At 41.4% G+C, this 1,118,581-nt stretch overlaps 5 protein-coding genes and 2 long non-coding RNA genes across 19 annotated transcripts; 2 read left to right on the top strand and 5 right to left on the bottom strand.

Annotated features, from left to right (window-relative positions):
• Positions 1-13,960: 13,960 nt before the first annotated feature.
• On the bottom strand, positions 13,961-137,565 carry LOC140730291 (fasciculation and elongation protein zeta-2-like). Of its 5 annotated transcripts, none has more exons than XM_073050504.1 (10): positions 137,122-137,565; positions 81,297-81,405; positions 56,708-56,824; positions 55,444-55,588; positions 41,694-41,962; positions 34,675-34,755; positions 29,701-29,776; positions 23,948-24,013; positions 20,047-20,097; positions 13,961-16,047 (listed from the first exon to the last, which is right to left on the bottom strand). In XM_073050504.1, the coding sequence occupies exons 1-9, from the start codon at positions 137,559-137,561 to the stop codon at positions 20,084-20,086; spliced, it is 1,317 nt and encodes a 438-aa protein (XP_072906605.1). In that variant the 5' UTR covers positions 137,562-137,565; the 3' UTR covers positions 13,961-16,047; positions 20,047-20,083. The 5 variants fall into 5 exon arrangements, with proteins under 5 accessions (XP_072906605.1, XP_072906604.1, XP_072906602.1 ...); XM_073050503.1 differs by having other exon boundaries at positions 20,083-20,097; XM_073050501.1 differs by lacking the exon at positions 20,047-20,097.
• Positions 137,566-139,659: 2,094 nt separating this feature from the next.
• On the top strand, positions 139,660-145,049 carry LOC140729971 (uncharacterized). Its single transcript, XR_012099447.1, has 3 exons — positions 139,660-139,771; positions 140,114-140,233; positions 144,563-145,049. It is a non-coding gene; the product is annotated as an uncharacterized lncRNA (long non-coding RNA).
• Positions 145,050-204,076: 59,027 nt separating this feature from the next.
• sult6b1 (sulfotransferase family, cytosolic, 6b, member 1) lies at positions 204,077-232,131 on the bottom strand. Its single transcript, XM_073050500.1, has 7 exons — positions 231,745-232,131; positions 226,693-226,817; positions 222,000-222,089; positions 216,668-216,794; positions 214,205-214,299; positions 213,386-213,542; positions 204,077-206,292 (listed from the first exon to the last, which is right to left on the bottom strand). Exons 1-7 carry the CDS (start codon positions 231,974-231,976, stop codon positions 206,162-206,164), a joined length of 957 nt encoding a protein of 318 aa, XP_072906601.1. The 5' UTR covers positions 231,977-232,131; the 3' UTR covers positions 204,077-206,161.
• Positions 232,132-287,871: 55,740 nt separating this feature from the next.
• LOC140730289 (inactive phospholipase D5-like) lies at positions 287,872-456,054 on the bottom strand. Its single transcript, XM_073050499.1, has 10 exons — positions 455,741-456,054; positions 430,645-430,787; positions 415,767-415,950; positions 414,341-414,455; positions 395,838-395,965; positions 380,977-381,174; positions 375,373-375,512; positions 348,045-348,210; positions 327,771-327,867; positions 287,872-292,040 (listed from the first exon to the last, which is right to left on the bottom strand). The coding sequence occupies exons 1-10, from the start codon at positions 455,936-455,938 to the stop codon at positions 291,814-291,816; spliced, it is 1,596 nt and encodes a 531-aa protein (XP_072906600.1). The 5' UTR covers positions 455,939-456,054; the 3' UTR covers positions 287,872-291,813.
• A 56,494-nt stretch (positions 456,055-512,548) lies between these two features.
• On the bottom strand, positions 512,549-699,757 carry cep170aa (centrosomal protein 170Aa). Of its 8 annotated transcripts, none has more exons than XM_073050490.1 (20): positions 699,627-699,757; positions 649,961-650,104; positions 649,419-649,451; positions 646,604-646,693; positions 633,497-633,575; positions 632,782-632,840; positions 632,525-632,660; positions 624,427-624,588; positions 619,295-619,768; positions 608,505-609,160; positions 591,128-591,283; positions 577,280-577,388; positions 570,576-572,477; positions 569,957-570,197; positions 563,882-564,071; positions 561,229-561,393; positions 559,249-559,337; positions 543,444-543,537; positions 525,489-525,540; positions 512,549-516,081 (listed from the first exon to the last, which is right to left on the bottom strand). In XM_073050490.1, exons 2-20 carry the CDS (start codon positions 650,063-650,065, stop codon positions 515,876-515,878), a joined length of 4,998 nt encoding a protein of 1,665 aa, XP_072906591.1. In that variant the 5' UTR covers positions 650,066-650,104; positions 699,627-699,757; the 3' UTR covers positions 512,549-515,875. The 8 variants fall into 8 exon arrangements, with proteins under 8 accessions (XP_072906591.1, XP_072906594.1, XP_072906593.1 ...); XM_073050493.1 differs by having other exon boundaries at positions 563,912-564,071; XM_073050492.1 differs by having other exon boundaries at positions 569,957-570,185.
• A 292-nt stretch (positions 699,758-700,049) lies between these two features.
• On the top strand, positions 700,050-1,115,809 carry sdccag8 (SHH signaling and ciliogenesis regulator sdccag8). Of its 2 annotated transcripts, none has more exons than XM_073050489.1 (18): positions 700,050-700,257; positions 711,659-711,841; positions 714,967-715,049; positions 732,487-732,597; positions 747,746-747,871; positions 754,109-754,273; positions 755,001-755,065; positions 768,239-768,427; positions 785,659-785,797; positions 790,515-790,667; positions 800,060-800,194; positions 836,465-836,581; positions 921,842-921,984; positions 953,085-953,212; positions 977,386-977,494; positions 1,032,645-1,032,776; positions 1,099,140-1,099,284; positions 1,114,950-1,115,809. In XM_073050489.1, exons 1-18 carry the CDS (start codon positions 700,194-700,196, stop codon positions 1,114,965-1,114,967), a joined length of 2,205 nt encoding a protein of 734 aa, XP_072906590.1. In that variant the 5' UTR covers positions 700,050-700,193; the 3' UTR covers positions 1,114,968-1,115,809. The 2 variants fall into 2 exon arrangements, with proteins under 2 accessions (XP_072906590.1, XP_072906589.1); XM_073050488.1 differs by having other exon boundaries at positions 711,641-711,841.
• Positions 888,823-901,888, bottom strand: LOC140730287 (uncharacterized). Its single transcript, XR_012099556.1, has 3 exons — positions 901,779-901,888; positions 893,410-893,498; positions 888,823-888,970 (listed from the first exon to the last, which is right to left on the bottom strand). It is a non-coding gene; the product is annotated as an uncharacterized lncRNA (long non-coding RNA).
• Positions 1,115,810-1,118,581: the final 2,772 nt, after the last annotated feature.

Below are 1,118,581 nucleotides of genomic sequence, written 5' to 3'. Positions count from 1 at the left end.
CCATTAATCTGTCAGTTACTTACTCCTTTATTTATATTTACTCATTAATTTTTTCTGATTGGAATCACACTTGGAATAGAAACATAGAAAACTTGCAGCACAATACAGGCCCTTCGGCCCATGATGCTGTGCCGAACATGTACTTTCTTAGAAATTACCAAGGGTTACCTATAGCTCTCTATTTTTCTAAGCTCCATGTACCTATCCAGGACTCTCTTAAAAGACCCTATCGTATTCGCCTCCCCCACCATTGCCGGCAGCTCATTCCACACACTCACCACTCTCTGCATAAAAAACTTACCCCTGACATCTCCTCTGTACCTAGTTACAAGCACCTTAAAAATATGCCCTCTCATGCTAGCCATTTTAGCCCTAGGAAAAAGCCTCTGAGCATCCACACGATCAATGCCCCTCATCATCTTGAACACTTCTATCAGGTCACCTCTCATCCTCCTTCGCTCCAAGGAGAAAAGGCCGAGTTCACTCAACCTATTCTCATAAGGCATGCTCCCCAATCCAGGCAACATTCTTGTAAATCTCTTGTGCAACCTTTCTATGGCTTCCACATCCTTCCTGTAGTGAGGCGACCAGAACTGAACACAGTACTCCAAGTGGGGTCTGCCCTATATAGCTGCAACATTACCTCTCAGCTCCTAAACTCAATCCCACGATTGATGAGGGCCAATGCACCGTATGCTTTCTTAACCACAGAGTCAACCTGTACAGCAGCTTTGAGTGTCCTATGGACTCAGACCTCAAGATCCCTCTGATCCACCACACTGCCAAGAGTCTTACCATTAATACTATATTCTGCCATCATATTTGACCTACCAAAATGAACCACCTCACAGTTATCTGGGTTGAACTCCATCTGCCACTTCTCAGCCTGGTTTTGCATCCTATCAATGTCCCGCTGTAACCTTTGACAGCCCTCGACACTATCCACAACACCCCCAACCTTTGTGTCATCAGCAAATTTACTAACCCACCCCTCCACTTGCTCATCCAGGTCATTCATAAAAATCATGAAGAATATGACCTGTCTACAGCCACTCTTTGCCTTCTATGAGCAAGACAATTCTGGATCCACAAAGTAATGTCCCCTTGGATCCCATGCCACCTTACTTTCTCAATAAGCCTTGCGTGGGGTACCTTATCAAATGCCTTACAGAATTCCACATACACTATATCTACTACTCTAGTAGTACATCAATGCGTTTAGTCATATCCTTTCAATCAGGCTTGTAAGGCACGACCTGCCTTTCACAAAGCCATGCTGACTATTCCTAATCACATTATGCCTCTCCAAATGTTCATAAATCCTGCCTCTCAGGATCTTCTCCATCAACTTGCCAACCACTGAAGTAAGACTCACTGGTTATCATTTCCTGGGCTATCTCTACTCCCTTTCTTGAATAAGGGAACAACATCCGCAACCTTCCCATCCTCCGGAACCTCTCCTGTTGCCACTGATGAAACAAAGATCATCACCAGAGGTTCAGCAACCTCTTCCCTTGCCTCCCACAGTCGCCTGGAGATGTTGTGGTCCATGTAGGGACCAATGACATGGGTAGGATGAGTGAGGGGGTCCTGCGTAGGGAGTTAGGTGCGAAGCTGAAGAGCAGGAATTCCAGGGTAACAATCTCAGGATTGCTACCTGTGCCACGTGCGAGTGAGGCAAGGAACAGGAGGATTATACAGATTAATACGTGGCTGAGAGGATGGTGCAGGAGGGAGGGCTTCAGGTTTGTAGATAATTGGGCCTTGTTCCAGGGAAGGTGGGATCTGTTCCGAAGGGACGGTTTACACCTGAACTGGAGCGGTACTAACATTCTTGCAGGGAAGTTTGCTAGTGCTTCTGGGGGGGGGGATTTAAACTAAATTTGCAGGGGGCAGAGATCCAGAATGTGAGAGAGGATAGCGAGATGAAGAATAAAGGACAGGTGGGACTACACGGTTCCGGAATATTAAGTGTGTAGTAGAGGAAGGTGGGGCGGAACAAGTGATAAGGAGGATTCATGTACAGAGGGATGGTCTGACGGAACATGGAGTTAAATGTGTTGAAAGAATAAGTAAATTTAGGAAGGACAACAAAATTCTAGGGGCGTATAGCCCGATGGGAGTTCGAGGAGCTGGGTTAAGCACAATAGGCAGCGATTCAAACAGAGAGGAGAAATGGGTTAAAAATTCTATATCTGAATGCACGAAGTGACAGAAATAAGGCGGATGAGCTTGAAGCCCAGGTGCGAATGGGTAACTATGATGTTGTTGGGATAACGGAGACATGGCTGCAGGGAGATCAGACCTGGGAAATGAATGTACAAGGGTATACGTGCTATCGTAGGGACAGAAATGTGGGCGGGGGGGGTGGGGTGGCCCTGTTGGTGAGGAATGAGATTCAGTCCTTTGCAAGGGGGGACATAGGGTCAGGAGAAGTAGAGTCTGTGTGGATAGAACTGAGGAACAGTAAGGGCAAAAGGACCCAAATGGGTGTTGTCTACAGGCCACCAAACAGCAGCATGGATATTGGGTGCAAGTTGAATAGGGAGTTAACATTGGCATGTGGCAAAGGTAATGTCGCAGTAGTTATGGGGGATTTCAACATGCAGGTGAACTGGGAGAATCAGGTTGGTGCTGGACCACAGGATAGGGAGTTTGTAGAGTGCCTACGGGATGCATTCTTGGAACAGCTTGTACGAGAGCCGACCAGGGACAAGACTATTCTGGATTTAGTGTTATGTAATGAACAGGATTTGATAAGCGACCTCGCAGTAAAGGAGCCATTAGGAGGTAGTGATCACAATATGATAAGCTTTTATCTGCAATTTGAGAAGGATAAGGGCAGCTCGGAGGTGTCAGTGTTGCAGATGAACAGGGGAAACTATGGAGCCATGAGGGAGGAGCTGGCCAAAGTTGACTGGACGGATAGCCTAGCAGAAAAGACAGTGGAACAGCAATGGCAGGTATTCTTAGGAATAATGCACGAGGTGCAAAATCAGTTCATCCCCCAGAGAAGGAAGGATTCAAAGTGGGAAAAGGGGCCACAGTGGTTGACAAAGGAAGTCAGAGATTGCATAGCATTAAAAAAAAGGAAATATGACAGAGCTAAGGTGAGTGGGAGGACAGATGATTGGGAAGTTTTTAAGGAACAACAGAACTTAACTAAAAAGACAATACGGGGAGAAAAAATGAGGTACGAACGCAAGCTAGCCAGGAATATGAAGGAAGATAGCAAAAGCTTTTTTAGGTATGTGAAGAGAAAGAAAATAGTTAAGAACGATGTTGGGCCCTTGAAGAATGAATTGGGTGAAATTGTTATGGGAAACAGAGAAATGGCAGAAGAATTTAATGAGTACTTTAGATCTGTTTTCACTAAGGAAGACACAAGCAATCTCCCAGATGTATGGATGGGCCAAGGACATAGGGTGACAGAGGAAATGAAACAGATTGACATTCGGAAGGAAATGGTGATGAGAAGACTGATGGGACTGAAGGCTGACAAATCCCCAGGTCCAGATGGTCTGCACCCTAGGGTACTAAAGGAGGTGGCCCTGAAAATTGCAGATGCATTGGTAATCATTTTCCAATGTTCCTTAGATTCAGGATCAGTTCCTGAGGATTGGAGAATGGCTAATGTTATCCCACTTTTTAAGAAAGGAGGGAGGGAGAAAACAGAGAACTGTCGACCTGTCAGCCTGACATCGGTGGTGGGAAAGATGCTAGAGTCCATTATTAAGGATGAAATAGTGGCATATCTAGATAGCGGTGATAGGATTGGGCCGAGCCAGCATGGATTTACCAAGGATAAATCATGCTTGACTAATCTGTTGGAGTTTTTCGAGGATGTAACCAGGAAGTTAGACAGGGGAGATCCAGTGGATGTAGTGTACCTCGATTTTCAGAAGGCATTTGATAAGGTCCCACATAGGAGATTGGTGGGTAAAATCAAAGCTCAGGGCGTCGGGGGGAAGGCATTGACATGGATAGAAAACTGGTTGGCAGATAGAAAGCAAAGGGTAACGGTGAATGAGTGTTTCTCGGAATGGCAGGTGGTGACTAGTGGGGTGCCACAGGGCTCGGTATTGGGATCACAGCTGTTTACCATTTACATTAACGATTTGGATGAAGGCATAGAAAATAACATCAGCAAATTTGCTGATGATACTAAGCTGGGTGGCAGTGTGACATGTGATGAGGATGTTAGGAGAATTCAGGGTGACTTGGATAGGCTGAGTGAGTGGGCAGATACTTGGCAGATGGCGTTTAATGTGAATAAGTGAGGTTATCCACTTTGGGAGTAAGAACAGGAAGGCAGATTATTATCTGAACGGTGTAGAGTTGGATAAGGGAGAAATTCAAAGAGATCTCGGAGTCCTTGTTCATCAGTCACTGAAGGTGAATGAGCAAGTGCAGCAGGCAGTGAAGAAGGCTAATGAAATGTTGGCCTTTATTACAAAGGGAATTGAGTACAAGAGCAAGGAAATCCTCTTGCATTTGTACAGAGCCCTGGTGAGACCACACCTGGAGTATTGTGTACAGTTTTAGTCTCCAGGGTTAAGGAAGGACATCCTGGCTGTAGAGGAAGTAGATTCACGAGGTTAATTCCTGGGATGTCTGGACTGTCTTACGCAGAGAGGTTAGAGAGACTGGGCTTGTACACGCTGGAATTAAGGAGATTGAGAGGGGATCTGATTGAAACATATAAGATTATTAAGGGATTGGACAAGATAGAGGCAGGAAATATGTTCCAGATGTTGGGAGAGTCCAGTACCAGAGGGCATGGTTTGAGAATAAGGGGTAGGTCATTTAGGACAGAGTTAAGGAAAACCTTCTTCTCCCAGAGAGTTGTGGGGGTCTGGAATGCACTGCCTCGGAAGGTAGTGGAGGCCAATTCTCTGGATGCTTCCAAGAAGGAGCTAGATAGGTATCTTATGGATAGGGGAATCAAGGGATATGGGGACAAGGCAGGAACTGGGTATTGATAGGAATTGATCAGCCATGATCTCAAAATGGCGATGCAGGCTCGAAGGGCCAAATGGTCTACTTCTGCACCTATTGTCTATTAATAGTCTACCTTATCCAGTCCCGGTGACTTATCCAACTTGATGCTTTCCAAAAGCTTCAGCTAATGCTCAAGCTTTTCAGTCCACTGTAAGTCATCCCTACAATCACCAAGATTCTTTTCCATAGTGAATACTGAAGCAAAGTATTCATTAAGTGTCTCTGCTATCTCCTCTGATTCCATACACACTTTTCCACTGTCACGCTTGATTGGTCCCATTCTCTCACATCTTATCCTCTTGCTCTTCACATACTTGTACAATGCCTTGGGGTTTTCCTAAATCCTGTCCACTAAGGCCTTCTCATGGCCCCTTCTAGCTCTTTCATTCTTAAGCTCCTTCCTACTAGCCTTATAATCTTCTGGATCTCTATCATTACCTAGTTATTTGAACCTATCGTAAGCTCTTCTTTTCTTAACATTTGTGAGTGAATGATTAGAATGAGTGTTAGCTGAGGCAGCACCCACTGAGTTTGAGCTTGCTAACCCCAGGAAGAGTAGAAGAGAATTGAAGCACTCTAATCAATCTTCTTACTAAAGCTGAATGCTCGAGTGTTCTGGGATGCAGCTTAAATCAGAGTACATTTTATAAATTACTTGAATGAGGAAGTGGAAGAGTGAACTTACAAATGGCATGGAGTTGTGGATAGCGTAGAAGGAGACTTTGACAGTGATGCGGAGATGGGCTGACAAATGGGAGATAGAATTCAATCTAGAAAAGTGAAAAGTAATTCACTTTGGAAGTTTGAACTTGAAAGCAGAATATAGAATGGCAGGATTCTTGACAGAGTTGAGGAACAGAGGGACCTTGTGGGCCATGTTCATAGATCCCCCAAAGTTGAAACCAAAATTGATAGGGTATTTAAAAAGGTGTACGGTGTGTTGACCTTCATTAGTTGGGGGATTGAGTTTCACAGCTTTTAGGCAATGTTAAAGCTCTTTAAAAGTCTGGTTAGACAACCCTTGGAATAGTGTTTGGTTCAGGTCAATTTATAGGACATACATCAGTACAGCACAAGAACAGGCCCTTTAGCCCACTATGTTGTGCCAAACCAATTAAATTATTAATGAAATGGTTAACTAATATCTTCTCCCTATACAATGTCCATAACCTTACATTTTCCTCACATTCATGAGCTTATCTAAGCATATCTTAGAAGTCTCTAATATTTCTGCCTCTACTACCAACCCAGGCAGTGCATTCCAGACACCCACCACTCTCTGTGTAAAAGGAACTTGCCCCTCACAGCCCTTTTGAAATTACCCCCTCACCTTAAATGAATAGCCTCTGGTATTAGACATCTCTACCCTGGTAAAAACATATTGTCTGTTTACTCTATCTATGCCTCTCATTACTGTGGAGTAAAGGGAATTACAGAGGCATGAGATGACGGCAGAGCAGCAATGGCTGGAATTTCCGGAAGCAATCGGAAGGCGCAGGATATATACATCCTAAAGAGGAAGAAGTATTCTAAAGGCAAGATGACACAACCGTGGCTAACAAGAGAAGTCAAAGCCAACATAAAAGCCAAAGAGGGTATATAATAGAGCAAAAATCAGTGGGAAGTTAGAGGATTGGGAGGCTTTTAAAAACCAACAGAAGACAACTAAAAAGTCATTAAGGTAAAGATGGATATGAAAATAAACTAGCCAATATACTAAAGAGAATACCAAAAGTTTCTTCAGATACAAAGTGTGAAAGAGAGGCAAGAGGGGATATTGGACTGCTGGAAAATGATGCTGAAAAGGTAGTAATGGGGGGGGGGGGGATAACAAAATGGCAGACAAACTGAATAAGTATCAGTCTTCTCAGTGGAAGATACTCACAGTATAATAGAAGTTCCAGGTGTCGGGGGACATGAAGTGTGTGAAGTTAGCATAACTAGAGAGAAGGTATAAACTCCAGAGTACTGAAAGAGGTGGCTGAAGAGATTGTGGAGGCACTCGTAATGATCTTTCAAGAATCACTAGTTTCTGGAATGGTTCCAGAAGACTGGAAAATTGCAAATGTCACTCCATTCTTCAAGAAGGGAGAGAGGCAGAAGATAGGAAACTACGGGACAGTTATTCTGACCTCAATGGTTGTGAAGATGTTGGAGTCGATTGTTAAGGATGAGATCTCAGGATACTTGGAGGAACATGATAAAATAGGCTATAGTCAGCATAGTTTACTCAAGGGAAAATTTTGCCTGACAAATCCATTGAAAATCTTTGAAGAAATAACAAGCAGGATAGACAAAGGAAAAATGGTTGAATGTGTTTACTTAGATTTTCAGTAGGCCTTTGACAACGTGCAACACATGAGGCTGCTTAACAAGCTATGAGCCCATGGTGTTACAGGAAAGATTCTAGCATGGATAAAGCAGTGGCTGATTGGCAGGAGGCAAAGAAGGGGAATAAAAGGAGCTTTTTCTGGCTTGATGTTGGTTCCACAGGGGTCTGTGTTGGGATCAATTCTTTTCACATTATATGTCAATGATTAGGATGATGGAATTGATGGCTTTGTTGCAAAGTTTGCAGATAATACAAAAATAAGTGGAAGGGCAGGTAGCTTTAAGGAAGTAGAGCCGCTACAGAAGGACTTGGACAGAGTGAGAGAATGGGCAAAGAAATGGCAGATGGGATACGGTGTTGGGAAGTGCACTTTGGTATAAGAAATGAAAGGGTTGACTATTTTCTAAATGGAGAGAAAGTACAAAAAATTGAGGTGCAAAGGGACTTGGGAGTTCTTGGGCAGGATTGTATAAGGTTAGTTTGCAGGTTGAGTCTATGGTAAGGAAGGAAACTGCAATGTTATCATTCATTTCAAGAGGACAAGAATATAAAAACAAGGATGTAATGTTCAGACTTCATAAAGCACTGTTCAGGCCTCACTTGGAGTACTGTGAGCAGATATGAACCCCTTGGAAAGGATGTGCTGAAAATGGAGAGGGTGCAGAGGTTCATGAAATTGATTCCAGAATAAAATGGCTTGTCATATGAAGAGAATTTGATAATTTGAGCCTGTATTTACTAGAATTCAGAAGAATAAGGGGTGACCACATTGACCACAGTGGATGTAGAGCGCATGTTTCCTATGGTGAGAAAGTGTAAGACCAGAGGTCACAACCTCACAATAGAGGTAATATATATTTAAGGCTGAGGGTGATAGACTCAGCCTATGGTCAGGGTATGAAGGCACGAAATTGGGGCTGAGAGGAAAATTGGATCAGCCATGATGAAATGGCAGAGTAGATTTGATGGTCCAGATGGCCTAAGTCTGCTCCTATATCTTATGGTCTTATAATCTTATAAACCACCTATTGGATCTCCCCTCAGCCTCCATTGCTTCAGAGAAAACAACCTAAGCTTGTCCAGTCTATTATAGTACGTGTCCTCTAATTCAGGCAGCATCCTGGTAAACCTCTTCTGTATTCTTACCAATGCCTCAACATCCTCCTTATAAGGCAGCAAACAGAAATATACGTAATACTCCAGATGCAGTCTAACTAGAGTTTTATAAAGCTGTAACATAATGTCCTGACTTTTGAATTCAATACCTTGACTAATTAAGGCAAGCATATCATATGCCTTCTTAGACACCCTATCAACCTGCATAGCCTCTTTCAGGGAGCTATGAACTTGGACCCCAAGATCCCTCTGCTCAACAACACTTAAGGATTTTGCCTTTAATAGTGCACTGCCTCTACATTTGACCTACCAAGATACAACACTTCACTTGTGGCCGTGTTAAACTCCATCTGCCCTTATCTGCATCTGATCTACATTCTGCAGTATACTTTGTTGGTTGGCTATGTTATCCAGAACACCATCAATCTTCTTATCATCTGCAAACTTACTAACCCACTCATCTACATTTTCAACCAGGTCATTTATATACATGACAAACAGCAGGGGTCCCATTACAGATCACTGCAGAACAACACTAATCTCAAATGTCCAGCTAGAACAAGTTCCTTTGACCTGTGTTTTCTATGGGCAAGTGGCCAATTCACCATGGATCCCATGCATCTTCTGGATGAGACTCCCATGAGGGACTTTTGTCAAATGCCTTACAAATGTAAACAACATCCATGTCTCTACTCTCATCAATCACCCTCATCATCTCTTCAGAAAACTCAATCTAGTAAGAAACGACTTGCCCCAAACAAAGCTATGCTGACTCTCCCCAAAGGTTTTCCAAAAGCTCACAAATCCTATCCCTAAGAATTCTCCTCAGTAATTTCCCTACCACTGATGTGAGCCTCATTGGTCTATCCAGGATTATCCCTCATTATCAGAAGGATGTAGAAGCTTTAGAGAGGGTGCAGAAGAGATTTACCAGAATGCTAGCTGGATTAGAGAACATATCTTGAGGCCAGGTTGAGTAAACTAGGGTTTTTCTCTTTGGAGAGGAGGAGATGGGAGGTGAAGCATAGAGTGACAGCCAGAGGTAGGCTTTTTTTGTACAGAGCGTGGTAGGTGCATAGAGGCTTAAATAATAGAGACATTTAAGAGATGCTGAGATCAGAATCAGTTTTCCTATCACTGGCATATGTCATGAAATTTGTTTTGTGGCAGCAGTACGTTGTAAACGTAATAAAAATTATAAATTGCAATAAAAAAAGAAAATTAAATTAAATAAGTAGTGCTAAAAGAGAAAAAAAATATTGAAGTAGCCTTCATGTGTTCATTGTCCATTCAGAAATTTGATGGCAGAAGGGGAAGAAGCTGTTTCTTGAGTGTGTGTCTTTAGGCTCCTGTACCTCCTTCTTGATGGTAACAATGAGAAGAGAGGTACATAGATGAAAGAAAAATCCATCTGCCACTTCTTTGCCCAGTCTCCCAATTAGTCCTAGTCCTTCTGTAGACTCCCTGATTCATCAACACTATCTGTCCCTCCACCTATCTTCACATCACCTACAAGCTTAGCCACAAAGCCATCAATTTGTCATCCAATCATTGACATATAAGATGAAGAGGTCCCAACACTGACCTTTGCGGAACACAACTAGTCACCACCAGCTAACTAGTAAAGACTTCTTTTGACTCTTTGCCTCCTGCCTGTCAGTCAATCTTCAATCCATGCTAGTATCTTTCCTGTAATACCATGGGCTCTTATCTTATTAAGCAGCCTCATATGCAGCACCTTATCAAATGCCTTCTGAAAATCCAAGTAAACAACTTCTGCTGACTCTCCTTTGTCTACCCTGCCTATTACTTCCTCAAAGAACTCTATCAGATTTGTCAGGCAAGATTTCTCCTCAAGGAAACCATGCTGACTATATTATGTACCTCCAAGTACTCTGAAATTTCATTCTTAATAGTGGACTCCAGCATCTTTCCAGCTACTGAAGTCAGGCTAACTGGCCTTTAATTTCCTTTCTTTTGCCTCCTTCCCTTCTTAAAAAGTGGAGTGCCATTTGCAATTTCCACACCCCCCCCCCCCCCCCCCCCAAAGCATTCCAGAATCTTGTGAGTTTTGAAAGATCATTACTAATGTCACCACAACCTCTTCAGTTACCTCTTTTAGAACCCTGGGATGTAGTCCATTTGGTCCAGGTGACTTATCTATCTTCTGCTGTTTCAGTTTCCCAAGCACCTTCAGCTTAGTAACAGTGATTACATTCACTTCTGCCCTAACACTCCCAAATTTCTGGCAAAATGCTAGTGTCATCCATAGTGAAACCTGACACAAAATCCTTTGGTATTTTCCAGCTGTTCAACATCATTTTGTAGCATAGGACTCCTTGTATCAATGCCACCACCAATTTTAATGTCATCTGCAACAATATATTTCTGAATTTAATAATTAGTAATGAGTTGAAGGACTGCAATAGGTATTTCCAAGATATTAAGTAATGTTTATATGACTTGCTAATAAAATGTACTAAGATTTATCCGTACTCAAATCATCATCTGGGAGATGATTTTGGGACATTGGGTGACATGCATATTGCTGTTCAACATAACTTAGTCTTTTCATTTCTTCTTCCAACTAAGTGTCTCTTGCTGGGATTTATCTAATAATGGGTAATTAATGGCTGAAGGTTGTCTAATACACATCTCTGCATAAAACTGGTTATTTCTAGTCTTTTTTGTTCAGAGATTGGTAATGATCCATTCCCAAATTAAAATATGAAAATGGATTGCACCCACCCTTTTATTAAACGTAGGCATTTAATGAACTGACCTACATTAAATCAAAACAACAGTAGGCTATCTAGCTCTTCAAGCTCACTTCACTATTTATCAAGATTCTACTACCTCAACACCATTTCTCTGCTCGATCCTAAATCACATATTAGCCATTAGTTCTAACTCATTGTCTGAACCTCTACAGCTCCCAGGGTGTTGAATTCATTAACCTCTGCGTGAAGGAGTTTCACATCACAATCCTACTTGGTTTACCTCTTACTCTTATAAGAAAAAGTGCCCTAGTCCCAGACTTCTCAGCCAGAGGAAACAACCTCCCTGCACCCAACCCATCACACTGTTATGAGTTTTGCAAGTTTCAATGTACCATGTTTTCTCATTCTTCTACGCTCTAGAAATTGCAGACTCAGTCTCATCTCCACCCAAATGGCAAATCTACCAATGCTGGAACCAGACCAGTGAATCACTGCTGCATTTCCTCTTTGAAAAGTGCACCACTTTCTAGGTAATACTGCCAAAAAATGTACACAATGCTTCATACAGTGTCTAACTAAACACCTTGTATAATTGTAGTAAGACAGCTTCACTCCTGTACCTACATTGAGGAGTGTTTAAGATGAACACAGCATCAGTTTAACCATTTTTTGCAGTGAGGCAATGAACAAAAGAACAAATTGACAGCAGCAGGTTAAAGAATGAAGCCCTACCAGCTGACAAATAGTGACATGACAGACTGCATCAAACTAAACACTGGAAGAGCTCAATGGGTAAGGTGGTATCTGTGGAGGGAAATGGACAGTTAACAACATTTCCCTCCATAGATGCAGTCTGACCTGCTGAATTCCTCCAGTATTTTGTTTAATACTGAGTAGTATCCTCTAAGGATACATAAGCTTACTCAGTCTTGTTGCTGGTGCCATGGTAAAGTGATCACTGTCCTCTGAAATGGCTTCGCAGTTAGGGATGCACAATAAATGCCAGCCACGTCAAAACTGCATGACTAGATGAAAAGTTCACAAAGCGTGCACTGAGCACCTTTTCGCTATATCTTATAACAAACAACAATTAACTCAGAGTGGATCAATTACAAGCAGGCTTATTTGACCAGCAGTGCACAAGAGCTGCTGATAGCTTCAAAAAAAAAACAGACAGCATAGTCACACCTATCTCCACATGTACAGCTACTGAATGTCAGTTCAAGCACAGGGTGCATTATGTTCGACTGCTTAATCAGTGTACTTGGTATTCTTCCAGTAACCAAAACCACTTGTCTGCAGTTTATTCAGGACTCAAGTTTCATCGGCATAATGTTGCATGAACACTATTAGCAAAGCACTTTGGTACAATACCGGTTCCATTTTGTTACAGTTGAAAATTCCACATTTGAAATCTGAATTTCTCCTCCAAACCCTGTAAGTGATAATCAAATAAGAACTTCAAAGCACATTAATAGAGAGGGTATAAAAAGTGTATGAAAACTAGGTCTGTAAAGAGTGGAAATACTGATTAGCTGTGATTTACCTGAACTGGTTTGAGAATCACAATAACTTCCTGTTGTTCCTGGCTTCATACTGGTTCTAAACTTGAGAACCATGTCAAAACTGTAGATGCCGGAAATCCAGAGTAACACACACAAAATGCTGGAGCAACTCAGCAGGTCAGGCAGCATCTATGGAAATGAACAAACAGTTGACTTTTCAGGCTGAGACACTTTATCAGGATCATGCTGATCCTTCTCTCAGAGAAGTATCATTTGTCATAGTGGAGAGACTTGAGTTCCTGAGCTCGATGCAATCTGGATTTTAGCTTCTGTTAGGGTCACCAATGGTATAATGGTATAAGGCATCGGTTAGAGTACACTTGGGGTACTCTGAGCAGTTTTTTGCCACTTAGCTAAGAAAAGATGTATTGACATTGGAGAGGGTCCTAAGGAGATTCACAAGAATGATTCCAGGAATGAAAGGGTAAACATATATGGAGAAATTGATAGTTCTGGGCTTGATAAAATCGCTGGAGTTTAGAAGGAACTTACTGAATATTGAAAAGCCGAAATAGTGTGAATATGGAGAGGTTGTTTCCTATAGTGGGGAGTCAAGGAACAGAGGGCACAGCCTCAGAATAGAGGGACATCCATTTTGAACAGAGATGAGGAAATTCTTTAGCCAGAGAATGGTAAATTTGTGGAATTCACTGCCACAGATGGCTGTGGAGGCCAAGTCATTGAGTATACTTAAAGCGAAGGTTGATAGGTTCTTGATTTATCAGGGAGAAGGTTACTAGGAGAAAGCAAGAGAATGGGGTTGTGAAGGATAATAAATCAGCCATGATGGAATGGTGGAGCAACTTCAAAGGGCCAAATTGCCCATTTCTGCTCCAATGTCTTATGGTCTTAAGGTGGTACAGTTAAGGGGGGGGGGGGTAGGGAGGAGGGGTTTCAAAGAGTAGTCTATCATGAATTCAATAGTGGAACTGGTGGAAGATGACACATTGTAATGGCATTGAAAGCAGAGGAAGGCTGCAGCTGTGATGTGTCCCCAGTCATCTTGCATGCCATTCCACTGGATCCTGATCTCAATCTATCAAGTACTGTGTGATGGCAACCCGTGCATCAGCCTCCCCACATTAAACAAAGTCACGCACAGGCATGCTCCATTAAGGGAATAACTGCTTGGCAGGAACATCATAGACGACATGAGTAATCGCAATACTGCATCAGAGACATTTCTTGCTATCTGTATTTATAAAATACACTAAAGTACGCATACAAAATGTGTAAATCGAGTTTTTATTTGTTCTCAAATGGTTCCATTATGAAATAAAATTACTGCCACAAACTTTACCAACTGTCAAAGATATAGGATAAACAAATTAAAACTATCACCACTTAAAAAGACCAATGTGCTACATTAAAATTAGAAAAAAATTCTCATGTTACAGACAGTTATTTCCCAGCTAATAAAACAATACTAAGTCACAAGAGTATTACTACAACACTAATGTGTACACACAGGCATGCTTGGTTCAACAGAATCTGCAGATACTGTTAGAAGGCGCCATGTTTCAGCATAGTTCCAAAAATTGCTCATGCAACCATAATGACGTGCATTTGCCAGTTCTGCCTCCTGTGCTTCATTCCATGTCCATCCATTTCTGTAAATCTGGTGATGGTACAGTGCCATGATGTGGCTCTTCACTGCATGCAGCAGCTAGTTCACTGAAGCTTTTAGCCAAAAATGTTAGCAACTGTACCAATATGTTCTCATCACAAAACTGCTGCATGCAGTGGAGTTCAATATAGTTGAATTGGTTTACCCCTCATGTTTGGAGATTTTAGTACTGCTTTTGTTGATAATCTTGGCATTAAGAGACAAGAAGGACAAATGAAACATTAAAATTATCTCTATTGTATCTCAAATGAATTCTCGGTACATACTCAGTTTACAAACATGATCAGCATGCTGCCGTTAATTTATACATGGGCTAAGCACCTACACAATAATATTCTCCTATGTCCACCATTAAGAAATATATAATTTAACTAGACTGCTAATAATGAACCTATTAACATTGATTGCACATGATTAGCATAAACCAGAAAAGTACATTAAATTAATTGAGACACAGAATAAGTACAAAACATTCTACAATACAGCCCATTGTACAGAATCCTGCTCATTGGGCCCAGTTTATACTGATTAGTATCCTGATGAAGTCAACATTATTTTGCAAATTCAGTCAACTTCCTTTTTCTGGACAAAAGTGATCTTGATGCTGCATATTAATACTCAATTGAATTTAAGACTCAGTCTTGATCCTTCAGCTTTCAGTTTACACTCATTGAAGTAATCATGTCTTCACCTCAAATAAAAATTATCTTTCAAAGTGATCCATGGGGAGATTTTCTTTTTCCATTAGAAAATAACATAAATACACGTGAATTTTGAAAAGAACAGACAGGAAGACCAGTCCATTTCAGTTTATGCAGAACAATGCCAGAAATTCTTTAATAAACATTGGCATTTTTCAATCTAACAAGTTATGAGATGGAAGAAGCAATGTTGTTGGCAGACTAACTCTTCCATTATTACCAACAAATGCCTCATTATTAAATCTAAACACTATGGGAGAATATTCAGAAACAGATCACACAAATTTACAGAATTCTTTTTGATTTATAATCAAATGCAACACAATGATTTATATTTTCAAACCTTGCACTCATTTAACACCCCAAAAAAGTGAGCATTGTATTAAAGGAGACACAATCTCAGGGGTGGGGGTGGGGGGAAGATGTCTCAGTGGTGCAGTTAAACCATTTGTTCCCTTTTTAAAAAGTAGCAGAATTGGAATAAATAATAGAGGTACAGATTTGCTGCTTATGGATTGGTTAAAACTCAAGCCTATTTACATCCACTGTTTCTTGAACAGTTTCATTAATGATAAAAAGTTAACTTCTGGATTCTGCACATTGTAAAAATAGATATTACACTGCTAATACAATACTCGTTTAAAAGTGTACAGGCATTCTTTTGTTCTATGCTCTAATAAAAACAGCAGTTGGGGCACGGTGCTAATATTTGTACCTGCAACTAGCTTGCCTAACACTGTTTGTTAAATGGGTAAAGAGGTTTGGTGGGGTGGGAATGTGGAAATCTTCTCTCATTGAACTACTTCTCCATGGACAAGTTAGATAAAATGAAGAAAAGCTAAGCAAAATGCTCAAGAAGGGAGATTAGTTCACAAGAACCTCTGGGTAAAAAAACGTATTTCCTTCTTCACAGGAGCTAGCAGAATGAGATCTTGAAGCCTGTCCGATGTGAAGGCGAGTTGCTGGTTTTAAGTTGGGCAGAGCACTGCAAAAAGAATAAAAACATATTGATAACATATTTGTAAAATCAGAAAATTATATAACAATGATTCATCTTGGAAAAGGAATGGTGCTGGAAATGAAGTGGAGGAGATGTGCATACACTGGAAAAAAAGCTAAAGGAAATGGGAAACATTTTCAGCCATTCTGTTGGTATTGTTCATTTAAAAGACCAACAAGGAACACACTGAGTACAGTTTCCTTGTTCAACATTCTAGTGTCAATCTGGGCAGGTAAATGGGTAGTGCATGCATAAGAACAACACAAAAAAAAACACACCGCAATATGAAAGTATTAAAGCCCATAATGAATTCCTTAATCCATTAGCTGCAAAAAAGATCGTCATTCAACTGAAATTAATGCAAAAAAAAAGACTTCTTTTATATCCTGGGACCTTGAAATAAACGCTGGTGCCAGAACACAATATTGTCTGTCTCTGAATTTGAAAGTTAACCCCATAGTTTGCAAATGTGCACACACTGTCTTGATTCAATAGAAGACTAAATGGATGAAGCTAATGGATGATTGATTTCTATAAATGTTTAAACTTAATTTATTTCGTCTGACATAAGTGGACCCTCATTATGTTGCTGGCGAAGTAGATGGGTTTGATGATACATAAAAGAGCTTCAGATACCTGGAACCCCAAGTATTTGTCCTTTTCTTTATGCCATAAAGATTTTGACTTCCAGATGGTGTACGGTCTGTGAAAATGACAGTTGTTCTTTGAGGAACAGCCGTCATCCTCACACATCCTCCTTACATAAAGTGAATGTTTTGGTTCTGCCTCGACTGGAGCGAGCACATTTTTGAGAAATTATGAAAATTATACACTATTTATAAATATACAGAAAAACCATTTAGTGTTTATAGTCATAGAACCCTACAGCACAGAAACAGGTTCTTTGGCTCACCTAGTCCATGCTGAACCATTAACCTGCCTAGTCCTATCAGCCCGCACCTGGACTATTGCCCTCCATACGTCTCCCGTCCTCGTACCTATCCAAATATCTCTTAAATGTTGAAATTACCCCCATATCTACCACTTGAGCTGGCAGCTCGTTATTCACTCTCACCACCCAATGAGGGGGGAAATTCTCTCTCATGTTCCCCTTAAACATTTCACCTTTTACCCTCCACCCATGATCTAGTTCTAGTCCCTCCCAACCTCAGTGAAAAAAGCCTGCTTGCATTTACCCTATCTATACCCCTCATTATTTTATGTACCTCTGTCAAATCTCTCTTAATCTTCTACAGTCTAGGGAATAAAGTCCTCTTCAAACTTTCCCTATAACTCAGGTCCTCAAGTCCTGGCAACATTTTCTCTGCGCTCTTTCAATCTTATTTATATCTTTCCTATAGGTAAGTGACCAAAACTGGACACAATTTTGTTTTGGATCCAAAGATGATCTTACATTTCCCTATAGAGATCTCAGTTTTTTACTGATTTACATTGGAACTTTCTGCTTCTATTGACACAGCTTACTAGTCTTTTAATCATGAAATTCATCTTAGATACTTTGTTTCTTGAACACTTGGGATCTCATAAGTGCATGAACATGGACTGAAAACAGGGTGTCATGGTTATGTAGCAGTTATACAGTACCAGTGATCAGCGATTGGGGTTCAATTCCTGGCACTGTCTGTAAGGAGTTTATATGTTCTTCCTATGACTGCGTGAGTTTCCTCTGGGCGATCCAGCTTCCTCCCACATTCCAAAGATGTGGAGTTGTGGACATGCTATGTTGGCTCTCTAAGTGTACACTCTAAGTGTAGTGACACAAGCGGGCTGCCCAGCACAATCCTCGCTGAACTGATTTGAAGCAATAAAATCAAGTAAAATCTCTGTTGCGATATTTCAACATAGTACATATGACAATGAAGCTAATTTTTAATCACACAGAAGACAGAGTTGGAATGGATATCTCCTTTTAAGGCAGGAAGGATGCCCCAAGGATCAGTTCTTAACCCTCAGATTTTTACTATTTAAATATAAGATAACCCAAATTTCCCAATGACACTAAAGTTGGTCTCAGCAACAGAATATACAGTAAGTGGGCAATAGCTTGGCAAATGAAGTTTAATGTGGGAACATGAGACCATGCACTTCACTCAGAGAAATCTAAAGGTAGATTATTGCCTAAATGGAGAAAAATTACATATATTTGGAGTACTGAGGGATATAGCTGTTCATGTACATGAATCATGAAAAGTTAGCAAGGACTTAAGATGACAAATAGCATATTGGCCTGTATTGAAGGAGTTAGGAGTTTACAAATAGTGAAGTATCATTATGAGAAAAGTCCAGAATCTGAAATGTTAACTGCTTCCTTTTCCAGTGACATCACCCGTCTTGCTGAGTGTTCCCAGCATTTTTTTTTATTTCAAGTGTCTGTCACCTGCAGCTGTTGATTTTGATTTTTACAATTGTACAGAGTAGTGTTGGTGAGGCCACACTTAATACTGCTGCAGATTTGGTCCCCTTTTTTAAGGGAGCATTTAGTATTGGAGGTAACCTAAAACAAATTCAGTAGGCTAATTTGTAGGACAGGATCACTGTCCTATCACAAACATCTAATTTTTATTCTTTGGAGTTCAGAAGAATGCGGGGGAGGTTGCTTGACAGGATAAATGTTGAAATACTTCAACTAGTGGTAAGTTTTGAACAATGGGACATATGTAATTACAAAGGGATGGTCACTGAAAACTGAATTTCTCCTTGTAGAGGGTGGTGGATCTTTGTACTTCTCTACTCCAGGGAGTTGTTTTGGCTGGATTATTTGGAATATTTAAAGAGGAGATTGATGTATTTTTGAAAGATCAAGGAATTGATGGCTATAAGGAGAGGAGTTAAGGACTCAGCAATCAGCCATTTTTCATATTGAACGTGGAAGGCTTGTAGGGGCCAAGTGGTTTACACAATTATATTTTCTTGTAGAAAGAATGTGGCCCAGATATTGGAGAACAACACCTAAAGAAACATGTCTATTATTTATTCACTGGTGAAAGAGTAGGTTTTAAATATCTACTTCTGTTTTTCACAACAGCTATTTCTATCTTCACCAGGAAAGAATCCCATCCCTGAAAAGTTCTGTAAAGGAACAGATACAAGGTATAGGTTGTGATGCTTGTCTTTAAACATCTGTAATTATACACCTATAAAGGAATTACCCCTTGAATTACTAATCTCCATCACCCTCCCAACTGTCCAATGAAGATTTAATGCTGGAAAGCCTCAAACAGGAAGCAGATCGTTCAACAAATGTCCTTTGATTTCCTTAAATGTACAAATATATTTGAGATCTTAAAATTTATTTTAAAAAGCACAGATCCTTAAAATGCCATATTTGTGCTAATACCTGAAACAGAATTAGAAAACTATTTTAGATTCCAGCCTTTGTGATTTACATTTGGCTGTAATTTCTTTAATTAACTAGTCTTAAACATCATTAGGAATTTCCAATTATCACTGCATTTTTTTTCAAATTAGCGGGTATGTTTACATGAAAATGAGGAAACACTTTTCACAAAGATTAGGGGGATTATCACAGCTCTAATTGATTGCATTCCCAGTTCTCATTTCATACCAGTCAAACATCAATAAAGATCTATGTCCCATCCATGCATGCAGGAGAAATAGGGAGATACATTTCATGTGAAGAAAAGAAAATCAGATGATCATTAACATGCACGTGATTTCAGATTGTAATGAACATCACTCCACCAGCAGTATTTCAATTAAATTAATCTATTAACAAACCAAATTTTTTAAAATAATATACATTATATGAAACAAATGGACTGGTTAAAAGGCAGTTAATTAGTTTTTAGGGTTTTGGTGACGAGACAGACATGCATGAACCCCTTTATTAAACAAACCACCACGTAATCAACCATGATTTCAGAAACCAGTGAACCTTTAAGGAGTGAAAATACTAAATGCTAGGAACTGCACAAATATACAAGTACTGATTACAACAAATACCCATTTCCATCTGGGGTGCAGATAGTATGCACAAACCTCAGTCAATCCAGCCTTTATACGAATGGTAGCACAACAAAAAAGCAAAACAAAGTCAGAGAGGAAAGGAAAGAAAATTTAGATTTAAATTTAATAGGAACAAAAATCAAAAAACAACATAAAGAGAAATCCTGAGGCAAATTCAGTGGAAAAAAATTGCAATCCACTGTTATTAAACTGGTTTGGGTGAACTAAGACAAGTTTTATTAGTATCATATAGCATCTTTCCATTTACAAATGGTACACTATTAAGATCAAGGGTCTTAATTCTAAATCAGAAACAAAAGGCAAAACTTGGCCCTCTATATTCCACGATGGCACGAAACTACTGCAATGTAACAGGAAGCCTATGTGCATAGAGTGGAATAAAGCCATAATGAATCTCTCATCTCTCTGCCGGTATACCATCTAATTGTTAAATTGACCTGGGCAGCTGGAGAGTCCAACGTGCTGAGAACACTAATATCCAAATTGTCACCACATTGGATTAACTCTATTTTTACTTTAATAGTGCAATTGGTTCACCCACTAAAAGCCATTGCAATCCTCCGTACCAAATAGTTGAGGCACATAACAACATTTAAAGGGAAGTTGGACAGATGCATTAATTGGGAAGGTTTAAAGCAATATGAGCAAATGGGACTAGCTTAGATGAGAACCTCGTTAGCATAGACCAGTTGGGCCAAAGAGCCTGTTTCAATGCTGTGCAGCTTTAAGGCTTATGACAAAGATTTAATATTTAATTAGGTCATACAACATGTAACATATGATTTCACTTTTGCAACTTATGGGCTTCAAATAATTCAATGCAATCTGTTCCTGGGTGAAGAGGAGGCTAGGACCTAATTGCTGGACACAGTGAGAAGATGTCCCTACTTAGACAAAGGCTTCTATCTGATATTGTGAACACTGGTTAGAGTCCTTGCAGTCTGTCACCATAACCCATGCTCTGCCTTCACTTTTGGATGCAGGCTGCTGTGGAGGAAAGACCAGGCTTACACAAAGAGCTTGAACCTCCAGAAACTCAGAGAGAATACAGTTTGGGTGCAGTTTGCTTGACGTGTGACTATGTAGAATGCAAGTGGAAATACAAGAATAACATGGCCCTAACATTTCAAAAACTTCTAAAATTTTCATGAAAATTACTAATCCTTTTTGTAGTTCCTCATCTTATTTGATAAGGAATTCTCTATTACAAATAATAATATCCCAAACAATCATCACCCTATCCACCCAAACGTGGGGTACAAATGTCCAGATATTTAACCAGTAATATGTCACTCATTCAGTACTAAATTTCACATTCCTAAATATTCACTGCAATGAAGGTGGAATAAACTCTTTGTCTACAGGGCACAGTTAATAATAAGATGTATTTATCTTCCTGCTCTGCTCTTCTTATGGTTATTTTTCCTTTGTCATCTTCACTGACAAATATCTCATGTTTAGAATCAGTCTGCAATAAAAAAGCTGCAATAAAAACTTACAATAATAGATTTGCTGGTAGGCAAATCAGCACTAGACTCATTTTTTTTGTTGGAGGATTTATGAACATTTGGATAGGCATTATATGATTAGGAATAGTTAGCATGGCTTTGTCAAATGCAAGTTATGCCTTATGAACCTGATTGAATTTTTTGAAGATGTGACTAAAAACATTGATGAAGTTAGAGCAGTGGATGTACTGTATATAGATTTTAGCAAGGCATTTGATAAGATACCCCATGCAAGGCATGGGATCCAAGTAAGGAGGCATGGGATCCAAGAGGACCTTGCTTTGTGGATCCAGAATTAGCTTGGCCAGAGAAGGAAAAGAGTGGTTGTAGATTGGTCATATTCTGCATGGAGGTTGGTGACCAGTGGTGTGCCTCGTAGATCTGTTCTGGGACCCCTTCTCTTTGTGATGTTTATAAATGACCTGGATGAGGAAGTGGAGGGATGGGTTAGTAAATTTGCTGATGACACAAAGGTTGGGGGTGTTGTGGATAGTGTGGTGGGGTGTCAGAGGTTACAGTGGGACATCGATAGGATGTAAAACAGGGCTGAGAAGTGGCAGACGGAGTTCAACCCAGGTAAGCATGAGGTGGTTCATTTTGATAAGTGAAATATGATGGCAGAATACAGTATTAATGGTAAGACTCTTGGCAGTGTGGAAGATTACAGGGATCTTGGGGTCCGAGTCCACAGGACACTCAAAGCTGCTACGCAGGTTGACTGTGTGGTTAAGAAGGCATGCAGTGTATTGGCCTTCATCAACTGTGGGATTGAGTTCAAGAGCCAAGAGGTAATGTTACAGCTATATAGGACCCTGGTCAGACCCCACTTGGAGTACTCTGCTCAGTTCTGGTCACCTCACTACAGGAAGGATGTGGAAACTATAGAGGAGATTTACAAGGATGTTGCCTGGATTGGGGAGCTTGCCTTATGAGAATAGGCTGAGTGAACTCGGCCTTTTCTCCTTGGAGCAATGAAGGATGAGGGGTGACCTGATAACGGTGTATAAGATGATAAGAGGCATTGATCGTGTGGATAGTCAAAGGCTTTTTCCCAAGGCTGAAATGGCTAACACGAGAGGGCACAATTTTAAGGTGCTTGGAAGTAGGTAGAGAGGAAATGTCAGGGGTAAGTTTTTGTTACACAGAGAATGGTGAGTGTGTGGAATGGGCTGACGACCTCGGTTGTGGAGGCGGATACCACAGGGTCTTTTAAGAGACTCTTGCATAGGTATGTGGAGCTCAGAAAAATAGAGGGCTATGGGTAACCTTCGGTAATTTCTAAAGTAAGTACATGCTTGGCACAGCTTTGTAGGCCGAAGGGCCTGCATTGTGCTGTAAATTTTCTATGTTTCTATGACTAGTAACATGCTACATTGCTTCCACAAGGCATGTGGAATGCAAGGATAGGATTTGTGTTTGAAGCACTGTCATCAACATGGATATTCTGCAGTTATCTACCGTAAGACTTAAAATGTCTTGCATTGGAGTGGAGCCATTAACATTAGGGGTTCATAGTTTGAACGATGTAGTCTAGGGGGTTTAATTTTGATATGTACTTCTATGGTAACACAGAACTCTGGCAACTTGCTTGCTTTTGGGAATAGCTGCCAGGAGAAGTGAGACAAAGAACCTGTAATATTTACTATATCTCATGCGCTCAGGATGCACACAGTTTCTGCAAAAGAGGAAAAAAATCTTTGTTTTGCCTCATTACATATAGATTTTTGAACACTGATATTCAGAGTAAAATTCGTTCACTATATTGATCAGTTCTGTTAGGAAAAGAAAAACCTTCTTTATTGAAGCCATTTAAGCTGCTAAGCTACATAACTATTCTAGAAGAAAATTATGACCAGTTTAATTTTGTGTAATAACCTTAGCTACAGATATCTGAAACTGGCAGGGACTGAGGAGACATTTATCACAAAGGCTGAGTGAACTGAAATCCAGTTCTACGTGTGACATGCAGGATCCTACAACATGTTCATTGCTGGTTTTGTCAATGTTGCTTCTACAAAGAATCAACTACTTCTCACACTGGAAATAGAATCTACTCTATGCTGCCCAAGAAATTCAGAAAAATCTATATAACTTCTACCTGCAATTAGAAATTAATGCAATAGTCTGTGATGATAATAGAATTTATAGTGCTGAAATCTTATTAATACGCAGGGATATCAATATGGGCAAGCACTGAATAAAACTAGTTTGCAACAACTACACTTCAAACATAAGTTCAGTTGAAGTAAATTAGAAGACACTGAAATAATATTTCATACTGAAGCCAATATGAAAGTATGGATCAGCACAGGTCAGCAGCTGTCAGTCAAACCCATCAGCGAAAGATGCAGAAGGAAATTTGCACTTACCTTTAAGAATGTAATCTGTTAACAAGGTTGGCACTCTTTCACTATCTTCCTTCATTGCCTGGAGAACTAAAAGTGAATGCCAATTAGATTTTCAAAATTCATTTAATACTGAAGCATAAAACTGAAATTATCTGCAGTCTTTAAAAAAAAGAGGACTATGAAGCACAAGTACCTATAGAAATTAGTTTTGAACTTGGGAAAACTATTCGTAATCTACCAAGCTGTCAGTAGATTCATATTTAGCATTTGTATATTTTTTTTTAAGACTGAAGGTTGTAAAGATGGATTCTAAATTCATTGTGGGTGGTTTTGCAAACCTTAAGGTAATAACTTGATAATCATTTTACACTTCATTCCATTCCAGTTTTTTTTTGCATTCCAAAGGGAAAACAAAATCAGACAGGGTGAAAAGTACCATGACTTTCCACTGGAGTCTCCTGTGTTTAAATCTAATGGAAAAGTCATTGGTTTCTACTTACAGATTTCAATAATAATAACGCCTAAGATGATGGAGGAAATTACAAAACTGTGCTACTGAGTATAGGACAAGCAAATAGGTTAGTTAAGGGTGTGGCTAAAGGGATAATGCTGGAAGAAGGGCTTTGAATTTCCATATCACTGGATCTACATTATTGCAGACAGCTTTACAAGTGCTCTTGGGGAGGATTGTAATGTAAGGCTAAATTGCATCTATCTTAATGCAAGGAGGCTGACAAGCAAAGCAGATGAAGAGTGTTGATCAGCACCTGAGAATATGATCTTGTTGCTATAACAGGGATATAGACAAAAGTAGAACTCAATATTTTGTGGCATGGAATTCTCAAGTGTGCAGAGGAAGTTGGGTAAAGAAAAGGAGGTTGCATTGCAATACTCATTAAAGAGGATGTTAGTGTAGTAACAATTTATCCAAGAACCCTCTTTAAATAAACCTTTAAGGGTAGAGAACAAAAAAGGGGTGTTCAGCAAGAAGCAGAGAATCAGATACGAGGACAAATTATTGACATATGAAAGAGCAATAGTTATAGTAGTTGGAGATTTCAGCTTCCCAACATATACTGGATTTACTTTAGTGTGAAAGGTACAGAAAGGGATGGAATTTTTCAAGTGCATCAACAAGAGAATTTTGAGCCAGTCTGTAGAAAACCTGACTAAAAATGGAAAAGTACTAGGGAATTCAGCTCTGCAAGTGGTTGAAGTGTCAGTGAGGGACCATTTGGAATAGTTCTTGTGGGAAGGTCTAGATCTGACAGAGGAATCATTCAAAAGTGAAATAATGAGGGTTCAGGGCCAAAGCGTTCCCATAAGAGTGAAAGGCAAAGACAAAGTCCAGAGAACTCAGATGTTAAGATAAAGGGGACTGGATAAAGAGAAAAACAAAAAAAAAATGGCAAAAATAGAGAACAGAGTAGGAGAACAAAAAATGTTGAGTACCACCTAAAAGAATTAGAAGGGCAAAGAGAGGGCATAAAATATCACCAGCATACATGATTAAAGAAAATCTCAACACATTTTATAAGTACATTAAGGCAAGAGAGTCAGTAACCAGGGAAAGAGTAAGGGGCACATGGATCGAAGTGGCAATCTGTGCACGGATCCAGCGGATGGAGGTGAAGTCTGAGAAGTGTACTTCTCATCTATATTAACAAAGGAGAAGGAGGACATTGTAATTGGGGGTATTCTTCAAGGGTGATAGTGAGAATCTAGAACATAGAAAGGAGTCATTAGACTTCCATACTTACATAAAAGGTAGAAAACTGTAATAGTAACACAGTTACAGGGACTTGGTTATATCTCAGGTGGCTATGTGAGATAAGGGAGGAGATTGCTGGAGCACCGACAGAAATGTTTAAATCTTTTCTTGGTCACAGATGAGGTGTCATTTTACAAAGCGTTTCCAAATCCAACTGACCTTATGACTCTTTGAAATATTACATAAAAATATGTTGAAAACTCCTGCAACTAGAATTAAAAACCAAAATATCTGGAAACAGCACACCAGGCAACATCTGTGGAGACAGAAATGAAATTAACTTTCAGGTCCATGAATTCTCTTCTGAGATCGAGGTAAAATATTTTAACTTTCTTTCTCTCCCCACAGATGCTGACTTACCTGCTGTGCATTTCTGTTTGCCAATTTCACAAGGCTTTATCCCATGCCATAATGCTGCCAGATGTATGTGTAATGTCATAGGTTATGTAATACTCAAAGCACAAGTACAAAGTAAATTTATCAAAGTACATATATATCACCATATACAACCCTGAAATTCATTTTCTTCAGGGCATACACAGTAAATTTAAGAAACAAAAGAAATAATAACAAATAAGCAATAAATCGAGAACATGAGATGAAGAGTCCTTGAAAGTGAGTCCATAAATTGTGGGAACAGTTCAGGGATGTGGCAAGTGAAGATGAATGAAGTTATCCCATCTGGTTCAAGAGCCTGATGGTTGAGGGGCAAACTGTTCCTCAACCTGATGGCGAGAATCCTGAGGCTTCTGTACCTTCTTCCTGATGGCAGCAGCAAGAAGAGAGCATGGTTTGGATTGTGGGCTCCTTGATGATAGATGCTGCTTTCCTGTGACAGCACTCCTTGTAGGTATGCTCAGTGTAGGAAGGGCTTCACCTGTGATGGGCTGAGCTGAATCCACTACCTCTACAATTTTCCATTTAAGGGCATTTCTGTTTCTATACTAGGTCACGACGTAACCACAAATAAGAATCAGGTTTAACATCACCGGCATATGTCATGAAGTTTATTGTTATGCAGCAGCAGTACATGGCAATACATAATTAAAAAACTGTAAATTACAGTAAATACTAAAAGTTAAATTAAGTAGTGCAAAAAGAGAAAAATTAATTAGTGAGGTAGTGTTCATGGGTTCAATGTTGAATCAGAAATCTGATGACAGAGGGAAAGAAACTACCCCAGAATCACTGAGTCTGGGCCTTCAGGCTCCTGAAACTCCTCCTTGATGGTAGCAATGAGAACAGGGCATGTCTTTGGTGATGGGTGTCCTTAATGATGGTTGCCTTACTTTTGAGGCATCGCCCCTTGAAGATGTCTTGGATGCTGTAGAGGCTAGAGCCCATGATGGAGCTGACCAAGTTCACAACTTTCTACAGCTTATTTCAATCCTCTGCATTAGCCCACCTCCCACCAGACATGATAGCAATGCTCTCCTTGGTACATCTGTAGAAATTTGCAAGTGCCTTTGGTGACATACCAAATCTCCTCAAACTCTTAATGAAATATAGCTGCTGTGGTGCCTTCTTTCTAACTGTATTGATATGTTGGGCCCAGGATAGATCCTCAGAGATGTTGACACCCAGAAACTTGAAACTGCTCACCCTTTCCACTTACAATAACTCGATGAGGACTGGTCATTGAGGGATTAATCAATATACCAGTATACTTTCCACCTCACTTCTATAGAAGTTTTTCAAAGTTTTTGGTGTTATAACATGATTCAATATTTGGCCAAATATGACGTTGAAGCTGTGCACCTGTGCTGATGGAGATTGTGGAGATGTTACCAATCTGAACTGACTGGTGTCTGCATGTGAGGAAATTGAGGATCCAGTTGCACAAGGAGGTATTGAGGCCAAGATCTTGAAGCTTATTGATCAGTTTGAGGTTATTGAGTGCCGAGCAATAGTCGATGAAGAGCATTCTAATGTATGCATCTTCGCTGTTCAGATGTTCCAGTGTTGAGTGAAGAGCCAATAAAATAGCACCTGCTGTGGGCCTGTTGTGAAGGTAGGCAAATTGGAATCGATCCAGGTTGCTTCTCAGGCAGGAGCTAATATGTTTCATCACCAACCTCTCAAAGTTCTTCATCACAGAGGATGTAAGTGCTACTGAACTGAGGAGATTATCTGTTATTTTAAGAGTTATTACTGATTTAACTAAATGCATTTTAACACAATGCAGTAACTAAGCAATAAATATACAATAGACCACTATAATGAGTATAAAATATTCTGGTTATTCAGGGTAACCTCAAAATAACACAGATGTCAGAGGACAAATTCAACACCCACAATATAAGTTGTACTAACATTTACCTAATTTTGGAACCCTTCTTTCTCCTGTATGTCAGCGCTATTTCCATAACGTGGCTCTATACAGATAGCTCAGTGCCCTTATCAATGTTAAAGTGCTTAAAAACCAAGTGCATTCACTGTTTCAACAGATTTCCATGACTTCAACCCCCCTTTTCTCCACTCAATCCTTTCCCAGAATCTATTGTCTCTTCCTTTGTATTAACAAAGGCCTGTCACATTCTTCTGGGAATATGCAGAAAACACTGTAGTAATAAAATCCAACATAATTATAGAAAGGTGCACACCAACTTTCACCAGATGTCATCTACAGACATTGACGTGAAGTAGTATGGGTCCCCAGATACAGTTCTATGTGAATTTCTTAGGCATTTGGGTACAGTACTGTACAAAAGCTACAACTGGTGAAGCACCCAGGGAACAAATTTTGTATGCGCAGTCTCTCCCATCTCAGTCACCGAAACTTGTAGGTCCTCCAGAGTTGATATAGGTCTCTTGGTGGCCTCCCTCGCTAGTCCCCTTCTTGCACCGTCACGCAGTTTTTGAGGACGGCCTGCTCTAGACAGATTTACAGCTGTGCCACATTCTTTCCATTCCTTGATGATCGACTTAACTGTACTGCAAGGGATATTCAGTTACTTGGACATTTTCTTGTACCCATCTCCTGACGTGGTTTTCAATAACCTTTACGTGAGGTTGCTTGGAGTGTTCTTTGTCTTCATGGTGTAGTTTTTGCTAGGAAACTGATTCACCAGTAGTTGGACCTTTCAGATACAGGTGTATTTTTACTACAATCAATTGAAACACCTTAACTGTACCTGGTGATCTCCATTTAATTATGAATTATGTGACTTCTAAAATCAATCGACTGCCCCTGTAATGATTTGGTGTGTCATATTAAAGGGGGTGAAATCTTATGCAATCAATTATTTTGTGCTTATATTTGTAATTAATTTAGATCACCTTATAAAGATCTGTTTTCACTTTGACATGAAAGAGTCTTTTTCTGTTGATCAGTGTCAAAAACAGCCAAATTAAATCCACTGTGATTCAGAGTTGTAAAACAATAAGACATGAAAACTTCCCGGGGGGGGGGGGGGGGTGTTGAATACTTTTTATAGGCACTGTATATATAGTTAGATTGCCTAAATACTGTATATTGGTTAAAATAAGGTGGTGGTTGAGAAACAGAAATAAGTGTGCTTAGCTTTATAGTAGCTCCGTCGTATTAAGTGTTATTTGGTAACTGGAAAGACATAATATACAGTACTGTGAAAAACTCTGAGGCACCCAGCTATATATATGTGGCTAACTCTTGTAAATTACTGTATGAATTCTCATGATTCTACACCGGCCAACATTAAACAATCCATTTGCCATGATTTTGCTTAGTTTATTCCATTATTCCTCTTTGTAAATCTAATGCATTCTAATAAAGCTAGAAAACCTAATGCGATAATGATTAGCAGACTAGACTTTGTCCTCTACTTCGCAATGAAATAAAACATATCCAGAAGAATGCAATATTATATCTCTTCCAGTGTATTGAAACTGCAATGTAACAAGTTTGTTATATTGAGGTTGTAGTGTTATTCACTAGAAATGACTGAAGAAATCTTCCTCAATGCTTTAAAAGTTAAATCTAGCCTTAGGATGAACTCCATTTTTAAAAATGATCTTTACTCACTTTTTGTTAAAATTTGAAGATCTTCTACAGATGGGGGTCCAGCCTTCTTCTCATAAGGAATGACTGTGGTCAAATACTGTTACAAAAGAGAAAAAAATAATGATCTGTTAATTTGTTAATGCAAGTGACAGATTTACACCAGCTATCTGTACATCTCCACTGGCTGCAGGCTAAAACCAATGGAAGGAAAGAATGGAGGATGGGGTCAAGTCCAATTTTTTGCACCATTACATGCTTTTTTATTTACATGCTAAAAACAGTCAATGTCCATCAATAAGCCACACAAATAACTAATATATATCATAATTACCACTCAAGCTGAAAGCAAAGCAAAAGACAGACAATATTCTTAGAAGATGTATTCCTATACATTGCACATCATAGAAAATATGGGAGAGATTTAAATGGAACACAGAAAATAAAGAATGAGATGGTTGAGAAAGTTTTGTGAAATTTATAGTACTTCAGAGGAATATATGAAACTATGCTTCAAGTTCCTAAATGTTGAAAATTGAGTCATCAAGCGACCTTCTATATTGATATGCCAATCAGAACTGAGTTGCAGTCAGTGATTTAGTTCTGTGTAATATGGGGGGGGGGGGGGGAGGGGGGGAGGGGAGGCAGGAAACAAACTAAAGTCAGTTCATATATGACTATCAGTTGTCACTTCTGTCTTATATCTAGGATAGGAATACACTATCTTGATGTATAATGTAAATCCATAGTCTGCATTCCTGTAAACTCTAGTTAGGCCACATTTGGAGTACGCCTCAGTATAGGAAGGATGTGGAAGCATTGGAAAGGGTACAGAGGAGATTTACCAGGATGCTGCCTGGTTTAGAGAGTATGGATTATGATCAGAGATTAAGGGAGCTAGGGCTTTACTTTTTGGAGAGAAGGAGGATAAGAAGAGACATGATAGAGGTGTACAAGATATTAAGAGGAATAGACAGAGTGGACAGCCAGCGCCTCTTCCCCAGGGCACCACTGCTCAGTACAAGAGGACATGGCTTTAAGGTAAGGGGAGGGAAGTTCAAGGGGGATATTAGAGGAAAGTTTTTCACTCAAAGTGGTTGGTGCGTGGAATGCACTGCCTGAGTCAGTGGTGGAGGCAGATACACTAGTGAAGTTTAAGAGACTACTAGACAGGTATATGGAGGAATTTAAGGTGGAGGGTTATATGGGAGGCAGGGTTTGAGGGTTGGCACAACATTGTGGGCTGAAGAGCCTGTAATGTGCTGTACTATTCTATGTTCTATATAACCACCCATATGGGTTCTATCATCCTGCTACTAACATTTAGGAAAATAGAATAGTTAGACTCTGACGCAATTGTACTTTACCTATACATGGAAAACTGAAGAAAGGACCTCATTAACTACAGCATCATAAAGATGATTTCATTTCTAATCAAGAACAAATGATTCACTGCAGGGGATCTAAATGTCTCTTAAAGAAGATCAAGAATTCCTCATGAATCTTGCAACAAAACATGTGTAGATAGGAATTACTTCTTTCATAGGTCCATTGTCATGTTCTTTCAAACAGCAAACCACCTCATCCTTATTGAGTAGTACAAATAATGACCGATCTAAAAAGGTCACATTACAAGGTTATCTGATAGCTAGGCTTATACTCCTTTGACTATAGAGGTTTTATAGGTGTTCTTTTCAAAATGATTAAAGGCTTTTATTTTCTCAATTTGAAGAAATTACCTTCTCAAATGCAAATTCAGTAATTTTGTAAACTTATATTTTACCTTTTCCCTTATAGATTTACCAAAGTCCACATCAAAAATGGAATGCAAAACCAGAATACTAGAATCCTTATGGTATACAGGAGTCAACCATGTGCCCAATTAGGTCCATGCTAATTTATTTAGACTAATCTTTTTCACTAAAACCAAGAAATAATATTCCTTCCAGTTACACTTAACTCTCATCTGAATGCCTTTCGCAACTACAATAGAATCATACATCATGAAAACAGATCATTTGGCTCAACTTATCCATGCCGAGTACTAGTATTCCACTTTAACCCCATTGTCCTATACTTGGTCCAGAACCCTCTGTACCCAAGTAATTCAAGAGCTCAAGACACTACCTAAATTCTGTCAGTGACCCAGTATCAACCACTCTCTCAGCCAATGCATTCCAGTTACTTACTTCTCTTTGGGTGAATAAAGCACCCTCATAGTCCCTCTCACTCATAAGACCGAGCAGAATTATGCCATTTCACCCATTGAGTCTGTTCCACCGTACGATCATAGCTGATTTATTATTTACACTCAACCTCATTTGCTTGTCTTTTTCCTGCAACTTCTGACACCCTTATCGATCAAGGAACTATCAACCTCATTTTTAAATATACCTGCTCAGTTGGCCCACAGCATCTGTGGCAACAAATTCCACAGGTTTACAACACTCTGGCATAAGAAATTCTTCTTCATCTCTGTTCTAAAGAGCTGTCCTTTTATTTCAAGAAAATGTCCTATGATTCTAGACTCCTCCACGATAGGAAGCATCCTCTTCAGATCCACTCTAACAAGGCCTTTCACAATATTCAGTAAAATTTTAATGAGATTCTACCCTCGCCTCCCCCCCAGCCCAACTTCATCCTTCTAAACTCCTCTTGGCCAACCCACATCATCATTAAGCCTCTCCCTCAGAACTTTTTCCTGCATCTTTCCAACCTTTGATGTTAGACTTACAGGTTTACAGACTCCAAGCTTTTCCCTACTGCCTTTCTTAAAAAGGGGGATGGTGCCTGTTAGTCTCCAGTTTGTTATTATCTCACTTGTGTTTAGTGAGGAATTAAAACTTTTAGAGTTCATTTAATCTCTTGGAGGAAAAAACCTTTGGAGGAATATAGAAGTTATTCTTTGCTCTAGATTCCAGCATCTGCAGTCTCATGTCCCCATCAATCTCTTCCCTTGCCTCCCAAAGCAACCTTGGAGTTCTCCTTTATCTTAAGCCTATGTCCTCTAGTTTTAACTACTTGTTTTATGGGGAAGTCATTTACTTTATAATTGATTGAATCTCCACTCTGGCACCCTTAGGACCTGACTGGTGCTGAACTATGGAACATGCCAAACTACAGAAATTGTCCAAATCCTCTTCCTCTGAACAGGAGAACTATTCCTTTAAGAACAGACATTCTCCAGGTCATATAAGAGTCTAAGTAGGAAAAGCTGAGATTGCAAAAGTTGCAATGGAAGGCAAATTAGACACAGATTAGTATCGACCTTAGCTAATCTTAGTTAGAAAGTTAATGAGGAAATTATGTTCCCTGCACCGAATTGTTGATACAGATAATGGATAGCTGGCAGCCCACATACCAGAGCCTGTCATCCTGAGAAGGATTTTGTTTATTCCTTTGTTGCTTTCTGTGCAATAACAGTTCCATTCTAAATCAGCACATTAAGACCAATTTCAAATATCTAAACCTGTCCCCATCCTGTACATAGACATTAAATCTATTAACCATTTTCGCTAGAAAGTCAGTGGTTGATGGATTAAGATTAGAGTCCATTATTTCCCATGCCTGAGCTTATGCTGTTATTCTACATGGATCCCACACTGACACAATGTATAACTCAATGAACGTATGCTGACCAATTTTATCTAAACATATTACTGAATTAATGTCTCTGTCCCAATGATCCTAAACTTTAAAAATACCATAAGGCTAAAGGTACAGTCACAATATCATACTGGTAATTCTTGTGGTACAGAGGTTTGTTTGGTGCTGCATTCTTACTTAATCTGTATTTCAATTTTCTAAGCCATTCTTTGTGCCATCTGTACATGCACAAAGAAATGCAAGTTAAAAAAATGGTTTATCCATTTACCTTTATTCGCAAATTCTACAAGTACAAATTTTATTCCTCATCTCAAATTTCTGGGTAGCAATTTGTGAATTCTGAAAGGGCTAACGCTTATAGCCAGAAAGCAATGCAGGAGATAGCTGTACTAATTTTGTTGATAATGGTTCTGTCTTCAGATACTCTTCATTGTTCTTGAAATTTGCCATCTTTACCCTGTTTGCTCATCTCCAACCTCTCTTAAATACGATATACATAGCCCCCTAAATTTAAGTTAATTCTAGCTGGAACTCCTTGCTCAAATCCTGCCAATCAGGCTTCAGGTGCAGATACAGAATTGAAGTGGTTCTGATCAAAGTCAGCAGTAACATTCTATTACGACAAGTCATGATTTTGAGAATTTGCCCTAATGTGTATGGAAGTTCATGGGGTTGGTAAATTCAAATGGAATGTTTACTGAACAATAATGCAAATTACTGAAGCCCAGGACTCTGGCCTTTTGTCCTATTTGTTCTGCAGTTTGGTAATTATACTCTTCTAGATTAAGATCGAAGGCCATGAATCACAATTAGGCCTAAATGCTCTTTCATAATTATGTAGAGAATATACTGCCCAAGGATTGTTGAATTTTTTGCCTATAGGTGGCACCATTTCATAGAAATGTGACAACCAGCCTGCAATGTTGATAAAGCAATTCATAGAGCCTATTTGTTTCAATGCCCATAAAGAAATTTATAAGATCAATACATGAAAATGCTGATTAATTATCCTAAACAATTCCTTCTTAGTATATAAATGCTTGAGCTTAGTTCCTTATACATTACCAATAAATTGCTGGTTGCTATTAAAGATTAGCTTTATTTGTCACATGAACATTATCACTAGAACTTGAATTCATCAAAGGAAAGGACCAGCAATTACTAAAGCAAAACAGCATGAGAATGCCCATGTGTAAAAGACTGCCTTGCATCAATATTGATGTCACTTAACTTAGAAAAAATGAAACTTTTCTCTTTTTCTACTAAATTTATGGTGCAAATCAGACAGTTTCATTAGTTTAATTTAAAAAGTACACATCCACCCAGTACACGATCACAAATGATGCGCACTGCAACCACATGAAGAAGTGACTGGAAGGGAATATAAGGCACCTGTTTCTCACCACCTGAGCTTCCAAATGTCTGGCGAAAGCCATTCTGAATGACATTTGAGAGTCCCTCCATGCTGAAACGCTGAAGCAGGAGAAAGCAGAAAAAGGACAGAGAGAGAAAAAGCATATGAAAATTACAGGCTCACAACTGACAGCACACAGTGGGGATGAGAGCAAGAAAATGCTAGACAAAGTCCAACCATAAAACATAGCTGTTACACACATTTAAAATGTCACTGTCAGTCTTTCAAAAATAGTAATTAGTACGAGGTGTCAGTTTCACTAAATTTCATGCATTTGCACTTGCAGTTCTTTAACAGAGGAGCTTTTCTAATTGTGTAGAGATAAAATCTAAGATAGTGCCATAACACTTGATGATACAATAAAAATGAATGGATCACAGCTTATTAATACATGTATTGCATCCTACTAGACTGTCCCTTTTGTTCAATCAACTTTTCTCCTTTTCTCTGAACCTAAAAATATTGTTTCGGCTGAACACCTCGATTTTAATGAAAAGTTAACAAATGAAAACATTACCTTTGTTTCTCTCTTAAATGAGTACTTCCATCATCTTTGTTTTCTTTCATAACTTTGGAATTATCCATCTAACTAAATGAAGTTAATACATAAAACAACTAATATGGACAGGACATATTGATTGTATTGGGCTAACTATTTTAAACATTCAAGTAATCAGTAATTTTATCAAAATTCATGTCTAACAAATTCCAAATTATCTTAAGTATTATTTTTTCCAAATTCTACCTTGGATATTTTAGAGCTGCAAACAAGAATTTGAAAGATTAAGCAGAAGAGCTTGACAAAAAAAGACTGGTAGAAATGAAATAGACTGAAACTTGCTTCCAGTTAACACAGAAAATAATTTAATGATTTTAAGATCAAACAGACATTGCAAGGAATATTTCATGGAATTTACTGGCCTCTTAACTACCATTTCTTCAGAAATGTTTCAACATATAACAAACCATCACAGTATCTTACACTAGTGTTTTGATGTTGAATTGTGCCCTTCAAATATAATGCCATCAAAGTGAGTTTGTACAGCTGAAATTGCTTGCCGAGGCTCTGGGAAAACTAATCACAGTCAGAAAGATCCAATAAAAAAGTGCTGGTCTGTGAGTTTAACTCTAAATAACTGACATCAGATGCACTATATTTGTCATTTTTGAGGATGTATTATGGCTTGACAATGCTTTAAGATGGATAAAAGCAAAGTTGCATTTATCGCCATGAGGAAACTCTGGCAGTCCTTTGTCTCAAATAACTGGCAAGGTTAGTTTTAGAGCATGCAACCAGGCACTTCAGCCCTACTCATCCATGCCAACCAAGGTGCCTTCCCGAGCCAGTCCCAAATGCCAGCACTGTCTCTTCTCAATTTTCCTCTAAATTTTGTCAATCCAGTCTCTCCTCATTATTCAAGCCTTCCAATCCCAAGAAAATCCTTATGAATCTTTCCTGCATCCTTTCTAGCTTAATCTTATCCTTCCTATAGTATGGCGACTAGAACTGCACATTATAATACAGCTGCAGTCTCACTAACGTATTAAACAGTTATGACTTCCTATTTGTGGTATTCAGTGCCCCAACTAATGGTTTGCCTTCCTTACCACCTTGTGTAAATGTGTCACAACTTTCAGAGAACTATGTGTTTGTACCCCTAGTTCTCTGCGTTCTGCAACACCCCCCAGGGCCCTGTCATTCACTGTGTGTGCTCTGCCCTGGTTTAACTTCCCAAAATGAATTACTTTGCACTTAAATCTGAGCTCAATTCCATTCACCATTTCTTGGCCTATTTTCTCAGTTGATCTAGATTCTGTTGCAAACTTTTGATCCCACCCACATTCTCATCCATATTATTAATATAAATGACAAACTAAAATAAATAAATAAGATAAAACTAAAATAAAATAAATGATTAATATAATGCCAACACAGATGCCTTGTGCAGGAAGGCACAGAGTCGACTGTACTTCCTAAGAAGGTTGGCGTCATTCAATGTCTGTAGTGAGATGCTGAAGATGTTCTATAGGTCAGTTGTGGAGAGCGCCCTCTTCTTTGTAGTGGCGTGTTGGGGAGGAAGCATTAAGAAGAGGGACGCCTCACGTCTTAATAAGCTGGTAAGGAAGGCGGGCTCTGTCGTGGGCAAAGTACTGGTGAGTTTAACATCGGTAGCTGAGCGAAGGGCGCTGAGTAGGCTACGGTCAATTATGGATAACTCTGAACATCCTCTACATAGCACCATCCAGAGACAGAGAAGCAGTTTCAGCGACAGGTTACTATCGATGCAATGCTCCTCAGACAGGATGAAGAGGTCAATACTCCCCAATGCCATTAGGCTTTACAATTCTACCGCCAGGACTTAAGAACTTTTTAAAAGCTATTATTAATGCTTTTTGAGATAGTGATTTAGATGCATATCATATTTTTTACTGAGTTAAGTATTGTATGTAATTAGTTTTGCTACAACAAGTGGATGGGACATTGGAAAAAAAGTTGAATTTCCCCATGGGGATGAATAAAGTATCTATCTATCTATCTATCTAACTACAGGGACCAACAGTATCAAACAATGATTAGATAGCAAACTCTAATTCACAAAAAAGGAAAAATAGTGATGCATGTTAGGGTCATGTAGGATAAAAAAATAAAAGGAGATAACAACAATTTTGATCTCACCTCAGCAGTAGTTTTATTATTTCTGTACACATCAAAATATTTTGTGTATTTAAAGTTAAACTCACACATATAAACGAAGGATTTGTAAATCACTTATAATGACAGGATCGTACACCTTGTTCTTAGTGCTGGAAAACACTGGAGAGGAAGTCATGTATCAAAGCTATTGCTAGATACACACAAAATGCTGGAGGAACTCAGCAGGCAGGCATCTAAACAGGGGAATAAACAGTTGAGGTTTCAGGCCGAGACTCTTCCTTCCTCAGGACTGAAAAGAAGCCGCCAGGAGAGGGGGAAGGTAAGTGGGTGAGGAGGCAGGAGAAAAGAGAAGCTGCAAGGTGATAGGTAGAAACAGTACAGGGCTGGAGAAGGAATCTGATAGGAGACAGTGGACCATGGAAAATAGGGAAGGAGGAGGGCACCAGAGGGACATGAAAGACAAGAGAAGGGGCAGAATAGGGAATGAAAGTGAGGCTGGGGAGCATCATCTCTAGCACCCGGACAATCAGTACCGGTGCCCCCCCCAGGGTTGTGTGCTCTCCCCACTGCTCTTCTCCCTTTACACTAATGACTGCACCTCACAGGATCCATCTGTTAAACTCCTGAAGTTTGCAGACAACACAATTGTCATTGGCCTTATCTGAGACGGTGATGAGTCTGCATACAGACGGGAGGATGAACGGCTGGCCCTCTGGTGTGGTCAGAACAATCTGGAGCTATATACGCTCAAGACTGTGGAGATGACAGTGGACTTCAGGAGGAGCTCCCCAATACTCCCCCCCAGTCACTATTCTCAACAGTATTGTGTCTGCTGTGGAGACCTTCAGATTTCTGGGTGTCACAATCTTCCAGGACCTGAAGTGGACACCCAACTTGGACACTCTTATCAAAAAGGCTCAGCAGAGATTGTATTTCCTACGTCAACTCAGGAAGTACAACCTGCCTCAGGAGCTACTGATTCAATTCTATTCAGGACTAATCCAGTCTGTTCTCTGTTCGTCCATCACTGTCTGGTTTGGACCAGCTACCAAACAAGACAAGGATAGACTCCAAAGAACCATCAGGGCTGCGGAAAGGATTATTGGTGCGAAGCTGCCCTCAATCCAGGACTTATATGCATCTAGAGTCAGGAAGCGAGCAAGCAGCATTATTGTAGACCCATCACACCCTGGACATCACCTGTTCCAACTCCTTCCTTCTGGTAGGCGCTTTAGATCACTGTATGCCAGGACAAATAGGTACAAGAACAGTTTCTTTCCGTATGCTATCAGTCTTATGAACACTTGAATTTTAGTTTATTATAAATCAAGTCCACCTATACATTCAATGAGGTGGACCTCATTGTATAGAGTTTATGATTATTTGCACTATTGTTTTGTTTGCTTTTAATTCTGTACAGAGAGAGCTCAGGGAAACCAGCATCAGATTCCCTGTATGTGTCCTCATACTTGGTTATAATAAAGGATTCTGATTCTGAAACGAAAAAGAGGAGAGGGAGGGGAGAAATTAATGGAAATTAGAGAGAAATCGATGTTCATGCCTTTAGGTTGGAGGCTACCCAGATGGAATGTGAGATTTTGCTCCTCCAACACAGTATTGGGTCCCACACTGCCAGATTCGGGAGCACTTATTGCCTTGCAGCCATCAGCCTCCTGGATTGGCTCCATTCGCCTCAGCCACTGAACTGACTTTGCAGTCCATTGACTCACTTATGGGGACTCTGTAGCTTATACTCTATGTGTTATTTGTTTACATTTTTTTTAAACTATTTGAATGATTTGTCCTCTTTTGTATATTGGATGTCTGGTAGTCTTTGGTGTGTGTGTGGTTTTTTTGTGGATTCTATTGTGTTTCTTTGTTTTGTGGATGCCTATAAGAAGATGAATCTAAGAGTTGTATTGAAGTTTGAACCTGAGAGTGGCCTCATCGTGGCAATACAGAAGGCCATGACCAATATGTCAATTACAATTGGTGACAGGAATTAAAATGGTTGGCCACAAAGAAATTCTGCTTGTTGCAATGGGAGCAAAGGTGCTGGACAGAACCATCCCCCAATCTACTTCAAGTCTCAGTGATGTAGAGGAGGCCACACTGGGAGCACCAGCTACAGTAGTTGACCACAGCAGACTCGCTGGGGTCATGCTGCCTTACTTGGAAAGACTGTTTGGGGCCCTGAATGGTGGTCAGCAAAGTTGTTATTGTCTTCTTTAAACATTTTTTTTATGATTGAAAGCCTGCTGGATATTAAGAACTTAAAGTACTGCAGGACCACATCATCAATGAGTTGCTCACTGTCAGGAAAAATGAAGGAGCTGGAGTTGGTGCAGATCATGATGCTGCCTGCTACAGAGAAGCATTGGTGCCTCAAGGAGATGCGTAGTCAAACAGTGAGTAATTATGTCTTAGTCACTTTCCTTGTGATTGCAAGACTTTGTTGGAGATCAGTGGTATAGAATGCTGCACCTCCAATTCATTGGTTTATTGACGAATGGCAAGGGAGCTGCACGGTCTCGGTTATAGTAAGGACTAAGCCTCACTCTGCGGTGTCGCCTGTTTGCAGCCATTCAGGGTAAGTGTTGGAGTCAGACACTCCATCGGAGTCTGATATCCATGATGGAGTCAGTGTTGCCCCCGGCATTCATTCAGCCCTCAGTATTTGACTGCAGACTGCTGAAACATTCATGAACTCAGGGACTTGGACTATTTTTTTGTGCGTCTGCATTTTACCACCATCTTATATGTGCTTGCTATCTTATATGTGCTAAATGTGCTTTTTGCTGCATATGATTGTTGGTACTGTGTCTTGCACCTTAGCCCTGGAATAGTGCTGTTTCATTTGGCTGTAATCATGGGTGTTCATGTATGATTGATTGACAACTGAACAACAATTTAACTTGAGCTAGATGTGAGATATCACAAAGCAAAAAAAAATTTTTTCTTGAAGTTGAAATTTCAATTAAATTTATTGCCAGGAAGTGCAATCATTTAGACCTGCTGGCCTTGGTCAAATTAATTTTGTCAGTTCTCATGGGCTGAATGGCCTACTTCTGCTCTATTTATGTCAAACCAGACAGGAGCATCTACATGGGGGCAATATCTATCAAGGAATGTAGATAATAGAATTCTAACTGTAAAATATAAACTTAAAAGATCTCTCTGGTAAGTAGTGTAGCTGCAAGGCATAATTACAAATCAATTTAGAAACATTTTCACATAAAAGGTAGGAAAGAACTACAAGCTAATCTGTCTAACCCTTACTTTGATGTAGGGATGTAGTGATGTTCTCATGTACAGGTCTACTGTTATGAAATTCTCTCTCCTCCTTCAAAACAAACCTTGCAGTTTCTCCAGCATGTTCCTTTGACATGTTAATCTACTGAATTTGCTCAATAGGAGAAAATTGTATATGGGCACTGGTTTCCTTTCTTAGTCTTCAATTAAGTTGTAACAAAAGGCCTGTATAAATTCTGTAATGTTAATCTATATAATAACAGAGGAAAGTCCACCACAAGAAAATGAGATTTTATAATCAGACTTTAAATGATTCAGGATGAATAACCCTATTCATAGTCAACTTCATTATCATGCAGTGTTAACAGGGAAAATTCCACACAATTTGGCATGACACCCACTAGAAACAGTCGGTATTCCCTGAATGATCAAAAAAAAATCATTTGATTCAAGTTCTGGTCCTGGAAATAACTTTAATCTCTTTAAATGTCAGCCTAGCATTCTCAAAACATTAAAGGTAATTCATCTGATGTCGCAAATCATATTATGTGGGAACTGGACATTCTAAAAAATATTTGTGTTGCAGCACTAAATAGAAGCTGAAATAATGAGAGTACTGGATAAAAGCAACATCAAAAAATGCTCAGTTATATTTCTATCCCCTGTTCTCATTATTAATCTGTTGGAGGCAATGTCTGAAAGTGCATCTCTGACAGCCTCCAGTCAACTAATAGGACAGCTCAAAGTCCCCTGTGACTAGATCAGTTTTACAGCCATGAAATTTTAAATTACTGCATTTCCCCCTGCCCCTCCCCCATTCTCATCTCAAGCGACAGTCCAGATCTTTCGCCGCAGAATACTCTTCTATTACATGCTACAGTAAAGCAATGCTTCCTCATAATGCTGACTGATGAAACAGCATCCCTTTATAATTTTGTCCCTCAATAACATTTTTCCACAAATTGAATACGGATGCTTCAATACTCTGAAAAATAGTGTGTTGGCTTAATATTTTGCATAAGATAATCACAAATTCATCACAGATTATGCCAGAAGATTTGCTCCTCTGCTGGTCCAGCCATGACTCACCGTTCCTGGCATGTGACCTTTCTCTTGCTTTCCATTTTGTGGGCTTCCGTTCTTCTGTTTCTTCTTTTTCTTCATGGTTTCCCTGTGCTCTTTCTGTTTGTTTTGAACCTCAATGAGTATGGAAATGAAGCTGTTTTTCACCTCTTTTTCAAACTCCAGCTCATCACGTAAAGCTAGCTGCTGAATCAGCTCCTCTGAATAGTCTTTGATTGCACTCTCAATCTCCTCCAAAAGCTCATTTAATTCAGCCATAGGCAATCGCTTCACACCTGAAATAAAATGTTGAATACAACAGCTGAGAGGCTAAACTGAATGCACGATAAACAAGAATTTGGTGGCAGTTCATGGAATCAAATATTTAATAATTTGTGCATCACCAAATGACAAAAAATAAGCATCTGGATAATCACATCTTTTTTTGAGCAATGCATATTTGCAGACACAAATAAAAACAAGGAAAAGGTTACAAACTTTAATCTAAATATCAATTCCATTACCTCACAACATACTGATACATTGGACAATTTTTTTCAGAAGCGTTGCTTCCTCATTTTCTTTTGTTTATGATAGACTGCTTGAAGATGAACACAAATATAATTTGACTACTTGTATCACATAAATTTGGAGAAACAACAAATTAACTTTTATTGAATCTAATGTGTTTAATTGCATAGTGATGCTGATGCTTTGCAATAGTTCAACTAAGTCAAAAATATTCTGTTAATGATTTTCATTTGCACTCAGTTTCTGATGCTTCTCGCTTAAGTGTCCAACAATAATTCACCAGCATTGATGGATTCCAGTTGCCCTGGTATCTCTTCTCCATGACCACAATGTCCTGGTGAAACCTTTCACCATGCTCATCACTAACAGCACCAAGATTTGCAGGTAAGAAGTCTAAATGGGAATGCAGAAAATGAATCTTTAGTGACATGTTGCATTTCATGGTTTTATATGCTTGAAGCATGCTTTCAACCAGCTGCATGCAGTTTGGTGCCCTGTAGGTGCCGAGAAAAATTTCAACAACTTCTTTGAATGCCTTCCATGTGATTTTCTCCAGTCCCACTAGAAATTCATCAAATTGTCTGTCATTGATTACCTGTTTGATTTGTGGACCAACAAAAATGCTTTCCTTAATTTTGGCATCAGTTATTCTAGGAAGTATAGAACCATAGAACATTACAGCACAGAAAAAGGCCTTTTGGCCCTTTTTGGCTGTGCCGAACCATTTTTTTGCCTACTCCCACTGATTATGTATCTGTACTCCCAGATCCCTCTGCTCTACTGTCCTACCATTTACTTTGTATGTTCTACCTTGGTTTGACCTTCTGAAGTACAATACCTCACACTTGTCCACATTAAACTCCATCTGCCATTTTTCAGCCCATTCCTCCAACTGGTCCAAATCCCTCTGCAAGTTTTGAAAACCTTCCTCATTGTCCACTACACCTCCAATCTTTGTATCATCAGCAAATTTGCTGATCCAATTTGCCACATTATCATCCAGATCATTGATATAGATGACAAATAACAATGGACCCAGCACTGATCCCTGTGGCACACCACAAGTCACAGGCCTCCACTCAGAGTAGCAATCCTCCACTACCACTCTCTGGCTTCTTCCATTGTGCCAATGTCTAATCCAATTTACTACCTCTCCATGTATACTTAGTGACTGAATCTTCCTAACTAACCTCCCATGTGAGACCTTGTCAAAGGCCTTACTGAAGTCCATGTATACAACATCCACTGCCTTCCCTTCAACCACTTTCCTGGTAACTTCCTCGAAAAACTCTAATAGATTGGTTAAACATGACCTACCAAGCACAAAGCCATGCTGACTGTTTCTAATAAGTCCCTGTCTATCCAAATACTTGTAGATCCTATCTCTTAGTACTCCTTCCAATAATTGACCTACTACCAATGTCAAATTTACCAGCCTATAATTTCCCGGCTTACTTTTTGAGCCTTTTTTAAACAACGGAACTACATGAGCTATCCTCCAGTCCTCCAGCATCTGACCCGTGGTTATCGACATTTTAAATAATCCTGCCAGGGCCCCTGCAATTTCAACACTAGTCTCCTTCAAGGTCCAAGGAAATACCCTGTCAGGTCTTGGGGATTTATCTACTCTGATTTGCCTCAAGACAGCAAGCACCTCCTCCTCTTTAATCTGTATAAGTTCCATGACCTCCCTACTCGCTTGCCTTGTTTCCATAGACTCCATTTCAGTTTCCTTAGTAAATGCAGATGGAAAAACCCCATTTAATATCGCTCCCATTTCTTTTGGTTCCATACATAACCGACCACTTTGATCTTCAAGAGGACCAATTTTATCCCTTACTATCCTTTTGCTCTTAACATACCTGTAGAAGCTCTTAGGATTATCCTTCACCCTGACTGCTAAAGCAACCTCATGTCTTCTTTTAGCCCTCCTGATTTCCTTCTACACTCCTCAGTGTCCTACCATTTACCTGGTATACATGGTTTACTTATTTTCTTACTCTTTTTATACTCCTCAAGCATCTTATTTCCTCCCTGTTGCCTATACATGTTATACATCTCTCTCTTCTTCTTTATCAGAGTTCCAATATCCCTAGAGAACCAAGATTCCTTATTCTTATTCATTTTGCCTTTAATCCTGACAGGAACATACAAACTCTGCACTCTCAAAATTTCTCCTTTGAAGGCCTCCCACTTACCAATCACATCCTTGCAAGAGAACAACCTGTCCCAATTTACGCTTTTTAGATCCTTTCTCATTTCTTCAAATTTGGCCTTTTTCCAGTTCAGAACTTCAACCCGAGGACCAGATCTGTCTTTATCCATGATCAAGTTGAAACTAATGGTGTTACGATCACTGGAACCTAAGTGTTCCCCTACACACACTTCCATCACCTGCCCTAACTCATTTCCTAATAGGAGATCTAATATTCCATCCTCCCTAGTTGGTACATCTATATATTGATTTAGAAAACTTTCCTGAACACATTTCACAAACTCTAACCCATCTAGACCTTTAACAGTATGGGAGTCCCAACCAATGTGTGGAAAATTAAAAACCCCTACTATCACAAATTTCTGTCTCCTGCAGTTGTCTGTTACCTCTCTGCAGATTTGCTCCTCCAATTCTCGCTGACTATTGGGTGGTCTATTATACAACCCTATTAATGTGGTCATACCTCTCCTGTTTCTCAGCTCCTCCCATATGGCCTCAGTAGACAAGCCCTCTAATCTGTCCTGCCAAAGCACTGCTGTAATATTTTCCCTGACTAGCAAAGTCACCCCCCCCCCCCCACCCTTCATCCCTCTGCCTCTATCATGTCTGAAGCATTGGAACCCTGGAACATTGAGCTGCCAGTCCTGCCCCTCCTGTAGCCAAGTTTCAGTAATGGCTATGATGTCATAATTCCATGTGTCAATCCAGGCCCTCAGCTCATCTGCCTTTCTCACATTGAAATATACACACCTCAGAAGATTATTACCACCACACACAGCCTTACTATTTGTGACTTTGCATGAACTACTAACATAATTTATTTTTACCCCCGTTCCACTATCTACTCTGGCACTCTGGTTCCCATCCCACTGCAAATCTAGTTTAAACCCTCCCCAATAACACTAGCAAACCTCCCTGCAAGTATATTGGTTCCCTTGTAGTTCAGGTGTAACCCGTCTCTCTTGTACAGGTCCCACCTGCCCCAGAAGAGGTCCCAATGATTTAGAAATCTGAAACCCAGCCCCCTACACCAGTTTCTCAGCCACGTGTTCATCTGCCAGAGCATCCTACTCTTACCCTCACTGGCACGTGGTACAGGCAGCAATCCAGACATTACTACCCTCGAGGTCCTGATTTTCAACTTCCTACCAAGCTCTCTGTACTCACTCTTCAGGACCTCCTGACTCTTTCTACCTATGTCATTGGTACCGATGTGTACCATGACATCTGGCTGATCACCCTCCCACCTCAGAATGCTGTGCACACGACCAGAGACATCCCTGACCCTGGCACCCAGGAGGCAACAAACCATCCGGGAGTCTCTGTCACGACCACAGAATCTGCTATCTGTACCTGACTATGGAGTTCCCTATCACTACCGCTCTGCTCTTCTTCCTCCCTCCCTTCTGCACTGCAGAACCAGACTCAGTGCCGGAGATCCGGCTGCCACAGCTTATCCCAGGTAAGCCATCCCCCCAACAATATCCAAATCGGTATACCTGTTTTGGAGGGGAATGGCCACAGGGGAACCCTGCACTACCTGCCCTTTCCCCTTCCCTCACCTGACGGTAACCCAATTACCTGTGCCCTGTTCCTTAGGTGTCACTACCTCCCGGAAGCTACTATCTATAAACTGCTCAGTCTCCTGAATGATCTGGAGGTCATCTAGCTCCTGCTCCAGCTCGCTAACGCAGTCTGTTAGGAGCTGCAGCTGGATGCACTTCTTGCAGGTATCGTTGTCAGGGACACCGGAGGTCTCCCTGACTTCCCACATCCTGCAAGAGGAGCATTCCAACATCCTACCTGGCATATTCTCTAGTCTGAACAAAAAAAAAGAAAAATAGAAACTTACCAGAACCTACCCTCGCCTCTGCCTGTTTCTCGCCGAAGCCTGACTGAGCCAAAGCCGTCCCACTCCGACTCAGTCCACTCCAACAATGGCCGCTGTATATGGTGGTCTTTCTTTTAAACTTTGGCACACTACGTCACGCGCCTGCGCAGTCTAGCCTCTTTTCCCTGAGCTGTTAAAGAAAAACGACCTTCTCTCCGCAATGCCTTCAGTCTTCCACTCTCAGCCTCTTGCTTCGATTGAAATCTACCTCAAATCTTGCATCTACCTCAAATATCAAAATCCTTCTTAGAATTTTTTGTGCCTGGTGATAGCAAATTCCATCCTTACAGTCCTGAACCCAATAATTAATACTAAAACCTGTCCTGCCATGCAGCAGCCACGCCGCCTAAGCATGTCCAAGCATGCCTGGACAAGATAGGAAACTTTCCAGCTTACATTGTAGGCAACATTTTAATTGACTTGAATTATGAATTGAAATAATAAACATAAGTTTATTTTTTTTAAATGGTGCATGATAGGGAAATTTCATGGTGATTTTCATGATCAGTAGCCCAAAATTCATAAGATACACCTAAAGGTATTCAGGAAGCCAAATCTTTGTTGTCCAGTGTAATCTAAGAACAAATATGATTCTCAATTAACTGGCTAGCCACAAATCAAAATGTACAGCAGAATGAGAAAAGTTCACTCATTCATTTGACCAGTGATGGACATTTCATTGGATTTTGCATTCGGCAAGCACACAGGAACATTTATGTGATTTAAAAATTAAATAAAATGGCATTTGCCCTCAGAGTGCACAAATAATTCCACAACACAAATCGCACTCCTTTTGAACAAAATGCACATCCTTTATTTCCCTGTGCAGCATTTTTATTCATTTCTTTTCATCTACAAAACAGAAGATGTATGCCTTTCACATCTCTGCCTGACTACTGAAAACTGTAGTTCAAGGATGCCAACCACCACTCTATAATTTAATAAGTATAACTGAGAGTACCCTTTCTTTATCTGAGGCACAATTAAATAGTAGTGTTTTACATAGATTTTCAAAATGTCAAGCAAAATCCCTTCTCACTTCCTTTCTAAAAAGTTAACCATTGAATACAATAATTTGCATTGTATTTTAAACAATATTTGTGTTGACCCTATTTCACAATATTTACTAAGATCCGCGGGAATGAACACCTTTAATATTATCCATGTATTATTTGGCTGGATGTAGGTGATGGAACCAGGAATCAGAGATTTTTGGTAACTTTGCTGCTCCTGTAACACCGAAGGGAGCTCATGAGTAACTCATCCCAATGAATATCTGATTATAATAATATTTATCTTTTATTTAACAAGTGGTGACGAAAGATGCCTGATTTGCTTCAGACTAACAGATTGGATGGCATCTGCCTGGGAAATGATTCAAAATATTTGGTCAAACTTACCTAATAAGGAGCTATAACAGAGAGCAGCAGATACAATAATCCTGGAGTCCTGGGCCAAAATTACCCTTCTTGCCCATGACACAATGTTCTGAATAAAATTCACCAAACTTCAAAAATAATTCATCATGGAAAGGCTGAGACATGTGGTACCACCCTACAGAAATGCCTTCTAAAATCAAACTAGACTTTGTATTGCATTCTTCCAGGGCAAATCTTCTGCTGTGATTAATACACAAGAATGTGAAATTCACTTGCAAATTGTGCAAATGTGTCAGGAAACCACTACTCACATTCACTAATATGCTGTGAAAAGCAGCAGCAATACATGGTGACATTTTATACTTAGATAATAAAATTTTCTTTGAACTTTGAAACAACAACTGCTTCCCAAGTGTCAGGTATGGAAAAGAGCAGATTGGTATATACATTCTAAAGCCACCAAGCACCAAATCATAGCTTTGCATAAGCTGCAAATTATGCTCAAACTTTGCAAATTTAAGGAACAGCCATGTGATAGCTATGAACAAAAACAAAGCAGTTCTTTTACAAAGCAAACACGAGGAAATCTGCAGATGCTGGAAATTCAAGCAACACACACAAAATGCTAGTGGAACGCAGCAGGCCAGGCAGCATCTATAGGGAGAAGCACTGCTGACGTTTCGGGCCGAGACCCTTCGTCTGACGATAGATGCTGCCTGGCCTGCTGTGTTCTACCAGCATTTTGTGTGTGTTGCAGTTCTTTTACATTTGGCAGTACTAGAATACTTTTTCTTGGACAAGAGAATATTTTTTTCAGATACTTAATGAATACTTTGCTTCAGTATTCACTACGGAAAAGGATCATGGCGATTGTAGGGATGACTTGCAGCCAACTGAAAAACTTGAACATGTAGATATCAAGGAAGAGGATATGCTGGAGCTTTTGGAAAGCATCAAGTTGGTTAAGTCACTGGGACCGGATGGGATGTACCCCTGGCTGCTGTGGGAAGTGAGGGAGGAGATTGCTGAGCATCTGGCGATGATCTTTGCATCATCAATGAGGACGGGAGAGGTTCCGGAGGATTGGAGGGTCGCAAATATTGTTCCATTATTCAAGAAAGGGGGTAGAGATAGCCCAGGAAATTATAGGCCAGTGAGTCTTACTTCAGTGGTTGGTAAGTTGATGGAGAAGATCCTGGGCGGCAGGATTTATGAACATTTGCAGAGGGATAATATGATTAGGAATAGTCAGCATGGCTTTGTCATAGGCAGGGCATGCCTTACGAGCCTGACTGATTTTTTTTGAGGATGTGACTAAATACATTGAAGAAGGTAGAGCCGTAGATGTAGTGTATATGGATTTCAGCAAGGCATTTGATAAGGTACCCCATGCAAGGTTTATTGAGAAAGTAAGGAGGCATGGGATCTAAAGGGACATTGTTTTGTGGATCCAGAACTGGCTTGCCCACAGAAGGCAAAGAGTGGTTGTAGACGGGTCATATTCTGCCTGGAGATTGGTGACCAGTGGTGTGTCTCAGGGATCTGTTCTGGGACCCCTACTCTTTGTGATTTTTATAAATGACCTGGATGAGGAAGTGGAAGGATGGGTTAGTAAATTTGTTGATGGCACAAAGGTTGGGGGTGTTGTGGATAGTGTGGAGGGCTGTCAGAGGTTACAGTGAGACATTGATAGGATGCAAAACTGGACTGAGAAATGACAGATGGAAGTTCAACCCAGATAAGTGTGAGGTGGTTCATTTTGGTGGGTCAAATATGATGGCAGAATATAGTATTAATGGTAAGACTCTTGGCAGTGTGGAGGATCAGAGGGATCTTGGAGTCCGAGGCCATAGGGTTCTCAAAGCTGCTGCGCAGGTTGACTCTGATTAAGAAGGGCATACGGTGCATTGGCCTTCATCAACCGTGGGATTGAGTTTAAGAGCCGAGAGGTAATGTTGCAGCTACAAAGGACCCTGGTCAGATCCCACTTGGAGTACTGTGCTCAATTCTGGTTGCCTCACTACAGGAAGGACGTGGAATTCATATAAAGGGTGCAGAGGAGATCTACAAGGATGTTGCCTGGATTGGGGAGCATGCCTTATGAGAATAGGTTGAGTGAAGTCGGCCTTTTCTCCTTAGAGCAACGGAGGATGAAAGGTGACCTGACAGAGGTGTACAAGATGATGAGAGGTATTGATAATGTGGATAGTCAGAGGCATTTTCCCAGGGCTGAAATGGCTGGCATGCGAGGGCATAGTTTTAAGGTGCTTGAGATTAGGTACAGAGGAGATGTCAGGGGTAAGTTTTTTTTGTGTTTTTTTTTTACACAGAGTGGTGAGTCCATGGAATGAGCTGCCGGCGGCGGTGGTGGAGGTGGAAACGATAGGGTCTTTTAAGAGACTCCTGGATAGGTATATGAAGCTTAGAAAAATAGAGGGCTATGGGTAAGCGTTGGTAATCTCTAAGGTAAGGACATGTTCGACACAGCTTTGAGGGCCGAAGGGCCTGTATTATGCTGTAGGTTTCCTATGTTTCTATGACAACATAACACCCTGTATATGCACTTGAAATTAAAGCTAAAGCCAGTCTCCAACTACTAACAACATTTTATACAGGATTACAGTTGTAACTGGGTCCATTCCAATGCAACTGTATCTGGCTTCCTTCTGAGGAGAGCTATTAAACACTGTGTGGTGTGCTTAAAGAACATTTGAATGCATTTCATGCAACAATAAAATCCTATGATCTTTTGAAAGGATCTGGAGCCATGTGCTTCATGATGATAAGTATTGCATCTAGTGAAATCCCCACATAATTTAAATGTGAAGATTAATTATTATTTTTGCTTTTATTAGCTTGCCTCATAGAAGAAGCAAATGCTGGTGACAAGCCAGTTAACCATTGGTGATTTAGAAAACCATATGTCATTCTCCAGAAGATGAACAAAATATTCAAAGCTCCATAACAATGATTCTGAAATTCCTGGAATACTATTCAGGAATATTTTATGGGATTTCAGGAAGATATCTACAAACATTCAGCAAATGATCTAAAATTTGAAAGACAAAAATTTTAGAAAAATTAATTGTTTAAAAGCATTTGAATCTATTGAAACCCTCTGTTGGGATCCATGAAATTTAGAACATCTAAATATCTGGGGAAAAAAGAACTTAAAATACTTCAATTTTATATATACCTTGCTTTATCCAGGTATCATATTCCATCATATTCCATTTGCATCAAAACCTTTAACAGCTGCTTAGTTCATTTTGTGTGGAGCGGCATCTTACAGCAGAAATTCAAATTTATAAATTCAGTTCCCTCATTTTGGCACCAAGCTCATAAACTCAATCTCAAGTAGGTCAATAAATCTGTCTCTAGCAGCAAGGAGCTGTTTAAGTATTGCAAATGCGAGAAGCCAGTCAACTATCCAAACTAAACTAGCATCAAAAGGAAACGTCCAAATATCCAATGGAATTCCACTTGAAGCCATCATTCCTCCACACCTGACCTATAAGAGTGGCATTTGCAACTTTTGAACTTAAAACAAAACGATTCTGCTCAGTTTAAAAATATTGTAAATTTTTCTTCAAATTTCTAATAATGAAAATCAAACTAATGGGGAAAAGAGAACCACAGAACAAAACTTGCATAACTATAGTGGTAAGGAGGTTGCATGTATTAAATTCTGCTTAAAGTAAATAGCAATGCAAACACAGCCACTCGCCTACTGGCAATAATGGTGGCGGGCAAGCAGGGTTTAGTTTCACTGGAGTTATAGCAGAAGAATAAGAGGCATGAATGATTTCTGTAAGGATTCTACTGACCATCTTTCAGTTTTGCCGGTTACATCTAGGTCGCCCATCAATGCAAATCTCTTCAATTTGCTGCAGGTTCCTACCTATAACTCCTTGTGTTGTACATGTGTACAAGACGATTGCAAATAATAGAGACCACCTTAACTATCCATCCAAGTTAGTTTGAAAATCCTCTCACTGTACTATCTAGTTATTTCTTCAACACTAGGCAAAATATAAATCATTTGTTGGAAGGCAGTATTAGTTCTAAATTGTCCTATTAACTTGAACTGTATTCCTTTATTCAATTCCTACAACTGAATTTAAAGTAGTATTCCTTATTACATTCTCTCTTTTCCTTGGCTATTGTATATATCATGCCTGGCTTCAGAAATCTTTCTTCATTAATCAGCTCATTTATGAAAAGGAATTTGTTCCCCAAGTCTTCTCCCAATTACAGTACAGGTTTAAATTTTTCCCCTCAGTTTTGGTGGTCAGAGCTGGGCACAACAGATAGGGGGGTGATCCAACCAGAGCACAGTACATTTTGAGGTGAATGGAGTCAACAGAGTGCATCTACTCCTGGACTGGCTAGCTGTCCTATCATAAGGCAGGTGGTCATCAGGCCAGCTCTTAGCTAACCACTTCAACTGCTTTACCAATTATCTTCCAGTTATTAATCATGAGTGTGAACATTTATCATTTACAATGCTCAGATCTATTCTCAACTCTTTACATGATGAAATAGGTTATGCTGGCCCACACCAGGATTTGATTATCTTCCAAAATCATAAGAGAAACACAAATTACATTTACACAGAGATCCAATGAAATGCCTCAGCCACTTCTTTTTTAACTTTCATCAGTGTCAGTATTGCCAAGTTCCCTGTAATCATTAATGCAAGTCTCTATTCACCAGAATCTCAAAGGACCAGCTGTGCCATACAACAGATTCAAGCACAGGAGAGAAGCCAGGTATTCTGTGAAGCAATCATTAAAGCAGGTGGTGTATTTACTGTCATGTTGCACATAAAAAGGTGCAGGTTACAATAGAATTTCTAAATTAGACTAGAGACTACAGCTTCCATTTCTTTGCTTTGTGTCTCAGTAGTAAATACACGACCTGCTTTTACAGAATTGGTTTATCTTGGCATTTGTGGTAGACTAATTCAAAGACCAATGGCAGCAGCATCTTTCAGCTAGGTAATAATAAATGCATATATGACTATTGCTTTAAATCAATTACTATGTATGGTTTCTGCAATAAAAGCTAATCTGAAACTTACTTCTGATGAAAATAAGATAATTACCTTATAGCCTCTTAAAGAGTAACCTCAACATTCTTCAGAAATAATTAAAAACTCTCTTTATCTGAGACGGTTCAAATGGATATTACTAAATCCCAATGAATAAATCTTTTCTAAATCTGGTACAGCAAAAGACCAGGCACATTCTGACATCAAAGCTTAAATAAAATGTTCAGTTTATTCTGTACTGATTCTTTATTGAATTCAGCACACTAATCTTACTCGCATATGCTCCGGAAATAAAGGACAGACATGAGAAGCATGTGATGCTATCCAGGTCTTCCTTCAGGAGATTTTCAAAATCTGACAACCTGAATGAGTTACAATCAAGGACAGTTTAGCATTTAAAAAGGTTGAAAAAGGTTGGTAAATTACAATGCACATGTTTATGCGTTTTAAGTGACTAAAACTTCATAATTAATTGAGATTGCTCAATGGTGATTTTGAAAAAGTTATTTTTTAAATCACCAGTGGTTTCCGGTTAATTGGGCCATCGGCTATTCGGGGCAACCATTTATTTGGGACAACTCTTAAAAGAACTGAAACAAAAACAAGAAAACAGCCAAGACTCCCTTTGTTTATTTGGGATGCTATCCCATTTAACTGGGGCAGGAGACTGATGCCAAACACTGTCCAACTAGCTTCATTCACAGGCACTTGCATACCTGTTAGACACCACTCTGTGCTTTGAGCAATCAGTTCTTAAAATAGTGTCAGTTGCGTGTGTTTGTGTTCAGAAAGCACTGATTTTTGTCACTGACAGTTGGCGAGAAAGAAGCATTATGGCAATTTGGAACTGTTTTGCTCATCACAGTTTCAAGCAGTCAGGCTCAGACATGCTGAAACATCCAGGAGTAACAATGAAACAATTTCACCACTTCAAGTTAAGAATTATGAGGAATTTGAAGGTATTGACAATCATCTTGAATGTTACACTTAAAATGAAGATTTGGAGGATGCAATCATCTTAAGTGGTGTATTAAGGCAGTCCATTATACCATAAAATATAGGAGCAGATAAAAGCTATTTGGCCCATCAAGTCTACTCCACCATTTCATAATGATTGATCCATTTCCCTCTAAGTTCCAATATCTCCTGCCCTCTCCCCAAATATCTTCATGCCCTGACCAATCAGTAATCGATCAACCTCTGCCTTAAACATACCCAACAATGACGACCACCACAGCCACTTGTGGCAACGAATTCCATAGATTCATCACTCTATGCCTAAAGAAATTCCTCATCTTCATTCTAAATGTACGTCTCTCTATTCTGAGGCTATGTCCTCTGGTCTCAGGCTCCCCCACACTGGAACCATTCTCTCTACATCCACTCTACTGAGGTCTTTCAACATCTGATAGAAGACTTTTCAACATTCATAGGTGTTTGTAAATGAACAAAATCAGTGCAGTCAATCAAAAGAACACAGTAGATGAATTCTTCCGTCACTATTAGGAACTAATAGTTTTATAGTACAGTAGAAGCGTTGATAGTATTCTAATTTGTTCTATATTTCATTTAAATACATAAATTGTTATTCAGCTAAACTATAGTTTGTCTTTTTTTTATACCTTTTAACCATTTTCATGAAACGTCAGCTAATTGGGGTAGCCACTTAAATGGGCCGAAACATACTTAACTAGAATCTACTGAATTGGCAAACTGAGGTAAGATTTTGATTTCATTGTATAGACTCAAGGATTTCATCTTGCATTCTGAAAACCATACTGATCCAATTCCATTATTTACTATTAAAGCCAATGATTTTACAAGAATGAATAAATTACAACTAACAAATTTATTTTTGCTGTGAGAAAGCAGGAAAATATAAGAAAAAAAAACACAGCATTGTTCTTGTACATCCTTCAATGGCAAAGGAGAAGGTTACTTCCTTTGATAAAATGTTTCTAACTGGACAGGCAGTTAGGAATGCGTCTGTGGATAGTACTACAAAATAAAAGAAAAATTTCTAACACTGCTATTGCGTGTTTAATTCATCTTGAGTGCATAATTCCTGGTTATTTTATGCAGAGCATGGGTACATTAAAGAATAAAAAGTAAATGAATATAGGAATACAGCAATAAAGACAATTAAAGTTTGACTTATTATCCACAGCATGGGACTCAGCCATTAGTATCCTGGGACTGCATCACTCTGAGAACAGTTAGAAATATCAAGATCATAACCAGAATAAGCAGTCAGATTTAAACTCTACCGTGACACAAAGAAACCACTATAATATCTATTTACTTCCTGAACCTTTATCAGGTCACCCCTTCACCTAATCTGGCAGATGTAAATTGGAAGGGATAATATTTCCATATTTTTATCATTCATAATGTTTGGGTTTTTTTCAAGCTGCTATTTCACACACAACTTCCGTCTGCAACACACACCAAATGCTGGAAGAACTCAACAGGTCAGGCAGCATCTTTGGAAAAGAGTAAGTGGCTGACATTTTGGGCTGAGACCCTTCATCAGGGGTTCAGAGACTTCTTATTCCAGTCAGCCTCTCATCACCAAGAATAAAAATACCTTTTGCAACATTGCAAACACGTTGTCTTATTACAAAACTGAAAATATTACTTAGATTTTCTTTTGAGAATAACCATCCGTACAACCCAACTTTAATTATTGGAATGCATAGATTGCTTACGTTCTTCATAACTGTTGCTGGTGTTAGATCTCTTGAGTGTTTGAATTTCCTGGGAAAGTATGGAAAGTCTGTCAGACTGAGTGGGTGTATCATCTTCTTCAGGATCAGGAGATTCTTGCATCATCTCTTCTATTTCCTCAATTACCTTGTAAAGTAGAAGGAGGTATGTTTAAAGTTGCCAGTATTATTATTATTATAATATAATTTTCTACACTGTTGATAGATGCCAGTGTTGCAATTATACTGGAGCAGCTTGACTAGAGGAGCAGCTAATTCCAGAGTTGAGATCTTCAGTTATTCATTTGGGGTGTTGTCAGATCCCATAATCTTGACTGCATCCACTGCTCTCAGCAGTTTTCTGATAGCATATAGTGAATCAAATTAGTAAAAGACAGAATAATATGATGGTGAAGATATCAGGAAGAAGCTATGTCCTTCAAATCCCAGCCAGGTAACAAGCCACATTTAGTGACAGACACTGAAGACCTCACCCTGAGTACACTGTATACTTTATTACTTTCAGTCTTTCTTCCAGCCATTGTTCAATATGAAGAAGCGCTGATTCATCAGTTCAGGGAGCGCAACAAGTAATAAGGAGAAGTTACTTTAGTCAAAGGGTGGTAATCTGTGAAATATGTTGCCACAAGAGGCTGTGAAGGCCAAGTTATTGGGTGTATTTAAGGCAGAGATAGATAGGTTCTTGATTAGCCAAAAGGTATGGGGAGAAGGCAGTGGATTGGGGATGACTAGAAGAATTGGATCTGCCAATGATTGAATGGCAGAGCAGACTCGACAGGTCGAATGGCCTACTTCTGCTCCTATACCTTATGGTCTTATACTGCAATGCCCATGTTTGATTGAAAGCCATAATACTTTGTGAGATCTGAAATCAATGTTGAGGTCTCCAAGGTGATACTCCCTCAAGTTGGCATACCACTATGCCAGCACCTCTGGTGGATCTACTGAACTGTGCACTCCTGAATTATGTCAAAAGAATCTGGCACATGGTCTGTATAGGATGATTCTATATCAATCTGTTGCTTCACTTCTCTGTGAAGCAGCTCTTTCAACTGAGATGCTAGTTCCAGATATTTGACAAGAGAACTTTACAAAATTAGCTGGGCTGGAATCAGCACTTGTGCAAATTTGGTGTCAAGATCAATGCCTGTAGCTTGTCTAATTTTATTCCCTGCTTGTTTAAATGTTCAATGGATTAAAATAAAATTCATAGCTTTAGTGACTCATTGAAACTGAGTGAATTCACCTGTTCAGCTGTGAAGAGTGGTTCATCATTTATACAGGAGACAATAATGGAATGCATGTCTAGCTGATCCCGTAGTTCCTCATCATCAGAAAGATCAAGGTTAAGGTTATCGTTCATCTAGAAAAACAAAATAAAATCAATGTCATTGGCTTCCAGTATTACCCTCTTGAACAACACTAATGTGATCAACCATTAGCTTCACTGGCATGACATTCTACAAGACCACGCATGACTAATTCATTTTGAGAAATTATGCTTTTTCTAAACAGTGCTACAAGTGTTAACGCAGATACCTTTCCAGTTCCGACACAGTGGCAAAAACACAATTCTTAAATTCTTGCACTACAAGTAAAAGTGCACCTTTATTCACCTTAGGGTATGGTACAATAAATTCAGGTTATCACTTAAAATTGTATGAAAGGATACCTCAATACCTATCCACACATCTTTACTAAAATGCTGATGTTACTTGCTAATAAGATGTTCTTTACTATTAGTGCCTCTGTGCAGGTTAAGAATTTTTTTTAAAAAGTGAATGTGAAATTACAAGTATTCCTCCATATCACTTATAACAGCAATCGCAAATTCTCCATCTGTTCGCTACATTTCTGTAGCTAGTAATCATCTCAGTCATACTCTCATTTTTGTTCCCATGCCAAATACATCCTCATCCCTCACTCTTTTCAACTCAGTCCATATCCTCCAGTAATTTTCACTTCATCAACACGTAGCCTTTCATAGCATTTTTTTTTTGCAAGCTGAACCCCACCACCATTTGGTATCTCCTAGTTTTACTATTCCAGTCTCTTCCAATGGCTTCCTGCCAATCAATTCCTATAAACTTAACCTCAACCAAAATACTGTTCCCATATTGTAACTTATGTAAAACCTATTCATCTGCTATCGTGCTTGCTGAGCTATCCTGGCTTCCTGTTTTAAAATTCTAATCAATTTCAAAATCTCAATTCTGTTTTCAAATCAGCTCATGATGCTGTTCCTCACTCACTGTTACTTCCTCCAGTCCTTAAACTAATCCAAGATTTTTCCATTCCCCCACTCTGACATCTTCTAGATTCTCTTTATTATTAAGTGGCTTTTACTTCAGCATAAACCTCAGATCCTCTCCTCTCTTTCACTCCACAAACCTGAGTCTTCTATCAAAATATTCCTTAAAGCCTAGAAGTCTGATCAACTATGTAAACTCTTCAAAACACAGCTCAACTAGTCTTAAGTTTGAAATTAAAATCAGGCTTATGAATCATCTTGGGTCACTTTGTTTTGTCAAATAACTGCAAGTCATTCTAAATAGAGAAAAATTAATGAAAAGCATTATCTTACCATTTTATGCACATCAGCTTTTCCATAAGATTAACAAGGCATTTTCAAATTCTCTATATAACTTAAAATTCAGAGATATGGAACTTTCAAATATTTCCTACTTCAGAATAATGATCCTACATTTATGTTCTCCTTTGCTTACTTTATCTCAAGTAGTTACTTTATCTTTTTATCTCAATATACAGATTGTATGAGTGATGACCATCCTAATAATCCTCTAAGCAGGAATACAGGGAATAAAAATCTACAAATGGGATATCAAATTGGTATACTGTATCTCAGTCAGATGACAAGATTTTATTGAGCAGGCATGACACATTGTTTGTCTTGCATTTAAACCAATGATATGCATTAAGAATGTTAACAATGTGCCTCAAATTCACGTATTGGTAGCACAGTAGAACCTCACCAAAGAGGTGCCCTCCTTCGCAACCATCCAACACCCCACCCTGCCCTATCTGTGTTTCCTACACTAGCCTCTTTGGTTAGCACAGAACCCAGAGAACAGGAGCAGAAGATGTTCTCAATTCTAAGATCCAACATGAAGGAGAAAAATAAGGTATTGATTTTTCAGAACACCTTCAGGAAGTTTTAAAAAAGCCTGATCTCAAAAGTGGCAATATCACCATTGCAACTACTGTTTTTACCATTCAATTACGTCATGGCAGACCTACATCCAAAGTCTAACTCACTTTTCCTTATATATACTTAACGACCAATTTATTACGTCCTCCTATACCTAATAGTGGTCACTGAGTGTATGCTCGTTGTCTTCTGCTGCTGTAGCCCATTTACTTCAAGGTTTGACGTGTTGAGTGTTCAGAGATCTTCTTCTGCACACCACTGTTGTAACATGTGATTATTTGAATTACTGTCACCTTCCAGTCAGCTTGAATCAGTCTGGCCATTCTCCTCTAACCTCTCTTATTAACAAGGAATTTTCGCCTCTAGAACTGCCACTCACAGGATGTATTTTGTTATTTACACTATTCTCTGTAAACTGAAAATCCATGAAAATCCCAGGAGGTCAGCTATATCTGAATTTAAGAAATTTTGATTTTGCAAACCATCCCGTTTGGCACCAACAACCATTCATTTAGATCACATTTTTCCCCCGTTCTTATGTTTGGTCTGAACAAGAACTGAACCTCCTGACCATGTCTGCATCCTTTTATGCATTAACGTGGTGTACCAAATAAAGTGACCACAAATGTATATGTTGGCTGGTTTGCTGAATGTTTTCAACATTCTGTTTTTATTGCATTTCAGAAATATTGTCTGAGTCTGCAATTCAGTCCTAATTTTTTTTTTAACTCACCTCCAATTTAGGTAGGACTTTACTCTTACCTAAAAATTTATTCCTTACTGATACTAAGAAACGTTCTACATAGTATGACAGCATTGCTTTTGTATTCAAAATTCAATATGAATGGAAAGGATTTCCAGACATGTCTTTTAATTCAAAAATGAATTGCCAGTAGATGATCTTTCTGATAGTTATTTACTCCTATTTATTGCATCTTTGTTTTCTGTTCAACAAATCTGCTGAGCATGCTTCCAACCTCACAAGCCTGCTATTGTGTGATCCTGTTTGGATGGCTTTTGAGGATCAAAGCATATTTCATCCACTGGTTTCCCCAAATAATACTCATTACATTTCCAAAAGAAGCTTGATTTTCTTTCATAAACCCATGCCAATTGAGCCTATTTATATGACAGTGCAGCACAGTCATTACATGCTGTGTCATATAATGCAGTCAATCATTTTCTTGACCATGATTGTTCTCGGCAAATTTTTCCACATAAGTGGTTTGCCACTGCCTTCTTCTGGGAGTGCTTTTACAAGTCAGGTGACCCCAGCCATTATCAATATGCTTTAGAGATTGTCTGCCTGGCGTCAGTGGTTGCATAACCAGGACTTGTGATATGCACCAGCTGGTCATATGACCATCCATCACCTGGTCCCATGGCTTCACATGACCCTAACTGGTACAGCCAAGCAGATGCTACACCATGCCCAAGGGTGACCTGCATGCTAGCAGAGGGAAGGAGCGCCTTATACCTCCTTTGGTAGAGATGTAATAAATCTGATTCTGATTAAGCTTCCTTTTACTTTGGTAAAGCCACCCAGGTTCAACCTTGACCTGTGGTACTGTCTCTATGCATTTGCTGGCCCCCTATGTGACCCTGAGTTTCCAAGAGAAGCTTCAGTTTCATTTCTCTCCTTCCTATCCCAATTAGCAGTGTGACATTCCAATCTGCTGTTACGGCTTCACAATTTTGGAAGATCATTACTTATGCATGTTATCTGTCTTTGCATGCCACGAAGCCAAGGACTTGTCCAGATTTCCCCTCCTTAACTGTCTTTGTTCTTTTTAGAGACAAAACACATTTGGGTATTAAAGGATGGATGGCTTCAGATTTTACCACACTGAGACTGGCTGTGGGAGAAGAAATAGGTATACAGGAGGAACACTTTGCACCTGAACAAATTGGGATCAATGCTCCTATTGAAATGATTTAAACCAATCTGAGAGAAGAAATAGAATTTAAAAAAAATAGAAGAAAGAACAGGGACCAAGACAGAATCAAAAGTAGCAAAAAGAGTTATGGAAATGATGAGGAAATGATAAGAGAAATAAAACGAGAAGGGTGAATGACCATATTAATTAAGGATAATATTACTGCTCTAAATTCAGTATCACATTAGCAGGTATTTATTCTAGCTCAGAGAAATTTCAGTATGGTGATTATTCATACACTACACTGAGAGAAAAACACAAGAAACAAAATAATGAAGGAACAAGGCAAGAAGAAATTACTGTGAAAAGCATTCAGACCCTGGAACATGCTCATTTACCTGATTTTAACCTCATAGGCAGCAGCAGCTAGCAATAATTAGCTAATCACAAAGATACAGCTCTGAAGTAAATTATACACTTAGCGAAAGAGATGCTAGGGTGTGTAAAATAGCCCAAAATCTGTTATTTCAGGAACTGTGATGCAGTTTAAAGCACTGAATGGCAAAAGAAGGTTCAATGTGGTATCAATAATATGGAAGAGTAGCTGCAGTATTGACAGTGGTGATAAACACAGAATCAACGCATGGAGAATTTTACATTATTAATATGCATTTTGATGGAAGCCACTACATAAGGATCAAGTAATAACTGGAATGCTAGCAAGAAAGCAAAATTAATTTCTAACATTTAGCTATTACATATAACTACCTGAAATGAGTAGGTGAAACATGTGCTAGGTGCTGAAAAGATAGAAGTTAAATCATATTATGTTGGAAATGAGTAAAGGGAAGCTTAATCAGAATCAGATTTATTACCACTTACTTATTTGACTTAAAATATGTTGTTTTACTACAGCAAATGGAGTTAGGTCACAGGTCAGCCACAGAAATGGCCTGGGAGGAGCTGGGTTAAATGGCCTTTTACTATATTTGAGAACCTCTCCAAGGAGCTTAGCAAGAAGAGTTGACAGTTCCAAACTCTAGGAGTCCCTGTGAAGTGCCGCAAGGATCTGTCCTGGGACCCCTGCTATTTGTGATTTTTATAAATGACCTGGATGTAGAGGCGGAAGGATGTGTGAGTAAGTTTGCGGATGACACGAAAATTGGAGGAGTTGTGGATGGAGCTGTAGGTGGTCGAAGGTTACAAGAGGATATAGACAGGCTGCAGAGTTGGGCAGAAAAAATGACAGATGGAGTTCAATCCAGACAAGTGTGAGGTGATGCATTTTGGAAGGACAAATCAGAAGACTGAGTACAGGATTAATGGTTAATTACTTAAGAGTGTGGATGAACAAAAGGACCTTGGGGTTCAAATCCATACATCCCTCAAGGTCGCTGCACAGGTTGATAGGGTAGTTAAGAAGGCCTATGGGATGCTAGGCTTCATTAACAGGGGGATTGAGTTCAAGAGTAGAGAGGTCATATTGCAACTCTACAAATCTCTGGTGAGACCACACTTAAGAGTATTGTGTTCAATTCTGGTCACCTCATTATAGGAAGGATGTGGAAGCTATGGAGAGGGTGCAGAGGATATTTACCAGGATGTTGCCTGGATTGGAGAACAAGTCATATGAAGCAAGGTTAGCAGAGCTGGGACTTTTCTCTTTGGAGCGTAGAAGAATGAGAGGGGACTTGATAGAGGTCTACAAGATTATGAGAGGCATAGATAGAGTGGGTAGTCAGTACCTGTTTCCCAGGGCACCAATAGCAAACACCAGAGGCCACATCTACAATATTAAGAGAGGGAAGTTTAGGGGAGACATCAGGGGTAAGTTTTTTTTCCACAGAGAGTTGTGAGTGCCTGGAATGACTTGCCAGGGATGGTGATGGAGGCTAAAACATTAGGGGTATTTAAGAGCCTCTTGGACAGGCACATGGATGAAAGAAAAATGGAAGATTATGGGGTAGTGTGGGTTTAGTACTTTTTTTTAAAGGATTATATGGGTTGGCACAATGTGGAGGGCTGAAGGGCCTGTACTGTGCTGTAGTATTCTATGGTTCTATAGTTCTAAATACTGAACTAATATCCAGTTGATATCCAAGTCCAAAAAGATTAGTTACTTATCCTCTCCCCTTATGTCTAGCCAGTTCTCCCACGTCAGTGTGAAGACCTACGCTCATAAAAGGGGTATTGGTTGCAAACCACCTAGGGAATGAAGAAACATCATATCCAGAGGCATAGGACATATAAATGCAAAGGATTACCGGTAAGTACTGAATTGCACATGATCAAAGTAATTCATGGGAACATACAGTAAACTGCTTTTTAGGAGGTCTGAGAAGGCTTTGGCTCCCCTTGAATATTAAAGAATTTCTGAGTTTGACTCTCTTGAACTTTAATATTGGAAAAGTGACTGCTACACTTCAAAAGTAGAGCAGTTAATTGACAACAAAGTGATACAGAATATTCTGAGGATGTGTAAATTTCGGAATGTTTTCTAAATTGTTGTTTTTTTAATAACTTCAGTCACTGGCATTAATAAATCTTGATATCCAGCTGCTCCATCGTTGAAGGAAATAAACTGAGTAGCGCTTCCATCTCGATTTCTATGGAAGCAATGTTGACTTTTATCATTCATACTTCATAACTTCAATAAAATTGAAGAACTGAAAAATGCTCCTACAATAAAAAAAAATGCTGGAAATACTGAACAGCTTCTGTGCAAAAATGCCTTGATATTACTTTTCAGAAATACTAATAAAAGATCAACAACTTCAAACATTAACAACTTCTCTCTTCACAGATGCTCTTGATTGCTGAGTACTTCTGTAATTTGTTTTTATTTGAGATTTCCAGCATCTGACACCTTGGGTCTTTTGAAAAACTGCTGTAGTTTCTTTTCAAAGATCATCTGGTTGAAATAGAATATGGTTGACAGTCCTTTCTGCCCGCAATGCCTGTGCTGAGCATGTTGCCAAATTAAACTAATCCCATATACCTGCACACAGTCAAGATCCATCCATTCCCAGCCTGTCTATCTCTCAAACATTGCTACTGTATCTGCTTCTACCCCCTCCCTTGGCACGGTGTAACACAACTTGCATAGTAAATCTCTTTTAACTTTACCCCCTTGCACATGACAGCTATGCCGTTGCATATGTGACATTTCCATCCTGGAAAATCTTTGACTATCTAACCGCTCTATGCCTCTCATAATCTAATATCCTTCTGTCAAGTTGATCCTCAGCCTCCAACACGGCAGATAAAGCAAATCCAAGTTTGTCACGTCTCTCCTTACAGCTCATACTCTCGAATCCAGGCAACACCCTGGTGAATCTCTTCTGCATCCTGTCCACATATTTCCTGTAACACGGAGACCAAAAATAACACAATTTATTTCCAAACAAAAGTAAAACATCAAGTATCCTAGCAGAAAGAAATCACCAATTCTTCAATTCAGATACAGATAATCTGATACCTTTCTATATCCAGCCTTTTGAAACAAGTCAAATGTGTTTATCTAGGGATAGATTCATAATTAAACAATAAACATTGCAAGAAATACAATTTTTAAAAAAGTTCTGCACTTTCCTATAGAAATAGAGGGGATTTAAATTTAAGTTAAAACAATGAAAATTCTAGCACTAGGCTGTATTACTTGCGTTACTGACCAATCTCTCTGACTGTCCTATAATGCTAAGAATCAAGGCTGTGCTCCTGACATACACATCATTTAAAATTCAAACAGAATGTATCCTGTTGACCTGCTAACAATTTGACAGCTCAGTGTATTAGCATTCCCAGGGGCAGGTGGCAGGACTATGTATGGCAACAGATCCCTTGACAGTACATGGTCAGTAATCTTGTAATCACTTGTCTTCCACTTTCACAAGCCATATGTTTCATGCTTTCTCTCCCTTGCATATTCTGCCATAAATGTGCATTAATTCACTAGGTCTTGCAAACTCTTTATCCTTTTATCTAATACTGACTTCACTTATTAATCATCACCTGGCTGCTAACTAATCACAGGTTGTAAATGTTATGTGGATATAACCTTGCTGAGCAACTACAGTACATTTTGCTGGAGGAACACAGCAGGTCAGACAGCATCTACAGAAAAAAAGAGTATACAGTCGACGATTCGGGACCCTTCATCTCATTTTTACAATTGTTGCCTTGCCTGCTGGGTTCCTCCAACATTTCACATGTGCTGCTTGGAATTTTCTTGTGTGTGTATAGTACATTTTGTGGATGGCATGAACTGCATTTTCATTGGATGAGAGTGCATGCATCGTGTAGACTGCTTTTGTTGAGGAATCATTTAACTATTTCTATTTGAACACACTGACCATCTAATATTGGGTCATAAATAAAGTTTAGCACATTGCTGGCCAAATATCATCCTGTTTTATTTAGCTATCTACACAATTCATTAATTCAGTGAAAATGTTCACTTGCCCATGTGTTTCAATACATGAAATTCATTGCTAGCCTTCTGCTTTTCAGCTTTTACTTTTTCCTTACATATGTGAAATTACTTGAGAACAACTTACTCAAATCAATATTGTTTACGTAGTTACTAAGTTTCCAAATGTCACCGAAACTGGGGGTGCAACAGACAATAAAGAGGCTATGTAAATTTACAACAAGTTCTAGACCAACTTCAGAAGTGGGCCAGACAATGCCAAATGGAATTGAAATCGGCTAAGTGCCAGATGTTACATTTTGGCAAATTAAACCATGGGAGGACTTGCATAGTAAAAGGGAGGGCTTAGAAAAGAGGGACATAGGGATACAGGTGTACATTTCACTGAAGTAAAGACAAAGGTAGACATGGTGGTAAAGAAGGCATTTTGTACACTTGCCTTCATTAGTTTAGACTTCACGTTTCAGCTGTTAAGGTGTTGCTTTGGCTGCACTTGGAATACTGAATGCAGTTCTGCTCAACTAGGTATAGAAAGGATGTCATTAAGCTGGAAAGGTGCAGAAGATTCACGATGATGTTACTGGGATCGAAGAGCCTGAGCTACAAGGACAGATTGTTTAGGCTGGGATTTTTTTTTAAAAATTCTGCACTGTAAGAGGCAAGTAGTAAACTTACCAAGGTTTACAAAATCATGAGGGGTACAGGTAAGATGAAAGCTCACAGTCCTCTTCTCCCCCAGAATAGGGAAGTCTAAAACTTCCGGTCAAGATGGCACTAGTGGACAATGACTCCTTGAGCAACATCCTTCAGATAGTCAATAATTTCACATTTTCAACATCTACTTATTCATTTTATTTTAGTTATGTTTATGAAACTGTTCGGAGCCTGTGACTTACAGGTTAGAATATTGCAGGAGAGGAGTGCAAGCACAAGCTGCCTTGAGCAGAAGCTCGAGACAGGGCACGTGGCCATGACTGACTCAATTTCTCGCCGATTAAAGTGTTGAGCAAGATTGAAACATTCAGTTGAATGTGAAGAGACTGAGCAATCAATCAGTCTTTACAGAAGGCCACACTGCTGTATTCGGCAGACACACTTTATGGGAGACCATACTGCTGTGTTCGGCGGTCACTCTGTGCGGAAGGCCTCACCGCTGTGTCGATGCTGATGGAAGCTGTTATCGAAATTCTGAGAATGATGTGATTATTGGTGGGATCTGTAGTTCATATTGGTCTCCTTCAGTTTTCTTTCTTGTTGCAGATTGCTGGCGGTTGGGTAGTTGCCATTTTCCAGTAGGCAATATAAGACCATAAGCAAAATTTGGCCCATTTGGCCAATCGAGTCTGCTCTGCCATTTCATCACGGCTTATCCAAATTTTCCTCTCAGCCCCAATCTCCTGCGTTCTCCCCATATGCCTTCATGCCCTGACCGATCAAGTATCTATCAACCTCTGCCTTAAATATACATAAAGTCTTGGCCTCCACAGCCACCTGTGGCAAGGAATTCCACAGATTTACCACTGACTAAAGAAATTCCTCCTCATTTCCATTCTAAAAGGAAGTCCCTCTATTCTGAATGTGGCCTTTGGTCCTAGACTCTCCCACCATAGGAAACATCCTTTCCACATCTACTCCGTCAAGGTCTTTCACCATTCTATTGGTTTCAATGAGGTCACCCCTCATTCTTCTGAATTCTAGTGAATACAAGCCCAGAGCCATCAAATGCACTTCATATGACAAACCATTCAACCCTTGAAACATTTTCAACCTCCTTTGACCCTCTTCAGTTTCAGTACATCCTTTCTAAGGGGCCCAAACCTGCTCACAATACTCCAAGTGATGCCTCACCAGTGCTTTGTAAAGTTTCAACATTACTTCCTTGCTTTTAAATTCTAGTCATCTTGAAAAGAATGCTAACATCACATTTGCCTTCCTCACCACATACTCAACCTGCAAATTAATTTTTAGGGAATCCTGCACAAGGACTCCCAAGTCCCTTTGCGCATCTAATTTTTGAATTTTTTCACCATTTAGAAAATAGTCAACCCTTTCATTTCTTCTATCAAAGTATATGACCATACACTTCGCAGGACTGTATTCCATCAGTCTTTTATTTGTCCATTCTCCTAATCTAAGTCCTTCCTTAGCTTGTCTAGTTCCTCAAAACTACCTGTCCGTCCCCCTATCTTCATATTCTCTGCAAACTTTGCAAAAAGCCATCAATTCCGTCATTCAAATCACTGACACATAACATAAAAAGAATCAGTCCCAACACAGACTCCCTCTGCAACACCAACAGTTACCAGTAGCCAGCCAGAAAAAGCTCCCTTTATTCCTACTCTTTCCCTCCTGCCAATCAGACACTGTTTTATCCACGCTGGAGTCTTTCCTGCAATAACACAGGCTCATTGCTTGTAAAGCAGCCTCAATGTGTGGCACCTCGTCAAAGACCTTCTGAAAATCCAAGTACAGAACATCAACCAATTCTTTATTTCTCCAAAGAATTCCAACAGATGTCAGACATTTTCACTTGAAGAAACCATGCTGACTATTGCCTACTTTATCACGTGCCTCCAAGTACCCTGAGACCTCATCCTTAGTAATCAACTCCAACATCTTCACAACCACTGGGGTCAGACTAACTGTCCTATAGTTTCCTTTCTTCTACCTCTCTCCCTTCTTGAAGAATGGAGTGACATTTGCAATTTTCCAGTATTCTGGAACCATTCCAGAATCTAGTGATTCTGAAAAGATCATTACTAATGCCTCTATGTTCTCTTCAGCCACCTCTTTCAGAACTCTGGTGTGTACACCATCTGGTCCAGTTGACTTATCTACATTCAGACCTTTCAGTTTCCCAAGAACTTTCTCTCTAGTAATGGTAACTTCATACATCTCCAGCATATTGCTAGTGCTTTCCACAGTGAAAACTGATGCAAAATACTTATTCAGTTCATCTGCCATTTTGTTGTTCCCCCATTACTACCTCTCCAGCAGCGTTTTTCAGCGGTCCAATGTCCACTCTTGCCTCTCTTTTATACTTTATGTATCTGAAGAAACTTTTGGTATCCTCTTTAATAATATTGGTTACCCTACTTTCGTATTCCATTTTTACCTTCTTAATGTCTATTTTTAGTTGCCTTCTGTTGGTTTTTAAAAACTTCCCTATCCTCCAACTACACCACTAATCTTTGCTCTATTATCTTTGGCTTTTACGCCGGATTTGACTTCTCTTGTTAATTGTGTCACCATTGTGTCATCTTTTGTTTCGAATACTTCTTCCTCTTTTTTTTTGGGGGGGGGGGGGGTGCGTGTGTGTGTGTGTGTGTGTGTGTGTGTGTGTGTGTGTGTGTGTGTGTGTGTGTGTGTGTGTGTGTGTGTGTGTGTGTGTGTGTGTGTGTGTGTGTGTGTGTATATCTCTCTCTCTATCCTGTGCCTTTCGCATTGTTTCCAGGAATTCCAGCCATTGCTGCTCTGCCATCATCCTTGCCAGTGTTCTTTTCCAATTAATTCTGGCCAACTCCTCTCATGTCTCTAATTCCCTTTTACTCCACTGTAATGCTGATACATCTGATCACTTGCCCCAAGGGTTCTTTTACCTTAAGCTCTTTAATCAGCTCTGGTTCATTGAACAACACTCAGTCAAGAGCAGCTGATTCCCTAGTGGGCTCAACTATGAGCTGTTCTAAAAATCTGTCAAGTAAGCACTCTAGAAATTCCCCCTGCTGTAATCCAGCAACATCACTTTCCCAATCTATCTGCATATTGAAGTTCCCCATGACAATTATAATACTGCCCTTTTGGCATGCATTTTCTATCTCCCATTGTAATTTGTTAGATACTTAGTTTTCTGTGTGAGGGAGGGGTTGGGGATTTGGGATTTGATGTTCTTGGTGTTTTTCCATGTGGATGATATGTTATATTTTCATACATGAGAAAAGGGGTTGGGGGTTTGGTGTTATTGTTGACATATTCCAGGGGCTGGGGGGGAATGTTCATTTTTTTGTGCGAGGGAAGGGGTTGGGTGTTTGGGGTTTGCAAGTTTTTGTTTCTTTTTCTTTTAAGAGACTCTTAGATAGGTATATGGAGCTTAGAAAAATAGAGGGCTGTGCGGTAGGGAATTTCTAGGCAGTTTCTAGAGTAGGTTACTTGGTCAGCACAACATTGTGGGCCTAGAGGGCCTGTAATGTGCTGCGGATTTCTATGTTTCTATGTTTTTCATGTGGGGGATGGGTTGATGTCTTTGATATCAACAACTCCATAGTTTTTCTTTGTTTCATGGCTATCTGGAGAAGACAAAACTCAGTCATATTCTGCATATATCGATAATAAAATGAACCTTTGAACTAAAGGCATAAAGATTTCAAAGGGATCTAAGGAACAACCTTTTCAAAAGTCAGTGGTGGACTTTTGGAATAAGTTGCCAGAGGAAGTGGTAAAGGCAAATACAATTACAGTATAATGTTTAAAAGATACTCAGGCAGGTACTTAGTTTGGAAAATTTCAGAGGAAAATTAACAAAATAAATGGAACTAACTTAAGTGGACAATTTGATTTGCAAGCACGAGATGGGCTCAAGGGCCTGCTTCTATACTGTACCTCTGAGTAATAATAAAAAAACATAATTAGAAAAACTGAGACTTAACATTTTTTGAAATAACAAGCTTTTTAGGAGGCAAGGCCATCAGTAATTGCCCTCAAAAAGGTGGAAGAATTGCTGCAGTCCATCTGCTGAGGTTACTCCTTCAACACTGACAGTAATGAGCTCCTGGACTTGATAATAAGGAATGGTAAACAACAACAGATTCTGCAGATGGTGGAAATCTTGAGAAACACACACAATGTTGGAGGAACTGAGCAGATCCGGCAGTATGTAAAGAAGGGAATAAACAGTTGACATTTCAGACTTAGACCCTTCCTTAAGACTGGAAAGGAAGGGGGCAGAATAGTCTTATTTTTCTCGGTCAGGCTGATCCTGCAAGTTGTAGTGTAGCCATGAATCTTCTTGGTGGTAGAAGTCACTGGTTTGCAAGATGCATGTAGGGCAAATACACAAATAACAGAGCAGTTTTCAGACAATACATAATGCAGCCGCTGAAATAAATTAGTGTTTAGCATTGTGGATAGAGCACAAATCAGATGAACTGCTTAATCAGAAATGATATCAAGCTTCAAGTGTTGTTGGTGCTACTTACAGCAAAATTGAGGGTATTCCATCACACTTCAAACACATGTTCCCTGACATAAATTCATACTGATTCTGAAAAATATTATTTTCTAAGTGTCCTCCAGCATTTTCCCTTTCTCACATTTCCTACATTCCAAACTGTAAAATGTTGTAAGATACCCACCAATGCATCCACTATTTCTTCAGTTTTCAAAATCTTGGGATGTGTGCCGCCTTCATAATTTGCAATTGCATCAATATGTTGACACCCAGGAGCTTGAAGCTGCTCACTCTATCCACTGCAGGCCCCTCAAAGGGGATCAGTGTGTTCTCTTGACTTCCCTTTCCTGATGTCCACAATCAGTGCCTTGGTCTTACTAACATCGAGTGCAAGGTTGTTATTGCAACAGCACTCAACCAAGCAAACTTTCTCACTTCTGTATGCCTCCTCATTACCATCGATATTCTACCAACACTGTATCACAAGCAAATTTACAGATGGCGTATGCGCTGTGCCTAACCACACAGTCACAGGTGCAAAGAGTAGCACAGCTAGCTATGCACACATATTTGAGGTGCGCTGGAGTCGATAAAGTAAACCACACTTGTTGAAAGGACCATTGTATACTACTGATTTTCAAGGACCTGCATCTTGGCTCCAAATATTGGCTATTTATTCCTTTCCTTAGATGCTGCTCAACTTGCTGAGTTCCTCAGGACTCTGAGCTGCCCAAAATATGTTCCCTCTCTTCATTGGGGCAGTTGGAACTTTCATTAATTTCCAAATTAAATTAAACCCTTTGTTGCAGCAAAGATTTATCAAGTGAACATTTGTTAACCAGCTGAGATTTGCACTACAGAAAGCTCTCACTCCACTGCTAAAATCCTTGAGGAGTCCAATATCAGAGCACAATCATGTACAGTCAAAAGTTCATAACTAACTGTTTTACATAGAAGTTAGTGGAAATTTCAGGCCATTCATTTACAGATTTATCAGAGAGGTCTCAGAACACAGAGGCAGCTTATTGGGCAAGACCTCAAACATTAAATTCTGAACAAAAAAGGGAATCTGGAGAGTTCAACTGATTTGCTTTCATTTCTACAACAGGAGGTTTTAGACGGTGCATCATGAAGGATTTTAGAAATGAAATAATCCACTCTTTGCCAAGTGATTCCTCCTCATGGGACAATTCTTTAAATAGTTATTTCTCGAGAACCAGGGCTGCAATGCAGAATTTCTACAACATAAAGTGCCAGGCTTTAACCAAACACAAAGAAATACACCATTCACTTAAATTAGTAGGAAAGCATAGATGCAACTACCGTAGATTCCGGACTACAAAGCGCACCTGATTAAAAGCCGCTGGCTCTAATTTTAGAAATAAAATCTATTTTATAAATGTACAGGCCGCACCGGATTTTAGGCCGCACCGAATTTCTGGCGGAACGGATTTTCGGCGCACTGGATTTCCGGCGGACCGGATTTTCGGCGGACCGGATTTCCGGCGGACCGGATTTTCGGCCGCTTGTAATATGAGATATTTACACAGAAAGATATTACACGTGTTGGGCTTCAAATTCTGCCCTGTGTTCGTTTTGGAAGAGAGACAACCAACACCGGATTACAGTGCAGCGTGGCTTTATTGCAGAACGCGTTTTGCCTTCCCCTTACATTCTGCTCTTATTTATACTCCTTTTTCCCCCAAACCAAACCCTCGCTACACATATTTGGTAAGGCTAAACTTTGTTATACCTACCGGTATTTGGTAACATCGGACACTTGTGTCCTTATTGGCCCGATACCATTCACATACGAGTTTTACTGTTTTTTTGTTTACTGAATCGCTAGCAGTTTCGGTGCAGCGGAATCCTCAGTTTCGCTCCCTCCCTCCCTTGTACTGCTGTCTAATATCATGTGAGCCATTCCTGACCTGAAGCGGCAGTCCCAAATTAAATCTCCACCGTCTCACCATCGATTCATGTATGCCAAGATTACGCGCAGCAGCTCGATTTCCTTGTTCAACCGCCAGATTGATTGCCTTTAACTTAAAAGCTGCATCATACGCTTTTCTTCGAGTGTTTTCCATGTTGATGAAGGTGAGTACAAATGGCTGATTTACAATAATTTGTGAAGTGCGCTTGATTTATCGTACAATTTCATTGGACCTCTGTGAACTACTCATCAATTTTATTGGTCTACTGTTACGAGGCAAAATGTTTTGGCGGCATGGGAAAAAACCTTATATTAGCCGCACCTTATTATAAGCCGCTATGTTCAATGCTGTTCAAAGCATGGGAAAAAAGTAGCGGCTTATAATCCGACATCTACGGTACTGTCAAAATAATTTTATTAAACCAAGAACAATAACAATGCTGTAACTTGTTATATATAGATTTTATTACACAAATGCTGACTGATATTTCGACACTTTAATTGCAGAATTCTGAGTACACTGTTGTACCACCAAGTTTATTGACACCAGTGGAAACGTAGGTAATAGGGAGAAGCATCCTTTCCAAATTTGATTTACAAAATTTTTATCACAGGCAGAAAAAAGAAACCATCCTTCTGGTTCATTAATGCCAAGCTTTATATTTCCAATTGTAAACGATAGTTTGGGAAAGGAAAATGGGAGAATGCTCATTAGTACGGAGCTTGAACACAAAAAAAATTTCAGAAAATATCAGAAATGACTGCATCCTTTGAGGGAAAGATAAATATTTGGAGTTATTCAGATGAAAGTGAGAAATTACTAGCACACAAGAGCCAAAGGAGCAAGCAGCAAGACAAACAGCAATTAAGCTGTAAACTTCTGAATCTAATCAATAAAATCATCAATGCAGTATTCCAGCTTGATAAAATGAGTTGATACCATAGAAGAAATCAAAGATATATTTACATTTCAAAAACAACACTGCAGGTGCTGATAGTCGGAAGCTATAAGTGCATAGACACAAGAGCTGGGTCTGTCATTGATTAAGATCATGACTGATCATTTATTTCAGAGCTATTTTCTGGCATTTGAGACTGCAGACACTGGAATCAGCAACAAGTTGCTGGAGGAATTCAACAGGTCAAGCAGCATCTGTGGAGAAAAAGCATGGTCGATGGTTCAGGTCAAGACGCAGCATCAAGATTCTAGGTAATGTAGGTTGAAGGAGGTGGAGCTTAGAGAAAGAGGATGGTGAGTGATAGATGAAAGAGAAAAGGATTTAAAAAAAGCAGATGGAGCCAAATGGGGAAAGTTAAGTGTGGAGAGATGGTGGGTCAATGGAACAAGAGAGTAAAAGACCAGAATGGGAGAGTCCAAATTGAAGGGGAATGTGGCAGATGCAAAAAGTAGTCACAGTGGGGAATGAAGAAGAACCAAATCCTTGCCAAAGAAATAGGCAGAGGCAGAACCCCAAATCACACTATTCACTTGATATCCCTCAGCTTCTTTGAATGAACACAATGACAGAATCTCCGCAGACTCCAGGAGAAACACTTCCAAAGTTTCACCTCTGAAAGAATTTTCCCTACTCAGTTCTAAATGACTTACCCCATGTTCTTAATCTGTACCCTCAGGTTTTGGATCTTTCAAGAGGGTGAACCTTGCAAGATGTCAGGCCCTGACGGTGTACCTGGTAGGGCTCTGAAAACCTGCGCCAACTAACTGGCGGGAGGGTTCAAAGACATCTTCAATCTCTCACTGCTGTAGCCAGAGGTTTCCATCTGCTTCAAATGGGTGATAATCATAACAGTGCCCAAAAACAGAAGGGTGAGCTGCTTCGATGCTTTGAGAGGATGGTTATGGCTAGAATCAAATCCTGCCTAAGCAAGACCTGGACCTACTGCAATTTGCTTATCACCACAAGAGGTATACAGCAGATACAAACTCACTGGCTCTCACACTGGCCTTGGATCACCTGGAAAATAGTACTACCCATGTCAGGCTACTGTTTATTGATTACAGCTTGGCATTCAACAAAATCATACCCTCAGTTCTAGTCAAAAAGCTCCAAAACCTCAGCCTCTACACCTCCCTCTGCAACTGGATCATTGACTTCCTCACCAGGAGACCACAGTCTGTGTTGATCACAAATAACATCTCTTCAATGATAGATAGATAGATAGATAGATAGATACTTTATTCATCCCCATGGGGAAATTCAACATTTTTTCCAATGTCCCATACACTTATTGTAGCAAAACTAATTACATACAATACTTAACTCAGTAAAAATATGATATGCATCTAAAATCACCCTCTCAAAAAGCATTAATAATAGCTTTTAAAAAGTTCTTAAGTAGTTTACTTAATCAACACTGTCACACCTTAAGAATATGTGCCTAGCCACTGCTCTACTCCTTCTACACCATGACTGTGTGACTAACACAGCTCAAATGACATGTATAAATTTGCTGATAACACAGCTTCTGTTGACAGAATTTCAGATAGTGACGAGGAGGCTTACAGGAGTGAGAAACTTCAACTGGTTGAGTGGTTTTGCAACAACAATTTTGCACTAGACGTCAGTAAGACCAAGGAAATGATTGTGGACTTAAAGGGGAAGTTAGGAAAACACACATCAGTTCTCATCGAGGGATCAAAAGTGGAAAGGGTGAGCAGTTTTGTTCCTGGGAGTTAGATCTCTGAAGATCTATCCTGGCCAACAACAAAGATGGCACAACAGCGGCTATATTTCATTAAGAGTTTGAAGAGACTTGATATGTCAACGTCACTCAGAATTTCTACAGATGTACCATGGTTCTAACTGATTACATCTTCTCGTTGAGAAGAGAACATCGAGGTAGTGATACAGGAACCTGAAGACACACAAACATTTCAGGAATAGCTTTGTTCCCTCCGTCACCAGATTTCTGAATGGCCAATGAACTCATGAACACTACCTCACTTCTCCCCTTCTCTTTTTGCACAATTTAATATATTATATATATTTCTGATAGATTCCTCAGTCATGGGAAATGTATTCTTTACACTGAATCTCTCACCACTAGTAATTTTATACATTTCCATGAGATTGTTTCGCATACTTCTAAACCCCGCATATGGCAAACCCACCACCCTGGAAACAGTCCAGCAAACTTTTGCTGTACTCCCTCAATGGCAAATTCCCCAGTCAGGAAGCAGCTGTGAAGAGGAAATGAGGGTTAATAATTTATTTTGAGGACTCTTCTTAGACAAAAAACAAATATGGTTTTTACATTTACTTAGTACTTTTCAAATCTGTCAGGACATACTAAAGCAGGAGTTCCCAACCTTTTTTTTTAATGCCATGGAGCCTTATCATTAACCAAGGGGTCCATGGACCACAAGTTGGGAACCCATGTCTAAAGATTTACAGTCAATTTTTTTTTGAAGATTGGGCACTTTAATTTGCAGAGTTAAACTGCGGGCGCTTTTACATTAAAATTAATTAATTTGCTCAATAAATGTTCCAAGGAGATCAGTTGAGGTATAAATATTAGCCAAGACACTGCAGGATCTTTTATACTCCACCTTTATAGATGAAATGGCAATTTTTTGTACATGCTTCTTTTAAGTGCAAAATATTCATTAATTACCATGTGTCCGCCTCTGCAGTGGGAAGATGAAGGCATACTTGGTTACCTCTGCAGAACACTCTTGGTCCCTGTGCAATTTAGCTGCTATGTTTCTCCCATCACATCAGTGAATAGAGCTCAAAAGTACTTCACTAACTGGAAGCTGGCTTGGGATATCCTGAATAACATCTGAAAGGTTCTATGTAAGCTTAAGTTTCACTTTCCTGCCAGAATTTTCTTTTATTAATACTAGAGGATAAGCCATTCCTACCACAAACAAGAGAAAATCTGCAGATACAGGAAATCCAAGCAATACACACAAAATGCTGGAAGAACTCAGCAGGTCAGGCAGCACCCATGGAAAAGAGTAAACAGGCAACACTTCAGGCTGAGACCATTCATCAGGACTAGGCTTGCTGAGTTCTTCCAAGATTTTGTGTGTGTTGCTACGCCATTCCTACCTAGTTTTATTCAGCTTCTCCACATTTTGGCACATGCTCATCAGAAGTTCCAAAATGAAACCAAGGTATGTTTAATAATTTTGCTGATGTAAGCAGGCAAAAAGATGCAGTACCAATTAGACCTTTGTGGCATCAGTAAACAACTGCTTACTCTGCATCACTGCTCGTTTCCACAAGCCTTGAATATCAGATAAAAGCATATCACTTGAGAATCAATGAGTGCACATGCTGTTTCATCCAATTTCATGTTCAGGTCACATTTTTGCTGAGTTGCTTTTTCTGGAACTCAGTAAGTACCAAGCTGTCCATTTTACTGGGCTTCTTCAGCTTCAGAAATTTGCTAGTCTAATAAGCCATTAATATTCAATTGTTTTCTGAAGCCATTTCTTAATCAAACCAACCTTGGTTGAAAATACCATGTAATATGTGTTTGCATCTATATTTTTTGCAGCTTGAACAGCTTTGTTTGTTCTTAAATCTATACAACAGTAATGTTTCACACATGTCCATACTACTGGAATAAAGGCATATGATGTTAACTTGAGAAACTATTACATCAATGTCAATCCCTAATTATCTAAATTTTCAGATGAACAGAATTCAATGTAAAAGCACCCACAGTTCTACTCTGTGGACAGTGCAATTTTTACCAATTACTTACTGAAAAATACTCTTTTTCTGGGAAATTAAATTCTCAATAGTTGTTTATTTTTCTGGGCTTGATTGGGGTATTTTTTAAAGCTATTGACTAATGTTTAGTGCATGATATTACAATTACTTTAAGTCTATTTGCCCCACAGATCTTCAACTCCCAGCTTTTTTTAAAGTTACTGTTAAATTGGCAAATTAGTTTATTACTGTCACGTGCACCAAGATACAGCAAAGGTCACAAAGAGGAAGAATGAGGTTGGGAATCTACTTTGGACTGCACCCTAGCACAAATACAGGGAGAAGACAGAAGAAAGGTGTTGAGAGAGAAAATAAATCAGCCATGAACAAATAGAAGAGCAGAATTGATGGGCCAAATGGGCAAATTCTGCTCCTATGGTCAAGTTTTCCCACTGTTCTCTCCACTTCTCCGCAACTTAGCACACGTGTTTTCACATTTTTCCAGTTCTGTGGAAGGGTTCTTGATCTCAAGCATTGACTCAGTTTCTATCCCTATGGCCACTGATTGACTTACTATGCTTCACTATAGTTCTCATTGGGTAGACAGCATCACTGCTGGATGTTTGATTATTTGTAGCAAGTATTGCTTGGAGTATCTGGTCCAGATTACCTATGGTGCTATCATTATTCCCAGCCAGTAGAAAAGAATGGCTTTATTTGTTACATGTACATCAAAAATATACAGTGAACTGCAGCGTTTGGGTCAAAACAAATCAGTACGGATTGGGCTGGGTGCAGCTCACAAGCATCACCCCACTTTGGTCACCAATGAAGCATCCCCACAACTTACTAACTCTAGCCATACGTTTTTAGAATGTGGGAGTAAACCGGAGTACCTGAAGGAAACCCAGACAGCCATGGGAAGAATGTACAAACTCCTTACAGACAGCGGCGGGAATCAAACCTCAACCAGTGAACACTGATGCTGCAAAGCGATTACCCAAACACATTACTGTGCTGCCCTATCAAAATGATGAACCAAGTCCTGAAAAATCATTGCTCAGGAAGACTGCTGTTTTTGTCATTGGAGACTCACAAGGTGAATAAGCCAAGATACATGACACAAAGCAATACCTACAAAACGCTAGAGGAACTCAGCAGATCAAGCTGCAACTATGGAAAAGAGTAAATAGTCAACGTTTCTGTCCTGATGAAGGGTGTCTGCCTGAAATGTTGACTGTACTCTTTTTCCATAGATGCTGCCCTGCCTGCCGAGTTCCTCCAGCATTTTGAATCTATTGCTTTGATTTCCAGCACCTGCAGATTTTCTCTCATTTGTGACTCTAATACATAGCACAAACACATCTTTAAGACTACTTGTCTGCTGAATGTCTCTTCATTTGATGTCTGGGGATTGTTTGAACTATTCTCAACTGTTTTATCATGGTCCACACATTTGTTGACACCATATAATGGTTAATCACAAAAAATCCCAGGAGAAAAAAAAAGAGGCAAAAGAATTCAAAACATAAAAGCCAAAAAGGATGAAAAACATACTGCATATACACTTCTTAACAGCTATAGAATTGTTAAGTCTTTCTTTAGTTACTGATTCCCAACTCAATAACAAACACTCAAGTTCATACATCACCTCAAATGCAGAAAGTCCTTAAATGGTTAATCAAAACAAAAAAATTATATTTGAATCACATATTATGGCAGGTGAGACATCAACACAAGGAGTAAATAAGGAGTACCACACGGCAGGCTTATTCAGAAAGTCAGAAGGTATGGGATCCAGGGAAGATTAGCCAGGTGGATTCAGAATTGGCTTGCCTGCAGAAAGCAGAGGGTCGTGATAGAGGGAGTAGATTCAGATTGGAGAGTTGTGACTAGTGGTGTCCCACGAGGATTGGTTCTGGGACCTCAACTTTTCGTGATTTTTATTAACGACCTGGATGTGGGGGGTAGAAGGGTGGGTTGGCAAGTTTGCAGACGACACAAAGGTTGGTGGTGTTGTAGATAGTGTAGAGGATTGTCAAAGATTGCAGAGAGACATTGATAGGATGCAGAAGTGGGCTGAGAAGTGGCAGATGGAGTTCAACCTGGAGAAGTGTGAGGTGGTACACTTTGGAAGGACAAACTCCAAGGCAGAGTATAGAGTAAATAGAGTGGACAGCCAGTGCCTCTTCCCCAGGGCAACACTGTTCAATACAAGAGGACATGGCTTTAAGGTAAGGGGTGGAAAGTTCAAGGGGGATATAACCATATAACAATTACAACACAGAAACAGGCCATCTCAGCCCTTCTAGTCCATGCTGAACGCTTACTCTCACCTAGTCCCAGTGACCCGCACTCAGCCCATAACCCTCCATTCCTTTCCTGTCCATATACCTATCCAATTTTTTTTTTTAAATGACAATACCGAACCTGCCTCTACCACTTCTACTGGAAGCTCATTCCACACAGCTACCACTCTGAGTAAAGAAGTTCCCCCTCATGTTACCCCTAAACTTCAGCCCCTAACTCTCAACTCATGTCCTCTTGTTTGAATCTCCCCTACTCTTAATGGAAAAAGCCTATAAAAACCTACTTCATTATCCACACCACCACCTATGTTAGTGTCATCTGCATACTTACTAATCCAATTTACCACCGAATCATCAAGATTATTAATGTATATGACAAACAACATTGGACCCAGTACAGATCCCTGAGGCACACCACTAGTCACCGGCCTCCAACCTGACAAACAGTTATCCACCACTACTCTCTGGCATCTCCCATCCAGCCACTGTTGAATCCACTTTACTACTTCAATATTAATACCTAATGATTGAACTTTCCTAACTAACCTTCCGTGTGGAACCTTGTCAAAGGCCTTACTGAAGTCCGTATAGACAACATCCACTGCTTTACCCTCGTCAACTTTCCTCATAACCTCTTCAAAAAATTCAATAAGATTTGTCAAACATGACCTTCCACGCACATATTAGAGGAAGGTTTTTTAACTCAGAGACTGGTTGGTGCGTGGAATGCACTGCCTGAGTCAGTGGTAGAGGCAGATATACTGGTGAAATTTAAGAGACTACTAGACAGGTATATGGAGGAATTTAAGGTGGGGGGGGGGTTATATGGGAGGCAGGGTTTAAAGGTCGGCACAACATTGTGGGCCAAAGAGCCTGTACTGTGCTGTACTGGTCTATGTTCTAAAGCAAATGAGGAAAGATAGAGGCCCAAGAAGAGTTAATAATTCCAACAAATTTAGACACACACAAAATGCTGGTGGAACACAGCAGGTCAGGTAGCATCTACAGGGAGAAGCGCTGTCGATGTTTCGGGCTGAGACCCTTCGTCAGGAGGAAGGGTCTCAGCCTGAAACGTTGACAGCGCTTCTCCCTATAGATGCTGCCTGACCTGCTGCGTTCCACCAGCATTTTGTGTGGGTTGCTTGAACTTCCAGCATGTGCAGATTTCCTCGTGTTTGAAATTTAGACACAGTCAACAAACACGCAGCAATTAAAACTAGAATTGATCAAGTCATTGGAACCGGAGAGCAGAAATCTGAGAGTTGTATGGCCAGAGAGGATTCTGAAATGTGGGGTTATGGAGGTGTGAGAAGGTAAAATTGAGATGATGCTCGACAGCAGCCAAGGTGGATTATAAAGTATAAAAGTTGATGGACACATGCAGCTTGGTGGGTATCAGGATATGGGCAGCAATGTTTTGAAAAGTTAAAATTTTATGAAACTTAGAATATAGGAGGCCAGCCAGCACAGTGTTGGAATGCTGAGTTTCAGCGATAACACTCAGAAACAAATGAGCTGAAGCTGGATGCACATCAATGACACTGTGCGTGAGAATAGGTGGGCTTTCTGTAGTGTATTTTTCCTGTAGTGACAGAGTTTAAGATTAGAGGGCTCAGTCTCAGAATAGAGGGATGTCCATTTAGTGATGAGGAGGAATTTAATTAGCCAGAGAGCAGAGTATCTGTGAAATACATTGCTACAGACGGCTGTGGAAGCCAAGTCACTGGATATATTTAAAGCAAAGTTGATAGGTTCTTGATTAGTAAGGGTGCCAAAGGCTACAAGGAGAAGACAGGAGAATGGGGTTAAGATGGATAATAAATCAGGCATGATGGAATGGCAGAAGAGACTCAATGGGCTAAGTGGCCTAATTTGCCATCCATGTTTTATGGTTTAAAAATATTGTCAAAGTACAACCAGATGCTATCAGTGTCAACCTGGACAATAAATGCACACTATGTTTTTAAATGTTATGAAGATACAGGTGAATAGGTAGGAGCCGGCAATAGCTCATCTGATGTGGACAGGAAGTGAAGCTATAATAACATTCATTAACACTGACTGGATAGATATGAATAGAATCCCACCCAGAGGAAGAACTGTGAAATGGCAGTGAGGGATTACCAATGGTATTAAAACTGCAAACTGATTAAGCAAAAGGGGGAAGATGAAAAAAGTCAAAATAAACCAGGGGCGGATTCTGTAAATTATCAACCAAAATCTGCAAACATGCTCATGCTGAGATTCAAAATGACAAAACACTCACCACCTTTTCTGACAGATTCAGTGTTGGCAGGTGCAAAGCACGGGTATGGGATGTCTTCCAGTCCACAGCCATTACATTACCATAGTTATCAGTCAATGCATTCCAAATCCTAGAAAGAAAACAGGTGCATGAATGGAACATCAATGAAGAACAATACGGATGCAATCTGCCAGAAATTCAACTTTGTTTTAAATGCCTTTTAACTCGTAATTCAATGCAACAATGTTTCCAAAAATCTTATGATATAAACGTACGCTTCAAATGACTTTTCATAATTCTCCAATTTGCATACAATTTTGGAATTTAGATAAAATAGGTTTAAGAATAAACAAAAAAGAAACCAGGTAATCAGTACAGCTCAAAAAGACCAGAGAGATTCTGTCTGCAGGACAATTTACAATTCATTAAGGAACAGTAATCTGATAAACCCAGCCAAGGATAACAGATCTAAAACTATGTATTCTGAAGCCTTGTGGCTCAAATCCACAAAAACAATGAAAAAGGGTACAGTAAACAGGTCAATAAAAGCTAGACTGCACAGATGGGCACCCAAGTGTTGATGACCCATACCAGTGTACACTGAGGAGAAACCGAACACTTGCACTGTTGTCAAATATGAAGTCATTTTCAAAGTTCAACATTTGAGTCATAGAATACTACAACACAGAAATCGGGCCTTCTGTCCATCTAGTCTGTGCCAAACCTTTCATCTGCCTAGTCCCATCAACCTGCACATTTACCTATCCAAACCTCTTAAATGTTGAAGTCCACCCCGTATACACCAGTTGTGCTGACAGCTTGTCCCACACTCCCAACACCCTTGAATGAAGAAGTTCCCCTTCACATTCCCCTTAAACATGTAATACCTTGGTTAAGGTTTCTACTGCTATTCTATAGGTATTTCATTTTAGTAGTTTTCTGCAAAAGCAGTGTCCTGCTGGTAGAATGTTTTGGTTTCAGCTAGAGATAAGACACCGTGTTGTTCAACTTATGAATGTTGTGTCAACCAATCAGGATGGTGGGATCGGGAGAAAATTCCAGAAAGAGTGGGGCAGAGATTTCTGTGACTGTCTTTCGTCCAGTTTGGGGTCTTTTGGCTGGAGCTACAGAGCGGAAAAGGAAGGAAGGATGCTGCACAATGCTGTTGGAAGGAGAGTCTCTGTTGCTTTGTGCAGATGATTGGCTCCAAGCAGGAAGGGCCAATACTCCTGAGGGAGAAACTGTTTGAAATGGACTTCGAGGGAAGCTTGAAATGTGGCGTGTGTTTTCACGCTGACCGTGGGTTCAGCGTACGAGTAAAAGTCAACTCCAGTATGAACTTCAACAGCACAATGGACTGGTTTAACTGTAATGGACCCTCATTTTATTTTCTTTCCTATTAACTATTTGATAAAGCTAAAATTTGTACATATTTGTATGTACAAATTTGTATGGCGTTTAACACCATCGTCCCTCATACCCTCTGCTCCAAATTGTCTCACCTTACTGTGCCACCTGACCTCTGCGATTGGATTTACAGCTTCCTGACCAACAGAAGTCAGCAGGTAAGGATGGGACAGATCACCTCGGATATTCGAATCACCAACACCGGTGCCCCCCAGGGGTGTGTCCTCTCTCCACTACTGTTCTCCCTCTACACCAATGACTGCACCTCCTCCAACCCCTATGTGAAGCTTTTGAAGTTTTCAGACGACACTACCGTCATCTGACTCATCCAGAATAGTGATGAGTTTGCATATCGACAGCAGGTGGACCAACTGGCGCTCTGGTGCAGTCAGAACAATCTGGAGCTGAACACGCTCAAGACAAAGGAGATGATAGTGGATTTCAGGAGACATCCCCCCGCTATGTCTCCCCTCACAGTCCTCAGCAGTCCTGTGTCCACCATGGAGAACTTCAGGTTCCTGGGAACCACCATCTCTCAGGATCTGAAGTGGGAGCAGAACATCAGCTCCATCCTGAAGAAGGCCCAGCAGCGGATGTATTTCCTGCGGCTCTTGAGGAAATACGGTCTGCCTCAGGAATTGCTGCTGCAGTTCTACACTGCAGTCATTGAGTCTGTCCTGTGCACCTCCATCATTGTGTGGTTTGGAGCCGCCACCAAGCAGGATAGAACCAGACGCAGCGCACAGTGAGGACTGCCGAGCGCATCATTGGAGCCTCCCTGCCCTCTATTGTGGACCTGTACTCTTCCAGGTTGAAGAAGAGGGCAGGGAACATCATAAAGGACTCCTCCCATCCTGCGCACGGACTGTTTGATCTGCTTCCGTCTGGTAGGCGCTTCAGATCCCTCCAGACTAAGACTAATAGGCACTGGAGAAGTTTTTTCCCTACTGCGGTCACTTTGCTGAACAGTTAACTGCCGGTTAACTGTCGGCTAACTATTACTTGGATTGCACTACCTGTATGTATAATCTATATTTTCATTTATATTTATCATTATTATTGCTATGAGCAGAGAGACAACATCTGCCGGAAGTAAATTCCTTGTATGTGCATAGGTACTTGGCGATTAAAGTTTGATTCTGATTCTGATATACTTTCTTTATAATTTTATGCAGTGTATTATCTATTATTTCTTGTCGACCAACAATTGAGTAGGGCAGCATTTACACAGCATTTGCTCAAATCAAGATTTTTTTTAAATAGGAACAAGCCGATGTTCCTGTTTGGTTGAACCCCAAATCACACCGACTCTAGATGTTTATTATTTATGAAAGATGGCTTCTCACCACTGAGTCACAAGGCTGTTAGCAGAGCTAGCTAATGAACTAAGTTTGTATACGAGCCAAGTGAAGAAGAATATGAGGCTTGGGTGAAGCAGACACCTCAGTTAATGGATGATTGGCAGTGTTCAGATAATATGAAGAAACAGAAAACTGTGTTCAGAGCTGCTTTTCGGAAGATGCAAGTTCCTCCTAAGCAGGATGACGAATAGAAACATGAAACTAAGCAGTACACCCAGACCAAACCTGTCATGTTACATTCTGGAGAAGTATCTAGACCATATATGTCAAACTCAAGGCCCGCGGGCCAAATCCGGCCCGCGGTGGAATTATCTTTGGCCCGCGAGATAATATCTAATTACTATTAAAGCTGGCCCCAGTAATCGAAGCGCCTATGGCGTATGATATGGCTAATGCTGAGTTTATTCAGGTACCAGGTTTTCAGGGTTTTTAGTGTTTATTCGGCAGTCTTCTTCATAAGAAACTGAATTTGTAAAGTGAAACACTTTGTAGTTATAGCAGAGACTGAGACACATGAGAGCAGGCTGAAAAAATGGAGGCAATGAAAGCTGCGTTCGCACGCGTCCGACTGATCCGGCCCGCATGAAGCTGCATTTTGCTCAATCCGGCCCGTGACCTAAAATGAGTTTGACACCCCTGATCTAGACTGATAGGATTCTGCAAATTTGCCGGAATGCCCAACACCTCAACCAGCCAAGTGGATGCTCCTGATGATCAGGAAGAGGAGTGACACTTAGCTGCAGGAGTGCTGGTGAGATCTGTACTGCACAAATCTTCCGCAGTCTACGCAAACAGGTTGACAGTGATTGTCAGGAACACCTCAGGAAGAGAAGTTACCCTCAGACATGGGATGCTGATAGCCCCTCTTTTTCTTTTGATGGTAGTGGCTAGTTTTCCAGAGGCACTAGACGAGAAACAGTCTCCTGGATCAAGGAAGTTGACCTTGAAGTCATTCAACTTTGGTGACTGATACCCGAGGAATGGAAAAGGAGATTAACTGAGAAAATGTTGGAAAGCGGAGATGTCTTTTCTACTGATGAGTCTGATGTTGGTTGCTCCAAGAGTACTTGCCACACTATTAGAGTCACTTTAAGCCTTCACACTTAACAAGTACACGCTTGCCAGAAAACAACCTATCCCAATCCACACTTGCGAGATCCCTTCTGATGCCATCAAAATTGGCCATTTTCCAATTCAGAATCTCAACCTGAATTCAATTCAGAATCCTTTTCCGTAATTGCTTTGAAACTAATGGCATTATTCCTACTGCTGTCTGTAAGGAATTTGAATGTCCTCCTTGCGACTGCGTGGACTTCTTCACCGTGCTCTCATTTCCTCCCCCAGTCCAAAGGCGTACCGGTTGGTAGGTTAATTGGTCATTGTAAATTATCCCAGGATTAGGCTACGTTGAATGAGGATTGCTGGGTGATGGGACTCGAAGGGTCTATTCCTTGCTGCACCTTAATAAATAAAATAAATGATTATGAAGTGCAAAATGCTTCCCTCCACAAACTTCTGTCACCCGCTCTGTCTCAATCCCTAATATAAAACCTAGTATCGCATTCTCTCTAGTTGGGACTTCTAAGGAAACTTTCCTGAACAAAATTAAACTCTTTCTCATCCAACCCTTTTACAGTATGTAGAAAGTTAAAATCACCTAGATGGATAGATAGACACTTCATTGATCTTAAAGGAAATTACAGTGTCACTGTAGCATTATAAGTGCACAGATATACAAATATTAGAAGGCAAGTAAGAAATAAAAATAAGCTACCACAAACAGTCTAGCAGGAGGGGGTTATCACCTCCCTGCTGTAGGTTGACTTATTATTGAGCCTAATGGCCGAGGGTAAGAATGACCTCATATAGCGCTTTTTGGAGCAGCTCAAGTTGTCTTAGTCTATTACTAAAAGTGTTCCTCTGTTCGACCAAGGTGGCATGCAGAGGGTGAGAAACATTGTCCAGAATTGCCAGGATTTACTATCACAACAGTCTGATCTCTCTACAAATTTGTTCCTCTTAATCCCTGTTGGTGGTCTGTAATACAGCCCCGTTAAAGTGGTCATACCTTCCAGTTCCACCCATTATGCCTCACTAGACAAGTTCTCCAGTCTATCCTGATGGAGCACTGCCGTGACATTTTCCGACTAGTAACCCTCCTCTTTTAATCCTTCCAGCTCTGTCGCCTCTAAAACAACGGAACCCTGGAATATTGACCTACCAGTCCGGCCCCTCCTGCAACTAAGTCACAATAATGGCTGTAATGTCATAATTCCACAAATTCTTCCATGCCTTAAACTCATTCACGTTTTCTTGAATTGAAATATATGCAGCTCAGAACATTAATCACCATGATCAAATTTTCAATTCCTGACTTTGTAAGTAGGCTAATAACATCTTTCTCCACAACCATTCTACCATCTGTTCTGGTTCCCACCCCTCCTTCAACTCTAGTTTAATGCCTGCCCCCACCCCCGTGCAACACAGTAGGGGTGCTTGATGGATGCTGCTTTCCTGCGACAGCACTCCATGTAGAGGTAGTCAATGTTAAGTTTTCATCTGTTCTATCAACAGCATTGTTCACTGACTTTGAGCAGCTCCTTGACTAACAGTTTAAATCTCAAATTATGCAAGTGGAGTGTACCAAGATCTAGAGACAGGGATGGAAGACAGCAACTAGGGCACAGCTAATTTCAGGGTCCAGGCAGGCAAGATGAAGGACAGATCAAAATGCAGCTGGGAATAGATATGGCTGTACCTAGAGAAGGTGGGAATTTAAGGGCCGAAAATTAATGGGTCTGTGCAAGAATATCTGAGGGCATGACTGAGGGAGGAGGCAGAAAAATGAGTGAATATGTTCAGGGACAGGGAGGACTGAATCTAAAGTGGTGGGTGAGAGGAATAAAAAGAGGGAGGGCAATGGGCAAGGGCACCTGTGCCAAAGGCCAATCAAGAACTTCTGAAGTGTAACTATTTTAAAGCAGTCGATTTGAGCTCAGCAAGATCCCACAAACAGCAATGGATGAAATGATTAGATAATCTGCTTTAAAAAATAAATACTGTACTTTCAAGTGAGCGATGATACAACCAATAACACAATATGATCATACTTACTGGCATATTTTACATAGAGATACATGCATTTATTTTGATTTCCTATTCAGAGCATTCTTTTAGTACCATACTTAATGACATTACACAAGCCACAATCTAATGGACCGCAGAATTAAACAAATGCTCTCATTTGGAGACTATCACTGAGCCAAAATTCACCCCATCTTTAACTGGTCGTTAGTCTTCCCCACTGCCACCTGCTCTCCCCAGGAAATTGACCAAAGATAATAAGAAAGAAAAGACTGGATGTGAAAGGCCATTGATTGAATAGACTGAGACCTGCAGGTAATCTGTGGCTTCAATGAATGAGGGACTTGCTGGTAAAACTTTAAAACAATAGTAAGGGATGAATGAATAGAGCAAAGGCTGGAAAAAAAGCCAAGTGCTTGTAAGCATTCCCTAAGGCAATAGGTACTTGATATGTCCAGAAAATGACAGTACAACATGAATGAATTAATTGCTTCAATTGGAAATGCACTCATGGGACTTTCACTACATTGAAGATACTTACACTCAAAAAGAACCATTTATATACTGCCTTCTTCACCAAGATTAACAAAACCTTAAGGACATGCTGTGAAACTTCGATGATTAGCAGTTTCCTAGCAATTTTCAACATAGAACATACAAAATTAAGTGGTTGCATAAAGGATAGCTGAACAATTGGCTGCAACTGGTAGCAAGAACTCATGACTCATCTGCATGACTAGTTAAATTTTTATCAATATATAGCTTAAAGCTGTCCAACCAAATGGTGTTAAGGGTACTTAAATTGCTTGATTTTGCAATGGGTACTTAAATTTGCAATTTGCTTAGGACATAAATATGTTCAACAAAGAAACTGGTCTTTTGGCCTAGTTTTATTGATTTGCCTAACAATCCAAACTAATCCTATCTGCCTGCACATGATCTATATCCTTCCATTCCCTGGCAGTTCATGTGCCTTTCTAAATCTGTCTTAAATGTCAAATAAACTCTTCTCGGGCTACCAGTCAGGTTCGGTACTGATTTTAACTAATGTTTCAATGACAAATTCTACCATCTTCATCACAGAATATGCTCATGCACGTCCAGTCCCATGGTATATATACCCCCATCGTTCGTCCTTCCTGATAGGTTAGTCCTCAACCAAACAGGTTTCCACTCTCCCACGTTGTTTACAATTGAATTCCATTTCTCACTTGGAGCAAAACCTTCGTCTTTGTTAAAATTCTCCTCTTCTAGTTTTACTTCAATGGCTTCCTTCCTTCATCAGGCAGTCCCAAAAAATATTGACACCTGGTGAAGGAAGGAAGGTACTGAAATAAAACAATGTTTTGTGCCATCAAAGTCAATGTTATGGCCATTGCGAATGCAGTGTTCTGCTGGCACCATTTTTTCCACATAACCCAAACCAATACACTTCCCGTGCACCTTGATGCACCATCCGCTCCATCTGGCTGATATAGGCCACTCAGCATTTACAGGGAATCCTGTGAACAGCAGATCTGACATCAAAACGTCAGCTAAAATCAATACCTGTATCGGGCTGGTAGCCCGAGAAGAGTTTATTTGCCATATACGTCAGAAAGCACAAGATTCTTTTTCGTGTCTTAAATGGCATTATTCTATCTGCTTCCTTTACTAACCCCGGCAATATGAAACAAAACTTTTCTCAAATACCTCCTTTAAGCTCCCTCTCCCATCTTAAAGCTATGCCCTCGAGTATTTGACATATTCAGCCTGGGAAAAAGATACACTATCTACCCTATCTATATCTCTCATACATATTTCTATCAGGTCTCCCCTCAGCCTCCGACACTCCAAAGAATCAAACCAAATTTGTTCCCCCCTCAAATTACTACTCTAATCAAGGCAGTATTCTGGTGAAACTCTTCTGCACCCTCTCCAAAGCCTCCATATTCTCGCAATGTGGTGACCAACAAGGAACATTGTACTGCAAATGTGGTCTATCCAAGGCTTTATACAACAGTATTATTTCTTGACTTTTATACTGAACACCCCAACTGATAAAAGCAAGCATATTGTATGCTGTTTTTAAACCACTCTATGCACTTGACATTGTACTTTCAGGAAGCTATTAACTTGCACCCTAAGATTCAACATACTTTAACTTAGTATAATACACATACAAAATGCTCGAGGAACTAAGCAGGTCAGGAAGTAACCAAAGAAAGGAATAAACAGTTGACATCTCAAGCTGAGACCCTCCATTAGGACCGGAAAGAAAGGAGGAAAGAAGCCAGAATAAAGAGGTGAGCTGAGGCGAAGGAGTACAAGTTGGCACGCGATAGATGAAACAAGGTGAGGGGGAAGATGGGTGGGTGGAGGAGGAGGGTGAATTAAGAAGCTGATAGATGACAGTAGGAAGAGGTGAGTGTTTAGATCAGAGTCAACTTCTAATGATGATGTTTAAATTGAATGCTCTTGTGTTCTTCATTTCATTGGTCCAGGGTTTGTACCAAAGCTTTGATGGGCTGTGCAAAGTAAAATACAAAACTGGTGGAAATTTTATTGACAAATAAGTGTGCTTGATAGAATAACATACATTATTTTGCTTACTTCATATGAGTATGAATAATTGAAGACAGTTGTTCGCTGTTGGACTTCGTGTATTTTGTTGGTTTGTATCAAAAGTATCACAGACTGCATGATCTCAGGGCTAAGAGGGAAAAAGATCAGCCATGGTGAAATGGTGGAGCAGACTCAATGGGCCAAATGGCCTAATCCTGCTCCTGTATCTTAAAGTAGAGGGCTGAAGTAAAAGGAATCTGATAGCAGAGGAGAGTGAACCACAGGAGAAAGGGAAGTGTTTAATTTAGTTTACTTATATCCCTAGAATGAAAGGCCATTGACCAATTTTTCATCAGGTATAACTTCATGATAAAAGTAAAACCTTGCCTGGTTGTTTGTGTTTCATGGAAAGTACAGACCTAAACAGCATTTTCTCTTCAGATATTTATATACATTCATTCTGGTCAGGCCTACTGTGAGTTGTCAATTGTGAGTACTTAACCTGTAAAGGTTATTTTGGGAATGACTAAAATGAACAATTATAAGTGGAAGCATGAGTTACCCATTTCTTTAGCCTGCAATTTGAGTTAATTAGCACTTAGCATGATTCAAATGTGCCTGAATAGAATAAGTAAAACCATTTCCACCGACAGCAACATAGGAACTGTCACCACAAAACGTTACAGCAAGAGAGGAATCCACACACTTTGGGGCATCGGCTGCTGGGTGCAATGTTGCTTAAAAGTTCTACTCAGAAGAGTCAGCTAAGGAACTCAGTCAGACAGCATTGGGAAATGAATGAGTTTAGCACACTAACTGCATGCACAATCAGCAGGCTTGATAAAAGCTTGTAGGTCATGGTTAGGGGATAAAAGAATCTGCTTCAGATTTTGCAGTCTCTTAACAAACTGAAATCCATGCCCATCAAGTTAAAGTAACTGTCCAATTACATCTGGCACCCTTACAGCCCACTATAATGTTGTTGTCTTAGAGATGTAGCAACAATTTCACCAAGTTGACAGTTGCCCCTCCTGAGAAAAGGAGATAAAAGTAGCATATTTTTAAATCGGAATATTTTACATACTCATTATTCTAGAAAGCTCACCAGCTTTAGAATTCACAACCCATTACATTTTCCCTCCCAAGGACCTCAGCTGTGCAATATGATTTCCACCTCCTGCCCTCGCCTCACTTGTAACAAGGCAATAAAAGATAAATCTTCACCACTGAACCAGTAAAGCAAGTCTAGTACTTAAAATTCAATGTTTTACTTTATAAATAGGAACTGCAAACTGAAGCATTATGTGCTATTACACATAAATCTGTGGAGAATATAAAATTCTGAAACTTTTTGGGACAACCATTATAAATGACAACATAGTTTCAGATCTGCTATGTAATGAAACATAACTTATAAGTTCTATTTCACTTTACGCTTAAACACAATTGTAATAATCATAACAACATCACACACATTACAATTTATCCTTTCATCTTGTTAGGTATGTGGGTTATGACCAAAGAAAAGAAGTGGCTGGTGTTGCTTAGCACTTTAGTGCATCAAAAATCAAACTTTAAAAAAATTACTGAAAATAGCAAAAAGAAAACTGTCAATATTTACAAAAATATATCTACCAGAAAACAAAATAATAGTTCAGTACTTATACTTGGCCAGTGTGAACTGCTGGCAGTCCCAATCTCTTCTCTCCCACTGAGAGCAATGAATCCCTTTACTAGGCACTAGGACATACCATCTTTGTTAAGTTTATTTGTTAACCAAAAGTTAACTTAAAGCTACACACAAATAAGGATACAATGCACCCCACAGTATCACAAAATAAGCAGAAGTATCTACCATAAAATGCAGTATACAAACAACATATACAGTCCGCCCTCCTTATCCGCGGGGGATTAGTTCCGGGACCCCCCGCGGATATCAAAAAATGCAGATGCTCAAGTCCCTTATTTAAGCTGTCTCAGTGCGGGTGGACTTTAGGACCCACCGCACGCAGCTGCTGCTGAATCCGCAGTGTTTCTGTTACGTTGACGGAAAACAATCACAATTGAAAATGAAGTGGAAATAATAAAGTGATCGGAAAGAGGTGAAACGCATTGGAAAAGCGTTAGACTACAGTCGGTCAAAGATCGGAACAATTTTAAAGGATAAAGTGAGAATAATGGAGCATGTGAAAGGCCCTGCCCCGATGAAAGCTACAATTATTACTAAGCAACGCAGTGGTTTAATTATTGGAATACATACATTTCTTAAGTGTTTTATATATATATAGAAAGGTAAAATATATACTATATACTAAGACAAACGTTTGACTAACTGACGCTAAATAATACCAGATGTACCTGTTCCGACTTATGTACAAATCTGACTTAAAGACGGACTCAGGAATGGAACTCGCTCGTAACCCAGGGACTGTCTGTACTTTAGGTCATCTCTAGATTACATATAATACCTAATACAATGTAAATAGTTGTTATACTGTATTTAGGGAATAATGACAAGAAAAAAAGTCTACGCACTCAAACAACGAGTGCTGAAGAGAGAACTTCCGGGTTTTCCCAATCTGCGGTTGGTTGAATCCCCACATGTGGAACCAGCGGATAAGGAGGGCCGACTGTACGCATTTACACATCCCCATTACTAAAGAAATCTCATGTATGGTGGGAAAGGCACCTTAAAAGCCAAACTCTTTAGGACCTGAGGACCCATTATCAGAGTGTACCGGGCGGGGTGGGGGAGGTGGGTACTTTTAAGTGCGTACACTCAGTGCAACAACAGCAGAATGACAAGGCATTGTGTATCTACTGAGCACTCTCCATCATACATCTGCAGAGAAATCTGATCTCATCTCCCCATCATTCAGAGAAAGGAGAAAGATCTGTAAACTGGATAAGCACAAAAATGTTTCAGATACTTAAAAACATTATGAAATCAACATGTAAACTTGACTCTTCTACTGAGAGCCTCCTGTTGCTTGGCAGACATACCGCACGAGGTACATGAACAGCACAATGGTCAGCATGATGAACCTTATGCCCAACGACAGGACCTGGGTTAAGTAATAGCGGGTGAAGTCTGCCTCAATGATGCTCCTCAGGCCAGTCAGCACATTTAAGACTATGACCTGAAGAACAGGTGCCCGAGTTATTTTAGACTGTGAGAGTAGGATCTATATGAAAGAGAAGATTGTAGGTAAACAAACCAAGCTCCCTGACATATCTACCTCTGGTCAACGAGACTTAGGCAACTTGATCTTTCTTCAGGCACTCGGAAGATGATTATAAACTGGCAGCTGCCATCAAAGATGAGGTCTTCCTTCGAATCGTGAACAAGGAATTTAGCAAAGACAAGTAAAACATTTGGGTAAATAGCAGAGTAGGCCTTCAGTCACAAGTTGAGAAGGAAACCAGAAATGACAGATCATTACTTGAAGTTTATGGAGATCCTCTTCAGGAAAAATCATGCTGAGTTAGCACCTCCACCAGATCCCCTCAAAGAACATTGCTACTTGCCCAACTTTGGTGTTTACCACCCCTAGAAACCTGCATAAATACAAGTTTTATTTAATTCAAAGGCATATCACTGAACAGTGTGCTTTTGCAGAGTCCAGACCTCAACAACAGACTGCTTGGGGTCCTAATGTGCTTCAGAACAGAGTCCGTCTGTTACATACACGCAACCCTGTAAAAGTATCAGCAGCAATAGAACACACCTGGAGTCTGGTTTTGCTGTTAACAAAACACTGTTTTATTAGTAACTACGTCATATAGTAAGTTAAACCAGGTAAATCAAAAGTTAATGGTGTTATGCATATATAGGGGTAAATATATAAATCCCCAAACTTCTTCAAGCTTAGGTGGCAAGTGATACAGTCTTACGATGGTGTGTAAGAAAGTTCTGTTCAGTTCAATCCATGGAATTTGAAGTGAGAGAGATATTTGTAATCCAAGTAAACAAGTGTCATCAATCCCCCTCGATGTCCTCCAAATCTTCACACGAAATATCACTAAAAGTAGCTTATCACAAAGGGGACCATCTTCAAGGGAACCACCACCCAGACAAGGGTCCACACACCGGTAGATTCCACAAGGTTACCCCCAATCACACACAACGTGATAGCCACTAATCCAGTTGCACGACATACGAAATAACTCCAACAGTGATTTGCCACAGGGGTGCCTTTCCTCAGTGAACTACCACACCCAGACAAAGAATAAACACACACATGGTATTCACAAAGGTTTTCCCCTCAAAGAACCCACTCCTGTGGATTAACTATGTGACAATCACACTTTCATATCCGAATGGAAACAAACTCACCCTCACGAGCTACTTGGAGAGAGTGTCCAAACAGTGATCTCTGTCACTAGGTTTCTTCTGTTTCAAACCTTCCTTTCCTCTCCTCTCCCCTCTTTGCAAACTTCTTCTAGTTGCAGCACTTGTGAGAGTCATTTATCAATTCACTGGATCGATCTCAACTCACCTCTTTTGAGCAACTGAAAGCTTCCATTGACCGAATCCATCTTGACTCTGTGTCCTTGTATATTCAAAACAAGCCGCGAGAAACCATAAACATTCATTGTCCATCAAATAACTCCACCTCTCTCACCATAGTAACCAAGCAACTTTGTAATCAGTAGAAATCCAACAGTGTCTAAAAGCCAGTCTCATTCTTTCGGCATTTTAAAGTGACAGAAAAAATGAACCCTAGGGGTATATAACATGTTGCAGTGATGGCAGACATCGAACAAATGTTCCACAGCTTTCTAGTGAGAGGATCATCGAGACCTGTGGTTTCATGACCAGCAAATGGATGAGATTCTGGAGTAGCACATGATAGTTCACATGTTTGGTACCTGTCCCTTACCAGTTTTGGCAATCTATAGATTAAGAGAACAACTACTGGAAGGAGAGAAGGAATTTGAGACTGGGGCACAGAAGTACCTGAAGGCAACAGATGTTGCTGGCTAAAGTGAAGTTGGATTCATCCTGGGCAAGGCCAACCTCACTTCAGAGGTAACTCACCCAACTGTCATTTTGGGTACCCATCACCTCTCTGTTCATTAGACATTACCATGAGCAAATGGGTCAGTGAGGTCGACGTTTTTGAAGTGAAAGCAGTTAAAGGCAGTGTAATAAGACTGCTTTCAAAACCAGTCTTTGAGACTGTCTTTCTTTTGCTAAAGACTAATGAGCTAATCATTTGACTTTTTATTTCCTATGGCTGCCAGATGGGGAATGTTCTGGTCTCTAGAGGCTTAGTTCATTTCATATAAATATTACTTCCTGCACACAAGCTGTTTTTTCAAAAATATTATTTCCTGCGCAAGCTAATTTAGATTTCAGTTTGAAGCACATGGTGGAAAGATATCCATCTCCAACCCACCTGTATTTCAAAGTTCAAAGTAAATTTATTATCAAAGTACATTTATGTCACCACATACAACTGAGATTCATTTTCTTGCAGGCACACTCAATAAATCCATAGAATAATAACTATAACAAAATCAAAGAAAGACCACAACAACTTGGGCATTCAACCAATGTGCAAAGGACAACATTCTGTGCAAACACAGTAACAAAAGAAATGAAATAATAATAAAGAAATAAGCAAAAAGTATTGAGAACATGAGATGACTCGTCCTTAGAAGTGAGTCCATAAGGTACAGGAACATCTCAATGATGGCAAGTGAAGTTATCCCCTGGTGACAAGTCCTGAGGCCCCTGTACCTTTTCACTGATAGCAGCAGTGAGAAGACAGCATATCATGGGTGGTAATGGGGGTGGGGGTCCCTGATATTTGCCCTTGAAACAGTAATATCTGAGAGTCTTAAGTTCGATTAATCAGTCAATATTTAGTGGACATATTTTGAAGGAAGCATTATCACTTGTCATTATTAAGATATCATTGCACCAAGAGTTTACTCTTGGTTACACAGCACAAATACGGAGTGCTGCATGTATTACCCTGGTTAACATCGATTGTGAGAATAATCAACAGTACTAGTATAATCAGGTGTGCAGCAATTCTATATTAAATTTAATACGATTTTATTTAACTCACCACAAAGCTTTGTATACTTGCACTACAAGGGCAGTAGAAAGATATCAGTAGCAGATTGCCTGGTGGGGTAAGATTTGAGCAGGATTAAGGAGTTAAAAATATATTTTTTGGGAGACAATAACATATTCAAGAACTCTGAAGAAAGGGAAGTCAGGTGATGTAGAGAATTTAAAGACAGAAAGTGTGAAGTTTATTTGTAAATCGAGTGTGAGAGCAAGACAGTACCAAGAGATAAAACCTAATAATATTGATTTATATAGGCCAGGAAGGATGCTGGGTGGAAATGGAATTTAGTCAGATTGGGATAACAACAGCATGAGGCAAGTATCTCTCAAAATTTAGAAGATCACTTATTTTCTCTCTCTTTTTTTTTTACACAAATCCTTTACGAATATGTTTACATGCAAAATAATATGCCAAATCTGATATCTCATATAATCTTTTACATCTCTAACAGGTCAGCTCTCATCCTCCTTTGCTCAAGCAAGCTCACTCAACCAATCCTCATAAGGCATGGTTTCTAATCCAAACAGCATCTTGGTAAATCTCCTCTGCACCATCTCTGAAGTTTCCACATCCTTCCTATAATGAGACGAGCAGATCTGAACACAATATTTCAAATGTGGTCTAATTGTGGTTTTATAGCGCTGCAACAGTTACCTTGCGGCTCTTAAAATCAATCCCACGTAATGAAGGCCAACACACCATACGCCTTCTTAACAAGCTTATAAAATTGCAAGGCAACTTCAAGGGATCTACAGATGTGGATCCCCAAGATCCCTCTACTTCTCTACTCCAAGAATCCTGCCATTAACCCTGTAATCTGCCTTCAAATTTGACCTTCCAAAAGTGAATCAGTTCCCGCTTTTCTAGGTTGAACTCCATTTGCCACCACAGACCAGCTCTGTATCCTTCTAGACAATCCCCAATACCACCAATCTTTGAGTTATCTGCAACTTACTACCCACTCTTTCACTTAATCATCCAACTCATTTATAAAAAAAAAATTACAAACAGATCCTAGAACAGATCCCTGCAGAACACCACTGGTCACCACCCTCCAGGCAGAATGCACTCCATCTACAACCACCCTCTGCCTTCTTTGGGCAAGCCAATTCTGAATCTGCACAGCTTGGATCACATGCCTCCAGACTTTTTGAAAGACATGGGACACCTTATCAAATACCTTGCTAAAATTTAAATACATCCATTGTTCTACCTTCATCTGTGTGTTTTATTACATCCTCAGAATTCAAACAATCTTGTGAGGTTTGACTTGTCCCTCACAAAGCCATGCTGACTATCCCTAATCAAACAATGCTTCTCCGAATGCCCGTGAACCCTGACTCAAAGAATCCTCTCCAATAGTTTGTCTGCACTAAAGTAAGACTTGCAAGTCTATAATATCCAGGGTTATCCCTAATTCCTTTCTTGAAAGAAGGAATAATATTTCAAAGGTTCATTTGTTATCCAAGTATACAACTCTGAAATTGTTCTTCGACAGATAGCCACAAAACCAAGAAAGAAAAGAATTGCAGCACAGTCATTAACCCCCAAATCCCTCAGCCCCACACAAAAAAAACAAAAATGAAACAGGCACATCGACCCCCCCCCAAATCCCCCTTCCCCCCGCAAAAGATAAGAAAGATCAGGTTAGAAACACAATACAAAAAAACTATAAAACTGAAAAACGTCTACAATCCAAGTCTACATCCAAACTGCAGAAAACCTGGACAACATTCTCTCTCTCCATAGCTGAGTGATCTCACCAGCGATAAAAAGGCAGTCTTCCCTATCTGGCAACAGAGCGATCCCCCAATGATAAGGTAGCAAGCAGCCAGCATTTCAATCTCTCTCATTGCTTTAATTGGCAAAATGGAGTCGAACGTTGGCTCGCAGCCTTCTTGTGACAAGGTTCCTGCACACTGCCTCTCTCTCCAGGAATCCCCTCAGAATGCACAATGCTAAAACACCCAAATGACTCCAAACTGCAAATCCCAGGCTCCAACAGTTCCAGAATCACATTCAAGATGAAGAACAAATGTAAAAGACATAAAAATGAAACATCTGGTTTCATGATCTATCCAGAAGATGTTGACCGAAGGAGCACTGCATGCAGGCACCATCTTGACTGGAAGTTTGCCACCCTCCAATCATCTGGGACTATTTCTGTGGCCAGTCAGAATGCAAAAATTAAAGACACAGCAATCTCTTTCCTTACTTCCTATAGTAACCCAAGATATATCCTGTCCAATCCCAGGGACTTAACTATCCTAACGTTTTTCAAAATGTTCCAGCACATTCTCCATCTTAACGATGAGATGTTCTAGCATATCAGCCTGTTTACAATATCCTCACAAATGTCAAGGTTCCTCTAACTGGTGGATGCTGAAGCAAAGTATTCATTAAATACCTCCCCCCACCCTCCTCCGACTCCAGGCACATATCCTTTTCTATCCTTAATTCACAAGAATTTAACTTCACTCACAAAAGCAATTTAAAAGCCAAGCATTTTAAAAAGTATGCATGAAATAAACAGAAAAATGGTTGAGAATTGGAATAGAAAGCACTGTTGAAAAAAACAGTTCAGGTGCAAAGGATTAGATTTCAATGGTAAACATCTTTAATACCCTGATTCCAAATTCAGCATAAATGGATAGAAATATGATTTAACCTTGAAGAGGTCTATTTCTTAAAACTTAAATTTTCAATAAAAAAAGCTTATTAGACTGAATAGAAAAATATACAGAATACCTCAACATCATATGCCCTGGGCAAAGTGGTATTTATAGATGAAAGTCAAATCAATGACAGGCAATCTGCTAAAAAAGCAAATTGCTATAGGGCAGAATTCTTGCATGATTCGTTTTTGCTTCAAAATTTTTATAAGTGGGAAGAACATTTTTTACCCTTGAAACCATTCTGCAAGGAGGCCCCATTTTCCTTAAAAATTAACCTGCAGGAAGTGGAATAAAATTATCTAAATTTATATTCAGAAATCAAAATTATCTACATGTTAATTATTTTCAGGCAGATGTCAGAATCACTCATTGCAGTGCTACTGCTTTTGGCAATAAATGCTGAAAGTAATTAGGAAAATTAGTGCCAAAGATTTAAGTATTTTACTAAAACACGAGGTTAAAAAGCAAATTTAATAATATTTTATATAACTAAATTAAACAAGCTTTATATCATGTTGGGGTAAAACACAACACTAATACTAGAAACAAAGAAAATAGTTTAATGAAAATTCCTCAGCCTAAAACAGCAGGTCTGATCCTCTTTCCACAAATACAATCTGATTTCTGATTTTTCCGGCAGTTTGTTTTCATTGTAATATGGATTGAAGTTTGAAGGTAACTTTAAGAATAACAAGTCCTCTTAAAACCTAACTACTGAAATTTCAGTGGTTATCTATTTTAAAATTCATTTAAATCTATTATAAAACTGTAGATAAATTCTTGCTATACAGGACAGAATTGGAAAAGCACAAAAGATTCATGATTGTTAAATGTTATTTCTGGTAAACAAGTATAAAGGAGAACAAAATAATTGTTATTCCAAAGATTCAAAGTACATTTATCAAAGTATGTATGCAGTACAACCCTGAGATACGTCTTCCCACAGATGGCCACAAAACAAAGAAAACAGCACCCCCACGCACAAAACAAATAATGTAAATGGCAGAATAAAACAAGCGAAAAACACCAACCCACAAAGTCATTGAAAGTCAAGGACTGAAAGAACTGAAATGTTCAGTTCAGCTCAGTTCCAGTCAACCTAGCGCTGTGTTGTTCGTCAACAGTAGATCGCCTTGATCAAAATCGCACAAAAAAGCAATAAACAGGTGCAACCAGGACAAACCTTGGTTGTTTTCTCTGTCAAGCCAGATGCTACGGAGAGATCTGATAGAGGTTTATTACATTATGAGAGGCATAGAGAGAGTAGACAGACAATACCTTTTTCCCCAGGGTTGAAGTGTCCAAATCAAGAGGGCATGCATTTAAGGTGAGGAAGGGTATTCATGGGAGCTGTGTTTTTGTTTTAAAACGCAGAAAGGTGGGTGTCTGGAATGCACTGCCTTAGGTGGTCATTCAAGAAGTTCTTAAATTGGCACAGGAATGGCATAAAAGGATAGGGATATTGTGTGGATAGAAAGGATAAATATAGTGGCCATTTAGTTACCAATCTAATAAGTTTGGCACATCATTGTGGGCTGAAGGACCTGTTCCTGTGCTGTACTGGTCTATGCTCTATCTGCTAATAAAACACTTTTTTTTGCCATCGATGTGCAAACAAATTTGGAATTGCATGTGCTAGCTTGTAGAAAATATATCTGATGATGACAATGACAGAACCAAATGTATTGACTGTAACTAGAAACGTACAGGTTGTAAACATGTTTGGTATCTATGATTAACTACACTGAATAATTTATTCAATCTATTTTGATGGACTCTTTCACAAGGAGAGCAATCACATTTGTACAACTAACCAAATGAACATGCAAGATGAACAAGAACCCAAAGAACAAATTGAAAAGCAGCAAGAACCAGACAGCTCAGAACTGGCACAAGACAAACCACATTCAAAATAACGTCCTCACCTGCATTCAAAATGACAAGTGGAAAGCAAATTTAAAAAATACTTGCAGAAAATAGTAGCCAAAACTAATACTTACTCTCAAATACATCCCATTTTTGTGCTTTATTCTTAAATGAATATTAATACAGTATTAAGAACAGAAATAGCATTTCTTTTTGCACTACAATGTTTGCCTTATTCTGCTGTATTGTTAAATAGAGAACTACTGAAACTGAGGACACTAATCAGGTGTAATCAACAATCTGTTGAAAGAACTCAGCAGATCGAGTAGCATCTGAGGGAGGAAAGAAACTGTCAATATTTGGATTGAAGCACTATCCTGCTGAGTTCTTTCAGCAGATTGTTTGTTGTGCCAGATTCCAGTATCTAGTCTCACGTCTCTCATCAAGTAAGCCGTGGTTTTCTTGATTTCATCTGATTTGATAACATGAGGTCTAGAGAATATCTGAGGCACAAGAACCTATGGTATCACAGGAAAGATACTAGAATCGATAGAGCATTGGCTGATTGCTAGGAGAGCATCCAGTAAGTACATACATTTCTCACACATGTATGTTTACACACACACAAATATGGCCTTGTCATTTTGCTCTGTCATTTATTAAGAAAAGTCATGCCCCAGCCTTTAGTGTTGACTACAGTCATGAAACACCTAACCAATGTGACCATGGTCACTGGAAGTCTGAGCCACTGGCAGAACTCAATAGTGAGTCAGATGACCACAAATATTTGATGTAAGTGAAGTGTGCTGGAGAAACTACCCGTTGACATGATTCTGGGGATGTTGCACAAGTTAACGAAGAAGGGAAATACCAATCACATCTACTTGTTACTTCAGGAGCAGATAGTGCTGTTTCTTATTTTGCCACGCATTCATGATAAAACCAAAGCAATGGCTGGGTTACAAACACAAACAAGAAACATTCTGCAGATGCTGGATATCCAAGCAACACACAAACTGCTGGAGGAACTTAGCAAGCCAGACAACATCTATGAAAAACAGTACATTTGACATTTTGGCGGAGACCCTTCATCAGGTCTGGAGAAAGAAAAAAAGATGTGGAGTCAGATTAAGAAGGTGAGGGGGGAGGGGAAGAAGCACAAGGTGATAGGTGGAACTGGGGGGCAGGGATGAAGTAAAGAGCTGGGAAGTTGATTGGTGAAAGACAGCAGGTTGAAGAAGGGGGAATCTGATAAGAGAGGACAGAAGGCCCCTCCACCCAACTTTCGGCTTTTGCAACTCACTTGTCTGTTCATCCCTCTAAGCTGATCTCCCTCCTGGCACTAATCCTGGCAAGTAGAACAAGTGCTACACTTGCCCCTATACCACCTCCCTCACTACCATTCAGGGTTCCAAACAGTCCTCCCAGCTGAGGCGATACTTCACCTGTGAATCTGTCGGGGTCATCTACTGTATCCAGTGCAGTGTCGTGTATATTGGCAAGACCTGATGTAGATTGGGAGACCAGTTCACCAAACAACAATGCTCCATCTGCCAGAAAAAGCCAGATCTCGCAGTAGCCACTCATTTTAATTCCAGTTCCCATTCCGACAAGTCAGTCCATCACCTCACTACTGTTGCAATAAGGTCACACTGAGAAGGAGCAACACCTTATATTCCATCTGGGTAGCCTCCAACCTGATGCCACAAAGATCGATTTCACAAACTTCCAGTAAGGCCCCTCCTTTACCATTCCCCATCCCCTTTTCCCCCTCACCTGCCGGTGACTAGCGATGTTCTACAGGGGTCAGTGTTGGGATCGATTTTTTTAAAAGTTGTATGTCAATGATTTGAAATGACGGCTTTGTGAGCAGGTTTGTGGATGAAACAAAGACAGGTGGAGGGGCAGGTAGTGTTGAGGAAGCAGAAAGACTGCAGAAGGATTTATATTAGGAAAATGGGCAAATGGAATACAGTGTCAGGAAGTGTATGGTCATCCACTTTGGAAGGAAGAATAAAAGCATAGACTATTTTTAAACAGGGAAACAATTCAAAAATCCAAGGTGCAAAGGGACTTGGGAGTCCTCATGCAGGATTCCATAAAGGTTAAGGGAATTGGTGGTGAGTCAGGCTGAGTCAGTGGTGAGGAAGGCAAATCCAATATTACCATTCATTTCAAGAGGACTAGAATATTAAAGCAAGGATGTAATGCTGAGTCTTTATAAAGCACTGGCCTCACTTAGAGTATTACGAGAAGTTTTGGACCTCTTATTTAAGAAAGTATGTACTGACATTAGAGAAGGTTCACAAGAATGATTGGGAATGAAAGGCTTAATGTATGAGTGATTGGTGGCTCCAGGCATTTACCTGTTGGATCCAAGAAGAATGAGGTGGGGGGGGGGGGGAGGGATCCCATTGAAACCTATCGAAAGTTCAAAGGCCTAGATAGAGTAGAAGTGGAGAGAATGTTTCCTATGATGGGGCAGTGTTGAACTAAAGGGCACAGCCTCAGAATAGAAGGGCATCATTTAGAACAGAGATGAGGAAGAATTTCTTTAGCCAGAGGGTGGCTAAATCTCTGGAAATCGTTGCCACAGATGTCTGTAGAGGCCAGGTCATTGGGTGTATTTAAGGTAGAGGTTGATAGGTTCTTGTTAGTTAGGGCATGAAGGGATATGGGGAGTAGGCAGGAGTGTGAGGTTGAGAGGAAATAGATCAGCCTTGATGAAATGATGGGGAAGACACAATGGGCCCAATAGCCCAATTCTGCTCCAATATCTTATGGTCTGATTTCCCTTCAAAGACCAGTGGGATTTATTTAAAGTTGAAGAAGGGGCAGTTGGTGAAATTATTTATTATGTGAGACTGTATTAGTATTCACAATTGAGATATGTCCTGGACATCCCTGAAGAGAATCAGAGAGTACAGAGGAGGTTGATTCCGGGAATGAAGGGTTGACATATGAGGAGCGTCTGGTAGCTTTGGGTTTGTACTTACTGGAATTTAGAAGAAAGTGTGGGATTCTCAATTGAAACCTACTGAAAGGACCAGTTGAAAAGACTAGATAGGGTGGATGTGGAGAGGAAGTTTCCTATGGTGGGTACATCCAGAACCGGAAGGCACAGCCTCAAAATTGATGGGTGACCCTTCAGGACAGAGGTAAGGAGGAATTTTTTTTTTTAGCCAGAGAGCAGTGAGTCTGTGGAATGCTCTGCCACAGACTGTGGTGGAGGCCAAGTCTGTGGGTATATTTAAGGCAGAAGTTGATCCTGATTGGTCAGGGCATCAAAGAATATGGCAAGAAGGCAGGTGTATGGGATTGGATGGATTCCGGGATCAGCCATGATGGAATGGCGGAGCAGACTCGATGGGTTGAATGACCTAATTCTGCTCCTATGTCTTATGGTCTAAGAGGAATGGCTCAAATGGATGATTATGAATCCAGTGCAAATATCAATGCCACATAGTACATCAAGTCCAGATAGTACATCAAATTTTATACCAGCTTTTTAATAGATTGGTACAATAATGGCTTACCAGATAATTTCAGAGTATAGTTAAGAATCAAAGTTGCTTCAAGTTCAAGATTCACAGAGTGATTTCTCATTCTAAATGTCATTACTGAGTCAAATGTTCATAACAATACCATAGTAATGCACTAGAAACAAAATGAAAACTAATGTTGGAATCCTACAGCACCAAATATTTTCCCTCTCTTTCATGTTCTCATTCACGTACTTACCTTTCCTGCTCACAAAATATGAAATGAACAAACCTTCCAACAACTTGTTGCACCCAATACCACTATCATTTGTACCTTTGTTTCTTTTAGCCTCCATCTACCAACAAATCTTCTTTTTGTCCTGTCCTCTGCCAACCCTATCTTTTAATCATCTTTGTTTTCAAACTATTACTGCCAAAGCTGCTGAATACTATACCACTTTTCATTTTATTGCTGTTTCTAAGTTTCACATTACCCGCTGTTGCAATCACTGAAACAGTGAGACCAATTGACAGCATTTACACTCATATTGGATTATTGGCAAAATAAAATTTGCTTTCTTAATCTAGTATCATGCTTGGTATTTTTTTCGTTTATTTGAGGACAAGCAAAAAAAATCTTGATTGTGGAAAAGGAAGAACATGAACAAACAAGGCTGTTGTTCCATATTAAAATTAGTTGTTTATCACTTTACTCTGTCAGACTATTTGTTACATTATCTCACATCAGTCAACTATAAAACTGTTGTTCCAACTGGGCACAATCCAATATGGTACCAGGATTCTGCTGCTCCACTACAAGGAAATGGAATACATTGCTTTTATTTTTTGATTCTCATGATGAAAAGCTGGTCAGCTTAATCCAAAGTAAGGATTTTCTGAAAGCAAGTGAGAAAATAAACCATAAACTTCACTTTTATATTATTTCTTATTATAGCTCAGTTACAGGAAAGGAAATTTTAATTTTAATTGTAAATCCTTAAATCTATAAAGTAAATTCTGATATGCAGCAATGTGACTACAATATATATAGCTTAAGTAAAATGCTGCAAAATCTGTCAATGGATGAATAGTTTTCTTGGATGTATAATTTTGATTAAAACCTCAGTTAAGTCTCTTCACCATAACCAAAGAGCTGATTATGGACTAGGGGAGGAAGAAACCAGAGGTCCATGAGAAAATCCTCATTAAGGAATTGGAGGTGGTGAGGTCATAACTTTAATTTCCTTGGTGTAATCCTGGTTTTAGGTCAGATCTTCAAATCAGACATGCGTCCTGGGACCAGCACGAAAGTGAGCAAATGCTATCACAGAAGGCAATACAACACCTCTACATTCTCAACTATTTGCATTGATTCAGCATATTACCCAATTTTTTGACAAACTTCTATAGATACAGAGTGGAGAGCATCCTAACTAGTTGCATAGTGGCCTGCTGTAGAAACACCAATACCTAAAACAGAGAAGCCTCCAAAAAGTTGTGAATACAGCCAGCCCATCACAGGCAAAGACCTTCCCACCACTGTGAACATTTATACGGAGCATACCACAAAAAAGCAGCATCCAATATAAAGGACCCCCATCTCCTCGCTACTACCATCAGACAGGAGGTACAGAAGCCTTAGTTCCCATACCAGCAGGTTCAGGAACAGTTATTATCCTACAACCATCAGGCTCCTGAGCCAGCGTGAATAACTTCACTCACAACTTTGAACTGATTCTACACACTACAGTCTTATTTTCAAGGACTCCACAACTCCTATTTACAGTATTATTTTTATTTGCACATTTTGTCACTTTTGCACATTGGTTGTTTGTCAGTTTTTATGTAGTTTTTCATAAATTATTTTGTATTTCTTTATTTTTCTCTAAATGCCTGCAAAAATCAAGGCAACATAAAAGGGTCAATTTAGCATGTCAATACTTTAAGCTTTGGAAATGGGCAAACCCTTTAAACAAAAGTTACATTGATTGTTGACGGCATAGATAGTCTCAATGTAAGATCAGAAAAAAAGAATTCCTTCCACTTGACACTTGTAGGGACAGAAGTAGTAAATGCAATAAACGTGAAAGAAGGTCATTTAGTATGCCAGTTCATTGTTTACCAATTGTAAATCCATTGGCTCCATTTCCCATCAACTCCATTTCCAGCACAAATGGATGCACTTACCACAGGTAGATTGTAAGGAAAAATAAGGTTTCCTTGTCATGTTGTTCTGTATGTCTTGCTGATCTCCTGACAGCTATATCCAAGACTTTATCTGCTTACTCATTGATACGGCACTAAACTAGTCTTGATGGCGACATTGAAGTCTACACTCAGAGTCCATTTTGTGATCTTGTTCAGTTCAGTGCTTCTTCGTGTTTGGCCTCATCATGGCAGTAGAGGAGGCCATGTATGGACATATCCGAATGGGAACGTGAAGGAGAGTTGAAATGGGTGGCAACCGGGACATCCCGGCTGGAGCATAAAACTACTTCTCCTCCTCCTTTTAAATATACTTCTACTACTAATCTGTGTGTGATTGAAGCCTGTAATTTACATTTTGATAATGTGTTTTTGAACTGACTATGGGATCTGGCAGTTTTAACATCTCCGAGGGAATTTGGTGTAGTTGAGAGCAAGGTTGAGAATGGAGAGTGCAGCCTAATGGCAGAGCGTGAACCCATGAGTGGCTCTAATACGCGCCAATGAAAGCGTTAAGCAAATTTGAAATCAACAAGGACGAGAGCGGAAGGCAAGCATTAGTGTTGTGTGCCTGTATTTGCCTCGTCTCCCTCTCCTTCACTGCAGCCAGAGAAACAGGAGTCTTGGGCACGGTTGATCAGCATGGCCCGTGGATTGGACACACTTTTAGAGGATTAAGCAATTCATGTTACATGTGTTTCTGGTTAAGGACTCTGCGGTTTGATATTATGATTCTGTGTATTATTTGCTCGACTTTTGCTGTTTGCGTGACTTGTTCCTTTTTTTGTGCATTGGGGGTTTGATGTTTTCTTTGTACAGGTTCCATGGTTACCTGCCAGAAGATGAATCACAGGGCTGTATTCAGTGTACAAACTTTTGAATCAGATGTGTTGACACTTCATGGGGTAGGGACTCAATAAGGATTCCATGGGCTACGCCATCCCACCTATCTGCTACTGTGGTAGTCAGAGGGCTAAAACAGCCACAGAAAATAGAAAAGACTTCCTTACATATTTGCATATACATCGATGGTTGATCATTTGTGAAGTTCTCTGAAAACATTAAGAAAATAAGGAAATTTATTCAAAGGAGTGAATCTTTAATATTGAATAATCATAATATTCTGTATCAGGAATTGTTTAAAACATTGATGGCAATTTAGACTTTAGGAAATAAATATAATATATGCAAGGTGCCGATATTTATATAGTAACGTTTTCATTGAAAAAAGGGCAATTATACCTTTCACCAGTTGCCAATGGTTTTTCTCTCTAATTCAATTGTGGACATATCACAATGTCACCACCTCCAGTAGAATGACACGTACACACACAGGTATATTGCAGTAAGTATGAATATGCCAATGGGACAACTCTCCTAACTTAGATGCTACATATAAAATTTCTTTTCTTAAGCCTCTTGACTTTCTGCAACATTTTTATCAATTCTACCAAACACCATTTTGGTTGGTTTTTGATACAGTCTATGACATTTGTCATAAAATTTCCATTTGCCATTCCACTTTAGCCTCTATTTCCTTTGTCTTCATGGGAGCAGAAGCTCATAATATGGACTCATTATTATCATTACTCATTAGTTAACCACTAATTACTCATTAATATTAGAGACCTCATGGTAAAATCTGGAACCTATTATGTTTTACTTAATCATTCTATCAACATGGGGATCACTAGCAACGCCAGAAGTTGCTGCCCATTCCTAATTGCCCTCAATCTGAAGAGGGCTTATCAATCAAACACACAGTAAACCATGATTGATAAATTTCTTTCCCTAAAGGACTGATGAACAAGAAAGGTTTTTACAGTACTGTACAAAAGTCTTGGGCACATATACAATGGCATGCAAAAGTTTGGGCACCCCTGGTCAAAATTTCTGTTACTGTGAATAGCTAAGTGAGTAAAAGATGACCTAATTTCCAAAAGGCATAAAGATGACACATTACTTTAATATTTTAAGCAAGATTACTTTTTTTATTTCCATCTTTTATGGATAAAAGGAAAAGGGCCCAAAGCAAAAGTTTGGGCACCCTGCATGGTCAGTACTTAGTAACACCCCCTTTGGCAAGTATCACAGCTTGTAAACGCTTTCTGTAGCCAGCTAAGAGTCTTTCAATTCTTGTTTGGGGGATTTTCGCCCTTCTTCCTTGCAAAAGGCTTCTAGTTCTGTGTGATTCTTGGACCATCTTGCATACACTGCTCTTTTGAAGTCTATCCACAGATTTTCGATGATGTTTAGGTCAGGGGACTGAGGGCCATGGCAAAACTTTCAGTTTGCACCTCTTGAGGTAGTCCATTGTGGATTTTGAGGTGTGTTTAGGACCATTATCCTGTTGTAAAAGTCATCCTCGTTTCAACTTTAGCTTTTTTTTTTAAACAGATGGTATGATGTCTGCTTCCAGAATTTGCTGGTATTTAATTGAATTCATTCTTCCATCTAACAGTGAAATGTTCCCCGTGCCACTGGCTACAACACAAGCCCAAAGCATGATCGATCCACCCCCTTGCTTAATAGTAGGAGAGGTGTTCTTTTCATGAAATTCTGCACACTTTTTTCTCCAAACATACCTTTGCTCATTATGGCCAAAAAGTTCTATTTTAACTTCATCAGTCCACAGGGCTTGTTTAGATGTTCCTTTGCAAACTTCTGACACTGAATTTTGTGGTGAGGACGCAGGGAAGGTTTTCTTCTGATGACTCTTCCATGAAAGTGATATTTGTGCAGGTGTCACTGCACAGTAAAACAGTGCACCAGCACTCCAGAGTCTGTTAAATCTTCCTGAAGGTCTTTTGTAGTCAAAAAGGGGTTGTGATTTGCCTTTCTAGCAATCCTACGAGCAGTTCTCTCGGAAAGTTTTCTTGGTCTTCCAGACCTCAACTTGACCTCCACCGTTCCTGTTAACTGCCATTTCTTAATTACATTACGAACTGAGGAAACGGCTACCTGAAAATGCTTTGCTATCTTCTTATAGCCTTCTCCTGCTTTGTGGGCATCATTTATTTTAATTTTCAGAGTGCTAGGCAGCTGCTTAGAGGAGCCAATGGCTGCTGATTGTTGGGACAAGGTTTGAGGAGTCAGGGTACTTATAAAGCTTTAAAATTTGCATCACCTGGCTTTTCCTAATGGTGACTGTGAACAAGCCATTGCCCTAACAAGCTAATTAAGGTCTGAGACCCTGGTAAAAGTTATCGGAGAGCTCAAATCTCTTGGGGTGCCCGAACTTTTGCATGGAGCTCCTTTCCTTTTTCCCCCCCCACTCTAAAATTGTACAAAACATAAATAATACACTAATCTTGCTTAAAATATTGAAAAGAATGTTTCATCTTTACCTTTATGACTTTTGTAGATCAGTTCATCTTCTACTCACTTAACTATTTACAGTAACAGAAATTTTGACCAGAGGTGTCCAAACTTTTGCATGGCACTGCATATTACTCTGTACTGCTGCCACAATAAAAACAAATTTCATGACATATGTGAGTGATGATAAACCCAATTCTGGTAAGGGTCTTTATTGTGGACCAAGAGTGGGAGGGGGCAGGAAGAGGTGAATCATGGCTGGAAAAAAGGAAAGGGAGTGGGAAGCACCAGAGAGACATTCTGTAATGATCAATAAACCAATTGTTTAGAATCAAATCACTTTGTTTGGTGTCTCAGGGGCTGAGTGTGACGGCATCTGCATCACCCACACCCCTGGCACACCTTCTCTGTCACCTGTCCCACACCCCCTTCTGTGGTGCTCCACCGTCACCATTCTGATAGAGAGCACTTGGGTACCTAAGTCTTTTGCACAGTACTGTACAGTCACCTTCCTTATCCACGAGGGATTGGTTCCAGGACCCCTCGCGGATACCAAAAAACACGGATGCTCAAGTCCCTTATTTAACCTGTCTCAGTGCAGTGGTCTTTAGGACCCGGCAGAGCTCTGAATCCGCAGTGTTTCTGTTCATGAAAATAATCATGATTGAAAATAAAGTGATCGGAAAGAGGTGAAAAACCATCAGTCATTGGAAAAGTGTTAGGCTACAGTCGGTCAACGATCGGAGCAATTTTAAAGTATAAAGTAAAAAAAGGCCCTGTCCCTATGAAAGCCACAATTATTACTAAGCAACGCAGTGATTTAATTATTGAAGTACATATGTTTCTTAAGTGTTTTATATGCATAGAAAGGTAAAGTATATATTCTATACTAAGACAAACATTTGACTAACTGATGCTAAATACCCCATGTACCTGTTCTGACTTACTTAGTAAGAGAACTTCCGGTTCTTTTCGATCCCGATCCACAATAACCTATGCAATCCTCCCATATACATTAAATCATCTCTAGATTATTTATAATACCTAATACAATGTAAATACTATGTTAATTGTTGTTATACTGCATTGTTTAGGGAATAATGACATGAAAAAAGGTCTATACATGCTCAAACAACAAGTGCTGGAAGAGCACTTCCAGGTTTTCTTGATTCATGGTTGGTTGAATTTGCGCATGTGGAACTCGCAGATAAGGAGGGCCAACTGTATTTGTCAACATGGTGCAGAGAGTGAGTTTATGAATCTAATGAGAGCAAAGGGTGTTGGGAATGATAGTGTGTGTGTGTGTGTGTGAGAGTGAGTGAGTGAGTGAGTGAGTGAGAGAGAGAGAGAGAGAGAGAGAGAAAGAGAGAGAGAGAGAGAGAGAGATGAGCGGGACGGGGCGGAGAGGGGAGGGCAGAAGAGAATAAAGTTAGTATTTTCTGAACCTTAAATTTGAGAATGCTCATCTTTGAAGAGGAACATGTAGGGAATACTATAGTACTCACTATTCCTGCATCAGACTAAACTTTCTGCCCTTTCTGTCGAGAGATTTCAGACAAAAGCTCTTTCAAAGGAATGGAGCTATGAAGTAAATTGAACAATGGTCCAGCACATTCTTGGCTTGAATATGAGATCCTAAAATGGACCACTGCTCGACCTTCTCACTTGTGTGAAATTGGTTCAATCTCCAACTTACACCTTCAATAAATATTATCAGCTTTATATGAATGTCAACATAGACCATATATCTTCTAAATTAACAACCACAGTACCTTGATGAAGATTAGCCCAACTTCGCTTCAAGTATTACAGAATTCAACCATTTTTCAATGTTTTCCATCTATTTTACCAATAGCTTTGAAGGCTTATCTTACATGCAGAAAAAAAGTTATAATATAGATACAGAAAAATTCAACCAACAGTCACTTTTTACTTTGACTTGAAAAAGCCTTTCTAGCTTATACAAAGACAATTCTGTGCCAAGATTAATAACTAAATGACTTATGGTCAATACATCTAGATTCAGCGACTATTTTGAAATTGCAATTAAGATGACATACTTGCCTAAATTATATCAATTTTAAGTGGAGAACAAAAGGAATGGAGATTTTTTTTCATTTTCAATCTTTTTTTATTGATTTTCCAGAAGAAAAAATTACAAATCAGAGAAGTTTTAACAAACACATAATACAAAAGACGAATAAACAGCAAAAAAAAGTGCATACTGTCCAAGTCAATTAAGTATAATGTTATGCTGTTGTATATAATATATAAACAAGAAACCACATCTCCTCTTGACAAACCGTAAAAAAAAGATTGGAAATTTTATTGTATAAGAAAAAACCCCACTAAACTAGCCTAAAACAAAAAAAGAAAGATTGGGCAGTCCATTTGAGGATAAAATTAGGAAAAAAAGAAAGAAAACATCCTTCCAGTCACCTCCAAACCTTCATGGATAAAGAAAAATTTTTCCTTATAAAAAATAAAAATTAAAAGTCTTAGATTTATCCAAAATGGTTGAATTTTAAAACAAGACCAAGTAGAATGTAAAAAAGTACCAATTTCTTGATTACATCGAAAACATTGGTCAGACATATTTGAATTTAATCTATTTATTTTCTGTGGTGTTATATATAATTGATGTAAAAAATTATATTGTATTAATCTAAGTCGAACATTTATTGTATTTCTCATACTATCAGAACATAATCTTGACCAGTTTTTTCCATCAATTTTAACATTCAAATCAGATTCCCATTTTTGTCTTGATTTATGAATTCCTGATTTAATTGTTTTTGAATCAAATTATACATACAAGATGTAATTTTTCTAATTTTTCCTTTTTGAATTAATATTTCTATTTCACTAGGTTTTGGCATCAACATTGTCTGTCCCAGCTTTTCTCGTAAATAAGCCTATTAAATTTATCCATTTTGGATAAATCTAAGACTTTTATTGGAACAAATTACTGGAGTACAACTCCCACATAGTCCAGTATTATTTTTATTAGGAGACATTGAAGGGACAATACCGAAACTTAAATTGAATAAGTATCAGAAAAAATTTATAAAAATTGCATTGGCAGTAGCCAAAAAAGTTATCGCAGTTACTTGGAAATCTGATTTATATTTAACTATGGATTGTTGGAATAATGAAATACATAGTTGTATTCCACTTGAAAAAATTACATACAATCTAAGAAATGAATATGATATATTTTTGAAAATTTGGCTCCCATACTTACAAACGATAGGATTAAATACATAGGTCCTTTGAAGATAAAATTATAAAGTAATTGGGGAAAGTAAAAATAAATATTAAAATTATTTTGAACTCCATGGAGCATGTGGGGATCCTCTGATATCCAGGCAATCTTTCTCTTCTTTTTTTTCTTTCTTTAGATAAGGGTTAAGGGGGGGAGGGTTAAGGGGAGGGGGGAGGGTTAATATTATTTTTCTCACTATTTTATCATCACTTTTATTCTTTGTAATTTTCTAAAATTTAATAAATAAAAATAAAAATTAAAAAAAGTTAAATCATATGAAAATATTGAATAAAGGGTCACCAGACTTGCTCAAAATTAAAAGATGTGTCAAATGTCCAGCTTCTAATTTTCTCCAAACTTAAACAGGACATAATGAAGGAGAGCCAGTTAAAAACAGTAGGTAGATTAGAATCTTTCCAGTATAACAAGATAACTCTCCTAGCCAGTAAAGTTGAAAGGCTATCACATGTTGAGCGGAAGCAGAAACTCTACCTGTTTCCTCTGGAATAATCCCAAAAAATTGCCATGAGTGAACTGGGTTGTAAATCCACACCTATAACTTTTGATAATATTCTAAACACATCCCTCCAAAAATCATTTAACTTTACACAGGACCAAAACATATGAGTTAGAGTAGCCACTTCTGTGTTGCTGCTGCCCTGCTCTGTGGGGTGAGAAGCTGACAGTGATGCAGGTGGATGCTTCCCTGGTGTCATGGATTATTGATTACCTGACTGGCAGACCACAGTACGTGCACTTGCAGCACTGTTTGTCAGACAAAGTGGTCAGCAGCACTGGGGCTCCACAGGGGACTGTCCTGTCTCCCTTTCTCTTCACCATCTACACCTCTGACTTAAACTACTGCACAGAGTCTTGCCATCTTCAGAAGTTTTCTGATGACTCTGCCATAGTTGGATGCATCAGCAAGGGAGATGAGGCTGAGTACAGGGCTACGGTGGGAAACTTTGTCACATATTGCGAGCAGACTCATCTGCAGCTTAATGTGAAAAAGACTAAGGAGCTGGTGGTGGACCTGAGGAGGGCTAAGGCACCGGTGACCCCTGTTTCCATCCAAGGGGTCAGTGTGGACATGGTGGAGGATTACAAATACCTGGGGATACGAACTGACAATAAACTGGACTGGTCAAAGAACACTGAGGCTGTCTACAAGAAGGGTCAGAGCCGTCTCTATTTCCTGAAGAGACTGAGGTCCTTTAACATCTGCCAGACGATGCTGAAGATGTTCTACGAGTCTGTGGTGGCCAGTGCTATCATGTTTGCTGTTGTGTGCTGGGGCAGCAGACTGAGGGTAGCAGACACCAATAGAATCAACAAACTCATTTGTAAGGCCAGTGATGTTGTTGGGGTGGAACTGGACTCTCTGACTGTGGTGTCTGAAAAGAGGATGCTGTCCAAGTTGCATGCCATCTTGGACAATGACTCCCATCCACTCCATAATGTACTGGTTAAGCACAGGAGTACATTCAGCCAGAGACTCATTCCACCGAGATGTAACACTGAGAGTAGTAGGAAGTCATTCCTGCCTGTGGCCATCAAACTTTACAACTCCTCCCTCGGAGTGTCAGACACCCTGAGCCAATAGGCTGGTCCTGGACTTATTTCCACGGCATGATTAACTTATTATTATTTATGGTTTTATATTGCTATATTTCTATACTATTCTTGGTTGGTGCTGCTGTAACGAAACCCAATTTCCCCCGAGATCAATAAAGTATGTCTGTCTGTCTGTCGCATCTGTCACAAATAGGGCTTATATTAGAAAAAATGTGCTAATTTATCTTTTAACATATGGGCCCAGTGTACTATCTTAAACTGAATTAAGGAATGATGTGCAGATAGATGAATTATTAACTAGATAATAAATTTTACTCCATTGATCATCTGGAAGTGAATGCTGAAGTTCTATTTCCCAAGTACGTTTAACCTTATCATTAGGCGTCATATGTACATTCATTAACTGTTTATAAATAATAGCTATTAATCATTTTTGAAATGGTTTAAGCTGAAAAATAGCATAAAGCAAATTTGATGGGAAGCCAAGGGATAATTTGGTAAAAAAAAATCACGTAAAAAATTCCTAACTTGTAAATATCTTTAAAAATGTGTACTAGATATATCATATTTATCCATTAACTGTGAAAAAGACATTAAACAATCTTCTAAAAACAAATTTTAAAAAGCTTTTATTCCCTTAGTTTTCCATGTTAAAAAAGCCTTATCCAGAGGGTTTCGGCCCGAAACGTCGTCACTACCTCCTCCCATAGATGCTGTCTGGCCTGCTGAGTTCTACCAGCATTTTGTGTTTTTATTTATTTCCAGTATCTGCAGATTCACTCATGTTGCCTTATCCAGAGTTGATGGTTTAAAGAAAAAGTTAGAATAGATATTTTTTTTAAATGAGAAAGAAGGGGAGTGGTTTAACATAGTAAGGCTTGTAAGTATTGATTCCAAAATGAGGAAGTTTTATCTTTTGTGTACCAATATTTTAGATCTAAATGGTTTTAAGAAAATTGGAATGTTTGACTTTCGTGCCAAGAGACAATCTAGTATAATTTCCAGAAACCACTGATCAAAGGTAGTTTCCAACTACATCATCAAATAAGCTCAAAATACAGAGATTCTAATTATTCAAATTATTTTGACTTTGCCTTTTCTTATTTAAAATCAGAGTGTACACACAGTTACTTGGAGAGACATGCTGTAATCTAAACTCAGCATTTTTAATCTCACCAGAGCCATGATTATACATATTACATACATTGATAACTTGCTGCACAGGTACATATTAACAGTAATGCTTTAGAATGTAAAAGATTATTGACAAATCTGCCCATCATCAGCAACCTTACTACCATTCCAAATCAAATAATGCCAAATGCTATTATAGGAGGTATGAGATGGAAATGGAAAAGAAAATGAGAGGGGCAAGTAAGCTGAGAGAAAGAAATAAATGGATGGCTAGGCCAAAAGATAAGGTTAGGCAAATTAAGATACAAAGAGCAAGAAAATAATGCCTTGTGCATTAATGCAAGCAATTAGAATAGAGTCGCTTCCATAGCACAGTGGCATTCCCTCTTTAAAACTCAGTAGAACTGGCACTATGCAACAAAAACACCATTTACAAGGGAGAAAGAGTGGGGGTAAAATTACAAGCACCAAAATAGGAAGCTACTTTCTAAGATGACCACTTGGCAATTGAAAGATTGTATTAACATCAAAGTTAAAAACAACAGTGAACAAAGAGGTCTTTTTCTCATTAATCTACATGTTTACAGAATTGTAAAGGACATCATGCTAATAAAAAAAACAGCCCTTCAGTATGGTTTTAGATATTCTGTATAATACACAGCATGAATATTAATTTACATCAGTTACATCTTGACAGGCATCTTCTGAGCCCAAAGGCTTCATAATCCCTTCACAGCAGCCTTGTCTTTCTCATGGGAAATGGGGTCTAATCACATTTGAGAAAAAAACTCGTTTATTTTAGTGAATAACAGGCATCTATCTCTCACATAAAATCATGCAGCAGTGCAGACTTGAGAGGAAAATACTCAACAGGAAAATTACACATTCACAGCAGTTCAAGTGAGGAATACAAAACAGATCATGATTGACAAAGTAGCAGAAAATGTACCTTGCTTTTAACGTCAGAAAAAGAAACTGTCTTTTTTGTCTGCTAGAGAGCCATGTGACATGGAAAAAATCCACAATGAATTTTAGGAACAAATTTTGTACTATTTAAAACACATAGATGCATGGAGATGGCAAATTTTTTAAATACAATCACTGAGAACAAAAGATTATTTCTAAGATCTTAGTGAAAATGGCATCATTTAGCATTAACGGGACAGAATGCCAATGCACAACTCAAAGTCCACATGTATAATGAAAGTGAAAATGTTCACTTTGGATACAAGCTTAAACAGTGATACAGTCCTACAAATACTCTCTGCAAAGATGGAAAAAATAAAAGCTGATTGGTGATCCTTTATAAACATTTCAAACAAAGAAGGGAATCCTTTCAGGAAAGGAGATGGATCAGAACCACAAACAAGAGAAAAATCCGCAGATGCTGGAAATCCGAGCAACACACACAAAATGCTGGAGGAATTCAGCAGGCCAAACAGCATCTACGGAAAAAAGGACAATTGACATTTGAAGCCAAAACCCTTTGCAGATGGATCAGAATCAATCATTTTATTGCCAGTATAGACACACATCACAATTGATTGTGGTTCAGTGCCAAGCATACAACACAGGACATTACCATAACAGACAACACAATAGCAACCAACAATTTATAAGACAATAGTGAAAACAGCCTTGAGCAATCAACAATTCAAATGTGCAAGAATCAATCATCAAACTTAAATGTAAACATATGAAAAGATAAAATAATTCTCAACAGAACAAGGAGAGTAGGAAAGACCACTTAATGGATGGATGAATAGCAGGAAATTCCCAAAGTAAAATATTATTTTATGTTATATTTGCACAAGTACAAATGTGAATAGACCTCATTTTCCAATTCAAGAAAGAACAATTACATAAATTATCACCAGTCTTCCCTTGTATTATGTACACAAATAATTTTCCTAAACTTTGATAACAATTTGTGTATCAACTAACAGAGCTATTTTCACATGGATTATGTCCCAACTCATCCATCCAAAGCTCTCATTTTCTTTGCCACTAGTGCAGTGCATTTGCTATGAGTATCATCTACAACATATACTGTAATCACCTCTTGATCTGGCTTTGTAATTGACTGGAATGCAGTAACTCAAAAAAATGTCTCATCTCTAATCACATTCTTAGCAATTACAAAGATAGTAAGTGCTAAGTTTGCAATTCACATAGAGGTGACTTGGAGTGGTGGGAGTGTGGTTGTGTGCAGAGAAGAGGCACAGGGGAAGAGAGAAAAAAGAGAATGAAGATTCACTTTATTTAACATTCACATGAATACCGAAATATACAATGAAATGCATCATTGGAGTGAATGACAACACTACCTGAGGATATGATGGCAGCAGCCCACAAGTACCGCCATGCTTTCAGCTCAAACGTAACATGCCCACAACTTACTAACCCTAACCCATACATCTTTGGAATGTAGGAGGAAAATGTAGCACCCCCCCAGAAACCCATGAAGAGAGATGGAGAACATACAAACTTCTTATTGACATTGGTGGGAACTGAATCCTGATTGCTCATCTATAAACTGTTGTGTTAACTGCCAGTTACCATGCCACCCCAAGTAAATTGGAAGGAGCTGCTGGCAGGGATGTCAGCAGAGCAGCAATAGAAACATAGCAAACCTACACCACAATACAGACCCTTCAGCCCACAATGCTGTACCAAACATGTACTTACTTAGAAATTACCTAAAGTTACCCATAGCCCTCTATTTTCCTACATGTACCTATCCATGAATCTCTTAAAAGATTCTATCGTATCCGCTTCCACCACTATCGCTGGCAGCCTATTCTGCGCACTCACCACACTCTGCATAAAAATTTACCCCTGACATTTCCTCTGTACCTACTTCCAAGCACCTTAAAACTGTGCCCTCTCATGTTAGCCATTTCCCCTCTCAACCCTAATCTCCTGTCTTTTCCCCATATCCCTTTATCCGCTGACTAATCAAAAAATCTATCAACCTCTGCGTTATCCATACATAAAGACTTGGCTTCCACAGCCGCCCGTGGCAGCAAATTCTGCAGATTCAACACCATCTCTGTTCTGAGGCAGTCTACTCTGGTCTTAACTCTCCCACCATAGGAAACATCCTCTCCACATCCACTCTATCGAGGCCTTTCAACATTCAATAGGTTTCAATTAGGTCACCTCATTCTTCTGAATCCTAATGAATACAAGCCCAGAGCCATCAAATGTTCTTCATAGCCATTCAATCCATGATAAGAGGCCCAAAACTGTATTCCAAATATTCCAGCTAAGGCCTCACTAGTGCTTTATGAAGCCTCAACATTACATCCTTGCTTTTACATTCTCATCCTCTCAACAAGGATAGGAAAGGTGTAGAGCAGAAGTTCCCAACCTCTCTTATGTCATGGAGCAATACCATTAACTGAGGGAATCCCTGGTTTAGAGGGATATGGGCCAAGGTAGGTAAATGTGAGTAACGTCAATGGTCAGCACGGACCTATTGGTCCATAGGGCTTGTTTCCATACTCTGTGACTGTGATGCCCACATTCTTGTGAACAAAATCCAAAATGCCGAAGTGCACTCACCCACATCCCCAGCTCTGGACAGATCCTCCGACACTGTTTCCAGTTTTGTCAGCAAACACCTTTGAAAACCTGAGCAATGGCATGCATTTCAGGGAAAAATGAGGAAGGTGCAGGACATGTGTATTCCAAAAATGAAGAAATACTCAAATGATAAAATAGTACAACCATGGCTGACAAGGGAAGTCAAAGCTATTGTAAAACAAAAGATATACAACAAAGCAAAAATTAGTGGGAAGATAGAGGGTTGGGAAGTTTTTAAAAACCTACAGACAGCAACTAATAAGATCATTAGAAGGCAAAAGATGAAATATGAAAGCCAGCTTGCAAATAATATCAAAGTGGATAGTACATGTTTTGAAGTACCCGGTATGTTAAAAATAAAAGAGAAATGAGAGTGGATATAGGACCACTAGAAAATGAGGCAGGAAAAACAATAACAGGGACAAGGAGATGGCTGATGAACTAAATGAGTATTTTGCGTCAGTCTTCACTGTGGAAGACACTAGCAGTATGCCTGATGTTGTAGTGTGTGAAGGAAGAGAAGTGGGTGCAGTTACTGTTACAAGAGAGAAGGTGCTCAAAAAGGTACACAAGTCACCCGGACCAGAGGAACTGCACCCTAGGGTTCTGAAAGAGGTAGCGTTAGAGACTGTGGTGGCATTAGAAATGATTTTTCAAAAATCATTGGACTCAGGCATGATGCCAGAGGACTGGAAAATTGCAAATGTTACTCCATTCTTTAAGAAAGGAGGAAAGCAGCAAAAAGGAAATTATAGACCAGTTAGCCTGACCTCAGTGGTTGGGAAGATGTGAGAGTCAATTGGTAAGGATGAGTTGATGGAGTACTTGGTGACACAGGACAAGATAGTACAAAGTCAGCATGGTTTCCTTCAGGGAAAACCCTGCCTGACAAACCTGTTGGAATTCTTTGAGATTACAAGTAGAATAGATAAAGGGGATGTAGTGGATGTCAAAGGTCTTTAAACAAGGTGCTACACATGAGGCTGCATACCAAGTTAAGAGCCCATGGTTATTACAGGAAAGTTACTAACATGGTTAGAGCATCGGCTGATTGGAAGGAGGCAATGAGTGGGAATAAAAGGATCCTTTTCTGGTTTGTTGCCAGTGACTACTGGTGTTCCATGGGGGTCGGTGTTGGGACCACTTCTTTTTATACTGTATATAAATGATTTAGATGATGGAATAGATGGCTTTGTTACCAAGTTTGCAAATGATACAAAGATTGATGGAGGGGTTAACTTGCTGGTTGAGTTGGTGGTGAGGAAGACAAATGCCATGTTAGAATTCATTTCAAGAGGTCTAGAATACAAGAGCAAGGATGTGATGCTGAGACTTTATAAGGCACTGGTGAGGCCTCACCTTAAGTACTGTAACAGTTTTAGGCCTCTCATCTTAGAAGAGATGTGCTGGCATTGAAGAGTGTCCAGAAGAGGTTCACAAAGATGATTCCGGGAATGAGAGGGTTACTATATAAGGAACGTTTGATGGCTCTGGGTCTGTACTCACTGTAATTCATAAGGATGAGGGGGAATCTCATTGAAACCTTTCAAATGTTGAAAGGCCCAGACAGAGTAGATGTGGAAAGGATGTTTCCCATGATGGGAGAGTCTAGGTCAAGAGGACACAACCTTAGGATAGAGGGCGCCCTTTCAAAACAGAGATGTGGAGAAATTTCTTTAGGCAAATGGTGGTGAATTTGTGGTATTTGTTACCATATGCAGCTGTGGAGGCCAGGTCATTGGGTGTTTTTAAGACAGAGGTTGATAGGCTCTTGATTGGATATGGCATCAAAGGTTACGGGGAGAAGGCTGGGAACTGGGGTTGAGGAGAAGATAGAGAAAAAAAAATCAGCCATGATTGAATGGCAGAGCAGACTCGATGGACCAAATGGCTTAATTCTGTTCTTATGTCTTATATATGAAAGAGGAGGATACCTCTATGGTCACTGCAATTGGATATATCTCCTTTTCTTAAAGGAGTGAAAATTGCAGCTTCTGAGATCCCCAGTATGTCCCCCTCTTCACATGCGGCAGATGTGAGATAATTCAGAAAATTTGTGTTGGAAGTTCCTCTCCAGCAAGTTTTGAAACTTTAGTAGGGACTTACTCAGAGATGGAGTTGATGCCAGCCAGTTCAAAGATATGGTCACAGTTCAGAAGTTCTTCCAAATAGAGTTGACTGCCACTTCACAGCTCTCAGACAGATTTGACAATACTGAGGTATCAAAGAATGTGGTGGTATCAGCAAGTTGCACCCCCCATATGTTATTTGGCTCATGGGTTTTCTGTTGTACCTTTTTCTTCAGATACTTTTAAAGCTGTTGCTTTACCCAAGAGGTTTAATGCCTTTTGCTCATTATTCCCGTCAGGAGGGAGTACTGTAAAACCACTGTAGGAAATATTCAGGAAGTTCATTTAAAAATTATAAAAGCAAATCGATCGGGTTCCACTCCAAAAAGACACAAACAATGGCTGTGTAGCCCCTTCATCATAAATGAGATGCAAGTTGCGATGAAGGATCACCAATCTGGGATATTAAACATTTCTCTTTGTGGAAGTATTAGAAGTATTTCCTGGTTTTATAAATAAACAAATGAATTATATCTATTTCACAAAAACTCTGGTTTGTGATATAGCTCAGCAAACAGATATAATTAACACCTCGGAATTCTCAATGGAAAATACTAGAGCAATTATTTCATGCCCCAAAGGCAAGTTTGATTAGTAGCAACAATGTGTAGTAACAAACTCAGTGTCATTAAGAAAGATACTACCACTGTTGTCCCCAGTCACTACAATCTGGTTTTGGACTAGGAATTACTTAACAAAACAATTTTTGAATTAAAAATTCTCTACTGAAATACTTTCCTTTTCTGAAACACTTTCATTCAAATACAGAGATGTAACAGTCTGCAGCTTCTGGAATCTGGAGTAAAAAGAAAGTGCTGGAGGAACTCAGCAAATTGATTAGCATCAGTCAGCTGTGGGAGAGTGGGAATGATGTTTTTGATGCAGGTTCTCAATTTAGACCATCAACAATTCCTCCCGCACACCCCCTTCCCCAATGTTCTTTGACCCACTGAGTTCTACTAGTAATTTGACTTTTATTTAGATTTTATCGTAGCAGATATATAAATCTCCATAAAAATCCTCCACTGTCAACTAATCAGGACAGAATTTGATGCCTTAAAACCCAACAAACAGCATGACCAGAATATCTGTTCCCCCAACCAATGGTGAGCACTGCCCTCTTAAGAATGCTTATACCAAAATAAAACTTGCTTTTAATACTCCTTTTATGGTTTTCTCCAAAACCAGGAGGGAGACAAAATCGTAGAACCCTGCTATAACAAACTAAGCAGTTTAAATACCCACATAGATAAGAAGCAAACAAAACAAAATTACTGTCAAGGAACAATATTTTGCAGATAGGAATTCCAGTGTTGGATAATCGATATTTACAACCTCTCCAATACCACTTCTTTAAATATTAAATGAGCGAAGACAAAGCATGGAAACTGGGATTTAAAATGCCATTCTCCAATTTTCAGAAAGTTACATATATTTGTATCCCAATTCCTATATACCTACAACAATGTAACAATATCAGTGGGAAACAAAGTTATAGAAAAGTTCAATATTATTTATATGTTTTAGTTTGCATGTGTTTATAGTTACATTGCATTGAGCTGCTAACCTACACTTCTAGATAAATATTTACATATTCAAAAGGAAAAATAATGTTGTGTTCATCACTTGCCAAAGCCATCTGATGTAGTATATGCATCAGACTTGTTGCCATCATCTCAATGGAGAATGCACTGAAGTGAAAACAAATATATCAGTTTCACGTAAACAGAAATACTAAATTGCAATAGCAACAAAGCAATTCCAAGAATTTATAAAGCCATCTTAGTTAAAATACCAAATGAAGCTACCCTGTTGCAGTGTTTATGAAGTCAGTAACAAGCTTAGCCAAGCATACATTTTCTATGCACTGCAAATTTACAGGTATGTGACTCAAACTGACATCTGTTACCTGATAATAAAGGGGAAAATCAAGTTTACCACAAAAATATTCAGGTGTTTTCTTAAATTTATGGGATGTATGCCGGAAAGGCCAGCATTTATTGGAAATTCTTAATCACTCAAGATTATTGTGATAAGACACCTTCTCAAAATGGTGATGATATGCATGGTTTTATGGATAAAGGATCATTTTGACCCAGGTACTGTACAATAAAGGAGTGGAAATGTAATTACAATGAGGAATGGTGTTCAACATGAAGGAGAATCTGCAGCAATCTGGTAGATGGAGCTTAGAAAAATAGAGGGACACGGGTAACCCAACGTAATATCTAAAGTTATGTACATGTTCGGCACAGCATTGTGGGTTGAAGGGCCTGTATTGTGCTGTAGTTTTTCTGTGATACTGCCAGAGTAGTTCAGGCAAGTAAATGAATTAGGTAATAGATATAGTTCAGGCCGACGCCATGGTGTGCAATGACAGATGAACTAAATGCTGGTGGTGAACACGATACCAATCCAATAAATTGCATTGCCCTGGGTAGTGTTGAAGTGATTGAGTGAAACTGAAGTTTCATTCACCAGGCAGGTGGGAAATATTCAATCACACTGCTTTTATTTGATGCAAAGACTTTATAGAGTCAGGAAGCCAGTCATTCATGCAAGATAGATACTCAGATCTCGTGAATACTGATTCAAATATGTCGTTAATGGTGATCTCAAGATGTTTACGGCAGAGAACTTGGAGACATTAAAGGATATTAAAGTCCAGAACGAGGGGTCACTATTTAAGGATAAAGGGGAAGCCTTTTAGGACTGAGATGAGGAAAAACTTCTTCACACAGAGTGGTGAATCTGTGGAATTCTCTGCCACAGGAAACAGTTGAGGCCGGTTCATTGGCTATATTTAAGAGGAAGTTAGATATGGCCCTTGTGGCTAAAGGGATCGGGGGTATGGAGAGAAAGCAGGTACAGGGTTCTGAGTTGGATGATCAGCCATGATCATACTGAATGGCGGTGCAGGCTCGAAGGGCCGAATGGCCTACTCCTGCACCTATTTTCTATGTTTCTATATTAATAAATAGTTGCTCTTGACATTCCATTAACTATTATAGTTCCCCAGACTGGTATATCATGCTGCATTTTATGCCAGTGTCCATTAAGGACATTGAATCACCATGTGTTCCTCAGACTTAAATTATTTTTTAAAACACATGAGGACTTTATGTCATGCATAAATCTGGCAATAAATGCATTCTGCTGAATGGAATGCAGATCTTTCAAACTTAATGCAGGCAACAAATTTTTTTAAATGACCTAAAAGAATGCATGAGTACAGAACAAGAGTACACAAAAGAACAAAGAACAAAACAGAAAAGAACAAAGGGTTCAAAGGCACAAGCATCGAAGAGGCTGACAGAAAAAGCACATGAGTGTGCATTCAGGCCAACCTATGACTCATATTTGAAAAAAAGCACTAATTTTATAGGTGAGCATGGCAGCTAAAATGTACACAATAAAAACATGCTTATATACCTTGGAAAGTTAAATGGTAAACATATTTCAGATAAATAAAATATGTCAACAACTCAGGATATATAAGGGTAGATGAACAACAACTTAATCAAAGAGGAAGAGGGTGATACAGTAGCAAAGCTGTTAGTGCAACTGCTTTATAATGCCAGCATTCGTCGATCAGGGTTTGATTCCCACCACTGTCTGCAAGGGGATTGTACATTCCCCCCATGACTGCATGTGTTTCCTCCCATGTTTCAAAGACTTACAATTAGGGTTAGTGAGTTGGCACTGGAACTGTGGTGATTCTTGTGGACTACCTCCAGCACATCTTTGACACAAACAACGCATTTCACTGTATCTTTCAATATACATGACAAAGCAGCTAATCTAAGATTTTGTATCTTTGAAAAGCAGAGAAAAGATTTTGGAAGTCTATGTTAGTATAGTATTTGTACCACTAAGGATCTGCTTCCTGTTGCAAATACGTCATGCTCTCAGCTCCTTTATCAGTCCAGATCATCCTTCCTTGTAAATGAAGGGAAAGAGATAAAAAGGTTAAAAAAAAACACATTAAAGAAAACTGAAAAGTGCTGAAGCATTATTATAATACCTGATAAAAACAAAAATTGATAGCCAATTACAAACAAAACCAAATCATAAAGCATCTTGAAAATTATCTATTGATATGATGCAAGTATGGAAATCAGTTCCATAAACAGAACTATCTCACTGGTTAATTAGCTGCACAATGAGTGAACGCCTAAAAGTTCCTGCAACCATTCATATAAAATTCTAAAACCTCCAATAACATGATCAACAAACCAACAGATCGGCATCTGCTTTCTGCTCAATACTCATGTGCGGCACTACAAAAAAAATGTAATAAATTCCTTTTGAAGTAAATTCCACTTCACTTAGTAGGAGCTAACTTCTTTTTCAATACAACTGAAAGCAATCAAACACAAAAGACCAAGAAGGTTCAGATTAAAATACAAAAGCTCCCAAATAGAAGTTGCAAAACGTTCCATGATAAATGCCGCCATCCCATTGCTGGAATAGATTAACTAATATAATCTGGCATGTTTCCACAAACCCTACATCTTTACAGCATGAATCACACTGTCTCTAAGTTATGAAAGAAATTACATTAAATAATGAAAATTTCATCTTTTGGTTAATATTGAAAAGATTTCAGTAGGAAAACAAGAGAAAAATATTTTGTATCCATGGCATTTCCAAATTATTTTAACATACTTTATAGAAAAACAAGATTTTGAAACTGAACTAGTCTTCAAAAGCTCTATCCATTTCTGCCAAATGAATTCCACTTTACAATAAAATCTTGAGAATGTAGTGGTCCAAAACCAGTTTCAATGTACCTGATCAGCCATAAGCAAAAATGATTTTAACTAGATTAACCACTGCATGACAGTAATAAGCTCTCCAGGATATTGATGGGTCAAGACTTAGCAACAGTATTACTACTGAATGTCAAGGATATGCGTTAGAGAAGTTCATTTTGTGGCATACCTATGCTTTGGCTCTGTCTTGTTCAGGCACGACCTGCTACATATGCTGTAGAGCTACCAATGGAATGAACTGTACAATCAGTGTTTATTATAGATGAAGCAGCTGTGAATGGCTTCCAACATGCTGCCATGAAAAATTCCTGCAGTAATGGCCTGGAGCCAGGATGACTAACTTCTGACAATGACAAGCGTCTTCCTTTCCAATCATTAGAGCATTTTCCTTTTGAAACCCACTGACTTTGGTTTACCAGGATGCCTTGATATATAGTCAGTCACAACCTAACACACTTACTCTCATTTGATCTCGAGTACTGGTAAATTGAATTCTTTGGTCTATGTTTGGACCAAAATTGCCATGACTTCTGCAGCCATGAAGATCTGTCAAAAGCCAAACTGGACATCAATTATTAGTGAATAGGTGCTACTTGATTGCACTCCCACTTGACCAATGATTAACAGTACACTGCAAATGAGCTGTAATTAGCCAGTTAAAATTTGACCTGCTTTCTATGAACAGAACATACGTAGGCAATTTTCTCCATCGGTCAGCCAGATGCCAGTGCTTTAACTGTACTGGAACAGCCTGCGTCGAGGTGTAACTAATTCCAGAATCTGTTAACATTGCTGTTAGCCGAAATGCATTGCTAAATATAAATTGTTAAATTTCCAGAGAGGTAAAGTTTGGAATTTTCTTCCACTTTTTCTAACTTTATTTTTGGTTAGCTGACTTGTACAATTGGGGAAAATAAAACTGTTTCAAACCATGAAGCAGTATTTGTCCAGTAACTCAGCCACATTCTTAAGCAAGGTTCACAAAACAAAACAATTTCACATAGTTAGTAACTCAATCCGACATGGGTTATCTAGTAGGAATTATGGCTAAAGTTTATTGCTGTGAATAGGGAATAGTGTCCTTCAGCAATATCAAGCTTACAATAATCACACTTACCGTAGATTCCGGATTATAAGCCGCTACTTTTTTCCCACGCTTTGAACAGCTTTGAACACTGCGGCCTTTACTACGGTGCGGCTAATGCATGGTTTTTTTTCATGCCGCCAAAAACATTTTGCCTCGTAACAGTAGACCAATAAAATTGATGAGTAGTTCACAGAGGTCCAATGAAATTGTACGATAAATCAAGCGCACTTTCACAATTACATTATTGTAAATCAGTCATTTGTACTCACCCTCATCAACATGGAAAACACTCGAAGAAAAGCAGTGTGCTGCCTTTATGGCAGTTATTTAGTTTATAATATTTTCGCTTAGTAATTCATTTGTTAGTATTTTCTAGTTAAAGTTAGAAGTGTTTTAAGTATATTTGTTTTCTGTACTACATCCCGGGATGTTATGACGTCACATCCGGTTTCGCCGCGTCTTGTGGGAAAATACCGGTTTGCGATAAACGGAAAGGAGGGGGCGAGCGCATTAGACCCGCTGCAAACATATGATGCAGCTTTTAAGTTAAAGGCGATCAATAACTTTTCCTGGTAGGCTGCAGTATATATTTTTTTACCAGTCGTTAGGAGATATTGGAATGTTGTTCGTGCACTGTTCAGTAAAAAAGTATACGCAACGTAATTTGTGTGTTACCGATACGTATGTATATTTAAAAGTAGCCGTGTTACAGGCACGGTTCGAAAAAAAGCATTTGCAATATGTATTTGTTTATGTTACCATACGGATTTAATTAAAAGTTAAAAAATCCTCACGTGTAATATCTTTCTGTGTAAATATCTCATATTACAATGTGGGACACTTGCGGCTTAAAATCCGGTGCGGCTTGTACAAGTACAAAATTGATTTTCTTTCTAAAATTAGAGCCTGCGGCTTTTAATCAGGTGCGCCCTGTAGTCCGGAATCTACAGTACTTTAACCTCCATGCACCGAAGACGAACAATGGGTGAGAAAAATGTTAAAGAATACCTCATTTTGCATCCCTGCAAAGGAAAACAAGATGCTGGGAATCCGATATATAAAAAACACAAAAAGCTGATTCTATTGCAAAAGAAGAGAATAGTTTTTCTTGTACATAAATTCATCAGTCAAGATGAATAAGGCAACTGCTAGGCAAGATGCATAGCAAACCAACTGCTTTTCTTTAAATGTAACACAAGCTTTGTTCATTTCAAACAATAAAATAGCCTATTAAATCCATAAGCATGACCCTTTCACTTCAGCTCTGAGAAGTTTGTCGTTTAACAGTAATTTTCTTGACAAAGCTACAAGAGGAGACTATTTACTGTTCACTATTCACTGCAACTTCCTGAAGAGGAATGTTGCAAAACCACTGATTTATAGATTATGACAAGTAAGGCAACATTTCCCATGTCACACAGTCATACCTCATTGGAATGAAACACATTACCAATTGAACTGAAAAAAAAAAATCAGGAAACAAAATTCATAGAATATTAACTTGAAATATTGTGTATGGAATGAGATTTTTTAGTATTTTTCTAGTTTAATCAGTTTATATTGACCTTTTCCTTTTTTCTCTCTCTCTCCAAATGGGATTAACACTTCAAGATTACAAGCAGGCAGAATTATGACAGATATTTCAAAAGTGAACAGATTTAGCCATCAAGATGGTGCAAGAAGGAGCCAGTGCATGTAATAGATTCCCTGCTTTACTTGATATGCACATTGATGGTGGTAACACATTCTGTAACAGCAGTTTTCACTCAGCATCAGTAAAACTAAGGAACTGATTATTGAAAGGGAAGAAGGGTGAACATCCACCAGTCTGTAGAACATTGGTGGATTTGCAGTGAAGAGTGAAAGAAGTTCTAAAGTCTTTGACCGGTCATTTCATATGTTAAGAAAGGTATGCAAGCATTTGTTTTCTTAAAGAGGTTTGGCATGTCACCAATCACTCCAATTAACTTCTATAGATGTACAGTTGAAAGTATCCTGCTTGGTTGCATCATGGTCTGGTACAGCAATCTGAATGCACAGAAATGCAAGAAGCTGCAGTGAGTAGTAGACTCAGCCTAACACATCATGGAACATCCCTCCCTGCAATAATCTATGTATCTACATGAGGTACTGCCTCAATAAGAGCCTCCATCAATAAACCCCACTATTTAGCCACACCACCTTTTTGGATCTACCATTAGCAGGAGATAAAGAACACTGAATCCAACACGAATACACTTAATAGTACTGACTGCCGTTCAATTGTTCAATTCTTGTACTAACCAGCGCAACACTAATCACGACCTCAGTAACAGCAACACTATGATCACTTTGCATTACAATAATCTCTATTCTAATTATGTTTTTCATGCAAATATTGCACCTTTAATCCTAATAAGGACCCCTATCACCTTGGGCATGCCCTCTTCTCATTGCTACTGTCTCATTGCTAAGAAGCCTGAGAGCACACATCAGCGATTCAGGAATAGCTTCTTTCCCTCTGCCGTATGATTCCTAAATGGACATTGAACCTATGAACACTATCTTTTTTTAAAATAGTATTCCTGTTTTGCACTTTTCAATCTATTTAATATACATATATACTTACTGTAATTGATTTACTTATTTTTCCTTCTATATCATCAAGCATTGGATTGTACTGCTGCTAAGTTAACAAATTTCACGACACATGTCAGTGATAATAAACCTGATTCTGAATCTACATGCCTGTGTAAACACTATATTTGAGTTAGAATGGTCAGTTACTTTGAGCAATCCTGCAACCAATGATGTTCCACAGTAGCTGCTATCCTTGTCTTTCTTGGCAGGTGTTGTCAGAATAGCCTAGGCAAAGAACTGAATTTCTTTTTTTGTAGCTGGTAAAACAGTAAAGGTTTAAAGCAATTGATGGGGTACTAATCCAGCCATCTACTTTCTCTAGTTGATCCTGAGCTACAAAAGTATGATTGGGGCTGCATTCATCCAAACCACTGGAAAGCATGCCAAGTAAAGTTTAAGAGGGAAGTCATGCTAAAGTAGTCATAGCATGCCAACATCAAATCTATTCTTCAATTTTAGAAAATTAAACAAAAAAGTCTTGGGATCAGAAAGCAAGCATCTTCTACTGTATAATCATTCGAATGGGGTTCTACAAGTCCACTTTGGCAATGAGTAAATCATCACAGCACCAGCTCCTATTCATACAGTTTACAAGCCTACTTTCAGAAAAATAATTCTGGATATTAATGATCTCCTTCTATAAGGTCCATCTTCTCCCTGCCATACTTTATCTGCGAGAAGAGGGTGACAGCTCATTAACTTCCATGACTGCAAGGCAATAAGGGATGCCAATACATGTAGGATATACTAACACTGCACTAAGTGGCACTTCATTTACAGAAAGTCATTAACTTCTTCCACTTTCGTGTTGTTGATGCCAGGATTTCACACTTTTCTGCAGAGGGCCGTCCATTAAGAATAGAGATGAGGAGGAATTTCTTTAGCAAGAGGGTAACAAATCTGTGAAATTCATCGCCACAGACAGCTGTGAAGCCTAGTTATTGGGATATTTGAAGCCGAGGTTAGTAAGTTCTTGAGAAGTCAGTGTCAAAGGTTACGGGGAGAAGGCAGGAGAATGGGGTTGAGAAAGATGACAAATGATCCATGATAGAATGGCGAAGAAGACTCAATGGATTGAATGGCCTAATCCTGCTCCTATGTCTTATGGTCTTAAAATTGTTGTGGAGGAAGTTCTGCATTTAGGGCACTGCAAAAACAAAATTTATTGCATTCTTTCATCAAGTAAATATTTATCAACAAGCATAAATTACAAGCTTCCCCCCTTCACCATTCCCTCATCCCCTTTTCCCCCCTCACCTCATCTCTTGCCTGCCTATTGCCTCCCTCTGGTGCTCCTTCCCCTTTTCTTTCTTCCATGGCCTCCTGACCTATTAGATTCCCCCTTCCCCAACCCAGCATCTCTCTCACCAATCAACTTCTCAACTCTTTACTTCACCCCTCCCCCTTCCAGTTTCACATATCACCTTATGTTTCTGCTTCCCCTCCCCCACCTTCTAACTGACTCATCTTTCTCCCCCCTCCAGTCCTGAAGAGCCTCAGCCCTAAATGTTGACTGTCCTCTTTTCCATAGATGGTGCCTAGCCTGCTGAGTTCCTCCAGCATTTTGCGTGTATTGCCTAAATTATAAGCCTCAATCCATAAGCATAAATTTTAAAAAGTTCTATTAGAATTAAGGTAAAAAGTAATAAATACCATAAAATCAGTCAATAAGACTTAAATGTATTATGGTGCATGTAGCATAAAGACAGTACCTTCCAAGGGACTGTCAAAGGAGCATACAGATGTGCCTGATTTTCATCAAAAAGATGGATCATCAGAAAAAAAAGTGGAGAGAAAAAAAAGACTTTGGCATAAACTACAAGATTTTCTTATTTAAATAAGATCAAGTTTGATTTAAATTTGATCAAGTTTAAATCAAAACTTTAAAGTACAACCAAGTTTAGACTTGTTTATGATTACAACACACCACAATAGTACAGGTACATTGGTTATAAACAAAGTAATCTGTCAAATATATAAAAATACTTAAAAATAATAGCCACAGTCTTTTCTTCGAAGTCTCACTCTCTAAATGAGATCTATAGCATTGCCTCTCAAGAACAGCAAATTAATGACCACATAGTCTATTTTACTAGATTGAATTATAATTCTCGTGTACCAAAATACAGTGGAAAAACTTTGTTTTGCAAGGTTATCTATACAGATCATTCCTCACATCAATACATTCAGGACATACAATTGAAAAATAATTCAGAAAATAGTGCTAGTTACAGAGAAGATGTGGTGCAGGAAAACAATATGGTAGAAGAACATGATAAGGTAGATTGTGGGGTCAAGTGTCTACCTTATCGTATGGAGGTCCTTTAAATAGTCTTAACCATGGGGTAGAAGCTATCCTTGAGCCTAGTGGTACGTGCTTTCTGGATATTGCATTGTCTGTTTAACAGAAGAGAGAATATCTAGGATGCGATAGGTTTTTAATTACATCAGCTACTTCACTGATACAGTGAAAAGAAATAGTCTAGACATTAGAGATAATTCAGTCTTCCTTCAAATTCTGCCAGAGGGCCTTACATAGCAACTAAACAGCTTGGTTTACTGTCATTTGCAAGAATGCCCCGTGCCAGTGGAACACCTTAGTACTGGTCTTCTATCTTGGACTCATTGCCAGAGATTAAAAAAAAGAAAAGCTCCTATAGAAGAACTGAGATAAGAAAACCACAGAAAAGCATCAGTATTTGCGGCATTTATGTCACAAAAAGCAATCATAAGAACCAGATGCCAGGTTAAATTCAGCTGTTGCAGTATTGCTGCATCCTGAGCTTCTAGCTCCAAGCATATAACCTTGATAGCACCTAAATATTATAGGATTTCATAAATCATTTCACCTCCAAGGTATTGGATAAATTTAATAAAAACAGATCTAATAAAAATCATTACTGCAGCCTGCGAAAGCAATCCTTCAAACCTTCCCTAGTTGTGATTTAGTACATACTTTTGATAATTGTGATCCTAGTCCTTTGTTTCTGAAATTTGGACTACCTAGGCAGGCACAATCTTCAAAATATACATGAATAAACAATGCTAGTGGCTTTTCCTAGCCAACAACCCCAGCATTGCAAAGCTACTTATACAAAACTGACTCTGTCAGGCAAGCAATTACATTCACATGTCCAACAGGGTATGACACTTTCTTTTCTCCCCATCCTATACAGTAGAAGATACAAAAGACTGAAAGCATGTGCCACCAGGTGCAATGGCAGATTCTATCCTGCTGTTCTAAGACCACTGAATGATTCCCGAGTACGGTAGGAATATTGACTTCACATTCTACCTTTTTATGACCTTGCACCTTACTATCAACCTGCACTGCACTTTCTCTGTACCTGTAACACTTTATCTGCACTACATTCTTGAGTTCCTCTGTACTACATCAATGTAATAAATTCATCTGCAAGATGAATTCTTCATGGTACCTCGGTGTACGTGACAATAATAGACCAATATACCATTTACCAAGAGCAGACTCTTAAAAATCAAGCTCAATGTTGTGTGAAATTACCAAGTGGCCAGAGGGAATGATTTTAATGTTCTCAAAGCCAACATCCTGATTTCCTCCTGGAAATCCCTTGCCTATGACAGCACAAAGTGAAGGAGCACTGAACACAGAATGGCAGTGCACAAGCAGGCCCTTCAGCCCACAACATCTGTGCCAAACATACCAATTTAAACTAATCCATCTGCCTGAACATGGTCTACATCTGTTCTTTCCTTGTCCTATTTATATGCCTTTCTAAATGCCTCTTGAATGTTGTAATGGTATCTGCTTCCATCACCTGCAAGTTCCAGGCTCCTACCACTCTTCTTGTCTCACACATCTTAAAACTTTCCTCAAACCTGTGCCCACTAGTATTTAACAATTTCACCATGGGACAAAGACTACTGAGCTTATCCATGCCTCTCATAATTTTATATATTTCTAATAGGTCCCTCCTGTAGCTGATCTGTTCCAGAGAAAACAATTCAAGTTTTTCGAACCTCTCCTAGTAGTTAATACTCTCTAGTTTAATCAAAATCCTAGTAAACCTCTTCTGAACCTCTCCAAAGTCTCCTGTAATGCAGCAACCAGAACTGCACACAATACTCCAAATGTGGTTTAAAGATGACTTGCCAATTTTTAAACTTAATTTAAACCATTCTCCTAATCCATCCAAGTCCGTCTGCAAACTCACTGCTCCTCAACACTGCCTGTCCTTCCATCTATCTTTGTACTGTCTACAAACCTGGCCAACAAGCCGTCAATTCTGCCATTCAGATCATTAACATATAATGTGAAAAGTAGAAGAGCGAACACTGACACCACGGAATTCTATTCACCGGCAGCCAACCAGAAAAGGTCTCATTTATTCCCACTCTTTGACTTCTGCCAATCATCCTACCCAGTGATGCCATTTTCATGATCCCTCTGTCTGTCAGTGCTCTCATGGACCCTACCACTTACTATATGCTTTCCTCTTATTTGACTCCTAAATGCAACACCTAACACTTTTTAAGCTTAAACTCTGACACTTCTCTGCTCATATTTTTAACTGATTGACAGCTTGATATCGGCTGACAATCTCCATCATTATCCACAAATCCATCAATTTTTGCGCCATCTGCAAACTTGCTCATCAGCGCACAATCGTCTTAGTCCAATCATTTTATATAATCACAAAGGACTCTGTGTCCTTTTGGACTGGATATGTGGAATGCTCTGCCCCAGAAGGCAGTGGAGGTCAAGTCTCTGGATGCATTCAAGAGAGAGTTAGATAGAGCTCTTATAGATAGCAAGGTCAAGGGATATGGGGAGAGGGCAGGAACGGGGTACTGATTGTGTATGATCAGCCATGATCACAGTGAATGGTAGTGCTGGCTAGAAGGGCCGAATGGCCTACTCCTGCACCTACTGTCTATTGTCTATTGACTCAACAATGATCACAGCAGAACACTACCGTCACAGACCTCCAGTCAACCACTACCGCATCTTCTATCACCAAACCAATTCTGAATCAAATCTACTCTCTCCATGGATCCTATAATCTTCTTAACCTTCTGGATCAACCTATTATGACAGACCCTCTTGATTGCTTTACTCAAGTCAATGCAGACAACTTCCAGGAAAATCTGCTTCATTCCACAGAACAAAAAGCTGCAGCTTGCTAATAATAATCCTAATATTTAGCACAAGATTATGGCGGTGCCTCAAGATGACAGCATCCATCACTGAGGACCCACAATATCCGGGACATGTCCTCTTCTCATTATCACCATCAGGAAGGAGGTACAGAAGCCTGAAGACACACACTCAGCTATTCAGCTTCCTCTCCTCCACAAGATTTCTGAATATCGTGAACGCTACTCATTATTCCTTTTTCTTTGCACTATATTCATTATAGTAATTTTATGATTTTGCACTGTACTACTGCTGCAAAACAACATACAAGTCCATGATAATAATCTACCATCAGAAGCAAAATCAAGTTTAACAGTTAATCGATCCAAAGACGCTGTTTGACTTGCACAGTATTTCAGCATTTTTTCTTTTTATTTCTCATTATATTGTGTGTAAATGGCCTTCAAACCCTTGAGACAGAGGGTTGTGCAGGGCTCAAACACTAATGAACATTAAGCAGAGTCAAAACAGGAATAAATGTGTTGTACTTGGAAAAGTGTAGAGGCAACTTACACTATGGCTTGAAACTCAGTCTAACACCCAATCTCCATCTCTGACCTTATAAACTAGCCACCATATTAAAAATACAGATTAGTAAAAGATTTCAAGATCATACAGATGTTGTTCATACTTCTGGAATGGTGAATGGAACAAAAAGCTAGAAATCTAAAACCAGAAATTACCTGAAATAATTCAGTTCTGATGAAAAGTTATTGAACTGAAATTTTACCTCTGCTTCTTATTGTCGTGGTGATGTATGACTTGCCAGATATTTCCAACATTTTGTTTTACTTGGCTAAGAAAATACAACCTGGTCTAAATGTGCTAGCCATCTACCCAAGTGGCCCCTGTGCTACACCAAGACTGTGGCTCTATAAGAAGCTAAACATACATTTATCTTCTGCACTGAATTTCAAAACACTGCAAGTGACATTGGTATACTAAATAAACCTAATTCATGATTTGCAAACTTTCATGATACCCTTCTACAATGTTAATGTAATTAGAATCATAATACTTCCAAGTATTGCTTGCAATATACAATCTGGGATCATTGGATTTTACTCAGCAGCTTCCAAAATAACCTACACAACATACAGCTCAACGCATTCAGCTTTGTTTACATGATGGTCATTTGCCCAACGTTTAATAAAATTTAGTAACAATATTTTCATTTTAAAATATCATATTGCAATTTGCTACGCAGAGATCTCAGCATAACAAAAAAGAACTTTCATCCAAGATTGCAGATTTACTGTTTAGTACTCAGGGTACCATCTTTGAAAAGAGCAACACTAGGTCTGTGAGTATATACGACAGTCTGTTATAATTAGACAACTCAGAATTTTAGCTATCTGCTGCCAAAATATGAAATATCCAAGATGGGGTGGCATGATAGTGTAGTGGTTAACACAACACTTAACAGTACCAGTGACCCGGGGTTAATTCCGCCGGTACATGTAAGGAGTTTGTACATTCTCCCTGTAACTGTATGGATTTCCTCCAGGTGCTCCAGTTTCCTCCCACAGTCCAAAGACCTACCGGATGGTAGGTGAATTGGTCTTTGTAAATTGTCCCTTGATTAGGCTAGGGGTAAATCAAGGGATTGCTGGATAGCACAGCTCGAAGGGCCGAATGGGCCTAGTCCTCGCTGTGTTTCAATAAGTAAACAAAAAAAAAGACATCTCATTAACTGCAGACAGTGCATGCAGCTTACCTAAAGACATATCACTTTGTAACAAGTACAAATAAAACAGTTAGCTCTTAAGCAGGGCAGCCCAGTGGCAGAACTCGTAGAGCTAAGGCTTCAAGTGCTGTCAGTGTGCACATTCTCCCTGACTGTGTGGGCTTCCCCTTTGATGCACCGGTTTCCCCTATATCCCAAAGACGTTCGGGTTGGTGAGTTAAATGACCACTTTAAATTACCCTTGATGCGTACCTGAGCAGCAGAATATGTGCGTCTATAAGAATGTGTGGAAAATGTTAAAAATGCCACTAAAACAGGATTAGTACAAGTGGGTGGTTGATGCAGACCCAGCGGGCCAAAGGGCCTTTTTCCTGTGCTGTGTCACGTCGTGCAAGCCTTTTATCGAGTATGGTCAATATTCAAAACCCAGCGAATAGCTTTGTGTTACATATATAAAAAAAGTTTTGTTACGATGGTGTGTATGCATCAAGGAAAATCAGCAGACCCTGGCAGAACGCGAATTGCAACAAAGTAGGAAAGGGCACTCACTGCAATTCTCGCAGCACCTGGAAAAGAGCTGCAGAGGGGGGAAACGGACCCGCAAGCACAAAGCGTTGTTTCAATGGGAAGTGACTAGCGACCACACATGTGGAAAGGACAAAGTTTGCATCAATTCAGATTCACTGGGTGGATGCAACAGCGGGTCCACCGAGACTGTTCCCCGCCCACCAACACTCGCATACCAGGACACGACCCCTTGGCAACCCACGGCCCCAAACTCACTCGTCGTCTCTCATGATGTTCTCCTCGGAAATAGGCTTGACCGGTGCAATGTTCTCCGTGTTGGTGTTGTAGTTCCGGAAACACACGGTTAGCTTCTCGTCGAAGTCATTGACCAGGTCCTCCATCGACTTGAAGCTGACGATCTCGCCGGAGAAGTTGTCGAGCTCGGAGAAATCTTCCAGGCTTTGCTCCAGCGTCCCGGTGCCGCCAGCCGGGGCCGCGACGCCGTTGGAGTTGACCTGGTCCAGTTTGAAACTACCCGAGGGCGCCTTGAACTCGTAGAAATCCTGCCAGTCCTCGTCGAACTGCGCCAAGGGAGCCGCCATGGCCGCGGCACTCGGACCGCCCGACCGTCTGTCCCCCCGCCCCCGCCAGCGCGCACTCGCCAACTGACAGCGGCAGCCGCGAGCGTGACGTTGCCTCCCAGTACTGTACGCCATGACCTCACACGAAACGGGCGGGCGCGAGCGAGGGCAGGACGCGCGTTAACCAAGTGCCCGGGGCGTGTCCACGTGACCACCACGCAGATGCCAACGGTGGAAACCCGGGGCGCGAGCCGGAGCTGCCGGATCGTGGACGCGCTGGAACATTCGGCCCCTCCAAAACGCCCCGCCCTTTGCTAACCTGAAACGTTAACCCTGTTTCTTCCTGCACCAAACTCTCTCTGCAGTTATAAAGGAATACTCTTCCCCTCCGCCTGCGCTACTATTTGATTTTTTTTTATTATTTGTACTTCTTATTGTAATCTGTGGTTTTAATTATTATGTATTGCAATGTACTGTTGCAGCAAAAACAACATGTTCCAGTGATATTAAAACCTGATTCTGATTCCGATTCCATTGCAGGCATTTTGGCTAAAAGAATTCATGCTGACAATGCTTTTCCAATTAACTAGTCCCAATTTCCTGCGTTTAATTACTCTGGTATTCAATGTCAGTCATTATTGCGACTGAGCATTAAGGTTATGATTAGGGACTGAATAGAGTGGGTCTGTTTTCCCTAGAGAAGAGGAGGATGATGGGGTGACAGTATTATATAAAACTATGAGAAGGAAACATCGGGCCAATGATAAGGATGTAGTGGTGTCTAAAATAAGAGGACATTGGTATATAGTGAACGGTAGGAAATGTAGACTGATCGGAGAGGGAAATTTTTCAGCAGGGTAATGGTGGGTTCTGGAATGCACTGCCTAAGAGAACGGTGGAGCCAGTGACTCTCAGAATTTTTAAACAGCATCAAGATGAGCACTTGAATTACAAAGGTATACAAGGCCACAGACCAAATGCAAGTAAATGGTACAAGCATAAATGGTCAGCATGGATGTAGTGGGCCGAAGGGCCTGTTTCTGTCTTTTATGACCATGAATCAGAGTCAAGCCTACACCTCAAGCCCACCTTCTTGACTGATTCCCATATCCTCCAATTCACTTCGTGTTTCACAATTTCAACAGCGGAAGACAAAGCATCCACAGACCTCTAAACTAGAGAGTTTATGATCATCTGTAATTATAGCAAAAGATTTCTCAACTCAGTTGTAACTGGCTGGAACTTTGTTCTGAGACCAGCTGATGCTTCCCCAGCAGCAGAAACATCGTCACACCAGCTAACTTAGCAGTCCATCACAAATCCTTCCTCGCGTCCGATTTTTCTAAGCTGTAGTGTTTTTATCAAACATGGAAGATGGAACAGTACAGCACGGTATAGGCCATTTGACCCATGATGTTGTGCTAACTTTTTACCCTACTCCAAGATTAATCTAACACTTCCCTCCTACATTGCCCTCCATTTTTCTTTCGCTAGCAGAGGGAAGGAGGGTCTTACACCTTCTTTGCTGGAGGCATCTCTCCACCCTGCCACCCATAAGACCCAAGAGCAGAATTAGGCCATCAGCCCATTGAGTCTGCGCTGCCATTTCATCACGGCTGACCCATTTCTATCTCAACCCTTTTCTCCTGCCTTCTCCCCGCAAGCTTCTATGCCCTGACTTATCAAGAACCTATCAACATTAAATACACCCATTGACCTGGCCTCCACAGCCACTTGTGACAATGAATTCGACAGATTCACCATTTCCACCACTACCTGTAGCAGTGCCTTCCATACTCTTATCACTCTCTGACATCTTCCCCTAAGCATTCCGTCAATCATCTTAAAACATCAACTATTTCCTTGGCAAGTAATCCCTTTTTGATCAATTGTCTTTACACTGTTATAAATCTCATGTATCTGTACTGCACTAATTCCAAAGTAAATATATCTTCCTTTATAAATAAAACATCTTCCAAGACCCTTTCCAAGATGGCGGCACGACGCAGCTTGCAGCGGCCACTCCGGAGCTGATTATCTATTATTTGTGAAGTGCGGTACCATGCACAATCATAATCGATTGAAAACGGACGTGGGAGCACGGAGGAACATCGGGAAATCTCCAGGAAGACCTTCTTCGTTGCTGCTGCTGCTGCTGTGAGGTCCGGGACTCTGCTGGGAAGAACAGGGCCCCAGTCCTCGGGGTCGCATTGGTGATGGCCATTGGCTGGGCCGTCTTAATATGCTCGGCAGAGGATGGTGCTCGGAGAAGCTGTGCTAGAGGGGATGGTCGTCGGCTCGGAGGTTCGACGGACTCGGAGTCCGCTGTGGTCAGGTCGCTTTCGGTGTGTGCTGCGTCTGCGAGGCTGGGTTCGACGGAGCTTTCATTGTGTGCTGCGTCTGCGAGGCTGAGTCGGGCGGCGCCGTGGAAGTCCATAGCGGGGGTATTCTCTTCTGCCGCCGGCATGGGATGGCGAGTCTGTCGGGACCCTGGGGACTTGTGGAAACTGTGTGGTGATTTCTTTTGAACTTATAGTCCTTTAACATCTTTGGACTATTTTTACTGTGCCCATAGTCTGTTTTTTTTTAATCAATTATGCTATTGTTTGCACTGTTGTAACTATATGTTGTAACTATGGTTTTGTGCAGCTTTAGGTTTTGGTCTTGTTTGTCTGGTGGGTTTGGAGCTCCTTTCCGGGAAACGCGCTAAGACGGTAGCGACAGTTGTGGAGAGCGCCCTCTTCTTTGTGGTGGCGTGTTGGGGAGGCAGCATTAAGAAGAGGGACGCCTCACGTCTTAATAAGCTGGTAAGGAAGGCGGGCTCTGTCGTGGGCAAAGTACTGGAGAGTTTAACATCGGTAGCTGAGCGAAGGGCGCTGAGTAGGCTACGGTCAATTATGGAAAACTCTGATCATCCTCTACATAGCACCATCCAGAGACAGAGAAGCAGTTTCAGCGACAGGTTACTATCGATGCAATGCTCCTCAGACAGGATGAAGAGGTCAATACTCCCCAATGCCATTAGGCTTTACAATTCAACCGCCAGGACTTAAGAACTTTTTAAAAGCTATTATTAATGCTTTTTGAGATAGTGATTTAGATGCATATCATATTTTTTTTACTGAGTTAAGTATTGTATGTTATTAGTTTTGCTACAACAAGTGTATGGGACATTGGAAAAAAGTTGAATTTCCCCATGGGGATGAATAAAGTATCTATCTATCTATCTATCTATCTATCTATCTATCAATACGCAGCAGCCTCTCCGGACTCTGGATTGGGGATTGCCAAACGTTACGTGGATTTTCTGGTGTAGTCTGTTTTGTCATATGCTTTTGTGATATCATTCTGGAGGAACGTTGTCTCATTTTTTAACTGCATTGCATTTGTGGTTTCTAAATGACAATAAACTGAATCTTCACTGCTGGACTGGGGAAGCAGGTCAGACAGCATCTGTGTTTAGGTCCATGACTTTTCAACTTCATTAGCATCACACAACATAGTCATGTTTGCAAACAAGCAACCATCTATACTAATTATGTTTACCAGCACCTGGTCTGTAACCTACATCTTGGTGATTCAAATGTCCATCTTGGTACTTGTGTCAATGGTGTGGAGTGTCTGATCCCCACCACTCAGCCGGTGCATTCCAAATTCCAACCATTCCCTGGGTGGATGGAAATACTTCTCTGAACCCCACTAAATCTCTTAACATCATCCGGAAGCGAAAACCTCTGTTATGAGGTAAGGTCTATCAATATCCCTCATAATTTAGTATACCAGTTTCTCATCTTCACTCCCCCACCCCCAACACTTTGTGCAAAAAAACCTTGCCTATTCAGAGTTTCCTCTTAACTGAAAGGCTCCATCCCAGGTAATATCTAAGTGAATCTGCTCTGCATGGACTTTGTCCGCACTTCTCCCTGTCTCAGTAAAGTAGATATGAAAGCCTGAAAATACGTACCACCAACTCAAGGAGAGCTTCTAGACCATTGTCATAAGACTATTCAATGGTTCCCTAGTACAGTACATGCATTGGCACGTGGCCAAGTGGATAAGGCGTTGGTCTAGTGATCTGAAGGTCGCTAGTTCGAGCCTTGGCTGAGGCTACGTGTGTGTCCCTGAGCAAGGCACTTAACCACACATTGCTCTGCGACGACACCGAGGCCAAACCGGTGTATGGGCCCTATTACCCATCGGTGGCGTGGAGAGGGGAGTCTTGCAGCTTGATGGTCTTCGAGACTAATGGAGGCCTGCTGCAGTACGGTAATATCTTGCCCTCATTATGGCTCTGTGTCTTATTGACTCCTCCCAGCCAGGTCATGACCTCTTCTCATTGATCCCATCAGGAAGGAAGCACAGTAGCCTGAAGGCACGCACGCAACGATTCAGTAACAGCTTCTTTCCATCTTATTTCTGAATGGATATTGAACCCATGACCACTACCTCACTACCTTTATATTTCCTTTGTTTTTGCTCAACTTATTTAACTGTTTAATATATATTTATATACTAACTGTAATATACTAACTGTTGCCGCAAAGTTAGCAAATTTCATTACATATGCTGGTGATATTAAACCTGGTTCTGATTCTGATTGTCTGCACTGCACTTTCTCTGTAACTGTAACACTTTATTCTGCATTCTGTCATTGTTTTCCCTTACGCTACCTCAAAGCACAGCTGTGATAAATTTATTTGTGCGAATAGCACACAAAACGGAACTTTTTTACTGTATCTCAGTACTTGAGACAATAACAACCAATTTGTCTATTGAGGACCACTACTTTTCCTGAAATATATTAACAAAGGAACTTGATAACTTTTATTTCCAGTGGGATAGTATTGGAAATCTGGAACAATGAAGATAAATATAGTGATTTAATGCAGATAATAATTTTAGTTTTCAAACTGTATCAAACCTATAAGTTTTGAAGGCAGTGGTAAATATATATCTGAGCACAACCTAATGAGAGCCAATCCAAACCCAACCCAATCTCCCTTATTGTTTTTTCCATACCTGACCCAACCATTCCCCAAAATGCAACAATTTAAAAAACTTACTATTGATCTGTTTAAAGCTGGAACACAAAATATTGATCAAAAATAGGGGACACGTGGTAATACCAAGTCAACCAAATTGGTTTAGGCAAACTGTAGCATAGCTTGACCTTACCCAACCAAGAATTTAGTGGCAATACACACAAAATGCCAGAGTAATTCAGCAGGCCAGGCAGCATCTCTGGAAAAAGAGTAAACAGTCAAGGTTTTGGGCTGAGACCCTTCATCAAGACCAGAGAGAAAGAGAAGTCTGTGTAAGAAGGTGGCGAAGGGGAGGAAGAAGTACAAGGTGGTGGGTGATTGGTGAAACTGAGCGGGGGGGATGGGTGAAGGAAAGAGTTAGGAAGTTGATTGGTGAAAGAGATAAAGGGCTGAAGAAGGGGTAATCTGATAGGAGAAGACAAAAGACCCTGGACTAAAGGAGAGGGAAGGTGAGGGCAAAGATTTAAGGTGAATGGCAAAGGAAAGATAAGTATGGGTAGCTGCATTGTTCATGTGGAGTGGATACGTGGACATGAAGAATTCTATCTGTTTTAGTACAGATACCCAAGTTTGAACGGGGAGAATAATCAGAATTAGGCCACTTAACTTTTCACATGGCTATTTAATAAAATCATGGCTAACCTGATGGCAACCTTAATTCTGCATTTCTGTCTACCCATGCCATTGCTTATCAAGAACTTATTTACCTCAGACTCAAGCATTCAAAACTCAGCTTCCATCTCCTTTTGAGAAAGAGTCATGGAATTTGTTGAAAAAAACTCATCCTTGTCTATATTTTAACTGTGCCACTACAATACTAGATTCTCCCACTATAGGAAACATCCTTTCCACATCCACCCTATGAAGACTCCTCAGGATCTTAAATGTTTTAAATAAATCCTCTTTCATTCTTCTGAACTCCGGTGTTTACAAGACTAAACCTTAGCTCATTTGACAAGCTATCTATTCTGGGCATTAACCTAATAAACTTCCCTGACATGCTTCCAATGCATGAGAACCTTTTCATAAATAAAGAGAGCAGCATTGTACATAGACCTTCAGATGTGTTCTCACTAACATCCTATAAAACTGAGCCATAACCTCTCTTCTCTTGCATTTATAACTTACCCTTCCAACTTTTGTATTCATATACCTGAAAGAAATAGTGCAAAAGTGTATATATATATGTACTTAATTGTCCAAAACAGTAGCAAAATAAAAATTTAAAGTTCATGTTGTTGCAATTACCAGAATAACCTGTTCTCCTCTATGCAACACCCCTGAGGGAGTGCTTCAAAGAATCTGAAAGGACAGAACATTGTACAACCATCAGTAAAAATCCCCATTTATGGTTCTGTCAAATGGAAGAATCATAGAGACCTACAGCACAGAAACAGATGTGTCAGCCCACCAAATGCAGCCATCCATTTTACACGCACTAGAAGACAATTACTACCCTAACCCACATTAACAACCCTCATCATCACAAGATCACTCACTATCAATGAAACTCTTGAAACAAGGACTGTCGAACAACAAATGTGCAAAAGACAAATGGTTCCAATACAAAGAAAAAACATATTAATACTCATCATCATCATTGTGTTGGGTGTCATATGACATAGGCGATCATGGACTCATGACCATGTACGTTCTTGGCAAGTTCTTCTACAGAAATGGTTTGCCATTGTCTACTTCTGAGTGCCAGCCGTTATCAGCACTCTTCAGAGATTGTCTGCCTGGTGTCAGTGGCTGCATAAGTAGGATTTGTGATATGCACCAGTTGCTCATACGACCATCCACCTGCCCCCATGGCTTCACGCAACCATGATCAGGGTGGAGGGGGTGGATGCTAAGTAGGGGGTACACCTTGCCCAAGGATGACTGCAGGCTAATGGAGGGAAGGAGTGTCTTACATCTCTTTTGGTAGAGCCGTATCTCCACCCTGCTACACAGAGTAATAGTAATAATAGATCTTAAAAGGCGGAGCAAAGTCAAGATGGAGCTAAACAGTGACTCTTTTGCTTGCTTCTTTGGAAACAGTTCTATTTCTAACTTTGACACCTCTTCCCGCCCCCCCCCCCACTTTTCCAGGTTCTTTTGAAGATCCTGATCTGGAGTTACACTCTGACTTTGGTTCTCTGTGGGAATGAGACCCGCTCTCAGGGCCTCAAGAGCGGCCGCTTTTTGATTTCCCAAGTACGCAGCCTAGAAGACGAGTGTGCTTTCAGAGTTCCGGGATTCTGGGGCTCTGGGGATGTGCTGATTCCAGGCCGTGGGAGAACATGGGTCATCAGGCTAGCTGCCGGGGGTTGTGTGTCCGGAGAGCTGCCCGTTTTTGCTGCTGACCCTCCAGGCGCAGAGCTCGGAAAAAGCGACGAGACAGACTTTTAACATCATAAATCAGTGAGTTGCTTGTTTTGTCTCCCCTCTCGCTGTGAAACGGGGACACCTCTTTTTCCCTTATTAGGGAAAGAGAGAGCCTGTGGTATGTCAAATTACCGGGTGAACAAGCAGTCTTTGGGGTACTGCAGTGTACGTCTTCATTGATGTTTTGCTGCACACTTGAGTGCTCGGTGGAGGGTGCTGATGCTTTTTTGCTGGTGGGGGTGGGGGGGTCATTACCTTGTGCTGCTGCTTGTCTGTGGGAGGGGGAGTTGGGGGGGCTTTGGGGTTCTAGTGTTTTAACTGCATTCATTCTTTGGGGTACTCCTCTGCTTTCGTGGATGTCTGCAAAGAAAAAGAATTTCAGGATGTATACTGTGTACATTTCTCTGACATTAAATGTACCTATTGAAATTTATTGAAATAAATTACACTGAGAACATGAGTTGTAGAGTCCTTGAAAGTGAATCCATTGATTGTGGAATCAGTGTTGAGTCGAGTGAAATTACACCTGATTGTTGATAACTGTTCCTGACCCAGTGATGTGGGACGAAGGCTCCTGTACCTCCTTCCCGATTGCTGAGATGGTGGGTGTCCTTGATGGGGACAATGGTTGCATTGATAGAATATTCCGGGAAACAAATAAAATAGCAGATTCTGGAATCCGAAACAGAAAATAGCAGCTTCTGTGGGAAGTGAAACCAGTTACCGTCTCAGGTCAGGGTTGCCGTCTCAGAACCGGGGAAAGTAGAAGGTTTCTAGTTTTCAAATCAGAGCTGGTGGAGCGAGTTGGGTGTAAGACAAAAGACCACATGGAAAGCATTTTTTTTTGCTTTTGTCGTAGAACGTGGTCGCAATCCTGTTTCACGTTTCCACATTTATCCCAGCTATTCCTCAGGATGTGAAAACAGTTCTAGTCGCATACGACTACTTTATTTTTACCCAAACAGGTCATGTAAGATTAAATCGTGTTTTGCTTTACTGTCTATTAAAACTAATTTGCAATTATGTCAATCTTGCAGCACAATTTTAGCAGGGGCTCAGGTGAACGGAACTGTTTTGATTTCTAATTCAATAATTATTGACAAAGGCAGTCCTATTTGGTCAAACAGAGCAAGCAGTAATGTTAAAAGTGCTCAACACAACACTGTCTTGCCAGTGATTTTAATAGTTTTTCTTTCTGTATTTTCTGACAAGGATTTACTTAGCATTTTTGGATATGCATGTGAGTGTAAAATAAGGAACAAAGATTTAAATGTGAGGAAGAGAAATTGGACAAGGGGGAGACCTCCTGAGTTAGCCAAATAGCTACTATGTGAAATAAATGAACCAATATTTTTCCTTGGATCTAAGTCTCATATTATATTACTGTAATAAAGACACACACTGGGAAGAAAAGATAAGAAAATGGATTTCAATATAACTCAAATTTAAAGTGATGAACAGTTTTCAAAATGCAGCAAAGGATATTGGCTTTATAAACCAGACATAAGTGCACATGGCTGTCAGGGTGGAGATATATCTCTACCAAAGGAGAAGTAAGGCACTCCGTCCCTACACTGGCTTGCAGATCACCCTTGGGCAAGATGTAGTCAAACAACAACACACACAAAATGCTGGTGGAACACAGCAGGCCAGGCAGCATCTATAGGAGAAGCACTGTCGACGTTTCGGGCCGAGACCCTTGGTCAGGACGCCGACAGTGCTTCTCCTGTAGATGCTGCCTGGCCTGCTGCATTCCACCAGCATTTTGTGTGTGTTGTTGTTTGAATTTCCAGCATCTGCAGATTTCCTCGTGTTTGCAAGATGTAGTACCTGCTTTGCTTGCTCCCCCCACCCCCCTACCTGATCATGGTCATGTGAAGCCACAGGAGCAGGTGGTGGATGGTCATACAAGCAGCTGGTGCATATCACATTCCTGGTGATGCAACCACTGATGCCAGGCAGACAATATCTGAAGAGTATTGATAATGACTGGGGTCACCCATCTTGTAAAGACACTGCCCAGAATAAGGCAATGGCAAACCACTTCTGTAGAATAATTTGTCAAGAACAATCATGGCCAAGGGACCATGATTACCTACAGTACACAACACATAATGAATGAATGATGGTGATTTACAACATTAGGCAGGTTCACTTGGCCATTTTACCTGTGCCATCTCTTCGATAGTGCCGTTCAATAAGTTCTGTATCTCTGCATGCCCCGTGCGCCACAGAAAACATATCTCATCCTTGTAAAGGGTCCACCTCCACTTCACATCAGACACTGCTCAAAAGAAGGCAATGGCAAACTATTTCTGTAGAAAAATTTGCCAAGAATAATCAGTCATATAGACAATGAGCACCCACGTCATACAACACAGCACATAATGATGATGATGATGGAGTGCGTAATCTTATTTCAGAAACCTTAAACCTGTTACAAAAGTGATCACTGAAGATTGCACTGTGGGTCTCTGTCATAAAGCTGCAGATTCAAAACCAGTTCCAAAGAAACAAAATGAAGACCAACACTAAAATGCTGGAAGTGCTGTCTTTTGGATTATAGGCTAAACTCAGATCTTGTTCTGTGGTCTCAGGTGAGGAAGAGCAGGAGAACCATTCCGGAAGCTCTTGGTCAGTATTATACCCACCCATCCATGCTAAAACAGATTATATAGTCGCTATCGTTATAGTCATCACACTGCGGTTTGTGAGTAGTAATCCATAAATATCTGCAAAAGTGATCATATTTCAGAAGTTCAGCTGTAAGCTGGTATGGACCATCCATTGGTGTTGGTACTGGATTATTAATGGAACTGGTTTTTTATTGTCATGTGTACCAAGATACAATGAAAAGCTTGTCTTGCAAATTGTTTATTTGGATCAAATCATTAGAAAGAGCATTGAGCTGGAATAAGGTCAAACAATAACAATGCAGAACAAAGTGTAAGAGCTACTGAAAAATTGCAGGGCAGGTAGATGATAAAGTGCAAGATCATAACAAGCTAGACTGTCAGGCTAGCAGTCTATCTTCTAGTACAAGAGGTCCATTCAAGAGACTGATATCAATTGGATGGCAGCTGTCATTATACCTGGTGATACATGCTTTTAGGCTTTAGTATCTTCTGTTAGGTGGAAAAGGGGAATGTTCGGTCAATGTATTAGTGAGCTTACTTGCATGTCATCAACATGGTTGGACCAGGACAGACTTTGGCCGATGTTCACACCTAGGTGCCTGAAGTTCGCAATTTTCTCAATCTCAACACTGGATGTAGATCGGAGCATATGATTCACTTCCCTTTATGAAGTCAATGACCTGCTCTTCTGTTGGCATTGAGCTGTTGTCATGTCTCTATCTCCTTCCAGTACTCCAACACACCATTATTTGAGATGCGGTCCATCTTGTAGCTAGAGAAACAGGATGATATAATGTATAAATTCATGATTTTGTTTATAAAGGGTTATTCACCGATGCCCTGCTTAGTATACCTGCAGAGCACTGATTCACTGTAGTGTTTTTGGTCTTGGAGTTAGAACACTTTCAAGCACACATAGTGTGGATTTTTTTAAAAAGGTATCTACTTGGGCTGTGCACTGTGGTCCTGGGACCTGGAGTGAACCCCTGCTTCTACAATGAAACAGTGTTCTCATCACCACTTGACTCGTTATGGAGTGAAGCTCCAAGGCATTGTGCAGAGGCTCTCTGAGAGGGATGGGGTGAGCCATGATTTGGAGTTCCAGGCTGTACCGTGTCTGGCACAGTGAGTACAGTCATCGCTGAGGACTGGCAGGAATGACAAACTGCCCATCCCGTCTCACCATCGCTGTTGTTCATGTGCACTCTCACAAAGCATACGCTGCTGGCCTGTATAGGGTAATGAAAGATTTTCTTGCCAGAGCTTTTGCGCACCATCCATATGTGATTTGCTTAGTCAAGTTTCACTTCTTCCCACTCGCAAATTCTCCAGCAACTTTTGCATCACGACAATACTTGCAGGTAACACCCATTTCTGTATTGCACATAAATATTTCTTGTAGCTGCACCTTCCTGACGTCATGAGCTCCCGGAGTAGCAGTTTCTACTGTTTCATTAAGCCATTCCGCTTAATTAAGCAGTTCTTTTGTGCTTCACACCCTTTGCTTCTTTGTAATTTGACGTAGTGAATCAATAATTTCTTCAATTAAAACTGTATAAATAAGCCAGTTCTAAAATCTGCAGACAAATCATCACCAACTCCACATTGCCAACACTGTCTGCATCAGAAACCAGAAAAGGAAATGTGATTGTGAAATATATTTAACATGGCAACGGGGTAGAGGGTGACAAGCTTTAGTGCGCTGTTTAAATGCATTTGTGCGCTGGTAGCAAAAGATGTGTGCGCGCGCACGTGCACACACCTTAGAGGGAACATTGGTGGGTGGAGGTGTTGATCAGCCTTACTGCCTGGGGAAAGTAACCACTGGTGGTCCTGGCATGGATGCTACATAACCTCCTCCATGATGGGAGTGGACAAACTATGAGCAGGGTGGGGTGGATCCTTAATGATGTTACTGGCCCTCTCTGGCACCTTTTAAAGATGTATAAAAATATATAAAAGTAAGTTTGAAGATGTCTTTCTGGCAGCAGCCACCACTGAGCCTGCTGTCATAGAGAACACTAAGGGCAGAGAGGTCTTGCAGTCAGACTAAGAGAGGGAGGTGGGTACAGTTGCATTCAGCAAGTGCTGATGAGAGAGACCATAGGATCCAGGGGTCTGTCAATAAATGGAACAACTGTAGCTAGTTCCCATCCAGGGTGCGGCTCTATATCACAGCACTAAACTGCTTGCCCCAGCTCTCCCGCCACAGGTAGTCCTTACACACTCCATCGATGGCTCACTCCATGCCAAGCCATGCAGTACCAAGGCCTGAGGCCTCAGCCAAATTACTGGCATAATGGAGAGCCGGGCAGGATTTGCAGCTGGCTCCCAACACAGCTAGGTGGTGGGGGAGGGGTTGGAGATACGTCTCTATTAAAGGAGGTGTAAAGCCCTTCTTCCATCCGCTAGCCTGCAGGTCAACCTTGCGCAAGGTGTAGCACCAGCTTAGCCCCCGATCAGGGTCATGTTACGTCATGGGAGCAGGTGATGGATGAGCAGCTGGTGTTTATCACAAGTCCTGGTTTTGTGACTGCAGACGCCAGGCAGACAATCTCTCAAGAGTATTGATAATAGCTGGGGTCACCTATCTTATAATAGACAATAGACAGTAGGTGCAGGAGTAGGCCATTCAGCCCTTCTAGCCAGCACCGCCATTCACTGTGATCATGGCTGATCATAAACAATCAGTACCCCGTTCCTGCCCTCTCCCCATATCCCTTGACCTCGCTATCTATAAGAGCTCTATCTAACTCTCTCTTGAATGCATCCAGAGACATTGCCCAGAAGAAGGCAATGGCAAACCACTTCTGTAGATAAGTTTGCTGAGAACAATCATGGTCATGAGACCATGATTGCCCACGTCGTAGGACATAACCCAAATGATGATGCTCCCGATGCAGCAGCATCAGTAAGCAGTCCTCTCTATGGGTTCTCCTGAGGATGTGGAGAGTGTTTTGTGTGGAAGTCCTTTTTTGGTAGTCATGTTCCCTGGTCAATGCAGGATCAAATGGGTTGGAGCCACTGGCGAAAGGAAGTACTTTCCACAAAGAGTTGCTCTTTTCTTCCTGCTGTTGCTAGGGGCCCACAGTGTGGCTTCTGCGTTTCAGCAGAAAACTCCCAGATGACACAGCTTCAGCATAGGAGACGTCCCTTCAGAACAGAGGTGGAGAGGGTGGTGAATTTGTGGAATTCATTGCCACTGGCCGCTGTGGCCCCAACTCATTGGGTAAATTTAAAGCAGAAGTTGCAAGGTTCTTGATTGGAAAGCATGTCAAAGGTTATGGGTGAGAAGGCAGGAGAATGAGGTTGAGAGGGATAATAAATCAGCCATGATGGAATGGAGGAGCAGACATAATGAATCGAATAGCCTAAGTTTACTCCAATGTCTTGTAATGAATCCATTAGTTTGGAAATGCATCTTGAGCATTACCAAAGTACACCCATTATTGTATGAGAAGCACAAAAGATGCTTTAGCTATAAGGTGCTGACAAAGGCTCTTCGACCAGTAACATTAACTTTATTTCACCTCCCACAGATGTGACCTGACCTGCTGAGTGTTTCCAGCATTTTCTGTGTCCCTTTAAATTTTAGATTTCATGCTATCTGCTGTCTTTTATCATTGAGGATTTATGAAGTGCAATCATTTAGGTCTTTAGGATATACTTTTTAAAGTGTCGGGCACATTCCGTCCTTTGGAGAAACTTGATGGATTAAATGCAGAGCAATACTTGCAGAGCTGGATTCCTTCGAATAATTGACAAGCATGATTATGCCCGAGTGCATTATGGTGTCACCAGTTTATCTACTACACTGTAGGTCACACAAAGTGTGACCTCCAGAATAGTTATTTAAGTCACTATGAAATATATGAAGTATATAGTTACCTAAGCCTATTGTCTAGCTCCATTTGAGCTGGACAAATAATTTAAGAAGAATTCAGGTCCTTGTGATTGATATCTCCTCACTGAGGTGAATGTGTCAAGCCGCAGTTTATGGCAACAGTGGAAATGTTATGAATAGATTGATTACTTTGTGATAAGCAACAGCTCGCTATCTTATAAAAAATATTTTTCATGGATTTATCATCAAGGAAAAGATACTATCTTTTCCCTGAGATATAAAGATGTACCAACAACAAGCCAAAGAATCAGGCATCAGGGCAGTTGATTAATAGCTTGTTGAAAGGATAAATATTAAATAACATCTTGAGGAGGGAGCAGTGGAGAGTTGATGTAATTTATGAATGATATTCCAGACTGCAGCAATAAAGACATCAAATTATAGGAATCTACACTTCTGTGCAAAAGTCTTACACACATATACAGAATATAACTAGGATGCCCAAGACTGTGCTATATTTGTCAATGTGGAACGGAGAGCAAGTTTGTAAATCCGGTGAGAGCAAAAGATGTTGGGGATGGCGAAGTGATTCACCGTGGGAGCGTTTTGGGACAGGTGGCAGAAAAAGAGTGCCTAGAGTGGGTGGAAGGGGTGTTCTGGCACGTGGATTAGGGACACCCATCCTGAAACACCAGGCGAGCTCAGTTAATTCCAAACAATTGGTTTAATGATCATTACAGAATGTTTCCCTGCTGCTTCCCATTTCCTCCCCTCTCCCTTCCCCTTTGCCCAATGATGATTCCCTCTCCCTAGCCCCTTCCCACTCTCAGTCCATAATAGAGACCCATTTCAGAATCAGGTTTATCATTACTCACGTCATTAATCTTGTTTTTTTTTGCGGCAGCAGTACAGAGCAACACATAAAATTACTACAGTACTGTGCAAAAGTCTTTATATAGGTTTATATATGTGCCTAAGACTGTAGGGAAAGGCAGTCAATATTTGAAAGAAGATGGGACCTTGCATTGTTATTGCAGTTACACTAATTTGAAGATTGGAATTTGACAGTGGAGTAGTAACATTCATGAAGCAGTCTTATCTATATACAATCAGTGACCACATTACTTCCTGTATCTAATAAAGTGGCCACTGAGTTCATGTTATAATCTTCCGCTGCTGTAGACCGTCCACTTCAAGGTTCGAAGTGTTGCACATTCAGAGATGTCCTTCTGCGCACCACTGTTGAAACGTGTGGCTATTCGAGTTGTGTTATTGTTTCAGCTTGTTCCTGCCCCACTGAACTCATATCAGCATACCTCAATTCTGTTTTCTCCCACCTGCCTACATCCTACATCCATGACGCTTCACACCCTCTGGATCTTTTCATTGATTTCAAGTTCCGTGGCTCCCATCATCTTATCTTCACCGTGAATGTCCAGTCCCGATACATCTCCATCCCCTACCAGGAAGGCCTCAGAGCTCTCCATTTCCTCCTGGACCCCAGACCCAACCAGTTCCCTTCCACCACCGCTCTCCTCCGTATAGCGGAACTTGTCCTCGCCCTAAATAATTTCTCCTCTGGCTCCTCCCACTTCCTTCAAACAAAAGGTATAGCCATGGGCACTCGTATGGGTCCCAGCTATGCTTGCCTTTTTGTTGGCTGTGTGGAACAGTCTATGTTCCAAGTCTACACTGGTATCCGTCCCCCACTTTTCCTACACTACATCAACGACTCCACTGGTGCTGCTTCCTGCACCCATGCGGAGCACATGGACTTCATCAACTTTGCCTCCAACTTCCAACCTGCCCTCAAATTTACCTGGTCCATTTCCGACACCTCCCTCCCCTTTCGTGATCTCACTCTCTGTCTCTGGAGACAGCTTATCTACTGATGTCTATTATAAAGCCACAGACTCTCACAGCGACCTGGACTAGACCCCTTCCCACCCTGTTACTTGTAAAAACACAATCCCCTTCTCTCAATTCCTCTGTCTCCACCACATTTGCTCTCAGGATGAAGCTTTTCATTCCAGAATGAAGGAGATGTCCTCCTTTTTCAAAGAGAGCGGCTTCCCTTCCTCCACCATCAATGCTACCCTCAAATGCATCTCTTCCATTTCACACACATCCACTTTTACCCCATCCTCCCACCACCCTACCAGGATAGGGTTCCTCTTGTCCTCACCTACCATCCCACCAGCCTTCGTGTCCAGCACATAATTTTCCATAACTTCCACCATCTCCAACGGGATCCCACCACCAAGCACATCTTTCCAACTTCCCCCTACACGACTCCTTTGTCCATTTGTCCTTCTCCACTGATCTCCCCCCCCCCCCCCCCGGCACTTACCCTTGCAAGCGGAACAAATGCTGCAACTGCTCCGACACCTCCTCTCTCATTACCATTCAGGACCCCAAACAGTCCTTCCCGGTGAGGCAATATGTCACCTGTGAGTCTGTTGGAGTCACATACTGTGTCTGGTGCTCCTGGTGTGGCCTCCTGTACGTCACTGAGACCCGACGTAGATTGGGAGACCACTTCACCAAACACCTATGCTTCATCTGCCAGAAGAAGCAGGATCTCCCAGTGACCACCCATTTTAATTCCACTTCCTACTTGCATACAGATGTCAATCCATGGCTTCCTCTACTATCGTGATGAGGCCACAATCAGGTTGGAGGAACAACACCTTTTGTTCCGTCTGGGTAGCCTCCAACCTGACAGTATGAACATTGATTTCTCGAATTTCTGGTAATGCCTCACCCCCTCCTTCATCAGTCCCCATCCCCTTTCCCTCTCTACCTTGCCTCCCCATCACCTCTCTCTGGAGCTCCTTCCATCCCCCCCCCCCCCCACACTTTCTTTTCCCACAGCTTTCTGTTCTCTCCTATCAGACTCCCGTTTCTCCAGCCCTGCATCTCTTTCACCAATCAACTTCCCAGCTCTTTACTTCATCCCTCCTCCTCCTGGTTTCACCTATCACCTTGTGTTTCTCTCTCCCCTCCCTCCACCTTTTAAATCTACTCATCTTTTTTTCTCCAGTCCCGCCGAAGGGTCTCGGCCTGAAACATCGACTGTACATTCTTCCGTAGATGCTGCCTGGCCTGCTGAGTTCCTCCAGTGTTTTGTGTGTTTTGCTTGGATTTCCAGCATCTGCAGATTTTCTCTTGTTTGTGACTGACACCTTCCTGTCAGTTTCAGCCAGTCTGGCCTCAATTTCCTTTGATCTCTCCCATTAACAAGATGTATTTGCCCACAGAACTGCTGCTCACTGGATGTATCTTGTTGCCCGCACCACTCTCTGTAAACTCTGGAGACTGTTGTGTGTGAAAATCCCAGGAGGTCACTTTGGGACACTCAAACCAACAATCATTCCATGGCTATAATCACTTAGATCACATTTCTGCCCCTATCTGATGTTTGGTGTGAACAACTGAACCTCTCGACCATGTCTGCATGTATTTATGTATTAAGTGGCTGCCACATGACTGGCTGATTAGATATTTGCATTAACAAGCAGGTGTGCAGGTGCAGCTAATAAAATGGCCACTGAGTGCTCAGTAAAGCATGTGTTGAACTAGACCATTGTTTGTTAATCAGATGTGCCAGTTAACCCATTATTACCCAGGCACCTGATCAACACTACCCCCATTTGTAGCCCAATTTCCCCTTCTGAAGTGCCGGTTACTGGAGCACGTAATTTAATGAAATACCAGACCACCAATCATTGCATAATTTTGCCTCTGAATACCTTTACACCTCTAACTCAAGGGATTATTTGGAGGAGTGAGATTCATTGGAAAACTCTTAGTCCTCTAAAACTAGATGATGGACAAACAACCTGCTTTGATAATGGGTCAAAAGATAGAAGGAAAGTGGCTTCTTTAATATGAGCCCAAAAACAAGACAAAAAGACTCTTATTCCTTCTTCTTCTGGTTTCTATCCCCTTTCCTGATGAAGGGTCTCAGCCCAAACCATCGGCTGTTTATACCCTTCCATAGATGCCGCCTGACTTGAGGTTGTGCTGCACTGTATGCGGTGTTGCTCAGGATTCCCAGCATCTGAAGGATCTCTCGTGTTTATGGACCATTCCTATATTTTTCCATTATGTGAGGAAAAATTGTTGAGGCTACTGATGAAAATGCTAACAGGCAGAATTATAGAAGTAGAAATGTTTTGTGAAGAGTACACTTATCCTGTCTCCAACAGTGTTCTTCAAATTGACGTAAAAAATAAAATTACAAGCTCCCACAAAATTTCTTTTTCTTTTCCAAATTGATTGAGGTGCAGAGCTTCAATTTTATGTCTTTATTTTACTTTTCCACCCTAAATAACTTCCTCTTTAAATTGCAAATGTTAGTAATCCTTTTCCTGAATGACACCTGGTAGTCCCAGGGTTATAGAAATCTCAGACATATTTATGTGCTTCATCATCCTCACAATACCACATCGTGATATTGATTTTCTCCATTGTCTCAATGCAAATTGTGAATGGAAATTAATAAGGAAAAGAAATAGTAACCCACATTGATATCAGTGGAGTTTTTTTTATACCCTTTGTAAAATCGCCTACCCTTTCTTCAGATTAGTTTCCATTTTACATCCTAATCCTCCCCCTCCCCAAGCACAGGAAGCAGTGATGGGATTTATTTTACTGTTTTATGTACTTGCGTTCCCTATTTATTGTTCTGGATTGATTATGTTGTTGTGCTCACCTCATTTTGCAATATTGCTTGAGAAAAATGATGAACCTCCTCCATTTGTGCACCTTCCCCTAACTCTCACCTCTCTCTTACAATCCTCACATATTTATCTTTTAGTCTCCCGGCTGTGATGCTTTTTAACAGCAGTCACATTCTGAGACGCCCCTCAGAAATCACAGGACATCTTCCACGTTTGCTTTAGCCCGCAGTAACCAGCTCTGCTCTCTGCAGGTTTGCAGGAAAAGCCGAGGTCACAGATGTAGCTGTAATTCACTTGGCTGGTCTTAAGCTTCCTTACTGGTTAAGGAAAGATCGAGAAAATAAAATAAGCTCCCTCAATCTGCAAAACATTAAATGTGTTATAGATACGCTCATGTTACAACGATGACATTTTGCATGGATTAGGAGTTAACAAGGGATTCATAAATAATGTGTTCTACTCTGGAAAAATGGTACGTGAAAGGCGGTTGAAGTGAATGGCTGGTGTGTTGGTTACACAGCCTGTGTTTGCTCTGACTGTTCATTGCCCTGTCTCTTATAAAGACGACATACATTACTGTGTCAGACTGTCAACATTGCTTCATACACACTGTGCGTAGGAACCTGTGAGTCGGCTGCATGCCAGATACATTACTGAACTGCAAGAGATCCTCATGCGAGTTCATCTCTTATGTTATTAGGATCACAACCTCATTCATATTCACTGAATCATTTCCCCTGAATGTAGCAATCAATTAACCCTTTTTCTAATGTATTGTCCCGTGAGCACCTCACGCTCCCACTAAAGACCCTGAGGTTATTAAAAAATTATAATTTTGTTAGCTGACAATCAGAACATCTATTCCTCTTGAAGTGTGTCTTTTGGAATTTTCCTGCGCCTCAACCTGAGATTGCTTATGAAATTGTGCTGCCGTGGATGGATGGTTATTATTCTCCATGTTGAAGCTCAGAGACTGCCGGCAATTGCGCGCAAAATCACCAGATTCATGAATAGAGGAAATGCAAATTTAATTTTCCCAAAAATGCAGTTGTTGGACAAAATCGGTTAAATTAGCATAGAAAGTGAATTTTACATTGCACGACGTGTTAGATTATACATGTTTATGGGTCTAACAATGATCCCACTTGACAAGTGGGATCAGGATTATACAGTTTTATAGAATTTAAAGTAAGCCTGACAAGTAACAGTATCTCATTGCTTTTCTATTTCATGCCAGAAATTCAAAAACATGCAAAAGGCATATTTTAATTTTCTTATTTAAAGCAAGTGGAAACACACATACTGTACATATACGAATCGCTTCACAAATATATTCTGACTCTCTCTCTCACACACACATTCTCTCTCTCTCTCTCCCTCTTACACACATTTGCACTCATACAAGCACATTCACACACACATTCTCTCTCTCTCTCTCACACACACACACACACACACACACACACACACACACACACACACACACACACACACACACACACACACACACACACACACACACACACTTTCTCAGACAAATGCAAATATATTGACACACCTCTTTCTCCCTCTCGCACACATACCTATACGGAAACAGGTAGACAAACACACACACACACACACACACACAGACACTCACACAAATGTAATGTGCAATTCCTTGCTTCCGCCTCTCTCCTATCTCTGCTCACCAGCTCTCTGCAGGAGACAAAGATGGCAGCTAGTCTCTGGCAGACTGTATTTTGGCAAAATGGGGCTACAGTAAACTGAAGGTGGTAAATATGTTGCCCTCATTGGGATTTCTGATGCAGGCTTTAAGAAAGTTAGGGAATTGTTAATTCAGGCAGCATCTATGGAAGAGAATAAACAGTCAACATTTCGGGCTGAGACCCTTCATCCACATGGAAATTTGACTGTTTATTCTTTTCCTTAGATGCTGCCTGGCCTGCTAAGTTCTCCAGCATTTTGTGTGTGTTGCTTGGATTTCCAGCACTGCAGATTTCCTGTCATTGTTAATCCATCCTATTTGCACATACGATCCCCATGTCATCCTCAGATTTAGAGTTATCAATCACATGTACATTCAAGCTTACAGTGAAACATTAACAACCAACACAACTGCGGATGTGCTGGTGCAAGGCCACAAGTACCTCACAGTCTGCGGTGTCACAAAAATACCAGCAAGACAAGCCCCTTTCCTCTCTTGACCAATAGTAGGAAGGCTGGCGGCTGGCATCGGGTGCCAATCAGTTTATTGCTGCAGATTCTGGAGCTCTCCTACCTGGATTTAACCTGTCATCTCCACAGCACGATCAGTCAGCACTATCGGAAGGCAGCATTATGTATGCAAGATGATAGTGTGTGAGTGTGTTACACTATGACTCCATATCCAATTGGACTGACTACTCTGTCACTAATTTCAGTCATATTGGTTCTGCCATAAAACATATTTGGTGCTGACGTATTTCAGATTTGGATTTATTTACTTATCACATGTATATTGAGAAATACAGTGAAATGAGTCATTTGCATTAACAACCATCACAACCTGAGGGCATGTGGGGGCAGCCCACAAGTGTCACCATGCATTCATTATAACATGCTCACCATGTCCAGCAGAACAACACAGAACACAACAAAACAATAACAGCAAGACAAGCTGCTTTCCCCCCCCCACCCCCCACTCACCCACACACACAAACAATCCTCTAACTCCAGAAGAGTCTTCCAGGCCTCCGGTCGCCGGTCGCCGGTCGCCGGTCTCCGGTCTCCAGGTCTCCAGGTCTCCAGGTCTCAGGTCTCAGGTCTCAGGTCTCAGGTCTCAGGTCTCAGGTCTCAGGTCTCAGGTCTCAGGTCTCAGGTCTCCGGTCTCCGGTCTCCGGTCTCCGGTCTCCGGTCTCCGGTCTCCGGTCTCCGGTCTCCAGGTCTCCAGGTCTCCAGGTCTCCAGGTCTCCAGGTCTCAGGTCTCCGGTCTCCGGTCTCCGGTCTCCGGTCTCCGGTCTCCAGGTCTCCGGTCTCCAGTCTCCAGTCTCCAGGTCTCCGGTCTCCGGTCTCCGGTCTCCGGTCTCCAGTCTCCAGGCCTCCGGTCTCCGGTCTCCAGTCTCCAGTCTCCAGGTCTCCAGGTCTCCAGGTCTCCAGTCTCCAGTCTCCAGTCTCCAGGTCTCCGGTCTCCGGTCTCCGGTCTCCAGTCTCCAGTCTCCAGTCTCCAGTCTCCAGTCTCCAGGTCTCCGGTCTCCGGTCTCCGGTCTCCAGTCTCCAGGCCTCCGGTCTCCGGTCTCCGGTCTCCGGTCTCCAGTCTGCAGTCTGCAGTCTCCAGGTCTCCAGGTCTCCAGGTCTCCGGTCTCCGGTCTCCGGTCTGCAGTCTCCAGTCTCCAGTCTCCAGTCTCCAGTCTCCAGGTCTCCAGGTCTCCGGTCTCCGGTCTCCAGTCTCCAGTCTCCAGTCTCCAGTCTCCAGGTCTCCAGGTCTCCAGGTCTCCAGGTCTCCGGTCTCCGGTCTCCAGTCTCCAGGTCTCCAGGTCTCCAGGTCTCCAGTCTCCAGTCTCCAGTCTCCAGGCCTCCGGTCTCCGGTCTCCGGTCTCCAGTCTGCAGTCTGCAGTCTGCAGTCTCCAGTCTCCAGGTCTCCAGGTCTCCAGGTCTCCGGTCTCCGGTCTCCGGTCTCCGGTCTCCAGGTCTCCGGTCTCCAGTCTCCAGTCTCCAGGTCTCCAGGTCTCCAGTCTCCAGGTCTCCAGTCTCCAGTCTCCAGTCTCCAGTCTCCAGGTCTCCAGGTCTCCGGTCTCCAGTCTCCAGGTCTCCGGTCTCCGGTCTCCAGTCTCCAGGCCTCCGGTCTCCGGTCTCCGGTCTCCGCTCTCCAGTCTGCAGTCTCCAGTCTCCAGGTCTCCAGGTCTCCAGTCTCCAGGTCTCCGGTCTCCGGTCTGCAGTCTCCAGTCTCCAGTCTCCAGTCTCCAGTCTCCAGGTCTCCGGTCTCCGGTCTCCAGTCTCCAGTCTCCAGGCCTCCAGTCTGCAGTCTCCGGTCTCCGGTCTGCAGTCTGCAGTCTCCAGTCTCCAGGTCTCCAGGTCTCCAGTCTCCAGGTCTCCGGTCTCCGGTCTCCGGTCTCCGGTCTGCAGTCTCCAGTCTCCAGTCTCCAGTCTCCAGTCTCCAGGTCTCCGGTCTCCGGTCTCCAGTCTCCAGTCTCCAGGCCTCCAGTCTGCAGTCTCCGGTCTCCGGTCTCCAGTCTGCGGTCTCCAGTCTGCAGTCTGCAGTCTGCAGTCTCCAGTCTCCAGTCTCCAGGTCTCCAGGTCTCCAGGTCTCCGGTCTCCGGTCTCCAGGTCTCCAGGTCTCCAGGTCTCCGGTCTGCAGACTCCAGTCTCCAGTCTCCAGTCTCCAGGACTCCAGGTCTCCGGTCTCCAGTCTCCAGTCTCCAGGTCTCCAGGTCTCCAGTCTCCAGGTCTCCGGTCTCCGGTCTCCGGTCTCCAGTCTCCAGTCTCCAGGCCTCCAGTCTGCAGTCTCCGGTCTCCGGTCTCCAGTCTGCAGTCTGCAGTCTCCAGTCTCCAGGTCTCCAGTCTCCAGGTCTCCAGGTCTCCAGGTCTCCGGTCTCTGGTCTCCGGTCTCCAGTCTACAGTCTCCAGTCTCCAGGTCTCCAGGTCTCCTGGTCTCCGGTCTCTGGTCTCCAGGTCTCCAGGTCTCCGGTCTGCAGACTCCAGTCTCCAGTCTCCAGTCTCCAGTCTCCAGGACTCCAGGTCTCCGGTCTCCAGTCTCCGGTCTCCAGTCTCCAGTCTCCAGTTTCCAGTCTCCAGTCTCCGGTCTCCAGTCTCCAGTCTCCGGTCTGCGGTCTCCGGTCTCCAGTCTCCGGGATTCAGGCACTGGGCTTCTGGACTTCTGGATTTCCAATCAAACTTATCTACAATATTTAACTCCTTATTAGCCCATGACAGGACTCTGAAGCTCAGGCATGAACTCCAGGCTCGGCGACTCACCAGCTCTTGTGCCTCCTGTTTGCATGGACATCTGATTTAAGATGGCGCTGGTGAAGCATGGTGTTGACTTGCTGGTAGCAAACAAAACTAAAAATTACAGTATTGATCACAATTTTTTTTCAAAGTTGATCACTGTAATCAATAGCCTGTGTTACGTACCCTGTAACTGGGTTAACAAGCCAGCAGAAATGGACTGATACGTTGGAGTCTGGTGGTACCGTAACTAAAGGCGTTTATTAGTAAACTAAGTAATACAGTATCAAAAATGCAAATATACAGATAAAATAGGTTAGCAATGATATATATATATATATTTATACAGAATTGTGGAAATAAGAATCAAAAACCAAGCTCTATCAAAGTCTTGGGCTAGATGAAAAGTCTTAAGATAATGCAGAGTTCAGTTCAGTTCAGTTTGGGTTGAGGTAGTTGCTGTTGTGACGTTAGAGAGTGAGAGAGAGAGAGAGAGAGAGAGAGAGAGAGTGAGCGAGATGTGAGCAGCTGCAGCAGGCAAACCTTCTGTGGTCTTCTTGTTCCGTTGTACTGTTGTGGTCATTCGGTTATGACCCCTCCGTTCTCGGCTAGACCGTTCTTCCATGGTGGGCTCATCACTCTGGCATGAGTGGACACACACACACAAGCCCCCACCGGTCCTGCTGTCACACTGTGAGCCTTGTGACCGATCTCCCGATTCAGTCCTCCAAGCCCCCACCTTCCTGTGGGTGCACAACACTCTTGCAGTGTCTCGTGGCATGTCTGTGGGTGTCTCCGCAGACCCGTCTTTTATCCCCACTGACGGGGTATCAGCCATCCATCAACTCCATGTCCATCAAACTGACCACTCCCTGCTGTCTCCACAGGAATGTTAATGAGCAAAGAAGTGTCCTTGTAGCAAAAGGTAAATAATCAGTGAAGAAGCCACAATACTAAATTATCTCTCTCTCTCTCATCTGTATCAGATGCCTCTCCCTCTGTTCTCCATCTCTCTCTCTCTCATTAGCAGCATAGTTCACGGGGGGGGGGGGGGGTCAACTCTGGACCCCAGCTCCATCTGGTTCTCTCATCACACATAACACCTGTAACTTCCCTTTTGGGGTTGAGCGTTTGAACCGCCTGAGCAACCTGGCATTTTTGCAGTGTGAAGTGAAGTCTTGAAGTTGCAGGACGATTCTGGTGTGGCGTGTCCAGGCCGAGTCAAAGCAGCAGGGTACAGGTCTGAGGGCGGTGAATAAACCTGTTACCCGGTTCGGACATGGCCCAAGTGCGGAGTGAAAGACACTGAAACAGGTTGATAATTCACAGACTTTAATGGGAATGGTGCAAAGGGAAAAGAAAACAATAAATGCTAGGCCAAAGCAGGGCTGTTAACTAAAACTCTCAAATGGAAAACCAAGCCAACACTGCAGCTAAAAAGAACAACTAAAAATAAAACAAATACCGCTAGTCTTTAGTCTTTAATCTCTTACTATCTTTCCTTTCAGTTGGTCCTGACGAAGGGTCTCGGCCCGAAATGTCGACAGTGCTTCTCCCTATAGATGCTGCCTGGCCTGCTGTGTTCCACCAGCATTTTGTGTGTGTTGACCGCTAGTCTTTATAGTCAGTTGACTCGATAGTCCAATTTCTCAGGCAAGGCAGAATGCAAATAGGCAGCGAAGCGTTGCTGTGTCCTAGTCTCGACAAGCACTGTGACAGAATGAATGGAGTTAAATACTATCACTATGAAATAATAATTACCTGACACGTGTATATTCACGAGCACAATTGATGAATCTGCTGCGCTGCCAAATCTGTGGTTGTGACAAAGCCACTGTTTGGCCGTTGCTGGATCAGACTTTGAGGAGGTTTGCTGTGGCAGAAATGAGGCGAAGTGAGCAGAGACAAGGCAGAATTGAGACAGTGGCAGGGCTCAGGTCTGAGAGAGTGAGGACGACCCCAGCTTTGGCTGATTTGAGTGCCAGGCCAGATTGAAAAGGTCAGGGTGTCTGAGCCGGAGGTGAAGGCCAGAATGGTGTTCAGCTCACATTAACTCATCCCTGCACTGGACTGAGGTTGTGGCCAGCAACTAAATGGCTCCTGAATCGGCTGCAGTGATGATTGGCTTCGTGACTGTGGACTCCAGCTCTGAACGTTATTTGCTTTTATTGCTTGCATGACTTGGTTTTTTCTGCACTTTGGTTGTTTGATGGTCTTTTTTTAATGGGTTCCATTGGGTTTTTTTGTTTTGTGGCTGCCTGTAAGAAAACAAATCTCAAAGCTGAGTAGAGTATACATACTTTGATAATAAATGTACTTTGAACTTTGAAATCTGATCCTGGGACCCGCTGACCTGGGACACCCCAACACCATGGATGACCTTCACCACCTGCCTATTACCCTGAACTGGTAGATGTTCTAGAACAGGGGTTCCCAACCTGGGGTTGGTGAACCCCTTGGTTAATGGTCGGGGTCAATGGCATAAGAAAGGTTGGGAGCCGCTGACCTAGACGATAGTTTCTATCATATTCATTCTGCTTACTTCCTTAATCATCTTGTGCTGAGTTAGATCAAAGGCTAAGCGAAGTGCAACCTTGGTTGACACAACCTGTGTTTATCATTTTAACATCCGTGTCTGTATTATTCCGAGGAACCTGTGCCAGTATGCCGCCAAGAGAAGTACATTTTCCCTGCAACATCGCAGCAACACAAAGTGCTGGAGGAACTCAGCAGGTCAGGCGGCATCTGTGAAGGGAAGTAAAGAGTCGACATTACAGGCCGAGATACTTCATTTGCCTGGCGTGCTGTGCAAGGAACTGGAAGATCATAAACGGGATCTCACCTGAGCTATGAGTACTACGCCAGGGTTTTCACACCATTGTGTTCCAGACTTCTCAAAATGAAGGCTGCCTTTCTTTAATGTTTTAAGTTATGTCCATCTGCTCCGATGGGAAAATATGAACAAGTCTCTGATGTGGACCTTCGGAGAGTGATGGATACAGTCAAATTGCATTAGGCGTGCACAAAGTTATATTTTGAACTCACAGATGCTGGAAATCTTGAGCAACGCAGACAAAATACTAACAGGTCAGGGAGCTGAACTATTTATTTTTAAATAGTTTTTATTATTTTTATTTAAAATTTATTTTTAAATTTTAAAATGCCTGTTTATTTTGCCTCTACAGATGTTGCCTGACCTGCTGTGTTCCTCCAGCAATCTGTATTAGTTGGTCTATATTTTGATCTCCTCCTCCAGTGCTAACCACAGGAACGTCCATTTTGAATGTTTCAATTTAAATTATACAAGCGCCCAAGAGTAATGAAAGTAGCGAGTGTGAACATTGGTTGCTGAGTACCATCGAGTCTCCGTCGACTCGTGGCTGGCGTAGTTGTTCATAGGGTTTTCGTGGCAAGATACGGAAGTAGCAATTTCTTCCGCGCAGATACTGCTGCCTAGGATTCGAACTCAGGACCCCCCATCTGTAAGTCCAGTGCTGATGCCACTACACCGTCGGCTGGCCCGCACACAAGTAATAATATTGACAAGCCACACTCCAAACTCAGTTGGTGATGGGGAGGAACATGTGTGCTGAAACTCAGAAAATAAAAGATGAACAGCACATCAGAGGGCACTGTACCATTATGTTCATTTGTGCTGCGTCATACCATGATGAAACTTCCCATATAGAAATTCCAGTGTTCATTTTATTCTGCCCTGTGCTCCAGACTTCGTCATTTCAATAAATATTCAATGCAAATTGTGTTTACATGCATCTATGGTATTTGTGTTCTTCCCCAAATTTCAGCAGCATAAGCTGTTCAAAAGAATAATTTAACTGAGTGAGGTTGCAAATGATACTTTTTAATTGTATTGTTATTCAATGGCGATTGATTTGCTTCCATGACCATCAGGTTATTTCTTGTTGCAATTTACATACAAAGAAAGCATGAAGCGGCTATACATCATTAGGAGTTGAGGAGATTTGGTATGTTACCAAAGATGCTCGCAAACTTCTACAGGTGTATTGTGGAGAACATTCTAACTGGCTACGTCACTGTCTGGTATCGGGGCGTAGTGGGAAACACAGCACAGGATCAAAATACGTTTCAGGAATACGTAGTCAGTTCCATCATGGGCACTAGCCTCCCCTGCATCCATCTTCAAGGAGTGATGTCTCAAAGAGGCAGCATCTATCATTAAGGACCCCATCACCCAAGACATGCCCTCTTCTCATTGCTACCATTAAGGAGGAGGTGCAGTATCCTGAAGGCCCACACTCAGTGTTTCAGAAAAAGCTTCTACCCCTCTGCTACTAGATTTCAGAATGGACACTGAACCAATGAACTCTACCTCACTACTTTTTAATTTCTATTTTGGCACTACTTATTTAATTTAACTTCAACCTGTCTGGGAAATGAAGGAGGTACAGTTGAGGGTCAATGGTAGAGGAAGGGAAACACTATTCTTTGAAGAAAAAGGACAACTCTGATGTTCTGGAATAGAAAGCCTCATCCTGAGAACAGATGTGGTGGAAACTGAAGAACTGAGAGAAGGGAATAACATTTTTATAAGTGACAGGATGGGAAGAGGTATAATCAAGGTAACTGTGAGAGTCCATAGATTATTTGTCTGTAAGAGAATGGTTTTGTACACAAGTTAATTTTACAATGACAAAGATCAACTGGTGCGACTGTACATACAACATTTGATCACTGGTGCGACTGTAGATATAGTATATGCATACAACCTTTTGTCACTGGGGCAATTGTACATACAGTATGTAATACAACCTTTGGTCACTGGTGTGACTGTATGTACGGTATGTGTGCAACACCTACTGATTTATTTACCATTTATGTTACCCACAGGCCCTCAATAGCCACACAATGCTAGAGGCAGCATTTTCACACTTCCAAGTGTCAATGTTCTTACTTCGTATTCCATCTGGGTAGACTGTAACCTAATGTTTCTGTTGAGAAACTCATCAGTTTCTCTTGTTGTTGTTCAGTCGTTAAGTCGATCCCGACTCTTTGTGACCTCATGGGCCGTAGGGTCCATAGGGTTTTCATGGCAAGATATGGAAGTACAAACGTTTGTAGACTGCCAGGCCTTTCTTCCGCGCAGATACTGCTGCTGCCCAGGTTGGGACCCAGCTGGGTTTGGACTCAGGGCCATCTGCCTTGAAGTCCAGTGTTGATGCCACTACATCACCAGCCAGCCTGGTAATTTCTTCCCCCTCCTTTCTTCTCTCTTCATCCTTTCCCCCTCTGGTTCCCCTCCTCTTTCCCTTTCTTCTATGGTCCACTGTTCTGTCCTATTAGAGTGCTTATTCTTCAGCCCTTTACCCCTTTCACCTATCCCCTCTCAGCTTCTTAACCACCTCAGATTCAATTATTTATCACACGTACATTGAGGCTACGTCCACACTGGACCGGATAATTTTGAAAACGTCGGTTTCGCGTGAAAACGATAGGTGTCCACACTATGCATTTTAAAAAATGTCTCTGTCCACATTGAAATGGAGATTTCGGCGAATCTCCTCCTACTGCGCATGCGCAGGACACATCTACCAAAAACAAGCGACATGTCTGGTGTTGAATCTCGCTGTGAAAATGCATGTTTGTGTAGATACAGACCAGAAAAACTTAAAACGATGGGCAGCTGTTGGCTTTCGCACAGGAGAACTTAAAAGTTAAAAAAACAAATACTGGAGCATACGGAGGCAACCGACAGGGAGTTCACGGACAGATTGACCCGGCTGATGATGAACATTGAAAAACTGACTAACTCTGTTGCATTAATAAAGCACCTTGTTAAATGTATGAAACATGTCTGCATCAGTGTTACCTTGTATTTCCATACAATGTTACATTAGGCTGTTACACATCTGTTGTCAGAGAAGTACCTGCATAAACAGGTAAATCACCTTCATATGAGCAAGGACAGAAAACAGGGCAAAGTGAGTATACGTATTTATTCAGTAAGTTATGGGTCAAAGTATCTGGTGAGTACATTTCTAACTCTTCTGGCTTCAGTCTCGTTGCCGTCTGTTCTGAAATTGTTAGGTTGCGTTCAAGAAAACAATGAAATAGCACGCTGCCGTCTGACAGCGTTTTCAGAAGTCTCCGGTTACCCCATCCACATTGATCCAGCCAATCTGGCGTTTTCAAAAATACACACTTTGGAGAGCGTTTCTGAAAAGCTCCGGTTTAGGGGGACAAAAACGCCATTTCAGTGTGGACAAAGGGTAAAAACGAAGAGAAAAAGCTTCGGTTACGGATTTATCCGGTGTAGTGTGGACGTAGCCTGAAACTTACAGTGAAATGCGTCACTTGCACTAACAACGAACAAAATCTAGTGATATGATGGGGCAGCCTGAAAGTGTCACCACACATTCTGGCAGCAACATAGCAAGCTCAAGGTACTCACTCCCCACTCATCTGGTGTCCCTATTACCTGCCAACTTGTGCTCCTTTCTCCCCCCCGCCCACCTTCTTTTTCTGGCTTCAGGCTCCTTCCATTTCAGTCCTGATGAAGAGTCTGGGTCCGAAACGTTGACAGTTTATTCCCCTTCCTAAATGCGGCCTGGCCTGCTGAGTTTCTTCAGCGTTTATGAGCGTTGCTCAAGATTTCCTGCATCTGCAGAATCTCTTGCGGTAGCATTTACAGGAAATCTTTAGCCTTATGATGGTAGAGCTGGTGTGTGATGTATTGTGGATTATCATAGTCATAATTTGTTTATCCCACTGTGCCTGTATAAAGCTGGGGATATTGTTTCTGTCAATAGTGGTTAGCTATCTTTTAATATTTTAAACTCTACAGGAGAAAGCTAGTTAAGTATCTTAATTCACCACACACATTAAATTAAATATCTTAATTCACCAAGAAACGTTGACTGTTTATTTCCCTCCATAGGTACACCTGAATTGCTGAGCCCTTCCAACATATTGTCAAGATTTCCAGCAGAATCTCTTGTGATTAAATACCTTAATTATTAAGGTCATGTAAATTTCTTGTGGCCTGCATCACAGATAGAGTGCCGGCTAATTTCTAAGCCGTATGTTGTCCTGGCTTAGATGCCCCAGGTTAACCTGTGAATATCCTTATGATATCGGATGGGGAAAAAATAGCAAACAGAAAAATAGTCTCAGAATACAAGGGCATTCCTTCAGAAAAGAGATGAAGAGGAGTTTCTTCAGGCAGAGGGTGGTTTATCTGTGGAATTGATCCTCACAGAAGGCTGTGGAGGCCAGGTCACTGGTATATTTAAGATGGAGGTTGGTATGTTCTCGATTAGTCATGGTGTCAAGGAGCGATGTTTCAGTAAGGCAACACCCATTATTAAGGACCTCCAGCACCCAGGGCATGCCCTTTTCTCACTGTTACCATCAGGTAGGAGGTATTGAAGCCTGAAGGCACACACTCAGCGATTCCAAAATGAACACTGAACCCGTGAACACTTTTTAAATATACAGTCGGCCCTCCTTATCCGCAAGGGATTGGTTCTGGAACCTCCCGCGGATACCAAAAAACACGGATGCTCAAGGCCCTTATATAAAATGGCGTAGTATTTGCATATAACCTACGCACATCCTCCCATATACTTTAAATCATCTCTAGATTACTTATAACACCTAATACAATGTAAATGCTATGTAAATAGTTGTTACACTGTCTGGTTTAGGGAATATTGGCAAGAATAAAAACTGTACATGTTCCTCTTGCTCACAACAGAAGCAGCGAACAAACGAGATGAAATATGATCAAACAATGAGTAAAACTTTTAATACCTGTACAGTAGTTGTTACACTGTCTTTTTTAGGGAATAAGGACGCTTTGGAGGAGGCTCAATAATACTAAAGTCAGGAACTGTGGAGGTTTTAATTATCATTATTTCTGTTTTTGCACAATTTTTAATCTATTCGATATAAATATACTGTAACCTATTTATTTATTTATTTATTTGCTTGTTTTCTTCGATATTATGTATTGCATTGAGTTGCAGCTGCTGGGTTGACAAATTTCACGACACATACTGGTGATAATAAACCTGATTCTGATTCTTACAGGGAGAAGGCAGGAGAGTGGAGTTGGGAGGGAAGTTTAGCTTCATCAAGGGCACTAACCTCCCCACCATCGAGGACATCTTCAAGGAGCGGTGCCTCAGAAAGGCGGCATCCATCATTAAGGACCCCCATCACCCACGACATGCCCTCTTCTCATTGCTACCATCTGGAAGGAAGTCCAGGAGCCGTAAAACATGCACTCAATGATTCAGGAGCAGCTTCTTCCCTTCTGCCATCAGATATCTGAATGGACATTGAACCCATGAACTCTACTTCACCACTTTTCTTTTGCATTACTTATTTCAGTGAACTTTTTAATATAACTGAAAATCACGGTTTTTATTATGTATTGCAGCGTATTGCTGCTGCATAATAACAAAATTCACGACATGTGCTGGTGATATTAAACCTGATTCTGAAATCTGCCATGATGGAATAGTGGAGCAGACTCAATGGGCTGAATGGCCTGATACCGTTCCCATGTCTCATATTCCGTCGACAATATTGTTGCTGGATTTGGCACTTTAGTAGCTCATTCACTGAATTAATGACAGGATTGTGGTTCGGCTGAAGGAAGCCTGAGGTATTATTGGTCACATGGTAGCCAAATACCCATGAGGCGAGGGAATGATGCTAAGGTGGCCATGCCTGGTTCCACATCAGCTTCTCTGCCCTTCACCCATAGTAGAAGCAGAACTTGCCTTGATCTCTTCTTTGTGAAATGGCAGATGGCCTCTTCCTCTTCCGCTACCAGTATAGCTCTGCAGACAAGCTCCCCGCTGTTTGCTCCTGGCTCAACTCCCATTACCAATATCTGTCCATAGAGCAACACTTCTGAACAAATTATCAGCTCATTGTCACATTACTGTTGGTGGGACTTGGCTGGAGGGCAAATTGGGTGCTGGATTTCCCACATTATGTCAGTGGCTGAACTTTTACAAACAAGAGAAAATCTGCAGATGCTGGAAATCAAAGTAATACACACAAAATGCTGGAGGAACTCAGCAGGCCAGGCAGCATCTGTGGAAAAGAGTAAACAGTTAACATTCATCAGGACTTTCCACATTGGCTGCATCCAATAGCAATGCAGCAGCCTGGTAGCATGAAGATGATTGGGTGATTCGCCTGTCAGTCAAGCAAGATCACACTTCTCTAAGTTACTGAGACCAGTATTTGCATATCATTTATAGAAACACAGAAACATAGAAAATAGGTGCAGGAGTAGGCCATTCGGCCCTTCGAGCCTGCACCGCCATTCAGTATGATCATGGCTGATCATCCAACTCAAAACCCTGTACCTGCTTTCTCTCCATACCCCCTGATCCCTTTAGCCACAAGGGCCATATCTAACTTCCTCTTAAATATAGCCAATGAACCGGCCTCAACTGTTTCCTGTGGCAGAGAATTCCACAGATTCACCACTCTCTGTGTGAAGAAGTTTTTCCTCATCTCGGTCCTAAAAGGCTTCCCCTTTATCCTTAAAATGTGACCCCTCGTTCTGGACTTCCCCAACATCGGAAACAATCTTCCTGCATCTAGCCTGTCCAATCCCTTTAGAATTTTATACGTTTTAATAAGATCCCCCCTCAATCTTCTAAATTCCAGTGAGTATAAGCCTAGTCGATCCAGTCTTTCTTCATATGAAAGTCCTGCCATCCCAGGAATCAATCTGGTGAACCTTCTTTATACTCCCTCTATGGCAAGAATGTCTTTCCTCAGATTAGGGGACCAAAAGTACACACAATACTCTAGGTGCGGTCTCACCAAGGCCTTGTACAACTGCAGTAGAACCTCCCTGCTCCTGTACTCAAATCCTTTTGCTATGAATGCCAACATACCATTTGCCTTTTTCACCGCCTGCTGTACCTGCATCTGTATCTATAACTATAACTTACTATCTGTAAGTTATCTGTAACTATTGCATTTTTTTTCTGGAGAAGTAATTTGTTGTATTGGGAAATTCTGTTATACTTTCTATTTCCTTCAGTTTCTAAACTGACATCGGCTTCTGTGTAACATCGGCACGGTAGCATAATAATTATGGCGGGGGGGGTTCAATTCCTGGCACCAGTTGAATGGAATGTGTACATTCTCCACGTGACTGCGTGTGTTTCCCGAGTACTCCAATTTCCTCCCACGTGCCAAACACATACAGTTAGGGTTAGGGTGGGCATGCTTTGTCGATGTCCCATAGCAACACTTGTGTGCTGCCCAGCACAGTCCTTCAACAAAGAAAATCTGCAGATGCTGGAAATCCGAGCAATACACACAAAATGCTGGAGGAACTCAGCAGGCCAGGCAGCGTCGATGGAAAAGAGTGCAGGAGAGAACCTACTCCTCGGCTTTTTCTCTCCAGCTCTGCTGAAAGATCTCGGCCCAAAACGTCAGCTGTACACTTTTCCGTAGGTGCTGCCTGGCCTGTTGAGTTCCTCCAGCATTGTGAGTGTGTTGCTCAGCACAATCCTTGCTGATTTGATTTGCATTTCACGTTATGCTTCAATGTACATGTGACAAATAAAGCTAATACTGTATTTAACCTGAAACACCCCAGTTTCCTTGGCTGTGTCAGTCTCAGGAAGGCACTCTCAAGTCCTGCCAAACTTGTGAGATTGAGACGGCTCGTCCCACCTCAAACCCCAGTTTGTGTGGATGCTGTGTAATTTTCTACCCCGTTACAAATTAGTGCCATGAAATATCAGACAGTACACTGAATACAATTAAAGGAATTATATTTATGAATCTTAACTGAAGGGTTGGTAAAGAATAACAAAAAGAAAAGGGCCCATCTAACTAAACAGTCAAATAGGCACAAGTTGGAGCTCATCTTGAACTTCTCTGTCACTCTTGCGCCTGGCCCTCAGTCAACGTGAAACCACACACCATCTTCTGAACGTCTCTCGCAATCCATCTCGAACAAACAGGTCTCCCACTGGATCGTATGCTACGACCAGCTCTCCCCAGTGTCTTCTCTCTCCATCTCCCGCCGAACACAAGCCCAAGACCAATCTCATTGTCCCTCACCAAGAAAACCTCCCGCTAATTGGATGGCACACATTCCTCATCATCTCTTATCTTCAACAACAACCCAACAGGCTGAGAGCAGAGCAGGTAGCTCCTACAGAAATACATACAGCATAACAGTAAAAATATGAACCAGGGCATTACAAACCTTTAACCTTTAACTTTATTTGCTGTATAATAATGTTTGTTGGAGGTAGCACGAGTGAATCTGCAGATGCTGGAAATAAATAAAAACACAAAATGCTGGCAGAACTCAGCAGGCCAGACAGCATCTATGGGAGGAGGTAGTGACAACGTTACTAAAGGGTAGGAGGTAGAAACGGGAAGTGCGGGGTGTGGGAACTATATGTTCCTTTAGAAATGTTGTCACTACCTCCTTCCATAGATGCTGTCTGGTCTGCTGAGTTCTGCCAGCATTTTGTGTTTTTGTTGGAGGTAGGCTGTCTATCTACAGTCAATCATGTTCAAGTTCAGTTTATTGTCATTCAACGGCCAAGCAAAACTATGTTCCTCCTGACCAAGGTGCACAATACAGTGCGTATAACTCACACACATAACACTACGAGACAGGATGCAAGCCGATGCTCGACACCATTTTGCTTCCATTATTTGTCAATTAAAGCGATGAGGGAGATTGAAACGAGGGGAACATGGAAAGCGAGCACCAACTACCTGCCTTTTATTTGCTGGTGGGATCACTCTTGTAACCCAGATTAATTAAACCCAAAGGTGTAATGTTAGAAAGCTCCACCAGTGGAGAGATGAAAATGAGGGGAAAAAGAGCCGTGCCAGAACAAGACGTGGCTGACACAGACGTGGACAAACGACAGAAATGCAGCAAACTGTAGAAACTAACTAAAGATATGAACTGTGAAAAGTGGAATTAGTAGTTAGCATCTAATTACTGGAAATCCTCAGGGTGAGACCCTGGAGCAGAGACGATAGTGATAAAAGATCTATTGCAGCTATGGCTATAACAAGCGGCAGTTGTAACGAGGCAATATCGGCAGAGATGAGGGTCTAAGATCGCACCGGGTAACCGGGAATTAGTTCTGTTAAATCATACCAAAAGATTTTGTGAGTTAAAACACTTCTACTGTTCCAACTGTGTGAAATAGTGTTGTAACTGAGAAACGTTTGGAAATGACAGTGTGATATTGAGTTATTTTGAAATAGAAAATAGGAAGTGTATAAGAATTTACGGATTGTAATCCTGTTGGATACAGGTCAGTTTTTTTTGTCTATGTTTTGTGAATCAGCTTTTCATGGATGACCAACTATTTCATCCAACAAACCAAGAAATAAGATGGCGAGCCACCCAAGATTGAAGAACCAGCGCAGGAACAAAATGTTCAATAACAAAGAGGATTTACAAACGTTTGTAGTACGGTTGGATCTATAAGTTTATTTCTGATTCGAAGGATCTGAATTTGATTTTCTGCATGAACTGCTCATTTTTGCAAAGACTTGGATAAGTTACTGAATGAGATATGCTTCATTTAAAAGTTGTGATGTTGGAGAATTTGTCGTGAAAATTGTTAAGCTGCATACATATACTTTTTGGATTGTTGACATACTGACCTGGAACTGAAACTGAAGTTAACCATAATACTTAAGAATAGGAATTCGGTTAATTTTCTAACTCACTGGGGATAAATAGAAAGGCAATTGGTAGTTTGTAAACCTTTAAATAAGGAATAACACTAGAATTAGTTAGAAAAATTGGAGTGATAGAGGTTATTCTAATGAATCTCACTGACTCTAACTAAAAAGGAATTCTAGCTTGCATTTGATATCTGAAATTCGGAACCTAAAACAATGTTGGAATTTTGAAATGTTCTTACTCATGTAAATATTTTGTATATATTGTTATTTTTTTTAATAAACAAACTTACCTCCAGAAGTGTGTGTTTTCTATTCTGGAGCTTCTGTTGGCCTTCTAGCACCTAGTGTAGTACTATGTAAGTAGGTTTTGTCATAATAAGGGCAGCGTCCAGTCACGCGAGATAAGACAAGCACTACACAGGCACCACACTCTGCTGCTGGAGAAGGAGCCTGTGAGGCCTATTGCTCTGCCCAGAGGGAAGGCCTCTATGTTCAAGTGGTATCTCTCTCTCAAAGTTCAAACTTCAACGTATAATTAATCATCAAAGTACGTATGCGTTATACAACCTTGAGATTCGTCTCCTAACAGGCAGCCACGAAACAAAGACACCCAAAAAAGAAGCTGTATGTATATAAATAAAAGGAGACTCTCTAACACTCAAAGTGCAAAGAATAAAAACCACATCTTGCCCATAAAAAAAAACAAAAGAATAAAATAACTCATAAAGACCGTTGAACACCCAATGTGCAATGAAAAAATATATAATCCAAACAGTAACTGCAAGCAAATAGTGTTTCTGAACTGAAATCCACAAGAAAGTCCAATAGTTTAGTGTAGAGCCAAGTAAACGTTGTGGAGCACCTTGCCTTGAGCCCCTGAACCCTAACCTTTTCAATCGAGTCTGGCGTTTAACTCTCGGTCTGAACATTGTGTTCTGCCTCTTTGAGCAGCAATCTGAACTGCCCATAACTCGCCTCGGGCCTCAACACCCTGAACTCTTCAATCCGGCCCAGCGCTTAAATCTCCATCCGAACAACAGGTTCTGCTGCTTGGAAACGCTTGAGTTTTCCACTTCGATTCGGCCCGGAAATCTCTGTCCGCAGATCGTGCTCAGTCGCGTTGATACTCTTTCGATGATGTCAAAGGATGCTACCAACCTTCTGCATTTCTGGACTGGATTATGGATTCTGAACTTTTTCAGCCTTATGGTTTTTATATTCTGTGTTTTTGCCCATTCTTTCTTGTTCTTTTCTGCAGGGGAGGGAGGTTTGGGAGTTGCTGTTCTTGTTGTGCTTTAGTTCGTATTTTGTGCGGGAGAGGGGGATTCAGGGGCTAATGTTGTCGTGTTTCATGCGGGGGGGATCGAGGTTCTTGTTGCATTCTGAGCAAAGGAAGGGGTGTTGGAGGGTTGATGATTGTGTTGCCGTTCCTTTTTTTATCTGCGGGAGAGGGTGGGTTTGCTGTTTCTCTTTCAACTGACTTGCATGGTTTTCTTTGTTTCATGGCTACCTGGAAGAGAAGATTCTCAGAGTTATATACTGCTTACGTACTTTGAGAATAAATGAAACTTTGAACCTTTGAACATAAAGTAATATTATGTATAAAAGTAATATACACATAAAGTAACAAATAATAAGGTGCATTTACGACGCAGTATAAATAAAAATAATTATTTTTATTTACGCCACTGACGCTTCATGAGTGATGCGGCTTGAGCGGAGGCAGAGCGTTCAGTAATCTCACAGCCTGGGGCAGGAAGCTGTTCTCCATCTTGTCCTAATGCCACCGTACCTCCTGACTGATGGTAGGGGGTCAATCAGTGCATGAGGCTCTTTGTTGGTGACACAGCATGAGTGCTCAGGTGCTTCTTGGCTCTTTTTGGCAGGCGGCATTCAGCGTGGGAGGTCATTCCTTGGTGATGCAGCGTGAGGCTGAGAAAGAGCTTGGGTGCTTCTTGCGACACACACAGAGTGCTGGAGGAACTCAGCAGGCCGGGCAGCATCTGTGGAAAAGAATAAACAGTTGACATTTCAGGCTGAGATCCTTCATCGGGACTGGAAAGGAAAGGGAGAAAGAGTAGGAAGGTGGGGGGAGGGGAGAAAGAGTAGGAAGGTGGGGGGAGGGGAGAAAGAGTAGGAAGGTGGGGGGAGGGGAGAAAGAGTAGGAAGGTGGGGGGGGGGGGTAATAGGTGAAACCGGGAAAGGGGGAGGATGTGAATAAAGAGCTGGGAATTTGATTGGTGAAAGAAATAAAGGCTGGAGAAGGGAGAATCTGATAGGAGAGGACAGAAGACCATGGAAGAAAGGGAGGGGGGAGGAGCGCCAGAGGGAGGTGATGGGCGGGTAAGGAGATAAGGTGAGAGAGGTGAAAATGGAAATGGGGAAGGGCAATTATCGAATGCTTGAGAAATCTATGATCGTGCCGTCAGTTTGGACGGAATATGAGGTGTTGCTCCTCCAACCTGAGTGTGGCCTCATCCTGGCAGTAGAGGAGGCCATGGACTGGCATGTCAGAATGGAATGGGAAATAGGATTGAAATGGGTGGCCACAGGAGATCCCACTTTTTGTGGCGAACAGAGCGAAGCTGCTTGGTGAAGTGGTCTCCTAACCTTTACTGCCAGGATGCGGCCACACCCTAGATCATTGAGATATCCTCTGGGGAAGGTATGGCCTGTACAAGAAGGATGGATTAAATCTGAACGTGAGGGGGACCAATACCCTTCATGAGAGCTGCTGTGGAGGGGTTAAATGAATTTGACAGGGGGGTGGGAACTGGAGTGATGGGGCAGTTGGTTTACAAGTAGATGCAGTGTGCAGTGAGACTGTGAGGTAGGACAGGCAGATGATGGGGCAAAATTGCAGTCAGTGGGATGGGTTAAAGTGTTGCAGTGGGTTAAAATCAAAAAGAGTGGACTGAAGTTGTTATATTTGAATGGACGCAGTATATGGAATATGGTAGATGATTCTGTAGTGCAGTCAGAGGTCGGCAGGTATGATGTTGTGGGAAACTCTGAGTCGTGGCTGAAAGAAGACCATAGTTGGGAGCTTAACATGCAAGTATACACACTGTATTGAAAGGACAGGCAGGTAGGCAGAGGGGGTGGGGTGGCTCTGTTGGTAAAAAATGAAATCCAACATGACATAGGATTAGAAGATGTAGAACCTTTGTGGATAGAGCTAAGAAACTGCATGGGTAAAAATACCCTGATTGGAGATATATTCAGGCATCTGCACAGTCCTGAGGATGTGGGATACAAATTACAATGGGGATAACAAAAAACATGTCAAAAGGGCAATGTTGCAATAGTCCTGGGAGATTTCAATATGCAGGTAGATTGGAAAAATCAGGTTGGCTCTGGATTGCAAGAGAGGGAATTTGTAGAATGCCATAAAGATGGCTTTTCAGAGCAGCTTGAGGTTGAGCCCACTAGGGGAAAGGCTATTCTGGATTGGCTGTTGTGTAATGAACAATTTGATTAGGGAGCTTAAGGTAAAGGAACCCTTAGGAGACGGTGATCATTATATGATAGAATTCCCTCTGCAGTTTGAAAAGGAGAAGTTAAAATCAGATGTATCAGTACTACAATGTGTAAAGGGAATTGCAGAGACATCAGAAAGTTCAAAATTGATTGTAAGGGGTACATTAGGAGGGATGATGGAAATACAGCAATGGCTGGTGTTTCTGGGAAAGTTTGAAAGACACGGGAAAGATACATCCCAAAGATGAAGAAGTGTTCTAAAGGGAGGATGAAGCAGCTGTGGCTGACAAGGGAAGCCAAACGCAGCAGAAAAGCTAAAGAGAGAAATATAATAGTGCAAAAATTAGTGGAAGGGAGAGAATTGGGAAGCTTTTAAAAACTAACAGAGGCAAGTTTAAAAAGCCATAGAAAAGCTTGCCAACAATATAAAAGAGGATACAAATATTTTTTCAGATATATAAAGAGTAAAAGAGAGACAAGAGTGAATATTGGACCTCCGGAAAATGACGCTGGAGAAGTAGTAATGGGAGACAAAGAAATGACAGAGAAATTGAATGAGTGTTTTGCGTCAGATTTCATTCTGGAAGGCACGAGCAGAATGCCAGTAATGCAAGAGTGTCAGGGGGCAATAGTGAACCTAGTTGCACCTTCTCAGAAGAAGGTACTTGGGGAAGTTGAAATGTCTGGAAGTAGATTAAGTCACCTAGCCCAGATGGACTACACTCAGGGTTCTGAAAGAGGAGGGCAGAAGAGACTGAGGAAGCATTACTAATGATCTTTCAAGTACCACTAGATTTTAGAATAGTTCCTAAGGATTTGAAAATTGCAAATGTCACTCCACTCTAAGATGGGAGGGAGGTAGAGAAAAGGATATTATAGGCCAGTTAGCCTGACTTCAGGGGTTGGAAAGATGTTGGAGCCTATTATTAAGGATGAGGATTTGGAGTACTTCGAGGCATATGATGAAGTAAAAAAAAGGGAAATCTTGCCTGACAAATCTCTTGGAATTCTTTAAGAAAGTAACAGGCAGAATAGACAAAGCTGAGTCAGTGTACGTTGTTTTTTAACTTGGATTTTCAAAAGACTTCTGATAAGGTGCCATTCATGAGGCTGATTAACAAGACAAGAGCCCGTGGTATTACAGAAAAGATACTAACATGGATAGAAGACTGGCTGACTGGCAGGAGGCAATGAGTTGGAATAAAGAGGGCTAGTGGCTTGTGGTATGCCACAAGGATCAGTATTGTGACCACTTCTTTTCGCATAATATGTCAATGAATTGGATAGAACATAGAACATAGAATCTGCAGCACATTACAGGCCCTTCAGCTCACAATGTTGTGCCGACCATGTAACCTACTCTAGAAACTGCCCAGAATTTCTCCACTGCATTTGCCCCCTATTTTTCTAACCTCATGTACCAATCTAAGAATCCCTTAAAAGACCCCATTGTATCCACCTCCACCACCTTCACTGTCGGTACATTCCGTGCACCCACCACTCTCTGTGTAAAGAACTTACCTCTGACATTTTCCCTGTACCTACTTCCAAGCACTTTAAAACTATGCCCCCTCATGTTAGCCATTTCAGCCCTGGCAAAAAGCCTCTGATTATCCACACGATCCATGCCCCTCATCATCTTATACACCTGGTGAAGGAATTGATGGCTTTGTGGCCAGGTTGGCAGACAATACGAAGATAGGTGGAGGGGCAGGTAGTGTTTAGGAAGCAGGCTGCCTGCAGAAGGACTTAGACAGATCGGGGGAATGGGCAAAGAGTGGCAGATGGAGTATGGTTTAGGGAGTTGCATGGTTATGCACTTTGCCAGGAGAAATATACGTGTGGACTATTTTCTAACAGGAGAACATGCAAAAATCAGAGGTGGAAAGGTACTTAGGAGTCCTCATGTAGGATTCCCTAAAAGGTTAACCGGTAGATTGAGTCGGTGGTAAGGAAGGCAAATGCAATGTTACAGGATTCATTTTGAGAGGACTGGAATACAAAAACAAGGATGAGATGCTGAGGCTTTATAAGGCATTTGTCAGACCACACTTGGAGTGTCGTGAGCAGTTTTGGTCCCTTATCTAAGAAATGCTGGCATTGGAGAGGGTCCGGAAGAAGCTGACGAGAATGATCCCAGGAATGAAAAGTTAACATATGAGGAGTGTTTGATGGCTCTGGGCCTGTACTCTCTGGAGTTTAGAAGAATGGTGGTGGGGGAGGGGGGAGGGATTCTGATTCATCGCAAACTATTGAATATTGAAAGGCATAGATAAAGTGGATGAGGAGAGGGTGCCTTCTACAACGGGCAAGTCTAGGATCAGAGAGATTCCATCAGAATTGAGGGATGTCCATTTAGAACAGAGATGAGGAAACATTTCTTTAGCCAGTGGGCAGTGAATCTGTGGAATTCATTGCTACAGATGGCCGTGCAGGCAAAGTCATTGGGTATATTTAAGGCACAGACAAGAGAATATCTGCAGATGCGGGAAATCCGAGCAACACACACAAAATGCTGGAGGAACTCAGCAGGCCAGACAGCACCTATGGAAAATAATAGTCGACATTTCGGGCCAAGACCCTTCATCTGGACTGGAGAAAAAACACAGAGGAATAGATTTAAAAGGTGGGGGAAGGGGAGAGAGAAACACAAGGTGATAGGTGAAACCTGGAGGGGGAGGAATGAAGTCAAGAGCTAAGAAGTTGATTGGTGTAAGAGACAGAAGGCCATGGAAGAAAGAAAAGGAGGGAGGAGCACCAGAGGGAGGTGGTGGGCGGGCAAGGAGATAAGGTGAGAGAGGGAAAAGGGCTTGGGAAGTGGTGAAGGATGGGGTGGTGGGGGGGCATTGAGAAACTGATGTTCATGCATGAGGGTTGGAGGCTACCCAGATGGAATATAAGGTGTTGTTCCTCCAACCTAAGTGTGGCCTATCCCGACAGTGGAGGAGGCCATGGATGGGAATGGGAAATGCGATTAAAATGTGTGGTCATTGGGAGATCCCGCTTTTTCTGGCAGACGGAGCATACGTGCTCAGCGAGGTAGTCTCCCAATCTACGTCAGGTCTCACCAATATCCAGGAGGCCACAATGACAGCACCAGACCTAATCTATGACCCCAACAGACTCACAGGTGAAGTGTTGCCTCACCTGGAAGGACTGTATAGGACCCTGAATGGTAGTGAGGGAGGAGGTATAGGGGCGGGTGTAACACTTGTTCTGCTTGCATGGATAAGTGCCAGGAGGGAGATCAGTGGGGAGGGATGAATGGATAAGGGAGTTGTGTAGGGAGCGATCCCTGCGGAAAGCAGGAAGTGGGGTGGTGGGGAGGGAAAGATGTGCTTGGTGGTGGGATCCTGGGATCCCGTAGGAGATGACGGAAGTTTCAGAGAATTATGTGCTGGACGTGGAGGCTGTTGGGGTTTGTAGGTGAGGATAAGAGGAACCCTATCCCTGGAAGCGTGGAGGGAGGATAGGGTAAGAGCAGACGAGTGTGAAATGGAAGAGATGCGGTTGAGGGCGGCATTGATGGTGGAGGAAGGGAAGCCCCTTTCTTGGAAAAAGGAGGACATCTCCTTTGTTCTGGAATGAAAAGCCTCATCCTGAGAGCAGATGTTGCGGAGGCAGAGGAATTGAGAGAAGGGGATGGCGTTTTTACAAGTAGCAGGGTGGGAAGAGGTACAGTCCAGGTAGCATTGAGAGTCCATGGGTTTATAACAGACATCAGTGGATGAGCTGTGTCCGGAGATGGGGGCAGTGATATCGAGAAAGAGGAGGGAGGTGAGAGAAATGGACCAGGTAAATTTGAGGGCAGGGTTGAAGTTGGAGGCAAAGTGGATGAAGTCAACATGCTCAGCATGGGTGCAGGAAGCAGCACCAATGCAGTCATTGACGTAGCGTGGGAAAAGTGCAGGATAGTCACCAGTGCAGGCTTGGAACATAGACTGTTCTACGCAGTCGACAAACAAGCAGGCATAGTGGGACCCATGCGAGTGCCCAGGGCTACACCTTTTGTTTGAAGGAAATGGGAGGAGCCAGAGGAGAAATTATTTAGAGTGAGATCAAGTTCCGCTAGAAGGAGAAGAGCAGTGGTGGAGGGGAACTGCTTGGGTCTGGTGTCCAGAAAGAAACAGAGAGCTTTGAGGCCTTCCTGGTGGGGAATGAAGGTGTATAGGAACTGGACATTCATAGTAAAAATAAGATGATGGGGGCCAGGGAACTTGAAATCATTGAAAAGTTCCAGAGCATGTGAGGTACCACAGATGTAGGTAGGAAGGGACTGAACTAGGTGGGATAAAACTGAGTCGCAGTATGTTCAGATTCAGATTCAGTTTATTGTCATTTAGAAACCACAAATGCAATGCAGTTAAAAAATGAGACAACGTTCCTCCAGAATGATATCACAAAAGCATATGACAAAACAGACTACACCAGAAAATCCATGTAACGTTTGGCAATCCCCAATCCAGAGTCCGGAGAGGCTGCTGCGTATTAATATCGCGCTACCGTCTTAGCGCGTTCCCTGGAAAGGAGCTCCAAATCCACGAGACAAACAAGACCAAAAACTAAAGCTACAAGACCTGCACAAAACCACATAGTTACAACATTTAGTTACAACAGTGCAAACAATAGCATAATTGATAAAAAAAAACAGACCATGGGCACAGTAAAAATAGTCCAAAGATGTTAAAGGACTATAAGTTCAAAAGAAATCACCACACAGTTTCCACAAGTCCCCAGGGTCCCGACGGACTCGCCATCCCACGCCGGCGGCAGTAGGGAATACCTCCGCTATGGACTTCCACGGCGCCGCCCGACTCAGCCTCGCAGAAGCAGCACACAACGAAAGCTCCGTCGAACCCAGCTTCGCAGACGCAGCACACACCAAAAGCAACCTGACCGCAGCGGACTCCGAGTCTGTCGAACCTCCGAGCCAACGACCATCCCCTCCGGCACAGCTTCTCCGAGCACCATCCTCTGCCGAGCGTATTAAGATGGCTCCGCTAACGGCCATCAGCAACGCGACCCCGAGAACTGGGGGCCTGTTCTTCCCAGCAGAGTCCCGGACCTCACAGCAGCAGCAGCAACGAAGAAGGTCTTCCTGGAGACTTCCTGATGTTCCTCCTTGCTCCCACGTCCGTTTTCAATCGATTATGATTGCGCACAACACCACGCTTCACAAATAACAGATAATCAGCTCCGGAGTGGCCGCTGCAAGCTGTGTCGCGCCGCCATCTTGGATCATACATGAGTTCAGTGGGGTAGAAACAAGCTGTCTAAATGGGTCTACCTGGACAAGCGGGTTTGTAGATCTTGGGTAGGAGGTAGAAACAGGAGGATTATATTTAATGTGGAGTTTGATAGGTTCTTGAATAACCAGGGCATCAAAGGTTATGGGGAGAAGGCAGGACAATGACATTGAGAGGGATAATAAATCAGCCATGATGGAACGGTGGAGTAGACTCGGTGGGCTAAATGGCCTAATTCTGCTCCTATGTCTTATGGTCTAGAACTGAACTGAATCTGCTACCATGGATATGCTGCAATGTCATTAAAAACTGAGTCTGAAACATGTAGTTAGTTCAGATCCATTTATTTACTTCTCACATGTACATTGAAACATGCTGTGAAATGCGTCATCTCTGTTAACAACCAACACAATGTAAGGACATGCTGGCAGAAGCCCACAAGTGCCATCAAACATTCTCGCACCAACATAGCATGCACACAATGTTCAGTAGAGTAACAGCAATGACAGCAGCAAGTCGAGCCCCTTTCCTAACCTGCCACTCACCCACTCACACACCTAGACAGACACAGGCTCTCCCTAGGCCTCCAAACTCCCAGTCCCTGACGTTCTTTGGAGACTGAAATTTGTTGACTGTACTTTGCCCATGAGTGCCTCCAGACCCACAAATGTGGTTGAAAGTTGATTCTTAATTGTATTTTGCCATGCTAGTCAATCATCTGAAGGTACGGTTAGTGACTGACGACACATGCAGGCCTCGTCAACAACACCAGCTTGTCATGAGCGAATGGAGCACTAAATGGCCTAGGAGAGTAGCTGTAAGTAGATCACCAAAATGTCATGGTGATATAAGGAAAATTGTTCAGAAGTCTTGATTGCAGCCCACTGAAAAAGAATCGGAAAGCACCCAAGCCCTTTTTAAACCTCAAGCTGCATCACCAAGAACCAGCTCTCGTGTTGATTGCAGACTGCCGTAAAAGCAGTTTTCTAAGTGCTGCACTCAAATTCAATCTCATACTTCCGCATTAATAACCCAGGCCTTTTAAAATTACCCACTAGGCTACCAGCTCCCCTTAGACTGCCACTGCTCCTTATGAAAGTCTTTAATTGGCTTGGCGAATTGCTGCAAAAATGAGCCCATCTGTGAACCGCAAAGAACCTAAATGATGGGTAAAGAGTATTTCATAAACGGTATTTTTAACGCTATTAAATTACTTGCCCGAGTCATAATGACCTTGTGTTAGATTCATTTACCCTTATATTTCACTCTAAAGATTTAGCCACATTTTACAGTACACATTTTACATCAATCAGCAAAACAGATTATAATGCCATACTGAGGAATGAAGCCAAGCTTAGCATGATTATATTTCTATTGCAGGAGATGTTCTAATATTCTTAGTGTCGTATTAAACCAACAGCATGAATCACTTTGCAAAGCTCGTTTAATTGAAGAATAGACCCAGAAGACTGGTAAACAGTGAACTTTATTTCAAACTATTTAAAAGATTGATTCTGGGGCAAATTGTTCCACTAGCTAGGCATCTAATGTGTGAGAAAATACTGGTACCCTTTACAAACAAAATAATTCATATATATCTGATAAAATGGCAAATGATGCATTCAAAACAGCATGGAAGTATTAACTGTAAGACGATCAGTAATTTATTGTTATTCTTTGGGAGTATTGAGAATCCATAAATAAATGTGATATTCTGGAGGAAGCTGCCTACGTCTGAATAATCTCTCTCTCTCTCGCTTGATGCTGCTGGAGGATGGTGTCAGAGTTCTTGAGTCTTGGGGGAGGTTCAATCGACATGGTTTGTGGACTGGACTCTGTAGTTCACGTTATGGTGTGTTTCCGACTTCTGGACACTGTTTTGTGCGATTTTGATCGGGACAGTTTAGCACCACAGCCTGGATGAACTGAACTGAATATGCCTGGACTTTATCAATGTCTTTGTGACTTGGTCTTTTGTATTCAGTGTTTCTTGCTCGTTCTTTTTCTTGCCGTTTCTGCGATCTGTTCTTTGCGTGTTGGGGTTTGGATGTTTTTCTTTAAATGACTTCCATGGTTTTCTTTGTTTCGTGGCCATCTGTGGGAAGGCAAATCTCAGGGTTGTATACTGCATGCGTACTTCGATAATAAATGCCATTTGAATCTTGCAAAATGAGCTGAGTGATGAAACGTTCTCTACTGGCCTGGATGAGTGATGCTCCAACTGCACTCAAGAAGCCAAAGACTATGTAAGGCAGAGCAGCCCATTTGACAGCTTCCCTGAAAATGTCTTACCTCTGCTACCAGCACAACAGCCTCAGTGCTTGACTCACCCGGGCTGATCTGTCAACACCTGACAAACTACCGATGAGAAGGGTAAAAGCCTTGCACACGACAGCGCGTGACAAACAAGAGAACACAGGAGCTCAGCAGGTCAGGCAGCATCTGTAGAGGAAAATAGACAGGCATTGATAGAAGTCGAGGCCTTCACCACATTCATCTTTCAAGATTCAAGATTGCTTATCGTCATTTTTCTGCACACGAGTGTAAAGGAGAATAAAATGATTACTACTCCAGATCCGGTGCTGCATTAAAAACATAATAAGCATTAAAAAAGTAAAAGAAAATACACAATAAATGTAAAAATCTGTTTAATTCATTGCTACAGACAGCTATGGAGGCCAAGTAATTAGGTATATTTAAAGCAGAGGTTGATAGGTTATTGATTAGTATTGATAAAAGATTGCAAGGGGGAAGGCAGGAGAATGGGGTTGAGAGTGATAATAAATCAGACGTGATGGAGTGGCAGAGCAGACTTGATGGGCACAATGGCATAATTCTTTTCCTATATCTTATGGTCTAAAAGTAATCCTATAAAACACAATGTACAAGTAACTGTTATTGCAGTTCGGTAGGACCAACCAGGGTAAGTTTTACAGAGTGAATGGCAGGGCACTGAGGATAGCTGTGGGACAAGGGGATCTGGGAATTTAGGTCCGTAATTCATTGAAAGTGGTGTCACAGTAGGTAGGGTTGTACAGAAAGCTTTTTAGCACATTGGTCTTCATAAATCGAAGTACAGGAGATGGGCTGTTTTGTTGAAGTTGTATAAGATGTTGGTGAGGCTAATTTGAAGTATTGTGTGCTGTTTTGGTCACTACCCTATGGGAAGGATGTAAACAAGGCTGGAAGAGTACAGAGAAAATTTACAAGGATGTTACGGGTACTGGAGGACCTGAGTTATAAGGATAGATTGAATGTGCTAGGTCTTCATTACTTGGAACATACAAGATTGAGAGGAGATTTGATAGGGGTATGCAAAATTATGTGGGGTATAGATAGGGTAAACGTAAGCAGGCTTTTTCCACTGAGGTTGGGTGGAACTACAACTGGAGGTCATGGGTTAAGTGTGAAAGGTGAAAAGGTTTCAGAGGAACATGACGGGAAACTTCTTCACTCAGAAGGTCATGAGAGTGTGGATTGACCTGCCAGTGGCATTGATGCATGCAAGCTCAATTTCAATTTAAGATAGGACAGGTACATGGATGCACGGGTATGGAGGCCCAGTGCAGGTCGATGGGAGTAGGCAGTTTAATAGGTTCAGCATGAGTGAGATGGGCTGAAGGGCCTGTTTCTGTGCTGTATTTATTTATGAATTTTTATTTATATTTATTTATTTATGTATGAATTTATATGCAGGTTTCCCTTGAAGTTGCACACATTCTTATTGGTAACTGCATCATCGTTCCATTGTCAGTGGGTCTAAATCCAGTAACTCCCTCTTTCATTGTGGGACTATATTCACAAGATGATCTCCAGAGGTTCAAAGTGATGATTCACCAATACCTTCTCAAAGGCAATAATTGTTGCCCTTGCTCTCGACACCTATACCATGAGCGAGGAGGTGGAAGCCATCTTGGGACGGCCCTCGTTCTCCACCTTGCTGTGGCTGCGGTTTCTCATTTGAGAAGTTGCCCACAATATTTAGAGAGCGGCTGTCTGGGGACAGCAGCCTCACCTCAGCTGGTGACCCTCATGTGGCTAGACAGCATGTCTTTCGAGGGCAGCTTGAGCGAGCTGGTGCTTCTCTCTTTGGAGCGAAGGGGAGTAAGACTTGACGGAGGTGTATAAGACGATAACAGCAATAAATCGAGTGGACAGCCCGAGCCTTTTTCCCCCAGGGTGGCAATAGTTAATACAAGAGGGCATAATTTTAGGGTGATTGGAGGAAAGTGGAGCGAGGATATTGGAGATAGCTTTTTTATTTTACACAGAATGTAGTTGGTGTGAGGAATGCACTGCTAAGGTGGTGATAAAGGAAGGTAAATTAGGGACATTTGAGAAATACGTAGATAGGCACATGGATGATAGAAAAGTGGAGGGCTACGTGGGAGTGAAAGATTAGATTGATCCTAACAGTAGGTTAAAACAAGTTCATTTTCACGTTTGTTGTCACCTGACTGTGCGCATATACAACCAAGTGAAAGGACATTCCTCCGGACCCACAAAACATAGAACATATAAAACAAAATATTACCACAAATAAGTTGATAAAATACAATGTAGCGTGCAGCACAGGTAAGTAGTACAGCGAACAGCTCGCTGCCCGAGCGATGAGTCCTCGGCAGTGGCAGAATATTCACTAGTCTCACAGCATTGAGGGAGAACCTGTTACCCAGTCTGGCAGTCCTAGTCCTGATGCTCCTGAACCTCCTTCCTGTCAGCAGTGATCAAAGAGGTTGTGGGATGGGTGGCCGGGATCCTCAACAATGCTTCCGGCCCTCGTGTGTGGGGCTGCTCTCTGTTTATGGTACCGATTTTCAAGTTTAAATTTAGTGTTATGATGAGCATTCAGTCCGTGATGACAGACGAGAAAAGCTCGTTTATCTCGACTGACGCCTTTGTTGCAACAAACATAAGGAGAGACAGGGCTCTATGACCCGGAGAGAGAACCCACTCAGTCACATACAGACGGGGAAGGTGAATATCACACATCCCGGTTACAGTCAGGGTGACCCACAAACACGCAGGTGAATAACTGTATAACCCAAGCTAAAACGCAACAATAAATGAACTTGATCTTCCCACGAATGCATTTGAAAACAAGAACAGTAAATAATGCAGGCCACTAGGAATGCTGGGCTGTTGACCACGTGATGCACCATCTGTGGGAGGAGCCACGGTCAGTGGGAGGGGCCACAGGAGCAGTCAGTGGTGGGGGGGGGGGGGGGGTGTCCAGACAGGTATATGTAGTTCACCACACTGCCCCCACCTGAAGGGTCAGTCATCCCCTGCAACCCCAGAGTCCACGGCCAAGTCCAAAACTCCCGGTAGCGGTCCAGGCCGCCGCTGGTGCGCTGTGGGGTGCCTGCAGCCTCCCCCGCCATGGGAGGCACTGTTTGGTGAGGCAAGAGGCAGGGCACCCCGAGAATCACTTCCTTCCTTCAGCCCCGCTGGGTGGGTGGCGGCTGAGGGATGAGATGGTGCCAGCCAGTCTCGGTGCAACTCGACTGCCTTCCGCCGCTCAGGCAACCGCACCCAGTATACCACATTGGAGGTGCGGACCATCAACTCTCCCGGCCCCTTCCAGCGGCTTCCCAACCTGGGGGATGGTCCCTGCTTCGGGGCGGGACAGTAGACCCGTACTGGGGTCCCCACCATGTTCTGCTGCATTACGCTGGTGGCCTGGCCCCTCCTTGGACGTGCAAGTGCACGAACAGCTCCACGTCCTGCCTGCACCCAGGCCAGTGGAAGCCCTTGCCAAGCTCGCCCAACATCTCTGTGACCCCGAAACGGCCGCTCCCTCCCATCAGCCCGTACACCGACCGCATTACCGTGGCGTGGAGCCCCTGAAGGGCCCCCAGCTGCAGGAGATGTCTGTCACCGTCAGAACAGCGACCTGTCGCACACCTCCAGCTTTCCCCATCTCCGGATCCAGGGCGGAGACCTCTGCCCACTCCGGCCAGCGTGGGACCGCTCACCTGCCCGCGGCGTAGCTGCTGGTCCACGGTGGGGAGGTCTGCCTCGCAGCCGGCTGCCACCACCGCTGCTTGCCCCTGGTTCTGCTGCGTTGTGTCAGGCTGCTGCTCTGTAGCGAGCCGTTGTGTGTCAGGCTGCTGCTCTGTAGCGAGCCGTTGTGTGTCTGGTGGCTGCCGAGCCCGGCTGGTCCGCTCCCTGGAGCTGCCCAGCTGGAGAGCCGTGGGTCAGAGCCGAGGTAGAGTGTTGGCCCCAACACACCCACACGGGCCCTCCAGTGGGTCAGAGGGCCCAGCCCAGTGATGCAGGACTCCTAGATGTCGGCGAGCCGCATCTCATGCTCCGCTGTGTTTCTCCGCACTGCGATGCGCAGCCTCCTCTTCCCTCTCATCGCCTCACACTCCAGTGACCGTAGCCAGCTGGACCACCATCGTTGTTTACCCAGGCAGGGATGCTGGTCCGTGTTGGGGAGGACACTGGGATGGATGATGGTGATGGTTGACCCTGTGTCCACCAACGCCCGGCATCTGACGCCCTCCACCACGCAGTCTTGCTCTTCACCCAAACGGCACACCCGGAGAGGCGACGATGGAGGGATTCTGCTGGAGGTCTCGGGTGGCACTGCCCGCTCGGTGTTTCCCAGTGCTTCAGCTGGGCTGTGGCGTGGTGTTGGTGTGGGGCAGTCCCGGGCCACATGGCCTGTCTTGCCACACCAGTAGCAGAGATCGTTCCACAGCACGCAGTGGGACCGGAGCAGTGCTGGTCGGACCCGCCTCACCGGCTCCACCTCTGTCTCGGTGACACAAGCCTGGGATCGCTGCACGCGGGGTGACGCTGGGATGGCCTGGGGAGCTGAAATTGCTTCTGCCCTCTCTGCCACAATTCCATGTTAAAGTTAAAGTCAGTCCCGAACCTTATTGGCTCATCAGGCCACTGCTTATGCCGGTTTCCGTGGCGTGAAGCGACTGAGAGTACGAGACTCCCCCCCGGATAGGACGCCGGTCTATCGCGAGCCGGTACCCATTTTCAGCTGGGTGGACTGGAGTAATGTGTGGTTAAGTGCCTTGCTCAAGGACACAACACGCTGCCTCGGCTGGGGCTGGAACTCACGACCTTCAGATCGCTAGTTCAACACCTTAACCACTTGGCCATACGCCACACAATACCCTGCCTTGGGTGCAAATGCATGGAAGTTAGCTTTTAAAAGAGGCACCATGGTATATTACAAACATGGCAAACATAAATTTGATATAATGCTGAGATACGTCCTAGGATGTCCTGGGACTCGTCATCAGTGATGTATCCTGGGGTCTTCAGGTGTTTCTGGTCTTTCCACATCAGACACCTTCACCCAGAGTTGATCAGGCCCCGGCAGCACTGCTCCACGGGTCAAACCCTTGCACAGCAGCCTCCATGATGGTCCTGTTGGCTCCTCTCTTCACAGCCCCGAAATGCCACGGAGAGAGGGGTTCTGCAGAGCGAGCAGCCAGATGAAACCTCTACACCCCACCTCTAAAGGCTGGCATTGTGCCCTCCAGCCTGTATCTGGGCACTGCTCCTCCAGCTCTTGGTTTTGGCTTCCTTATGCTAAAACATACACGATTCAGATGACCGAATAAACTGGAAAAAGCATAACAACACGAGTGAAAGCTGAGAGGGAAAAGAAGTGTAGTCCTTGCTGATGTTAGGGTTTTCCCAGAACCTGATGGCAGTGAGGAGGAAACTGCTGCTGGAGCTTGCGGTGTGGGTCTCCGGTTTCTCGTATCTCCTGTCTGATGGCAGCATCGTCCTACTGCTGCTCCTACCACCATTGGCACCTTGATCCTCACCCCTTCATGTTCGAATTCCATCGGGGAGAAACTAAACCAATGCATACACGGTTTCTTATTAACATGCATCATTGCTAAATTGGATCACCTGGACAATGCAAATACCCATGTCAGGATGCTGTTTATTGATTATAGCTCAGCATTTAGCAGCATAATTCCTACAGTCCCGATTGGAAAGCTACAGAACCTAGGCCTCTGTATCCCCTCTTGCAACTGGATCCTCAGTTTCCTCACCAGGAGACCACAATCTGTGCAGATTGGAAATAACACCTCCACCTTGCTGACAATCAACACTGACACACCACACAAATGTGTGCTTAGCCCACTGCTCTACTCTCTCTACACACAGGGCTCAAATTCCATCCATAAATTTACTGATGATAACAACCATTGTCGGCAGAATTTTAGATGGTTATGAAAGGGCGTACAGTTACTTGAGTGGTGCCACAGCAACAACCTTGCACTCAATGTCAGTAAGACCAAAGAGATGGTTGTGGACTTCAGGAAGGGTAAGACGAGGGAATACAGACCAACCCTCATCGAGGGATCAGAAGTGCAGAGAGTGAGCAATCCCAAGTCCCTGGGTGTCAATATCTCTGAGGACCTAACCCTTGCGTAACATATCGATGGAGCTCTAATGAAGGCATAACAGTGTCTATATTTCATTAGCAGTTTGAGGAGATTTGGTTTGTCACCTAAAATGCTCACAAATTTCTACAGATGTACCACGGAGAGCATTCTAACTGGCTGCCTCACCCTCTGGGGGTGGGGGGGGGGGGGAGGTGTGGGGTGGTTGTGGGAGCCAGCTGCAGAGCTGCAGAGAGTTGTAAAATTAGTCAGCTCCATCATGGGCACTAGCCTTTGCAGAATCCAGGACATCTTCGAGGAGCGGTGCCTCAAAAAGAAAGCATCCAGCATTAAGGACTCACATCACCCAGGACATGCCCTCTTGTCATTGTTATCATCAGGAAGGAGGTACAGAATCCTGAAGGTAAACACTCAACAATTCAGGAACAGCTTCTTCCCCTCTGCAACCGATTTCTGAATGGACATTGAACCCATGAACACTACCTTACTACTTTTTTATTTCTATTTCTGAACTAATTTATCTCTTTAATATATACATACTTACTGTAACTCATTTTTTCCTATTATTATTATTATTATTATTATTATTATTATTGCATTGTACTGCTGCCACAAAATTAACAAATCTAACAACATATACCGGTGATATTAAATCTGTTTCTAATACAGATTCTGAAGGGAGCAAAGAAACAAAATGGAAAATAAAGTTAATGGTCTACATATTCCCTTTGTTCCTTGGCATGCATCTTTTCAAGAGGAGGATATCTGTCTCATTAGGAATCAACAGCATCTTTCTGGGGTACCAGCTGAAGTAACAAAGACCAGGTGGACAATATGCAAGTCAGATCTGGTGGCAAACTGAGTTTGCACACGGCTGAAGATGCCCAAAGACCTGCTGCAGCCAGCAAAACAATCCCAGAGGTTCATATGTATGGGGGTCCACAAGTTGAGAGTTTGTAAGGTCAGGTGCATCTGCTGATGGAACTTGAAACTGTAGTGGGAAAGAAAGTACAGGAAGTTGACTAGCTGGAACGTACAGGAGATTGACTAGCTGGAACGTACAGGAGGTTGACTAGCTGGAACGTACAAGAGATTGACTAGCTGGAACATACAGGAAGTTGACTAGCTGGAACATACAGGAGGTTGACTAGCTGGAACGTACAGGAGATTGACTAGCTGGAACGTACAGGAGGTTGACTAGCTGGAACGTACGGGAGGTTGACTAGCTGGAACGTACGGGAGATTGACTAGCTGGAACGTACGGGAGGTCGACTAGCTGGAACGTACGGGAGATCGACTAGCTGGAACGTACGGGAGATCGACTAGCTGGAACGTACGGGAGGTCGACTAGCTGGAACGTACGGGAGGTCGACTAGCTGGAACGTACAGGAGATGGACTAGCTGGAACGTACGGGAGGTCGACTAGCTGGAACGTACAGGAGGTCGACTAGCTGGAACGTACAGGAGATTGACTAGCTGGAACGTACAGGAGATTGACTAGCTGGAACGTACCGGAGGTTGACTAGCTGGAACGTACGGGAGATTGACTAGCTGGAGCGTACGGGAGATTGACTAGCTGGAGCGTACGGGAGATTGACTAGCTGGAACGTACGGGAGATTGACTAGCTGGAACGTACGGGAGATTGACTAGCTGGAACGTACAGGAGATTGACTAGCTGGAACGTACGGGAGGTTGACTAGCTGGAACGTACGGGAGATTGACTAGCTGGAACGTACAGGAGATTGACTAGCTGGAACGTACAGGAGGTTGACTAGCTGGAACGTACAGGAGATTGACTAGCTGGAACGTACAGGAGGTTGACTAGCTGGAACGTACAGGAGATTGACTAGCTGGAACGTACGGGAGATTGACTAGCTGGAACGTACAGGAGGTTGACTAGCTGGAACATGGGTGAAGATATTGTTGTACCTCCATTCATTTTCTGATCCTTAGGGTTCTTCTGGGATTCAGGAATGACGAGTCGTTTTAATTCTAAGATTTCAATTATTTTCATGTACAAACAAACAAATAAAGAGTTGAGAAACAATGTGGAGAGGAGAATGGATACAAAGATAGGAAAGAAGCCATGATGGCGCCTCTAAAAAATCTATTAATTTTATAATAAGATAAAGGAAAATTCCTTACATAGGAATGAACTAGTTAATGGGCTACATCATTATAAAACTTACATCATGTGGGTAACGGTCTAATACTTAGCCAATGAAAAATGCAAAAGGTGAAAAACCGTTAGTTTAGTTGCTATACCGCTTTCTGCCAGTGAGTGGGGATGAACCACCAAATACTGTGTAAAATACAGTATGCAAGGTTGTTAACAAGGTCAAATCTTATAAAAATAATATCTGTAACCCTCAGGTTTGGCTAGTGGCTTAATCTAGTGGAAGACAACCGCTGGCCCGGCCAAACCTGAGAAATTCTGATTGAGTGGATGCTGTGTGATGTGTCCCCTGTTACAAATCAGTACCACAAAATAACAAACAGTACTCAATATGAAATTAAATGATTGAGCTTTATCATTCTTAACTTGACGATAGGGTTAGTAAAGAAAACAAAAAGAAAAGGGGCCCATTCTCATGAAACAGCCTAATGCACAACGTTGGAGCTCACAGTTTTCCCGTCCGTTCGTTCTTCATCGATATTCTCCCAAGGAGTCAACTCCCGACCCCATTCCAAGTCCATTCTGTCCTGCAGTCTACGACTACCCCGTTCTGGCATCTTCTCTCTCATGTTCTATCGAACAAAGGCCCGTGAAACCTTCGCTCTCAGGCATATAAGAAAGAAAAACAGTCCACTCATTGGACAGCGCACATTCGAAAGCCCATGTTATCTCTAGACATAACCCAAACACTGCGCTGCAGAGAAACCATTACATTAGCAGGGAAACCTTTCCCAGGTCATTACGCTCTCCCCCCACCGAATTTAGTCATGTCCTCATGACTTTGAGATAATTTGCCAACCCTTCCTGCGAAACACAAAGTCCAATCCAGGTGTAAAAGGCAGTGACCTAGCTCACCAAAATAGTAGAGGTCACACTCTGTTCCCTTGGTGCTACATAGGCCTGCCTATCCGGTGGTCTCCTAATTTTCTGAGACCTCCGTTCCTCTTGACCTAACTGTTCAGGTTTTGACACTATTGGGGATACTTCTGGTCTACCTGGCGAGGGCTCCCCCGGCCTATCACTCATGCCCACCTGCAACTCGCTCCCCTCTGTCCTGTAGCCAAGCCCCGTTTCATCCCTCGCAGGGTCCTGCTGCAACCAGCTGTTGTCCAGAGATAGCCCCCCCCAATTTCACTTGACTCAATGGGAGAAGGGCCCGGGAGTCTCTTCCTCAATCAATGGGGAGTTAGCAAAAGGCAGCATATACCACACGTCCAGGTCCTCATCCTCCAAATCAGCATCCTTCTCAGGGATGGGGGCCGGTTTAACCTCTCCTGCTGTTGGCCCTGCGGTCGCCCTGCATTTCCGCAGAGTCCTCTTACTAGGTGTAGGCTCCAGGTTGGGCTCTGGGTCCACCTGCACCACTAGTCTCAGAGGCAGCAGGTGGTTCCGATGGAGAATCTTGACAGGTCCATTCCCATCCTCTGGTTTCACCCAGAAAACGGGTAGGTTTGGCATCTGACTCTTAACTCCACAGGGCGTAGTTGCCCAGTGGTCAGCCAACTTATGTTTCCCAGGTAGCCCCAAATTCCTTGAGGATTCGATCTCCCGGTAGGAGTTGGGAGAACCTCACCTTTTGATAATACCTCCTCTTATTCCCTTGATTCTGCCTGGTAGCCACTACCCCAACTAATTCATTGGCCCTTTTCAGCTCTCTTCTCATATCAGACACATACTTCAGATAAGTCTTCGGTGGTAAGTCACCCTCGTGACCCTCGTCTGTCCCAAAACAAAGGTCAATGGGCAACCTCGCCTCACACCCAAACATCAGATAGAACATAGAAAACCTACAGCACAATACAGGCCCTTCGGCCCACAAAGCTGTGCCAAACATGTCCCTACCTTAGAACTACCTAGGCTTACCCATAGCGCTCTATTTTTCTAAGCTCCATGTACCTATCCAGGAGCCTCTTAGTATGGCAAGTACCCGATAGCTTCATTTCGGGTACAGTTGTAACTGTGGACCAGATGTCCAATATGTTGACTCCATCTGCTCTTCTTGCTGAGCTCTAGGGTTCCGAGCATGTCTAGCGAGGTCCAATTAAACCTCTCGGGCTGGGGATCACCCTGTGGTTACTAGGGCATGGTCCTCGACTTCTCCACTCCAAGTATGATCAGTAACTCATGGATGAGTCTGCTCTCGAAATCCAGTTCCTGATCACTATGTATCCACCTGGGAAGGCCATAATAAGTGAAATACTTCTCTCATAACACTTTGGCCACCGTGGACGCCCTCTGGTCCTTGGTAGGGAAAGCCTGAGCATATCTGGTGAAGTGGTCCGTGATGACTAGGACATTCGCCGTGTTGCTGGCATCGGGTTCTGTGGACAGGAAGTCCATACACACCGGGTCCAGGGGCCCTGCACTCTGCAAGTGGGACAAAGGAGCTGCCTGCACAGGCAGTGTCTTCCACCGTGTGCAGCGAATGCACGACTTGCAGTATTCTTCGACCTCTGACTTCATCCGGGGCCAGTAAAACCAATCTCTGAGCAATCCACAGGTCTTGTCCACCCCCAAATGTCCAGAATCATCATGAAGTGATTTCAACGCAGTCTTCCTATACTTCTCTTGCAGAACCAGCTGGGGATGACGTGACCTGGTTTAAGATCTGGTTCTTCAACTCCAACTGTGGCCATTCTCGCAGTAATGGAGGCACTGATGCAAGTTTCATCTTCTCCACCTGAGCCCGTGTCTCCCTTTTCGACCGCTGACCAAATGATACCGATGCCCGGGTCATCTTGCCGAGCAGCTGCCACTTCCCCCGAGCTCAATTCCGGCAGCTGGTTTGTCTTCAGAGCAGTCAGGTTACAGTACACTTGGGGAATGGCGTCATCAGAAGCCCCCAATTGATCCACCTCTCGCTCCTGCCCCTCCTTTTCCTCTGCCTTCACGGTGATGGCAAACTGACACATGGCCTTTACCCCCAGGGCAGGAACACTCTCCCGACTCCTCATCCCTGTCCAGTCCCTCATGTACCTGTCGGGATAAAACATCGGCATCAATGTTCCAGCTCCCCAGCCGGTACTTCAGGCTGAAATCACAGGCAGACAACACCACTTACCACCGATGGCCTGCGGCATCCAGTTTTGTTGAGGTCAGGGTATAAGTTAGGGGGCTGTTGTCTGTCCTCACCTCAGGCTTGGCCCTGAGGTAGTGTCTCAGCTTATCCACCACCGCCCATTTCAATGCCAGCAATTCCAACTTGTGCGTGGGATAGCTTTTCTCGGAGGGCGACAGACTCCAGCTGACAAACGCAGCAGGTCTCAACCTGGTGCTCTGACCTCGATACAGGACACCCCCTAAACCCTCTCAGCTGGCAGTACATACGGTCCACAAAACCCAGCACAGGTGCCTATGTAAGCAGCTCCTTCAGCGACTGAAAGGATTCCTCACATTTTGCACCCCACCTCGGTCACCCGGATAGTGTGACGTGTGTTCTTGGAACAACCCGCATCAAACTCGTCAGTGTAAAAGACACCTTCCAGCTTCAACATCTTATCCTCCAACCTCCTCTTCTGACCTGCAGGAACCGGGGAGTCCCTGAAGTGGAATGACTCAGCGGGGAGCTTTCCCCCCTTTTCCAATAGCTTCTCCCCAGCTTGTGTCACAGGGGCACTAGACATTACTGTAACTGGGAACAGATGCACCAGGGGCATCCCCCACTTGAGGGTGACCTCCCTCTCCGTAGTGTTCCTGACGATCACTGCCATCCAGCTCACCTGTACAACCGAGGGCTCCTACAGCTCAGGACCCCAGCGGGAAATCCCAACTTCCCCTCGTGGTCTTCCGGGAGCGTCCACTAGGAGGGCCTCGCCCTCAGGCATTCCTGGAAATTTTGGGGCTCCCCATCGGTTTCACTGCTTCCCCGGGCCGTAACACCCAATGCAGCCATGCGCTTCCTCAAAAGCAGCTCGAAACACCGAGTGCACGGACAGTGTCCCCAGAAAGCTCACGCCAGCCTTCTCCTTGCAGGCCCCCATGAGCCTCCTCACAGGAGGGGTGTTGGTCCCCACCAGGATTGAAACGCTACCCTTCTCAACGGGGTCTGGACAAAGCAGCATTAATGTATCAGGGACCTCAGCCACTCCCACGTCGGCCTCCGAGAACTCCAGCTTCACTGACAAATAACCGTCGTATGGATGATCACCAGCACTAAGACCCCAGATCTCCAGTGCACTGAATGGTGTCAGTGTTAAATGTGTCAGACACCGGTTGTAAAACGAACAGTACAACAACATGACCTGCGGCCAGGTATTGAGTATGGCTTTAGCATAAATACCCTCTATCCATAGTGACACACCTGGGCATGATCCACTAAGCCTTCAGAAATAGGGCCTATGGCTTTCGGGAGTTCCCCGGTATATTGCTGGGAATGTGTTCCCCCAGAGACACCAGGCCATTCCCTCACTGGGTCTCCTCTAAGTTTTCCAAATTACCCTCTTTGCATAGGTACCTGGGGGCTCACTCCCCTAGCATGACACCGGCTGCTAGCAGCCCTCCGCATTGTTCGTCCCCTTGGGGGTCACACTCGCCGATAACAGCCCACACATCTCAGTTCTCAACTCTGCCACAATCTCCTCTACTGCTCCCCGGGGCAGGCTATCTGTGGTCACTTCACCGCAGGGGACCCCTGCTGAGGACCGTACCCCGCTGACAGAGCCCACCCACGCCTCTGACGCGTTCTCCTGTTCCCGTACCTCTCTGATCAGCTCAACAAAAGAGAGAGGCGTGTCTCCTTTTAAGTAATGAAAAGAGCAGGCTGTTGGAAGTCATCCACAGGAAGGGACAGGTCAATTCCAGGTGTGTATAATATCAGAACGGTTTTGTACTCTTTTATATTCAGGAACAATTATTACCCTACAACCATCCGATTCCTGAACTGGCGCGGATAACTGAACTCTGAACTCATTCCACAATTACTTTCGAGAATTCTACAACTCGTGTTCTCAGTATTATTTATTTATATTTGGTCAATTTGTCTTCTTTTGCACATTGGTTCTTTACCCGTCTGTACTGATGCACAGTTTATCATGAGTTCTACTCTCTATCTTTACACCTGCAAGAAACTGGATCTCAAGGTGGTGTGTGGTGACATGCATGTACTTAGATTACAAACTTACTTTGACTCTCAGCCTCTTTCTACTTTTGATAGGGGTCCAAAGCGAAATGTGAGCATTCATCTCCTACTTAAACACTTTGCACTGGTTCCAATAAAGAAGGCAGCTACAGCCAGCAAAGCTGTGTGGAGAGCAATTATCCCGGACTTAACATGCCTTCAGAGCAAGTGTTTCAACGTTTTTATGTACATGTGACAAATGAAGCTAAGCTCTCTCTCTCTATCTCTGACTATTGGAACAGAAGGAACCCATAAACCCCAGGTCTGATGGATTTTTAAAGTAAATTTGCACAGATTTCAGATATGCCCCCATAACCCGAACAGTGGATCACTCCTCTGAGCTCAGCACATTAGGATCCTGAGGCAGTGTGTTGGCAGCTGAGAATGAATGTGAAAAATGCTCAAGGGATCACTATTGAAAATGGAAATTGGAAATGAGAAAAAAAACGATGTTTTCTTGGGAACTTTTCTTCACACGAATGAAAGGCAGACGAAGGGCTACGTAGGAGGGAAAGGTTAGATTGAGTTTTGAGGTTGAAAGGTCGCCACAACATTGTGAGCCAAAGGGTCTGTATTACGACCATAAGATATAGGAGCAGAATTAGGCCATTTGGCCCATCGAGTCTGCTTCAACAATTCATCATGGCTGATCCATTTTTCTCTCAGCTCCAATCTCCTGCCTTCTCCCCGTATCCCTTCATGCCCTGAGTAATCAGCAATCTATCAACCTCTGCTTAAATATACCCAGTGACTTGGCCTGCACAGCCGCCTGTGGCAATGTATCGTGCTGTTCTATGTTCACTAGAAGAGAGGGAGTAAAGATGCAGGAATCTGGATGGAAAGTTGTGCTTGTTTGAATTCACTATAGGTATTCAGTTCTTAGATGGGCCGAACATCACGGACTGTCTCATAGCACAAAAAGGAAATCACCGACGTTGACATTTCTCTTGTGTGTCGGATGACAGCCAATCAGAACTTGGTTGCCGCTTCATTCACATCTGTAATGGCGTCTTCCCAAAGCTTATCACAGCAGTTCACTGAAAGCATGAGGAAAAGATGAGAGTGTCGTCGAGAGTTAAAATGGATCTCCGTGGCTGGAGAAGGATTAAAGCAGACTGTAGACACAAGAGAATCTGCAGGTGCTGCGAGTCCTGAGCAACACACACAAAATGCAGGAGGAACTCAGCAGGCCAGGCAGCCTGGAAAGCTCTGTAATAGATTGTGCAGCAATGATTATACCCTTCCTGAGAACATACGATAAATATTTGAAAAAGACATCTAGTGTGATGAGTGAGCCACTCAACATGGTTTGATGCGTGGTCATGTAAAGTTTTGCAGTCCTAATTCTATTATCAATACAATGTGATGTGATTCTCCGTATATATCTTAAGGTATTTATTCCTTAGACAAATGTGGTTTGTTTGGCCATTAAATATCATAGTATTATGAATAAACATGCCACCATCACAAACCAGGATAACAAAGTAACCCTGGAGCCACATGGACAAGCCAGAGTGATTTTAAACGGCGTTCCCGTTCATACCAAAGTTCAGCTCAGACACTTGGTAGGTCTCTCTCGCTCTTAGAAGTAAAAGTAGTTGAATGAAGAGTTAAAATTGGCATGTCGCAAAGGTAATGATACAGTTGTCATGGGGGATTTCAACATGCAGGTAGACTGGGAGAATCAGAATGGTACTGGACCCCAAGAACGTGAGTTTGTGGAATGCCTCCGAGATGGATTCTTAGAACAGCTTGTACTGGAGCCTACCAGGGAGAAGGCAATTCTAGATTTAGTGTTGTGCAATGAACCGGATTTGATCAGGGACCTCGAGGTAAAGGAACCATTAGGAGGTAGTGACCATAATATGATATGTTTTAACCTACAATTTGAGAAGGAGAAGGGAAAATCAGATGTGTCAGTATTACAGTTGAACAAAGGGAACTATGGAGCTATGAGGGAGGAGTTGGTCAAAGTTCAATGGAACAATACCCTAGCAGGGAAGACAGTGGAACAACAATGGCAGGTACTTCTGGGAATAATGCAGAAGGTGCAGGATCGGTTCATTCCAAAGAGGAAGAAAGATCCTAAGGGGAGTAAGGGGCGGCCGTGGCTGATGAGGGAAGTAAAGGGCAGTATAAAAATAAAAGAGAAGTATAACATAGCAAAGAAGAGCGGGAAACCGGAGGACTGGGAAACTTTTAAAGAGCTACAGAAGATAACAAAAAAGGCAATACGCCAAGAAAAAATGAGATACAAAGATAAACTAGCCAAGAATATAAAGGAGGATAGTAAAAGCTTCTTTAGGTATGTGAATAGCAAAAAAAATAGTTAAAACTAAAATTGGGCCATTGAAGACAGAAACGGGTGAATTTCCTTGGGGAACGAGGTAATGGCAGATGAATTGAACAGGTACTTTGGATCTGTCTTCACTAGGGAAGACACAATCTCCCAGATGTAATAGTGGCCAAAGGATCTAGGGTAAAGGATGAACTGAAGGAAATTTACATTAGGCAAGAAACGGTGTTGGATAGACTGCTGAGTTTGAAGGCTGATAAGTCTGATGGTCTGCATCCCAGAGTACTTAAAGAGGTGGCTCTAGAAATCGTGGATGCATTGGTAATCATTTTCCAATGTTCTATAGATTCAGGAACAGTTCCTGCTGATTGGAGGGTGGCTAATGTTGTCCCACTTTTCAAGAAAGGAGGGAGAGAGAAAACAGGGAATTATAGACCGGTTAGCCTGACGTCAGTGGTGGGAAAGATGCTGGAGTCAATTATAAAAGAGGAAAGTACGACACGTTTGGATAGCAGTAGAAGGGTCAGTCCGAGTCAGCATGGATTTATGAAGGGAAAATCATGCTTGACTAATCTTCTGGAGTTTTTTGAGGATGTAACTATGAAAATGGACAAGGGAGAGCCAGCGGATGTAGTGTACCTGGACTTCCAGAAAGTTTTTGATAAAGTCCCACATAGGAGATTAGTGGGCAAAATTAGGGGACATGATATTGGGGACAGAGTACTGACATGGATTGAAAATTGGCTGGCTGACAAGAAACAAAGAGTAGGGATTAACGGGTCCCTTTTGGAATGGCATGCTGTGACCAGTGGGGTACCGCAAGGTTTGGTGCTGAGACCACAGCTGTTTACAATATACATTAATGATTTAGATGAAGGGATTAAAAGTAACATTAGCAAATTTGCCGATGACACAAAGCTGGGTGGCAGTGTGAAATGTCAGGAGGATGTTATGAGAATGCAGGGTGACTTGGACAGGTTGGGTGAGTGGGCAAATGTATGGCAGATGCAGTTTAATGTGGATAAATGTGAGGTTATCCACTTTGGTGGCAAGAACAGGAAGGCAGATTACTATCTAAATGGAGTCAAGTTAGGAAAAAGGGAAGTACAAAGAGATCTAGGTGTTCTTGTACATCAGTCAATGAAAGCAAGCTTGCAGGTACAGCAGGCAGTGAAGAAAGCTAATGGCATGCTGGCCTTTATAACAAGAGGAATTGAGTCTTGGAGTAAAGAGGTCCTTCTGCAGCTGTACAGGGCCCTGGTGAGACCCCACCTGGAGTATTGTGTGCAGCTTTAGTCTCTAAATTTGAGGAAGGACATTCTTGCTACTGAGGGAGTGCAGCGAAGGTTCACAAGGTTAATTCCCAGAATGGCAGGACTGTCATATGTTGAAAGATTGGAGCGACTGGGCTTGTATACACTGGAATTTAGAAGGATGAGAGGGGATCTGATTGAAACATATAAGATTAAGGGATTGGACACGCTGGAGGCAGGAAGCATGTTCCCGCTGATGGGTGAGTCCAGAACTAGAGGCCACAGTTTAAGAATAAGGGGTAGGCCATTTAGAACAAAGATGTGGAAAAACTTTTTCACCCAGAGAGTGATATGTGGAATGCTCTGCCCCAGAAGGCAGTGGAGGCCAAGTCTCTGGATGCATTCAAGAGAGAGTTAGATAGCGGGGTCAAGGGATATGGGGAGAGGGCAGGAACGGGGTACTGATTGTGTATGATCAGCCATGATCACAGTGAATGGTGGTGCTGGCTAGAAGGGCCGAATGGCCTACTCCTGCACCTACTGTCTATTGTCTATAGTTCCAGATATGTTCCATTCTGCCAGGAGTCTACAGTATGATCTCATCCAACCTTATTAAAGAATATTGTAATAACGTTTCACAAACAAGAGAAAATCTGCAGGTGCTGGAAATCCAAGTAACACACACAAAATGCTGGAGGAAGTCAGCAGGTCAGGCAGCATCTATGGAAGGTAATAAGCAGTTGACATTTCGGGCAGAGACTCTTCATTGGGACTGATGATATAACAATTACAGTGTTGGTGCATTTATTTATATATTGAGATAGAACGTGAATAAAGGCCTTTCCTGCCCTTTAAGCCACACCGCACAGCAATCTCTCTAATTTAACCCTAGCCTAGTCATGAGACAATTTACAATGACCAATTAACCTACCCCCTGGTACGTCTTTGGACTATCGGAGGAAACCAGAGCACCACAGAGAGAATGTACCAAATCTGTACAGGCAGCGACGGGAAGGAGTCTACTAACTTTGGGCAATGGATAGTGTAAATTCTTTATAGAAGGACAAATACTGACCACATCTCACAATATGTTCTCAGCTGGCGAGGATATAAAGTGAGCAATGTGCAAATATTGTGAACCATGTTCCTAGTCCTTAATCTTCCAGATCATCAGCCAGTGGGTAGGCATAATGGTCACTTCTGGAAAACCAAAAGTATCTACAGACATTGGAAACCTGAAATTAAAATGGGAAATGCTGAAAACTCACAGCAGATCAGGCAGCATCTGTGGGGAGAGAAACAGGTAACATTTCAACTCAGAGACTCTCTGCCATATAGGGGGGGAGAAGAGAAGCAAACAATGTTTGATGCCAATAGAGTTCTATGTTCTCATGAGTTTTTAGGTGAAGGGAAGGATGGATAGAACAAAGGGAGTATCTCAAATCAATGTACTGAGTTCAGGAGATGGGATGTTATGTTGAGGTTCTATAAGACATTGGTGAGGCCTAATTTGGAGTATTGTGTGCAGCTTTGGTCACCTATCTACAAGAAAGATGCAAACAAGGTTGAAAGGGTGCAGAGAAAATTTACAAAGATGTTGCCAGGTCTGGGAGACCTGAGTTATAAGGAAAGATTGAATGGGTTAGGACTGCATTCTTTAGAATGTAGATTGAGAGAGTTGACAGAGGTGTACAGAATTATGAGAGGTATAGATAGGGTAAATGCAAGCAGGCTTTTCCCACTGAGGCTGGGTGGTTCTACAACCAGAGGTCATGGGTTAAGGGCAAAAGATGAGAAGTTGAAGGGGAACATGAGGACAAACTTCTTCACTCAGAGGGTTGAGAGAGTGTGGAATGAGCTGCCAGCACAAGTGCTCCACGCAATCCCGCTTTGAACATCTGAGAGAAGGGTATGGTCCCGGCGCAGGTCGATGGGAGTGGGCAGTTTGAAAGGTTTCAGCATGGACTAGATGGGATGGAGAGACTGTTTCTATGCTGCACTTCTCGATGACTCCCTGAAAGGGTGCAGCCTGAGCTGGAAGCACGTAATGTTCCTTTACAAGTGTGAAGTTGCTGATTTTGGGCGTGTAGGATATGCCTGTCAGGCCAGTTGGGATGACCCTCTCCTTTAGCTGAACCTGCCCCGTGTCGGTTCCCAGTATCTTCGGTTCTAGTTCAGCTCTTCTACAAGTAGCTGTCCAACAGCTGATAGAGGCAGACTGCGGCATAAGTCAGCTACACGGCTTGGATTTCTCATCGATACAATCTATTTGCAATTGCAACTGCATTTTCATCACACCAGGTGCAAATAATTTCAATGAACAGCAGAGTGGCTGCAACTAATGAGATCTGTTCCTCTTAAGATTTAGATCAATTGGCATTCTTGGAGCAGTGCAAGTAATCTATCTCCATCGTTTTTAAGTCAATTTGACAGAAATACACAAATATATTTGATTCAGTACTCTATCTTAAGCAAGTGATAAGCAGCCACATCAAATTCTTCCCTTCACTTTTATTTCTTTAAAAGCTTCACAGGAGTCAAATCCATTCAACCACATTAAACCCACTTTAAACACAAGCAATTTTTCTACAAAGTAAAATTCACGTGATGAAAGCCCTGAATTTGCTATTGTCGCCTCTGAGACTGCAGGAAAATGGTAAGGATTTGGGCAGCCTTTTAATTTTTGAGGGGAACTCCCTGCAAATCACCCACACAGCTCTACATAAGAAGACGCATTTGCAGATATGTGCATCACAGTTTGTCCTCTTCCCTTTTTAGGCTAATGGCTCCACCCAGTGGACAAAGGTAGAATCCCATCTTTAACAGTCTCGCCCAGCAATTACAGAGTTTTCTCCTTTCAAATGCTGCTACTTAATTAATTTGTTACTCCCCATATGAATGGAATATAGCTCCATTAGTAGTTCCTGCTAACAAGTTGGGGTGGCATGGTAGCATAGTGGTTAGCACAACGCTTTACAGTACCAGCGACCAGGGTTCAATTCCCACTGCTGCCTGTAAGGAGCTTGTACATTCTCCCCGTGACTGTGTGCATTTCCTCCGGGTGCTCCAGTTCCCTCCCACTGACCAAAGGCGTACCAGTTGGTAGGTTAATTAGTCATTGATAATTGTATCATGGTTAGGCTAGGGATAAATCGAAGGAATACTGGGCAGGTAGGTTTGAAGGCCAATTCCACGCAGTTTCTCAGCAAATGAGAGTAACTTCCCAACAAACATCTAGACACAGCACTCACAGATACACCTTCAACAACTATAAACTGATGGCAAAGTACATTTTGCATTTAAACAAATCGACATCGGGGGGCAACTCATAACAAAATCACAAAACCAAAAGCACAACACACTCCAAATAATTCATTTTATTTTTTATAGTCTTTCTATAATTTTAAAAGTTTCCAGAGAGAATATCAAGAATTCAAATTGATTGAAGTTAACAAAAATGTCTAGGTTAAGAGAGGGGGTAAAATTCTGGTATCTTGTGGCTACAGCAAAATGTTGTTTGGAAATTATACCCTAATGGCCACAGTATCAATAGGAAATGTACATATGATATATTTGCCCATTAACTTGATCAATGAGTACTCTATCAATCTGCTCTTATCATTTGCAAGGTGATGTCTACATTCATACTCTCCAACTCCTCCTCCTTAAGTAGATGAGTATATGTTTTCATTGCACATCCTTATTTTGCATTGTTACTTTCTCATGCACATTTTGTATTTTTTTCATATCTCAATACTTACTTTTTAAAGTATATACTTCTGACTGAGCAACCTTGCAACAACAGTTTCCTTGGGGACAAATGAAGTTTTATCTTACCTTAGGACTGTCATTATGTTTGAATTTTTTTGGATTTTCTTTCAGAGCTAACAGAAAAGGTTTTAAGGATATGTTGATCCATTCTCAGCTGCGCACAATTTTTATAAAATTTAAAGTACAAACACTATTTTTTGCTACCCCAGAACTACAAATTTCATGACGTATGACAGTGATAATAAACTTGATTCTGATTTCCTTCTTTACTCCTGCTTATTCAACAAAAGACCCAAAAGAGAGGACAGATAATCTCCACCTAACATCCATGATAGTGACAACTGCCTTGCCTTTTTGGGTGTAGATGACAACAAATCTCACTGCAATGACCTGCAGTTGTCCTTGTCTAGGGCACAGCTGCAGAGTGTCTGGGATACAGCGATATCACAGTGCACTTCAGGCAGCATTCACCCATTGTGATGAATTGCAGGAGATTTTGAATTTGACTTGTTTCTGACAAGGAGGAACAGAAAGGTCTGAATGATTGCTACAGCATTAAATGTTGGGGGTAGGGAGGGTTAATAGAGGCAAGGAGAAACTATGCTTAACATTACAGACATGGAATTGAAAAGTCATAGGCAGCTTGGCTCCGCACCCAGAATATCAAGCTGCCTTTTCCCGGCGGATCATACCGTTCTTTCCATTTTTTAAGCTGTGGGCTTCAAGCCAGAGGATTCTGAGCACACAGGTCTAAATGATTTGTTCTTTAAAAATATTAGTCTTAATTTATCATAGTTTTTGTTGCCTTCTTCATGCCTTACAGTACAGGTCATATTTCAGTCTTGCTCCCAGCTTGGTGCCTGCTAAACAACCTTCAAACTTGGCATCCACCTCTTGACTTTGTTCTTTGGTGAAAAGGCTTCTCCAGTCACCAACCACACCTGAATTAAAAAACACACACATATATAAGTATATTGCCATGTACAGCCAAATAATTAGAATTATTGACTGGTTCCCACAGAACAGAGTAAACGGGTGGGCATCGATAAAGAGGGTGGCGTTTTTACCCCAATGTGCACAATGGGAAAAAATTCCATTGCTTTGAACAATGTCCAGCCCTGTTTCAATTCTCTAAACACCTTCATCATCACTTCTGTTCCATACATTCTTCTTCAAATAGTTATCATTCTTTACGAAAGTGGTTCCTCTGAAATGTATTAAAAAGGGACTTGGACAGACGTGGATGGAAATGGTTTAGAGCAGGGTCCATGGACACCTTGGTTAATGACAGGGGTCCATGGCATAAAGAGGTTATGAACCCCTGGTTTAGAGAGATATGGGTCCAACACGGTAAACAAGTTGAGCTCAGGTGGCAACTTAGGTCTGTTTCCATGACGAATTAGTCTATTGTTCTTTGTCACAAAAGCAAAAGAGAGGGTATAGCAAAAAGTATTTGGAAATCGCAGGATTGGGAAGCTTTTAAAAAGCCATAAGGGGAGAAAAGTTGAAATAAGAAGGTAAGCTAGCCAATAATATAAAAGAGGATAACTAAAGGTTTTCAGATATATAAAGGGTAGAATCAAGGCAAGAGTGGATATTAAACTACTGGAAGATGAGTGTCAAAGAAATGGCAGACAAACTTAGAAAGTATTTTGCAGCAGTCTTCATTGTGGAAGACACAGGCAGTGTGCTAGAAATTCGAGAGTGGTGGGGGCAGAAGTGAGTTTAGCTGTTGTTACGAAGGAGAAAGTGCTTGGGAGGCTGAGAAGTGTGAAGGTAGATAAGTCACATGGACCGGATGGACTACACCCCAGTGTTCTGAAAGAGGAAGCTGAAGATATTGTGGAGGCAGAAGCAGTGATCTTTCGAGAATCGCTAGATTAGGGAATAGTTCCAGAAGACTGGAACATTGGAAATGTCACTCGAAGAGAGGCAAAAGAAAGGATGTTATAGGCTAGTTAGTCTGACGTCAGTGGTGGGAAGATGTTGGAGTCTATTGTCAGGGTGAAGTTACAGGGTACTTGGAAGCACATGATGAAATAGGCCAAAGTCAGTATGGTTTCCTTAAGGGAAAATCTTGCCTGACAAATCTGTTGGAATTCTTTGAAGAAATAACAAGCAGGATAGACAAATGAGAATCGGTTGATGTTGTGCACTTGGATTTTCAGAACGCCTTTAACAAGATGCCACATGAGGCTGCTCAATGAGATGAGAATTGATGATAAGGCAAGAAAGATACTAGCATAGATAGAAGTTTGACTGACTAGGAGGAGGCAAAGCGTTGTAATAAAGGAAGCCTAATCTGGGTGGATGCCAAACATTCCACATGGGTTGGTATTGGGACTGCTTCTTTTCACATCATTTATGTTCGCATGACGTAGGTTCATGATTTGGATGACAGAATCGATGGCTTTGTGGGTAATTTTCCAGATGATATGAAGATATGTGGAGGGACAGGCAGCGCTAAGGAAGCAGGGATTTGGCAGAAGGCCTTAGACAGATTGGGAGAATTGGTAAAGAAGAGGCAGATGGAAAATAGTGCAAGGAAGTGTATGGTCATGCACTTTGGTAAAAGGAATGAAGGCACAGACTATTTTCTAAACAAAGAGAAAATTCAAAAATCAGAGGTCCACACACACACCAGGGATCAGCGGTGGAAAGGGTGAGCATTTTCAACATCTCTGTGAAGATCTATGCTGGGCCCAACATATCGATGCAATTACAAAGACGACACACCAGTGGCTTGATTTCATTGTGAGTTTGAGGAGACTAGATATGTCACCAAAGACTCTCGCAAGTTTCTTTGTAAAACAATAAAGGGTGCCGTGGAGGTAAACGACGAGAGCAGGAGCAAAATGAGGTAGAGTCCATCTGATAGTCATTTCTGAGACGGGGAGTTTAGATTTAAAAGAGTAGAAAAATTGTAGTAGAAGTAGTGAGTGGGTCTGCAAGGAGCTGGTTGCGTGGGACACAAGGCTCCTGCACCTCCCGCCCGGCGGTAGTAGTGAGAAGAGAAGTCCAGTCGAATGCAGGCAAATGTCACTGAACATCTGTTAGCTCTCCACTCTCATCCTCGATGATTTTAATCTAGCTCAATACTTTAATCAGCGTGGAGCAACGGATCCGACCACAGGTTCATTCTCCACTATCAGGCCTTGACGTGCAGTCTGCCACCAGCAGTGGGCACTCTGGTTGTACCTGTACTCTCGAGAGTCTAGTTGCTGAATCTTCCAGGAGATCACAAAAGTGCCAGATCATTTAGTCAGTTTGGAAGTTCGTCCTTAAAAGGGAAATTACAGGCTGCAGACTTCAGCGATTGCAGTTCAGAAGTTTATCTACTAGAGTACCTAGTGGTTTTAGGAGTCGTCTGCAAAATGTCTCTGTTGCCTTCTTGCAAGAACCTATCAACCCCGGCTTTAAATATACCCAATGACGGCCTCCACAGCTGTCTGTGGCAATGAATTCCACAGATTCACTACCCTCTGACTAAAAAAATTCCTTCTCATCTTTGTTCTAAAGGGATGTCCCTCTATTCTAAGGCTGTGCCCTTTGGGCCTAGGCTCTCCCTCTACAGGAAACGTCTTTTCCACGTCCACTCTATATAGGCCTTTCAACTTTCTGAATTATACACTTGTCACATTAGTGTTTCTTCATGGACTGCTTCAGTTTGCACAACCATTCTGTTCTGTTCTGTGTTTGTCTCCATATGTATTGTATTGGTTATTATTATGTGATGCTGTTTACTTTGTGAGATTCATGCTAGCATGGAACTTCATTATGTCCCACTGTACCTGACAATAAACTAAGCTGACCTGGTTTGAAATTATTTAGGAATTCTATTTCCACTAACTTTTGAGGAACAGAGTGGCTCTCAGAGAGAAAAAAAAAATCTGCCTCAGCTCGCCATATTTTCAAACAGTGACCCTTAACTGTAGGTTCTCCCACAACAGGATGCAACCTCTCTACAACCAAGGCACATCAATGGCATTTTGTTAAACTGCTTCCCAACTTCACTCTGAATGACTCAGCCCTTATTTCAACACTAAATCCCTCCTTTAACTTTACTCTTGCACCACTTCTCACTCTGACCATACGCCATTTAAACACAGAAAATGGAAGACATCCCTCAACATCGGTGGAGAGAGAATTTTGATCAGTATTGATCAGTTTCTCTCTGCTTGGCTGCTATTTCTTTCAATTTGGCCTGTCAAATGTTATGAAGCTTCAACCATCTGACATTCTGTCTAACTGTGTTTTACTCTAAAGTAAATGTAAATGAGATCAGGTTACATGTTAAGCAGGTCACAGATTGATGCTACCCTCAGTGACCAATTTCAATCCAAAGAGAAAGACTCACACAGAGTTGACAAAAATATTGAGGTCTGTGTGGTAAATGTCATGCAATGATATCAAATGAAATTTATAGTTAAAGACCACAAGGCATAGGAGCAAAATCATGCCATTCGGCCCATTAAGTCTGCTCTGCCATTCCATCATGGCTAATCTATTATCCTTCCCGACCCCATTCTCCTGCATTCTCCTCATAACCTTTGATACCCTTACTAATCAAGAACATATCAACCTCCTTTTGAAAATGTACTTTGGCCTCCACAGCTGTCCATGGCAATGAATTCCAAAGATCCAATACCCTCTGGTTAAAGAAATTGCTCCTCATCTCTGTCCTAAAGGGACATTCTTGTATTGTGAGGCTGTGCCTCTGATCCCAGACTCAGCACCATCCTCTCCACATCCACTCTATCTAGCCCTTTCAACAGTCAATAGGTTTCAATGAGATCCCCACCCCCTGTTCTTCTAAACCCCAACGAGTGCAGGCCCTTTCACTCCTGAAAGTGTTCTCATGAACTTCCTCTGGACTCAGCCAAAGGAGGTTGTAGAATTTTTAGAGCATAAAAGGGGACCCTCATCCCATCGATTTAGTGTTGGATGGCTGTGGACTAAATCAGTCAAGTCCCATACACCTTCCCTTTCCACAGCACCTTGAAAAGTATTCTCCTTCAAGGCCTTCCCCGATTCCATTTTGAAAGTTTTCAATGACCCAGGCACCTTCACTGGCAGAGAGCACAGAGAATCAGCCAATATAGGCACTGATTCGCAATTCCAGTGACCTCTGGCACTGCCTGAGTGAAGCTTAAATGATCACCCTGTGACCAAACGGTTTTTCAACTTCCCCCCCCAATATGAAAAAATAGTGTTCACGTTGGAAGGGCAATTGGTCCTAGTGTGTAAATGAATAATAGAAGCTGGGATTTGCCGATAAAGATAAAAGATAAAGATTAGCTTTATTTGCCACAGGTACATTGAAACAAACATATAGTAAAACTTGTCACTTGGACGTCATTCAAGAACACCCCATTAGAACAGAGAAGAGGAGGAATTTCTTTAGCCAGAGGGTACTGAATCTGTGGAATTCATTGCCACAGAGGCCTGCAGAGACCAAGTCATTGGATATATTTAAAGCAAAGGTTGATAGCCTCTTGATTAGTAAGGGAAAAGGGGATGGGGAATGGTGAAGCATAGGGAAGGGGGGGGGGGTACTTTACCAGAAATTCGAGAATTTGATGTCCATGCCATCTGGTTGGAGGCTACCCAGAAGGAATAAAAGGTGCAGGGGCAGCTGTAGCACTTGTTCCACTTACAAGGATAAGAGCCAGGAGGGAGATCGGTGGGGAGGGATGAATGGACATGGGAGTCGCACCCTTGCGGAAAGCAGAAAGGGGGGGGAGGGAGAGATGTGCTTGGTGATGGGATCCCATTGCAGTTGGTGGAAGTTGCAGGGGATTATGTGCTGACTTGGAGGCTGGTGGGGTAGTAGGTGAAGACAAGAGGAACCCTATCCCTAGTAGGGTGGTGGGAGGAATGGGGTAAGAACAGATGTGCGTGAAATGGAAGAGATGCGGTTGAGGGCAGTGTTGATGGCGGAGGAAGGGAAGACCCTTTCTTTGAAGGAGGAGGACATCCCAGGGTAAGGATTTTCATTCCAAAACAAAGGAGATGTCCTCCTTCTTCAAAGAAAAGGGCTTCCCTTCCTCCACCATCAAGTAGAATTCAGAAGGATGAGAGGTGACCTTATTGAAACCTATCAAATGATGAAAGGCCTTGATAGAATGGATATGGGCAGGATGTTTCCTATGGTGGGAGAGTCTATGACCAGAGGACACAGCTTCAGAATAGAGAGGAATCCTTTTAGAACGGAGATGAGGAGAAATTTCTTTAGCCAGAGAGTGGTGAATCTGTGGAATTCTTTGTTGCAGACAGTTGTGGAGGCCAAGTCTTTATGTATATTTAAGGCAGAGTTTGATAATTAGTCAGGGCATGAAGGGATACGGGGAGAAGGTAGGAAAGTGGGGCTGACAAGAGAAATGGATCAGCCATGATGAAATGGCGGAGCAAACTCAATGGGCCAAACGGCCTAAATCTTCTTCTAACAACACACACAAAATGCTGGTGGAACACAGCAGGCCAGGCAGCATCTATAAGGAGAAGCACCATTGATGTTTCGGGCCGAGACCCTTCGTCAGGACTAACTGAAAGGAAAGATACTAAGGGATTTGAAAGTAGTGGGGGTAGGGGGAAATGCAAAATAAATCTATAAATCCATCTATAAATCTTCTTCTATATCTTATCATCTTAATCCAAGCCTAATCAGGGGACAACTTACAATGACCAATTAACCTGTCAACCGGTACATCTTTGGACTGTGGGAGGAAGCAGAGCTCCCAGAGGAAACCCACGTGGTCACAGGGGAACGTACAAACTCCTTAGAGGCAGCGGCAGGAATTCAACCAGGGCCGCCTGTTCTGTAAAGCATTGTGTTAACCACTACAGCGCCGCCCCATTTGACATGGATTAAATATAGGATAATATAGGATTATAATATAGGATAATTAGGATAATATAGGATAATAATATAGGATTAAATACACTTTTCTAATTGGAATTTGGTTAGTTGGAAGGGCATCATACAGTGCGACACTCCCTCACTTGGCCTGCTAGTGACTTTTTGTTTGTCTTCAAGCAGTCACTACATGGTGCCTTGGGGTAAACATTAACTGGATGCAGTTTAAAGTACGACAGTTACAGATAACTTGCAGTGCAGACTAACAATAAGCCGCACGACACCTCATTTCCTTCCAAACTTTGCTCAAAGAAGAACAACCCCCCCCATCCAACCAAGAGTCTGAGTTTCAGAGACTGGACAAGACCGAGGTTGGAGACAGAGGCCACTTCTGGCAGATCCTGATTACGCAGGCTCCAGAAACACGAAACACGAAGACTGAATTTCTGTCAAGTCATGCTCTGATGAGTCTCGCTGCTGATCTTGCGCAATGTGTGTTTTTTTTCCTGTGTTACTACATTTCCTGAAGCCAGTCAATAAGTCAGATTTAGCACGAGATGTTATACAAGAATTTAGATCAAATAAAGCCATTTCTGGCCAGGGTGGCGTAACGGAGTATGGAGGTCAATTCTGGCACTGTTCTGTATGGCGTCTCTGTACGTCCTCCCCGTGGAATGCGTGTGTTTTCCCCAAGTGCTCAGGTTTCCTCCCACAGTCCGAAGCCATTCTGGTTCGGCGAATAAACTCTTCTCAGGCTCCCAGCTGGGTACAGGTATCAATTTTAACCGATGTTTCAATTGCAAACTCTGCCATCTTTATCAGGGATAATGCCTGGGCATGTCTCATCCGATGGGATATGCACCCACTGGGCATTCCTGGGCATCACCCCAATGACGATGGCAGAGTTTGGTATCGAAACGTCGATTTATTCATCGTATACGCCGGGAAAGCACTAGATCCTTTTTCACGTTCTGGGTAGGTTAGTTGGTCACTGTAAATTGCCCCGTGATTAGGTTAATTGAGGTTGTGTGGTGTAGCTCGAAGGGTCGTAAGGGACTACCTTGCACAGCAACACTTAGTAAACAAGCAGACAAACAAATAAATAAAGAGCGTTTGGCAACGAATCCCAGGAGAACGGCTGAACTGCTTCCTGTGCCACTATATCTGATTTTACCTACCCTTGCGGAAAAAGGCGCTGCCAAGGGTAAAGTGGGTTTTCTGTGAGTTGTCTTTCATGGCTTGGAAGCTGCCCTTGTCAGCAATGTTATGAATCTGTTCTTCACTCAGTGAGAAGCCGTAGAACTCTGCTATCTTCCGCACTCCCCCTGGCAGGTCCTAGAAAGTTGGGGGGGGGGGGGGGAGGAGGAGAAAGAGGTAAACAAAAACACTTTAATAAATCTGTCAAACAGCAGAATGAAATAGAACTTTGATACAACAGAGGGGCGTCTACTTTGATAGGGTTTTCTCTCCGATCTCTGGGCCTCCCTCCGGTCCTCCAGTTTCTTCCCACACTCCACAGATCTCCAAATTGCTAGGTTAGCCTTCTGCTTCTCAATCCCATCACCTCTACCGGGGTACAGGCTGCCGACAGCAGAGTCCTCTGCCTGGGGCCAATGGACGGTCGATTGGCCCTGTGACTTCCAGTTCGGTTAGTCGGCCATTGGAAATGGCCCCCAGCGTGCCGGTGAGTGGTAGAATCTGGGGGCAGTTGATGAATTTGGGGGAAGAATTATTTTTAAAGAATGGGACATTGTGGGATTGGTGTAACTGGGCGATTGATGGTGAACACGGTGAACCATTTGAGCAGCATCCATTTGCATTGCTTCCTTGTAGAAGCAAGTGCCTATGGTTATCTAGTTAGATAGCTTGTGAACATAGGGCTTGACAGGGACACAGTGGGTATCAGGGAAAGAATTGGCAAATGTTGTGAAATTTGTTGTTTTGTGGCAGCAGGACTATGCAATACATGAATTACAGTAGGAGTAAGACTCCCGTACCTCCTTCAGCTCTTCATATGTGACGACCATCACATTTTCATCGTCAATGTGCTTCTCCCAGATGAGTGCGTAATCAAAGTAAGATCCCCAGGCCACTGGTTCAGAAAAGTGTCACAGAGAGAAACATTAACCGTTTTATGGATTTTCCATGACTTTTGGGTCACATTTCCTTCATTTGCAGAAGAGGCACAGGACAGCACCAGAGGCACCGTCACCCCCCCCCCCCCCCCCATTTTTGTTCCATCTCTTGTTTCCCTTTTTCCGGTCTCTTTTGTCTTCCTCCATCTGTCAGTCACCTGCCAGTCACCCAACTTCCATCCCTGCTTCCCCTCCCTGGCACTACCTGTTTGTCACCTCAGTCCACAGATCAGCCAACTCCTTTCTTGCTGCTCCCCGTCCATGAGACACAAGACCAGAAGACATAGAAGAAGTTTCGTCATCTGTCCCATTGAGCCTGCTCTGCCATTCCATCACACCTGATTTATTATCCCTTTTAACCTCATCCCCCTCGCCTTCTCCCTGTAACCCTTACTAATCAAGAACCCTACAACCTTCGCTTTAAATATATCTAGTGACTTGGTTTCCACAGACAGCTGTGGCAAAGAGTTCCACAGTTTCACTCCGTCTGGCTAAAGAAATTCCTTCTCACCGCTCTTCTAAATGGACGTCCCTCTATTCTGAGGCTGTGTCCTCTGGTCTCAGACACCTTCACACCAGGAAACATCCTCTCCACATCCACTCTGTTGGAGCCTTTCAATACTTGATAGAAGGGAGAAGGCGGGAGTGTGGAGCTGAGGGGGTTGGTAAATCAGCCATGAGGGAAAGGTGGAGCAGACTCGATGGGGCAAAGGGCCTAGTTCAATACTATGTGTTAGGTTCTAATAGCAACATCGGATAGGGTGCAGGTATTGAAGAACCTAAAACAGTGTCCTCTCCATGCGAGGAAGTGGTGCAGGTTATACGAAAATGCAGGATTAAAACTGAGGTAGTTAGGAGATGTAATTTGTTTGAGGTTGCATTTCTCAGCAAAGTAGATGGAATGATCTGCATTCCTGCCAATAGTTAGCATTACTGCACAGCCAGAAAGCCAGAATAAAAGGGGAATTTCAAGTCAAGTCAAGTCACTTTTATTGTCATTTCGACCATAACTGCTGGTACAGTGCATAGTAAAAATGAGACAACGTTTTTCAAGACCATGGTTTACATGACACAGTACAAAAAACTAGACTGAACTACGTAATAAAATAAACAACATAGAGAAAGCTACACTAGACTACAGACCTACACTGGACTGCATAAAGTGCACAAAAACAGTGCAGGCATTACAATAAACAATAAATAATTTGGATTCCATCAGGAAATAAAAGGCAGTTAATAACATGGGATCTTCTCAGAGAATTTCCTGCAATAGGATGGCCTCTGTTGCTTTGCTGTTCAGGTGCATGCACTTCCCAAGAAACAAATGATTTACATATATAACACTTTTCACATCACTCCAAAACACTTTGAAAATCCTGTGATATAAAAAAAGTACAGCAGCCAATTTGTCCAAAGCAATAAGTTATATGATTCTGACCAGATCATTGGCTTTAGTAATATTAATGGAAGAATGAAGTGTCTTAAATCTCACAACCTTCTGACAGAGAGGCGGAGGCAGAGGGAAGATCTGATGGAGGCTTGTAACAGTTTGACAGGCTGACAGTATCTTTTACCGCAGGGTTGAGATATCTAATACTGGAGGGCAGGCACTTAAGCTAAAAAGGGGTAATTTCAAAGATGGGTGGGGCAAGTTCTTTTTACACACAAAGTGGTGGTAGATACAGAAACATTAGGGACTTGTAAGGCCAGTTAGATAGGCACAGGAATGTGAGGGAAATGTAATGATATGGACATTGTGTAGGTAGAAGGGATTAGTTCAGTTGGCCATTTGATTACTAATTTAATTGGTTTGGCACAACATCGTGAGCCAAAGGCTGTTTCTGTGCTGCACTGCTCTATGAGGGGGAATGACTAGGGGACTCCAGATGAGGAGTTTCCAAACTGGGGTCCACAGACCCACTGAAACATAGAAAACCTACAGCACAATATAGGCCCTTCGGCCCACAAAGCTGGGCCAAACATGTCCTTACCTTAGGAATTACCTAGGGCTACCCACAGCCCCCTATTTTTCTGAGCTCCATGTACCTGTCCAGGAATCTCTTAAAAGACCCTATCGTATCCACCTCCACCCCTGTCACTGGCAGCCCATTCCACGCACTCACCACTCTCTGTGTAAAAAACCCCTCGGATAATGGTAGGGGTCCATGGCATAAAAAAGGTCAGGAACCCCTGCTCCATATATTTGAAAATTTGCCATTGGACATCAATGTTTTGCATTTACACCATAAGCCAATGTTGGTATTAAAACACAATAGAGCCCCATGCATTTGGTTAAAATTGACTAGAAGCTACTGAGACACGTACCTTCACCAGTCATGAACTTCTTGAAGAACTCATCCCAGGACGTAGGGGAAGGCAATAAAGGGTTTTTCTGACAGAAGTGATAATAGGAAACAGCGGTATCCTTGGGATTGCGAAACACCACCAGCATCTACGGAGAAGCCATGAGTATTTCACATTTTTCTCCAACGCCAGGCAGATCAATAAGAACAGAGCAATATACTCACAGCGGCCACTTTATTAGGTTTGCGGCCTCCTGCTGCTGTAGCCCATCCACTTCAAGGTTTGACGTGTGCTCAGAGATGCTCTTCTGCACACCACTTTGTAACACAGGGTTATGTGAGGTACATTCGCTTTCCTGGAACCAGTCTCGTCACTTCTCTCTGACCTCTCTCATTAACGAGGTGTTTCTGCCCACATGTCTGCTGCTCACTGGATGCTAACCATGTTTCTTTGCAACGTTACCTGTAAACTCCAGAGTGTGAAAATCCTAGCAGCAAGGTGCTGAGATACTTAAACCACCCTGTCCGGCACGGACAACCCACGGTCAGAGTCACTTAGATCACATTTCTTCCCCGTTCCTACGTTTGGTCCGAACCTCTTGACCTTGTCTGCATGCTTTCATGCACTGAGCTGCTGCCACACGATTGACTGATTAGATATTTGCATCAATGAGCAGGCGTAGAGGTGTACCTAATAAAGTGGCCACCGCATCTACATTGCCCTCCCAATCCCTTCAGCATGGCTGGCAGACCCAATTCCAACCAGCACCGAGTTCTATAAAGCTTGTCTCGCAGAGTGTTCCTACAGGTCACTTCATTTCACAGTGCATTGAGGTGGAACAAGGTCAAACAGTAGTAATGCAGAATGAAGTGTAACAGCTACTGAGGAAGTGCAGTGCAGTTAGCATTAACAGTGGTTCAGTGCCTGTGATCAGTGACCGGGACTCAATTCTGTCACTGTCTGAAGGAAGTCTGTATGGTATCCCCATGGTCATGTGGGACTCCCGTCCAGGTGTATGGGTCAGTCAGTTAATTGGTCACATGGGCACAATTAGGTGGCGTGCAGGTTCATTGTGGCTGAACTGCACTGCCCCTCTAAAATTAACAAAAATTAAAAGTGTGGAGCAGATAGGCCTCAAGGTAGATTATGAGGTCAAGGGTCTGCTTTATCATACTGGGGAACTGTTCAAAAAATTGTAGGGCGATGTTTGTTTACTTGTTTAGAGATAGGCCCTCCAAGCTGCACTGCCCAGCAGCCCCCAACAACTCCGATTTAACCCTGACCTAATCACCGGACCATTTGCAATGACCAAGCCGGGACTGTGAGAGGTAACCAGAGTACTTGGACAAAGCCCACGCACTCCACAGGCAGGACGTGTGGAAACTCCTTACAGAATGGCGGCAGAATTGAACGCTGAACTCCGGCGCCCCGGTCTGTAATAGTGTCTCACTAACCGCCGCGCAGCCAATTTACTGTTGTGCAATTATTCCAGATAAACGTCCTCAGCGATCCATGGGGCAAGTTCACTCTTCTTCTTAATTGTTCCCTACCACCAGGCTCTGCCCGCTCCGGCAGAGGGGAATCTCATGCAGCCTGCCCCGTCATACGAGCATAAGAAACAGGAGTAGGAGTCCGCCATCTGTCCTGTCCAGCCTACTCCATCATTCAATAAGATCATGGCTGATCTGACCATGGACACATCTCCGTCACTATACGATGCCACCTTTGGAATGGGCAGCAGATTCCAGGCAAGTCAATATGACTCGATACAAGTCAGGTTCACCTGCGGTGGAGAGTTTAAGAACGAGGCTCGAGTTACTCAGCTGTCTCGAATTTAAATGAATGAATCTTGGATCAGGAGTGGAGAGAGATAGAAAGGAAAATAGGAGAGGGAGTGCAGTGATCAGAAGTCTGAGAATTTGACGTCCATGCCACCACGCTGGAGAACATGAGGTGCAAATTACACTTACCCACGACCTGGTAGTGGAGGAGGGCGTAGTCAGACATGTCACTGCAGGAAGTGGAATCGAAATGGGTGGCCACCAGGAGGTGCTGGCATGGCAGAGGAAATGAATGTACTCTGTGAAGCAGTCCCCCTAATCAGTGTCCAGTCTCACCGACGTAGAGGCAGCCACACCGGGGGCACTAATGCAATAAGGATTCACGTGTGAAGGAATGCCTCACCTGACAGGGCTGTTTAGGCCACTGGATAGTGATGAGGGAGGAGGTCAAGAGGCAGCTACAATACTTTGCAGATGGGGGCGAGTACCTGGGGATTTGGGGGGGGGGTGTCGGTGGAGAAGAGTGACAGAGTCACAGAAGGAATGATCCCTGCTGGGGGGGGAGGGGGGGAGGAAGATATGCATCTCTCCATTTGCCCATCATCCATCCACTCCCCCCACTGATTCCCCTCCCTCCATTTATTCCATGTGCCACCATCCTCTCTAATCAAATTCCATCAACTTTAGTCCTTTGCCACTTCCAGTTATCTCCTCCTGGTTTTTGACATCATTCCTCCTCTCATTGGCCCCTCACCTCCCTCACCCAGAGATACCTATTACCTGTTGGCTCTTGCTCAATACCCCCTCCCTCTCCACCTATTTGTACTGGATATCTCCCTTCTTTCTTTCCAGTCCAGGTGAATTCCATAAGACCATGGCAGATATAGGCCATTTGGCCCATCACATCTGCTCTGCCATTTCATCATAGCTGATCCAATTTTATTCTCAGCCCCAGTCTCCTGCCTTCTCTCCGTATCCCCTCATGCCCTGACCAATCAAGAATCTATCAACTTCTGCCTTAAATATACATAAAGACTCGGCCTCTACAGCTGCCTGTGGCAAAGAATTCCACAGATTTTCCACTCTCTGGCTAAAGAAATCCCTCCTCACTCTAAAAGGATGCCCCTCTATTCTGAGGCTGTGTCCTCTGGTCTTAGACTTCCCCCACCATAGGAAGAATCCTCTCCACATCCACTCTATCAAGGCCTTTCACCATTCAATAGATTTCAATGAGGTCATCCCTCATTCTTTCGAACTCCAGTGAATACAGGAATTCAAATGCCATCAAATGCTCTTCATATGACTGGAAGAGTTCAATCCTGGAATCATTTTCACCTCCTTTGAACTTTCTCCAGTTTCAGCATATCCTTTCCAAGATAAAGGACCCAAAGCTGCTCACAATGCTCCAAGACTCTCAATCTGAAACATCAACTGTGCATTTCCCTCCTTAAATGCTGCCCGACCTGCTGATTTCCTCAAGTGTGTTGCTCCAGATTCCAGCAGTGTCTTGTGTCTCAAGATGAAGGGTCAGCAGCCCAGGACTGAGATAGGAAGAAATCCTTTCTCACCTAGAAGTTGGTTGGAGAAACTGGAATTCCAAGAGGACTGTGAAGACTTACTGAAGACGGAGATCAATAGACTTATGGCTCTAAAGGGAATACGGGGCTGCTACACAAATGTGGAACTGAGGTAAAAGGTCATCCTTTCTCTTGCTGAACATGACCGGAAGCTTCTTCACTCAGAGGGCAGTGAGAGCGTGGAACGAGCGGCCAGTGAAAGTGGTAGAAGCGATGTTGATTTCAACATTTAAGAGAAGCAGTTTAGGTAGATGGGTGGTAGGGGAATGGACGGCCATGGTCCTGATGCAAGTCGATGTGATTAAGCAGTTGAAATGGTTTTGCACAGACTAGATGGACCGAAGGGCCAGTTTCTGTGCCATGGTTTTCTATGACTCTATGAACTCCTTTTCTTCAACACTAACAATTCTGCTTCCACTTAATTTAGCTCATCATTTCAGTTTTAAACATTAGCACAACGCCTCTAACACATGATACTTTTATTTGTCGCTGGTTTTTTTGTTCCCTCATTTCACAGTGAAGCTGTATTCAAGATTCAAGATTGTTTATTGTCATTCTGCAGCACATGAGTGTAAAGGAGAAGGAAATGATTGTTACTCTGGATCCAATGCAGCATAAAAAAAACAACATACAAGTAACTGTTGAGTGTGCCCCTATATGGACAAGATTGCACATAAGGGTGCAGGTGTATCTGAACTTAAGATGACTGACAGAAAATGATAAGGTGACAAAATATCTCTTGACTCTTCTAAGTAGCAGCAGATTGCATCCTCTTCGGAGTTTCAGTCTGCTTTTCACAACATGGGCCCAGGCACCGATAAGGCAGGTTCTCAACAATGTGTCACCATTTATATAGGTTAGATTTTACACAACATACTTCTAGTAATAAACCTTAACCTTTTATTAACCTGTTTTAACATACCCACCCTACATTAAGAACATGTTGACTTAAAACACTTTAAACCCCTGTGCTTCTTTCCCCAGCATTGAGCTAATTAGCATTATGTAGAAATCCAAATCGTTGATGTACTTGAGTCCGGATGGTGCTCAGAGCAGTAACCCATGCTTACTAGTACTGAAAATTTCTTTTCTGCTTTCTTTACTAAAGAACAATAGTTTCTTATTAATTTGCTGCAAGAATCTCCTATGTTGTAGTTTGTCAAAGACTTTCCTCAGGCTCATTCACTGAATTTCCTAATTACCTTGTCCTTTAACAAATAACGTTCATCAAAAGTAATTGGCTCTTTTGAAATCCACACAATCTACTTCTTACTCATGCACCTTTCAAAATTGGTGCAATTTTCTGTCTTATTTAATGACTATAAGTTTCCCCTAACACAATTACTGAGAAAACTAGCTTGCAATTATTCAGTTTAGTTATGTCCTCATTTTTGAAAATGAGTGTTACCTTGTCTCAACTCCAATTGTCTGACATGCATTTGCTCTTAATAGTACAACCTCTGGGCTCCACTAATTGGAACTGTATGATTCTAATCTCTTACGAAAAGTACCTTAATGCTAAATTCTGATTTCTTGTCTTGCAGCTTCACTGGAAGGTGGTGAATTGTGAACAGTATTTTGAACTGCTAAAGAATACTGGTCAGTGCAAATTGTTCAAGACATGCATCAATCTGGGGAGCTGCTGATAGTGTAAATCCTGGGACCTCATTCCATTTTTCCTGAAATATTTACTTCATTTGGCTCCGTTCATCCAAAATGCTCTTTCTGTCCATTGTAAACACCTCCTTCTCCCACTCCACCTCTTTCATCCACTTCAAAATTTTACCCCTCATCAAATGTTTGAAGTGTGAAACAGAGAATAAGTTCTCCAAAGTCCCTGAAAACATGCCATCCAGTTTTATTTTCTTTCTGTTTGTGGTTTTCCATTCCCAGCATAAAGACCTGGTCAAACAAGTCCTTTTAAGTTTAGTTTCAGAGATCTGCCTTTTGCTTAATTGTATGTTCTCACATGTTGTTATTGAGTAGTAACCTTACCTTTGTTTTCTTCTCAATTATAGATGCTGGTAGATTTTCATAATGGAAATGTGTTCCATAAAACCGTGGTGATTGCCAGGTTTTCATCAGCTGAAATAAACAACCAAAGAGAGAGAATAACACATGAAGGGCATTTGGATGTGAAAGAAAGTCAGATTCAAGATTGTCTAATGGCATTTGCAGTACACAAGTCTAGAGGAGAACTAAGTAATTGTTACTTTGGATCTGATGCAGCACAAATAAAAACTCTACCAAAAAAAAACATAATAATTAAAGATACACAATAAATATAAATACATAAGATAGCTAACATACACAGATTTATTATATGTCCATAAAGTGATACTAGGTGCAGAGGTGGCTGTGCATAGTGTGACTCTGACAGACACTATAAAGTAGTGGTGGTGGTGATCCACCTTACCGCGTGGGGAAAGTATCTGTTTTTGAGGTTTGGTGGTGGCGGGGTATGGAGGGGTGAATTAGTGGGAGAACGTGTTGATCCACCTTACCGCGTGGGGAAAGTATCTGTTTTTGAGGTTTGGTGGTGGTGGATGCTGCATAACCTCCTCCCTGATGGGAGTGGGACAAACAGGGTGGGTGGGATCCTTCGTGATGTTACTGGCCCTTTCCCAACATCTTTCTGTAGGTATGTCCTTGATGGTGGTTAGGCTGGTGCCGGTGATGTGTTGGGCAGTTTTGACTGCCCATCGTAGAGACTCCCTGGCTGCTGCAGTGCAGTTTCCGCACCACGCAGTGATACAGCATGCCACCCTTTATAACATTTCACCCTCTGCAGAGTACATCAACACAAAGCATTCTTCTTTCATGGGCCACCTAATTCTTAAAGAAAACATTGTAAATAAGGCCAGCCCAAAGAGCAAAATGTAAATCCTACAGAAGCTCTAATAACTTCTTTCCAACAAGCAATGCTTGGACCACTCTACCATTGTGATTACTGGGACATCCGAGGAACATTGGGACATTGTGATTACTGGGACATCCGAGGAACATTGGGACACTGTGATTACTGGGACATCCGAGGAACATTGGGACATTGGGACATCTGAGGAACATTGGGACATTGTGATTACTGGGACATCCGAGGAACATTGGGACATTGTGATTACTGGGACATCCGAGGAACATTGGGACATTGGGATATTGTGATTACTGGGACATCCGAGGAACATTGGGACATTGTGATTACTGGGACATCCGAGGAACATTGGGACATTGTGATTACTGGGACATCCGAGGAACATTGGGACATTGAGACATCCGAGGAACATTGGGACATTGTGATTACTGGGACATCCGAGGAACATTGGGACATTGGGACATCCGAGGAACATTGGGACATTGGGAGATCCGAGGAACATTGGGACATTGTGATTACTAGGACATCCGAGGAACATTGGGACATTGGGACATCCGAGGAACATTGGGACATTGTGATTACTGGGACATCCGAGGAACATTGGGACATTGGGACATCCGAGGAAGCTATGCTGCATTTTGAGAAAGGTCAGAAGGAGCTCGACATCAGAAGTGACCTTGGCAAAGCATACAAGATATGCAGTTGCACACAGAAGATAAATGCAGAAGATCTCAGTTTCAAATTGGACAGCAACACTAGCGGACACATACACACTCAGAAATAAGCACAGGGGATATTATGACAAGCGTGTTATCCTGACAAACTGTCCAAGGCAAGCCTTTAGAGATAAAAACTAAATATCACACAGATGCAGCTAGACAAAGTAATTCTGTGCCGCAAGGGTTGGCTCTTCTTCACAAGCAGAGAAACTTCAGGAGGTCCAGGGGAAGCATTTAAAAGTTAACTATTCCTATAAAAATCACCAAATATAAATCCTGGGAAAGTTCAACATTTATTATATGCCCAAAAATCTTGCAATTTACTCTCAAAATATAATATAGAAGGTCCATACCTTCTATAAAATAAGAGGTTCTGAAATAATCCATTAATCAGTAACTTGTCACGCAAGGAAGATGGATTCAAGTCTTAATTATTAACTTGGTTATATAACTGCCCCTGTTTCCGTGGGGTCAAATACCTGTTGTTTAAGAGTATGATAGCAGCCAATAGGTTACAGGTGACATTAAGGGACCTTTGCCCTCATTACTAATACTTGCAAGTCATGTTACTGCCTCTAGATTATACACAGTTCAAAGAAATTGGAATTAATTTACGCGATAAGGGATGGAAGTGATTATCTGTTCTCAACAGCTTGGAATAGTACACCTCAAAAGGACATAGATGCCCAAGTAACAAATAGTCAACGTATTAAAAATCTTTATTTTTTTAATATATCTTGTATTTTGAAAATATCTGCACAATTTCATAGAGCACGCCACAGCCAATGAGGTGTTGTTAGTGTTGTAATGTAGGATATTCACATAGGTAGGGGAGTACTCGAGATAAGCAGGACATCCTACTTAAATAAATCCAAGAAACACTTCTGATGCCCTTTGGAGTTGGTTATTTAGACTCAACGTCGTGCGCAGATTAAGCCCAAATCCAGATTTCCACGAATCACAGCACAAAGGAAAATGTCAAACTCAATTTGAAGGATGTGAACGGCAGATTAGTTTTCTTTGCAAAATCAAAATGTACAGTAAAATACATTGTTTGTGTCAACAGCTAGAGTCCAACCAAGTACTGGGGGCAGCCCAGACATGTCTGGCACCAGCATAGCATGGCCACAATTTACTAACCCTAACGCTTTGGAATGTGGGAGGAAACTGGAGCACCCGGAGGAAACACGCCTGGTTGAGAACAGGAATTGATCCCAGCACCAAGGAAAAGTCACAGAGAAGCCTGACCCATCCTTTGCCAAAACACTTAAAAAAAAAACCAAATCCTCATCACCAACTCTGAATGCAAATGCTCTGTAAATTATGCAAATTTGCAATCATAGATTAATTTTAAAGAAATCTTAAAGAAATGAGATGCATTCCTAAAGTGCAACAGTCACAGTTATAACACCCCGAGATCCGCGATGTTATATTGCTTTGTGAAGGCAATATCCTAGAGTTTCTGTTTGAGGCAAGGATTAGTAGTAACCTTTTTCACCAATGCACTAATTGTTTTCAGCTGATAGATATACACACACACAAAATGTTGCAGGAATTCAGCAGGTCAGGCAGGATCTATGGAAATTAATAAACAGTGGATGTTTTGGGCCAAAACCCTTCTTCAGGACTAAGGAGGAAGGGGGAAGATGCCAGAATAAAAAGGTGGGGGGAGGGGAGAGAGAGGCTAGCTGGAAGGTGATAGGTGAAGCCAGGTGAGTGGGAAAGGTCAAGCGCTGGAGAAGAAAGAATTGGATAGGAGAGGAGAGTGGACCGTAGGAGAAAGGGAAGGAGGAGGGAACCCGGGGGAAGTAACAGACGGTGAGAAGAGGTAAAAGGTGAGAGTGGGGATTAGAAGTAGTGGGAGTGGGGTGGAGTTTGCTTACCGGAAAGGGAAACTGATATTTATGGCATCAGGTTGGAGGGTATCCAGATGGAATATAAGGTGTTGCTTCTCATTTTGAGAAGAAATCAGAGGTATCAGGGATTTAATAGGGTATGAGTGGCCTAGCAGCATAATGCTTTACTGTGCCAGTGACTGAAACTGTAATTTCCCGCCAGTTTTTAAGGAGTTTATATGCTTTCTCCGTGACCCCATGGGTTTCCTCCCACATTCCAAAGACACATGGGTTAGGGTTAGTGAGTTAGAATAGAACATAATCGAACTTGCTCAAGACAACGAGATTGCGGTGTTACTCCAGAACATGCAAAACAAATATTTACAATTCCTGTGGTATGGCGTAATTATTTTAAAAAAATCTCACATTTACATGCAGCAAGTGACTTTGACAGTCCGTAACACCCAACGGCCATTGGCAAGCCGGGTGTAGCATTATTCAGCTGCACATCAGCCCTTGGGAAGAACCTGTTTTTCAGTCCTACTGTCTCGGCTAAGGTGTTTCTGAATCTCCTACCAGATGTCAGGAGGTTGAACAGACCGTGTCCGGGATGAGACGGGTCTTCAATGATATCACGAGCGCGCCATAGACATCGAGAGTTGCAGATTGTCTCCAGGTCTGGTGGCTGAGTCCCAGTGATGTGCTGAGCCATCCTAATCACCCATTGGTGTGCTATGCTATGTGGCTGCTGGAAGCATGGCGCCACTCGTGGGCTGCCCCCAACACATTCTCAGACGGCGTGGGTCATTGACACAAACAATGCATTCCACTCTATGTTTCAATACACATGCGACAAATAAAGCTAATCTCTCTTTAATGTGCAATGGTGAACTGCTCCCGAAGCAGGAGAGGACATGGTAGGTAACGTGTAGCTCGGAACACAGGGTATGTGACTATCACACACACACACCAAACACCACCTGGCAAATATGGTTTCTCAGCTGATGCTCATCCAGTCCAGACTCCCCATGGGAAGGTTGTCCTCTATGACCTGAGCAATGAGGCAGAGCAGCTAAACCTGTACTCTGACAATCCCCACAAGACATTTTAAAAAGGTTTCACTGAATTCATGGCACAAAGCTGATTTGCCAGATCTACCCTGCCTGCTTGTTCTTACCTACGCTCTCCCCAGAGCAGTCCTGCATGATGGATGCTGAACCCATGACCTCCAATACCCTGAAGAAAAGGACTCGTGAACCTACCTGGTGTTTATCAGCGTTTGCAAATTCCAGTATCACGATGTCGGGTCTACTTTCGTTCCCTTCGTCAGGTTTATTCTGCACGGCAGAGGCGATACCACGAAAGAGCTGATGTACCCAATTAAATCCTGCAGCACACAGTTTCAGGTAAATGATTATAGAACCAGTTACGTGTAATAGTGCAACTGGATCCCAGGTACAGGAACAAATGTTCTGCCCTGATGCAATTCTGAAAACACACACACACACACGTTCTGTGTCAAAAGTCTCAAGCACGTGTAAATCAAGTCAATATTTGGCGAGATCACCCTTTGCCTTTAAAACTGCATTGATTCTCTGACGTGCACTGTCATGCAGTTTTATAAGAAAATCGGCTAGTAGGTTGTTCCAAGCATCTGAGAACTTCCTACAGTTCTTCTGCAGACTTTGGCTATCTCCCTTGTTTCTGTCTCTCCAAGTAATATCAGCAGCTTTGATGATGTTGCGATCAGGGCTCTGTGGAGGCTATATCATCTGAAACCATATAAAAATCTCGGTGCCCAAGATACTAGCACAGAACTGCACATATATGAACACGTATATACACAGACAGATACAAATGCGCACACACACACACAAGAACACAACACATACATACAGTATGTGAACACATACACTCACAAGCACAGATGTACACTGACAGTAAATGAAACGAGTTGCTTTTCTGGTAACTTTAGCTCCTGGTGTATGTTCATTCCCACCTTCCTTGGAGAACAGAAACACTCAATATTATATTGCACTCCAATGGATCGGTCTGGCTCTCCCTACTTTTTGCACTTCACCTTCTAGAACCTGCAACCTTACCCCAGTCCAGCCCACTTGCCCCCCTACGCTAACTTACCCAAACCCATTCCAGAATCCTGAAATAAAACACAGAATATAGATTATTACAGCACTGAAACAGGCCTTTCAATCCACAATATCTCTGCCAACCATGATGCCCACTTATAGTGCACATCTGCCTGAACGTGTTTGGATTTATATTTGGAATAAGCGGGTGGGGGGGGCAAGTTCAGTTAGAACAATGAAGTACAGAATAAGTAATATTTATTTATCTATCTATCAAGAGACAACACAGAATAGGCTCTTCTGGCTCTTCGAGCTGCACCACCCAGCAACCCCCGATTTAACCCTAGTCTAATCACGGGACAATTTACAATGACCAATTAATCTAGCAACCGGTATGTCTTCGGACTGTGGGAGGAAACTAAAGTGGTCACGGAGAGAATGTACAAATTTCTTTCAGACAGTGGCAGGAATTGAACCCTGGTCACTGGTAATGTAAAGTGTTGTGTTAACCACTATGCTACTGTGCTGATTATGTACTCTACGGGCAAATTACCAACCCTTCGCCTCCAGGCATCCAGCAATCCTGCAGGTGAAATGTACTGTGCAGAAAGGATGTATCCCTTTCTGAGGACAGATGAACCGAGGGTTATGGTCATCGAATATGGGTTGGGACTGAGATGTGGAGAAACTTCTTCACTCAGGGGTTCAAGAATCACTGGAATTCTTCAGCTGGATCTACAGCTGAATTCATTCCAAGCAGAGATCAGTGGGTTTCTGGATATTATGTGAATCTCAGGGAGACGTCAAGAAAAGGGAGTGGATATAGACCAGCCATGACATTGATGAATGGTGCAGCACACCCAAAGACCCAGAAGGGTGCCCCACATTCCTAATTCTGTGAGCTGCCACACGTATATTTACAAGGAGCGTTGCTGCAAGAAAACAGCATCCATCATCAAAGACCTCCACGATTCATGTCCTCTTCTCACTTCTACCAAAGGGCAGGAGGTACAGGTGCCTTGGGCCCCTCACCACCAGGTTCAGGAACAGTTATTACCCTACAAATTTCAGGCTCCTGAACCAGCATGGATATCTACATTCACCACAACACTGGACTAATTCTACGACCTACAGGCTCACTCTCAAGGACTCTTTACAATTCATGTTCTCAGTATTACTTTTATTTTGCACTGTTTGTCTTCTTTTATATGTTGTCTTTTTTAAGATTTTGACTGCTTATGTATAGTTTTTGTAAATTCTATTTTATTTTCAGTAAATGCCAGTAAATGCCTGCAAGAAAATGACTCTCCAGGTAGTATATGGCAAAATATACGTACATTCTTTGATGATAAATTTTCTTTGAAACATAGGAAACCTACAGCACCATACAGGCCAGGCAGCATCTATAGGGAGAAGCGCTGTTGACGAAGGGTCTCGGCCCGAAACGTCGACAGCGCTTCTCCCTGTAGATGCTGCCTGGCCTGCGGCGTTCCACCAGCATTTTGTGTGTGTTGCTTGAATTTCCAGCATCTGCAGATTTCCTCGTGTGAGCACCATACAGGCCCTTCAGCCCATGATGCCATGCTGAACATGTACTTACTTCGGAAATTGCAAACAACATCTGCACCATCAGTCCTGTCCACGAGCTCTCAGCCTATCTTCACCAGTGGTGTCACGATTCACTCCCCCATTACAGCCGCTCGCTGAGATCAGAGAGGGACGGATTGGGAAAAGCCTGCACACCTCAGGCTAGGGAAGGGGTTGACCATGCCAGATCCCAGCTTGTGGTTTTTTTTTTAAACCAATAACGTAAATTGCAGGGCTCTCCTTGGGAAGTCGAAGCTGAGGAAGGCAGACTCTGATTGGGTCAAAGGGTGTGGAAGCCAGGTAGAGGAAGAACATTCAATACCAAGTTGTCTTGCTCAAGGAAACCGAGATACAACTGTTTAGAAATTATGTATTTGGCGCATCACAATTTCAAATATGCTTTAGCACTGGAATACCAGGATATTGTAATGCTGGAAACACTCAGCAGGTCAGAGAAATAGAGTTACTATTTCAGCCAGAGACTTAGGGGTTTTAACCTGACACATTAATTCTGTTAACACACACAAAATGCTGGTGGAACACAGCAGGCCAGGCAGCATCTATAGGAGAAACACTGTCGACGTTTCGGGCCAAGACCCTTTGTCAGGACTAACTGAAGGGAAAGATACTAAGAGATTTGAAAGTAGTGGGGGGGAAGGGGAAATACGAAATGATAGGAGAAGACCGGAGGGGGTGGGATGAAGCTAAGAGCTAGAAAGGTGATTGGCGAAAGTGATACAGAGCTGGAGAAGGGAAAGGATCATGGCACGGGAGGCCTCAGGAGAAAGAAAGGGGGAGGGGGGAGCACCAGAGGGAGATGGAGAACAGGCAGAGTAATGGGCAGAAAGAGAGAAAAAAAACCAAACAATTAAATATGTCAGGGAAGGGGTAAGAAGGGGAGGAGGGGCATTAACGGAAGTTAGAGAAGTCAATGTTCATGCCATCAGGTTGGAGGCTACCCAGCCGGTATACAAGGTGTTGTTCCTCCAACCTGAGTGTGGCTTCATCTTGATAGTAGAGGAGGCCATGGATAGACATATCAGAATGGGAATGGGACGTGGAATTAAAACATTAATTCTGTTTCTCTCCCCACAGTTGCTGCCTTACCTGCTGAGTAGTGTTTCCAGCATTTTCTGGCTTTATTTCAGGTTTCTAGCACCTAGATTTTCTAAGATCAACCAGGTATTGGTACTGCAGCAATTGTAAACATTAAATTAAAAGACAGAGACAGAGTTGAGCAACAGCAAAAAAAAATTAACAGCCATGCAAAATGAAACCATCCAAAATATCTAAAAATAACAAAACTTTTGGAAGAATTCAGCAGGTCATACAACGTCTGTTTCAGATTGACACCCTTCAATCAGGGGTTGGGGACCTGGGAACCACGGACCCCTGGGTTAATGGTAGAAGTCCATGACATAAATAAAAGCTGGGAACCCCTGCTTCAACTGGACGCTGATAGAAGGGATCCAGCTAAAAGGTCTGGGCCAGATACGTTGACTGTCCATCTCTCTCCGCAGATCATAAGCGCAAGAAATTCTGCAGATGCTGGAAATCCAAGTAACACGCACAAAATGCTGGAGGAATTCACAGGTCAGGCAGCATCTGCGGAGGGGACCTGATGAAGAGGGTCTCAGCCTGAAGAGTCGGCTGTTTACACTTTTCCATTGATGCTGCCTGGCTTGCCGAGTTTCTCCAGCATTTTGTTTGTGCCCACCCGTAGAGCTGCCAGACCACCCCCCCCCGTCGAGTTCCCTCACAGTATGATATTCTGCTCCAACAGGAGTCTGAAGTCCACTGTACAGAAACACTTATTAACAAACCAGAGCAAACCTGCAGATGCTGGAAATAAGCAACACATAAAACGCTGGAGGAACTCAGCACGCCAGGCAGCATCTATGGAAAAGAGTACAGCTGGCGTTTCGGGCCGAGACCCTTCATCAGGACTGGAGAAAAAAAAATGAGGAGTTAAAAGGTGGAGGAGGGGAGGGAGAAATACAAGGTGATAGGTGAAAACAGGAGGGGGCAGGGTTGAAAATTAAGAACATAAGAAATAGGAGCGGGAACATAGAATATGTACACAATGCTGGAAGAACTCAGCAGGTCAGGCAGCATCCGTGAGAAAAGAGTAGCCAACGTTTCGGGCCGAGACCCTTCATCAGGAATGCAGGAATATGTTGTCTGGCCTTTTGAACCTGCTCCCTGTTCAATAAGGTCATGGCTGATCTGGCCATGGACTCATCTCCACCTACCTGCCTTGTCCCTATAACTCATAATACTGCCACTATTCAAAATCCATCCAACCTTGCTCTAAATATATTTACTGAGGTGGCCTCCACTGCTTCAATTCCTCCTCATCTCCGTCCTAAATCTACTCCCCCGAATCTTGAGGCTATGCCCCCTCCTGCCAATAAACCCGTCGCTATTCATTTTCTCCCATTATTTATTTTGGTAAGTTCATGCCTTTTCACCGACTTGCTGTCCCAAAACATTAACTTTCAGGTCATCCAAGTCAGTGAAGATACATAGCCGATTCGGACTTTCCAAAAGAGTTCTGCTGCGGACCAGAAACACAGGCGCATTGCTGTTGACAGTAACTAACTTAAGTTGAAACTGAGTTCAGCTATAGCTACTTCTCACCGCATTTGGGATAGGAAACGATGCACATATCTTCAGGACGAGCTTCGAACTTCGGGAACTGCTCCAGGTTGTGCTCGGTGCACAGCACGGTGGGGTAGAGCAGCCCGTTGTGACGGTGTAGCATCTCCTCCGGCTTCAACTCGCTTGCCCTCTTCATCAAGTCGTGAAACCTGCCCTCGGGGGTTTTGGGTTGACCCGCCGCAGCGGTCTCTGCCGCCTGCTCGCTCGCCATTTCCACACCCTGACACGAACCGGCGAGCGGGCTCTTTATAGCCGGCCGGCGAGAGGGGAGGGCAGTACAGCCGCACGCTAGTTCCTGCCCACAGGCGTTGCAACAGCAAATTCCCGCTCCATCCGACTGTCTCCGGCTCGGTTTCCCAATCCGAATATCTGACGTGTCAGCCGCGCCTCAACATCGAGGGTTTCCGTTCCTTTCCAAATCCCTGATCATCAAAAGCAGACCTTGACGTTACCGTGAACAACCGAGCGAAAGAGTTGTCGAGCTATCGAGAAGCTAGAGGTTCATAAGACCATAAGAGATAGGAACAGAAATAGGCTATTCAGCCCATCGAGTCTGCTCTGCCATTCCATCATGGATGATCCCGGATCCCACTCCACCCCATACACCTGCCTTCTCGCCAAATCCTTTTTTTTTAAAAAAAATTTTTATTAGTTTTTCAAAACATTTTACAAAATTAAAAACCCCAAATCCCAATGAGGAGCATTAATACAGAGCAAGGTTAAGCATACAATAACAATATGCTACACAGGAAGAGAATTTAACAGAAAAGCACCTAAATTAAAGACAAGTGAGCTTAGTGTCCTCCCCAAACCCCACAACACAAGAAAAAAACAACAACAACTCCAGACCCAACCACCACACAGTATAAAGAGTATAAGTCCGGACAGTCAAACTCCCAGACTGTAAATACACTTAGCAACAGAGGATAATAATGCCTACTACCAGGAAAAAAAAAAGAAAAAAAAACCCTAGTCAAGAGAAAGGTTATGAAAGTACTCGATAAAAGGCCCCCAGATCTTATGGAACTTTAAATCCGAATTGAGAACTGAATAATGAATTTTTTCGAGGTCCAAGCAGGCCATAATGTCATTAAGCCATTGTGCATGAGTGGGCGGGGCAACATCTCTCCATCTAAGGAGGATCAAGCGTCTCGCCAGGAGAGAGGCAAAGGATAGTATTCGGCATTTGGTCGGACCCAGACATAAATCTGTCTCACTCCAAAAACCGAACAGAGCAATTAAGGGGTTAGGTTCTAGGTGCTGATTCAGAATACCCGATAATGTAGTGAAGACATCTTTCCAGAATTTCTCCAAACTAGGACAGAGCCAGTACATATGGATGAGAGAGGCCACGCCCCTCTTGCATTTATCACAAAGCGGACTAATGCCAGGGTAGAATCGAGATAGTTTAGATTTAGACATATGGGCTCTATGAACAATCTTAAACTGTAAGAGACAATGGCGAGCACAAAGAGAGGTTGAGTTAACCGATTTGAGAACTGAGTCCCAGCTCTCCTCAGATAAGGAGATATTTAAATCCTGCTCCCAGGCCATTTTAATTTTATCCACAGGGGCTCGTCGTAAGGCTGCTTGTTTATCTTGGATAATTGAAATTAAACCTTTACCTAGTGGATTAATGGAGAGAAATAGGTCCATAGCATTTTTCGCAGGCATTTCAGGAAAGTTAGGAATTAAAGGAGCAGTAAAGTGTCGGATTTGGAGATATCTGAAAAAGTGAGCATTAGGCAGGTTGAACTTAACAGAGAGCTGTTGAAAAGAAGCGAAGCGGTTATCAATGAAGAGATCTTCAAAATGTCTAATGCCCTTCCTGTACCAAACATGGAATGCTGAATCGAACGTGGTAGGTAAAAAAAGGTGATTATGTGCGACAGGGCTAGAAATGGAAAACCCCTGGAAACCATAGCATTTCCTGAACTGAGCCCATATACGCAAAGTGTGTCTAACCAGAGGATTAGCTATTGATCTGGGCAGACTGCTAGGGAGTGCAGAGCCAAGAAGTGCAGATATAGATAATTCTTTAGTGGAGCTCAACTCCATTGCCACCCAGTTAGGGCACTCAGGTTGACCATGGAAGAAAGACCAGAAGGCAGCACAACGTATATTAGCTGCCCAGTAATATAAGCGAAAGTTAGGTAAAGCCATGCCACCCTCTTTTTTAGATTTTTGGAGGTGGATTTTATTAATTCTAGAGCGCTTATTCTGCCACAGATATGACAGAATAATAGAGTCTAAGGAATCAAAAAAAGATTTAGGAATAAAAATTGGGATAGATTGAAATAAGTATAAGAATTTGGGGAGAACATACATTTTGACAACATTGATATGACCTACCAAGGACATAGATAGAGGTGACCATTGTACCAGACTCTGTTTTGTAGCATATGAAAGATTGACAAAGTTTTCACGAAAGAGATCTTTAAACTTCCTTGTGACTGTAATTCCAAGATAAGTAAATTGATTATGGACTACTTTAAAAGGGAGATCTCGAAATATTAGTTCTTGTGCTTCTTTATTAATTGGGAAAAGTTCACTCTTATGTAAGTTGAGTTTATAGCCAGAGATCTGGCTAAACTGGTCAAGAAGTGAAAACATTAGAGGTAAGGATGTAGACGGATATGAGAGAAAGAGTAGTAAGTCATCAGCATAGAGAGAGACTTTATGTTCAACACCCCCTCTCCAAATCCCGGTCAGTTCAGGACATTTTCGAAATGCTATCGCCAGAGGTTCTATAGCCAAATCAAAGAGAAAGGGACTTAAGGGGCATCCCTGACGGGTGCCACGTTTGAGATTGAATACTTGGGATTTCTGAAAGTTAGTTAGAACAGAAGCAGTAGGACACAGGTACAGCAATTGGATCCAAGAGATGAAACTTCGGCCGAGGTCAAATTTTTCTAAGAGTGCAAAAAGGTAGTTCCACTCTATACGATCAAATGCTTTCTCCGCATCAAGGGAGATAACACATTCTGGAGTCCCAGTTGGAACTGAGTATAAAATATTAAATAGACGCCGAATGTTAAAAAAAGGGAGACGGTTTTTAATAAAGCCTGTTTGGTCATCAGAGATAATGGAGGGAATAATGGTTTCTAATCTATGAGCCAACACTTTAGCCAAGATCTTTACATCAACATTGAGCAGAGAGATCGGCCTGTACGAGGAACACTCTGTTGGGTCTTTGCCCTTTTTTAAAAGAAGAATAATAGATGCCTCATTGAAAGAGGGTGGCAATTTGCCGTAGTTAAACGAATCAGATAATACTGAAAGTAACTGAGGAGAATGATTTATAAAATTCCACAGGGAACCCATCAGGTCCAGGAGATTTCCCTGAGGACAGTGCAGAAATTGCAAAAGATATTTCTTCTAGTGATATAGGCGCATTAAGTTTGGCTTTGAAATCAGATGAAAGTGAGGGGATATTCAGATTCTGTAAAAATTGATCCACAGAGATATTGTCATTCAGGGATTCAGAGGAATAAAGCCGAGAATAAAAATTTTTAAATGCATCATTAATTTCTAAATGATCTGATGTAAAGTCTCCGTTCTCCTTCCGGATCTTTGTAATATGTTGTTTGGCTTTAGAACGCCTCAGCTGATTGGCTAGGAATTTACCAGACTTATCCCCATGAATGTAAAAGCGGCTCTTGCTTTCGAGAAGTTGGCGTTCGACAGGTTGAGTGGACAGAAGGTTAAATTTAGTTTGGAGTTCAACGCGCTTCTTGTATAATTCAGGGTTCTTAGTTTGGGCATATAATTGATCCACATCTTTAATCTGGTTAATGAGGTCTTCTCGATCTGCACGGGATCTTCTATTGAGATTTGCTGTGTAAGAGATTATTTGACCTCTCAAATATGCTTTCATGGCATCCCAGACAATCTGGGATGGCACTTCAGGTGATGTACTAGTGTTAAAATAGAAGGTTATCTGGTCTTTAATAAATTTTACGAAATCATCATCCGATAATAAAGTTGAATCGAACCGCCAGTGTTTGTTCCTCTGAGGGAGACCGGGAAAGTTCAGAGAGAGGGTAATTGGGGCATGGTCAGAAATCAGTATACTCTGATAGTCACAAGTGTGGGCAAATGGGATAAGTTGGTTATCGAGTAGGAAATAGTCAATTCTAGTGAAGGTATGGTGAACATGTGAGAAAAAGGAATAATCTCTCTCCGTAGGATGGAGGAAACGCCATATATCAGAGATACCAAAATTAGAGAGAAACGACTGAATAGCTAAGGCAGATTTGGTAGGTGATCTGGTAACAGAGGACGATCGGTCCAGTTTAGGATCCAACCAACAGTTAAAGTCACCACCCAATATAAGAGAGTATGAGTTTAAGTCTGGTAGTGAGGAAAAAAACCGTTCAAAAAAGTTAACATCATCAAAGTTGGGGGAATACAGGTTTGCTAGTGCAACTTTAGTGTTATATAGTTTACCAGAAACAATAATAAAACGGCCATTTGTGTCCGATATTTTATTATGGAGTTCAAAAGGAATATTTGAGTTAATAAGAATGGAGACTCCCCTAGCTTTAGCAGCAAAGGATGAATGAAAATGCTGACCCGCCCACTTGGACAGAAGCCGGGAGTTATCGAAACAACGAATATGAGTTTCTTGGAGGAAAGCAATGTCAGCTTTGAGTTGTTTAATATGTGAGAATACCTTCCTCCTTTTAACAGGGTGGTTCAGTCCCTTTACATTCCAGCTCACAAATTTAAGTGCACTAGCCATGCCAAATCCTTTAATGCCCTGACCGATCAGGCAGCGTCTGCATATTTCCTCGTGTTTGCTATAAATCTGTGTATTCATTCCTAATGGCCACCGATGGAGGAATTCATGGCTGAGGTGTTCTTTTTATTGATTGTAAATGAACAAAATCAGCACTGGCACCTAGTGTAGATAGTGCCTTCATACAATGCTTTTGATGGTTGCAACTTCCAAATCATCCTTTTCATTGTAATGTTCAAGATGACTGTTGATACTGTGGTGAACTACATATACCTGTCTGGACACGCCCCCCACTGACTGCTCCTGTGGCTCCTCCCACAGACCCCGGTATAAAGGCGATTGGAGCCTGAGCCCTGGCCTCAGTCTCCAGGATGTAGTGTGGTGGTCACTTGCTGCTTGTTCTTTCTTCCAGCCAATAAAAGCCTATATCACGCCTCATGTCTCTGAGAGTTATTGATGGTGCATCAGATACCTTCAAATTCTTCACAGTTCCTAACTTGTTGAAGTAGTGAAATCGTACCATGTTCACTATCAGCCATTTCTGGCATCTCCAGGTCTGAATGCTTGCAACCGTAGTGAGCAAAACATTTTTGAATTTATTACTCGTCAACGACTGGTGACAAAAATCCCTGCTGTTTGAACACAAACACGCAAGTGAAACTATTTAAAAACTGTTGGCTCAAAGTGAACAGCCGCTCAACTGACGCTAGTTAGAACCTGTTCGGCAGCATTCTCCTGCCCCAACTAAGTGGCAGTGTCCCAAATAAACAAAGGGAATCCCGGCTATTTGATCGATCTGGTTTTGTTCTTTAAGAACAATCTAACCCTCCCCTCCCACTGACCTCCACATGGCCCTCCATTTCTCTGTCATCCCTGTGCCTATCTAAAAGTCTCTTACATGCCCTTAATGCATCTGCCTCGACCACCACCCCTGGCTCTGCATCCCACATGTTTACCACTTTCTGTGTGAAAAAAAGCAACCTCTGATATGCCCCTATACTTTCCACCCAACACCTTAAAGTTATAACAACAACACACACAAAATGCTGGTGGAACACAGCAGGCCAGGCAGCATCTATAGGGAGAAGCGCTGTCGTCATTTCAGGCCAAGACCCTTCGTCAGGACACTTCGTCGGGGCACTGACGAAGGGTCTTGGCCTGAAATGACGACAGTGCTTCTCCCTATAGATGCTGCCTGGCCTGCTGCATTCCACCAGCATTTTGTGTGTGTTGTTGTTTGAATTTTCAGCATCTGCAGATGTCCTCATGTTTGCACCTTAAAGTTATGCTCACTTGCATTTCTGCCTTTGGGAAAAGTTTCCGGCTATCCACTTGATCAATACCTCCACCATCTTGTTCACTTCTATCAAGCCACATCCTATCTTTCTCTCAAAGGGAAAAGCCCTAGCTCACTCGACCTGTCATAAGACCTGCTTCCTAATGTTGGCAAAATCATGGTAAGTTTCCTCTGCACTCTCTTTAAATATTCCACATCCTTCCTATAATGAGGTTACCAGAACTGAACACAATACTCTGTGGTCTAACCAGAGTTTTATAGAGCTGCAACTTTACCTCGTGGCTCCTGAATTCAATCTCCCGACTAATGAGGGCCAACACATCATGTGCCCTCTTGACCGTCAACTTGCACACCTGCAACCCCCACTCCCACAAGTGGAGCCTTAACTTCCTGAGCAACAGACCAAAATCAGTATGGATGGGCAGCAACGGCTCCACTCTGTACACAGCACGGCAGTGCAGCGGTTAATGCAATGCTTTACAGGTCCAGCGATCAGCAATCAGAGTTCAATTCTCACCGCTATCTGTAAGGAGTTTTGCACGTTCTCCCTGTGACCATGTGGGTTTTCCCAGGGTGCTCCAGTTCCCTCCACATTCTAAAAAGATATACAGGTTAGGGTTGTTAGGACGTGGACATGCTATATTGGCGGTGGAAGTATGCTGACTCTTGCAGGCTGCCCCCAGTACATCCTCAAACTGTGCTGGTCATTGACGCAAATGGCGCATTGAACGTTTCGATTAAGCAACCTGTGAGCACATCTACATGAAACTCTGTTGTAGGAAAGCAGCATCCATCATCAAAGATCCTCACCGTCCAGGCCACGCTCTTTTCTTGCCACCATCAGGTGGAAGGTACAAGTGCCTCTGGACTCGCACCACCAGCTTCAAGAGCAGTTACTATCTCTCGACCATCTGGCTCTTGAGCATAAGGGGATACCTAGACTCATCTGTTGAGATGTTCCCACAACCAGTGATCTCACTTTAAGGACTTTTTACCTTGCTACTTCATACTCTTGTAATTTATTGCTCTTTATTTATTTTTGCATTTGCAAGATTTGTTGCCTTCTACACTCTTGTTCTTTTGTTGATCCTATTTACAGTCACTATTCTATAGATTTGCTGAGTATACTCGCAGGGAGAAGAATCTCAGAGCTGTAAGTGGTGACATGTAGGCATTCAGATTTAAAAAATTACTTTGAATAAAGCTAATTTTCTCTGATTATCCTCCGCACTGTTCACAAAAAAATCTGTACATAAACATGAATCGTACCCACATTTTATAAGAAAGAGCACAATTAGAAGTTATCATTAAAGAAGAAATAGCGAGGCATCTGGAAAGAAATGGATCCATCAAGCAGACGCGGCATGGATTCAGCAAAGGCAGGTCCTGTTTACAAACTTACTGGAGTTCTTTGAGGATATAACAAGCACAATGGATAGAGGGGAACCGATGGATGTCATTTACTTGAATTTCCAGAAGGTGTTCGATAAGGTGCCACATAAAAGACTTATCCATAAGAAAATGATGATAGAGTTTGGGGTGATGTATTAGAATGGATAGAGAATTGGTTAACTGATAGAAAGTAGAGAGTTGGGATACATGGGTGTTACTTTGGTTGATAACCATTAGTGAACGGTGCTGCAACTGTTCACAATATCCATTAATAATCTAGATGAGGCGACCAAGTATCTAAGTTTGCTGATGATACTAAATTGAGTGGAAAAGTAAATTTTGCAGAAGATATGGAGAGCCTGCCGAGAGATATAGATAGGTTAAGTGAGTGGGCAAGGGTCTGGCAGATGGAGTACAATGCTGGTAAATGTGAGGTCATCCACTTTGGAATGAAAAATGAAAGAACAGATTATTATTCAAATGGTAAAAAATTGCATTGGAAAGAAAAAAGTTATGTGATCGCTGTGCGTGGGAACATCGTCATTTTTGCATTACATCGTCAACTGAAAACAGAACTAGACAGAATGGAAAGGCTAGGAGTCATATAAAAAACAATGAACCAACTGAATGGGTCAATTCGCTTGTCATTGTTGATAAGAAAAATGGAAAACTGAGGATTTGTTTAGATTCAAGAGATTTGAATCAGGCCATTAAAAGAGAGCATTTCAAATTGCCCGCTCGTGAAGAAATTAGTCATTGTTTGCTAGTGTAAAGTATTTTAGTAAATTAGATACATCCTCTGGATTCTGGCAACTCAAATTTGATGAACCGAGTTCAAAATTGTGTACCTTTAACATTTAACATTTAATTTAACATTCCTTTTGGAATTGCATCAGCTCCTGAAGTGTACCATAAAACCATTCACATCCTATATGAGCACATTGAGGGCGTAGATACATTCATGGATGATATTATTATTTGGGGATCAACTAAACAAGATCATGGCGCCAGACTCGGACAAGTCTTTGAGGCAACACGCAAGGCTAACTTGAAGTTGAATAAAGACAAATGTCAGCTAGGAGTGACTGAACTTACATTTGTGGGTGATATCATCAGCAAAGAGGGTATGTGTCCTGATCCACTGAAGGTTTTTGCTATTGAGAACATGCCAAGACCGCAATGTAAAAAGGATGTTCAGAGGTTTATGGGAATGGTTAACTATATGGGAAAATTTATACCCAATCTCTCGGAACAGCTTGTTCCATTGAGCAGCTAACAGAAAAGAGAAATGAATGGAGCTGGAACCAGGAACAGGAGAAGGCATGGCAAAATCTCAAGAAAGTTCTCACAAAAGAACCTGTGTTGAAATTTTATGATGCTGAGAGACCCATCAAAATCTCATGTGATGCATCTCAAGTGGGCTTAGGGGCAGTATTACTCCAAAAAACATGATCCGGAATGGCCACCAGTGGCATATACATCTCGTTCATTATCCGATCCAGAAACAAGGTATGTCCAAATTGAAAAAGAATTGCTCAGCATTATGTTTGCTTGCGAGAAATTTCATCAGTTTGTGTCCGGGCAATCTATTGGTGTTGAAACTGATCATAAGCCATTGATTGCATTGTTTAACAAACCTTGAAGCAAGAAGTTGGAGCTGTTGCGTCTTGAGACAGAGAAGGACAGACTTCTCAATCAAGTATTACAAATGGTGTTGGATGGATGGCCAGATAATAGGCATGACTGTACCTCAGTAGTACGAGATTATTAGAACCACAGATCAGAACTGTCTGTCGTGGATGGGATATTGTACAAAGGTAGTAGAATTGTTATACCTAAAAGTCTCTGTAAAGAAATGTTTGATAAAATTCATAAAGGCCACCTAGGTATTGAAAAATGTAAGTGAAGGGCAGAGGAAGTGATGTTTTGGCCCAGGATGAGATTGCAGAATTTATACCTTCTTGTCAAATGTGCCTTAAATACCAAGCTAGCAACCCTAAGGAGCCACTGCATCCACATCCGAATCCTCACAGACCTTATCAGAAGGTAGGCATTGATCTTTTTATAACTAACAACAAAGACTATCTATCAACAACAGATTACTACTCATTGTATCCTGAAGTGTGTTGTCTGGGCAGAATGACTGCAGAAATGTAATTACATGCATGAAATCAGTTTTTCAAGACAGGCTGTACCTGATGAAGTTTTCACAGACAATGGTCCACAATTCAGTAGGGCTTTGTTCATACAACATCTAGTCCAGTTTTCCATCAGTCTAATGGATTAGTTGAGAAATCGGTAGGAATTGTCAAGAAACTGATGCACAAAGCAAAAGATAGTGGAAGTGATTTTTATAAAGCCTTGTTAGCCTATCGCAGTATTCCACTTGAATGTGGATTTTCGCCTGCTCAGCTCTTGATGGGACGATGCTTGAGGTCTAATCTGCTAGTGGATGAGAGCCTTCTGAGAACAGAGAAAGATGAACAAATGAAAAGATGGAAAGATGAACACAAAGCAAAGCAGAAAATATACTTCAATAGATGTTCTCGTCCAGTACCTGAACTGCATCAGGGAGTTGAAGTAAGAATACAAGACAAAGTGAACACATGGACACAGAAAGCTACAGCACTTGAAGTATTACAACCTAGATCATACATTGTCCAAACAGAGGAGGGAGCAGTGGTAAGAAGAAATCGCAAAGACTTTAAGAAAGAGCCAACTTCAAAGATTCAGTTAACGGATGCAGACGAGACAAAACATGTAAATAATAACAAGGAAACACAAGATCTGTGTGTACCACTTAAGAGGTCTACTCATGTTCGTAAACCCACAGAGAGACTGATAGAGACTTGTTGAATTATGTACTTGCTTTAATTAACATTGTTAACTGTTTTTCTTTTTAAGGAAAAGAAGATGTGGTGATATCACGTGCAATGATGATTGGACAGAGCACTGAGCATGCACCAGATTGCTAGAATGTTCCAGCATGTAGCTGGGTTAAGACGTGTTTGTTTATTACTGTAAATAAAAGTTCTCTAATTCTTCCAGAATATGATTCTTCATTGTTAACCCACAGTACATTTAAACAGAAGTAACATAACAGCATCCATGGAAGTGAATAAAGAGTCAATGTCTCAGGTATGGGCCTTTAGTCCTCTCCATAAATGCTGACAGACCATTGAGTTTCTCCAGCATTTTGGTGCAAAGCCCTTATTTATTCCTGATGGATGCATGTAGTGATTAGTAGTTAGAGATTTTAGCTCTGGAAAAGCATTATTCTGGTACAATAAATGTGCTGTGTGAAGTAGGGTGCTAACACTGTATCCAGTAATGCTGAAGCACATCCTGGAACCGAGCTAGCTCATCCTCAGTGGCTGACCTACAGTGTGTGCAAATGACATTTGTGCTTGTGTGCATTCAGAGGCAGACGTCCAAGTCACTACCAGCTCTTTCACCCAAGCGTATGAGAGGGCGAGTCTAACACTCAACATACACAAGACAAAGGTCCTCAACTAAACCTCTTAACGGCACCATGCTGCTTACCAATGATAAAGGTTTGTAGCAAGATCTGGGACCATTCTTCCACATCTTTTGGAATCACCTCTCAATCTATTCTGAGCTCAATCACGGGAAGAGATCATAAGGTGGACAGGCAAAAAAAAATACCTGAGAGAGGTGTACAAAATTATGAGGAGTTTAGATAAGGGTAAAAGCAAGCAGGCTTTTTCCACTGAGGTTGGGTTAGACTACAACCAGAGGTCATGGGTTAAAGGTGACACGTGAAAAGTTTAGGGAGAACACGAGGGTAAATTTCTTCACTCAGAGGGTCATGAGAGTGTGGAACGAGCTGACAGTAGAAGTGGTGCAGGCGAGCTTGATTCCAATGTTTATTGAAGTTTGGATAGGTACATTGATAGTAAGGGTATGGAAGGCCATGGTCCTGCTGCAGGTCGATGGAAGGCAGTGTGGACTAGATGGGCCAAAGAGCCTGCTTCTCTGCTGTACTTCCCTATGACTGACTCTAGATGCTCAAGCTTGTAACATACTGTATGTGAATAAGTTTGATGTGGATGTATGAGGCATGATCAATAAGTTCAATATCAATGTATTGGTGAAGCAGCTGATAAATGGCTGGAGTTTAATTCAGATTATTGTGAGGTAATGTATTTCAGAACCATTAATAAAGCTAAGACAGACACAATGAACGGTAAGGTTGGGGAACACTGGTAAACAGAGGGACCTTACTTTACAAGTCCAAAGATCCTTGAACTTGACAGCTGAGGTAGATGTGGTGTTAATCCACTGCAGCCATGTGCTGATCCAATGAGTGGTCTGTGTGAAGATCCAACACAGTCTGCTGATCCATCAATGTAATGTGCTAGCATAATAAATCTGCAAACCCTTTGATGCACCATCAATAACTCACTCTGAGACGTAAGAAACGAGGTATCGGCTTTTATTGACTGGAAGAATGAACAACACTACATCCTGGAGAATGAGCCGGGCATCAGGCCTCAATCGCCTTTATACAGGGGTCTGTGGGAGGAGCCACAGAAGTAGTCAGCAGGGGTCTGTGGGAGGAGGCACAGGAGCAGTCCAGACAGGTATATGTAGTTCACCACACCCTTTTAAGTGGTTTCCCAAATCAGAAGCCGTAGATGAGCCAGGAGATTCACAGATTGCTGAGTACTAGTTCAAGACCAGTGATCCAGAGCTGTACAAGAATTCGGGGTACGACCTATGGGATGTCATTGTGAGAGCAAAAAGGAAATTCTGTGTGAAATTAGAGACACAATCTTCCATGAGGAGATTGAGGGGATTTAATATGCCACCAAAGACGCATGCAAATTTCTATAGATGTGTGGTGGATAGTATTCTGACTGGTTGCATCACAGCCTTATAAAGAGAGGCTTCAATGCACAGGATGACAGGAGGCTGCAGAGGGTTGTAGATTCAGCCAGTTGTCTCCAGGGCACAACCCTTCCTACTGTTGAGAACATCTTCAAACGGTGGTGCCACAAGAAGGTGGCATCCATCACTAAGATCCTCACCATCTAGGATATGCCCTCTTCTCATTACTACCATCAGGGAGGAGGTACAACCCCCACTCAGTGATTCAGAAACATCTTTTTCCCCTTTGCCATGAAGTTTTCGGATGGTCTTCAACGCAGTGGGCTAGCATAACACATCTGCAAACATTGACATTGCAAATTTCTTGAATCCATGAGCACTGTTATTGCTTATTTTGTAATTTAAAATAATTTCATGTCTTTCCATTGTACTGCTGCCACAAAATGACAAATTTCACGATGTACAAGTTGGTGATAATGAACCTGAGCACCACACACACATGCACACAATGCTGGAGGAACACAACAGATCAGGCAGCATTTATGCAAGGAAATACACCATCAATGGTTCTACCCCTTCCTTTCCAATCCCGATGAAAGGTCTCAGCCTGACACATTGACTGTGGATTCCTCTCCATAGATGCTCCAAAAATGAAATCAAATCCTTAGAAAGAGGTGACATAGGATCAGAAGACATAGAATCCTTGTGATAGGGTGAAGAAACTGCAAGGGTAAAAGCACCCTGATGGCAGTTATATACAGGCCTTTGAACAATAGCTGGGATCTGGGCTACAGATTACAATGGAAAAATGCATGCCAAAAAGGCAATGTTACGACCGTCACGGGTGATTTCAATATGCAGGTAGACTGGCAAAATCAGGTGGGTGCTGGATCCTAAAAGAGAGAATTAGTAGAGTGCCTACAAGGTGGCTTTTTAGAGCAGCTTGTAGCTGAGCCCACTAGGGGAATCAGATATTCTGGATTGGGTATTGTGTAACGAACTGAAACTAATTAGAGAGCTTAAGGTAAAAGAACCCTCAGGGAAAAGTGATCATAATATGATCGAATTCACGCTGCAATTTGAGAAAGGGAAGCCAAAGTCAGATGTATCAGCATTACAGTGGAGTAAGGGGAATTACAGAGGAGCTGGCCAAAGTTGATTGGACACTAGCAAGAATGACAGTAGAACAGCAATGGCTGGAGCTTCTGGGAATAATTCAGAAGGTGCAGAAGTAGTATTCTAAAGGCAGTATGATGCAACCATGGCTGACAAGGGAAGTCAAAGCCAATATAAAAGCAAAAGTGAGGGCAAGATTCAAAGATTCAAAATTCGAGATTTGAATACATTTATTATCAATGTATGTAGATAGTATACAATCCCGAGGTTCGTTTTTCCCCATAGACAACCACAATTCAAAGAAAATCAAAGAAATCTATAGAAACCATTCAAAGAAAAAACTTCTTACCCCCACGCACAAAAAAAACTTGAACAAATGGTAACCAAAAAAAAAGCCAAACACACCAAATAAAAATGCAAAATCAAAAGATTATTTCAGCTCTGTTCACTACGTGCAGGCTGGCACAATGGAAATCACCCAAAATAGCAAAACACAAAGTGACCAGAAACCAAAAACTCATCTAATGTGAACTACAGAGTAATCCACAAACTGCATCGAATAAACCTTGCCCAAGACCCAGAAAGCTGGCATCATCCTTTGACAGCAACGAGGGACAATGACTATCTGTATGCAGAGACCTTCCTTAAGGAGCAGTGAGCAAGAGGGAGAGAGGAAGAGAGATCATCACACACACAGACACCTCTTCTGGCAGCAGCAGGCAAGAGGCTGATAGGTGGCTCTGAATTCGCCACCACATTCGCCTTGATGATTTCAGTCTTCCTCTCAGCTCTAATCAGCAAGATTGGTGAGAACTGGACGATCATGGGCTCGCACCCCATCTCCAAGCTTCTTTCTTTGAGGCTGCACATTTCACTCAAAGCCTCGTGGAACCCTCTCAGAGACAGCAAAGTGCCAGATCACTCAATCGGCCCAGAAGCACACCAGCAAAATGAAGATCACAGGCTCCAGCAGTAGCAGAACCACATTTGAAAGAAAAATAAGGTGTAAAAGAAGCGAAAGAAGTAGTTTCATGAACCGTCTGGGGATGTTGCCCTTGGCGTTGTTGTTCACTGGTTCCATCTTCTTCTGAAAGAAGTCAAAGCCAACATAAAAGCCAAAGAGAGAGCATATAATAAAGCAAAAATTAGTGGGAAGTTAGAGGATTAGGGAACTTTAAAAAACCAACAGAAGGCAACTAAAAAGCCTTGGGGTGGGAAGTTGAAATATAAAGTTAAGCTAGTCATTAATATCAAAGAGAATATCAAACATTTTATTCAGATTTATAAAGAGTAAAAGAGAGGTGAGAAAAGATATTTGCCATGGGGTGGGCGCTGAAGGCAGACCCAAATGCAAGACGCAGACACTGAAATACTGGGAACTGGACTGGAGTAGAGTTAGGGATGGGACAGGACACAGACTAGGAGCTGGGACAGGAACACAGACTTGGGCTAGGACTTTGACTAGGAAAGTGAGACCAGGACAAGGAACTGGGAACTAGGAGCCTGGGCTTGGACTCTGAGCTATAGGCTGGACAAGGACCCAGAGCCTGGGTCTTGACTCAGGCTTGGACCCCGGAATTAGATGAGGACATGACAAGGCTAGGGTTCTTCGAGGCACTCCTGGGCAGGACGAGGCACTCTTAGAGCACAGGGCCGGGCCCCTTCCTTGGATGCCAGGCCGGGATGACTGCTGAGGTAAACCGTCAAGGAAACTGTCAGGGATTCAGATAGGGAGGGGAAGGGAACAGTCCTGCCTCACGGTAACGGCAAAGACAGCCTGACTTACCCAACAGAGTCAAGGACAGGAAGGGACAGATCCAACCGCAGGGGTAACGGCAAGGACAGCCTGACTTACCCCACGGAGGTGGGGGCAGGAAGGGAGCTCAATCCGGGGTGGCTCCAAGTTTTGGGGTGGCCAGCAACCTTGGCTGACTACGGAAACAGCCGAATCCACATCAGCTCAGAATGGCAGATGGCCACTCAGCTGGCCCCGGAAAGGGCCGAATCCACACCCCGATGACTGCTCCAACTAGAGACAACAAGGCTCCATGAAGCGGTGGTCCTCCAACCAGCCCTAGAGATCACGAAGGGCTGCTCTAGCCTTCCACCAGCAGGTTGCTCCAAGGGAATACTGACGAGACAAACCAACCCCCACACTCAACCCCAGGGCCACTTATATTCCCAGCCTCGAGATGAGCATCAGGTGCCTATGATTAAACCCAACTGAGGCAAGGAACAGCCGGAAGACACGGAGTCCGGAACCCAGGACTGGACCGTGAACCAGAATGCGGATTTCAAGGACTGGATCACGACAATATTAGATCGCTGTAAAATGATGCTAGAGAGACAGTAATGGAAACAAGGAAATGGCGGATGAACTGAAAAAGTATTTTGCATTGGTCTTCACTGTGGAGGACTGTGGAGCGGTATGCTAAGAATTCAAAAGGGTCAGGGGGCAGAAGTGAGTGTCGTTGCTTTTACAAGGAAGAAGGTGCTTTGGAAGCTGAAAGGTCTGAAGTTAGATTAGCCACCTGGAGCAGATGAAATACACCCCAGGGTTCTGAAATAGGTAGCTGAAGAGAGTGAGGAGGCATTAGTAATGATCTTTAAAGAACTGCTAGGTTCTGGAATGATTCTGGAGGAATGGAAAATTGCAAAATGTCATTCCACTCTTCGAGAAGGGAGGGAGGCAGAAGAAAGGAAACTATAGGCTAGTTAGTCTGACCTCGGTGGTTGGAAAGTTGTTGGAGTTGGTTGTTAAGGACGTGGTTTCAGGGTACTTGGAGGCACATGATAAAATAGATCCAAGTCAGCATTCTTTAAGGGAAGATCTTGCCTGACAAATCTGTTAGGATTCTTTGAAGAACTAACAAGCAGGATAGACAAAGGAGAATCAGTGGAAATTGTGTACTTGGATTTTCAGAAGTCCTTTGACAAGGTTCCGCACATGAGGCTGCTTTACAAGATAAGTTCCCATGATATTACAGGTAAGATTCTAACATGGATAGAAGATTGGCTTACTGGCAGGAAGCAAAGAGTGGGAATAAAGTGAGCCTTTTCTGATTGGCTGCCAATGATAATTGGTGTTCTGCAGTGTTCGGTGTTGAGAATACTTCTTTCCATGTTGTATGTCAGTGATTTGGATGAAGGGATTGATGGTTTTGTGGCTAACACTACCTGCACCTCCACCTATTGTTTATGACAGTATGAAGATAGGTGGAGGTGCAGGTAGTGTTGAGGAAAAGAGGGAAGCTGCACATGTACTTGGACAGATTAGGAGAATGAACAAGAAAGTGGCAGATGGAATACAGTGTTGGGAAGTGTATGGTCATACACTTTGGCAGAAGGGATAAAAGCATAGACTATTTTCTAAACAGGGAGGAAATTCAAAAATCCGAGTTGGAAAAGGACTTGGGAGTCCTTGTGTAGGATTCCTTAAAGGTTAACTTGCAGGTTGAGTTGGTTGGTGGCAAGGAAGGCAAATGTAATTTTAGCATTCATTTCTAGAGGACTAGCATATAAAAGGAAGGCTGTAATACTGAGGTTTAGTAAGGTATTCATGAGGTCTCATGAATACCTTACCATCTGTTCACAATACCATCTGTATTGTGAACAGATTTGAGCTCTTTAGTTAAGACAGAATGTGCTGACATTGGAAAGGATGCAAAGGAATTCCATGAGAATGAAAGGCTTATTGTACGAGGAACATTTGTTGGTTCTGAGCGTTTATTCACTGGAATTCGGAAGAATAAGGGGGGGTGAATCTTATTGAAACCTACCAAACGTTGAAATGCCAAGACAGAGTGGATGTGGAGAGGATGTTTCCTATGGTGGAGGAGTCTAGGATCAGAAGACCTCAGAATAGAGAGGTCCATTTAGAATGGAGGTATGGAGGAATTTCTTTATCCAATGGGTGATAAATCTGGAATTTGTTGCTGCAGATGGGTGTGGAGGCCAGTTTATTGAGTGTATTTAAGGCAGAGATCGTTAAGTTCTTGATTAGTCAAGAAATCGAAGGTTACGCAGAGAAGGCAGGATATTGGGGCTGAGAGGGAAATGGATCAATTTTGATAAAGTGGCAGAGCAGATGCGATGGGCGGAATGGCATAATTCTGTTCCTATGTCTTATGCTGCCTGACATGCTGTGTTTCTCTGGCGTTTTGTGTGTGTTGCTCTGGATTTCCAGCATCTGCAAAATCTCCTGTTTTGTTGATAATAAACCTAACCCTGGTACTGATTCGAAGTGGTGTAGTAATGCAGTCATTAAACCATGCAAAACTGCATGTATGAAATAATTCAGAATGCCATTTAAAATATAGAGCCTGTGATATGCAAAAATAAGCTGGCTGGTGGTGTAGCAGCATCCACACCGGACTTCGAGGCAAGTGGTCCCAGGTTCGAATCCGGCCAGCTCCTTGCACGCTTTCCATCCATGCTGAGTTGAGCAGCGAGCTAGCAACTCGGCCTCCTAATAAACAGATAAACGCTAAAGAAACGGCAGGGATGCTGCCCAATAAGGCACGGAGAGGAATAACAACAATATTCAAAATATCTTAATCAGGCTCTGAAATCAGGATGGAAAATATAACAAGCCTGATGTAAGAAAGCTCTGACATCGCACAGAAATTGTGGCAAGTAAGTAGTTGTCACTGGCGGTATGGACTCAGTACCTGAAGTTAATAAGTTTTTTGCAGTTCACAAATTACTGGCAGCAAAGATAGTTCATGTTCTCTAAGTATATGGTGAAAAATGCCATTTATCCGTTTTACAGTGATAAAGATTTGCAGCAAAGCAATCCAGATCCAGATAGTAACAAGGTAATTCAGCCAGATCTCCTTTGTTCCCTCTCCAAGTGTCTGACACCAGTGCCCTTTCCCCAACTAAATGAAGCCATAAACGATAAGGGACTTCTGTTTTTCAGATGGCGATAAAAACCTGAAGAGATAACAATACTCTCCTATTCTGACCCGCGTTCCTGTCTCAAACAGCCCCACTAAAGCGAGGTGAAGTGTTCGTGCATTCCGTGACTTTTGCCGAATTTTGCAGGTGCAGCTATGTGCTTGTCAAACAAATGTCACCACCCTTCATCAAAACCAGTTCATCGCGTGCAAAGCTGAATTTTAGAGATCTGATAAGGAAGGCCACGCAATCTGAGTCCTTGGCAATACAGATAAAATACTGGAGGAACTCAGCAGGGCAGCCAGCACTTATGGAACTAAATAAACAGTCGACATTTTGAGGTGGCAACCTTCTTCAGGAGTGTAAAGGGAGGGGGAAGACACCAGAATAAAATGGTGGGGGAGGGGAAGGAGGATAGCTAGATGGTGAAAGGTGAAGCCCAATGGATAGGAAAGATAAAGGGTTGGAGAACAAGGAATCTGATAGGGGAGAAGAATGGACCATGGGAATGAGGAGGGTACGCAGGGGAATGAAGATAGGCTGGTGAGAAGAGGTAAGAGGCCAAAGTGGGGAATAGAAGAAGAGGGGAGGAGCAGGGAAAACATTTTTTACCAGAAGGAGAAATCAATATTCATGCCATCGGTTTGGAGACTACCCAGATGGAATATAAGGTGTTGCTCCTCCACCTTGAGGGTGGCCCCATCTTGGCACAAGAGGAGACCATGAACCAACATGTTGGAATGGGAATGGGAATCAAAATTAAAACCTTTGGCCACCAAGAGTTGCTGCTTTTGGCAGATGAAGCAGAGGTGCTCAAAAAAGCGGTCACCCAATTTACAATCGATCTTACCAACGTAGAGGAGGCCGCATTTGGGAGCACCGGACACGATAGTCGGCCCCAGCAGATTCGCAGGTGAAGTGTTACCCTCACCTGGAAGGGCTGTTTGGGGCACTGAATGGAGTTGAGGGAGGGAGGTGGATGAGCAATGGTAGCAATTTGGCTGCTTGCAGGGATAAATGCCGGGAGGGAGATGAGTAGAGAAGGACAAATGGACAGAAGGAGCAATCCCTGTGGAAAGTGGAGAGGAGGGGGAGGTAAAGATATGTTTGGTGGTAGATCAGAGTCCTTCCTTCAAGCTACACAAATTGTAGGGCAACATTTTTTGTTATTATGAGAAATGGATTGAGGGTTAAGGATATCCTCTGCCCGTTGGTCTGGATGGCCATTCCAAACATTGAGCACATCTACATGAAATGCAGAATCCATTATCAGGGATCACCACCACCACCACTCTTCTGCTGCCGTTGGGTAGAAGCCACAAATGCCTCAGGACTCGCATCACCAGGTTCGAGAACAATTACTATCCTACAATCATCAGGCTCTTGAACAAAAGGGGATAACTGCCCTTGAGATGTTCCCACAACTAACTGATCTCACTTTAAGGAGTCTTTATCTCATTATCTCATGTTCTCGTTATTTATTGCTATTTATTTATATTTGCAATTGCTCAGTTTGTTGTCTTCTGCACTCTGGTTGATCTTTCATTGATCCTGTTATTGTTACTATTCTATAGATTTACTGAGTATGCCCGCAGGAAAATGTATCTCAGGGTTGTATATGGTGAACATAGAACAGTACAGCACAGTACAGGCCCTTTGGCCCACAATGTTGTGCCAACCCTTAAACCCTGCCTCCCGTATAACCCCCACCTTAAATTCCTCCATATATATTCCTCCAAAGTGACATATATGTACTTTGATAATAAATTTTTCTTTGACTTTGGCATGGTAGCGAAGTGGTTAGCACAATCATTTTACAGCATCAACGATCTTCGATCGGCGGTCAATTCCTGGCCTGTCTGTAAGGTTGTGGTACATTCTCCCAATGACTGCATGGGTTTACTCCAGGTGCTTTGGTTTCCTCCCACTGTCCAAAGACATATGGGTTAGGGTTTTGGTGAACCCTGGGCACTGGAAGCAGGGTGACACTTGCCCCCAGCACATCCTTGGGCTGTGTGGGTTGTCACTTCACCGTCTGCTTCAATGTTTCGACGTACACGTGACAAATAAAGCTAATCTTTACAATGCCCGCAGCTCACGACCAGGACTCAACCCCAATGGCAGCCTCAGTCACCATATCTCTTTTAATACATAATCTGGAAGGACTCAGAGGGTACCTACAAAGGACAACACATGCATATGGGCATGGCTCAGACATGCTGAAGGAGGCTCCAGACAGAAAATCAACTGTAGCGTGGGTGCCTGCTCCATTAAAGAGAATCGATGAGCCTGGAAAACAGAATGTCAGCTAAGGTTTGTTGGGTCTCATGCTGCCAGCAGTAGCTCTGAACACGGTTGTGAAGAGGGGTGTGGGGAAGATCATGCCATGATTGACTAGGCATTTGGACTGACTTAACAGGGCAAACGCTTTCCACCGGCAGCAGGGCTGTTAACCGGGAGGAGAAAGAACCTGAGGGGAGATGATGCAACACAACTCAACCTGATGGTCTTTCCTTGATTCTGTTATGGTTATTATTCTATTATAGATTTATTGAGTATGCTTGCAAGGAAATTAATCTCATGGTTGTATAGTGACATATATGTACCTTGATAATAAATTTATTTTGGAATTTGAATCTATCTTGCTCCTGTACACCTCATCACCATCTGAAATTCTGCCAACAATAGTCATGTCCTTTGAGCTGTGCCTAGCCACACAATCATGGGTGTAGGGAGAGAAGAGCAGTGGGCTAAGCATGCATCCTTAAGGTGTCCCAGTGTTGATTATCAGCGAGGTGGAGATGTTATATCCCGTCCACACAGACTGTGGTCTCCCGGTGAGGAAGTCAAGGATCCAATTGCAGAGGGAGGTACAGAGGCCCAGGGTTTTGGAACTGGTTGATTAGAACTGAGAGTATGATTGTGTTGAACAGCAGTCTGAAGTAGGTACTACTAATGTCCAGGTGATCCAAGGCCTGGTGGAGAGCCAGTGAGTTTGCATCCACTATGGACCTATTGTATGATAGACAAATTGCAGCGGCTCCAGGTCCTTGCTTAAGCAGGAGTTGATTCTAGCCATGATAAACCTCTCAATGCACTTCATCACAGTAGATGTGAGTGCCATTTGGGCGATAGTTGTTGAGGCAGCTCACTCTATTTTTCTTGGTCGGGTAGGGTCAGTCCTTTCAAACTGAGAGGCATTTAAATCTGCTTGTTCAGCCAGTGGCTTGCTCCAGACCTTTGCCTGAGAGAGTTGTGAAGTCTGGATTATTAGGGGAATATAAAGAGGAAGCAGATACCAGAAATGTCTTTGAAAGATCCGGAAGCCGAGTGTTGTGGAGACATGGCATGGAACAGTTCTAGGCCTCCACACAAAACCTATTGGTTCAACGGTTCAAAAAGGTTCAAAGGCTCGTTTATTATCGAAGTAGGTATGCAGTATGGAGGTCGTTTTCCTTTTTTTCGTGGCTATCTGAAGAAGACAAATCTCAGAATTGTATACTGCATACTTCTCAGAGACCTGACACAGAACAGTTCATGAGGCCTAGAGCAAACCCTATTAAATAGCAGGGCAGGCTTGAGGGACTGATTGTCCTACTTCTGCTGTTGAATAAAGTGAAACATGAGAATAGGATTGTTGGTGCAATGTGGGGCAAATGTTTGCTTCTAGTGTTCTTAATCCTGAAGCAATTCAAAACAGTATTTACACTGGATCTGTCACAAGGCTGTCCAGTTTACCCTGATAGAAAGCATCAATTATCACTCTCCCCTTTCTCCAGCCAAGATATTGATCGTTGCCAGTGTTAGGTTTCATGGATTCTGGCTGCTTCCCAGGACCTTGTGGTGCTGTTGATACTCGGAAGGGTTGAATAAACTGAATTATTGAACTCAAGTCATTGGTGCTCCCTAGCTGATGATGCCAAGACCAGTAGCAGGAATCAAAATCCATTACATGAAACATGATCTCACTATTATTGTAATCTGCTGCCAAATTATTTCATAAGTATTTTATTTCTAATGCTAGAACAACTCAAGAAGTGCTACAAGAACTCTGCAGGCCAGGCAGCATCTATGGAGGGAAATGTACAGGTGTACCTAATAAAGTGGTCACCATGTGTATCGAATACATTTGTTATAAGGGTCAACATTTCAGGTTGAGACCCTTCAATAGGACGTTGTCACATTGTTAAATACCCCTGATGGAAGGTCTGGATTTGAAGGTCTTAATGTAAATATCTAATCAGCCAATCATGTGGCAGCAACTCAATGCATAAAAGCATGCAGACATGGTCAAGAGGTTCAGTTGTTGTTCAGAACAAATATCAGAATGGAGAACAACTATGGAATGATTGTTGGTGCCAGATGGAGTGATTTGAGTTTCTCCAAAGCTGCTGATCTCCTTGAATTTCATGCAAATAGTCTCTAGAGTTTGCAGGGATTGGTGTGAAGAACAAAAAAATCCAGCAAGCAGCAGTCCTGTGGGTGAAAATGCCTTGTTAATGAGAGAGGTCAGAGGAGAACAGCCAGACCGGTTCAAGCTGGCTGGAAGGTGACAGTAACTCAAATGACCATGAGTTACAACAGGGCTGTGTAGAAGAGCATCACTGAATGAGAGTGGGCAGTTTAAATCAATGGGAGTTGATAGTTTAAGTGGTTTGATGCAGACTTGATGGGCCTCCTGCACCTAATAAAATGGTCACTGAGTGTATGTGATGTAAATTGCAACAGCAGTACAGAGCAAGTCATAAAAATCACTATATTTTACAAGAATAAATAAATACTGCTGAAGACAAATAATGAGGGATTGTTCATGGGTTGACAGTTGGTCTGAGGAACCAAAACTATGAAATCCAGTGGAATTTAAAGGAGCCATCTACGAGGAGTGTGTCACCTCACTGTGCCTTCCCATTGTCCACCTCCTGCCCCAGAGCCTCCAGCTCCCATAATGACCTCATCAGCCACCTCAGCGGCTGCAGAACTTGAATGGATGCAAGTCTTCCTCAGTCTTGAGGGACAGATAAGCATTGAGATCTTACACCTCTGAGACACAACAAACTTGTTATCCCTTCTCATGGAGGCAACAACTGAAGCAGCCGTACTAATGTTTTTAGATGAAGAATGTTGAGGAAGGATTCTGTCTGTAGGTCTGTTTTGTGTCTGTTTTCTGGTCACTGAACCAGTTTAGGAAGAACAAAGAGTAGAAAATAAGTACCTGCGAGCCTGCTTCAATGACCTGGTGAGCTATGTTGGCTGGAGTCAGGGCTTTACACTTTGTGTCTTGGCAGGGTCACCCATGCCAAACAGGTCAAGTGGTCAAAGCCAAACTAATACTGGTCTTGAGGTTCAAGGGCTAACAACTCTGACTGATAACAAAACTGTTACATTGAAGATTCCTTCTACATCTGAGTGTGACAGTATTCCCGAGTTTCCACCTGGGACTTGCATGACTGACAGTAGTGAAAATCAAGAGGAAACTACTGACACGATGAAGGAAGCCCTGAACACCTCCAGAGATGGAGGCCATTCATTGCTGCCCTAAACGCCATATATATACATCATAAATAGCAGAGGTCCCAGTACAGATCCCTGTGGAACACCACTAATCACAGACCTCCAGCTGGAATAAGTCCCTTCAACCACTATCCTCCGTCTTCTGTGGGCAAGTTCTGAAACCAAATGGCCAACTCACCATGGATCCCATGCATCTTAATCTTCTGGATGAGCCTCCCACGGGGGACCTTGTCAAATGCCTTACTAAAATCCATGTAACCAACTTCGATAGCTCTACCTCATCAGTCACCCTGGTCACCTTGTTAGTAAGCTCAATAAAGTTAGTAAGATATGACTTGCTCCACTCAAAGTCATGCCGGTTCTACCTAATATCACTAAGAATTCTCTTCAGGAACATCCCTACTACTGACATGAGACTCACTGAAATATAGTTTTCATAGCTTTTTTAAAAAAAATCCCTGGCCCCTTTCTTGAATAATGGAACAATATTAGCTGCTCACCAGTTCTCTGGGACCTCACCCGTGGCTAGAGAGAACAGAAAATTATTGGTCAAGGCCCCAGAATGCTCTCCTCTTGCCTCTTTCAAAAAATATGAGGTATATTCCATCAAGGCCTGAGGACCTATCCACCTTAATGCTCTTCAGGAGAGCCAGCACTACCACTTTTTTTACTTTGAAATTCCCTAGCAATTAATATGCTCTGCACTGGTCTCCCCGCCCTCCATATCCTTCTCCTTGTTAAATACTGATGTAAAGTACTCATTAAAGACCTCGCCCAGATCTTCCACCTCCAAACAAATGTTCCGCCCTTTACTGTTGAGTGGCCCTACCCTTTCGCTAGTTAACCTCTTGCTCTTGATGTATGGATAGAATGCCTTGGGATTCTCTTTACTCCTACTTGCCGAGGCCTTTCTATGGCCCCTCCTGGCTTTCCTAATTCACTTCTGTTGTGATGGAAAATAACTGGTTCTTTGAGTATCAACAGTAGAAGCCTGGACACACACAGTTTTAATAATAAGGAATTTATTTACACAGGGAAGTCGGGTCAACACAAGCAACTACAATATTCTAACAAAAAACGCTTAGGGTTAACACGTGTGGGGAAGGTCGGGTCGGCTGTACGATACACAGAAAGTGGTGTGGGGACAGGGTACAGTTACACATACAAAGAACAAGGGAAAAGCACTATGACAGCTATCCCCCTTGACCTTGGATAGCTGCGGCTCCCTTACCAGGACAAACGATAGACCTTCCCAAACATAAATCAATGCACTTACCTTCAATGAGGTGGGCTGTAAGAGAGACCGAGCCAGGCACGTCTCACCTTTTATAGGATGGGGCTGGGCGAGATAATCCAATTAAGGTGACCAATAATTTAGGTGTGCATTGATTAGCTGGGAGGGACCAAATGTTGATTGGCGTGTGGTGTGTCCTCTGACCAGCCAGGTGGCAGTGCGTCTGTCACGTGGCCGGTATCTCTGGAAACACCTTCTTAAGTTCTTTTCTGGCTTTCTCAAGGACTCTGTTTGGCTCTTTCTTCCTAAGCCTTACATTCAGCCAGAGACTCATTCCACCGAGATGCAACACTGAGCGTCATAGGAAGTCATTCCTGCCTGTGGCCATCAAACTTTACAACTCCTCCCTCGGAGTGTCAGACACCCTGAGCCAATAGGCTGGTCCTGGACTTATTTCCACTTGGCATAATTTACTTATTATTATTTAATTATTTATGGTTTTATATTGCTATATTTCTTCACTATTCTTGGTTGGTGCGGCTGTAATGAAACCCAATTTCCCTCGGGATCAATAAAGTATGTCTGTCTGTCTGTCATACTTTCCCTTTTTCTTCTTGACCAAGTTCATCACCTCTCTCAACCTCCAAGGTTCTCTTACCTTGCCAACCTTGTCCTTCCTTCTGGCCAAAACATACCTGTCCCGTACTCTGTGCAGTTGGTCTTTAAACACCCTCCACGTGTTGGATGTGGACTTGCACAAAAACAAGTATTCGCAATGAACTCTGCCATGTTCCTGTCTAATGCCCTCGTAATTTGCCCGACTCCAATTTAAAAACTCTCCAACAAGGACCATTCCTATCCTTATCTATAGGTGCCTTAAAACTCAATGAGTCGTGGTCACTGTTCTTTAACTGCTCATCCACTGAAAGGTCAATTACCTGGCCAGACTCATTATCCAACTCCAGGTCCAGTACGGCCCCTCCTGTTGTTGGACTGTCTACATGTTGATTTAAGAAATCCTACTGGAAGCACTTAACAAATTTTGCCCATTCTAAACCTCTTGCACTAAGAAACTCCCAGTTTATATAAGGGAAATTCAAGTCCCAAATGACAACAACCCTATTGTTTCTGCAACTTTCTTAAACCTACCTGCATATCTGTTCCTCATTGTCCCAATGGCTATTGGGGGCTTGGCAGTACAATCTCATCAAAGTGATTACACCCTTCCTATTTCTGAGTTCTATCTGCATAGACTCAGTGGATGAGCTCTCCATTACATCCCCTCTGAGTTCAGCTGTGATAACGTCCCAGACTAGTAGTGTATTCCCCCCACCACTGCTCTTACCCTCCCTACCTTTTCTGTAATATCAATATCAAGCACCCATTCATGTTCTTCTCTCAACTAGGTCTCAGTAATAGCCACAACATCATAGTTCCATGTACTAATCCATGTTCTAAGCTCATTGCTTTTACATAATACTCCTAGCATTAAAATACGCACACTTCTAACTATCCATCCCATCATATCTATTACTTTGCTCCTGTCTGCTTTTACTGGCCCCGACATTTACTTTATTCTCTATCCCTCCACTCTGTGACCTGGTGCTCTGATCCCATCCCCCTGCCAAACTTGTTTAAACCTTCCCGAGTAGCATTCGCAAACCTCTCAGCCAGGATACTGGTTCCCCTCCGGTCACGTGCAGCCTATCCCTCTCGTACAGGTCACCCTTGCTTCAGAGGAGCCCAACTCTGAAACCCAGCCTCTTGCATCACTCTGTCAGCTGCTCATTCACCTGTACAATCATCCCATTCCTGTCCCGACCTGCACACAACACTCAAAGAGATTACCACCTTGGCAGCCCTTCTCTTCAGCTTCTTTCCTAGCCCCCTATACTTACCGTGCAGGACCTTGTCCCCCTTTCTACCCGTCATTGGTGTTAATGTGCACCACAGCTTCTGGCTGCTCGCCCTCCCCCTTGAGAATCTTCTGCAGCCACTCAGACATCCTGAACCAGGCACACACCATCATCCCTTCTCTTTCACAGCCACAGAACCTAACGTCCGCTCCCCCCACCCCCAATTTTTGAGCCGCATATCTCTATCATTCTGCCTGACTTTACTCTTCCCTGTTGAGCCTTGGAACCGGCCACAGTGCCCACTGGCCTGGCTGCTGCTGCTGTACCCTGATAAGGTCATCCCCACCAGCAGCATGTTGCCGAGGGGGAATGGCCACAGTGCAGCCCTTCCTTCTCCTGGGTGTCACCCATCTACTGTCTGAAACCTGCACTCTGGGTGTGACCACCTCAATAAAAGTCTCATCTGTGAGGTTTTCAGCTTCCTGGATAATCCTGAGTACATCCAGCCCCATCCAGTTCCTTGACCTCGTCAGTGAGAAGCTGAGGTCTGGTGAACTTCCTGCAGATGTAGTTATCAGGGGGATCACTAGGTACCCTGAAACCCCACTACCATCCTGCCTACACTGAATTAAGGACTAAAGACTACAGGCAACAAGAAAAAGCTTACTAGCTCCTACCTTATGCCTTTCCTCTGAAACCTTTGTGTTTCACACTCACCAAAGTCACAAAGTCAACAGGAGGGGCCATACTGGACCTGGAGTTGGATAATGAGTCTGGCCAGGTAATTCAGCCTCTTCATGCTGAGCTTGCTGCACTGTTGGCTCTGATTTCTCAAGCCTATGTTCTACAATCAAAATAAATGACTCAGAAGCATCCTTAGTCTCCGCCTGTCGTTGCTGAAGCCTGTTGATCATAAGCCTCCCACTCTAACCCTGACCCACTCCAAGAATAGTCACTCCCACAATGGCTGCTCCGCTTACACCTGGCTTCTTTTTATTGCTTACCTACTTACTGCCCATTATACCTAGTGGCGTGTAAGGCAACAACGAAGGTCCTCCATCCTGTTTGATCTGGGCCAGCTTCTGAATGGTACCTCCGGTGTAGTTCGGGGTCTTCAGCTCTCCCTCTACGCCAGGTATTCTTGGGTCTTCCTCTTTTCCTCTTTCCTTCTGGTGTCCAATGGAGGGCTATATGTGGCACGTTATCAGGTTCCCTTCTAAGCACATGCCCGATCCAACTCCATCGCCTCATGAGGATGGTTTCAATGCTCTCTTGATGGCATCGAGCCAGTAGTTCGTCATTTGAGATGATGTTTGGCCAGAATATTCTTAAGACACTTCTCAGGCTCTTTGTGTGGAAGACTGACAGCTTAGTGAGGTCACTTCCTGTTGTTCTCCAGCATTCTGATCCATAGAGGAGGGTAGAAAGAACACAGCTCTGATACAATTTTAGCTTGGTCCTGATGTTGTATTGTTGGGACCTCCTTACGTTGCTGAGCATTCTGAGGGCATTTCTGGCCTTGCTTAGATGGTTCCTGATGTCGTTGCCTGCTCCTCCATCACGTCTGACAGTGCTGCCCAGGTAGATGAACTCCTCTGATGTAGAAAGGTCCTCTCCATTCACTTGGATTGTTGAGGTGTTTGAGATGTTCAAAGTCATCACCTCCATTTTCTTCAGACTGATCTTCAGGCCAATCTGCTGAGCAAAATCACTGAGGCGGGATGTTTTCTCTTGCACGTGCTGCCGAGTGTGGGAGACCAGAACCAGGTCTTCAGCAAAGTCGAGGTCTTCCAATGCTGAGAAGAGGGTCCATCGTATGACTCGTCTGATCTTTTTATTGGTTTAAATAAAACTCACTCCCAATGAGCCCTGTTTTTTAAACAGCCCCCGCTTTCAACGATCTCACTCTCTCACTCGCTCCTAATGAGTCTTTATTTATTTATTTTATGTATTTTATTTTATTGAGATACAGCATGGAATAGACCTTTCTGACCCCTTGAGTCATGCTGCCCATCAATCCCCTGATTTAATCCAAGTCTAATCACGGGATAATTTATATTGACCAATTAACCTACCAACCAGTAGGTATTTGGACTGTGGGAGGAAACCAGAGCACCTGGAGGAAATCTTAAGCAAGGAACACAAAATGCTGGAGGAACTCAGCAAGCATGAAATGTGGAATAAACAGTTGAGTCCTGATGAAGGGTCTTAGCCCGAAGCATCGACTGATTATCCCCCCTATAGATGCTATCTGATTTGCTGAGTTCCTTCTGCACTTTGTGTGCGTAACTAAAAATTAAGCTTGAAATAGGCATGGTGAGCCAGGAAAATGGAGGTGTCACTGCCCTTGTGACATAAATATTTTTCCAGCACATATGTTTGGCAAATCTGTTCCCCCACGTGATTTGCCAAGAGCTCTTACTAGTAATGATGTTGAATGTGGAGTAATTCGATACATTACAACATCAGCAGGAAGGGCTCTTTGAAATAAGGCCCAGCATTGCGTAATTTTACAGTGAGAGGTTATGCTAAGTCAGCTCAGGGTGCGTGAATAAGGACACGGCCAGGATCTACAAGGACTGATACTTGCCTTGAGGCTGGGAGGGGTTCCTGGCAGTCTAGTTCACTGCCTCTCTATTAAGTCCATGAAGATGACATCTGTGGTTCAGTGTGAGGCAGGCAAGTTCCTTTCCTGATCCTCACTCCCGTGATTGTGCTGACACTCCCTGGCAGTACTGAGGAGCGAAATGTTGTGGGAAATCCTGTTAGAATGAAGTCCACATACATGCAAGGATCGGATGATAGCTATTTCTTTTACAGTAGATAAATATTGCATCATAAATATTTTAAAATTTTAGTTTCAAGGTACATTATAGTTTCAGGCCCAATGATTCTGCAACTCCCATTTACAACTATGTGACCAATTAACCCCAATTTCCTTTCTGTGTAAGTCTAGGGAATTCAGCTTCCAGCCCCGCCAAATTCGTGAAATTGAGGCATGCTTGATCCCACCCCAAACCCCGGTTTGTGTGGATGCTGTGTCATTTGCTACCCTGTTACAAATTAATGCCACAAAATAACAGACAGTACACTGAATACGATTAAAGGAATTATATTTATGAATCTTAACTGAAGGGTTGGTAAAGAATAACAAAAAGAAAAGGGCCCATTCTAATTAAACAGTCAAATGTGCACAAGTTGGAGATCATCTTGAACTTCTCTGTCACTCTCGCGCTGGGCCCTCGGTCAACGTGAAACCGCACACCATCTTCTGAACGTCTCTCGCAATCCATCTCGAACAAACGGGTCTCCCACTGGATCGTATGCTACGACCGGTTCTCCCCAGTGTCTTCTCTCTCCATCTCCCGCCGAACACTAGCCCAAGACCAATCTCATTGTCCCTCACCAAGAAAACCTCCCGCTAATTGGATGGCACACATTCCTCATCATCTCTTATCTTCAACAACAACCCAAACAGGCTGATAGCAGAACAGGCAGCTCTTACAGAACTGCTAAAGGAAATACCTACAGCATAACAGCAAAGATGTGAACCAGGGCATTACATAACCAACTAACCCTTACGCCTTTGGAATGTGGGAGCAAACTGGAGCCCCCAGAGGAAATCCATGCAGTTACAGAGAGAATGTACAGACTCCTTACAGATAGTGGGAATTGAACCCAGGTCTCCGGTGCTGTAGCAGCAGTACACTAACTCCTATGTTACCATGCACCCCTTTTGCAGTCCATATGTTGGATCAGTTTGTAATGTAAACATTATCAGAAAAGTTGCCTACTTATTTTCATATTGCTCTCTGTGGGGGCGGGGGGGGGTGGCGGCAGTTGTTGTGGGAGAAATTGGGTGAGACTAGAACCAGAGGTCATGGGTTAAGGGTGAAAGTAAAATAAAAATCACAGTAAATGTATTATCAGAGTACATATATGTCACCTTATGCAACCTCAGAGATTCATATTTTTTGCAGGCATACACAGTAATTCCAAGAAACACATTGAAAGACCGCACCAACTGGGCCTTCAACCAGTGTGCGAAAGTCAACAAACTGTGCAAATACAAATAATAATAAATAAATAAGCGATAAATACCGAGAACATGAGATCAAGAGTCCTTGAAAGTGAGTCCATAGTTTGTGAGAAAAGTTCAGTAATGGGGCGAGAGAAATTATTCCCACTGGTTTAAGATCCCGATGCTTGAGGGGCAGCAACTGTTTCTGAACCTGGTGCTGCGAGTCCTGAGACTCCTGTACTTACTTCCTGATGGCAACAGCGAGAAGGGAGTATGTCCTGGTGGTGGAGTCCTTGATGATGGATGCTGCTTTCCTGTGACAGCGCTCCATGTAGACGTGCTCAGTGGTGGGGAGGTCTTTACCTGTGATGAACTGGGCCATATCCACTAATTTTTGAGGGATTTTCCATTCAATACCAGGCCGTGATGCAACCAGTCAATATACTCTCTATCATGTATCTGTAGATGTTTGTCAAAGTTTTAGATGACATGCCAAATCTTCACAAACTTCTAAGGAAGGAGAGGCACTGTTATGCTTTCTTCATAAGGCATTAATGTGCTGAACCCAAGACCAATCCTCTGAAATGACAATACTGAGGAATTAAAGTTTCAGACCCTCTCCACCTCTGATTTCCCAATGAGGACTGGCTCATGGTCGTCCAGTTTCCTCCTCCTGAAGTCAATAATCAGCTCCTTGGTCTTACTGATATTATTCAAGGGGGACACCAGGGGGAACTTCATCACTCAGAGGGTTGTGAGTGTGGCCCGAGCTGCCAGCATAAGAGGAGGATGCTGGTTTGATTTCAACATTTAAGAGACAGTTGGACAGGTACATGGATGGGAGGGGTATGGAGGGCTTTGGCCCATGTGCAGGTTGTTAGGACAAGACAGCTTAATAGTTGGGCATGGGCTAGATGGGATGAGGGGCTTATTTCTGTGCTGTAGTGTCTATGACTCTATAAATTTGCTCAGAATCAGACCTATCATTCTCATTTGATGTGAAATATGTTCTTTAATGGCAGCAGTACAGTTGAAAGAGAGGGAATTTACAGAATGTCTACGAGATAGTTTTTTGGAGAAGCTTGTGGTTGAGCCCAATAGGGGTACTGCAGATTCTGGATTAGGTGTTATGGAATGACCCAGATTTGATTAGGAACCCTTAGGAGACTGTGATCATAATATGATAGAATTCACCCTGAATTTTGAAAATGGCAAAGATAAAATCAAATGTACCAGTATTACAGTGGAGCAAAGGGAGTTATAGAGGCATGAGGGAGGATCTGGCCAAAGTTGATGAGAAGGGGACATTAGCAGGAACAAAGGCAGAACTGCAGAGACTGGAGTTTGTGGAGGAATTCGGATAGTGCAAGAAAGGTACATCCTAAAGATGAAGGAATATTCTAAAGGGAGGATGAAGCAACTGGCTGGCAAGAGAGGTCAAAGACAGCATAAAACCTAAAGAGAGGGCACGTAATATAGCAAAAATTAGTGGGAAGGTAGAAGATTAGGAAGCTTTTAAAAACTAACAGAAGGCAACTAGAAAAGTCATAGAGAGAAAAGATGAAATATGAAGGAAAGTCAGCCAATAATATAAAAGAGAGTACAAAAAGTTTTTTCAGATATACAGTATAAAGACTAAAAGAAAGGTATAAAGACTAAAAGAAAGATAAGAGTAGGATATCAGACTGCAGGAAAACAACAGTGGGGATAGTAATGGGGGACAAGGAAAAGGCAGGTGAACTTATTAAGTATTTTGCATGCCTTCATTGTGGAAGACACTAGCAGTACGCCAGAAATCCAAGAGTGTCAGGAAGCAGAAGCGAGTGTTGTTGCTATTACTAGAGATAAGGTGCTTGGGAAGCTGAAAAGTCTGAAGACATATAGGTCACCAGGACCAGACGGACTACACCCCAGGGTTCTGAAGGAGGTGACTGAAGAGATTCTGGAGACATTAGTAATGATCTTTCAAGAATTACTAGACTCTGGAATAGTTCCTGAGGAATGGAAAATTGCACGTCTTACTCCGCTCTTTAAGACGAGAGGCAGGCAGAAGAAAGGAAATTATAGGCCAGTTAGCTTGATCTTCATGGTTGGAAAGATGTTGGGATCTATTATCAAGGATGAGATTTCAGGGTACTTGGAGACACAAGATAAAATAAGTCCAAGTCAGCATAGTTTTCCAAAGGGAAAATCTTGCCTGACTAATCTGTTACAATTCTGAGAAGATATGGGCAGGATAGACAAAGGAGGGTAGTGGATATTATTTATTTGGATGTTCAGAAGGCCTTTTATAAGGTGTCATGCATGAGGCTGCTTAACAAGATCAGAGCCTATGGTATTACAGGAAAGATTCTAGTATAGATGGAAGATTGGCTGACTGGCAGGAGGCAAAGAGGTGGAATAAAAATTGTCTTTTCTGGCAAGCTGCCAGTGACTATTGATGTTCCACAGGATCTGTCAATGATTTGGGTGAAGGAATTAATGGCTTTGTGGCCAAGTTTGCGGACAATATGAAGATAGGTGGAAGGGCAGGAAGTGCTGAGGCAGCAGGGTGCCTGCAGAAAGACTTAGACAGTTTGGGGGAACAGTCAAAGAAGTGGCAGATGGAATAGAGCGTAGGGAAGCGCATGGTCACACACTTTCGTAAAAGGAATAAAGATACGGATTATTTTCTAAATGGGGAGAAAAACTTAAAAAAAAACCCAGAGGTGCAGAGGAACTTGGGAGCCCTTGTGCAGGATTTCTTAAAAGTTAACTTGCATGTTGAGTTGATGGTAAGGAAAGGCAAATGTGATGTTAGCATTCATTCTCAGAGGAATAGAATATAAGGACAAGGAGGTAATAATGCTGAGGCTTTAAAAGGCATAGGTCAAACCACGCTTGGAGTACTGTAAGCAGTTTTGGGCACCTTGTCTAAAGAAAACATTGCTGGCACATGAGGAGCATTTGATGGCTCTGGGCCAGTATTTGATGGAGTTTAAAAGAATGCAACTTATTGAATATTGAAAGGTCTGGATAAAGTGGATGTGGAGAGGGTGTTACCTTTAGCGGGGGAATCTAGGATGGAGGACAAGTGTCAGAATTGAGGGATGTCCGTTTAGAACAGAGATGAGGAATAATTTCTTGAAGCGGGTGGTAAATCTGTGGAATTCATTGCAACAGACAGCTGGTGGGGATACTTGGGGTGGAGTTTGATAGGTTCTTGATTAATTTTGGTATCAAAGGTTACAGGGAGAAGGCAGGAGAATGGGTTTTAAAAGGGATAATAGGTCAACCATGATGGAAGAGCAGAACAGCCTCAATGGGCTAGATGGACTAGTTCTGCTTCAATATCTTATGGTCTTGTGGAAGACATCAAATGACTGTGAATTACAAGATACTGCAAATAAATAGTGTCCATAAAAAGCAATACCGAGGTAGTGTTCATGGGTTGGTGAGTCATTCAGGAATCTGATGATGGAAGGGATGATACAGTTTTTGATTCATTGAGTGTGAGTCTTCAGGCTCCTGTAACTTCTTCCTGACAGTAGTGATGAGAAGAGTGCAAGTCCAAAGCACAAGTATTTCCTCCACAGAAATAACTACCTTTTTAACATTTCCTCAGTGACTTAGAGCAGGTTGGAATTCCCCTAGGCTGGGAAAAATGTTAAAGACTTTTTTTTTATGAAGCACAGACAGCCCTTCCTTGTTTTGTACAAGTGTTCCACTCACGATTTTTAAAGAGAAGAGTTTCTGCAGATGCTGGAAATCCAGAATGACATACACAAAATGCTGGAGGAACTCAAAAGGCCAGGCAGCATCTACAGGAAGGACATTTTGGCCGAGACCCTTCATTAGGACACATGATTCTTATACTATGTTATGGGCTCTGAACGCCCAGGACCAGAAACCAAAGAGCAAAACACCATAGCTGCTAGAAAAGTGAAATTAAAGGAAAGTCACAGCGGCAAGTACCCAGCAGATCAGAGAGGATGGTTCTCCTGCAAGGACCTTGACTCTGTTTCTCTCTTCACATATGCTGCTTGACCTGATAACTGCTTTGAGAATTTGGAGATGCAAGAGATTTTGCAGATGCTGCAAATCTGGAGCAACACCAAAAATGCTAGAGGTACTCAGCAAGTCAGGCAGCATCTGTGGAGATAAATAGAGAGTCAATATTTCAGATCAAGATATAAAATATTGACAGTCCAGCTGCCTCTATTGATGCTACCTGAGCTATTGAGATCCTCCAATATTTTGTGTGTTACTTTGCGGCATCTTCCGTTCTTTTAAATTTCAGAACTAGTAATTCTTGCCACCAGGGTGTAGTGGATGGAGATACAAGAGACTGAAGATGCTGGAATCTGGATCAACACACATGAAAGTTCTCCACCTGAAAAGTCAACCGTCCATTTCCCTCCATAGATGCTGCCTGACATGCTGAGTTCTTCCAAGTTTTTTTATGTTGTTGTATTGGATGGAATTTTATGTATTAATAGCGGAACATCATGGAAGTAAAAAGAATTGGGAATTGTAGGATAAAGCCCACTTATTTATCTCTCACTATGACAATCATCAAAGCAAAATACTGCAGATGTTGGAATCAGAAAAGTAACAGGAAATGCTGGGAATACTCAGATGCTGTGGAGGGAGAAACAGTGTTTCAGTCAAGAAAACCTTTCATCATAATTGGTGCAAGGACATCAACCTCAATTAGTTAACTCTGCCACCCAATCATGTTTGACATCAATACATTTTCCTCCCTCACCACAGAAACGTCAAATTCTCAGTTGTTGCAGAAACCTCTGAACTGTATGTCCTCAAATGATCCAGGTGCATCTGGAGAAGTGAGTTCTAAAGGTCACTACATTCTGAGGCTCTCTGCATGAGTGAAAGAGAACGAGTCAGTGACAGAGATGTGACATTACAGCCAGTGTTTGAAGACAGCATTATTTTTAATTCGTGGAATGTAGACATTTCCTGCAATGCTGGTCTATCCCTCCTCATTGTCCCCAAAGTAAGGAACTGATACGAACTGATGACATTGTTCAAAGTTCAAAGGTCAGAGCAAATTATCACAGTGCATATATATCATCATCTACAACCCTAAGATTCATTTCTTGTGGGGATACTCAATAAGTCCAATAACCATTAACAGAATCAATGAAAGGCCACATCAACTGTGCGTACAACCAGCTTGCTAAAGACAATGAACTGTGCAAATACAAAAATAAATAAATAAATTAATAATGATAATAATAATAATAATAATAATAATAATAATAATAATAATAATAATAATAATAATAATAATAAAAAATAAGCAAAAAGTATCAAGAACATAGGATGAAGGTTCCTTGAAAGTGAGTCCACAGGTTGAGGGAACATTTCAGTGATGGGGCAAGTTAACTTCAATGAAGTTCTCCCCTCTGGTTCAAGAGCCTGATGGTTGAGGGGTATTATCTGTTTGTGTACTTTTTCCCTGATGGCAATGGTGAGGAGAGGGCATGATCAAGTGGTGGGGGCCCCCTATGGTGAATGCTGCTTCCCTGCAACAACGCTCCATGTGCTCAATGGTGGGGAGGGCTTGACCCGTGACGGACTGGGCCTATATCCACTACTCACTGTAGGATTCTCCATTCAAGGGCATTGGTGCTTCCACACCAGGCCGTGATGCAGCCAGTGACTGGTGGATTAAAATCATACAAAGTCCTGATTTTCTACTAATTCCCTGCAATAGAGGTGAAGTGGTTATCTAATGGTTTATCTTCCCATATAATATTAACCACCCAATCTAATTGTTTGTGTAATCAAACCACTTTGACTAAACCCGTAAAGTAAATATGGGAAGGATATTTTACTTCATGTGTTACTTCACTATCACTTCATCACCCTTTCTGAAAGTGACAACACGAGTGAATAAAGTGACAAAGAATGTGTATGGTATGTTTGTCTTTGTGGCATTGAGTATAAAGATTGGTTAGTCATGCTGCGGCTGTGTGTGACTTGGGCAGGCCACATTTTGGATATTGTGTACAGTCCTGGTTTGCCTCATCACAGGCTTTAATGCTTAAGAGGCATTTGGGCAGACACATAAACAGGCAGGGAATGGAGGGATATAGTTCAAAGTTCAAAGTAAATTTATTATCAAAGTACGTGTCTGTCACCATATACTTCCCTGAGATTTATTTTCTTGTGGGCATTCAGTCAGAGCATGTGCAGTTAGAATATGTGTAGACAGATGGGATTAGCTACTTTGGCATATTGGCTAGTGCAGACATGATGGGCTGAAGGGCCTCTTCCTGTGCTGTACTTGCCAAAAGCACGTGAGGTTGAGAGTAACCAGGTCAGAGACAGGATGTGCAGTCCCTGGTTTGCAGACTGTGCTCTCCGAACTCTCAAGCTTCCCTCTCCCCACTCTGCAGCCACCCCACATTCTCCCCAATCTCTTCCCTACTATTCCTCCAAGCTCCACGGATTCCTCTCCTGCACAGCCCCCGAATTGCCCAGACTGCCCTCAAACTCCCAGGTTCAGTGTCTCTCCTGCAACTTCCTCAGACTTTCTGGGCCCTCTCTCCCACATTCCTCCTCAAAGTTTTTGAACCCTCTTCACATGCCCTCCAACAACTCTCTGGGCTCGTTCTCCCTCACTCCCTCAATACTTCTCGAGTGCTCTCTCCCTGAGCTCTTTCACTCTTTCACCCCTAACCCAAAGCTCAAGTCAAGTCATCAACTTTATTGTCATTTAACTATATACATGTATATAATTTGTATAATCATATAATGCATATAGAAACAAGACAAAGTTTCTCCGAACCAGGGTGTAAAGCACAGTAGCACACACAACACATATAGCACACGATAACCTTTGAAGGTAAGGATAATATCTATGGATAAATCACACATAAATAACCAACTGAAGTGCATCAATATTAAATACTGTAAGGTACAGAAGAGATTAGCCAGTGACACTTAGAATACAATGTGGCAGGGAGCTCAGCAGTCTAATGGCCTTGGGGAAGAAACTGTTTCTCATTCTAACCATTCTTGTTTTTTACATTGTCATCTCCTGCCTGATGGTGGAAAGTCAAAGAGGATACTGGATGGGTGAGTGAGATCCTTAAAAATATTAAGGGCCCTGTGTATGCACCGTTCTGATAAACGTCCCCTATGATCCTCTCAGTCATTCTTGCAGTCCTTTGTAGGGACTTCTGGTCCGATGCTTGGCTGGTCCCATACCAGATGGAGATGCATCTTGTCTGGACGCTCTCAGTGGTGCTACTGTAAAATGCAGTTAAGATGGGGACTCCCAGAGTCTCTCACTCTGTCTCTGCCTGTCTTTCTCTCCAACTCTCTTTGGGTACCTCTCCAGTGCTTGTTCCAGTCTGCTGAGGCCAGTCCTTCTGTCTGCAACCCTTGGGCCCCACATTACTGACCCTTGCCTGTGCCATTTTGGCAGCCCACCCTCAGGACTCCCACTTTGCAAACCAGTGTATCAGTGACACTGATGGGTTTTTACAAACTTAAACTTCTGTGGTGTTTATCAGTGATTCCACACTTCACCGAGTTTAAATTCCCCAGCTGCCTTGATGGTATTCAAACTCCTGTCTGTCCCCAGAACAATGGTACTAAATGCTAATTGGCAGCGTAATAAGTGAACCACTATGTTATCATAACTCCCCTGGCTGTGAGTCAGCGAATGACTCAGTTCGTGGCTGATTCAGTGAGAGTGAATGAAATGGTGCCTGTGAATCGGAGTGAATGAATTTGAGTGTTTGTCTGTATGAGTTAGTGTAAGTGAGTGCTGAACGAGATACCCGCCGTCACCGTTCAAAAACTTTCTGCTTTCCCTCTGGACAGCTGCTGAAATCATTTGCGATGCCATCAGTCACCTGACTTACTCACGAGCAGAGCACATTGGACAACACGTCACTCCTCGAGAAAACTCACTGAGTAGAAGAGTGGACGGGGGGCAAAGCAGACTATCAATCTGTTATCGCCCGTAAAGGGCTGAAGTAAATGATATTCAAAGGTCTGCAAATGCTGGAAATATAAAATAAACACATACACAAAAAGCTGGAAAGAGTCAGCAAGTCAGGCAGTATCTGCGTAAAGAAAAACAGTTAACGTCTTAGGACAAAGACTCTTTATCAGAATAGTTCTGAAGTGTCTTCAATGTGAAAAGTTAACTGTCACAGACAACAGAAAATCTGCCAATGCTGTAAATCCAAGTAAAACACACAGATTGCTGGAGGAACTCAGCAGGCCAGGCAGCACCTATGGTAAAGAGTAAACAGCCAATCTTTTAGGCCAAGACCCTTCATGAGGACTTTTCACAGATGTTACCAGCCTTTTAAATTTTTAAAAATTTGTGCTCTCAAAGTAGCTAGCAGAGCACCTCAAAGACTGAATATTTCTTTTGGTTTCTCCATCTTCCTTACCAACAGAAACTACATCAATTTCCCTCGTGTTATGCGCACACCTTTCCCCCAGCAATGTTGGTTGAACAATAGACACTGCTGAGTCCTCCCTGAATTTGGCCACTAGGTGGCGGAATACTCCCTCACTGCGGAAAAATGTTAACCCTCTCACTCTCAAATCCTGTCCATGCCCACACAGACACACACACACACACACACACGCACACACACACGCACACACACACACACACACACACACACACACACACACACACACACACACGCACACAGATATATGTATGCACACAAATGCTTACATACATACATACACTTGCACAAACACATGCACTCAAATGGTCACAATACACACACACATGCGTGACATATGAACACACAAACACAAATGCACACACATACAGTACCTATAAAAACTATTCACCACCCCCCCCCCCAGAAGTTTTCATGTTTTATTGTTTTACAACATTGAATCATGGTGGATTTAATTTGCCTTTTTTTGACACTGATCAACAGAAAAAGACTCTTTTGCATCAAAGTGAAAACAGATCTCTACAAAGTGATGTAAATGAATTACAAATATAAAACACAAAATAATTGATTGCATAAATATTCACCCCCTTCAAGTCAGTAGTAGATGCGCCTTTGGCAGCAATTACAGCCTGGGTCTGTCAGCTTTGCATGTCTGGTCACTGTGATTCAATGTTGTAAAACAATAGAACATGAAATCTCCCAAGTGGGGCTGAATACTTTTTATAGGCACTGTATACACACACACGTGCACACACAGGCACACAGTCAGGAGGTGAGAATAAAGGATGTCAGAGTGCGCTCAAGAAAGAAATGAAGAGAGTAAAAAGGGGTCATGAGATCTCCCTGTAACGGGGAATTATAAGAGATACTTCGAAAAGTGATTGATAAGTTAGTGGTCTAAGGTAGAAGGAGTCAATTTTAGAAAACTAGCACATTTATTTTTCAACATAGTCCCCTCCTACATTTATACACTTAGTTCAGCAGTTGTGGAGCAAATGGATCTTGGACCTCCAGAAAGTGTCCACAGATGGGTGATTGATAAGTTCGTGGCCTAAGGTCATCTTCTACCTTAGGCCACAAACTTATCAATCACCCCTGATGAGTTAACTTCAAACTTTCTGCATAATCACTCAAAGAGTTGAACTGCATGTGCATGTAACGAGAGCTGTATAACTCATCTCCTTCTACCTTAGGCCACAAACTTATTAATCACCCCTGCTGTGGACACTTACTGGAGGAGGTCCAAGATCCATATGCTCCACGACCGCTGGACTAAGTGTGTAAATGCAGGAGGGGACTATGTTGAAAAATAAATGTGCTAGGTTTTCTGAAGTTGACGCCTTAGGCCACGAACTTATCAATCACCCCTCGTATGCATACAGTGTTAAGAGCAAGAGGATGACTCGAAAGAGAGGAGGATTCCATAAGGATCAGTTTGGTAATCTGTATGCAGAGCCACGACAGATAGGAAAGGTCTTAAATGAATACTTCTTGTCTGTTTTTACTGTGGAGAAAGTGACGGAAGCTAGTGAGATCACGGGTGGGAACTACGATATTCTGAGGCATATCAATGTTATGAAACAGGAGGTGTTGACAACCTTGAATTGCATAAATGTGGATAACCGCCCAGGGCCTGATCAGATGTCCCATCCTGGGGATTTATCCACATTTATGTACTTCAAAATTTGTGGGAAGTGAGGGAGCAGATTTTTGGGAACCCTGGCAAGGACTTTTTGTTCTTGTTACCACAGGTGAGGGACTGGAAGACTGGAGGATAGATAATGGTGTACTTTTATCTGAGAAAGGCTGCTTGGACAAACCAGGTAACTACAGGCTGCTGAGCCTTGCATCAGTGGAGAGAAAGTTACTGTAAGGGATTCTGAGGGACAAGATCTTTTTGTGTTTGGAACAGCAAAGACTAATTAGGGATAGTCAACATGGTTTTGTATGTGGGACATTATGTCTCATAAACTTGATTGATGAGCAGGATTAATGAGGGCAGGCCGATGGATGGCGGCTACAAAAAGTGGTGGATATGGCCCAGTACGTCATCGGAAAAGTCCTCCGCAATATTGAGCACAACTACAAAGAGCGCTGCCACAAGAAAGCAGAACTGTCATCGAGGATCTCCACCATACAGGCCATGCTCTCTTCTCGCTGCTGCCATTGGGGAGGAGGTGTAGGAGTCTTAGGTCCCATCAAGCTCCCTCCAACCATCAGGCTTCTGAACCAGTGTGGACAACTTCACTCACCACAACATTGAAATGATCACGGAACATAACCTATGGACTGACTTTCAAGGATTCTACAACTCATGTTTTTATCTATTTATCTGATTAATTAATTAATTTATTATTGAAGTGTTTTTTTCTCAGCTCATGCTGGGGTACGGGCATAGCCAAGCACACTCATTCCTCAATTGCTAGGAGCTTTTGGACTATTCTTGTGGCTTTCTGGAGAATTACATAGATGTTGCTGTGTAGCCCTAATTTTTTAATACTGTTGTGTAGTGACTTTGGGAAGATACCAGTTGTATATATTACCATTGGACAATGTATACCCTGTTCCAAGGTCTTTCAGTTTTGACTTTTAATTCAGCATATTTCTGGCATTTTTCACTTACTGACTTATTGTTTGCAATGGCTATATCTATCAAGTAAGTTGTTCTTGCTAGTTTATCCAGTATTATCATATCTGGATGGTTACTATGGATTGTCCTATTGTATTTATAGTAAGGTATAGTTTCTTTCATGAGTCTGTATTTTAAAGCAAGATTTTGGTGAATGATGTTTGCCACTAGTTTGTGCCCGTGTGAGTAATCAGATTGAGTTAAACTGCTGCAGGATCCTGTAATGTGTTGGATTGTTTCTGGTTTCTCTTGGCATTTTCTGCATTTATCGTCTTGAATTTGTCTTTTATTATGTATTTTTGATACATTTTTGTGAAAACCACCTGGTCCTGTATTGCCACATGGAACCCTTCTGCCTCTGTGAAGAGGTCTCCAACTCTGAGCCAGGCGTTCAACACTTTCTTATCGACCTCTAGTCTGATCAGATCATGGGGATGTGTTCCATAGAAGGCTGTGAAAAGAATAATGATAATTTTTTTTTGTACTTATATGCAGTTTCCCTTCTTTTGCACATTGGTTGCTTGTCAGCTTTTGGGTGGATTCTGTTGTATTTTTTTGTTCTACTGCTTATGCATGCAAGGAAATTAACCTCAGGGTAGTATTTGGTGACATATATGTAGTTTGATAATATATTTACTTTGAACTTCAAACATGGATTTTGGCAAGGCCTTTGACAATGTCTTGCGTGGCAGGATGGTCCAGAAGATTAGGATACATGGAATCCAGGGTGAAAGAGCAAATTGGATAAAAAATGGGCTTGGTAATAGAAAGCAAAGGGTGGTGGTGGAGCACGGTCCTTCAGACCAGAGATTAGAGATAGCCAGATGCGTACCACAGTGATTGGTGCTGGAGTCCATTGGTTGTTATACATATTCGTGATGTGGAAGGGAATGTAGGTAGAATGATTAGTAAATCTGCAGATGAGACCAAAATTGCTGGTAGAGTGCACGGCGAAGATCGCTCTATGTCACAGAGCTCTGTGCAGCAAAAGAAGTGAAAAGCCACCAACAAAATAGAGTTGGCCATTATAAAAGTTAGCGTCACTCAAAAACAGTTCTTCAGGAGGTCAAAGAAGACCATGAAGAGAGAGCTTTCCCTGGGGCTGTAGGTCCAAATAGACAAGGCTGGTGTACTGCGGTTCAGTTGTAAAATGAGGCAGAGACAGTCAAAATGGACACCGGGGCAGATGTTACAGATGTCTTCCCCTTATCCAGTTATAACTAGAATGAATGGACCTACTGATTAGTGTGTGGGCATCGTTCCTGTTCCTAAGCCAGATGGCACAGTGAGGATCTGTGTTGATCCAACAAAATACAGTGAGGTGGGAGAAGTTTATTCTGCTCTCTACTGAGCATATAGTAGAGCAAATTTCTGCAAAGGTTCAGAATGAGGCTTATGTGATACTGTTAGACATTGAATACACCCCTGGCAAACCTTTCACATCATCAGATATTCTGTCAAGGATGCTACGCAGAAGTGAGGGGACAGAAGCTGACTCCACCCTCCTAGGAAACACCAATATCTACCTTGCTCAGGTATGGGAATGCTTTCCAGCACCACAATGTAAACTGGATGAAATTCATGCTGAGTTGAAAAAGGACCAAATGTGCAGCAAGGTCATGTAATACCGTGAGCATGGACGGGCAGCTGTTCCAAAAGAAGCTCACGAACTCAGTCCTTACTGGACACACTCACCATTCTTGATGGGTTGCTGCTAAAGGGCTCCAGGCTTCTTATTCCTGCTTCCATGCATGCTAAAATCATCAGTCAAACCTACCGAGGACGCCAAGGCAGAGAAAAATGTCTTAAGAGCAAGACAATCCATGTGTTGGCCTGGTCTGAGCACACAGCTGGGAGATTATGTAAAGCAATGGAGAAAACGGCACAAAAATCATGCTGAGCCTCCCTGTCCCGCAGAATTCCCAGACTTCCCATGGCAAATCGAAGGCACAGACGCTTCTGAGCTGAAAAGAGACAAGTATCTTCTCACTGTGGATTACTACTCACAGAATGTTGAGATGTCCAAGCTGTCCTCCACATCTTTGGCAGCAGTTACACAGCACCTGTGTACAGCTGTATTCACTCACCGTGGAATACCAGAAACACTTGTGCCAGGCAATGGGCCACAATTCAGCTGCTCAGAATGCAAAACCTTTGCTAAGAACTGTGAGTTCAAAAATCGGACAAGCTGTCCAACACAGAAGGATGCCATTTGGCCCATTGAGTCTGTACCAATATTCCCATCCCCTTTATTTTTCCCTATAACACAATCTCTTCTCACATGTCGATCAGCTGCATTCTGAAACTCGGATGCGAGAGGAAACAAGAGCACTCAGTGGGAACTCGTGCAGTTACAAGCCTTTCTGCTTACCTAGACTGTGTTGACCTGGTCGTCTGTATAGTACCATCTACCTGCACCTGGACCATTGCCCTCCGTACCTCTCCCATCCATGTACCTGTCCAAACTTCTCTCAAATGCTACGATTGAACCCGTACCCAGCACTTCCACTGGCAGGTCATTCCACACTCACACCACCCTCCTTGGGGTCCATATGAAGCACCTCGACTTGAACCGCAGACGGTCCTGAAAGTCATAGAACACTACAGCATAGATACAAGCTCTTCAGCCAATCTAGTTTATGCCAAACCATTAATCTGCCTAGTCCCATCGACCTGCACCTAAACCGTACCCTTCCCGTCCACGTACCTATCCAACAAGTGCTGAAATCAACCACTACTTATTTTGCCAGCTCATTCAACACTCACACCACTCTCTGAGTGAAGAAGTTGCCCCTCAGATACCCTGTAAGTATTTCACATTTCACTCTAAACCTATGATCTCCAGTTGTGGTCTCACCCAATCTGAGGGGAGAAAGCCCACAAGCCTAACTATACCCCTAATAATCTTGTATGCCTCAACCTCCACTCATTCTCCTGAGCTCCAGTTAGCATTAAAGTCCCTATCTATTCAACCTTCACTCATAACTCAAGTCCTCAAGTACCGGCAACATCTGTATAAATTTTTTCTGCACTCTTTCAAGGTTATTGATGCTTTTCATGCAGGTAGTGTTCAGAGCTGGATGCTGTACTGCAGTGTCTTAATCAGCTTCAGCCCTTTACCTTTCCCACCCATCACCTTCCAGCTAGTGCTCTTCCCACACCCTCCACCCTACATTTTTATTCCAGTATCTTATTCCTTCCTTTCCAGTCCTGATGAAGTGTCTTGGCAGAAAACGTTGACTGTTGATTTCCCTCCACAGAGGCTACCTGACTTGCTGAGTTCCTCCAGCATTTTGTGCGCGTTGCTCTGGATTTCCAGCATCCATAGACTCTCTTGTGTTTATGGTCCTGTACTCAGTGGTCTAGTTTATGAAGGCCAATGTGCCAAAAGATCTTTTTACGACCTTATCTACCTTTGAGGCCACGTTCAAGGAATTAGGGATGTGTATTCCCAGGTCCATTTGTTCTACTGCACTTTTCAGTGTAAGTTCTACCCTGGTTTGTCCTCCCAAATGCTGCTGGCTTGAAACAGGCACCTGGTTATGTGTTATTTGTATTGCCGACAGTAGCTTTGTGTGTAATGCGATGCGATGCCGCATATACTGAGCATAGTGCAAGAGTTGAAACCTATGCTTGGGTCCAGAGAAGTCAGCAGTACAGTTACTCACTGAAGCATCACACAAACATTTCTTTCTTTTCAATGAAGCAAAAGCAAGCAGAGGGTTTTACCAGATGTTGTTGCTCAGATCGTGAGTCGTGCCTAAGCAGGGTGATTATTTAATAATAAAAGATAGAATCTAAATGTAATTGTGAATGCCTGTGATTTACAGTGAAGCCAAGATTGACAGATGCAAACACATAATAAGCTGAGATGGACTTGGTCCTATTACCCATACTCTCAAAAGACAAATAAGTACAACAATACAGTTTATTCAGGAATGGCATCTTGGCAAGCTCTTCAACCTTTGATGCCACTGCAGAGAAGACAGTCGTGCCCTCGCCCCAGTCTCAACATGCACATTTACTTGGCTAAATCCGGGCTCGAAAAACTGAGTGACCATTCTTTCTCAGGACAACACAAAAAAGGGCACCAGAGAGGCAAGATTTTCGCAAAGTTAGCACGAGGTATATGGAAGGAACTTCCAGCAGCTGAGGCGGGTCGTAGAGGCAAGTACGACTATAACACTTAAAAGTTGTTTGGACAGGTAAATAGACAGGAGAGACTTAGAAGGAACTGGGACAAATATTGACATAGAAAAGTACTTTGGTCAGTATGGACAATTTGGGATGAAGGTCCTGTTTCTGTACAGTACAACTCTATGAATCTATGCTGCATGGACAAATTGTTATACAGCAAATCTGTACATGTAACTTTAGTCATTTTTTGTAGATCTTGAAGCCACTTATGGCTTCATGAAAAACTAGTGTTCAGAATCAGAACCAGGTTTAATATCACCGGCATATGTCATGAAATTTTTTATCTTTGCAGCAGCAGTACAATGCAATACATAATAATAGGAAAAAACATGAATTACAGTAGGTAAATATATATTAAAATAGTTAAGTTAAATAAATAGTGCAAAATTGGAAATAAAATGTAGTGAGGTAGTGTTCAAGAATTCAATATCTTTTTAGAAATCGGATGCAGATGAGAAGAAGCCATTCCTGAATCATTGAGTGTGTGTCTTCAGGCTTCTGTACCTCCTTCTGGATGGTAGCAATGGGAACAAGTCATGACCTGGATGAAATGTTATTTAATAGCTCAAACAGTAAATAAAACAGTTTCACTTTATGCTGCAGCAAATGAAGGAATCTGTTGTGTCTGAGGGTGTGAGTGTGACGTAAGAACGGCGAACTATTCTGTGAAAGAAAATAAGGATAAACAGACTTTCCTCTTGTTGACGCTGACACAAAAGTTTTCTCTACCAGTTTTTCCTCTGGTTGGAGTGTACCTGTTCTTTCAACCACAGCCTAGTGGCCATAGTTAGTCACAGACTCATGCCACACCGATACAAATCCATTGACCATCAAGAACTCATTTACACTAACCCCTTTATTAAATTCTCCCCAGACTCTGCCACCCCTCCACCCCTTCCACCAGCGGCTATTTACAGTGGCCAATTCACCACCACAGTCCTTGGATATGGGATCAGGCCTGCCTTTACTGAGTGTTGGCTCCTGAGGGAAATTGTTTGCATTGTCCAGAGCTTTGCCACGAGCCTCTATCGTCAGAGAGGTGCAGTGTTGCTCATTGTGTGCCACAGGAGTTGGTGCTGGGGTCCTTTATTACTTGTCAAACACAAAAACTAGGCCATTCAACCCATGGAGTCCGCTCCACCATTTCATCATGGCTGATCCCAGATCTCATTCAACCCCATACACCTGCCCTCTCACCAGATCCTTTGATGTCCCAACCAAACTGGTTTCTTTCAACTTTCTGCTTTAAATTTACCCAGGAACTTGGACTCCTATGCGGTCTATGGCAGAGCATACCACAAATTCACCACTCTTTGGGTAAAAAAAAATCCTCCTTACCTCTGTTCTAAAAGGTCACTCCTCAATTTTGAGGCTGTGCCCTCTAGTTCTGAACACCCCCACCAGAGGGAGCATCTTCTCCACATCCATCCTGTCCAGTTTTTCTGACGTTCAGTAGGTTTCAATGAGATTCCTACACATTCTTCTGAATTCCAGTAAGTACAGGACCAAAGCTGCCAAATGCTTCTCATTCATATGTTAACCCCTTCATCCTCGTGAACCTCCTCAGGACCTTCTCCAATGACAGCACATCTTTTCTGAGATAAGGGGGCCAAAACTGTTGACAATACTCCAAGTGTGGCTTGACTAGTGTCTTATAAAGCTTCAACAATATTTCCTTATGTTTATATTTTATTCCCCTTGAATTAAATGCCAACAGTGCATTTGCCTTCTTTACTACAGACTCAACCTGTAGGTTAACCTGGGAGTCTTGCACGAAGACTCCTACGTCCCTTTGCAGCTCTGCTGTTTGAATTTTCTCTCCATTTAGATAACAGTCTGCACTATTGTTCCTTTGACCAAAATGCAATATCATATATTTCCCTACACTGTATTCCATCTGCCACTTTTCTCCCCATTCTTCCTATTTGTCTAAGTCTTGCTGCAATCGCATTGCTTCCTCAGCACTACCTACCCCTCCACTTATCTTCGTATTATCCACAAACTTTACCATGAAGCCATCAATTGTCATAAGGGGGCCTTGAGAGCAGACCTAAATGCAAGACACAGACACTTAAGTACTAGGAACAGGACAAGGTTTATCAAGAAAGCAAGGGGAGTCAGGAAGACACGAGCTGGACAGTGACACACAGGCCCTGGACGAGACTAGGATTCAGGGCCAGGGCTAGGACTAAGGCTAGGAAAGTGGGACCAGGACAAGGAACTTGGAACTAGGGGCCTGGGCTAGGACTCCAAGCCAGAGACTGGACCCGAAACCTGGGTCTTGACTCGGGCTCGGACCCCGGATCTAGGCCAGGACAAGACGTGGCTACAGGACCGGACGTGGAACTCCTGCACAGGATGAGGCACATGGACAGGATGAGAACACAAAGCCGTAGCTTGGACAGGACGAGGTTCTTGGAGGTGGGCTTGGACTGGACAAGAGACTCCAGCACAGGACAAAGCTCTTGGACTAAGCTTAGTTAGGCTCTTGGGTACAGGGCCGGGACCCTTTCTTAGACACAGGGCTGGGATGACTGCCCAGGATGCTTGCTGAGGTAAACTGCTGAGGATTCGGATGGGGACAATCCAGCACAGGATGAGGTATCTCCAGCACCGGGCTGGGCGAGGCCCCAGAACTGGATGAGGACACGAAGCTCAGACTTGGACAGGGAAGACAGTACTCCAGAACAGAGCCTGGACAAGGACCTGGAACCTAGGTCTTGGTTGGAACTAGGAATCTGGGTCTTGACTCAGAACTAGAACCCAGGTCTAGGCTAGGACAAGATGTGGCTACAGGTCGTGGCGTGACTACAGGACAGGACGAGATACATGGACAGGACAAGAACACGAAGCCTTGACTAGGTCTTGGGAGATTGGAAACACAGAGCCTTGGTTTGGGCAGGACGCAGGACTCCTGGGCAGGCCAGGCTCCTGGCGTAGGTTGCAGACAAAGGTTTCAGGCAGAAAGGGAAGGGAAGCTTGAAGCTGAATCCTGAAGCTATTTATGGAGCCAGCCCAAAACAAGAACCAGGTGCCTCAATTAAGGCACCCAATGGAACCAGGGAAAACAGAAAAACCAGGAATAAGGATCGATGGACCGGATCGTGAACCGGAATGCGGATTTTACGGACCAGACCATGACATCAATTCCATTATCTAAATCAATGACAATGTGAAAAATAGTGGTCCTAATACCGACTTATGAGGAACACCACTAGTCACTGGCACCCACCAGAAAAGGCTCCTTTTATTCCCATTCGCTGCCTCCTGCCTGTCAGCCATTCTGCTATCCATACCTGTAACTTTCCAGTAGTGCCATAGGAGTTTATCTCATTAAGCAGCCTCATTTGTGGCACCTAATCAAACGCCTTCTGAAAATCCAAGTAAATGAGATCCACTGCCTCTGTTTTGTCCACCCTGCTTGTTACTTTAACTCTAACAGATTTATCGGGCAGGATTTCTCTTTACAGAAGCCATGCTGACTTGACTTAATTTATCATTAGTCTCCAAGTACCTTGAAAGCTCATCCTTAATAATAGACTTCAACACTTTCCCAATCACTGAGGTTAGGTTAATGGGCCTATAATTTCCTTTCTTTTGCCTTCCTCTCTTCTTAAAGACTGGGGTGACATTTGCAATCTTCCAGCCTTCTGGAACCATGCCAGAATCAAGTGATTCTTGAAAGATCATGACCAATGCATCCATTATCTCTTCAGCAACCTCTTTCGGGATGCTGGTATATAGTCCATCTAGTCCAGATGACTTATCCAGCATAAGACCTTTCAGTTTGCCTAGCACTTTTTCCTTTGTAATAGCAATGGCATTCATTCCTGCTCCCTGACACTCACAGATCTCTAGAACACTCTAGAGTTTTCCACAGTGAAGACAGATGCAAAGTATCCATTAAGTTCATCTGCCATTTCTTGTCCCCTATCACTACTTCATCAGCATCATTTCCCAGTGGCCCAATATCAACTCTCACCTCCCTTTTACTCTTCATATAACTGAAAAAAATTTTGGTATCCTGCTGTATATTATTGGCTAGTCTGCCCTCATATTTCATCTTTTCTCTTCTTATAGCTTTTTTAGTTGCCTTTTGTTGGATTTTAAAAGCTTCTCAATCATCCAACTTCCCATTTACTTTTGCTACCTGATATGCCCTTTCCTTGGCTTTTATGCAGTCCTTAACTTCCTTTGTCAGCCACGGTTGCCTACCCCTGCCATGTGAGAACTTCTTCCTCTGTGGGACATATCTATCCTGTGCCTTGTGAACTATTCCCAGAGACTTCTGCCATCTCTGTTCTGCTGTCATCCCGCCAGTATCCTCCTCCAATCCACCTGGGTAAGCTCCTCTCTCATGCTTCTGTAATTCTTTTTATTCTATTGCAATACTGAATGTGTGGGGGTGGTCACCTACCAGAAGATCAAGAAATCCATGTTCACACCATCAGGTTGGAGGCTACCCAGGCAGAATATAAGGTGTTTCTCCTCCAGACCGAGTGTGGCCTCATTGTGGCAGTAGAGGAGGCCATGGACTAACATGTTGGAAAGTGAGTGGAAAGTAGAATTGAAATGGGTGGCTTCTGGGAGATTCCACTTTTCCTGGCAGACGGATTGTAGGTGCTCAGAGGTGTCCCAATCTGCATCGGGTCTCACTGATATACAGGAGGTGACATCGGGAGCTCCAGATCCAAGTGCTCTAATCTCCCTGATTATAATTGTCATCTGTTTTACCTGACACCTGTGCAGGCTGACAAGGACATATCCGCAGGTCTCTATTTTTACCATGGGATAAGAAGCAAATAGCTATACTTGATGTGACCAAGAGTTTATGAAACATGGCAGGCCAGCAGAGAGGTCAAAGCCAAAAGGACATCAAACTGAAAGTTTAACTCTGGAGGCACAAAGCGCTGAAATCTGCAGGAGTCTGAAATTTTAACTTTTGCTTCCGTCCCCACAGATGCTGCCAGATTTTCTGAACATTTCTAACATTTGCGGTTTCTGCCAGGTATACAGCATCTGCAGAACTTTGCTTTGATAAAGAGCCACAAACCCTTTTGGAACTCTTGATGGAGATTGTTTGCTCTGAAAAAGATCCAAATAAGGTCAAAAGTTTGAAATATTTAAAGGGAACATGAGGGGGATCTTCTCCACTCGGAGAGTGGTGAGAGTGTGGAACGAGCTGCCAGTGGGAACGATGGATATGCGTTTGATTTCAACATAGTACATGGATGAGGGGTATAGAGGGCTATGGGACTAGGCAGAATAATAGTTTGCCATGGACTATATGGGCCAAAGGGCCTCTCTATCTGCTGCAGTGTTCTATAACTCTATGACTTTAAAACGTACTGAGCCTATCCTTGTCAAGAGGAGGAGGTTCTGCTTTTGGAGGTCAGCTTGCCATTGTGATTTCTGTTCTGCATTCCTGTTCAGAAGTGATTGTAGGCTTGTCACATTTCATTACAGCACCATCCAACAGTTACTCACAGTTATTTCTTTTCAATTTTCTTTTAATTATTCTCATTAACACATGCTTTTAAGCATAAACATGTAACATCTGCAACAGTCCAACATACCATATGACAGAGTATTCCACCTTAATCCCAGCAATGAGGGTATAAACCATTACTTTCATGGACTCCAGCGATCTGCAGAACATTGAGTACGTACAATGAGATTCATTATGAGCACTTATTCTGCAGGTCAAATGTCCGATTTTCATTGCTGTGCCCCTGGCAGCCATGCCTTCAGACCCTAAGCACTGGAGCTCTCTCCTTTAAGACTCTTTTTAATGACCAAGGCTATGGTGCCCTGTCATTATATTGCTTTATATGTCTGGGTTATCAATGTTTCTTGCAACACTCCCATGAATGCATTGGAGTCTTTTACTATGTTAAAGGTAATATTTAAATACAAAGTCGATATTGTTTCACTGTGAGGTATTTTGCTGAGTGCATAAGTAACCCTACATACGTATTTTTCCGTGTTGAATAGGTTGGAATTCATACCACTGTTCATTGGATATAACTGCCATACCCTGTGAATACACAACTAGCAATACATGCAGCAAGTGCAGCTCCCCATTCAGCCCTGCACTGAAGTATCATGCAGTATTCTCATGCAGTGAATTTTGGTAACTAGAGACCTGATTTAGACATTGTATATGAATTTTAAATGAGTTCTGCTTTTAGAGTTACTCAACTTGGCTAACAGTAAAGAATTGGTAAACTATATTCATAAATTGATTTTTGCTTCTACAGTGTTAATCAGATTTGTCTGGTTTATTGTATTGTCTGCATTGACCAATAAAGAGTAATCTAAATTGTAGGTACAATAGTGACAATCTATAATAGTACAGTAAGATTGCTTTTATCTGATTGGTTATATCCTCTGGAGAAAAGCAAAATGTAGTGCTGGAGACATCTGTCCTGGAGCCCTTTACAGAGACTTTTAAGATAATTGAATAAAGTACAGACTGACTTGGGTAGTTCCTCCTCTGTGTGCTTGATAGTATTGGATAAGCCATCCATTATACACCCTGCCCAATTTTGCCTGGCTTTGACATCAATAGGAAAGAAGAGCTATGGAGTATTAACTGCAACAACACTTTGATATTGACAGAATTAGTTGAGGCATGTTGCATTGATACTTTAAGGAAAAGTTAGATATGTAAAGGTAAAGTTATTGGGGGTGGGGGTGGGGAAGTAAGAACAGGAGCAAATTCTGATTGGCCAGTTTCTGTTCTGTAATCCTATCTCATACTTACAAGTACAGTGAATCAGATCATCTGGATAGCCATTTTCAAATACTGTTTTTTTGTCAATGGCTTTATATTTGTCTCTACTTATCTGGAACACACTTGTTATTATGATCCGTGTGATCACAGAGAGGAATTCATAATGAGCACTCGCCCTAATACCAGCAGTCCAAGAGTCACCAAATTTTTTAATGCAATGGCCTAATACCATTAAGCAAGGCATCTGTGGACTCCAGGTTGGGAACCCCAGCAGCAATCTGACCCAAAACATGGATAGGATAATTAACCAAAGTCTATCTCTTTCAATGATCAACATCTAATGGACTCACAGCACTAACAAGAATGCTGATTGACACTAGAGATCAAATAGACAGGCTAAAGGAGGCAATGTTTTTGGGGAGAGTGCAAATAGTGCATCCAGTGGTACTTAATGGGTCTGTTCAAATGCTGAATGTAAATACTGTTTTTAATCATTACGATTTTTCTAGAACAACAGAAACAAACCTCAAATGCATCAAAGCTGAAATTGTAAGAGAAAATGCAAAGACTGCTGGGCAAGCTATGCAGACGGTGGACACAGTGGTTGTCATCTTCTAAAATTCCATGGATGCAACAGCTATCACCATAGGCTGGAACATGTAATCTTATTACTTAATAACAGGCAACAAACAATAGGGAACTAGAAACCAGTTAGCCCAATGTCAGTGGTAGAAAATATGCCGGAGTCTATTATTAAGGAAGTTGCAGCAGGTGTTTTGGAATATAAAAACCATAAGAAATAGGAGCAGGAGTTGGCCTCTGGCTCATCGAGTCTGCTCCACCATTCAATAAGATCATGGCTGATCTGGCCGTGGACTAAGCTATACCTATTTGCTTTAATTAAGGCTTAAACATAACACATAATTCCCCGCTATGCAAAAATCTAGCTAATTGTGCCTGAAATACATTTAATAAGACAGCCTCAACTGCTTCCCTGAGCTGAGAATTCCACAGATACTCTGGGAAAAGCAATTTCTCCTCATCTCCGCCCTATTCCCCCAAGTCTTCAGATAACTTGAGATAATAAGAATGGGCAGGGTCACCATGAATCACATTGAAATTTCTCTTGGGAGCTTTTTGAGATTGTAGATAAGGAGGGGGGACAGATTAATGGGGTGTACTTGTACTTTTAGGAGGCTGATATCAAATGGTGTTTAAGGTCCTGTTAAACAAAGTTAGGAATATGTTATGGGAGTCATATACTGGGGCAGGTGAGGACGCTTTCATAAAGAAAGACAAAATAAACGGGCCTTTTTTGGGAGACTGTTAGTGGTGGATTGTGATAGGTAAATGGTACTAGAATCTGAGATTTTCTCACAATATACATCAATAGCTTTGATGAGGGGACCAAGCATGATGCATTCAAGTTTTCTGGTGATACTAAGATTAGTGGCAGAGTGGCTTGTGAAGAATTTGCAGAAAGCACCATGATGAAAATGGGAGAAGTTCATTCTCAACCCCCTGTACTGTAGTAGTTGTGCATGACATTCTGGTTTCAAAATTAGATTCCACTGACTTATCTGGAAACTAATTTTTAGCTGGAGTGTAACACACAGTCACTATCACATAATGTGATTAGTTCAATCAATGGAAGATCCAAAAATTTTTTTACTGGTTATGCAGTTTTCGACTTGGGATGGTCGTGGCAGAGTTCAGGAGGTCATCTTCAACTTATGGACGCTGAGGGAAGAGGGTGGTAAGAAATTGTCAGAAATTGTCTCAGAGTTGAAATTGGTCCATATGTTGTTCTAGAGAATGAGACCCCAAGTGTGGCAACTGGGATCAATATCACAGTCTAAGGCCACCTGCAATATACAGGATCCGTGAAGAGCATTCTAACCAGTTGCATCACCATCTGGTATGGAGGGGCCACTGCACAGGATTGGAAAAAGCTGCAGAGGGTTGTGAACTCAACCAGTTCCATCATGGGCACTAGCTTCCCCTGAATTGAGGACATCTTCAAAAGATGATGCCTCAAAAAAGCAGCTTCCATCATTAAGAACCCCTATCACCCAGGGTATAGACTTTTCTCATTGCTACCACCAGGGAGGAGGTACAGGAGCCTGAAGACATACACTCAGCATTTTAGGCACAGCTTCCTCCCCTCCACTATTGGATTTCTGAATGGGCAGTGAACCCATGAACACTGCTTCGCTATGTCTTGCTCTCTCTGCACTACTTAATGTTTTAATATATTTCTTATACTATATTTTATGCATTGCACTGTACTGCTGCCACGGAACAACAAATTTCACAACATATGTCAGTGATAATAAATCTGATTCTGACCCCATATCATGTTGGGTAACCTCTCAGGCTTTCTTGGAGATTGTCTAATGTAGGTGTTAGTGTCTTGAACAGGTTACGCTGGGACTAGAGTGGGTTTAGGGCCCCCATTGGGAAATTGACCGACACGGCTCTGGTTTCCAGGACTAGCTTAAAATGCGGACAGAAACAGAAGCTGTTGACATTGCCAGATGATTGGAACACTGATTGAATTTTCTGGGGAGCTAAGGAGAAACATTTTTTTCCTCAGGCATGGAATTCATCACATAAGGACCATGAAAACAGAGTTGGTGTTCATGGAATTGGATAGACTCATGGGAGTGAATAATTTGTAAGCAAATAACAGGGAAAGAGAAGGGGTATGCCTCTCTAAGTTAAACCCTATGCATCCGTCACGAGAGGAGGAAATGGCCAGCCAACAAGACTCTGGTGAAGCTGTACAGACCAATCCCCTGCACAACGGATATAATGAATTACAGAAACATTGATCAACTCCAACCAGACCATCGACTTTGGACAATGGAGATGGGAGGTCATCAACGGCCTTCGTTCCACGGGGATCTAAGGGCACCAAGAAGAAGGGAAAAGCCTCCTCCACCAGGAGCAAGCATAGTGTTCACCTTCTACATCCTAACTATTCTGTGACTCTGTAATTCATGACTTCAACAGAGCCTAACAAGTAGCTGTTCCTAAAACAGTAAAAACAGGAGCTGGAGCCAGAAAGAAAGAGCAACAAAGTTCAAGATGATTTTCCACATAAATACTTAGGTGTTTAAGGCTTGAATCTTTTGGCTGTTCAACTAAAAACCAAAAAAAAACTTCCAAAAGCATACTTAAAAATATCAATTTTTATTTTTTTTACATTAATAGGATTCTATGTTGGTATATATTTGGTAACAACAACCATGCATTTTGTTTTCAGAATGTGGTTTTGAAAGTATGGATACTGTGTGCATGGATACCAACCAACGGTACATATAAGTCTGTTTATGAACACTTCATGAAATGCACTGGCCAGTGGGTACAGGGAGAAAAATAACAATATGGGCAGACATGAATAGTTGTGATTTACCATCATAAGCAATTTTGATACAAACTGAAAATTGATGCATATAACTAAAATTCTACTCAAAATTTTCCAACTAAACGACCTTGAACAGAACTATAAAAAAAACCAAGAAATTCAAGCCATATGCAGCATGCATCCAGCAAAAATAATGTTTAAATTTTGCCCTTTTTTGGGGGGGGGGGTGCAGCAGTTCATCAGCTGGTTGTACACTCACAGTATTTATGGTTCATGGTTTTAAACTGTTGCCACCTTAGAGTTAGGTTTAAGTTAACTCTAAAACAAGGACAGAAACCGCTGGAGGAACACAGTGGGCTCAGCAGCATCTGTGGGGGTGAAGGATACGATGTTAGTCCTGATGCACAGTCTCAATCCATAATGTCGATCGTCCCGCTGCCTCCACAGATGTGACTCAGCCCGCTGAGGTCCCTCACAGATTTTCTTCTGCTCTGGATTGCAGCTTCTACAGTATCATAGGTCCTCGTTAGGAACAGAAGCGGCAGGAGTAGGTCACAGCGCCTCCAACCTCCTCTGCCACTCAACTATGTGTTAGGGCTGCTTGGAACTTGGCCCACAGCTCTACTTTCCTGCCTAGTTCCTCATAAATCTTTACCCCTCCTTTAGACCAAACATTTCTCAGTCTTGAGTATATTCACTGATATAACCTCAAGCGCTCTCTCAGGTAGAGAATTCCAAAGATTCACAGGGTACTATGAGAGAGGAACAGGCTTCATTTCCATCTGAAATAGATGACCCCTAATTCTGAATGATTCTCCTATTTTTACCCCCACCAGGGCGAATATCCTTTCAGCATCTACACTGTCAATTTCCCTCAGAACCTTGGTTCTTTCAGTAAGATTGCCTCTCTTCTGACAGCAACATACATAAAATGCTGGAAGAACTCTGCAGGCCAGGCAGCATCTGTGGAGGGAAATAAACAGTTGATGTTTCAGGCCGAAACTCCTCATCAGGACATCAAGCCATTCATCCAAAACCCAAACTGGTGAATCATCTCTGCACTGTCTCTGAAGTAAATGTTTTTTGATCCAGGAGACCTGCTAAGTTCCTCCAGCATGTTTTGTGTGCTTACCAAAGCTGGCTGCATTTTCTGGTTGTGCTTTCATAATGATCTACTCTGCAGCCACAATGGTCGTAGGTATTGCTATCTAAACTCAGAAGCCACATTATTAGGCTTGTTAATACAAATATCTAATCAGCCAATCGTACATAAAAGCATGCAGACATGGTCAAGAGGTTCAGTTGTTGTTCAGAGCAAACATCAGATTGGGAAGAGATGTGATTGGTTACTTTGACCATGAAATAATTGTTGGTGCCAGATGGGGAGGTTTGAGTACCTCAGAAACTGCTGACCTGCTGGGACATTCATGCACACAGTCTCTAGGGTTTACAGAGAATGGTGTGAAAAATAAAAACATACAGTGAGTGGCAGTCTGTGGGTGAAAACGCCTTGTTAATGAGAGAGGTCAGAGGAGAATGGCCAGACTGGTTCAGGCTGACAGGAAGGAGACAATTCCTCAAATAACCACGTGTTACAACAGTGATGTGCAGAACAGCATCTCTGAATGCACAACATGTTGAACCTTGAAGTGGATGGGCAACAGCAGAAGACCATGAACATAAACTCAGTGACCACTTTATTAGATACAGGAGGTACCTGATAAAGTGGTCACTGAGTGCATATACTCCATCCCCTTCTCCACAAAGGCCAATATTGCATTGGCCTCCCTAATCACTAACAGTACATACATGGGGTCTTCCTGTGTTTGTACCTGGAAATGGGTGAACTGGAGGCATCGAAAGTGCAGTCAGTTTCTCCAAGATATTTATAAGAAACTTACGGCACAATATCTATTGATCGTGAACTCAGAATTCACCATTATACAACTTGGGAGGAGACCCTACACAGCGAGGTCCAGTTTCAACTGTGTTGTACTGCCTGGCTGCTACTTCCAACTTATTCTGATAACACTGTCGAACAGACACTGTTTGGTTTTACTGAAGTGCAAGGGAGAAGTGGGAGCAGTGAGTCATGTCTGCTGTAAACAGTGCTGGGGTGGGAATGGGATCTGTGGGTAGCTCATGGCCCAAACACCTGGAGATAGTCCCTCTGACGTGAGGAGTGCACTAGCTTCAGAAATACCTTCATATCTTAATGGTGCCTTAATAAAATGGACAAATAAGTTCCTTGCATTTGGGTGGAGCTTTGACCTCCTATGCTAGCTACAATACTGATGATGTTCCTGATAATCCAATCCGATCAAAAATATTGACCATAGAATAGTACAGCACAGGACAGGCTGTCTGGCTCACAATGTTAGAACACAGAAATCTACAGCGCATTACAGGCTGTAATCTACAGGGCATTACAGCCATAGAAACATTGAAAACCTACAGCACAATACAGGCCCTTTGGCCCACAAAGCTGTGCTGAATATGCACTTACTTCAGAAATTACCTAGGGTTACCCATTGCCCTCTATTGTTCTAAGCTCCATGTACCTATCCAGGAGTCTCTTAAAAGACCCTATCGTATCCTCCTCCACCATCGTCACCCCATTCCACGCACTCACCACTCTGCGTAAAAAACTTACCCCTGACATCTCCTCTGTACCTGCTTTCAAGCACCTTAAAACTGTGCCCTCTCATGTTAGCCCTTCTGTGCCCTCTCTATGGCGGGGTGACCAAAACTGAATGCCATAAAACAAGTGAAGGAAAAAAGTTGGAGAACATTGGAAAATGGGTTGACGTTGTGTTCTACAAGCAATTGATAATAGGACTGCTATTTTATTTAGCAGGTATTTATTAGAGAGCTTTTTTCTACTTGGGGTATAACTGGAGGTACTACTCTGTGCAATGAATAATAACTGGAGCATTATCCTACTTAGCAGCCAGCCCAGTATAGGAGAATTAGCTATAAGTACTACATCACATACAGAGAGAGGAATAAAAAGATGGCCACATCTGTAAAGATGGAGCATCTATTCACAAATGATTATATCCAGAAAGCTTCAGTTTCGGTCTGTTTGAGTTGACATTGTGCTGTGTAGTGTTAATTACATGGACATAAATCTGATGAAAACAGGATGCCCAGTTATAAATGTAGGAATGCCATTAGACATAGGAGCAGAATTAGGCCATTTGGCCCAAGAGTGAATGCCTCATGTCAATTGTTCAATAAGATTTCAACTCAGTTAACTTATATTAAACCCACGTAACTAAGTCATTCCTCTCTGGTCACATAGAGAGGTTATCCAGACCACTGGAAGTCTACTTTTACGTTATTACAGTAAAGTTCTGATGATCCACTATCTCACTATACAGAAATCCCAATGGTTCAACATTATCCCAGAGGGTGATGTTTCCTCACTCAGGTTTCTGATTTCCCTTTAAACTTCCCATGTTTACCGGAAAATTCATTATAATACTGTGTAATGTCTAAAAACAATGAATGAAACGTGTTGGTGTATTAACTGTATCCAATAGTTCATAAAATCCGCCAGTCCAGAAACAGCAAAATGCCAGATTATTGGAGTTTAATAAAGTCCAGTCAATTTGGAAGTAGATTTGATAAACTGTTTCTCCTTACCCAATTCTCAACCTCCTGGATTCTATCTTCCCCCTTTTTACTTCCTGCGTGCCTTACACTCCACTGTCTCTTCCTCAAATAAACTGGTTATTAGTCCTCCAGGCTAAATTAAGATGTTTTGTGTTGATATTTTTTTAAGGTTCAGGCATTCCAGAAAGGTATTTATTTCCAAACGTTGGGCATATTTGGAATTCCAGTCTCTCTCAAACAGTGCTTGAAGTTCCTCGTGAACTGATGTTGGGTCCTTTAGCCATCTGCTCCGTTTGTGTTCAATGACCAGGCTCACCCCGGTATTTTTCATATAGTCATTCCCAACCCAGTCAGAGGTACCTGTAAAGCAGTACAAGAGAAGCCTTGGTTAATGATCCTATTTACCAATCCACAGCCCAGTTATTAAATCATCCGTCAATCAAAATAATCACTTAATAATCCACTCTTCAATCAAGCGTTTCACAATTAATAACTATGTCAAAGCACTGTCAAAGACCCAAAGGATCATAAAACCATAAGATGTAGGAGCAGAGTGAGGCCATTCAGCCCTTCGACTCTACTCCACCATTTCATCATGTCTGATTTATTATCCTTCTCAACCCCATTCTCCTGCATTCCTCTCGTAATCTGTGACACCTCGACTAATCAAGAACCTATCAACCTCAGCTTTAAGTATACCCAATGACTTGGCCTCCCCAGATGTCTTTGGCAATGAATTCCACAGGTTCACCACCCTCTGACCAAAGTCATTCCACCTTATCTCCCACTATAGGCAACATCCTCTCCATCCAGGCCTTTCAACATTCAATAGATTTCATTGAGACCTCTCTTCATTCTTCTAAGTTTTTTTATTCATTTATGGGACATGGGCATCACCAGCTAAGCAGGCATTTATTGCCCATCCCTAGTTGCCCTTGAGGAGGTGGTTCCACAGAGCAAAGGCCCAGGGACATCAAATGCTCCTGTATGACTGTGCCATACTTTCATCCTAACACCATGCAGTTGTAAATAATAACATTGCTTTGTATGAGACACATTTTTCAGTGGTACAAATCAAAACAATTGGCAATAGGATGCCACCCAACACAAAATGCATTAAATTACTACAGAATATGATGTCAAAGCTGAATATCCACTTGCCACACACACCACTGCATTCACTGCTCTGCTGAATTTATAAACTCTGCCAGGAGTCACAGCTAAATATATTTTGTGGGTTCTTATGCCATTAAGTGTTTGCTTTATATCTGAAAGCCTATCATACTTGATCATTTTTACTGGTCTTACAGTACTAAGGCAGAGAAACAGGCCGTTTGCCTCAGCTAACCTGTGCCAAACAATCATTCTGCCTCTTCCCATCGACTCGCACCTGGACCATAGCCCTCCATATCTCTCCCATCCATGAACCCATCCAAACTTCTCTTAAATGTTGAAACTGAACCCACATCCACCACTTCTGCTGGCAGCTTATTCTACAATCTCACCACCTTTTGAGAGAAGAAATTCCCCCTCGTATTCCCCTTAAAGATTTTGCCTTTTACCCTTAACCTATGACCTCTACTTCTAATTGTGGCATCACCTGTGTGAATCTGAAGGGTTAACTCCAGTTATTTAACAGTGCTTTTGTTCAATAGTAAATAATTGTCGGTAACGTGACTTTGACAAATTCAGTATAAGTCTTCAGTTTACTGATCGCTAACTAAAGACGCTTAGATTCCAATGTATAAAGTGCAGCCCATGTTTCATGGACAACAAGTTTTTGCTAAGTGTTCCTTCTTCATAATTTTTTTTGTTTATGACAGACAGCTTGAAGTTGAACACAAATATAATTTCAGACTACTTATCACATGAGAATTTGGAACACACCTCTATAATCAGCCAATTGATCCACAAGGCCAGGCAGAAGAAAGGTGACCTAACAGTTGTCTCGTTAGACCTAGCCAATGCCTACAGATCAATTCCACAAGTCCTCTTCTAGGTTGACCTAGACCACTACCTTGTCCCGCCAGTAACATAAGACATGATCACCGGCTGCCTAGGAGGAATCAAGCTACGCTTCACTTCAGCCCACTTTATAACCAGGTGGGAATACCTCCAAAAGAGGTTTCCAACCGGCTGTCCCATCTCCCCCATCTTGTTTGGCATGGGTATGAACCTCCTCATATCTGCAGCAGCAGACGTAACCCAAGGCCGGTGTTGGAGCCCAGCATTCGACAACCTGCAGGACAGTTGTTCATGGATGACATCACAGTAACCATGTCCAAGCAAGATGGGTATTGCGAACCCTGGACAACGTCGCCACCTGGGCTAGGATGACTTTCAAGGCCAGGAAGTCCAGGTGCATGCTGATCAACAAGGGCAAGGTTACTAGCAATTTCAGTCTTCAAGTAAGGGGAACTGTAGACAGCATCCCAGTGTATGATGCAAGTATCGCGTGGGAATTTGGAGAAGCAAGAAATTAACTTTTATTGAACATAAGATGTTTAATTACATAATAGTGCTGATGTTTAGCAATAGTTCAACTAAGTTAAATATGTTTTGTTGATGATTTTCATTTGTACTCTGTGTCTGCTGCTTTTTGCTTAAGTGTCCAACAATAATCAGCCAGCGTTGATGGATTCCAGTTGCCCTGATACAGTTTCTCCATGACTGCAATGTCCTGGTGAAACCTTTCACCGTGCTCGTCACTGACAGTGCTGAGATTTGCAGGGAAACTGTCTAAATGGGAATGTAGAAAATGAATCTTTGGTGACATGTTGCACTTCATGGTTCTGTTTGCTTATTGTCAACCTGCTGCATGTAGTTTGGTGCTCTGTAGTTGCCAAGAATATTTTCAACAACACCCTTCAGTGCTTTCCATGCAATTTTCTCCGGTCCCACTAGAAGTTCTTTGAATTGCCTGTCATCAACGTTTGATATGTGGACCAACGAAAATACCTTTCTTAATCTTGGCATCAGTTATTCTGACTTGAATGGTTAATTGAAATAACAATTATAGGTGATTTTTGAAAAAAAAAGGCGCATGATGGGGAAATTTCATGGTGATTTTCATGATCAGCAGCCAGAAATCTATAAGATCCATGCAAAAGTATTTAAGAAGCAAAATCTTTGTTGACCAGTGATATCAGTGAACCGAAAGGTGAATGAATAAACTGTAATCAACTTCACTGCAGAGAAAGACAAGAGAAAGAACAATTGTTCTCAGTGTTTTCACCACCTCTGTACAAACATCAAGGCTACATCATGTTTTATTAAATGCCATTCAGACAATTGAAGGCCTGGATCTTGGGTGCAAGTCTGGATTGAAGATACTGCTTCTCCCAACTAAAGCAGGAAATTAAAGCTGAGGGTATGACAGGGCACCAGCCATATCCCTTGCACATGTCGCTTTTGACTCTGACATTCAGAAAATGCTTCTCTCTCTCTTCAGTGTCCATGGCAGCAGGGAAGATGGAGCCAGAGGGAAAAGTCTTCAACGACACAACTGCTACAGACTCTGCTCTGTCTATACAGCAGGGGTTCCCAACCTTCTTTATGCCATGGACCAATGCCATTAAGCAAGGGGTCTGTGAACCCCTGCTCTAGAGGAAACCAGGATACACCATGGGTCCCACAATTGGCACCAGGTCAGGGTCATGAACCAAAAGACCCCAGGAAGGCGTCAAGGACACGTTGTCAGTGGTAGTTTTGCTAATGAGAGGTAATCTTGCAGTGTGGGATTGTGAAAGGTATGTGACTTTTTTTTTACATCTAAGCCAGCATTTTTTTGGATTGGGCAAGAAAATCATCCTCTCTCCACATCCTAATCAGAACATTAGTAGTATATTTCCACCATAGCAGTAACCAACCACCTGAGCCCACCCAGGTCCCAGTGAAGGAAACACCCTAGTTTCTGGTTCTTTGAAGCATAATGCCTATTGTATAGATTTATTTAGTGATACAGTGTGAGGAGGCCCTCCTGGCCCTTGGAGCTATGCCACCCCACAACCCTGATTAACCCTAACCTAATCACAGGACAATTGACAATGACCAATTAACCTACCCAGCGTGGTCTTTGGACTGTGGGAGGAAACTGGAGCACCCGGAGGAAACCCACACATTCCATGGATTGGGCACACAGAGACTCCTCACAGAACGGCGCTGGAATTGAATAGCAAACTCTGGAATGCCCGAGCTGTGACAGCATCAAACTAGCCACTATGCCACCGTTCTTCACAGAGGAATTTTGTACATTGGACGCAAATGTAACCAGTTTGTTTAATTCAGCTCTGCTCACTGGGAGTGTAAAAAAAGATTTATATACCATCATTAGTACCAGATAATAAGACTGAATGCAAATTAGTTACAGCACGGAAACTGGGCTCATTATACCATCACATATTTGCTGATCTTTTTTGGCCATTACCACTCATCCTATTTGTCTTCATTAGGTCTGTAACCTTCCAAGCCTTGCCAATGTAAGTGCCTAAATGTCTCCTAAATGGAGTCATTATATCTGAATCCATTTCCCCCAGCTGTGAGTTTCAGATATCAACTGCTCTCTGGGTGAAAACCTTGCCCTTAAATCCCCTTTAAGACATCTTCCTCTGACCTAAATCCCTTGTCTGTAACACCTCTTCAAGGGGGTGAAAGTTCTGACCGTCCAACCTACCTATGCTTTTTTTAGAATTTTACATACTGTCAGGTCACACCTCAGCCAGTTTTGCTTCAGGGAAAACAAATTCGTCTTATCCAATGGAAATGAATAAACAGCCACCTACTTCCTTACTTCCCAGTCCTGAAGAAGGATCCCAGCCCAAAACATCGACGGTGTATTCATTTCCGTAGATGCTGCCTGACTAGCTGTGTTCCCCCAGCACTTTTATTTTTATTTAGAAATACAGCGCGGAGTAGACTATCCACACTGCCCCAGCAACCCTACTACCCCGATAAACCCTAACCTAACCGCAGGGGAATTGACAATGACGCATTAACCTACCCGATACATCTTTGGATTGCGGGAGGGAACCGGAACACCCGGGGAAAACAAATGGGGAGGAAGTACAGAGACTCCTTACAGACAGCGCTGGAATTGAACTCCAAACTCCAGAATGCCCGAGCTGTGATAGCATCACTCTAACTGCTACGCTACTGTGGTGCCCATGTCTGTTGCTCTGGATTTCCAACATCTGCAGAGTCTCTTGTGTTTTTCATCTTATCTAGTCTCTCTCCATACCTGAAGTCCACCAATCCATGTAATGTCCCAAGTGAATCTCCTCTGCGCTCTCTCCTGTGCTACAACGTCCTTTCTGTAATGTGACGATCAGGACTGCACACAATACCCCAAGTGAAGTCTAACCAGTGTTTTGTAAAGTTATAACATAATATCTCGAATTTCTGTGTCATGGCCTAAGGAGACAAGCCTGACATCGGCCTCCTTTACTGTTGTGCCCTCTAAGGCTGCCAGTTACAAGGAATTTATGAATTCGAATCCCAACCAGCAAGAGCAGAGCTAGATCATTTGGCCTATTGAGCCTGCTCCGATATTCCATCAAGGCTGATTTATTATGTCTCCCAACCCCATTCTCCTGCCTTCTGCCCATAACCTTCAACGTCATGACAAATCATGAACCTATCAACCTCCACTTTAAATATACCCAATGACTTGATTTCCATAGCAATCTGTGGCAATGAATTCCACAACTTCTCCAGCCTCCGGCGAAAGAAATTCCTCCTCACTTCTGTTCTAAAGGGACCACCTTCTGTTCTAAAGCTCTGCCCTCTTGTCCTAGGCTTCCCCACTATAGGAAACATCCTCTCCACATCCACTCTATCCAAACCTATCATTACTCAATAGCTTTTAATGTGATACCCCCCCCCCCCCCCCACTCTTCTAAAACTCTAGCGAGTACAGGCCTGGTGCCATCATATACTCCTTACATGTTAACCCTTTCATTCCTGGAATCATTCTTGTGAACCTTAGCTGGACCTTTCCAATGCCAGTACATCCTTTCTTATATATGGGGCTCAAAACTCTCACAATACTCCAAGTGCAGTCTGACCAATGCCTTATAATGCCTCAGCATTACATCCTTTCTTTTATACTTCAGTCTGTTCAAAATGAATGCTAACACTGCTTTTTCCTTCCTTACCACTGACTCAACCTTCAAATATCTTAGCCCCTAACTGACTTCATGCATCACCTTATGTTGTTAGGATTACATTACTAGCAGAGCAATTCTGCTAGTAATAGAAATTCTGCAGAGCATAAAGCAGCATTATGTTTGGGAATCTGAGTATATGGGGCTCAAGATTCTTAGAAATGTTGGATCAGAATTTCAATGGGATTAATACCAATTCCTGTCTAAATGACTAAGAGCGCTATAGATTATAACTCTACTTAGTAATTTGTAGAATGTTAGTGAATTATTGCAGCAATGAATTCTCTAATGATCAAATCATAAGGAGTTCGTGATCTCCCTTTTAAAGTAGTTCATAATCAATTTACTTACCTTGGGATTACAGTCACAAGGAAGTTTAAAGATCTCTTTCGTGAAAATTTTGCCTATCTTTCATATACTATAAAACAGAGTCTGTTACAATGGTCACCCCTATCTATGTCTTTGGTAGGTCGTATCAATGTTGTTAAAATGTATGTTCTCCCTAAACTTCTATATTTATTTCAATCAATCCCAATTTTTATTCCTAAATCTTTTTTTGATTCCTTAGACTCTATTATTTTGTCATATCTGTGGAAAAATAAATGCTCTAGAATTAATAAAATTTATCTCCAAAAATCTAAAAAAGAGGGTGGCATGGCTTTACCTAACTTTCGTTTATATTATTGGGCAGCCAATATACGTTGTGCTACCTTTTGTTCTTTTTTCCATGGCCAACCCGAGTGCCCTAATTGGGTGGCAATGGAGTTGAGTTCCACTAAAGATTTATCTATCTCTGCACTTCTTGGCTCTGTACTCCCTAGTAGTTTGTCCAAATTAATTGTTAATCCTCTTGTTAGACACACTTTGCATATATGGGCTCAGTTTAGGAAGTTTTATGGTTTCCATGGTTTTTCCATTTCCAGCCCTGTCATACATAATCACCTTTTTTTACCTACTACGTATGATTCAGCATTCCATGATTGGTATAGGAAAAGCATTAGACATTTTGAAGATCTTTTTATTGATAATCGCTTCGCATCTTTTCAACAGCTCTCTGCTAAGTTCAATCTGCCTAATGCTCATTTTTTTAGATATCTCCAAATTAGACACTTTATCAATCCTTTAATTCCTAACTTCCCTGTAATGCCTGAGAAAAATGTTATGGATCTATTTCTTTCTATTAATCCACTAGGTAAAGGTTTAATATCATTTATTCATGATAAATTAGCATCCTTACGGCGTGCCCCTGTGGATAAAATTAGAATGGCTTGGGAGCATGATTTAAATATCTCCTTATCTGATGAGACTTGGGATTCGATTCTCAAATCGGTTAATTCAACCTCTCTTTGTGCTCGCCATTGCCTTTTACAGTTTAAGATTGTTCATAGAGCCCATATGTCTAAATCTAAACTATCTCGATTTTACCCTAACATTAATCCTCTCTGTGATAAATGCAAAAGGGGTGAGGCCTCTCTCATTCATACGTACTGGTTGTGTCCTAGCTTGGAGAAATTTTGGAAAGACGTCTTCATAACGTTATCTTATATTCTGAATCACCACCTAGAACCTAACCCTTTAATTGCTTTGTTCAGTTTTTTGGGTGAGACAGATTTAAGTCTGAGTTCGACTAAATGTCGAATATTATCTTTTGCCTCTCTCCTGGCTAGACGTTTAATCCTCCTTAGATGGAGGGATGTTGCCCCGCCCACACATGCTCAATGGCTTAATGATATTATGTCCTACTTAGACCTTGAAACAATTCATTATTCAGTTCTTAATTCGGATACAAAGTTCCATAAGGTCTGGGGACCTTTTATTGAGTACTTTCATAACCTTCCTCTTAACTAAGGTTTTTTTTTTCGGTCCCTTGCTTTCAGCTCCTTTTCTGTTGGTAGTAGGCATTAATATCTTCTGTTGCTAAGTGTATTTACAGTTTTGGGGGTTTGAATGTCCTGATGTATACTCTTTAGATTGTGTTGTGGTTGGTCTGGAGTTCTTTTTTGTTGCGAGGCTTGGGGAGGATACTAATTTTACATATCTTCAATTTGGGTGCTTTCTCAATTATCTTCCTTTGTATTATGTTATTATTGTATGTTTATTTTTGCACTGTATTAATGTTCTTCATTTCGATCTGGGTTTTTTTTATCTGTAGCGATGTAGAAAATGTTTCAAAAAACTTTTAAAAAAATCATAAGGAGGTACCATAAGACCTTAAGACAAAGGAGAAGAATTAAGCCATTCGGCCCACTGAGTCTGCTCTGCCATTTCATCATGGCTGATATATTATCCTCTCATACTCATTCTCCTGTCTTCTCTCCATAACCTTTGACACCCTTTTGGCACATAAAAAGGCCCTTCAGCCCACTGAGTCTGTGCTATCCATCAGTTACACAGATCCTACATTAATCCAATCTTTATTTTTTAAATTTTCCCCATGCTCTGATCATCTTCCCCAGATTTTCATAACAGCACTACATATTAGAGTCAATTTATAGTGGCCATTTAACCTAACAGCCAGTGAAGACCCACAGAGTCATAAGGAGAGTGCACAATCTCCATATAGAGAACACTTGAGGCCTGGACTCTGTTAAGTTTTTGTAACTCCAAAACATAAAGCTAACTGAAAGAAAAACACAGAGCCAGGGATAACATGTATTAGTTTTGTTTCACTTTTTAGGGAGGCACGCAAATATGATACGGTGGCATGATAACGTGTGCCATTCATGTACTTCTACATATAACCCATAATGAATTATGTAAACAACAGAAAATGCATAATCAAACAATATATTTACAATATTACTCAAATATTATTGAAATATTAAACACACAACACTCCTCCCTGCTTGGCTATAAACTCCAACTCAATGTAGAATGCATCTCAACTTCCTACACAGTATACTAGATAATACAACTACCACACAGACTTCCACAGTATAGTAAACTTTAAACTGTCCCATTTTGGCCTAAAGATTTAATTGTTGTGGAGAATTTCTTAGTCTTGTGCGATAAAAGTTACTTCTGGTAAGATGGCGGTGCGTTTGATCGCAGGGCCTTTTATGGAGTCAATCAAAGGTGTTAATGTCCTTTTAAAATGTATTTTTTTATGATTGCAAGACACTCCTGGACATTAAGAACTTCAAGTCCACCCCATTAGCAAAATGCTCATTGGCAGAGAAACTGAAGGAGCTGGACCTTGTGCGGATTGGACAAGGCGACAGAGGAGTCGGTGTGTGAGGGAAGTGTGCAGTCTAACAGCGAGTGATCATCTTAGTCACTTTCCTTGTGATCGCAGGACCCTCTTAGACATTGTTAGTGTGGAATTCTGCAAGTCTGGTTCACTGATTTAGTGGCAGATGGCAGGGGCGGACAACAGGGGAGCTGCGTGGCCTTGGTTTTAGTGCGGACTAGGCCTTGAGCCACCACGTCACCTTTTTATAGCCTCCTAGGAGAGAGGCAACAGAGTTGGCGCCCTCTGCTGGGAGCAGTGTGGTGAAGTGTCCAAGCTGGAGTCCATGTTGCCCCGGCAGAGTTCGCTGAGCAGAAGTCAGGCTGTATTGTGATCAACTGCAGACTGCAGCAACATTCATGGATTCAGGGTCTTGGACTATATTTTGTTTTGTGTGTTTTTTACTTATGTGCTTGCTGTCTTATATGCGCTATATGTGAAGTGTGTGACTGCTGCTACATTAAGTTTTGCACCTTGGCCCCAGGGCAACACTGTTCCATTTGGCTGTTTTCATGTATGGTTGAGTGTAAATTAAACTTGAACTTAATGTCTTCCCTGACAAAGAGGATCCCTTTGTTTGGTAGGAGAGACTTGTAACTATGAAACGATCTCAGGTTCTGGGGCCTCCTCCATGGTGGTTGTAGGAATTGATTCTGGGACTGCAGGAAGTGGTTCTGACAGCTGTGGACACCTTTCTTTGTCAACTGTCTTTGCTCTCCTCAACTTGTTGATGTGTCGTCTCCAGATGACATCAGATGCAATCGCCACTGTGTAAGAGGGTGGTCCAGTTCTGTCCTTAATCTTCCCAAGTCCCCACTTTAGATCACTTCTGTAGACCCTCACCAGGACTGTTTGCCCAGCAGTGAAACATCAAACCTCCTTGTTTGAGGAGCTCTCAATTTGTCTCAGCTGTTTGTCCTGCATAGTCCTTCTGAGATTGGGTTTGAGGAGATCCAAGCACGGGCACAAGGGATGACCCAGGAACAGCTCAGCTGGTGGGTTGTTGGTTGAGGAGTGTGCTGCATTGTGATATGCAAGAAGAAAATTGGCGAGCTTTCTATTTTCAGTGTCAGTGTACTGTGGTCTAACGATGTTGGTCGTAATGTGTTCTTTAGACTCTGAACAAACCTTTCTGCCAAGCCATTTGCAGCTGCATGGTATGGTGCAGATGTAGTGTGTCTCATCCGTTCATTTTCAGGAATGACTGAAACTGTTCCACCACAAAATGTAGTCCATTGTCACTGACTAAGTGTTCTGGAATACCAGTTCCTAAGAGGAGGCTTGTCAACGCATCAGCGGTGTGCACGGCGGCTATATGGAAGGCTATTGGGAATACTTCTGGCCACTTTGCAGCTGCATCCAGTACAATCAAGAAATTTGTGCCCATGAATAGTCGGGCAAAATCCACGTGAATCCTCTGCCAGGGCAATGCAGGCCTTTCCCGGGGATAGAGAATCACTGCTCTTGGCATCTTCTGGATGTGTTGGAATCACACACTGTGATGGCAAGCTGCTTGATCTGGTGATCTATCCCAGGATACCAGACCATGCTTCAAGCCAACACTTTCATTTTTTGCCAAGCCTAGAAGCCAGGAACGTAGCTCCTCCAACACCTTAGCTCTCAGTTTGGATGGTATAACAACTCTCAATCCCCACATAAGACAATGCACGTCAAGGGCAGGTTCATCTTGGCATTGGTAAAAATGGGGGAATGGGAATTTCTGCTGCACATCCTGGCTCTCCTGAGTTGCCACGTAGACCTGAGGCAGTGTGGGGTCCTTTCTGGTTTCTCTTTGGATCATCTCTGCCATAACAGGAGAATTTTGATTTACATTAAGGAGAATACATCAAGAGGAGTGTCCTCTGGAAAATTTTCAGTTATTTCCTTTTCCAAAGGTAAAAAGTACAATCCATCAGCATTTCCAAGATTAGTTGTCCTCTAGAATTCAATCCTGTAATTATATCCTCCGAGAAACAGAGCCCACCTTTGCGTTCATGCTGCTGCTGTTAGTGGAACACCCTCCTGTGGTTTGAAAAAGGACGCGAGTGGTTGATGATCAGTAATGAGGATAAGTCTCTCCCATACAAGTACCGGCTGAAACATTTTACACCCCAAATTAGACTCAAGGCCGTTCTGTCAATCTGAGTGTAATTTTTCACACGTGATGCAAAAGCTATGGGGTGTTCACTTCCATCACTCAGTACATGTGACATGACTGCCCCTGTACCATAAGACAAGGGGTCACAGGCAAGTTGCACTGTACGATGCATAATGTGTGAGTACAGATGTCACCATTCCCTTTACCTTTCGGAAAGCCACCTCACACTGCTTTGTCCATTGCCATTTCTTCCCAATCTGTAATAATGAGTTCAAAGAGTGGAGCACAGTAGCCAGGTTTGGCAGGAATCTGTTATAGTAATTAACAAATCCTAAAAAAAGACAGCAACTGTGACATATCCTTTGGCCTTGGGGCATCCACCACTGCTTGAATTTTCTCAGCAGACTTGTGTAAAAACTTATGCTTCAATGGGGTGACTACAGTAAATGATGCTTAATATAAAGAATTCACACTTGTGTTCTGAGCCCATAATCTTCAAATTCTTTTAACACTGTATTGGGATTTTGGAGATGTTCCTTGTCTTCCTCAATGGAAACAATGATGTCATCTGGGTAACGTGGAGTGCCTGGGCAATCTTGCAGCATCTGGTCCATAGCTTTCTGCCAGGATGCAGATGCAACTCCAAAAATAAACCTATAATAGTGATAAAACACTTTGTGAGTGTTTATGGTAAGAAGCGCTTTGGACTCTTCTTCCATTTAGTAGGCCAAAGTCCACTTTGCTGAAGTGTTTTCCTCCAGAAAGGTTTACAAAGATATCCTCTATCCTGGACAGAGGATATTGATCTACTTTCAGTATTGTGTTTATGGTGACCTTAAAATCACCACAGATCCTGACAGACCCATTCTCCTTGGCTACTGGGACCATTGGCATTGACTATAGGCTCTACCCAACCTTGAAAAGAATTCCTTCAGCCTCCATCAAATTCACTTTATCACAGATAGTATAAGGAACCAGACAGGCTTTGTAAAACTTGCGTGTGGTATTTTCACTTAATACTATTTTAACCTTGATATATTTTGAGTTTTCCAGTACTATCCTTGAACACCTGTGACATCAACCAGTACCTTGCTTCATTCGTTTTCAGTTGACTCTATTGCAGGAGATATGGTGTGTAAATAGTGGATGGATTTCCAGTCAAGTTGTAGTTGTCTCAGCCACTCATGTACTCACGTCCCCACAATGCTGCCCCCCTACCTGTTTTTACCACATACAAGCCCAATGTGCCTTGTTCACGCACGTGAATGCCATTCCCACACGAGTTACCTCTTCTCCAGTACAAGTTCTTAGTTGGATATCTGCAGGCTTCAGTGCAGTATCTTTGAAATGGTGTTCAAACTCATTTTGTGGAATGACTGAAACAGCCGAGCTAGTCCAATTCCATTTAAATTAATTTGCTGTTCACTTCTGGTGTAATCCATATTCCCACCCCTCCGGTCTTCTCCTATCATTTCGCATTTTCCCCTCCGCCTCCTACTTTCAAATCTCTTACTATCTTTCCTTTCAGTTAGTCCCGACGGAGGGTCTCGGCCCGAAACGTCGACAGCGCTTCTCCCTATAGATGCTGCCTGACCTGCTGCGTTCCACCAGCATTTTGTGTGTGTTGTTGTTTGAATTTCCAGCATCTGCAGATTTCCTTGTGTCTGCCTGTCTCTTGTTAAGTTTCACATTGTAAATCTCAAGGCTACCGGTCCTGTGTTACACTCATCATTATCAAATTTTTCATCATCAGCATGCAGATCAGGGCTCCTTCTGAAACTGCAACTTGACTTTTTATCTTTTCCTATTCCTGTGCTGTCCATTTATTTTTCTCTGCCCGGCAGGCTTTTTTGTATGTGTCCTACTTCGTTTCATTTTCTGCAAGTTTCACCTTTAAACCTGCACTGGCCTGGTGTATGAGAGTCCCTGCCACAATTTGTAATACAGTTTGTTTGGCCAGGCAAGCCTCCGTCCCGATTCTGCAATTTTATTCAGGCTCACTTTCATTTCTGACTGCAACTCAGTTGTGTCTCTGTCTGTTATTTCCATTGATACAACAATTTCAAATGTTCTTTTAAATCATAGTTGGTCCCCAGTTTGGAGCTTTTCTTTAAATGCTTTTCTTTTGTAAGGTTCCACAAACTAAACGATCTCTCATTGCATCAATAAGCCCATTTCTGAACTGACACTGTTCAGACAATCTCTTCAATTCAGCCACATATGCTGAAATGGACTCCCCTTCCTTTTGATTCCACTAAATCATTCTGCAATCAACAACTGTTTCGGTTCTAAATGTTCCTGCATTGCTTTCACAATACCAGCAATGCTCATTTTGGCTGGTTTGGTTGGAGTAGTCAATTCTCTAAGCAAACTGTACGGCTTTCCATTCGATGCACTCAGCGAAATGGGAACTCGTTTTGCTTCAAAATACTGCTCAATTCGTTCAGTGCACAACATCCAGTTATCCCTTGATCAATCAAACTCATCTATCTTTCTGATGTAGCCAGTAACTCCTGCTTTTTTAAAAAATTTAGTGCACTCATTCATGCTCACTGTTTACAATCCCATGAATTTCAAACATTTTCTGCCTCTTTGAACAAACTCAACTATCTCTCTCCTTTCCTAAAGAAACCATGTAGTGCGCTTCAACAGGCAGGTAGTCGTGTTGGGTTCGTTTTAAAACTTATTCATCACCACTATTAAGTATAGTAACTACAAAGCAGAAAACTAATTGTAAAAACAAACACCAAGCTGTTAGTTTCGTTTTGCTTTTCAGAGAGGCATGCAATTATGACATGGTGACATAATGATGTAACCTATTCATGTACTTTTACATAATAGCCCATAATGAATTATGGAAACAAACAGAGAATGCTTAATTAAACAATATATTCACATTATTACTCAAATATTACTGAAATACTGTATTAAATACACAACAGATTCAAACCAGGTCCCTGGCATAATGAAGCAATGGCTCCATAGTTCATTTACCGTACCACTCAAAACAGTGACTTTAATTTGGCCAAATTTAGATAACTAACCATAAAATCTGAAAATAACAACAATACAGATACAGATTCTGATTCATTTTCATGTATTTATCGCATTTATTTTTTTTTTACGCAGAGAGTGGTGAGTGTGTGGAATGGGCTGCTGGCGACGGTGGTGGAGGTGGATACGATAGGGTCTTTTAAGATACTCCTGGACAGGTACATGGAGCTCAGAAAAATAGACGGCTATCGGTAACCCTAGGTAATTTCTCAGGTAAGGACATGTTTGGCACAGCTTTGTGGGCCGAAGGGCCTGTATTATGCTGTAGGTTTTCCTATGTTCTATCTAAATTAACACAGACAGTGAAATGCATCATTTCCAATAACAACCAACTGGATAAGCTGGGGGCAGCCCACAAGTCTGCCCCCAGCACACTGCTGAATGTCGCTGGCCTTCGAGTGTGGAGGAAGGGTCTAGACTCCGGCTTGACCTCTAATTCTTCTACATCTCTGTCCCTAAACTGTAATCTGACTCCTAATTTCCCTCTCTGTTCCCAAAAGCCATCCCTACAAACTTAAAAAATAATTAAGTTTGAGCCATAACCTCAACGGAAAACGCAACTTGACCAGAAAAAAAGCACATTATACAGTAAGATAATTAAATCTAGCATAAAAGAAATGTTTTGAATGTTCTTGCATCTAAATAGCCTTGAAAATGGAACACAAAGGTTTTGATGAAACCCGTCTGCTGAACATTTATAATGTAAAAGAAAATCTGAAATATTCTTAATCATGTATAATGATGTTAAAGGCTGCATACTCTTTGCTCTTCGAACAAATTAAATGTTTAATCCTTCAAACAGCTTAAGCTTGGTGGCTATAAAAACAAACTCTGCCAGATTCAGTGTGCGGACTGGAACGAGTACTGAAGGTTGTAGCCAGTATTCATCAATCACCTAAACTGCTTGTTGACAGAGCAATTTTTCTATTTTATTTTATTTTATTCAGAGAAGCAGAGTGGAATAGGCACTTCTGCCCCTTCAAGCCACATCGTCCAGCAACCCCTGACAACCTGATTTAACCCAAATCTAATCATGGGACAATTTGCACTGACTAATTAACCTACCCGGTATGTCTTTGGAAAATGGGAGGAAACCAGAGGCCTTCATGAAATATAAAATCTTTTTAAACTTAACTTTGTAAAATTGAAGTACATAATTTGCGGTTTTGAACTGGCCCTGGTCCAACACAGCTGCAGGGTATGGGAAAGTTTCCATGAGATCATAAGACATAGGACTAGAATTAGGCCATTTGGCCCATTGAGTCTGCTCCGTCAATCAATCATGGCCAATCCTTTTTTCCTTCCTCAGCCCCACTCCCTGGCCTTCTCCCCATAACCTTTGATGCCGTCTCTGATCAAAAACATACCATGCTGTATCTTAAATACACCTCAATGACCTGGCCTCCACACAGCCTGTGGTAACAAATTCCACAAAGTTGCCACCCTCTGGCTCAAGAAATTTCTCCACATCTCTGTTTTAAATGGATGCCCCTCTGTCCTGAGGCTGAGCCCTCTTGTCCTAGACTCTCCCACCATGTGAAACATTCTTTCCATGTCTAGGCCCATCAACATTCAGAAGGTTTCAATGAGATCCCCTCTCATCCTTCTGAAGTCTAGTGAGTACACACCCAGAGCTATCAAACATTCCTCATGTGATAAACTCAGCAGGCCAGGCAGCATCCGTTGAAAGAAGCAGTCAACCCGAAACATTAACTGCTTCTTTCAACAGATGCTGCCCGGCCTGCTGAGTTCATCCAGCTTTTTTGTACGTCTTGATTTGACCACAGCATCTGCAGTGCATTTTGTGTTTCCTCATATGATAACCCTTTCATTCCCGAAATCATCCTTGTGAACCTCCTCTGAACCCTCTCCAATGCCAGCACATCCTTTCTAAGATGAGAAGCCCAAAACTGTTCACAATACTCAAGGTGAGACCTCACCAGTGCCTTATAAAGCCTCAGCATCACATCCCTGCTCTTGTATTCTGGACCTCCTGAAATGAATGCTGACATTGCATTTGCCTTCCTCACCACTGACTCAACCTGCAAGCTAACCCTTAGGGTGTTCTGCACAAGGACTCCCAAGTCCTTCTGCATCCTACCTGTTTTCTCAACACTACCTGGCCCTCTAACAACCTTCATATCATCTACAAACTTGGCAACAAAGCCATCTATTCCATCATCTAAATCATTGATATACAGCATGAAAAAAAGCGGTCCCAACAATACTAGTCACTGGCAGCCAACCAGAAAAAAATCCTTGTATTCCCTCTCGCTGCCTCCTACCAATCAGCCAATGCTCTAACCATACTAATAACTTTCCTGTAATACCATGGGCTCTTAAATTGGTAAGCAGCCTTATGTGTGGCACTTTGCCAAAGGCCTTCTGAAAGTCCAAATAATACAAAATCCATTGCATCCTCTTTATCTATCCTAGGTGTAATCTCTTCAAAGAATTCCAACAGGTTCATCAGGTAAAGTTTTCCCTTAAAGAAACCATGCTGACTTTGTCCTATCTTATCCTGTGTCACCAAGTACTCCATAACTTCATCCTTAACAATTGACTCCATCATCTTGCCAGCCACTGAAGTCATGCTAACTGGTCTATAATTTCCGCTGCCTTCTCCTTTCTTAAAGTGTTGCTTTTTATGTAGTTCAGTCTAGTTTTTGTACTGTGTCATGTAACACCATGGTCCTGAAAAATGCTGTCTCATTTTTACTATGTACTGTACCAGCAGTTACGGTCAAAATGACAATAAAAGTGACTTGACTTGACTTGGTATTGCCTCTGTAATATCTTAATAAAAAGTTCATTATTTCAAAACAAAATTCTGTTTCTCAAATCTGTCTTAGAAACTGTATTACACCTTAAAGGAGACTCTTCTCTCTGCATCTATATGTAAACCTGTTGGATAGAAGTGTCACATGTTCTGTCCACTTGGTGTAACATATTGGCAGAGAGAGTCTAGAATATTTAGTCTTCACCATCAGCTCAGAGAGTCAGGTTGTAAATAGCTCAAATGTGCTGCTTTTATAAACAAATCTGGAGATCAGATGGACTGCATATACACTCAATAGCCACTTTATTAGGTACCTCCTCTGCCAAGTAAAGTAGACATTGAGTGTATGTTCATGGACTTCTGCTGCTGTAGCCCATCTACCTCCAAGGTTCAATGTGTTGTGCATTCAGAGATGCTCTTCTGCACATCACTGTTGTAATGCATGGTTACTTGCCTTCCTGTCTGCTTGAATCACTCTGGCCATTCTCCTCTTTCATTAACAAGGCATTTTTGCCCACATAACTGCTGCTCACTGGATTTTTATTTTGTTTTTCCACTCCATTCTCTGTAAACTCTAGAGACTGTTGTGCGTAAAATCCCAGGAGATCAGCAGTTCCCGAGAAACTCAAATCACTCCATCTGCCACCAACAATTATTCCACGGCCAAAGTCACTTAGATCACATTTCTTCCCCGTTCTGATGTTTGCTCTGAACAACAACTGAACCTCTTGACCATGTCTGAATGCTTTTATGCATTGAGTTGCTGCCACATGATTGGCTGATTAGATATTTGCATTAAGACCTTCAAATCCAGACCTTCCATCAGGGGTATTTAACAATGTGACAACGTCCTATTGACGGGTCTCAACCTGAAATGTTGACCCTTATAACAAATGTATTCGATACACATAGTGGCCACTTTATTAGGTACACCTGTACATTTCCCTCCATAGACACTGCCTGGCCTGCTCAGTTCTTGTAGCACTTTCTGAGTTGCTCTAGCAGTAGATATGAAATAATTTGGCAGCAGATTACAATAATAGTGAGAACACGTTTCACGTAATGGATTTTGACTCCTGCTACTGGTGTTGGCATCATCAACTAGGGAGCACCAACGACCTGAGTTCAATAATTCAGTTTATTCAACCCTTCCGAGTGTCAACAGCACCACAAGGTCCTGGGAAGCAGCCAGCATCCATGAAACTCAACACCAGCAACCAGCAATGATTTGGCTGGAGAAAGGGGAGGGTGATAATTGATGCTTTTTATCAGGGTAGACTGGACAGCCTTGTGACAGATCCAGTGTAAATACTGTTTTGAATTGCTTCAGGATTAAGAACACGAGAAGCAAACATTTGCCCCACATTGCACCAACAATCTTATTCTCATGTTTCACTTTATTCAACAGCAGAAGTAGGACAATCAGTCCCTCAAGCCTGCCCTGCTATTTAATAGGGTTTGCTCTAGGCCTCATGAACTGTTCTGTGTCAGGTCTCTGAGAAGTATGCAGTATACAAATCTGAGATTTGTCTTCTCCAGATAGCCACGAAAAAAGAAAACGACCTCCATACTGCATTCCTACTTCGATAATAAATGAGCCTTTGAACCTTTTTGAACTGTTTTTAAAAAAATATTATTTATTAATTAAATTTTAGAGATTACAAAGAATAAATGTGGTGATAAAATAGTAAGAAAAATTATATTAACCCTCCCCCCTCCCCTTAACCCTCCCCCCTTTCCTTTAACCCTTATCTAAAGAAAGAAAAAAAAGAAAGAAAGAAAAGAAAGATTGCCTGGATATCGGAGGATCCCCACATGCTCCACGGAGTTCAAAATAATTTTGATATTTATTTTCACTTTCCCCAATTACTATAATTTTATCTTCAAAGGACCTATGTATCTAATCCTATCTTTTGTAAGTATGGGGACCAAATTTTCAAAAATATATCATATTCATTTCTTAGATTATATGTAATTTTTTTCACGTGGAATACAACTATGTATTTCATTATTCCAATGATCCATAGTTAAATTTAAATCAGATTTCCAAGTAACTGCGATAACTTTTTTGGCTACTGCCAAAGCAATTTTTATAAATTTTTTCTGATACTTATTCAATTTAAATTTCGTTATTGTCCCTTCAATGTCTCCTAATAAAAATAATAATGGACTATGTGGGAGTTGTACTCCAATAATTTGTTCCAATAAAAGTCTTAAGTTAATCCAAAATGGTTGAATTTTAAAACAAGACCAAGTAGAATGTAAAAAAGTACCAATTTCTTGTCTACATCGAAAACATTGGTCAGACATATTTGAATTTAATCTATTTATTTTCTGTGGTGTTATATATAATTGATGTAAAAATTATATTGTATTAATCTAAGTCGAACATTTATTGTATTTCTCATACTATCAGAACATAATCTTGACCAATTTTTTCCATCAATTTTAACAACCTTTTTGAACTGTTGAACCAATAGGTTTTGTGTGGAGGCCTAGAACTGTTCCATGCCATGTCTCCACAACACTCTGCTTCCGGATCTTTCAAAGACATTTCTCATATCTGCTTCCTCTTTATATTCCCCTAATAATCCAGACTTCACAACTCTCTCAGGCAAAGGTCTGCAGCAAGCCACTGGCTGAACAAGCAGATTTAAATGCCTCTCAGTTTGAAAGGACTGACCCTACCCGACCAAGAAAAATAGAGTGAGCTGCCTCAACAACTATCGCCCAAGTGGCACTCACATCTACTGTGATGAAGTGCTTTGAGAGGTTGGTTATGGTTAGAATCAACCCTTGCTTAAGCAAGGACCCAGTTCCACTGCAATTTGCCTATCATACAATAGGTCAACAGCAGATACAATTTCACTGGCTCTCCACCAGGCCTTGGATCACCAGGACAATAGTAATACCTGCATCAATCTGCTGTTTATTGACTACAGCTTAGCATTCAACACAATCATACCTCTCAGTTCTAATCAACAAACTTCAAACCCTGGGCCTCTGTACCTCCCTCTGCAATTGGATCCTTGACTTCCTCACCGGGAGACCACAGTCTGTGTGGATGGGATATAACATCTCCACCTCGCTGATAATCAACACTGGGACACCTTAAGGATGGATGCATGCTTAGCCCACTGCTCTTCTCTCCCTACACCCATGATTGTGTGGCTAGGCACAGCTCAAAGGACACGACTATTGTTGGCAGAACTTCAGATGGTGATGAGGTGTACAGGAGCAAGATAGATTCAAATTCCAAAATAAATTTATTATCAAAGTACATATACATCACTATGCAATGCTGAGTTTTGTTTTCTTGGAGGCATACTCAATAAATCCATAATAGAATATTAACCATAATAGAATCAAGGAAAGACCATCTGGTTGAGTGGGTTTGTAAAATATGTTCAGGAAAGTTTTCTAAATCAATATATAGATGTACCAACTAGAGAGGATGCAATATTAGATCTCCTATCAGGAAATGAGTTAGGACAGGTGACGGAAGTGTGTGTAGGGGAACACTTTGGTTCCAGTGATCACAACACCATTAGTTTCAACTTGAACATGGATAAAGATAGATCTAGTCCTCGGGTTGAGGTTCCAAACTGGAAAAAGGCCAAATTTGAAGAAATGATAAAGGATCTAAAAAGTGTGGATTGGGACAGGTTGTTCTCTGGCAAGGATGTGATTGGTAAGTGGGAGGCCTTCAAAGGAGAAATTTTGAGAGTGCAGAGTTTGTATGTTCCTGTCAGGATTAAATGCAAAGTGAATAAGAATAAGGAACCTTGGTTCTCTAGGGATATTGGAACTCTGATAAAGAAGAGAGAGATGTATGACATGTATAGAAAACAGGGAGCAAATAAGGTGCTTGAGGAGTATAAAAAGTGCAAAAAAAAATTAAGAAAGAAATCACGAGGGCTAAAAGAAGACATGAGGTTGCTTTGGCAGTCAAGGTGGAGGATAATCCAAAGAGCTTCGACAGGTATATTAAGAGCAAAAGGATAGTAAGGGATAAAATTGGTTCTCTTGAAGATCAGAGATCCACTATGTATGGAACCAAAAGAAATGGGGGAGATCTTAAATGGGTTTTTTTGTGTCTGTATTTACTAAGGAAACTAGCATGGAGTCAATTGAAATAAGGCAAACAGGTAGTGATGTCATGGAACCTATACAGATTGAAGGAGGAGGTGCTTGCTATCTTGAGGCAAATCAGAGTAGATAAATCCCCAGGATCTGACAGGGTATTCCCTCAGACCCTGAAGGAGATTAGTGTTGAAATTGCAGGAGCCCTGCAGATATATTTAAAATGTCGGTATCTACGGGTGAGGTGCCGGAGGATCGAAGGACAGCTCATGTTGTTCCATAGTTTTAAAAAGGCTCTAAAAGTAATCCAGGAAATTATAGGCTGGTAAGTTTGATGTCGGTAGTAGGTAAATTATTGGAAGGAGTACTAAGAGATAGGATCTACAAGTATTTGGATAGACAGGGACTTATTAGAGAGAGTCAACATGGCTTGTGTGTGGTAGGTCATGTTTAACAAATCTATTAGAGTTTTTCAAGGAGGTTACCAGGAAAGTGGATGAAGGGAAGGCAGTGGATGTTGTCTACATGGACTTCAGTAAGGCCTTTAACAAGGTCCCACATGGGAGGTTAGTTAGGAAGATTCAGTCGCTAGGTATACATGGAGAGGTAGTAAATTGGATTAGACATTGGCTCAATGGAAGAAGTCAGAGAGTGGTAGTGGAGGATTGCTTCTCTGAGTGGAGGCCTGTGACTAGTGGTGTGCCACAGGGATCAGTGCTGGGTCCATTGTTATTTGTCATCTATATCAATGATCTGGATGATAATGTGGTAAATTGGATCAGCAAATTTGCTGATGATACAAAGATTGGAGGTGTAGTGGACAGTGAGGAAGGTTTTCAAAGCTTGCAGAGGGATTTGGACCAGCTGGAAAAATGGGCTGAAGTATGGCCGATGGAGCTTAATGCAGACAAGTGTGAGGTATTGCACTTTGGAAGGAAAAACCAAGGTAGAACATACAAGGTAAATGGTAGGGCACTGAGGAGTGCAGTAGAACAGAGGGATCTGGGAATACAGATACAAAATTCCCTAAAAGTGGTGTCATAGGTAGATGGGGTTGTAAAGGGAGCTTTTGGTACATTGGCCTTTATAAATCAAAGTATTGAGTATAAGAGTTGGAATGTTATGGTGAGGTTGTACAAGGCATTGGTGAGGCCGAATTTGGTGTATTGTGTGCGGTTTTGGTCACCAAATTACAGGAAGGATATTAATAAGGTTGAAAGAGTGCAGAGAAGGTTTACAAGGATGTTGCCGGGACTTGAGAAACTAAGTTACATAGAAAGGTTGAATAGGCTAGGGCTTCATTCCCTGGAGCATAGAAGAATGAGGGGAGATTTGATAGAGGTACATAAAATTATGATGGATATAGATAAAGTGAATGCAAACAGGCTTTTTCCACTGAGGCTAGGGGAGAAAAAAAAAGAGGACATGGGTTAAGGGTGAAGGGGGAAAGTTTAATGGGAACATTGGGGGGGGGGGCTTCTCCACACAGAGAGTGGTGGGAGTGTGGAATGAGCTGCCAGATGAAGTGGTAAATGTGGGCTCTCTTTTAACATTTAAGAAAAACTTGGACAGGTACATGGATGAGAGGTGTATGGAGGGATATGGTCCAGGTGCAGGTCAGTGGGACTAGGCAGAAAAATGGTTTGGCACAGCCAAGAAGGGCCAAAAGGCCTGTTTCTGTGCTGTAATGTTCTATGGTTCTATCTGGATGGCACACAAAAGCTCTTTAGCCAGAGGGTGGTGAATCTGTGGAATTCATTGCCATGGATGGCTGTGGAGGCCAAATCATTGAGTATATTTAAAGCGGAGGTTGATAGGTTATGGATTAGTCAGGGGTGCAAAGGTAATGGGGTGAATGCAAGAGAATGGGGTTGACAGGGGCAATAAATTAGCCATGATGGATGGGCCCAATAGCCTAATACCATTCTTACGTCTTGTGGTCTTATGGTCTAAAACAAAGGTTTTCAACAAAACCGAGATGCACTTGTTCTCAGTACACACTATAATCAAACTTCTGATATTATCACATACACCGAGAACAAAAGCCTCTCAATCACAGTACAAATGATAATAAACCAAAACCAATACTATTCATAGCTCCAGAAAGATATTTTCTTTATTGCAGATCCTTTCATTACCTCTTCACGTTATCCCATGTCCTATCCAGGCCCAGGAGAGGAGGAGATGGCGACATATCCAGGAAGTGGAGGTGCTCAGGACACAAAACCTTCCCATATTTGGACCAAGTCACTTCAGACTCACTGACAGTCCGTCCGCAGATTAATATCCAGCTGCTACCAGGCTGGAGCAGAAGAGTCGGGGGAGGGGGGAGGACGATGCAAATTGGAACAAACAAGGAGCCACTTTCTTTGGCAGCAAGACAGGATTATTTGTTTCTCTCCAGTCAGTTCCCTTCATCCGAAGCTAAAAGATGATGTGAATGCTCAGAACCTCAGTGTACAAATCTCCAGAATAAAAAAAACACTTGTATGATCCATATTCTGATAACTACATCACGCTATGTCATTATCCTAAGTACTCAAACACCAAGTGCCGTAAGGCCACAAGACATAGATGCTGAATTAGGCCATTCAGCCCATCGAGTCTGCTTTGCCATTCCATCGTGACTGATATATTATCCCTCTCAAACCCATTCTCCTCCCTTCTGCACAAACCTTCGATGCCCTTACAAATGATGGATCTATCCAACTCTGCATTAAATATACCAAATGTCTTGGCTTCCACAGCCATCTGTGGCAATGAATTCCAAAGATTTACCATCTCTCTAAAGAGATTTCTCATCTCTGTTCTGCAGTGATGTCCTTGTATCTGAGGCTATGCTCTCTGGTCCTCAGCTCCTCCACTATAGGAGGCATTCTCTCTACGTCCACTCTATCTAGGCCTTTCAATATGCAATAGGTTTCAATGAGATTTCCCCCTCATTCTTCTAAACTCCAGCAAGTACAAGCCCAGGGCCATCAAACCCTCTGCATAACTTAACCCTTTCATTCCCAGGATCCTTCTCATGAGCCTCCTCTGGACTCGCTCCATTACCACTGCAGTCTTTCCTAGATAAGGGGCTTGGAGCTGCTCACAATGCTTCAAGTGAGGCCTCACCAGTGCCTTATAGAGCCTCTGCACTACATCCTTGATTTGAGGTTCTAGTCCTCTTGAATGTACTGAGATTTTCTGTATTTAGAATTGCAGAGTCATCTTGACCAACATTATTTTTGGTTAACAACACACACAAAATGCTGGTGGAACACAGCAGGCCAGGCAGCATCTATAGGGAGAAGCGCTGTCGACGTTTCGGGCCGAGACCCTTCGTCAGGACTAACCAAAAGGAAAGATAGTAAGAGATTTGAAAGTAGTGGGGGGAGGGGGAAATGCGAAATGATAGGAGAAGACCGGAGGGGGTGGGATGAAGCTAAGAGCTGGAAAGGTGATTGGCGAAAATGATACAGAGCTGGAGAAGGGAAAGGATCATGGGACAGGAGGCCTCGGGAGAAAGAAAGGAAGAGGGGGGAGCACCAGAGGGAGATGGGGAACAGGCAGAGTGATGGGCAGAGAGACAGAAAAAAAACAACAACTGAATATGTCAGGGAAGGGGTAAGAAGGGGAGGAGGGGCATTAACGGAAGTTAGAGAAGTCAATGTTCATGCCATCAGGTTGGAGGCTACCCAGCCAATATATAAGGTGTTGTTCCTCCAACCTGAGTTTGGATTCATTTTGACAGTAGAGGAGGCCATGGATAGACATATCAGAATGGGAATGGGACGTGGAATTAAAATGTGTGGCCACTGGGAGATTCTGCTTTCTCTGGCGGACAGAGTGGAGGTGTTCAGCGAAATGGTCTCCCAGTCTGTGTCGGGTCTCACCAATATATAAAAGGCCAAACCGGGAGCACCGGACGCAGTATACCACACCAGCCGAATCACAGGTGAAGTGTCGCCTCACCTGGAAGGACTGTCTGGGGCCCTGAATGGTGGTGAGGGAGGAAGTGTAAGGGCAGGTGTAGCACTTGTTCCGTTTACAAGAATAAGTGCCAGGAGAGAGATCAGTGGGAAGGGATGGGGGGGACGAGTGGACAAGGGAGTCGCATAGGGAGCGATCCCTGTGAAAAGCAGAAGTGGGGGGGGGGGGGAGGGAAAAATGTGCTTGGTAGTGGGATCCCGTTGGAGGTGGCGGAAGTTATGGAGAATTATACGTTGGACCTGGAGGCTGGTGGGGTGGTAGGTAAGGACAAGGGGAACCCTATCCCAAGTGGGGTGGCGGGTGGATGGGGTGAGGGCAGATGTGCGGGAAATGGGAGCGATGTGTTTGAGAGCAGAGTTGATGGTGGACGAAGGGAAGCCCCTTTGTTTAAAAAAGGAAGACATCTCCTTCGTCCTGGAATGAAAAGCCTCATCCTGAGAGCAGATGCGGCAGAGACGGAGGAATTGTGAGAAGGGGATAGCATTCTTGCAAGAGACAGGGTGGGAAGAGGAATAGTCCGGGTAGCTGTGAGAGTCTGTAGGCTTATAGTAGATATCAGTAGATAGCCTGTCTCCAGAGATGGAGACAGAAAGATCAAGAAAGGGGAGGGAGGTGTCGGAAATGGACCAGGTAAATTTGAGGGCAGGGTGAAAGTTGGAGGCAAAGTTAATGAAGTCGATGAGCTCAGCATGCGTGCAGGAGGCAGTGTCAATGCAGTTGTCGATGTAGCGAAGGAAAAGAGGGGGATGGATACCCGTATAGACTTGGAACATGGACTGTTCCACAAAGCCAACAAAAAGGCAGGCATAACTGGGACCCATGCGGGTGCCCATTGCTACACCCTTGGTCTGGAGGAAGTGGGAGGAGCCAAAGGAGAAATTATTGAGAGTAAGCCATTGGCACCCGTATCCCATGCCAGGCTGTGATGCAGCCAGTCAGCGCACCTTCCACCATGCATCTATACAAGTTTGCCAAGTTATATTTATTATCTCCGACATAGGTTGTGAAATGTGTTGTTTTGTACAAGGCATAAAAAGTTACTACAGTTACAGCACAGCAAACCAAAATAAGCTGTGCATATAAGACCATAAGATATAGGAGCAGAATTAGTCTATTTGGCCCATCAAGTCTGCTCCACCATTTCATCATGGCTGATCCATTTTCCCCTCAGCCCCAATCTCCTGCCTTCTCCCCGTTATCCTTCATGCCCTGACTAATTAAGAATCTTCCAACCTCTGTCTTAAATATTCACAGTGATGGGGTGTCCACGGCTGCCTGTGGTGATGAATTTCACAGATTCACCACTCTCTGGCTAAAGAAATTCCTTCTCATCTCCATTCTCCGATTTCAGTAGGTTAATTGGTCACATGGGTGTAACTGGACATCACGGGCTCATTGGGCCAGAAGGGCCTGTTACCATTCTGTACCTCTTTATTTAGAATAAAATAATGGCTTTTTCCAAGATGGCGGTGCAACACAGCTTGCAGCGGCCACTCCGGAGCTGATTATCTGGTATTTGTGAAGTGGGGTGCCATGCGCAATCATAATTGATTGAAAACGGACGTGAGAGCACGGAGGAACATCGGGAAATCTCCAGAAAGACCTTCTTCATTGCTGCTGCTGCTGTGAGGTCCGGGACTCTGCTGGGAAGAACAGGCTCCCAGTCCTTGGGGTCACGTTGCCGATGGCCGTTGGTGGGGCTGTCTTAATACGCTCGGCAGAGGATGGTGCTCAGAGAAGCTGTGCCGGAGGGGATGGTCGTCGGCTCGGAGGTTCGACGGACTCGGAGTCCGCTGTGGTCAGGTCGCTTTCGGTGTGTGCTGCGTCTGCGAGACTGGGTTCGACGGAGCTTTCATTATGTGCTGCATCTGCAAGGCTGAGTCAGGCGGCGCCGTGGAAGTCCACAGCGGGGGTATTCCCTACTGCCGCCGGCGTGGGATGGTGAGTCTGTCAGGACCCTGGGGACTTGTGGAAACTGTGTGGTGATTTCTTTTGAACTTGTAGTCCTTTAACATCTTTGGACTATTTTTACTGTGTCCATAGTCTGTTTTTTTAATCAATTATGCTATTGTTTGCACTGTTGTAACTATGTGGTTTTGTGCAGGTCTTGTAGCTTTAGTTTTTGGTCTTGTTTGTCTGGTGGGTTTGGAGCTCCTTTCTGGGAAATGCGCTAAGACGGTAGCGTGATATTAATATGCAGGAGCCTCTCTGGACTCTGGATTGGGGATTGCCAAATGTTATGTGGATTTTCTGGTGTAGTCTGTTTTGTCATATGCTTTTGTGATATCATTCTGGAGGAACGTTGTCTCGTTTTTTAACTGCATTGCATTTGTGGTTTCTAAATGACAATAAATTGAATCTGAATCTGAATGTGAATAACTTACAGAAAAACATATCCAAGTTTACTTAGAATCTATCTATTTGGTACCAATTTCACGGAGGTAAGCTCATATGCCTGGAAGTGAGATGGAAACTGTACAGGTACTGCATTTGGATTCAGTGAAGAGGTTACAAAGATAAACATTTGCATTTTAATTCACCTCAGAGAGCTCCAAGTTCTTCTAAAGAGTAGTAAAGGTGAAAGTAAGCCTTGTCAGTCTGAATTGCTGCTCAATTTAAGGAAGGAATAGAAGAAAATCTTTTATTTTTGTAACTTGCATTCATGACTTCAGAAAATCTCCAGAATCAGTATCTGGCTTATTATCTCTGACATCGGTCATGAAATGTGTTGTTTTGTGGCAATAGTACAATGCAAGACATAAAAATGACTGTAGTTACAATAACAAACAAAAATAATTATGCATGAAAGAAATAGTGAGGTGGTGCTTATGGCAGAGGGGAAGAAGCTGTTCCTAAACCATTGATCCGGCATCTCCAGGCTTCTGTACCTTCTCTCAGATGGTAGTAATGTAAAGAGGGCATGTCTCAGATGGTGAGGGTCGTTAATGACGTGCCACTACCTTTTGGAGCTGATCTCGATGCTAGGGAGGATTATGCCCGTGATGGAGCTGGCTGAAAGTCGACAGCTCTTTCAGACCCATGCATTGGAGCCGCTATACCAGGCAATGAGAATGCTCTCCAAAGGGCATCTGTAGAAATCCACTACAGTATTTGGTGGCATCTCAAATTTCAAACTCCTAATGAAGTACAGCTGCTGATGTGCCTTCACGGTTGCATCAATATTCTGAGCCCAGGATGCATCCTCTGAGATGTTGACGCGCAGGGAATCAAAGCTGCTTACCCTTTTCACTGAGGGCCCTCAATGATGACTGACATTGTGGACTTCCACTTTCTGAAGCCCCACAATCAATTCCTTGGACTTGCAGACACCGAGTGCAAGGTTGTTGCTGAGACACCACTCAATGTCACTCCTGTACACCTTCTCATTGCCATTTGATATTCTGCCAACAGCAGCGGTATCATCGGTGAATTTATAGATGGCGTTTGACTGTGCATGGCCACACAATCATGAATGTAGAGAGTATAGAGCAGTCGGCTAAACACAGATGTTAAGGTGCATCTGTGCTGACTGTTATCGGCGAGGGGATGTTATTACCAATCCACACTGTCATGGTCACCCGATCAGGAAGTCGAGGATCCAGTTGTTGAGGGAAGTACAGAGGACCAGGTTTTAAAGCTGGTTGAGTACTACTGAGGGGAAATGCTTTGCAGTTACTGAAGTAGTTTTGAAATATAATCTCTACTATAAGAATACAAATGTAATTTGTTCAGAGGCAGCTCCTACAGAGTACCCTCTCTCCTAGTTTCTCAACCTCCCTTAAGTATGAGAATCAGGGTCAGCTTTATTATCACTGGCAGATGCTGTGAGATGCGTTGTTTTGTAGCAGCAGTACATCAGAAGCACTATAAATTACAAACAAAAATAACTGGCATAAAAGGCTAAAAATGAGGTAGTGTTCATGGACCGCTCAGAAATCTGAATGGCAGAATCTGTATTTCAGAATCAGAACCAGGTTTAATATCACTGGCATATGTCATGAAATTTGTTAACTTTGTGGAAGGAGTACATTGCAATACACAATAATAGACTTCTGTACCTCCTTCAATAAGACCATAAGACCATAAAATATAGGAGCAGAAGTAGGCCGTTCGGCCCATTGAGTCTGCTCCCCCATTCAATCATGGGCTGATCCAATTCTTCCAGTCATCCCCACTCCCCTGCCTTCTTCCCATACCCTTTCATGCCCTGGATAATCAAGAACCAATCTATCTCTGCCTTAAATACACCCAATGACTTGGCCTCCACAGCTGCTCATGGCAACAAATTCCACAGATTGGCAACAAATTCCAGAGAGAAGAAGAGGGCACATCTCGGGTGACGGGGGTCCTTTAATGATGAATGCTGCCTTTTTGAGGCATCGCTCCTTGAAGATGTCCTGGATGCTACGGAGGCTACTGCCCATGATGGAGCTGACTAAGTTTATAGCTCCCTGCAGCTTGCTTCGACCCTGCGCAGTAGTCACCCCCACCCTGCCCCCATACCAGAGGGTGAGGCAGCCAGTTAGAATGCTCTCCATGGTACATCTGTAGAAATTTGTGAGTGTTTTAGGTGACAAACCAAATCTCCTCAAGCTCCTAATGAAATATAGCCGCTGCCTCACCTTCTTTGTAGCTGCATCGATGTGTTGGGTCCAGGTTAGATCCTCAGAGATATTGACACCAGGAACTTAAAACATTGAGCGTGGGTCGTCAGGCTCCTATTGTATTAAGAACCATTCCTTATTGATCCTAGCTTACCACACCACATCATTTCCATTAGTAAATAATATAACTTTCAGAGTTCATCAAGGTCATACTGGCAACATATTATCCTCCCTATGGCTGTCTCCCGGTACATTTTGTCATTAAATCACTTAACATATAAAGCTCTTAAATAGCTGACTGTGTTTTATCAGATCTCATAAAACAATGAGAATCATTTGAAAGTATGCTGAGCACATTAATATCTTGGCAAGGTTGAATCAGTGTTAGTAAGATTCAATTTGGTCATCTATCATATTAAGCACCCAATTCCACCCAAATATTCCAAGTCGTTTCCAAATCAGAGGAAGGCTTTTTCTGAGGAAATCTGGCTGACTTTTAATAAAAAAAACTAAATTTAAGACTATTCTAGACAGCGTTCTTGTTCAAAACGTAGGAGCAGCTGCACATTAAGAAGTATACTTCAGGATTTTTTTTAGAGCTTCCAGTTAAACTCAACAGAAGTGAGACACTGGAGAAGGATTAGATGAGATTATTGTCACATACACCAACTGCAATGGAATTCCTTATTTGCATGGTTTACAGATTAAACAGTGGATAGCATATGGTAACAATAAATACAGAGACACGTGAAAAACACCAGAAAGATGCCAAGATTATAGTGCAAATTTAAAGTCGTGTGAAAAAAAAATCACTGAAGTGATAATGGCCGAAAGCCAAGAGAACGTGGTTAAGAGTTTGAGAACATGGCAATTCCACCAGGTATTCCCGGTATTCCAACATTGTATTCCCGACAAGGGCTGTGAAAGAGGTGATTTGTTCAGGAGTCAGTGTGGGAGAATCGGTTCTTAAATCTGGATGTCTGAGCTTTCAAGCTCCTGTATTTATTGCCTTAAAGGTTCCTGTATCTTGTTTGCTTCAAGGACAAACAGAAACCAAAGTCGGAAGCACATCTCAGTCACAGCAAATGTCTCAATATTCTTGCTTGGAGCTACCCCAGAGGTAAAACCTAGCAATAAAGTTTGTCATGTATTTGGGAGACAGTTGTACACTGAAATATTTTGTGAGAATGCTAAAAAGTTATTCTTATTACACCAAACAACCAAATATGCCAACAGCTATAAATTGTACTTCAGAAATCTGGCAGCACTGACTTCGGAAATTTTTTGACTTAAACCCAATAAAAACCCTAGAACGTGAAAGGTTGCAACCAAAGGTTTGATATAGTTGGTTATAGTTGATATAGACTGATGGTCTATATAACTTCCAAAATCCTGAGTCTCCATAAAACCATAAGTCTCGAACATTTCGCTCAGTCTGGAAGGTAACTAAGGGAATTCCACTATTTAAGAAAGGACGGTGGGAGAAAACATAGAACTACAGACCCAATTCAGTGGATATCAAAAGTAAGGAAAATGCTAGAATACCTGGAGGAAGTGGGTGGGGGTGGGGGAGTGGGTACAAGAAACTTATAAAGTATTACCCGAGTTATAGGGAAAGGTTGAACAGGTTAGGACTTTATTCCCTGGAGCATAAGTGAATGAGTGGAAAATTCAAGAAGTTCAAAGGAAATTTATTGTCAAAGTATGCATATATTACCTTAGATTCATTTTCTTGCAGGCATTTATAGGAAAAAATATTAAAACATAATCACATAAAGACTGACAAACAACCATTGTGCAAAAGAAGACAAATTGTGCAAATACAGGTGCCCCCCCCTTTAGAAAGGTAGAGTGTTCCTATGAAACCTTTCTTATGCCGAAATGGCGTAAAGTGAAGAGCCATTAATTTATATGGGAAAAATTTTCATAAGAGTGAAAATCCTCTTTGTAATGCGAAAACAGATTACTAATGTAGGTCTTTTGTAAAAGCAAAGTGGTGTAAAGCAAACATTCATAAAGCAGGGGACACCTGTATAGGGGAGATCTTATAGAGGTATAAAAACTTATGAAGGGAATTGATAGGGTGAATGTATGTAGAAGAAGGAAAGGCAGTAGAATTTGTCCACATGGGCTTTAGCAAAGCATTTGACAAGGTCCCGCAGGGGAGGCTGGTCAAGAAGGTTCAGTTGCTCTGCGTTCAAGATGAGGTAGTAAATTGGATTAGATATTGTCTTTGTGGGAGAAGCCAGAGAGTGGTAGTAGAGGGTTGCCTCTCTGACTGGAGGCCTGTGACTAGCAGAGTGCCTCAGGGATCGGTGCTGGGTCCATTGTTGCTTGTCATCTACAACAATGGTCTGGATGATAATGTACTAAACTGGCTCAACAAATACGTGAATGACACCAAGGTTGGGAGTGAAGTGGACAGTGACGAACACAATCTAAAACTGCAGTGGGGTCTGAACCAGCTGGAAAATGGGCTGAGAAAGGGCAGATGGAATGAAGTGCAGACAAGTGTGAGGTGTTGCATTTCAATTGGACCACCCAGTGTAGGTCTTACACAGGGAACAGCAGGGCACGAAGGAGTGTGGTAGAACAAAGGGATCTGTAAATGCAGGTCCATGATTCCTTGAACATGGTGTCACAGGTAAATAGAGTCATAAAGAGAACTTTTGGTACGTTGGCCTTCATAAATCAACGTACTAAGTACAGGAGATGGGATGTTATGTTCAGGATGGGTAAGACATTGTTGAGACCGGATTTGGAGTATTATGTGCAGGTCTGGTCACCTACCTACAGAAAAGATATCAATATGATTGAAAGAGTGCTGACAAAATTTACAAGGATGTTACCAGGACTTGACAAACTGAAGTATAGGGAAAAGTTGAATAGTTTAGGACTTTATTCCCTAGAGCGTAAGAGAATGAATGGAGATTTGACAGAGATATACAAAATTATGAGGGGTAGATAGGGTAAACATAAGAAGGCTTTTTCCACTGAGTTTGGGTGGGACTAGAACTGGAGGTCATGGGCTCAAGGTGAAAGGTGAAACGTTTAAGCAGAACATGAGGAGGTGCTTCTTCACTTAGAGGGTGGTGACTCTGTGGAATGAGTGCCAGTGGAAGTGGAGGATGTGAGTTTGATTTGAACGTTTAAGAAAAAAATTGGATAGGTACATGGATGGGAGGGGTATAGGGGATTATGGTCCTGGTGCAGACTGGACTAGGCATATTAATAGTTTAGCATGGACTAGATGAACTGAAAGGCCTGTTTCTGTGCTGTGGTGTTGTATGACTCCATTACTCTTCTACTAGTGTCAGCTGAGGACGGTTTGATAGACAGGAAATAGAGTAGGACTGTACAGTATGCATCATTTTGGATTGGAAGCCTGAGACTAATAGAGCTGTCACAGCAATCTTCAATGGGGCTCCAGCTGTTTCTTATATGTACCAACGATTTGGATGAGAGGCTAAGTCTAGTATCATTATCCATCTTGGTATAGAAAGCTGTTCAGCTGTCTGATAGCCTTCAGAGAGATATCCAGTGGGCAAGTGAATGGGCAAAGATCTGGTAAATAAAACATATGAATTGGAAAATATGAGATGAAGCAGGGAAAGATTGAAATGCATTCATGTTCAGAAGGATCTGTGTGCCTTCGGTATTTGAATCACTGATAATTAATGTTCAGATGTGTCAAGCAGTATTACAATGGAATTGAAATACTGGAGTGAAGCTATTTCACTGAAAATATGCAAGACCCTTGTGAAGTTGCTTTGGCATAGGTAAAGGTTTGACCTTCCTACCCAAGGAAGAATATACTTGTACTTGCAATATAAAGAGTGCAATAAAGATTCATGATTTCTGCAACGAGAATGTTTGTCACTTGAGGGTTGTTGGATTAGGGTGTGGAATTGTTATTTTCCTTACATCTTTCCTGTAGTTCAATTTTCTTTTGCTTGTTTTGTATAATCACCTATGTAACTGTAATTGTTCAGTGAATTTTCCAGTAAATGTGGTATGGCTGCTTCTGTATTTTACTAGAAACTTCTTAATTTTTCTGTAGCAGGTGTCATGGCACTTGAATTTGTCTATTTTATACTCTAATTCTTGTCACTGGAATGTTTTTTTTAGTTCAAGCTAGTTTGTGTAGAAGCCAACTATCATTTCTTTGTTCTCTTGGCTCTTTGTTTTTTTTTCTTGTAACAGTTAATAGAAAGGCCATAAGCAAACATTTTTATGCCTTAATCTTGATTTCTGATGAATATAGAGATCGCTAAAACATCAGCATCCAACGGGGAGGTGAAGCAGACTGAGCCTACAGTTTGGACTCTGGGAGAATGAACATACAGAATTCTTAGAACCATGGGACACCATCTCAGGAAGAGAGGTCGACCACTCAGGGCAGAGCGGAGAAGAAACTTCTTCACCTATAACCATATAACAATTACAGCACGGAACCAGGCCATCTCGGCCCTTCTAGTCCGTGCCGAACGCTTACTCTCACCTAGTCCCACCGGCCCGCTCTCGGCCCATAACCCTCCATTCCTTTCCTGTTCATATACCTACCCAATTTTACTTTAAATGACAATACCGAACCTGCCTCTACCACTTCTACTGGAAGCTCGTTCCACACAGCTACCACTCTCTGAGTAAAGAAACTCCCCCTCGTGTTACCCTTAAACTTTTGCCCCCTAACTCTCAACTCATGTCCTCTTGTCTGAATCTCCCCTACTCTCAATGGAAAAAGCCTATCCATGTCAACTCTATCTATCCCCCTCATAATTTTAAATACCTCTATCAAGTCCCCCCCTCAACCTTCTACGCTCCAAAGAATAAAGACCTAACTTGTTCAACCTTTCCCTGTAACTTAGGTGCTGAAACTGTAAGTGGCACAACTTTGGAACTGGGGGGTGAGAGGGCTTAGTAACTGAGTACACTTAAGACAGAGATCAAAATACTTTTTGGATATTAAAAGAACCAAGGGAAATGGGGTTACCACATGGGGCGACACAAAATTAAAAGTTAAGCCTTGACCTTTGACCCTTGATAGGAGCCTTAGGTTCCACATCACCAGGTTCAGGAACACCTATTACCTTACAACCATCAGGCTCCTAAACTAAACTAGGTAACTTCACTCACCCCAACACTGAACTGATTCCTCAACCCATTGACTTGCTTTCAAGGATTCTACAACTCAAGTCCTCAATATTATTTATTACTTATGTTTCTGTCGTTATTATTTTGTTTTTCTTTTTGTATTCATACAGTTTGTTGTCTTTTGCACATTGATTGTCCATGTTTGTGAGTAGTTTCTCATTGATTCTATTGTGTTTCTTTGAACTTATGGTGAATAGCTGCAAGAAGATTAATCTCAAGGTAGTATATGGTGACATATATGTACGCTGATATTAAATTTACTTTGTACTTTGATTGGGTGGACCAGATGTGAGGTCTGAACAGACCGTTCCTGCTTCGATCTCTTATGTCCTTTTGCTCCAGAAGCATTGTCCAAAGAGCTTCCACGACAGGCCGAGTGCTACTGATTGAGGATCAACCGGAAGGTGCATCTCTGGTTGAGAGAACATGAAGCAGCTTTGCAGGGTGGAGTAATAGATATTAAGGTCAGTGCTAATAAGTTCAGGGTTAGTTAAGGAGAGGAAGAAGGCAATAATTGTGATAGGAAACCAGTTTCCTTTAGAGGAAATTGTCGATTTAGAGGATTTCCAAATTACTGATGCTAGGCAGAAAGGCCGATGCCTCTGCTGTCATTGGTTAGTTATATAGAAAGCAGCCTGCAAAAAAATGTATGCATCCTTAACCCTAGCCTGTGCAGACTTCGCTCCTCCATACAAAATGCTGGAGGAACTCAGCAGGCCAGACAGCATCTAGAGAAAAGAGTATAGTCCACGTTTTGGGCTGAGACCCTTCATGAGTCCTGCTGAAGGGTCTCAGCCCGAAATGTTGACTGTACTCTTTGCCATTTGTGTGTGTTGCTTGAATTTCCAGCATCTGCAGGTTTTCTCTTGTTTGTCATCACTCCTCTATCATCACCAAGTTACCTCTTGCTTAGTAACCCTGAAATCCAGGAAAGATATTGACTGGCCACTTACTGATGTACGCTGCCTTATCCGTCACCATGTACTTGTTGCGATTAACGCTGGAAAATAGGACCTCATCCCCTTCGGAAGGTGGAACTACAAAATATTTCTGAAAGAGATGAGCACAGAACAAAACCTTAAAATAGCTAGCAAACCAAGCAAATTTTTTCATACCTCTGCAGCTAAGGAAAAAAATGAAGATAGTACGCCCTTGTGTAAAGACACTTGGGCATTTGATGAGACATGTCCTTGCTAAAATAAAATGGAATTCTGTAAGGCAAAATCGTATTAGCTTGGAGTGGGATTGTTCTGAGAACCAATGCACAGCAATGTTTTGAGAATACCATAGGAGTACAAGTCTACAACCGTAACAGTGGAAAATGGTGAAAAACACATTTGTATGGGGAAGGACAGATCATTGTGCTACTGCAGGTACCAAATGCACGGGAATGCTTGGGAAAGTATGAGTGTAAGGTGTTTGAAGGGTATAAAGAGAGGCACTTTCTTTGTGCAGGCGAGAGTTTTGTCTTAGGCTAACTGATGACCAGAGCTAGTGTTAAGATGATAGGGATAAGTACACCAAGAGAGTAAGAGTATGTCCAATCAATAGACAATAGGTGCAGGAGTAGGCCATTTGGCCCTTTGAGCCAGCACCACCATTCAATGTGATCACGGCTGATCATCCACAATCAGTACCCTGTTCCTGCCTTCTCCCCATATCCCTTGACTCCGCTATCTTTAAGAGCTCTATCTAACTCTTTCTTGAAAGCATCCAGAGAGTTGGCCTCCACTGCCTTCTGAGGCAGAGCATTTCATAGATCCACAACTCTCTGAGTGAAAAAAGTTATTCCTCAACTCTGTTCTAAATGGCCTACACCTTATTCTTAAACTGTGGCCTTTGGTTCAGGACTCCCCCAACATCAGGAACATTTTTCCTGCTTCTAGTGTGTCCAATCCTTTAATAATCTTATATGTTTCAATCAGATCCCCTCTCATCCTTCAATCAGTTAGAGAGAGGAAGAAAAGGCTGCAAGAAAGTTTGTTGCCATTCTGCAGTCCAGGTTGATCTGTGGATGATAAGTATTATTTTGATTTCTGTACTGCTACTGCTGTAAACATTTGTTTTTCTTTCTGTATTGCATTTGTGCTTGTTTTAATAAAGTGTTTTCTTGTGGTTTAACATGTGTGCAGTGTTTGTGAAAGTATATGCAAATATACTGACCTGAATCAGAAAAGAACTCATAACAAATTTTAAAATATTTCTGCTATACAATTGGTGTAGTCGGCAGGATTCAGTATAATGGGAGTTATGATTTGCAAACAACAGGACATACCTGAGGATGAGACTGAGATTAAGGTACTCTCATGAATGGACTGCACCTATCGCTTTGTGGCAGTGGCCAACATATTGTCTGCGTGTTGCTATCTCACGTGTTGGAGGGCGCTGACAGACCTGGGTTTGCTGGACGAGAATGATGAACTCAAAGGAATGTCCAGCAGCAAACTTGGCAGGTTTAGATGAGGATGAGAAGATATTAAATCAAGGGCATATAAAAACAATTGACAATGGGGAAAACAAGTGCCAGAGTTTTGAAGTCAAAGGAGGAGATGGGATGCATTAAAAATAATGAAGGCAGTAATCCCCAGCTAACTTGCAGGGAGATGTTTGCCTCTGTTAGAGGCAGGAGGGATAAAATGAGGATTGATGGTACAGTCACAGAGCCATGTATGCCTCATGGGAACATCACTGTGATAATAAGGTTTAGTCTAGTGCCCCTCGCTTGGAAGAGAAATCCATCATCTTGGCTGAAATGGAGAGACTGATAGACTTCAGGGCATGAATTTTGATCCAGAATGGAGTGGCTAAAATTCCCCCAAACTCTCGCAGGGGGGCAGGGTCAAATTCCACAAGCAGCCAAAATCATGAAGTCTCTCCATTGGGAGCTGTGTCCTTTGTGATGGGGAGGCGAGAACCAGCAAAGGGTTAATGTTTTGTTGGACACGGGTGCCAGCCACGGAATATTTATTGGGTTATTTCTTCATGCCCTTTACAAAAAGCTTAATAATATTCTAAGAATTGCTGCATTATAGTAGATGGTACAGCAAATAATTCACACAAATGCTCATTATTTGCTTCAATAAACCCCTCACCTGCCATGCAATCAGTGAAGTTTTTAAATGATACTGTAGAATGCATAATTAAATTGAAAAATTATTTTACTTTGTCATTAGGAAAAACTAAGTAATAAAAATAATAAGATGCTTAAAATTTCACATCTCCTTCATATAAGCTACTCAGATGAAGTTCAAGCCTATTCCAAAAGACCATAAGACCATAATATATAGGAGCAGAACTAGGCCATTTGGCCCATCAAGTCTGTTCTGCCATTTTATCATAGCTGATATATTTTCCAACTCAGCCCCAATCTCCTGTCTTCTCCCCATATCCCTTCAGGGTCTGACTAATCAAGATTCTATCAACCTCTGCCTTAAACATACCCAATGACTTGGCCTCCACAGCCGCATGTGGCAACAAATTCTACAGATTCACCACTCTCTGGCTAAAGAAATTCCTCCTCATCTCCATTCTAAAAGGACACCCCAGTGTCCTCTGGCCTTAGACTCCTCCATCATAAGAAACATCCTCTCTACATCCAATCTATCAAGGCCTTCAAACATACAATAAGTTTTAGTGAATACAGGCCCAGAGCCATCAAACAATCCTCATACGTTAAGCCTTTCAATCCCAGAATCATTTATATGAACCTCCTTTCAAACATCTCCAATGCCAGCACATCCTTTTTTAGATAAGGGGCCCACAACTGCTCAGAATACTCCAAACAAGGCCTCACCAGTGCTTTATAAAGTCTCAACATTACATCCTTACTTTTATATTCTAGTCCTCTCAAAATGGATGCTAACATTGGATTTGCCTTCCTCACCACTGACTCAACTTGCAAATGAACCTTTCAGGAATATTGCACAAGGACTCCCAAGGCCCCTTGCACATCTCATTTTTGAATTTTCTCTCCAATTAAAAAAGTCTATACCTTTATTTCTTAATCCAAAGTGCATGACCATACACTTACTGACACTACATTCCATCTGCCACTTCTTTGTCCATTCTCCTAATCTGTCTAAGTCCTTCTGTAGCCTCTCTCTTTCCTCAAAACTACCTACACCTTCACCTAACTTCATATCGTCTTCAAACTTGGCCACAAAGCCACTAATTCAATCATTCAAATCATTGACATACAATGTAAGAAGAATCAGTCCCAATACAGATACCTGTGGAACACCACTAGTCACTGGCAAACAACCAAAGGCTCACTTTATTCCCACTCTTTGCTTCCTGCCACTCAGCCAATGCTCTATCCATGCTAGTATCTTTTCTGTTAAACCATGGGCTCTTAACTTGTTAAGCAGTCTCATGTGTGGCACCAGGTAAAAATCAAACTGAAAATCCAAGTACACAGCATCAACCGAATCTCCTTTGTCTATCCTGCTTAGTATTTCTTCAAAGAATTCCAACAGATTTGTCAGGCAAGATTTTCCCTTGAAGAAACTATGCTGGCTTTGGCCTATTTTATCATGAGCCTCCAAGTACCCCTCAACCACACCCTTAACAATCAACTCCATCTTCCCAACCACTGAGGTCAGACTAACTGGCCTATAATTTCCTTTCTTCTGCTTCTCTCCTTTCTTCAGGAGTGGAGTGACAATTGCAAATTTCCAGTCCTATGGAACCATGCCAGAATCTATTGATTCTTGTAAAATCATTACTAATTACTCCATAATTTCTTCAGCCACCTCTTTCAGAACCCTGGGGTGTAGACTGTCTGGTCCAAATGACCTATCTACCTTCAGACCTTTCAGTTTTCCAAACACCTTCTTCCCTAGTAATGGCAACTTCATTCACTTCTGTCCCGAGGCTCTCAAACTTCCGGCATACTGCTATGTGCTCTACAGTATAGACTGATGCAAGCTACTTATTCAGTTCACCCGCCATTTTCTTGCTCCCCCATTACTACCTCTCCAGCATCATTCTCCAGTGGGTCAATATTTACTCCCATCTCTCTTTTACACTTCTGAAGAAACTTTTTATATCCGCTTTAATATTGTTGGCTCGCTTACCTTCGTATTCCATCTTTTGACATTTTTGGTTGCCTTCTGTTGGTTTTAAAAATTTGCCAATCCTTGAACTTCCCAATAATTTTTGCTCTATTATTTGGCCTCTCTTTTATATTGGCTTTGACTTCTCTTGTCAGCCACAGTTGTATCATCCTGCCTTTAGAATACTTCTTCTTCTTTGAGAGATATGTATCCATCGCCTTCCAAATTACTCCCGGAACACCAGCCATTGATACTCCGCCACCATTCCTGATAGTTTTCCCTTCCAATCAATTTTGGCCAGTTCTTCCCTCATGTCTCTAATTCCCATTACCCCACTGTAATACTGATACATCTAACTTTAGCTTCTCCTGCTGAAATTGCAGGGCGAATTCTATCATACTATGATCACTGTTGCTTGGGAGTTCCTTTACCCAACGGTCTCCAATGAATTCCGGTTATTTGCACACACCCAGTCCAGAATAGCAGATCCCCTTGTGGGGCCAACAACAAGCTGCCCTAAAAAGCCATCTCAGTGGCATCACAGAAACCCAGCGACAACCCAATTTTACCAATCTACCTGCAGATCTCACACACACAACAAAACACTGCCCCGGAGCCATTCTCACTGCACTAACTGCCCAAACAGACAATGAATGAAGAAGAAAGAATCTCACCAAATACTTACCTCGCCCAAGCTTGATGGCCAAAACCACTCCAACACTGACCCACTCACACAATGGCCACTCTGCTTGCTCCTGCCTTACTTTTATTCACCCTTTCTAATAAATCCCACTCACCGATTGGGCACATTCCAACTCAAAAAAACTGCCTTAAATATTTTCACAATTCCTCTTTAGATTAGGGGTTTGTCCTTTTTTTGTACTACAAAACCTTTAAGCTTATTTTTTCGGTTAAGTTTTACGATGTTTTTTATGTGAAATCCATTATAGTTTAGGTGGTAGGCATTACACTTTTTTATATATTTACAGCTCTGTGGTGACAAAAGCTCTGATTAACTTTTCTTTCCATTGTAGTGGTTGGCTTGGAGTTTTGTAGTGGGAGGGTGGGGAAGATACTAGCTTTATATGATTTCATTTTGGGTGCTTTTTCTGTATTGTTATGAATTGTATATTAGACACGTTCAGTTAGCACTGTATAAAGCTACACTTTGATGGTGTTTTTTTTCTGTTGTAGTGTAGAAACTTATAAAAAATTAATTTAAAAAACTTCCATGAAGCGCTGACTTTTTTTCATCTTCAGCTGCGGACCTAAATGAAATTACTACTTCTTCTCAAGCTGTCAAGGTCCTGATTGTTAATTCCTCATTTTCTCCTAATTCCCTTTGATGACGGCACAGCTGGTTTTCATCAAGACCTGAAGCATAAGAACCCGGCTTTGCACCCACTAGTTGCCAGATTGTTGGTTTTGCCAGTGTGGTAATTAATGCTTCCTAGCCGCTTAGGATTGTGTGTCCTAAGTTTTGCTTCAGTACCAAGGTTTACCTGTGAAACTCAGTCTCTCCATGTCAAGATAAGATCGCACCTGTCTCCTGCCTTCCTGCTTTCCCTCCTGTTTGCCGTTCAATGCTCATGCCTGCGCCTGCATCCTAACTAAATCTCTGTGCCGGTATCCTGCGCTGGGTTCACCTCGTTCGTTGCAACAGAATGATCTGGCCACTATGGACCCAGTGGATACGAATACTCTTCAACAAGCCCTTACCAGCCAGGGTTCCCTACTGGGTCTGCATGACCAACTCCTCCGGGAGGTCATGGAGAACCTCTGTTCCCTGTCTGCTGACATAATGAAGATCAGTGACCAGTTGGACCGATCCACTCATTTTACCTCATCCATTCCTGGAACCCTTTCTAAGCAGCCTAAACAGCCTGCAGCAGCAACCCCTTACGCATCAACAACACCTCCGTGAGAGCGCCTCGCGTACCTGAACCGGAGCACTACGCTGAGGATTTGGGGAAGTGCCGGGCCTTCCTTCTTCAGTGCTCCTTGGTGTTCGAACAGCAGTCATCCACGTACTCCATGGATAAGTCAAAGATTGCTTACATCATGGGGTTGTTGCGGGGAAGTGCCTTAGCGTGGGTCACAGCTGTTTGGGATAACCAACCGAATATCTGCTCTTCCTTTGCCACCTTTATCGCGGAAATAAGAAAGATCTTTGACCACCCCGTCGGTGGTAAAGACGCCGCCAAGCGTCTACTCTCTCTCTACCAGGGCTCACATAGCGTTGCTGAATATTCCGTGGAGTTCCAGACGTTAGTGGCCAACTCGGGGTGGAACGATGAGGCACTCCAAGGGGTATTTCAGAATGGTCTCAGTGACATGGTGAAAGACGGGTTGGCAGCGAGAGACGACACCGACAGCCTGGATTCCCTGATCTCCCGAGCCACCAGATTGGACAAACGTCTCCGAGAACGCCACAGAGAAAGAACTGGGCGTCCACCAACTTTAGCCACTCCTCGGCACTCATAATGGTCTCCCGCCAGAACAAGCCTCTCTCCTCCTCCTGCTCCTAGAGTAGCTCCCAGCCCGGCCTTTTCCACCTCCCTGGGAGAGGAACCCATGCAGCTGGGACAGAACCGCCTTTCCCCCACAGAATGACTCCGGAGATTGAGAGCGGATAAGTGTCTATATTGTGGCCAGTCCAGCCACTTCCATGCTACCTGTCCCCTTCAGCAAAAAGGGAAGGCACCAGTAGAAAGAGGGACTGTGGTGAGCCAGACCACATTCCCTTTCGTCCCCCAAACCTGGATGCAGATTCAAGCTACTATGCATTACAACCAACAGTCCCTGCCTCTGTTAGTACTAGTGCACTCCAGTGCTGAGGGAAACCTTTTGGGTGAAAACTTAGCTTTCTGGGCCGGAATTCCTCGGGAGCCATTGAGTGCCCCCCGGGAAGCCCGGGCACTAGACAGTAGACTACTGGCCCGAGTCAGCACACTGCAAACCACCCGTCTCTCCTCACCAGAAACCATCGGGAACAGGTATGATTCAATTTAATTCCCTCTCTTCAAGCTCCGATAGTTCTTGGGTACCCCTGGTTAAGCCGCCATAATCCCCACATTGACTGGTCCACCGGGAAGATAAGTCAGTTCGTTCTGTCACTCCACCTGTCTACAATCAGCCCTTTCCCCAGTGGAGGTCACCGTGACCTCGTCCACATCTGAATCCCCTGTCTTATCCAAGGTTCCAGTAGAGCATCACGATCTGGGAGAAGTGTTTAGCAAACAAGGGGCTCGTTCCCTGCCTCCACATCACCCTTACGATTGAGCAATTGACCTTCTCCCCGGAGCCCCTCTAGCCACCAGTCGGCTGTATAATCTGTCCCAACCAGAAAGGGAAGCAATGGAGGCTTACCTAAATGACTCTCTCGTGGCGGGCATTATCCGACCCTCATCTTCCCCTGTAGGCACAAGGTTTCTTCTTTGTGGGGAAGAAAGATGTCTCACTGCGCCCCTGCATTGACTACCATGGCCTGAATAGCATCACCATAAAGAATAAGAATCCACTGCCCCTTATCAACTCTGCTTTAGAGCCCCTTCACAGAGCCACCATTTCCTCTAAGTTGGACCTGCAGAATGCCTATCACCTGGTCAGGATAAGGGAGGGAGATGAGTGGAAAACGGCTTTTAACACCCCCCTCGGTCATTTCAAATATCTGGTCATGCAATTCGGTCTCACCAATGCCCCCGCCGTCTTCCAAGCCCTGGTAAACGATGTCCTTAGGGACTTAATTAACTGTTTCATTTTCGTTTACTTGGACGACATCTTAATCTCCCACAGTCTTCAGGAACACACCCACCATGTCCGTCAGGTTCTTCAGAGGCTTTTGGACAACAAGCTATTCATTAAGGCAGAAAAGTGCAAGTTCCGTGTCCGTTCTGTCAGTTTCCTGGGGTACATCATTGAGAGCAGGCGAGGGCAGATCCTGAAAGTATCCAGGTGGTGGCGGAGTGGCCAAAACCCATGACGTTCAAGCAACAGCAATTTCTGGGGTTCATAAACTTCTATCGTCGCTTTATCAGGGATTACAGCCGGATGGCAGCGTCCCTTACTCACCTCACCTCTCCTGCGACCCCTTTCACTGGACCCCCGAAGTAGACTCAGCCTACTCGGAGCTGAAGAGGTGTTTCACCTCCACTCCCGTCCTGGTCCAACCTGACCCCTCTCGTCAATTCATTGTGGAAGTCGACGCCTCCGACTCTGGGGGGGAAGCAGTCCTCTCCCAACGCTCCGGCCCAGACCAAAACCTCCATCCCTGTGCTTTCTTCTCTCGCCGTTTATCCCCTGCCGAATGGAACGACGACATGGGACACCGGGAGTTACTGGCCGTCAAACTCACTTTGGAGGAGTGGAGGCACTGGCTGGAGGGAACTGAACATCGATTCATTGTCTGGAGGGACCACAAGAACTTTGTATACATCCAAACCACAAAACACGCCTGAATTCCTGCCAAGCCCGTTGGGCATTATTTTTTGGCCATTTCAGATTCACACTCACCTATCGTCCTGGTTCCAAGAACAGGAAGCCCGATGCTCTCGCTGGTCAATACATCTCCAAGGAGGGTCTTCCCAACCCTGAGACCGTCCTGTGTGGTGGCTGCCCTCACCTGGGGGATCGAATCCATAGTCAAAGAGGCCCAATGGACTCAACCTGACCCAGGCAATGGACCCCCCAATTGCCACTTCGTGCCTGACTCCATTTGGTCTCAGGTTCTCCAGTGGGGGCATAGTTCTCATTTCACCTGCCATCCCGGAATTGATTGAACTCTGTCCCTTCTGAAGAAATATTTCTGGTGGCCCTCCATGGATGCTGACACTCATTCCTTCATCTCTGCCTGTTCCGTTTGTACCCATGGAAAAGCCTCCCACCGGCCACCTGCTGGGTTGCTTCATCCCCTACCTGTCCCTAGCCGCCCTTGGTCTCACATTGCGCTGGATTTCGTTATGGGACTACCCCCTTCACATGGGAGCACTGCCATACTCACCATGGTGGACCGCTTCTCCAAAGCTGTGCACTTTGTAGCCCTTCCCAAACTCCCCACAGCCCGTGAAACAGTCGACCTCCTTGTCCATCATTTCTTCCGCCTTCATGGAATTCCCGCTGCTGTTATTTCTGACCGGGTCCCCAATTCATCTCTCAAGTCTGGAGATCCTTTTGTCAAACCCTTGGACCCTCAGTAAGTCTGTCTTCCGGCTTCCATCCGCAGACTAACGGTCAAACAGAACGAGCAAACCAGGATTTGGAAGCAGCACTGCACTGCATAACCGCCAACAACCCGTTATCCTGGAGCACCCATCTCACCTGGGCGGAGTATGCCCACAACTCCCTGGTCAGCACCACCACCGGAAAGTCTCCCTTCGAATGTTCCCTCAGTTACCAAACCCCTCTGTTTCCTGCACATGAAGATGACATTGCTGTGCCTTCTGTTCGGGCCCATCTCCGCCAGTGCCACAAGATCTGGAAGGATGCACGCGCAGCCCTGCTCCGCTCAGCCGACCGTAACCAGAGGATTGCCGATCGCCATCGAATTCCTGCACCAAATTATTGGCCGGGGCAGATGGTTTGGCTCTCTTCAAAAGACATCCCCCTCAAGAATGAACCCAAGAAACTTGCCCCTCACTACCTGGGACCATTTGAAATTGAGAGCATCATCAACCCCTTGGTGGTAAGACTCAAACTGCCAGGTCCATGCACGTTTATCCCATGTTCCACGTCTCCCAATTGAAACCTGTGTCTGTCAGCCCTTTGTGCCCTCCCGCCGAACCTCCTCCACCCGCCCAGATCATTGACAACTACCCAGCGGACACCGCCCGGCGAATACTGGATGTGCGCCGCCGAGGCAGAGGCCTCCAGTACCTGGTCGAGTGGGAGGGATACGGCCCTGAGGAGCACACCTGGATTCCCCACTCCTTCATCCTGGACCCTTCCCTCATCCGAGATATCCATCGAGACAATCTGGACAAGCCTGGTGGTTCGCCTGGAGGCTCCCGTTGGGGGGGGGGGGGGGGGGGGGTTACTGTCACGGTCCCGACTGTTAATTCCCCATTTCCTCACTCCTAATTCCCTTTGATTGTGCCATGGTTCCATCCGTTAATTCCCCATTTCCTCACTCCTAATTCCCTTTGATTGTGCCATGGTTCCATCCGTTAATTCCCCATTTCCTCCTAATTCCCTTTGATTGTGCCATGGTTCTGTCCGTTAATTCCCCATTTCCTCCTAATTCCCTTTGATTGTGCCATGGTTCTGTCCGTTAATTCCCCATTTCCTCCTAATTCCCTTTGATTGTGCCATGGTTCTGTCCGTTAATTCCCCATTTCCTCCTAATTCCCTTTGATGACGGCATATCTGGTTCTCATCAAGACCTACAGCATAAGGAACCCGGCTTTGCACCCACTAGTTGCCAGATCATTCGTTTTGCCAGAGTGGTAATTAACGCTTCCTGGCCTCTTAGGATTGTGTGTCCTAACTTTTGTTTCAGTACCGAGATTTATCTGTGAAACTCAGTCTCTCCATATCAAGATCAGTTTTCTAAGTTCTACTCCAGTTCTGAGGTTTATCTGTGAAACCCAGTCTCTCCATGTCAAGATAAGATCCCACCTGTCTCCTGCCTTCCTGCTCTCCCTCCTGTTTGCCGTTCAACGCTCACGCCCGCATCTGCATCCTAACTACATCTCCATGCCGGTGTTCTGCACTTGGGTTCGCCTCATTCGTTGCAACACAAGCTTCTGCTCACTGATTGAGTGCAGTCAAACTCCCTAAAGCTTTAATACTATTATCTTCTACGAACTGCACGACAACCATGCCAATAACTGGATCTTCCACAGAGATTCTGCTGTTCTTCCACCATATCGCCAATAAGCAAAATTTGGGAGAGATTGACTCATAGAGAAGAATCTTACTTAGAAACATAGAAACATAGAAAACCTACAGCACAATACAGGCCCTTCGGCCCACAAAGTTGTGCTGAACATGTCCCTACCTCAGAAATTACTAGGCTTACCTATAGCCCTCTATTTTACTAAGCTCTATGTACCTATCTAAAAGCCTCTTAAAAGACCCTATTGTATCCGTCTTCACCACCGTTGCCGGCAGCCCATTCCACGCACTCACCACTCTCTGAGTAAAAAACTTACCCCTGACATCTCCTCTGTACCCACTCCCCAGCACATTGAAACTGTCCTCTTGTGGCAACCATTTTAGCCCTGGGAAAAAGCCTCTGACTATCCACACGATCAATGCCTCTCATCATCGTATACACCTCTCTCAGGTCACCTCTCATCCTCCGTCACTCCAAGGAGAAAAGGCCGAGCTCACTCAACCTATACCCATAAGGCATGCTCCCCAATCCAGGCAATGTCTTTGTTAGTCTCCTCTGCACCCTTTCTATGGCTTCCACATCCTTCCTGTGGTGAGGTGACCAGAACTGAGCACAGTACTCCAAGTGGGGTCTGACCAGGGTCCTATATAGCTGCGACATATAGGACTAGGAGCCAAATGAATACAGGCCAATTCCACGATTGATGAAGGCCAATATACCATATGCCTTCTTAACCACAGAGTCAACCTGTGCAGCTGCTTTGAGTGTTCTATGGACTCAGACCCCAAGATCCCTCTGATCCTCCACACTGCCAAGAGTCTTACCATTAATACTATTTTCTGCCATCATATTTGACTTCCCAAAATGAACCACTTCACACTTATCCAGGTTGAACTCCACCTGCCACTTTTCAGCCCAATTTTGCATCCTATCATTGTCCTGCTGTAACCTCTGACATCCTCCACACTATCCACAACACACCCAACCTTTGTGTCATCAGCAAACTTACAAACCCATCCCTCCACTTCCTCATCCAGGTCATTTATAAAAATCACGAAGAGTAAGGGTCCCAGAACAGATCCCTGAGGCACTCCACTGGTGACCGAACTCCGCGCAGAATATGACTCGTCTACAACCACTCTTTGCCTTCTGTGGGCAAGCCAGTTCTGGATCCACAAAGCAATGTCTCTTTGGATCCCATGCTCCTGCTAAATTTACACCTCCCTGTAAATTCTCTTGTTGCCATGAGTCACATTGCACCTGTATTTTATTCTGAACTTATTTTGAATTTATTTCAACTTTTCAGTGAAGGTGGGAGGTGCACTTTTGTTTAAAATTATCTTTCAGCCTTTTGTTGAATAGAGACAGAAGGGCATCCAGGGTGCATGCCAGAATCAAATGCGAGTGATTTGTATCTGCAATCGCCTAGAACGTTACAATGAAAACGAAAATTTAGAGGATGCAATCATCAACAGTATTGTATGAAGGCAGTCCATTATCTGCACTAGGCTTCCACACTGATTTTCTTTTCCATTTACAATCAAAAGAATATGATGTGGATGAATTTTTCCATCGATAACTATTAGGAACCAATACACAGTTTTATAGTACTGCAATTGTATTGGTAGTGGTCTAATTAGTCCCATATTTCATTTAAATACATAATTTTTTACTCGTTGTCTCTTTCATACCTTTTAAATGGCTTCCGTGAAACTTCAGCTAAATGGGACAAAATGTACGGAACCCTAATAACCACTGTATATAAAACAAACAATACAAATAAAAATGTAGGTAGCCTAAGTTGTATATAATTATATATATTTCACAAACAACAGAGCACTTTTATTTGTGGACCATCACAGTCCTCAGAGAAATTTTCTTCCAACTATCCATTATTCTTCTATAGCCAAGTCAACTATAACATATTACAGCACCAGTGATGGGAAGATCAGAGTTCAACTCCTGCGGATGTCTGTAAGGAGTTTGTATGCTCCCTCTGTGACAATGTGGGTTTCCTCCATGTGCTCTGGTTTCCTCCCACGTTCCAAAGATGTACAGGTTATGGCTACTAAGTTATGGGCCTGTTATGTGGGTGCCAGAAGCCTGGCACCACTTGTGGGCTGTGCCAGTACATCCATGGGCTATTAGACCATAAGACTATAAGGTATAGGAGCAAAATTAGGCTATTTGGCCCATCAAGTCTCCTCTACCATTTCATCATGGCTCATCTAATTTTCCTCTCAGCCCCAATCTCCTGCCTTCTCTCTGTATCCGTTTGTGCCCTGACCAATCAAGAATCTATCAATCTCTGACTTAAATATACATAAAGATCTGGCCTCCACAGCTGTCTGGGTCAAAGATTCCTCATCTTTATTCTAAAAGGACGCCCCTCTATTCTGAGGCTCTGTCCTCTGGTCTTGGACTCTCCTACCACAGGAAACATCCTCTCCATATCCACTCTATCAAGGCCTTTTGCCATTTGATAGGTTTCAATGAGATAACTCCTCATTCTTCTGAACTCAAGTGAATACAGGCCCAGAACCATCAAGTGCTCTTCAAATGACAAGACATTCAATCCTGGAATCATTTTAATGAACCTTCTTTGAACCCTCTCCAGTTTCAGCACATCCTTTCTAATGGGACCAACACAGCTCAAACTACTCCAAGTGAGGCCTTACCAGTGCTTTATAAAGTTTCAACATTACATCCTTGCTTTTATATTCTCATCCTCTCGAAATGAATGCTAAGATTGCATTTGCCTTTCTCACCACTGACTCAACCTGAAAATTATTCTTTAGGTAATTCTGCACAAGGACTCCCAAGTTCCGTTGCACCTCAGCTTTTTGTATTTTCTTTCCATTTAGAAAACCCTTTCATTTCTTCTACCAAAGTGCATGACCTTACACTCCCCAACACTATGTTCCATCTGCCATTTCTTTGTCCATTCTCTAAGTCCTTCTGTAGCCTCTGTACTTCCTCAAAACTATTTGCCCCTCCACCTATCTTCATATCATCTGCAGTAAAGCCAGCCCATTTCATTATCAAATCATCGACATATAACGTAAAAAGAATTGGTCCCAACACAGACCTCTGTGGAACATTACTAATCATTAGCAGCCAACCAAAGGCTTGCTTTATTCCCACCACTCCCCAATCTCACTATCATCCATGCATTTTTCCTTGGTGAATACTGATGTAAAATACTCATTAGGGACCTCACCCACTTACTCTGGCTCAACACATAAATGCCCTCCCTTATTCTTGAGTGAACCCAGCAACATTCTTGCACCTACATCCATTAAAAAATTTCCTTAGGACTCTCTTTGAAAAAAACATTTCATGGTCCCTTTCAGTCTACCTAATTCCTTGTTTAAATCCTTTCCAGCTTCCTTTTCATTACTCCAGGTCCATGTCTGATTTCAGCCTCCTAAACCATATATGTGTTTTTTTTTGTATTTTTGACTGAACTTAGAATATCTTTTGTCATCCAAGGTTTCTGAACTTTGCCATCTTATTTTGCAGGGACATGCTGGTTCTGAACTCTAGCCAGTCAGCCTCTAAAAGACTTCTGCAATGATTCATTAATGTTTACAGCACTGGAAAAGGTCCAAGGCCTAACTTGTCTGTAACCTAGAAGGCCCTTCCAGAGCTAGTCCAATTTGCCGGTATCTGGCCCACATTCCTCTCCACCTTTCCTGTCCATGTACTAGTCCAATTTACCGGTATTTGGCCCACATTCCTCTCCACCTTTCCTGTCCAATGGCCTTTAAGTGTTGAGCCTGTACCTGCCTCTACCACTTTTCAAATATCCACCACCCTCAGGTCCCCTTTAAACCTTTCTCCTCTCACCTTCCCTGACCCTTGGGAAAAGAATGTGACCATTTACATTATCTAGTGCATCATGTTTTTTTTTAAATTTTCTATCCTATTTATCTATCTATTTATTCAGATACAGCAGGAAATAGGCCCTTCTAGCTCTTAGAGCCAGGCCGCCCAGCAATTCACTGATTTTAATCCAAGCCTAATCATGGGACAATTTACAATGACCGATTAACCTACCAACGGGTACATCTTTGAACAGTGGGAGGAAACAGGAGAATCTGGAGGAAACCCACGTGGCCATGGGGAGAAGGTACAACCTCCTTACAGGCAGCGGCAGGAATTGAAACCGAGCTGCTGGTACTGTAAAGTGTTGTACTAACCATTACGTAATTGTGTCGCCCCACCTCTATATAGTCCTGATGAAGGGTCTCAGTCTGAACCATCGACTGTTTATTTCCCTCTATAGATGCTGCCTGACTTGCTGAGTTCCTCCAGCATTTTGTGTGTGTTGCTCCAGATTTCCATCATCTTCAGAATCTCTTATGTCTATGGTCAACCTTCAGCTTGCTTTGCTCCAGAGAAAACAGCCTCAGCCTCTAGAACTAAGTTAGTCAATATAACAGATGTGAACATCAACACAACAGTTCTGCTGTTTTCACAACTTTCCATGATCTCTGCTCCTTTAGCTCCAGCTGGCTATTGAGAGGCCTGTTGTATGATCCCAACCACTATGACTGCAGTTCTCCTATTCCTGAGTTCAACTCACATGACCTCGCTGGATGAGTCCTCCAAGTTGGCATCCTGCTGAAATCATGGAATTTTGTAAGTTTAGTACACTAAGCGTACATGACGTGTTTGTTCATTATGTGCCATGTCATAATACACAAGTGATCATGGTCTTGTCATGACCACAATTGTTCTTGGCAAATTTTTCTACAGAAGTGGTTTGACATTGCCTTCTTCTGGGCAGTGTCTTTACAAGATGGGTGACCCCAGCCATTATCAATACTCAGCAGAGATTGCCTGCCTGGCATCTGTGATCACATAACCCGGACTTGTGATATGCACCAGCTGGTCACACAATCATACACCGCCTTCTCCCATGGCTTCATGTGACCCTAATAGGGGACTAAGCAAGTGCTATACCTTGCGCTAGGGTGACTTGCAGGCTAGCAGAGGGAAGGAATGCCTTACACCTCCTTGGGTAGAGATGCATCTCTGCCACAGCTTGGGTGGCGGGGTGTAGACAGAACTCTACATGACTATTAGGTTCATTTAGCATCCTGACCAGGGATGAATTTCACCTCAAAAATCTCTTTCAGATGGAAATTTTAAAAAATTGGATAGCGGCAGGTCTAAAGCTGTTTCAAAGTCTAATTAGCCACCATCAAAACCTGAATGTCAAGAAATAAAAGTTAATCAGTAAATCTGCATACTTGGCATAGTAGCAGACTTAATACTCATTCTGTGCTGTGTAGCTTAATTAAGGGCCACAGAGGGTGAAATAGAATGAATGCATTTTCTACATTTAGAACAGACAAATTGTTCAATTGATAAAGGGGATAATTTGAAGCAGTCTTAAGTAACACGATTTCATAATATTTTAGCAAGGGAGCTTCTGAACTTAGGCTTTAAGGCCAGTGCTGTAATTTCGGAGTGTAGTCATGGCTGGTAAAGTCGGGAAAGACAATGGACGAGTTGTACCCTACAATTTTTTTACACGCAATGAAATCATGATCGGTTAATTTACTTTCCGTTCAATGTCATCTTTAGGTCAGCACTCTTTTACAGTTTTTAAATAACACCACAGGTATCCTTTATATGCATTTGAGAGGACAGAGCAGACTTTGGCTTAAAGCCTCATAAAAATGGCACCTCCAACTGTGTAGCACTCAGTAACACAGTGCATAGGCAGGATTATGAGCTCAAGACTTCAGACTCAACCTTTATCTTGCAGTCTCCTGTCTCAAAGTAACGATCAAAGGGTGAGATTTTGAGTTATTTTTTATGCAGTTTTAATGAGATCATCCAAATCTTCCCATTTCAGAATTATGATCAAAAGAAAATATTACATTTTCCTCTTGTAATAATTTTTTTGGAAAGGTTTTAGACAAGGAGAACATGACACCATTAATGATCAGAGTGAGTTAAAGACATCAATTGCTCCTCAATTAAACTCTTGAATACACCAGCAGATTTACAGTAGAGAGTTCTCAGGTTTGCTGCCCTGGCAAATAACCATTTTTTAAACTCCTATTTGCAATATAATTTAATGCAGTTTTATGAGGCCTATGTTTAGAACTTTATTGAGGTAATCAATTAATAACCAGTGGTATCATGACAGTAACACATTAGGAAGCTTTTAAGATAGAAATAATTCCCTTTCTAAATTAAGTTAGCTGTGGCAGTTTTATGCAGTCACCTGGGGGTGGCTTGGTTGTGGGGGAGGGTGTGTGCACATTTCTTCTGCCTAGGGACAACAATATGGGAGTATTGGACAGAGATAGTGTTGACTTGTCCAACTGCAGATTACGTATATTTCTCTGGAACTAGAATCAGCACGAGTCGTTTGAAGCATGGCATATTGCAAGTGAAGCATGCCTGCGGAGAGGTGGGGGAGACAGATGACTTGGAGTCACTGTGCTTTCCAAGTAAGCTTACTCCTCAATTGCCCCTGAAATGAGCATCTTGTTAGCCCATTGTCAATGAATCACACTGATGGGCCTGAAATCCACTGGAAGCCACACTAGAGACCGATAGCAGATTTCCTTCTTCACACTTTGTGAACCTAATGGTTCTGATGACCCAAGCGGAAAATCTCTGGCTGCCGGCTGAAATCTTCAGGCAGCTGGATATTTGTCCAGGAGAGGAAATCCAAGTTACCATATGAAGTCAATTGCCGTAGCTAGTTAGTACGCCATTGTGACATTATGCAAAGTCCATGAGTGACTTTGGTATTTTTCTATGCAGAATTTATCTGTTGATTTGGTACATTTCTGGATACTTAGAACATATAACTGTACCACACAGGAAAAGGCCATTCGGCCCACAATGCCAAATTAAACTAATCCCTTCTGCATGTGATTCATATCCCTCCATTTCATGCATATCAAGAACATAATGCAGAAAGGTGCCGGGAAAGGGCCAGTAACATCATAAAGGATCCCACCCACCCTGCTCATGGCCTGCTTGTCGCACTCCCATCAAGGAGGAGGCTACGTAGCATCTACGCCAGAACCACCAGACTCAAAAGCCGTTACTTTCCCCAAGCAGTAAGGCTGATCGACACCCACTAACTCACCCTTCCACACCCCCAACCACCCCTCTTACCTTAATGCCATGCCCTATAGAATTTAATTGTACATCTTTTATGACTCTCCATTACTGAAAACAGACCATCCATAATCCATTGAAGAGTTTAGGCCCTCCATGGTTATCGCGTCCTTGTTTTCTATGCGATATGCAAGCCAGTACACAAGATGGGGCAGTACAATAAGGGGAACAAGCTGTTGCCCATGTGGCAGGCTGCTCCCCCTCCCTACATAGCTGATGAACCCAAAGGAACGGCAGAGACCGACACAGTTTGGTACTAGCAGCGTCACAGGAGTTGCCAGTCAGCATTGAACTCAACACCGGACTACTTTAGGGACTCTAACTCCAGATTTTCCCTTTGTGGTTTACTCCCAAACCCTTTCCCACATGGTAACGACAAGGCAGTGATGGTTTGAGATCAGTTTTCCTTCTCCTAGATGAGCTGCCAAATGTGGATGATGAGTCCCATCTGCCCGAAGTGACTGATTTTAAGGCACCAGTAACCCACCTTTGCCCCTTCTCCTGTCAGTAGAAATGGTTCCACCAAGCTTAGCCACATGTGAAGGCCAGGAGCTGGACTTGCTTGTCAGAGGCTATTAGAGATATACGCCTTTGGGAACACTGAATAGGTAGTGAGAGCTTGTCCCTACTACCTCCCACAGGTATGGCAACCTCAAGGAACCCATTGAAGAGTAGAACGCCTGTATCATGTTTACCTTGTATTAACTCTGTCACATGCTCTTAATCTTATCTCCACTCCTTTAGAAGAGGTTTGTCATTGTATGTGATCCCTTTGTGGTCAGATGAGTCCATACCACTTTTTTGCTGACTCATGGACCATAAAGACTCCATTAACTAGATCCATTCAGTGCATTTGGTCTTGCAGTCCAGATATCACATCTCCACCCACCATCCTGCTGTGATGTAAGGGTCTCTTAACCTTTATTTAGTCCCCATTGAAAGATCAGCTCCACTTGGTTGACACCACATTACTCCTCCATCACTCTAACTATATTTGGCAGAGATGCAAAACAGGTATCTGCTTTACTAGCCATACAGAAAGTGTTGGATGAACTCAGCAGATCAGCAACATCCATGGTGGAAAATGGACAGATGATGGATTTCACCCCGAAACAATGACTGTCCATTTCGCTACATAAAATGATACCCAACTCAGTGAGTTCTTCCAGTAACTGGAGTGTTGCTCCAGATTCCAGCATCTGTCTCCTGTGTCTTCATCATATTCACCAGCATCTAGTTAACACTAGACATGACATTTTAAAACTACCAGTTCCCATCCTCATCATATCAGAATAGATTTCCACCTGAGCTATCAAACCTTGCTTGGGTGATGAAAAACCAAGATAACTGGATTCCATTCACATCATAAATGTTGGCTGAAAACTATTACTGTCGACATTGTAGTTCTATAATTAGATTATTAATCCCAAGGCTTGGAGAAATGAAGGAGACAAAAAGTTCAATTGCCATCAATTCTGAGCACAATTGAATTTATTAGCGAATTCAATAGTCTCAAAATAAAATAACGAAACTACTGTATTGCTGTTTAAAATAATCCGGTTCACAGAGAGAGAGAGAGAGAGAGAGAGAGAGAGAGAGAGAGAGAGAGGAGAGAGAGGAGAGAGAGGGAGAGAGGGAGGGAGAGAGAGAGAGAGTGTATGTGTGTATGTGTGTCTGTGTGTCTGTGTGTGGGTGTGTCTGTCTGTGTCTGGGTGCATGTGTGTGTCTGTCTGGGTGTTTGTGTGTGTCTGTCTATGTCTGTCTGGGTGTTTGTTTCTGCGTCTGTCTGGGTGTTTGCGTGTGTCTGTCTGTTTGTTTGGGTGTTTGGGTCAAAATCCTTCATGAAAGGTCCTCCAGCAATTTGTTTGTTGCTCTGTATTCCAGCATCTGCAATCTCTAACATCAACATAAAAACACAAAAGGTTACAGAGGGGAAAGGGATTTATCGGTTTACTCAGAGTACCTGCATAGACTCTGTAGGCTGTTTGGCCCCTTTCTTTGTCATGAGAAACATGATTTAGCATCTTTAACTGAGTAATTATTTGGCAGTAAACTAACAAACAGTTTTAGGACTTGTAACAACTTGCCTGGGGCTGAAAGAGCTGCAGGAATGGTTGTCAGCCACTTGGCACTAAATGTGAGGCGTGTCCAAGGGAACAGGAACTACTGCTGACAGCTGTACTCACCACATCAAAGCTGCAGTTGATGGGCTCAATGCAGAACATTTTGAGGGACCACAGAAAGTTGAGCATTGGCGCATACGTTTCCTTCCAGCAGCTGACCAACAGTCGGACCTTCACATTACGCAGGAAGAGAGCTTCTCGCAGCTCTTTCTCTATCGTGGGCCAGTACCTGAAACAAATACAGTTATTGCTTTCCCCAGTGGAACAAATGCATCCTGTCTCTGGTGAGCTTGGCTCCCAGCTTTAGTCAATGTCTCACCTGCTGCACCCCGGGACTGGTGATTTCAACAGGTTAACCAATGGATTTAATGGAACTATGAGCTGCACCCAGTAGCAACATTTCATCCATCCAATCACAACGGATTTTTTTTCCCTTAAAAGAGTCATGCAGCTTGGAAACAGGTTCTTTTATCCAACTTGTCCATGCCAACCAGTGCTTGTGTCTGACCCACATCCCTCCAAACTCTCACTATTCAGAAACCTATTTAAAAGTCTTTCAAACATTGTAATTCTACCACCAATTCCTCTGGCAGCATATAGGCACCAGTCTCTGTGGGAAATAAATTGCTCCTCACATTCCCTTTAAATCAGAGATTCCCAACCTGGGGTTCATGCACCCCTCCGTAAATGGTAAGGTCCCATGGCATAAAAGAGGTTAGGAACCCCTGCTTTAAATCTTTCCATCTCACATTAAACCAAGGTCCTCTAGCTTTAGATTCCCCAATCCTGGGGGAAAAGCTAATGTTCATCCACCTTATCTATATCCCATGTAATTTTATAAATTCCCATATGGTCACCTCTCAGCCTTCTTTGCTCCAGGAGAAATAATCTCAGCATATCCAGTTTTATAAGGGACGCTCTCCAATTCGTAAGACCATAAGATACAGGAGCAGAATTAGGCCATTTGGCCCATTGAGTCTGCTCTGCCATTTCATCATGGCTGATCCAATTTTCCTCTCAGCCCAAATCTCCTGCATTCACCCTGTATCCCTTCATGCCCTGACCAATTCAGAATCTATCATCCTCTGCCTTAAATATACATAAAGACTTGGCCTGCACCAGCTGCCTGCGGCAAAGAATTCCACAGATTCACCATTCTCTGGCTAAAGAAATTCCTCCTCATCTCCATTCTAAAAGGATGCCCCTCCACTCAGAGGCCATGTCCTCTGGTCTTAGATTCTAGGTTCCTAAGGAAGCACCTTAAAGACCCATGAGCACTGCCTTCTAGAAGGATGAAAACAGCAGATTCCTGGGAACACCTCCACTTGAAAATCCTCCTCCAAGTCACTCACCATCCGGACTTGGAAACATATCGCTGTTCCTTCATTGTTGCTGGGTCAAAATCATGGAATTCCCTCCCTAACAGCACCTACACCTCAGGGACTGCAGCGGTTCAAGAAGGCAGCTCATCATCACCTTCTCAAGGACAACTAGGGATGGACAATAATGTTGGCTTAGCTGGCAATGCCCACATCCCATAAATGAATTTTTTAAAATTCTCCCACCATATGAAATATCCTCTCCACATCTACTCTCTCCATGAGTCGATAGGTTTCAATACAGTTACCTCTCATTTTTCTGAATTCCAGTGAATACAGGCCCAGACCCATCAAACGCTCTTCATATGACAAGCCATTCAATCCTGGAATAATTTTTGTGAACCTCCTTTGAACCATCTCCAGTTTCAGCACATCTTTTCTAAGATAAGGGGCCCAAACCTGCTCTCAATACTGCAAGTGAGGCCTCCCCAGTCCTGTAATACCATGGGCTCATAGCTTGTTATGCAGCCTCATGTGCAGCACCTGTCAAAGGCCTTCTGAAAATCCAAGTACACAACATCAACCATTCTGCTTTGTCTATCCTACTTGTTATTTCTTCAAAGAATTCTAACAAATTTGTCGGACAAGTTTTCCCTCAAGGAAACCATGCTGACTATGGGCTATTTTATCATGTGCTTCTAAGTACCCTGAGACCTCATCCTCAATAATTGACTCCAACATCTTCACAATCACTGGGGTCAGACTAACTGGCCTATAGTTTCCTTTCTCCAGCCTCTCTCATTTCTTGAAGAGTGGAGTGACATTTGCAATGTCCAGTCTTCTGGAACCATTCTAGAATCAAGTGATTTTTGAAAGATTATTACTTATGCCTCTACAATCTCTTCAGCCACCTCTTTCAGAACTCTGGCATGTACACCATCTGATCCAGGAGACTTACTACCTTCAGAACCTTTTCTCTAGTCATGGTAACTTCGCACACTTCATGCCCCCGACACCTGGAACTTCCACCCTACTACTCGAGTTTCCACAGTGAAGGCTGATGCAAAGTACTTATTCAGTTCATCCACCATTTCCTTGTCCCCCATTATTACCTCTCCAGCATTGTTTTGCGGCTGTCTAGTATCCACTCTTTCTGCTCTTTTACACTTTATCTAGCTGAAGAAACTTTTGGGATCCTCATGTGACCTTCCAGTAAATATTCTCTGCATTATTTCTTACTCAGTCACATTCTTCCTCCAATATTATGGCCAAAACTGCATATAAATCCCCAAGTTCCGTCTGATCAATGTCTCGTACAGCTATAATGCAAATTTGAAACTCTTATACTCAATGCCTCTGTTATAAACTATAGAAGCATAAAAATCTACAGTATATTACAGGCCCTTCGGCCCACAATCTTGTGCTGACTATGTATCCCACTCTAAAACCTGCCTACAATTTCCTTATTGCATAGCCCTCATTCTTTTAAGCTCCATGTACCTATCGATAAGTCTCTTAAAAGACCCCATTGTATCCACCTCTACCACTCTCGCTGGCAGTGCATTCCATACACCCACCACTCTCTGAGTAAAAAACTTACCTCTGACATCCTGCTTTCTACCTACTTCCAAGCACCTTAAAACTATGCCCCCTCATGTTATTCTGACAGGCACATACTGGCTTTACGCTCTCAAAATTTCATTTTTGTAAACCTCCCACTTACCAAGTACACCTTTGCCAGAAAGCAGCCTGTCCCAGCCAACACTTGCCAGATCTTTTCTGATACCATCAAAATTTCTCCAATTTAGAATCTCAACCCAAAGACCAGACCCATCCTTTTCCATAATTACCTTGAAACTTCTGGCCACCTTGTAGCTGAATCCACTACTATCAAGAAATGTGTGCCCATGAATACAGGGCATTCCCAGGGACTGAGAGGAACTGTTCATGGCATCTTCTGGACATGTTGGCATCCTGAACAGTGCACAGCAAACTGCTCAATTTGCTGATCTCTCCAGGCCACCAGAGAAAGCTTCAAGCCAGCACTTTCATTCTGAACACGCCTAGACCATGCATGTAGCTCCTCCAACACACTGTGTGGATAGCCAGAGGCTTTTTCACAGGACTGAAATGGCTAACACAAGGGGGCATAGTTTTAAGGTGCTTGGAATTAGGTACAAGTGGGATGTCAGAGGCAAGTATTTTTACACAGTGGTGGGTGTGTGGAATGGACTGCCAGCGACAGTGGTGGAGATGGATACAATAGGGTTTTTTAAGAGACTCTTAGATAGGTACCTGAAGCTTAGAAAAATAGAGGGCTATGCAGTAGGGCATATATGTCAAACTCAAGGCCCGCGGGCCAAATCCAGCCCGCGGTGGAATTATCTTTGGCCCGCGAGATAATATCTAATTACTATTAAAGCTGGCCCCAGTAATCGAAGCGCCTATGGCGTATGATATGGCTAATGCTGAGTTTATTCAGGTACCAGGTTTTCAGGGTTTTTAGTGTTTATTCGGCAATCTTCTTCATAAGAAATGGAATTTGTAAAGTGAAACACTTTGTAGTTATAGCAGAGACTGAGACACATGAGAGCAGGCTGAAAAAATGGAGGCAACGAAAGCTGCGTTCGCACACGTCCGACTGATCCGGCCCGCATGAAGCTGCATTTTGCTCAATCCGGCCCGTGACCTAAAATGAGTTTGACACCCCTGCTTGAGTAGGGTAATTCTCGGCAGTTTCGAGAGTAGGTTACATGGTCAGCACAATATTGTGGGCCAAAGGGCCTGTAATGTGCTGTAGATTTCTATGATTTAGCACTTAGCTTGGATGGTACAGCTACCAATCCCCACATTAGGCAATCTCCGTCAAGGGCAGGTTCATCCTGGCGCTGGTAAAAATGGGGGAACTGGAAATTCTGCTGCACATCCCAGCCACTTTGATCTGCCATGTAGACCTGAGACAGTCTTTTCAGGTTTCCCTTTGGATCACCTCTGCTGTAATAGAGCAAATCTCTGTGATGTGCTGCTGCTGTCAGTGGAACACCATCCCCTGCATTGAAAATGGACACTAGTGTTTGATGATCAGTCATCATCGGCGATCACTCGTAGTCGAGTATGATTCTCCTCCTGGTGATCACTTGTGCGTCCTGAGATGATTGACAAGGCTGATCCGCGATCCACAAGTCCCATTGTGGCGTTGGCAGGTGTGGCATTGGAGTGGTGGCGGATGCAGTAGGTTGGGCCTTCCAAAGGTTTCAAAGGTACTTTGAATGTCAGAGAAATGTATACAATATACATCCTGAAGTTCACAACCATCCACGAAAACAGAGGAGTGCCCCAAAGAATGAGTGGCATTTAAATGCTAGAACCCCAAAGACCCTCCCCCAGCTCCCCCCTCCTGCACGTAAACAGCAGCAAAGCGACAATCTCTCACACCCCCACCAGCAAAAAAAGCAATGGCACCCCCAAGCACTCCAGCGTGCAGCAAAGCATCAGCAAAGACACAGACTTGCAGTACCCCAAAGACTACCTATTCACCCAGTAATCTGACATACCACAGGCATTCTCTCTCCCTAATAAGGGAAAAAGAGATGCTACCGTTTCACAGCGAGAGGGGAGACATAACAAACAACTCGCCGATTTACGATGTTATACGTCTGTTGCGCCACTTTTTCTCGGGTCTCTGGGCACACAGCCAGCTCTCTACTTTCAATCTTACATCTCCCACAACACACCGATTTCCTGCGGCGGAACCAACCTTGTGTCCGCCCGCCTCCAGAGCCAGGAAATCCTGAAACTCCGAAGGTGTGCTTCCCAGTCTCTCCTTACGTTGAAGCCTTAGTCTTGGCGGCATGGTAGAGGTATTCTTCGAGCTGTGCAGTCCCCCTCATGGACAGTTCTTCTCCAGCTCTCCCTATCCTGTGCTAATTTCTCTTTCTATTCAGGTTGATGTGGCACTTCAAGTGGGTCTTGATATTGTCCTTGAACCTATTTTTCTGTCCTCCAGGAGTGCGCTTTGTATCCTTGAGTTGGCCAAACAAGAGTTGATCAAGGAGGCGGGAGTCAGTCATATGATTGACGTGGCCAACCCATTGCAATTGGTGTTGTCACGATTGTTGCCATGTAGCTAATGTTTGCTTCCTCCAGGATGCTGGAGTTCGTACACCTGTTCTTCCAGCTAACTCTCAGAATCTTCTGGAAGCATCTCTGATGGTAAGTTTCTAGGGAATTCATGTGCCTGCTGCATGTTGTCCATGACTCTACTCCATATAGCAAGGAGGGGAGGACTTTAGCTTTATAGACCAGAAGCTTAGTGTTGGTCTTCGTATCTTGATCTTCAAAAACCCTTTTTCTCAGCCTGATGATCAATAATGAGGGGAAACTCCCATACAAGTACTGGTTGAAACGTTTTGCACCCCAAACCAGCCTCAAGGCCTGCCAATCCGTGCATAACTTTTCCCTGCATCATTAAGGGAATGTGATGCAAAACCTACGGGGTGTTCATGTCCATCACACATATGACAGCACCTACTCCATAAGGTGAGGTATCACAGGCAATTTTCATGGATGATATGGATCATAATATGTGAGTACAGTGTCTGACATCACCATTTTCCTTGCACTTTCAAAAGCCACCTCACAGTGCTTTGTCCATTGTCACTTCTTCCCGATCTGTAGTCAAGGGGTGGAGGCCAGTAGCCAGGTTTGGCAGGAACCTAAGACAAATCCTAACAAGGACCACAACTGTGATAATTCCTTTGACTTTGGTGTACCCACCACTGCTTGAATTTTCTCAGCAGACGTGTGTACATCTTAAGTGTCAATGGTGTGACCACTGTAAGTGATGCTTGGTTTAAAGAATTCACACTTGTTGCATTATGCTCCGAGTCCATAATCTTCTGATCATTTTTTAACACTGTCTTGAGATTTTGGAGATGTTCCTCGCCATCCTCGCTGGTAACAATGATGTCATCCAGGTAACACTGAGTGCCTGGGCAGCCTAGCATCACCTGGTCTAAGCTTTCTGTTAGAGTGCAGGTGCAGATGGTACTCCTGAAATAAGCCTATTATACTGATAAAGCCCTGCATGAATGTTTACGCAAGCCACTTACACCCAGAGCCGCTCCATGCGCCAGTGCCGCACAGGGCTGCCTTTTTAAACACATGGAGGGCCAGCATCTGAGCTGGTGGCTGTGGGTGAACAGCACAGTGGTGCAGTCTGCACACCCAGCCACCTGGAGTTGGTCCCAACCTCCAGAGGCCCATGTGGAGAACCATATTCTCCCAATGACACCGCTAGTTTCCTCTGGGTGCTCCAGTTTCCTTTCACATCTCAAATCCATGTGCGTTGGTTGGTTAACTACACAGGATAGAAAGTGGCTGCAGAGGGTTATAGACTGAGTCTGCTCCGTCACAAGAACAACACTCCCCACCACTGAGAACATACTCAAATGGAATTATCTCGAGAAGGTAGCACCCTTCATAAAGGACCCGACCCTCATTATCTGGGACATGCCTACTTCTTATTTTCTCAATACTAGTAGAGGAGCCTGAAGATACACCCTCAGTATTTCAGGAACAACTTCTACCCCTCCGTCAACAGATTTCTGAACGCTCCATGACCCCATGAACAGTACTTTTGCTCTAATCTTTTATTTCTTTTCTATGATAACTTGTAGTAATTTCACTGGACTGCTGTCACAAAATAACAATTTTCACAACATAGATCAGTGATTACTACCCCTCAAAGATCAGGCCCTTGAGCCAAATGGGATAACTTCACTTGCCCCATAACCAATGGACTCACTTTCAAGAACTCTTAATCTAATGTTCTCTACATTTATTGCATATTTATTTATTATTATTGTTACTTCTTTTTGCATTTGCAGAGATTGTGGTCTTCTGCACTTTGGTCAAACACCCTAGTTGAGCGGTCTTTCATTGATTCTGTTATAGTTATTATTCTATAGATTTATTGAGGATGCCCACAAGAAAATGAATCTCAGGGTTGTACACGTTTGTATATAGTGACATATATATACTTTGATAATAACATTTACTTTGAACTTTGAAAATAAACCTGGTAAGGTTTATTTGTCACAGGTACATTGAACCACCAAAACATACAGTGAGCATTTGCGCCAATGACCAATATAATCTGAGGATTGGGCAGGGGACAGCCTGCACGCATTGCCACGCTTCCAGCATCACCATTGCATGCCTACAACTCACTAACTCTAACCTATACATCTTTAGAACATGGGACGAAACCAGAGCACCCGGAGGAAATCCATGCAGTCACGGGGAGAACGTATAAACTCCTTACAGACAGCGGAGGAATTAAACGGGGTTGCTGGTGCTGTAAAGTGATTGTGCTAACTGATACACTACTGTGCTTCTGTCCAAACCTAACGTGTGCAGGAGAGTAGTAGAATCTGGGTGGAATTGTTAGAAATGCGGCAAGAGTAAAGTTGGATAGCGTGACTGGATGCACGATGATTAATGTAGACTCTGTGGACCAAAGGGCCCCTTTCTATATAGAATCACTCCATGGCTCATGACAAATACTTCTTCATCATCACACCCCCTCCTGCCATTATCTTCATGAGTCCGTACCTCTTAAGTTCCTGAAATGGGAAGGGGCACAGTTAAAACTTCGTGAGGATATTTTCCCACTCTAAGAAGGTCATGGGGAGTGGAGAATAATAGAAGATGGTTGCTTGCTCCAACAGGAGTTTGTAGGACAGAAGGCAGTGGGGGGGGTGGGGGGATAAAGTGAAGCTGGAACACCATGGTTGCTGATGGTTTTGGCCCTGCTGTACACATCACAAACATATTTCATCACCTTGACTACAAGGGGGTTGAGGCACATGGGCATTTCCTCTTGAGGCAGCACTCAGCATCTCCGTTTGGACAGCACCTTGAAGGAGGTGGGTCAGTGAGCGCCCGATGTCTCTAGGTGCCAGGGCTTGACAACACTCAGCACGACCAAGCTGTGTGTTGTGCAAGTAAGACTGCAACGGTGCACCGCGGCATATAGATGTTACTGAAGACCCCTGCGTGAGGGAATACTCCCGATGAATTGAGCAAAGTCCGAGACTGGTTGCATAGTTGATCAGAAGTGACACTTGGAGATACAATCATTGATCTGGACAATTTTGCTAGGTGACTGAACTTCTTGCCACTCTGTTCACGTCCAAGGCCAGGTTTTCACAGCCACATTTGGTTAGCCTCCGCTCTCCCCTTGGGACCAGAGCATCACTTCCTGACCACCTCCATCACCAAAAGGATTCAATGCAGAGTTTTAGAACTTAGAACATGCATTCCTGATTTTATTGCCAGGTCAGCTTCTGTTACAGGAAATGTAGCTCCCTCTTGGGAGGGAAGCTCTCAGAGATACTGTAGTTTTTCTCTGATGCTGGAAACCCACCATACGGGCTCAGTGCCGAAGCTGCCTTCCAGAGACATCTACAGTTAGCCACGTCCGGACTCTGCCATCATTCCAATGAGGAAGGCACTGAAGCTGGTGCATTGACCACTTTGAGTGAAAGGGTGAAATTAACTATGGATTAGAGTCCTCATCCAGTTTTGTGGGGGGGGGGGGGGGCTTCTGAACTTAGCTTCTAACAAGGACCCTCATTAAACAAGGCCTGTACATGAGATGCTGATGTGCGTTCATATTTGCTACAAGTGGAGCAGGCATTGGGAAACCACTTTAACAAGCAGCTTTGCTCCGCCCACAAGCAAAATGTCCAAATGGCCAACAATTTTAACTCCAATTCCCGCTCTCATTCCAACACGCCAGTCCATGGCCTCCTCTACTGCCATGATGAGGACACTCTCAGGTTGGAGGTGCAACACCTGGGTAGCCTCCAGCCTGATGGCATGAACATAGATTTCTCTAACTTCTTGTCATTTTTCTCCCATCCTCTTCCTTTTTCCTTTCTGCCTAGCTCTTACCCCTTCTCTTCTCACCTGCTTATCAACTCCCATTGGTGTCCCTCCTTTTTCCCCCTTTTCCCATTTCATTTTTCAATCTTTTTATTGATATTCCAGTAAAGAATATACAAATCAGAGGAGAAGTTTAGCAAACAGATAATACAAAAGACATATAAACAGCAGTAAAAAAGAAAGTATATATTGTCAAAATCAGATAGGTAAAATGTTATGCTGTTACATATACAATATAATCAAAAAAACTACAACTCCTCTTAACAATCGTAAAGATTAGAAATTTTATTTAATAAAGGGAAGAAAAAAACCCCCCACTAACTAAACTGAAACAAAAAAAAAGAAAAGAAAGATTGGGCAGTCCATTTGAGGACAAAATTAGAAGAAAGAGAAAGAAGGGAAAAAAAACATCCTTCCAGTCATCTCTGAACCTTCATGGATAAGGATTTATCCCTAAAGAGAATAAAGAAAAGTAAATAAATAAATGAAATCATGTGAAAATATTGAATAAAGGGTTGCCAGACTTGTTAAAAATTAAAAGATGTATCAAATGTCAGGCTTCTAATTTTCTCCAAGTTCAGACATGACATAATGGAAGAGAGACAATAAAAAATAGTAGGCTGATTAGAGTCTTTCCAGTATTACAAGATAGCTCTCCTAGCCAGTAAAGTTGAAAAGGCTATCACATGTTGAGCGGAAGCAGACACTCTGCTTGCTTCCTCTGGAATAATCCCAAAAATTGCTGTAAGTGAATTGGGTTGAACATCCACATTTTAGATATAACTTTCCCTTTTTCCCATTGTCCACTCTCCTCTCTTATCAGATTCCTTCTTCGCCAGCCCTTTAACTTTTTCACATCACCTCAGCTACTCAATTCATCCCCTTTCCCCACCTACCTGGCTTCACCTATCCCTTTTTAGCTTGTTCTCCTTCCCCTCTCCCTCCTCTTCTCCCTTCCTTTCTGGTCCTGTTGATGTGTCTCAGCCTGAAACGTCGACTTTTTATTCCTTACCATAGATGCTGCCTGACCTGCTGAGTTCCAACAGTCTTTTGTATGTGTTACTCTGGATTTACAACATCTGCAGAATCTCTTGTGCTTCTATCATCCATATGTCTATTTAAACATCTCTTAAACATCCCTAATGTATCTGTTTCTACCACCACCCCTGGCAGGGTGTTCCATGCACCCACCACTCTCTGTACAAAAAAATGTATTACCCCGACACCCCTCCTATACCCTCCTCCAATCATCTTAAAATGATCTCCACCCTCTTATTCGTCACATCTGCACTTCTGCCTTGGGAAAAAGTCTCCAGCTATCCACTAAATCTATGCCTCATAAACATCGTGCACTGAAAGGCCTTAACTGCTCAGGTGTTCTACAGTACCGTGCAAAGGTCCTAGACACATGTGTATGGCTAGGGTGCCTAAGAGTTTTGCACAGTACTGTATTTCTTAATGTAGAACAGAGAGTGAGTGTGTAAACCTGGCGGGAGCAAGGGATGTTGGGAAGGGGGAGGGTGGAGCACTGCATGAGGTGTGTGGGGCAGGTGGCAGATAAGGAGTGCCAGGGGCAGGGTTGGCATGGGTGCAGACATACACAGCCCTGAGAGACCAGGCAATGTCATTTGATTTCAAACAACTGGTTTATTGATCATTACAGAATGTCTCTCTAGTGCTTCCCACTCTCTCCCCTCTCCCGTCCCCATTTCCCAACCCTAATTTCTCTCTCTCTCTCTCTCTCTGCCCTCTTCCTAGTCTCAGTCCACAATAGAGACCCATATCAGAATCAGATTTATCATCACTCACATATGTCCATAAGACACAGAAGCGGAATTAGGCCAATCAGCCCATCAAGTCTGCTCCACCATTCCATCATAGCTGAACCCAGATCCCACTCAACCCCATACACCTGCCTTCTCACCTTTGATGCCCTGACAGATCAGGAAACAATCAACTTTCGCCTTAAATATACCGATGGACTTGGTCTTCACTGCAATCTGTAGCAGAGCATTCCACAGAGAGATTTCACTCTCTGACTGAAAAAATTCCTCCTTACCTCTGTTCTGAACGGTCGTCCTTTGAAATCTCATCCTTAATAATGGACTCCAACATTCTCCCAACCACTGAGGTAAGGCTAACTGGCCTATAATTTCCTTTAGAACACAGAACATAGAAATCTACAGCACATTACAGGCCCTTCGACCCACAATGTTGTGCCGACCAGGTAACCTACTCTAGATACCGCCTAGAATTCCCTACCACATAGTCCTCTATTTTACTAAGCTCCAGGTATCAATCTAAGAGTCTCTTAAAAAACCCTATCTGTCCACCTCCACCACCGTCGCTGGCAGCCCATTCCACGCACTCACAACACTCCGTGTAAAAAAACTTGCCCCGACATCTCCTCTGTACCTACTTGCAAGCACCTTAAAACTATGCCACCTCATGTTAGCCATTTCAGCCCGGGAAAATGCCACTGGCTATCCACACAATCAATGCCTTTCATTCTACACACCTTTATCAGGTCACCTCTCATCCTCCATTGCTCCAAGGAGAAAAGGCTAAGTTCACTCAACACTCAAACTATTTTCATAAGGCATGCTCTCCAATCCAGGCAACACCTTTGTAAATCTCCTCTGCACTCTCTCTATAGTATCCACATCCTTGTACCAGGCCTGAACACAGTACTCCAAGTGGGGTCTAACTAAGGTCTGAAATAGCTTTAACATTACCTCATGGCTCTTAAACTCAATCCCATGGTTGATAGACCTTCTTAACAATATTATGAACCTGTGCAGTAGCTTTGAGTGCCCTATGGACATGGACCCCAAGATCTCACTGATCCTCCACACTGCCAGGAGTCTTAACATTCCTCTCTTCTGCCTTCCTCCCTTCTTAAAGAGTAGAGTGATATTTGCAATTTTCCATCCCTCCAGGACTGTGCCAGAACGAAAGATCATGACCAATACATCCAATATCTCTTCAGTAACCTCTCTCAGGACTCTTCGATGAATTTCATCTGGTCCAGTGACACACCCACTTTAAGACCTTTGAGTCTGCCTAGTACATTTTCCAAAGGCACTCACTCCTCCTCCCTGACCCCCAGGGACTCCTGGCACACTGATAGTGTCTTCCACAGTGAAGACTGAAGCAAAGTACCTATTAAGTTCATCTGCCTTTTTTTTTTCCCCCATTACTACCTCAGCATAATTTTCCAGTCGTCTAATAATCAGCTCACATCTCCCTTTTACTTTTTATATAACTGAAGGAACTTTTAGTATCCTACTTTATATTATTGGCTAGTCTGCCATCATATTTCACCTTTTCCCTTCTTATAGATTTTTAGTTCCCTTTTGTTGGATTTTAAAAGCTTCCCATTCACATTTGCTCCCTTTTCTGCCCTTTCCTTGGCTTTTATGTCATCCTTCGTCAGCCACAGTTGCCTACCCCTGCCATTTGAGAACTTAGAAACGTAGAAAACCTACAGCACAATACAGGCCCTTCAGCCCACAAAGCTGTGCCGAACATGTCCGATTACCAAGGGTTACCCATAGCCCTCTATTTTTCTGAGCTCCATGTACATGACCAGGAGTCTCTTGAAAGACCCTATCATATCCGCCTCCACCACCGTTGCCAGCAGCCCATTCCATGCACTCACCACTCTCTGCATAAAAAAAACTTGCCCCTGACACAGAGCACTGTGTTCTCTCGTGCTAGCCATTTCAGCCCTGGGAAAAAGCCTCTGACTATCCACATGATCAATGCCTCTCATCATCTTGTACACCTCTATCAGCACCTCTCATCCTCCGTCACTCCAAGAAAAAAAGGCCAAGTTCATTCAACCTATTCTCATAAGGCATGCTCCCCAATCCAGGCAACATCCTTGTAAATCTCCTCTACACCCTTTCTATGGCTTCCACATCCTTCCTGTCGTGAGGCGACCAGAACTAAGCACAGTATTCTGTGGGGTCTGACCAGCGTCCTAAATTGCTGCAACATTACCTCTCAGCTCCTAAACCCAATCCCATGATTGATGAAGGCCTATGCACTGTATGGTTTTTAACCAGAGTCAATCTGCAGCTTTGAGTGTCCTATGGACTCAGACCCCAAGATCCCTCTGATCCTCCACACTGCCAAGAGTCTTAGCATTATTACTATATTCTGCCAACATATTTGACCTACCAAACTGCACCACTTCACACTCATCTGGGTTGAGCTCCATCTGCCACTTCTCAGCCCAGTTTTGCATCGTATCAATATCCTACTGTAACCTCTGACAGCCCTCCACACTATCCACAATACTCCCAACCTTTGTGTCATCAGCAAATTTACTAACCAATCCCTCCACTTCCTCATCCAGGTCATTTATAAAAATCACAAAGAGAAGGATCCCAGAACAGATCCCTGAGGCACTCCACTGGTGACCAACCTCCATGCAGAATATGACCCATCTACAACCATTCTTTGTCTTCTGTGGACAAGCCAGCTCTGGATCCACAAAGCAAAGTCCCCTTGGATCCCATGCCTCCTTACTTTCTCAAAAAGCCTTGCATGGGGTCAAATGAATCACTGAAATCCATATACACTATATCTAATGCTTTACCTTCATCAATGTGCTTAGTCACATCCTCAAAAAGTTCAATCAGGCTCGTAAGGTACAACCTGCCTTTGACAAAGCCATGCTGACTATTCCTAATCATATTATGCCTCTCCCAATGTTCATAAGCGCTGCCTCTCAGGATCTTCTCCGTCAATTTACCAACCACTGAAGTAAGACTCACTGGTCTATAATTTCCTGGGCTATCTCTACTCCTTTTCTTGAATAAGGGAACAACAACTGCAACCCTCCAGTCCTCCGGAACCTCTCCCATCCTCATTGATGATGCAAAGATCATCGCCAGAGGCTCAGCAATCTCTTCCCTCACCTCCCACAGTAGCCTGGGGTATATCTCGTCCAGTCTCAGAGACTTACGCAACTTGATGGTTTCCAAAAACTCCAGCACATCCTCTTTCTTAATGTCTATATGCTCAAGCTTTTCAGTCCACTGTAAGTCATCCCTACAATCACTAAGATTCTTTTCTGTAGTGAATACTGAAGCGAAGTATTCATTAAGTGTCTCTGCTATCTCCTCCGGTTCCATACACGCTTTTCCACTGTCACATTTGATTGGTCCTATTCTCTCTCATCTTATCCTCTTGCTCTTCACATACTTGTAGAATGCCTTGGGGTTTTCCTTAATCCTGCTCACCAAGACCTTCTCATGGCCCCTTCCGGCTCTCCTAATTTCATTCTTAAATTCCTTCCTGCTAGCATTTAATTTTCTAGGTCTCTATCATTATCTGGTTTTTTGAACTGTTCGTTATCTTTTCTTTTCTTCTTGGCTAGATTTTCAACAGCCCTTATACACCATGGTTCCTGTACCTTACCATCCTTTCCCTGTCCCACTGAAACGTACCTATGCAGAATGTCACGCCAATATCCCTTGAACATTTGCCACATTTCTGCAATACATTTCCCTGAGAACATCTGTTCCCAATTTATACTTCCAAGTTTCTGCCTGATAGCTTCATATTTCCCCTTACTCCAATTGAACACTTTCCTAACTTGTCTGTTCCTATCCCTCTCCAATGCTATGGTAAAGGAGACAGAATTATGATCACTATCTCCAAAATGCTCTCCCACTGAGAGACCTGACACCTGACCAGGTTCATTTCCCAATAACAAATCAAGTACAGCCTCTCCTCTTGTTGGCTTATCTACATATTGTGTCAGGAAATCTTCCTCAACGCAGCTAACAAACCCCACCCCATCTAAACCCCTCACTCTAGGGACATGCCAATCAATATTTAGGAAATTAAAATCTCCCACCAAGACAACCCTGTCATTATTACACCTCTCCAGTATCTGTCTCCTCATCTGCTCTTTGATGTCCCTGTTACTACTGGGTGGTCTATAAAAAAAAACCTAGCAGAGTTATTGACCTCCTATTTCTAACTTCCACCCACAAAGATTCAGTAGACAATCCCTCCATGAATTCCTCCTTTTCTGTAGCCATGACACTATCTCTGATCAACAGTGCCATGCCCCCACCTCTTTTGCCTCCCTCCCTGTCCCTTCTGAAACATCTAAAGCCTGGCACTCTATGTAACTATTCCTGCCCCTGAGCCATCCAAGTCTCTGTAATGGCCACAATATCATAGCTCCAAGTACTGATCCACGCTCTAAGCTCATCCACTTTGTTCATGATGCTTCTTGCATTAAAATAGACACATCTCAAACCATCGGTCTGGGCACGTCCCTTCCTCTATCACCTGCCTATCCTCCCTCTCACACTGTCTCTAAGCTTTCTCTATTGTGAGCCAACAGCCCCTTCCTCCATCTCTTCAGTTCGGTTCCCAACCCCAGCAATCCAAGTTTAAATTCTCCCCAGTAGCTTTTACAAATCTCCCCGCCAGGATATTGGTCCCCCTGGGATTCAAGTGCAGCCCGTCCTTCTTGTACAGGTCACACCTGCCCCAAAAGAGGTCCGAATGATCTAGACATCTGAATCCCTGCCCCCTGCTCCAATCCCTCAGCCACACTTATCCTCCACCTCACTGTTGCATGGCACAGGCAGAAATCCCAAGATTACTACTGTTGTAATGTGAGTATTATTAAAAGTAAGTTAATACTAATCGGGAAGCTGTTGGTAGCAAGAGGCGAGATCAGAGGTTGGCGGGCTCTGTGCCAGAGGTGCAGCCACTATTGCTTCCCCCAAGTAGGTCATCCCCCACAACAGTACTCAAACAGGGGTACTTATTGCTAAGGGGGACAGCCACAGGGGTACTCTCTAGTATCTGACTCTTTCCCTTCCCTCTCCTGACGATTACCCACTTAACTGTCTCCCGAAGCCCCGGTGTGTCTACTTGCCTATAGCTCCTTTTTATCATCTCCTCACTTTCCTTGACCAGATGAAGGTCATCGAGCTGCTTCTCCAGTTCCCTAACGCGGTCCCTCAGGAGCTACAGCTCGACGCACCCGGCGCAGATGTGACCGTCCAGGAGGCTGGGAGTCTCCCGGTCATCCCACATCTGACACCCAGTACAGAACACCAGCCTCACAGTCGTACTTCCTATTCCTCACAAGTAGCTTACCTCGCCTCGAACCGTTATCGCTGAAGCCCTGTTGAACCAAAACCCTCTTACTCTGTCTCCCTCTACTCCGTCACTCACTCCTCTGAAACCCACTCTGTAAAACTGTCTTCTTTTAAATCCTTCCCGCCGTTCAAACTCCCTGATGTCCACACGCTTGCGCAGTCGTGGCTCGATCAAACCGCTGAGGAAAAAACTGTCTTCTTTTAAATGCTTCCCACCGGTCAAACTCGCTGACGTCCACGCGCCTGCGCAGTCGTGCTTCGATCTCCCATTACAATTGTGTCATTATCCTTATTACATGCCTTTTCCAGCTCCCTTTACAATCTTAACCCTCATCTTGGCTACTATTTGGAGGCCTATATATGATTCCCATAATTGTTTTTTTCCCCTTGCAATTTCTTAACACCCACAAAGATTCAACATTCTCTGACCTTATGTCATCTCTTTCTAAAGATGTAATTCCATCTCTTAGCAACAGAGCCAACCAAGGCCTATGCCTTCTGCCTGTCCTTTTGATACAAAGTATATCCTTCGATGTTAAACTCCCAACTATGGCCTTTGAGCCATGACTCAGTGATGCCCACAACGCCATACCGACCAATCTCTAATTGTGCCACGAGTTTGTTGGCCTTATTCCGCATGCTACGTGCATTTAAGTACAGCACCTTCAGTCCTGCATTCTTTGCCTCTCTGGTATAATTTAACACTTTGCTCTGCCTGTATTTGTACCAAATCACTGGCTTGTCCTTCCTTACATTCATGTTACACCCATCATCTACTTGTAAACCTGTTGGCTCATCTTCAGCTCCATCATACTGGTTCCTATCACCACTCCCCTATTAGTTTAAACCACTCCCAACAGCTCTAGTAAACCTGCCCGCAAGAATATTGGTCCCCCTCAGATTCAAGTGCAACCTGTCTCTTTTGTACAGGTCCCATCTGCCCAAGAAGAGGTCCAAATTATCCAAAAATCTGAATCCCTGAAACAAATGTCATGATTTTTTTTGCAGCAGCAAAACTGTATGTTCAGTGTTCTAAATCGCTTAATGCATGGTTTACTTTTGCTGCCTTGAAGAGGTGTGCTTGGGGGCTGGACAACAGGGGAGCGTGATCAGGAGCAGCTAGGCCATAATCTTAACTGTGGTCTTTGTGCGTGTTGCTCTAGCCTTAACTGCCACTGACATTCCCAGGGACTGGCTGATCTGCTCTCAAATGTTCACCCCAGCGGTTGTGTGTTGCAAATCAAGTCCTGTTGTACCCACAGTAAACTGATAAGCCCTGGGTTTGTGAAAGGTCCTCACTGCATAATGCAAACACAGTCAATGAGGTACCATTTAACACCAGGTTCAAACCTGATCCCAAGTGACTCCTGCACAATGGACTGGATTACAATCAGTTCTGCCATTTTAGCCAGCAGCATGGAGCTCGAGAGATAGGTGGGGGAAATGGAGGGCAGCAAGTTCAAACCTTCCTGAGAACATATAGCACCGTGCAGAACTCTTAGGAACATATAAATTGCTAAGGTGCATAAGACTCTTCCACAGTACTATAGTAATTTTATGTATTGCACTGTACTGAAGCCACACAAAAACAATTTCATGACATACGTGAGTGGAGATAAACCTTATCCTGATATGGGTATCACATACAAAATGCTCCGACACCTCCTGTGATATGGGTCTCTATTGTGAGAATGGGAGAGGAGGATCATGGTTGGGAAAAGGGAAAAGGGAGATGGGAGGGAGTAGGAAGCACCAGAGAGACGTTCTATAATGATCAATAAACCAATTATTTGTAATCAAACGACCATACCTGGTGTCTCAGGGCTGTGTGTGTCTGCACCCACACCGCCTCCCGCTCCTTCTCCGCCACCTGGTCCACACCCCTCTCACAGTATTCCACCCTCACCATTACTGATCAGGAACCTATCAACCTCCACTTTAAATATGCCCAATCACCTGGCCTCCACAGCTGCCTGAGGCAATGAGTTCTACAGATTCACCACCTAAAGCAATTCCTCCTCTTCTCTGTTCTAAAGGGACATCCTTCTATTCTGAAGCTGTGCTCTCTAGTCCTAGACTCTCCCACTGTAGGAAACATCCTCTCCTCATCCACACTCTATCTAGGCCTTTCAATATTTGACAGGTTTCAACGAGATCCCCTTTCATTCTTCTAGACTCCAGCGAGTAAAGGCCGAGAGCCATCAAACACTCTTCACACTGTACGTCTTCATACAGGAGTGATAGGGAATAACAAAAAGCTTGGGTAAGGTAATACTGAATTCTTTTGCATTATTTATTTGTTGGCATCAGTAGTGAAACCATTAATGGCCACAGCTGTTGGCGAGTACATGAAGCTGTATTTAACTATGTCCTTTTGTTGTGACACCTATGAAGAGTTAGTATTACTAGCCCAGGAGAGATTTCTCCAGAGAACAGGGAAGGACATTCACTGGCAGTCTTTGCACTTCCACGCTGAATAAAATAAGTGAAATGTAGAAAATCTAATAACGGAATCCATCCAACCAGGGATTTTAATCAGTTTAGAACAGATCCCAGCATGTAAGGGATACTGATCTCTTGTAAGTAAATCCTCAGTTTTATCTGAGCCGTTAAAACTGAGGACTTAATTACAGCGAATCAGCATCCCTTGCCGTCAGTGTTCTTCAGGTCACCATTAACTGTAAGTTTAATAAACAGGGATATAAATTACGTGGCAACAAAAATGCTTCAGAGGCTGGGTATCCAACCAACCTTTCCAATGCGTTTCCACTCAGGTAATGAGCAAACCAGCAGCACAAATGAGTCTTCTCCATTAGCCTGGGTGCGTACATTCTAAGAGCGAGTCTGAGCATCGGGCCTGGGCCTGAGAGTGAGGAACAACCCAAGGTTTGGTCGATTTCAGCGTCGGGCAAGACCGAAAAGGTCAGTGTGTGAGGGCCAGAGGCGAGGGACAGACTGGTTGAGCTTGCTCCTCCCCAGGGTGTACTCAGCTCCTCGGTGAATTAAAACTGTTCCCGAAGCTGCCTGTCTTCGTATCAGAGGACTCGCTTTCACGAGCACCAGTTCTGAATGCTATTTGCTTACTCTTATTGTTTGAACAATTTGTTTTTTCCTTCCTCCCTGCACACTGGGTGCTTGACACTCTTCTATTTTTTCTTAATGGGTTCTATTGGGTTTCTTTGTTTTGTGGCTGCCTGTAGGGAGACAATCTCAAGGTTGCATAAAGTATACATATTTTGATAATAAATGTACTTTGAACTTATAACTGAGAGCAGCTCCGACAATATTCTAGAAGCTTCATGCTAGCCATGGGGACAATTGCCCCATTAAACAACAATCACTTCATACAAGTACATGAATTTTCCTGAAGGAGTTCTCAAGGGCAGACAGAGAGGTGCAGAAGACATTTTACATGCTGGCCTTCATCAATCAGGGCACTGAAATTGGGATGTAAAGTTCACAGTTGTACAAGATGTTGGTGAGGCTGCAGGTGGAGTTTTGTATTCAGTTTTGGTCACCTTGCTACAGCAATGATGCCATTCAGCAGGACAAAGAGCAGAGATTTTTTATGACCTGAGTCAAAGTTCAAAGTAAATTTATTATCAAAGTTTATATGAGGCTCTCCGTTGGTCAGGGTTGACCATGGATGTCGTGTCCTAGTGGTCACACACACAAGCTGGGACAGTACGTATGGAGACCATCTAGCGGGCTCTCCCTCTCCACGCAGCTGATGAATCCAAAAGAACGGCCGAGACCGACATAGTTTGGCTCCAACAGTGTTGCAGGAGTTGCCAGTCAGTACTGAACTCAATGTAGGACTGCCATAGGGACCCCAGCTCTGAATTTTTCCTCGGGGTTTACTCTCAAAGCCTTCCCCATGAGTGGAGATAGCCATAAGGCAGCAGGGGGGTTGAAATCAGGATTTTCCTTCTCCTAAATGAGCCTCCAGTCACAGCTGATGAGCCCCATCTGCCTGAAGCGACTGGATTTAAGGGGCCAGTAACTCACTTTTGCCCTTTCTTCTGTCAGTAGAAATGGTCCTGCTGAGCTTAGTAGCTAAGCCACACGTAAAGGTCAGGAGCTGGACTTGGTTGTCAGAGGCTATTTGAGATGCGTGCCATTGGGAGTATTTAATAGGTAGTGGGAGCTTGTCCCCATTACCGAGCCAGTTATGACAGCCTTAGGGAACCATATACTACCTTGAAAAAGAATCTCAAGATAGTATATGATGAGTTAAGGGAAAAAAATTGAGCAATTTCAGACTTCTTCCATTAAAGCCTAGGAAAATGAGCAGTGTATAGAATCTTTTAGAGGTGTATGAAATCTTAGAGGGCGGCATGGGAGCGTAGCGATTGGCACAACGCTTTACAATGCCGGCAACCCGGGTTCAATTCCGCCCGCTGCCTGTAAAGAGTTTGCTGTTCTCTCCGTGACCATGTGGGTTTTCTCCAGATGCTCCGGTTTCCTCTCACAGTCCAAAGAAGTAGTGGTTGACAGGTCAATTGGTCATTGTAAATTATCCCATGATTAGGCTAGGGGAGGTGGGAGATTGCTGGGCAGTGCGGTTCAAAGTGCCAATGGGCCTATTCTGTGCTTATGTCAATAAATAATTAAATAAATTATGAGGGGTATATGTAGGGCAAATATCCATAGTCTTTTCCCCCCAGAGTTGTGGAATCAATAACTAGAGTTTATAGGTTTAAGGTGAGAGGAGAGAGGTTTAGTAGGAACCTGAGGGGCAACCTTTTCACCTAGATGGTGGTCAGTTTATGGAATGAGCAGCCAGAGGAAGTGGTTGAGACATTTAAAAAGCATGGACAGGTTTCGAGGGATGTGGGCCAAATGCAGGCAATGGGATTAGCACAGATGGAATTTTGTTCAGAATGGACCGGAAGGCCGAAGGGCCTGTTTTCATGCTGTACAACACGATTCCATTCATTCCGTCCACCACCATGGCTACAGGACACACTGCTACAACTCAACAAAACGTTACTGACAGCAGATTCCCATCAGTTTATCGTCATGTACTCCAGGGTGCAATAAAATACCTTGCTCACGTGAAGCACGTGGAGTGAACAGTACATATATATATACACAGCAAAAATACAGTGATGAACACAAGATCAATGGAACAGTGAAAGGTATGAGAATGAAAATAATAACCCTAAAGTTCACCATAAATGTATTATCAAATTACATACAGATATGTCACCCTATACAACCCTGAGATTCATTTTCTTATGGGCATAGTCAGTAAATCCATGATAGAATAATAACCATAATAGAATCAATGAAAGACTGCACCAACTTTAGCGTACAGCCACTGTACAAAGGACACAAACTGCACAAATACAAAATCTAAAAAGATAATAATAAATAAATAATAAATATCAAGAACATGAGATGGAGGGTCCTGAAAGTGAATCTATACAGGTTGTGGGAACATTTCAATGAAGGGACGGGTGAAGTTATCCCCTTTGATTCAAGAGCCTGATGGTTGAGGGGAGTAATTGTACATGAACCTGATGGTGTGAGTCTTGAGGCTCCCACACCTTCTTCCTGATGGCAGCAGTGAGAAGAGAGCACGTCCGAGGCAGTGGGGGTCCCTGATGATGGATGCTGCTTTCCAGCAACAATACTTCATGTAGATGTGCTCAGTGATGGGGAGGGCAAAAGAAATGCTACGGTGACAGTAATGCAGGTGGTAGAATTCAGGATTTAGAGAACATGGCAGCACCACTGGGAGGCAGATGTGATTCTATTAACAGTGGGAGAAAACTGTGCCTGAGTTTGATTATCCAGGCTCTCCTGCCCTTCCCATTTGTTTGACCTCCAATGCCCAGAAAGGAAAGGTCAGAATTCCATCACCCACAGCTTTATCTCTATGCTTCATAACGTTCTGATTTGCAAATATAAAACTTCACCTGGTTTAATTCTCAAATTTCCTCCCTATTTACACGATGGCAATACTTTTACCAGTATGGAAATTATCCATCTGCTCTTTAAAACGGTGCCAGGTATAGTTATCCAACATTGAAGCAGGCCCTTCAGTCCAAATTGTCCATGCCAACCGAAGTGCCTACGCAAGCCAGTCCCACTTGCCTGCATTTGGCCCATTTCCCTCTAAACCTTTTTCTATTCATGTACTGTACCTCTCCAATGCATTTTAAAGGTTGAAATTGTACCCATCCCTGCCACATCTCCTGGCAGCTCTTTCCACGTACAGTACATTCACTTCAGGATTGTTTTAAATCTTCCCCCCCTCCCTAGAGAAGTAGCCTTTTATGTTTGCATGAGGGGTCTTCATTTAACCGAACAGAGCACATGCACTCAGGGTTGGACGGAAGGGTCTGCTTGGATAGTTGAAATCTCCTCCTTCTGACTCAGGTGAGAGTGCTAACCACTCTGACCCACAGCTCATGATGGACACTCAAACTCTTCAGATGCCCAGGCACTTCTCTTGTCCATCGAGGAGGTGCCTATCTGCTTAGGTACAGTTTTTATTGATGTGGACTTCCTAACCCCAACTTCCTTTTTTCCAGGAAACTCTTGAAAAACATCTTGCCCTATAAATCAATCGATTCCCAAATATTCCTGCTGGCAGCAATCAAAAATTCTGGAAAAACAAAATAATTAGAAACATTCAGGTCAAGAAACACTCCGTGGAAGGATCTTGTCATAATCAATATCTTCCGATTCCTTTATCAGTAAGCAGAAGGATCTGCACCCCATTGTGGCTGTGCTCTCCCTTGTCCTGTCTACCTTCACCGTATTTCCTTCAAATAATTTCTATGTCACTGCTATGAAACTCTTGAATGGAGCTCTTGTACACTGAAGATGGGCACTTGTCCTCATCATCATCTTCATCATCATCTTATTGTCTTCCTGTAACTGCAACCTTAACATGACACTCTGCATTGCATTATTTCCTTTCCTGTGCACTACCTCAAAGTAATTATATTTTGAAATAACCTATATGCATGACTTGCAAAACTAACTATTTTTTAACTGTGTCCAAGTACATGTGACAATCTTAAGCCGAAATCAATACACCACCTTTGTGATCTTCAGTGCTTCAGTAATAATTTTTTTCTTATGGTCTGAACCTCTGTGATTGGATTTACTGTTAGAAGTCTGTGCACAAATCTAATCCTAGTGTCCAGAACTGTACACACGTGTAAAGACACTGTTCTGGATTACATACAGCAGATCCATTCACAGCACAGGAGTCACACAGACATAGAAAAGTACAGCACAGAACCAGACCCTTCAGCCCATTCAGTCTTTGCTGAACCATTTAAACGGCCTACTCCCATCAACCTGCACCAGGACAATACCTCTCCACCTCATATCCTGATAGTCCCTGTACCTGCTCAAACTTCTCTCAAACATTGATATCGAGCTCACATGAACCACATGTGCTAGCAGCTTGTTCCACACTTGCATGATCTGCTGAGTGAAGAAGTTTCCCCTCATTTTCTCCTTAAACTCCTCAGTGGAAACAGCCTGCTTCCATTTACCCGATCTATATCCCTGATAGTTTTGTATACCTCTATCAACTCTCCTCTCAACCTTCTATGTTCTAAGGAATAAAGTCCTAACCTATTCAATCTTTCCTTATAACTCAGGTCCTCCAAACATGGCAACGTGCTTATAAATTTTCTCTGTACTCTTTCAACCTAATTTACATCTTTAGCTGTAGGTAAATTTCTTGCTACCATCTGCAAGAGTATCGAATTCTAATTACACACACGGGGTGAAATAAAAGATCTATTTTCAGTACATGGGGCTGCTGACAAATCTAATTACATTTCACAAATCAAAGAATAGTGCATCAAACTGAACACTAGATCAACCGAAAAAAAGTGGGGGTGTCTGGATCAATACTTTGTACAAGGTAATCAAAACTTCCTCTGAGGCTGAATGATTAGGATTTCAGCAGGTGTGATCTCACTGCTAAATGAATACTCCACCTTTATAAGGAATGAGAATCAAACCATTCAGGTTGTAGAAAATATTCCATTAAAAGTTATGACTAATAACACTGGATAACAAAGGTTTTACTTTTGGGTGTATCTTATGGATTTTAGGCTGCTGATCGTGAAAATCACCACGGAGTTTCCCTATCGCGCACTGTTTTTTTAAATTGCCTATATTTGTGGTTTTTTAAAAATTCATAATTCAAGTCAGAATATCTGATGCCAAAATTAAGGAAGACATTTCTATTGGTCCACAAGTCAAACAGGACATCGATGGCAGGCAATTTGAAGAACTTCTAGTGGGACCAGAGAAAATTGCATGGACAGCATTCAAGGATGTTGATGAAAAATTTCTTGGCAACTACAGAGCACCAAACTACACACAGTGGGCTGACAACATGCTTCAAGCATACCGAACCATGAAGTGCAACATGTCAGTAAAGATTCATTCTCTGCATTCCTATTTAGACTTCTTCCCTGCAAATCTTGATGCTGTCAGTGACAAGCACGGTGAAAGGTTTCACCAGGACATTGCAGTCATGGAGAAATGGTACCAGGGCAACTGGAATCCATCAATACTGGCTGATTATTGTTGGACACTTAAGCAAAAAGCCTCAGACACTGAGTACAAATGAAAATCATCAACAAAACATTTTTAGCTTTGTTGAACTATTGCAAAGTATTAGCACTATTAATGCAATTAAACACAATATATTCAATAAAAGTTAATTTCTTGTTTCTCCAAATTCCAATGTGATACAAGTAGTCTGAAATTAAATTTCTGTTCAGCTGCAAGTGGTCTATCACAAACAAGAAACCATTATGGCCCAGTGTGATTGCTCTCCACTGTGAAAGTGACTGTAGTCTGGCACCAGCTTATTTTGGAGACGTGACCTGACTGCACACTGCAGTCAATACATTATCATTCATGAAGCTAGTTTCTTTGCATTCTGCAAGAAGTCCAAAAAAATCTCAAAAATGACCAATATTACACACCAGTAATATGGGCTGAAGATTTTAATGTTAACCTCATCAATCCTTCCAGAATTGGAAAACAATCCTGCTAATGACTCTCTAAGTAGTTTTGATTAGTGATTAAGTAATCTGACTTCTATCTTCATGTTCTGTATGCAGCCATCATTATCAGAATTAATTTGTTTACAATAGCACGGAGCATCAACAAGTCATTTCAGAGCTGCCAAATGCATAAATTGTATTGATTTGTTGAGGCTGGGATATAAACAGTATCTGGATTCATGTTGCCAAGTTGCTGAAGTGTGGTTGGGGCATAGTGGATGTAAAATGTATAACACATTTGTGTTAGATTCACCACAGTCAGTCTTATATGGTAAATTCTGTTTAGTTCATCAACCTCCACTCAGCCTACCTCCTCTAGCCCTCTTTTGAAGAAATTACCTGACAATGGGGCTTGCCTATAGAATGCCATCAAATAACCCAAGTGTCCATTCCTTTGTATGTGAACAGTGATGGACCATTAAACTATCAAGTTCAATTCAGAGGTCTAGAGAAGTCCATCCATGCACTGAATGGGCCAGGAGTTATTATCCTGCTTCGATTCTTTCCACGGATGATATTACATCCACCATCAAGAGCCCCCACTATCTAGGCCATGCACTCTTCTCCCTGCTGCCTTCAGGAACGGGGTACTGGAGGCTCAGGACCCACACACCAGCAGGTTCAGCAACACTTATTATCCACCTGGCTCTTAAACCAGAAGGGAAAACTTCACTCATCCCATCACAGAACTGTTCCCAAAATCTACAGACTCACTTTCAAGGATTCTTCACCTCATGTTCTCGATATTTATTACTTAATTTTTTCTTTCTTTTTGCAGCTGCACAGTTTTGTCATCTTTTGCACATCGGTTGTTTGTCCATCCTGTTGACTCCAGTGTTTTTCTTGTATTTACTGAGAAGGTCCGCAGGAAAACGAATCTCAGGGTTATGTATGGTGACATGTACGTACTTCAATAACATATTTCCTTTGAATTTTGATTAAGGACCCTCACTATCCAGGACAAGCCCTCTTCTCTCAGTACTACCACCAGAGAGAAGGTACAGGAGCCCAAATACTCACAATCAACGATTTAGGAAAAGCTTCTATCCCTTTGTCATCAGATTTCCAAATGGTCCATGAACGCATGAACACTACTTTGTTACTCCTTTTGTTATGTACTACTTACTAATTTAGTAATTCAAAGTAATATTTATGCCTTTGCATTGTACTACTGGTAACAACAACATTTCATGACATCCAGTAACTGTGCAGAAGTCTTAGGCACAATATATAGCTCAGCTGCCCAAGACTTTCGCACAGCGCTGTATTTGTCAATGTGGAGTGGAGAGCGAGTTTGTAAATCTGGCGGGAGCAAAGGATGTTGGGAATGGCGAGGGTGGAGCGCTGTGGGCGGGTGCAGGTAGGGGAGGGTTGGTGCAGTTGCAGACATGCCCAGTCCTGAGACACCAGGTAAGCTCTTTTGATTCCAAACTATTGGTGTATTGATCATTACAGAATGTCTTTCTGGTGTTTCCCACTCTATCCTCTTTCCCTTCCCCTTTTCCCAGCCATGATTCCCCTCTCCCTATCCCTTTCCCACTCTCAGTCCACAATACAGACCCATATCAGAACCAGGTTTATCATCACTCACACGTCAATAAATTTGTTTTTTTTTAGCAGCAGCAGTGCAGTGCAATACATAAAATTATTACAGTACTGTGCAAATGTCTTAAGCACCCTAGCTATTTACTGTGCAGGTGCCTAAGACTTTTGCACAGCACCGTACAAGTCAGTGATAATAAACCTGATACAGATTCAAACATTCTTTAACTTCACCAGCCCCTAATTCATCACCAAATGTCAATTAAACTCAGAACCTCATGACTTAGCAACAGTGCAAGCAATCTAAAGAAATATTAACAAAGCCAAATGCAAATTTACAGAGAATATTCAATAGTGTGTCACCAGCTGAAAGTGAGTTACTAACCTCTGAACTTTGGTGTTGTTGACAAGAGGCAGAAAATCCATGACAGCTACATGTATAAATCTCCGAGCACTGGCAATAACACCGAGAACAGCATCGATGTCTGTGGTGCGACCGTTGGGGCACAGGAGTTTTGGAGAAGTCTAATGGGAAAGAAAAAGTGTGATTTAATAGGTGGGCTGTAAAGTTGTAAGAGAATGTCAAATATCGATACCCACTTTGGCTAGGTTTCATTCTTTTATTTGAACTTTGCCTAAAGTATGAGCAATGCCTTAGGTGCCATGCTGACTCACCTCACCTGTGTTTTTGGGTCCATTTTGGAAACAAGCATCTTTGGCTAATAGTCTCACACAAGGGGGGGGCGGGTGGGGGGAGAGAGAAATGAGTGCGCGCGCACGCAAGCGTGCGTTAATCCCCCCATGTAGAAAATACAAAATCTTTTTGCACTTGAATAGCTCATTTGATAGTATCCTTAACATCAATATCACATTTCTTGTACCTTTGTCTTTCACAAAACCACATTGTTCTTTACCCATTTCAGCTTGTATCTCACTTTTGCTACTCAGGAAGCTGGATGACATCAGATGGCAGGTGCAACATGGACATCAAAAGAAGAACAGGGATGACAAAAGACAATTTACGAGAATGAAGAGTATACTGACCAACACTAAACTAGGCATGACAACCCGCCTCAGAGTACTGAAATGTTACATTTATCCTTACTTACTTTAATCCTTTTCGCTCCTTATGGAGCATAGGGCCTCAACAAAAGTCCTCCACTTTCTGCGATCTCTAGCAGATGTTTTTGCAGTCTCCCAAGTTTGGCCGGCGGCTTTCAGTTCATCCAAAAGCCTACGCCTCCAGGTTTGCTTTGGGCGACCTCTTCTTCTCTTCCCTTGTGGATTCCATTCGAGTGATTGTCGAGTGACATTCGACTGGCTCTTCCTCAAGGTGTGGCCGACCCATCTCCACTTCCTGCTCCTTATCTGGAATACAATGGGCTCTTGGTTTGCTCTCTTCCATAGGTCTAGGTTTGACACTCCGTCGTACCACTCGAGGCGGAGGATCTGCCGGAGGCATTTGTTGAGAAAGGTCTGGATCCTGTTGCAGCTGGTGTTAGTGATTCTCCATGTTTCGGATCCATATAGCAGGATGGCTTTCACATTGGAGCTGAATATACGGAGCTTAGTTTTGACAGAGATGGCCGTAGATCTCCAAACAGGTCGCAGGGTTGTGAAGGCATGTTGGGCTTTTCCGATCCTTGCTCTGATGTCCTCATCTGTACCTCCTGATTTACTGATTTTGCTTCCGAGGTAGGTGAATTTGTCTACATCTTCAACTATTTGTCCTTCAATCCGTAATGGCTCCTCTTGTTTGTTATTAATGCGTAGAACTTTGGTCTTCTCCTGACTGATCTTAAGGCCTACACGCTGTGAGGTCTCTCCCAAGGAATCTACTTTCTTCTGCATATCTTGAAGCCGGTGTGAGGGAAGAGTGGGATCATCTGCAAATGCCAGGTCTTCCAATTTCCCTGTTAACGTCCACTGGATGCCTTTCTCTGAGCCAGCATAGGCTGTTCTTGTAGCCCAGTTGAGTACCACAAGAAAAAGTAGAGGCGACAGCAGGCATCCCTGTCTGACTCCAGTAGTGACCAGGAACTCTTCGGACAGTCTCCCATCGTGGATGACCCTGCATGAGAAGCCATCATAAAGCTGCTTGATGATATTCACCATCTCTTCCGGTACACCATAGTGTCGTAAGATGCTCCACATTGACTTTCTGTCCAGGCTGTCAAATGCCTTCTCAAAATCAATAAAACACACATCTAGTGGAGTTTGCCATTCTATTGTCTGCTCCACAATGACTCTAAGTGTAGCTATCTGATCAATGCATAATCTCTCTTTCCTGAACCCTGCCTGCTCATCTCTAAGTCTCTGGTCAATGGCGTCTTTCATCCGCTCCAAGATGACCCTGGTGAGAACTTTGCTAGGAATGGACAACAAGGTGATCCCCCTCCACTTGCCACACAGTGAAAGATCTCCAGATTTTGGCAGCTTCACAAGGAGGCCCTTCTTCCAATCTGATGGGATCTCTCCTGTTCTCCATATCAAATTCAGCAGTATATGCAAATGGTCCACCATAACCTCTCCACCCTCTTTCAATGCTTCTGCAGGAATGTTGTCTTCTCCAGCAGCCTTACCATTCTTCAGGCTTTTCATTTCAAGGCTTTTCGAATTTCTTGCTTGGTGATTTCACCTATATTGATGTGAGTGGGTCTCCAGGCTCCAGGTCAGGTGGGTTCTGTGGTGGTGGTCTATTCAATACTTCCTGGAAGTGTTCCTTCCATCTCGCCAGCTGATCTTCAACCAAAGTGAGCAGATGGCCTGTCTTGTCTCTAACAGGTCTGTTGAAATTGCTTTTCTTCCCTCTCAAAAGTTTAGTTGTTGTGTAGAGTGCCTTGAGGTCCCCTTTGCTGGCTGCTGTTTCTGCTTGCTCTGCTATTTCATTGAAGTATGACCTCTTGTCCTTTCTGAGCTGTTTCTTCACCTCCTTGGCCATCACACTGTACCCGTTAGCGGCGATTTGTTTCTGTTGCCGGGTTCTGGCCTGATTCAACTCCTGTTTGAGCTTTTTCCTCTCCTCCACCTTCTGCCATGTCTCGTCCCTGATCCAAGGTTTACTGTTGACTGATGGTCTTTCCAGTACTTCTTCGCAGGCTCCTACAGTGGCCTGCTTGAAGGTAATCCAGGCGTGTTCTGCTGTTCTCTCATCTTGTTTCTCTATTTGAAGAGCCCCAAAGCGGTTTTGCAAGGCGATGTGGAAATCTTTCTTGTTCTCTTCCGTCTGTAGTTTTCTAACATCAAACTTTATTCGCGTGTTCTGTTTGCTTCTTCTTGGCTGACAGCTTCATCTTCAGCTTTGCAACAACCAAATGGTGGTCAGCTCCAATATCTGCTCCTCTTTTGGCTCTCACATCTTGCAATGAACTTCTCCAGCGCTGGCAGACTATGACGTGATCAATCTGGTTCTCTGTTTGATGGTTAGGCAAGACCCAGGTTATCTTGTGGCAGTGTCGGTGGGGAAAGAGGGTACCTCCAATGGTCAGTTCGTTTAAGGCACAGAAGTCGGTAAGGAGTTCTCCATTTTCATCCATATTCCCCAAACCATTCTGGCCCATCTCTCTCTCCCTGCCAGTGTTATCGCTGCCTACCTTGGCATTCAGATCTCCCATGACGATCAACATATCTTGCTTAGGTACCTTTCCAACTACTGCTTAAAGCTGGGTGTAGAAGAGATCTTTTTCTTCTTCCTCTGCGTTGTTAGTTGGGGCGTAGCACAGGATAATGGATACTTTCTGGAATCTGGACTCGAACCTGGCTGTGATGATACGGTCGGACACTGGTTCCCATTCTATCAAACTTCTGGCTGCTTCTTTGGACAACATCAGGGCCACACCAGCCTCATGCGGGTCTTCCTCTTTTTCTTTGCCGGAATAGAGCAGAGTTTCTCCCGTCTGTGGTTTGGTCTCACCAAAGGTATTCCACCTTGCTTCGCACATGCCCAGGAGTGTGAGGTGGTATCGGTTCAATTCCTTCACTGCCTGTGCGCACCTACCTGTCTCCCAAAGTGATCTCACATTCCATGTTCCAATTAGGATAGATTTCTTCTGTGAGAGCAGCTTTGGAGCCTCCATTTTGGTTTTCCTCAGGCGAAGGAGGGTTATCAGCCCTGCAGCTTCCTGATGGGTTTGGTTGCAGCGCGTCATCAGCCTCCTGAATGGAGCCCTGCTTTTCCCGAGATCTGGGTTAGTGGTTGACAATCTGTTGACGGTTTCTGTAACAATTACATTTATCCAGTGATGTTATATGACTCAGAATGTTGGACAATATCTAGTAACATGAGGAAACGAACTGAAGCAGCAGAGATGTGGATTTTGAGGAGGATGCAAAGAATATCATGGACGAAATGAATATCTAATGAGGATGTCATGAACAGAGCAAGCACAAAAAGAGAAATAATGTCTGAGATCATGAAAAGGCAACGTAACTTCATTGGACATGTGATTAGGAAAGAGGAGTTAGAATGCACGGTTAGAATGGGAAAGATCGAAGGGAAGAAAGCAAAAGGAAGGCAAAGACAAATGATGATGGAGACAGCAGCCAGAGAACTGGAAATGAATACCAATGAATTGATCCACTTGACCTGAAACAGGAGTGTGTGGGCCTTGGCAGTCAAAGCTCAAACTGGGCACGGCACCTGATGATGATGATGATGTTGATGCAGAGATTGGACCGAAGCTCAACCTACCAAGGTCAAATGGAAGCCAGTGTACAGCAGGCACCCCACAGGTATCTTCAGCTGACTAAGGTGTGTGGAAGAACAATGAATGGGATTTTTCCCCAGTGACAAACCCACTTTAGTCTGTGATTGCCTTTGTGTTCGGTCATTGTCTTTGCAAGACAGAGCAATAGGGTTTGGGGCTTTCACTATTTAAGCCAGTACTACCTGACCCAGTGGACATGGAAGCCTGACCTCCAATGATAACCCAGCTGCACTCTGTAAATAATGCTTCTAACGTACATTTGGGATTATTCTGAGGTACAGATTTACAACAATGAGAACTTCCAACTGATGCGTTGTGGTTAGGGAAACTAATTATTGGGTGTAGGATATTCTAATTCTGTCCATTGAAGCTACATAGGAAAGACAATAGATGTATACATACAAAGCGCTGGAGGAACCCAGCAGTTTGGCAGCACCTATGGAAAGCAATAAAGAGTCAATGTTTCGACAACCCTCCCCCCCCCCAAACTCTCCTCACCTGGACCACAGCCCTACATAACTCTCCTCACCTGGACCATAGCCCTGCATAATTCTCCTATCTATGTTTCCACCAAAACTTCTGTTAAACTTCTGTTGGAGAAGGTTCAGAGAAGATGCACGAGAATGATTCCAGCAATGAAAGGGTTACAGTACGAGGAACGTCTGGCAGCTCTTGGGCTGTATTCCCTGGAGATCAGCAGAATGGTTGGGGGGGGGATCTCATAGAAACATTCTGAATGTTAAAAGGCCTGAACAGATTAGATATGGCACAGTTATTTCCCATGATAGGGGATTCTAGGACAAGAGGACACAATTTCAGGATTGAAGGACGTCCTTTTAAAACTGAGATGCAGAGAAATTACTTCAGTCAGTGGGTGGTAAATCTGTGAAATTTGTTGCCACGAGCGGCTGTGCAGGCCAAGTCATTGGGTGTATTTAAGGCATAGATAGATAGGTTCTTGATTAGCCAGGGCATCAAAGTGTATAGGGTGAAAGCAGGGGAGTGGGGATGACTGGATGAAGTGGATCAGCCTAGGATTGAATGGTGGAGCAGACTCGATGGGCCAAATAGCCTACTACTCCTATATCTCATGGTCTTAAATGTTGCAGTTGAACCCGTGTCCCCCACTTCCACTGGCAGCTTGATCCACTCCGTCAGCAGCCTTTGAATGAAGAAGATCCCCCTCAAGCTCCCCCTACATATTTCACCATCCACCCTTAAACTATGACACCTAGTTCTAGTCTCACCCCACCTCAATGGAAAAAAGCCAAAACTATACTCACAGCCAGGTAGACCTCAGCTTCAGCCTCGTTCAGCTGTAACTTGAGAGGCGAATGCTTACTGGAGATGGCGAACAGTTTCTTCGACCAGATTTTGGGCACTGTGTCTCGATACTCCAGCTGCCAATACACGGAGAACACTTTGTGCAGGTCCAGAGCCAGGCAGCTACAGTTGTACATAATAATACCCAGCTCCTTCATCTGTAGACACAGAGTGACACCTGCTTAATCCAAATGAGGACATTTCAGTGTTAACCTCTACTTGCAATGCACACATCAACAGCCAGAAATAACATGGCAATGAAATGGAAAGCCTCCATTTTGTGTACTGTGACAGCTTTGCCTCAGCTACAGGCATTGACAGTCCACTGATATGCACCAAGACTTTCAGAATAAAATCAAATATATTACTACACTTTGGGTGGCACTAAAACATAGCAACTAGCTCAATGCTTCACAGCACCAGGTGTAAGATCGGGGGTTCGAATCTCGCTGTCGTTTGTCAGGAGTTTGTGCGTTCTCCCCGTGACTCCATGGGCTTCTGCCAGTATTTCAGTTTCATCCCACATCTGAAAGGTATAAAATTAGGGTTAGTGAGCTGTGGGCATGCTGTGCTGGCGCTGGAAACATGGCGACATTTCAGGCTGCCCAGAACAATCCTCGCTGATTTGTTCTTCTGTGAAAATTAGGCAACTCACTGGATAGTTCCATGTACGTGTGACAAATAATGTCAATCTTTATACAGCTGGACTTTCTAGAAGATTAACAAATAAATATAGATTCATAAAGGTGAAAGGACGAAGGTTTATTGCCATCTTGGATGTCCAGAACAAAAGCAATGATGGGAACATTAATGCAGTTTTTATCCTATGGGATCCAGTAGCATATAATGTCACTGATATTAAAACGGATTAAACTGAGTGACCAAGAAATGCTGACTTTGAATTCAATTAATTTAATAAAGCTGGAACAAAATCATTAATCATGGTTGTGAAATGGCTGGACTGGCCAAAAAAAACCCACCTAGTATACTGTCACCAACTAGAAGTGGAAATTTGCTGCCCTTACCCTTTACAGAACTCCAGGCCCACAGCAACATACCTCCTTAAAAAGTTCAACGGGAATTACAGAAGGGCAAGAAATGTTTGCCAGCAGATCCCTCTCCCGTGAGAGAATAAGACATTGCTGCCAGCACTAAATATACTATGCCAGTGCCAAGCAGGTGGCAAGAATAAATCTTTTAGGAAATTTAAGGCAATCCTTGACTCGGTGTCCTATTTGAAGATCTGCTAATATTCTTTTAGTTTGGGTAATTAAATTGCGGGCATACTACATTGGCATAGGAAGCACAGCGACACTTGCAGGCGTCCCCTGGCACATCCTCGGACTGTGTCGCTCGTTGGTGTAAAAGCATTTCACTGTATGCTTTTATGTGCATGTGACAAGTAAAGCTGATCCTTAAATTAACATAAATCTTTATATTTTTCTTTCATCCATGTGCCTACCTAAGAGTCTCTTACATATCCCTAAAGTACTTGTCTCTACCAGAAACCCTGGCAGAGCATTCCACTCACTAACCACTCGCTGTGTAAAATACTGCCTCTGACATGAAATACAACATTTGGGATTGATAAACACAAGAGATCCTGGAAGTTTGGCTGATCGCCGATCTTGGCAAAATGTCTTCAGACGTTTCGGCTCCAATTAAGAAGCCATCAACAGTGTGAAGTCCCTTCAGAAGGCCAGCTTACATACTCCCCTGGGGTCCAAATGGATATTGATCAGACATCGTGATCTGGGTGGCTGTTTCAAAACAGCAAACAGTTTGGCAGTAGAAGATTCTGATTGGTTAGCTTTGAGGGAGGATTCTTGGAAGAGTTTGCTTTGCTGTCTAGATACCGAGATTACCGGCAATTTGTTGATTGTTGACATCATTGTTTCTCTTTTCTCCGTCAGGGTTCCTATACTGGATCTATGTCAATGTGTTTGTTAATGTAGAGAACCATGCTTCGAGAAATCCTCATTCATTTCTTGTTCTTGCTTGAGCAAACCATAGCAAAGAAAGCCCAGCAGTGCCTCTACTTTCTGCGAAGGTTGAGGGAAGTCCATCTCCCACCCCCCCCCATCCTCATCACATTCCACAGGGGTTGTACTGAGAGCATCCTGAGAAGCAGCATCACTACCTGGTTCGGAAATTGCACCATCTCGGATCGCAAGACCCTGCAGCGGATAGTGAGGTCAGTTGAGAAGATCATCGGGGTCTCTCTTCCCGCCATCACGGACATTTACACTACACACTGCATCCGCAAAGCAAACAGCATTATGAAGGACCACACGCACCCCTTATAAAACTCTTCTCCCTCCTGCCATCTGGGAAAAGGCTTCAAAGCATTCGGGCTCTCACAACCAGACTATGTAACAGTTTCTTTCCCCAAACTATCAGACTCCTCAATACCCAGAGCCTGGACTGACACCTTGCCCTATTGTCCTGTTTATTATTTATTGTAACGCCTGCACTGTTTTTGTGCACTTTATGCAGTCCTGTGTAGGTCTGTTGTCTAGTGTAGCTTTCTCTGTGTTGTTTTTTTTTACGTAGTTCAGTCTAGTTTTTATACTGTGTCATGTAACACCATGGTCCTGAAAAATGTTGTCTCATTTTTACTATGTACTGTACCAGCAGTTAGGGTCGAAATGACAATAAAAGTGACTTGACTTGACTTGACTTAAGGCTCTGGCTTCCATCCAGTTGAAATGGTGCCCTTCTTCGTCTTCATGAGCTGATACTAGCGAGAGCAGGCCGTGCCTTCTGCTCGCTAGCTGATGCTCGTGTAGCCTGGTCGATAGTTTTCTTCCTGTTTGACCAACGTAGTACTTGCCATAGTCACTACACTTGATTTTGTAGATAACATTTGTTCTATCAATCACATTTTGTTGCACTTTTGAGTTTTCATAGGTTCTTCCTCAAAGATGCAGTCGGTTTGTGAGCATCTGTGATGCTCTGTTGCTGTAACAGTCTTGCTGTCATTTCCAAGATATTCCTTATGTGTGGCAATACAATCCCTTTACTCATCATTCCTGCAGTTTGTTTCTTCAGGATTCTGACCTTGAGCTACCTTCAGTTGAAGCTTCACGAGTGAATCTGCAGATGCTGGAAATAAATAAAAACACAAAATGCTGGCAGAACTCAGTAGGCCAGACAGCATCTATGGGAGGAGGTAGTGACGACGTTTTGGCCCGAAACGTCATCACTACCTCCTCCCATAGATGCTGTCTGGCCTGCTGAGATCTGCCAGCATTTTGTTTTTTTATTCAGATGAAGCTTCCTGGATATCCGTTCCGTTGAAAGGTTTTGAAGAGGCACTTTTCTTCTTCCAGTTTTGTGTCTGTGGTGTTGCAATGGGACTCAATCCTCTTAAATAAATTCAAAGTGTTTGCAGTGTTTTGACCCAGCCATCTATATCATGATGTCTAATCAATATTTGTTCGGACCCCGGAGCAGTAGATAAGCCAGCATTTCGAGGAGACAACATCCTCAGCTGTACACTAATGTTGGCCTCTTGATTCGAGTCAAAATGTCTGCAAACATTGTGCCAAGCTCGGCGATTAATCAAACTTACGAGTAGCCAATATTCCGCAATATTTCAAACAAGAGATCCTGCAGATGTTGGAAACTCGGTAACACACACAAAATGTGGGAGGAGCTCAGCAAGTCAGGCAGCATCTATGGAGAGGAATTAAGAGCCGAAACCTTAAGAATTAACAGTTGGGCTGGAAGTTGGTACTAAAGAGCAAACCACATGCGTTTCAGATTGAAATCATGATTTCAGTCCGAAACACACTTGAATCTATGACTCCGTTTCTGTGCCCAGAAACTAATTTCCTTTTGTACTGGATATTGTGTCTACTCGTAAATCTGTGAAAGTAATTTTTAAAAAGTAACCTGCTTGCCCTCATTTTTAAATCTTGGCTAGCAACATAAGAAGTGTGAACTAAGTACATTTCTCTTCTCAGCACTGGGTTTAGAGAGGCTTCTTCCAATGACTCATTTTGCTTCTGTGCACATAACAAAGGAATTCAGATCCCAGTGCACAATGCAGGTGGTTCACCAGGAACCGGAAGTGTCGTTGGTGAGCTGGTCGCACACACTCGTGTTGGGCTGGAGCCATTCTGTAAACACACATGCGTTAGTTTTACCCACACTAACTTTCTCTTTTATCAAGAACAAACAAAACGCTTCAGCTCCAGTTTCCACCCACACCCCAAAGATGCATTGACAAATTAAGTGACAGGCAAGGCAGTTAGCGCAATGACTTTACACCACCAGTTGTGCTTGATACACCACAGCTGTCCGTAAGGAGTTTGCACGTTCTCCCTGTACCGCGTGGGTTTCCTCCAGGTGTTCAGGTTTCCTCCCACAGGCCAAAGATGTATGGTTGGAGTTAGTGAGTTATGAACAAGCTATATTGGCGCTAGAAGCATTACAACGTTCTTAGCACGATACTCAGACTGTGTTGGTCATTGGTACACGTGACAAATAAAGCTAATCTCTAAATGTGCAGGGAAGTGGCGACAGAGTAAAAGTGGAAATGATGGGCACGTGAGGGAATACAAGTTGTAGAGCCACAGGACAATAAAGAGAAGGGGGGAATGGGGTGCTCTGGTGGGAGCCCAGCATGGACTCAATGGGCTGAAGGGTCAACGCCATTATAAGAAAGCTTCAAGGCGGCACTGATAGTAGCTGTTCCCGCTACTGCAAAAGTGGTCCTAAAATCACTCCCTGAACTTCAGTTCAAGTTTAATTTTCATTCACCCATTCGCACGAAGACAGCCAAATGAAACAGCGCTCTTCTGGGGCCAAGGTGCAAAACACAGTACCAACAGCACATAGCACAAAAAGCACATGTAATTACAATAGCAGAATAATAAAGATGTAGCCCAAGTCCCTGAGTGTCTTGGCCTGAAGACTGATGGTGTGTGGATGTTATCTGTGAACCATGCTTCTGCAACAACAGATCCACAGCAGTTTCTCATCTCGCGCAAAAGCAGCTACAGGCGAACACAGTCTGTCTTGTCTTCCTCTAGAGGGCAGCACCAATGGGAGGGGCCAGCCCCAAAACCAGTACAGCATCCAGCAGCACACAACCAGCTTTGGTGTAAACTTAAATTCGCCGGATCAAATAACCACAGCACGAAAAGATCGTTACTTATCTTTTCACCAGTTTATTTCTTCGAGCTCAGCCGGCGAGGGAACTTGGTCCCGACATTGGGGGAGAAGTGTTCTCATCCCTCTGGTGGTTCTAACAAGTTCACCGCTCAACTTCCAGAATTGTAATAATTTATAAGGCCGGCAATACAAAAGAACAATCTGTTCGATAGACATTCCAGCTACTCAAATAGAGCAAAACTTAATAACTTAGATAAGAGACTCCACCAAATTTAAGCTTTAATTAAGAAAGGAATGTCTTGTCTTATCTCCATCAGCAACCACCTTTTATCGAAACCACAAGGTGTGAAAAATCAGGAGATGTGTTTTGTGGATCTGTGTGAGCTTTAACCCTTATCTTGTTCCACAGAAGCAGCTGTGAGACATCATCTTAAATATGCTGTAGCCATTCACAAACCAGAATACACAGACACAGTTGGTACGCAACCTTAACCCATTACTTACAAAATAAAATTTACAGGAATCTGAGAATCCTCAATTCCCGTAAAAGTTTATCATTGGCATTACTGTAATCAGGTACATTCACGTCTGATCTCCTGTCGGTGCAGATCTGTTGTGTCAGCGTAGGAGGAATGTCACACTTGGACTCCTCACTTTGACTTAGGAAAGGCTAAAAATACAAAATAATGATTCAAAGTGCACACAGGTGGACATTGAAGGAGGTGTGTTGCCCCCTCCCCTTTTCTTTGAAATGATTCACATATGAGTCACTCCAGCAGGGGACTGGAGAACAAGAGGAGCCTTTGAAACTGTCAAGTAATCAATGGCTTCAGAGGGGAAAAGGAGAAAGAGGGTGGGGAAAAAAAAAGAAATTCTGCTGCGTTCACAAGTAACACACACAAAAATGCTGGAGGAACTCAGCAGGTCATGCAGCATGTATGGAAAGGAATAAAGAGTCAACATTTCCAGTGGAGGCCCTTCATCAGGGCTGGAAAGGAAGGGGGCAGAAACCAGATTAAGAAGACTCAGTCCTGATGAAGGGTCTCAGCCAGAAACATCGATTGTTTATTTCCCTTCACAGATGTTGCCTGACTTGCGGAGTTCCTCCAACATTTTCTGTGCACGTTGCTCAAGATTTCCAGCATCTGCAGAGACTCTCTTGTGTTTATGAATTCACATTTTTCATTTTGTCACTGTGGAGTCTAACGTGCACATCCCCCTCTCCCTCCTATGGATATCCACCACCCTGCATCAAAGTGGTTATAAAAAGAGTCAGCCTTTTGGTTGTGGCAAAACCCTTAGATCACGTGATTGAACCCTTTGCAACAGATAACACATAGGGCTATCTGGTAGCGTATCGGTTAATATAGCCAGCAACCTGTCTGTAAGCAGTTTCTATATTTCTGCATTAATTGGTCACATAGGTGTAATTGAACAGCACAGGCTCATGGGCTGGAAGGGCCTGTCACTGTGCCGTACCTCGGAATAAATAAAATTATCCAGGATGATGCTTCAGTGCAGTACTGGTGTTGAGGGGTTAAATTAAGGCCCTGCCCAATGAAGAGAAGCAGGGGAATTTTCCTTGGGTATTTATACCCCAACCAGCAATTGCAGTAGGGGCTGTGACATTTATTTTGTTTCAGTCTATAAAATATTGCCAATTACAAATCAGCCGCCAGATTCCAGCAGTACCTCATTGGTTGGATCACAATAAGGCAGGGGTTCCCAACCTTTCCTACGCCATGGACCAGAATCATCAAGCAAGGAGCCCCAGGTTGGGGACCCCTGCAATAAGGGCATCCTGACAGATAAATTCCAATAATTTCTTTTGATTTTACATGGGTTTCCTTCAGTCTGTGCCCATGGATAGTTAACTACTGATAATACTTCCGTTCTTTTTTAACCAGGTGCTATAGTTCGTCCCATCACCACGATGGATGGTAAAGCAGCAGAAGTTAATCACAACCTGTTGGTGCAATACCTACGACAAACACTGATAATGCTTGGTTGTGAACCAATATAATTTTTGATCGATATCACACTTCCTAACTGACTCAATTCTGCAGTATCAGGAAATTCTGTACCCAATTACTGTTAATAGAGGTCAGGTTTTTGGCTGGGCCAGTTTCCAATGCCACATGAAATGCGATGTTTGCCAGGTGTCTGTTCCTGGCTTCAGTCTCGATTTGACTTCTACAATCATTCACTCTGAACAAAATTTGGACAACGTCACACCGGATGTTGAAATCAAAAGGGCCGTGTAGAAATGTACCCTATAATCTTATATGCAAGACGAGCATTTCACTGCATCTTGGCACATGTGACTATAATGAACGAGTACCAATACTGTAGGCAAACAGCCTGCTGCAGCTGAAATTCCGTTCCCTTGGCAAGTTCAGGTCTAACTCATGTACATTATCACTAGTGCATACAACAGCTTAAATTTCTGCTTCAATATTCACTATAACCTGAATCGCTGCCAACATTTCTCAAACTTCACTGCACTTTTTCTGGAACTGTAATGGTATACTCTACACACTGCGCTTTACTACTGTCTCAGTGTAGTAATGTATGGAATGATCTGTCTGGATGGCCACAAACTAGAGCTCTTCACATTATTTGATTATGAGATACATCTTAGGATGCACTGGGACACAGCATTAGTGATGTCATCGGCTGTTTTGGGCCTTTCAACATCAGTCACTCTCACCCAGGCGACCCAGCCAGGGTTGATCGGGCCCTGGCTTGTGCCCCAGCAGTGCAGGTCCCCGGGTCACACCTCTTGATCCACTGACATCTGAAAGCTCATTCAGCAGCCTCTGTGACAGTCCTGATGGCTCTTCTCTTTACAGCCCTCATAATGCCAAGGAGAGAGTAGGTTCTACAAAGCAAGCAGCCAGCAGAACCTCTACACCTCACTTATATAGGCTTGCATCGTGGCTCCACCCTAGTGTTTGGCATTGCTCTGCCCGCTCTTACACTCAAACGCCTCCTCAATCTAGTCTTCCCGAGGAACCACCATGACCACCTGCTTCGAGGTTTCTGACAGAATGACCATGTCAGGCCTCACTGATGCTGATGTGATGAGGTCAGGCTTCAAAAGGTCCTAAGGTTCATTTATTCTCAAAGTATACACTTCTGAAATTCTTCAGTTCTCCGGGTAGCCATGAAACCAAGAAAGAAAGGACAGGCAGCACGATCATCGACCCGCAAATACCACCACCCCGCAAAAAAAAAGTGAACAAAAACAGAACAGGCACATAAACCCCAAATCCCTCCTCCCATACAAAAAAAACGAACAAAAATGGATCAGGCACATTGACGCCCAACTCCCACCTCCCTGCAAATAAAACCAACAATAACAGAACAGGTCATTAACCCCCAAATCCTTCCTCCCACACAAAAAAAAACAAACAAAACTGGTCAGGCACGAGAAAAAATTAGAAGTTTGAGTGAGAAAACACAGAATATAAAAACTATTAGACTGAAAAAAAAGTCTATATTCCAAGTCTACATCTAAAATGCAGAAAACCTGGACAACACTCTCCAGGCGCAGTGGCAGGCTCTCCGCTCTCCGGTACAGAACAATTGATGAAAAGGCAATCAGCTGCCGCTCACCCTCTACACCTGCCTCAATGCTTCAATCTCCCTCGTCACTTTAACTGGCAAACAATGAAAGCTATAATTGCCAAACTGGGGCCAAACGTTGGCTTGCAACCTACCTGTTACAAGGTTCACGCACACTAACTCTGCCTCCCAGAATCCTCTTGGAGACTGCAGAGCGTTGGAACACCCAATCTCCAATCTTCTGCACTCGTCTTGATGTTTCAATCTCCCTCATCGCTTTAATTGACAAGCGATGGAAGCTATCATCGGCAAAATGGGGTCAAACATCAGCTCGCGCACTATCCTACAGCGTTCTCGCTACGAAGTTTGTTCACGCTGCCTCTGCCTCCCGGAGTTCTCGGAGACTGCAGAGGACTGAAGTACCCAAACAATCTCCAAACTGCAAATCCCAGGCTTCAACAGTTCCAGAATCACATTCAAGACGAGAATCAAACACAATAGGAATAAAAGAAAGATGATATCATGATCTATCCTGAAGATGTTGACCAAAGGAGCATAGTACGCAGGCGTCATCTTGACCATAAATGTATGTAACAAAAATAAACAGATTATCAATTTCCTGATGAAAATCTCACCACATCTCATGGTTAATGCAGCATCTCAGGATCTGAAAGGATATAGATTTTTATCAAAATGTCACATTTCCAAAATCCTACAAAAGTCAGTGAATTTGGCCCAGAATATCACAGGTAAAACCCTCCCAATAATTGAGCATATCTACATGAAACGTTGCTGTAGAAAAGCAGTATCCATCATCAAAGATCCTCACTACCTAGGCCACGCTCTTTTCTCATAGCTGCCACAGGGTAGAAGGTACAAGAGTTTCAAGACTTACACCAACAGGTTCAAGAACAGTTACTACCCCTCAACCATCAGGCTCTTGAACAAAAGGGGATAACTACACGCATTCTATTTCTGGTGTTCCCATAACTGATGGCCTCATTTTAAGGACTCTTTATCTTGTTATTTCATGCTTGTTATTTATTGCTATTTATTTATATTTGTATTTGCACAGTTTGTTATCCACTGATCCTGCTAACAGTTACAGAAAGTCTCTCTCCAGGGCGTAGGCCTGGGCAAGGTTGTATGGAAGACCTGCAGTTGCCCATGCTGCAAGTCTCCACTTTCCACGCCACCAATGTTGTCCAAGGGAAGGGCAAGGGCCGGTACAGCTGGGCACCGGTGACGTCGCAGGAGTTGCCAGAGCGAGGTTGAAGGCAACATCGGACTGCCTTAGGGACTCCAGCTCCGGATTTGTCCTCAGGGTTTAGTCCCGAAGCCTTTCCCATGAGTGGGTATGGCCGCAAGGCAGCGGAGGTTTGAAATCAGAGTTTTCCCTCTCTTAGATGGAGAGCCTTCCCAGGATGATGGGCTCCATCTACCCTGCAGTTACTGTTCTATGACTTTGCTAAATATGCCTGCAGAAAAGGAATCTCAAGGTTATAAATAGTAATATGCATTCTGATAATAAATTTTACTTCAAACTTTGAAATGGTGAAGTCCAATGAATCAATTCCTGAGCAAAAAATAACCTTGATGGATACAGGGTAGATAATTAAATGTCAATGTAATAAATGTTCTACATCTTGCACTACAAATAAAGATAGCAGTAAACTCATCAGTTCCATCCACAATACAGATTGAAGAAATACATTAGTGCAAACCCAAACCATTTAATTATAGTGGGTGCGTTCCCAAAGGTGGATATCTTTGCAAATGGGCACCACAGCAATTCAGAGTACTACATTAGGAGCACAACTCTGGACAGAAACCTGGAGAGGTTTACTTATCTTTGAGATGAGATCATCTCCATTATATGTGAAAGCAATCTAATTTCAAGATTTTGCGGTGAGGAGTGGAGGAAGTGGGATGTGTGGGCAACGAGAACCTGAGGCTTCAGATTTTTGAAACATTTCAACAGACACAGTGTCATGGACGATGTTCACTGCTACATGGAGTGGAACCTTAAAAACACAATAAATTTTCTTGTGGATCATATTTCTTTAAGTGCTCCTAAAATACTATTGAATAAACCAGTGAAACAATAGTATTGATTAGAGTGGAACTTTGTATTTGGTTCCCAGTATCTAACATGGATCAACCCAAGTTGTTCTCCTCCATAAATTTAACCCTGAAGTTTCCAAACTCTGTGCACCATGTGGACAACATGCACAAAATGCTGCAGGAACTCAGCAGGCCAGGCAGCGTCTATGGAAAAGAGTAAACAGTTGAAGTTTTGGGCCGAGACCCTTCATCAGGACTGGAAAAAGGAATGAGAAGGCAGAGTAAGAAGTTAGGGGGAGGGCTGCCTGGCCTGCTGAGTTCCTCCAGCATTTTATGTGCGTTGCTTTGGATTTCCAGCATCTGCAGATTCTCTCATATTTATGTTTCTCCTGGACACTTACTCTTACATTTCTGTCTCCTAATCTCCTGCCTCTCCAGGCAGTTGCCTACTCCAGTCTGACAACAGAATCACAGAGCCATAGTCATACAGCATGGAAAACAGGTCCTTTGGTCCAAGTGGCCCACCACAAACACAGTATCCTCCCTGCTAGTCCCAATTGCCTGTGTTCGTTCCAGAACCCTCCAAGAGCCTCCACTCCGTGTACCTATCCAAATGCCATGTAAATCTTGCAACTGTATCTGTCTTGCCACTTCCTCTGGCAGCTCATTCCAGGTTCTCACCATCTGTGTGAAGAAGTTACCTCTCAGGGCTCTTTTAAATGTTTACCCTCTTTTCTTGTAGTTCCCTCTAGTTTTGGACTCCTCAAACCTCGAGGAAAAAACTACTACTGTCAGCCTTATCTATACCCCAATGATTTTATAAACTTCTACAAGGCCACCCCTCATTCTCTTGCACTACAGGGAGTGAAGATCCAGCATGGCCAACCTTTCCCTGTAACTCAGACCCTCTAGTCCAGGAAGCATCCTTGTAAATATATCAACATCCTCATAAATCTCTTTTCACTGTATCCAGCTTGAAAATGTCTATCCCATAACAGGATTTCTTGTCTTGCACCTACCTGTGAGCAAGCAAATTTCAAGGTTGTATGATTTTTACATTTTTTTGGATAATAAATGGATCTTGAGCCTTGAAGCTTATTTCTGCTCCTAAGTCTTATGGTAACGACACTTAATAGAAGAACGACACAATCACCATTTCTGTAGCCAACTGGATTTTCACTAATGGGATTTTAATAACATTTGCTAACCACATGCTCTTTGTAATCTATTGAGTTAGTTTAAGTCATTATAATTGAAACTTAATTCCATTGATTTGTGAGGAGCAACTTAAATTATTCTCCTGTTTCCAGCCAGACTGTAAAACTATCAGAGCTTTTATTCCCTGCTGCTGGAAATACTTTCTCCAAGGTTACCAAGCAGCAGCTTCCACTAATTGACTTGGTAGAGGTATACAAGATGATAAGAGGCATCGGCTGAGTGAATAGCCAGAGACTTTCTCCCAGTGCAGAAGTGGCGGGGTGGGGGGATGGCATTGTTTTAAGGTGACTGGAGGCAAACATAGGGAGATGTCAGAGGCAAGGTCTTTACACAGAGAGTAGTGGGTACACATACGATCTGCCAGGGGTGGTGGCAGAGGTGGGAGTGTTAAAGGAACTCTTAGATGAGCACATGGATGATAGAAAAATAGAGGGCAACATAGGAGGGAAGGGTTAGATTGATCTTAGAGTTGGTTAAAAGGTCGGCACAACATTGTGAACAGAAGAGGCTATATGGTCTGAAAATTTTCTACATTCTGTGTCCTTCAGTAGACTAAGTATGACACGGGGATCTAAAATTAATGCTACCATCTGTCTAATCTATATCTTACTGATGAAAATGAAATTTTCACCCTCTTTTGCAAATGTGGCATATTTAAATCAATTTATCTCATTAAAGTGCTCTGATTATGTTTAGTAGGAAAGCATCTCTAATAAGCAGCTTTTGTAAGGATTAATTCTCATTCTAATTGCATCAGTGAATTACAAGAACATTATCAAAGTTTGCACTCCATTACGAGGCAAACTGGTCAAAACTTCTTTATTTTATCATTATTTGGAATACAGGTGGTTACTAATAAAGCTGCTATTTATTTAACACCTCTAATTGCCTTTCAGAAGGTTTTGGCAAGCTACCTTCTTCAAATGTTGCATCAGTAATTCCAGGATTGAAATCTGGTGATATTGATGTGGTTACAAGTTTGGACAGTGTACATCTTGGGGGAAGAGTGGTGAGGAACCTGCCATTGTACTCCCTGGTGGCCTAGGTGCAGAAGATGATGTTGCCTGGATTGGAAAGCATGTCTTAAGAGCAATAGTTGGGTGAGTTGGGACTTTTCCCTTTGGAGCCAAGAAGGATGAGAAGTGAGTTGATAGAGATGTACAAATTACCAAGAGGCACAGAGCCTTTTTCTCAGCACAAAACTGGCTAATAGGAGGGGAGTATAATTTTAAAGTGATTGGAAGATAGTATGGGGGTGACTGACAGAGGTTAAGTTTTTATTTTACATAGATAGTGGTGGGTGCGTGGAGTAGGGGTGCTGATAGAGGCAGATACATTAGGGAGATTCAAGAGGCTCTTTGATTAGGCACATGGATGACAGAATGGTGGAAGGCTATGTGGGAGGGAAGGGTTAGATTTATCTTGGGAGTAGGTTAAAAGATCGGCATCATGGGCTGAAGGGCCTGTACTGTGCTGGGATGTTCTACGCTCTCTGTTCTTGTTCTTTTTGGTAGTGGAGGCTCTGCATTTGAAAGGTGCTGTTAGAGTAGCCTAGGCAAAAAGTGCAATAGTTTTCATTTATAGTAACCACTTGCTCCAGTGGCGCAGGGAATGAATGTTGAGAATACTGGACAGGGCACCAGTCAAACTGACTGCTTTCTCCTGAATACTGTCGAACGCCTTGACTTTACTGAACTTCAGGGAGGCTTACCAAATAAAAACATAATTGATTCCAGCTTACAGGAAGTTACAGCCTTATTTCTCAACAATAGCTCGGATGAGCCGGCTTATCCTTTCACATACAGTGGGTAGTTGGAGCAACCTTGTTATTCTGCATTTCAGACGGTCATTTACCAACACGTCGATTTCATATTGCCTTGGCTTGTGCACTGAGTATCTACATGCATTTTTCTAAGTCGATTATTTGTGGACCATCATTGAACATTACTGGCTTATGCTATTTTCCATGGAAAGTTCATCATATTCAAGCACTAAAATGCATCTGTCTAATAGCCCATTATGCCACTGGCATTTAGGACAGCAATGAAGGTCCTCCATCTCTAGAGGTGTTCAGAGCTTCCTTCATCGTGTCTGCAGAATTCACTACTGTCAGTCATGCTTGTCCTGGGTGGAGACTCAGGAATGCCATCACACTCAGATGTAGGATTCTTCACTGCTGTTTCCATAGCAATGTTGTTTTACCAGTCAGAGTTGTTAGCCCTGAGTTGACCAGTGAACCACTCTTACTCTGGCCTCCAACCTTTGACCTGTTTGGCATGGGTGACCCTACCAAGAGCCAAATCATAAAGTCTTGACTCCAGCCAACATAGCTCTCCAGGTCACTGAAGCACACTAGCCTCCACGACAAGGTTGTGGTCTTTTTGGAGGATTAAAATGCAAGCAATCATCCAAATGTCGAGTGATCATTCTTTTTGGAAGAATGAAGAGGGTCACCTCATTGAAAAGTACTGAACATTGAACAGCCTAGAAACAATGGCATGGAGAGGATGTTTCCTATAGTGGGGGAGTGTAGGACCAAAAGGCACAGCCTCAGAATAGAAAGCCTTCCATTTAGAATAGGAACAAGGGGAATTTCTTTAACCAGAGAGTGACGAATCTATGGAATTCATTGCCACAGACAGCTATGGAGGCCAAGTTATTGGATGTATTTACAGTGGAGATTGTTCGGTTCTCTATTAATTAGGCCATCAAAGATTATGGGGAGAAGGCAGAGAATGGGGTTGAGAAGAATAATAAATCAGCCATGATGGAATGGCAGAACAGACTCAATGGACCAAATGGCCGAATTCTGCTCCTATGTCTTATGGTATTATGATCTGTCAAAAATTACCTGAGTCAGTGAGCGCCAGTCCATGTGGGCACTGCCGATATAAATGTGCTTCTTGTCCACCACCCAAAAGGAAGAATGGAGCTTGCCATCAATAATAGGAGTCATGTTGATATATTTCACCAAAATACCTGTGTCAACAGCCAAGAAATAGTCATTAGTTGCTATAAGCAAAGATATAGAAGGTAGCAGATAGAATGCACAATGGGGATCACTTACAAATGTTCAAATATTATGATTTTGATGACAATGCTATAAATATCACCATGTAAAGAGCTTTAAAATACTTGCATGCTTAGAAACCATGGGACAAGTCCGAAGGTTTGTGCTCCAATGTGTTCACCTTGTAAACTAATTGCTCATAAAAAGCTGGTTCTTTCCTGAATGAAATCACCATTTTTAAAAATGCCTAGTTAAAGTACTATTGCATAAAATTGCATTACATAGCGTTGCTTTAATCAATGTTTCTTATAAGAAAACTGATTATTTCTGGAATTGAATGTGATTGCACTGACTTCTGGGTCAAATTGCACTATGCAGAAATTCAATGGGGCATTTCTGATTGCAAATTGAGTTTGCATCAGTGAAATACTTCCAAATGAATGAGAATTTAATGACGCCATCTCCCATGCTGTGCTGGCTTGTATGTTACCAGGAAAATTCTAGGCGCCCAGTCTTAGGGCACTCTCCGACAAGCTAAGTTTCCCGAGCAATGGGCAAAGAAGAGAGCTGCTTTTGACCTTAAGTAGACCAAAAATTGTTTGCAATCAGCAATAGAACAAATGAGTTGCTACTTGGCGGAATGACTGCTCAAGGATTAACACCATCAGAGAAATTACAACTGCTGTCTGAATCCCAGCGTGCAAATGCAAATGAGTTAAGAGCCAGCTGCAAGTTTGGGTAACTAGGGAGATGATAGTGCCACCACTCCACGTCCATAATTACTGATGACACTTTTGATGTGGATCATTTAAAGCAGGCACTCAAAGAGGGAATGAAGCAAGTTGGTGAATTGTTGTAGTTGGGTGCACTGACAATCTGCCTGCTTTCAGCATGTGATTGAATAGGAAGGGAAAGACTGAACATACGTTTGCATATATGTGTGTGTATACACACACACACACACACACACACACACACACACACACACACACACACACACACACACACACACACACACACACACACACACACACACACACACACACACACACACACACAAACAGACACAAAATACAGGATGAACTGAGCAGATCAGGTGCCATCTGTGGGAAGGAATAAATAGCCAACATTACGGGCCGAGACCCTTCATCAGGACTAGAAAGGAAGGGAAGAGCCTTGGCCCAAAATATTGACTGTTTATTTCTTCCCAAAGATATTGCCTGACCTGCTGAGATCCTCCAGTATTCTGTGTGTACATTTGCACAGGGCTTCTCATAGCTTGAGGGTAGTCAGCAGTTTACTTGGCATAATTTTAAGGAGGGAATGACACAAAGTGAACTGTTACGGATGCTGTAATCTGAAATAAAAACAAACTCATCAGTCAAGGGGTATCTCCATTTATCTCTGCAGAGTTAAAGTGTCAGGTGAATGAACTTTCATCAGAGATAGAGAACTTTCATAGAGTCATAGAATCATAAAACACAACAACATGGAAAAAGAGGCCCTTTGGCTCACCTGGTCCAAGTTGAACTATTAATCTGCCAAGTCCCATTGACCTGTGCCCAGACCATAGTCCTCATACACCTCCCATCCATGCACCTTCCCAAATGTATCTTCCATGTTGAAATTGAACCCAAATCCAACACTTCCACTAGCAATTCGTTCCTCACTCTACACCCTCTGAGTGAAGTTGTTCCCCTCATGTTCCACTCACACATTTCACCTTTTACCCGTAACACCCATAGCCTCTAGTTGTAGTCTCACCCATCCTTAATGGGAAAGGCCTGCTTGCATTTACCCTCATAATACTTTAAACTTCTTTCAAATCTCCCCTTATTCTTCTACACTGTTGCTCGCTTCTATTGCTTGCATGATTTGTTTTTTTTTCCTCTTTCTTAGTGGGCACTCGGGTTGGTTTTATTTTTGTTAAATTAGGTTTTTTCGGGTTCCTTGCTTTGTGACTGCCTGTTAAGCAAATAAATCTCAAGGTTGTATAATTTATACTTGATAATAAATGCACTTTGAAACTAGAATCTTTGAAATAAAGTCCTAACCTTTTTAACTTTTCCCTATAATTCAGGCACTCAAGTCCCAGCAACATCCTTGTAAAATTTCTCTGCATTCTTTCAACCTCACGGATATTTTTTCTGTAGGAAGGTGACCAAAACTGCACACAATACTTCATATTAGGCCTCACCAATGTCTTACACAATTTCAACATAACTCCTGGACTCAATAGATAGATTTATGAAGATTCTTGATTTATGATGTATTTATACACTGTGACTTCCACCAGCTCTGGTATAAGATTAGTGACCAAAATGTTTCTCTCTCTTCCAGATGCTGCTCAACCTGCTGAATACTTCTAGGATTTTCTATTTTTACATGAGGAAATGATTGATATCTGCAATTTTCAGTGAAAATTGGCCACAGCCAAGGTTTTACATGAGTTTTAAGATCAATCACAATTTTCCGCCACGTGTTCCATCTCAGGCAGAACTGCTACAAGCTCATAAGAATGTCCCTTGCATCTGCACCAGAAAAGTGAATCACTATAGCGGGTGGTTAAATGATATCGAGGACGATCCTGTGGTCAAGCCCTGGTCTTGCCAGCCCCTGTAATCCACTTGGCGAGGGAAGAGAACTCACCTCAATTTTCCCTCTGCCTGCTATCCACCATCCCCTTTATGTGCCGTGTCATATGACATGGCAATAATGATCTTTCCATGACCAGGATAGTACTTGGAAAATTCTTCGACAGAAGTGCTTTGCCATTGCCTTCTTCCGGGCAATGTCCTTACAAGAGGGATGACCCCAGCCATTATCAAAACTCTTCAGAGATTGTCTGCTTGGCATCAACGATCACATAACCAGCTCTTGTGATATGCACCAGCTGCTGACACAACCATCCATCACCTTATATACAGTCTGCATGTCGGAATAAGGGAATAAAACTCCCAACAACCTGTCAAGATTAGGCTCGGTTTTTAACTTTATCACTCATGTCAAAGCATCCCTAAGTGGATGGTTGAGAGAAAACTTCAGGCAGGAAGACTGCAGTGGCAGCAGAGCTGAACTAAATCCCCCTTCCATTTAAAATATAGAAATCAATCCGGTTGCATTAGGGCTCGTCGACACAAGAGATCCTGTAAATGCTGAACTCACACAAAATGCCGGAGCAGGTCAGGCAGGATGTGCGGAGGGGAATAAACAGCTGACATTTTGAGCTGCTTCATTGAAGTAAATTCTTTGTTTTTATTTCAAAAGGGGCTGTGATTCTCTCCAGCGAGTGTTGAGAGATTAAAGAATCCATCCCCCACTCTCAAAACATTTCTGGACACTGAGTGCCGGTGGGATTTACCCCTACAAGCTGCTGACATCCTCACAGCACAATGGATGGATGGAGGAAATGGTGGAAAGAAGAGACGGGGTCTAAAATAGGAGGAAGAATATCCTGTCAATAACCATGACATCGATCCACAAGAGGAAACGAATTGATGTAAATATCTTCAGATTTATCCTCAAAGTTTTGAATGATTGATGACCTCAGTGGTCTGGATCCAGTGGTACGAGTCGTTGTCACAACTGAGACTTCCTTGGCTTATTCTGTGCCGTGTCGTGCCCTTCACTCTCCACGTAACATTGCAGAACTGCCTTCCCGGCCGTTGGATTTCACTGTTGATCTCATCCGCCCACTCTGCCCGAGCTGACTGTGCATGCTGGGACAGGGTGTGGTCGCTGTCGCCGGCAAACAGCTACTTGGAGCCACGGGTGAGAGCTGATTGTCCAGTGGGGACCAAAGGTGAGTGAGCTTCCCCAGACTGGACATGACAAACACCTTCAGCAGAGGTGGTACCCCTTCGTGTCACTCCACACACCCTAAAACTTGTACAAATGGTATAAATATAGGAAAATGACAGTTCATTAAATTCCTTTTGACCTAAGAAGAGACAAGCTTCAATTATTGCGAGCAATCAATTGCCTGGCTGAGGTGACACGAAGTTTATTTAATTTATTTTATTTCAACATACTGTATAGTGTGGAACAGACCCTTCCAACCCAACAAGCTGTGCTGCCCAGCAACCCACCTATATTTAACCCTAGCCTAATCATACAACAATTTACAATGACTAAATTAACCAATACATCATCAGACCATGGGAGGAAACTGGAGCACCTGGAGATAACCCATGCAGTTCATAGGGAGAATCCCAAACTCCTCAAAGATGGCACCAGAACTGAATTCCAAACTCTGAAATGCCCCAAGCTGTATGTCATGGTAACCGCTACACACCTGTGGTGCTTAAAAAGTGTGTGGGGTCTTTCAGGACCTTTTGGTAGGCCTCAATCCTAATGATCTATTAGGCACTCCGTAAAGACCAATAAAAAGAAACAAGGTGTAAGCAAGAGTGGTCATTGTTGGAAAATGACACTGGAGAGGTAGTAACAGGGGGCCAAGGAAAGGTAAACCCAGTTTAGAAGTATTTTCCATTGGGCTTTACTGTGGAAGACACTACAAGTGTGACAGAAATTCAAGACTGTCAGGTGGCAGAAGTGAATGTAGTTGCTATTACAAAGGAATTGGTGCAGGAGAGATGGCTTCAGATTTTTCGATCATTGGGCTCTCTTCCAGGGATGATGGAACCTATACAGAAGGGATGGTTTGCACCTGAACTGGGGGGGGGGGGGGGACTAATATCCTAGCAGGATGGCTTTTTAGTGCTGCACAGGGAGGGGTTTTAAACTCGAGTTGCAGGGGGATGGGGACCAGAGTGCCAGAAAAGATAGTAGAGTAGTTGTGGAGAAAGAGCCTACAATCAAGGTCAAGAATCAAAGATTGAGCATGGTGGGACTAACGTTCTGAGCTGCGTATATTTCAACACAAGATGTGTGGTAGGAAAGGTGGATGATCTTTCGGCATGGATCAGCATGAGAAATTATAACATTGCAGCCATTAGTGAGACTTGGTTGCAGGAGGGGCAGGATTGGAAACTCAGTGTTCCGGGGTTCCGTTGTTTTAGATGTGATAGAGCAGGGGGAATTAAAGAGGGAAGGGTGGCATTACCAGTGTGGGAAAATGTCAGGGCAGTGCTCAGTCCTCACCTGGTGAGGCTTTATACATAGAACTGAGGAATAAGAAAGGTATGACCATGTCAATGGGATTATATTATAGACCACCCAACCATCTGTGGGATTTAGAGCAGCAGATTTGTAGGGAGATTGAAGACTGTTTCAGGAAACATAAGGTTACATAAGGTGATATTAACTTTCCACATATTGACTGAGACTCCCATACTGTAAAAGGGCTAGATGGGGAAGAGTTTGCCAAATGTGTTGAGGAAAGTTTCCTTATTCAGTAAGTAGAAAGCAAAACTAGAGAGAGTACAATATGAGATCTCCTATTAGGCAATGAGACAGGGTAGGTTTTAGATGTTTCTGTAGGGGAACACTTTGCATCTAGTGATCAGAATGCCATTAGTGTCAAGGTGTCTTGTAGAGCCATGGCTTATTTTGGTCAAAAGCCATTTCTGTCATGTTGATAGTGATTGGTTCATTTAAAGTTTGTGATGCTCTTCTCCCATTGGTTGGCTTGCGTGCCAAGGCACCTAGTGTCCGGTTTCAAACACCTCGAGAGTATCAAGAGTAACACGTGCGAAAGGTTCTCTCCCTTTCCCTTTGTCCCTAGAACTGACAGGAAGGTATGCTCCATGCGTGCTTTCAACTTTTCCAAACAGGTATTTAGCTATCTTGTGCTTTCCCAGCATAATGACAAATAAAGTCTTCTTGGGCTTCCAGCTGAGCACAGGTATCGATTTTAACCGATGTTTCAATGACAAACTCTGCCGTCTTCATCAAGAATGATGCTCTATCATCCCTGATGAAGATGGTAGAGTTTGTCTTTGAAACGTCGGTTAAAAATCGATACTTGTACCAGCTGGAAGCTGGAGAAGAGTTTATTAGTATCTGTTTGTTGAATATTTATTTCTGTAGTTCATGTAACTTGGGGGAACTTAAAGGTTTGGTCGAATTTTCTTTATTGTTTGTAAATTAATGATTCAAATACTAATTTGCAGTCTGTGTTTTCTGTCTCACTCATCAAAACCATGAACCCACTTCCACATTACACAAGGTAATTATGGAAAATGATATGCCTGGTCCTCAAGCTGAGATTCTAAATTGGAGAAAGGGCACTTTTGATGGCATCACAAAGGATCTGGCAAGTGTGGGCTGGGACAGGTTGTCTTCTGGCACTGCTGTATTTGGTAAGTGGGAAGCTTTCAAAAGTGAAATTTTGAGAATACAGTGTTTGTATGTTCCTGTCAGAATAAATGGCAAGGATGACAGGTTTAGGGAACCTTGGCTTTCAAGATACTGAGGCCCTGGTTAAGAAAAAGAAGGTGATGCATAGCAGGTACAGGCAGGCAGCAATAAATGAACTACCTGAGAAGTATAAGGAACACAAGAGGAGACTTAAGAAGAAAGTCAAGAAGGCTAAAAGCAGACATGAGGATACTCTAGCAGACAAGGTGAAGGAGAATCCCAAAGGCTTCAACCAACATATTAACGGCAAAAGGATTACAAGGGACAATATTGGTCCTCTGGAAGATCAGAGTGGTAATCCGTGCATGGAATCAGACCAGATGAGGGAGATCTTAAATGGATTTTTTGCATTTGTATTCACTCAGGTGACGAACACAAGAGTCCATCGATATGAGGCAATGCAGAAACGAGGTCACGGAACCAATACAAATGAAAGAAGAGGAGGTGTTTGCAATCTTGAGGGAAATTGGAGTGGATAAATCTTCAGGACCTGACAATATGTTCCTTTGGACCCTATGTGAAGCTAGTGCAGAAACGGCAGGTGTCCTCACATACGATATTTAAAGCATCCTTAGCCATGGGTGAGGTGGCAGAGGATTGCAGGGTAGTTTTTTTTTTAGCATGTCACACCAGATAGTCAGCCATTCTTGTCTGGCGCGTGGCGTCAGGATTGGTCTCCTTTCGGATTAACCAGGTCACAATATGAATGTTCCTGGCTCGATCCTTTTTTTTAAACGAGGATAATTAAGGTTGTTCCATTGTTTAAGAAAGGCTCTAAGAATAAGCCAGGAAGTATAGACGGGTGAGCCTGACATCAGTAGTGGGAATGTTATTGGAAGGTATTCTAAGGAACTGGATATATGAGTATTTGGATAGACAGGGACTGATTAGGGAGAATCAACATGGCTTTGTGCATGGTAAGTTATGTGTAACCAGTCTTACAGAGCTTTTTGGGGAAGTTGCCAGGAAAGATGATGAAAGCAAGGCAGTGAATGTTGTCTACATGGACTTTAGCAAGGCCTTTGACAAGGTCCTGCATGGAGGTTGGTTAAGATGGTTCAGTCGCTCAGCATTGGATTAGATATCAGCTTTGTGGGAGAAGCCAGAGAGTGGCAGTAAATGGTTGCCTCTCTGACTGGAGGCCTGTGACCAGTGGTGTGCCATTGGGATTGATGCTGAGTCAGTTGCTGTTTGTCATCTATATCAATGATCTGAATGATAATGTGGTTAACTGGAACAGCAAATTTGTGGATGACACCAAGATTGGGAGTGTACCGGACAGCGTGGAAAACTATCAAAGCTTGCAGTGATGTTGAGACCAGCTGGAAAAATGGGCTGAAAAAATGGTTTATGAAATTAGGTGATGTATGAGATGTTGCATTTTGGAAGGACCAAGCAGGGTAGGTTTTAAACCTATGTAACTCATTTGCCTTCGTAACTCAATGTACTGAGTAGCGGTATTGGGATGTTATGTTGAAGTTGTACAAGACATTAGTGAGGCCTGATTTAGAGTACCTCCCGAAAGGAAAGATGTCATTTTACAAGGATGTTGCCAGGACTTGAGGACCTGAGTTCCCAGGAAAAGCTGAACGAGCTTGGGCTTCATTCCCTGGAGTGTAGAATAATGAGCGGTGATTTGACAGAGGTACACAAAATGATGAGAGGTATAGACAAGCAGGTTTTTTCCACTGAGGTTGGCTGGGACTACAACTAGAGGTCCTCAGTTAAGGGTGAAAGGTGAAATGTTCAAGGGGAACTTGTATATCCGGTCCCTTAGGTTAGCTTCCAATAACTTACCCACTACTGATGTCAGGCTTACTGGCATATAATTTCCCTGCTATCCTCCGTTTCTCCTGCACCTCACCCATGGCTAAGGAAGTTTTAAATATCTCTGCTGGGGCTCCTGCAATTTCTGCACTAGCCTCCAACAAGGTCCAAGAAAACACCTTGTCAAGCCCTGAGGATTTATCCACCCTAATTTGCCTCAAGACAGCAAACACCTTCTCCTCTGTAATCTGTACAGGGTTCATGACCTCACTGCTGATTTGCCTCACTTCACACAGAGATAGACTCCATTTAAGATCTCCCCCATCTCTTTCAGATCCATGCGTTGATGACCATTCTGATCTTCCAGAGGACCAATTTTGTCTCCTGCTACCCTTTTGCTCCTAATATATCTGTAGAAGCATTTGGGATTCTCCTTTACTTCACGTCTGCTTTCAGCCTTCTTGATTTCCTTCTTTTGCATTTCTTATACTTATCAAGTACCTCATCGTTCCTGTCTACCTTTACTTGCATGCACCTTCTGCTTAACAGGGCTTTAATATCTCTTGAAAACCAAGGTTCCCTAAACATGTTATCCTTGCCTTTTATTCTGACAGGAACTTACAAGCACTGTATTCTCAAAATTGCACTTTTGAAGGCCTCCCACTTACCAAGTACATCTTTGCTAGAAAGCCTGTCCAAATCCACACTTGTCAGATCCTTTCTGCTACATCAAACTTGGCCCTTCTCCAATTTAGAATCTCAGTCTGAGGACCAGATGTATTCTTCTCCATAATTATCTTGAAACTTATGGCATTATGATCACTCGCTGCAAAGTGTTCCCATACACAACGTCTGTCAACCACCCTGTCACATTCCCTAATAGGAGATTTAATATTGTATCCTCTCTGGTTGGGACTTCTAAGTACTGATTAAAGAAAGTTTCCTTAACACATGTGACAAATTCTTTCCTATCCAGCCCTTTTACAGAATGGGAGTTCCAGTCAATATGTGGAAAGTTAAAGTCACCTGGTATCACAACCCTATGTTTCTTGCAACTGTCTGTGACCTCTCTACAGATTTGCTCCTCTAAATCCCACGATCTGCTGGGCGGTCTGTAATATTAAAGTTGTCATCCCTTTCTTATTCCTCAGTTCCACCCATATAGCCTCAGTAGACGAGCTCCCCATTCTGACCAGACTGAGCACTACCGTGACATTTTTCCTGACTAGTAATGCCACCCCTCCTCCCTTAAAGCCCCCCCACTCTATCACATCTATAACAATGGAACCCTGAAACACTGAGCTGTCAGTCCTGCCCCTCCTGCAACCAAGTCTCACTAATAGCTACAATGTCATAATTCCATCCATGCCCAAAGCTCATCTGCCTTTCCTAGATACTCCAGGCATTGAAATATACACAGCCTGGAGTATCTAGGAAAGGATCTAGGACACAAGTCCCACTCCAGTTCAGGTGCAAACCGTCCCTTCTGTACAGGAATTTCTTTGGCCAGAGGGTGGTGAATCTGTGTGTAATTCATTGCCACAGATGGTTGTGGAGGCCAAGTCACTGAGTATATTTAACGCGGAGGTTGATAGGTTCCTGATTAGTCAGGGTGTCAAAGGTTATGGGGAGAAAGCAGGAGAATGGGGTTGAGATGCATAATAAATCAGCCATGACAGAATGGTGGGGGTGATCGATGGGCCAAATGCTGCTATGTTTAGTAGTCTTATGGCCCAAGAAATTTTCTATTAGGAAGGAAATTTCAGCAGGCACTCGTATGGATTTGACAAGCAGTGTTGGTGTGAACTCTCAGAATGCTTCAAACCAGTGGTTCCCAAAGTGGTTAATATCACCCCCCGCCCCCCCAGGGGCATTAGGGGTTTCAAATGGAGCAAAAAAGATAAAGGTGGTGGTGGGAGGTACTTGGTAGCAAGGGGGGAAGTAGAGAGATAACAGGCTTAATTTAATAAATGAATCATTTATTATAAGCATTTGATCTCAGTGTCTCATAATTGATTACAATGATCATGTAATCACCTCACCTCTTGCTAACCCACCGTTCTTTTAGACTTTGCTCAAAGCGCATTATAGTTGTTGAAAAGCAATGTGACACTTCTGTATTTAGCATGAGATGAGGAATCTCGACTGAAGAAATTATATTTCCATTCAATATAAATCACTATTGCAGAACAATTCACACACTCTAATTATGTAGAGATGCAGTTCCTGTGAATTAGGGTATGGTCTTCAATGGGGTAAAGTTTTCGAATGGTCTTGACCACATTTCTCTCACCCATGGCCCAACAGAGATATCGCTGCCCCGTTTCACGTACCTTCAGGCAGAGTTAGGTTTTTCCTGAGCTATGATGACATCATAGCTTTCCCCTTTATTGATCACAGCGCTCGAGGTTGGACTTAATCAACAGGCAATTGATTGTGGCCATTAATCCATAACGAAAATGAGAGAAGCAGACCAAACGAAACAGAAGAGTAGACAGCATCGTGTGGAGTATCTGAAATATGGATTTATACCAGCAGCAAGCAACCGACAGCAGCCAATGCGTCTGTTGTGTGAAAAAAGTTTTTTTTCAAATAAGGCAATGAAACCATTCAGGCTCTTTGAACATTTGAAGAGAATACACTCTGATAAAGCAAACAAGAACTTGGCTTATTTTCAGTCACTTTGTGAAAACCTTCAGAAATGGAAAACACTTCAAATCATGTTTGCCAGCACTTCACAATGACACTGCGCTCAAAATAGATTACAAACTGTGCTAGAATAGTGCTTCAAACAGTTACAACTGATGGTATGACAGTGGTGGGGCTCATCACCTACAACGAGATGGCCTACAGAAAGGAGAGAGAAGAGATCGAGTCCTGGTGCCAGGTAAATAACCTCTTCTTTAATGTCAACAAGACAAAGGAGATGGTTATTGACTTTAGGAGAATTCACTCCACTCACAACCCCTCCCCTTACATCAGTGGCACAGCAGTAGAGGCTGCAAGCAGTTTCAAACTCCTGGGAGTCCACATCACACACAATCTCTCATCGTACACATCGTACACAATCAAGAAAGCTCACCAACATCTCCACTGTCTGAGGAGGCTGAAGAGAGCATCCTAACAAGCTGATATGGAAACTGCACTGTAGCAGATAGAAAGGCTCTACCATGCATTACTAGCACCAGCCTACCCGCCAAAGACATATATACAGAACGGTGCTGGAAACAGGCTAGAAACATCAGAAAGGATCCTGCACACCCTGCTCATGGACTGTTTGTCCCACTCCCATCTGGGATGTGGTTACCTAGCATCCATATCAGGACCACCAGACTCAAAAACAGTTACTTTTCCCAAGCATTAAGATGGACCAACACCTCCACCCACTAACTCCACCACTAATATATTATTTCCCATCAGCCCAGTGTCAATTTATGGGCATACAATCAATCTATTTATACAAGCTATTTTATGTATTTATATCTATTCTGTGTTTTTTATTATTATTGTGTTCTTTACCTCTTGTCCTTTTTTGTGCTGCATCAGATCTGGATGAACTATTTCGTTCTCCTTAGACATGCGTACAGGAAATGACATTAAATAATCTTGAATTTAATTGTTCATTGCTAAATCTGTAAAGCCCTGTACAACTGGAGATGAACTGATTCTGTCAGCTGTAAGGGACGCTCTGAGTACGGTTTTGCAGAAGTGATCAGACCAGATAATTAAAGTGACTGCACTCAGTCACAACACAGTTCAAAAGACGAATAGATGGAAGGTCTGAGACTGTGGAAGACACATTCTGCAACATACTTAGAATCTGCTCTGAAGTTGGATGAGTCAACTTTTCCAGACAACAAATCGTTGCTTCTTGGTTATGTTCATGTCATAAAAGACGAAAGCATGGTTCAAGAGTTGTTACTTGCTAGAGGACTAGAAGCTGATACAAAGGGGGAACCAGTATTTCAGGTTGTTGAGCAATTCTTCCAAAGAGAAAGACATTCGGCTCAACAATATTCTTACTTGTGCAACAGACGGGGCACCATCAATGACAGGACACCACTGTGGGGTTATTACTTTCTTGAGAAAAGCTGTACCTAACACATTTACCGTTTACTGAGTAGTTCACAGATAATATCTTCCCACAATAAACCTAAGTGATCAGTTGTGCAAATCATTAAGTACTGTTATCTCAGCGGTAAATAAAATCAAGTCTTATGCTCTCAATTCTCGACTATTTCGAGAACTTTGTATTGAGAATGATGAATAGTTTGAACACCTGCTGTTGCACCCAGAGGCCAGATAGCTCTCAAAAGGAAACTGCGCAAGATGATTTTATGTGATTTTTTGAAACTCTGATAAAATTCTTTGAAGACTCATTGCTTCATTCAATAATCAAGTCAAGAATGTAAGGCTTCTTTGCTTCATTGCTTCTTTGTCAGAATGGTTCACAAAATTTAATGAAATCAATCTTCAAATTGCAATGAAATGATGTGAACCTTTTCTAAGTCAAATCAATTGTCTCTACATTTCTGTCCAAGTTAACCCTATTTAAAAACAACACTGGCTCTCATGACCTCTTCCAATTTCCAAGTCTCTCTGAGTTGGAAGAGAAAGATGATGATCTTCAAATATACTCCGCCCACCTGTGCGAGCTGCATAAAGACATGCCAGAGAGATTTCAGGTTCACCTCTCGATCCAAATTCCAGATACAATCAGGTAATAAATCCATTCCTAAACACTTGTAATGAGGAATTAACAGGAAGAATGGAGCAAAGAACTGATCTTGCTACAAAACCATTTTGAGATGAAGCCAAGGTTCAAAAAAATCATATCAAGACTTTTGATTGCAGAAAGAAATCTCTGAACACTTTCCTGCACTGTGGAAAAAGGCCAAAATGTTCTTTATTGCCTTTCCAACATCGTATTTAATGGAGCGCAGTTTCAGTGCAGCTGCCCAACTTCTTTCAAAGCCACGAGAAAGACGGCAAATTTACTGAATGTGATCTGAGACTCCTGAGTGAAATTCAGCTCAATGTTGAGAAGCTGATCATCACTACACGAAGCCCATCCATTTCATTGAAAGGTGAAAGAGCAATGAAGTAGTAAGCAGTTGGATTATTAATGCATGACCTAAAATTGTTGATGAACATTGTTTTAACTGTATTAAATAAAGAAATAATTTTTTTGGTAACTTTGTAGATATGAATAAATTTTGCAAATATTTGACACTGCTTTGAATTTGTAGTTACTATTTTCTTTCACTCTACATTGTAAATCAGAACTCTTTATAGTTTTTAGGTAATGGCCAGAAAGGGAAAGGGGGTTGCTGGGGATGTGGTCTGGAAGGGGGCAGTAACCCAAAAAAGTTTGGGAATCACTGCTTTAGATGAAGGGAGAAAGGAAAACATAATAACCTGTCATCCCAGAATAAAATATGACCTTCACTTTCAGAGGAATACAAATAAATCCTTGCCTACTTGGCAATATCTGAGATTATCAATAACGTCATAAGTGCCTGTCTACACAGAAATTGCATCTCAGAGTTATTTCCCTTTAATTCACTGGAATTTGTCCTTTGGTTCTGACAACCTAGCTGGAGATCTACCAGAGGAGATGGCCAAATGGGATTTCAGTACAGCGATATTTGTTCTGTTTTTGTATAAACCACATGCCTCAATAGTAGCATACTCACTGAAAGGCAACATCATGCTCCATCTCAGAATGAGGGGGAAATGAAATTGGGACTAAGGTAGGATTAGTGTAAATAAGATGAGGATAGTTTGCGCAGACTCAGTGGACTGAAGGGCATTAGAACCGGAATTGTCATATATACTGAGGTACAGCAAAACACTTGTCTTGCATTACTGTTCATACAGATCAAATCATTACAACGGTGCACTGAGGCAGAACAGGGTAAAACAATAACAAAATGTAGAATAAAGTGGAGAGAAAGTGCAGTGCAGGTAGACAAAAATGTGTAAGGTCATAACGAGTTAGACAGCGAGGTCAAGAGTCCATCCTTTTGTACTAGGGAACCGGTCATCGGTCTGCTACCATGAGGTATGACTCTTTGATTCAAATGCTAAATCTAGGCTAGCAGTCCAGTGCGGTACACCAGAGTGTTGTGCTGTTGGCAACACACTGTTCAGATGAGATATTGAATCAAGGCACTGTTTATCTTCTTGGACTATCACTCAAAAAGGCAAAAATTATACCACTGACTGAGAAGAATAATTGAGCTGCCTTAATTCAGATTCAGATTCAGTTTATTGTCATTTAGAAACCACAAATGCAATGCAGTTAAAAAATGAGACAACGTTCCTCCAGAATGATATCACAAAAGTATATGACAAAACAGACTACACCAGAAAATCCACATAATGTTTGGCAATCCCCAATCCAGAGTCCAGAGAGGCTGCTGCATATTAATATCACACTACCGTCTTAGCACATTCCCCAGAAAGGAGCTCCAAATCCACCAGACAAACAAGACCAAAAACTAAAGCTACAAGACCTGCACAAAACCACATAGTTACAACATATAGTTACAACAGTGCAAACAATAGCATAATTGATTAAAAAAAAACAGACTATGGGCACAGTAAAAATAGTCCAAAGATGTTAAAGGACTATAAGTTCAAAAGACATCACCACACAGTTTCCACAAGTCCCCAGGGTCCCGACAGACTCGCCATCCCACGCCGGCGGCAGAAGGGAATACCCCCGCTATGGACCCACGGCGCCGCCTGACTCAGCCTCGCAGACGCAGCACACAACGAAAGCTCCATCGAACCCAGCCTCACAGACGCAGCACACACCGAAAGCGACCTGACCACAGCAGACTCTGAGTCCGTCAAACCTCCGAGCCGACAACCATCCCCTCCGGCACAGCTTCTCCGAGCACCATCCTCTGCCGAGCGTATTAAGACAGTCCCGCCAACGACCACTGGCAACGCGACCCCGAGGACTGGGGGACTGTTCTTCCCAGCAGAGTCCCGGACCTCACAGCAGCAGCAGCAACGAAGAAGGTATTCCTGGAGATTTCCCGATGTTCCTCCGTGCTCCCACGTCCGTTTTCAATCGATTATGATTGCGCTCGGCACCACGCTTCACAAATAACAGGTAATTAGCTCCGGAGTGGCCGCTGCAAGCTGCGTTGTGCTGCCATCTTGGAATTCTAATTAATGACTATCGAAGCACTCAGATCTACAGTGATGAAATGCTTTGAGAGGTTGGTCATGACTAGATTCAACTCCTGCCTCAGCAAAGACCTGGACCCATTGCAATTTGCCTATCGCCACAATAGGTCAATGGCAGATGCAATCTCAATGGCTTTAGACCACCTGGACAACACAAAGACCTACGTCAGGATGCTGAACATCGACTATAGCTCAGCATTTAATACCATCATTCCCACAATCCTGATTGAGAAGTTGCAGAAATTAGGCCTCTGTACTTCCCCCTACAATTGGATCCTCGACTTCCTAACCAGAAGACCACAATCTGTGCGGAATGGTGATAATATTTCCTCCTCACTGACGATCAATACTGGTGTACCTCGGGGGGGGGGTGCTTAGCCCACCTGTGTATACTCTGTGACTGTGTGGCTAGGCATAGTTCAAATACCACCTATAAATTTGTTGACGATACAACCATTGTTGGTGGAATCTCAGACAGAGATGAGAGGGCGTACAGGAGCGAGATATGCCAACTAATGGAGTGGTGTCACAGCAACAACCTGGCACTCAATGACAATAAGACGAAAGAGCTGATTATGGACTTCAGGAAGGGTAAGGCAAAGGAACAGATATTAATCCTCATAAAGGGATCAGAAGTGGAGTGAGCAGTTTCAAATTCCTGGGTGTGAAGATCTCTGAGGACCTAACCTGCTCCCAACATATCAATAAAGCTATAAAGAAGGCAAGACAGCAGCTATATTTCATTGGGAGTTTGAAGAGATTTGGTATATCAACAAAAACACTCAAAAACTTCTATAGATGTACTGTGGAGAGCATTCTGACAGGCTGCATCACCATTTGGTATGGGGGGGGGGGGGCTACTGCACAGGACCGAAAGAAGCTGTAGAGGGTTGTAAATTTAGTCAGCTCCATCTTGGGTACTAGCCTACAAAGTATCCAGGACATCTTCAAGGAGTGTTGTCTCAAAAAGGCAGCATCCATTATTAAGGATCCCCAGCACCCAGGGCATACCTTTTTCTCACTGTTACCATCAGGTAGGAGGTACAGAAGCCTGAAGCCACACACTCAGCAATTCAGGAACAGCTTCTTCCCCTCAGCCATCCGATTCCTAAATGGACATTGAACCCTTGGAAAGCACCTCACTTTTTTAATAAATGTTATTTCTGTTTTGCATGATTTTTAATCTATTCAATATACATATACTGTAACTGATTTACTTATTTATTTTTACTTTTTTGTTGTATTGCATTGAACTGCTGCTGCATGACACATGCCAGCGATAATAAACCTGACTCTGATTCTGCGGACTTCTTGTATGAAGAGATGGGCTCTTGACATCGCAATCTACAGAATCTTATATTTGATTGTTTACCTGCTCTGCACTTTCTGTACAGTTTTTGCACTTTAGTCTGCATTGTTATTGTTTTACCTTCTTCTCACTTTATACACTGTGTAATGATTTGATCTGTATGAGCAGCATGCAAGACAAACTTTTCACTGTACCTTGGCACATGTGACATTAATAAACCAATGTCTATGATGTTTATCAGGTGTCCCTTGGCACAATTTTGAAGGCAAGTGCATAAAGATGTTTGTAACTGAGGAGATGGGTAGCTTTCTAATTTTTTTTATTATTTAGAGATACATTTTGAGTTAGCAGGCCCTTCCAGCCCAACAAACTTTAAAGTTCAAAGCTCGAAGTAAAATTTATTATCAGAGTGCATATTTTTCACCATATACAACCTTGAGATTCTTTTTCTGCAGGCATACTTAGCAAATCTGTAGAACAGTAGCTATAAACTAAACATCAGAAACTGTTAACTGTAAAGTAACTATGCAAATGCAGATATAATAAATAGCAATAAATAACGAGCATGAAATAACAATATAACAGAGTCGTTAAATGAGTGTAGTTACCCCTTTTGTTCAAGAGCCTGATGGTTGACGGTTATTAACTCTTCTTGAACGTGGTGGTGTGAGCCCTGGGGCACCTGTACCTTCTACCTGATGCCAGCAGTGAGAAACGAGCATGGCCTGGGTTGTGAGGACCTTTGATGATGGAGGCTGCATTTCCATGGCAACATTCACGTAGATGTGCTCAATGGTTGGGAGGGATTTACCCGTGATGTAACTTTTGTAGGATTTTCCGCTCAAAGGCATTGGTGATGGTTACTCCAATGATTACTGGCTCATGGACCTCTGGTTTCCCTCTCCTGAAGTCTACAATCATTTCCTTGGTCTTACTGACAATGAGTGAGAGGTTGTCATTATGACACCACTCAGCCAAGTTTTCAATCTCCCTTCTATATGCTGATTCATCACCTCCTTTGGTACAGCCCACAACAGTGGTGTCATCAACAAACTTGTACATGGTGCTGGAGCTGAACTTAACCACACAGTTACGGGTGTAAAGCGAGTAGAGCTGGGAGCTAAGTACACATCTCTGAAGTGCTGATGGAGATTGTGGAGAAGATGTTGCTGCCCATAACACTCATGTGACCAATTAACCTACTTATCCGTATACTTTTAGAATGTGGGAGGAAGCTGGAGCACCCGGAGGAATTCCATGAGGGAGAACGTACAAACTCTGCTACATATGTGTGGAGGAAGAACGACAGTTTTACTGAGTCATAATACTGACGGTATGTGCAGAGTAACTTACAGTGTGGGAGCTACGAACCGGGCCTGCCAAGACTAAAACATGTATCCTCGAATGCCCATGCCAAAATGAGAGTGCCTCATGCATGGAGGAGGTCCAATCGATTAACAGTGCAATCAATTAGCTTTGTGCACTTGCCACATTCTCTCAACTGATCTGATATGATACAAACTCCTCACAGACAGCAGCAGAACTGAACCCGGGTCACTGGTGCTGTAACAGTGCAATGCTACGCTACCATACCACCCCGAGCCAATTTGGTCACATTCAGTACTTGGGGAGTTTCTGTTGTTCAGAGATGGAAGATCAACAACCATTGCTAACCGATGCGCCACTAGAGACGCCTCGATCAATAAAGATTGAGCTACGAGACTGAAGATAATTCTCCACTTACCATTGGCTTTCAGATCCTTTATATCCTGGGACTCAGACTGAAATTTATTGACTGGGATTCGCAGGCCAACGTTGCGAGATTTCAGCTGCAGCAGCTTCTCAAATATCTTTTCACCCTGATAAAGAGCAGTTAAAGTCAGAGGAATGGCTTTCCAAATCTTACAAAACACCTCAGTCTCAATCTGGCATGCCTCCTTTGCCCAGGTGCAATTTTTCCTGAATTTATCCCATTTTCGTTATGTTTATATGTATTTCATTATTATGAACCACCTGAGGTTGATCCACCTGGAGCAGACCAGGCAAGTCACATTGTTCACAATGGAAAATGAACGCAGTCTCAGGGAGAATGTACAAATTCCTTACAGACAGCGGCAGGAATCGAACCCAGGGCTCTGCTGTGGTTATAGCTTTATGCTAACTGCTATGTCACCATGATGCATCCAAAGCAACTGTGTGTTAAACTCTATTATTTTACCAATTTGATATTTTTGGTCCATCCATTTCCTCGACCTACTACTTTCTATATTACCTGCATTGAAAAGAGTGCAACAGTTCTGAGAAATAATTATTAGCAGTGGCTGCTTGTAATGGCTTGGCCTTTCACATTTATACCTCCTCTAGACCCAGCACGTGTTTCCATTGTAACACACACAAAATGCTGGAGGAACTCAGCAGCTCAGACAGAATCTTTGGAAAAGAATAAGCAATCGACATTTCATGCCAAGGCCCTTCATCAATACTGGAAAGGAAGGGTGAGGAAACCAAAAGGGTGAGGGGACAAGATGAAGCACAAGCTGGCAGGTGACAGCTGAAGCCTGGTGAGGGGGGAGGTAGGATGAAGTGAGCTGGGAGGTGATTGGTGGAAAAGGTATGGGGCTGAAGGAGGAGGAATCTGATAGGAGAGGAGAGTGGAACATGAGGGAAAGTGGAGGAGGGGGAGCCCCAGAGGGAGGAGATGAGAAGAGAAGGGGTAAGAAAGGGAGCCAGAATGGGGAATACAAATCTGTTTCCAGCCTTGTCTCATTTCTACCCTCCCTCGCACGACACCATTGATCTTTTTGCTAGTGCGGCCCTGTAGAAAGTGAACTAAGACCCACCTGGGTCTTGCCTGCTGCTGCCTTTAATTTCCAGCCTGCAGTTCTTAAAAACGTTCCTGTTTAGGAGAGAAAATTAGATCCCAGAAGATCGGCCAATATTAACTAGGTAGGTTTCTGCAGAGGTCGGAGCCTGCCAGTTTCACTGCTAGGATTCATTTGTCAGAGCTTAATGAGCTTATACGACACCACCTTTCTTCAAAAAAAAGGGTCATGTTTTGACATTGTAGCAAGCATTTTGACATCTGGCAATATTTGTGGATAACAGTGTGCCGATGGTCATAATACTTGCAGAGGACGACGTCTGATAGTGGGATCTGTTGTGTCACTTACCCTGTGGGCAAATGAATGGTTGTGGTCCAGTTTCCCATTCCTCAGAGCCCAATTAGAGGAGACAATGTCAACACTGTGCAGTGCAGTATCCAACAAGTCCATCCATCCCTGGAACAGGGAGGTATGCCTGCTAGAGTTGTCGATGCCATCCAGGCCATCCGGAATGTTCTCCACAAGGTGGACCCTGAAGGAAAACGACAAACTGCTTCAGGACTTCTGCAGATGCGGGACTAAACAAAACTGCTTTCTTTTCTCTCACTCAAAAAATGAAAAAGCATTTCCATAAAGATATTCCTACACAGTATGCACCAAATTTCAACCAGCATGCTTGACTGACATACAAATGAAAACAGAGCAGCACAGTAGCGTAGTGGTTAGCACAACGCTTTACGGTACCAACAACCCGGGTTCAATTCCTGCCACTGCCTGTAAGGGAGCTTCTACAGGCATGTTTCCTCCCACAGTCCACAGACGTGCTGGTTGGGAGGTTAATTGGTCAGTGATTAGGGCAGGGTTAAATTGGAGGATTGCTGGGCAGCACAGCTCGAAGGGCTGGAAATGCCTATTCCACACTGGATGCACACTCAAAAAACATCGAACATCAAATGCAGTGATCGTACATGGCGCAGAACTGTCCCCTTGTAAATAGGCCCTTGAAACATAAAAATAGGCCCTTACAAATAGACCAACTGAAACATAAAAAAAACTGAAGGAAGATGTCTAGAGCTTCAAAAGTAGCACTTAAGTATTGTGTTGTAGGAACTGAGTGACAATATTACTGGAATGTGGGAAGCAAACTGTTGACTCAGTTACTCACCCCTACTGAAACCACTGGGGCGGGTGGGTTCATCTGCTACGTTGTTATCCTGAGAAAGTGGTTTGGGTGGCAGGCAAAAGCCTCCAGGGTCCAGTTACACTCTTCACGAGGTGGTACGAGCAGGGAAACAGCAGTAAGTTTCCCTCTCGGGACAACTCAGTGAGATGTCCACAGAAGCCAGAGGAGAGATGGGAAATAAAGAAAATGGAGGTCCTTCCTCACTGGTCACTGTTTTACCACCCCTCCTTATTCATTTCTGTGGCATCCAATAGATGTACAAAGCTGAGTACAATCTGCAGCCATTTGGTACAACATTGTGGGCTGAAGGGCCTGTACTGTGCTGTAATGTTCTGTGTTCTGCGTAGAATCAGGTTTATTATCACCGTTTATTTGACATGAAATTTGTTATTACTCTCACATGATGTGAAATTTATTGTCCTGCAGCAGCAGTACACTGCAGACATAAAATGACTAGAAATTAAAAAATAAAAAACGAACAAAGAGGAATAATGATGTAGTGTCTACACGTTCATGGACTCCGATGGCAGGGGAAAAGAAGCTGTTCGTGAATGGCTGAGTGCGGGTCTGCAGTTTCCCGTACCTACTCCCTGAAGGTAGTGACAAGAAGAGGGCATGTCCTGGATGGTGAGGGTCATTAGTGATGCCCCATTCTTGAGGCTGAAATACACTCCCATTTGTTTAGCTCCAGAGGCAAGCACAGTTTTACGTTTTATTTAAAACACACTTTTGTTGAATTAGGAGCATGAGGACTTCCTCTATTTCATTTCTTTCAACCCTCTCCACAGGTCAACATTTCATTCCATTGGAAGCACCTCATTTAGTCCTCTCACCGCTGTTGGGATCCTGCTGTGTGCAAAACTCAGACGGCAAGTCAGTGTAGTGGTTAGCACAATGCTTTACAGTACCAGTGACCCAAGTTCAATTCCCACCGCAGCCTGTGAGGAGTTTGTACATTCTCCCCATGACCAAGTGGGTTTCCTTCCACAGTCCAAAGACATACCGGTTAGTAGGTTAATTGGTTAATGTAAATCATCCCATGATTAGTCTAGGGTTAAATCAGGCGTTGCTGGGCGGTGTGGACTGAAGGGCCAGATGGGCCTACTTCATGCTATATCTGAAGAAATAAGTCAATAAATTAGCTACACATTCCCTTCAGTAAAGAGTGACTATGTTCCAAAAAATCATTCCTTGCCTATAACGTGCTTTGGGAATTCCACTGGAAACTAATATACTACCGAAATGGAAGTCTTTCTGTTCTAAGACCTTCTTGACCTACTGTAATCTTATATTGTCCTTTCAATAGCTCCAATTGGACAACGTGTCATGGAGACACAGAAAAGAGCAGGAGTGTGCCATTGAAACCTGCTTCAACATTGGGCGTGACCTTGGCGAATCATCTACATGAGTGCCCTGTTCCCCATTTCTCTTCATATCCCTTGACCCCTTTGGCACTAATCAGTTTTTTTCTTGTAGATACGCAAACTGAACTCATTGATAACAATCCAGGAGAGATCAGGAATAAGATGAGAGCAGGATGTTAAAATATGCCCCCAGTCTCACTCACCCAGAAGGGGTAGGGCTGATCACCACACCGAGACACGGTGACATGGTGGTCAGTGTAACGCTTTACTGTGCCATCGATTTACAATCAGGTTCAATTGCTGCTGCTGCTGTCTGTAAGGAGTTTGTACATCCTCCCCGTGATCACAAAGGCTTTCCCAGCTGCTCCGGCTTCCTCCCACATTCCCAAGACATTAGTGTTAGGGTTGGTAGTTTTTGGGCATGCTGTGTTGGCACAGGAAGAATGGCCATACTTGAGAGCTAACCCTAGCACGTCCACACACTCTGTTGGTCATTGATGCAGACTCACTGCACAATATATTTTGATGTACGTGTGACAAATAAAGCTAATCTTTATGATCAAAAGACTGATGGTTAGAAATCCAGTGGTTGTTTTATTTACCTGTGGGCTGTAGGGATCATTGACAAGACCAGCATTTATTGTCTGTCCCAAACTAAAACTGGTGGAGTCACCTACGTAAACTGCTACAGCCCTTCTGATGGACATGGTCCCAGACTGCCATTGGAGTGGCAGATCCAGATATTAGACCAGGCAAAGACAAAGGACATTCCCAAGTCAGGGTGGGGTGTGACTCGGATAAGGAAAGAATGGGAGCACACCTCCCATTTGTTAACTATCTCCAAGGATCACAGGACGGGACTTGGGCCAATAATTAAAGGTCGGGAAATGATTTTGTGCGCTGCTGTTAATGTCAGCTTGAATAAACAGAATCGGAATCAAGTTTAATAGCACTGGCATACGTCATGAAATTTGTTGTTCTGTGGAAACAGTACACTACAATACATAAATAATAAAATCTATAAATTACAATAAGGATACATGAAAAAGAAAATTAAATTAAGTAAGTAGTGCAAAAAGAGAGGAAAAAATAGTGAGAGAGTGTTCATGGGTTCAGCATCCGTTCAGAAATCTGATGGCAGAGGGGAAGAAGCTGTTCCTGAAGTATTGAGTGAGTGTCTTCAGGCTCCTGTACCCCCACCCTGATGGTTGCAGTGAGAAGAGGGCATGTTCTGGGTGATAGGAGTGCTTAATGATGAATGCTGCCTTTTTGAGGCATCGGTGTTTGAAGATGTCCTGGCTGATAGGGAGTCTAGTGCCAACCTTGGAGCAGGCAGAGTTTACAACTTTCTGCAGCTTTTTCTGGTCCTGTGGTCTCCATACCAAAGGGTGATGCAACCAGTTAGAACACTCTCCACGGCACATCTGTAGAAATACACGAATGTCTTTGGTGACATACTAATTCTCCTCCAACTCCTAATGAAATATAGCCACTGTCCTGCTTTCTTTGTCATTGCATCAATATGTTCGGTCTAGCATAGATCCTCAGAGATGTTGACACCCAGGAACTTGAAATTGCTCACTCTTTCCAGCTTCTGACCCCTCACTAAGGGCTGGTGTGTGTTCCCTCGACTTCCCAGTCCTGAAGTCCAAAACCAATTTGTCTCATTTATATGTAATGCCACTGTAAATATAATCTGACAGGCTCTACAGTTAGATTCATTGGCGCTGCTCACTCAGCAGTGAGATTTACTTAATAAGGAATCATTTTGCAAAGTGAAGTCATTCTCTGGAGCCATCAGTCTGAGGAAACAACCTCAATTTTCCACTCTAATTCAAATGAAGGCCATGCTGTGGTGGGATGGGAGGGACCAGACAGCACTGCGAGTCCACACAAATTATTCCTGGCGGGAGCATGGGAGGAGGGAGAGCGCTTTGGTCCTTGTGCAGAAGAGAAGCTGGGCCCCAGGAGTGTGAGGGTGGGACGGCGTGAGGTGACAAACTGCTTGCCACTTAAAAGACTAAGCAGGTCTAGAAGCAAGTCGGTGGCAGAGGGGTGTAAGCCTGCAGAGGACAGCAGGAAAGCAAGCATGTCGCCACACGATTACTGCTACCAGCAGAATCGGAATTAAAACTCGTGCCAGCCTGAATTTACTGCTCTCAGTGGAACCCAAATCACAGGATCAGGAGCAAGTCAGTAGGCCCCTTCAAGCCTGCCCTGCCAGTCAATATCAGCATAGCTGATCAGTAAGACCAAGGAATTGATTGGAAACCTCAGGAAGGGGTAATTAGGAGAACACACACTAGTTCTCATCGAGGGGTCGGCAGTGGAAAAGGTGATCAGTTTCAAGTTCCTGGGTGTCAACATCTCTGAAAATCTACTAGGAACCCTAAATATTGATGTCATTATGAAGAAAATAAGCCAGTGGCTATATTTCATTAGGAGTTTGAAGAGATTTGGTATGTCACCAAAGTCTCTAGCAGATTTCTACAGATGTACTGTGGGGAGAATTGTGATTGGCTGCATCACTGTCTGGTACGGAGGTGCCAATGCGCTGGATCAGAAAGAGCTCCAGAGGGTTGTAGACTCAGCCAGCACCATAATGGGTGCTAGCAGCTCCCACCATCGAGGTCATCTTCAAAAGGCGATGCCTCAAGAAGATGACATCCATCATCATTACTTCAGACATCAGGGAGGAGCCACAAGACCCACACTCAGCATTTCATGACCAGCTTCTTCCTCTCTGCTATCAGACTTCAGAATGGTCCATTAACTCATGAACACCACCTTACTATTTTGTTTTCTTTGCACTATTTATTTATTGTTTATGATAAACCCAGTTCAGATCTGCCCAAATTCTCTGCTCCTCATCCGTGTCAGATCTCCTTTGTCCCCAATCCCACCGTCTTTCAAAAATGCACCTATGTCTACTTTAAATATCACTAATGATCTCACTTCCTCAACTCCCTGGGGTAAAGAACTCCAGAGATTCACCATCCTCTGTGAGAAGAGATTTCTACAGCCACCCCCTTGGGCAATACTCTCCCCTAGAGTAAACAGCTCAAAGTCTACCCTGTCAAGCCCCCTGTGGATCTTTCTTCTAAACTCCAAAGGATACAGACCAAAGCTGTTTAGCCCCCCCCCCCACCCCGCCTTGACAAGACATCCTAAGAATTAGCTTGGTGAACCTTTAGACCGCCTCTAATGCTACTCTATCCTTTTTTTGTGGTTTCATCAATAACCTGTGAATTGTAATAAAACTTCCCTATTTCTGAATTCCAATCCATTTGTAATAAAGGCTAATATGCTATCTGCCTTCTTAACTACTTGCTAACTTTTTAGTGATTTGTGCAAAAGACCATTTAGAACCCTTTGTATCTCATGATTAACATGAGGTTGTTTCAGCCTTTTTCGCCATTTGTGCATTTCAACAAATGGAACACTACAGCTTTTGTAGGTACTATATATTCCAGAAGTTAATGTCCTCCCTCATACACCAGTAACCACAATGGATCCAAAGTGATTCTTCACCCCTTCACCCTCTCCCGGTTTCACCTATCACCTTGCACTTCTTCCTCCCCTTCCCCCCCCCCCCCCACCCATCTTCTTACTCTGTCATCTCCTCTTCCCTTCCAGTCCTGTTGAACGGTCTTGGCCAAACGTTGACTATTTACTCCTTTCCACGAGTTCCTCCAGCATTTTGTGCATGTTGCATCAGAAGGAAGATGCTGGTAAGACCGTTTATAAGGTACGAAGCACAAGAAAACCTGCTCCAAAGTGCTGGCACTCTCCAGGATAGTATGTTACCAAATGGTGCCAGGGTCAAGGATGTCTCCAAGCAGTGACAGAACATTCTCAAGGGGAGGGTGGCGTCCTGTGGGGGCGTGCCTAATTCTGATTGTCAAAAGTGGGCACTTCCATTGTGATTGGTTACTTTAGAAGCTTTCCCATTGGATAGATGCCTAGTATTCCGTTTCAAACATCCTGGGTATATAAAATAACACGTGGAAGGGGCTCACACTCTTCTTCCTTTGTTTAAGGCAAGAATGCACGTGATGATTGAGAAGGTATTCTCTTTGCGAACTTTTAACCAAGTACGTTTGTTGAATGGATGACTGTTTGTGAGTAGTCAGCTTTGTCGTGTCTGTAACTTGGGGGACATGAATAGTCGGTCGGATTTTTACTGTTTGTAAATAAATGATTAATATACCTATAGTGGTTTCTGTATCACTTGCCAGACCCACAAACCTGATTGAACATTACAGCTGGTCACCCAGAGACTGTTGGACATATCAGGACCGTTGACGTGGGTAGAAAAAAGTTATAACGCCCAGCAGAGTCAATACAGAGAGTTAGACAGAAGGTTAATAAACTCAACTTCAAGAACAGTAATCTCAAGATTACTCCTGCAGCCATGCATGTGAGGGTAGGAATAGAGGACATGGCAGATGACCGCATGGCTGAGGAGCTGGTGCAGGAGGGAGGAATTCTGATTCTTGAAGCAGTCAGCTCTCAGAGGCAGACTGAACTTTCTCATCTGCCGCATTAGTCCCAGTGGTGTTCTGCAGGGATCCATGCTGGGTCCACCATTGTCTGTGATACACATTGACAATTTGGATGAGAATGTCTGTGGCACGATTAGCAAATTTGCAGAATTCACCAAAATCGGTGGTGTGGTAGACTGCGAAGGCGGCTGTCTCAGGTTACAGTGGCATTTAGATCAACAGCTTATATTGCAGCAGGAAAGTGAGCTAAGAAATAGCAGATGGAATTTAACACAGCCTAGTGTGAAGTGATGCAGTTTAGTAAATTAAACCAGGGCAGAATACACATAATGAATGACAGAGGCTGAAGGAGCGTTGCAGAGCAGAGTGACACACGGGTATGAGTACCCAGTTCTCTCGGAGAGCTTGAGTTATAAGACGACTTTGGATAGGCTACAACTGTTTTCACTGGAACGAAGGAGACTAAGAGGTAACCTGATAGCAGTTAAAAAAATTATGAGGACCTAGATAAAATGGATTGCATAGTTTCTTTCTCTGGATAGAGGAGTCTAAACTGGAGGGCATAGGTTTAAGACGAGAGGGGAAAATTTTAAAGGGGATCTCAGGGCAAGTTTTCCATACATAGAGTGACAAGTTTATAGAATGAGCTCCAAAAGAAGTGGTAGGGGGTTGTTAAAATTACAAATGATAGGAAAAATTGAGAGGGATATTAGCCAAACACTAGCAACTAAGACTAGCTCAAGAAGGCACCTTGGTTGGCATGGATAAGCTGGGCCGAAGAACCTGTCCCTAGGCTGTACAATTCTGCGACTTTATGAATCTATGTGTAGCTGACCAAACTTCTGCTTCTTGGTAACCCAGCTTGGTAACACAATGTTATATCTTTCACTGGAAACCACATATATTCACACTCCAGCATACACTTTGCCTCGTACAAGCGGAAATCTTTGTAGTATCTGAAATGGGATCAAATATGTGCCCGAGCTATGGCTGTTCCAGTGAACTACTCTGGTGAGAAAAATTATCCAGTGGGAAATTTTTCCCCTGCAATCCACAGGCAGCTGGGTTATCCTCATCCATGGACATAACTCAAGACTAGGTGATGGAAAAAGGATTAGCAAACAGAACCCAAGGCACAGACTCAGCAGGTCAGGCAGCATCGATGGAGAGGTATAAAGAGTGAATGTTTTGGATGGAAATGTAAGGAGTCCTGATGAAAGGTTTTGGCTCAAATTGTTGGCTCTATTCCTCTCCAAAGATGCTGCCTGACCTGCTGAGTTCCTCCAGTATTTTGTGTGTGTTACTCTAGATTCCAGTGTAGCATCTATGCCCCCAATTTACAAAATGGCTTCTTTGTATTGTTATAATTAACAATACAGAGAAACCATTTTGTTAGCCTGAACAGTTAACATCACAGTTAATGGTACTGAGAGCCCTACATCAGCATCTGCAGAATCTCTTGTGTTTACGATGAGGCATACACACCTTTAAGGTTTAGGCTGTGAGTACAGGCATCAATTATTGAAAGGGTTTCTCTGGCTTCATGAAAGCTACCAGAAATTGCGTTAACACGTACAGTGGTTACAATAGCTCTTGGGGAATAGTGAATGTTCTGGAGACACGCAATGAGCTCAGAACAGAGTCGGCAAGTTCGAGAAGCAGTTTTCCATTAGCATGGAACCTTTAGTGCCAACGTTGCACACCCAGTCTTTAACTTTTAGAATAAACCCTAAGATGTAGGGGCAGAACTGCTCCACCGTTCCATCATGGCTGATTCATTATCACTCTCAACCCCATTCTCCTGCTTTCTCCCCAAAGCCTTTGCCACTCTTGCCAATTAAGAACTTAACAACTTCTGCTTTAAATATGTATACCCAATGACTTGGCCTCCACAGCCATCTGTGACAATGAATTCCACAGATTCACCACCCTCTGGCTAAAGAAATACCTCGACATCTCTATTTTAAATAGATGCGCTTGTTTTTTGAGGCTGTGCCCTCTGGTCCCAGACTCTCACACTATAGGAAACATCCTCTCCACATCCACTCTATCCAAGCCTTTCAATATACAATCGGTTTCAATGAGTTCCCCCCTTATTCTTGTAAATTCCAATGAAAGTAAATCATTTACTGCCTGATACACCAGTAACATGTTTCAATCTACCTAGTGTGAAATTTACTGAGTAGATGAGTTAAAGGATGGACATAATTCAACTGATTTTTAATAGAATTGATAATTGGAAATAACGTTTAGTGAGGTGTCAAGCAGATTTTGCACATTTTCCCCAATAACCTGTAGCCAAAGTAACCAAACTAATTCTTAGCTATGTGACAGAAACTGATTATTTCCATCTTTATCACTCTTCTAATGAGATATAAATTCTCTTAGTTTCTTTGAAACCTCCTATTTGACCTCTGGTTGGATATCCCTATGTGTAATTATTTTATCATCAATCCATCATCAGTAAGCGCTGGATGATTTTCTGAATGAAGTATATAGAGAACAAATGGCTGTCCACGGGCACCATACAGCAATGAATTTTATTATTAATTTTCATGATCTGAGCATTGCTGGCAATGTTAGGATTTATTGCTGTTGAAAAGGTGGTGGTGAAAAATATTCTATCATACTGCTGGTAACTTATGAAGACGATACAATATCACAGGAGGCTTGAGAGAACTGATGGGGGTGTTAATTTGTCACAGTGGATGAAGAACTACCAACTTTCTGAATCGATCAAGTATTTTCTTTCCTCGGACCACGTACAATGTAAACCATTATCAACCCTATTCTCAAATGCATTGACTTCATTTTTTTTTAAAAAAGGACCTAGATGTTGCTGGCAATCCCCAGCATTTATTCCTCTTCTCTAATTGGTGGCAGATTGGAGATACATCTCTACCAAAAGAGGTGCAAGGCCTTCCTTCCCTCTGTTAGCCTGCAGGTCACCCTTGGGCAAGGTGTAGCACCTACTTAGCTCCCTGATCAGGGTCAAGTGAAGCCACGGGAGCAGGCGGTGGGTGGTCATATGAGCAGCAGGTGCATATCACAAGTCCTGGTTGAGTGACCACTGACACTAGGCAGAGAATCTCTGAAAAGTACTGATGATGACTGGGGTCACCCATCTTGTAAAGACACTGCCCAGAAGGCGGCAATGGCAAGCCACTTCTGTAGAAAAATTTGCCAAGATCATGGTCATGGAAAGACCATGATCATCCTCACCATACCGAAATCTAACTGCCCTTGACAAGGCAGAGGGGGGCTTGGACTTGGGACTCATGCTGTTCTTCCGGTGAAGGTATTCCCACAATGTTGTTCGGGACAGAGTTCAAGGATTTACACCCAATGACAATGAGGAAAACATCAACAAATTTCCCAGACACAGTGGTGTGCGGTCTGAGGCGGAACCTAAAAGATAAGATTAGCTTTATTTGTAACATGTACATCAAATCAAACATGAAGTACACTGGTTGTATCGAATCAAATCAGCGAGGACTGTGCTGGCACCAACATAGCACACTAACCCTGACCGTACGTCTTTGGAATATAAGAGGGAACTGGAGCACCCGAAGGAAATGTACACAGTCACGGGGAGAACGTACAAACATCTTACATGCAGCAATGTGAATTGAACCCCATTGGTGATAGCTGGTGCTGTAAAGCGACATCTAACTGCTATGCTACCATCCTGCCTACAGGGGCAGTGTACTTGTAATCCTTGTCCCTTGGTGCTAAAGCTCATGGGCTTTTGAAAAGTGTAATTGCCATAGCCCGGGCAATTAACTGCAGTGTGTTTTGTAAACAGTACATTCTGTTATCACTGCACAGCGGAATAGATGATTAGACTGATTAACAGGGTGTGAATCAAAGCGACCTGTTTTTTTCCCAGAATGTGCTGAGCTTCCCAAGAGTTGTTCATACTGCATTGATTCAGAGCAGCACAGAATATTCCATCGTGCTTCTGATTTTTTACTTGTAGAAGATGTGATGACTTTGCAGTGTTAGGAGATGAGCCACTTATCTCAGGATAGCCACTCCCCGACCTGTTCTTCCAGCCCCAATATTTATACAACTGGTCCGAATGAGTTTCTAATCAATTGTGATTATTTATTTATTTACAGATACAGCGTGGAACAGACCTTTCATGGTGGAAGACTCAGCAATTAAACACCGTTGGATGTCAAAGGTAGATGGCTAAATCCTTGTGATGCAGGTCGACGTTGCTTGACATTTCTGAGAGGGGAATGTCACCTGACACTGACCAGACCATGCCTGAAGTTTGCTTAAGTCATGTTGCATGCATTTGTGAGGAGTCGCAAATAGGATTTAATGTTGTGTAATCATCAATGAACATCCCCACTCACGATGGACAATAAGGTCTTTAAAAAAAGTAGCTAGAAGTGGCCGTGCCAAGTGCCCTGAGGAACTCTTGGAGCAAAGTTCTGGAGCTGCAGTGATAAAAACTCCAACAACTAGAACAACTTTGGGCAAGGTATTATTCCAACCTTGACCTTTAGTTCAGAACTTCTTGCTGCTACACTCTCTCAAAGGTTCATGTGGCAGTCACATCCACCTCCCCTCCGGAATCCAGCTCTTTAGTCTGTAGTAACACACACAAAATGTTGTAGGAACTCGGCAGGCTAGGCTGAGCTCCAGAAAAGGGTGAACAGTTGACGCTTCGGGCCCAAGTCCCTTCATGAGGACAGGCGATGAAGGGCGTCGGCCCATAACGTCGACTGTTCACTCTTTTCTGGAGCTCAGCCTGGCCTGCTGAGCTCCTCCGGCATCATCTGCAGATTTTCTTCTTTCTTTAGTCTGTAGTTGGACCTAGGCTGGGATGGGTTCTAAAGCAGAGTGGACCTGATGTAACCCAAAATGGCTATCAGCAGGTTATTGGTGAGAAAACGCTGCTTGATAGATAACGCTGTCAATAATGTTCTCCTTTACTCTTGTGTACTGGAAATGGCCTTAACAACCTTGAATTTTGAAATGTAGCATCTTCTCCAAACTATCCATCATTTGCCTCTTTCTTGTAGATATTGTTTTCTTTGCTGCATTATCTCTAAAGCAATCCTCCAGAGGCCCATTAAAAGAGATGTAACTTTAAATTAATTATCACAATTGATTTTAAGATAGACTAATAACATTTCCCGTTAAGTGTTGGGTTGCCAACTCAGATATTATTTACAAAGCTTTTCAGATCTCATGGGCAACAATGCTTGGATCTTGTCACCTGATAGAAACTAACCTTGTAGTCGTAAAATATTTAATGTTAGAATATTTCATGACTTTGGAAGGAACTGACAAGATCATACAGGAACTTCCTTTCCCCACTGGCAGCTGCTTAGAATGCACAGACAACACCTCAAACTCTCAAACAGAAAACACTGGAAATAGTCAGCAAGTCAGGGAGCATTTGATGGGAGAGGCCTCAAATTCAATTCCAACCCTTTCAGCAATTAAGAAATACTCCCCCCCCCCCCCCCACCGCCCCACAGTGGATAATACAGCAGAACTTCCTCCTACAAATAGCAGTACAGTGGATTTTGGTTAATTGGGCCATCAGTTAGCCAGGGCAGCCACTTATTTGGGATAGTTCTTAAAGAACAAAAACTAATCAAGAAAATAGGCAAGATTCCCTTGGTTTGTTTGAGACACTATGCTGCTACATGGGCCAAGAAATTGTGCCAAACAGTTTCTAACTAGCGTCAGTCGCATATGCTTGTGTGGCCATTAGACACTACACTGTGTTTAGAGAAAACAATTTTTAAATAACATCAGTTGCATGTAATCTGTGTTTGTGTCTTCCATCCTTATCACAGATAATTGGTAAGAAATAAGCAGTAAGATAATACAGAACTGTTTAGCTCACTGCGGTTTTAAGCTTAGAGATGCCAAAGATGACTAGGAGTGAAAATGAAATGTTTTCACTACTCCAACAAATTAGAAACTGAAAAGAATTTGAAGGTATAGATGATCCTCGTGAACATTCCACGAAAGTGAAGATTTGGAGGGTGCAATCATCGTATAAAGGCAGTCCATTATCTGCACTAGGTGTCTGTGCTGATTTTATTCATTGACAGTCAAAAGAAATCGATGTGGATGAATTCCTCCGTCAATAAGTATTAAGTTTAATTGTCATTCAACCATACACGAACACAGTCAAATGAAACAGTGTTACTCCAGAGCCGAGCACTGTGCGCCGTTCATGCACAGCACGAAGCACATACAGCAAGAAACATACAAAAATAAAAACACAACCCAAGTCCCTGAGTCCATGAATGTTGTTGTCAGCTAGAGCAAGCCGGCAGCAGACTGCAGAGCGCTGCAATCCAGCTTGTCTTCCACTGAGTGAATACTGGAGGGCAGTACTAACACCAGTATGGATGCCATGCTGCACCACCTCCGGGCACCGACTCCAGAACCTCTTTCCTGGGCGCCTGCAAGCACCTCGGCATCAGACCCTGTCTGTACTACAGCTCCCCGGCCGTCAGGCCCACCAATAAACCAGTGAACCGGCCTTGCTGCTTTCCACGTTACCAACGTCCAAAAGGGTTTTTTGCAATCACAAGAAAAATGACTAAGATTTGCTGATAGACTACACACTGCCCTCACTCTGATGCCTTTCTGTATCAGGCAGCAACAAGCGACTCGCTGATCGATACACCTGCACCGCCTGAAACTCTTAATGTCCAGCGCTCTCTTGTGATCATAAAAAAGACAAAAACACCTTAGAGGCCGCTGCTTCTGAGCAAGCCGCCATCTTACTGAAAACTCTCGAAGGAACTAATACACAGTTTCCTGGTACTGCAGTAGTATTGGCAGTGTTCTAAATTGTCCTCCATTTCATTTACATTCATAATTTGGTACTTAGTTTGTTTTTTAAATAGCTTTTTAACTAATTCCACGAAACTTCAGCTAATTGGACCAAAATGTACTGGTCCCGATGTGTCCCAATTAACCACAATCCACTGTACTTGATAAACTGATGAAGTTTTAAATCAGAGATTAGCAGATTTACTGCCAAAGGCAGCATAAAGAGATATTATGCCACATGAGCAGTTGTTAAAATGCAGGTGGGACCGAGACATTGTCACTGGATGGCAATATAATCTCGAGGGGCTGAATAGCCTTATGCTAGTCCCATGTCCTATAATTCTAGTCTTACCTGTGTTATTGTAGGATACCACATTCCTCAGCAATGGAAGAAAATGAAGTCAGTTGGTTGATTTGAAGAGAAGGGAACAACAGTGCCTTCTCAAACTAAACTTGAAGCATCAACACAGATTCTATCTGAACGGACTGACCCTGAAGTGTCTCCTGCCCTCAGATGTACAGTAAGTCTATTGCATCTAACCTTGTTTCCAGTGATTTTTGCTTTTTGATTCCCCCCCACCAACTACTGAGAACAGCTTACTACTATCTACCATGTCCATCATCATAAGCCTTCCTGTTATTCTCCTCCCAACACTTAAGCAATTGTGTCTAAAGTGTTTGGACTGAACGGAAATTTGAATTTAAAAGAGGCTTTGTACAAATGTCAACAAAAACCGAGCTTAACAGATCAATAGGATATAAAGAGATTAGCACATAGGAAGGAAACATTTCAACTCTGAAATATGACGTGCCAGCTGGTCAAACAGTTGACAAGGGGCTAATGCAATTTGAACCTGCCTCAGTGGAAAGAGGAATAGAACAAGGAATTCTGTGTGTTTGCTCTGATAAATACCACCATAAACAATGTGGTGCTATGACCAATACATTCCCTGGTGAGTTAACATGACATGCAGCTAGAAGAATGTCTAATAGTCAACTCTGACCCATACTCAGTGAGCTAACCTTAGTGGGAGCAATATCAGTTGGACTACCAACAATCTTAAAATGGAATGAGTCTCAAATGGCTCGGAGAATGTGAGGTAAGCAGGTGGCCCGATAATGACCCAAGACCCCTGTGACACTGTGGAGGGCTGAGTGGAACTTGAGATCTTAAGGGTTTAGCATAATCGTACGAATTTAGCACACAAAGTGTGCCACTTGGATGACGCAGATTCAGGATGCATTGAGCACAATCTGATGTCATGGCGGCTTTGCAAACCCGTTTGTTCAGTTAAAAAAAGGTGAACCAAGACAATGTAAATGAGGGTCAATGTATCCACTCCCCTGTTGCCTCTTACCGGCAGTTCCTATTGCAGTTGTCCTCTGTAATGAATTCTGTGTCGCTGCTGCTACCTGGAATATCCACTGCTGAAAATATCAGCGCAACAGAGATGGCAAAGCAGCACACGAGAGCAAACCCTACGATGCACTTCTGCTGTGACTAAAGTGGAGCAAACAAAACAGAGACAAATGAATATATCTTTTCATAATAGCTTCTAACATTTTCTTCAAAACAGATGTTATGCCACCAGGTCTGCAGTCCCCATCCCATATTGCTGTATCACTGGCCAACGCTGACACCCCTACCTGTTCCCCACCCAATCAGAGACATTCATTATCACCTAGCCTGCAAAGTGACAGCCAAGTCTTAGCTTTCAGCAGAAGGCAATGCTCAGAGTGGGAAAATGGCAGGATATCAAAGCCTTTTAATAAACATCCTGAAATGGAAGCACTGATGCTCACTGAGAGAGCCAGGAGTCCATGAAACTGTTACCAGTATGCCACAGGCTCCAGGAAAGAAGGGTGGAAAACCACCCACAATACATGTATGGATCCATTCTTATGCCTACATGCAACAGAGTTCAAAGCAAATTTATCAAAGTACATATATGTCACCACATGCAATCCTGAAATTCATTTTCTTGTGGGCATACTCAATAAATCCATAATAATAACCATAGTAGTGTTCAACCGTTGTGCAAAAGACAACAAACTGCACAAGTACAAGAAGAAAGGAATAATAATGATAAACAAATAAACAATAAATAGTGAGCATGAGAGATGAAGACTCTTTGAAATTCAGTCCATAGGCTGGGGGAACACTTCAATGGTGGGGCGAGTGAAGCTATCCCCTCTGGTTCAAGAGCCTGATGGTTGAGGAGTAGTAACTGTTCCTGAACTGGTGGTGTGGCTCCTGAGGCTCCTGTACCTTCTTCCCGATGGCAGCAGTAAAAAGAGACCATGACCTGGGTGGTAGCAACCCGATGATGGATGCTTTCCTGTGACAATGCTCCATGTAGATGTGCTCAGTGGTGGGGAGGGCTTTATCCATGATGGATTGGGCCATTGGGAACAGAAGGGCATAAATACAGGCCCTTTAGTCTAACGAGTGCATGTCACCCACAGCGGGCACTGAGCTGGTGCCAATGTCTGCATTGATCCATAGAACTCCAGGCCCCACCCCTCCATGTGCCCACCCAAATGTTTCTTTAATGACACCATTGTACCTGCCTCAAACACTTCCTCTGGCAGCTCGGTCCAAATATTCCCATACAGGGGAGTGGTGAAAGTTAAGCATTTCTGCAAGGTCACCTCTCATTCTCCTAGATTCCAAGGAATAAAGGTCTATCTTGGCCAACCTCTCATTATAACTTAGATCCTCTAGATCTGGCAACAGCCTTGTAAATTTTGTCTACACTCTTTCCAGTTTACCCACATCTTTCCTCTAACAGGCATACTGGTATCTGATTGAAACATATAAGGTTATTAAGGGATTGGACACGCTGAAGGCAGGAAGCATGTTCCCGCTGATGGGTGAGTCCAGAACTAGAGGCCACAGTTTAAGACTAAGGGGTAGGCCATTTAGAACAGAAATGCGGAAAAACTTTTTCACCCAGAGTGTGGTGGATATGTGGAATGCTCTGCCCCAGAAGGCAGTGGAGGCCAAGTCTCTGGATGCATTCAAGAGAGAGTTAGATAGAGCTCTTATAGATAGCGGGGTCAAGGGATATGGGGAGAGGGCAGGAACAGGGTACTGATTGTGTATGATCAGCCATGATCACAGTAAATGGTGGTGCTGGCTAGAAGGGCCGAATGGCCTACTCCTGCACCTACTGTCTATTGTCTATAACAATGTGGCCAAAACTGTACACAGACCTCTATAAGTGCATCCACACCAAAATGACTTGTGCAAGATAATTGCCCAGCTCCTGTAATTAATGCCCTGACTGTTGAAGGACAGGGTGGTAAATGCCTTTCTCCACCAAGCAGGCACAAGAGATTCTGCAGATGCTGGAAATCCCGAGTAATGCAAACAATGCAAACGAGTGGCTTGCTTCTATTGTTTGCAAAATGTGTTTTTTTTTAAAAACTCTCTTTCTCTGTGCAGTGGTTTTTGGTCTTTTGTTTAAATTGGGTTCTTCAGGTTTCTTACTTTGTGGCTGCCTGTAAGCAGACAAATTTCAAGGTGTATAATTTATACGTTCTCTGATAATAAATGTGGTTTGAATTTTTGAAGCTTTGAAATGCCGGAGGGGATCAGCGAGTCAGGCACCATCTATGGAGGGGAATGAACAATAATGCCCAAAACGATGACTGTGTGTGTTGGTTTTCACTACCATGATGCTGCTTTCAACAAGTTATAGACATGTACTCCTAAATCCCTCTGTTCTATTAGAGCTCTGAACTGCCTGTAATCTACATTAATCACTTTCACTATCAATAAATCCTCCTAATTTCATGTCATCTGCAGACTAACTGATCAAGCCTCATGTATTTGCATTCAACTCATGTTTATAAATAATGAATAACAAGGGTCCAAACACTAAACCCTGCAGCACACAACCAGTCACTGGCCTCCATCCTGAGAAAGAAGCTTCAACCAGCAACCCCCCAAATCCTACCTATGAGCCAACTTGTTATTACTTAACCAGCTCTCCTTGAATTCCAGAGCAGCCTACCACGTGCGACCTTGCTGAAGGCTTTGCTAATGTCCAAATTACTTACTTACTACCCATTACACTGCTGGCATTGAGAGCTGCAATGAAGGCCCTCCATCTCTGGGCTTCCTTCATCATGTCAGTAGCTTCCCCCTGGTTTTCACTACTGATAGTCACACAAGTCCCAGATGGAGTCTCAGGAATGCCATTGCACTCAGATGTACTATTTTTCATTGCTGTTTCTGTAACAATTTTGTTTTACCAGTCATGGTTATTATCCTTTAACTAAAGTCCAAGTAGACCACATCAATTGCTTTACCTTCTTCCTCCTTTTCAATGACCTTTCCTAAAAACTCTAAAAGATTCATCAAGCACAGCTTCACACACACAAAGCCATGCTCACTCCTCCTAATCAGCCACTGACTATCTAAATTCTGGTAGAGCCTATCGCTCAGAATACCCTGCAGTAACTTCCTACTGCTGACCTTAGGTTGACTAATCTGTCGTTCCCCATCTTGTCGTCAGCAATCTTTTTAAACAATATTAGCCACCTTCCATTCATCAGTTATGTCACCAGCAGCTAACAATGAGACAAATATTTCTGCAATGCCCTCTGCAAATTCCTCCGTAGCCTCCCACAAAGTCTGAGGACAATCAGGCCCTGGAGACTTATCCACCTTAACAGACAATAGGTGCAGGAGTAGGCCATTCGGCCCTTCTAGCCAGCACCACTATTCAATGTGATCATGGCTGATCATCCACAATCAGTACCCCATTCCTGCCTTCTCCCCATATCCCTTGACTCCATTATCTTTAAGAGCTCTATCTACCTCTTTCTTGAAAGCGTCCAGAGAATTGGCCTCCACTGCCTTCTGAGGCAGAGCATTCCATAGATCCACATATCTCTGGGTGAAAAAGTTTTTCCTGAATTCCATTCTAAATGGCCTACCCCTTATTCTTAAACTGTGGCCTCTGGTTCTGGATTCCCCCAACATCAGGCACTGTAAGGCTGCAAATATATCCTCATGGTCATTGGAAGTTCCTATAAAATATCTCCATAAATATCTACAGCACAATATCGGGATAAAAAAAAAGAGTAATTCCTTCCTGTGGATTAACTCACCCTTTCAAAAAGGCAACACATAACCTGCACTATTTCCTCATTCAGTGTTCCAGCTCCCTTGCTATCTTACCTAACAAATTTCCATCTTGAAGCCCTAACTATCCTGGCCTTATGATGGAGAATATCCTAGATTTCCCATATTTTTGATTTTATTCTTGAGTAGCCAAATGCTTATTATAAGGTTGTGCCTCCCGCAAAATTCTGGGCCAATGGGTGCAAATTTAATCCAATATGGCTGACAGAAGCCCATGGATGTGTGCAACGCCAGTGTTTTGTTTTGCCAAATGTTATTCAACAGAGGGATGAGGGTTTGACTAAGATTGTTTCTTGTGCAATTACACTCCCAAATTCCCTCACTTATGATCTTCTCCTGGAGAACAAGAAGAGTCTAACAAATTCCTCAAAAAGTCAAGCACAAAAATCCAGGTTGTTATCACAGGGCAGCACCTTGAGAAGACTGGTGTCCTTTAGATTGGGAGTAGAGTCAAGGCTGTGTTTGTCTGTTTATTTATTTAGAGATACAGCACAGTAATGGGCCTTTCCGGCCCAATAAACCCACACCACCTAATTACACCCATGTGACCGATTAACCTGCTGACCCACGTGGGAGAAAACCGGAGCACCGGGAGGAAACACACATGGTCACGGGGTGAACATACAAGCTCCTCACAGACAACAGTGGATCTGCACGCAGGTCACTGACACTGTAATAGCATTATGCTAACCGATACGCTACTGTGTGGCCCCAAAGAGAGTGTTTGCTCTCCCAAACGGAGACACAAAAAAACAATCCCAGCACTTTATTTTGAAGAATGGGTAATGACATTACTTCAATATCCTGGACAATATTTCTCTCTCGATCAGTATTGCTAAATTTGAGTTATATGGACATTATCATATTGCTGTGCATGGGAGATGGCTGTGTGCAAATTGGCTGCCATTTTTGCTATATACCAAATCTGGCCAGCATAGTATTATTACAGGTCCAGCGACACAGGCTCAATTCTGCCTCTAACTAGTTTGCACATTCTTCCCAGACTGTGTGGGCATCCTCTGGGTGCTCCAGTTTCCTTCCACATTCCAAAGACGTACAGGTGAATAGGTTAATACGTCACAAGGGTGTAATTTGTCAGCACTTGTTAGGCCAGAAGGGCCTGTTATTGTGCTGCATTTGTAAATAGATAAAAAATAAATAAATCTCTTTGGAGGATGTCCTTACTAACTAAGATATTTTTATTCTAGACATTGGATTATTAAGGTTCTGTGTAGCAGGCAGCTCAACTGCAAATCAATCCTTGCAAAGCAGACGTGCGTGAGCAGAGGGAATTCAAAATGGCTACTTTCATTCATGTCACACTGAATCAAACATTTGGTTTCAGAATACATCAAAGCCCAGTGAAACTGAATCTCATCTCAGTACTTATTTATTATTCTGTTGCATGCCTTTGGCCACTGAATTCCTCATGATGCATTAGTCTCAAAACACCAAGAGCTGATCTATCCCACCATTCGCATTAGAGCAAGGGGTAAGGTGTGTCTTGTCCCACTGAAATCCATGTACAAATAAAACAACTATTGTCACACAGGTTAGTTCAATGTATGGTGTGTGGAGCTAATCTGACTCAAAAGATTTCTTGATAAAAACAAAATATTTTCAGTCATGAAGCACTTTTCATAGTCTCAGATGCTCTAAATACTTCATAGCCAATTAATTCAATATAGCAGTTATTAATATCAATGTTATCTCATTTAAATGTTAATATTAGGAATTTTTCAAATGCTCTACCTAATTAGACATAATAGAAGAGTAAATGGAATGAATTACGCTCTGATGATATACAATCGATTTTCCTCGATGTCTTGTGGTCGGTGATTCATACTCAACCAATGGTTCATCCAGCAGTCAAAAGCATCCTTGCTAGTACTTTCATAACCTTCCTCTTGACTAGGGTTTTTTTCTTCGTTTTTTTTCTCTTCTTTTCGGTCCTTTGCTTTCAGCTCCCTTTTTTTTTCTGGTAGTAGGCATTATTATCCTCTGTTGCTAAGTGTATTCACAGTCTGGGAGTTTGATTGTCCGGACTTATACTCTTTATATTGTGTGGTGGTTGGTCTGGAGTTGTTGTTGTTTTTTTCTTGTGTTGTGGGGCTTGGGGAGGATGCTAAGCTCACTTGTCTTTAATTTAGGTGCTTTTTTGTTAAATTCTCTTCCTTTGTAGCATATTGTTATTGTATGCTTAATCTTGCACTGCATTAATGCTCCTCATTGGGATTTGGGGTTTTTAAATTTGTAAAATGTTTTGAAAAACTAATAAAAAAATTTTTAAAAAAAAGCATCCTTGCTGATCGTCTGCTTCTGAAAAGATACTAATGGATGTACTGAACCCAGAAAGCCGAAACTCCTGGCTGGGTCTTCCAGAGCCACTGAGGAAAAGTCATGGAAATCCCTACCTAACACCAACGGACCATTTTTACTACATAGAATGAAGCAGCTTCAAAGCTCATAGTAATTTATTATCAAAGTATGTATATGCCACCGTATAAAGCCCTAAGATTCGTTTTCTTACAGGCATTTATAGCAGAATAAAGAAATACAACAGATTCATTGAAAAACTATACACAAAGACTGACAAACAGTAATCACCACCAACCAACCTCTCAGTGGGGTTAGAGAGGTGTAAAAATACTGACCTTGAACTAATGCTTACTTTCTATCAAAATCTTTTGTGGCTCTGATCATTTTTGCTTTACTCTTGTAGTTATTATAAGCAATCAAGATGCACATACACTTCAGTGCAATGTGTAATGTTTTACTGTTCGTCAGTCCCATTATTTATTTATTTATTGGCACACAGTGCGGGATAGGCCGCTCAGCAACCCCTGATTTAACCCTGATCTAATCTAATTTACAATGACCAATTAACCAACCAATCAGTACATCCTTGAACTGAGGAAGGAAATCAGAGACCCGCAGGAAACCCACATAGTCACAGGGAGAACATACAAACTCCTTATGGACTGCGGTAGGAATTGAACCCAAACCACTGGTACAATGATATCGTGCAACCCCAATCTCCTCTTTTCTGAACTTTAACCTTTCTTGCTCATACACTCAACAAGAGCTAAGCAAGACAAGAAATTTGATTCTCAGGACAAGACATCTACTGCTTGAAAGGATTTCTTGTACATTGCACATTGGTAAATCATCAGTTCTGCACCTATTTAGTGGCTCTGCTTTCTGCTACCCATGAACACTGGTCAAGAGCAGAGAAGGGCCTGTTTTCATGAAATGCTCCCCACCCCACCCCTCAGCTCTATCTTCAATGTGCAATGAGCAGAAGTACTTCTGTTGTTGAGAAACTATTAAGAATCAAGTTCTCATACAGACTAGAATTCTATGGAAATCCTCAGTGCATTTAAGGGACAACAGAAATATACATTACAATTGCCTTCACTGAAATTTATGATTAAATCAAGCAATGATTTATATTCTTCCAATAGGAAACAGTAAAAATGGAAATTGGTATTTTATCACTCCCTGGAGACTTCCTTGTATCTATTAACTGGAATGGAACCTACACCCGTAAAGATCCTCAACCTGCCAAGAAATAGAATTCTCGGAGTACAACGCTCTACACCGCAGGGTGTCAAACTCATTTTAGGTCATGGGCCGGATTGAGCAAAATGCAGTTTCATGCGGGCCGGATCAGTCGGACGCGTGCGAACGCAGCTTTCGTTGCCTCCGTTTTTTCAGCCTGCTCTCATGTGTCTCAGTCTCTGCTATAACTACAAGACTGCCGAATAAACACTAAAAACCCTGAAAACCTGGTACCTGAATAAACTCAGCATTAGCCATATCATACGCCATTCGATTACTGGGGCCAGCTTTAATATAATTAGATATTATCTCGCGGGCCTTGAGTTTGACATATATGCTCTACAGGGAATCTATTGGAATGACTCATTCGTAAATTAATAAGATCAATTACTTCCTTCTTGTCTTTTATCACTCCTCCTCTTTGCTCCTTTGAATCAGATAACATTCTTTGTTATAGGAGTCTGGAGCTGGAGGCCTACCCTGGGATTGAAGGTCTGCATACGTCAGGGAGGAACAGGGGCTTGTTTAGCTGTTGTTTGTTTTCTTGCTCGTTCTGCTCTGTGGTGCTCAGCCGAGCTTTGTGGGCATGCTACAGTGGAGCCGGAATGTGTGGTGACACTTGTGGGCTATCCCCCACACCTCCCCCCACCCCAGCACACCCTCAAGTATGTTGCTTGTTAATGCAAACAATGCATTTCACTGTGTTTTTGACGTACATGTATCAAATGAACTTGAATCGTGGAACACTGCTCTTTCCACTAATCATGGAAGTATGTAGCACAGAAATGTGCTCTTTCAGTCCATATTATCTCCACTAATCCCATTTGCCTATCTTTGCTCCTCATTCCTCCACTAGTTTCCAGCCTGTGTGTCTCCAAATGCCTTTTAAACAGTGTAATTCTATCCGCCTCTACCACCTTGTCTGGCGTCTTGTTCTAGATCACAGATTCACAACCTTTTTAAGCCATGGGCCACTACCATTAACTGCGGGACCCATGGACCCCAGATTGGGAACCCCTGCTCCAGATACTTAATAACCTCCATGTGGAAAAACTTACCCCACAGATCTCCTCTAAGATTTTTCCCTTGCACTTTTAAACCTGCGTCCTCTGACCATCAACTCCGTTGTTCTGAGAACAAGATTCTGGCTTCTACACCCTCTCTTTCCGGTCCTAATGAAAGGGTTTGCGTAAAAAGTCAACTGTTTATTCCCTTCCATAGCTGGTGCCTGACCTGCTGAGTTCCTCCAGCATTTTGTGTGTGTTGCTCATGGATTCCAGCATCTACAGAATCTCTTGTGTTTAACACTCTACCTATCCTATATCTGCACCCTTTATAATTTCATAAACATCTATAAAGTCACCTTCATCCTCAACATTTCAGTAAGAATAAAGCCAGCCTATTCAATCCCCCATTTTTTTCCACAACCCTCCATTCAGGCAACATCCTGGTGAATCTTTTCTGTACTCTCACTTTTGCTACCCTGTCCCTACTATAGTGTGGTGTCTAAATTTCCAGTATCTGCAATTGTTCTTTTAGATTTTATGTACTGTAACAATCTGGCTGATTCCATCTTCCAATCATTCACATGCTCGTATTCTAGGTGAAGTCCAGCCAACATTTCTATAGCTGCAACACAGTGTCCTGACTCTCTATCTCAGCACCTCAGCCTTTGAAGGCAAATGTACCAAATGCCCTTTTCACTACCCTATCTATATACCCACTGTGTCACCACTTCCAGGGAGCTAGGTACTTGCACCTCAAGGGCTCCCTGTTCCTTTGGTCCCTGTCATGTACTAACTTTGTAGAAAACAGGATGTCAAAATGTCTATAACAAAAGGCTATAGGTTTAAGGTAAAATTTAAGAGGATTAGAGGCAATACAAGGTTTCTTTCAACCAACCAGAGGGTGGTTAAAGTTCAAAATGCACTGCCCGAGAGAATAGTGGAGCCAATGATTCTCACAACAGTTAAGTTTCTAGATAAGCAGTGGAAAACAGTGGATTAAGTATAGGAAAATGGGATCAGTATGGATGGATGGATGATCCTAATCAGGAACAGGTTCCGGAATAGTTATGACCCTTCAACCATCAGGCTCCTGAACCCATCTCAACAACTTCACTCACAACACTGAACTGATCACTGAAGACAAACTGTGGACACACTTTCAAGGGCTCTACCACTCACGTTCTCAGTATTATTTGATTTATTTACCATTATTATCGGTTTCTGTTTTGCATTTTCAATTTGTCTTTAGCACATTGCTTGTTTGTCTGCCTTTTTTTGTGTGCAGTCCGTCATTGATTCTATCATATCTCTTTGTTCTACTGTGAATGCCTGCAAGAAAATTAATCGCAGTCAATCTTGGCAAGCAAATAAAAGTTCCCCGACTTCATCGCATCATCGTCACTGAGGCCTGACATGGTCATTCTGTCAGAAACCCCAAAGAAAGTGGTCGTGGTAGAGCTGACATTGCCTAGGGAAGACCAGATTGAAGAGGTGTTTGAGCGTAAAAGAACCAAACACCAGGAGCTGGAAGAGCTATGCCAGAGACAGGGGCGCAGGGCACAATGCCAGCCTATAGAGGTGGGGTGTAGAGGTTTTGCTGGCTGCTCACTCTGCAGAAACTACTCTCTCCTCAGCATTACTAGGGCTGCAAAGAGAAGAGCCATCATGACCATCTCAGAGATTGCTGAGCGAGCCTCCAGATGTCAATGGATCAAGAGGTGTGTCCTGTGGACCAGTGCTGTTGGGACACAAGCTGGGGCCTGATCAACCCGGGCTGGGTTGTCTAGGGGAGAGTGTTTGTTGTTGAAAGACCCAAAACACCCGATGACCCCAGGTTACATCACTGATAGTGTGCCCCAGGGGATCCTGGGATGTATCTCAGCATCAGGGCAGTGCTTGGTGACATATACAGAATGTACTTTGAACTTCTGATGGTTGGCGTGGATAGGTTGCGTCAGAAGGCATGCTTATGTGCCGTTTGATTCTATTAAAGGGGTCTTAATTATCTAGAAACCTAATCAGAAAGGGAGAATCCATACAAGGAACTAAATGACAACAGTTTACAGTCCACTATTCAGTCCACATTTTGAGAGAAATACCTGGCTGTTCATTATATACAGGAGGGCATTATAGTGTTCATAACTAGTGCAATTGTGGTTTCTCAATAAATAGGGGACAGTCAGAATGTTAGGAGTCATGTTCCTCTCTGTGATGGAATGTAGGCACACATTTAATGAACTGTTCTATGGCAGTCAGGAACCAATTTATTTTAAATGTGTGATCCTATTCTGTTAAAATAGGTTTGACAAGAATTTAACAAGGACACATTAACCAGTGCACTAAAAATACCAGAGTACCTTAAAGGGAATCAAGTACTATCTTTGATGCATGGTTCAAACGCAGACCCTGGTTGGGTATCATCTCCCACTAATTGTCCCAGTGCCAAGATTGATCCATTGTCTGACCAAGTTAATTTTTTTTTTTAGGAGCAGTAGTGCTTCTTTCTAAATGCTATTTGTTTCAGCTTATTGTTTGCACAAGTTGTTCTTTTTTTCTCTACACATTGGGTATTTGTTGAGTATTTTTATAGGCTCTTTTGGGTTTCTTGTTTTGTGCCTCTAAGGAGACAAATCTCAAGGTTGTATAATGTATGCATACTTTGAAGTTCAAAGTACATTTATTATCAATGGGCTTCCTGGACAAAACAGAACAGAAGAAACAGGAACAGGACTGGGACCAGCTATCAAACCTCTTCTTTCATTCAATAAGGTCATGGGTGATCCAATTTTCCAATGATCAACATCTCTCCATTAAAGCCCATACCATAGGACTCATTTGTTATTAAACAGTCTATCACTCTCTGCTTCCAAAATTGTTGGAGGGGGAGGGGGAGGGGGATGACATGAACATAGGTTTCTCGAATTTCCAATAATGCCCCCCACTTTCATTTCCTTTCTCATCTTATCTCCCTTCCTGCCTGTCACCTCCCTCTGGTACTCCGCACCCTCTTCTTTCTTCCATGGCCTTCTGTCCTCTCCTATCAGATTCCCCCTTCTCCAGCCCTGTAACTCTTTCATCAAACAACTTCCCAGCTCTTTACGTCAACAACCCCCCCCCCCCCCCCCAGGTTTCGCCTATCACCTTGTGATCCTTCCTAACCCCTCCCCCCACAGCTTCTTATTCGGACTCATCATCCTTTTTTCTCCAGTCCTGATGAAGGGTCTCGGCTCAAAACGCTGACTGTCCCCTTTTCCATAGATACTGCCTGGCCTGCTGAGTTCCTCCAGCATTTTGTGTGTGTTGCATTAATTATCCCACATGTTATAATGTCAATGAACTTCAGCCTATATAGTTTAGCTTCTGGAAAGTAACTCTTGAGCTGCAGCTGTCTTCAAGATGGCCATCGTTACCAACAATTCCCTTGACCTGGGACGGGTATTACAGATAATGTTAATTGAAGAAATGAAAAACGACTAAGTGAGATGATGGTCCACTTCATAGGGCAGTTCACAATCAACCATGTTGATGTGGGGCTGGAGCCATGCATTGGCCTGACTAAACAGAGATGGACGTCTTCATTCCTTCAAGGATATGAGTGAACAGAGGTGTTTTCAAATAAGACACTAGAGCAGAATCAGGCCATTCTGCCCATTGAGTTTTCTCTGCCATTCCATCATGGCTGATTTATTATCTCTTTCACTCCTTTTCTCTTGTTTTCTGCCCGTAATATTTGGCGTCCTTACTAATCAAAAACCTATCAATCTCCACTTTAAGTATACCCAATGACTTGGTGTCCACAGATATCCACAGCAATGAATTGCACATATTTACCACACCCTAGCTAAAGAAATTCCTCCTCAACTGTGTTCTGAAGGGACATCCTTCTATTCTGAGGCTATGCCCTCTGGTCCTAGACTCCCCCATTATAGGAAACATCCTCTCCATGACTACTCAATCCAGGCCTTTCAATTTTCAATAGGTTTCATTGAGATCCCCCTTCATTCTCCAGCGAGTAGCTGCCAGACCAAATACCAATGTGTCATCTCTAACTATGCCTGTGTTTTTCAAAGTTTATCAGGCTTGGTTTAAAGGTAGTGTTCTCACTTCTGATCCAAGGGCCCAAGCACCAGGTATGGGGTGAGCACATAACACAGGCTGGAACGCCAGTCAATCAAAGAGTCCAATGCACATCTTCTTCAGGATGTGATTATAAAGTAAAACTGTGTCTGTGTTCTCAAATTGGCTCAACACTTCCCTGGGCACCATTTCTATGAAAGGGATTTGGCGTACTCAGCAATACAGTTTGCACAATCTGCGTTGCCAGCTGAAGAAGAAAAACTTGCATTTATATAACACCTTTCACATCTCTTTCCAGACACTCAAAGCACTTTTGAGTGTAGTCACTTCTGTGGTGTAGGAAGAGTAACAGCTAATTTGTACACAGCTATCTCCCACAAAGAGCAAAATAAAGTTCACATTGTTGATAAAAGTTAAATACTGAATGATAATAAAGAGATTCACCTATTATAAAAGTATGCATGCAGCATACAAATCCGAGATTCTCCTTCTCCAGATAGCCACGAAGCCAAGAAAAAACTATGGAAGTCGGTTCACAGAGCAACAGCAAACCCACCTCCTCCACCCACACAGAAGAAGAACAGTAACACAATCATCAACACTCCCCCCCCCAAGCCCCTTCCCACCCATACAAAACACAAGAACATCGGCCCCCAAAATACTCCTCTCCCCACCAGAAAAATCTAATGTAATAAGTACACTGAGCCCCCCAAGACACACCCCACACAAAGCACATCAACCCCCAAATCCCCCAACCCCCACACGAAAAAAACGAGAAAGAACACAGATGACAATGACAAAAATCTGAAATAAAATCAGAAGAAAGGGAATACTGGAATTAATCATTTGACAAATGATTATCAACCTTGACACACCAACTGTTTCTTTCCTCATGAATTCTGTCTAACCTGCTGAATATTTGCCGTATTTATTATTTCTATACCTTGAGAACTAGTGGTTAGCACAACACATTACAGTACCAGCGAACAAGGTTCACTTCCTGCCACTGTCTGTAGAGGTTTGTATGTTCTCCCCGTGACTGCATGGGTTTCTTCTGGGTGCTCCGGTTTCCTCCCACAGTCCAAAGACATACCGGTTGATAGGTCAATTGGTCATCGTAAATTGTCCTGTGTTTACACTAGGGTTAAAAATCAGGGCTTGCTGGGTGGCACAGCACAAAAGGGAAAGAAGGGTCTATTCTGCACTGTATCTCAATAAATACTTCTTTTGAAACTGCAGATGCTGGAAGTCTGACACAATAACTGACAATGCTTTAAAGCTCAGCAAGTCAGGCAGCATCTGTGGAGAAAGAAACAGGATAACTTCAAAACCAAAATAATGCTGGTGCTAGAAATCTGAAATAAAAACACAGAACATTAGAATTAGTTCTGATGAATTGTTTTCAGTCTGAAATGACAATTTTGTTCTCATTCCACAGCTGCTGCCTGACCTGCTGAGTCTTTCCAGAGCTTTAGTTTTATAAAGTAGTTTAGTTTTTATTAGTTAACAGACAAAGCCTTGGTTTATACAAGTCATCATAATCCCAGATTATGTGTCAAAGCTTCAAAAGTTAAACTGGAATTTACAACCTCCTGACTTGGAAAAGAAAGTGTTAGCTGTTGCACCTGACGTTCTGCTTGAACTGGGTTCCTCTCAAATCCTAAATATAAGGGTTCAAATAGAATAAAATGTATTGTAAACTTGGTGTCATTTAAACTACCAAATGTACTGTCAAGACTTTCAAGTAATCTTTTTATCCACATGCATTTTGTCAGCTTTGCATAACCTGATGCTAATAATAAATGATTACAGGCAGAATTCTTTTCTACTTTAAAATTTTTAATATTGACCTTCATGGCTCCTGGTTTCTCCACATGCTCCCAAGTACAGTTACATCACATGCATAGACTCCAACATTATAATAGAGACAAGCCATTTAGTGGCTTACACATTATACATCGACTCAGTCTTCTAAATCTCTCCCCTGCCCACTGACGCCAACTCACAGCCCCCATAATTACTGAGTTTGCCTTCAACGTGTTCAATGCTTTCCCTGAGCACCTTAGACGAAGGCAAAGTCGGCAATTATGGGGGCTGTGAATCTCACGTCCTGTTCTAGCACATCCACTCTCAAAGAACTTGTCAAAGTCCAGTGTTGCAGCCCCAAATCCACATGCACTGGAGGCTGGAGTATCTGTCTCGGGTTGAAGGACTGTGCATGTGCGTGGGTGGGGGGGGGGGGGGGGAACAGGGCTCGTTTCGCCACTTGTTTCGTTGTATGTTGTGTTCTGCCGTGCATCATGGACATGCAATGTTGGCACCAGAATGTGTGGTGACGCATGCGGGCTGCCGCCAGAACACCCTCAAATGCATTTCTGATCACCATCCAGAGACGAATGACACCATTTGCAATCTGTCTTAGTTTTGGCCACAAGTTGAGCTTTTGATGCTCCATCCTGTCAATAATGTTTCCATCATGCAACAGGTGAACACAAGGACATTCAAATTCAGGGCATTCAGCAATTTAAGTGCACCGTCGGTTCAATAATTATGGCTGACCTGTTGGAACCACAGCTTTACATTCCTACTAACCCTTGATAGGTTTTCATGCTATTGTTTATAAATAATTCCTTTAAATACAAGAGGTGATTGATAAGTTCATGGCCCAAGATAGAAGGAGTCAATTTTAGAAAACCTAGCACAATTATTTTTCAACATAGTCCCCTCCTACATTTACACACTTAGTCCAGTGGTCGTGAAGCATATGCATCTTGGACCTTCAGAAAGTGTCCACAGATAGGTGATTGATAAGTTTGTGGCCTACAGTAGAAGGAGATGAGTTATACAGCTCTCATTACATGCACATGCAGTTCAACTCTTTGAGTGATTATGCAGAAAATTTGGTTAATAACTCCTTCTACATTAGGCCATGAACTTATCAATCACCCCTTGTATATTCAAACGTTCTGTTCTCGTTGCCTTTTGATAACCAAAGCTTAGCAGACTCATGGCCCTCAGAGAGAAACAAAAATTATGTCCACTATCTGAAGGAACAATTCCTACAAATAGATCCTCCCAAAAGGGAAAACATCCTCTCTGCACCTACCTTGTCAAGACCTCCCCATGGACCTCATATGTTTCAATCCAGTTACTTTTCATTCTTCCAACCTCCAGTGGATACAAGAATACGTACACAATGCTGGAAGAACTCAGCAGGTCAGGCAGCATCCGTGAGAAAAGAACAGCCAACGTTTCGGGCCGAGACCCTTCATCAGGAATGGGGGGGGGGGGGAAGAGAGGGCCGAAGCCCAGTAATAGAGATAGGGGAGGGGGTAGGGCTAGAGGCGCCAGGTGGAAAACCAATCAGAGGAAAGATAAGGGGGGAGGGGATAAGCGTGAAATAACTGTAGAGATAAAGGAGCAGAAAGTAGAAAGGGGAGAGAGGCAGAGAGGGACCTGGGATAGAGGAAGGGGGAGGGGGAGGGGGAGAGGGAGGGAATTACCAGAAATTGGAGAATTCAATGTTCATACCACCAGGCTGGAGGCTACCCAGACGGTATATGAGATGTTGCTCCTCCAACCTGAGTTTGGCCTCATCATGGCAGTAGAGGAGACCATGTATGGACATATCTAGATGGGAATGAGAGGCAGAGTTGAAGTGGGTGGCAACCGGGAGGTCCTGTCTATTGTGACGGACGGAGAGGAGGTGCTCGACGAAGCGGTCCCCCAATCTGCGTCGGGTCTCGCCGATGTAGAGGAGGCTGCACCGGGAGCACCGGATGCAATAGACGACTCCAGCAGACTCGCAGGTGAAGTGTTGCCTCACCTGGAAGGACTGTCTGGGGCCCGGAATGGTGGTAAGGGTGGAGGTGTGGGGACAGATGTAGCATTTGCGCTTACAGGGATAAGTGCCGGGTGGGAGTTCTGTGGGGAGAGACTGTGGACCAGGTAGTCGTGGAGGGAACGATCCCTGCGAAAATCTGAGAGGGGTAGGGAGGGAAAGATGTGCTGGGTGGTGGGGTCCTGTTGAAGGTAGCGGAAGTTGCGGAGGATAATATGTTGGATCTGGAAGCTGGTGGAGTGGTAGGTGAGGACAAGGGGAACCCTGTCCCTGTTGGGGTGACAGGAGGATGGGGGCTGAAGTGCGGGAAGTGGAGGAGATGCGGGTGAGGGCATCTTTGATGACGCCAGAAGGGAAACCACGATCCTGAAAGAAAGAGGACATTTGAGAAGTCCTGGAATGGAAAGCCTCATCCTGGGAGCAGATGTGGTGGAGACGGAGGAACTGGGAATAGGGAATGGCATTTTTGCATTGGGCAGGGTGGGAAGAGGTATAGTCAAGATTGTTATGGGAGTCAGTGGGTTTATAGAAGATGTCAGTGGATAGTCTGTCTCCAGAGATGGAGACCGAGAGATCAAGAAAGGGGAGAGAAGTGTCTGAGATGGACCAAGTGAATTTAAGGGCTGGGTGAAAGTTAGAAGCAAAGTTGATGAAATTGACGAGCTCAGCATGAGTGCAGGAAGCAGCACCAATGTAGTCATCGATGTAGTGGAGGAAAAGTTGGGAGTGGTGCCAGTATAGATTTGGAGCATAGACTGTTCCACATAACCCACAAAAAGGCAGGCATAGCTGGGGCCCATGCGAGTGCCCAGGGCTACACCCTTGATCTGGAGAAAGTGGGAAGAACCAAAGGAGAAGTTATTGAGAGTTAGAACAAGCTCCGCCAACCGGAGGAGTGTGGTGGTGCTGGGGAACTGGTGGGGTCTGTTATCCAAAAAATAGCGGAGGGCTTTGAGGCCTTCTTGATGTGGGATGGAGGTGTATAAGGATTGAACATCCATGGTAAAAATGAAGCAGTCGGGGCCGGGGAATTGGAAGTTATTGAAGAGGTGAAGGGCATGGGATGTATCCTGGATGTAGGTGGGGAGAGTCTGAACTATGGGGGATAAAATGGGAGTCCGAGTAGGCAGACACAAGTTCAGTGGGGCAGGAGCAGGCTGAAACTATGGGTCTTCCGGGACAGTCAGGCTTGTGGATCTTGGGGAGGAGGTAAAACCGAGCTGTGCAGGGTGTGGGAATTATGAGTTTTTTGTCTGAGGGAGGAAGGTGTCCGGAGTTGATGAGGGTGGAGATGGTGCGGGAGACAGTGGATTAATGTTTTTTGGTGGGGTCCTGTGGCAGGGCGAAGTACGAGGAGGTGTCGGAGAGCTGCCGTTTGGCCTCAGTGAGGTAGAGGTCCGTCCACCAGACTACTACTGCACCACCTTTGTCTGCAGGTTTGATGATGAGGTTAGGATTAGTGCGGAGAGAGTGGAGGGCAGTGCGTTCAGAGGGAGTGAAGTTAGAATAGGAGAGAGGGGTGGTGAAGTTGAGACGGTTGATGTCTCGGCGACAGTTAGAGATGAAAAGGTCAAGAGCAGGTAGAAGGCCCGATGGGGGTGTCCAGGAGGAGGAGGAAACTCATAATTCCCACACCGGAGGACTTCCGGTAAGATGGCGATTGTTTAGCTGCTCCAAACTTTTGTTCCGTTACTGTCGCTATCTTTGCACTAAATGTCTCCATTTTTTAAACCTTAGTTAGGAATTTTTTCGGTATCTCTTACTTGCCTGTGAACATATCTAACTTACAATGTCTAGCAAGAGTTCTAAATCCGGGAGAAAAGAAGCTATGGCTCCCTCAGACGAGACCCTGGTTGCGCTCGGAAAGCTCCGAGACAAAATTTTAAAGGAATTTAAAACCGCTTTCAAACAGTTGGAAGACAAACTGGATCGGATCAACAATAAAGTGGACAAGCATGCTGAAAACTTATCTCGCATCGATTCGACTTCTGAAGATTTAGAAAGTCGTGTTCGATGCTTGGAGACTCTCTGTTCCAACTTAGAGGAAAAATCTAACAAACTCCTTTCCAAAATGGTGGATCTCGAAAATCGCAGCAGACGCTGCAATCTTAGAATTCTTGGCTTGCCAGAGGCGACCGAACAGGGATCAACCGTGAAGTTTTTCGCCGAGTTTCTCTGTGAGATATTCGGGAAAGATTTGCTTCCAAAGCCGCCCGAGCTCGAACGAGCACACAGAGTTTACGTTCCCCCCGGAATTCTGGGCTCCCGTCCGCGACCAGTAATCTTGTGTTTCCATCAATACCAGGTAAAACACAGTCTGATTGTGGAGGCACGTCGCAGGGGGTCTCTTCCTTTCCAGGATACAACCATTCGCTTTGTGGAAGATTTTGCACCCCAGACCTTAAAGATGCGCGCTGAGTTTAAAGGCGTAATGAAAGTGCTCTTTGATCGTGGTTTTAAACCCTCTCTCCGCAATCCTGCTGATCTACAAATCAAGCTTAATACTGGAAAATACAAGTGGTTCAGGTCGGTGAAGGAAGCTGAAGCATTTGTGGCAAGTCTTCCGGCTATCCAGTCATCTTCGGAATCTGATCGGACCTCCTAAAATGGTGGATAAGTACTCCTCGTAGTAAAATTACTTTTTCTGGACTCAGACTTCACTTGAATCACTCAGACATTATTCATTGAAACTCTAAGGGCTGTTGACAATCTTTCCCGGGATTTGGTGTGTGTGTGTAATCTATTTTTACTCTTGTATAACCTTATCTACAGAGTTTTACAACTGACTCTAACTTGTTTTGGAGGTTCGAAGTCTTTAGTGAAGGCCTCCCTGTTTGTTGGTTCACAGTTTAATTGCTGATTTATTTTTCCTTTTTTAAAAAAATTTATTTATTTTATCTTTTTTTTCCTTTCTTCACCCCTTTTTTCTAATCTCTGAATTTTTTTCTCTCCTCTCTGTAAATGGTTGATAAATACTCATCTTGAATTTATAATTTTCCCCTTCCTCTCCTTTTTTTTTTTACCTTTTTTTTCCCCTTTCTCTTACTTTATTCTTCTATAATTTTTCGCGGGTAGGTTAGTTTTGGTTCTCTTTCGATTTTCTCTGTATTAAGTTTTATATTTCTGCAGAAGGTGTTCTAATCTGTAGTTATGTTTTCTAGTGCATAAACTAGTTACTATTTGCTATAGTATTTATACGGAACTGTTGTCAATGACACAGACCTGGAAGTTGTATTTGGGTTAATTTTTTTGGTAGAGCTAGCTACTTGTTTTGGTAGCCGTCTAGTTTTGGGTTGTGTGGGTGGGTTGGATTTTCCAGTTCCAACATCACTCACTGTATTTATTGTTTCTCTTTATTGCTCAGGACATGTATATGTTTTGATTTTATGAATCTATGGTTACATCTCTGCTCCCAGACTGCTAGTGTACTGCTTGACTTTTTATATGCCTGCTGCCTTTTATGCATTAGTAATTGATAATGGCTAGTGCACTTAAATTCGTGAGCTGGAATGTAAAGGGATTGAATCACCCTGTTAAAAGGAGGAAGGTATTCTCACATATCAAACAACTCAAAGCTGACATTGCTTTCCTTCAAGAAACTCATATTCGTTGTTTTGATAACTCCCGGCTTCTGTCAAAGTGGGCGGGTCAGCATTTTCATTCATCCTTTGCTGCTAAAGCTAGGGGAGTCTCCATTCTTATTAACTCAAATATTCCTTTTGAACTCCATAATAAAATATCTGATACAAATGGCCGTTTTATTATTGTTTCTGGTAAACTATATAACACTAAAGTTGCACTAGCAAACCTGTATGTCCCCAACTTTGATGATGTTAACTTTTTTGAACGGTTTTTTTCCTCACTACCAGACTTGAACTCATATTCTCTTATACTGGGTGGTGACTTCAACTGTTGGTTGGATCCTAAACTGGATCGATCGTCCTCTGTTACCAGATCACCTACTAAATCTGCCTTAGCTATCCAATCGTTTCTCTCTAATTTTGGTATCTCTGATATATGGCGTTTCCTCCATCCTACGGAGAGAGATTATTCTTTTTTCTCACATGTTCACCATACCTTCACTAGAATTGACTATTTCTGACTCGATAACCAACTTATCCCATTTGCCCACTCTTGTGACTATCAGAGTATACTGATTTCTGACCATGCCCCAATTACCCTCTCTCTGAACTTTCCCGGTCTCCCTCAGAGGAATAAACACTGGCGGTTTGATTCAACTTTATTATCAGATGATGATTTTGTAAAATTTATTAAGGATCAGATAACCTTTTATTTTAACACTAATACATCACCTGAAGTGCCATCCCAGATTGTCTGGGATGCCATGAAAGCATATCTGAGGGGTCAAATAATCTCTTACACAGCAAATCTCAACAGAAGATCCCGTGCAGATCGATCAGACCTCATTAACCAGATTAAAGATTTGGATCAAATATATGCCCAAACTAAGAACCCTGAATTATACAAGAAGCGCGTTGAACTCCAAACTAAATTTAACCTTCTGTCCACTCAACCTGTCGAACGCCAACTTCTCGAAAGCAAGAGTCGCTTTTACATTCATGGGGATAAGTCTGGTAAACTCCTAGCCAATCAGCTGAGGCGTTCCAAAGCCAAACAACATATTACAAAGATCCGGAAGGAGAACGGAGACTTTACATCGGATCATTTAGAAATTAATGACGCATTTAAAATAATTCCCACACCCCGCACAGCTCGGTTTTACCTCCTCCCCAAGATCCACAAGCCTGACTGGTTTCCTCTGATTGGTTTTCCACCTCGCGCCTCTAGCCCTTTCCCCCCCCCCCATCTCTATTACTGGGCTTCGGCCCTCTCTTTGCCCCCCCATTCCTGATGAAGGGTCTCGACCCGAAACGTTGGCTGCTCTTTTCTCACGGATGCTGTCTGACCTGCTGAGTTCTTCCAGCGTTGTGTACGCATTCTTTGATCCACAGCATCTGCAATTGTATTCCAGTGGATACAAGACCAGCCCATTCAGTCTTTCCTCATGATAACTTTCTCTAAACTACTTCCAGTGCCTTAATATGCTTCCTTACAATAAGGAGACCAATGATGTGCACAACTCTCTACATGTGATCTCACCAAAGCCCTGTACAGCTGAAGCATAACCTCCTCTGTCTTGCATTCAATTCTCTTCACAAGTAATATTGGTTTTCCAAATCATGTTCTGTAATCTTTTGAAACTCATGCACCAGAACACCCAGGTCTCTCTGCACCTGGAGTTTTGCAATCTTTCACTATTTAAAGGTTTCACCTTGCTCCCCACCACTCCATTTTCCTGCCAAAATAGAGAATACCACATTATCACACCTCCACCCACTAACCCATCCTACCACACCCTCCTCTACATGCCACCACTACTTTATCATTTCCTGTCAGTCACCTTATGTACAGACAGACAAACCTATGCCTAGTGTCACTTTATGGACATACAATCAATTTATATAAACTATGCATATTTATTGTTTTTTTATGATTGTGTTCTTTATCTCATTCTGTTGTTTTTTTTTGTGCTGCATTGGCTCCAGAGTAACAATTATTTTGTTCTCCTTTACACTTGTGAACTGGAAATAACATGAAACAATCTTGAACCTCCCTGATGACAGATTTGCACTCATGCACTTAAGCTAAGTTCCTCTCTCTTGCCTCGCTCTCCCCATCTTTTTAACTCTCTCCAGTCCAACAGCTTCTTCTTGCCACACTGTGTATATCCCTCTCCCCTTGCAGTGCCACTGGAGAGATAGACACCGGAGAGATAGACACCACTCCCTTAGTCCGCCACCCTGCAGCTATCTCTTTAATCATATATCTCCTTTTGCTCTTTGGTTAGCTTCTCCATTACACATTGGTAAAGTGTCCCTAAAACCTTGCACAAGAGCGTCAGTAATCCAAATGATGTTTCTGTCTCTTGATTCCATTCATCTTCTCAGACAGGTGATCCTCTCCCCTACCCAGTGGTCCCAATTTGTACCCTTACCCAATGGGAACATGCAAAGAGATATCTTGATATCTAGGAATGCTGCCCACGGCTGGCAGTGACCATATTTAGACAGAGGCAGACATGGGAACAATTAAATTCAATTGGACCATAAGAGCAAAATTAGGCTCGAGCTCTGCTCCGCCGATCAATCATGGCTGATTTATTTTCCCTCTCGACCCCAATTCTCTTGGAGACATTCGGCCAATCTTGTGTCACCTGTGGGAAGAAAGCGAGAAAACTATGCTGGAAGTGGGCCAACTGCATTGGGGTTTTTGATCCGAAGCATTGACAAATCCTTTACTCCCACAGATGCCACCGAGCTTTTCCAGCACTTTGCTTGCCACTCCAGATTCCAGCATCTCCATTTCCATGTGAGGGAAGGGAAACTGGAATGTCAGTTAACCCAGCAGATGGTCAGCCTGAGTCCAACACCTTGTAAGTATTTCTATTGGAATATATGTCCAGTGGCCACTTCATTAGGTACACCTGCTCATTAATGCAGTTATCTAATCATGCCAATCGTGTTGACAGCAACTCCTTGCACAGAAGCATGCAGTCAGAAGACCCCAAGACCATAACATATTGGAGCAGAATTAGGCCATTTGGCCCATCAAGTCTGCTGTGCTATTTCATCATGGCTGATCCATTTTCCCCTCTCAATCTCAATCTCTTGCTTTCTTCCAGTATCCCTTCATGCCCTGCCTAATCAACCTCTGCCTTAAATATACCCAATGACTTGGCTTCCACAGCCACCTGTGGCAACAAATTCCAAAGATTCACCACTCCCTGGCTAAAGAAATTCCTCATCTCCATTCTAAATGGATATCCCTCTATTCTGAGGCTGTGTCCCCTGGTCTTAGACTCCCCCACAATGGTGAAAATCCTCTCCATGTCCCTTCTACTGAGGCCTTTAAACATTCAATAGATTTCAATATGATCACCCCCCCCCCATTCTTCTGAATTCCAGTGAATACAGACCAAAAGCCATCAAACACTCCTCTTCAGACAAGCCTTTCAATCCCCAAATCCTCTTCGTGAACCTCCTGTGGACCCTCTCCAAAATCAACACATCCTTTCTTAGATAAGGGACCCAAAACTGCTCACAATTACTCCAAGTGAGGTCTTATAAAGCCTTAACATTACATCTTCGCTTTTATACTCTAGTCCTCTTGAAATGAATGCTCTTGAATGAGTCCTCCTGAATTTCATTTACCTTCCTCACCGCCTGCAAATTAACCTTCGGGGAATCCTGCACGAGGACTCCCAAGTCCCTTTGCAACTCAGATTTTTTCTCTCCGTTTAGGAAAATAGACTATTGCTTTTATTTCTTCTACCCAAGTGCAAGACTATTCACTTCCTGACACTATTGCATCTGCCACTTCTTTGTCCATTCTTCTAATCTGACTAAATCCTTCTATAGCCTCCCTACTTCCTCAAAGCACCCTGCCCATCCACCTATCTTTGAATCATCTGCAAACATGGGCACAAAGCCATCAATTCTGTCATCCAAATCAGTGACATATAATGGATAAGCGGTCCCAACATAGATCCAGGTGGAACACCGCTAGTCACTGGCAGCCAATCAGAAAAGTCTCCCTTTATTCCCACTCTTTGCCTAATGCTAGTATCTCCCCTGTAATGTCATGGGCTCTTAACTTATTCAGCAGCCTCATGTGGGGCACCTTGTCAAAGGCCTTCTGAAACTCCAAGTAAACAACATCCATCCATTCTCCTTTGTCTATTCTGCTTGTTATTTCTTCAAAGAATTCCAACAGATTTGGTCTATCCAAGTATCCGGAAGCCACATCCTCAACAATGGACTCCCAACTACTGAGGTCAGACTGGCTAGCTTATCACTTCCTTTCTTCTGCCCCTCTCGCTTCTTGAAGGGTGGAGTCACATGGCCAAGAGGTTCAGCCCTTGTTCAGTGATTTTGAGGCAGCATGATTGTTGGTGCCTCATATGGTGGTTTGAGTATCTCAGAAATCGCCGATTTTTGGGGGATTTGCAGGCACGTCAGTGTAGTTTACAAAGAGCGTTACGAAAATAAAAAGTCCAGTGAACGGCAGCTCTGTGGGCGAAAACATCTTATTAATGAGAGAGGTCAGAGGCGAACGGCTATAATGGTTCAAACCGGCAGGAAAATGACAGTAACTCAAATAACCACGCGTTACAAAGACCACACCGGGTTCCACTCCTGTACCTATGAAAACTGGCCACTGAAAGCGAATCTGCCACTTACTAATGCGATTAGTGGACATAATCAAATGAAGAGCCACCGCCAGGATTCATTCGCGCCAACTCGGGAGGACCTGGCACTTCACGAGGTGGAATCCGGTCAGCCTATCCCTCAGCCAAAATGTACATCGATACCTGCGTTTTTCCCGGGGATTACTGTGTCGGGGAGTCACTGCACCAGGTCGGAGAGTTTCAGCAACCCCGTGACATTTACTCAGCCGCTGGATTCTCAGAGCATTCAGTTTCCCTGTTCCCTGCCGCCGCTGCCCGAGGTCGGCGTTAAAAGTTACACGATGGAAACAACTTTAATTCAAAAGCACTGCGCTACCTCCCAATATATTTAGGCGCCATTTCAAGAAGAGGAGAAAAATAATACAATCTAAACTTTCCTGTCAGGATTATTTTTCACGCTGTTATCGTGCATTAAGTGCGTATACATTATTTATCACACAATCGATGGTCCAATTGTCACATCCCATTATAAAGGACTCTTGAAATCCCTCCCTCTACGCTAAATAAAAAAACAAGGTAATTTAACATTTGACAAACGGCTCACATGCTCGCTCTTTGTCCTGTGATGGAGGTAGACAGACACAGTGTAATCCTTCTTTTTGGCAGTGCTGTACAAGTTGGTAGCCCCCCGGGGAACGCTCTGGGTGGCTTCCCTGGCTCCGGGCTTTAATTTCATCTGATCGTAAGGCTCCTCCGGCAGACGGTCGTGCTTAACTTCCACGTTCTTGTTCCAGTCAGTCATTGCCGAGTCCTGCACCCCTAAGTAAAATGGGGTCAAAGAGAGAGGGGGGGGGTAAGTGAGGACAGTCAGCAAAGAACTCAGGTACCGCTGTCACTCAGCCGACTGCAGTTCATACTGGCTGGGTAGCTGCAGCAAAAAAAAAGCACCGACCGAAAAGCAAAGGACTGCCCAGTGGGAGGGGCACACGTTATATCTGCGTATGGTGCAGTGAACTGCAGAAAGAAGGGGGGAGAGAGAGAAAAAAATCACTATTGTGAGGAACGGCGTGGCGAAGTTCTGGGAATAAGCTGCTCTCCTGCCTTGTAGGTACCCGGGTAGACAAATAACGGGTACGGGGAACTCAGCTACAAGCAACACCCTCGCACAGCCACCATCCATTCGGAACATTAAAAGGACAATCTTATTCGCAACAGATTGTAAAATCGGGCTCCCCCAAAAAAAGACCTCCACTAAGCCGGGATCAATTGAGTTCGGATCCCCAGGATGCCGCTGATAGCTAAAACTGGTAATCTTGAAATAACAGGTTCAAATCCCCGCACAGGAATTAAAATACGGTTAATCTGACATTTAGAACTAGTATTGGGAATGGTGCCCGTGGAGGTGATGCATCATTGTCACAAGTTAATTTAGGAAGGAAATCCGCTGCCTTTGCTGCTCTGGTTGATCTCCCCTTCTCTTTCCCCGCAAAGTGAAAACTAAAATGCTGCAGATGCCAGAAATGTGAGACAAAAAAAAACCCATAAAGCGCTGGAAACGCTCAGTAGCCAGACAGCATCTGTGGAAGAAGATATAGAGTTAATGTTTCAGGCCAAAGATCCTTAATGAAAAGTGGGAAACGAGTTACTTTCAGGTCAAAAGGTTGGGGGCGGGGGAGGAATTGATAGGGCAAAGGGAATGTCTCTGATCGTTAAATTCCCTCATTAATATATTAACTATGAACACAGTAGACATAATCTAGGAACCCTGGTCTCACCCTATCAGAGATATTCCCTTTGTCCAACCCATCCCTTGCTTAGTTTCTCTCCATGTTAAAACTCACTTATTTTCTCCTTTTCCCAATGCTGCTGTCAGGTTTTCGACCTGAGACTTTCACTGTGCCCCTCTGCACAGAGGCTGCCTGAGGCATTGAGTGATTCTATCATTTTCAATTTTTATGCTTTTCCCACAAAATTGTGCTGACTCTCAGCAGCCCACCTAAGTACCCTAGAAGAAGGTTTGCTTCAAGGGACATCTAGATGGGCAGTAAAATTATTAATCCATCATGTTAGTGAAAACAAAATGAATCAGTCCTTTCAGAGGGGAATTGAATAAGCACTAAGGGACAATAACTAGGTTGCTCTACTAGGACCTAGCATAGATTCCAATGATCCAAATGGCCCATTCTATGCTGTAACAATTATCTACTCTATTAAGTGGGTGGCAGTATAGAGATATGTCTCTACTAAATGAGGTATAAGGTGCTGCCTGCAGGCTACCCTGGGGCAAGGTCTAGTACCTGCTTAGGCCCCCCAATCAAGGACATGCAAAGTCATAGGAGCAGGTGATGGATGGTTGTATGAATAGAATTTTTTAAATTTATTTTTTATGGATTTCTACAAAACAACTACAAACCAAAAACCCAACTACAAAATGAAAATTAATACAGAGCAAAATAAACATATCAAATATATAATTCATAACAATAAGGAAACAGCACCCAAAATAAAATCATATAGAGTTAGTATCCTCCCCACCCTCCCACTACAAAACTCCAGGCCAACCATTACAATATGTTAAAAAAAAATTAATCGGCGCGTTCGACCCCACAGAGCTGTAAATATAAATAAAACATTATAATGCCTACTACCAAAACTGTAATGTAATTCTCATCAAAAAGAAACCATAAAACTTACAGAAAAAAGCTGAAAGTAAGGGATTATGGTACAAAAAAAAGAATAAACTTAATCTAAAGGGGAGTCATGAAAGTATTCAAGAAAAGGTCCCTGCACCTTATGAAACTTTATGTCCGAATTGAGAAGTGAATAATTAATATTTTCAAGGTCTAAACAGGACATAATATCATTAAGCCATTGAGCATGAGTGGGTGGATGAATAGAATTGAATTGATTTTACTTCTTATATCCTTCACATACATGAGGACTAAAAATCTTTGTTACGTCTCCATCTAAATGCGCGATGTGCAATTTATAGTAATGTATAATAAATAGTATGTACAACAGGACAGTAACAATAACTGTTAAATATGAACAGTCAATATAATATAGAAATACAGTTGGGTCAGCATGAATTAAGCAGTCTCATAGCCTGGTGGAAGAAGCTGTCCCGGAGTCTGTTGGTCCTGACTTTTATGCTGCAGTACCATTTCCAGAATGGTAGCAGCTGGAACATTTTGTGGTTAAGGTGACTCAGGTCCCCAATGATCCTTCAGGCCCTTTTTCACACACCTGTCTTTGTAAATGTCCTGAATAGTGGAAGTTCACAGCTACAGATGTGCTGGGCTGTCTGCACCACTCTCTGTAGGGTCCTGTGACTGAGGGAGGTACAGGTCCCATACCAGGCAATGATGTAGCCAGTGAGGATGCTCTCAATTGTGCTCCTATAGAAGGTTCTTAGGACTTGGGGGCCCATACCAAACTTGTTCAACCATCTGAGGTGAAAGAGGCACCGTTGTGCCCTGCACCACACAGCCAGTACGAACTGACCACGTGAGTTCCTCGGTGACGTTTATGCCAAGGAATTTAAAGCTGTTCACCCTCTGAACCCCAGATCCATTGATGTCAATAGGGGCTAGCCTGTCTCCATTCCTCCTGTCACCCACAACCAGCTTCTTTGTTTTTGGGACATTGAGGGAGATGTTGTTTTCTTGATAGCACTGTATCAGGGTGATGACTTCTTTCCTGTAGGCTACCTCGTTATTATTTGAGATTAGGCCAAGCAGTATAGTGTCATCAGAGAATTTAATTAGCAGTTTGGAGCTGTGGGTGGTGACACAGTCATGGGAATACAGAAAGTAAAGAAGGGGGCTTAATACGCAGCCCTGTGGGGCACCTGTATTGAGGGTCAGAGGGGAAGAGGTGAGGGAGCCCACTCTTACCACTTGCCAACGATCTGACAGGAAATCCAGGATCCAGCTACATAAGGCAGGGTGAAGGCTGAGGTCTCTGAGCTTCTTGTTGAGCCTGGTGGGAATTATAGTGTTGAATGCTGAACCGTAGTCCAAGAACAGCATTCTCACATGAGCATCCTTCTTCTCCAGATGTGTAAGCCGGTGCATATCACAAGTCCTGGTTACGCGACCACTGACGCCAGGAAGACAATCTCTGAAGTGTATTGATAATGGCTGGGGTCACCTGTCTTGTAAAGACACTGCCCAGAAGAAAAACACTTCTGTATAAAAATTTACCAAGAACAATCATGGTCATGAAAAGACCATGATCACCCATGTCATACAACATGGCTCATAATAAACAAATGAGCTCTGTTAAGCTCCATACTAATGGTGCCCACAACCTTTGAATGACTCAATGATCATCATGAACAGCATGTTCGAATTTCAGTATAAATTTATTATCAACGTACATACTGGTCTCCAAATACTACCTTGAGATTCAATTTCTTACAGGCATTTACAGGAAAATTAGACAGATACAGTACAAGAAACCATGTATAAACAAAGACTGACAAGCCACTACAAGAAGACAAACTGTGCAAATAAAAATAATACTGAGCACACGAATATAAAGAGACCTTGAAAGTGAGTTTGTAGATGGTAGAATCCGTTCAGAATTGAATGGAGTGAAGCTTTTCATACTGGCTCAGGAGTCTAATGGTTGTAGGGCTAGAGTTTACAGTTTTTATGCCATCCTTTTTTATGGCATGGCCCACTACCATTAACTGAGGAGCCCATGTTGGGGACCCTTGGTCTAAGCATAGTGGTTCTTCTTTATGCAATAGACTCATGTTAACAAAATATTGACAGAAGACAGGCATTGGGAAGATAAGGATTCAACCTTGCCCCCCTCTGCTGCTTGCCTCCATCCCCTTCCTCGGTCACCTAATGGCCAATGCCTCACCAGTCCCTCTCTGTCTTTACACTTGTTGTCCTTCCCGTCCACTCTCAGTCCTGATGCAGGGTTTCAATCCGAAACATCGGCTATGTCTTCCCCCCACAGATGCTGCTCGACCTGCTGAGTTCCTCCAGTGGACTGCTTGTTGGAATAAAATATTCTTAATTTCCTATCCCTCTAATTTAGTTAACATAGCAGAAATAGGGGAAGCCTAGGGTCATAGAACACAGCCTCAGAGTAGAGTGACATCCCTTTAGATGAGAGATGATGAGGAATTTATTTAGCCAGAGTGTGGTGAATCTGTGGAATTCATTGCCAAAGATGGCTGTGGAGGCCGTCATTGGGTATATTTAAAGCAGAGGTTGATAGGTTCTTGACTAGAAAGGGCATCAAAGGTTACGGGGAGAAGGCAGGAGAATGGGTTTGAGAGGGATAATAAATCAGCCATTATGAAGTAGTGAAGCAGACTCGATGGCCAAGTAGGCTAACTATGCTCCAATGTCTTATAGTCTTAAATAAATTACCCCAGAAACTGTAATGAGTGAATGGGTTTCATCCCCTGTGAAGTTTACCCATAATATCATCCAAAATACAGGTAAATCTCAATTTAGTAGGCAGCCGATTTAGGAATTCCTGAAATGCTTCATTTCCAAATAAGTATTGCACTTCCTAAATGTGACCATACTGTAATGTAGGATACAAGGTAGTCAATTTACACAAACAGCACCAAGAGAAGGGCCAAATATGCTTCTGTTACAATGTTAATATGGGGATGAATATTGTCCCCCACCATACTTGAAAGGATTCACTTTTTGTTTTTCAAAATAGCAACTTGATTTGAATTCAAGTTCAAGTCTATTGTGATTCAACCATACACGTGTAAACAGCTAAATGAAACATTGTTCCTCTGCGGCCAAGGTGCAAAACACAGCACATACAGTTAAAATCCAGCACATGGAGCCACAAAGTAATATTAGCACAAGTCCCCAGGTGACATGGCCTGAAGACTGGCAGGTTGGCATGGAGTGCAAGGCGCGTGTTGATGTAAGACAGTGTAACGTTACTGGCACTATTGTAATAAAACAAGCAGTTGTGTAAATATATGAAATGGCAGCAATGAAAGATGAAACGTGACCAGTGCAGGAAGAGAGTTTGTCTGCGAGTTGGGGAGTGGGAGCAGCAGGGCTTTCAGATGGGGTGTACCGGTGTGCTGGGCGGCAGCAGGGTGCAAAGTCTAACAGCTTGTGGGAAGAAGCTGTTACCCATGGCGTTCTTCATATCCAGCTGAGAGGACAGGAAGGTCTTGTTTGGGAAACAGCTTACGCTCTCAGAAATGTGCTCAGCTCTTAACTTAGAAGACTGTACTCAAGTCTCCAGTGTGCAGCCTTCTGAAGACCTGCTCTTTCAGGGATGACAGTGTAACCCACAGAGCAGCAGCTGCCACCATATGATTGATGCCAGTCTGATTTCCATTTTAACAAACCACTTACCTAATGAAATGGAATACTGAGGAATAAATAATATCATCATAGAACGAAAGGATACAAAAGATAGTTTCCCGCCCCTCTTGTTGCTTTTAGAACCTGTGTCTCTAGCCATTTTTCAATTTACCCCCTTCTCCTTCCCTTTATTGAAGGGGTTCTGTCATTGCAGCTTATTCTCATTCCTTTATGTTCTAAATGTTGGTTAGCTACCTGACGTCATGTTATCGTCCATAACAGCAACATGATGGATGTTAGATAAAGCTGTGTTAGTTCTCCTCACCAGCTATAATCAGTGAAATTCCCCTTCCAGTCCAAATATAATCAATGCCAATTAAGTTAAATTTACATTTGCAGTTAATCATACAATATTTATGCAAGAAAGATTTGTATTTATATTGCTCTTGCAAGAATACAGGTGCTCTGAAGCTCTTTCTGTATTTCTGAAGGCTAGATATTGTTGTAGCACTAGAAACATAAGAAACATAGGAGCAGATTTAGGCCACACAGTCCGTCATCATGGCTGATTTACTATTCCTCTCAACCCCATTCTCCTGCCTTCTCCCCACAATATTTCACACCCTAACTAACCAAGAACCTATCAAATTCCACTTTAAATATACTCAATGACTTGGCCTCCGCAGCCGGCTGTGACAATGAATTCCACAGACTTACCACCCTCTGGCTAAAGAAATTTCTTCCCATCTTTGTTCTAAATGGACATTCCTCTACTCCGATCTGTGCCCCCTGATTGTAGACTCATCCACTATAGGAAACATTCCCTCTATATCCACTTTATCTAGGCCTTTCAATGTTTGATAGGTTTCAATTAGTCACCCCTCATTCTTCTACTCCAGGGAGTACAAGCACAAAGCTCCTCATAGGTTAACCATTTCATTCCCAGAATTATTCTTGTGAACTTTCTCTGCACCCTCTCTAACACATCATTTCTTAGATAAGGGATCCAAAACTGTTCATAATACTCCATGTGCAGACTGAAACTCACATCACATTCTTGCTCTTATATTCTAGTCCTCTTGAAACAAATGCTAACATTGCATTTGCCTTCCTCACCACAGACTCTACCTGCAAGTTAACCTTTAGGGAATCCTGCACAAGGGCTCCCAAATCCCTTTGCAACTCTGATTTTTTAATTTTCACAACACTTAAAAACTAGTCTCCACCCTTATTCCTTCTACCAAAGTGCATGACCATATACTTTGCTACACTATATTCCATCTGCCACTTCTTTGCCCATTCTCCCAATCAGTCCAAGTCCTTCTGCAGACTCCCTGCTTCTTCAATATCACCCGCCAGTCCATCTTTCTTTGTGTTGTCTACAAACTTGGCCACAAAGCCATTAATTCCAAATTGTTGACATATAACATGAAAAGAAGCGGACCCAGTACCAATCCCTGCATAACACCACTAGTCACCGCAGTCAACCAGAACAGGCCCCTTTTATTCTGTGTCTTTGCCTCCTGCCAATCAGCCAATCTTCTATCCATGTTAGTATCTTTCCTGTTAACTTGTTAAGCAGCCTCATATGTAGCACCTTGTCAAAGGCCTTTTGAAATGCCATGTAGCATCCTGCTTGTTGTTTCCTCAAAGAAATCCTACAGATTTGACAGGCAAGATTTCCCCTTATGGAAACCATGCTGTCATTGGCCTATTTAATCTTGTGCTTCCAAGTACCCTGAAACCTCATCTTTAATGACGGACCCCAACATTTTCCCAACCACTGAAGTCAGACTAACTGGCCAACAATTTCCTTTCTTCTGCCTCCCTCCCTTCTTAAGGAGTGGAGTCACTTCCAGCCAAGATGGCGCCAGTGAACGACAATTCCTCAGTTGACATCTTTCAGATCGCAAGTCTTTCCAATTATTACACTTTTTCTGTGCCTTCTGCTTTTTCTCTTTGTCTAGTTTGTGTTGCAGAGACTGTTGAAGCCTGTGACGTACAGTTTGAGTCTCAATCGAAGGCTGCAGCGCCATGCTGTGTCCGGAGAGCTGCCTCGTGGAGATCAGAGATGGGTTGGTGGGGGGGGGGGGTCCGAGAAGGTCCGAGGACACAAGCTGACTCACAGAAAAGACCAGAGACAAGGTGCAGGGTCACGAGTGAGGAAGAACGAAGCATCGAGGTGAATGTGGAGGGGTCAGCGACAGTTCCCAACAAAGACAGTCAGCAGCCGGATCGGTGAGTTCAGCCCCAGATCAGAATGTTTGACCTGGATCAGCAGCGTTCAGACCCAGGTAGGCAGTCACTCTTCACAGAAGGACTAAGTTCATGCAGCTGCTCTCTTCATATGCAGACAAAAAGATGTTTCCCGTATTCTGAGATCCATGTGACTATGTGACCATATTTTTCATTGGTTTCCTTCAGTCTTTTGGTGTTTTCTTTTTTGTGGACCGTTGGCGGTGGGTGATCTGTTAATTTTTTGTGTGTAAGTGGGGTTAGGGGTTTGGTGCTACTGTAACTGTTCATTTCAATGAGTGAGGGGGTCGGAGATTGTTATGTATAGGGTGTTGCCGTTTGTTATTGTGGCTGTTTATTGCTGTCGACGAGGGTGAGATTTTGGGGTCAGCAAGTTTTATTTCTTTTCTTTTTCATGCTGGTTGGGGGGGGGGGCGGAGTTGATGTCTTTTCTTTCATCAACACCCGGGGTCTTTCTGTATTTCATGTCTATCTGGAGAAGGTGAATATCAGAGAGGTATTGTACATGGATACTTTGACAATAAAATGAACCTTTGAACCTTTGGAGTGAGATTTGCAATTTTCCAGTCCTCTGGGACCATTCCAGAATCTAGTGATTCTTGAAGGAACATTACAAATGCCTCCACAATCTCTTCAGCTACCTCGTTCAGAACCCTGGGGTGAGCCCATCTGGTCCAGTTGACTTATCTACTGTAACTTCAGACCTTTCAGCTTCCCAAACACCTTCTGATTAGTAGTAGCAACTACACTCACTTCTGACCCGATACACTCAAATTTCTGATATACTGCTATTGTCTTCCACTGTGAAAACTGAAGCAAAATAGTTTGTCAGCCATTTCTTTGTCCCTAACTACTACCTCCCCAGCATCATTTTTCCACAGTCCAATGTTCATTCACGCCTCTCTTTTACTCTTTATATATCTGAAAATTCTTTTGGTATCCTCTTTCATATTATTGGCTAGCTTACATTTGTATTTAATATTTTCTCTCCTTAAAAGCCTCCCAATGCTCTAACTTCCCACTAATTTTTGTGATATTATTTGCCCTCTCTTTTCCTTTCATGTTGTCTTTGACTTCCCTTGTCAGCCATGCTCGCCTCATCAGAGGATCAGCGGTGGAAAGGGTCAGCAAATTTAAATTCCTCAGTGTTATCAATTCAAAGGATCTGTCCTGGGCCCAACATATAAAAAGAAAGCTCAACTGTGCCTCCAGTTCCTTAGGAATTTGCAAAGATTCAGCATGACATCTAAAACTTAGACAAACTTCTATAGATGCGTGCCAGAGAGTATATTGACATGTTGCATCACAGCCTAGTATGGAAACAGCAACGCCCATGTACGGAAAGTCCTACAAAAAGTAGTGAATATGGCCCAGTCCATCACAGGTAAAGCCCTCCCCTCCAATGAGCACATCTACATGGAGTGTTGTCGCAGGAAAGCATCATTCACCACCCAGGACATGCTCTCTTCTCACTGCTGCCATCAGGAGCCTCAGGACTCACACCACCAGGTTCAGGAACAGTTATTACCCCTCAACTATCAGGCTCTTGAACCAGAGGGGATAAGTTCGCTCAACTCCGTTTGCCCTATCACTAAAACCTTCCCACAACTTATGGATGAGTCACTTTCAAGGACTCGTCATCTCATGTTCTCAATATTTATTGCTTATTTATTAATTATTATTGTTTTTGTTCCCTTTTGTATTTGCTCAGTTTGTTGTCTTTTGCACTTTGGTTGTTTGTCCATCCTGTGGGGTGTGGTCTTTCACTGATTCTGTTTTGGTTCCTGGATTTACTGAGTACGAAACTCAGCTTTGTAAATGATGACATATGCAGTGCAGTATGTACTTTGATAGTAAATTTACCTTGAACTTTGATAACACCCTGGCAGCACATCCAGGCCACACAGCTCCAGTTTCTTAGCTACAAATCTCCCGTATCCCCTGACTCACTCAGCCCCATCCTGCCTTGCCAGTTGCTGTGAATCTTTTGCCTGCTTTATCATCCGCACCAGCAGTGATTAGGTAAGGGATCGATCCTTGGTTGAATGAGAGCTGCAGAAGGGCTTGTCAGGAGCAGCACCAGATGTATTTAAAAATGAAGCACTAACCTGGTAGGGCATGAGCACAGGACTGCAGGGGACTAAACAGTAAAGTGTCCAGATGGTCTGTCATCAGCACTGAGTCCTGGATTCTTTCAAAAGCAGTAAATCAATGCGCTCTCAGGTCTTTGAACTCACAAGGGAGCTATATGAGGCACTATATTCATTTCAGGGAAGAGGGAGATCAGAGGTTTGTGATCTGTGTAAATAGTGCTGTGATACCGATAAATGTGTAGGTGGTGACTAGACCTTCTCTATTTGGTTGACTTCACACTTGCTGTCAATACTCTGGATGTAAACCACAATGGCCTTTCAAACCATCTCCCACCTGACGGAACAATGTGTCATCATAACCTCTATGCCTTGAAGGAGAACATCAATTATATACATCCAATTACATACAGTACATTACCACATAAATTATATACGGCATCACAAGTTAGACAGATCCTTGATGAGCAAGAAAATGAAATGTGACCATGGGTAGATGGGAATGTGGAGTTGAAGTGACACCCAGATCCGTCATGGTCCTTGATCAGTTATGACCTTACTACACGTGGACTCGGGCTTGAGGAATGTGCCCCACTCATTCATGAGTTTGTAAGATCTCAGCTCAGCCACCTTCAGCTGCTTTGTAGTGACTTTCCTTCCATCAGTAGAGATGATCAATGTTCAATTCTATTCACAGCCTCTCAGCGTCTGAAGCAGCCCATGCTGACATGGAGCAAGACATAGCCTACATTAATGCAGTGGCAAGTGACATTCATATCTGAAAGTGTTAGGGATTGACCATCCCCAACAAAACAGTGTAAGAACGTAAGACATACAATAGGAACAGAATTCAGCCTATTCCATCAAAGCTGATTTATTATCCCTCTCAGCCCCATTCTCTTGCTTTCTCCCTGTAACCTTCGATGCCCTTACTAATCAAGAACCCATCAACTTCTGCTTTAAATATACCCAATGACTTGGCCTCCAGTTATCTGAGCCAATGAATTCCAACAATTCGCCGCCCCCTGACTAAAGAACTTCCTCCTCACCTCTGTTCTAAAAGGACATCCTTCTATTCTGAAGCTGCACCCTCTGGTCCTAGACTGCCCCACTATAGGAAGCATCCTCCCCATGTTCACTCTATCTAGGCCTTCCAATATTCAATAGGTTTCAATGAGATTTCCCCCCCCCCCCCCCGCCCCACTCTTTGAAATGAAAGCAAATGCTTCTCATACATTAAACTTTTCACTTACAGGATCATTTTCATGAATCTCCTCTGGACTCTCACCAATGCCAGTAAGCCTTCTTTAGATGAAGGGCCAAGTTCAGTCTGACCAATGCCTTATAAAGCCTCAACATCACATCTGTGTTTTTATATTCCAGTCCTCTGGAAATGAATGCTAACATTGCATTTGTCTTCCGTAGCATCGACTCAACCTGCAAGCTAAACTTTAGGGAATACTGCTCAAGGAGTCACAAAAGAAAATCTCACCACCAAAGGAGAGTCGAAACACCTCCTCGTCATATTGAATAGCATCCCCTTCTTTGAAGCCTCCACCATCAACATAATAAAAGTCATAATTTAACAGACATTCAATCAGACCAGCCACATGAATTAAAAAATTACAAAAGAGAATTTAAAAAGCAGGTTAGAGGGTACGTATCCTGTGGAAAATGACTCAACACCTGGAACCTCAAAGCCTTTCCACCATCTGCAAGGCACTGTTTAAGAGTGAAATGGATTTCTCTTCATTCGTCTGGATGAATTCTTTCATGACAATGCTTAATAAACTTGATTCCATCCAGAGCAATGTTGCCCATTTAATCGACTCCCCCATCCTCCACACTAAATGTTCCTTCTATCCGTATCAGTTACAAAATCCACTGTAACTACCTATCCGGGCTCTGCTAACAGCACCTCCCAGACCCACAACCTCTCCCACCAAGAGAAGCAAGAACTCCAGGTAGATGGGGGACAAGATATCTCTGCAGATCCTCCTCCACGTTATACACCCACCTCTCTCTTGGAAGTACTGGTCTACCCCGATAAGCAAACACTTGCTTCATGAATTTGCTCCATAACAAGGGGTTCTATGCAATTTCACTTGTCACTTGAAGCTTTATGTCACATCATCAAAGTTAGGGAACACACTTGGCAGAGGTCTTTCAAACGCAAGGAAATGAAAACCAGTAACATTTAACAGTCGTTTCGATCAGTGAAGTATACAAACTATTTAAAATGGGAGGGGTGGGGTGGTAATAGGAGAATAATCTTGGACAACTGCACTCATCTAACTCATAATGGGGGCCATGGAATGATAGACTTTATGCTTCAGCTTGTATGTACAGTATTGGTTTGTCAAGCAAGGTTTGCTTTGGAGTTTCTGCATCCCTACTGGGAGGAGATTAACCGGCTTCAGACTTCCTATAGTGACATTCACAGCGACTGGTAAAGGGTACACTGTGCCTCCCACTATATGAAGTTTTGCATAATGAAGGACCTTTTTAAGAAACCTAACCCCTAATAAGGCTTGTTTCTGCAGGTGTTTGGATCAATTTAATTGAGTAATTAACATAGCTCCACATCATATAACCTACTTTAAAAAACATTAAATTGTGATAAATTCCAAATATCTCAAGGATACACTTTCTCGTCATTCCTTAAACATAGAACAGTAAAGCACAAGAACAGGCCTTTCGGCCCCACTATGTCTGCACTGACTACAATGCCGAATTAAACTAATCCGCTACCCTCTGGTCTGCTGAATTGTTGAGGCTACCTATCAATGGTTCAGGAACAGCTTTTTCTCCTCTGCCATGCGATTTCTGAACGGACAATGAACCCATGAACACTACCTCGCTACCTTTTTTTCTCTTATTGCAGTATTTACTTAATTAAAAATTTTAACATATATACTTAGAGTCACAGAACATTACAGCACAGAACAGACCCTTTAGCCCATATAGTCCATACCAAGCTATTAATCTGCCTAGTCTTATTGACCTGCACCAGGACCATAGGTGTCCATATCCCTCCATTCCATGTAACTATAGATTCATACTCTTTACTGTAATTTACAGTTTTTATTATTATGTATTGTGATGTACTGCTGCTGTGTAACAACAAATTTCACAATATATGCCAATATTCAACCTGATTCTGCCTGTTCATGTGTCTTTCTAAAGTCCTCTTAAAAATGACTGTCATATCTGCCTTTACCACCTCCCTAGCAGCCAATTCCAGGCGCCTACCACTCTCTGAGCAATAAAGCTTGAATCATACATCTTCTTAAACTTCCTTCTGCGAACCTCCCCCCCAACCCCACACCTTAAACCTATGCCTTCTTGAGGCTCCCCCGTCGGTCAGGTTCAACCATGGATGTTGTGTCCCAGCTGTTTACATGGTATAAAAGCCAGGGCTGTACAATACGGAGACCAAGCTGTTGCCCATACAGCAGGCTTTACCTTTCCATCCGCTGATGATTCCAAAGGAATGCAAATTAGGGTGGAAGAATCCCCAGGGCCTGGCAAGGTGTGGCCCTTGGATCCTACTGGAGGCAGGTGCACGAATTGCCGGGGCCCTAGCGAGATATTTAAATCACTCCTGGCGACAGGTGAGGTGCCGGAGGATTGGAGGATAGCCAATCTTATTCCAATGTTTAAGAAAGGCTCTAAAAATAAACCATGAAATTATAGGCCGAAGAGTCTAACATCAGTAGTGGGAAAATTATTGGATGGTACTCTGAGGAACTGGATATATAAGTATTTGGATAGACAGGGATTGATTAAGGATAGCCAGCATGGCTTTGTGCGTGGTAGGTCATGTCTAACCAATCTCATAGAGATTTTCAAGGAAGTTACCAGGAAAGCCGATGAAGGCAAGGCAGTGGATATTGTCCATATGGACCTTAGCAAGGCATTTGACAAGGTCCCACATGGGAAGTTGGTCAAGAAAGTTTAGTAACTAGGCATTCAAGATGAGGTGGTAATGTGGATTGGACACTGGCTTTGTGAGAGAAGACAGAGTGTAGTAGTAATGGACTAGTGGAGTGCCATAAAGATCAGTGCTGATTCCATGGTCATTGGTCATCTATGTCAATGATCTGGATGATGATGTGGTTAACTTGATCAGCAAATTTGTGGGTGACACCAAGATTGGTGGTGTAGTGGACAGCGAGGAAGATGATCAGATCTTACAGTGGAACCTGGACCAGCTGGAAAAATGGGCTGAAAAATAGCAGATGGAGTTTAATGCAGACAGGTGTGAGGTATTGCACTGCGGGAGGACCAACCAGAGTAAGTCTTACAGAGTGAATGGTCGGGTACTGAGGAACAAAGGGATCTGGGAATACAGGTCCATAATTCATTGAAAGTGATGTCACAGGTTGATAAGGTCGTAAAGAAAGCTTTCGGCACTTTGGTCTTCATAAATCAAAGTGTTGGGATGTTATGTGAGACCTAATTTTGAGTATTGTGCCATTTTGGTCACCTATCTACAGGAAAGGTGTAAATAAAGTTGAATGAGAACAGAGAAAATTTACAAGGATGTTGCTGGGTCTGGAGGACCTGTATTATAAGGAAAGATTGAATAGGTTAGGAGTTAATTCCTTGGAACGTAGAAGATTGAGAGGAGAGTTAATAGAAGTATACAAAATTATGAGGGGCATATAGGGTAAATGCAAGCAGGCTTTTTCCACTGAGGTTGGGTGGGACTAAAACTAGAGTTCATGGGTTAAGGGTGAAAGGAGAGAGTCTTAGAGGGAACATGAGGGGAAACTTCTTCACTCAGAAGATCATGAGAGTGTGGAACAAGCCGCCAGTCCATGTGGCACATGCAATTTTGATTTCAAGCTTAAGAGAAGTTTGGATAGGTACATGGATGGTAGGGGTATGGAGGGTTTGGTCCCGGTGCAGGTCGCTGGGAGAATTCAGTTTAAATGGTTTGCACAGACTAGATGGGATGAAAGGCCTGTTCCTTTCCTATACTCTTGATGACTCTATGGACTCTAAATTTGTAATACAGCACCTCCTGTGCTGTTTAAGCAAAACAGGGATTTCCATCCAGAGTCCCAAGGTTTGGTGCTTCGTTCTTTTTTGAAGAGATCACTTCTCACATCTGATTTGATCTTTTCTATTACAGTCATATTTTCCCTGATTTACAGAGACAAGTTATCCTTTGTTGTGGATTTATAGACTAAGATAATTCTTACTGTAAAACTTCCCATTTTTAATATAAAGTTAATTTAATGGCATGTATTCATCGTGCCATTAAAGAATTAATCAATAATTTAACCTGTATTTGGGTGCCAGAAATGGGCACAACATTAATCAATTTAACAAGGTAGAATTTATACATCTGTTCATGTAATTTATGTGTAGAGTGGGTGCACGAGTGAGTACGTAGGTGGTTGAAGATTACTTAGAATCCTATCTCAGAAGCAGTTATTTAAATTTGCCAGTCTTTGGAGGGGCCTTCACAAGTGCATAAGTACTACAGTATAACCTTGTGTTTGTCTGCCTGTGACACCCTACCGATTTGTTTGAGTGATTATGGAGAGCCGATGCTTTGATCAGTGCCTCCCACCATCTTCTGTACGACTCTTGTGACAGGATAACAGGAATATAAGTCTGTAAGGCCATAATGCATTGGAGCAGAATTATGCTATTCAGCCCATCGAATCTGCTCCGCCATTTCATCTTATCCTTCCAAACCCCACTTTCCTGCCTTCTCCCATAACTCTTGACACCGACACTGATCAAGAACCTGCCAATCTCCAACTTCAATATACCCGATGACTTGGTCTCCACATTTACCACCATCTGGCTAAAGAAATTCCTCCACATTTCTGTTCCATGTTACCATTGTTACCTAGTGCATCTAGGTTAGCATTGCTGTGTTTCTGATGACAAGTTGAAAGCATAAATTTCTTCTCTCCCTTCACTTTGTTTTAATCTCTTGAATATTGTATCAGCATCTCCAGGAATAGAACTCCAGTCACTATCCACGAGTCTAAATGTTTATACTTATTGTCAATTGGCTGTAATATTCAGAACATTTAAAATTAAATGATTGACGATGCAAAGCAGCCATAATGTAGGCCATCTTAAATATTTTGAAACAAAATGAGGTCACTAAATAAAGTGATTCTTTTATCATCAACACTTTAAAACCATGTAAAGCTAAAACCACAAGACCATAAGACATACGAGCAGAATTAGGCCATTCAGCCCATTGAGTTTCATATGCCATTTAATCATGGCAGATTTATTATCCATCGCAACCTCTTTCTCTTGCCTTCTCCCCGTGCTCTTCAATGCCATGACTGTTTAAGAACTTATCAGCCTCTGCTTTAAATATTCTTAATGACTTGACATCCACAGCCATCTGTGACAATTCACTATACATTCACTATCCTCTGGATAAGGAGATTCTTCCTCATCTCTGTTCTAAGGAGATGTCCTTCTATTCTGAGGCTGTGCACTCTGGTCCAAGACTCCATCAAATCCTTCCCAAATCCACTCTATCCAGATCTTTCAATATTCAATAGGTTGTAATAAGATCCCCCTCATTCTTCTAAACTCCAGCAAGCACAGGCCCAGAGCCTGCAAGCGGTCTTTACATGTTACCCCTTTCATCCCCAGAATATTTTGTGACCCTCTCTAATGTCAGCACATCCTCTCTTATATGGGGGGGGGGGAGGGTCCAAACGCTCCTCATACAAAAGTCATAACATAATTACAACTTCTTCCTTCAGTGAGTAAAGAAAAATCTGAAATAAAATCAGGAAACGCTGGAAATGCTCAGTAGGACAGGACACACCTGTGGGTTGATGAACAACCTATAGCCTGAAACGTTACTTCTTTTTCTTTACCCACAGATGCAGCCCAAACTGCAGAGTGTTTTCACCATCTTCTGTTCTTTCGGTGAGCACAATTAGCAGTAATAGATTATTAGCAGATGCTCGAACTGCAGGTGAACTGCTGAGCAACATTGCCTTTGACCTTTGAATGTGTGTTACAGTTCAGACCATATGTTTGCCGAGAGTCTGGGTTGCTATTGTACTGTCATCCATTATTAAAATGAGTAATGCCTGCTGGCATATCTTATAACAATATAACAGCATTACCTGCATCTGATGCAATTACATAGAAATGGGATGCATAAACAGATAATCATTTTATGAAGGAGTAAATCAGATTAAACAACAATAAAAAGGAAGCCTTGTAATCTGAACAATTCATTGTGGTTGGAGCCAGGACAGAGGTATATATTGGTGCCAACCACATAGAAAGATAGAGGTCCTGCACGATAAGGTTCAGGTAGGACAGATGAACAAGGGGCAAAGAGCTGGTGCAGGAGGGAGGGCTTTATGTACTTGGATCCCTGGCATAATTTCTGGGGTTGGGCAGGACCTGTGCGAGAAGGGTAGGTTGCACCTCAAGTAGAGCTGGACCAACATCATTGCAGAGAAGTCTGCTCACTCTGCTCGAGGGCTTAGACTAACTTGGACGGGAAGGGTGGTGGGGTGAATGGGAGGTGGGAGGCAAAAGAGCATTGCAACAGCTGGGAAGGGAACAAATCAAGCAAGTTCAGTGGCCGGAACAGATAGGGGTAGGTTAGGGAACACAGAAGTCCAGCGGTCAAAGGCCGATAGCAGAGGTCTGGAAACTGGAGCCCCAGAGGCCTGTCCTGGGGTTGAAGGACAGTCTGTGTGTGTTGGTGGGTGGGAGAGAGGAAAGGGACTTGAGTTGCTGGTGTTGTTCTGCTGACCATCGCGGGTACGCTATGATGGCGCCAGAATGTGAGGCAAGACTTACAGGCTGCCCGCAGCTCACCCTTAGGTGCGCTGGTTGCTAATGCGAGCGACGCATTTCTCTGTATGGTTCCTCGTTCAGTACAGGTGGTAAAGAAACATGAATACGAGGGCTGCAGGGCAACTGGATTTTAATGCAAGAAGCTTCGTAGTTAACAGCTGAAGTTGGAGTTATTTTCTGTCACAGAATGTAGTTGAGAGAAGAGCAGGACTGGCAGCTTAGTGTTCCGATATAGTGAAGGACTAGATGTGATGGCGGGGAAGGCTGTTACAAGGGGCAACGGCGGAGAACCCAAGTGTAGGACACTGGCACGTCGACTCAGTTGGAGAGGCTGTCGTAGACTTGAACGTAGAGCAGAAAACCAGGGGGATCTTGACAAGGCAACGGGATTCACAGGGATTCTCTAGAACTAGGGTGGAACTTAGAATTGCCGATTCCAATCTGAATAGTGAACGAAGTATCACACAAGGATTGACCAACGAACTGGCAACCTGTGATAGGGTCGTCCTCGTTTTTATTTCCCATTCCCCGATTGAAAGCCAGGTGTATGGTAATTGGGTAACTAGCTGCAATTAACTGAAATTGGGGCATGATCAGGGAGAAAGGAGTGTTATAGGGGAACGGCCGACCGGAACCATGACAAAGGCAGAAGAGGAGGGAGAGTCATACCACTGATTAGGGAGAACGTAACTGAATTATTGAGGATATTGCAGAGGGATCGTTCAATGCAGCCATAGGGGTAGAATTTAAAAATAAGAGAGGGGCAACCACTTTTGTCAGGGTTATACCACAGGCCTCTCAATAGTCAGTGGGATTTAGCGGAACAAGTTATGTAAGGTAGCTGCAGATAGGTGTAAGAGCAATAGGTTATAGGAGAGAGGGAGTTTAATTTTCTCAAGGGGAAAGAGACTTTGATGAGGAATTTGTTATGTCCAACAGAAATTTTTGCAAATACATAGAATCTGTTGAGGGAAAGAAATCATGAAGAAGGCACTCCAGTGGCTATACTTCATTAGGAACTTGAAGAAATTTGGAATGTCACCAAAGACTCCAGCAAATTTCTACAGATGTAGGGAGAGAAAACTGATTAGCTGCATCACCATCTGGGATGGAGGCTCCAATACTCAGGATCAATAGAGGCTGCAAAGGCTGTAGACTCAGCTCTCTCCATTATGGGCGAAACCCTCCCCAACATCGAGGACATCTTCAAAAGGCGATGCCTCAAGAAGACAGCATCCATCATTAAGGACTCTCACCATTTGGGACATGCCCTCTTCTCTTAACCACCATCAAAGGAGAGGTAGATGGAGCCTAAAGACCTACATTGAATGTTTTAGGAACAATTTCTTCTTCTGTGCCATCAAATTTCCAAACAGTGATGAGGGACAGCCATGATATTGGACATGCAGCTTACTCTGGGAATTACATGGCATCCTTTGGGCAGATGGGGCTCGTCAGCCATGGTTGGCAACTCATCGAGGAGAAGGAAAGTTCTGATCTCAAACCTCCACTGCCTTGCAGGTGTTCCCACTCATGGGGAAGGCTTCAGGAATAAACTCTGAGGAAAAATCTGTAGCTGAAGTTCCTAAAGCAGTCCTATGTTGAGTTCAATGCAGACTGGCAACTCCTGCGGGTGCCAAACTGTATCGGTCTCTGCTGCATGGGTTACAGCTTGCCCTCCATATCGTACTGCCCTGGCTTGTGTATCAGGTAGACAGCAGCATCCATGGTCAACCTGACCAATGGAGGCTCTCAATGGCATCCTCCTGCTTCTGTTTGTAATATTCTATTCAGCTTCTTCCTGAATAATATAGAGCAGGGAAACAGGGAACTTTGCCCCACTAAGTTCTGTTACGCCTGTGGCCCCCTCCTTTTTAAGAATCGCAGGATCGCTATTGATTCGAGTCAGGAGACCCAGGAAATGAGAGAGAGACACGCAGATTCCTCAATGTTTGGAATGTGTCCTGGGCCTCCGAGATACAAAGCCACGGAACAGGTCATTGTCTTTTGGAGATGGAATTGTGTATTGAATACTGTACGATTCATCGAAGCCCCCCCCAGGCAATGAACCGAGGGGGGCTGGTGGAGGGATTGCATCATCCCAACCTGATTGACATCTGAGACCCTGTGAGTCAGGATAAAAGAGGGTCTGGGGAACAGCCCCTTCAGACGCACCAGAAGAAATGCTAGAACTCCTGTAACAGTGTAACAGCGAAAGCCAGTGGAACCAGCCCACGTGCGTCCTTTTCCATTTGCCTCGGAATTGGTGGGGCCTTTACCACGGAAGCCTGGCTTTAGCTAACCACAATGGGGAAATCCGCCCTCAACGACTCTCGAAGGATTGACATCATAAAAGGAATGGGCAAGTTAAACCTCCGTCTCTCTCTCCAACCAACAAGCTGCAGCCTGAATGAACTTGAGTGACTTTTATATTTCCATCGGACAATACATTATCCCCTAGACAACAATAGAGCTATTTCTTATTTATTATTATTATACCCGCACTTTTAGATTTAGTATTGACGACGTATATTTAATGTATGTTTGCATTGATATTATTTTTGTGTATTTTTATCAATAAATACCGTTAAAAATAGTACCATCAGACTTCAACGGACCTCTCTATCTTTGCTGGTAAGTGACCCAGTTACGGGGTACGTAACAGTTCACACCAATCGTCAGACACCCAGAAACACAAGTTCTACACTAATCCCATCCCATATCATTCTCCCCATATTTCTATCAACTCCCTTCAGATTCTACCGCTTCCCCACGCACGTAGGGAAATTTACAGGGTCTAATTAACCTACAAACCTACAACTCTTGGGAGGAAACAGTGGCGCTGGCAGGAAACCCACATAGTCACAGGGACAACATGCAAACTCCACACAGACAACACATTAATTATGGAGTTCATATTTTACCAGATTTTTCTAACCCTGTGGAGTAAATTATCTATGTGCACGATTTCGTTCATTTGGAATCCTCACTCCGCCGGTTGCCATTTCAAATGTAATTATTCACCTTGGTTTGATATCTTCCTGTAAACTTGGCCAGTTTCCAAGAAGTTTCTGAATCCCAGGTGGTTTAGTGTAAAACAGAAAAAAATCAGCATACGGAGAAGATGAACTTTTGGTGCATTTAACAGCGCAATAAATCCTCTTCAGCTTCTTTAACCATTTTCTTTTTCATTTTCAGACTGCTTCTGCCTCCTTGCCTCTTTTAGAATTTCAGGGCTAAGTACAATCACAGACTGATGACTGAGGCAAGGTCAAGGGGGACAGCCCTTGCTTTTTCTAGACTAATGCCTCGCTTTGATGAGCTTACCCATGCCCAAGTGCTCCACCTCTGATCGTTCTATCCCTGAATGTTATAGGAATTTCACATTTCTTTCGCAAGGCTGGAATTCCAGTTCTCAGGGGGCTGAGAAAGGGCCAGACTCACCATGGTGTGCGGAGAAACAACAAACTCCATTGAACTTGCTGTAGCACCTCACGGGGATCTTGGGTCAAACTCTTCCTATAGTTCACAAGAGCGATCCCAGGAATGACTTCCAACAGGGTGGTGGTGCATGCAGATGCAATGGCCTCTTGGGGCTCAACCAAAGGTGCTTTTTCTTTTGTTAAATGTTTTTTTTATTATTGTAAGTCTATACTGGGCTCCAATAATTATGAGTACAGCAGGTCTGCTGCATCAGTGAGCTACTCGTTGTTCAGAGTAGCAGCTGGGGTGCTGTAGATGCCAGCTGGAAGTTCAGAGAAGGGAACGCCAGCTGTCGGGCCACCGGGCCGTGGGGTTGGCTGGACTGGGTTTGGGAGGAGCTGACCTGGGTGAAGGCCATGTTGCTGACTGCTACTCGAGGGCACCAGAGTTGGTGCGTGAAGGCGGCGCGCAGAGAAGCCGTGAGTGACTGTCTTGGACATTTCCTTAGTGATCGCAGGACGCCATTGGACACTGATTGGCGCAAGCCTGTCTCCCTTGTTCGGTGGGGAGATAGGAGGCGAGGTATTAGTTTTGCCTCTGTTGTAGTGAGGACTAAGATTCAAGCCATGGGCTTCCCTGCTACTACAGTCCAGGTGAGGAGGAGATGCCGGGGGTGGTCAGTTGGTAGTGGGAGTTGGGGGGGGGGGGGTCCACTCCTGTCAGTGCTGCCCTCCAGTGTTGGGTCACTGGAATTACAGGCTGGACTGCCGGAAACCATCAATTTGCGGGACCTGTCGCTCAGGGTCTTGGACTAAAATGTGTTTTTTTTTTGCGTGACTATGTTCTTTTATTTCTCTCTCATTACTTTGAATGTATATTTTTGCACCTTAGCCTCAGAGAAACGCTGTCTCATTCAGCTGTATCCATGTATGGTTTGAATGATAATTAAACTTGGTTTGATTTGATTTGAAGGAATGGGTTAGAGTATGAGAAACATTTAATGGCTCCGGACCTGTACTCCTTGGCATTTAGATGAATGAAGGCGGATCTCATTGAAACCTATAGAATATTGATAGGTCTGTCATGGGGGAGACCAGGGTCAGAGGGCACAGTCTCAGAATAGAATAGCAGTGATGAGGGCAAAAGGGCAAACTTCTTTAGCCAGAGGGTGGTGAATCTGTGGAATTCATTGCCACAGGTAGCTGTCTTTGGGTATATTTAAAGGTTCTTTATCACTAAGGGCATTAAAGGTTACAGAGAGAAGGCAGGAGAATGGGGTTGAGGGATGATAAATCAGCCATGATGGAATGGTGGAGCAGACACGATGGGCTGAATGGCCTAATTCTGCTCCCGTGTCTTATGGTCTTCAACTTTTCCCTTCATTTAAAAAGAAAAATGTAGACACAAATTAACAGGTCACAGATCTCTAGCTGATATCCGGGAAGGCATTCTCACCTCTGAGTCAGAAGGTTGCAAGTTTCAAATCCCTCTCCAGAGACCTGAGCACAGTCTTAGCTGACACCATGCTGACGGAGCGCTTTCAAAGGAGGTATCAAACCACGACCATGTTTCCTCTCCTGCGCTAATACAAACTATTGCATGGTATTGTTTTCAACAGAGGAGAATTACCCACTGTTCCTGCCCAATATTTATCTCTAACTAACTTCACTAAAACAGATTTCCTGCCTATCATCCCATCAGCTGTACATAGAAGCTTACTGTACAAAGATTGCCTGCTAAGTTGGCCCCATTACAGTTGATTTTAACTGCTCGGTACACCCTGACAGAATCCAAATCCAAATTTTTTTCTTTATAAGTTTTACCACAAATATTTTGAGAACACCCTCCTTACAGATTAGCTTTATTATTAGTCACAAGCACATTGAAACATCAAAAGCTACAGTGAAATGCATTGTTCTGCACGGAGAAATCCTTGGACTTGGGGCCGGCCGGCAAGTGTGGCCACACTTCCAACAGCAACAAAGCATGTTCACAACTCACTACCCTAACCATACATCTTTGGTATGTGGGATGAAAGCCATACAGGCATGGGCCAAATATACAAACTCTTCACAGGCAGTGGAGGGAATCAAACTCTTTCCATGATCGCTAAAGCCTTGTAAAGTGGCTACGCTGACTGCTATGCCAACATGCCGTCCCATGGTAATCTGTTCAGGGAACATTACCATCTTTGTATATCCACAAAAAGCAAGAAATGCAAAGAGCGTGAAAAGCTGCTGTCAGCTGTTGGATAACAGCCTTAATTTTATTAGGAGATGTTGACTGGGGGCTGAGAGGAGCGATTGTGGCACGTCCTGTTATAATGATTGGGTATCGTGGAGAGTGTGATCTGTGAGCAAGGAGGAAGTGATGTAGCAAGGTCCCGGTGAGATGGTGATGTGGAGGTAACTGTAGATTAGTGATAGACTCAGGGAAGAGTGAAGAGTGATCATTACTTGCATGTGTGATGCTACAGAGGAAGACAGTAGGAATGCTGGAGGATCTAAACAGCATTATTGGAGAGGAATAAACAGCCAACATTTTGGCTGAGACCCTTCATTGAGACATTCAGTCATTCACAAGTCCTAATGAAGGGTCTCGGCATGAAACATTAACTGTTCATTCCTATCTATAGATGCTGCCTGACTTGCAGAGTTCCTGCAGAATTTTCTATGTGTTTCTCTGGATTTCCAGCATCTGCAGATGTTTAGGAATGGAAGCAGATTACCCTGGAGTATTACCAGAGGCAGCTGTTCTTCCGAACCTTCAGGCAATTCTGAATGAGCTCATCAAAAGGGGAAAATGTCAAAGGTGCTGGGAATCTGAAATGTAATGAAAAATCCTGGATCACTCAGCAGGTCTGACAGCATCCGTGGAGCGAGAAAAAGAAGGGATAATGTTTCAGGGTGATGATCCGAGAATTATCAATCCAAAACATGATCTCTGTTTTCTCTCTACAAGACCAATATGCCAATAAATTCCAACATTTTTTTTCTGAGTAGGTTCATTGTGCTGGAAGGGCTTGCTACCATGCCATATCTCTAAATAAAATTAAATTAAAATTTATAAATAAAGTTCAGCACAGCGGACTCATTTGAAATGATGATCTGGGAAATCTAGCCTCAAGCTGTTAAAATCGTATCAGTGCGAAACCAAAGATATGCAATTCATTAAAAGCCAAACGAGTGGCACCCTCTGGAGAGCAGGTGAGTTGTCTAACCTCCTCGCCTCCTGCTTTAGGGTTGGGTTCATTGTGCTTAGGAGCTGGAGCCAGATCTTTCCCCTCATCTCACCGATCACTGGGTTGGGTGTGGTCAAAATCTCTTCTCCATATCAGGTGGAAGAGCCTAAAATTGCTAACACCAGAGATTCTACAGATGCTGGAAACCCTGAGAAACACCCACAGAATGCTGGAGGAGCTCAGCAGGTCAGGCAGCGCCCATGAAGAGGAATAAACAGTCGACATTTCTTCATCAGGTCTTACGGGCAAAATAAAATTGCTTGTGTGTGCAAAGCCCAGGCAGGTTTAATATGGGGGGAGGTGTGCCGTGTATATAAATCAGGGATAGGCTCACATTTCGGTGAGAATCAGCTAAGAGATAGAACTGGCAATATGAACATGGAATGTGATGCACATATTTCACTAAAAAGATTTGCAGCACTGGGGTATTGCAGCTGTAATTAGATTCTTAATGTCTGGGTCATTTGTCATCTTGCCAAGCAGGCTGCACACATTGCAGCCACCTTCAAAAATAAATACTTACTCCCACTAAAGTTCCCTGAGATACATTATTGCAAGTGTCATTCTCCGCGCACAAGCCTCGGATGTTAATCCTGGCAGAGAACTCGGCTGCAGGACCTCCATGCCAGTTCCCACCGTGTCCTCATCTGGACACTCCACTGGGGGCTTGCCCTGTTTTTCAGTTCAGTTCAGTTCAGTTTCAGTTTATTGTCATTTAGAAACCACAAATGCAATGCAGTTAAAAAATGAGACAACGTTCCTCCAAATGATATCACAAAGGCACACGACAAAACAGACTACACCAGAAAATCCACATAACGTTTGGCAACCCCCAATCCAGAGTCCGGAGAGGCTGCTGCGTATTAATATCGCGTTACCATCTTAGCACGTTCCCCGGAAAGGAGATCCAAATCCACCAGACAAAACAAGACTACCCAGACACTCCAAGTCAGGAGATCAACTCTAGCACCCAACAAACCAAAAACTAAAGCTACAAGACCTGCACAAAACCACATAGTTACAACATATAGTTACAACAGTGCAAACAATAGCATAATTGATAAAAAAAACAGACCATGGGCACAGTAAAAATAGTCAAAAGATGTTAAAAGACTATAAGTTTGAAAGAAACCACCACACAGTTTTCACAAGTCCTCAGGGTCCCGATAGACTCGTCATCCCACGCAGGCGGCAGAAGGGAATACCCCCACTATGGACTTCCAAGGTGCCACTGGACACAACCTCACAGACACAGCATACAATGAAAGCTCCGTCAGACCCAGCCTCACAGACAGCTCCCCAGCGCCCCGACTGCAGCGGACTCCGAGTCCATCGAACCTCCGAGCCTCCGGCCATCCCCTCCGGCACAGCTTCTCCGAGCACCATCCTCTGCCGAGCGTATTAAGATGCCCCCACCAACGACCACTGGCAACGTGACCCCGAGGACTGGGGGCCTGTTCTTCCCAGCAGAGACCCGGACCTCACAGCAGCAGCAGCAGCAGCAAAAAAGACCTTCCTGGAGATTTCCAGATGTTCCTTCGTGCTCCCACGTCTGTTTTTCATCAGATTAAGGTTGCGCACGGCACCCCACTTAACAAATAACAGATATCCGCTCCGGAGTGGCCGCTGCAAGCTGCGTTGCGCCGCCATCTTGGATTCCTGTTCTTCGTCCAAGTGGCACTGCGGTTTCCAGATTACACGACTTAGAATCACCCATTCTCAGAAATCAGAATCAGAATCGGGTTTATTATCACCGACGCATGTCATCTAATGTGTTGTTTTGTGGCAGCCGTACAGCGCAATAAGTAAGAATACTATAAATTACAATTATATGTATATAATTAAATATATTTAAATTGAATAAGTAGTGCACAAGAAAAAGCAAAAATAGTGAGGTAGTTTAATTGTCCATTCAGAAATCTGATGGCGGAAGGGAAGAAGTTGTTCTTAAAAATGTTGAGTGTGTCTCTATTGATGGTAGTAATAAGAAGAGGGCTCGTCCTGGGTGATGGGGCTCCTTAATAATAGATGCCGTCTATCGACTGTTATCAAAGGTCCCAACTTTACCCTTTGTGGTGTGTGGTCTGATAGTATGATCCTCCTGTGTTAGACTCTATTCGAGATGCTCTGCACTTTCCGTTGCAGCAACAACCCCTCTCAGGTGGTTGACATTTGCATCTCAGAAGTTGCTCTTCTCAATTAAATTCTTAAGTGAAGCTTGTAGCGAGAGTTAATGGACTTATATCTCAGCAGGATGTAGTAAAACTCGTCCTTGCATTTATTTTTTGTAGGCATGACTACTCTAATGGTGTTTTCACAGGTCTCTGTAAAAAAAAATCCCTCAGACAGCCGCAGCTCATGCAGAACGCTGCTGCTACAGTCCTCACTAAGACCAAGAAAGTGGAACATATCACTCCACTACACTGGCTTCCTGTCCATCCGAGGATTGACTTTAAAATATTACTGCTGGTTTACAAGGCACAGGATGGTCTATGGTCAAAATACACCTCCTATCTATTGCTGCATTATGAACCTTCCCGAGCTCTCAGGTCATCTTGGGCGGGTCTTTGTACTGTCACCAGGGTCAAAACTAAACATTTAGTTACTATGCTCCACATATCTGGAATAACCTTCCAGACGATCTGAAGTCAGCCCCAACTCTAAGATCTTTTAAATTGAGGTTTAAAACCCATCTTTTCACTGTAGCTTTTAATTAGAATCTCCTGCACTGTAACTTCCATTTATCATACCTATTTTTGTGTGATTTTATTCTCTTATATATTGTCTGAAATTTGATGGCTTGATTTTTATATCTTGTTGGATGTAAAGAGCTTTGAACTGCCTTATGTTTGGAAAGTGCTATACAAATAAACTTGCTTGTTTGCTTGTATTTCATCAGAATGTCCAGTAGTGCATTCTGCAAGTGTAAAATATACACACCCTTGGTATAGAAGCATAGGATCTTACAGTAGAGCATGTCCTCAGTCAATTACACCTAGGTTGGCTCTGAAAAAAATCTAATTTGTCTAATACACTTTACTCTACGGTGATGGAATTTTTGTACTCGATCTCCTTCTTTCACTGTCTCTGTTTCTTTCACGCACACAAATACAAGAGCATAAAGAAATAGAACCAGGAGTAGGATATTTGATTCTCATCCCTGATTCATTATACAGTGCCCATAAAAAGTATTTATCCCCCTTGGAAGTTTTAATGTTTCATTGTTTTACAACATTGAATCACAGTGGATTTAGTTTGGCTTTTTTGACACTGGAAAAGACTCTTTCATGTCAAAGTGAAAACAGATCTCTACAAAGTGGCCTAAACTAATTACAAATATAAAACACAAAATTATTGATTGGATAAGCATTCACCCCCTTTAATATGACCCATCAAATCATCACTGGTGCAGCCAGTTGGTTTTGGAAGTCACATAATTAGTTAAACAGAGATCACCTGTGTGCAGTCAAAGTGTTTCAACTGATTGCAGTAAAACCACACCTGTGTCTGGAAGGCCCAACTGCTGGTGAGTCAGTATCCTGGCAAAAACTACACCATGAAGACAAAAGAACACTCCATGTAACTCTGCAAAAAGGCTACTGAAAAGCACAAATCATGAGGTGGATACAAGAAAACTTCCAAGTCACTGAATATCCCTTGGAGTACAGTTAAATTAATCATCATGAAATGGAAAGAATATGACACAGCTCTAAATCTGACTAGAGCAGGCCATTCTTAAAAACTAAGTGACTGTGCAAGAAGGGGACTAGTGAGGGAGGCCACCAAGAGACCTATGACAACAATGGAGGAACTACAAGCTTCAGTGGCTGAGATGGGAGAGACTGCACATACAACTGTTGCCTGGGTGCTTCACCAGTCACAGCTTTATGGGAGAGTGGCAGAGGGAAAGCCACTGTTGAAAAAAATTCACCTGAATCCTCAGCTAGAGTTTGTCAGAAGGCATGAGGGAGACTCTGAAGTCAGCTGAATGAAGGTTCTATGGCCTAATGAAACCAAGATTGAGTTTTTTGGCCATCAGAGTGAACACGCCATCCCTACTGTAAAGCATGGTGGTGGCTGCATCATGCTGTGGGGATGCTTCACTGCAGCAGGCCCTGGAAGGCTTGAGAAGGTAGAGGGTAAAGTGAATGCAGCAAAATACAGGGAAATCCTGGAGAAAAACCTGATGCAGTCTGCAAGAGAACTACAACTTAGGAGAAGATCTGTTTTCCAGCAAGACAATGACTCAAAGCATAAAGCCAAAACTACACAGGAATGGCTTAAAAACAACAAAGTTAATCTCCTGGAGTGGCCAAGTCAGAGTCCAGACCTCAATCTAATTAAGAATTTGTGGCTGGACTTGAAAAGGGCTGTTGACTCACAATCCCTGATGCAATCTCACAGACCTCAAGCAGTTTTGTAATGAAGAAAAATTGCAGTGTCCAGATGTGCAAAGCTGATAGAGACCCATCCACACAGACTTGAGGCTGTAATTGCTGCCAAAGGTGCATCTATTAAATACTAACTTGAAGGGGGTGAGTAGTTATGCCATCAATTACCTTGTATTTAATAATTGTAAAAGATTTAGACCAATTTGTAGACATTTGTTTTTACTTTGACACAAGAGTGTAGTGTCAAAAGTGTAGTTTTTGACACAAAGTTAATCAGTGTCAAAAAAGCCAAATTAAATACATTGTAATTTAATGTTATGAAACAATAATACATAAAATCTTCCAAGGAGGGTGAACACTTTTTTATAGGCATTGTATAATAATCTTTTATCTCAGCACCACTTTCCTGCATGTTTCCAGATCCCTCAAAACTAAAAATCTATCATCTCACTGACAAAAATCCTGAAGTATTTTATGGGTGCTGTGCAAGCACAACGGGAAATGTAGTGGTTAGCGTGAGGCTTTACAGTGCCAGCGATTGGGCCATTGTCTGTAGTTCTTGCTATGACCATGTGGGTTTGCTCTAAGTGCTCTGGTTTCCTCCCACAACCCAAAAATGTATGGGTTAGTAAGGGTTAGAAAGTTGTGAGCTTGATATTTTGGCTAAAAAAGCATGGCTGCCCCCAGCACATCCTCGGGCTGCCTATTTCACTGTGTATTTCAAAGTAAATGTGCCAAATATAGATCCCCTTTAATCTGTGATCTTAGTGGACAGGATTTAAAGTCCAGCAACCAGAGTTCACATCCCACCACAGTAGCTATGGAATTTAAATTCAGTTTATAATTCTGAGGAAAAAAAAAATTAGTCCTAGTAATAATGATGAGAAAAGCTATTGGAACATTTTTTGGAAAAAGAAACCCAACTTCACTGATGTTCTTCCTCGAGTCTGGCCCTTGCATGAGTCCTGACCTACCCTCGGACAGCACGGTAGAGTAGCTAGTGATCGTTATTTGGTGATCAACTCCCACCACTGTCTGGAAGGAGTGTGTACGTTCTCCCTGTCATCACGTGGATCTCCTCCAAGTGCTCTGGTTTCCTCCCACATTCCAAAGACATACGGTTAAGGTTCACACAGAGAGTGGTGAATCTGGAATTCTCTGCCACAGGAAACAGTTGAGGCCGGTTCAATGGCTATATTTAAGAGGAAGTTAGATATGGCCCTTGTGGCTAAAGGGATCGGGGGTATGGAGAGAAAGCAGGTACAGGGTTCTGAGTTGGATGATCAGCCATGATTATACTGAATGGCGGTGCAGGCTTGAAGGGCTGAATGGCCTACTCCTGCACCTCTTTTCTATGTTTCTATGTTAGTGAGCTAGCATGAGAGGCGTGGCACCAGGACAATCCTCAGACACTTAACAACACATTTCACTGTATGTTTCAATGTATGTGTGACAAATAAAGATAATCGTTTCATTTATCAATGAGATTGATTGTTAGTGATACAAGCCATTTGTGTTCAGAGTGGTGGATGACCCTCTCCAGAAGGGCAGCTCCAAGGGGTGATGCCTCAGAAAGGTGATGTCCATCATTAAGGACCCACACCACCCAGCTCATGCCTTTTTCTCATCACTACCATCAGGGAGGAGGGACAGGAGCCTGAAGGCACACACTCAATGATTCAGGAACGGCTTCTTCCCCTCTGCCATCTGATTCCTGAATGGACATTGAACTCATGAACACCACCTCAATACATTTTTCTCATTTTTGCACTACTTATTTAATTTAACTAATATATACACACACACACATGCTGTAATTCAGTTTTTTCCCCTCTAATATGTATTGCATTGTACTTTTACCTCAAAGGCAACAAATTTTACAACATATGCTGGTGATATTAAATCTGATTCTGAAGGGCTATGATCATTCAAGGCAGTGGAGTGGCCTATCACCTCGAGGGCTGTCGAACTGGGGGGATAACTTCACTCATCCCATCACTGAACTGTTCCCACATCCAATGGACTCACTTTTAAGGACTCTTCATCTCATGGTCTTTTTATTTATATATTTGATTTTTTTTCTTTTGTTTGTTGTCTTTTGCACATTGGCAGTTTGTCCATCCTGTTGGATGCAGTCTTTCAATGATTCTATTGTGTTTCTTGGACTTGCTGTGTATGTCTGCAAGATAAGGAATTGCAGGGTTATATGTGGTAACTTATAAATACTTTGGTAATAAATTTACTTTGAACTTTTAAATTTACTTCAGCAAATTTTTATTTGTTCGTAAATAGTTGTTAATCCAACTGCAGATGTGGATGACTAAGTAGATCTTTTTTCATTGGTCAGTATTCTATTGCTTACTGAATTCAATTATTTTACATTTAACTCTACAGTTGAGTTACCTCAGATTGGAATCATCTTCGAAGCAAATCCATCATGTGAAACAATGGGATTTGATTTCGGAATTGGGCTGACGCTAAAAGGAAATGCTCCATTCCTGTATTCAATTATGTCTTAAATACAGTATGCAATAGTCACTTATCACAATATTGAGAAACTCAGACCTTAACAGGTTTGATTTTCACTTTGCATTGAGTTGTTGGAAAGTGATGGGAGCTAAAATTAATCGTCAGACTCAAACTCCGAGGACCAAATAACACCACTCAGCACCTTCCTGGAACAAGGAACGGGAATAAAAAACAATGTTGAAAATGAACTGAAATTGTCCTTGGCAGCTTAAACTAGAAGGGAGGGAATCAATCATATTGTCTGTTCCTATTGCCCACCCGATTCCTTCTGGAATGGATTTGAAAGAGAAAGTAAAGAACTAAAATTTACAAATATTTGAACATTGCTTTCAAGATAGTTGATGTAATTACTAAATGATCAGAAGAACTGAGTTTATTATCATTGACATGCGTCATGAAATTTGTTTATTTGTGACATCGGTAGAGTGCAATACCAAAGTATATATAGTGGTGGGGTGGAGATGTAAGGTGCTCCTTCCCTCTGCTAGACTGCATGCCACCCTTGGGCAAGGTGTAGCACCTGCTTAGCCCCCCTGATCAGGGTCAAGTGAAGTCATAGCAGCAGGTGGCGAATGGTCATATGGGCAGCTGGTACATATCACAAGTCCTGGTGATGTGGCCACTGACGTCAGGCAGACAATCTCTGAAGAGCATTGATTCTCCCGGCATCGTCTACCTGCTGAACTGTGTCTACGCCCACCTGGACAAGCCAGCGAGCACTGTGAGGGTCATGTTTTTTGACTTCTCCAGTGCGTTCAATGCCATCCGCCCTGCTCTGCGGGGTGAGAAGCTGACAGTGATGCAAGTGGATGCTTCCCTGGTGTCATGGATTATTGATTACCTGACTGGCAGACCACAGTACGTGTGCTTGCAACACTGTGTGTCAGACAGAGTGGTCAGCAGCACTGGGGCTCCACAGGGGACTGTCCTGTCTCCCTTTCTCTTCACCATCTACACTTCGGACTTCAACTACTGCACAGAGTCTTGCCATCTTAAGAGGTTTTCTGATGACTCTGCCATAGTTGGATGCATCAGCAAGGGAGATGAGGCTGAGTACAGGGCTACGGTGGGAAACTTTGTCACATAGTGTGAGCAGAATCATCTGCAGCTTAATGTGAAAAAGACTAAGGAGCTGGTGGTGGACCTGAGGAGGGCTAAGGCACCGGTGACCCCTGTTTCCATCCAAGGGGTCAGTGTGGACATAGTGGAGGATTACAAATACCTGGGTATACGAATGGACAATAAACTGGACTGGTCAAGGAACACTGAAGCTGTCTACAAGAAGGGTCAGAGCCGTCTCTATTTCCTGAGGAGACTGAGGTACTTTAACATCTGCTGGACGATGCTGAGGATGTTCTACGAGTCTGTGGTGGCCAGTGCTATCATGTTTGCTGTTGTGTGCTGGGGCAGCAGGCTGAGGGTAGCAGACACCAACAAGATCAACAAACTCATTCGTAAGGCCAGTGATGTTGTGGGGGTGGAACTGGACTCTCTGACGGTGGTGTCTGAAAAGAGAATGTTGTCCAAGTTGAATGCCATCTTGGACAATGACTCCCATCCACTCCATAATGTACTGGTTAGGCACAGGAGTACATTCAGCCAGAGACTCATTCCACCGAGATGTAACACTGAGCGTCATAGGAAGTCATTCCTGCCTGTGGCCGTCAAACTTTACAACTCCTCCCTCGGAGTGTCAGACACCCTGAGCCAATGGGCTGGTTCTGGAGTTATTTCCACTTGGCATGATTAACATTATTATTATTTAATTATTTATGGTTTTATATTGCTATACTTCTACACTATTCTTGGTTGGTGCGGCAGTAATGAAACCCAATTTCCCTCGGGATCAATAAAGTATGTCTGTCTGTCTGTAATGGCTGGGGTCACCCATCTAGTAAAGACACTGCCCAGAAGAAGGCAATGGCAAACCACTTCTGTAGATAGATTTGCCAAGAACAATCATGGTCATGGATAAGACTGTGTTATATGACATGGCGCAGGAGTCTGAAGACACACCATTAGATTTCTGAATGGACGATGAACCGACGTACGAACAAAAGGAGTGAGATAGTGTTCATGGGTTGGTTCATTGTCCAAGGTGTAATTCGCAGAGGCCAATTCCAAATTGCATGTGCTTGGGTTGTGGCAGGAACCCAGAGCACTCAAAAACAAACAACCCACACAGCCACAGAGAGAACATGCAAACTCCACACAGACAGGACCTGAGGTGAGGATTGACCCTGGGCCACAATGCAGTGGTGTCCTACTAACTGCACCACCAAGCTGCCCAATCTCAGCTGATTACAACTGCTGAGTTTTTAGTTCAAACCGGGCTCCAGCAGCTGAAGTCTGACTGCTGTAGACGTCCATAGCAGGAATGTGAATTGTCACTTGAAAGCGACTTCATTCAGCATTGCAGGCACACGTTTCATATAATTCATTTTCCAATGGCTATCAAGGGAAATGAGAGAAAGAATTCCTTGGAGACCCACAAATGCACACTGGCATGATTTAGACATCCATTTAAAAATGTCCTGAGGGCACACAAAGAAACAGGATATGCAAAGACCAATGACTCTTGTATTTGATAAATCATCACTCGACCTCAGCATGCTTTCCTCACTGGAAGCCATCTCCCTCGCACCCAGATAACACATAGTAATTAACTTGATTTGTGGGCACTTGGGTCAGGAACAGGTCTTCGAATTACTATTATTGACAACTTGTAGTGTGCGGGGGCTGGTTTCAAATGAAAGGTGCAATGATGTGTGGCTTTTCACAGCTTCTGATTTTTTTCCCAAGTAACTAGAATCATTCTGCATTTCTGTCACGGTTATAATGCCGGCAATGCAGCTGCCATTTTGGGCCTTGCAAGTTCTGGAAACACGATGGTATAATGACTAGATATCCATTTTTAGTGACATTGATTGAAGAGTAAATATTGTCTAAGACACTGAGGTAATCACTGTGCTGAGAGTGCAGATGAGTTTAACATCAGTTCTGAAAGATGCAGCTCAAGTCTCCATACTGGCCTGAAGGATCAGCCTGACAAAGTTTGTTTTCAATTTTATAATTAGAAATTAATAGAGGACAGGAATTAAAAAGCTGGCAGAGAGTAGTATCCTCTGTGGATATGAGCTGGCATTACTGATATGAATTAGCAACATAAATAATCTGTAGTCAGAAATTTTACGGGTGGTATTGAGGCTAGATTTACTTTGACAAAGAAACCAAGTGAAGTGTACATACAAATGATTTGGGAATACAGAGACATCAATTCGCAAATGTGATCATTTATACTCAGTTGCAAATATCTAATCAGCCAATCGTGTGGCAGCAACTTAATGCAGACATGGTCAAAAGGTTCAGTTGTTGTTCAGACCAAACATCAGAATGGGGAAGAAATGGGACTGTGATCGTGGAATGATTGCTTTTGCCAGAAGGGGGGTGGGGTTTGAATATCTCAGAAACTGCTGATCTCTTGGGATTTACACACACACACGCACAACAGTCTCTAGAGTTTACAGAGAACGGCTTGAAAAACGAAAACAAATTAGCATCCTGTGAGTGGCAGTTCTGTGGGTAATAACACCTTGTTAATGAGAGAGATTAGAGGAAGATGGCCAGTCTGGTTTAAGCTGACAAGAAAGAGACAATAACTCAAATAACCACCACAGTGGCATGCAGGAGAGCATCTCTGAATGCACAACATGTCAAACCTTGAAGTGGATGGGCTACAAATGCAAAAGACCATGAACGTACACTCAGTGGCCGCCTTACAAGGTACGTGGGGTACCTATTTCCCTCGGGATCAATAAAGTATGTCTGTCTGTCTAATAGAGTGGCCACTGAGTGTAGGTTAAGGTTTTAAAGGATATCAATAAATTATAATAGGAGTATAGAATAGAAAAGCCAGGTGGTAACTCTAGATTCATATAGAGCTCCATTGTCATATTTATATAATTGTACTGGAACAAGTTCTACAAATTGATAAATGGATTTGTTATTGATGCACCATCAATAACTCTCGGAGACGTGAGGCGAGATATAGGCTTTTATTGGCTGGAAGAAAGAACAAGCAGCAAGTGACCACCACACTACATCCTGGAGACTGAGGGAGGAGCAATGCCTCCAATCGCCTTTATACCAGGGTCCGTGGGAGGAGCCACAGGAGCAGTTTGCAGGGGGGCGTGTCCAGACAGGTATATGTAGTTCACCACAGTTATAATTGCATGTACTGAGGTACAGTGAAAAACTTTATTTTGTATGCTATCATACAGATAATTTCATTACAACAGTGCATTAACAAAGCACAAGGGAAAGCAATAACAGAATGAAGTGTCAGAGTCACAGAGAAAGCGCAGTGTAGGCAGACAATAAAGTACAAGGCCATGACGAGGTGGACTGTGCGGTTAAGAGTCCCTGTTATCGGACTGGGGAACTGTTCCATAGTCTTATAACTGTGGGATAGAAGCATTTCCTGTCAGGTGTTTATATATTCTGCCTGCTGTGGGGGTTGAGACAGGAGAGAGATTGTTCGGCACACGTCAGCTCTTTGATCATCCTGCCTGTTTTACTGATGCAGTGAGACTTGTAGACAAGAGTCCATCAGAAGAAGGCTGGTTTCCGTCATGTGTGAAACTGTGTCCTCAACTCTCAGCAGCCCTGGGCAAAGCAGCAAATCGAGTAGCTTTTGAGGAAAGGGAGACAGAGTTAAAGGGTCTTTCACCTGAAGCATTGTCAGAACTGGGAAAATGAGAAAACAAGTTGATTTTGAGTTGAAAAGAATCTCAGGCGTGGGGATGGAGGGGTGAGGGGTGGATAGGGGAAAGAGAACATCTGTGACCCACAACTGCTGGAGAGTTAAATTCTGGAAATGCTCCAGTCAATGAGAGGATGATAATGCATAAAATTTGGTGAAATGCAAAACTGATGGATGAGCCCAGCAAGTCAGAATGTGCTGATGGAGAGAAAAAGTTTAATTCATATTACAGATGAGTGATTTACAGTATAAATAGTTGGCTTTGATACAGAGAAAGTGATATTCTTTAACTTGTACAATTTATTAAGGGGCCAGAGGACTGCCAGATGCTCGGAATGGAAAGGTTGGATGAGAAATCTCCCAGAGGTGCAATGCTTTGTTTGATATACAGTACATTGGGGACTTGACTATGAGCATGTTCTACAAAACCTTGGAGATGTGGAAAGCATTGAGGAGGAGGGTAATAGATTGCATGTGGTCTTGGAACTAGTGGTTAGCATAACACTTTACAGCACCAGTGACTGGATTCAATTCCTGTCGCTGTCTGTAAGGAAATTGTATGTTCTCCCAGTGACTGCGAGGGTTTCCTCCCACAGTCCAAAGGCATACCAGTTGCTAGGTTAATTGGCCATTGTAAATTGTCCTGTGACTAGGCTAGGGTTAAATTGGTTGCCGAGCAGTGTGGCTCAAAGGGCTGGAAGGGCCTATTCCACGGTGTACTGTATGTCAATAAGTAAATAACAGATGGACATAATGCAGCTGAAGTTTCTGCAGAGGGTTGTGAAGTGATCCATGTCAGCCTGAGACAACTTAAACTGAATTGCACTGTCCCAAAGGATGCTCAGGAACAGAAGCATCTTTGTGGATAATGCGCATAAATTCTTGGTGGCTAGGCTTGCAGAACGAATGGCCAGTGAAGATTAATTGAACACAACTTTCATAAATAGAAGCACTGAATTCAAAAGCAGGGAGGCTCTGTAGCAGTTTTATTTTACACAAGTTAAGCTGCAGGTCTGTTCATCATGTTTTGGTTTAGGATGTAAGAATCCTAGAGAGGGTGGACAGATGATTTAGTAGAAGGGGTGGAGGATTTCAGCCACAAAATTAGACTGGAGGAACTGGAGTTATTCTCCTTACAGTAAAGTAAGTTGATAAAAGATCTGACAAAGTTGTACAATATCATATAAAGAGGCTGTTCACATTAGCAAATGGCTCATAGACGAGAAGCAGAAATTCAAATTCATGGACATAAATGAAGGGGATGCAAAGAAGGAGATATTTTATACATGGAATGATTATGATCTGTAACTCATTGGCTGTAGATGTGGTGGAACAGAGCCAATCAGGCCTTCATAAGATAACTAAATAGACACATGAAGAAAATAACTTGCAGAGCTATAGGGTACGAATGAATGAATTGGGCTGATTGGATTACTCTACTAAGAGCCAGCATGCTGTCAACTGAATGGTCTCCTTCTGGTTCAAACAGTTTATTTAAATTACATATAGAACGCAGGACAGGCAGCATCTATAGAAAAGAGTAAAAACAGTCCTGATGAAGGGTCTCGGTCCAAAACGTCGACAGCTTACTCTTTTCCATAGATGCTGCTTGGCCTGCTGAGTTCCTCCAGCATTTTGTGTGTATTGCCTGGATTTCCAGAAAATGCAGATTTTCTCCTGTTTATTTATTTTATTTAGCGATAGAGTGTGGAACAGACCCTTCCAGCCCGAAGAACTGCACCGCCCAGTGACCCACCTACTTAACCCTCGCCCAGTCCCAGGTCAATTTCAATGATCAACTAACCTACTAACCAGAGTCTTTGAAAATTGGGAGGAAAGTGGAGCACGCTGAGGAAACCCACATGCTCACAAGAAAGTAGAAACTTTTTACAGACAGGACCTCTACAGTGGTCCAATGTGCAAGTAGTGAATGAGAAAAAACAGCAAACCAAGCTGTAGTTTAGGTCGCCAACTACTTGGTAATTCCATTCAATATAAAATTTCTAAAGAAAATCTTTAAAATATAATGAATAAATTAGTAGGACTCTCCAAAGTCCAAATATAGTACAAGGCACATCCCACCATGAAACTGGAAATTGGAAGAATGGCCTAGGATTAGTTGTTGTAATGATATCAAAATGGTTGCCATTATTACACTGGAAAATTCAAGCAACTTCAGGACTATGCATCTTTCATCCCCTCCTTGCCATTTTTTATTCTTCGTCTTAAACTTCTCTTCTGGCTAAGAGTGAGCAGCTTCTAGTTCCTGGGTGTTAACATCTCGGAGGATATAATCAGGGCCCAACACACTGATACAATCACAAAGAAAGCAGGCCAGTGGTTATGCTTCAGTAGAAGTTTGAGGAGATCTGGTATGTCACCAGACTCTTGCAAATGTCTATAGATGTATTGTATGTTGGAAATTAATCTCACTGGTTGCATTCACCACCTGATATGGAGGCTCTGTAGACTCAGCCAGCTCCATCTTGGGCACAATCCTCCCCACCATTAAGGCGCCTTCAAGAACTACCTCAAGAAGGTGGCATCCGTCACTAAGGGCCATCACTGTGACTGGCATGCTGCCTTCCTGTTAATATTATTGAGGTGGTGGTACAGAAGCTTGAAGACTGGCACTCAATTTTTTTTTAGGAGCAGTTTCTTCCAATCCATTATCAGATTTCTGAACAGTCCATGAACACAACCTCATTATTCCTTACCGCTTATCTTGTAAGTTACAGTAATTTTTGTCTTTTCGCTGTATTGCTGACACAAAAGAAAAAATTTCACGTCATATAAATCATTGATAATAAACCTGATTCAATTCTTGTGTTTGATCTTATCTTTTCTGAACCTATTGAAACAAGTCATTTATCTTTTATACCTGTTCAAATCTTCTTTCAGCTTCAAGCAAAAAAAAATCCAGCTTACAACTGAAATCATTCCTTTTCTCTAGGTCAGGTATGTAGTTGAACACAGAAACCCACGGTTCCTGTCAGTGATCTCCTGCTTCGTCACAGGATATGCAGTGTGTTCTATACCGTTTCGGACATCCTACAACCTGGCATCAGCTTGAGGTTTTAACAAGCTATTCTTATTGTAAAATATAGCAAATGTTGTCCATGGCAGCAAAGATGAACAAGCGAGCCTTTAATGACTGACCAGGTCCTCTGGAGAACGATAGAAATTTACTGAAGACACAGAAGATTGCAGATGCTGGAATCTGGAACAAAGAAAAACAAATTAAGTGAGTCAGGCAGCATCTTTGGAGGAAAACAGACAGCTGATGTTTTGGGCTGAAATGAAGAGTATCAATATGTTGATTGTCCATTTCTCTCCAAGATGCTGCCTGACCCGTTGAGTTAACATGGCAGTTTTTTTCTGGATATAAATTTACTGCTCGTTGTCTCTGAATAATTAATTTTGTATGCTAGGCTACTATTTTTGTGATATTTTGACGTACAATGGATTTTTAAATTTTTGATATTTCTACATCAATTCACATGTGACAATCATTATGTCAGACTATATAAAATATTTATAAAATTTGGTGAGAATAATGCTTTTAACTTTCTGATTCCTCTCTGAAAATTCTACAGTGAGCCAGCCTCCCCTTTACAAAATACATCTAGTAGCTGGTATAATCAAAGACACCACCAGTCCTGGTCATTCCCTCTTCTCCCCTCTCCCATTAGGCAGAAGATACAAAAATTTGAATACACATACCACCAGACTCAAGAACAGCTTCTATCCCACTTTTATCAGTCTCTTCAATAGACTTCTCAGACAATAAGATAGCCTCTTAGCCTCTCAATCTACCTCATCATGATCTTGTACTTCATTGCTTACCTGCTCTCTGTGCTTTCAGCAGCTTTCACATTTTATTCTGCATTGGTACTGTTTTAACCTATTCCAGTTCAATACACGGTGTAACGATTGATAGGTATAAATATTATGCAAGACAAGTTTCTCACTGTATCTTGGTACACGTGGCAATAATAAACCAATACCAAAGTGATTAGTCGCTCAGTGATTAGTGGCTCAGTTACTAGGACTGTCCACCATATGGAAATCCAGACCAGGAAGATCTCTTGGTTTTGGTTTGCACGGTGAGCACTGACAGCCAAATCCAAGCGACAGAAACTTACATGGACACACTCTGCATTCAACCACAGGCCTGTGCACCATGATGCAGCAGAAGCCCTGTGCCCAAATCTAACGCCCTTAATTGCAATTGCTGCTCTCGGAGGATGAGAAAAATATCACAGTCCTGACTATCTAAGCTCAGTCATTTCTACTGAGATAATAGTGCCATTAAAAACGCTGCAGTGGACAGTCCCTATCCAGGCTGCAAAAGGAGGAGGGTTGGGCACGGGGCTTGCAACCCCCATCCTGTAAAACCCAGAGCTACAGGAATGCCAACAGAAGCTCCAAAAACCTCATCCCTGGGAGGGGAAGGACCTTTGAAGATGGGATACACCTCAAAATCAGAATCAGAATTGGGTTTGATATCACCAGCACATGTCATGAAATTTGTTGTTAAGTGGCAGCAACATTGCAATACATAATAATAGAAAAATACATGAATCACTAAGTGTATGAGTATGTGTGTGTATATATATATGTATATATGTATATATATATATATATGTATATATATATGTATATATATATATATATATGTATATATATATATATGTATATATACAATAGTTAAATAAGTAGTACAAAAATAGAAATTAAAAAGTAGTGTGGTAGTGTTCGTGGGTTCAATGTCCATTCAGAAGTCGGATGGCAGAGGGAAAGAAGCTGTTCCTGAATCATTGAGTGTGTGCCTTCAGGCTCCTGTACCTCCTCCCTGTTGGTAGCAATCAGAACAAAGCATGACGTGAGTGATGGGGGTTCTTATGTTGTCTTTTTGAGGCATCGTTCCTTGAAGATGTCCTGGATACTACAGAGGCTAGTGCCCATGACGGAGCTGACTAAGCTTACAGCTCTCTGCAGCTCATTTCAATAACCCCCGCCCCCACCCCCCCCCCCCCCCCATACCAGACGGTGATGCAGCCAGTTAGAATGCTCATCATGGTGCATCTGTAGAAATATTTGAGTGTCTATGGTGACATACCAATTGTCCTAATGAAATATAGCCACTGACATGCCCTCTTTGTGACTGCATCGATATGTTGGGATATGTTGACACCCAGGAAATTGATTTTGCTCACTCTTTCTGCTTGCGATTCCTTCAATGAGGACTGGTGTGTTTTCCCCTGTCTTACCCTTTCTGAAGTCGACAATCAGTTCTTTGGTCTTACTGATGTTGAGTGCAAGGTTGTTGCTGCGACACCAGTCGACTAGCTGATATATTTTGCTCCTATATGTCCTCTTATCACACATGGGGACTTCTTGAAAGACTGGCCCAGGACAGGACACTCTGGCGAGCTGCTGTCAGCAGCCTGTTCCCCAATAGGGGTGAAGGACTTCAGCAAAACTACGTAAGCATATTAATATTCAATACAATGTAATTAACACCTATTATTGAACTCAATGAACCAGTTAATCTAGGCTACATCCACACGAGACCGGATAATTTTGAAAACGTCAGTTTCGCATAAAAACGGTAGGCGTCCACACTATGCATTTTTGAAAACATCTCTATCCACATTGAAACGGAGATTTCGGCGAGTCTCCTCCTGCTGTGCATGCGTAGGACACACCTACCAAAAACAAATGACATGTTTGGTGTCGAATCTTGCCGTAAAAGTGCGCGTTTGTATAGTTACAGACTAGAAAAACTTAAAACGGTGGACAGCTGTTGGCTCTCACGCAGGAGAACTTAAAACTTGGAAAAAAAACAAATACTGAAGTGAATGGAGGCAACCAACAGGGAGTTCACAGACAGTATGACCCGGCTGACGACAAACATTGAAAACCTGACTAACTCTGTGTGGTAAACTATGTATACCTGTCTGGACACACCTCTCTGCTGACTGCTTCTGTGGCTCCTCCCACAGATTCCTGTATAAAGGCAATTGGGGCACTGCTCCTCCCTCAGTCTCCGAGATGTCGTGCTTCCTTTTTGCTGTTAATAAAAGCCTATCGTTCACTTCCAGTCTCTGAGAGTTATCATTATGCATAACTCCGAGAGTTATGCATCACTCTGTTCCATTAATAAAGCACCTTGTTAAATGTATAAAACATGTCTGCATCAGTGTTATCTTGTATTTCCATACAATGTTACATTAGGCTGTTACACATCTATTGTCAGAGAAGTACTTGCATAAATAGGTAAACCACCTTCATATGAGCAAGGACAGAAAACAGGGCAAAGTGAGTATACTTATTTATTCAGTAAGTTATGGGTCAAAGTATTTGGTGAATACATTTCTAACTCTTCTGGCTTCAGTCTCATTGCCGTCTGTTCTGAAATTGTTAGGTTGCATTCAAGAAAACAATGAAATAGCGCGCTGCCGTCTGACAGCATTTTCAGAAGTCTCCGGTTACCCCCGTCCACACTGATCTGCCCGAGCAGCATTTTCAAAAATACCCACCCTGGAAAGCGTTTCTGAAAAGCTCCGGTTTCAGAGGACGAAAATGCTGTTTTAGTGTGGACGGAGGGTAAAAACAAAGAGAAAAAGTTTTGGTTACGGATTTATCCGGCATAGTGTGGATGTAGCCCTAGTAAAGAGATGGTAAGGATATAAATGGGTGTGATATTTTTCTTTATATCTTTGCCTAGGTTTAACCTATGACCAGCAAGGCAAAATCCACCAGTTATATTTCATGAATTTTCAAATTGTTCTGCCATGTTTGTTTGTGTGTACACGCTCACCCTTTTTGGGTTTAGATTACAGTAATACAATAAGTTTAATCTTTGTTAAGTTTATATAAAATGAACTAATTCAAATGGTAACATTTTAAAACAAGTTTTCCATAATCTGGCACTTGGCTTTTGACAACTCCTTGGCCAGTTTGATTTTGGAGCAAAGTTCATCCTGTTGAAAAAGTTACTTATTACCTAAATCTAAGTTCTTTTGAAGCCCCAATATTGCTCTCAGGATCCACAATATCTAGTTTTAAATGCAATCAGAATCAGGTTTATTAGCATCAGCCAGTGACATGAAATTTGTTAATTTAGCAGTAGCAGCAGCAGTACATGATAATATAGAAAGAAAAAACAAGAAAATCAATTACAGTAAGTATATATGTATATTAAATAGTTAAATTGAAAATAGTGCAAAACAAACAATATATTTTTTAAAATAGTGAGGTAGTGTTCATGGGTTCAATGTCCATTCAGAAGTAGGATGACTGTTCCTGAATCACTGATTGTGTGCCTACAGGCTTCTGGACCTCCTTCCTGATGGTAAAAATGAAAAGAAAGCATGCCCTTAATAATAGACACTGCCTTTCTGAGGCACTGCTCTTTGAAGATAGATTCTACGGAGGCTCGAACACAAGATGGAGCTGACTAATTATACAAATCTCTGTAGCTTCTTTCAGTCCTGTACAGTAGACCCCACTCCCCATTCCAGGTGATGAAACCTGTCAGAATGCTTTCCACGGTATATCTATCAAAGTTATTGAGTATTTTAAGGTGACAAACCAAATTTCTTCAAGCTCCTAATGAAGTATAGCCGCTCTCTTGCCTTCTTTATAGCTGCATTGATATGTTAGGACCAGGTTAGATCCTCAGAGATCTTGACACCCAGGAACTTGAAATTGCTCACTCTCTCCACTTCAGATCCTTCTGAGGATTGTTTCCTGTTCCCTCATCTTACCCTTCCTGAAGTCCGTAAACAGCCCTTCCATCTTACTGACATTGAGTACAAGGCTTTTTGCTGCAACACCATTCAACTAGTTGGTATACCTTGTACACTCTCTCATCTCCATCTGAGATTCTACCAACAATGGTGGTATCATCAGCAAATTTATAGATGGGATTTAAGCTATACCTAGCCACACAGTCATGGGTATAGAGGGAGTAGACCAGTGGGCTAAGCACACACTCCTGAGGTGCACCAGTGTAGATCATCAGTGAGGAGCAGATATCACCAATCCACACAGATTGTGGTCTTCCAGTTAGGAAGTCGAAGATCGAATGCCAGAGGGAGGTACAGAGGCCCAGGTTCTGCAGCTTCTCAATCAAGTTTGTGGGAATGATGGTGTTAAACACTGAGCTATAGTCAACAAATATCATCCTGACATAGGTGTTTGTGTTGTCCAGATGACCTAATGTCATGTGAAGAGCTATTGAGATTGCATCTGCCATTGACCTATTGTGGCAATAGACAAATTGCAGTGGGTCCAGGTCCTTGCAGCGGCAGGAATTCATTCTAGCCATGATCAACCTCTCATCATTTCATCATAGATGTGAGTGCTACCGGATGATGGTCATTAAGGCAGCTCACACTACTCTTCTTAGACAACTGCTATAAGTGTTGCCTTTTTGAAGCAGGTGGGAACTTCTGACTATAGCAGTGAGAGGTTGAAAATGTCTTTGAATACTCCCACCAGTTGGTTGGCACAGGTTTTCAGAGTCTTACCAGGTACTCCATTGGGGCCTTCCATCTTATGAGGGTTTACCCTCCTGAAAGACAGCCTGCCATTGGCCACCAAGTCAGAGGTCACAGGGTCACTGGGTGTAGCAGGGATCTTCACAGCTGTAGTTATATTCTCCCTTTCAAAGCGCGCATAGAAGGCATCGAGTTCATCTGGTAGTGAAGCATTGCTGCCATTTGTGCTATTGGGTTTTGCTTTGTAGTAAGTAATGTCTTGCAAACCCTGCCAGAGTTGACGTGCACCCGATGTTGCCCCCAACCTACTCGGAATTGTTTCTTCGCTCTTAAAATAGCAACCTGCCATCATAAAATCATACAGCCTGGTATGGAATAACCAAAGGCCAAGAACAGAGAAGCTTTCAAAAACTGGTGAATACGGCCCAATCCATCTCAGGAAAAACACTCCCCATCACTGAGCACATCTCCAAAGAATGTTGCTGCAAGAAAGCAGCATCTATCATCAGGAAACCCCACCATCCAGCTCGAATTCTCTTCTCGCTGATGCCATCGGGAAGGAGGTACAGGAGCTTTGGTCCGTTATTTCCCTTCAACTATCAGGCCCATGAACCAGTGTAGATAATTTCACTCACCTCAACTCCGAACCGATTTCACAGTCTATGGATTCACGTTCAAGGGCTCTACAGAAGTTCTCAGTATTATTTTAAAAAATTAAATTATCAGTTTATTTGTTCAATTTATCTCCTTTTGCACATTGGTTGTTTGTCAATCTTTGTGTGTGGTTTTCCATTGATCTGTTGTTGTTCTGCTGTGAATGCTCATAGGACCACAGATCTTAGGTGACATGTACAGAATTTGATAATAAATTTACTTTGAACTTTGTAATTGTGTTTTACTTTCAGTAGTGTGTTTTCGGTGCTTGTATTTTCTGGTTATAACCAATAAATTATTCTTCCAGGATGGGCATTTAAAAAAAAAATGCGAGTGTCATATTCCCCTCAAAACTAAAGCTTTGTGCCAAGAGTACACAATCTGATGAAGGTGCCGGGCGTGAAGCATTACAGTGTTTCTCCTTCAACAGATGATGCTGGACTTGCCGCGTGGTCTTTATTTCTTTCAGAATGCTGTGGGATTTGCTGGCCAACAACATAATGGTGATGAGAAAAGAACAAAAAGGGCTAAGGCCATCAGTAGGTATATGGTGATAAACCAAAAGTATGCAAAATACATAAAAATACCAAAACTTTGCCAAAGATTTTTCACACTGTGCACTCCAACAACTGATAATGTTGATTCATTTAGCAATTATATTCTGTGTCATTTAGTAGAAATCTCATCTGCAGTTCAATTAAATAGCTAAGTGAAAGGGGAAAAAAAAACAACTGGACAATGAGACTCTCAGCCTTACTTATGGAGCTAAACCGTACAATGGAAAGCTATAAAGTAGGAATTACTCCAACACCTAAAAATGAGTAAAATACTGTTGTGAGATTCACTTGCCCAGCTATTGCAAAGCAGCAGACTTAAGACCAGCTTTTATCAATGTGTCTACCAAGGGACAGAGATTCCGTATTCTAAGATCAGGGTGAGCAGAATTCAAATGATAGAACAGTTTCATCAGTAGCTTGCAGGATCAATGCACAGCTGTATCATATCAGTACATAATATTTTGAATAGATTGAACAGCCTTCCAAGCAGCGCTGCCAGAAAAGGAATTTCACACTTGCACGAATTCACATTGGCCATTACAGCACCCCTCCTCTTTTCTTCTTCTGGTCATAGAACATAAACCAGGATAGTTGCAAACTGAATCACTCTGAATCTCAGCACTTCCATCAAGGGTAATGTTTTGTTTCGATATCCACTATGTTTTCAATGCATAACAAATCATTGTGAAAACCTTTGGACGATATATTGGCTGTATTTAAAAGATATAGCTCTCTGTGCAGAAGTCCTTTTGCAAAGCAGTTCTCCAAAGGAATTCGTCACTTGGTCCAGTGTGAAACCGAACTGCACAACTCTGTAAGCAACATTGTAGATGATACCCCCTTCATCCCCATGTTTTAAGACCATAAGATATAGAAGAAGAATTAGGCCATTTGGCCCATCGAGTCTGCTTCATTATTTCATCATGGCTGATCCAGTTTTCCTCTCAGTCCCAGTCTCCTGCCTTCACCCCATATCCCTTCATGCCCTGAACAATCAGGAATCTATTGACCTCTGCCTTAAAAATACATAAAGACTTGGCCTCCACAACTACCTGTGGCAAAGAATTCTACAGATTCACCACTCTCTGGCTAAAAAAAATCTTCCTTACCTCTGTTCTAAAAGATCACCCTTCAATTTTGAGGCTGTGTCCTTTAGTTCTGCATACCCCCACCAGAGGAAACATCCTCTCCACATCCGCCTTATCAAGTTCTTTCAACAATCGGCAGGTTTCAATGAGATCTCCACGCATTTTTCTAAATCCCAGTGAGTACGGGCCCAAAGCTGCCAAATGCTCCTCATATGTTAACCCCTTCATTCCTGGAATCATCCTCGTGAACCTCCCCGGACTCTCTCCAATGACAACACATCCTTTCTGAGATATGGGGCCCAAAACTGTTGACAACACTCCAAGTGTGGCCTGATTACTGTTATACAAGCATTATCTCCTTGCTTTTATATTCTATTCCCCTAGAAATAAATGTCAACATTGCATTTGCCTTCTTTACCACAGACTCAACCTGTAAATTAACCTTCTGGGAGTCTTGCATGGGGACTCCTAAGTCCCTCTGCACCTCTGATATTTGAACCTTCTCCCCATTTAGATAATAGTCCGCAGTATTGTTCTTTTTACTAAAATGCGCTGTCATGCATTTCCCAACACTGTATTCCATCTGCCCATTCTTCCAATTTGTCTAAGTCCTGCTGCAATCACGTTGCTTCCTCAGCACTACCTACTTCTCCACCTATCTTTGTATCATCCACAAACTTTGCCACAAGCCATCAATTCCATTATCTAAATCACTGACAAACAATGTGAAAGCAGTGGTCCCAATACTGACCCCCGAGGACCACCACTAGTGACTAGCAGCCAAACAGAAAAGTCACCCTTTATTCCCATTCTCTGCCTCCCATCTGTCAGCCATTCTTCTATCCATGCCAGTATATTTCCAGTAACATTGTAGGTTTTTATATTGTATGTAATGAGTTTTTGCTACAACAAGTGTATGGGACATTGGAAAAAAAAATGTTGAATTTCCCCATGGGGATGAATAAAGTATCTATCTATCTATCTATCTACCTATTTTCACATCATCTGCAAACTTGGCCAAAAAGTCATTAACTCAATCATCCAAATCATTGACATATAATGTAAAAAGAACCAGTACCTACACAGATCACTGTAGAGCACCACTAGTTACTGGAATTTTTATATCATTTTATTTACAGTTTCTGTTGGCAATTTAACATACAACATTGTGAAGCTACTCTCGAATCTTAACACAAGGATTTTCTGATAACTGTATGGCACATGAAAAGTAGCTTTCCCTATGAGACTGGTGCAGGACACTGTGAATTAATTCATTTTAATAACTTTTAATACATTTTTGATAACTAAAATTGGGGCACCACAGTAGCATAGTGGTTAGCACAACACTTTACAGTACAGGCGACTTGGGTTCAACTCCTGTTGCTGCCTGTAAGGAGTTTATACGTTCTCCCCATTTCTGTGTAGGTTTTCCCTGGCTCCTCTGGTTTCTTCCCACATTTCAAACATGTACCAGTTAGCAGGTTAATTAGTCACTGTAAATTGTCTTGTGATTAGGCTAGGGTTAAATCAGGGGTTGCTGGGTATTGTGGCTCGAGGGGCCAGAAGGGAAGACCAAGAGGATAAAACGTGAGAGATTAGGACCAATCAAGTGTGACAATGGGAAAGTGTGTATGGAACCGGAGGAAATAGCGGAGGTACTTAATGAATACTTTGCTTCAGTATTCACTACAATAAAGGATCTTGGTGATTGTAGGGATGGCTTGCAGTGGACTGAAAAGCTTGAGAATGTAGATATTAAGAAAGAGGATGTGCTGGAGCTTTTGGAAAGCATCAAGTTGGATAAGTCACCGGGGCCAGACGGTATGTACTCCAGGCTACTGTGGGAGGTGAGGGAGGAGATCGCTGAGCCTCTGGCAATGATCTTTGCATCATCAATGAGGACGGGAGAGGTTACAGAGGATTGGAGGGTTGTGGATATTGTTCCCTTATTCAAGAACAGGAGTAGAGATATCCCAGGAAATTTTAGGCCAGTGAGTCTTACTTCAGTGGTTGGTAAGTTAGTGGAGAAGATCCTGAGAGGCAGGATTTATGAACATTTGGAGAGGTATAATATGATTAGGAATACTCAGCATGGCTTTGTGAAAGGCAGGTCGTGCCTTACGAGCCTGATTGAACTTTTTGTAGATGTGACTAAGCACATTGATGAAGGTAGATCCGTAGACATAGTGTATATGGATTTCAGTAAGGCATTTGATAAGGTACCCATGCAAGGCTTATTGAGAAAGTAAGGGGACATGGGATTCATGGGGACATTGTTTTGTGGATTCAGAACTGGCTTGCTCACAGAAGGCAAGGAGTGGTTGTAGACGGGTCATATTCTGCATGGAGGCCGGTGACTAGTGGAGTGCCTCAGGGATCTGTTCTGGGACCCCTTCTCTTGGTGATTTTTATAAATGACCTGCATGAGGAAGAGGAGGGTTGGGTTGGTAAATTTGCTAATGACACAAAGGTTGGGTGTGTTGTGGATAGTGTGGAGGGCTGTCAGAGCTTACAGCGGGACATTGATAGGATGCAAAACTAGGCCGAGAAATGGCAGATGGAGTTCAACCCAGATAAGTGTGAGGTGGTTCATTTTTGTAGGTCAAATATGATGGCAGAATATAGTATTAATGGTGAGACTCATGGCAGTGTGGAGGATCAGAGGGATCTTGGGGTCCGAGTCCATATGACACTCAAAGCTGCTACACAGGTTGACTCTATGGTTAAGAAGGCATATGGTGCATTGGCCTTCATCAATCATGAGATTGAGTTTTGGAGCCAAGAGGTATTGTTGCAGTTATATAGGACCCTGGTCAGACTCCACTTGGAGTACTGTGCTCAATTCTGGTCGCCTCACTATAGGAAGGACATGGAAACCATAGAACGGGTGCAGAGGAGATCTACAAGGATATTGCCTGGATTGGGGAGCATGCCTTATGACAATAGGTTGAATGAACTCAGCCTTTTCTCCTTGGAGCGAGTGTATAAGATGATGAGAAGCATTGATCATGTGGATAGTCAGAGGCTTTTCCCCAGGGCTGAATTGGCTAGCACGAGAGGGCATAGTTTTAAGGTGCTTGGAAGTAGGTGCAGCAGAGATGTCAGGGGTAAGTTTTTTACACTGAGAGTGATGAGTGCGTGGAATGGGCTACCGGCAGCGGTGGTGGAGGCGGAAATTATAGGATCATTTAGGAGACTCCTGGATGGCTACATGGAGCTTAGAAAAATAGAGAGCTATGGGTAAAGCCTAGGTAGTTCTAAGGTAGGGACATGTACAGTACAGCTTTGTGGGCCGAAGGGCCTGTATTGTGCTGTATGGTTTCTATGAAAAAAACACACATAGCAAATTTTTTTATTTATTTAAGTTCTAATAAAAACTGAACACCCACTCAGATAATTAAAGTCAAATTCAAATCTTTAAATATTTTTCACTATCTTAGAGATCTCACATACAGCAGTGTGCATGAGATGACTAAAGGATAGATATCCTTTGTTCACTTTTATTAACATTGGGGAAGGAGACTTTTAGATTCTGACTGGGTAAATACAGGGGTATGTGGGGTGTCCAGGTAGCACCTCTGCTAAAGGAGCTTGTTGTGTGGCTGTCTGCATGCAACAGCGGCCACACCCTGGTACACTGCTTCGACAGGCAGCCTCGCACTCAGGTGAGATAGGGACATGCCTGTCCTGGCATGAGAAGCCAGATCTGCAGGACTGAGTGATTCAGATCTACAGTGAGATCCAACAGCTAGGAAAACGGTACTGCGAAGTTCCGTGGAGAGTGAAGGACATGCCAAGGCACAGAAGGTGTCACGGTCATCCACAGCAACCAAGGAAGAGCCCAGTCTGTAATGCTTGTTCATGCAACTGGACCCGGACTTCTGGGTTGAGTGAGTGGAACTGATCCAGTACGTTGGCTTTTCCACTTAAATACACACTCCCGCACAGGTTTCCTTTCATCATCTTCATCATGATGGGCATTCACCACCATTTGAATAGACTGGGTGCTTGGCCACCTCTGTTGAAGATTTTGCAATGTGGTTGAAGAGGACTGTCACACTGCACTCACTTCCTTTAGGGCTATGATTTGAGGCAGTTAAAAGGGATTATACGTGCTTTTTATGAGAATTGTAGACAATGTGGCCCTGCTAGATCTGTTGTTTGTTTTCCAAGTCAGCTGTGTGTTAGTTCTGCAAAATTACATACCCCGTGGACTGCAGGAAGCAAAGACAGAGGAATACCGGGAGGTATAACCCAGCTGGGAAGCTTTGCTGTTGATGAGGCAATGTGGACGTTGAGGAAATATAATAGTTTTGTTATCAAAGACTGAGTGAGGCCTCCGTCAGTCAGGGTCAACCACAGATGTTGTGTCCTAGCTGTCTAGATATGCAAGCCTGGGCAGTATGATCTGGAGAGCAAGTTCCCCATTTCCAGGCATCTGATGAACCCAAAGGAACGGCAGAACAGCAGTTTGGCTTGAGCAGCTTCGCAGGAATTGCCAAGCAGCATTGAAATCAATGTAGAATTGTCTTAGAGACTCCAGGTCCAGATTTTTCCCTCAGGGTTTACTCCCGAAGCCTTCCCCATGAGTGGATACAGTCACAAGGCAACTGAGGTTTGAGATCAGAGTTCTCCTCCTAGATGAGCTGCCAATTAATCAAAGATTCATAAACAAATGGAAATGTAATTGCAAATGACAGAGAAACATGCAATCTTAAGATACATTAGCTAAAAGTGAATGTTTTCCTTTATTATTTCAAAGTTCCAGGATGGAATTTGTAACAGATGGAAACATCAACCATCCACTGTAATTAGGGCTATGTTCCATTGGGTAAACTACAGAATTCTTTTTACCACTGATATGTAGGCCATTACAGGCAAAATATCTAATTTAGGCTGAAATAAAGTAACAGATCCATTAACAGAATAGGAACTTAAACACCAAGACTTCAATGCTCATCGAGATTGGGACAGGCTATTTTTTGGTTAAGATGTGCTTGGTAAGTGGGAGGCCGTCAAAAGTGAAATTTTGGAAGTACAGAGTTTGTATGTTCCTATCAGAATAAAAGGTAGGGATAACAGGTAGAGGGAACATTGGTTTTTGAGAGATATTGCAGCCCTAGCTAAGAAAAAGAAAGATGCATTTACTCACAGACGTACAGTCGATAGAAGTGAGGCAACACAGCAGTGAGGTCATGGAATATATATGCATTACAGAGGATGAGGCTCTTGCTGTCTTGAGACAAATTGATGATGATGATGGCATCCGTCTGTCTCAAAGGATAATGGATAGTGGCACTGGAGTGACCTCTCCAGGGCACAAGCCTGGACAGAAGGTATGGAGATCCTAGAAATACCCAGTTGTCAAGAATCCCCCTCTTGGCAAAAGAGGGTCAATAAATCCCTAGGGCCCGACAAAGTGTTCCCTTGGACCTTGTGGGAGGCTAGTACAGTAATTGCAGGGGCCCTAGCAGAGATATTTAAAACATCCGTAGTTACAGGTGAGGTGCCAGAGGACTGGAGGGTAACTAATGCTGTTCTGTTGCTTAAGAAAAGCTCTAAGAATAAGCAAGGAAATTATAGGCTGGTAAGGTAAATGTCAGTAGTGAGCAAGTTATTGAAAGGCGTTCTAAAGGAATGGATATACAAGTATTTGGATAGACAGGGACTGATTAGCGATTGTCAAAATGGCTTTGTGGGTGGTAGGCCATGTCCAACTATCTTATAGAGTTTATCAAGTAAGTTACTAGTAAAGTTGAAGAAGTGGATGTTGTCTATATGGACTTTAGCAGTCTTTTTAAAAGGCTGGTTTCAAGAAGGTTAAGTCAGTTGGCATTCAGGATGAGGTAGCAAATTGGGTTAGACATTGGCTTCATGGGAGAAGCCAGAGACTGGTAGTAGATGGTTGCCCCTCTGACTGCAGGCCTGTAACTAGTGGCATGCCACAGGTTGCTTGTCATTAATAGTCAGTGATCTGGATGGTAATATGATAAACTGGATCAGCAAATTTACAGATGACACCAAGAATGGGGTGCAGTGGACAGTGAAGAAGGCTATCAATACTTGCAGTGGGATCTGGATCAGCAGGAAAAATGGGCTGAAAAATGGCAAATGTAATTTAATGCAGACAAGTGTGAGGTGTTGCACTTTGGGAGGACAAACCAGGGTAGAACTTACAAAGAGTGGTAGGGCACTAAAGAGTGCAGTTAAACTCCTGGGATCTGGGTATACAAACCCACAAATCGTCAAAAGTGGCATTACAAGTAGATAGAGTTTTTAGCATGTTGGTCTTCATAGATCAACATATTGAGTGCTGGAGTTGGGATGTTATGTTGAAGTTGTATAAGGCATTAGTGAAGCCTAATTTGGAATACTGTGCTGTTTTGTTCATCTACTTGCAGAAAAGATGAGGTTGAAAGAGGCCAGAGAAAATTTACAAGGATGTTGCTAGGACTTGAGGGCCTGAGTTATATGGAAAGGTTGAGCAAGTTAGGATTTTATTCCCTAGTGTGTAGGAGAATGAGGGGAGATTTGATAGACATATTCAAAATTATAAGGGGCATAGATAGGGTAAATGCAAGTAGGCTTTTTCCACTGAGGTCATGATTTATGGGTGAAGGGTGAAAATGTTTAAGGAGAACATGAGGGGAAACTTCACCCAAAAGGAGGTGAGAATGTGGAATGAGATGCCAGTGGATGCAGGTTGCATTTCAACTTTTAAGTGATATTTAGATAGGGACATGGATGGGAGGGGTATGGGGTGCACGTCAATGGAACTAGGCAGCATAATAATTCTCACGGACCAGGTGGGATGAAAGGCCTGTTTCTCTGTTGTAGTGTTGTGTGAATCTGAGACAAATTGTCCAACATTAAGCTCATATCTTAATTAAATGTATATTGCCTGCATTTAATTTGGAACAAAAAAATTGAAATGTCTTCATAATTAGCTGAAGCATGATTAACATTTAAGGTGACACTCAATGGCATAATAGAATTACCTGCATATGAAAACCAGTCAATTTGTGAATGACAGCAAATTAATTCCTTTTCTCTATTTCCTTCAATCAAATAAACACCCATTTTCTATACAACTTTGTTCTTTTTCCAATAGAAAACCAATCCTTTGCACAAGTGCCTTAATTTTTAAGTAGATACCATGAAAAGGAAAGCAACAAACTTTTAGGTTACATATTTGATTTTTTATTATTGATCATCTTTGACCATCACTCCATTGATCAAGTCTTGAGCTCCAGCTACTGGGACTTTATTTTCCTCTAAATTATACAGCATCAATTTGGATGCTGTCTGCTGTAGAATTCAGAATATTTAAACATGCATGCTTTTGAGGTACTGGATGATGAAAACAAAAATTGTTGAAGTAAATACTGTCCTATTTGTAAAACTTAATACATTTTCCATCACGTAGTCACAAACCCTGTGGAATTTAATCCTCCTAAAATCCTGTAAGTACAATTAAATAATGCTTTTCAATTGATGTGATAAGGCACTCTCCAAATTATATTTTTTAATTAATGTCATATTTGTTTAACTAAGAATTTTGAATCATTGTTTTCTGAAGATAGTAATGTAAATTTAATAGAGCAGAATTTTTTGGTAAGGGTCTGGCAATTTGCACCAAGCCAGTTGTGAAAACATGATTTATTGCCTTCTGCATCAGCTTAAGATAACAAACCTTAGTTAGGATCATTTCAACAGCCAGGGCTAATCAGAACAGGCTTCAATGATTCCATGGAGGGAAGTATTCTGATGGCTGGTTGTTTAGATAGCTTATCCGACCAAAGCTTGGGCATGTAGGTTGTTAGGAGAGCAGTGTAAGCCTTTAACCCATTAATCCCCGTCCCAGTATGAAGTCAAGTTGGAAATAGACAATCTGGTACTGCTACCTCAGAGTGCAAGGGTTTGTTGCTTAACATCCGAGGTTTCCATTTTCAGTGAGTGACATCATTGGTCCACTTTGTTATTCTCCACATTACAAAGATCTATTAAAGCAATTATAATTCACATCATTGCATTCAGTCAATGACTCTGGGTTATAATTGGTTTGGTGTCATCTGTTAGCTTTCTTGAAGGTTATATTATCCAATTTATAGCTCCTGGCTTTCCTGATTATATGGGACAGGATAATATTGCTGAAGATTACACACGGCAAGACAGAAACTGCTAAGCAATGGCTTTACACGATATAAACTAATACTATTGGCCTCTTTAATCTTACTGGTGGTCCATAAAACTCCATTATTCAGAGGGGGACTAGGTAACCTGGTTTCAATTTAGTAAACTCCTTGCTCCTTCCACTTTTTGCCAAGTGGATAATACCCTCAATCCAATTTGATTTTGGTACACTTAAGGCCACTTCAGGAAATACGGGGTACAGAAGGGAGGAACTAATAGATTGACAACTTTAGGTAGAACATTAGAAAAATAATTTCCTTTTCCAAAATCCCAGTCCAACCAAAACAGTATCACTCAAGAACTGACCATTTGATATCTGGCAGATCATAGAACAGTCAGACCCTTCAGCTCATGTTGTGCTAAGCTTTAAGCAACTTCACAGTCAATCTTAACTTTTCCCTCTGACATAGTCCATAACCTCGCATTTTTCTTTTACAGGTGTCCCCTGCTTTATGCCACTTCGCTTTTACAAAAGACCTACATGTTTTCACATTACAAAGAGGATTTTCGCTTTTATGAAAATTTTTTCCATATAAATTAATGGTTCTTCACTTTACGCCATTTCAGCTTAAGAAAGGTTTCATAGAAACGCTCTACCTTTGTAAAGGGGGCGGAGGGAACACCTGTGTGTGTATACACACACACACCCCCCTCTCCTATGTATCAGACTCTACCACTGCCACCACCACAGTGCATTCAGGCACTGAGTGTAAAAACTTTAAACTATCTCTAACATCTCCCCTGAACATTCCTCTACTCACCTTAAAGTGATATTATTTGTATTGGCTGTTGCTACCGTGGGGGAAAAAAAACACTGGTTTTCAGAGCTTGGGAGGAGAGATCATATATCACAGCATATAACTAAATGTGGGACCAGATAGATTTCATCTTCCCATTCCACTGATTCCCCACCCCAAGCTTTACAACAGGATGGCTGCTACAGAAAATGGATTCTGTTCATTCAGTTGTTTAGATTATTTGATAACTTAATATCTTCTTTATCTTTTAATTATTCTAAATAATTTGAAGGAAATCAAGATGGATGGAAGACATTTAAAAGCATGACAATTCTCTGGTAGTAGGATAGGGGTGGAATGGAGGCAGAGGTGGTGAGAGTTCACCCAGCCTTTTTCATTTGGAGCCAAAGAACTGCAAATGACACAGAAACAGAGCTTTCTGCACATGTCCACGCCAACCATGAGACCATCCACACAAATCCTACTGTCTGCATTATGCCCATATCCTCTTTAGTCCATATCCCACATCCGGTCTTTAGTCATTGTAATTATATCTGCCTCTACCAGCTTATTCCATATAAGCACCCAGCTTGGGTAGAAATTTGCCCTCTCACATTTAGGATAATAATCATTATGGGTGGTGGCCTGGATCGAGCACAGGCTGGTTTATGAAATGGCCATATCAGGCTGCATACCCATCAACACACCATCAACTTTTGGTCTCTTCAATGATCACACTGACACAAGGAGCATGAAGATAGAGTGAGGGAAAAGATGAAACTGAACTTGTTCACACAGATTTAATGCAACTTTGTCTTGTCTTTTAGTTTCTGTTTCAAACACGTTTTCTGTGGCAAATATAGGGAGGAAATTTATTTTATTTGAAACAATAAAAATGTAAAAATACAAATGAACATATATAACCAAATAAAAATAAATAGGGCTAACAGAGTTCATACAAAATCAGGAAAACCATATAACTGTAAAACAAAGATATTACAAATTACAACACAAATGTGTAAACACATAAATCAACACAAAGTGGTGTTTAGTTAGCACGTTTAGGAATTGGAAAATTCACTCCATTGATATTTAGTAGTGAAGTATCATATACCAGCTAATCACATTTCCATTGATAGGGCAAAACTGTTACTACTGTAATAATTATTAGCCAGATTGTGGGGGGGAGGGGGGAGAAGAGAGAGAAAGTACAGGCAACACTTGGTAATCTCAAGAAAGAAAAATGATTTTTCACCAAATCACTCAAAAGTTATTCTGGAAAAATTCTATATTGCCAATCTAACGTTTATTGCATGTTACCATGACCTTAATATTGCACAGTATTTTGCTTCACTGAATTCACATCACAAGTTAGTGAGAATACCTGATCAATTTTGGGTATCAACATTATGGTCTATAATAAATTAAATCTTAGTATCATATGCACTACGGCACAGGCATCTTGGAATATAATGGTGCAATGGACAGAAATAGTAAAATGTCAATGCAAACATTTTCAATAAATGTATACCTTGACTATTGCTCAGTTTATTCAGCTATGTATTCAGCAACTGCTTCAGAGTAAAATTACCAGTTAGTGTGATAATCTTGACTGATTCAGAGCCCTGTAGAAGCCATAGTAACTGTGAACTGAAAAAATTGTAGAAACACACCTTACAGGGTCATTGGCAATTAACTTGTCAATAATAAAGTGGGTAGGGTTATCGATTTTAGCATTTGGAAATGTAAAAACAAATGAATATACTGCAATTTAAAAGTATCTTTGGATTATTCACACTTACAAATGATCTGATCATGTGTGAATCATAAAGGATTGTTGTTGCTCTCTCTTCCCCCATTCCCCCACCAAATCTCTTGAATCACTGCAAAGACCGTGTACTTTTTTTCCAAGGTTACACCATGCCTGTAGAAAGAGCAATCTATGTGGCAATAAATAAAAAAAGCAAGGCAGTGCCATGAGTGATTTGGCCACAAAAATAGGTTCATTCTTGAAAATATTTCAAGGCAGCTGATCTAGTTAGTAGGAAGTTAACTTGTACCAGAGAGCTATAACCACTCAAGACAACCTTTAGCAAAAGTGACTGATGCAACATTCAGCCCATTGTTATCATTTAAGAGCAAGCTTGTTCCTTTCTGCAGAGAGCCCAGCAGGGTGTGATGCACATCTGTCGGGTTCAATTCTAGCTTTCTTCTTAGAGTGGCTGAAAAGTAAAAGGGAGAGGAGGAGTGGCTATACTTTTATTTCCTGGTGGCAAACACAGTCACATTAGTTTAAGGCCTAAAGTGTGTTCTGTAATCTTTCTGAGCACAGATATTTGATTCAGGTAGGCAGTTTGGAACTAGAAGTACTCACTTAACAAAACACAAACATTACATTAACCTAGTCAATACATAACTAAATATTAATGTTGTTCTGCGATTAAACATTAATTAGGTTTAAATTACTGTTTCCCTTATAAATGAAAGAGCTGTACTGTTGATAATGCTGGTCAATACAAATATTGTGGTGGAGAATGTCTCACAGACCTTTGATATCCAGAACAGACAACAAATGCTTTCATGGAAGATTCTGTACAGATCTCTCCACCTTCTCCCAACTAATATCTTAAATGCAACCTCAAATACATATTCTATTTGCAGCGAATGGCTTCCATTTTTCATTGCATGCATTTCTATGGCTTCTCCAAGTGTCATTTCAAAATAATGCTGAATAACAAAACATTCTGCATAATGACTTTACAACCATTAAGCAATTGATAAAGTTAATTTTACTTGGGGAACATTATTCCGTTTTAACTTTTACATGATGGACGGAGAATAGTTGTTAAAATCTGATTGGAAAGGGAGGTATCAGTGTGGTGAAGGGAACATATAGTGAGCAATAAACACTCAGATCTGGTACAGCAGAGTTAAATACAGAACTAAGCTGAGTATACCCAGTATAATTTCAGTACCACTTTTCCTTTCTACTCATGCTACACTGCTACAAGTCATCTGAATTGATCAGTTACATTTTATGAACCCCTGCCAAAACTAGTGTGGAAAATGTCCTAAACTAATTTCACATCAAGTGAATGCACGTGAGGAAACTTTTACTCCCATTTTCGAATGGATGCAAAGCCATGCCAGAGATGTGAATGTGTACTGCTTCACCTGTGCTTCTCTAATCCAAAGGTTTGCTTTAAAAACACTGAAAGACTAATTTCCACTAATGCAGTACAACATGTGAACCAACTGAAATTTTGATAAGAGTCAATCACTAATGGTCATTGGTTGTGAGCACTCTTCCCAGCTGGTTAATCATTCTACTGTAACAGAACTGAAAACATACAGATTTTCCCTTTGACCTAAATGATACATAACCCTTCAATCAAGTTCTATAAAGTCAATGCAACATTTGCTATTTTTGATAGTTGCAGTTTTGTTTAAATGTGACAGAAAGAAATAAAAATGAAATACCAATGCTATACTCCCATCCTGCAGATTGTGTTGTTAATAGTGCAAAAATGTATGCTAAAAATGCTGCAATCAACAAGACTCTGCAGTATTATCAACTTCTGACCAGAGCATAAAGTACAGTTTTTTTCTCATATTACAATAATTGCTGAATATGTTTTCTACTTTATACAGTTAAGGAATATCCTACGTAGAATTTGTGGTTTACATGTTAAACACACATAAATAACAAACACCAGTCCTTGATACAACATAACGTGCTTCAAACTGACCAATAATGAGCAGTTTGGCACTAATGCTTTGTTTTTCAGTATTCTAGGCTTGTATTACCAATAAATTAGTCCATTTTACATTGCATTTTAATTCCAGTTTTAGTAATAATGCCAATTTGCTTCTCCATTTCATTTTGAAGATGACTCCTGAATCTGTCAATGTGATTCACATTTCACTGCACACCAATGTGTGTAACCCCATCCCCATGCCCCCCCCCCCCAACTTACCCCATCCTAATGTTCCATTACTGCATGGACGCAAAGCTTACAGCTCTAGCAAGAGTAACGTGGTGACAAAAGAACCACGGAAAGCAGGAAAATACCTTGAGGCTACATAATTAAATGGCAAGCAAATGTTCTCCTTAACACAGGCCAAATCAAAAATGTGGTCTGTTGATATGTGCTTTGCCACTTTAAAAGAAACTACAAAACAATGCTACTCATGCAAAGAATTGTCTTTATCTTCTCCATTATGTTTGTACTGGCTTAAATGGTTGCTGTAGTCAGAGTTGGAGGCTGTGATACGAGAATGGTGGGTCGGACTGCTCTTCAGTTTGGGCTGTCCAGGCAAACTGGGGCTTGTTATTTTCAGGCCACATGCTGAATCCAGTGCACCATCTGGATCAATCATCACGTTGATGGCTAAAAAGGGAAAACAAGGCAACTGTAAAAGAGGTATCACTTCAATCACAATAATAAAACTGTCAGACTTCACAATTTGTATTCAAAGTTCAAAGCAAATTTATTATACTATACACAACCTTGAGATTCACAGGAAAATAAAGAAATACAATAGAATCAATAGAAAGCCATTCATAAAGACCAACAAACATCCAATGTGCAAAAGAGGACAAATTGTGGAAAATAATAAGAAGCATGGCCCTTAATATCATTAAGGATCACACCTATCAATCCAGCAAACTCTTTGACTTTCGATCATCAGGCAGGAGACTCTGATGCATAAAAACAAGAATGGTCAAGATGAGAAACAGTTTCTTCCCCCAAGTCATTAGGTTTCTGAACTCCCTGCCGCATTTTATTTAAAGTGTCACTGGTTAATTTGTTCCTTACCTTACAATATTTAATATTAGTGCACTTTAGTATGTTATTTATGTGTGATTCATCTGTATATTTTATCTTTTCCTTCATAGGTTATCATGTGCTATGTGTACTACTGTGCGTTACACCCTGGTTTGAAGAAATGTTGTCTCATTTCTATATACATGATATGGATATATACATTAAATACATGTATATAGTTAAATGACAATAAACTTGACTTAGAGGTACAGAATCCCTGAAAACAAGTCTACAGGCTGTGGAGACAGCTCAGTGCTGAGGCAAGTGAAGACATCCACGCCACTTCAGGTGTCTGATGGTTGTAGGACAATAATTGTTTCTAAATCTGGTAGCCTGGCACCCAAGGCTCCTGCACCACCCGCCCGATGCTAGTAGTGAGAAGAGCACCTGATTAGTTCCAATGGTTTAGATGGGGCAGAGTTTGTTAAGTGTGTCCAGGATGGATTCCTGTCACAGTATATTGACAGGCCGACTAGGGGGAATGCCATACTGGATCGAGTATTAAGTAACGAACTGGGTCAGGTCACAGATCTCTCAGTGGGTGAGCATCTGGGGGACAGTGACCACTGCTCCCTGGCCTTTAGCATTATCATGGAAAAGAAGAGAATCAGACAGGACAGGAAAATTTTTAATTGGGGAAGGGCAACTTATGAGGCTATAAGGTTAGAACTTGCTGATGTGAACTGGGATGATTTTTTGCAGGGAAATGTACTATGGACATGTGGTCGATGTTTCAGGATCTCTTGCAGGATGTTAGGGATAAATTTGTCCTGGTGAGGAAGATAAAGAATGGTAGGGTGAAAGAACCATGGGTGACAAGTGAGGTGGAAAATCTAGTCAGGTGGAAGAAGGCAGCATACATGAGGTTTAGGAAGCAAGGATCAGATGGGTCTATTGAGGAATATAGGGTAGCAAGAAAGGAGCAAGAAGGGGCTGAGAAGAGCAAGAAGGGGGAATGAGAAGGCCTTGGCGAGTAGGGTAAAGAAAACCCCAGGGCATTCTTCAATTATGTGAATAACAAAAGGATGACAGGAGTGAAGGTAGGACCGATTAGAGATAAAGGTGGGAAGATGTGCCTGGAGGCTGTGGAAGTAAGCGAGGTCCTCAATGAATACTTCTCTTTGGTATTCACCAATGAGAGGGAACTTGATGACAGTGAGGACAATACGAGTGAGGTTGAAGTTCTGATATTAAGGGAGAGGAGTTGTTGGAGTTGTTAAAATACATTAGGACGGATAAGTCCCCGAGGCCTGACGGAATATTCCCCAGGCTGCTCCACGAGGCGAAGGAAGAGATTGCGGAGCCTCTGGCTAGAATCTTTATGTCCTCGTTGTCCACGGGAATGGTACCGGAGGATTGGAGGGAGGCGAATGTTGTCCCTTTGTTTAAAAAAGGTAGTAGGGATAGTCCGGGTAATTATAGACCAGTAAGCCTTATGTCTGTAGTGGGAAAGCTGTTGGAAAAGATTCTTAGAGACAGGATCTATGGGCATTTAGAGAATCATGGTCTGATCAGGGACAGTCAGCATGGCTTTGTGAAGGGCAAATCGTGTCTAACAAGCCTAATAGAGTTCTTTGAGGAGGTGACCAGGCATATAGATGAGGGTAGTGCAGTGGATGTCATCTACATGGATTTTAGTAAGGCATCTGACAAGGTTCCACACGGTAGGCTTATTCAGAAAGTCAGAAGGCATGGGATCCAGAGAAGTTTGGCCAGGTGGATTCAGAATTGGCTTGCCTGCAGAAAGCAGAGGGTCATGGTGGAGGAAGTACATTCGTATTGGAGGGTTGTGACTAGTGGTGTCCCACAAGGATTGGTTCTGGGACCTCTACTTTTCATGATTTTTATTAACGACCTGGATGTGGGGGTAGAAGGGTGGGTTGGCAAGTTTGCAGATGACGCAAAGGTTGGTGGTGTTGTGGATACTGTAGAGGATTGTCGAAGATTGTAGAGAGACATTGATAGGATGCAGGAGTGGGCTGAGAAGAGGCAGATCGAGTTCAACCTGGAGAAGTGTGACGTGGTACACTTTGGAAGGACAAACTCCAAGGCAGAGTACAAAGTAAATGGCAAGATACTTGGGAGTGTGGAGGAGCAGAGGGATCTGGGGGTACATGTTTACAGATCCCTGAAAGTTGCCTCACAGGTAGATAGGGTAGTTAAGAAAGCTTATGCAGTAAGTTGTAAGCTTAGCTTTCGTAAGTCGTAGGGTAGAGTTTAAGAGTCGCAAGGTAATGATGCAGCTCTATAAAACTCTGGTTAGGCCACACTTGGAGTACTGTGTCCATTTCTGGTTGCCTCACTATAGGAAGGATGTGGAAGCACTGGAAAGGGTACAGAGGAGATTTACCAGGATGCTGCCTGGTTTAGAGAGTATGCATTATGATCAGAGATTAAGGGAGCTAGGGCTTTACTCTTTGGAGAGAAGGAGGATGACAGGAGACATGATAGAGGTATACAAGATATTAAGAGGAATAGACAGAGTGGACAGCCAGCGCCTCTTCCCCAGAGCACCACTGCTCAATACAAGAGGAAGGCTTTTTCACTCAGAGTGGTTGGTGCATGGAATGCACTGCCTGAGTCAGTGGTGGAGGCAGATACACTAGTGAAATTTAAGATACTACTAGACAGGTATATGGAGGAATTTAAGGTGGGGGGTTATATGGGAGGCAGGGTTTAAGGGTTGGCACAACATTGTGGGACAAAGGGCCTGTACTGTGCTGTACTATTCTATGTTCTATATTCTAAGAGAAGGAGATGTGTCAGACACAGGCAGACTTGACAAGCTCCTGTGGGGGATAATTTGACTATATAACTAGGTGATAAGGGTGATTGATGAGCTGTGGATGTTGTCGACATGGACTTTAGGAAAAGCATTTGACAAGGTCCCTAATGGAAACTCTTCCAGAAGATTAAGATGCATGGGATCAATGGTGAATTGGCCATTTTGGTTCAGAACTGGCTTCCCATAGAAGACCAAAGATGGAAGTCAATGGGACTTACTCTAGCTGGGGGTCTATGATTACTGATGTTCCATAGGAATCCGTACTGGGATCTCTCGTTTGTGACATATATGAATGACCTGGATGAAACTGTAGATGTGCAGGTTACTAAGTTTGCAGATAATACAAAAACAGATGGTGTTATGGATAGCATAGAAGATTGACAAAGAATACAGTGGAATATAGATCAGTTGTGGATGGAGCTTAACCCAGCCAAATGTGAAGCATTGCACCTTGGTAGGTTAATTGTAAAGAGACAGTAGAGTGTTAAGGGCAAGATCATTAACTATGCTGATGAACAGAGGGATCTTGGGGCTTCAAGTTCAAAACTCCCTGGAAGTGGCTACACTAGTTGATAGGGTTAAGGCAGCATATGGTATGCTTGCCTTTATTAGCTGAGGCACTGAGTTCAAAAGTCAGGAAGTTATATTGCAACTTTATAAAACTCCAGCTAGGCTGCATCTGGAGTATGCATACAGTTCTGTCACCTCATCATAGGAAGGATATCAAGGCTTTGGAAAAGGTGCACAAGAGATTTAAGAGGATTCTGCCTGGATGAGAGCACATGTGCGTGTGCCTGGATTACAGTGCAAGAGGTATGACACATTTATGTTGATTTCTCTGGTGTGACAGAGGCTGAGGAGAGATTTTATAGAAGTTTATAAGATTATGAGAGGGATAGATAATCTTCTTCTTCTTAAACCCATCTCCCATACTGGGGCAAAGGCTGCCAGTAGCAGCTTTCAAGAGTTCACAATGGTGAGCCAATAGAAGGTTTATCGCTCCTCTGAGTTCTGCTTTCACCACACAACTTCATACATCCTCTAAGCAATGGTTCCCATCCTCCCAGGGATGAGGTCCTTTGGCCTTCTGTTGGTGTTTCTGTAGCTCTGGTTTTTTACGGAATGGGGTGGTAGCCCAATGCCCAACACTCCTCCTTTCACAGCAGGGCTTGGGCCAGCCTATGCTGGCATTATAGTTAAAGCAGACAGACAGTATCTTTATCCCAAAACTGAATTAAGGTGCATTTAAGGTGAGAGGGGGGCAAATTCAAAGGAGATGTTAGAGGTGAGTTTAAAAAAAACCAAACAGAAAGCGATGGGTGTCTGCGCACTGCCTGGGATGGTGGTAGAGGTAAATACATTAGGAATTTTTAAGAGACCACAAGACCATAAGGTACAGGAGTAGAATTGGCCCACTTGGCCCATCATGTCTGCTACACCACTTCATCATGGCTGATCCAATTTCCCTCTCAGCCTCAATCTCCTGCCTTCTCCCCATATTCCTTCATGCCATGACCAATCAAGAACCCGTCAACCTCTGCCTTAATTATATGTAAAGACTTGGCCTCCACAACTGTGTGTGCAGATGAAATCCATAGATTCATCACTCTCTGGCTAAAGAAATTCCTCCTTACCTCCATTCTAAAAGGACACCCTCTATTATGAGGCTGTGTCCTCTGGTCTTAAGACTATCCATCATAGGGAAACATCTCTCCACATCCACTCTATCAAGGCCTTTCACCATTCCATAGGTTTCAATGAGGTCATCCCTGAATTCCAGTGAGTACAGACTCAGAGCCATCAAATGCTCTTCATTTGACAAGCCATTCAATCATGGAATCATTTTCATGAACCTCCTTTGAACCCTCTTCAAACCATACACTTCCTGACACTGTATTCCATCTGCCATTTCTTTGTCCATTCTCCTAATTTGTCTGTCCTTCTGCAGCCTTCTCTTTCCTCAAAACTACCTGACCCTCCACCTATCTTCATATTGTCTGCAAACTTTGCAACAAAGCCATCAATTCCATCAACTAAATCATTGACATATAACATAAAAAGAATCAAACCTAACACAGACCCCTGTGGAACATCACTAGTCATTGGCAGCCCGCCAGAAAAGGGTGCTGATGAGTCCTGATGAAGGGTCTCAGCCCAAAACGTTTACTCTTTTCTATAGATACTGTCTGGCCTATTAAGTTCCTCCAGCAATTTGTTTGTTGCTTGGATTTCTAATCTGCAGATTTTCTCTTGTTTGTGATCCAGAAAAATCTCTCTTTATTCCCACTCTTTTCCTCCTGCATCATCAGCCACTGCTTTATCCATGCTAGAATCCTTCCAGTAACACCATAGGTTTGTAGCCTGTTAAGTAGCATCATGTTGGCATCTTGTCAAAGACTTCCAAGCACACATTAACAAATTCTCTTTTGTCTATCCTGCTTGTTACTTCTTCAAAGAATTCTAACAGATTTGTCAAGCAAGATTTTCCCTTGAGGAAAAATGTTGACTATGGCCTATTTTATCATGTGTCTCTAAGCACCCTAAGACCTCATCCTTAATAATCAACTCCAATATCTTCCCAACCACTGAGGTCAGACTAATTGGCCTAAAGTTTATTTTTGTCTGCCTCTCTCCCTTCTTAAAGAGTGGAGTGATATTTGCAATTTTCCAGTCTTCTGGAACCATTCCAGAATCTAGTGATTCTTTAAAGATCATTTCTAATGCTTCCACAATCTCTTCAGTCACCCTCTTTCAGAACTCTGGGGTGTATACCATCTGGTCCAGGTGACTTATCTACCTTCAGACCTTTCAGTTTCCCAAGATCCTTCTCTCTCATTATGGTAACTTCACACACTTCATGCCCCCTGACACCTGGAACTTCCACCATACTGCTAGTGTTTTCCCACAGTGAAGACTGATGCAAAATATTTATTCAGTTCGTCTGCTATTTCATTGTCCCCCTTTACCACCTCTCCAGCATTTTTTTTCCAGCAGTCCGATATCCATTCTCACCTCTCTTTTATACGTTATGTATCTGAACAGGCTTTTGGTATCCTCTTTAACATTATTGGCTAGCTTACTTTCATATTCTATCTTTACCTTCATAATGAATTTCTAGTTGCCTTCTGTTGGTTTTAAAGCTTCAAAATCCTCTAGCTTCCTACTAATTTTTGCACTCCTCTCTCATGCCTCTGTAATTCCCTTTACTCCACTGTGATACTGATACATCTGATTTTACCTTCACAAATTTCAGGGTCAATTCGATCATATTATGATCATTTGCCCTTTTACCAAGAGCCCTCTAATCAACTCTGGTTCATTGCACAACACCCAATCCAGAATAGCTGATCCCCTAGTGGGCTCAACCACGAGCTGCTCCAAGAAGCCATCTCGTAGGCACTCTAGAAATTCTGTGCAGAGAAACTTGGGAATGCTTGTTCAGCAGGCTATCAGGAAGGCAAATGGAATGTTGGCCTTCATTGCTAGAGGGATTGAATTTAAGAGCAGGGAGGTTATGCTGCAACTGTATAGGGTACTGGTGAGGCCGCACCTAGAGTACTGCGTGCAGTTCTGGTCTCTTTACTTGAGGAAGGATATACTGGGTTTGGAAGCACTGCAGAGGAGGTTCACCAGGTTGATTCCAGAGATTAGGGAGTTAGACTATGAGGACAGATTGAGTCACCTGGGATTGTAATCACTGGAATTCAGAAGAATGACATGAGATCTTATGGAAACTTAAAATTATGAAAGGGATAGATAAGATAGTTGTTTCCACTGGTAGGTGAGACTAGAACTAGGGGACATAGCCTCAAGATTCAAGGGAGTAGATTTAGGATGGAGATGAGGAGGATCAGCTTTTCCCAGAGAGTGGTGAATCTGTGGAATTCTCTGCCCAATGAAGCAGTGGAGGCTACCTCAGTAAATACATTTAAGACAAGGTTGGATAGATCTTTGCGTAGTAAGATAATTAAGGGTTATGGGGAAAAGGCAGGTAGGTGGAGATGAGTCCATGGTCAGATACCAACTGCACCTCAGTGTGGTATGGCAACTGTCTCGTATTGGACCTCAGAGCACTCCAGCATGTGGTAAAAACTGCCCAGCGGATTATTGGCACCCAATTGCCCACCATTGAGAACATCTACCATAAACGCTGCCTGGGCAGGGCAAAAAGCATTATCAAGGATGCATCTCACCCTAACCATGGACTTTTTACTCTCCTCCCATCCGGTAGGCGCTACAGGAACCTCCGCTCCTGCACCAGCAGAAACAGGAAGAGCTCCTTCCCTGAGACTGTGACCCTGCTGAACCTCACATCACAGCGCTAAGCAGTATTGCACCCATATTGTACTGTCTCAGTACTTTTATATTTGTGTGCCGTAGCACTTACATTTTATTCACAGTTATTTTGTAAGTAACACTATTCTTTGCATTTCTGGTTAGATGCCAAATGCATTTCTTTTGGCTTTGTATCTGTACTTGGCCCAATGACAATAAAGTTGGATCTAATCTATCTAATCAGCCATGATCTTATTGAAAGGCAGAGAAGGCTTGACAGACTAGATGGTAGACTCTTGCTCCTATTTCTTAAGTTTTTATATTCTTATGTTCTCTCTCCCATAGTCCAGCACAAACCTGTTTTTCCAAATCTACCTGCAACCCCATGATTATTGTAACATTGCCCTTTTGGCATGCATTTGGTATCTCTTGTTGTAATTTGTAGATCACATCCTTACTACTGTTTGGGGGTCTGTATACAACTCCCATCAGGGTCTTTTTACTCTTGCAGAGATACTTAGATGGGTACATGACAAAAATGGAGGGATATGGACATTGTATAGCGTAAAGTATTAGTTTAGTTAGCCATTTTATTACTAATGTATTTGGTTTGGCACAACTTTGTGGAGCAAAAGGCCCGTTCCTACACTGTACTGTTCTACGCTCTATTAATGCTTAATGCCCATTTTGGGGAAGGATTTATTTTCTTCATGCAGTTCATCTTCATTTTTTTTGTAGCATATCTGCAAATTAGCTAGATTCACTAACATCTACCTATTTATAACATTTAAAAAATATTCTTTAAATTTGGAACATTTCATGAGATGAAGAATTTTACAAGCTAAGTGCATGGTAGTAACAGATCTCAGTCAAAATACTTGCAAAAATATTGTGATGAATGAAGGGGTAAAAGGTTTGAGAAAGTTATTTCCACTCAAATTGAACACAAAGACTACAGGCAATTTGAATAAGGTACACTGGAGATTGCATGCAAGTTCAAATTATACAGGAGAGATAAAACAGAACAATGATGTTCTTTCTTTGATTTATTTGTAAAGTAATATGATTAATAGTACAATAACTGCAAATTATAAACACAAGAGACTCTGCAGATGCTGAAAGTCCAGGGTAACACACAAATTTCTGGAGGAACTCAGCAGGTCAGGCAGCATCTATAGAGAGGAATAAAGAGTTGACATTTCAGGCTTGATGACGGGTCTCGGTCTGAAACGTTAACTATAGCTGCTGCCTGAATTGCTGAGTTCTTCCAGCACAACTGCAATGTACTTCAGTTGCTTTAATTCCATTTACTTTGGTAATGAGATGATTATTCATAAACTAAAATTTCTCCAGAACTGCCAGCACTCCAACGGTTACACTTTGTGCTCTGTGGAGATCATTTAGCTTACTATCTTGGACCAAGACAGCCAGAAACAGCAAATTTATAAATAACTGAACTATATTATGTTGAGCAAGGACCCTTAGTATTATTAAGGATTCCACCCACCTATCCATTTAGCATTCCCTTTGACTTTCTACATCAGGCAGGAGAATCTGATGCAAGAACAAGAATGGTCAGGATGGGAAACAGTTTTCCCTCCAGCCATAGGCTTCTGAACAGCCTGCCACATCGCATTCAAAGTATCACTGGTTAATCTGCTCTGTACCTTAAAATATTTAATTTATGCAGTTCAGTTTGTTTATTTAAGTGTAATCCATCTGTAGCTTTCATCCACACTTTCATAAGTCATTATGTGTTATGTATAATACAGTTCTTTACACCCTGGTTTGCAGAAACATTTTCTGTTTGACAATATACATGCATACAGTTAAACGACAATAAACTTGACTCAACTAATCTAATTATTCATTGGTTGCATTACAATGAGATTACGAAAAATCTTTTTACCTTGGAGTTGTTTCTCTACTCTTTTCAGCTCCTGTAGAATCAGTGAAATCTCCTTAGAGAAGAAAAAAAATCAGATGATGGGTTGAGAACAAAATCTTCAAAACCAAGTGAAACATTAAATATTTTAACATTTTCAAGACATTTTGCTGACAAAATTGTTCAGAGTAAATTTTATTATCAGGGTACATATACAACACTAAGATTCATTTTTTTGCAGGCATACCCAGTAAATCCAAGAACCACAATAGAATCAATGAAAGACCGCACCCAACAAGGCAGACAAACGACCAACGTGCAGAAGACAACCAACTATGGAAATGCAAGAAGAAAATGAAATAATAATAATAAATAACCGGGAGTCAGCAGGAGATGCTCATGGAGTGAGCACTGTTTCAGATTCGCTCCATAACCTTTACTTTTTTTAACCTATGATCACCCTTATTTAACTTATTTTTACCTACACCAAAAGATTCTTGTTACTTTTTTTGACTTACCTTTAAGAGTTTATTGTGAATTTTTGAAGAAAGGAATACAGAAATGGGTCTTAGATCTAAAGGGCGAGAACTCGGGAAGGATCCTAACGGCAACAGGAAGAAAAAGACGACTGATCCTAAGGGCACTGAATTGACTTATGAAATGTTATTGGAGGTTTTAAATCAAAAATTTGAAGAACAATGACAAATTTTTAAACAAGATATAAAGGCTTTTCAAGATTATATGGATAAGACGGATTCAGTAGTTAACCAGCAGCAAGTTCTAATCGCAACTCTGCAAGAAGATGCCCGGAAGCAAGATTTGATCATTGAAAAACTGGAGCAGAACTTACTTTCGACGATTAAACAGGTGGAAACACTTAAAGCCAAGAGTGTCGACTTTGAGAATCGGTCCAGAAGACAGATCCTACGCATACTTGGTCTCCCGGAAGGTATTGAACAAGGGGACCCCTCGAAGTATTTTGCTCAACTTTTAATGGATGCGTTCCCTTCTGTATTCCCAGACAGTCCTCCGTTACTTGATCGTGCTCACAGAATTATGCGTCGATCATCAAGTGCTTCAGCTAAACCACCGGTAGTAATTGTCCGATTTCACTATGTGCATGTTAAAGAGCAACTTATTCGTGTGGCTCGGCGTGTAGGGATGGTCAAATTTCAAGATCACAATTTTCGTTTAGTAGAAGACTTTAGTCCAGAAGTAATGAAGGCAAGGCTTCTTTTTAAACCTCTTGATGTCTGAATGTTATGAGAAAAATCTAAAACCTGTGCTCTTATACCCAGCGAAGTTCAGAATATCGCCTCCAAATGCACCAAGGCGAGTTTTCCTTTCTACATCTGATGCGAGAAGCTTTCTGGATGAGAACTTCCCTACTGCTACGGACACTCATTCCAAATAAATGAGTGATTTTGATCGTGCAAGATGGTTTTTATTTCCAAAACCAGATTTTTCTGGCTATTGGTGTAGGTTTTCTGGCTATTGGTGTAGGTTTACTCTATATTTTATACTCTAGTTAAAGTTTTTTTTTCTCGACATGCTAATCTTTTTATTTTACTTACTTCAACCACGGTACTTTATCTTTGGTCATTATTATTAATCCTTCGAAGGTGAATTTTTTTTTACTAAGATGGCAGTTTCTTCTCTAAAATATTTTTGGCTTTTTTTTGGATTTCGCCATTTTATTTTCTCTCGTCTTCTTCCTATAATGCATCTCTTATCATAGTTTAAATTTTTTTAGTTTGTTTGGGTTTTAACCCGATTTATAAGTTACTAGTGATTATACTCTTTTTGTTTTTTTTTTACTACCAATTATATTAAGTGGTTTGGTTTTTATATAGTGATTATTATTTCTTTAGAGTTTGGGTAGATCATTTTTTTTATCCTTTATATACGGAGTTGTCTTCTGCTGATATGGGGGTAGATTTAGTTTCATCTTTTCTTTTTCCCAGCCTATCCCTTGCTGGGGTAGTCTTGTTTTTTCCTCTTGGGTGGGGGGTGGGAGGTCTTTTTCTAATTCTTATGTTTCTATTATCAGTTTCTTTTAGTTTTTTCATTTGGGCTGATTTTAAACTACAAAAATGTCTGCGATGTCGTCACTTCCGGGTCCTCCCCTTATTTTTGTTCCTCTTCCGGGTGCATGAGTTTATAAATTGGTTAACCCTTTATATACCAAAGGGTTGATTTCAGAACTATGGCTCAGACCATTAATTTTGTCTCTTGGAATACTAATGGCTTAAACCATCCGATTAAACGGAAAAAGATTTTCAAAGTATTCCAAAGACTTAATGCTCATATTATTTTTGCACAAGAAACTCATGTGAGGAAAGAGGACAATTATCGCTTTTTTAGGTTTTGGAGGGGTCAACAGTATCATTCGAATTCGAATGCCAAAGTAAAGGGAGTTTCAATTTTTACTGACTCCTCTATTGCATTTGTCCAACATGATATCTTTTCGGATCCAAATGGTAGATTTTTGTTAATTACTGGCTTACTTTTTAACAAAAAGGTTGTTATGGTTAATGTTTATGCTCCAAATGTGGATTGTCCCGATTTTTTTAAGTCCTTATTTACTTCTCTACCTAATCTAAATGAATATAAGTTAATAATGGGTGGTGACTTTAATTGTTGTTTAAATCCTTTGATGGACAAATCTATATCTACTCAGACTTTACCTAATAAGTCGGCCACTTGTATTAACTCTTTTTTGACTGATAATGGAATTTTTGATATTTGGAGATTTCGGCATTCTAAAGACAAAGAGTTTTCATTTTTCTCACATGTTTATCATTCCTACTCGAGAATTGATTTTTTTTTATTGACTCTTGTTTTATTCCATTGGTAATTGGTTGTAATTATGATATTATAGCCATCTCTGACCATGCTCCATTAAAACTTTCTATTAAATTTACGGATACAGCTTCTAGTGCTAGACAATGGCGATTTGATTCTACTTTACTGCAAGATCCGGATTTTATTAAATTTATGAAGGAACAGATCGATTTCTTCTTTTTAACTAATTCCATGGATGATATTTCTTGCGGAACACTTTGGAACACTTTTAAAGCATATATACGTGGACAGATTATCTCCTACTCTGTTGGTCTGAGAAAATGCATCAAGAAGGAAACTCTTTTGTTGGTTGATAAAATTAAAGAGATTGACAAGAAATATTCGATTACTCCTAGTAAGGAGCTTTACAAACAAAGGGTTGAACTTCAAATGGAACATAGTTTATTACATACATCTTCGATTGAAAATCAATTAATGAAAACCAGATCTGATTTTTATATACATAGTGATAAATCGGGTAAACTGTTAGCTAGTCAATTGAAGAATGCTTTGGTTAAACGTCAAATTACTAAGATCCTTCAGCAGAATGGGGATCTGACAGTTAACCATGATGAGATAAATAAATCATTTCAAGATTTTTATACCTCCCTGTATCATTCCGAATTCCCTCATGATCGTAATACCACGTGTGATTTTCTTGGGAAATTGAATTTTCCAAAATTATCATCAGATAATCTTTCAATATTAGAAACTCCTATTACGGATGCAAAAATTAAAGGGGTTATTTCCTCTATGAATTCTGGGAAAGCACCAGGTCCAGATGGGTATACAGTAGAATTTTTAAAATGTTTTTCTGCTACTCTTTCTCCTTGGTTGTGCAGGGTTTTTGAAGAAGCAATTAGATTGGGCAATTTGCCACAATCTTTTTATAGAGCTTCCATTTCTTTAATATTGAAGAAAGATAAAGACCCTGCTGACTGTGCATCCTATAGACCAATATCTTTATTGAATGTAGATTCCAAGATCTTTTCCAAGTTACTGGCATCCAGGCTGGAGAAGGTATTACCCCAAATTATTTCGGAAGATCAAACCAGTTTTATTAAAAATCGCTATTCTTTTTTCAATGTTAGGAGATTATTGAATATTGTTTATACTCCTTCACATAGCACTTCAGAATGTGTCATTTCATTAGATGCGGAGAAAGCATTTGATAGAGTTGAATGGCCATACTTATTTAATGTGCTTGAGAAGTTTAATTTTAGTCCGACATTCATTTCCTGGATTAAACTGATATATCATACTCCAGTAGCCTCGGTGCTTACTAACAATCAAAGATCTCCCTTTTTTCGTTTATTTCGGGGTACTAGACAAGGCTGTCCTCTTAGTCCATTATTATTTGATATTGCTTTAGAACCCTTGGCAATTGCTATCAGAGAATCACAGAACATTTTTGGCATTAATCACGGGACAGATATACATAAGTTATCATTATATGCAGATGATTTATTATTATTTATTTCTGATCCTGAGAAATCTATTCCTGCAGTTTTATCATTGTTGGCTCAATTTAGTGATTTTTCCAGGTATAAATTAAATCTTAATAAGAGTGAATTGTTTCCTTTAAATAGACAGGTTCCAATTTATGGAAATTTACCTTGTAAATTAGTTAATGACTCTTTTATTTATTTAGGGATTAAAATCACAAAAAACTATAAAGACTTATTTAAGGTTAATTTTTTACCCTTAATCGATCAGATTAAATGTTTGTTTACTAAGTGGTCACCACTATCTTTATCTCTGATAGGTCGGATTAATGCTATTAAGATGGTTATTTTACCCAAGTTTTTATATATAGTTCAAGCGGTACCTATTTTTATTCCGAAATCTTTCTTTGCTAATGTTGATTCAAAAATTTCCTCGTATATATCTGGCAGAATAAAAATCCTAGGTTAGGTAAAATTTATTTACAGAAGGCAAGGAAGGAAGGTGGATTGGCATTGCCTAATTTTAGATTTTATTATTGGGCAGTTAATATCTGATATTTGATATGTTGGTTAAAGGATTGGGATATATCTTTTAGCCCTCATTGGGTGAACCTGGAAATTAAATCTGTACAAGGATTTGCATTGGGTTCTATTTTAGAGACTTCTCTTCCCTTTGCTCTTTCTAAATTGCCGAAATGAATTGATAACCCGATAGTTAAACATACTTTACGTATATGGTTTTAATTTCGGAAATTTTTTGGGTTGACTCAGTTTGTTTTAAATATCCCTATTGTATCCAATTGCTTTTTTTATCCTTCTATTATAGACCAAGCTTATTCAGCTTGGAAGACTAAAGGATTACTACGATTTTCCGATTTATTTTTGGATAATTGTTTTATGTCTTTTGAGCAATTATCTAATAAATATAATTTGCCTAGGTTTCAGTTTTTTAGATATTTACAGATTAGGAATTTCTTAAATACTGTACTTCCTACTTTTCCAAATTTTGTGTCTTCAGGTATTTAGGAGAATTTGTTTGAACTAAATCCTTTTCAGAAAGGGCTAATACCAAAACTTTACAATATAATTATGAAGATACGTTCAGAGCCCTTTTATAAGACTAAAAATGATTGGGAAAGAGAACTTAACCTTACTATCCCTATTGAGAATTGGGATAAAATTCTTCAATTAGTTAATACATCATCTATATGTGCTAAACATTCATTAATACAGATTAAAGTTGTGCACAGGGCTCATATGTCCAAGGATAAATTGGCTCGTTTTTATTCCTATATAAATCCTATTTGTGACAGATGTCATTCTGAGATAGCGTCTTTAACTCATATGTTCTGGTTGTGTCCGCTTTTGAAAAAATATTGGAAAGATATTTTTGATATTATTTCTGTGGTGTTGAACATTGATTTACAACCACATCCTATTACTGCAATTTTTGGTTTACCAATGATGGATTCACTCCATTTATCTTCTTCCGCTTGTCGAATGATTGCATTTCTTACATTAATGGCTAGAAGATCTATTTTGTTGAATTGGAAAGAAATTAATCCTCCTACCGTATTTCATTGGTTTTCTCAAACTATGTTATGTCTAAATTTAGAAAAAATTATAAGTGTTGTATTTCATACTTCTATTAAATTTGAAAAGATATGGAGACCATTTATTCAATATTTTCATATGATGTAATATGATCCTGTTCCAAGCCTATTTGTTTTTCCAGTTTCGATTTTATATATGTTGAGAGGATCAGAGTTGACGACACTGATGATTTTGTATTTTTGTGAGATATTATAAACAGCCCTTTTTTTCCCATTTTTTCTTTTTCTCTTTTTTCTTTATTAGTTATTAGATTATTAGATTAGTTTTCTTTTGCATATTTTTTTTCTTTTTTCTGTTTTTTTTAATATATACTATGATATACCTAGGTTTGCCTTGTTTATTTGTATATTGTATCGTTCATGATTTGGGAATACTCATTTATACTGTAATCATTGCTTATGTATTCTTTCATGTTTAGTTGAAATGTGTATATTTGTAATCCTATTATCTTTGTATTAATTTTAATTTTATTTTGTTGATATTAATAACAATAATAAAAAGATTGAGAAAGGAAAAAAATAATATAAAATAAATAACCAATAGAGAACATGAGATGAAGAGTCCTTGAAAATGAGTCCATAGGTTGTGGGAACAGTTCAGTTGAGTAAAATTATCCCCACTGGTTTAACAGCCTGACTGTTGATGGGTACTAATTATCCTTGAACCTGGTGATGTAGGTACCTTCTTATTAATGGCAGCAGTGAGAAGAGAGCATGACCTGGGTGGTGGGGGTCCCTGATGACGGATGCTGCTCTCCTGCAATGGCACTCTGTGTAGATATACTCAATTGTGATGAGGGCTTTACCTGTGATGGACTGGGCTGTATCCACTAATTTCTGTAAGATTTTCCATTCAAGGGCATTGGTGTTTCCTTACCAAACTGTGAAATTGCAAGACTAACTGCACTTTGGAAAAGACTGCAAAGTTAAAGACTTCATACCTATCTATAGATATGGGGGAAGGCATGAAATAATTAAGGATAACTCTGCGCAAGGCTCACTACGTATGAACAGGACATGAGTATTATATGATTCAGCAATTCAAATTATTTTCAGACTTTGTAAGGAAAGCCAAGATAACTTTTCATTAGAAATAGTCCTGGCTAGGAATTGCTGCCAGGATGGGATATAGTGGTTAATGATAAAGACCAATTCTACTAAAATTCTAGAATCAATTACTAATTATATTTACATACAAGGCAATACAGTCACTCCTGTAAAACATTATTCATTCACAATATTGAAAATAAAATTAGTACTGACCAGTGACCAATACTGTCTGGACTGTTTAAAATTACTGCATTGTCTGGTTGCAATATTAACAAGGGATTGCACATAGGTATACATGCTTTAAGAAATATAACATATAGCTTCATTTTCAGCTTTCTATCTTTAAAAATAGAACAGCATTTTAAAACGACAATTTTTCCCATTCTTGCCCTGTTAAAAGAAAATCTAGCTGGTTGTATTTGAAACAGAAGAGGCCATCTCTTTGCCAAAATTAATTCAATTGATAACTGGTGGATTCCACAGATAAACAATAAAGTAAAGGGGAAATAAAATACAAGATCAGTAGCTTAATCAATCAAGTCTGCTCTTTGTGTTATCACAATTTAAAAAGTACAATAATTACACTGTTAACAAGCATGTAAAACTTCACATTTATAATTTCAATGCAGTTAATATATGTATTTTAACAACATCATTAAGGAGGTGTAGTGTTTTGTTTGGATCTGGGTCACTAACTGTGCGTCACATTTCTTGAAGTAATTTAGCACAGGCAGCATATTGTTTAGAATAGAAGTCTGTATTTACAATTGTAATCAAGTTCTTAACAATAAAACATTTTCTGAATCCTATGTAATCAGTTGAATATAAGCATGTATAGTTCATTCCATTTTAATTATCTGAAAAGTGGCAATGTGCCACGTTTTATACTCCTACTAAATCACAGCTTCATGCCACATTTTTAATTAAATTTATTTGATAATTATCATCAATCTGTGGAAGATAATGTTATTCATTTAAATATTTCTTTACTGTAAAATCTCTTCATCTCAGTCACAGAAGTTATATCAGTAGGGACACATTTATAAATAAGGCTGACTACTTATAAACACACACAACGTCCTCAAAATTGTAATCAGAGAATTATAAAATCAGATTATCTGAAATGTGCTCCATCTTTCACATACAAGTATACAAAGATATAGATTTTATTAAAAAGTTTAATATTAATTAACAATTATTTATAAGGATTTAGGAAATTCTTTTACGCACCAGGTTATGATGTGGGATTCTCATGGAATCACTGAAGTAGCTGAAACCTGCTCCAAGATGATATATTGAATAATAGCCAATATTCAATAACTGTCAATTGCCAATATAAACAGCTTTAATTGTGATTAAACCGCATGGAAAGGGCCTAATTTTATCAACAGCTTTCTCTTTTCCACCCTCCTACACCTCCCTACCCTCCCTCCTCGGATCTGGATTTAGCTCATCCGCCAGCTCATGCTCCTACTCCTCCTCCAACTGTTCATTCGTGCTTTTGCCCTCTTTCTTTCTAGTCCTGATGAACATCGAGTCTTGGCCCAAAACGTCAACTATCCAATTCCCTCCATAAATGCTGCCTCACCTCCTGAATTCCTCCAACATTTTGTGTGTGTTACATAATTTCCATCATGTCAGCTTGCCACCTGTGTGGAAAAGGCCCTAGTACATAACAACCTGCTGTAAATCACACTTTCCATTGAAGATTGTGTCTTGCACCATATAGGAAGAACCATTCCAAAGAACAGGTGGGCTGGTGAACTCAACTTATCAGAAGATTTACTCATTAGAAACTATCATAGTACAAGAAACCTGGCTAACTTGATATGGACAGATATTTGCATACCATGTACAAATTCTAAAAGGTACAAAATGAAAAATAACTTTCAAACTAAATACAGCTTTAAAATAAGGACTCTTAAAAAAAACATAACAAGTACTCCATCTAACAGCAGTCAGACATCTTCGGGTCTCCGATTCTGGATTTTTCCTCAGGGTTTACTCCCCAAGCCTTCCCTGTGAGGGGGTATAGCCGCAAGGCAGCAGAGGTTTGTAATCGGAGTTTCCCTCTCCTAGATGAGCTGCCATCCATGGTTAACGAGCCCCATCTGCCTGCAGCAACTGGTTTTAAGGCGCCAGTGGCCCGCCTTTGCCCCTTCTCCTGTCAGTGAGAACAGTTCTGCCAGGCATAAGAACTATGCCACACGTGAAGGCCAGGAGTTGGACTTGGTTGTCAGAGGCTGTTTGAGATGCACGCCATGAAGAGCATTTGTTTAGCAGTGGGAGCTCATCTCCACTACCATCCTTTGGCTACGACGACCTTAGGAACTAAGGCTCAAGGTAGATATAGCTGCCCTACAAGAAGCACATTTGGCAGATTCAGGTACACTGAAGGAAAGGGACTAGAGATTTTTCTGGCAGGGAAAGAAACAAGATGAGCCCCACGAGCATGGAGTGGGTTTTGCCGTTAGGAACTCCCTGTTGCAAATGGTGGAGCCACCAGAAAATGGATCAGAGCGACTTATGACTCTGTGCCTACACACCAGTCATGGCCCAGTATCTCTCGTCAGTGTGTATGCCCCTACCTAGAATTCCACCTCTGAGGCATAAGACATGTTCTGCGACAAACTAGAAGCTGTTGTCAGGAATATTCCCAGTGATGAGCACCTTGTTCTCCTTGGTGACTTCAATGCCAGGGTGGGAGCCAATAACGATTCCTGGCCGTCTTGTCTTGGCCACTTTGGAACTGGCAAAATAAATGACAATGGACAACATCTCCTGGAGTTCTGCTCCTATCATGGCCTGTGTGTAACCAACTCCTACTTTCAGATGAAGTTGCAGTACAAGGTCTCACAGCGACATCCATGGTCTAAACCCTGGCACCAACTAGACATGATCATCACCAGGCACTCTTTCATCAACTCTGTACTAATCACCTGCTCATACCAGTGCAGACTGTGATACGGATCATCACCAGGCACTCTTTCATCAACTCTGTACTAATCACCCGCTCATACCAGTGCAGACTGTGATACGGATCATCACCAGGCACTCTTTCATCAACTCTGTACTAATCACCTGCTCATACCAGTGCAGACTGTGATACGGATCATCACCAGGCACTCTTTCATCAACTCTGTACTAATCACCCGCTCATACCAGTGCAAACTGTGATACGGATCATCACCAGGCACTCTTTCATCAACTCTGTACTAATCACCTGCTCATACCAGTGCAGACTGTGATACGGATCATGCTTTAGTATGCTGCAAGATCAAACGACGTCCGAAGAAAATCCACCACTCCGAACAAACTGGAAAACCTCGTATCAACACAACAGAGATGAAACAGACAGAAAAGGTTGATCAGTCTGCCAAGTCAGTACAGGGTGCTATGACTACCTCCTCACAAGGAGATATTGCAACAGAACAATGGTCATACCTTCGCAACACCATCCATGAATCAGCACTCTCTATCTTTGGAAGAAAGACCATAAAGAGCAGTGACTGGTTTGAGGCAAAGTCCAATATCATGACTCCTATCATCGAACCAAGCGTGCAACTCTCACAAAGTACAAGCACTCACCATCTGACCAAACACTCCAGGCACTTTGAGCTGCTAGAAGCAAAGTACAACAGACTGCAAGGCAGTGCACAAATGAGTACTGGCTCCAGCTCAGTGAGGACATTCAGACATCAGCTGTGACAGGCAACATCAGATTGATGTATGATGGTATCAAGAAGGCTGTTGGCCCATCGCAGAGCAAGACAGCACCCCTGAAGTCATCCAGCGGTGAAATAATCACCAATGGAACGCTGGGTGGAACACTACTCTGAGCTCTACTCGAGGGAAAATGTTGTTGTTAGCTCAGCCATTGGTGCCATCGATTGTCTACCAGTCATGGATGAACTCAACTCTGTACCAACCATTGAGGACCTCAGCAAGGCAATTGACAGTCTGACCCCAGGGAAAGCTCCTGGAAATGATGGGATTCCTCCAGACCTGATCAAACACTGCAAGAGCTCACTCCTCCAACCTTTACACAAGGTCCTCCGTCAGTGCTGGAAGGAAGGAGCCGTACCACAGGATATGCGCGACTCCAAAATCATCACTTTGTACAAGAATAAGCGTGATAGGAGCAACTGCAACAGCTACAGGCGTATCTCCCTCCTGAGTATTATCAGCAAAGTCTTTGCTCGTGTAACTCTGGCACATCTACAAGCTCTGGCAGAACGGGTCTACCCTGAGTCCCAATTTGGTTTCGCGCAAAGAGTTCAAATGTTGACATGATTTTCTCACTCCTTCAACTCCAGAAGTGCAGGGAACAACAGAAACCCCTCTATGTCGCTTTCATTGACTTGACCAAGGCATTCAAACTTGTCAGCTGGGAAGGGCTCTTTCAGATTCTCCTCAAGATTGGCTGTCCTTCAGCATCACCTGGAGAGACAAAGTCCCAAACTCTGAGATCCTCTCCCATGCTGGACTTCCCACAATGTTCATGCTTTTAAGACAATGCAGACTGTGCTGGCTGGGCCATGTCCATCGTATGAAGAATGGTAGACTGCCAAAGGACATCCTCTACGGAGAACTAGCAACAGGCAAGAGGAACGTTGGTAGACCCCAGCTTCGTTTCAAGGACCTCTGCAAGCGTGACATGAAAAATCAACACAGTGCTGGGAGGATACAGCAGATGACCGCAAAAAATGGTGAGGTACTCTTCAGCAACACCTAGAGCAAGGCGAATGAGTGATACTGAGTCAGTTTGAGGAGTGGAGAGCTAAATGGAGAGCACAGCGGACAGCAGACAACAATTCCACAATGCCCTACATGCGCAGCAACTGTGCCAGAGCCTACCGTTCCAGGATCGGCCTCAATAGCCACAGTCGACACTGCTCGACAAACCAGTGATATGATATGTGAGGTGCAGTACCCATTGTCAACTATGACTGATGGAGCCCACACATATACTCTAACTAATATATCTTGTAAATAATACAGTAACAGCAATATAATATCTAATATAAATAACAGTAATAATAAAATACCTTCAAGAATTGTGACATTTTGATTGCTCTAATTATAGTGTTTAATTAAAGCTTCATGTTCCATCACATTATTTTTTTGCTGTACAACTTACATTCTGGTAACTTTCTGTGATTTGTAAAAATTAATAACTTTTTGAAATCATATTCCCATAATATACTAAGGCAAAAATGAGATTAATCTGTGACTTAAATCAATGACAGAAATATGGTTTCAAAAAAGTTATTAATATTTAACCACATTTCTAACAGTGTGAAAGAGATCGGAGGCTGAGCAAATCCTCATCTGCACCTTCCTCCTTAACTGCTGCTAATCATTCTGGACCATGTCCAAATATGTTGATCCCAATATTGACTTGTGAAGAACATGAGAACAGTGAACACAGCAACAGGATATTTGCCTGGGAAGGGGTGGGGAAAAATTGGACTATTCACAGAAAATGAACATGTGTAGGTACAAATAAGAAAAGGTAGAGGGGCAAAAAATTGAGAATGAAAGGGAGATGGAGAAAAAATAAACTGCTGAAATTCAAATAAATAGCCTGGGTCATTCAGCAAAAAAAAAAATTTCCTCATCAGCTATTTGGCCCTTCAAATCTATGCTGTTCTCATGGCAACTGTATCAATCCCATTCCCACATTTATTTCCCTGTATCCTATTCTTTCACACATGCCTATTAACACTCCAATTACCCCCCACCCCACCACATCCACAGACATAATTTAGTTAATTAATCAACCACCAGATCCTAAGGCTGTGACAGGAAAGGAACACTGGAAACCCACACAAAGGGACACACTACATACACCACAAGGACATTACTGTATGTCAGAAATGAACCTCGGTCACTGCACTTGGCCAAAATACAGAACCAATGTGTTGCCTAAAGCATCAAAACCGAAACAGCTCCTCAACCAACCTCGGTGGTGGGGGGGGGGGGGGGGTATCAATGATTCAGTGGAATTCTCAAAGTTAGTAGATTTGGAGAGAGTTTATGGCCACACCAATAGTTTGTTCAAATTTTATTCCATGGACCTGGACACAAAAAGAGTATGCATTCAGAGGGATGCTGAACTATCTTTCACAAGAAACTTGTCTGTTGCTTCAGGTGAATGCTAAAAGATCCCTCTGTTAGCTTTGGAAGTCAAAGAAGCAAAAAGAATACTTGTCTTTCATTTAACATCACAAAGACCCTAATGGGATTATAAAGTCACTGGGAAAGCCTGCTGCATCCTTAATTGGCAGTAAAGCATTTCATGAGATATATAGTTGTATTTTTTTTGCTTATGTCTGTCTCATTTTGGGAGACCAGAATATCATACAGTTTTTCAGAGGTTATTTTGTTTCATAATACAACAGGGAGTAGGCCCTTTGAACCACCCCACCCCAGCAAGACCACAACCCCGATTAACTCTAACCTAATCGTGGGACAATTTACAAAGACCTATTAACATACTTGGCACATCTTTGGACAGTGGGAGGGAACCCGGAGGCCCCAGAGAAAACCCAAATATTCCACGGAGAGCACATATAGAGACATCTCACAGAATGTGCCGGAATTGAACTCTGAAACGTCCCAAGCTGTAATTGCGTAGCGTTAACCGCCAACAGATTGTTAAAACAAAATTAAAGAGGATATTGGCATTGATTAGAGGTTGGTTATTGTGTAGAATACAGCAGTTGTCTAAATAATGGGTTGCGGGCAGTGTTACATACCCCGTGGGTATCTTGTGACTGACTGTCTTATGACCATGATGTAATTGTCTTGTGATGGTGGGGTGATGTAATTTTCCAGCCAGTGTGAGGTCACATGATGTAATTTCCCCACTGGTGTGTGGTCACATGATGTAATGTTCCAACAAGGGGAAACCGCTGTTGTGACGCAGGTTAGTTCGATAATTAGTTTTGTTGCGTATTCGTTTCATGACGCAGCTTCATTTTTAAAGTGGAGTTTTTACTTCTTATTGTAAGGAGCAAAAACTTGTGCCAGCAGTTTTGCCAATCGCTGCCAGTTCTGGTTTGTTGCATCTTTGATTTATCTTTACAGTCGAATTGGAGAGTGAAGACTTTACCAAAGTACAGGAACGCGAAGGATTGAGTAAAGTTGATGTCGTTCGGTGGTTTTATGAAGGATTGACCTTACCGAGTCTTCGTTCAGGAACAGTGACCTGCATCTGAGGTAACCCTTGCAAGATCAGGAAGGTTTGTGCAGTGTTCACCTTTCAGCAGCTAAAGGCCAGTTCCTTTAAGCCGTTTTATTTCCTTCATCGTGAATCCTTTGGACAAGGCATCTCTCGACTGTGATCAGCAGATTTGTCATTTTCTTCAGAGAAATTGTTATTGCAGTAAAGTCTCTCCTTACTGACTGTATAAATCACTTGGACTTTCGAATTTACCACTTTAAGAACTATACCAGAGTTTGGCTCTTTGTTAAATTGCCGTATAGCAGTTAACTTCTGGTTAAGTTAGTCGTTTGTTTACTTTTCACTTTTGTTGAGCAGAGTTTAATAAATGTTTATGTTTGTTTATAAAACCTGACTCAATTCTATATTCATTGTTGCCGGCCACATAACAGCAGTGACCCAATGATTGGTGGTGGGTCTCTGATGGGCCCCTGCTAGTTGGATGAGGAGATTCAATTGCAAATTTGCCAACATACAACTAAATGGTGAAGACAGTGAGGAGGATGCACAAGGGCTTGGGGTGAAAAGCCAGATTTCATGTGAACAACAGAAGATGCGACAAATGGAAAATTATGAGGGAAAATGAGGTCAATCAATCAAGGCAAAGAAATGGATATAAAGGAATATTTCAAGGTGAGACTCCAGAGCTGATTATCTGTTATTTGTGAAGTGGGGTGCCATGCGCAATCATAATCGATTGAAAACGGACATGGGAGCACGGAGGAACATCGGGAAATCTCCAGGAAGACCTTCTTCGTTGCTGCTGCTGCTGTGAGGTCTGGGACTGCTGGGAAGAACAGGCCCCCAGTCCTCAGGGTCGCGTTGCCGATGGCTGTCGGCGGGGCCATCTTAATACGCTCGGCAGAGGATGGTGCTCGGAGAAGCTGTGCCGGAGGGGATGGTCGTCGGCTCAGAGGTTCGACGGACTCGGAGTCCGCTGCGGTCAGGTCGCTTTTGGTGTGTGCTGCGTCTGCGAGGCTGAGTCGGGTGGCGCCGTGGAAGTCCATAGAGGGGGTATTCTCTTCTGCCGCCGGCATGGGATGGCGAGTCTGTCGGGATCCTGGGGACTTGTGGAAACTGTGTGGTGATTTCTTTTGAACTTATAGTCCTTTAACATCTTTGGACTATTTTTACTGTGCTCATGGTCTGTTTTTTAAAATCAATTATGCTATTGTTTGCACTGTTGTAACTATATGTTGTAACTATGTGGTTTTATGCAGGTCTTGTAGCTTTAGTTTTTGGTCTTGTTTTGTCGGGTGGATTTGGAGCTCCGTTCCGGGGAACGCGCTAAGACGGTAGCACGATATTAATACGCAGCAACCTCTCCGGACTCTGGATTGGGGATTGCCAAACGTTATGTGGATTTTCTGGTGTAGTCTGTTTTGTCATACGCTTTTATGATATCATTCTGGAGGAACGTTGTCTCATTTTTTAACTGCATTGCATTTGTGGTTTCTAAATGACAATAAACTGAATCTGAAAAAATTCTTGACTCCAAAGGTATCTGGTATCTTTCTACATGAAGAACTGAAAATTAGCATCCATGTAAATAGCAAACAGTTAGCCAGCCGGTGGTGTAGTGGCATCCACATCGGACTTCAAGACAAGTAGTTCTGGGTTTGAATCCAGCCGGATCCTTGCACACTTTCTTTCTCTGCTAGGTTGAGCATTGAGTCAGCACTTGGCCTCGTAAAAATAAGACAAAACTGGTAAAGAAACAGCAAGGTTGCGAAACAAGGCATAGAAAGGAACAGCAGCAGCAGCAAACAATTAGGAAGGTAAACAAAATGCCATTCTTATTGGAACAACACTGATTACAGGACTAGGGATACTTTGCTCCAATTCAGGATTGTACTCAGGATTGTAATTATAGTACCTCAATGAAAACCTCATCCTGTTTTATTACAATTAGCACTTAAAAAAAAGCAGACCAATGCAGAATGCAATCTTAAACCATTCCAGCTTTCCTCTTAAAGGGTTGTTTGTGGGTTGATGATAAACTCATTGTTAATCAGTGAGAATACAAGCAATTACTGTAAATGGAACATAAATAACTGCAGGCTCTGCAAATATGAAACAAAAATGTAAAACACTGGAAAGATTCACTATCTTGGGCAGCATCAGGGAAAAGGAGAAATAATCAAAATCTTAGGTCTGTAATTTTTTGGTTTACCCTGCTAAGATTTTCCAGCATTTTCTGTTTTTGTAATTGTAATTATAGCACTTTAATGGAGAAATAGCATGGAAATAAAGAAAACATTTCTATTGAAAAAGAAATATATTTTCAAACAGTTATTCAAAACTGGAATACCATTATGAACAAAGTCTAGGACATAACTGATATAAATATATTGACATCTTTATTACAGTGACAGATTAATAGTTTTAATGATACAAAATTGAGTTTTTCTTTCTCACAATTTTGAAGGCTGTGTCTATCTTTTAATATCCTTTCACAGATTATAAAGATCTTATTCCCTTACTACTTAATATGGTTAAAATAATAAAATCATATTATTTAAATGATGCAAACAACAAACAGCTGGAAGAGTTCATCAAAATCATAAAAATCAAAACCTTGTGGGTAGAATTTTAACCATCCAGTTAGAAATTTAATTGAATTCTGCAGGAATAACTGTAGTTGCATCATACTTTATTTAATTGAGTACATGGATTTTTTTACCCTCTTCCCATTCCAACTCTTCTTCTAATCTTTAATGTAAGGAGAATAACTTTCTATTGATAAACATGTAGCAGTTAATAATAAAATAGGTTGTAACTTTCATTAACACAAATATTTATTCATTTCAAATCTGCAACTGGAGTCAAAGAAAAGTGCCATATGCTTTTCATAAGAAACATAGAAAATCTACAGCACAATATAGGCCCTTCAGCCCACAAGCTGTGCTGAACATGTCCTTACCTTAGAACTACCTAGGCTTACCCTTAGCCCTTTATTTTTCTAAGCTCCATGTAGCCATCCAGGAGTCTTTTAAAAGACCTTATCATTTCCGCCTCCACCACTGTCGCTGGCAGCCCATTCCACACACTCACCACTCTCTGCTTAAAAAACTTACCACTGACATCTCCTCTGTACCTATTTCCAAGCACCTTAAAACTATGCCCTCTTGTGCTAGCCATTTCAGCCCTGGGAAAAAACTCTTGACTATCCACATCATCAATGCCTCTCATTATCTTGTACACCTCTGTCAGGTCACCTCTCATCCTCTGTCGCTCCAAGGAGAAAAGGACGAGTTCACTCAACCTATTCTCATAAGGCATGCTCCCTAATCCAGGCAACATCCTTGTAAATCTCCTCTGCACCCTTTCTATGGTTTCCACGTTCTTCCTGTAGTGAGGTGTCCAGAATTGAGCACAGTACTCCAAGTGGGGTCTGACCAGGGTCCTATATAGCTGCGACATTACCTCTCGTCTCTTAAACTTAAACCCACGATTGATAAAGGCCAATGCACCACATGCCTTCTTAACCACAGAGTCAACCTGCGTGGCAGCTTTGAGTGTCAAAGTTACATGTATAATGATTTAGTGTTATGCCCCTAACAGATGTTTAAAGCTTAATAGTGTCCGCAATCTCTGAAAGGTGGGTACAGATAATGCCACTGTGAAAATAAACCTGTAAAAGCAAACATCTCTACCTCAATTTCTGGTAAAAAATTTATTCACCAACAATAACATGGAATTATACACAAAGGTAGAAACTATCAAACAAACAATTATCAATATTTATAGTTATCTATATTATCAATATATAAATCCATAGGTTTATCACCTTCCTCACCTTATTTGAGGTTTTCAGGATAGGAACTTCACTGTCAGACCGCATTTTGCTTTCTATTTCTTCCCAGTTTCTGTCTTCATTTTTAAACAAAATCCTATAAACAGAAAGTGTAAGCTTCCCTTAGAGTCATTGTTAACACAATAAGAATGAAAAGATCAATTTCTCTTTGTGGTTTTGTTACTTAAATCAATTATAAAATATCTTTCCCCTTTACTTCTTGTAATTGGGTATAGTTCCTCACAGGACAGACTTCATCTCCAACCTTCACTTTACATTAAAAAGGTCCTGCTGACTTAAATTAATTTTCATCCAGATAAAGATCATAGGATAAACATCCTGTAGGCACTTTTATTATAATATTAATGATATGTTAAGAGGATAGAATTTTTTTCAGGATTATTAGTTCTTTAAATATACAAGTTAAAATTGTTACTATTAAGCTAAATGGATATAATTTGTATGGAAATGGGATATAAAAATAGTACTATTCTTCAAATGTTCTTCTTTTATTGATAAATATGTTTGTTTATCTGCCTTAAATGGAAGCGTTCCTGTGAAACGGTTCGTAAGCTGGAATGTCGAAAAGTGAAGAAGCAATTACCATCTATTTATATGGGGAAAATTTGTGAGTGTTCGCAGACCCAAAAAATAACCTACCAAATCATGCCAAATAACACATAAAACCTAAAACAGTAACATATAGTAAAAGCAGGAATGATCTGATAAATACACAGCCTATATAATGTAGGAATACTTTTCCACAATTATTGCAGCACTGTCCACTGCAGCGAAAATCTCACGCAAGCGCTCTTGGCAGCACTTACGGCAAAAGCACACGGCGCAAGCGCTCCCAGCAGAAATGCACGGTGCAAGCGCTCTCAGCAGAAGCACTCTTTCCAGTAACCTTTAAGCTATGAAGCTACCAAGTAACATATAAAAATACACAGCCTATATCAAGTAGAAATAATGTACACCCAGTGTAGTTTCACTTACTGGAATCGGTGTGTGAAACCGATGATGATGGTGTGTTAGGCTGAGTCGTCGGAGGTTGGGGTGGTGGTAGGTAGAGGAGGCTGGGGTGTCATCTCATCGTCGTCTGTTTCCATCAGGGCAGGCAGGTCACCTTCTTCTATGTCTGCCTGCCTCGATGTCGAAGGTCGAGTTTCCTCGTCTACTGTGGCTAATGTGGAAGGCTTGAAATACGACAGTATGCTTGACTGCTTAGCCTCGCGGATTTTTCTTTCATACAGTTCTTTGTAAGCACTCAAACCATCCTGCAAATATGCCCTAAACCTACGTACTCTTTCAAAATTAAAGTCATACTTTTCTGCAATCATTGCAGCATTGTCAATCGCAGCAAAAATCTCACACAATTGCCTCACGTTCAGTTCCTGGACGTCTTCACTTTCGGGCCGTTTGCTACTGCGTTCGGCTTCAATTGTTATCCTTTCCTCTTCATCAGCTCTTCATCTCTCAGTTCTTGGTCATGGGATGCCAAAACCTCTTCAACATCATCTTTGTCAACTTCCACAAACCCTTAGCCAAACTCACTATGTCCTTACTTTGTTCATCATGATCGAAACGCTTAATTATGTCTAGTTTTACACTAAGTGTAACACCCTTACATGCTCTTTTAGGCTTTTCCGATACCTCAGAACTCACCTTTCTAAAGGATGCACAAAATAAATCAACATAAAGCACAGATGCTCACAGGCACGTGTTTAAGCAAAGCCGGCTAGAATGCAGTTCCGGGGGAGGAACTTGGCTGCTCGGCACACGCGCTGCCTTTTTTCATAACAGTGAAAACACCTTCTGTTCGCGAAATCAGGTAACTAATTTAGGTCTTTCATAATGGCGAGTTGACGTAAAGCAAATGTTCGAAAATCGGGGGACACCTGTATATATAGTTAGAATACCTAAAACTTTTCCACAGCACTGTAGTATGTTTATATATTTCACTGTACAGCTGCTGCAAAGAAAAAAAGAGCTAGTGAGGCCAGGAACAGTTTAACACATTGGTTAAGTAATTGGTGTAAGAGATTTTTGAATCATTAGGTCTCTGCCAGGGAAGATGCACCTTATACATAAGGGACTGTTTGCACCTGAACTGGGGGGGGGGGGGGGGGGAATATCCCAGTGGAAGGTTTGCTCGTGCTGCACGGTGGGGTGTAAACTAGAGTTGCAGGAGGATGGAACCAGAGTGCCAGAACAGTTAGTGCAGAGGCTGTGGAGACAGATATTGTTAAGACTTCAGACAAGGTCAGGAATCAAAAGGTTGAGCATGGAGCGACTAATACTCTGAGCTGCATGTATTTCAATGCATAAAGTATTGTAGGAAAGACAGATCTCAGGGAATTGATCAACACATGGAATTATGATATTGTAGCAATTAATGAGACTTGGTTGTAGGAGGGGTAGGACTGGCAGCTCAATATTCAGGGCTTCTGTTGTTTTAAACGTGACAACACAGGAGGGATTAAAGGGAGAGGGGTGGTATTCCTAGCCAGGGAGAATGTCATGGCAGTGTTCAGTCAAAACACAAGAGAACTCATCTAGGCTTTATTGATGGAACTGAGGAATAAGAAAGGTATGACAACATTAATGGGACTATATTACCAACACCTAACAGTCCGCAGGATTTGGAAGATCAAATCTGTAGAGAAATCACAGACTGTTGCAAGAAACATACGGTTTTTAAAATAGGTGATTTTAACTTTCCACATTGACTGGGGCTCCCATATTGTAAAAGGACTAGATGGGATAGAGCTTGTCAAATGTGTTCAGGGAAGTTTCCTTAAACATTACTTACCAGTCCCAATGAGAGAAAATGTGTTATTTGATCTGTTACCATAGAATGAGACAGGGCAGGTGACAGAAGTATGGATTGGGACAGGCTGTTTTCTGGCAAAAGTGCAACTGGTAAGGAGGCCTTCAAAAGTGAAATTTTGAGAGTACAAAGCTTGTATGTGTCTGTCAGAAAAAAAGGCAAATATAACAGGTTTAGGGAACCTTGGTTTTCAACCCTGGTTAAGATTTTTAAAAATGCGATGCATTGTAGGTATAGGCACGTAGGAACAATGAGGTACTTATGGAGTATTAAGAAAAGAGAACACTTAAATCAAGGAGGGCTAAAAAGCGGCATGAGGTTGCTCTAACAGACAAAGCAAAGGAGAATCCTAAGGAATTGTACAGATAAGAGTATAAGGATTACAAAGATTAATAAAAAAAAAAATCAGTCTTCTGGAAAATCAGAATGGTAAACTATGCCTGGAGCCAACAGAAATGGGGGGAGATGTTAAACGGATTTTTTGCATCTGCATTTACTTGAGTGACAAGACCCAGAATCTACAGAAGTGAGGTAAAGCAGTAGTGAGGTCATAGACCATATACAGATTACTGTGGAGGAGCTCTAGCAGAGATATTTAAATCATCCTTGGTGACAGGCTAGGTACCAGGGAATTGCAGGATAACTAATGTTAACCGCTGTTAAAGAAAGGCTCTAAAAGTAAACCAGGAAATTATAGGCCAGTGAACCTGACATCAGTGGTGGTAAAGTTATTGGAAGGTATTCAAAGGGACTGGATGTATGAGTATTTGGATAGATAGATTAGGGACAGTCAGCATAGGTTTGTCATGGTAGGTCATGTTTAACCAATCTTAGAGGTTTTTTTTGAGGAAGTTACCATGAAAGTTGAGAAAGGCAAGACAGTGGATGTTGTCTGCATGGACTTTAGCTAGGCCTTTAGCATGGGAGCTTGGACAAGAAGGTTCAATTGCTTGCCATTCAAGATGAGGAAGTAAATTGGATTAGACATTGGCATTCTGGGAGGAACCAGAGAGTGGTAGTAGATGGTTGCCTCTTTGAGTGGAAGCCTGTGACTAGTGAAATGCCGCAGGGATTGGGATGTGTCCGTTGTTGTTAGTCTTTGTCATCTATAATCAGTGATCTGGATGATAATGTGGTTAACTGGATCAGCAAATTTGCAGATGACACCAAGATTGGGGATGTAGTGGACAACGAGGAAGAACAGAGCTTGCAGTGGGATCTGGGCCAGCTGGAAAAAATCTGAAAATAGCAGATGGAATTAAATGCAGACAAGTGCGAGCTGTTGTACTTTGGGTAGACGAAACAGGGTAGGTTTTACACAGTGAATGGTAGGGCACTGAGGAGTGCAGTAGAACAAAATGATCTGGGAATACAGGTGTACAATTCATTGAAAGTGGTGGCACAGGTAGATAGGGTTTAAAGATAGCTTTTGGTACTTTGGGCTTCATAAATCTAAGTATTGAGTACAGGAGATGGGATGTTTTGTTGAAGTTGTACAAAACATTGGTAAGGCCTAATTCAGAGTAGGTGTCCCCTGCTTTCCGAACGTTCACTTTACGACATTTCGCTTTTTCTAAAGACCTACATTAGTACCTGTTTTCGCTAACCGAAAGAGGATTTTCACTTTTACGAAGAAAGACACCCGCTTTAAACTTGTGTATACCTCAAGAAAAACTACATAACCATGAAGCCTTGCGCAGGCAGGTGTGCACATGTGTGTTTTGGGCCCGAAACGTTGACTGTTTGTTTCCACGGATGCTGCCCGACCTGCTGAGTTCCTCCAGCTTGTACGTGTTACTATACATACATTATTTCTACTTTATCATATAATTCCCGCTTTTACTATATGTTAGTGTTATTTTAGGTTTTATGTGCTATTTGATATGATTTGGTAGGTTATTTTTTGGGTCTGGGAATGCTCAAAATTTTTTGCCATATAAATTAATGGTAATTGTTTCTTTGCTTTACACCATTCCGGCTTACGAATGGTTTCATAGGAATGCTCTACCTTTGGATAGTGGGGGAAACCTGGGTATTTTGTGCAGTTTTGGTCACCTACCTACAGGAAAGATGTAAACAAGGTTGAAAGAGTACAGAGAAAATGTACAAGGATGCTGCCAGGATTGAAGGACCAGAGATATAAGGAAAGCTGGAACAGGTTTGGACTTTATTCTTAGAATGTAGAAGATGGGAAGGAAATGTAATGGAGGTATACAAAATTATGAGAGGTTAGATAGGGTAAATGCAAGCTTTTTCCACTGAAGTTGGGTGAGACGACAACTAGAGGTTATAGGTTAAGGGTCAAAAGTGCAATGTTTAAGGGGATCATGAAGGGAAATTTCAGAAGGTTGTGAGAGTGTGCAACAAGCTGTCAGCACAAGTGGTGCATGTCAACTCAATTTCAATGTTTAAGAGAAGTTTGTTTATGGATGATGGGTATAGAGGGCGATGGTCTGGGTGCAAATTGATGGGACTAAGCAGTTTAAATGGTTTGGCATGGACTAGAGGGGCTGAAGGGCCCATTTTCTTTACTATGACTAATTTCATGACGTATGTGAGTGATGTTAAACCTGAACCTGCTACGTGTCTCCTTTTAGACTGAGTAGGAAGGGGGCAGGGAGAGGAGATTCATGGTTTGAAAAAGGAGAAGTGAGAGGGGAGGGAGCAGGAAAAACAGAGACATTTTGTAATTATCAATAAATCAATTGTTTGGAATCAAATTACCCTGCCTGGTGTCTCAGGGCAGAGTGTGTCAGGACCTGCACCACCTCCCACCCTGGCCCCTCTTCTCTGCTACCTGTCTCTCACCCCTCCCAGGGCACCCCACCCATACCATTCCCAACATCCACTGCTCTCATCAGATTCATAAACTCGCTCTCCGCTCCACGTTGACAAATACAGTATTGTGCAAAAATCTTCGGCACCCTAGCTATATATATCCACCTAAGACAATTGCATAATACTGCACATCATATCATGGAATGAGCAATGGAGGAAAGATGATTTATTAATAATATGAATATGAAGCAGTTAGTTGTTCTGAGCTTTTCAGCATTGGATATACTGTAATTAATATTGCTATGGAGATCAATATACAAGTAGTGACCTGATATATATAAACAGATGAATACGTTGCTTTCTGTACATATTACACTCATCTTTCAGATGTACACATTGATTTTCAAAGGATGGAAATAGAGAAGTACTTTTGCAATATGATAGTAATCATAGGAATCATTTAACCACCTTGCATAACGCAAAACACTAAATGAATCATTGCTATCTGGTGCTCTACACAAGCTTTTTGATGCTAGAGCATTTCACAGTTCCATAAATAATGGAAAGGTTGACCAGTGAAATACTCTTAAGCTCAATGCTATCCCAGACCTTATAATTAACTTGTCACATTCCACAGTTCTGAATATCATACCCATTTACTTCTGCTCTGTACTGCTAATTATACTGCAAAGACCTTTAGTGCCATCTAGAGGTGCAAACATTCAAAATGTTTACCCTATTAGAAACACAAGATTATGCAGTTGCTGGAGATCCAGAACACACACAGAATGCTGATAGAACTCAGCAGGTCAGGCAGCAATTATGGAGAGAAATAAAGAGCCAGCATTTTGTGCTGAGACTCTTCATCAGGATTCAGGAAGGGTCCTAAGGAAGGGTCTTAGCTCAAAACTTCACCTCCAGCACTTTGTGAATGTTTAATCCCTTTGCAAAATGTGAATGGACAATGAGAAATATCGCTGTATTGGCAGTACAGAAAGGAATCCTGTAACCTATCTCACGCCTACTTCTTGCTGGGGAAATCCAAAACAAATCATACTGACATGTTAGCAGATCGAAATTTCATTTAGTTTTGCAATTCCACCCCCCCCCCCCCCCCAAGTGTACTGTGAAGCATTGTGGGCTTATTTTGCTGTGATAATGATAGAGAAATGTAACAGCTGCTTTTTGTGAAACAATTTACCTGACCATGGAGGTGTGACTGATGAGAGGATTGCCATCAGCAGCCACTACAACAGTTGAAAAGTAATTACAACAAAACTGGAGGAAATGTAAATTGCACAATTTGTGTTTAATTCTTCAGTTACAGTCCACATTTATTTTTACTAGATACAGTGCCATGCAAAAGTTTCGGCACCCCGGTGAAAATTTCTGTTACTGTGAATAGCTAAGTGAGTAAAAGATGACCTGATTTCCAAAAGGCATGAAGTTAAAGATGACACATTTCTTTAATATTTTAAGCAAGATTACTTTATTTCCATCTTTTACAGTTTCAAAATAACAAAAGGAAAAGGACCTGAAACAAAGGTTTGGGTACCCTTGCATGGTCAGTATTTAGTAACACCCCCTTTGGCAAGTATCACAGCTTGTAAATACTTTTTGTAACCAGCTAAGAGTCTTGGATTTTCGCCCATTCTTCCTTGCAAAAGGCTTCTAGTTCTGTGAGATCCTTGGGCCATCTTTCATGCACTGCTCTTTTGAGGTCTATCCACAGATTTTCGATGATGTTTAGGTCGGGGGACTGTAAGGGCCATGGCAAAACCTTCAGCTTGCGCCTCTTGAAGTAGTCCCATTGTGGATTTTAAGGTGTGTTTAGGATCATTATCCTGTTGTAGAAACCATCCTCTTTTCACCTTCAGCTTTTTTTTTAAACAGACGGTGTGATGTTTGCTTCCAGAATTTGCTGGTATTTAAATGAACTCATTCTTCCCTCTAATGGGAAGAATGTTCCCTGTGCCACTGGCTGCAACACAAGCCCAAAGCATGATCAATCCACCCCCATGCTTAACAGTTGGAGAGGTGTTCTTTTCATGAGATTCTGCACCCTTTTTTCTCCAAACATACCTTTGCTCATTGCAGCCAAAAAGTTCTATTTTAACTTTATCAGTTCACAGGACTTGTTTCCAAAATGCATCAGGCTTGTTTAGACGTTCCTTTGCAAACTTCTGATGTTGAATTTTGTGGTGAAGACGCAGGAAAGGTTTCCTTCTGATGACTCTTCCATGAAGGTCATATTTGTGCAGGTGTTGCTGCACAGTAGAACAGTGCACCACCACTCCAGATTCTGCTAAATCTTCCTGAAGGTCTTTTGCAGTCAAGCGGGGGTTTTGATTTGCCTTTCTAGCAATCCTACGAGCAGTTCTCTCGGAAAGTTTTCTTGGTCTTCCAGACCTCAACTTGACCTCCACCGTTCCTGTTAACTGCCATTTCTTAATTACATTACAAATTGAGGAAATGGCTACCTGAAAATACTTTGCTATCTTCTTATAGCCTTCTCCTGCTTTGTGGGCATTATTTATTTTAATTTTCAGAGTGCTAGGCAGCTGCTTAGAGGACAAGGTTTGAGGAGTCAGGGTACTTATAAAGCTTTGAAATTTGCATCACCTGGCCTTTCCTAATGGTGACTGTGAACAAGCCATAGCCCTAACAAGCTAATTAAGGTCTGAGACCCTGGTAAAAGTTATCGGAGAGCTCAAATCTCTTGGGGTGCCCAAACTTTTGCATGGTGCTCCTTTCCTTTTTCTCCCCCCACTCTACAATTGTACAAAACAAAAATAGTACACTAATCTTGCTTAAAATGTTGAAAAGAATGTTTCATCTTTAACTTTATGAGTTTTGGAGATCAGTTCATCTTCTACTCACTTAACTATTCACAGTAACAGAAATTTTGACTGGGGCGCCCAAACTTTTCCATGCCACTGTATCTCCTAAGACAGTGATTATGGATTATGTGCTTGAAATGCTGTTTATTCCTTTGTAATATACACTTAGTGGCCAGTTTATTAGGCTCACCTGCTTGTTAATACAAATAACTAATTAGTCATTCACATAGTAGCAACTCAATGCATAAAGGCACGTAGAAATGATTAAGAGGTTTAGTTGTTGCTCAGACCAAACACCAAAAAGAAGAAATGTAATCCAAGTGACTTTGACCGTAGAATGACTGTTGGTGCCAGACGGTGTGGTTGGAGTATCTCAGAATCTGGGATTTTCAGTCCCTAGAGCTTACAGAGAATGGTATGAAGAACACAAACATTCAGTGAGCCTCACTTCTGCTAATGAGAGAAGTCAGACGAGAATGGCCGGACAGGTTCAAGCTGACAGGAAGGCGACAGTAATTCAAATAACCACGTGTTATAGCAGTGGTGTGCAGAAGATCATGGACATACACTCAGTGGCCACATTATTAGGTACAGAAGGAACTTAAAAACTTGGTTACTGGGTGTTTAACAAAGTTACTGATATACAGTGGAAAGGGGTTTTAAGTTTGGAGGTAGATCTGAACCACAAAGAAACTGAATGTATGTGTAACGATAGGCAAGTTGAAGATGAGGTGGGTACAAAGGATAAAGGGCAGATTGGATCCAAGATCAGAATGCCAAAAGGCTAAAAAGACAGGGGTAAAGCAAAATTAATCCAGAACAATTGCAGAATATTTACACAGTATAGAGTCATAAAACACTACAGCACAGAAACAAGCCTTTTGCCAAACTTGTGCCAAATCATTACTCTGCCTCGTTCCATCAAACTGCAGCTGGACCATAGCCCTCCAAGCCCCTCCCATCATGTACCCCTCCAAATTTCTCTTAAATATTAGAATCAAAGTTCAAAGTAAAATTTATTATCAGAGCACATACATGTCACCACATGCAACCTCAAGATTCCTATTTTGCAGGCATACTTAATAAATCTACAGAACATTACTGGTAAACTGTAAACATCAGGAACTGTAAACAAACTGCAAATGCAGATGCAAATAAGTAACAAGCATGAAATAATATAAAAAGATTTCTTAAATGAGTGTAGCTTTCCAGTTTTGTCAAATCAACACTGCATCCAACACTTGTGCTAGCCGCTCGTTATACACTCACACCACCTGGGTGATGTCTCGCCCAACCTCAGAGGAAAAAGCCTGCTTCCATTCGTAAAATTTTGTAAACCTCTATCAAATCTCCTCTCAACCTTCTACATTCTAGGGTATAAAGTCATAACCTATTCAACTTTCCCTGTAACTCAGGTCTTCAAGAGCCAAAAACATCCTTGTAAATTTTTTCTGCATTCTTTCAATCTTATTAACATCTTTCTTTCAGGTAGGTGACCAAAACTGGACACAATACTCCAAATTAGGCCTCACCAATGTCTTACACAACTTTAACATAATATTTCATCTCCTAAACTCGATACATTGACTTACGAAGGCCAATGTGCCAAAAGCTTTAATGCTCCTCTCTCTGTGTGATAACACTTTAAAGGAATTTCAGTATGTTTCTGTTCTACCATACTCCTCAGTGCCCTACTGTTCACCGTGTCAGTTGTTGTTTGCATTACACCCTTGTTTGCATTATATTCCATCTGTCAGCTTTCAGCCTTTTCTCCCCCCAGTTGGCTCAGATCCTACTGTAAGACTTGATTGTCTTCCTTGCAGTCCACTGCACCTCCAATCATGGTGTCATCCACAAATTTGTTTGATTATCCAGATCATTGACATAGATGACAAATAACAACAGGCCCCCAGCACCGATCCCTGTGACACACCACTCACTAGTCACAAGCCTCCAGTCAGAAAGGCAACTATCTACAACCACTCTCTGGATTAGACATTGGCTTTGCAGAAGAAGCCAATTTACTACCTCATCTTGAATGCTCAGAGACTGAACCTTCTTAACCAACCTTCCATGCAGGACCTTTCCAAGGACCTTCCTAAACTGCATGTAGACAATATCCACTGCCTTACCTTCATCAACTTTCTTGGTAACTTCCTTGAAAAACTAATAGATTGGTCAGACATGACTCACTACACACAAAGCCATGCTGACTATACCTAATCAGTCCCTGTCTGTCCAAATACTTATATATCCGGTCCTTTAGAATACCTTCCAATAACTTTCCCACTACTGATGCCAGGCTCATGGGCTTAAAATTTCCAGGCCTATTCTTGGAGCCTTTCTTGTAACAATGGAACAACACTCGCTATCCTCCAACCCTCTGGCACCACCGGCACTTGGGAATTCTTGTGTAGGATTCCCTAAAGGTTAATTTGCAGGTTGAGTCTGCGATGAAGGCGGCAAATGCAATGTTAGCATTCATTTCAAGAGGACTAGAATATAAAAGCAAGGATTAATGTTGATGCTTTATAAGGCACTGATGAGGCCTCACTTGGAGCTTGGAGTATTGTGAGCAGTTTTGGGCCCTGTTATAATAATAATAATAATAGATTAGATTAGATTATGAGAACACTCAGTCCTCGTTTATTGTAATTTAGAAATGCATGCATGCATTAAGAAATGATACATTGCTAACAATAATAGCAACAACAACTTTATTAATCCTGATTGGGAAATTTTTTTGCTACAGCAGCAACATTTAAAACTTAGCAGTGTGCAGACTTAATAATAAAGTACAGAATAATAATATACACAATAATAATGTACCAATGTGCAATAATGATGTATGAAATAATAGAGTTTATTATACTATGATGTGTGTTCTCCTGTTGCACAGAGATGAACTGTTGTATATGCTTATTGTATTTGGTAGGAAAGATTTTCTGTAACGATCCTTGTGACAGCAGAGCTGAGTAAGTGTTCGAAAGGGTGCTCCGCTGCTTATCGAAGAAAGGATGTGCTGACAATGGAGGAGGTTCCAGGATGTTTCCTATGGTGGAGAATCTAAAGACCAGAGGACACAGCCTCAGAATAGAGCGATGTCCATTTAGAAACAGAGATGAAAAGTATTTTTTTTTAGCTAGAGAGCCGTGAATCTGTGGAGGCCAAGTTATTGAGTATATTTAAGGCAGAGGTTGATAGATCTTGATTAGTCAGGGCATGAAGGGATACAGGGAGGAGCAAGAGATAGGGGCTGAGAGAGATATTGATCAGCCATGATGAAATGGCAGAGAAGAAATCATGGGACAAATGGCCAAATTCTGCTCCTGTATCTTATGGTCTTACCTCAGTCAAGACAATTCTCAAAGAGTCAGAAAACTACTGACGAGTATTAAATCTGAAATACGCTTTCCGCAGACAGATCTCTCTGTCCATTTTGCACTTAATTGGAAGACTGCTGGTTCATAATTTGTGCATATAGATGATTTATGAATTTGTGTAAATTCATGGAGAGGATAGTCTTTAAGGAATTTTGCCAATTGGCAAACTCAATCAAACCAACTTGAATTGCAACAGTTTTAAAATCAATTAATAAAAATAAACTGAATGCAGTAAGCTCTATTTCTTCTGAAAATGAATTTTTATTTTAATCTGTCATGTATACAGGATGTTTGGCATTCACAACAGCCAAAAAAATACCATTTGCAGTGTGGCATATTTTACCTTCTGGCTCTCTGATGATTGGAAGGTGACTAATATGGCAATTTGTTTGGCAGTATTAATTTTTTTTGTATTTTTTAATGAGCAATTTCTCTAGCCACAAAATAACTTGTATAGCGAAGCTGCTAAGTCTAGCGTACAGTGAACATTGTGGATGGCTATAAGATATAGGGGCATAATTAGGTTATTCAGCCAATCAGGTCCATCCTCTATTCGATCATGGCTGCTTTTTCTCTCAATCCCCATTCTCCTGTCTTCTCAGTGTAATCCTTAACCCCCTTACCAATGAAAAACCAATCAAACTCTGCCTTAATGACCTGGCCTCCACAGCCCTCTGTGGCAATGGGTTTCTCAGATTCACCATCCTCTGGTGGAGAAACTCCTCTTCCTCATCAGTCAGAGTTGACCATGGATATTGCGTCCTAGCTGTCTAGATATGCAAGCCTGGGCAGTACGATATGGACAGCAGTCTGTTACCCATGTAGCAAGCCCCCCTAGCTCCATACATCTGATGAACCCAAAGGAATGGCAGAGGCCGATAGTTTGGTACCAGAAGCATCACAGGAGTTGCCAGTCAGTGTTGAACTCAATGTACGATTGCCTTAGGGACTCCAGCTCTGGATTTTTCCCCTCGGGGTTTACTCCCGAAGCCTTCCCTATGAGTGGGTAGAGTTGCAAGGCAGCAGAGGTTTGAGATTAGAGTATTCCTTCTCTAAGATGATCTTCCAACCATGGCTGACAAGCCCTATCTGCTTGAAGACTATGTATCACTGTAATATAGGACTGCCAATGTGGGATTTTTGACTGAAGAATCTCATTACATTCTCCATGTTCCCACTATCATTTACGTTCCCATCTTAAATGCAAAATCCAGCAGATTTTGCTGAGATCTGAGTTTCCTTCCATTCTTCCTTTATGTCTGCTGCTCCATTCACGATACTGATTGGATAGGAATTTAATTACTGACCTTGGCAGATTATTAGTGAAACGACCATTTGCCTCAGTGTGTAGACTTCTTAATTTTTGAATGGAATTTGAAGACAAGCTTATGCAGTTATTTCATGAGGTTACTACCTCATTAATGTCCTCTTTTATGCTACTGGCTGGTGAGGACTCCTGACATCTCTTGAACTGAACTGCTGAGGGATCCTTCTTGTATTTTCCATTCCCCAAACATACACGAATCTTACAAGTATAATCAGACCACAATGTATTTCACTCCCTGCAGAACTCCTCTAATGAATTTTCAACATACATAATTATCATGAGAGCACTCAGTGTCGCCACTGTAATGAACTACAATCTCTGCCAGCCCTCCCGACCATTGAGCACATCCACAGAGCGTTGTCTGGATGTGCAGGATCATCATCAAGGACCCCCACCATCCAGGACATGTGCTCTTCTCGCTGCTGCCATCAGGAGGGAGGTAAATGAGCCTCAAGAACCGTTACTACTTCTCAACCATCAGGATCTTGAACCAGAGAGGATAACTTCTCTCAACCCATCACTGAACTGATCCCATAAGCTATGGACTCACTTTCAAGGACTCTTCATCTCGTTATCTCGATATTTATTGCTTATTTATTTATTCTTTTTTTAAATTTAGTTTTCTTTTTGCACAGTATTGTAGTAATTTTTTTGTATTGTACTATACTGTTGCTGCAGGAAAATAAAACAAATTTCATGACATACGTGAGTGATAAGCCTGATTCTGAGAGGGTCTCTATTGTGGACTGAGAGTGGAAAGGGGGCAGGGAGAGGGGAATCATGGTTGGGAAAAGTGGAAGGGAGCAGGAAGCACCAGAGAGACATTCTGTAATGATCAATAAGCTAATTTGGAATCAAATGACCTTGTATGGTGTCTCAGGGTTGGGTTGGGTGTATGTGCACCATGCCACTCCTCTGTCCTTGCCACTCCTTTTCCACCTGTCCCACACCCCTCCACCTTCACCATTCCCAACATCCTTTGCACTTGGTCACATTTACAAACTTGTGCCTGATCCATGTTGACAAATACAGAACTTTGCAAAAGTCTTAGGCACCCAAGCTATATACCGTATTATGTGCCTGAGGCTTCTGCACAGGACCGTGCTTGCACAACTTGCTCTCCTTTGCACACTTGTTGTTTGTCCGTCTTGTTAGGTGAAGTCTTTCATAGATTCTATTTACTTGTTTATTTGTTGTGAATACCCACAAGAAAATGAATCTCAGGGTTGACATATATGTACTTTGATAACAAATTAACTTTGAGTCATCTGGAAATTACAGGTTTTGGCATAACAATTCACACACTTTACAAAGGTATCTTGCATAGGCCCTTAATCACTTCATTGCTCATACCCTATTTTAACTATTCTGTGCCTTTGGAATTAACAACCTTTGAAGTTGTCATAAGCCACAGAATCCTTGCAATGTTACTGCTCCCACAGTGGACTAGGAATTTGACCCAGAAGTTAAGTTGTAGCTTGAGAGACTGAAGTCCTCAGGACCACTTTAACATTCACTTTGCATTGGTTGTACAGCAAGCAGAACAGGGGAAAGATTTTTCTATTGCGGATTCCTTGGGAGACATCTTCCAGATAGCCAATCTCTTCAACTATTTCATTTTTTTCTATGACTTCTGCTTGTTCTTTTTGTCTTATTTGTGATATGGAAACTTAGAGCCTGTGACATGCAGTTTGGAATTCAAGCGAATGATCTAGAGCTCTGCTGTGTCCACAGAATGGCCTCGTGGAGAGCAGAGATGGGGACCCGAAAAGGACCGAGAACGCGAGCTGACCAGAGATGGGACGCAGGATCACAAATGTGACTGACTCAATTTCAAAGCATTGAGAATGACTGAAGTATTAAGGCTAATGTGGAGGCAGTCAGCAATTGCTCCCAGCGGAGGCCACCAGGGCGACAATAGTCAGCAGCCGGGTCAGTGGAACTCGGACCCAATGTGGTGGTTGCTCTTCACGGAAGGACTGAATTCTTGCAGACGCTCTCCTTGAATGCTGACGGGTAGATGTTTTCAAAATTCTGAAATTTATGTGATTATTGGACTATAACTTCATATTGGCCTCCTTCAGTTCTTTGGTGTTTTCTTTCTTGTGGTCGATCGGCAGGTGAGTGATCTATTAGTTTTCTCTGTGTGAGAAGGGGGTTGGGGGTTTTGATGTTATTGTTGCTGTTCTTTTCAGCGAGTGAGGGGGTCAGGGATTTGATGTTATTGTCGCTCTTTTTCCTCTACAGGGGACAGGGTTGGAGATATGATGCTCTAGTTGCTGATTTTTTTTCTGTGAGCAAAAGGGTGGGGGTTTTGGGTTTTGTAAGTTTTGCAAGTTTGGTGGAGGAGGGGGGGAAGTTGATGTCTTTTCTTTCAAGAACATCCATGGTCTTTCTGTATTTCATGGCTGTCTGGAGAAGACAAATAGCGGAGTTGTATTTTGCATGCATACTTTGACAATAAAATGAACCTTTGACTGATTTGTCAACAGGTATCACAATTCAGTCTGGCCAGTTCATACCTGAGTCAAGCCACAGAAGTCTGTTAAGGAAATAAAACTATTTTTTCATCAATGGAATCTGTACAGTATAACTGAGTTGTTTCTTCCATTATATATACATAAAGAAATACACAAAGCTCTTTTATTACCTGATCTTCAAAGCGGTTTTCTCCATCGCATGCCGTATTTTTTGTGACAGTTGGGATACGGAGGTCAGCATCAAACTGTCTAAAACAATCTAAAATATAAAACACATTACTAAGGAACAACAGATACGAGATTTGCTTCCTGCATTCCATTTTACTAAGCAATAATGTTTGTTTGAATCATCTCATTAGAGCTCTGCCAGTGATCTAAAAGGTGCAACAGAAAATCAGGAGACTGCCTTCAAAATATATTTTGATGGCAGTCTCCTGATTTTTTGTTGCACCCTTTAGATCACTGGCAGAACTCTAATGAGATGATTCAAAACTACAACTGATCAGATCTCCACCACTAGTGAATAAAATTGCTAATATTTACCCACAAAACACCAACTTGCAATTTGCTGAAGAATTCTGAACACAAAAATAAAATTCAATGTCTCCTTTATTTATTAATTTGTAAGAATGTTGGCTTCGATAGCAAAGCCAGCATTTATATACTTCCCTAACTGCTCAGTGACAATAAATCAATGGCTTGTTAAGCCGATTTTGAAGAGTATTTAAAGCCAAATACATTGCTGTGGATCTGTAGTAACAGGCAGATTTCAGCCTTTGAAGGACAGTAGTGATTCAGATAAATGACCCTCCAGTAGTTTGTGTGGTGATTATTGTTAAGTTCCCAAGTTCCAGCACAATAACTAAATTTAACTTCTATTGGGAGGAAACATTGGCCCTCTTCACATCAGCATGGTCATCTAAGCATTGAGCTGAAAGAAATGAGAGAGATCTTAAGTACACAAACACGAGGAAATCTGCAGATGCTGGAAGTTCAAGCAACACACACAAAATGCTGGTGGAACGCAGCAAGCCAGGCATCATCTATAGGAAGAAGTACAGTCGACGTTTCGGGCTGAGACCCTTCATCAGGCCCGAAGTGTTGACTGTACTTCTTCCTATAGATGCTACCTGGCCTGCTGCATTCCACCAGCATTTTGTGTGTTTTGCCTGAGATCTTAAATAAATATTTTGCATCTGAATTTACTTGGGAGGCAGACACAAGATCTATAAAACTGAGGCAAAAGAATATTGAGATCATGGACTGTATTGGGATTATAGAAGAGGAGGAGGTGCTTACTGTCTTGAAACAAATCCAGGTGGATAAATCTTCAGAGCCTGACGAGGAATCCCCTTGGACCATGTGGGAAGCTAGTGCAGAAATTTCAAGGGGTTTGGCAGAGATATTTAAAACCTCCTCGGCCATGGGTGAAGTGCCAGAGGACCGGAGCAGAGCAAATGTTGTTCCATTGTGGGTGGTATGTGGGAAGAATTCAGTTCAAAGAAATAATTTTGGGGATTCTGATCTAGATGTGGTCAAAGAGAAGAAGGGATACAAGTCATTAAATTCTGGGACAAGAACTTAGAGCAAAATTGTTGGAGAAGCTGAGTGCAATGAGCCTTAACAAGAACACAGATGCCAGTGAGCAGTTGAGTTAACAAAGCAGTTAACGGTTCAGTGGCCTTTAGATTGGAAAATGGGTAGAAGTATTGTATATGTGATGTAACAAAGCAAAAACAGATAGCCTTTGAGAAGTAGAATACAAGTCCAGCAATAATTTCAGTTCCTTTTTAAAAAGGGTCCAGGAAGCACATTTTCTCTTTAAAGCAGGAGTTCCAAACCATTTTTATGCCAGAGACACCTACCATTAACCGAGGGTTCAGTGGACCCCAAGTTGGGAACTCCTGCTTTAAAGCAATGAAAATCAGAAGCCCATCCACTGACCAAAATCAATGGATGGATGAAATTTTCAAAACTGATATTAACAAACTCATCCAGCCAGGACATTAAGAAAAGACAGGTGAATGAAATTGCTATAAAGTTCAGCCCTGATCTGAATAGCACTAGATATTCAAGGTGGTGTTGCGTCTACTTCCGTAGCGATTAATCAAGGATTACTTTCCCCAATATCATATTGTTAGAATTCTTACTTCATCTCTATTCCAGGTCTTCCTCTTTGTAGCAACCTGCTCTGCAGCTTCTAAAATCCGAGATCTGGTTTCACTCAGTCGACCATTCCCAGCTGCTGGTCTTATACTGGGCACAGGAGGGATTTTTCTGAAGTTCAAACTTTCATCAAAAACACGATCAACCAACTGATCAAGATTTAAAAAAGAAAATGAAAAAGGTTACTGCATCTCCTAGGTAATAATGGTATATGTGTCTGGATTATACCAGGTAATAGAATTTAGGGTACTTAAGCATCCAAAACTGATCCTTACAATTTAAAGGCAATGTAAATTTATACTGGGTTGATATTTTGCAGTAGAAAAGTCTGAAAGATTCCATATCTGCAATCATCTCTTCCCCTACTCCAACACTATGTCAGAAATCAAAGTTTTCTTGTTAAACAACCAAAGTACAAATTTTAGCTAATATTAAGAAAACATTTGGATCAATTTTCTTGTCCTTCAAACTTTTCAATTATCTTCAACAGCCAAACCTGCACTGATTATTCATTTAAGGTTATTTTGTGGTTATATTAACATATCACTTTTTACCAAAGTTATAAAAATTATCTTCAAATTATAAAATAATTTGAAATATGAATAATCCCATCATGGACTCATGGAGTAAGTGCAGTTATACTAACTTATAGAACAATATTTTACCTTGCCAGCTGACCCAATAACTGTTTAGCACAGGTTTCACTATTTTCAGGGAGTGAAATGCAAAATATACCAAGCATTTACATTTTATAAATGGTCATGTGCAGTATATTGTGATGCTTTATGATAGATAATCTGGGGGGAAAGATGCTTTAAATGGACCAAAATTTAAAAGAAATTCTCTCAATTTTTTAACCATCTGTGGGAAATAGTCAAAGGCCTAAGATTTGAGAGTGAGTAATGCAATTTTAGTCATACATGTAACTTTTTCCCCAACGTCACCATGTCCTGTTTATAATCATACTACTAAGCAGTAGCTGGTGAATGTAACATCATGAAATGATCACAACATTTACAGAAAAAGGTTTGCAGTTGACTGATTATCCAATGGCTGAACTACTAGTTTGCATATTGAGAGTGGGACAGAAAATAAGGCACTGCTATTCTAGGTTTAACCCAGATGAGTTTTATGTCCCTGAGGACAGCAGGAATTCCTGTACTTCAGTGATGACCGTCCCAGATGTAGTGAGCTATGTTTCAACAAGATTATGAGCAGTGAGTTGGAGGCTCTGTCAAAGTGAACTAGCTCTGGAACTGATTCTGTGTCTCAAACTTTAAGTAGGTTAAAACTCCTCATTGCACTGACAAGTTAACTTCTTTAGGCTGCCACCCAGTGCGAACAGCAGGCAGCACTGCTGACCCTGGACCTGCTCTTTTCAAAGCTGTGGCAGCATTACAAGTGTTCCTGAAAGCTGCTGAGATCACTCAAAGTAGTCTGACAAAGTGGCACCGGGTAAAACTGCTCCAGTTCATGTGCAGTGTTAAAAGTCTCTTTAAGATTTTGGAAGGAGGGCAGGTCTTCGAGATAGAGTTGGAAGATGTTCAACTACCCAGGTGCATGGTTTACGTAGATTTGTAGAAGATTTGTTTGATGCAGAGGTTAAGAGGTGAAGATGATCACCTGGTAATAGCACAAAGTTACCAAGGATAACTGTTGCTTGGTCAGTATTGTCTATGGTCATATTTCTTTCTAGCAACCAAGATAATCAAGAGTCAGCTGTAACACCTTTGGGGAATTCAGTCTCAGCTCTAAAGCTGTGGCATAAACCAAATGATAAATGATTATGAAATTACCAGCACACATGTCCCGGCATTTGTTTCTTGAACTGTATTCAGAGAAACCTAGCTGGAGAGCATGGCTTCAGATTAATATTTCAGACAAAAAATAGAGCTCAAATTTTGGCCTATGAATTTGTACTGTTTTTGTCAGAATGTAAGAGAATACAAAGGCAAATTCTAATAACAGTTTTTGCATTCTTTCACATAAGCAAAAAACCTCTCATTCAGCACCACAAATAAATCGATCAAAGAATAATACTCCAAATATTTGCCATCAGAAAGGAAATTGAGCAGCATGGAGATTAAAATTTGAAGCATTCAAAAATTTTACATATAAATAGATATACTATTTACAGTTCCATCGTAAAGCAAGGAATACTCCCATTGCTGAATGGGTATCTATAATTCATTAAGGTATTTTGAGAAATTTTCAATCTAAAAATGATTTAGGAAAATTATAGACCCAATTTAAATAATAAATACTACACAAGTGACATCAAGATTTTGCCAAAATGATGGCATTCTATTAGGAGTTAAATACTTATGAATGGCAAGATGAGTAGCTATGCTAGTTAATGATGGAAAAGACAAAACAGATGGATATAATGTTCAAATGTTAATGCAAAATACGATAAACACTTCAATTTTGCTATCAATTTTCCAACTTCTCACTTCAGCAACTATTGCAATTTAGTTTGAAAATTTTAATGTCAAACATCCATTACTCAAGCAAATAATGTTATTGTACATTTTTATATAAATTAACCAAATAGTCAGAAAAGTCAATTAGAATGAAATGTGTTTATAGTATATAGGATGGAATGCTAGAACAAAAAAGAAATAAAAAAGCAAGAACCTTAGGCATTCCTCCATGAAGGTCTCCTACCTCTTCCCTTGTGTCAATGGTTGAACCAGGGGTGGTGGCAGCAGTGCTTACTGTGGTACTAGGGGCTGTGCCCGACGAACTCACAGAATCAATCTCACCTGCCACGTCATGGATTTCACGTGCAAGGATGGCTAGATCCTTGGCCAGATCTTGACTGATCCTGATCATGAAAAAGAAATGCAGAGCAAATCCTGAAGTATTACCCATTATAATTCAACAGCAATGAACAGACGTTTCCTTAAATAATAAATCAGCTCAAACTTTAAGTGCTTCACAATTGACTGCAGAATGATCTTGGTCACCTCCCTTCCTCTCAAAGTAAAATTGTATATTCTAAATTGAACTACAAGAGAAACCTTTCCTCCAGATAAAGTACAAGTACAGCCCCATTTCTTGTTAAAATGCCAGTGAACTCATGTGACATTTTGTTATTCTATTAGAAGTGATCATGTACTGAAGGCACAGCATTTCATAATTTGAAAGAAATTTATCTTCCATTTACAATTAGTAACTTATCCCAGCAAGTTAAAAGACAAATTTAGTAATAGTGAAAAGCTTGGACCCATGCCAGTTTGACCTGAGGTGCACAAATTTTAAGTGAAACAACTTCTGTGTAGAGCTCAACACTTAAACAGCCATTTTTCAGATTGGCACACAATAATGGTAGGCAATTTCACTCACTTCCTGCAGAACAATGATACAGCTCATGTGGGCCCAAGCTATACCTGTTTTTTTTTTGTCGGGTATGTAAAATACGTCTCGTTTCAATCCTTTGTGCCCCACTCAGCTTTACCAGTATACTGATGACTGAATTGGAGCAGCTTGCTGCATTCATAAAGAACCCCAGCAAGTTTCATTACTTTCCTTGTCAGTTTCCAGCTCGCTCTTACCTTCATGTGATTCTGTTCCACATATCTTTATTATGAACCCCTCTTCTGATTATCCTGCATGCAATATATCATCCTTTTCAATTTTTGGACCCTTATATGAGATTCCATTATACATCTTCTAGTTCCACCCTCCCCCCACCACCATAACCACATCAGCATTTAAGGACCATTTTCCCTGTTCCCCTCCCCATTCTACCAATCATTCCTTCTCATGCAACCACAGGAGATGAAACATCTGCCCTTTTAGCTCTACTCCTCCAATGATTCAAGGCTCATAAAGCCCTGCTAGATAAAGCAATGATTCACTTAGCACTTCTTCCACTCTAGTTTGTTGCAAAAGGTGTCCATGATGCAGTCTTTTGTACATTGCGGAGTTACCAATCACTTTAACTGCTAACACCACTCCAATCTGATGGCTTTGTGCAATGTCATGTCGAGGCCCATCAGAAACCCAATGAATAGCATCTTATTTCTTGTCTGGAAGGTTGCACACTCCAACCTTCCAGATCCCATATTTAATTCAACAATTTTACTTTTTCTATATAGGTCAGATCTGCTGCAGGTTACTCATCTGTCATTTTAACTTAATTTTCATCTCCAATTAACGCTGCTCGATCTGCTGGACAGCACCCACATCTCTGCATTTCATTGCTTTTACATGTCTAGGCTTGTTTTTTGTTTTCTCCATCTCTAACTTCCTTCATTAACTGAACAGTGGGACGGCATCAACACCAGCTTATCACAACAGCAACTCTGCCCTCATTGTTAGTGAAATTTCCTTTATTCTATCTGTACCTACCACTCAACCCCACCCCACAGTGCAATTTAAAACTATCTTGTTTTCTCTCCTTCCCAACTCTGACAAAGTAGTTTTGACTTAAAATTTTGTCTGGTTCCCTTTCCAAAGATGCTGCGGGGCCTGCTGTTTGCTTTCAGCATTTAATGTTTTAATTGAGAAATTTCATCTTTATGTTATAGCAGAGATCTAAATGGTTCTTAAGGGGTTGGTGATAACTGTCCACAAATATGGCTAGGAATCATTTGAAAAGATTGGGAACTTTCACTGCAGCTACTGCAAACCAGCCACTGGAAAGAGCACTCAAATTCATCTTCAACGAGGACTACAGAGTTGTCATTCATTTTCAGGGGCTCAGGAACTCACAGAAGGTGGAGGAGGATGTAGTGACTGGATGGCTTAACATCTGGAGTAATGCTTCAAGTAGATGGTTGAAAGCACGGGGAAAAAATTAATGCCCTCAGAGCAGATGAAGACAAATTCTATCCACACTCACCTGGTGCTCCATGAAATTTAGCTTTGCCATTCTAACCTAGAGTTAATATGTGCACCACAGAAACATCTTTTACATCAGTTATTTAAATATAGCAGGGATATCACAGAGATACAGTACAAAACTTTCAAACAGTAGTAAGCAGAGAAACACTATCAGCAAATCCTGACTGATTGCTCGGGTAAGTGTAGAAAAGCCCAGCCATTTGGAAGAGAAGGCTGTGATGAAGGAATCATCCACCACAGAGAATACTACTGTAAGTGCAGCAGAGATTGATGAAGATTTTGGTTTCTTGCTTCTATCTTTGCTCAAATCTTACCATTCCTGCTCCAGCTTGATCATTTTCACTTGGAAGAGCCATTTTCAGGATGGAGCAGAAGACCAAGTACAGGGGGACCCCACGCACCCTTCATACAAACTCTTCTCCCTCCTGCTGTCTGGGAAAAGGCACCGAAGCATTCGGGCTCTCACGACCAAACTATGTAACAGTTTCTTCCCCCAGGCTATCAGACTCCTCAATACCCAGAGCCTGGACTGACACCTTACTGCCCTATTGTCTTGTTTATTGTTTATGGTAATGCCTGCACTGTTTTGTGCACTTTATGCAGTCCTAGGTAAGTCTGTAGTCTAGTGTTGTTTTTTACGTAGTTCAGTCTAGTTTTTGTATTGTGTCATGTAACACCATGGTCCTGAAAAAACATTGTCTCATTTTTACTATGTACTGTACCAGCAGTTATGGTCGAAATGACAATAAAAGTGACTTGACTTGATTACCAAAATTCCTCTATACCAGTGCTCAGTAGCTACTGGGAATATACAGTATCATTATATGACGTAAATTGCTCAATTTATATCACTTGAATAAAATAAAATTCCTCCATGATCTAGCTTAGCTGAGTAATGGCCCTGGTACTGAACGCAGAAAGAGGTCAGAACTGGAGAACTGAGATATGCTTTAGTTTCAAGGGACAAGATCCTATCTGAGTATGGTAGTGCAAGTCATCCATCTTCCTCGATGTAGGAAAGGAAAGTTAAGCAAATCTCTGCCGCATCATGGAACTATTTGTAAAAACCAATCCAATTCACTAATGGGTAAAGAAACATTTCATCCCTGCCCAGAATGGCCAAATTGTGGCTCTGGATCCATCGATTCCTGAGCTACCTTCTGTTACATATTTAGCCATTGATAACAGATGTCACCAATGTTCAACCCGTCCTCATAACCTGGCCCTCCCCAACATCTTAATCCTCTCTAGCAAACCACTCAAAGTTCATGGCATCAAATAGAAGTGCAGTATATTTGGCATATACTAGTTGGCATGTATATTTGGCATCAACTTTAATTGCTGTTCCCTTATGGGTGAATCATCTAAGGCTCAAATTATCAGTTACAGGCTACTAGAATAACTTTACTAGCATTCAATTTATTTTGAAGAGTTTATTTTATGAATAAACACCAAAGAATGAATTGAGATCTTTTCTTTCTTAAGTACTGATAAACTAACCAAAGTTGTAATATAGAGCAAGTTTACTAGAACTTGTAGGAGGATGCTGATCTAGTCAATCTCTGGAAGAAGCTAGCAACTGAATGTGGCGTTGATTGTAAGTAACGAAACTTCGTTTGCAATACATTCATTCTGCATCCCTGAGGGAAAAGAACTTTTAGATTTTGATATCTCCTGCATATAATCGGTAATGCACTAACCCACTGGATCTATTAAACATAAATTAGTCCACCTTGGGAATCTCTTAACAAATGGTCCCTTAAGTCAAATCTTCTACCTGAATTTATGATGAATCCCACACTTCTTGAATACTCATTACCCTGAGAGGGTGCAATTCACAAAGGGCACCATGATAGTTAAACACAGCATTCTGCACAACTTTAATCCATCTATTGCAAAAGTGGGCATATGATGAATTCTTTTTAGTTCCTTCAATTTTGCCATCTGCTTTACAGAGAAGAAAAATCAATATTGTCACATAACTGGAGTGTTTTACATGACAGTGTTTTACTGGTCAAATTTCTGCTTTAATAAACCACATGCTGAACTACAGAGCGAAGAAATTAGTGGAATTTTGAGATTCAGAATTCAGTTTTTAAAACTTTCTAAGATAAAAAAGAATCAGTGAAGAGCTCATGAAGCTTCCATTGTATAGTAATCTACTTTGTAATTAAGACTCTAATGTCCTTTAGGAAAGTAAACCGCCAATCTGCACCTCATCAGCTCGATAATGTCAGAGTGCTATCCCAACTTGGCTAATTATACTGTTCCATGTAAATTACAGTTACTGGTTCAAAGAGACCTATCACTACCCTTTTGGAAAAACCAGAGCATGAAATTGCTAGCTTTTTTAAAAATTGATGGTCACAACTTTACAAGAAAATAACAGAACTGTAATTGTGAAAAGCGCTTTCAAAAATTTATTTTAAAGGTATTCAGTGATGCATTGGGAAACAAAATTTTTCTTGGCCTAAGGTGGAGCCATACGAGAAGGAAAAAAAATCTAAACCAGATTACTAGTGGGTGATATTCACGTTAAAAAGCCTGACATAATCACTTACCACACCGCATCAAAGATAGAAAAAATTATAAGCAGTTAGAATACTCTGAAAGCTATGTTAAACATGTTGAGAAGTAAATCACATAAATAATGTACAACAATAAAATAACTTATGATTTAATAATCTATAAGTGTTGCACTTGTTTTTCTTGTTTTAATTTTGAACTGAGAATCTTAAAAGCACATGTAATTTTTTAAAACATAGCTTTCAAAGAGTGGAAGTGTTACATTGTTCAAGAAACAGATATATAGTTTTGAGTGAATATTTTCTCATAATTCAACTAATGTATGACCTGATTTCTTCCTCCAGATGCTGCCTAACCTGAGTATTTCCAGCATTTTTGCTTTATTCCTGATTCCAAGTATTGCAGGGTTTTCCTTTTATATGTTCATACAGCCTGTAAAAACACTGACTAATGTTAAAATAGATGGATTCAGATTTATCTTTAAGTTGTTAAGTAGATTTCATTGGAACAAGTTAACCATTCATCAGGCAACATTGTCCAGCTCGACCACCATAATTGCAATAGTCTGACACTTTGATGGAAAATTCTGGCAGCCAAGAGGATAACTATACCTACATTGCAATAGAAATATATTTTCTTGTTGTTTTAAGCAATTTACTATATAGTATCGAACATACTATATAAGTAACTATATTTGAAACTATATTTTATTGCCAAAATTTTCTTAATATTTGCAAAAATTAAATTAGGATCTTCTATGAAATGGACTTTAAATTTATATAATACATAATTTTGAAAATTTAACAGTAGGTCACAGATCTCATCATGTTACAAAATTGTGATGGATTATTTTAGCCTCCACTTGGTTCAGTGTGAAACCTCTAAGGCCAACAAGAAGTCTTGAAATGTAATCAATGACCTGTACACTGTTATCTGATCTTGTGGTTGTGGACATGCTTTAACTTGCATCAGGAAAAGGGTAGCACTGGCCAAGATTTAATCTTAATAGAAATGTCAGATCAAAGTCATGGTCTACTGCGATAGCTTTCACAACTCATTAGCTCACTCTAGCCAACATGTATCAAGTAGCTAATTAACTAAGGTAGAAAGATGAGATTATCCAATGAATTCCATACATAACTGCTCCCACTGATTAAAAAAAACTGTGGAACTTTAAAAAAAAAATCAAAGAATTGGGCATGATTAATTAATCATTCAAAAAATAAAACTGACCAAATATTTGCAGTCCAGATTAGAAGATTCCAATTTATGTTTACATCAACAGTTATTAACAAAATTAGAACATAGAACACCTACTTTGATATTGAAAGATACCTGGCAATTTCCTCACTGTGAGCTGTCCAGTCCCTTATGTAGTCATCCTGTTCCTTCATCTTATTTTTCAGGAGCATGTTGGTTGATTGCGTTACATTACTTTGCAGTTTAGCACTCCTCAGTGCAGTACTGGTTCGTAAACGGCTATGCTTGGGTGAACTACGATTTGACCCAAATTCATCTTCTGAGGTTGAAGCATAATCTGTAGGGAAGCGCCTCCATCTTGGACCTTGCAACAAGACTAGACATATAAGCAACAAGGACGCAATGGGTATACCAGTGTGTAGGAGGAAATAACAATTCAAAGATTACTGATAAATATTTTTCTATCCAGTTTAAAATCAGCAAGCTTTAAAATTACAAGATATTCTAAGAAGCTAACCCTCTATTTATTTGGATGTCATAACAAACAACATATGCACTTGTATTACATGTTATGGAGAAAAAGTGCACATTGAACACAAAATAAAACTTTCACATTTAAAAAAATTTCTATTTAAAGATATTAATTTTAAATAAATAAATGAACAGCTAATCTTCTTTAGTATAATATCATATATTGATTGCTTCTTCCAGCATCTAATAAATGAAAGATACATACAATAATTTAATGGCTTACCTGATGGGGAACCCGGACCCATTGCAGACACTTTGCCTTTTGAAGAATCAGGCATTCTTGAAATGCTATTAGCACGAAGTCTGGGGGGCACTTTGCTATCTACCAATGAGGTGCCACGCAAGTTGCTCCGAATGGAGGAGTCACCACTTCGACCAACACTACTCCGAGTTATTGTTGCTTCAGAGTCACTGCGAGCTGATATTGAACCTAGTCGGCTGCGGCGTGGTTGTGCAAGGAGATCTAACCTAGAGGGCGCTTTTCTGCCTGTGGGTGGCTTTGATGTAGTTGAGCTGGTTGTCGATACCTCAGACACCACTGAAACTTTGTCTGCATCAGCTAGTTCATTATCCGATACATCTCCAAGGCGTGCCCTGCGTAAAATAGATGCCCTGGTTGGCCGCGGTTTGGGTAGCGTGGTCGATTTGCCGGCTGAGCCGACTGCTGTAGTTTTTGTCTTGGATAATTTATTGCCCTCCAGTTTCGAATGCAGCAGCTCATCAGTGGATGTGAATGATGTCCGCCCTTGTGATCGACTGGAATAAGTCTCCTGATCTGAAGAAAGAAAATCAGAGATTGTAGACTGAGGTAAGCTTGAAGTTTGGTCATCATCAGTCAAGTCAAAAGAGGCCTGTCTTGCTCTTCCAGTGGGCTGTACTGATCTGCGTGGCTCTGTTCTAATACTGGGGTCTGAAGCACGACTTTTGGTTTTCCTGTCAACAAGTTTTTCTCTAGCATTGGTTGCAACAGCCCTAGACTGATCCTTAGGAGTTTTTGTGAAGCTTTTCTCCTTGTGAAGATTACTCAGAGTTCTCCGTTTTTGAAGAGATTTCTTTTCTGCATCTCCACTAACTAAGCTGATAGTACTTGCGGTGTCAACATCTGACTCAGGGGAAATGGAATCATCCCTGTGGTAGCTCGGAGTCTCTGCTTCACCATCCAGCTTGTTTTCATCCTTTAGCTTTGCCTCCAGGAAAGCCATCACTGCCTCAGTATCCTTCAACAATGCAGTAGTGCCACTGGTAGAGTCTGCCCCAATAGAATTACTCCTTTCTTGATTGCGTATGCTTTTATGTGCATCACCAGATGAACCAGACTGCTTGCTAATTCGAGGTATGAGTTCTAAGGGCACATTACCGCTTGGTTTCTCTATAGTGAAACTTCCCTGTCTGACCAAAGGTCTGGGAGAATCCTTTTTCTCTGCATCTGCTCCTTTAGAACTGTGCCCTCTGACAGGCTCTTCTGACTTCTTGTGTTTATCTTCACTTTGAACTTCTGTTTTGTCTGAAGCACTTGTGGCGACAGCTTGTTTGGATTCCCGCACGTGAGGCTTTTGGGATGTCACTTGTCTTGGTGATGCTTCTTTGCTTTTATCAGTTTGTAAAGGCTTACTAGCAGTCACTGTTTTAGAAGAACTCCGATGGTGCAAGTTTTCTTTGTAACCCTGTTGTTGAGTTTTAGGTGAAGATTGTCTTGCTGCTGATATCGCCCTGACAGCATCTGCTTTCGCTTTAATAGACTGTGTGGAGCTACTAGAATGAAACACCGCAGCTTCCTTGCCATTTGCATTTCCACCTTGAGTATCCCCAGCACTGCTAATTTTACCACTAGAGCTGTCGGCAGGCCAATTTGTATTAGTGTAATCCTTTGGTTTGTCTTTTTGGTGAGGTGGAGTTGTAGTTTCTTTCTCAGGGAGCTCAGTGTCTTGTTTTTCATCTATTCCCCGTCTGGGTTTTGCAAGACTTAAAGTGAGGGGATCTTTTGACCTTTGGCCTTCCAGCATTTTGTCCTCCATTGGAAGCTGTGGGAGTGTTCTCCTCTTTCTCTCGGCCATACAGGCTGAAGCTGTTTCTGATGTTGTCAACGCACTCTTCGCTGAAATACCAGATTCACTGATATCTGCATCTATGGCCAATAAACAACGTTACCTTGAATTGTTAGGAAGTGTCAAAGAACAACTTCAATTCACATTCCCCTCCAGGTATCAGAGGGCAACACAAGTTTATTTTGGGATGATATGATGATATGCATGTGCTGGAAAACCCCCAATAAAATAACAAAATACATTTTGGTACCTATTTAGCAGGAATGACATCTAAAATTTAATAATAGTGCAGTAAACACAAAAAATGTTACCAAATTAAGGTACACATCAACAAGTGGAAAAATTATGTGGCAAGTAGAAGATGGTTCTTTCAATCACTTGTACAGTAAAACTCACTGCACTGGTGATGATGGATGTCTATATTGTGAATGTCAATTTTCTCCTTAGTCTTTTCTTACTTTGCATATTTTCTACTTGATATTACATATATTAACTTTGGTCAAATTATTTCTACCAATAATACCACAAAATACAGCATAACAATTAAGCTGCTTTGTTTTATTCTAACGTTATCTCACCCACATTTTCTGGCTCCAAGCACAAATTTTCTCTTTTGTCCTTGAATAGTCCTGCATTCTCCATAGCTATCTCTTGTTGGCCATGAAGGAATTAAAATATGGAAGAAAACATCAAAGTCGAATGAGTCAAGTACAGTGGAAGTGAAGAAACCAACTGTCTTTGTTCTTTCCATATGGTTGAAGGAATGGAGGTGCCATTATGTGAAGCTGCTCTGTGACCTCTATTTTGTGAGCAGTCTTGTGAACTGGTTTTGTTCAGGAATAGCTGTATCTAAGTGCTTCAAAGTGGACACAATAATGCACCTGATAATCTGCTGAACTAGATAACATTTCCAAAAAGTTATTTGTGGAGTGTTCTTTGGTAGGATATGACATGTATATTTATGAATAGAGGAATCTGTGGCTTAACGGAATAAATCGAGCCTAGCAACTGGCCAGTCTGCTCTGATTCAGACAAGGGGACATTACTTACAATTGTCGCTTGCGAAAGGGCAATAAAATGGTGCTGGCTTGGACCAGAGCCAATGGGAAAATAGATAGATAGATAGATAGATAGATGCGTTCATGTTCAGCAACCAACAGCGGGGCAATATCAAAAATGATAAAATTTTGCGATGGAGAATAGAACTTTCCACCTACAATTATGATATCCTGTACCGGCCTGGCAGGCTCAATGTGTGTGTGGCACGGTGTGTGCGGTGTCACCTCGAGTACAGGGTTCATAGTTACCGTGGAATGTTCGGGGTAGTGGTCTGCTGCTCCGGCGGGCGCCAGGTCACGGACAGAGACCGTGTCCTCCCGCCCATCAGGCAAGACCACGTAGGCATACTGGGGATTAGCATGCAGGAGGTGAACCCTCTCGACCAGCGGGGAGTACTTATTACTCCTTGCATGTTTACGTAGCAGCACTGGCCCCGGGGACGTCAGCCAAACTGGTAGGGTGGTCCCAGTGACAGACTTCCTGGGAAAAGAGAATAGGCGTTCGTGAGGGGTGGCATTAGTGGACGTACACAACAGGGAGCGGATAGAGTGGAGAGCCTCAGGGAGGACCTCCTGCCATCGGGAGACTGGCAACCCTTTTGACTTAAGGGCTAAAAGTGTGGCCTTCCACACTGTGGCATTCTCCCTCTCCACCTGGCCATTCCCCCGGGGATTATAACTCGTGGTTCGACTAGTAGCAATGCCCCTAGCTAGCAGGAACCGGCGCAACTCGTCACTCATAAAGGAGGACCCTCTATCACTGTGGACATAGCAGGGATATCCGAACAGAGTGAAGAGCTGGCGCAGGGCTTTTATGACAGACGTGGTAGTAGTGTCGGGGCAGGGAATGGCAAAGGGGAATCGCGAGTACTCGTCAATAATACTGAGAAAATAGACATTGCGGTCGGTGGAGGGAAGGGGGCCCTTAAAGTCAACACTCAGTCGCTCAAAAGGGCGGGTGGCCTTGACAAGCTGCGCAGTGTCAGGACGGTAGAAGTGCGGTTTGCACTCAGCGCAGATCTGGCAGTCCCTGGTCATCGTCCTGATGTCCTCCAGGGAGTACGGCAGGTTCCGGGCTTTAATGAAATGGTAAAATCGGGTGACCCCCGGGTGGCAAAGTTGGGCATGAAGGGCATACAGCTGGTCGAGCTGGGCACTAGCACACGTTCCCCGGGATAGGGCTTCAGAGGATTCATTGAGCCTGCCAGGCCGGTACAGGATATCATAATTGTAGGTGGAGAGTTCTATTCTCCATCGCAAAATTTTATCATTTTTGATCTTGCCCCGCTGTTGGTTGCTGAACATGAACGCAACCGAGCGCTGGTCGGTCAGCAAGGTGAACCTTTTGCCGGCGAGATAGTGCCTCCAGTGCCTAATAGCTTCCACTATGGCCTGGGCTTCTTTCTCCACCGCGGAGTGCCGAAGTTCAGAGCCTTGAAGGGTACGAGAAAAAAACGCCACTGGTCTGCCTTCCTGATTGAGGGTAGCAGCCAGCGCGACGTAAGAGGCGTCACTCTCTACTTGGAAGGGAATGGTCTCGTCCACCGCATGCATCGTTGCTTTGGCAATGTCCCCTTTAATGCAGCTGAAGGCCGCGCGGGCCTCGGCAGAGAGGGGAAAAGTGGTAGACCTGACCAGGGGGCGGGCCTTGAGAGTGGTGGGAAGAGGGAGTTCTAACAGGGGGCGCATACGGTCGGGGTCAGGGCCAATGATCCCGTTCTCCACGACATACCCAAGGATAGCGAGTCGTGTGGTTCTGAACACACACTTGTCCTTGTTATAAGTGAGGTTCAAAGCTTCGGCCACTTGGAAAAATCGTTGGAGGTTGGCGTCGTGATCCGACCAGTCGCGACCACAGATGGTGATTTTATCTAGATAGGGAAATGTGGCCTTCAGTTTGTACTGGTCCACCATCCGGTCCATCTCCCTCTGGAAGACTGAGACCCCATTTGTGACACCAAATGGGACGCGCAGGAAGTGATAGAGCCTGCCACCCACCTCGAAGGCGGTGTAGGGGCGGTCCTCTGGGCGGATGGGGAGCTGGTGATAAGCGGATTTCAGATCTATTGTCGAGTACACCTTGTACTGAGCTATCTGGTTGACCATATCCGCGATGCGGGGTAGGGGGTACGCGTCAAGCTGCGTGAATCTATTGATGGTCTGGCTATAGTCCACAACCATCCTATTTATCCTATCTATCTATCTATCTAATAAAATGGTGCTGGCTTGGACCAGAGCCAATGGGAAAATGACACGAGATAGCCAGATAGGCCAAGACCAATAAGATTGAAACACAACATTTGAACTGATAAGGAATGTATTTCAGTCAGAGGATTTAAATACAAAGCAGTTCAAACTCTGAAGACTAACTATCGCAAGGAAGACCTCCCATGCCAGGGGCTGGGAGAAGGATCAATCGTATTGCTAATGGGAAATCCTCAATTTCAATGTCATAAATTGGAGAAGTAGTCTGAGTGAGTATTAGTGCAGAGGAAACAGCAGAATTAATGTTTTTAGTTGTTGACCCAGGGTCAACATAAATATGTTGGTGTTTTTGCGGAGACAATGAAGTGCAAGCTTTGACTAAGATTTGTGGAGTGAATTGCCTAACCTAGATCAGTTCATAATAGTCAACACTCCTGTTTTAAATCTAAGTACAAAATGCCTGGGATTCTCCTTAATCGTACTTGCCAAGGGTATATCAAGGCCTCTGTTGGTTTTCCTGATTATTTTTACATTCTTTGAGCGCTTTGCCGAATTTCATCATCATAAAGAAAAAACCATGTATAAAGTTTATCAAATCAACAAAATCTACAACATCTCTAGTGGAGTATGCTGATCCTGAATTCTGGTCAGCTGGCCTTTAAAAGACTCCACATGTCAGATGTGACTTACCCAATAACACCTGCTCCTAATCTACTCTTGCCAAACTTTGCTGTAATTAGCCTTCTCCCAATTTAGCACTCCCACCCCTACGCAAGTCCAGCACTATAATCATCCATGACTATCTGCAAACTTGAGTTATGATCACTATCCCCAGTAAAACTTTCATCAATTCAGAAGGCTGATGGATTGTTGACCTTTATTGTCAGAGTTATGAATATAAAAGAGAAATTTTGGTGCATCTTTATAAGATGGTGGTGATAACATTCTTTAAGAATTATCTACAATTAAGGAAGATGTACTTACACTGACTGTAACACCGTTGACTGCTGAATAAAATTAAGCTGAGCAGGTTGCACCCATAGAGAAGATTGACTTGTGATCTTATTTAAGCACCTGACATTGAGGGGGTGCATGTCAGGGGTTATTTCCCCTAGTCAGGGTATTTAGAACTAGTGGGGGCATAATTTCAGAGTAAGAGTTTACCCTGTTTCAGATGGAGGTGATAGAGAATTTTTTTTCTCTTGGAAGGTTGTGAATCTGTACCTCCATAGCTCACCAAGATAGAATTCCAATCAACATGTATATTCAAGGCAGAGATAGAACATTTATATTACAATGCATTAGAGAATTATATGGAAAACGTAAAAACATTATGAAAAGCCAAGACTAAATCAGTTAGGATCTCAGTGATCAGGGAGAAGGCTCAAGAGGACAACTCTTGCTTATATATAAAACATTTAAATGCTCTATGCAATAATACATATAAAACACAATTCTTCTCCTCTTCTAATTATGTTTTTCTAATTATGATGAATGATTACCTGGAAATTAAGAATATGAAAAAGCTATTTACCTGTAACTAACTTCACTAATCTCAATGTACTTAACTTTTAGATTAATAAACAAGCAAACTTTGAAAGAAAATTAATGAAAACTACCTTGATCTTGACCAACGGAAGTCGGTGCTGCCACGTCATTGGCAGCTAAATTTGCCCACTGTGACACCCACTTGGGAGAAGTCGGTGCAAAGGAGCCTTCAGGATGAATCTGGAAAAATAGACAAACATCAACTCTGATTGTTTTGCAATTGAGCAACAATTGAACTCCTGCAAATATTATCAGCAAAGTCTGAATCCAAAATAAATTAATCTAACAATCGATTAAAATTTAATTTTTTGCAATAATCATGCTTTAATAATTAGTACAAAACTTAATGAAATTTTGGACTTTTAAAGCTATGGTTACTAATGGCACGCGACTTTCCTCACACCACCACAGAAAGGAAAAAATCCTTTATTATCACCAAAGGAAGCAGTTAATTGACTGTCAGTACTCAGCTTCAAACAATTCTGAAATTATTTTATTTCTTTACTTTTCTCATTCTCTAACTGCATGAATTTCAGCAGGACATGGAGCTCCACAGGTTTAATGACCACCTTTGTTTTGTAATTTAACACAAAGTATACATTGCTTTTCCTCCAGGGTAGAATTGCCACTTCCTTCCATTATGAAGATCACTGAGAAAATAAAATTATTTCATGTATAGAAAAGGAAAAGGGCAAGTTGAAAAGATGGAGGGAGATAAAGAACGGAGAAAGGCCATGAACAATGGCAGTGAGAGGAAGATGAAGCCAGCCAGTGTTGTCAGAAAACTGAAGGCAATATCTAACAGAGGAAGGTGAACATGATTACTCTAGTAGCAACTTGGGCAGAATGAAGTCCTCAAACTACTGGCAAGACTGGAATTAACTCTCCAGTTAAGATGTTTACATTGTTCTTCTAGGCCTCATAGAGACATTAAAATTTTGTGCAGATTATTTCAAAATAGTGTTGTCTGCAGCTTGGCTTCACCATGTACCCAGCAGTCATATTGTGGTTGCTGGGTATGTGCATAAAAGTGCAATAATTTTATTCACTTTTGTTTAGAGATACAGGCCTTTTTGACCCAACAAGACCGTGCTACTCAAATACACCCACCTGACCAATTAACCTACTAACCAGTATGTCCTTGGAATGTGGGAGGAAAGTTATGTGATCATGGAGAGAACGTACAAGCTCCTTACAGACAGTGGCCGGAACAGAACCTGGGTCGCTAGGGTTGTAATGCATTATACTAACTGCCATGCTAGCGTACTGCCCCAGTGGTGTCTCGGCATTCCATGGTATTCTACTTTGACTTGCAAATAACCTTCTAAGCACAAGCTTGGCTAAGCTTGCCTTAGACTAGATCACATGCAGAGACAACATTTAAGTACTGGAATGTAATAACATACAACCTACATAATGATCAAATATGCCCAATGAACAGTCCATGATTAGATACCAATCTCACTCAAGATCAGCAATTCGAAAAGGTACATTCAAAAATGAGTAAAATGGTGTAGTCTGTTTCCTGGTATAGCAGTGATTCAATCACCTAATTTTGACACTAACCAGATATCCTGATGTTTTTGACCTAATTCTTTTAAAATTTCAGTTTATGGGCAAATTTGGAAAGTCCATTTTTAGGTGCACCAAAAAACTTAGTTCCAAATATTGACTAGCCTTAATAAGACTGAGCAATCTCCCCTTTAACAATTAAGAGCAAATAAGTCTCACACCTTCAGGTGGACAGGAAGATGTTCTTGATGAGGGATGCAGGAGATAGAAATACAAAGGTAGTACAGTTCAATGTGTGGCTAAAGAGAAACATAGAAAATAGGTGCAGGAGAAGGCCATTTGGCCCTTCGAGCCTGCACCACCATTCAGTATGATCATGGCTGATCATCCAACTCAGAACCCTGTACCTGCTTTCTCTCCATACCCCCGATCCCTTTACCCACAAGGGCCACATCTAACTTCCTCTTAAATATAGCCAATGAACCGGCCTCAATTGTTTCCTGTGGCAGAGAATTCCACAGATTCACCACTCTCTGTGTGAAGAAGTTTTTCCTCATCTCGGTCCTAAAAGGCTTCCCCTTTATCCTTAAACTGTGACCCCCTCGTTCTGAACTTCCCCAACATCGGAAACAATCTTCCTGCATCTAGTCTGTCCAATCCCTTTAGAATTTTATACGTTTCAATAAGATCCCCCCTCAATCTTCTAAATTCCAGTGAGTATAAGCCTAGTCGATCCAGTCTTTCTTCATATGAAAGTCCTGCCATCCCAGGAATCAATCTGGTGAACCTTCTTTGTACTCCCTCTATGGTAAGAATGTCTTTCCTCAGATTAGGGGCCCAAAACTGCACACAATACTCTAGGTGCGGTCTCACCAAGGCCTTGTACAACTGCAGTAGAACCTCCCTGCTCCTGTACTCAAATCCTTTTGCTATGAATGCCAACATACCACTTGCCTTTTTCACCGCCTGCTGTACCTGCATGCCCACCTTCAATGACTGGTGTACAATGACACCCAGGTCTCGTTGCACCTCCCCTTTTCCTAATCGGCCACCTTTCAGATAATAATCTGTTTTCCTGTTCTTGCAACCAAAGTGGATAACCTCACATTTATCCACATTAAATTGCATCTGCCATGAATTTGCCCACTCACCTAACCTATCCAAGTCACCCTGCATCCTCTTAGCATCCTCCTCACAGCTAACACCGCTGCCCAGCTTTGTGCCTTCCGCAAACTTGGAGATGCTGCATTTAATTCCCTCGTCTAAATCATTAATATATATTGTAAACAACTGGGGTCCCAGCACCGAGCCTTGCGGTACCCCACTAGTCACTGCCTGCCATTGTGAAAAGATCCCATTTACTCACACTCTTTGCTTCCTGTCTGCCAACCAATTCTCTATCCACATCAATACCATACCCCCAATACCGTGTGCTTTAAGTTTGCACACTAATCTCCTGTCTGGGACCTTGTCAAAAGCCTTTTGAAAATCTAAATATACCACATCCACTGGCTCTCCCCTATCCACTCTACTAGTTACATTTCAAAAATTCTATAAGATTCGTCAGACATGATTTTCCTTTCACAAATCCATGCTGACTTTGTCCAATGATTTTATCTCTTTCCAAATGTGCTGTTATCACATCTTTGATAACCGACTCTAGCATTTTCCCCACCACCAATGTCAGACTCACCGGTCTATATTTCCCCGGTTTTTCTCTCCCTCCTTTTTTAAAAAGTGGGGTTACATTAGCCACCCTCCAATCCTCAGGAACTAATCCAGAATCTAAGGAGTTTTGAAAAATTATCACTAATGCATCCACTATTTCTTGGGCTACTTCCTTAAGCACTCTGGGATGCAGACCATCTGGCCCTGGGGATTCATCTGCCTTTAATCCCTTCAATTTACCTAACACCACTTCCCTACTAACATGTATTTCCCTCAGTTCCTCCATCTCACTAGACCCTCGGTCCCCTACTATTTCCGGAAGATTATTTATGTCCTCCTTAATGAAGACAGAACCAAAGTAGTTATTCAATTGGTCTGCCATGTCCTTGTTCCCTATGATCAATAAACCTGTTTCTGACTGTAAGGGACCTACATTTGTCTTGACCAATCTTTTTCTTTTCACGTATCTATAAAAGCTTTTACAGTCAGTTTTTATGTTCCCTGCCAGCTTTCTCTCATAATCTTTTTTCCCTTTCCTAATTAAGCCCTTTGTCCTCCTCTGCTGGTCTCTGAATTTCTCCCAGTCCTCAGGTGTGCCGCTTTTTTTTGCTAATTTATATGTCTCTTCTTTGGACTTGATACTATCCCTAATTTCCCTTGTCAGCCACAGGTGCACTACCTTCCCTGGTTTATTCTTTTGCCAAACTGGGATGAACAATTGTTGTAGTTCATCCATGCGATCTTTAAATGCTTGCCATTGCATATCCACCGTCAACCCTTTAAGTATCATTTGCCAGTCTATCTTAGCTAATTCATGTCTCATACCTTCAAACTTACCCTTCTTTAAGTTCAGAACCTTTGTTTCTGAATTAACTATGTCACTCTCCATCTTAATGAAGAATTCCACCATATTATGGTCACTCTTTCCCAAGGGGCCTCGCACAACAAGATTGCTAACTAACCCTTCCTCATTGCTCAATACCCAATCTAGAATGGCTTGCTCTCTAGTTGGTTCCTCGACATGTTGGTTCAGAAAACCATCCCACATACATTCCAAGAAATCCTCTTCCTCAGCACCCTTACCAATTTGGTTCACCCAATCTATATGTAGATTGAAGTCACCCATTATAACTACTGTTCCTTTATTGCACGCATTTCTAATTTCCTGTTTAATGCCATCCCCAACCTCACTACTACTGTTAGGTGGCCTGTGCACAACTCCCACCAGCGTTTTCTGCCCCTTAGTGTTATGCAGCTCTACCCATATCGATTCCACATCCTCCAGGCTAATGTCCTTCCTGTCTATTGCGCTAATCTCCTCTCTAACCAGCAATGCTACCCCACCTCCTTTTCTTTCCTGTCTATCCCTCCTGAGTATTGAATATCCCTCGATGTTGAGCTCCCATCCTTGGTCACCCTGGAGCCATGTCTCTGTGATCCCAACTATATCATATTCATTAATAACTATCTGCACATTCAATTCATCCACCTTGTTACAAGTGCTCCTCGCATTGACACATAAAGCCTTCAGGCTTGTTTTTACAACACTCTTAGCCCTTATACAATTATGTTGAAAAGTGGCCCTTTTTGATTTTTGCCCTGGATTTGCCTGCCTGCCACTTTTACTTTTCACCTTACTACTTTTTGCTTCTACCCTCATCTTACACCCCTCTGTCTCTCTGCACTTGTTCCCATCCCCCTGCCACATTAGTTTAAAGCCTCCTGAACAGCAGTAGCAAACGCTCCCCCAGGACATTGGTTCCAGTCCAGCCCAGGTGCAGACCGTCCTGTTTATACCGGTCCCACCTCCCCAGAACTGGTTCCAATGCCCCAGAAATTTGAATCCTTGCACCATTTTTCAAGCCACGTATTCATCTGAAATATCCTCCTATTTCTACTCTGACTAGCAAGTGGCACTGGTAGTAATCCAGAGATTAATACCTTTGAGGTCCTACTTTTTAGTTTATCTCCTAACTCCCTAAATTCACCTTGTAGGACCTCATCCCGTTTTTTTACCTACATCGTTGGTACCTATGTGCACCACGACCACTGGCTGTTCACCCTCCCGCTCCAGAATGTCCTGCAGCCGCTCAGAGACATCCTTGACCCTTGCACCAGGGAGGCAACGTACCATCCTGGAGTCTCGTTTGCAGCCGCAGAAACGCCTATCTATTCCTCTTACAATCGAATCCCCTATCACTTTAGCTCTCCCATTCCTTTTCCTTCCCTCCTGTGCCGCAGAGCCACCCATGGTGTCATGAACTCGGCTGCTGTCTTCCCCTGATGAGACATCTCTCCCAACAGTACCCAAAACAGTGACGCTGGATGCTGTCGTGTGTAATGTAATAGATCTTGTCATACTGTATAGCCTTCCTCTCAATGTTATGGTTTCTTCCCACATCCCAACTATTCCATCACCACCCCATTCCCCAATCACCCTCCACACTCCCAATGACCACAATATAAATTCCTGTCAGAGTCACCTTATCTACAGACACTCTTGGGCCTAGTGTCACTTTATGGACAGACAGTACGATCAATATACAAGCTATCTTATGTACAGTATTTATATTATATCTGTTTAGGAGGGAGATGACCTCAGGGGACTCCTGCACTACCTGCCTACTGCTACGCTGTCTAGTGGCCACCCCTTCCCTTTCTGTCTGTGTAGCCTTTACTTGTGGTGTGGCCAACTCACTGAGCGTGCTATTCACGACTTTCTCAGCATCACGGATGCTCCAGTATGAATCCAATCGCAGCTTCAGATGCTCAATGCGGTCTGCCAGAAGCTGCAACTGGACACACTTCCTGCACACATAGTCGTCAGGGACACTGGAAGTATCCCTGATTTCCCACATGCTGCAGGATGAACAAACCACAGGGCCAATCTCAGCTGCCATGACCTACCCAATACTTGCCTCAACTTTTGAAACTTTCTCCTTTTAAAGGAACTTACCCGGCCTTACCTCACTTGGAGTGAAGCTCGTCCTCAGCCTCTGCTCGCCGAAGCCTCTGGAGACAAAGCCTTCCTACTCTGTCTCCCTCTACTCCGTCGCCCGCTACAACGTCGCCTGCTCAGTCTACTGTTCTCTTTAAATACTCCCGCTGCCTCACGGTCCGACTTACACATGCTTGCGCAGTTGTGCCCCCGTTAAGCCGCCGAAGAAAATTATGTCTGAAACTGCCGAAGAGGTTATGTAGTTGGAAGGAGTTCGGAGACTTGGACTGTTGGGCTCCCTTCCAAGGCAGATGGGACACATACAAAAATGACAGGTTGCAACCCAAACTGGAGGGACTCCAATATGCTTGCAGGGTGGTTTGTTAGTGCTGCTCAGGAGATTTAAACCATATGGTAGAAAGTAGACTGTCAGTCAGCAAGTGGATAGATTGAGGAGGTAGAGATGGTCAAATGAGAGGAAGTTCAGGGAGGGACAGATTAATAAACAGTAGATATGAATTTATTTTAATACAAGGAGGAGAACTGATAAGGCAGATGATCTTATAGCCTGGATTAGTTCATGGAACTATGATACTGCAGCTATCAGAGAAGCTTGTTTAAGCAAAGGGTAGGACTGGCAGTTCAACATTCCAGAGTACAGATCTTTCAGAAATGATTGAGAAGAATGTAAAATAGGTGAGGGAATTAAAGTGCTGATTAAGAAGTACGTATCAGCTACACTGACAGGGAACAAACAGGAGAGCTTACCCAGAGGAAGAAAGGAGCTACCATTATGATAGACGTACTATAGGCCTCCTAATAGCCATCTGCAACCAGAGGAGCGTGTATAGGTGGATAATATAAAGATGGTAAAACAACGGTTATTATAGTGGATGATTTTAGCCTCCCTAATAGAATGCAGAATAAAGTGTAACAGCAACAGAGAAAGCACAGTGCAGATGAACAATAAAGTACAAGATAATAAATAGATTAATAAATGATAAATAGTCTTACAACAGCAGGGTAGAAGCTGTCTTTGATGCTGGTGGTATGTGTTTTCAGGCTGGGTGGGGGTCTTTGATTATGTTGGCTGCTTTATTAAGGCAGCAGAATCTGAGGTCATGTGCACAGTAGCTAAAATATATAGACATTTTGCATCCAAATAGGATACTTTCAATTGGTAAAGGTTGATGGGAACATGCCAAATTTTTTTCGCCTCCCGAAGAAAGGCATTGGTGAGTTTTCTTGATCTTCACTAGTTCCAAAGCAGGACTTGAACTTCACTGCTCAACAAGAGAAATACAAGGAGTAACACCAACCACAATACATTGCATTTTTTGACCTCACTTAAGTTTTTAAACTTAATTTTAAAAAAAGCTCCCTCCCAGACAACATGCAAGCAAATTGCCATTAGGTCTTTATAATGTACAACAGACCCTCCCAGTTTACCTCCCTTGAAGGGTTTGTGAAGCATTCCTCTGAAATACAGCTACTCAGAAATTAGTCTCTATTTTACATTATGTGACAGTGGGCAAGGTATGACCCTAATCCTGAAAAAATACAACATCCCTGTTAACATAAGACCATAAGACATAGGAGCAGAATTAGGCCATCTAGCCCATCGAGTCTGCTCCACCATTCAATCATGACTAATCGTTTTCTTGTAATCTTCTCCTCAACCCCAGTTCCCAGCCTTCTCCCCATAACCTTTGCTGCCACATCCAATCAAGAACCTATCAATCTCTGCCTTAAATATACCCAACAACCTGGCCTCCACAGCTGCACGTGGCAACAAATTCCACAAATTCACCTTTTGGGTAAAGAGATTTCTCCACATCTATTTTGAAAGGGCATTCCTCTATCCTGAGGCTCTGCCCTCTTGTCCTGGACTCTCTCACCATGGGAAACATCCTTTCCACATGTACTCTGTCTAGGCCTTTCAACATTCAAAAGGTTTCAATGAGATCCCCCTCATCCCTCTGAATTCCAGTGAGTACAGACCCAGAGGCATCTAACATCCCTCATGTGATAATCCTTTCATTCCTGGAATCATCCTTGTGAACCTCCTCTGGACCCTCTCTAATGCCAGCACATACATTCTAAGATGAGGGGCCCAAAACTGTTCACAATACTCAAGGTGAGGCCTCACAAGTGCCTTATAAAGCCTCAGCATCACATCCCTGCTCTTGTATTCTAGACCTTCTGAAATGAATGCTAACATGAAACATTACAGCACTGGAACAGACCTTTCAGCCTGATGCCTGTGCATGATGCAAATTAAACTAATCTCATACGCTTGCACCAGATCCATTTCTTTCGTCCAAATCTGTTCATATGCCTGTCCAACTTCCACTTAAATATCATTATTAAATCTGCTTCGGCCTACTCCACCCCCAGTAGCAAGTTCCAGGCATCTACAATAAGAAAAGTCTCTTAAACTTTCCCATCTCACTTTAAACAGTTGAGTTTAAAGCTGATACATTATAACAATAATAAATTCTTCAATAACCATGGTTTCATTTAAATAAATAATGTTTATGCTAGAAGTATAACTTGAGAAGTATAAAACAGTACTTCTATTTTTGTCAAGTAAAAATGTATGTTAAACCAAAAAGTAAGAATCTTGACCATGGATATTTCTCAAAAACTTTATGTTTAAATCTTCTCAGTTCCTAGAACTCGTACTGCCCTCTGTTGGAAAACACCACACAAAATTAAAATTCCATCTAACTAATGACTGAACAAAACACAACTTAAAAAAAATACCCACACTAAAAGCTAACAAAATTACAATGTCCTTTTCCTACAACGGGTCATTCCCTCCATACCCCTCCCATCCATGTACCTATCCAAATTACTCTGAAATGTTGAAACCAAACCACTTCAACGTAGGCAGCTCATTGCACACGCACCATATGAATGAAGAAGTTCCTCCTCAGGTTCCTCTTAAATATTTCACTTTTCCAGCTTTAATTTTGACCTCTAGTTCTAGTCTCACCCAATCCTCAGTGACGAAAGCCTGCTTGTGTTTGCCCTATCTGTAACCATCAAGTTTGTATACCTCTATAGAATCTCCTCTCATTCTCTTTTGCTCCAGGGAATAAAGTTCTAACCTGTTCAATATTTCCCTGTAACTCAGGCCCTCAAGTACTGGCAACATCCTTATAATTTTTTTCTGTACTCTATGGGCACATTACAATTAAGATATTCATTAGCTGCAGTCCTGACTCATCAGCAGAGCCCTTGTCTAATTATGTGTTCATTTTATGGCTAAACTGACACATATATAATTACTTTTGTATTAATTAAAAAATAAAAAAATATAATATAATTAAAAAGTTTTAAAATAACTTTCAATTATTTTTTAATTGCCTCACTTTATGATAAGTAATTAAGGTGTCAAAGTTAATTAATTCAATTTTAAATGAACCTTAAAAAATTACACAGCCAACTTATCTTTAAATTTAAAAATACAGCAAAGAAAGAATACTTTGAAAAGAATGCCCTAGCATCATGCAGCAGAGAAAAAGGCCACTTGGCCATCATACTTATTTTGCAGCATTGACAAGTCTACATAATTAGACTCATCTGTGCTCATTCCCTAAAGCTGCAGGGAGCTGCTGTTTTAGAAGTTTTTAAATCGCCTTGATCAATCAAAATCCACACCTTTTAAATATCCATTGCTTTTAAGAGCACTTTTTTTTTTAAAAAGCATACCAGCTTAACACTGACCACAATTTTAACCCTGATAAATAAATGGTACAGTATCCTCTGGGTAACACCCCAAATTATCACCAGGGCCTGCTATTTCTACTGACTCAATTTGAGTATATAGCCAACAATGGAGTTCCACCTAGCAACATGTTGTTGTTCAGTCTACAGACATCTCTTGGGTTTACAGCTGTTGAACTTTATTTTAAAGTTTACGGCTAAAGTTGGTGTGTTCTAAAATATGAAGTGGCAAGGCTGCAAACAAGAGAGAACCTGCAGACGCTGGAAATCCGAGCAACACACACAAAATGCTAGAGGAACACAACAGGCCAGGCAGAATCTATGGAAAAAAGTACAGTCAACATTTCAGGCCGAAACCCTTTCACAAACGAAATGCTGGAGGAACTCAGCAGGCCAGGCAGCATCTATGAAAAAAAGTACAGTCCATGCACAAAATCTGGAAGGGTTTCGACCCGAAACATCGACTGTACTTTTTTCCATAGACATTGTCTGGCCTCCAGCATTTGTGTGAGCAGTAAGGTTGTTTTATATTTTAAGATGCATCAGCTTTCTCAATCACAATTTTTAAATAATGGTTTTCACCAGGTACAAATGTTCATTTCTAGACATACTGAAGACCCGTCCCTAAAATATTCAAGCTACATGGTCTTCATTCCCAATTTACTTTGATCAACCTTTCAAGCTTCTCCTACTGATTACCAATTTACAATTGCAATTAATTGCTTCCATTCAACTCCTTCAGAGAACTGTCCCACCTCTTGTCATTTCCCCCTTCAAATGGTATTTTGATGTAATTTGTGTAATTCCTACAAAGTACCAAATCCATTCCCTCAATGGATTACAATACCCCTTAAAATGTGGCATATTCTGTATGGAACTGTAATGGTCATTAGAACATTGCCAAATTAAAGTCAGAACAGACGATCAGATAATTGATTAAAGAATGTGGTTTTAAGAAAGCTTGAAAAAGGGAGACAGTACAAAGGTGGTACGGGTATGATAAAACATAGAACAGCAGGGGAACAGGACCTACTGTCCACAATATTGTGCCAAACCAATCTAATCAGTAATCAAACGGCCCTCAACAGCATGCAATACTCCAGATGCAGCCGAACTAATGTTTTACAAAGCCGCAACATAGCTTCCTGACTTGTGATCTCAGTGCCTCGACTAATAAAGGCGAGCATGCCATTTGCATTCTTAACCACCCTATCAACCTGTGTTGTCACTTTCAGGGAGCTGTGAACTTGGACCCCAAGATCCTGTTGCTCATCAACACTGTTAAGGGTCTTGCCCATAACAGTGTACTGTCCCTTTATATTTGATCTAACAAGTTGCAACACTTCACATTTGGCCAGATTAAACTCCATTTGCCATTTCTCCACCCACATCTGCAACTGATCCCACTGTATTCTTTGCTAGTCTTCTACCCTATTGACAACAGGACTAATCTTCATATCACCTGCAACTTAATAACCACACACGTACATTTTCATCCAGGTAATTTATATACATCACAAACAGCAGAGGTCCTTGTCCAGATCCCAGTGGAACACCAGTAATCACAGACCTCCAGCTAGAGTAAGTCCAATCGATCATCACCCTTTGTCTTCTATGGGCAAGCGAGTTCTGAATCCAATTTGCCATGGATAAAGCTTAAAGGCGAGGTAGCTTACAGTATTGGATGCATAAGAGATTGCAGATTCTTAAATCTAGGCAACAAACCACCTATCGGAAGGAATCAGCACATCAAGTAGCATCTGCGAGAGGGGAAGGGGACCTGATGAGGGGCTTTCACTTGAAACATTCACAATTCTTTCTCCTCATAGATGCTTCTTCATCTGCTGAGTTCTTCCAGCAGATTGTATGTATTAAAATTATTGTTGCCAATACTACAGTTAAAATTGGGGACCAATTCAAATAGGAACAGAATAGCAAAATCAACAGGATTGTATGAAGAAAACGAAAGATTCTGCAGATGTTGGAAATTCAGTGTAACATACATACAATGCTGGAGGAACTCAGCAGGCCAGGTAGCATCTATGGAGAAATGGTTTGGGCAGTGACCCTTCATGAGGACAAACCTTGGCCCGAACCATTGACTATTTATTCCTCTTCACAGATACTGCCTGACTTACTGAGTTCCTCCTGCATTTTGTGGCCATATGAAGATACAGAGATTGAGGCAATGTTTTGAAGAAAATTCAAAGTAAAAATAATGTTTTAAAATCAAGGCAATACAGTTTAGAAGTCAAGACGTACAAAAAAAACTGGATGAACTCAGCAGGTCGGGCAGCATCCGTTGAAAGGAGCAGTCAACGTTTCGGGTCGAGACCCTTCGTCAGGACTAAAGAAGGAGGGGGAAGGCGCCCTATAAAGAAGGTGGGGGGAGGGTGGAAAACCAATCAGAGGAAAGATCAAGGGGTGGGTGAGGGGAAGCAGGGAGGGGATAGGCAGGAGAGGTGAAGAAGGAATCTAGGGGGAAAGCACTATGGGTAGTAGAAGAAGGCAGAGTCATGAGAGGTGATAGGCAGCTAGAAGAGGAGACAGAGTGAAGGTGGGCTGGGGGAAGGGAGAGGGAGGGAATTACCGGAAGTTGAGAATTCAATGTTGAAGCTCCAACTTCTGGTAACATTGAATTCTCCAACTTCCGGTAATTCCCTCCCTCTTTGTGTTTACAGTTTAGAAGTCAATGTTTATTAGGGCACACAAAAGCAATAGCTAAACAGTACACTGTGCAGCAAAGATAATGACTGGAGCATTCAGGTTGACAAACATTGTAAAGATGGGAGGCCAACTCAGGTCACTGAAGTAATAGTTTTAAAGTGAAGTTCTGTTTAAGAGTTTAAGCAGAAAACAAAGTAAGTTATAAGCTATTTTGGTTGATATTATGCTTGGACATGGATTGTTTTGATTACACAAACTGAAGTTAGGATTTAAAATGACACCATGGTTACCTGAAGTTTTGAGTGTTTGTTGCAAAGATCATAGAAAAGAGCTCAGTTCTTCAGCTAGTGCTGAACCTTAGATACTGGAAATCCAAATAAAAAACACAAAGGGAATTCCAGATATTCTCAGGTCAATCAGTATCAAGGAGTTGATGAGCAAACTTGATATTTTTGGTCAAGTTCGTTCATCACAGATAGAAAATTGAGAAGGCCAGTGAGCTTTAAGTTCCAAAGAGGGAGAAAGGTGGAGAGAATGAAGGGGACATCTGCAATAGGGTGCAAACCAAATGCACAAAAAAAGAATTATTCTTAAAACTGTCAGTTGGAACAAAAATTATTCGGTCTACTGAGCATATTCAACATTTTATTTTTGCTTCAGTTCTTCAATATCTCTAGTTCTGGATAACTGACAATTCTAAGACATTGGCGAGGTCAAGAGAAATAGTTGCCAGGTTTGGCTTGAAGTCAGTGGGACTAATGCCATCCTCATCAATAGCCAAACAGCACATTTCCAGCACAAGATATCAAAACATATCAGCAGCAGGCCAAAACTGCCATCACTCAATTAACACATAATTTACAAATATTGCCTGACTGGTACAGCTCAGGTAAACATTGGATGGAATTAGCTTAACTACTTATACAAAGAAACTCTCAACATCTAGAAAATAATCAAGCCCTTATTTGCAATATTACAGGCTGCATCCATGCGAATAATTTTGGTTTAAAACATTTGGAATTACCTCCTGTACCTCCTCCAAGGACAGTAATGGGCTAGTAATAGGAGATATCAGGGGTAAGTAGTTGTTGCTGTTGTTTTAATGCAGAGAGTGGTGAGTGCGTGGAATGGGCTGCCAGCGACGGTGGTGGAGGTGGATACCACAGCGTCCTTTGGTAAGAGATTCCTGGACAGGTATAGGGAGCTCAGTAAAATAGAGAGCTATGGGTAACCCTAGGTAATTTCTCAGGTAAAGACATGTTTGGCACAGCTTTGTGGGCCGAAGGGCCTGTATTGTGCTGTAGGTTTTCTATGTTTCCATTTCCTAAAGGTTTGCAACAGTACAGGATACATTAATTCATGCAAATACTAGAAATTTAGTCTGTTTTTCCATATAACTCACCTCAGAGTCATTCAAAAGTTCTTTACTGAGTTCTCCATTTTTTGCACCTGTTGCCTGCTCAGCAGTATTGTGTTTCCACTTAGTTTTTTGTTCAGCAATGACTGGTCTTGTTATACCACAGCCGGTGTAACTGGGGGACTCCACGACTCCAAACACCTATTTTAAGAATGAGAAATTTATTAGAAATATGAACTGCACGAATTAAACAAGGGCCATGTTGTGGCTCTTTATCCTCAAATGCATATAATTAACCTTGGCATACTACTCTACTTCTAAAACTGTGTAAAATTAAAAGTTAATGTATATACACTCAGTGGCCACTTTATTAGGTAGAACAGAATACCTAATCAGCCAATCATATGGCAGCATCTCAATGCATAAAAGCATGCAGACATGAAGAGGTTGAGTTGTTTTTCAGGCCAAGCATTTGAATGGGGAAGAAATGTGATCTCAGTGACTTTGACTGTGGTGTGTTGGTGCCAGATGGGGTGGTGTGAGCATCTCAGAAACTGTTGCTCTCCTAGGATTTTCACACACAACAGTCTCGAGAGCTTACAGAGAATGGCATGAGAAAGCAAAAAAATAAATCCAGTCAGTGGTAGTTCCGTGGGTGAAAACGCTTTTAAAAAAAAACAGAGAGGTCAGAGGAGAATTACCAGACTGATTCAAGCTGACAGGAAGCAGACAATAACTCAAATAACCACGCATTACAATTGTGGTGTGCAGAAGGGCATTTTTGAATGCACAACACATCAAACCTTGAAGTGGATGAGCTACAGCAGCAGAAGACCACACCAGATTTTACTCCTGTACCTAAAGAAATGGCTACTGAGTGTATATGTACATTAAGACTTACAGCAGGATATAGATTTAAAATGGTTAAAACTTATAACCATAAGAATTGCTATGACTGATTTAAAATTTAAACAGGGGATATGCTTCACATGGTATGGCACTATCAATGTTATGTCATTGGAAAAGGAAAGAACTAGCAGCCTAGTCAATATATCCATGAAGCACCATAGCCAATAACCCCCTAAATTGTATTCATCAGTCTGGAGATCAACACTGGTTTATTGGAGGTTGAACATGAATAAGACAGGCACACACTTTAATGAGATACCAACCTCGTTAAACAATTACATTATTTAACTGAATGACCTCTGGATGTCTTTAAACATCTATGTAGTCTTTTAATCAAGACCTGGAGCACAGTTGATCACACTTCATCTCTTAAAACCTCCAGCACTTCTGAATAGTCAGAATGAACAGCTAGCATGGATTAATAGATTATGTTTGATACAGACAATCTTATTTTTTTCTTTAATGGCAGTTACACTTTAGGATTAAAATAGCTTCTACAATGTTTTAAATAAATATGGAATTACACAAGTAACTTGGCAAGAGTACATTGGTTAAAAATTCACAAAACTGAAGCAAAACAGTTGCAGAAATATTGGGTAAACAGAGTGGATTCCAGTTAATTGGGACACAAATGGAATAGTACATTTTGGCCCAGTTAAGCAGTTGCCCCAATTAACAAAATTTTCATGGAAATAGTTTTAAAAACAAGTATAAAAAAGACAAACTACAGTTAAACTGAATAACAAATTATGCATTTAAATGAAATACAGAACAAATTAGAACACTACCAATACTAATAGTGGTTGTCAGTCGTATCCAACGATGATAGGAAACCTGTGTGGGAGAGTTATTGAAGTGGAAAAGCCATTGCACTGGGGCATTGCTACCATCTTGACCTCGGAAGTCCAGATCAAGTGGTACGAACAAGCATCACAACAGTGGCTGCAGTGGACGACTATGACTTCATCTGTGTCTTGTCATAGCCTTCACTCTGCATGCAGCATTTCAGAACCACCTTCCTGACTGTTGGATCTCACTGCGCAGTTGGCCGGAGCTGTCTTTGCACACTAGGACAGGAACGTCTCCTGGGGTATGAGACCCAATGGCTACCCTCACCTTGCTTAGCCCGCTTGTTGAAATGGTGTACCGCCAACCATCAGTGACAAAGATCATGACTTTTTCCAACACACACAACTGACACCACTTAAAAACTATTCACTCTAAACATGGTGTAGAGTCTAACGACCACACAAGTACATGCGACTGATGCTAGTTAGAACCTGCTCGCAAGTCTTCTCCCCCAAGTAAATGGCAGTGTCCCAAATAAATGGCTGTCTTGATTACCCAAGGGTCCAATTAACCAGAATCCACTGTATTTAAATTGGTAAAATGTAGCAAGTGAAAGGGAGAATAAAACCACAGCTATGAGGATCCGTGCAGCACCCTGTGACGCTGTGATCTCCGTTTCGGAGGCCGATATCAGGCTGTTTCTCAAGAGGGTGAACCCTTGCAAAACCACAGGGCTTATTGGAGTACAAGGTAAAGCTCAGCAGACCTGTGTCAATCAACTTGCAGGGGTATTCAAAGACATTTTCAATCCCTCACTGCTATAGATGGGAGTTCCCACCTGTTTCAAAAGGGCAACAATTATACTAGTGCCCAAAGAAGAGTAGTGTGAGCTACCTTAATGACTATCGTCCAGTAGCACTCACATCTATGGTGATGAAATGCTTTGAAAGATTAGGCATGGCTAGGATCAACTCCCATCTCAGGAAGAACCTGGACCAACAGCAGTTTGCCTACCACCACAACAGGTACATCAGATGCGATCTCAATGGCTTTCCATGCAGCCTCAGATCACCTGGACATACCTGTGACAGGATGCTGTTTATTGACTACATCTCATCATTTAACACCATCATTTCTACAATCCTGATTAAAAAGGTACAGAACCTAGGCCTCTGTACATCCCTCTGCAACTGGATCCTCGACTTCCAAACAGGAAAACCACAATCTGTGCAGATTGAAAATAACACCTCCACCTCACTGACAATTAACACTTGCACACCACAGGGATGTGTGCTTAGCCCATTGCTTTATTCTCTCTACACCCATGACTGTGTGGTAAGGCATAGCTCAAATGCCATCTATAAATTTGCTGATGATACAATCATTGTTGGCAGAATTTCAGATGGAGTAAGATATACCAGTTAGTTGAGTGGTGTCGCAGCAACAGCATCAGCAAGACTAGAGAGCAGATTGTGGACTTCAGGAAGGGTAAGAGGGAATATAAACCAATCCTCCGAGGGATCAGAAGTGGAGAAAGTGAGCAATTTCAAGTTCCTGGGTGTCAATGTCTGAGGGCCTAACCTGGACGCAGCATGTTAATGCAGAATCAGAATCAGGTTTATTATCATCAGCATACGACATGAAATTTGTTAACTTAGCAGCAGCAGCAGCAGCAGTTCAAAGTAATACATGATATAGAAGAAAAAAAGAAAACAAAATAAAATGATAATAGTAAATAAATAAATCAATTACAGTATGCATATATTGAATAGATTAAAAACATGCAAAAAACAAATAGTATATATTAAAAAAAAGTGAGGTAGTGTCCAAGGGTTCAATGTCCATTTAGGAATCGGATGGCAGAGGGGAAGAAACTGTTCCTGAATCGCTGAGTGTGTGACTTCAGACTTCTGTATCTCCTACCTGATGGTAACAGTGAGAAAAGGGCTTGCCCTGGGTGCTGGAGGTCCTTAGTAATGGACACTGCCTTTCTGAGACTGCTTCTTGAAGATGTCCTGGGTACTTTATAGGCTAGTACGCAAGATGAAGCCAGCTAAATTTACAACCCTCTGCAGCTTCTTTCAGTCCTGTGCAGTACCTCCCCCCCCATACCAGACAGTGATGCAGCCTGCCAGAATGCTCTCCACAATACATTTATAGAAGTTTTTGAGTGTATTTGTTGACATACCAAATCTCTTCAAACTCCTAATGAAGTATAGCTGCTGTCTTGCCTTCTTTATAACTGCATCGATATGTTGGGACCAGGTTAGATCCTCAGAGATCCTGACACACAGGAACTTGAAGCTACTCTCTCTCTCCACTTCTGATCCCTCTATGAGGATTGGTAAATGTTCCTTCATCTTTCCCTTCCTGAAGTCCACAATCAGCTCTTTCATCTTACTGATGTTTAGTGCCAGGTTGTTGCTGTGGCATCACTCCACTAGTTGGCATATCCCGCTCCTGTGCACCCTCTCATCACTACCTGAGATTCTACCAACAATGGTTGTATCGTCAGCAAATTTATAAATGGTATTTGAGTTATGCCTAGCCACACAATCATGAGTATATAGAGAGTAGAGCAGTGGGCTAAGTACACACCCCTGAGGTGCGCCAGTGCTGACTGTCAGCGAGGAGGATATATTATCACCAATCCACACAGACTGTGGTCTTCCAGTTAGGAAGTCAAGGATCCAATTGCAGAGGGAGGTACAGAGGCCCAGAGTCTGCAACTTCTCAATCAGGATTGTGGGAATGATGGTATTAAATGCTGAACTATAGTCGACAAAAAGCATCCTATATACACACACACATACATTGTACTGCTGCTATAAAGTTAACAGATTTCATGACATATGCCGGTGATATTAAACCTGATTCTGAAGTGGAATTTTATAAGGCTTTTGTACTATTTCCCATATTAATACAGGATCAAAAACCAGGTTTGTTCTGTCACACAGATGGGGCAAGCTGTACAAACTGGTATGTTAAACTATAAAACCATTAATAATTTAACAGATTAGGCCATGGTAAAACAATGGCTTCAATCTAGCAAACTCTGAAGCTACAAAAGGGGAGAAATGCATTTTCTGAACAATGACAAGCAATGGTGTTCTAAAGTGATGATGTTCGAGTCATAAATATGACATGAACAAGTACAGTTAATCCAACAGGTTTATCCAATAAGCTGGCCTTTATATAAAGTAGACACATGCAGAAGTTATGTTGCAACTCAATGAAGATACTTGGACAAGTGACATTCTGCAAGGATAGTTTGGTCTTAGAGAAAAATCAAGAGGGAAAAACCAAAACTGAACTGCCATAAAAGGTTAAATTCCAGGAACAAAAACTAACAATGTGTTCTCTAGAATTTAGGAAGTCATGGAATAATTTTATTGAAATTTCCGAAGTATTACAGGGAATATATAATTTATTTATTTACCGATACAATGAAAAGTAGGCCTTACAACCCACACTGCCTCAGCAACCCTTGACAAACCCAAATCTCCCTATCTTAATCACAGGACAACGTAGCTACACTACCATGGCACCAATAATAGATGAATATAAGTTATTTCTGCTTTTGGGGAGGCTGAGTCCAGAATTACAGGTTTAAGCTGCAGAGCTAGGCCTTTGAAAAATGAAATCAAGTAACATCTATTGTCACAATTAATCAGCATTTCAATTCATTATCTAAAAGCTTAATATACTGTATAAAAATAAGATTGTCAGAATCAGAGATCTTAATGCTAGCAACAAAAATGCCCCAGTGTCAAAATTAATTTTTATTTGTAAGAATGACAAAGCCACTATTAATATAATTCCATGACATGTGATTACTTGGGATAAGCTACAAAGAAAATTATTGAAGAAATTCTCAAAAAAAAGGATAAGTACATTAAAGTGAAGGCCACTAAAGGGCAGATGAATTAAGGAATAAAGCAGAAGACAGAACAGTTAAGTTCTGCGAAGTGCGTAAAGACTTTTCAGCTCTCAAAATAAATTGACACACTTCAAGATTCAAAAGCATTCGTAAGAGCTGTTAGCAAGACTACTTCTTTTATCCAAAATGGATGGAATCCCTCTATTCCTTATTAAACTTAGTCCAAATGTACGAACAAATATAAATCAGTGGCCTGCTAGAGGGTATTAGAACAACTGTGACCATTCGGACCTCAGCTTATAAAAAATATTTACGTTAACCTCACACAATATTCAACTTCCTTTCTGGATGGATTACATACAACTGAGGATAGCCCATGCAAGAAGATGAGACAGAGTAGAACGCCATGGAAGGTGCTAAGAAATTCAGTCACCATACAGTAGTCATAACAAATCAAACGGCCTTATTTCTGGCAACACACTTGATTTTTCCAGAAGAAATTGCTACTGAGGCCAACTTGAGATCACATGGCATCCGAAAATAAAAACAAACTAAGTCAGTGAATGAATATAGGAAGGACTTTTGCTCAGAGAAAATGAATGTGTGTCTGTCAGATGTCAGCAGCTTTTCCACCTGACAAAGTTAATTGCAAATGAAAACAGCATTCTGAAAAGATTATCTAAACTGTAAAAGACCTCCGAGGTGCATAGGGCTATGGATGGCTAGCAAGGACGACATATGATTTGCGATGGTTTGGTTTTGAAATATGTGATGAGGAATGTTATTGTTATTTATTCGGGTAATTGAATATGAAAGAAGAGAAGGTTATGTTTCAATGACATAGGATATCAGTGAAACCTGTTCTGTAGTATCATGTACACCATTGGACTCTTACTTGTGGATGTCAATATGTTGCAAAGGTTTAGTATACAGGCAGTCCCCGGGTTACGAACGAGTTCCGTTCCTGAGCCTGTCTTTAAGTTGGATTTGTACACAAGTTGGAACAGGTACGTCTGGTATTATTTAGCGTCAGTTCATCAAACTTTTGTCTTAGTATATAGTATATATTTTACCTTTCTATGCATATAAACACGTAAGAAATGTATGTATTTCAATAATTAAACCACTGCGTTGCTTGGTAATAATTGTAGCTTTTATCGGGTCAGGGCCTTACACATGCTCTATTATTCTCACTTTATCCTTTAAAATTGTTCCGATCATTGACCAACTGTAGCCTAACGCTTTTCCAATGACTGATGGCGTTTCACCTCTTTCTGATCACTTTATTATTTCCACTTTATTTTCAATGGTGATCGTTTTCCGTCAATGGAACAGAAACACTGTGGATTCAGCAGCACTGAGTTCCCTGGGTCCTAAAGTCCACCACACTGAGACAGGTTAAATGGGACAAGAGGGGGTGGTGCTGACTGGAAAAGGTGGGAGAGGTCAGGATGAATCTTGCTAAGAAAAATTTAAGCCAAACACAAAGTTACACACTCAACACAGTGTCAACGGCAATGACTTAAAATGGCGGATGGCGTCGTGATCTGACTTAAAATGGCAGGCAGCATTCTCCTTCCTCAGTTCATAAGTCAGACGTTCGTAACTCAGGGACTACCTGTACTAACACTTGGAATGGATTGTCGCATGAGCGAGGGTTGGACTAAGCTGCACAAGCTAGAACAAAAATAAAACATGCTGGAGACACTTAGTTGGTCAGGTATCAGAGGAGAGAACAAATAGGGTCAATGTTTCAGGTCAAGGTCTCTTCATCAGAACTGGAAATGTGTGAAAAGAGCATCTTTTCAGTTTCAGAAGAGGAGAAAATGGAAAGAACAAGCAAAAGACAGTGACAGATTACAAACCAAAGCTGTCAAGTAAACAATTATTTTAAAGGCCACTAGTCAGAGACTTAAGAAAAGAAACATTTTTAAAAAAAGAAGTACAACCACTTCAGTAGCGAAGGAGGAAACTGGTAACATTGAAACTAATAATTTCATATTATGTTATGAGAAATGCACCATGCCTAGATGGATGATGAGGTGACATTCCTCTATTAATGGCTGGCATGGTAGCTTAGTAGTTAGCACAGTACTTTACAGTGCAGGCAACCTGGTTCAATTCCCACTGCTGTCTGTAAGGAGTTTGGACGTTCTCCCCATGATCACGTGGGTTTCCTCCAGGTGCTCCAATTTCCTCCCACGGTCCAAATACTTGCTGGTTGGTAGGTTAATTTGTCATTGTAACTTGTCCCGTGAATAGGCTGGTATTAAACTGGGGGATTTGCTGGGTGGTGTGGCTTGGGACTGGAAGGGCCTATTCTGCATTATCTCAATAAATGAAGAAAATAAAACTTACTCGGTGTATCAATGGAACAACCAAGGACCAAGGACCAAAGTCAGAAGAAGCATGGGATGAAGAATGAAAGCGACCAGTGGCTGGAAGTTCAGGGTTGCGTGAGCTATTTAACTTTAACACTAGGAAAAAGCTGTTACCATAGAACCATAGAAAACTACAGCGCAGAAAACAGGCCATTCAGCCCTTCTAATCTGTGCCAAAACTTTATTCCATTAGTTCCATTGACCTGCACACAGTCCATAACCCCCCAGAACTCTCCCATCCAAGTATCTATCCAATTTATTCTTAAAACTTAAGAGTGAGCCTGCATTTACCATGTCAGATGGCAGCTCATTCCTCATTCTAAAGCCATGTCCTCTTTTATTTATCTCTCCTAATCTAAGTGGAAAGTGCCTACTCACATTTACTGTCTATACCCCTCATAATTTTGTAAACCTCTATCAAATCTCCCCTCATTCTTCTACGTTCCAAGGAATAAAGTCCTAACTTGTTCAATCTTTCCCTGTAACTCCAACTCCTGAAGACCCGGCAACATCCTAGTAAATCTTCTCTGCACTCTTTCAATCTTACTGATATCCTTCCTATAGTTAGGTGACCAGAACTGCACACAATACTCCAACATAAAAAGCTCACACTTTTAACAAAAAAAACTGAACTGATGCTGAAAGCAGGAGTTAGAAAACTTGAATACATTTCCAGAACTATCAAAAGAGGAATATAATTGATTTGCCTAGACAAACTGTCAAGTGACCTTGGTTACAGTAGTCTTTCTGTATTTCAAATGCAGCTGAAACAAATAAGGAAAAAGTAGGAATGTGTTCCCCACCCCCCCCCCCCCCAGGTATTACACAACAATCTGTCACGACTTTTCAGATTAAGGGGTGCTGAGACAGTTACACATGTTAATCATCTGGCTTTAATTCATGCTAGACCCAAGTGCACAATCTGGGATGTGGCTTTAACCATAATTGTTCATTAACCACAGAACATGGGGTTCAAGATCTAACTTTGAAAGCATGGTTAGTTTGACATTGAAACTATTAATCTCATCTGAACATACATCAGTACAATAAGTTAAACATTTACCACAAGTACTACAAATACTTTATTCCTAAACTGTCTATAGAACTCAGAAGATATTTAAAACAAAACCAAATGTTTAATGGTAAAATGTATTATGTATTTAGATTATGTTCAGGTATTCTTATACAATTCTTTTATGACTTGGACTCAAAGATCCAATACAAAAGTCTTCATCAGTCCTGACGAAGGGCCTCGGCCCGAAACATTTGAATCTTTATTCTTTTCAAATGACACTGCCTGACTTGCAGAGTTCCTCCAGCATTTTGTATGTAGACCTTACTGAATTCAATATAGAAGTAGGATCATTCTCAGTGTTATGGTCAGTCCCAAATCCACTAATCAGCAAGTATATTTTGAGATCCAATGATTGTACTTAAGATCATAAGAATACAAGTTAATACAGAACCGGTGATTTTTGCTAATTAATTGCCACCTGCTGAGTATCTTGTCATTCATATTAAAAATCAGTGTAACCATTTATTTACAACCATTTCCCAAGGACCGACTTAGGAAACATCAAAAACAGACTTATTTCTTTATTAAACAAAATGGGGGGGGGGGCAGAGAAATTATTATCAAGCTTGGTGTTCATTCCACTTTCTTAACTGGTTTTAAACTTACGACTTTCTAGTCTATTTTAGAAGAGTTGTTTTGTAGCCAAATATAGAGCAATTATTTTCCTTACAGGACAGCAATGAAGCATACAGATTTTTAACGCAGTGGTTACATGGATGTGTCTTCTGATATTAATAAATTCTAAATGTAATTAACTCCATTTAAATTATCTATTTGCCATGAGGTTTGAACTTGTAATCTTAAATTAGCTTAGGTTTCTAATTCAGTAACATACAGGTTTACTGTACCTATAAGGTCATAGCATTTCTTTTACACTCAAGGAAAATGTCACAATTAGATTTAGACATTTTGAATAGCATTTCATCTGATGATGCAGAGTACAGATTTAGTGTTAATAATGTGCTTCAACTACTGGAGAGCAGCAAAGGATGGGATGGGACATCTCATACTTTAGCAGTTGTTAAAGACTCCCTGCCTGTTCCCTATTTGACTACAGACCAATTAGATTGGCAGAAGTTTTCAACTGCAGACACAGAGAGTAAAAAAAGAGGTCAGGGAATAGGACACAAGATGAAGCTGGAAGTAGAATACATTTTAAAAATAGTTACATGACAAAGGCACAAAAAGGACTAGTGGAGCTATAAATGACAACTACATAAGTATGATCAGTCCCAGGTATCAAACAAAAATGGGAGAACAGTTGACATCCTAACCAATAAACCCCCGTAAACCACCTCATATAATCCCAACACTATTCTTCCGCCCTTCTCACCTCATAACAGTTTCCACCATCTAGATGCTTAAAATACATTATCCTGAACAACAAAAATTGGAAACATATCAGTGACCTGAAGCATGGATTTTCAAATTCAAATTTATTGTCACCTGACTGTACATTAATACAGCCAACCAAAATAATGTTTCTCCGGATCATGATGCACCCACAAAACACTTCATACACAGCACATAAACCAAAAATTATCATTAATAAAGTTAATAAAATAAAATTTCTCATCTACAGCTGCAAGTAAAGCTTGTGAAACTTTTGCAATTACCTGGATTTCTGCTTTAATTACTAACAAAAAAAGTGGTGTGATCTTCATCTAAGTCACAATAATAGACAAACTCAATCCACCTAAACTAATAGCACACAAATAATTGTACTTTTCATGTCATTGTTGAACATATTGTTTAATCATTCACAGTCCAGCCTGTAAAAAAGTATGTGAACCTTTGTATTTAATAACTTTTAGAATCTTCTTTGGCAGCAATAGCCTCCACCAAACATTTCCTGTAGCTGCTCATCAGACTTGAACGATGGCTAGGAGGAGTTTTAGACCACTCTGCCAGACAAAACTGTTTCAGTTCCACAAGACCATAAGATATAGGAGCAGAATTAGTCCATTTGGTCCATCGCGTCTGGTCCACTATTTCATCATGGCTGATCCAATTTTCCTCTCAGCCCCAATCTCCTGCCTTCTCCCCATATTCCTTCATGCCCCGATCAATCAAGAATCTATCAAACTGCCTCAAATATACATAAAGACTTGGCATCCACTGCCTGTGACAACGAATTCCACAGATTCACCATGCTATGGCTAAAGAATTCTTCCTCATCTCGGTTCTAAAAGGACATCCCTCTATTCTGAGGCTGTGTCCTCTGGTCTTAAATTCTCCCACCATGGGAAACATCCTCTCCCCATCCACTCTCTATTGAGGCCCTTCAACATTCGATAGGTTTCAATGTGATCCCCACTCGTGCTTCTGAATGAAAGTGAGTACAGGCCAAGAGCCATCAAACGTTCCTCATTAGACAAGCCTTTCAATTACCAAATCATTTTTGGGAACCTCCTTTGAACTTTCCCCAGTTTCAGCACATTCTTTAAGATGTATGACCCAAACCTGCTCACAGTACTCCAAGTGCAGCCTCACCTGTGCTTTATAAGGTTTCAACATTACATCCTTGCTTTTATATTCTAGTCCTCTTGAAATGAATGCTAACATTACTTTTGCCTTCCTCACAAAGGACTCAACTTGCAAAGTAACTTTCAGGGAATCCTTGCACAAGATTCCTAGTGCCCTTGCACCTCAGTTTTTTGTATTTTCTCTTCATTTAGAAAATAGACAACCCTTTCATTTCTTCTACCAAAGTGCATGAGCATACACCTCCCCACACTGTAATCCATCTGCCATTTCTTTGCCCAATCTCCTAATCTGTTCACTCCTTCTGTAGTCTCTCTACTTTCTCAAAACTACTCCTCCACCTATCTTAATATCATCTGCAAACTTTGCTACAAAGCCACCAATTCCATCATCCTAATTGCTGACATATAATGTAAAAAGAATCGGTCCCAACAATGACCCCTGTGGAACACCACTAGTCACCAGCAGCCAGCCTAAAAGGGCTTAATTTATTCCCATTCTTTGCCTTCTGCCAATCAGCTACTGCTTTATCCAGGCTAGAATCTTTCCTGTAATACCATGGACTCATAGCTTGTTAAGCAGGCTCATGTGTGGCACCTTGTCAAAGGCCTTCTGAAAGTCCAAGTACACAACATCCACTGATTCTCCTTTGTCCAACCTGCTTGTTATTTCTTCAAAGAATTGCAACCGATTTGTCAGACAAGATTTTCCCTTCAGGAAATCATGTTGACTACGGGCTACTTTATCATGTGCTTCCAAGTTGACGTCGTGTGGAGGCTTGCATGCCTCAATGACTCCATCAGGCGATGCCAACTCAGGGATACCCACATTGTAACAGCTGTGTACGAGATGCCAGATGAAGATTGATCCAACCCTGGCTCCCAAATAGACAAACTTGTGTCTGCTCCTCCCAGGCCACACTTCATCATGAATCAGCCAACCAATTAGAAGTGTGAAGAGAAAACCACCTGACATATGAAACAACAACAAATACGCTGAGACCTCATCCTTAATAATCTACTCCAACATCTTCCCAACCACTGAGGTCAGACTAACTGGCCTATAGTTTCCTTTCTTCTATCCCTCTCCCTTCTTGAAGAGTGGAGTGACATTTGCAGTTTTCCAGTCTTCTGGAACCAATCCAATATCTAATGATTCTTGAAAGATCATTACTGATACCTCTTTCAGAACTCTGGACGGTGTGTCTTTTTTTTTATTGGGGAGGGCACTTCTACAATCCACACCTCCAATCTCATCTCATGGACTCCAAACAGCTTTTGTAGAAGGCATTATCACAGAAGTTCAAATACTTTTTTAACCTAGACTGCGATTTTTTAACAGTGTGCTTGGTATTGATAAGTAGTACAATTCCTTGTGTGTGATTAGTGCAGAAAGATTGTCTTATTGTGACTTAGATGAAGATCAGACCACATTTTATAAGCAATTAATGCAGAAAACCAGGTAATCGCAAAGGGTTCACAGCTTTTTTCTTTCAACCGTATATAATGAGCTAGATGAAAAGGTGGTAAAATGGATCGGCAAATTTGCAGATAACACCAAGATTGGGGGTGTAGTGTACAGTGGGGAAAATTATCAAAGCTTGCAGTGGGATCTGGACTAGCTGGAAAAATGGGCCAAAAAATGGCAGGTGGAATTTAATGCCATTTTGAGAGGTGTGCACTTCCGGAAAACCAACCAGGATAGGTCTTACAAGGTGAGGGCATTGAAGAGCACAGTAGAACAGAGGAATCTGACGATACACATCCATAATTCCCTGAAAGTAATGTCAAAGGTAGATAGGGTTCAAAGAAAGCTTGTGGCACATTGGCCTTCATAAATCAAGGTATTAAGTACAGGAATTGGGATGTTATATTGAAATTGTATAAAAAGTCGGCGAGGACTAATTTTGAGTATTGGGTGCAGTTCTAGTCACCTACCCACAGAAAAGATGAAAATAAGGTTGAATAAGTGCAGAGAAAATTTACAAGGATGCTATCGAGACTTGAAGACCTGAAATAAAGAGAAAGGTTGAATAGGTTAGGACTTACAAGGGGCATAAGAGGAATATAAATTGAGGGATATAGTATGGTAAATGCAAGCAGACTTTTTCCACTGAGGTTGGCTGAGACTACAACTAGAGGTCACACGTTAAGGGTAAGAATTGAAATGTTTAAGAGGAACATGAGAGAAAACTTCCTCACTCAGAGGATAATGAGAGTGTGGAACGAGTTACCAGTGCAAGTGGTGGATATGGGGTCAATTTCAAAATTTAAGAGAAATTTTGATTGGTACATTGATGGGAAGGGTATGAAAGACTATGGTCCAGCAGCAGGTTGATGGGACTGGGCAGATTAATGATTTGGGGCAGATAAGATGGGCTGAAGGGCCTGTTTCTGTAATGTAGTGCTTTATGACTCTAATTGAAAAAGCTTGCAGTGCACAGCACAGGAAAACAGCTCGCTGTCCTAATGAAGAGAACTCGGTGGTGGCAGGCTATTCATTGGTCTCACAGCCTAAGAGAAGTTTCTTGCACTCCACAGATCTCGTCTGATAATTATACAACATGAAAACAGGCCCTTCAGCCCAGCTCTTCTATGCCAACCAAGTAGCCGATCAAAGCTGTTTTTACTTGTCCATATTTGACTCATATCCCTTGAAACATTTTTAATCCATAAATTTGTCCAAATGACTTTTAAATGATATTATTATATCTACCTCAAGCATTTCCTCTGGCATATATACATGGCACACTGTATGGAAATGTTGCTCTTTACGTTTTATTAAATCTTTCCCTCTCATACCTATGCTATGTAGGACTTGCTTCCCTTTTCTTGTGAAAAAAGATTAAGTAATCACTCCATACATGCTCCTTGTGATTGTATACACCTCTAAAGGACACTCATCAGTCTCCTATGCTCCAAGGAATAGAGCCCCAGCCTGCCCAATCTTTCTTTACTTCAGTCTCCTGAGCCTTGACAATATCCTCAAATATTTCCTGCACTCTTTCTACTTTAATAGTATCATTCCTACATCATAGTGACCAAAACTGAATACAATATACCAAATGTTGAATATTTATAGTTATTGTAAAAGCAATTATTTGGCCATAACATGCCCTGTACTTGAAATGCTAACAAACACAGTCTTTTTTGTTGGCCGTTTTTCTGGTGTCAGTGTGGAAAAGAATCTCCAGATTTATTAGTTTGTTTCAGAACTTGCTATTCCACCACCACTTTATAGTACCACTAGACAATCACTCTGAGCACCGGTGCCCCACAAGGCTGTGTACTCAGCCCCCTGCTGTACTCACTGTACACCCATGATTGTGTAGCCAAGTTTCCCTCGAACTCAATATATAAGTTTGCTGATGACACCACAATTGTAGGCCGTATCTTGGGTAATGATGAGTCGGAGTACAGAGAGGAAATTAAGAACCTGGTGGCATGGTGCGAAGACAATAACCTATCTCAAATGTCAGCAAGACGAAGGAATTGGTTGTTGACTTCAGACCGAGTAGTGGACCGCACGACCCCATCTACATTGGTGGTGCACAGGTGGAACAGGTCAAAAGCTTTAAGTTCCTCGGGGTGAACATCACAAATGACCTGACTTGGTCTAACCAAGCAGAGTCCACTGCCAAGAAGGCCCACCAGCGCCTTTACTTCCTGAGAAAGCTGAAGAAATTTGGCCTGTCCCCTAAAACCCTCACTAATTTTTACAGATGCACCGTAGAAAGCATTTTCTAGGGTGCATCACAACCCGGTATGGAAGTTGTCCTGTCCAAGACCAGAAGAAGCTGCAGAAGATCGTGAAAATAGCCCAGCACATCACACAAACCAATCTTCCATCCTTGGACTCACATCCTTGGACACGCTGTCGGAGCAGTGCTGCTAGGATAATCAAGGACACGACCCACCCAGCCAACATACTTTTTGTCCCCCTTCCCTCCGGGAGAAGGTTCAGGAGCATGAAGATTCGTACGGCCAGATTTGGGAACAGCTTCTTTCCAACTGTGATAAGGCTGCTGAACAGATCCTGACCCAGAACTGGGCCATACCTTCCAAATATCCGGACCTGACTTACACTACCTTACTTACACTTTTCTATTTTCTAATTATGATTTATAATTTAAATTTTATTATATCTACTTTGATTTGTACTCCAGGGAGCATGAAGCGCAGAATCAAATATCATTGTGATGATTGTACGCTCTAGACAGGTGTGCACATCCACTATACTAAAGGCAACTTGATGCTTAATTTTAAAATAGCATACAAAAGGTTTTAGGAAAATCAGCATCAGTTTAAATAATTTTGTCTTAAAGTCACAGTAATGGCATTTCTGTTCTGAACCATAACGGGAGCCATTTATAGTCTTCTAAAAAGGTTAAATAGATTAAGTAGTGTTACCCATTTTTATTCTTCAATGAGTATAAACCCATTGTCTCTTATTAATATAAATAATTATTTTGAATAAACAACTTGATAAAATTGAAAACCGGAAACAGCACCATAAATTATGAAAATGAGACCACATTAGTTTTGGACAGATTCTAGCAATACCATATTGATATCAAGTGTTGCCTTAAATGAGGAGGCACAGTTTGGTTGTGCTTTCCTGCCTTAGGCACATCTATACCTTAACTGCCAAGAAGCCATGTCTAGCTCAATATACCTACTGTGTATTAGACACATTTGATGTGCAACCTGACAGTGCAAGCTGCTTCTGTCTGTTCTCCCTGGCACCTCAACCTTATGTTTGTGGAACTTTGCAGCTAGTACTTACAGAAGCTACAATTGGATAGAAATTTCTAGCAGCTCATTGTTCAATGAAAGTTCAAACAATGATCATTTAAGATATTCATTAGCATTGGAATACTTAAATGCCTGAACTTCTTAATTAATCATCAAGTGGCAGGGACTCACGGATCTTTCTGCAAGTTCAAAATGATTGTTAGTCTGCTCTCCCATTTCCCCACTTTCCTCTAGTGCAAAACATTGTTTCCTTCCAAGTCCTAGCTCTGATCTTGCATCTCTCTCTAGTTTCTATTTCCCCTCAACCCCAATTCAAGTATGAGACCCATTTCTTGCTCCCACATAACTACTCACCCATGTTGTTTACACAACTCTCTAGAACGTAAAGTGAACTAAGAAATCAATATTGCGGGTAGAAGAACAATTAAGACTCCCCCTACTAATATTTTCTTTTCACATCTGTTTTCTCAAGAAAACACTAATCCTGCTTCTTTTCCTCTACTAAACTATAACTTCTACAAAATGACCTATATTAAAAATCACTAATGGCATGCTACAAAACCGTAAAAAAACAATTGTACCCACCTCCATTCTGAATCATCAGCAGGTAACATTTGCACCAGGCACTAGCCATCTTCAGCACAACTATACCCAGAATAAATCAAAGCTCCTGCTTCTGTTTTTAAACTCGTGCTGCACACTTAGTATGTAGTATTTGAGAGTCATTTTATTTGGAGTTGGTTATTTAAGACTACCTTAGGAATTCATACACTAGTATTATAGCTAATGCTATTCTGGCTTCTTCCACCTTCCCTCCCAGTCCCAATGAAGGGTCTTGGCCCAAAACATCTACTGTTTATTCAGATGCTGTCTGAACTACTGAGTCCTCCAGCATTTTGAATGAGTTGTCCTGGATTTCTAAAATCTCCTGTGTTTACAGCTAATGCTTCCCATTGCAATACTTTTAGAGATCAAAGGAAAATAGAAGCTCATGTAATTAGAAACCCAATTCAGTTGCAAAATACTACATATTTATACCAATTGTTAAAATCCAATTATTTATGATGCTATAAAAAATTTTCAAAACAGGTCTTGCCAAACATAAATGTTCAGAAGAAAATGTTCTATAGGGAATAATGTGCTTGCTTACCGTGTCAATCATTCTACGAGCTTCCTCTTCCTCTGCATTGGAAGTTTCAAGTTCAATTGTGTATGTTCCTTTATCACTTTGGTCATCGTCAATTTCCTTTGACGCAGACGGTGAAATTTTTGTTTGTTGCTCCATCTGACTTTGGTTCAGTCTTTGTCCAGTGCTATCAGAGCTCCTTTGCAGAGGTACTTGAGCAGTAACTAAAGGAACTGATGATTCGTCAGATTTTTGTTTATGTAAATGTCTTGTTTGATGAACGTCATGTATAATGTGTGATGATTTAGCATGAGGAGGACTTAATTGATGTGGTAATGAAGCTAGCTTTGACTCAGCCATGCCAGCTTTTGACCGGTCTGGCTTTGCAGGTGGATATGGATGAGGACCTTCCTGAGGCACAGCTGCTGCAATCTGCGTGAAAGAATAGGATCGTCTCTTCCGTGGGTTGTCTTCATCAAAGAACTCAATCATAAAGGCAGTCCGACTCATTGAAGAGACATCATGGGCTTTTTCTGAAGTTGTAGTCTTCTGAAGATGAAGCCTCTGTTGTTCAGCACGATACATCCTCAACTGATCTTCAAGTGCAGCATGTTTGTGGGCACGCATTTGACCATTTCCATTTTCCGTATCACTTTGTGTTCCATCATCATGTTTATTTCCTAAACAACAAGTTAACCATGAGAATAATTCCTGGAAGTAATGTACAAGAGAAATAAGACCATGCAAAACAGCACTGAGTAATTACCACACAAGTATACAACATCAGAGTCAGAATTTGCTGTGCTGATGGTGACAAACAACGCAATCCAAACAATAACCCTTTTAGGAAATGGCTAATAATCCAGGCAGAACTGAATTGCTATTATTCTTCAAGTTCTTTCTATTGTCCAAATCTCAAACTGATTTCCCATTGTATCATAGATGAGCCAATGAGACCAGCTGCACCATTGTTACTGTATACAAGTTGTCAAGCAATGCCTAATTCATTTGGGAAGGAGAAAAAAAAAGGAGCACTTACAACAGTTATTCCAATAGGAAAACAAAAATTATAGCAAGATATACATTACTTACGTTGCAATTATTTGTTAAAAGTGACACTTTACAAATACAAATAATGTTTATCAAATATATATTTAATGAATAACAAAGTCTTTAAGGAACTCCATTAAACATCGTTGAAGTGCACGTCCACCCATTGTTTTGTTTCTTTGACTCCTGTTAAGTGCCAACTTAGTCAATAAAAGTACAAACGGAAAATTTCTACAAAATATGAAATTGGAAATGAAATTGTACCAAAGCCACCAAGCTGTCACAAGCTTTAACAACAGCATGGTGATTTATTTTATAACTGGGTTAGAAGCAAAAAAATGATGGTTGTGAACTTTATAAGTATTAGAATTTTGACAAGAATAGGTACAATTTTTTGTATTAAAACTTAATAGCACTGGTTGCTGGTTCAGAAAGTCTAAAAAAGTTTGAATGGAAGTTCTTTTGATATACTTTGCAGAGAAAAATAAAACTTTATAGGTCAAATATTATTTTTCAAAATGGAATGACCAATAATTCTCAAAGATATTAAGCTATCAGTCAGTTTAGCTTAACTAAATCCACAAAATACAATTACATTTAAGTAAAAGTGTTCTGGTCAAAGAACACTGAGGCTGTCTACAAGAAGGGGCAGAGCCGTCTCTATTTCCTGAGGAGACTGAGGTCCTTCAACATCTGCCGGATGATGCTGAGAATATTCTACGAGTCTGTGGTGACCAGTGCTATCATGTTTGCTGTTGTGTGCTGGGGCAGCAGGCTGAGGGTAGCAGACACCAACAGAATCAACAAACTCATTCGTAAGGCCAGTGATGTTGTGGGGGTGGAACTGGACTCTCTGACGGTGGTGTCTGAAAAGAGGTTGCTGTCCAAGTTGCATGCCATCTTGGACAATGACTCCCATCCACTCCATAATGTGCTGGTTAGGCACAGGATGTTGGGTTAGGGTTAGGGTTAGGGTTAGATTCAGCCAGAGACTCATTCCACCGAGATGTAACACTGAGCGGCATTGGAAGTCATTCCTACCTGTGGCCATCAAACTTTACAACTCCTCCCTTGGACTGTCAGACACCCTGAGCCAATAGGCTGGTCCTGGACTTATTTCTACTTGGCATGATTAACTTATTATTATTTACTTATTTATGGTTTTATATTGCTATATTTCTTCACTATTCTTGGTGCGGCTGTAATGAAACCCAATTTCCCTCGGCATCAATAAAGTATGTCTGTCTGTAATGGAAAAATAATAAGAGTATTGCAGATATCATAAAGTATCCAATAGCACACATGTTAAACTGATGCTTGGTGTTACTCTAGTGATATATTAAATATCCAATTTATCATGTTTGGGGAAATGACGCTATCTTTTTGGATCTGTGTTTGACTACTCTTCTGCTGCCCTGATAGTCATGAACATTCTCTAGGTTTATTCGTTCTATCTTGTTAAATATTTTAAATAGACTAGAAATACCCTCAAATTCCTCTTTTTTTTTCTATAAATAGCACTGGAATTTGGAGGTGAAGTGTCCTGACATTGCGTATTTCTGAAAGCTGGAGATGGTTTTGCACAGTGCATGCAGTTCTCCAGTGACTGAAATGCAGAGAGTAAAAGTCTGCATTCAACACCTCTTGATAGTCAGTTAGCTTTTCATGCAATATTAGCAAGGAACACAAATGGAGAAAAAAACAGGCTGCTTCTCACTGCAAAGAGGAATTTAGACAGTCTTCTTACAGTCCCCAAAATCTTAATTTTTATTAGGTCAAATTTACCTGCTGCAGAACAAACCCTGACGTTGAACTTGTGACTTGGGATACAGATGGATGAACATAAGACTTATTCACTCAAAGCTCTCTTCTCCACCATCCCAGCATCCATTTCATTTATACAGGATTGCCCAAATAAGCAAGACAAGAATTCTTGCATCATCAGGACTACACAAATTTGGGATCATCTTGTGCTCAATCTACCTACCTTCCTCACTCCCCCCAAAAAACTAACATTAATGTAAATATTTAGTCAATCTTTCTTTTTAATTTTAAAAATCAGAAAATGCTGAAAAACTACCACAGTTGGAAAGGTGAATTTTTTTTAAAGAATATTTTTCCTAACAAGGTGGATAATTTTGCAATTTTTTTTACATATTGTACTCTGCTTTGTCAGGTCTTTGCTCACTCATTTCATCTGTCTCCTCCAATGCAGGGTGTTCCACAAGAGTTTCATCCCTGAGAACTGTCAGTAAACTGAATTTCCCATTGTCGTTATTTAAGAACTGGCAAAATGAAGCAGCTTTGCTATTTAAAAGCAAAGTAATGCAAGGGTGAGGGAAAATATTAACTTGAATTTTGTGAAATCTGTATCGACAGAGTTAAGGAATATCAAAGGGCAGTAAATGCAAAGTGAGAGTTGTATACAGACACCCCACAGTTGTGATATTGAGAATAGGTTGGACAGACCATTACTCTGAGGAAGCAGCTAACACCACGCCATTCCAAACTAGACATAGTGTAATGTAAAAGGATTAATCAGCACTTTTGTTTCCTTGCAGAAAAGCGACCTTAATATAATTCTTCATTAAGACAAGAGTGCTGCATTTCACTTCAAGAGCTGGGTGCTGAATTTAAATACAAACAACTACAGAAATATTTGGCAAGAGTTGCCAAGGTATACTGGTAAACATTAGTTACGGCTTTGAAAGTGAATGAGCAATGGCAAACACGTACAGCTATTGTTCATTCATGATAGCATGAAATCAAAATGAAAAGATGGTTCAACATGGCTAACGTGGGAAATTATGGATAGCACCTAGATCCAAGGAAAAGACCAGAATGCAACAAAGGGAAGGACCAAGAGATTAACTAAGAGGGAGAAACAGGGTATGAGAGTATAGTTGGAAGAAAAATAAACAGTGATCATTAAATCATCATCACGTACCTGAAAAGATTAGTTAAGACAAATATAGGTGATTTACAGTCAAAAATAGGTTATTTATAATGGGGAAGAATAGACCAAAAGAACAAAAAAGAGAGACCCAAATAGCTTCCTAGAAATGACAGGATACCTAGTGTCTAGTGAGAAGGAGAAACTGAAGTCTGAGAGACATCTCAAAGTAGTTAAGGAGGAGCCCAAGAAACAGGGAAGTGAGCGTTCATTTGGGCGGCCTTGATACAAAGAACTTCGAGATGGGGCACGAGCCATTATTCAACTCCATTTCATTGGTTAAAGAGTCCATTAATCGCTGATTAAAGCGTGGAGGAAGATTGAGACATCGAGTCGAATGCGGAAGGCAAATGCGAGTTTGATCACTGCCAGAGAAGGAGCCTGTGAGCGGCTTATTACTATGTGGCTCACTGTGGCAGGTGGGTAGGCCTCTCTGCCTCGTGTTATCCCTTTCTTTCGATGAATGTCGGTGATATCATCGAATTGTATCGTGGTTCTGCATTTATGGGTTGGACTATGGACTGTGAACTTGTTCAGACTTATGGTTTCTATATTCTGTGTTTTTATTGTCCATTCCTCTTCTATTTGTTGTGAGAGTGGAGGGTGTTTGGGCGTTGATGTTCTGTTAGTTGTTTTTCATTCAGGGGTGGGTTTTTTGGGGGGTGTCAATCTTCCTGTACCATTTTGTGTGGTGGGGAAGGGGGATTTTGGGGGTCAATGATGGAATGCTATTCTTTTTTGTGTGGGGGGGTGGGCTTGATGTTACCCTCTGAACAACTTTCATGTCTTTCTTTGTTTTCTGGCGATCTGGAGAAAACAAATTTCAGAGTTGCTTTTGGATACATGCTTTGATAATAAATGAACCTTTGACTGATTCTTGGGATGGCAAATTGGCATACGTAAAGATACTGGGATGATCTGCCCTATATTTAAATGGAATTTACAGTGACTCCATTGGAATCAATGCAAGGGATATTCACCACGATCTTGTGTAAATACATATGCTGGAAATAAAGAAAAATATAGAAAATGCGTGGAAGCACACAGCAGGTTAGATCGCATCCCTGCAATACGAATAGTGATAATCTTACAGTTGGAGATCCTTCACAATAGCTGGAAACAGGAGAGGTATGAAAAATCAACTGTTCCTCTTTCCACAGATGCTACCTATCTGTTGGATGTTTCCAGCAATTTGTGCTTTTTATTTAATCAATATGTTACCTGAGATGAAGTATTTCCATTATGATGAAAAACTTAATAGGGTCAGTTGTGTTTCCTTGGAAATGATAAGTTTTGGGGAGAACTTGATTGCTGCCTAAAAGTTACACAGGGCTTCATTCTGGTAGATAGTAAGAAACTTTTTCCACTTGAATTGCTAAGGTATAAAGGACTAAGGGCAAGTGCAGGGCACTGGAATTAGCGAACATGGCTGAAGCTCAGCGTGAAATAGTGGGCTCTTTTAAATAGTGCAACACAATGTTCCCATTGGTGGGGAAGTCCACAGATATAGATCACAGTATAGGGATATACAACAGACTACTAGAGATTAAAGACAGACAGACATACTTTATTGATCCCGAGGGAAATTGGGTTTCATTACAGCTGCACCACCAAGAATAGTGAAGAAATATAGCAATATAAAACCATAAATAATTAAATAATAATAAGTTAATCATGCCAAGTGGAAATAACTCCAGGACCAGCCTATTGGCTCAGGGTGTCTGACACTCCGAGGGAGGAGTTGTAAAGTTTGATGGCCACAGGTAGGAATGATTTCCTATGATGCTCAGTGTTGCATCTCGGTGGAATGAGTCTCTGGCTGAATGTACTCCTGTGTCTAACCAGTACATTATGGAGTGGATGGGAGTCGTTATGAGGATGTTAAAATGTTGAGGATTTTCTTTACCCAGTGAATACAAAAGAAAACAGTTGAGAGCAAATCATTAAATGTATTTTAGAAAGAGCTAGACAACATTCTAAAGACTGAAGAAATAAAAGCACATGGGGTGAAACCAGTAACAGGCGACTGGATTTTTGTGACTGGCCATGATTATATCAAATGCACAGCTGATTCCTACTACTACTACTGTTTCCTGGTTTTAGTATTTCTGGCCATCTTGATATTTTATTTTAATTTTTCTTTCCTTATTAATCTTTTATTTATTCTAAACATTTTTATTATTCAGTCTAATTCACTGATCTTTGCACTGAAGCATTGTGAATTATGGAGAGGCATCAGCTACAGTCCTCTAGTCATATTCCTCATCAGTTCTGTATTTAGTTTAAATGCCCTAGGGTCTTTCCATTTCCTTCCCTTAACAATACAGTATTTTATTTCTGGTTTATTCTATGAAAGTAGGAGCTGGAAAACCTGAAAACTTCCTGTTTCGAATTAAGATGGCATTTGTGATATACTTTGTCTCAGCATTTTCCACCCAAGATTTAAATACAACATTACTCATTTGTTGGCAGTTCATCATTCAGTACAAGATCAGTCTCCCAACTGACTATAAAGCTGCAGTTAATCGCAGAGATGTTACAAAGTACTTAAATAATTTTTTACTAAGAAGCGCAAGTACATTTTGATACAACAAAATGAATCCATTTATATGAAGTATCAAAATGTGCTGAAGCCAAATCACACAATTCCACAAATATTGTCAGCCTGATCAATACCAGAATTACAAATTAATGGAATAAACTTCATAATGGAATTCTGTTCAAAACTAATTTTATAATTCATGCCAACATCAACATAACCCTACCTCAAATATGAATCATCCGGATTAAAATTCTAGCATCAGGTCATTCAGCACACATGAGCACAATGCGAGCAGAATATAATAAAAAGCTTTCTGGTTCATGAACATCCCTCCAGAAATATGCCAGCCTTACTTAGGCTGGTCCTCTGATCGCTCAACTTAAAATGGTCTTCAAGTCATTCTATCTAATAACATTTAGGGACAGGCTATGAATGCTAATACAATCAATAATATCCACATCTAGTGAATGAAGCATTCTTCTGAAAAGTGTCGAGGTAGACCCATAGAATATCACCTCTGGATAATCAACCAGAGGGTGTGAAAAGTAATTTGAGCTTGTCAGATAATGTGATTATGTTAAATGATGTTCTGTGATTATTGCTAAAAAACATATTTCTCATTTATCTGATTTTCAAAACATAAGAATATTATTAAAACAGACATACACAAAATGCTGAAGGAACTCAGCAGGAGAAGCAGCATCCATGGAAATGAAGAATTGATGTTTCGGGGTGGGAATCTTCATCAGGACTGGAAAAGAGGGGGAGGACAACAGAATAAAAAAGTGGGGGGAGGAGAAGGAGGAGAGCGAGAAGGTGATAGGTGAAGCCAGGTGAGTAGGAAAGGTAAAGGGGTGGAGAGGAGGGAATCTGATAGGAGAGGAGAGTGGACCATAGGAGAAAGGGGAGGAGGAAGGTACCCAAAGTGAGGTGATAGACAGGTGAGAAGAGGCAAGGGGCCAGTGTGGGGAAAAGAAGAAGAGGGGAGGGGAGGAGAAAACTTCTTTTTTGAACTGGAAGGAGAAATCGATATTCATGCCATTAGATCGGAGGCCACCCAAATGGAATATAAAGGAGTTGCTCCTCCACCCTGAGGGTGGCCTCATCGTGGCACAGGAGGATGACATGTTGGAACAGGAATTGGAGTTAAAATGTTTGGCCACCAGGAAGTTCCACTTTTGTCGGATGGAGCAGAGGTAGCAGAAGTGCTTGATGAAGCTGTCTACCAATTTATGACGGGTCTCACCAATGTAGAGGAAGCCACATCGGGAGCACCAGACAATAGATGACCCCAGCAGATTTGCAGCTGAAGTGTTGCCTCACCTGGAAGGTCTGTATGAGGTCCTGAATGTAGATGAGAGAGAGGAGTTGAATGGGCAGGTGCCTCCTCTTATGCCATGATGAGGCCACCCTCAGAGGAGCAAAACCTTATATTTCATATGGCTAGCCTCCAAACTGATGGCATGAGCATCTATTTCTCCTTCCAGTGTTAAAAAAAAATCCATTCCCCTCCCCTCTTCTCCCCGTCCACTCTAGCCTTACATCTTCTCACCAGTTAATCACATCCCCCTGGATTTCCTCCTCCTTCTCTTTCCCCTATGGTCCACTCTCCTCTCCTATCAGATTCCTTGCTCTCCAGCCCTATAACTTTTCCAGCTATCATACTTCCCCTCCCCCCCACCCTTTTATTCTGGTGTGTTTCCCCTTCTGTTCCCGTCCTCGGCCTAAAACATCGACTGTTTATTCATTTCCCTAGATGCTGCCTGACCTGCTGAGTTCCTCCAGCATTTTGTGTGTGTTGCTTTGGATTTCCAGCATCTGCAGATTTTCTCATGTTTATCATTTTAACAGAATCTCACCATCAATCCATATATGTACCAAACTGGTTGGTATCTTTATGAAGAGATCTAACATTCTTAAATAAGACCATATAATATAGGAACAAAATTAGGCCAATTGGCCCATTAAGTCTGCTCCACAATTCATCTTGGCTGATTCAATTTTCTTCTCAGTCCCAATCGTCTGTCTTCTCCCTGTATCCATTCATGCTCTGACCAATCAAGAATCTATCAACCTCTGCCTTAAATATACATAAAAACAAATTCCACAGGTTCACCACTCTCTGGCTAAAGAAATTCCTCACCTCCATTCTAAAAGGACGCTCCTCTATTCTGAGGTTGTGTCCTCTGATGTTAGAATCTTCCATCATAGGAAACTCCTCTCCACATCCACTCTATCAAGGCCCTTCCCCTCATTCTTCTGAATTCTAGTGAATACAAGCCCCAAGCCATCAAATGCTCTTCATATGACAAGTCACTCAATTCTGGAATCATTTTTGTGAACCTCCTTAGGATCCTCTCCAGTGTCAGAATATCTTTTCAATGATAGGGCCCAAAACTGCTCGCAATACTCCAATAAAGCCTCACCAGAGCTTCATAAAGTCTTAAAATTACATCCTTGCTTTATATTCCAGTCATCTTGAAATGAATGCTGACATTGTATTTGCCTTCTTCAAAACAGACTCAATCTGCAATTTAACCTTTAAGGAATCCTGCACAGGAACTCCCAAGTCCCTTTGCACCTCAGTGCTTTGTATTTTCTCTCCATTTAGAAAATGGAGGTCTCCCTGCCTTGCCACAAACCACAAGAGGAGCATTCAACTATCTTGCCTGGCATCTCTACCAACCTAGTTGAGCAGATACAAAGAAGGGAAGGCAAAAATCCTTAACTTTGAGCTTTTCTTTCCTTTGCTTTCTCTGACTGAACTCTCTCTTCGCAGAAGCCTCGAAGAGCTAAAGCCACAAGATCACTACTCTGACTCTGTCCAGACAATGGCTGCTGTAATGGTTTTTAAAATGTATTTTTAACATGCACCAAAATAATAACACAAAGTGGGTAAACACCTTAGGTGCTACAACACAGAAGAGACAGCATTTGCAGAAAGAGAAACTGAGTAAAAGCTTCAGAACTAAGACTCTTCACCATGGGGAAAGTAGTTAACTTTAATCTGCAGTGAACATTGGGAAGTGGAGAGGAGTGAGTATTTATAATTTGGTTGTTGGTTGAAGATAGGTTTGCTGTGGAGGCAAGTTGTTAATGGGGAAGGTACAGGGTGTCAAAGAATGGTTAATGTGTTGTAATAGTAGAGCAAGGTGTGCAAATGGATAGGTACCGGGTTCAGATACATAAAGAAACTGAATGAGGAGCACTCCAGACTGCCTCTCTGAGAATACCCACCTCTATCACTCCTTCAGGCAGTTGGTCACCCTATAGCTGACGAAAGTTTCCTTCAAATCCCCTTTAAACTTCCTACCCCTAATTTCAAACGTGTACATTTCCCATTTGCTATCTTTTCTAGGCCCTTCAATTCTGTATTCCTTAATGTGATTTTCCCATCAGACTTGTCAGCTACAAGGAAATAAAGCCCAGCTGATCCAGTCTCATTTTATAATGAAATGGTCTATTCCAGAGAGAGAAGATCCTAGTGTATTTTCACTGCATCCACTCCAGTCCAAACTCTGTCCTTCAGAACTACAGAGATTGGAACTACATACAATACTCAAGCTGTGGCCAAACCAAAGTTTTATACTATTGTATAAAGTTTTATACTATTGTACCACACTAGACTAGCGACTAATGGAGACAAGTACTCCATTGTAAATATCTCACTGAACTTTGCCGATGCCCTCACAGATCCTTGGCCATGTTTACTAAGGTGCTTGTTCCTCTGGATTCTACTATTTGTTTTGTACATCTTTGCCTTATTAGTCCTCCTTTAGTCCATCACTTAAATTCAATTTGCCTTTGCTTTTTTCATTTTACCAACATACAATTATGATTCTGAGGCTGAACACTATCATCCTCACTGTCAATAACACCAATTTTCTCATCATCTGCAGACATAATCATGTCACGTACTATTACATCCGGATCACGTGAATGTATATCACAAATAGCAAGAGGCCCAGCACCATTCTCCGTGGCATCTGATAGTTCACAGGTTTCCAGCTGCAGAAAATCTCTTGCCATCATCCTCTACCTCCTATAAGCAAATCAATTGCAAATAAATCTGTAAAACTGTCTTGAATCCCATGGGCTCTTACTCCCCAACATCAAAGACTTTCTTGCAGTTCACACAGAATACATGAACCACATGTTTCTCATCAATGCACTGTCACCTCCAAAAGTCAGTTCAGTCATTCAGACAAGATCTTCCCATAATAAAGTCATGTTAGCCATCTTTTGTTTTGATACCACCAAGCGTTTTACCTTTTAATCGTCTCATCTGAATTGTGAGATCACTCTTTATGCTTTTGGAATCTTCGTCCACTGATTCCCGTCTCATTCGGGGTGGATCATTTTGTGCCAACCAATCAGCCACTTTGCTTTCTGCAGCTATCATTGCAGCCTGGAGTCCAGACAGCTCTTTCGTGGCTGGTGGAGACTTCCTCAACTTCTGGCGTTGTTCAGGAGTGAATTTAGTGACGTGATCTTTGATTGTTACTTTGCCTGGAGTGTGGTCATCAAATTCTATCGTAAATGATGCATGTCCTTGAACTATTGAACGTGAAGCTTCAGTATCCTTTGTTGGGATTTCATGAATTGAACTTTCCACTGATGGGACAGACTGGTGAAATTCTTTAGTAGGAATTTCAAAATAGCTTGGTTCTCTGCAAAATGGATAAACTACTTCATCTTGTAAGTTTTTGCTATCTTCAGTTTTAATAACGTCCTTGGCAGTTGCTGGGGGAGAAAAACAGAAAGTCAGTGAAATTCACCACTTAAGGGCAGATTAAACATGACAGCAAATTTATAGCATTTCTAGAATAAATTTCCAAAGAATTTCTTTTCAGACTCTATGGCTTCTGTTAGAGCATCAGAAGTGACAGGATTAAAACCATTCAAGATTTGAATGAGGAACAAGTGAAAGTAAAAAAAATAATTCTCACATATATTTTAGTGGTTATTTGCAACTTTCTTCAGATTTTATGAAAATTATACAAATACTACCCTAAACATAGAAAATACATTGAAATATATTCACAGCAATGAATCATACTTTAAAATTAATACTTGCATTATACAGAGGCTGACCAAACAATGGAACAGATTAATATGGCAACCTGATACACTGCAGGTTGGTACTCTTAATTGTTCCATGTTTTGTAGAAAATTCCAACAGAAGCCTAGCACTTGCAAAAAGTCCATAAGAATCTTTTTCAAAGTTTTACTTTATAGAGATAGCACAATAGTTGGGAGAAAAATACGAAGCATTTGAGAAGAAATAATCTGATGTTTGAACTTTCTCCATTTAGATAATGGTCCACACAATTGTTCCTTTTACCAAAATGCATTATCATACATTTCCCAAGATTGTATTCCATCTATCACTTCTTTGCTTATTCTTCCAATTTGTCTAGCTCCTGCTACAGCTAGAATGTTCTCTCTAGCCTCAGGCAAGGTCTCAGACGATTGGCAAAGAACAGTAACAAATGTTGTTTAAAGGCAGAAATGGAGATAATCCTGGAAACTTCAGGCCGATTAGGCTCACATCAATGGTAGGGAAGCTATAGGAGAGGATTCTTCGGGATAGGATTTAAAAACATTTGTTAAACCATGGCCTAACTAGGGACAGTCAGCATGATTTTGACCTTTTAATAGTGATATACATAAATTAATTGGATGAAAAAGTAGACAGGTTGGTAAGTTCACAAATGATACAAAGTTGGTGGCACTGCAGACAGCATAGATTGCCAAAGGATACTACAGGATATAGAACAGTTGCCAACATGGGCTAGAAATGGCAGATGGAGCTTAATCTAGCCATGTGTCAGATGTGGCACTTCAGGAGATCAGATAACAAGCATAGGGAACCTTGGTTTTCAAGAGATATTGAGGCCCTAGTTAAGAGAAAAGGGGGTGTATAAGAGGTATAGGCAGGTGGGAACAAATGGGGTACTTATGGAGCAGAAGAAATGCATAAGAACGCTTAAATAAATCAGGAGGGCTAAAAGAAGGCATGAAGTTGCTCTAGCAGACAAAGTAAAGAAGAATCCTAAGGGATTCTACAGATATGTTAAGAGCAAATGGATTGCAAGGGACAAAGTTGATCCTCTGGAAGATCAGATTGCTACTCCATGCTGTGGAGCCACAACAGATAGAGGAGATCTGAAATAAATCTTTTGCATCTGTATTTATTCAGGAGATGGTCACAGAGACTACAGAACTGAGGCAAAGCAGCATTTACTTCATGGACCCTGTGTAGATTACAGAGAGAGATGCTTGTTATCCTGAGGCAAATCAGGGTGAATAAATCCCCTGGGCCTGACAATGTGCTCCCTCAAACCCAACGGGAGGCAAGTGTAGAAATTGCCGGGGCCTTAGCAGAGATATTTAAATCACCCTTAGTGACAGGAGAGGTACCAGAGGATTGGAGGATAGCCAACGTTCTTCCACTGTTTAAAAAAAAAGGCTCCAAACATAAACCAGTAAATTACTGACTGGTGAGTCTGACATCAGTTGTTAGAAAGTTATTGGAAGTTATTCCTAGGGACCAGATATTTAAGTATTTCTATAGACATGGACTGATTAAGGATAGTCAGCATGGCTTCATGCCTGGTAGGTAATATCTAGCCAATCTTAAGAGTATTTCAAGTTACTATGAAAGTGGATGAAGGCAAGACAGTGGATGTTGCCGACATGGACCTTAGCAAGGCTCTTGACAAGGTCCCACATCGAAGGTTGGTCAAGAAAGTTCAGTCACTCAGCGTTCAAGATGAGGTAGTAAATTGGATTAGATATTAGCTTTGTGGGAGAACCAGAGAGTGGTAGTAGATGGTTGCCTCTCTGTCTGGAGGACTGTGACTAGTGGTGTGCTGCAGGGATCAGTGCTGGGTCCTTTGTTGTTTATCATCTATATCAATAATCTTGATGATGATGTGGTTAACTGGATTGGCAAATTTGCAGATGACACGAAGATTAAGGGTGTAGTGGACAGCAAGGAAGGTTCTCATGGCTTGTTGAGGGATCTGATTCAGATGGAAAACTGGGCTGAAAAATTGCAGATGAAATTTAATCCAGACAAGTGCAAGGTTTTGCACTTTGGTAGGACTAACCAGGGTAGGTTTATACAGTGAAAGGTAGGGCATTGAGCAATGTGGTAAAACAAAGGGATCTGGGAATACAGGGCCATAATTTGTTGAAAGTGGTGTCACGGGCAGATAGGGATTAAGAAAAGCTTTTGACACATTGGCCTTCATAAATCAATGCATTGAGTACAGGAGATGGAATGTTATGTTGAAGTTGTTCAAGATGTTGGTGAGGCCATATTTGGAGTATTGCATGCAGTTTTCGTCACCTGCTCACAGCAAATATGTAAACAAGGTTGAAAGAGTACAGAGAAAATTTACAAGGATGTTGCTGGGTCTGGAAGACTCAAGTTACAGTCGGCCCTCCTTATCTGTGAGGGATTGGTTCCGGGACCCCTCGCGGATACCAAAGTTCGTGGATGCTCAAGTCCCTTATTCAACCTGTCTCAATGCGCTGGACCTTAGGACCCAGTGGAACCCCAGACCTTATTTAACCTGTCTCAGTGCGGTGGACATTAGGACCCGGCGGCAGAGATCTGAATCCGCAGTGTTTCTGTTCATGAAAATAATCACGATCACGATTGAAAATAAAGTGGAAATAATAAAGCGATCGGAAAGAGGTGAAACGCCATTGGTCATTGGAAAAGCGTTAGGCTACATCGGTCAACGATTGGAACAATTTTAAAGGATAAAGTGAGAAAGGCTCTGCCCCGATGAAAGCTATAATTATTAATAAGCAACGCAGTGGTTTAATTATTGGGTTTTGGGTTTTTGATCCTCCACATCAACCTGGCACATTGGAGAGCGCACTCAGGAGCGGTCTGTCACTGGATCGAACTCGGGAAATTCCATTCCCGAGCCCGGCACTGAAACATATGTTCTTAAATGTTTTATATGTATAGAAAGGTAAAATATATACTATATACTAAGACAAACGTTTGACTAACTGACGCTAAATAATACCAGATGTACCTGTTCCGACTTACTTAGTGAGAGAACTTCCGATTTTTTCGATCCCGATCCATGATAACCCACGCACATCCTCCCACATACTTTAAATCATCTCTAGATTACTTATAATACCTAATACAATGTAAATGCTATGTAAAATAGTTGTTATACTGCATTGTTTAGGGAATAAATTGTTTCGGCATGGACAAGATGAGCAGAAGAGCCTGTTTCTGTGCTGTACTTCTCTATGACTATATAAAAGGACAGTACACAATTACAGCAGCATTATTCAGTGTTGATATACAAAGGCATCTTGGGGTCCAAGTCCCAAAGAGCATCATGGTAGCATCGTGTCTAATGCGTTGCTAATACAGTTCGGGCATTCCTGAGTTCAGAGTTCAATTCAGTGTCGTCGGTAAAGAGTTCATACATTCTTCCTGTGGACAGCATGGGTTTCTCTCAGTGGTCCGGTTTCTTCCCACATTCCAGTAGGTTAGTAGGTTAACTGGTCATTGTAAGTTGTCCTGTGATTAAGCTAGTGGTAAATAGGTGGGTTGCTAGGCAGCCCAGCTCGTTGGGCTGGTAGGGTCTGTTCCGCACTGCATCTCTAAGTAAAATTTTTTTAAAGCCCACTGCTTCCTTAAAGTGGCTGCACAAGTTGACAGGGCAGTTAAAAAGAGGCATGTGGCATGCTTGCCTTTACTAGTCAAGGCATTGAGTTCAAGAGTCAGGAAGTTAATGTTGCAGCTTTATAAAATACTGATTAGGCCACATCTGGAGTATTGCATTGAATTCTGGTCACCCGGTACATGAAAGATGTGGAGGCTTTGGAGAGGGAGTGGAAGAGGTTACCAGGATATGGTCTGGATGAGAGGGTATGTGCTATATTGAGAGACTGGTCAAATTTGGCCTGTTTCTCTGGAGCAGTGGAGGCTGAGAATAGAAGTCTACAAAGATCATAGCTAGAATAGATAGCCGGCAACTTTTTCCCAGGGTTGAAATGTCTAATACTAGAGGGCATGCATTTAAGGTGAGGGGGAGAAAGGTTCTTCCTTATATGCACAGAGTGTAGGTGCCTGGAATCAGCTGCCAGTGTACTGGAGGCAAATATGATGGAAGCATTTAAGGCAGGCACAGGAATGTGCAGAGAACAGAGGGATATAGGCATTGTGTCGACAGAAGGGATTAGTTTAGTTAGCCATTTACATTTGCATAACATCCTGGGAAGAAGGGCCTGCTCCTGTGCTATATTATTCTATGTTTCAAATGTGTTGATAAGGTTCAGCTACAAACTAGTTTACCGGTAGCGTATAAAAAATTGTCACAGTAACTGTTGAACAGGCTGATACTCCGGAGACTTACTGCTTGGGTTCCTATCTCCTGTAGCGCTGCTTTCTGCCTTCACGCTCACTGGCTTGGACTCCTGTTTACTTGAATTCTCATCATCGGCATCATCTTCACCCCACCAAGCAGGCTGTCCATACAGCGGGGTACCTCGGGCTACTGGTACAGAAGTAGTATCTACTGTCCACCAAAGCAATAAGTAAAGCAAGGAATATTAGCTCTCAAGAACTACTTCTATGAGCAGAAAACATCAAGTATAAACCCTAATCTAATAGCTTAGTGCGTCTGTAGGCCAACAGTTTAGACGTGAATGATTGCAGGAAAACAATTTCATTTGAATCATACTGAGCTCATCAAATAACTTTAAAAACATTCACTAAATTTAAAATATTTTGCTAAGCTCAGTATTACGAATGCAGTCAGTTACTATGATGCCTCACGACACACCTTCCCAATCACAGAACTAAACATAAACTTTTTAAATGAATGTTTATTTATAATTTATTGTTTGGTCAACATATTGTCAATGCTGTGGGCATGTGAGGAAAAAGACAAGTAAACGATCTGGAACTCTGCCTGTAATATTAATTCAGAAAGGAACTAGATAGCTAAGGGAAAATAATTTAAAGGGTTAGGAGAAATAAAGCAATTGGATTGTTCTCTAGACAACCTGCATAGATTCAATTCCATAATTAATGATTCCTTCTTGAATATTATTACAACAGTTAACTATCTGCGTAATTATCAGGTAGTTGATTGGTTCTGAAAACATTGCTCATATCTGCCATAACACTTTACAACTGCTGGATGTGCCTTATAAACATTGAGGACCTTATTATAAAATCAAAAACAGACTTAAAGCTTGGAAAGAACAAGCACACGGGAGGAAACCCACATCATCAAACTCCGCATGAGGAACAGCAGATGTCAGGATTGAACCTGGGTTGCTGGAGTCACGAGGCAGCAACTCTGCCAGATTATTGTGCCACCTATTCTTGAGGGAAAAGCTCTTAAGATCTGCAAAGATACTTTAAAAGCTTCTCTATTTCCACCGCCCAGTGTGACCAGCAAAAGAGATATTCATTGATGGGTGGAAGAGCTGATAAAAGTGAAAGCTAAAAAGCATAGAAGTCATTATGTACAACTTGTAGGCTATAATCATACATTAGTGGAGTGCCACAGGGATCTGTCCTGGGACCCCTGCTATTCGTGATTTTTATAAATGACCTGGATGTAGAGGCGGAAGGATGGGTGAGTAAGTTTGCGGATGACACGAAGATTGGAGGAGTTGTGGATGGAGCTGTAGGTTGTCGAAGGTTACAAGAGGATATAGACAGGCTGCAGAGTTGGGCAGAAAAATGGCAGATGGAGTTCAATCTGGACAAGTGTGAGGTGATGCATTTTGGAAGGACAAACCAGAAGACTGAGTACAGGATTAATGGTCAGTTACTTAAGAGTGTGGATGAACAAAGGGACCTTGGAGTTCAAATCCATACATCCCTCAAGGTCGCTGCGCAGGTTGATAGGGTAGTTAAGAAGGCCTATGGGATGCTAGGCTTCATAAACAGGGGGATTGAGTTCAAGAGTAGAGAGGTCATGTTGCAACTCTACAAATCTCTGGTGAGACCGCACTTAGAGTATTGTGTTCAATTCTGGTCACCTCATTATAGGAAGGATGTGGAAACTATGGAGAGGGTGCAGAGGAGATTTACCAGGATGTTGCCTGGTTTGGAGAACAAGTCATATGAAGCAAGGTTAGCAGAGCTGGAACTTTTCTCTTTGGAGCGTTGAAGAATGAGAGGGGACTTGATAGAGGTCTACAAGATTATGAGAGGCATAGATAGGGTGGATAGTCAGTACCTGTTTCCTAGGGCACCAATAGCAAACACCAGAGGGCATATGTACAAAATTAAGGGAGGGAAGTTTAGGGGAGACATCAGGTGTAAGTTGTTTTTCTTTTATAAACACAGAGAGTTGTGAGTGCCTGGAATGACTTGCCAGGGTGGAGGCTAAAACATTAGGGGTATTTAAGAGCCTCTTGGACAGGCACATGGATGAAAGAAAAATGGAGGGTTATGGGGTAGTGTGGGTTTAGTACTTTTTTTTTTAAAAAGGATTATATGGGTCAGCACAACATGGAGGGCTGAAGGGCCTGTACTGTGCTGTTGTGTTCTATGGTTCTATAGTAGCAGCAGTTTAAAAATTCCTGGTAAAATGGATGCAATAACAAATAAGAATTTTAAAGTTTCAATGTTTGGTAAAACTCTCAAGAAGTAATACTGCAGATGTACTTTGCACTACATGTCAGTCTGCTTTGTAAACTCCAAGCAGTTTAAGCTGGTTATTGATTATCTATGAAACTGCAAAACATGATAAGAAATCATGCAGCTAATGGCCTTAAAACTAAAAGCTTTTGTGGAAAAATCTCCATCTATCCTTAAAACATAGAAGGAAGCTATTCTTCTCCCAGGCGGTTTGACTTCTTAACACTCTGCTGCCATCACCATCCCACCACACTCTCCAACTCAGACACTGATCCTGCACTGGTCACTTTTCATCTTTTCTTGCTGCTGTTTCAAATATTTATATGACTGTTTTATTATAACAGTATCAGTAACATGTTACTGGCTTATATAAACATACATCTCACTCATTATGTCAACTTGTCAATCTTCACTTCATGCCTGTCAGGGACTTGTGTTAATATTATTTTGTGACTGTATGTGCTGGATTGTCATGAAATGCACTGTGTGTGACTATAAGTAAACTGCATATTGCACCTTGACCCAGAGAAACAGTATTTGTTTAGACACTTGTCTGCATTATCTGCCATTTTTCAGCCAGTCCAGATCCCACTGCAAGCTTTAATAATCTTCCTTGCTATCTACTACAACCCATTCTTGGTGTCACCTGCAATTTTGCTGATCCAGATCATTGATATTGATGACAGCACCGACCCCTGTGGCACACCACTAGTCACTGACCTCTAGTCAGAGAGGCAACCACTCTGAACACCAGACACGTTGACAGTGAGCAGGTCAGCCAAGGGAGTGGCAGATGCAGGCAGTGTGAGAGGAAACAGAAGCTTGACAAGAGAGCTGGGGTACTCGCGAGGCTGAGAGTTAACCTGACCAGACAGGCGGTGCCATCACTTGTCCTGGCCAACGTCCGCTCGCTAGATAATAAAATGGACTTGCTGAGACTAAGAATGAACACACAGAGATGAGAAACTGCTGCATTCTAGCTTTCACTGAAACACAGTTAAATGGCAACATGCCTCACTTGGCATTTCAACTCGATGGGATGCCTCTGTTCTGCGCAGGCAGAAACTCCCCCATCAGTGAAATCCAAAGGAGGTGGAATCTATGGGTACATTAAACAAAGGTTGGTGCACAAAATCATCCGTGGTTAGCAGTCACTGTTCTGGGGAAATTGAACACATTATAATTAAATGAAGGCTGCATTACCTGCTCGGGCAGTTTACTGTTACGTTCATCACCGCTGTCTACATCTTCCCTGAGCACCGAGGAATGCACTGAGAGAGCTTTATGGTATCATCAGCTCTCTACAAAACAAGCATCTGGATGGTGTCTTCATAATTGCAGGAGACTTTAATCATGTTAACTGCAGGATGTTTTACCCAAAGTCCCACAACACGTCACTACGGCTACTAGCAGAACAAACAGACTCGGCAACATTTATACAAACAGATATAGTACTTACAAAGCCATCCCACATCCTCATCTTGCCTCTCTGACCATATGTAGGGTGCCACAGTACCAAAGCCGTTAGCACATCGCCGTTATAGCTCGAGGCATTCCAGAGATTAGAGTTCAATTCCAGTGCTGTTCTGCAAGGAGTCTCTGTACGTCCTCCTTGTCGAATGCATGGGTTTTCTCTGGGTGCTCTGGTTTCCTTCCACAGACCAGAGATGTACCAGTTAGAAGGTTAATTGTTCATTGCAAGTTGTCCTATGATGAAGCTAGGTTAAATCAGGGGTTGCAGGGTGGCATGGCTGGAAGGGCCAGTTCAGCACTCTATCTAAATAAAATTACAAAAATCCACAGACTTCTTTATTTATTGCACCACCATAGCATAGCGGTTAGCACAACAATATTACAGCTTAGGCTGTTGAGGATGCAATTTAGGTGCCATTCTGTAAGGAGTCCCTGTACATCCTCCTTGTGGGTTTCCTCCCACAATTCAAAAACTTCCATAATGTTAATCCCAGCAATTTTACTAACCATTGCTTAAAATGAAGAAACCGGTCAAGAGGACCATGAATGTATGACCCAACAAGGCAATCTCTATGCTTCAGGACTGTTTTGAACTGACCACTGGCAGATGTTCAAAGAGGCTGTCACCAACTGAGTAGACACAGGCCTTGAGGAATATGCCTCATCTGTCATCAACTGCATCAGTAAGTGCACAGACAACACTGGAACCTCAAGAATGGTCATCTCACAGCCGAACCAGAATCACTGGCTAAGTGCCAAGGTGCCTTCCCACTAAAGTCATGGGACACTGCCTTCATGTCCAGTGACAGAGCAGTTCTCTGAGCAACCAAGAGAAACCTCATCTTAGGCATCAAGAGGGCAAAGATCACCAATGCACAAAAAATTCAGATGATGCTTTGCTGCTGCTTCTGCATGGGAGGTGTTTTTTATGCCATTCATTCCTTGGGGTTTTTCTTCTGTTTTGTGGATTCTGCAGAGTAAAAATGTATACTGTATACATTCTCTGATATTAAATTGAACCATTGAACACTTTTCTGACAACAATCCACAGAGTATGTGGTGGGGCATTAAGCTCATTACTGACTACGCACGGGAAAACAGCATTGACTGTACCACTGATGCCTCCCCCCTCAATGCTCTAAAACTTTTATACACGTTTCGAGGCCTGCAATACAACGCTGGCCATAAAAGCTATTTCACCACCCCCCCCCACCCCCCACTTCCAGATGCAAGAAGGATTCTGCAGAGTCAATCCTCATAAGACTACCGGACCAGACAATACCCCAGGCTGAGTACTCAGGGAGCGTGCACATCAGCTCACTGATGCTTTCACCGACATCTTCAACACCTCACTCATCCAGGTTGCTGTCCCCACATGCTTCAAATCAGCCACCGTCATTCCTGTACCGAAGAACTCTACATCTGCAGTACTAAGTGACTACAGCACAGGGGCACTACCACAAATTAAGTGCTTTGAATGGCTGGTAATGGTATATATCACAAACTCCACTGGTGCCACATTGGGCACTTACCAATATGCTTACTGACAGAACTGCTCTATGACAGATGCCATAACTTCTGTCATTCACCTGCCCCTGCCACACCTAGAAAACAAGGATATTTGTGTCAGAATGCTGTTTTTGGATTTCAGTTCGGCATTGAACACTATTGTCTCACAGATCTTTCAGAAAGGAGACTACAAAGCATCCGTGCTAGGATCACCAGACTGAAAAGCAGTTACTTTCCCCAAGCAGTAAGGCTGATCAACACCTCCACCCACTAACTCCACCACTACTACTTCATTTCCCATCAGTCACCTTACGTACAGCCTAGTGCCACTTTATGGACATACAATCAATCTATATAAAGCTTTATACTGATGGTGTTTTTTATTATTATTATTTTGTGTTCTTTATCTTTTGGCTTTTTTTTGTACTGCATTGGATCCGGAGTAACAATTATTTCATTCTCCTTGTGCTTGTGAACAGGAAATAACATTAAACAATCATTATACAAAACTCTAATCAAAATACGGTCCAGGACCTCGCTGCTGCTTTGCCTCACTTGCATAGACTGTTTCTGTCTCTGGAGCAAAATACAGATGCAAAAATCCATCCAAGGTCTCCCCTACTTCTTTGAGCTCCATTAATAGATGATCACTTGATCTTTCAGAGGACTAATTTTATCCCTGCTATTCTTTTGCTCTTAATGTACATACCTGTAGAAGTCCTTGGGATTCTCCTTAGCTTGTCTACTAGAGCAACCTCATGTCCTCTTTTAGCCCTTCTGATTTCCTTCTTAAGTATTTTCTTGTATTTCTTATACTACTTAAGTACCTCATTTGTTCCTTCCTGCCTATGCCTGTGTTGCACCCCTTTCTTTTTCTTCTTCTTCACCAGGGCCTCAATATCTCTTGAAAACTATGGCTCCCTAAACCTGTTCTCCTTGCTTAGTATTCTGACAGGAACATAAAAACTCTGTACTCTCAAAATTTCACTTTTGAAGTCCTCCCATTTACCATGTATACAGTTGCTAGAAAACAACCTGTCCCAATCCACACTTACCAGATCCTTTCAGATGACATCAAAATTGGCCTTTCTCCAATTTAGAATCTCAGCCCGAGGACCAGATCTGTCCTTTTCCATAATTATTTTGAAACTAATGCCATTATGATCACTAGGTGTAAAGTGTTCCCTACACAAGCTTCCATCATCTGCCCAGTCTTATGCCCTAATAGGATATCTTGTACTGCATTCTCTCTAGTTGGAACTTAGGAACTGATTAATGAAACTTTCCTGAACACATGAGGAACTCCATCCCATCCAGCCCTTTTACAGCATGGGAGTCCCAGTCAATATGTGTTCAAATCACCTACCATCCAAACCTTAGATTTCTTGCAACAGTCTGCAATCTCTCTATATACAAATAAACTTGCTTACTTAGAAATTTTCGCCTTACGAATCCCCCACTGACTGCTGGGTGGACTATTATATAATCCCATTAACATGGTCATCCCTTTCTCATTCCTCAGTTCCCCCCATAAAGCCTCAGCAGACAAGCTCTCCGGTCTGTCCTGACTGAGCACTGCCATGACATTTTCCCTGGCAGGTAATGCTACCATTTCCCCATACTCTATAAAGTGTAAAACAACAGAACCCTGGAACATTAACCTGCCAATCCTGGCCCTCCTGCAACCAGGTCACACTAATGGCTACAATGTCACAGCTGCACATGCTGATCCATGCCCTAAGCTCATCTGCTTTTCCTGCAATACTCCTTGCATTGAAATATGCACAACTCAGAACATTAGTCCCACCATGCTCTCATGTTCTGGTTTCCTCCCATATGCCAAAGGAAATTCACACGGACGTTAGGCACGTCTCTCTCATGTTCTGGTTTCCTCCCATATGCCAAAGGAAATTCACACGGACGTTAGGGAGAACATGCAAACTCCACATAAATATCAAAGCTCAGAATTGAACCTTGATTACTGTAGACACAACACTGCAGTTTTGTTAGCTGTGCCACTGTCCTGCCTCATCTTGAGGGGCAAATTCTAAAGATCCACAAATACTTCAGAGACTTCTCATTATTTCCACCTCCAGTGTCTCAGCAAAACTAGAATGTTCACTCGTAAAGTACATGTACAACAACTAGGATTTATGTAATATGTTCCAAGATACTTGAAAAATAACTCAACATTAAGCAAACTGCCTTTTTAAAGTAAAATTTGAATAAATTCTGGAGGTACAAATAATAAATCGCTATATTAAAGAATAAGTACCTATATTAGTTATACACTGACATTTACAGGGAAGATTTGCGAACTGAGAAATTCCAAAGAAAATTTTCTCTAAGCATAAGAAACTCTAATTTTACTTTGGGCAGAAGTTATTTTGAGATCCAAATATCTGATGTATTTTGGAATCAGTTTAACACAACTGATTTAATTACAGAACCTGCCACACAGCACATGATGATGGATAGCTGAGATGATTACCAACTTTTACAAAGTTCCAAAGTTCCAATTTAATGACTCTAAAACTGAACTGTACAGCATTAAGTATATATAAATTCTAAACCACCTTAATCACCTATTTTTCATTATTTTCATTTGTTAATTATAAGATAAATTGTTCCATATTCAGTTCCATTAAAACATAAATATACAGAATTTATGCACCAAAGTGAACTGACTGCATGCTCAGATACCTCCAACAGTGAGCACATGTAATAAAATAATCAGTAATAAACAGCCCCAAAGAGTAGTAATGTAAAAGTGATGCATTAAAGTTTTAATGCAACATTTTGCAATGACTAAAAGGTACAATTAATAAGCAATACATATCTAATATTATATTAAGTAAGAAGCAAAGTACCTGCAGCCTTGTGCAAATCTACCGTACTGACAATCATATCTGCTCTGGCCTCCATAGAGCCGTCCATCATCTCCTTTGATTCTTCAGCCTCTGGAGGTTTCTGTGGTAACTGCAACTGGCTTGTAAACTTTTCATGCTGGAAACAAGGTTCAGTTACTTCCAAAAGTTTTACTTTTAGTGCACAGATATTATGGCATAATAGAACTAAAATGGATGCAGAACATTATATCGTGTAACTTAATACTGATAGCCCTTACCTTAAGTGCTTCTTCAGGGACTCGCAGTTCCCCTCTCACCACAGTAAACAAATTAGTATGTGAAGCATATTAAGGAAACTTGGGAACAAAATAACAGCGTGCAAACTAAAATATTTTTAGCTGTTGAAAAGTAATCATCAGCATTTCTAATTGTTGTGGAGGGTGTGGCAGGGAAATCAGTTGTAGCATGATGTATAATGGCTAATGCCATTAAATATATTTACAAGCAGTGTTATCACTGTTTACTAAAAAGACACCACTAGATAATGGCTTGCATGTATATAATTGCCCACATATCCAGATTGTTGATTAACAGAATTACACGGTAATCTCAAAAGGCTGAGAGTTGGTTTTATAAATTGAATAAGTTTTAGAAAACAGAAATCTGATGAGATTGCATGTTGTTTTGCACTTGACTCTTGACAAGGCCAAATTAAAATAATAATTAAAAATTCGCATGTATATATTTTTTTAAAACCCAGAAGTGCTATTTACTGGTAGGAATAGGTGAGAGAAAAAGAAATACATTTAAAGAGAAGCTTGATGAATGCGAAGTAGATTGGAATAAAAGGATGTTAACACAGCAAGATGGAGAGATATAGGATATTTGTGTGAGAATAAGTATCAGAACAGACAAACCTGATTGAATACCCTATTTCTGTTTAGTAGGCTGCAAATCAATTTGTAAAATTTCAGTGTTCACTAAGAAGGATATCATAACCAAATCGAAGTTTATCATCAATCTTCAGAGTGATGTAGGTCTGCTCTGGTATACGGGTTTCATTTACGAATGTCTGTGAAAATAACGGCATTCCAGTTAGGAACCAGTAACAGATTATTTCTCATACCTCAAAATAGAATTTGTAATAGAATTGCTTTCAAACTTCCTGGATAAAAACAAAGATAGTTAACTACAAAATTACATTTACGAGGGGTGATTAATAAGTTCGTGGCCTAAGATAGGAGCCCATTTTAGAAAACCTAGCCCATTTATTTTTCAACATAGTCCTCTCTTACATTTACACACTTAATCCAGCAGTTGTAGATCATACGGATCTTGGACCGCCAGAAAGTGTCCACAGCAGGGGTGATTGATAAGTTTGTGGCCTAAGGTAGAAGGAGATGAGTTATACAGCTCTTGTTACATGCACATGCAGTTCAACTGAGTGATTATGCAGAAAGTTTGAAGTTAATAACTCATCGGGGTGATTGATAAGCTCGTGGCCTAAGGTAGAAGGAGTCGAGTTATTAACTTTAAACTTCCTGCATAATCACTCAAAGAGTTGACCTGCATGTTCATGTAACAAGAGCTGTATAACTCATCTCCTTCTATCTTAGGCCACGAACTTATCAATCACCCCGATGAGTTACCCCTGATGTGGACGCTTTCTGGAGGTCCAAGATCTGTATGCTCCACGACCGCGGGACTAAGTGTGTAAATGTAGGAGGGGACTATGTTGAAAAATAAATGTGCTAGGTTTTCTAAAATTGACTCCTTCTACCTTAGGCCATGAACATATCAATCACCCCTCATATTTTTTAAGAGCAAATGGAATAATATCCTTCTTCTCCTCCCCCACCTTTTTATTCTTACTTCTTCCTCCTTCCTTTTCAGTCCTGAAGAAGGGTCTCGACCCAAAATGTCAACTGCTTATTTATTTCCATAGATGCCATCTAACTTGCTGAGTTCCTCCAACATTTTGAGTGTGTGCTTTAGTTTTACAGCAAGCTTGAATGGAATGCACACAGTACCTTGAAAAAGTATTCAGCCCCTAACCCTTTGGTCACATAAATGACCAGGGATTTTCAATTACATGCTCCTTTTTGACATTGTAGAGCCCAAAATACAGGGAAAATTGTAAAGCATGAAGAAATAAATATTCTGAAACTGAAATGTTAGCAGTTCAAAAGTATTCATTCCCCTTGGCTTAGTATTTAGTTGAACTACCTCTCAAAGCCATTACAGCCTGTAGTCTTTTTGGATAAGTCTCAATTAGCTTTTCACAATGTGATGGAGCAAGATTTGCCCATTCTTCCTTCCAAAATCGCTCAAGCTGTGCCAGGTTACTGACAGTAATCTTGAGCTCTTGCCAGAGATGCTCAATTGTGTTAAAGTCAGTATTGTGAATGGGCCACTCAAGGACATCAATTTTCTTCATCTGAACCTACTCCATGATCGCTCTAGCAGTGTGCCTTAGGTCATTGTCCTGCTGAAAGATGAACTTCGTCACCGATTTAAGCTTTCTGGCAGAGGCTACCAGGTTTTTAATCCAGAATCTCTATTTAGCAGCATTCATCTTCCCTTTAATCCTGACCAGATTTCCAGTCACTGCCGCTTAAAAGCAACCCCACAGTATGATGCAAACTCCCTCATACTTTACAGCAGGGATGATGTTACCTGGTTGATGCACAGTATTAGATTTACATCACGCGCTCTTAGTGTTCAGGCCAAAATGTTCCACTTTTGTCTCACCTGGCCACAATATCTCTTCTTCCACATCTTTATAGCATTTTTTAAGTAACTCTTTACAGGCAAGGATATGCTTTTAAGAAAACCTGGGCTTCTTCCTTGCCACTCTTCCATAAATACTCTTTCTGTACAGGGCCTTAAGAGATTGTGGAGCCATGAACTTCATCTCCATTTGTAGCCACTGACTTCTGCAGCTCATCCTGAGTGACTACTGGTGTCTCAGTAGCCTCTTTTACAAGTACCATCCTTCTCTGGCAACTAACATTAGAGAGGCAGCTTGACCAAGGCAGTGTAGCTGTGGTTTCACATTTTTTCCACTGTTTTCTAAAAAGATGGACTGCACTGGGCTCTGAGGTATGTAAAGTGCCTTTGAGGTGGTCTTGAACCCTTTCCCAGATTTGTACTTTTCTGTTATAATTTCCCTGACATGTCTTCAATGCTCTTTTTTCCCTTCATTTTGGTTTGGTCTGTTGAAAATCTACCCATTATCCTTATCAATTCATTGAAAGCAGGTGATCCTTCAATTTTCTACATCAACAAATTGGGTGAATTGGTAAAGTAATATATTGTATTAGTGGAAAGTTAGCGTAGTAATTATAAAGGGGATGATTTCTTTTTCAGCCTCACAATATTGATTTCTAATTTTTAGTGAATTGTTGACAGGTTTTGGAATTTTTCTTTTGATTTGACATGATGCACAATGTTTTGTAGATTAGTTTAAAAAATCCTACTTCAATATATTTTAAATTTAGAAAATGAGACAGTAGAATGTGAAAACAGCTGTAGGAGTTAAATACTTTATCAAGGCACTATATATGAATCCAAGCACTAAGGATCGACCGATTCACATAATCAGAAATCCAGTCCATCACTTGATTTATGTCTTTAGAGCGAATGGAATTATATTGGTCAGAATTTACATAACTATAAAGACAGCAGAACCTTTGGCATTCCATTTTAACACATCCTGGAAACGACAGCAACTGTGGGTTAGGACCAAACAAAAAAACCTGGCATTGCAAAGCAGGCTATTATTGAAAACGCCTTTATTACCTTGCTCTTGATTGAGAATATGACTGGATACCAATTAGCTGGATCAAATTTTTCCTCTTTTTATATCTGTGAACATGACAGAACTTACTAATTTTATAAATGTCTAGACATCTTTAGTATTGTAAGTGTAGTCAACAAACTTAATTAGGGCTCAGCTAATTCTGTAGTATACACTTGGAATGCTGACTACAGCAATATCCATAACCTATTTCTTGAAGAATAGATCTAAATGACTGAAGACTGGCTTCTTTGACATTAAGAATTCAAGTCAGATCATTCAGTTGGTATTTCTGGTCACTGTAGTTTGTTTTTAGCTCTCACATTCTAGGCATTGCCATTGTTTATCATCTCTATTTCTCCTGATGCTTGTTTTATTGCCCACCACTATTCACAGCTAGATGCAATAGGACTGCCAAGTATTACTCTGCTGGTATGGAAACACTTGGCTCTCTCCATTTTTGGCTGTTTGGCTCCTTGTCACACTTTGAGTCTTCTGTTCTGAAGTTGTATAACTAGCATTTAAAACACAACAGGAACAGCACAGGAAAAGGCCCTTCAGCCCATGATGTCTATATGGACTATGATGCCAATTTGAACTAGATATTTGTCTGCATGTGGTCTATATCACCCCTACTTCCTGCCTGTTAAGGCTCTAAACATTGCTATTGTGTCAGTTTCCACCACCCTCCCTAGCAGCCGGTGCCAGGCACTTACTATTGAACAAAATAACTTCCCAAATAAATTGCTGCTCAACTTTCCCTCTTTTCATCTTAAAACCTCTGCCCTCTAGTATTTGACATTTAATCTACCCTGTCTGTGCTTATTATAATTGTTACATTTCAATCAGTGCCTGATACTCCATAGAAAACAGTTCAAGTTTGTCCAACCTCTTAATACCTCTAATCCACACAACATCCTGGAGAACACCTTCTGCATTCTTTTGAAAACCTCTACTTTCCCCTATAAACAAAAATGTACACGATACTTCAAACGTGGCTTAAATTTTATAAGCTGCAACGACACACCAATTTTCATATTCAACACGCAAGTACGCCATATGCAATACACACAAAATGCCGGAGGAAAAGCTCAGCAGGTCAGACAGCATCAATGAAGGGGAAAAAAGTCAATATTTTGACCCGAGACCCTTCATAATGTCTGCTCGAAATATCAACTGTTTATTTCCCTCCGTGTGTATATCGCTCCATCTACAGTTTCAGGTGGCGCCAACCATACTATATACCTTTTTCACCATCCTATTGACTTGTGATGCTACATTCAGGAGCTATCTTCCTCAAAATCCCTCTGTATCAATGGCCTCATGGGTCCTGCCATTACTGTATACTTTTCCTTTTATATTTGACCACCAAAAGTACACCACACATTTTCTTTAGGTTTGCCTAATGCTGCACTAAGCATGGCTTTCTGAAATCTGTATTAAACTAGGGTTGATCCATTGCTTTTTGTAATCTGCAGGGCGACACAGTAGCAAAGTGTCTAGTATAATATTTAACATCACCAGCAATTGAGGTTCAATGCCTGCTACTGTCAGTCATGAGTATGTAGATTCTTGATGTAGGTTTCCTCCAGGTGCTCTCGTCCCTCCCACGTTCCAAAGACATAAGGGTTAATAAGTTGTGGGCATGCTAAATTGCTGCTGAAAGCACGGTGACACTTGTGAGCCGCCCCCAGCACATCCTCAGACTGCTGGCCGCTGACACAAACGATGCATTTTACTCCATGCTTCCATGTACAGGTGACAAATAAAACTGATTTCATTAAACCAGGGATGATCCCCTGCCTTGAAGTTAACAGTAGTATTAATGTGCTCAAGCAGATTATAGGTTGTAGTGGAAAACATTTCTGCTGCTGGTAATGATCCACCATGCCTGATGAATACCCAGTTTTGTGCTGTCAGATGTATTCCTAGTCTATTGGAGTTAGCACAACAGTAATGCCACAGAATGCTATGATGGAAGGTATCTCCCACATGATGACAGGCCCAACAATACTGCCATGTACCATAAGTGCAGCAGGTAGGTTAGCAAAGACAGGGTTTATCATAAAACCCTTTGTCTCATTGAGTCTGCTCTGCCATTTCATCATGATTGATCCATTTCTCTCTCAGCCCCAATCTTCTGACTTTTCTCCATACCCCTTCATGCCCTGACTAATCAAGAATCAATCAACCTCTGCCTTAAACGTAGCCAATGACCAGGCCTTCACAGCTGCCTGTGGCAACAAATTCCAGACACACTGGCTGAAGAGATTCCTCCTCATCTCCATTCTAAATGAATCCCCTACCACAGCAAACATTCTCCACATCCGCTCTATTGAGTCTTTTCAACATTTGATTGGTTTCAATGAGATTCCAACCCCGCCCACCCCCTATTCTTTTGAATTCTAGGGAGTACAGGCTCAGAGCCTTCAATCAGTCCTCGTTTACATTCCCATAATCATCCTCTTGAATCTCCTATGAATCTTCTCCAATGTCAGCACATCCCTTCTTAAATAAGGGACTCAAAACTCCTCACAATACTCCAAGTGAGGCCTTGCCAGTGCCTCATAAAGCCTCAACTTTAAATCCTTCTTTGATGTTCTAGACCTCTTGAAATGAATGCTGACATTGCATTTGCCTTCCTCACCACTGACTCAACCTGCATGTTAAACTTTAGGGCAGGGGTTCCCAACTTGGGGTCTACAGACCCTTTGGTTAATGGTAGGGGTCCATGACATAAATAAAAGGTTGTGAACTTCTGCTTTAGGGAATCCTGCATGAGGACTCTCAAGTCCCTTTGTACTTCAGATGTTTGAATTTTCTCTTCATGTAGAAAATAGTCTACCTTTTTATTTTTTCTAGCAAAATGCATGACCATACACTTCCCACTAATGTATCCATTTGCCACTTCTTTGCCCATTCTTCTAATCTGTCAAGTCCTTCTGCAGCCTCCTTGCTTCCTCAACACTACCTGACCCTTCACCTATTTTTGAATCATCTGTAAACTCGGCCATAAAGCCAGCAATTACTTCATTGATATGTAATATAACATAAAAAGAAGCGGTCCCAACTGATGCACCATCAATAACTCACGCTGAGACTTAGGAAGCGAGATATCGGCTTTTATTGACTGGAAGAATAAACAACACTACATCCTGGGGAAAATGAGGGAGAGCAGCAGCCCACAGTCGCCTTTATACAGGGGTCTGTGGGAGGAGCCAAAGGAGCAGTCAGACAGGTATATCTAGTTCACCACATTCACCCCCCCTTTGTTTTAAAAAAGTCCCCAAGTATATTTACAGGTTAAGTCTATCAGGTGGTCGAATCGTTCGCTGCGATCTACGTAGCTCCGGCTGCAATTGCACAGGTGCCGGAGGTGGTGTTTGCACCGGAGGCAGAGAGTGGGTTGGTTCTGTCCCAACTGGAGGTGTCAGGGATCCCTCGCGTGTGTGCGAGGTCCCCGGAATAGACGCGTACGAGATGCCCGGTACATGAGCGTCATGAGGAGTCTGGGTGTGGCACGGTGTGTGCGGTGTCACCTCGGGTATAGGGTTCATAGTTACCGTGGAATGTTCGGGGTAGTGGTCTGCTGCTCCGGCGGGCGCCAGGTCGCGGACAGAGACCGTGTCCTCCCGCCCATCAGGCAAGACCACGTAGGCATACTGGGGATTAACATGCAGGAGGTGAACCCTCTCGACCAGCGGGGAGTACTTATTACTCCTCGCATGTTTACGTAGCAGCACTGGCCCCGGGGACGTCAGCCAAACTGGTAGGGTGGTCCCAGTGACAGACTTCCTGGGAAAAGAGAATAGGCGTTCGTGAGGGGTGGCATTTGTGGACGTACACAACAGGGAGCAGATAGAGTGGAGTGCCTCAGGGAGGACCTCCTGCCATCGGGAGACCGGCAACCCTTTTGACTTAAGGGCTAAAAGTGTGGCCTTCCACACTGTGGCATTCTCCCTCTCCACCTGGCCATTCCCCCGGGGATTATAACTCGTGGTTCGACTAGTAGCAATGCCCCTAGCTAGCAGGAACCGGCGCAACTCGTCACTCATAAAGGAGGACCCTCTATCACTGTGGACATAGCAGGGATATCCGAACAGAGTGAAGAGCTGGCGCAGGGCTTTTATGACCGACGTGGTAGTAGTGTCGGGGCAGGGAACGGCAAAGGGGAATCGCGAGTACTCGTCAATAATACTGAGAAAATAGACATTGCGGTCGGTGGAGGGAAGGGGGCCCTTAAAGTCAACACTCAGTCGCTCAAAAGGGCAGGTGGCCTTGACAAGCTGCGCAGTGTCAGAACGGTAGAAGTGCGGTTTGCAATCAGCGCAGATCTGGCAGTCCCTGGTCATCGTCCTGATGTCCTCCAGGGAGTACGGCAGGTTCCGGGCTTTAATGAAATGGTAAAATCGGGTGACCCCCGGATGGCAAAGATGGGCATGAAGGGCATACAGCTGGTCGAGCTGTGCACTAGCACACGTTCCCCGGGATAGGGCATCAGAGGGTTCATTGAGCCTGCCAGGCCGGTACAGGATATCATAATTGTAGGTGGAGAGTTCTATTCTCCATCGCAAAATTTTATCATTTTTGATTTTGCCCCGCTGTTGGTTGCTGAACATGAACGCAACCGAGCGCTGGTCGGTCAGCAAGGTGAACCTTTTGCCGGCGAGATAGTGCCTCCAGTGCCTAATAGCTTCCACTATGACCTGGGCTTCTTTCTCCACCGCGGAGTGCCGAAGTTCAGAGCCTTGAAGGGTACGAGAAAAAAACGCCACTGGTCTGCCTTCCTGATTGAGGGTAGCAGCCAGCGCGACGTCAGAGGCATCACTCTCTACTTGGAAGGGAATGGTCTCGTCCACCGCATGCATCGTTGCTTTGGCAATGTCCCCTTTAATTCAGCTGAAGGCCGCGCGGGCCTCGGCAGAGAGGGGAAAAGTGGTAGACCTAACCAGGGGGCGGGCCTTGTCTGCGTAATGGGGGACCCATTGGGTGTAATAGGAAAAAAAACCCAGGCACCACCGGAGGGCCTTGAGAGTGGTGGGAAGAGGGAGTTCTAACAGGGGGCGCATACGGTCGGGGTCAGGGCCAATGACCCCGTTCTCCACGACATACCCAAGGATAGCGAGTCGTGTGGTTCTGAACACACACTTGTCCTTGTTATAAGTGAGGTTCAAAGCTTCGGCCACTTGGAAAAATCGTTGGAGGTTGGCGTCGTGATCCGACCAGTCGCGACCACAGATGGTGATGTTATCTAGATAGGGAAATGTGGCCTTCAGTTTGTACTGGTCCACCATCCGGTCCATCTCCCTCTGGAAGACTGAGACCCCATTTGTGACACCAAATGGGACGCACAGGAAGTGATAGAGCCTGCCACCCGCCTCGAAGGCGGTGTAGAGGCGGTCCTCTGGGCGGATGGGGAGCTGGTGATAAGCGGATTTCAGATCTATTGTCGAGTACACCTTGTACTGAGCTATCTGGTTAACCATATCCGTGATGCGGGGTAGGGGGTACGCGTCAAGCTGCGTGAATCTATTGATGGTCTGGCTATAGTCCACAACCATCTTATTTTTCTGCCCAGTCCGAACAACAACCACCTGGGACCACCATGGGCTTGTGCTCGGCTCAATGATCTCCTCCCCGAGCAGCTGCTGCACCTCTGAATGAATAAAGGCCCTGTCCCCTGCGCTGTACCTCCTGCTTTTAGTCGCCACCGGTTTACAGTCGGGGGTCAGGTTGGTGAACAGCGATGGGGGAGGGATCTTGAGGGTGGAGAGGCTGCAAGTAGTGTCAGTAGCACAGCTATCGGCATGGTGCTGGGCGGGATGTGTGGTTCGGTGTGTATGTGCGTGTGGTAACGGAGTATATGGCGAAGTCCCACCAAACTGAGGATTCCTGACAGTGAGTGGTGGGAGGGGCCCGTCATATGCCATAGTCACACTTTTGAGATGGCTCTGGAAGTCGAGCCCCAACAGCACAGGTGCGCACAGTCGAGGCATGACCAGGAACGCAAAGTTCCGATACTCTGTGCCCTGCACCACCAATGTCGCTACACAACCCACCCGGATGTCTGTGGAATGCGACCCAGAAGCCAAGGTGATCTTCTGACGTACCGGCCGTGTCACGAGTTCACAGCGTTGCACTGTGGCCGGGTCAATAAAACTCTCAGTGCTGCCCGTGTCAAACAGGCAGCTAGTCCTGTGCCCCTCCACCAGGATGTCCATCATCGACCTTGCGAGCTGGTGCGGAGCGCTTTGATCGAGGGTCACGGTAGCCAGCGTTGAAGGTCTCAGACGCAGCGCTGCTCGACCCCGGGCGCGGTTTAGATTTACAGACCTTGGTGAAATGGCCCTTCTTCCCGCAGCTGGAACAAGTCGCTTCGCGAGCCGGGCAGCTGTTTCTGGAATGTTTCTGAAGCCCACAAAAGTAACAGAGTTTTATGCCTGGCGAATTCGAGGAGTTCGTGATACCGCGACTGGCAGCGGCGTTGGCGAATTCGCTCGGAACCGGGGAATCGCGCGGCTGGACCGCCTCGGCGTACAGCTGTGCAGCCTCCAACGTATCAGCCGTCTCTATCGCTGAGCGTAAGGTAAGATCAGCTTTTTCCAGCAGCCGCTGGCGCAAATACACTGACCTGACTCCAGTCACAAAAGCGTCTCCGACCAAGAGTTCCGCATGCTGTTCCGCTGTGAGCGTTTGGCAGTCACAAGTCCGCACGAGTGCCTGTAGAGCTCGGAGAAATTCAGCAGTCGACTCAGTAGGCCGCTGTTTTCGTGTTGCCAAGCGATGCCGGGCATAAACTGCGTTCACCGGCTGCAGGTACTGTCTTTTGAGGGCGTCAAGCGCCCCCTCGTAGGTCGAGAGGTACCGGATGAATGAATAAACTTTTGGGGCGACCCTCGAGAGGAGAAGTCTGAGCCTAACAGCTGAGTCGGTGGCACGAACCTCCTCCAAGTATGATTGGAAGCATACAAGCCAGTGTTCAAAGGCAAGAGCTGCTTCAGGGTCTTGGGGGTCCAAATCTAAGCGTTCTGGGCGTAAAACGGTTTCCATGTTTTAACTTCCAGTCAATAAAATTGATGCACCATCAATAACTCACGCTGAGACTTAGGAAACGAGATATCGGCTTTTATTGACTGGAAGAATAAACAACACTACATCCTGGGGAAAATGAGGGAGAGCAGCAGCCCACAGTCGCCTTTATACAGGGGTCTGTGGGAGGAGCCACAGGAGCAGTAAGCAGGGTCTGTGGGAGGAGCCACAGGAGCAGTCAGACAGGTATATCTAGTTCACCACACCAACACAGACCCTTGTTGATCAGCGCTAGTCACAGGCAGCCATACCAGAAAAGACTCCCTTTATTTCCACTCTTTGCCTCCTGCCAATCAGCCGCTGCTTTATCCATGCTAGCATCTTTCTTGTAATACCATGGGCTCTTACTTGTTAAGCAGCCTTATAACAGCTTTGAAAGTATGTCAACTTCTGAAAATCCAAGTACACAACATTCACTGATTATCCTTGTTGAATCTCTTGCCACAGATTCAGTTTGACAACTATGTCCATCACCATTCAGCTTTCTAGGGTCATCGGTGGTGCCACCATGCTAACATACCTTCTATGCCCTGGTTACTCACTGTAATTTCCAAGTTTTGTTTAAAAATGGAGGAGCACTGATTTATTATCTGAGGTAGATGACAGGCATTTGACCTGATGCTATAAGACTTCTTGGGGTCTGGTATCACTCATTCACCTATATTCCACTGAACGATTAGCTCAGAGTCAGGTCTGCCAGTGCAAAGGAATTATCCTAGGTTTGTGTTGGAGTGATCTGGCATGCTGTTTGCAAGGAGCGATTCTGTGAGTGCAACTATATAAGGCCCTCACTCGGGATACCTCTCCCAATTTAGACACCAGTCCCCACATGATCACCAGGTCAGCAAGGTTGGGAATGACTGTGGTTTCTGAATTTAGGGTTTAGGCCACTGCCAGTTACTCAGCCTGCTTTTATCCTTTAATAAAGTTTTTTTGTAACTGGATGACTGATCACAAGTCCCATGCCCGAAATATTTTCCTCTTTCCACAGATATTTTCTGAACTGTTTTTCCAGAATTTTTCATTCTTAATGTGAATAGCTTCTTTTGTCATTCCAGAGTGCAACGTGGCCACAAATCAGACTTTGCAAGGGCAACAGATTTGACTTTGATGGAAGAGATTAGTGAACCAAATTGTTCAGAGAGCATCATAACCAGAAATCCCCACAAAGTGAGGTCTGATAGCAATCAATGTTCAAAAGTTTATGTTAAAAAAGATTAATCTTAGGTGGTAGATTGAAGGCCTGGGATAAATATTATTAATCTACAAAGTTTATATTTTATTCATATACAGTGTTCAATAGGCCCTTCCGGTCCTTTGACCTGCACTGCTCAGTAATGTCTGATTTAACCCTAGCCTAATCATGGGACAATTTTACAACGGCTAATTAACCTACCAACCAGTATGTCTTTGGGCTGTGGGAGGAAACCCATGCGGACACAGGAAGAATGTACAAACTCCTGACAGACAGCAGCGGCCATTGAAGCCATGTTGCTGGTACTATTAAATGCTGTGCTAACCACTACACTACAGTGCTGTCCCTATTCAAGACCAACATGTTTTTGAAAAATGGTGTTATGTGTGAAGCCAAGCAGAGCTGCAGAACGGATGCTGCTAATAAGAGAGAGATAAAAGAGAGCCATCCAAAATGCTAATGAGAGAGATAAGGGAGAGCCATTCAAAATGGGGGGGGGAGAGAGGGGAGAGAGGGGAGAGAGGGAGAGAGGGAGAGAGGGAGAGAGGGAGAGAGGGAGAGAGGGAGAGAGGGAGAGAGGGAGAGAGGGAGAGAGGGAGAGAGGGAGAGAGGGAGAGAGGGAGAGAGGGAGAGAGGGAGAGAGGGAGAGAGGGAGAGAGGGAGAGAGGGAGAGAGAGAGAGAGAGAGAGAGAGAGAGAGAGAGAGACACACACACATATACACACACACACACACACACACACACACACAGACAAAATTCAGTATTTTGGCATCTGCACTGATACTGCCACGGACATTTGCTTTGAACCTGAACTGCTCGTTACCACTCCTGCTGAGACAACAGGAAGTGGTGAAGTTTGATGGACAGGTGATACCCCATCGGGGGGGGGGGTGTGGGGGAGATAAAATAGCAGGTTTGCTAAGACGCAGGCAGACACGCCACAAGACCCTGGAGAGAGCATTGTGCCCCCACAAGTTGGTGGGAGTTTGGAGGACTGATTTGTGGGAATCAGCCAGAGGCTCACAGGGTGTGACCGGTGGGGACCTGTTGTGTGTCTACCCTTGGCTGGGTGACAGGTTCACTACGGAAGAACGGTCGCATCTGGATCAGAGAGGTCACAGTCGGTGACCACAACGGGACAAGAAGACAACGGAAGGTTTGCCTGAAATTTCAGCTGTATCTCACTCTCTCCCCCCCCACAACTGTACCACAACAACTACCTCGAACTACACCAAACTAAACTGAACTCTGCTTCACTTGAAGACTGATCATTTACCCCTAGACTTCGATAGAGCTTGGCTGATTCCTATTCCCATATTTCTGTGTATATGTGTATATTATCATTGCTAACCTGTTACATTTATATCCTTGCATTTAGTGTACTGTATTACATAATTTACTAATAAATTTTATTAGTTTCTAGTAATTACAGACTCCAACAAGTGTTCCATTTCTGCTGGTTTGACAACCCAGTTACGGGGTACGTAACAACGGAAACTGTGAAGGAGGATCTGGTGCTTTCCTGGCATATACAGGTATCAATTTTAACCGACATTTCTTCATCAACAGCAGAGTTTGTCATCGAAACATCGGTTAAAATTGATACTTTACCCGGCTGGAAGCCTGAGAAGAGTTTACTCATAATGAAAAATGTATTACAATTCATAAAGAAAATAAATAAGGTGGAAAAATTGGGAAGGATTATCCAGAATTTGGTCATCTAGCTGATATTCAGGAAGTACTTAAGCACTAAAGTGGAAGAGTTGAGATGATAAGCTCCAGAGCACTCATCTGAACTCTGATACCTCCCAGCCCTGCACACAAATTACTTCAAAAGCACTATATAGAGGTTGTTGGAAACACAAGCTGAAAACTCAACAGGTCAGACAGGATCTCTGTACATAAAAAGTTTGAGTTCAACAGAAAAGACGTTTTGACACATAGTGATTAAAATAAATCAAACTAAATTCCAACAAAAATATAGTATCAGTTACTGACTATCAAAGGCTCTCTTACCCCATTTAGACTACCAAGGTCCTTAACTTTATGCTCATCTTCAGTAGAGTTATAGTTGATCACTGCATGTTGCTTGTCCACACTGCGGGACTGTGAAAAGAGAAAACAATATTTTCCCACAGATTTTATTTTATTCAGAATAAAAACAAACAATCTCATTTCATGTTTACTTGAAGATTTCTCAAAACCAGATTCACTTCACTCCACTACAGAATCCTTTATTATAGTTCACACTATCTTTATTGATACGAAATCTAGCTGTAATACAGAATGAATTGTTTATGGTTAACATTTCATTTTCCTAATTCTTGGCTGATTTTAAAGATTGTTTTCAAAATCCTCCCCTTTGATTTTGCCACTCATTTTTAAGCTTTATTTTCTTTCCAGTTTGCCTCCTACTTTTTGCAAAGCAACCCAAGAATTCCTCGTGCAGAAGAAGAACATTACATCAAAATATATGCAAGGATCAAACCTCTTGCCTACTCTGAGGGCCAAGATCTTGATTTACATAGAGGCCAACCTACTTGGGATCTACAAAGTCAAAAAAGCAATAAAGCACAGAAGCAGGCCCTTTAGCCCAACTAGTCCATACCCTCCCCACTAGTCCCAATTGCCCATATTCAGCCCAGATGAGGAATAAATGTTTTATGATGTTTATGTACTGTAATCAAGATACCTAAAAGGTATCTGGCCTGCAGAGGAATTTTATAATCATGAAATCCCTTGCAAGACAAAAAGGTAGATTTTTCTGCCAGCTATTTGAAAATGAAGCATTAAATATTCACATATGCTGTAAGAGAAGTTAAACAACAAATTTTCTTTGGTATTACAAAGCCTGGTAATACAGAAGTAGAACTGTTTGGTAGTTTTCATGCAAGTTAGCAATACTGTATGAAACTTTTTATGTAAGGCCTAATTTTGAAGTGTAATGGGTTTCAACCTGAAGGAACATCAAGCAGCTATTCAAGCTGGCAATCCATTTAACAGACTGCTGTTTATCTCCAACCTTTTTCGGAGGCTCACTGGGCACAAACTGCCCCTTCCCACAAAGCAATGATTGCAAATGATAATGCCAACCAAAATGGCAACTAATAAACATCAACTTTTTAATCCCAGGCTTGTCTCCACGTTATTTTACAATTTGATTTTTAAGGTCTTGTGTGGTGCACCATCCTATCTGATGAAATCACCCAATTCTATGCTGCAAAATTCTATGCATTCATCTGTACTGAGAAGCTAGAGAAAACATTTGGAAATGTGGACTTACTTTATTTACCTTTCTGCTAAATATTCCATGCATGCTTTGCTTTAAAAATACAGAATACTTTTCACAGATTAATATGGAGAGTAAACAATGCATACAATTAGTTATCTACATTAGACCACTGATATCAATCCTTGGAACAGTTAGTCAGTTTCATATTGACTAAAGGTGAAAAGATAGTAAAGACTTGTTGCGAAAGCAGATTTTCAATAGGTGATTTAATTATACTATTGCTAATGGTTGCAGTTGAAAAGACAACTAATAAGTAAAGATGCATGCACATGAAAGGGGGGGGGGATGTAGAAACACAAAAAAAATTTGCTTATGCTGATGTTGAAAGCCCTTTATTGGGTCAACAAAGGAAGAAAAGTGCAAAAGTCATCCATAGTGGTGTAATATCCCAATGTGAACTTATGGAAGAAAATATGTTAGTTAGTAAACCCAAAAGGTAGATAATGTCCACACATGGAAAGCCAACAATTGACAATTTTTAACCATCTTTTCCAGTTCTGACATGTCCTAGTTTCCAATATTTCCACTCACATTTAAACAAAGATTTTTTTTCTCAAGAGACAACTGGCTCACCAAAACATGCACGACCATGTTTAAAGGTCAAATTAGTGGTATCTTGACAACTTAGATAAATTTTATTTAGAACAAAGTCCTGAAATTGTAGAAATCTTTTAATTGGACGAAAAACAAATACATGGATTTTTTTTTTGCATGCCAGATCAATTGGAAAAGCTTCAGGTATTTAAAAATCAAAGCTGCAAAACTAGAGGAGAAATCTATAAGATTCACAGGCATTTAAAGTAAAGATGAACATCTAGATATCTAATGTTTGATTATCTCTAGTAATTTAAAGCAAACTCTCTAAAGGATTTCTATTCTAGCTACAACTTAGTGACACATTGTTTACTGTATTCATACATCTCTCTTCAGCATCCACATGAATGCATTGTAGGTTCCAGGCAAAAAAATAATTGAGTCTGAAGATAACTGTTCATATCTGTAAATTAAAGTCATTTAATCAGATTAGCTGAATAATTTGAATGTCAGCACTATTGTACTATTCTACTGATATTGCTGACCCTGAGCTGAAGAGAAATTACTGAATATGAACACTACTTTTATGATGATATAATTTTTCTTGGTAACATTTAAGATGATGCCTGAAAGAAAACAGGCCAAAATTCTTATGTAGGCGAGGAACCCAAATACCAAAATATACTGGAAACAGTTTAGGCTACAGCTGTGGCAAGAGTACAGGGCTAATGGGTGAATTTGAATAAAGAGAATATGCAGCTTTAAAAGTGACAAGTAATAATTGCCACTCATATCCAGTTTTAAACTAAAAGGCTCATGTCCACACATATTTGTTGCTAAGGGAGGAGAAGGAATACAAGAGAAGTTTAAATGTGATTTACACTGTACTATATATATATATTTTTTTTAAAAAAGTTTTATTTCACTAAAATCTGTCACACAACTTTAGGAAACAAATTCCAATCCTAAAGAAATAACACTTGTTCATATATTCTTCCTACTCACTCGTATCTGCAGGACTTTGCACACTTTGGCCATCTGGAAAAAATTTAAAAATGAAGTTATCCAAAATAAAAGTGCATGAAAAGGAGGGGAAAGAAAACAAAAGCTTTATAAATGCTGGAAAACACTTGGGTTTAATTTCTGGCAAATAATAAAAACAAACTTCTGTGGCATAGATAAAGATGATAATGAATAAAAGTTTTAGGGAAAAATATTATTTCACCACTGGCCAAAATACATCTGATGTCATGAAAGTTGGAATTCAAGCAAATATTAGATGTGGCAACATTCATTTTGGATTGTTTCAGATCTGCAGCTTCTCTCTTCCAAGCTGAGCACACACAGAAAGTAAGAGTCACATTCATGTCTAAAAACTTTCATTCTAATTAAACAATGTAGTCTATTGTAAATAATCTAAATAATTTTAATAAATTCTGTCAAAGGATGCAAATAAAATCAGTTAATCTGAATTGCTTTGCTGAGCTCAAGTTTGAGTTCAGCTGAAAATACAGAAAAAAAACTGCATCATCCCTTCAGTCAGTTACCTGCAACATCAATTCACAGTCATCCCGGCCTACAAAGATCATTTCACGTGGTAGGCGGTGACGAGTGCCTCCGCTGCTCACCAAAAACCAGGATGTCAAGCTCATTTCTGCTGCTGCTAAATCCTCATTGAAGGTTACGTCATCCTGTGGAATAAAGAAAATATATATTTTAAGGTTCACTTATTCTTTGCAACACAACGAGAACCATACAATGCACCCTGCCGTACACATTGGTGCATTATGTGCTCTGATTAAAGCCAAATGTCAGAAGATATCACAGGAAATGACAGAGGCTGCTGGATTTGAGGATGGCTGAAAATTTATACTCAAGCTCCCAGCTGTTAAGTGTACAGCTGCATGATACTTGTAGTTCCAGAACAGCAAAAGCAATTAAATGCATTTTTTAAACATTGATCTGACTTCCCATGAAATATTATTGAGCGTATTTCAAAATTCTTCTTACAAAACAGCAAATCAGCACATCAAACCTAAAAACACTGTACTTAGCCACTTCTACCGGTATTTGGAAATCTGCAATTACTTCACGAAAGGTTCTGAATGACTACCAAATAGCTACATCATTGTGGCACGAGTGAACACTGATTTAATCTGTTATGATAGTTGTAATATTTTCCCACAATTGACATTTACCAAGATGATTTATTACTTTTAATTTAACAGAATCATAGCATAATCATTTATAGGATGTTTTCCCTTCTTAGTGTATATAATTGGTAACCTTATTTGTCCTTTTTTGCCAAAATACATTGTATAAAATGTAATTGAGTTCATTCCAGAACAAAGTGCTTATTCGGTAAGATATCTCATTGGAGGACAATTCAGAAGTCAACAGAAAACATTTAAGACACTTGATTTTCATGCTTTTTTCCAAGATACTTCAGGTACTGATACGTTAATTTTATACCATCAAGATTCCATACGGCAGAGCCTTTAGATCCTTTAAAAAAAAAATCAACAATGAAATATTTCATTCATACTTTAAAAAGCTGAGTGAAACAAAGACTCCTTTGCACAGAATTCTTTTAAGTTTAGTCACTGGTGTTCTGCGATGATCCTTCATGATCAAAGTTGAATTGTTCAATGATGTCTGCAGTTCAAGGAGAACTGAAGTGGCTGACGAGTCGAAGGAGGGAACAGCAGATTCCTCCATGGATGAGATAAGAGGTGACTGGTGGAGCAGATGAATGGGCAGTTTGTTAAGTAATGTGCTCCTTCCAGCATTTACTCTGAGCATCTGACCTCCTGATGCATGGACATTAAGGTTCTCAGTACAAATATTCCTGATCCATTTGAATGGACAAGGGCTAGAGGGTTCTTATGCGGAAGTTGCACATTTCCCCCCAGGGAGGCTTTAAGAATACCCTTAAATTATTTCCTGACAATCTCTTTCCTTGACACATGCAATAATGTAGCCTGCTCACAGTGAAAAAGAAACAAGGATGGTAGTTTGCCTCCCAGGTGCCAGGGTTCATTATGTTTCTGAGCACGTCCATAATATCCTGAAATGGGAGGGTGAGCAGCCAGAAGCTGTGGTACATATTGGTACCAACAACATAGGTAGACGGGCGGGGAAGGGAGAGGGCCTGAAAGCAGAATGCAGAGTTAGGAAGGAAGCCGAGAAGCGGGATCTCAAAGGTAGTAATCTCGGGATTGCTGCCTGGGCCACATGACAGTGAGTATAGGAATAGAATAAGGTGGCTGAAGGATTGAAGTCGAGGGCAGGGATTCAGATTGTTGGATCATTGGGACCTCTTTTGGGCAGGTGGGACCTGTACAAAATGGATGGGTTGCATTTGAATCTGAGACTGACCAATATCCAGGAGGATTTGAAGGGGGGTGGGAACTGAAGTAAAGAGGCAGAGGATGGGCAGGTTGAAGCACAAGTAGAGACGGCTTGTAGGCAGATGTTAGAGCAAAGATGCACTCAGCCTGATGATCTGAGATGTGTCTACTTTAATGCAAAGGGTATCATAAACAAGGTGGATGACCTTAAGAGCGTGGATCAATACGTGGAACTATGACGTTGTGGCCATTACAGAGATTTAGATGTCTCAGGAGCAGGAATGGCTGCTGAGTGTGCCAGGCTTCAGATGTTTCTAAAAGAACAGGGAGGAAGGCAAAAGAGGTGGGGGCATGGCATTGCTCCTTCTGTAAAGTGTCACAGTTGCAGAAAAGGAGGAAGTCATGGAAGGATGGTCTACTGAGTTAATGTGGGTGGAAGTCAGAAACAGGAAAGGGGCAATAACTCTACTGGCTGTTTTTATAGACCCCACCCCCAATAGTAACAGGGATATTGAGGAGCAAATAGGGAGGCAGATTCTGGAATGGTGCAATAATAATAGGGTTGTTGTGATGGGAGATTTTAAATTTTCCTAATATTGATTGGCATTACCATAGCACAAGGGGTTTAGATGGGGTGGAGTTTGTTAGGTGTGTTCAGGTAGGTTTCCTGACACAATATGTTGATAAGCCAACTAAAGGAGAGGCTGTACTTGATCTGGTATTGGGAAATGAACCTGGTCAGGTGTCAGATCTTTCGGTCGGAGAGTATTTTGGAGGTAGTGACCACAACTCAATCACCTTCACTATAGCGCTGAAGAGGGATCAGAACAGACAATTTGGGAAAACATTTAATTGGGGTAGGGGGAAATATGATGCTATTAGGCAGGAACTTGGGAGCATAAATTGGGAACAGATGTTCTCAGGGAAATGCATGGCAGAAATGTGGCAAATATTCAGGGAACATTTGCATGGAGTTCTGCATAGGTATGTTTCATTGAGGCAGGGAAAGGACGGTAGAGATAATGAACCATGGTGTACAAAGTATGTAGAGAATCTAGTTAAGAAGAAAAGAAAAGCTTACAAAAGTCTCAAGAAACCAGGTACTGTTACAGCTCTAGAAAAGGTTGCTAGGAAGGAGCTTAAGAGTGGAATTAGGAGAGCCAGAAGGGGCCATGAAAAGGCCTTGGTGAGCAGGATTAAGGAAAACCCCACAGCATTCAATGTGAAGAGCAAGAGGATGAGCCGTATGAGAATGGGATCAATCAGGTGAGAAGGTTGAAACGTGTGCATGGAGTCAGAGGAGGTAATGGAAGTACTTAATGAATACTTTGCTTCAGTATTCACCAGGAAAAAGACCTTGGCAATTGTGGAGACAACTTACAACGGACTGAAATACTTGAGAATATAGACATTGAGAAAGAGGATGTGCTGGAGTTTTTGAAAAGCATTAAGTTAGATAAGTCACTGGGACCGGATGACATATATCCCCAGGCTACTGTGGGAAGCGAGGGAGGAAATTGCTGAGCCTCTTGCGATAATCTTTGCGTCATCAATAGGGATCAGAGAAGTACCAGAGGATTGGAGGGCTGCATATGTTGTTCCCTTGTTCAAGAAAGGGAGCAGAAATAACTCAAAGAAATTATTGACCAGTGAATCTGTGGTGGGCAAGTTGTTGGAGAAGATCCAGGGAGGCAAGATTTATGAAAATTTGGAGAGATATAAACTGGTTAGAGATAGTCAGCATGGCTTTGTCAAGGGCAGGTCGTGCCTTAAGAGCCTGATTGAATCTTTGAGGATGTAACAAAACATACTGATGAAGGTAGAGCAGTGGATGTAGTGTAAATGAATTTCAGTAAGTCATTTGATAAAGTTCCCCATGCAAGAATCCTTCAGAAAGGTAGGGAGGCATGGGATCCAAGGAGACCTTGCTTTGTGGATCCAGAATTGGCTAGCCTACGGAAGGACAAGGGTGGTTGTAGGTGGCTCGTATTTTGCATGAAGGTCGGTGACCAGTGGTGTTCCACAAGGATCTGTTCTAAGACCCCTCCTCTTTGTGATTTTTTAAATAAATGACCTGGATGAAGAAGTAGAAGGGTGGGTTAGCAAGTTTGCTGATGACACAAAGGTTGGGGGTGTTGTGGATAGTCTGGAGGGTTGTCAGAGGTTACAACAGGCTATCGATGGGATGTAGAACTGGGCTAGGAGTGGCAGATGGACTTCAACCCAGATAAGTGTGAAATGCTTCAATTTGGTAGGTCAAATTTGAAGAAAGAATATACAAATATTAATAGCAAGACTCTTGGCAATATGGAGGATCTGAGAGATCTTGGGGTTCATGTCCAAAGGACATTCAAAGCTGCTGCGCAGGTTGACAGTGTTGTTAAGAAGGTGCATGGTGTGTTAGCATTCATCAACCATGGGATTGAGCTCAAGTGCCATGAGGCAATGTTAGAGCTATACAAGACCTTGGTCAGACCCCACATGGAGTACTATGTTCAGTTCTGGTCACCTCACTACAGGAAGGATGTGGATACTATAGAGAGAATACACAGGAGATTTACAAGGAAGTTACCTGGATTTGAGGGCGTACCTTATGAGAAAAGGTTGAGTGAACTTGCATTTTCTCCTTGGAGCGATGGAAGATGAGAGGTGACCTGATGGAGGTGTACAAGATGATGAGAGGCATTGATCGTGTGGATAGTCAGAGGCTTTTTCCCAGGGCTGAAATGGCTAGCATGAGGGGATGTCAGGAGTAAGTTTTTCCACACAGAGAGTGGTGGGTGTGTGGAATGCACTGCCGGAGGCGGTGGTGGAAGCAGATACAATAGGGTCTTTTAAAAGCCTCTTAGATAGGTACATGGAGCTTAGAAAAATAGAGAGCTATATACAAGCAAAATTCAAGGCAGTTTCTAGAGTAGGTTACATGGTCGGCACAACATTGCAGCCAAAGGGCCTGTGATATGCTGTAGATTTCTATGTTCTATGACTAAGCATTAATTTGGGTCTCCATTCTGGGTATGTGGGCTAGGAATGGGAGTTTCCTGATGTTCATTTTTCCTTCAAGGGAATTTGCAAGATTTTGATGAAACAGTATTAATGAAAACCTCCCAGTGTGTAGTGTAGATAGCCCCCAGTCTTAGGAGCACACAGGAAAGCATGACCACAGCATCTGTGCCAAGTTTGAGGGCTGGACCTTCAAGCAGCCTTTCCCTCATTTGTCTAAATTGAAGATAATGGAATAATGCGAAGATAATGTAGGGATAATCTAACCAAATATTTTGGAAATAAACATTGGGTTTGCCAGTGACATGCTAATCTCCAGTGCATAGTAGCTAATAGATATTTGTGGGATGGCTGTGAAAAAAATTGAACAGGACACCAGGCAAAATGCTCTTGCTCCTCTTTAGAACAATGTCAAAGCTTCTGGCTTAATATTTCATCTTAAAGTTGGGATTTACCACAGAATACCTTTCATTGTACTGCATTCAGTGGATGTCTAACTGCAAGAAAGAATGAATCATACTGCTGAGCTGGTAGCCACTTCAATTAAATGAAATAACAGCGAAAAGCACCTCAAGTTGAAATCATTAGGGAAGTGGATATTTAATGCATATATGTGGTTCTTTAAAGGTCAAAGTCAAGTGTATTATATGGACAAGTACATGCGTGCACAAATGCAATGAAACCCTTACTTGTAGCAACACAGCACATGTAAGCAGTATTCACAAAAATATAAATTAAATCCATGTTATGCACATCATTTTTAAATAGGAAAACACAATTAGAGAACTACAAAGTCTATTTTAGTGCAAAGTGATTGAAGTACACATCATGTTGCTGACTTACAGTGATTAAAACTTTGCTGGTTGGTTCAAGAACAGAATGTCCTTGAGCAACTCACACAAAATACTGGAGCAACTCAGCAGGTCAGGCAGCATCTAAGGAAATGAATTGTCAGTGTTTTGGGCTGGAAATAAAGGGAGAGATGCCAGAATAAAAAGGTGGGAGGAGGGAAAGGAGGAATAGCTGGAAGGTGATATGTGAAGCCAGGTGGGTGAGAAAGTAAAAGGTTGGAAAGGAAAGAATCTGATAGGAGAGGAGAATGCACCATAGGAGAAAGGGAAGGAAGAGATGACCTGGGGGAAGTAATAGGCAGGTGAGAAGAGGTAAAAGGGGAATAGAAGAGGAGAAGAGGGGAAAGGATTTTTTTTTTTATAAACGCAAAGAGAAATCGATATTCATGTCATCAGGTTGAAGGCTACCCAGACGGAATATAAGGTGTTACTCCTCCATTTTGAGGGTGATCTCATCATTCTTGAACCCAGTAGCATGGACTTTAGGCTTCTGTTCTACCTCATGGTAGCTGCAAGAAAATACCATGGCCCAGATGGTGGGGATCACTAATGGTAGATAATGCCTTCTTCAAAATCAAATTTATTATCACTGCCTTATTTGAAGTGAAATTTATTGTTTTATAGCAGCAGTAAAAACATAAAATTGCTACAAATTACTAAGTAAATAGTGCAAGGAAAGTATAATGAGGTGGTGTTCATGCACTGTTCAGAAATCTTATAGCAGAGGGAAATAAGCTCCTTCTGAATCACTCCGACTCCTGTACCTCCTTCCCTGATGTAAATAACTATATGAAGGCTTGAGGCAGTGTCTCCTGTAGCAAGCGTAGGTAGCAAGTAAATTAAATTGTGTTTTATTGGCTTGGCCAACTAGACCATTGCAAGTAGTTCTGGGAAGCTGTTTACAGGAAGGATAGGATTTACAGTTTGGAAGAAAGATCAGAAATAACAGGTCCTTCTCGCTGACTATCTACACTGGCACACCTCAAGGATGTGTGTTTAGCCCACTGCTCTACTCTCTCTACACCTACAACTGTGTGGTTCAGCACAGCTCAAACGCCATCTATAAATTTGTTGAAGACAACTACTGCTAGTAGAATTTCAGATAGTGATGAGGAGGCATACATAAGATCTGCTGATTGAGTCAGTACGACCAAGTAATTGATTGTGGACTTCAGGAAGGGGAAGTCAAGGGAACACATGCAAGTCCTCATTGAGGGATCAGCAGTGGAATGGGTGAATATCTTCAGGTTCCTGGGTGTTAACATCTCTGAAGATTTATCCTGGGCCCAACATATTGATGCAATACAAAGAAAGCACGACAGCAGCTATGTTTCATTAGGAATTTAAGACTTGGTGTGTCACGAAAGACTCTTGCAAGTTTCTACAAATGTACCATGGAGAATATTCTAACTGGGTGCATTGCTGTTGGTATGGAGAGGCCACTGCACAGGATCAGAAAAGGCAGCAGTAAGTTACAAACTCAGCCAGCTCCATCATGGTCAAAAGCTTCATGAGCAGAGGACATCTTCAAAAGGCAATGCCTCTAAAAGATGGTGTCCATCATTAAGGACCTCCACCCAGACATACCCTCTTCTCATTGCTACCATCAAGATGATGGTACAGACACCTGAAGACACACAACTTTTTAGGTACAGCTTTTTAACCTCTACCATCAGATTTTTGAATGAACAATGAACCCATGCCACCTTCTCACTAATTTCCCCCTCTTTTTGCACTATTTTACTTTTTCCCCCAAACATAGTGGGTTCTGGTTAACTGGGACACATCAGGACCAGTACATTTTAACCCAATTAAGTGGCTGTCTCAATTTGCCAAAGTTTCATGGAAATAGAGTCATAGAAAACTACAACACACAGACCCTTCAGTCAGCCTAGTCTGTACCAAACAATATAAACTGTCTAGTCCTATCAATCTGCACCCAGACCAGAGCCCTCCATACCCCTACCATCCATGTAATATCCAAACTTCTCTTGAACGTTGAAATTGCATATTGTACTTGTGCTGACAATTCATTCCACACTCTCATCACCCTTCAGGTGAAGAATTTTCCCCTTGTGTTTCTCTTAAACTTTCCATCTTTGACTTTTAACCCAAGACTTCGACTCCCACTGAACCTCAGTGGAAAAAGCCTGCTTGCATTTACCCTAGCTATATCCCTCAATTCTGTATACCTCTAATAAATCTCCTCTCAATCTTCTATGTTCTAGAGAATAAAGTTCTATCTTATTATTCAGGATCTCCAGTCCTAACAAAATCCTTATAAATTTTCTCTGTACCCTTTTAACCGTATTTACATTTCTCTTGTAGATAGCTGACTAAAACTGCACACAATAGTCCAAATTAGGCCTCAACAATGTCTTATACAACTTCAACCTGACATCCCATCTCCTGTACTCAATATTTTGCCCTATGAAGGACAATATGCCAAAAACTTTCTTTACAAAATAGTTAAAAAACTATTTAAAAAGATAAACAACTATTTAACTGAGTAACAAATTTTGAATTTAAATGAAATACAGAACAAATTAGAATGTTACAAATACTACTAAAGTACTATAAAATAATAATTGACAGAGGAATTCATCCAGTGTACGTATGCTGCCAAGTTCTTTTGATTGATTGTAAATGAACAAAATCAGTGTAGGCACCTAGTGCTGATCACGGAATACTTTCATATAATGCATCCAAGTCTTCATTTTCTTTGTAACATTCAAGATGAATGCTGATAACTTCAACTTTGTATTTTCTAACTTGTTGAATAAGTGAGCCTCCAAGAGGACTACAACCTTGTCATAGGGTTTGGAGGCTTGTGAGCCTCAATGACCCAGAGATCTATGTTGGCTGGAGTCAGTGCTTTATGTTTTGGCTCCTGGTAGGGTCACCCATGCCAAACAGGTCAAAGGGCAGAGGCCAGACTAAGAGTGGGCCACTGGCCCTCCATGTCCGGGGGTTCAGCTCACGGCTAACAACCCTGACTGATCAGACAAAACTGTAATGGAAACAGCAAAGAAGAATCCTTCTACCTGTGTGTACAATGGTATTCCCGAGTCTCCACCCAGGGCTTGCATGGTCGACAGCAGTGATCACTGAGAGGAAGCTACTGGCATGATGAGGGAAGCCTTGAGCACTGCAAAGACCAAGACCAAAAGTGGTTTCAGCCAAGGACAGGTAGAGATGGAGGACCTTCATTCCTGCTCTAAAAGTCAGTGATGTAGCAGGCAGTAAGAAAGTGGAGTGAAAACGTTTCATTTTCACTCCTGACTGTTCCTGGCATCTCCAAGCCTGAATGCCTGAAACCAGTGAGCAAAACAGTTCTGAATTGCTCTCCACTTCTTTCTCAATAAAAGGTCTAACCAGTTCCCCTCCACTACCCTCCTCCATCTGGCGGAACTGGTCCTCACCCTCAATAACTTCTTTCAGCTCCTCATACTTTCTCCAAACTCAAGAGACAGCCATGGGCACCCAGTTGGGGCTCAACTTTGCCTGTCTTTTCACTGGCTATGTAGAACAGTCCATGTTCCAACCATCCCTGATAATGCTCCCCAACTCCTTCTCTGCTACAATGTCAATTGCCCTGGTGCTGCTTCATGCATCCATGCTGTACCACCAGACTCCAACGTATTATTCCATTTCTGCTGGTTTGGTAACCCGGTCACGGGGTACATGACAAGGGAAACTTCTACTGTGCTTCCTCCAGTCATTATGGTCAAAATTCCCTGATATTTCCCAATATCTGTTCCTTCTGATCAGCTTTTCAGGTGCTTTCCATACAGGCACCGAGTTAGTGACCTCTCCCAAGGTAATATCTCCAACACAGAAGTTCCAAACATGTTCAAGCAACTCTTGTAATCAAGCTATGTTGTTCATGTGCCTGACATCCAACTTCAAAAATATTCTACTCCAAAAGGTCTCTACAGCAAGAGATTAGAGGACAGAGGAAGTGCTTCTTATGGAACTAGAATCAAAGAAAATCAGCACTAAAGTTTCATCTAAGACAATGGCCTTAAACTGAATTGTAAACTGAAAATGTACAATTAAGAGGACGACACAAAGTATGCAAGAAAGGAATCTGTTGGTCAATTGATAGGGTATAGACTACAGAGCATTAAAAAAATGTCTGTTACATTTCTGTGCTGTACATCTTAATACAATTCTACACAAGTCTTTACATAAAATTTTGCAGACCACTTTTGTCCACAAAACTAGTCCAAAACTTTTTAACAAAGGAGAGCTCAGAAATAGCTGGGATTAAAGACAAGAAAAATAAGCTATTTAAATTTAAACAAATAAAAGTTAAGGTGAAACTGAATTGATGTTTGCTCAATTATAAAAATAACTTCTGCTCACCTTTAACCACTCCCCACAAGGTATATCAGAATATGTAATGATATATGATTACACAGTTGCAACTATTATTCAGAGTCATTAGAAAAACACGTGAAAAGATTATCAGAAGAAACATATTGGGAAATGGCAGGGAATTAGGGATAATGATAATTCTAAACTAATTACCACACATATAAAATTAGAATAAAGATTTTTAAATCATAGCATATTATTGAAAACTCAGACAAAAGGAAAACATCAGAAAATATTATATACGGTGCTCTCCGCTTCCTTCATAACAACAGTAACTGAATTAGAAATTTTAATTTGGGACTTCCCAAGTTCATAAAAAGCCCAGTTTTAAGTCGTACAAATATAGAAACACAAAAAGCACAATACAGGCCTTTCGGCCCACAATGTTGTGCCGACCGTGTACTTACCTTAGAAATTACCTCGGGTTACCCATAGCCCTCTATTTTTCTAAGCTCATGTACCTATCCAAGAGTCTCTTAAAAGACCCCAACGTATCCGCCTCTACCACCGTTGCCGACAGGCAATTCCACACACTCACCACTCTCTGTGTAAAAAAACTTACCCCTGACTTCTCCTCTGTACCTACTTCCAGGCACCTTAAAACTGAGCCCTCTTGTGCTACCTATTTCAGCCCTGGGAAAAAGCCTCTGACTATCCACATGATCAATGCCTCTCATCATCTTATACACCTCTACCAAGTCATCTCTCATCCTCCGTCTCTCCAAGGAGAAAAGGCTGAGTTCACTCAACCTATTCTAATAAGGCAAGCTCCCTAATTCAGGCAACATCCTTGCAGATCTCCTCTGCACCCTTTCTATTGTTTCCACATCCTTCCTGTAGTGAGGTGACCAGAACTGAGCACAGTACTCCAAGTGGGGTCTGACCAGGGTCCTATATAGCTGCAACATTACCTCTCTGCTCCTAAACTCAATCCCACTATTGATGAAGGCCAATGCACTGTATGCCTTCTTAACCACAGAGTCAATCTACACAGCAGCTTTGAGTGTCCTATGGCCTCTGACCCTCCACATTGCCAAGAGACTTACCATTAATATTATATTCTGCCATCATATTTGACCTACCAAATTGGACTACTTCACAGACATGATGACATCTCCTTGATGTTTTCTTCAGTCTGCCACACAGCTTATTAGGCATATTGTATTTGTTTTAACGTCTTTAATTGTTTTAACTGTACTTCCAGGTTGCTTTTAAATTACACTTGCTTCTTGGTCTCAGGATGAGCACAGCCTGTAATATTGGCAAAACAAATTCCTGGGATGGTCAGTCCAATGTAAACAGTACACAACTCTTAGCAAAATCTCCCACAAACTTTAAAATTATCCTACAATTATTCCAAAGACCTTACCTTGCCTTTTAGTCACTTGTACCACCCTCTATAGCTTTTCAGGACCTTCTGCAGTCCTTTAATTCTGGTATATTGTATGACCCTGAAAAATGCTTTTAACATGAAAAAAAAATGCAAGGACGGTCAGCTGCTATAGTCTTTGCCAAACATCCAATAGATCATGAAGCCAGAATTCTTCCAATATTTAGTTTGGCAGGTTAACAGGCACACAGCTATGGAGTACTAATAGATGCTCGACAACGTTGTGCTGTTTAAAGTGAATCAAAATATACTGTACGTTGGTTAAGTAGTGCAGGATATGTATGTAAAAGGGTGGCCATTTAAAAATTTTAACTGAATAAATATATCACCACCACATTACTATAAAAGTCAAGTGTTACAAATTTTTAACGATCCAGTTGAGGTATTAAGATTACCAATCAATACCACATGAATATTTAATTTCAATGCTTGGGGTGAAGGAGAACATTCTTAAACAAGAGATTCTGAAGGTGCTGGACATTCAGAGCAATACACACAAAATGCTGGAGGAGCTCAGCAGGTCAGGCAGCATCAAGGAAAGTGAATATACAATTGACATTTTGGCCCATATACTTCAACAACAACAGAAGGGACCAACAATTTCACATCATATAAAACAGTGATAATAAACCTGATTCTGATTCTTTGATTATGCTGGCTCTTTCCTGAAGCAGCAAAAAGTGTAGACAGAATTATTGGACGGAACATTTCCCACTCTGCAATTTCTTAGAAGTAGTGGTACTGGTGTGCATTTTTGGCCAGAGCATTTACATGGTTGGACCAGGAAGCGCTACTGAATATATTTACACTTGGTATGTCGAATACTGGGTGAAACGCAAAGTCTTTGGGGTAACTGCAAGTCTGTGTCTTTGCTGTTGCTTTGTTCATGTTTGAGTGCTTGGTCGTGGGCGCTGATGCCTATTTTTTGCTGGTGGGAGGAAGGGTGATTGTTGCTCGCTGCTGCTTACACGCGGGAGGGGGGAGCTGGGGGACACATTTAACTGTCATTCATTCTTTGGGGCACTCTTCTGTTTTCTTGGATGTTTGTGAAGAAAAAGCATTTCAGGATGTATATTGTATACAGGTGTGCCCCGTTTTTCGAATGTTCGCTTTACGTCAATTCGTTGTTACGAAAGACCAACATTAGTTACCTGTTTTTGCTAACAGAAAGTGTTTTCACTGTTATGAAAAAAGGCAGCGTGCGCCGAGCAGCCAAGTTTCTGCCCCAGAACTGCATTCTAGTCGGCATTGCTTAAACACGTGCCTGTGAGCATCTGTGCTGTGCATCCATTAGCAAGATGAGTTCCAAGGTATCGGAAAAGCCTAAAAGAGCACGTGAGGGTGTTACGCTTACCGTAAAACTAGACGTAATTAAGCGTTTCGATCGTGGTGAACAAAGTAAGGACATAGTGAGTTTGGCTAAGGGTTTGTGGAAGTTGACAAAGATGATGTTGAAGAGGTTTTGGCATCAAATGACCAAGAACTGAGAGATGAAGAGCTGATGAAGAGGAAAGGATAACAATTGAAGTCGAACGCAGTAAGTGAATCATCCAGGAACTGAACGCGAAGCAATTGTGAGATTGACAATGCTGCAATGATTGCAGAAAAGTATGACTTTAATTTTGAAAAGGTACGTAGGTTTAGGGCATATTTGCAGGATGGTTTGAGTGCTTACAAAGAACTGTATGATAGAAAAATGTGCGAGCCTAAGCAGTCAAGCATGCTGTTGTTTTTCAAGCCTTCCACATCAGCCACAGCAGACGACAAAACTCGACCTTCGACATCGAGGCAGGCAGACATAGAAGATGACTTGCTTGCCCTGATGGAAACAGACAATGATGAGATGACACCCCAGTATCCCACCACCCCAACCTCTGACGACTCAGCCTAACACAGTATCATCAGTGTCCTCACTATCTTCCTGATTCCAGTAAGTGAAACTACACTGGGCATACATTATTTCTACTTTATATAGGCTGTGTATTTTTATGTGTTATTTGGTAGCTTCATAGCTTAAAGGTTACTGGAAAGAGTGCTTCTGCCGGGAGCGCTTTGTGCCGTGTGTTTCTGCCAAGAGCGCTTGCACCGTGTGTTTTTACTGTGAGTGCTGCCGAGAGCACTTGCGTGAGATTTTTGCAGCGGTGGACAGTGCTGCAATAATTGTAGAAAAGTATTCCTACATTATACAGGCTGTGTATTCCTGCTTTTACTATATGTTACTGTTATTTTAGGTTTTATGTGTTATTTGGCATGATTTGGTAGGTTATTTTTTGGGTCTGCGAATGCTCACAAATTTTTCCCATATAAATAAATGGTAATTGCTTCTTCACTTTATGACATTCTGGTTTACAAACCATTTCATAGGAACGCTCTACCTTCGAATAGCGGAGGAAACCTGTACATTTCTCTGACATTAAATGTACCTTTTAAACCTTGAAACTTAGGAACTTGAAGTTCACAACCATCTCCACATTAGAACCATTGAAATAAAAGGATGTGTATTCCACACTGCTTCCTGAAGTCGACAACCAGCTTGTTTTACTGACATCGAGGGAAAGATTGGTGCCTCAACAGCATACCTCTAGGTTCCTTATTCCATCACTGTACTTTGCCTTATTGTTAATTATCTAGCCGTCTACAGTGAGTGGCATCATCTGCAAACCTCTAGATGTCAGAGCAGAATCTGTCCATAAAGTCATAAATGTATTGGAGTAAAATAGGGAGCTGAAATCACAGCCTTGCAGGGTAAAAGTGTTGAGGATAATTGTGGCAGAGATATAGTATTGTTTCCTGCCCTTACTGATAGCTGTTTGTTGGTGAGGAAGTCAAGAAACCAGTTGTAAAGGGAAGTAGAGAGTCCTTTTTTTTTGGATTTTTGATTTGAGTTTGCTCAGCAGGGTGATTTTTGATCTAATTTTAAAACTGTCACGCACCCCATGACTGGGTTACCAAACCAGCAGAAATGGAATGATACATTGGAGTCTGGTGGTACTGTAACTAAAGGTGTTTATAAGTAAACTAAGTAATACGGTATCAAAAATGCAAATATACATATAAAACAGGTTAGCAATGATAAATACAGAAGTGTAGGAATAAGAATCAAAACCGAGCTCTATCGTAGTCTAGGAGTCAATGAATAGTCTTAAGGTAATGCAGAGTTCAGCTCAGTTCAGTTTGGGTTGAGGTAGTTGCTGTTGTGACGAGAGAGAGAGAGAGAGAGAGAGAGAGAGAGAGAGAGAGAGAGAGAGAGAGAGATAGATATATGAGCAGCTGCAGCAGGCAAACCTTCCGTTGTCTTCTTGTTCCGTTGTACTGTTGTGGTAATCAATTACGACCCTTCCATTCCAAGCCAGACCGTTCTTCAGTGGTGGACTCATCACACAGGCAAGAATGGACACACACACACACAAGCCCCCACCGGCCTGGTTTCACACACTGAGAGTTTCGGACCAATTCCCCCGAATCGATCCTCCAAACCCCCACCTTCCTGTGGGTGCACAACACTCATTCAGTATCCAGTGGCGTGCCTGCCTGTGTCTCAGCAGACTCCATCTTTTATCTCCCCAGCCTGGGTACCAGCCATCCATCAACTCATCACGTCCATCAAACTGCCACTCCCTCCTGTCTCAGCAGGTACCTGGCATCACTCTGCTGTGTCAGCAGGGATTCACACAAGCAGGCAGAGTCCTTGAAAGTAAAGTCAACAATCAGCGAAGAAGTCATAATTTTAAATCCTTGTGTCTCTCTCATTATCAGCATGTGTAGCATGGCGCCTCTCCCCCTCTTTTCTCTCTCTCTCTCTTGTTAGCAGCATAGTTCATGGGGGTCAACTCTGGACCCCATCTCCCCATGGTTTTCTCATCACACATAACAAAACAAATACACTTTTCCAAGAACTACAAGGGTAAAGACAAATTCTTTACACAAAACATTGTACTTAGTTTTACAATGATAAAGATTGTTAGCACAAGTTTGCTGCCTTCCTCATTTGAGCAATGACTACGCAAAGCAAACTTATCATTTACTCATACAAAAGTGTACTGAAAGTGATCAATTGCCCCTCCCCAGTACGAAAATGAAGTCATCCAAAACTCCAATTCAAGTTACAATTTTTAAAATATAGAAATGAATGCAATGCCTTTAGGATTTCAGTTCCTCTGAATATTTAAACACAAAGGCAGTCTTGTTCAATGGCTTTAAAAGCAGTCAAATCAACATAAAAGAATTCAATCAGCTGAGCACTGTGCCTCACCATTAACTGGGACATCTTAACATTTTATGAATATCAGTTTTTCCTTCCATTTACTGCCATAAAATTATTTTCCTGTCATTATTTAATTAAAAGAGCAAAATGGAAAATATAGTAGCAATTTAATATAATTTTATATTTGTTACAATAACTGCAGAACTACATTAAAAAAAAACTGATTGAGCAAGCCAAAAGTAAGCAACAAATTCTTTCTGCAAGAGTCTTTTTACCCATAAAGACAGGGGAAAATATTGTTTTGTGAAAAATTGTGCTGAGGCTGGATGATGCAAGAGCCTGCAACTGGCCAACATCATCATTACTTCACTCGTTACCCACAAATCAGTGCATTACCCTTCTTTTGCAGCTAATTCATCAGCCGGTTACAGTTTCAACAACCTTCACATCTCATTTGTTATTCAATCTACAAAATGATCATAAAGATACAAAAATAAAATTGGAAGAGTTCAATGTGATTCCAAGCATTTCTTAAGAGTGAAAGCAAAACTGAAAAAATGTAAGTACATCATATTCTAATGTATTTAGCCAAATTGTTCTAGCACAGTTAGAACAGTAGCTTTTATGCGACAATTGGAAAAAGTATCCAGGGAATATCCTGTTGACAAAAAGCAAGACAAATTCTGTCTATCTAATCATGATCATCCACAATATTATGGAAAGTAGCAATGTCGGCACTAAGTGACACTTACTGATAATTTGCTCTCTAAATCCAGTTCAGCTTCCAAGACTAATACATTTCAAACCAAATTAACCAATTTACCAATTCAGAGACTTGCCCAAATGTTGACTAAAGAGCTAAATTCCTGAGGTAAGCCATGAAGCAATAGTAACTGGCCTTGACATAAAGTAAGCATTTAACATGCAAGATCAAGCAGTGTTGGTAAAAGTCACAAAGGCAGATCAGTGAGAGAGATCCAAAAAGAAGCATTTGCTGGTTTTCAGGCAGCCCAATCAAATCACGATTCATTAGCAAAGACAAATAAAAATACGGCCAGGACAAGCACAGCAGCCGTTGTTGGAATGGGCCAATTTCAGAGTGGGGAGGCTTGGGTGAGAACATAGAAGAAAGAGTGAGGTAAGTATTTGGTAAATTTCTTCTTCATTTTTTGGCTGTTAGTAGATAGTTAAAGCAGTGAGAATGGTTCCAAGGGTTGTGTTGCCTTCCTTCTGTGAGTCACAGGAATTCTAGGAAACCTCCAGCCTCCTGAATAACCACATCTGCACCAGATGCACTGAGTTGCACCTCCTCAGAGAATGAGTTAAGGAACTACAGCACCTGTTTGATGACCTTCAGCTTATACAGGAAACTGAGGAAGTGATAAATAGAGCTACAGGGAGATAGCCACCACAAGTTACAGGAGGCAGGTACCTGGGTGACTCTCAGGAGAGGGAACCCCTGTGGCTATTCCCTTCAGAATCAAGTATACCAGTTTGGATACTGTTGGGGGCAAACAACCTACCGGGGGGCGGGGGGCAGCGACTAGGTCTCTAGCACCAAGTCTGGCGCTGTAACTCAGAAGGGAAGGGGGAGAAGAAGACTGCCGTCATGACAGGGGATTCCATAGTTAGAGGGGTAGACACGAGATTCGATGGACGCAATTTAAACACCTGGATGGTATGTTGCCTCCCACACGCCAGGGTCAGGGATGTCTTGAATTGGGTCCATGGGTGAGTAGCCACAAGTCTTAGTACGTATTGGCACAAATAACATGGGTAGGAAAAAGGAGGATGTCCTAAAGAGAGAATTTAAGGAGCTTGGTAGAATGCTGAAAAACAGGATCTCCAAGGCAGTAATCTGTGGATTGCTCCCTTTGCCATGTGCCAGTGAAGATAAGAAGAGGTTGATTTGGTGAATGAATGTGTGGCTGAAGAACTGGTACTGGGGGCATCGGGATCATTGGGATCTCTTCTGGGAAAGGTATGACCTGTACAAAAAGGACAGGCTACATCATCAAACCTGCAGATAAGGGAGGTGCTGCAGTAGTATGGTATACTGACCTTTACCTTGCTGAGGCCCAGCACCAACTCTCAGACACCTCCTCTTACTCATCCATCAAAAAGGACCCCAATAAAGAACACTAGGCCTTTGTCTCCCACATCATCACCAACCTTATTCACTCTGGGAATCTCCCATCCACTGCCACCAACCTCACAGTTCCCACACCTCGCACCTCCCGTTTCTACTTCCTACCCAAGATCTTCAAACCCGCTTGTCCAGGTTTAAGCTTAAAGCCATTGTTTCAGCTTGTTCCAGCCCCACTGAACTCATATCTGCATACCTCGACTCAGTTTTAACCACCACCCCCCCCGCCCCCAGTTCAGTCCCTTCCTACCTACATCTGTGACACTTCACAGGCTCTGGATCTTTTCAAGGATTTCAGGCTCCCTGGCCCCCATCATATTATTTTTACTATGGATGTCCAGTCCCTATATACCTCTAACCCACACCAGGAAGGTCTCAAAGCTCTCAGTTTCTTTCTGGATACCAGACCCGACCAGTTCCCCTCCACCACGTGGAACTTGTCCTCACTCTAAATAATTTCTCCTTCGGCTCCTCCCACTTCCTTCAAACAAAAGGTGTAGCCACGGGCATTCACATGGGTCCCACTATGCCTGCCTGTTTGTCGGCTACATGGAACAGTGTGTTTCAAGCCTACACTGGTGGCCATCCTGCACGTTCCCTATGCTACGTCGACTGCATTAGTGTGGCTTCCTGCACCTATGCTGAACTTGTCCATTTCATCCACTTTGCCTCCAACTTCCACCCTGCCCTGAAATTTATCTGGTCCATTTCTGATACCTCCCTCCCCTTTCTCAATCTCACTGTCCCCATCTCTGGAGACAGCTTACCTACAGATGTCTAATACAAACCCATGGATTCTCACAGCTACCTGGACTATACTTCCTCCCACAATGTTACTTATAAAAACGCCATCCCCTTCTCTCAAATCCACTGTCTCTGCCACATTTGTTTTCAGGATGAGGCTTTTCATTCTAGAACAAAGGAGATGTCCTCCTTCTTCAAAGAAAGAGGCTTCCCTTCCTTCACCATCAACACTGCCCTCAACAGCATCTCTTCCATTTCACGCATGTCGGCCCGAAACGTCAACTGTACTCATTTCCATAGATGCTTCCTGGCCTCCCAAGTTCCTCCAGCATCTGCAGATTTTCTCTAGCTTGTGATTGGGTTACACCTGAAACCAAGGAGGACCAATGTCCTTGGAAGCAGCTTTGTTAGAACTGTTGGGAGAGTTTAAGCTAATTTAGCAGGGGGATGGAAAAACTGAGCGATAGGGATAAGGATGGGACATAAGGAGAGGCATTGTGAGACTGAAGGGCAGCAGTTGATAGGGCAAAATTGCAGTTAGTGGGATGAGTTGCGGTGTAACAGAGGGACCAAATCGAAAAGGTTGATGAATACAGGACTGAAGGTGTTATATTTGAATGCATGCAGTATATGGAAAAAGGCAGAAGATCTTGTAACACAGTTATGATGTAGTGGGCATCATTTGAATCATGGCTGAAAGAAGATTATAGTTGGAAACTATTGTTTTGAGGATACACATTGAATTGAAAGGACAGGCAAATGGGCAAAGAGGGAGGCGTGGCTCCGTTGGTTAAAAAAAAACCAAATCCTCAGAAAGAGGAGGCATAGAATCGGAAGATGTAGAATCGTTGTGGCTCAAGTTAAGGAACTACAAGGATAAAAAGACGTTGATGGGAGTTATACACAGGTCTCCAAACAGTAGCCAGGATGTGAGGTACAAATTACAACGGGAGATAAAAAAAATGCATGTCAAAAGGGAAATGTTATGATAGTCATATGGGATTTCACTATGCAGGTAGATTGGGAAAATCAGGTTGATGCTGATTTTGGATCTCAAGAGAGGGTCTGTAGAATGCCAATGAGATGACTTTTTGGAGCAGCTTGCGGTTGAGCCCATGAAGGGATCAGCTAATTCTGGAGTGGATGTGTGTAATAAACCCAATTTGATTAGGGAGCATAAGGTAAAGGAAAACTTAGGAGACAGCGATCATAATATGATAGAACTTCCCTTACAATGGCTAAAGTTTCTGGGAGCAATTCAGAAAGCACAGGATAAATACATCCCAATAAAGTAGTAGTATTCTAAAGACAGATGATGCAAGCATGGCTGACATGGGAAGCCAAAGCAAACATTAAAGCACAAGAGAGGGCAAATAATAGAGCAAAAATTAGTGGGAAATTTGAAGATGGGGAAGCTTTTAAAAACCAACAAAAAGCAACTAAAAAGACATAAAAAAATGTAAAATGACAGTAAACTAGCTAATAATATCAGAGGATACAAAACATTTTTTTTCAGAAAAATAAAGAATAAAAGAAGCAAGAGTGGATAAGAGACTGCTGGAAAATGACACTTCTGAGGTAGTAATAGGGGACAAGAAAAAGGCAGATGAACTGAATAAGTCATTTGCATCAGTCTTCACTGTGGAAGACACTAGCAATATGCCAGATGTTCGAGAGTGTCAGGGAGCAGAAATAAGAACAGTTGCTGTTACTGAAGAGAAGGTGTTTGGGAAGCTGAAAGGTCTGAAGGTAGATAATTCACCTAGACCAGATGGATTACCCCAGGGTTCTAAAAGATGTAGCTGAAGACATTGTGTAGGCATTAGTAATGGTCATTCAATAATCACTAGATTCTGGCATGGTTCTGGAGGACTGGAACATTGCAAATGTCACTCCATTTTTTAAGAGAGGGAGGCAGAAGAAAAGATATTATAGGCCAGTTAGCCTGACTTCAGTGTGGGGGCGGGGGGGAATGTTTAAAAATAGGCCAAGGTCAGCACATTTTCCTCAAGGGAAAATCATTGCCAGACAAATCTGTTGGAATTCTTTGAAGAAATAACAAGCAGGATAGACAAGAGAGAAGTGGTGGATGTTGTATACTTGGATTTTCAGAAGGCCTTTGACAAGATGCAGCAAGATGAGAGCCCATGGTATTACAGGAAAGATACCAGCATAGAGCATTGGCTGATTGGCAGGAGGCAAAAGAGTAGAACAGGGAGGGGGGGGGGGGGAGGTGTTGATGTTTTTCTTTAAACAGATTCTATGGTTTTATTTGTTTTATGGCTGTGAAGAAGACTAATTTCAGAGCATACATACTTCGATAAAAAATGAATCCTTCAAAGGGAACCTTTTCTGATTGGCTGCTGGTGACTAGTGGTGTTCCACAGGGTTTGGTGCTAGTTCTATTTCTTTTTACATTGTACAGTATGTTAATGAGTTTTGATGATGGAATAGTGACCAGATTTGCATAGAATATGAAGCTACTGTAGGTGGTGAGGCAGAGAGGTATAGAAGGACTTAAGATTAGCAGAGTAGCAAAGAAGAAAATGTACAAAATTAAGGGAGGGAAGTTTACGGGAGACATCAGGGTGAAGTTTTTGTGAATGCCTGGAATGACTTGCCAGGGATGGTGGTGGAGGCTAAAACATTAGGGGTATTTAAGAGCCTCTTGGACAGGCACATGGATGAAAGAAAAATGGAGGGTTATGGGGTAGTGTGGGTTTAGTACTTTTTTTTTTAGGGATTATATGGGTCAGCACAACATGGAGGGCTGAAGGGCCTGTACTGTGCTGTGGTGTTCTATGGTTCTATGTTCTAAGAGGCAGATGGAATACCGTGTCAGGAACTATATGGTCATGTAGAAGAAATGAAAGGGTTGCCAATTTTCTAAATGGGGAGGAAAAGTCAAAAATCCGAGACGTAAGGAGACCTGGGAGTCCTTGTGCAGGATTCCCTAAAGGTTAACTTGCAGGTTGAGTCGGTGGTGAGGAAGGCAAATGTAATGTTAGCATTTATTTCAAGATGACTAGAATATAAATACAAGGATGTAATGACAAGGATCTATACGGCACTGGTCAGGCCTCACTTGGAGAATTGTTGCAGTTTTGGGCCCCTTTTCGAAGAAAGGATGTGCTGACATTGGAAAGTATTCAAAGGAGGTTCATGAAAATGATTCCGAATGAAAGGCTTAGAAGAGAAGTGTCTGATGGCTCTGAGGGATCCCACCGAAAACTGGTGAATGTTGACGGGCCTATAGAGTGGATATGGAGAGGATGTTTCCTATTGTAGGAACATCTCAGACCAGAGGACACAACCTCAGAATGGAGGGACATACATTTAGAATGGAGAAGAGGAGGAATTTCTTTAGGCAGAGGGTGGTGAATCTACGGATTTAATTGCCATAGGCGGCTGTGGAGACCAGGTTGATAGGTTCTTGATTAGTCAGGACATGGAAGGTTACAGGGAGAAGGCTGGAGAATGGAATCAACATTGAAATGGATTAGCCATGATCAAACGGTGGAGCAGACTCGATGCTCCTCTGTTTTGTGGTCTAAAATATTCTAATTCTGAAGTCATAATTCACAAAGGAAGAAAGCTGTATTTTTTGTTGCAATTGTGCTTTTTTATATAAAGAATATGTACAATTTATGTTTAATTTATTTCTATTGTGAATGCTGCTTATGTGCTTGTGATGTTGCTGCAAGCAAGTTTCTCATTGCACCTGTGAATATGTGCATGTGTGCATATAACAATAACTCAACCGATATCCAGATTGAATAAATATCAGAAAGAATTTATAAAAATTGCATTGGCAGTAGCCAAAAAAGCTATTGCAGTGACTTGGAAATCGGATACATACCTAAGTATAGATCGTTGGAAGAACGAAATTTATGGCTGTATTCCACTTGAAAAAATCACTTACAATTTAAGAGATAAATATGAAACATTTTTGAAAATTTGGCGCCCTTATTTACAAAAGACAGGATTAAATATATAGGTGCTCCGAAGATGAAATAATTGGTTACTTGGGGAAAGAAATAAATGCATACACTAAAGTTATTACGAACTCCGTGGAGCGTGTGGGGATCTTCCAATATCCAGGCATTCCCTTTTTTTTTTCTCTTTCTTTTTTTTAGGGATGTTAGGGGGGAGGGGTTAAGGGGAGGGGGGCTGGGTAACATTTTTTTTTTCTTATACACTTTTATTCTGTAACTATTTGAAAACAATAAAAAAAGTTAAAAAAAAACAACAACAATAACTCGACTTTGACTTTACTGAGGTCAGTAATCTCAGCCCAACAACATCACTGCAGGAGCTTGAGGCCTTTCAATGCTTCATCAGCAACTTTCTTTCCATCAACTGGTTAGAAGGAATACATAATTGTACAATATTAAAATCAATTTACATGTATTCGGCACCCTGCCAGTCCACTGCTCCATGCAGGAAGACATGGATAACTTTCAGGCACGGGTTATAGTGTGGCAGGAAATATCTCTGACACAAATGAACATTTCCAAAGTCTAAAGACTTAATCTTTACATTCAAAGATATTACATTAAGTGCCCCACCAACAAGCAGCTCACTCATGGCATACTTCACCGGAACAGAAAAAGGATATATTTACAAAATATCATGTTGGGATTTGTATAAAATAATATCACACATATAATATCATAGATAGCTTGGATATACATATTACTTTTGTCTAGATTACATCCAGTGGATTATAGCTGATTTATAGAATCAGAATTAGATTTATTATCACTAACATGTTGTTAAATACTTTTAAAATTTATTCACTGATACGTAGTGAAGACTAATTGACTAATTCACCTACCAACCAGTACATCTTTAGATTGTGGGAGAAAACCGGAGCACCTAGAGGAAACCAATGTGGTCATGAGGGGGGGCGGGGAGGGGTGCATACAAACCCTTTACAGGCAGTGGTGGGAATTGAGCCTGGGGCATCTGTGCTGTGAAGCGTTGTGCTAACCACTACATTACCGTGCCGCCCCATGGCAACACTGTGCAAGATGTGAAAATTAACCTAAGTTACAATAAATAATAGAATAGGGAGGTAGTGTTCATGGACTGCTCAGAAATCTGAATGGCAGAGGGGAAGAAACTGCTTCTAAAATATTGAATATAGGTCTTCAGGCTCCTATACCTCTTCCTTGATGTTGGTACTGAGAAAAGGGCTGCTCCAAATGCTGAGGGTTCCTAATGATGGATGCTGCCTCCTTGAGGGACTTCCTTTTGAAGATGCCCTCTATCATGGATTATAATGTGGTAAACTGGTAAATGTGATAAATTTATAATCCAAAGTATTAGGATGACAAACAGGCCCAGCACCGATCTCTAGTCAGAGAGACAACCATCAACTACCACTCTCCCGCTTCTCCTGCTCAGCCAATGTCAAATCAACTCATGCAATGCCAAGCGTTTGATCCATCTTGACAAGCCATCTTGACTGATCACATACAGACTTTGTCAAAGGCCTTACTGAAGTCCTCATAAACAACATCCACTGCCTTTCCTTCATCAAATTTGCCAGTCCTGTGACCTATAAGGCCAATGTGGCATTGTATCAAATGGGGGAGTAAGTGGCCAAAAAACAAACTGCCAGTAATCTATCTGCCAGATAGATTACAAAGTGTTGCATTCCTTCCATCAGTTCAACAAGCAATCCAAGTTACAAGGGGGTTTCAATCCTGTGAATGGCTCATAACCTGGACAGCTGAACATTAAAAATTAAGTTGCAAACCGTGTAAAAGATGCTTACAGCCCATCATCAGCTAGCAAGTCCATTTTACCAGTCTCCCAAATGCTCATGTGTACAAGTTGTGCCAAAGTCAACTGTTCATAAGCTATGGAGCACCTATAAGGGGGCTTTTGTATGCTCCCGTGCTTGGTGCCACCTTGAATGCTGCTTCCCTGAGCCAGCAAGTCAGAAGGCCTGACAACTTTCTCTGCAGAACACATAGTAACAGTCCTCTGTAGAATGGAGTCAGATTGGCCCACTTCTTTTTTTGAAGATGGTCATGATAGCAGCACCTAAGGATTCACTGACATATTCATCTCTTCTCAAATTTTGGTGATGAATTTATAATTGAAAAAATCCCTGCTCAGTTCTAAAACTATAGCTGTGATACAATTTGCTTGCAAGGCATTACTGTCATTTAGTTAGCATATGGCCTTCTTAAATTCTTATTTACTAAAGTTGTTGGCCAGACTGGAAAGTTAAATTGCTGTGGAGTAAAATCGAAGATACAATCATAGTTGAAAAAAATCCTCAAAATGTTCCTTCCAACAGGCATTAATTACTTCACTCTCCTCAAAGAATTCCCTTCCATGTCTGGCTTTTAGTGGGATGGGCCTGTGGTGTTTGGGCTCAAGAGGGCCTTGATAGCCCTGAAGAATCATTTATATCATGACTGTTAGCAAGTTGCTGCATCATTCACCAGCTGTTATTCTTCATGACACCGGTTTTCTGTCTTCAGATGGCCTCAGAGCTCTCCCCCCCCCCCGAGACAATGCTGAGGTTCCAACCCAGAAACTGACTATATTTGCATTTAATCATTTCCTGGACTTCTACATCATTCTTTTCAAATTAGGCCTGGTTTTTGTTAGAGAAGCCAAGAGTCTCTTCACAGGTGTTAGTTCTACTAGACTTTGGGTTCCCCAGATGCAATGGACATTCTACAGTTCGTGTCAGCTGAGAGTTGCAAATTTCCAGCATGTGCAGTATTTTGGTTTTCATTTTGTTGTTACCATTACTTTGCTTCAAGGATAATGGAAATAACAGAGCAGATTGAACAACAATCATCCAAGAGTCATGCCGTAGCTGACGCAGACATCCCATGGTTTTACATTTTAGTAACAAAATTATTATACAGTTAACATGCACAAAATGCTGGAGGGACTCAGCAGGCCAGGCAGAATCTATGTAAAAAAAGTACAGTTGACGTTTCGGGCTGAGACCCTTCAGCAGAACCGGAGAAAAAAAGATGAGGAGTAGATCTAAAAGGTGGGGAAGGGGAGGGAGAAACACAAGGTGATAGGTGAAACTGGGAGGGGAGTGGTGAAGTTGACTGGTGAAAGAGATACAGGACTGGAGAAAGGAGAATCTAATAGGAGAGGACAGAAGGCTGTGGAAGAAAGAGGGAACTTCTAATAATGCCCCCCCCCTTCACCATTGCCCATCCCCTTTTCCCTCTCTTACCTTATATCCTTGCCAACCCACTGCCTCCCTCTGGTGCTCCTCTCCCCGCCCTTTTTCTTTCTTCCATGGCTTTCTATCATCTCCTATTAGTTTCCCCCATCTCCAGCCTCATATCTCTTTCACCAACTTCCCAGCTCTTCTTCCCTCTCCCTCCCAGTTTCACCTATCACCTTGTGTTTCTCTCTCCCCTCTCGCCACCTTTTAAATCTGCTCATCCTTTTCTCCCCCTCCAGTCCTGCTGAAAGGTCTCAGCCCAAAACATTGACTGTACTCTTTTCCATAGGTGCTGCCTGCCTGCTGAGTTCCTCCAACATCTTGTGTGTGTTGCTTGGATTTCCAGCATTTGCAGATTTTCTCCTGTTTATTTTACAGGTACTGATGTTAGGAAAAGACACACCTTTGAAACACCTAGTGAAGGCATGGGAAGCAGAAATGGGGTTGATTTGTGAGCAAAATTCATACATAGGAACCTCAAAAGGTCATTACCTTGTGGGATTTTCAACAGCATAAATCTCTTTTCTCTATGCAGAATCAACAATCACCCTAATGGGCCTAATGCAAGCAAATTGGATTAGGTACGCATTGCAGCTAGCATGGATGGGATGGGCCAAATGAGCCCATTTCTGTCCTATATATTTCTATGATCCTATGAATAGTGCAATCACAGGTCAACCAAACAATGAATGGTAGAATGGTAGAGGCTCAATGCATCCATTTTATGCTAATTTTAATCAAAGAATCCCATAAAACAGCATGTTATCAACTTCTTTTACGTCCACATACTGCATATCTACAGTCTTAGATATTAGAAAAATTCCTTGGCATGATAAAGCAGAGAATTATTTTTTAAAAACTTGCTCATTATGACATGTATTGCTGGGATGATGACACTGTAAAATTTAAAGAACTGAACAGAATAAGTTGCAAGTTTAAAAAGACAACTGGAAATTTCAAGATAATTGTACAAAGCCTAATAAATAAATGGTTCATAATGTTGATTCTTCTTTCTCTATTCCTTTAACTAATAAACTTCACCAGTACACCCTCCATCTATTTTACATTTTTTCCACACAGGAAAGAATATATCGGGCTATATTGCAGAATCACACTTGGAGAGTCTGGATTGTTAGGTTGTCACATCACTGAAAAAAAAATGCTATTAGCCAGGAAGACTGTTACAGGCATCAGATTTTAAAAAAAGTATTTTTCATAACCAAGGTATTCTGAAGATAACCATAGAAATTATCTGGGTCACAAGCCAAAGCCTGACATATCTGCTGAGCATTTTCATTAATTTCTGTTCTTATTTTAGAATTTCAGTATTTGCATCTATTTTGCTTTCTGATTAATGTTCTAATGCCTTGAAATATCACCTCAACCACAACAGAACTTAAATCAATAACATGTTGTTCAGAGAATAACTCAATCTACATGGTTAACCTACTCTCCTCTCCTACCAGATTCCTTCTTTTCAGCTCTTTACCTTTTCCACCCATCACCTCTCAGTTTCTCATGTCATTTCCCTCCTCGCTCCCCCAACTCACCTCAACTGTTGCTCTCTAGCTCGTATTCCTTCCTCACCCTCCACCTTCTTATTCTGGCTTCTTTGCCCTTTCTTTCCAATCCCGATGAAGTGTCTCACTTGAAACGTTGACTCTTTATTCCTTTCCATAACTGTTGCTTGCCCTACTCAAGTTCCTCTAGCATTTTGTATGTCTTACTCTAGACTTGCATCATCTGCAGAATCTCATGTTTATAAACTAAAGCATGTTCTTTTTATTTGTTGAACCAAATGCCATTTACTTTCTGCACTTTAAACATCCCGGAGAGCAATGAGGGACAGAATTTCAATACAGAACGCAAGATAATCAAGAGCAACTCAAAATTAAATCAGGTACACACAGAATAATGGTGGACTTAAACACTGCCTGACATCAACAGTTCTGAACATAATTGCTGGCATTCAATCCTCCTACTCAGATAACCCATCGTATGACCAGAAATTGCTAATTGACAGATGCTAATACATCTGTCAGTAGTATCCACTTCCCAGGTCCTATACTAGCCAAATCTACGGACCCTATTGTTTGGCAAAGGGATATTCTAGATCTGGATATCAGGGGAAAAAAAGATGAGTTTTTAATTTTTCCAGTCTTTAATGTTTTTAACATTATATTTTTAAAGTTTAATTTTAACATTTATGGCAATTTTATTAACTTGAAATGTTAATATCAAGTTTTAAAACTTCTAGCTACGTTAAAAAGGTAAATCACTGTTCCAACTTTACCTTTTATCAAATGGCACAAGAAAGAGTAACAAGGAAGATACTTTATTGTATAAAGATACAATTACAGTGAAATTAGACAACACACCTGAAAAACAAATTTAATTTACCCTTATTAATAAAGAACTGACACAGTTCGCTGGATTCTACCAGAGACAGAGCATGAACTACATTGTTACCCAGTATGTTAACAAACAGTGAGACAGGGGATCACCTTAATTTCAGGGTAAGTGAATTAGCTAACATCGAGGGAATGGAAATTATTTCACCATAATGAGCAAGTTCAAATTTTAACAAAATGAAAAGTAGTCAGAAATAGTGCCAGGTATTATTATTATTATTTTTTTACAGAGGAAAGATGAATTGAATTAAAAAAAGATAAATATTTTAAAAATTGGCAAATATTTCACAACATTTCAAAGGACAATAAGACAAACTGCCGATCGAGCAGGAATTTTACAAACTAAACAAGTATAACCTCACCAATTAAATAATAAGAAACCAAACAAAATAAATAAAGCATTGAACAGAACAGCACAGTATGGGCCCTTTGGCCCACGACGTTGTGCTGAGCTACTGTATATAAAGCTACTCTATGAACGATTGAACCCTCCCCTCCACCATAGCCCATAACCCTCCATTTTTCTTACACCCATTTGCCTGTCCAAGAGGCTCTTAAATGTCCCTATTGTATCAGGCTCTAACATCATCCCCATGTACCTACCACTCTGTAAAAAGAAACCTCTGACATTTTGCTTAAATGTCCTCCACTCATTTAAACAGATGTACTCTGGTAATGGGCATTGCCAACCTCAGGGAAAAAAGAAGCTGGATGTCCACTATATCTATGCCTCTCACAATCTTATAAACCTCTATCAAGTCATCTCTTAACCTCCAAAGCTCCAAAGAGAAAATAATTTTGCCTACTCAAGCTTCCTTCATAAAACATAATTATAATCATCAATCCTGCAGGAAGAAAGGTAAAAAAACATCCAGGTAAAGAATAACATTCAGAAATGTTACAAAGGTGATTAAAAAAAAAGAGTTTGGGAAATTAGTGCAAAGCAATATGGAGAAATTCTTCCAATAACTTTGTTTTGAAAATAAAAAGTATACTAAAATATACATCTGACAGATTTATCAGGTAACACTTTAAATATTTACAGGGAACATGCAACAAATGTGTCCTGCATTATCAGCTAATCAAGAACGGAATTAAAATAAAATCAATTTTAAAACAACTGGAGCTTTACCAATGAAACAGCAACAGATATGTGTTGGTGTTTAGCTTTGAACCTGTTTTGCCATGCTGGAATAGAGAGATGCAGAACAAAACAGTTACTGGAAATGTTAAATAAAAGAATGCTCTAAATTCTAGGCAAATCAGGTAGCATTAATAGAGAGCGAGATTGGAGTTAAAGGTAGATGCAGCAAAAATGACCAGTAAAATTTATTATCAGAATACATACTTATCACTATCTACAACTCTGAGATTCTTTTTCTGCAGGCATACTTGGCAAATCTATAGAATAACTGTAAACAGGATCTATAAACAGGGAATATCACAAACTGCAAATGCAGATAATAAATAAAAAGCAATAAATAACAAGCATGAAATAACAAGATAAAAGAGTCCTTAAATGAGTGTAGTTTTCCCCTTTTGTTCAAGAGCTTGATGGTTGAGAGGTAGTAACCTGGTGACGAGAGTCCTGAGGCACTGTACCTTCTACTTGATGACCACAGTGAGAAAAAAGCATGGCCTGGATGGCGAGGATCTTCAACGGAAGCTGCTTTTCTACGGCAAAGTTTCATGTAAATGTGCTCAATGGTTGGGAGGGCTTTACCCGTGATGTACTGGACCAAATCCACTACTTTTTGTAGGATTTTCCACTCAAAGGGCATTGGTGTTCCCATAATGCAGCCAGTCAGCACACTTTACATAACACATCTATCAAAGTTTGCCAAGGTTTTTGATGACATGCCAAATCTCTGCAGACTCCTGAGGAAGTAGAGGCATTGTACTGCTTTCTTCACTATTTATATGATAGGTTCAGGACAGAACAGAGCCTTATCTTCTGAAACTGTTGAATTCAGTCACATGTCCACAGAGCTAGAACTTGCCTAAAAGGAAACCTGAGGAAATTTGCTTAGAAGGGAAATGTGTTACATGAGAGCAACCTCCATGTGCTGAAGAACAAGAGGCAACCGTGAGAGAACGAGCAACCACAGCCACCACTTACTCTTGCCCCCAATGCACCAGAATATGTAGAACCCAGATCAGCCTCTATAGCCATCAACAGACAACCCCTTAAGAGAACATCCTGCTCAACATGAGTTATTGCACTACTGCTATGACATTGAGTATAGTGTAGGAGAGACAACGGCCAGAGTGGAAATAGAATGAGTCGGACTCGGTGTTTAACATACCCTGTCAGATGCAGAGCTCTTAAGGTGTGGGCTCATCAAAAGCCCTAATTTCTACAAAATGTCTTTACTTTTGTACTCTGACATTGTTGAACTAATGGGCCAATGTACACTTTGGTTTTCCCAGTCAAGTCCAGAGTTACCTCCTCCAAGTACAACTAATTACCAACCTTGGGGGATAGGGACTGCGTTTCAGTCACACCCCATAGACAGATAAATAGAACACATCACATCCAAATGATTTCAATAAGGATTGTAAGACTACAGATAACACTGAATGGGAAGTTCAGATTTAAAATTCTTTTAGTTTTGTTTAACATCGTTAATATTATAGTAAAATACAGGGAAACAGTTCCCAACCAGTGGAAGACTGTTGGATTGGGCTATAGAACTGTTATTTGTCTTGTAGTTTAACTTTCCTGTGCTTGCTTGTATTTTTATGTAATCACCTATATACATGTGCTTGTTCAGTGAATTTTCCAGTAATGTGATGCAGTTGTCTCTATTCTCTGGAAATTTCTTGATTTATGTGGCAGGTATCTTATTACTTGAATTTGGCTTTCTTACTGGTTAATTGTTATCCCAGTCTGGGACGAGAATGCCATGACTACCTTTTAGTCTTTCTTTGTCTCTCTCAATGCTTCTTTGCTCTTGCAACACTTAATAAAACGATTGTAAGCAACAAGTTTTATGCTTCATTCTTGACTTCCGAAGAAGCTTCAGGATACAACAATTGAAAGACCCAAGAACATAGCTACAGAATTCTAGACAACAGATAAAATGATGACAGGAGGATTTTCATAACAAAGATAGTTAAGATTACACCGTCTATAATGGTGGTGGAAATAGTGCCAATGAAAAAAGAATTGGAAGGGCAAAGGGGAGAATAAATTTCAGCGTGATGGTGAAAGAACAGGAGAGTGCGACAAATGGCAGTGATCTACTTGACAGCATGACCCCAATACAGTACATATTGCACAGGATGCTGTACCATTATAATTCCTTATCACCTCCTTAAAAAAATCAATTAAGTTTCCATAGACAGGATGGCCCAAATGACTTAGTACTGCCCCAAAACATGCTTTCCCCATGAAAAACACAAAAGATCTAATTTAAGCAATATAAACAGTCAAAGAACGTCAGCTGCATCGGCATTAAGTGCATCCAGGGGCTGAAGCTTGAAGGACCTTATGCACACAGAGTGATCAACAAATGGAAAGAAAATTCTTGATAATAGACTGGAGAAAGAGTTCTGGTATAATTTAAGAAACAGTTACATTTCTGGGGATGATTAATAGTTCAGACTGGATTGATCTGTAAATTAACGATGCATCCCTCTTACATTTTCATAAGTTTTCCAAAGTGATATGACAAAGGAAAAAGGTAAAAAGATGATGGCAAGTTGAGAAGTGGGGGGTGGGACAGTATTAAAAACAAGAATCAATGTTTTGAATGAGGTAAATTAAAGCAGAACTTCCAGTAATACAGAGTTAACTAAGCTCAGTTGCCAGTAAACTACAGAAATGCAATCTAATCAATATAGATGCAGCAACTTTCAAATTAAAATAACTGTTAAACAACATGTTGCACTGTTTTGAGTATGTGGTTAACCAGATAACCCAAGAGTTGTCATCTGTCCATTTAGGAAACATGGCACATGGTGAACACTTCTTGCACCTTGCACCTGCACAGAGTGGTTGTTACACTGCAGACATTGTTCAATGTATTCTTTTCAGTAAATGCAGAGATATTCTATCAACCATATGAAGGAACAAATTGGAAAGGTCTTACTGAAGACCAAAATTATGTCTGTGTGTAAAGGCACAAAACATGTATAGCACTGAATGAATAATTCTGTCAGAATGGAAGGAGGATTTGATATAGGAAAGTAACTTCAGTATCAGAAATGACAAAAAGCAACAACAAGATGATGTACTAAAAGGTACAGTTGGCCCTCCTTATCCGCAGGTTCCGCATGCGCGGATTCAACCAACCGCAGATCGGGAAAACCCGGAAGTTTTCTCTCCAGCATTCGTTGTTTGAGCAGCGTTCGCCTCGCGTCTCGTGTACAGACTTTTTTTTCTTGTCATTATTCCCTAAATACAGTATAACTATATACATGGCATTTACATTGTATTAAGTATAAGTAATCTAGAGACGATTTAAAGTATACGGGAGGATGTGCATAGGTTATATGCAAATACTACACCATTTTATATAAGGGACTTGAGCATCGCGTTTTTTTGGTATCCATGGGGGGGGGGGGGTGGTGGTTCCGGAACCAATCCCTCGCGGATAAGGAGGGCTGACTGTATTTTATCTTTAAAAGCTAATTTAAAATGATCTTCTTTCTTTGAAGTATTTGGCTGGGAAACATGTATCCTGGCTCTTAAAAGTAGCAAGGGAAATAACACAGGGTATGATGACAATTTTCTGTTCCTTGTCACAGACATGACAGCAGATGTCTAGCGCTAATATGATGACTTCGGTTAAAAAGGATAGACTGAGAAACTAAAGGCCAATAAGTTTGATGTGTCATGAGCAAACAGTTAGAAAAAATTCTGAGGAAGGGCATTATCCAGTATCTTGAGAGGCACAAGCTAATTAAGGTCAGCATAGGTTCAGGGAAGGTTGTGACTGAATAATTTAATAGATATTTTTGAGGGTCTAATAAGGGATGGTCTAATTAACTTCACTGACAATACTACATTGACTGGCCTAATCTCATATAATAACGCGGCAACCTGCAGAGAAGAAATTATCACCCTGACACAGTGATGTCAAGAAAACAGCCTCTCCCTCGATGTCGCAAAAACATAGGAGCTGGTTGTGGACTACAGGAGGAATGGAAACAGTCTAATGCCTATTGACATCAATGGATCTGGGGTTGAGAGGATGAACAGCTTTAAGTTCCTCAGCACACACATCACCGAGGATCTCACGTGGTCTGAACATACTGGCTGTGTGGTGAGAAAAGCACAACAGCGCCTCTTTCACCTCAGACGGTTGAAGAAGTTTGGTATAGGCCCCCAGATTCTAAGAACATTCTACGGGGGAACAATTGAGAGCATCCTGTCTGGCTGCAGCACTGCCTGGTATGGGAGCTGTACTTCACTCAATCGCAGGACTCTGCACAGAATGGTGCAGATGGCTAGCGCATCTGTAGATGTGAACTTCCCACTATTCAGGACATTTACAAAGGCAGGTGTGTAAAAAGGGCCTGAAGGATCATTGGGGACCTGAGTCACCCCAACCACAAACTGTTCCAGTTGCTACCATCTGGGAAATGGTACTGCAACATAAAAGCCAGGACCAACAGTCTCCGGGACAGCTTCTTCCACTGGGCCCTGAGACTGATTAATTGTATTGCTATGTTATATTGACTGTCCTGTTGTACATAATATTTATTACAAATTACTATAAATTACACATTTAGATGGAGACAAAGATTTTTACTCAAGTATATGAAGGATGCAAGTAATAAGGTCAATTCAATTCAATGATAATGGCACCTGCATTAGTCGCAGGAAATAATTAGGCAAGGCACTTGGCAAAGGTTAACCAAATTAGATCCAAAGAAGAGGAGCAAATTAGATTAAAAACAGGCAGAGTGGCAAAAAAAAAACAAAAGAGCAATTGTTGAAGGGAATTTTAGTGACCGGAGGGCTGTGTGCAGAATTCTACAGGACTCTGTGCTAGGCCACTTGTATTTTTCTCTGGTACATATTTTAATTGTAGGTTCTCATTTGTATCTCATTTTATGTTTGCTAAAAATAACAAAATTAACAGGGTGGTTGATAACAGAGAATCAGACTTAAAAGACTCTCTAGACCAATTTCTTTTAGAACAAAGGTGATTTAATTGGGATGTGCACAGCTATCTGATATCTAGAGCGGGCAAGTTCGTAACTGGCAGATTAGCAACAAAAATCAAATTTAAGTAAATTTCCAATAATCTGCTATATGATAACTTGGAAATGCCGATGGCTCTGCGTATGGTGCACCAGGTAATGTTTCCCATGCTTTCTGCTCTTTGGGACATAACCATAGCCTGTGTTGCCCTCATTCCCATGAAATTTTCTTGTGACTGACAGAGAATGTAATATAAAACTGTAAAATATCCAGAAAAAACTAAAATTTTTGGCATATTAACATAAGTTATATCCAATTGTCTAGAACAACTGCCGACCCAGCTCTATGTCCCGAAATTTCCAGTTTACTAGGGTTTAACCACAGAAGGATTGGAAGGGCATTAGGTGCGGTCTATTTCACCTAATGAATAGTGAGACTCTGGAATTCACTGCCTGAAAGGGTGCTGGAGGAAGATATCCTCAAGATTTAGATGAAGTACAGTAACTATGCAAAAAGTCTTTGGCACATATAGATAGCTAGGATGCCTAGGACTTTTACACAATTGTAGTAATTTTATGTATTGCACTGTTCTGCTGCAGCAAAAAAAATGTCATGACATATGTGAGTGATGATAAAACTGATTCTGATATGGGTCTCTTGTGAACTGTGAGTGGGAAGAGGGCAGGCAGAGGGGAATCATGACGGGGGAAAAGGGAATGGAGAGGGGAAGGGGCAGAAAGCACCAGAGAGGCATTCTGTAATGATCAATAAGTCAATTGCTTAGAATGTTATGTCCTCACCTGGTGCCTCAGGGCCGGGTGAGTCTGCACACATGCCACCCCTGTCCCTGGCACTCCTCCACTGTCACCTTTCCCAACACCCTTTGCTCCCACCAGATTTACAAACTTTAAATACAAAGTACACTGCAGATGCTGTGGTCAAATCAAGACCTACAAAAAAGCTGGATGAACTCAGCAGGTCGGGCAGCATCCGTTGAAAGAAGCAGTCAATGGATGCTGCCCAACCTGCTGAGTTCAGTCAGATTTACAAACTTGCTCTCCACTCCACATTGACAAATAAAATCATAGGCACCCTGGCTATGTACATGTGCCTTAGATTTTTGCACAGTGCTGTACCTGGAAAAACATTTGAGGAGCCACAACTGACAGAGTCTACAGAACAAGAGCGGGTAAACAAATTTGTCTTCTAACTGTTTGAAAGCGGTTTTAAATTCCTTTAAGATTTCGTCTCGGAGCTTTCCCAGCGCAACCAGAGTCTCGTCTGACGGGGTCATAGCTTCTTTTCTCCCGGATTTAGAACTCTTGCTAGACATTGTAAGTTAGATATATTCACAGGAAAGTAAGAGATACCGAAATAATTCCTAACTAAGGTTTAAAAAATGGAGACATTTAGTGCAAAGGTAGCGACAGTAATGGAACAAAAGTTCGGAGCAGCTAAACAATCGCCATCTTACCAGAAGTCTCAACAAATTTAACTTAAATTTCATTTTTGACCAATAGAGTGCAAAAGGTTGAATGGATTCCTTAACCATAAATTTCTACAGCTCAGTAGCAAATTCTTCAACAATAGTTGATTACTCCTGGCTGCAGCATCATTAACAGACTACTCCTACTGCTCCACATCCTATCAAAGGCTCCAAAAACGAAAGCCTGGTTTCGTAATTAAACATTAATGTTTATAATTCAGAAAATTAAACTTATTTCAAGGATCCTTTAATAGATTGCACCCTTCCTCATAAACAGTCACACATGCTGTCCATCTGGACAGCTTCAACTACAAATATTGGCTTGTCTGAACTTGCTTGCAAATTAAAAACTTTTTTAATGTGATTCACTTCCCCAAAATAAAAGACTTAGCCATGGGTCCAAGCTACAGTCATCTTTGTGAAATACATAGAACATTCCTTATTTCAATCCTGCTTAGCTAATCTTCCTTCACAATATATTGATGATTGAATGTGATCCCACTCTAACTTAGAACTCAAAAGTTTTATTGCGTTTACAGCCAACAGCCACTTGGCTCCCATCTTCATTTGGTCAGTCTCCAACTTTTTTTTCCTCTTCAACAACAGCTTACATTTTATTTTAGACCACGGGTTACCCATCAGCCCATGAACTCCAACAACTCCAACATACCCTGCCTCTGGTAAACAATCTATGCCACATGTTCCATCACATTGACAGTGATCTCACCACCACTGATTCTAGTCCTTACATTGTACTTTCACCCCGTCTTCTCCTATCTAGATCAAGGACTAAGCTTCCTTAACCTTGAGCTCCAAATTAAAAATTATCCACATTTCATGGATAATCCTGTATTGCTGTCAACAGCTTCAGTATGATACCTTCTCCAAGCTACCTTCAGATATCATTCTCAAGGTACTGTTCCCTTTGCAATCTCTTTTCCATCCCTACAGTTAATCACTGGAGGAGATGCAACGCAATTGCTGTTAACACATCCTTTGCCATTTTCCAGTGATCCAAACACTCCTTCCTTTCGAAGCAGATTTGCTTGTATTTCATGCAACTTAATAAACTGCATTAGGTGCTCCTACAAATTGGGTGATCATTTTGCAGAACACCTCTTTTTAACACGAGTGTTCCTCCACTTCCGGCTACTTGCTGTTTTAACTCCACATCCAATTCCCACTTGAGACACATGTTTACTTCCCTGTGTCAGCCAGTGTCACCACTTTGTCTCATCTAATTTTCTTCTGGTCTTCACCCTATCAAAAACTTGCTTTGCTCTCATCACCTCTCCCCATATATCCTACATCTTAAAACTTGTTCTTTTTCCAACTTTTCCCATTTTAATGAAAGGTATTAAACCTGAAACAACTTAATTTTCTTCCCACATATATTTCCAGTATCTTGTTTTTAATCCATACTCTGCAGTTCAGAGATCAGAGCAGGAAAAAAAATCTTCAGCTCTTAATGCAAGAGATCAAGGGATAGCAACACAGAAATTCAACTGCAATTTTGAGTACAAAATCTTAAACACTGCATGACCCTCAGATAACCTTGATGAACATATGTAATCCATCCCAAATCACAATCACAAGTAATTTCACCCCACTTCTCAACTCCAATGGGATCAGTTGAACTTTCATGTAAGGGAGATGTTAAGATGCAACAGCCATTTACCATGTGAACAATAGATAATGTTTAGAAGTCTGAAATTACTTTACACAGGATTTTTAATTATCAATGGTAATCTTGAGTCTGCAGTGTACACATCAGCTGTCTCAGTTAAGTGATATTATAGCAGTCCTATATGGTCCAATTTGTGCACAAAATATTATTCATATAATTTATTATGACCGACATCACAGAAAAATATGTTTTCAAAAATTGCTATCATTGATTAAAATGGCTTGCTGGTATATATGAAAGTTATATTTAGGGTCTTCAGGATACATAACCAAAGTATTCACATTATGTCAGAAGGTAAAGTAGCTGAAAGGTACATGTCTACATAATCAATTATTTCCATTTATAATGTAATTGAACTGGTTTAGACTCAATTCCACAGGGTGATTCTTCAGAAATTCTGACTACAGAGGCATCCTCAGAGATTGGCTGAAGTATACCACCGACAGTTCTACACAGAATATTTGTTTTTTATTTCATGATAACTTGCTACATTTTGAGGCTAATGAAATTGAAATTCTCCCCTTAATACATTTTATTTGATGTAATTTAAGGTAATGATTTTTTCCCCAACACCTTACATGCATTCTGTAATTACAAAGACATATTGGCTGGTAGGTAAATTCGTCATTGTAAAATTTCCCATGATTAGGCTAGGGTTAAAATCAGTGGGCTACTGGGTGGTACAGCTCGATGGGCTGGACTAAATAACTAAGTTCCAATGCATGCCCACAAGGTTGCAGTATTTATGTCATTAGCACACTAAAATTTACTGCTGAATTTTTTTGGTATAATCTGGACCATGGCTTTATTGGTCTAGATTAACCAATAATGATGATGATAAAAAAATCCACAATCTGGTCTCACTGCAAAATACCCTAAAAATATTGCATCTGTTTGCAGGAAGTCCACATGACTTCTTAAAATAGTGTGCCAAGTCATAATTACTGTTCTGAAAACTCTGCCAACCTAGCAAAATATTTTTTCATATGTTGTACATTTCCACAGTCCAAAATTATTTGAAATTTCTTATTTTCTAAAAGATTAATTGAAAACATTTTGGCTTCAACCTTAACCGCATGTTCCAATCTTCCATTATAACACTTAGAAGATTTCTTTTGTGTTTCAACTTCTGTAAGAATTCTTTAATATTATGGGTTTTTGTCAGTTGTATGGCATCATGGCTATGAAATACTAGGAATCTCCACAGAGCAGCGCCAATGATAGAAATGGGGAATCGTTTTTAACATCATTTCTAACCAAACATTCCATCAGAAGACACTGTCTGTATAGTTAATGTCTCCAGTTACATTTTTAACTTCAGGTATTTATAAACTTAAGCTCATTGTAACCTGCCCATTCCAGGGCGAAATCAGCTGGTGATCTCCCTTACCCTAATGCTACTAAATTAACCTTTGAGTCCACGTAGTCAATATCCTTTTAGAGCACTGATTTTACCCCTTTGTGGATCAATTTTTCTTGGTTGGAATATTGAAACATGTTGGGTATTTAATATTTCAGTAATATTGTAAATATATTGTTTGATTAAGCATCCTTTGTTTAAATAATTCATTACAGATTATATGAATGCCATACATCATCACTGTGCCACATCATATGTGCGCACCTTGCTAAAAATAAAAACGAACACACATGAAATTATCACCCGGCTCTGTGTTTTTATTTCTATTAGCTTTATGTTTCGGAGTTACAAAACATAAACAACAAAACTGAAAATTAAAACCTTAGCTTTGAAATGGATGACAAACTTAAAAAAAAGTTCTTAGATCAGGAGTTCCCAACCTGCACACAGACCCCTCAGTTAATAGCAGGTTAAAAAAGGTTGGGAACCTTGCCTTAGATTGATCTATGGATGAATTCAAGGTAATAGGAGTAATACGAACAATGAGTGGCCGGAAGGAGTGGGGAATAGCAATAATAATAAAAGCAGAGAGAGTCTAATGGACAGATATATGCTTGACAAGACACATGGACAAACTGCAAGACTGGAATGAATGCAAGGTGACTGACAAACAAGGTGAATTAACTGAGGGTATTTGACAATACCTATTGTATTATTGCTGACAAATAACATGCAACTCAACATTTCTAGGTTATAGAATCTGTAGCTATGACAGACAGACGTAAAACAAGTGGCGTTGCAATATTAATCCCAGATTGCATTACTACTGTAAGGAAAGCGGATATTCTGGAAGGTTCTTAAAATAATACCAAATGCATGAGAAACAGTGGAGCAACACTTTGCCTAAGTGTACTGCAGGACAGCAAACAATCAGCAAGATGTAAAATAGATATGCAGTCGAAACAGAGAAGTGCAAAAATAATAGGATTATAGTATTAAGGGACTTCAGCTTCTGAAATGTTAAATACAATCACCTTAGTGTGAAAAGCTTAGATGTGGCTGAAGTTTTAAAAGAAACCAGCAGAGCTGAATAGCTAGATTATAGATTCCTATTTGAGAAGAGATGGTACTGGATCTAATCTTTGGGAATGTAGCTAGGTAAGTGCAAGAAATATCAATGTGCAAGTTTTTCCACAGAAAATGATCACAACTCTTAAGTGTTAAGGTTATTAGAGAGATGGACAATGATATACGTACTTAGAAATTAAGGTCCTGAATTGGGGGAAGGTTGATTTCAATACAAGACAGGACATACAAAAGCAAACTGGGAGCAGCTATTTGCTAGTAAATCTACAGCTTGTCAGAATCATTCAATGATGGGAGTATGTATTCAGGGTCAATCTGTGCCTGCAATGGTGAAATGAAAGGCCAACAATTTCAAGGACAGGGTTGAATAAAAAGGGAGGTGAAAGTAGCTTACCCCAGGTTTAGAGAACTGAAAGCAGATGTTTACAGGAATACAGTACTGAGTAGAGCAACAAGGAAGGTGAGCAGTATTAGATCTGACTGTTTAATTCTCATACTCCTCGATTGTAGTTTAATAATTAATTACCTGCTTGTATTTTAAGTCATTTTTATATGCATGTAACAGTTTATCATACCTCCTAGTGGTCACAATATGCATATGCAAATTCAGTGTGTTCCCTAAGTGGTATATGGTGGCTATATTGGAATGATTCTGGAAGCCTCTCTTGGTACTGTATTATTTGAATAAGAGCTACCTCAATGGCTTATTTTTATCTACAAATTCAAATGGAATTCTCCTTATCTATGGGTATAAAAATAGCGGACCACAAGGCCATGCCATCTTAGCTCTTTTGTCTCTCTCTTTGCTTAGCAGACCTCTATCGTATCATTTTCTTTGTTCTATCAATGCTTAATAAAAACAAACATGAAGCCACAAGTTTTGTGGCTGTCTCCTGAGTTCTGAAAGTACCTTGGACTAAAACACCAGCATCCAACAGCAAAGGGACAGGAAATAGCTCAGTCAAGTAAGATTGGGGAAAATCCCAAAGGCAGTTTATAAGCATATCGGGGGAAAGGGGGAAAACCAGAGAAACAGCTGGCTTCATTGGGGAACAAAGAGGCAACCGGTGCATGGAGTAACAGGACAAACAGTGGTGCTAGAAAGTTTGTGAACCCTGTAGAATTTTATCCTTTTCTGTACAAATTTAACTTAAAATGTGATCAGATCTTTATAGAAGTCCTAAAACTAGATGAAGTGAACCCAATTAAGTAACACAAAAAACATACTGTTCATTCATTTATTTGTTATGAAAAATAATCCAATATTGCATGTATTTGTTGGAAAAAGTATGTGAAACTCTGGGGTAATGACTTCTACATAAGCTATTTGGAGTTAGGTGTACCAATCAATGAGATGAGATTAGATGTGTGGGTTGTAGAGGTGCCCTGCACTATAAAAAAGGCACACAAAGTCAGGTTACTGACAGAGCCTGCTCTTCCCAAGAAAGATCTGTTTATGTGCACCATGCCTTGATCAAAACAACTTTCAATGGACCTTAGAAGAAGAATTGTAGAGATGCATGAAGCTGAAAAAGGCTACAAAAGCATTTTGAAAGACTTCAGTGTTCATCAGTCCACAGTAAGAGAAAATGTCTACAAATTTGAGGAAATTCAGTACTGTTGCTACTCTCCCTTCCAGTGGACATCCTGCAAAGATCACATCAAGAGCACAACATGAAGTTTCATAAAGAAGTGAAAAAGAACTCAAGGGTAACTACAAAAATCTCCAGGACTTGCTGAAGTCTCTGTTCTTGTGTCCAGTATAAGGAAAAACTGAACAAGAATGATATTCATGGAAGGACACCACAGAGGAAACCACTGCTCTCCAAAAAATCATTGCTGCATATCTCATGTTTGCAAAACACATGGACATTCTACAATACTTCTGGGACAATGTTCTGTGCACAGATGAAACAAAAGTTCGACTTCTTGGCAGAAATGCACATTGTTATGTTTGGAAGAAAAAGGACACTGCACACCAACACCAAAACCTCATCCCAGCTGCAAAGCATGGTGGAAGGAGCATTGTGGTTTTGGGGCTGATTTGCTGCCTCAGGGTCTGGACAACTTGCAATCATTGAGGGAACAATAAATTCATAGTTCCATCAAGACATTTTACAGGAGAATGTCAGGATATCAGTTTGTCACCTGAAGCTTAATATAAAATGGTTAATGCAACAAGACAATGATCCAGAGGACAAGAGTAAATCAACAACTGTATGGTTTAAGAAGAAGAAAATTTATGTTTTCGATTGGCCAAATCAAAGTCCTGACCATATTCTTATATAAACACATGGTGGAAGGACCTGAAGCAAGCAGTTCATACAAGGAAGCCCCACAACATTCCAGAGTTGAAGCAGTTTTGTAAGAAGGAATGGCCTGAAATTTCTCCTAGCCGTGTGCAGGACTGATCAACAGTTACTGGAAATGTTTGGTTAAAGTTATTGCTGTACAAGATGGGGGGGGGGGGGGGGCGGGGGAGTTGTCACACCAGTTACTGAAAGCAAAGGCTCACATTATTTTTCCAGCAAATACATGTAATATTGGATCATTTTTCTCAATAAATAAATTAACAAGCATAATGTTTTTTGGGTTATTTATTTAATTGAGTCCTCTTTATCTAGTTTTGGGACTTGTGTGAAGATCTGATCACATTTTAGGTCATATTTATGCAGAAATACAGAAAATTCTACAGGGCTTACAAACTTTCTAGCACCACTATAGATATCTTGAATAGATATAATACCTCACATCTATATTCGTTATGAGAAGGATATTCTACTTGAATTTAGAGAGGAGACAGTGAAATTCTAGAACAAATTGCCATTGCTAAAGAGGAGGAGGTAAATGTTAAATCTATGTATATTTACATATATGTATAGTTAAGGCAGAGATTGATAGATTCTTGATTGCTCATGGCATGAAGGGATAACAGAGGGGGGGGGGGGGATGTAAATGAGATTGGGGCTGAGAGGAATAACAGATCAGCCAAGGTGAAATGATGGAGCTAATGGGCCAAAATGGCCAAATTCTGCTCCTATGGTCTTATGACCTTTTCTTGCCTCAGAAGAAGTGCCAGATGACTGGAGGATAGTGAAAAAATTCTGAGAAACATAATTAAATTTGTATTTGAGGATACATGGACTGATCAAAGAATCAATGTGGCTTTAAGGGAAAATACTTCTATATTAATTGCGGATTTGTTTGTACATTATGTGGCATGTCATATCATGTCTTTCCATGGCCGTGATTGCTCTTGAAATATTTTTCTACAGTAGTGGATTGCCATTGCCTTCTGGACAGTGTCTTTGCAAGACAGCTAACCCCAGCCATGATCAATACTCTTCAGAGATTGTCTTCCTAGTATCAGTGGTCGTATAACCAGGACTTGTGATGTGCACTAGCTGCTCATCACCACCTCATCACTCTTCCACCACCTGCTCCCCTAGCTTCATGTGACCCTGATTGGGGGGTGGGATGGGGGAGGGGGCTAAGCAGGTGCCCAAGGGTGGACTACAGGCGAGTTGAAGGAAGAAATGCATAACACCTCCCGTGGTAGAGACGCATCTCCACCACACCACCACGATTGAGGATTGTGCAGTTAATTTTGTTTACGTAAACTTCAGTTAGGGCTTTGACAAGGTATGACTTTAGAGAATTGTTCAGAGGAACCCAAGGGACTGAGAGCAATTTGGAGAGGTGGATCCAAAACTAGTGGTTGAGGCAGAAGATGATGGGTGAGAACCCGGTAACACCTGCTACTGGTACACATGGAAACTGGTGCATGCATTACCAAGATTTGAATGCAAGAGGTATGATTACACTAAAGTTGGTGCCATCATCAATAATGAGGGGAAGCCTTTAGCTACAGAATAGTATTAAGCGGCATGACAGAAAATGTGATTAAGGTGGCATATGGAACACTTACCATTATTGTTGGTGCTTTTTATAACTGTGGTCCAGCTTTTAAACAGAAACAGTCGCAGCTCCAGTCCCAACACTATAGGAAGGTTGAGACTGTACTAGAGAGGATGCTTGGAAGTAGGTACAGAGGTAAGTTTTTCTTTTTACGCAGAGAGTGGTGAGTGCATGGAATGGGCTGCCAGCGATTGTGGTGGAGGTGGATACGACAGGATCTTTTAAGAGACTCCTGGATAGGTACATGGAGCTTAGAAAAACAGAGGGCTGTGGGTAACCCTAGGTAATTTCTAAAGTACATGTTCAGCACAGCATTGTGGGCCAAAGGGCCTATATTGTGCAGTAGGTTTTCTGTTCTATGTTTCTATCTTTGCTTGTTTCATAAAGGATGCAGAGATAATTCACCAGAATGTTAGCTGGGATGGAACGGTTCAATTAAGAGGGGAGAATAGATAGGCTAGCATGTGTCTTCCTTCTAAAGACAGCTAGCAGCAGGGGGAGGCTTTGAGGGGGTGGAAATGTGACCAAGTTATACAAGTGAGGGACATAATAGTGTATCAACAAGCTGCTCCCCTCAGCAGAGATGTCTGTAACCAGAGGGTACTTTTAAGGCAGGGGTTCCCATCCTGGGGTGCGAGACAGAATTTCAGGGGGTGCGACAAAAATTTCAGGGGGTGCCTTGTGTCCTTGAGTGACGAGTCACGAATCATCACTCAGCCAGCTGCCAGTGTGCCTTGAGAAGTGGTAGTAACGTTTGTCCCAAGCACACTCCAGTCTCCCGCTGCCCGAGTCAAGAGAGACATAAACTCACTCCAGTCTCCCGCTGCCTGAGTCAGCGCTGAGGATTCTCATCAGTGTTACCTGGGAAGTTACACCTCAGAGTTGAGTCGTCTCATCAATGTTAACTAGAAGGTTACACCTCAGAGTTAAAAATCATCTCAGAATGCCAAAATCTTTATACATCCCGAATGAACCATCGAGTAACAACTTTGCATTAAAACCAAACCCGCAGACAGTAGGTAAATTATTCAATTATAAAATTTAAAAAAGCTACATTTTGATAAAAAGCAGCTGAAGTCATTAATTCGTATTTGTCTCAATGCATTAAAGAAGTTTTTGAATTTCAAAGGTTTTTTTTCCCTTTTAAAAGGTTTTTTTCTTGAATCGTTGATAATTTTGAATTGTGTTAGTTGAGGAGGTATCATGGTTAACACCGAGGACTTTGAATTGTGTGATGGGAGTTTATATTTCCGGTAATCATCAGAAATAGGTGTGTAAATTCAGTAGAGAGTAGCCTAATAAGTCGCGTCGCCATAGCATTTCCACCTGATGATTATCTTGGCGTAACTGCAGATAATATCGTAATATAATATTCAAAAGCGTATTTCTCGCGATAGTTTGCTATAGGCGTGTCTGGTTGAGTAAAGCGGTCATCCCTGACTTAGTCAGATAGTTTTGCTCATATTAGCTCATATTTTTCTCTTTACCCTTAACCCTTCATCATGTCAAAAAGAAGGAAATGGAATGATGATGATGTGTACTTTGGTTTCACTTGCACAACAGGAAATGATGGCTTGCAAAAACCCCAGTGGATTCTTTGTAGCGTTGTGTTTTCCAACTCAAATCTGAAGCCATCCAAGCTTCAAGAGCACTTCAAGAACAAGCATGGCGGAGCTGATTTTGAAGGACATGATGTTGGGTCATTGAAAGTCAAAAGAGCTTGTTCTGATTCACAAGGAACTCTTCCAAAATTAGGTTTTGTTTCTGTTGAAAAACCACTACTTCTTGCTTCATACCAAGTGGCATATAAAGTAGCCAAATCCAATAAGTCCATACAATTGTGGAAGATCTCATCAAGCCATGTACACTGGAAATGGCAACAATTATCCTGGGCAAAGAAGCAAGAAAAAAAATTTGAACAGGTGATCCTATCAAATAATGTCATTCACAACCGAATCAGTGATTTGAGTGAAGATATTTTGGACCAAGTCATCTCAGATGTCAGAGCTAGTTCTCTTAAAATCTCTATTCAGCTGGATGAGTCAACTGATTTCTCCAGTTGTAGTCAACTCATCACATTAGTGAGGTATGTCAATGATGGTGCTGTGAAGGAAGATTTCCTGTTTTGTAAAGATCTGGAAACAAACACAACTGCAAAGGATGTGATGCAGCTAGTGAAAGACTTCTTTGCCAAACATGATTTAGATATCAAAGTCATTGGTTCTGTGTGCACTGACGGGGCACCTGCAATGCTTGGAAATAAATCTGGCTTTTCTGCATTGATGAAAAAGGAGATTCCAGACTTGCAAGTTACCCATTGTTTTCTTCATCGGCATGCTTTGGCATCAAAAACATTGCCTCCAAATTTGAAGAAAGTCCTTGATACTTGTGTGAAGATCATCAACTGGATCAAGGGGCATGCTGTGAACCATCACATCTTCAAATTGTTTTGTGAGGATCTGGGAAGTGAGCATTCAGTTTTGCTTTTCCACACAGAAGTCCGTTGGTTGTCACGAGGACAAGCTTTAACCTGCTTCTTTGAACTGCGGGAAGAAATCAAAGTTTTTCTGGAGAAGCGTGAATTTGATCTGGTTGGGGCAACTGAATCACAGGAATTCGCCCAAATGCTGGCTTACTTAGCTGACATTTTCACTTGTATGAATGACCTGAGTTTTTCTCTTCAAGGAAAAGGGATAAACATATTGAAGGCTTGTGAAAAGTTGAATGCCTTCAAAGAAAAGTTATATCTTTGGCGTTGAAAGATGGAAAGAGGCAGTCTCTCAAATTTTCCTTCACTAGAAGAGATGGTTGATGATGCTGGATCCATAACCCATACTGTGCGTGAAGAAATTGTGGCTCATTTGGAAGTGCTGTCAGAATCATTTGATGGATATTTTGCTGCTGGAGACCTGAAGATTTCAGAACAATGGATCATGAATCCATATTCCTACAATTTGGAGAAAATGTCAGATGATGAAGAGCTGAAGGAAGATCTTATTGATTTGCGGACAAATCGAGTTCTTGAAGTGCAATTTGAAAGCAAAACTTTGGAGAAGTTTTGGTGTGTAGCACTGGATATGTTCCCAAGACTTGATGGAAAAGCACTTTGTGTCCTCATTCCATTTGCAATAACATACTTGTGTGAATCTGGATTCAGTTCTCTTTTGTCAATCAAGACAAAATCTAGGTATCGCCTGAATCCATAGGCAGGCCTGCAGATCGCAGTCAGCAAGAAAGTTCCACGCTTTGACAAAATCATGAATGAGAAGCAGGAGAAAAGAAGTCATTGAATTTTATGTTCACAATTGGGATTGATTTTACTGTTTACAATTTTTTCCAAATAAATTAGAATCTAATTGCTCAATTTATATTTGCATTTTATGCAGAGTTAAAAGCTTATCTTTTTAAGTTCAATTTGTTCACCCGCAGTATTGTATGTGGTCCAAAAATTAGAAATTAGACTTCTTCATCTTCAAATGTGATATCACTTTTGTAGGGGGTGCAAACATTAATCAAACATTTCCTAGGGGTGTGGGGCATAGAAAAGGTTGGGAACCACCGTTTTAAGGTAAGAAATTACAAGGATTTTTTTTTTTACCCAGGTGGTTAATGTGTGGAACACACTGAGACAGCGATGTAGGCAGTTAGTCTGATAATGGTGCACTTATACAAAAATGTCACAGCATGTAAGCATTACTGGAGAACAGGATTAGTATAGAAAATTTTATGGCCAAAATAGTCAAAGTGGCACGAAGGGCCAGTTTCCTTGTTACCCATTCCTACCTCATTTTAAGCCTACATTATGTCTACTATATACACGTGACAAACCAATACAATTCCACTTGTTTAATCAGAGGGTCCACCAAGCATTTTTTAAAAATATTTTGGCGCACTCAGGTGCCATTACAAGAATCTCAAATCCCAACATTAAATTTCAATGTATTACTATTTTTCTTCAGTATACTATTAATAGTGCAGATGCCGAAAATCAGAAAATTAAACTTATGCTGGACATACTAAACAACAGGCAGCATCTGTAAAAAGAGAAACAGAGTTTATGCTTCAAGTTAACAGTCTTCCATGATAACACGAAGTATCTTTAACACAAGAAAATCTGCAGATGCTGGAAATCTAAGTAACACACATAAATGCTGGAGGAACTCAGCAGGCCAGGCAGCATCTATGGGAAAGAGTAAACAGTCAATATTTCAGGCCAAGACCCTTCTTCAGGCCAGGTTTTGAACCATCAGAAAAGATACAAATTACCTTTTACCTGAATAACCTGAAATTACATTTTTCCTCAATGCTCCATCACCTACTCCAATATACTACAATTTCTGTTTTTGTCGTTAATGTGTATATTGCCAAGTTCTGATTTCAACAGAAATAGGCATTTCAACTTACTAACTTTTCCCAAATCTCTGATTCAAGCAGAAGAATCTAAGAAGCAATAGCCAGTTACCCACATTTCAATGACTAATTTGCCAGAACACAAGGCCACACAGCGGCCAACATAAAGTTTTAGGCATTGCTGGAAACCCAATCTCGTTAACTGTTCAAAGCATTTTTGTTGTCTTATCAAATAGTTATAGCTTAGCAGTTTATTTGTGAGAAAAGTAACTAAGTTTTATGACAACTAACTTTTATTTCCTTGCCATTCCCTTTATAAAGCACAAACAATGCTCCATTGTTTCACTGTCAAAAATACGCAAAATATCTGACTCGAATGAATTGAGCCCAACCACCTTCAGAATGCATCGACAGAAGACACATAGGCGTACTTGAAAGTCAAAAAGGAAAGAATCCAGCCAGTTTCATGTGACCCAACTCCTCAGCGGGAAACGGAATGTACAGGAAAAGGAAACATTTCCTGTGAAAACGCATCAGATGAATTTTTTAAATCCAATGTGCCCCGCTCTCAAGGCAGGCACAATATTTTATTTCCAGAAGGCTAAAACGATATGATCTGATCAACATAATTCAATCTTTCAAAATGGAAATTCATAAAAAATCTGTTCTATGAGACTGCCATATCCCTACTACTCTACTGGCAGGCTGCCAGCAATGTGCTAATAGTTGCCAGTGATATCTGTGCACTACTGTATTCTTTCGAGCAATCTCCCAACCGTTTCGATTGAAGGATCACTGATCGCATCTGTTAACAGAAAATCTGGTGTTTCTCTGTATAGCATATGCCGCCAATAAGTGGAAATAAAAGCTAAATAAATCGATGGAAATTCTCAGTTGGAACGCTGTGTGTCACAACCCCTTTTGTTTAGGGAATGAAAGAACAAAAAATCTAATGATAACGTGCCGATTGTGTCCATTTGACGTATTAAATTACAAAATAACTCAATTTACTGAAGCTTAATTAAAAACTTGCAACAATAAACTTGAGGAAGAGGAGGTTGGAAGTCAGTGCGAAAAAATTAAAACCTTGGACTTGCTTTTATGTTAAATTAATTAGACTCGCAGCATAAGCGTGATCTACACATCTCCAGCTTGCGAACAGAATATGTTGGCGAAGGCAGCCCTGATGAAATAACATCCATTCCTTTAAGTAACGGATTGTCATTTGAACCCAAACCGCCTCGTTGTATTAGGATGCAGAGGAAAAGTGCATACGTCGATGATAATAATAAGACGAAAATAAAAGTCAGCCGGCCAGACATCAGCTCCCCACCCCCAACCCCGGCGAACGGCAGTATTTCACACACAACCGTTAGCACCGCTATTCCATTCCCTTTCAAACTGTGCGATCCACTCCAAGTGGGCGCGCCCAGCTTGTCCTTTTATTACCTTCGTAAATCAGTAAAGGCCCACTCACCCTAGGAGCGCAGCCGCCCAGCCTAGACTCAAGCAAACATCATCAACCGTTCCCGTTGCTCGGCAATAACGTTATTACTCCACATAGTGGAGTCGCAACCCGAACGAAAGCAGCCCACACATGCGCCCGGCTCGAAGACACCAGAGGGCGGTGAGTGGGCGTGGTGCGTTCCTGATTGACACGATCTCCCACCAATGACCAACGGGAAAGGCACGTCACGCCGCCAACGGCAAGAGTCGGGAGACTGAACAACGGGACAGAAAAACAGCGCAGGCGCCTGCTGCGCAGCTTTTCTGGGAGTTGTAGTTTCCGAAGCAGCTTTGACACAGGGTAAATCTGAGTATTTAACTACACCTCCCAGCATACACCGCGGGGCAGCTACCCTCTCCTGAACCTGATGTCTCTATGGTGAAGGAAGCCGAAAGTTTAATCTGAATCCGCGCTGATTGGTCCAGGGGCGGTGTCTTGTTCGCAGCGCTGGAGTTAAACCAAAATCCGAGCCCCTCAAACGAAACGTTCTTAAGGTGGAAAGGTGTTTACACCTTTTCTGTTATTCTTTCAGCCCATATGAAGCCCTCCTCTGACTCTGATGTCGAAGAAGATTTAGAAACGTATCTGAAAGGTTTAAGGGGTAAGTGATTTGATGGGGTTCGAGTACATCATAGATGTCGGTTAAAGGCGCAGACAGCGAAGGCCGAGGTAACTGTTGTTGACGGATTGTACCTTGAATTAAACTCACGTTGTGTCGTGTGTAGTTACCCATTTTGTGTCAAAGTGTTTACACTGGATTTAAAAGCAACGCACATAAAATGTTGGAGGAACTCAGGATGTTGCTCAAGATTTCCAGTATCTGCAGAATCTGTTGTATCCATGGAGAGTTAAAGCTGCTAGTTTTCTGGAATTTCAGAATTACAGATTGGTTGATTGTGTACGCTATATATTCAGGTTACAACACACAAAATGATGGAGGAACTCAGCAGGCCAGGCTCTATGGAATCACAGGTGCTCTGTGGGCCGAGACCCTTCTTAGCAAATAAGCAGTAAATATTGAGAATGTGAGGCAAAATCCTTGAAAGTGAGTCCACAATGATGGGGCAAGTAAAGTTGAGCCAAATTATCCCTTTTGAGGGGTAGTAACTGTTCTTGAACCTGGTGGTGCCGAGTCCTGAGACTTCTGAAGCTTTCTGATGGCGGCAGCAAGAAGCGAGCATGATCTGGGAGATGGGGGCCCATGATGCTGGATGCTGCTTTCCAGTGACAACACTTTATGTCTTTGTGCTCAATGGTAGGGAGAGCTTTATCCGTGATGGACTGGGCTGTATCTAGTACTTTTTGTAGGATTTTCCATTAAAGGGCATTGGTGGTTCCATACCAGGCTGTGATGCAATCAGTCACTATATTCTCCATGACTCCAGATGTCATGTTGAATCTTTGCAAACTCCTAAGGAAGTGGAGACACTGCTGTACTTTCTTTGTAATTGCATTTGTGTGCTAGGCCCAGGCCAGGTCTTCTGAAATATTAACACCAAAAAATGTTCTTTCTTTTTCAATCATTTTATTAAGATTCCAATTAACAAGCATATCAATATTGATACTGATACCTAGACATCGGGAATACGTTAATAACGGTTAACATGTAAAAACACATATTCCAAGTAGCAAATGGAGTCCAACCTCCCAATCTCTTTGTAATTAACCATGAAAAAGATAATTATAAAAAGAAAAAAACCCAAACTAAAAAAAGCTAAACTAAAAAAAACAAAGAAAGATTGGGCTGCTATATTTCGTCGGATAAAATTATAATTTGTCGTTAACTCCGCTCCTCTATACATAAAAAATTACTGATAAAAGGATTCAGAAAGGGTCAACTTACATCATATGAAAATATTGAATAAATGGCTTCCAAGTTTCTTCAAATTTAACCAAGGTGAACATCAAAGAATTTTAAGTTGTTGACCCTCTCCACCTCTAATCCTCTAATGCGAACAAGCTTGTCAGCTTCTGATGTCCTCCTCCTGAAGTCAATAATCAGCTTCTTGGTCTTGTTGACATTGAGTAAGAGGTTGTTATGGCACCTCTCAGCTAGATTTTCAGTCTCATCATCACCTCTGATTCAGCCTACGGCAGTGGTGTCATCAGCAAACTTGAATATGGCATTGGAGCTGTGCTTAACCACACAGTCATAACTGTTAAACAGGTAGAGCAGGGGGCTAGGCACACAATCTTGTGCACCTGTGCTGATGCAGATCGTGGAGGAATTATTGCCAATCTGAAATGACAGGGGTCTGCAAGTGAGGAAATCGAACATCCAATTGCACAATTGAGACCAAGGTTCTTGAAGCTTATTGATTTGTTCTGAGGGGATGGTGTATTAAATGTTGTCTCATCTGTGTTCCTTCCTGCTCTTCTAAATTCCAATAGAGACAAATCCTTACAAGATACAAATATCCAAACTTTTCTTCAAATACAGCATACCATACCAGGGACTGACTGACTAACAAAACCTCTATGAACTACTTGGAATGCATTAACCTTCTCTCTGAAATTGGGAAACAAATACTCTATGTAGTATTCTAGACAGGACTGCTCTGAGAGCTGGCATGGACTCAATGAAATGAATGACCTCATTCTATGTTGTGGGAAAATAGATAAGCACTTCCGATGGTACTGTTTGATAGGGAATTCTGGGTCTGAGATTTGGCAGCAATGAAGGAAAATGATATCTTTTAAAGTCAGGAAATTAGTGACACTGGAAGAAATCTGGTGTTTCCACGCACCTAGTTCTTGATAGAAGTCAAGGAAGTGCTGTCCAAGTAGCTTCAATGAGCAACTGCATTCATTTTGCAGACGGCATGCATTGCTGTCTTGATGGTACAGGGAGTGGTGAATGGGAGACTGGAGGATATGGTGCCAGTCAGTGGTCTCCTTTGGTGTTGGACATTGCCAAGCAGAGAGTATTAGGCACAAAGAGGTGTTCTTCTGATTGACGTGATGTGAGTGGTGTGCAAAGGGATTGCTCCAGTAGTCTAAAATGTTTGGCATATGTATACTTGGATGAAGGCACCAAAGCTTTGCTTGCTAAGTTTGCTGATAACACTAAGCTGAGTAGAATACTACATTGTGATGTTGACGACAGGAGACCACCAAATTTGGAAACTGAAATGTATTTTAAGTTGCTGGGTAATCTCTGTTATAGAACGTGATTTGCTCAAGACCAATATTTAGGTACCTTAGGTAGCTATGAAAGTTAAAAGAATGTTTTGTTTATCAGTAGGGAAATGGGTAATGCTTCAATAGTGTAAAGCATTGCTGCCACTACAGCTGGAGTATTGTGTGCAGTATGGATCTCCTTACTGAAGGAAGGATATTAATATGTTGAAAGTAGTTCAAAGAAGATTTACTGGATTAATCCCTGGAAAGGATGCAATAAACAAGAAGCTGGAGAAAGTCAGTGGATCAGTGAGAATCTGTAGAGGAAAATTGACAGTCGATGTTTCTGATTTTGATCCTTCAACTGATTAAGATTCAGATTTATTTGCCATGTGCTGTACGTCAAAGCATACAGAGAAGCATTGGTGCTAAGAAGCATCACATAAGTGTGTGCTGGGAGCAGCCTGCAAGTGTCACCACACATTCTGGCACCAATATAACTTGTCCATAATCTTCAGCAGCAACAGCAACATCAAAATAAAACAATATAGCAACAGCAATACCCACTCACCCTCTCACACACACAGGCAGGCCTCCTTTCCTTAGCTGCAGACTTGCAGTTCCAGACTCAACCTTTGGGCTTCTACCTCCAGACTCACTGACTTTAGTCTTTGACCTTTTGAGCTTTTGACCTTCAGTTGCTCTGAGATCTAGACTTCAACCTTCAACTTTGCCCTCTGGACTTCACCAACTTCTAGATATTGACTCGGGGCTTGCCAGTCACAGGTTTGACCTCAGTGATTGCTGACCTTCAACTGCAGAGTGCTTCTGGACTTAACTTGTGGGCTTGCATGGACCATGGATGCTAGTAGCCTGGAGAATTTGGGAGAGGTCACCAGCACTCATGACTCCTACTCTTGTGGACCTTTGATTCGGAATTCACCAATGTGGGGATTACTGGTGTAAACCCAACTTCCGGATCAGTGATGTTGGACTGCAGAGCATTCCAACCTGTGCTCCTGCCCCTATCTCTTCATCCAGTTCCCTAAATCCTACCTAACCTGACAGTTAACTTCCTGCACTATTCATAAAACTATCAGTATGAACCTAAAAAAGGAACACACAACCAAGTCTGAACCATGACTTGGGCCCTAGCAGAGACATTTAAATTGCCCTTAGTGACCGGAGGATTGTGAGATATCCAATGTTGTTCTGCTGTTGAAGAAAGTCTCCAAAAATAAACCAGGAAATTATTGGCTGGGGAGCCTGACACCAGTAGTTGGAAAGTTATTGGAAGGCATTTTAACGGACCAGATATATAAGTATTTGGATAGACATGGACTGATTAAGGATAGAATGCATGGCTTTGTGCATAGTAGGTCATGTCTAACCAATCTTATAGAGTTTTTCAAGGAAATTACCATGAAAGTGGATGAAGGTAAGGCAATGGATGTTGTCTACCTAGACTTTAGTGAGGCAGTTGACAAGGTCCTGCATGGGAGATTGGTCAAGAAGGTTCAGTTGCTTGGCATTCAAGTTGAGATAGTAAATTGAATTAGACATTGGCTTTGTGGGAGAAGCTGGAGAGTGATAGTATATGGTTGCCTCTCTGATTGGGGCCTATGACTAGTGGAGTGCCACAGGGATTGGTGCTGGGTCCATTGTTGTTTGTCAGCTGTGCCAAAGATCTGGATGATAATGCGGTTAACTGGATCAACAAATTTGCAGATGGCACCAAGATTGGCAGTGTAGTGAACAGCTTGCACCGGGACCTGGACAGGCTGAAAAATGGTAGATGGAAATTAATACAGACAATTGTGAGGTGTTGCACTTCGGTAGGACCAACCAATGTTGGATCTCTGTTTGTTTTCTGATCCTTTAAGGTTTTTCCAGGAGTTAAGTATGATGAGTTATCTTAATTCTAAAATTTCAGTTTGTTTTAGAGTACAAACAAAACATATGAATACTAAGCAAACAAAATAAAGAGTTGTGAAGCAATGTTAAGAGATGTAAAACAAAAATGCTTTTGACAAAATCCGTCACTTTTATAGATAAAAGCAATTCCTTAGATCGAGATAAATTCGATAATGGGCTAAATAATTAATTACATCATGTGGGTAATGTGCTAATACTTAGCCAACGAAACATGAAAAAGCTGATAAACTGTTAGTTTAGCTGCTATACCACTTTCTGCCAGTGAGTGTGAGAAATACATGAGTTTTAAAAAGTGTTATTTTTTTTAAAAAAAGCAATGGTTTCCAACAACGGTGTACGGTCGCACACTGAGGAGTGCAGTAGAACAAAGAAATAGAGGTGCATAATTCCTTGAAAATGGCAGCATAAGGTTGTAAAGAAAGCTTTTATCACATTGGCCTTCAGAAATCAATGTATTGATTTGAGTACAGGTGATGGGATGTTATAATGAAGTTGTATAAGACATTGGTGAGCAGATAGGACTACTCAAGGAGAAAGAAGAGAATGTGCTTTGAGGATGTGGGTGAGGTTCTAAATGAGTAATTTGCATCACTATTTGCCTAGACCAGGGATTCCCAACCTGTGTGCACAGATCCCTTGCTTATTGGTTTTGTCCATGCCATTTAAAAAAAAAAGATTGGAAAGCCCTGACCTGGGAGAAGGGTGTGGACGATAGTGAGCATGCTAATTTGCAAGATAATTTGCATTTTGAGATAAAGCAGGAGGTAGTGGTGAGTCTCTGGAAGAATATTGGAGTGGTTAGGTTTCCAGAGTTTGGTGCAATATATGTTGTTATTAAGTGAGGCAAGAGATGAAATTGCTGGAACCGTGACCAATATTTCCATGTCCTGTTTAGCCACAAGTGAGTCCTGGTAGACCAGCAAGTAGCTAATGTTTCATTATCCGAGAAGGAAAATGGGGATAATCCTGTAAACTATAGATCGGTGAGTCTCATGTCTATGTAACAGAAATTAATTGAGAGGGTTTTTTGAGATGGGATTTATGAACAATTAGAAAACCATGGACTAGAATCAATCAAGAAGTTATAGATACCGGTAATAGAACCATTAACAAAAGGTTTTAAATTTAAAAGATCGTCCAGTAAATTGTTATCAGGACCTATAGGAAAAGTAGTTAATTGGAAACGTAAGAAATCTCTAATTTGAAGAGAAATCTCTAATTAATCTCTAACTCTGCTGATGCCTCTTTAATTCATATGTTTTGGTTTTGCCCTAAAATTGAAAAGTTTTGGCGGGAAGTATTCCATACCTTATCACAACTTTTTAGGGTCCAATTTGACCCAAATCCCCTTACTGCCTTGTTTGGTATTATTGCAAATGAAGATATAACTTTAAATACTCCTAACCTACAGGTTTTAGTTTTTACCTCTCTTTTAGCAAGAAGAGCAATCTTGCTTAAATGGAAGGAGTCTACCCCTCCTACACATCTTCAATGGCTACGTGATATTATGTCTTATTTAAATTTAGAAAAGATCCGCTGCTCAGTCTTAAATTCGAAACAATCTTTTTATGATATCTGGGGACCTTTCCTAAATTACTTTTCCAATTTATAAAGTTTAACAGTGCACAGACTTTTAGGTATATTTTTATCTTCTCCTCTTGAACGAATATGTTTTTTTTCTAATTATCCATTATCATCCATCAGCTTTTTTCTTTGGTAGTTGGTAGGGGGTTGACTTTTTTTAATATAAAAACTTTCTTTTATGATGTATGACCTGTCTTTAAATTTTTGATTACAGGGTGGTATACTTTATGTGTTATGCTATAACATTTTGATCAATTTTATTACAATATATGAATGTACACAAGTTATGTTGAGATGTATCTATGTGTTGCACTCTGTAAATCTTGTTTTTTTTCTTCTGAATAAAAATATTGTAAAAAGAAAGAAAACCATGGACTAATTAGGGACTGTCTTGGTTGTTTTAGTTTGATTTTGACTTTTTTCTATAGATTGATTTTAGTAAAGTATTTGACAAGGTCTTTCATGGGAGGCTCATCCAGAAGACTAAGATCCATGGAATCGACAGTGAATTAGTCATTTGGATTCAGAATTGGCTTGCTTGGAGAAGGCGGTAGTGTCAATGGGACTTATTCTGACCGGAGGTCTGTGACTATTAGTGTTCTGCAAGTACCTGCAAGGTAGCATGCCTGAATGATGCTACCATTCAGACTGGACCCCCTACAATTCACCTACTGACAGAACCGGTCTACCAATAGCACCATAGCCACAGCACTACACACCGTTCTCACTTACCTGAAGAAGAGGGATGAGACAGCCGACAGAGGAGAGGTTGACACCCTTACACAGTGGTGCTAGGATAACAACCTCCCCTTTGACAATAAACTGGACTGGTCAAAGAACACTGAGGCTGTCTACAAGAAGGGTCAGAGCCGTCTCTACTTCCTGAGGAGACTGAGGTCCTTTAACATCTGCCGGACGATACTGAGGATGTTCTACGAGTCTGTGGTGGCCAGTGCTATCATGTTTGCTGTTGTGTGCTGGGGCAGCAGGCTCCAGTAAGGCCTGTAATGACTCCAGTAAGACTCATTCGTAAGGCCAGTGATGTTGTGGGGGTGGAACTAGACTCTCTGACGGTGGTGTCTGAAAAGAGGATGCTGTCCAAGTTGCATGCCATCTTGGACAATGTCTCCCATCCACTCCATAATGTACTGGTTAGGCACAGGAATACGTTCAGCCAGAGTCTCATTCTACCGAGATGTAACACTGAGCGTCATAGGAAGTCTTTCCTGCCTGTGGCCATCAAACTTTACAACTCCTCCCTCGGAGTGTCAGACACCCTGACCCAATAGGCTGGTCCTGGACTTATTTCCACTTGGAATAATTTACTTATTATTTAATTATTTATGGTTTTATATTGCTATATTTCTACACTATTCTTGGTTGGTGCGACTGTAATGAAACCCAATTTCCCTCGGGATCAATAAAGTATGTCTGTCTGTCTTTAATGTCCAAAAAACAAAAAGGGTGATTGTGGATTACAGGAGGAACAGAGACAGACCTGCCCCGATCAACACCAATGGGTCAGCAGTTGAGAGAGTGAGGGGGTTCAAGTTCCTTAGTAGTATACTCATCACCGATGATCTCATGTGGACTGTGCACACTGACTTTGTGGCAAAAAAATCACAACAGCATCTCTTCCACGTCAGGCAACTGAGGAAGTTTGGCATGGGCCCCCACAAATCCTCAAGACCTTTTACAGGGGCATCATTGAGAGGATACTGACTGGTTGTATCACTGCCTGGTATGGGAACTGCACCAACCGTGAGCACTGTAGTGAATTTGCATCCACATCCACTGGGCTATCTGTACTTCCTCCATTGGGGATATTTTATAGTAGCAGGTGCAGAAAGAAGACCTGGAAGATCATCAGGGACACCAGTCACCCCAACCATAAACTGCTTCAGCTGCTTGCATCTGGCAAATGCTACCACAGCATTAAAACCACGACCAATAGGCTATGGGGCAGCTTCTTCCTACAAGCCATTAGACTTAAATTCACATCTCTGCGTTGCAACGGAATCACAATTTTTACTCCCTCGTGTTGTGGGATGGATGTAAGATTTAAATAAATCCTAATTCTAATAAATCCTATACTGGGACCTCTGCTGCTGTTTGTGATGTGGATAAATGACCTGGATGAAAACTTCAATGGGCACATTAGTATGTCTGCAGACAATTCAAGGGGTGGTGGTGTAGAAGACTGCAGGATGCAGATCAGTTGAAGATATGAGTGGAAAAATGACAGCTGGATTTTAACCCAGCCAAGTGTGAAGTGTTACACATTGAGAGATCAAATGTAAAGAGAGAGTACACTAATAATGAAAGATCCTCAACAGTGTTAATGTCCGGAGTCCATAGAAAATGGCTAAACAGATTGATAGGGTAATAAAGAAGGCACATGGCACACCTGCCTTTATTATTTGAGGAACTGAATTCAAAGTCAGAGAATATGTTGGAGCTTTATAAAACACTAGTTAGGCTGTATCTGGAATACTGCATTCATTTCTGTTCACTCCATTATAAGAAGGGTGTCAAGACTTTGGAAAGGGTGGGAGGGAAAAAGAGGTTTACTAGAATGCTGCCTGGATTACAGGGTACAAACACAAGAGATTCTGCAGATGCTGGAAATCCACAGCGACACACACAAAATGCTGGAGGAACTCAGGAAGTTAGGCTGCATGTGTGGAAATGAATAAACAGTCAACATTTGGGCTAAGACCTTTCACCAGCACTAGAAAGTAAAGGGGAAGAAGCCACATCTCTTCCCAGGATGAAGTTTTCCTTTACTGGACATAGAGATTCCTTCCTTCAAAGAATGGATCTTTGCTTCCTCCAGCATTGATGCTGCCCTCACCCACATCTCCTCCATTTCCTGGACATCTGCCCTCACCCCATCTTCCCACTGCTTTGAGTTCTTCTTGTCCTCCCCTACCACCTCGTGAGTTTCCGCAATATCCTCCATCTTCAAACGGACACTGCTACCAAACACATCTTTACCTAACCTCCAAACCCCACGCTCTCCACTCTCCATAGTGCTCGCCCCCCCCCCCCTCCAAGATTCCCTTCTCTTTCCCCACTAATATCCCTCCTGGCACTTATCCTAGCAAGCAGCCAAAGTGCTACACCTGCCCATTGACCTCCTCCCTCACCTTCATTCAGGACCCCAAATAGTCCTTTCAGATGATGCAACACTTCACCTGTTGAAGTCGTATTCTATATCTGGTGCTCTCAGTGTAGCTTTCTCTACATTGGTGAGAACCAATGTACAGTTATTTATTTATTGACATACAGCGCAGAGTATGTCCTTCTGGCCCCTTCGAGCTGCACCGCTCAGTAATCCCCTGATTTAATTCTACCCTAATCGTGGGACAATTTTCCAACTCCTTACAGGCAGTGACAGGAATTGAACCTGGGTCACTAGTACTGTAAACCTTTGTGCTAACCACTACACTACCATGATGACCCAATTGATATTACCCAATGGCCAACCATTTTAACTCCAATCCCCAATCCCATTCCGACATGTCAGTCCATGGCCTCCTCTTCTTCCACAATGAGGCCAATCTCAGGTTGGAGGAGCAACAGCTCCTATTCTGTCTGGGTAGCCTCCAACCTGATGGCATGAACTTTGATTTCTCCAACTTCTGGTAATATTTTTCCTGTTTCCTCTTCTTTAATTCCCCACTCTGGACCCCTCTTACCTCTTCTCTTCACCCGCCTATCTCCTCCCTCTGATGGCTCTCCTGCTTCCCTTTCTCCTATGGTCCGCTCTATCAGATTCCTTCTTCTCCAGCCCCTTGACTTTTCCACCAATCACATCCCAGCTTCTCACTTCATTCACCCTCCTACACCCAACAAGCTTCACAAATTACCTTGTAGCTTGTACTTCTTCCCTTCCCCCCTCCATCTTATTTTGGCTTCTTTCCACTTCCTTTCCAGCCTTGATGAAGGGTCTTGGCCTGAAATGTTGATTCTTTATTCATTTGCATGGATGCTGCCTGACCTGCTCAATTCCTCTAGCATTTTGTGTGGATTAGCGGACAAGTGCTATAGTGAGAGATTGGACAAACTTGGGTTGTTTCCTCTGGAGTGTTGGAGGATGAAGGGAGATGTGATAGAAGTATATAAGTTTATGAGAGGCATAGATAAAATAGGCAGCCAATATCTTCACCAGGGTTGAAATGTCTAATTCCAGAAGACATGCATTTAAGGTGAAAGGAGGTAAGTTCAAGAGGCTCTGAGATATATGTGTGTGCAGCAAATGGAAGGATACGGATACTGGCAGACAAAAGGGATCTCTTTAGTTGTAAAACACACACAAAATGCTGGAGGAACTCAGAATCCCAGGCAGCATCTATGGCAGAGAGCATAGCTGACGCTTTGGGTTGAGACCCTTAAGCAGGACTGGAGAAAATAAGATGAGAAGTAAGAGATAAAAGGAAGGGGTAAGGGAGAAAGAAACACAAAGTGAGAGGTGAACCAGAAGGATGGGGGGAGGTGTGAAGTGAGGAGCTGGGAAATTGGTGAAAGAGATACAGGGCTGGAGAAAGTGGAATCTAATAGGAGAGGACAGAAGGCCATGGAAGATAGAAAAGGTGGAAGGACGCTACTGGGAGGTGATGAGCAGGTAAGGAGATGAGGTGAGAGAGGGAAAAGAGAATGGTGGGGGGTGTGGTGTGGGGCATTACCAGAAGTTTGAGAAATCGATGTTCATGCCATCAGGTTGGAGGCTACCCAGATGAAATGTAAGGTGTTGCTCCAACCTGTGTGTGGCCTCATTGTGACAGTAGAGGAAGCCGTGGACTGGCATGTCAGAATGGGGAGCCACTGGAAGATCCTGTTGTTTTTCAGGCCGGTGGAGTGTTGGTGCTCGACGAAGCAGTCTCCCAATCTGTGTCAGGTCTCACCAATATACAGGATGTCACACCAGGAGCACCGGATACAGTAGATAACCCCCAACAGGCTCACAGGTGAAGTGTCACCTCACCTGGAAGGATTGGTTGGGGGCCGGTGTGGTAGTGAGGGAGGAGGTGTAGTGGCAGGTGCAGCACTTGTTCCACTTGAAGGATAAGATCCAGGAGGGAGATTAGTGGGGAGGGATGAATGGACAAAGGAGTTGCGCAAAGCAGAAAGTAGGGTGGGGTGGGTGAGGGAAAGATGTGCTTGGTGGTGGGATCCCATCAGAGATGGCAGATATTGCAGAGAATTGTGTGCTGCACATTTGAGTACTAATGTAGCACAACATTGTAAGGCCTGTTCTATGTTCCACGTGCTGGTAAACTAAGTCGATTGTAATATTGTTTTGTACTTCAGACTATGGACTTTTTTTTGATTTTCTCATACAGTATTACTGTTGTACACAGAAAGGGCCAACATGAGCATCCAAAAACTAAAATGTACTCTGGAAGGCAAACTGCAGGGAGAATCCTCTGAAGCATCTGCAGTGGATGGATCTGATGCTGTCCAGGGAAACTTTGCAAATCTCTCCGAGAAAGGGGCGTGTCACAGTGAAATGGCATGGCAGGAGTTACAACATAGTCATGCAGGTGACCTCTCAAATTTATTCCTAAATATATATCTTGTTGGAATAGATCTTAATCATTGAAACTTTTCTCATTTTGGAATGATTCTGTAAAATGAATGCTTTAAATGTTTGATTCTCTGGGTGAAATGTGTCTTTCATGTCTAAATAGGATGTGAAATAATCACACAGGAGATTATACAAATTTGCAGCAGGAACTTGTTAAATAATTTTCTGTTGCCTCCTTTTGAAATTCAGTTTGACTTTGAAAGTTTACCTTTGTAGTGTGGTGTCACTTCCGCTCAATGGAAATATGGGGTAACATATGACACAGTTGGTAGAACTGTTTCTTGACAGCTCCAGGGATCTGGGATTAATACTGACTTTGGATGCTGTCAGTATGGAGTTGACATGTTTTTGCTGGGATCCCATGCATTTTCTCTGTGCTCCAAAGATGTAGATTGGGGGAGGAGGTTAAATGGCCACTGCACTTTACTCTAGAGGAGTGGTAGAATCTTGGGGGGGGGGGGTGGAGTTGAGAATATGAGGAGAAGAAAATAAAAGAAATTAATGTAATTGGCTGATAGGTGGTCAGTTTGTTTCTGTGCTTTAGCCCGATGTCCCCAGGTCACTTAAAACAAATCTGAAAGAGGAAATGGGTTACTCCAATCAGATTCTGATTCATAGAATGGAAGGGCATAGGTCGAGGGGATGATTATTAGAAGATAGGGACCTTGGTATAGTGCTTGAAAAAGTATTCAGTCCCTAGCCCATTGCTCACAAAAATGAGTATTATAATCAAGGATTTTGATCAATTTAACTGAGAAATTTTCATGCTCCTTTTTTCCACAGTAGAGCCCCAACATGGGGAAATTTGCAAAGCATGAAAAACTAAGAATTAAAAAACTGAAATGTTAGCTGTTCAAAAGTATTCATGCCCCTTTGCTCAGTTGAACCATCTCTCGCAGCCCCATTTACTTACACAACGTGGCGGAGCAAGATTTGCCAATTCCTCCTTGCAAAATTGCTCAAGCTGTGCCTGGATAGTTGGGGAGTGGCAGTGGATAGCAGTCTTGAGGTCTTGCCAGAGATGTTCGATCAGGTTAAGGTCAGGAGTCTGACAGGGTCACTCAGTAATATCAATTTTCTTCATTTGAAGCCACTGCTATGGTTGCTCTGGCAGTGTGCTTTGCATCATTGTCCTGCTGAAAGACTAACTTCCTTCCCAGTTTATGCTTTCTGAAGCCAGCAGGTTTTTATCTAGGATATCTCTGTATTGAGCAGCAGATATCTTCCACCAATCCTGACTATATTTCCAGTCCCAGCTGCTGAAAGGCATCTGCATTGAATGATGCTACCTCTAACATACTTTCCAGTAAGGATGGTGTTGCCTGGCTGATGTGGAGTGTTAGATATATGCCACATGTACTGCTTAGTGTTGAGGCCAAAACATTCCACGTTAGTCTCATCTGACCACAAGACCTTCCTCCACAGTATCTTCTAAGCAACACTTTGCAAAGTCTTTATGGGAAAAGATAAGAAACCAGGGCTTTTTTCTTGTCATTCTTCCATAAATACCCTTTATCTGCAAGGTCTTAGAGATTTTGGGGCCATGAAATTCATTTCCAGTTGCAGCCACTGACTCCTGCAGTTCACTCAGAGTGACTTGATATCCTAGTAGCCTCTCTTCCAAGTGCCATTCTTCTCCAAAGACTATGGTTATAGTGACAGCCTTTTTCCACTTTTTCTTGATGGACTACACTGAGCTCTGAGGTATGTTCAGTGCTTTTCAGATGGTCTTCTATCCTTCTCCAGATTTGTTCTTCTCTATTATCATTTACCTGACTTGTCTTGAATGTTTGTTTTGTCTTCATTTTGGTTTGGTCTGTTGAAAATTTACCATACTGTTGGACTGTAGAGAGAGAGAGGGGATATTTACAATATTATTATAAATTCATTGAAAACAGGGATCCTCCAATTTTCTACATCACCAATTGTGTGAGCTGGTAAGGTAATAGATTGCATCAGAGGAAAGTTGACATTGTAATTACAAAAAGGATGAATACTTTTTCTGCCTTTCAATTTTGGTTTTTAATTTTCAGTAAATTGTTGACAGGTTTTAGAATTTTTCTTTAATTTGACATGATGCACATTGTTTTGTAGATTAGCTCAAAAATCCTAGTTCAATATATTTTAAATTTAGAAATTGAGAGAATAAAATGAAAATAGTTGTGAGGGCTGAATACATTTTCAAGGCACTGCATATCCTTATCGTAGATGAATTTAGATGGTTTCCCCAAGGAGAATGGAGACTATTCCCTCACCCATGCAGTTTGTGTTACAGTATTTCAAGTAATGAAAATTCATCCCAATTGAATAAAAATCCATTCTTATTCATCATATACACCAGGAAAGTACTAGATGCTTTTTCCATCTTTATGCATTTTATCTGAGAGGGGAAAAAACAAATAAACTAGCTTTGGACATGTGTAAATGATGTGGCTCCATGATACAGAAAATCAAGATACAGGTAATTTAATAGGGACACCACTCTCCCATAAATGTCTGGTTTACTGTAACCAGGCTTTGACAACCAATCCATTTATGTACTAGGTACACTTGTATATTGCTTTTTGGGTATTGGGGAGTGAAGACTGGATGCACTGAGTAAATGGAGAGCAAGAAACCCTGGTTGCCTTTTTTTGGGGAATATACCTAAAGGAACTGTGAAGTGTATTGACAGCAGATGCTGTGCCATTGTGATTGGGATTGCTAAAGAAGATGCAATAGGCAATTTGAAAAAATTAGTAAAGAGCTGCTGTTAATTTTATTTTTTTGAGGCAGTGAGATTTGAATTAAGAATCATTGCTAGAAAGATAATGTGGGATAATTTTAGTTGAATCTAACTCTGACTTTACCAACACCGCAAATGAAAATTGTATAACTGAATATATTGGTGTGTGGAAAATGACCTGTAAAATAATCAAATCCTTTGTTCCCTTATTCAATTTGAAGTTGTGCCAAAATGATTTGTAGTGCATATTTGTATATTTGCCTGTTTTAGCATGCAAAATACCTGTTTGTATTCAATGAGCATTGCTCAGTTAATTAAAATAGACTGTGTTCAGTAATGTCTTCTTTTTGAAACAGTGAACGAACTCAGGGCCCTGTTGCAACAACAAGAAATTAGAGAAAAGACATATTCAACGTCTCCAGCCAGGACATGTCATACGGTAATATGCATGTAAATTTGAGTACCTTAATTTAAGCAAGGAAACATATTTGTCATTTTACATTGGTTCCATTTGGATTTTGAAATGCAAATTTTTTTGAATTTACATTTTAGTAATAGGTTAAAAAATATAGATTATCTAATAATTCATTTTGCAGGCATAATCAATGGACAAATTCAGCTTGGGTTGCCCCTGAATTGCAATTCCGGGAAGATTTGTTATCGAACAATATAATGTACTGGCTCTCTTTTCCTTTAATATCCTCCAAAATTGCAACAATACTAATCTTTGGATAGGGTTCTGTTGAATTTTCCACTATCCTTCCATGTCCAGCTTGTCAATACCCCTCAGGGTTTTGTATCTTTCAATAGGTAAAAAATATAAAATTACTTCAGTACTGGATTGATCGATTGAAAATGCTTAGAACGGTAGCACCTCTGAAATCCTGTGGCAAATCCAGAAGTGTAAATGCTCAATGGTGAAATATTTTATCATATCAAAAGAATGTGGGAGGAATCTGACTTCAGTACAATTCCAAGCGAGCTCATTACCAAATCCACACCATGGAATCTGTGAGTTCCTGACCAACAGTTTGCAATCAGAAAGAATGGGCAGCAATCCCTATGCCACAATTATCCTAAATACTGGTCCTCCACAAGGTTACGTTTTTTAGCCTTCATGACTGTGTGACCAGATTCTGTTCTAAATTCACTTAAATATTTACAGATGATACTATGTGGTGAGCCGTATATCAAATAATGATGTGCTAAAGTACAAGAAGGAAATAGAGAGCTTAGTAACATTCTGTCATGACAATAACTGTTCTCTCAATGTCAGCAAAACAAGAACTGGTCATTGACTTGAGGAAGCAGGGCAATGTACAAGCCCTTCTCTATATCAATGGCATTGAAGTTGAAAGGATTGAGAGTTTCAAGTTCTTGGGTGTGAACATCACCTGTAGCCTGTACCCGTCCAACCATATGGATGCCTTAGCTAGGAAAGCTCACCAATGCCTCTACTTCTTCAAGAGTCTAAAGAAACTTGGCATGTCCCCATTGACCTTGCCAATTTTAATCAATGCACCATTGAAAGCATCCTATCTAGGTACATGAAGACTGATAAGGCAACTGCAGAGTTGTATACAAAGCTTAGCGCATCAGAGAAACCAACCTCCCCTCCACGGACTCTGTCTATACTTCTTACTGCCTTAATTAAGCAGCCAGCTTAATCAAAAACCCCATCCACCCTGGACAATCTCACTACTTCCTTCACCCTTCTCCCATCAAGCAGAAGATACAAAAGCTTAAAAACACGTATCACCAGGCTCAAGAACACCTTTTCTTTTCCCCACTGTTATGAGATTATTGAATAGTTTCCTACTGTGTTCTGGTGGACTCTTGACCTCACACCTGCATTGTACTTTCTCCATAGCTGTTATACTTTATTCTGCAAAGATTTTGTTTTTACCTCCTTCTTCCTCAATGCATTGGGTAACGATCTGATCTGTATGAACGGTATGCAAGACATTCTTTTCACTGTATCTTGGTGCATATGACAATAACAATAAACCAATTCCAAACCAACACGAACACATAATGTTAACAATAATTTACCTAACCAGAGTTTATGTTGAGCACAATTTGAACATAGGAAGCTAAAAACAGAGTAATTGGAAGCTTGGTAGTCATACTTGAGGAGTAATGTGAGATCATTTACACTTAACCTGGATTTAGTTTTGGAGTCATAGAGCACCACAGCACAGCAACAAACCCTTTGGCTTATCTAGTCTGTAAATACTAAAAGATGTAAAAGAATTACCAGAACCTCCTGGAGTAGGGCTCTGGCATCAATTTTGCAAAATGTATAAGATTTGTTACCTTTCCAGCTCTTAGCTTCACCCCACCCCCTCCTGTCTTCTCCTATCATTTCTGATTTGCCCCTCCCCTCCTACTTTTAAATCTCTTCCTATCTTTTCTTTCAGTTAGTCCTGACAAAGGGTCTCAGCCCAAAACGTCGACAGTGCTTCTTCCTATTGATGCTGCCTGGCCTGCTGCGTTCCACCAGCATTTTGTGTGCGTTGCTTGATTTCCAGCATCTGCAGATTTCCTCGTGTCTGTTGTTTCTTTTTTGTATCTACAGCATAGGCAAGGCGGTTATTTAGTGCCCATCATTGATTGTTCTTGGCGGTGAACTGCTCCTTGAACCATACCAATGCTGTTTTTTAAAAATTTATTTAAAGATGTGGCATAGACTAGGCCCTTCCAGGCCAATGAGCTGCACCACACAGTAACCCACCTACTTACCACTAGCCTAAGCACAGGACAATTTACAATGACCAGTTAACCTACTAGCCATATATCTTTGGGAGGAAACTGGAGCACTTGAAGGAAACCCATACAGTCACGGGGAGCATGCACTGTATTATACCTTGCAGACTGGGCTGGAATTGAACATCAAACTCGAGACATACTGAACTGTAATAGTGTTGCACTAACTACTATGCTACCTTAATGTTACCTTCTGTAAAGGAACTCCCACAATATCGTTGGATAGGAGTTTTAGATGAAGTACTATCAAAATGTTTAAGGTACTATAATTTGGAGGGGAACATACAGTATAAGAGATTAATAATGCAAGGCATTTGCTACATTGGTTCCTTGTGGTGGTGGTGTATCTGAGTATCCTACGAAGTAACTGCATTTTGCTTGTGGTCAATATCCCATCTATTGTGCACTGATGATTGGGCGGGGTGAGGGGAGAATATTTAGGATGATGATGTGTATCAATTAATTGGGCTCCTTTGTCCTGGATGGTGTTCAGTATCACTGTAGAACATGGAGGTGCCTTAAACTCCCACAGCCCCTGTCAACCCTGTGATCTCAGTCTCTGAGGCTGACGTGAGCGCCTCCTTCAGGAAGCTGAATTCATGGAAGCATCTAGCCCAGATGGTTTTTCTGGCCAAAGTCTGAAGACTTGTGCTAAAACAACTAGCTGGTGTGTTTACAGATATCTTTAACCTCTCACTTTGGCAGTCTGAGGTGCTCACCTGCTTTAAGTAGATAACAATCATACTGGTGTCCAAGAAGAACACTGTAACCTGCCTCACTGTCTATCGTCTATTAGCATTTACATCCATCATGATGAAGTGCTTTGAGAGGTTGGTTATGAAGCGTATCAAGTCCTGCCTGGAGAGTAACCTACATCCACTCAAATTTGCTTACCATCATAACAGGCCAACAGCAGATGCCATTTCATTTGTTCTTCACTCCACTCTGGTCAATGAAATGGTCAATGTCAGGATGCTCTTCATTGACTACTGCTCACCATTCAATACTACCATTGCTTCTAAATTCACCACTAAGCTCCAAGTATTGGGCCTCAGTACCTCCCTTGCTGGGCATTCGATCTCCAATAAAAACAGCCATCTTCCTTTCTGAGTTTTGTCTCCGGCCATTGTAGTGTTATCCCTCTGGTATCTAATGACTTCAGCTTTACCAGGGCTCCTTTATGGCCTAATCAGTCAAAAACTGCTTTTACATCAAGAAAAGTCACTCTTAACTTGCATCTGGAATTTAGCTCTTTGTTTCATGAGATCTAGAGCCCAGCACCGTGTTTGGGATGTCACAGCCACGGGTGTGCAGGTATTGGTAAGTAAATGCCATTTTGGCAGTTGATGATGCTTTCCATTACTTAGGTCAACAGTGGAGGAAGTTGAAGGAGATATTTGATATATCTATATGGAGGCATAGTCTGATGAAGTAAAGGTCTGTGAGAAAGATGCCAAATTACTGGCTTCTTTAAAAGAAATTCAATTCGCTGTCCTATCGCTTGCCTTTCAAAGTGTGACCAAAATGTTTAAAGAGGAGGAGCATATAGAAATAATTAAAAACTGGTTTCTTGTGATATATGAAAAGGAAGAGAGTGGATAAACATTGGTCTTCTAGAGGATGCAACTGAGAAATTAATAATGGGGAATAGAAAAAAAGCTGAGATTTTGAATATTTTTCATTGGTTTTCATGAGTAGGAAGTGTTGAAAACAAGCAACAGGTAATAAGGATACTCAAGGGATGAAGGAACTTAAAGCAATTTATATTACAAAGGGGAAAAAGAGATACCTGTCTGCATCCTAGTCTCTCAAAGTTGCAGATACATGGGCATGTTGGCTGTAATCTACTAAAGTACTATATTCTGCGGAGACCCCAGATAATTGAAGAATTGTAATGCCACTTATCAAGTTATAATAGAGGCAGATAGCATATGTAATTAGGCTTGGAATATGCTGGAATTCACTATTGGGGATGAAATAGCAATACACTTAAACACCATTAGTAAAATAATCAAACAGAATCCTAATAGTTTTATGAGGAGAAATTGTACTGCTGCTGCAAAACTAAATTCACAATATATGATAGTGATAATAAACCTAATACTGATTTGACAAATTTGCACATTCTTTGAGGATGTAACAAATGGGGAAAATATTTGGACTTCTGGAATACATTTGACTAAGTGACACATAACTGTACTATACAAGATCAGATCACACGGTTTGGGTAATACATTGGCATGTTAGGGCAGAGGTTAACTTAGAAACTGAATCGGATAAGTGGATAATTTTCAGAATGTCGTGAGTAACTGTTGAAATGGATAAGTAGTGAAGCCTTGAATATTTAACATTTATATTGATGATTTGAATGAATGCTTCTCATTCTGCTCAATGAAAACTAGAATAATTGAATGCAATGGGAAAATCACCAAAGGGACTTGCCCAATAAATAATGAACTTTCATATCATCATCAGATTTATTATGGCTGACCTATGACATGAAATTTGTTGTTTTGTGGGAGTACTACAGACAGAGCAAAGACATGCGATTACTAAGATGTGCTGGAAATCCAGAGCATCACATAAAATAGTACAGAGACTCAGCAGTTGGGTATTATCTATAGAGGGAAATTAACAAGTTAGCCTTTTGGGCTGAGATCCTTCATCAGGACTGGAAAGGAGGAGGGTAGAAGCCAGAATAAAAGTATGGAGAGGGAAACAGCACCATCTGGCAGTGGATCCAGTTGTAAAGAGTAAGGTAGGTGGGCGAGGAGGAGGAATTAGCAATGTTGTGAGAAGCTGGGATATGATAGGTGGTGTGTGTGACAGTCTCTCTCTCCCTCCATACTTGTCCTGGGTCTTTAGTCTTTTTCTGTTTTTTTTTTTTCCCCTCTTCCTATACCTCCCCCCCCCCCCCCCCAAATCTGGATTGGGTCTCAACAATGCCACACATTCTCTACATAGAACAAATGGATCTGGGAATACAGGTCCATAATTCATTGAAAGTGGCGTCACGGGAGATAGTCTCGTAAAGAAAGCCTTTGGCACATTGGCATTCATAAATCAAAGTACTGAGTACGGGAGGTGGAATGTTATGTTGAAGTTCTGTCATAAGTTAGTGAGGCCTAATCTGGAGTATTGTGCATAGTTTTTGTCACCTGCCTATAGTAAAGATGTAAATAAGGTTGAAAGAGTACAGAGAAAATTTACAAGTATGTTGCTGGAGGATCTGAGTTGTAAGGAAAGATTGAATGTGTTTGGATTTTAATCCTTAATGTAGAAGATTGGGAGGAGATTTGATAGAGGTATACAAAATTGAGAGGCATAGATAGGGTAAATGCAAGCAGGCTTTTTCCACTGAAGTTGGGTGCGACTACAACCAGAAGTCATGGGTGAAGGGTGAAAAGTTTAAGGGGAACTTGAGAGAAAGCTTCACTCTATTCATGACAGTGTGCATGCAAGCTTGATATCAGTGTTTAAGAGAAGTTTGGATAGGTACGTGGAGGGCTATGGTCTGGGTGCAGATTGAAGAGAGCAGGCAGTTTAAATGGTTTCGTTATTGACTAAGTGGGCTGAAGGACCTGTTTCTGTGCTGTAATTTTCTTTGATTTTATGACTATGACATGGCAGAAGGAAAGAAGTTCTTTCTCAATCAATAAGTATGGGTCATGTTCAATGTGGAGTTGTGCAGCAGTCTAACTGCTAGTAAGTGTTGAAAACTGTTAAGAAAACTAATGAAGTATCACAAACACAAGGAAATCTGCAGATGCTGGAAATTCAAACAACACACACAAAATGCTGGTGGAACACAGCAGGCCAGGCAGCATCTATAAGGCGAAGCACTGTCCTGACGAAGGGTCTCGGCCCGAAACGTCGACAGTGCTTCTCCTTATAGATGCTGCCTGGCCTGCTGTGTTCCACCTGCATTTTGTGCATGTTGTTTGAAGTATCACAAATGTGTAGTTGTTATTACTGAGTGATCTTAATCGATAGTGTAGTTAGCAGTGGTACTGCTAAGGATAAGGTATCGGAGGGATGGGGTAAAGGGTGGTATTGAACTTGCTGTTAGCAACTTTACCAATTTAAAGTAGCACTAGCATATTACTTCGAGTTTCAGGAGAATGAATAGCCTAAGTATATTATCCCAAATAACTGTAGTAACTAAGTAATCGTTGAGTCTTGACTTGATTTTTGCAACAATTAGGTCCCATTCTAAACCATGTCGTCTCTCTAAACTGTTTGTGATATTTAATTTTAACATGGCAACAATCCAAGACATTTAGCCAAAGCCATCAAATAGCAGTTTCTTTGCAAAATCATGTAGGAAATAATACCAAGAAATAAATGTTAAATTTAACTTCGTCACAAATTGTGGAACACAGATTCCATATATAATTTCATACTATGTGCTCCATATTATTTGACATAATTTGCACCTGCTTTTATATCAAAATTCTGGAACAACTTTTGTTAATAATCAAAAGAAATTAATATGCATAGAACAATACAACACAATACAGCCCTTTGACCCAGATGTTCTGCCAATCTTTTAACCTACTCTGATCAATTTAGCCTTTCCCTCCCATATACCCCTCCATTTATCTTTCATTCATGTGCCAATATAAGAGTCTTTTAAATGTCCTTGGTGTATCTGCTTCTACCACCACCCCCAGAAGTGTGTTCCACTTACTTATTATCTGTGTTTCCTTAACATCCTCCCCTATACTTTCCTCCAATCACCTTAGAAGTGTGTCCTCTTGTATTAGCCATTACTACCCAGGAAAAAGTCGCTGGCTGTTCATTCTGTCTATGCCTTCTTATCATCTTGTACACCTCTAAGTCTCGTCTCTTATTCTCCTTTGCTCCAAAGAGAAAACCTCTAGCTTGTTCAACCTTTCCTCCTAAGACCTATTCTCTGGTCCAGGTAGTATCCTGGTAAATTTCCTCTGCACTCTCTAAATCTTCCACATCTTTCCTAAAATGAGGTGACCAGAATTGAACATAATACTCCAAGTGTGGTTTAACCAGAGTTTTTTTATAGAATTATATTACGTCATGGCTCTTGAACTCAGTGCTCTGAAAAACAAAGGCCAACACCACCTGAACCACCCTACCATCTTCCGTGGCAACTTTGAGGGATTTATGGACTTGGATCCCAAGAACCCTCTGTTCCACCAAATGCTGATCAATCATGTCTCTAAGAATCCTCTCTAATAGTATGCCCACTGTTGCTGTAAGACCCACAGGTCTATGATTCCCAGGAATTTCCCTATTAACTTGATTAAAGGAATATCATTTGCTATCGTTTAATATTTTGGTACTACTCTTGCGACCAGTGTGGACACAAAGGTCATCACCAAAGGCACAGCAATCTCTTCCCTCACTTCCTGTTGTAACTGTGGGTATAACATGTCCAGCCCTGCGAACATGTCTATCCCAGTGTTTTTTTTAAAAGTTCCAACTCTGCCCTTTATTAACCTCAACATTTTCTAGCATACTAGCCTGTTCTATACTGACCGGTGTTGTGACGTGAACAAAGTCATCAGAGAGACACTGAAGCTAGTGGCTAAAGAAGTGTTTTATTCAACACAAACGAGCAACAGGCATCAAATTGCAACATTCTTTGAAGAAGAGGCCTGCTTGACAATATCACATGACATTTTTATGCTAAAGATCAAAGGCAACAGCTGGACAATTCCATAGTTACAATGTGTCTACACTGCTTCCTCTGAACTACATATACACCCTCTCCTCGTTATATGCGGAAGATATGTTCCTCGCAGCCGCTGCATAATGTGAATAATTATTTAAATGTAGAAAATAGGGATGTGTTCCAGAGGGCTTCCTAAATAGATAGATAGATAGATAGATAGATACTTTATTCATCCCCATGGGGAAATTCAACTTTTTTCCAATGTCCCATACACTTGCTGTAGCAAAACTAATTACATACAATACTTAACTCAGTAAAAAAAAATATGATATGCATCTAAATCACCGTCTCAAAAAGCATTAATAGCTTTAAAAGTTCTTAAGTCCTGGAGGTAGAATTGTAAAGCCTAATGGCATTGGGGAGTATTGACCTCTTCATCCTGTCTGAGGAGCATTGCATCGATAGTAACCTGTCACTGAAACTGCTTCTCTGTCTCTGGATGGTGCTATGTAGAGGATGTTCAGAGTTATCCATAATTGACCGTAGCCTACTCAGCGCCCTTCGTTCAGCTACCGATGTTAAACTCTCCAGTCCTTTGCCCACGACAGAGCCCGCCTTCCTTACCAGCTTATCAAGACGTGAGGCGTCCCTCTTCTTAATGCTTCCTCCCCAACACGCCACCACAAAGAAGAGGGCGCTCTCCACAACTGACCTATAGAACATCTTCAGCATCTCACTACAGACATTGAATGACGCCAGCCTTCTTAGGAAGTACATTCGACTCTGTGCCTTCCTGCACAAGGCATCTGTGTTGGCAGTCCAGTCAAGCTTCTCGACTAACTGTACTCCCAGATACTTGTAGGTCTTAACCTGCTCCACACGTTCTCCATTAATGATCACTGGCTCCATATGGGACCTAGATCTCCTAAAGTCCACCACCATCTCCTTGGTCTTGGTGATATTGAGACGCAGGTAGTTTGAGTTGCACCATATCACAAAGTCCTGTATCAGTTTCCTATACTCCTCCTCCTGTTTTATCTGTATGTTTTATCTGTAATTTATTCACATTTTCATACCAATACGACACAAAAGCAGTACCACAAGGCAACATTCGTATTATGTTTCATCAATTTAAGGTAATATTCAATGTAATAAATCATAGAAAGTTAACATACTAGGGTGTACCGTACTCACCAACAGTGGCAGGTGTGTTCGCTCCGGGAGATGAGTGGTTGTTGTGGTGTCGGGCAGCTTTACGTGAATGAGGTGGATGGTTGTGTGTCATCAGGATCATCAAGGACAGCAAGGGGTGAAGGAAGGCTCACAGAATGCTCAGTACTGCCGGCAGCAGGAGATGACACCGGTTTGAAGAAAGTGGTGAGGGTTGTTTGCTTGGCAGCATTTTGATTTTCAACATAAATTTGCTTGTAGGGAAGAAGGATCGACTGCAGGGAATGACTGAAATGCTGACTCCGTTCTAAACTTGGGTCCATGTCCATCACCATTTGTGCCAAGTGTTCTGCAGCCTTAAAAAATTCTGCCAGTTGCTTCATCGTAAAATCCTTCACCTGCAACTCGACACTTTCTTCTTCATCGTTGTTATCACCTTCAGTCTGAGTTACACAGAAGGTCACCCACACTTAATTCTTCGTCATGAGTATCCAGGAGTTCTACCACGTCAGCAGTCTCAAGATCTGAGACTCCTTCCCCACCAATTTTAAGGCTCAGGGCCACACAATCCTGGAAAGCTGCAGTGAAGGCAGGAAACCCCTTGATTTCCACACCTTCCACCCAAATTGATTTCCATGCTCCATTGAGAGTGGAAGACCTGACCTCATTCCAGGATTCATCAATATTGCTGATGGCATGTCTGATGTTGAAGGACTTCCACCAATCCCTCACCATTGGTAAACTCCCGGGATTTTCAAAATCGTCTGTTGCTTACAGCATCTGAGAGATAGCTCACCATAAAAAGAAAAAATACACCTTGAATATGGATATCACACCTTGGTCGAGTGGTTGAATCAGTGATGTCGTGTTAGGCGGCAGGAAACGCACTGGTATGTTAGGATGAATGCTGTCCAAATGTTTAGGATGGGCTGGCGCATTGTCAAGCAACAAAAGAACTTTAAAGGCAATATTCTGTTCCTGGCAGTAGCATTCAGCCTCAACAGCAAAATGATTAGCAAACCAATCTTCAAAGTTTTGACCCAGTGACCCATGCTTTCTTGTTAGCTGTCCAGTGGACAGGAAGCATTTTCATACTCAAACCCTTAAGAGCACGGGGGTTTAGTGAATGGTAAACTAAGAGAGGCTTCATCTTACAGTCTCCTTTGGCATTGGAACACATGAGCAAAGTCAATCTATTCTTTGCTGCCTTGAAACCTGACACAGTTTTTTCATCCTTACTTATGTAAGTGCGTTTCGGCATACGCTTCCAAAAAAGCCTGATCTCATCTGCATTAAACATCTGCTTTGGTGTGATGCCTAACTCAGCTATCATAGCCTGCAACCGCTCAGTGTAGCATTCAGTAGCTTCGTGATCACCACTAGCTTGCTCACCACACACAGCTAAGTTGTGAAGCCTGTGACGATTAACACACTTAGCAAGCCATCCCCTACTTGCATTAAAGTTAACAATATCACTTGGCACTTCCTCACTGGCCTCTGAACAAAGGCGATCATAAATTTCCAAAGCTTTCACACAAAGATGATCGGAACTAAGAGTTGTTTTTTTCTTTATTTCATGGTCATTGTACAAACTCAACATTTTCTCAATTTTTGTCATAATCGGGTTACACACTTTAGTAACAATCTTTGAAATCACTTGTGAGGATTCAACCACTGCACTTTTTATTTTCTCAGCATTTGTCTTTATGTTTCTGATTGTGGACTCACCCAGGCTGAAGTAGCGTCCCAGAGCTGTGTTACCTTCACCTGACACCGCCCTATTTATAATTTCCAACTTTTTTTCAAGCGTCAAAGCGGTTCTCTGCCGCTCGGCTGATGGCCCAGGACTTGACATCGGATGCTTAGGAGGCATAGTTAAATATTTCAAGAACAATCACTGCACTGTAGGTAAAACCAACAAAAGTTTAAGAGCACAAGATCGCACATCCACACGTCGCCAAAACTAATGCGAGACTGGCAGGAGTGAGGCTGTGAGGCGTGCACACCTGACTTGTATTGATGGGAAAGCAGTGCTCCTCGCATAACTGAGTTTTGGACGCATATAAGGAGATGTTGGTAGAAATAGGTTCCTCGCATAACTGTGTATCTGCATTGTCTGAAGACGCATATAACGAGGATAGGGTGTAGTTTTCAAACCACCACCTTCTTCACACACGTGCTCCAGACACCTAATAAAAAGTTCATTCCCATGGACTCTGGGCTGCATTCATGCGTATACAGGCTTCTGTGGTCAAATGGAATGCCATTGGTTAGATCTGCATTTTAAATTAAATCTGCAATCCATGTTCAGGTCTGAAGGCTGACTGCTGTTAAAATTAGTATTTTAACTGTAACTCTAGAATACTGAAACAAAGTATTTATTAGGGACCTCTGTACCTTCTACTGCAGGCAAGTGTTCCCCCTTTTATCCCTGATTAGTTTTGCCCTCACTATTCATCCTCCTGTTCTTCATGTACACGGCAGATGCTACAGGGGTTTTCTCAATTCATACTCACCAAGGCCTTCTGATATGCCCTTCTAGCTCTCTTAAATCCCTTCTTTGTGGCTACCTTATAACACTCTTTGTTATCTTTGCTTCCTAAACATTAATTATGCTTCCTTCATTCCCTTCATTAAATGTTCCACCTCTTGAATCAACCATGGTTTCTTTCCCTGCCCCAATAGGACAAACCTATTCAGAACCCCATTCAAGTATTCCCTAAGCAACCTCCCCTTTTCTATTGTAGATCTCCCTGAGAGCATCTGTTCTCAACTTATGCCCTCAAGTTCTTGTCTAACAGTATTATAATTAGCCCTCCCCCAATTAAATACTTTCCATACTTTTGCACACCGCTTCTATCCTTGTCCAAGGCTATGTTTGAGGTCACTGTCTCTGAAAGGCTCACCCAGTGAGAGATCGGTTACCTGACCAGGATCATTGCCTAGTACGAGATTCAGTATAACCTCTCCTCTAATCTGCTTGTCCACAATGCATTGGGAATTCTTCCTGGACACACCTGACAAATTCTGCCCCATCTAAACCACTTTGATGAAGGGGGAGCCAATCAATATTAGCAAAGCTGCTTTAAAATACATGTGTATATACAGTAGTTATCTATCAGCCACAGCATTTATTATATATATTCAAAATGGGCACAATAAATACTAAATATTTCCTAATGTAACATGAAAAACTTTTTGAATATTGTCATCTACTTGGATTATGCACACTGTTTCTGGATGAAGTTTTTAGAAGCTGAGTCTTCCTTTTTTTATTTAATTGGCTGTTTCCCCCCCCCCCCCCACCCCATTTAAGAATAATATTCTTTATCGCCTGTTGTCTCTCTTGTTAATTGCCAGGCTCGACTCCAGTACATTGACAGTATAAACATATTCAGCTGTCTTAAACCTGTATACCATTCAAAAGGTTTACTTCCCAATAAATTATTACAAAGTGCTTTATAGTTTGCTTATTTAAGTTAGGTTAAAATAGTTGATGTTTGGTGCAGGTCTGGTGTTCTGTTGTTAATGCTTTGCAGAAAGATTTTTTTTTACGACTTCCAAGTTGTGTTCTGTATTTCAGATGCACATCTGCTAAAAATGACTGGCTTCAGGATATTTGTATTTAAAGTGGCAAGTGTATGTATGTGAATGAATATATTTATAAATATATTTAAAATGATGAAATTGTGGCGACCCACTTTCTGCGCAGGTGTACCGGCTCACAAATAGCCAGCTCGTGGGCAGAGACTTTGGTAATGCACCTCTGATGTCATTTCCGCCCGGAGAGGGCGGGCGCTAGGGATTAAATGCCAGCGCCGCGAAGTTTGAATAAACTAGTCTTGAAACGGCTTACCAACTGCGTGTCGTCTCTAGCTCCGTATGTAGTACATCGCTACATTGGTGACCCCGATGGTCCAAACGGGATTTGGACCAAAGATGACCGACTCTTCATCTGTTCACGCAGTTTCGCTAAAACTGCCGACTTTCTGGACGCAGCGACCACGCGTGTGGTTTAGCTAAGCAGAAGCCCAGTTCCAGATTCGGCAGATATCCTCTGATTCCACGCGTTACTACCATGTAGTGAGCGCCCTTGACCAGGAGACGGCCGCCCAGGTTGCAGATTTCATACAGTCGCCCCCGGAAGAAGGCAAATATGAAGCATTCAAAGCGCTGCTCATTGGGACCTTTGACCTCTCACGGCGTGAGAGGGTGCCCGCCTGCTTCACCTGGACGGTTTGGGAGGCAGACTGCCGTCAGCATTGATGAACGAGATGCTGGCCCTGGCTGACGAACACAAGCCCTGCCTCATGTTTGAGCAGGCGTTCCTAGAGCAGCTGCCCGAGGACATACATCTGCTGCTGGCCGACACAGATTTCAGTGACCCCCGGAAGGTGGCGGCCTGGGCAAACGTGCTGTGGAAAGCCAAGAGGGAGAGCGTGGTATCCGTCGGTCAGATTACCAGGCCACGTGCCCAACAGCAGACCAGACCAGGCCCGGCAGGGGGGGGCGCACACAACACAGGGGCAGGAATGAGGAGGACAGTGAACAGTGGTGTTTCTACCACCAGCGGTGGGGCACAGAAGCCCGCCGTTGTCGCCCGCCCTGTAAGGGCCAGGGCCAGCAGCCGCTAATGACTATGGCGGCTGGCCACCAGGACAGCCTCTTGTACGTCTGGGAGAAACTGTCAAGATGCGGCTTCTTGGTCGACACCGGAGCGGAAATCAGCGCCTTGCCCCCGACGGGGTACGACACCCGCAACAGGAAGCCAGGACCCACCTTGAGGGCTGCAAATGGCAGCACGATACGGACCTACGGCACCCACACAGTGCAGCTGCAGTTCGGCGCCAGCCAGTTCATGTGGGACTTCACACTGGCCGCCGTGGCCCAACCACTCCTGGGGGCGGACTTATTGTGAGCTCACAGCCTGCTGGTCGACTTGCAAGGGAAAAGACTGGTACATGCCGAGACTTTCCAGACGTTCTCCCTGGGTGAAGCCAAGTTGCTGGCCCCACACCTGGACTCCATCACGCTGTTGGACAATGAATTCACCAGAATCCTGGCGGACTTTCCATCGATTCTGGCACCGCAGTTCACGGCAACCATGCCCAGACACGGGGTACAGCACCACATTCCGACCCAGGGACCACCCCTCCATGCCCGCGCACGAATGCTCCCCCCGGAAAAGCTCCGCCTGGTGAAGGAGTTCAAGAGGATGGAGGAATTGGGGGTCGTACGGAGGTCCGACAGCCCATGGGCCTCCCCCCTGCACATGGTGCCCAAAGCAGTCAAAGTAGAGTTTATTGTCACATGTGTATGCAGTGAAATACAACTTACATCAGTACTCTAGGCATAGAGCATCAGCTTGAACGGCCTTCAGAAGAAAAGCATGAATTAAATATGATTAAGTTAGAAATACTATTCTTACAAGAAAGAACACAATTAGAACAATAACATCCATTTTAATGCAAAGTGATCAAAGTAGTCGTGGTGTTGCTAAACTGTTAGTGATTAGGGTTATGTCAGCTGGTTGAAAAAATGAATGGTTGAAAAGAAGTAGCTGTTGAACTTCAGACTTCTGTATCTCCTACCTGATAGCTGTGGGGGGGAAATGGCATGGCTCTGATGGTGGGGATCTTTGGATGCCATCTTGAGGAAATGCCTTCTGTAGATAACTATTAATGGTAATGTGCCTGTGATGTATTAGGTAGACACTACAACTATCCTGCAACTTCCTGCATATTTGAATTGCCTTATCAACCAAGTTCAAATTTAATTATCATTCGACAAAACATGAAATAGCCCAATGAAACAGTGTTCTGCTGGAGCCAAGGTGCAAAACATATTACCCATAACACACAGCACATAACATATATGATTTCTAGCAGAAAACATACAGTCACAAGAAGCAATAATACAGTCCAAGCCCCTGAATGGCATGGCCTATAGAATGATGGTGCAGGGGATGTTGCCCTGATCCAGATTTCTTTTCCACCGAGTGAACACCGGAGGGCATCACTAATGAGTGGGGTCACACCCAACCCATACAGACTCCAGCAGTGCCAGAGATGCCTCTGCTGTCTCTCACATTGCTTTGGTGTCTCCTGGGCGGCTGCAACAAGCGACCCCACAATCCGAGGGCCTTGTCCTCACAACAACCAAAGCAATGCAGCTCCCTGCCTTCAGTCTTTCCAATAACCAGTGAACCTGACTTGCAGTATTCTGTTAGACATTGGTAATGAAGGTGGTTGTGATCCCAAGAAAAATGTCCAAGACAATTTTTCACACCATTTTCAGACTACACCCTGCCTTGGCACATCAACAGTATGCAACAGGTTTAGGTGATAACACAACTACAGTACATAGTAAGTCCAGTTCCATCACTGTCAAGCAACTCACTGTTGGGGTAGACCTGCAGTACTTGATGTTCTTATTAACTTGCATTGTCTTATGATTGTAGAAAATACATAAAGGGTGCGAAATAACACCTTTGGTCGGACCTGGAGCAGCTGCTATGTCTAAGTGTGCTGCCATCTTGCTGAAAACCAGTCAGGATGCTTTCAACAATTCATCTGTGGGAGGTTGTTAATGTTCAATGACATTTCAAACCTTCTTAACTTCTTAAGAAATTAAAGTTGTGGGTACGCTTTCTTCAACATTGCATCAATGTGCATATTAAAGGACAGGTCATCCAAAATGGTAATGCCTGGAATTTAAAGCTGCTTCATTATCTCCACTGCCTATCACCCAATGCAAACTTGCACATGTTTGCTCTCATTCCCTCTTCTGAAGCCAACAATCAGCTCTTCAGTTTTGCTGACATTGAATGGGTGGATATTGTTACAGCACCACTCAGCCAGGTAACTTCTCATTAGCTGACTCATCACACCTGTGATTCGTCAAACAACAGTCGTATTGTTGGCAAATTTATGGCATTGGTGCTGAGCTTAGCCACACAGTCTTCTATGCATTGAGTAAAATAGGAGACTAAGCAATCAGTGGTGTGGTGCACCCTGTGTTCATGGCCAGTGAGCAAATGTTGCTTCCAGTTTTCTCTGCTAAAGTCGAGTATCCATTTGCAGAGGGATACTCGACTTTTCCCATGGCCCATCCATTGTTGCTTCAGGTTTTGAAAATTGATGAGTTTGGATTGGATGATGGTATTATACCTGTTAAAAGAACATCAGATTTATAAAATAAGTTGCCTCCAGTAAAAGAAGCGGTATTTAGCACTAGTCAGTCAGTTCCTTGAGACTTTAGAAATTTTGAGTTCACATAGAGTGTGTGCAGATTCCTTTTCTTCTGGTTAAGACTGCTCTTGTGGTAGGTACTGATTTCTCAAGCTTACTTGCTTCTATTCTTTAAAAAACACACTTTGTACATCATTGATTACTTGTGCCATCTCTTTTGTAGATTGAGCCTCTCCTATCCTCCTTTCTTACTCGCTTGCACACTGAGTGTTATCCTTTCACAAGTGATCTAACATTTTATCACAAATGGCAATTGCTTCAAGTTCTCTTTAGTGCTCTATATCTGTTAATCTGCATTCTGACCCTATGCTCTGGTTCGAGTACCATGCATTGTTTGCGTGTCCCTGCTACATATCATGCGGATGTTCTGTCTGAGACAACCAATCTGCTTGAAACATGATACTGCAGTCTAAATGAGTGTGCTGACTTTCACATTCTGCAAGGTTTCAGCATATTCTGTACAGTTAGTATTTTTTGGTATAATTGAGCAATGTGTTTTGCTTCTTAGTCTTGCACCATTTCAATGCAGAGTTAATAACTGCTGTCTTTTCATTTACTATTTTTACAATATCTGTCATCATTAGCAAACATTAAAGCATAATAGCATGTCAAAATAGGCTAGTATATCTAAAAACAGCATAATTATTTTTTTGAGCTACTGTACTTACCAAAATAGCAGAAGTCATTCGGAAACAAGAGAAAATCTGCAGATGCTGAAAATCCAGGTAATACAGACCAAATGCTGGAGGAACTCAGCAGGCCAGGCAGCATCTATGGAAAAGAGTACAATCGATGTTTCAGGCCAAGACCCTTCAGCCCTCTTTAGTTTAGCAACAATAACAAGGTCACAATTTTGATGTAAAATGACAATTTCTAATTTTTTACTGTAGATCCTTTTGTACAACATCCTATAAGGATGGAAGAGAAACTAAATTGTGTAGAAAGTAAATCACTTGATTTGTGAAGTTACTTAAATTGTAAAGTTTGATAAATAGAGACTAATTGCTTATAAATATTTTGACTCATTTTATATACAGAGACCAGAAGAAGATTCCGAACACTCGCTGTCTACTCAAGATCTGGTACATATTCTTAACGACCGATCAGAATACATCCAGCATTTGGAGGCAGAGGTCAAACTTTTCAAGGTTGGTTCAAGTGTACTTATTTCTCAGATAAGTTAATAATGAGATGTTAGCTCTTTCTACTTTTAATAAAAAATATTTTCTCTTCCTGCCAAAACAATATAGCAAAGTAATAATGTATTCCTACTATAATTTATCCAAGTGTGTCAGATTAAATTTTAGGCACTTCTACAGTCACTATCTATTAAATGAACAAACAGGGAAAAAGCAAAAGAAGCTATCTTTTCCTCCTTATTTTTGTTAAGAATTCAGAAGGAATTTGCCCTTTTCCCAAATATAAAACCTTCTTAAAATTTGCAATCCATTTAAAATTTTTCTACTGACTTGATATCTACTCTATAGTTCAGTCAATTTGAATGTGAAGATATGGGGCCAGAAACTCAATTTTGCCTACACTGAATTGTTGCTTAACAAGGGATATGTTCCATTTTGTTACGGTACCAGAGATGTACATTGTGAAATAAGTTATGTATTTATACAGCACCAACTGTGACCTTTGTATTACCCCTGACTAACCACTGGTAATATCTGCAAGTCCAGAAAATTGTTCAGATTACCTCTGAATTTGCTACCCCACTTTACAGAAGGAAATGTTGACAAAGGTGAACCACACACATATGATGCAATTCAGGATGTGACCAAGGTCTAAGCTGAAATACCACTCAAGGAATGTAGCTTGGGAGGTACATGGACCAAGATGAAGATGCATTTAACATGTGCATGCTGTTAAGATTGTGCATATGGCCTATAGCACTCAGCCATAGATACTCCAATTCACATTCACTTCCAGCCATTCCTGCAATGTCACATAGACTTAATATTATATATTAAGTAATATATTTTATAAGAGAATGTGATATTCAATCATCATCTACAGCAACAGGCAAGATGTGGCTGCGTTGTGCTCACAGATTTGCTCACCAGTTACCCAAATTATAAAGATGACATTATTTTCATATGTAAATCTCTTAGTTGCTCTGATGCCTTAATCTGCTTTGGAGCAAACAAATGGCTAAACTTGTATCCTTGTTACCTTATCCATGAACATAATGTTCTACACTTGTCATTTTGAAGACCCAAATGATTCCACTTGTCCAATGACCTTTTAGAGGGATGTACCACAATGGTGCACGGTATTTGATAGTTGCATTCATTAGTTCAAATCCAACACTGTGCATTAGCAGGCATGTCATTGGCAGAAAAGTCACAGAAAAAAACTCATGCCTTATCCTCCTACGGTTTGTCTCAGAGTCAGCTGATGGACACAATGGCCACGATTCTAAACTGAGCCACAAATGTTACTCTAAATGATTGGAAGTCCACCTGGAACAATCCTCCCACTGGGTGCTTCCTTGAGCAGCTTACAAGTAGTTCTTATTCCTTCAAGCACATTCTTGATATGCCATCATTAACTTACACTAAACTCAATTTCCCCTCATCAAAATGTCTAAGAAGAGAAAGGTGAATTTTCATGAGCCCAATTAGGAAAGAATTACAGTGAAACAATAAAATAAGGCATTCCAATGACATTTACTTTGAATATACTAATCGAGTAGGTTTACAGATATACCTGCTTATGAAGTACAGGCAGTCCCTGGGTTACGTATGAGTTCTGTTCCTGAGTCCGTCTTCAAGTTGGATTTGTATGTAACTCAGAGCATACATCCGGTATCATTTAGCGTCAGTTTGTCAAACGTTTGTCTTAGTATATAGTATATATTTTACCTTTCTATGCATATAAAACACTTAAAAAACGTTTGAATTCCAAGAATTAAACCACTGCATTGCTTAGTAATAATTATAGCTTTCATCAGGTCAGGGCGTTTCACATGCTGCATTATTCTCACTTTATCCGTTATCCTTTAAAATTGTTCCGATTGTTGACCGACTGTAGCCTAACGCTTTTCCAATGACCGATGGCGTTACACCTCTTTCTAAACGCTTTATTATTTCCGCTTTAATATCAATTGCGATCGCTTCCCGTCAATGGAACAGAAACACTGCGGGCGTCGGGTCCCGAGCTCCGCCGGCTCCCGAGGTCCGCTGGGTCCTAAGGACCACCGCACTGAGGCAGGCTAAATGGGACAAGTGGGGGCTGTGCTGGGTTTGGGTTTTCGATCCTCCACAATATTCCATGTGGGTATTTAAACTGGAGATGGCAGTGTTATTTTTTTATGAGGTTGAGTTGCGAGCTCGACATCAACCCGCACGGATGGTACGGGAGTCACTGAATCGACATCAACCCGGCACGGGAGCAGTCTGTCAGTGGATTGAACTCACTGATCTCACTGCGCCACCAGCCGACCGGAACGGTGGGGGGGGGGGGGGGGGGGGAGGGAGGGGGCAGGGTCAGGGTGAATCTTACTAAGAAAAATTTAAGCCAAGTACAAAGTTAAACAGTGTCAATGGCAGCGACTTAAAATGGCGGACGGCGTCACGATCTGACTTGAAATGGCGGATGGCGTTCTCCTTCCTCGGTTTGTAAGTACAAGTTGTCTGTAGGTTGGACGTTCATAACTCGGGGACTACCTGTAGTCTATAATTCTCTTTTCTAATATAGTCTATAATTGACTTCTCTAGTGCCTTTAACACCATCCAGCCCAAGATCTTAAGGCACAAACTAACGGAGGTGGGAGTAGACTCTCACATTTTGGATTGGATAGTGGACTACTTGACAGATAGACCTCAGTATGTGCGGTTGGGAGACTGTAGGTCTGACACGGTGGTCAGCAGCACAGGGGCGCCGCAGGGAACCGTACTCTCTCCGGTCCTGTTCACCCTGTACACATCAGACTTCCAATATAACTCGGAGTCCTGCCATGTGCAGAAGTTCGCTGATGACACGGCTATAGTGGGGTGTGTCAGGAATGGACAGGAGGAGGAGTATAGGAAACTGATACAGGACTTTGTGATATGGTGCAACTCAAACTACCTGTGTCTCAATATCACCAAGACCAAGGAGATGGTGGTGGACTTTAGGAGATCTAGGCCTCATATGGAGCCAGTGATCATTAATGGAGAATGTGTGGAGCAGGTTAAGACCTACAAGTATCTGGGAGTACAGTTAGACGAGAAGCTAGACTGGACTGCCAACACAGATGCCTTGTGCAGGAAGGCACAGAGTCGACTGTACTTCCTAAGAAGGTTGGCGTCATTCAATGTCTGTAGTGAGATGCTGAAGATGTTCTATAGGTCAGTTGTGGAGAGCGCCCTCTTCTTTGTGGTGGCGTGTTGGGGAGGAAGCATTAAGAAGAGGGACGCCTCACGTCTTAATAAGCTGGTAAGGAAGGCGGGCTCTGTCGTGGGCAAAGTACTGGAGGGTTTAACATCGGTAGCTGAGCGAAGGGCGCTGAGTAGGCTACGGTCAATTATGGATAACTCTGAACATCGTCTACATAGCACCATCCAGAGACAGAGAAGCAGTTTCAGAGACAGGTTACTATCGATGCAATGCTCCTCAGACAGGATGAAGAGGTCAATACTCCCCAATGCCATTAGGCTTTACAATTCTACCGCCAGGACTTAAGAACTTTTTAAAAGCTATTATTAATGCTTTTTGAGATAGTGATTTAGATGCATATCATATTTTTTTTACTGAGTTAAGTATTGTATGTAATTAGTTTTGCTACAACAAGTGTATGGGACATTGGAAAAAAAAGTTGAATTTCCCCATGGGGATGAATAAAGTATCTATCTATCTATCTATCTAATTGTCATTCCATGTGACTGGTAATCATTCTATACTGCAAAAGCACAATTCCATAGATGCTGGAAATCCAAAATAAGGAGAAACTCCATAGAGTTGTAGACACAGCACAGCACATCATGGAAACCAGCCTTTCATCCATGGACTCTGCTTATGATTCTCGCTGCCTCAGTAGAATAGCCAGCTACCCCAGACAGTCACTTTTCTCTTCTGCCCTGCTGTTATAGTTCTGTAGTATAAAATGGTCTCTTGACCTGACAATCTATCTTGTTGTGATCTTGCACCTCATTGTTTACCTGCACTGCACTTTCTCTGCAACTGTTACACTTTATTCTGTTATTGCTTCACCTTGTTCTATCTTAATGCACTGTGTAATGATTTGATCCATATCAATAGTATGCAAGACTAGTTTTTCAATGTATCTTGCTACATGTAATATTCCAATTCCAAATAACTGCTCCAAATAACTGAACATTGACTTCTCTAACTTCTGTTAATGCCCCTCCTCCCCTTCTTACCCCATCCCTGACATATTTAGTTGTTTGCCTGTTCTCCGTCTCCCTCTGGTGTCCCCCCCTCTTTCTTTCTCCCGAGGCCTCCCGTCCCATGATCCTTTCCCTTCACCAGCTCGGTATCACTTTCACCAATCACCTTTCCAGCTCTTAGCTTCATCCCACCCCCTCCGATCTTCTCCTATCATTTTGCATTTCCCCCTCCCCCACTACTTTCAAATCTCTTACTATCTTTCCTTTCAATTAGTCCTGACGAAGGGTCTCGGCCCGAAACATCGACAGTGCTTCTCCCATAGATGCTGCCTGGCCTGCTGTGTTCCACCAGCATTTTGTGTGTGTTGTTGTTAACTGCTCAGGGTTTATCTTCAGAGGAAGAGCTAGTTATTATATCAGGTTAATATCTTTTACAAGAAATGGCCCACTTGTGTTTTGAGCATTTTTATGTTTTAAATCCATTATAGGTTATTTATCCCAACTCATTGTGTGGCAGATTAGTGCAACGGTGTGAATTATCCATCTGTGAATGATCACAAGCTCGTAGGAGCAGCTAGGTGGACCGGATGGGAGAAAGTGACTGAGAATTTGGAAGAATGTTCTCTAATTCATTGTCTTTAAGTCTCCCATCAATACTCTGCAGCAATACTCCCATGCATGCAACCATATAACATATATGGCATATAACATGAATGCTGTTGAAGAAAGGATTGTAAAACAGGTGAAGAAAGGAAATTTCAGCTGGATACAAGAGCCTTTCGTTAATGTCAGTAGACGAAATCCTTCATCACCTACAGCCTTTAATTGCTTCTTAAATGTGTGTCTTGCTAGAGCCCCTCTCAGATGCTGAGACTGTATTCCAGATGGACCAGCATCTAGAAATAATAATAAAAACAGGGAATGGTGGAAACACACAGCAGGTCAGGCAGCAGCTGTGAAAAGAGAAACAAAGAAGATGTGCAAAATAGTAATTATGTTTCTTTTCACCAATGATAGTTGATGTGAGATTTTCACATTTTTAAATTTCATAGTTCCAGCATCTGTAGTATTTTTTTCCTAATCTTCATTTATTCAAAAAGTAATGAGTTAATTTTCTTGATCCCCTAGCCTGAAACAAGAATTTGGAGAGATGACACAGCTTGTACACATAGTCCAGTCATAGTTGTGCAACACAGAAACAAATGCTTTAGCTATCACAACAATGACTACTTTTTGCCCATTTACCCACATCAACTCTGTAATGTTCAACACCTTGCCTTTTTCATGTCTTCTAAATATAGTGATTGTATTTGCCTCCTCAATTTCCTCTGAGCAACATCCTGATGAATCTCCTTTGTACTCTGTCCAACACTGCTGCATACTTAACGTGTGCAGTTCAGGTCAACACATTACTTCAACTGCAATCTAATCAATGTTTTGTAGAGTTGACCCATGATGTCCCTACTTTTTTATTCTGTCCCAACCTACAAAGGGAAGCATGCCATAAGCATCCTTCTCTACCCTATCCAACTGTGACTTAATTGCTTGTGACTGGAACTAAGACCAACATAGGAAATTAGGTTGCTGCTATGAAACTGTGTGTTGGCGCATGGCCAAGTGGCTAAGTGATCTGAAGGTTGCTAGTTTGAGCCTCAGCTAAGGCAGCGTGTTGTGTCCTTGAACAAGGCACTTAACCACATATTGCTCTGTGACAACACCGGTGCCGAGCTGTATCGGCCCTTGCCCTTCCCTTGGACAACATTGGTGGCGTGGAGAGGGGAGACTTGCAGCATGGGCAACTGCTGGTCTCCCATACAACCCTGCCCAAGCCTGCGCCCTGGAAATATTCCAAGGTGCAAATCCATGGTCTCTCAAGACTAACGGATGCCTATTATTATGAAACTGTAGCTGAACTGCATGTATGTTTGGTAATACCAAACACAAAGGAACAACTGTCTAATCCCATTTATTATTTCACACATACTTGTTACTAGATGCAAAATTTCCTTGTAGTACATTTAAAGGGCTTGAATTTTTCAGTGTTGATTTATGGTTAAGTTTCTGGGTACTTTTTTTAGTTATTACTTATTGCAAAATCAGTTACTTTCAGTTATTGTAAAAAAAAAACTTTGGATAAATGGATCAACTATGATAAATTGCTAATCATAAATAATATATCCTCTTGACACCTACATTTATCTAGGGTTTTTTCCCACTGTCTGGTTTCCTGATTAATGTCCATGACTATTTATATTACCAAAAACTAATGACATTTATCAGTAGTCTGAGAAAAATATTTGCTGTTTTGACATCCACGTTCTTAAAAGTGATGGATTTCCCTCACATTTGTGAAGGGTGATATTTCTTCAGGTAGATATCTGAACATTTATTTATAAATCTGCCTGAAAAAAAATCATGTTTGCAATGTTTTTGAATTGTATCCATGAGAATTTGTATCCATGAGAATTTAAAATGGGTGGGGTTATAATGTAGTGTCAATATTCTTATGAATTGGCAGGATCTACCGTAGATGCCGGATTATAAGCCGCTACTTTTTCCCCACGCTTTGAACAGCTTTGAACACTGCGGCCTTTACTACGGTGCGGCTAATGCATGGTTTTTTTTCATGCCGCCAAAAACATTTTGCCTCGTAACAGTAGACCAATAAAATTGATGAGTAGTTCACAGAGGTCCAATGAAATTGTACGATAAATCAAGCGCACTTTCACAATTAAATTATTGTAAATCAGTCATTTGTACTCACCCTCATCAACATGGAAAACACTCGAAGAAAAGCATTGTGCTGCCTTTATGGCAGTTATTTAGTTTATAATATTTTCGCTTAGTAATTCATTTGTTAGTATTTTCTAGTTAAAGTTAGAAGTGTTTTAAGTATATTTGTTTTCTGTACTACATCCCGGGATGCTATGACGTCACATCCGGTTGTGGGAAAATACCGGTTTGCGATAAATGGAAAGGTGGGGGCGAGCGCATTAGACCCGCGCGAGAACGCTGCTTTTAAGTTAAAGGCGATCAATAACTTTTCCTGGTAGGCTGCAGTATATATTTTTTTACCAGTCGTTAGGAGATATTGGAATGTTGTTCGTGCACTGTTCAGTAAAAAAGTATACGCAACGTAATTTGTGTGTTACCGATACGTATGTATATTTAAAAGTAGCCGTGTTACAGGCACGGTTCGAAAAAAAGCATTTGCAATATGTATTTGTTTATGTTACCATACGGATTTAATTAAAAGTTAAAAAAATCCTCGCGTGTAATATCTTTCTGTGTAAATATCTCATATTACAACATGGGACACCTGCGGCTTAAAATCCGGTGGGGCTTGTACAAGTACAAAATTGATTTTCTTTCTAAAATTAGAGCCTGCGGCTTTTAATCAGGTGCGCTCTGTAGTACGGAATCTACGGTAGTTGTAAAATGAGTGGCCACTGTGTAAAGAAGGATCAAGGAGACTGAGTTTACATTCATTGCAGCTGAGAAGAATGAGAGAGATAGGGAGGCATAACTGGAGAAGAGATGGCTTCTTAAACTGGAGAGTCTACAACTAGACGGTGTTATCTCATGGTGATGAGTTGACCTTTAGAAACAATAGGAAAAAATTCCTTCACTTGGGGGTTTGTGAGAAGTCATGTCTAATTAAGTTGGAAGAAGTAATACATAGTGTGGTTAAAAGGTCAGGCAATGAATGAACTCTTGGATTTCCAAAGGGCATTTGATTAGGATGCTATTGCGAAGTAAAAGCCATAGAACTATAATATATAGGCCATTTGGCCCATCATGTCTTCTCTGCCATTTCATCATGGCTGATCGGTTTTCCCTCTCTGCCACAATCTCCTGCCTTCTCCCCAAATCCCTTTATGCCTTGACTAATTAAAATCTATCAATCTCCATCTTAAATTTACCCAATGACTTGGCTTCCACAGTCACCTGTAGTAATGGAATTCCACAGATTTACCACTCTCTAAAGAAATTCCTCATTACAGTTCTAAAAGGACACTCCTCTATTTTCAAGCTATGTGCTCTGGTTGTTAGACAGTTCCACCATAGGAAACATCTTCTCCACATCCATTCTATCAAAGCTTTCCACCTTGCAATAGGTTTCAATGAGGTCACCCCTCATTTTTCCGTTTTCCGGTGAGCACAGGCCCAGAATTATCAAACACTCTTCATATGGCAAGCCTTATAATCCCGGAATAATTTATGTGAACCTCCTTTGAACCTTCTTCAATGTCAGCACTATCCTTTATTAGATAAGCAGCTCAAAACTGCTCACAATACTCCCAAGTGAGGCCTTACCTGTGCTTTATCAAGTCTAAACATTGCAAATTTGCTTTTCTACTCTAGTCCTCTTAAAATGAATGCTAACATTGTTTTTGCTTTCCTCACCATAGACTCAAGCTGCAAGTTAACCTTTAGGGAATCCTGCACAAGGACTCCCAAGTCCCTTTGCACCTCAGATTATTGAATTTTCTCTCTTTTGAAAATAGTCCACACTTTTTACCAAAGTGCATGACCATACACTTCCCAATACCGTATTCCATCTGCCACTTCTTTACCGATTCTCCTAATCTGTCTAAATCCTTCTGCAGTCTACCTACATCCTCAAAACTACCTGTTCCTCCACCTGTCTTCATATCGTCTGCAAACTTTTCTACAAAGCAATCGGTTCCATCACCCAAGTCATTGACATATAACATAAAAAGCAGTCCTAACCAAGACCCCTGTGGAACACCAACCAGAAAAGGCTCCCTTTCTTCCCACTCTTTGCATCCTGCCAATTAGCCGATGCTTTATCCATGCTCATATCTTTCCTGCAATACAATTTGCTCTTAACTTGATAAGCAGCCTCATGAGTAGCTCCTTGTCAAAGGCCTTTGGAAAATCTAAGTGCACAATATCCACCAATTCTCCTTGTCCTCCTTGTTATTTCCCCAGAGAATTCCAACAGACTTGTCTAGCAAGATTTTCCCTTGAGGAAAGTGTGCTGACTTTGACCTATTTTATCATATGCCTCCAAGTACCTCGAAACCACATCCTTAACAATCGACTATAATATTTTCCCAACTCTTGACTAACTGGCTTACAATTTTCTTTCTTCTGCCACCATCCCTTCTTATAGGGTGGAATGACATTAGCAATTTTCCATTCCTCCAGAACCATGGTAATGGAGTTGCGACATCGGAGGTAACTTATTCGTTTATCTATATAGCAGGAAACTGCAAATGGTTTTTTTTTCATTGGCAAAACGTAACAAGCAATATGCCTCAAAAATCTGCACTGTTGCTTCCTCTTTGAATGTACAGAAGGTATGGTTACTAAATGTTCTAATGATACAAAAGCTATGCAAAAAAAGTAAGTTGTAAAAAGAACATAAAGAAGTTATCAGTAAATGGATAGGTCTGGCAACTAGAATATAATATATGGAAATGTGAAATTGTCCATTTTGTCAGGAAAATAAAAATAGAAGCATATCATCTAAATGGCTGGAGATTCTCAGATCTCAATTTCGGAGACATAGGGGTTTCCCAGTGCATGATTTGCATACAGGAATTGATTATAAAAACTAGCGATGTTACTTATTGCTTTGGAGAATTGAAAACAAACAAAGGGAGATTGAGACTCCTGTCCATGAGGGCCTTGATAAGATCAGAATTGGAGTGTTGCATACAGTGTCAGTCTCCTTGGAGTTTAGAGAGTGAGAGGTGACGTTGTTGAAACTTCTATGATTCTGAGTGGTCTTGACATTGTGGAGGAATATTTCCAGTTATAGGAGTGTCCAGAACTAAGAATCACTGCTTAAGACTAAGGAACTTCTTACTTAAAACAGATGAGACAAAAAATTTTCTCTTCAGTCTTTGGGACAGAGTCCTTGAATGTTTTTAAAGCAGAAGGTGGTAAGTACTTAATAACCAAGAAAAGGATGGAAATACAGAGTTGAGATTACAGTTTGTATGGCTTCAGAGCTGTGTATCAGACATAGCTATAAGCAGCACTGGGCCCCATAGGGGACTGTATTGATTTCCTTCCTGTTTACCCTGTATACCTCAGACTTTAGATGCAACACTGAGTCATGACATCTGCAGAAATTCTCTGATGACTCAGCAATAGTTGGGTATATAAAAGGAGGACAAGTGGATAAATATATGGCCCTGGCAGAGGGCTTTGTCAAATGGTGCAAGCCTGTAGAATGACCTGCAGCTCAGCTTTAGTAAGACAAAGGAGATGGTGATGGAGTTTAGGAAGACTAACCCTGCATTGCTCCCTGTTCCTATTGATGGTGAGGATGTGAATGTGGTGAGGACCTACAAGTACCTGGGGGTGCACCTAGATGTCAGACTTGAGTGGAGCACTAATGGAGAGGCTGAGTACAAGAAGGGCCAGAGTCGCTGTACTTCCTGAGGAGGTTGAGGTCCTTTGGAGTACACTGGTCTCTCCTCCTCAACGAAAACGAAACACCACCTATTTGGGACAGATTTAAATATGCTATACAGCAATCAGCAGAAGGGATAATCCGAGTACAAGAAATCCAACACACCAACAAAGGGTGGATAACCCAAGAAATTCTAGAACTAATGGAACAAAGAAGGTTAGTGAAGAATAATGAAGTGCAATACAGAGAGCTAGACAGACAGTCCAGACAATTGTGCGATATTGCAAAGGAAGAATGGCTGAATCAAAAATGTAATAAAGTAGAAGGCCATATTAACAACAGCAAAGAAATGCACAAGAAAATTAAGGAAATTACTGGAATTAAGAAAACCTCCTCTACAGGATGTATAAGATCAGCAGACGGATCCATACTAACAGATCCAGATAAAATATGTGAGAGGTGGATTCAGTACATAGAGCAGCTTTTTGAAGATAATAGAGGGGAACCCCATATATTAATCACCCTAATTCTGGCCAGCTATACCAAAGAAGAAATAACTAAAGCAATGAAAAGCATGAAACATGGTAAAGCCATTAGACCTGATGAAATTTCAGTGGAAATGATACAAGCCCTAGAAGATCTGGGCATAGATATTCTTTTTGAACTGTTTAATGGCATATATGAGCCTAGTGTATTGCCTGACGATCTCTTGAAATCAGTATTTATAATTCTGCCAAAAATTCTTGGACCGATTGACTGCAAAAATTATAAAACAATCAGTCTTATGAGTCACATAATAAAGATTTTGTTGAAAATTGTTCTGAGTCGAATTAAAAACAAATTAAGGTCAGAAACTTCTAAACTGCAATATGGGTTTATTGAGGATAAAGGAACTAGGGACACAATTTTCATACTACAAGTGCTTTCTGAAAGGGCAATTGAATATCAAAATGATGTCTTTTTATGTTTTATTGATTTCACTAAAGCATTCGACAAAGTGCATCATGAAAAATTTTTTCAAATTCTCACTAAACTAAACATTGATGGAAGGGACCAACAACTGCTTCAAAATTTATATTGGAACAAAACAGTGGCGGTAAAAATTGATGATAATATAAGCAGTTGGACTAAAATTCAAAGAGGAGTTAGACAGGGATGTGTTGCCTCATCAGAATTATTTAATATCTCTAGTGAAATGATTCTCAGAGAAATAGAAGACCTAGATGGGATAAAATTGGAGGTGTTAACATCAACAATATAAGATATGCAGATGATACCACCCTAATAGCAAGTACTGCAGAAGACCTACAAATCCTCCTAGACAAAGTAGTACAAATAAGTGCAGATTTTGGTCTAACCATCAACTATAAAAAAAAAACAAACGTACGGTAATATCAAAACAGCAGGATACTCCCAACTTCCAATTGTACATCGCTAACCAAGCAATTGAACAAAAGACCATCTTTAATTACCTTGGTAGCTTTATATCACAAGATGCTAGAGATAAAATAGAAATAAAAAGATTTGCCATTGCCAAAGCCAACTTCCAAAAAATGAAATCCATTTTTACCAACAGATGCATTTCTATGACAACAAGGTTTAGGCTACTAAAATGTTACATCTGGTCAATCTTGCTCTACACTTCCGAAACATGGACTATAACACCAGAACTCCAAAGAAACTTAGAAGCAACAGAAATGTGGTTTCTTAGAAGAATGCTGAAAATATCATATAGAGGTAGGGTAACTAATGAGACAGTACTCCAACGTGCCCATACAAAAAGATCTTTAATGAGAACATTAAATGAGAGGAAACTTAATTTCCTGGGCCATGTCATCAAGAAGGGAGAAATAAAATGCCTTACATTACAAGGCTGTATGCCTGGGAAATGCGGAAGAGGAAGGCAAAGAAGAAATATATGGACACTGTGAAAGAACTAACAAATCTAAATGTGCGAGATATCATTGACGCTGTGAGGGGTTGTTCGATGTGGAAAGCCATGATCGCCCAAGCGTGTAATGTGCAAGGCACATGAAGAAGAAGAAGGTCTCTCCTTCACGTGTTCTACCAGTCTGTTGTGGCCGATACAATCTTCTATGAGGTGGTGTGCGGGGCAATGGCACCAACACGGGAGATGCCAACAGGCTCAATAAAGTGATTAGAAAGGCAGGCTCTGTTAGAGGAGTCAAACTAGACACACTGTGGTAGAACAAAGAACCCTATGGAAAATCCTAGCAATTCTGGACAATGTTTCACACCTTCTGCAGAACAGAGGAGCACTTTCAGTAATAGACTAAGACAACTGTGCGGCTCCAAAGAGCGCTATTTGAGGCCATTCTTGCCCTGGGTCATTAGGCTCTATAATAGTCAATATTATAGCCGTAGAAGTGACCTCCTGTTAGACTGTTTGAGGTAACTTATTTTTTATTCTTTCTTACTTCTCCTAATATTTGTATATCTGTACTTGTAATGCTACTGTGACACTGTAATTTCCTTTGGGAGCAATAAAGTATCTATCTATATCAGAGGTTGGTTTTTTACATGGACTGCACTGCCATGGATGGTAGGAGAGGCTGATACAGTGAGAGATTCCTAAATGGGCATATTGATGGAAAAAAAATAGAGGGTTATAGGCTCTGTAGGGCAGAATAATTAGATTAATCATGGAGTAGGTTTATTTCAGTTGGCACGATATTGTGGTCTGAAGGGCCCATCCTGTATTGTACTGTTCTAAATTTTGCTGTGACGTTTATGAAATAACAGACCAACTTACTCTATGAAAGCAAGTCATGATGGAAATATTTAACAGGTCAGCAACAGCTATGAAGAGAAAAAACAGAATTAATGTCTTAAGTTACAAAGTGGTAAAAGCAGGCAAATCAAAAAGTTTTTTTAAGATGGAGAAAAAGGCTAAAGGAGTTTAAAAAAAAACAATAGAATGGAAGGCAGCAGATATTAAATAACAAAAGAAATGAGGAACCAAGATAGAAGCGGATGGTCGTAATTTGAGTGGAAAAAAAAACAAAAAGAAAATGGATCTAGATCAAGCATAATTTGGTATTCTGGAGACCTTATGGAACCTGGAAAAATCCAACGTGCCTAGTCAGAAGATGAGATACTGTGCTTCTAAATAGTATCTATCTTCACAAGAACCATAACATTGAGTCAAAGTGCTCAGAGTAGGAATGGTATGAAGTCATAACTGACCAGAAACTTCTGGTCATGGTTACAGTCTAGTTGCAGAAGTGGTCACCATATATTTTCTGGCATCCTTTTTCAGAGGATACAACATTACAGTCAGAGAATATAATGCACTAATTGATAAATGTATAAATTAATTGATCTCTTGCCTGGGAAAAGAAATGCCTCTGGCCCTGAATAGTGGGAAGGGTGAAGACTAAATGGGCAGTTAATGTCGTAAGTTAATAGTACGAGAAATAAAATTGTCAGAAATTTTAATTTCATGACTTTAACTGTAATACATGCAATACAGAATCAGAATCAGGTTTATTATCACTGGCATATGTCATGAAATTTGTTAACTTACTATTTGTTAACAATTTATAAAATATTGTTGCATTTTTGTGAATCTCTTGCAACATGGAATTATATTTCAGTTTTATCCTTATAATAAGAAATGCAATTTAAAAGCCACATTCTAATCATGAGGGGCTTTGCTACAATGCACAACGTTACAGTTAGGTAAAAAAGCTTTCCTCTGACTTTACATTTGTCAGCAATATTCATTCAATAATGATGTGGCAGTTACTAAATTGGAGGGAAAAGACAGCATTGCAGTCCAGCCCTGATGCTTGAAAATTATCATTGCACTCATACCAAAGATTAATTCTCCTGAGCACTATAAATTAGAAGTTTCAATATGGTGAAATGCTTAGAAACATGGGTTTCAAATATTTTTATTCAGATTTTGTTGTGTTTCAAAATTAAGTATAGTGCAGCAGTTGCACGTGTACTTACAGAAAATATATTGAATTATTCTTGCATTCAAAATTTATATCAGCTGGTTTTAAAAATGTGATACGATTAAAGGGTATAAAAATGCAATATAAAATTAAAATTAGATATTAGTGTAGTCAAATAGATTTTGCTAATCTTTAATTCCTATCACATATTAGTTGATGTATGCAATGCATATAAATCATTTTACATGGTTTAATTGGTCTCTGAATAGTTTCAATATGAATGGACATAAATCAATGCAATAACTTGACATTGTAAATTGCCACAGATATTGTCTATGGTTTCAACTATGATGGTGATATTCTATCTCTTAATTTGTGCTTCTAGGTGAACTATAGATTTTTAATGCTCTTCCAGTGCTGAAAAATTGGGTATATTTCAAAATAAAAGTCTCATTTCATGTTTGTATAGTAAATTTGAGCAAAATGTTCAAAATAACCAAAATCAATATATTCAATATTCATAATTGCTTTAATTCTCAATGGGGAAAATGGAGTTTTAAATATTCTTTACTAGGCAAAGAACCTAATCTCAGTTCATTCACTGTTAAATGTCTGACATTGCATGTTGTGTATTTTACCAATTCAGGAGGAGTTTACACAAATGAAGCAGCGGGTACAGGTTGTTGTGGTTGAAAATGAAAAGCTGCAAGAAGAACTAAAATCAAGAGCAACTTGTGATGCTGTGAATGAAGCACCAGTGGGCTCTTTTCCAGTAAGTCTGAATCTCCCAGGACATATTGTGTTTTTCAAGATAGAGTAAATGAGGAGAGGACGATTTCTGTAGTGGGGAAGTCTTGGACCAAAGGGCATAACCTCAGAATAGAGCGATGTCTGTTTAAAACAGAGATGAGGAGGAATTTCCTTAGTCAGAGGGTGGTGAATCTGTGGAATTCATTGCCACAGATGGCTATGGAGGCCAAACCATTGGGTATATTTAGAGCAGAGGTTGATTGGTTCTTGGTTCGTGAGGTTAAAGGGAGTAGACAAGAGAATGGGGTTGAGAGGGAATGTAAGTCAGTTATGCAATGCCGGAACAAACTTGATGGGCCAAATGGCCTAATTCCACTCCCTTTTTTTGGTCTAATATTTTAATAACACTACTTTTGTTTTTAACTTATAGTTAAAATGAGAGGTTCATAAACTGAAGTTTAAGTATGAGGGATTTGCTTGTAATCTGTATCTGGTATGCTGGGATTTGGCAAGCTAAGACAGTGATCATTGTTACATGAATATTTTTTACATGAATACTTGCATGAATTATTTTCTCAATTCCACAGTGGCCTAATAGATTACATTGTGTGAAAACTTTCATGCAGAATGAACTTTTATACTCAACCGGGTCACCTGAAGTGGGTTGCTCAGTAGGACTCACATTGATTAGTGGCTGTAATTAATAGTTATCAAACTTGGATTGCTTGTTTGCTGAATCCTGAAAGTCCGTAACGATTCATGCATGACATACAAAAGCTTCTAGACAGAGGCATCAGTGTAGTTTATTGTGTGCTGCATATACTTGCAAGGGAACTCTTTATCTATATTCAAATGATTAACATTTCCTAGAATGCAAAGGGTATTTGCATGTCAAATGAGATTCTTCATGTAGACATCAAATGCCATTTATTTGCAGTTATTTGGGACCTAAATTATAGAATGTGCATAATTTAAGTCAAATGGTTTATGGACATGTACAAATGTTTTGTATTCTTAAGAATAAATCTAATGACTTTACATTTTATTCATTTTGTCCCTGATCAAATTTTGAGCCCTTTTTAGATATGCAATACAAAGGTGACGATTTAACCTTTTTCCTGGTGCTTTGAAGAGCTACTAATTAATCCTATCTCAAAGCTCTTGTAGAACAGGTTTTATTTTTTAAATTAATATATACAGTGCCTATAAAAAGTATTCACCCCCTTGGAAGTTTTCATGTTTTATTGTTTTACAACATTGAATCACAGTGGATTTAATTTGGGTTTTTTTTTTGACACGATTAAAAGTAAAAGACTTGTGTCAAAGTGAAAACGTCTCTATAAAGTGATCTAAATTAATTTTAAATATAAAACAAAATAATTGATTGCATAAGTATTCACCCCTGTTCAAGTCAGTATTTAGTAGATGCACCTTTGGCAGCAATTATAGCCTTGAGACTGTCTGGAGTCTGTAGGTCTCTATCAGTTTTGTACATCAGGACACTGCAATTTTTCCCCTTTCTACTTTACAAAACTGCTTAAGTTCTGTCAGATTGCATGTAGATTGTGAGTGAACAGCACTTTTCAAGTCCAGCCACAAATTCTCAATTGTATTGAGGTCTGCACCCTGACTTGGCCATTCCAGGATGTTAATTTTGTTGTTTTTAAGCCATTCCTGTGTAGCTTTGGCTTTATGCTTAGGGTCATTGCACTGCTGGAAAACAAACCTTCTTCCAGGTTGCAGTCCTCTTGCAGACTGCATCAAGTTTTCCTCCAGGATTTCCCTATGTTTTGCTGCATTTATTTTACCCTCTACCTTCACAAACCTTCCAGGGTCTGCTTATACCAAACAGCATTTAGTCTGATGGCCATGAAGCTCAATTTTGGCTTCATCAGACCATAGAAACTTCTTCCAATTGACTTCAGAGATTCCCACATGCCTTCTGGCAAGATTTCATGTGAGCTTTTTTTTCCAACTGTGGCTTTCTCTCTGCCACTATCCCATAGAACTGCAACCGGTGAAGCACCTGGGGAACAGTTGTTGTATGCGCAGTCTCTCCCATCTCAGCCACTGAAGCTTGTAACTCCTCCAGAGTTGTCGCAAGGTCTCTTGGTAGCCTCCCTCACCTGACCCCTTTTTGCAAGGTCACTCAGCTTTTGAGGATGGCCTGCTCTAGGCAGAATTACAGCTGTGCCATATTCTGTCCATTTCTTGTTGATTGGCTTAACTGTACTCCAAGGAATATTCATTGACTTGGAAATTCTCTTGTATCCATCTCCCAATTTGTGCTTTTCAATAACCTATTTGCAGAGTTGCTTAGAGTGTTCTTTTGTCTTCATGGTGTAGTTTTTGCCAGGATACTGACTCATCAACAGTTGAACCTTCAAGATTCAGGTATAGTTTCACTACAACCAATTGAAACACCTTGACTGCACACGGTAATCTCCATTTAACTAACTATGTGACTTCTAAAACCAAATTAAATCCACTGTGATTCAATGTTGTAAAACAATGAAATATATAAACATCCAATGGGGTGAATACTTTTTATAGGCACTGTACTTTTCCACCTACTGAGGAACTGAATCCATCATCCTTACAGTAGACAGTTTTTTTGTAATTTATTTTTTATTGAAGTTCATCATAAAACAAACATTTCCATAAGATGTATTTTAGATACTGTACATATATATCATATATTCATATTTTCCACAAATCTCCACATAATATTTATCTGAAGTATATACATAGAGAAGAGAGGAAAGAAAGAACAAGCAAAAGGAAAAAACTATGTACAAGTAGGGAGTCATTTTTTTTTACAACATATTCATTGATTTGTGAGAATAAAGTCAGGCCTATGAAGTGTTATGTAGTTAAATCATTTTTCCCAGTATGAATCAAATTGTTCCAGCTTATGATTAGCAGATACTGTTATCTTCTCCATTTTGTAAATGTCCATTGTAATTTCCATCCATGCTTTTAAAGTTGGGCTCTCCTGTGATAACCATTTCCTGGTAAGAATCTTTTTACCAGCCACCAGCAATATACGTAGTCATTAAATATTTATCTCTTTTCAGCCATTCTTGAAGTTCATACCCAAAATATATGGTCTTACTTTCTAATGGTATTTTACATTTAGAAATGTCTTGTAGGGCATTGTGTATCCCACTCCAAAAGTCTTTGATAATGAGGCAATCCTAGAAAATATGATGATAGTTTGCATTTTGATTTCCACAATTTCTCCAGCAAACAGGGGAGGTTACTATCAAATGGGATTTCTGAGAGGGTGTAATAAAATATCTTATCAAGTTTTTCCATCCAAACTCCCTCCATTTCTGTGAACTGGTACACATGCATTGATACCTCCATATTATTGTCCATTCTTCCTCAGATATAATTATCCCTCCTTTCTCCCATTTTGTTTTAATGTATCAAGTCGAATACGTTTTAAGATTTGACAAACCCTTATACAAGTTTGAAATGATTCTATTACCATTATCTGAATTATATGCTTTTCTAAATAGCTCTATCAAACATGTTCTTGCCTTGGTTACATTTTTAACCCTCCTATTAACATACTGTCGCATCTGCAAATATCGATTAAAGTCTTGTTTTTCTAATAAGTGTTTTTCTTTAAGCATTTCAAAACTGAACAGTGTTCCTTCTTTCATTATATTGCAAAAAACTGTTATTTCTTTAGCTATCCAGTCCTTAAATCTAGCATCCAGTTTATTCAGCGTAAAATCCAAGTCATATGCACACCATTTAAGAATTGCAATATCTCATTCTTTTATAATGGTTTTCCATATTTTAAGAGACCATTTCACCCATGGGTTATCAGTAGTAATTATGTAACTGAGTAGGTTGTTATCAGCCAAAATTGCCTGTATGGGGATGGAAAGTATCCTCTCTTCAATATTTTTCTATTGAGCGTCATATGATGGGGTGCACCAGCATATCACAGCTCTCAACTGTGCTGCAGAATATTCTCTAAGAGAAGGTAGGCCCCATCCCCCGCTTTTTCTTGGCTAATTGCGAAGTTTTGAGACAAACTCTAGACCTTTAACCTTGCCATATATATCTTAATAACATTTTGTTCCATTCATTGAATTGATTTTGGTTTATCTCTATTGGTAGGGTCTGAAAGAGAAATAATAGTCTGGGCAATATACGAGGGGTGATTGATAAGTTTGTGGCCTAAGGTAGAAGGAGTCAATTTTAGAAAACCTAGCACATGTATTTTTCAACATAGTCCCATCCTACATTTACACACTTAGTCCAGCGGTTGTGGAGCATACAGATCTTGGACCTCCAGAAAGTGTCCACAGCAGGGGTGATTGATAAGTTTGTGGCCTAAGCTAGAAGGAGATGAGTTATACAGCTCTCATTACACACATGCAGGTAACTCATCTCCTTCTATTACATCAAGTAATAACTCATGTCCTTCTACCTGGGCCACAAACTTATCAATCACCCCTGATGAGTTATTAACTGATGAGTTATTAACTTGAAACTTTCTGCATAATCACTCAAAGAGTTGAACTGCATGTGCATGTGATGTGAAATTTATTAACTTAGCAGCAGCAGTTCAATGCAATATATAATCTAGCAGAGAGAAAAAATAAATATATATTTTCAAATAAATAATAAATAAATAAATAAATTATGTGTATTCAATAGATTTTTAAAAAGTGCAAAAAACAAAAATACTGTACATTTTTTAAAAAGAGTGTGGTAGGGTCCAAAGATTCAATGTCCATTTAGGAATCGGATGGCAAAGGGGGAAAAAGCTGTTCCTGAATTGCTGAGTGTGTACCTCCTACCTGATGGTAGCGCTGAGAAAAAGGCATGCCCTGGATGCTGGAAGACCTTAATAATGGACGCTGTCTTTCTGAGACACCACTCCCTGAAGATGTCCGGGGTTCTTTGTAGGCTGGTACCCAAGATGGAGCTGACTAGATTTACAATCTTCTGCAGCTTCTTTCGGTCCTGTGCAGTAGCCCCTCCATACCAGACAGTGATGCAGCCTGTCAGAATGTTCTCCACCGTACAACTATAGAAGTTTTTGAGTGTATTTGTTGCATGCCAAATCTCTTCAAACATCCTAATAAAATATAGCTTCTGTCTTGCCTTCTTTGTAACTACATCAATATGTTGGGACAAGGTTGGATCCTCAGAGATCTTGACAGCCAGGAACTTGAAACTGCTCACTCTCTCTACTTCTGATCCCTGTGAGGATTTGTATGTGCTCTTTCGTCTTACCCTTCCTGAAGTCCACAATCAGCTCTTTCATCTTACTGACATTGAGTTCCAGGCTGTTGCTGCGGCACTAAACCACTAGTTGGCATATCTCCCTCTCATCACCACCTGAGATTCTACCAATAATGGTTGTGTCATCAGCAAATTTATAGATGGTATTTGAGCTAATCCTAGTCACACAGTCATGTGTACATAGAGAGTAGAGCAGTGTGCTAAGCACACACCCCTGAGGTGTGCCAGTGTTGATTGTCAGCGAGGAGGATATGTTATCACCAATCTACACAGATTGTGGTCTTCCGGTTAGGAAGTCAAGGATCCAATTGCAGAAGAAGGTACAGAGGCTCACGTTCTGCAACTTCTCAATCAGTATTGTGGGAATGATGGTATTAAATGCTGAACTATAATCTCAAATCTGTATTGATCTACTGATAGTGCTGATTACTTTCTACTTACCAACTCTTTTTGACTGCCATCACCCAGGTCATGCCCTCTTCTCATTGCTACATCAGGGAAGAAGTACAGAAGCCTGAAAGCATACACTCAACAGTTCAGGAACAGCTTCTTTCTCTTTGCCATCAGATTTCTGAATGGACATTGAACCCATGAACAATACATCATTACTTTTTTTCTTTTTTTGCACTACTTATTAAATTTAACTTCTTAAATACTTTATTTTGCGGTTTTTTATTGTGTTGCAATGTACTGCTGCCTCAAAACAACAAATTTCACAACATGCTAGTGATATTGAACCTGATTCTGATTCAAGCCTATCCTAAATTTCAATGCCTCTCACCAATTTTTCCCTGCCCCCTGCTCTTGGGCAACATCTCTGCACTTTAAAACCTTGATAACATTTTGATAGTTTCCACTGCATTCCTTCTAAAACACTTTTTTGTTAAGTCTTTTTTACCCAATGGGTAAATACCATCGATAAATGTGTTTTATTTCCTTCAAGTTTTTGTGATTTCTAATACTGGGTAATCTTTATGAACCTTTCCAGCAACAGTCAAAAAGTGCTTGTCCAGGAGATCAAATCCCCACCAGCTCACTCAAGGTATATCAGACTTCTTCACCATTGAAGCAACAGGATCAGCCGTGTTCAACTCTGCCACAACATGAGTGCAGTACGATTGCAGAAGCAATCAAGAAGTGGCAGCAAGAAGTAGTGAGTACTGTGTATGTGTGTACACTTTTATTTTGGAGAGAAACACTAGAGACTACAGATGCTGAAATCTGGAGCAACACATAAAATGCTAGAAGAACTCTGGGAACTCCACAGCATCTGTGGAGGGAGATAAATGGTCAGTGCTTTGGGTTGAGACTCTTCATCTGGTTTGAAAGGTTGAGGGGAGAAAACCATTATAAAAAGGTGGAAGGAAGGGGTGGAACAAGAGCTACAGGCAATAAGTTGATCTAGGTGGGTGGGGAGAGTGGGAACAGCATCAGGCGCTTGGCGGTGACAGATGGAAATAACAAGGGGCTGAAGATAATGGAATCTGATAAGAGGAATGTGGAGAAATGAATAAAGAGAGGGAAGTGAGAAGGGGAACCTGTGGGAGGAGTGCGTGATTGGCAGATGGAGGGGGTAAAACAACATGATGATAGGGGCCTTGGATCAGGAGGAGAGAGAAAGGGGAAACAGTTACCACAAGTTGGAGAATTTAATGTTCATTCCACCTGGGTAGCCGTCAGATGAGTGTTTAAGCATAAGTCAGGGAAAATTATTGATTCACTGTCTCAAACTCTTCTTAAGATTCAGAGAAGGATAATTAAAAACAAGCTGCTAAAAATACTCAGCTGTTTATGGAAGGAATAACAGTGACCTTTCATCAGAACCAAGTTGTAATGTGATTGGAAACCTCACTTGAAAGTAACTTCATTTTCCTTTTCAGGAAAATCTAGAGAGTCTATACGAAGGGAAGACAGCAACTCTGGAGATACAAGTTTCATTATTAAGGTAAAAGAATTTTATTGAAATAAAGTTCCCTTTAATTAATATGGAACCAGTGTAGTCACTCATGATGCTCTTTGTTTCCTTGCAATCAAATGTGATTTATCTCCACTGTAGTTCTATGGGTTTTGAGATGATGTATAAAGCCATAAACAAAAATGCTGGACAGACTCAGCAGGTCAGGTACCATTTGTTGAAAAAGAAACATTTAATAGAAAATGAAGTTTTCAATCTGCTTTTCTTTGCCCAGAGTGCCTGATTTGCTGAGTGCTTCCAACATTTTCTGGTCTTGTTTTAGATAACCACATAACAATTTCAACACGGAAACAGGCCATCTCAGCCCTTCTAGTCCCAGCATCTGTTGTTTATTTTAAGTTTTATTTGCTGATGAGGCCAATGTGGGACTTCCAGACTCTGCCAAAGGGGGAGAAAGAGATGCTTGGGGTATAGGTGAGTCAAAGTCAAATGTAAATTTGTTACCAAGGTACATATATGTCACATATACACACTACGTTGAGAATTATTTTCTTGCAAACATTTACAGGAATCTAATAGAATTTATGAAGACTACATAAACAAAGACTGACAACCAATGTGCAAAATAAGACAGTTTGTTCAAATAAATAAATCATGTTGAAAACATGAGTTGTAGCATCCTTGAAAGAGAGTCTGTATGTTTTAGAATCAGTTCAGCGTTGAGGTAAGTCAAGTTATCCACACTGGTTCAGGAGCCTGATCGTTATAGGGTAAAAACGGCTACTGAACCTGGTGGTGTGGATTGAAAGACTCCTGTACTTCCTGCTTGATGGTAATAATGAGAAGGGAAAATTGAGAAGTGTCAAGGCACTTTTCTCAACATTTACACTGGGTTTCTATGTGCTCCTTGCATATGGTCTCAAGGTTCACAACATCATCCCAAATGTTTCTTCATTTTGAGAACTGCTTAGCCAGTGATTCCCATCAGTCAGAGTGGATAGAACGTAGAACTTAGAAATCTACAGCACACAATGTTGTGCTGACCATGTAACCTACTCTAGAGACTGCCTAAAATTTCCTTAGCTCATAGCCTTCTATTTTTCTAAGCACTATGTACCTATCTAAGGGGCTGTGAAAAAAACCCTATTGTATCCACTTCCACCACCGCTGCTAGCAGTACATTCAATGCACCCACCACTCTCTCCGTGAAAAACTTGCCCCTGGCATCCCCTCGGTACCTATTTCCAAGCACCTTAAAACTATGCCCCCTCATGTTAGCCATTTCAGCCCTGGAAAAAAGCTCCTGGCTATTCACATGATCAGTGCCCCTCAACATCTTATACACCTCTAAGGAGAAAAGGCCAAGTACACTCAATCTATTCTCATAAGGGCCGCCCTCCAATCCAGGCAACATCCTTGTAAATCTCCTCTGCATTCTCTCTGTTGTATCCACATCCTTCCTGTAGTGAGGTGACCAGAACTGAACACAGTAATCCAAATAGGGTCTGGCCAAGGTCATATATAGCTGTAACATTACCTCACATAATGAACATAATCCCACGGTTGGTGAATGCCAACACACCATGCACCTTCTTAACAACACTGTAAACCTGCGCAGCAGTTTTGAGTATCCTATTGACACGGACCCCAAGATCTCTCAGATGCATCAGACTGCCAAGAGTCTTAACATTTATGTTATATTCTGTTTTCAAATTGGACCTACTGTTACGTATTCGGGCAACAATAATATAGATGAGTTAGGCAAGGGGTTTTATAACGAACAACACGTTTATTAAACACTGATAACAAACCCCCTTCAAATGTAAACAAACCCAAACAATGGTCCGAGCTCAGCTGCTGGCAGCTGGTCAGACAGTTCTTAATAGCTTTGCAGTCTCAAACAGTCTTTAAAGTAGTATTGAAAAAAACAGTTCTCCAAAGCGAATTGCCGAATGAAAACAGTTCAAAGAACGATATGCCGACAGTTCAAAAGCTCACGGTACTTTTAAAAGGAGAGACTTTTTAAAGCGATTTAAATTCTCTTCCACGTCGATGTCCTTCGATTCCCAGCGTCGAACTCCCACGTCGAATTTTATTAAATATAACAGCTTAAAGTGACTGACCTTCCTTCCACAATATTCTCAATCTCCCGCTTTTTCCAGCGGAGACTATCGTGAGAATAGTAAACGAAATCCTTCCGAATGAGGATCACACAAGGTCGAAGTCAATCCATCGAAAATCGATTCCTCTCGATCTCCATTTTCCAAACTTTTCTTCACTCTCCCTTAGCAAAGAAACCGTTGGCTCTGACCTTTTAAACTTTAGGCATTATATAAAACTTCATTTTTAACTAAACTGCGTCATCACATTAAATCACACAGTAACATGAAGTCATCTTGGCAAATCCAGCCACGAACTGCCCCACCCGACAGGGTGGGTCTTCCTTTTATACCCTGTAGAAAAAACCTGTCACATGACCTCTACTGGCGGGAAAATGACATCACTCCACCATTACCTCATGTCCAGTATAACTTCAACCCCAGTCACGTGACAAGGGTACCACTGTCACGCGTCACGGGTACGTAACACCTCCCTCCAAAAAAAACATTTTTGGTCTGTCAAGAACAAAAATTTTTAACAATTACTTACAAGAAAAACAAATGTATAAATTATATAACATACACAATATACAATACAGTAGGAGTGTTACAAAAAAAAACCACTCCAAAAAAAAACATTGTACAGTCAACATCGAGATAGACAATCAGCAACCACATTATCTTTACCTTTAATATGAGTTATCACAATATTGTACTCTTGTAACATCAAACTCCAATTTAACAATCTTCTGTTTTTGTTTTTCATCTTACTCAGAAAAACTAACGGATTATGATCAGTGTAAACAATAAGTGGTTTTTGAGTTGTACCAACATATACCTCAAAATATTCCAAAGCTAAAACAAGAGATAACAATTCTTTCTCTATTGTTGAATAGTTTCTTTGATGCTTATTAAATTTCTTAGAAAAGTATGCTACTGGATGATCAACATCATCACCCTCATTCCTTTGCATCAGTACTGCCCCCGCAGCTTCATCACTAGCATCTACAGCTAATGAAAAAGGTTTTTCAAAATCAGGTGCTTTAAGCACAGGTTGTTCACATATCATTGTTTTCAATTTTTCAAATGCTTCCTGACAAAACACTGTCCATACAAACTTTACATTCTTCTGCAGAAGGTTAGTTAATGGAAGGGCAACATTAGCAAAATTCTTACAAAATTTTCGATAATATCCTACCATTCCCAAAAACCTTCTGAGAGTTTTTTTTCCCCGTCGGAGTGGGAATTTCCAAAATTGCCTGAACTTTTGCCTGAACAGGAGCTACCTTACCTTGACCTACAACATAACCAAGGTAAGTCACAGTAGCATGTCCAAATTCACTCTTGGCTAAATTAATAGTCAAGTTAGCTTTTGAAAGCTTTTCAAACAATTTCTCCACCGCAATAATGTGTGCTTCCCAAGTATCATTTCCTGTCACTAAATCATCAATATAAGCATCAGTATCTTTCAAACCCTGAATCACAGAATTAATCATCCTCTGAAAAGTACCTGGGGCATTCTTCATCCCAAATGGAAGAACATTATACTCATATAACCCAGATGGAGTTACAAATGCAGAAATCTCTCTACCTCTGTCCGTTAATGGAACACACCAATACCCTTTCAATAAATCAATCTTTGTAAGGAACTTTGCTTTTCCAACCTTATCTACACAATCATCTACTCTAGGAATTGGATATGCATCTGTTTTCGTTACAGCATTCACCTTTCTATAGTCCGTACAAAACCTACATAGCATACATACATCCTCTACATAGCACCATCCAGAGACAGAGAAGCAGTTTCAGCGACAGGTTACTGTCGATGCAATGCTCCTCAGACAGGATGAAGAGGTCAATACTCCCCAATGCCATTAGGCTTTACAATTCAACTGCCAGGACTTAAGAACTTTTTTTTTTAAAGCTATTATTAATGCTTTTTGAGTTAGTGATTTAGATGCATATCATATTATTACTGAGTTAAGTATTGTATGTAAGGAGTTTTTGCTACAACAAGTGTATGGGACATTGGAAAAAATGTTGAATTTCCCCATGGGGATGAATAAAGTATCTATCTATCTATCTAATACTACCATCAGGTTTTGGCACCATAACACATGGCGAACTCCAATTCGAGTTAGAATGTCTAATAATATCATTCTCTAACATGTATTCAATTTCTTTCTCAGCAAGTTCACATTTTTCCATGTTCATCCTATATGGATGTTGTTTAATAGGTTTGGCATCTCCAACATCTACATCATGTGAAGCTATAGTAGTCCTTCTCGGAACATCTGGAAACAAATCCTTATACTTAAAAATCAATTCCTTCATCTGTTGTTTCTGCTCTAGCTGTAAATGTGCTAATTTCTCATCCATATTTTCCAAAATAGTCGAATTAGGTAACCTAACAGAAACAATGTTAGATTTAGAATGAAAGTCAGATGAATCATCTATCATGTTCCCAGTTAAATCCAACTCATTCTCACTAACCACAACAGTCACAGTATCAGATTGTTTCTCAAAATATGGTTTAATCATATTTATGTGGCAAAGTTGTGTTGACCTTCTACGATCTGGAGTTTTTATTACATAATCCACATCATTAACTCTAGACACAATTTCATAAGGCCCATGAAATCTAGCTTGTAAAGGATTTGTCTGCACTGGGAAAAGAACCAACACCTTATCTCCAGGCTTAAACATCCTCATCCTAGCTTCCTTATCATACCAAGTCTTCATTTTCTCCTGAGCCAACTCCAAATTTTCCTTGGCTAAGCTACAAGCTTTATGTAACCTGTCCTTAAATTTCAAAACATAATCCAACAAATTAGTATGCACTTCCTTACTAATCCACTGTTCCTTCAATAAAGCTAAAGGTCCTCTAACTCTATGCCCAAACACAAGTTCAAATGGACTAAAACCTAAAGATTCCTGTACCGATTCCCTTACTACAAATAAAAGTAAGTTTATACTCTCATCCCAGTCACTTTCATTCTCCACACAATATGTCCTAATCATATTCTTGAGAGTAGAATGAAACCTCTCCAAGGCACCTTGCGATTCTGGATGGTATGCAGACGAAGTAATTTGCTTAGCTCCCAATTTATAAACTATCTGTTGAAACAATCCAGACATAAAATTACTACCTTGATCAGTTTGTATTTCCTTAGGCAATCCAAAATAAGTAAAGAATTTTATAAGAGCCTTCGTCACAGTTTTAGCTTTTATATTCCTAAGTGGTACTGCCTCTGGAAACCTAGACGAAGTACACATGATAGTCAACAAATACTGATAACCAGTTTTTGTCTTTGGTAATGGACCAACACAATCTACAATAACTTTAGAAAACGGTTCACCGAATGCTGGAATAGGTTGTAATGGAGCTACTGGTGTAACCTGATTTGGTTTACCCACAATTTGACAAGTATGGCACGTCTTACAAAACATCGCCACATCTTTTCTTAAACCAGGCCAGTAAAAATGTTTTAAAATTTTGTCCACAGTCTTCCTTACCCCTTGATGTCCACCTAAAGGCACACTATGAGCTAAAGTCAAAATCTCATTCCGATAAACTTTAGGAACAACTACCTGATAAACAACATTCCATTCCTCACTTGCAGGAATTGTAGGCGACCTCCACTTCCTCATCAACACTCCTTTTTCCAAGTAATATCCTACTGACACCTTCTCAATTTCACTACCTAGTAAAGCTTGTTCCCTTAATTTTACAATCTCAGGATCTCTATTCTGCTCTGCTATCATCTCCTTCCGAGACAGAGATAAATCTTCATAGTCAGACTTACTCCCAGAATCTTGTTCAAACAACGAAGGTAAGAAAGTTTCTGACACATCCTCAAAACTCAAATCCTGAGTTGAACAGTCATGAGTAACAACCTCATTCTGCACATCAATCTTTTTAGCCATAGCTCTAGTCACAACACAAGAAAAATCTGTGTTAGAATTCACCTCTGGTTCCTCTGATTCCATTGTCAAATGCACTTCAGGAAAAACTTGTCCACCTGCCAAGTCATTACCTAACAATAAAGAAATACCCTTCACAGGTAAGCTATGCTGTAATCCTACCTTAACAAATCCTGCAACTAACCCTGACTTTAAATTTACTTCATGTAAACGTACAGGCATAAAATCACTTCCAACACCTCTTATGTAATTCACCTCACCAGTATCACTCTCTTCATTAAACTTCAACACACTATCTAACATCAGTGATTGAGAAGCTCCAGTATCCCTAAGAATCTTTATTGGCACCAGAGTAGATCCTTCTTTCAAGGATACAAACCCTTCAGTTATAAAATGATCATATCCCTTTCTAACTTTGTCAGACTCTAACAAATCCTCATTTGTGTTTACCAAACCCTGTAACTTTACAGGTGCTTTAGTATGTTGCACACAAGCATCCGGAACTGCTTCCTTCTCTTTCTTTTTCAATTTGAAACAGTTAGCTATTACATGGCCAGGCTTCTTACAATAGTTACAAATAAGACCAAACTGTCTTTCCTTCACAGGTTTTCCTTCCTCCTTACCTCTCTCATTAACCTCTAATTTAATTTCTGATTTACCTGGAGTCTCCATATTATTTTTCCTCTTAAAAATTCTACCCTGAGGAAATTTATTCTTATGGATTAAAACATACTCATCAGCTAATCTAGCACAGTCCTGCAATTTATCAGTATCCCTCTCATTTAAGTAGGTCCTTACTTCAACAGGAATGCTTCTTTTAAATTCCTCCATCAAAATCAGCTCTTTCAAAGTCTCATAGTCCTCATTTACATTTTTAGAAGAAACCCATCTCTCAAAACACATAGCTTTATCATAGGCAAATTCCACATAAGTCTTTTCCACAGACTTTTTCAAACTCCTGAATCTTTCCCTGTACGCTTCTGGGACCAATTCATACGATTTGAGAATATTTTCTTTCACAATATCATAATCTAATGCTTGCGCAGCAGTTAAAGCTGTGTAAACCTGTTGTGCCTTGCCTTTGATTACACTCTGTAATAACACTGACCATTTATCTTTCGGCCACTCTGACATCCGAGCAATAGTTTCAAAATGTTGAAAATATCTCTCCACTTCTGTTTCACTAAATGGAGGGACCAATTTAATTTCTTGGCTAGCAACAAACGGTTTTTTAGAACCAGCAGACTGTTCTACAGACCTTAATTTCTCCATTGCATATTCAAAATCTCTTTGCTTTTGCTCAGATTCCAATTTACACCTCTCTAACATCATTTGTTCAATTTGCAACTGCATCTCCAGATTACTTATTGGAAACGATTCTAAAATCAATTCTTCAAAATGACCCGAAGCCACAAAATGTGATGCGATCTTTCTCTGTATTACAGCTTTTGATGTAGTTGGCAAAATCCCTTTAATATGCAACCGATTTGCAAGTTCAGAGACTTCAGTTTTTTTCGCCTTCACTAACAAATCCGCGACTGGCGAATCCAGAAACTCATCAATATTCATCGTTGCCGAATACCACTCACAAGCCAATCAAACAAAAAAAAATCGAGCAATCCCCGTTACCAAAACACCGACTCAAAATTCAAAAAACTTTTTAAACTCAAATAATTCAATCCCGAACGTAGCCCCCATAATTATGTTACGTATTCCAGCAACAATAATATAGATGAGTTAGGCAAGGGGTTTTATAACGAACAACACGTTTATTAAACACTGATAACAAACCCCCTTCAAATGTAAACAAACCCAAACAATGGTCCGAGCTCAGCTGCTGGCAGCTGGTCAGACAGTTCTTAATAGCTTTGCAGTCTCAAACAGTCTTTAAAGTAGTATTGAAAAAAACAGTTCTCCAAAGCGAATTGCCGAATGAAAACAGTTCAAAGAACGATATGCCGACAGTTCAAAAGCTCACGGTACTTTTAAAAGGAGAGACTTTTTAAAGCGATTTAAATTCTCTTCCACGTCGATGTCCTTCGATTCCCAGCGTCGAACTCCCACGTCGAATTTTATTAAATATAACAGCTTAAAGTGACTGACCTTCCTTCCACAATATTCTCAATCTCCCGCTTTTTCCAGCGGAGACTATCGTGAGAATAGTAAACGAAATCCTTCCGAATGAGGATCACACAAGGTCGAAGTCAATCCATCGAAAATCGATTCCTCTCGATCTCCATTTTCCAAACTTTTCTTCACTCTCCCTTAGCAAAGAAACCGTTGGCTCTGACCTTTTAAACTTTAGGCATTATATAAAACTTCATTTTTAACTAAACTGCGTCATCACATTAAATCACACAGTAACATGAAGTCATCTTGGCAAATCCAGCCACGAACTGCCCCACCCGACAGGGTGGGTCTTCCTTTTATACCCTGTAGAAAAAACCTGTCACATGACCTCTACTGGCGGGAAAATGACATCACTCCACCATTACCTCATGTCCAGTATAACTTCAACCCCAGTCACGTGACAAGGGTACCACTGTCACGCGTCACGGGTACGTAACACTACCAAAATGAACTACTTCATACATATCTGGTTGAAGTCCATCTGCCACTTCTCAGCCCAGTTCTGCATCCTATCGATGTGCCATTGTCACCTCTGACAACCCTCCAGACTATCCACAACACCCCCAACCTTTGTGTCATCAGCAAACTTACTAACCCACCCTTCTACTTCTTCATCCAGGTCATTTATAGAAGAGGAGGGGTCCCAGAACAGATCCCTGCGGAACACTGCTGGTCACCAACCTTCATGCCGAATACAAACCAACTACAGCCACCCTTTGCCTTCTGTGGGCAAGCCAATTCTGGATCCACAAAGCAAGGTCTCCTTACTTTCTGAAGGAGCCTTGCATGGGGAACCTTATCAAATGCCTTACTGAAATCTATATACACTACATCCACTGTTCTACCTTCATCAATGTATATTGTTACATCCTCAAAGAATTCAATCAGGCTCGTAAGGCACGATCTGCCCGTGACAAAGCTGTGCTGACTATCCCTAATCAGATTATGTCTCTCCAAATGCTCATCAGTCCTGCCTCTCAGGATCTTCTGCAATGACTTGCCTACCACTGAAGTTAGACTCACTGGTCTATAATTTTGCTGGGTTATCTCTACTGGCTTTCTTGAACAAGGGAACGATATTTGCAACCCTCCAATCCTCCAGCACTTCTCCTGTCCCTATTGATGATGCAAAGATCATTGCAAGAGGTTCAGCAATCCCCTCCCTTGCTTCCCACAGCAGCCTGGGGTATATCTCATCTTGACCTGGTGACTTATCTAACTTAATACTTTTCAAAAGCTCCAGCTCTTTCTTAATGTCTGTATTCTCAAGCGTTTCAGTCTGCTGTAAGCATTCCCCACAATTGCCAAGGTCTTTTTCCCTGGTGAATACTGAAGGAAAGTATTCATTAAGTACCTCCACTACCTCCTCCGACTCCATGCACAGATCCACCAGATTGGTCCTATACTCACATGGCTCATCTTCTTGCTCTTCGCATATTTGTAGAATGCCTTGGGCTTTTCCTTAATCCTGCTTACCAAGGCCTTCTCATGGCCTCTTCTGGCTCTCTTAATTCCATTCTTAAGCTCCTTCGTAGCAACCTTGTAATTTTCTAGAGCTCTAACAGTACCTAGTTTCTTGAGCCTTTCATAAGCTTTTCTTCTTAACTAAATTTGTTACATCCTTTGTACACCATGGTTCGTTAAATCTACCATCCTTTCCCTACCTCAGTGGAACTATGCAGAACACTTGCCACATTTCTGCTGTGCGTTTCTCTAAGAACATCTGCTCCCAATTTATGCTCCCAAGTTCCTGTCTAATAGCATCATATTTCCCCCTACCCCAATTAAATGTTTTCCCAAATTATCTGCTGCTATCCCTCTCCAGCATATGCTGAAGGAGACAGAGTTGTGGTCACTACCTCCAAAATGCTCTCCCACCAAGAGATCTGACACCTAACCAGGTTCATTTCCTAATACCAGATCAAGTACAGCCTAGTTGGCTTATCTACATATTGCATCAGGAAACCTTCCTGAACACACCTAACAAACTCCACCCCATCTAAACCCCTTGTGCTAAGGAGATGCCAATCAATATTAGGAAAGTTTAAAATCTCCCATCACAACAACCATGATGGTACACATCTTCAAACACTCTTTCACTCTTGCTAAAATCAGAAAAAATATTGAAAGAGGTGTGAATTTCATCAATATTTGACTTTGCTTAGAGGTGGTTCCAAAGGTATGAGAAGCAGTACATATTTTCCAGTGTCTCATCCTGGGAATTCGTGATCAAAGCTGAAAAACAGAGTCATAAAATAGTACAGCACAAAAACGGGCCCTTCAGCCCATCTGGTCCATATTGAACCATTTAAACTGACTTCTCCCATCGATTTGCACCGGGACCATAGCCCTCTAAACCTCTACCATCCATGAACCTATTCAAACATCTCTTAAATATCCTAACCCAATCAATCTTTCCTTATAAGTCAGGTCCTACAGACCCTGCAAATTCTTTGTAAATTTTCTCTGTACTCTTTCAACCTTATTTACATCTTTTCTATAGGTAGGTGATCAGAATAAAAAAACAATACTCTAAATTAGACCTCACTAATGTCTTGTACAACTTCAGCATAACATCCCTCATCCTGTACTCAGTACCTTGATTTATGAAGGCCAATGTACCAAAAGCTTTCTCTACATCCCTATCCACCTGTGACACCAATTTCAATGAATTACGTACCTGCATTTCCAGATCCCTTTGTTTTACCACACTCCACAGTGCCCTACCATTCACTGTTCAAGACCAACCCTGGCTGGTCCTTCGGAACTGCAACACCTCACTTGTCTGCATTAAATTCCATTTGCCATTTTTTCAGCCTATTTTTCCAGCTGGTCCAGATCTCACTGCAAGGCATGACAATCTTCCTCCCAAAACCACTACCCCCCCCCCCCCCCCAATCTTGGCGTTATTTACATATTTGCTGATTCAGTTAATCACATTATCATCTAGATCATTGATATAGATGACAAACAGACCCAGGACTGATCCCTACAGCACCCCACTAGTCACAGGCCTCCAGTCAGAGAGGCAACTCACTACTACCACTCTCTGGCTTCTCCCATAAAGTCTTGGGTGGCCCTGGGGATTTATCTACCCTGAATTGCCTCAGGGTAGCAAACACCTCCTCGTCTGTAATCTGTACAGGGACTGTGAAATTCATGCCACATTGCTTCGCTTCTATAGACTCTGTATCCCTCTCCCAAATAAATACAAATGCAAAGAATGCACTTAAGATCTCCCCCAGCTCTTTTAGCTCCAACTATGGGTTACCATTCTGGTCTTCCAAAGGACCAATTTTGTCACTAGCAACTCTTTTGCTCTTAACATGCCTGTAGAATCCCTTAGGATTCTCCTTCACCTAGAAACAACTCCATGCCTTCTTTTAACTTTCCTGATTTCTTAAGTGTTCTCTTGCATTTCATGTACTTCATAATCATCTCATTTGTTCCTATTTGCCTATATCTGCTATGCACCTCCTTTTTTCCCTCTTAACCAGGGCCTCAATATCTCTTGAAAACAAATTTTCCTTACTCTTATTATCTTTACTTTTATTTCTGACAGTCCCATAGAAGCTTTGTACTCTCAAAATTTCACTTTTGAAGTACTCCCATCTAACAAGTACACCTTTCCCGGGACACAGCCCGTCCCAATCCACACTTGCCATATCCTTTCTGATACCATGAAAATTGACCTTTCTCCAATTAAATCTCAAACCATGGCCCAGACCTATCCTTTTCAATATTGACTTTGAAACTAAAAGCATTATGATCATTAGATGCAAGGTATTCACCACATGACTTCTCGTTCCTGAATAGCAGATCAAGTATTGCTTACATTCTCGTTTGGACTGTTACGTACTGATTAAGGAAAATTTCCCATACATATTTGACAAACTCTATCCCTTTTACAATATGGGAGTCGCAGTAAATATGTGGAAAGTTAAAATCGCCTACTATAACAGACTGTTTCTTGAAACAGTCTGCGATCTCTTTACAAATTTGTTCCTCTCAATCCCTCAGACTTTTAGGTGGTCTGTAACATAGCCCCATTAACTGGTCATTCATTTCTTATTTTTCAGTTCCAACTATAACACCTCATTAGACAAGGTCTCCAGTCTGTCCTGACTAAGCTCTGCCATGACATTTTCCTTAACTAGTTGTGCCAGCCCTCCTCAAATTTGTCAGGCAATATTTCACTTTACAGAAACCGTACTGACTTTGACTTATTTTATCATTAGTCTCCAAGTACCTACAAAGGCTAGTGCCCATGATGGAGCTGACTAATTGAACAACTCCCTGCAGCTTCCATCCCACCACCCACAATACCAGGCAGTGATACAACCAGTTAGATTGTTCTCCATAGTACGTCTGTAGAAATTTGAGAGTGTTTTTTGTAACAAACCAAATCTCCTTAAAGTCCTAATGAAATATAGCTGCCATCTTGTCTTCTTTATAGCTGCATCTGTATGCTGGGTCCAGCTTAAGTCCTCAGAGGTATTGACACCCAGGAACTTGAAATTGCTCACTCTCCCCACTTCTGATCCCTCTATTTGGACTGGTATGTGTTCCCTCGTTTTACCCTTTCTGAACTCCGCAATCAGTTCTTTGGTCTTATTGATCAAATTCCTCTCAATTGACCAGGGTTTTGGAAAAGACCACAGATAGTGTTCTTGCTCCTTGCTTTTCTCTTGGTGTGGACACAAAGTAAGGAATGTATGCATCCTAGATGTTGGATTCAGGAGAAGCTACTCTGCCTCTGGAGGAGCTAATTTAGTACAACTCTGGTAATGACACTGGCAATCAAGATCTCCCTTGTGTAGTTGTGAAATAAGATTAGTCTCCTTTATTAGCAGCAACTATAATCATGGTGCTTTGGTGCCACTCCAGAATGTTGGCTTTATGTATGCTACCCAAATTAATTTTCATTACCATACTATCATGAAAGCTTTATATTTGATTGCATTTATTTAGGTTGTGCTTCCCCTTTATTTTATATGTAATTAACAATGAATGTAATTATTGAAACATTTCTTTTATTGTTCAATACTAGAAAAGACCTATTGGAATCTCAAAAGCAATGTCAAGAGTTCATAGAACGATTAAAACACCAGGAGCTGCTGATTGCTGCAAACAGTGCAGATCGTGTTGGGGGCTTATGTTTGAAATGTGCCCAGCATGAGGCAGTTATGGCCCGGACTCATAGCGACGTACACATGCAGACTATAGACTCGTTGAAAAAGTAAGTATGCTCCAAATTACATATAATTCCATATTTAGGAATTGCCCTCTCCTTGTTTGTACCTGATTAATTAACATACATAATTAACCAAGTGGCCACTTTGTTAGGTATACCTGTATGCATGCTGGTTAATGCATATACCTAATCAGCCAGTTATGTGGCAGCAATTCAATGCATAAAAGCATGAAGACATGGTCAAGAGGTTCAGTTGTTGTTCAGACCAAGCATTGGAATGGGGAAGAAATGTGATTTAAGTGACTTGACTGTGGAATGATTGTGATGCCAGATCGGGTGGTTTGAGTACCTCAAAGACTGCTGACCTCTTAGTACTTTCAAATACAATAGTTTCTAGAATTTACATAGAATGGTGCGAGAAGCTGAGAAATATCCAGTGAGTGGCAGTTCTGTGGACGAAAATGCTTTGTTAATGAAAATGGTCAGACTAGTTTAAGCTGACAAGAAGGCGACAGTAACTTAAATAACCACGTGTAACAACAGTGGTGTGCAGAAGAACGTAACATTTCCAAACCTTTTGCAGCAGAAGGTCACAGCAGGTTCTACACCCAGTGCCGAATAAAGTGACTAGCCACTGAGTGCATATGCAGAATCATTAATAGGTGGGTGGTGTTCAGATTTACAGTCAGCCCATTCAGGAATGACATCAGACCATATTTTGATATTAAGGTATTAGAAATAGGGTATATCCTCCCCCCAAGAGGTTCCAGTGGCTGGAATAGTTGGAATGAGTTACATTTTTACTGGATAGTTGTACACTGAGAAAATTGAAGTTCAAAGCACCCTTGAGGTAATAAGTTGAGGAACTGGACAGGAGCTTGAACATCTGTTCAAGATGTATCTGTTATTCCTAGTATTTTTCTAAACATTAATAAACTGCTGAATGGAAGGGTAAACCCAGAGCACTTTGGGTACTTCTGATTTATATCCCTATAATACTAATGCCATCATCCTAATAATTTCAGTTAACTGTTTATTCACCAATTTAAATTATCTACTTTGAATTTAAATCTCACCCAAATCTTGCTCCATTCATCAGTTTTTCTCCGGTTTGCTAGGTTAATCACATGTACATTGAAACATACAGTAAAGTCCATCATTTGCATTAACAACCATCACAGTCTAAGGATGTGTTGGGGGCAGCCGCAAGTGTTGCCATACAATCTGGCACCAACGTAGCATGTCCATAATGTTCAGCAAAACAGCACAGAGCACAACAAACAACCAAACAACAGCTGCAGAACAACTCTTTTCTCACTCCCACCCAGCCACACACCCACTCATACACGTAGACCGTTCTCCAGCCCCATGTCAGGCCTGCAGCCTCCAATGCATTTGCGGACTTGGTGACAGACAATGGGTGACTGCCTTTTCTGGTGTTCATGGACCCGGGGCATCAGTTACTGGGCTTCAATTTCTGGATTTTCGACTGACCTCCAGGTTTCGATACTCTGTACTGACCCCAGGACAATCTGATCATGGGACCCTGAACTCCGGACTTGCCAGTGACAGGGCCACATATTTTTAGTTATTTTTATTTTGTTTAGAGACACAGCGTGGAATAGGTCCTTCCATCCCTTTGAGCCACAACACCAGCAACCCCCTGATTTTTTTACTGTAACCTAATCACGGGGCAACTTACAATGACCTTATTAATCTACCAACCAGTACATCTTTGGAATAGAGTAATAGAAAAGAACAGCACTAAAAAGGCCCTTTGGCCCATCTAGTCCATGTCAAACCATTTAAATTGCCTATCCCCATCGACCTGCAGTCTGACCATAGCCTTCCATATTTCTGCCATCCATGTATCTGTCCAACTGTGGGAGGAAAACTGGAGGAAACCCACGCATTCCAGGATACCTGGATTGAACTCTGAACACCAACGCCCTGAGCTGTAATAGCATCACGCTAGCCACTATGCTACCGAGGAGCACCATTCCAGGCCTTGAACTTCTGACTCGCCAGCCCTAGTGCCTCCTGCTTACATGGATGTCTGATCCCGGGACGCACTAATCTGAAAGGACAGCTGACCTGGTGAGCCACCAGCTCTCATCCTCGGTGATCCTTATCCACAGTGCTTGTCAGCCCAGCATCGATGGATGTCCTTCATCAACAGTCACTTCACTGGCCCTCGAGTGCGGAGTGGAAGCCTACACCCTGGATGCTTTCTGTCCCATGTCCACATTGCTGCTCTTTGAGTGTAGAGCAGATGTCCTTAATCAACCATCCATGTTGTTGGCCTTAAGTATTCTGTGATTTCCTTGTATGTTCCAAAATTCCTAGTCAACCTTGTCAACTCGCCCCTGTATTTTGAAATTGTTTCTGTTCCTCAAAACCACGCCCTTCTCTCCTTTCTGAAAGTTTCCCCAAAACTCAACTCCTCACATTCTCCTCTATCTTTCTCCTCCATTTTCAGTATTCACTATTGTTTGTAGTAGCTGGCTGGTGGTGTAGTGGCATCCACACCGGACTTTGAGGCAAGTGGACCCGGGTTCAAATCAGCCAGCTCCTTGTATGCTTTCCATCCATCCTGGGTTGAGCATCAAGCTAGCAACTCGGCCTTTTAAAAAACAGGACAAAATGCTAAAGAAACGGCAAGGTTGCTGCCTGATTCGCCACAAGGCGCATTGTTTATATAAAGTACAACAAAAAATAGTAGGCTGAAATGTGCAAATTATTGCACAAATAATAATGTTTGAATTTCAGATAACTGTCTCAAGATAATTCTACAATGACGTTCAAAAAAAATTCACTGGATACGCTGGAGGTGGGGAGTGTAGGTGAGGGTCAGGTTTGGGAAGGGATTTGAATTTGCAAAGCTGCACCATCTACACGTGTCAAGAAAAGCAAGTTGGGAAAAAATAGTGTCTATTTATTTTTATTTAAATTCTGTGAGTGAATTTTAACTTGTATCTCAATTTGTTATTTGTGAATTCTGTAAGAGCATGTTTCTGTAACCCAAGCACGCTGGTTGCCTGTATGTCAAAGCCTTCCTTATTTGTATGATAAATTATCAAAGTTTGGAAGCATATTGTCATGTTTTAAGCTACCAGCAGTTCATCTGTAACTTATGATGATAGTAATCTTTTGCAGGGTTCCCACAGTTTATAAAATTCACAATATTTTAAACTAAATAATGAGTCTCATAAGAAGAATCTAAAGGACCAGCTGCCAAGAGCAAAATGTTTATTCTTGCAATAAAATGTAATGTACTGGAAAATAAGAGCAACATATACAATCATCGCTGGAGGGAAATTAGCAGCAGACCTATCGATTCAGGGAGAGGGAGCTTTGCACAGATCGAGAAGAGTTTAAAAAAGGAACGTTTCACAGGGCTGGGCGCACTAGTGGTGGACCAATCAATTTGCAGAGAGAGAGATAGAGCTTTGCACAGGTCAAGGAGAAGAGTTTTAAAAAAAGTGTTTTGCGGGGCTTGGCGCGTTAGCAGCAGACCAGTCTATTCAAAGAGAGAAAGAGCTATGCGCAGGTCTGGGAGAAGAGTTACAAAAGGAGGGCTCAACACATTAGCTGCGGACTAATTGATTCTAAGAGAGGCAGAGCTTTGCACACTTCGGGAATAAGGGTTTAAAAAAAGGAGCATTTTGCAGGGCTCAGCGTATTAGCGGTGGACCAATCAATTTGCCATTCATTAGCAAGAGCAAATAAAAGTAAAGCAGGGTCAAAGCAGAGTAGCCATTGTGTGAGGGGACCAGTGTAGGAGTGGGAACTTGAGGCCTTGGCTCAAGAGGCTTTGGTGAGGAGGCACAGGTAAGCAGCAAGTATGGCTTTTGTATGGTTGAATAAAAAGTCACTAAATTACAGCTAATTAAATAAAGCAGGGATGAAGCAGGATTAGGTGATGTGCTGTAGCTGCACATGTGGGATGTGGGAGCTGGTAGACCCCATTATGATTCCTGGTGACCACATCTGCAGCAAGTGTTGGCTGCTCGAGGAACTCAGGCTCAAACTTGATGACCTGGAATCTGAGCTTCAAACACTGCTGCACAGCAGGAAGGGAGAGAGTTACCTGGATTTTCTGTTTCAGGGGTAGTCACATCCATTAGATTACCTCAAATTTGGTCTGTAGTCAGAAACAAGAGAGAGTGACTGAGAGTGAGGATGGTAGAGTGTCCCGAAGGCTGTGTTGCCTGCCTGGTACCCAGGTTCAGGACATCTTATATGACCTGCAGGGGAATTTGTAGTGGGAGGGGAAAGATCCATTTGTCATTATCCATGGGGTAGGAGGAGGAAAGTGGTTCTGCTAAGGGAATTTGAGCACCTAGGGACTAAATTAAAAATCAGAACCAAAAAGGTAGTAATCTCTGGATTACTACCTGAGCCACATGCAAATTGACATAGGGTTAAATGTGTGGTTCAAGGATTGGTGTGGGAGAAGTAGGTTTGAATTCATGGGAAATTGGCACCATTACTGATTGGTTGGTAACTGGAACGGGTACCATTAGCAATATTTACAGCACTTCGGGTTCATATTTTGTTTAAAAGAAAATCCTGATGTATGGGAGGAAAAGCCAATCATAGACAGACAGACATACTTTATTGATCCCAAGAGAAATTGGGTTTCGTTACAGCCGCGCCAACCAAGAATAGTGTAGAAATATAGCAATATAAACCCATAAATAATTAAATAATAACGTTAATCATGCCAAGTGGAAATAAGTCCAGGACCAGCCTATTGACTCAGGGTGTCTGACACTCCGGGGGAGGAGTTGTAAAGTTTGATGGCCACAGGCAGGAATGACTTCCAATGCCGCTCAGTGTTACATCTCGGTGGAATGAGTCTCTGGCTGAATGTACTCCTGTGCCTAACCAGTACATTATGGAGTGGATGGGAGACATTGTCCAAGATGGCATGCAACTTGGACAGCATCCTCTTTTCAGACACCACCGTCAGAGAGTCAAGTTCCACCCACACAACATCATTGTCCTTACAAAAAGGTTTGTTGATTCTATTGGTGTCTGCTACCCTCAGCCTGCTGCCCCAGCACACAACAGCAAACATGATAGCACTGGCCACCACAGCCTCATAGAACATCCTCAGCGTCGTCTGGCAGATGTTAAAGGACCTCAGTCTCCTCAGAAAATAGAGACGGCTCTGACCCTTCTTGTAGACAGCCTCAGTGTTCTTTGACCAGTCCAGTTTATTGTCCATTTGTATCCCCAGGTATTTGTAATCCTCCACCATGTCCACACTGACCCCTTGGATGGAAACAGGGGTCACCGGTGCCTTAGCCCTCCTCAGGTCCACCACCAGCTCCTTAGTCTTTTTCACATCAAGCTACAGATGATTCTGCTTGCACCATGTGACAAAGTTTCCCTCTGTAGCCCTGTACTCAGCCTCATCTCCCTTGCTGATGCATCCAACTATGGCAGAGTCATCAGAAAACTTCTGAAGATGGCAAGACTCTGTGCGGTAGTTGAAGTCTGAGGTGTAGATGGTGAAGAGAAAGGGAGACAGGACAGACCCCTGTGGAGCCCCAGTGCTGCTGACCACTCTGTCTGACACACAGTGTTGCAAGCACACGTACTGTGGTCTGCCAGTCAGGTAATCAATAATCCAAGACACCAGGGAAGCATCCACCTGCATCACTGTCAGCTTCTCACCCAGCAGAGCAGGGCGGATGGCATTGAACGCACAGGAGAAGTAAAAAAACATGACCCTCACAGCGCTCGCCAGCTTGTCCAGGTGGGCGTAGACACGGTTCAGCAGGTAGACGATGGCATCCTCAACTCCTAGTCGGGGCTGATAGGCGAACTGGAGTGGGTCTAAGTGTGGCCTAGACATAGGCTGGAGCTGCTGTAGAACAAGTCTCTCCAGGGTCTTCATGATGTGGGAGGTCAATGCCACTGGTCTGTAGTAATTGGAGCCACTGGGGCGCGGCATCTTTGGTACAGGAACAAGGCAGGATGTCTTCCACAGCACAGGAACCCTCTGGAGACTCAGGCTCAGGTTGAAGACATGGTGAAGTACTCCACATAGCTGGGGGGCACAGGCTTTGAGCACCCTGGGGCCGACACCATCCGGGCCTTCAGCCTTGCTTGGGTGGAGACATTTCAGCTGTCTTCTCACCTGTTCAGCTGTGAAGCCCACTGTGGTGGTTTCAAGTGTGGGAGGGGTGTAGTCACGAGAGCAGGGTGGGGGCTGTGAGGAGGGGTAGGAGGGGAGAGTGGAGTATGTGTTGGTTGGGGGCTGTGGGGGATGGGCAGGGGCCACAGTGTCAAATCTGTTGAAGAACAGGTTAAGTTCGTTGCCCATGTCCACACTGTCTTCAGCTCCTCTGTTGCTGGTTTGCTGGAACCCAGTGATGGTCCTCATCCTACTCCAGACCTCTCTTGTGTTGTTCTGCTGGAGTTTCCACTCAAGCTTCCTCCTATACCTGTCTTTAGCCTCCCTGATCTTGGCTTTCAGTTTCCTCTGTATTGTCCTCAGCTCCTCCCTATTTCCATCTCTAAATGCCCTCTTTTTAGCGTTCAGGATGTCCTTAATGTCCTTTGTTACCCATGGCTTGTTATTTGAATAACGAAGGACAGTTCTTGCTGGAACATTGCAGTCCACACAGAAGTTGATGTAACCAGTGATGCACTCTGTGAGCCCACCAATGTCCTCTCCATGTGGCTCACAGAGGGCCTGCCAGTCTGTTGCCTCAAAACAATCCTGGAGTGCCTCATAAGCCTCCCATGACCATTTCCTCACTGACCTCAAGGTTGCAGGTTTACTCTTCACCAGAGGCACGTAGCAGGGTTTGAGATGCACCAGGTTGTGATCTGACCTTCCCAGTGGGGGGGAGGGGAGAGGAGCTGTATCCACCCTTAACGTTAGCATACATCAAGTCCAGGGTCCTCTCCCCTCTGGTTGTACAGCTCACGTACTGCGTGAAGTTGGGCAGTGTCCTAGCCATGGTAACGTGGTTGGAGTCACCCGAGATGGTAATGAGGGCACTTGGGTACTGGGTTTGCAGTCTGGCTATGACGGTGTGAATGATGTTACACGCTGACATCAAGCCATCTTTCTGTCACTATTAGATTTATTTGTCTTGCTGGTTGAGTACAGGTGTATGGAAGGAAGAGGCAATCATACAAACCATGTTTCCATAACTATTGCCATCTTCCCTCTCAATGTCAGCAGGACCAAGCGAGGGGGAATTGGGTGAACACACACCAGTCCTCACTGAGGCGTCAGTGGTGGAAAGGCTGAGCAGCTTCAAGTTCCTGGGCTTCAGCATCTCAGAAGATCTATCCTAGGCCCAATACATTGATACAGGCACAAAGGCATGCCAGCTCTACTTCATTAGGTGTTTGAGGATATTTGACCTAATACCAAAGACTTGCAAATTTCTACAGATATATGTTGGAAAGCATTCTGACTGGTTGCATCACAGCCTGGTGTGGAAGGTTCATTTCACATGATCGTAAGAGACTGCAAAGGGTTGTAGACTCAGCCAGTTCTATCACAGACACAATCATCCTTGCCTTCGGGAGCATCTTCAAATGGCGATATATCAAGGGCAGCATCCATCATAAGACTGGACCTGCTGTCTTTGATTTCCTTCCATTGAGGAGCTGTTACTGGAGTTGAGGACCCACATTCAATGTTTGAAAAACAGCTTCTTTCCCTCAGACATCAGATTTCTGAATGGTTCATCATTGCATGAATATTACCTCATCATTCATTTTTTGCACTATTTATTTAATTTTGCAACTTGAAGCCATTTTATGTCTTGCATTGTACTGCTGCCAGAAAACAACAAATTTCACTAGATTAGCCGGATTATCTCTGACATGAAATGATATTTTTAAACACAAATTTAGGTACCTTTCCAAGTAAATTTTGTGGAACAGGAAATCCCACAGGATCTGAACATCTTTGTTCAAAGACTTGGCAACTTCATACAAGCATAATTTTTTTAGGTTGCTTGCCTGAATTATTAGCAACATGGAGAGTGACAGCACTGAAACGGGCTGTTTGGCCCATTGAGTCCGCACTGATCATTGGCCATGCATTTACGCTAATCTTAATTTATTCTTGTCATAGTCCCCACGTTCTCATGAACTCTTCTCAGATTCTACCTCTCACCTACATACTTCGGCCAATAAACGTACCAACATGCCTTTGGGATGTTGGTGGAACCTGGAACACCTGGAGGAAACCCATGCAACCACAGGGAGAACGAACTCCCACACATAACAGACACGCAGTCAGGACTGAACTTAGGTCTCCTACGCTGTAAGGCCGTGGCTCTGCTGGCTGCTATTTTTGCATTTTCAACTTCCCTAATTTTGTCACTAAATGAATTGGATTAAATGTAAATGGATGATTTAATTCCTTCTAATCCGATTATGTGAGTTTACAATTGTCAGCTCTACCCAATTGTAAGGTTTATAATTGCAATCAAAAACATGTACTCAAACAGTGCCTTCCTTATGGTTTGCGTTTCTCTTTTATTTAGAAAGAAGGAGTACAGGAGGAGGAGCAGACTTTTGCTCTTTTAGGCTGCTCATCAGTCAAACAGGGTTGGTCAGCTACTTCCCCAACCCACTCCTGCCTTCTCCTGAGGTCCCTTGATCCGTTCGTCATCAAAAAATGTATCTACTTCCTCCTTGAATATACTTAATGACTTAACCTTGCCTTCCCCCCACTTCCTACTCTGGTAGAGAAGTCCACAGATTTTCTAGGCGAAACAATCTCTTGATCACAGCTCCAAATGGCACACCCTGTATCCTGAGTCTGACTCTCCAACCCTTGGGAAGAAGTGTAGTCTGTCTAGTCCTGTTAGAATTTTATGGATTTCTATAACATTCTTACATATAACAGTGCCCATAGGCCTAACCTAACCAAGCTCTCCTAATACATCAGAGGAGCTGCAACGTGACCACCTACTTCTGCTCTCAAGCTCTCTTACAATTAAGGTCATTTACCATTTCTATGGTTTCTGAACAACAGCAATACCTATATCAGGCTGCTGTTTATTGATTACAGCTTGGTGTTCAACACAATTTGCCCTCAGTTTTAGTAAACAAGCTCCAAAATCTGGGCCTCTGTCCCCCTCTGTGCTGCTGGATCCGTGACTTCTTCATCAGGAGACCACGGTCTGTGCAGATCAGAAATAACATTCCCTCCTCGCTCACAATCAACACTGGTGCACCTCAAGGATACACGCTTAGCCCACTGTTCTCTCTCTACACCCACAAATGTGTGGCTAACAAGGTCAAACAGCATCTGTAGATTTGCTGATGACAACTATTGTTGGCAGAATTTCAGATGGTGACAAGGAGGCGTGCAGAAGTGAGATAGATCAGCTTGTTCAGTGGTGTCAGAGCAATAACCTTTCGCTCAATGTCAGTAAGACCAAGGAATTGATTATGGACTTCAGGAAGGGAATGTTGAGGGAACACACACCTGTCTTCATTGAGGGGGTCAGAAGTGGAAAGGGTGAGCGAGTGTCAGTTCTCTGAGGATCTATCCTGGGCCTAGCCTGTTGATGCAACTACAAAGAGGGCATGTCATCAGCTACACCACCAGGAGTTTGAGGAGACTCTCGCAGATTTCTACAGATGTATCATGGAGAGCATTCTAACTGGTTGCATCACTGTCTGGTATGGAGGGGTGACTGCTCGGGATCAGAAGCTGCTGAAAGTTGCAAACTCAGACAGCTCCATCATGGGCATGAGCCTCCCCAGCATTGTGGACGTCCTTAAAAAGGACTTAAGAGTGATGCCTTAAAAAGGCTGAATCCATCACGAAGAGTCGCCATCACTCAAGACATGCTCTCTTCTCATTGTTACAGTCAAGCAAGAGGTACAAGAGCCTGAATACACACACTCAATGCTTCAGGAACAGCTTCTTCCCCTCCACTGTCAGATTTCTGTAAGGACAATGAACTTTTGTACACTACTTCAATGTTTTTTTCCAGCACTAATTAGTTAATTTAATTCTTTTAAAAGATATTATTTTGTAATTGTAACTGATTGTAATTTAGAGTTTATTATTATTATGTATTGCAATTTACTGCTGCTATTAAACAACAAATTTCACAACGTATACCAGTGATATTAAACCTGATCTGCCTGATTCCTACCTGCCTGTGTTCAGCAATTGCATTTTCCCATTTTCTGAGATTTGGTCATAATTAAAACCCCTCTTTATTCTCCTCAGCCATTTTCCACTCAACCAAGTTTTATTCTAAATCACAATAAATGCTTTTTGATTAGTTTTCATGGCAAAAATTCTAAATTCTAAAGTTTTGAGTAAATAAACTAATCAAAATTCCATGGGTAACACATATCGAATGTTCGAGGAACTGAGCAAGACAGGCAGCATCTGAACAGACAGCTTTTCAGGCCAAAACCCTTCATCAGAACATTGGGGAAGATCTGTGTGTTTTGCTCCAGATTTTTCAGCATCTGCAGAATCTCTTGTGTCCAAAGTTTTATGGGGATGTGGCATATATATTCTGGCCTACATGTTACCTAAGTCACATTGGTATTTTTGATTGTTTGAACAGCTAAAAGCATATCTTTAAAAACAAAGTCTCTTTTTAGATTGTATTTTACTAGCAAACATATGTATACTTGTTCTCACACAAACATCTGGTTACTCTAGTGTAAAATTGTCCTGGCACACTTCTGTCCAATCAGAACTAAACTGGTAGCTATCATTTTCAGCTGCTGTTTAAAATTCAGCAGATATTCCCTGCTGCAATAGGGGTGGTCAGGTAAAGTTGTGATTAAGGTGCATTCAAGCTACAAAGGGGTGACTTTAATGTCTGACCTATTGCCTATGTTATTCTGGTTCAAGTAGCACTTTATGCAATAGCAGGATGCCTACTGTGGGAAAAGTAAGTTCCTCATTTAGGGGACTGATTTTCCCCAAAATGAGGAATTATGGATATTCATATTTAGATTTAATAATGACATATTAAGACCAGTAGCTCAGTTGTCTGCCTTGGGAAGTGAGAGTTTGGAGTTCAATTCTAGCACCATCTGTAAGGAGTTTTTAATGTTATCCCCATGACTGTCTGGGATTTTGTCCGGGGTGCTCTGGTTTCCTCCCACCTTCCAAAGACATTGTAGGTTAATTGGTCACTGTAAATTGTCCTGTGATTAGACTAGTATTAAATAGGTGAGTTGCTGTGTGGCACAGTTTGTTGGGCCAGAAGGGTCTGCTCCATGCTGTATCACTAAATAAATAAATAGATTTCCATTGTGATTGACAACAGGTATCCTTTGTTCAAGGAGTTTATATTAATTCAGCAGATCGCACTATTTAGTACTAAATATACCTCAATAAAAGTATTCAGGAAAGGTGGGAGAGGATGAAAAGCCAAAGGACACTGGTGGATGGTGGTATTAATTAAGGGGAGATGTCTTGGAGCAGTCAAGAACAAAATGTATCTGGTTGGAATTAAACAGTTGAGATGGTATCTTATTACGAGTGTTCTCTAAGTGCCATCTAGTGGGGCATAGAGGAGTAAGTTGCAGGGAAGTAACTGAACTTGCAAAAGGTATGCAACAGTGTTATAATAGACTATCTGAGAGTAATAATATAAGGAGTAAAGAGAAGTCAGGATTTCTAAAGTGCATTCAGATAGTTTTCTTGACTAGTACTCTTCAGGCACAATGCAGAAGGAAGCTTTGCTAGATTTGGTTCCAAGCCAAATGGGACTGAAATCAATTTTGGGAAATTGTGTCATATGCTTTAGAGTAGTCACACAAAAGGAAATTATTCTCTCTATCTTCTATTTTGTCAATCATTCTTGATTTTGTACAAAAAGCAGAAAGGGGAAAACTTATTGGTGAAAGCATCACAAACAAAAGGGTATGAACGATAGTCTAAATGACAAAATGAAGTGTCTCTTTTGTGTTGTACTTGGTTAAACTCCATACTGCCAACAGAAATGGAGGCAGATTCAGTCAAAAAAGTAATTGTAAAAGTACATGAAAGGAAAATATTTGAAAGACTATAGGGAGAAAAACAGGAAGTGGGACTAGTTGGATTGCTCATGCTTACAGTCTGTGTAGGCTGAACTGCTTCCTTCCACGCAGTAACTATCTGTAATTGTGTCACAGTTTGTATTTAAGAATGAAGTAACCCATTTCATACATCTCCCCCTGGTGGGGAAGGCTATTAGTACAAATATATCAGATTAAGAATAGGGTTTAATATCACCGGCATATGTCGTGAAATTTGTTGTTTTCTGGAAGCAGAACATTACAATACATAATGAAATCTATAAATTACAAGAAGTGTGTGTGTATATATGTATGTGTATATGTATAAAGTGTGTGTGTGTGTGTATATATACACACTATATATAAAGAGTGGGAAAAATAGTGAGGTAGCATTCATTAGTTCACGTCTATTCAGAAATCTGGTGGTGGAGGGCAAGAATTTGTTCCTGAAACTTTGAGCATTTTTAGGCTCCTGTGCCCCCTCCTTGGTGGTAGCAATGAGAAGAGGGCAAGTCCTGCATGATGGGCGTCTTTCAATGAAGGATGCTGCCTTTTTGAGGCGTCACCTTTTGAAGATGTTCTCAATGCTGGGGAGGCTGGTGCCCATGATAGTGCTGGCTGAGTTTACAACTTTCTGCAATCTTTTTTGATCCTGTGCAGTGGCCCCTCTATATGATACAGTGATGCAACTAGTTGGAATACTCTCTGTGGTACACCTGTAGAAATTTGCTGTTGTCATTGGTGACATGCTAAGTGTCCTCAAACTCCTAATGATATATAGCCAATGTTGTACTGCCTTTGTAATTGTTGGTGACAGGATAAATCTTCAGAGATGTTGAAACCCAGGAATTTGAAACAGTTCACCTTTCTCACTGCTGAACACTTGATGAAGGCTGGTGCGTGTTCCCTCAGCTACTTCTTCCTGAATCTCACAATCAATTCCTTTGTGTTACTTATGTTGAGTGCAAGGTTGTTGCAGCAACACTACTCAACCAGCTGACCTAGTATCTCTGGTCAGAGGGGGGTCTTGAATGAGGTATTTAAAATTATGAGGGGGATAGATAGAGTTGACGTGGGTAGGCTTTTTCCATTGAGAGTAGGGGAGATTCAAACAAGGGGACATGAGTTGAGAGTTAGGGGGCAAAAGTTTAGGGGTAACACAAGGGGGAACTTCTTTACTCAGAGGGTGGTAGCTGTGTAGAACGAGCTTCCAGTAGAAGTGGTGGAGGCTTATAAAAAATTTAAAGATTTATTAATTCCTCCTTTTATGGAATTAATATATCAAGTGGAAAGAATGCATAAACTCCCACAATCTTTTTTAACAGCGATCATAACTGTACTGCCAAAAAAAGATAGAGATCCTTTAAAACCAGCATCATATAGGCCTATTTCTTTGTTGAATACAGATTATAAAATAATAGCAAAAATTTTATCTAATAGAATATCTAAATATTTACCAAAATTAATACATATGGACCAAACAGGTTTTATTAAAAATAGACAATCAATGGATAATGTAACCCGGTTAATTAGTATAATTCATTTGGCACAAAAAAGAGAGGAAATGAGTATGGCAGTTGCTTTGGATGCAGAAAAAGCATTTGATAGATTGGAATGGGATTTTTTATTTAAGGTATTGGAAAAATATGAATTAGGAAAATCTTTTATACAATGGATCAAAATTTTAAATACTAATCCTCAAGCTAAAGTAGTTACAAATGGTCAGATTTCAACACCATTTTGTTTAACGAGGTCAACTAGACAAGGCTGCCCATTATCACCTGCTTTATTTGTATTGGCAATAGAACCATTAGCTGAATTAATTAGAACAGATTCAGATATTGGGGGCTTTAGAGTTAATCAAGAAGAATATAAGATTAACTTATTTGCTGATGATGTTTTGATTTACTTAACAAACCCATTGCAATCTTTGCAAAGATTATCTTTTAGATTGGAAGAATATGGGGAAGTATCGGGTTATAAAGTAAATTGGGATAAAAGTGAAATTTTACCCCTTACCAAAGGAAATTATAATCAATGTCGATTAGCAACTCAATTTCAATGGTCAATAAATGGGATAAAATATTTAGGTATTAGAGTTAATAATGATGTAAAAAATTTATATAAACAAAATTATTTGCCATTATTAAAAAAAATAAAAGAGGATCTTGATAAATGGATGATGTTACCAATAACATTAATAGGTAGAGTTAATGTTGTAAAAATGAATATATTTCCTAGATTGCAATATTTATTTCAAACTTTACCAATACAATTACCTCAGAAGTTTTTTCAAGAACTGAATAAATATGTAAGGAAATTTCTTTGGAAAGGAAAGATGTCAAGAATATCATTGGAAAAATTGACATGTAAATTTGATTTAGGAGGGTTACAACTTCCAAACTTTAAGAATTATTATAAAGCAAATCAACTTAGATTTATTGCGTCTTTTATTGATGAAGAAAAACCGGCATGGATTAGAATAGAATTAGATAAGATAGGAGAAAATATACCAGAAGATTTTATATATAAATGGGAATCCAAATGGATACGGGAAAAAAAAAGAATCTCCTATATTAAGACATTTGATTGATTTATGGAATAAGGTAAATATGGACGATGAGATAAAGAAATCTTTATTAGCAAAAAGGACTTTAATTCAAAATAGGCTTATTCCTTTTACAATGGATAATAAACTTTTACATAATTGGTTTCAAAAGGGGATTAAATATATAGATGACTGTTTTGAAGGAGGTATATTATGTCGTTTGATCAATTAAAAAATAAATATAAAATATCAAATAACACTCTTTTCTGTTATTTTTAATTAAAAGCCTATTTACGAGAAAAGTTGGGACAAACAATGTTGATGCCAAAACCTAGTGAAATAGAAATATTAATTCAGAAAGGAAAAATTAAAAAATTTACATCTTGTATGTATAATTTGATTCAAAAGCAGACAATTAAATTAGGAATTCATAAATCAAGACAAAAATGGGAATCTGATCTGAATGTTAAAATTGATGGAAAAAATTGGTCAAGATTATGTTCTGATAGTATGAGAAATACAATAAATGTTCGACTTAGATTAATACAATATAATTTTTTACATCAATTATATATAACACCACAGAAAATAAATAGATTAAATTCAAATATGTCTGACCAATGTTTTCAATGTAAACAAGAAATTGGTACTTTTTTACATTCTACTTGGTCTTGTTTTAAAATTCAACCATTTTGGATTAATTTAAGACTTTTATTGGAACAAATTATTGGAGCACAACTCCCACATAGTCCATTATTATTTTTATTAGGAGACATTGAAGGGACAATAACGAAATTTAAATTGAATAAGTATCAGAAAAAATTTATAAAAATTGCTTTGGCAGTAGCCAAAAAAGTTATCGCAGTTACTTGGAAATCTGATTTAAATTTAACTATGGATCGTTGGAATAATGAAATACATAGTTGTATTCCACTTGAAAAAATTACGTATAATCTAAGAAAAGAATATGATATATTTTTGAAAATTTGGTCCCCATACTTAAAAAAGATAGGATTAGATACATAGGTCCTTTGAAGATAAAAATATAGTAATTGGGGAAAGTGAAAATAAATATCAAAATTATTTTGAACTCCATGGAGCATGTGGGGATCCTCTGATATCCAGGCAATCTTTCTTTTCTTTCTTTCTTTTTTTTCTCTTTTTTTTTAGATAAGGGTTAAAGGAAAGGGGGGAGGGTTAAGAGGAGGGGGGAGGGTTAATATCATTTTTCTCACTATTTTATCACCACATTTATTCTTTGTAATCTCTAAAATGTAATAAATAAATAATATTTTAAAAAAAAGAAGTGGTGGAGGTAGGTTTGATATAGTTATTTTTTTTAAAATTGGATAGGTATACGGACAGGAAAGGAATGGAGGGTTATGGGCTGAGTGCAGGTCGGTGGGACTAGGTGAGAGTAAGCATTCGGCATGGACTAGAAGGGCCTGTTTCTGTGCTGTAATTGTTATATGGTTAAATATTTATTCAGATTAGAAAATGAATTCCTGAATATTGGTCAAGGATTTATAAATCATTCCAAAATCTGACAGAGAACAGCTTCCAAATTATTGACTGTGGGTCTTAAGGCTTCTAGAGCTCATCCCTTATGGTAGTAATTAGAAGAGGGCATGTCCAAATGGTAAATATCTTTAGTGATGAATGCCATCTTCAGGCACCCCCTATTGAAGGTATTTTTAATGGTGGTGATGATTTGAACTGGACCTAGCAGTGCAGTCATGTGTCCGAATCAAGCGGCACACACAGCCCAGGTGGTGGGGGGGGGGCACTAGTACTCTGCGTGATGGAGCTAGAGATCTTGATGCTAGCATAGACTGACTGTAATCTTTCTATCAAGAAATCTAAGATCCAGTTTTAGAGAGAGGTGTCAAAACCCAACAAAACCAGTTTATCCAGCAGCTTCTGAGGGATGGTCATAGTAAATGCTGAGCTGGTTGATAAACAGCATCTTGGCATATCAGGCACCATTTTTCAGGTGGGACAGGACTGTGGAGTACAGAGGCTATAGCATCATCAGTGGATTGATTTGAGTGATAAGTGAACTGGAAAGGGTTAATAAAATATAATTTACATTCTTACCTTCCTTCAATTGAATTAGTAGGACTTTTAACAAAGCACAGAATTGGAATAGCCACCTCAGGATAAGCATTGGGATAGCTCATCAAAATCCTGCTCATTCATTGGAGAGTTTAGCAGAAATCCAAAGCAGCTTGGCCATTAGGTTAAATAATTCTAGGGTTATTCATGTGTCCTGAATGTGCATCACACTTCTGTGGAGTTCTGTTGGCAAAATCCAGGCCAGTGAATTCCAGCTGCTTCCTGATTCAGCAGAATCTTTGAATGCACTTGAATGATACTTAGAAGCTTTTCATACTGGAACTTATTGAAGGATTTCTGAAAATCTAGTTTTTAAACATGGTATACAGAGATTGCATAAGTTCCTTGTGAAAACTCTATTAAACAAGCCTGAAACCATCTGACTTCCCATATTTCAGTATCAGTTTGTCAAATGGAGACAAGCTCTACCCTTATTTCCAGAAATAATAATTATGACTGTATTGTATTTGCAAAGATGTATTTGTTTCCTAACCAAGCAGAAAATTGTTTTGTACTTTGAGTGCCTCTTACAGTAATACTTTGTTGCAAATTATACTTCAATTATTGATTTTTTTTTGTACAGGGAAAGAGATGAACTGATGTGCATGCTGTCAAATATGCGAAGCTCTCTTTCTGAAATGCAGGCCAGGGAAAATTCTGCATATCAGCAGGTGAAACGGTCTACAGAGATAGCAGAAGAAGCTAATTTGGAGAAAATACAGGTAATAAATAAAAGCATGTTGACCAATTGGGTCATGCTGTCCTCCTCTGTGAGGGATAGAGATGGACTTCTTGCAGATAACAGCAAAAACACCTTTTCTCGGTAACATGTCTTATCGTGTTCAAATACCTGGAAGGAGGTGGTGTTAACTAGCAAATTACTTTGATGGAAATTTGTAAATGCTGATCAGTTTTGAAATCACAAAGTGCAGAGATGCTTTTAAAACAAAACTGCAGTCAATTAAAGCCTCTTGATGCAAGTGATGTGACTAGTCCCTCAATTTTTACAGGTATGTAGCTCTGCAAATGACAAATCAGTGTACAATACTCATTGAGACAGTCAAAGGAGAATACGCATTCATAGAGAACCTCATATTCTCAGATTTGACTAGTGTCACCTAGCAACAGGTGATGTTAACATTTTCTCAGTGCAATTTATTATCCTTGCTTTGTGCAAATTATTTCCTTATTATTCATTCATCAGATGTTAATGTTTCTGGTACATTTAGTATTTATCTCCAATTGTCTTTGCATAAATAAATGCCATCTATTTTCTTGAACTGCAGCACTATTGATTAGGTTGATCCATTCAACCTAAACATATATTCCTGTACCAGTGGTGCACGGTTACTACATCTGAAATGACTACAAAATTACCTGCCCATGCTGTCCCATGAGCACCTTCTAAATCCATTAATGAGAGCAGTAGGGACAAGGGAACATTGCCATCTGTGACAGTAAGTGATCTGCTGGAGGAACCCAGTGGATCAAATAGGAATCGTTGATGTTCTGGGTTGAAGCCCTGCTTAGCCTGCTAATTCATCCAGTAGATTGTGTACTGCTCCAAATCTCAGCATTTGCAGTCCCTTGTTTCACTCTCTTCTGTGGGTTTGTTCCAAGTTGCATCTTGTACTGATTTGGAAGAACATCCTTGTTCCTTCACTGCTGGCTCAAAATCTGGCAGGTCAATTCCCAACACAACTTGTTCTGATGAAAAGCCACAAATACTGTTGGATCTGCTGCATCAATGCAGCTCTGTTTCATTAGGAGTCTGAGGAGATTTGATATGTCAACCAAAGGCTAACAAGTTTCTACAGAGGTAGCATGGAGTGCATTCTGACTGGTTGCATCAACACTTGGTATGAAGGTTCTAATGTGCAACATCTAAAGAGGCTACAAGGGGTTGTAGACTCAGCCAGCTCCATCATGGGCACAACCCTTCTCGCCACCAAGGACTTCCTCAGAAGGCAGTGCCTCAAGAAGTCAGCATATATCATTGAGGATTCGCATTACCTGGGGCATGTTGCCTTCTCATTACTACATTCAGGGAGGAAGCACATGAGCCTGAAGACACACACTCAAGGTTTTAGGAACACTTTCTTCCCCTCCACCATCAGAATTCTGAATGGTCCATGAACACTACATTACTTTTCTTCTATTGCACTATTTATTTATTTATTGTAACAACAGTAATGTTTTTAATGTATTGCTATCATAAAACAACTAATTTCACAATATATGTCAGTGATAGTAAACCTGATTCTGATTTTCTTTTCTTTTTTCAAGTATCCAGCATTTGCAGCTTGTTGCTTTTCAGCTGTAGAGTCACACAGCATGGAAACAGCCCCATCAGCCCACCAGTCTATCATGCATCTGCACCAACCCTGCACTAATCAACACACCCAGATTCTACCTGTCATCAACACACCAGGAACAGTTGGCATTGGCCAATTAACCTTTGAATGTACATGTCTTTGGAATGTGGGATGAAAGCAGGGAGCCAGAGGAAGCCCAGATAGTAACAGAGAAAACATGTAAACTCCAGTACTGGAGGTCAGAGATTAATCTGAGAGAACAGCTCTGCAATTCCTATGTTGGGTGTACTTGCTGGTGTTCCTTTGGTGGTATAGGTCTTGGATTGTAATGTCAGTGTTAGGGAAGTTATTGGGAAAAATTCTGAGAGACAGAATTAATCTACAGTTGACAGCAATTAATCACACACAGATGATCAATGTGATTTTGCTGGGCAGAGATCTTGTCTGACCAGCATTGTATTTTTCAAGGTGGTAAGAAAAAGCATTGATGAAGGCAGGCAGAGTGGTTGATGTCATTTCCATGAACTTCAGTATGACCCTTGACAGCACACCCATAGGGGAGATTGGTCCAAAAGGTTAGACCTTACAAGATGCTGGGCAAGTTGGCAAGTTTCCTTCAAATTTGCTTGGTAATAAGAAGCAGGGGAAGATGAAGGAGAGTTGGTTTTATGATTTAGAACCTGTCCTGCAATGTCAGTGCTAGGACCCTAACCGTTTCTTGTATACAATTAGGATATGCCAACTTTTCACAGCTACCATCAGTCAGAAGGTACAGAAATTTAGCAAGTTTGCAGATGACACAAAAATTGATAGTAGTATTGATTGTGAGGAAGAGTTATCTTGATCATTTGGTAAAGTGAACAAAGCAACAGCAAATGAAATTTAATCCTCAAATGTGAGGTTATGCAATCTCAGTGAATGGTTGGGTCTTGGGACCATTAGAAGTTAGACACACTTGAGTACCCAAAGATCCATAGGTTGGGTTTGTTTTCCTTGAAACAGAGGAGGCTGATGGAGAACCCGATAGAGATATAGTAAATTATGAGGTACACAGATAACATAGATAATAGGAATCTTTACTCCATAACAAAGGTGGCTTTGGGCATAGGTTTAAGGTAAGAGGTGAGAAGTTTAGAGGGGACCTGAGGAAAGACTTTTTCACCCAGTTCATGTTTGGAATCTCCAGCCACCACCCACTGTATGAGCGCTTGAATCACCAAGGTACAGAAGGACCAAATGCTGATAAATTGGATCAATATAGTTAGGTACTTGATGTTGGGCTGAAGGGCCTTTTTCAGTACTCTTACCATTATATGTCTGTGAGACACAGGTACGGCACAAGTTAAACTTTTATGGGAATAAATGAGCTGCTTATATCTTTGTTACAACCAGTTCTCCAGTTCTTTGGTCTTGCCAGGTGGTCCATATGGTTTTATTTCTCATTTTTCTGCTGTGGTTTTGCTGTGTTATTTTTGAAGGCAACTATGAATTGATCATACTTTTGCATCTTGAAAGTAAGAAGGTTATATATAGTCCCATAAAGAACATTAGTGAGGTAGATGGACTTATTAAAAACTTGGCGACCATTATTTTCTTTAAATACTTTTTTATTTAGAGATACACAATGGTAACTGGCTTTTCTAGCCCAATGAGCGCACACTGCCCAATTATACCCAAATAACTTCCTAAGCCATATGTCTTTGGAATGTGGGAGGCAAGTAAAGCACCCTGAGGAAACCAGCATGGTCACGGGTAAAGTGTACAAACTTCTTACATTGAAATTGAACTCAGGTCGCTGGCACTGTAATAGCATTACGCTAGCCACTACGCTACCGTGCTACCCATTTGTACAAGCTTATTCCAGATTTACTTAATTCATCAAATTTTGATATCAATGATCTGATATATACCAGATTCTCTGAATTTTTTTAACCATTTGTGTCCATGCAGGTTCTGTTGAATGTCTTGTATGATCAATGATCTGTTTACCAATTTAGAATATCATTTGTAAGGAACACGTGCATGAGACTTTGCTTTGAGCTTTCAGCTCATGTAAAAAAACAGAAATGCATACATTGTATGGTTTAAAGTATTTGCATTTAGCCATTCAAATATTCTGTTAGGAACCCTTGGCTTCATTTTTCCCTCAGTGCATTTAGCATTGTTCTTACTTCAATAAGCTATTGGTTAATTTCAGATAACAGTAGCAGGTCCTTCTGGCCCAATGAGCGTCTGCTATCCAATTACACCCATTTGAGCAATTAACCCACTAACCTGTACTTCTTTGGAGTGTGGCAGGAAACCAGAACACTCAGAAGAAGCCCATGTGATCACAGAGAGAATGTACAAACTTCTCACAGACAGTGGTGGAAATTGAACCTAGGTTGTTGGTGCTGTAATAACATTAAGCTAACCGCCACGCTAACATTAAAAGGTTTGAGAGGAGTGAAAGTAGATCTGGCGTATTCTTAAGAAAAAGGGTAGAATAAGATTGATGAGCCAAATGGCCTGTTTCATGCCACATTAATTATATAGAGTATGGACTGCCTTGACTACCTTCTGACACAGTTAAGGCTTCCTTTTATTATTATGAGCACAATTTTAGTTCATCGTTAAGTTTTGTATGATTTCGCAGCACAATTCTTAAATTGAAAGTGGTTTTGTGCATTTTGAACTGCTTTTAAAATACAGCTATAATCACAATGGCTCACTATTCTTCAGTTGTCCCAAAATAATATTTCAGAATTAGTCAAGGGTAGTATTTATCAATGTGACTTCTCCAATGTCTTATTGAGAAATGCTAACGTATATGACAGACAAAATGTTTCTTCCCCTAGGTAAAATTATCTTTTTATGGTATATGTGAAGCTGTTTCCATGGAGTACAGAAAATACATCACGTGCCAACCTACCTGGCGTCACTTTACAAACAATTTTTTTTAACATAGAAACAAGGCTGTAAATTTAATGGTTCAGTGTTTTGGGAACTCGAGACCATTTACAGATTGGACCTCTCATGACTCTGCAGTCTGGCTCCATTCCCAACCAAAGAACTATGCGATAATCTATTAGCTTGTCATGTTCTGTTTAGCTTCAAACCACAGCTTGCTTTTCTTTTTCTTTAGGCTGTGGTCCACTGTGAGCAGCTGAAGAGCGAGTTGATGCGCCAGAAAGAGGAGCTAGAAAGGGAACTAGCTTATCAGCAAGAAAAAATCGCAATTGCCAAGAAAGCTGTACAGGAAGAAATGAGGAAAGAGAGAGAGGAGTTGGCATCAAAGGTATGAAAGGCAAATGCTACTACTTAATATTCATAAATCATGATTAGCTAGATGCATAATTATACTACCTTTGGAAATCCTCACTAAAACACTCAAATTGTTTTGCTATTATAGTCCATGAACAAAATTTATTTCACTAGCAGAAAGTGAAATAATGGGAAATGTGGAATTTAATTATATGCAAATCAATAATATTGCAAGGTGCTGTTTCAATTACGTCCAGTAGGTGGGGGTGATGGCTGATGAATGGGATTTACTTCACAGCAATTTTATTGACACCAGTTTATATTATCACCATCTAAAGTGGTGTTGTATCAAGGGATAAGCTTTGTTCTTGCTGCAGACTCCTGTAGCTTAGAAGCACAGCAATGAACATGCTTTCTGTATGTGCTATTGTAACCTACTACAACATTCTACACTATCCACAACACCACCAATCTTTGTATCAAAAAGAGTTCAAAGTAAAATTTATTATCAGAATACTTGCTCGTCACCACATACAACCCTGAGATTTTTCCCCCCTGTGGACATACTCAGCAAATCTATCAAACAGTAACTGTAAACAGGATCAATGAACAACAAACTGTGCAAATGCAAATATAAATAAATAGCAATGAAAGCATGAAATAACGAGATAAATAGTCCTTAAAGTGAGATCATGGGTTATGGGAACACCAGAAATAGATTGAATGTAGTTATCCTCTGTTCAAGAACCTGACGGCTGAGGGGTATCACAATCATAAATCTGATTGTGCGAGTCCTGGGGCACCTCTACCTTCTTCCTTATGGCAGCAGTGAGAAAAGAGCATGTCCTGGGTGGTGAGGGTCTTTGATGATGGATTCTGCTTTTCTACAGCAACATTTCATGTAGATTTGCTTAGTGGTTGGGAGGGCTTTACCCATGATGTACTGAACCGAATCCACCACCTTTTGTAGGATTTTCCGCTCAAAGGTTCCCATACCAGGCCATAATGCAGCCAATCAACACACTTTCCACCACACATTTATTGAAGTTTGTCAAGGTTTCTGATGTCATGCCAAATCTCTGCAGACTCCAAAGGAAGTAGTGGCACTGCCGTGCTTTCTTTGCAATTACATTTATATGATGTGTTCAGGACAGGTGTTCTGAGATAGTGACACCCAGGAATTTAAAGTTACTGACCCTCTCCTTCTCCGATCTTTCAATGAGTACTGACTCATGGACCTTCTGAAGACAATAATCAGTTCTTCGGTCTTGTTAACATTGAGAAGTCGTTGTTTTGAAACCACTCAGCCGAACTTTCAATCTCCCTCTTGTATGCTGACTCATTATCACCTTTGGTTTGGCCCACAGCAGTGGTGTCATTAGCAAACTTGTATATGGTGTTGGAGCTGTACTTAGCCACACAGTCATCTGCAAACTTACTAAACTACCCTTCTTTGCTTCCTCATCCAAGTCATTTATGTAAGTCACAAAGAACAGGAGTCCCAGACCAAATCCCTACAAACATTACTAGTCACTGACCTCCATGCAGAATACTCTCCATCTGTGGGCTATCCAATTCCGAATCAGAATCAGGTTTACTATCACTGGCATGTGACGTGAAATTTGTTAACTTAGCAGCAGCAGTTCAATGCAATACATAATCTAGCAGAGAGAGAAAGAAAGTAATAATAATAAATAAAATAAAACATAATAAACAAGTAAATCAATTACGCATATTGAATAAACTATTAAAAATGTGCAAAAAACAGAAATACTCTATATTAAAAAAAGTGAGGTAGTGTTCAAAGCTTCAAAGTCCATTCAGGAATTGGATGGCAGAGGGAAGATAGATAGATAGATAGATACTTTATTCATCCCCATGGGGAAATTCAACTTTTTTTCCAATGTCCCATACACTTGTTGTAGCAAAACTAATTACATACAATACTTAACTCAGTAAAAAATATGATATGCATCTAAATCACTATCTCAAAAAGCATTAATAATAGCTTTTAAAAAGTTCTTAAGTCCTGGCGGTAGAATTGTAAAGCCTAATGGCACTGGGGAGTATTGACCTCTTCATCCTGTCTGAGGAGCATTGCATCGATAGTAACCTGTCGCTGAAACTGCTTCTCTGTCTCTGGATGGTGCTATGTAGAGGATGTTCAGAGTTATCCATAATTGACCGTAGCCTACTCAGCGCCCTTCGCTCAGCTACCGATGTTAAACTCTCCAGTACTTTGCCCACGACAGAGCCCGCCTTCCTTACCAGCTTATTAAGACGTGAGGCGTCCCTCTTCTTAATGCTTCCTCCCTAACACGCCACCACAAAGAAGAGGGCGCTCTCCACAACTGACCTATAGAACATCTTCAGCATCTCACTACAGACATTGAATGACGCCAACCTTCTTAGGAAGTACAGTCGACTCTGTGCCTTCCTGCACAAGGCATCTGTGTTGGCAGTCCAGTCTAGCTTCTCGTCTAACTGTACTCCCAGATACTTGTAGGTCTTAACCTGCTCCACACATTCTCCATTAATGATCACTGGCTCCATATGAGGCCTAGATCTCCTAAAGTCCACCACCATCTCCTTGGTCTTGGTGATATTGAGACGCAGGTAGTTTGAGTTGCACCATATCACAAAGTCCTGTATCAGTTTCCTATACTCCTCCTCCTGTCCATTCCTGACACACCCCACTATGGCCGTGTCATCAGCGAACTTCTGCACATGGCAGGACTCCGAGTTATATTGGAAGTCTGATGTGTACAGGGTGAACAGGACCGGAGAGAGTACGGTTCCCTGCGGCGCCCCTGTGCTGCTGACCACCGTGTCAGACCTACAGTCTCCCAACTGCACATACTGAGGTCTATCTGTCAAGTAGTCCACTATCCAATCCACCATGTGAGAGTCTACTCCCATCTCCGTTAGTTTGTGCCTTAAGATCTTGGGCTGGATGGTGTTAAAGGCACTAGAGAAGTCAAGGAATGTAATCCTCACAGCACAACTGACCCCCTCTAGGTGAGAGAGTGATTTGTGCAGCAAATACGTGATAGCATCCTCCACTCCCACCTTCTCCTTATACGCAAACTGAAGAGGATCCTGGGCATGCCTGGTTTGTGGCCTCAGATTCTGTATTATCAGCCGCTCCATGGTCTTCATGAAGCTATTCCTAAATCGCTGAGTGTCTGCCTTCAGGCTTCTGTACCTCCTTCCTGATGGTAACAGTGAGAAAAGGGCATGCCCTGGGTGCTGGAGGTCTTTAATAATGGACGCTGCCTTTCTGAGACACCGCTCCCTAAAGGTGTCCTGGGTACTTTGTAGGCTAGTGCCCAAGATGGAGCTGACTAGTTTTACACCCTTCTGCAGCTTCTTTTGGTCCTGTGCAGTAGCCCCTCCATACCAGACAGTGATGCAGCCTGTCAGAATGCTCTCCACAGTACAACTATAGAAGTTTTTGAGTGTATTTGTTGACATGCCAAATCGCTTCAAACTCCTAATAAAGTACAGCCGCTGTCTTGCCTCCTTTATGACTAGATCAATGTGTTGCAGCCAGGTTTCTATTAACCCCAAGCATCATGACTAAATTGATGATTTGGATGAAAGGGCCATGTTAATGTATCGAGGTTTGTTGATACAGTGTTTGCTGGTAGTGTGCCTTGTGAGGAGATGTTTCAGAGGGATATAGGTAGGCTAAGGAAATGTGTGAAGACATGACAGATAAAATATAATATGAAAAATGTGCGGTCATCCATTTTGGCAGAAAGGCAGAATAAGTTTCTAAATATTGAGAGTATACAGGTGTCTGTAGTCATTGGGGCCTTGGTATGAAATACTGCAAGTTGGAGTGCAGTATACATCCAAAAAAGCAAATATAATGTATGTACTGAGTGCTGAAATGCTTTTGCAGTCGAGTAAAGATGTCTCACTCTAAGTGAATGAAGTGAGATCTAGAACTCCACATCTGGAGTATTACATACACTTTGTGTCTCCCTACCAAAAGGACCAGCTTGTGACAGGAGTTGACAAAGTTTATTTCTGGGATGGGTAATTTTTTTTTGGAAAGAATGAAAAAGCAGAATGGACCTTTACACTCTTTTAAGTGTTGAAGAGTGAGATGTGATCTCATTTAAATACAAAAAGTATTTAAGGGACTTGACAACATGGATACCGAATGATACTTCCCTTTTCTGGAGTATCTGAAATTGGGTAATCACTGTCTGAAAATAAGAGATTGCCTTGTCTTGGATGGCATCAAGCTCCATAATAGTTGCTTTCCTCCAGGAAGCTGATAAACCCCACTCAGGACCATCAGGCCATTGTCTCCCGCATCATCAACTCTGAAGATCTCCCATCCACTGCCACCAAACTTATAGTTCCTGTATCCCACACTGCTCACTTTTATCAACTACCTGTGTCCAACTGATTCTGTAAATATTCCACCTTTCTCCTTTCTCTTCCTAATTACTTCCTAAAAACCTGGGGTCTCAGAGGTCAGTGGCTTATTGCAGGACACCCAGCCCTTGTAGCTACTGTATTTAAGTGGCTGATCCAGCTGGTTTTCTGGTCAATGGTCACACTAAGCAAATTGGTAATGGCAGACCTGATCTCTTTTGACAGAAATAGTCATTATTTGGCATGTTTGTTACAAGTGTTATTTGAAGCATATCAGCTCATATCCAAATGCTGTCTTTTATTTAAATATGATGCTGAAGACAATCTGAAAACCCTGGAGAAACAGGGTTATAATGCATCATTCATTTTACTAATCCTTGTATGAATCAATGAAATCAAAATTTTAAGGAAAAAGATTGTTTAATATGAAAGATCAAGTTTGATGCAAGAAATACATATGTTTTCTTCTCACACTACAAATGTTTGTTCAGCTTTTAAGGTGCTTATTCTAAAATCCGTCTGTTGACAAGCATCCATTTTTATTGCACTGAATATACTCTGGCTGATTCCCCCTAAATTTAGTTGTAACTGTACTGTGGTGTCATCTGCTGGAGAAATAAGATATTTATTGATGTACTATAATCAGAATAGCATTTGTTCAATTTACAAGCTATTATAAAATTAAATATTACCTCAAATTAAATGACTATCTATTACCCTTCAAAAAAATAAATGAGTTTTGTTGCTGTTTTGGCTTTGACATTGCACTGTGTGGATAATATATACTTTAATGCTTCTACTACAATAATAGAGAAGGAATATTGAACACATACAAAGTTCAAAGTACGTTATTATATTGGACAACAAGGATTTTGTTTCCTGAATACTTTCGGATGTATCTTATGGATTTTGGGCTGCTGATCATGATAATCACAATGAAATTACCCTATTAAGCACTATTTTTTAAAAAATCATTTACATTTGTAAGTTCAATTCATAATTCAAGTCAATTAAAATGTTACCCACAGTGTAAGCTGAAAGGTTTTCTTTCTTGTCCAGGCATACCTGTGTATGCTTAGGCAGGACGGATGCTGCATAGCACCATAGGTTTTAGAAACTCTTTAACTTTCTGTAAAAGATTTCGATATTTGAATAGATGTTTCCCAGAATAACTGAAGGCATTTTTGTTGGTCCACAAATCAAACAGGCCAATGACAGTCAATTGAAGGAACTTCTAGGGGACAGGAGCAAATTGTATGGAAGGCATTCAAGGATGTTGTTGAAAATTTTCTTGGCAACTGCAGAGCACCAAGCTATGTACAGCTGGTTGACAACATGCTTCAAGCACACAAAACCATGGAGTGCAACATGTCAGAAAAGATTCATTTTTTGCAATTCCAGTTAGACTTCTTCACTGCAAATCTTGATGCTGTCAGTAATGAGCACGGTGAAAGGTTTCACCAGGACATTGCAGTCATGGAAAAACTGTATCAGGGCAACTGGAATCCATCGGTGCTGGCTGATTATTGATGGACACTTAAGTGAGAAGCCTCAGACACTGAGTACAAATGAAAATTGTAAACTAAATATTTTTAGCTTAGGTGAACTATTGCAAAGCATTAGCACCTTTATGCAATTAAATACATTATATTAAATAAAAGTTAATTTTTTGTTTCTCCACATTCCTACATGATACAAATAATCTGAAATTATATTTGTGTTCTGCTTCAGGCTGTCTATCATAAACAAAAAGACTGTCAAACATCAAATGTGTGAAAAAAGAACAAATTTGCAAACAATAAAAAAAGTAAATAAATAACTCACAGAATATTAACTGCAGAATCCCTGAATGTGAGTCCACAGCCGCTGAGCTAGTTCAGCGCTGAGGCGAGTTGTGATGGTTGCAAGTCAGTTCAGTGCTGAAGCACCTTGATAAAATCATGCAAATAGTTCTTAAAAAAAGTAAACAAAAACACATGGAACATAAACTGCAGAGTTCCCGAAAGTGAATCCACAGCTTCAGAGCCCATTTAGTGCTGAGACGGGTGAAGCCTGACCAGGAGCCTGATGGCTGCAGGACAACAACTGCTGTCAAAGCTGTCAGTGTGGAGTGGTGGCGGTAGTGAGAAGAGATGGAGACCAGTCAAGTGCAGGGCAATGGCGCTGAGCACCTGTTCATTATCCATTCTCATCCTCGATGATTTCAATCTTGCTCGATTCTGCAATCAGCCCGGAGTATCGGAGGCGACCCTGGGTTTGACTTATGCCTTCAGGCATTGCTGCAGCATATAACCCTAGCAATGGCCACACTCTCGGGACGCTAGTTCTCCAAATCCCCGAGAGATTGCAAAAATGCCAGATTGGTTTAGTCCACTCAAAAGTACATCCTTAAAAAGGAAATGACAGGCTGCACTCGATTGCAGTAAAGAAGGAGAGTATCTTTGTAGTTTTGTGGGCTATGTGCAACATGTCACTGTTGGTTGGTAGCGCCATTTATTTAGCGATACAGTGTGGAGTAGGCCCTTTCGGCACATTGAACCATGCCACCCCAGACAAATCCGATTAACCCTAACATAATCACGGGACAATTTACAATGACCAATTTACCTGCCCAGTACGCCTTTGGACTGTTTGAGGAAACTGGAAGACACAGAGAAAATCCATGCATTCCACGGGGAGAATGTACAGAGACTCCTTACAGAAAAGTACTGGAAATGAACTCCGAACTCTGGAACGTCCCAGCAGTAATAGCATTGTGCTAACTGCTATGCTACCATGGTGCCTTCCTTACCCATATGATGCTTTCACCGGTGTTCAGGATATTAACTTTAAAAATCCTAGCCTTGGTAATAATTAATTATCTTTTTTCTTGTGTCTCAGAGCTGTCAACGTCATTCTTTTTTTAAGTATGTTTTGTATTTTTAAATTGTGGACCAGACGACCCCCCCCCCCCCCATACATTCCTCAATGGTGTCCTTAGCTTTATTTTCCACAGACTGTAACTTGTCAAAATAAAAACAAACCATCTAAGCTCTGCCTGATTTAAGCAGATTGTCACCTTCATCTCTAAACTCACAGACCCATTCTGGAGATTTTTTTCTGCCCTCATTGAGGATCCAAGCTGACTGCTGAATTAGTGAGAGTCTGGTTGCCACTCTAAATCTGTGAGAAAACACTCAAAAGATTATTTGTTTGCCAGTTTTGCATTGAGCCATACTCTATCCAATCGAGATTCATACTTCCTACTCTCTGTTCCACTTGTGCTGCTATAATTATTTGCAGGGCTGCTTGCCAACTTTTGATTGCTATTGATGTACAAGCAAGTTGCTGGAGAGTTCACAACAGGAGTCTACGTTTAGTTTGGTTCCCTTTTTTTTAAATCCCCCAGGGGATGTATCACGGTAAATCATGTTTGCTGTGTAATTATATCACCGTAGTATTTTCTATCAGTAGATCAGGAGCCTGGGCTCCACAGGTAGGGTGTGCATAGACTCAGGGTGAGTGTTTTCGAAGTACTTCGGTACTTCACAGTAGGGATTTTGTTGTACTTAAAATAAACTTACTTTATAACAATGGAAGATGAGGATAATTTTCTTTCTTTGTGGTCAATGATGTTCCTTGTGACTATATACACTCAGTGGCCACTTTATTAGGTGCTGTACCTCCTGTACCTAATAAAGTGTTGACAGAGGGTATGTTGGTGCTCTTCCACTGCTGTAGCCTGTCCACTTTAAGGTTTGATGTGTTGTGCATTTAGGGATGCTTTTCTGCGCAGCACTATTGTAATGCATGGTTAGAAACATAGAAAACCTACAGCACAATACAGGCCCTTCGGCCCACAAAGTTGTGCTGAACACATCTCTACCTTAGAAATTACTAGGCTGACGTATAGCCCTCTATTTTACTAAGCTCCGTGTATCTAACTAAAAGCCTCTTAAAAGACCCTATCATATCCACCTCCACCACCGTTGCTGGCAGCCCATTCCACGTACTCACCACTCTCTGAGTTAAAAAAACTTACCCCTGACATGCAAACAAGCTGGATGAACTCGGCAGGTCGGGCAACATCTGTTGAAATGAGCAGTCAACGTTTCGGGCCGAGACCCTTCGTCAGGACTAAAGAAGGAGAGGGCACGGGCCCCATAAAGAAGGTGGGGGGAAGGTAGAAAAGCAATCAGAGAAAAGATCAAGGGGTGGGGGAGGGGAAGCAGGGAGGGGATAGGCAGGAGAGGTGAAGAAGGAATCTATGGGGAAAGCACTCCGGGTAGTAGAAGCAGGCAGAATCATGAGAGAGGTGATAGGCAGCTAGAAGAAGAGACAGAGTGAAAGTGGGATGGAGGAAGGGAGAGGGAGGGAATTACGGAATTACCGGCCCGAAACGTTGACTGCTCATTTCAATGAATGCTGCCCGACCTGCTGAGTTCATCCAGCTTGTTTGTATATGTTGGTTTGACCACAGCATCTGCAGTATACTTTGTGTTTACCCCTGATATCTCCTCCGTACCTAATCCCCAGCACCTTAAACCTGTGTCCTCTTGTAGCAACCATTTCAGCCCTGGGAAAAAGCCTCTGACTATCCACACGATCAATGCTTCTCATCATTTTGTACACCTCTACCAGGTCACCTCTCATCCTCAGTCGCTCCAAGGAGAAAAGGCTGAGTTCACTCAACCTATTCTTATAAAGCATGCTCCCCAATCCAGGCAACATCCTTATAAATCTCTGCACCTTTTCTATGGCTTCCGCATCCTTCCTGTAGTGAGGCAACCAGAAATGAACACAGTACTCCAAGTGGGGTCTGACCAGGGTCCTATAGAGGTTATTTGAGTTATTCTTGCCTTCCTGTCAGCTTGAACCAGTCTGGTTATTCTCCTCTTGTATTTCTCAGTACCAAGGTGTTTATGCCCACAGAAGTGATACTGGATTTTTAAAAATAGGTATATTTCTCTGTATAAAAGTTGGTCAAATCTGGAATTACAACAGTGAGCAGCACTTGCTAATAAATAACATTAATGTTACACCGTTTATTTACAGGTGAGCTGTTTGTCAGAGAACGTTGCATGTCTTGAAGGTCGGTTACAGAGGCTGATAAGAGAGAAGGATTCAGCATGCAGCCAATTGGAAGTAACTCGGAAGCAACTAAAACAAACCGAGATGGAAGTTAATAAGGTATAAAGTTTAAAGTTATCTGGAGGTGGTAACACGATAATCCTATCCTTGTAATCTTTGCTGGTTGAATGTTTGTAAGTAAATATATACTGGGGTATTGTAGGGTCAATCTCTCTTGCATCCACTTACCCTTGGGAATATTATTCATTATAACCAAGTGAACTGGAATTGTTTTACATTGAGAAACTATAAACCAGCAGATGTTGGAAATGTGAAATAAAATGGAAAATAATGAAAATTAGTAAAAGATCCTGATGAAGATCAGCCTGAGATACTGAAAATATTTAACAAGTCAGGATATCGAGAGGAGAAGAGCAGTTAACATTTCAGATGAATGACCTTTCATCAGAATTGAGTGAATTTCATTTCTTGTGGATTCCCTTGTACTAGGTCCAAGTTGTATTCTATTTGATAAGTATTCACGCAGAGATACATTATGTATCTTGTTTATTTTTTGATAAATAATTCAAAATTTGTTATAATCACCTTTGCCCACACACTGTGGTCAAGTGATACACAAGTTGATATTATTCAACACATGTCTCCTTGTGATATTATTGGTATACTTTTGTGTGTGTGCCCCCATTCTATAGAAATAAAATTCAGACAAGAAGGAAGAAAGTACCGGTAAGTTATTTATGGCAAAAGGGCAGAACTGATTGAGCAGCTACGATAGGGTGCCCCAAAATACTAGCCTAGGCATTAATCAGTGTAAATTCATTATTTTAAAGTTTTTATATTAAATGACATAAAATATAATAATCTGTTTTCATAGTTTTATTCACTTTAATTGCACATAATGTATATTCACATAACTTGCATCACCTATCTTGAGGGCCAAAATCTTGGGTTGAGGCTAGCAGTTTCAGGTGGACCAGCTGCCATTCAGTCATTTAGATTGAAGCAAATCTGGAATTTATTGAGAGATTTGGGAATTACTGCATTTTGCTGGGGAACTGTCTGTCAGATCTTGTGCCAGTCAGACCCTTGTGATTTTCAGAATTTATTGGGGATTCTAGGTCTGCAGATTAGGAGTAATTGGAAAATAGAAGTCTATTAATAAACATTTTATATTAATCGGTGCTCTTAGGTTTTAATTACCATTTTAATTATTTACTTCAATCTCAATAATTTTTAAGTGTCTCTGAGTTGACTTCAGCAGACAGAAGGTAAAGCTCCATCACCATTATTCCATCACTGTATATTGGACTGCTCTCTTAGTGGAGTCTCAGAAGTATACCACTCCATGACTTAGTAGTCATTTTGATATTGCTGCATGATTCAAGGATGCAATAGTCTAGCAAGAGTAGCCCACCACATCTGGCCCAAGGGTATGTGAAGACTGTGTTGTGATTCAGTTTGATGGTCTGGTCCATCAGGATCTTGCCCAAGGGCTTTCAAAATCATCTGTTCGAACTTCATCTAGCATTTATTTTCAGTATTAGAATTGTATTTTGTCATAGTGCTTCAAAAATCTAGTGTTAATTTAATATAGTCTGGATCACTTCTGAAATGTTTCTTCTTCAAATGACTTTTTCCCCAATTCCATTTGATTTTCATTATTCTTCTGTTGCAGTTAGCACATTATAATTATGCACTTCACATTTCCCTCTTGAACTGACAATTGCCATTTGAGAAATGATGGGCAGAGATGATTTATTTTGTGCTTGCTGATGATTTCCATGCAATGTCTTTTGTCTTCGATGTATTCTGGTCCACAGTCACGACTGACGTGTCGTTCTTTGTCTCAGTAACAATAGCCTTGAGGTGGCTGAGCATGCTGTGAAGCCTGAAGGATGAATAACAAGCTACAGTTTGTTTGATAGTTGAAGTCTCCTGGTTCCAGTTAGAAAGAAATTGTTAGAGTCTTGTCTATTGACAGTCTAACCACTTTAGAGGATGACTGTGTTTATAACAAGAAATAAAATGTAAATTTGAGCTACATGAATTCAGCTTCTTCTAAAAGTGTTGTCTGATATCCTTTTTGTTTCTAGAGTGGAAAACTACCTCAGAATAGATTTTTTTGCCAATAAATTACATGGAAAGGTAGATGAAGATGTCATTTCACATATAGGTTATATAGCTATATTGAGCTATGTCAAAATCCATTGATATTAATATTTCAGTGAATACCACTATAATGATTTCTAGCAAATGATTAATGATCTTGTGTCTTCAGCCAGTGATTAATGACCTGTGTCTTTATTTGTTGAGCAAATTTTCACTTGTTATACAAGGTTTCATTCTTTTACTTTATGAATTTTAAGTGATGAATCAGTAAAATGTTGCAGAATTATTATAATTATCTCTTTATTAAATCAAACAAATTGTCATTGAGGCAATTTAAATATATTTTAATGTTTGATGTTTAATTTGTATAAAACAGTTTAAGAGTAGTGCATTAAGAACTAGAGGGAATGCAAAAGGTGCATTACTTTCAGCTAGAATCATTTGTTCATGTACCTGAAAATTCTAATGTTGTATTGTGACCCAAAAATTAATGTTCATTGAGTTAATGTGCTTGACATTCATTTTAATTTCCAATATCAGTTAACAATTTACCATTCCCACTGACAGTATCCTATTAATACAGTCAGGTAAATTACCCAAACGTATCATCTTGCTAGAAATGCCTGATTGCACTACTCTTTTCAATCAGTAATTCCTCATATTATTTATTCAGTTATTATTATTATTAAAGAATATTGCAACATGAGGGGCTACGCTTATTAAGTACAATCATAAGTAAATGAATACTAGCTGGAAAGTACCGTGTCATAATCCATACTCAGTTTTCATGCATTCGCGGTCCTCACAGTCATGTGTTTTACCTGTGAATGTTTCTTGAATATGATGTTACAGAACTTCCTGTCACATGTTCAAGTAATGCCCCAGTATCGTTTTGAGAAAGAAATGAAGTTGTGAAGATGACACTTTGTAGTGGTCTCCATGAGACATTGAATCCTTTTGGAGATGCTGCTGATTTGGAGCCAGGTTAACAGAAGTCAGTCAGCCTGGCATCAGTCATAGTATGGGTATTTCTTATTACTTATGACTTCCTGCAATGCATTCAAAGATTATTTAACTCTGCTGGCTCCAAGCCCCTCCTATTAGTTCCATTTCTCTCACTTACCCATGTGTGACTTATTCTCTTTCACATGCTCATCAACTTCCCACACCCATATATCTGCTGCCACCCAACCCATACTCACAGCAGTCTATAAAAGCCATTTAATCTACCAGAACATCTTTGAGATCTGGGAGGAAACCAGAACACTTGGGGGGACCGATGAAAGGAAGCATGTGTATGGACCACAAGAAGTTTGGATTGATTCCCAGTCTATGGAGCTGGGAGGTGTCAGTAGCAAATGTACGGCACTGACATGGCTGTTGGTACAATCGGACAGGTGGTCCCTGATTCAAGAGTGTTGCAATGAACTTTGGTAGGAGCTTGTGCGACAAAACATGCTGTTGATTATAACAAGACCATGTTTTAAGCATCTGATCAAGAGGAGAATTCCATTGCAGTTAGCTTTCCTTGCTCCTTTCCTGCCAATCACCTTTCCAGAGGCGCAAATGCTTTCCAATCCTTGCAACGAAGCTGTATATTTCACCTTGCTCTCAATTTGATCTAATCCACAGGGTATCACACTTTCCTGCTCAATACAAATTTTGTAAGAATATTCCCTCACTTGTAACTTTAAATCCCCTGCGTAAAGGGAGGCTCCTGGAGAAGTGGAAATGTAGAGCAAGTGTTTCATCACAATACTTGACTAGCTTTGTACTTTTGGTCAATTAAATTGGTAAATTTGTTTATTATTGTGTCTTGAAAATGTGTCTTGCAGATTGTTCATTCAGGTCAATTTATTCCAATGGCACTTTGAGGTAGTACAAAGTAAAACAAAAACAGAATGCAGAATGAAATGTTACAGGTGCAAAGGGACTGCATTGCAGGTAGGAAGCAAGGCACAAGGTTATACTGTAGATTGTGAGGCCACGAGTTCAAGAGTTCCACTGGGGAACTCAGTGAAAACAATCAAAGTTGGTCCAAAACATTTGAGATTCTGCTGATGCTGGAAATCCAGTGTAACACTCAAAAAAGGCAAGGGCAGCTCAGTGTCAGGCAGCATCTATGGGAAGGGACAAACAGTCAACGTTTTGGACCAAGACACTTCATCAAGACTTCTGAAGTTGGTCCAACCTCCTCTGCTAGCTCATCCACTCCAATCCAGGCAACATCCTGCTGTACCTCTTCTGAACCCTTTCCAGAGCCTCCACATCTTTCTTATAATGCAGCAACCTGAACTGCACAATTTTGCAAATGTGACCTAACTGATGTCTTACACATACATACTGACACATTTACAAAAGTTAACTACATAAATGATTACTCCATTCATCTTTAACAATGTTTCCTATTTTGCCGCCTTCATGACATATTACAACAAGAGCTCTAGTCTCTCAAGAGAACATAACCTTATATATTTTCAATAAGGCCAAAGCTTTGTAGATTGGGAAGAGGATTCTTTATGTGGATTGCCTCATCCAGATGGAGTCTGTCCTCCCTCTTGTGTCAGAAGGACTAAAGAGGCCACTCTACCTAATGAGGAGATGCTGCTATTGTTCTTTTCTTAAATTTATTAATTTCACATGATTTATGCTCTGTTGTCAAGGCTGGCATTTATTGCTTATTCTGCAATTGCTCTTGGTAAGAGGAGTCATTTTCCTAAACTCCTACTGTTGTTCTCCCTTAGTGCAGATGGCTAATGACTTCCAAGGTTTAGATCAAACAACAATGTAGCACTGGACATGCTGTGAATTTTTTAAGTTGTACACACTACAGCTACTGTTTACCCAGATAAGTGTGAAGTAGTTCATTTTTGTAGGTCAAATATGATGGCAGAATATAGTATTAATGGTAAGACTCTTGGCAGTGTAGAGGATCAGAGGGATCTTGGGGTCCAAGTCCATAAGACGCTCAAAGCAGCTGCACTGGTTGACTGTTGTTAAGAAGGTGTATGGTGTATTGGCCTTCATCAATCGTGGAATTGAATTTGGGAGCCGAGAGGTAATGTTGCAGCTATATAGGACCCTGGTCAGACCCCACTTGGAGTACTGTGCTCATTTCTGGTCGCCTCACTACAGGAAGGATGTGGAAGCCATAGAAAGGGTGCAGAGGAGATTTTCAGGGATGTTGCCTGGATTGGGGAGCATGCCTTATGAGAATAGGTTGAGTGAACTTGGCCTTTTCTCCTTGGAGAGAAGGAGGATGACAGATGATCTGATAGAGGTATACAAGATGATAAGAGGCATTGATCGTGTGGATAGTCAGAGGCTTTTTCCCAGGGCTGAAAAGTTGGGCACAAAAGGACACAGGTTTAAGGTGTTGGGGAGTAGGTACAGAGCAGATGTCAGGGGTACGTTTTTTACTCAGAGAGTGGTGAGTGCGTGGAATGGGCTGCTGGCAACGGTGGTGGAGACGGATACGATAGAGTCTTTTAAGAGGCTTTTAGATAGGTACATAGAGCTTAGTAAAATAGTGGGCTATAGGTAAGCCTTGTAATTTCTGAGGTAGGGACATGTTTGGTACAACTTTGTGGGCTGAAGGGCCTGTATTGTGCTGTAGGTTTTCTATGTTTCTATCTCCAGGCATTTCAAAAGATTTTTGATCAGTTGCCACACATCAGGCTTCTTAACAAGATAATGTCTTAAAAGGTTACAGGAAAGATACTGGCATGGATAGAGGAACAGCTGAGAGGCAGGAGGCAGGCAGTGGAAATAAAGGGGGCCTTTTCTGGTTGGCTGCCAGTGACTAGTGGTGTTCCTCTGGGGTCAGTATTGGGACCGCTACTTTTCTCTGGTAAAGAAGGCAAATGCAAAGTTCGCATTTATTTCAAGGGGAATAGAATGTAAAAGCAAGGAGATAATGTTGGGGCTTTATAAGACACTAATCAGGCCACACTTGGGGTATTGTCAACATTTTGGACCCCATATTTCAAAGGATGTGTTGTCATGGAGAGAGTCTAGAGGAAGTTCATGAGAATGATTCTGGGAATGAAGGGGTTAATATACAAGGAGTGTTTGACAGCTTTGGGCCTGTACTGATTGGAATTTAGAAGAATGTGGGGGGGAGAGGATCTCATTGAAACCTACTGAATGTTGAAAGGTCTTGATAAGGTAAATGTGGAGAAGATGTTTCATATGGTGGGGGTATCCAGAACTAGAGGGCACAGCCTCAAAATTGAGGGGCGACCTCTTAGAACAGAGGTGAGGAGGAATTTTTTAGCCAGAGTAGTGAATCTGTGGAATGCTTTACCACAGACTGTGGTGGTGGCCAGGTCTGTGGGTATATTTAAAGTGGAAATTGATAATTTCCTGATTGGTCAGACTATCAAAGGATAGGGCAAGAAGGTAGTTGTATGGGGTTGAATGGAATCCAGGCTCAGCCATCAGGTAGAGCAGTCTCGATGGGCTGAATAGCCTGATTCTGCTCCTATGTCATGGTCTTATGGACAACGGAGCAAATTTCATCAAACATCTGAATTGTGAAGCTTTGTATGTTGGTTTGTGAGTCGGTTGCAACAGGATAACTAGTATCTGACCTGTGCAGTTCCAGTGAAGGTATTTATGTACCATATGCAGTTGAGTTTCTGGTCAAGGTAACCTCTTGGCTATTGAATGTTGTGAATTTTCCAAAGATTATTTTTGTCTAAATTCTATGTTTAGATCAATGACAGGTGATCAATTGTTTTTATTTTTTCTGCGTATGAATGTCGGATAATGGTTAATCTGAATGGCTTGCTAGACAGTAACAAAATTCAGAATGTAATGTTACAGTTGCAGAGAAAGTGCAGCACAGGTAAACATTAAGGTAAAAGGTTCACGATGAATTAGGTTGTGAAGTTAAAAGTTCATCCTCAATAAACAAGAGGTCTGTTCAAGGGCCTTTTAACAGTGAGGTCAAAGTTGTTCTTAAGCTTTGTGGTGCATGTTCTCAAGCTTTTATATCTTCTGTCTGATGAAAGGGTGGAGAAGAAGAGAAAATGTCTGAGGTGGGAGGGTTCTTCAATAATATTGGCTGCTTTTCCAGGGCAGTGAGAAATATTGACAGAGCCCATGGAGGAAAGGCTAGTTTTTGTGACATTTGTAGTAGTGTAGATTTCTTTTTGACACATCTTGTCGGATAACAAATCTTATCTTTGTACCATTTCTTCAAGCTGACACTTACAGTCCTGACTGCTTTTAGCCACTTCATGTCAGCTTTTTCTAACTGTGACCCTATCAGGTCTCCTGCTTTTCATACACTGTTTCTCCCTCCTGAATGATATTCCTTTCATGGAATCTGGGAACTCCTTTCTCTCCTTTGCAGACTCCCGCTTCTTCTTGGAAACTGTAATGTCTTTTGCTGCTGCCTGGCAGCCATATGGAGTGTGACTTTTCAGGGTTGATGCCCTTCTCTGTTTGCCATGCAGCGAGGTGTCAGCAAGTGCATTCAGCTGAGCCTAGTCCAGTTGTGAACCACACGTCCTTTTAGTGCTTGTTTCTAGCTGTAGTTTATTTCAAACTGGAAATTGACTGGTTTTGTGACATTTTGCAGGGGATGCAATTTGGCATTAGCGCTAAACACAGCCATATTTTAACGCACCAAGAATACTCACACTCCATTCTCTAGAAAATTTCTCTCTGTATAGATCATCTTTTGAATATTTATAGATCTAGATTTCCAGCATCTACAGTTTTTATTTTGCTTTTATTTTAGAGTATCAGAATCAGTGAATAACTGAGAGGAGTATGGGTCTCCAGTGTCTTAACCTTAAATGAACCGCTGGCAGCTTTCCACAATTTTTTTTTAAACTTTTCTATCTGGGGGGAGAAAAAGGAACAGAAGTGTTCTTTCTAGCTTTGCAGAATCAATTCCGGCACATATCACCCAATTCCTAATGTGCTTCGCGCTGATATCTTAAGGAAAATATTTATGTTGTGCGGGGTTTATCCCAGCATGCAGAGCACATAGGCTCTTCTAGGACTCTTGAGGTATCTGTCAATTTCAGTTTCCATTTGGAAACTACACATTTTTATATTCCTGCTCATACAATATATTGTATATACTCACTCGAATTTCATCATGCAGAAGGAGGCCATTTGTTTCACTGAGTCCAAGCCACCATGGGGGGGGGGGAGACTATCCTCCTCTTGCTACCTTCCTACTTCCATAGCTCTGCAGATCATAGCTACTCAAATACACATCAGAGTGTCTTTCTGATGCAATGTAGCTTCTGCTTCTATCTCTTTCAAGTAAGGTGCTCCAGACTCCTACCACCATCTGGATGAAAACATCTGTCTTCATCTTTCCCTTAATCCTTTCACAAATTACTTCAGATCTGTGGCTCAAATATTTGAACTCCTGCTAAGGGAAATATATCTTTTCTATTTACTCTACACTAAGCAGTCCTCTTGGAATTTTATATTCCTCAGTTAAATCGCCCCACAGCCTTTTCTATTCCACCCCAGCTTATTCAATGTATCCTCTTAGCTAAACATTTTCCAGTCCTGACACATTTGACAGATGGTTATATTTGCATGCATTGCCTTCATTGACAGATTCCTTCATAGATAAAACTTACACACCCTTGCTGTGAGCATATGCATGTAGAAGAAAGTGTAAATCTACACATTGGGCAGTACTATGGCAGATGCTATACAAGTCCATTGGCAATTGAATCTGGTTCAAATGGTGATCTGAAAGCCTTCCCTCTGTGATGGGGGTTTGTGCTTTATTATTCACCACTCAAAGACGATTGTACAAGTATTAAGGAAATCTCATTCTCTGTAGTCAGTATTGTGAGGATGAGCAAGACACCTGCAAGTGGATTGGGTTTTCAGGAAAAGAATTAGGATGATTGATGTGCATCATGCTGCTTCAACACTTTGCCAGAATAAATTTGTAAAGCTCCAATTGAACATTGGCACTGGTAGAAGCAAAATCTCCAAGACACATCTACCTTCATCTTCTTTCTAAGGGCTTAAACACAAATACCATTTTTTAAATTTCTCTTTACTAAAAACTCTGGCAAAATCTAATGCCTCTCGTTCTAAAAGAAAGTAAAGAATCAACTCTCTCTGCTGAGGGAAAAAAATGATAGATCTGTCTTATGAAAACTGAAAAAATAGCATTCCTCAAATCACAATGTCTTCCTCCTCCAGTGCAGAGAAATTAGAGTGAGTTTATGTAAGCAAGACACTATTTTCATAAGATCTATGTCTGTAACATCATGGAGTGTACCCAATTTTACCATATTTAAAGCTTAACAGTTAAAATTAATGGAAGCCCAGATCACTTGGTTCATATTGAAGTAACTTCTTTCTTATACACAATCTGCATTGACTTTACAAAATCTCCGGTAGGTATTGTCTTTCTAGGCTAGTAAGCCATTTGATTATGTTGGACAGAATGTACAGCAGATACCATGGGGCACAGTGTCCACAGCTGGCAGACTCCAGCAGTACTAGTAACTGAGAATTATTCACTTGTGAGCTTGTATATATGCATTTACTTCTAGCCATGCCTTGGTAGATACATTACTGGCTCCTAGAAAGTTATGAGGTAAAGTCCAATTAAAACAAGATTCAAGCTGTCATATCCTTGCAGATACTGCTGGTTTGTTATGATTTTATCTGGCATATTTCTGGGCTGTATGAAACTAGATTAATTTGTCTGGTTAAGTGGATGTAAATATTTTTGTTAACTTTATTTTTCCCCCTGTGGCTCTGGCCAACACTGATCTATCATCAACATAACCAAACCCATTTTAACTGTTTATTTACTTTGTATTTTTTGCAACATTTTGTAATCAACAAATTTGTTGCCACATTTTCACACAGCACTCAATCATCCTTCAAGAATAATACCAGTTATGAATTGTTTTGAGATGCGTTGTAGACAGTGAAACTTCATGGACGAATGCATGTAGTTCTTTTTTTCCCTCCTGCATGAGTAATTTTTAGTATTAGGAGAGGTCATGTAGTGACATTGCTTGATGACTGAAACTAAAAAAATTTCCTTTACTATGTTAGATAGTATCCTCATAAACTCTTTCAATCCATTTAACTATCCCATAGAGATGAGTTCTCTTGCATTGGTGAACCCAAAAATTTCATCTTTAGTTTGATTTTTACTTTTACTTTGGTGCACATCACATCAATTAGAAGTGTTATGATTTTATTTTTAAACTCTGCTGCTAGATGCAGTATGAAGTATTTACTTCTGCGTCATCACAAAACTCAATTCAAGACAAGTGAAAAACATCGCACTGCTCTGTAAAAATACAGCCTGTTGCACTCATCCAGATGCTTATATTGTTCTGTGAATTTTAAAGCAACGTTTAACTTGTATCCATTTGAACTATTAGAACTAACTGTATGGAATAAGTGTCAAATCCAATTGAGAATGGATGCAGTTTGATTAGTTTCTTCCTACCAGTTCAGCTGTTGATTGTATTAGCTACCTAATTAAAGGTCTTGCATTGAATAGACATTAGTTTGAGGAAATAGAGAATCTATAACTTCTTCGTTGTTCTCTGCCTTTTACAGACTCTCTCCTTTTCAAACAACAGAAACTTTAATTTTGTCAGGGTCATGACTTTCAGCACAATTAGTAGTACACTTAACTAACCTGGTAACTCAAAAATTAAATTACATTATTATTAACAATATGTTTTTTTTAAAGTACAAGAAGAAGAGAGTTTTTTTATTTGCAGACAGTGCTTTTCAATTTCTGTTGGGCGGACCTTACTATTACGTTCTCCGCTGCTTCTCGATGTTGATTGTTAGCATTATTACTTTTTTATTTCTCTTTGATGTCATTCATCCAGGCACTTGTGTTTTTATTAATTTGATCAGTCTTTATTTTACACAAAGAGATTCACTGTACAATTTTTTCTTTCAATGTTTTTTTTTTAGTTTCATCACCTTCTCCAGCTTGTTCTAGTACTAAATCTTGACTTGAGAGCCATTATTGTAAAAAGCGAGAAAACTCAAACCTAATCTGCCTATGTAATGTTCAAATTTTTCAAGGTTATGCAACTGTTTAATCACTTAACTTCCCACTCTAAACCTGTTGTTTCACTATTACTTGTCATGGACTAGGATCTGGCTGGCCTTTGCCAGCAATTACAAACAGAACTGTCAGTGCTCAACCATTTAATCTGCTGTAAGCCTTGAACCTCCCAGTATACTGGACCTTCAGGCAGATTCTGAATACTGGTTGTTGGAAGTGGATTTGATAGGAATTTTCAAATGAGACTTGAATAAATAATTGAAAGGGAAAATGTGCAGGGCCCTGGAGAAAGACCAGAGATGTGGCCTTATTGGAGAGCTCTTCCAAAGAATTGGCAAAGACACAGACATCATAAGCTGGTGAGCTTTTGCCTGGGTATTATGATCCTTTATATGCATGAAGCCTTGTAAAGTCTTTGAAAAGTGCATTTTGAATTGCTGTGGTGTTAGCTTTTAGATAATTTACTGGTTCGAAAACTGGGTTGGTCTTTAGTTAGAAATTAAACAAAGAATAAAAGTCAGATGTTATCTTTGTTTAATAAAGACACAGATAAAAAAGATAATCATAGATATTAAGATAATCAAATAGTTTTAAAAAGGAATAAAGGCAGATCAGTCTTCTCAAAGTTCAAAGTACATTTATTATCAAGGTACATATACATTATACAACATTGAGATTCATCTCCTAACAGGCAGCCACGAAACAAGGAAACCCAAAAGCAGACTCCAAATATATGAAAAAAAGCTGTCTAGCACCCAATTTACAGAAAAATAATAAAGCAGATCATGCTTATAAGAAAATGTAAGAATAAAATACAGTAACCCAAAAAAGACTGTCAAAAACCCAATGTGCAATGAGAAAAATTACATCATGCAAACAGTAACTGCAAGCAAATAGCATTCTTAACTGAAGTCTGTGTGAGAGTCCAAGATCCATAGTTCAGCACAGAGCAGCACTTTTAATCAGCCTGTACCTCACCTTGGGCCCTGACACCTTGACCTTTTCAAACTGGCCAGTGCTCAACTCTCCATCCGAACATCAGGTTCTGCCACTTCGGGCAGCGATCAGAACCGGCTTGCTCCTTGCCACCCTGACCTTTTCAATCAGGCTTGGTGCTTAAATCTGACCAACAGGTTCTGCCACTTGGATACACTTTACTTTGCCTCCTTGATTCGTCCTGTAAATCTCCGTCTGAACATCATGTTCAGTCACGTCGATACACGCTGGAGCCTTGACCTTGTGGCTTTGATTTAGCCTGCGTACAACCTTTCACGCTCTTGCACACTCTCAGTGACTGGCCAGCTACCTCGCCTTGCCTCGGTTCTACAACAACGAATTGCCTCCAAGTCCAAAGGGAGGTTACAGACTATTACTTGCGATGACCGTTTGCCAGAAAAAGTGTGGTTTAGTTGCTATCCTTGTTTCATCAGCTACCAGCTAGAAGTCGCTGAGGGTCACCAGCGCCATCTGAAACCGGAAGTACAGAAGCTTTGAAAGTACTTCACACATTGTGGGGTGGGACAGTAGCTTGACAGTTAGTGTATTGCTGTAAAATGGGGGCTCAATTCCTACTGCTGTCTGTAAGGAGTTTGTATATTTATCATCTGATTCTGTAGGTCTCCTCTGGCTGCTCCAGTTTCCTCCCACATTCCAAAGATGTACAGTTAGGACTAATATGTTGCGTGTTGACACTTGTGAGCTGCCCAGCACAATCCTCGCTGGTTTTGTTTGACTCAAACAAAGCAATTCACTGTAGTTTTGATACATGTGTGACAATTAAAGCTAATCTTTATTTCTTTCTTTAAAAAGATAAGCAATTCAAAATCAAGTTTAGTAGAAGTGTAACATGGGGGCAAAAATCGAAAAGAGTGATGGATACAGGAACTAAAGCTGTTATATTTGAATGCAGACAGTATACAGAATAAGGCAGATGATCTCGTTCCGCAGTTAGAGATTATGATGTATAGATATCACTGAGTCGTGGCTGAAAGAAGATCTTATTTGGGAGTTTAACTTCCAAGAATACACATTGTATCAAAAGACAGGCAGGTAGGCAGAGAGGGTGGGATGGCTTTGTTGGTAAAAATTAACATCAAATCCTTAGAAAGAGGTGACATAGGATCAGAAGATCTACAGTCATTGTGGATAGAGTTTAGAAACTTCAAGGGTAAAAAGAACCTGATGGAAGGCATGTAAAATGGGTAATGTTACAATAGTCATGGGGGATTTCAATATCCAGGTAGATTAGGAAAATCAGGTTGGTGCTGCATCCCACGAGAGGGAATTAGTAGAATGCCTCTGAGATGGCTTTTTAGAGCAGCTTGTGGTTGACCTTACTAAGGGAAAGGCAATTCTGGACTGGGCATTTTGTAATGAACCAGATTTGATTAGCAAGCCTAAGGGAAAGGAACCCTTTGGAGGCAGTTATCATAATATGATAGAATTCATCCTGCAACTTGAGAGGAAGATACTAAAGTCTTATGTATCAGTATTACAGTAGAGTAAAGGGAATTACAGAAGCATGAGGGAGAAGCTGGCCAAAATTGATTGGAAGGGGGATGATGGAAGAATAGCAATGACAGGAATTTCTGGGGGCAATTCAGAGTTGCAGGATAGATCCCAAAGATTAAGTTTTCTAAAGGGAAGGTGAGGTAACCATGGCTCACTAGACAAAATAAAAACCAAAGAGGGGTGTATAATATAGCAAAAATTAGTGGTAAGGTAAAAGAAGAGGAAGTTTTTTTTAAAAGAACAAAGGGAAACAAAACATAAGGAGAGAAAAGATGAAATATGAAGGTAAGCTAGCCAATAATATAGAGGACACTAAAGTTTTTTCCAAATATATAAAGCGTAAAAGAGAGGTGAGTGTGGAGGTTGTATAGCTGGAAATTATTCTGGTGAGATAGCAATGGGGGAGTATTTTGTGTCATTCTTCACTGCAAAAGATATGAGCACAATGCCTGAAATTTGAGAGTGTCGGGGCAGAAATGACTGTAGTTGCTATTACTAAGGAGAAGGTGCTTGGGAAGCTGATAGGTCTGAAGGTAGGTAAATCAGCTGGACCAGGTGGACTACACCATAGGGTTATGAAAGAGGTAGCTAAAGAAATTGTGGAGGCATGAGTAATGATCATTCAAGAATCACTGGATTCCAGAATGGTTCCAGAGGACTGGAAAATTGCAGGTGTCACTCCACTCTTTAATAAGGGAGGGAGACAGAAGAAAGGAAATTATAGGGCACTTAGCCTGACTTCAGTGGGAAGCTTTTGGAGTTCCATTATTAAGGATGAGGGTTCAGGGTACTTGGCACATGATAAAATAGGCCAAAGTGAGCCTGTTCCCTGCAGGGGAAATCTTGCCTGACAAATCTGTTGGAATTATTTGAGAAAATAACAGGCAAGAGAAACAAAGGAGAGTAAGTGAATGTTTACTTAGATTTTCAGAAGGCATTTGACAGGGTGCCACACATGAGACTGCTTGACGAGTTAAGAGTCAATGATATTGCAAGAATATTGCATGAATAAAGCATTGGCTGATTTGCAGGAGGCAAGGAGTGGGAATAAAGGGAGCCTTTTCATATTTGCTTGTGACCACTAGTGTTCTGCAACAGTTGGTGTTTGGGCCACCTATTTTCACATTATATGTCAATGATCTGGTTGATGGAATTGATGGCTTTCTGGCCAAGTTTGCAAATGAGGATGGGAGGAGGGGCAGGTAGTTTGAGGAAGCAGTGAATCAGCAGAAGGAGTTGGACAGATTGGGAGAATGAGCAAAGGAGTTACAGTTGGAATATAGTGTAGGGTACTGTATGGTCATGCACTTTTAAAGAAGGCATAAAGTCTGTGCTGGACTGGGGCTTATCCACTACCTTCAGTATGATTTTCCATTCAAGGGCATTGGTGTTCCATAACAGGCCATGTTGGAACCAGTCAATATACTTTGCACTGTACATCTAAAGAAGTTTTAAATGTCATGCTGAACCTTCACAAGCTCCTAAGGAAGTAGAGGAACTGCCGTGCTTTCTTCATAACTGCGTTTGCATGTTGGGACCAGGAAAGATCTTCTGAAATAATAACACCGAAGTCTCTCCACCTCTGAATCCCTGATGAGGAGTGGCTCTTTCAGAACGTCCAGTTTTCTCCTGAAGTCAATAATCAGCTCCTTGGTCTTGATGACACTGAGTAAGAGGTTATTGTTATGGCACCACTCAAACAGATTTTCAGTCTCCTTCCTATCCACCTTTGATTCGGCCTATTATAGTGATGTTGTTATCAAACTAAAATATGGCATTAGAGCTGTTCTTAGCCTCAAGTATAAAGCGAGTGGAGCAGGAGCTAAGCACGCAGCCTTATGGTGCACTTATGCTGATGGAGATTATGGAGGAGATGTTGCCAATCTGAACTGGCAGGGGTCTACAAATGAGGAAATTCAGCATCCAATTGCACACTGAGGTATTGAGGCCAAGGTCTTGAAGCTTATTGATTAGTTTTGATGGGATGATGGTATTGAATGCCTTGCTGTGGTCGGTAAAGACCATCCTGATGTATGTATTTATCTTTGCTGTCCAGATGTCCAGCATTGATTGAAGAGCCAGTGAAATGTCATCTGCTGTTGACTTGTTGTGACAATTGGAGCACATCAAAGTTGCTTTTCAGGCAAGAGTTAATATATTTCATCAGCAACCTCTCAATGCACTTCATTACAATGGATGTAAGTGCTACTAGACAAGAGTCATTGAAACATGTTACCACCTTTTTCTTAGGAACCTGTATAATTCAAGCCTGCTTGAAGCTGATGGGTACCTCAAACTGTCAAAGTGAGAGATTAAAGATATCGGTGAACCCTCTGGCCATTTGATCAGCACAGGCCTTTATAACTTAGCCAGGTACCTCATTTGGACCGGAAGATTTTGTGGGTTCACTACTGAAGGATGCTCTACATCAGCTTCAGAGACTGAAATCGCAGGGTCATTGCGAGCTGTGCGGTTCGTGGAGGTTCCTCCATATGTTTTAGCAGTCAAAGTAAGCATAGAAGACATTGATCTCATCCGGAAGCAAAGCCCTGTTGTCACTTATGTTGCTTGGTTTCATTTTGTTAGAGGCGATAGCATTCAAGCCCTGCCGCAGCTGTCAAAAATCCTTCAGTGATTCATGTTTGGCTTGGAATCGCCACTTCACACATGAGATGGCTTTTCGGAGATCATACCTAGACTTCTTGTATCTTACTTGGTTGCCAGACCTGAACGCCACTGATTTGGCCCTCAGCAAATTGAGAATCTCATTGTTCATCTAGGGCTACTGGTTGGGGAAGTCTCTGAATAATTTTGTGGGGATGCACTCATCCACAACTGTTTTTATACAGTCCATGATGACTGCGGCATATTCATTCAGATCTTCTGATGAGTCCCTGAACACAACCCACTCCTCCGACTTGAAGCAATGCCCCTGCCACCCACAGCCACCTCTTTGTTGTCTTTATTTCATAGACTTGCCCTTGAGCCTCTGCCTGTACACAGGTAGGAGGACGGTGAAGTGATCAGAATTCCGGAAAAGCGATCTATGCATGGAACAGTAGGCATTCCGAACTGTAGTATATCCGTGATCTAATGTGTTTGGACCCTGGTCCTACAGGTTATATGCTGATGATAATTCAGCAGAGATTTCTTCAAGTGAACCTGACGGAAGTCCACAACTATAATTTGAAATGCATCAGCATGGACTGCTTCTTGTCTGGTGATGGCAGCATTCATTATCTTGAGTGCCTAATTACATCGGCATTTGACGGTTTTTAAACCGCGGTCGCGATCATGGGGGAGAACTCTCTTGGTAAGTAGAAAGGTCAGCACTTAATTGTTAGGTGTTCCAGGTCCGGTGGGGTGGGGGGGGGGGTGCGGAGCAAGAGTATGACAAAACCACCACATCCAAACACAACAAGGAGTTTATCATGAAATACAAATCCCCACCTTTTTCCTTCTCTAATTCAGCAGTTCGGTCCATCCTGTGTATCAAGAAGCCTACTGGTCTTAGCAATGCATCCAGCATGTTCAGAGTGAGCCAAGTCTCCGTTAATCACAGAAGGCAGCAATTCCTTATTTCCCTCAGATGCAACAATCTTGCTTTTAGGACCTCAGTCTTGTTCTCCAGTGACTACGTTTGCTAACAAGATGCTGGGGTAGAGGGAGTTTCTATCCCCTGCATTTCAGCCTTGCTTCAGCCTTCCTCCCTCTCTTCCAGATATGGCAATGTTCCTCAAAGTCATAGAAATGTACAACATAGAAACAGGCCCTCCAGGCTATCTAGTCCATGCCAAAAGCATTTAAACTGCCTATTCCCATTGCCCTGCACCCTCCATAGTCATACAATCCATGTACCTGTTCAAACTTCTCCTAAATGTTGAAATCAAGCTCACATGTATCTCTTGTGCTGGCAACTCATTCCATGATCCCATGACCCTCTGAGTGAAGAAGTTTCTCTCTTGCTGCCGTTAAACTTTTCACCTTTCACCCTTAACCCATGACCTCTGGTTGTAGTCCCACCCAACCTCAGTGGAAAAAGCCTGTTTGCATTAACCCTATCTATACCCCTCATCATTTTGTATACCTCTATCATATCTCCTCTCAGTCTTCTACGAACTAAGGAATGCAGTCCTAACCTATTTAATCTTCCCTTATAACTCGGGTCTTGCAAACCCAGCAACATCCTTGTAAATTTTATCTGTACTCTTTCAACCTTGTTTACATTTTTCCTGTAGGTAGGTGACTAAAACTGCACACAATACTCTAAATTAGTCCTTACCAACATCTTGTATAAGTTCAGCAAAGCATCCCATCTCCTGTACTCAATATATTGATTTATGAAGGTCAATGTGCCTGTAGCTTTCTTTAAGACCCTGTCTGCCTGTGATGCTACTTTCAATGAACTATGGACCTGTATTTCCAGATCCCTTTGTTCTACCAGGCTTCTCAGTGCCCTACTGTTCACTGTGTAAGACCTACCTTGGTTATTCCTACTGAAGTGCAAAACCTCATACTTGTCTGCATGAAATTCCATCTGCCATTTTTCCAGCTGATGGAGATCCCTTTGCTAGCCATGATAGCCTTCCTCGCTGTCCACTACGCCCTCATTCTTGGTGTCATCCACACATTTGTTGATCCAGCTAACCACGTTGTCATCCAGATCATTGATGTAGATGACAAACAACAACGGGCACTGCACTAATCTCTGCGACACACCACTAGTCACAGGCCTCCAGTCAGAGAGGCAACCATCAACTACCACTCTCTGGCATCTCCCACAAAGCCAATGTCTAATCCAATTTACTACCTCTTGAATGCCGAGTGACTAAGCTTTTATCCAACCTCCCACATGGGACGTTGTCAAATACCTTGCTAAAGTCTATGTAGACAACATCCACTGCCTTTATTTACCACTTCATCTACTTGTCTGGTAACTTCCTTGAGAACGCTATAATATTGGTTTGACATTACCTATCACACTCAAAGCCCTGCTGGCTATCTTTAATCAGTCCATATCTATCCAAATACTTATATTTCCTGTCCCTTAGTATACCTTCCAATAACCTTCCCACAACTGATGTCAGGCTCAATAGCCTATAATTTCCTGGTTTATGTTTAGATATTTTTTAAACAGTGGAACAACATTGGCTCTCCTCCAATCCTCCGGTACCTTTATCTGCTTAAAGGTGCCGTACCTGTGTGCCTGAGAGTTAAATCCACTGAGCCCTTCAGTAGATCCGGAAATTGCTAGTTCATTAGGACGGTACCAAAGTACTTTGCTTAAAGGGAAATTACAGGCTGCAGATTGCATTGAGAATAATTCAAGAGGTATATTTAGAATTTTGTAATCAGCCCATTGCACATCACTGTGGTTCACTGGCACCATCTCTCTTGACACTTCTTTAGATCTTTAAAGATTAGCTTTATTTGCCACATGTACACCGAACCATATGGTGAAATGGGTCGTTTGTGTCAAATGAAATCAATGATTGTGCTGGGTGACCCGCAGATGTTGTTATGCTTCCCGCACCAACGTAGCATGCTCTGCATTAATGAGATATATTAATCCTAATGGTAAATCTTTGGAATATGGGAGGAAACTGGACCACCTAGAGAAAAAACAAGCACAAATGGGCAGAACGTACAAACTCTGGCCATCAAAGACCTTTTGAATTATTGTGAAAAGTCTCTGATATTTAAATAGATATCAGTATTTATTTTTAAAAAAGTGCATTTATTAAAATATAAGAATCAAATATCACTGTAATGATTGTACACTCTGGTATCAATTGTTTGGTGACAATAAAGTAAAGTCTAAGTGTATAAGTAAAAGTAAGAAAAGAAATATGAAAAGTTAGTTAAGAACATTTTCTTGACAGAAACCAACAAAAGACATAGTTATAAAGTAAAAACAATGAACTTAACATTATTTAGTGAAGGCATCCAGCCCCTCATTTTAGTAAGTTCATGCTCTGACCCAACACTGCTGAGTCTAGAGTGGGAAATCCAATATACCTCTACTCTACCCGATGCTATCTATGACTTCCATGTTGCAGTTTGTTCTAAGGTGACCTGCGAGATGACATTGCTGGCAATTTGCTGTGGAGTTCAGCAAGCCATTCATTTTGTTTTGATATGTATTCATTCTGTAAAATGGTAGCATACAAATTCCACAGCTGTGAAATAGTTGTAACTTAAGAACAGTGTTCTAATTGACAAGCTCAATTTCCCTTATGTTAAGCACATAAAGCAAGGAATTTACACATTAACTTTCTTTTGTTGAAGCCATCGGTTTCACTCTGACTTGAAAAATGCACACATCAAGTATTCATGAATTGCTCAAATTAGAGTAAGAATAATCACCCATCTGCTTGTCCCAGCAAGGCAAAGTGTGAAAAACATTAAGCCAGTGATGGTCCCTGTTGGCTCATATCACAAAGCACAGTCCGTACTGCAGTGGCCACAGTTTGGGAAAGGGATAGTTGCCAGCTTCTGCAGCCTGTGTAAAATTCTAACATCTGGAACTATTGGCATCTTTTCACTACTTAAGAGCCACAGTAGTTTTTCAAAAAATATGAATATTTTTGTTTGTACTAAAAGAACATCATTCCTCCCTCCTAAATCAACAAAGTTTCAATTAGAAAGAAAAGGACATTGATTCCTTTACCCTGACCTCAATTTACCAGAATTCCGATGTTCTGATAGTTATGTTTCATGCTGCTGCACACCTGATAATGTAGAATTTAGAGCAGAATTTTCCTGTTTAGGAGCAAGTCATACCTTACCTTTTTAAGAAGCACTATCAGAGGGCAGTTAGTCTGAGTAGCTTATTGTTAATTCATGGCCATATACCGTAGATTTCGCACTACAGAGCGCACCTGATTAAAAGCCGCTGGCTCTAATTTTAGAAAGAAAATCAATTTTGTACTTGTACAAGCCGCACCGGATTTTAGGCCGCACCGGATTTTCGGCCGCAGGTGTCCCACGTTGTAATATGAGATATTTACACAGAAAGATATTACATGTGAGGATTTTTTAACTTTTAATTAAATCCATATGGTAACATAAACAAATACATATTGCAAATACTTTTTTTCGAACCGTGCCTGTAACGCGGCTACTTTTAAATATACATACGTATCGGTAACACACAAATTACGTTGCGTATACTTTTTTACTGAACAACATTCCAATATCTCCTAACGACTGGTAAAAAATATATATACTGCAGCCTACCAGGAAAAGTTATTGATCGCCTTTAACTTAAAAGCAGCGTTCGCTCAGATCTAATGCCGCTCGCCCCCACCTTCCCGTTTATCGCAAACCGGTATTTCCCCACAAGACGCGGCGAAACCGGGTGTGACGTCATAGCATCCCGCGATGTAGTACAGAAAACAAATATAGTTAAAACACTTCTAACTTTAACTAGAAATTACTAACAAATGAATTACTAAGCGAAAATATTATAAACTAAATAACTGCCATAAAGGCAGCACAATGCTTTTCTTCGAGTGTTTTCCATGTTGATGAGAGTGAGTACAAATGACTGATTTACAATAATTTAATTGTGAAAGTGCGCTTGATTTATCGTACAATTTCATTGGACCTCTGTGAACTACTCATCAATTTTATTGGTCTACTGTTACGAGGCAAAATGTTTTTGGCGGCATGAAAAAAAACCATGCATTAGCCGCACCGTAGTAAAGGCCGCAGTGTTCAAAGCTGTTCAAAATGTGGGAAAAAAGTAGCGGCTTATAATCCGACATCTACGGTACTTGATGCCAATTTTCTCAAGGTTCCTTATGCCAGTAGTAAATTGGTGTTTTTTTTGTATTATAGGAACATAGAAAAATTAGACTAACCCTTTTGGCTTTTCCTCAATCTCAGTACTGTATTTCTTTTCTCTTCCCATACTCCCTACATCCAGAGATCTTTCTATTCCTTTCTTAAACATAGTCAGTAACTTGGCCAGTTTAGCCTTTGAGTTACAGAATTCCACAGGCTCACCGCCCTCTCCATCTGTATTTCTGAATGGGTGAATAATGTATCATTGAAGTTCACTGCAGCAAGGAAAATGCTGTAGCCTATTATAAAGTATGAGATAAAAGGACACTTATGAAATATCAAAGGGATTAGGCAAAATCCATATGGATTTGTCAATAAGGGTTAGTGTGGAACATTAGGTCACATGGGACTGATAATATGGTGACATGCAATGAAAATTAGTTTGCAGAGAGGAAACAGAGCAGGAATATATGGGTCTTTTTCAGAGATGGCAGGCAGTAATGAGAGAGCTAATTTAATGATCAGTTCTAATAATCCCAACCATTCACAAAATATAATATTGATTTGGAGCACAGAATTAAATACAACTTTTTGCTCTTTGCTGATGACATAAAATTAGGTTGAGTGTAGGGGAGATATAAAGAGACTTCAAAATGATTTAAACAAATGTAGTAAGAAGTCAGATAAATGGCAAATACAATATGTTTGATCCATACAGTGCATCGTGGAGATGGAGACCTTAGCTACATCAACTGTAAACCACTCATAATGTGCATGAACTGGAAGTTGTCTATCTTAGTAGGACAACACAAAGACAGAGAATGATTTAAATGGGGAATGTTGATGTGTAGGAGGGATCTGGTATCTTTGCACATCAAACACTGAAAGTAAGTTTGGGGATAAGAAGAAATGATATGTTGTATGAACCAAGAATGTCACACTGCTACTCATAGAGTGAGTAATACACTAGGATTTTTTTTGCAGAATTCTCCATTTCCACAGGAAATGGTAAGGCCCTGGAATGTGCTGAAGAACAGAGAAACTTAGTGGTATGGGTACATGGTTCCCTGAAAATGGTGACACAGGTAGACAAAGTGGTGAAGATTCTGTATGGCATGCTTGCTTCCATTTGCTAGGTCAAGAATGTAAGAGTACAAGACTTGGGCCATCACATTACAGCTAAGCAAGTTGTTGGTGAGACTACACCTCAAAGTAAATTTGTTATCAAAGTACATATATGTTATAATGTATACTACCCTTGAGATTCAATTTCTTGCAGGCATTCACAGAATAAAGAAATACAATAGAATCCATGAAAACCTACATACAAAGAAAGACTGGCAAACAACAAATGTACAAATGCTAAAAGAAAAAATAGAACAGATAAATGATACTAAGAACGTGAGTTGCAGAGTTGGTTTTTAGACCCAGAAAGGATGTGCTATCAAAACAGGGTCATGTTCCCTTATGGACACATGCAAACAAGTTGGATGAACTCAGCAGGTCAGGCAGCATCCGTTGAAAAGAGCAGTCAACGTTTCGGGCCGAGACCCTTAGTCAGGACTGAAGGAGGAGGGGGCAGGAGCCCTATAAAGAAGGTGGGGGGAGGTTGGAAGGTGCCAGGTGAAAAACCAATCAGAGGAAAGATCAAGGGGTGGGGGAGGGGAAGCAGGGAGGGTATAAGCAGGAGAGGTGAAGAAGGAATGTAAGGGGAAAGCACTAAGGGTAGTAGAAGAAGGCAGAATCATGAGAGAAGTGATAGGCAGCTGGAAGAGGAGGTGGATGCTGCCCGACCTGCTGAGTTCATCCAGCTTGTTTGTACGTGTTGATTTGACCACAGCATCTGCAGTGTACTTTGTGTTCCCTTATGGAACTTGAAGGTGGCACTAATCTCATACATTTGCTGTCCTTGTAGTTCTGGCTACTGAATACTGAGGCTTTGAAGGATCCTATAGTACATTTATAAATTGCTCACAGTTGATTTACTAGTGACAGAGGAAATGACTATTTAGGATGGAGAGTTTGGTGTTGGTCAAGTGACCTGGTTTTTTCTGGATATTGTTGAGGCCACTGCTGAAGCCACTCACGCGTGTGCATGTAAAGAGTATTTCATCACACCCTTATCATGCTCTGTAGATGGCGGAAAGGCTCTGGAACCCTGTAGCTGAGTCACACTACAGGATATCCAGTTTCTGACCTTTTCTTTTAAATTAAATTATCTAGATGTCTGGTCCATTTAGGATTCTTGTTAATGATATCAGTTATTAGTAGTTTCCAGAGTGTTGATGGTTGAGTCTCACTGTTAATAAAAAAATTATATAAAGGGATATTGGTTACTTGTGTAGGGCAAATATTATTTGCTACTTATCAGCTCAAGCAGCAATGAGGATGACATCACAGGAAATAAGCATTGAAGGAACTGCACAGTACTCCTGTATCTAATAAATTTTTACTACCTTTAACAAGACTTAAGACTAACAGATATTGCTGTTTCAAAGCCAAATGATGAGAGTGTATATGTGTGTGTGTGTATATATATATATATCTAGTAGTTTAAAAAGATGGTTCACCATCTCAGTTGTATCTGTGCACAACTGCATATCAATTAAGTAAAAGAACAGAAGCAGAAGATGGCTTTAACTGGTGTATTCGCATTGCAGCGAGAGAGAGAGAGAGAGAGAGAGCAATGCGCATGCATAGACAACAGCACATGTGCAGACAATAGATCAATACATAGTGCTAAGGGGAGGCGGGGTCATTGCTCGAAAAAAATAGATCCGTGCATTGCACTTCCTCCCCCTTTAGATTAATGCAACATAAAACTGTATACGAGGGGTGATTGATAAGTTTGTGGCCTAAGGTAGAAGGAGTCAATTTTAGAAAACCTAGCACATTTATTTTTCGACACTTAGTCCAGCGGTCGTGGAGCATACGGATCCCTTCTTTGTAGACGTGGTCCATAGCAGGAGTGATTGATAACTTTGTGGCCTAAGATAGAAGGAGATGAGTTATTAACTTAAAACTTTCGGCATTATCACTCAAAAAATTGAACTGCACGTGTACGTAACGAGAGCGTCTTAGATCTCCAGGTGGTCCACAGCAGGGTGATTGATAAGTTTGTGGCCTAAGGTAGAGTTATACAGCTCTCATTACATGCATGTGCAGTTCAACTCTTTGAGTGAAAATGCAGAAAGTTTCTACTTGTACCTTAGGCCACGAACATATCAATCACCCCTGCTGTGGACCACTTCTACAAAGAAGGGATCTGTATGCTCCACAGCTGCTGGACTAAGTGTGTAAATGTAGGAAAAATAAATGTGCTAGGTTTTCTAAAATTGACTCCTTCTACCTTAGGCCACGAACTTATCAATCACCCCTCGAATAATTTCCCTTCCATAAACTCGTATTCCAAATAAACATGTTTTCACAATAACAGTTCATTACTAACTGCACAGTTCCAAAGATGCATTCTTTTGGGTGGCGCTCTGATTCTTTCAGGATAATGCCTCTGGACCTGTGGATTGGCATCAGGTTTGGCAGGTGTCCTGTCAATGATAACGTTCTCATCATGCCTCTGGACCTGTAGAGTAGCATCAGGTTTGGTCGGTGTCTTGCCTAAGACAACGTTCTCGGTTTCCAGTGTCATGTTGCTGTCAGTGACATCATCACTGAGAGGTACTGGTGACTGTAATGTGTCTGTCCAACATCTACTGTCTACATCAGTCGTCCATTTCTTGTAGCTATCCTACCAGGTGTCCATTTGTCGTCTTGTTCATCACACACTTGGACTCCTTGCTGCTTCACTTGGCAACTGGCTGTACTGTTTTTTCTGCACTTACTTCCAAATGTCTGGTTTCAGGGGGTCTATGTGAGACCTCAGATTACTGCTCATGAACAGCATTGCTTTTGTTTAATTTGTTATTGCATAAACAGAGTTCTGATACACATAAAGGAAATTGTCCACCTTGTGCTGTAGAGAAATGTCCTCATTGTCCATCGCTTTAATCATGAAGGTTTGGATAAACCTTTCAGCTAACCCAATTGCTGCTGGGTGGTGAGGAGCCAACTTGAAATGTCTGATGCCATTTTTCTTCATGAACAGTTAGAATTCTGACGTGTACTGTGGTCTGTGGTCACTCGCAATTTGTTCAGGTAAGCCATTTCTGGCGAAGATGGTCCTCAGAGTGGGGACAGTCTTTGTTGATGTGGTTGACTTCATTGGTATAATTTCCAGCCAATTCAAATGAACATCCACAGCAATCGGAAACCTAGAATCCATGAATGGCCCAGCAAGGTCAATGTGTACTCTTTGTCACGGTGATGATGGCCCACAGGTGTAACGGTGCCTGTGGGGGTGCATTTTGAACTTTTTGGCATCCTGAACAGATTTTGGCCAAGTCTTCAATCTGTTAGCAGTCAGTCTGTGAGCAGGGGTAAAGAAAACCCCAATGCATTCTACAAGTATGTGAAGAGCAAGAAGATAAGATGTGAGAGCACAGGACCAATCAAGTGTGACAGTGGAAAAGTGTGTATGGAACCGGAGGAGACAGCAGAGGTACTTAATGAATACTTTGCTTCAGTATGCACTACAGAAAAAGATCTTGGCAATTGTAGGGATGACTTACAACAGATCGAAAAGCTTGAGAATATAGACATTAAGAAAGAGGATATGCTGGAGCTTTTGGAAAGCATCACATTGGATAAATCTCTGGGACCAGACGAGATGTACTCCAGGCTACTGTGGGAGATGAGGGAGGAGGATCTTTGCATCGTCAATGGGGACGGGAAAGGTTCCAGAGGATTGAAGGGTTGCAGATGTTGTTCCCTTATTCAAGAATGGGAGTAGAGATCACCCAGGAAATTATAGACCAGTGAGTCTTACTTTAGTGGTTGATAAGATGGAAAATATCCTGAGAGGCAGGATTTATGAACATTTGGAGAGGTATAATATGATTAGGAATAGTCTGCATGACTTCGTCAAAGGCACGTCTTGCCTTACAAGCCTGATTGAATTTTTTGAGGATGTGACTAAACACATTGATGAAGGTAGAGCTGTAGATGTAGTGTATATGGATTTCAGCAAGGCATTTGATAAGGTAACCCATGCAAGGCTTATAGAGAAAATAAGGAGGCATGAGATCCAAGGGGACATTGTTTTGTGGATCCAAAACTGGCTTGCCCACAGAAGGCAAAGAGTGGTTTTAGACGGGTCATATTCTGCATGGAGGTCGGTGACGAGTGGTGTGCCTCAGGGATCTGTTCTGGGACCCCTACTCTTTGTGATTTTTATAAATGACGTGGATGAGGAAGTGGAGAGATGGGTTAGTAAATTTGCTGATGACACAAAGGTTGGGGGTGTTGTGGATAGTGTGGAGGGCTGTCAGAGGTTACAGTGGGACATCAATAGGATGCAAAATTGGACTGAGAAATGACAGATGGAAGTTCAACCCAGATAAGTGTGAGGTGGTTCATTTTGGTGGGTCAAATATGATGGCAGAATATAGTATTAATGGTAAGACTCTTGGCAGTGTGGAGGATCAGAGGGATCTTGGAGTCCGAGGCCATAGGGTTCTCAAAGCTGCTGCGCAGGTTGACTCTGATTAAGAAGGGCATACGGTGCATTGGCCTTCATCAACCGTGGGATTGAGTTTAAGAGCCGAGAGGTAATGTTGCAGCTACAAAGGACCCTGGTCAGATCCCACTTGGAGTACTGTGCTCAATTCTGGTTGCCTCACTACAGGAAGGATGTGGAATCCATATAAAGGGTACAGAGGAGATCTACAAGGATGTTGCCTGGATTGGGGAGCATGCCTTATGAGAATAGGTTGAGTGAAGTCGGCCTTTTCTCCTTGGAGTGACGGAGGATGAGAGGTGACCTGATAGACGTATATAAGATGATGAGATGCATTGATCGTGTGGATAGTCAGAGGCTTTTTCCCAGGGCTGAAATGGCTAACATGAGAGGGCACAGTTTTAATGTGCTTGGAAGTAAGTACAGAGGAGATGTCGGGTACGTTTTTTACGCAGAGAGTGGGAGTCCATGGAATGGGCTGCCAGCAACGGTGGTGGAGGCGGATATGATAGGGTCTTTTAAGAGACTCCTGGATAGGTACATGGGGCTTAGAAAAATAGAGGGCTATGGGTAACTCTAGGTAATTTCTAAAGCAAGTACGTGTTCGGCACACCATTGTGGGCCAAAGGGCCTGTATTGTGCTGTAGGTTTTCTATGTTTCATAAAATCTAAATCTCTGAGCTATCACCAGCAGATTCAGGTCTCAATTTGTAAAATTGTAACAATTACATCGAACATCTTGCTTGCTGGCTTTTCAGGGGTTACTAGGTTGTGTAAAAGACTGTATGTCAAGTCAAGTCAAGTCACTTTTTATTGTCATTTCGACTATAACTGCTGGTACAGTACACAGTAAAAACGAGAACGTTTTTCAGGACCATGGTGCTACATGAAACAATACAAAAACCACACTGAAACTGCATAAAACAACACAAAATCTACACTAGACTACAGACCTACACAGGACTGCATAAAGTGCACAAAACAGTGCAGGCAGTACAATAAAGACAATAGGCACAGTAGAGGGCAGTAGGTTGGTGTCAGTCCAGGCTCTGGGTATTGAGGAGTCTGATGGCTTGGGAAAGAAACTGGTCTTATCTCAGAAAGGATATATTATCACTGGGAGAGAGACCAGAGAAGGTACACAGAGCTGATTCCAGCAATGAAGGGGTTAATATATGAAGCGTGTTTGGCAGCTTTGGGCCTATACTCACTGGAATTTAGAAGGATGTGTGGGGATTTCATTGAAACCTACCAAATGTTGAAAGGACTAGATAAAGGTGGATGTGGAGAGGATGTTCCCTCTGGTGGGGATATCCAGCACTAGAGGGCACAGCCTCACAATTGAGGGGTGATCTTTCAGCAGAGGTAAGGGGGAATCTTTTTAGCTAGAGAGTGGTGAATCTGTGGAATGCTCTGCCACAGACTGCAGTGGAGGTCAAGTCTGTGGGTATATTTAAAGCAGAAGTTGATCGATTCGTGATCGGTCAGGGCATCAAGGGATATAGTGAAATGGCAGACGTATGGGATTGAATGGGATCTGATATCAGCAATGATGGAATGGTGGAGTGGACTCAGTGGGCTGAATGGCCTAATTCTGGTCCTATGTCTTGTGGTTTTTTTAGCTGAGAAGTGTAGAGGCTTTCTTTGGCTGCTCCTTGTTCATGTTACAATACAGTTCAACCCTCTCAATATACAACTCACAGCCTTCATCAGTTTTCCCAAATGAAGCCATTGGCATGTTATTTTCATGTTAAATTCAGCGCATCTTTCACTGTTACTCAGAGGTCCTTCGGCTTTCTCATGCTGTTTAACCGTTGCTGTTTTGTCCCGTAACTGTCAGTGCAGTTCGTGATATTCTCTGACATTCAGGTTCATACTTGTCACCAATTTGTTGTATCTGTGCACAAATACATATTGTTTAAATAAAGCATGCATATAGGAGATGGCTTTAACTGGTATATTCACATTGCAGTGAGAGAGAGAGAGAGAAAGAGACCAATGTGCATGCATAGACAACAGGTCAATACATAGTGCTGGGGGTGGGGTGGGGGGAGCCATTGCTCTCAAATAAATTGGTCCATACATTTCAACCTCCATCTTAGGAAATGGGCAATGCATGTTGTTTTTGCCAGTGATACCACTTTTAAGTAATACGATAATAAAGCATGGAGCAAACGAAAGCCTCTCTGGATCTGCTGTCAGTGTCAATCCAATTGTCTGGAGGTTCTCTCAGGGACAAAGTTCCAAAGATTCTGAACTAGTCAAGGTTGTAAATGTTAAACTGAGAAGTTTCTCTGACAACACCAGTCATTTCCAATTAGTTTTTAAGGACCTATGACAGGATCTTGAAGCAACAAGACTGTTCTATTTACTTTCGGTTGGATCGCGACAACGTGGAAAGCCTTCGATTATGAAAGGATCAGCAATATCACTTAAGCCTGGACAAAACAAGTGATCCTTTGTGGAACATAATATTACCAGGCATGTAACGTGGAGAGAAGGAGAGAAAAGGGCATGCCTGCTAAACATTTTTTCTTTCTGATTGTATTTTTTGTCTCTGGAAGGGAGATAAACCTAGCCGCGCAGTGAGCTGAACACCTGCCTGTCCCTCACCTCTGACCTTTTAAATCTGGCCTAGCACTTAAATAGGTCAAACCTCAAGTCTTTCCTCATTCTCAGACCTGGACCCTGCCACTTCGATACACTCTGGGATCCAGGACCATTTCTTGATTTCACACAAATCTGACCTTTACCAATCTAGCCTGGCGCTTAAATCTGTCAAACATCAGCTTATTCCTTGCTCGCACCTTAATGTCCAAGCCCTTCCGCCTCAGCTTTGCCCTACCTTGGATTTACTGCTTTGAATTGGTTCCAAGCCCAGTCCTGCAGTGGCCAAACATTGGCTCATTCTTTGCTCTCAGGCCCAGGCCCCATTGCCTTGATTTGGCTCGTACCCACCACTTCACAACCGTCCTGCACTTTTGAGTCTTCAGTTCCCACTGCAAAAGTACCATGCCATACAGGTGCTTCAAAAGTTCATCTCTGAAGGGGAAGTTGCAGGCTATTGATTGCAGTGATCATTTTCCAGAGAAAGTGTGGTTAATAAAGTACAGCGGATTATCAGCACCCAATTGCCCATCATTGAGAAAATCTACCATAAATGCTGCCTGGGCAGGGCGAAAAGCATTATCAAGGATGCATCTCACCCTAACCATGGACTTTTTACTCTCCTCCCATCCGGTAGGCGCTACAGGAGCCTCTGCTCCTGCACCAGCAGGCACAGGAAGAGCTTCTTCCCTGAGGCTGTGACCCTGCTGAACCTCACATCACAGCGCTAAGCAGTATTGCACCCATATTGTACTGTCTCAGTACTTTTATATTTGTGTGCTGTAGCACTTACTTTTTATTCGCAGTTATTTTGTAAGTAACACTATTCTTTGCATTTCTCGTTAGGTGCTAACTGCATTTCATTTGGCTTTGTATCTGTACTCAGCCCAATGACAATAAAGTTGAATCTGATCTAATCTAATCTTAGTAGTTTTATTTGATGCTAGCAAGTCATCGCTGTGCTTCTCTGTGCCATCTTAAACTGCATCCGTAACAGCACTACTACTTGGAATTCGCCCCAGCTTTTTAAATGTTTGGCTGATTTCACTATTTTTGATAAGTAAGAAACCAATGCAGTTATTGAGTAAGCCCCAACAAACGTTTGATTCCTCCCATGTATGTCAGGTTTGGCAATTTCAAAACTATTTTACTTTTGTATGCATCTACACAAAGTCCTTGACAACAATATGTTGAAAGAAACTTTTTGACTCCAAAGTTTCATTTCATTATTATTTAGTACAAATGTATGTTTATTACAACTTTTGAAGAAATAATTCAAAATATTTATTATGGTCTTGACTTATTTCTGGATTTTAAGATCTTTAGCTATTCTCTTATATTATCTAAGATGATATTTGATATCTCAATGAAGTGTCAGATAGTTAAAGTGTAACACACATTCCAAACCATAAGCACAAACCTAAATAAGGGCAAACATTGCTTTTCCTTGCTCATCACCAGTTGTTCTGGCTTTTTATTTATGCCTTGGTGATCCTTGGGTTTTTGGTTTTCTTCAGCCTTGTTTAATGTTCCTTCCACCACTCTGGAGGATTCTTTGTGCTTACTCGCACTATCTGCATTCTGTTTTGTTGACTCATCATTATAAATTGTACTTGTATGCTGTCTCGCACATGACAACTCTGAGTTTCCTCAATGTACTCTTTCTCCCACCCTTGAGAGCCATTGTCATTGCCATCACAAAGAAGGCATGACAACACCTCTACTGTCTTTTGGTGCGTCATCGAAAATTTTGACAAGTTTCTATAGGTGCACAGTGGAGAGTATCCTGAATGGTTTCATGAAGCCTGGTATGGAAACACCAATGTTCATGAATGGAAGCCCTCTCCACCATTGAGCACAGGGAGCGCTTCCACAAGAAAGAAGCATCCACCATGAAGGACCCCACTATCCAGGCCATACTCTCTTCTTGTTGCTACTATTGGGAAGGAGGTACAGGACCCTTGGGTCCTGCACCAGCAGGCTCAGGAAGAATTACTCCCTTCAACCATCAAGCTCTTGAACCAGTGTGGATAACTTTACTCACCTCAACTCTGAACTGATTCTATGACATGCAATTTCACTTTCAAGGACTCTACAACTCATGTTCTCAATATTATTTGTTTACTTTTTTTATTTGCACAGTATGACTTTAGAACATAGAAGACCATAAGACAAAGGAGCAGAAGTCGGCCATTCAGCCCATCGAGTCTGCTCCGCCATTTTATCACGAGCTGATCCATTCTCCCATTTAGTCCCACTCCCCTGCCTTCTCACCATAACCTTTGATGCCCTGGCTACTCAGATACCTCTCAATTTCTGCCTTAAGTACATCCAATGACTTGAGCTCCACTGCCGCCCGTGGCAACAAATTCCACAGATTCACCACCTCTGGCTAAAAAATTTTCTTCACATCTCTGTTCTGAATGGGCGCCTTGCAATCCTTAAGTCATGCCCTCTCGTACCAGACTCCCTCACCATGGGAAACAACTTTGCCACATCCACTCTGTCCATGCCTTTCAACATTCGAAATGTTTCTATGAGGTCCCCCCTCATTCTTCTAAGCTCCAAGGAGTACAGTCCGAGAGCGGTCAAACATTCCTCATATGTTAACCCTCTCATTCCCGGAATCATTCTAGTGAATCTTCTCTGAACCCTCTCTAACGTCAGCACATCCTTTCTTAAATAAGGAGCCCAAAACTGCACACACTACTCCAAGTGAGGTCTTACTAGTGCCTTATAGAGCCTCAACATCACATCCCTGCTCCTATATTCTATTCCTCTAGAATTGAATGCCAACATTGCATTCACCGTCTTCACCACCGACTCAACCTGGAGGTTAACCTTAAGGTTCTCCTGCATGAGGACTCCCAAGTCCCATTGCATCTCAGAATTTTGAATTTTCTCCCATTTAAATAATAGTCTGCCCATTTATTTCTTCTACCAAAGTGCATGACCATACACTTTTCAACATTTTCTTTCATTTGCCACTTCTTTGTCCATTCTCCCAATCTATCCAAGTCTCTCTGCAGACTCTCTGTTTCCTCAGCAGTACTGGCCCCTCCACCTATCTTTGTATCATCAGCAAACTTAACCACAAAGCCATCTATTCCATAATCCAAATCGTTGATATACAGTGTAAAAAGAAGCGGCCCCAAAACGGACCCCTGTGGAACACCACTGGTAACCGGCAGCCAACCAGAATGAGATCCCTTTATTCCCACTCACTATTTCCTGCCAATCAACCAATGCTCTATCCCCATATGTAACTTTCCCATAATTCCATGGGCTCCATGTGAGCACCTTGTCAAAGGCCCTCTGTAAATCCAAATACACAACATCCACAGCATCTCCCTTGTCTAGCCTACTTGTAATTTCCTCAAAAAATTACACTAGGTTTGTCAGGCAGGATTTTCCTTTAAGGAAACCATGCTGAGTTCTGCCTATCTTGTCGTATGCCTCCAGGTACTCCGTAACCTCATCCTTGACGATCGACTCCAACAACTTCCCAACCACCGATGTTAAGTTAACAGGTCTATAATTTCCTTTTTGCTTCCTTGTCTCCTTCTTAAATAGCGGAGTGACATTTGCGATCTTCCAGTCCTCCAGGACCATGCCAGGATCTATTGACTTTTGAAAGATCATTGCTAATGCCTCCACAATCTCCACAGCTACTTCCTTCAGAACATGAGGGTGCATTCCATCTGGTCCAGGAGATTTATCTACCCTTAGACTATTCATCTTTCTGAGTACTTTCTCTGTCGTAATTGTGACTGCACACACTTCTCTTCCCTGACACCCTTGAGTTTCCGGTATACTGCTGATGTCTTCCTCAGTGAAGACTAATGCAAAATACTTGTTCAGTTCCTCTGCCATCTCCTTATCTCCTATTACAATTTCTCCAGCATCATTTTGTATCAGTCCTATATCTGCTCTCACCTGTCTTTTACTCTTTATATACTTGAAAAAGCTTTTAGTATCCTCTTTGATATTTGATAGCTTCCTTTCATAGTTCATCTTTTCCCTCTTAATGGCCTTCTTAGTATCCTTTTGTAAGCTTTTAAAAACTTCCCAATCCTCTGTCTTCCCACTAATTTTTGCTTCTTTGTATGCCCTCTCCTTTGCTTTTACTTTGGCTTTGACTTCTCTTGTCAGCCATGGTTGCATCCTTTTTCCATTCGAAAATTTCTTCTTTTTTGGAATATATCTGTCTTACACCTTCCTCAATTATCACATAAACTACAGCCACTGCTGCTCTGCCGTCCTTCCCGCTAGTGTCCCTTTCCAGTCAACTTTGGCCAGTTCATAGAAATGAAATGAAACATAGAAATCTAGAGCACATTACAGGCCCTTCAGCCCACAATGTTATGCTGACCATGTAACCTACTCCAGAGACTACCTAGAATTTCCCTAGCATATTGTCGTCTTCTATTTTTCTAAGCTCCATGTACCTATCTAAGAGTCTCTTAAAAGATCCTATTGTATCTGCCTCCACCACTGTTGCCAACAGTGCATTCTATGCATCACCACTCTGTGTGGAAAAACTTACCCCTGACTTCCCCTCTGTACCTATTTTCAAGCACCTTAAAACGATGCCTTGTCACGTTAGCCATTTCCTCCCTGGGAAAAAGCCTCTGGCTATCTACATGATCAATGCTTCTTATCATCTTGTACTCCTCTTTCAGGTCACCACTCATCCTCTGTCACTCCAAGGCAAACAGGCCAAGATCACTCAACCTATTTTCATAAGGCACACTCTCCAATCCAGGCAACGTCCTTGTAAATCTCCTCTGCACTCTTTCTATAGTATCTATATCCTTCCTGCAGTGAGGTGACCAGAACTGAACACAGTACTCCAAGTAGGGTTTGACCAAAGTCTTATAAAGCTATAACATTACCTCATGGTTTTTGAACTCAGTCCCATGGTTGATAAATGCCAACACACCATACACCTTCTTAACAACACTGTCAACCTGCGCAGCAGCTTTGAGTGTCCTATAGACATGAACCCCAAGATCTTTCTGATCCTCCACACTGCCGAGAGTCTTACCATTGATATTGTCTTCAAATTTGACCTATCAAAATGAACCATTTTACATTTATCTGCTTTGAACTCTGTCTCCAAATTCTGCATCTTAATTGATGTCCCTCTGTAACCTCTACCAACCCTCCAGACGATCCACAACACCCCAACCTTTGTGCCACCAGCAAACTTATTAACCCACACTTCTGCTTCTTCATCACAAAGAGGAGGGGTCCCAGGACAGATCCTTGCAGAACTCCACTGGTCTCCAACCTCAATGCAGAATACAAACCATCTACAACCACCCTTTGCCTTCTGCAGGCAAGCCAATTCTGGATCCACAAAGCAAGGACTCCTTGGATCCCATGCCCTCTTTCTTTCAGAATGAGCCTTGCATGGGGAACCTTATCAAATGCCTTACTTTTTTGCACATCAGTTGTTTGTCAGTCTTTGTGTGTAGTTTTTTGTTGATTCTTTTGTATTTCTTTATTCTGCTGTAAATGTCTGCAAGAAAATGAATATTAAAGTAGTATATGGTGACATGAACATACTTAAATAAATTTACTTTGAATTTTTGAGAGTACGCTTCCAAACATAAGTCTGTTGTTGAGTACTTCTTCAGGAGTAAGTACCTTAGGCAAGTTCTGAAGTGCTATTTTGTACTGATCATATCGTTCACTCGTCTTTTGCTTTCTCCCATTAATTTCATACCTCTCAAAAGGAAAGTTTTTATTGTGGTTGGCAGGATCCAAGAAAATTTTCTCAACAAAGATACTACCTTGTGTTCATCCCCTTCTTAAGTTCACTTGTTCAAGTGGAGTATACTTCATGCATGGTCTTGTAATTAGAATCACAGAGACATGAACACAGACACAGGCCATTCATCAAAATAGAGAGAGAATTCTTTTAAATGAGAGGTTCCCAACCTTTTTTATGTCATGGACCCCTACCATCAATCAAGGAGTCCATGGACCCCAGGTTGAGAACCTTGGCCTTAAACAGTTATGTTCATTTGTAGCCACCAAGTATTGATTCTACTTTAATATAGATGTTGATGAGCTATGATTCAATAGTGGATCTGACTTTTATTTAAAACAAAAGAACTACCCTTAATTCAGTGTGATGAGCATTTTTACAGAAGATTTTGTTTTCTTGTTTCACAAATAAACACACACCTAAAGGCCTGCTGAAATGATCATTGATAGTCAATAGTCATCATCTGCAGAATTTCTTCTGCACTCTTTCTATGTCTACCACACCTTTCCTATAGTGCAGTAACCAGAACTATATGCAATATAATCAACAAACCATTATAACAATATTTATAGTGAGGTCATAGGATTCCTTGCCTTCTTATTACAACTTGAGAGCATTATAATCCAGATTTATTTACATTTTATCTGTTGTTTTGGATTGTTGGAGAAGCACCTTTGAATAGGCTTCCAGTTGGATGTCTCACTTGTCGACCTAGATTAGCGATAGATCAAATAAATTCTAATTTGCAGTTGTAAATGAATGTTTTGATTGCTGAGCTAATGGCAAAAGTGCCAGTATGTCTACAGGTTTGGATATCTGATCATTTAAAGCTCAAGTAATTTCCTTTAAATTCCTCTAGGTGGCACTGAGGCCATTTTGTTAATACAAAATTTGTAACATTTTCTGAAAAATTTGGAACTCACGAATGAACAATTATTTTCATTTTTCTTTAACCTTAAGGAATCTGGTGAATTACGATATCAATTGAATCAGGTCAAAATGAAGAAAGAGGAGGCCGAGAAGGAATTCAGAGAGCACAGAATGAAAATGTATCGAGAATTAGAACTCCAAAGACAGGTAGGAGCCTCTATAAACGGATTGAGAAAGCTTTCCTGAAAGTTACAAATTCAGAATGTGGTAGCAGGGGGTATGCGGGGGAGGTGTGAAAGGGAAATGAAAATGACAACAAGTGGAATATTGTTTTTATGTTCTTACGGATTTTGAAAAGGCCTCACTATCTAAAGAGTGGTTATTGTTAATTTATTGCCTTTAGCCAGTGATGGCTAACATTCCAACCAAGAAAAGCTGGCACATCTGCAGAAACTCATCCTTGCCATTGCAGAACAGTGGGCTCTGCCTTCGGGTTTATCATTACAAAGTATTTGAATGATCTAAAGCAACTTATATGATGCTTATGATTTAGTAGTTGTAGTTTGTTTAAGATTTGTTTGGAAATTATGGTTCTTTGATTTTAACTGACATGCATTTGATTGGATTGATAAGACCTTTTTTGTTTAGTATAGACATGGATTTGTCTGGTTGCCATAAATGGTTAGATCGTAAATATCAACATTTTGGATGTCTTGTAAACTTGAGAAAGCATCCAATTGATATTATAGACTGATTTTAGTGTTACAAGATGACCATCAATATCAGTGTTAGGAAGTAAAGTGTGGCTTAAAGTTTCTAGTACATTTTTACCAGTAATGTAACTGGGCAAAGCTGATAGATTAAATCTGTAATCCAAAGAGTGTTGGTGGCAAGATGTGGAAAACGATGTTGCTCCCACCAGCAAGCAGTATTTCATGCTTATGCTTGCTTCCCCATATTTTTTTTCATAACTTCAAACCCAAATTTAAGTATGTGTTGGCTGGCGGAGCTATAAATAGTTTGGGGGAAATAAGAATGAAAAAATAAGAAAATATGAAGTGAAAGAAAAATAAAAATGTAATTAGAGGAGCTCAACAAATACAAAAAGAGGACAATGTGCTTCAGAATATTGCATGTACTAGTACTGCCAAGTTTGCTGATATTTATACAGAGCATATCTTTTCACTAATTGCTTGTATACTATGACGAAGCTTAATAATAGTTACTTTATGCCAACATATTGCAATTAAGTTTAAGACTACACTACTTCAGAAAACAAGATGGGACATTATTAAGATTAAATAATTCTTTTATGATCATCAGAAGACCAAACATAAATTGCTTTGGTGTGCTGAGTTTGTGACAATTGCATTAGTATTCAATAAAATGTTACGCAGCTTGTACAGACTTAAGAAGAAAAGAAATTGGATGTTTTTATTCATACCTGCCTATGGACAGCTATAGGCACTATGTTCCATTGTCATCTTATTAATAGTTATTTCCTTTTATGTATATTCCTTAGGAAATATTACCATTTGTTTTCTCTTTCATTACTTTTGTAATATCATCTTTCTTATGTTGATAGTATGGTCAGAAACATCCTCTTCTTTGTCTTAAGGTTTTTACTCATCTCTAAATGCTTTACAGTTCTAATTTCTACCCTGATCAGTAAATGTTCCATCAATAGCAGACTCAGGTAAAGATACGTTCTTAATAATTATTAAAGTGACCAGAGGTAAAAAGAACTTCGCACATGGCATCATTTTGAATTTCATTAGGCCAATCCATACTGGCCCCGTTGCAATATAAAGATTAGCTTTATTTGTCACATGTACATAGAAACATCGAAGAAAAATCAAAATTGCTTCCAAATCTCTCTGATGATCACACATTAACAAACAGTTGAAAATAAATACATAATGAAATTTTAACACTTTTTAAAGAAAGAAAACTTGAAGCACATTTAACTGATGTAAATGAATTAAACACATTAATTAAAATAAAAGGAATCAAGTCACATGTCTGTATTTACTTAATTAAAATAATTATGAATGGGGCAAACATGAAGCTGAGGTGCCAGGTACTAAGTGTATCTGGCCACTCAACTCAGTAAATTACTAATCTCTTTGTACTTCATGCATAGTTCATTGGCAGAATAAGAGGATAAGTGTATCAATGTGTGACTTGCAGTGTGTTCCATACTTACACTTTGGAGTGCTTAGTACGGAGGTATCGAACACACTGACTGACATAATGTTTTTCATTATACATTAATACAATCTTTCTCAAAAAAATTGTAGTTATTAAGAGAATATAAATTAAGGAAATAAACTAAACATTGGATTAATGACTTGGAAGTGTGAATTACTCTCCTAAAATTTTTAGTCGTGTATGTGGTATTGATGAACTAGCATATTTAAGGCTTCTTTGAAATGCAGTATTTTTCATTTATGAGCATAAATGTAAAGTGATGGATCCCTAATTAATTTTCATATTTTAATTTTAATCTTCCTTTGCACCTAAATATTTATACTTCTAGTGGATACACATTTTTTTTGTCTCTCACTCTCATCTTCATTTGTCATCTTAGAAACACTTATCAACAACTTTTTCTTATAAAGATCCTTTCACATTATGAAACTTGCCAAGATGTTTCAGAGAGGTGGAAGATGAAATGGAATCAAGGCCCCTGGTCCCCTAGTTAAGAGAGATGATGTAAGGTATTTTCAAGAAGAGTAGGTGTGGTAAGAGGAAAGGTTGGAATAGCTCACGAAGGGAATTCTGACCTGGCATGGCTGGAAAAATTTCTGCCACTGGTGGTGCAGCTGTAGGAAGAGTAAAATTTGTGTTTTTTGTGTGATGGGTTCAAAAAATAAAGTTAAAATCTGAAAGTATGAATAGGGATTATTCACTGAAAACTGAAGTCAATGATTGTCTTGACTCTTGAACCTTAAACTCAACATTGATGAGATCAAGGAATTGATTGTGGATTTCAGGAAGGGGAAGTCAGGAGAACACACACCAATCCTCATCAAGGGATCAGCGGTGGAAAGGGTGGACCCCCATCACCTTACAGGATCTATCTTGGCACCGACTCATTGATGAAATTGTGAAAGCATGTCAGCAGTTATATTTTATTTGGAGTTCAAGAGATTTAGTACATCTACAAAAACTAGCACATTTCTACAGAGGCAGATACATCAGGGGGTATTTAAGAAACTCTTAGATAGGCACATGGATAATTGAAAAATGGAGGGTTATGTAGGAGGGAGCAGGTAGACTGATCTTAAAGTAGTTGAAAAGGTCGACACAACATTGTGGGCCAAAGGGCTTGCACTGTGCTGTGATGTACCATAAAGAGCACACTGACTGGTTGTATCACTACCTGGTCTGGAGGCTCAAACGCACAGGATGGGAAAAGACTGCAGAGGGTTGTGAACTCAGCCAGCTCCATCATGGGCACTAGCCTCCCAACTGTTGAGGACATGTTCCAAAGGTGCTGCCTCAGGAAGACATCATCCATCACTAAGGACCCTTTCCATTTAGGACATGTCCTCTTCAAATTACTTCCATCAAGAAGGAGATAGACAAGCCTGAAGATCCAATCTCAATGTTTTAGGAACAACTTCTTCCTCTTGTCCATTAGTTTTGTGAACGGGCTGTGAACCAATCAATGCTACTTTAGCATTTCACTTTTTTATTCCACTAGTTATTTATGTTTTAAAATATTTTTATGTAACTAATTATATTTTTATGTATTACACTGTACTGCTGCTGCAAAACAAATTTCACATATGTCAGTGATAATAAACCTGATTCTGATTCTTTGAGAAATTGGCAGAATAAAACTGGGAATCGGATGTGAGAGACTTAATTCTGAGCATATTGGAGTCTGTGGAGATGGATCTTGGAAGATGGTCAGGAAAGTTTGGGAAGATTTAAGTCGAGAGATATATAAGAGAATTGATACTGGTGTAGTGATGTGTTTTATCTCAAGGAAGCCCATACTGGAATGAAATAGTGAGTATTAATACATAAAATATAGGTAGGCCACTATGCTCCTTATGCCTGTTCTGCAATTTATTTTTGCTTCTGCACCATTTTCCTGTGCCAACACAATATCTTGATTCCCTTCTCTAAAAATATGTCAATCTCAGTCTTAAATACGCATGGTGACAAAGTCACCATATCCATCTTGGGTAATGAATTCCAAATGTTCAGTGTTTCTAAGTGATGAAATTATGTTTGTCCTGTCTCATTGGTCATTCATTTTCTGGATTCATGAAGAGAAGTTGTTCTGGTCATCTCAGCAGAAGAAGTATCTTCCTTGCATGTAGCCAGCCATGTCTTGTAATGACATCTGCATATTTCACTGACATTATCTGTTTCTTCTAAATTCAAGTGTGAGCATCTACCTAATTTGTTTGTACTTTATCAAATTAAGCAAATTTCCAAAACTAGGAATCACTCGAGTGAAGATTGGATGCACTCCCATTCCCTCTGTCATGTTTTCCATACCTTATTGTGTCTTTCCTTGGGTATGGAAACCACTTCTGTATGCAGTACTTCAGATGCAATCTCATTGAAGTTCTATATAATTGGAGAAGGACATTTCTACTTTTGAGTTCAAATCATCTTGCAGTAAAGATATTAACTTTCAGCGATACGTACAAGGCCAACTGCTTCCTCTGGACAATTTCTCATCATTTAAAAAAAATACCCTAACTTCTAAAGTTGATCACCTCACATTTTTGTACAATATATTCCATCTGCAATGTTCCTGCTCAGGAAGCATGGATATATTACAGTCAATTCCTTCAGTCAAAGGTAGTGAACATCTTGGGCTCCACTACTGATTTCTGTAGTACCTCAATACTTACAGCCTCCCTAACCAAAACTGACATCTTTATTCTTAGCCTCTATTTTCTATTAACCTAGTCTCAATCCTTACCAGTATGTTACCTTATACTGTGCACTTTAATTTTGATTAATATTCTCTTTAATGGCACTTTATCAAAGGTATTTTGAAAGCAAGTGCACACTACATCCAGTTCACTTGCACCTTTTTCGTGGATGGTTGCAAAGAAAAAGCAGTTCAGAATGTATACTGTATACATTTCTCTGACATTAAATTGGACCTTTGAACCTTTTCTATAAATTTTTTAAAATTCAGCAGATTTTTCAGATGTTATTTCTTTTTCATTAGTCCATGTTAGCTCTGTTCAGTACTGTAACGAATCTTCAAGTGCACAGTTACAACTTCCTTGATAACAGATTCTAGCACCTCCCTACCACTGATGTCAAGGGGATTAATTTATAGTTTTCTGTTTTCTTGCAGGCAGGTTTACAAGAGCTGTTGGGAGTGATTTAAGCTAATATGGCAGGGAGATGGGAATCAGTATGATAGAGCTGAGGATGAGCCAGTAGGTTTACAAGTAGATGATGGGTGTAACATGAACGTAAGGAACGACAATCCAGTGATTTGGTACAAATACAGACAGAGCAAAGAGTTAAATTGTACCCAGAGGCAAAATTCAAAAGGGCAAAGAATGCAGGACTGAAGGTACTGTGTTTAAATACGCGTAGCATTCAGAATAAGGTGGATGAACTCATAGCGCAAATAAAGATTAGTTTGTGTGATGTTGTGGGCATCACTTAGCCATGGTTGAAAGAAGGCCATAGTTAGGAGCTTAACACCAAAGGACATACTTTGTATCAAAAGGACAGGCAGGAAGGCATAGGCAGTGGTTGGCTCTGTTGGTAAGAGTTGGAATTACATCTTTAGAAAGAGCAGACATGGGACCAGAGAATGTTGAATCTTTGTGGGTGGAGTAAAAAAACTGCAAAAGTAAAAAAAATTATGGGAATCATATATAGACCTCCAAATGGTAGCCAGGATATGGGGTTGAGATTGCAAAGGGAGCTGGAAAAGGCATTTAATAAGGGTAATGTCACAATTGTAATGGAGGACTTCAATATGCAAGGGGATTGGGAAAATCAGGTTGGTGTCAAATTGCAAAAGAAGGAATTTGTTGAAGGCATATGAGATGGCTTTTTAGAGCAACTTATGTTTGAGCCTACAAGGGGAAAGGCTATCTTAGATTGCGCGTTGTGTAATAAGCTCGATCTTACTAGGGAGCTTAATGTAAAGGAACTCTTAGGAGGCAGTGATCATGATATGATTGAATTCATACTGCAATTTGAGTGGGAGAAGCATAAGTCACATGGATCAATATCACAATGGAATAAAGGGAATTACAGAGACATGAGGGAAGAGCTTGCCCAGATGGATTGGAGGAGAATGCTGACAGGGATGATGGCAAAGCAGAGGTGGCTGAAGTTTCTAAGAAGCATTCACAAAAGCAGGATAGATATGTCCCACAGAAGTAGTAGTTCTCAAAGGGCAGGATTAGGCAACCGTGGCTGATGAAGGAAGTTAAGGGCTGTATAAAAGCCAAGGAAAGGGCATTATAAGGGAGCAAAAGTGAGTGGGAAGTTGAATGATTGGGACGCTTTTAAAGTCCAACAAAAGGCAACTATAGAAGCTATAAGAAGGGTAAAGATGAAATATGAGGGCAAACTTGCCAATAATACAAAGCGGGATGTAAAAGGTTTTTTCAGTTATATAAAGAGTAAAAGTGAGGTGAGAGTTGATATTGGACCACTGGAAAATGATGCTGGTGAGGTAGTAATGGGGGCAAAGAAATGGCAGATGAACTTAATGGTACTTTGCATCTGTCTTCACTGTGGAAGACGCCAGCAGTGTGCTAGAGGTCTGTGAGCATCGGGAAGCAGGAGTGAGTGCCATTGCTATTACAAAGGAAAAAGTGCTAGGCAAACTCAAAGGTCTTAAGGTAGATAAATCACCTGGGCTAGATGGACTACATCCCAGAGTCCTGAGAGAGGTTGTTGAAGAGATAACAAGTGTATTGGTCATGATGTTTCAAGTATTACTTGATCCTGGCATGGTCCCAGTGGACTGGAAAATTGCAAATATCACTCCACTCTTTAAGAAGGGAGGAAGGCAAAAGAAAGGAAATTTTAGGCCAGTTAGCCTAACCTCAGTGTTTGGGAAAGTGTTGGTAACTGTTATTAAGGACGAAGTTTCAGGATACTTGGAGACTAATGATAAAATAAGTCAAAGTCAGCATGGTTTCTGTAAAGGAAAATCTTGCCTGACAAATCTGTTAGAATTCTTTGAGGAAGTAATAAGCAGGGTGGACAAAGAAGAGGCAGTGGATTTCATTTACTTGGATTTTCAAAAGGCATTTGATAAGGTGCCATACATGAGGCTTCTTAACAAGATAAAGTTGTATGGTGTTACAGAAAAGATACTGGCCTAGATAGAGGAATGTCTGACAGGCAGGAGGCAGTGAGTGGAAATAACAAGGGTCTTTTCTGGTTGGCTGCCAGTCACTAGTAGTGTTCCTCAGGGATCAGTATTGGGACCGCTACTTCTCACATTGTTTGTCAGTGATTTAGATAATGGAATTGATAGCGTAGCGTTAAAGTTGCAGATGATATGAAGACAGGTGGAGGGGTTGGTAGTGCTGAGGAAGCAATGCAGTTGCAGTAGGACTCAGACAATTTGAAAGAATGGGCAAAAATGTAGCAGATGGAATTCAGTGTTGAAAAATGTATAATAATGCATTTTGGTAAAAGGAACAATAGTGCAGACTTTTATCTCAATGGGGAGAAGATTCAAACATTAGAGGTGCAGAGGGACTTAGGAGTCCTTGCGCAAGACTCCCAAAAGATTAATTTACAGCTCGAGTCTGTGATAAAGAAGGCAAATACAATGGTGGCATTTATTTCAAGTGGAATAGAATATAAAGCAAGGAAATAATGCTGAAGCTTTATAAGACACATGTCAGGCCACACTTGGAGTATAGTCAACAGTTTTGGGCCCCATATCTCAGAAAGGATATGTTATCATTGGAGAGAGTCCAGGGGAAGGTCACGAGGATTATGCGGGGAACTAAGGGGTTAACATGAGGAGTGTTTGGCAGCTTTGGGCCTGTACTCACCGGAATTTGGAAGAATGTGTGGGGATCTCATTGAAACCTACCAAATGTTGAAAAGGCTAGATAGGGTGGATGTGGAGAGGATATTTCCAATGGTGAGGATATCTAGAACTGGAGGACACAGCCTCAGAATTGAGGGGCAACCTTTTAGAACAGAGGTAAGGAGGGTTTTTTTAGCCAGAGAGCAGTGAATCTGTGGAATGCTCTGCCACAGACTGCAGAGGAAGCCAAGTCTGTGGGTATATTTAAGGCGGAAGTTGATCATTTCCTGATCAGTCAGGGCATCAAAAGATATGGCGTGAAGGTGGGTGTATGGGATTGAGTGGGATCTAGGATCTAGGATGTATTGGTGGAGCAGACTCGATGGGCTGAATGATCTAATTCTGCTCCTGTGTCTTATGGTTTTGTGGTCTTCTCCGTGCCTTCTTTCTTCTGTGCTCGATTATATTAGCTACCTTTGAATCTGTACAGACCTCAAACCTCAGAAATTTTGGAAGACTTGCATCCACTTCTTTATAGCCAGCCCCCTTAAAAGCCTCCAGTGCAGATCATCTGGTGCAGAGGGTTTGCCAGTTTTAGTCACTCTAGTGTTAGTTAGGAATGAGTATGAAAAATCAGTTTATTGCAGCTTCTCATTTACTCTTGGCCTGTAATCCTCCTCAATTTCCAGGTTAGCTGTTATCTGTCATCATAGAAGAAGGATGCTCAATATCTATTCCATTTCCACATTCCCAATATAATTGTTCTAGACTCTCTGGAAAGGACTCTCATTAAGTTTTGTTGATCTTTTTTTCACATATCTAGAAGAGCTCTTCCAATCTGTTTCTACATTTCTTGGAAGCATATATTCACATTACTCTTCATATGTCCTTCCTTTATGCTCCATATATGTTCCTCCAGCATCTTGTGTGTGTCACATAATCTTTCAATTTTATCTGTGACTTGGTCCTCTATTTCTGACTTCCCAACTAGGGTATTCAATCAGAATGCAGAAGACAACAAACTGCAAGTACAAAAGAAGAAATAATGATGATAATAATAATAATAAATAAATAATAAATATCAAGAACATGAGATGAAGAGTCGTTGAAAGTGAGTCTGTAGGTTGTGGGAACATTTCAAATGATGAGGCAAGTGAAGTTGAGTAAAGTTATCCCCTTTTATTCAACAGCCTGATGGTTGTGAAGTAATACCTGTTCCTGAACCTGGTGATGTGAGTTCTAAGGCTCCCATTCCTTCTTCCTGATGGCAGCAGGGAGAAGAGAGCATGTCTTGTGTGTTGGGGGTCCCAGCAAGTTATCTGTTGCTCAACACACTGATCCAGAGAGCCCATTTTTTTATACACACTTTTACTAGATGCTCCTTACTTTTACTGCTAGCTTGGTTCAATTAAAGGGGCCATATTATTTTTATCTCTAATGTTAAGTTGTACAGCACAAAATGGATCCTTTACTCCACCAACCTTTTTGCCCATCTAAGCTAATGCCATTTGCCTTAATTAAGAATGTATTCTATCATCTTTCCTGTCACTACATTTAGCTTCTTGAATGTAGTGATTATATCTGATTCTACTGCCCACTATATCCTCTACTCACTGTGTAAACAAAACTTACTCCACAGAACCTCTTTATAACTCATTCCTCTTACCTTAAATTTTCACTTTCTTGTTTTTGATATTTCTACTATGAGAAAAAGATTTTAACTATCTACCATATCTAACTACCGTAATCTTGTATGCTTATATCAGGTTATTTCGTAGACTCTTTCACTCTGGAGAAATCAAGCACAGCCAATCCAATCTCTTCCCACAAATAAAATCTCCAGTCCAGATAACATCTTGTTGAATTTCCTCTGGATTTTCTCCAGGATAATCACATCCTTCCTCTTGTGTGGTGACTAGAATTGCACACAATACTCCAAGTGTAGCCTAAAATTGCAACATAACTCACCAGCTCTTATACTCTTTGCCCTGAACTATGGATCCATGCATACCATATACCTTTTCAAAGTTCAAGGTAAATTTATTATCAAAGTACAGATATATCATCATCAACAACCCAGAGCTTCATTTTCCTGCTCATATACATTGTAAATCCAAGAAACACAATAGAACCAATGAAAGACTGCACCCAACAGGACAGACAAGCAGCCAATGTTCAAAAGACAATAACCTGTGCAAATACAAAAAAATCATCACCTCGTGTTGCCACCTTCAGGAAACTTGAGCCCTGAGCCTCTATACTTATTTAAATACCATGCCCTATAATGTTGTTTATTGGGAAATAAATGGGTAAAAAAGTGTCAGATGGAATACAAAAAAGTGGCAAATGTATGATAATGCATTTTGGTAAACAGAACAATATGCAGTCTATTATCTAAATGGGGAAAAGTTTCCAACATGAGAAGGTTAATTTACAGGTTGAGTATGTGGTAGAAAAGGTAAATGCAATGTTGCCATTTATTTCAATGGGAATAGAATATAAAAGCAGGGAGATAACGCTAAGGCTTTATAAGACACTGATCAGGCTGTACTTGGATTATTGTAAATAATTTTGGGCCCCATATCTTAGAAAGGATGTGTTGTCATTGGAGAGAGTCCAGAGGAGGTTCATGAGAATGATTTTGTCAATGAAGGGGTTAACATATGAGAAGCATTTGGCAGCTTTGGGCCTGTACTCACTGGAATTTAGAAGAATGCGGAGGGGATCTCATTGAACCCTACTGAATGTTGAAAGGACTAGATAGATTGGATGTGGAGAGGATGTTTCCTATGGTGGAGCTATCCAGAACTAGAGAACACAGCCTCAAGATTGAGCAATGAACTTTAAGCCAGAGAGTAGTAAATCTCTGGAATGCTCTGCCACTGTCTGCAGTAGAGGCCAAATCCATGTATATATTTAAGGTGGAAGTTGATTGTTTACTGATCAGTCAAGACATCAAAGGATATGGGGTTGAGTGGGATCCAGGATCAGCCATGATGAAATGGCAGAGCAGACTTGATGGGCTGAATGGCATTGTCTTCCACCCATTGATATTTCTTACCTCCTCCCAAAGAACACTTCTTTATTTCCACTCTGCTATCTTGATCGCATTCTTTAAAATCATGACAGCCCCAATTCCTTCTCTATATTTGTGTGGTTCTTCCAAAATTTAAGTTTCCCAGAATTTCAATTTCCAACCTTGTATATACACTTTGAAATCACTTATCTACAATGGCTATTTAGTCATATATATTTATTTCTATTGTGTGCACATTGTTATAAACATTACTAGTGTTCAAGTAAAGACCCTTACATTTTGTCCTTGTATCACATTTCCTTGCTTTGACTTAATGAAGATATACTTTTATATTTGCACACACTATCCCTTCCTGTCAGATGTTGGTTATTTATATCCATTTTGCTTCCCTGCTTTGTTTTCTTTTACTTAAACTTCCTAAACTCAGCAGAATCTCCTGCTTCACCACTCCCATCTAGAATGTTTAGTTTAAAGTTCTCATGTATAGCTCTAGCTATTTAATTCACTTGAACTTTGGTTCCAGCCTGATTCAAGTGAAGCACATCCTAATGGAGCAGCTCACTTCCCTGCCCCCTCCCCCAACCATCCCATTCTGATGTCAGTGGCCTATGATTAAACCCTTTTCTCCCATTTGGAACTTGCCTTTAATTCTCTGATCATGGGTACCCTATGTTGCCAATTCGTACAAATGTAGTGATCCAAACATAGTCACCTTTGTAGTTCTTATTTTTAAATTAAATCCTGATATTCATACAGCAGAACAACATCTATGCTGACCAAGGTGCTTTCCTGAGCTAGGCACTTTGCCTGTGCTTGGTGCTTATCCCTTTATATCTCTGTTATCCATGAACCTATCCAAATAGCCATTAAATGTAATTGTGGCGACCTCTACCACTACCTTGCTCTATTTACCCACTACCCTCTGCGGCAGAACATGCCCTTCAGAGCCCTTTTCTTTTTTTTTGTAATTTATTTTTTTATTGAAGTTCATCAAACAAACATTTCCATAAGATGTATTTCAGACATTGTACATATATATCATATAATCATATATATCACAAATCTCCACAAAGTATTTATCTGGGGTATACACCTATAGAAAAGATCGGAAAGAAAAAAACAAGCAAAAGGAAAGAACTATGTACAAGTAGGGAGTGATCTCTTTTTTTTTACAACAGATTCATTGATTTGTGAGAATGAAATCAGGCCTATGAGGCATTATGTAGTTAAACCATTTTTCCCAGTATGAATCAAATTGTTCCAGCTTATGATTAACAGATGCTGTTATCTTCTCCATTTTGTAAATGTTCATTGTAATTTCCATCCATGTATTTAAAGTTGGGTTCTCCTGTGATAACCATTTCCTAGTAAGAGACTTTTTACCAGCCACCAACAGGATATTCATTAAATATTTATCTCTTTTCAACCATTCTTGAGGTATACATCCAAAATATATGGTTCTGCTCTCTCCATGCCTTCTAGTTTTAGACTCCTCCACCCTGGGAAAATGTCTATGATCATCCACCTTATCTATGCCCCTCATGATTTTATAAACCTCTATACAGTCACCCTTCAGCCTCCCCCATTCTAGACAAAACAAGCCCTCCTCATAAAGAGATCAGTCCAGCTGTCTCAGCAAAGCCCTTGAGAATCTTTTTCTACACTCCCTCTAGTTAATCATATCTTCCTATTGTCTGGTGATCAGAACTGTATGTACTGTTCCAGGTGTGGTCTCATCAGCATCCTGTAGAGGTGACACAATCTTTGGGACTCATGGTTGTGAGTACAGAAAACAGTATCTATCTTACTGTCCTCTTTCTACTATATTCCTTTTCAAAGGTTCAATTTAATGTCAGAGCAATGTATGCAATATACATCCAGAAATGCTTTTTCTTCGCAAACATCCACAAAGCAGAGAAGTACATACCCCAAAGAGTGAACGAGTGTTAGAACCCCAAAGTGTCCCCCAGCTCTCCCCTCCTGCGCGTAAGCAGCAGTGAACAACAATCTCCCCCTTACCCCCACTGGCAAAAAAAAGCAAGCATCGGCACCGCCTCTGAGCACCCAAGCATGAGCAAAGCAACAGCAAAGACACAGACTTGCAGTTACCCCAAAGACTTCGCGTTTCATCCAGCATTCGACGTATCTAATGAGGGCGAGGGCGGTGTCTCCATTTTCACAGTGAGCGGGGAGACATAACAAACAACTCACTGGTTTAAGATGCTAAAAAATCCATTACGTCGCTTTTTTCGAGCTCTGTGCCTGAAGATTGTAAAGATCCTGGGTCTTTGGGCACACAGCAGCAGTAGATTTTCCGGCTCCCTTGACGACACACAGCTCTCCTGCCATGACACCGACCCTCGATCCGCCCGTCTCCAGAGCCCCGAGATCCTAGGCTTCTAAATACGAGCCGGGCTCTCGGGCTGAACCCTTGGCGTGCCGAACAACGGCCAGTCCTGAAACCCTGAGAACGGGTCCCATTCCCACAAAGAACTGAAGTCAGTGTTTAACTCTAGGTCAGGGTTTTCAAAGGAACCCTGAAAGGGAAAAATAGAGATATTAAAGATGGAAATAGAGCTGTTTCTGATGATGCAAGCAAAGGAGTCGCTGTTTAGCACCATCTTAAGTCCTCTTCCATCTCCCCTAACTTGAACGATCCTGAACACCACTGTGCTGTGGTCAGTTTGTTCACCCACTCTGCAGTCTCTTTTCTCATCCCCTCCTGCTATAAGTACCTCATACTTATTTTAATGTACAAGAGCTGAGATTACAACAACTCTACCTTCTGAATTCCTTTACCAACTTCACTATTAGTCACACTGAATTGAACTGAAATGACTTTATTTCTTACATCCTTCACATACATGAGGAGTAAAAATCTTTACGTCACTACTCTAAATATGCAAAGTGCAATCATAGTAATTTATAATAATTTACAATAAATAGAGCAGTCAATGTAATATAGAGTACACTCAAATCAGCATGAACTCATCAGTCTGATGGCCTGGTGGAAGAAGCTGTCCCAGACCCTGTTGGTCCTGGCTTTTATGCTGTGGTACCACTTCCCCAATGGTAGCAGCTGGAATAGATTGTGGTTTGGATGGCTTGGGCCCTTTTTACACACCTGTCCTTGTAAATGTCCTGAATCATGGGAAATTCACAGCTACAGATGTGCTGTGCTGTCTGCACCCCTCTCTGCAGAGTCCTGCAATTAAGGGAGATACAGTTCCCGTACCAGGCAGTGATGCAACCAGTCAGGATGCTCTTAATTTTGCCCCTATAGAAGGTTCTTTGGATTTGGGGGCCCATACCAAACTTCCTCAACCATCCGAGGTGAAAGTGACACTGTTGTGCCTTTTTCACCTCACAGCTGGTGCGTACAGACCAAGAGAGGTCCTCGGTGATGTGGATGCCGAGGAACTTAAAGCTGTTCACCCTCTCAACCCCAGATCCGTTGATGTTAATAGGGGTTAGCCTGTCTCTATTCCTCCTGTAATCCAAACCAGCTCCTTTGTTTTTGTGACATTGAGGTTGTTTTCTTGACACCGCTGTGTCGGAGAGGTGACTTTTTCCACCTCGTTATTGTTTGAGATTAGGCCAATCAGTGTAGTGTCGTTAGCAAATTTAATTAGCAGATTGGAGCTTTGGGTGGCAATACAGTCATGGGTATACAAGGAGTAAAGGAGGGGACTCAGTACACAGCCCTGAGGGGCTCCTGTATTGAGAATCAGAGGGTTGTAGGTGAGGGAGCCCACTCTTATAACCTGCTTGCAATCTGACAGGAAGGCCAGGATCCAGCTGCACAAGGCAGGGTCAAGGCCGAGGTCTCTGAGCTTCTTGTCGAGCCTGGATGGAACTATGGTGTTGAATGCTGAACTGTAGTCCAAGAACAGCATTCTCACATAAGCATCCTTCTTCTCCAAATGTGTAAGGACAGTATGTAGAGCAGTGGCTATTGCGTCATCTGTCGATCGGTTGTGTTGGTAAGCGAATTGTAGGGAGTCCAGTTTAGGTGGTAGCAAGCTTGCAGATGTAATCCCTGACCAGCCTCTCAAAGCATTTGCTTATTATTGAGGTGAGTACGACAGTACACCAGTCATTCAGGCATGTTACCTTGGTCTTATCTGGTACAGGGACAATAGTGGATAATTTGAAGCAGGAGGGCACTCTACACTGGGAGAGGGAGAGATTAAAAATGGCAGTAAACACACCTGTCAGTTATGCTGCGCACATCCTAAGTACTCGCCCTAGGATGCTGTCAAGTCCTGCAGCCTTGCGACTGTCCATTTGTTGGAAACATCTGCCTGTCTTGTCTGACCAGTTCTATACTTTTTAATCTCAAGGTTATGACAAGGTAACTTTCCCTTAGCCACCATCGGCCAAAGGACTTAACTCTTTGCAGAACTGTTCTATGAATTTCAGGCTCCAGCTCATCAACTCTGTTGTGGTTCCTTGAGCTGCAGACCTATCCTGCAAACATAGTCACCATGTTTCCATCAGCTGTCATATACTACGGTTGCAAAACTTCTCTTGCCCTGCTATATCTGTCTTAAAATATTCTTCCAAGTTAATCAAATTTTTAAAATTCTGTCACCGTTGTTCCAACCTTGCCAAATTCTTTGTGCTCTATACTGTGCCAGAAACATACTGTGTTTCAGCTGGGGACGCTCAAATTTACATTCCTAGGTATAAAGACCTTTTTGTCACCTGCCTTCAAGCAAATGGTTTAAGATTGTCTCCCATTTACTTAGGAAATGAAAACTATTTAATTAACACTTGTTTCTCATTGCTGTTTAAATGTACACATTACAAAACTTAACTATAAATCTAAATTAAATCAATATTCTTTTAACAAAAATTAAATCCGCTCTTGCACTTTAAAGTCTATAAAGTGTTTAGAGGATAGCATGCTCAAAAACACTCGAGAATAATTCAACTAAAGATGCATTGATCTATTTCTTCACATACCTGATGATTGCACTCAATCTGTAGAGTTGCCAGAATTTACCAGGCAATGAGCCCATCTCACTTATCTCACCCTCAGGAGTTCCTCATTGTCAGAACTAAGCAGGAGGTGTGTGTTTGGGGGGGGGGGGGTGGTGGTGCTTGTGTAGTAAGGGTGGAACCAGTTCAACTTTTGTTCTCAGACTGTGAAGCTCTACAGGGCAAATTTCATTATTGCATCTGTGTAGGGATTTACATGTGTCTGTTTATGCCCAAGTTTATGTTCTTTATATGCAGATAAAGTCTTGAAATCTAATCATAGTCTCAATATCACTTCACTGAAACTCTTTCAGTACTTTTTTTTGAACTCTCTTAAAATTCTGTTGCTACTTCTGAATGTTACTGACAACAAACGACTCGAGAAAAGTCTTCTGCTGTTGATTTCATTATGGTTCCCACCATTTTCATCATTGTTGCCTTGGTATTGCCACAGAAATCACATCCCCAGCTGTTAACGCAATTCAAACCAGCATCATGTAATTCTTCACTGGGAACATGGGTCTTTCGCCAATTTTCAAAGCAACATCTGCTGTCTGGAATTGTTTCACCATACATCCTGGTGACAAATTAAAAACATTGCATTCACACTATAAGAAAAGTATTATTGAGGCAGACAGAAGGCTCATTTGGGAACAATCACATTAATCACAACACCTGCAATAGTTTGTTTCTGTGGCACCATGTCAGAATGGTGTTGACAAGGACATTTAGTGCAGAGAAAGCAAGGAACAGGGAGTTGCTGTGCTAGTGGCAGTAAAGACAGTGGATATTGGTAAGGGTAAAGGAGTGACAGAGCAGGGACTAGAGTAGTCAATGTGTTCCAAAGTCTTTACTTGGTAAATGGTTCCATTTTGGTAATTTGACAGCAGAGATAATTGCTACAGACGGTAGATATGCAGGATGTTGATTGCAGTAATGTATGCTGTTTTACGCACACACACTAAATCTTATTATACACAAGATGTTAATGAAGCCTCTGAGAAAAGTATCAAGAGATCCCCATTCAGAATGACAGGATCCTCCTGGCTAGTGATTCCCGTCGCTTTCAGGCTCAGAAAAAAATGTGAAACTGGTGTATGCATTTTGCACCAAAGTCTCTGGAATTATTCATCTTTAGTAGCATTGTTACGCAGGAACTTCTAGGATAATAAAGTGACAATCAAGAAATGATGAAGGCATGATGATATATGACTTTGAAGGTCAGCTCCCTGTGGTGATGTCATAGAATGTCTGCTATCCTTATGCTTCTGCATTGCGGAAGAGATATGTTTGGATGATGCTGCCAGTAATATTTATATGTACAGAGTTTTTTGTACATTATTTGATCCTTGACTCCCTCATCAGGAGAGCACTTTCAGTGCAGGTCAGTGAGAACATCTCCTCACTGACCGTCAATACAGCTGCAACTCAACGATATGTGCTAAGCACTCTGCTTTTCTCTCTCTACACTCAAACACCATCAAACAAACCATCAATAGGTACAGCTCAAAACCGTCTGTGAATCTGCTGATAACACCACTGTTGGCAGTAGCTCAGGTATCAAGGAGGTGAACAGGAGTGAGATGGTGTTGAGTAATGTTGCACCAACCTTGCACTCAGAATCAGCAGATCAAGGAATTGACTGTAGACTTTAGGAAGGAGATGTTGGAAGAACATACACCAGTCCTCATTGAGGGGTCAGCAGTGGAAGGGTGAGCAGCTTCAAGATCCTGGGCATCAACGTCTCAGAGGATCTAACTGAGGACCAACTTACTGATGTAATCGTGAAGATGGCACACCAGAAGTTATATTTCATTAGGAGTTTGAGGAGATTTGGTATGTCACCGAAGATTCCAGCAAGTGTCTACAGATGCACTGTGGGGAGCATTCTGACTGGTTTCATCACCGCCAGGTATGGAGGCTCCAATGCTTCTACAGAGGGCCATCATTAAGGACATGACTCCTTCTCATTATTACCATCAAGGAGGAGGTACTGGAGCCTGAACATCCACATTCAACATCTTAGGAACAACTCTGGCATCAGATTTCTGAACAGCTCATTAACCCATGAGCACTATCTCCCTATTCCTCTTCTGCACAAATTATTTTATTATAACTTAATTTTATGTCTTGCACTGTACTGCACTGTACCACAAAGCAACAAATTTCACAACCTATGTCAGCGATAGTAAAACTGGTTCTGATTCTGATTCTGAATCATTGAAAACCATCAATGACTGAAGTAGAAACCTTGGAATTTCCAAAGTTGCAATATCTTGAACATCTTTGGAAAAACACCTGGGGTCAGTTGGATCTGATGAATAGCAAGACCACTGGTTAAACAAATCATTTACTCGCAATGATTGTTCTTGAAGGTTAAAGGAAATTTGATTGAAGTTTATACAGTTCTTTTTAAGATATGGTGTTTAGAAGAAAGCTGTTCTGAATAGTAAAAGGACTCGGATCATATACCTAAAATTTGGGGTATTAAATGTAAGGGAAAGCAAGAAAAAGCATTTTTATTTGGAACTCGCTCTCTATAAGTGTAATGGAAATATTAACAACCAGTACTTTCACAAGAGAACATGAAAGGAATAAGAGAGATTAGTTTGCAGGGGTCTACAGAAACAGTGGGAAATAGAATTGCTTGACTAAGAAATGGTATAAGCTCAATGTACTGAATGGTTTCTGTGCTAGAGAAACATTATTATTTTCCTCACGCATTCTTATGGAAAGTGAGCCAAAAATACTCCACTGATGTTTTTATCAATAAAGAAAATAGTATAAATTCTTAGCAAGTAAGGCAACATGCATGTAAAGAAGTACAATCATATGCAAGAGACAATGTAACACACTAGGAAAGGTTTCATTGCTAACGTAATGGTCTTTCTGTAAAAGCAGTGTTTGGATTATGGTTACGGGTGCTTTGGAATGTGAGCCATCCAATGAAGGAAGTGTGTTTTTCATGCTGTGTGCCTGACACCGATGTGAGCTGGATCTTTAGTTCAACAGGAGATGAAGATAGAAGACACCAGAGAGAAGACGTAGGACTCAACCCGGAGCGGGGCCATGATTCAACTAAGCCCAGGGAGATCGAAGGAGGATCGGCGAAGGAGAAACCATGAGCTCCAATTTGTGCACATTAGACTTTTTCATTAAAATGGGCCCTTTTCTTTTTTTGCTTTTTTTTGACTAACCCTTTACATTTAATATCCAAAATTTAAAGTATATGATCCAAGTCCTTTTACTATTCAGAACAACTTTCTTCTAAACACCATGTCTTAAAAAGAACTGTGTAAACTTCAATCAAATTGTGAAATGAGTGTGCCGATACCTATTGTTTTACCAACTTGAGCTGAGAAAAAAAAATAACAATAATGCTGATTTGACTTTTGATTCAGCCAAAGACAGTGGCGTCGTCAGCAAACAAATATGGCATTGAAGCTATGCTTAGCCTCACAGACATAAGTTTGAAGTGAGTAGAGCAGTGGGCTAAGAACAGAGCTTTATGGTGTACCTGTGCAGATGGAGATTGTGGAGGAAATGTTTTTGCCATTCTGAACTGATTGGGGTCTGCCACTGAGGAAATCAAGGATCCAATTGCATAAGAAGATTCTGAGGCCGAGGTGTTGAAGCTTATTGATTAGCTTTGAGGGAATGGTAGTATTGAATGCCAATTGAAGCTGATAAAAGCATCCCAATGTATGCATCTTTGTAGTCCAGGCAGATGCTCCAGAGTTGAGTGAGGAACCAATTACATGGCATGACCTTAGCTTCTCCTTCTCAAATTTCAGGATACATTTGATCATTTATGATAATTTTCCCCTAAGGATACATTGCACAACATCAGTCCCAGAATAACTGATCCTCTAGTGGGCTCAGCCATGTGCTGCTCTAAAAAGCCATCTCGTAGGCACTCCAGAAATTCCACCTCCTGGGATCCAGCACCAACCTGATTTTCCCAATCTGCCAGCATATTGAAGTCTCCCATGGCTATTGTAACATTGCCCTTTCGGCATGTGTTTTCTATCTCCCATTGTAACTTGTAGACCACATCCTTACTACTGTTTCGGGGTCTGTGTATTACTCCCATCAGGATCTTTTTACCCTTACAGTTCCTTAGCTCTATACACAATGATCCAACACCAATGTCACCTCTTTCTAATGATTTGATTTCATTTTTAGCCAATAGAGCAACTCTGCCCCCTCTGCCTTCCTGCCTGTCCTTTCAGTGTAATGTGTATCCTCGGACATTGAGCATGCAGCTATAATCTTCTTTCAGCCATGACTCAGTGATGCCTACAATATCATACCTGCCGATCTGCAACTGTACTGCAAGTTCATCTACCTTATTCCATTTGTTGTGCGCATTCAAATACAATACCTTAAGTCCTGTATTCAGCCTTTTCGATTTTATTGGCCTTTAACGTTGCAACTCATCCTGTTGACTGCAGTTTTGCTCTATCAACAGCCTCTCCTTACTGACACATTGCGTCTGTAAACCATCTTCAGCACTATTATCCACCTTTCCTATGATACTTCTTGCATTGAAATATACGCAGCTCAGGACACTAGTCACACAATGCTCAACCCTTTGATTCCTAACTTTGTCTGAGGTCTTCCCACCATCTGTCTCCACAACCTTTCCACTAACTGTTCTTGCACTATGATTCCCATTCCTCTGCAACTCTAGTTTAAACCCCACCATGCAACATAAGCAAATCTTCCCGCTAGGAAATTAGTCCTCCTCCAGTTCAGGTGCAAGTTGTCCCTTTTTCTTATCACCACAGTGTGCCTCTTCTCTTCCCTTCCCTTCTGAGTCAGTGGCAGACTCAGTGCCAGAAACCGACCACTGTGACTTTCCTCTGTTAGATCGTCCACCCCTTCCCCGACAGTACCTGAAGTGGTATACCTATCATTGAGGGGGATGGCCACAAGGCTTTTCTGCAGTGGCTTCTTAACCCCTTTCCTCTTCCTGACTGTTACTCAGTTTCCTGTACCCTACACTTTGGGTGTAACCACCTCTCTAAATGTCCTTTCAATCACCTCCTCAGCCTCCTGAATGATCTGGAGTTCCTCCAGTTTGGTTCCAACTTCTTAATGTGGATTGTTAGAAGCTGCAGCTGAATATGCCTCTCACAGTTGTAATCATCAGTGATGCTGGAGGTCGCCCCCTTCCCACATCCATCCTGCCTGGCATCTCTACTGACCTAGCTGAGCAGGTATAAAGAAGGGAGGGAGAAAAGAACTTAACCTAGAGCTTTTATTTTCTTTGCCTTCTCTGACTGAAGCCTTTCTTAGCGGAAACCTCGAAGAGCTAAAGCCTCAAGATCACCACACTGACTCTGTCCACACAGACGGCAGCTGCTGCAACGATGGAAGCTGGGCTTGCCTGTGCCTTCCTTTAATTTGCTCTTGCTATTCATTCGCAAATGCCAATTGATCACTGGCTAAAGCTCTGTATCGCTGCAGCAACCCACTGCTTCCTTTTGTACATATGGACCTGATCGAAGACCCTCCTGTCAAAATTTCCAATGTCTGGATTGACTGCTGGTCAAAGCTCTCCAATGCTGTAGCATCCCGCTACTGCATTTTGTACTTGGGCAGTGGACCTGATTGAAGTTCCCTCCTCTCAAAACTTCCAATGTCTGGATTGACTGCTAGTCAAAGCTCTTTTTTTTTCAATGATTCATGTTTGGTTCAGAATTACCACTTAGTGCATGAGGTGGCTTTCTGAAGATCATACCCGAAACTCTTGTATCTTTCTTGGTCGCCAGACCTGAATGCCTCTGATTAGAGCCTCAGCAGTCTGGTAATCTCCTGGTTCACCCTGGGCTTCTGTTTGTGGAAGACTCTGAATCCTTTAGTGAGGCCACACTCATCTATGACTGTTTTTATAAACTCCATGACAACCATGGTGTATTCATTCAGGTCCACAGATGAGTCCTTGAACATGGCCCAGTCCACTGACTCAAAGTAATCCCCTTGCTACCCCTCCACCTCCCATGACCACCTCTTTGTTGTCCTTATTTCTGGGGCCCTGCTCTTGAGCCTCTGCCTGTATGCAGGTAGGAGAAGGACAGGCAAGTGATCAGATTTCCCAAAATGTGGTCTAGGCATGGAGCAGTAGGCATTCCTGATCATAGCATAGCAGTGTGTTTGTTTCAGGGCAATGATCTTTTATCAGAGGACTATCGTGTTAATCATTGTACAAATGCAGTAACCAGTTTGTCCATAATTTGTAATTTATCTCATCAGTACAATTTGACAGTGGGATTTTTTTTCTGTGTGAGCTGTAAGTTAGAATTTGCACCTGTAGGATTATTGCATTTTGAAGCCAATCTATATGGTGCTCTTAACCTTAGAGTCATAGAAGTTTACAGCATAGACACAGACCCTTCAGCCCATCTGGACTTTGCCAACCATAATAATTATCAAAAACTAATCCCATTTGCCTGCATTAATTTTATATCCCTCTATACCTTGCTCATTCAGATGTCTCTAAAATGTTGTTACTATCCCTGGCTCCATCACCTCCTCATACTGCTCATGCCAGATACCCCTCAAACCTCTTTAAACCTCATTCTCTCACTTTAAATCTGTACTGTCTAGTTTTAGACATGTTTAACATGGGAAACAGGCTCTGGCTATCTATGTAACCTATGCCTCATAATTATAAATACTGGGTCTTTTCCCTCACAGCAGGGAAAACTGACCCAGTATATCACATCTCTTCTTGTGATTGAAGCCCTCCAATCCAGAAAACATCCTTCAGAATATTTTCTGCATCCTCTCCAGCTTAATCACATCTTTCCTGTAATGTAATGGCCAGAACTCCATACAATATTCCCAAGTGCAGCTTAATGTTTTATACACTTGTAACATGACATCCCAACTCTTGTATTGAAGAAAAGCATGCCAAATGCCTTCTTTCTCATAATGTCTACCTGTCTTGCCACTTTCAGAGACACTGTAATTATAAGCCTAGATCTCTCTGTTAGAAATACTCCCTAGAGCCATGTTATTCACTGTGTATGCCCTGCTCTAATTTACTTTCCCAAAATACATGGCTTTGCATTTGTCCTCAAAAAAAATCTCAACTGTCGTTCCTTTACTCACATTTCCCCATTTGATCCTGTTACCTGTTGTAATCTTCGAGAACTTTCTTCACTATCCACTATAACTGCAGTTTTGGTGTCATCTGCAACTTCCTAATCATCCCACGTACATTCCCATCCTAATCACGGATATAAATGCAAAGCAAGAGAGCCCAGAAGGTTTCTAGCATTGTGCTTTGTGCCTTCTACCACCACAACAATTCCGTATACATTTGGCTAACTCATCCTGGATCCGATGTGAAATGACACCTTGTTAACAGGCACCTTAAAATTGTCATAAAATTTAGGAAGGTCATTGATGAGGTTTGCTGTCCTACCCTTGTCAATATTCCTGGTTTGCTCTTCAATAAACTCAATTTATACACAAATATAAAGACTCTAGCTTCTTCAAGTGATTGTAATGAAGGAGTTAAAGATATACAATAAGGTATTTTCTACCAAGTTTTCACTTCCTTGCATGGTAGCTCAAATTATTTAAGGGTAGGAAATGGACTGATACTGATGCATTCATAGTAATTATACCATTCATGAATTCTTTGTATGCAGGCCTGGACATTCTTGTGCACTTTTGCACACTATACGCTAGGCGGATTAACATGGCACTAAACAATTCTGAGAAATAATTCTGATATTTTTTGGTGGAAACTACAGAGTCTAGGGTAGTTGGTGGAATTTTCAACATGCACCGGAGCAACTAGAATAGACAGGCAGATGCTCAGTTTTATGCAGTTAATATTGCATTAAATAATAGTGTAATTTATCTCTAGTTTTTTACATTGTCAGTTATACCATTATTCCATATCTTATCTCCAGTTCTTTTTTTCGTAATTTATTTTTTATTGAAGTTCATCATTAAACAAACATTTCCATATGATGTATTTCAGATATTGTACATATATATCATATGGTCATATTTGCCACAAATCTCCACATAATATTTATCTGAGGTATACATTTATAAAAAAGAGAGGAAAGAAAGAACAAGCAAAAGGAGAAAACTGTCTCCAGTTCTTAATGGGGACTACCTTCATCCACCTAGAATTTGGATTTTACTTCTGGTGTATTGAAATGATATGTTAACTCCAAATTAGGTCTTCCTCAAAAAACAAACAAAATTTTAGGTTAGTTTACACACAGGAAAAAAACTTATGGAAAGAAATGGAGGCACCCATACAGTTTTTTTAATAAAGCCTTGGTTATTGTCTGTCACACAGTGCCTACCGCTGTAGGTGATACCTGGTAGGAACATACAGATGGAGATCATCAGAAGTCTATCTACTTTTCCTTCAATGTTGACTTGCCTTGAACCAGCCAGAAATCTGGTCTTTGCCATGTGGGAGCAGCATGAATCTCCAATGAATCAATATACCACCAAGAACATAGAAACATAGAAAACCTACAACACAATACAGGCCCTTCAGCCCATGATGCTGTGCCGAACATGTACTTATTTAGAAATTACCTAAGGTTACCCATAGTCCTCTATTTTTGTAAGCTCCATATACCTAGCCAGGAATCTCTTAAAAGACCCTATTGTATCCGCCTCTACCACCGTCGCTGGCAGCCCATTCCACGCACTCACCACTCTCTGCTTAAAAAACTTACCCCTGACATCTCTTCTATACCTATACCTATCAGTAACAACCTGATATCTTCACTGAGAAAGAAATGCCTTTGGGATTGGATTGTTCATCTGAATGGAGACTGGGATGTAAGCATGCAGTTCTATCAGAGCAAAGACATTCACCACGCAATCAGCAAGCAGTTCACATCATCAAAGAGATGCTGTACATCAGCAGGTTGTTGTTCTGCATGAGTTAGATGATGTCAAACACGGGCAGGTTGCTCACCGAGAGAAGAATGGATATGGCATGACAAAAGTCATCTTCCTTGTGCAGGAGCTAGTCACGTGGCCTAATTCACTGTGAATAAAATTCTGTTCAGATGTCCTACTCCTAAGGGAAAGAATAAAGACAGCACAGACCACACATGAACAAATTGGTTTCTATTGAAAGGGCTGTCTCCACTATAATTTGGTCTGTTCGCTGCGTCATGCCGTTACCACATGAAAGAAAGATTAGCTTTATTTGTCATATGTGCTTGAAAACATTGAAATATAGAGTGAAATGTGCCATTTGCATCAACGACCAGTGCAGTTCAAGGATGTGCACACAAGTGCAGCCATGCTTCTGATGCCAACACAGCATGGCCACAGCTTACTAACCCAATCCTGCATTCCTTTGGAACATGGGAGGAAATCCAGGTGCTCAAGGGAAGAACGTACAAATTCCTTACAGACAGTGGTGAATTTGAACCTGGGTCGCAAGTGCTGTAATAGTGCTACGCTAACCATTATGCTATCACGCCACCTATAATGCAATAGTGGTGCAGTTACTGCAGAGGATGCTGCAGCTGCCTGGTGAAAGTCAACTGGACCTTGACCTCTATGGAGAGAGTATTCTAGATGGGAGAGTCAGCAAGTCTTGCCGTGGAAAGTCATATATCTTGTAGAACAATACAACATAGGATGAGTCCCTTTGGCCCAACTGGTCTACGCCGATCAAAAAAACCTATTTGCCCATGTTTGGCACATATCACTCTGAACTTTTCCCATCTACCCACCTATTCGTGTGTCTTTTAAATGATAGTGTACCTACCTAAATCCCTTCCACTGGCAGCTTATTCCATCTGGGTGAAAAAGGCGTCCCTTGGATTTCTATTAAATATTTCAAATGTAGCCTCACCAAATGTATTCCACCACTGCGCCATAACATCTCAACATTTATAATCAATTCCCTAACCGATGTTGGCAAGTGTGCAAAATCTCCTTCATCACCCTGTCTACCTGTGACGCTATGTACTTGTACTCCAAGGTACCGCTGTTGCACAACACTCCCCAGGGGCTGGACATTTACAGGAAAATGTTATTCTGACATCTTCCCAAAACACAACATCTCACACTTATCTACATTCTTCAGCCCACTTACCTAGCTGATAAAGATCCACCTGTAATTCTGAATAACCATCTTTATTTTTATTCCTGTCATCTCATTTGCCTATTTTTTGTGACACTTGCAAACTTACTAGCCATGTTTTGTACATTCTCATCCATATTGTTGATATGACAATATGACAATAGTAATGGGGTTAGCACAGACTTTGAGGCATGCAACTGGTCATGGGTCTCCAATCTTAAAAATAACCTTTCACTAACATTCTCTGCATCCTATATCAAGCTAATGCTGTTTCCAATTAGCAAGTTCGCCCTGGATCCCATGTGATCAAACTTCCCATAGCAGCCTCCCATGCAAAACCTTGTTAAAGGCCTTGGGCAGGGCAATTGACAATGTTTACCACCCTGCCTTTATTGACCTTCTTGATTACATCTTTTAAGAAATTAAGTTTATAAACCGTGATCTCTGAAGCATAAAACTGTGCTGACTGCCCCAAATCAACCTCTGTCTTTTCATATTCTTGTAAATCTTGTTCCCTCAGAAAACCCTTCAGTAACCCATCTAACACAGAATTTGGGTTCACTGGTTCAAGTTCAAGTTCAACCATACACATGAATAGAGCCAAACGAAATAGCATTCCAATGGGTCCAAGGAGCAAACCACAAAACCAGCAGTCACATTTAGCACATATAATTACAATGAGTGTCATTGCCTGTAGATTGATGGTGCATGGGATGTTGGCTTGGAGCCATGTTTCTGCAATAACAAGTAGGTAGCAGTTCATCATGCTCTAGTGCAGCTGCAGACAATTGCAATCCAGCTTGTCTTCCACCATGCAAACACTAGAGGGCAGCACCCAATCCAGCCACATCACACCACCTCTGATGTCTCCTCTCCTGGGCAGCTGCAACAGGCAACCCACGTGAAGGCCTGATCTGCTTAACAACTGAGGCCATGCAGCTCCCCCGCCATCGACCTGGCTAATGAACCAATGAACTGAACTTGTAGTATTCTACATTACCAATGTCCAACAGGGTCTTGCTGTCACAAGAAAAATGTCCAAGACAATCATTTGCACCATTTGTTGGGCCCAACGAATCTGTGCTGCCCATTTACACCCATCTGACCAATTAACATACTAACTCATAGGTCTTCTGGTACATAAGAGGAAACCCACATGGTCACGGGGAGAATTTATAAACTCCTTGCAGACAGTGATGGAATTGAACCAGGTCACTGGAAAGAGAAAGAGAGATTTTCTTTCAGGTTGGCTACCTTTATCAGATCGGGAGGAACTGTCAAAGGGTATCCGATCTGAAAGATTAACTCTGTTTCTCTTTCCCCAGATAAAGGATAAAGGAACTTCAATAAATGTGTGGAATAGATGTTGTTTTGACTCTGCTTGATTGTATTAGTTTCTAAATGCCCAGTTACTGTGCTTTCGGAGCTCCCTGCATCATCAGCACAGATTCCAGCATTTCCAAATGACAGATGTTAGGCTCACTGGAATATAGTTTCTTGAAATTGCTCTTTGTCTCCCATTCTGTCCTTATTCTTAAAAAAAAGTTACAGGGTGAGTACCACTTACCAAAATGCTTGGGTGGAAAGTGTTTTAGATTTTGGAATGTATGATGAGATGGCTTGGGATCGTCATCATTTCTGACTGAATTTACGTGCTTCTGGTAGGTGGTCTTTGTCTTACACTTGTTCATCACACAAATGTTCTTAACAGTAAAAATTGTTACATACCATTAATTTAATGAAAATATAATGTGTGCAGGGTAACAAAAGCTGCACAACAGCACCGGGAGAAAACCTGAATCAGCTGTTCAACAACAACAAACACCAGCAGGCTTTCAGTCTCGACCTACTATGTTGTGTTTTGATTAATCTGTATTTGCATTTTAGTTTATTTAGGTTTTATGTAAGATATAAAAGCAACCAGCATTGTAGACCTGTTCTTGTGTTAGATTTTCATCAGCAAAGCTTTGAAAATGTAATGCCATTATGTAAGGTATAAAAACCATTAGCATTGCAGACTTGTTCTGGTGCTAGATTTTCATGATCAGCAGACGCTTTTAATGCTGTCCCTTTTCTTAAATTTCTGCAGCCAGCCTCTGAATATTCACGATTACCTTCAAATTTCAGTTCATTGTGATAGATCTTTGCTTATTTCATGATCAGCACACCGTTAAGCAGCATATGTTCACTTTGACGCTGACAATACATGATCAAGATCTTCATTTTTTGCATTATGCACTGGTTTTCTATTTTTCATTAACTTCTGTTCATTATGTATGTGTGGTCACTTCTCAGAACTACCTGTGGTGTGCAAAGACCTGCACATTGCCTGGGAACCTTCCCAGCATCTTGTGGAATCTTCCACTTCTGACATAATGTCAGTGCTCAAAAGAATTTGAATTTCGGTATTTCAGATAAGGGGTACTCAACCTGTACTACATTTAAGAATTTCCGATTGCTAGCACTTTTACAAAGTCAAGGAAACTATGAAAAATCATTTCCAATAATCCACTACTTCTATAGCCACATCTGTTAAGACTTTAGTGTACTGCCTATAGGTTTCTTTTTATTGTTTCTAACAATAGAAATTAAAAAGACATAGAAATTCTGAAGTAAACAGCAAAGTTAAAAAGTCACATTGTGATATAAACCAGTTTATTCCTTTAGGACTTTATTCCTTGGAATGTGGAAGATTGAGAGGAGATTTAATAGAGGTATACAAAATTATGAAAGGTATAAACAGGGTAAATGCAAGCAGGCCTTTTCCACTGAGGTTGGGTGGGACTACAACAAGGGTGAATATTTCAGGGGAACATGGGGAACTTCATGTGAGAGTGTGGAATGAGCTGCCAGCATAAGTGGTGCATGCAAGCTCAATATCAACGTTTAAGAGCAGTTTGGATAGGTACATGGAAGGTAAGGGTATGGAGGGCTATGGTCCCAGGTCCATGGGCGTAGACAGTTTAAATGATTTGACATGGACTAGATGGGCAGAAGAGAGTATTTCTGTCCTGTTCTTTTCTATGACTGCATGACTCTAGTTCTTGAAAGGCACTCTACATATAAATATGCACAGCATTACTTCCCTTTTGAAAAGAGAATAAGTCTATGCAACCAGTTACATGATTTGCACAAATAAAATAAAGTTATGCATTTCATTCAATATTTACATAGTCATAAATGTAACATGTTATTGTTACAGAGAATGTGCAGTACAGGAAGAGAATAAGATGAAAGACTATAATGAAGTAAATTGTGAGATCAAAAGAAGCTTACGAAAGGTTCAAAAACTAGGTAGTGATAGAGATCTAGAAGATTATAAGGCTAGCAGGAAGGAACTTAAAAATGAAATTAGGAGAGCCAGAAGGGGCCATGAGAAGGCCTTGGCAGGCAGGATTAAGGAAAACCCCAAGGCATTCTACAAGTATGTGAAGAGCAAGAGGATAAGACATGAGAGAGTAGGACCAATAGGTGTGACAGTGAGAAAGTGTGTATGGAACCAGAGGAGATAGCAGAGGTACTTAATGAATACTTTGCTTCAGTATTCACTACAGAAAAGGATCTTGGCAATTGTAGGGATGACTTACAGTGAATTGAAAAGCTTGAGCGTATAGACATTAAGAAAGAGGATGTGCTGGAGCTTTTGGAAAGCAACAAGTTGGATAAGTCTTCGGGACCAGATGCGATGTACCCCAGGCTACTGTGGGAGGTGAGGGAGGAGATTGCTGAGCCTCTGGCAATGATCTTTGCATCATCAATGGGGATGGGAGAGGTTCTGGAGGATTGGAGGGTTGCAGATGTTGTTCCCTTATTCAAGAAAGGAAGTAGAGATAGCCCAGGAAATTATAGACCAGTGAGTCTTACTTCAGTTGTTGGTAAGTTGATGGAAAAGCTCCTGAGAAGCAGGATTTATGAACATTTAGAGAGGCATAATATGATTAGGAATAGTCAGCATGGCTTTGTCAAAGGCAGGTCTTGCCTTATGAGCCTGATTGAATTTTTTGAGGATGTAACTAAACACATTGATGAAGTTAGAGCAGTAGAAGTAGTGTATATGGACTTCAGCAAGGCATTTGATAAGGTACCCCATACAAGGCTTATTGAGAAAGTAAGAAGACATGGGATCCATGGGGTTCTTGTTTTGTGGATGCAGAATTGGCTTGCACACAGAAGGCAAAGAGTGGTTGTAGACAGGTCATACTCTACATGGAGGTCGGTGACCAGTGGTGTGTCTCAGCATCTGTTCTGGGACGTCTTCTCTTTGTGATTTTTATAAATGACCTGGATGAGGAAGTGGAGGAATAGGTTAGTAAATTTGCTAATGACACAAAGGTTGTGGGTGTTGTGGATAGTGTGGAGGGCTGTCAGAGGTTACAGCGGGACATCGATAGGATGCAAAACTGGGCTGAGAAGTGGCAGATGGAGTTCAAATCAGATAAGTGTGAAGTGGTTCATTTTGGTAGGTGAAATATGATGGCAGAATAGAGTATTAATTGTAAGACTCTTGGCAGTGTGGAGGATCAGAGGGATCTTGGGGTCCGAGTCCAAAGGACACTCAAAGCTGCTGCGCAGGTTGACTCTGTGGTTAAGAAGGCGTTGGCCTTCATTAACCGTGGGATTGAGTTCAAAAGTCAAGCTATATAGGACCCTGGTCAGACTCCACTTGGAGTTCTGTGCTCGGTTCTGGTCACCTCACTACAGAAAGATGTGGAAACTATAGAAAGGGTGCAGAGAAGACTTACAAGGATGTTGCCTGGATTGGGGAGCATGCCTTATGAAAATAGGTTGAGGGAACTTGGCATTTTCTCCTTGGAGAGACAGAAGATGAGAGGTTACCTGATAGAGGTGTATAAGATACTGAGAGGCATTGATAGTGTGGATTGTCAGAGGCTTTTTCTCAGGGCTGAAATGGCTAACACAAAAGGGTGCAGTTTTACGGTCTTGGAAGTAGGTACAAAAGTTTTGTCAGGGGTAAGTTATTTTACACAGAGAGTGGTGAGTGCGTAGAATGGGCTGCCGGCAATGATGGTGGAGGCGGATACAATAGGGTCTTTTAAGAGACTCCTGGATAGGTATGTGGAGCTTAGAAAAATAAAGGGCTATGGGTAACCTTAGGTAATTTCTAAAGGAAGTACATGTCCAGCGTAGCGTTGTGGGCTGAAGGGCCTGTATTATGCTGTAAGTTTTCTATGTTTCTATGTTAAGAACTGCTTATTGTTGTAGGGGTCTGTTCAGTGGCCTTTTAACAGTGGAGTAAAAGCTGTCCTTGAGCCTGGTGGTATGTGTTTTCAGGATTTTGTATCTTCTGCCTGATTCGAGGGGAAAGAAGAGGAAATGCCTGAGATTGGTGGGATCTTAGATTATGTTGGCTGTTTTGTCAAGGTAGCAAGAAGTATATGCAGAGTACATGAAGGAGAGGTTGATTTCTGTGATGTGCTGAACCTTATCCGCAGCTCCAGGCAGAGCAATTACCACACCAAGCTGTCATGCCTCCAGATAGGATGCTTTATATGGTGCATCAATAAAAATTAATGAGGGTCAAAGGGGACACGCCAAATATCTTCAGCCTCCTGAGGATATAGTGTGCTTTCTCAGCCTTGGTATCAACATGGTTTGATGACAGCAGCCGGGTAGTGATATTCAAACCTAGGAACTGGAAGCTCTTAACCCTCTTTACCTCAGCACCATTGATGTAAACATTGGGTACGTGCACCGTCCCCTTCCAGAAGTCAATGACCAACTCTTCTATTTTTCTGGCATTGATTGATAAGTTTTTGTCATGGCATCATGCCTCAAGTCTATCTCTTTCAAATAGGACTCGTCGTTATTTGAGATTCAGCCTTCTGTGGGGGTTTCATCTGCAAGCTTTCAGCTGGAATGCAATGGAATCTGGCCATAGTTGTGAGTGTGTAGGGAATGCATAATCCTCTGCTTCAGTTGTTTCCAAGTATTCTGTATCTTTGGAATCACCCCACCTTGCAACCTGACTTCCCTTCTCCTAAAGCGTATTTATTTCCTTCCCTTTGCTGTAGTTCATTATTTTCTTTCCCGGAACCTTGACATTCACCTTTGCCTCTGCCCCCAGAAAAATACACCGCCTTCAGTCTTATTGTGCTGCGGCTACAGCAGACTGGAAAGAGCCATGATCCACTACGTGCTTACTGTCTGATGATCTTCCATTACCAGATTTGGCAGTTCTTCTTTAGGCTAATTTTTCTCAATACAAGGTTCTTTGAACAGCACTCATCAGACAAATGCATTGTATAAAGTGAATGATGGGTGTCAATATCCATGTTCTCTTCAGTTTTTTTTCTCTCTCGTTGTCTTTCTCTCTTTTCGCCAGGGTTTGTCTCATCAGCATGACATCAGGATGTATACACTTTTCCAGTCCTGCATCTACCATACTGGCTCCACTTTTGCCCTTGATTTGTGGTCAGCTTTAGTACTTAAACACACAAGACCTCACTTTAAGTGATTTCTTAGGACACTAAAGAAAATTTGCATGTCCCTATCATCCCTTTACCAATTTTTATTGATGCACCATTCTGTCTGGATGCATAACAACTTGGTATGTCAACTGCTCTGCACATGAGCACAAGAAACTTCAGAGTGTTTGGACACAGCTCACCATACCATAGTCCCTTCTATGGACTACGTCTGTACTTATTGCTGCCTCAGTAAAGCAGCTGACTTAATCAAAGACTCTAGCTTTTATACATTATTCTGCATTGCTATTGTTTTATTTTATTTTACCTCAGTGCACTAGGCAGTGATTTGATCTGTTTATATAATACCCAAGACAAGCTTTTCACTGGATCTTGGTACAAGTGACAATAATAAACCATTACCAATACAAATACCAGAGGGTATTTTCAAACAAATGTAGGGCCAGATGCCCTGTCAGTGAAGATTTGGATCGAATGCTGAGAATACATTTGTGTGCCAGGTTTTAATTCCATTTATTACTTTTCAATATATTTTTAAGCTGTTTCAACTTGCATTGTGGCAATATGTTAATCTTTAACTCTGTTGCATTGTGGTAAAAACATATACTGATACAGCCATGGGTTTAGATTTGAATTCCTTTTCATACACAATTTCACATCCAGGATAAATTCTGGCTTCTGTAGGCGGCTGAAAGCTGATTGCTGTGAATCATGTTTTCTTTTAAATATGAATTGTATAAGCAATCTGATAGAAGTATATATAAGTATATTGATGCATCATCAGCATCGTATACAACCTCCACATAACATCCCTTCTCCTGTACTTAATACTTTGATTTATGAAGGTCAATGTGCCAAAAGTTTTCTTTTCGATCCTATCTACCTGTGGCGTCACTTTCAATAAATTATGGGCCTCTATTCCCAGATCCCTTTGTTCTACCTTGCTCCTCAGTGCCTGTCATTCACTGTGCAAGACTTACCCTGGTTGGTCCTACTGAAATGTTATACCTTGCACTTGTCTGCATTAAATTCCATTTGCCTTTCTTCTGCCTATTTTTCCAGCTAATCCAGATTTCTCTGCAAGCCATGATAGCCTTTCCTCGATGTCGACTACACCCCCAATCTTGGTGTCATCGTAACTTTGCTGATCCAGTTAACCACATTATTATCCAGGTCATAGATATCGATGACAAGCAAGAATGGACCCAGCAATGATCCCTGCAGCTCTCCACTATTCACAGGCCAGTCAGAGAGGCGTCCATCTACCGTTCTCTGGCTTCTCCCAGAAAGCCAATGTCTAATCCAATTTACTACCTCATCTTGAATGCCAAGCAGTTGAACCTCCTTGACTTGCTTCCCTCGCAGGACATTGTCAAGTACCTTGCTGAAGTCCATGTAGACCTGACCTACCACTCATGAAGCCATGCTGACTATCCTTAATCAGTCCTTGTCTATCCAAACATTCATATATCCAGTCCTTTAGAATACCTTCCAATAACTTTCCCACAAAATGTCAAAAAAAAATTCTGGGGTGAAATGAAAGCATAGCTTTAAGGTGGGGGGGGGAAGCTTTTCAAGGCAAAGCTTTAAAGGAGATCTACAAGGCAAAATATAGATTGGGAGGTGCATGGAATGCTCTGCCAACATAAAAGATAGCAACATTTAGACAGATGTGCAAACAAAGAGGGAGGGAGGGAGGGTTAGAGGGATATAGATGAGGTGCAGACAGATTTCCAAATCAAAGGTGGTGATGAATCGGCACATAGGAGGGAGATTGAAAATCTGATCGAATGATTCCACAACAACAACCTCTCACTCAACGTCAACAAAACCAGAGAGCTCATTATCAACAACATGAGGAGGAATCCAGAGTTCCCTGAGCCAGTCCTCATCAGGGGATTGGAGATGGAGAGGGTTAGTAACTTTAAATTCTTTGGCACTATCATATCAGATGATCTGTCTTGGGATCAGGACTTAGGTGCCATCACAAAGAAGGCACCACAATATCTCTACAGTCTTAGAAGATAATGCAGATCTGGCACATCATCTAAAACTTTGATAAACTTCTGTAGGTGCACAGTGGAGAGTATCCCGGTTACATCATGACTTGTATAGAAATACCAATGCCCTTGAATCGAAAAGCCGACAAAAAGTGGTGGACACTGCCCAATCCATCACAGGCAAAGCCCCACCACTACTGAGTACATTTCCAAAGAGTGCTGCCACAAGAAAGGCACATTCATCATCAACAATTCAAGCCATGCTCTCTTCTCGCTGCTGCCATGAAAAAGGTGGTACATAGGTTCCGTCAGGTTCAGGAACAGTTATTACTCTTCAACCATCGAACCATAAGACATAGGAGCTGAATTAAGCTATTTGGCCCATTGAGTCTGCTCCGCCATTTCATCGTGGCTGATCCATTTTTCCTCTCTGCCCCAATCTCCTGCCTTCTCCTGTATCCCTTTATGCCCTGACCAAGCAAGAATCTATCAAGCACTGCCTTAAATGTACATAAGAACTTGGCTTCTACAGCTGCCTGTGGCAACAAATTCCATCAGGTTCCTGAACTAACATGAATAACTTCACTCACTTCATTTCTGAACTGATTTCACTGACCTCTTACTATCTTTCCTTTCGGTTAGTCCTGACGAAGGGTGTCGGCCTGAAACGTCGACAGCTCTTCTCCCTATAGATGCTGCCTGGCCTGCTGTGTTCCACCAGCATTTTGTGTGTGTTGTTGTTTGAATTTCCAGCATCTGCAGATTTCCTCATGTTTGCTCACTGACTATGGGTTCACTTTCAAGAACTCTGTAACTCATGTACTCTATTATTTATTTATTTACCTTTTGTATTTGCACAGATTTACCTCTGTTAGAAATTGGTTGTTTGTCAGTGTCGGTTTGTGTAGTTTTTCATTGATTCTATTGTATTTCTTTCTTCTAATGTGAATGCCTGTAAAAAGTATGTATCTCAGGGTTCTTTATCATGACATGTATGTACTCTGATCATAAATTGTTGATACAAACATCGTGAGTCAAGGGATCTGTTTCTGTGCTGTTCTATGTTCAACGAACTTAAGGTTTTTGGTATGTACTTATTCCATAGAACTCATGATTGCTATTTGGATTATATGTTGAGTTCCAGTTATCATCAATTTATTAGCTGGAGCCATTATCCAGGAATGTCGAGACATTTAGTGAGAAGAACAATTTATGAATAGATATTGTTCAATGTACCTTCAGAACATTTTGAATGAATCTCTTGGAGGTAAGTTAGTTCAGAAAGGGATCTGCAGTCAGTATGCATCCAACTGTGAGAATCTGTTTTTGTTTAGCTCTGTAAAAGTGGTAAAAAGAAAATTTGTTTTAGAATTTGTTGTAGGTAGAGTGAACACACTTCTGATCCCTTGAGTTTAGTTGTGCTGTTCAGGAAGCAAGATACCATTGTGATTGAAATGTATGTGTTGATTTAAAATCAGAATTTAAATACTTGACAAACCCAATCCACCCAAAGGTTCATTGAAACTCATATGCAGACCAAGTACTAAGGCACCTTGCCACATTATGTATTGTTTGGCTGCATCCCCAGTCATTTTGTATCTTGTGTATTCAAAACCTTATTTAAGTAAGTAATTTGAACCTATTGTAAGTCTGTCCTCTATGTCCTGTTATAATGGATAATTATCTTTCTATTGCACTGATTTATATAGAATTGTTTTAAGTCAACATCCTATCTGCAAAGATTCTCATTGAAATATTTTCAATCCTTGTCTCCACCACTCTTGCTTCTAAACACAAGTATAAAGGAACTAACGGACTTCAACAGTGCTTTCCTATTCTTTAGCACGTCTGTTCCAATCTTGCTTATCCAGTCTTGGCCAAGGAGTTCTTAGTTATCAATATTGAGTAGAATCATACAGCAGCATGAGATGCAATGTTTTATCTGGCTTTTATTTTCAATTGTTCTTTGATCTCTGATCACACTGTCATAAACCCAAACATTGGATAGATAAAATAAAGGGAAATAGCTAATGATATTGATTCAGAGTACAACATTATCATGAAATATTTAAAAATCTGAATGGTATCAGTGGAATCCTATAACTTGTCACAGCGGCAATATCCAGGGTCTTGAACCTATTAAATTTTATTTGTTTAAAATGAATTCCAACACTGTGCCAATTTTTGCTTTTCCACAATGCCACTCCAGTGGCTTAATAAATTTTGCTGTGAAGTTCATTTAAAAAAGATTAAGTACAGCTGTTACATCAAGGATTTTCGTAAATGTTGATGCCCAGATGATTTTGGCCACCAACGATATTTTAATAAGCTTTGTAACAGAGATTTTGTGAGCTGTTCAAATAATTTCAATTAGAACACTAAGGAGATAGGTATCAGAAGTTGTTTAAAATTAACACTTAGACCTTTTACATGAAAGAGGCTGTTTAAGAATGTTCCTAAAATTTATAGATTTTTGAAAAATCTGATTTTTTAAAATAACAAATCATTATGTTACAAATGTCATCTGTAATTCTTGTTTTTGGTCTTTGGCAGATAAGGTATGTTTTTCATATAAATAAATTATAGTCTATATTAAAATATTTCATTTATGCCCAACTTTAATATGCATTTTGGATGTAAGTAAAATGCATCCTGTATCTTGTATCTGTACTACACAAATGTACCTTGTGTAGTAGTCTTTCAAATGCAATTTTATGAAGGTATTCTGCTATTCCCGTGTGTCAATTCATAATTCTTTCCTTTCTGAATGGAAAGCTTTTAAATCACAGTTTAATCTTAATGCTGTTGCATTGTATGAATAGTGAGTGAAGAAGATAACAAGGCATCCTTATTCTTTCAATAATTATTGCCACCATTTAGAACTTTCTCTTAGCCACATGCTACAGACTGGCTAAGACCTCTGAGGAGGATTAGTGTCCTATGGCAACACTCAAATTGCTGCCATAATTGACTTTGATAAAGACTGTAATCTGCTGTGTTAGGAGCAGAACACTGACTGGAAGGTCTTAGGCAAGGATATGGGCTGGTAGTTCGATAGGACAGAAGGGCAAAGTGTTGTGCTTACTGTAACCCGAGCCATTAACCAATTGACAGTAACTTTTATTCAATGCACATTATATTAAATTAATCATCTGATAAATCTTTTCAATAGCAATACTAGGTGAAGAATTACTCTTTTTATTAATTATCTGCTTATCTTTCCCTTCCAAAGGAACAAGTCTACAATTTCATTGATATTTGCTTCCTCTGTCCTAAACCAAATAAGGTCAAAAACAAGGATGAGTTTATTGTCATAAGCAAAAGTACATACGGCCATCGGAGCAGAATTAAGTCATTTGGCCCATTGAGTCTGTGCAGCCATTTCATCATGGCTGATCCATTATCCCTCTCAACCCCATTCTCCTGCCTTCTCCCCGTAACCTTTCATGTCCTGACTAATCAAGAACCTGTTAAACTTAAATACACCCAATGGCCAGGCCTCCACGGCTGCCTGTGGCAGCAAATTCTATATATTCACTACTTCCTGGCTTGAGAAGTTCCTCCTCATCTCCATTCTAAATAGTCATCCCTCTATTCTGAAGCTGTGTCCTCTGGTCTTTGAGTCCCCCACTATAGGAAACAGCCTTTCCATATCCATTCTAACTAGGCCTATCAGCATTCAATTGGTTTCAAACAAATCCCCCCATTATTCTACCAAATTCCAGTGGTTACAGGCCCAGACCCATCAAACACTCCTCATTTAATAACCCTTTCATTCCCGGAATCATTCTTGTGAACCTCCTCTGAACCCTCTCCAATGTCAGCACATCCTTTTTTAGATAAGGGACCTAAAACTGCTCACAATACTCCAAGTGAGGCCTCAACAGATTCTTAAAAAGCCTTTAGCATTACATCTTTGCTTTTATATTCTGGTCCTTTCAAAAAGAAAATATATATTGCATTTGCCTTCCTCTCACCACCAATTCAACCTGCAAATTAACCTTTAGTGAATCCTGCACAAGGACTCACATCTCTTTGCACCTCAGATTTTTGAATTTTCTTTCCATTTAGAAAACAGTCTACACTTTTATTCCTTCTACCAAAGTGCATGGCCGTACACTTCCTGACATTGTATTCCATCTGCCACCTCTGTGCCCATTCTCCTAATCTGTCTAAATCCTTCTGCAGTCTCCCTGCTTCCTCAACACTACCTGCCCTCCACCTAACTTTGTATCATCTGCAAGCATGGCCACAAAGCCAACAAATCTGTCATCCAAATAATTGATGTATAATGTAAAAAGAAGCAGTCCCAACACCAACCCCTGTGGAATACCACTAGTCACCAGCAGCCAGCCAGAAAAGGCTCCCTTTATTTCCATTCTTTGCTTCCTGCCAATCAGTCAATCCTCTATCCATGCTCGTATCTTTCCTGTAATACTGTGGGCTTTTATCGGTCAAGCAGCCTCATGTGAAGCACCTTGTCAAATGCCTTCTGAAAATCCAAGTATACACCATCAAACTGATTCACCTTTTTCTATCCAGCTTGTTATTTCCTCAAAGAATTCCAACAGATTTGTCAGGCAAGATTTCCTTTAAAGAAACCATGCTGACTAAGGCCTACTTTATCATGTATCTTCCAAATACCTTGAGACCTCATCTTTAACAATTGACTACAACATCTTCCCAACCACTGAGGACAAGCTATCTAGCCTATAATTTCCTTTCTAATGCATGCCTGCCTTGAAGAGTGGAGTGACATTTGCAATTTCCGAGTCCTCTGGAATCATGCTAGAATCTAGTAATTCTTGAAAGATAACTATTAATGCCTCCATAATCTCTTCAGATACCTCTTTCATAACCCTGGGGTGTAGTCCATCTGGGCCAGATCACTTTTTTTACCTTCAGACCTTTCAGCATCCCAAGTACCTTCTCCACTCAATTCTGTCCCCTCACACTCTTCAACTTCTGGTATATGCTAGTGTCTTCTACAATGTGTATGGCTACCATGAAAATTTTATTTACAGAAGCGTCTTACTTGAGTCACATAGCATTAGATTCCAAGAAGCCATTTGTGAACCCAACCAAAGTTTGGCTGAACAATATTGTTACAGAGTATGACCATAGACAGTAAGACGACTAAGGACTAGAAATAATAGCTAAAATTTTCCTGCTTCAGACACCAATGATAAAATCAAACTGCTGAGTTCAACTATTTTAAACAATGACCAGAAAGCAAACTGAGAGTCTGTGTGGATTGGAACTATTGAAGATAACCTAATTCAAAACAAAATGACCCAACTGAGATTCATTTAGTAAATATATTTAGCAAGTATTTGTGAAATTATATATTGTGCAATGTATCTTTTAATATTTAAAATTATCGAATACGCAGCTTAAAATACTGTTCATTGTTGTGCTTTATTCTTCTTTTTATTTTAATTGTTCCTCCAAATTTGTATGTTGAAGTACCATTTTGTATTTTTTGAAATCATGTCAGTACATCACCTCATAAATAATAATTCACCTTAAATAATAATTCCACAGATAATTTGGCAATTCCTAACATTGCACACAGTAAAATAAACCATTTTTTTTCTAGGAGTTATGTCTCTGATGTTCATGTTTGCATTTTGAGAGATACATACATCAGCTATCTGTTGGAACACCCTGACCATCTGTTCTGAACAATTTTATGTAAAGGCCAATGACATTATCTAAGATAGATGTCCAGTTATCTATCTGTAGGATGATATTTATGCAGGAGCAGCAGGAAGAGAACTTACAGTGTCTAATTAGTTCCAAGACATCACAGTTAGTACTTGCAATGGTCTCTGTTAATGATCTTTATCTTCATTCCCTGCTAATCACAATGCTCACTGTCCTAGATGGTCTTCCGTAAATAGATTTGTTTCCAGTACCCAATTTGAATTACAGAGGAGCATTTTAAAAACAGTGCTGAGTACTTGTAGCACTACCTTCCAGCTGTTAAGGCTCTTCTATTTAAACCTGCCCTACTTACACTCTCTGGTATTTTCCCAGTTCAAAAAGGTAAAAACAAAAGTCTACTGTATGCTGCCAAAGACTTGCTAGAAGACTAAAGTAAATTGTCCCTTACTATAAGCAAGTGCCAAAAGGATTCAAGAGTAAGTTGATGGGCATGTACACCTTAAAAGGTACATGGATGAAAGAGATTCAAGGGCTAAACGCAGGCAAATGAGACTAGCTTAGATGAGAATCGTGGCATGGACTGTTTGGGCTGAAGGGTTTGTTTCTGAGCTAGATCCCTTTATGTGCAAGGTAAAATAAGCTGCAAGGCTTCAGGGAAATGAGGAGGAGGAAGTGGGTCCAAAGATTGCTCTGTTGGGAGCTGACATTGACCCAATGTATTGAGGTAGGTATGCTGATAATCTTACTGCCTGAAATATTTCTGTTCTCTTCTCTTCATCATCCTCTCCTCCACCCATGAATACATGCATGCAGCAATTGATGTACATATTTTTGTTTACTTTCAAATATTTGTCTCTCCCCCTCACCACAATTATAGAACAATGATTGTTGAAGTACTCCATGCTCAATACTGCTAAAAGTGTAGCTGAAAGTAGTCAAAGTGATAGTCACGTTTGTGTCCCGGACTAACCACCTTTGCTGCTGTTCTTAACTTCAAGTGTCATTTTCAGAAGAGAGCTCTAAATTTCTATTACACTCTGGATGTCTACTATTCTTATCTGATGGACAATCAATATCTGAGGTTTAAAGAAGCTGGAGTTTAGAAGAATGAAGGGAGATCTAATTGAAAGCCTATCAAAATTGAAAGGCCTAGATAGAGCGGGTGTCAAGAGGGTATTACCTGTACTGCAGGAGTCTTGCACCAGAGGGCACAGACTCGGAACAGCGGGACATCCATTCAGAACATAGACGAAGAAAAATTTCTTTAGCCAGAGGATGGTGAATCTGTGGAATTCATTGAAACAGGCCAAGTCATTGGGTTTATTTAAGGCAGAGGTTGATAGATTCTTGACTAATTTGGGTGTCAAAGGTTACAGGGAAAAGGCAGGAGAATGGGGTTGAGTGGGATAATAAATCAGCCATGGTGGAATGGTGGAGCAAATTCAATGGGCCAAATAGTCTAATTTTGCTCTGGTGTCTTATGGTGTAATATCCTGTGGGTTACCATTGAGCAGAAACTGAAGTGGAGCTGCCGGATACAGAATGTGGCTGCAAGAGCAGGTCAGAACATGGGAATCATGAAGCAAGTAACTTGCCTCTTAACTTCCCAAAGTTTGTCCATCATCCACAAGGCTCAAGTCAGGATGGAATGCTTTCCTCTTGCCTGAATAAGTGCAGCTCCAACAACACTCAATAAGCTCAATGCCACACAGGCATTAGCATAGAAGAAGAATTAGGCCATTCAACTCATTGAGCCTGCTCTGCCATTCTATCATGACTGATATAATTTCATACTCAACCTCATTCTCCTGCCTTCTCTCTGTAACTTTTTAGACTTTCACAAATCAAGAATCTATCAACTTCTGCTTGAAATATAGTTAATGACTTAGCCTTCACAGCTGATTGTGGCAATAAAATCCACCGATTCACCAACGTTTGGTTAAAGAAATACATCTTCATCTCTGTTCTAATGGGGTGTCCTTCTATTCTGAGGCTATGCACTCTGGACCTAGACTCTCCCGCCATAGGAAACATCCTCTCCACATCCACTATATCCAGACCTTTCCATATTCAATAGATTTCATTGAGATCCCCCCTCATTCTTCTAAACTCCAGTGAGTACAGGTTGAGATCCATCAAACGCTCCTCATGTGCTAACCCTTTCATTCCGAAGATAATTCTTGTAAACCTCCTCTGGACTGTATCAGTGCTAGCACATCCTTTCATAGATATGGGGCCCAAAAACTGTTCACAATATTCTTACATAGCATCCATCCCTTTTGATAGGTACCCCATCCACAACCATTCATTCGTTTCACCAGCGTACAATAGCAGCAGTTTATGCCATTTAGAGCAGCGGTTCCCAACCTTTTTATGTCACGAACCCCCTATCATTAACTGAGGGGTCTGTAGACCCCAGGTTGATAGGCACCCCATTCTCAACCATCACTCACTTCACCACCTGCTCTAAAAGGTTGGGAACTCCTGATTTAGCAGGTGCACTGCAGCAACTTTCTATGAATTAAGAAAACAGCTCGAAAGAAAAGTGCAACAAAAGTAAGGGTGCACACCACCTGGAAGTTGTCACACAAGGCACTACTATTCTGATTTAGAAAATATATGGCCATCCCTTCACCATTACTGGCTCAAATCCTGGAACTTTCTCCCTAACAGACATCTCTCAAGAGGGTGAGTTGCATTTTCAACAAAGCAGCTCATCACCAGTCTGGGCTGCTCTCTTCTTTCCCAGGCTGCAACCTTACAACTCCATAATATTACAAGGGACAGTCTGGTTGCATGACCACCTGATAGGGAGTCTCCAAAGCATAGGATCAGACAAAGCCGTAGAGGGTTGTAGGCTCAGCCAGCTCCATTATGAGCACAAGCCTCCCTCCCCTCAACCTGTTAAGACTACCTTACCATTCCTCTTTTGCACACTCTGTTTTTATTATAAGTTATAGTATTTTTATGTTTTGCACTGTACTGCTAAACAGTGCAAATTTCAAGACCTATGTCAGTGATAATGAATCTGATGCTGACTCTGACCTAAGGAATGATGAGGGCAGTCAGTACTTTAACTGTATTTGCTATTGAACTAAATTCATTCTAGTCCATATGTATTCCTTTCATTGGATTAGTCTAACTGTGCTATAACTAGGAGTGATTAATAAAAGTACTGGGCACCCAAAATAGTAAATTATTTCTTTTCTCAATGCTGTTGTATTGTTTAGCAAACAATCAAAACATAAGTAATTGAACTTTTATATATATTCTTAGCAGAGAACTAAATCAGTTGTTCATATCGTTGGATATTTTTTAGTGCAAAATTATCATTATTCTACATCATATATTATCAAAAAGTCTGTCCCGAGCCTTATTGGCTCATCAGGCCGGTGCTTATGCCGGTTTCCGTGGCGTGAAGCGACTGAGAGTACGAGACTCCCCCACGGATAGGACGCCAGTCTATCGCGAGGTTAACGCCCAGCATTTTGGCAGTACGCATTTTCAGCAGAGTGGACTGGAGCAATTGTGGTTAAGTGTTTTGTTCAAGGACACGACACACTGGCTCAGCTGGGGCTCGAACTCGTGACCTTCACATCGTTAGTCCAACGCCTTAACCACTTGGCCAGATATATTACCAAAGATAGAGAAAAATCAGAATCAGAATCAGGTTTATTATCACTGGCATGTAACGTGGATTTTTTTAATTTAACAGCAGCAGTTCAATGCAATATATAACAAAGAAGAGAAAAAATAGTAAATAAAATAAAAATACATAATAATAAGTAAGTAAATCAATTACAGTATACTGTACATATATTGAATACATTAAAATCATGCAAAAAAACAGAAATACTATATATTTTAAAAAGTGAGGTAGTGTTCAATGTCCATTTAGGAATCGGATGGCAGAGGGGAAGAAGCTTTTCCTGAATCACTGACTGTGTGCCTTCAGGCTTCTGTACCTCCTACCTGATGGTAACAGTGAGAAAAAGGCATGCCCTGGGTGCTGGTGGTCCTTAATAATGGACGCTGCCTTTCCAAGACACCGCTCCTTGAAGATGTCCTGGGTACTTTGTAGGCTAGTACCCAAGATGGAGCCGACTAAATTTACAACCCTTTGCAACTTCTTTCGGTCTTGTGCAGTAGCCCCCCCAATACCAGACAGTGATACAGCCTGTCAGGATGCTCTCCATGGTATATCTATAGAAGTTTTTGAGTGTATTAGTTGACATACCAAATCTCTTCAAACTCCTAATGAAGTATAGTTGTTTCTTGCCTTCTTTCTAACAACATCAGTATGTTGGGACCAGGTAAGATCCTCAGAGATCTTGACACCCAGGAACTTAAAACTGCTCGCTCTCTCCACTTCTGATTCCTCTATGTTCCTTCGTCTTACCCTGCCGGAAGTCCACAATCAGCTCTTTTGTCTTACTGATGTTGAGTGCGAGGTTGTTGCTATGACACTACTCCCCTAGTTGGCATATCTCAGTCCTGTACGCCCTCTTATCACCACCTGAGGTTTTACCAACAATGGTTGTATCGTCATCAAATGTATAGATGGTACTTGAGCTATGCCTAGCCACACAGTCATGGGTATATAGAGAGTAGAGCAGTAAGCTAAGCCCACACCCCTGAGATGTCAGTAAGGAGGAGATGTTATCACCAATCTGCACAGAGTGTGGTCTTCTGGTTAGGATTTCATTGATTGTCAGGGCATCTGTTGCAAGTAGATGCACATTTATCAATCTATATCAAGGTTATTTTAATTGGTGAAATAGAGAAATTGTAATTTGGGTAAAATAATTTGAAAACAATTTGAAATTATTTTTCTTACTTTTTGCACTAATTCATAGGTTTTCTTATATTTGAATTTTTATAATGTTTTCCCTTTTTATTAGTAGCTTGAATTAACTAATATTGCTGGGAGGAAACTGTACCTCCAGGCGCAAAAATGATCTCCGTATTCGGCTTTACACTGCCATCTGTCACTGTTATCAACAATAAGCAAAACATTTTTAAGTCATCAAATTTCTCTCAAAGCTGATCTGTAATTATTCACCTATAGGCTCAGCATTCTATAATCTATAAGGGAATGGTCATGATATATCAAAGTGCAAGGTTTTGTCAAAGTACACTTATGTCATCATATACTTCCTTGAGATTCATTTTATTGCAGGCATTCACAGTAAATACAAAGGAACACAGTAGGATCAATGCTGGACCCAGGACATACAGTGGTGCTAGAAAGTTTGTGAACCCAGTAGAATTTTCTCTTTTTAGGCATAATATGACCTAAAATGTGATCAGATTTTCACATGTCCTAAAACTAGATAAAGAGAACCCAGTTAAATAAATAACACAAAAAAATTATTGTTGTTCATTTAATTATTGAGAAAAATGATCCAATATTACATATATGTTGGAAAAAGAATGTGAGCCTTTGCTTTCAGTAACTGATGTGACCCCCTTGTACAGCAATAACTTCAACCAAACGTTTCCTGTAACTGTTCATCAGTGCTGCACATCAGCTTGGAGGAATTTTAGGCAAAACTGCTTCAATTCTGGGATGTTTTTGGGCTTCCTTGCATGAACTGCTTGCTTCAGCTCCTTCCACAACATTTCGATAGGATTAAGGCTGAGGCGTTAACTTGGCCATTTTCTGCTGTTGATAAACTCTTGGCTTTCGGATCATTGTCTTGTTGCATTGTCCAACTTCTATTAAGCTTCAGGTGACGGACTGCTGATATGGCATTTTCCTGTAAAATGTTTTAATACAACAATACATATGTATGTTGCAATCCCTCAACGATTGCAAGCTGTGCAGGCCCTGCGGCAGGAAAGCTGCCCCAAACCATAATGCTCCTTCACCATGTTTCATGCTTCACAGTTGGGATGATGTTTTGATGTTGGTGTGCAGTGCCCTTTTTCCTCCAAACATAGCAAAGTGCATTTCTGCCAAAAAGTTCAACTTTAATCTCATCTGTCCACAAAGCATTGACCCAGAAGTACTTTGGAACGTCCAGGTGGTCTTTTGCAAATTTGAGATGTGCAGCAATGTTTTTTTTCAGAAAGCAGTGGTTTCCTCCGTGGTATCCTTCCATGAGTACCATTCTTGGTCAGTGTTTATCTTATAGTGGACACATTAAGTTCTAGAGATTTCTGTAGGTTGTTTGTTGTTACCCTTGGGTTCTTTTACACCTCTTTCAGCATTGCACATAGTGCTCTTAGTGTGATCTTTGTAGGATCCCTCTCTCTATGGAGAGTAGCAACAGTACTGAGTTTCCTCTATTTGTAGACAATTTCTCTTACTGTGGACTGATGAGTACTTGGGTCTTTTGAAATGCTTTTGTAGTGTTTTTTTTTTGCATAGTTGTGGAATTAAGGGTTATGAGAAAAAGGCAGGTAGGTGGACATGAGTCCATGGGTATATCAGCTATGATCTTACTGAATGGTGGAGAAGGCTTGATAGGCCAGATGGCCTACTCCTGCGCCTATTTCTTATGTTCTTACGTTCTTTTACAGCTTAGTGCATCTCTACAATTTTCCTTCTAAGGTCCTCTGAAAGTTGTTTTGAATGAGGAATGGTGCACATAAACAGATCTTTCTTGAAAAGAGCAGGTTCTGTCAGTAACTTGACACTGTGTGTCTTTCCATACCTCCAATCTCATCTCATTGATTGGAACACCTGACTCCAAACAGCTTTGTAGAAGGCTTTACCCCAGAGGTTCACATACTTCCTCCAACAAATGCATGTAATATTTGATAATTTTTCCTCAATAAATAAATGAACAAGTATACTGTTTTTGCGTTATTTATTTAATTGGGCTCTCTTTATCTATTTTTAGGACGTGTGTGAAGATCTGATCATATTTTAGTTCGTATTTATGCACAAATAGAGGAAATTCTACAGAGTTCGCAAACTTTCTAGTTCCTGTATCCTAGATCTAGATCTAGTATCTAGTTTCAAACTGTATCCTCTGAAATGATAACACTGAGGACTTTGAAGCTGCTGACCCTCTCCACCTCTGATCCTTTGATGAGAATTGGCTCATTGCCACAGGTGAGAGCTGGGTGTACCCAGGTGAGATAGGGACAGGTCTGTCCTAGCATGTGAAGTCAGCTCTGGCAGACCAGGCAGGTGAGACCTACAGTGAGAACCAATGGTTAGGAAGGCAGTTCTGCAATGGTCCATGGAGAGCAAAGGACATGACAATGCACAGAAGACATCATGGTTCTCCACTGCAACCAAGGAAGACCCAAGCTTGTGGTGCTTGTTTGTACCACTGGACCTGGACTTCTGAGGTTGAGGGAGTAGAACTTCCCCAGTGAACCAGCTTTTCCACTTTAAAAACCCATCTGCACAGGTTTCCTGTCATTGGTGGATACGATGGACGACCACATTGTAATTCATATTTTGTTATTTTCTCAACATATATCAGATTGCAAAAGGAAAGTTGCACAGGTGCTTGTGTTCTGAAATAAAAGCAGAAAATTAGAGAAGCATTCATTAAGTAGGGCAACATTCAAGAAGAGAAAAAGGATATACTTCAGGCAAAATACATACCGGGTATATCAGAACTAAAAATAATAGAAGTAAGTTTTAAGGTGCAGACCAATGGTGGGGGTGGGTGGTGTAGGTGAGAAAATAAATGGAATGCCTTTGATAAATAAGACCAGTTAGGAAACTAACTGGTATGGTTGGTCTGTTAGGAGCCATCATGGACCAAATTGTTTCCTTCTGATTTGAAATGAATATGTTTGAAAAGGTAAGCTGGGTACTAATGAAACATATCAAGAACGAAAATATGGCCTAGAGGAGTTAAAATACAAGGATTTTACTTTTTGGAAATGAGTGTTAAATCTGGTAAGTTGGAATTTGCTGAGGCAAGAAGATGTGCTCTTTCTTCAGCTTACAGTGAGCTTTGTGAGAATAGTGTAGAAGACTAATAGAGGAAAGTCAGAGTCTGAGTGGGCAGAGAATTAAAATGACTGAGGATGGGAAGCTAGGTTGCACTTGATGACTGTGTAGAGGTGTTAATACAAACCAGTCAATAAACAAGCTTTTAGTCTCCCCAATGTGGAGAGGATTGCACTGAATGCAATAAATCAAATTGAAAGAAGTGTAAATAAATTCACACTAACACCCAAAAAGATCCTCTACATAATAAGGAACAGTGGAAGAGGGGGATTGCATTTTCTTACTCTTGCACTGCTTATCCATCCACACCCTGCCCTCCTTTTAGGTTCCTGACACCATGATTGCCTGAAACAGCTGTTTGGACTGCTGTACTCATTAAGAGGTATTTGAATTTCTAAGAACTAATCTAATATCCTATTTTCTTCTGATTTTCAAGAAGCTTGGACTGTGAGCCATTCTCATAGCAACTTTACAATCTCCTTACAGCATTCTAAAAATGATGGTCTTATAAATAGATTATCCCTTTTGATATTGTAGTCATAGCAGGTGGATATAAATTACTGGCTATTCTTTATTCTAAAAATAGCTCTAACCTATAAAGCTCATATGTTTAATAATTGGTTCCTTATGGTGTTGCCTACATATTCTTTTAGTTGTGTAAGCTTAAATGTGTGTTCTTCAAGACCATAATAGTTCTCCAGTTGATTAAGTGAAAAATTAAGCAGAATTAATGTGCGACTTGATGACCCAAATGGTGTATGATGCCGTTCTGTCATGCTGTTTCTGAACTTGCACTTACTTGTTAGAAGCAAGCAAAAGGACAGCATATGGCCTTCAACAGACTTAAGATGTGTATGTGCTTCTTGGCTGGCAGCTTTTAAGACTACATTCAGCTGTCTTTTCAGAATAATATGGTGTACACTGTAATAATTCAAATGCTATAAGCACAAATCAGTCTGCAGTAAGGAGATAAATTTGGCTTAAATGTCATGTATTTCAAGATAACAAATCCATAACAATTGCCTGGTTATGTTGACTTCTAAATATCATCATCGATAAAGAATTCATTGTACACTTTCATGAATATGTACAATTATAAGATGCAGTAATTATGAAAATATACACTCAGTGGCCACTTTATTAGGTAACTCCTGTACCTAATAAAATGTCCACTGAATGTATGTTCATGATCTGCTGCTGTAGCTGGATGTGCTGTGCATTCAGAGATGGTCTTCTGCACACCACTGTTGTAACATGAGGTTATCTGAGGTACTGTTGCCTTCCTGTCAGCTTGAACCAGTTTGACTATTCTCCTCTGACCTCTTTCATTGACAAGGCATTTTCACCCACATGACTGCCACACACAGGATTTTTTTTTTTTGTTTTTTTTCACTATTCTCTGTAAACTCTAGAAACTGTTGTGTGTGAAAATCACAGGAGATCAGCAGTTTCTGAGATACTCAAACCACCCCATCTAGCACCAACAATCAATCCACAATCAAAGTCACTTAGATCATATTTCTTCACCATTCTGATGTTTGGTCTGAACAACAACTGAACTGCTTGACCACGTCTACATGCTTTTATGCTTTAAGTTGCTGCCTCATGATCCGCTGATTGGATGTTTGCATTAACAGCAGATGTACATATTAAAGTGGACTCTGAGTGTATATTGCCTCCAATATTTGCAATCATCACTATCCAGTGTATTCCGAATTGTGACCCCTTTAAACTCATGCATCTGGGAGAACATGAAGTATTTCACACTTAGTGATAGCTTTCTGTTAAGGAAGCTGTTCTCAAATGTTCTCACCTGCTACTGCATTATTTTGCATTCTGTCAGCATAAGGACCTGCCATTACACTCAACGCATATTTGGGCTGTTTTCCTTTCAGCTGCCAATATCAGGTAATTGCGACCTAAATGTGAACCATCATCAGCGAAAGGTGTAAGTGTAAACAAGAAAAATTACAAATTATATAAAGAATATAATGTCAAGATTTAAGATTTTCAAAGTGGTTAGAAATGGGAAACAGGATTAGCAGCCAAGATAAAGTGTTAAAATGTGGGAAAATTGGTAAAGCAACCACGGAGAGAATAAAAATAAGTCTGGTGAAGATATTTGTGCAAATTCAAGTTATTAATACTAAATCAGTCTTTTAAACAATGATAATTTAAGTCAATAATTAAATGACATAAAAATACTAAACATCTTCAATAGAGCTTAACTTTGGATGTGTAGTTTGATAATTTAGGCAAGTGGGCAGAGTTATCTTTCTTTGGAACAACATTTTCAGGTTCCCTGTGCCACATTTTTGACAATGTGCAACAGAACCAGAGCTAATTAAATGTTATCTCTAAAAAGCATTTTATGAATATTACACTATTTAGCTCTGGTGTACTACTTCCATGAAGATTGGTTGGTGGCCAACAATTGTATAACCTAACTGCACATTGTGGAACTGAATGCTTTATACTCTCTACTTTAATTTTTTTATGCTGGTTGAACATTAGTATGCCTCTGTTGCTACCTTTCTTGCTAATGAAAATAACCTCAATGTTATTTACCTTATCAAAATCCAGCATAATGTCTTTTAGTTTCTTCTTGACACATCACTATTCTAGTGATAAATGTCGTAACTTCTCAATTCTTTTCTTTCATCTCCCCTTCCCCATATCCTAATAAATATACATAGCATTTTTCCCTCTGCCTTTGTATCTTTCCTATAAGCAGATTCCCAAAAACGTACACATTTCCTGTACTGAAACTGCCGCTTAACCAAGGTTTTGTATCAAGTCAAGATTAGCTGCTTGATTTTGTGTTATGTCATTTAATTAAAAGGGCAGGTTTTGAGTTTGCAGTTTTTATGACCTTTTCTATTTGGATAGACACCTTTAATTATCTGAACATTTGTAGTATAAGGTCTCTTTATTCCTCTAAATTCTTATCGTTTAGCTGTATTTCCTTTTCCCATTATTTCTTTCTTTTAATTTGCTTTACCACAGAATTACTCGTATAAACATGATTTGATGTAAGTTACTTGTTTCTTGATTCCAAATCATATGTAATTACTAAATATCAATGACTACATCAGCAGGGATTATGGATTAGCATATAATTGCCCTTCAATTTTAAGAAACTACCCTTATATTTTGCTCACACTTCTTTAGCCAAATAAGAAGCTAAAGATAATATAGATCTAAAGAAAGGCCTTGAACAGTAAGCCTGATGATTGGGGGGGAAATCAGAATTCAGCAAAAGAGGACAAAATAATTGATAAGGAAGAGAGAGTTGAATAAACTGGTAGGCTGACAAGAAACATAACAGTAGACTTCAAAAGTTTCTTTAAATAAGAATTAATTAGCAGTGGTTAAAGTGGGCCCCTCACAGATTGAAATGGGAGAAATTATATCAGAGAATTTAAAAAAAACAAAGGAATTCATTTTTCTGTGTCATTCTTTGAAATATCATGCAGAGGGAGAGGTGAATTAAATTTCCAGGAAGAACCTTTAGATTTGATGGCATGTTGAAAGAAATTAATATTGATTAAAAAATGTATGGGCAATTTAAGAGGAGCAAAAACAGTGGATTTGGAGGTGGTATTAATTTCCAAAAACAGGTCCAGGGGATTGGAAGGCAGTAAATTTAATAAAGTGGGAGAGAGAAAAGAAGAACCAAAAGATCAGCTATCCTGATGTCAGTAGCAATGGAAATGATGAAATCTGTATTTAAGGAATTAGTAGCAGGACATTTAGAAATTAAAAACATTCAACAAATCAAGGTGGATCTATAAAAAGAAAGCAAGTTAAGTCTTTTAGTTTTTTTTTAAAATGTTACCACAGTCGGATATGATAGAATAGTGATACTGGGATAAAAGATCATCTATGATGTGTTGAAAAACAAGCAGGCATAAGCAGTAAATGCCCACCTCTACTTTTATTTTTTGTATTCTTATTTTGTTATCATTTCCTTTTGTAGCTGTATTTTTCAGTCAGTGGATTATGACTTTTACTACAAAGATACCAAGTGTATTTTAGAAATCCATAAAGAAGGCAATTCTCCTGAATTTTCTTTTCTCTAATTTGGCCAATTTATCTCAGTACTCTTTAGAATTAGACATACACAATGATTATTTTGGAAATACCAACTTATATCCAAGATCTCAACTATGGCTTTGCCAGATTCATCACATCTCAAGAAATGAAAAAAGGAAGAAAATACTGCTGTATTTTATACTTTAAGTTTTAATTTCTATTTAGTTGTCACTAATTGGTAATTTAGTAATTATCAATCCGTTGCTGTCAAAGGACTTCTCTGTCCCTTCTTGCAGACCCTCGCTGGAGTACTCCTGCCCCAGTTCAATGCGCTTCCTGTTTTCCCTCTTGTTGCTGGTTCACAGGCAGTGATTTGCACCTGCTGGCTCACAGCTTTTTGATCTTCCTCCTTCCAATGCAAGTTTCGAAGAAGGTGATTAATTTTGGTGGATGAACAAAATAGGGAAATGTAAGAACAACAGCAAAAATATTTTTAAATACATTATCTTATTGTGGGTTTTTTTGTGCAGGATCCAGAGTAACAATTATTTCATTCTCCTTTATACTCGTATACTGGAAATGACACTAAACAATCTTGAATATTTGAATATTCTTCAACAATTGAACAAAAATCTATAACATGTATTAATTGCATCATGCCTCTGAATAAAAAGAGAAATTAATATGTTAAGTTATGTTTAACAAAAAAGAATCAAAATCAGGTTTATTATCACTGTCTTATGTATTAGAAACCTGAAGCCAAACCAGAATGCTCTAAAAGCCTTCAGCCTTTTGAGTAAAATGAAAAATCTTTAACTCTGCAAGTCTTCATCAGAACCAGAAATTAAAGCAAATTTTACTTATTGAACAATGTACTGTAGAACAGAACTCTTAAAACCCTAAAGGATCATTAAAAACTTGAACTTGATGCCACGTGATCAATAACTTTAGCAAACCCAAGTCTATGCACTACCTGATAGGATAAATTTACAGACACTGCTTGCTAAATGGTTTAGTTTTGGGTGCAGGGTATGTTCCAGGAATTTCTGAAGGCAACCAGATATTAATGTTTCCTAGACTACTTTCTGTGTCTGATCCATCGAGCCTGAAATAGCCTTTCTATTTTGATTTTTTAAAAAGTTTCAATTTGTTCCTTAATTTTATTTTTTGTTTTTATTATAAAAATTAAACATTTCAATTATGTCAGTTTAATGTAAAAGGCTATTCAAGTTCACCCAGTCTATATAGAATTGCGTATAGATAATTAAGAATTATCTTTAAAAATATTTCTTGTTACTTTCAGCTACCTGTACAAAGCAGTCAGGATGAAATCCAACTAATTTAAGTGAACAGATTTGAAAAAGTGGTCAAAGGTCAGAGTGTAGTGTGAACAATGACTAGTATCTTCCCCCCCTTTCCTTTTTAGAACCTGATCACTTTTTTTGTTTTGGGTGTTCAAGGACAGACAGTGCAATTGTAACAACTTTGTCACAAGCCTATATAAAATCTACTAACTCAGTGCTTAGCTAATTATTGGGTAAAATCATAGAAGAATTCCTAAAACTCTTCTAAATTAAAAGATTTAGAAATTAATAAATTTTAACAAAATTTTTACAATTCATAAATTTGGTATTTTACAAACTGTTAGTTTACATAATAATGCTATGATTGATGTTTATATATTGGCAATATTTTCATCTTATTACATGCATGCCCCAAAAGGTAATCTTGTTGAAATGAATCTGCATCAGTTTATCACAAAAGAGAAGTATGTAAGATAATAGTAAGGAAAAATACCTTATTGCATTTGGAAGAATTAGTAAGTGTGGTTGTCAAAATTATAAATAAGACCAGGCTGTAAAAGAATACTGATAACTCAAATGTTTATATAATTCCAAATTGACAATTGCTCTGCCAGTGTCTGAAAATACCTGGCTTGTGGGAAAATTACATTCCACATCAATGAGTTTTCCCCCATGGCAAACCGTCATGTTCCTCAACATCTTTAAGTATTCTTCTTTCTACTTAACATTTTTGTTGTAGGCACTAAAATGATCTAATGGTAAGTGTCAGCGTATTCCAACTAGAACATAAAAACAAATGGAGTGACATTATTTCAGCCATTTGCCTAGCATTAAGCAACAGAAGGCAAGCGGCTGGAGGACTGTATGGATCCCAAGCAGATCTTCTGATTTGCCCTCTCAACACCATCTTGACTTGAAAATAAAAAGAGGACTGTACAGGAATGCCTTGAGCAAACAGAATGGCCACAATAAGAGAGTAATAGTCGTGACAATGTATCAGGAATCCTTCTTGCCAGATGCCCAAAACTGAAGTGTGAATTCCGATTTCTTCAAGAGATGTTGTGATGACTTTATCTTTTGCTGTGCGCATCTGAAGTGGCAGCAATAGATAACATGATGGTGTTGGAATAGAATCAAATTAAAGGCAAATTTTGTTATGCTAAGGAATTTAAATATTTTCCCCATAAACCAAATCTTCTTCCAGTTAGCAGTCAGGACCATTCTTGGTCTAAACTCTGGCATAAATATTGTTCAGGTCATTCTGGATCTGAGAGAGGGAAATGTATTCAATGTTTCAGTGTTCCAATCTACTGTTAATGCTTTAATGGTATTGTTGTGGGTTGGAAAGTTAATTGTTCCTGAGTCATTATACTGGCAGCTGGCCAATGATAAATCCTGACTAGTATTTCATCCTGTTGGGCCATGATATCTGATATACCAAGGGTCCAGTTGAATTTCATTGTGGTGTCAGGAAAGGGGACACATTTCAAACTTAAATATTTTGGAGGACAAGCCAATTTTGGAAGACGTGCCTCTCCTGCATCCTATTTTGTAATGTCATGTTCTCCCATCAATGAAGACTTATAGCTGATATTTTAATTTGATTCCATATTGATCAATTCACAAAGCTGTGCATTTTTTCCTGACATGGTAACCTGACCCTGGAGCCTCTTTTGTCATATGTACATAGATGCAATGTGTCGAAAATATATGTCCAGATGAAGAAACACGAAACACGAGAAATACTTCAATAATGACTGAATGCTTTTTCAAAAATGTTGTAACTTCAATGTTCTTGCATAGATAAAAAAATAAATCGTGTGATGCTTTAGCTGATAGATTTTTGATTATTTTTAATATTTGTTTTAGCGCAGTCAAGCAGCTTATAAATGCAGTAAACAAAGACAGACAGCACCAGATGGAACATGAGCTGTTAGTTAGTGAGACGCATTGCGGGATGGGGCATAAGCCAGCAGTCAATAGGAGAATAAAGAAATGTGGAGGAAGATGCAACACCCTGGTCCAACTGGGATCAGATGTTCTCTCTCCACCCCCCAACCCCCCACCCCACCCTCATTTAACTCGTGTAAAGTCTGTGATTATTAATCCCTGTTATATTAAAGAAGCCAGCATGAGTAAGGCACATTAAGCAAAATCATTTCAGTACCTCCAGTTGGGTTTGTCAATAGCGCTGTGGTTCCTTTTAAAGTCTGAAGCAGTAATTTTTATATGCAGGCATTTCACACTCCTCAGAATGGTGCAAGCAAGTACCTGTGCTTACTGCTCCTCCCAAGTTTTGGAGGAGATGAGAGCATCCTGCCTGTGCACCCACTTCAACTGCCCGTGTACACCTATTGATCAGTTGCTTTGCACTAGCAATTAAATGGGAGAATTTCACTTTCACATCGCACATTGGTTTCTGAAGGGCTGTGCCAGCTCCAGATCCTATCATGGAGTTGGCATATACTGCTGCTCCTGCATCAAGCCACCTATTTATGTGTTTCAGTGGAGCCAGGCCAGCCAAATGAGAATGCAGTTCCGGTGCTCGATACCAAGTGTTTCACACTGAATCCATGCTGTTGCATAAATTAAACATGAAAATATTATTCTAATATACTGGCTGATGTATTCTGGATTTTGAATAACGTATTTCTTAATGTTTAAGAGAAAATTCAATTTGTGAAGGAGAAATGTTTTTCAAGTGCTTGGAAAGAGCAGTATTTTTTTTAAAGTGGATATTTGATGGTGACTGGTCTAATAGTATTGAATTCCAATGAAATGTTGTAGAGTTAAAATCCCAGTGAGGAGGTAAGGAGTTTGTACATCCTCTCCATGAAATGTGTGGGTTTCCTCCAGGTGCTACAGTTTCCTCCCACATTCCAAAGGCATATTGGTTAGTAGGTTAATTGGTCATCGTAAATTGTCCCGTGATTAGTCTAGGGTTAAATCCGGGGTTGCTAGCAGCACAGCGCGATCACTTAAATAAATAAATATAATTTAAAGTTAATTCTACTCCGCAGATTTTGCTTCATCTTCTGAACATTTCTAGTTTTCTATCTCATTATTTAGACATAATTTAACTGGCTTTAAATCATGCATTTTTAAAAATTTTCTTCTCTCTCCTGATCCTTGCTGACTTCCGTGAATGCTGAAATATTCTCAATACTTCAAGGAACAGAGTGAAATCTTTAAGACTTTTCTTTTTAGCAGGACGTAACTATTAGAATAGATGAATAAGAAGAAAATAAGTAATTTTTCTATATTCAGATTGTCACCAGGGGAGTGCCGTGTTATAAAGTTATCTTCTTTTGTTGTAGAACAGCAAAAAAGAGCATTTTAAGAAGTGAGACTGTTGTGCAGAGGAATTTGCACACAAATCACTTAAAATTAACGTTGGGGTGACAGGCAATTAAAATGCAAATGATATGTTAGCATTTATTACAAACAAGGCAAGAGATGGGAAATTCTGTTACAGTTATATGGGACTTAGTTGAGACTTGGAGGAACATGTCATGTTGGTCTTCCTCAGAAAGGATATTCTTACCTTTGATTGGAGCATGATGACATAGTTTTCTTCCTAGGATTAGAAGGGTTATCCAATAAGTGGAGATTGAATACAATGAGGCTATTTGTCTGGAATGAAGAAAATAAAAAAATGATTTTATTGAGACTGTAATTCAAACTCACCTCATTGCTGAAAGACGACTGCTTCTTCTAACCAAAGGACTACAAAGATCAAGAATCAATTTGATTCGTCATTTGCATTGGTGTGTATTGGGAATTTGCCATGGTGCTTTGGCATGACATGCAACAAAATGAAAGTAGAGAAAGGAAGAAATATTTGACCATAAGAAAGTCTAGTATTTAGAATTGAGATGAGGATAAAATCCCTTTTTTTAGATGGTTGTATCCTTGGAATAATCTCCAGAGTGCTATAGATGAAATGTTTTTGCTTGTATTCAAGACTTAAATCAATAGAATTTTGGACTTTGAAGATGAGCAGTTTCAAGTTCCTGGGTGTCAACATCTCTTAGGATCTATCGTGGGCCCAAAATATTGATGCAGCTACAGAGGCACAGCAGCAGTTAAATTTATTTTGGAGTTTGAGGAGATTCGGTATGAATGGACATTGAACCAATGAACACTACCTCACTACTTTTTTTTCTCTCTTTTTGCACAATTTGTATAATTTAACTAATATACACACTTACTGTAATTTACCACAATAGTTATGTTTTTATTATTATATACTGCTGCCACATAACAACAAATTTCACGACATGCTAGCGATATGAAACCAGATTCTGATTCTGATATGAAATATGATGGAAAAGCAGAGGTTGGTTTCCATGATTCTGCTGAAAGGCAGATCAGTTTCAATTGACCAAAGGATCTATTCCTACTTGAGTATCATGTGTTCATTGTTAAACATGATCTATTACCCAGCGCCTCGACAAATAATGTTTTCTAGTATGAGTCATTGAGATGAAAAATTGCTGTTTCTGGAAACTTTTGTCTGGACAAATCAGTTAAACTATTGATAGAAACAGGATATCAAAGAAACAAAGTTGTTGATTCCTGCAATGAATAGAATGCTTGTATTCTTCGTGATACTGTTGAATGCAGAGTCAAAGAAAAAATGCATGCATTGCATAAAAATAAAATGTCAGCAGGAAGATGTTATTGAACCTTTTCTAAATGAAACAACATTCCTCTGGACCAACATAACTCATATATCTCATACTCACAACACGTGAAATAATGTTACTGCAAATAAATTAACAAATAATTCTTGTTTTGTTGGTGGAGGGGGGGATTGGTGCTCGCTGCCGCTTACACGCAGGAGGGGGGAGCTGGGGGGACTTTGGGGTTCTCACGTTTAACTGTCATTCATTCTTTGGGGCACTTCTCTGTATTCGTGGATGTTTTGCGAAGAAAAAGCATTTCAGGATGTATATTGCGTACATTTCTCTGACGTTAAATTGAACCTTTGAACCTTGGAAATAATAAGGTGCATTTATGACACAAGTTAAAAAGTAGCTGGTATAAATAATGTTTCTAGCACTTCATATGTGATGAGACCTGGTTGAATAGGGGAATAGAATATAGAAGCAAGGAGACAATGCTGAGCATTTATAAGACACTGGTCAGGCCACACTTGGAGTATTGTCAACAGTTTTGGGCCCCATATCTTAGAAAGAATGAGTTGCCATTGGAGAGAGTCCAGAGGAGATTCACGAGGATGGTTCCAAGAATGAAGGGGTTAACATATGAGGAATGTTTGGCAGCTTTGGGCCTGTATTCACTGGAATTTATAAGAATGTAGTGGGGGATCTCATTGAAATCTGCCGAATATTAAAAGGACTAGATAGAGTGGATGTGGAGAAAATATTTCCTATGGTGGGGGTATCCAGAACTAGAGGATAGAGCCTCAAATTTGAGGGGCAACCTCTTAGACCAGAGATAAGGAGGTTATATATAACAGATATCTTTATAACAGATTTTTTAGCCAGAGAGTAGTGAATCTGTGGAATGCTCTGCCACAGATTGCAGTGGAGGTCAAGTCCGTGGGTATATTTAAGATGAAAGTTGATAGTTTCCTGACCAGTCAGAGCATCAAAGGATATGGCGAGAAGGCAGGGGTATGGGGTTGAGTGGGATCCGGGATCGGCCATGATGGAATGGCGGAGCAGTCTCAATGGGCTGCATGGTCTAATTCTGCTCCTTTGTCTTATAGTTTTATGGCAGAGAGTTCAGTAATCTTATTCCCTGAGGGAAGAAGCTGTTTCCCATCTTAACAGTTTTTATCCTAATGCTACAGTACCTCCTGCCTGATGGTAGAGGTTCAAAGAGATTGTTGGATGGATGGGAGGAATCATTGTCAATGCCAAGGGGCCTGTGTATGCAGTGCTCCTGATAAACATCTCCAATGGGTGGAAAGAGATCCCAATGAACCTTATCAGCAATCCTCGTAATCCTTTGTAAGGGCTTTGTGGTTAGATGCCTTGTAATTCTCATACTAGACGCCAATGCTGTTAGGACACTCACAACGGTGCTCCTGTAAAAATTGGTTAAGGTGGGGGGGGGGGGTGCCGCGCTTAACTCAATCTCCTCAGGAAGTAAGGTCAGAAATTCTGTACAGTTCATAACATTTGAGTTTAATTATTCTGTTGAGAGAAATTAACATTTCAATATTTTGAAGGAATTATGTTTAACATTCTTGCTTTCCCCTGAAACTTCAAAAGTCACTTTGGCATTTTGAACTTCTATACGATGCCTGATTGAAGAGACGGAACAGTTGCAAACAAAGAGAATTCAAAAAAGAAAAGGTATATGTAACAAGACATAACTGTAACCAAGGAAAAGTGAAGAATTTTGTAGCTAAACTAGGCTCCTAAAGATGCGATGAAGGTTTGTTACAGTTTTAATTCTCACTCTTCCACCTTTTCCAGAACTGAAGCTGTAACATCCCCTTACTGGCTGACTTGTCACATTAATACATTAAAAATGAGCCAGCTGGCATTGTCTGAGTACTTGGGCAAAGTTTGCTTTGGGGCTCTGTCAGTGAAGATGATTGAAATCATTAAAAGTAAAATTTTGCAAAAGGAAACAAGAATTCTAATGGATTAGCATGTACTGCAAATCTACTAATCATTCTAATGGGAGGTGTATGATTAAGTTGTATGTTTTCACTTTTTTGTGGGGAGTGCAATCTGTGGTAGTGTATTTTTCTCATATAGTCTCTTGGGACTATGGACTTTTTTTTATTAAAAAGTCCAGGTACATATGAAAATGTCATTGCAAATGAATTCCTTTAGGTTTGTAAAATATTTTAGCAGCTAGAAAGTAAACCCTTTAACATTAATCAGCAAATGGTTCTAGAATTTGGAGAACATTTTATCATTCCGAAACAAAGGAAGAATATTTAGTAGGAGAGTTGTTGTTGATGTAGCTATTAATGAAACATCACAACAGGAGATGCTGTGCAAGCAACAATTATTCAAAGCATTTTGCATAGATAGGATAATTGGCTCGATGGTGCTGGCTGATAGCCAGTAGTTCTGAAGGCAACCACCGGCAATTAGCCATTCATAGATCAGCATGTCTCAGACTTCTGCAGTAAAAGGTGAAAGACGATAGGTATAAGGTGGAGGTTTAAGACAAGCTGTAGGTCAGATGCTGGAGGATCTGACTCTGCTTTACTGCTGGTCTCAACATTGAGCCTTATGAAAAGCAGTGTAATTCATTTGAATGGGTTCACGAAACTTGTGCAAAAAGTTAAATGCTGGTAACATTTTAAAATTTTATTTTAGTGTTTTAGTAATGCGCTGATATTTTGATGAATAAATTAATTAATTATATCTGTTTTGGATGGTTTTTAGTCATTTGCTATGAGACATTTTATAACTATTTATAAAGCCTTGGGCAGCCATTTTCTGTGACCCACTTGTCATTTAGACCCCTCTTCACCTAGCCTCGTGCCTGTACTGTTCAGAGGGCCAGCTCATTTGACCCTCTGTACAGGGAAAATAAGTGCAGGCAAAGATAGCAGGTGGGAAGGTCTGTGACAGTCTGACCTGGCATTAGAGATTTTCACAGTGAACCTCTATATAGTCTTAAGAAAATAATATCTGTGGGGAAAAAATAAGAAAACAATATTAAATCTATGTTCTTTGGTGGAAAAGAAAGACAGTATTATTATGTAAACCTAATGATCTTGGTGGCGGCAATTGCACAGCAAAGGTCAAGTTGATTCATTGAAGATTTGATTTCAATGGCCTCCCCCCCCCCACCCCCATCTCAATGCATAATTCCGGAGTCAGCATTTACGTTATCATTATGTGCTTGTGTGGAAGTTGTATGGTTTGGAATGATTTGATATGGCCTTGTATGAGAAACTGCCAACTAAATTTAAACTTGAATTGGCTAAATGGCAGGAAGTAGAGAGTAGAGATAATAACAGGTACACTAATTGGCTGGATGCTGTTTGTGATGCCCTACAATAATCAATGTCTGGACCCTAACCCTTCACCATATTTATCAGCATCTTGGAGAAAAAGATAGAAAACCACATATTTAGACTTGTGATGACACAAAAAGAGACAAGATTGTAAACTGTACAGAAGGCAGCAGAAATCTCACTCCACTCTTTAAGAAGGGAGGAAGCCAAAAGAAAGGAATTATAGGCCAGTTAGCCTAACCTCAGTGGTTGGGAAAGTGTTGGAGTCCATTATTAAGGATGAGGTTTTAAGGTACTTGGAGTCTAATGATAAAATAAGTCATAGTCAGCATGGTTTCTGTAAAGGGAAATTTTGCCTGACAAATCTGTTAGAATTCTTTGAGGAAGTAGCAAGCAGGGTGGACAAAGGAGAGGCAGTGGATGTCATTTACTTAGATTTTCAGAAGGCGTGTGATGGTTCAGAAGGTGCCACACATGAGGCTGCTTAACATGATAAAATTTTATGGCTTTACAGGAAAGGTACTGACATGGATAGCAGAATGGCTGACAGGCAGGAGGCAGCGAGTGGGAATAAATGGAGCTTTTTCTGGTTGGTTGCCGGTGACTAGTGGTGTTCCTCAGGGTTCAGTATTAGGACCGTTGCTTTTCACATTGTTTGTCAATGATTTGGTTAATGGAATTGATGACTTTGTGATAAAGTTTGTGGATGATATGAAGGTGGGTGGAGGGGTAGGTAGTACTGAGGAAGCAATGTGATTGTAGCAGGACTTAGACAAATTGGAAGAATGAGCAAAAAAGTGGCAGATGGAATACAGTGTTGGGAAATGTATGATAATGCATTTTGGTAAAAGGAACAATAGTGCAGACTATTATCTAAATGGGGAGAAGGTTCAAATACTAGAGGTGCAGAGAGATTTAGGAGTCCTCGTGCAAGACTCCCAGAAGGTAAATTTACAGGTGGAGTCTGTGATAAAGAAGGCAAATGCTATTGACATTTATTTCAAAGGGAATAGAATATAAAAGCAAGGAGATAATGCTGAGCCTTTATAAGACACTTGTTAGGCCACACTAAGAGTATTGTCAACAGTGTTGGGCCCCATGTCTCAGAAAGGATGTGCTCTCACTGGAGAGAGTCCAGAGGAGGTTCATGAGGATGATTCTGGGAATGAAGTGGTTAACATATGAGGAACATTTGGCAGCTTTGGGCCTGTACTCACTAGAATTTAGAATTATGCAGGGGGATCTCATTGAATCCTACCAAAGGACTAGATAGGGTGGATGTGGAGAGGATGTTTCCTATGGTGCAGATATCCAGAACTAGAGGGCACAGCCTCAAAATTGAGAGGCAACCTTTTAGAACATAGGTAAGGAGGATTTTTTTTTTAGCCAGGGGTAGTATATCTGTGGAATGCTCTTGCCACAAACTGTGGTGGAGGCCAAGTCCGTGGGTAGATTTAAGGAGGAAGTTGATCATTTCCTGATCAATCAGGGCATCAAAGGATATGGCGAGAAGGCAGGTGTATGGGGTTGTGGGATCCGGGGTTAGCCATGATGGAATGGTGGAGCAGACTGGATGGGCAGAATGGCCTAATTTTGCTCCTGTGTCTTATGGTCTAATGGTCTTATATTATAAATTAGATTAACCTAATAGTTCAGCCAGTAGGAAATACATTTCAACGTCGGAACTGCACCAGTCTAAGCAAGTGGAAAGTACTTCTACATAACTGATGTTGTAAATGGTGGAACAGGTTTTTGTTGTCATGAAGAATAATGGAGAATACCTGCTAGCCTCTCTGCTCATGTATCCATGGTATTTATGATTATGCACCAGCTAATCTTCAGATCACAAGTGAACTCCCAAGATGTTGATAGTTGGGATTAACCAACTAGTGCTTTCAAGTGCCATAAGAATATGTTTGGAGCTGAATCCACCTAACTGAATAGCCCCTGCTATTGTAGCCTGGGATCTCAGACACTTTGACACTGATATTGCCATCCTTACTGAAACATGACAGGCAGGCAATGGCCAATTCCAACAAAAGGGAAAAGCTGATGAGCAACACCATCTTCCTGAAATAGATTTTGCCTTCAAAGTCTGGCATCCTAGCTCCCCTTGTAGGTAACAGAATGTGTCACTGCACTCTGCTTCCTTCTAAGACAGACCTAGCAGACTGTAGTCATTAATACCCTACACTCTGTGGCCACTTTATTAGGTACATGTGTGCACCTTGTTAATGCAAATAACCAATCAGTTAATCATGTGGCAACAACCCAATGCATAAAAGCATGCAGACATGGTCTTGAGCTTCAGTTGTTGTTCAGACCAAAAATCAAAATGGTGAAGAAATGCGATCTAAGTGAATTTGACCATAGAATAATTGTTGGTGCCAGATGTGGTGGTTTGAGTATCTCAGAAACTGCTGATCTCCAAGGATTTTCACGCACAGCAGCCTCTAGAGTTTACAGAGAAATGTGCAATAAACAGAAAATATCCATTGACTAGCGTTTGTTGGGGTGAAAATGCCTTCTTAATGAGAGAGGTTCAAGGAAATTGGCCACACTGGTTCAAGCTAGCAGGAAGGCAACAATAACTTCAATAACCACGCATTACATGCAGAAAAGCATCTCTGAATTCACAACACATCAAACTTTGAAGTGGACGGGTTACAGCAGCAGAAGACCATGAGCAGACACTCAGAGGCTACTTTATTAGGTACAGGAGTGTATGTCCCAACCCTGAAAGCTGTAGTTTAGGAACTATACTGATCTTAAAATAATCGTGAAATAAGAAAATACCAAGAATACTCAACATCCTTGAAACAAGAAACAGCGTGTTAATCTTTCAGGTTGAAAACCCATTGTCTGAGAGAAAACAAGTTGGTTCAAATTGCAGAAAGAGTGGACTAGCAATGGATTGGACAAAGTCAATACCACTGATACTGTGAGGCTAGGCTTGCCAATCAGCTGAGTAGTAGAAGTCTTCCAAGCAGTGGCAAAACGGAGGAAGTTAGGGAGAGAGAAACAGGACAAAAGCTATGAAGTGTGATAATTAAAGAGTGTGAACATAAAGAAATATAAATATCATGAAGTACGAATGGAGAGACAAAAATGGCCAATATCACAGAGTCACAGCAGAAGTGGTGCATAGAATAGGGCAGCATGGTAAAAGGCCTTTGCCTAGTGGTGTCTGTACACATTGTGATGTGATGTCATATAGGTATATGTCATTGGGCCAGCTGGTGGTGTAGTGGTATTAGCATTGGATCCTGAGGTCCTGAGTTCAAATCCGGCCGGGTCCCAACCTGGGCAGCAGCAGTATCTGCACAGAAGAAAGACCTGGAAATCTGCTTAAATAGGTTCAATAGGTGCATTTAATGTCAGAGGAATGTATACAATATACTGTACATTCTGAAATTCTTTTTCTTCGCAGATGTCCACAAAAACAGAGGAGTGCCTCAAAGAATGAATGACAGTTAAAGTTAGAACCCCAAAGCCCCCTCCAACTCCCCCTCCCACGCACAAGCAGCAGTAAGGCAACGACCACCCCCCACACCCACCAGCAAAAAAGCATCAGCACCCTCCACCGAGCACTCAAGTGTGCAGCAAAGCATCAATAAAGACACAGACTTGCAGTACCCCCGAACAACTCATTCATCCGATAAGTAGACGTACCACAGGCTCTCTCTCTCCCCAATAAAGGAAAAAGAGGTGTCCACTTTTCAGAGTGAGAGGGGAGACATTACAAACAACTCGCTGTTGCATCGCTTTTTCCGAGCTCTGCACCCACAGAGTCGGCAGCAAAAGGGCGCAGTTCTCCAGGCACACAACCCCCAGCAGCTAACCCGCTGCTCCCATGTTCCTTGTTCTCCCATGCTGCTTCAGTCAAGGACACCAGCCTAGAATTAGCACATCTCCACAGCCATGAAATCCCAGAACCCTGAAGGCATGCTCACCTTCCAGGCTGCATCCTTGGGATATCAAAAAGCGGCTGGTCATGAGGCCCATTCCCGCAAAGAACCAAAGTCAGAGTGTAGCTCCGGGTCAGGATCTTAAAAGAACCCCCACACCCTGAAAAGAAAAAAAGAGATATCAGATATAGAAATAAAGCTCTTTTCAAAGATGCAAGCAAAGGAGTCACCATTTAGAGCCACCTTAACTTCACCCCGCCTTCTTCCATATCTTCTATACCTTGCTATGATCTTCTTGTTTGGAAAATTTACGATAGCTTAAGGGAAGTGTCTAACTCCACCAAAAAAAAAGTGACCATAACATGCACATTTCACACCAAGATGTAGTTGCATTTCTTCTCTCACTGGAACACGAAGCTATCGAGTTCTCTATCCCAGAGATCTGTGGAGGTGGAGTCATGGAATATTTTTAAGGCACAGTTTATTGTACATTTCAACTACCTGAGATGTGAAGGGGTATGGATAAAATCCAGAAAGCATTGTTGAAACCCAAGATTGATTGGTGTCTGATCTGCTGAGTTCCTCCGGCATCTTGTGTGTGTTGGATTGAATGGTGAAGCAGACTTGACCCACTCTACCTCATGCTTTTTAAGATCTTCATTGCTGTCAAAATCATCAAAAATCCAGACACTGAAAGCTCTACATTGCTGTGAGTCAGGAATTGAGAAAAGGTTAACAAGGACAGAAAGAAGTAGCACCTGCTAGAAGGAGCACTTCAGAGAACATTGAGCCTTTCCATGACACACATTGTGACAACAGTCCACGGCAATCTATTTAGTCCAACCTCTTCACCACACCCAGCATGTAATAAGTCAAAATTGGCCAAATGCCAACTGGAAACAATAAAGAGCTCATGATTAGGAGAACTTAAAAAACCTGGCACAATAAGTTACAAATTTACAGGCTGTGATGGGTGCCATAGACATGCTGTAATCTTGAACATTTGTAGGCCTCCATTAGTCTCGATAGACCATGGATTTGCGCCTTGGAAAGTTTCCAGGGCGCAAGCCTGGGCAGGGATTTTTTAATGGAAGACCGGCAGTTGCCCAAGCTGCAAGTCACCCCTCTCCACGCCACCAATGTTGTCCAAGGGAAGGGCATTAGGACCCATACAGCTTGGCACCAGTGTCGTCGCAGAGCAGTGTGTGGTTACGTGCCTTGCTCAAGGACACACACGCAGCCTCAGCCAAGGCTCGAACTAGTGACCTTCAGATCACTGGACGAACGCCTTAACCACTTGGCCACACACCAACACTCTTGAACATCTACAAGAAAGGAGATAGACCATATTGTGATAACCAAAGTGGGTCCCTGTAGATGGCCTAATTCTGAAACTATGTCTTATGGTCTTATGGACTGCTACAGGGAAGTCCCTGCCAAGGACTTCCTCAGTGCCCTCTTGGTGGCCAAAGGACTGCTGTCCGATATGGATTTCAGCCATTGAGAGGCAGAATGGACATGGTCTTCTTAAATTTCAACCCCAAGCCAGAAAATAAAAACATGGCATTTTTTGACTCAAAAATATTAATTGCCAATCAAAAGGGACTGTGGAGCATCTTTCTCAATTCAAACTGTTTTCAAAAATTCAATTCTGCCCTGCATCTGCTCCACTATAAGCATACAAGTCAGGATCTTAACCAGCATGTCTCAGTCTCAGTGCAGACTGGATTTGGCACGGCTGCAAAATTGCTTCAGCATTTTTTTAGAACATTCTCAGTACGTTGCTACAGCTCACCTCCAAGATGCGTTTTGCTGGAGTGAAGCTGATCTTCAGGTCAAATGAGAAGAGAAATGGTCATTGTCTGGCACCTAAATTGCACAGATGTTATCTCCTATCAGACAGCTCGTGGCTGAATATAATCCAAATCTCAATGTATGTTAACACAGAATATTTTAAATAGAACTGAAAATTTAGCACTTATCAGATGTTTCCATTTCCACTTTATGCAGAAGAAAGATTGGCACCACAACTTGAGAAAAAAATTGTCTATCCAGTGGCTAAAATCATCATTTGGGTATGAGAAGTAGTACTCAGATGATTTAAAAATCCCAATACATATTCACGGCATAAATTAAGAAAATACCTCTTGCACTGTTTAGGATCAGGATTCCAGACTGAGATATTGCACAATTAAAGTAATTAATGATTCAAAATTTCATGATTTGCTCTGCTTGGGCAGCACCCTTTTTATAAATTGAAGTTAAGTACATTAAATATGCAAAACTCATGAGAAAGGTGTATTAGATTGAGTGAGATAAGCCCACTAAATCCACATATAAGTATTGAACTTAAAATAGGATTGAACATCTTTCTCGGCATATCTATTCACACAGTTACGATCCATATGGTTATCATACCATAGTAGGTCACAGACTGTTTCTGTAAGCAACGTTTTGTTTTCTCATTGACCAAGAAGCCAGACCAGCTGTTAGTATAGTCATGACAGTCATTGCATGGTATTGAACAGGTGTCAATAACTAGAGGGAGGATGCATTTAGTTAATCTATTTTTGTTGAAACATGATGTAAATTATGGTAGCTCTCCCACTATTACATTCACATCTAAGATAACACCACAGATAGGAGTTTCTACCCTATTGATGTTGTGTACCAATTTTTTGTGCTTATGAGGAAGTTTAACATTTAAACAATAAGGATATCTCTGATTTCCCATCTTGGTTACATGGCTCATTCATTAGTAATTGGTTTATTACTGTCACATGCACGGAGATATAGTGAAAAACTTTGATTTGTATGCCATCCAGACAGATTATTCCACTCGCGAATATATTGAAATAGTGCAAACTGAGAACTAATAGCAAAATGCAGAATGTAGTATTTTCGCTGCAGAGAGAGGCCAGCAGGTAGATAAGGTGCAAGGGTCATGATGAGGTAGGTTGTGAGATTCAGAGTTCATCCGTAACATACAGAAGTCTGTTCAAGATTCTTTATAACAGTAGAATAGGAACTGTCCTTGAGCCTGATGTTACAAGTTTTTAAGCTTTTACATCCACTACTGAAATGAAGGGGGAGAAGAGAGAATGTCCATGTGGTAGGGATCTCTTGCGACGTTGGCTGCTTTACCAAGGCAGCGGGAAGTGTTGACAGAGTCAATGGAGGGGAGGCTGTTTTTTTGTGATAAAGACATCGTTGTTTGGTACAAGTAGGTGCACAGCAGAAGCTAATACAAATCTATCTTGTTATTATTGTTACTCCTCTCAGCGCCTTGGTTTTTTTTTTACGAGGCCAAGTTGCTAGTTTGTTGCTCAACTCAGCACGGATGGAAAAGCATGCAAGGAGCCGGCTGGATTCGAACCCAGGACCACTTGCCTCCGAGTCAGGTGCTGATACCACTACACAACTGGCCAGCATAAATCTATCTTAGTTTTGTGTAGTTATTAGTATGAGTCTAGAATCTATCTTCTGTCCTTGTAGCTTTACCTTTGTGATGAGATCGCATTCAAAGGCTGAACCATTTTTTCTGAGGCCTGCCTGCTACGCTGTGAACATAATCATCCCTGGATCTTTTCATGTGAACTTCCTTCCTCTGTAGCTAACCTCATATGTGCTGTGTTTTTTTTTTCAGACTCATACCATTGGTATTGGATATGTGTTACTTATTAGTAACCTTGCATTTATTTAGTTTCAGTTCTAAACAGTAATTATCACTAATGGGTCGATTGTTACCATAGTTGATAACTTAAAATTCACGGAAACTGAAAATGTGACTCTTCAGAAATAGATATATTAATATCCTGGAGCTAACCTCTTTCAATTACTTCTCAGTTCAGTGTCTGGCATTTGGAAACTGGGTTGAAAATTTATGTACTCTAGAGGGTGAATCCAACTGTCTCAGTAAGAGACTGAATATGTTACTTAAGTAATGTTTTGAGACCACAAAAATATTGTAAAGGTAAAATCTGTTGTCAGTTTTTTTTTAGAGCAGTAAGTAATGTGATGATTGAATCATGTATGTCATCCATATGTATGTGAGTCTGTTGGGCTTAGGCAGCAAATTTGTCAGATTGTGGACTGCAAATCACTGCCAAACAAGGCTGCTAAAGATTTTTTCTCAAAAGTGTTGTGAGCTGCTATGGGTTGGGAGAGGTCCCAATATATCACTCCAATGCTACTTCTGTTTATCAGTATTGCTGTTCAGATGTCAGTGCCAAATATGCTGAAACATCTGTCAGTTTCACTGAACTGCAGTCTGGAATTTTCGTGTTTGCCGAGCTGCATTTTTCCTTCCATTATCCAAAAGTAGGGGTAACTACATTATTGTTCAGAGCAAGCAATGTTAAATTGGCAAGTTGAATAAACAAAAAAATAAGTGGGAATGTTTTGTAATATTGTTATAATTTCACTGTGAGTGAAAAATACATTTCATCTACAGTATCAAATCTGACCAAAAAATAATGGCACCCAGTATTCCAGAGTGAAGATATTGAGCCAGCAAAGGCCGTGAATTCCACTCCATTACTGCACAATTGATTTTATTTTTTTCATGTAGTCCCATGAAGTAAAAATGGGATAATTAAAAAGGTTCAAATGGCTAAGGAGTATAATGCAACTTCTAACAGCATAATGTACCTGGGTGGTGGGGTGGTGATACATCTCTATCAAAGGAAGTGTAAGGTGCACCTTCCCTCTGCTAACCTGCGGGTCACCCTTGGACAAGGTGTTGCACCTGCTCTGCCCCTCCTCCCTCCAATCAGGGCGATGTGAAGCCATGGGAGCAGGTGGTGACTGGTTGTACGAGTAGCTGCTACATATCACAAGTCCTGGTTATGGGACCACTGATTCCAAGAAGACAATCTCTGAAGAGTATTGATAATGGCTGGGGTCACCCATTTTTTAAAGACACTGACCAGAAAAAGGCAATGGCAAACCAATTCCATAGAGAAATGTGCCAAGTATGATTATGGTCATGGGATCATGATCACCTATGCATACGACTTGACACATAATGATAATGAAAATGATTTATTGGGAAATAAATTAAAGATCGGCAGTTGCAAGTAATCTGACCTGAACATAAAGAACATAGTTTCAAAAGCTGACAAGATGGTTGATTTTGCAGTCATGATAATAGTTGATTGGTAAGCATTCTCAGATAATAATCTATTTGTTACTGTTAGAGCATGCTTTGATAAGGGAATTCCCAATGCTGACGTCCAGACTGGGATTTAAGTAGATAGAGGAATAAATGCATCCATCTTTCTTTTATTAATTTTATTTGGTGATACAGAACTGTAACAGGCCCTTCTAGCCAAACAAACACATGTCACCCAATTACACCCATATGACCAATTAGGCTATTAACCTGTATGCCTTTGGAATGTGGGAGAAAAGCGGAGCACCTGGAGAAAACCCACGCAGTCATGGGGAGAAGGTATAAAATCCTTGCAGACGATGCCAGAATTGAACCTGGTTCGCTGGCACTGTAATAGCTTTCCCCAAGTGCTAGCGTGCTATTGCGCTACCCGCCCCCCCCACCCCACCCCGTGGTCTTCCATGTGCTGCTTCATTGCCTTGTGCAGGAGTCCAGGCCCTGCGCTGATTCATTTGCAGTTTTGCCTTATCTTCTGTCAACAAAGCAAACCTGGACAAATAATTCTGTTAGATGTCATCTTGGAAGTTGTAGAGGAACTGTTTGGCTGCACTTGCAGCGAATTCTTGAGGGCAACAGCAAGGATACTGTCTGAAATATTGCCTTCATAGTGTTCAGAACACCCAGCTCCTTCAGAATCAGATTCAGATTTGTTATCATCGGCATGTGATGTGAAATTTGTTAACTGAGCAGCAATGCAATACATAATATAGGAAAAAAATAATAATAAATGCATAAATAAATAAATTACAGTATACATATAATGAATAGATTAAAATCATGCAAAAAACAGAAATAATATTTATTTTAAAAATGAGGTAGTGTTCACGGGATTAATGTCCATTTAGGAATCGAATGGCAGAGGGAAAGAAGCTGTTCCTGAATCGCTGAGTGTGTGCCATCAGGCTTCTGTACCTCCTTCCTGACAGTAACAATGAGAAAACGGCATGCCCTGGGTGCAGGAGGTCCTTAATAATAGACGCTGCCTTTCTGAGACACCGCTCCCTGAAGATGTCCTGGGTACTTTGTAGGCTAGTACCCAAGATGAAATCAACTAAATTTATGACCCTCTGCAGCTTCTTTCATCCTGTGCAATAGCCCTCCATACGAGACAGTGATGCAGCCTGTCAGAATGCTCTCCACGGTACTTCTATAGAAGATTTTGAGTGTGTTTGTTGATATACCAAATCTCTTCAAACTCCTAATGAAATTTAGGTGCTGTCTTGCCTTTTTTGTATCTATATTGATATGTTGGGACCAGGTCAGGTCCTCAAAGATCTTGATGCCCAGGAACTTGAAACTGCTCACTCTCTCCACTTCTGGTCCTTCTATGTGGATTGGTATGTGCCGTTCGTCTTACCCTTCCTGAAGTCCACAATCAGCTCTTTCATCTTACTGACATTGAGTGCAAGGTTGTTGCAGTGACACCACTCCACTAGTTGGCGTATCTTGCTCCTGAACACCTTCTTGTCTCCATCTGAGATTCTACCAACAATGGTTGTATCATCAGCATATTTATATATGGTATTTGAGCTATGCCTAGCCACACTTGTTGCTGTTGTTGGAATGAATCAAATTGGATGAAGATCATTTCAGTGATGATGAGGTCCTTGGAAGGAAGATAATTACAATAACCTCTTTCTTAAACAAGAAAAAACCTGCAGATGCTGGAAATCCAGCAACACACACAAAATGCTGGAGGAGTTCAGCAGGTCCTGCGGCATCTATGGAAAAAAGTACAGTCGACGTTTCAGGCTGAGACCCTTCGGCAGGATTGAACCTCTTATTGAAAAAGAACCTTTTTCTCATTGTCAGCAAGACCCAGGAGCTGATTATTGACTTCAGCAGAAGGAAACCAGATGTCCATGAGCCAGTCTTCATTGGAGGATCAGAGATGAAGAGGGTCAGCAACCTTAAATTCCTTGGTGTTATTATTTCAGAGGACCTGTCCTGGGCCCAGCACATATGTGCAATTACGAGGTAAGCATGGCAGCGCTCTCTACTTCCCTAATAATTTGCAGAGATTGGCATGACATCTAAAACTTTGACAAACTTCTAGAGATGTATAGTGGAGAGTATGTTGACTGGCTGCATCACAGCCTGGTATGTCAACACCAATACCCTCAAATGGAAAACCCTACAGAAAGTCATGGATACAACCCAGTCCATCATGTGTAAAGCCTTCTCCACTATGGAGCACATCTACATGATATAAACAGACAGACAGACATACTTTATTGATCCCGAGGGAAATTTGGTTTTGTTACAGCCGCACCAAGAATAGTGAAGAAATATAGCAATATAAAACCATAAATAATTAAATAATAATAAGTTAATCATGCCAAGTAGAAATAAGTCCAGGACCAGCCTATTGGCTCAGGGTGTCTGACACTCCGAGGGAGGAGTTGTAAAGTTTGATGGCCACAGGTAGGAATGACTTCCTATGATGCTCAGTGTTACGTCTAGGTGGAATGAGTCTCTGGCTGTTGCAGGAAAATAGCATTCATCATCAAGGATCCATACCACCCAGGACAAGCTCTCTTCTCGCTGCTGCCATCCAGGAAGGTGGTACAGGAGCTTCAGGACTCACACCAACCAGATTCAGATCAGTCACTACCGCTCAACCATCAGGCTCTTGAACCAAAGGGGATAACTTCACTTGCCCCATCATTGAAATGTTCCTACAACCTCGACTCATGTTCAAGGACTCTTCATCTCATGTTCTTGATATTTATTGCATAATTATTTGTTAACGTTATTTCTTTCTTTTTGTATTAGCACAGTTTGTTTTTTTCTGCACTCTGGTTGAATGCCCAGGTTGGAAATTCTTTCATTGATTCCATTATGGTTATTATTCTTTATTTATTAAGTATGCCCAAAAGAACATGAATCTCAGGGTTGTATAAGGTGAAGTGAATGTACTTTGATAATAAATTTACTTTGAACTTTGAATTATAAGTGGATTTATTTATTTTTAATGAACTATCCTATGCCATCAATGAGGATAGTGATGCTCATGAATTTTCCTCTTGATTGCTTAATTCCCACTGCTATTCATAACTGGATGTGGGAGCATTATAGAATATTAATCTATCCAGTGGGTTTGGGATTGCTTTGCTCTGTCATAGTGTAGTTATGATTCTCCAATATGTACTTGACTAAGTGAATTTCCTTTTAAAGACCCAAAATTCTTATTCAAGCCGAGACTCAGTTCTTACTTTTTTTTCAAAAATTTCTCAGCTTAATTAATGTACCTTACTCACTTTTATTTGTAATCAGAGTTCCTTTTGTTAAATTGGTGTGATTATTACAATTTGTGTGAATCAACATAATTATTTCGAAATCGTGAAATTTTCCTCTTCTTGTTTGTAGCTGTTTTCTTCTCTTTGGGCATCTCCTCAGAATGTAGGATGATTTGTTAGCACTCTGGTTTTGTGCATTCTGATGTGGCCGACATAGGCAATCTGGGAGTTGTAGATTTACCGACAGATGGGGCATGGGATAGCTTCTGCTTCTGTTTGGTACTGCGCAAGCACTGCCGAGCGGCTGTTATAATGTGCAGTCGGTGTGAACGGTGAGAGTTAAATTGTCAAGTGAGCTTTTTTGACAAGATCCCCTAAATTGGTTTGATTGAGTCTATCTTTAAAAATATTAATGTCAGAAATACTGCGCAGGTCTGGCGGCAGAAGATTCCACTCTCTTGTTGATCTTGGGTAGAGGGAGTACTGGTAGCAAATCTTGTAGAATGAAGAAGGTTTCCAGTATGTAAGGTCCAGTTTGCTGTCGCGTTGAACAGACCCTGTGACAAATTTGGATGTTTGATGGAGTGATGTTGTGAACTTCTTTGAAAATGGAGATTAACCGTAGATTAGTACGTCAGTTTTCAGGTGGTTCCCATTGAAATTTAGAGAGCACGTTGATGACACTGGACTTCCTGCTGTAATCGTTCAGCACAAAGCGAGCAGCACGGCATTGAATTTTTTCGATGGACTTCTTATTGTTAGCTTGATGGGGATCCCATATGGCCGCACAATACTCGAGCTTTGGACGGACAAGTGTCTTGTATGCCATGACCTTGACAGATTTACTACATGAGTGGAGGCTTCTTTGCAGGATGCCCAGCATTTTGTTTGCTTTGGCTGTAATCTGATTGATGTGGCATGCCCAGTTAAGATCCTTGCTGATTTCAACACCAAGATATGGGTGGTGGGTGACTGATTCAAGAATCTTTCCTTTCATGTTATATATCATGTTGATGGGTTTAACTTTGTGACTGAAATACATAGCATTACATTTAGATGAGCTGAAGGACAGAACTGATGGGGTGGACAGGTGGGTAGATTACGAGGTGCTGTACCTACTACTTCTACTTTTATATCTTTGTGCTCCCAAAGTTTCTCGATGCTATCCTGAATTCTCTTTCTGTATTCTGAGCAGCCACAGGCCAGAGGAAATTTGGAGAGCATTCTAATTGTGTGTGTCACTGGTGTGGAGGGGCCACTGCACAGGATCAAAAGAAATTGTATCCATTAATGAGGACCCTGACCATCCAGGACATGCCCTCATCTCATTAATACCATCAGAAAGGAGGTATAGACAGCAGCTCTCCTCCTCTGACATCATATTTCTGAATGGACCATGAACACTACCTCACTACTTTTGCTCTCTTTTGGCACTAATTATTTATTATAATTTATTGTACATTTTATGTATTGTACTGTTCTGATTCTGCAAAACAACAGATTTCATGACGTACAGTTTGTCAGTGATAATAAACTGATTCTGAATCTGGAAGAGTTTGTGGTACCTGATCAACCACTTCAACCTATAAAACTAGAGTGGAAGCAAATCATCTTGATCTGAGAGGTTTGCCTAAGAAAGTGAAGGAACTGCAAACAAACAGAGGGCAAGTATTGCTAAATATAGGGTTCTGATTATTAAAATCATTGGATCAAAGCAAGTTTCACAGCACAGAAAGTCTAAGCTTTAACCCTTGGCTTCGCTCCTATAGAAGTGTAGTGGAGAGTATATTGACTTGGCTGTATTACAGCCTGGAATGGAAACTCAAATGTCCTTGAACTGAAAGTTCTACTTACAGTACTGGACGCAGCCCAGTCTGTCACAGGTTGGACCTCCCAAGCATAAAACACGTCCACGTGAAACGCTGCACCAGGAAAGCAGCATCCATCATCAGGGACCCTTACCACCCAGGACATGCTCTCTTCATCAGGAAGAAGGTACAGGAGCCTCCGGATCCTCACACCACTAGGTTCGGAACAATAACTACCCCTCAACCATCATGCTCTTGAACCAAAGGGGATAACTTCACTCGCCCCATCATTGAAATGTTCCCATAACCTTGACTCATGTTCTCTTCATCTCATGTTCTCAATATCTATTGCTTATTTATTTATTATTATTGCTTCTTCTTTTGTATTTACATAGCTTGTTTTCTTCTCCACTCTGGTTGAATGTCTTAGTTGGGTAGACTTTCACTGATTCTGTTATGGTTATTATTCTATAGATTTAGTGAGTATGCCCACAGGAAAATGAATCTCAGGGTTGTATATGGTGATATTTATATACCTTGATGATAAATTTACTTTGAGCTTTAAGCGAGTGACAGACATAATATTGCTACACTCACCAATAAAGCAAAAGGACAGAGAAGATAATATCGAACAGGAATCTGGTATTATTTTTACTGAAATCAAAATCAGATTGTTTAATCTCCTACTGCTTGGCCAGAAGGGAGCTTTAAACTTCCCTTTCTTCAAATTACCTGAACTAATATATAGAACTTAATATTTCAGTCCATTGAGTCGATAATGGGATCCAGAGCAATTCCAGCAGTGCTATTCCTTTTAGCTTTCCTGTAACCTATAGCCACATGCCCATCAGTACCCCCTGCTGATTTCCCTGCCACCCGCTTGTGCTGGTTTAATTCACAGTAGACTAATAACCTACCAACTAGAATGTCTTTGTGATGTGGGGAAGAAGTGGAGCACCCTCAGGAGGCCCAAGCGGTCACTGGGAGAGCATGCAATCTCTGCAGGGACAGCCCTGAATGGCAGAAGTGAACCTAGCCTGCTGGAGCTGTGGGGCAGCCCCATCTGCTGTGTCACTGTGCTACCAACACAAGTAGATTTTAAAATGAAAATGTAATTGCAAAATGGTTAATTATTTTCAGAAGTGTGTAATCTATTTCGTGCGTATCAGTAAATCAAGATGTTTTCCACAGTACTCAATACTAGTTCAGCCTTTTGTGTGTCATGTACTTAAGACAAGTTTATCGTCTCAAAAATTTAAATCATGCATAATTACCTTTCCACTGGATATTCTTGCCTGGGATTCTTCAGAAAATAGACATGTTTGCACCTAAATGTGATTAATATGCTGCTGCTGCTGCAGTAACTCAAAGCATTTCACCACATCTTCAGCAAATGTCAGAACTGATTTCCTTTCATCACGCTTGGATTTTAACACCATTCTCAATGGTTTTCTGTTATGTTTTGCTGAAGATTGCTAATTTTATAACTGTGAGATAAAGTTTAGAAAGTTATTTGCATGACCTTTATACTGCTATGGTTTCCATTTGGAAACATTACAAGTAGTCTGTTGAAACATTCATCAACATCTGCTGAGTTATATACTCAGTGATTGTGTAACAAAATAATAGAGAAGTACTAGTATTTGCAAATTCCTAATTAAATCCACGTATAGGTTCATCCAACATGATAACATTCACTTAGGCAAGAAAAGATACAAGAGTATTATTATTAATCAAATACACGAATATGCAACAGTATTTAGAAGGTTTAAAAAGAACACTAAATTCCAAAGCTACATGTTGCAAAACTCATCTAGTTAGCATTTATGAATATGGAAATCCTACCAGACAGTGACAGCCGAACAATGAGCTTTTCAGCAGTCATGAATGCAAGAATAAAATGACTGAATCAGATGAAAGATCTTTCTTGGTGCTGTTTATGAAAAAAAGGATATTCTCCTGTTGAAGTGGTGTAAAATCTAACACAGCCATTGTGGTGAATTCAAAATTTCAGAATTGTTTGAACTCCTTTCAGTGGGTGGGGGTTTGGGGGTGGTGGGAAGTGAACCAATTTATAATGTAATGAACTGAAAGAATATAACTGGGATTGTTGGAATTTCTAAATTATCTGACACGGGTCTTTTAGACAATAATGGGGGAGAGGAGGGAATGGTTTCTGTACCCTGCAAATTGGCAAGAATTGGGTTAGGCAATTTAGATAAATTTCCCCTGTAAGTTTATCCAAATTCACTACTTAACAAAAGAATACAGGCTTCGTCCTATTGTGCTGTGGAATGTGCTCCTTCCTCTTTAGGCAGTGGAATCCTTTGGCTGTGTCTGATAATTATTAATATATCATCATCTTCATTTGACATACTGAAGAGCCGTCAATTAAACCAGCACCCAATTAAACTGAATGCAAGAATCCAAGCGTTCCTTTAATTGCACTGAGGATAGGAATTTTATACCTTAGTTTCAGTATTTAAAGGGACATGAGAACAGAGCTTATTCCTAAATAAAGAGAAAAAATTGAAACTTGGGATTAGGAGAATATTGTTGAACTAAGAAATGAAATATAGTTATTGAGACGTGAGAGAGAATATAACTGAATGCTGTGCTAAGGCACAACAGATGTAAGATCCTTCTGCTTTTAACTCATTAAACAGGATTGAAGAGGCTTTGCTGTACTGTGCATTCACTTCCACCTAACCTCCTCAGGCAAATCTCCTTCTTCGTCTGTTGGAAATCTAGGTCCCGTAAGCATCCTGCTTTACAAGAGCATGAGGTGAAATTGTTGGAAGCGAAAAGCAAGAAAGAGGGGAGGTTGGAACATGCACTTTAATTTCTGAGGCCGATATGTCTGCTTCAGATCTGATTAACTAGTCATCCAGGTACATGTGGAATCATGGATGCCCAGAAACCATAAACAGGCTTCTCTGCTGCTGCAAAAAAACCTACCTTTAATTGCCTGATGGTCTAAAGCTAGACCAGATGGTAGAGCATGTAGGGATGAAATATCCTAGTCCGCAAAACCTGAAAATGCCTGTTGTTTTTCTGTGCTGGAATGTGGGATAAGTATCCTTCGGGTCCACAGCACAGAGATAGCTGTCTGGTTGGATGACTTTCCTAACTATGCCGAGGGATGCAATATTAAAATATTGTGCAAAAATGCTTGTTTGAATTTATGAGGTCAAATATAGGGTAATGTGTTTCTGATGCCTTGCACATTGATAGATACCTAAACTAAAAGCTGTTATTCAAAGATACAGCTTGTACATTCTGCAAATTTAACTACTAATTTTCTTTGCAACATTTGGTGGTTTATTAATTTGATAATTATAATTGTTGCTAAAGTAGTTGACATTTATTTAAATATGCTTAATTATTTATTTCTGACCATTTTGATAACTATTTGGGTTATTATTCAAGCAGAAGGCATCCCTCTGACTCAAGCCTAAGAGTCATATGGGGTAGGAATGATCATACTATGATTACAAATTTATAAATAAGTTTGACAGAATTTTGTTTTTGTCAAGATAAAAGATCTTGAATCTGCAGAAAGCTATGATCACAAATGCAGAAGAGATTATTAGTTAAGTTGTGTTGCACTGCTGTTTTCTTGTCCTTCAGTTGGGATGCAGTTCTTCAGATTGTCAAATGGCTTTCGGTCTAGCTCCTGAGCAATCACTAAAGTGCAAGGAGCAAGTTACTTAATGATGGAAGTGTGTGTATGTGGGTGTTGTTTTTATTTTATGCATGTTGATATTTTGTATTTTTCTTTAAAATCATTTTAACTCAATAAGTAAAGAGGAGAGATTGAAGAATTTTCTTGTTTTCCATTTGTGTTGCATGAAAATTATTATTGTGCCTCACTTTTTCTGCATTTCTATGGCAAATATTGTGAAGTGTACAATATTAAAATAATGTAAAACAGTATATCAGAGAAGAGTTTTCCTCTATGATAATCACAGGGAGTGTGGAGGATGATGGATGTTAAGTTTTCAATGGCATATTGACTTTACCATTGCAACACAGAACAGAATGCTATCTGAAATAATAGTAAGAGGTCTAGATTCTTAAATTGGTTTATAAGTTCAATAGTAGTTTTGTTTTTTATGACATCTTTCCTGACCTTAAAATGATACAAGGCTCCTTTAGAGCTAAACTTTGTGTTATTATATCAATAAACACAGCAGTAGAATTGCTGCAGAGTAATTTTGTTCAAACTTTAATAATGACAGATTTTTTTGTGCTTATTAATATATTGCTTAAAGGATAAACATTGGTCAGGATAACTGGGATGACTCCCCAGTCCTTTGAAAAAGATGGCATGAAGTCCTTTAATTAATAAAAGTTTAAAACTTCTGAAACTTTACAATCTAGTTAATTAATTTCCTTTTTCATAGAACTTTATAGGTTTAAAGTATGTATACAGAATACAACTCTGAGATTTGTCCTTCTGCAGGCAGCCACAAAACAGAGTAACACCATGGAACCTGTTCAAGAAAACATCAAACACCCAACACATGAGAAAAAGAACAAATTGTGCAAACGGCAAAAAATGAGCAAACAACACATAGAATATCAAACCAGAAGTCCAGTAGTAATCAGTTTAGTTCAGTTCAGCGCATTGCAGGCCACAGGGCCATTCTTTGCCTCAGCTCCCCAGTCCGCTTTGATCGCTCTGATCAGACCGCTCAAAACAGCAAATAAAAGAGTAACCAGAATCCAGCAACACATGCAAAGTCCTCCAAAACAAATCCACAGCCTCGCTGATCAATCCTTGCAATGTGAATCCCAAGACTCCTGCACCTTTCTCCAACAGCTAGCGAGAGGGTGAGGAAGACCAGTCACATGCAGGCAGAGACATACACTCGCCCGTCCTCCACTCTCATCCTCGTTGACTTCAACCTTGCATGATGCCTCAATCAGAGATAAGCAATGGAGTTGATCATGGGCTGGCACCCCATCTCCAGGATTCCAGGCCTACAAGCCACACACTTAGCTCCAAACCTCAGCAAAGTGCCAGATCACTCATTCGGCCCAACACACACCATCAAAATGGAGATCACAGGTTTTAAAACTATATTAATAGCTAGAGTAAATGAAAATCAAAAATAATTGAAGGTGCTGGAAATTTGAAATATAAACAGGAACTTCTGGGAACAGTTAAAATATTAGGTAGTATCAGTGAAAGAGAAACTGAGTTAACATTTCAGTTTGAAAGTCCTTTGCCTCTGACCTGCGTACAAACCTTGGCCAAGACGTGGATTTCCTGAATTTTGGGTGGGGGCAAAGAGGTGGAAGAGTTGGGGAGAAGGAATTATATTTATTGGCCTGATTTCTAGTATATAAAAACATGATTGTTTTGCGCTTTCTTAACAAAGGATGCCTCTTGGAATAAGTAATAATATCGTCCTCTGTAAGGCTGAGAGAGAAATAATTTTGAGCATACAAAGGTGATTATTCTGGAAGTGTCCAGCCAAATTTCTGGAGTGACACAGTTTAACTTAGAAATGGTCTTCATTGTGTTGCACTCCAAAAGTAAATTATTTTCAGATGCTTAGCGCTTAAAAAACTATGATACGCAACTGAATGTCTAGGCCAAGATCTTTCTGGCTACACATCCATGTTGTAATCAGGAGCATCCTAATTCAGCAAGTGCAACTGACTTCTTGTTTCTGTTTGGGACAGTGCCCAGCATCTTTCTAAAAAGCCTGGCAGGATCCTAATTTTGATTTGAGAGCGATTTCAGGCATTACCACTGCATAAAAGAACATGTCTGATAGAAAACTATTCTTTGAAATTGTAAATAAATGCTGATTTATCACATTTAAAAGCAAAAGTCAAGATACTGGCATTTAAATATTAAAGGTAGAATTTGAGCAGGATGTAGGGTTGGAATTTCTCTTTTCAGGTAGGACACCTTGCTTGTATAATATGTTACTGAGAAAGATCTTTGATAATTATGGGTATAGAATCCAGCTCTATTTCTTGAGAAATTAATATTGAAGGGTATGGGAGAAGGTGAGAGTCAGACCCATCAAAACGTTTATAAGTTAGATAGATTTCCCATCTTGAAAACAATATTTGTTCGCAGTAAGTCACTGCTGCATTTGGGTTTTATGCAACAGAGAACATTGTTTTTCTTTTGACACCAGCTTTACATGGTAGAATTTATACAACGTTCTTCTTCGATTAATTGCAAAGTGGTAGTTTTAAGCTGATTTATACTGCTTGCCATGCAATGTTATGAATTGGATTTCAAAGAGTTGCAATGCCAGTGACCTGGTAACATTGTAGTGCATGTAAATTATAGGACACATAGTAGATTGGTCGGCAGAGCTGTCACTGTCAGTGATCGTTTCTTTCACTTAAATGCAGTACCATAGAAAACTGATAAATATTTAAGTTGCCAAAAAAGCATCCACGTCGACACCAGGAATATATTTGAATCAGAATTTCTGTAAACTGTAGATTTTAAAAAATTGTGAATCTTTGTACCACGGCATATTAAATGTTTCATTCTGGAATTTCATTTAAATAAGTGAAGCAGAAACACTTTACCAAAGCATATATTTTACACTGAAATGATTAGACTTGTAAAATATACCTTCTGTAGTTACATTTGGCAGCATATTGACTAGGCTTTGTGCAAGCTGATAATTTGGGACTGTTTGGATCATAGCAGTAGAAAGTAGGAAAAATTATTTGAGGCACTGGAATTTTTGGATCAATATTTTTTTTTAAAGTTGTTTCATTTTGTTGTATATTTGATAGTTTAACGTGTAAAGCAGAGAAGTTGGATTTGGTGGAAAAATCGTAGAGCTGAGATCACAAGATAACTATTTTTCAAACACTTTGGCCAAGACAATTCTCTAAAAAACCCTTGAACAGCCCTACTTTAAAAAAAATACTGTTTTTTGACAAAATTGGAAAACATATGGCCCCTTGTGTCTGTGTATTAAATGATATAGTAGGCACAAGGAGCCATATGTTTGATATTGGCCACTGGTATGATTTTGGGATCGCCTCCACTTTCCTACCTGTCTCCCATAACACTTGACTCCATTTTTAGACCAAAAATCCATCTGAGTCTTGAACTATTCAATCGGAGACCTTTCACAGCTTTCTGAGACAGATAATTCCAAAGACCTGTGATTTCCTGAAGGAAAAATATTCTCTTAGAAATGGGTAACCACTTCTTCTGAAATTATGCTCAGTAGTTCTAGATTCCTCATCAGGAAAAGCAGCCTCTCACTTTCTACTCCATTAAACCCCTTCAGATGTTATGTTTCAGTAAAAAGTTATCTTATAACCCCACATTTTGTTTATCCTTTCCTCATAAGGCAACCCTTTTAAGTCAGCAACTCATTCCAGTGAATTTCCTGCAATAAGATATTGCATAAGATAACCATAAGATATTGGAGCAGAGGTAGGCCATTCAACCCATCGAGTCTGCCCTGCCATTCAATCGTGGGTTGATCCAATTCTTCCAGTCATCTCCACTCCCCTGCCTTCTTCCCATACCCTTTGATGCCCTGGCTAATCAAGAACCTATCCATCTCTGCCTTAAATGCACCCAATGACTTGGCCTCCACAGCTGCTCATGGTAACAAATTCCACAGATTTACTACCTCTGACTAAAGTAAGTAAAATGAATGGATTTTTTTCATGAAACATCCAAACCTGTCAGTGCATGAGTCCGTAATTACATTTTACAGAAAAATAATGTGATAATAACAATGACATTAAAATTTTAAGAAAGTAGGTTACTTTAAATACAATGTGCAGGATGAAATGTGTTTTATTAAAAGGAATTTTCACATTGTACTTTGCGGCCATGGGGTAGGACTGGGGGGAAGATGGTGGTTAGTATGTTGATCTCTGCTGCAAGAATTTAGCATGTGATCAGCTAATCCAAGGATATATAAATCCAACTACATTTAACCCAGCAATATTTAATGCTGACATCAAGAAATGCAACAATGTGGTTAAAAAATGCCATAACTCCCAGTTCATTGGGACCAAAATAAAATCAATAACAGTAAAAAAAATAAATTGTTACAAGTAAATTATTTGTATTACTCATGTACTGGCTCAGCAGCAGTTCAATTGATAATCAGCATTTTATGTTTGAACAAGTCTATCAATTTAAACTTCTTTTAATAGAGTTTGAATTATTCTACAACAGTTCCATACTTTCCCTTTTGAATTTTAAAGTTTTTATTTCTCCTACTTTTTCTGGTATAAATCAAAGATCCATTGATGGTAGATTAGGCACTTATTTTCACCATGGTGTTATTTGTTAAAACATGACTATACTCTCTGTTGTATTCAAATAGTGATAGACTGTATAAGAGATGAAAATGAAGTTTTATTTATCAACTATAGTGTTGGTGGAGGAGTATAGGAAACTGATACAGGACTTTGTGACATGGTGCAACTCAAACTACCTGCGTCTCAATGTCACCAAGACCAAGGAGATGGTGGTGGACTTTAGGAGATCTAGGCCTCATATGGAGCCAGTGATCATTAATGGAGAATGTGTGGAGCAGGTTAAGACCTACAAGTATCTGGGAGTACAGTTGGACGAGAAGCTAGACTGGACTGCCAACACAGATGCCTTGTGCAGGAAGGCACAGAGTCGACTGTACTTCCTTAGAAGGTTGGCGTCATTCAATGTCTGCAGTGAGATGCTGAAGATGTTCTATAGGTCAGTTGTTGAGAGCGCCCTCTTCTTTGTGGTGGCGTGTTGGGGAGGAAGCATTAAGAAGAAGGACACCTCACGTCTTAATAAGCTGATAAGGAAGGCGGGCTCTGTCGTGGGCAAAGTACTGGAGAGTTTAACATCGGTAGCTGAGCGAAGGGCGCTGAGTAGGCTACGGTCAATTATGGAAAACCCTGAACATCCTCTACATAGCACCATCCAGAGACAGAGAAGCAGTTTCAGCGACAGGTTACTGTCGATGCAATGCTCCTCAGACACCATCCAGAGACAGAGAAGCAGTTTCAGCGACAGGTTACTGTCGATGCAATGCTCCTCAGACAGGATGAAGAGGTCAATACTCCCCAATGCCATTAGGCTTTACAATTCAACTGCCAGGACTTAAGAACTTTTTTTTAAAGCTATTATTAATGCTTTTTGAGTTAGTGATTTAGATGCATATCATATTATTACTGAGTTAAGTATTGTATGTAATGAGTTTTTGCTACAACAAGTGTATGGGACATTGGAAAAAATGTTGAATTTCCCCATGGGGATGAATAAAGTATCTATCTATCTATCTATCTATCTAAATTATATCCACACAATGATTAAGTCACTGTATCCCACAGATCACAATTAAATGTAAAGAAATATTGTTAAAGCTTGTTATTGAAGCTAAGTTATAACTCAACTGTTTCAATCTACCTATAGCATCATTTTGGTAAAAGTTAACAAACATTTTTAAAACAATAAAATGTCAGGGCTTCAGACTAGTTGATTACAGAGTTCAACTGAAGAGTTAAAATGGGAACTGTTGAGAAATAGCATGAAAAAACTTATCACTTGGAAAGTAAGCTGAGAGTATTCAATGACCCATTGGTTGCAACATCTATTTCATATTTAAAGTTTGTAAAAACAAAAAAAATTCTCATGTTTGTGAGTTCCTGCTATTTTGCTTGCCGATTAATAGAGGATCATCATTGCACTACTGAAAGTTAATGTAATTAAAGTAAAACATTTTCACTGATATTTTTCACAAGTTTTTTGTATATATAGTGCTCCCAACATGATAGTGTGGTTCTGTTTGCTTAACTGAGATTTTCAAGTATCACAGTTTTACAAGATGCTTTTTGTTGTTTTAGAATCAGTTTTTTTTTAAAACTATGTTTCCTCCTTAGGAGCAACACAAACTTGAGCTGGAAATTAATGAAACTAAGTGTCATTTGGAGCGTGTCCAGCAGGATGCAGCAAAAACGAAGGATGAATGTCTAAAGCTGATAGAACTACTGAGCAAAGCCGAGCACCAACTGCACCTCACCAGGTACAAATAATCCTGTTATCTGCCAGTGGCAATTCATAACGCCAGCATCAAGCTGCCTGTCTCTACCGCAGGCAATAAAGCATTTTACAGATATTTTTGGTGATTTGCAATACCAACTGTTCACATTTTTGCCTACTAATTGCTGCAGTATTAACAGGTGAAGCTATTAAAAAACCAAACTGCAGGTATGTAATTATACAAAACCAAATGTGATGATTTTTCTAATCTGTCTTAAGGGAAAAGCAGCATGATGTTTGTAGCATATGGACGGGTGATGGGATTACCAGATGTTCTGAGGTTTTTGTTTTTTTTATTCTAAGATCTCTTGTATTCTGTCAGTTTGAGTTGTAATGATGTGGGAACAGCACAACATATGATATTGTATCATGATAAATAGTCTTAATAAGTGGTTGTTATAACAGGATGTCATTAATATAATATCTTTCGCATTTTTTTACCAACTTGAAAACTTTTGTTTATTTTTCCTGTTTTACCAACAATAACAGTACACACTGAAATTATCACGGCTCCATCTGTGATTGGCAAAGTCACAATGAATTCAGTTTTCAACTGTCCTATATTTGGCCATATTTTGAGAAGATAAAATCTCTGTCCAGTATCCCTTCATTGATGGCAACCATTTTCAAGTTCAGTCAGATTTTTCAAAAATTCATTGACAGGCTGTGGTTGTTGATGGCATCCTGGTATTTATTGTCCATCTCTAAACCTAAACTCTGGAGACAGTTCAGACACAATTAGAGCTGGAGTCACATATAGGCCATATCATGTTGGGTTGGCAAACTTCTTCCCTGATTATGTTCTTTACAGCAATCCAGTAGTTACTTTGTTACAAATATTGATAGTTTTTCTTGGACATTTTATATAATTTATATTCCCCAGCTACCATCATGTGATTTTGAACTTAAGTCTCTGGATGATTAGTGCAGTACTCTGAAAGTAATCAACTTAATCATTCAGCCGCAATGCCCAAATTATACATAACATTTTCAGTCTTGAATTTTCTTTCCAGTTGTGACTTTTTTTGCTATGATTTCTACTGTGTCACTCTTCCCAGACAAGGTCAATCACAGCAACTTACTGTTCTTTGCACTTTAAATCTAGCATTTTGCTTTTCACTGGTGTCTGTAAAAGAGCAATGCAAGGATGCCAAGAAAGAGCAAGGTTTTGTTCTGCCCTGAAAACCACTCCTTCCCACCTCCATGTCCCCTCACTTCATGCAGATATTCAGGATTGTTGCAGCATCCTTACTGCTGAACCAGCAGAGACAAGTTAATTCAACATGTCATTAGTGAGTTTTCATTGAGGAGTCAATATAACTCATGAGTTGGAAGCTCTTCCAAGGGTAAATTCTACCTACATTATATCTTCCATGAAGAACTTATACCACTGATAAGAGTGATTGGGCAGTGTACTTCCAGACTGCCACCAGACCGAATCTTTAGTTGCTGCCAGTCATCCCTGAAAATGCTCATGATGACTCTCCTTCAATTTTCCTTTTTGCCTGCATCATGGACCTTTACATGCATCATTTCAGATTGCAGCACCCCCTCGCACTTTTTGGAAGGTTATTGTTCAAGACCCAAAGTAGAGAATTGAGTGCAAAATTATTAGTTACACTCTAGTGCAGTATTCAGAAACTGCTATGACGGTGGAGCTTTTAACTTTTGAATAAGATGTTAAACAGGACCTGCCTTCTCTGTCTTGTGGATGTGAAGGAGTCCATGTGATGCACCATCAATAACTCTGGGAGACGTGAGGCGAGATATAGGCTTTTATTGGCTGGAAGAACAAGCAGCAAGTGACCACCACACTACATCCTGGAGACTGAGGCCGGGGTTGTGTCTCCAATCGCCTTTATACCGGGGTCCGTGGGAGAAGCCACGGTCAGTGGGAGGAGCCACAGGAGCAGTCAGCGGGGGGGCGTGTCCAGACAGGTATATGTAGTTCACCACACCATGGTTTGAAGAAAAGCAGGAGAATGATCCAAGGCCTACCTCTCATCAACAGAAAATATCTGGTCATGATTACATTATCGTTTGTGGAGCTTACTGTGTGTAACCTGATCATCATGTTTCCTACTTTGGAAGACCATTCTATTTCAGAAATGTTTGCTTTACTATTAAAAAAAAAATCCTAGAAGAACTTTAGAGGGTCATGAAAGGCACAGTACAAATTTACTTTTATTTTTCATTCAACATCCATGAAGCTACTTTTGAGAACTTGACAGTGTAGGGATTCATGATACAAAAATCTAAATCCAAATCCCCTCGGTGCAACTCACTGACATTTCAATACCTTGGCAGTTGCACACTTCTAACATTTCTGGCATTGCATTAACTATCTAAGTAACATGTCAGCAGTAAACGAGTTGCCTTGACTGGCAAAGTTAATTCTGAGATATAAAGCATTCCATTATCAATTAGTTATAAGGACTCTGAATGCAATTGGGACTAAGTCAGGGACCCGCATTAAGTTTAACAAGGCCAGAATCTTTGTCACATCTTCGCAGAATTCCTCTAAGCTCACAAGGCCCACAAAAGATGTGAGCGTTTTATAACAAAGCAAGCTGTAGTAGGCACGTTGCGGCCGACTTCATCACAATTTAACTAGCCTGGCTTCAACTGGCGAATACCTGAGAAAATAATCTTGCATTGGATTCAGCCAGAAAAATAAACATCTCCTGCTCTTCTCCATCTTTTACCATGCTATTAATTTTTCCCCTATAGTTTTGTGAGGAGGATTAAAAAGCAAAAAAACATTTTTTTCTAAAACACTACAAAGAGTTCAGATTGTCAGTGAACAGACAAATTACCTTTTCTGAAAAACTTTGAAACTTAGTGATTCTAATTATCTTTTAGTTTCAGTTATTTGCCAGAAATTCCTTTCATTACAGTGGACAATCAGGGATGCAGATAATATCCCCTATAGTACCAAAAAAAAGATACAGAAATTGTAATACATGGAGCAACATTTTATGCCCGGTGCAATTGAGTTTTGCCAAGAACACATTCATATTTTGTGCACTGGTAGCATGCTTCAGGAAATTTATTATATAGGAAATATGTATATACAGAAATGTTAATTAGCATGCAGTGTCCCTATTTTGCACAAGCAAGATTCCTCTGGGCTCATAAGGCCCACAGAAGATGTGAGCATTTTTCAACCAAAACAAGCTGTAGTAGGCATGTTAAACCTGACTTCATCAAATTTCAGTAGCCTGACTTTAACTGGATCATAACAGAAAGTTCAAGGCTTTTGTTGTCTTTCAGACAGATGTTGATTTAAGTGGGTTTCTGTGGATTCATTCACCTTCAACCTACGCCAATGGTGTCAACCTTCTCAGGATCTACAGTTGCCTTTTTGCACATTATCCTTTCTGCCCAAGGTCCAGTTCAATCCTACTTCCCCACTCCCTTCAACACATGTTGAAGATATTGGAGGAACTCAGCAGGCCAAGCAGCATCTCTGGAAAAGAGTACAGTCAACATTTCAGGCCGAGACCCTTCATCAGGACTTCAACTGTTTACTCTTTTCCATAGATGCTGCCTGGCCTGCTGAGTTCCTCCAGCATTTTGTGTGTGTTTCTCGGATTTCCAGCATCTGCAGATTTTCTCTTGTTTGTGATTCACCACTCCTTTCACTATTACTCTGTCAACCACCAGCAACTTTCTCCACAGTGGCAGAACTAGCAGAGGGAAGGCTGTTGGATGTCAACTTTGCTTAAGGGCAAGTGGCCTTGAATGTCATTGTTTGCTGTCTGTTAAGTAAGGGCTTATACGTGAAAGATTTCAATAAGATTGAAAGAGTGTGAGGAAAATTTACAAGGATGTTGCCAGGACTTGAGAATCGGAGTTATAGGGAAAGGTTGAATAGTTTTGGACTTTATTTCCTAGAACACAGGAGAAAGAAGGGAGATTTGCTAGAGATATACAAAATTATATAGGGTATAGATAAGATAAATGCAAGCAGGGTTTTTCCACTGAGGTCTGTGAGACTAGAACTGGAAGTTATGGGTTAAGGATGACAGGTGACTGTTTAAGGGAACCTGAGGGATAATTTCTTCACTCAGAGAATGGTGAGAGTGTGAAATGAGCTGCCGGTGGAGGTGGTGGATGTGGGTTTGATTTCAACATTTAAGAGAAATTTAGGTATGTACACAGATGGGAGGGGTTTGGGGACATGGCCAGGGTGCAGTCTAGGCAGAATAATAGTTCAGCATGGATGAGATGGGCAGAAGGGCTTGTTTCTGTGTTGTAGTGTTCTAAGATTCTGTGGAAGTGTACTATGTAATACTATGGAAACTCAATATAGATCTAAGGAATAATAAGGAATTGATTGAAGGATTTAAACTGTTGTTATAAGAGTTAAGTCTATATTGCATAATGTATATGATGCCACTACTTGGAATTTACAACAGTGCCGTGGTTTTAGAACTATAATATAAATTAGTTATTATACTACACTTGGGGGGAACTGTTGGTTCTGAAAAGAGTTTGTGAAATAGAAAGTGAGTTGAATAACATGATGGGAAGACAATTGAAATCTAATGGACAAGCTGTAAGTGCAGAATAGAGGAAAGGAATGTAGGGACCACAAGAACATGAATAACCAAGGATGAAATTGAGTAACTTCAGGTAATCTTAGTAGGTTAGACCATAGTTGCTGCATTTGAGCTTCTGAGAATAGTAGCATATTATGAATGAGATATTATTAAACTGATAACTAGAACATCATTTACATAAGAGGATAACTCCACCATCATTATTGCTAAAGCAGCTAATGATATTTAATTGTCAGATTCCCCTAGAATTCAGATTTATGTTATTCAGGCTTAGGAAGGGCTGTATTTAAAAAAAAGTATGCTTAATGATGCCACACTATATCTAATAAAATACCTTTGAATTCAAGCCATTTTTCATTCAGCATTGCCTAACAGTCTTGAGATTCTATCATTTACTGTAATGTTCTTCCAGGCACACTATTACTGGTGGGAAGCATTTTCATGGTTACATTAGTCTAGGTGAAGCATTCAACTTCGAACACCCATAACGTTTTCATGTTCTTTTTCTTGTTTCCTGTTAGCATTGTGTAAATGAGTTCAAATCTGGTTTGATATTATTAGTCTGTCAATGAGAGTATTCATTAGAAATGAACATGTAGTGCCTATGGCCAGTTTTCCTCTTTGGCTAGTAACATTAAGGTTCAAAGTTTCATTTTATTATCAAAGTATGTATGCAAAATGCAATTCTGAGATTTGTCTTCTCCAGATCGCCATAAAATATAGAAACCATAAAAGTAGTTGAAAGAAAAGCATCAGTAACACCCCCCCCCCCCACAAAATGAAAAAAAAATAAAAACTTACAAACCCTCTCTTGCACAAGAACTAACTAGATCATCCACATGGGGAAACAACAGCAACAACATCAAACCCCAAACCACCCCCCCCAAAGAATGGGAGAGAACACAAACAGGAACAAGAGACTAATATGGACTACAGTTAATTTGAACTGTAGTCCAGTCCATAAATCTCAGAATTTTGGTAATATCTCCAAGAGCATCAGGAACCAGCAACCCCTCCGAGGGAAGCAACTCGAACCAGCGGCCTCCACAAGGGCAGCAACCTCTTCAAGAACCACTCACTCTCCTCTGCATTTGCCTCTATGTTTCAGGCTTCCCTAGCACTTCAATTAGCAAGAACTGCAGTTGATCGTGGCTCTTCGTCTCGTCTCTGAGCTCCTCCTCATGAAATCTTGTGCTTGCATTTCTTTCCTGGCGTTTTCTAAGGGACAGTAGACTGTTAGCTCACTACATCAAACTATGGACTGTAAATCACGAGTTCCAACAGTTTCAGAAACAAAATTAAAATTAAAAGGAATAAATGGAAGACATAGAGCAACTGACATGTAGAAGATGTCGTGCCTGAGGAAGCGTTGTTCACTGGCACAATCTTGACCAGAAGCTTAATTGTTTAAGATAGGAACGTTTTAGTCCATTCATCGGTGAAGGTAGTAGGTTACATGTGACATTAAAATCATTTTTCTCTTAAAGAAATCAGGTAATTTAAGAAAAAAAGAAGCATGTAATAATTCAAATAGTGTGCTGTTATTCTACACATTATTATATACATGTGCAAAGTCTGTGTGTACAGACACACTTATTTGTCTTGGGTGCATGTGTAATTTAAAGGTTGGGTGTCTGTTCATTTCTGCTTCTTTCTCAACTTCCAAAGTCCCAAAGCTCCACATAATATCCTTCCCAAGTGAACTGGAAAGTGTTCAACAAAATTTAAATGAATCCTCCGGATGGACAAAAGAAATGAAATCTCTAATTAAATCCTACAAGTGAGAGGAAGAATATGTGCAATAATGGCATTAGAATTAATACAAGAAGGTTTAGAGAAGCATCTAAAGCAACAAGTGTCGCAGCACTTTCAAAATGAAGAGCAAATGGAATCTGGATAGCAGTGGCCTCAGTGGTTATGATGAAGCTTTAATATATGTTCATGCGTCCTCATGTGGAATACTTTGAGCACTCTGGTGGTCACAGGTCAGTACAAAGGCCGTACAGAGGAGAAATAGGTATAACCAGAGGTAAAAACATTGATTATGAGGAAAATTTTTATGTTTATTCTGGAGGGAAGATTAATGGGAGAAGGTGAAAGCTTCTGACTAATTAACATCAGATTTAAAACTATACCCAGAATGTTACCTTGATGTGAGCAAAGACTGGAGGCGACTTTTTAAAAATAAGTTTGAAATGGAGTTATCTTTTATAATCAAAATGGAGAATGGAGTTGAGGGGAATAGTAGAATAATAGTCAATGCAGAATGGTGGATCAGACTTGATGGGCTAAATGGCTTAATTCTGATCCTATGACATGGTCATGATCTAAAATATTGCTATTGCTTGAGTGTAAACTTTCTTTTATCTATTCATTGTTGGGGATCCCATTTCATTGGCAAGACCAGCATTTTATTTCCATCCGTAATTGCCCTTGAAAAGATAGTGATTAACCACTTTGCAGTTCTTCTAGTAATGGGTTGCATTGGAAAGAAAATTCCAGGATTTAAACCCAGCAATGATGCAAGAATGTTCATACATTTTCCAAATTAAGAAAATGCATGGCAAGAACTAAATATCTTAAAATCAAAAAGTTGCAGAGCAAGCAACAGAAAACCATGTAATTGGACACTCATCCAACTGTGTGCTTCATTGCGTCCTGAGAGCAGTGCTTGTAGCAGAAATGCTATTATATATGTATGCCAATAACTGCTGATTGAGATTTCAAATTGTTACTTTTTACTTGCTCAAGCTGGTGAAAAGTAAGCACTACCTCACTACTTTTTTCTATTTTTGCCCTACTTTTTAATTTTACTATTTAATATGTATACTGTAATTCATGATTTTTTCCCTGTGTTATTATGTATCTTAATGAACTGGCAACAAAGACAAATTTCACGAAATATGCCTGTGATATTAAATGTGATTCTGATAGATCAAAGATCAGCATGAACTTCAGGCATGTTCTCAAATGCCTTCTAGTCCAGGAAAGCTGTTGGGATTATTCCCTGGTTAACCTACTGGTTTCTTCTTTACTTAACATTTAATTCTAACTCAAATTTCTGAGACTAGGCAAATACCATATAGGGTTCTCTGTAATGATAGGATTTAACTAGTATTCATTGGTCCATGAGTCTAGCTGAAGGGGTAGAAGAAACTGCATAACTTAAAAAAATAGCATGAAGGACCAATCCATTGGCAGAAAACTTAATTGATTGACAATATCCTCTTCTCAACCAACATCTCTATCAATGGTCTTTGATTACACTCATGCCAGATTAATTACATCCCATGCCAGGTTCCTATTTAGACACCCTATTCTGAAGGATCACAAGAATGTTCTCAAAACTTTCTTGAAGTGGTGACATCCCCACCAAGTCCTGGTAGTCTCTGCCCCATTACTACTCAAAAAAGGCTGACAAAATCCAGGTTGTCACTGAGAACCTCAATTCTTTGTATCAGGAACAGTAGAAGCCTAACATAAACAATGAAGGAGCCTATCACCTCCTATACCACCTACCCTACAAGCCAAATAAGCATGCCCAGCTGTGACAATCTCTGTAGATCCCACATCAACCTCATCAGACACTTAGGAAACAATGCGATTGCAGTAGGACTTAGACAATTTGAAAGAATGGGCAAAAAAGTAGCAGATGGAATACAGTGTTGGGAAATGTATGATAATGCATTTTGGTAAAAGAAACAACAGTGCGGACTATTATCTAAATGGGGAGAAGGTTCAAACATCAGAGGTGCAGAGGGACTTAGGAGTCCTTGTGCAAGACTCACAGGAAGTTAACTTACAGTTTGACTCTCTGGTAAAGAAGGCAAATGCAATGTTTGCATTTATTTCAAGGAGAATAGAAAATAAGGCAAGGAGATAATGCTGAGGATTTATAAGACACTAGTCTTATAGTCTTAGAGTATTGTCAAAAGTTTCAGGCCCCATATCTCAGAAAGGAAGTGTTGTCATTGGAGAGAGTCCAGAGGAGGTTCACAAGGATGATTCTGGGAATGAAGGGGTTAACATATGAGGAGCATTTGGCCGCTTTGGGCCTGTACTCACTGGAATTTAGAAGTATGCAGGGGGATCTCATTGAAATCTATGGAATGTTGAAAGGACTACCTGGGGGCGGGGGGGGAGAGAGGATTTTTCAATGGTGGGATATCCAGAACCAGAGGGCACAGCCTCAAAATTGAGGGGTGACCTTTTAGAACAGAGTTTTTTTTAGCCACAGTAGTGAATCTGTGGAATGCTCTGCCACAGACTGCAGCAGAGTCAAATCTATGGGTATATTTAAGGCAGAAGTTGATAGTTTCCTGATTGGTTAGGGCAGGGGTGTCAAACTCATTTTAGGTCACGGGCCGGATTGAGCAAAATGCAGCTTCATGCGGGCTGGATCAGTCGGACGCATGCGAACGCAGCTTTCGTTGCCTCCGTTTTTTCAGCCTGCTCTCATGTGTCTCAGTCTCTGCTATAACTACAAAGTGTTTCACTTTACAAATTCTGTTTCTTATGAAGAAGACTGCCGAATAAACACTAAAAACCCTGAAAACCTGGTACCTGAATAAACTCAGCATTAGCCATATCATACGCCATAGGCGCTTCGATTACTGGGGCCAGCTTTAATAGTAATTAGATATTATCTCGCGGGCCAAAGATAATTCCACCACGGGCCGGATTTGGCCCGCGGGCCTTGAGTTTGACATATATGGGTTAGGGCATCAAAAGATATGGCGAGAAGGCAGGTGTATGGGGTGGACTGGAATCCGGGATCAACCATGATGGAATGGTGGAGCAGACTCAATGGGCTGAATAGCCTAATTCTGCTCCTATGTCTTCTGGTCTCAACCCACAAACTGGATTGGAAGTGAGCCATCTTTGGCTCCAAATGAAAACTAAAAAGTAGAAAGAAAGCATTTAGGTTGTTGGTTTGTAAATTCCATGAATAGTCTTTATGATAGTTATGATAATCATTTTTTATTTTTGTTGTCTTTATATCTGAATAGAGATTTTTTTCTTTGAGAAGGTCTATTACCAATTTCTTATGAGGGGTGATTGATAAGCTCGTGGCCTAAGGTAGTAGGAGTCAACTTTAGAAAACCGAGCACATTTTTTTTTCAACATAGTCTCCTTACACATAGTCTCATTTACACACTTAGTCCAGCGGTCGTGGAGCATATGGATCTTGGACCTCCAGAAATTGTCCACAGCGGGGGTGATTGATAAGTTCGTGGCCTAAGGTAGAAGGAGATGAGTTATACAGCTCTCGTTACATGCACGTGCATTTCAACTCTGAGTGATTATGCAGAAAGTTTGAAGTTAATAACATCGGGGTGATTGATAAGTTTGTGGCCTAAGGTAGAAGGAAATGAGTGTGGACACTTTCTGGAGGTCCAAGATCTGTCCATGACCACTGGACTAAGTGTGTAAATGTAGGAGGGGACTATGTTGAAAAATAAATGTACTAGGTTTTCTAAGATTGACTCCTTCTACCTTAGGCCACGAACTTATCAATCACCCCTCGTGACATGTGATTCACTCTTTAAACTAATGCAGGATGATTTGAACTTCCTCCCTGAAGTACACTCTCTTCCCCATCATGGGAGTTAGTCACTATATACCTGGTTATTTAATTTTCACTTTTCTCACTATACCTTGCGTATATATTTTAGTTAGTACAGCAATCATTACTATTATTTGTTTCATGTGCCAGTTCTGATAAAATAGGAGGGAGAACAGAGGAGTTTGCTAAGTTACATTCCCTTCAGTATGAACCAGCCTGAACATAATGGACTAAATCATCTTCTATACTATATAGTTTATCCAAAATGCCAATGTGAAAACAAGATTCCTGCATTTTGTTTAAGAGCAACAGATTGGATAATTGGACCTTTGGAAGAACCATATCACTTCCCAGGGCTAGTGTATACCTTTAATGGAACATCAGAATATGTGCTTGCTCTGTGAATGGCCATGATGATCTTGTGCCGATATAAAATAATAAGCCTGTCATTAAAGCAGAGATACTGGGCAACTTGTTAAATTATCTGCATACAGCCTGGGGGAAGGGTCCATTTAGGTCGCTCTTCCAGTACCCAGCTTATGTATAAAAGAAACTTATCATATGTTATATACAATCTGCTACTGCAGTAATATTACAACTTGTCAAAGTTATGCGGATCTAAAGGAAGAAGTACAGTCGACGTTTTGGGCCTAGACCCTTCATCAGGACTAACTGAAAGAAGAGATAATAAGAGATTTAAAGTGGCAGGCGGAGATCCGAAATGATAGGAGAAGATAGGAGAGGGAAGGATGAAGCTGAGAGCTGGAAAGTTGATTGGCAAAAGGGATATACCACTGGAGAGGGAGAGGATCATGGGATGGGAGGCCTAGGGAGAAAGAAAGGAGGAGGGGAACACCAGAAGGAGATGGAGAGCAGGCAATGAGTGATAGTGAGAGGGGCAGAGAGAGAGAAAAGAGAAAAAGGGGGAATAATAAATAAAAAAGAGATGGGGTAAGAAGGGGAGGGGTGCATTAACAGAAGGTAGAGAAATCAATGTTCATGCCATCAGGTTGGAGGCTACCTAGACGGAATACAAGGTGTTGTTCCTCCAACCTGAGCGTGGCTTAATCTTGACTGTAGAGAAAATGAAGCCACACTCAGGTTGCCAGCATTCTATATGCGTTGCTTGAATTTCCAGCATCTGCAGATGTCCTCGTGTTAAAGTTATGCAGATTCTTCTTTATCTTAGGCGGTGCCTCAAGTTGCAGATATCTTACATCCATTTCTGGCCTGGAGTGCAATACAGAATGTGTAGACTCTGGCACAGATAGGTCAGGCAATGCTCTATGAGGTAATTAATGAAGTATCTGGATAGGTACATTTTTTACTGCTACCTAGCCACCATGTGCTCCAGCGATAAAGACCTTTGGTGCTCGAATAGAGACCTTCAGTCTGAACCAGCTGCATCACTGCTTGGTATGGAAACTGAGCTGTGGCAGACAGGGAGGCTCTACAATGTATATTCAAAACCGTCCAGTGCATCACTGACATCAGTCGACTCACTATCACAGCAAGATGGAAAAGGGCCAGTAACATCTTAAAGGATCCCACCCACCCTGCTCATGGACGGTTTGTCCCACTCCCATCTGGAGGAAGCTAAGTAGCATCCACGCCAGGACCACCAGACCCATCGGAGCAAGAAGGCTGTGAGTGAACTGCTGATTTTTCAGATCGAAGGGAGTGTTTTTTTACTACTCGGGTTAAAGAGAGGCGAGACTGCGCAGGCGCGTGACGTCAGCCACTAGAGCGCGAAAGGTTTAAAAAGAAGGCAGCCATATCCAGCGGGCAGTGGAGTGAGAGACAGCAGAGCGGTAGGGCTTTGGATCAATGGGCTTAGGCGGTAACGGGACGAGGCGAGGTAGGAAGTATGTGTGTGAGGCCAGTTTTCTGAGCTCAGTGTCAGATGTGGGGAGCCTCCCAGATGGCCATACCTGCACCAGGTGTGTCGAGCTGCAGCTCCTAAGGGACAGAGTTAGGGAACTGGAGATGCTGCTTGATGACCTTCGCCTAGAGTCAGGGAGAGCGAGAAGGTGATAGAGAGGAGTTACAGGCAGGTGGTCACACCAGGGCCACGGGAGACAGACAAGTGGGTCACAGTCAGGAGGGGAAGGGGAAGAGTCAGGTACATATTGGTACCAATGACTTAGGTAGGGAAAGGGAAGAGGTCCTGAAAAAGGACTACAGGGAGTTTTGAAGGAAGTTGAAAAGCAGGACCGCAAAGGTAGTAATCTTGGGATTACTGCCTGTGCCACGCGACAGTGAGAATAGGAATGGAATGAGGTGGAGGATAAATGCGTGGCTGAGGGATTGGAGTGGGGGCAGGGATTCAGATTTCTGGATCATTGGGACCTCTTTTGGGGCAGGTGTGAACTGTACAAAAAGGACAGGTTGCACTTGAATCCCAGGGGGACCAATATCCTGGCGGGGAGGTTTGCTCAGGCTACTGGGAGAGTTTAAACTAGAATTGTTGGAGGGGTGGAAACCGAACTGAAGAGACTGGGGAAGAGGAGGTTAGCTCACAAATAGAGAAAGCTTGTAGACAGTGTGTGAGGGAGGATAGGCAGGTGATAGAGAAGGGTAGCGCTCAGACGGAAGGCTTAAGATGTGTCTATTTTAAAGCAAGGAGTGTTGTGAACAAAGCAGATGAGCTTAGAGCATTGATCAGTACTTGGAGATATGATGTTGTGGCCATTACAGAGACTTGGATAGCTCAGGGACAGGACTGATTACTTCAAGTGCCGGGTTTTAGATGTCTCAGAAAAGACAGGGAGGGAGACAAAAGAGGTGGGGGTGTAGCACTTGATCAGAGATAGTGTCACGACTTTAGAAAAGGTGGATGCCATGGAGGGATTGTCTATGGAGTCTCTGTGGGTGGAGGTTAGGAACAGGAAGGGGTCAATAACTTTACTGGGTGTTTTTATAAGCTGCCCAATAGTAACAGGGATATCAAGGAGCAGATAGGGAAACAGATCCTGGAAAGGTGTAATAATAAGAGTTGTTGTGATGGGAGGTTTTAATTTCCCAAAAATTGATTGGCATCTCCCTAGAGCGAAGGGTTTAGATGGGGTGGAGTTTGTTAGGTGTGTTTAGGAAGGTTTCATGACACAGTATGTAGATAAGCCTACAAGAGAAGAGGCTGTACTTGATTTGGTATTGGGAAATAAACCTGGTCAGCTGTCGGATCTCTCAGTGGGAGAGCTTTTTGGAGACAGTGATCATAATTCAATCTCCTTTGCAATATCATTGAAGAGAGATGGGAACAGACAAGTTAGAAAAGCATTTAATTGGAGTAAGGGGAATCATGAGGCTATCAGGCAGGAAATTGGAGGCTTAAATTGGAAACAGATGTTCTCAGGGAAAAGTACAGAAGAAATGTGGCAAATATTCAGGGGATATTTGTGTGGAGTTCTGTATAGGTACATTCCAATGAGACAGGGAAGTTAGGGTACAGAAACCATGGTGTACAAAGGCTGTAATAAATCTAGTCGAGAACAAAAGAAAAGCTTACAAAAGGTTCAGAGAGCTAGGTAATGTTAGAGATCTAGAAGATTATAAGGCTAATAGGAAGGAGCTTAAGAAGGAAATTAGGAGAGCCAGAAGGGGCCATGAGAAGGCCCTGGTGGGCAGGATTAAGGAAAACCCCAAGGCATTCTGCAAGTACGTGAAGAGCAAGAGGATAAGATGAGAAAGAATAGTACCTATCAAATGATGACAGTGGAAAAGTGTGTATGGAACCAGAGGAAATAGCAGAGGTACTTAATGAATACTTCAGTATTCACTGTGGAAAAGGATCTTAGTGATTGTAGTGATGAGTTGCAGCGGACTGAAAAGCTTGAGCATGCAGGTATTAAGAAAGAGGATGTGCTGGAGCTTTTGGAAAGCATCAATGTTGGATAAGTCGCCAGGACCGGACAAAATGTACCCCAGGCTACTGTGGGAGATGAGGGAGGTGATTGCTGAGCCTCTGGCGATGATCTGTGCATTATCAATGGGGATGGGAGAGGTTCCGGAGGATTGGAGGGTTGAGGGTGTTGTTGTTTTATTCAAGAAAGGGAGTAGAGATAGCACAGGAAGTTATAGACCAGTGAGTCTTACCATTGGTAAGTTGATGGAGAAGATCCTGAGAGGCAGGATTTATGAACATTTGGAGAGGTATAATATGATTAGGAATAGTCAGCATGGCTTTGTCAAGGCAGGTCATGCCTTACAAGCCTGATTGAATTTTTTGAGGATGTGAGTAAACACATTGATGAAGGAAGAGCAGTAGATGTAGTGTATATGGATTTCAGCAAGGCATTTGATAAGGTACCCCATGCAAGGCTTATTGAGAAAGTAAAGAGGCACGGGATCCAAGGGGACGTTGCATTGTGGATCCAGAACTGGCTTGCCCACGGAAGGCAAAGAGTGGTTGTAGACGGGTCATATTTTGAATGGGAGTCGGTGACCAGTGGAGTGCCTCAGGGATCTGTTCTGGGACCCTTACTTTTTGTGATTTTTATAAATGACCTGGATGAGGAAATGGAGGGATGGGTTAGTAAGTTTTCTGATGACACAAAGGTTGGGGGTGTTGTGGATTGTGTGGAGGCTGTCAGAGGTTACAGCGGGACATTGATAGGATGCAAAACTGGACTGAGAAGTAGCAGATGGAGTTCAATGCAGATAAGTGTGAAGTGGTTCATTTTGGTAGGTCAAATATGATGGCAGAATATAGTATTAATGGTAAGACTCTTGGCAGTGTGGAGGATCAGAGGGATCTTGGGGTCCGAGTCCATAGGTTGCTCAAAGCAGCTGCGCAGGTTGACTCTGTGGTTAAGAAAACGTATGGTGTATTGGCCTTCATCAACCGTGCAATTGAATTTAGGAGCTGAGAAGTAATGTTGCAGCTACATAGGACTGGTCAGACCCCACTTGGAGTACTGTGCTCAGTTCTGGCCGCCTCACTACAGGAAGGATGTAGAAGCCGTAGAAAGGGCGCAGAGGAGATTTACAAGGATGTTGCCTGGATTGGGGAGCATGCCTTATGAGAATAGGTTGAGTGAACTCGGACTTTTCTCCTTGGAGCGAAGGAGGAGGATTTTTACAAGTCGACTTTGAGCAGGATTTGAAACAGTTTTCATGTCTTTTTGGAAATCTCTAGTCATAATGGAGCTTAGGATAGAGTCTTCAGGATTCTAGTTTGTAGGTGATGTAAGTAGCCCTGCACAGCTCGTTAAATGTGACTAGAGCCTGATGTTGGATAAAGTTAGAAATTCAAAAGTTCTCAGTAAATTTATTATCAAAGTACATATATGTCACCAAATACTACACTGAGATATATTTTCTTGTAGACATTTAAAGTAGAAAAAATAACTACAATAGAATCAATTAAAAAAAACTACACATAAACTGGGCAAATACAAAAAGAAACAAGTCATAATAAATTAATAAATAAGTAAATAATGCTGAGAACATGAGTTGTAGAGTCCTGGAAAGAGAGTCCATAGGTCCTGACGAAGGGTCTCGGCCTGAAACGTCGACAGCGCTTCTCCCTATAGATGCTGCCTAGCCTGCTGTGTTCTACCAGCATTTTGTGTGTGTTGTTGTTTGAATTTCCAGCATCTGCAGATTTCCTCGTGTTTGCGTTGTATTCAATGATCAGTTTAGCGTTGTGGTGAGTGAAGATGTTGTCTTGGAAGAGGACCTTGATGGTTAGCTCTCTATTCCTTCCAATAAATATGGAGGATATGTGCCAATGTAGGTAGTATCTTGGGAATGCAGACAACCCTTTAGTAGGTTTACCCAGTTGGTTGAAAGCTTTGTTGGTGTTCTAGAGACAATGGTGAATTACATGATCTAATGGTAAATTACGTCTTTGAATTCCTCCATTCCTGAGGGCTCGCTGCAAGAAGTGGAGGGAATTCCATGTTTTCTGGGGTCAACTCGTGGATCTTGATTGTTGGAGGCAGTGCTTTGTTTTGTTGAAGCAGGTTGTTAGAAGCAGATAATCTTCCAGATGTCAGTGTAGGGCCCGTCCTAATGTCTATGTTCAAATTATGTTCGCATCATGATTGCCTACATATTACAAAACTAGTAACTAATATTGGGAATATCTTTCTTGTGGAATGGATCTGATGAAATTTGAATAGTTTTTTTGTTCCAATGTAGAGCTTGTAGGTTAGTTTGAGAATTACAATGAAAAAAAGGAGCATTGATTAGGTTCAAGACAGTTACATTTAAGAAGGTTTCACCATATTGCTAGATGTCATTTGAGTATTAACTAGTCAGAAGTATTCTGCTCTCAGAGATTTCCAGGATGCCAAAAGAAATGCTTTAGGGATGTCCTCAAAGCCTCAAAAAAATAATATTCCCTCTTGATTCGTGGGGAGCCCTCCCTTATGATTGCTTAGTGGACCATTTGAGAATGGACCAAATGCAAGTCTCTTTGATGGGAACAAAACCAACTGGTCAGCAGAAGGAAGACAGGACCTGCATACAACACACTCACTGTCCTATCAAATACCAGCTGCCCTGCCCGTATCAAAAGTCTGCAGATTCTGCCGAGGAACTATTAGCCCAAAACCCACAGAACTGAGTTGGAAACAAGTAGTCTTTCACCCTTAGGGACTGCCTAAGAAGTAATACATCCTCTGTTTTGGGACTTCCTTCCACCTCAGAAGGTACTATGTAATTCAGAAATATTTGATTTGCTTCAAGAAAAAAAAGGGAATATTTGCCATTCAACCATTATGGACTCTATAAGAGGGCAATCTAACTGAAAACTTTGTGAATTAAGTTATTCAATAAAGGCTTTGACACATTATGTTATATCTTGCTACTAAAAATACTGAAGCTCTAAATCTCAAAATGGTACTCTGCCCTCCAGTTAACAGGTAATACATTTTAAAAATAAAAAGCAAATATCTCTGGAAAGATTTGGATAGCTAAAAATATAAAATGTTCTTTTCTGGGGAAAAAAGCATTAGTTTTCAAATGCCTTGTTGAGATTGTGGATGTTATTTGATGTAGATCAGTAAGGTTTAACGAAATGTGCATGTGTTTGGTTAAAAAATGGGAGATTCCCTCTGAAAACAAATCTTAAAAAAAGTTCCCAAGTTGACAGATTTAGCAGAAAGAAGCAATAGTGTGTGAGCTTCAAGCCTCCTTAAAATACTTTCCCAGATACTTCCGTTAATGCCCCTCCTCCCCTTCTTATCCCATCCCTGACATATTTAGTTGTTTGCCTGTTCTCCATCTCCCTCTGGTGCTCCCCCCCACCATTCTTTCTCCTGAGGCCTCCCGTCCCATGATCCTTTCCCTTCTCCAGCTCTGTATCACTTTCGCCAATCACCTTTCCAGCTCTTAGCTTCATCCCACCCCCTCCGGTCTTCTATCATTTCGCATTTCCCCCTCCCCCCACTACTTTCAAATCTCTTACTATCTTTCCTTTCGGTTAGTCCTGACGAAGGGTCTCGGCCCGAAACGTCGACAGCGCTCTCCTTATAGATGCTGCCTGGCCTGCTGTGTTCCACCAGCATTTTGTGTGTGTTGTTCCCAGATGTGGGATGCTTTTGCAATACATTACAAGATAATGGATTCAAAGTTCAGTTTGGTAGACTTGTAATTTATGCAACACACCTGGATTTTTATCAGGGTTATGTCGGGCATGTCTATAATATTTAATGGTTTGCAGAACACTACTAGATTAGAGAGGACAAGCCTGTACAGAGTATGAAAGATCAAATTTAATGTCATTTTTCTTTAACAAAGGGAAGAAGGCATCAAGGATTTATCAGTGGCCAGTATATCAGGACACCATTATTGCATGCACATCATTTGAGGGCATCACATTTGGAATGCTTACCTCTTTTCTTAAATGTAGCGGGCCTGCACCCACATCCCATCATACATCTGCTATCCAAACAATGATGTTTTTATTTGTACCACTTTGCCGGGTCCTTCCTTTTGAGCTGTTGCACAGCTGTTGGTACAGTTTGTCTTTTGCACACTAGTTGAACACCCAAGATAGTGCAGTCTTCCATTGATTCTGTTATGGTTTTAATTCGATTATGGATTTATTGAGTATGCCTGCAAGAAAATGAATCTCAGGGATGAATGTAGTGACATATATGTACTTTGATAATAAATTTTCTTTGAACTTTGAATAACTGTGATGTGGTTGACTAAGGAATGTATGATGTTATAGTTGTACCTGGTGATAAATTACAGTTAAAGATGTACTCACAGACCCTGACCATACTTTTTAGGTAATGTTCTTGCAACACTCTTAATGATTGGTATTGGCATTGGTTTATTATTGTCACATGTATCAAAATACAGATTTCCTTGGGGATGTGTACTGTCACAGTCAAAGCTCATATCTTCTCCCAATACTGCCAGAAAAGCTACCTTGTCCCCTGTGCAAAGAGATCTTTCATCCCCACCTCATCTACCAAGGCCTGTCATGCTATGATTAAAAAATCTGACTGTCCACTCTAAATCATGTTAACTGATAGCTTCCAGGAACTCTTCAGATCTGGATGGGGCAGCACTGCCAGTTCCAGTTAAAAACACCTGCCCCTGAAGAGGTGCAGGCTGCCTTTAATCTACAATAACTATCTGGCTGGAATTCATGCCAGCCACTTATGAAATTGGGCCCCATGGTGATGCAATAAGGCCATAAATAATGAATTTAGCATTGTGTTGTCATTAAAGTAATGATCATGAAGGAGCAGCACAAATTTTATATGTGTGGCCTGCATTAGGTTTACTTGGGCGCAGATCAATCACATACAGATGTCCTAGCATGTTTTCAGTGCCTTCACAATTTTTAATGGTAGTAGGTGATATTACATTTTTTGTTTTATTTTTGCTTTTCCAGTGATATGATATTCACATAGCTCTTTCCTCTCTTTTGTGATAAGTGTGTTTCTCTCATTATTGTCCATCCCCTTCTTGTCCTTGAGAAGGATACAGTGCTTCTGCTTAATGTACTACCATAGTGCTTTTGGGTGGAGAGTTCCATTTCAACCCAGAATCCATGAAAGAAATGCAATGTATTTTGCTGCCTTTAACCTTCTTGGCAACACTTGTGCACTGTCCCCACAAGTCCCTGAGACATATTAGTTGTTAACGCAAATGATGGAATTAGATGCACATCAGCTCTGGCAGGGTTTAAGGCCGTTACTTCCTTCAAGGCAAAACCTAATATCATGAAAGGCTGTGATGCTTCACTGCCAGATGAGCTAAACAGATTCACCTCTGTGAGTCCCTGCAGCGTCTGGTGACCCTGTAATCTGTGTCTCAGAGACTGACATCAGAACAGCTTTCATGAGGGTGAACACTTGCAAGGCATCAGGCCCTGATATTGTATCTGTTAGGACACTGAAAACTTGTGCCAACCAACTAGCAGGAGTTTTCAAGGACATCTTCAATCTCTCACTGCTGCATTCAGAGAATCCCGACTTCTTCAAAAGGGCAACATTCATACCAGTGCCCAAGAAGAGCAGAATGAACTGCCTCGACGGCTATCCCCCAGCTGCATTCACATCTAATGTGATCAAATGATCAAGTGCTTTGAGAGGTTGACCATTACTAGAAAGAATCAATTCCCACCTAAACAAGGGCTTGGACCCACTGCAATTTGATTATCACCACAGTAGGTCTAAGTGGATGCAGTCACACTGGATTTGCACTTGACCTTGTATCACCTGAACAGTAGCAATACCTACATCAGGCTGCAGTTTATTAATTACAGCTCAGCGTCCAACCTCATCATACCCTCAATAGTAATCAAAAAACTCAAAACTCTGTAACTAAATCCTTGACTTCCTCATCGAGAGACCACAGTCAGAGCAGATTTGAAATAACATCTCCTCGTTGCTGTCAATCAGTGTGGGCGCACCTCCAGGATGCATGCTTAGCCCGCTGCTCTACTGTCTGTATGCCCACATCTGGATGGCTAGGCACAGCTCAAATGCCATTTGTAAATTTGCCCACGATACAACTATTGTTCACGGAATTTCAAGTGGTGACAAAGATGTGTATAGAAGTAAGCTAGATTGGCTGGTTGACTGGTGTCACAACGACAAACTTGCACACAACATCAGTAAGACCAAGGAATTGATTGTAGACTTCAGGAAGGGGAAGCTGAGGGAACACACTCCAGTCCTCGTCGAGGGGTCAGAAGTTTCAAGTTCTTGAGTGTCAGCATCTCTCAGGGTCTATCCTGGGCTCAACATGTTGATGCAATTACAAAGAAGATACAGTAGTGGCTATATTTCATTCTGAATTTGTGGATATTTGGTATGTCACCAAGAAATCTCATAAATTTCTACAGATATACCATGAAGAGCATTCCATCTGGTTGCATCACTATCTGAGATGGAGCGGCCACTGCACAGGATCAGGAAAACCTGCAGAAAGTTGTAAACTCAGCCAGCTGCATCATTAGCACTAGTCTTCCCAGCATCAAGGACGTCTTCAAAAAACAATGCCTTTTGTGAAGAGTTACAGGAGCCCGAAGACACATACTCCAATGTTTTTTTTTCCTTCACCATTAGATTCCTGAATGGACAATGACCAATGTATACTACCTCACTATTGTTTTTCTTTTTTTTTCTCTTTTGCACTACTTATTTAATTAATTTTTTATATATAATTCTTATTGTAACTTATAGTTTTTATAATGTATTGCAACATATTGCTGCTGCAAAACAACGTATTTCATGAGATGCAGTTGTATGTCAGTGATATTGAACCTGATTCTGATTCACTGTCTGTTCCAATGTACATGTGATAAATGTACCTTTAATAAAACTGAACCTGACTTGGAGACCATGATGAAGTCCTGATGAAGGGTCTCGGCCCAAAACGTCAACAGCGCTTCTCCCTATAGATGCTGCCTGGCCTGCTGCGTTCCACCAGCATTTTGTGTGTGGTGCCTGACTCAGAGATGATACGTTTGAGAGGCGTTGTCAGAGTACTTAATATAAGTAACTACAGTGTATTTTGTAGATGTACAGACTTGCAGACGGAGTTTGCCATTAATGAAGGGAATGGATGTGGATGGGATGCCTGTCAGGAGGGCAGTTTTGTCCTGAAGGTGACAAACCTTCTCAAGTGTTGTTGGAAATGCACTCACCCAGGCAACTGGAGAGTCTTCCATTCCACTCTTGTGGATTATAAATGATTGAAAAGGGCATTAGGGTGTGAGTCACTCCCCACAACATATCAGACTGTGACCTACTTTTATAACCACAGCATTCATTTGATTATTTCACTGGAGCTTTTGATCAATGTTGATTTCCAGGATATTCATGACGGGATGTTTTGAAATGGCAATACATTTGAATATCAGCAATAGATGATCAAATACTCTTGCTGAAATCAGCTATTGCTTGGCATATTTGCAGAGGATATGTTACTTGCCTGGTATCAATCCCAGCCTAAATTATATCTGGGTCTTGCTGCATGCAGTCTTGAATTGCTTCATTGGCCGAGGGGCTGCACTGTTAACTGAGCCCAGGACTCACCTATCATCAGAATCACAATCAGGCTTATTATCACTAACAAGTGTTGTTAACTTAGCAACAGCAGTTCAATACAATACATGAAATAGAAAAAGAAGGAAAAAAAATAATAAATAAGTAAATCAATTACAGTATACGTATACTGAATAGATTAAAAATCGTGCAAAGAACAGAAATAATATATAAGTGAGGTGGTATTCACAGGTTCAATGTCCATTTAGGAACATCTAACGATAATCTCACTTTGTGTGAGGTATGACTCCAGTGTTCATAGAACATGGAACATAAAATGTAGTGCAGGAACAGGCCCTTCAGCCCAGTATATTGTACTAATAAAATCCCTTCTACCTGCAAATGGTCGGTATCCCTTCATTTTTTGCATATTCATGTGTCTATCTAAGAGCCTCTTAAATAGCTCTATCATATCTGCTCCACCCCATGAAATGCATTCTGGGCAGGCACCATTCCCTCTGTAAAGCAAACCTGGCCCACACAGCAACTTTAAACTCTTAAATGCATGTTGTCTATTATTTGACATTTTGACCTTTGGGATAAAAAGATGCTGACTGTCTCTTCTATCTTTGCCCCTCATAATCTTATACACTTCTCGGACTCTGCTGCTCCAGAGAAAACCCTAATTTGTCTAACCGCTTCTTAAATCAATTAAGTATCTATCTGTCTTATAGGACACATTAACTGATCCGGGTAGCATCCTGGTAAATCTCTTCAGCACTCCTCTCTAAAGCCTCTACATCCTTCCTATAAAGGAATCACCATAAGTGAATATATTGCACAATGTTCAGCTCCCTTTGCAGCTCTTCATGTTCATGGTTTCATAGACTGCTCAGAAGTCCGATAGTGGAGAGGAAAAACTTGTTCTTAAAACCTTGAGTATGGGTCTTCAGGCTGCTCTACCTCCTCCCCGATCCTAGTAATGCGAAGGGAGCAAATCCAAGATGGTGAGTGTCTTTAATGATGGGATGCCGCTGCCATAAGGCACTCCTCTTGAAGATGTTCTCGATGGCAAAGGGAGGGATCTGCCCATGGAATTTCCTGCGTCTACAACCCTCTGCAACTTCTTGTGGTCCTGGGCATTGCAGGTTCCATACCAGGCTGCAATGCTACCAGTCAGAATGCTCTCCACTATACATCTGTAGAAATTTGAAGTCTTTAGTGGCATACAAATCTGTGCAAACTTAGTAACCTCCCTATCAATATATTATCAGCAGAGTGGCAGTATGGATCCCTGTGGATAGAAACAGCAGAGGTCCCAGTATTGTCCTCCACCTAGAATAAGACCAGTCGACCACTACCCTCTGACTTCTATGCGCAAGCCATTTCTGAATCCAAAGAACCAAATCAACGTGGATCCCTTGCATCTTAATCCTCTGGATAAACTTATCATGAGGGACCTTGTCAAAAGCATGTTAGCAATATCGACAGCTCTGTCTTTGTCACCTGCTCAAGAAACACAATGAAGTCAGTAAGTCATTACCAGTTCCCCTTGCTGCCCATTGGTTTTAGTTTCATGCTTTTCCATCTATAGTGCACAGATCTAGAGCATGTTAAATGAGTGTAGAGAATTACTACTTTTGTTAAAAGCAAATCCTACAAAAAGTAGTGGATGCAGCCCAGTCCATCACCCTCCGTACCTTTGAGCACATCTACTTGGAACGCTGTCACAAGAAAGCAGCATCCAGCTTCAGAGACTCCCACCGCCCAAGCCATGCTCTCTTGTCACTGTTGCCATCAGGAAGAAGGTCCAGGAGCCACAGATCCCACACCACGAGGTTCAGGAACAGTTATTACCCCTCAACCATCAAGCTCATGAAAAAGCGGGGAAAACTTCGCTCACCCCGTTATTGAACTGTTCTTCATCTCATGTTCTTGATATTTATTACTTATTTATTTACTATTGTTACCTTTTATTTTTCTTTTGTATTTGCACAGTTTGTTGTCATTTGAACGTTGATTGTTTGTCCATCCTCTTGGGTGCACTTTTATTGATTCTATTCTGCTTCTTGGATTTACGAACATGTCCGCAAGAAAAGGATTCTCAGAGTATTTTGAACTTTGAAATGCTGCCTTGCTGTCACTCTCACTTCACCTCAGTTTGGATCAAGGGTACAATGAGGTCTGGAGTCAAGTGTTCCTAGCAAAACTCTAGATTCTGATTCTGATGTATTTCTCAGATGAAAATAGAAACATACAGTGAAATACATAACTTGAGTTAACAACCAACACACACACACAAGGATGTGCTGAGGGCAGCCCTCAAGTATCACCACACATTCCAGTGCCAATGCAACTTTACACGTTCTTGGGGAGATGCTATTGTTGTAGCTATATTTGGGCAGCTTGGTTTAAAGTACAGCACATCTTCTATATTACAGTTGGGATGCTGTCTTTATTGTATTAAGGCTGTCAGACATTTCTTGATATCCCATGGGGACTTGGTTCCATGAGGGTGGGAATGGTAAGAGAAAGCTAAGGTGGATAGGAAGACTGAGGCTATTAACTCAACCTGACACTTGGATGAACTTGGACCTGATAATCATAGTCTTACTGTTGCGCTTACCCTAAGGTTAGCTTCCAACCTCACATTTAATTGTCCAAAACTGCATATTTGCAACTGCGGCATCTTCCAATGTTACAAATCTGTAGATCGTCTATCTGTTCTCTCACATTGATACTATTAGACAACCATTTAATTCCTCTCCAGATTGGCCTCCCTGTTTCCATACACATAAATCTAAGCTATCCTGAACTCTGCTGACTGTATTTCAACTTATTTAATGTGATCACACATCACTCCTCTGCTGACTGACCTGAATTGGCTTCTGGTCCAGCAAAATCAAATACAAATACTTTATTGTCACCAAACAATTGATACTAGAGCATTATAAAATGTTTGAGATTTTGACATTCTTGTGGACATTTGTACAGGCTCAATTTAATCAACACCATGAAAAGCATGCTTTCAGTCACCTTGCCCTTTGCTCACGAATTCCCTTCCAAAACTCTCCACATCTGTGTCTTTAAGAGTACATTGAAAACCTACCTCTCACCGTGCTTTTGGCTTCCATTGCAAAGAGTCAGGAATATTTTGCATTTGTATTGCTCATCAATATATTTTGCTGGATTGAAAATGATGTATAAATGCAAATTGTTATATTTACCTAAGATTTTAATTAATTTTTTATATTGCCTATCAGTGAAGAAATTTTCATTTAACGGATTTATCCCATGCTTTATTTAAGCACACACTCACAAAGGCACAGAAATTTTCTTTGAGCTTGAAACAAAGATATGCTGGTATTATTGGCATTCTTTTTAACTGAACTAATTAAACATTTCTTTGGGTGCAATATACACAACAGATTGTTGCATAGCTTTGACTATGATGTGTTTGAATCTAGGAAGATGCAATGCACAAAAAGCATAGTTACTTCATTCAGTAAATTGACACATATTTCTTATTTAATTTTGTGGGGGAAATTGTTATTTCTGAATTATAATTATCTAATCGTGGAAGAGGAATGATGCATCTCTTTTTGCTGAAAAGGGTGGGAATTTGAAAATTAATAAAAAAAAAGGGAACAGATGCAATAATATGCCAGAGGGAGATTAATGTGGAGAGTAAAATCTGTGTGCAACAAAATGCAGCAAACATAGTCAGTGGGAGGTGGTTGTACAATCAGAACAGGGATAAAAGAGAAATTACAAACAACCCTGCACTTGTCAAAGTAGTAGTAATGAAATCCTGATTGTGCCAGCAGCAAGAACCTGTGTTAGCTCTTTAGGGTAAGGCAAATAGCTGGATGCCAGGTAGGAGGGCAGCATGCATTGCTGGGCAATAGCCATGTTGTTTATAACAGATGGCAAGCAAAGATGGCAGGGGAGGGGCTGCTTAGCAGAACTAATCAGACAGTAACAGATAGGGCAGCTGGGAGGACTGACCACAGAGATGGGCTCTGCTGGGTGACTACAGAGGGGAGTGATGTTTGCAGTGGTGTGCCTGGTGGCCTTGGATAAGACCTTGCATTGTCTTCAGTGATAGTTATTTTCATTCCAAATCCAAAAAAAAGAGAAATAGCCTTGACATCAGTAACCCACTGTTAAGTTATTCCCACATAAAACTTAAAATCATCAGTAGCTGTTAATTACAGAACTAACCCTTTGAGTATTCACACATTTGTAGCAACATGTTTCTGTGGTAAAACTCTTTCATTCTTTCATATTTTTAATTAATTTTCCAAAGATCAGGAGGTGGGTAAATAAAGAAGGATATTGTTTTCTCAGCATTTGTATAAAATTTAAAGATAGAGTTTAGAAGAAAAGAGAATGTGCTGATTTTTGACTGATTATTACAGTATTTAATCTATGTAAGGTACAATTAAGAGAGCGTATTGTGAAGTGATGGGGGGGGGTGCAGAAATAGAAGTGCAGAGTGGAGCAAGCAGTGTGGAGAGATTTTGTCTATTGCTGTGAGAGTTAATGAATAATCTGATTCTTTACCCTGAAGGGAAAATTAACTGGATAGATGAAGCCGGCATTAACCAACCCCTTTTAATTAAAAGAAGAGCTCAGGATAAAGAAATGCTGAAAACATGTAAAATGTATAGTGTTACCATTTTACAGAATATTTTTAATAAAACTAAAAGAATGGTTGCTTATTGTGCTGCATATTGCAAAATAAATTCTTCGATCAAATAGATAATGAAATCTGCTCAAGGGGAAAATGAAATGCTGAGTTTGATGCTGTCTTACTAAAACAAGATATATCAGTGCACTCTTCCTGGATTTTAGCTTACTGGATCACTGTCATAGAGATGTATTCTAAACTCGCTAACTAATTGATAAGCCATGAGATTGCAGTATGAGGTTTGACAGATCAGTGTAGTAGTCAACACGCCAACATAGTTCTACAGCCACCACAAAAAAACTGCAAATCATATTTGTAAAATTGTAATTGAGTGATGCAAAATTGACTGCTTGACATTCGCTCACAGATAGATAAAGTAAAAAAATCTGCATCTACAAATTGTCAAAAGCATTTTTCACACAGAGGTGTCAGAACAATTGTAATTGTTTTGCACTTCAGGAATAATTGAAGACCATTCCACTGGGGGGTGTTGCAGTTGGTCATCACAAAGTTCTATCTTTGAAAATAGTCTCAATTGTTATTTTTGTTTCTCCTGTGACAGTATGTGCTCTATGTGAAATTAAGCATTAAGCTTGTTTCCTCTGTGTATGATGGCCTAAAATGCCCCACAATTCTGCATAAATCTGTATCATAACTGAGAGAGCTCATAGGATGTGTAACATGCAAAATGGAATCCTTGCCCCTGGTTTATTCAAGGATATTCTGTGGAAGTTCAGAGCTTGTTATAATATTGGGCTAAGATGGAAAGACTGGTTCTTCAAATCTTTATGTGTCATATTTAATGTAAGATAGTGGAAGTGGAAAAGTCTTCCACTGTGACAGGCAACATATTCACTGCTTTTAACCTGCACTCTGAAAATCTAGTATTTGCAACAGCTTCTGTTCCCTAAAGGCCACGCTGACAACGTACAACCACAGGCCCAAGTGCCAGCGCAAATCAACTTCTTGGAAAATCCATATGCTGACTTAAAATAAGTACATTTAAATATTGTATCTGCATGCTGAAGCAGTTCAATCGTCTTGAAACTAAATCTTCTTCAGAAGTAACAAAATACAATTAAATTAAAACATTGCTCTGAAAATGAAACAGAATAAAGCATGATTTAAAGAGTGATGTCAATGTGATATGATACTCATTCAGCTGGTAAACCAGCAACTGTAACTCATAACTACTTCACTCGTGTTAAGCAGTCATGATAACTCATATAAATATCATATCATGCCAAGAGCCATTGGGTATGTGCTGTTCGAATTGCACATCAAGCTTGCACTGCAGATGTTCAGTGCACGGCAACCTTTATGCATCTTTACACTTCTCGTCTGTAAAGTCTATGTCTGTCAGATGGCTTAATGGCTGCCCTGGGGCATGCAAGGAAAGTTAAATTTGACCGCTTTTGGAGGGGCACATTAGGCATTCACATTATGCTCGTACACATGCGCTCGTAACATGCTTAATGATTAGTGTTCGGGGTAAGTGGGTTCCCTGTGCTCCTACTGGACCCCACCCTGTGCACACTCAGGATTCCTGATGCTGAACCTTGTAAATGTGAGTACTAAATAAGGAACGATTAGGACGTGATGCATGATAGAATTCACCTTAAATGGTGATCTTCTATTCTTTGAGTTCTGAATTACTTTTGTGTTAATAAATAAATCTATGCTGCCAAAATCATCTAGCTCATTTTGTTTAAAATATCGATCTCTGCTTTAGATAACCCGAAAAAAAATCTGTTTCTGTCTGTTGCAGAGGCTTCAAAAGATTGTTGTCACTTGGTTAATTTTGCAAATATGTCCTAGCGTAGCACTTTGTTCTGTTTGGCTAACAGATTTGAATGTAAATTGACCAAAAGATAGTGCATTTTCCAGTGACCTTGAGGAGCTTTACTACTTCAACAAGCAAGAAGTAGCTTGTGGTAAACAAAGTTCACTTCTGACAGATGGATTGAATGACAAAAAGATTGTGTGTGCCAGAATAGCCCTGGCAGAGGAGGAAATCTTTAGTGGAATCCAACAGGAGAGGAGGTGTGAACAGGTGCGGGACTGCTGACGGAAGGGGAACCAGATGGAGGGAGCCAGAGCCAGTTTAGTTAGAGGAAGAGAAAGAAGGAAAGGCTATGGGATAGATGGCTAAATATATGCACAGAGGAGGGTAAATAACACAACAATCAAAGCCACCCGTGGGGTAGGAGGTTTAAGTGCTTCGCATCACAGAAACATATAGAAGGGTTTAGTTAGATTAAGGTTGTTTCTGCATAAGAAGCAGATGATTAATGTGTTGAGCACCATGTAAAAAATTACAGTCAAATTAACAAAAGTAAAATTGTTTAAATTAGGTCTCTGAACTATTTAGTGCTGTAGCAAGTTCTGCCTGCTGTTTGGATATTTTTCATTAACGCATGGCGTACACAGTAAAGGATGTTGGTTTGTATTCTACTTTCAAAGAACATTGATTTAACACAACTAAGTAGAATGAATGCTATGCATTTATTTTCTGTGCAGCATCTTATTTCTAAAATCTTTGTTATACATTATTCCATAGAGGGAGAAGCAGTGTCTAATCAGAACTGGATAAAGTTACAAACAAAGCAAGTTTTATCATTTTAGTTCCATTCTGTGTTCAACAATTTCAACTATAAATTCTGCTATTCCTATTTTCTCTCCTTCTTGCTCCATTTGTTATTTCATTGCATTTCATTTTGTTCTGCACTATCGTTGCTTTTGTAATTTAATCTCCTGACTTCCATTCCATCTCAGACCTTTGCCTTTGTTTCGTTTTTGTTTCCTGTACCTCTTTTATGGCTTAAAAATTGAGTCAATGCTCTCTTTTCCATTTCTGATGAAAACCCATTGACCTGAGAAGTTAATTCTGTGGAGGCTGATATAGTTGTGTACTTAAATATTTATGGCAAAAAATCCTGTTTACTTGCTTGGTTCAATTGATGGGGATTTCAGAAAGATCATCTGAATCGTGGAGTCTTCAAAATCATCATCATTGTGTACATCTAGCTGCTAGTTATCAATCATATTCAGCAACCTTGTATAGAGAACAGCCTCACATACATATAACAGGATTGTTAAACAAATCTCAGGGTGACATTTATATACTTTGATAATAAATTTACTTTGAACTTAAAACAGTATGTTATTTAGAAGCAACTGAAATACTAACATACTTCCAGCAACCCCATACTAAAATCTGAAAGATAATGTCTGTAGTCAATACAATAATAACTGCTGAAATCATAGAATCTCAACTATTAACAATAAAAATACAAGGCCAATATGGGAACATTTATAGAAGTTTAACAACAGAAGGCTGATAAGAGTGTCTTAATATAAAAATCTGTTAATAAGCATGTATTTGTGGTTGCAGAATATTTGAATGCATTCTTGTTGTGCAGGAGTTCCACTGCCATAGAAAATGGAAATAGTTTGGAGAAAGGTTGTACTTTAGAGCACTCAGATGAACCCCAGTGATCAATTAATAAACCTAAATGTGATATTGGGAAAGAAATGGTGATAAATTATTTGATATTTTAATTTACCATTCCACTCCCACACTGACTTGTCTATCTGTGGTTTCCTGCACTGTTACAAGGTCTAATGCAAGCTTGGGGAACAACACCTTACCTCTGTCTGGGAACGTTGCAGGTTGCAGGACTTGGTAGTGAATTCTCTAACTTTATCTTTCTGAATGTATCGGAAATGGCCATTTCCGCCTCTCATCGTTTTTTTCCTTATTCTATTCATATAGACTGGCTTGTTGGTCATTTCCAACAGCCTTGATATTTACAACACATTGCACAGACAAGCTGTGGTGCTGGTAACAAACTCCATTTATCAACGATATTCCCTTTGTCTTACGGACCCCTCTGCCATCTTCTCTGCTACCTGAAACCAACTTGATTTTCCCTTTTTCCCAATTTGGACAAAACATTAACACAGATGCTGCTTAACCTGTTGAGTGTTTCCATTTATTTTGTGTTTTATTTCAGATTTCCAGCATCTGCAATTTTTTTTTAAAAAAATTTGTTTACTAGCCTATCTTCAGCTGCAGAAGAATGCACAGAAATCCTAAAAAAGGCTAAAACAGAATTGCAATATGGAGCAAAATCATCTCTCTGCTTATGCAATGACCTCAAATCTGGCAGCCAAATGTGTGCATAGCAGGGTTCCACATAAGATGTAATGACCACATAACTTCTTTTAAGTGATGAGATTTGGGGAATAAATATTTGCCAAGATGTTAGATACTTGCCCTCCTTCAAAACACATTACAAAATCTTTCACATACTCCTGGGAAAGCAAATGGGACCTCTGTTCTGCACTCTTTCAGTACAGTAATGAAGTGTTTGCCCAGATTATGTGCTCTGGGGTAAGATTTGAACCCATTACCTATCTGACACAAGAAGTAAGTGTTCTACCACTGAGCCAAACATTGATCATACATGTCTTAAAGCTGTAGTAACTTAAACATGCACCATAATTTGTATTTTAATTACAATAATTTATTGCTTCTGCTTAAGAACATTTATTGACTTTTATTAAGTGTCGATTATAGTTGCTAAGTTAATCACGCTTTGTTTAAAAATGTTGTTTTTGTCTTGTTGGAATAAATTAAATTCAAATGATATTTGTAATCAGGTGTTCCTGATTGATTTCACAGAATTAATGTAGCTAATATTTTAAAAATGAATGGGAAAGAGGATAAGTGTAGATATTTCTAATGTATGAATTATTTTTTTTGCCCTTTACTTTTGACCTTGTTGCCTCTTTCAGGATGGAAAAGGATAGTCTCCTCCGTAGTCACAGTGATGATGTCAAGTCCCTGGCCTTTCAATCTAAACACCGTGAGCAAGAGCTTACAGAAAAGATACAGCAAATGGAGGCCCAGCATGATAAAACTGGTAGGTGGTAGGCATAGATTAGAGCCAGGACACCTCTCTTGCAGGCCAGGCCCACACCTCACTGTGAAATGACATCAGGAACACCTGTAACCTTTGGCTGGCCAAAGGGAGCAGATGCTAACTTCACCGGAGATCCCGAATTACATATCAGTTAGCGTTTAAAAGGGAAATGCAAACCATTGCCCACTGTCTGTTGATCTCACAGTGCTGCTCTCACATCTGTTGCACCATCTGGATTATGAGTTTATTTACCTGTGTTAAGAAACTTAAAGCAGAGGATTGCCAACATAAAGTACAGAACAAAGGGGCTTCTCTTGGCGTGATTTTAGGGCACACATGTTACATGTGGAAAATCGCATCAAAAGCTCAGCGGGAAATGCTGCAGGCTTATGTTTAAAACTCTGTTTGAATACCATCTTGCATTTGCCACATAAATTTGGAATAAATATTCTTAACAGGTTGACAACTTGGAATTGGTTTCTGAATTGGAGTTACAGTTAGGTTTCATCATTCACTATGTCAATTACATAAAATTAGTACAATTTTTTAAAAAGTACAGTAAACTATCTTATGTTTGCTTTATATTACTAAATGTTAATTTTAGTCATTATATGAGCATTGTACATGAAGCTGATTTCATTATTTTTCTCTGAATGAAGAGTTAATTGTAGTGTCTGCAGTCTGGCACACCGAGTGAACATGTCTTCCTTTGGATTTCATAATGCTGCAGTATAAGCAAGCTGAATTACCAGAGGAAAACTCAAGGCAGCTTGTTTTAATCAAGATCATATCAATGTAAATATTTTTAAATCATATACCATCTTGTGAAAATGAATATGAAGAGTAAAACTGATGAGTCCTCAGTTGTGAGTCGGTATGTTCATCTTATAATTTTCTCTAGCAGTGATTCTAAATGCAGACATGAAAACCAGACTACCCCTGACGTGTTCTTCTCTATTATGCTTTTATCATAAATTAAGTAATTCAAAGTTCACAGAAAACTTACTGACATCTTTGTGAATTAACAATGGTGCAAGAGCATCTATTAATGAATAAAATTACAAACTTGTTAAGTTTGTTCCAATTAAATTAACAGTTAAAATTCCTCATTCTGATGACTTCCCAATTTTTTTACTGCCGAGGTCGGAGTTGTGAGACTGCTAGAGGCTGTTGAGATAAAGCTTCAATTGTATAACTTATTTACAAGTTATACCTGTATAACTTGTATAACCTGTATAACCTGTATACCAACTCAGTAGAGTTCATAGAGACTATATAGAGTTATACGGCACGGAAAAAGTCCTGTACCTTCATTTTCTGGGACTTTCCACCTTCCCTTCCCCTCTCCAACACTCTTCAAGCTACAACCCTGTATCTTTTTCCCTTTAACCATCCAGAGCCAAAATTGCTGGTAAAGTTATTTGTTATTGCTTTGCACCCACCCAAGCATCTGAATGACTACCTGCTTCCCAACAATCCATTCCCTTCTACTAGTTGTGATCATTCATCGATGGCCATCCACACTCATTCTCTAACCACAGCATAGATCCAATCAAACCCATGGCTGCAAACTGCCCTGACCCCAGTGAAACTGAGTGCAAGGTAGAACATGCCAATCATTGGTGCCTTGCCACAGTCTGCATCTAGCTCACCCATTGGGGTACGTTAAGATACCTTGGCAAACATTTTTACAGATCACGCTTAAACATAGAACATAGAATAATATAACACATAACAGGTCACATAACAGCCCAAGATATTGTGCGAAGCTTTTAACTTACTCCAAGATCAATCTAACTCTTCCCTCCTGTATTACTTACTTACTGAAGTCCATCACCCCTACTGGGGCATAGCTCATCAAAAGCATTTTGCCAGAGACCTCTGTACTGGGCTGGTCTTTCAAAGTGTCCCCAGATGTAGCCCATCTTTATATGTATCCTTCTTTTCCTCGGGATGAGGTCTTTGGAACTTCTGCTGACATTTCTGTAACTCTGGGTTTTTATGGGATGGGGTTGCTTGCCCTATGGACAACCCTCCAGGCTTGGGACCATCCATGGTGGAGTTTTCCCAAACAGCACACAGAAAATGCTGGAGGAACTCAGCAGGCCAGGCAGCATCTGTGGAAAAGAATAAACAGTAGACTCCTCTGCCTGAAATGTTGACAGTTTACTCTTTTCCAAAGATGCTGCCTGGCCTGATGGGTTCCTCCAGCATTTTGTGTGTGTTACTTTGGATCTCCAGTATCTGCAGAGTTTTCCCTCCTTCATCCAATTGCCTTTTGAAGAGTCTGTCAGATATGCCTAATACAGGGATTCTTAACCTGGGGTCATGAACCCCTTGGTTAATGGTATGGGGCCAAGACATAAAAAAGGTTGGGACCCACTGCCCTAATGTATCTGCTTCTACCACCACCCCCCTGGTGGGTGCATGTGAAGTGCTGCCAGACATGGTGATAGAATACCTACCTCTGACCTTCCCCAATACTTTCCTCCAATCTTCTTATGATTTGCTCTGTCATATTAGCCATTTCTAACCTGGGAAAAAGCATTGGCACTCTTTATCAATCCCTCTGATAATCTTATACATTTGAATTAACTTTAAAGCATATTTTCAAGATCAACTTGTTGGCACAATTGGTGACGTAGAGGCAATTTGCAGTTTGAAATAGAGGATCCTAGAAGTCTGTGAGGCATTCTGAGGCAGGAAAACTTACAGTATGCTGTAATTTCCTTTAGACTTGAATGTGCGGAAGATAAGTCCTGGATTCCTTCCTTTAATACCTGTTCTTTGTAAAATCCCTCTTGCCGAATCTGACTGTATTATATGGATGTCAGTTGAGAGAAATGTGTTGCTTAATTCAAGGTGGCCATCCCTTTAAACAAAATCTAGAGACACATAGAATAGAAGAACAGCAAAATAGCTGGGACAGACATCATCTACAGTAAAATTAGCAAGGAAGATTGTACCTGGGATGTTCTGGCACAGTGCAGCCACTTTTAGCAGACTAGTCAGTGGCACGTGTACAGCATATAAAACAATGTGCATGTAATTACACGGTTATAGCTTCATGCTGTTGAAGCATTCAGTATTCAGGAATACACTTCTATCAATCTTCTTAATAAACGTTCAGTTTTGTTGGGGGTCACTGAATGGTACAGGTATGAGTATTTGGTGGATCTTGGATGCATTTCTGGGGCAGTCCAGACTCATGTTTTTCTTTTCCCCCAATTCAGCTCCAGCTTCTAACTCCTATTTTCTCATTATCTCAGCCTTTCAGGCTTTGTCTTCCCCTGCTCTGACCTCCTATCCCCCCTCAGATTTTCATTCTTCTCCCTGCTCTGACCTCCTGGCAAGCAGCAAGCTGATATAAAGGAAAAATCGGGCAGCAGGGGAGAAATTTGCTTCAGGTCACAGGCTAGGTCGCAGGATGCAGCTGGTCACATCTGTTGCTTCAGCTGTGGGTGTACATGAGCAGCTCGGGTGGGGGGGGGGGTGGTATTTAGGCTACCCAGAATGCACTTATGCAGAGAACCCATGGTCTTCATGCTCACAGATGCTTCTGATTCTGAGTGTGGAGGGCAGTTAAAAGGTAGCCACAATATACTGAGTGGTAGGATACACCATGCAGGCTGATCAGAGATGGGTATTGGTTTATTGGTTTATCATTGTCAAATGTACCAAGATACAGTGAAACACTTGTCTTGCATACTGTGTATACAGATCAAATCGTTACACAGTTCATTGAGGTAGAACAATGTAAACCAATAATAGAATGTCAGATAAAATCTAAAAGCTGTAGAAGAAGTGTTGTGCAGGTATACAGTCAGTGTAAGATCACCACAAGATAGATGGTGAGGCCAAGATGCCCATCTTATCGTACAAGAATCTGATAACAGTGGGATAGAAGCTGTCTTTGAGTCTGGTAGTACGTGTTTTCAGGCTTTTGTATCTTATGCCCAATGCAAGAGAGGAGAAGAGAGAATGTAGAACGGCTGGGGTGGGTGGGGCCTTTGATTATGTTGGCTGCTTTACTGAGCAGCAAGTTCAAGTTCAGTTATACAACTATACATGAATGCAGCCAAATGAAACAGCATTTCTTCCGGGCCAAGGTGAAAGCGCATTACCAACAGCACACAGCACACTGCAAATAGCACATAGCACAAACAGCACGTGCGGTTACCATTTCAGAAAAAAATTCTGTCATAAATTAAACAAATAACCTACGTCCCTGGGTGAACACTGGAGGGAGCACAGAGGAACATCAGAAGGCAAGACCAAGCAAACTCCAGAGGGCAGCACTGAGCAAACATTGGAGGGCAGCTCCAAAAGGAGGGGCCAGCCCTCAAACCGGCACAATTCCAGCATGCCCAGCAAAAACCCCTGCTCTCTCCCCTGGGTAACTGCAACAGGGTGCTGCGTCCAAGTTGGCCCTACAGCCAAGGCATAGTCCTTTCCCCAAGCAAGGCAATGCAGCTTCCCTACCATTGGTCTTGCTAATGAACAGACACAGTTTTCTTTGTTACCAGTGTCCAACAGTATCTTGCAATCCTAATGAAGACGTCCAAGATAATTACTCACTCTCTTTGCTGGATCGCATACCATCTCGGCACAATGGTACCCAACAGGTCCAGATGACAACACTACAGCGATGCACAATACATCCATGTCCATTGCCTATTGAGCAATGGGACAGTCATGCATGCAGTACTCGATGTTGTTAGTGTCCAGCAGTGGCTTGTGATCATAAAAACAACTTACAAGATGAATCAATTCACCTTTGATTGGACCCCCAGAGGCTGCTGCATCTGAGTGCTCTGATATCCTACTGAAAGGAAGAACTATAGACTGAATCCATAGAGGGGAGACTGGTACCTGTGGTATACTGAGCTCTGTCCACAGTTCTCTGCAGTTTCTTGTGGTCACGTCTTGGCTACGCCAAGCCATTATGCATCCTGATAGAATGCTTTCTATGTTGCAGTGATAAAGACGGCAGATTTCCTCCCCGATCCAGCAGTGCTATAGACTCAATTACTGATTGTAGCTTCCAATATTCAAGTGCGTAGGTTCTCTCATGGTGTTTGACTGTTTGGATCAGGTCTTGAAAGTTGTTTATTATCCTTTGTATCTTACCTGAGTCACGGTAGAGGAGGCAAGAATATCTGGGAACGAAAATCTTCAGTTAAATGTGACAGAACTTAAGATGTTAGAAGTATTCAGTAGGTTGGGTAACACCTGTGGAGAGCAAAACATAATTCTGGTCAGTGATCTTTTGTAGCTGCATCGCTATGAAAAATAGCCAACATAAAGAACAACAGTCATATTTAATATTGCATAGATTTGTAAACTATCTAGGGATGTTTGCAAGACATTAACTTCCAATTTTTAAAAAAAATTTCTTCTATCACGTGATCTAAGTGTTGCTGGCAAAACTGGTATTTATTGCCCCTGTACCAAAGAATTAACTACAGGGGGTACATTTAGATTCACATGTAGACCAGACTGGATAAAGATAACATATCATTTTGTGAAGTAAATTAGTGAACCTGATGTGCTTTTACAAGAATCTAATAGTTTCCTGACCACTATTGGTACCTCTTTATTGAATTACTTAAATTTAAATTCCCCAGCCACTGAAATCCATGTTTCTAGATGAATAATTCAAATTTGTGGGTACTGTTCAAATAATTTAGTCACTATGTGACTGAACATTATACATTGTGCTTCATATAATTTGTAGATTCTGGGATCATTTAACTTTCAACACAGCAACTTGAGCTATAATCAGTTTAATTGATTATCGTTATTAGACTCTAACCCCACAAGGAGTGTAGATATTAGCTTTCAGAACCAATGGGAGAGAAGTCTAATATATTAATTAGCAATCTATTGCTAATAAAGCTGCCAAAGAAACCACAGGGCTATATTAACAGTGACTCAGATACATCTTCTCTTTTGAATGCAATTTAAATTCAGTATTCAAATGTAAAACAGCCAAATACCATAAAAGCTGGTAGTCTGAAAGAAAATGAGAAAATGCTAGAAATAGGCATCATATCAGGCAGCTTCTGTGCCGAAGAAAACAAAATGAACGTTTTGGGATGCTGTCTTCTCATCAAAATGAATCATTATTAAAACAGAACCATGTTCATTCACCCAAGGGAGCTTTGCCTGCCTTTTTGTCGGCTACGTGGAACAGTCCACCACTCCCCAACTCTTCCTATGCTACGTTAATGAATGCATTGGTGCTGCTTTCTCCACCCATACTGAGCTCGTTGACTTCATCACTTTATACTTGACATAACGACATTAAATTTTTAGTGTCGCTGATGTAAATCTAACACCAGAACATGTCTTTACACCTTATACAAAACCTTAAAAAAGAGTGAAATACAAATACAGTATACTATAACCTTTTAATCAAACCATGGCATCATAAGTGAGGACTGAAAGCCTGCCATTGTTTGTTGTTGAACAGCTGATTCAGGTTTTCTCCCGATGCTGCTATGCTGCATTTGTTGCCCTCACACATTATATTTTCATTATATTACTGGTATGTAATAATTTTTAATGTAAGTACATACAGTATGTATGATGAACAAGTGTAAGAGAGAGTCTGGTCACCAGTTGCACATGAAGTCGGAAATTATGACAATCCCAAGTTAACTTATTACAGATTCCAAAATTCAAAACACAAAGCATTTCAGATAAGGGGTACTCAACCTGTAATAAAAAATGCTATAAATTACAAGATATATAAGAAAAATCGAAATAAATAGGCTGTTGTAAAAGAAAGGAAAAAGTAGTGTGGTAGTTTATGGGTTCACAGGCCATTCGGAAATCTGATGGCAGAGGAAAATCTGAGTGAGGTTCCTTAATAATGAACGCCCGCTTTTTTGAGGCGTCACCTTTTGAAGATGGCCTCGATGCTGGAGAGGCTCGTGCCCATGAGGGAGCTGGTTGAGTTTACAACTTTTTACACTTTTTCTCCTGATCCTGCGCAGTGGCCCCTTCATACCGGACAGTGATGCAAATAGTCAGAATGCTCTCCATGGTACATCTGTAGAAATTTGTATGTCATTGGTGACAAGCCAAATCTCCTCAAACTACCAAGGAAATATAGCCACTGTTATGCCTACTTTCAATATGTTGGGCCCAGAATAGATCCTCAGAGATGCTGACACTGAGAAACTTAAAATTGCTCACCCTTTCCTCTTCTGATCCCTCGATGAGGACTGGTGTGTTCCCTTGACTTTCCATTCTTGAAGTCCTCTATCAATTTCCTGGTCTTACCGATGCTGAGTGCAATGCTGTTGTTGCAGTATTACATAACTAGCCAATCTATCTTGCTCCTGTACACCATCTGAAATTCTGCCAACAGTAGTTGTGTCTTCAACAAGTTTATAGATGGTGCTTGAGCTGTGCCTAGCCACACAGTTGTGGGTGTAGAGAGAGTAGAGCAGTGGGCTGAGCATGCATCCTTGAGGTGCGGCTGTGTTGATTGTCAGTGAGGAGGAAATGCTAGAACTAGAGCTGAGGTTAAAGGTGGAAAGTGAATTGCTGAAGGGGAACATAGGAGAGAACTTTTTCACTCTGAGAGTCGTATGACTGTGGAATGACTTGCCAACAGAAGTGGTGGATGCGGGGTCAATTTCACCATTTAAGAGAAGTTTAGAAAGTACATGGTAGCAGCTGGAACAGTTTGTGATTGGGGTGATTCAGGTCCCCAATGATCCTTCGGGCCCTTTTCATGCACTTGTCTCTGTAGATGTCCTGAATAGTGGGAAGTTCACATCTACAGATACGCTGGGCTGTTTGCACCACTCTCTGCAGAGTCCTGCGATGGAGGGAAGTACATTTCCCATACCAGGCAGTGTTGCAGCCAGTCAGGGTGCTCTCAGTTGTGCCCCTGTAGAAAGTCAAGTCAAGTCACTTTTTATTGTCATTTTGATCATAACTGCTGGTACAGTACACAGTAAAAACGAGACAACGTTTTTCAGGACAATGGTGCTACATGAAACAGTACAAAAACTACACTGAACTACGTAAAAACAACACAAACAAAATAAAAACTACACAAAACTACAAACCTACCCAGGACTGCATAAAGTGCACAAAACAGTGCAGGCATTACAATAAATAATAAGCAAGACAATAGGCACAGTAGAGGGCAATAAGTTGGTATCAGTCCAGGCTCTGGGTATTGAGGAGTCTGATGGCTTGGGGGAAGAAACTGTTACATAGTCTGGTCGTGAGAGCCCAAATGCTTCGGAGCCTTTTCCCAGATGGCAGGAGGGAGAAGAGTTTGTATGAGGGGTGCGTGGGGTCCTTCTTAATGCTGTTTGCTTTGCGGATGCAGCATGTAGTGTAAATGTCTGTAATGGCGGGAAGAGAGACTCCGATGATCTTCTCAGCTGACCTCACTATCCGCTGCAGGGTCTTGCGATCCGAGATGGTGCAATTTCCGAACCAGGCAGTGATGCAGCTGCTCAGGATGCTCTCAATACAACCCCTGTAGAATGTGATGAGGATGGGGGTGGGAGATGGACTTTCCTCAGCCTTTGCAGAAAGTAGAGATGCTGCTGGGCTACGGAGCTGGTGTTGAGGGACCAGGTGAGATTCTCCACCAGGTGAACATCAAGACATTTGGTGCTTTTAACGATCTCTACTGAGAAACCGTCGATGTTCAGCGGAGAGTGGTTGCTCCATGCCCTCCTGAAGTCAACAACCATCTCTTTTGTTTTGTTCACATTCAGAGACTGTCCGTTAGCTGCTGCATCTCCTCTCTGTATGCTGACTCGTCGTTCTTGCTGATGAGACCCACCACGGTCGTGTCATCGACGAACCTGATGATATGGTTCAAGCTGTGTGTTGCAGCACAGTCGTGGGTCAGCAGAGTCAACAGCAGTGGACTGAGCACACAGCCCTGGGAGGCCACCGTGCTCAGTGTGATGGTGTTGGAGATGCTGCCTCCGATCCGGACTGACTGTGGTCTCCCAGTCAAGAAGTCTAGTATCCAGTTGCAGAGGGAGGTGTTCAGGCCCAGTAGGCTCAGCTTTCCAATCAGTTTCTGAGGAATGATTGTGTTGAATGCTGAACTGAAGTCTATGAACAGCATTCGATCGTACGTGTCTTTTTTATCCAGGTGGGTCCTTAGGATTTTGGAACTCATGCCAAACTTCTTCAACCGTCTGAGGTGAAAGAGATGCTGGTGTGCTTTTTTCATCACACAGCCAGTATTACAGGCCATGTGAGATCCTCAGTGATGTGTGTGCTGTTCACCCACTCAACCCCAGATCCATTGATGTCAATAGGGGTTAGCCCGTCTCCATTCTTCCCGTGGTCCACACCGGCTCCTTTGTTTTTGCAACATTGAGGGAGAGGTTGTTTTCTTGACACCACTGTGTCAGGGTGATGACTTCTTCTCTGTAGACTGCCTTGTTATTATTTGAGATTAGGCCAATCAATGTAGTGTCATCAGCAAATTTAATTAGATTGGAGCTGTGGGTGATGACACAGTTATGGGTATACAGAGAGTATAGGAGGGGACTTAGGACACAGCCCTGAGGGGCACCTGTGTTGAGGGGCAGAGGTGAGGGAGCCCACTCTTAGCACCTGCCAGTGATCTGACAGAAAGTCTGGGGTTCCAGCTGCACATGGCAGGATGAAGGCTGAGGTCTCTGAGCTTCTTGTCGAGCCTGGAGGGAATTATGGTGTTGAATGCTGAACTGTAGTCCAAGAACAGCATTCTCACATAAGCATCCTTCTTCTCCAGATGTGTAAGGACAGTGTGTAGAGCTCTGTCTGTAGCATCATCTATCGATCAGTTGTATCGGTAGGTGAATTTTAGGAGGTCCAGTGTGGGTGGTAGCATGCTGCAGATGTAGTCCCTGACCAGCTTCTCAAAGCATTTGCTTACTATTGAGGTGAGTGTGACAGGATGCCAGTCATTCAGACATGTTACCTTGGTCTTTTTAGGTACAGGAACAATGGTGGATGTTTTGAAGCAGGAGGGCACTCTACAGGGAGAGGGAAAGATTAAAAGTGTCTGTTGACACATATGCTAGTTGTGCTGTGCCCATCCTGAGTACCCGCCCTGGGATGCTGTCCAGTCCCGCAGCCTTGCGACCGTCCACTTTTTAAAACAACAATCTCTTGCAGTGGCCAAGTCAGAATCCAGACCTCAATACAATTGAGAATTTGTGGTTGGACTTGAACGTGGCTGTTCACTCATGATCCTCATGCAATCGGACAGAGTTTGAGCAGTTTTGTAAAGAAGAATGGGGAAAAATTGCAGTGTCCAGATGTGCAAAGCTGATAGAGACCTATCCGCACAGACTGAAGGCTCCAATTGCTGCCAAAGGTGCATCTACTAAATACTGACTTGAAGGAGGTGAATTTATGCATTCAATTATTTTGAGCTTTATATTTGTAATTAATTTAGATCATTTTGTAAAGGTCTGTTTTCACTTTGACATGAAAGAGTCTTTTCCTGTTGATCAGTGTCAAAAAAGCTAAATTAAATCCACTGTGATTCAATGTTGTAAAACATAAAAACTTCCAAGGGGGATGAATACTTTTTATCAGCACAATATACCCCTGATAATTTTGTATACCTCTATCAAATATTGTCTCAATCTCCTACACTTCAGGGAATAAAGTTTTCAGCATTGGGCCAGAAATTTTCAATCCCCATATAAGCAATTACCACTATGACTACCACCACTAACACTAGTAATGCTACCAGTACTACCGCCACCACTGTTACCAACACCACTACTACTGCGACTACCACTACTATTATAAATACCGCTACTCTTATTACTACTGCTCCCACTCTAATACCACTACTACTATGCCGCTGCTACGACTACTACTCCCTATCTTTCTGCCAATTGGAGTGCTGCAGAGCGGTTGATATTTCCACCCTGGTCCATTTTGTACATGTCACCATGTAGAAACAGAATTAAGCTGTCTTCAGTCCTACCTGGCTGTAAGTTCTTCTTTATATCTTTCAGTATATCTGTAATCTGTGTATACCTATATTTAGATAGAATCTGCGGGAATTCCTTCACATTAAATTATTCATGTGGCCAGGTGATATATCTGAATAGTTGCACTCACAGTAGAGGGATTTAGCCTGAATTTGTGAGACTGAATTTTGTGTGGCAATATTTTGCCGTTAGTGTTTTCAAAAGCAACTTGAAGTTTTTTTTTAATGTGACTTCCTTTTCGTGGCTTAAATTTGAATAGAGAAGAATAACAGTAAAAGCAAGAAACAACAACAGCCATGTTCTGGTTGGTATTGATGTGAAAAAGTGGCATCCCACAGCTCACAGCAGTATATCAGTACATTTCAGAGTTGGCTTTTCAATAAACTGCTGCTTTGGAGAACTGCTTCCTTTTGCGGGTCATTGGTTTCTTTCTCTTATTCACCTTCTAACTTTTTGCTTCCTATTTGATACCCACTTCTCATTCATGAGGGCTGATTTATGAGTGAAAGTTGTTTTTGCTGTTGAATGAACCATGAATCCTTTTCCCAACAATCTAAATAAGTGTAATGACAAGCACGATCTACTCTAGAACGTTAGCATACCCATGCAAATATTTTAGTTAAAAGAATCAAGGATATAGATATTCACATTACTTTCATAACATGTCTTTACTGTGTCATCCTTCCTTTAAGTATCTTACAGTACACATTCAAGTTCAAGTTTATTGTTATTCAACCAAACACATTTATACAGCTAAACGAAACACCGTCCCCTGCAGCCAAGTAAAACATAGTACGTATAGTCACACACTGCACATATAGTTATGATCCGGCACATGCAGCCACAAAATAAAATTGGCACAAGTTCCTGAGGGGCATGGCCCGAAGATTGACCTGTTGATATGGAGTGCGAAGTGCATGTTTATGTAAGACAGTGTAAGGCTACTGCCACTATCATAATAAAACAAGCAGTTGTATAAATATGTAAAACAGCAGCAATGAAAGATGAAAAGTGATAAGTGCAGGGTGAGTGCAAATGTGAATTAGGCGGCAGAAGATATAGACAAGGTGTACATGTGTGCTTGGTAGCAGAACACAGAAAACTTATAACACAGAAGGGCACTTGGTTTATTTAGTGTAAGCCAGCTTTTAGCTAAAGCAGTCCTATCAAGGTTCAAAGTAAATTTATTATCAGAGTACTTGTATGTCACCATATACAACCCTGAGATTCACTGTCTTGTGGGCATACTCAAAAATCCATAATAGAATAATAATCATAATAGCAAGACCATGCCAAATTGGGCATCCAAGAGACAACAAGCTGTGCAAATACAAAAAGAAATAATTAATAATAAATAAATAAATAAACAAACAAACAAACAAACAATAAATATCAAAAACATGAGATGAAGAATCCTCGAACCTGAGTTCGTAGGTTGTGGGAGCATTTCATTGATGGGGCAAGTGAAGTTATCCCCTTTTATTTAAGAGCCTGATAATTGAGGGGTAATAACTGTTCCTGATGAAGGGCGAAACATTGACTGCTCATTTCAACGGATGCTGCCCGACCTGCTGAGTTCATCCAGCTTGTTTGTATGTGTTGAACTGTTCCTGGACGTGGGTGGTGGGGATCTCTGATAACAGATGCTGCTTTCCTGCAACAACAATGGCAGGAAAGGCTTTACTTGTGATGGACTGGGACGTATCCATTGCTTTTTGTAGGATGTTTCAGTCTAGGGTATTGGTGCTCCCATACCAGGCTGTGATGCAGCCAGTCAATATACTCTCCACCACACATCTGGAGAAGTTTGTCAAAGTTTTAGATGTCATGCCAAATCTTTGCAGATTCCTAAGTAAGTAGAAATGAGGTACTGCTATGCTTTCTTTGTAAATGCACTTACATGTAAGACAGATCCTCTGAAACGATAACACTGAGGAACTTTAAGTTGCTGACCCTCTCTCCCGATGAGGACTATCTCATGGACCTCTGATTTCCTCCTCCTGTAATCAGCTTCTTGATTTTGCAGACATTGAATAAGAGGTTGTTGTTGGGGTGAACTTGAATATTGCATTAGAGCTGTGCTTAGCCACATAGTGATAAATGCAAAGGAAGAAGATCAGCGGGCTAAGTGCACAGCCTTGTGGTGCACCTGTGCTGATGGAGTCTGCAACCTCCACCAACACAACCGATTAAATTCCTATGGAATCTCACTTCTCTTTCCATTTAGCCCTGCAATTGTTCTTTCTCACTTGTCCCTTTGATTCTTTTGCCACTTGCAGGGTAACTACAGTAACCATTTATAGTAACTAGTTTGTTCATTGGGAGGAAACTGGAGCAGCCAACAAAAACCCATATAGCAAATTCCACCTAGACAGCACTAAAGGTTAATATTATATCAAGGTCGCATTTCTACCCACTGCACCACCATGATGCACTATGACTTAAAAAAAATGATAGAGTGGAAGATCTAGGTAATATGTGGAAGAAAAGTGCTTTTGTTTTTACCATAATAGACACTGAAAAATATGATTCGGTGATTACTTTTTTTTGTTTTCATAATTTTATTCAATACACAGCTCATGGATTAAAATGCATTGCATAGAAGTTATATGTTAAGCAGTGTGCCTTTGAGAATTTTTATGCTATGTTCATCCAAAATGTTGGTTATAAGCGTTATAATTTACCATTTAACCTCTCAGTTTATCCTTTTAGAGATATCCCCATTCCCCCACCATCCTTACACTTAACAAGTTTTTTTCTCCTTCCTGGTTTTGATAATGGGTCTTCAACCTGAATCATTACCCTGTTTGTCGTCCCATAGATGTGGCCTGACTTGCTGAGTATTTCTAGCTCTTTCTGTTTTTATTTCAGATTTCCAGCGTCTGCAGATGTTTTGATTTTCATTTGTACTTTACCAGATACAGATTTTTTTCAGATTCAGTTTTATTACATGTACATCAATGCATATAGTGTTAACAACCAACACACCCTATGATGTGCTGGGGGCAGCCCACAAGTGTCGCTGTATATTCCAGTGCCAACATAGCGTACCCCCAATGTTCAGCAGAACAAAACAAACAGCAACAACAGTAAAATAAAACAAGGCAACAACAGAGAAATGCAGACAGCCTCCAACCCCAAGACAGGCGGACACCAGGCCTCCACTCTTTGACCCCGAACTCTCAAGCTTGCAGGCATTGCTCATGCCCTCATTTATACTTAGAGATACAGTGCAGACAGGCCTTTCTGGTCCAAAGAACCATACCGTCCAGCAATGCACCTATTTAACACTAGCCTAATCACAGGACAATTTACAATGACCAACTGATACATGTTTGGACTGTGGGAGGAAACCAGAACACCCAAAGGAAACTCATGCAGTTCACAGGGAGAACACACAAACTCCTTGCAGATGGCACCAAGATTGAACTCCAAATTCCAGAATGCACCAAGCTGTAATAGTGTCGAGCTATCCACAACACCACTGCGGCACCAGTTAAATTTGAGCAACCAATCATTTTTACCAAATAATTTTCCTTAAGCAATTAAATAGAATAGTGTTGAGATGAAATAATTCAAGGATGCTCACCTTGTTTGTTGAAATTATTATAATAAATTCTTATTTATAGGTGTGAAAACTGTCACAAATATTTGCATTAACTCCATTTTAAACCTACGTCATCTTCAAAAGTGTGGTCACTATAAGAATGAAGAATGACCTTGGCTATTGCATAAGGATTGGCTAATTATAATGATATATGTGATTTTTGTGAGTTTGTGTTCAAGATTTGTCTTTTTTAACTTCATCTGTGAGTTTCTAGTAATTATTGTTTTAACATTTTTATTGTCATACAGGTGGAATATTATTATTTTCAAACTCTATCAGGAAGAGCTGAGTAAAATTAGACCAAATTTATACTATAAGCATAGTGCAATCGATCACAATAATAATTTCTTTGCCTAACTCTCATTGTTTATAGTGTCTAAAATATCTTACAAGGTTAGGATTTAGGGTGGATGGAGAGAGGTCAACATGGCAGTTTATGATTAAATGGGAATTTAAGAGCATTATAAAAGTGGAGGAAGATGCATTTGCATTCAAAAAGGAGAAACTATAGATTAAGGAGTCCCAATCTTCTTTTGTGATGGACCCCTACCATTAGCTGAGGGGTCTATGGACTTCAGGTTGGGAAACCCTGCTCTAGATAGACACATTTACAGCAACTATTTATATTAGCTTAAAGTGTTCCAGAGCAATAGCATTATGCATGGGAATAAATAACCCCAGCATTATGCAGGAATAAATTCCTCCTTTATTTTTATGTCAATTTTATTCTGAAGTAGTAAATACTGGATTTCAGGAATAATGTGCCCTGAACTTGATATTAAGCTTCTGTTAAAATTTGCTTCTATGAGGTCCACATTGAAAATGATCTGTCATTGATGAACATCGATTCTCTTGCTAAACTATACCAGGCCAGGGTAAATGATGTCATGGAGAAGATGCACAATGTTTTTCAGGCAGTGAATCAAACCAACAACATAGAGAGAATCAATTCTGAAGCTTACAATCAGTTGTTCTGAAAGCTGTTTAGATGAGTGTTCAAAAGTTCAAAGTGAAGTTGTTATCAAAGGAGATATACAACCCTGTGATTCATTTACTTACAGGCGTACTCTGTAAATCCAAGAACCATAATTAAATTAATGAAAGACCACAGTCAACTGAGTAGGTAACCAACCAATGAGCAAAAGACAACTGCAAATACCAAATGAGATTATGAGTCCTTGAAAACAGGTCCATAGGTTGTATGGTTATCATCTACTGGTTCAAGAACCTGATGGTTGAAGGTAATAACTGTTCATGAACCTGATGATGTGAATCCTGAGGTTTCTGTACCTTCTTCCTGAAGGCAGCAGCAAGAAGAGAGCATGACCTGGCTGTTGCGAGTCTTGGTTGATGTACGCTGCTTTTCTGAAACAGCACTCCAGTCATGCTCAGTGGAGGGGAAGGTTTTACCCGTGATGGACTGGGCTGCATTCACTACTCCTTATAGGATTCTCCTTTCAAGAGCATTTGTGCTCCCATATCAGACTGTGATGCGACCAGTCAATATACTCTCCACCACGCATCTATAGAAGTTCATCAAAGATTTAGATGTTCAGCAGAATCTTTGCAAACTCCTAAGGAAGTAGAGGTACTGCTGTGTTCTGCACCCAAGACAGGTCCTTCCTCCCCGAAGTCAATAAATCAGCCTCTTGGTCTTGCTGACATTGAGTGAGAGGTTGGTGTTATGGTACCACTCAGCCAGCTTTTCAATCTCCCTCCTATGTGCTGATTTGTCACCACCTTTGATGCGGCCAGTGACAGTGGCGTCATCCGCAAACTTAAATATGACATTGGAGCTGTGCTTAGCCACACAGTCATAAGTGTAAAGTGAGTAGAGCACACATCCTTGTGGTGTACCTGTGCTGATGGAGGTTGCTAACCTATACGGTCTGGGGTCTACAAGTGAGAAAATCAAGGATACAATTACACAAGGAGGTATTGAGGCCAAGGTCTTGAAGCTTATTGATTAGTTTTGGGGGAATGATAGTACTGAATGCCAAGCTGTAGTTGATAAAGAGCGTCCTGATATATGCATCTTTGCTGTCCAGATGTTTCAGGGTTGAGTGAAGAGCAAATTAAGTGGCATCTGCTGTGGACCTGTTGTGCCAATAGGTAAATTGGAGTGGATCCAAGTCATTCCTCAGGCAGGTGCTGATGTGTTTCATCAACAGCCTCTCAAAACATTTCATCACTGTGGATGTGAAATGCTATTGGATTGTAGTCATTGAGGCAAGATGCCATGTTCTTCTTAGGCACCAGTGTAATTGAGGCCTGCTTGAAGCAGATTGATACCTCAACTGCCGAAGTGAGAGATTAAAGATGTTGGTGAACACTCCAGCCAGCTGTTAAGCACTGGTCTTTAGTACTCGGCCAGTTAATCCATCTGCGCTGGATGCTTTCAGTAGGTTCGCCCTCCTGAAGGATGATCGCAGGTCAATCTCAGAGACTGAACTCACAGTGTTATCAGTGGCTATGGGAACTTGTGAGGGTTCCTCCATGTTTTGATGGTCAAAGCGATCATAGAAGACATTGTGCTCATCTGGAAGTGAAGCCCTGTTATCACCCATGTCGAGTAAGGTAATAGCATTCAAACCCTGACACAGCTGACTAGCATCCCTCATTGGTTCAAGTTTAGTCCAGAATTGCCACTTTGCCCGTGAGATGGCTTTCTGGAGATCGTACCTGGACCTCTTGTAACTCCCATCTGGCCTTTAGCAGATTGCAGATCTCAAGGTTCATCCAGGGCTTCTGGTTGGGGAAGACTCTGTATAATTTGGTGGGGACACTCTTGCTTACAACTGTATTTATAAAGTTCATGACAACTACTGATGATTCCTTGAACACAGACCAGACAACTGACTCGAAACTATCCCATAGCCACTCCTCTGCCTCCCGCGACAACCTCTTTGTTGTCCTTATCTCTGGAGTTTTGCTCTTTAGCCTCTGCTTGTATGCAGGTAGGAGAAGGATAGCCAAGTACTCATATGTCCTGAAATGGGTTCTGGACATTGAACGGTAGGCATTCCTTATTAGAGTATAGCAATCATCTCGTGTGTAAGAATCCCTGGTGCTGCAGGTTATATACTAATGGTAATTGGTCAAATGTGTTTGAAGTTGTTGACTATGATTTGAATTTCTTGTTTGGTGGTGCCAGCATACAGTATCTCAAGTGCCTGATAATAGATGATGGTGGGAGTTAAAAAGGAAATAAACTGGAAATTAGGGAGTATTGAAGACACATAAGATTGCAGGTGCTGAAATCTGAAACAACTGACAATTAGCTGAAGGAACTCAGAAGGTAGAGCAGTATCTGTGGGGGGGGGGGGGGAGAAGAGGAATTGTTGACAGATTGAGTCAAAACCCTACATTTGGAATGATGGAGAATTCCAACCCAAAATGTTGACAATTCCTTTACCCCCACTGATGCTTTTTTATTTGCTGAGTTCCTCCAGCAGATTGTTTGTTGAATCATAGCTTAAATCGCAGGACAGAAGGGATGATTTCTTGGAGCATGAATCAAGAGGTGTTCATTCAAACTTTGCTCTGGATGGACCAGTCACGTTTGGTGAGTCTGGAACCCTATTAGGATTCTGTTGCTGATAGCATTTGTCTGGACTTTCTAGCTAACATTTCCTATACAGCAGTTCTCATCAGCTCACTTCCTATACAGCAGTTCTCATCAGCTCACTTCCTAACCAGTATTAACAACCAGTGTGTGCCTAACAAAATCTCACTCTCTACAGTAAACATAGTCAGGTGTTTCCATGCTTTGACTTTTTATTATCTGTTAGAAGAAAAGATGCAAATTCATGCCCCACAGATTTATTTATTTGCAACATCAGACAATAGACAATAGGTGCAGGAGTAGGCCATTCGGCCCATCTAGCTGGCACCGCCATTCACTGTGATCATGGCTGATCATACACAATCAGTACCCCATTCCTGCCCTCTCCCCAAATCCCTTGACCCCACTATCTATAAGAGCTCTATCTAACTCAGCTTTGTTAATGTCAACCCTGAAGCTGTGGAATAGTAGGGCTCTTGTTCAGCCAGCTTATTACAGAGAAAGCAACACAGGATTACCTCAGCTCATTGCTGTTTCCATGCTCTAACTCAAGATTTTCAGCACTCCTCAGTATCTCAGCTTTGTTCTTTATCTGCTGCAAGACTGTGTTTCTGAGAAGATAACTTCCACCCTTTCCTAGAAGATACCTTTCACCCTTTCCTAGAAGATACCTTTCACCCTTTCCCCATTGGTACGTTCCACCCTTTCCCCGTGTACATGATGTCCACACTTCCAGCACATTGAAGTCAAGATCCAAATTTTGGAAGTAAAGTGTAAAAACAGAGCCTCTACAATATTCAATTCAACTCATGTTTAATTGTCTTTTAACTATTCATGAATACAGCCGAATGAGACAGCATTACTCCAGGGCCAAGGTGCAAAACACAGAACCAACAATCACACACAGCACAAAGCACGCATAGCTCATTCAAGTTAGCAAGAGCATGTAAGAAATCTGGAAATTACAGCCATCCAAAAAAAAAGTCCAGAGCCCAAGTCCAAGAATGCCGCAGAAATCTGCAGTCGACCACAATACAGCTTGTCTTCTGTTGAGCAAACATGGGGGCTGCACCAACTCCAGGTAGCACACTGCACACGCTTTGAGGTGCTAATGCATAGAGGTAGAAATTTATGTGACCAGGCATCAACAAAACATTTTCTTTGGCTATTGCAACACATAAAAGCCAGAGGAACTCAGCGGGTTAAGTGGCGTTTATTAAGGGAAATGGATAGCTGATATTTTGAACTGAGAACCTTTATCAATACTGGAAAGAAAGAGGGGAGGGAGCCAGTATGAAAGGTGGGGGGAAGGGGTGGAGCAAGATCTGGCAGGTGATTGGTGGATCCAGGTAAGAGGTGTGATAGGCGAGTGTCTATTTCTCAGCATAACCAGGCTTATAATCATGAACCAACCAGGAATGATGGCCCTTGTACCAAATCTCCCACTTTACACTTCAGTGATTACATTGGACATTTATGTAGAACATACTATTAGGAAATGATTTTCTGACTCTATAAACATATGTGAACCAGATGCATATTTTGTGCTGAGACACGCGAGTGTTCTACTTTTCAAAGCCTTTTCAAAAAATGGCAAGGCAGGCATATGTGAGGGCATTGAGAAAGATTCAAATTGGAGAGGGACAGAGCAGACAGAGATAAAGTTCGCAGGGTAATCTGAAAAGCAAGGCAAATTAGTCAAGGAAAAGCCTAAATGAGACAAGAAGCTATGGATTCAACAGAATCTGTCATTTGTGAAGGGTTAAAATTTTATAAACACCATTGTCCCTTCCATTTTATTTCTGGGAAAATATAATCCCTTCACTCCAAAACTACAAGGCTAAAAGTGTATCAATTGTAGCCTGATTTTATGTGCAAATCATACATAAAAGCACTTTAAACTGGATTATATTACTTTCATGATCACGTAAAATGTGCCTGTTGGAAAACTGGCCCAAGCACTCTGTGTACAATTTCCATTGGCACTTTCTGCTGTTTCTGCAGTACAAGTCCCACATTATTGTGTCACTAGTTAGAGCAAGCATTCTTCTTTCTCTTGTGGTGTAATTTTTAACCTTTGCATGCAAACCCATGTGTAGTAATACACACAGTATTACATGTTGCATTTGTGTCTATTTAAAGGTACAATTTGGTAACATCAGGAGACCTGTCTAGGCAGCTTCAGAGCTGACTGCAGCCTCTCAAACACCTTTCAAAGTTCACACATGCTTAAGCATCTTTCTGAATACTTTAGTTATTGACATATTCATGCAATGACTCCTTCAGTGGTGCTATCTGCCACTGAACGACATTTTCAATCCAAACCTCTCTGATGAACAATGTCAGTTCAGGTTTCCATGGCTCATGTCACTGAACTAAAAGGCTTTTAGTCAATTCTTACATGTCACTACCATCACTACAGAGGTGAATGACACAGCAACTCTCCTCTACTTTGTCACATCTTTCCAAATGGCTGCAGCAGATCTCTGCAATTTCTCACAATTTACTGCTCACCACACCATCAGAGGAATCAATCAGGTATTGTATTCACACAGAGTTGGGTTAGACAGTTAGGATTTCAGTGATAACCAAGCGACATTCCAATTGCTGAGTTGCTTTCTGAGGCATGTTGATGGGGCACGTTTCCTTTAGAACTCACTGACCTTTTCTTATCATCTGAAAGAGTGCCCATTTCCTCAATGTCCAGCTGTTTCAGGATTGTCCAAAGATTTCCCAGATGGGGAAAGCACATATGATGTGTTCATCTTCAGGTAGATCAAACTGCCAGAGATTTTCTACAGTCAGTAATTTCCAGAGGGATGGATCTACGGGCGGGGGTTGGGTGGTCAGAAAAAAAGAGCGACCAACAGCTTTCCCACTCCTCAGACCAGTTCAGAATCCTTTTGCACAGCAATTAAGCTCCATAAGGAGAGTTACGCATGTACCACTGTGGAAAATGCCACTGAAAAGCCTCTGAAAATGAGGCTGCAGAGCCTGCACCTGGGCAAGCCCTCCTATGGTATATTCTCACCATTTCCTTGTCTTCTTCCACCCACCTATCTCTGTCTCCAAACTTCACCCATCCTCCTCACCCATCTGCCCATCATCCTTCAGCCCTCTTTCTATCATCTACAGGCCCCCATCTCACCCTCCCCCTCTCCTTATTTCACCGGCTGTCTCCCCTCTCTACTCTCTGTCCTGATGCAGAGTCTTGATCAAGAAATGTCGGGATTTTGTCCCTTCCACAGATGCTGCTCAACCTTCTGAATTCCTCCAGCAGTCTGATTTTGGTACTGGAAGGAATTTACAGCTGGACACAGGCTGCTTGCAAATAAATCCTTGATCCATCTACTGAATCCATGAGTAGAATTCCAGCAAGCTGGCTTGCTGAGATAGTTTTTGCCTGTGTAGGGTCACCTGGCATATCATTAGGGGATGTGAAATTTATTTATGCATTACTCAAATGAGTGGGGTTTCTCACAGCTGGGAGGAACAGTTGGATCCACCTTCAGCCAGGCAGTTCTTATTGATAAATCTACAGTTTCTCTTGGGATCTCTGGCTAACAGGGCACGTCTCCTGGATTTCACTCACTTATAGAAATGCCAAGTTCCTTTCAGTGAATCTGGGGGATCTCTCCTGCAGCTTTTCCCTCCTCTACACTGGCCATTATGAGTCATTGCTGCTGTCTGGTTGGAGTGGGCTGATGGCTGTGTGGGTGTCAAAAACGATCAGAAGCTGTGTTCAATTGAACCTGGTCTTGAAAGGAACTGTCCAAGGTCTCTCACTTCAGCAAAAGATTCTGGCTGCAAGCCACCATAAACCCTGTTCTTACACAATCTCATGGAGTTTTATTTTCAGGCAATCTGATCAGTCGTTAAGAAACCGGGAAAGAGCAAAGTTCATGGAATCTTGAAGTCATACAGCACGAAACTACTTCTAGGCAACTTGTCAAGCAATCATATTATCTGTTATGCATTTCAGTCTGATTGTGGGTAAAGAATTGTCATGACAACTATAACTTGGAGGATTTATTTTGGCCTCATTGACTGGGAAAAATGTTTCATGCTTTATGATTTGAACATAATAAAGTAGAATAAACAATTAAAGGGGAAAACATACTTAAATAAAGGAGTTGTGGGAAAAGAAAATAAATAGGCATTTTTGTCATCAGAATGCCAGTTTTACGATATTTAAAATATGGCATTATATATCCTGAAAAACAGGAATTGGTGATATATTCTGACATAAATCTGGCACAGATGTAAAGGGCCAAATAGCTTCCTTCTGTGGTTCTGCAAAGCAAGGTTATAGTAATGTAATGCAGTCTTATAGGGAGCTCCAAGGATAACATAGTAATCTTGGGAGAAAATTATCACAAGCTGTCCAAATGATTGTTTTGTTTAAGTATCAATCTTTCTCTCATGATTTTCATGTATAATTGTTGCTATAGAATTACAAATGATTAAAACAGGTTTGGCTGGCAAAACAACTTCCAAAAAGTAGCAAGCATAAATAAGCATCCACAAACTGAGTTGAATTTTATGATATACTAACCAAGCAAACTTGGTGGAAAGATTCAAAATCCTGAAATAACAGGCTAGATTACATCACATTTTTAAATGACATTCAAACATGATTAATCTAACTGAATGGTTTACTTACACTGTCCATAAATTAATCTTCAAGATGTAAGCAAACAAGTAGGAGAACACAGTATAGTTTATAAGTAAAACATTGCAGATGCTGTAAATATGAGAGGCCCTCTGTTGGTCAGGGCCAATCATGGATATTGTGTCCCAGCTGTCTATGTGATACACAAGCCAGGGCAGTACGATATGGAGAGCAAGCTGCTGCCCATGGAGCAGGCTCCCCCCACTCCATGCAGCGGATGAATCCAAAGAAACAGCAGAGACCGATACGGTTTGGCACCAGCAGCATCGTAGGAGGCGGCCATCAGAGTCGACACTGATTGACCCTGACTGTCTTCAGGGCTCCAGCTCCAGATTTTTCCTTGGGGTTTATTTCAAAGCATTCCCCACAAGTGGGTATAGCCGCAAGGCAGCAGAGGTTTGAGATCAGAGTTTTCCTTCCAAATGATCTGCCAATCAGGGCTGATGAGCCCCATCTGCCCAAAGTGCCTGGTTTTAAGGCACCAGGAACCTGCCTTTTTCCCCTCTCCTATCAGTAGAAACAGTTCTGCTGGGCTTAGTAGCTAAGCCACACATGGAAACCAGGAGTGGGACTTGGTTGTCAGAGGTTATTTGAGCTTTCAATAGGTACTACCACCACTGGCTATAACAACCATAAAGAACCAGAAATATGAAATAAAAGCAAAAATACTAGAGGTACTCATAAAGTCAAGGCTACATCTGAAAAGCAGAGTAGATTTCAGGTCAATGAGACTTCATCAGGACTGAAAAAATGGAAAAAAGCCTATAATAATGATAATTCAATTGAACCGTGAAGATTCACAGTTTCCTATTTCATGTAGCATTATAGAAGCTAAATGGTTATCAATTACAATGAATGAATCACCATTGTTATTACGAATAGAAATTAAATCTTGGGGTGCCATGGTTGTATAGCAGTTGGTGCGATATCATTACAGCTCATGGCGTTCCAGTGTTCAGAGTTCAATTCCAGTACCAGCTGTAAATGAGTTTGTACATTCTCTTCATGAACCTTGTGGGTTTTCTTCAGGTTCTCCAATTCCCTTCCACAGTCCAGAGTCAATTGGTCATTGTAAATTGTTCTGTGATTAGACTAGTGTTAAATAGGTGGGTTGCTGGGCAGTGTGGCTCTTTGGACTTGAAGGACCTGTTCCATATCTGTAAATAAAAAAAGTAAAAAGAACCTTATCTGTACATATTTACAATTTTAAAATTTCACATTATATTGTCAGTGAGAGAGAGATTATAATACAGGAATGTAACTCAAGACAAAGATCAGTTGTGATGTTTAATCTCAGTTTACTAGACCATAATGTAAACTTCTCTCTTTTTACTCTAGTTAATGAACTGGAGACACTACTCAGATCTCAGAGTGCACTCACAAACAAATTGAAAACAGAATGTCACACTTTAAGCCAAAAGCTACAAAAGATCACAGAAAAAAACAGGTAGGTATTATTCTGGCTTTGTATTAAATCATGATTTATGGTCATTGCTAAAATTAGAAGCAATTTCTAACCACCTCAGTGTTGCTTTTGTAGGATTTGTTTATTTACAATTGTTTATATAGACCTTTGAACAGCAAGGAACAGGGCTTTTCCCCCACAATGTTGTGCCAAATTTATTAAATTAGTAATCAAATGCCCAGCTAAAACTAATTCTTGCTGCAATGTCCATGTCCTTCTTTTTCCTATACATTAATGTGCTTAAGAGCCTCTTGAACGTTTCTATTGTATCGCCTTGGGATTCTCTTTAATCCTGCTTTGCAGGATTTTTCAAGGCCCCTCCCTTCTTGAGTTCTTTTCTGGTTTCTTTATAATCCTCCAGGGTTCTGTTTAATTTTAGCTTCCTAAGCTATACAAATATTTCTTTTTCTCTTTTTGACTGAATTCACCACTTCACTCGAGATCCAAGGTTCCCTTACCTTGCCATCCTTGTCTTTTCTTCTTACTGGAACAAAGCTGTCCTGTATCCTGTAGCCCTTTCACCAATCAACTTCCCAGCTCTTTACTTCATCCCCTCCCCTCTCCCGGTTTCACCTATCACATGCCATCTTGTACAACTTCCTCCCCTCCCCCTACCTTCTTATTTTGACTCCTCCCCTTTATTTTTAGTCCTGATGAAGGGTCTCAGCCCAAAATATCGATTGTTTACTATTTTCCATAGATACTGCCTGGCCTGCTGGGTTCCTCCAGCATTTTGTGTGTGTTGCTTTGGATTTTCAGCATCTGTGGATTTTCTTGTGTTTGTCCTATATCCTTTGCAGTTGGTCTTTAAACATTCTCCACTTGTCAGATTTGACTTGCCCAAAAACAGATGTTCCCAAGTAATTAGTTACCATTTAAGACTCTTGCAGGTTACCTTGCTCTGATTTAATACTATATTGTAAGGTTCATAGTTACCTATAGCTATATTAAAATTCATGAATTTGATCACTCTTGCCTAACTGTTCTCCCAGTAATAGGTCAGTCAATTGGCCAGGCTCATTACCCAACAAAAGGGAGGTCCATATGCCCCTCCTCTTGTTGGACTATTTATATATTGATTTCAGAAACCCTCCTGGATGCACCTAACAAATTATACCCCATGCAAACCAAGCACTAAGTCTATATTAGGAAATTTGAAGATACCTATTGTAACAACCCTGTTGTTTTTACATCTTTCACTAAGCTGGCTACATATCTGTTCCTCATTGTCCTGGTAGCAGTTCGGAATGGGTAAGTCTGTAGTATAAACCTAACAAAATGATTATCCCTTTCATATTTTTGAGTTCTACCCTTAAGACTCAATGGATGAGCTCTCCATTATGCCTATCCTAAGCGCAGCTGCAATATTGTCCCTCATTAGCAGTGCAATTCCACCTCCCCCTCCTTCTCTATCTCTTCTAAAACATCAAAACCCTGGAAGATTAAGCATCCAATTCTATCCCTTTCTCAATTAAGTCTCTATTATGGCCACAGCATCATAGTTCCATGTACTGATCATGATGATGAGAAGTTAACTTGAGATTGATAGATTCTTGTCAACCAAAGGTATTAAGGAAAAAGGGGAAAAAATGATCAGATATAAAGACAGAAAAAACTCAAATAGCCTATTGTCATTTTAAAGTTTTTACAGTCTCTAGTATATATTTCCTGTATTACCTCTTTCATCTGTTCTATATTGGTCTCGTTGACTTGTTTCATTTTCAATGACCACAGATTTGCAAATAACATCCTAAAATTTATCATTCGTTCATCATGTGCCGTGTCATATGATGTGGGCAATCATGGGCTTTTCATGAGGTTTAAGTTAGCTGTAGGTAAGTATGGACGTTGCAATGTAGTATTAAATCAGAGCAAGGTAACCTGCAAGAGTCTTAAATGGTAACTAATTACTTGGGAACATCTGTTTTTGGGCAAGTCGACTCTGACAAGTGGAGAATGTTTAAAGACCAACTGCAAAGAATAAAGGACAAACACAAGAAAATCTGCAGATGTTGGAAATCCAAAGCAATACACACAAAATGCTGGAGGAACTCAGCAGGCCAGGCAGTATCTATAAACAGTCAATGTTTCGGGCTGAGGCCCTTCATCAGGACTAAAAATGAAGGGGAGGAGTCAAAATAAGAAGGTGAGGGGAGGGGAGGAAGTTGTACAAGATGGCATGTGATAGGTGAAACCGGGAGAGGGGAGGGGGTGAAGTAAAGAGCTGGGAAGTTGATTGGTGAAAGGGCTACAGGATACAGGACAGCTTTGTTCCAGTAAGAAGAAAAGACAAGGATGGCAAGGTAAGGGAACCTTGGATCTCGAGTGAAGTGGTGAATTTAATCAAGAAGAGAAAAAGAAATATTTGTATAGCTTAGAAAGCTAAAATTAAACAGAAGTGCTATTCCATTTTATTTCTGTTGCTGATGTCCTTTTCCTTCTTTTATGTTGAGAGTAATATTTTGAATTTGCTTAACAATATACCCAATATTTGAAGCTACAGTGTACTGTACTTATCAGTTCTAGACTGACAAGTTCAGAGTTTTCACAAGCTCTCTCAAAATGACCAACAATGCTTCACCATCCCCCCCTTAATTCTCTGTACAATTAAGCCTGAAAGGGATCTGCAGATTATTTATGGATTGCCTGTGCAACATTGAGTTTTATAGTATACGTTGATCTCCAGTATATTCATGTATCTAGCTTTCTAGCTATTCATGTATCTGATACCATGGCCTGTAGAAATCTGTTCAACTGTAGTACAGCACAGGATATTTGGAAGATCCAACCATAGAACATAGAACATGCACTACAGCACATAACAGGCCCTTTGGCCCACAACTTTGTGCCGACCATGTAACCTACTTTTGAACCTGCCTAGAATTTCCCTATTGCTTAGCCCTCTATTTCTTTAAGCTCCATGTACCTATCTAAGAGTTTCTTAAAAGTATTGTATCCACCACTATCACCGTCGCTGGCAGTGCATTCCACACACCCACCGCTCTCTGTGTAAAAACTTACCTCCGACATCCCCTCTGTACCTACTTCCAAGCACTTTAAAACTATGCTGCTTTGTGTTAGCCATTTCAACAATGGGGAAAAGCCTCTGACTATCCACAGGATCAATACCTCTCATCATCATATACACCTCTGTGAGGTCATCTCTCATTCCCTGTTGCTCCAAGGAGAAAAAGCCAAGTTCACTCAACCTATTCTCATAAGGCACGCTCTCCAATTCAGGCAACATCCTTGTAAATCTCCTCTGCACTCTCTCTATAGCATCCATGTCCTTCCTGTAGTGAGGAGACCCGAAATGAACACAGTACTCCAAGTGGAATCTAATCAAGTCTTATATAGCTGTAACATTACCTCACGGCTCATGAACTCAATCCCAGGGCTGATAAAGGCCACACGCCATATACCTTCTTACAACACTGTCAACCGACACAGACCCCAAGATCTTGCTGATCTTCCGCACTGCCAAGAGTCTTACCATTAATATTATGTTCTGTCTTCAAATTTGATCTACCAAAATGAACCACTTCACACTTATCTGGAATGAACTCCGCCTGCCACTTCTCAGCCCAGTTTTGCATCCTACCAATGTCATGCTGTAACTCTGACAACCCTCCAGACTATCCACAACATCCCTGACTTCTGTGTCATCAGCAAACTTACTTACCCACCCTTCAACTTCCTCATCCATATCATTTATAAAAATCACAAAGAGGAAGGGTCCCAGAACAGAACACCACTGGTCAACGTCCTCCATGCAGAATATGAACTATCTACAACCACCCTTTGCCTTCTGTGGGGAAGCTGATTCTGGATCCACATCCAAGATAATGCTTATTCTATTCACTGATTGTTCCAAGATTGATGCCATCAATACCTTGTACTTTTCTAAAGTTTGCTTTCCACCACATTTTTTCTTTAACTACGATTATTCTAACCCTCCAAGTGTGCCCATTCTTTAGAAAATTGAGGCAAACAAAAGCCAGAGAGAAACAGCCTAAGCCTGACAATGAGCTCTCTGTAAGCTCGGCTGACCGGTTATAGATCCATCCCAGGCAAATCAGAAGTATGGGAACATCCAGTTTGCAGATAGATAGGTTACCATGGAATAAATTGAAAGAGAACTAGGGGTACTGGTTTTCCTGTGTATATCAGGAGTAAGTCATAAGAAGCTAAAAAATGAATATGGTCCAAGATTACATTGTCTTACCAATTGTATTCAGGCTCCAAGAGCATGTTTGCAAAGCTTTGCACTTGGAGCACTTTCTGGTTTCAAAAGGCTGAACTGTTTAAAAATTATAACTATTACTCATCTGCTTGAAATATGTTTGTGGGTTGTTAATTTGTGCTTTTAATTTAGCAAAGTAGAGGAAGTAAGCAAGAGCAGTTGACTGGCATTACCTTGGAATGGTGAGCCACCATAACAAACCACCCTCCCGCCGGCTTGGTCCACACATCCATGTGTCAATGTCACCAATGAACCAGTGAGTTGGACTCACAGTATAATACATTGCCAATATCCAAAAGGGTCTTGTGATCACAACAGAATATCTAAAGCAATCACCCGCACCATCCACTTGCTCTATGAAGTCTGCTCCAACCTGATGGCCAAATCCTTGCAGAAGGCAGGGACTTATTAACTATGAGGCATGCCCTTCATTCCACAAACGCTAATACTTTGAAAGCCTCACGTATATAGATACTTTGATAAAGAGATAAGTCATGACCCTGGCTGAGTAGCTTTCAAACCTGCATGAGCTCACAATCCATACAAAGAAATTCAAATGAGAAGGAATTTCTTCAGCCAGAGGAAGGTGAATCGTTGCTACGGGCAGCTGTGGAGGACAAGGTTTATAAGTTCTTGATTGGTAAGGGGGGATCAAAGGTTACAGGGAGCAAGCGGGAGAATGGGTTTGAGAGGGATGATAAATCAGCCATGGTGGAATGGCAGAGCAGACTCAATAGGCTGAATGGCCTAATTCTGTTCCTATGTCATATGGTCGAAAACTTAATCATGCTGTTAAATAATTTGACAAGAATTGAACATAATTAAACATAAAGGCTATTCAGTGAAAGCAATTTGTATTTTTAAGTAATGTTTAAAGATATTATTTTGAATTTTTAATCATCTGTTCCATCTCCTTTCCTCCTTTCATTCATTCTTCAGAATTGCGAAGGGGATTAAAATCCCTTGGCAAAAAAGAATTGAAGTAATTTAGATAGTAAATTTTAACATTGTAAGTTATGTATAATCTCTCATTATGGCTGTTCCTCTCCCTGGAAGCGATTGAACTAATTGAACCTGCTCCAGCTCTAGCCTGGCATGATCTCTGCCAGCACATTTCCCAGCATAACTACTGAAGAACTGCTTGAAGTTGGTACTCTACCATTTCCTTTGCAAGGATAGCATGCTAAGGCAGTCAGAATGCGAGGAAGTTTGCGTGTTCCATGTTAACTCTGGAGTTATAAGAATTATATGAAGAAATGCTTTCAGCTATTTGAGAAATCCATTTGGGTTAATAATTTTAGAAACACAGGTAGAATGTGTGGATAAAAACAGTAATATGAAAGCATGTGTTTAGGATACACAGCAGGAGTGTTTCTTTAAAAAGTAATCCAATAGTTGGTTTGTCGATAGGTACAATTAAGGCTAGTATACTGGGCTAAATACAATAATCGTCAATCATTTGTGATCAATTCTGGAAAGATGAAATCAGGTAAACAGAAGGACCATTCTTAATTTACATGAATTTTCTGACATCAGACCACAAACTAATTGTCCTGTAGTGATTTCAACATCTCAGTCTCAATTAAAACTTCATCACCCTATCAAGAATTTCTTCATTATGTCCTTTACCAAGGTTTTACAAACAAGTTGAAGTTCAAATTTAATTGTCATTCAACCACACACATGAATACAGCCAAACGAAACAGTGTTCCTCAGGGGCCAAGTTGCAAAACATAGAACCAATAGTCACACACAGCACATATAATCACAATAACAGAAAAACATTGTTACCAAAAATACATAAAAAATAATAATGTAGCTCAAGTCCCTGAGTGTCATGGCCTGTAGATTGTTGGTGCGTGGATGTTGTCCTGGAGCCATGTTTCTGCAAGGAGGGCCTGCAGTGGTTCCTCATATCACGCAGTGTAGCCACAGATGAACACTGGAGGGCCACACTGACAGAAGGGACCAGTCTCCAACCCAGCGGCACACAGCCAGCACCGGTGTCTCCTACCTGGACAGCCGCAATAGGCGATGCTGAGGCACCAAAACTGAGACTACGCAGCTCCCCCGCAGTCAATCTCACCAATGAACCAGTGAGTTGGACTCACAGTATAATACATTACCAATATCCAAAAGGGTCTTGTGATCACAACAGAATATCTAAGGCGATGACCCGCACCATCCATTTGAACCATGCACCGCCACTGATGGTGCTTTCTTCCCTAGGTGGCTGAAGAAGGCTGCAACATGGTGAGCAACAAGTCCAGGTCTGCCACTCTCTAGTGGGGTAGATCAGCAGTACTTGATGCTCTTGATAACCAGCAGTGTCTTTCAATTGTAAAAAAAAAGGCATAAAAAAAATGAACAATTGCACTTTTGGTCGAACTCAGAAAGGCTGCTGTGTCCGAGCACGCCACCATCTTATCAGCGACAGTTCAGTGGCTCCTTCATAAATATATTTCTGTTAAAATTTTGAAATCTTTACTCCATTAATCAATCATACTTTGTTCCAATATATTGTTACACTTTCCCTTTTTTTTAATTGTTCACAAGCACTAAAGGGATCACAATCCTAAATCTATATTCCATCAGTCCCAGCTCACACCCTCCTATTCATTGTTTTTGCAAACCTTAATTATCATTTGGTCTCCTTCATTGTAAGGAAATCATTTTACCTTCCCGACAAGCAAAAGCTTCTCTCCTAGAGTCTGGCACCGTGAAAGATTCAGCCTCCAGCTGCTGGCTTGGCTGTTGAACAGGAATGGTTAAAAAGCCCAGGGCTTCTGAAAAGAAGTGATAGAGATCATCATAGCTGCAAGGAAATCTTCCACACAGTCTGTTTGTAACAGTAAGTGGAAAAGGTTTGCCATCTGGTGCCAAGATCATGGACAGGATCCCGTGCTGTGTAGGATCCTTGTGATTCTCGACTATTTGGGTATTCTGGTAGAATCTGGACTGCAGCCCAGTTTGATCAGAGCACACACAGCAGCTTTCCTAGTGTTAGTATAAAGGAGCCAGGTGGGTGTTCGTCCTATGCTGTCACAGTTTACAAAAGGAGTTTGGAAAGTCAGAACTCCATGTAAGTTCTTCACTTCCCTGTGTGAGCTAAATCTTTCTTTCCAGGTAATTGAATTAATTTTATCCCCCTTTTCCCTCTTGTAATCATTCATCTGGATCATGCGCACTCCCCAGATGAAGGCCAGGATGTGAATTTCTTCCTGGATCTTCACTAACTCCCCTCTGTACCCAGCCACCAGGAGATGTGTGAGTGTGACTCAAGGTGACAGGTCTGTCTATTTTCCTTCCTTCCCTGTGGAGAAGCACCTGTCCCTCTCTCAGTGGTTTTCCAGTGTGGCCCCACTAAGGAACAGATCATAAATTCACCCTGGGGTAGAACTGCTCTAATGTGTTTTCAGTTTTATTACACATAGTAAATGCAGTAATTTTCTATTCCATTCCACACCCCCCCCAACTCCTCCTATCTCAGCTCTTTCGTTACAATATGAGAAAACCTTGGCATGGCTTCATCTTACACTGCTTTGCAAAGCAGAAATCCAATCCACTGCGTGGTTCCAACATTATTAGGCTCTTGTAGCCTTTTTTGTGGCTCATGGAAAGCATGCATTCCTGTTTGGTGAATGCTAACTTTTAGTAATGAATTCATTGATTTCATTGTAGCACTCTGAATTATTTCACAATGTTAATCAGTTTAAAAACAATCTCTGCAACCTCTCATATGACCATCAGACATAGGAGCAGAATTAAGCCACTCAGCCCAACAGGTCTGCTCCACAATTCCATCATGGATGATTTAGTATCCCTCTCAACCCCATTTTCCTGCCTTCTCCCCATAACCTTTGATGCTCTAAATAACCAAGAACCTATCAACCTCTGCTTTAAATATACCCAATGACTTGGCTTACACAGCCATCCATGGCAATGAATTCCATAGATTCACCAAAAAAATTCCTTCTCATCTCTGATCTAAATGGATGGTTTTCTGTTCTTAGGCTGTGCTTCTGGTCCCAGACTAACCCACTACAGGAAACATCCTCTCCACATCCACCCTATCTAGTCATTTCAATATTTGATAGGTTTCAATGAGATGTCCTCTCATTCTTCTAAACTCCAGTGAGTACCGATCCAGAGTTATCATACATTAAACCTTCTATTCCTGGAATCATTTTTGTGAACCTCCTTTGATTGTGAACATCTTTTCTCAGATAAGGGGCCCAAAACTGCTCACGATATCCCAAAGTCCCTCTGCACCTTTGATTTTTTAAAATTTTCTCCATTTAGAAAATAGTCTTTGCCTTTATGCCTTCTACCAAATTGCATGACCATACACTTCACTACACTATATCATCTGCCGCTTCTTTACCTATTCTCCCAATCTGTCCAAGTTCTTCTGAAAATTCCCTGCTTCTTCAACACTACCTGCCCATGCACCCATCTTTTTATCCTCCACAAACCTGGCTACAAAGCCATCAATTCTGTCATCCAAATAACGTGAAAAGAAGCAATCTCAACACTGACCTTTGTGGAACACTGCTAGTTAACGGCAGCCATCCTGAAAAGGCACCTTTTATTCCACACTTTGCCTCCTGCCAGTCAGCCAATCTTTGTCCAGGATGATTTCCCCTTAAGGAAACCAGGCTGATATTGGCCTACTTTATCATGCGTGTTCAAGTACCCTGAAACCTATCCTTAATAAGGGACTCCAACATCTTCCCAACCACTGAAATCTGGCTAACGACCTCTGCTGTTTGTAATGTATATAAATGGCTTGAATGAAAACATAGATGGGTGGGTTAGTAAATTTGTGGATGATACCAAGATTGGTGGAGTTGTAGATTGTGTGGAAGACTGGTGCAGCACAAATATAGATCAGTTGCAGAAATCAGCTGAGAAATGGCAGATGAGCTTAACCCAAATAAATGCGAGGTGTTGCTCCTCAGTAGGGCAAATGCAAAGAGACAGTACACTGTTAAGGGCAAGGTCTGAGAAGGCAGGTGTTTGGAGTTGAGTGAGATCCAGGATCAGCCACGATGGAATGGTGGAGCAGTTCCGATGGGCAGAATAGCCTAATTGTGCTCCTATATCTTATGGTCCTTAAGAGTGTTGCTGTGAAAAGAGATCTTGGGATCCAAGTTCATAGCTCCTTGAAAGAGGCTACACAGGTCAATAAGGTGGTTAAAAAGGCTTATGGAATGCTTGCTTTTATTAGTTGAGACACTGAGTTCAAAAGTCAAGAGGTTATATCGCAACTTTATAAAACTCTGGTTAGGTGTTATCTGGAGTATTGCGTACAGTTCTGATCACCCCCACTATAGGAAGGACGTTGAGGGGGCAGAAGAGGTTTAGCAGGATGCTGCCTGGTTTAGGGGGCATGTGCTATCACAAGAGGCTGAATAAACTTGGGTTGTTTTCTCTGGAGCAGCTGCAGCTGAGGGGGGATCTGATAGAGGTTTATAAGATTAAGAGAGGCACAGATCGAGAGGACAGAGAGTATCTGTTTCCCAGGGTTGAATAATACCAGGGGGCCTACATTGAAGGTGAGAGGGGGTAGGTTCAAGCAAGAAGTTTTTTACTCAGAGCGTAGTGGATACCCAGAATTCACTTCCTGGTGTGATGATAAAGGCAAATATATTAGAGGCTTTTAAGAGATGTTTGGAGAGGCACATGGATGTAAGGAAGTTAGAGAGATATGGACATGGTGTAGGTAGGAAGTGTTGGTGTTTGGGATTTCTGATTTGCTTTTTAGCGGTTCAGCACAACATTGTGGGCTGAATGACGTGTTCCTGTGCTGTACTGTTTTATGTTCTGTGTTCTTGCCTATAATTTTCTTTCTTCTGCCACCTTCCCTTCTTGAAGAGTGGAGTGACATTTGCAATTGTCCATTCCTCCGGAACCATTCCAAAATCTAGTGATTCTTCAGAGGTCATTGCTAATGTCTCCAAAATCTCGTCAGCTATCTCTTTCAGAACCCTGGCGTGTAGTCCATCTGGTCCAGGTGACTTATCTACCTTCAGATATTTCAGCTTTCCAAGCATCTTCTTAATACAGGCCGTCCCCAGGTTACGAAGGTCCGACTTACAGACAACTTGTACTTATGAATGGACTGCCATAAAGCCTATTATATTAAAAATTTGTTGGCAAAAGGAAGGAGAACACCATTGGCCATTTCACATTGCCAAGTCACAAGTCAGATCACATTGCCCTTAACACTGAGTATGTAACTTTGTATTTGGCTTAAGTTTTTCTTAGCAAGATTCAGCCTGACCCCCCCCCCCCCCCACCTTTTCCAGTCAGCACTGCCCCCACTTGTCCCATTTAACCTGTCTCAGTGCGGGTGGACTTTAGGACCTGGGGGAGCTCAGGACCCGCTGCCCGCGGCTGCTGCTGAATCTGCAGTGTTTCTGTTCTGTTGACAGACGCGGTAAACGAGTTAAAATTATGGATCGATAATTCCCATCCCATGTTTATTTCACTCTCCACACAATGATCAACAATTGGAACAATTTTGAAGAATAAAGTGAGAATAATGGAGCATGTGAAAGGCCCTGCCCCGATGAAAGCTTCAATTATTACGAAGCAACGCAGTGGTTTAATTATTAAAATACATACATTTCTTAAGTGTTTTCTATGCATAGAAAGGTAAAATATATACTATATACTGAGACAAACACTTGACTAACTGACGCTAAGTAAGACCAGATGGACCTGTTCTGACTTACGTACAAATCCGACTTAAAGACAGACTTAGGAACGGATCTCGTTCATAACCTGGGGACTGACTGTAATAGCAACTACACTCATTTTTGGCCCCTGACACTTGAATTTCTGGCATACTGATAGTATCTTTCACAATGAAGACTGACTCAAAATACTTATTAAGTTCATCCGCCATTTCTTTGTCCCCCATTACTAACCCTCCAGGATAATTTTCCAGTAGTCCAATATCCGCTCTCATGTTTCTTTTGCTCTTTATATATCTGTAAAAAAAACTTTGGTGTTCTCTTTTATATTTTTTCTTGACAGTGCTGCCTTACCCCTCTGTCAACCTGCCTATCCTTTTGATACAAGGTGTATACTTGGTTATTAAGCTCCCATTTGTAACCCTTTAGCCATAACTTAGTGATGCTCACAATGTCATACCTACCGATCTCTAACAGCACTACAAGATCATCTGCCTTATACCATATACTGCGTGCATTCAAATATAACATCTTCAGTCCTGTATTCACTCTTTTTGATTCTGCTTCCATGTTACACTGCAATTCATCCCACTAATCTCAATTTTATCCTATCATCTGTCTGTCCTTCCTCACAGTCTCACTACACAGTGCACCAACTGTCCCATTCTTAGCCCTATCACTCCTGTTCCCATCCTCCTGCCAACCTAATTTAAACTTTCCCCTTTAGAAAACCTGCCCACATGGATATTGGTCCCTTCTCAGGTTGAAGTGTGACCTGCCCATTTTTGTACAGGTCATACCTTCCCCAGAAGAGATCCCAATGATTCAGGGATCTGAAAGCCTGCCCCCTGTACCATTTCCTTGGCCACACATTTGCCTGTACAATCATCCTATTCCTGCCCTGACTAGCATATGGTACTGGGAGTAATCCAGAGATTACTATCTTGGAGTTTGTTGGGCTTGAAATTCTGCCCTGTGTTCGTTTAAGAAGAGAGACAACCAACACCGGAATATTACAAAACTTGGGTTTATTGCAGAATTCGTAACTGGCACAGCGAATCGACGGAGTCGCTGGAGAAGGCGCGTTCCGACTTCCCCTTACAATCTGCTCTTATTTATATCCCTTTTCCCCCCAGCACAACCCCCCGCTACATATTAGGTAATATCGGGCACTTGTGTCCATCTTATTGGCCCGACGCCATACACTTACGAGTTACCTGGTTCTTTTGTTTACTGAATCGCGTGACACTGGTAGTTTCGGTGTAGCGGAATCCCCAGTTTCGCTCTCCCCCTCCCTCGCATTACGTGAGCCACTCCTGACCTGTAATGGCAGTCTCAAATTAACCCTAACATTAACCCTAACAAGTTCCTCTTCTTCTGCCTCTTCCCTAACTCCCTATGCTTATGCTCACTGCACAGGACCTCTTCCCCCTTTCTCCCTACGACATTGCCACCAATGTGAACCACAACCTTTGGTTGCTCACCCTCCCTTTTGAGAATCTTCTCAAGCCACTGTGAGACATCCTGGTCCTCAAAGGTAGTGCACTTCTGGCTTTTCTTTTGCAGCCACAGAATCTGCTGTCTGTCCCCCTAACTACTGAGTCTCCTATCACTATCGCTGTGCCAGATTTTACCCTTCTCTGCTGAGCCTCGGTCACAGTGCCACTGGTCTGGCTGCTGCTGCTGCTGTTCATTCTCCCCCTCCACCTAGCAACAATTGCTGAGGGGAATGACCACAGAGGAACCTTGCACTGGCTGGTTACTCCCCTTCCTTCTCCTGGTGGTCACCCAACTACTATTAAAGCTTGCGCTCAGTGCCACCCCCAGTAAAAACCTCATCTATGAAGTTTTCAGCCTCCCATTGAGCTTAAAGCATCAAACTCCAGCTCCAGTTCTATGACCTTGTCGATCATGAGCTGAAGCTGGGTGCACTTCCTGCAGATGCAGTCATCAGGAAGACCATTAGGTATCCTGAAATCCCACATCTCAACAGACGGAGCATTCTACTGCCTGAACTTCCATCCTGCCTACACTTATTATGCCTCTAACTTCTGTCAAACTTCAGTACTACCCTGCACCTGTTCTTGCCGAAGCCTGTTGGGCCAAAGCTGACTACTCTAACTCTAATACTACCCTCCCCCCTCTGATCCCATCTCTCATCCGAGCCGGGTCTTTACCATTCCCTCCAACCTTCAACTCTCTGAGGCGGAGCGCTCTGTCCTCAGTAAGGGCCTCAGCTTTGTCCCCCTTCGCCTACACCTCAGCGAGTTCCGCGTACGCCATGACGCTGAACTCTTCTTCCGCTGGCTCCGTCTCCGAGCTTACTTCTTTGACAAGGACTCTCCTACTCCCACTGATGACCCCTTCTCCAGTCTTCAACCCTCCTTCTCTTCATGGACACCCCGCTCTGGTCTTCTGCCTGCTCTGGATCTCGTTGTTGCTAATTGCCAACGGGACATCAACCGTCTCGACTTCACCACACCCTGTTCCAATTCCAACCTCACTCCTTCCGAGCTCTCTGCTCTCCACTCCCTCCGCACCAATCCCAACCTCACTATAAAACTTGCTGATAAGGGGGGAGCCGTTGTTGTCTGGCGTACTGACCTCTACCTGGCCGAGGCACAGCGACAACTCTCTGATACCTCCTCTTATTTACCCCTTGATCATGACCCCATTAAGGAGCACCAGGCCATTGTCTCCTATACCATCACCAACCTTATCAGCTCTGGGGATCTTCCATCCACTGCCACCAACCTCATAGTTCCCACACCCCACACTTCCCGTTTCTACCTCCTACCCAAGATCCACAAACCTGCCTGTCCAGGTAGACCTATTGTCTCAGCTTGCTCCTGCCCCACTGAACTCATTTCTGCATACCTTGACACGGTCTTATCCCCCCTTGTTCAATCTCTTCCCACCTATGTTTATGACACTTCTCATGCTTTGAATTTTTTCAATGATTTTAAGTTCCCTGGCCCCCACTGTCTTATTTTCACCATGGACGTCCAGTCCCTATATACCTCCATCCCCCACTGAGATGGTCTCGAAGCTCTTCGCTTTTTTTTGGATTCCAGACCTAACCAATTCCCCTCTACCACCACTCTCCTCCGTCTAGCGGAATTAGTTCTTACTCTTAATAATTTCTCTTTCTCTTTGGCTCCTCCCACTTCCTCCAAACCAAGGGTGTAGCCATGGGCACCCGTATGGGTCCCAGTTATGCCTGCCTTTTTGTTGGCTTTGTGGAACAGTCCATGTTCCAAGTCTATACGGGTATCCATCCCCCTCTTTTCCTTCGCTACATCGACGACTGCATTGGCGCTGCCTCCTGCACGCATGCTGAGCTCGTCGACTTCATTAACTTTGCCTCCAACTTTCACCCTGCCCTCAAATTTACCTGGTCCATTTCCGACACCTCCCTCCCCCTTCTTGATCTTTCTGTCTGCATCTCTGGAGATGGCCTATCTACTGATATCTACTACAAGCCTGCAGACTCTCACAGCTACCTGGACTATTCCTCTTCCCACCCTGTCTCTTGCAAAAATGCTATCCCCTTCTCACAATTCCTCCGTCTCCGCCGCATCTGCTCTCAGGATGAGGCTTTTCATTCCAGGACGAAGAAGATGTCTTCCTTTTTTAAACAAAGGGGCTTCCCTTCGTCCACCATCAACTCTGCTCTCAAACGCATCTCTCCCATTTCCCGCACATCTGCCCTCACCCCATCCCCCCACCACCCCACTCGGGATACCTACCACCCCACCAGCCTCCAGGTCCAACGTATAATTCTCCGTAACTTCCGCCACCTCCAACGGGATCCCACTACCAAGCACATTTTTCCCTCCCCCCCCTTTCTGCTTTTCGCAGGGATCGCTCCCTACGCGACTCCCTTGTCCACTCGTCCCCCCCATCCCTTCCCACCGATCTCCCTCCTGGCACTTATCCCTGTAAACGGAACAAGTGCTACACCTGCCCTTACACTTCCTCCCTCACCACCATTCAGGGCCCCAGACAGTCCTTCCAGGTGAGGCGACACTTCACCTGTGATTCGGCTGGTGTGGTATACTGCGTCCGGTGCTCCCGGTGTGGCCTTTTATATATTGGTGAGACCCAACACAGACTGGGAGACTGTTTCGCTGAACACCTACGCTCGGTCCGCCAGAAAAAGCAGGATCTCGCAGTGGCCACACATTTTAATTCCACGTCCCATTCCCATTCTGATAATGTCTATCCATGGCCTCCTCTATTGTCAAAATGAATCCAAACACAGGTTGGAGGAACAACACCTTATATACCGGCTGGGTAGCCTCCAACCTGATGGCATGAACATTGACTTTTCTAACTTCCGTTAATGCCCCTCCTCCCCTTCTTACCCCATCCCTGACATATTTAGTTGTTTGCCTGTTCCCCATCTCCCTCTGGTGTTCCCCCCCCCCCCTTTCTTTCTCTCGAGGCCTCCCGTCCCATGATCCTTTCCCTTCTCCAGCTCTGTATCACTTTCGCCAATCACCTTTCCAGCTCTTAGCTTCACCCCCCCCCCCCCCCACCGGTCTTCTCCTATCATTTCACATTTCCCCCTCCCCTTACTACTTTCAAATCTCTTACTATCTTTCCTCTTGGTTAGTCCTGACGAAGAGTCTCGGCCCGAAACGTCGACAGCGCTTCTCCCTATAGATGCTGCCTGGCCTGCTGTGTTCCACCAGCATTTTGTGTGTTGTTACTCTAACACTGGCCCACTTGCACAGTGGCCTCTCCACTTAAACCTCACTTCTTTTTATTGGCCCTTGCTAAGTGATTATTAACTAAGCTCTGCAGACAAGTTCTGCCAGGCCCCACTCACTTTTTAAAACTGGCACATAACATCCCCAAAGAACTGTCTCCAACTCATTCCATAATCTGCCACTCTGCAGGCTCTTTTGGTTATAAACGATCTTAGGTTTGATTGAAGAATAACATTCACAGAATGTGGATGATGCTAGCTTACACCAATGTTTATTGTCCTGGCCTTACTGCCCCTAAAGTGGGTACCTCACCAGACAATTGCAAATGGTTGTGAAGGGTCAGTCATTTTGGGTGGGAGTGAAGGCACAAGAAAGAAGACTGAAAGAAACCACTGAGCTTAAAGTGATCCATTAATTTTTGTTTCTTATTATAAGGCCGACCCACCTAATCTGAATTCTAGGAAGTTTTAGGCAGTGACCATCTCTAACAAAAGAGTGTTTAATCATCTACTCTTGGTGTTCATTGGCATTTCTGTGTCCAGATTCCACACCGTCAATATTCTCGGGATCTCTGATCTGATTGATTCAGTCATATAAATATCATGAGAGCCGGTCAGAGGTAGGATATCCTGCAGCAAGCGGTTCGCCTTCTGTCACCTCAAAGGCTTCGATATCATCCTCTGGGTATGCTCAGTGGTTTCTTTCAGTCTTCCTTCTTGTGACTTCACTCCCACCCAAAATAGCTGATCCTTCACAACCATTTGTAATTGTCTGGTGAGGTACCCACTTTAGGGGCAGTATGGCATGATAGAACACCCCCATCCCCACCTACACAATTGACTGCAGCACCAACAATACTAAAGTTTGACACCATCCAGGGCAAAGCAGACCATTTAATTGGCACCCTGTCAACATCCCTAAGTATCCACTTCCTCCACTGTAAGTATACCATCTACAAAATGCACTTTGGAAAGTGTGCTACTCTGACAACACTTTCCAAATCTGCGACCTCTACCATTAGGAAGGGCAAGGAGACCAAATGCACGAAAACACCACCATCTGCAGGTTCCTCTACCAGTCAGACATTGTGTAGGGGAAACAGTGGTGGGGTGAAGGAGCCATGGTTCACAAAAGAGATTTAGTTAAGAGGGAGAAAGAAGCACACTTATGATTTAGGAAGCAAAAATCAGACAGGATTCTCGAGAGTTATAAAGTAGTCATGAGGGTGCTTAAGAAGGGATTTAGGAAAGCTGAAAATGGACATAAGAAGGCTTTGGACAAGTAGGATTAGGGAACCCCCAGATGCATTCTACATGTATGTGAAGAACAGGAGGATTACTGGAGTGAGAGTAGTATGGATCATGGATAAAAGAGGAAGTGTATGTATGGAGCCAGAGGAGGTAGGGGTGGTCCTTATTGAATACTTGTTTCAGTATTCATCAGTGAGAGGGACCTTGATGAATGTGAGGTCAGCATAGAACAAGCTAGAACATGTTGACATTAAGAAATATGCAGTTTTGGACCTTTTGAAAAGTATTTGGATAGATAGGTCCCTAGGGCTGGCTGGGACATATTCCATTTTACTACAGGAGCAAGGGAAGTGATTGCTGGCAATGATCTTTGTGTCCTCACTGTCTACAAGAGTAGTACCAGAAGATTGGAGGTAATATCGATAATCCTGGGAATTATAGACCAGTGAGCCTTACATCAGTATGGGAAAACTATTGGAGAGGCTTCTTGGAGACAGGATTTACAAGCATTTCAAGAAGCATAGTCCTTTCTGGCTTTATAAGTGGCGGGTTGTGCCTCACAAGCTGACTGACTTTTTATAAAAGTGACAAAACTAATTAATGAAGGCAGAGCAGTGGATGTGATACGTATGATTTTAGTAAGCTGTTCCACAAGGTTGTGCCGGCTGGTGGTGTAGTAGCATCAGCGCTGGACTTCAGGGCGGAATGTCCAGAGTTCGAATCCAGACAGCTCCCGTGCATGCTTTCCATCTGTACTGGGTTGAGTGTTGAGCTAGCAACTCGACCTCGTAAAAAAGAAATTGCCTGCTACAGAAACATCAACAGCAAAAAAGTTGATGGTCTATACTCTCTCGTGAGTTGAGAGGAAATTTCTTCTTCTTCTTCCTCCACAAGGCTCCCTATAGAAACATAGAAAACCTACAGAACAATACAGGCCACAAAGTTGTGCCGAACATGCCCCTACCTTAGAAATTACTAGGCTTACTTATAGCCCTCTATTTTACTAAGCTTCATCTACCTATCCAAGAGTCTCTTAAAAGACCCTATCATATCCGCCTCCACCACCGTTGCCGACAGCCCATTCCATGCACTCACCACTCTCTGCATAAAAAACTTATCCCTGACATGTCCTCTGTACCTACTCCCCAGCACCTTAAACCTGTGTCCTCTTGTGGCAACCATTTCAGCCCTGGGAAAAAGCCTCTGACTATCCACACGATCAATGCCTCTCATCATCTTGTACACCTCTGTCAGGTCACCTCTCAACCTCCGTCGCTCCAAGGAGAAAAGGCCGAGTTCACTCAACCTATTCTCATAAGGCGTGCTCCCCAATCCAGGCAACGTCCTTGTAAATCTCCTCTGCACCCTTTCTATGGTTTCCACATCCTTCCTGTAGTGAGGTGACCAGAATTGAGCACAGTACTCCAAGTGAGGTCTAACCAGGGTCCTATATAGCTGCAACATTACCTCTCGGCTCCTAAATTCAATTCCACGATTGATGAAGAGTAAGGCTCCCTGAATGGATCCCTGAGGCACTGAATTGAAAGACTTTGGAACATGAGCAAGGTATACAGTGTCCCGATAATAATATCTACAATTGGTATAATTCCAAAGTCAATACACAGTAGCATTAAACAATTAGGAATACACAGCAATATCTATGTAAATCTTCAGAAAGCCACAATACTAACCACCACTAGAATAGTCCGATAGTTCCTAGCAACTGAGAAATGAGCATTTTAGGCTATGCCTGTACCTCAGATTTTACCAGCTTGAGCTGAGAAAAGGTTAATAATAACATTAATAATAATACTGAAAACATGAGTTTAAAGAGTCCCCGAAAGTGAGTCTGTAGATGTGGAAAAATTTCAGAGTAGTGGTAAGTGAAGTTTTCCACGGTGGTTCAGGAGCCTGATAATTTTTAAGTTAATAACTGTTCATGAATTTAAGGGAGCCTTATCATTTCTGTACCTCCTTTACAATGTATTAGTGAGAAGAGGGCATAGCCTAGATCAAGGGTAAGCAACCTTAAGCACAAATGATTTTCTAGCATGCATTATTCATTAATTTGTGGCAATACATAACTAGATGTATTTAAATGAATAATTCTCAAATTTCAAGTTTTTTATGGCATTCATCTGGCCCACCGTCCGCTCATTAATACGCGATCCGGCCCACAGAGGCAAAAAGGTTGCCGACCCCTGGCCTAGATGGTGGGAGTCTTTGATGATGGATGCTGCTTTCTTGTGGCAGCATTCCATGTCAAGGTACTTAATAGTAGGGAGTGTTTTCCTCTGGAGTTAGCAGATCTTAGAACAGTGATCATCAAGGTCAGCTTGATAACAAGGAACTCAACTGAAAATCCCATCCATGAAATGGAAGTCAAACAGAATAGCCATACAGCTGCAGAACATGTATAAAATATCATTTGGAGAGCTGTGATGAATAAATTAAGTGTCACTATTATTGTTGACTAATTCTTTCCCCCTCCATGTATTTAGAAATTTGGCAGCACAGTTTTGTTTATATTTGATAGTTCTAAAATTACTTAGTTTAGACGAGCCAGATGCTCCAGCTTTAGCACTTGTCCTGTTTTGTGCAATGAATCATTGTTCTCAGAGCAGCTGAGTTTCTTTTCTTTGCTGTCCTGTATTTTGGAGATTATACAGTAGCTCAACAAGTCATTTGGACATTATCATATTGATTTTTAGACAGTGAGATTCATCTTCTCATCCTGCAAGCATATCTATTCTTAGATGAATTGCTTTACTCTTTAGCTCTTTATGACAGGAGAAGGCTTACATGATTTCAAACAATTTTAACTGTAGTTATCAAGCTATTCTTTGGTTATACAATGACTCAAATGAAGATAGAATGTTTCTGGCCATGCTTCAACATAATATGTTTGTTTATGAAAAAGATAAGGAAGCCAATAGCCAAAGAAAGGTGCTGAAAACGTTTGGCAAAAAGCCAGAAAGATAAGAATGCTTTTTAACATGGTAAATTATGATCTAAAACTTATCCCTGAAAACATGGTGTCAGCATATTCTTTTCAAAAATTTGCCACCTCGCTGTTTAAATAATCTTTCAGAGAACTGATACAGGTATGATGAGCTGAATTCATTGTTTTACTTTTCGGTGTACAATTCTTTGAGTTCAACAAATTAATTGTGGATTATCTGTAAATTATGTCAGTATTAAATGTAAGACAGTCAGATCAAAAATTGCTGTTACCTTACAATATTGTCTCAACATATGACCCCTACTAAGCCGGTGTGAATTAATCTAGCTTCTACAACACAAGTGTAGTTTATGAGTGGGAGTATCAACTAAATGCAGACTTGTGGCAAATCATTGCTACTGCTATGGTGTGAGCTTGTGTCTAAAAAACATTTGAAATAAAGAAAAGGAAATACAGGAAATATTCAACTTGTCAGACAACATCTTTAGAGAGGGAAACAAAGCTTTTATTTTCTGATTAATGACCTGTTATTAGAACTAATGGAAGGAAAAGAAGAAATTCTATTAGGGACTTTGTTGAATCTGGTCAGATTTAATCCACACAGTAGTTAGGCAGACTGGAGAGAATGAATGGTCATCCCATCTGCAAGGGTTAGCTTTGGATTTCTGGAATACAATCTGCACTGTTCTATTATTTGGTCTACTTCATATTAAAATAAAAACAGAAAATGCTGCAAATAGTCAGAAGGTCAGTATCTATGGAGAGAAAGACAGATTACTCTTCAGGTCATTGAACCTGAATTAGTTAATTTAGATCATCAGATTAGTTCTTCCAATCTTTTTTGAAGATCATTAGTTAAACCTGGCTGAGATGCCGTATTGTGTCCGTGTGCTCAACTGAATCTTAAAACATTTTTCAATATCGTAATAGCTATTTATGAATTTTCCAGAGTAACAGTTAGAATTATGAATAGTAATACATGCTCAAAAATGCACAATGTATTGAGAGTAATTGGGAAATTATTAGAGATAATCCTGAGGGATAGGCTATAGTTTAGGCCAGGGGTCACTAACCTTTTTTGCACTGCAGACCAGTTTAATACTGACAATATTCTCGCGGACCGGCTGACAGGGGGGGGGATTGGTGTTAATCACGACCGGAATATAGCTGATGTCAACTATATGTGGCTAATACACTCAATTTCATTTCTAAAAGGGTTTATCTAACAAATTTAATATTAAACACACAGTGCATATGTTCCTCGCATGAATATAGTGATAAGTCATTTATAAGTCACTTAAAAGTCAATAGCATCATAACATTTTAAGTAACGTTTGGATATTAAACACACAGTGCACATTTTCCTCGTATGAACATATAAAATCATTGCAACACACCAATATCGCTGAATCAGTGGGAGCCCTGGGCTTGTTTCCCTGCAACAAGATGGTCCCATCCAGGGGTGATGGGAAAGAGTGATACTCAAAGGGGGTTCCTTATGTCCAGTCTATTCTGCAATTTAGTTTTTGTGGCTCTCAGCACTTGCTTCTGTCCCGTTTGCTCACGTTCTTTCACTCAAAAAATTCAACGGGTTTGTCTTTAAGTGCAGGGTGCTTGGACTCAAGGTGCTAAAGCAGTTTTGAGGGCTTCATTGCCTCATTAGACAGCCTCCAGGCGCGAACTCCAGCCTCCCGCCCATCCGCCACCAGACGCATTGGCCAGGTACGGCTGCTCGTTGGTGGGATGAGAGGACAAGGTAAGGGCTGGAGGTCCCCGTGCCAGGGCCACAGCAGTCGCAGTCTGGAGAGAGTGACCGACCGAGTGAGGAGTGCGACAGGGCGCATGCCCGCCCTCCTTGTAGATAGGTTGGATCTATCGGCTGACGAAAGTTTGGCTCGAGGGATGACTTTCAGTAGATCGCAGCGAGGTAGCTGCTCTGCTACTTAGGAAACCCTGAACTCGAATTAGGTCGTCTGCGAATATTTTAGCACAGGGTTCCCCACGAACATTCGGTGTGCTAAACAGGTTTAGAGGCGGCGCCCATCTGTCTGTGCTCCAGGCCAGTAGCAACGGCACTTCTCGCCGGCCGCGTGAGGCAGCTGGTTACCCGAGGCCAGCCAGTGATCCCTTGCGCAAGGGTATCACTGCGTTTAGGCAACTGATGACCTCGTGTGCGTTCAAGTTCAACAGTCTGCGTGACAGGGAAAGAGGAAAGGTGCAGCTGACTCATATCGTTTCATATCACCAAATCATACCGTTTCCTTGCGGCCCGGTGGTTGGGAACCTCTAGTTTAGACACAGGTTGATCAGTGACAGTCAGTATAGTTTTGAGTGGACGAAATCCTGTCTCAGTATTTTGACTTTTCTAAGAAGATTGAGAGATTGGGATTGGGGTGGTGGCAAGAGGAGGCATTTTCAATCCAGTCAGTAGTAAAGCAATTTATAAGATCCTTTGTGGTAGACTGGTCCAGAAGACCAAGCCACATGGGACCCAGGGCAACCTTATTGGAGCCAAAATTTGTTTGATAGGAGACTGAAAGTTGCTTTCCTGAATGGAATTCTGTGCCCAGGTATTGGTGCTGGGACATTAGTTTCTGATATATAATAATGACTTAGATATGAATGTGGTGGCTATGATTAATTTTGCTGATGACATTAAGTTCAAATTCTGTTCATAGACTCCATTTCAGCATTCAACACAGTCATTCCTCAGAATCTGATTGGAAAGCTGAGCCAACTGGGCCTGAACACCTCCCTCTGCAACTAGATTCTAGACTTCCTGACTGGGAGATCTCAGTCAGTCCGGATCGGAGGCAGCATCTCCAACACCATCACACTGAGCACGGGGAGCTCCCCAGGGCTGTGTGCTCAGTCCACTGCTATTCACTCTACTGACCCACGACTGTGCTGCAACACACAACTCAAACCACATCACTGGACTGGTCAAAGAACACTGAGGCTGTCTACAAGAAGGGTCAGAGCCGTCTCTATTTCCTGAGGAGACTGAGGTCCTTTAACATCTGCCAGACGATGCTGAGGATGTTCTATGAGGCTGTGGTGGCCAGTGCTATCATGTTTGCTGTTGTGTGCTGGGGCAGCAGGCTGAGGGTAGCAGACACCAACAGAATCAACAAACTCATTCGTAAGGCCAGTGATGTTGTGGGGGTGGAACGAGACTCTCTGACGGTGGTGTCTGAAAAGAGGATGCTGTCAAAGTTGCGTGCCATCTTGGACAATGACTCCCATCCACTCCATAATGTACTGGTTAGGCACAGGAATAAATTCAGCCAGAGATTCATTCCACCGAGATGTAACACTGAGCATCGTAGGAAGTCATTCCTACCTGTGGCCATCAAACTTTACAACTCCTCCCTCGGAGTGTCAGACACCCTGAGCCAATAGGCTGGTCCTGGAGTTATTTCCACTTGGCATGATTAACTTATTATTATTTAATTATTTATGGTTTTATATTGCTATATTCACTATTTTTGGTTGGTGCGGCTGTAACGAAACCCAATTTCCCTCGGGATCAATAAAGTATGTCTGTCTGTCTGTCTGTCTGACAAGACTGTGGTGGGTCTCATCAGCAAGAACGATGAGTCAACATACAGAGAGGAGATGCAGTGGCTAATGGACTGGTGCAAAGCCAACAACCTGTCTCTGAATGTGAACAAAACAAAAGAGATAATTGTTGGACTTCAGGAAGGCTCAGAGCGACTACTCTCCGCTGAACATCGACGGCTCCTCAGTAGAGATCGTTAAGAGCATCAAATTTCTTGGTGTTTACCTGGCAGAGAATCTCACCTGGTCCCTCAACACCAGCTCCATAGCAAAGAAAGCCCAGCAGCGTCTCTACTTTCTGCAAAGGCTGAGGAAAGTCCATCTCCCACACCCCAGCCTCACCACATTCTACAGAGGATGTATTGAGAGCATCCTGAGCAGCTTCATCACTGCCTGGTTCAGAAATTGCACCATCTTGGATCGCAAGACCCTGCAGCGGATAGTGAGGTCAGCTGAGAAGATCATCGGAGTCTCTCTTCCCGCCATTACAGACATTTACACTACACGCTGCATCTGCAAAGCAAACAGCATTATGAAGGACCCCACGCACCCCTCATACAAGCTCCTCTCCCTCCTACCGTCTGGGAAAAGGCTCTGAAGCATTCAGGCTCTCACGACCAGACTGTGTAATAGTTCCTTCCCCCAACCCATCAGACTCGCCAATACCCAGAATCTGGACTGACACCAATTTACTGCCCTCTACTGTGCCTATTGTCTTGTTTGTTATTTATTGTAATGCCTGCACTGTTTTGTGCACTTTATGCATTCCTGGGTAGGTCTGTAGTCTAGTGTAGTTTTTTGTGTAGTCCAGTGTAGTTTTTGTATTGCTTCATGTAACACCATGGTCCTGAAAAGCGTTGCCTCGTTTTTACTGTGTACTGTACCAGCAGTTATGGTCAAAATGACAATAAAATGTGACTTGACTTGACTTGAAGTTGGTGGTGTTGTGGATAATAAGTATGGTTTTCTGAGGCTTCAACAGGGTACAGATTAGACAGAAAGGTGGGCCGAGCATAGCAGGTGGAGTTTAATTCTAACAAGCAAGAAATGATGCATTTTGGAAAGTAAGCTAAGGTAAGACATGCATAGCAACTTAGAGAGCACAAAAATGTTGATGAACAGAGGAGCCTTGGGATTCATATTCTCCACTTCTCTGAAACGGGCAACGTGAGTAGATAGTGTGGAGAAGAAGACATATAAGTGCTTCTTAAGTTGTGACATAACGTATTAAAGCTGGATTGTTATGTTACAACTTTACAAAGCACTGGAGAGAATGCAAAGGATATTCACCAGAACTTTACCTGGAGACACGAGAGAATACAAAGGATATTCACCAGGGTGTTACTTGGAGACACAAGATAACACAGAGGATATTCACCAGGATGCTACCTGGAGACACGAGAGAATGCAGGGGATATCCATCAGGATGTTGCCTGGAGACATGAGAGAATGCAGAGGATATTCACCAGGATGTTTCCTGGAGACACGAGAGAATGCAGGTGATATTCACCAGGATGTTGCCTGGAGACACGAGAGAATGCAGGGGATATTCACCAGGATGTTTCCTGGAGACACGAGAGAATGCAGGTGATATTCACCAGGATGTTGCCTGGAGACACGAGAGAATGCAGAGGATATTCACCAGGATGTTACCTGGAGACACGAGAGAATGCAGAGGATATTCATCAGGATGTTGCCTGGAGACACGAGAGAATGCAGGGGATATTCACCAGGATGTTACCTGGAGACACGAGAGAATGCAGAGGATATTCACCAGGATGTTACCTGGAGACACGAGAGAATGCAGGTGATATTCACCAGGATGTTGCCTGGAGACACGAGAGAATGCAGGGGGTGTTCACCAGGGTGTTGCCTGGAGACACGAGAGAATGCAGAGGATATTCACCAGGATGTTGCCTGGAGACACGAGAGAATGCAGAGGATATTCACCAGGGTGTTGCCTGGAGACACGAGAGAATGCAGGGGGTGTTCACCAGGATGTTGCCTGGAGACACGAGAGAATGCAGGGGGTGTTCACTAGGGTGTTGCCTGGAGACACGAGAGAATGCAGGGGATATTCACCAGGATGTTACCTGGAGACACGAGAGAATGCAGAGGATATTCACCAGGATGTTTCCTGGAGACACGAGAGAATGCAGGTGATATTCACCAGGATGTTGCCTGGAGACACGAGAGAATGCAGAGGATATTCACCAGGATGTTACCTGGAGACACGAGAGAATGCAGAGGATATTCATCAGGATGTTGCCTGGAGACACGAGAGAATGCAGGGGATATTCACCAGGATGTTACCTGGAGACACGAGAGAATGCAGAGGATATTCACCAGGATGTTACCTGGAGACACGAGAGAATGCAGGTGATATTCACCAGGATGTTGCCTGGAGACACGAGAGAATGCAGGGGGTGTTCACCAGGGTGTTGCCTGGAGACACGAGAGAATGCAGAGGATATTCACCAGGATGTTGCCTGGAGACACGAGAGAATGCAGAGGATATTCACCAGGGTGTTGCCTGGAGACACGAGAGAATGCAGGGGGTGTTCACCAGGATGTTGCCTGGAGACACGAGAGAATGCAGGGGGTGTTCACTAGGGTGTTGCCTGGAGACACGAGAGAATGCAGGGGATATTCACCAGGATGTTACCTGGAGACACGAGAGAATGCAGAGGATATTCACCAGGATGTTGCCTGGAGACATGAGAGAATGCAGAGAATATTCACCACGATGTTGCCTGGAGACACGAGAGAATGCAGAGGATATTCACCAGGATGTTGCCTGGAGACATGAAAGAATGCAGAGAATATTCACCACGATGTTGCCTGGAGACACGAGAGAATGCAGAGGATATTCACCAGGATGTTGCCTGGAGACACGAGAGAATGCAGGGGGTGTTCACCAGGGTGTTGCCTGGAGATACGAGAGAATGCAGGGGATATTCACCACGATGTTGCCTGGAGACACGAGAAAATGCAGAGGATATTCACCAGGATGTTACCTGGAGACACGAGAGAATGCAGAGGATATTCACCACGATGTTGCCTGGAGACATGGGAGAATGCAGAGGCTGCCATTTGGAGCAAAATATGAGCTGCTGGAGGAGCTTGGCAGGCCTGGCAGCATCTGTGAAAGGAAATGAGCAGACAACATTTCAGCTCGAGACTCTTCCTCTGAACTTAAAGAGTAGAGGGATGATAACCTCATAATACCTCATATTCCATCTGGATAGACCACAGCCAAATGGCATGAACATTGAATTCTCTAATTTCAAATAATCCAGTCCTCCTCTGCCCCTTTCTCTTTCCTTTTAATCTACCCAGGTCCTCTCACTCATACTCTTCTTTACAAACCTCAGTCCCCATCACCCAGTTTCTGCTCCCCTCCCCCACCCATAATACAGACCTAACGCGGCCAAATAGCATTAGGACAAAGTTGGTATGGACTTGTTGGGCCAAATGGCCCATTTCCATGCAGTACCATCTAGTGACTAAATATAATAGACCAAGGTAACTTGTTCTACTGTTATTTGGTAATATAACTCATCTTACCATCTATCATCAACAGCATAAGTAAATGCAAATAATATTAATAGCACCTCCTTTACAAATGCACAGATGACACACACAGTTTCCTGTAAATCTGTAGTTTCTATTACTTCTTGTAAGAAAATAAAACTGCTCTCATTCCAGCCTGGTGTAAAGAAAGTCGAGTTTTTTTAAAGTTAGGTTCTAGCCTGAGTTCTTAATTCAGAACTTATTTGTTCTTCCATAAACCAAAGTCCCACTATACCATACATACAATGGCCACTCTATTAGGTAGCTCCTGTACTGAATGAAGTGAGCTCTGAGTGTATGTTTGCTGCTGTAGCCCATCTAACCACTTCTGCGCACCACTGTTGTAACGCTTCGTTATCTGAGTTACAGTCACCTTCCTGTTAGCTTGAACCAGTCTGGCCATTTCCTCTGACCTCTCTCATCAACAAGGCTTGTTTGCCCACAGAATTGTCGCTCGTTTTTGTTTTGTTTCTTGTACCATTTTCTGTAAACTCTAAACTCTAGAGACTGTTGTGCATGAAAATCACAGGCAATCAGCAATTTCTTAGATTCTCATTCCATAGCGTCTGGCACCGACAATCATTTTGAGGTCAAAATCACTTAGATCACATTTCTTCCCCATTTTGATGTTTGGTTTGAACAACAACTGAACCTCTTGACCAGGTCTGCATGCTTTTATGCATGCCACATGATTGGCTGACAAGATGTCTACATTAATCAGTAGATCTACAGGTATACCTAATAAAGTGGCCACTCTGTGTAAGCCAGCCTTAAATGTGGAATGTAATGAATAACTATAGATTTTTTTTTAAGTAATTGCCTCCAAGGAAACCACTTATGCAAAGGGCTCTTCAGTTTGTTTTGCTCTTTACAAGGGTAAGCAAAACATAAATCAAAATGAAAAAAAACTGCAGACACCGGAATTCTGAAATTACAACAGAAAAAGCTGGATAATTCAGCAGACAATTGCTTCAAGCACAGTTCAGCACACTTATGTAATGTGTAAGTATATGTTGCCAGTCGTATTGTTTGTTTTATCGCCTGCTTTATGCAATAAAGTCAATAAGCATTAAAAATAATTGAACATAATTATAGCATAAAGAGGTGAGAAGTTGTAACGTACTTCTGAACTTTGATGCTGGTGTCGGTTGTCAAGCTTTTGCAAGTTCTGAATCTTGTTATTCCAGTTGCATCTGGGGTGCTTTCACTTTCTTTTTATATTCAGAATCAGATTTATTATCACTGACATGTGATGTGAAATTTGTTGCTTTGCAGCAGCAGTACTGTGCAATACATATATGTAAAACATAAATAAATAAACAGTGCAAAGAAAGGGAATAACAAGGTAGTGTTCCTTGGTTTATGGGCCATCAGATATCTGATGGTGGGGAGGGGGGGAGAGAGGCTGTACTTGAATCATTGATTATAGGACTTAAGCTCCTGTTCCTCCTCCCTGAAGGCAGTGATGCAAAAGGGGCATGTTGTGGATTGTGAAAGATCTTCAATTGAGGCCTTTTGAAAATGCCCTTGATGGTGGGGAGAATTCTGCCCATGATGGAGCTGAGTGAGTGCATGTCCCTGTGATCCTGTGCATTGGAGGCATGCAAGGTTGTTGTTACGACACCACTCAACCAGCTGATCAATCTTGCTCCTGTAAGCCTCCTCACTGGTACCTGAGATTCTATGAACAACAATGGTACATTTTGCCAAAAGACTTTAATGACTAAGTTACTATGTGTTTCTTAAGTTGGCACCATAATAATTTTAAATTGGGAAAAAAATGTATTGTACTGTAAAAAAACCTGCATTTATCTAAAGGTCCACATGACTTAGCCGCTGCATGAGGACATGTAATTTGCTTCACTGTAATTGTTCAATTGTGACATTAAGGCAAATGACTTGAGGTTTATAAAATTGGACAACAGGAAAGCTGAAAGACCAAAAGGTGTGAGATAAATCACAAAGTAGCAAGTAGGTGATTATAAAATGTTATTTTAGAATGCCTGGAACTTGAGTAGGAAGGGAAAGAATGAAGGAGGCAATAAATTTAACAGATCTAAGTTCCTGTGAAAGTAAAAGTTAGAATAGGAGTCTGTGCGGTGACAGCAGTGCCAACACTTGCAGTGTTTAAGGGAAGTCCCGTCTCAACAAGCTGGAGCATTAAGGTTCCACTTCCTCCAGACTCCTGGCTGGATGCTGCACCTACAATCTCTGTCAGAATCATAAATGTTGCTGACACTGGATGAGCCTTGATTTCAACAGATTGGCAAAATAAGGGAGAGAAAGAGCACAGCAGATGGTGAATTTGCAACTTTGCAGGAAACAGAAAAGAAATTTCAGAAAACTACTCCATACTAATAATGAAATAAGAAGACAATTATGATTGGATGATGGATGAATTGCCTAACAGACGACAAGCTTTTTTTGTTTCCTACCCAGGGAATTAAGAGAGTGAATAATAGATCCTTCTTAGCAAAGGAGCTAATATTTAGGTGGGATTCAGAGAGGGTTCATACTTACAAAAAGAAAGCGTGTCTGATATAAAGGAAGAAGTAGAGCATCCTGGGGAAATCTTCAATAGTGGGTGAAAAATGAGACCTATCAGAACAAGAATACCACTTGAAGAAGAAAAACTTAGAGTTGAAATCCTTGTTGAATGCTACTTTTGTTGGATTTACATGTACTGACAAAACTGTACAGTAAAGAATTAAAGGAAACCAGGCATACTTGAAAAAAAATTAGGAAAATCATGAAGAACTTTGGAATGAAAGAATTAGCACTCTTCGTGCTATGTGTGTAATGGAAGTTGATGAATGTGGAGTAGAATTATCAAGGAGGAGATAAAATTGGTATTTCAGAGGAGGTGACCATTAATATGAGAATTGTGTGGAAGAGGAGAACCATTCTGGGGTAATGGAAATGAATCAGAGAATGAACTATCAACAACATTACAAATTAAACAATGTATGATAAAAACAGAGAGTTGTGAATATAACCATGAGAGGTTATATGACTTTGTTCTCTATAGAAATACCAACAGCAAATCTGGTTAGAGACTTGGAAATGTTTAAAGCAGTAACAAGTAGAACATTCACTTTTCAGGGGTTGCATTCCAAAAAAGACAATGTGATCATTAAAAAAAAACACAAAATGCTGGCAGAACTCAGCAGGCCAGACAGCATCTATGGGAGGAGGTAGTGACGATGTTTTGGGCCGAAACCCTTCATCAGGAGTGAAGTAACGGGATGGTCGAGAGGGGATAAGAAGTGGGGGGAAAGATAAAGTAGAGAGCTAGGAAGTGATAGGCTGGAGGGAAATGGGCTGGGGAAGGTGGAGAATTATAGGAAATAAAAGAGAAAGAAAGGTAGGGCTGGGGGGAGATTATAGTGAGGGGGGAAAAAAGAGAGAGAAAGAGAACCAGACTAAAATAATAGATAGGGATGGGGGTGAGGTGGGGGGGCAGGGGTATCAACTGAAGTCTGTGAGTTGAATGTTCATGCCGGCAGATAGGAGGCTACCCAGGCGGGAGATAAGGTATTGCTCCATCAACCTGCGTGTGGCCTCATCTTGATGGTAGAGGAGGCCATGGACAGACATGTCGGAGTGGGAGTGGACTTTGGAATTGAAGTGTGTGGCCACAGGGGGATCCCGCCACTGCTGGAGGACTGAGGGCCGGTGTTCGGAGAAACGGTCTCCCAGTCTGCGGTGGGTCTCCCCAATGTATAAATGGCCAAATCGGGAGCACCGGATACAATATATCACACCAGTTGACTCGCATGTGAAGTGGTGCCTCACCTGAAAGGACTGTCTGGGGCCTGGGATGGTGGTGAGGGAAGAAGTGTGGGGGCATGTGTAGCACTTCTTCCGTTTGCAGGGATGAGTACCCGGAGGGATGGGGGGATGAATGGACAAGGGAGTTGCATAGGGAGCAATCCCTGCGGAAAGCCGAGAGTGGGGGGGAGGGGAAGATGTGGCTGGTGGTGGGATCACGTAGGAGTTGGTGGAAGTTAAGGAGGATTATACGTTGGATCTGCAAGCTGGTAGGGTGATAGGTGAGGACCAGGGGGACTCTATCCCTGGTGGGCTGGCGGGGGGATGGGGTGAGGGCAGAGGTGCGTGAAATACGGGAGACGCAATGGAGGGCAGAGTTGATAGTGGACGAAGGGAAGCCCCTTTCTTTAAAAAAGGAAGACATCTCCTTTGTCCTAGAATGAAAGGCCTCATCCTGAGAGCAGATGCGGAGGAATTGAGAGAAAGGGATAGCATTTTTGCAGGAGACAGGGTGGGAGGAGGAATAGTCTAGGTAGTTGTGGGAGTCTGTAGTTTTGTAGTAGATGTCGGTGGATAGGCTTTCTCCAGAGATAGAAACAGAAAGATCTAGAAAGAGGAGGGAGGTGTTGGAAATAGACCAGGTGAATTTGAGGGCGGGGTGAAAGTTGGAGGCAAAGTTAATGAAGTCGACGAGCTCAGCATGTGTGCAGGAAGCAGCGCCGATGCAGTCGTCGATATAACGTAAGAAAAGAGGAGGACAGATACCAGTGTAGGCTTGGAACATAGATTGCTCCACATAGCCGACAAAAAGACAAGCATAGCTAGGACCCATGCGGGTGCCCATGGCTACACCTAGTTTGGAGGAAGTGGGAGGAGCCAAAGGAGAAATTGTTCAGGGTGAGGACTAATTCCGCAAGGCGGAGAAGAGTGGTGGTAGAAGGTGACTGGCTGGGTCTGGAATCCAGGAAGAAACGGAGAGCTTGGAGACCTTCCTGGTGGGGGATAGAAGTATATAGAGACTGGACGTCCATGGTGAAAATGAGGCGGTGGGGGCCAGGGAACTTGAAATCTTTGAAGAGATGTAAAGCATGGGAAGTATCACGGACATAGGTGGGAAGGGATTGAACAAGGGGAAATAAAACAGAGTTGAGATAGGCAGAAATGAGTTCAGTGGGGCAGGAGCAAGCAGAGACAATGGGTCTGCCTGGACAGACAGGTTTGTGAATCTTAGGTAGGAGGTAGAAACGGGAAGTGCGGGGTGTGGGAACTATAAGTTTGGTGGCCGTGGATGGAAGATCTCCCGAGCTGATGAGATCGGAAATGGTTTGGGAGACAATGGACTGGTGCTTCCTAGTGGGGTCATGGTCCAGGGGTAGATAAGAGTAGATGAGTAGGTGTAGATTAGTTGTTGCCACATGATTGACTGATTAGATAATTACATTAAAGAGCAGGTGTATCTAATAAAATGGCCACTGAGTGGGGAAAAAATGTTGAATTTCCCCATGGGGATGAATAAAGTATCTATCTATCTATCTATCTATCTATCTATCTATCTATTTATAAATGGCCTTAATATCCCTTTGCATGAAAGAATAAAAATGTCCAAGAACTCTGTTCCTGGTAGTTGTATAATAATTCATGTGATCATTAATGGAATGGCAGCCAGTTACATGGGCATGAAGATAAGGCTATCAGTGTCATGGATTTTAGAAGGGCAGGGGTTTTACTATAATGAACAATGTTAAGGGTTAATTGAAAATTTAGTTAGGTTTACTCATTGGATTTTTTTTTGCTTGTTTTTCACACCATTCTCTGTAAACTCTAGAAATTGTTTTGTGTGAAATTCTCAGGAGATCAGCAGTTTCTGAGATACTCAAACCATGCCGTCTGGCATCAATAGTCATTCCATGGTCAAAGTCACTTAGGTCTAATTTCCTTCCTATTCTGATGTTTGGTCTGAACACCAAATGAACCTCTTGACCATGTCTGCATGCTTTTATACGTTGAGTTACTGCCACATGATTGACTGATTAGATATTTACATTAAAGAGCAGGTGTATCTAATAAAATGGCCACTGAGTGTATTTATAAATGGCCTTAATATCCCTTTGCATAAAAGAATAAAAATGTCCAAGAACTCTGTTCCTGGTGGTTGTATAATAATTCATGTCGTAGTAAAACCGATGAAAGCTCTATGAAGAGAACATCAGAGAATAACTACAACTCCAAATCCCCAACCCCCATTGGACTGATAGCTTCAGGAGCTAAAGACTTGGCAAAAGATGCAGACTATTAATTTTATTACTTGGGTTGTGATTTAGAACCATAGTTAAATTCAGCTGATGTCTTATTTGAAATACGTGCTGTTTTAACCATATAAGAATGCATGCAGAAAGAGATGCCTAAACTACAGTGAATTTTTAGTTACTAAGTTAAATATATGTTGTAAATGAAGTAAAATAATACAGTATGTAAATTGCATGGAAACTGCTTTGATCCAAATTGGATGCAGAATTTTTCCATTGAAGATTTGAGATATTTTTTTCAATGTTTGAAATACTTCACTAGTTTTCCTCATCCCCTCTTGTTGGTCCCAGTTTGTTTGGCCTTTTGCCTTTTCAGAATTCTCTATTTGATAGAGAAAGCTTTTCTTCACTGTTACATCAGTGTGACAGGTCAAACAAAAATTCAAGTTGGATGATTTTATTAATTTAAAATTTTAAATACCTGCAGATGCTAGAAATCTAAAATAAAAACAGAAAATGCTGGAAATATTCCACAGAGTAATTTTAATCCATGGGTAGAGAAACACAATTAATGTTTCAGGTCAAAAGTCTTTTATTAGAATGAAAGAAGAGAGAAAAGAAGCTCATTAAGCTGCAGAAAATTTGGGGGCAAGAAGGGTATCTCTTCAAGTGTAAAATTGCAGTATCCAAGGAGATAAACGTGTAAATAAGGCTATCTTTTCATTGAGTGAATGAGAGTATTTAGAAAGTGAGGATATAGAGTAAGATATCTGTCTCCTCTCTGGCTAACAACTAGCATCTATTATTGTTCCCCACTCCCATAATCATCTAGGCTAGGATTCATCCCTCCCTGCCTCATGTAAGGACTTCATTCTGTTCTCCCAGTTTCCCCAACTCCATCATCTTTATTCCAAGGATGACATTTCCCATGCAGGTGCCTCTGGAATGTCTTCCTGAACACTGTAACCTCTGCACTATTTTTAACAAGGCCCTTGACCACATCTTATCCATTCATCAAGATTCTGATCCAATAGAGTTCCCCTGGTCATTACCTTACAACCCACCAGGCATTTCATTCAACAGATCATTCTATGTAATTTCCACCACCTTCACTAAATTCCCACCATGAGAAACAGCTTTCCCTCTCCTCTTTTCAGCATTTCACAGAGACCATTGCCTTCATGTCTCATTGATCCATCCCCACCAACCACTCCCCTTCTTCCCTTGCAATACACCTTTTACTTCTTTTATTCATGAAACCAAAAGACAAAGGAACAGAATTAGGCTATTCAGCCCATTGCATATGTTCCGCCATTTGATTATGGCTGATTTATTATCCCTCAAACTCAATATTCTGCCTTCTCCCTGTATCCTTAGATGCCCTTACTAATCAAGAACTTATCAACCTCTGCTTTAAATATACCCAGTGACTTGGCTTCCACAGACACTTGTGGCAAAGAGTACAACAGATTCACCACCCTCTGGCTAAAGAAATTCCCCTTCATCTTTGTTCTGAACAGACCTTCTTGTAGTACATTTAGTGTTCACAATGTGACCTCCCCTGCATTGGAGAAACCAAGCATTGCTTGGGTAACTACTTTTCAGAACACCTGTGTTCCATCTGCAGGAGCAAACGTCAGTCTCCTGTCACATTAATTCTCCATCCCGCTCCGACTTATCGGTCAGTAGTCCACTCTTATTGGAAGCATCAAGAACAGCACCTCACCTTCCTTCTGGGCATGTTGCAGCCTTCTGAACTTTATACAGAATTCTCCAACTTAAAGTACTTGATTTTTTTTCTCTCTCTATTACACTTATCCATCTGTGATATTGGCTCAACCTGTTTGTTTTTAGCTGCTTCCCCACACCCCACCCCCCCCCCCCCCAACCACCCTCTCTGGAAGCAGAAGCTCAGCCTGAACTGCCAGTCATGTCTTCTTGCTCTGCACTTTACATTCTTTTGTCCTTGTGCTCACTTTCTAAATGCTCCCATTCTTTCATTGACCAGGTGATATATGCTCATCGTCACCCTGCTGTAACCCCATCAGAGACATTTCCCTTCCACCCCTCCCATTCAGTTTAACAACCTTTTTCCTCCTTCACATTTATGATGAAGGACCTTCAATCTGAAACGTTAACTCTGTTCTCTTCCCACAGATCTCGCCTAGCCTTTTGTGTAGTTCCAGCATTTTCAGATAATATTAAATTGCCTGGTTAATAGTAAAATTTAATTATAGTGTATGGTAAATGACTGTTTTGGAAGTAGTGTGCTATGTTTTTTGCTAAGCAGTCAAAACAGCCCGACAAATTGAATATACTCATGGAAAAAAAAGACACATATTGATCTTTGTAGATCTGTAGTGTTGTTTTTAAGCCACTATTGTTTGATATTTCTAGGAAAGTAAGTTTCTTACCTCATTAGTGAATGAAAAAAATTTCTGAGTAGATTTTAATGTATGTGTTTTGGATGGTTTTCTTGGAATTGGTATCCTCTTTAAATGTTGTAGCCAGATATGGTTACTCTGTAGCCAAGGCATCTGTTAACTAAATAGCAGCAGGAGTCGGTCCTGAGTTAAATAATTCTGAATTGATTACAGGACAGTTTTTCTTAATGTTATTGCCCATACAACAGTTGTGCAGATGTCTGCACATGTGGTATTGCAAATGATATGTAGCCTATTTCATACAAGCCTACCATAATTTGTTTCATCATGAGTGTTGCCAGCTGTCTTTAGGACATGAAAGAAATAGATTTTTTTTCATGGAAGAATTAATTTTGTTACACTTCGACCATATCATATTCACAGAACCACAATATTTGCGATCTTGACTTTATTGTAATGATGTAGATAATTTTGGCATCATCATTTTTTCTCATATCTATCTATTTAACTCTCTCTTAAAATGCTCTGCTTTCTGCTCCGACTTTTACTTCGAACCAGTGCAAAGAGATTGATAGATAGATACTTTATTCATCCCCATGGGGAAATTCAACATTTTTTCCAATGTCCCATACACTTATTGTAGCAAAACTAATTACATACAATACTTAACTCAGTAAAAATATGATATGCATCTAAAATCACCCTCTCAAAAAGCATTAATAATAGCTTTTAAAAAGTTCTTAAGTAGTTTACTTAAATACATTGAGTCCTAACCCCGGCACTTTAACATATCTTACTCCTGGCGGTTGAATTGTAAAGCCGAATGGCATTGGGGAGTATTGATGGGCGACTCTATCGCCAGCCTGAACTGTGCTGCACACTCTGCTCCCTTCTTCCCACCAAATGAAACCGCCTCTCAGGACCCGCAGTCCTGGCTTCTGCCTTGATTAAGCGCTCTAGAAACTTGACTCATCCATGAGGCACTTCAACTTTCTAGTCCTATTTTACTCTGGCATTAAGTGCCTAACATTCCAGTGTCTCTGTCAACCAGTCCACATCACCTGCTTATCTGACTTTTGGTCCTGGACAAACTGCAATGTCTTCCATTTCAATATTGGGATCTGTATATCCCGACACACATTGCATTCTCTTTGCCACTACATTGTCCGAATTTCCTCGATTGTGATTGAATTGAGTTCCTTGTATCATTGCTATCCAGGTTCACCCTGATTAACTATCATCTCTGCTCATAAAGACCACTTCTGTTTTACTCTGCAATAACCATTGGGTAGGTATTAAGCCAGAGTTCGCTACAGTAAGAATCAAAATGATCATGTGATTTTTGTGCAGAGACTGATGTAAAACATTTAGAATTCTAGTTTATGGTAGTTCAAAGCAGTTAAAATCATTGCTCTTATTGGCTTGATTTCCAGATGCTGGCCTTTAAGGCTTTCAACAGAAACCGTGAGTGGTGGTTTCTGCTGCAATTTCCTCAAAGGAGCCCTATAATACACATCTGCTCATAAACTTTAAAGGAATCAATCTTAAAAATCGCAGTTATCACAATTTAGAACAGTAATAAGCAGGAAATGAGTCTCGTGAGACCCATAAGAAAGAAATCAATTGCCAGTTTAAAAGACTTGCTTTTATATAATACATTCAAATTGATTTGAAAGGTCCCAATCACAAATTGTTTACAGCATAAGGAGGCACCAATTGGTCTATCAAGTCCTTAACAGCAAAAATAATCCAGCTAGACCACTTGTCCCACTCAAAGAGTTAAGCAGTATTAACGTGTGTGCAATAGCCAACACAATTGTGATTAAATTGAAAGAAAAGACATATAAGGCTACTGGTCAGATAAAAGATTGACAGGACCTTAGAACCAGAAAAGGATGATTGAAGAGGTAATAAAGGGGGAGAAAATGGACTATGAGTGAATAAACAAGAAATAGATAACCAGTAAGAGTTTCAGCAAATGTATAGAAGAGAAAAAAGTAACTGAAGTAAGTGGTGGTTCCTGAGAACAGTGTTTTAAAATTGTTTTATTGGCATCCCACTTTAAGCAAATGGTTCTCGTATGTAGCAAGATAATAACTCACCAGCTATGAAATTGAATGTTAGTGCAAGCAAACTACCTTCGCTAAACCCGAAAAAGCAGTCTTAAGAAAATGATATCTCATGCATAGTCTATAGGTAAGATGAGAAGAAATATCTTCATTCAGAAGATATGTCTCTAGTGGACTGTGGAGGTTTACTTCTTGAGTTCATGCAGAAGTGTATTGCACACTGCTATGGCTAACCTAGATGGCCTCAGAGTTAATAGGGCAGTAAAGGGATGGGTTGTTCTTCAGTATGTGGACCTACTCTTTCCCACACTCCCACACAGCACCCCATGCCTCTTCTTGCTCATTCTTTTCTCTCTCTGTCTCTCTCTTTCTCCTATATTCCCATATGAAGTCTCACACTGCCAGGATCAACTTCCCTTTAACCATTTGGCTCTTCAGCAAAACCCTAATCACTGCCGTTCAACAACACTATAACCACTTTGCATTGAAATGGACTTTCTTTAATCTTATTCTAATTGAGTCTTCCTGTTAAAGTGTTTAATTTATGTTAATTTGTTATTCTTGTGAATGCTGCTTATATGAATCTATGTACTTGTGATGTCGTAGCAAATAAGTCTTTCATTACACCTGTGCATTTCACAAATAGCTCGACCTAGACTTTGACTTGGATACGAACACCCATAGTATCTTCAAGAGTGATGTTGCATCTTTTATGGAAGATATCCTTTCACTTCTTCCCTTCCTACCATACAGGAACCCAAACTTCCTTGCCAGCAGTTGACTTGCACTTCATCCAATCTTAGTGTATTCAGTGTTCACTGTGTGGTTTCCTTTACGTTGAAGAAACCAAATGCAGATTAGGTGATCATTTTGCAGTGCACCTCCAAAGTGATTTATAGGAATGTTCCTGTTGCATCAATTCTCCATCTGACTCCCATTCTGACATCTACATCTGTGCCCTCCTGCATTGTAACAATGAAGCAGAACACCTCAGCTTCCTTATGGACACTTTTCAGGCTGCAGGACTCAATATCAAATCACCGACTTTAGGTAGTTTGCTGTTTCTTTCTTTCTGTATCAGAATTGGCCATTTCTGCCAGCCATCCTGTGATTTTAGCTGTTTTTCTCCATCTGTTAGTGGAGAAAGGTGCTCAGCCTGGCTGCTGAGCACGTTCCATAACCCTACCATAAGAAACATAACGTAAAGAAATTTAATGTGCTTCTAGAGACCAAATTAATTCATTTGGTCTCACTTCATCAGAAATGTTCTCTTATTCTACTCACCCTTGCCCCATCTTCTCTGTTACTGTTTTCTTTTCTTTCACAGTTCTGATTAAGGGTCTCGGACTTGAAATTTTAACTCTGCTTCTCTTTCCATAGATGCTGCCCGACCTGCTGATCCTTTCCAGCATTTTTCCTGCAGTTTTCTTTGATTTTCATTGGTAAAATGGAGAGAGTAATCTAGGGGTCCTGGTGCATGAAATGCACGAGTATTAGCTTGCAGATACCCAAAGTAATGAGGAAGATAAATCGAATATTAGTGTTTGCTATGAAATGGAATGAGAACATTAAAAAAGTCCTGCTACAACTATACAGTGCACTGGTGCAACAAGAAAGCAACATCCATCATCAAAGACCCCTATCATCTTCTTGCTACTACAAACAAGAGAAAATCTACAGATGCTGGAAATCCAAGCAACACACACAAAAATCTGGAGGAACTCAGCAGGCCAGGGAGCATCTGTGGAAAAAAAGTACAGTCAACATCTCGACCCGAAACATCAACTGTACATTTTTCCATAGATGCTGCCTGGCCTGCTGAATTTCTCCAGCTTTTTGTGTTGTTTCTTGCTACTATCATCGGGCAGGGGGTACAGAAGCCTTAGATCCTACACCACTAAATTCAGCAACAGTAATTACTCTACAACCATCAGGCTCCCGAACTTCATTCACGACTACTCTGAACTGATCCTATAATGTACAGCCTATCCTATTTCAAAGGCTCATGTCCTTATTGGTGTTTTATTTGCACAGTTTGTCTTCCTTTGCACATTCGTGATCATCAGTATTTGTTTATGTATCATTTTTGTAAAATTCTTTTGTATTTCTTCCTTTAAATGCTTGCAGGAAAATGAATCCTAAAGTAGCATATAACATATGACTTTGATAATAAATTTACTTTGAACTTTGAACCAAATTGTGCTGCCAGCTGGACACTTGTTTTGCCCCAAACTTGCACTCTAACCTCGAGTGTTTCTTAAGTTACTGAGCCAGATACACTTTGTACCTGGGCCCTCAGCATGCCTCAGGCACTACCCCAGTCATTTGAATAGGTGGATACATTCTGTTAAATATTCAAGACTGATGTACATTATTGATCTGTAGTGTGGCTGAGATGTATGGGAATCTGGCAAAAAAAATACTGTCATCAGCCTACCCTCTTTTCAAATGCTTTTATTTTTTTCCACACCTTTGTAATGCAAGATCAATTAAATCTGGAGTAAATTAGGTTCACTAGATGTGTGTAACTGCATCAAATTGGAAAATTGGACCAGGCAATTATAGTCAGAATTCATACCCACCATAACCAGCAATTTCCCAACAAAGTTTTTTCTCGTGTATACTGGAGTTTCTAGTTTCATTTCTAACCCACTGAGTTCTACATTGGCAAGCCACTTAAGGGGCTGTGGTTGATAGCAGGATATTTCATGGACCAGTTTTAAAGCCCAGAAGATTTCTCATATCCCTCCCACGGTGTTCAGACTGTTCTCAAAGTAATGAAGAGTACTCTGGAGAATTTATGTTATGGAATTCATTTGCTGGATTGCTTAATGTTCTCTCAGCATTCCTCCTGACCATGAAAAGGAGAACCCTCGCCTTCAGCCTGAGGGTGCTGTACAGAAAGTGACTCCCTTCCTATTTGGGTGGCCTCCCTGGCAAGTTTTGTATCAGTAGAGGAAATAAAGCAAGTAACTTTTTAACACATTTTTGGGCTCATTGGTGGGGAGGCCTGGACCTGGTGCAAGTAAAGGCAAAGATCAAAGGGGAGAGGGGGAGAGGTGTGTGTGTGGGGGGGTGGTGTTGCTGTGTTTGTTTCAGTGTGTGAACTATGGTACATCCAGTTAAAAAAGAGGAACTAGCCTGATCGATCAGTGCTGCAGTACATTTGACCCACTTAGCTCAAGCAAGTTTATGTGAGTGTATGCTTATTTCAACAAAACTGTGAAGGCCCAGCTCCTCTCTCACGTGTTAGCACCAAACATCAACTAATTACAGTATGTTGCTGTTCACATGAATCTGGGATGCTTAATTTAACAGTTTTTTTTAGATTGCATAACAGAGCTAAAAGCTTTATTTTGTTAGCACTCATGACGAAAGGCTCTCACTGTAACAATGTGGAATAGGAAAGTTTCTTGAAATAAGGCAGAGAAACAAAGAACAACATTGTTTACACACCAAGAAATTCTGCAGATGCTGGAAATCACAGGTACAAAATGCTAAAGGAACTCAGCAAGTCAGGCAGCATCCATGGAAATGAACAAACAGTCAACGTTCTGGGCTGAGACCCTTCTTCAGGATGGGAAAGGAAGAGGGAAGATGCCAGAGTAAAAAGGTGGAGGGGAAGGAAAGGAGGGTAGCTGGAAGGTGAAAGGTGAAGCCAGGTGAGTGGGAAAGATAAAGGGCTGGAGAAAAAGGAATCTGATAGGAGAGTGGACCATAGGAGAAAGAGAAGGAGGAAAGGGAGGTGATGGGCAGAGTGGTGAATAGAAAAAAAGGGGAGGGGAAGGGAATTTTTTTTAAACCATAAGGAGAAATAGATATTCATGCCATCAGGTTGGAGGCTACCAAGATGTTGCTCCTCCACTCTGAGGGTGGCCTCATCATAGCACAAGGTTCAGAATCAGGTTTATTATCACCGGCAAGTGACGTGAAATTTATTAACTTAGCAGCAGCAGTTCAATGCAACACATAATATAGAAGAGGGGAAAAAAATAAATTGATCAATTATAGTATATGTATATTGGAGATTAAAAATCATGCAAAAACAGAAATAACATATTTTGAAAAACTGAAGTAGTGTTCAAGAGTTCAATGTCCATTTAGGAATCGGGTGGCAGAGAGGAAGAAGCTGTTCCTGAATCGCTGAGTGTGTGCCTTCAGGCTTCTGTACCTCCTACCTGATGGTAACAGTGAGAAAAGGGCATGCCCTGGGTGCTGGAGGTCCTTAATAATGGACTCTGCCTTTCTGAGACATCACTCCTTGAAGATGTCCTGGGTACTTTGTAGACTAGTACCCAAGACGGAGCGGACTAAATTTATGACCGTCTGCAGCTTCTTTCGGTCCTGTGCAGTAGCCCCTTCCCCCCCTCCCCCCCCCCCATACCAGACAGTGATACAGCCTGTTAGAGTGCTCTCCACGGTATATCTATTGAAGATTCTGAGTGTTTTTATTGATATACCAAATCTCTTCAAACTCCTAATGAAGTATAGACGCTGTCTTGCCTTCTTTACAGCTGCATCTATATTTTGGGACAGGTTAGGTCCTCAGATCTTGACACCCAGGATCTTGAAACTGCTCACTTTCTCCACTTCTGATCCCTCTGTGAGGACTGGTATGTGTTCCTTTGTCTTACCCTTCCTGAAATCCACAATTAGTTCTTTCATCTTACAGATGTTGAGTGCCAGGTTGTTGCTCCAGCACCACTCCACTGGTTTGCATATCTCACTCCTGTACGCCCTCTCGACCCCATCTGAAATTCTACCAACAATCGTTGTATTATCAGCAAATTTATAGATGGTATTTGAGCTATGCCTAGCCACGCAGTTGTGGATATAGAGAGAATAGAGCAGTGAGCTAAGCACACACCCCTGAGTTGCACCAATGTTGATCGTCAGTGAGGAGGAGATGTTATCACCAATGCGCACAGATTGTGGTCTTCTGGTTAGGAAGTTGAGGATCAACTCAAATTCTAGTTAGGGAGGCCATGGATCAACATGTTGGAACAGGGATGGGAATTGGAATTAAATTATTGGCCCACCAGGAAGTTCCGCTTTTGGCAGATGGGGTGGAGGTGTTCGATGAAGTCGTCCCCCTATTTACAACGGGTCTCACTAATGTACAGGGGGCCGCTTCAAGAACACTGGTGACCCCAGTGTGGTGAATAGAAAAAAAAGGGAGGGGCAGGTGAAATGTTGCCTCACCAAGGACTGTTTGGGGCCCTGAATGGAGGTGAGGGAGGAGGTGGATGGGTAGGTGGCCACTTTCAGGAAAAAGTGTCGAGAGGGAGATTAGTGTGGAAGGATGAACGGACAAGAGAATCACAGACAGAGCGATCTCTGCAAAAGGCAGCTCTTAATTCTTTTGCTGTTGCCCTTTAAAACGAGAGTTTGTCTTTCAGAGAGTACTGCTAAATTTATCTGCAAACTGGCAGTCAATACATAAAACCAAACAAATAACAAATTTATCAAGGCAGCTCTTGGGGTTAGAACTCTGATAACTTCTCATTTCTGTGATTGCAAGAGAAAGTAAATCTCTAGGTGATTCTCTGCATTGACCAAGAAGCTCAGGGAATATAATTGAAACAAACCATTGAAAAGAAGAGGATGAAAGAATATGTAAACCTCAACTGAGTTGTTTCCCTAGTTGATAAATAGGCTATTAGTTTGATATTGGTTTATTATTGTCACATCTACTGAGCCCCAGCGACCTTGAACACAGATCCTGCACCATCAGGTACAGGAAGTTCTTACCCCTCAACCTTCAGGATCTTGAACCAGAGTGGATAACCTCACTCACCCCAACAACAAACTGGTTCCACAACCCATGGACTCACTTTCAAGGACTCTACAACTCATGTCCTCAGTATTTTTTTAATGTGTTTATTATTATCATGATTATCATGAGCTGTACAGTTTGTCACATTTGGCACTTTGGTTGTTTGTCCGTCTTTATTGTGTACAGCTCTTCATTGATTCAATTGTGTTTCATTGTATTTACTGTGAATGCCAACAAGAAAATGAATCTGAAAGTTGTATATGTTGACATATATGTACTTTGTTAAGTTGACTTTGAACTTTGAGGTACAGTGAAACTCTTTGTATGCCATCTAGGCATAATTTCACACGAACGTAGACTGAGGTGGAAAAAGAGAAAACAATGCAGAATATTGTGTTATATTTACAGAGAAAGTGCAGTGCAAATACTGTAATGAGATAGGTCGAAAGGTTAAGAGTTCATAAGATATAGGAGCAGAATTAGGCCTTTTGGTCCATCAAACCTGCTCCAGCATGCATTCATGGTTGATAATTTTCTATTTTTTTCTCAATCCTTTCTCCCCATGACCTATCTTTTGCTTCTTTCGCTTCTTAAAGAGGAGTGTTATATTTGTGATATTCCAGTCCTCTGACAGTCCCTGATTCCAGCGATTCTTGGAAGATTACTGCTAATGCATCCATAATCTACCTTTTTTAGAACTCTGATAAATTGTCCTTCTGGTCCAGGTGATTTATTCACCTTCAGACTTTTCAGCTTTCTCACCACCTTCTGCTTAGTAATTACCACTACACTTACTGTCTTCTCTTTTAATTTTACTCTGCCCTTGATGACATCCCTCATTAGGTCTGGTTGCTTCATCCTTCCCTTAGTAGCGTCTTCTTTGATTTGAAATTCTGTGATGTGTACCAAATTGCTCCAAGTAACTCATGCCATTGCCAGTCAACTCTGGCCAGCTCCTCACTCATGTAACTCTTCACTTTTTGCTCAACTGTAATGCCATTACATCTGATTTCTGCTTCTCTCTCTTAATTTGTCAGGTGAATTCTATCATATTATGGTCACTACCTCCTAAGGGATCCTAATCAAGTCATCTCATAACACACCAAATCCAGCAGTGCCTGTTCGCCAGTGGGCTCTACCACAAACTGCTCTAAAAAGTCATTGTGTAGGCAGTCCATAAATTCTTTTCCTTGGTGTCTGCTACCAACCTGATTTTCCCAGTCTACCTGCATCTTGAAGTCCCCTATAATCGTTGCTTTTCTTACAATCCTTTGGTGTACTTTGTACTCCATGTCTAGACTAGAGTGGCATGGTAGCACAGCAGTTAGCCCAACATTATTACAGTACCAGTTATCAGCAGTCAGGGTTCAATTTCCATCGCTGCCTGTAAGGTGTTTGTATGTTCTCCCTGTGACCACATGGATTTCCTCTGGGTGCTCCAGTTTCCTCCCACATTCCAAAGACAGACAGGTTTGGGTTAGCAAGTTGCAGGCTTGCTATGGTGGTGCTGGAAGCATGGCGACCCTTACAGGCGGCCCCAGCACGGTCGTGACACAAATGAGACCATTTCACTGTATGTTAACTACTGAGGCCTTACATAACTCCATCTTTACCTTTATGGTAACAGTATCTTTTTGCCTTTGCAGTTCCTCAATTCTATGCACAAAGGTTCTAGGTCTTCTGATCCTATATTGCTTTGTGCTAATTGAAATTATCAATTTAATTTCTATTTTTACCAATAAGATCTCTCTGCTCGCCTGCCTCTCTTTTTAGGCAGAAGAGTATCTTTTGATGTTTAGCTACCAGCTATGATGGTCTTTTGTCCATATTCTGAGCTGCCCACATCATATTTTGATTTGCTCTATAAACTCATTACCTTGCTTTGTATACTGTGTGCATTCAAATAAACACCTTGGTTCTGCTTTTTAATTTTGTCTCTAACTGCCCACATTCCCTCAACAGAACCTCTTTCATTGTTCCCCCATTACGTTGGTAACCACGTGGTCCTTGACAATTGGATCTTTCCCCTCCCACTCCAAATTCCTCTGCAGGCCTGATGAGACGTCACCAGGCAGATAGCAAAGTCGACAGGAATTTAAATCATGGGGTTCATCGTGTAGCATGTAAGATGTTTATTCAAGAGTCTAATGCAGTACAGTACAAGATTTTGCTGATAAAGTTAGAATGGACCATAAAATGCAACTGTACGAACATTAATAAAGATATAAAAAAGAAATGTAAACCATTGCCATCATTGGAGAAGTAGTTGTATGAGTCTGGCTTTCTAAGAAATAAGTTAACATGAACTTAGAAAAGGAAGAACCCATTTTTAAAAGCAATAACTGCTTTGAACCACATTATCAACTTCTTGCTTAGTTTATTCAGGAAGCATTTTATCCTGTTTCCTATGACTGACCTATAAAAGTAAAACTGTACAAATCCTAAAGGTATGTACAAGTTGTGCATGCAAGCTTGACTTCAACATTTTAAGAGACGTTTGCATAGATCCATGTATGGTAGGGGTAATGAGGGCTATGGTCCTAGTGCAGGTTGATGGGAGTAGGCAGTATAAATGAACACAAAGTACACTGCAGATGCTGTGGTCAAATCAACACGTACAAGCTAGCTGGAGGAACTCAGCAGGTCGGGCAGCATCGGTTGACTGCTTGTTTCAACGGATGCTGCCCAACCTGCTGAGTTCCTCCAGCTTGTTTGTACGTGTTGAGGCTGTATAAATGATTTGGCATGGACTAGATGGACTGAAGGGCCTCTTTCTGTGCTGTACTTTTCTATGATTCTACAAACCCCATTTTCAGAAAAGTTGGGATATTTTCCAAAATGCAATAAAAACAAAAATCTGTGATATGTTCATTCATGCGAACCTTTATTTTACTGACAAAAGTACAAAGAAAAGATTTTCAGTAGTTTTACTGACCAACTTAATTGTATTTTGTAAATATACACAAATTTAGAATTTGATGACTGCAACACACTCAACAGAAGTTAGGACAGAGGCATGTTTACCATTGTGTTACATCACCTTTCCTTTTAATAACACTTTTTAATCGTTTTGGAACTAAGGATACTAATTGTAGTAGATTTGCAATTGGAAATTTTGTCCATTCTTGCTTGATATAAGACTTTAGCTGCTCAACAGTCCGTGGTCTCCATTGTCTGATTCTCCTCTTCATGATACGCCATACATTTTCAATAAGAGATAGATCTGGACTGGCAGCAGGACAGTCAAGCACATGCACTCTGTATCTACAAAGCCACACTGTTGTAGCCCGTGCAGAATGTGGTCTGGCATTGTCCTGCTGAAATAAGCATGGACGTCCCGGGAAGAGACGTCGCCTTGATGGCAACATTTGTCTCTCTAAAATCCTAATATACGCCTCAGAGTCAATGGTACCTTCACATACATGCAACTCACCCATGCCATGGGCACTGATGCACCCCCATACCATCACAGATGCTGGCTTTTGCACCTTTCGCTGATAACAATCAGGATAATCGTTTTCATCTTTGGCACGGAGAACTCGACGCCCATATTTTCCAAAAACTAGCTGAAATGTGGACTCATCTGACCACTGCACACGGTTCCACAATCTTTTGGTCCATCTGAGATGAGCTCGGGCCCAGAGAACTTGCCGGCGTTTCTGCATAGAGTTGATGTATGGCTTCCTCTTTGCGTAATACAGTTTCAAGTTGCATTTCTGGATGCAGCGATGGACTGTGTTAAGTGACAATGGTTTTCCGAAGTACTCCCGAGCCCAGGTGGCTATAATTGTCACAGTAGCATGACGGTTACTTAGGCAGTGCGGCCTGAGGGCTCGAAGATCACGCGCATTCAACAGTGGTTTCCGACCTTGCTCTTTACACACTGAGATGCCTCTGAATTCTCTGAATCTTTTCATAATATTATGTACTGTAGATGTTGAAAGACCTAAATTCTCTGCAATCTTGCATTGAGAAATGTTCCTTTTGAACTGCCTAACAATTCTCTCACGAATTTTGACACAAAGGGGTGAGCCACGACCCATCCTTGCTTGCAAAGACTGAGCCTTTGATGGACACTACTTTTATACCCAGTCATGATACCTCACCTGCTACCAATTAGCCTGCTTAATGTGGAGTCTTCCAAACCGGTGTTACTTGAATATTCTGTGCACTTTTCAATCTTATTTTAACTCTGTCCCAACTTTTGTTAAGTGTGTTGCAGCCATCAAATTCTAAATTTGTGTATATTTACAAAACACAATTAAGTTGGTCAGTAAAACTATTGAAAATCTTTTCTTTGTACTTTTGTCAGTTAAATAAAGGTTCACGTGAATTAACATATCACAGATTTTTGTTTTTATTGCATTTTGGAAAATATCCCAACTTTTCTGGAAATGGGGTTTGTATATCAGCTAGCATATAATAGTCAATATGGAATGGGAAACAGAGTACTTAAAGAAAGTTGAATGTGATCAGAATTGTTACTCTAATTTTGTAATTGTACAAAAGTCCAGGATACAGGAATGATAGAAGCTTGTGAATTCCAAAACAAAATTCCAAAAGACTCAGGGAATGCTATTAACAATTTCCAAAATAATTTGCATTAGAATCAGAATCACTTTATTGCCAGTATGTGAAACGTACCAGAATTGGTTGCAGTTGGTGCCAAGCATAAAGCACAGAACAATACCATAACAGACAACACAACAGCAACCAGCAATTTACAAGACAATAGTGCAAACAGACATGAGCTATCAACAATTAGCAGAACGGTCACGTGCAAATGTCACTAATCAAACTTAAATAAATGTGAACATATGAACCAATTAAATAATTATCAACAGAACAAGGTGAGCAGGAAAGGACATTTAATGGATGTTGTGTGGATGTTGTGCAAGGACAATTAGGATATTACTCTTGAGTGAGTTTTATTGAGAAGCTACAGGTAAAAAGCTTTGGAGATGGTAATAGACTGGTAGCACTTCGGTGAATAGATGACTGCTAGGGTGGGTGCAGTCAGCAGTAATTTTTTTTCAGCTCTTTGCTCTGGCAGTTAACATGACTTCTAATGAATGTAGCTGACAGCCAATGATCTTCTCCGCTGAGTGGACCACTCACTGCAACCTGGAGTTGGAGAGGGTGGAGGTAGCGGGAAACTAAACGGTGATGGTGGTGGTCACACCTCTCTCAATGATGGCTCGGATACATATAATACATTCATACGATTGAACAGATGTTACCAAAGAAATGTATTACTGATACACTGTTTTGTATATTAGTTTAAAAAATGCCATGTGTGAAATGATAAGAAACAAACTAATAAGAGCTTTTAGAAAGTGAATGGGCAGCAAAAGATTCGCTCTTGGTGTAGAGAAGCAACAAAAAGCAAATTTTTGGATACAGTTAGAATACTGGGCATAAAACATCTGACCCATGTAAACTGTGCAGTGCAAAGTAATGAGTTTAATGTAAAAGGATAAGACGTAAGCAATGACAAGAAAAGCTTAGTCTACTGAGTCCAGAAAGGAACTATCAATGAAGCCTAATATGAAGCAAAGTATAAAGCACTTCTATGGGTCTATGAGAAAATTTAGCCAAAACAGCCCCAGGGATTCATTCCTGCTTCAATGTTTTCTTAGAACTTTGCTCTAAATGTATTACATTAGAGAGTTAAAACTATGTTAATGTGTACGTGACTAATCTCCAGTGATGATAAGCAAACAAATTAACAGCATCAGAGAAATTTGACCAGCAGATAGTAAACTTCAATCTTCATCATGGTTGACAACATTTAAACACTAATATTCAGTATATGAATAATTAATAAACAAGCTTAACTACTGAAGTCAATGTTACTGAAGTAATTCTGTTCTCATAATAATTTGGCAATGCACAGAAACTCTGAACAAATTTACAGTTGAGGTTAATATCTGATTGATTGAAATTGATAAGATTAATTTAGAGTGACCCTCCTCACACACTTGACAAATTAACAGCATTAGCAGCCAACATCTTGAACAGTATAATCTGTTCGCTTATAGTAACTTTTTCTGATCTAATATGTAATCTCACATGCTGCACGGATGAACAGGTTCCCTGTCTCTCTGAAAGCATGGTGTTAATCTTCTGAGACGTTAAAGTGATGAACCGCCATCTGTAGAGGTGATATTCATTCCTCCTGGATCCTCTGCTCCTGGGAAAATTCACCTTCTCTGTTTGCTGTATCTAGGCTATGTGGTTTAATTCTCACCTTCTTTAATCTGATGGAAATTTATGTTTATGCGTATAAGTTACACCCCTGTATCAAATTTATATAATTTCTGAATTTGAACTAATGTAACTTTCCTCTGTGTCTCACCCATCTCTTTCTATTACTGACTCCACTCTGAGAACAGATGATGGTTAAGATGATTTAGTTGAGAAGTTAATGTCAAGTGATTCTGTCCCGACAATGATAAATTATAAGTATAGATCTGTCTGAATGGAAGCTGTTTGGTTTCAATTTTATCAACCCCTCTTTTAAATTTTTGACATAATTTGAGACTTTTCAAATTAGCTTGACACGTTTAGCAGTTTCATATAATTTTGCCTAAAACTTTCAAAGCATTAACCAGGTTCTGACTTGGTTGACAAGAATATAATTATAACCACTCTAAAAATTAATTATAATTTACAATTTATTATTTGTAATAATTGGAATAATTGTAATAATAATTGGAAAACCTATATTATTTTCTTTGCACAAAGAATTAGTATGGTCTATCAGTATATATTGTTTCTTTAGTGCTCAACATACCTAGCCTAATGTTTATAAGACCATAACATATAGGAGCAGGATTAGCCATTCAGCCAATCAAGACTGCTCTGCCATTCCATCATGCTGATTTATTATCCCTCTCTACCCCAGTCTCCTGCCTTCACCCCATAACCTTTCATGCCCTGACTAATCAAGAACCTGTCAACCTCCAATGACTTCGCCTCCACAGCCTTCTGTGTCAAATTCCACAGATTCATTATCCTCTTGCGAAAGAAATTCCTCCTCATCACTGTTCTAAATAGAAGTCCCTCCACTCTGAGGCTGTGCCCTCTGGTCCAAGACTCCCCCACTATAAGAAACAGCTTTTCCATATCCAGTCTATCTAGATTTTTCAATATTTGATCGGTTTCAATGAGATCCCCCCATCATTCTTCTAAACTTCAGTGAGTACAGGCCCAAGGCCATCAAACACTCCTCATACACTAGCCACTTCATTCCTGGAATAATTCTTGTAAACCTCCTCTAGTCACTCACCAATGCCAACACATCTTTTCTTAGTTAAATATCATACCATGGATGTATGAAATATTAGAAACTAGTCAGCTAAGTCAAATTATTAAACTGAGCTATTAAAACCAAAGCTTCACATCATCATAAAAGTTTTCTCCCCGATCTAGACCTCCTCTAACTGATAGCCTCATCACTGCAACGTAGACTCTTTGAACTACTTTTTATAATGCTATTTACATTGTAAATACATGTGGTATTTATGCACATTTTATTCCATATCTGTCCTTTAATCTCTAACTTTTAAATCCTCTAGCTTTTAAAAATTATATATAAAATATATATATATTAATGTTAATATAATTATTTATTCTTTATAATTAATTTTTTTTGTTGCATGTCATGCCTACATACCACAGCAAATTCCTAATACATGTAAATGTATGTATATGCCGAATATGGTTCATGCATTAGGATTCTTTTGATCCTAAGTCAGGTTTTCTGTCTTTTATCTTGATTGTGCCATCAAGAGAGATGAGATCACCTGGAAGAAAAATTGATGCCCAGAAATAATCTGAAATACTGAAGTTGGTATATCTGATTTGATAATGATAAAAATAGAACTTGAAATGCAGCAGACACTTATAGTAAGTTTAACTTTGTTCCTAATGCTGATTAAGATAGTTTTATTACCCACTTTGACATGCATTTGGAAGGATAGTGATGGCTTTCTCCTGAAGTAATACAAACTAATTGTCTGGATGACGAGTGAGGGCATTGATAATTTGAAGCTGGTGGTGAGCTGTGGGTGGTGGAAAGAGGTGGAGAGCCAGAGTAACATCTAAAAGCTTGACACTATCCTGGATAAGGCAATATAGTGCAGTCCTTAAAGGTTTTGTGCCCAAAATCATGTGAATTATTGGAATTACACACAGGACTCTCATGCAGCAACAGTGAACAGGACTCTGAGATGATCTTCCCATGTGACGATGTTTACCTCCTAATTTTCTAAGTGGTTGCAGTTTTTTGAAATAGATTGGGCAATTTGATCTACCATAGGCTCCACTTTTTCAAAGTTCAAAGTACATATATGCCACCATATACAACCCTGAGATTTGTTTACTTGCAGGCATATTCAGTGAATCCAAGAAACATAATAGAATCAATGAAAGGCAATGAGCAAAAGATAAACAAACTGCAAATACAAAAGAAAAAAAAGAAAGAATAATTATAAATAAATAAGCAATAAATATCAAGAACATGAGATTAAGAGTTCTAAAAAGTGAGTCCATAGGTTGTGGGAACAGTTCAGTGCTTCCACAACCTTTGTAGTGGAGAGTATAAATATTGATTTCAGAGGCAGGGTTACTGATCAATTATTCTTCCTGAATGATGTTGAAGTCCAAAATATTTGAAAAATATCAAAACGTTAAGCTCTTGACATGGAGTCTGTACCTTTATTCTGCAGTCACAACATTGATATGGCTTGTGCAGGAAGTTTATGGGGATGTTGATGGGAAGAGTACCTAGGTGACTGTCAGGAGATGCAGCTGGTTTCCACTCAATGGGACTCATCATTAGCTGGCATTGATATGGCTCAATTGTGACATATAATTACTGTCCAAGTCTGAATGCTATTCATTTCTTGCTGTACTCCTCACTGGCAGGAGTTATGAAAGTAAATGTACATTGTAGAATCATCAGAAAATAGACTCACTCATAACCTTAGAAAAAGGGAAAAGCCAAAAAAAACTCCCTTAAAGAAGCTGGTGACTATGATCGGCCTCCTACAGAAATAATCACTTACAGGAATATACCCAAAAACACAAAGATTTCCCTTCAAGACCACTGTTTTGTTTACTTCTGCAAGTCAGCCTGAGTAATGCTCAGTCAAAAGCTGCCTTGTTGATAAATGAAAATACTCCTGGCAATTCTCACATTTTCTAACTTTGGTAAATTTGAAATCATCCAAAGGCCTTTGTTTCCGTATATGTCTCATTGTATACTATGATTAATCGTATTCCCTTTTCTTTAAAAGTGTTGTATACACTGCCTATAAAAAGTATTCACCCCCCCCCCCCCCGGAAGTTTTCACGCTTTACTGTTTTACAATATTGAATCACAATGGCTTTAATTTGGCTTTTATGACACTGCTCAACAGAAAAAGACTCCTTTGTGTCAAAGTGAAAACATCTCGACAAAGTGATTTAAATTAATGACAAATATAAAACACAAAATAATTGATTGCATAAGTATTCACCACCTTTAATATAACACACTAAATCATCACTGATGTAGCCAATTGGTTTTAGAAATCACATAATTAGTTAAATGGAGATTACAATGTACAGTTAAGGTACTTCAATCAATTGCAGTAAAAATACACCTGTATCTGGAAGGTCCAACTGCTGGTGAGTCAGTATCCTGGTAAAGATTACACCATGAAGACAAAAGAACACTCTAAGTAACTCCGCAAAAAGGTCATTGAAAATCACAAGTCAAGAGATGGATACAAGAACATTCCCAAGTCACTGAATATCCTTTGGAGTACAGATAGGTCAGTCATCAAAAAATTGAACGAATATGGCAGAGCTGTACATCTGCCTAGAGCAGGGCATCCTCAAAAACTGAGTGACCATGTAAGAAGAGGATTACTCAAGGAGGCCTCCAAGACACCTATGACAACGCTGGAGGAGTTACAAGCTTCAGTGGCTGAGATGGAAGAGACTGCGTATATAACTGTTGTTTGGGTGCTTCACCAGTCGCAGCTTTATGGAAGAATGGCAAAGGGAAAGCCACTGTTGAAAAATAATCACATGAAATCTCAGCTAGAGTTTGCCAGAATGCATGTGGGAGACTCTGAAGTCAGCTGGAAGAAGGTTCTATGGTCTGATGAAACCAAAATTGAAATTTTTGGCCATCAGACTAAATGCTGTGTTCGCAAAGAAAAAGAATTTCAGGATGTATATTGTATCTATTGAACCTAATCAAAACACACCATCCCTACCATGGAGCATGCTGGTGGCTGCATCATGCTGTGGAGATGCTTCACTACAGCAGGCCCTGGAAGGCTTATGAAGATAGAGGGTAAAATGAACGCAGCAAAATACAGGCAAACTTGGAGGAAAACCTGATGCAGTCTGCAAGAGAACTACGACTTGGGAGAAGGTTTGTTTTCAAGCAAGACAAAGACCCCGAACATAAAGCCAAAGCTATACAGGAATGGCTTAAAAACAACAAAAGTTAGTGTCCTGGAGTGGCCAGGTCAGAGTCCAGAGCACAATCCAATTGAGAATTTGTGGCTAGACTTGAAAAGGACTGTTCATTTACAATCCCCATGCAATCTGGCAGAGCTTGAGCAGTTTTGTAAAGGTGCAGTGTCTAGATATGTAAAGCTGATAGAGACTTATCCGCACAGACTCAATGGTGTAACTGCTGCCAAAGGTGTATCTACTAAAAACTGACTTGAAGGTGATGAGTAATTATGCAATCAGTTATTTTGTATTTAATAATTGCAATAAATTTAGACCAATTTGTAGAAATTTGTTTTCACTTTGACGTGAAAATTCTTTTCTGTTAATTAGTGTCAAAAAAGCAAAATTAAATCCACTGTGATTCAATGTTGTAAAACAATAAAACATGAAAACTTCCAAGGGCGTGGGTGAATGTGTTTTATAGCCACTGTAAATACACATTGCTGTTGTTGCTATAACATCTCTTCATAGCATGGTCAAATCAGAATCAGATTTAATATCACCGGCATATGTCGTGAAATTTGTTGTTTTGTGGCAGCATTACATTATGATATGTAATTTTAAAAACTATAGAAGAATTACATACAATTTAAGTAGTGCAAAAAGAGAGTTTAAAAAAAGAAAAAAGATAGTGAGTTAGTGTACATGAGTTCATTGTCCATTCAGAAATCTGATTGCGGTGAGGAAGAAGCTGTTCCTAAAACATTGAATGTGTGTTTCCGCACTCCTGTACCTCCTTCTTGATGGAAGCAATAAGAAGAGGGCATGTCCTGAGTGATGGGGGTCCTTAATAATGGAAATCACCTTTTTGAGGCTTCGCCTTTTGATAACGTCCCCAACACTGAAGAGGCTTGTGAACACGATGGAGCTGGCTGAACTTTCACCCCTCTGCAGCTTTTTCCAATCCTATGCAGTGGCTCCTCCATACCAGATGGCGATACAACCAGTTGGCATGCTCTACATAGAACATCTGTAGAAATGTGTACAAGTCTTTTATGACGTACCAAGTCACCTCATATTCCTAATGAAATATAGCCGCTTTTGAGCCTTCTTTATAATTGCATCAATATGTTGAGCTCAAGGTAGATCTTCAGAGATGTTGATACCCAGCAACTTGAAACTGCTCACACTCTCCATTGCTGATCTCGTGACAAGGACTGGTGTGTGTTCCCTTGATTTCCCCTTCCTGAAGTTTACAATCAATTCCTTAATCAAATATTTCAGACATTTTGTAATTAATATTGTATCTTCTCATTCCTCCTCTCTTTGTTTTTTACCATGATGATGCTTAGTGCACAGATGCTATTTTTTAATCCTCGTTTGCCCTCTCCTGATTTCTCATCTGCTAAATTATGTATTCTAGAGCGGAGGTTGGACAACTTTGCCAGGAGAATGAATACTTGCAGGAAAGGCTGGAGAAACTGCAAGCAAGAAATGATGAAATGGAAAACCAGTGTATCCAGCACGGAACAATGCACGAAAGAATGAAACAGAGGTATTTAGCATTTCCACACTATTTGTTGAGAGGTCTTAATCTGAATTTATTTACCAGCATTTTCTCTACTTTGAGTTGATGGGAAAATGCATTCTTATGATAGAGTACAAGTCTAGTTCAATGCAATAGAATGCTCTGATGTGTAATTACAAACAGTTAACTTTTATTTGAAGCCTCATAGAGAAAAAAGACTGAACACTTCTGATGAATGAAATCTCTAAGAAAGCATAGAACCCAGATAGTTATACACAATGACTTTGATTATATATAAATTCTGGTCTCAACATACACCTTTGAGTGTCATTGGTAAATCATTCTGACTAAATATACATTTTAAAATGTTGTAACATGAAATGAAGTTTGAAAATTATAGTCTTCAAAATGTCATATGCATTAAGATTGATTATGACAACTACAGTTTAGGGTTTCAGTCACTGGACATTGAAACAGGTATGTCTTATTTTATTTCTTTCCAGTGCTTATTTTTTTAAAGAAAGCGCATATTTTAAGAACATAATTGCTTCTTAATGTACTTTGGTTGATCTTAGACTTCCTTCATTTAGCATCAAGCTGTTTCTGGACAGCTACTCATTATGACTGTTGCAATAAGACTGCCTAAACTGGTAAAATACAGTCACAACAGGGTTCTGTTCTAAGGACTGTTCAGAAATGCAGCCACCCAGCAAAATACTTAAATAAAAATATAGACCAAAGGCAACCTGTACTAAAACCAAGGCATTTAGCTCAACTATTCAGATGTCTCTGCAAGATGCATCGATATTGCTATGGACCGAGTTTCCATGCAGTGGAAGATGTCCGCAGCCAGAAAGTCTATCCTAGCAGTCTCAAAAATGTTCATTTCTATGTAAGGGCAGTACATGTCAGGCACATGTAATCCAGGGAAGACCTGTAATGTAAGAGTCCAATCACAAACAAGAAAATCTACAGATGCTGGAAATCCAAGCAGCACACACAAAATCCTGGAGGGACTCAGCAAGCCAGGCAGCATCTATGGAAAAAAGTACAGTCGATGTTTTGGGCAGAAACCCCTCACTAGGATGGAAACATTGACTGGACTTTTTTCCATAAATGCTGCCTGGCCTGCTGAGTTCCTCCGGCATTTTATGTGTGTCACTATAATGTAAGACATCCGTTTTCTTCCCTCTACATGTAATTCCTGTCAACACAATTCCTGTCAATACCTCAGCAAGATGTCCCCTCCTTCTCATATACTCCTAACTTATTCAACCTTCCCTATAACTTGGGTCCTCACCTCCCAGTAATATCCTTATAAATTTTCTACACTCTTTCAAACGTAATGATATCTTTCCTGCAGGTACTGTTGATGACCAGAACTGGACACAGTACTCTAAGTTTGGCATTATCAACATCTTGTACAACTTCAACAGAACATCCCAGCTCCAGTACTCTCTGTCCTAATATATGAAGGCCAAGTTTTCTCTACAATCCTATCTACCTGTGACTCCACTTTCAAGGAACTATGGATCTGTATTAACAAATCCCCTTGTTCTCCTGCATACCTCAGTGCTCTAATTTGCACTGTGTAAGTCCTATCCTGGTTTGTCCTGCCCAAGTAATAAATAATTTGAATTTCTTAGTGGATTCTGATGCATGTGCAGATGAATAACTTTGTGTCATGCAAAATTGCGATACAGAGCATCTTCTAGGTACATACTCACTCCCCTCCCCATTTCTGAATGAGGTTACCTGTGCTATATTTTCTCCATCTTTGCTTTGTGGTAACCTTAAACTCAATATCTGTAAATCAGTTATCAGAGCCATATAACGATTTTCCAAGTGTTTTACAGTATAACCAGTGAATCACTTATTGTGTAGGAAGCTGAACAGTATTACCTTATCTCACCTCCATATTGCTTAATAATATAGAACTAGGCTCAGTGACCAATGTCAGAAAGTAGCAAGGCAAGATTACAGCATATAATCAATGTCCTATAATTTATGTTAACCCTGCAGCACTTTGCTATAATATGAGCTCATGGTTTTTGTCGTTCACCAAGGTTGGCTGCTGTGACACGAGGTAGCAGTTTTTTTTTGTGGGATACTTCGCTATACTATTTGCTTACATAGGTTATGAGTCTTCCCTTAATTATTTCCAAAGCGTTTCTTTGCCATTTTACTCTCGTTGAAACATGCACTGAACATTACTCCAGTATGTTATTAGATCATTTAGGTCTTATTCAGAAGCAACTCAGCAGTGCAGCTTTGCAGGATTTGAGGAATTAGTAAAAGCTTGCAGTCAGCTCACTACCTTCCTACGTTAAATGAATCCAATGCCCCAATTTCAGCTGTTGATCACTTTCTGCAAACGCAATATCTCTACCTAGTAAATACAGCAAGCACCTTCTCTCAGCCTCCATTCTTGTGAAAATAGTTATAAACTATCACTGAAGAATTGCCATTAAAATTGGAGCTGTGTTTTTAAAAGCTGGGGAACTTCACTAACGCCGTCTGAAAGGTAGTCAATGAATTTGCTCATCTCCACAATGGTACATGTGTCATACATACCATGTCAGTTCTTGCTCTGAAGGACTGACATGGTGCAACAAAACATGTATTATATAAATTCGCCGTCTATGTGCCAGGTATGAATGACAGGCAATTTTGTGTAAAAGTATTGGGCAAAACTTACTGCTAAAGGGTCGTTTGTTGTCAATTTGCACTGAATTTACACTAAATCTAAATTTACTCGGCAAGGTCTGGTGCAACGCTTGTTTGCATGGGGGCAATGATTTATCGTTAGCAGGTGGAGAGATAGATCAGACTCTATCCCTAGCTACAAACTTGAAACATTGAAAATCATTAAATTATTCAAAAACTACAAAAATTGAATTAATAAAACATCTAGAGAAGGTTAGACATTATTAAACATTAAAATAAAGGAAAAGTCCACAAGAATCAAAAAGGGCTTCAATGTTAAGAGATAGTTTCCCTTTGCCAAAGAGTCTGAACTGGGAGTGTGATCACATATTAAGTGGTCATTCAGTTTAAATAAGATCAGATGAAACTTCTTCATCTGGAAAGTTGTGGATATTTGGCATTCAATATCCTAGAGAGCTGAAAATATTTAGACATTCCCTAAAGGTTAATTCGTAGATTGTGGTGGGGAAGACAAATTTAATGTTAGCATTCATTTCAAAGGACTAGAAGGATGTAACGTTGAGGCTTTATAAGGAAATACACAGAGAATGCTGAAGGAATCAGCAGGCTAGGCAACATTGGGTCAGACATTTCATGCTGAGACCCTTCATCAGGACTGGAAAGGAAGGTAGGAAGTCAGGGTATGAAGTTGGGGAGGAAGAAGTACAAGATGGTAGGTGATAGGTGAAACTGGGAGAGCAGGAGGAGAGTGGGTGAGGTAAAGAGCTAGGATGTTGATTGCTGAAAGAAATTAAGGGCTGGAGAGGGGGGAGTCTGATAAGAGAGGATAGGGAGAATGGGAGGGAGGAGGAGCACCAGATAGAAGTGATGGGCAGGTAGGAGATAAGGTTGGAGAGGGAAACAGGGAATGGTGAAGTATGGATGTAGAGCATTACCAGAAGTTTGAGAAATCGATGTTCATGCCATCAGGTTGGAAGCTACCCAGACAGAATATAAGGTGTTGCTCCTCCAACCTGAATGTGGCTTCATCCTGGCCATAGAGGAGGCCATGTACTGACATGTTGGAATGGAAATGGGGAGTAGGATTGAATTGAACGGCAACGGAAGATCCCGCTTTTTGTGGCAGACAGTATGAAAGTGTTCAACGAAGCTTTATAAGACACTGGTGAGGCCTCACTTAGAGCATTGTGAGCAGTTTTGTACCCCTTACCTGAGAAAGGATGTGCTGACATTGGAGAGAGTTCAAAGGAGTTTCATGATTCTGGGATTGAAGGCCTATCATATGAGAAGCATTTGATGGCTCTGGACCTGTACTGTTTTCAGTTACCCACAAAGTTAACTTAAGAACACACATGAATTAGAATATGATGCACTCCACAATGTAGTTACAATCATATTACCAAATAAACAGAAGTATCTATCTTAAATACAGAATACAAACAATATATACACATTTACACATCCCATTGCTAAGGAAGTGGAATATTACACCGTGTATTAATCAGCATTTGGAGAAGCATAGTCTGATTAGGATAGTTAGCATGGCTTTGTAGGGGCAGGTCATGCCTCAGGAGCCTGATTCAATTCTTCGAGGATGTGGTGAAGTACATTGATGAAGGTAGAGCAGTGGATGTGGTGTATATGGATTTTAGTAAGGCATTTGACAAGGCTCCCCATGCTCAGCCTGAAAATCATGAGGTATGGAATCCATGAAAACTTGAGTGCATGGATTCAGAATCCATGTTCTCACTCCAAGTCCTGAGTCTGGTAGATAAACCCATAAGTAACATCTAAAAAAAAGATGAATTAAAAGTATATGGTGCTTTAATAGGAGTCTTATCCAAAAGTCCAGAAAATCCATCAGTGCATTGGCACCAAATCCTGATGGATCCATTATTGGATTTTATTGTATTTGCTGTCAAGTGTTTTCCAATGGGTAACACAGATATTTATATATCAAAATACAAGTATAAGTGGATTTGCTTTGAGCAGAGTCTGACTTCTTATCAGATTCAGGAATTTCCTAGTACTTCACACGTGAGATCGCTTTCCAGAGATTGTACCTAGACCTCATGTATCTTACTTGGCCACCTGACCTAATGACCTAAATGCTACTAATTGAGGATCGAGGAGATAGGAAACGTTTCCAATGGAAATTTGGTTCTTGACTGTAATGGAGACAATGGTCTGATGTTCAGTGACAAAGTCGTGGTCCAGAGAGAAGTGCACCAATGTATCTGAGAACTGAAATCTGGCCTCTGCAAGACGGAGATAAAGCTTTCCAGTCCACAACACCACCATCTTTGTGTGTTTGATAATAATATCTGGGTTGGTTCTTAGTGACAGCCAGAATCTGTTACCACAGTAGAAATTTGAAACATCAGAGAACAGTCTTTTAGGTAGTGGGAGGGGCATTGTGAGTGGCCAGGTTTTTATGCAGAAAGTGGTCAGTGCCTGGAATGATTTACTGGCGTAATTGTAGGATCAGTGAATTTGACAGAGGTTAAGGGGCTTTTATACAGATACATGAATGTGAAGGGAACGGAGGGATATGGATGATACACAGACGGACATTTGGTACAAATCAACATCTAGATTGGCACATTATCATGGGCCAATTGGCTTGTCCAGTACCGTACTGTTCTACAAATGGAGGGGCATAGTTCAAAAGGGGAGTAGATTAGAATGAATGAAAAGAGAGTAAAAGTCGAGAAAGTTAATAGTGGACTGGTAAGAGGCCAGAGAATTGCAGTTGGTTCATGTACCTCGATAGAGTGAAGAGCTTGTATTGCATGCTGTTCATACAGATTAAATCATTACACAGTGTATTGAGGTAGAACAAGGTATGACATTAACAATGCAGAATAAAATGTAATAGCTACAGAGAAAGTGCAGAGCAGGTATAAGGTACAATAAACACTAATGAGGGAGTCTAGGTGTGGTGAACTACATATACCTGTCTGGACACACTCCCCCTGCTGACTGCTCCTGTGGCTCCTCCCACTGACCATGGCTCCTCCCACAGAGCCGGGTATAAAGGCGATTGGAGACACAGCCCCGGCCTCAGTCTCCAGGATGTAGTGTGGTGGTCACTTGCTGCTTGTTCTTTCTTCCAGCCAATAAAAGCCTATATCTCGCCTCACGTCTCCGAGAGTTATTGATGGTGCATCACTAGGTCAGTTGGGAATTTTGAAGATAAGCAAAAGAGGCAGAGGTGGAAGAATAATTCAATATTATGAAGAGCTTGTAATTGATTAAGATAACTCTGCTATGTTTTCATCATCCTTTCTTATATTCCTTTCTCTGACTTCAAATGATCAATTCTCATCAGTTTTGCCCCCTATATCTTAGTTGAGGTGGGTTTGGTTGGGGAAAGTGAAGAAAGAGAAATATCAGGAATGGTATTGGAATTCAAGAACTGTTGAAACTTGTAATCTTTAAAACCTGAAAGAGAAGAACATGTCATCTGTTACACGTGATAAAAATAAAGTGGAACTGTGCACCATAACAATCTTAAGATAGAGTGAGTTAGTAGTGTTGCGAAGAACAGTCAAGAGCATATACGTGGATGTGGCATTTTGTGTGTATCTCAGGATGTTACACCTCACAAAGCACTGTAAGGTACCAATGTGCCAGTAATCATATTTGGATGCAAATTGTGAAGGTCAGAATTTCAATTGGAATCCATTTGGGATGAGTTGGACTTTATAACATCCCCAGAACAACCCTATCCTCAACCCATTAGACAAATTCCCCTGTCCCTTTCCTTCCTCCCCAAGCTTGTTTGCAATTTAAAACTGAAATCTTGCATTCACTCTTTCCTAGTTCTGTTGAAGGATCTTCAAACTGAACCATTCATTTTGTTTTTATTGCTGGACCAGTTGAGTTTTTTCAGTTTTTATTTCAGAATTGCATCATCTGCAGTTTTTTCTATGATTTTCATTTGCCGTCGATGTCTCTTGTACTTGACACTGTGCCTTTTGGAGCTCTGAGAATCTCATCACTAATTAGCACAGTTTATATTGTATGTGATAAAATTAAATCGTTTGGGAATATTCTGTAAAACGAGCCTGTAAATTAGATCTGTTAACCATGTGTCTATCGAAGAGAAATGCAGTTTTTTTAATTGCTGAAAATGATGGAGCATTTTTGTATTTTATTCGTGTTTTTCAAAATGTTTCTCATTGTGCAACTTGTGTTCTCAATTTTGTCAAATTTCTAATGATAAATCCCTAATGTTAAGAAAGAAGATGTTATAAAACAAAGCCTATTCCCAAACCATGCCAACAACAGCAGTGTCTATTTCCTAACAGCACCAACAAGATGTAATTCTGACAAAATTTTACAGAGTAGTTCCTGAGATGAAAATTGCTGTTGCAATTTGTTTCCTCTAAGTAAGTAAATCTGAAAAAGATTTGTGACATTTAAATCACCACAATCTAATCAAAATCTGAGGGAATTGCCTTAGTGAAGGGGTAGAGAGATACCCTCTATTTTTCACTGTATGTTTGATATAGTGGATTTACCTCGGCTGCTCAATCGACAAATACACAGAATGGCTGCCATTGGGAAGGAGGCCTTTACACATGTCAGGCTAACAAGCAGCTAGTCCTACTCCCCTACTCTGACCCAATCTTCTTGCAATTTATTTTCCTTTCAGATACTCATCCAATCATTTTTGAATGCTGAAATTGCATTTGCCTCCACCACTGGCACTTGTATTCCAGACCCTAATTACTCCGTGGGAAAAATAATTTTCCTTGTGTCACTTGGGTCCATTTGCCCATCGCCTTTATTCTATGTCTGCTGGTTGTTTAGAACAATTTCCCTCTTTCAAGATGCTAAAAATACTTCTCTATCTCATCAGAACATCGTGTGTTCCAAGGATAATAGATTCAGCATTTCTGTTCTGTCCACATAACTTCGGTCCTTCAACCTGGAATTATTTTGTAAATCTATTCTGCACCATCTGCAAAGCCTTTACATAACTTCTTAGAGTCTGGCACCCACAACTGCATACAATATTCCAGTTATGAATTAATCATTGTTTTATTAATGCATTTTGCAAATTTGTTACTCTCATATTCTACGTCCGAAAGGCTTTTTAAATTACTACTTCAACTAAAATTAACTAGGCACATATACTAGATCATCGTTTTCCTGTAAGCACTTTAGACTTCTGTCTTCCAACTTGTATGTTCTCTTCCTATCCTTCCTACTAAAATGTAATACTAACTTCTCATCATTAAATTTCATCTGCTTTCCCCCCCCCACCCACTCCCATTTCAAACCTGTCTATGTTTCCTTGAATTCTATTATGATCCTCCTCACAATTTACTGTCTCCAAGTTTTGAGTCATATGAAGATTTAAATATTCGTCCAATGTACCTAAGTACAGATAGCTATATATTAAATAAATATTGCCTCTAGGGTCAAATCCTGAGGAATTCCACTGTACACATGCCTCCCATTTGAAAGCAATGTTTAGCTACTGCTTTGATTTCTCTCAATTAGCAATTTTTTAATCCATGTTGGTCAGCTTCTTATGTTGCAAGCCCTCTTATGCCTTTAAGTCTTTGTGATGTCTTCAAGATGTCTTTATGTGACATCTTATTAAATGCTTTTAGAATTGTACATAAAATATATTAACTACATTCCCTCCGTTATCTCATCAAAAATCTATATTAATGATTTGATGCACTTACCCTGGCACAAGATTGAACTGACTGGTCTGTAGCCACTGGGTATATCCCCACATTATTTTTGGTCAAGAATAAAAACATCCAATAACTCTGAAACTATTGATGTCTGGAGGACAGTAAATGAGGGCTTCTGTGTAACTTTCAATGTTTCTTTCCTCAGCAAATTAGACCCAACCTACTTGGACCAGTTTGGTTTTTCTCACTGTTAAGTTCAGATGATGGAGTTTCAGATAGCGAGGAAGATACAGCATGATAATTAGATCAGTTTGAAATGTTGTCAGAGAAATGGCTGATGGAGTTACATGTGGACAAGCATGAGGTGATGCATTTTAGGAGGTCAAGTGCAAGAGGAAAGTACACAGTTAATGGGGCATTGATGTACAAAGGTACAAGTCCTTAGCTCCCATGTAACTGCAACACAAGTAGAGAGGGTGGTGAGGAAGGTGTATGGCACCCTCGCCCTCATTGATGAGCGCATGGAGCATAAAATTTGTCAAATCATGTTGCAGTTGGATGAAACTTTAGTTGGGCCGCATTTAGAGTATTGTGTGTATTTCTGGTCGCTACACTACAGGAAGGATGTGGAAGCTTTGAAGAGGATGTAGATTGGAGCTGTGAAAAGAGGTTGGAGAGAGTAGTATTGTTTTCTCTAGAGCTTTGGAGACTGAGTGGATTGCCAGAAATTTATAGATAAGATATTTTGTCAGAGTTTTTTGCCCAGGGTAACAACGTTAAATACTGGAGAGCATAGGTTTAAAGTAAGGGGCAGAAAGTTTAATGGAGATTTGTGAGGCCAGCTTTTTTTTATGCAGACATGGTGAGCTGATGGATCTGTTCCTGTGCTGTACCATTCTATGTTCTAGTGTCTTCTCCTAAGCAATGTTTAGCCATCTGGAGTCTCAATTGTATTTTTATTGGTGAGACTCCAGCAGCAGCACCTTCCTTGCTGAAATATCTGTCAGTATTTCACTCATGCCCTCTGCTTCCATGATTACATTTCCTTTTAGGTTTTGAAAATGTCCTTCGCTCCTTTTAAAACCTTTTTCCTGTGGAATATATTTGGGTTTTATAGAACAATACAGCATAGTACAGGCCCTTTAGCCTATAATGATGTGCCAACCTTTTTACCTATGCTAAGATCAATCTAACCCTTCCATCCTCCATTTTTCTATCATTTAAGAGTTTCTGAAATGCCCCTACTGTATCTGTCTCTACCACCACCTCTGGCAGCACGTTCCACGCACTCACTGTGACATTAACTTATCTCTGACATACCTGCTATGCTTTCCTCCAATCACTTTAAAATTATACCCCCTCGTATTAGCCATTACCTCTTGGGAAAATTTTCCTTTTTAAGTTTGCTGCCAGTCTTTTCACTTCCCCTTATTCTGTCTCTTATTTCTGTGAAGTGTGGTTCTCACTTATGTTAACAACTAGGCATCTATCATATGCTCTTTGTTCCATATTTGTTGCAGTCTACCAACCAAAGCAACAATGACAAAAGACAGACATTAATTTCAGCACCAGTATTTACAGGGAACTTGGGAGCATGGCTTTTGCTGTGCCATTTATATTGCTACAGGCTAAATGCCCCTCACAGCCACCAGCACATCCCAAGCTTCAGTTACAGCAATGTATGCAATGTATGCTGCTTACCGCATGACTTTCCTTTACCTGGTCATTGCCTAAAGAGCTATAATCTCCTCATGCATCTGTGTCCAGCCTTCATAGTTGCGATGTTGAGCAGGCCACTCTTTGTGACTCTCTGAAGGGCTCTGCAGTCACAGCACTTAAAACGCATTTCCAGCATTCCAATGGCTCACTGTAGTTTCTGGCTGGGCCAGGTTCTGGCATTCCTAACGATTAAAAATTAGCTTTATTTGTCACACGTACATCGATTGCATCAATGAGCAACTTAGTTCAAGGATGTACTGGGACAGCCCACACATGACACCTTGTTTCTGGCAGCAATATATCTTGTCCACAACTTACTAACCTATAGGTCTTGGAATGTGGGAGGAAACTGGAGCACCTGGAGGAAACCTACAAGGTCACGGGGAGAACGTACAAATTCTTTACTGACAGCAGGAAGAATTGAACCATCTTTGTTGGCGCTCTAAGTCATTATGCTAACCGCTCCATTTCCGTGCCACGCTGTCTGAGCCTTCTCTAGGTTTTGAACCAGATTTTTCAGATGGTAATATTTGTTCCTCGTCAGCTGTTGGTGCAACTGGAGAATAGAGTAGTGAGTTTGGAGTGGCATATAGTAAAGGAATCACAGCAACTACCTGTCTACCTTGCACTTGTCCTTTCTTGCGTACTGCAGGACAATCTTGCTTGCCTTGATTGCCACCTTGCATCTATGGAAGTCCAGCCAAAGTAACAATCCAAACTCCTCCTCATCCTGGTACGTGAAATCCTTGGTAAGTTTAAAGTACACACCACCCATTGGTGTCTTTTGCTTGCCTTGCTCATCTAGGTTTTGTAGACTGAGATGTCTCCAGCCAAGCCTTGAAGTGATTCTAGTACATAGTGCTCGAGACCTGTAGTCACAATGACAACTACCAGCTATGTGCTCCCACCAAGATCAAGGAATCTTTTTCAAGGAGACTTCAGCTATCTGGAGCCCCCGGCACAATAGCTGGATCCTCCTGATACATACATTTCTGACATATTAAACAAGTACATGAGATTTGCAGAAATCTTGAGTAGCACACACAAAATGCAGGAGGAACACAGCCAGTCAAGCAGCATCTATGGACTGGAATAAATAGTCAATGTTTTGAGCTGAAACCCAAGTGTCATTTCACTTGGAACGCAGCAGGCCAGGCAGCATCTGTAGGAAGAAACACTGTCGACGTTTCAGGCCGAGACCCTTTGTCAGGACTAACTGAAAGAAAAGATAGTAAAGGATTTGAAAGTAGGAGGGGGAGGGGGAAATGTGAAATGATAGGAGAAGACAGGAGGGGGTGGGGTGAAGCTGAGAGCCAGAAAGGTGATTGGCAAAAGGGATACAGAGCTGGGGAAGGGAAAGGATCATGGGACGGGAGGCCAAGGGGGAAAGAAAAAGGGAGGGGAGCACCAGAGGGAGATGGAGAACAGGCAGAGTGATGGGCAGAGAGAGGAAAAAAGGGAGGGGGAGAAATAAATAAATCAGGGATGGGGTAAACCACACAATTGTGTGTGTTTTGTGTGTGTTGCTTGAATTTCATTTGTTTGTGTTTGTGTTATTTCATTTCATAGGTGCTACCTCACTTTCTGAGTTCCTCCAGCCTTTTGTGTGTGTGTGTGTTTAAACAAGTACAGCTTCCTAAATTCCACTTCTTTCATTTGCACCCCCACCTCTTGTGACTCAGGATCTGATGGTTGTCCAGGCCAGTCCTTCCCTGGTTCCCATAGTTCTGCTCAAGTGCACCCATTTTCAAGTCTTGGTGGAGATCTGTTAAATATAGTAAGAGTATCCAAAGTGGACATTTTGAACAAAATGTTTAATGTAAAAAGGCTTTCTTTGCAAGTTTACAAAGGAAATAACTAAAAACTGCCCAATAGCAGAACAACTGTGAGCATACACTAGTTACAGTGAGATTTTATTGTCAACTTCTGGAGTCCTCTCCATTGACACACCACTAAGGTTTCACTTAGTTGTTAGCTTACCTTTTCCTGGAAGTTCAAAGTAAACTTATTATCAAAGTAAGTATATGTCACCGTATATAGCCCAGAGATTCACTTTCTTGGGGGGATTTGCAGTAAAACAAAAAAAAAAACAACAGAATTAATGAAAAACTATACACAAACAGAGACTGACAAAACAACTAGTGTGCAAATTTTAAAAATAAGTAAATAAATAATACTGAGAACATGAGTTGTAGTGTCCTTGAAAGTGAATCCATAGGCTGTGGCATCATTTCAGTGTTGAGGTTAGTGAAATTATGCACGCTAGTTCAGGAGCCTGATGGTCGAAGGTTAATAACTGTTCCTGAGCCTGTGGTGTGGGACCTAAGGCTTCTGTGCTTCTTCCCAATGGCAGCAGCAAGAACAGTGCATGGCCTGGATGGTCGGAGATCTTGATGATTGATGCTGCTTTCTTGTGGCAGTGGTCCTTGTGGATGTGCTCAATGGTGCTGATGTTTCATTATCGCTACAAAAAGCAGTAGACTTAAATTGAGATATCATTAGCTTCTTGTCCCACAGTATGTTTTAGTTAACTGTGTGCATACATCTACTGATGCTTCTGACACATCATCAGTGATGTTCCTGGAATCATCAGGTGTTTTGGGTCTTTCAACATCATACACCCTTCTCCAGGTGACCCAGCCGGGGCTGATCAGACCCCAGCTTGTGTCCAGATGGCTAACTACATATGACTCCATGGCTCTCTTGAGCCACAGCCATCTTGAGGCCCTCTTTACCGCATCGGTGGTATTGCAGATGGCTCTCCTCTTCCTCTCTACCTTGATGCCCAAATTGCTGAAGGCTCTGGCTAAGGAATGGACCGCAAATCCCCTACAACCAACTTCCACTGGGAGTCACCTCGCTCTCCATCCAGCCTGCTGGCAGTCACTGACCAGTCCTGCGTACTTCGATAGCTTCCTTTCAAACCTTACCCATTATAAACTCAACCATTCTTTAGAATTTCCTCGCCCTAATGTTAATGATTATAAGACCCTCAAGTTTTTAAAAATTGCTTTCCAGATCCTTTCCCTTCTCCTTTGCAGCACTCTTTAAATATTAGGCCATAAGATATAGGAGCAGAATTAGGTCATTCAGCCCAGAGTCTTCTCCGCCATTCCATCATGGCTGATCCTGGATCCCACTCAACCCCATACACCTGCCTTCTCGCCATATTCTTTGCTGCCCTGACTGATCAGGAAATGATCAACTTCCACCTTAAATATACCCAGGGACTTGACCTCCACCACAGTCTGTGGCAGGGCATTCCACAGATTCACTACTCTCTGGCTAAAAAAATAATCCTCCTTGCCTCTGTTCTTAAAGGTCGCCCCCTCAATTTTGAGGCTGTGCCCTCAAGTTCTGGATACCCTCACCATTGGAAACATCCTCTCCACATTCACCCTATTTAGTCCTTTCAACATTCAGTAGGTTTCAATGAGATTTCACGACATTCTTCTAAATTCCACTGAGTCCAGGCCCAAAACTGCCAAACTTCCTCATATGTTAACACCTCCATTCCCGGAATCATCCTTGTGAACCCTTCTGGACTCTCCCCAATGACAACACATCCTTTCTGAGATATGGGGCCCAAAACTGTTGACAGTTGACGGCCTGACTAGTGTCTTATAAAGCCTCAACATAATCTCTTTGCTTTTATATTTCATTCCCCTTGAAATAAATGCCAACACTGCATTTGCCTTCTTCACCACAGACTTTCTGGGAATCTTGCACGAGGACTCCTTAGTCCCTCTGCACCTCTGATGTTTGAAACTTCTCCCCATTTGGATAATATCCATACTATTGTTCCATTTACCAAAATGCATTATCATACTTTCTTAAAGAGTGGAGTGACATTTGCAATTTTCCAGTCCTCCAGCACCATGCCAAGATCAAGTGATTCTTGAAAGATCATGACCAATGCATCTGTTATCTCTTTAGCAGCCTCTCTCAGGACTCTGGGATGTAGTCCATCTGGTCCAGATGACTTATCCACCTTAAGACTTTTCAGTTTGCCTAGCACTCTTTCCTTTGTAATAGCAATGGCACTCGCTCCTGCTCCCTGACACTCGCAGACCTCTGGCACACTGCTACTGCCTTCCACAGTGGAGACTGAAGCAAAGTACTCATTAAGTTCATCTGCCATTTCTTTGTTCCCCATTAACACCTCACCAGCATCATTTTTCAGTGCTCCAATATCAACTCTCACCTCCCTTTTACTTTTTATATAACTGAAAAAACCTTTTGTATCCTACTTTGTATTATTGGCTAGTTTGCCCTCATACTTCATCTGAATATTGGTCCCCTCGGATTCAAGTACAACTTGTCCCTTTTGTACACGTCACATCTGCCCCAGAAGAGGTCCCAGTGATCCAGAAATCTGAATCCCTGCCCCAGCTCCCATTCTTCAGCCTTACATTATTTTATCTATTCATTTTCAGGATGTGGGCATCGCCAAGTAAGCCAGCATTTATTGCCTATCCCAAGTTGCCCTTGAGAAGGTGGTGATGAGCCGCCTTCTTGAACCACTGCAGTTCCTGAGGTGTAGGTACACCCACAGTGCTGTTAGGGAGGGAATTCCATGATTTTGACCCAGCAACAATTAAGGAATGGCAAGTGACTTGGAGTCGCTCCAAGTCAGGATGCTGAGTGACTTGGAGGAGAAGTACTAAGTAGTGGTATCCCAGGTATCTGCTGTTCTCATTCTTCTAGATGGTAGTGGTCGTGGGTCTGGAAGGTGCTGCCCGAGGAGCTTTGGTGTGTTGTTGCAGTGCATCTTGTAGATAGTACACACTGCTGCAACTGTTTGACGATCGTGGAGGGATTGGATGCTTGAGGAAGGGGTACCAATCAATTGGGCTGCCTTGTACTGGATGGTGTCAAGCTTCTTGAGTGTTGATGGAGCTGCACTCATCCAGGCGAGTGGCGAGTATTCCATCACATTCTTGACCTGAGCCTTGTAGATGGTGGGCAGGCTTTGGAGAGACAGGAGGTGAGTTATATGCCATGGCATTCCTAGCCTTTGACCTGCTCTGATAGCCACAGTGTTTATATGGCTAGACCAGTTCAGTTTTCTGTCAATGGTAACCCCCAGGATGTTGATTGTAGAGGGCTCAGTGATGGTGATGCCACTGAACGTCGAGGGACGGTGGTTAGATCTTCTCTTGTTGGAGATGGTCATTGCCTGGCACTAGTGTAGCTCGAATTTTACTTGCCACTTGTCAGCCCATGCCTGGATATTGTCCAGGTCCTGTTGCATTTGGGTATGAACTGCTTCACTATCTGAGGAGTCACACATGGTGCAGAACATTGTGCAGTCATCTGCGAACATCCCCACTTCTGACCTTATGAGGGAAGGTGGGTCATTGATGAAGCAGCTGAAGATGGTTGGTCCTAGGACACTTCCCTGAGGAACTCCTCAGTGATGTCCTGAGGATGAGATGATTGACCTCCAACCACCACAACCATCTTCCTTTGTGTCAGGTATGATTCCAACCAGTGGAGGGTTTTCCCCCTAATTCCCATCGACTCCATTTTAGCTAGGGCACCTTAATGCCATACTCGTTCAAATGCTGCCTTGATGTCGAGGGCTATCACTCCCACCTCACCTCTGGTATTTAGTTCTTTGGTCCATGTTTGGACCAAGGAGGTAATGAGGTCAGGAGCTGAGTGGCCTTGATGGAACGCATACTGGGCATCCGTAAGCAGGTAATTGCCTTGTAGGTGTTGCATGATAGCACTGTTGATGACCCCTTGCTTTACTTTGCTGATGATTGAGAGTAAGCTGATAGAGAGGTAATTGGCTGGGTTGGACTTGTCCTGTTTCTTTTGTACAGGACATATCTGGACAATTTTCCACAAGGCCGGGTAGATGCCAGTGTTGTAGCTATACTGGAACAGCTTGGCTAGTGGCGCAGCAAGTTCTGGAGCATGTCTTCAGGACTATTGCTAGGATTTTATCTGAGCCCATGGCCTTCGCAGTATCTAGTGCTTTCAACTGTTCCTTGATATCATGTGGAGTGAATCAGATTGGCTACATACTGACATCTGGGATGCTGGGGACTTCTGGAGGAGGCCAAGCTGAATCATCTACTCAGCATTTCTGACTGAAGATTGTTGCAAATGCCTCAGCCTTATCTTTTACACAGGTGTGCTGGGCTCCTCTATCATTGAGGATGGGGATATTTGTGGAGCCTCCTCCTCCAGTGTGTTGTCCACCACCATTCACAGCTGGATGTGGCAGGACTACAGAGCTGAGATCTGATCTGCTGGTTGTGGGACCACTTAGTAGATCTATTACTTGCTGCTTATGGTGTTTGGCATGCAAGTAGTCCTGTGTTGTGACTTCACCAGGGTGACGCCTCATATTGAGGTATGTCTGGTGTTGTTCTCGGCTTACCCTCCTGCACTCTTCGTTGAACCAGAGTTGCTCCATTGGCCTGGTGGTAATGTTAGAGTGAGGGATATGCTAGGCCATGGGGTTACAGATTGTAGTAGAGTACAATTCTGCTGCTGCTGATGACCCACAGCACCTCATAGACGCCCAGTCTTGGGCTGCTAGGGCTATTCAAAGTTTAGCATGGTGGTAGTGCCACACAACACAGTGGAGGGTTTCTTCAACGTGGAGACGGATTTACTCTCCACAAATATTGTGTGGTGGTCACTTCTACCAACGCTGTCATGGACAGATGCTTCCGCGGCAGGTGATTTATATCCACCTCATTCTATTCCTGTCCCGGCTGTTATGTGGCACAGGCAACAATCCCAAGAATACTGCCCTTGAGGTCCTGCTCCTCAGCTTCCTTCCTAACTCCCTGTATTCTGTTTTCAGGACCTCCTCCCTTTTTCTGCCTATGTCACTGGTACCACATGTACCACGACCTCTGGCTGTTTATCTTTCCATTTCAGAATATTGTGGACGCGTTCAGAAACATCGCAGACTCAGCACCTGGGAGGCAAACTACCAACCGTGTTTCTTGTTTACCTCCACAGAATCATCTATCTGAGCCCTTAACTATAAGAGTGCCTTGTTACAGCTGCCACCATCTTCAGTTCCCTACCCTTCTCAGCCACAGGGCCAGACTCAGTGCCAGAGGCACGGCCAATGATTTTTCCCCCCAGGTAGGTCTCTCCCCCTCAATAGTACTTATTGTTGAAAGGGATGGCCACAGGGGTGCTCTCCACTATCTGACGTTCTCCCTTCCTTCTCCTGTTACCCATTTATCTGTCTCCTGTAGCTTTGGGGTGACCACCTCCCTGTAGCTCCTCTCTATCAGCTCTTCTCTTTCCCTAATAAGCTAAAGGTCATCAAGCTGCAGCTCCAGTTCCTTAATGCTGTCTTTAAGGAGCTGTATCTCAATGCACCTGGTGCAGATGTGACCTTCAGGGATGCTGGTAATCTCCTGGAAATCCCATATCTGACACCCAGAACAGAACACTGGCTCTGTAGACATCAAAGGTTTCAAAGGTACATTTAATGTCAGAGAAATGTATACTATATACATCCTGAAATGCTTTATCTTCGCAACTATCCATGAAAACAGAGGAGTGCCCCAAAGAATGAATGACAGTTAAATGTTAGAACCCAAAAGTGCCCCCAGCTCCTCTCCCTCCTGCGCATAAGTGGCAGCAAGCAATGATCCCCCCTCCCCCCACCAGCAAAAAAAATATCGGCACCCACCACTGAGCACTCAAGCAACAGCAAAGACACGGACTTGCAGTACCCCAAAGACTACTCATTTACCCAGTATTCGACATACCACAGGCACTCTCTCTCCCTAAAAAGGAAGAAAGGGGTGTCTCCATTTCACAGTGAGAAGGGAGACGTAGCAAACAACTCGCTGGTTTATGATTTTAAAAGTTTGTTTCATCACTTTTTCTGAGCTCTGTGCCCAAAAATCTCAAGTCTCTGGGCACTCAGCCAGAGATACTCTGACTCCCACAACACACCAATCCCCTGCTGGGACACCGACCTTCGATCCACCCATCTTCAGAGTCACAAGATCTCGGACCTCTGAAGGCAAGCTAAGTTCTTGGGCTGAGTCCTTGGCATGTTGAATAACGGCCAGTCGTGAAACCCCAAGAATGGGTCCCATTCCCGCAAAGAACCGAAGTCAACGTGTAACCCTAGGTCGGGGTCTTCAAAAGACCCTGACCTAGAGGGAAAGACAGAGATATTAAAGATGGAAATAGAGCAAGCTGAAGATGCAAGGAAAGGAGTTGCCATTTAGAGCCATCATGACTAAGCTCCACCCCCTTCTCTATGTCCCCTATTCTCTCAAGACTTAAATAAGAAAAAAGAAATATGAAATAAGGAATGGACTTATCTACTTACCCTGCCTCTGCCTGTTCTCGCTGAAGCCCTGTTGAGCCAAAGCCTTACCACTCTGACTCAGACCACTCTAACGATGACCACTCCCACGATAACCGTTCCACTAGACAGTCCAACTCTTGACCATCTGCCCCAATATCTCCATCTGTGAGTGGGTGTCAAATTTCATTTATTCGTACTCCTATACATAGCCTTAGAATGTTTTATTATATATTAGAATTATAAGTACTGTATGTGTAATTTATTAATTTCCTGGTCTATATCGCTTTTATTTCAGCTCAGAAGAGAAATCTTGTAGGAATTAGCTACTGATGCATCAGTGGTATTTTGTTTTGATTAAATTTGATAGTGACATTTTTAAAAGGAGCATGATTTATTTCCTCCAAATACTTTATTCTTTTCCCAGTAGCTGATTTGTAAAGAATAACAATCAGCATACTGTACACAGAAAGCAGTTTGTTTTCATGTGATAATTTGATTTAGCAAGGTGTGAAGATATTGCTGATGGTTGCTGTGTAGGAGACATGCCATATGGTCTTGTGACCAGTCAGTCTACCCATTCCCTTCAATATGTCAATACCATTCATACTAATGGCTTATTAGTGGAGTCATTTTAATTACTTTGATAAAGAAAGCTGATAATGTCAAGAGCATAGGCAATACATATACAGTACACAAAATTCTGGGTGCTGAGGAAGCTAAAAATAGGCATTTTTGTAGTTTAGAAAGTTCTCATTTAATAAAATCTTAGGATTTTATGCTGGATTCAGTTTATTAAGATGATGGAATGCGATGAGATAAGAAGATGTTTTTATATATTGCTATTTTATTTCAGTTAAACTCTGTGTCGCACTAACCAAAGCACAGATTGTGATTCTACATGCTTTAAATTTATTTAAATCCATTTATTTTACAGGAAAGAATATAATACAGAGTTAAAATGTAATGTGGTAAACAAACGAGAAGTACTAGAAATGTACCCCTGGGTCAGGTAGTACCTATGGAGTGAGAGTATAACAGTTAATGTTTGAGGTTGTTTCTCTCCAAGGGTTGGTTGTTGAGTGTTTCTACAGCATTTTTGGCTATTATTTCAGATTTCCAGCGCACTTAGAACTTGCTTTGTAAAATTTTATGTGACTGTTCTTACATGTGCATCCTCACAAACACATAAGACATGGGAGCAGAATTAGGCCAATTTGCCCATCAAGTCTACTCTGCAATTTAATCATGGCTGATATATTTTCCCTCTCAACTCAGTTCTCCTGCCTTCACCGCATAACAATTGATGCCCTTATTAATCAAAACTAATCAACCTCTGCTTAAGTATACTCAATGAATTAGCCTCTACAGCTGTCTGTGGCAATGAATTCTTTAGACCACCCTCTGTCTAAAGAAATTCCTCCTCTTTTCTGTTCTAAAGGGACATCTTTCTATTCTGAGGCTGTGCCCTTTGTTCCTAGACACTCTCACTATTGGAAATATCTTCTCCAGGCCTTTCTGAGCACCAACTGGACCTCTTAACCATGTCTGCATCTTCTGTGCATTGAGTTACTGCCACATGATTGGTTGATTAGATATTTGCAATTAACCAGTAGGTGTATAGGTGTACCTAATAATCTGGCCACTGAGTGTAAACGTGGATGTGTTATAAAAGAAACCATGATGGTAATAGTATTTATTACCATATTGTGCATATGATAATGACAAAGTACTCAGATGAATTCTTGCATAGTTACCTATTCACACCCACCCCTGGAAGAAAGTCAAGGTAGTGACATGGTAGCAAGGTGTGGAAGTTGAAAAAAACAATAAGTCAAGCTGAGTCATCTGATGATACAGAATTTAATGAATTTTATGTACAGCTAAGATAAAATATGAGATAAGAACCGAAAGTCTTACAAAGTCTCAGCTGGTTAGGCATGTTTTCTAGAAGGGGTTCCCAGCCTGGGGTCCACAGACCCCTCAATTGATGGTAGGGCCCCATGGCATAAACACGGTTGGGAACCCCTGCTTTTGAGGAAAATAGGCAATGCTTCAAGTCAGTGACCATCAGAAAAAATGTTAGTGATAACACTGTCACTCGCCGACATATCGATTGAAAGTTCATTTGATGAGTATTGCTTATAAGCATAGTGGCTGCACTCTTGTCTCCAACATGGTGATATCAGTTGCAAACATCCCAGTGATACAAGTTTTCCTGTGCAAAATCCATTGTGTTCCTTACAAACAACCAAAGAGACTGGATGGTGGGATTTCAGACTTTCCCTATATTCCTGCTCAGAATGTTGTGCAGGAACACCGACAGGTACCATTCAGTAGAAGTTCTGTGCAAGTGGGTGAGATTGCACAGTGGTTGTATTTATGAAGTCCCAGCATCCTGCAGCTGTTCTGTGGGCTGGAGTGGGGGATTAGGTTGCAAAACCCACACACAGACCACCCTGATGGCCTCCGCTCAGCTTGAGCTGTCAAAAGTGCTTTTTTTGCTCTATCTAGTGTCACTGATGACTAGAAACTGTTGAAAATCATTTACATTAAATCATGCATACCAATAAACTAAAATTTTGTAAATATATTGAATTCATTGAAAACCATATTCAACTTATGTAAATTAATTAGATGTTCAATAAAATACCATAAACAAAATAAAGAAACCACTGACTTTACAAACCTTTCTGAATAAACAAAGCTTTACTGGAGGACTGAATAAACACTAGAGCTTTGCAGATGATGGAAATCCAGAGTAACACATACAAAATGCTGAAGGAATATAGACCTGTTAAAGGATCTTGGCCTGAAATAATGACTGGTTATTCCTTTCCATAGATGCTGCCTGACCAGCTAGCTTCCTCCAGTATTTTGTATGTGTTACTCTGGTGTAAAGCTGAGGGGCCAGACACAGGGTATATACAACCCCTCAGCTCAATACATTATGGAAATACTACTGAGTTCAGTGCCAAGACTTGCAGCAAGGCAAGAGACTGGGTGCACTGCTGTCTGACCCCAGGATATTCTGTATTTAAGTACTGCATTGTGTGGGCGTGTAAATCTGGAACGTGTGCCGGCAACTGACTGGGGGCTTTACTATGCAAGCCATCATTTCAGTCATATATGTAACTGCGTCTAGTGAGAGCTGGCAACAGCCCTGAACCGAACGAGCTCACAGCGATTCTGCTTAAGATACCCCTGGCAGCAGTGCATGTGAATCAGCATGAGCTGAAGATGTACAAGATGAGTTCTGTGTCTCTCATTCACCCAGCAAGCATCCTCATTTAGTGCAACACTGCATTGTTAGTTAACCAGAAGGCACGGGAGATTAAAAGAAACTCATGATATATTAGACACGGGCACAAAACTGAAAAAAATGTAATAATTATTTTGGAAATTATTTTAAAAATCTATTGATTAAAAAATAGCAATATCTGAGGAATAGTTTTTAAAGCCATGTTTCGAAGGAATTCAGTTAATTTTGTTTTGGAAAGGTATAAACTGTCTCCTTTATTTGGGCATAATTAAAAATAAGTTTTTATGTTCATCCAAAGTAGAGCTTTAAAGAATCATTAAAGGATAAGATTTCCTGACGAGATTCAGATAATCTGTGTTTTGACTTCTGGAGATTGTACTGCTGCTGTTAAGTTAACAAATTTCATGACATGTGCTGGTGATAACAAACCTGATTCTGATTGAACCAATCCCATTATGAAAGTCTTTTTGACCATCCGTGAAGGTTTAATAGTTCTACAGTGTCACTAATGTGTTGTGTGTGAGATATAAGTACTGTTATGTACCTTGGTCCAGATGAACATTGTTTCATTTGGCATTATACATGTGTACTGCTGAATGACAATAAACTTGAACTTGATGTCACCTGATACACACATCCAATTTATCAGTTTTAGTCTTAACTACTCAATTTTTTTGTTGCTGTTTTGGGCAATTTTGATCAAGGCGCCCTGCAGATAATGAACTAGGCTGAACTGAATATGCCTGGACTCTTTCAATTTTGTGTTTTAAATTCTGTGTTTTTCCCTCTTTTTTTATTGCCATTTGCACGGTTTGTTTTCTTTTGCTTGTGGGGGGGGGGGGGTTGATGTTTTTCTTTGAACGGGTTCCATGGTTTTCTTTGTTCCTTGGCTGTCTGTGGAAAGATGAATCTCAGGGTTGTATGCCGCATGCATACTTTGACAATAAATGTACTTTGAATCTTTTATCCTGTATGTGCTGCAATGCCATGGAATTATCTGAATTAGGGGTAAAGCCAGTGAACAATGTAAAATGCCAGGGTGTAATGGGGTCACAGTGATGGGGAGAAATAAGTCATAGATGTTAACTTTACCTAAGTAGTTCAGCACCTGGTGGAGGAAATTCAGTTCCAACAATCTGTGGATGGTATTTTACAGTGATATCCCCAACTTTAATTCTCCTATGTTTAATGAAATTCAGTCACTTAATTTATTTTAGTGGGTGAGAGGCACATCTGGGCACCCCAATTCCACCTATCCATAGAGCTGGAAAGTCTGACAAATTCTATGTCTGGAAAAGTGATTCCAGAATAGTTTGGATATTATACTAAGTCAGTACTACTTGTGCATGCACAAATTTTACTTCCAATCCCTGGACTGGGATTGGGAATTGGAATTCTCACATACTCAGCTGTCGTCAAGGATCGGCTGTGATCAGCTAATTCAGCGGAGTCCAGTGATCAATGCCTAGCAATTGTATGCCTCTGTATTACTGCCGTTCAACACTTATCCTGCTGAGATAATCTTGGGAGGAGAAAAGGAGCCTTTTGTCTCTATTCTTTTTATAGATGCTGTTGGGATACCAGTTCATGTTTAACACGGAGTCCACTCTTTTGTGTTGAGTATTATACTTGACAGAAACGGAAAAAAAATGAAATCTTCTTAAAAGGTTGTAAGAGGATCAACAAAGGAAAAATCATGCATGCAGGCGTACGTGGTATAATCAGACATGCAGTTAGCAAGGATGGCTAAATGATCATTAATGACTAATGCTTTTGACCAATATCTTGTGTTTTCACCCCAGGTTGTGGATATGTATTTAAAACACACGGGGAATAAATAAAGCTGACGCTGGAAACCTAAATGTTACAAACTAAATCAAAGCTTTAAAATCACACTACTCCATATGAGCTAAAGAAGGTCTGTTGCCATAAGAACTATACATCAGCATCTGATATATTTTGTATGTGTCCTAGAACTTCAACAAAGAAAATCTGTGATGTTGAGTCTTCGGCCATTTCATCACAACCTGTTTTATTTCTTTTAGACATAAGAGTAAAATTAGGCTATTTGGCCCATCTACTCTTCTCTGCCATTCCATCATGGCTGATTTATTATCTCCTGTCTTCTCCCCATAACCTTTGACGCTCTGATTAATCAAGAACCTGTCAACCTCCACCTTAAATACACCCAATGACTTGAGCTGCACAGCCATCTGTGGGAATGAATTCCACAGATTCACCACCCTGTGGCTAAAGAAACTGTTCCTCATCTCTGTTCTAAATGGATGTTGCTATATTCTAAGCTTGTGCCCTCTGGTTCTGGACTGTATAGGAAACATCCTCCCCACATCCACTCTTTCTAGGGCTTTCAATATTCAATAGGTTTCAATGAGATCCGCCTCATTCTTCTTAACTATGGGCCCAGAGCAATCAAACATTCCTCATATGTTAACCATTTCTTTCCTGGGATTGTTCTGATGAACCTCCTCTGGATGCTCTCCAATACCAGCACATCTTTTCCTAGATAAGCAACCCAAAACTGCTCACAATGCTTCCAGTGGTCTGACCGATGTCTTATAAAGCTTCAGCATTACATCCTTACTTTTGTATTCTAGTTATTATTTCATGGACCTACTGTGTGTTCTTAAGCTTGTACTTCTCATAATGTGTGTTCATATGCTTGTACTTCTCATAATTAGTTCTTACAAATCATTACATTTCTGTTCTATAACAGAATGTTTTCTTCAATCATTATTTTGTGGTCTTCTTAGACAACACTCTAATGTTTTAAACACCCGTGGTGTATAACCAAAGTTTAAAATTCGAAGTAAGTTTTTTATTAAAGTGTGTATATTTTACTATATACTTAGAGAACTATTTTCATGCAGGCACTTACAGGAAAAAAGAAATACAATAGAATTTTATGAAAAACTACACATAAACTTACGGACTGACAAAGAACCAATGTGCAAATGAAAACAAACTGTGCAAATGAAGAATAATACTGAGACCACGAGTTGTAAAGTGTCCTTGAAAGTGAGTCTGTAGCTCATAGAGTCAGTTCAGGGTTGTGGTGAATGAAGTTATTTTTGCCGGTTCAAGTTCCTGATGGTTGTTGGGTAATAACTGTTCCTGAACCTGATGGCGTGGAACCTAAGGCTTCTATATCTCTTGCTCAATGGTAGTAGTGAGAAGAGAGCATGGCCTGGATGGTGGAGTTTTTGATCATGGATGCTGCTTTCTTGTGGCCATGCCTCATGTGAATGTACTCAATGGTGAGCAAGTATTTGCTTAAGATGGACGGGGCTGTATCCACCAGTTTCTGTGAACTTCTCCATTCCTGAGCATTGGCGTTTCCATACATGGCTGTGATGCAGCCAGTTAGGTTTCACTTCGCTGTGTATCTATAGAAGTTTGTCAAAATTATTAGTGGCAAATTCCGAATCCATGCAAACACCTAAGAACATAGAAGCACTGGTGTGTCTCCTTTGTGATGACATTTATGTGTAGGTTCCAGGACAGATCCTCCAATGAATTTAAAGCTAAATAAATAGAGGAAATATGCATTTTAAATTTCAACCAAATCATTATTTCTGATATTACAACGTAAGTGCTAGCTTTTTCTATTACTGAAATTTAAACCCTGTGACATCAATAGAGACAGGAGCTGTATGGTGAACAAGCAAAAGCTGAAAAGTGTCTATTGAACAGGTTTCCAACAGAGTGCTGCATGTGTATTGATGTTTATTGCAATAAGTTTCAAAACCCTGCAATCTTTTAGGAGTTACTTAATGGGCTCTTGGTACACACTTGGTTTCTACCTGCAGCTTAAAAAGAGATTGCTAAAGTATGACTGATCCCTCGAGTGAAAGAAGTATGACGACTAGTCCATCTTCACACTCTCCCAATTCATAAACATGGAAAGAAATCTTCAAGGAATCCACTGTTCAAAAACAGTATCAATTACTAATAAAAAATAGTTGTACTCATGTGGACAGGTTTTAGGTTCCGTGAAGTTTATTGTAAAGATAGCATGTGATATAACCTTGCAAACAAAATGCCACAAACAGGAAAGAAGTGAATAAGTAGCCACCCAAGACTTATTTGGTTAGGGGGAAGAAAAATCAGAATTTTTGGCAATGCAACATACACTTATCAGTACACCTGCTTGTTAATGCAGATATCTAATCAGCCAATCATGCAGCAGTGATTCAATACATAAACACATGCAGACATGATCAAGAGGTTCAGTTATTAATCAGACCAACCATCAGAATTGGGAAGAAATATGATCTAAGTGGCTTTGACCATGAATGATTGTTGGTGCCAGATGGGGTGATTTAACTATCTCAGAAACTGTTGATCTTTTGGGATTCACATGTACAACGGTATCTAGAATTTACAGAGAAAGGTGTGAAAGACAAAAATACATCCAGTGAATGGCACTTCTGAGGGCAAAAACACGCTGTCGATGAGAGAAGTCAGAGGAGAATGGTCAGATTGGTTCAAGCTTACAGGAGGGGACAGTAACTCAAAAAGCCACGTGTTACAATAGAGTTGTGCAGAAAAGCATCTGTGAATGCACAAAGCATCAATCCTTGAAGCAGATGGGCTAGAACAGCAAACACTCGGTGCCCAATTTATCAAGTACAAGAGGTACCTAATAAAGTGACCACTGAGTTTAGTATCAGTAACCAATGTATTAGAAAGATTACTGACAAATCCTTTCAGAGGTGGATGTCCCATTAACGATGGAGGGAAATATCCTACAGAATTGTTGGGAGTTAAATAATTCATTTAACTAAATAAATTGGTGTATGCATTACTAATATTCATCAATTATAGCTTTCAAAAATAAACATGCAACTTTATTCTTCGGCAAGATTTTCTGAAGAAGTATTTAAAGCATTGAACTTTCCCAAATTTGATGTAAAATCTCATTACAGTTCTAAAACAATTAATTTTAGATGTACCTGTTAAAATGTTCAGGCAGCATTCCATATATCAGGGTTTTATTCTGTGATTATGAAGCTCTTATTTTAAAATTATTACTACCTGGAAAAAATACTAGCTACATTAACAAACCATTATTTCAACTGATCTGAGTAAAACTTAATAAAAATTTTAAAATGACACCCATCCAATTGATTTTTAAGCTGCAAATAAGAAAGTTCCAATGTATGAAAGTATTTAAAATTAATGTAAACTAGTGGAATATTTCTACACGATAACTTAATTGATATGCAGTTTGTACTCATTTGATTCTTTCAACCAAGAATCTGCTAAATAGGATTGTAAATACATCTAAATTGATAAGTGCATTTGTATCAGTTTACAAATGCCAAATATGTTGATGACTATCTTGCATAAAGGTAAAAGCTTTACTGCTCCTATTGAAAGAGAGTGTGCAAGAATGTCAGGCAAGCATTCAAAGCCGCTGTACTTTAAATTCGCAGTCACTTCTAGGCTGTGAACATGTGTGGCATATTGTGCACTAGATGAAATTCCTTGAACAAAATTAAGTTAATTTTTTTTCAGAACGGAAGCCTGTTACCAGGTGTCATTACTAATTCCATGCTCGTACAAACTTATTTACATAACACAATTTATCCCCATGTTGTTTTCTCCTTTGCAAGTTGTGAGCCAGACTATTATTGTGCAATGAAACTAAAGAGAACTAATCAGCTTCCTAGGTTGATGTTATCCTTATTTTTTAAATGCATTTTCCAAAAGAATTTCTTCTTTTGATATATACTCTTGCATTGAGGTTTCTTCTGTCAAAATATTTTCAGTAACACTGTCTCATCTTCATTGTTCACACATTTCTTTAAAAAAAGCTGAGGACCTTTAAGGGGAAAAAAAGTAATCTACAAGCAGATGTGCTGCTAAATCTACAGGCTTCTGCCAACCATATGGCAACTTAAAGAAAGATGGTTCGAGCGTCTGGATTAGCAAAGAGTCAGAATGGAGAGCCATGTGTCGTTTTGGTGCAGGCAGTTGTTGTAGCTCTACTGAAAAGGCTTCAGGAGATTGTGTAATGGAACAAATGGCATTCGCAGCTATAACCGCCTTACCGCTGCTGGAGAGGCAACCAGCCCGAGGCGGGTTCTGCTTCATCTGGTTCTGTTTTTTTCAACCTAGAAGAAAGCTGCAGGAAAACTTTCAAATGTTCAGGAAATTAGTACTCAAACTTTTGCCTGCTTGTCAAAAAACATTGCAGTGAGGGGGATGTTCATGCACAAAGAAAATTTGTAATCACAGTTAGTACCCAGCTAAATTCAGAGATGTAATCATAAACCATAATGTTTTAGTGCTTTAATACTTGCATTTATTATAGTGGCAATAAAATAATTCTGGTATTTATCTCTATTTCACTTTTATGATACAGTATTTGCCCTGGATTTTAGTGTCCTTCATTAGTTTTATTTTTCTCTTAATTACAGGGCAACACATATAAGGAAATGTACAATAGCTTTGTGTGAATCTCATCAATATGTGGAAAAGTTTATGTACCAGACTTTTAGATTACTATGATTTAAAAATACCGTAATTGAAGAACATAAGAGGGCATATTTCCCAAATACACCCTATCTTTCTTCAACCCCTTGTCTCAATCTCACCATTTGTGTACCACTTACAGGAGCGGTAGATTGTCTGGGAAAAGATAGAAAGCTGTTGAACTTGTTTGAAACTCTGTTTTTAATGCTACTTTAAATTGGATGTACTTTTGGTCTGTTTGGGCACATTCGTACCTTGTTTTCTGTATAAACATCCATAGCACTCCCTGTTTTTGATTCTCCCCACCCCGCACAGTTCTGTTGCCCAGCAACCCGCGGAGCTCTGCAGCTGTCCTCTGCCGATCCTCTATTTTCCCCACCCCACCTCACTTGACTGGACAAATTCGAATGCCGTGCATTTCTACAACTTCTCCTGAGATTTCTGTCCCCAAGATTCTGTGTCCATATTGGGGAAGGTGACACTAAAGAAATGAAGCTGTTTGGAGTACAAATATGTACAGGCTCTTGGTTGCCTCTGTGTGACTGAACACTCTAACGTGATTTTTTTTAACATTCTGGACAATGTATTAAAATGTCCATTTGCATCTCACAGGAGATCTGTGGGTTATTTTCTCCCAACTTCTCTGGAGTGGCAGAGGCCGAGGGGAAATCTGATGGTCGTTCATAAGATCATGAGAAGCACAGATAGAGTAGACAGTATCTTTTCCTATGGGTTGGAATGTCTAATACCAGAGGGCAGGCATTTAAGGTGAGAGGGGGTAAATTTCAAAGGAGATGCGAAGGACTTGTTTTTACACAGAGAGTTGTGGGTGCCTGTAGGTAGAGGCAGTTACACTGGGGTCTTTAAGAGGTGTTTAGATAGGCACAAGAATGTGAGGAAAATGGAAAACTATGGACATTATGCAGGCAAAAGAGATTAGTTGGCCATTTGATTACTAATTTAATTGGTTTAGCACAACACTGTGGGCTGAAAGCCCTTTTCCTGTGCTGTACTGCTCTATGTTCTAATATAGACATAATGCTGAGTATTTGTATAACAATAGTTGTGTTACTTTGGTTGAATATGATATTTGCTTTCTTTTGATGAACTGCTTTTACTTCCCCTACAACATTGAATCTGACTTTTGTAAAGTGAGTTCTATACATAAAGGAGCATTTAAAATTATGACCTTTGCACCCATTGAAAACCTTTTTCACATGTTTCAGTGTTAACTGTGAAAAGAATACCATTACAACAGTATGTTTCCTTGCTGATCCCTCAGTGGTTAAGTGCACCACCTGGTGTGGATCTGAGCCAAGAAGCCTGGAAAATCCCAGGTTCAATCTCTGATAGGAACTGAGTTTGAGTTTGCCAGTTTTAACAGGGGAACCCTTGCGTTTGGCCTTGGATGCATTTCGCGAGAGAAGGAAGAAACTGGCCAAGGATCCTACTCCCGATCTCAGCCAGACACTGGTTGAGAACAGGACGGATTTCAGCTGTGTCGAACCCCCTGCAGTTCAACAGGCTGCTGAGACTCACTGATGAAAAATGGCCGCACAGCCACGTTACCAGTACCGGTGGAGCTTTAGCCAGCACCAGTCTACGCCGTCAGAAACAGAACAGGAAAACATAAAACAAATCAAGACTTGGTTTTCTGAAGAAGCCATTCAGCTGATTGCAATATTTATTGATCATGTCAAGATTGTCCACAGATTCCAATTCACCCAATGTTGTCTCCAGGTCCTCGGTACAGTAGCCGTTAACTTAACACTATTACAGCGCCAGCAGCTCGGGTTCAATTCCGCCATTGCCTGTAAGAGGTTTGTATGATTTCCCTTTCTCTGCGTGGGTTTCTTCCAAATGCTCCGGTTTTCTCCCACATTCCAAAGATGTACCAGTGAGTGGGTTAATTAGTCACATGGGTGTAATTAAGTGGCACAGGCTCGTTGGACCAGAAGTACCTGTTACCGTGGTGTACCTCTAAATAAAATAAAAGTTACTTTCTGCATACAGGAGTAAGTATCAAAGAATCAAATGTCTTCATTTAAAACAAAGAACAAGTGGAAAGTTTACTTTTGTCATGATGTTATAGGCTGGGGTGGTTATAGACTGAATTTTCTGACTGTTTCTATCTTTCTGGTAAAGGGTTGGTAACATTCAACAAGATAGTAAATATTAAACTCACTGTGCTATGGTGTTAATTTACCAGAATACTTTGCCTGGAGTGAAAGCTCACAAGTTTTTGGCTGTGATTACCCCACACAGCGAGTTCCTGACCCCAGTTTAGCTGTGATGTCAGAGGCCAAGTGCTTTCCTGTGACAAGGGAGAAGGCAGAGGGAGCAAGTCCACTTGAGCTGTTCCTACACAGCTACTGGCAGCTGGAATAATCACAGTGGGAGAGCCCTTTGAGCATCCCCAAGTCTTTTCAGCCCCATCTCCAAGCATTTGCCAGTTAGGGGATGGGACGTCAAGCAGACGCCCCAGCCAGACAGTATTTAACTTGCACAAGAGGAGGAGTAAAAAAAAGTCTCATTATTTGTAGCTGAATGGTTTTTAAAAAAACTACAAATACTGGAAAGACATTACAAATAAACAGAAAATGCTGACTTTTCACAACTGTTATCACCTGCGTCAGAAAAGAGAAAGCGACATTTCGGGGCATGCTTTTAATCTTTTCAGATGCTGAAAGACCTGCTGTTTTAGGCATTGTCAGCTTGTGTGCAATCATATGACTGTATATGTTTATGCTACAGTTACAGAAATTACTTCAACACCGAGGGATCTCACATTGCACTGGGGACACCAGTGTGCAAACAGTTAATAATGTTTATCTCAAGTCTGTCTCCTCATTAATTTTCATTGGAATAAGTATTTGTTAAATTACAAGAGGAGGACATCTCAGGGAAACTTCAACCAATATTAAATCCATAGCTCAGGGGTGCTGCAGTTACTGTTCTAGGGAATTCTGACTTCAGGCATAGAGTTTGCAAGTTCTCTTTGTAACTTTGTGGGCATCCCCCTCACATTCCATAGATTGGGAACTGTCAAATGACCATCTAGGCTTATGGCAAAAAAAATCTAAAGGAGAGTTCATTGTGATGATATTAACATGACTTAATGGGCTGAACAGCCTCTTCCCAATGTCTTTATCATTGATTCCATTAGCCCTCTTCTTCAGTCCTGGTGAGTGGTTTCATCCTGAAACGCCGACTGTTCACTCCCCTCCATAGCTGCTGCCTGACCTGCTGAGTTCCTCCCACGTTCTGTGTGTGTGCTCAAGATTTCCAGCAGAATCTCTTGTGTCTTCAGTAGCACTCTAATGCACCCTGAGCACAAAGTGAGGCTTTAGTGTTTCATAGTCTGTTCAATCTATTCCCTGCTCCATACGTTCATGCAGATGCAGTCTGTGTGGATAACTGTGAGATTGTGTGTGCGCATGTGTAAGTCTGTCTATACATCTATGTTTGTCAGTGCATGCTTGCCTCTGTGTGTGTGGTCCACTCTGTCTCTGTGTGGACAATTGGGATGAAATTACTCAACTCTGAGACGGTTAATGTGCGAGTTATTTCCAGTTTGGGTAAAAGGCAAGGGTTAAATAGAATTAACGAGGGAGGAGGGAGTCCGTCCCTCAGGTGAAAGGGGGAAATTGAATAACCAAACAAAATCAGCATGAATTATCACATTTTTGGAGCACAAATTTGAAACATATATTCCTCTTCAAAAAGATAAAAAAGGTACATGTGAGACTTAAGTTGCAAGACTTAAATTAGAACCAGGACCTAAAACCTGATAGTTGAACCCAACATGAATACATCATTACACAGGAATGCAAGTGTAGGAACATATTTTTCAGAATTAACTCCACCTTCACCAGATGGTTTGTCGTTTTAGGTCCAGAGTCATCAGTTATATCAAAAGAAAGGGAACTGGGAATTAAACTACTGAACTATAAAAACAAACTGCTGGAGGGACTCAGCAGGTCAGGCAGCATCTGTGGAGGCAAAGGGTTGGTCGATGTTTCCGGTTATAGCCCTGCAGGACTGATGATCACACTCAGCTATCTTACTCTAAAGTTCCCTAGGCGCCTATAGTGACGTGATATTTAACTAGAATGATGTGGTGGAAGTAATTTCAACTTAAAAGTACTTTTCGACCATTCCTTAAAGTATTTGGATAATTCCTCCTTCTTGGAAAAGCTACATCAGCTCTTATGAGAACAGACCTATTGCACATGCATAGTGACTCTACCATATGTACTCTCGGTTATGTCAAACAGGGTACTACAAATAAACCATTCTTAAATGACAATTAAAACTAAACTTTTAAACTGCTAGCAGTTAGAGGTCTGCTGGAGTCTGAAATGGAATTTCTCCTGTTAGATAAGAAATGTTACATTAGGTCTGTATTTGCTGGGGGCAGAAGTATGAGGGGGGATATGATAGAGGTATACAAAATTATGAGGGGTACAGACAGGGTGAATACTTTTCCCCTCAGGTTCAGTGAGACTAAAACTGGTGGTGATAGGCTTAGGGTGAAAAGTGAAATATTTAAAGAGAATCTAAGAGGGAGCTTCTTCACTAAGAGGGTGGTGGGAATGTGGAACAAGCTGCTACTAGAAGTGGCAGATAGGATTTTGGTTGTAATATTTAAGAGAGTTTTTTAGGTACAGGGATGAAATGGGTATGGAGAGCTATACTCTGGTTACAGGTAGATGGGACTAGGCAGAAGACCATGCTGACATGGACTAGATGGGCCAAAGGGCCTGTTTGTGTGCTCTATGACACAAGTAAATTTGTCACTGCCACCATTGACTGGCATCAGGTGTGACAATTTATGGACAATGCAGTTCACAGAGATGCAATTCAAAATCCTACATTTGGGGAATAAAGGGACCGAGAGGCCATTTTGTCATGCCTGATTTTTACTTTTATTTTTATATATACACACACTAAGCCATTTCTTTATTTACTAAACCATTGCTGGTGCAATATCCTCTTTCCAAAAGCAGTCTTAGTGACTAGCTAGATACGCAAAAGTACTGTCTTCTGACCCCGTAATCCCATGTGCACATACACCGATAGTTTGCTCCGCAGGACAGGGCAAAGTGTCCAGAAAATGTAATGCAGGCAGAACAAATTACTATCCAGCAATTATAGATCATGTTTTAACAGACCAGTTTCAATGCCACTAATCTCCTTTCTGGGATATTAAATATAAAACTAGCACAGGAGCAGGTTCCAGAACAGTGGGTTCTGTACCCATTTGGCACTGATATTGATTGATTGGAAGAACACAGTGATCCAAGTAATCCTGTGTAAATGAGGCTTGAGAAAGCTTTCAACCTGCAAACCTTGTCAACAACTTATTCATCATTCATTTAGATGATAGCTGATCATCATTTTCAGAAATAAATTGTTAACTGGGGCTACTATTGAAGCTCAACTATATACAAGTTATGGATGCCTACATCCCTACTGATAGACCATGTTTAGAGGATGAGTGTGCCAAAAAACTGAATCTACTGCAAAAACCAGTCTTTAGTCTGCAATCCTTCCCAATGTACATAGTTCCCCTGAAATTAAAAAAGCATTTTCACCCACGGAACTACTGCTTACTGGATTTTTTTTTTTGTTTATCGCATCATTCTGTGTTAACTCTCAAGACTGTTGTGAAATGTCAACAAAACTCAAGATGAAAATCTCTGGAGATCAGCAGTTTCTGAAATACTCCAACCAAGGTCAAAGTCACTTAGATCACATTTCTGCCCCTATCTGATGTTTGGTCTGAACAACTGATCATGTCTGTATCCTTTTATGCATTGAGTTGCTGTCATATGATTGGCTGATTGCCTTCATGAGCAGGTGTCCTAATAAAATGGCCAATGAGTGTATTTTTCAACCTTCGGAGCTGTTTACATGAAAAAATTTCCAATGGAGGAGAGATAAGAGTACTTGATCGTATTTAGGTAGCACCTTGTCACATCAGCAAATATCTCAATGTATTTAACACAAATAATTATATATTTGAAACAGAAAGGCAGTGATTATTTTTTGCATAGGTAAATGCAGCAACTACTCTAAACCAACCATAAGCCAATCAATTTGCTCTCCTTTCTTTTACTAATAATGAGGACGGAGGAATGGTGTACAGGAATTTCAATCTCATCTGGACATGAAACTACTGTTGAGAAGAGAAAATTCCTTTGAAAAGTTTCAGAATTAAAATGTTGCAAGAATCAGTAAAATTTTACGGAAAAAAGTGATTGTAATTCAACCTGTCTTGAACAAATTTCATTTCTTTATTAGTAGATGAGTGTTTTCACTTTATTTAGTGCTGTGGGGTTTCTCATTGGTAACTTAATCTCTGATGTACCGTGACAGGTTTTATTACTTGTTTTATTACGGAATTTTACAATGGCTTGTTTGTTTGCATTTTTCTTATCCATGGCACCTGACTTAAAGCCTACAGTGAGCATGAGAACCACCAGATGGGGTCCTTTGACAAGGGTCAGCAGGGAAGCTAATGCTGCTGTTACAGAGGGTGTAACTCAGGGTTGCGCATTCAGGAATAACAACAATGCTTTGTTTGGCCAAGGGTAGTTATCAGCTTTTCTGCATTAAAACCTAATTAAGATGTGTGCCAGTAAAAGGAAGGCAGTTATTGTATTTGTTAGTTTAGCTCTTGGACATTGATATAATTTAATCAGCCTCCTACAGTGAACTCTGCCTCATAGAATCTCTTGTGAGCATCTAAGCAAGGTTTCCTTCAGAAATAAAGGCCGAATAAATTATAGCTTTAACCTGTAACATTTGTGTCGGTGACTGACAACTGCAGGATGTTGAAAAGCAAAACTAACCCCACGAGTACTCTGCCAATATGTTGCTCTACAATCTCAAAATGTGAAGAAGATTGAGGTCCAGCAATTAAGGGTTTTTAAAAAAGGAATGCAAGAACATGATGTGTGTTACTGCTATTTTATGGAGGTGGTACAGAAAAATCTCTCAAAAATTAATAAAAGAATTTGAAAGTTAAATTGCTGCCTTTTAAACAAAGTGTTACTTTAATTTACTCCTCGGACTTGTGCAATTGATCACAATCGTTACTAAATCAGTAAACCAAACCTAATCAAATTACTAAAGCTATTTTGCTTACAAAAGTTTGAAATAGTTTAGCTCAGTGGTAGCCTCTTGAGTCAGAAGATTGTAGTAACATCAAGCATGGGACTTGAGTGAATAATTGAGACTGACACTCCTGTGTACAAGAGAGGAAATGCTGTACCGTTGAAGATGTTGTAACAGAACCTTAGAAAGTTTTAGTACAATCAAAGACTTTTTGACCCACTGTATCCATGCTGGCTGAAGTTGTTAAGTTACCTTTCCTGTCCTGTAGCTTAAAAATATCAAGTTTGAGCTTTTACCCTCATAGATTTCTCTGTCGACATATTGCACTCCTTCGGTTCTTTTTTGAAACTATTGGGTTTTTTGCCTATCTAAACAAGGACTTACTGTGATAGAGCTCGTGGGGTTTATGGGTAACTGTCACTGGTAAAACTGAGAAAAGTAAGTTATTAAAATTCTGGGAATAGTTCATTAAGGTTTAGATGGGAAACAGCAATGATGGAAAGCCTGTCATTTTAAGTCCATCTAAAGCATGTTACGTTTTTTAATTAGGATTCGGTGATAGTTGTGCACAGTACAAAAAAAACTAATTTCATGACACATGTGAGTGATGATAAACCTGATTCTGATATGGGTCTCTATTGTGGACTGAGAGTGAGAAGTGGGCAGGGAGAGGGGAATCATGGTTGGGAAAAAGGGTAGGGAGCGGGAAGCACCAGAGATACATTCTGTAATGATCAATAAACCAATTGTTTAGAATCAAATGACCTTGCCTGGTGTCTCAGGGCTGGCTGTGTCTACATCCACACCACCCCCAGCCCCTGGCACTCATTCTCTACCACCTGTCCCACACCCCTCCTGTGGCACTCCACCCTCACCATTCCTAACATCCTTTGCTCAGGCCAGATTTATAAACTCACTCTCTGCTCCATATTGACAAATACAGTATTGGGCAAAAGTCTTGGGCACCCTAGCTACATGTATGTGTCTAAGACTTTTGCCCAGTACTGTATATATGATGGGAAAATCATCTACTGCGCTCAGTTCTGATCACCTCACTTGGAGTACTGCACTCAGTTCTGGTCGTCTCACTACAGGAAGGATGTGGAAGCCAAAGAAAGGGTGCAGAGGAGATTTACAAGGATGTTGCCTGGATTGGGAAGCATGCCTTATGAAAACAGGTTGAGTGAACTTGGCCTTTTCTCCTTGGAGCGACTGAGGATGAGAGGTGGCCTGATAGAGGTGTATAAGATGATGAGAGGCATTGATCATGTGGGTAGTCAGAGGCTTTTTCCCAGGGCTAAAATGGTTGCCACAAGAGGACACAGGTTTAAGGTGCTAGGGAGTAGGTACAGAGGAGATATCAGGGGTAAGTTCTTTACTCAGAGAGTAGTGAGTGTGTGGAATGGGCTGCCAGCAATGGTGGTGGAGGCAGATACGATAGGGTCTTTTAAGAGACTTTTAGATAGGTACATGGAGCTTAGTAAAATAGAGGGCTATAGGTAACCCTAGTAACTTCTAAGGTAGGGACATGTTTGGCACAACTTTGTGGGCCAAAGGGCCTGTATTGTGCTGTAGGTTTTCTATGTTTCTCTATTCCTAGATAATATGTTATCTAAACTCTGCACCATGCTGTTTCTTCCAGTGTAAGTGACTTTATCAACAAATACTAAGGGTCGTACCACCTTATCCTACCCAGTATCCACCCACCTCACTTGCTTGATCTTCATTATTCCTTGTGTGTCAAAAATTTTAAATAATACTGAAAAAGTACATTTAGATTTTAAAATAAAACTTGTCTAGAAATGTTAAAAGACACTTGGACAGATAGGAAATGTTTAGAGCATTACGGGCCAAATCCAGGCAGATGGGTGAGCTCAGGTAGGTAACTGGGTTGGCATTGACAAGTTGGGCTGAAGAGCCTGTTTCAGTGCTGTGTAACTCTGACTAGAAACACACAGAAAAACATACTTAAATTAACTTAACTTTCTCCTTCCCTTCCTCCTGGAAGCTTATTTCTCCCACTTAGTTGACTGGGACAGGTTAAGCTGAGAGTTGGGAAGTTTGTAGAAGTCTGTGCTGTTATTTTGGAGCTGATAGGGCAGTACAGACTTCCTAAGGCCAGTGGGGTGCTGCATTTATAGACCCACCAGTGCAAGCGTTGCCCCAATGTCAGATAGGAATGTCAGTCTACATTCCTTTGTATTGTGGTGCTCTAAAATCATATTTTATAAAGGGTTAACAACAAAGAGAGTGTTTTGAAAGAAGTTGTTTTGTTTCTGAATGAAATTCAAGAGCCCGGGTTAAAGCAACTCAAGATGATCACCATAGCAGGAGGAAAGGGGTAGATGCACAAGAGTTAGAGGAGTGCTGACCCCAGGCAGAAGAGTTTCAGAGATCAGAGGGCAGGATATGGCGAGGCCATGTAGGAATTTAAGCACAAGTTGTTTGTTGTTGATCTAACAGCAGTTTCCTGGGTATATTCCAGCAGGTTGCCGACTGATTCACAGCCTTCCGCAGTCATACTCGTAGTGCTGTGGAGTAACAGAGGGTGCAGCCAAGTCCTGCCACCCCCGCTGGGTTAATCAACCCTTTGCAGAGGACTGATTCAGGCAAGGCGCTGCACACCAAACCTTTTGACAGCAGGTGGGGGTGTTCGCAGGAAGCATGGTGTTCATGTAGCAAATACTATCTGACAGAAAAAGTGTTGGGAGGTCTGTGTGGAATTATATATTTATGAATAAGGCGCTCAGAAGAGCTGACAGGACATCTTGTCTTCTTCCGTACAGATAGTGTGCTTGTGATTTATTTCAGCTAAGAAGGAATGTTCCTTCTGTCATTAGAGGAAGAAATGAATTTCAACAGATTTCCTCTCTACCATCTACAATTATATTGTTTTACTATAATGTACCTTGTGATGTTCTCTATCTGTATTGGCGGCATGGTAGCGTAGTGGTTAGCAATACAGTACTGGCAATCGGGGTTCAATTCCCACAGCTGCCTGTAGGAGTTTGTATGTTCTCCCTGTAACTGTGAGGGTTTCCTCCGGGTACTCTGGTTTCCTTCCACAGTCCAAAAACGTACTAGTTGGTAGGTTAATTAGTCATTGTATATGTGTCGTGATTAAATCAGGGGATTGCAGGGTGGCATGGCTCAAATGGCTGGAAGGGCCTGTTCTGCACTACATCTTGTTAAATAAATACGTTTCCTACAAGTTCAAGGGAATTTTAGGTTGAATTTTTTTTAGTCATGTTGATAGTATCTTTTAAAAGCGGAAGATAAATTATTATAGCAACACACACAAAATGATTATATTTTCTTTTTCACTTTCTATACTTCCCAGGTGTGTCTCTGTGCTGTGTAGGCTGGTGTGCAAGAGGGGTACACAATATCCGGTTCCCTGTGCTCATTATCTTGTTGGAATGATGATTCACTCAGCAAAGTGGAAGTTTAAATCTGCATTATACCAAGTGCCAACTGTTCAGTCCTGGGTGCCTCTGTTTTACTTTTCTAAAATTATTCACATCTGTTTAGGCAATTTCCTGGCTTGTATATTTGCCTATTTCTAACCTGTGAAAATTTCACCAGGTTTATGAGGCTTTATGTCCTCACAAACATAGGTATGGATATTGCATATTGGTGTAGTAGGAGAAATACGCTGAGAGAGCCATGTGGTATTGTTGTCACATTGATACATTACCCACCTCGCCACCAAACTTTCAGTCATGACTGGATGTTCAAATGAGCCGTGACTCTGACATATGATGGTAGTTTATATTATAGAACAGCTTCCAGTGGCAGAGTAATGGGGCTATTTACCCTATCTACGTGGATAAGCAAATTCAACATACAGGTTGCAACATGCCTATGTCTGTGTAAGATCAATTGTACACAGTTGAATTTGCAACAGTCCCTGCTCAGCATTGAGAGGAACATTTCGATCCTCTGACACCACCACCATTGGTGCTTGGTACTATCATCCTTCTCTGAGTCTCCAGGACACACCTGGCCTTGAATTAATTTATGACATAGACTTGACTCAACCCAAAAACGTTGACTTCCCATTTCCTTCCATAGATGCTGCCTGACCCACTGAGTTCCTTCAGCCCTTTTGTGCGAGCATTCACTGTTTACCTTGAGGAAGTCTCCACAAAGACCCAGCGATCTTTGTAATGTGGTTTTCCCTTTCCTGATGTTAAGCTTGTCAGATATGCATGGTGATAGATTGCAGCAGGATGCAGACAAGCTGGTGGAATGAGCAGATGCTTGACAGATGTTTAATGCAGAGAAAAGCGAGGTGATGCAGAGGAAAGGCAATAAGTTCTAAAAGGGGCGCAAGAGCAGAGGGACTTGGGCTTATCTGCACACAAATTATTCAGAGTGACAGGATAGGCTGAGAAAACAATAAGTATACATAATTCAAAGCTTTATCAATAGAGGAATAAAATTTAAAAGCGTAGAAGTCATGCAGTATGCTGGTCTGACTTCATCTGGAGTATGGGGATCAATTCCGGGCAGGATGTGAGGGCTTTGAAGAGCTTCTAGAAAAGATTTATGAGAATAGTTCAAGGGATGAGAGACAAAAATAGATTAAATATTCTGGGTCTGTTTCTTCGAAGAAGAGGAGGGTGAAGGGAGATTAGAAAGTGTATAAAATGAGTAGGGGTCTTGACAGGGTACATAGTAGGAAACTGTTCTTTAGGCAGAGGGATCAAGGAATAGTGATCACAGGTATGAAATGATGAGGAAGAGACAATGAAGAGAAACCTTTTTGTTAAACACAATGAGTTTTGAGTCAATAAGGTGCTATGGACTAGGATACATATAGATCCCTTGCCCTACTATGTCTATGCCAACAGTGATATGAAACACACTATTTAATATTGCTACTTCATATGATTGTTATTCAGATTTCCAGTTTTCAAATTTTTTTTGGATGTAGATAAGGTTTACAAAGTAACTCAGTTGAACAGGCAAGTTTCTGTGGCCTTTCATTTTAATTCTTCATCCCACTTCCTCTCTGATCTCTCTGTCAGTCTCCAGCGTTGTTTCAACAAACCCAATGTATCTTCTAAAGTAACACACAAGATGCTGGAGGAACTCAACAAGCCAGGCAGCATCTATAGAAAGAAGTACAGTCAACGTTTCAGGCCGAAATCCTTCAGCAGGATGCCTACATTGACTGTACTTTCATCTATAGATGCTGCCTGGCCTGCTGAGTTCCTCCAGCATTTTGTGTGTGTTGCTTGGATTTCCAGTATCTGCAGATTTTCCCTTATTTGTGATTGCATCTTCTAAAGTCATTAGTGACTGCAACCATTTCAGTTCATTAACCGTTCAGCCTTGTCTCTGGAATTTCTGTATTCAGTTGTTCTTAATCTTACTGATTTTATCCTAGTAACATCTCTCTCAGAGTTACTCTTTTTCTCCCTGGCCTCTCCTACCTCTTTCAGCCAGCACCAGTTGTGTTGTTCAGTCACAGACCTTTGTTGAATTCCCAGCTCCTCCCCCACTTCCTCTGCAATTTTAAAACTGTTTTATCTCGCTTTTCCAGTTCCGTTGAAACTTTAACTTCATCTTTGCCCATTGATGCTATCTAACTTGAGTATTTGTAACATTTTCTATTTTATTTTTGAGTTCCTGCTTCTGCAGTATTTTTTATTTGCACATTTCAGCAAGGGGGTTGTCAAACAACAAATATGACCGAGTACACCATTATAAAGTCAAATATAACTCATGCAGCAAAGTGATTTTTTTCCCTGCTTATCATGTAAATCGATGTAGTTCTCTTGAATTCACTGACTGCTGCTTCACCACAGATAGGACCGGGGTGGGGGTGGGGCAGTGGAGGGAAGAGATGGTAATGATGATTTGAGAGACGATACAATGCTTTCTACATGCTCCAATGACAAGACTTGACATCTTCCCAAATACTCCTTCTCTGTTTAATCAGTCACAGGCTAAGGATCCCTCATGTGATGAGAATCTTGCTCCCTTTTTAAAGTAGGCTTTATTTAGACCATATATGTCAAACTCAAGGCCCGCGGGCCAAATCCGGCCCGCGGTGGAATTATCTTTGGCCTGCGAGATAATATCTAATTACTATTAAAGCTGGCCCCAGTAATCGAAGCGCCTATGGCATATGATATGGCTAATGCTGAGTTTATTCAGGTACCAGGTTTTCAGGGTTTTTAGTGTTTATTCAGCAGTCTTGCTCGGCAGTCTTCTTCATAAGAAACGGAATTTGTAAAGTGAAACACTTTGTAGTTATAGCAGAGACTGAGACACATGAGAGCAGGCTGAAAAAACGGAGGCAACGAAAGCTGCATTCGCACGCGTCCGACTGATCCGGCCCGCATGAAGCTGCATTTTGCTCAATCCGGCCTGTGACCTAAAATGAGTTTGACACCCCTGATTTAGACCCTTTATTCTGTCATTTCTAATATTCTTTTGTCATGATGAACCTTAGAGTCCTGTCTTGGAAGATTGGTTGGTACAATCAGTTACAGTTACAGTAACTATAGATATATATATACATATTAAATAGTTAAATGAGAAGTAGTGCAAAAACAGAAAAGAAGTGAGGTCAGGTTCAATGTTCATTTAGGAATTGGATGGCCAAGGGGAAGAAGCTGTCCTGAATTGCTGTACCTCCTATCTGAGAAGAGGGCATGCCCTAGGTGATGAGGAACCTTAATAATGGTCGCTGCCTTTCTGAGGCATCGCTGCTTGAAGATGACTTGGATACTATGGAGGGTAGTACCCATGATGGAACTTCCTCTAGCTTCTTGCAATCCTGTGCAGTAGCCACCGCCACCCCCCCCCCCCCCATACCAGACAGTGATGCAGCATGTCAGAATGTTCTCCACAGTACATCTGTAGAAGGCTGAGTACTTTAGGTAACAAACCAAATCTCCTTAAACTCCCAATGAACTATAGCCACTGTCTTGCCTTCTTTATATCTGCATCAATATGTTGGGACCAGGTTGGATCCTCTAGAGATGCTGACACCCAGGAACTTGAAATTGCAAACTCTCTCCACTTCTGATCCCTCAGTAAGAATTGGTGTGTGTTCCCTCATCTTACCCTTTCTGAGTCCACAATCAGCTCTTTGGTCTTATTAGTGTTGAGTACAGGTTGTTGTTGTGACACCACTCAACTAGCTGGTCTGAGGGGGATCAATATTCTCGCCGGCTGGTCCAATGGGACCAATATTCTCGCGGGCTGGTTTACGAGAGCTGTTGGGAGTGGTTTAAACTAATATGGCAGGGGGATGGGAACCAGTACGATAGAGCTAAGGATGAGCCTGCAGGTGTACAAGTAGATGCCTTGAATGTAAGGAATGTAATGTGAATGTAAGGAAGGACAAGCCAATGATTGGGAACAAATGCAGCCAGAGCAAAGAGTTAAACTGTACCACAGAGGCAAAATTCAAAAGGGCCAAGAATGCAGGACTGTAAGTGCTGTACTTAAATGAGCGTAGCATTCAGAATACGGTCGACAAACTCGTGGTGCAATTAGAGATTGGCCAGTGTGACGTTTTGGGCATCTTGAGTTGTAGCTGAAAGAACGCCATGGTTGATAGCTTAACATCAAAGGATATACTTTGTACTGAAAGGACAGGCTGGAAGGCATAAGTGATGGTGTGGCTCTATTGGTAAGAGATGGAATTACATCTTTAGAAAGAGGTGACAGAGGTTCAGAGAATGTTGAATCTTTGTGGGTGGAGGTAAGAAACTGCAAGGGTAAAACACCATTATGGGATTGAAAATAGGCCTCCAAATAGTAGCCAAAATGTGGGGTTGAGATTGCAAAGGGAGCTGGAAAGGGCATGTAGTAAAGGTAATGTCACAATTGTAATGGGTGACTTCAATATGCAAGGGGATTGGGTAAAATCAGGTTGTGTCGGATCCCAAGAGAGAGAATTTGTTGACTGCCTACAAGATGGCTTTTTAGAGCAGCGTGTGCTTGAGCCTATTTAGGGAAAGCCCATCTTAGATTGGGTGCTCTGTAATAACCCAGATCTTATTAGGGAGCTTAATGTAAAAGAACCCATAGGAGGCGTGATCATAATATGATTGAATTCATAACCACACACATTTGGTTATATAGAGAGTAGAGCAGTGGACTAAGCACACATCCCTACGGTGCACCAGTGTTGATCATCAGCAAAGAGGAGATATTATTACCAATCCACACAGATTGTTGTCCTCCGGTTAGGAAGTCAAGGTTCCAATTGCCAGGGGAGGTACAGAGGCCCAGGTTCCGTAGATTTTCAATCAGGACTGCAGGTATGATGGTGTTAAATGCTGAGCTATGGTCAATGAACAGTGTGTGTTTATATTGTCCAGGTGATCTAAGGCCGTGTGAAGAGCCATTGAGATTGCATCTACCGTTGACCTGTTGTGCCATTAGGTAAATTGCAGTGGGTTCAGGTCTTAGCTGAGGCAGGAGTTGATTCTAGCCATGACCAACCTCTCAAAGTAGTTTATCACCATAGATGTGAGTGCTACTGGACAATAGTTATTAAGGCAGCTTACACTACTCTTCTTTCGCATGGATATAATTGTTTCCCTTTTGAAGTATGTAGGAACTTGCAAACCGTAGGAGTGAGAAGTTGAAAATGTCTATGAATACACCCACCTGTTGGTTGGCACAAGTTTTCAGAACCTTACCAGGTACTCCATCGTGGCCTGCCACCTTGCGATGGTTCACCCTCCTGAAAGACTGTCTGACATCAGCTTCTGAGACAGAGGTCACAGGGTCATTGGGTGCAGCAGGGATTTTCACAGCTGTAATCTCTTTCAAAGCGGGCATAAAGGGTGTTGAGCTTGTCAGGTAGTGAAGCATTTCTGCCATTTATATTATTGGGTTGTTTTGTAGGAAGCAATGTCCTGCAAACCCTGCCAGGGTTGATGTGCATCCAATGTCGACTCCAACCTCGCTTGGTATTGTTTGTTTCCTCTTGAAATAACTCTCTGCAAGTCATACTTGGTTTTCTTGTACAGACCTGGGTTGCCAGACTTAAATCCTCTCAGCAGATGATGAAATTCCTGGTTCATCAATGGATTTTGGTTTGGGAAATCCCAGCAAGTTTTCGTATCACACAGTTATCCACACAGGTTTTAATGAAGTCGGTAACAACTGCAGCATTCTCATTCAGACTCGATGAATCCTTTAATACAGTCCTGTAGGTGCTTCTGTGCTTCCCTTGTCCATACCTTCTTGGTCCTCACTACTGGTGCCGCGGTCTTCAGTCTCTGCCTATACTCAGGGAGTAGAAGTATAGCCAGCTGATCAGACTTTCCAAAGTGTGGGTGTGGAATAGCACAGTAAGCATTCTTGATGGTGGTGTAACAGTGGTCCAGTGTGTAGTTTCCTCTGGTACTGCAAGTGCTTTGTTGATGACAATCATTTAGTGGGTTTTTCAAGCTGCCATAGTTAAAATCTCCCAGAATGATGGTGAAGGCATCAGGATGTACTGTTTCATGCCTGTTGATCACATCACTCAGATCATCTAGAACCTGTTTGACATTGGCCTGAGGTGGAATGTACACCACTACCAAGATGATTGCTGAAATCTCTGAAAATCCTAAATCTTTAGGAAGTCCATGTTTCTGAAATATGCAGAAGGACAAAGATTATTGCTGCACACGACTGCAAAATTAATTCTGGGTCTTGCAATCATTGAGTACATCTACATGAATCCTTGCTGTAGAAAAGCAGCATCCATTATCAAAGATCCTCACTAACCAGCCCATGCTCTTTTCTTGCTGCTGCCATCAGGTAGAAGGTACAAGAGTCTCAGGGCTTGCACCACCAGGTTTAAGAACAGTTACTACCCTTCAGCGATCAGGTGCTTGAACAAAAGGAGATAACTACAGTCGGCCCTCCTTATCCGCGAATTCCGCATGCACGAATTCAATCAACTGCGATTCGCGAAAACTCGGAAGTGCTCTTCCAGCACTTGTTGTTCGAGCATGTACAGACTTTATTTTCTTGTCATTATTCCCTAAACAATGCAGTATAACAACTATTTTACATAGCATTTACATTGTATTAGGTATTATAAGTAATCTAGCAATGATTTAAAGTATACAGGAGGATGTGCGTGGGTTATCGTGGATCGGGATCTAAAAAAATCGGAAGTTCTCTTACTAAGTAAGTCGGAACACAAGTACATCCGGTATTATTTAGTGTCAGTTAGTCAAACGTTTGTCTTAGTATATAGTATATATTTTACGTTTCTATGCATATAAAACACTTAAGAACGTATGTTTCAGTGCCAGGCTCAAGAAGTTCCCGAGTTCAATCCAGTGACAGACCACCTCCGAGTGCACTCTCCACTGTGCCAGGTTGATGTGGAGGATCAAAAACCCAAAACCCAATAATTAAACCACTGCATTGCGTAGTAATAGTAGCTTTCATCAGGGCAGAGCCTTTCTCACTTTATCCTTTAAAATTTTTTCAGTCGTTGACCGACGTAGCCTAACGCTTTTCCAATGAACGATGGTGTTTCATCTCTTTCCGATCGCTTTATTATTTCCACTTTATTTTCAATCGTGATTATTTTCATGAACAGAATCACCGCGGATTCAGAGTTCTGCTGCCGGGTCCTAATGTCCACCGCACTGAGACAGGTTAAATAAGGTCTGGGGTTCCACTGGGTCCTAAGATCCACCACATTAGGACAGGTCGAATAAGAGACTTGAGCATCCGCGAATTTTGGTATCCACGAGGGGTCCCAGAACCAATCCCTCGCGGATCAGGAGGGCTGACTGTACATACATTCAACTTCTCAAACAAGAGAAAATCTGCAACACAAACAAAATGCTGGAGGAACTCTGCAGGTCAGGCAGCCTACAGAAAAGAAGACATCACCCTAACAGCGGTGCCAAGAAAACAACTTCCCCCTCAATGTCACAAGAACAAAGGAGCTGGTTGTGAACAGCTTTAAGTTCCTCAGCATAAACATCACCAAGGATCTCATGTGGTCTGGTAATACCAGCTGTGTGGTGAAAAAGGCATAATAGCGTCTCTTTCACCTCAGATGGTTGAAGGAGTTTGGTATGGGCCCTCAAATCCTAAGAGCTTTCTATAGGTGCATAATTGAGAGCATCCTGACCGGCTGCATCCACTTGCTGGTATGGGAATTGTACTTCCCTCAATCGCAGGACTCTGTAGAGTGGTGCGGACAGCCCAGCGCATCTGTAGATGTGAAATTCCCACTATTCAGGACATTTACAAAGACAGGTGTGTAAAAAGGGCCAGAAGGGTTATTGGAGACCTGAGTCACCCCAACCACAAACTGTTCCAGCCGCTACCATCTGGGAAACAGTACCGCAGCATAAAAGCCAGGACCAACAGGCTTCTTCTACCAGGCTATCAAAACGCTTAATTCACGCTGACACAACTGTATTTCTATGTTATATTGACTATCCTGTTGTATATAACTATTTATTATAAATTGCACATTTAGACAGAGATGTAAAGTGTTTTACTCCTCATGTATATGAAGGATGTAAGTAATAAAGTCAATTCAATTCATCTATGGAAAAGAGTATAGTCAACATCTCAGCCCAAAATGTCAACTGTACTTTTTCCATAGGTGCTCTCTGGCCTGCTGAGTTCCTCCAGCATTTTGTGTGTGTTGCTCATTCTACTTCTGGTGTTTCCACGACTGATGGTCCCACTTTCAGAACTCTTTATCTTGTTAGTTCATGCTTGTTATAGAATGGAGGAACTGAATGAATATTTTGCATCAGTCTTCACTGAGGAAGATATCAGCAATATACTGGATATTCAGGGGTGTCAGGGAAGAGAAATTTGCGCAGTCACAATTACGACCGAGAAAGTACTCAGGAAGCTAAATAGTCTAAGGGTAGATAAATCTCCTGGACCAGATGAAATGCACCCTCGTGTTCTGAAGGAAGTAGCAGTGGAGATTGTGGAGGCATTAGCAATGATCTTTCAAAAGTCGATAGATTTTGGCCTGGTTCCAGAGGACTGGAAGATTGCAAATGTCACTCTGCTATTTAAGAAGGGGGCAAGGAAGCATAAAGGAAATTATAGACCTGTTAGCTTGATATTGGTGGTTGGGAAGTTGTTGGAGTCGATCGTCAAGGATGAGGTTACGGAGTACCTGGAGGCATGTGACAAGATAGGCAGAACTCAGCATGATTTCCTTAAAGGAAAATCCTGCCTGACAAACCTAGTGCAATTTTTTGAGGAAATTACAAGTAGGCTAGACAAGGAAGATGCAGTGGATGTTGTGTTTTCAGATTTTCAGAGGGCCTTTGACAAGGTGCCGCACATGAGGCTGCTGAACAAGATAAGAGCCCATGGAATTACGGGAAAGTTACATACGTGGATAGAGTGTTGGCTGATTGGCAGGAAACAGAGTGAGAATAAAGGGATCCCATTCTGGTTGGGTGCTGGTTACCAGGGGTCCGTGTTGGGGCCACTTCTTTTTACGTTGTATATCAACAATTTGGATTATGTAATAGATGGCTTTGTGGCTAAGTTTGCTGATGATACAAAGATAGGTGGAGGGGCCGGTAGTGCTGAGGAAACAGAGAGTCTGCAGAGAGACTTGGATAGTCTTGGGGGAATGGGCAAAGAAGTGACAAATGAATTACAATGTCGGGAAGTGTACGGTCATGCACTTTGGTAGAAGAAATAAACGGGCAGACTATTATTTAAATGGGGAGAGAATTCAAAGTTCTGAGATGCAACGGGACTTGGGAGTCCTCGTGCAGGATACCCTAAAGGTTAACCTCCAGGTTGAGTCGATGGCATTCATTTCTAGAGGAATAGAGTATAGGAACAGGGATGTGATGTTGAGGCTCTATAAGGCACTGTTAAGACCTCACTTGGAGTACTGTGTGCAGTTTTGGGCTCCTTATTTAAGAAAGGATGTGCTGACATTGGAGAGGGTTCAGAGAAGATTCACTAGAATGCTTCCAGGAATGAGAGGGTTAACATATGAGGAACATTTGACTGCTCTTGGACTGTACTCCTTGGAGTTTAGAAGAATGAGGGGGGACCTCATGGAAACATTTCGAATGTTGAAAGGCATGGACAGAGTGAATGTGGCAAAGTTGTTTCCCATGATGGGGGAGTCTAATACAAGAGGACATGACTTGATAATTGCAGGGCGCTCATTCAGAACAGAGATGCGAAAATGTTTTTTTAGCCAGAGGGTGGTGAATCTATAGAATTTGTTGTCACGAGCGGCAGTGGAGGCTAAGTCATTGGGTGTATTTAAGGCAGAGATTGATAGGTATCTGAGTAGTTAGGGCATCAAAGGTTATGGTGAGAAGGCAGGGGAAATGGGACTAAAGGGGAGATTGGATCAGCTCATGATGAAATGGCGGAGCAGACTCGATGGGCCGAATGGCTGACTTTTGCTCCTTTGTCTTATGGTCTAATATCCCCCTTGAACTTCCCACCTCTTACCTTAAAGTCATGTCCTCTTACATTGAGTAGTGGTGCCCTGGGGAACAAGTGCAGGCTGTCCATTCTATCTATTCCTCTTAATATATTGTATACCTCTATCATGTCTCCTCTCATCCTCCTCCTCTCCAAAGAGTAAAGCCCTAGCTCCCTTAATCTCTGATCATAATCCATACTCTCTGAACCAGGCAGCATCCTGGTAAATCTCCTCTCTACCCTTTCCAATGCTTCCACATTCTTCCTGTAGTGAGGCGACCAGAACTGGACACAGTACTCCAAGTGTGGCCTAACCAGTGTTTTATAGAGCTGCATCATTACCTCGCGACTCTTAAACTCTATCCCTCGACTTGTGAAAGCTAACACCCCATAAGCGTTCTTAACTACCGTATCTACCTGTGAGGCAACTTTCAGGGATCTGTGGACATGTACCCCCAGATCCCTCTGCTCCTCCACACTACCAAGTATCCTGCCATTTACTTTGTACTCTGCCTTGGAGTTTGTCCTTCCAAAGTGTACCACCTCACATTTCTCCGGGTTGAACTCTATCTGCCACTTCTCAGCCCACTCCTGCATCCTATCAATGTCTCTGTGCAATCTTTGACAATCCTCTACACTATCCACAACACCACCAACCTTTGTGTCGTCTGCAAACTTGCCAACCCACCCTTCTACCCCCATATCCAGATCGTTAATAAAAATCACGAAAAGTAGAGGTCCCAGAACAGATCCTTGTGGGACACCACTAGTCACAACCCTCCAGTCCGAACGTACTCCCTCCACCACGACCCTCTGCTTTCTGCAGGCAAGCCAATTCTGAATCCACCTGGCTAAGCTTCCCTGGATCCCATGCCTTCTGATTTTCTGAATAAGCCTACCGTGTGGAACCTTGTCAAGTGCCTTACTAAAATCCATGTAATCACATCCACTGCACTACCCTCATCTATATGCCTGGTCACCTCCTCAAAGAACTCTAACAGGCTTGTTAGACACGATCTGCCCTTCACAAAGCCATGCTGATTGTCCCTGATCAGACCATGATTCTCTAAATGCCCATAGATCCTATCTCTAAGAATCTTTTCCAACAGCTTTCCCACTACAGATGTAAGGCTTGCTGGTCTATAATTACCCGGACTATCCCTACTACCTTTTTTGAACGAGGGGACAACATTCGCCTCCCTCCAATCCTCCGGTACCATTCCTGTGGACAACGAGGACATAAAGATCCTAGCCAGAGGCTCAGCAATCTCTTCCCTTGCCTTGTGGAGCAGCCTGGGGAATATTCCGTCAGGCCCCAGGGACTTAAGTAGTTTAACAACTCCAACACCTCCTCTCCCTTAATATCAACATGCTCCAGAACTTCAACCTCACTCATATTGTCCTCACCGTCATCAAGTTCCTTCTTATTGGTGAATACCGAAGAGAAGTATTCCCTGAGGACCTCACTTACTTCCACAGCCTCCAGGCATGTCTTCCCACCTTTATCTCTAATCGGTCCTACCTTCACTCCAGTCATCCTTTTGTTCTTCATATAATTGAAGAATGCCTTGGGATTTTCCTTTACCCTACTCGCCAAGGCCTTCTCATGCCCCCTTCTTGCTCTCCTCAGCCCCTTCTTAAGCTCCTTTCTTCCTACCCTATATTCCTCAATAGCCCCATCTGATCTTTGCTTCCTAAACCTCATGTATGCTGCCTTCTTCCATCTGACTAGATTTTCCACCTCACTTGTCACTCATGGTTCCTTAACCCTACCGTTCTTTATCTTCCTCATCAGGACAAATTTATCCCTAACATCCTGCAAGAGATCCCTAAACATCGACCACATGTCCATAGTACATTTTCCTGCAAAAACATCATCCCAATTCACACCCACAAGTTCTAGCCTTATAGTCTCATAATTTGCCCTTCCCCAATTAAAAATTTTCCTGTCCTCTCTGATTCTATCGTTTTCCATGATAATGCTAAAGGCCAGGGCGCAGTGGTCACTGTCCACCAGATGCTCACCCACTGAGAGATCTGTAACCTGACCCAGTTTGTTACCCAATACTAGATCTAGTATGGCATTCCCCCTAGTCACCCTGTCAACATACTGTGACAGGAATCCGTCCTGGACACAGTTAACAAACTCTGCCCCATCTAAACCATTGGAACTAATCAGGTGCCAGGGAATCAGGCACCTGATAATCCAGGAAGTTAAAGTCGCCCATGATAACAATCCTGTTATTTTTGCACCTTTCCAAAATCTGCCTCCAAATCTGCTCCTCAGTATCTCTGCTGCTACCAGGGGCCTATAGAATACCCCCAGTAGAGTAACTGCTCCCTTCCTGTTCCTGACTTCCACCCATACTGACTCAAAAGAGGATCCTGCTACATTACCCACCCTTACTGTAGCTGTAATAGTATCCCTGACCAGTAATGCCACCCCTCCTCCCCTTCCCCCCCCCCCCCTCTCTCTATCCCTCTTAAAACACTGAAATCCAGGAATATTGAGAATCCATTCCTGCCCTGGTGCCAGCCAAGTCTCTGTAATGGCCACTACATCATAATTCCATGTATGTATCCAAGCTCCCAGTTCATCACCTTTGTCCCTGATGCTTCTTGCATTGAAGTACACGCACTTTAGCCCTTCTACCTTTCTACCTTTACACCCTTTATTCTGCTTCTTTATCTTTAAAACCTCTTTATATGTTAGATCTGGCTTTACTCCATGCACTATACTTGCAGTTCTCATATGACCTTTATCCTCCTCCACCTCACTATCTGCTCTAACACTCTGGTTCCCCTCCCCCTGCAAATCCAGTTTAAACCCCCCGGAGCAGCACTAGCAAACCTTCCCGCAAGGATGTTAGTCCCCCTCCAGTTCAGGTGCAACCTGTCCCATCAAAACAGGTCCCACTTTCCCAAGCAACAAGGCCCAATTGTCCAGAAACATGAAGCCCTCCTTCCTGCACCAACTGCTTAGCCACGTATTTAGCTGCATTATCTTCCTATTTCTAGCCTCACTATCATGTGGCATGGGGAGCAATCCTGAGACTGCAACCCTGGAGGCCCTGTCCTTCAACTTTGCACCTAACTCCGAAACTCTCTTTCCAGGACCTCCTCCTTCTACCTATCCACGTCATTGGTCCCTACATGGACTACGACATCTTGCTGCTCACCCTCCCTCTTGAGAATACTGAGAACTTGATCCGAGATATCGCAGACCCTGGCACTAGGGTGGCAACAGACCATCCGAGATTCTCGATTTCTCCCACAGAACCTCTTATCTGTCCCCCTAACTATCGAATCCCCTATCACTACTGCTCTCCTCTTTTCCCTCCTTCCCTTCTGAGCTGAGGATCCAGTCTCGGTGCCAGAGACGTGACCACTGCAACTTGTCCCTGGTAGGTTGTCCCCACCAACAGTATCAAAAATGGTATACTTATTGTTGATGGGAACAGCCACAGGGGTGCTCTGCTCTTCCTGTCTATTCCTCTTCCCTCTCCTGACAGTCACCCAGCTACCTGTCTCCTGAATTTTAGGGGTGACTATCTCCCTGAAACTCCTGTTTATTTCTGCCTCTGCCTCACGAATGATCCGAAGCTCATCCAGCTCCAGTTCCCTGACTCGGTTTGTCAGGAGCTGCAGCTGGATGCACCTTTTACAGGGTTAGTCATCAGGGACAATTGTGCTCGCCCTGACTTCCCACATACTGCAAATGGAGCACTCAACTGCCCTAACTGCTGCCTCCATTACCTACTTCTAAGCTAATTAGATTAATTAAAGGAGCTTACCCAGCCTTACCTCACTGGGAGCAAGCTCGTCCTCAGCCTCTGCTCGGCAAAGCCTTGAGCCAAAACCTTCCTACTCTGTCGCCCGCTCTGTTAATCTGCTCGCTTTTAAACTCTCCTGCTGCCTCAGAGGCTGACCTTCACGTGCTTGTGCAGTTGTGCCCCGTTCAAACTGCCAAAGAAATTACCTTCCCCCTCTCAATCGGTTCACTTTTTAAACTTTCCCGTTGTCTCAGAGGCCGATTTATTGCTATTTATAGTTGCATATACATAGTTTGTTGTCCATTGATCCTGTTTACAGTTACTGTCCTATACATTTGCTAAAGTACACCTATAGAAAAAGTATCTCAGGGTTGTATGTGGTGACATGTATGTACTCCTATAATAAATTTTACTTTGAACTTTGAACATTCTTTTCTTTAGATGTTCAAATGCTGTATTGTTACATGGCTGAATGTCCTCTTTTAGTGACTTGGACCTCAAGGTATGACGAATGGCCCACATTTCCTGAGGTCTCCTGTGACCCTTTATTGTATAAAGATGAGTGGTTTTGTGGAGTGGGAACAGGATGGTGGAGAAATAACATTGACAATGATGCGACGTGGAGACTGGCCTCTCAACATGAACAAACGCAAATGCCAGCTGCATGTTGCAGCTGGGTAACTGATTTTCGAATGGCGATGATTTTGAAGTTGAAGCAGTGGATGTTGCCTCTCCTTCAAACCCATGACCAATAAGGCTTTCATTTTCTGTAGATTTGCTCCACTCCTGCAGGAAGTTTGTTAGAAATGATGTGCAATATTCAGACAAGAAAGATCTAATGCATTGCAACAATAACAAACTGCCTTACTTACCCTGCAAAGGGATTGGTTCTGTGGTGTACTCCTTCCAAACCATTTAGTGGAGATCCAGGAGGGATTTCTGCTAATATTCAGAGTGACTACCAGCACTTAGGTGAAGCCAATCTCAAATGATTGATCGGGCAACTGAGAGCTTGTGAGGATTTGGCTAACTCAAGCTTCATCACACCAGAGAAGGCTGCAGTAGTAGACCTTTTGAGTGGCAAAGAGAATAGGTTGTAGTGAACTTCTGATTTCCTCCTTTAATTACGTGCCTCTGTCTCTACTGCTGCCAGTACTCATGGTTGTATTGCAGCAAGGCTGACAGTAAAGGCAGGAAGACACAAGGGAAAAAAATCCAAAGGTCGCCTGAACTGCTTCTCTACTCTATTATCCCCTTCACAGATTTCAAGCCAGTAGCATTGTTCCTATATACAGGGTTTAAATGGCACAGCTAAGTTGTAATACTATTGGACAAGTGCTGCTAACTCCAGAAATTGAGATGCTAACTGGTGTTGCCAAACTGTAGACACTGGGAAATTGTAGAACAGTTATTACAGAAGGGTTAGTATTGCTCAGTTGTTAAGTTGGAACAGTCCCTAACTGTTCAACCCTTTAATTATATTAATTCACAATAAATTACTGCAACATATTAATGGATGTAATAGATTTTTAAAAGTAGCAGTAACATTTATTAGTGTTCTTGTGGACAGGTTTGAAATGGCAATGCACAATCCTATACCTATATAGGATTCTTGCCTACAATAAGGAAAAATAAGAATCTGGTGCATTTATCCCATTATGGGCTTAATTACAGGTTAAGGAATAGGTCACTAAGCCCAACAAAGAAATTTTATTTACTTCTGTAAGAAATGCTCGCAAAATGAACATGCAGCTTTCTAGCTTCTTCCACAAATTATCATCGTTCAGGTCAGTGTTCGTCACAAAGCAATTCTGCCCTCAAATCTGGCAAACACTTTCCAGCAGGGGTCACTGGATAGCTAGCAGAAGTGGGAAGTGTGGCTGGTTTTATTTTTATTTGGCTGTTATCAGGTGGAATGTTGCAACTCAATGGCTGCTTCCCCAGAATTATCAGAAATAAAGTTCTGTACTCATTGGACAGTCAGAAGTGCTTGGCTGATGGGGGCATAACTCAGAGAGGATTTTCAATAACAATTCCCCACTGGTTTATATACAAACGTGTACATAGTTTTTTCTACCTCCCTCCCCCTTGCGTTTAAACTATGTTGATTTTAGCATTAACAGCTATTCAGGGAAGGCACGGCAACAAAAACTGGTCTATTTTTCCCCTTTTCTAGTAATCACCTGATTGTGCACATCTCTGGCTTTTGGTTCAAAAATAATTGAAGTCTATTTTATCAGAAAATATCTTCATAATATTAAAGACTTTTTATTGTATTCCTCTTCTCACCTTGATTACAACGTAGTTTCAACAAGAATGTTTTAAGTCCATAATATGCCAATTACCTTAACAATGGAGCTAAAAGTAATTAAATTGAACAAATTTAATTCCTTAACCTTGTTGAACCTATATTAATGATCTTTAACATACACACCTCCTAACTCACCATGGTCAAAGATTTTAACTACATCAGAAGGATTAACAGACATCCCTCTGCCTTGTTTTGCAAAGAATTTAATCTGATTTGGTATGAGGGTTGAAAACAGGTATTTTTGGTTTACTTTTCCATTGTGTAGACAGGAATTGGAGGATAAGGCTGGTTGAATTAGGGTTAAAAAAATCATATGAGGGATTTTCCAACAAACATGGGAACTTATACAGGAAATGTCAGATTTATCTTTCTGACAGTACGATGCCTCAGTAACCTACTAGAGTAATTATTATTCCTGGCCGAATCCAGACAGTGTTAGTAGGCTGATCCAACACTGGGCACCGTAAAAGGACTATGTGCTCCCTCAGCAAGTTTGAAGGGTGAATAAATGAGCTCCTAGTTTTGATACCCGCACTGCTATTTTAGCTGATATGATCACAGTGGTGACAGGAACATAAAACTGGTTCAGGGAAGGGAAACTGGCCAGGGTTCCCACTCCTGTAACTATTTCACTGAATAAACAATACACTCATACAAAATGTTGGTCAAATATTATTCCTGGATGCAATTCCACACTCAGTCTCTACATCTGTATTAGAATCCAGCCTAAGTGGAAGTGGTTTTACTAGATTGATTTTAAAACAGCAATTCCCTCACCAGGCTCATGCAGGATAACATCCTGAGGTGTCTCACAGAAAATCAAGTAAGATTGGATACAGAGCCAAGGCAGGAATGTTGGGAGAGCTGACCAAGATCTTGATCACTGAGGGTTTCAGTGAGGAGAATTGTGGACGTGAGTGGATCAAAGGAGAAGGCAGTGGGAGAAGCAAGTTGAGATCAGAGAGCAACTGGGAAGTGTGAACCTGAGATAACTTGTAGGTTCAGAGTTTATGCAAGGGAGAATCAGTGAGAATTTAGCTTGATGAAGGGAGTTAGTGTCAGCTATGAAGATAATGCTGTAGAATGACAAGAAACTGAGACCCTTGGATTGTGCCGAGGCAAAATGATACCTAGGAGTAAATTGGGGTTCAGCAACAGAATTAATAGTTTTGGCAATAAAATTAAAGTGAGGAAGTGGTTAGGTTTAAAAAAATAAGGCTTGTCAATAGAGAGTCAAAGATTGGGATTTAGAATATAGAGGAGAAAAAACTGGGTTGGAAATGGACAGCTCGTTTGGAATGCCAGCAACACATATTAGAGATAAATGGCAATAATGTGTTACAAAACTGCCAAGCACTGACCATCTGGAACAAGAACAGTCTAACCTCCTACCCTCAATATTCAATACTAACTGAGTTCTTCAGTATCAACATCCTGAGGGAGCACCATTGACCACAAACTCAACTTCACCAGCCACATAAATATTCTGCCAACGCAAAAAGGTCAGATACTGAGATCTTGCAGCAAGCAACTTCCTAACATTCCTCAAGTCTTTTTAGCATTGACAAGGTATGTCAAGAGTATGATGGAATACTTCTCACTTGCCTGGGTAAATGGAGCACTAACTACTTTTAAAAAGCTTGGCACCATCAACATTACAACTCTATCAACAACACACACAAAATGCTGGTGGAACACAGCAGGCCAGGCAGCATCTATAGGGAGAAGCGCTGTCGACGTTTCGGGCCGAGACCCTTCGTCAGGACTAACCGAAAGGAAAGATAGTAAGAGATTTGAAAGTAGTGGGGGGGCGGGGGAAATGTGAAATGATAGGAGAAGACCGGAGGGGGTGGGATGAAGCTAAGAGCTGGAAAGGTGATTGGCGAAAGTGATACCGAGCTAGAGAAGGAAAAGGATCTTGGGACGTGAGGCCTCGGGAGAAAGAAAGGGTGGGGGGGAACACCAGAGGGAGATGGAGAACAGGCAAACAACTCAATATGTCAGGGATGAGGTAAGAAGGGGAGGAGGGGCATAAACAGAAGTTAGAGAAGTCAATGTTCATGCCATCAGGTTGGAGGCTACCCAGCCGGTATATAAGGTTTTGTTCCTCCAACCTGAGTTTGGATTCATTTTGACAGTAGAGGAGGCCATGGATAGACATATCAGAATGGGGCTTCCCTTTGTCCACCATCAACTCTGCTCTCAAACGCATCTCTCCCATTTCCCGCACATCTGCCCTCACCCCATCCACCCGCCACCCCACTCGGGATAGGGTTCCCCTTGTCCTTACCTACCACCCCACCAGCCTCCGGGTCCAACGTATATTTCTCCGTAACTTCCGCCACCTCCAACGGGATCCCACTATCAAGCACATTTTTCCCTCGCCCTCTCTTTCTGCTTTTCGCAGGGATCGCTCCCTACGCGACTCCCTTGTCCACTCATCCCCCCCATCCCTTCCCACCGATCTCCCTCCTGGCACTTATCCTTGTAAACGGAACAAGTGCTACACCTGCCCTTACACTTCCTCCCTCACCACCATTCAGGGCCCCAGACAGTCCTTCCAGGTGAGGCGACACTTCACCTGTGAGTCGGCTGGTGTGGTATACTGCGTCTGGTGCTCCCGGTGTGGCCTTTTATATATTGGTGAGACCCGACGCAGACTGGGAGACCATTTCGCTGAACACCTACGCTCGGTCCGCCAGAAAAAGCAGGATCTCCCAGTGGCCACACATTTTAATTCCACGTCCCATTCCCATTCTGATATGTCTGTCCATGGCCTCCGCTATTGTCAAAATGAATCCAAACTCAGGTTGGAGGAACAACACCTTATATACCGGCTGGGTAGCCTCCAACCTGATGGCATGAACATTGACTTCTCTAACTTCCGTTAATGCCCGTCCTCCCCTTCTTACCCCTTCCCTGACATATTTAGTTGTTTGCCTGTTCTCCATCTCCCTCTGGTGCTCCCCCCCCCTCCTTTCTTTCTCCTGAGGCCTCCCGTCCCATGATCTTTTCCCTTCTCCAGCTCTGTATCACTTTCGCCAATCACCTTTCCAGCTCTTAGCTTCACCCCACCCCCTCCAGTCTACTCCTATCATTTCGCATTTCCCCCTCCCCCCACTACTTTCAAATCTCTTACTATCTTTCCTTTCAGTTAGTCCTGACGAAGGGTCTCGGCCCGAAACGTCGACAGCGCTTCTCCCTATAGATGCTGCCTGGCCTGCTGTGTTCCACCAGCATTTTATGTGTGTTGTTGTTTAAATTTCCAGCATCTGCAGATTTCCTCGTGATTACAACTCTATCACCATCTGGGTCAAAGCAGCCCATCAACCACGCTGAACAGTCATTCCCTCCATCACCAATGCACCGTGCCTACAGTAGTATTATCTCAAAATGCTTGGCAGTCCCTCAGCCAGGATTCTCCAGCAGCATCTTAGAGGGAAAGAATGAAACAAGGAAAGAGAGAGAGAGAAATATTAGCTTTATTTGTCACAGGTACATCAAAACAGAGTGAAGTGCATCATTTTGCGTCATTGTTTGCAATGTGCAGAGGACAGCCTGCAAGTGGTGCCAACATACTAAGTCCATGGCTTATTAACCTAAACCATACAGTAAAACTTTAGAACACAGGAGGAAACTAGAGAACCCAGAGGAATCCACCCAGTCTTGGGGAGAATGTACAGACACGGTAGGAATTGAACCCTGATCTTGCAATCACTGGCGCTTCTGCACTGCTCATTGCCTCTGCTACCAGAAACAAAAGGACAGTAAGACCAATTGGAACACAGCCACCTACAACCTCTGCTCCAAGAGGTGCACTCTCTTGATTTAGAAACACATTGCTGTCTTCAATCATCACTGGGTCTAAATCCCATCAGTATTTTGAAGATATCTTCACTGGAAAGGGTTAGAAGTTAATCCAAGTTAGAGATGAAACATCAGTGCTGATGTTGGCAGCAGTATCCTCAACCCAAAACTTAAGTAAATATTTATATAACAATATTTTTGTGTGGGATGGGCACCTTGAAAGAAGTAGAGCCGCAGGAAATTACAATTGTCCAATTCTATCCCAAATCATCATCTATTATATGTGTACCTTTCCTGCAGGCTTATTGGATGGGAATTTGAAATAGGAATACTGGCCAGTTTCCTCTCCCTGAAGCTGGTGGTTGTTGCTCCAAGCTGGCATAGGGCAGGGATCAAACTTAGAATCTTTCTGTCAGCTAACCAGTTCTCCAACCACCACCAGTTATCTTGTGCAGTGTCATCCATGTGGCACCTTATCAAATGTTTTTTGGAATTTCAAACACACCACATCCACTGGTTCTTCCTTGCCCACAGGGTTCATTGGACAGGGATCTAGAATGGGACTCCTAGCCAATTCCTCCTCTCTGGGGTCTATGAAAACACACCTACAACTATATCATTTGGCATAGCCTACAGATCAAAACTGGTACTGTGCAGATATGCACAAAACATTCTTAAGATTTCTTTAGCTACACTGAACTGAATACTCCTGATTATTGCCTTTGTAAATTGGAATTTAGATATGCATCAGTGATTTGTGTTTTGCCTGCATGATTGTGTTAGTTGCTTTGGCAAGAAGCGCAAGGCACTGAGGGTAGGTATCACAGAGCCTGAGCAAAGTGGTTTACTGTTTCCAGTAAACCTGAAATATGATGAAGGTGATTTGAGAATAGTTGTACATTAACCACCCGTGACTATTCCACTGAATAAATAATAGGCTCGTAAGGGACATGCTTGTGTTTTTATAATAGTTGAAGAGAAACACACACAGATAGCAGAACTCAGCCAGCTGAGTCCTGATAAATGTGTAAGTAATTTGCCAAGAAATGTTATGCTTTAATTAGGATTTCTTACAGGTTGCTTGTGTAAAATAACCAATTTGTACTGAAATCCATCTAATGATTCCTTCTGCAAGTGAAGCTAAATTAAACAACATGAACACCAGTTTTCTAACATATTCCTGCCTTACTGTGAAACTGAAAAATGGATTGATAATAATTAAGAGTGTTGAACATTGATAGCTTGAATAGGGAAGCAAAACACTAACCCTGGTTGAAATTTCACTCTTTTGCTGTTACATTTGGATTAGACTTCTAAATAGAAGGATTGATAAGAAAGTAATTTTAGTAAAATGGAATTGCTAGTTGGGGTAAACATTTATTTAGCAGGCAACGCCTCAAATAGTAATGAAAATCAAGGTCTTATTCACATAGGCTATGGCCAGCCCTAATAGTGCATGGTATTCATGAAGAAAATCATGACGATATGATTGTCTCCAAATGTCTTGAATGTTCTCGATATTAATGGTCTTGCTATATCTTGGTCTTACCATCAGAGGACTACGAGAAAACCAGTGTGCGTACACTCAGTTGCCACTTCATTAGCTACCTTCTGTACCTAAAAGTGGCCACTGAGTGTATGCTCGTGGTCTTCTACTTTAGCCCATCCACTTCAAAACTCAATGTGTTGTACCTTCAGAGATGCTCTTCTGCACACCACTATTATAATGCGTGGTTATTTGAGTTACTATCGTCTGGCCATTCTCCTCTGACCTCTCATTAACTGCTGCTCACTATTTTTTTGTGTTACTTACCATTCTCTGTAAACTCTATGCATGAAAATCCCAGGAGATCAGAAATTCTGAGATACCCAAACCACCCCAATTGGCACCCTATGGTCAAAGTCACTTTGGTCACATTTCTTCTCCCTTCTGATGTTTGGTCTGATTAATCACTGAAGCTCTTGACCATGGCAGCATACTTTTATACATTGACTTGCTGCTATATGATTGGCTGATTAGATCTTTGCATTAATGTACAGAAGTACATAATGAAGCGGCCAGTGAGTGTATCTAGGAAACATGTGATCCTAAGACTTTGGTAATTAAAACAAACATCCAAGGACACATTTCTCATCCATTACATATAGAGAGGCTCCTTATGATCATCCTTATTTGAAGAGTGGTGGCTTGGACATTGCAGCAACTACCACACACTGAGGACCACAAACACATGAAAGATAAGCGGTCAGATTCTTCAGTGTTCTGCTGCAGGGCATTTGATATCAATGAAAAATAAGAGGCTAATAATGAAGTCACAAGAAGTTGCCATTCAACCTCATTGTAGGGCTATGAATAAAACAGCACTATGGTGGTTGGTCCCATTCATGTTGTTGGTGGTGGGTCAGGGAGTGGGAAAGGTTTGAGTCTTTAATTGCCAAGTCTAACCACATTGCAATAATCTTATTCAGTTCTACTGTGCAGAGGTGAGTTTCATCAGGAGTCATTCATTTAAGGTTAAGAGAAGGATTTAATTCTTAAAGGATGTTATCAATCTTTGCAACTTTGAATCAATCTTTGAATTTTGAAGTGGATGGGCTAGAGTAGAAGAAGACCACGATGTCATGTCATTAAGTCAATGCAAAACTGGAACTGATTTTTGGACAATTGTTGGGATATTGTTGGAAGTGTTGAAGCCAAAGATTAGATCAACTATTAACTTATTAAATAGAGGAGCATGCTTGAAGATCCTCATAACGCATGCCAATTTCTGTTTATTTAGAACCATAGAACACTACAGCACAGAAACAGGCCTTTTGGCCCTTCTTGGCTGTGCCAAACCATTTTTCTGCCTAGTCCCACTGACCTGCACCTGGGCCATATCCCTCCAAACCCCTCTCATCCATACACCTGTTCAAGTTTTTCTTAAATGTCAAAAGTGAGCCCGCATTCACCACTTCATCTGGCAGCTCATTCCACACTCCCACCACTCTGCGTGAAGAAGCCCCCCAATGTTCCCTTTAAACTTTTCCCCCTTCACCCTTAACCCATGTCCTCTGGTTTTTTCCTCCCCTGGCCTCAGTGGAAAAAGCCTGCTTGCATTCACTCTATCAATACCCATCATAAACAATACATCATTTAGTAATACAGTGCAGAGAAGCCCCTTCCAGCCCCACCACCCCAGCAACTCTACAACCCTGATTAATTCTCACCTGTTCATGGGACAATTTACACTTTGGACTGTGGGAGAAAACTGGAGCACCTGGGGAAAACTCGCGCATTACACGGGGAGGACATACAGAAACTCCTTACAGAATGGTACTAGAATTGACCTCCAAACCCTGGAATACCCCAAGCTGTAATACTGTCACTCTAAGCTCTCAATGTATTTGATGGCTGCTATGAAGTTAAATGTTGTCCATAATTATATTTTACTTGGAAAACCACTTAACCAACCTGACACTGCAGAAAGAGCAAATAGTCATGGAGTCATATGGTACAGAGCAGGTCCTTGCCCACCATGTCCATGCCAAGCAGCCATCTATCCTAATTCCAGCAATTGACCATTGGGCCCTGAATACATTGGCACCTCAAGGTAGGTCACAGTACTCATTTGGAAAATGATGAGGATATGATTATTCCTTTTTACATCTATAATGTTCTTGATCTCATAGTATATAGTATCTGGACAATTGATTTTCTGCAATGTATCTGTAAATGTTCCATACATCTGCTAGCAAGAAACATCAGTAGCAAAATATAATCTAGAAACTGCAAGCAGCAGAGACTATCTTCCTCTGCAGACCTTAATTTGCAACACCAACTGTGAGTTATTCTCCTTCTGAAAGTAGTTTCAATCTGTAACTATCAGATAGAGAAAGATGGACATTAATTAACTTACCAGAACCAAAACAGTAACAAATTATACATTAATTAGCTGTCTAATCCATTGGCCTGAAACACAGCCAAGATCAGATGAGATTTAAATGAATACACAAAGGAAAGCTGGCCAATTTAAATTGATATTGAACTCATTTAAATTATAAAATTGTATTAGCACCACTTACTGGTGACAGTAGCTGGGCTGTTTTGTCCTTCTCTCTGCACAGTTCAGTCCTCTAGCATTGATGTGTGATCTTGGTGCTGGTCATGATTACTAAACAGTTACAATCCAATTGCTTTGTCACCAATAATAGAACAAAGCAACTTGTTGTATAGATATCCCTGCTTTGGATAAGCGAAGGAAAATCATGGATGAAAGCTGTTTAGCTGATTGGAGTTAGATAAAAGAATGGTTTCTGTTCTGCGCAGCTGAGGCCTCTGTTGGTCGGGGTTGACCATGGATGTTGCACCCCAGCTGTCTACATAATTTGCAAGCCAGGGCAGTTCAGTATGGAGAGCAAGCTTTTGCCCATGTAACAGGTTCCCCCTCTCCATGCAGCTGATGAATTTAGAAGAACGGAAGAGACCTATACAGTTTGGTACTAGTAGCACCATAGGAGTTGCTAGTCAGCATTGAACTGATTGTTAATCAGAATCAGAATCAGACTTTAATCGCCAAGTACCTATGCACATACAAGGAATTTACTTCCGGCAGATGTTGTCTCTCTGCTCATAACAATAATAATGATAAATATAAATGAAAATATAGATTATACATACAGGTAGTGCAATCCAAGTAATAGTTAGCCGACAGTTAACCAGCAGTTAACTGTTCAGCAAAGTGACCGCAGTAGGGAAAAAACTTCTCCAGTGCTTATTAGTCTTAGTCTGGAGGGATCTGAAGCGCCTACCAGACGGAAGCAGATCAAACAGTCCGTGCGCAGGATGGGAGGAGTCCTTTATGATGTTCCCCGCCCTCTTCTTCAACCTGGAAGAGTACAGGTCCACAATAGAGGGCAGGGAGGCTCCAATGATGCGCTCGGCAGTCCTCACTGTGCGCTGTAGTCTGGTTCTATCCTGCTTAGTGGCGGCTCCAAACCACACAATGATGGAGGTGCACAGGACAGACTCAATGACTGCAGTGTAGAACTGCAGCAGCAATTCCTGAGGCAGACCGTATTTCCTCAAGAGCCGCAGGAAATACATCCGCTGCTGGGCCTTCTTCAGGATGGAGCTGATGTTCTGCTCCCACTTCAGATCCTGAGAGATGGTGGTTCCCAGGAACCTGAAGTTCAGTAGAACTACCTTAGGGACTCCAGCTCTGGATTTTTCACTCAGGGTTTACTCCCAAAGCCTTCCCTGTGAGTGGATATAGCCACAAGGCAGCAGAGGTTTGAGATCAGTGTTTTCCACTGCCTATCATGGCTGATGAGCCCCATCTGCCTGAAGTGACTGCTTTTAAGGCACCAGTAATCCACCTCTTCTCCTTCTCCTGTCAGGATAAAGAGGTCCACCGGGCTTAATAACTAAGCCAAATGTAAATGCCAGGAGCAGGACTTGGTTGTCATGGACTATTTGAGATGCATACCATTGGGAGCATTTAATAGATAATTGAGGCGTATGCCGACTACCATGCCTGGCTATAACAACCTCAAGGAACTGCAGTTACTGGAAATAATAATATCTGATTATTATTTCAAGCAAACCTGATGTGCTCTCAAACTTTCAGTAATGATCTCCCCCATTCCCTATTTCCATCTTTCATCTTATCTCCTTACCTACCCATCACCTCCCTCTGATGTTCCTCCCCTTTTCTTTTTTTTCCCCCCATGGTCTTCTGTCCTCTCCTATTAGATTCCCCCCTCTCCAGCCCTGTATCTCTTTCACCAATCAACTTCCCAGCTCTTTACTTCACCCCTCCCCCTCCCGGTTTCACCTATCACCTACCACCTTGTACTTCTTCCTCTCCTCCCCCCACCTTACTCCGAGTCTTCATCTTTTTTTCTTCAGTCATGTTGAAGGGCCTCAGCCCGAAACGTCAACTGTATTCTTTTTAATAGATGCTGCTGAGTTCCTCACACATGTTTTATGTGTGTTGCTTGGATTTCCAGCATCTGCAGACTTTCTCTTGTTTGTGATTAAACAGTTTAATTCCACTTTGACACTACACCAGGTTCGGGAACAAATATTCCTTAAATCATTAGGCTCCTGAACCAGTGTGGATAACTTCACTCACTGCATCATTGAACTGATCACTGAGTAATAGTAATCTAAAAGTAATTGATGGTGATTAATATATACATTACTTTGATTATAAATTTTCTTTGAACTTTGAAATATTCTTTACCATTGCTAATTGAATAGATATAAACAGATCAGTGGGACATATTTTCCAAGGATATTTGCAGATTCAATCCCCACTATTATCAGTGCCATACATGCCCAATGTATGGTGGGTGCACTCATGTGGCAGCCATGCTGAACTGTTGCAGTTAATACTTTTTCTCCCCCTTTATTTATAGGTTAGTGCCATGAGTTTTGTTTGTAGCATACATCACAGAGGAGGGCAAAATCAAATGGTGCATTTGCTCTTAATAGTTGCAACAGATTGTTAAAAAGGAACTTGCATTAATAGAAAGATCATTTAAAGCCATAGCACCGGGATATAAAGGTAGATGGAGCATTGACTGAGATGTCTCAGATTTTAGAAAGTTTGTAGCTCAATGGTCTACTTCCAGGGACCCACAAAGATTTTGGATATGATTATAGATTCAATTTCATCTGCAAGTCACACAACGCAGGATCAGACCCCTTCAACCATGTTATGTTTGTTGTTAATAAAGATAAACGATGTGGGTTTACACTAGATCATTTTATTATTGACCTGCCATTCAACCTGAGCATGTGCTACCTGCTCAACTGAACTGCCCACTGGGAACTTAAATTCTTTATTATGTACACATGATAACACATCTTCCCCCTTTAAAGAAAAAGAAACAATACCATGTCCTTATAAACCTACAAAGAACAATAATCCTTTCCAACAAAAATATCAACATTCTCTAGCTGGGCCCTTTTCTTTTTTTCAACTTCAATTGTAATGAGTAACTACAGTCCTCTACCCACTCATCAACTCTCAATCAGTCTCTGAGGTGGTTTGATTATCCTCTTTGGTCTGCTATTTGTTTCCATAGATCTATTACTTTAATTTTGTGTGTTAATATTTGTGTTGTTCTGAAAACTCTGATCAACATGTTCATTTTTTTTACATCAGCTGGCCCCTTTGGTGTACTGACGGGTGACGTGTCACAGCTATGGATTGGAGCTTGTGGTCATAGATCCATACAGTTCCTTCCCTGAGGTGTCGCTTGCGCCATCTGAATTGCAAAGGAACATGGAGCTGCTTCCTCTTGCACGTATCCTTGCACGGACCATGTGCCAGAATCATGATCTCGGATTCGCACTTAATCTCCAGGCTTTAGGACTAGTTCTACCAAGATTAATATCTAAGCTATTTCTATATCCCTCAAAAAACAGAGACCTCTTGGTTAATGGTAGGAGTCTATGGCATAAAAAAAGGTTGGGAACCCCTGCTCTAAACCTATCCTATCCACATATTTTTAAAATGTTGTTAATGCACCTGACTCAACCGTTTCACATGGCAGCTCATTCCATGCACATAATCTGGGTGAAATGGTCACCTCTCAAAGTTCCTCTTAAATCTCTCCACTCTCACCCTAAACCTCTAATTTTTCATTTAGTGGGAAAAAGACTGAGTGCACTCACCTGATCCTTGCCCAAAATGGTTTTATACTCTTCTACAAGATCACATCTCATTCTCTGCCACTCCAACTGAGTCAAAAAGACTTAAGACAGAGACCAAGTTTAACACCAGTTTACATTACACCAGATGATATTTGGAATACATTCTGAAACATTTCTGGCTGTTTTCTCTTTACAGGCTCCAACAGTTGGACCAGCACAGTCAGGCCAGTGCACAGCAAGTGATGGAACTACTGCAGAAGCAGAACGAGCTGATGAGGGAAAGACAGACCCTACTGGAAAAGTTACAGTGCCTGCAGTCGTCAGGAAATGTCACAGACAAAGTAGTATTCTTCTGTTACCTATTTCACATTAACCTAAGGTCACTGTAGTAAACAGATGGTATCAGTCACAGTATTCCAATTAAGGTGCAAGACAGCAGTCTCTTGTACCTTTCTTACTAAGAGGTTAATCCAAGTGGAGGAAAGTTGAGTGGAAATGACATTTTATTTAGAGTCGTAGAGCACTACAGCACAGAACCAATCCCTTCAGCCCAATCTGTCCAAGCCAATTTCAAAGAATTATGCGTCTGTATTCCACATCCCTCTGTTTTATCACCCTCCTCATTGTCCTACTGTCCACTGTGTATGTCCTAACCTGGTTAGTCCTCCCAAAGTACAACACTTCACACTTGTCTGCATTAAATTCCAAGATCCATTTTTCTAGCTGGTCAAGATCTCACTCCAAGCTTTGATAGACTTTCGTTCAATATTTTGTACTTTTAAAAGTATCTGTCAAATTAATGGTTTAAATGGTTGTGTAGGGTCTGGAAATTTAAGTGTGCCTGGGAGGTGTGCCACCATTGGGCAGCCACCACTTTGGTTGATGGCCAGGCGTGGTAGTAAATCAGGTGCAGGCATGTGGGCATCAGAGTTTAGCACATTGGTGGAGAGGGAGTGGGGGGATTGGGCACTGGGAATATCTGCAGTCTGGCTGGTAGCCAATGTGGAGACTGCAGACCTGGCACAACATTTTGGTAAAAGTTCAAGCTGTTGAGGGGGTCAGTGGGGAACAACCCCAGCAACATATAGGAGAAGGAGAACTGTGGCTGCGGGTTGTGCGCTAGAGATAAGTGTGGCACTGTTGGGATGGAACAGGACCCAAAAATGTAAATTCAAAAAAATGAAAACTTTAAAAAATCTGCATTTGTTGGAAATCTGAATTGTAAGTAGAAACACTCAGGTCAAGCAGCAACTGTGGTAAGAGAAACGGAGTTAATGTTTCAAATTGATGACCCTCTGTCACTACTTACCCTAGGATCACAAGGGTGATTTGTAGCAGGAAATGCCCAGCTGAATATTTGAAGAGCTACAAAATGATCCAGAAGTTGACATTATTATGCTACATTCCAGAAAAAAATCAATTTTCAGTTACATAGTGCCAAAGGAAACAGCTTGATGCAATTACATTTCTAGGCAACAGACTGTGTATTCTTTTACAATAGGCTCCTACTCTCAATCCACTCAGTGCAAAGATCTGCAGTGACATTTTCTATTTGCTTGTACTCCTCACCTGCTCTCCATAACACTCTCCTCAATGGCGTTAGTCTTGTTCTTGTCTATTTCACGTCCCTTTCTCTGTCCTTCCATCTCCTACACCAGGGCTGATACCTCAACAGACTTGGTTTAGTCTCAGTCACTTTGGGATGAGCCTGATCATCCCCAACTGCCCCACAAATAAATAAAGTTAAAAACAGAGGCTAATTCTACAGAAATTATTTCATTGAGAAGTTTTCTGGGCTTATCACATCCACAAAACTATGGAATGTTATGCCTGGTAAAGATCAACACCTTGCCTGTTTACTCTGGTACTTGGAAGTGGTACTGGAAGAGTTATAGAACATAAAATAGAATGGCCCTTCAGCCCATGATGTTGTACCAACCAATATAAACCCACTCCATGATCAGTCTATCCCTTCCTTCCCACATAGTCCATAACCCGTCATTTATCTTTCAATCATATGCCTATCTAAGAGTCTCCTAAATGTCTCCAATATATCAGCCTATAGCAATAATCCCAGCAGTGTGTTCCAGGTACTTACCACTTATAGTGTTTTTAAAAAACCTACCTCTGACATCCCCACTAGACTTTCCTCCAATCACTTCAAATGTACGTCCTCTCTATTAGCCATTGCAGCCCTGGGAAAAAAAGGTACTGTCTACATCTAATCTTGTACACTGCTATCAAGTCACCCCTCATCTTCGTTCACTCCAAAGAGAGAAAAGCCTTAGAAAAGCCATAACCTTTCCTGATGAGATATACTGTCTAGATTAGACAGCATCTTGAGAGAAGTTATTTAATATGTCCCCCTCTACAGTAGCTGGTCTCTGTTTGCCTATTCTTCTTCCATTCCTCCAAGCACAACAGTGATGACACCTTTTGCACGCAACTATACAAGCTCAATAAAATCGGTGGCCCGGCCCGCTTTTAAAAGTGTAAGGAAAACTTCCAGAATTGTGACATTTTGAGGCCTTGACAAGCTTTCTGAGCAAACCTCCCAGCATGGTTCAACATTTCTTCTCAAACTTCCAAAAGCCCTTTATCCTCACCTATGACTTATTTACCCCCAGTCACTTAGTCGCTTTTGGAAGAGGATAATAAAGCAAGCACCAAAATGCGTGGTGTCAATACACCTTTAAAACCAAGGTTCCCCAAACTGTTAGCCTTGCCTTTTATTCTAACAGGAACATGCAAACTCTGTACTCTCAAAATTTCAATTTTGAAGGGCTCCCATTTACCAAGCACACCATTGCCAGAAAACAACCTATACCAATCCACACCTGGCAGATCCTTTCTGATGCCATCATTAATGACCCTCTGGGTAGTCATTCCTAGAGTAAGGTCCAATCACTTTACAAAAATGATACCATGCTAGTTGTGGCAGAATTGCCCTTTCAACCTGTGATCTCACCTTGATCTTCCTGAGTTCTCTTTTACCGTGTAATGACTTGGGTGTCATCCTTTACTGAGAAGTTCAAAGTGAGATTGAACGATGACAGTGCAGCCCGATCACCCAGACTCCGTAAGTTCCTGATGAATGTACTGAAAAGCAAGAGGTGCTCCTACGGTTAGGAAGATCTTCACAATCAAACTGTCAATCAAAGTGATGGGTAAAGTCACAAAGCTCTGATTTCCTCATCCAGTTTTTAATAACTGTGGGACAAAGCAACTCTGCCATTGAGTGCAATTTCTACTTTTCCCAGTGGAATGACAATAAAGCTGAATCTTGACATTTGTAACACTTGTTAAATATTCCACATAAACAGAGGTCACACATTTCCTCTGAAGTCTGTGAATTTATTCTCTCTCGCCCAGCGAGTCTACTCTCAGCTGCCACTAGACCACTTCTTCACTTGATCAAGAAATGACATTGCCACATATTTCCATCAAACTGTAGAATGGACAGAATCCTTACAGTTGAAATAAAACAGACCCCTGATTAAATGCAGCTGCTTTTGGGGAAATCCTCAGAATGACACCAGAGGATGGTCTCCTGTTCTCTTGACACAGCTGCATACATACATTGCAGTACCAGGCAATCTGCCAGCACAGTGACTGGCCGCCAGCCTTCAGCTGAGTTCCATATTTCATACACACATGACTGAAGGAACAATATAAACTCATCCTGGTTTAATATTAGAAGTCCAGGTGTCACATTAAATGCACCCTTGTGAAACTAAACAAAGTCTATTGATGTTACTTGTTTTACTTTGAATTGTTGAATTAGTATCATCTTTATTTAAAAGCAACTTTTACTGGCATGTTTGAATATAAGGAACAGGAGCAGGAGAAGGCACCTTGTTCTTCAAACCTGCTTCCCCATTCATTCCCTCACACCTGATCTTCCTCAGCACCTCTTTCCAACACTATCCTCATACCTCTTGATGCCAATAATATCCAGGAATCTATCAAACCCAAAACAATCCTCCAGAGAATTCCAAAGGTTTACCACTCTTTGGGTGAAGAAATATTTTCTTATCTCAATCTTAACTGTTCCTTTATGCTCTGTGTTCTATGTAGAGAGCATAGCTTCAAGGTAAGAGAAGAGAAACTAAATCAAAAACTGAAGGGTAGTTTTTCCCCTCTAACAGAGTGTGGTCAGTATATGGAATGGGCTGCCAGAGGAAGTGGTGAGTTAGGTACAATAACAACACTTGGGTTAGTACATGGATAAGGACATTTAGACAGATACATGCCAAATGTAGCAAATGGGCATCTTGGCCAGCATGGACCAGTTGAGATTGAAGACTGTGTCCATGATCTATAACCCTGTGACCCAAAAATGGTGTACCCTGTAGTCTCAAACTGATCATAGGACAAGTTACCATCCATCCTTCCATCCCGTCAAAGCCTTGTCGGTTTCTCTTTCTGCTAAACTCTAGAGAAGACAGGTCCAGCCAACTAAATCCATCTTCATACGGCAAACCCACTATCCCTGAACCAGAACAAATACATCCTTACTTAGGCAAGGAGACCAAATTGACACACTGTTCCAGGTCAAGTCTCAGCAAGGCCCATACAATTTAACTAACATTTCTCTAACCAATAACCAAACCCTATCATTATAAAATCGAGTATAGTGCTTTCCTCTTCATCACCTGCTGCACTTTCATGCTGGTCTTCTGTGATTTGCCTACAATGAAATCCTAGCAGCACCAGTAACATTACCCAAGCTTTCTTGCATCTTAGGGTCACGTTTGTTCTCCTCGAATCCACAGGAACAACTCCAGATTCTGTAGAGCACTTGAAACAGAACAGAGATTCATTTATATCAAAGAATATCATTCTGAAATTCTTCTTCTCCAGATAGCCACGAAACCAATAAAGCAAATACAGGCAGCACAATCATTGACCCCCAATTCACCCTGCCTGCACACAAAGAGACAAAAAAGATCAGGCGAAAACACAGAATACAAAAAAACCATAAGACTGAGAAAAAGTCCACAGCCTAAGTCCGCATCCAAAATGCAGAAATCCTGGGCAACATTCTCCCTCTCTGTAGCATAGCAATCTCACCAGTGGTGAAAAGGCAGTCTCCCCTCTCCATAGCAGAGCCATCTTACCAGCAATGAAAGGCAGTCTCCCCTCTCCCCCCCTCAATAGATCAGTGATCTCAAGTCATTTTCTTCAAAACTCTGCTACGTGCAGCATCAAATCCATGATATTAACTACCCTACCCTATCTCTGCTCCTGATAAATTTAGAGCACTTTATAAAGGTGACCAAGTCGCCTTCACTCAAGGGAAAACAAATCCATCCGAATCCAATTTCTCCTTGTAAATCAAGCCCTCCAGTTTGGGCCACATTCTTGTGCATCCTTCTAAAGCACGGTGGCTGGAAATGCACACAATACTCCAAGTGTGGCCTAACCAACACCTGTATAACTGCAACATGATATTCCAACTCCCATTCTCAATGGCTCAGTTGATAAAGGCAGGAATACCATACGCCTCTTCACTACTCTGTCTATATGTGTCGTTACTATCATGGAACTATGTACTTGTACCCTGAGGTCCTCAGGCCTGGTCATTCACTGTGTATGTCCTACATTAGGTTAAGTTCCAAAAATACATTTCTTTGCACTCGAGTTCTGATGCAGGGTCTCAACCTGAAACATTGACTATCCCTTTGCCTCTACAGATATTGTGTGACCTGATGAGTTCCTGTGACAATTTGTTTTTAGTTCTAGATCCCAGCATGTGCAGCTTCTCATGACTCACTGTGCACGTGTCTGAGTTAAATTCTGTCACTTTCCTACTTTATCCTTAAACAATTTCCTTCACTGTTCACTATACCGGCAACCTCCACATTACAAGGGTTGCATTCATAGAAAACAGTCTATATCATGATTTTCCTTCATAGAAAGTCATTTTCCATCATGGGAACCCATTTCATCTGTGTGTGTGTGTGTGTCAAAAGACACAAGTTGAAATAAAATTGTGTTCATTTATTTGATTTATCTAATTTTTATTTCTTCCCCCCACAAATAAATTTTGTGAGAATGAACTTTATTCCATATCTCAAATGTTTGGGTTGTAATTAAGGTGAAATCGCATAACCCAAACAGCCAGAACACAAGGTCCACCTGTATCACCAATTCTGGTGCCATCTGTAAGCTTACCAATGACACCACTTTCACCCTCCAAATTGTTAATATACAGTATATGGTGAATTAAAGAGGACCCAGCATGGATCCCTGCTACAGGTCTCCAAACTGAAAATTAACTCTCTGCTATGACCCTTTGCCTCCTACCACCATTTCACAGACTCAACTCTGGTTCCCATATATTCTACTTTTCTGAACTGGTCTAGCATATGGGACCTTGTCAAAGTCCTTGCTAAAGTCCACGCAGACAATGTTGACCTATCTGCCTTTGTCAATCCTTTAGGTCAAGGGTTCCCAACCTTTTTTTTTATACCATAGATGCCTACCATTAACCAAGAGATCCGTGCATTGCAGGTTGGGAATCCCTGCTTTAGGTCACCTCCTCAAAAAACCCATTCAAATTTATGATACATGATTTTCCACCAGCAAAACTATACCGAATACCACCAAAAGTGCAATAAACAATCTTCTCACCACAGCAATGAAAGCCCCTGGATTAATATAAACTGCTTTAATATAATTTGGTGACCAAGACAGTAAATTTAAAAGGGGAACTGTGAATGCACTTAAGAATTAACAAATTTTGCATAAGTATAAAAGTAATTGTGAGTTCAAAAATTTGGGCTTGCAGTTAACTTGTGTAAAAATATGAATAATAATGAAATCGATAATAGAAAAAACAACGGTCCATCATCGTCTATGCACTGTGTGGACTAGGCAAGACTGACTTAGTAAGGATTTTTCTCCCTGGTGGAAGAGTTTGAAACTAGAAAGCACACTCCAAGTGTAAGAGATCAGCTCCTTATAATGGAAATGAAAATTCTTCCCTTATGAATTTGTGTACCCCAGAAGATTATGGATGTTAATTTTCACTAATATCAAACAAGTAAGCATAGAATTATACAGCTCAGAAACAGGCCCTTCAGCCCATCTGATCTATACTGTCCAAGCTGTCCCATCCTCATTTACCAGTATTTGACCATAACCACCCAAATCCTTCCTATGTACCTGTTCAACTGTCTTTGAAAAGTTGTTATTATTCTTGCTTCACCTACCTGCTCTGACAACTCATTCCATATTGATGGCATCCATTATTCAAAATTTACCATTCAAGTTCCTATTAAATCTGTCCCCTCTCATCCTAAATCTATGCCCTCCAATTCTTAATTCCCCTACTCTGGGGGAAAAAGCTTTCACTCCATCTGTGCCCCTCATGAGTTTATACACCTCTATTAGATCACCTCTCAGTCTCCTATACTCCAGGCAATAAGGTCCTAGCCTGTCCAATATCTCCTATAAATCAGTCTCTCAAGTCCTGCTAAATTCCTTTCAAATATCTTCTGTAACACAAGAGATTCTGTAAATGCTGGAAATCTTGAGCAACACACACAAAATGCTTGAGGAACTCAGCAAGTCAGGCAGCATGTATTGAAGGGAATAAACAGTCGATGTTTTGGGCTGAGACCTTCATCAGGACTAGTAGGGAGGGGAGCAGAAACCAGAACAAGGTGGGGGTAGTGAAGTACAGGTGATAGGTGAGACCAGGTGAGGGGGAAAGTGGGTAGGTAAGGGAGAGGGATGAAATAATCTGGGAGATGCTAAGTGGAAGAGGTAAAAGGCTGAAGAAGAATCTGATAGGAGAGGACAGTGGACTATGGAAGAAAGGGAAGGTGGACGAGAACCAGAGGAAGCTGATCAGTAGGTGAGAAGAAGAGAAAGGGTGTGAGGGTAAACAGTATGGGGAATGGAAGAGAGAGAGAGAGATGGGAAGAGAAATTAATAGAAGTCAGAGAAATAGATGTTCATGCATCAAGGGTTAGAGGCTGTCCAGATAAAACATATGAGGTGTTGTTTCTCCAATGCAGGGGTTCCCAACCTGGGCTCCACGGACCCCTCTGTTTATGGCATAAAAAGGTTTGGGGACCTCTGCTCCAAGCTTCATCATAGCAGTAGAGGCGGCTATGGGTCAACACATCAAATTGGGAATGGGAAGCTGAATTGAAATGGATAGTCACCAGTTGATCCTGTCTTTTGTGGAGCAAAAGTGCTCAGCAAGTGGTCTCCCAATCTGCATCAGGTCTCACTGGTGTAGAGGAGGCCACAGCGGAAGCACAGTATACAATAGATGACCACAGTGAACTCGTAGGTGAAGCACTGCTTTACCTGGAAAGACTTTTTGAAGCCAGTGAAGAATATTTTCTGTATTTTTCCCAGTTTAATAGCATCTTTCCTATAGCAGTGCAGCCAAAGTTCACAATAGTCCAAGTGCAACTTTGCTAGCGTGTACAGACACACCATAACCTCACAACTTTTATACTCAGTACCCTGACTTTTGGTCTGTGTGACAAAAGCTTTTTTTTTACTACCAAGATAATCCTATTCACCAACATTTGCGTCAAAACCAAATGGTGGTGATGCCACTTTCAGGGAACCAAAATTCTTGTACTCCAAAGTCCCTCTGTTGTGCAACACTCCCCAGGACCCTGTTGTTCACTGTGAAAGTCCTACCCGGATTGGGCTTTTCAAAATGCAACACCTCACATTTATGAGAATTAAACTCCTTTTGTCATTCCTCAGCAGATCAAGATCCTCCTGTAATTTTTGATAATCTTCTTCACTGTCCACTATACCATTTGTTTTAGTGTTGTTTTCAAACTTACTAACCATGCCTAGTTCATTCTTATCCAAATTGTTGATATAGATGACAAGCAATGAGTCTAGCACCAACCCCTGAGGCAAACCATTAGCCACAGGCCTCCAGTGCATATTATATTTGTTCTTTAACACTGGAAATGATTTTCCTCTGCTTATTTCATATTTTGATAGTTGCATGTTTGAAAGGCCAGAGGGAGAACAACATTCAGTTATCACTGGTGTATACTCTCGGCTCATTTGAAAATCACTTAATACCAATCTTGGAAAATGTTAGTGCTTTTAAAGTCAGCTTTGAATTATCAGGAGTCATGTGTGTTGTAAATTGCTTACTGGGAATTATCTCAAGGTGTCGTTATGCTCAATGTGTTTAGTGAGATGGAACTGTGAAGGTCAGAATGTGGGGTGTTCCTGTGGAACAGATATTAACACTAAGGTACATATGGAAATCTGCTCTTGTGACTGTAGTAGCTCTCTAGTCAAAAACATTACCCTGATGTATCCCAAAAGTGACCTAAAATGGAATTGCTATTTAGATATTTCAAAACAGTTAACAGGAAAAATAGGACATAGCTGGAAGAGCCTGTTATTTTTCTGTTACTGCCTGTTCCATTCAGACTGACAGCTGGGAACAGCGGCATCTTTTTTCATAAAATAGGGCAAAGAAAATGTGATTTTGAGACCTTTTTCTCCTTCATTTCTCTCTCTCTCTCTCTCTCTCTCTCTCTCTCACTAATCAAAGAAGAATCCAAACTGATGAATTGAAACCAGAAATTTTCAGCCAGTCTCTATTCAAATGAGAAAAGATGAGTTAATGCTGTCATAATTCTCAACATTCTTTTTAAACATACTATTTAAAACTCCTCAAATACCTTTTCCTTAAAAGTCCTGTCTATGTAGAGAACAAATTCTCACTTTTATTCTAAAATGGGTTAAATAAGACAGAGATTGGATAAAGACTGAATTCTATGAAATCAATCTTCGCCGTGGCAACACTTTTACATGTCATCTTGACTCGTTTTGCAAATAGGTTATTGCTTCTAATCACAAAATTCCTGATGTCTTAAAGTTTTGGGTGTTAATGTGAACCACAGTCTCAGGATCCTGCCCATTATCCTCTCCATGTGGAAATATAGAAAACCTACCACACAATACAGGCCCTTTGGCCCACAATGCTGTGCCGAACATGTACTTACCTTAGGATTAACCATAGCCCTCTATTTTTCTAAGCTCCATGTACCTATCCAGGAGTCTCTTAAAAGCCCCTATCGTATCTGCCTCCACCACCGCCAGCACCCCCATTCCACACACTCATCACTCTCTGTGTAAAAAACTTACCCCTGACACATCCTCTCTACCTACTTCCAAGCACCTTAAATCTGTGCCCTCCCATGTTAGTCATTTCAGACCAGGGAAAAAGCCTCTGATTATCAACACGATCAATGCCTCTCATACACCTCAATCAGGTCACTTCTCATCCTCTGTTGCTCCAAGGAGAAAAGGCCAAGATCACTCAACCTATTCTCATAAGGCATGCTCACCAATCCAGGCAACATCCTTGTAAATCTCCTCTGCACCCTTTCTATAGTTTCCACATCCTTCCTGTAGTGAGGTAACCAGAACTGAGCACAGTACTCCAAGTGGGGTCTGACCAGGGTCCTTTGTAGCTTTGTAGCAGGGTCCCCTCAGCTCTTAAACTCTCAATCCCACGGTTGATGAAAGCCAATACACCGTATGCCTTCTTAACCACAGAGTCAACATGCGCAGCTGCTCTGAGTGTCCTATGGACTCGGACCCCAAGATCTCGCTGATCCTCCACACTGCCAAGTCTTACCATTAATACTATATTCTGCCATCATATTTGACCTACCAAAATGAACCACTTCACACTTATCTGGGTTGAACTCCAGATGCCACTTCTCAGTCCAGTTTTGCATCTTATCAATGCCCTGCTGTAACCTCTGACAGCCTTCCACACTATCCACAACACCCCCAACCTTCGTGTCATCAGAAAATTTACTAACCCATCCCTCCATTTCCTCATCCAGGTCATTTATAAAAATCACGAAGAGAAGGGGTGCCAGAACAGATCCCTGAGGCACTCCACTGATCACTGACCTCCATGCAGAATATGACCCATCTTCAACCACCCTTTGCCTTCTGTGGGCAAGCCAATTCTAGATCCATAAAGCAAGGTCCCCTTGGATCCCATGCCTCCTTACTTTCTCTAAAAGACTTGCATGGGGTACCGTGTCAAATGCCTTGCTGAAATTCTCAAAAAATTCAATCAGTCTCGTAAGGCACAACCGGCCTTAGACAAAGCCATACTGACTATTCTTAATCATATTATGCCTCTCCAAATGTTCATAAATCCTGCCTCTCAGGATCTTTTCCATCAACTTACCAACCACTGAAGTAAGACTCACTAGTCTATAATTTCCTGGGCTATCTCTACTCCCTTTCTTGAATAAGGGAACAGCATCTGCAACCCTCCAATCCGCCGGAACTTCCCCCATCCCCATTGATGATGCAAAGATCATTGCCAGAGGCTCCTCCCTCATCTCCCACATTAATCTGGGGTATATCTCGTCCAGTCCTAGAGACTTATCCAACTTGATGCTTTCCAAAGCTCCAGCACATCCTCTTTCAATATGCTGAAGCTTTTCAATCCGCTGTAAATCATCCCTACAATTGACAAGATCTTTTCCATAGTGAATACTGAAGCAAAATATCCATTAAGTACCTCAGCTATCTCCTCCAGTTCCATACACACTTACCCCCTTGCAAACTTGATTGGTCCTATTCTCTCATATCTTATCCTCTTGCTCTTCACATAATTGTAGAATGTCTTGGGGTTTTCTTTAATCCTGCTTGCTAAGGCCTTCTCATGGCCTCTTCTGGCTCTCCAAATATCATTCTTAAGCTCCTTCCTGTTAGCCTTATAATCTTCTAGATCTCTATCATTACCTAGTTTTTTGAACCTTTCATAAGCAAGACGTCTGTTATCATGTGTGAAGCCACAATCAGTTCACATTGACAAGTACAGTAATGCACGTTTGACTCTCCTGACTAAATTACTATACACCCACGTTTGCTGTTTCTCCTGTGCATTCTCTTGCCTCGCGACCCTAAGTTCTGAGCTACAAACCTTCAAAGGAATGTTATCACCCCATTTCCAGTGATGAGTGGTGGACACCAAAGATTCCTACGCTCGCAGTTGACCACCCATTTACTAACACAAGAGATTCTGTAGGTGCTGGAAAGCCAAAAGCAACATGGACAAAATGCTGGAGGAACTGAGTAAGTCAGGTAGCATCCATGGGAAAGAACAGTCGATCTTTCAGGCTGAGACCTTTCAGTCAGACTGGAAAGGAAGGAGGAAGATGCCAGAATAAAATGTGGATGGGGGGGGGAGAAGGATGACTAGCTAGGAGATAGATGATGCCAGGTGGGTGGGAAAGGTAAAGCACTATATATCAAGGAATCTGACTGGAGAAGAGACTGGACCATGGGAGGAGGGGGGCACTAGGTGGAGATGATAGGCAGGTGAAAAGAGATAAAAGGGAAGAGTAGGGAATAGGAGAAGAGAGGAGGGGGAGGGATTTTCCTTACCAGGAGAAAGTGATATTCATGCCATCAGGTTGAAGGCTATCCAGATGGAAAATAAGGTGTTGCTGCTCCACCCTGAGAGTGGCCTCATCATGTCCCAAGATGAGGCCATGGACTGGCATGTCGGGACGGGAAAGGAAATCAGAATTTAAATGTTTGGCCACATGAAAGTTCGCTTTTGGCAGATGGAACTGAGGTACTCAATGAAGTGGTTCTCCAATTTACGATGGATGTCACCAATATAGGGGCCACACTGGGACACCAGATAAAATAGACAACTCCAGCAGATTCACAGCTGAAGTGTTGCCTCACCTGAAAAGACTGTTTGGAGACCCTGAATGGATGTGAGAGAGAAGGTGAATGGGCAGTTGTAGCACTTTGGCTGCTTGCAGGGGTAACTGCCAGGAGGGAGATTAGTGGGGATGGACAAATGGACAAGGGAATCACAGAGGGAGCAATCTCTGCAGAGAGTGTGGGTAGAGTTAAGGCAGTGGAAAGATGGGGGTGAGCAAAGATGCCTGGGAAATGGAAGAGATGAATTTGAAGGCAGCATCAATGGAGGAAGGAAAGCCCCATTCTTTGAAGGAGAACATCTCTATAATAGTTATATACAAATACAAAAATAATACTGTATTAACTAAAAATAATAGAACTATAAAATACAGCAAAAATAAAAGTTAATTCAAGTTAATTATGAAATAATTAACTCCATTATTCAATCAGTTCAATTAAGGTGAATATTCAATGAGATGAATAATAAAATAACGTGCATCTAGAGTGATACAATATGGAGAAATCACCATAGAGACAGTTCTCAGGAACAGAAACCTTACATAACCTGAAGACTGCCTGAATTTGGATGGACACTCAGTAAGTGCTGGTGCACAAAGGCATTGGTGCTGCTGGCTCTTGGTTCAGTCATATGTCTTATGATAGGTTGGGCTTGGGAGACAACCTGCCTGGAAAGAAATACAAGCAGAGAAGTATAAGTTGGTGTTTTTTTTTAAAGTGTTGGCCCTATAGTTGACTGAATGTTCCCTTGCAACAGATGGCACATTTCTGTGAGAGACTCCCTGCTGAATGAGAAGCTGCTTAGACAATTATCCTCAGTTACTGCCAGGTGTATGCTAGGACCTGCAGAAGTAATTGCTAGTATATTGGTGAATGTGGGCATTCTGCCTCTGGTATCTAACAATCCTCCTGCCACACTTTATTTCAGGTTGTATCTTTTAAATCCAATCTAGAATTAATGATTCGTTTTGAAGCACTAAGTTGGTTTGGTTATTTACATGGGGTATCCTGTCATCAGATTCCTTTATCAGGCCAGAGAGCACCTATAGTGACCTCTAATTTCAAGAAGTTGTGCTCTGATTCTGTTGATCGTCCACTAAGAGTCATCTGGGATTCATAACATCGGTTTTTATCACTTCAACAGAAACATCATGTGTCTACGTTCGTTTATGTGTTTACAAATGTGAGACGGAAAGAAAAAGAATAAAACAACACAATGAATTAAATGCAAAAAAAAACTAGCACCCAACCTACTGAAAAAGCAAAGATATGGTCTGATCACAACATTTGCGCAGACAAATGCATAGCATGATCCAAAGATACACTTCATTCATAACATTTAATTGATTACACAACTCAGATTAAGTTGTTATACATTTTCTGTTCAGGAGTGTCTTTAGCCTGACCAGACAATTGAAAGTGTTGTGAATGAGCTGATGATCCCATGTGCAAGGGATTCCCTGCCTGAATTTTGTTCAGTGTCCTCCAGGGACCAAGCCAACAGATGGAAAATATACCCAGTCTTACCAACAGCCTATTAAAGCAGGTTACTGTTCTTCAATAGACTGAAATAAATTGTACCACTCAACTGTAAATTTTAGCCTAGTTTTTTTTGAGGATTTTTGCACATCTGTCAGCTTTCCAGTCATCATCATCTTGTTTTCTTACAGATCAGATTAAATTACCAAGTTGATGAGCTAATTTTGTCAAGAGTTTGCAGTCTTTCTATAGAGGTGCTTCGTGGGAGGGTGAAGGCAAATGCGTCACAGCCTCTTTGTCTCAAACATTATTGACTGAATTTTCAAAACAAGCATAGAATTTTCCCATGTCATTTGTACAGTTCTCAGATTTAAACTATGGGTCAACCACTTAGCTTTTAGAATGGGATTTTATCAAGAGATGGTTGTGTTTGTGACTGAGATATCAGCTTTATATTAAGCCATTATTTCCAGGTTGTACATAATTATTTCTTTATGTAGTACCGAGTTTAGCGAAGTACTGCAGTACTTCACTCTTAGAACACAAAGAACCATGACAGCATCATTATCTAAAGTGATGTATTGACAGTATGTGACTACATTTCTATATCAATTGTCTGACAGAATTCAAGCTAAATTATAGCATGTGTGTTTAAGATAATATTTCTTTACTAACTGAAAATACAAGTGATAAAGTAGGATTAAATGCTTTTTGCTTCAGCAACTTAAGACTGATGTGGTCATAGTTTCAATAGGTTGATTAATGTAGAGGAATGAAGTCACTACATTATATAATGTTTATTAGGTTTGGGGTTTCACTCTTAAATATATTGTTTAGTGACTGCTTGCCGTGTTCAATGTTGTAGACCATGGTTTCAGCATGCACTTTTTAAGGTCCAGCATTGTAGAGAGCAAGAAGTATAATTGTGTAAGATTTGAAGCAAATATTTTAAAGCCAAAAATGTTAATTGTAGTCCTCAGAAATGGCATCAAGACCGAGAAAAGTGTTGGCTGTACTTTCGGCTGTTGGGCATTTACCTGAAATGCAGAGTCATGGACTTTCTGCAGGTGGTTGTAACAGTGATTAGAAGAGGAAGCATTGATTGAGCCTTGGCTATGGGATATGGACTGCAACACACACACACAGGGATGGAATACAAGACCTGCCAGGTCTTCAGACCACTCTGGTTATATAAATAAACACCTCAGAGTCAGTAAACTCAACACCTTCCAAACCACAAGTTGAACAACAACTTCATCTCCCACGACACTTTAGACCTTTCTCTTGTCTTGTCAAACCAGTTGACTTACTGTCCAGTTAAAAAAGATTTGGGCTTTACAATAAATGATGAACCTGCACATCTTAATTTAAGAGAATGGCAATCCTCTTGTTAAAAAGTGCACTTCCTGTTTTGTACAACCTGATGCAAACTAAGCTGCTCACAGAAAATAAAACTGCAAATAAACATGTTCCATTCCTTGAAACAGGAAATTCTACAAAATGTACCTGAAAGGAACTTTGCCACCAACTGATTTCACTGCTTCAAACAACACAATTATGTCACCAATGAAACATTTCCGTTTGCAACAGTTCCTTGTACACTGCTGATTTATTTTAAAGTAAAGATGAAAATCAGCAATATAACAATCTGTTTTAAGGGAGTAAGTTTGCGTGGGACTAAAATGTGAGGCTTGTTTACTGGAATAGCAAATCTAACCACTGGTGAAATTCTGAGAATCCTACAGATGTGGGAAGAGGTGCTGGGTTGCTGAAAACTAGACTTAAATTATCCCTTTTCTTTCTCCATTTTTAGCCTCCTGTTCTGTCGTAACACCAAAGAACCCACGAATATTCAACTTGGATGTCAATCTGAAACAGAATAAGAATTTTTACTTTATAAAATTCTGTACATATTTTGATACAAAATGTTTTTAACGTTTATGTTCATTTATTTTAACTACATCCTTTCCATGGGGTGAGGAAGGAATAATTTACTATTTACCACCACTGCTTTGAGGATCACGGGAATATTGTCATGATCCCCATGTACAAGTGTTTTCAGTTGTAAGTTAATAAGTATGCTCTCATTTTGTCACCTTGTTTCAGAGTGTTTCCCAAAGTGATATATACAACCTTGCTAGAAGTCTTGATGCCTCTCTGCCTCATTTTAGCTGACAACAGTATATTTTAAATGGAGTCTGTTTTACTGTGAGCACAGCAGCAAATGTCAGCATTGCAAAGATGACAGCAGAGTTGTACTCACAATACTCACCTTATATCTTTACCAGTTGCGTGACATTTAACCTGGCTTTCATGGACAACCTGATGACCATGAAGCTTCACTCTTTTGATTCTGTTCTGGAGATATTTGTGTAAAACCATTCTCCTGTAAGTTATTTCATTTATCTTATTTCATATTTAATTGAAGCAGTTAATGTGAACCTTCAGATGCTGTCAATTCAAACTGTGCGTAAAGTGATAACTATTTTGATGTTTACATTAAAATTTATTTTCCTACAAGCACAAGGAACGTGTTACATTCCTGTGTAGTGCCTGATGCAAAATGTGTACCAATGTGGAATATTTTAACACTTCTAGTTTTGTGTTTCCAGTGGGAATATGTCCTGTGAAATAGAGCACAATTGAACGATTAAAGAAGTTCTTTTTATTCCATTTCCTTACTATGGTACAGATTTTTCCAAATTATTTTTACTATGTCTGGGTAAGCAAGGATGATATGTAAGTGGAGAAATGCTTTCCAGTGTTGTCATCTAAACTAGATGCAAAAATTAGCTATAAATGGAACTGCTACCACTCATTTGCTACACTCTTCTCCAGTCACACTATCCTGACTTGAAATATATATTGCTTATCCCTCTTAGTCACTGTATCAAAATCCTGGAAACCCAGTGCAAAGCCTTATGGGAGTACCTACATGAGAAGGACTTCAACTGTGTAAGAGAATGACTCACCACCATCTTCTCAAAGACAATTAGACCATAAGGCCATAAGACATAGGAGCAGAAGTAGGCCATTTGGCTCATCGAGTCTGCTCTGCCATTCAATCATGGGCTGATCCAATTCTTCCAGTCATCCCCACTCCCCTGCCTTCACCCCATACCCTTTGATGTCCTGGCTAATCAAGAACCCATCTCTGCCTTAAATACACCCAATGACTTGGCCTCCACAGCTGCTCATGGCAACAAATTCCATAGATTTACCACCCTCTGACTAAAGTAATTTCTCCACATCTCTGTTCAAAACGGATGTCCTTCAATCCTGAAGTCGTGCCCTCTTGTCCTGGACTCCCCTACCATGGGAAATAACTTTGCCATATCTAATCTGTTCAGGCCTTTTAACATTTGGAATGTTTCTATGAGACACCCCTCCCCCACCCCGACATTATCCTGAACTCCAGGAAATACAACCCAAGAGCTGCCAGATGTTCCTCATATGGTAACCCTTTCATTCCTGGAATCATTCTCACGAATCTTCTCTGAACCCTCTCCTATATCAGTATATCCTTTCTGAAATAAGGAGCCCAAAACTGCACACAATATTCCAAGTGTGTTGTCATGAGTGCCTCAACAGCACATCCCTGCTTTTATATTCTATACCTCTAGAACTGAATGCCAACATTGCATTTGCCTTTTTCAACGCTGACTCAACCTGGAGGTTAACCTTTAGGGTATCCTACACAAGGACTCGCTACATTTTGAATTCTCTCCCCATCTAAATAATATTCTGCCTGTGACCATACATTTTCCAACATTGTATTTCATTTGCCACTTCTTTGCTTAATTCCCTAAACTATCCAAGTCTCTCTGCTTCCTCAACCTCAACACTACCTGCTCCTCCACCTATCTTTGTATCATTGGCAAATTTAGCCACAAATCCATTAATCCCATATTCCAAATCATTGACATGCATCGTAAAAAGCAGGAGTCCCAATACCAACCACTGTGGAACTCCACTGGTAAACAGCAGCCAACCAGAATAGGATCCCTTTATTTCCACTCTCTGTTTTCTGCCGATCAGGTCCAGGAGATTTATCCACCCCCATACCATTAAGCTTCCTGAGCACCTTCTCAGTAGTAATTTTCACTGCACATACTTCACTTCTCCGACACTCTTGTATGTCTGGTATACTGCAGACATGTTCCAATGTGAAGACTGATGCAAAATATGCATTCAGTTCCACTGCCATCTCTGCGTCTCTCATTACAATATCTCCAGAGTCATTTTCTATTGGTTGTATATCTACCCTCAACTCTCTTTTACCCTTTATATACTTAAAAAGCTTTTAGTATCCACTTTGATATTAGTCGCCAGCTTCCTTTCATAACTCATCTTTTCCTTCCAAATGACCTTCTTAGTTTCCTTCTGAGATGGATAGTAAATGTGGCCTTGCCAGTAATGCCCAGATCCTGAAAATGAACAAATAAAATATCAACATATGCTAACTCTTAGGACTTGGAATAGTAATAAACAAAACAACACACACAAAATGCTGGAGGAACTCAGCAGATCAGGCAGCATCCATGGAAATTAATAAACAGTCAAAATTTCAGGCTGAGACCCTTCTTCAGGGCTGGAAAGGAAGGGAAAAGAGGACAAAATAAAAATGTAGGGGGAGGGAAAGAAGGACTAGCTAAAACATGATTGGGTCAAGACAAGTGAGTGGGAAAGGTCAAGGGCTGGAGAAGAAGGAATCTGATAGGGGAAAAGAGTGGATGGTAGGAGAAAGGGATGAGGGGACCCAGGGGGAATTGATAAGCAGGTTAGAAGAGAAAAGGGGACAGTGTGGGAAATGGGGGGGGGGATGGTAACTTTTTTTAAACAAGGAGAAATTGGTACTCATGCCATCAGGTTGGAGGCTACACTGAGAGAATAAGGTGTTGTTCCTCCAACCTAAAGGTAGCCTCATCTTGCACAAGAAGCGGCTATGGACAAACATGTCAGAATGGGAATGGGAATTGGAATTAAAGTGTTTGGACACCGGGAAGTTCTGCCTTTGGGCAGATGGAGCAGAGGTGCTCGATCAAGTGGTCCCCAAATTTAAACTGTTTAATAATAATTAACAGTTGGAAGCTAGTTGACCTCAACAAGTTTTGAATAGAACATAGAAATTTACAGGCACATTATAGGCCCTTCGGCTAGTATGCTGTGCTGGCCATGTAACTGACTCTAGAGAAGGCCTAGAATTTCCCTAGCACATAGCCCTTTATTTTTCTAAGCTCCATGAATAAAGTCAGATATATAACATCTTGTAAACAATGAAGTGTTGGCTGATTCATTTTTATAGGAACAACAGAGAGGTGATCTAAATTCTGTGCTCTTACAGAGCTAGGAATCAAGGAATAGGATGCCCTAACAAACACCTGCATGGTTTGATGGCCCTGTGTTACAATGGCCTGACAATTGAGATGGAGAAAATTCTTGAAT

This window comes from Hemitrygon akajei, chromosome 7 (assembly GCF_048418815.1).
Source record: "Hemitrygon akajei chromosome 7, sHemAka1.3, whole genome shotgun sequence".
Classification (NCBI taxonomy): Eukaryota; Metazoa; Chordata; class Chondrichthyes; order Myliobatiformes; family Dasyatidae; genus Hemitrygon; species Hemitrygon akajei.
Note: the sequence above shows the minus strand (reverse complement) of the source record. Positions and strands in the feature narration are given on the sequence as shown.

What these genes read in the sequence shown, in the direction of transcription:
- LOC140730291 (XM_073050501.1), bottom strand. Translation starts at nt 137,561, where the DNA reads ATGGCGTACAGTACTGGGAGGCAACGTCACGCTCGCGGCTGCCGCTGT. An exon ending in GCTCAGGTGGTGAGAAACAG is followed by an intron (nt 29,777 to 34,674) that starts GTGCCTTATATT and finishes CTTTTGTAACAG; the next exon opens with TATTTGACCACAGTCATTCC. An exon ending in TCTTCAAATTTTAACAAAAA is followed by an intron (nt 24,014 to 29,700) that starts GTGAGTAAAGAT and finishes ATTCACTTTTAG; the next exon opens with TTCTCCAGGCAATGAAGGAA.
- sult6b1 (XM_073050500.1), bottom strand. Translation starts at nt 231,976, where the DNA reads ATGGCGAGCGAGCAGGCGGCAGAGACCGCTGCGGCGGGTCAACCCAAA. An exon ending in CGTTTCCTATCCCAAATGCG is followed by an intron (nt 226,818 to 231,744) that starts GTGAGAAGTAGC and finishes TGTGTGCTGCAG; the next exon opens with GATTTAATTGGGTACATCAG. An exon ending in CAAACGCTGATAAACACCAG is followed by an intron (nt 222,090 to 226,692) that starts GTAGGTTCACGA and finishes TGTTTATTTCAG; the next exon opens with CTGATGAAAACCTGGCAATC.
- LOC140730289 (XM_073050499.1), bottom strand. Translation starts at nt 455,938, where the DNA reads ATGACTGACTGGAACAAGAACGTGGAAGTTAAGCACGACCGTCTGCCG. An exon ending in ACCATTCATTTGCCCACAGG is followed by an intron (nt 414,456 to 415,766) that starts GTAAGTGACACA and finishes GCTCTTTATCAG; the next exon opens with GGTGAAAAGATATTTGAGAA. An exon ending in AAAGGATCTGAAAGCCAATG is followed by an intron (nt 395,966 to 414,340) that starts GTAAGTGGAGAA and finishes CTGTTGACACAG; the next exon opens with GTATTTTGGTGAAATATATC.
- cep170aa (XM_073050490.1), bottom strand. Translation starts at nt 650,065, where the DNA reads ATGAGCTTGACATCCTGGTTTTTGGTGAGCAGCGGAGGCACTCGTCAC. An exon ending in AGGAGATAGGAACCCAAGCA is followed by an intron (nt 619,769 to 624,426) that starts GTAAGTCTCCGG and finishes TTTCTCCCCCAG; the next exon opens with CAACTGCCAAGGACGTTATT. An exon ending in AGTAGAGAAACAACTCCAAG is followed by an intron (nt 516,082 to 525,488) that starts GTAAAAAGATTT and finishes TTCCCTTTTTAG; the next exon opens with CCATCAACGTGATGATTGAT.
- sdccag8 (XM_073050488.1), top strand. Translation starts at nt 700,194, where the DNA reads ATGAAGCCCTCCTCTGACTCTGATGTCGAAGAAGATTTAGAAACGTAT. An exon ending in GTTACAACATAGTCATGCAG is followed by an intron (nt 711,842 to 714,966) that starts GTGACCTCTCAA and finishes TTTTTGAAACAG; the next exon opens with TGAACGAACTCAGGGCCCTG. An exon ending in CAGAGGTCAAACTTTTCAAG is followed by an intron (nt 732,598 to 747,745) that starts GTTGGTTCAAGT and finishes TTACCAATTCAG; the next exon opens with GAGGAGTTTACACAAATGAA.